This window comes from Ahaetulla prasina, chromosome 15 (assembly GCF_028640845.1).
Source record: "Ahaetulla prasina isolate Xishuangbanna chromosome 15, ASM2864084v1, whole genome shotgun sequence".
Classification (NCBI taxonomy): domain Eukaryota; kingdom Metazoa; phylum Chordata; class Lepidosauria; order Squamata; family Colubridae; genus Ahaetulla; species Ahaetulla prasina.
Window position 1 is genome coordinate 707223 of NC_080553.1, and position 938243 is coordinate 1645465.

Sequence of the window (938243 nt, forward strand, 5' to 3'; positions counted from 1 at the left end):
GAGAAATACTCAGTTCAAGTTTATTTTATTGTAACATCCATTCTGAATTGGGGCTTCAAGTAAAGCCAACTCAGCTTCCAAACAGCACAGTGATATTTGCCACAACCAAGAAATTGCATAACACCCCCTAAAGATGACGCCCCCCCCCCTCTTAACCTGACAGTGGGTCATTGTGGGCTGCTTTGCTCAGACTTCCTTCTTGGCCCCATTGCTACCCCACAAGAGTTTTGGTTTTGCTTTTTCAAAAAAGAAGTTCCTGCTTGCCCCTGAGGGCGGGACCTGGTCTGGCCTGGTTCCCAGTTTTCCGCTCTTTGCCCTGTTTTCCCTTTCGCAGAAGGAGGCATGTGAGAACCAGCCTCCCTTTCTAGTACTCGTCCACTCCGTCCATCCAGCTGGCGGAAGAATGGGGCTGGAGCTCTACCTGGACCTTCTGTCCCAGCCCTGCCGGGCGGTCTACATTTTTGCCAAGAAGAACCACATCCCCTTTGAGCTGAAAAATGTGGAGCTGTTCAAAGGTGAGGAGAGCCGCACATGGGCATGCATGGGGGGAGGGACTTTTCTCAGCTGGGGGGAGGATGGAGAAAGAGCCTCCTTCAGGGGGACCCCTTGGCTCTCTGGGTAACGGTTGGGTGACCCTTGCCTTGTTTGATAGATTTCATGGGGCCCATCAGAAACAGGAGGGGACTCTCCCACATGGTGATAGGAGAGCAGCCTGTGGGGGGGGGCAAACTGGAGGGAAGATCTTGCACTGGAAACCCTTCGTTATGCTGGTGCCTTCCTCTTGCCAGATTCTATCCTGGGGACCAAGGTGCCTGGCGCAGAGGCGGAAGCGGGGGCAACACCCCCATCAGGTAAGAGGAGCTCAGGTTTTATATGAATGGAAAACTGAGGTATGGTCTGCATGTGCAGAGGGGAGGGGTGTCCCATAATTTGGCATTCTCTGATTATTTTTTCCCAAATGGATGGAATGAATTTCAGTTCGGCCCCAGGCAGAACTGTGAGGTAGGACACCTCTTGACACCTCAGCAGAGAAGAGGAGAGTGTGAGGGCTGTTCACTTTCAGAGTAACCGTTGAGCACCTGCTCACAAAGTGTGATATTGTCAGGGATCTTCTCTTGCTGAGTTGCCTTAACTATCAGGAATCCGGCAGAATCTTCCCACCAGCAGTTGTTGGAAATGCCTGCCACTGTTTTCCTCCTTCAGGGCTTCAGGTGTGCATGGCGTGTCCTAACAGAGCCAGGATGACGCCCTGGGGAAAGGAGGGGGATGTAAATACTGTAAGTGCCTGCCCCAAACGATTTCACTCAAATCTCTCCTGCAGTGGTGCCAAGTTCCCTGTTTGCTATGCAAATACAACTTGAAAGGGTCCAAAGGGCCATTTGAGGTTGCAAAAAGAGCATTTTTCTGCACCCAAACTGGACGGGGTTATTCCTCCGATAAGATAAGCGACCTAGTTCTTGTACTTTGCCTCTGTGGCTGCTCAAACCACCTTTGAGTGTCTTATTCAGCACAGTCTTTCTATAACTAATCCCAGTCCAGGGCACTCTGGATCTCCTGTGACCTGGCAGCTTATAAAAGGATCTTTATCATATTTGCACTGCTACTGTTGTTTCTGGAGAGATTAGAGATGCTCAGAAATAAATAAATCCCAACATTCATTATTCACTTTCCAAAGTAAACCTTCAGTGGTTTCCTCATTCCTATCTTGCTTACCTACCCTCTCAAAGTCAGCTTGGGTTCCCAAAAAAAACCTGAGACAGGACAGCTCCTCCATACCTGGACATTGTTCTATGTGGTGGTTTTGACATCCCTGTTGTGACCCAGACCCAAGTAGGTAGCAACAAACTCAGTCCGTGATAAAATAAACTTTATTCGAACAGCTGGGAATTACTTCATTCCCAGCGTCATTCAACTCAAAGTAAAACAAAGGCCTCCCAAACACAAATTCTTCAGTTATCACAAACCTGAGTCCAATTAGGCAAACTGCCAAAGGCCCTTCCTGATAAATGTCCAGAATTCACCAAAACACGAAGCAGAGGATGCAGCTATAACGTTGTTTTCCGGCAAGCTGAAACACCGGTGCTGGTCTGTTATTAAGCCTTATGGGAGGGGCCCAATCATCTCTTGGCCCTACTCCCGTGTTGTCCTCTCTGCATGAGCTGCTCTTGCCTTTTGGCAGCTCTCCTCATGCGTGCATTAGGAACAGGCTTCTCCAGTTCCTCTTCCTCACTATTATCAGTCTGGAGGCTCTGGAGTCTGCACCTCACTTCCCGATGGCCCTGGCCTCACCTCAGCCTCATCGCTGTCCGACTCTGTTGCCAGCACCATAGGTTACTGATGGATCACAACAATCCCTTCCTGTGCCACAATTTCCAACAAATTTGATGGGCCCTAGAGTGAGCCCTCTTCTCATCCCAGTTCCCATTTCTCTTATGGAGTCTTCATGCTGGTATTTTCCCACATGCTGCCATCTCCAGAACAAACCTTCCTCTTTGAGTGAGCCGTGAAAAATGTGAGTCTGTGGGTAGCTACGAAGTCTGGAATAGGATGCTGCACTCACATTTGTAACTTAAAAGTTGCGAGTTGACAGCTATCGTATGCTGTCTGCTCAGCCACCTCCCTGGGTGGAAAAAAAAGTTGCCCCCATCCACCCATTTCTGATTCATATCAGATTTACTAGAAGAATCTAATTCTGAGATTATCTGACAGCATCCACAATTTTCTAGTCAATTTCAACTGCAGAAAGCAGAGTTCAGGCAGTTCTCACTTTATAATCTCAGAGGGACACTTGTGCAACTTATTAGCAATCCATCTAGCTGTAATTCAGAGAAGACTTGGGTAGAAGATGTCTGCTCTACACTCCAGACAGACATAGCCAGGAACTTAGCCTCTCTCAGGCCTCATGGTGGAATATCTGCTTTGACTTCAAGGGTCACAGCGCAAGGAAGGCACAAGAGTGAAGAAAGTCCCCATCTTGAAGGATGAGACCTTCATCTTGGCAGAAGGGTAAGGAGCGTTTCCCCCACCCCCGTTTCTCCTTGTCTAAAGCCATGTTTGGAGACCAGTGGGAAGAGGCCCAGCAGGGAACAAAGTAGCTGGGAGCATCTGCAGGTTTGGGGTCAGAGGACACAATAGTCAGAGGACACAACTAAAGACATTAATTCTGGAAGTTTCTTTTTATTTATCCCAGATAACAAGGTATTCATTCCTGAGTTTGATTGGACAGTGGGAGGGTCAGAAATGGAGCATACCTCTCTGTGGTACCTTATTTTACATGAGACATCTGGAAATGTTCTGGAGAACTTCAGTAGACCAGATGGACAATTGAAAGCCCAGAATACTTTTGCTTGTCTCAGTTGTTTCACCTTGGACAATCCACATTCTGAAGTGCTTTGATTAAGCCAGATGCTCAGTTGTGTTTTGCTCACCTGCTCCTCCTCTGCAGAAACTAACTCCTGCCTTCCTTTTGTGATCCTTTTGTGATCCTGTCCTCCTCGATTTCCATGAATCCGTGGTCAGTACGGCCATCCTTTTGTATTTGAGTCGCAAGTACAACACCCCAGATCACTGGTACCCATCTGACCTACAGAAACGAGCAAAGGTGGATGAATACCTATCGTGGCATCAGTCTAACATCAGATCCAATGCTCCCAAGACAATGTGGATTAAGGTGAGAATTTGAAGAGGATCTGGAGATTTGGGAAGCCTCAGTTTGACCCAGAAGATTTAAGATCTGTTTCCAATAGTTGAAACAGATTAAGATGACAAAATGGCCAATGCTACAGGCAGTTGGATAGGTTCTCTCCCCACATTCCCCCCTCCTCCTATCTCTATCCTACTACAAGCTGCCATGTGGTTCAAGGTCAAATGTCAGCATTCGCAAGCACAGTAGTTTCTTATCCAAAGGAGGGACCTCAGTAGTGAAAAGGGAGCAGGCCTTTTGTTGATCATCCATCTATCCATCCACTTTCAGAGGAACACCACAGTTTGTGACCTCAGCAGCATGAAGTGGCCACTGCTAAGAACCTGACCCCAATCTTCACCTTCCCAGGTGGGCCTGGGCTGCTTTTTGGTAGGGATGATCAGTCTCCTCCCTCTGGTGCAGGTGTTGATCCCTCTGTTCACGGGCCAGCCGCTTCCGCCAGAGAAACTGCAAGAGGTGATGGACGGGCTGGCCACAGCGCTGGATCAGTTTGAGGGGTTGTTTCTCCAGGACAAGCCCTTCTTGGTGGGCAGCGAAGTCTCTCTTGCGGACCTGGTGGCCATTGTGGACCTCATGCAGGTGACCCCGAGGGTGCTGGGCCCTCATCCTCCCCTGTGCCTGATTGCCCTTCAGTGGCAGAGGGCCAAAGCGTCAAGCTTCTCAGGAAAGGAAACTCACGAATGAAGCAATGGAAAGACCCAGAGAGGGATGGGCATGGTGGGGGGGAGAACATCCAATGAACTACAGGCTAATGAAGAGGGGGTTCTGATGATACGCTGGGTCCTTCCTCTCAAAGGTGCAATGGGGCTTTCTCAGGTTCACATTGCCTGCCCTTCCAGATAGACCAGACTAGGAAATCCAAGGCCTGGCTTGCTAAAACCACTGTTATCGTAAGGTGAGAGGGGCAGGATTTGGTGAGTCTGAATGAGCTTCCCACTCCCTCCCTTTGTCTTCATGACAACCAGGAAGGGTCTCATTTCAGACTCTTACTCAGATTATAATCCTAGCCTGGACTAGTCAGATTTCTTCTCTCTGGCCATTTTCTCCTTTTCCTCTGCCCATTGCACTCTTTGGCTTATGAAAGGGCATCACTAGCTGCCTGCAAAAGGGGTCCCCTTCCTTCCCCACTGCAGGAGCAGCCTCCAGGCAGGGAGACCTGCATCAGAGCAAGCCCAGATCTGATGGGATAAGAAGGGAGGGGCACAGGCACCCTGGGGGACCAGAAACAGGTTGCGGGGCCTGAGCAGGTTCGGTGGCACAGGCTAGAGAACCGACAGACCTCTCTGTGTGGAGAGCCCTGATCTTCTGCCAGCTGATCTGATGTCGCCATTTGCCAGCCTCTGCATTTCCTTCCGTTTCTGCAGCCTGTGGGCGTCGGATGTGACATTTTCAAGGACAGGCCCAGACTGGCAGAATGGCGCAAAAGGACAGAAGATGTGATCGGAAAGGAGCTCTTCCTGCAAGCACATGAATTGATCCTGAACATTAGTAAACTGAGCACCATCCAGATCGATCCACAGCTGAAGAAGCAACTAGCCCCTGTTTTGTTAAAGATGATGAGATGAGTAAAGGGATTTCAAAAGAGAGGATAGCATGGCTATCTCTGGGTTTGTTAACTTTTCATTTAGAATTATGTCTACAAGAAGCTATCCTGGCAAAAGCCCCATCAGGCATCCAGCAGCTGTCGCACAAGCTCCACTGTTAGGCTTGAATCTTCCTGATCCTTGGAGACTGGCTCTCTGCCCACCAGGACAAGCTGCGAGGTCCCCCAGACCCTCTGCCCAGACCGGGGGTCTGCAACCTTAAACACTCAAAGAGCCATTTGGCCGCTTCCCTTTTCAAAAGAAAACACCAGGAGCCACAAAACCTGGGTGGGCATGGCCAACTCAACGTCACTCCCACCTAGTCTCATGACACACACACCCCAGCCACACCTACCCAGGTTTTGTGGCTCCCTGTGTTTTCTGTGGGAAATAGGTCTCTCGCTCTCGCTCTCTCCCCCTCCATCCCTCCCTCTCATTTCTGTTTTTCTCTTTTTCCTCCCCCTCCCCCTCTCCTTTCTTTCTTTCTTCCTTTCTTTCTCCCTTCTCTCATTTATTTCCCTCTCTCCCATTCTCTCCCTCCAGCTCTCTCATTTCTCTCCCTCTCCCCCTTTTCTCTCTCTCTCGTTTGTTTCTTTTTCCTCTCATTCTCTCCATCATTTTCCCATTTGTCTCCCTCTTTCTCCCCTTTTCTCTCTCTCATTTCTCTTTCCCTCATGTTTTTTTCTTTTTCCTCTCCCTCCCTCCCTCTTTCTTTCTTTCTCTTTCTTCTCTCTCTCATTTGTTTCTCTCTTTTCCCTCTCTCTCATTTTCTCCCTCCATCATTTTCTCATTTCCCTCTCTTGCCCTAGCACCCCTGGGGTTTTCTCCGCACTACCCACAATTGGCTGCTTTTTGCGATTCCTTGTCCTTTGCGGGCATCTCAGCGCCAGCCGCAGTCCCCTTTGTGTCAGCTCAGGAAGGGAGGAGAAGCTGCCGCCGCTGCCAAATGCAGGGAGGGAATTGCTCTGGCTCTCCTACGCAGCGCGGCCGGCTACTCACCTGTGCATGCAATGGTGGCAGTGGGAGGAGGAGTTGCCATTACCACCGCCACGATCCTGGGCCAGTAGGGTATCCTGCTTGTGTGTGTGTGTGTGCACGCGCAAAAGAGAGATGAGAAAGAGAAAAGGGAAGAAAAGGCTCCAGCAACCCTCCTCCTCCCCCTCCTTCTTGCAACCCCCTGGCCAGCTATGGCAAGGCCAGGAGAACGTGCACAAGCAGGGAGACTCTCCTCAAGCAAGTGGCCGGGCTCGGCCAAAGCGCAACAAAGGTGTGCATGGGACAGGTGGGTACTTGCTTGAGGAGGCTCTCTACACTTGTGTGTACCCTTCCGGCCTTGCCACAGCTGCCCAGTGGGTCACCACACACACATAAACACACACACACACGGCTTTCATTGAAAACATCCTCCAAGCAGCGAAAGTCCCCTGTTCATGTTTTAAAGCTGCAGCTGGGTGCTGCGGGCCTGTCCCCTTTCTGTCATCCCATCCTCCCGGATCCCATTCCAACCCTGTCAGCCCTTGTGTTAGCAATGCCAGTGTCTTGTGGCGGAGAGCAGATTGCGCGTCTCCCCAAGCTACCAAGGCACACCCAGCACCAAGGGCTGGAAGAAGCTCCAGCAAGAGTGAGGCACCGGAGAATCTGCTCCATCCACTTCTCCATCCCTCAGCATCACCGTTACCTTCTCAGGCCAAGTGAGGGCGACTGGGAGGGGAGGGCGAGGGGCGCCAGCCAATGGTGGGATCACCTGACAGAGCCACAGCAGAGGGCCCAAAGAGCCACATGCAGCTCCGGAGCCACAGGTTGCCGACCCCCAGCCCAGACAAAGGAAGCTCATTCATTCAAACCTTTATTGTTAGAGTACAACATGTGTACAATGAGATTGGCTGAGCCTCCCTTCGTGCACCCCCAACAGCCCAATACAACTCACAGTGAAAGACAGGGGGAAAAAATCCCTAACCCAGTGCCAAATTGTTGTTGTTAGTTGCAAAGTCATGTCCGACCCATCGCGACCCCATGGACAATGTTGTCCATGGGGTCACAATGGGTTGCGATGAAGTAACCAAATAGTTCCTATTATTTGTATTTCTACTTGGAGAAGCACCATATTATAGTGGTTAAGGCACTGGACTGGTTTGAAATTTTTTAGTTTAGTGTATCACGTGAACCCAGAAAAACAAGCGAGCATAGCAGCCAGATTAGCTGTGCTACTGACTAAAAACATGATTTAAACTGATGACTGGAGGGGAATTCACCTTAAGGAGAGCAGAGACCCCCAAATGTTTCAGTAAAGCCACAATTTCTATTGCTGATTTCCCATTTCTTGTGGGAAGGGGATGACAGTGACAAGCATGCCTCTCCTGTACCATGCATATAGCTCAATGTCCCTGGCAGCGGAAGGGCCCACATTGGCTACTGCTGCCACATCCACTGGGCTCCATCCCGCCCTGGACAAGGAGGGATGCCAAGCCCCCAAACCTCTCACGCCCCCAGCCACGAGAGCAGCCACAGCTGTGGCCTACCTAAGGGCTGCCCACCAGGTGGCTCTGGCAAAGGCCTGGCCTGATTGGCTACAGGGCTGCTTGTTCCGTCAGCCAATCGGATGCCTGAGGTTTCCGTTGGTTCCGCCCACTCGCGGCTGGCCCTCGCAATGGTGCTGGAGCTGTACCTGGACCTGCTTTCCCAGCCTTGCAGGGCAGTCTACATCTTCGCCAAAAAGAATAACATCCCATTCATGATGAAGCCTGTTGAGATGCTGAAAGGTGGAGTGGGGTGGAGTTCCCCTGCAAGCCCCCTTTTCTCCTGCCCCTCTCCTTCCCCCCGATCTTCCCGAGGCTCCCTACCTGGGGATCCCCTTAAGGCTCCCCACCACCTCCAGGAAGTTTCAGAGGTGATCAGCAGGGCATGAGGGACGTCTGCAGGCATCTTCCCAGTTGGTAGAAACAGGCTTTGTGCCTTGACCATGCTGGTGGGGGGGGGCAACATTCTGTCCTCCCCATGGAGCAGACTCTAGCTACCCCATCCAGAGGCCGGCCCTGTCTGAGGCACCAGAGGGGCAGACAAGCCATCGGGGGTCTTCCCGCCCTGATGCTTTCACGGAGTCCTCTTGAGCACAGACATCACAGTGGAAGCCAAAGAGAAAGGGCTTCCCCTCAGCACCTCTGGAAAGCCTGGAGGCTCTGGGAAGAGAAACAGTGGGAGGCGGCCCATCTGAGATTTGGGCCCTCAACCCAGCCGGAGCCCCTGCTACACCCCACTCCTGGCACCCAAGCTGCAAGCTCTTAGTTTTGGGGACTGAGCCCAGCTAAGGAGCGGAGGGGAGGGTTTGGGTTAAGGTTAAGGTTAGTTAGTTAATTTTCTTTTTGGCTGACGTGGTTTATTAATGTTAGGGCAACACTTCACTGAGGAATTTAACAAGGTGAACATCCTAAGAAAAGTGCCTGTCCTGAAGGATGGAGATTTCATCTTAGAAGAGAGGTGAGGACTCCTGATGAAGAGGTGGAAAAGCAGCTGGATTTGTGCCCTCCAGCTGGAATAAGCCCGGTTGCAACTGGGCTGATGACAGCAGTACCTGCAGCTTGAGAACCAGAAGTGTAAGAGGTCCCCTCCAATTTGGGGCCTCCTGGACCAAAGGGTCGGTTCCCACAAGCTCTCTGGCTGCAATGCTAACTGGGTTCCAGCCAACCAAAAGCCAGGCCGAGGCCAATGGGATGAAATCCTGGTCTGCTTCTGCTAATTCCAAGGAGGGGCTGCTCAGGTGCATAGGAGGGGGCTGCACATGGCAGCAGCCATTGTGTACCTGGCCAGCTGTTGCAGCAGAAAGCCTGGCCTTCCCTCCAGCGAAGCCACAGCTCCGGGATCTGGGCTGAGCATGGGAACTAGGCAGAAATGCTCAGCCAGGTGTGCTTTGCTTTGCCTTAGCAAGGCTGAGAGATATGCATGGAAGGCATGCTTGGACACACAAACACACACACACACATACACACACCAAAGGAAAGAGTGTGACTGCCTCCCACTGGGGCAATTTGGGCTGACGCAACCTCCCAAAGAGAACAACCAAAGACAGCCAAGAGGACTGAAGGGCAGTGCCCAGAAAGGCTCTGGGATGGCTCCCCTTCTCTTGGAGCCCAAATCCAGCTGAGGGCACTGAGGGGATGGGGGCCAAGCTTGCAATCGGCTAGTCCCAAAGAAGGAAGAGAGTTCAAATGCCTGGCTGAATATAATGGATGGGATTTCACAGAGGAATGGCAGGTTCTGCTGTAGCAAGGACAATGACCTGGCATCCAAGCAGCCCCCACCCCATGCTCAGCATGTGCGGCCACAGCTAAAGGCAGCATTCTGGGAATACAGTGCCCATTTAGCTGGCACACAGGAGGATGCTGGGACAGGCAAGGCTGGCAAGGACATTTGGGGCCGAGGGGAGGGAGAGGTCTATTAGTGGGGGGAGCAGTGGGCTCGGTCTATGTTGCCTCAGAGGAGCAGGAAAGGCAAGGCAAGAGCCTGGCTAGCAGAAGCAGCATCCCAATGGCGGCAGCTGTTGGCCGGCAGAATGGGTGACCTTTGGAGCAGAAGGTTCTGTCTGGCCAAAGAGGCAATTGGATCCTGCCCTGAATAGTAGGTTGGGCTGGATGATCTCTTAAGTGCCTCAAAGCAGGCAGTCTTTTTCCTGCCTTGGCTCTTTGTCTTCTGCTCACCAGCACAGCCATCCTTCTCTACCTGACCCGGAAATACAACACTCCCAGCTACTGGTACCCGCCCGATATGAAAAAGCGAGCCCGTGTGGACGAGTACCTGGCCTGGCAGATCAGCACCATTCGGGCGGGCACATCCAAAATCCTCTGGCTCAAGGTAAGACTGGGCCTCCTGCTCACTGGCAGTGCAGCCCAGACCCCCACCCCCGCACTGGTCCTGCACAGCCTCCCAGGAGGGGGAGGAGGCCTGGCTTGGGGAGGGGGCACCTGGAGATGTTTTTCCCACCAAATCCACTGCAGGGGCATTAGAGGCAGAGACGGGGGTGGGGGAGGCATCCCCATATAGACGACAGGGAGCCACAGGGCAGCAGCGGAGAAGCGACCTAAGCTTGGAGAGCTGCATGTGTCCCAGCCACTTCGGTGATGGCTGGCAACTCAGATTAATGAAGCCCGTGCAAAGGACACCCTTGGCAATCAGATCATTGTGGGGGGGGGCGTTGTGTGGCAGCCCAAACACACCTTCGTGCTGACATGTCAGTGTGAGGACCGAGGCAGCAGGGGCCCAACCCCAACCCTGCTTACCCCTCCTGACAGCAACTCCTCAGATCCCCTGGCACTCTCCTCAGAACAAGGGAGACACCAGGAACCTGGCAAGAGCCTCCTCAGGACCAGCCCTCAGGGTACCCCATTCCCAGCCCAGCCCTCCACAGCCTCCCTTGGCGCCTGCCTGGGTGAAGCTGGACCCCACTCTTCTCCTCCTTTTCTGCATGTCTCTGTGGGGCAGGTGGTGATCCCGCTCTTTGTGGGCCATCAAGTGTCCCCAGAGAAGCTCTATGAAGCAATGGAGGAATTGAACCTCGCTGTCCAGAAGCTGGAGGACAAATTCCTGCAGGACAAGCCGTTCCTCATTGGCCCAGAGATCTCCCTGGCCGACCTGGTGGCCATCGTGGAGCTGATGCAAGTAAGCCCCCCTGCCCCAACAGCCAACCTCCAAGAAGAGACTTGGGGTCTTCCAAAGCGGACCCCTGCCAACTGCTGTGCCTCCTCTAGCCCTTGGGAGCCGGCTGCGACATCCTCGAGGGTCGCCCCAAACTCCAGGAGTGGCGCAAAAGGGTGGAGCTGACATTGGGAAAGGAGCTCTTCATGGAAGCCCACAACCGGATCCTGAACCCCCAGGAACTGAAGAGCATCATCATTGACCCGCCCCTGAAAGCGCAGATGAAGCCCCTGCTCTTGAAGATGCTGAAATAAATATGGGAATATATCAATAGGGCTTTCCCCCTCCCCCTGCTCGATCTCTCCTTGCATCCTCCTCCCCAGCCCTGGTTTCAGGTTTGGCTTCCAATGATCCTTGCTCCAAGCCCCTTTCCTTATTGTCTGGCTCACCTCAACCAGGGGAGGCACTGGAATAATTCCGGTTGGCATAAACATATTGCCAACATTGGGATGGGGTGGCGGTTACTGAGCAACTGCCCACCTCCCCAGCTATCCTGTAGAAGCCCAGATTCTGAATGAGGGCGGCAACACAGGTTCAGAAGGAATCAAGTACTTTTGCCAACAATGGATAAATGTTAGAACTGCTGATTATTCATCTTCAATTGTCCACTGTTCACAATTCTTTAGGAAGTGTATATTGTAAAAGCATAATAAAGAATAAAATCCATTGATAAATAAGATAAAATAATTGTAATATTAAATATATACCACGTGGAACAAGTAGCTCCCAGGTTCTAACTCCAAAAGATTTTTCCAACAGCTGGGAATGGAAGCCTCAGCTGGCCTAGGAAGCCTCTCGGCAAGAGCCTCCACCATGAAAAAACCCCTTATCTCATGGGATGGGGGCATCTGGGCAGGTGCAGAGACCCTGAGCCAAGGCAGCTTTCAAGGCTTGGGACTAGGCCAGGGAATGAACCGGTCTGATCTTCCGCGTAATCAGATTGGCCAGATTTCTCCTGAGCCGATTTAGACGAACGAAAGCTTCCTATCATGCAGCAGCGATCCAAAGAGGGATTAACGTGGCAGTGGCCCCTCAGCCCAGCAGGGCCCTTGAGGAAATATGTGAGAGTGGACGTAGTCTGGCCTGTTTCAAAGCATGCCAAATGATGCACCTGAACCTTTAGGCCAGGAATGAGCTGTATCCCTCCCCCACTGCGCAAACTCCCAGTTTGGCGTAACCTTGATTCCTGGCAAATATTAATGTTGTGATTTCTGAAAAACGGTGGCATGGTTGCTAGCCAGTCTACAGCAGGAAACAAATGAAAATTAAAAATGCAACCCCCAACTCTCATCTGTGGCCTTAGGAAACAATCCCTGTCCATCAACCTCACCCCACCGTGCAGCTTCTCCCACTTTCCGTCATCCCCAACCCACCCCATCTTACCCTGAGTGTGCATTCACCCAAGCTATTAACCCTCCTGTTCTGCTGTGGTAGGCCAAGGTAGGCCAAAGGTATACAGGGGAAGGTATAGAAGAAGGATCTTCACAGGCCGTAGGTGGTGTGGTGAAGCTGATGACACAACACAGATGTTTTTTTCCACAACTTTGCCCAGAGCTCAGACTTGCTCCAGGCTGGGATCCCACTTGAATCTCTGCCTCAGTTATTCACTCTGGAAGGTAGAGATCTTATCACGAAGGGAGTCTGAACAGAGGAGACAGACAGAGCATGAACAAGTTCAGTTCTTTGGTTTATTTTTAATTTAGCAGTAAAGACCTGCACGGCGCCCTGCTTGGAGTTCTTATCAATCAGATATGAAGTTGCTGGTCCTCAGGAAAAAAGATAATTGCCTTTAAACTACTTCTACAAAAGAGACACAGGAAGGCACTTCATTGATTAAGCAGGAATCCAAGTATGACTGATGGAAAATTATTATAAAGATCAAACTAAAAAGATCAGTGGCTTCTGCAGTTAAAAGATCTAACTAAGCATTATTTTTAGAACACCCAAGTGTGACCCAAGAGACATTGTTGACTTAATTTCAAAGTCCTTTACCAAAGGTTCTTGAACAAACTTAGGAGTCATGGGGCAAGAGGAAAAATACTTTGGTGAATCAATAACTATAAAAGCTGCAATTAATGACAGAAAATAATCTTGCAATGGACCAAAATGGAGCCACAAAGTGTCATAACAAAGTATGCAAACAATACCCTGAATTTCACATGCTGTTACAATCCTGTTTAGGATTCTTCCACAGAGATCGGATGTTTCCAGTTAAGGAATGTGAGACATTATCTCTGATGGCTGCTGGATAAAGCAAAAGAATTCAAAACAAAGGACAGTACAGGTACTCCTCGACTCAGTAATTGTTCCAAGTTATAATAGCGCCCCCCCCCAGCTACTTAGGATCCCATTTCAAATTTATGGCCGCTGTAGAGCAACTGCAGTCATATGTTCTGATGACATTGCAGGGATGCTGCAGGACCCCCATCCCTGCCTATCTTCGCTCCCCCATTTGCCTGTGGGCCTTGCACTGCTTTCCTCTCAGCCTCTGGCTCAGGTGGCTCTGGGTGCAGTCCCAGTTCATCTCTCCTACTGGAACTGGCAAAGAAGCTGGGCCCTCTTTGCATTCTCTTACAGAGAGAGAACTAACTATATAATAGTAATAATACTAATACTAATATTTATACTTATTATTATTATTAATTATTATTATTATTATCATTTAATTTCTATACCGCCCTTCTCCTGAAGGACTCAGGGCAGTTTACAGCCAGATAAAACCAACCATAAATAAATTCAATACAAATAAAACCAGTATTAAAATATTTATTAAATTTGGCCCATAATTAAAATAAATTAAAACCGTAAAAACCCCATTAAAATTAATAATAATAGTAATAATTATAATAATCATAAAAATTATTATGCCAGTCCTGCATGGAAGAATAGATACGTCTTCAGCTTGCGGCGAAAGGTCCGGAGGTCAGGAAGTTGTCGAAGTCCTGGGGAAAGCTCATTCCAGAGGGTGGGAGCCACCACAGAGAAGGCTCTCCCCTTGGGGGCCGCCAGCCGACATTGTTTGGCTGACGGCACCCTGAGGAGGCCCTCCCTATGGGAGCGCACAGGTCGATGGGAGGCAAACGGTGGCAGCAGGCAGTCCCATAAATAAACCAGTCCTGAGCCATGGAGCGCTTTAAAGGTGGTAACCAACACCTTGAAGTGCACCCGGAAGACCACAGGCAGCCAGTGCAGGTTGCGCAGGAGAGGTGTTACATGGGAGCCACGAGCGGCTCCCTCTATCACCTGCGCAGCTGCATTCTGAACCTTCAAGGGGAGTTAATTATGGCTAACTATAGACTTCAAGATATTGATTAAAGGGATTTTTGATGGCTAAAACCCATAATAAATAAAATGGATTTGTTAAAGAGGATTCACGCAGACACACATCCTCCCCACCCACCCATGAAATAGCAGAGTGCCGCTCTGCTCTTCCGAGGTGTAAACCTGGAGTTGTTGGAAGGGCAGAGAAGAGCCTATGGGGGAGCTCAGGCCTGCTGAAGAGGGCAAGGCTAAGGGGAAAGGACCGTGCCCCTCCTCAGGGTCACCCCTGCAACCGGTCGTCTGACCTGTCCTCCCAGTTAGCAGGCAGCCCTTTGCACACCCGGCCACCGTCCCACCGGGAGGGAACCGACTCGGTCTCTCTGCGGCTGGGGCAAGACTGCGGGACCAAGGGGCGCAAAGGCTGGTCCCCCAACTCCCAGGAACCTCTGCCTGCCTTCTTTTCACACGCAGCCCGGCTGCCACCTGACGAAGCGGGGCCCAGCGCCTAGAAACCGGCGTCCCAGCCTGCCCAGAAGTCTTTGGAAGCCGAAACGCCGGTTACGCCGAGGCGAGTCCAGGGCCAGGCACCTCCGACGGCGCTTCCTTCTCCCAGGGAAGCCGGCTGGGCCCACGACTCCTTCCACCCCCGCATCAGTTCCCTTCATTATATCAAATTAATATTATTGATGCATATTTTTACTTATGTATTTTCTTCAATACATGTTTGTATGACAATTGTTTGTGTATACAGTTGTGACAAAAAAAAAGAAAGAAATAAAAAGAATCCGGGAGACTCGCGGAGAGGCCCGCCCGGCCCTTTCTTTCCCAGGCTGGAAGGCGCCCGGGGAGCCTGGGCAAGCCGGAGGAGGTGCGCGGGGTCGGGGTCGGGGGGCTGCGGGGAAGCGAGGGGCGGCCGCCCCCGTCCGTCCACGGCTGACCCGCCCGTTTCCCCGCGCTCCTGGCCGCCCTTCCCCCCCTCCCTCCCCCCCTCCCTCCCTCCCGGCCCCGAGGCAGAGGCGGAGGCGGTGGGCGCAGCGCTTTATTGCCGGGGGGGGGAGGGGCGCCCGTCACAGGAAGGTCATCACCGTCCCCTTCTTGCCCACCTGCCAGGGCTCCAGCGGCTGGAAGCGGATCAGGATCCTGCGGGAGGAGCGCAGAGTCAGAGCCGGAGACCCGCCGCCGCCCGCCCACCCGCCCCTCTCGGCTCACCTGTCGGCGCCCAGCCCCAGCTCGCGGGCCAGGAACTCGGCGAAGCGCGCGCTGTGCGTCCGGTTCTGCTCGGCCGAGCCCACCGCGCCCACCGCCCAGACCGAGAGCAGCGCGCCCGGCGCCGCCGAGCCGCCCATGGATAGCGCCAGCTCGCCCTTCACCGTCGCCGCCACTCGCTGCGGGGAAGCCTGCGGGTCAGCCGGGGAGGGACGGACGGGGGGCGGCCGCCCCTCGCCTCCCCGCAGCCCCCCCACCCCGACCCCGCGCACCTCCTCCGGCTTGCCCAGGATGGCGGCGGCGGCGGCGCTGAGCCGGGCGGGCAGGTCGCGGGGCAGCTGCGCCGCCGGCACGTTGGTCTCCAGCTCCACGAAGGGCATCTTGTGCGGCGCCCCGGAGGAGGAGGAGGGAATCCGCCGGCCCTGCCTCCCGCGGCGGGAAGGGCGGGGGCGCAGGACGCACCCTCGCCGGGCGGGATCGTTGCCGAGACGCTCCGCCTTTTCCCTTTAGGGTAAACTATCGCGAGCATCCGGAATCTCCGCCCTGTCGCTCCTTTCAATAAAAGAAGAGATTTCGCGCTTTCATGAAGAAGGTTAAAATACCTCAAAACAGACGCCCCGAGCGGCGTTTCCGAGGCCCTCCGATCTCGCCCGAGGAGCCGAACGCTGCGAGAGCGGCCGAGACCGGAAGGGGCGTGCCGCAGGGCGGTTGGGTAGCGGGCAGCCAATAGACGGCCGCCTTGCTGCCCGGTGGCGCGCCGGCTGCTGGGATCCCGGCTTCGGCCAGGATGGTCCGTGTCTCCCGGGGGGGGGCGGCGCGGAGGGGGGGGCGGGCGCGGAGGGGGGGGTGTCCCCCGGGGAGGCTCCGCGGCTGAGCGTTGCTGTCTCCGCAGATCCGGATCGCCGCGCTCAACGCCAGCTCGGCCGTGGAGGACGACCCCGAAGGGACCCTCAAGAGCCACAAGTCGCAGACCAAGGAGGCGCAGGTGACTCGCCCGACGGGCCTTGTGTGGCTCGCGCGGTTCCCCCGCCCTCCGTCCGTCCCCGGAGGCGGCCAGCCGGGCTCGCCGGTTCTGAGAGCTGTGGAAGCCTGTGGGCCTCCGGCGGAGAAGAGCCAGCTGAGAGGCGCTGAAATTCTTCCCTTTCACTTGGGGGGCGGATTCTTCCTCGCAGGCAATAAAGGCCCTTCTCCGGCTCTGAGGGCTCAAGGAAGCCGTGCTGGTTAAATGCCCAAACCCTCTGCTGAGGTCCGTCAGCCTGATAAACAGCAGTTACGTTGCATTGATCGTTTTTTAAATGATTGCTACCTATGAGTAGATACTGTCCCTGTGCCCCCAAGTGAGGTCAGCCGGGAGCTGCTTTTATAGATCTCAGGTATTGCTCTGGTTATTGATTATGTTCTCTGATTATATGTTACTGTAATCAGAAGCTAGATGGGGGGGGGATCTGGAAGAATCTCTTCCAAACCATGGCTCGTGGCTGTCCAAGATCACAGGTTTTAGAATAGATTAGAGCCTAAAAGGTTTTACTGTAGCTAACACATAACTCTAGAAAGTTGTGTAGTCTCCTAAAAATAATATCAAATAAAATGAGCCGCTTTGGTAAACAAATGCATTATTGAGAAAGTGATCCTGGTGGAAGATCAATAATAAAATCAGTAGAGAGCATATCTCAGGGTCTGAGAGGGGAGGGAATGGCTGGTTTAGCCCAAATAGCCTTGGCCTGGTGAACAGATGCGATATATAGGATGAGAGACGTGGTTGTCTGCTTGCTCCTTGCCACCAGAATATCCACTGGACTCTCTAAAGATGGTTTTAAAAGAGCCTGTGATTGATTTAGTTATGTTGAAAGTGTAAAATGAATGGAAAGTATGTATTCATATGGTATTGATTTGTTTTAGTAAAGATTGATAATCCACAACTTAAGATCATAATGGAGTCTGCCCATCATGATTATAAGTCATGACGGCTACAAAACAGGATGGCTATGTGACTGACCAGATTTTCCAGCCATTTTGCAGCAATTTGTTAAGTGAATGTGATAGTTATAAAGTGGCCACTGCAGTTGGTAAGTGAACACTGGTCACAGTTTTGCCAAAAATAGGAAGTTAACAAATCTGAGCTGTAAGTAGCTCCCAGGTGGGTCTGTTGCAAGGACAGTTGTAAAACCAGGGCTGTAGGAGATTATCAGGTTGAGCCTGGGGAGGAGGGGGAGGGAGGTGTCAAACTCATCATCAATTTGGAGTCTACGCCCCTGTAGATCTGGGTCTGGCCAGACTTTTATCTGGCATCAAATTGCCTTGTCCATTAGTAGTTTGGATTCTTGTGTATAGGTAGCATAAAATAAATTTGTAATACTTTCAAACTCTGTCCTGATTCCTGATTTCTTATACCTGTACAGTAGTGCTTGAAAGTTTGTGAACATTTTTGAATTTTTCTGCATAAATATAACTTAAAATGGGATCCTAAAATTACATAAAGAGAACCCATTAAACAAGTAAGCCAAAATATATTTTACTCAGTAAATGAATAAGTAAAATGGTTTTGTCTCATTTATTTAATTGGATTCTCTTGGTTTAAAATGTGTGGAGAACAGACCATGTGTAGGTCATATATAAGAAGAAAAAATGACAATTCAAAAGGATCTCTGCAAACTTTTAAGCATGTCTGTATTCTGGTTTACTGTCTATGATAGGTCCCCAAGCCCCCAGGCCACGGATCAGCACTGGTTTGCAGTGCCCCAGAAACTGGACTGCACAAATGAGCAAAGCCCCATTGGTGCACACATGGGATGCAGGTAGTGCGTGAAACCACACCCCTCCGGTCCACAGAAAAACCTCTCCCAATGGAACCAGTCCCTGGAGCCCAAAATGTTGGGGGCCGCTGCTCTATAAGATTGTTCATATGGTGATACTAAGATATTTTGGTTTAGATATACAAATATACTTTTGAACTGTACCCCAGATTTGGAATTTACTGTATGGATTTATCCAACTTGGAACAAATGAAGCAGACCATTGTTCTGTATTGGGAAAAAGAGCTCAGAATCAGAATAAAGCTGGAAGGGACCTTGAAGGTCTTCTAGTCCAGCTCCCTGCTCGAGCAAGGGATCCTATACCATTTCAGACAAGTGACTGTCCAGTCTCTTCTTAAAAACCACCTGTGATGAAGCACCTACAACTCCTGAAAGCAAGTTGTCCGACTGGTTAATTTTTCTCAATGTTAGAAAGTTTCTCCTTAATTCCAGGTTGTTTCTCTCCTTGATTAGTTTCCATCCATTGTTTTTCCTCCTGCCCTCTGGTGCTTTGGAAAATAAATTGATCCCCTTTCTTTGTAGCAGCCTCTCAAATACCGGAATACTGCTATCATGTCCCCACCCCCACCCCCACAGTCCTTCTTTTCTCTAGACTAGCCAAGCCCAAATCCTGCAACTGTTCTTCATATGTTTAGTCTCCAGGCCTTTAATCATCTTAGTTGCTCTTTTTTGCACTTTTACCGAAGTCTCAATATCTTTTTTGTAATGTGGTAACCAAACTTGGATGCAGTGTTCCAGGTGTGGTCTTATTCAGGGTTTGTAAAGCAGTATTAATACTTCCCGTGATTTTAATTCTATGCCTCTGTTTATACAAACCACTGTATTAACTTTTTTGGCTGCTGCCACACACTTCTGACTTATGTTTAAATGATCATCCACTAAGACTCCAAGGTCCCTCTCATAGTTACTGTTTTTGAGCCAGGTTTTGCCTAATCTGTACTTGTACCTTTGGTTTTTATGCCCATGTGTAAAACCTTGCTTTTCTCCACATTAAATTTCATTTTGTTGGATAGGACCCATCGTTCAAGTCTGTCAAGATCTTTTTGGATCCTGAGCTTGTATTTTGGAGTGTTGGCTGTTCCTGCCAGCTTAGTGTCATCTGCAAATTTGATGAGCTCCCCTTCTATTCCCCCATCTAAGTCATTTATGAACATATTGAAGAGTACTGGGCCTAAGACGGAACCTTCTGGTATCCCACTGCTTGCTTCCCTCCATGTAGATGTAGTTAGTACCATTAAGAACTACTTGCTGAGTACTCTTTTGTCAGCCACTTACAAATCCATCTGATGATGATGTTGTCTATCCCACATTTTTCTAATTTACCAAGAAATAGGTTGTGGCCTATTTTGTTAAATGCCTCGCTGAACCACAGCATACCATTCCTCGATCTGGTATGATTTGGGGGGGGGTTTTGTGTTGCTGTCTTGCTAAATATGGGGGAGGTCTGCAAGAAAATTCAGAAGATGCCCAGCAGTTGAAAGAAGCAACTGAGCCTCCCAGGCACCTTCTCTGAACTAGAGTGAAGCCTTGAAAGAGTTCCACTCAAAACAGCCCTATTGCCAAGACTCGCAGAAGTGTGTGTTTGTTCTGAGCATGTGTGCATCTTGTAAAGCTGCTTAAATTAATGTCTTCTTAAGATTTCAGAGTTGTAGGAGGCTTGTTCTTTTTTCGGAGTTGGGTGTTTAATCAAGCGCACTGTGTCTCTGGCTCTGTAGGAAGCAGAAGCCTTTGCCCTCTATCACCAAGCGTTGGACCTTCAGAAACATGACCTCTTTGAAGAATCGGCCAAGGCCTACCACCAACTGCTGGAGACTCGTCTGTTGCGCGAAGTCAGTGAAGAAGGGACTGCTTGATGTGGTGGGGGAGCTTCTTGGTCTAATTGGGAGGTGGCATCTTTGGCTCTGCTGCCACTGAAGATCTCTTAGTGCAGCGGTCCCAAACCTTTCTGACTTGGCCCAGTGGGGGGAAGAGGGGATGCTTCTGTGTGAGTGGCAGGCGCACACACTACTCCATTTGTGCAAGTGGGGGCGCACCCAGCCACTGCTCGCACAAATGGAGCTGCAAGTGCCCGCTGTTTGTGAAAGTGGAGCTGCGCGCATGTGCTCGCCTGCCGCTCTTGGGCCTGGTTCCCAACAGGCTGTGGCCCGGTAGTGGGCCTTAGCCCGTGAGTTGGGGGGGCCCTGCCTTAGTGGGTTGCAATCTGAAGAATCTCTTTATAACCATTGATAATGTAGGAAAAACAGGAAGCTTTATTAGGGACCCTTTTCAGAAGCTAGTTAGCAGTGATGTTTGCAGAAGGGATAGTTGGGAACTGATCTATACATCAGAACCACTATTAAAGACATTGGCTTTCCAGGTGACGGGGTGGCCGTTGATAGTCCCAGCCAGAAAGAAGCAGGTGGAGGATGAGAGATGAAGTGGCCTGGTGATGTCCTTCCCCAGCATAGCCCATTCCTGCGAGGACCTGGGGGCATCTGGGAATGTCTCTCCCCTGCAGCCTCACTGCCCGAACGGTTCTGGAAGGAGCTCTGCAGAGTTCCTCAGCTGCAAGGGCAGCTCTTTACTCCTGGAGGCCCCCCCCCCATTTCTGAGGCTTCACTTGTATGAACGCTTATGCAGCAGGAGTGGGGGCATGGTCTCGGATGTATCTTCAGGCTAAAACTACTTCAGGGATTCCCTATATGAGAAGATCAGAGACAGTTGCTTTTTAGAGTATTTTTCTCTAGGCCAATCTATTGATTTTCTTTAACACAAGAGAGAGACTGAGTGAGAGAGGGGCACTTATGGTCTTCGCTGGTTCCATGAGCAGAAAGGGGCACTCAGAAGGCACAATCAGCAACACGCTGAGCTGCTGCCTCTCCCTGAGGATCCCTGTTCCATAGGGATCGATTCATAGGGAGCTCCATCAGCAGGAGAGCGGGGCCGGTGAGCAGTCAAACAATCTCCAACCCCACATGCCATTTCTTTCCAATATTCGGCCATACATTCTCTTCCTGGTCTTTTCCCCAACGTCTGAACAAGAAGGGAGGTTTCTTGCCTTTTAGAAGCTGGTGGGTGTGTGGATGAGATGTTTCTATGGCAAGTTCCTCCTAGAACCTCAGATCCGCTTTGGGGCTTTGAAAGGCGAGTTCTCCTGGCTTTAGTCATGGCCGCAATGGATAGCAGGGCTTGTTTTATATCTTGAATTCAGGAAGGAACCATGAAAGGTCATTTGGTGATCTTTTAAATCATCATTACAGACAAAACATTTTCCTCCACTTCCTTCTGATTTTCAGGCAGTTGCATCTGGAGATGAGAGGGAGGGGTTGAAGCATCCGGGCTTGATGTTGAAGTATTCAACTTACAAGAACTTGGCCCAGCTGGCTGCCCAGCGAGACGACATTGAGACAGCTATGGAATTCTATCTGGAGGTGAGCCGTTGAGTGGATCAGTGCACCGAACTGTGCCTGAAACACTTATTTCCACTGTTAATTTTAGCTCCCCTCTCTCTACAAAAGGGCAGCTGAAATAATCCTACCAAAATGAATCCTTTGCCATGAACTGTTGGCTGCCTGCAATCCTGGGCTGCCGTCTGCTCAGTGCCCTAGAGCCTTGGGATGGGAGGGGGTGCAATCAGTGGGCAGCCTCTAGCCTCTGACGGTCCAGTTTACCTGAAGAATCTCTTTTGTGTTTCCCAGGCTGTGCTGCTTGACTCCACAGATGTCAACCTATGGTATAAAATTGGCCACGTGGCCCTCCGGCTTACTCGTCTGCCTCTGGCACGGCATGCTTTTGAAGAAGGGCTTGCATGTAATCCAGATCATTGGCCTTGTTTAGATAACCTCATCACCGTCCTCTACACCCTCAGCGACTACACGAGTAAGTCCTTCCTGCTTTTCTTAATTTAGAATTTCTTGTAGTGTTGGAGACAAGCAATCTTGGAAACTGCAAGTAAGAGGATTGATTAGAAGCAGTTCATAGCAGCTATGCATGCCTCCAAGTTATGAAACATGCTTAATATATGTCTATGGTGTTTTGTTTTTAAGCTTCTTTATAACTTAATTCCACAGTTAGAAAAGGACAGATTGATGGCAAAGTTTCTCTCCCTTTCTAATGATGCTCATGCAGAAGATGATTGTGTTATTTCTTTATTTATTCCTCAATTTCAGGGGAATCTAGACAACCATGATAAACATCTTGTTCAAATTTGCAACTATTAAAAACGTGACTTCAAACTGTCACAGTGTCCCTGCCATGTCCCAGGATCATGTGATTGCTATTTGCTTATTGGGGTTTCCAATAAGCAAAGTCAAGGAGGGAAGCTGGATTTACTTAATAATTACAGGAAAAAAGCTTGTAAAATTAGGCATGGCTCTCTTAATGAAAGTATTGCTTAGTAATGCAAGTTCTGATCTCAATTGTGGTTGTAAATCAAGGATCAGGATGGTTACCATGCATGGATCTCAACAATATGGCTAAATTTATTTTGTAACTTCTGTAAAGAGCTAGCACAAAGGAGTCTGGAATGCATTAACAGATGTCTTCTTTCTTTATTGATATCCTCAGCGTGCTTATATTTTATTTGCAAAGCGCTGGAAAGAGATAACTGTTACAGCAAAGGACTTATTATTAAGGAGAAGATCTTTGAGGAACAGCCGTGCCTCAGAAAGGACTCCTTAAGGATGTTTCTGAAAGGGTAAATGACTTTCTTGTTTTCACATTTGGTGTTACTCTGGAAGTTGTCACAACTGACCATTGTGAGATTGGCAAACAAACAGAGTGGCTCGCCGGGTTGAGGGAGTGTTTATAATAACCTTTCTATAACCTTGCAGATTGATGTGTTCTGCTCTATAAAGGATTAAATTTGTGCTCAAGATTGCAATATTTATCCTGTCTGAATTCAGAAATAGATTGGGTGTGAATTTGCAAATAAATCATGTACCAGGTAAAAAAAGCCTAGTGGTACTTCAGATATTTGATATTAGGGAAAATATTTGGTAGGTAAATAAAGGAACTTTTATTGATTCAGAAACCAATAACTTTATATTTAATTATGCATCCCTAATTCATTCACATGCATCCCATCAAATTCATTCATATGTTTCATGCTGTATTTTATTTCAAGATAATGATTCCATTAATATAATACAATTAAAATCATCCAGACATCATCTATGGCCCAGTAAATTGAACGTCTGCTGGGTTTTGCTTGGGTCTTCTACAAATTTCAGCTGGAAAGGAAAAAATTCTCTTCTCCCTGAAGATCTTGTGCAGTGGAAGGTTGACTTTTTTCTTCCTTTCTGTTAGCCAAAGCAGTGGACGTGGATTGTTAAGAGATGTTTTCAAAAGGCTAATTTATGGGGAAAGGACATCATTGGCTAAGTAGGCAGCAAAACAAATGCAAACTTCCAACCCACAACTTGTGCTGTGACCTCCGTTCTCACACCAAAGACATGTAGTTATGAATGTAAACAGGGTGTATTTAAATCCTTTTTCCTGCTAGACTACAGGGGTGGTGGAGAGGATCAGGATAAATGTTTGTAGAATAACCAAATCACAGAGTCGGAAGGGACCTTGGAGGTTTTCTAGTCCAAACCTTGCTCAACCAGGACACCTTATATACCATTCCAGACAAGTGGCTGTCCAGTCTCTTCTTAAAAACCGCCAGTGTTGGAGCACCCAACACTGAACATTTTGTGAAGTGTAGCAGCAGTGATGGGCTGGCCACACACCAGCACAAGGGCAAAAGATGGGCAGTGATGCAAGTAACTAATTTTTGGCCACTGTTCAGTTCCAGTGTCAGATTGTGACTACCGTGCTGATTTGCACCTGTCAACTGTTGCCTAAACTGATCCTCCTAGACAGGCACCAGTGGGATTGGCTGATGCTCAAACAACAGCAAAACTAAATAATTTACTTGCTGAAATCTGATTCTTTTTCAGTGACCTGCCAGTGTGTGATGTGCCCGTGAGTGCATCAGAAACACACATAATCCTGGAGGAAGCCCTGGAACTGCGCAGGAAAAGGCAGGCTTTGATGGCACGGAAGACTGAGCCAGATCTCAAGCTTGCCCAGCCCATCTATCTGTTCACGTATGTTTCTGTTCAGTGTCAGCTTATTACAAAGTTACACCATTTTGATAAAAAGCCAGGTTGAATACCATTTCCGCCTAAGACTTCCCCAACCAGTTCTTGCATATTAATACTTTGTGGGCGAGCCATGCCCTTTTTCTCTGGAGCCTCCTCTCGTGAAGATCATGTCTCCCACCATGGCACATACACACAGCGCCACCAGAATTTAGGTCTGTAGTCCTGAAATCCACAGCATTCTAGTTCATTCAGGACTGTTTCTGCAATGAGTCCTGATATTGGGGGTCTCATGGGTGTCCCCTTTATTTGTTCATATAGTTCACTTTTGAATGTGAAGAAGGTGCGTTGACAGTATTGAAGTAACTTCATGATTTGTGGTGCTGACCGACCCAGATTGGATCCTGCAGCATTATCCTGGGACACATACAGTATGTTTTTGTTTCCCTGTTTTCCATGCAGGTGGAAATCTCTAGGAGAGAGTCTGATGGCCACTTACTTGCATCTCACAACTTGTGAGCCGCCTCGTCCAAGCTTGGGCAAGCGAATTGACCTCTTGGAATACCAAGATCTGGACCAGCACCTGGAGAGCCAGGCAAATTTAGCCCTCGTCAATGTTCTTCACCCCAGCCCTGTCAGTTCCAACCCACTAGTGCCTTTGACTGAACCACTCCTCACATATACACCACTGACTCCCAACTTCCCCAGTTTAACTATACTGGAATCGGTAAACTCTACAGGTGAGGAAGATCTTTGCAAGAGGCATCACATGAATGGGAAGTCTTTTCTCTTGTTGAACAGTCCTTCAGTCCGTCACTGAATCAGCTGTAGAAGAAAAGAGTTGGTCACTCAGTCGTGACTCCCACTTCCAAGTACAGTGGGGGTTATTTTATTTTTATTTTTACTTTTACTTTACTTTTATTTTACTTTATTATTTTATTTTACTTTATTTAATACAAAACCCCCAACAATTCATAACAAATTTATATTGCTATAGTTTATATAGTTGTAGTAGCAGAAAGAGCTTGCAAATAAACCAGACTGTCACAGACAAGCTGATTAATGGACAGGCTGTAAGATTCTATACTAGATCAAAAAAAATTCTCTAAGCTCTTGAAAATAGCATGTTAATTACAAGAAAGTGGGTTTATTAGCAAGTCATGCCAGCCGCACTTCATCTTATGTTTTCTTCAGGTAATTTTTTTAAAATCTTGGAGGGAATTATTATATACACAAAAATATAGTAAGCGTGTGTGTGCAAAATCCCAGCTGCCAGCTCTTTACCTGGTGTTGTCTTTCATGTGCATCGAGTTTTTCCCAAGAACCCAGGACAGCAATAGTGAACCTTGGAGCCATGTTTGCAGAGCCCAATCAGACGGAGGCTAGAGAGCCGTTTGTCAGGAATGTTTTGTTTGGGTTCCTGCCTTAAGCAAGTAGTTCAGCTTGCCCTTTGTGGCTCCAGGTGCTGCCTTCTCCTCTGCTTGAGATTTTGGAGCTGGAGAGGAAGCAAAAAGGTCTCTGCGTGGCCGCCTCTGATCAGCCTTGAATTTGAGGACAAGAGGCCCACTTGACCACACAGAAACATTGATTTTGTCAATAAAAAAAGTCAGGGAAAATAACTTGATAGAGACCGCTTGTTAATCCAAAACTTTTGGCTCATCTCAGGTGACACTTCTGGGGGTGACAAATCGAAGAAAGGGTTGAAAAGGAAGAAAATCACAGAAGAGAGTGGCGAAACAGCGAAAAGGCGATCAGCTCGAGTCAGGAATACCAAGTGCAAAAAAGAAGAAAAAGTCGATTTCCAGGAGCTGCTAGTAAAATTCCTTCCTTCTCGGTGCGCGTCCCCATTCCTAAACATGTGCTGGTTCTAGGGAAAAAGCCGGGAGGAGGTGGAAGGGTGTTGAGAGGGTCAGATCGCCTGGCTACCTTTGCCCCATGGTCAGGTTCTCCGGTCTGCTGCTTCAGTGCTTTTCTGGTGTGCTTTCAGCCTGAGGAAGCTGGATCCAGAAGAAGAAGGTCCATTCAACCACTATGAGATCCAAAGCACAGCAAAGGAAGAGAACTCCCAGCCCCTGGGCTCCCATAGGATGTCCCTTGACCTGACAGTCTCCATGGAATCTGGTAGGATTTTTTTTCTGGTTTGTCTTTTTCTGTAGCTGGCGTCCCTGTAAAGATTTACCTCCACTTTTATTGTACTGTTTGTTTTTCTTAAACATTCACTTAATCTGTTGATCCATCCATTCATTCCGTGTAAATCAGCTTGTGATGGACTCACAACCACAAGGTGGCAATTTTTTTTTCTCAGAGAAGCAGGATGTTCATAAGTTCCTCTTGGCTAATTTGAACAACGGAGGCATCCTTGAACTGATGATGAGATACCTGAAAGTCATCAGCCAGAAGTTCCTGGTCAAGTGGCCACCAGGCTTGCCCAAGGTTGTCCTGAATATCTACAACAACTGGAGAAAGCACAGCAGCAGCCTACCCAACCCACTATTAAGGGACTGTCACAATCAACACATCAGGGTAAGGATCACCAAGATTTTGGGACAGCGAAATTATATTGCTTCAAGCTTCCCATTGGCTTGAAAACGCTCTTCATACCAAGACTGGAACACTGGGAAAGGTGTTTGCAAGCTGGTGGGAGGCTTCAAGCAATGCAGAAGCCCCAAAGTCTTTGGGGCAACGGTGCCCCAAAGTCTTGTTGGCTTGCAAGCGCTCTTCAGCCAGATCTGGTACAGGCCTCGGTTCTCAGAGAACTGTGGCCTAAACCACTGTAGTACAAGACCAAGAGAGATCTCACACTACTGATCTTGTGTGTACTTTAGGCCTCTGTTCACTATTTTAGGCCTGCACGAGACCCACGGCAAAAGGCTTTGCAAACAGAGAGACTGCAACATTTGTAACTTCGGGACTGGGTTATAAGTACTTGGGGGGCGGGCTAGGTCATAACTTGGAATGGTCACTAAGTGAACTGTCATAACTGAGGGATTACCTGTGTTTCTACCTTGAAAGGGTAACCAAGGGTTTAGAAGGCTCTGCAGTGGGCTCCCTTTTGCCTGTCAGAGCCCCTATAGCAAAGGAGAGGGAACAGGTGCTCAGCGGGCACCATGCAGCAAGTGCAGCACAGCATAAATGAGGCACACAATTTATCTACACAGTGTTGTGTGTACAGAAGAAGTAGGAGAGATCAGAAAAGTCATGTGGTTTTTATGAGGTTCCAGAGCCAAGAAAGCTCTGCCTCTTCAGGCTTTCAGCCACCAGAAAGAACCTGGACTCTTGAGTTCCATTCATTTCCTTTGAGAAGGACAGTTCTGCAGTCAGTTTCACATCCAGCTTTATTGGAGAAGCCTCATAGAATCGGACCCAAGTCCAAAATTGTTTGTTCTAAACACCGTTCCATTGGATGGTGTGCTCTCTGCTAGAGAGAACATGGGAATTGGTCTCACCAGCTCAGAGAATCACATATCTTAATTAACAAATAAGTTTTAGTAGCCTCTGCAGATGGCCAGACTGAACTCCTGAACTGAAAAACTGGCTTAGAAGCTCCACTGGATGCTCTTTTCCTGTTTAGTGAGGAGCAACCTGAGCCCCTTCTACCTTCTAAGTGATGAAGTGCCTTTCTGTTACTGGAAAGGCCAGTGTCAACTTCGAACTGAACCTGGCAGCAGCCATTTTTCTGTTCCTCAGTTGCCACACAGAGGGGGATTGGGGGAAGGAGGTTGGAATGCCTTACTAGACACAACAGAGAGTTTTCTCTTGAGTACCAAGGTCATCTCTGCTGGCAACTGATAAGGTCGGGGAAGGAGTGCCTGAAGAGACCGCAAATTAACCCAATTGGCCAATGTGACACTTGGGGATGGGATGTCTCCTAGTTTAATTATACTAAAACCACGGGAAAGATTTAGAGTTGGTTTTCTTTGAAGCTGTGCCAATATGATGTACTCAATAAAGAAGACCGTTGAGAAGGATCTACTCTCAGGGTTCCGATTTGCTTGGGCTTGTTAGTCAGAGCCTTGACCAGTGATGAAATCTGAACCGGTTTACTACCGGTTTGCTGGCTGTGCATGCGCGTGCACAGTGCGAACCACACACCAAATGCAAGGTGCACACAGGCAGTGCATGCCAAAAGGAGGCATGGGGTGAGTAGAATAGCGTGCGGGGGGAGGGTGTGTGATCAGCTATGGTATACAATCTTTTTTTTTTTTTTACTTTTAAAAGCATTTTTTTCCAGCCTATTCGTCGGAATAGTTGTAGAAAAATGCTTTTAAAAGTTAAAAAAAAGGCTCTGATGATCAGGCAGCTCAGCTGGGATTGTCAAAGCCTCTTTTAAAAGCATTTCAAAACCTTTTAAAGGCATTTTTTTAAAAGAAGCGGGGAAGCGGCTGACCGGGCATTGGGTGGACATGGGCAGTGGGGCCAGGGATTTTTGCTACCGGTTCTCCGAACCACCCACCACCATTGCTACCAGATTGGCAGATCCGGTCCAACATTTCATCCCTGGCCTCGACAGCCAGATCTTGGCAGGCATTGCAGGTAGCAGGAGTGCTGCTGATTAGAAGAGCTGATTTGAACTATTGGATGCATATGGAGAAAAGAGTAGACAAAAATCCACCTGTTGTGGTCCGCCAGCAGCCCGCGGAGCTAGCAGTGGAGTCGGAGAGTGAGGAGGGTGGGGAGGACAATGGGCCTGTCCTGGAGTCAGGGGAAGGCCCAGATGAGGGTTCTGCGTCGGAGGCAGAGATGGGGCCAGGGTCATCTGGCAGCGATGCGTGGACTCCGGAGCCTCCAGAGGCAGATCACAGAGATGCAGAGGAACAGGCTCCTCCTGTTCCTAGTGCACGCATGCGAAGAGCTGCCAGAAGGCAACAGCAGCTAAAGCAAAAATTACTGCAAGTTCAAGTCCCACCAGGCCCAAGGTTGACTCAGCCTTCCATCCTTTATAAGGTAGGTAAAATAAGGACCCAGATTGTTGGCAATAAAAGTTGACTTTTTATAATATACAAATGGATGAAGACTATTGCTTAACACAGTGTAAGCCGCCCTGAGTCTTCGGAGAAGGGTGGGATATAAATTCAAATTTAAAAAAAAATGACGACTTGGGAGCAAGGCCAGGAGATGATTGGCCCCTCCCATAAGGCTTAAAAGAGCAGCAAAGGCTCTTGGGCTCTTTGTAGGAAAGCAACGTTGCTAAATGTATTTCGAGTTGGCATCTCTTGTTTCTGAACTTCATGGGGCTTTGCCAAGAAAGGCCTTTGGCAGGGTGCTAAAGAAGATACAGGTTTGTGATAAGCCCAAAGGACTTTTTCTGAAGGACTTGTTTTGGAATTAATTTGGACTAAGCTGAGAATGAAGTAATTCTCAGCTGTTCTAATAAAATATGTTTGCTTAAGACTGATTGTGTCTGGTAATAACTACTTGGGCTTAGGTCACAACAGCACCCTGCCCACCAGATTGTCCAGCACCCCCTTTTTTCTGTCATGCCTTTGCCTATATTTCAGGAGATGATGCTGATGAGTCTGTCCTGCATGGAATTGCAGCTGGATCAGTGGCTGCTGGCCAAAGGGAAGAGCTCCATGGGTGAGTGAGTGAGGACTGGAAGTTCAGCAGATGCTTTTAGAGGCGGGATCTCTTTGCTTACCAAAGAGGGGCTCGGTCTCTAGGCTGGATTTGGAGGGGAGCTCGGCAACACTTGGCATGTTTCACCCAGGCTCACAAGAATGGAAACAGAGAAAGGGACTGCTGCCACTGGCCACACAGACCAGTGGAAGGAGCTCCCCGGGAGTCTCTGCCTGCAGAAGGAGGCTTCCTTTGCATTCCCTGCTTCAGCTCCTGTTTCAAGGGGCTAAACAGGGAAAATGCTTCTTCCAGTATCTCCCAGGAATGGTCCCGCAGCCAGCTCGGTGAATGGCAAATTTGGGCCAGACTTTCCAGGCACCCACTTCTTGGGGGATCTGCTGCAGCTCTCGTTCGCTTCTTCCCAGCGGGACCTCTTTGAGGAAAGTTGGTTGCAGTTTGCTGTCCGAGTGTATTGGCTGAAAGCTCGGTTTCTGGCTCTGCAGGTTTGTATTTTGCTGCAGCCAAAGACTCTTAATGTTCAATGCTCAGTTTTATATTCCTCGCAAGACAAGTTTCGAAAGGGGGAACTCACGGCGTTTGCGCCTGATCAGAGCAAACGTGTCATGTAAACATCCCTTAAGTGGCCCTTGAGGTACGTGCTTTATGAGCACCCCACTTGGCCTTAGGGGTTGATGATGGTACTGGAGGAAGAGGGAGCTGAAAGCTATGTTCCTCCTGCAGGGTGAAATGGAGCAGGCCCTGGAGAACTATGACGTCTGCACGGAGATGCTTCAGCATTCTGCCGCCCTCGAGGCCGACCCTGACAGCAACACGAGGATGGTGATCAGACTGCCCAACCTCCATGTTGACTCTGTGGTTTCTTTGGAAGAGGTAACGTCACCCAGTTGCCTTTTTAGTCACCTTGTTGGGTCCGAGCCATGCTTATCATCTCCCTTTTTGCAGCTGGTTCCAGGTTATTTTGAGGCATCGAGACTTACCTTGCCATAAGGGTCTCACCTGAAGCCTCTGCACTTGCACTTGCATTTTGCGGCTTGGCGTGTCCTGGCTTTATCTGATATTAAAAACACCATCTCTATGTTGGAGGAGATGCTTGATTCAAATGCTTTATTTATGCTTCTGGATTTAAGAAATGACGACAGTACTTTTAAAAAATTAAAATAAAACGCTGCTCTAAGAATATCTATCCATCTCAGCTGCCTGTCATCTTTCCATTATATATTCTCCGGAGCTCCATTATATATTCTCCGGAGCTCATCAAACGTAAGGAAAAGAGGGAAGAGACGTTCTCTGTATGCTGTGGCTGGCTTTCCAGAGCTAAAAGATAGATTGTGAGCCAGCATCTGTGGGACGCCAGCCACAGTCTTATGGTATAATAACCAGATGGTTGGTTATTGTGGTGAGTGGTGTTGCTTTTTAACCCCAGGTAGACATTAGACTGGAGTGTGACGCATCCAATGTTTCATTCTTGCAGATTGATAAGAATCTGAAGTCCCTGGAGAGATGCCAATCTTTGGAGGAGCTTCAGCGTTTGTATGAGGCTGGGGACTACAGAGCCGTGGTTCAGCTGCTCCGCCCAACGTTGTGCCTCAATGGGGGCAGCAGGACGGAGCATTTGGAGTTGGCCATCTCCATTCCAGAGAGGCCAGCTCAACTTCTCTTGCTACAGGTGAGTTTGATGTTTTTTTCTTTCAGGTAAATTGGTGTAAATTAGCATAAAATGAATGTAACATTATCAGCTATGAGGAAGAATTGCTGAAGAAGGATAAACGTGACCTCACAGCATTAATGCTATTTCACTCCTTTTATAGAGTGTAGTGAAGTTAATGTCTGCCAGGATATCAGATATATAATAATTGGCAGAGAAGATATAGCTGGAGAGTAACATATGACTAATCCAGCTGGCAAATGCCCCAAAATTAAAATTGTATACTAATGGTACAGTTCTTACAATCATTAATCCAAAAGATTCTTTAGAATTGATAAAGAATATATACAATATTCAACAGTTTGTACTCGGGATTAACCAAAATAAGTCTGTCTGGAGAAAAATGCAACGAATAACAGGGTTTAAAAATAGTATTAAGCTTTTTATATAAAAAATGAAGACTTATTCAAAAATAATTATATACCGTACTTCCCCGAAAATAAGACCCTGTCTTATATTTTTTTGAACCCTGAAATAAGCACTTGGACTTATTGCCATGCGCTCAAAAGCCCAATTGGGCTTATTATCAGGGGATGTCTTATTTTGGGGAAAACAGGGTATTTGAAAAAAAATAATAAGATAGAAAAATTAAATCTTTCTTGGTAAGGAAGAATATCTATAGTAAAAATGAATATGTTATCAAGGATTTTTTTTTATTTCGAATGATCCCAAAAGGAATAAAGAAAAGTCATGGAATGAATGATGTTGATGAAATCTTTAAACTCTCCGTGGAATGGTCAGAAACTGGTTGAAGTTTGGTTTCAGCATCTTCAACTCAGTATAGTTTAAAACAAAAATACAAAAATGAGGTGGTGGCACAAAAGATTTGACCAAACTTGAAAGGCTTATGACACAAAATTCAGGGCATCTTTGGGGATTTATATATAAGTTATTATTGAAATAAGATTCAGAAACTGAAGATGTGAAACCTTGCATGATTAAATGGATGCTAAATTTTAGTCATTCAACAAATATTCTTAGAAGAAAAATATCAAATTATAGAGAGATGGCAGCTCCAACCACGCTTTGCTTACAGAAGCACGAAGCTGAAAACACCAGCTTGAAGATGACGAATGAGACTCCATCAAAACGTCGCCAACACACTTCCAATTTTACGCGGGAGAAAACCCGAATAACCAAAGCCGACCTACATTTATTTATTTTCATATATCTATATATCTATATCTATATATATCTCTATATATATCTATATCTATATCTATATCTATATATATGTAGGTCTTTGGTTATTCGGGTTTTCTCCCGCGTAAAATTGGAAGTGTCTTGGCGACGTTTCGACGAAGTCTCATTCATCATCTTCAGGCTTCAGCTTCGTGCTTCTGGGAGCAATGTGTGATTGCAGCTGTTTCTTCCTTTTTAACTGCTGGTGGGGGTTTGAACTGATTGGGTGGGAGCTTGGCTGTGCTCTGATTGGATGGGGTTTTTTTGTGCTCTGATTGGATGGGGGTGTGTCCTGTTTGGGTGGGGGCTTGGTTGTGCTCAGATTAGTCTGAGTTGCAGGGGGATTTGAGCTGGTGAGCTGCATTGCTGTTGTTTGGCTTCGTGTTTGTGGTCGTGCTACATCTTCATAGTGGGTGTCTGTCTGCTGCATGTATGGATTGGAGGGGTTTGAAATGGCTAATGTTGCAGCTGCGGTCTGGCTACTGGTCCTTGGTTGCGCTTCCTGATCAGTGTGGGTTTGGGTCTGCTTTCTGGGTGGATGTGGTGGGGACATCCTGTGTGGACCTCGTGAGTGTGGGTCTGGTGTCATTCCTCGTGTTAGGGACTCATTTGTCAATAAGGGCGGGTTTCCAAATGGCTGGTAGGCGGGAGGTATCATCTCGTTTGTTCATGCTGTGTGGGCGTTTTTCTATCTCCATGGCTTCTCTGATTTTTCTGTTGTTAAAAGGTTCAGTTTTGGGGGTAGTTCTGGTTCTTTTAAAGGCAGTATCATGTTCTGTGGCTTTAAGGTGTTGGACCAGGGAAGAAGTTGGTTCCTCTTTTTTGACTGAGTTCTTGTGTTCTTCAATGCGTGCACTTATTCTTCTGTTGGTTTGTCCGATGTATGTGGTGGGGCAGGCGGTGCATGGGATTTCATATACTCCTTGATTTTCTAACTCAATTTTGTCTTTGGGGTTTCTTAGGATGGTGGATATTTTTTGGTTTGTGTAGAATGCTGTCTTGATGTTATGTTTGTGGAGGATCTTGCTGATTCATATATATATATATATATGTTTTCGTAGGTTTTCACGGGTATAGGAATGTAGGTCTTGGCATTTTCAGGTCTTTTCCCGTGTAAGGTTGAGAGTATCTTGGCGATGTTCCGACGAGGTCTCACTCATCATCTTCAGGCTGGTGTCTTTGGCTTCGTGCTTCTCTTTGTATCTTCTCACATCTTCATGGCACGACCACGAACGCGAAGCCAAACAACAACAATGCAGCTCACCAACTCAAATCCCCCTGCATCTCAGACTAACCTGAGCACAACCAAGCCCCACCCAAACAGAACACACCCCAGCCAATCAGAGCACAACCAATCCCCCATCCAATCAGAGTACAGCCAAGCCCCAACCAATCAGAACACACCTCCACCCAATCAGATCACAGCCAAGCTCCCACCCAATCACTTCAAACCCCCACTAGCAGTTAAAAGGAAGAAACAGCTGCGATCACGTATTGCTCCTAGAAGCACGAAGTTGAAAACACCAGCCTGAAGATGACGAATGAGACTTCGTCGAAACGTCACCAAGACACTTCCAATTTTACACAGGAGAAAACCCGAATAACCAAAGACCAAAGAATTGGTGTACTCTAGGTTTTTGTGGGTGCATGTGAAAATGAGAAGGCATAGGTTGGTGATAGTTGCATTTGTTTAGGTGAAAAGTAATGGCAAATTGGAGGTAAATTTAGGGGAAAATTGTGCAACATTCCAAATGAATTGTCTGGAGGGAATTTCTATTTCACATGACATGAATGGTCGGAGAACAGCTCAAATGGGTGGCTGCTTGAAAGGAGATTCCTGTCTGTCTGTCTGTCCCTGCTGATGGAAAAGAAACTAATATCCATTGTGTACCTGGAGAGAACAATGGTGAAGGTGGGAGAAGGGATGCCTCAGTGTTCAGACTTTGTGTGGGGGGCATTGGTGTTGTCAGTTGCAAGGAACAAGCATTTGTCTAAAAACTGACTGCCCACTTGGTTATCTGGAAGAGAGAGTGGAGATGTCAGGAGCAACCTTGGGAGTGGAATTAAGGTCTGCTGTATTTCGTTTTCTCTTTCCCTGATTTAATATTTCTTGTTTTTCTGTGTGTCTGTATACTTTGCATAACACTGCGGATCCCCAAAAGAAAGGGTGTGATAGGGATAATGTATAACCTGCAGGAAGCAGCTTAGATGCCTGTAGGGTCCAGGGTTTATGCCTTTCTGGCCTTGCTCTCCTGGGGTGAAGGAAGCAGCATTTCTGTCTGATGCAACTCATCCTTCTCTTCCCTGGGTTTTTTTATCTTCTACCACCTTCCTGATATTCTCTAGGACTCCCTCCTTCGACTGAAGGACTATCAACAGTGCTTGGAATGTTCCGAAGTGGCCTTGAACGAAGCTTTCCAGCAGATGATCAATACAACAGCCGCAGCAGCCAAGGAAGAGTGGGTGGCCACTGTGACTCAGCTGCTCCAGGGCATCAATCACTCCCTCTCAGCAGACAGCAGCAGCCTGAGCGAAGTTTCTGCCTTGCCGAATCTCACCCGATTAAGTCACAACCTCATCCAGGTAATGGGGGGGGAGGGCAGCTGCTGCAGCTTACACCCTAAGAGCTCTGTTTGGAGCAGCAGCCAGTTAAAGAGGGAAAAGACAAAAGCACCCTTGCTTATATTCACAGTACCACAAGTCTTACAGAGATATATCTATGTATTGTGATAACATTTTGTAACATTTCATATTGGACCCCCAGATACTTATTGCGGGGAAAACCACCACAAAAAGGGACACGTCTCTGGGAAAAGGGGAAAGTCTTCCACTAGAGCCCTGTAAAATGTTCTTCAGAGCACAATTTGGTTGGCTGGCAGCTCAGCCAACCAACTCATCTTTTTACAGGTAGTCCTCGCTTAATGGCCACTATTGGTCATGAGTTGCAATTTTACTGCCAGCTTCTCCGTCTGCAAAACTCACAGACCATCTGCAAAACTCACAGCTGTTGATTACATGACCATGGCATACTGCAATGCTTGTGAATATGCGCTAGGTGTGACTAACAGAGTTGGAAGGGACCTTGGAGGTCTTCTAGTCCAACTCCCTGCTCAGGCAAGAAACCCTATACAGACAAGCAGCTATCCAGTCTCTTAAAAACCTCCAGGGCTGGAACACCCACAATTTCTGGAGGCAAATCATTCCACTGATTAATTGTTCTAATTTGCTAGGAAATTTCTTTTTAGTTCTAGGTTGGTTCTCTCCTTGATTGGTTTCCTTCCATTGCTGCCTTCCGTTTCCATCCGTCCTACCTTCTGGTACTTTGGAGAATAGGTTGACCACTGCTTCTTTGTGACAGCCCCCTAAAATATCTGAACCCGGATATTCTGTCACCCCTAGTCCTTTTCACTAGACCAGACATAACCAATTCCTGTACTTCATATGTTTTAGCCTCCAATACCCTTGTTATCTTAGTTGCTCTTCTCTGCACTCTTTCCAGAGTCTCAACATCTTTTTTATATCATGGTGACCAAAACTGAATGCAGAATTCCAAGTATGGTCTTACTAAGACCTTATAAAGTGGCATTAACATTTAACGTGATCTTGATTCTATCCCTCTCTTAATGCAGCCTAAGATTGCACTGGCTTTTTGGGCTACTGCCACATACTGCTGGCTCATATTTAAGTGATTGTCAACTAGGACTCCCAAGATCCCTCTCACAGTTATTATTGAGCCTGGTACCACCTATACTATCATGTTTTCCGAAAATAGGACTGGGTCTCATTTTCTTGGGCCCCAAAATAAGCACCCTTGCTTATATTCACAGTACCACAAGTCTTACAGAGATATATCTATGTATTGTGATAACATTTTGTAACATTTCATATTGGACCCCCAGATACTTATTGCGGGAAAAACCACCACAAAAAGGGACACGTCTCTGGGAAAAGGGGAAAGTCTTCCACTAGAGCCCTGTAAAATGTTCTTCGGAGCACAATTTGGTTGGCTGGCAGCTCAGCCAACCAACTCATCTTTTTACAGGTAGTCCTCGCTTAATGGCCACTATTGGTCATGAGTTGCAATTTTACTGCCAGCTTCTCCGTCTGCAAAACTCACAGACCATCTGCAAAACTCACAGACCATCTGCAAAACTCACAGACCATCTGCAAAACTCACAGACCATCTGCAAAACTCACAGACCATCTGCAAAACTCACAGACCATCTGCAAAACTCACAGACCATCTGCAAAACTCACAGCTGTTGATTACATGACCATGGCATACTGCAATGCTAGGTGTGACTAACAGAGTTGGAAGGGACCTTGGAGGTCTTCTAGTCCAACTCCCTGCTCAGGCAAGAAACCCTATACAGACAAGCAGCTATCCAGTCTCTTAAAAACCTCCAGGGTTGGAACACCCACAATTTCTGGAGGCAAATCATTCCACTGATTAATTGTTCTAATTTGCTAGGAAATTTCTTTTTAGTTCTAGGTTGGTTCTCTCCTTGATTGGTTTCCTTCCATTGCTGCCTTCCGTTTCCATCCGTCCTACCTTCTGGTACTTTGGAGAATAGGTTGACCACTGCTTCTTTGTGACAGCCCCCTAAAATATCTGAACCCGGATATTCTGTCACCCCTAGTCCTTTTCACTAGACCAGACATAACCAATTCCTGTACTTCATATGTTTTAGCCTCCAATACCCTTGTTATCTTAGTTGCTCTTCTCTGCACTCTTTCCAGAGTCTCAACATCTTTTTTATATCATGGTGACCAAAACTGAATGCAGAATTCCAAGTATGGTCTTACTAAGACCTTATAAAGTGGCATTAACATTTAACGTGATCTTGATTCTATCCCTCTCTTAATGCAGCCTAAGATTGCACTGGCTTTTTGGGCTACTGCCACATACTGCTGGCTCATATTTAAGTGATTGTCAACTAGGACTCCCAAGATCCCTCTCACAGTTATTATTGAGCCTGGTACCACCTATACTATCATGTTTTCCCGAAAATAGGACTGGGTCTCATTTTCTTCGGGGCCCCAAAATAAGCACTAGGGCTTGTTTTCGGGGGAAGTTTTATTATTACTATTTTTTTTTTCAAAAAGTTTTACAAAATTTCCTCCCCCTTCCCCCCCTCCCCCTCCCTTCACAACCCCCCTCCCTCCCTCCCCCCCGACTTCCCGGAACGAACACAAGGTATAGTTAAAAATAAAACAAACATATGCTAAAAAATTTTCATCCCAACTTAATTATACCCCTACAATCATCAATTCCTAACTTCCCCCGAAAACAATCAAAAATAATACATCATAATCATTCAAAAACAGTCTGATAACTCTTAGTCTGATATCTACGTTGAATATAGTCAATCCATTTTTTCCATTCCTTTAAGTATCTTTCTTGCGTATTGTCTTTCAAAAAGGCTGATATCTTCACCATCTCAGCCAAATTGGCAACCTTCAATATCCATTCTTCTATTGTAGGTACTTCTTTTTTCTTCCAGTATTGTCCTATTAGTAATCTTGCTGCTGTTATTAGATTTAAAATCAATTTAGTCTCAATTACTGTACAATCCGTAATAATTCCCAACAAAAAAAATTGCGGCAGGAACTTTATCTTCTTTTTCAAAACATTTTGTAAAATCCACCAAATTTTTATCCAAAAGGCCTTTATATCCTTACAAGTCCACCAAATGTGAAAATATGTAGCGTCATCACAATTACATCTCCAACATTTTGCTTGCATATCTGGATACATACACGATAATTTTTTAGGATCTAAATGCCATCTATAAAACATTTTATAAAATTTTCCTCAGATTCTGTGCCCGCGTGAATTTAACATTTCTAACCCAAATTTTTTCCCAAGTTTCCAATAATATTGGCTCCTGAAAATTTTGTGCCCACTTTATCATACAGTCCTTTACCAAGTCCCTTTCAGAATCTATTTCAAGTAACACATTATACAATCTCTTTATATGCTCCTGAGACTGATTTCTAATTTGCTTTACCAAATTTCCCTCGTTCTGCTCTATACCAATTTTCTGATCTTCCTTCCATCTAGCACGTAGTTGCTCATATTGAAACCAAGTATAATTTTTCCCTTCCTCTTTTAATACGTGCAGAGATTTTAATTGCAAATTACCTCTTTCAGTATACAAAAGATCTTTATGTGTAATCATTTCCTGATTCTGTTCTATATTTATATTCTCTATTGTATGTCTAGGACTTGCCCATATAGGAACCTTATAATTTACTTTATAAGAGTATTTTTTCCAAACACGCAGAAGAGCAGTTCTTAGCACATGATTTTTAAAGGCCTTATCCACTTTTTTGTCATAAATTAAATATTTAAATTATTACTATTTTTTCTGTGCAGGAGGCCCACTTCTTGTGCTTGCTCGCCGGGGGCCTGGGGAGTCGAGACTGCATGGTGCGCTAGTGCTGCCGCCCCAAGTCAGGGGGTGGAGCTGCCTCATGCACCCTGCACCAGTTTACCTCAGGGCCCCTGCAGCCAGGCCACTCATGCCCCGACACTGCCTCGCCTTGCAGAGGCGGCTCCAGCAGCCCCATCTAGCAAAATCCTGCATGACCACAGGCCCACTTCTGCTTACTTGCGGCCACAATGGCGCAGGAGGCCGAGCAACACACCGCTGCTGTGACACGAGGCATGGGGTAGAGCTGCTCCATGCGCCACATACTAGCTTACCTCAGGGCCCCTGCATCCAGGCCATCCACGCCCCGACACATGCCTCACCTTGCGGCCGCGGCACCAACACCAGCACACCACTCAGCCTCATTAACTGAGGACTGCCTGTACTAGACTCTGCACTAGTCCAGTTTTGCAGCTTTTTCTGACTAGCTGGCCCTGCCTGGAGCTCCTACAGCGTTTAAGTGTCCGTCCCATGAGCACATGAGATTGTACATCTTGGAGGGGGGGGGGATAAGCATTCCGACAAGTAATGAAGTGTTGCCCTGATGCCTTTAGTGACACTTTCTTCTTGTAGCTGAATCTCAAGCACCTGAACTAGAGGACTGACTCTCAATTGCCTTTGTGGCTTTAATTTGCTGTATCTCTTTCTTTGGCGATTAGATTATTGATTCCAGCATGGTAGTCCAGGAGGAACCCAAAGAGCCATTTGTGTCCTCAGTGCTTCCCTGGATTATTCTTCATCGGATCATTCAGCATGAAGAAGAAACCATCCAGCCCCTTTGCTGCCAACCCGAGGAGCAGCTGCAGAATCCACAGGAAGGAGGTAAGTCCTGGTGCTTCTTTTCTTTTCTTTTCTTTTCTTTTCTTCAGGGTCTCTTTTTCCTCCTTCCCATTCTTCTACAGTCCTCTGGCCGAATGCCTGTCCTCTTCAAAGGGTCCCAAAGGGGATGCAAGGTGGCGTCTATTAGTGCAAAATGCAGCAGCTGCATGCCGAGGAGGACAAAGAGATCAAGTTCAAGCAGTTTGGTAGACTATTCTGAGTGATTCCTTTGGGCTGACTGATTTGTTCCTTGCTTTGAAAGACTTTGTTGGAGCAGAAAGATGCCTAAAATGCTCTATTAAAATAAGAAGTTTGTCACCCATCCTTCTAAAGTTGATAAGAATTCTACTTACCGTATATACTCGAATATAAGCCGATCCGAGTATAAGCCGAGGTCCCCAATTTTACCCCAAAAACTGGGGTAAACTGGGGACTCGAGTATGTGAGGTGGAATGAGGCACCCACGGTTGGGGAAACCTCCTCCCTCAGCTGAGAAGGCTGGCGGCCCCCGCCCGCCCTCTCACTGCACCGCAGGGCTTCATCCGCAAAATGTGAAAAAGAAAACCTCAGTATAAGCCGTATATACTCGAGTATAAGCCGAGGCTTAAAAAAAAACTTGAGTATAAGTCAGATAGAGAGTATAAGTCAGGCGTTTTCAGCACAAAAAATGTGCTGAAAAACTCGGCTTATACTCGAGTATATACGGTATTTCTCATCTTATTCTCAGTGTCTCCAATTCAAGACACCCCTATGCTGCCCGCTTCCCTTATGCTGCTGAACACAGCCCATGAATACCTTGGAAGGAGATCCTGGTGCTGTAACTCAGATGGAGCTCTGCTTAAATTTTATGTGAGTAGAAATGTCCATTTCTTTTAGTATTGATCGCTTTTGATTTCCACCCTTGATAAAATGAGGTAATTGTCCCGCATCTTGCATTGTTCAAAAATGTAAGTTGATCTCTTCCCCCTGTTTACAGGTGCTTGACATCCAACCTTTTTTTTTAAAAAAAAATATTTTTTAGACAAACGTACATAAAAACATCTTCAATACAAATACAACAGTGTGCCGGTTGGTTACAAATCTTTTTTGCATTTTCATCATATTCATAACTTATAATTTATCTAATTTCACATTTTACCAATCTAATATATGTCCAATTGTTTGATCCATTAGTCATTTATAGAATAGAATAGAATTTTTGTTTTATTGGCCAAGTGTGATTGGACACACAAGGAATTTGTCTTGGTGCAGATGCTCTCAGTGTACATAAAAGAAAAGATACCTTCATCAAGGTACAATACTTACAACACTTAGTGATGGTCATAGGGTACAAATTTAACACTTAATGATACAACACTTAATGATAATCATAGGGTACAAATAAGCAATCGGGAAACAATATCAGTATAAATCATAAGGATTACCAGCAACAAAGTTACAGTCATATAATCATAAGTGGAAGGAGATGGGTGATGGGAATGATGAGAAGATTAATAGTGCAGATTTAATAAATAGTTTGACAGTGTTGAGGGAATTATTTATTTAGCAGAGTGATGGCCTTCGGGAAAAAACTGTTCTTATGTCTAGTTTTCTGGTGTGCAGTGCTCTATAACGTTGTTTTTAGGGTAGGAGTTGAAATAGTTTAAGTCCAGGATGTGAGGGATCTGTAAATATTTTCACAGCCCTCTTCTTGATTCGTGCAGTATACAGGTCCTCAATGGAAGGCAGGTTGGTAGCAATTATTTTTTCTGCAGTTTTAATTATCCTCTGAAGTCTGTGTCTGTCTTGTTGGGTTGCAGAACCAAACCAGACAGTTATAGAGGTGCAAATGACAGACTCAATAATTCCTCTGTAGAACTGGATCAGCAGCTCCTTGGGCAGTTTGAGCTTTCTGAGTTGGCACAGAAAGAACATTCTTTGTTGTCCTTTTTTAATGATGTTTTTGATGTTAGTTATCCATTTTAAGGCTACGCCTCCTACGCCTCCACCCTCATTGCGTCGGCAGATAACCGCCCGGCCGCCCTGTTTCGGGTGACCCACTCCCTCCTTCATCAGGAGGTGCGGGATGACCCTCTGCAGGGATGTGCCGAGGAGTTTAGTGGTTATCTATACGATAAAATCGCTCAGCTCCGGGATGGTCTGGACCGAAATTGGGATGATTCAAGCGAGGGAGAGGAGGCACGTCTTGTCGAATCTGTTTGGGATGAGTTTGACCCTGTGGCTCCTGAGGACGTGGATAGGTTGTTGGGGAGGCTTCACGCCACTACATGTTTACTGGACCCGTGTCCTTCCTGGCTGGTACTGGCCACTCAGGAGGTGACACGAGGCTGGCTCCAGGGGATTATCAACGCTTCTTTGTTGGAAGGGGTTTTCCCTGCCGCCTTGAAAGAGGCGGTGGTGAGGCCCCTCCTCAAGAAGCCCTCCCTGGACCCAGCTATTTTGGGTAATTATCGTCCAGTCTCCAACCTTCGCTTCATTGTGAAGGTTGTAGAGAGTGCTGTGGCGCGACAGCTACCCCAATACCTGGATGAAGCTGTCTATCTAGACCCGTTCCAGTCCGGCTTCCGACCTGGATACAGCACGGAGACAGCTTTGGTCGCATTGGTGGATGATCTCTGGAGGGCCAGGGACAGGGGTTACTCCTCTGCCCTGGTCCTATTAGACCTCTCAGCGGCTTTTGATACCATCGACCATGGTATCTTGCTGCGCCGGTTGGGGGGATTGGGAGTGGGAGGCACCGTGTATCGGTGGTTCTCCTCCTATCTCTCTGAGCGGTCGCAGACGGTGTTGACGGGGGCAGAGGTCGACCGCGAGGTGCCTCACTTGTGGGGTGCCGCAGGGGTCGATCCTCTCGCCCCTTCTGTTCAACATCTATATGAAGCCGTTGGGTGAGATCATCAGTGGCTTTGGGGTGAGATACCAGCTGTACGCTGATGACACCCAGCTGTACTTTTCCACCCCGGGCCACCCCAGTGAAGTTGTCGAAGTGCTGTCCCGGTGTTTGGAAGCCGTACGGGTCTGGATGGGGAGAAACAGGCTCAAGCTTAATCCCTCCAAGACGGAGTGGCTGTGGATGCCGGCACCCCGATTCAGTCAGCTGCAGCCGCGGCTGACTGTTGGAGGCGAGTTATTGGCCCCAAAGGATAGGGTGCGCAACTTAGGTGTCCTCCTGGATGAACGGCTGTCGTTTGAAGATCATTTGACGGCCGTCTCCAGGAGGGCCTTCCACCAGGTTTGCCTGGTTCGGCAGTTGTGCCCCTTCCTTGATCGGGATGCCTTGTGCACAGTCACTCATGCGCTCGCTTGGATTATTGTAATGCTCTCTACATGGGGCTCCCCTTGAGGTGCACTCGGAGGCTTCAGTTAGTCCAGAATGCAGCTGCGCGGGTGATAGAGGGAGCTACGCGTAGCTCCCATGTAACACCGCTCCTGCGCAGACTGCACTGGCTACCGGTGGCCTTTTGAGTGCACTTTAAGGTCTTGGTTACTACCTTCAAAGCGCTCCATGGCTTAGGGCCTAGGTACTTACGGGACCGCCTGCTGTTACCGCATGCCTCCCACCGACCCGTACGCTCTCACAGAGAGGGACTTCTCAGGGTGCCGTCCGCCAAGCAATATCGGCTGGCAGCCCCCAGGGGAAGGTCCTTCTCTGTGGGGGCTCCCACACTCTGGAACGAGCTTCCCCCGGGTTTACGCCAAATACCTGACCTTCGGACCTTCCGCCGCGAACTGAAGACACATCTTTTCATTCGCGCGGGGCTGGCTTAAATTTTATCGATTTTAAATTTTATCGATTTTAAATTTTTTAATATTAATTTTAATGGGGTTTTAGTTTTATATATTTTAAAGTTTTTTAGGCCAATTATAAAATAAGTTTTTTAATTTGTATTTTAAATTTTATATTGTATTCTCTGTTTTTACCTTTGGCTGTACACCGCCCTGAGTCCTTCGGGAGAAGGGCGGTATAAAAATCTAATAAATAATAATAATAATAATAATTTTAGATCTTGCGATATGGTAGAACCTAGAAATTTGAAGGTTTCTACTGTTGATACTGTGTTGCCTAGTATTGTGAGAGGTGGAAATATGGAAAGGTTTCTCCTAAAGTCTACCACCATTTCTACGGTTTTGAGTGTGTTCAGTTCCAGATTGTTTCAGTCGCACCACGAGGCTAGTCGTTTGATCTCCCGTCTGTATGCAGATTCATCATTGTCTCGAATGAGACCGATCACTGTTGTGTCATCTGCGAACTTCAGTAGTTTAACAGATGGATCATTGGAGATGCAGTCATTTATATACAGAGAGAAGAGAAGGGGGGAGAGCACACAGCCTTGGGGGGGGCCCTGTGCTAATTGTACAGGTATCTGATGTGATCCTGCTTAGCTTCACCTGCTGCTTCCTGTTTGTTAGGAAGCTTGTGATCCACTTACAAGTCTGTTCAGGTACCTGTAGCTGGTTTTGAATGCTGAACTAAATTCTATGAAGAGGACCCTTGCATAGGTCTTTGGAGATTCAAGATGTTGTAGGATGTAGTACAGAGCCATATTAAAAAGCCACATCTGTTGATCTATTTGCTCGGTATGCAAATTGCAAGGGGTCTAACAGTGGATCTGTGATGGTTTTCAAGTGGAACAGCACTAGTCTTTCAAAGGTTTTCATGACTACAGATGTTAAAGCAACTGGTCTGTAGTCATTCAGTTCCTTTTTTTTTTTTATTGAAAGAGTTTTAAAAAAACCAAAGACATTTCCCCCCCTTTTTCCCCCCTCCCTCCCAAAAAACCCCTTCCCCTCCTCCCAAAACCCCTTCCCCCCGGCTTCCCGGTCAATCACAAAGTATTGTTATACATAAGCCAAACATAGAATAAAATTTTCCTTCCAATCCAATTAACCACATCCAAAGCTTTTCATCTCCCAACCCCTCCCATTACATAAAATAACTTTCTAATTATTCAAAGGCAATCTGATATTTCTTAATCTGATATCTGTTTTGTAGATAATCAATCCATTTTTTCCATTCAATTAAATATCTTTCCTGCGTATTGTCTTTTAAAAAAGCTGAGATTTTAGCCATCTCAGCCAAATTAATGACTTTCAGTATCCATTCTTCTATTGTAGGTACCTCTTCTTTCTTCCAGTATTGTCCAATCAACAGTCTTGCTGCTGTTATTAAATTCAGAATCAATTTAGTCTCAATCCCTGTACAATCCGTTATAATTCCCAAAAGGAAAAATTGTGGCAGGAACTTTATCTTCTTCTTCAGTACATTTTGAATAATCCACCAAATTCTTATCCAAAAGACCTTAATTTTCTTGCAAGTCCACCAAATATGAAAATATGTAGCGTCATCACAATCACACCTCCAACATTTCACTTGGATATTAGGATACATACGTGATAATTTTTTGGGATCTAAGTGCCATCTATAAAAATTTTCCCTTAAATTCTGTGCTTGTGTAAACTTAACATTTCTAACCCAGATTTTCTCCCATGTTTCCAACATTATTGGTTCCTGAATATTCTGTGCCCATTTTATCATACAGTCCTTTACCAAATCCTTTTCCGAATCTATTTCAAGCAACACATTATACAATCTCTTTATATACTACAATACCATTAAAGTCTCCCATCATGCAGATATTGTCATAGTCCAAGTCAATTACTTTCATGTGTAGTTTTCTGTAGAAGTCTTCTTGATTGTCATTTGGAGCTATTAAGAGTATTTTCCTATTGTTATCTGTTATTTCCACCATCAAAATTCTTCCATCTTCATCTGTATAAACTTGCTCTGCTGAAATTGTATCTCTTATATATAAACTACTCCTCTTTTCTTATATTGTGGCAATGAAGTAAATGTTTTCCCCAATTTAGGCTGAACCAATAATTGTTCATATTGCTTTTTAATATGTATTTCTTGTAAGCAGATTACATCAAATTTTAAATTCTCTAATTTATGGAATGTTTTTCTTCTTTTAGTGGCTGAGTTAAGTCCATTTATGTTTATTGTAATCAATTTTTTCTCTTCCATGTTCATACTTTATAAGAAGGGTTTATTGCTCTAGTTGATCTCGTTCACGTTGTTTTCTACCTTCCACATTACCTCCCACTGCACCTTCTTCTTTTTCAATCATTGCTAATAATTCTTCTTCTTGTAATTCAATCAGTGTATCTTCTCTTCTTATCTCCACTTCTTTCTCTCTGAAGTATTCTGTACAAAATGCTTTGGCTTTGTCGATTGAATCTATTCTATATTTTTGTTGTTGCCATATAAACAGCAGGCCTTCTGATATCAGCCATCTATAGCTCACACCTTTCTGGAGTAATATTTTGGTCAAAAAATGATATTCTCTTCTCATCTCTCTCACTCTTCTCGGTATTTGTTTCAGAACCACAATTTCCTTATCCTTGTATTTCAGTGTTCTCTCTCTTGCGATCTGCAGTATTTGGGCTTTAATCGATTTTTTGGTAAATCTTATGTGGACTTCTCTTGGTAATTTATTTCTCATTGCATATCTTGTGTATACTCGAAATATCTCATCCATGCCATCCATCATCTTCTCTCTACTAATTTCTAATGCTTCTGCTAAAATTTCTATCATTTTTTTCTGCCAAGTTTTCTCCCTTCTTTTCTATATTTTGAAATCTGAGGTAAAATTCTGCTCTATCCATCTCCCATCCCAATATTCCACTTTTATCATGTTCCACCTCATCTAATCTGCTATCAATATCCCTGATTTTTTTTGTCTCTTTGTTCTTCTTTTTCCTCAATTTTTTGTAGTCTATCCTCATATTTTTTCATCATTTGTTGTATGTTCTCCACCTTTTCGTCTGTATTCTCCACTCTTGTTTGTATTTTTTGAATACCTTGCCCGATCATCTGCAATGTCACTTCCTTTTCCTTTTCTCGTTCTTTTTCTTTTTCCTGTTGTAACATCGTCTGTATTGATCGTTGTCTCCCGGATGGTGAAGAAGAAGGAGTCGATGTGGCAGAAGCAAAAGTTGTTAGCTTTCTGCTCATTGTAACATAGTCTTCAGGTTCTTCTGTACCTTAATCTACTTATATGTAGAATGGAAATTCTACCAAGTAACAGTAAAAAAGAGGAGAACCAAAAAAAAAAGGAGAAAAGGAAAAATCTTCAAACTCTTGTATGTCTTAATCCAATTAATCTCCAATAAAAAAAAGTGGGGGGAGGGGAGGAAAAAGGCCAAAGAGGGAAAGGAGAAAATTCTTCTGTTAAATCTCAAATAGCATTTACAGGTCTCTTTCCAGAGTCACTGCAATCTTCTCCTTTTCAATTTCAGACTTCTGCCACTGATAGTTCCCAGAAGAGCACCTGAATAAACAGTCTTGCAAAACGTCTTTGATGCTCTCCCCACTATCTTATCTAAAATAGGCTCTGAGTCCTTGAAATATACACAATGTTACTTTCTTAAATCAAAGGAAAAGAAAAAAAGAAACAATATTTCCAGTCCACTAGATGGTGATATTGCTTGCTTTTCTTCCACTTTCCCTCCTTTCCAAATCCAATACACAATGCACAAAAAATAAAAAATAAAAAAGAGAAAGAAAGAAAAAAATAGACAAAAAGTAGCACCAGAAAAAAATTGTTTTAAAAAGGCACTAACGATTCAAAAATAAGGAGACGAAAGTTTTCAGTCCAGTCTAGTCCAAACTAAAACGTAAAATCCTCCATAAATATCCACATAGAAGCGTAAATTAAAAAGGCAGGAAGAACTACCTTAGGCTCAGGCTTAATTCCGCTGCTTAGTTTCTTCTGTCATCAATTTTAACTTTGTTTTAGTCTCAGGGTGTTCTCTCTAATAGTCTGTTTTTTTAAAAAAAAATCTTACTAAGCCAACACGCTTTCTTTCACTCTCTGCCGTTTCGGAGCTGTCCCAACTTCAGCAGCTTTGATGGCTGTCTCTACTCCACCGGAAAAAAGGGCTTCTACTGGATCAACCAGGGACTTTGCGATGTCCCTGGGATCAACAGAATGTGCTCTCCTCTATCACTGTCTCTACGGGACAGTGAGGTCCAAAAAGGACCGTCCAGCAGTGAAAATATCTACCGTGATCTTGGAGCTCCAAAATCATCTGTAGGACCATCGCGACGTCAGCTCCGCCCTCCGTCCAACCTTTTTTGAATATCTTTAGAAAAATCCAATATAAATAAAAAAGAATTCTTCTGCTAAATTAATCTCATATTGAGACCATAGGAAATGACATTCCTTAAGTTTCTATTCCATTGGTTTGTAGGCTATTCTAACTCTTTTTCCCAAGTTCTTGCAAATTACCAGTATGTCCTTCAATGATATTGCTTGGTTTTCTATAAAAATAGTTTGCTTAAAAAAATCTGTAGCATTTAAGAAGAAAAACATCAAAGTTTTCTTTTGTATTTCTTATGAACATTACTCTTCCTAAAATCTATGTTTTGACCTAAAATCAGTCATTCTAATATTGCATGATCCCAAAGTTCTCAGGACTTTAATATCCCAGTCTAGAGGTTTCACAGGAGGAAAATACAGTAAGAAAAATGAAGACATTTGCCTCAACTGCAGTTTAGGTTCTTTATTTGTCCGCTTAATTTCTCTTTCTTGCCTTTACTTCCTCACCAATATTTACTAGGTATACAAATGCAATATCACATGTACATTTCTTATATGTGCAGTTTCTTCTCTAAATGTTTTGAATTTCTATTGATTCCTCTTTACTTAATTAAAAAAAATTAATTTCTCTGCTCAGAGGATAACTCTTGGTATCTTGTTTGAATTTCTTTGATATAGCTGTTATGCTATTCTGCCTTAGTCTCTAGTTTGTCATATTTATCACTGAGATCAACCATAAAGGAATCTAATTTAGCGTCTAAGTGTAGTTTCTATTGAATTAGCTCAGTAATAGTATTTTTTTTCAGTTTTCATAATGTTTTTGTTGAAACGTGCTCATATCCTCCATGAATAAGTCCATAATTTATGGAAGATGTTAGATTTTTCCATTCTTGTCAATTCACTGTCTGTATTGTGGCTCTTCATTTTTAATGAAGAAGGAACAGTTTAAAATTCCTTTTCATGAATTTGCATAACTTATAATAAATTCGGAAGAGAATATTACGTTGTTGTTAAGAGTAATTATTATGCTTCATAGTTTTCTTAAGGTTATATGTAAAATAACATTTAAAAAGCATTTGAAGTATTACTTCATAAGCTCAATTAAAATGAGAAATTTTTTTAGAACAATCAAATCAAGTATTATAAAGGTCCTTTTAAAATATAGTTTTAAAGTAAAACTGTATTTAAAAATAATTTGGAAGTCCCGAGTAACAATATTTATACTTGAGTATCCTCTTGTAATAGCAGCGTATTAAATCCAGTAATTAAAGTCAGTAAAAGAAAATATCATGACAGTTAATGAGGTCTGTTTTTGCCAATCTGAATACCTAAATTTGCTTTCTCACACCAAAGCAAAGGTTTGAGAATGCGTACTTTTGATATAAATCAACACTATTTGTTCAGTTTATATATTATTGTTTTAAAAATACCCTCCACTTGGCTGGACCCTGCAAGTCAAAAGAAAACCCAGATAATGTGGCACTGCAGTGCCCAGTCACATCCTTGGATCACCACTCCTGAGCGGAACGGCCATGGTAACTGTGGGAGCTCTGCCTGGAATCGGTCTGGCTTCAGCTCCCTTATTGCCATATTTAACTTGAGTTCATAACTGGGCTTGGTCAGAATCAGTTTCAGAATTTGTCCATGAAGGCTTTGTCTCCTGGAGCAGGGGTCCCCAACCTTTTGGACCTCAGGGACCACCAAGTTCTCTCTCTTTCTCTCTCTCCCACTCTTTCTCTCTCCCCCCCCTTTTTCTCTCTCCCACTCATTCTCTCTCATTCTCTGATTCTCTCTCTCTCTCTCTCTCATTCTCTGTCTCTGTCTCTCTCATTCTCGCTTTCATTCTCTGTCTCTTTCTTTCTCTTTCAATCTCTCTCTCCCCCTCTCTTTCTCTCTTTCTCTCTCCCCCTCTTTTTCTTTTTCTCTCCCACTCTTTCTCACTCTCTCTCTCTCTCTTTCATTCTCTCTCATTCTCTTTCTCTCTGTCATCTCATGGGCCAGCCAGTGTCTTGGGGTTGAGAGGAAGTCAAGTGCCCCACGAGAGACCGAGGTGCAGGAGCAGCACCAACAAGGGCCGGAAGAAACAACCGCAAGATCCAGCTCCCACTCTGGAATATGGAGCGAATCTCCGTTCCCCCCCTTCCCTTGCCAGGCGAGGAGTGACTGGGAAGTGAGGGCGAGGGGCGGGGACAGCCACTGGTGTGTTCAGCCCAGGGGTGAAATCACAAAACCAGCTGGGCAGCAGGATGGCTGCCCTTCCCCAGATGGACATTATGCTAGACTTGCAGAAAGACTTGCACAGATTTAGTTGTGATCATTATCACAAGTAGCTCAGGATGCAGATACTTGTGGAACCACCTTTTTCCAACTGTCTTTGCCCATTCCATAAGATCCAAGGTGATTGGTATGCTTTGGATCCCATCTGTCAAGCAGTGATATTCAGAGGACCCAGAAGATGGGCCTTCTTTGTCACCATGTCTGCCCTCTGCAATAGGACTCCTCCTAAGGCCCATAGAGCCTGATCCTGCTGCCCTTTAAGGGGACCTTCCTGGACACCCAAAGGAGATTTTTGCTTACCCTTAACTGTATGTTCTTTAACCTAAACATCTGTTTCTGTTCTAGGTGCGGGTTCTGCAAAAAGAGCTTTTAGCCTCCACCACAGAAGACACCCACCCTTATAAAGAGGAGCTGGAGACGGCCCTGGAGCAGTGTTTTTATTGCCTGTACGGCTTCCCAAGCAAAAAGAGCAAAGCCCGGTACTTGGAAGAGCATTCTACCCAGCAGGTGAGGCTGTCTGGTGCTCAGGAGCAGAGAGGCATCTTGGCCAGAGATCCCTCCAGCATATACGACACCGCCATGGGCAAAGCTTATGTGCTTTTTTTCTGACAGTGGTCAGCCACAGGTTTCTACGACATCTGCCTGATACCCATCTTTTTTCCTAAATTGTGTCTCAAAATGTAACCAAACAGGTTTAATCACAAATAGTGAAAACAGAGCTTTATTTTATTGACAGTATTTTATATTATCAATAAAATTTAAGCTTAGAGCAGCTCTGTCGGTTCAGGACTCTGAAAGATCATTGCACAATAGTTCCTCAGAATCCTACAAGGTAAGAAATCATATAGGTTATGAAATCCAACCGTCAGCCTGGCACTCAGTGTGCAGGAATCCAAAGTTATCCAGGCTTTGCTGAAATGAATGGAAGGAGGAGGAGCCTCTTGGGCAATTCTCACTTCATGATCAATGCATATTTAAAATCTCTTTCTTTCCAAGGTGGAATTGATCTGGGAAGATTCCCTATTCATGTTTGACTATTTTAAGCCCAAGACCCTTCCTGAGTTTGACAGCTATAAAACCAGCACCGTCTCTGCTGACCTAGCCAACCTTCTGAAGAAGATGGCCACAATTGTCCCTCAAACAGATAAGCCTATGCTGAGATTGGAAGAAGTGTCAAGTTACATTGAAGGGACCTTGAGCAAGGTACGAGTTACTTTGCTTCTGGGAATGCTTCATAGGAATCACAAGTGCTTTATTTTCAGACTTCAGAAGAGAGCTGGCTGGGGCTATTGCATGAGAAAGACGGGAAAGCTTTGGGTGCAGAGAGAAACGGCTCTCCTTTTCGTGCACTTACAGTAAGCAATTCCTACAAAGAAAGAGATTAAACTCTGATCACTGCTGGTGCCGCTGGGTTAATGAAATTTGTGCAAGTTGACAGAAGCTCAGAGAGCACCAATTAAACCCTGAGTTCAGAAATTCTTTTCTGTTGGGTCCAACTCAGTTTAAGCATTCTTGTTAGAAACCTGCATAGTCCTTCCTTTAAGAAAGCCAACATTGCCCCATTATCCATCTGATTCTACAGCTTCTTCTGAGATTCAGTTGAAATCACTTTCCAACATCTGTTATCTGTTATTCCATGTCCTTGATTCTGACTTTTTTCTGTAAGATGCAGTTTAGGGTGTTTGAAGTATGTTAACTTATGTCATCTCAGCTGCCTTTTCTCGAGAAATATACCCAGCTAAATGTACCCAGCTCAATTAATTTCTTTTGATTTTCTATCTTCAGATCATTGTTGTTATTGTTCTTTGTACATATTTCAATTTCATAGAATTATAGCATGTAAGGATTAGAAGGGATCTTGATTCAATCCAGGTTCCTTGCCCAAGAAAGGAATCCGTTATGGCATTATCCCTGGCATTCAACTTCTGTTTAAAGGGCCCTCCATCACCTGAGGAAATCTATTCCATTGTTAAACATGTCTTATGATTCAAAATCTGCCTCCTTATAATTTAGCCCCCTTGTTTAGTCATCTGTTTGTTTATTCTATGCAACCAGTTTCAACAAATTGATTAAAAGTGGTTGAGGTCATGTTAGTGCCTCACCTGATGGCTTTCTGAAAACTAGTTAAAACAGCTTTTCTGGGAATGCCATTCCTATTTCTACAGTGGATTACTAATGCAATGTTGTCTTGGATTTAGTATGATTATTGGTGTAAACCGCCAAGAGCTCATGAAGACTATACAAGCCTATAAAGACAGAAATGCCCACTGATGCACTGAAGGTGTCAGCCAGCCCTTAGACAACAGTTTCCTGTTCACTTTCTCTTCTTTTGGCTGTTTCTGGACCTCCAGATATCTTTGCCTTTGCTAGTCTCCTGAAGGCCAGCCTGGATCCTAGGAGGGTTTTCCCAATCGCTCAGCAGTCCGGACAGCCCTCCACACCAAGCCAGAAGCTTCCCCGATCCCTGAGCCAAGCACAGGGGTGCCTGATGTGGTGTTTCTCTTTGTTGCCAGGTGCCAGCCCTCCCGGAGGGTGCTGACTTCTCTCCTCCAGTGGTGACCGAGCTATACTACCTTCTGGCTGACTACCACTTCAAGAATAAGGAACAGTCCAAGGCCATCAAGTTCTACATGCATGACATTTGCATCTGTCCCAACAGGTCAGGCTGACTGTCTGCTCAGAGGGGAGCCTCTGCCTGCTTGCAGGATGGTGTTTGCATATTTTTCCTTTAGCCCTGCCCACAGTCTACGTTCCATGGGCACCTGGACCTCCAGAAAATGGCTGCTGCTGCTGTTGTTGATCCTGGCAGCAGCTTCTCTCCTGGGCAGAGCCCTTCAGTGGTAAGCAGGTGATGCCAATGCCACAGCAGGGAAGAAGGGCCAACTCCCCACCTTCTTTATTATGGAGAGAGGCATCTCCTCTTTGCCTACATTTTGTCTTTGATCTGTTTTGCCCTTGAAATGAAAGGATCATGAAAATGCCTGATGTGAGCACAGGTCGAAACATGGATGGATGTTTACTGACTTACTTTTACATCTGTTCAGTGTAATTGATGATATTTTGATACAATACATAACTTGTGTTAATTGAATTGCAGCCTTCCAAAATCAACCCCATTCCTATATTTTATCATTGAAACCATGGAAGATTTTCATAGTTCAGAAGATTCTTAGAGCCAACAGGATATTAAATTCATAAAAGAAAAATTAAAGTGAGCCAGGAAGAACATTTGTGTAGGACTCTGTGGTTTGGGACTGATTTGCAGAACTGTAGCCTTGAGAAGTTCTTTCAGCTGCCTGAAAATGCTCCCAGAGCAGCTTTTAACTACAAAACTGATGATACCAAATGCTTTAATTTGGATCCTGGACTGAGCCGAAGGTTGGGCGTAAATTGCCCCTTTCAGCTCTTTGATTCTACACAATATGTTTTTGTTTATAAAATTAGTGCTTCAGTTGGACCTCCTTTCATTTTTAACTTCACAACAACAACCTTCTCAGGTTAATAGGACACTGAAATAAAACAGTTTATATTCCCTTTGCAGATAGAGAGCTTAGAATAGGCATTAGTTTAAATTCTCAAAGGCCTTAGTTCTCATAGGAAAATGGATATTATTAGTGTGGCATTAGAGCCACACAGATTTAAGCATTTTCATGTACAAGTTCAGGAAGTCAAGGCTTGGGAATGGATGGCATGGCAGCTAGAAAGGATTTGGACAGCAAACAACTACTAAAGATGGGCTGCTGGCTTTAATGAAGGACAAGGAAGGGCTGGCAAAGCTGTGTTAAATTGGACTGTGTTTGCACTGCTAAAGAGAATTGTTTGGCTCTATCTGAAGACAGAAGAGGAGTAACAACACTAAAGGACAATTGCAGACCAGCGTGGAGGGCACATAGAGAGTTCCAGATGCTCATGTCTTTTGCTAGAGGAAAGGTAGCAGACCACAGTTGCTAGCCAAACTGAAGAGAGAACTGCCATTAATCTGTATGACACACACACACACACACACACACACACACACACAGTTAACCTCTAAAATTTTAAAGGTTTTAAAAAAATAGACTGGTGCGCACACAGATTAAGTTTGTATCATAATCTGGACCTCCATATACATGCTTAGGATTGCTCTGGGGCCAGAGGGAAAAATAGTTTAAAAGCTAGCAATAGCAGGCTGTCTTGCCAACAGAGAAAGAAGAGATGCTCTACTACGGAAGGTCAGGCAATGAGCCAAATAATTGTAAGTTGCATTTACAAAGCTTAGCTGAAAAAGCAGCTACTTCTGCTAGGTATTCTCAGAAGCTGGAATAAACCCCCGAAGGTTATTTGGCTCCTCGTTTGGTCCCTGAGTCTGTATGCCCACCCTCTGACAGTTCCCTTGAGAGATCATGTTCAAAAGCCAAGTGCCTTGCGGGATCTCAATGGTGGGCCCTCCTGGGACTGTGCCTGTGTCTTCTCTTTCAGGTTTGACTCGTGGGCAGGCATGGCCCTGGCCCGGGCCAGCCGCATTCAGGATAAGCTGAACTCCAACGAACTAAAGAGCGACGGCCTCATCTGGAAGCAATCCACCCCAGTGCTGAGCTGCTTCAAACGAGCCCTTGAGATCGATGGCTCGAACCTCTCGCTCTGGATAGAGTATGGCACCATTTCCTACGCTCTGCATTCATTCGCCTCCCGGCAGCTGAAGCAATGGAAATTGGAGCTGCCCTCAGAGGTGGTGCAGCAGGTGGGGACGGCTGTCATGGCATGAGGGGCTTGCCCCCCTGCTCTTGATTCGCTGCTGAGCCGGCTTCCTCTTTCAGATGGAAGAGCGGCGCAATGGCATGTTGGAAACAGCCAAGCACTGCTTCACGTCGGCTTCCCGCTGCGAGGGTGACGGAGACGAAGAAGAGTGGCTGATCCATTACATGCTGGGGAAGATTGCGGAGAAGCAGAAGCAGCCCCCGGGGGTCTACCTCTTTCACTACAAGCAGGCGGGTCACTTCTTGCATGAAGAGGCAGCACGGTACCCCAAGAAGATCCACTATCATAACCCCCCAGAGCTTGCCATGGAGGCCCTGGAGGTAAGGCAAGGCCCAGACCCACCAGTCGCCTACTGCTGACCCCAGGTGTCCCGTGGTTCAGGTGAAGCCTCCAGCAGCTCTTCCTCTTTGGCCTTCAGTTGATCAGGGCCTTGCAAGTTGCATCAGCCTGATGGAGGAGGCTGGCCAGGTTTGAGCCTCTCTTCCCCTGTGGGCTACAGCAGACAAGGAGCTTGATGTCTATCCTGGACTGTGTCATCTTCAGAAAACTCTAAAACCTGGGATTTTGAGAAAGGCTGCGTTCCTGTGCATCTCCCCAATCTGGTTCCTACTTCCAGCCCCTTCTAGTCCTAACTGGGGGTGAGGAAGGTGCAAGAGAAGCCTGTCTGCCACTCCTCTAATTTAACGCTGAGCCCCTTTGGCTGGATGATTCCACTTTTTTAATATGTAATTCAATCCAGCAGACAAACCCAATACTCCTCCCTTCTCCTACTTTGGTCACGACAACCAGCACCCACTTTGGCTGAGTGAGAGCGATTGATTGGCCAAAAGTCACCCAGCCAGCTTTCATGCTGAAAGAAAGGATGGAATCCTTAGAAGTGCCCCCCAAACAGAGTGAGCTGGGTGGGGCAAAGCCACTTTGGGAAGAAGGTACAGGTGCCATTCTCAAAATCATCTGACTAATGTAATACAAGTAGTCCTCATTTAACAACCACTTGTTCAGTGGTTGTTCAAAGTTATGGCAGTGTTGAACGGTACTTAACAGTTGGGCCTGAACTTATAGCAGCCCCCCACGATCATGTAATCAAAACAGGCCAACCACACTATAACCCCTGGGGCACTTCAATTCCACCCCCTCCGCTCAGCCTTTTCGGCCATCCTCTGCAACAGGGCATGGGTGGCACAGTGGTTAGAATGCAGTACTGCAGGCTGCCTGCAGTTCAGCAGTTCAATTCTCACTGGCTCCAGGTTGACTCAGCCTTCCATCCTTCTGAGGTCAGTAAAATGAGGACCCAGATTGTTGGGGGAAATCTGCAGACCACTTAGAGAAGGCTGTGAACACTGCATAAGTGCTATTGCTATTGCTATTGCTATGGGGCTGAAGTAGAAGCCCACAATTTCAACAGTCTCAGCCAGCCATCCCTGGGCCTGTTTTAGTCCCAGCACCACCATCTCAGGCCCTATGCTGTAAACAGCCAGCCCAGCAAAAAGGTCAGCCACATATACACTCGCCCTGCCCTGCCCTCTGCAGGCCTTGCTGCACCCAGCTGACCTTCACCATCTTCCTCCTGTTGCCGATGAGTGTCATGCACACCATTTTCCAAATGGGATGGGATCGGATACTTTATTTGGCCTAGTGTGATTAGACACACAAGGAATTTGTCTCCAGTGCAGAAGCTGTCAGTGTACAGTACAATGCAAAACAACAGAGTAATAATACTTGTAATAATGATACCAGTAAAGGGATAGTAGAAAAGATGAGAAGGATAATAATGCTACAATCATACAACATGGGTAAGTACATAGATGTAAGACAGCACTGTGGAATTAGGTGTTTAGTAGAGTGATGGCACAAGGAAAAAATTCCCTGTGTCTGTTTTAGCATGCAATGCCCTGTTGTGGCGTCCCAAAGGGAGGAGTGGAAGCAATTTATGTCCAGGATGTGAGGGGTCTGTAGATACTTTCTTGGCCCACCTCCTGACCCTTGCAATATACAGGTCCTCAATGGAAGGCAGACTGGTTGCAGTTGTTCTTTCTGTAGTCCTAACTACCGGTATCAGTTGATATGTATCTGTCCTGTTTGATTGCTGTGCCAAACCAGACAGCTATTGAGGTACAAAATGACAGACTCAATAATTCCTCTGTAGAACTGTATCAGCAGATCCTTGGGAAATCTGAGCTTTCTGAGTTGGTGCAGGAAGAACATTCTTTGTTGTGCCTTTTAATGATGGTGTCAATTTCAAGTCCTGGGAGATTATAGAACCCAGAAACTTGAATTCTATTGTTCATATTGTGCTATCAAATATAGTAAAAGGTGATAGAGTAGGAGGGCACCTCATCTCTACAGTTTGAAGAACAGCAGGCACAGCCTTGTCGCAATGCTCAGGAAGGGCTCAAGCTCTCTGAAGGCCTTCTGAAGCATCATGGGAAGGTGCGCACCGTTTGAAGAGCAGCACAAGGGCCCTTGAGAGAAGGCCTAACATGGGTCAGGGTGACATGTCTCATCTTGCAACGGGACACCTTTTCTATCGGTTGTGGTCTTGAGATATGTTTCTCCCCTCATCACTGCGGTGATGGAGTTTTCTGTATCTCCCTCAATATCATCATCCTTCCCCTCTATGTGCGAGGATTCCCCTCCCCCGACACTGAGAATAGCCCTTCCCAACCGAGAGGAAGAGGAAAGAAGCTGCCTTGAGCTGAATGAAAATCAAAGTCCACCTGAAGTCTGTTGGCCTTCGCAGCCACCTTGCAGGCAGGTATCTCTGCACAGGGTGGCAGGTTGGTTGATTGAGGTCTTTATACATTGGCTTTATTAGACTGCCTCTTCAAGAACAATAAGAACTCAACTGCCATACTGGGCACCACAAAAGATACGAAAGGCCTCTTTGTCCAGCAACTTGAAGGCTTTCAACTGCCCTGAGAGGCCAAGCATGACCCTACCAGATGAGCACTGCCAAGAAGGCTCACTCCAGATCCCTTTAGAGTGGATCTGGCTTGGCTTGCTTTTCATTCTCTCTTGTGTATGGATTTTCTAAGATTGCTGGGTTCAAAGGGGAAATTTTTGCCACTGTGAGTTTTTTTTCTGGTAGGTCTACTTTCGGCTTCACGCATCAATCCTAAAACTGGTGGGAAAACCTGACTCGGGAGCAGATGCTGAGCTGCTGGTTACTTTTATGAAGGAAGCTGCTGAGGGCCCCTTTGCCAGGGGAGAGGAAAAAAACACCCCCAAGCTCTCTGAAAAGTGAGTCCCTTTTGTTGCTGGCTTCAGCCCACTGGGAAGGAAATGGGTGGAGCTTTCTGGGGTGGGGTAAGCAGCAGTGGTGCTAAAAGAAAACATTTGAAGACATATTAAGGCATTTGGACATTCTGACATTTTGAATTGCTCAATTTATACTGGGAGAGGATGGTCACTAAATGAAAAGCTTCTTCCCAGGCTTCAGGCTTCTGAACAGCCGACTTGACCTAAGAAGAACCATCCTCTGTTTCAGTAAAAGCCTCTCAGGACTTTGCTTTGCAGAGCCACCAACGGCATCTCCAAGAGACACACGTTGGGGGTCCCAGAATGAGGATCCAGGCAGCGTACCTGAGGCAGGTTATTATGGGAGGAAAGGGTGGAAGTCCCACCTGGTTCCCTGCTCCAAGTGCTGGGGCCCAGTCTTCAGACTTGGATGTGTGGGGCAGGGCTGGGAGAGCAGGAGCAGGTCTTCTTCAGCTGTAAAAATCATGGCAGAAGGGGGGGCGGCACTAGGGTGTGGCTGATCACTTTTGAAGCCATGCTGGGTCAGATTCCCTTTTTTTTTTATGGGTATGGTTTTTATTTTTTAAAACATACAAACATAAAAGCATCTTCCATTCAGATGTAATGTGTCGGTGGGTGGTTACAGTTCTTTTGTGCAATTTCAACAATTACATATCATTAATTTATTTAATCTTACATTTTATCATTCAGTATATATTCAGATTTTTTAATCAATTGATCCTTAGATTAACTGCAATATTTTATTCTTTGATTTATTATAAGTTATTCTGGATCAATATTTTATCTTATTACTCCATTTATTCCATCATCTTAAAACAGTTATATCATTCAGTAATTCTTGCCTTGTTAAAAGCTCCAATCTTCTTTATCATATTTTCCCTTCTAACCATTGATAAAATAAATCCCATATCTTATAATATTGCTTATCTTCCTGTTCTCTAATTTCAAACGTCAATTTGCTCATTTCTGCACATTCCATTATTTTCTTAATAATTTCATCTTGCAATGGCAATTTCTCATTTTTCCAGTTCTTTGCAAATACAATCCTGGCTGTTGTTACTACATTCACAATCAAATATCTCAATTCTCTATTATAGGTTTCAGGTATAATCCCCAATAGAAAAACTTCTGGTTTAAAGTCTATATGCTTTTTTATCATTTTCTCCAACCATGTGTGGATTTTAGTCCAATATCTTTTAGCTTCTGCGCATGTCCACCACATATGGTAATAAGAACCAAGTATCTGTTGGCATTTCCAACATTTTTCTGATTTGTTCTTGAACATTCTAGTTATTCTTGTCGGAGGTAGGTGCCACCTGTAAAATATCTTATACAAATTCTCTTTATACACAGTAGACATTGTCATCTTATAATTTTGCATCCACAATTTCTGCCATATTTCTAAATCAATCCCATGCTCAAAGTTTTTCCCCCAAGCAATCATAGTCTCTTTAACGTGTTCTTCTTCTAGTTTAACCTCTAATAAGTATCCATATAGTTTTCTAATTAAATTATCATCCATACCTGTTAAAATTTTATCTAAATTAGTCAAGTTATTATAAAAACCTTCTATTTTAAAGTCTTTATCATGTCTGGAGCATATTTGCGAATATGAAAACCAATTCATTTTTACATCTTGTGTTTCTAATTCTTGGATCGTTTTTGGTTCACCCTTTTCATTCAACAATTCATTATATCTAACAATTTGTTCCTTTCTAAATATTATTGAATATAAGAATGCTTCAATCGTTGATACCCAGACTGGAATTTTTAAATAATGGTTTTTCTTAATCCTTTCCCAATTTAATAACAAAGCCTCTCTTATAAAGCGTCTTCTAAAATACCCCTGTGTTTTAGCTTCTCCATACCATAAAAATGTGTGCCATCCCAATAAGTCATGTCCTTCCAAAGTCAATATTCTTTTGTTGTTGTTAGTTGCAAAGTCGTGTCCGACCCATCGCGACCCCATGGACAACGTTCCTCCAGGCCTTCCTGTCCTCTACCATCCTCTGGAGTCCATTTAAACTCATGCCTACTGCTTCAGTGACTCCATCCAGCCACCTCTTTCTCTGTCGTCCCATTCTTCTTTTGCCCTCAATCTTTCCCAGCATTAGGTTCTTCTCCAGTGAGTCCTTCTTTCTCATTAGGTGGCCAAAGTATTTCAGTTTCATCTTCAGGATCCGGCCTTCTAAAGAGCAGTCAGGGTTGATCTCCTCTAGAACTGACTTGTTTGTTCGCCTTGCAGTCCAAGGGACTCGCGGGAGTCTTCTCCAGCACCAGAGTTCAAAGGCCTCAATTCTTTGGCACTCAGCCTTTCTTATGGTCCAACCTTCACAGCCATACATTGCAACTGGGAAAACCATAGCTTTGACTATACGCACTTTTGTTGGCAGGGTGATGTCTCTGCTTTTTAGTACGCTGTCTAGATTTGCCATAGCTTTCCTCCCCAGGAGCAAGCGTCTTTTAATTTCTTGGCTGCAGTCCCCATCTGCGGTGATCTTGGAGCCCAGGAAAATAAAATCTGTCACTACCTCCATTTCTTCACCATCTATCTGCCAGGAATTGAAAGGGACGGATGCCATGATTTTAGTTTTCTTAATGTTGAATTTCAAGCCAACTTTTGCACTCTCCTCCTTCACCCGCATCAAGAGACTCTTTAATTCCTCTTCGCTTTCTGCCATTAGAGTGGCATCATCTGCATATCTGAGGTTGTTGATATTTCTTCCGGCAATCTTAATGCCAATTTTTGATTCATCTAGCCCCGCCTTTCTCATGATGTGTTCTGCATATAAGTTAAATAGGCAGGGTGATAGTATACAGTCTTGCCGGACTCCTTTCCCAATTTTGAACCAATCAGGGGTTCCGTGTCCAGTTCTCACTGTTGCTTCTTGACCCGCATACAGGTTTCTCAAGAGACAAATAAGATGGTCTAGTACTCCCATCTCTTTAAGAACTTGATTTGCTGCGAATCTGAATCCTCTTTTGGAATAAGTGTAATATAAGCCTCAGTCCATGTCTCAGGTAGCTTCTTCTTTAACATCACTTCATTCATGACTTCCAATAATGGGAGTCCCAATGACTCCTGAAACGTCTTATATATTCTGCTGGCAACCCATCTGGCCCCGGTGCCTTCCCATTTTTTGATTTTTTAAGTGCTTCAATTAGTTCCATCATTATGGAACTTAAAGAAAAAAGCCAACTCCTTCTCCATTTTCTGTAAAATTCTTTATCTTTTAGTATTGTAATATTTAAAGTCCATTTAGTTCTTTTCCTTTGTCCTTTCCATTTCATTGTTATGGGATTATGATCTGACCAGGTGCTAGTTTCTAAGTCAATTTTTTGAATGTTAAGAGTCAATTCCATTGTCATCCATATCATATCTATTCTGGACCATGATAAGTGTCTATTTGAATAAAAAGTATATTGTTTATTTGCTGGATTTCTTTCTCTTTTTAAGTTTATTTCCTCTAATCCTTCCAAAAGAAGGATTTTGGAAGGATTTTCCTATTTTGTTTCGTTGTCTTTTGCGTTCTATAATCAACATTTCCATTGACTACACCATTAAAATCTCCCATCATGCAGATATTTTCATAGTCCAACTCTGTAATTTTCTATAGAAGCCTTCTTGGTTATCACTTGGAGCATATACTGCTGGGTCAGAGATTCCTATTGGGACCTGATGAAAATTCCTCACTGACCAGTGGACATACTTGCTCTGAGTACTGGAGACCCTCACTAAGAGGCTAAGGCTAAGCAAACAGGTTTCTGGCTATCCCTGGCTATTTTGTTCCCACAAAGACCAAAAAAATTAAAATGCAACATTCTTTTTTTTTTTTTTACATTTTAAGATGTATTTTGAGCAGAAAGTTGGTTTTGCTATCTCACCCAGTTGTCACCCAATAACACAAGGGGCTGTACAGGAGTCTTACAGAAATTCCTTGTGCTCTGTGCTCTGTGCTCTGCACAGCTCGGTAAACAGGTGCTAAGCAGCAGCTGCCATCCTTATACCCCTTTTCAGTCTGGGTAAGTCAGGGTTTAGGTGATCCAGAAACTGGCAGAGTTTTGCAACTTTAATCAACAACGATCATCTTAGGGATGGTGCCAGTTTTGGTGCCAGATCTCAACCACGTTGGAAGATAGAAAGGTCCCTTTACATTCTTTTCAGACCACTTGCTAAAATGGGTGCTGGTGTTCCTTGAGAGTTTAGAATTGGAAAGTATCAAAATAACTTTTGCATAAAAACAAACGTGGAATAATTTACAGAGGAAAGGCTCCAAAAGTAACTCAGCATAACATAAATTACATATCACCAAAATAAACCAGACTGATTATAATAAGCCAGTCACTGATTTCAACATGATTTATTAGGGCTGCAGTCTTTCAATACAGGTAGTCCTCGACTTAACAGTTGTTCATTTATAGACCATTTGAAGTTACAACAGCACCGAAAAAGGTGACCTATTACCATTTTTCACACTTAGGACTGTTGCAGCATCTCCTCGGTCACATGATCAGAATTTGGATGCTTGGCAACCAGCATGTATTTATGACGGTTGCCATGTGTCAGGTTCAAGTGATCACTTTGGAGACATTCTGACAAGCAAAGTCAGTGGGGAAGCAAGAGTCACTTAACAACCGTGTCAGGGAATTGCGTAGCCGGTGTCCAAATAAAGTCATAGACACTGACATGAACTTACAGTTTTATATAAATTTATTTATTTATTTATTATTTAAATTTAAATTAAAATAATAATAATAAATATATTTACATCAAACAAGATAGTCAGACAAACAAGAGCATCATCAAGTAAATCAACACAGCAGGAACATCATGAGGTAAATTAAGAACACACACACACACACACACACACACACGGGAAAAAAGGTGGGGGAAAAGGGAAACTCCCCCTCCATATCCACAGCAACCAATCACAGCACAGATTGCCTCACGCAGGAGCCAGCAATCTACACCCAGTTAACCGCCACTGCATGTTCTGCCTCGCTGCACAACCTTTCGCTGCTCCATCTGCTAAATTTAAATATCTTAAATTATCTTACTAATTTAACAACTGCAGTGATTCACTTAACAACTGTGGCAAGAAAGGCCGTAAACTGGAGCAAAATTCACTTAACTGTCTTCCTTAGCAACACATATTTTGAGCTCAAGTGTGTTCCTAAGTTGAGGACTACCTGTATTTTGATATCCGAAAAGTGCATTGAGTTACAAGTATGTAGCGCTTTCCCCCAGTAGCCTCCTACACAGATCTCCTGCAATGGGATTGGCAACATCACAAGTGTAGCTGCTGGGCATCTGTCACTATGCAATGTAGGATGTGCAGCTCCACCACCACAACCATTACATTCAATTAATTCTTAAATGACTGGAATCTGGGCCTAAATATGAGAGTTTTGTTTTTTTTAAAAAAAGCCAAAACTATGCGTTAGTTAGAAGGGCACTCAATCCTGAAAAAGCTGCCAGTCCTGGTCTTTGGTTGAGGGAAATGAAGTGGCTAATGGGTAGATTAACTGTGTGTGGGGCAGGAGGAACGAGAGCTATAAACATTTGGGCACATTTCCTTGGCAGAAGCCAGAAAATGCGTGCGGGGCAGTCAGAGGGACCTGTGGGCAGCAGGAGAGAAGGGGAGTAGCCTCCTTATGGAAGCGAGAGAAAGAGCATTAAGAAGGGGCCTGCAAGAATCCAGACATTTGCATCGGGTTCTGTCACCTTGTCCAGCTGTGACGGTGGTCCTGCACCAGGTCCCCTGCCTCTCCAGAGTGCTTGCTCTCCCCCTCCCCCAGGAGCCATTGTAGACCTTTCCGCTCTTCACAGTCTCATCCTCTTCTTCCTCCAGGGAAAAGCTTTGCATGGCAGACGAGGACTCGCATTCTTCTGCAGGAACTCTGCCAGGCCCCGGGACTTCCCTGCTCTCTTCCTCTGGTCCAGGTCTGACTTCCCCACCCTACACAGCTACTCCAGTTGACCACGATTACGTCAAATGTAAAAAAAGCCATCAGCAGGCAACACCGGATGGTACAGTCCCTGTTCTCAATACTGTCGGCACTTGGAGGTGCTGGACTCCTGGCGGGCGGGCGGGCTCAATTGGCAGCTGCCAGGAGGGCGAGGGGTCCAGGGTAACACGGGCAATATTGTCACTCATTAACCCCTTCAGTTTGCCACCACCTCCCCTCTGGCCTAAACAATAGGCGGGTCTAATTAATGCGCTTTTCTGAGGTCCCAGGCTCGGGGCATTTCCCAGAGTCCCTTCAAAAATCCCAACTTATGCCCTCGTCCTGAACTCCCCACATGGGATGACTTCAACTCCCAGGATTCCTGGCTATCATAGCATGGGCACTCCACTCCACTCCACACCGTCCCTTCTCACAGGTCAGCTTAGTACCACAGTGGATGGGTGGCTTGTTCTGCTGCAGCTGGATGGGAAGTGGTTGCCTGTTGGGATGGGTCCTGATCCACCAGGCAGCCTTGAAAGGGTCCGCCTCTGTCACAGAAAGCTCTGCCATCTCTTCCAGGGAGCGTAGGAGGGAGTGCCACAGGTCCTCCAAATGCTCCAAAAGAGTAGATGGGAAGGGGCCTCTGTTTAACAGCTGCCTGCTTGCTTTGTGGGGCTTCAGTTGGATCTTGGGCATCTAGGTGGAGACCACTTCTTTCCTTATCTGAAAACACAAAAACAGCCTCTCTGCTAGGCTGTTTCCTGGCCTCTCTAAGCTAACCAGGGCTTAGGGCTGAGCATGCAGATGTAGCCTTTCCTGTCAATCAAGAAGGCAGACTAAAGTCATAGGTTCCCTTCCTGTTGCATTCGTTGGGTCACTCGTTCATTCTTGGCATTCAGTCATAGCTGGAGGTGATGCCCTCCACCCACTAATGATAGATGCCTATTTAGGAACCTTCTTGCAAATATTCCCCATGAGGATCTGGGTGACTGATCCCATCTCATCCTTTTGGAATAATTTGGATTAGAGAACTGGACATTTGACCTTTGGTGGACCTGGGCCCATTCACTAGGATGCATTACCTGCTCCGCTTTCCTTTGAGAGCAGCTTCAGCATTGTTTTCTTGGCATTTTTGCGACCGTCTACCTATTTTCTCATTTCTTTGTCCATGGTCGCCCCATAAAACTGTTTTTCTGAGAAGCCTTCTCTTCTGGAACATGATACGTCTCTCTTTCACTGTTTGAAAGGATGGGCTATAACTTCTTAAATCCAAGCGGCACATGCTAGAAGCAACGACAAATGAGTGATCACTTTAACTCAGAAGACAAAGTTTTCCAGGGGTGCTCTGAGCAGGGCCAGAGGAGAAGTGAATTTTGGCAAGTCTCAGGGATGAAACTGCCACAGTTGGGAGGCAGTGGAGCATGAGAAATCCTGATAACCGAGCCATAAAGGGAACTGTTTCAGTTGGCCATAAATACTTAGGAGTATTTATGAATCAAAGATAAAATGTGATTGTAGAAGATCATTAGGAACCCTAAACCCTGGGGGGAGTGGTCTCCGAGGCTGCTTTTCTCAGCTGGGCCTTTGTATGAGCAGAGAGGCCTGGGATGGTGAGGGTCTGGTCTCAAGAAAATTAATTGGATTTATCTACTCATTTTGTGCTGGAGATCCCCAAGACATACAGAGCACTCCTCTAATTTTCTCCCACGAAAGTTTTATGATGTAGGTTGCGTTGAAAGAGAGATTAACCCAAAGTGAGCCAGGGCCTCCATAGAAATGAAGGATAGAAATGTACTCTTGGAAATCAGAGAAAGCCCGTTAAGGACTGATCACATTCTATCTGCAATCCACATGGGATTTGGGTTCAGCTCAGAAGACAGAATGAAAGCCAGTTTCTTGTCTTATCCAATCCATGACTGGCTGCAAACATGATTCAGCACCTCCACAGCTTCACCTGGGCTGGGTGAGTCAGAAATGTTGAGCTCCGGCTGGTCACCCTCAGGAAGGGACTTTCTGCCTAAATTAAATGGCCCTTAACTCCCATGGCCACCAGCCAGTTGAAAAAGTTGACTTGCTTGTTTCATGGCATTACTCTCCATTGCCCTGTGAGCCAGTTCACTCAGCAGTGTGTCCTAGCAGGCCTAATGGCTTACTAATAAATATTAGTGCCCTTCTCCAACATGAGAAAAGCCATTTCTATGGCATCAGAATTTCAGTTAGGGTTTTCAACTAAACAGATCAAATGTCATCAGCTTAGAGTTCCAGAAAGTGAGGCTGACCTGCTCTTTCAGAGGGATGGGCAGAATCATCTGGTAATGGCCAAGAATTAAATTCTTGGCATTACCGGATTCTCAGACCAGTCTGTTCCTTATGCTGATGTCCACAAGATTTGGCTTCTCTCCCTCATTTTGATTGTGACTCAGATCAACCACAGGTCTTTAAGAAAATCACTGTCTTCTCAGCCCAGCCCCATGGTTAAGGCCAGGACACAGAAATGGACTCCTGCGGACAGAAGCAGCTTGACTTGGCCACATTTGTATTGGATTTTCAGTGATGCAGCCAGAGAGCATGAAAGAATGCCTGTGTCAGGCATGGAAACCATACTAGGCCTAGTATGGTTTCCAGGCCTGACAGCCTGCCTTTTATTACGGCAGAATGAGAGAAGACAACTAGAGAAAGCACATCTGGTTGAACATGTTTAATGCTAAAGAGAGGCCTATCTTGGGCCTGTTTTTGATCAGCGCAGTCTGTTCTATAGAAAGGAAGGGGAAGTGTCTATAAATTGAAATTGGTTACCCACAGCCAGACCTGACATATTTGCCTGCTTTCCCCCACCCCACCCCACCCCTACCCCGCCCTGCTGTCCAGCTGCCTTCATCAGTCAGCAGGATCCTGCTTCCCCGGGCCTTGAAGGTATGGAAGATATTCCAGGGGAGCCAGTGTCATTCTTGTCACTCTGTGCCTTTGTTCTCTCAATCATGGCTGTTTTTGTTCGTTTCTGTTGTTTTTGTATATTCATGCTTTTGTAACCAATATTGCCTGTGTTGCCCTAACCCTGTTAAAAAAGATTCATAGACTTTCCTTACCTGCTTGTTGCCCATCATGGCTTGCTTGAACATCACAGCTGCAACCAATGATTTGGCTGTGCAAAATGTTGGAAAAGCCCACAATGGCAACAGCCTTCTGGGTTCAGCTGCTGCACCCTGCATTGGCTTGACGATGGCTGGGTAGACTTGGGCCCCCTCTCGCTTTTCTGCTGAATTCATTTCTGTTTATTCTTAACCTGAGCAGTTGTTTTGAATATGCATAAGTTAGTTACATTTTTGGAAAAAAGGGCTGTTTGGGGGGAAACAGACAACTCCATTTGCAGAACTAATTCCATCCCTCTCACTGCAAATATCCCCTAAGGCAGCTTTTCTCAACCTTGGCAGCTTGAAAACGAGCTTTGCCGGCTTGGGAATTCGGGGAGCTGAAGTGCACCCATCTTCAGATTGCCAAGGTTGAGAAACACTGCCCTAAGATGACCAGGCCTGACTTATTCCCCAGCCGGGCCTGCCATTGTATTGAAATGGGTGTGGCAATCTGCTTCAAGAGTCAAAATTAGACATTCCGTCTTGGTGCCCCCACATTGAAGAACTGAGACCGATGGATCCAGATCAGGATGGTCTAAAACGTGACTGTTTTAACTACCCTTTTTTTGTTGGGCGGTCAGATGCTTTTGTCCCATTTTTCACCGAGGAAAAGCCCACCGTGGCTGAATCAGAGGGCCACGCGGGGCCAAACAGCTATCTGTCTTTGCTCTGCCCCCAAACTGACATCGCGTCAAAACTGTATTTTGGCCACTGACAGAAAAGACGAGATCATCAATAAAATTGAACGCATAGCAAAACATTCCATAAATTCTCCTGTGCAAGTGAGCTTCCCTCTGCAGGTAGTCCTTCCATTGTGCCCTCCTCGTGGCCTTTCTATGTTGCTCAGCAGTTTCACCACCGGGAGGGGACTTAGGGATTTCTGCCACAATAGGAGGCTCACATGAAATTCTTCCGTACAGCTGGCAAGATTTTTTTTTCAATGGATGGAATGAAGGCTGTCCTTTTAAATTACTCTCCAATATGACTCTAATAAAACTTTTGGGAATTTTCCCTGTAGGATGAAGAGAGACCCTTAAAGTGAGTCCTTGGGAATCACCCCAGACGCATGGGGGATGTGCAAAGATACCAGCACTTTGCAGGCACCCATCCATAGGGTTGGTGGGTGTCTAATCTAATGCCAGGGTCCACCTTGCTGGCAGTGACAGGCCTGTGAACCCAGTAAGAGTCAAATGGACTAGGCAGAAAAGACAAGCAATCTTTTCTACAGCATCTTCCATCTGACCCATGATTTAGGAGTAGGTGATGTTGATCCATCCCATGATGCTCAGCCACGTCATCCCTTGATTTCCTAAGGACCTGATACTGTCTCAATAACTTCTCCTAAAGTTTGTAGTTGCTATCCTTATGCTAATATAAATTTGTCTGCTTTCATTCTTTGATGCTTTGATTTCCTTGATGAATGAACACTTTTATAATATTTCCTAATGTGTATACAAAGTTTTTGTCTGTATGCAAATTTCAGAGGGATGAAGACTTTCCCCTCGGTTTTCTTTACTGCCACTGCACTCTGAGGAACTAGAGGGAGCAAATGGCTTTAGAGTGTAGAGGATTCCTTCTTATAGGAAGTGCTTTTCACAACAAAGCTCAACCAGAACCAGCTCACCACTTACTAAATTTCCCTGTTCCTTAATGACCCTTCCCTCCTCTGGCTGTTTTGATCAAGCAAGAAATGGCAGAGCCAAAGCAGACAATTAGCTCCATCGCTTCCACTTTCCTGGCTCACAGGAAATAAAAGGTATACATCATAACTGGATAAGCAGTGGTCAAAAATGACAGAATAAGCTGAGATCTGCCTAAATCTGTCATTTAATTCTGAGCAGAAGTGTTATTTTGCCTTACAACAGGCTGCCAAATCCATTTCCTCTAATTTTTAATTCTTGTAGCAGCAATTTATTGTGTGAATGTGATTGTGACAAAAAAGTAAGATTTCGTAATATGGGCTCTATCCTCTGTTGGACTAGATTGAGTTTCTCCTCTGGGGTTGGATTGCTTTTTCACCCCTCCCTCCAAGCTTTCCAGGTAGTGAGGGTGGGGAATAGAGCCATCAGTTCCTTTCCTCAACGTCCAAGGACATTCTTCTCATAGACCATCCATTTTTTTAATAAAATCACCCCTCTGAAATGGCAGGAATGTCCCCCCCCCGCCCCTGCCCGAATGGGGTGTCCAGAGTACATGGGTGCTCTCAGTGGCCTCTCTGTCTAATTCCCCCTCCATTCCTACAGAGGTTGGACAAGTCTAAACCCAGCCAGATATTTATATATCTGTTCCAATATAGCAGGTACTTTCCAAAACACCCTCCTCCAATCTGGCAGAAAAGCAACCCATATTGGCAATAGAAGTCCCGGGCCCTTTGCTGGAGGGCAGCTTCTGCATAAGAACACTTTCCATGCCACCCTTGAGGCCACCTCAAATGGCTTAGGTTGGGTATTGATACCTCATTACGCCACTCCAATTACTAAAAGATTGATAAGAACTGGATCAAGGAGCCAGAATTCAGAATAAACAAAGTTGCTTTTCCTAAATATGAAAAATGACTGCTTAGGATGTTTCCCACCTATCTTCATGGCTAAATTACAGATGTGTGTGTGTGTGAAAGAGAGAGAGAGAGAGAGAGAGCACTTCCTAGAGAACGGCCATCTCCTGCCCTGGGACCCTCCTCCCATTCCCTAATACTTTCTGGGCAAACAGAGCCAATCTTTTGTTTCCTAGTGTCAGAACAGACCGAATGAATTTTCACCAGGAAAAATAATTTATGGGGAAAATAGTCCATATCTATATGTGTGTGTTTAGTCCAGCTACAACTAAAAATGATCATTTTCCTGAAGTACCTTGCCAAAAAAAAAATAAGAAGTAGGCTTGCAATCAGCCGTTGCTGCAAAATGTCCCCTTATGCCAAGCATCAGTGTTGCTTGCTTCCTACTATCCTGCATTTAAGATAAATTTTGGGAGATTTGTGTCAGTCAATATAGGAGGGAGATTAGCCAAACCAGGTGGAAAAGTCAAATGGGGAATTAGTCTGAAGTCCATACATAGGCACAAGAGGGCAAAGTCTGGCCCTCCTTGAATGCGTTGAATCGTATCTGGTCTTACCTTCAGGCGAACTGTCAGTCTTCTCCTATATAGAGGCTTGAGCAAGAAGCCAGTTAATTGAACTCTTCAAGTGTGGATCTGCTTTTTCCAACCTGACTGCCCATAAACTGAGCAGCCTTGCAGATGTTTAGTTTTTCACTATTCTTTGTAGGAGGGGAAGTTAATCTTAGACCTCCTTTAACCCTTTGAAAACTGAGGATTATTCATTGAAATGCTAGGAAGATTTGTTAGACATTTTGGGTTAGAGCTGTATGTATGCTTGTTGAGGGTGGTGCGGACGTCTGCCTGGTGGGCTCAGCATTTCCAGGTTGCCTTTGGCTTCTGAATGTCAGGCACGTAGGATTTCCCTGGTTTCCCTGGACGACCTCCCCTTCGGTAGCTTGTCAGCCATCCTCCAATGAGTTCTCAATTTAGCCTTTCATTATAATCATTTCCTTGTAAGTTTTAAATGTCACTCTCATTGCTTGCTATACTTTGCATGTCTTTATTTAGCTTACTAATTGAGGATAAGATATCTGATAAAAAGGAGCATCTTCCCCAAGCGTTTGTAATGCAATAGCTGCTTCCATATTTAAGGAGCCAAGGCCTTTGGCTTTGCTGCAACAGATTGCCATAGTCAACCGAACACTAAAAGCTTTAAAAAATCCCAGCCGTTACAATTACTTCTAGCTGAAAGTTTTAAATTGATATACAAAAGGAAGAAGTGTTAGTGGGCTGCAAGAAGAGAGACTCCATGGTGAAACAAATGAGTGAATGTGTTGCTCTTTGCGCTTACTAGAAACCAAATGCTGAAATGGAGGGGGAGAGGGTGACAGCAGCTACTGTCTGGAAAGGGGGGGGGGGACGTTGCCGCCAAAGCAGTGTCTCACTTGTGTCCCTGTTTCTCCTGTGCAGACAGGAGTCAGGACAGTACGGCGGCAGGGCTCTCGGACTCCAATTCCACCCAGGACACCTTTATGGAGCTTGCCAGCCTCCCAGACAGCAACAAGAAGACATTTCCCGAGGGAAGGTCCTTGGCTTCCTGCTCGGACGCCACAGCACCTGGGAAAGAAGGCCTGGCACCCACAGAGGACAGGGGTAAGTTGAGCAAGGCTGGAGCCTTTGGGCCTTGTGCCAGGGAGCCTTTGGGCCTTGTGCCTTCTGCTGCCACAGGTGAAAAGGCAAAGATGGGGCCAGGGGTGCCTCTCTGCTCTCCTGCCTATCTACAAGGCGGTTGAGGATTTGTGTGAGCTGGATCAAAGGAAGGTAACATTGCCCATTTTCTAGCCCCTCTAGGGAAGCCGGAAGACCCCCTGGGCAGTCCTGACACCTGCCGTGCTTTGGAGCAGAAGCCCCCTCCCCAGGGACATTCCAAAGCCTCTGCTCCCCCACTCCCCCCAGGGGACTCCAAGAGACCAGCAGAGCCCCTCTGCACCAGCCAGTTCGGCCAGGGCCTCCCCACAGACCTGGAGGAGCAGCGCACTTTCCTGACCGAGCGCTGCATCACTGCCTTCCACCTCTGCCTCAGCCGCTTCCCCCAGCACTACAAGAGTCTCTACCGCCTGGCCTGCCTCTATGCCTGCAGCCCCACCCATAAGGTAGCGGGGGGGGGGGCAGGGGTTTGCAAATGTAAGGGGAGGGGACAAGGCCAGGGCAATTAACCTTTCACAGAAGGAGGAAACAGGCCAGGACCCTTGGACATATACAAGGACCTTGGAGGGCTCTACCTGCAAAAGGAACCTTGGTAACAGTTAGATTCAGCTCCAAAACAAGGTGGAGGGTCCTGAGGAATCCGTGAAGGGCAGCACCACGCAGGGCAATTGTGCCAGTGGAGGGGAGCCAGCAAAGCCCCTCTACCAACTTCCTGCTCCCAGGCCTCTGGGACTCTGCTAGTTCATCATTATTAACTTGCAAGGGCCTTTTAAGGACTAGAAACCTAGTCTCAAGGGGAAATAATTATAAAAGATGCCTGGAAGACTGGCTTTGCTTCTAACATACATACCAGCGGATGTTTGACAAAGCTTCATCAGTTTCTTTCAGTGATGAAATGCTCCCGGTTCAGACCAGATTGGCTGATCTGGTGGTGATGGCAGAAGGTGGTTCAGAGAACTGGTAGCAAAAATCCCTCCCCCCCCCCTCACCCATGCCCACCTAATCGCCCGCTTGTCCACTTGCTGCTTCTTTTAAAAAATGCTTTTAAAAGGTAAAAAAAAAACCGGCTCTGACGATCACAGCTGAGCTGCCTGATCATCAGAGCCTTTTTTTTTTACTTTTAAAAGCATTTTTTTACAACCTGTTCGGCCGAATAGGTTGTAAAAAAATGCTTTTAAAAGTAAAAAAAAAGATTGCGCGCCACAGCTGATCACACACCTGCGCACTGTTCTACTTACCCCATGCTTCCGTTTGGTGTGCGCTGCACGTGAGCACCTCACATTTGGTGTGTGGTGCGCACTGTGCATGCACGCACAGCACACGTGCAGCCAGTGAACCGGTAGTAAAGCAGTTCAGATTTCACCACTGGTTTCTTTGGATTTTTTTTTCTTCCTTTCAGAGGGTAGGGAGAAGTTTTTTCCAATCAGGGTTGCCTTGCTCGTGAACAAAAGATGGTTTTTAATTTTAAAATGTACCAGGGGTCTCGTACTGAGGTATCAATGTATGCGAAGGACACCCTGCGTCCCTCTTTCCAGGGGACAAAAGAAAGTAGTGCCCAGCCTGGCACATGCGCAACAAGAAAGGCCGGGCCCCTAACAGAATATGAAACAGCCTCCCCACCTTACGCCTGCCCCCCATGCCTCCCGTTCCAGGCAGGGACCTTCTGCACCAAATAACAGGGAGGGAAGTAGGGCAAGACGTTTGGTATGGGAGGGATGAAAACCCGCCTTTCTCTTAGCAGCCAGAAGCAGGACTGAGAGTGTGGGGTGTGTGGAGGCTCTGCTGTACCCAGCTCTCCCAATGGGGAAAGAGATCCGTGGTTCTGAAGATTGAATTTTGTCCCTGGGATCCCCCGGTTACCTCTGCCACTCCCACCTTACCTTTCAGCTTTGCCCAGGGATGGGAAATTTGTGCATTAAGTCAAGAAGTGGTACCTTGGAGAATTTTGAAGGAGGGAGGGGTGGAGAGAGGGGCTGCAGCAGCTGCCACCAACCTGGCTTCTCCTTCCTGCCAACCAATTTGTTCTTTTCTTGCACTCTGTCCTATATAGAATCTGCCGTGGGCGCGCGATGTGCTGCTAGGCAGCAGTCTCCCCTGGCAGCAGCTGAGGCACATGCCAGCACAGGGTCTCTTCTGTGAGAGGAACAAGACCAACTTCTTCAACGTAAGTGGACTGGCCGGGCTCCAAACGGTGCTTTCTCTGGCTTTCCCCAGTTGCTTGTTTCCTTTGCCTCAGGCAGGCAGGCAGGCAGGCAGGCAGGCCAGGACCTAGCAGGACCTCCGTGCCCCACGTGCAGCTCTGGAGCTGCTCCTTTCCTTTCCTGTTGGGCAGCTCTGTCCAGTCTGTGACTTGGCTGAGCAGAGCAGCATCACTCAAGGGAAGGGATTGCTTTAGTCAGAGCAGCATCTGCGTCCCCCCACCCCCCAGAACAAGGCATTTCATACCTCCCTACTAAAAATGAACTAATAGCAGGAATTTGGAAGCATTTCAACCCCTTCCATGGAGAACAAAAAAAATATTTAAAGTCATGGCCTTGAGAGCAATTGATATGAATCTGGCTGGCCAGAAGTCCAGTTCCTAAAAATGCCATTGTGGAAAGAGAGTTGTGCTACTTTGTGGAACACAGGGTTTCTGTCGAGTTACACAGATCAGCGGGAGGCAGGAGCTGCGTTGCTATTTTTACCCTTTGGGACTCTTTGGGGTTCAAACCCTCTCGTGGACCTTCGCCCTTTAGATGAGCATAGACAGGGCGTTAGCCCCAGCAGGTCTCCAGGCCCTGGTGCAGAGAGGTTACAGGCAGGGAATCCAGAGTTCATCTTCCGTTCAGCTCACTGTGATATAAAGGGGTCTGCCCAGAGGTGGTCTTCAGCCAGTTTGCACGAACCATTAGCAGAAATTTGGCCAAGGTCACTGAACCAGTAGTGATGGCCAGCTGGCCATGCCCCTGACCCGGTCCCCCAGTCGCCGATCGCTCACCCCGCCCTCCATGTTCATTGCCGTCATGTTCTTTCTGCATGCACATCCCATTGCCTTGCAAGTCCAATGGGATGCGCATGCGCAAAAAACATGACGGTGATAGCAGCAGCTTTTTCCATGAACCTCTAGTACTTTTCAGCAGCTTACAACCAGCCGCCACCTTTTTGAGAGCTGCTTTGTGGCTGTGGCAGCTGGCTGGGGGCCACTGAAAACTCCGGTCACCTTGCCTTCCGGACTCTGGACCAGCCGCTGCGGAAGGTAAGCAGCCCAAACAAAGAAGCGGTGGTGGGGAGGAAGCAGAGCTAGGGCCGGGGTTGTTAAAGGAGGGGAAATGTGGGCGACCGGCGAAGGAAGGGCAGGGGTAGATAGGTGGAAATTCCAAAAATTTTCCTACCTTTTCCTGTGGGCATGGCTAGAGGAGAGTCATGTGACTGAGTGGGCGTGAGCGACATCAAGTTGGCCATGCCCACTCAGTCACATGCTCCCCCCACCTAGTTACGCCCACCTAACCGTTAGCGAAAATTTTTGAAACCCACCACTTGGTCTGCCGTGTGAGAAAAGGAGCCGCCACTCCAAGAGGTTTATGCCTTTTAGTCTCATGGAAGGGAAGCTGCAGATGCCTCCAAAAAATGCCAAAAATAAGGGGAGCTTTCTTGCTTACTGCTCAATTGGTCCTGGTTAGAAAAAGTGAGAATGAAGCATATGGATAATGATATTTTCCAGGAAAAATAATGTATGGAAATGCATAGTTCTATTTCTACAAAAACCATGTGATGGAACACCAGAAAGCCCCACAGGAGCACCCTCTGCACATCTCTTGCCTTTGGACATGATCCATTTATTCTTTCTCTGCCCTCTCTTCTTTGGCATGGAATGGAATCAGGGTTGGAAAGGACCTTGGAGGTCTTCTAGTCCAACCCCCTGCTCAGCCAGGAAACCCTATACTATTTCAGACAAATTGTTGTCCAATCTCTTCCTAAAAACTTCCAGTGTTGGAGCACCCACAACTTCTGAAAGCAAATTGTTCTCACTGTCAGGAAATTTCTCCTTAGTTCTAAGTTGCTTTTCTCCTTGATTAGTCTTCAGGTGCTTTGGAGAATAGCTTAACTCCCTCTTTGTGTTAGATATTTAGATATTTGAACATTGCTATCATATGACCCCTAGTCCTTCTTTTCATTAAGCTAGACATACCCAATTCCAGCAACTGTTCTTCATATGTTTTAGCCTCCAGTCCCCTAATCATCTTTGTTGCTCTTCTCTGAACTTTCTAGTCTCAATTTTTTTATATATTGTGGTGACCAAAACTGGGTGCATTATTCCAAGTATGGCCAAGGCATTATAAAGTGGTATTAACACTTCATGATATTGATTCTATCCCTCTGTTTATGCAGCCTAGAACTGTGTTGGCTGTTTTGGCAGCTGCAGCACACTGCTGGCTCATATTTAAATGGTTGTCCACTAGGTCTCAAAGATCCCTCTCATAGTTAGTACTGTTGAGCCAGGTACCACTTATACTATACCATTTGGTTTTTCTTATCTAAATGTAGAACCTTATTTTTCTCAGCACTGAATTTCATTTTGTTAGATAACGCCCAATGTTCAAGTCTATCAAGATCCTTCTGTATTTTAAGCCTATCTTCTGGAGTGCTGGCTTTTCCTGCCAGTTTGGGGTCGTCTGCAAATTTGATGAGTTCCCCATATCTCCTCCTCCAAGTTATTGATATAGATGTTGAAGAGTACTGGGCCTAAATTTGGGGTACTCCACTGCATACTTCCCTCTATGTAGAGTTTGGTTGATCAGCCAGTTACAAATCCATCTGGTAGTGATACCGCCTAACCCACATTTTCCTATCTTTATCATGTAGTAAGTTGTAGTCTACTTTATCAAATGCCTTGCTGAAGTCCAAGTAAATTATATCCACAGCATTCCTCTAGTCCACTAATTTTGTCCCTGTCAAATAATGCAGTAAGATTTATCTGGCATGATCTGTTTTGTCAAAAGCCATGTGGGCTTTTAGTTTTGTTTTTGTTTGCCTCTATGTGTTCACAGATTCCTTGCCAGACAAATCTTACTGCATTATTTAACAGAATCTTCCCTGGTATTGAGATATATAGGCACTGCCTTCTTCTGCCTCCCGCTCGGAGGTGGCCTCGGGGCACAAGTGTGAACTGCAAAAGAAAGAGCTTTTGATAGCTTTAGTCCAGCAGCTGGACTTCCCCTTTGTAAAGGCTGAGCTGGAACCCCCTGGTCAGTTCAGCCTGGGAGACAGAAGGCAGAACTAGTAGGCTGAAGTATCTCGGGGTTTTTCTGGGCAGCTCAGGGTCCACTCTTGGAGGCCCTCATGCAGTGAGGTGGAGTGCTGCCTAGGAGGAACGGAGGCAAGGGGCAGCAGAGGTGGGAAGGGAAAACCGTGGAGTCCAAGAATCCAGAGTCTCACACCCAGCCAGCCCACCCCCCATCCCCGCAGCTTCAGGGCACTGAGCCTAAACAGTGTCACTCGGATGGCTCAATGTTGAGACGGTGAGTTGGATGAGTTCACCCAGCCACTTCGCCTGCATATGAAACAGGAGTGGAAAGAGGACTGAGCCCTGCAGCCCCCCACAAAGGAGGGGCTGCTGGAGGCTGCATTATTCTCTCCTATCAACAGGAAGGAGGTGCTGTCTACCTACCCTCAACTCCAGAGCCAGTCCCGAAGGATACCATGATTGACAGTATTGAAAGCTGTTAAGAGGTCAAGAGCAAGGAGGGGTGCACCACCCCATCTCACATCCTCCGTAGGTCATCCAAGAGTGCCTCTGGGTCTCAGATCCAGGCCACTTTCTCTACTATCTTTCCTAAAAAGGGAAGGTTGGAAATTGGATGAAAATTGTCCAGAATGATGGGGCCCTGTGATGGCCTTGGAGGTCTCCCTAAAGAGACAGTAAAACTACCCCTCCCTTAAACCAGCCCAGTGGGCATAAATCTACACTGACAGCCCCGAAGATCCAAGCCACTTCCTCAGGCCCCGTTATTATAGCTGCTTCCCACAATCTTGGGAAGTGACTTTATTTTTTTTGTGAGCAGCAACTTGAGCCCTGCAGTTGCCTGGTAATAAGGGGATGAATAGAGATCGCCAGGGCTCCCTGTCCAAACGAGGGCAAAACCAGCGCTCAGATAATAGTTCCGAGTCCAGTTGGACCTCCCACCCTCACAGCAGAGTGGCTTGTCCAAGAGAAGCACTAAGTGCTGTTTCCCTGGGGCCAAAATGCTTATGGACGAAGAGCAGCTCCATCTTACTTGCTTCTCCCCGTCCTGAGTCCTGCAGCCTCCAGGCACCTTTTAGGATTTGCACAGCCCTCCAGTCTGGGCCAGCAGTGTGTGACCAAGTCTCACTAGCATCCGGATGATGCCTTTTCTCCCGCTGACGTGCCACGTTTCCCTTCAGGATCAGGGGATGCATCCCCGCTTTCAGGATGGTGGCATCTCGCTCTCTCCGAGAGGCCTTTGGGGCACCACATAATCAATTCCAGATAATGTTGTCTAATGTCAGGGCCTTAGCTTGTCTGGAGTGAAGTTGCTGCTGTGGAGGATGTCATGTCATTCTCTCTCCCTCTCTCCGTTTAAACTTCGATATATATTATATAAACAGACCAAAATCCTGTGCAACGGTTGGCTTCTCCACCTGGCCAAACTGGGGGTGTTAAATTCAGCTGAACCTTCCTTCCTGAAAGGGAAAAAAAGCAGGGCCCCGCACCCATAAGGCCAGGAATTGGGGGGGGGGGGTGTTTCCTTGGGAGCAAGTAGTTTTCAGACCCTCCCAGTTTTCTGCCCTGAGAACTAAGGCGCTGGCCTGGGGGGGGCGGGGGGGGGGATATGTCCTGCCTTGAATCGGCGAGATGAGGGGCAGCTTCTCCCCTCGATTCCCGCCGTCTTTGGGCCGCTGCTGGGGGTCGCAGGCCTGGAAGCCGGCACCGAGCGGGGCCCGGCTGCAGCTGCTCCCCGGGCGGGCCCCCCGGCGCCGAGATGGGACCGGCTTTAGGAGGCGTCAGTCGAGGGAGGCTCTACATGCTGGGCGGCCGCCTTCCTCCCGGGGAGGCGAGGGAAAGGGCCGCGGACACGGAGCCTCTTGTGCCGCCGCGCTTTCGCAGCCTCGTAGCGGCCGCGCAGAGCAAGTGCCGCGGGGGTGGCGGTGGGGGCGCACCGGGGGCTTCAGGAAAGCGCCGTCTCCCCGGGGCGCTCCAGGCGGCGGCGTTGCAGGTGCGGGCAGGCAGGCAGACGGAGCGCAGCGCCGGCCTCCTTCGGCTCCCGCGGGGGCGGCGCGGCGGCTCTGCTGGGGAGGTAGGCGGCGCGCAGGAGGGGCCTGGGCGGGCTGGTCCCGGGGAGCTTCGCGGGCCGGGGCGGCCACAACCCGGCAAAGGGCGAGTCCGCGGCGGCTCCGTCCTCCCGGGGCCGCGGAGCCACGCACGGGCGCCGCCCGGAAACGGCCGCAGTAGTGGCGGCGGGGGCGGAGGCGGAGGCGGTGCCACAAGACCCCCGGCGCGCGCCTCTCGCCCGGCCGCTGCCGCTCTTCGGGGACTGGCGGGGCGGCGGGCCGCTTTTTGCGCCCGGCCGGCCGAAATGGTGAGCGGGCGGGCGGGGCGGGGCGGGCGGGGGTTTGGCGGCCGCTCCCCGCGAGGGAGGGAGGGAGAGAAGGCGGGCGGCGGCGGCGGCTGAAGGGCCAGTAGGCCGGTCTCGCCCCCGCCGCGCTCGCTTCCTTCCTGGGCGGATCCGCTTTGAATTCCGAGCGGCGGCCCTCCCGGGCGCTGTTGGCGGCCGCTTCTCGGTGCGAAGAGATGCTGGCGCAGCCGCCCAGCCCGACTCGAGCATCCCGAGTCTCCGGCCTTCCTTTTTCCACGTACAAGCCGGGTTTCGGTGCCCGGAGGTTGACTGGCCCGCGGGGGTCGAGGGGAGGGTGGCGGCTCCGGGTGACCGAGACCTCAGGATTGCAGCATCCGGTCGTGTGAATAGTCTGGGGCGGGGAGGGGGTGGCTTGGAGTAGCCCGCGGGTATCCTGGCCCTTAAGAACCCCTCGTGGGCAACAGCGGCCCTTCAAAAGCATCCCGGGAACCTCCACCGACCTTTTAAGGACTCGAGGGGCCTCCTTTGGGTCCTGAGCTGCCCTTTTCCATTTCTGGATGCAGGACGGGTCCCTCCATTACTTCCCCTGAATTAGCTTCTACAAGCACACCTGCCTTGTGCTGGGTAAGATGATTAGCGGTGAGCAAGTTTTCTCTAGTGGTTGCCACAACTGGAGACTAGATGGGGAATCCAACCTATCCAAGAGGCAGGTTCTTCTTCTGCCTGCCAAAGTCAAAGGGGGGAGAGCATGTCCCATTAGTGACCGTCTCCTCCTCTTGCTTCCTGTGCAGGGAATATGGCGCATCCCCGTGGATGAAATCGACCGGCCCGGTAGCTTCGCCTCTCATATGAACCGCTCCATTGTCCTGCTGCTGAACGTGCTGTCCCAGCTCAAAGATTACCCCACCTTGCTGAAAATCTCCTCTATGCTGCAGAGGACCCCCGACCAGGGAAAGTGAGTGCCCTGTTCCCTCCCTGAGTGAAGAAAAGAACTTCCCAGGCTTTGTTGATAGGGGAGGGGGAAGCTTCTCCCTGTGCAAATGGCTTCCCCAGTCCCAGAGCTACCCCCATAGGAAGGGAAGGCAAGGCCTTCTTGTTAGCATTCACAAAACCAAATATGGCTTTCCTTGTGTCACCTGTGCCTTCCTACGATGGGAGTTGATCTTTGGGGCTGGGAACCCCAAAAGCAAAAATACCAAACAAACCTGGAGTTCAGAGTTTAGCACACCCAAGGGCTTCTGTGCTTCATCCCAGTTGCCTTGTTTCTGCCTCTGATTAAGGAGTTGCTCATTGATGCTACTGGCACTTTCTCTAAATTGTCAAAATAATTTTGAATAAATGACACTGGCTGGATTGAAACTTTCTTTGGGGAAAAGGGGCAGTTGGGTCAAGCAGAGGAAAGTGTTTGTTAGCAGCATTTGCAAGTTGGTAGCATAAAGATGTTTTATTGTGATAGAAATAGATCCCTATCAAGGGATCATGTCCTGTAGTCAGGGCAAAGTTTCATCATAAAATTCTGGCAAGGCCAATTCCAGAAAAAGGAACACGAACAATCCTCCATTGGCTGTTCTCTTCTTGGGATGATAGGACACCAGAAATTGTTCCTTCAAGGCTTTTAGACTTCCACACTCTGTTGCCATTTGGAGTTGTGTCGTTTTAACTTCAGCCAGGCAACTAAGTGGGCCTGTGACTATGGATAGAAAATCTCACTGGATTATGGAATTATGGAATGTTTTACTCCACCCACAATTAAATCTGAGTAACCACTGCCCTGTAAAGTGGGCCTGGGAGAACGTGATGGTGCAGCATGGTGTGTGGTGGATGGCTTGGATCACCCTGAAATGATGGGCAGTTTTTGCATCTAACCTGTAAGGCTCCTCCTTTCCCAACTACAGGAAATACTTGCGGGATGCGGATCGCCAGGTTCTTGCCCAGCGTGCCTTTGTTCTCACCGTGATGGTGTTAGAGGACATGTTGCATGAGCTCACCGAGGTAAGTCTTCCCACACCGCCTGCAAAGCAGACTCTCATGGAAATTCAGTCAGCTAACTCTGTTTGCCTTGAAGGTCTCCGAAGATCAAAGCGGCCAGGGCTGTGACATTTTGGAGACAAGAATGACTACTGATGTCTTTCACAAGGCAAGTGCGGAGGATGGCCAGGAACCCCTGCCCCCAAAGGCAGCCCTGTCCGGTGGGGATGGGGCATCTTACGGCACTGAAGATGTGGCCCAAGAAAAGGGCCAGGACCAGCCTGTCACTGCCAAGGAGCCAGACGTGGGCAAGCCGGATAAAACCCAAAAAGAAGCATCTCCGTCGGGCCCTGCTGAGCCCATGGAGTACGACCACTTTGCTGCTGAGCCTGAAAAAATGGAAGCCTCCTCTCTCTATCCCGAGCCAGCCCAAGTGCCCTCTGGCAAGGTCTGCAAGGACAAGGCCCCCGAGAGCCGGACCACGGCAGAGCTGTCTCTGGAGGACTTAAGCATCAGCTCCAAGCACCAGCAGCTGGAGGCAGGAAAGGCCCAGGGCCAGGCCGGCCCCACAGAGGAGACCAGCCAGAAGCCCAACCGGAAGAGGAAGCTGGCGGGGGACACGGAGTCAGGGAAGACCCTCCTTCTGGACGCATATCGCGTGTGGCAGCAAGGGCAGAAGGTCATGACCTACGACCTAGGCAAAATTGAGAAGATCATGTCTGAGACCTACATGCTCATTAAGCAAGTGAGTAAAAGGCTGATGAGCTGCTGGCTTGCAATGGCACCCACAGCTGGACTCGTTTCCCTCTTGGCATCGGGGATGGGTGAGGAAAGGGAAGCCTCACCCGTTGGCCAAGAGAAAGAGCAGCAGCAGAGGCCTTGCCCACTCTGCAAATTCTTACTAATTTCACCCCAGGGTGCTTCACAAAAACATATGTTTAAAAATAAATGACCCAAATTGTCCTTAAATAAAATAAGCAAGCACTGTCCCAACTGAAATGAAAATCATTACAAAAAGGAAGCAATGTAGCCAGCCATGAAAAAGACAAGCCCGTTCTTTCAAGAGAAGCCCCAAGAGCTTTCAAGAGCTTCACCAAGTGGGGAGGGCTGAGACTCGTTCTGGGGGAATCTCGAGCAGGGCCTTCCCTGACGGGGGCTGGCTGAATGTCTTTAGGAATCATCTTCTGACTGCTTTGGCTCCCTAATGTGATTTCTGCCCACAGGTTGATGAAGTGGCAGCTCTAGAACAGGCCGTCAAATTTTGCCAAGTGCACATTGGCGCTTCTGCCCAAAAACAGGTAAGTCCCCAGCTGGCCTCTCCTCAGCCAGTGTGAGACCTGCTTTGTGACTGCTGCTGGGAGCCCAGTGAAGGAGGGGAGAGCCGTGTCTGGTTCTGCCAGCTCTGCTGGGCTTCAGATTGGCCCTTCCCTTTCCTCTACGCCACAGTTGGGTTGCTCTGCTGTGATGTGCCCAGAGGCAGGGCAGCGTATGAGCCTCTTCCCCTCTCGGACGGAGCCCTGAAAGCTCTCCAGGGGGGTCCAGCAAGAGATGCAGAGCATCCAGTCTACATGCACGGAACAGCTGCTTGTTTCCATGGTCTATGACTCCGTGTTCGGGGTGTTTTGGTGGAGAACACAGCAAGTTTGTTGGACTTTTGGACTGGCTGCCTCTGCTTCAGCCTGGGGGTCATAAATGTAGAGATTCCGATTGGGTCTTGGCTCATCCCTGGGCTCAGTTTAAGGCCAGGTTACATTTGTACCCAATGCATTTCCCTGTCCTTTATTTCTTTATGTAGGTTCTTATTTCTAACGTGTCCTCAGAGCAGCTGGCTCTTGAAGAAAGCCGCTTTTCCTCCCACTACCTTTTGTGGCTTTTGTGAAAAAAGCAATGGAATATTTTTATTGGTGCTCCGAAAGTGTCGGGGAGAGAGGTGGCATGTAGTTAGCAGCTCTGGGAAGTGTCCTGGTCACGCTTCATGGAAGGTGGCCCTTTGGGGCTGATTCTATGGCTCAGGATGCCTCAGCCCTGACATGTCTCCTCCCAACAGAAAGCGGTTCTCTTTTTTGTTGTTGTTGCATTTCTTTCTGGAAATAGCCACATCTCCCAAAATACATTGTTTAGGAAAAGGCAAGCCTGGATTTTGGAAGCTTCTTTAGCCTGATCCATAAAGGCCTTTAGGGTCAAGGATGTTGTGGCCCACCAGTGGCCAGCAGAGCTGGCAGCAGATTCGGAGAGTGAGAAGGTTGGGGAGGAACATGGGCCAGTCCTGGAATCTGGGGAAGGCTCGGACAATGGCTCTGAGCTGGAGGCAAAGGGGGGGGGCCAAGGCCATCTGGTAGTTCTTTGCTGCCTCTGGAGTCTCCGGAGTCTGACAGAAGAACAGCGTGAACCTGTTCCCAGTGTGCGCATGCGCAGAGCTGCCAGGAGACAGAAACAATTAAGGAAACAGGGTCGACTTGGGAGTAAGTCTTAGAAATGATTGGCTCCTCCCATAAGACATAAAAGAGAAGCAAACGGGACGTGAGCTTTTGCGAGAAGCAATTAGTTCATCTGGCAGATTCAAGATTTGAAAATTCTGTTTGTGACTCTGTACCAAGTTTGGCCTTGCCCTGCGCCTGAAAATTAGCTCTTTGGCAGCATTCCACACGAGATAGGTGGGTGTTCCTCTGAAAGACTGTTTATCAAGCCTTGAGGACTATAAATGAAAGTAATTTACAGCCTTATGAAATAAAGAGGTTTGCCAGGACTAAGTTAATGCTGTTTAATTTCTGAAGAATCCTAAGTCAGAACAAAGGGTGCAGCTGGGAGTGGAGGGGGGGCAGTTAAGAAATGCTCTCAGTAGAATTTGCCAATGGGGTGGAGTTGGGCCCTACATACAGTTACAAACCACCCACCCACCCACCGTTGCCCTGCCTTTTTTTCTCTTTTCTAGTCAGCTGGAGATGCTCCAGCCACCCCAAAGCACCCCAGAGATAGTAGGGACCACTTCTTTGCTGCTGCCCCTAAGTCTTTGACACCCCCCATGGGGACTGCTGCAGACGCCGCCACCTCGGTTGCAGAAGCTCTGCCCAGACTGGCCGACCAACAGAGCAAGCCCAAGGCAGCCTCGCCCTCCTCTTCCTCCTCCTCCTCCTCTTCTTCCACCACCACCGGTGATCTCCTCCTGCCACCTCAGGAGCCAGCAGGGGTGGAGAACATCAAGGAGATGCCTCCTACATCCAGTCTCAAGCCTGGTGAGTTTTTCTGTTGTAAAGATGTGCTTCTTGATTGCTTGGTCTGTGGCCTCCTCACAGAGTCTTCCTGTGGTTGGTGACAGCTGCTTTAGGCAGCCATGGGACTTCCTTTTCAGAATTGATTTGTTTGAAGTAGTTAAAGCATCCCTTTGCACCAGGTACTAAAACCCAGTTAAATTCCAAGCACAGCAGTAAATCTAGGAGGAAGGCATGAGACCATAAATTGCTCTCTGGGCTTTCTTAAAAGCTGGCCTGGAAGGGCTGATGGGCCCCAGGGGTGGAGAGCCTCTCTCCCTGGCAACTGGGGGCATCTTCAGTGGTGAAAGTAGCCTTTAAGCAACATGATGTCAAACCATCTGATTCAGAAATGCAGTAGTAGCTGGAGGAGAAGGCATCTCTCTCTCTCTCTCTCTCTCTCTCTCTCTCACACACACACACACACACACACACACACACACACACACACACCCTGCATCCAGGCTCTGTTGGAAGGTCCAAACTCCTTTTCCCTGCCTTCTTGTCCCCCCCCCCAATTGAAGTCTCTTTAAAAAGGAGTGCTGCTTCCAAAGCACTGACCCTTCAGTTCCTGCTGCTTTCTGATGCACCTGTGCCCTGTTCTGAGAAGGTCTCCACTCATTCAGAGTCTGGCCTTCCTTGCAATCTCTAAATATCTCATCATGGCCACTCATTGAAATGTCTCTTTTCTTTTGGAGTCAACAGACAAAACAGCCCTTCATCTAGCTCACAACACTAAGAGGGGCATGGAGAATTCAATTTATCCACTAACTGTCCACAGCTTGGGAGTCCTCCATCATGATGTCCAGTGCCAAGATCAGAGATTAACCTATCATCAACACAGTTCTGCCATCTAAGGATTGTATTCTCCTGTCCCAGGTTCATCTTCCTGAGACACGTTTTACACCCCTGAAATGCTGAGTGCTTTTGGTTTAACAGCTCCAGAGAGCACATCGGCCATGTTACAGTAGTTAATCATTGGAGGACTGGTGTGCGTTGAGTGTTTGGTGAAGAGATTTCTGGCATGTAGCGATGGATCCTCCAGGTTGTAGGAACACATGGGCCACATAACCTATGGGAGAAAGACCACAAAGAGCTGTTAAGCAGCAAGTAAGTTTAGGTCCTGAATTATCTCCAGCTCTAAGCACTGTGGGCCTCACCTGACTAGATTCAGTCTGGCGTTTTGTGTGCATGAATCTGTCCACTTGGTGTCCTTTTCAAAACTTCCTGGAAGTCCTTTGAGATCCCTCTGAAAGTAGGAATGATTCCCTAACAGCCTCTGCAAATTTTTCATAAGAGCTGCATTTCAAATAATTTCAGCATGAGAACTGAGCCCAAGTTTTGCTCCAAAGCTTGAACCTGAGTTTCCATGCCTAATTTTAGCTTTATTTGATGCAGTCAAGTTAGTTGCTATTTTAGATTTTTACATTTCAGTTTTTCACAAAAGACCAAGCATTGCTTAATGCTCTGCAATTGAAATCCTCAGTCTTCCAATGTATGTTGCTCTCAGTTAGCAATGTTGCCACACAGGCCCATAACACATTTTAATTGGTTAAAGTGTGGGGTCAAGATGGGATGGGATTGACCCTTCCAGCTTCCCAGTTTGCTGAAGAAAGCTAAAGGAGGTATTTTTCAACATAGGCAGATTCAATGGGCTGGTAAAAAATAAGAAATGCCACAACAAATTTAAGTTCCAAATAACTGTGATTTCTGGATTTTCTTCTGTCCTCAAAATGCAAACCCATATTCTTGTCTGCTGCTACTACCAGGGTAGCTCGGCCCCTGTTCTCCATGCCAGTCCTGAAGAGAGAGCAGGCTCTTGGACACCAGCCTCTGCCCCACAGGCAGCTTTCAACAGGAGAAGCCCGAGGGCTCACTAGGCAGCTCAGGGGCAAAGACGTCACCCTGGGAACTCTGCAGGGATTCCTCTGCTGACCCTGGAGCTGACCAGTGGCGAGCCCCCCCCCCCCCATTGCCTAGTCAGTGTGCCTGTTTTGTGCTTTGGCCTCCTACTGGGACTTCCCTAGGATTTGAGGGTGGGCCGTTGCTGTGGCTAGCATTATTCATTTAGCAGCAGAACCAGAGGAGATGTTGCCCATGACTGCTCCCTTCACCTCTTCTGGGCAGCCCCTGATGGGAAACACAGTGATGCTGTTGAGCTATGCACTTCCTGGAACTTGTGCATAGGGTGAATGTCTTGAACAACATATAGATGGCAAGATGGTGTCTCTTTGTCTTAGCATGTCACTTGTAGGTTGGAATCGGGTAGGTTTCACTAAACTTTGCTACCAGTTCGTGCTTGCACGCTCGTGACCATTTCTGTGCATGCGCAAATCGTATTTGATGGCGGGTGGGCAGAGCTTCCTGCTGCTGCTGCTGCTACCAATTCACCTGACCGGGTCAAACCGGTAGCAACCCACTACTGGTTGGAATTGGCCTTCAGTCCAGGAAGCCCCTCCCAAGATGCTCCACTGGACAAAAAGGTGGAGCCTGAGCTGCAGGAAATGGCCGTCAAAAGCAGTGAAACCTGAACAGGGAACATGACAAATAAAGTAGCTAAGCACCTACAACCTGTTAAAAAATCAGGTGATTTCAAAGGGGTCTTCATTTGATTTGGAAGACCCAGAAAGGTGCGTCTCTGGCAGCTGGCTCCACCTCCCCTTGATTGCTGGCCAAGTTCAGTGGCTGAAGAAGCAGGACCCAGGATTTCTGGCACATGGTCCCTTCACTTCTTGCTTCCAATAAAATTGGAAGAGACTTTGGAGGTCTAGTCCAACCCCTTGCTCAAGCAGGAGAACTTATGCCATTTCAGACAAAGGGTTGTCCAATCTCTTCTTAAAAACCTCCAGTGTGGGGAGGCTTAAAACCTCCTTTAAAACATTTTCAGTGAAGCATAAAAAGATATTGAGTGCAGAGAAGAGCAACTAAAATGATTAAAGGCCTGGAGATTAAAACATATGAAGAACGGTTGCAGGATTTGGATTTGGCTTGTCTAGAGAAAAGAAGGACGAGGGGTGACATGATAGTAGTATTCCATGTTGTGGTCCACAGGCAGCCTGCGGAGCTAGCAGCAGAGTCGGACAGTGAGGAGGTTGGGGAGGAACATGGGCCAGTCCTGGAGTCTGGGGAAGGCTCGGACGAGGGCTCTACGTCGGAGACAGAGAAAGGGCCATCTGGGAGGTACGTGCCGCCTCCAGAGTCGGACCTCAGCGAAGCAGAGGAACAGGGGGAGCCTGTTCCCAGTGCACGCATGCGCAGAGCTGCCAGAAGGCAAGAACAGTTAGAACAAAAGGGACAATTCGGGAGTAGGGCTTGGAGATGATTGGCCCCTCCCATAAAACTTAAAAGAGAAGCAAAGGCAGGAAGCAAAGTTGTTAATTCTGCAGTTTAAAGTCTGAAGCTCTGTTTGATTCTGGACTCCTTGGCAGCGTGTCAAGAGAGAGAAAGGTGGCTGATTATCAGCCTTATCCGGAAGGACTCTTTAGAACGATTTGGGACTCATCTGTGAATGAACAGAATTCACAGCTGTTAAAATAAAAGAGTTTTTGGGACTACTTGTGTGTTTTATTGTCTCAGGAAGCCTTGGTCAGAACATTCCAGTATTTGAGGGGCTGCCACAAAAAAGAGGGGGGTCAACTTTTTTTCCAAAGCACCAGAAGGAAGAAACAATGGATAGAAATTAATCAAGGAGAGAACAAAGCTAGAACTAAGGAGAAACTTCCTAACAGAAAAAAAAATTAACCAGTGGAACTATTTGCCTTCAGAAGTTGTGGATGCTCCATCACTGGAAGTTTTTAAGAAGAGATTAGACATTCACTTGTCTGAAATGGTGTAGGGTCTTCTGCTTGAGCAGGGGGTTGGACTAGAAGACCTCCAAGGTCCCTTCCAGCTGTATTTGGAATTGAAAATTGAATAAAAAGATGAATTGTGCAACCTGGTTCTTGGGCTGAAGGATGAGAAGGTCTTGAACCGGAAGCCAGGAGACCCTAAGCCTGACGCTTGGAGAAGTTTGCCATCTGCCAGATTCCTTTTAGGGAGGGTGTGTTGAGGAATTAGAGGAAATAGAGCCACTGTGAGGCAGCAGCAGATGAACACCACTCTGCTATCAGCCCTGGCAACAAGGGAAAAGTGATTGGCAGTTAGGAGGGGAGTGGGCTGCTGGGGCTGAGTTCTGTTGCCGGCCTGATGTTTCCCCAATAAAGCAGAAACGTATTGGAAGCTTTGCGAATCTGTGATCCTGTTTCTGAGGTTGACGATCGCATGCAAGGCTGATTTCTGGAGTCCTTGTGAAGGGAACTGCTTAGAGCAGGATCTCGGGTTCCTCCACTTCCAGGAAGTTTGCTTGCTAGCAAGCCAGCTCTTTGCTTGAGCCAGGACTGTATACCTTCTGTGGATCCAAGTAGAAAAGGTTGCAGCAGAACTTCCAAGAATGGCTGTGGGACTTCCTTTCCACCCGTTGGCTCACTCATTTAGGCTCTACCACCTTTGCTTCATTCAGATCCTTAACCCTGCCACATATCTGCAACTCCATGGGCATCACGGGTTTCCAATTCTCTTGGGATGTTTTACCTGCGACATGTGAATGCAGACAAGTAGCATCTCCTCATCTCCCAGAAGTAGTTACAGCCATTGGGGCATGAAATGCTGAAATCCCCCCCATATGTGGTGGCCTGAATACAGCCCCACTTTCCTTGACTTGCCACAGAAACTAGTTCTCTCCAGTAAATCCCAGTAGCTTAACTGCTGTGCTAATGGTCAACACATATTCTTGATCTGCAGAAAGGTCAGCTTCAGGAATGTTCCCCAAGAGCTTCTGATGAGGCTGGAGAAATCTCTTCTTGGGGTTTCGGGGGGGGGGGGAATTTACACCTGCAAGAATAATCCGTACCCTGCTGGCTCTCTCTCTTTACACAGACAAAGAAGAGGAGAGCAGATCGGAGCCACTCCTGGCGGGACTGCAGCAAGAATCCTCCCACTGCCAGCAGATGAAAATGGCTGCCATCAACCCCTCTTCCAGTCTACCACCCTGGCAGGTGGAGCAGGAGTCAGCAGGACAGATGGGGGGTCCAGGTGAGAAAAGCCTCGATCCTCGGTTTCATTTGGGATGTGGGAAGGATCTACTGGATACCCCCATTTTTGCACTCTGCCCTCCAGGCCTCACAAGGAGGCCTAAGAGCCCTCCGGAATATGTTGCTGATCCAAGAGTGGCCAGTTGCTCCAAGGTGCCCTCTCCCCCCCCTCCCCCCCCCCCGTGCCTTCAAAGGCCCCTGGGGCTCACTTCTGTTTCTACTGGGGGGTGGGGTATTTTAGCATCCAGTTCCAAGACAGAACTCACAGCAGACGGGCACCCCCTGGGGAGACAGGTCAGCAAAGCCAGCAGCAGCCGAGTGAAGTCCCGCACCTTGCCCAGCGTGCCAAGGCTCTTCATCCCTTCGTCAGTCTCCAAATTCCCGCCTGAGATCACCGTCACTCCACCAACACCCACCCTCCTGTCCCCAAAGGGCAGCATCTCAGAAGAGACCAAGCAGAAGCTCAAGGTGCATTATGTCACTAGAGGAGGGGATTCTATGGTAAAAGGGTGGTGGGGAGGAGAAGCGGCAGAGAACGGTCCCCTCCCTCTCAACTATGGGGTAACAGCTGGTTTCTCTCTCCTCCCTCCCGCCATACAGAAGAGCCCCATTCCTGCTCTGTGGCTGGGGTTCATCCCACCAGGAGGGCTGTGCTTGTCCTCTGCGGGTCGAAGGGCCCGTTTCTGATGGGATGGGGGGGCTTGGACTAGTAACTGACCTCCACCATTTCTTCTTCCGGAACAGTCTGCGATTCTTTCGGCCCAGTCAGCAGCCAACGTGAAGAAGGAGAGCCTCTGCCAGCCTGCCCTGGAGGTGGTGGAGACCTCCAGCCAAGAGTCTTCTCTGGAGAGCGACTCTGAGGAGGACGGCGAGGAGGAGGAGGAGGAAGAGGAAGAGGAGGACAATGACTGCATGGACGTCTGAAGCATCTGGGCTGCTCCTGGGGTGGACAGGGTGTGATGGACAGAGAGAGGCCCCGCCTGCCTGCCTGCCCACTGCCCAGAGAGCTCCCGTTTGCTTGCCTTGCCTCTGCCTTTGCCACTGCTGCTTCAACCCATCCCCAGGCTGGCATTCTCCCTCCCTCCCCTGGGCCAGTAAACGCTGCTCTTGCAACCCTTGGCATGCTGCTCCAGCTCCTGGCACCCCTGCCTGGCTCTGGCTGAGGAAAGGAACCTTCAGCCATGGCTGAGCAGGGCCAAGAAGCAGCTGTGCCCCCAACTGTGCGCCCTTCATCCTTGCCCGCTTCTCTCGCTGTTGCCTGAAAAGACCCCCCAGCCGAGCTCTGTCGCTGCTGGCCATTTGCATGAAGAGGTGTCGGTCAGTCGGGGCATCACTGACCGAGAAATGGAATGGTTTTGGGTACCATTTTGATAATGTCTGTTTTTTTACAGAATGAGGCAGAAAGTGTACATGCTTTGTTTTTTAAGTCGCTGTGGGAAGATTGGTCGCATTTATATGGGAGAAATAAAGAAGACCAGGAATTTTTCTACCGAATGTTGTAATTTGTAGCATAATTAATGCAAATCCTGTACAGGAACCAGGATGTGTATCACTGAAGCCTATGGGGAGTTTATCAGGCTGGATTTCAGTCTGTTGGGGGAGCCATTGTATAAAGGGTGAATACAGAGCTTTATAAATACACATTTTTCTAATAAAGTCAAAGCATGTCTCCCCTGTGCCTCCCAATTCTTTCTAGAAATCTTGGAATCTCTCTCTCTCTCTCTCTCTCTCTCTCTCTCTCACTGCTGTAGATCACTTTTCTCTCGTTCCACATTGATCTGGGGTCTGCTCTACAGGGGCAACTACACTGTGTTCACAATTATTAGGCAAGCTCTATTTTGGGAGATTAATTTCATTATTGAACAACTGTAGTGCTCTCGGTCAATTCAAAATATTAATAAACCTCAAACCTGAATATTTAAGAAAGTAAAACTGAGGTTTTGGCTTTCTTAAGAGAATATCTATGTATGCCCAATTATTGGGCAACTATTAGTGTTTATGCAACTAAATTAAAAATTAAAATTTGCCCATCTCATTTATTCGCATTTGTTAAAGTGAGAATAACAAAATGTACAAATATTTCTGAAATTTTTTTTTAAAGTGACCAATATAGCCACCCTTCTTTTCAATAACAGTCATGAGCTTTAAGTTCATGGAGTCTGTCAGTTTCTTGATCAACTGTTTGTGCAGCAGCAACCGCCGCCTGCCAGACACCATTCAGGGAGGTGAACTGTATTTTCTTCACCGTAAATCTCCCGTTTAAGAAGGGCCCGCAAGTTCTCAATAGGGCCTAGGTCAGGTGAAGCCATGTCATCATTCTTTCATCTTTAAGGCCTGGCTGGTCAATGCACGTGTTGGAGCATTGTCCTGGTTCTCTTGAAAGATGCAGACTTTTTCCTGTACCACTGCTTGAAGAAAGTCTCTTCTAAAAACTGGCAGTAGGTTTGGGAGTTGATTTTGAGTCCATCTTCAACCTGAAAAGATCCAACTACCTCATCGTCAATAATGCCAGCCCATACCACTACTCCACCTCCACCTTGCTGGCGTCTGAGTCAAAGTGGAGATCTGTGCCATTACTGATCCAGCCATGGGCTCATCCATCTGGTCCGTTAAGAGTCACTCCTCATCAATCCATAAAACCTTTGAAAAATCTGTCTTCAGTTATTATTTGGCTCAGTCTTGCTGTTTCAATGTATGTTCAGTGGTGGTCGGATTTCAGCCTTCCTTACTTTGGCCACGTCTCTGAGCACTGAACACCTTGTACTTCTGGGCACTCCAGGTAGGTTGCAGTTCTGGAATATGACAGCACTGGAAGATAATGGTCCCTGGTAGCTTCATGTTTGATTCTTCTCAAATCTTTGGCAGTTAAGGCGCGCCTTTTTTTCTCAACGTGTTTCTTGCGACCCTGTTGACTATCTGAAACAAAAAGATGGTTCTCTGATCATGCCCTCAATATCTTAGCAATTTCAAGAGTGCTGCATCCCTCTGAAAGACTACAATTTTTGGCTTTTCAGAGCCAGTTAAATCTCTCTTGACCAATTTTGCCCAAGGAAAAAAAGCTGCCTAATAATTATGCACACCTTGATATAGGGGGTTGATCTCCTTGGGCCACACTCTCACTCATTACACAAATACCCATTTGTGTATTACACATCATCTGATCTGCTTATTTCTACTAAGCAAGTTTATATGGCTTGGAGGTGGAAAATATGCATAAAAATTATTATATAGTCAAAATACTCACTCGCCTAATAATTGTGCATACAGTGTATAGAAAATCTGGATAAGAAGTTGGTTGCCCAGGCAGAGCAGCTTCTCTGGTCTTATATTTCTTTTCAATTTTGAGTTGAAGTGTTCTTCAATAGGCAAAGTCCAAAAATGAAGAAAAAATATTAAATAGAATTTAAACTGAGGGATGTTTACTTTTGACTTGAAATGACTTACTCTTGAAATGACTTCCCACAGATATGGTTGTATCATTTAATGTACATTCACCTAATTTACTTTGTAAGTTTTAAAAATAAATTTTGTAATGTTTCTTAAAAGTAATTACAATTTTCCAAACCTAAGCTACTGTTGGCGTTAGCCATCTAATTAGCAAAATTAAAGTCTATCATAATATAGATGAATTTGAATTCATCAAACCTGAGGTAGGGCTAAGAGCCATGCTTCAAAACTTGGGAAATTAGTCTATTCTGATTCTTATTACGCAAATTTTCACATGCTCCTTTTAGTGGAAAGACCTAAATATCTCACAATCACTAAAAAGGCAAAATAACAAAGTAAGCAGTAACAAAATAACAGCATAACATCCCCCCAAAACCTGCACTAGAGGAGCCAACTTCATATTCAGCTGAGGACAGCCCATCTGGTATTGGGGCGTATTCCCCAGTTGGGGTGCCATCTCTCAAAACACTCAGCCTTCACAGAGTGGCTATATAGAACATAGAATGACAAGATTGGAAGAGATAGTGGAGGTCTTCTAGGCCAGGGGTGTCAAACTTGATTTCTTTGGCCATCTCTGTGGGAGCCCCTCAAGTTCCTTAAGATAGCTATCATGTCACCCCCTAGTTCTTCTCTTTGTTAGACATACCCAGTTCCTGAAACTATTCAGGAACCAGTTCTCCAACGATCCATCTGTTAAGCTACTGAAGTTCGCAGATGACACAACAGTGATTGGTCTCATTCAAGACAATGACGAATCCGCATATAGACGAGAGGTCGAACGACTAGCCTTGTGGTGCAACCAAAACAATCTGGAACTGAACACACTCAAAACTGTAGAAATGGTGGTAGACTTTAGGAGAAACCCTTCCATACTTCCACCTCTCACAATACTAGACAACACAGTATCAACAGTAGAAACCTTTAAATATCTAGGTTCTATCATATCGCAAGATCTAAAATGGATAGCTAACATCAAAAACATCATCAAAAATGGACAACAAAGAATGTTCTTTCTGCGCCAACTCAGTAAGCTCAAACTGCCCAAGGAGCTGCTGATTCAGTTCTACAGAGGAATTATTGAGTCTGTCATTTGCACCTCTAGAACTGTCTGGTTCGGTTCTGCAACCCAACAAGACAGACACAGACTTCAGAGGATAATTAGAACTGCAGAAAAAATAATTGCTACCAACCTGCCTTCCCTTGAGGACCTGTATACTGCACGAATCAAGAAGAGGGCCGTGAAAATATTTACAGATCCCTCACATCAAGGACATAAACTGTTTCTACTCCTACCCTCAAAACGATGCTATAGAGCACTGCACAACAGAACAACTAGACACAAGAACAGTTTTTGATGGCTTTTCAAGGTTTGGCAAAAAGATTGGAGGAAGTGGAGGAGGAGGTGCAAGAAATTGTTCAGTCAAATCAACAAATAGAAAATAGAATGGGGGGAATGCAAATCAAATTGGATAAAAATGAAGATCAAGTGGTGGTGATGCAGTATAGAATGATGGAAGGAGCTCTGAGAATTAGAGGTTTGAATGAGGAAAAAGGGGAAGATTTAAAAAAAAAATTTATCAGAAGCTCTGGCTGAATTTATTGAACTTGATCCACAAGAGGTTGCTTATCAAATTGACAAAATTTATAGAGTTAATTCTTGGATTGCTAGGCAAAAGAAACTTCCTAGAGACATTGTGGTTTATTTTTTGAAAAGAACAGTGAGGAATCAAATTTTGCAAGTTGCTTTTCAGAAAAACTTGAAAATAGGGGAACAGGAGTTGAAGGTCTTGAAAGAGATTCCTCCCAAGATGTTAAGGGATAGAAAGGACTTTACATTTTTCACTCAAGAACTTAAGAAATACCAGATTCAATTTAGATGGGAGGTTCCAGTTGGCTTGACAGTGTATCATCAAGGAAGGAGACATCGTATTGACACAGTGCTTAAGGCCAAAGATTTTCTTTCTACAGTGTTGAAATTTGAAATAGAAATAATAGAAAAAGAATTCAAGAGACTCAAATGGGTGTGGAAGCTGAGGTGATTCCAGTGATGTTACCATCAGAGGAACAACCACAAGAACAAAGACTGACGAGGGGAGCCCTTAAGCGTAAAGAAAAGGAGCAACAAACTCAAAGTAAAGTTCAGGACTCTGCTACAGAAGCGGTGGAGGAGCACGGCCGAAGATACGGGAGGACGATCTTCAGTTGATTGCCCAAAGGCTTCAGCAGCCCAGTAATGGCAAATAAAATCTTGACTTGGAATGTCAATGGTTTGAACTCAGCTCAGAAGAGAAGAAAAATATTTCATTATTTGAAACAATTTAAAAATGTTATTTGCTTACAAGAAACGCATATTAAATTATCAGATCAAAAGTACCTAATAAACTCAAAGTTAGGTAAACATTTTGTTGCTTCAGCTTTGGAGAAAAAACATGGCATAGTGGTTTATTTGTGAAAAGATATACCAGCCAAGTTAATAGAGGCAGATATTCATGGAAGATATATTGCTATTGAACTTACAATAGAAACAAAAGGACTCTCTTGCTTGGTATATATGCACCCAATCAGCAACAAGAAAAATTTTATAGAATGTTATATGATAAGTTGATTCTATGGGATTATAAATCGTGTATTATATTGGGAGATTGGAATGGAGTAATAGATACACGAAAGGACAAGAGAATTTCTTCCAAGAAGATACCTGCACATGCAAAGCTGCCTAAATCCTTTTTTGATATGATAGAAGATTTTGAGTTAAGAGATGTATGGAGACTGCGGAATTTGGAGGAAAGAGACTATACTTTTTTCTCTGATAGGCATCAATCCTTCTCACGTATTGATTTTATTTTAATTTCTAATGATTTGCTTTTTAGGGTGAAGAAAACTAAGATATTTCCAAGATGTTTGTCTGATCATAGTCCTGTTTGGATGGAATTGCAATATGGAAAAGAGGGTAGAAGAACTTGGAGATTAAATGAAAATTTGTTTAGATATCAGGATAATGTAAATCAATGTAAAAAGCAGATGAAAGAATTTTTTGATTATAATTTGAATAATGAAACATCGATAGAAATGGTTTGGGACTGCAGTAAAGCTTTTATGAGAGGTGTATTAATATATCTTAATAATAGACAGAGAAATAAGCAACAAAGACAGCGTAGGTATTTAGAAGAGGAAATTTATAAGAAACAACAATTATTAATACATAATCCACATGATCAAAAACTTAAAGATGCAATAAAGTTACTACAGAATCAATTTAATATGATAATGGCTGATCAGGTGGCAACAAATATACAATATGCCAAATATAATCCTTTATGTAACGCAAATAGACCTGGTAGGTGGTTAGCATACACTTTAAGGAAAAGACAAAAACAACGTACTATAGAAAAAATAGAATACAAAGGTAAAGAGAGATATCAACAGGATAAAATTAAAAAAGCTTTTTTAGAATATTATACAAATTTATATCTTAAAGATAATATATTGAATAGGGATATTGATAAATATTTGAAGGAATATAAGGTTAAAAATTTAACTTTAGAACAAACGGATGAATTGAATCGCCTATAACCTCGGAAGAAATTATTTTGGTAATTAAACAATTAAAAATGGGGAAAACTCCTGGTACGGATGGGCTTACAGTTAGTTATTATAGGAATTTACAGGATGAGATGTTAGGTCCACTTAAGGAATTATTTAATCAGATACAACTAGGAGGGGGAATTCCCCCCTCATGGAGAACCTCTTTTATTTCATTGATACCAAAAGAGGAACAGGATTGTTCTAAACCTGGGAATTATAGGCCAATCTCACTTTTAAATAATGATTATAAGATTTAAAATAATAGCTAATAGATTAATGTTGATTCTGCAGCGAAGAATTCATAATGATCAATCTGGATTTATAAAAGGGAGACAGATGAGGAATAATGTTAGGCAGATTGTTAATTTACTGGAGTACTTAGAAAAGAAAAATTTTATTCCAGCAGCATTTATTTTCTCGATGCAGAGAAAGCTTTTGATCGATTGCATTGGGATTTTTTATTTAAATTAATAGAAAAGATGCAATTTGGAGATGGTTTTTTAAGAATAATTAGGGCAATTTATGGAGAGCAAACAGCACAGATTATAATCAATGGTAGCTTAACAGAACCTTTTAAGATTGCGAAAGGAACAAGACAGGGATGTCCTTTATCACCATTATTGTTTATTTTAACTCTAGAACCATTATTGGATAAAATACGAGAAATAAAGGAGATAGAGGAATTAGAGTTAGACAGTATGAATATAAGTTAAGAGCTTTTGCAGATGATTTGGTGATTACTTTAACAAACCCTATAAATTCTAGTAAATCTTTGTTGGAAATAATTGATCAATATGGGAATGTCTCAGGGTTTAAGGTAAATCAGAAAAAGACAAAAGTGATAATAAAAATATGGTCAGACAACAGAAAGAAAAACTAGAGGAACTAACAGGATTTGAAATTGTAAAGAAGGTTAAGTACTTAGGGTCTATATTACGTCATCAAATGTGAAATTGTATAAGAATAACTATGAGGTTTTATGGCAAAAGTTCAGAAGGAGTTGATTGTTTGGAAAAATTGCAATTATCTTTGCTGGGGAGAATTGCTGCTATTAAAATGAATGTTTTACCTAGATTTTTATTCCTCTTTCAGATGATACCAATAATTAAGAAAGATAAGAATCTTGAGGAATGGCAAAAGGGAATTAACAAATTTATATGGGAAGGTAAAAAAGCTAGGGTTAAAATGAAAATAATTCAAGATTCTCGGGAAAGGGGAGGTTTAAAAATGCCTAATTTTAAATTATATTATGAAGCAGCTGCTCTCTCTGCAATAAGTGATTGGTTTAATTTAACAGAGGACAGAATTTTGAATATAGAAGGTTATGATTTGTTATATGGATGGCATGCATATTTAATTTATGATAAAAAAGTGGATAAGGCCTTTAAAAATCATGTGCTAAGAAATGCCCTTCTGCGTGTTTGGAAAAAATATTCTTATAAACTAAATTATAAGGTTCCTATATGGGCATGTCCTAGACATACAGTAGAAAATATAAACATAGAACAGAATCAGGAAATGATTACATATAAAGATCTTTTGTTTACTGAAAGAGGTAATTTGCAGTTAAAATCTCTGCAAGTGTTAAGAGAGGAAGGGAAAAATTATACTTGGTTTCAATATGAGCAATTACGTGCTAGATGGAAGGGAGATCAGAAAATTGGTATAGAGCAGAACGAGGGAAATTTGGTAAAGCAAATTAGAAATCAGTCTCAGGAGCACATAAAAAGATTGTATAATGTGTTACTTGAAATAGATTCTGAAAGGGACTTGGTAAAGGACTGTATGATAAAGTGGGCACAAAATTTTCAGGAGCCAATATTATTGGAAACTTGGGAAAAATTTGGGTTAGAAATGTTAAATTCACGAGGCACAGAATTTGAGGAAATTTTTTATAAAATGTTTTATAGATGGCATCTAGATCCTAAAAAATTATCGTGTATGTATCCAGAAATGCAAGCAAAATGTTGGAGATGTAATTGTGATGACGCTACATATTTTCACATTTGGTGGACTTGTAAGGACATAAAGGCCTTTTGGATAAAAATTTGGTGGATTTTACAAAATGTTCTGAAAAGAAGATAAAGTTCCTGCCGCAATTTTTCTTGTTGGGAATTATTACGGATTGTACAGTAATTGAGACTAAATTGATTTTAAATCTAATAACTGCAGCAAGATTACTAATAGGACAATATTGGAAGAAAAAAGAGGTACCAACAATACAAGAATGGATATTGAAAGTTGCCAATTTGGCTGAGATGGCGAAGATATCAGCCTTTTTGAAAGACAATACGCAAGAAAGATACTTAAAGGAATGGAAAAATGGATTGACTATATTCAACGTAGATATCAGACTAAGAGTTATCAGACTGTTTTGAATGATTATGATGTATTATGTTTGATTGCTTTGGGGAAGTTAGGAATTGATGATTGTAGGGGTATAATTAAGTTGGGACGAAAATTTTTAGCATATGCTTGTTTTATTTTAACTATACCTTGTGCTCGTTCCGGAAGTCGGGGGAGGGGTTGCGAAGGGAGGGGGGAGGAGGGGGGGAAAGGGGGGGAAAAATGTTGTAAAACTTTTTGAATAAAAAAAAAAAAGAAAGAACAGTTTTTTCCCGAAGGCCATCACTCTGCTAAACAAATAATTCCCTCAACACTGTCAAACTATTTATTAAATCTGCACTACTATTAATCTTCTCATAGTTCCCATCACCAATCTCTTTCCACTTATGACTGTATGACTGTAACTTTGTTGCTGGCAATCCTTATGATTTATATTGATATATTGATCATCAATTGTGTTGTAAATGTTGTACCTTGATGAACATATCTTTTCTTTTATGTACACTGAGAGCATATGCACCAAGACAAATTCCTTGTGTGTCCAATCACACTTGGCCAATAAAAATTCTATTCTATTCTATTCTATTCTATTCTATTCTATTCTATTCTATTCTATTCTATTCTATTCTATTCTATTCATCATGTGTTTTTTATCCTATAGTCCCCTAAACATCTTTGTTGCTCTTTTCTGCAGTCATTCTAGGGTCTCAGAATATTTTTTGGATTGTGACCAGAACTGGATGCAATATTCCAAGTGTGGTTCTACCAGAGCAAAGCGAGACTATCATTTCACATAATTTTGATACTGTCACTCTGTTGATGCAATCTAAGAATGTGTTGGTTTTTTGGCAGCTGCAGCACACTGCTGGCTCATACTTAAGAGACTGCCCACTAGGACCCCTAAATCCCTCTCACAGTTATCACTATTTGGCCAGGTACCATACCTTCTATACCTATACATTTGGCTTTTCTTGCCTAAGTTTAAAACCTTGCTGTTCTCACCGCTGAAATTTTGTTGCATAGGAGCCAGGGTTCAAGTCTGTTGAGGGCCTTCTGGATCACAAGCCTGTCTTCTAAGAAGTTGGCTATTCCCCACAGCTTTGGTATCATCTGCAGATTTGATGAGTTCCCCATCCCCTCATCTAGGCCAGGGGTGTCAAACTCCCAGCCCGCAGGCCAGCTGTGTACCATGCTGGCCATGCCCATGCCCGGTTCAGCGAAGGGGGAAAAAGTCGCAATACGTTAAGTGATGACAACTTGCCGCCATGAGTTTGACACCCGATCTAGGCCATCCAACAATCTTTGGGCACCTGCAGAGCTCTTCTACAGATCTACCAAGCAGTGGATGCAGACTCACTCTTCCAGAACTTGGGCTTTGTTCCCCATTGAGGGGCCAGTTCTGTCTGGCTTCTCTGACTCTTCCCCTGAATGAAACAGAGAGCACTTCAGGATTTTGAAGACAACGCAAGAGAATCATAGAATCGTAGATTTTGAAAAAGATTTTCACTGCATTCACCACTGTGGGCACCTATATGAGGAAAGTCTGATGCATAATGTTGTAGAAGGTATCTTAGGAGAATAGATGGAATGCTAAGAGTTTTTTCCATCTTTAAAATGGAATGTTCAAGTCAATTTCCGAGTGGAAAAACCCCTGGAAGCAAAACAAACAAGACAGAATTGATTCATGCCTGGCATTTGGGCCATTGGACTGTTGGCTGACAGATATTCTGTGAGGTTTATCCTGGATAAACAAGCAAACCAGCATGGATTGAGGTTACATTTTATAGGTCTTGTCATGGGATCTAGATTCCTAATTCTTTTATTTTGGGAGCTGTTTTTCCTGAAGAAGCAGTAGTAAAATAACCACATATAATTTCAGGTTAAAGGTGGCCTGGTAAGTGCACCAGGAACGTTTCTAATAGGACCCATGTTAGAATATTTGCATGGTTGTTAAGCAAAGGAGTGACACCTTGTTTCACTTTGGCTCCCTGTAAATACCTCGGTGCTCCAAAGGCAATTAGAGAGACCTGAGCATGAAAAGGCTCAATTAGATCTCAGGGAATTATCTCCTGGGCTAAGTACCTCTTAAGAAAACTCATATTAAAGGGAGACAGGCTATCAATATGCACTACATCAATAGGTATTGAACAAATTAAAAGCTATTTTCTTGCACACATTAGTTCACTTTGCTATTTAAAAACAAAACACAAACTGAAAAACTAAGCACTCAGGTGGGGGAGCAGAGATTTTCCCCACAGCTATTCTCATCTTCTTTTTTTTAATTTTTTAATTTTTATTTACATTTATATCCCGCCCTTCTCCGAAGACTCAGGGCGGCTTACAGTGTGTAAGGCAATAGTCTCATTCTATTTGTATATTTACGAAGTCAACTTATTGCCCCCCCCAACAATCTGGGTCCTCATTTACTTCTCCCAGCCCCCGTTTGACCTCCATGCAGCCATTTCTACTTGGTTGTGCACCTCCTCACAATGGAATAGGATCAGCTTGCCCTTCCAGCTCATAGGCTCTGCCCCAATTTCTGCAAGCAAGACAAGCCCCCAGATTCTGGGAAGATTCACAAGATACTCACTTGTTGACTCATTCAAACTTCAATCACAAGGGATAATGGAAAGCCTTCCTAAAAAGATAACTTTTTAGTGACATAGTGTAAGCCGCCCTGAGTCTTCGGAGAAGGGTGGGATATAAATGTAAAAAAAAACCCAAACTATTTGGCCTGGAAGATCTTCCCATTTCTCTGTCCATGTAAACTTCTGAAAAAGTATCTTCGGTATTTGGCCTTGGTAATATGGCACACTCAATTTTAAAAGCTTGCCTAAGCAGGACACACACACATTTAAATACCCCCATTATATTAGTAAAAGTAGGGAGGGGAGAAACCCACAGGATTAATGGACTTGGTAAACTAACCCAAGGGCTTAAATTAAACCCCCCACAAAAACATCCTCACATTCTGTTTTTAGAAGGTAAGTCCCTGTGTAGCCTTGGCCTCATTCAAGTCCACCCTGCAGGCAGCCTAAATTCATCCCTTGGTTACAGAATTGGAACTGGGTTTTCTGGCTTCTCCAACAGAAGATTTAGCACATGAATGATCACTCACGATCTTGGTAATAATGCAGTGAGTCCAGCATTTGCCAAAGTCCTTGTCGGTCTGTGGAGTAGGAATGAAATGATCCCAGTTTGGACCGGATCATACGATCCAGTAGCGATCATAGTTGGTGGTTCGGCAATCTGGTAGCGATGGTGGAGCAAAGCTCCGCTCACCTGCCCAGGTTTTAACCAGGAAGTAATGTGTTTTTTACCTTATGCACATGCGCAGAAGGTCTGCACACACATGTGACACGCATGGCGCGTGCACTTCTGAACCAGTAAGGAAAGTACGTAGACTTCATCCCTGCTGTGGAGGCTGCTGTGGGCAGAACCTTCTCCATTTCTGTCACTGGTCACTATCTGCTCTTTGCCAGCCAAGGGAAGCCAGTCCCCTGATTTCCCTGGAGACATCTGCCTGGATTTCCTTTGACTGGAATTTCATAACATGCCTTTCTGGCATTAAATGGACTGCTAAATTGGTTACTAAAATGTGTCTTTCCCAAAACCAGCCATTCTGTCTGTCTTGCTGATTTATATTAGGAGAAAGAAATGTTCCTGGTCCCCTATGAGAGCATTACAGGCTGCTTCTGATGACAAGGGGGGCTTCCTGGTTCCTTCCCAGTGGGAGGGAGCCATTTTGCCAACTCCAGGTCCCTCTTGCATCTGTCACAGGATATTTCCAGCACTGCCCCCTGGGACCACTTGCTGCAGCATGAATTGATCTGGAATATCTGGAAAAGGGGTGCAATTGACAAAGGCACTAGCAGTTTCCCCTTACATCTCAAGTGACAGAAAGCATCCTCAGTCCACCATTGACCAGTTCACAGTCAGGGTGGGTTGACTGATAGAGATGCAGAACCATTCTTGATGCCCTGCATGAGCCCCCTCCTCCACTTCACCCATTTCTTAGTTGGTTTATGTTTGGACATTGCTGGAAGACCGTGAAGTCTATGTCCAGAATTGGCCAGCTGACAATTTTCTTTCCTCCCCCTTGAGTTCAGCCAGGTCCTCAAGATGCCACAAAAATTAGTGGAACTCTACTAATTGGTATAAGCTGAATCATGAAAGCAGGACAGCGATTTCCCTTCTTTCCTTATACAGGTAGCACTCAACTTGCAACCATTTATTTATTTATTTATTTGTTTATTTATTTATTTATTTATTTTGTCACACAGTATATATAAGCATAAGCATGAAATAATTATACAATATATAAGCATATGAGTATGTAATAACTATATTAATTGGATATAATGAAAGGAAACAATAGGACAGGAACGATAGGCACATTTGTGCTCTTATACACGCCCCTTACAGACCTCTTAGGAATGGGGTGAAGTCAATGGTAGATAGTTTTTGGTTGAAGCTTTTGGGATTTTGGGAAGAGACCATTTGAAGTTATAACAGCATTGAAAAAAGTGACTTATGAGCACTTTTCAGACGACTGTTTCACCCAGGGTCATGTGATCAAAATTTGGATGCTTGGCAACTGACTAATATTTTTAACGGTTGCAGTGTCCCATGGTCAAGTGATCCGTCTTGTGACCTTCTGACAAGCAAAGTGAATGGGGAAGTCAGAATCATATAGCCGATCTTCCTTCAGAAATTGCCCAGTTGAGCTACCACTCAGGCAGTTTGAAAGCTGGCTCAACCTCCATCCACAGTCACCCATGAATTGCTGGCCTTAATTTATCCCCCAGGCCAAGGAGAAGACCATTTTGTTACTGGGGCAGCTTAGAGCTGTCACAGTTCTTTGGCTGGTCTTGGCCTCCATTTGCATCGAGTTCTGCCCAAGAATGTAGTATGTTGTGATGTAATCAGTGTAGTACATGTGCGGATCCAAGCAGTGTGGCCTTTTGCAACTGACTGATGGAAATTTTGTCAATGCACAGATTTTATAAGTGTCATCCAAGGCTTTTTGGTAGGGCACCACAACTGATTTACATCATAAGCTTTCAATTTTGATTTTCAGATCCTGATACTTTATGAGATTCTCCCATTCTAAATCTTCTATTCTATTGAACACACAAAATGCACAGGTACCATATATGTGGTACCTTGCTCAATAGTAGTACCTGTGAGAGGGATCTTGGAGTCCTAGTGGACAACCATTTAGATATGGTTTAGATATGAGCCAGCAGTGTGCAGCAGCTGCTAAAAAAGCTGCTAAAAAAGCCAACACAGTTCTGGGCTGCATAAACAGAGGGATAGAATCAAGATCACGTGAAGTGTTAGTGCCACTTTATAATGCCTTGGTAAGGCCACACTTGGAATACTGCATTCAGTTTTGGTCGCCGTGATGTAAAAAAGAGTGCAAAAAAGAGCAACAAAGATGATTAGGGGACTGGAGGCTAAAACATATGAAGAGCGGTTGCAGGAACTGGGTATGCCTAGTTTAATAAAAAGAAGGACTAGGGGAGACATGATAGCTGTGTTCCAATATCTCAGGGGCTGCCACAAAGAAGGGGGAGTCGGGCTGTTCTCCAAAGCACCTGAGGGTAGAACAAGAAGCAATGGGTGGAAACTGATCAAAGAAAGAAGCAACTTAGAACTAAGGAGAAATTTCCTGACATGAATATATATTTCTTCTAATTTCCATTATTCAAAAAAAAAAGTTTCTGCCACTATTTTAATTTCTTTTCTACTATTCATTTTTCTCCTTCTTTTAACCATTTTCTTTCAGTCTCTCCCAAATGCCATCTCTTAATATTTTTCTCCCTTTCTCCCGTTCTTTTATCTTTTTCTTTCTCCCTTTCTTGCATACCCTTTTCCACCTCCTTTCTCTGACTTTTACTCTTTTAATTTCCCCCCTCAATTTTTCTCTATTTCTTCGTCTTCTCTTTGTTCTGTCATTGCTAATCTCAGTGTAATCATCTATTTTTTTCACTCTTTTAATTTTCCCCCTCAATCTTTTCTTTTCTTTTTTCCCTTTCTTTTTTAAAATATCTTTCCCCCTCTCCATTTTCATTCTTTCACTATCAATCCCAATATAATCATTGTGTTATCCTCACTTGTTTCTTTTTCAACATTATATTTTCGTTCTTCTTGTTTCCTCATAATTTCTTCATAATTTCTTTTTTTATTTTTAAGCCACAGTTCTGCTTGTTTGTTCCCATTAAAGGACTCTCACACCATTTGAAGCATCTCCCATAATTCCTCCCAATTCTCCATGTTTTTGATATGAGGAGAAAAACTTTTTAGATTTATTTATCTTATGTATAGTCCAAATTCAAGTCCAAAATATTGTCTCTCTCCCCCCCCACTTTTTTTTTTCTATTTCCAAATGCAAGCCAGTTCAAATGTTTCCCCCCCCAGGTCGTCCAAATTCCAATCTTGATCTTTCCAGTTCTTTGAACCACAACTGTTCAAACAAGTATTCCTTCAGTGTTCTTTTTCCTCTTAGTAACCTAAACAATGCAATGTTGTTTTTTTCTTCTCCAGCAATGATTCTCTCCAATCCACAACTCCTAGCAACAAAATGTCACTCGTTAATCCACAAAAGCAGTTTCTTTTTCTTCCTATATTAAATCCTTTTGTTAGCAAAAGAAGCTTTCTCTCAGTCTTCTTCTCCTTTTAATATTTATATTTTCTTCCAAAACCAATTTTAAATCCAGATGGAATGTTGTTTCTTTTAGGGCTTTTGTCTTATAGATCCCCTTTACTGTTTCCTCTCATTTTAAGTTTCCGCATGCCAATTAGCTGCTAAATGTCAGCCTCCACTCCAATCTTCACATCTTTTTGTACTCCTTATATTCAGTTGTTAGATAGCATGGGGTTTTATTTCTAATGTAAATAGCTCTTGGATTCAAGTAGAGAGGGCCCTTTAAGAGTGTCGGTCTGACATAATTAAAGGGGGAGGGGAGATTAATGTTTTGAATTCAACAGGAATGTTTGAGCGCGAACTCTAACGGACATTGCATTCCTGATATGATTGACAGCCAGAGACCTGCGGAAGAAGATTACCACGGGGCCCCGAGAAGGAGCTGGCATTGGACCAGACCTGATGACCTCTTGGGGAAGAGGAGGGAGAAATAGGGGGGATATAGATTGTTAGCCATATTTTGTCTCAGATTCACCTTTATACTACTGCAATCAAGATGTACCTAGTAAAAGTACTTTTCTTTATTTGCAAATGAAGTCAAGGTGTATTCTTTTCAAGATATAATCAGAGGCAGCCTGACACTAACTTCAAGCTGGAAAATTTTTAAGCTTTAAAAGTTTTTTTCTTCTTACCTGTGAGTTGGCCAATCGCTCACCCAGTAACCATACTCTGTTCTGATCTCGCCTCCTGCTCTATCTTCTTGTGTGGCCGTCCCGACTTTGGCAGCTCTAATGGCTGCCTTTCCTGTCATGGGTTCGAAGGCTGGGTGCCGGTGCTGCAGGGAATTCGCAACTTCCCTGTTCGCGCCCGGCCAATGCCTTCTTTCTTCGCTGTCCCTCCAGGACAGCAATGGTCCATTGAGAACCCCCAAAATGCAGGAATTTCAGCACTCTTCCAGGAGTTCCCGGGGTTCGTGTTGTCCCATCGTGACGCTGGCCATGCCTCTCTCTTCTACCTCCATTTCTGCAGGGCAGGTATAACCGGTCCATATCACCACAAGGATGCAATGCATAGTGAATAGTCATTAGCTTTATTGTTCTTTGCTCCAAATTCTCCAGTGTAGCTTTTTGCCAGTCAGCAATTCCTGCAATGTTATTTATTTATTATTTATTTTATTAGATTTCTAGACCGCCCTTCTCCCGAAGGACTCAGGGCGGTGTACAACCAAGATAAAAATAAACAATGTACAATTAAAAATAAATTAAAAAACTTATTATACAGTTTGGTCGATAGATTAAAATATATAAAAAATCTAAAAAAACCCAATTTAAAACTTAAATAACATTTAAATTTAAAATCTAGACAATTTAAAAAAGCCCCACGCGAACAAACAAATATGTTTTCAGTTCGCGGCGAAATGTTATTGTATCATTATTATTTTATCTATTATTATATTAGCATAACTGGGTGGGTCACTCTCTCTTAGCCCAACCCACTTCACAAAGCTGTTGTGAGACAAATAGGAGGCAGGAAGGAGTGTTTGCCTCCTTGATTTAGAAGTAGATGTAGATATATATGCAGATATATAGGGGTTTATAGAGGTAGAAATTTGTGGGATTATTATTATCACCATTAGGCAGGTCACAGGGTAGGCCATAAAAGAGGGGACAGACCAAATAAGATTTACTAGAGAAGGAAATGATAACCAGGTTTTAGTTTTCCAAACCCCGTAATGGATGACTGCCTTGTCGTGGTGAAGGGGCTTGCATAGCTCAATAAAGCTATGAGCTATGCCGTACATGGCCACCCGAGATGGACAGGTCATACCAGAGAGTTCTGACAAACCATGATTCACTGGAGAAGGAAATAGTCTTCATCGATTTGTATATTATATACAAAGTCAACTTATTGCCCCCAACAATCTGGGTCCTTATTTTACCTACCTTATAAAGGATGGAAGGCTGAGTCAACCTTGATAGAATTAACACCAAAAAATGATGTCCTTATCATCATGGGGGATTGGAATGCTAAAGTAGGAAGCCAAAAGATAACCGGAATAACAGGCAAGTTTGGACTTGGAGTACAAAATGAAGCAGGGCACAGGCTGATCGAATTCTGTCAAGAGAATACGTTAGTCATAGCAAACACTCTTTTCCAACAACCCTACACATGGACATCACCAGATGTTCAACACAGAAATCAGATTGACTATGTGCTCTGCAGCCAAAGATGGAGAAGCTCTATACAGTCAGTAAAAACTAGACCAGGAGCTGACTGTGGCTTAGATCATGAGCTTCTCATTGCAAAATTTAGGCTTAAATTGAAGAAAGTAGGGAAAAACACCAGGCCACTCAGGTATGAACTAAATCATATCCCTGATGAATATACAGTAGAGGTGAAAAATAGATTTAAGGAATTAGATCTGATAGACAGAGTGCCTGAAGAACTATGGACGGAGGTTCACAACATTGTACAAGAGGTAGCAACTAAAACCATTCCAAAGAAAAAGAAATGCAAGAAAGCAAAATGGCTGTCTGAGGAAGCTTTGCAAATAGCTGAGGAAAGAAGGGAAGCGAAAGGCAAGGGAGAAAGAGAAAGACACACCCAGTTGAATGCAGAATTCCAGAGAATAGCTAGAAGAGATAAGAATGCATTCTTAAATGAACAGTGCAAAGAAATAGAAGAAAACAATAGAATAGAGAGGACCAGAGATCTCTTCAAGAAAATTGGAGCTATGAAGGGAACATTTCATGTAAAGATGGGCATGATAAAGGACCAAAATGGCTGGACAGAGTCACTGAAGCAGTCAGCGTGAGCTTAAATGGACTCCAGAGATGGTAGAGACAGGAAGACCTGGAGGAACGTTGTCCATGGGGTCGCGATGGGTCAGACACGACTTCGCAACTAACAACAACAACAACAACAAAGTTTTCCAAAAACAAAATCCAACCAGGACGATGTCAGCCTGACTCTCGAAATCTTGTCCCTCCAGCTCAGAGAGAGTGCAGTCAGCCACCAGGGAGGTCCAAAGAGCGACTGCAGAGGGCAGCTGCTCCTCCAGATGGCTCTGAATGAAAATGAAATGACTTTCAGCTACTGATGTACCAGGGGTTTAAAAGGGGGGGGAGGGGCTCATGCTGGAAAGTCAGCCATTGGAACAGGTAATGTCAGGTAATGAACCAGGACCAAAATAAATCCGGTTTTGTAATTCTGAGAATCCATTAACTGAAAGGGACTAATGGTATCCTTTCAGAGGAGCATCGGATAGTCTCCTGCAGAAAAGGAAAAATGGAGTGGCCATTATTAACAAAAGGATGTCAAATCAATGCCTTATATAGACATTTCCAATTTTACACGGGAGAAAACCCGAACAACCAAAGACCTACATATATATATATATATATATTTCCAACACATAAAACACAAAATACAATACACGATACAAAAAACACAACAAAAAGAAAAAAAAAGGAAAAATTTAACACTAATTACAGCTTTTCCATATTGGTATCTCTATAATAACAAATATATTTATACAGATTCTAATTCTATATATCTCTATCTTAAATTACATCCTTATTTAAATTATAGTAACATCTATTCACAATTCAGTTTCATATCCTATGTTTCTTCAACAGTTTTACCTTCTACATATTATATTTAACAAATTATTCCTTAGGTTTTATGTTTACTCTCAAGCCAAGAATACCATCTGTTCCAAATTTGATAGTATTCGGTTTCTCCCCTCTCCTTCATTTCCATAGACAGTCTATGCATTTCTGCACAGTCATATTTTTTTTATTATAATTAGGTCTGGAGGAATATCTGCTTGTTTCCAGTTTTGTGCTAGGACAATTTTACTTGTGGTTAATATATGTAATGTTATATATTGTAATTTTTTCTCCATTTTCCCCTCAAAAATGCCCAAAACGAATAGCTCCAGCTTCATCTATATCCTCTGTTCAGTTATCTCTTCCAGCCATTTTCTTATTTTACACCAGTATTTTCTAATCTTAGGGCAGGTCCACCACATGTGGTAGAACGTTCCTTGTTTATGACCGCATCTCCAACATTCTGTTCAAGAATATCTTGGTCAATCTCACTGGTGGCAAATGCCATCAATAAAACATTTTGTAAAGATTCTCCTTATATAATAATAATAATAAAAACAACAACAACAAGAAGAACAACAAGAGTTGGAAGGGACCTTGGAGGCCTTATAGTCCAACCCCCTGCCCAGGCAGGAATATGCAGTTGACATTGTTAGTTTGTAGTTTCTCTCCCATAATTTATCCCATTGATCTAATTGAATACTGTGTCCAAAGTTTCTCGCCCAACTAATCATTGTCTCTTTCACAGTTTCTTCTTCCATTTTAAATATTAACAAAAAATTGTATGTTTTGGTAATCATTCTTTCCCATTCCTAATAGTACCTTACCAAGTTCCAATTGTTCTCTATAGATACCGTATTGTTCCCGGTCTTTTTTATATTTTGTTTTAATTTGCAGGTATGGCCACCATATCTCCTGGTTTTTTAAATCCTGTTCTAATTTTAAATTTCCAAATTCATCTAATAGTTCCAAGTACCTTACTACTTTGTTTATGTCCAATAAGGTAAAGGTAAATTATAGCTTCCATTGTTGATATCCAAACTGGAACTTTCATATAATGATTTTTCCTTATGTTATCCCAAATACTTATCAAAGCATTTAGCACTAGATGTCTCTGGAAATATGTATGGGTTTTGTTTTTTCCTTCCCATAGGAACGCATGCCATCCAGGGATGGGTTCTACTTACCTTACTACTGGTTTGCAATGGGGCTGCGCCAGATCATCAGCAAAAGCTTAGACTTTATATTCCTCCTGTTTAATTTTCAATCTTTTATTGTTTGAAGGTTGTAGAGAGGTTGTAGAGAGTATGGTGGCATGTCAGTTTCCCTGGCACCTGGATGAAACTGTCTATCTAGACCCGTTCCAGTCCGGTTTCCGGCCCGGATACAGCACTGAGACGGCTTTGGTCGCGTTGGTGGGTGATCTCTGGAGGGCCAGGGATGAGGTTGTTCCTCTGCCCTGGTCCTATTAGACCTCTCAGCGGCTTTTGATACCATCGACCATGGTATCCTGCTGCGCGGTTGGAGGATTGGGAGTGGGAGGCACCGTTTATCGGTGGTTCTCCTCCTATCTCTCGATCGGACGCAGACGGTGTTGACAGGGGGGCAGAGGTCGGCCCCGAGGCCCCCCACTTGTGGGGTGCCGCAGGGGTCGATTCTCTCGCCCCTTCTGTTCAACATCTATATGAAGCCGTTGGGTGAGTTCATCAGTGGCTTCGGTGTGAGGTACCAGCTGTACGCTGATGGCACTCAGCTGTACTTTTCACACGGGCCACCCCAACGAAGCTATCGAAGTGCTGTCCCGGTGTCTGGAAGCCGTACGGGTCTGGATGGGGAGAAACAGGCTCAAGCTCAATCCCTCCAAGACAGAGTGGCTGTGGATGCCGGCATCCCGGTACAGTCAGCTGAGTCCGCGGCTGACTGTTGGGGGCGAGTCATTGGCCCTGATGGAGAGGGTGCGCAACTTGGGCGTCCTCCTGGATGGACGGCTGTCTTTTGGAGATCATTTGACGGCCGTCTCCAGGAGAGCTTTTTACCAGGTTCGCCTGCTTCGCCAGTTGCGCCCCTTTCTAGACCGGGATGCCCTATGCACGGTCACTCACGCCCTCGTGACGTCTCGTCTGGATTACTGCAATGCTCTCTACATGGGGCTCCCCTTGAAGGGCACCCGGAGGCTTCAGTTAGTTCAGAATGCGGCTGCGCGGGTGATAGAGGGAGCCCCTCGTGGCTCCCATGTGACACCTCTCCTGCGCAGACTGCACTGGCTACCTGTGGCCTTCCGGATGCGTTTCAAGGTTTTGGTAACTATCTTTAAAGCGCTCCATGGCATAGGGCCGGGCTACTTATGGGACCGCCTGCTGCTACCGAATACTTCTCACCGACCTGTGCGCTCTCACAGAGAGGGACTCCTCAGGGTGCCGTCAGCCAGGCAGTGCCGTCTGGCGACACCCAGGGAAAGGGCCTTCTCTGTGGGGGCTCCCACCCTCTGGAAAGAACTCCCCCCCGGACTTCGTCAACTTCCGGATCTCCGAACCTTCCGCCGCGAGCTTAAAACACATCTATTCATCTGCGCAGGACTGGACTAGATTTTAACTTTATATTGGTTTTAAATGGGTTTTATTATTTATATTGTTTTTTTAATTATTTGGCTATGTGGAATAAGTTTTTTAATTGATATTTTATTCTGTATTATATGTACCTTTTTATTTGCCTGTGAACCGCCCTGAGTCCCTAGGGAGATAGGGCGGTATACAAATGCGATAGATAAATAAATAAATAAATAAATAAATAAATAAATAAATAAATAAATAAATAAATAAATAAATAAATAAATAAATTTTGTCTAATTTGTATTAATAATATTTCCAATGATAGTATGAATAAGAGGGGTGACAAGGGACATCCCTGTCTTACCCCCTTAGTTATACTAATCTTCTCTGTTGTTTCTCCACTTATTATTACTTTAGCCAATTGCTTCGAATAAATTGCTCTGATAATGTCTGTGAATTTCTCCCCAAAATTCATGATTTCCAATTGATTAATAAGAAAGTTCTGGTTTAAATTATCAAACGCTTTTTGAGCTTCTACAAACATTAATGCCAGCTGCTTATCTGGGTGGGCCTCATAGTATTCTAATGAATGCATAATCATCCATGTATTGTCCCTTATATGTCTATTCGGCAAAAATCCATTTTGGTCCGAATCAATAATTTCATTTAATTTTTTTTGGCTGTTTCAGCCATTATCGTTACAAATATTTTGTAGTCCACATTGAGTAGGGAGATTGCCTATAGTTCTTGGTCAAATCAATGCTTGGAGCGGGAGCAGAGAAAGGGAAGCTCAGCAGTTCTAATATGACAACACTTGTCAAAGCAGTTCAAAGAGAAGTTTTCAAAGTAATTGCAGGACATTGGAACACTATTTATTATTTCCATTTCGAGGCTGCCTGACTCCATACAACTGTCAAGTCTGAAGCACACTTTTGCTGTTGCAACCATTATCGCTTCTCAGCTTGCCAACAAACCAGAGGCAAGGGAAGGGTGAGATGGAATGTAGGCTCCAGACATAAAACAACGAAGCATGAGAGCCAAGGACACCTCAGCAGAAACCAAAGACTTTTTCTCATAACAATAGTGACATTAAATTGGACAATGCGACCTGCACTAATAGGGGTAGAATTCCATATTTTAATTATGTGGGTTTGCGTGGGAATTAGCTAGATTTGGTTTTGTCCTCAAAACCAAAATGATATACTCAATAAAGTTTTGCATTCAGAGATTGGATCGTCTCGACTGTGCTTGCTTTGGTTGGGTTTGTTAGCAGGAGGATTACAGATAAAAAAAAAGAAACAATATATATACAGTATATATCGGAGTAGTCAACCTTTTTATACCTACTGCCCACTTTTGTATCTCTGTTAGAAGTAACAGAGCATCCTTGACCGGGATGCCTTATGCACAGTCACTCACGCTCTGGTCATGTCTCGGTTGGATTACTGCAATGGGGCTGCCCTTGAGGTGCACCCGGAGGCTACAGTTAGTCCAGAATGCGGCTGCGCGAGTAGTAACGGGAGCCGCTCGTGGCTCCCATGTAACATCACTGCTCCGCAGTCTGCACTGGCTTCCTGTGGTCTTTCGGGTGCACTTCAAGATTTTGGTTACCACCTTTAAAGCGCTCCATGGCTTAGGACCCGGGTACTTACGAGACCGCCTGCTGTTACCCTATGCCTCCCACCGACCCGTACGCTCTCACAGAGAAGGTCTCCTCAGGGTGCCGTCCGCCAAACAATGTCGGCTGGCGGCCCCCAGGAGTAAGGCCTTCTCTGTTGGAGCATTGACGCTCTGGAATGAACTTCCCCCTGGCCTACGTCAAGTGCCTGATCTTCGGACCTTCCGTCGTGAGCTAAAAATACATTTATTTATTCAAGCGGGACTGGCATAATAGTTTTAATTTTAAATTGGGGTTTTTATTGTTCTGGGTTTTAAATATTAACAAAAAATTGTATGTTTTGGTAATCATTCTTTCCCATTCCTAATAGTATCTTACCAAGTTCCAATTGTTCTCTATAGATACCGTATTGTTCCCGGTCTTTTTTATATTTTGTTTTAATTTGCAGGTATGGCCACCATATCTCCTGGTTTTTTAAATCCTGTTCTAATTTTAAATTTCCAAATTCATCTAATAGTTCCAAGTACCTTACTACTTTGTTTATGTCCAATAAGGTAAAGGTAAATTATAGCTTCCATTGTTGATATCCAAACTGGAACTTTCATATAATGATTTTTCCTTATGTTATCCCAAATACTTATCAAAGCATTTAGCACTAGATGTCTCTGGAAATATGTATGGGTTTTGTTTTTTCCTTCCCATAGGAACGCATGCCATCCAGGGATGGGTTCTACTTACCTTTACTACTGGTTTGCAATGGGGCTGCGCCAGATCATCAGCAAAAGCTTAGACTTTATATTCCTCCTGTTTAATTTTCAATCTTTTTATTGTTTGAAGGTTGTAGAGAGGTTGTAGAGAGTATGGTGGCATGTCAGTTTCCCTGGCACCTGGATGAAACTGTCTATCTAGACCCGTTCCAGTCCGGTTTCCGGCCCGGATACAGCACTGAGACGGCTTTGGTTGCGTTGGTGGATGATCTCTGGAGGGCCAGGGATAGGGGTTGTTCCTCTGCCCTGGTCCTATTAGACCTCTCAGCGGCTTTTGATACCATCGACCATGGTATCCTGCTGCGCCGGTTGGAGGGATTGGGAGTGGGAGGCACCGTTTATCGGTGGTTCTCCTCCTATCTCTCCGATCGGTCGCAGACGGTGTTGACAGGGGGGCAGAGGTCGGCCCCGGGGCGCCTCTCTTGTGGGGTGCCGCAGGGGTCGATTCTCTCGCCCCTTCTGTTCAACATCTATATGAAGCCGTTGGGTGAGATCATCAGTGGCTTCGGTGTGAGGTACCAGCTGTACGCTGATGACACTCAGCTGTACTTTTCCACACCGGGCCACCCCAACGAAGCTATCGAAGTGCTGTCCTGGTGTCTGGAAGCCGTACGGGTCTGGATGGGGAGAAACAGGCTCAAGCTCAATCCCTCCAAGACAGAGTGGCTGTGGATGCTGGCATCCCGGTACAGTCAGCTGAGTCCGCGGCTGACTGTTGGGGGCGAGTCATTGGCCCCGATGGAGAGGGTGCACAACTTGGGCGTTCTCCTGGACGAACGGCTGTCTTTTGAAGATCATTTGACGGCCGTCTCCAGGAGAGCTTTTTACCAGGTTCGCCTGCTTCACCAGTTGCGCCCCTTTCTAGACCGGGATGCCCTATGCACGGTCACTCACGCCCTTGTGACGTCTCGTCTGGATTACTGCAATGCTCTCTACATGGGGCTCCCCTTGAAGGGCACCCAGAGGCTTCAGTTAGTTCAGAATGCGGCTGCGCGGGTGATAGAGGGAGCCCCTCGTGGCTCCCATGTGACACCTCTCCTGCGCAGACTGCACTGGCTACCTGTGGCCTTCCGGGTGCGCTTCAAGGTTTTGGTAACTATCTTTAAAGCGCTCCATGGCATAGGGCCGGGCTACTTACGGGACCGCCTGCTGCTACCGAATACTTCTCACCGACCCGTGTGCTCTCACAGAGAGGGACTCCTCAGGGTGCCGTCAGCCAGGCAGTGCCGTCTGGCGACACCCAGGGGAAGGGCCTTCTCTGTGGGGGCTCCCACCCTCTGGAAAGAACTCCCCCCCCGGACTTCGTCAACTTCCGGATCTCCGAACCTTCCGCCGCGAGCTTAAAACACATCTATTCATCTGCGCAGGACTGGATTAGATTTTAAATTTATATTGGTTTTAAATGGGTTTTATTATTTATATTGTTTTTTTAATTATTTGGCTGTGTGGAATAAGTTTTTTAATTGATATTTTATTCTGTATTATATGTACCTTTTTATTTGCCCGTGAACCGCCCTGAGTCCCTAGGGAGATAGGGCGGTATACAAATGCGATAAATAAATAAATAAATAAATAAATAAATAAATAAATAAATAAATAAATAAATAAATAAATAAATAAATAAATAAATAAATAAATAAATTTTGTCTAATTTGTATTAATAATATTTCCAATGATAGTATGAATAAGAGGGGTGACAAGGGACATCCCTGTCTTACCCCCTTAGTTATACTAATCTTCTCTGTTGTTTCTCCACTTATTATTACTTTAGCCAATTGCTTCGAATAAATTGCTCTGATAATGTCTGTGAATTTCTCCCTAAAATTCATGATTTCCAATTGATTAATAAGAAAGTTCTGGTTTAAATGATCAAACGCTTTTTGAGCTTCTACAAACATTAATGCCAGCTGCTTATCTGGGTGGGCCTCATAGTATTCTAATGAATGCATAATCATCCATGTATTGTCCCTTATATGTCTATTCGGCAAAAATCCATTTTGGTCCGAATCAATAATTTCATTTAATTTTTTTTGGCTCTTTCAGTCATTATCGTTACAAATATTTTGTAGTCCACATTGAGTAGGGAGATTGCCTATAGTTTTTGGTCAAATCAATGCTTGGAGCGGGAGCAGAGAAAGGGAAGCTCAGCAGTTCTAATATGACAACACTTGTCAAAGCAGTTCAAAGAGAAGTTTTCAAAGTAATTGCAGGACATTGGAACACTATTTATTATTTCCATTTCGAGGCTGCCTGACTCCATACAACTGTCAAGTCTGAAGCACACTTTTGCTGTTGCAACCATTATCGCTTCTCAGCTTGCCAACAAACCAGAGGCAAGGGAAGGGTGAGATGGAATGTAGGCTCCAGACATCAAAACAACGAAGCGTGAGAGCCAAGGACACCTCAGCAGGTGATTGCCAAAACCAAAGACTTTTTCTCATAACAATAGTGACATTAAATTGGACAATGCGACCTGCACTAATAGGGGTAGAATTCCATATTTTAATTATGTGGGTTTGCGTGGGAATTAGCTAGATTTGGTTTTGTCCTCAAAACCAAAATGATATACTCAATAAAGTTTTGCATTCAGAGATTGGATCGTCTCGACTGTGCTTGCTTTGGTTGGGTTCATTAGCAGGAGGATTACAGATAAAAAAAAAGAAACAATATATATACAGTATATATCGGAGTAGTCAACCTTTTTATACGTACTGCCCACTTTTGTATCTCTGTTAGAAGTAACAGAGCATCCTTGACCGGGATGCCTTATGCACAGTCACTCATGCTCTGGTCATGTCTCGGTTGGATTACTGCAATGGGGCTGCCCTTGAGGTGCACCCGGAGGCTACAGTTAGTCCAGAATGCGGCTGCGCGAGTAGTAACCGGAGCCGCTCGTGGCTCCCATGTAACATCACTGCTGCGTAGTCTGCACTGGCTTCCTGTGGTCTTTCGGGTGCGCTTCAAGATTTTGGTTACCACCTTTAAGGCGCTCCATTGCTTAGGACCTGGGTATTTACGAGACCGCCTGCTGTTACCCTATGCCTCCCACCGACCCGTACGCTCTCACAGAGAAGGTCTCCTCAGGGTGCCGTCCGCCAAACAGTGTCGGCTGGCGGCCCGCAGGGGAAGGGCCTTCTCTGTTGGAGCATTGACGCTCTGGAATGAACTTCCCCCTGGCCTACGTCAAGTGCCTGATCTTCGGACCTTCCGTCGTGAGCTAAAAACACATTTATTTATTCAAGCGGGACTGGCATAATAGTTTTAATTTTAAATTGGGGTTTTTATTGTTCTGGGTTTTTAAAAAATTTTATAATTTTAAATTTAAACTTTTAATTATCAGCCTTTTGTAATCTGCTAGGTTTTAATTGTTGGTTTAATTGTATATGGATTGTGTTTTATCTTTGGCTGTACACCGCCCTGAGTCCTTTGGGAGAAGGGCGGTATAAAAATTTAATAAATAAATAAATAAATAAATAAATAAAAATTTTCTAACGGTTCCACAGTAATGCGCCATGTATTGTTGTCTGCGCATGTCTCTCGCGCATCATGGATTGGGTTTGGGGAGGCGCCGGCTACCAGCTCTGCTTGTCTGTTACAGTTGGATGGTGTGGGGGGAGATGCGCAAGCTATTCTGGGACGAGGCTCTTTTGTTTGCGGTCGCACTATAGCACCATTTAGTTTCACTTACGTAACATGAACTAAACTTATGCGCGGGTGATACAAATAGTATATTTTCAGAAATTTAAATTGTCATGGGGAATTTTATGAAAACCTAATGAAAATTTTTTTAAATAATGCTATGAAATTTTTTTTAAAAGTCAATTAAATTAAAAAAAAAAGGAAAGTGCTTCAGTATCGGACAAAACCCCTACCGCCCACCATGAAAGCTGGAATGCCCACTAGTGGACAGTAGGGACCAGGTTGACTACCACTGGTACTGACTACCAAAAGAACATTATGTATTGGAGACTAAAATCCCAAAAGAGGGGGGAAAAATTCTATCAGGGCTTAAGCTCCATCTTAGCTCAGGGCCTATCACAACTGGAATTAAAATAGCACCTAGAATAATGCAAAACTTGATGTACGTAAGGAACCAGAAAATAGTTTATTAGAGTTCATATCAAAAAAGTCAATTTTTATTGCAATACCTTATGTATCAATCTAGCAGACGAATCTACCCATATACATTATCAGGTGGAGAACAGCTAAATCAAACTGACTTTCTCCTCTGCAGGCAAAGATGGTCAGTCAGCTCAATTCACTGACCAGAAACAGGGTCTGGTGATGATGGTGCCTTGCATGAGGAACTCTTTCCAAAATTACAACTTAGAGAAAACAAAATAATCAGACTGACAAGGCACAAACTCCATAATATTTTATGTGATGAAGCTACAGAACAGACGTTACGAGTTACACTGAATAAACTGGAGTGCCTGAAGGACATCAGTCTGTAGAATAGAATAGAATAGAATAGAATAAAATAGAATAGAATAGAATTCTTTATTGGCCAAGTGTGATTGGACACACAAGGAATTTGTCTTAGTGCATATGCTCTAATATATGACATCAATAATATATGGCATCAGTAAAGATGAAGCAAACAAAAATATTAAGGAATTTTAAAAACACACAAACAAAGGAAGGTGAAAAGGCTGTTGAATCTAGCTGGAAAAAGGTGGAAAAGAAGGGACCGCCTAGAACAAGGAATTCTGAGCTCCCTGCGGGCTGCTATTCCTGGAGGAATGCAAGAGAAATCAGGAAAATAATCAAATGGGAAAGACTTCTTCTTGTGCCATATCCATCATCGGACATTGGCGATCATGTTGGCAATCCTATTTTTGTCAACAGCCGCTGACGCTGAAGTGACTGGCAGAAAGCCACCCTTGCTGGTTTTCTCTGCTAATCCACCCCTCTCTGCCCCTGGTGTGTTCTGTCCTGGCACTGAAGAGCTTTCCTAAATGACTCAGACCATTGGCAGGCAACCCAAAGTTGCAGCTATGGCCCTTTTCTCAAGCATGCGTTCAGGAAAGAGGCCAGTAGGATGACCCACATAGGCAGGAAAAACTGGGTGCACAAATACAGAACAAGCAGAATGTTGGACAGAAGAATCACCAAGGGGTTGCAGCTGCCAAAATAGCTACTGCAATGCTGGGCTAGAACAATGTTGAAGTATAGCATGGAGAGCATGGAAGGGGACAGTTCCATTCTACGCCCTGGAGCTGGTTCTGGTTGCCACTGAAGACCAGATAAAAGAACCAGATATGTTTAGCCTAAAGAAGAGAAGGCTGTGGAAAGATGTCAGTGTTGTCTTTCTATTTTTGAAGGATATACATTTATTTTCTACAGCTCTTCAGGACAGCTGAAGAACCGATAGGTGGCAGCTTCCTGAGGGAGATCTAGATCTGAGATCAGGAGGAGATGCAGGGGAAGAACTTGGCTCCTGGAGCAAAGGCTGGAGGGCCATTTGTCAGGGATGTGATTCCTGCCCTGGGCAGAGGGCTGGCTGGACCAGTGGATCTCTGAGCCATTTCCAGTCCCAGGAAGCTCAAGTCCACAAGTCTCTTGTGAGGGAACCTTTAGACCCCTAAAGGGCTGTGTTCTTCGGCAATCTGCCATGGCCACTCTGGTCCTGTGGTTGTCTCTCCAGTGGCACAAACCAAAACAGCTGTGAAAGGAAGTTGGCAGCAACGGTGCAGGAGAGAGCCAGTCTGCAACTGGGGAAGGCAGCCCAGAACTGATCTGATCCAGCCCTGCCATGCAAATGCCATACCTGCACAAATCCTATGGGTGGGGGAGGAGAAGGGGCCATGGGGAGGGGCCCTCTCCTGCACACAGCCAAGCTCAGCCCCCTTCCCCCCCCAGAACTCCACACCTTAAGGAGGACGCCAATTAAGGGCTTCCGTGCAGGTGCTCTTAGGTGACAGTAACAATTTCTTTAAATGGGTCTGTGGATTGTTACAACTCCCTTAAGTGGAGCAATAAAGCAAAGCTAAAGTGATCACTGGGTGCAATGAATGAGGAGATCCACTTGCATTTTAATGGGAAGTGGGGAGGGGAGCGGTTTATGTTCTCTCCAGCCTGTAGTTCCCATTCAGGGCAACGGAGACCAAGTTGCGCAAAAGTGCCTAGTAATGAACATGCATCTGGCTGTCTCCAAACAGGGCGCAGGTTCCTGTGCCTAAGAAAGGCTGGGCAGCCTCTGGCCCTTTGTGTCCCCCATCCCCACGTGAGATTCTCCCACCTGAAGAGTTGGGGGAGGGGAGTGTGCAGAAAACAGGCAGTGCTCTCCCCTCCGAGAGGGCCCTTTACTCAGAAGTCCAGTTCTGTAACTTTTCTGAGATGGGGGGGTGGGGGAAACAGTGACCAAACCCACAGAGCATCTTTTAAGCTTCCTTCCTTCTTTTTCTCTCCTTCCCTTCTTCCCTTCCTTCCTCTCATTCATTTTCTTCCTTCTTCTCTCCCTCCTTCCCTTTCTTTCCCTCCTTCCTTCCTTTTTTCTCCTTCCTCAGTCTTTCCTTCCCCTTTCCTTTTTCTCTTCCTCCCTCCAACTCCAGACCTTCAGTCTCCTCTCCTCTCCCTCCTTTCTTACCTTCCCCTTAAATACCTTTTTTCTTTCCTTCCTTCAAGTGATTTCTTCACGCGCGTTTCTGCCGAGACCACCGGATCGAAAAAGCAAGGCGTGGCCGGGGCAGCGGGTAGCAGCGAGCCCACGGCGGCGGCGACGGCCCAAAATAAAGAGGCCAGCCCCTCCGTCCGGGTGGGAAGCAGGCACCGGGCCAAGCCTCCGAGGGGATTTGAAGCGTCTCGCTGAGAGCAGCGAGGGCGCTCATCCCGCCCCCACGTCCCCTTTCCCGGCCCCGGGCAGCCAGAACAACCGGCCCTGGGACGGTTCCCCGAGGGACGCGGCCGAGGCTTTCACGCCTCTGCTGTGGCTTCCCCGACGGGGCCGCTTCCGCGGCTGCTGACAGCCGGCAGGGCGAGATTTCCGGGGGCTCAGGAGGCTTCGGGGGCTCCCGCGACGGATGACCGCCGGCAGCCGGAGCGGAGAGGTGCCGGAGGAAGAGCGCGGGAGAAGCTGGAAGAAGCGCGACGGCAGCCCCGGGAGAACCAGGCGGGAGACCTCGGAAGGCGGCGGAGGATCCCCGCAGAGCCCTCGAGGCTTCCGGCGGGAGACATCCCGCGACGGATGACATCCCGGCGGTATCCGTCACGGGATGTCGGCCTCCGGGCTGCCGGCGGGCTCGGACTGCATGCTGCCCCTCGCCCTCCCAGGCCGGATGTAGCGCAGCAGCCACGCCGGCCGCCGGCCCCGAAGGCAGCAGGATCGCCGGCCGCCCCGCCGAGACCCATCCAGCCGTGCTCAAGGGCGGGCTGGCCGGCCGGCTCCGGCCTGATTCTCACGGCGCTTCTCCAGCGCGCAGCCGGGATCCTCGCCGGCGCCTCTCCCGGGAAAGGACGGGGGTCTTGAAGCGGCCAGCTGGACGGCGCCGGGAGCCGCGGAAAGCTCCTCCGCAGGCAGCCTCTGGTCCCTGCGCTTCCGCCAAGCCGTCCCGAACCCCGCGGGGTAACGGTGCCTTCCTCGCCCGGGCAGCCAGAAGGAACCGGCAGATCGGAGCTTCTTCTCTCCGCGGACCCGGCGGGGAGGGCAAGCGGCTCCTCCTTCTCCGTCGGGGGCTTCGGGCGAGGTGCCACTGGGCCAGAGGGCACCCTAAGCCCGCAGGGCGAGAAGCTCGACGCCGCGCCTGCCGGAGCCTCAGCCCCGAGACGGGCGGCTCCTCCGGGCGCGCGGCTGCTGCCCTCAGACCGGCGCTCTTCCAGGAGGGCGGCTCGCCGGGAGGCGCCTTTGGGCTTAGACGGGCTGCCCCCCCCCCGGACTCTGCGAGGCGGCTGACTCGGCCTTCCCCGCTTGCGCGCCCCCCTCCTTCTTATTTTTTTTAATTTATTTATTTTGTCACAACATCATACAAAAAGATTATATAGTATATACACATATAAACATATATAGGAAGAAGAAAAGAAAAACAATAAGACAGGAACGGTAGGCACGTTTGTGCGCTTATGCACACCCCTTACGGTCCCCTTAGGAATGGGGTGAGGTCAATAGTAGAAAGTTTTTGGTTAAAGCTTTTAGGATTATGGGAAGAGACCACAGAGTCAGGTAAAGTATTCCAAGCACTGATGATTCTGTTACAGAAGTCATATTTTCTGCAATCTAGATTAAAGTGGTTGACATTAAGTTTAAATCTATTGGTTGCTCTTGTATTATTGCAATTAAAGCTGAAGTAGTCTTTGACAGGAAGGACATTACAATAGATGATTCTGTGAGTTAAACTTAGGTCTTGTCGAAGGCGACGGAGTTCCAAGTTTTCTAAGCCTAGGATTTCAAGTCTGGTGGGATAAGGTATTTTGTTGTTTTCAGAGGAATGGAGAACTCTTCTTGTAAAATATTTCTGGACACGTTCAATTGTATTGATGTCAGAGATGTGGTGAGGGTTCCAAACAGGTGAGCTGTATTCTAGAATTGGTCTAGCAAATGTTTTATATGCTCTGGTTAGTAGTGTGGTGTTTTTGGAAAAGAAGCTACGCAAAATTAGGTTTACAACTCTTAGAGCTTTTTTTGCTATGTAGTTGCAGTGGGCTTTGGCACTTAGATCATTTGACATGAAAACTCCAAGGTCTTTAACAGGATGGGGGTTGTCTGTAAGGTAATGTCCATCTAGTATGTACTTAGTTTTAGGGTTCTTTTTTCCTATATGTAAGACTGAGCATTTGCTGGTTGAAATTTGGAGCTGCCAATTTTTAGACCAAGCGATTAGATGGTCAAGGTCGTTTTGAATTATAGAAGTGTTGTCTGTGGTGTTAAATAGTTTGACATCGTCAGCAAAGAGAACACAATTACTTGAGATATGGTCACAAAGATCATTAATGTATAGAATAAAGAGTGTTGGTCCAAAGGAGCAAAAGGGAGGCAGATGAGGAATAATGTTAGACAGATTATTAATATATTGGAATATTTGGAAAAGAAGAATACTTCAGCAGCACTTATTTTTTTGGATGCAGAGAAAGCCTTTGATCGATTGCATTAGGATTTTTTATTTAAATTAATAGAGAAAATGCAATTTGGAGACTGTTTTGTTAGAATAATTAAAGCGATTTATGGAGAGCAAACAGCACAGATTATAGTAAGTGGTAGCTTGACAGAAGTTATTAAGATTGCGAAGGAACAAGACAGGGATGTCCCTTATCACCATTATTGTTTGTTTTGACTCTGGAACCATTATTAGATAAAATACGAGAATTAATGAAAATAGAGGGAATTAAGATTAGACAATATGAGTATAAAGTTAGAGCTTTTGCAGATGATGTAGTGGTTACGTTAATCTAATCCTATAAATTCAAGTAGATTTTGTTGGAAGTAATTGATAAATATGGAAAGGTATCAGGATTTAAAATAAATCAGAATAAAACAAAAGTGATAATTAAAAATATGTCTATACAACAGAAACAAAAACTAGAGGAAATGACAGGATTTGAGGTAGTAAAAAGTTAAATACTTAGGGTTTATTAGCTCATCGAACAAGAAACTTTATAAGAATAATTATGACTTGCTATGGCAAAAGTTCAGAATGATATGAGTGTCTGGAAGAAATTGCAGTTATCCCTATTGGGAAGGATTGCGGCCGAGGCTTTCACGCCTCTGCTGTGGCTTCCCGACGGGCCGCTTCCGCGGCTGCTGACAGCCGGCAGGGCGAGATTTCCGGGGGCTCAGGAGGCTTCGGGGGCTCCCGCGACGGATGACCGCCGGCAGCTGGGGCGGGGAGGTGCCCGAGGAAGAGCGCGGGAGAAGCTGGAAGAAGCGCGACGGCAGCCCCGGGAGAACCAGGCGGGAGACCTCGGAAGGCGGCGGAGGATCCCCGCAGAGCCCCCGAGGCTTCCCGCGGGAGACATCCCGCGACGGATGACATCCCGGCGGTATCCGTCACGGGATGTCGGCCTCCGGGCTGCCGGCGGGCTCGGACTGCATGCTGCCCCTCGCCCTCCCAGGCCGGATGTAGCGCAGCAGCCACGCCGGCCGCCGGCCCCGAAGGCAGCAGGATCGCCGGCCGGCCGCCCCGCCGAGATCCATCCAGCCGTGCTCAAGGGCGGGCTGGCCGGCTCCGGCCTGATTCTCACGGCGCTTCTCCAGCGCGCAGCCGGGATCCTCGCCGGCGCCTCTCCCGGGAAAGGACTGGGGGTCTTGAAGCGGCCAGCTGGACGGCGCCGGGAGCCGCGGAAAGCTCCTCCGCAGGCAGCCTCTGGTCCCTGCGCTTCCGCCAAGCCGTCCCGAACCCCGCGGGGTAACGGTGCCTTCCTCGCCCGGGCAGCCAGAAGGAACCGGCAGATCGGAGCTTCTTCTCTCCGCGGACCCGGCGGGGAGGGCAAGCGGCTCCTCCTTCTCCGTCGGGGGCTTCGGGCGAGGTGCCACTGGGCCAGAGGGCACCCTAAGCCCGCAGGGCGAGAAGCTCGACGCCGCGCCTGCCGGAGCCTCAGCCCCGGGACGGGCGGCTCCTCCGGGCGCGCGGCTGCTGCCCTCAGACCGGCGCTCTTCCAGGAGGGCGGCTCGCCGGGAGGCGCCTTTGGGCTTAGACGGGCTGCCCCCCCCCCACTCTGCGAGGCGGCTGACTCGGCCTTCCCCGCTTGCGCCCCCCCCCCTTCTTATTTTTTTTAATTTATTTATTTTGTCACAACATCATACAAAAAGATTATATAGTATATACACATATAAACATATATAGGAAGAAGAAAAGAAAAACAATAGGACAGGAACGGTAGGCACATTTGTGCACTTATGCATGCCCCTTATGGTCCTCTTAGGAATGGGGTGAGGTCAATAGTAGAAAGTTTTTGGTTAAAGCTTTTAGGATTATGGGAAGAGACCACAGAGTCAGGTAAAGTATTCCAAGCACTGATGATTCTGTTGCAGAAGTCATATTTTCTGCAATCTAGATTAAAGCGGTTTACATTAAGTTTAAATCTATTGGTTGCCCTTGTATTATTGCAATTAAAGCTGAAGTAGTCTTTGACAGGAAGGACATTACAATAGATGATTCTGTGAGTTAAACTTAGGTCTTGTCGAAGGCGACGGAGTTCCAAGTTTTCTAAGCCTAGGATTTCAAGTCTGGTGGGATAAGGTATTTTGTTGTTTTCAGAGGAATGGAGAACTCTTCTTGTAAAATATTTCTGGACACGTTCAATTGTATTGATGTCAGAGATGTGGTGAGGGTTCCAAACAGGTGAGCTGTATTCTAGAATTGGTCTAGCAAATGTTTTATATGCTCTGGTTAGTAGTGTGGTGTTTTGGAAAAGAAGCTACATAAAATTAGGTTTACAACTCTTAGAGCTTTTTGCTATGTAGTTGCAGTGGGCTTTGGCACTTAGATCATTTGACATGAAAACTCCAAGGTCTTTAACGGGATGGGGTTGTCTGTAAGGTAATGTCCATCTAGTATGTACTTAGTTTTGGGTTCTTTTTCCTATATGTAAGACTGAGCATTTGCTGGTTGAAATTTGGAGCTGCCAATTTTAGACCAAGCGGTTAGATGGTCAAGGTCGTTTTGAATGATAGAAGTGTTGTCTGTGGTGTTAAATAGTTTGACATCGTCAGCAAAGAGAACACAATTACTTGAGATATGGTCACAAAGATCATTAATGTATAGAATAAAGAGTGTTGGTCCAAGGACGCTGCCTTGAGGAACGCCACTCTTGACAGGAACAGGATTTGATAAAGCATTGCCAATTTTGACCACTTGTTGTCTGTTAGACAGAAAAGCAGATATCCATTTGTGGAGGGGTCCTGAGATGCCATAGGATGTTAGTTTAAGGAGAAGTTTATCGTGTACTACTGAGTCAAAAGCTTTGCAGAAGTCTATGTAGATTGCATCTATTGATTTGCCTTGATCTAGATTTGAAGTCCATATGTTTTTGCAGTGGAGAAGTTGTAAGTTACATGATAACTTTTTCCTGAAACCAAATTGTTTGTTGGAGAGTAGGTTGTTAGTTTCTAAGTGTGAGGTAATGGATTGGTTGATGATAGATTCCATGACTTTGCAGGTGACGCAGCAAAGGGAGATCGGTCTGTAGTTTTCGACTAAGCTGGGGTCTCCTTTTTTGAAGATGGGGATGACTATGGCTAGTGACCAAAGTTTGGGAAGAGAACTTTGGGGCCAGGCCGGGGGGTCTCGCGGGGTCCGCCCCGGCCCCGCCCCGCCTTCATAAGGCCGAGGATTTCGGCGTCCGGCGGAGCTGAGCGAGGAGAGGGGCGGCGTCCGCGTCTCCGCGGGGGCTTTCGGGGGCCCGGACTGTCCCCGGCCGGATCCTTGGCAAGATGCAGGTGGGATCGGGTAGGGTCGCTTCTTTCTCTGCTTGGACTGCTCTAAGGCGGGGTTGGGGGGGGCTCTGACCCTGCGATGCCCCCTGGCCGCAGGAGGTCCTGGGCGGTTGGCCGGGCGGGGGTGAGGGGCGGGCCTGGGCAGCTGCGGGAGACCTGCGGAGTTTCCTCTGTAAATCAGGCGGTCCAAAGGGATTGTCTGATCTGCTCGGCTTACTGGAAAATGTTGTTTGCTGGGGGGGAGAGTCCTAGTTTGGGGCAGGGAAGGCACCACAGCAATGGTCTACTCACCCGTGGAGGAGAGAGGTCACTGACCCCTGAGCCCTTGGACCGAAGCAGGGGATTTCTTTTTTTTTTTTTAAGTTTTTATTGATTTTTTTAGTTTCCCCCCTACACATATACATAATTTGTGAACAGAGTATTGGCCATATCATATCTTATACAATTCAATATATTCAAATATAATTTACTTAGTTGCATTTTTTGCCAAAATATTCTTTTTTCATAGTTTTTATTCATTTCCTTGCTCATTTTATTAAGTCACATCTTCTTTCACGCTCAAGTTCTAATTTCTCCATTTTTATTCGTATTCATTCCCTTTCATTCTTTTTTTTAACTATTTCAATTTTTATCCTAATATATTCAAATATATTCGGGGTTGTCTTTCTTCCATTTCATCTTTATTTACGGGACCGCCTACTGCTACCGAATACCTCTCACCGACCCGTGCGCTCTCACAGGGAGGGACTCCTCAGGGTGCCGTCGGCTAGGCAATGCCGTCTGGCGACACCCAGGGGGAGGGCCTTCTCTGTGGGGGCTTCCACCCTTTGGAACGAGCTCCCCCCAGGATTTCGTCAACTTCCGGACCTCCGAACTTTCCGCCGCGAGCTTAAAACTCATCTATTCATCTGCGCAGGACTGGATTAGATTTTAGATTTTAAATTTAACTGGTTTTAACGGGTTTTTATTATGTACTTTGATATTTTAACTAATTGGCTATTTAGAATAAGTTTTTTAATTGTATGTTTTATTGTGTATTTATATCTATTTTTATCTGCCTGTAAACCGCCCTGAGTCCCTAGGGAGATAGGGCGGTATAAAAATATGAAAAATAAATAAATAAAATAAATAAATAAATAAATCTTTCCCTTTTCACAGCAGTCCTTTCTTCTCCTTTCGCTTTTTTCCCTCCCTCCTTTCTTTCTACCTACTTTCTTCTCTCCTCTCCTACTCCTCTACTTCCCCTTCCTTTCTCCCCCTCCACCCTACTTCCTCCCTATGTAACCTTCTCTCCTACTCTTATTTCCCTTACGTTTCCTCTTCCCTTTCTTCTTTCTCTCTCCCTCCTTCTCCCCTTCCATCTCTCTCCTTCTTATCTCTCTCCATTGCTGCATTTATTTTCAATATTTCTGGTGTCCAGACAACCCCGATTTTCTTATTTATTATGCATATTTCTCAAAAATTTTATATATTTAAAATTTATTTCCTTGCCATCAACTTTAATTCTCTCTCATTCCATGTATTCTCAGACACAAACAGAAAAAGAAAACATATATCCCATTATATGTTCCACATTTAATGTACTTATCCTCCTTCTCTTTTTTTTAATTTCCTTCATTCATTTCAACCTTTTTTACTACCTTTTTACAATAATCCATATATTTCTTCTAATTTCCATTATTTCAGAAAGAAAAAAGCTTCTACCACTATTTTAGTTTCTTTTCTACTATTCATTTATCTCCTTCTTTTAACCATTTTCTTTCAGTCTCTCCCAGATCTCATCTCTTGATATTTTTCTCCCATTCTTTCATCTTCTTCTTTCTCCCTTTCTTGCATCCTCTTTTCCACCTCCTTTCTCTGACTTTTACTCTTTTAATTTCCCCCCTCAATTTTTCTCTATTTCCTCCTCTCCTCTTTATTCTGTCACTGCTAATCCCAGTGTAACCATCTATTTTTTTCACTCTTTTAATTTTCCCCCTCAATCTTTTCTTTTTTCCATTTCTTTTTTAAAATATCCTCTCTCCATTTTTATTTTTTCACTATCAATCCCAATAAGATCTTCTATATTATCCTCACTCATTTCTTTTTCAACACTATTTGTTGAAATTATATATTTTTGTTCTTGTTTCCTCATAATTATTTCAGCATTTCTTTTTTTATTTTTAAGCCACAATTCTGCTTGTTTGTTCCCATTAAAAGACTCTTGCACCATTTGAAGCATCTCTTTGTTGAAGCATCTCTTTGCTGAAATCCTCTTTGTTGTTTGCTTCCTCTCACTCCAAGTTTCCGCATGCCAATTAGTCAATTAGTCGCTAACTTCAAGAGTTTTTGAGCTTTAAAAGTTTTTTCTTCTTACCTGCGAGTAGGCGTAACAATACTCTGTTCTGATCTTGCCTGGAAGCAGGGGACTTCTTATTGGTGGGGGTTTTCAGGCTTCCAGGGGAAACCTTTGCATTGGGGGGAACCTTTCTCTCCTCTTGGCTACAGTGACCTAGGTGTGAGCCCCTTGATACCCCCCACCTTTTTTCATTAGTTCTAAGGCCAATGGGCCTCCAAAGAATTGTTTGTATCCTCCAACTTCTGCCCACCTAGGTGTCTTTTCTGACCCAAATACCTGCCCATGCTGAGCCTCTTGCGGCCACCCTGCTTTGCCTTCGGTGCCCCTTGAATGCCCACTCAGGCTCCTGTTGAAGGCCCAAACGTCTCCCTCAGTTGCCTCAATATGCATCTCAGATTTTCCTTTTATTGGATACCATTCAGAGAACACACCCTCCTTACATCGCTTCATTTATTAAATCTCTGTGCCACGCATCAAACTTGTATATCTCTACATGGTTTACAAGTAAAACCTCCCCACTTATGCAGGCAGGATGGCTTTGCAGTGGCCAGACATGCTGGAGTTAGAGCAGCCCCCTCCCTTGTGGAGGGCCTGGCAAGCTTCGCGGGGGAGGGGGGCAGAGAGACGGGCCCAGAACTGACACTGAACCTGGTAGCATCTCTGGGTGGGGATAGAAGCATGCGGGGGGAGGGAGGGGGGCGCAGATACCCTGATCTGGTCCAGCAAGTGCTGCTTAGTCAGCCTCCCAGCCCCCTCCCAGGTGCCCATCCACAGCCCAGGATCCACTTTCAGCTGTTCCATGTGGCTTCACAGGCTTCGGGAGTGGATCTTTGACTGGCACAGGTGACGGGATGGGGAGGGGATTCTCTCCAGCATCTCCACCTATTACCCTGCCAAGGAGAGCCAGTGGAGAACTTGGTCCCCTTAGCCAGAGGCAAGAGGGGTAGGCAGTATACACACACACCCCAAACTGGGGCAACCGACTTTTCTCAGAGGAAATGGAGCTGGGAAGAGAAAATCCATCAATTTCAAATCTAATGCTATCTAGATTTAAAAAAAACAAAAAACAAAAACACAATCATGTTTTGGGAAATTCTGGGACATTCCTGCTACATGTTACTGCTACTTCTTTTTTTTAAATTCTTTCTAACTTCTCATGTTCATATATATTTTAATTTCATACATCTTTAATTTTCAGAAATAGTTTGTTTAAAAGTCAACGTTTGAAGTATATGTTAAAACAGAACTGCTGGGGAAACATTATTGCTGCCCCAACCACATTCCCCAGTTGGGGATGCAGGTTATTCCACAGCAGTGTTTCTCAGCCTTGGAAATTTGAAAATGTTATGGACTTCAAATCCCATGCTGGCTGGGGATTCTGGGAGTTGAAGCCCACACACCTTCAAGTTGCCAAAGTTCAGAGATGTTCCACAGACAGAATCTGCAGGGGAGTGAAAGTGGCAGAGGGGCTGGGGGCTGCTGCTGAAGGCTGTTTTGGGAGGGAGGAATGGGCTGGCCCACCATCACTAGGAGTTGCTCTGGTTCTGTTGTTCCTTTGAAGACTTCCAGGCTCAACCTGCCCCATTGGAGACCTCCACCTCTCCTTGCAGCTCCGTGGCCGTCACTCTTGAAGAGCCAGATCTTTGGGCCAAGTTTCACCATGCAGGGACAGAGATGGTTATCACCAAAACTGGGCGGTGAGCAAAGCCTTTTAAAATCTTGTGTTATTTGGAGCAAGAGTAGAGCCTGGCAGCCCAACCTCTCTGCTCAGCTGTTCCCACAAACCCTTAGCATCTGAACGTGGCTGGGGAAGGGCAGCTTTCCTGGAAATTTCTTTCCTTGGCATTTGCCATCACCCAATCCTGATTTCTGAATGACACTTTATTTAGTACCAGTGCACAGCTGCTCACGTAGGTATCTTGGCTGGCCAACCTCCCCAAAACTTGACACTGTGTAAAAATCAGAGGAAATTTCTACCCCATAAAAAAGATTCTAGAAGTGAAATGTATTTAATATCAGTCATACAAGATTAAGGTCCCAAAAACTAAACAAAAAAAAAACCCTGAGAAAGTTTGTCCCTGGTGCCACAAGTGGACAATTCAAAGAAGACTCACCGGCCTGCTTTCTTTTCTTTCCTCTGGAATTACCAATCCTGCCATCTCTTCTGAGGCACCACAAGTGAGCTCTCAAGAATCCAACTTGGTGTCACCCCAGCCAGCATGACCTCAGAACTCATTGGGGCTTCTTTGGGGTCCCCTGAGACCATGGGAAGCGGGCCTTGAGAGGGTCCTCCCTAATCTGCAGTATCACTCTGTATTTTTTGAAGCCCAGAACCTTATTTAGAAATAAATACCAAGGGCCCCTCCACTAAGATGTCCGAGCAAACAGGAAACTCTGCAGGGAACCAAAGCTGCCCGGTGCCGTCGCTGGTCTAGTCGGTCAAGAACCATCGTGGCCTTTTCTGGGATGGGGGAAAATGGCACAGAAAAAATGGAAACCCATAAAAGACAATGAACAATGTTGGTGCTTCATCCAAGCAGGAGAGCAGCAGCTATTTAAATCCTCCCAGAGGGACCATTTTAAGATCTCTTAAGAATCCCTTCCTGATCATACATGTAATAACTGCAGCGAAAATTGTATTTGCACAAAATTGGAAAGCAGAAAAAATTCATACAAAGGGAGAGGTAAGTAAGAAAATATTAGAATGTACAGAAATGAAAAGATTAACATTGGCAATTAAAGGGAAGGAAGGAAGAACCGGAGTATTATGGGGGCAATTTTATCAATGGATAGAGACTGAATATAGATAAAAAGCTGTATAAAAGTAAGAAATTTGGAAAGAACATGTTGTAATAAATTAAATTAAAATGTAAGATATGTATTAAGAAAATGATGGTAAATGTTGAATATGATGACACAAAAATTTTTGTACTCAGATGACACACTGATTGATTAATAATGAATGTTTAAAAATAAAAATAAAAGAACTTTATAAAAAAAAAACCCTTCCTTTTCTACAGACGAATGTTTCCACAATTCAAGATCAAAGTCACTGGCTTGATCCCATATGCCGAGTATCTCATGCTGGTAGATTTCGTGCCAACGGACAACTTCAGGTACAAGGTGAACAAGTCCCAGCAGGTGAGATGCTGAGCATGAAGTAACTCTGGGCTTTGAATCTGCCTCCACACTTGGCCAGCAGCTGGAACTGGAGAATGGCTGAAATGAAGGCCGGGATGGGGGGGGCAGCATGTTTACGGAAATGATACCTCCTCTCTCAAGGCAGGTAGCAAGAATGAGGACAGGAGAGAGAAGATTAGAATAAAATTGAAGCCGTTAAAAGAATGTAGAGTGAAAGGGTTGCGTGTTTGCCATCTTCCTCTTTGCTGTGGGAGGGGAACCAAGCAGTGGTGGACTTCAAAAATGTTCGATGGTTCGATGGGCATAGCTAGATGGGGGAGCACGTGACTGAGTGGGCATGGCCAACTTGATGTCACTCACGCCCACGTCCAATCAGTCACATGACCCCCCCACCTAGCCATGCCCATAGGAAAAGGTAGAAAAATTTTTGGAATTTCCACCTATCTACCCCCGCCCTCCCTTCGCTAGTCACCCCCATTTCCCCTCCTTTAGCGCCCATGGCCCTAACCCCGCTTTCTCCTCCACCACCACTTCATTGTTCGGGCTACCTTCCGCGGTGGCTGGTCCAGAGTCTGAAAGGCAAGCTGACCAGAGTTTTCAGTGGCCCCCAGCCTCTGTGAGAACTGGTTGGCAGCGGTGGATGGCTGCAGGCTCCTGAAAAGTACCAGAGGTCGTGGAAAAAGCTGCTGCCGTTGCCGCCATGTTCTTCACACATGTGCATCCCATTGGATTTACAAGGCAATGGGATCTGCATGCGCAAAGAACATGGGCAGGGCGAGTGAGTGGTGACCGGGGAACCTGCTTGGGGCCATGGCCAGCTGGCCATTGCTACCGGTTCAGCAACCTTGTCCAAATTTCCGCCAACGGTTCGTGCGAACCGGTGCAAACTGGCTGAATACCACCTCTGGAACCAAGCCATAGAAAGCCAGCTCAGCCTCCTCAGGGAGGTTGGCAGATGGGGCACAGGACCTAGTTGTGAAGACCTGCTGTGTTTCTCCCCCCTCCCTCTCAAAAAACTCTCAGCTGTGAATCAAAAAGCATTTCCTCCTCTTGTGGAGCAAAGCCCTTCTGGAACAGGCTCTGCCTCGGTCCCTGAGCCCACTTTTCTCCTCCATCTTGTCCAGCTTTCACTTCATTTTGTCCTTGGTCCTTCAGCCGATTGAAATTAGGAATGGTTTGCTGGACTGATTGCTTCCTGGATGTTAGAAGGGTGGGAGCAGTGTTGAAAATTCAGCTTCCATCAGCCTACAGAGACCTTCCATTCCAAAAGCTTATCCAGCAGATTGGTCAGACACAAGATAGCACCTATGTTGGTGACCAATGCTGGCACTTCAGCTCAGCCTTCTGGACACGTCCAGTAAGGACCAGGACCCCACAAAACAGCCTATCTGGAGTTTAATCCTGCAGAGTGTCAGATTATAGTTTGGAAAATCTAGAGTGTTCCTGCAATCAGCAGAAAAAAAGAAAACAACATGGACTTCATATGCAAGTGTACAACTTTCTTAAAGGGGTGTTTATTTTATTTTTAAAATATATTTATCAATTTTATATAACCATCCATTTCAACAAATGAAATTCACCAAAAACTTCTGAAAATGTCTCCTGACCTCTTTGCTATATCACCAGGGTTGTGGCTTCTTGTGCAGCAGGGATGCTATTTTGCCTTGGTTCCCAAGAGAGCTGGGTCCAAGCCTGGTCTCTCTCGCACTCAGAGCCCCCTTGTAATGCTTTAGTACAGGGGTAGTCTACCTTTTTATACCTACCGCCCACTTTTGTATCTCTGTTAGTAGAAAAATTTTCTAACCGCCCACCGGTTCCACTGTAATGTGCAATGTATCGTCATCTGCGCATGCCTCTCGCGCATGGTGGATTGGGGGGGGGGCACCGGCTACCAGCTCTGCTTGTCTGTTACAGCTGGGTGGTGTGGGGGGAGATGCGGGAGCTATTCTGGGACGAGGCTCTTTTGTTTGCGGTCACACTATATCGCCATTTAGTTTCACTTACGTAACATGAACTAAACTTATGCGCGGGCGATACAAAGAGTATATTTTCAGAAATTTAAATTATCGCAGGGAATTTTTTGAAAACCTAATGAAAATGTTTTTAAATAATGCTATGAATTTTTTTTTTAAAGTCAATTAAATTAAAAAAAAGGACAAAACCACTACTGCCCACCATGAAAACTGGAATGCCTACTAGTGGGCGGTAGGGACCAGGTTGACTACCACTGCTTTAGTAGCTGATGGCTCTTCTCTGCTGACAGGCTGCATCTGTGCCTTGGGACCCTTCCCTCTTATTTACCAAAATGATATCTCATCTCTCAAGGCAGGGCTGGCTGAGCCAGGGGTGATAAGAAGTTCCTGGTTTGGGAGACGACTTCCGGTATCCGGTGGCAACGGACGTCTGGAAGGCTTCTCCTGCCTCCAGTGTCCGAATCCGGCCGCCGCCGAGGCCCTTAGGGGCCAGGTGTTCCGAAAAGGACACCTGCCGCACGGACGGCTCGCCAGGGGTCTCCCAGCCGATATACAGGACTGGGGGGACCGATGCTGGCGCGTCCTAGGCTCGGCGGGTTCGAGGCCACAGGCCGCGCCATTATTTTGGTCGTCGCCTGGGCGCTGTGCTCGGTGACACCGGGCTTTGGATTTATAATTGCAGCAGCCTGGTGGTGAACAGGAACGGAGAAGAATTGAGGAATGAAGAAGGAAGGGATATCGGCAAATGTGAGTGGAGTACTCCGGTGCGGGGGTTTTCTCCCCTGCGACTGGAAGGAGTACGAATCACTGGAGAGAGGAGAACTTAAAATAACAAGATTACCGGTTTTGTGGAGCTCTGGAGAAAGAGGTGATGGAGAAATTTAGGAGGGAGGGTTTGAGGCCCCCTCCTCTGAGGAACAATGGTGGCGTCCAGCTTCCGCCTTCACTATGAGAATCTTGATGACATCACTTCCCTTCGGCTTCCTGGTTGACTAACTGTACTCTGGACTCGTTGCTCCTGTGAGTGCCCCCTGGTGGATCCGGAGGAAATTATAAGGATACTGTGCTTGCCTGAGGGTTTTAAAAATTTTTTTTAAATGGCAAAGGTCAGAGACCAACTGCTGGAGAAATGGAGAATTCTGGAAAAGTTATCTAATATGGACAAGAAACTGGATGAAATAAGAGCAGAAATTGTGACTATCCAAAAGGATTTAAAGGATACTCAACAAGTCTCAGCAGAAAATAAGCAGAAAGTGGAAGGTCTGGAGGGTGAGATGCGGGCAGTGCAGAAAAGAGGGGAGGCGACAAGCAATGCTGTGCTTGGACTACAGATGGATAAAATGTCTTATTTTCTTAGGTTTCAAAATTTGGAAGAAGTGGACCAAGAAGACTTGAGAGATGTTGTGACTAAACTGTTGGGAGAATTTCTTGGGAGAGGTGTTGATTTTATGAATTGGGATGTGGATCGAGTTTATAGAGTTAATTCACAATATGCACGCATGCAGTTCCTAGAGAGGTTCATGTCAAATTTGTGAAAAGAGGCGAGAGATGAAATTCTTAGAAAACATAGGAGTGGGGCACTGACTTATAGGGGCAGGAGATAGCCATTCTGAGGCAGATTCCCAGACAGGTGCGTGAAATGAGAAAGAAATATTATTTTTATCAAGCAAATTGTACCAGAAGGAGTGGGCTTCAGATGGCTGATGCCAGAGGGATTGATGATTTTCCGGGAGGGCATTACGAAAAAATTAGTACAATTGCGGAGGCTGCGGCCTCGTGGAGGAACACAAAGCCCTCCTGGATTTAGATGACCCAGGAATTGAAGAAGGGAGGTTATAGACCATGGGGCGGAGGCGGCTGCCGCTGTTGCGGCCCTGGAGTTGGGTCAGGCTGAACCCAGAGTTCTGAGATCCAAAACTAGGAAGTGACAAAGATATTTGGTATTGTGTTGGTTTTCCTTATTCTCTTTCGTATGATATTCTGATTATTCTTGACCCTTCCTTATTGTGTAAGATTGAAACTTAGCTACTTCGTATCACCTGCTTGCCATATGGCTGTTGTATGTGTTTAAAATTTTGAGTAAAATTCTTATCATGTATAAGAAAAATGAAAATTTACCATACCTGATATGTATTTGCATTAATTTTTTTTGACCAATAAAAACTTTTTATAACAAAAAAAAAAGAAGTTCCTGGTTTGAAGAAGGAGGCTGCTCCAGGGGGGTGATCAGGCCACGAGGAGGCAGGTCATGTGATGATGTTTTGTTCCTTCTCCCTCTCCCCAGTGGAACAAGGACCAGTGGGAGATTGCAGGGAAAGCTGAGCCACAGCTCCCATGCCAGACGTACGTCCACCCGGACTCTCCTGCCCTGGGCAGCCACTGGATGAAGAAGGCTGTTTCCTTCCAGAAGCTCAAGCTGACGAACAACACCTTGGACGAGCAGGGGCACGTATGGGACTTTTGCCATTTTCTTACTTTTTAACTGCAAACTATCTAGGTTCGTGGGCAGTCAGTGGCCTGCGAATTGCACATGTCTATCAATGCATAACGGGGCTGTCCTGGAAGGGCACAAAAATGTGAAGATCTAGACAATGGGTTCGAGAGGACTTTGCCGAAAAGAACAAGGCCAGCATTGGCAACATTGCTGTATCTTCCCCGACAATCCCGAGTCCTCTCTACCCTGACCAATTTTCTGGTTTTGCATGCTTTGCATGTCCCTTCGCTAGGCTACCTTTGCTGCTCAGAGTTCCGTCCCTAATGTCAGACAGCCCCTGCTCTTCCTAATCATTGGAGCCTCTTTGGAAGATGCCCAATTTATAATGCACCATTAAGGCCACTCTTGCAACAGTTGTCATGCAAATGCCAGATTGAAATCTCTTTTGCAGAACTATAGATTAGTTTTAGGATCCTTCTCCTATAACAGCTTTAGCTTTTCTCTCTCTGAAAGATTGTTAGGGCCACACCTCCCTCCAGGGTTCTGGTTCTTCCCTCCAGGGCTTCCATTGTAGGCCAGATTGCTGGTAGTCTCAGTCTAGCAGAGAAAAAACCTCCAGACTTTCCTCAAAATGTTCTTGTGGTTTGCTGTCTCTTGAATCCTTCTGAGTTCAACTTTATTAAAATTGCCACCATATTTCTAGTGGTATTTGCTAATAGTTAAGCATTAGCATTTATAAAATCCAAGCTCTTTATGTCTCAGAATTATATAGATAGGAGGAGCTAATTTAATTAAATTAATGAGACGAATGAAGGCAAATATTCTTGCCTAGGATAATGTCGCAGGATCCAATCTGGGTCAGTCAGTGGCACCAGCCCTTTAGTCTTCTGAGCTTTGGGACTCATGCTGGAACCCATCTTCAGGGAACTTCTCTCTCATCAGAATGTGTACTTTGGGCTCTTCTATGCGTAGTATTTATGTGGTGCCTAGTTTTGTGTGGCTTTTTAGTTCTTGATTGGGGTGTTGATGGCCAGTTATTCGTCGTTGTGGGGTCAGAAAGTTTAAGCATCGTGCCAGCCATTTAGCCAGGTTGTAGCTAGGGGTATCCTGTAGCTTTACAATTGGGGACTCCTATTTTGTGTATCTTGGGAGTCCATAAAATCTTGCTGGGGCGGCGTCTGTTCCTCTCACTTTCCATTGCTGCTTTTCTCTTATACGGTTGTTTTGTTTGAGTTGTCGGAGATAAGCATTCAATTGTGTGACCATCGTTCTCCTCTCTGATGTCTTTGCTGGTCTAAAGCAGATGCTGGGGAATCGTTGAGCAGAACAAAAGCCTTCATTTCATGATCTCTGGTGTTCATCACCACCCTTGAGCGGCCTTTATCTGCCGATAAAATAATGTCCTAATAATTAATGAGTTCCTGTGTTAAAGCGTTTGGGACAGATGGTTCAATTCCACATCCTGTAAAGACAAACCCATCATTTTCTGGGGCAGCTCTGTTGCTGACAGTGCTGCCATTCTTCTTAGGGCTTTTCTCCTGATGCTCTGGTGGCCTCTTCCTCCTATGAGCCTCACCCATTATTCTGTCTCTTGCAGGCGGCATGCAAAAAAGACGCCGGGCCCTTCATAAAGTATAGTGGACATAGTAGAGGGGACCATGCAGGAAAAGTGAACAGAGAACTACTCTACTTCTGTTGATGCACCCAACATTTCATTTGTCTTGTGGTCTTTGAGGATCAGTTCTTGATCTATGGCATCAATGGAGATATTGTGTTAACAGGAACTAACTTCAGAGGGAGGGATTGAGTGTTCTTGAAAGCTTTTGAGGCATCCCTGAGGTGGGGTCCTGGCCAACAGCACTTTCAGAAACCAGTGGTTCCATCGGCACCATTTCCTTCAGTAGCTCATGGGAGTGAATTGCCCGCTACGGCCTCTTCTCTTTAGTCTTCTTGCTGGATGCAGTAGCCGCTCCTCTGTCCTTCGGGAACCCATCCGCCTGCATCCAATGCTTGCTTTCTCTTGAAAGCCCACTTCTTCTAGGGGAGCCCCCAGGCTGTTTCTTCTGCCTTGGGTCTTTGGCTTCTAACGGTCACAGTGGTCTAGTGGGCAATGCTTTTCTTGGGTTGCCATCCTTATAGGGCAGTGAATCTTTTAGCACTGAACCTTTTTGGCACATGCGCATGCTGGGCAGCTGTTCTTCCTGTTTCCGGTGCACACATGTGCACTGGCTACCTGGTCTTCTGGTTTCTGGCGTGCATGCGCACGGGAAGACCAGCTGGCCATCACGGTTATAGGGAGTTCCTTCCTCTGTCAGCTCGTGCCTTTTTTCTTTAACTGGCTATGTCTTCGTCGTCTTCTCTACCATTTCAGACAAATGGCTGTCCAATCTCTTCTTAAAAACCTCCAAGGATGGAATACCCACAACTTCTGGAGTTCCACTGATTATGCTAGATGTATCTGAGATCAGGTTTGCGGAGGTCTGTTCATCTTCACTTTTGTTTTTTAATATTTGAAGGTTTTTACTTCTTGTTTCCATCGTAAACAATCAGCTTAGCCAAAGGAAAATATTTTAGGGATTCCCCTTAACTCCTGTGAAAAACTCCTGCTTCCTCACTCAATTTTCTCACTCCATAGAAGCTGGCTACCTTAAATTACTTGTGCAGCCTCTGCTGACTCATCAGGTGGCACTAACAGGGTCATATGGACATATTCTGGACATATTCGCTGCTATTTTGGATATGAGCTTTTCATCTCTTTGACGTTATGCTTCTTGAGTGCATAGCTTCTCTGGCGATTCCTTTCTTTCTTGTCTCTTTCTCTTTCTGAACCGAACTAGCAAGGACTTCCTGATGCTTGCAGTATCACTGCCACCCCTCCACTTTAAAGGTTCTTTCTCCCCCCCCCAATACTCTTGTGAGGAGTCATTTCCTACTGGCTCATTCCCCCACTGCCCATCTTGGGTGCCAGCCCCACCCTGTTCCCTTATTCCTTTTCCTCTCAACCAGATGGAAGGTCAAGCCAGACCCATCCTTGAAGGGCTTGAACCACCTCCTGTTCCTCTGCTCTGTCCTGAGGGAGGAATGCGGAAAAGAACTTGGTGGATCTCAGATGGTCTTGGTGCCCTTTCCCTGGACTCCCTTTGCTACTTCCTTCGCCTAATGCACATACTCTTTGGCCCCCAGCCTCACCTTGGAATCCTTGGAGCTCAGCACCTCATGCAGCTGGCAGTCTCTCAGCTCCCAGAGAAGGTCCCCATGTCCCACAGAAAGGTCCAGGTCTCAGGCAAAGCTCTTCCTGAATCAACTTCCTTGGGTTGAACCGTCTGTCTGTCTGTCTGTCTTCCCAGGGTGGCACGGGCCTTTTTTAAAAGGTCGGTTTGGGATCCATGTTTGTGATTCTAGCAAATAGCAAACAGGTCTTGGTGGCCACTGGTGAGGAAAGAGTTTGGCATCCCACAAAGTCCACAAGTCAAGTTGTGCAGGCCTATCAGGAGACACTTTCTAAGTTGTCTCTCCTCCTCCCTGTCTCTCCTCTCCTAGGTCATCCTTCATTCCATGCATCGCTATAAGCCGCATTTTCACGTTATGCAGGCAGATGGTCTCTTCAGCACCCGCTGCAGCATCTTCCATTCCTTCAGCTTCCCAGAGACAGTCTTCACCTCTGTGACCGCCTATCAGAATGAAAAGGTGGAGCGATCTGTATGTCTACAGAAGGCTGCATATGAAGACCAGACCAGGCCTTGGGAGGGAGAATCTCTAGGCTGCAGCTGGGCACGGGCCCTTGACTTGGTCCCCACTTGCCTGGGGCTGCTGCTAGTCCACTGGTGGGCCCGCATCTGTGGGCCTGCAAGTGCAGTCTCGGGGGCGTGAAATGTGACCAGCTCCCTCTTCTTCTCTCCTCCTGCTCCTGCTGATGGGCATTTCATAGCTGGCAGTCAGGAAAAGGTCAGGAAGGCAGCAAGGGGCCCAGTAGCAGCTCTCTGGCCCCTTCTTCCACCCCATGGCTGTCTAAGCCAAGCCTTTGAACCTTAAGCCCCACCCAGGAGAGAGAAATGGATCATTTGTGGTGCCTTAAAACAGGCCTTGCTTTGCAGCTGGGATTGTAACCAAGGATTCTAGCTACTAGGAGCAAAGCAGTGGGGATGGCGCCCCAGCCAGCGGGAATGGGGTGCCAGGCAAAGACCAGTAAGCCTTGCAGGCACCTAGCAGACACCTGGTTTTGTAGCATTTGTTGGCAAATCAGCAGACAGGATAATAGATGCAAATACAGTATCTAGTGCAGGTGCTGACTGCCTCTCTTTCTCCAAAGATCACAAAACTGAAAATCTACAACAATCCATTTGCTAAAGGCTTCAGAGAACATGGGAAGAATGCCCGTCACCGGTGAGTCGGCTGGCTTCTCTGAGGACCAACCGGTCAACTGCAGGGGTGCTTTACCGAGAAACACTGGAGGTGGAACAGGACCTGGCTTAATGGGGGCAGCACTAGTGGGCCTCCCTCTTGGGGCGAGCGGTCTTCTGAAGGGGTTGCAGGGAGATGGGGTGGGGTGGGGGTTCCTGGGCTAAATGTGTCTAGACCAGCCCCCCCCCCCCCCGTCTTCAAGGTGCTTCAGAGAGTCTGCCAACTGCTCCTCTTCTTCGTTTCCCCAGGGAAAGGACAGGTCGGGGAAGAAATCCAGCCAAAGTAGCCAAGAGGGCAGCACCCCTGCTTCCTGCAGGGGAAGGTAATTTGGGTGCACATGATAGACTATCCAGGAACTTAAAACATGAATGTTGAACCTCTATCCAGTTTGGAAAACACGCGTTCTAAAAATTTGGCCATTAATTATTTCTCATTAGTTAGAAATAGCTGTTCAAATAAGCTGCTCAAAAAATAAAGGGAACACTTAAACAACGCAATGTACAGTAGATGAATGTTCTGACAACACAATCACACAAAAATTATCCAATGGAAATTAAACTGAGCAACCCATGGAGGTCTGAATTTGGAGTTACACTCAAAATTAAAGTGGAAAACAACACTACAGGCTGATCCAACTTTGATGTAATGTCCTTAAAACAAGTCAAAATAGTCAAGCAAGTCACTCAGTAGGGCGTGTGGCCTCCACGTGCCTGTATGACCTCCCTACAATGCCTGGGCGTGCTCCCGATGAGGTGGCGGATGGTCTCCTGAGGGATCTCCTCCCACACCTGGACTAAAGCATCCCCCACCTCCTGGACAGTCTGTGGTGCAATGTGGCGTTGGTGGATGGAGCGAGACATGATGTCCCAGATGTGCTCAATTGGATTCAGGTCTGGGGAACGGGCAGGCCAGTCCATAGCATCAATGCCTTCGTCTTGCAGGAACTGCTGACCCTCCAGCTACATGAGGTCTAGCATTGTCTTGCATTAGGAGGAACCCAGGGCCAACTGCACCAGCATATGGTCTCACGAGGGGTCTGAGGATCTCATCCCGGTATCTAATGGCAGTCAGGCTACCTCTGAGTGAGCACATGGAGGGCTTTGTGGCCCCCTAAAGAAATGCCACCCCACACCATCACTGACCCACTGCCAAACCGGTCATGCTGGAGGATGTTGCAGGCAGCAGAACGTTCTCCATGGTGTCTCCAGACCCTGTCACATCTGTCACATGTGCTCAGTGTGAACCTACTTTCATCTGTAAAGAGCACAGGGCAGCAGTGGCGAAGTTGCCAATTTTGGTGTTCTCTGGCAAAAGCCAAATGTCCTGCAAGGTGTTGGGCTGTAAGCACAACCCCCACCTGTGGATGTCGGGCCCTCATACCACCCTCATGGAGTCTGTTTCTGACCGTTTGAGCAGCCACATGCACATTTGTGGCCCGCTGGGGGTCATTTTGCAGGGCTCTGACAGTGCTCCTCCTGTCCCTCCTTGCACAAAGGCGGAGGTAGCGGTCCTACTGCTGGGTTGTTGCCCTCCTACGGCCTCCTCCACATCTCCTGATGACTGGCCTGTCTCCTGGTAGCGCCTCCATGCTCTGGACACTACACTGACAGACACAGCAAACCTTCTTGCCACAACTCGCATTGATGTGCCATCCTGGCTGAGCTGCACTACCTGAGCCACTTGTGTGGGTTGTAGACTCCGTCTCATGCTACCATTAGAGTGACAGCACCGCCAGCAGTCAAAAGTGACCAAACCATCAGCCAGAAAGCAGAGGAACTGAGAAGTGGTCTGTGGTCACCACCTGCAGAACCACTCCTTTATTGGGGATGTCTTGCTAACTGCCTTTGCTTTCCACCTGTAGTCTATTCCATGTGCACAATGGCATGTGGAATTGATTGTCAATCAGTGTTGCTACCTAAGTGGACAGTTCGATTTCACAGAAGTGTGATTGACTTGGAGTTACATTGTGTTGTTTAAGTGTTCCCTTTATTTTTTTGAGCAGTGTATTAAGTAGCCTTTCCTTTAAGAAGCTTGTTGCTTAGTCCCTTACAAAATGGCCCAGAATTGGGCTTACTTGTGATAGGAATCTGGTCAAGGCTGGAATTTCCATGCCAGAGAGAAACTGGGCAGCCAGGAGTGGCCTTGGAGTGGAAAGGCCACTCCGATTCAGCTCTGCCTGAAAGCTAGATTGGGGGTGGGCAGGGCAGTTGCAGGAGGGAACTAGAAGGGGACGAGCCCATGCTTCCTTCCCCAAGGAAGTGAAGGGCTTACTCCCCTCTGCCTTTTTGGCTGTGTGGGTCCAGCAGGAGTTTTCATGGAAGGCCCAAGAGGGCGGGAGGCATCTCACAGTCCCCCAGCTCTCCCATATACACCCTTTCTGGGTACCAGGACTCGCTCCTTGCTCTTCTTGTGCTTTGGCAGGTGCTGCCGAGGAAAGCCAAAAAAAGCCTCGCCACCCGCGGGCCCACTTGGCTTTCTGGTCCCAGCGGCCCCCCCAAAGATCCCTGCCCAAGGGGCATCAGAGGAGCAGCAAGAACCTACCTCCTCTTCCTTGCAAGCCCACAGGTAAGAGGTGACTTACCTGAAATAGCCTCCAGCTAAATATGGGGGGCACTGGGCTTGGGGTCGCAGCTCTGTTGGGGGGGCTACTGGCTGAGGGCTCTGGCAGCACCTGAGGAGCGTACCCCTCTCGCAGCCCCCAAGCTTGGAGGAACTGCTGCCGTTTCTCTGTGGCAATGCGACTTGGGGGCTCTGATGTGAAAAGGAAGGTTGACCCTGTGCTCCCCCAGGCAGAGGCTGGCCTCAGCAGAGAGAGAAAGTGCCTCTTCCCTGGGCAAGAGAAGCGAAAACAAAAGAGGAAAAACAACCCAAGGAACAGGAAAAGAAGATTCATTTACAGATAGAAGAAATTAAATAGAAAGGTTACTGTAGATATAGACCTCAGATAGTGACATTATGTCATGTTTTTTTAATTTTCAGTCAATTCAAGTTTTATACCATGAATTGAATCTAGACCACTGGGAATCCTATGTCCCAGGTTGCCTTTCCATAGGTGCAAAGCTAGCATATTTCTGGGCTGAAACATTTCATGAAGCCAACATGTAGGGTCTAGAATGCAAATATTCTTGTACATGATCATTTTTTTGCCCCTGTTGAAGCACTGTGTATCCATGTTGTACAATTAAAAAGTTTGGAATACTATTTTTTAAAAATTAACATCTGTAGTCATTATCTGCCTTCAAAAACCTGCTTTACTTATAGCCAATAAGGAATTTGACACCCCATAACATATGGACTCACATTCCTTCAAAGTGATTTTTACCTCCAGGGTAAAAACGAGACACACACCCTTTTTCAATCATTCTCTAAGGCATCCAATAGATTCTGGAGATAATTTTTTGCCGAACTATTTGGGTTCCAAGTCATAGCAGGCATTTGCTTTAATAAACAAACAGAAATTTAGTAGTCCTTGAAAACTGAAACTACCAATATAGGATACTCAAATTCTCTAGTTGAAATTTCTCATGGATTGTCCACATTTATTTTGTGAGGTTGGGGTTTTTGTTTCGTAATAATACATTGTTGGTTTATTTTCATTGAAGGTTTTTTTCAAAGAAAAGTAACAGCCCTGATGTTTTTTTAAGTTGGAAGGGCATCAGGGCCAGTGTTTTATTATTATTATATTTATTATTTATTTATTTATCGTATTTATATACCGCCCTATCTCCCTAGGGACTCAGGGCGGTTCACAGGCAGATAAAAAAGTACAAATAAATACAGAATAAAATAACAATTAAAAAACTTATTCTACACAGCCAAATAATTAAAAAAGCAATATAAATAATAAAACCCATTAAAACCAATATAAATTTAAAATCTAGTCCAGTCCTGCGCAGATGAATAAATATGTTTTAAGCTCATGCGGAAGGTTGGAGATCTGGAAGTTGGCGAAGTCCTGGGGAGTTCGTTCCAGAGGTGGGAGCCCCACAGAGAAGGCCCTTCCCTGGGTGTCGCCAGCGACACTGTCTAGCAGGCGGCACCCTGAGGAGTCCCTCTCTGTGAGGCGCACGGGTCGGTGAGAGGTATTCGGTAGCAGCAGGCGGTCCCGTAAATAGCCCGGCCCTATGCCATGGGCGCTTTAAAGATAGTTACCAAAACCTTGAAGCGCACCGGAAGGCCACAGGTAGCCAGTGCAGTCTGCGCAGGAGAGGTGTCACATGGGAGCCACGAGGGCTCCTCTATCACCCATGCAGCCGCATTCTGAACTAACTGAAGCCTCCGGATGCCCTTCAAGGAGCCCCATGTAGAAACATTGCAGTAATCCAGGCGAGGCGTCACGAGGCGTGGTGACCGTGCATAGGGCATCCCGGTCTAGAAAGGCGCAACTGGCGGACCAGGCGAACCTGGTAAAAGCTCTCCTGGAGCGGCCGTCAAATGATCTTCAAAGACAGCCGTTCATCCAGGAGGCGCCCAAGTTGCGCACCCTCTCCATCGGGGCCAATGACTGCCCCAACAGTCAGCCGCGGACTCAGCTGACTGTACCGGGATGCCGGCATCCACAGCCACTCTGTCTTGGAGGATTGAGCTTGAGCCTGTTTCTCCCCATCCAGACCCGTCGGCTTCCAGACACCGGGACAGCACTTGATAACCGTTGGGGTGGCCCGGTGTGGAAAAGTACAGCTGAGTGTCATCAGCGTACAGCTGGTACCTCACACGAAGCCACTGATGATCTCACCCAACGGCTTCATATAGATGTTGAACAGAAGGGGCGAGAGAATCGGCCCCTGCGGCACCCCACAAGAGAGGCGCCTCAGGGTCGACCTCTGCCCCCCTCAACACCGTCTGCGACGATCGGAGAGATGGGAGGAGAACCACCGATAAGCGGTGCCTCCACTCCCAATCCCTCCAACCGCGCAGCAGGATACCATGGTCGATGGTATCAAAAGCCGCTGAGAGGTCTAATAGGACCAGGGCAGAGGAGCAACCCCTATCCCTGGCCCTCCAGAGATCATCCACCAACGCGACCAAAGCCGTCTCCGTGCTGTATCCGGGCCAACTTTATTGTCGTTGTACCTATATACATAGTACACCCATACAATGAAATTCACATAACACCCAAAGACCAGGCCCAATACACATAACAATCCCCAAACACCCACCCACCACAAATTCCCCGTCCCTGAACCACCCAAACATCCACACAATTACTTGGTCGGTCAAGTAATGCTGTCCAACAGCTCACTGATGGTGGCCCTTTAGTTCCTTGTTAAGTGCAATTATAGCTCTAGGATAAAAACTATTCAGAAAACGTGCAGTCTGAGTTTTTATTGCTCTATATCTTCTGCCAGAAGGCAACAGTCCAAAAAGATTGTACGCAGGATGGGAAGAGTCTCTGAGAATGTTGTGCAACTTCCTCAAACAGCAAGATGCGAAGATGTCATCCAGGGCTGGTAGCTGGAGCCCGATGATATTCTGGGCAGTTTTAATGATTCTCTGTAGAGCTTTTTTGTCTGCTACAGAGCTGCTCCCATACCATGCAAGAATGCCGTATGTCAGGGCACACACAAGAGGGGCCTCTTGTGGTTCAGACTGTTAAGACAGTCTGTTATTAACACAGCTGCTTGCAATTACTGCAGGTTCTAGTCCCACCAGGCCCAAGGTTGACTCAGCCTTCCATCCTTTATAAGGTAGGTAAAATGAGGACTCAGATTGTTGGGGGCAATAAGTTGACTTTGTATATAAATATACAAATAGGATGAAGACTATTGCTTAACATAGTGTAAGCCGCCCTGAGTCTTCGGAGAAGGGTGGGATATAAATGCAAATTTAAAAAAAAATGATGCCATGATAGTAGGACAGAAGTAGATGCTGAGATATTTATTTTATTTATATTATTTTAACTATATTTGTGGATATTTGACCTTTCTAATTAAATTATGTTCCTTTTGGAAAGTGTCAGAATTGCTAATAGCTGATTGCATGGACATGTTTTCCAGAAAAAAATGATTACCAACCTATTTTAAAACGGGAAAGTGATTAAACTGCTTTTAAATGTTTAAATTACTTTAAAACAATTAAGCCAAAGTGCCAATGTTTCATTTCGAAGTATCAGATTTAAATTTTCTATCCAATAAGGCCAGACGCCCACTATCGTTAGTACCTGCAAGAGGAAATAAATGTCCAAGCCAGGGCCACAATGGTACATATTTAATATTAGTTCTCTTTAATACATATCTGAGATTAACAGATAAGCCCAAATGATCTTATTTAAAACCAGGACACTCAACTGATGTCATCGCGTCCTCTAACAAGGAGCCCCATCTAGCCATGACAGGCTAACCCTAATCCTAACCCTGTGCTCCATTCTCTACCGGTGAGTGCCGGAGGAGCAGGATTAAGGTTGGCGTTGGATAGGAGGGGCCTGGAAGGAGAGGATCAGAAGAGGGACCCACTTGGACTCTTCTGTTCCAAAGACAGACGGTACCTTGTGATGTTGAGAACTTGGTAGGGCACAATCTATAATTACATCAGTCTTGTGAAAAAGCAGACTAAGCTACCAATTCTGAGGCCAAGGATTTCTTCTGCAGATCAGAGATGAATGAAGCTCTTCCTCTTTTCAAACCAAAAAAGACTTCTTCACTGCATTTGACTTTTGTTCCCACTTTTATTCTATTTTTTCATGTTCCTGTTTTCCAATTCATGTTTCTGTATCAGAAAAAATGCTGAACTGCTAGAAGTCATCCCGTGATCCACCCAAGCTTCTCTTCCCTTGAAGGGATCCAGCTTGATTAGTGATTCTCTTACTGCTGTTGAAGGGTCTCTAAAAGGAGGCTGATGGGGCAAATTAGTTCCCCACTGGCCTCCTATAGTGCTTCTGGTCAGGGAAGGGGATGGGAGGCCTGTTGTAGCCATAGCTTCTTTGACTTCTTGAAAGCTTGTGTTAACAGTGATTGTGACTGGCACCTTGTCATTTGTTCACCTTTTTGGCCAAATGCAAAAATGAAAATTTTTTCCTAGAATGCCTGAGCCCCATTTGCTGGATTTGTGCTTTTGAACCAAGGATAAACAGGACTCCTTTAAAACAGCCACTTCTGTTTTCACTTTGGGAAGATTTCTTTGACCTCCCCTTCACTCCTGGTTCTTCTTGACTTTGGGGATGCAGATATTGGTCATTCAACCCCAGGAAAGCGTTCTCCTTCTTTGTTGCAACTGGCTTTCCTGTGTAAGGAATTTTCAGCTTCACTAATCGCAGTGCTTTCTTGGATAGAGGAGATTTTTCAACATCACCTAAATTGCAAGTTTGAGTCATGCTTGACTATTATCTGCATGAGGCAGACAGGAAATGCTTTCAATCTTTTAGTTTCTAATGCAAAAAAGTTACTACAGTTATAGTAACAAGATACTTGGCATTTTCCCCAACAGTACTAGTTGCCACTGGTAGTAAATATCTGAGGTTAATTCACGCTAGTGGGGATTCCTTAAAAAGATCTTTACAGCTTTAGAGCCCCATCATCTGAATATGCCTCTCCTTTTCCACTAGTTCTAAAAGTGATCATCCGGCACAATTAAAATTGTTCATTGCTTATTTGGACAAGTTTAGAAGTGCATAAGAAATGGAAAATATATTTTGTCCAAAAAAGCAACCCAGTCGGAACGGTGAAAAGGACCATTTTGAGTGAAATTTGAAAATTTTCAAGCATTTTGTACTAGAGAACAATGAGAACTTGAAATAAGCTACTTGCCCTTGTATTTTTCCTTTTAGGTCTCCAAAATTAGTTGATGCTGTAATTTTCATTCTACCAGGTATAAATAGGCTGAACAGATGATTTTAAGTTTTTGTAATATTTAAGATGCTGTGGTAAAACAATCAGTTTGGCATGGAGCCTAAATAAAAAGCAGAATGCACAAAATAAAAACAGAAATATCATTACATAAACTTTACTATGGCAAATAGAAAGACAACCCCACCCTCCAAGCTTATCTACCAGGCAGGCAGCTTTTTCTTAAATCCAAAATGATTGTTCTAAATCTTTGAACATACCTCAACTGATTCTTTTACACTCAACCTTCCTTCAATGAAGCCAATGGCAATAAAGATGGAGCTGTGCCTTGTTTTTAATTGGCTAACACATTCTCCAGGTCTCCATGGATGGCTGTTTTTAAAAAAGTGCAAGCTAATTGTACAAATGATATGTGGGAATTACTTTGAGAGGCAGGGTACAAGATGCAGCCAAGGAAGAGAACCGTCAGAAAAAAGGCAGTTGAGCCCACAGCTGGATAGTGGCAGGCTGACAGGCTCAGACGGGACCCTCTCTAATTTCTTAAGCTGTAAAAAAAAAAAAGGGGGGGGGGAGATGTACTGGTACTTTTAGATTTGCAAGACCCTGCTAATGTAGCTTTACAATAAAGTAGCATTAGTTCATCTGATTATATTTCTGATTTATATATCAGAATCTGATATCTGATAGATACATATATTATATTATATTATATTATATTATATTATATTATATTATATTATATTATATTATATTATATTATATTATATTATATTATATTATATTATATTATATTATATATATTATATTATATATCTATCTTGTAAGGCCAACAGTTGTGGAACATTGGACCTAAACACCATGGAATGGCACATACTGCTTGTAAGGACCTCAGCTAGCCCCTCAGGAAAGCATGACTCTTGAAACAAGTAGTTATCGAAAGCAGTGGTGGGTTTCAAATTTTTTTACTATGGGTTCTGTGGATGTGGCTTGGTGGGCATGGCAGGGGAAGGATACTCCAAAAGTTCTGGAATGAACTTCCCCCAGGACTCCGCCAACTTCCTGACCTTCGAACCTTTCGCTGTGAGCTTAAGACACACCTATTTATCTGTGAAGGACTGGACTAGAATTTTAAATTTTGAATTTGGTTTTAATGGGGTTTTTATTATTTGTATTGCTATTTTTAAATATTCGGCCTTATGTAATAAGTTTTTTAATTGATGTTTTAATTTGTATTTATATGTATGTTTTATCCGGCTGTAAACCGCCCTGAGTCCCTAGGGAGATAGGGCGGTATAAAAATGCGAAAAATAAATAAATAAAATCTCCATTTCTTCCCGATCAGCTGGGGCTTGGGGGGTGGGGCCAGTCAGAGGTGGTATCTAACGGTTCTCCAACCTACTCAAAATTTCTGCTACCAGTTCTCCAGAACTGGTCAGAACCTTCTGAAACCCACCTTTGATCAAAAGGAACTTTTCCTGAAAGTGATTGCAGAGAAATCAGGCAGAATCTGGAAGTTCCCGCACGAAGCGTTAAGCTATTCTTCCCCATTCAAAATCCCAGTCCACGCGGGAATCCGTACAGTGACACAAAAGTGTTTTGAGAACTCTGAGGCGTTAACTTGGTAACAGTTCATCCCCAGAACGCAGTGACCTTAGTGGCAGGCTAGAACCGCCTGGGAGGAAGTTCTTTTTGTCGCCGAGATAGCCCCCCTCCCTGAATCCCACATGGTTACAGCAAAAGTGAAAGCATGTAGAGAATGTGACCCCCATAGCCTCCCCCCCCTCCCCCATCGGAATGGCAGCATCCCTGAGTGGGACCTGGCACTGCTTTTGCTTTGCTTTGGGCCAAATAGCTTGGTTTGTTCGAAATGTGGATTTTATCTAGGCTTTGAACCAGGGGTGAAATGTAAAATTTGTTACTATTGGTTCTGTGGGTATGGCTTGGGGGGGTAATGTGACTGGACCCTTTAAAAGAACCCTTTAAAAGCTTTTAAAAGCTTTTTTTCCTCTGGTGATCCCAGTTGAGTTGCCTGATCTGGGATCACCAGAGGGAAAAAAGCTTTTAAAGGGTTCCGACGATCCCAGCTGAGTTGCCTGATCGCCAGAACCTTTTAAAAGCATTTTTTTCTACAACCTCTTTGGCTGAAGAGCTTGTAGAAAAAATGCTTTTAAAGGGTTCTGACGATCCCAGCTGAGCCGTGCGATCATCAGAGGCTTTTTTTTAAAACTTTTAAAAGCATTTTTTTGGCCAAGGAAAAAATGCTTTTAAAAGTAAAAAAAAAACCCTCATGATTGCGCAACTCATCTGGGGCGGGGCGGGGGGAGGGATTTTTGCTACCGGTTCTCTGAACCATCGCCGCCATCGCTACCGGATCGGTGATCCGGTCCGAACAGGGAGCATTTCATCCCTGCTTTGAACACTCAGTAATGACTAGTCTGAGTATGACATTTTGTGTTCAAAATATTTCAGTTTTTTCTGTCAAATGTATTTTTACAAAATGTATTTGGAAAAACATGAAATGTCCCAGGAAGAGAGGTGGTCTTATCAGTTGTGCTGAGAGCAAAGAACCTACGTCATTAATCTACTTTCCCCTTATGACCCAGAACGTAAGAACTTCAGGTTTGTTGTTTGTTGTTGTTAAACTATTATTTCTCCAGGTCTCAATAATTAAGTTTCTTGCCAAGCCATCTTTATGTGGATAGACAGCTAATATTAAAGCACGAAATTAAAAGGACAAATATCTGTTGTGGAACTGATGGAAGCCAAGAAGCTTCAGTGGAGCAACGGAAGGGATGATTTTAATTTTGGTAAAGAAGACTCAGCTGCAACAGCTATCAGTCATTTCTCTCCTCCCCTGACAACCAATTGGCTGCTGCTTTAAACAAATGCAACTCCTGTCTCCCCATCCCTCAGGTATCCTGTAGCTGGTGAGGTGTCCCTGCCAGCCCTTTTCAAGGACTTGAGCACTTTCAATGAATTCTGGGCCAGGCCCCATCAGCTGGACTTCCCCATTGCTCCTGAGCAAGACCCCAAACCTTATGAAAGTTTGGCTGCCACTCCACTCCTTCCACTCTGGCAGGACAACGCCGAGGCGACTGGACATGCCGAAGAGCCAGCTGGCAAACCCAAATCCCAGGGGCTAACCTGTGCGCCTTATGCTCCAGATAAAAGCTTCAGCCAGTGGGTGATCCCCCCACCCAGCGAATACAGGGCTAGAAGCTATGCCACCTTCTCTACAGGAAGCTCAGGATCTACCGCCGGGGGCAGGGCAGACTGGAGCCAATGCCTTCTGTTCCCTTATGCATGTTGGTGAGAAGGCACCTTTCCCAAGGGGTACTAAATATGGACAGGTGGCACCCCAAAGATGCCTTCTGCAAAGGTGACAAGGCCCACGAAGCCTAACAGGTCTCACCAGAGGATTATTGGGTAATCATTGGACAGTTAAACACTGGAGCACAACCCCCCGCCTTACACAAGACTCTATGTTTTGGGGGTGACTTGCCACTCACTTCAGGGCTGGAAGCGAAGGGCAACTGTTCTGTTGGGAATTGGGTGCCGTTGGGTTCATTCTCTTCTCTGCTCTTGGCATCTGAAAAGACTCGAGTCTTTTTCCTGGCCACCTTTTTGGAACACAAGATCCGAGGTCCCCACAAAGTGTTGCTTTCCTTCATGCCCACAACTTACTGCCTTCAGGAAGCAACATTTCAAGGCCTCCCAGAATGCCACTACACACTTGCCACGTTCTGGAAGGGGGTAACTGTTTTGTCAATCTATGAAGTGGCTGTTCCACTGTTCTGGTCTGGCACACCTTTGTGTGTAACAAAATAGTTCCTCTATTTGTTGTGTCCAACTATTCTCTGGTGATGGGAGTTCATAAAATACTGTTTAAAATGCTCCACCTGCATTTCTGTGGTACCTTGGGATGCGTTCAGGATAAAAACTGATTCAATCCAATTACACTGCCTGGATTGTGCCAAGGCTGGGGGGGGGGGGAAAGGTAGTGGATGGGGACCTCTGCCTTAGAGCCTCCTGCCCGTAAGGGAGAAGCAGCCAGTAGGGAGAGGTCTGCTGTTCAAGGCACTAAAACCCCCCTCGCTTTTTACCTTTTACTCAGAGCCAGATGACAAACTTGTCAAGGAAAGAAACGGGACAAGAATTCTGCAAACAGGATGTATGTTTTATTGGAAGTAATACAAACAGGGCACTGAACTCTTTTGCTCGATGTGGGACCAGTAGTGAATTATATTAAGAAAACAAAAAGGCACTAATTTTAACACATTTCACGTGTTCTAAAAATATACTTAATACTGTTAATTTGTAGCATAAAATAAAAATCCTTGACAAACTCTCAAACAGGAGGCAAAGTCCACAAATCTCAGGAGCCGGTCCCTGGTGAGCAAGAGCCTCAGTCCACCTTGTTTGGCCCAAAGAAGTGGACTGGCAGCCTGCAGTGGTGTGTGAGAAAGACCTTGGGGCACAGGGAGGAGAGGCAGCCCAGGGAATAGAGGGCAGAGCAAGAGGCTCGGGAGGGAATCTTCCTGATTTCTTGAGCTGTCAATAGATGGAAGGAAGATTGCAAGCTAGAAGTCATTAGATCAGACAGGAAACATGACCGAATAAGCTTATTCTATCTGTGGTGGAATGTGCACCTGGAGAAGCAGAGCTTTGCCAGGGAGGAGGGAAGTGGTTCAGGGTATCCACACCTAGAATCTCTTAGGATAAACAATTGGAAGGGACCTTGGAGGTCTTCTAGCCCATCCACCCTAATAACATCTATTAAGGCAGAAAGTCATAGCTTTAGTTTGGCAAGATTCTGGCATTAGAAGTAGACTAATAATGGATTGGAATTAATAGGATTTCACTGTGTCATCTTCGGGTTTAGGCCTAATAACTTTATTGTAAAGCTACGTTAATAGAAATTGCTAGTTTGAAAGTACAAATATTCCACTGTCTCCTTTACAGACTGATAAATTGAGGGAGGGGAGCCTTCTGAACCTCTTGCTCTACCCACTGTGCAGCTGTCCCTAGGCTGCATCTCACACAAACTCGCCCTGAGGCCTTTCCCACGTATCATTATACAGCCTATTTCAGCTAGGCATCCCCAGCTCTTCCTGGAGAAACCAGAGAGCCTCCCCCCCACTCCTGCTCAACTGCCCAGAATTCAAATTCACTGATTTAAAAGATGTGTGAACTTCTGGCTACCCTTTAGAATGGCAACCAACTGTCACACTCAGCTGGAGACACCAGAAAAGTTTATAACAGGCGGGGCAGCCAAACCAGTGTTCAAATATTCTCATTCTACAATATTTCATCTCCAATCCCCACCCCCTCCACAAAATAAAATAAAAACACACATGAAATATCAGAAGAAATGCTTTTCACTCCTTAATAAGACAACCTGCAAGACCTTCCTTGATCTGAGTCTGGACTTTCTCAGTGAGGGACAGCTCTTAGGACTTCCCTGCTAACCTGAGGCATCAATTGTTGCAATGAAGAAACGGAAGACCTTCTGCAGCCAAAGGGCACAGTTTGCACACTCCTGCTCAATGAGCGAACAAATTTCTGAGTCACCTGACAAGGATTCCACTTCAAGGCTTTCAATACCTTACATGAAAAAGCACTGACTGAAAAAAAAATCCACAAAATTATGCAGAACGTAGCTGGTTTCCAGAGGAGGCTCTCTGAATGCTTATGAATAGTCCTAAGCAAACAGCAAGGACAGTTCATCCTTTGTGACATTCACAACCAGAAGCATATCCAGCTTCTCTAGGTAGGAAAGAACAAAATAGGGAGAAAAGCAGTAAAGTATCCAACATCTGGATGCCACTGAAATGTACCATCAATTTAGTATGCTGTGTCTGAACTGCCTTTACCAGCTTTGATCAAAGCTGTTCAAAGTCTACTTTTGATGGGTGTGAAGGCCACTGACTGCCGGCTTCTCTGGCTTGAGACTCAATTGCAAGTTGTCTATGAAACCTCAACCTCTGTTTACCAAGAAAGCAACCGAGGGTGGAGCTAACCAAAGAAAAGGTAAAGTGTTGGCTGTTCTAAAGGTAGCCCAGCAGAATCACAACTAGCTCAATTCCAGGTGTCCTTGCTCACCTGGCAGCTCATCGAGGCAAAACATTTATACACGGCTTAGGTACTGCCCTGAAGGATTGTTCATAGAATTAGGCCAGCTATGCAGCAGAATTATTGTATGGCAGACGGACATTTAGTGCAGCTTAAATATTCCTAACACAAAGCTCAGTAGTACGACAGTCATTCAAACGTGCCCAGGCACTTAATAGAACAGCCAATAATGGTCCATTAGGAAGCATCCAGGCAAGTCTAATTCACAGTCCTTTCTCCAGATCATCAGCCACCTGCCCAGCACTGCTGGTGATCCGAAAGGTTTTTCTCTAGACCAAACTGCTCCGAACGTCTGTCCCCTTCAGCACCTGTCATCCTCTGATTAAGGCACTTGAATACTAAGTTAGACGTGTCACTCCTGAGGTCCAACCACTCAAGAGAGCAGCACCAGTGAACTTTCAAAAACATCACTGAGGGAGTCAAGGTCTTCACATGCTATAACCAACATTCAAGGTTCTTCATGATCGTATTTCATTGTGTTTAAACTTAGCGCAGAGAAATGATTTTACCATGACTTTGTACTCCTGCGCCTCCATGCAGAAAACAAAGGCCCAAGAGTATCTTTTGAGTTATTGTTGCATTCTCTGTAACTGATTATCAATGCTGCTGTTTTTGCTTTTTTTTAAAAACCAAGATTTTAAAGGGATAAATATAGTTTCATCAAAGCTCGCATAAGTTTCTTCTAAAAAGTCGTATTTAGTGCCTGAAGTATCATTTCAGATCTAATTAAATCTGAATCAAACAGAGGTTTAAGCAGGTATATGGCAAATGAATCAATTATACACGGTTATAAAGATGACAATGAAGAAATGTAGTTTTCAAGAGTTTGCTACAATTTATTCTAAATCAATGGCAAACTCAAAAAAAACCTTCTTTGTAGCACATAAGCATCAATAATTCCCTAAAGACATAATTGTTTAACATGATTATGTGCTCTCATCTTCCTTGCTTCATAAAAATGCATTTTTATTATTGTTTGGAGTTAGACAAAATTGTTTAGAATTCTCTGAGTAAAATATCCATTTTGGCAAAGAAACTGGATGTCTCAATCCCTCCCACTCTGCCTAGATAGCACCACAATCAGCTCACGGTCCAAAAACCTTCTAGGAAAAACTGCAAATGCCGGACTACCAGGTGCGTTCCCAATAGAGACATGGTCAGGCTGTGAAATCACTGCAAGATGGAAACATGAGTGGCTGGCAATCCTTAGCTGCGCCATCAACAACCATCGCACTTCAAATGATGCTCAAGATAGCCAGAAAAAGGAAGCAGCAATGCAGAGATGGGCCAGCAGATCATTCATTTTCATCGGGATTCTGAGGGTCAATTATTTTGACGTGTGTGAAAGGGAAGAGCCCTTTTCTTCCATGGACTTCTCCTTCCCACTGACCATTGATATTCATCCTTGTGACCTTCACAATGTCACCAACCTGCAAAAAAGAAAAATAAATACAACTGCATACACATGCAGGATGAAATTGAAAGGTTCAAGTTATTTCTTCCCACAAGAATTGCATTTCAAGAACATTCTTACATTCCTTCAAGTGATCTGCATGCACCCCCCTCCCCCCACAAAAGACAATGCACCTCAGATCAGGACCTCAGCCAGTCTTCAGTGGTCATCAGTGCATACCTTTGGGAAACTCATCATCAGAGCTGCCTCTTGTCCTGGGGTCCCAGGCACCCCTACTTTTGCCTTTAAACAAGAGGTCAATGGCCTAAACAGCAAGTAGAATGGGTTTCTCCACAAACTTTTTCTTCTGAAATCGCCCAAACTGGCTGGCAGCCAATTCCACAGTCTGATTAGGTGCAAACTGCTTCTGGGGACTCTAAATATCTCTCTCTGGATTTCAATGGATAATCTCAAATTCTAATATCACATATGAGGGAAGAAAATATTTTCTCTTCCCATGTTGTTTATAAGATTGCAATTTGTACCAACTTTCCACCCTTCTGTAGTCAAATCAGGCGCCTGGCAGCACCTTTTGTGGTAGGCCTTTCTTTTCTCCTCTTGACTTTTGGGTGCCAGAGAGTAAACCGGCTCTATGCTTGTGATGCCTTCCCAGGCCGGTCTCTGAAGGCCTCCATTCATGTACAAGTAACATTTGGATTTCTGAGCTAGTGTAAACAATGAAATCTTTTAATATAAATTATAAAATGTTTTACTATAAATTAATAAGCAGAATAAAAAAAATGAAAAGGCCTGGAAAATTGTTATTTGGGGAACTTAAAAAGATCTGATTGGTTTTCCATGTGCCTTTATTATTAAAAAAGAATTAACAGAAAGTTGACCAATTACTGCTGTATCAATAATTGTTTTAACCTCAGGATTCCGCCTTCCCGTTCTGCGTATTGGTAGCCTTTGACTTACTTCCATTTGCTTCACAAGCATTTAAAGATTCAAAAGATGCCTTATAGCTGCTCCTTGTCCTGTGACTGCTGCAGCATCCCTACAGTCACATAACCAAAATGCAGGTGCTTAGCAACCAGCAGCTGCTTATAACGATTGTAGCATCCCAGGGTCGTGTGATTGGCGTTCGTGACTTTCCCAGCAAACAGGGGAAACCAGATTTGCTTAACGACCGCAGTGATTTTCTGGCCCTTTTGGGGTAAGGAGAACCCCCAGGAGTTAATGCGCTTTCACAGTGAGTGGACTGCAATCAATCTTCATGACATATTCTGAGTTATCAGATATACACAAAGGAGTATTTTTGCTGTACTAGATTGTAGGAAATTAATTTCATATTATTTAAAACAATTCTCCAGTAGTTTAGCAGACCAGGACATTCAACCCTCTTAAAAAGAGGGTTCCTGGCTTAGAAGCCACATTTGGTTACCTCCAACTGCCTGCAAACGTATTACACAGATTAATCATTAGAATTAAAGAGGAAGCTTGTAAAACAAGTAACTCAGTCTTACCTTTTGAGTATGTGAAAAATTTACAAGCCAATTTTTTAGAACTGGGTTAGTTCAAAGTGAATTTTACTGTGAGGCAGCTAGTTTAATGCCATTCCCCCAAAGAATTTCCCATTTAAAAAAAACCTGAACTGTACCACAACCTGAATACCTCCTTCCTGAGCAAAAGAATTAACATTGTCTGTGCAACTCAGGCTTTCCAAATGCATCTTATGGCATTAAGCAGAGGTAACAACAATCTCCTTCCTCACTAAAACGTCAATGGGAATCAAATAATTTCTTTTATTTATAACTGATTTTAAGCTCTTTCCGGGCCCCTCTACTGGCTAATGACTTTGGGTGGTATCCAGTGGATTAAAAAGACTACCAGCAATAAACAGTAATAAAAGGTGTCTGTGCTACCGAGGAAAAAATAAGTATATAGCAGCCAGTTACAGAACAGTCACACAGCAGTTAGCAAGGCCATCCCAGCTCTGCCTGCTGGAAGAGCCAGATCTGGAGGACTCTGTTATGACAAGGAGGATCTCTTAGGTCTCCATCCCACCTTTCACTCCACAGATACAACCTCCCTGGTCCACTCAAGCTGAGATCAAAGAGAAGCTAACCGGAGGGAGAAACTCTCGTAGTGGATGATGATGATGGATTGGTTCGTTCCTTGCTAGCAGCTTTCCTGCCTTCAAGGCAACAAAATGAAGTCTCCTTCTCTTTCTATGAATCAATTTAAATGATATATACGCAAAAAATGACAACCTAAAAATGGGTCCACCTTTGGAAAAGCAAAGTCCTTCAGAAAGAGTTGCTTTTGAGTCATCCTGGTGACTGCCTGGGCATGGCCCTGCGGTTTTCTTAGAAAGATTTTGGAAGTGGTTTGCCATTGACTCTTTCCTAGGGCTGAGAGACACTGACTGGCCCAAGGTCTCTCACCTGGCTTTGTGTAGAAAGTGGGACTAGTGCCTTCACCACTATACTAAAATGTCTTTCCACGAAAAGATTTTCATTTATTTAAGGAATTTATAGAGCCTTTTTTTTTCTTCTTTCACCAAGATTCACTTATCCTTCCATTAAGTTTATGTAAGAAAACTACCACTGCATTAGTGTTTTGCATAGTCAAAAGAAATGCAAGTTGGGCAAAAGAGGTCATCTGAGACTGATAATGCTTATATGTTGAGTAAAATCTGCAAGTATGCAGGAGAGGATGAATCTATTTTATCAGTCTTTGAATTAAATTCTTAAAAACGATGTTTGTTGTAATTAGATAAAATTCTAATGTATCATCAGACTAAAATGCCGTATAGCAAAAGTGTTATAATATGGCAGGAAATGGAAACATTTGGTTTTTTAATGCTAAAAGGTTGAATGTTGAGAGGAGATTTTCATTAATCACAGAAAATGGGAGTATTCCTCTCTAAAATTATACAATCAAGCAGTCCATTTGGACATGCAATTCCATTTATGCCAGCAGACAGAGCAAAACAGAAGACCAGACAGAAGATTTACAAAGGCTGGATAGATACATGGGACAAAGGTTCTTTTTTTTTTTCAAAGGATCATGTGAAAAATTTAAATAAATTTAAATAAATAAAGCAAGCTGTATAAATAATATATTTACGAACCTGCTTCTGGGATGGGGAACAGAAGCCTAGAATTGAAAAGGGGCAGATCCCCACCATCCCCGATGGTGCATCTTGATTTTTAGGATTCAGTTCAATTAATGTGGATTCAACTTAAATCCTTTTGCAGCTGCAGGTAACACCTAAATGGCATTCAACTCCAATATGACCAGTGTGCATGTGTGAGTTGCGGTTATTACATGTAACAGCCACGTCTCATTTAGCCTTGGATAGCAACCGTTCATAAATATGACAGGAACAAGCAGTGACAAACACTTTTTGCTTCCTCCTGGTGCAAGATTTTGACTGAGGTCTGTGGAGGTTTTGGCTGCAGGAGAGCAGCTGCTCTTTCCAATGCAGGAGGAAAGGGGCTGCTCGCTGCCATCTCTTCCTCTTGGGGAAAGAAACTGTCCCACCCTTTCAGTGACACACAAGGCTGGCAGTGAGGCCTCTCTGTGTTGTCTGTGTTGGCTGGAGCACAAAGGCAAACGCAACTTTGGGAGAGAGTTCCCAGGCAGGGCAGGAGGAAGGGGCAGAATGGACGGGGGGGGGCACTTCCAGGCCAGGTAGGGCTGCTTCGTTAACTGATGGCCTGTTTTTTTTAAAAAAAAACAAGGCTGGGCTAAGCAGGTGGGGGGAAGGGGGCTACAGTGTCAGCCTGTCTCTCTCTGCCAAGCCAGCTGTCTCTGGGGAGGAGGAATGTACTGCGAAGACCAAGGGGCAGCCACCTCCCTCGCGTGCCAAAGGGCCAAGTGAGCTGCGCCTGAGATTCTGCCTGGCGTTCCAGGCTGTGCTGCGAGGGGCTTGGGAGGCAGGCAGTCTTGAGAAACCAGGCTGAATGGACAAAGCTCTTTGGTCCTTTGTCTGCACATCAGGTTTTGGAAAAAAAGTCCTAGCTCTCATTAAGGTGTTGCTATCAATAAGGAGAACGTTTTATTCCAGAAGGTAACGCAAAATTTATAGACTTCCTTCTATTTTATCTCAAGAGTCTGCCAAGCCTTATAAATATCAGAAATCCATCCATATAGGCAACCCTTTGAGGCTGAACTGATATGTTACCACCCCTCACAGGTCACTGAATCTCACAGAAGAAATAAGGGAACTGACTTGTCTACTTGTAACCTTTGATAAGCCTGAAGATGCTCCAATTAGCAGCCTCAAAGCTATTAGAAGACTCAGCAACAGTTAGATGCCAACAAACTAGGCCTGGCCTTCATGGACAATCCCTCCGCCCACAAATCCAGCATCACCTAAGCAAAGGAATGCAAAATATCCTTGAAGCCGAGCAAAATGTCACAGACACATCTGGGTGCTGTTCTGGGCAGGAAGCAGGAAGTGGTTTGCCACTGCTGTCATCTGAGATTTTTTGTCAATCTCCTGCTCAGCAGTTTACGGCCTTAAGGTTTCTTTGTGGGGGAGGGGGTTCCTATCTCATTAAATTAGTACCAAGTCAGGCCATGTTTAGTTTCTCATGACAAATCAAACAAATACCCCAAATCTCTACCTGCAAGCCACTGACAGTGACTAAATACCACCTCTTCGGAAACATCCCCAGACGAACCCAAAATAGGCCAAGGAAAATTCATGAGAGGGGAGCTGAAGGGTCCTCTGTTGTCAGGAATTGCTTCACGGGGCAACAGTGTACACCCACAGTCCTGATTTGACTGCCACTCATCCCACGTGCTCCCACCCGTCCGATCTCCCTTTCTCTTTCTCCATTTACTGCATTCAACTTCCTTTAATACACAGTCCATCGTCTATTAAATGCCAGCTCATCAGTCCTATCCAATCTTTCAGGCTTCCAGATGCTACCAAAACACAGGAAGAGCCTGGTGGGATCTAGCCCAGCACTCCCCCTCACACAATTGGCAATTGTGCATCTTTGGGAAGCTGCTCAGCCTGACCTGTGGGATGAAAGAGCCCTTTTCCTGCGGCTTCCTAGCAACTGATATCATGAGCAGCATTAAATGAGCAAAGGGCAGCCTGGGCAGTCCTCAGGATGCTCTGCTCAGGAGCCACTGGAGAGGTTAGGAAATGCTCCTCTGCTCTGCAGTTGGTGCACTGTGAAGATGCTGAGTTCCAACTGTTCGCCATATAACGATGTAGAAGCAGACAGGGATGCCACTTGAAAAGATATAGAGCTAGGCACTAGAAGAGCAATTCAAGTATGAATAGTACCACCTACCTTAAGGGAAAAACACCAATTTTGACCTTTAAAGTTTTTAAAACCGAATTTGAATATCAAAGCACCCATAACCTAGGCACCATCTCCTGCAGGTTCCAAAGTATCATTTCAAAAATAATGTTTTCATTATCCAACTCCTTTCTCCATAAAACACTTCAAAATTCAGTTGCCCACTTCTAAGGCAATTGAATCGGGGACAAAGTTAATTGTTTGGAGGGTTTCAATACGCCATATGGTAGAGGATTAAGTCCTACCGCAAGGGACTTGGTTGACATTTGGGGTGCCCCTTTTCCCAAGCATTAGAGAAGGAATAGGAACAGGAAACCTCTTGGGAGGCAAACTGCTATCATTACTACCTGCCTATCTGAAAAGTAGTCATTGCAAGTTGGGTATATATATATATATATATATATATATATATATATATATATATATATATATATATATATATATATATATGTTTTCTGAGGTTTTCACGGGTGTTTGTATGTAGGTCTTTGGTTGTTCGGGTTTTCTCCCGTGTAAAATTGGAAGTGTCTTGGTGACGTTTCGACGAAGTCTCATTCGTCATCTTCAGGCTTCAGCTTCGTGCATATATATATGCATATATATATTCGTACATATATATATGTAGGTCTTTGGTTGTTCGGGTTTTCTCCCGTGTAAAATTGGAAATGTCTTGGCAACGTTTCGACGAAGTCTCATTCGTCATCTTCAGGCTTCAGCTTCGTGCTTCTGGGAGCAATGTGTGATCGCAGCTGTTTCTTCCTTTTAACTGCTAGTGGGGGTTTGAACTGATTGGGTGGGAGCTTGGCTGTGCTCTGATTGGATGGAGGTTTTTGTGCTCTGATTGGCTGGGGTGTGGCCTGTTTGGGTGGGGGCTTGGTTGTGCTCAATTTAGTCTGTGTTGCAGGGGGATTTGAGCTGGTGAGCTGCATAGCTATTGTTTGGCTTTGTGGTGGTGCTACATCTTCATAGTGGGTGTCAAAAGCTATGCAGCTCACCAGCTCAAATCCCCCTGCAACACAGACTAAATTGAGCACAACCAAGCCCCCACCCAAACAGGACACACCCCCAGCCAATCAGAGCACAAAAAAACCTCCATCCAATCAGAGCACAGCCAAGCTCCCACCCAATCAGTTCAAACCCCACCAGCAGTTAAAAGGAAGAAACAGCTGCGATCACACATTGCTCCCAGAAGCACGGTTGAAGCCTGAAGATGACGAATGAGACTTCATTAAACGCAAGACATTTCCAATTTTACACGGGAGAAAACCCGAACAACCAAAGACCTACATACAAACACCCGTGAAAACCTCAGAAAACAAATATATATATATATATATATTGATTAAATAGATGGTTTTTCCTTCTGAATTTTGGCAATAAAATCTCAGAATACTGGGGTGCTCATACTGCTTGCAATTCTTTACTCCCTCATAAAAAGTAAGGACATTCTGAAGAAATCTTTAAATCTCTTCAAGCATAAGAGAATAAAATGTTGGCTAAGGTGCAGATAGCAAAGGCCAAATTCTATCTATATCAATCAACTGAAAACAATATACCGTATATACTCGAGTATAAGCCGAGTTTTTCGGCACGTTTTTTGTGCTGAAAAACGCCCCCTCGGCTTATACTCGAGTCTACCCTTGCAGAGCCGACCCAGGGAGAGGGTTTTTTGCCCTCGGGAACAGCTGGGCCGGCAGGACGAGCCCAAATGCTGCCGGCATGTTTTGCCAGCTCGGCCGGCTCGTTTTGGGGCGGCGGCTGGCCTCCGGCGTTTTCTTCCGCCGCTTTTGATGGCGGCGGCGGTGGTCGGCGGAGGGGCGGGGCGCTCGACATTTCGCCCCTCTCACTCGTCCTCCTCTTGCCCGCGGTGGGCGGAGGCGTTGTCACCGCCTCCTCTCGAAAGTCGGCTGAGGCGGCGGGGTGGGGAGGCCGCGTGAAGTGCCGCTGGGGAGCCCGGATTGGCTCCTGGACTCCCCAGCCGGCACTTCACGCGGCCTCCCCACCCCGCCGCACTCAATTTCGGCCGGAGAGGAGGGCGAGGTGACAACGCCTGGCGAGTGACAACAAATAGAGTTCTTCGCTTGGCGTTGTCACCGCCTCCTCTCCGAAATTGAGTGCGGCGGCGGGGTGGGGAGGCCGCCGTGAAGTGCCGCTGGGGAGCCCGGATTGGCTCCTGGACTCCCCAGCCGCACTTCACGGCGGCCTCCCCGCCGCCGCACTCAATTTCGCCGGAGAGGAGGCGAGGTGACAACGCCAAGGCGAGAAGAACTCTATTTGTTTGTCACTCTCGCCTTGGCGTTGTCACCGCCTCCTCTCCGAAATTGAGTGAGCGGCGGGGTGGGGAGGCCGCCGTGAAGTGCCGGCTGGGGAGCCAGGATTGGCTCCTGACTCCCCAGCCGGCACTTCACGGCGGCCTCCCCACCCCGCCGCACTCAATTTCGCTGGAGAGGAGGCGAGGTGACAAACGCCAAGGGCGAGAAGAACTCTATTTGTTTGTCACTCTCGCCTTGGCGTTTGTCACCTCGCCTCCTCTCGAAATTGAGTGCGGCGGCGGGGTGGGGAGGCCGCCGTGAAGTGCCGGCTGGGGAGCCCGGATTGGCTCCTGACCCCCAGCCGGCACTTCACGGCGGCCTCCCCACCCCGCCGCTCGCACTCAATTTCGCTGGAGAGGAGGCGAGGTGACAAACGCCAAGCGAGAAGAACTCTATTTGTTTGTCACTCTCGCCTTGGCGTTTGTCACTCGCCTCCTCTCCGAAATTGAGTGCGGCGGCGGGGTGGGGAGGCCGCCGTGAAGTGCCGGCTGGGGAGCCCAGGAGCCAATCCCGGCTCCCCAGCCGGCACTTCACGGCGGCCTCCCCACCCCGCCGCCGCACTCAATTTCGCTGAGAGGAGGGCGAGGTGACAAACGCCAAGCGAGAAGAACTCTATTTGTTTGTCACTCTCGCCTTGGCGTTGTCACCGCCTCCTCTCGAAAGCGAAATTGAGTGCGGCGGCGGGGTGGGGAGGCCGCCGTGAAGTGCCGGCTGGGGAGCCCGGATTGGCTCCTGACTCCCCAGCCGGCACTTCACGGCGGCCTCCCCACCCCGCCGCTCGCACTCAATTTCGCTGAGAGGAGGGCGGTGACAACGCCAAGGGGCGAGTGACAACGCCTGGCGAGTGACAACAAATAGAGTTCTTCTCGCCTTGGCGTTGTCACTCGCCTCCTCTCGAAATTGAGTGCGAGCGGCGGGGTGGGGAGGCCGTGAAGTGCCGGCTGGGGAGCCCGGATTGGCCCTGACTCCCCAGCCGCACTTCACGCGGCCTCCCCGCCGCCTCGCACTCAATTTCGGCTGAGAGGAGGCGAGGTGACAACGCCGCTGGCGAGAGTGACAACAAATAAATAGAGTTCTTCGCCTTGGCGTTGTCACCTCGCCTCCTCTCCGAAATTGAGTGCGGCGGCGGGGTGGGGAGGCCGCCGTGAAGTGCCGGCTGGGGAGTCCAGGAGCCAATCCCGGCTCCCCAGCCGGCACTTCACGGCGGCCTCCCCACCCCGCCGCCGCACTCAATTTCGGCTGAGAGGAGGCGAGGTGACAACGCCTGGCGAGTGACAACAAATAGAGTTCTTCTCGCCTTGGCGTTGTCACCTCGCCTCCTCTCCGAAATTGAGTGCGGCGGCGGGGTGGGGAGGCCGCCGTGAAGTGCCGGCTGGGGAGCCCGGATTGGCTCCTGACTCCCCAGCCGGCACTTCACGGCGGCCTCCCCACCCCGCCGCTCGCACTCAATTTCGCCGGAGAGGAGGGCGAGGTGACAAACGCCAAGGGCGAGAAGAACTCTATTTGTTTGTCACTCTCGCCTTGGCGTTTGTCACTCGCCTCCTCTCCGAAATTGAGTGCGGCGGCGGGGTGGGGAGGCCGCCGTGAAGTGCCGCTGGGGAGCCCGGATTGGCTCCTGACTCCCCAGCCGGCACTTCACGCGGCCTCCCCACCCCGCCGCCGCACTCAATTTCGCTGAGAGGAGGCGAGGTGACAACGCCAAGCGAAGAACTCTATTTGTTTGTCACTCTCGCCTTGGCGTTGTCACTCGCCTCCTCTCGAAAGTCGGCTGAGTGAGCGGCGGGGTGGGGAGGCCGCCGTGAAGTGCCGGCTGGGGAGCCCGGATTGGCTCCTGACTCCCCAGCCGGCACTTCACGGCGGCCTCCCCACCCCGCCGCTCGCACTCAATTTCGGCTGAGAGGAGGGCGAGGTGACAAACGCCAAGGGGCTAGAAGAACTCATTTGTTTGTCACTCGCCAGCAGCGTTGTCACTCGCCTCCTCTCCGAAATTGAGTGCGGCGGCGGGGTGGGGAGGCCGCCGTGAAGTGCCGGCTGGGGAGCCCGGATTGGCTCCTGGACTCCCCAGCCGGCACTTCACGCGGCCTCCCCACCCCGCCGCCGCACTCAATTTCGCTGAGAGGAGGGCGAGGTGACAAACGCCAAGCGAAGAACTCTATTTGTTTGTCACTCTCGCCTTGGCGTTGTCACTCGCCTCCTCTCCGAAATTGAGTGCGGCGGCGGGGTGGGGAGGCGCGTGAAGTGCCGGCTGGGGAGCCCGGATTGGCTCCTGACTCCCCAGCCGGCACTTCACGCGGCCTCCCCACCCCGCCGCCGCCGCACTCAATTTCGCTGGAGAGGAGGCGAGGTGACAAACGCCAAGGCGAGAAGAACTCTATTTGTTTGTCACTCTCGCCTTGGCGTTGTCACCCTCGCCTCCTCTCGAAAGTCGGCTGAGTGAGCGGCGGGGTGGGGAGGCCGCCGTGAAGTGCCGCTGGGGAGCCCGGATTGGCTCCTGACTCCCCAGCCGGCACTTCACGCGGCCTCCCCACCCCGCCGCTCGCACTCAATTTCGGCTGAGAGGAGGGCGAGTGACAAACGCCAAGGGCGAGAAGAACTCTATTTGTTTGTCACTCTCGCCTTGGCGTTTGTCACCCTCGCCTCCTCTCGAAAGTCGGCTGAGTGAGCGGCGGGGTGGGGAGGCCGCCGTGAAGTGCCGGCTGGGGAGCCCGGATTGGCTCCTGACTCCCCAGCCGGCACTTCACGGCGGCCTCCCCACCCCGCCGCTCGCACTCAATTTCGGCTGAGGAGGGCGAGGTGACAAACGCCAAGGGGCTAGAAGAACTCATTTGTTTGTCACTCTCGCCCTTGGCGTTGTCACTCGCCTCCTCTCGAAATTGAGTGCGGCGGCGGGGTGGGGAGGCCGCCGTGAAGTGCCGGCTGGGGAGCCCGGGATTGGCTCCTGGACTCCCCAGCCGGCACTTCACGCGGCCTCCCCACCCCGCCGCCGCACTCAATTTCGCTGAGAGGAGGGCGAGGTGACAAACGCCAAGCGAAGAACTCTATTTGTTTGTCACTCTCGCCTCCTCTCGCCTCGGAGGGGCGGAGGGGCGTTGTCACTCGCCTCCTCTCAGCGAAATTGAGTGCGGCGGCGGGGTGGGGAGGCGCGTGAAGTGCCGGCTGGGGAGCCCGGGATTGGCTCCTGACTCCCCAGCCGGCACTTCACGCGGCCTCCCCACCCCGCCGCTCGCACTCAATTTCGCTGGAGAGGAGGCGAGGTGACAAACGCCAAGGGGCTAGAAGAACTCTATTTGTTTGTCACTCGCCTCCTCTCGCCTCGGAGGGGCGGAGGGGCGTTGTCACCTCGCCTCCTCTCCGAAGCGAATTGAGGGCGGCGGGGTGGGGAGGCCGCCGTGAAGTGCCGGCTGGGGAGCCGGGATTGGCTCCTGACTCCCCAGCCGGCACTTCACGGCGGCCTCCCCACCCCGCCGCACTCAATTTCGGCTGGAGAGGAGGCGAGGTGACAAACGCCAAGCGAGAAGAACTCTATTTGTTTGTCACTCGCCTCCTCTCGCCTCGGAGGGGCGGAGGGGCGTTGTCACCTCGCCTCCTCTCCGAAATTGAGTGCGGCGGGGTGGGGGCCGTGCCGGCTGGGGAGCCCGGGATTGGCTCCTGACCCCCAGCCGGCACTTCACGGCGGCCTCCCCACCCCGCCGCTCGCACTCAATTTCGCTGAGAGGAGGGCGAGGTGACAAACGCCAAGGGGCGAGAAGAACTCTATTTGTTTGTCACTCGCTATTGTCACCTCGCCTTCGAAAGTCGGCTGAGGCGGCGGGGTGGGGAGGCCGTGAAGTGCCGGCTGGGGAGCCGGGATTGGCTCCTGGACTCCCCAGCCGGCACTTCACGGCGGCCTCCCCACCCCGCCGCACTCAATTTCGGCTGGAGAGGAGGCGAGGTGACAAACGCCAAGCGAGAAGAACTCTATTTGTTTGTCACTCGCCTCCTCTCGCCTCGGAGGGGCGGAGGGGCGTTGTCACCGCCTCCTCTCCGAAAGCGAAATTGAGTGCGAAGCGGCGGGGTGGGGGGAGGCGGCCGTGAAGTGCCGGCTGGGGGAGTCCAGGAGCCAATCCCGGGCTCCCCCAGCCGGCACTTCACGGCGGCCTCCCCCCACCCCGCCGCTTCGCACTCAATTTCGGCTTTTCGGAGAGGAGGGCGAGGGTGACAAACGCCCCCTCCGCCCCCACCGCGGGCAAGAGGAGGACGAGTGAGAGGGGGCGAAAATGTCGAACGCCCCCTCCGCCGCCGCCGCCATCAAAAAGCGGCGGAAGAAAACGCCGGAGGCCAGCCGCCGCCCCAAAACGAGCCGGCCGAGCTGGCAAAGCATGCCGGCAGCATTTGGGCTCGTCCTGCCGGCACTTCAATCCCGGGCTCCCCCAGCCGGCACTTCACGGCGGCCTCCCCCCACCCACCCACCCACCCACCCACTCCCACTGCCGCTTCGCACTCAATTTCGGCTTTTCGGAGAGGACGGCGAGTGTGTCAAACGCCAAGGGGCGAGAAGAACTCTCTTTATTTGCTTGTCACTCTCGCCCTCCTCTTACTGGTCCTCCTCTCGCCCTCGGAGGGGGCGGAGGGGGCGTTTGTCACGAATACATCCCAATAAAATGCAAAGGTTTCAAAGCATGTTTTGGAAAAGCAGCGAGGGATGGGGGGAGAATGCTGCCTTGAATGTGAAAGAAACGTGGAAAACTCCAACTACAGTATAAAAAAAAAACATTTGCACTCAGTACTTTTTATTTTATTTTATTTTTTGCCAAGTTTTCCCCAGGGTTTTTTTTTCCCCCTATGGAAATTGGGGAGGTGGGGAGAAAGAGGTGAAAAAGAAAAGCCTCTTGGAAAGCGGAGAAATACGGCAAGAACAAACAATTTCTCCCCCCGCCCCTCCCGGCGCCGTCCTTCTCTCCCGCCAGTCACATGGTTCAGTTTTTTTCCAGGCTAACTATACTTTGCGTTTCACTTCCCCGAGTGAACATTGTAAAGTAAACAGTGAGCAACAGTGAGCAAAATTACGGTAATCTCCTCTGCCAAATCTATTCCCAAACCCTCCCCCCCCAACACCTCCGCTCCACAAAGGCAAGAAATGAACGCCGAATCCGAGAGGGGGGCAGGAGGAGGAGGAGGAGGAGGAGGAGAGATGGGGGCATTGCAAGCTAGGGTGGGAAGAAGGAGGAGGAAGAAGAAGGGAGGCAAAAGAAACCGACCCTCGCGCAGATCAGCAAATTAGCTTTCCTTCTCCAAACCAATTTTTTTTTAAAAAAAAAACCCGTTCTACCCAGAGCAAATGGCAAATAAGCAGCCCGTTTTGAGTCTGATTATTGTTTCACGGTGGTTGCCCTCTCTGATCTCCTTGTACATGACAAGGCACCTCTAACCCAGCTCTTTGTGTTTGTTATTGGTAATTCTCCTCTCCCTTCTTCCATTGGAGTCCTCTCCCCTTTCTTTCCGAACGGGGCGGGCGATTTACCTTCTCTGCCTCTTTTTATTTTCCTGGAGGTGGAGGTGTATTCCTAAGGATGCCTTCAGTGCTGGGGAAGGAGCCGATCCATGGAGGGGAGGGGGGCGACGCTGCCGAGAAGCCGCTGCTTACAGAGGCGAAAGAGCCAGGAGACCTTGGCATGGGTGGGCGGCTGGTGTAAGGCAGGGCAGAACCTTCGACCCGCAAGGATCCCGGGAGGTGGGGGACGAAAGAGAGGCAGAGAAGGAGGGAGGGAGGGAAGGAAAAGAAAAGAAAAGGGGGAGTGAAAATAAGAGCAGTCCGAGCAATAAATAAATATTGCTGGGCTGCTTTCCAAAATCCTCAGCACGGAACTAAAAGTTGCAAGTGTTTTGTGAGTTCAAACAGTCCCTTCAGACTAACACGTTTCATTAAAAGATACAAAGTTTGGTAAACTGAAGCTCGCTCTGTCCAATGCAAAAATCATCATCATCATATAATAATAATAATAATAATAATAATAATAATAATAATAATAATAATAATAATAATAATAATAATAATAATAATAATTGTATACCGTCCTTCTCCCATATATTTGTAATATTAGCAGGAAGGGTTACAGCAAGGAAAATCAATACAACCCGTTCTAAGCCGAAAACACATTTATATAAAGAGACCTGAAAACGTATTTGTATAGAAACAAATGTACGGTATTTGTCTCTTGTGATGATGTGTTGCAGGGTTATATAAATTGCTGTGTGATAGTTACAGCATTTCCAGAAAACACAGACTGGAAAAGAAAAGAAAAGGGAACGGTAGGGAATGAAAATGGATGACTGTGTCATCCATATCATCAACCTTTTGTGAAGTGTATTGGGAAGCAACTTTTTAAAATAAGACCTTTTCTTGATCGTCTCCCTTATTAAAAGGGGCATTTGTCACTCTCGCCTCCTCTCGCCTCTTGGCGTTTGACACACTCGCCTCCTCTCACTCGCCTCTTTTCGCCTTTGGAAAAGATAGCTTGCCGTCCATGGGTCTCTTTGGACAGCTTTCTGGGGGTGATGGTTTCCTGATGGCAGTTGACGTCGTAATAATTTTTTTTTCCTGTTAGGAATGGATCCCAGTACTTCTAATCCTGGACCATCAAAACAAAAACGCAGGTCATACGAAGCTGCTTTCAAACTTAAGGTTGTGTCAAGAGCAGAAGAAAGCAATAACAGTATTGCAAGTAGGGAATTTTGTGTTGATGAAAAACAAGTAAGGGAGTGGCGGAAAATGAAAGCTGACTTGGAAAAGCTTCCAAAGGCAAAAAAAGCTCGACGTGGTTTAACGAGTCCATTTGGGGCTCTAGAGACTGAATTGCATGAATGGGTTATGGAGTGTCGTCAAAATGGTTACTGTGTAACACGTATGGGAATTCGCTTACGTGCCCTTCAAATGGCTAAAGAAGAAAAATTTAAAGTACCAGGCACTGAAAAATTTGTTGCATCAGCAGGATGGTGTACCCGCTTCATGAATAGGTTTGGCCTATGTTTGCGGCAAAGAACAAAGATTGCACAGAAGCTGCCAAAAGACCTTGATGAAAAAGTGATGTCATTCCATTCATTCATCATAAAACAAAGAAGGATCCATAACTATGACCTTCAAGATATTGGAAATATGGATGAAACGCCTATGACCTTTGATCTTCCAAGCAACAGAACTGTGGCAAGTTTGGGAGACAAAACAATTTTACTAAGAACCACAGGAAATGAAAAATCCCATTTCACAGTCGTTCTGTCATGTTTGGCTAATGGAACCAAGCTGAGGCCTGTTATTATTTTTAAAAGAAAGACCTTGCCTAAAAAGGTAAAATTCCCGCCACGAATTACAGTGCGTGCACATGTTAAAGGCTGGATGGATGAAGATGGAACAAAAAAATGGCTGGAAGAAATTTGGAGCAGACGACCAGGAGCAGCCTTAAAGAAAAACCATCACTGTTAGTTTGGGATATGTTCTGTGCCCACATATCTGATGACATAAAAAAATTGGCAAAGTCATCTCAAGTCACTTTGGCCGTTATTCCAGGTGGGCTTACATCTGTATTGCAGCCCCTAGATGTCAGTTTAAATAAACCTTTCAAGGACCGTGTCGAAGGATGTGGCATGAATGGATGACATCTGGTCAAGGACAACTGACAAAAGTTGGAAATCTGAGAAAGCCAGACATACAACTAATAGCACAGTGGGTTCGTGATGCATGGGAAGATATTCCAGAGGACATGGTGCAACGTGCCTTCAAGAAATGTGGCATTAGTAATGCTATGGATGGCAGTGAAGACAGCGCATTGTATGAGGGTGACAGCAGTGATGATGACGACTGTGAACTCAGTGATGATGACAACGTATATGCGGATAACATCACAGACGCTGAAGTAGCTGAAGCTCTGTTTGGACAAACAGATGATGAGGAGGAGAGTTTTGAGGATTTTAGCTCGTTAGCTTGGTTGCTGTTACTTTTAAAGATACTGTATTTTTGATACCATATTCTTTTTGGGGACCCCCTTTTGCACTTTTATTGTTTTTCGTTCAAATAAATATTCATGTTATTTTACTTGGCTCTATCTTTATTTTTTACATTGACCAGTAGCTGCCTCATTTCCCACCCTCGGCTTATACTCGAGTCAATAGTTTTTCCCAGTTTTTGTGGTAAAATTAGGTACCTCGGCTTATATTCGGGTCGGCTTATACTCGAGTATATACGGTAGTTTAATAATACCTTGGATAAGGAAGAAGAAAGGGAAACAAAAGCAAAAGTAACTTGACATTTTTTAAGTGGACCACAAAGAAAAGCACTTTCTATAACTGCCCAATCAGGAGGAAATGTTTAAAGCTCTTTTGGCAAAATTCAAAATATTGGCATTTGTTCGTATAAGAAAAAGGGAGGATAAGCATATGATAAAAACAACTGGGTAACATGACCAAAGAGTTACAGGAAGAAGGTAACTGCCTGGGGCTTTTACTGCATTTTTCAAGAAGAAATAGAAAGGATTAAGAAATACAACTGTGAAAGAAAGCTTAGGCTATAAGCCTATACCTTATAGGTAAGCCCTGCCATGGTGGGAGGTCACTTCAGACCAAAGTTGCTCAAAACCAAATTGTTAAAGATATAATGAGAAAATAAGGCTGAACAAAACAGTACACACAATACAATAACTGGATATTTACACGGAGAACAGTCTGAGCAAATTAACCAATAAAAAGAATGAGTGTATTCTACAGCTGTGGAATGGGGAAAGAAGAGAAGTGTCAAAGGCTCGTTTATTACAAGCCCTAGAAGCATAACTATAAGGCACTTTCAAAATTTCTAAGTGAAATATTATTTTTTTGTTCTGAATACATGACTTTAATGCTTTTATTGAATCTCACTTGTGATTCATCTAATCTGGAGAAATGTCAAATTTGCTCCATCCCGAGTAAGACAGTCAGTATGGGCCTAGGACCTTATAACCCAGGTTCAGCAGAAGGAATGAACATGGAGTACTTATACAAGGCTACTTTGCTTAAGGATTTAGAAAGTGAACAGTCATCCTTTCATAACACTCAAGGAATTTTAATATTCTGCAGTAGAGAAGCAGATTCACTAATGGCTGAAAGGCCTCCACGGATTGCAAAACCTGAATATGTCAGCTGCCTCCCCCATGCCAAGCCTAATCACTAAGTCTGATCACAAAGAGGCATAGAGTTTTACCAGGGGTTCCACATTTAAGAGTGACCGTGGGGGAGATTCAGAACATCCAATTATTTACTAGTCCATGAAAACCAGACAGAACAAGCTAAACCCCTGTTTGAGATAGGCCCTTCCAACCGGATGAGGAAACTGATCTAAGCTGCGTGGAACCTGCTCCAGCTGAATGGCTTACCTCTAATGCCAAGGCAGTCTTGTCATAAGCACAGGGAACCCTCTTTTGAATGGCTTTGGCATAGACCGGTCCATTCTGGGTCGAAGGCAAGGGACTGATGACAGCTCCAGGAGTATGGGTGGCACTGGGAAGAGGGCTCGAGGTCTGAGGCTGAGCATAGGCATGAGCGGGTTCGGGAATCCCATAGCTATTGAAATTCCTGCCCCCATGCTTCCCATGAGGAGATGATCTCACAAGCTTCTCAACATACGGAACAGGGATCATCCCAATGCGCCCGTCTTTGTTTCTGGCACTCCACCACTGGTCTTCGGGTTTTTCTACGATGACGAGTATCTCCCCCTTTTTAAATGGTAGATCCTCCGCATCATTACCAGGAAAGTCATAAAGAGTCCGAACATATTCCACATTCTCCTCTGCAGCTGATGCACCAGAGCCAGTACCAGGACCCATCAGCGGATACCTGAAGATGACATGGAAATTACTCAATCCCTTATGAAACAATGACATCCTCATAACATTATCTTTTGGTGTTTAGTCACCTGATTGCTCAACTATTCTAAAATGCTTACATGGGGCTGCCCTTGGAAGACACTTGAAAGCTTCACATAGTTCAGCATCTAGCGACGCAATAATAGACACACCTTCGTATGCACACGACACTATTACGCCGGCTGTTTTCTTCCGAGTGCAATTCAAGGTGCTGATTGTCGCTAATAAAGCCCTACATGACAGTGCTGGTTTCTACTCGACTAATGTGAGCCAACAAGGTTGATGCCATTAAACAACAGTATCACCTTTTGGGGCTCAGGGTATGCCTTCTGTTTTAATGTCCACCACCCGGAATGAAATTCCACCTCACCCTGATGGCATTCTGGAGGGCTATAAAGGCCTGGCTCCTCTCCCGGCTGTCATGGGTGAGCCTGCAACCAGACAATTGCAGCCAGACAACTGTAACGGGAGGGGGGAGGGAAGGCACTGGAATGTAAGGGAAGTTTGGGAGAGAAATCTGGAATGCAAGGGTGCCAACTAGAACCCTGAGACAAACCCAATGCCAAGGTCGCCAGCTGGGGATGTCAGAGACAGACAGACCAGTCCCAGAACAAAGGGAGTTCAAACAATTGGTGGACAATGGGAGGAAGTTTTCCTATGCTGCCTTGGAGCGAAATCGTCAGAATTGGCTTTTCTACTTCTGCACCCAGAGGGAATCTCTTGTGGTTTTATGCTCTTGGTTACAAAAATGTCCCTGGAGTTTCTTCTGCTGTCTGACCCACTGGGGACAGTGGACACCGGCCTTGGGCTGGGCGGCCGGAGCTCCTGGTGAGTTGTGTTGACCTGGGGATTTTATGTGGTTGGCCAGATCTGTCCTCTTGATCTTTATTTGGTCTTGACATTATTGGTGTTTTTTTGACTTGGTCTTTTTGAACGGAAGGGCCTTTTATTCTCTTTGCGGGCTGCCCGGCGTCCTTCTCGATCGAATGCATTCAGTTCCAGACGGGCCTAAAGGGGGGCTGGGATGCTCCGGGTTTGCCCGACGCCCATTTCCCTGAGGAGCCTTTAGGAAGCAACCCGCTGAAAGGCGAAGCCACGAAGGGCTGCCCGCCCCGCTCCCGTTCGGCGACCCCCCCCAAACCCCCACCCGCAGGCGGGGGGCCGGGCTGACCTGGGCGCGGGCTCCAGCAGGGTGGTGGTGTCCAGGTAGTGGACCTTGTAGAAGTCCAGCAGGGCCGGCAGGGCCTCGAACTCCTGGTCGCCGATCTTGAAGCGCCGCCCGGGCAGCGAGTTGATGATGTAGTGCGAGACGCGCGCGTTCTCCGACACCGACAGCACGTAGTCGCCGGGGCAGGTGGACGAGTCGCGCACCAGGAAGGTCCCGTGCCGCTGGCCCTGCAGCCGGCCCTGCGCCTCCGCCCGCGACAGAGGCCCCGCGTACCACGCCGTCCGGTCCGACGCGTCGAAGCGGCGCCCCGAGGGCCCCGACGAGGACGCGGAGGCGGGCGGAGGCGGCGGCGGCGGCGACGACATCATGGCGGGCGGGGCTCTCGCGCCGCTGATCCGGCCTTGCCGCCGCGCCCGCCGGAGCCTGCGCCAAAATGGCGCCGCAGCGGAGCGGGGGGGAGGAGGAGGCGGCGGCGCGCGACACGCTCTTGCGCAGGCGCGCCCAGCCTCTTCCTCGGGGGCCGCAGGGACTTCCGCCCGGAGAGGCGCCTTGCGACGAGGGGGGCGGGGCTTTCGCGCGAAGCCCCGCCCCGGGCCCGGAGGGGGCGGGGCTCTTCCGGCCCGGTTGCCGCTCATCCGGTCCAGCGAGCGGCTTGCAAGGCCGACGGCTCGGAAGCGGCTCCGGCGCTTTGGCCCCGTTTATTTTCCTTTTGCCCGGGTGGCTTTATTGTCCGGCACCGGAGGAGAACTTAAAAGCAAGGAAAGCAGTTCACAAAAGAGGCGTCGGGGCTGCGCTTGGAATCGTCAACCAGCAACTGCGTTTATTAAGGGGAACCATAGCAACCGAGGTTGAAAGTTTTCCCAGGCAGGCAGGCGGGCGGCCCGAGCAGATTCTGATGGAGAAACGATTGAAAACAAGGAAGAATTCTTTCACCGAGAGGCAAAGGAAAGGACGGAGAAGGGTGGACCGAAGGATGCATTTCTCTTCCAAGGTGCCAGAATCGACTCTTTAGGATCTTTGGTCTTATCCTGGCAGCTTCTTCCTCTGGCTAGTCCAGAGGAAAGGCTGCTTTGGTACACTGGAAACCTGATGCCGCAATTTTTTAAAAAAATAAAATAAAATATGGAAAAAATACAGGCTGGTGTTTTTCTTCCCATCTGTATGAAATGCAGTGATTATCGTGAGTGGTTTAGAGATAATGGAGTCCTGGTTGTGCGCAACAAAGCCAAACTATTATGCCAAACAATCTTTAATGCAGATTCGGTGATGAATTAAGCAGCACGGCAAGCTTTTACCTAGTTAACTTGATGCATCTGTTTTACTGTTAAACTTCTGAGATTTGTTTTAGTCAGCAAATAATTTGAAGACTGGCTGATTGACCAAGACATATACTATATTTTTTCTGCAGGTTTTCCACTGGCCAAGCAATGAGCTATACATCTATTCTATGGAGATATCGTCAATCATCCAGGTCATGGTTGTCTCAAAAGTGCTTTTGCAAAAGGCAACTGGACGATGTTTTTCTTTAAGGAAGATGTTTCCCTTCTCATCAAAGAACCTTCATCAGTTTAATGAACTGTTCCTTAAAATGCGTCTTGCGATGGCTTTCGCTCTGTCATTTTACTCAATTACTACTAAATGGCATCAGGCTTCCTCCAGGCTGGTGGAGCTCTGATGGCAGCCCAAATAAGAAAAGCAGACTCCAAAATAATATCTAATTATCATTCATGCTCTCAAATTCCTCCCAATCTAATATTCTCAGGACCTCAGCAGACACACCCGAGTAATCCTGGACTCTCTTGCGCTGTCCGTCAGACACACCCATTTCACCCTCTGTGAGAATCGCCCTTGGCAAAGTAAGGATGCAGGCCGCCATCCCGGAAATGTCATCTTCCAACTGGGGACCCTCTTCCCAGCAGTCTCTCTCGGCATCGTAGATGTGGACATAGTCCATGCAGATCCCACGGTTATGAGATCTCCCTCCCAAGACGTAAATCTTGTGGCCCAGGACAGCAATGCCAGGCTCACCGTGCCCAGCATGAAGAGGACGGACAGTTGTCCATTGAGAACTGCTTGGGGTATAACAAGCAACCTGGTAGAAAACAACATTAAAAGAGTGGTCATTTTAGGAAGAGCATTTGGGAACAGCTCTCTGAGCTTGAGAATAAACACTCTTGGGGTCAGGGTTACTGGAAACACCCCACAAAGTTGCCAAACCAGTTCTGAAAGCCAGCCACTGTTGCTCTATTGTGGACTACAGAAAAGTGTAAACATGGCTTTCATTGGGCACCTCTCTGGTCTTTGGGCTGGCACTGGAGATTTTGGCACCAGATAACCAATTTCCATACACTGGGCTTGGGAAAGCTACAGAATGCTTGGCCTGTGCAGTGACTAGGCTTGTCCCAAATGTTTGACCCGACATCTGCGGATGATCATGTTTGCTCTGGAGCAGGTGTGTGTGTGTGTGTGTGTGTGTGTGTCTTATGTCTGACTGCCTAACTCCCAATTTGTATGTGTGTGTGGGGTCCCCATCCTTTTCTCCCTCCATAGAATTTCCTCCCTTGCAGAGGGGAGAGACTGTTTCTCAAACTTGACCGCTTGAAGACTGGCTGGGGAATTCCACCTATCTTCAAGGGAACAAAGTTGAGAAACACTGGCTTAAATTATTTTAAGCGGCTCTAAGTGCTTCCCTAAAAAGTGCTCATCACAGGTTAACAAGTTCATCTTGGCAGCCTTCAGTCAACTTGCCCCGCTCTTTGAAATTGGCACAACCCTAATCAGTTTCTCTCAAAGGCTTTCTTTCAGCTCCTAAGCTGAGGCTAAGGCGTTCTTTTCAATGCCTTGTTCTCCACTGTGTGCTTGCTTATTCTCTTGTAATTTCTTCCTTTCCAATGATTGTGAATACAAACATTGATTTCCTCTTGCTAATTATCCCAGAATAGAGGTAAGGATTCCAAAAAGTGAGGAGTGGGGGTAAAGGTAAGCTTTTTCCAAGCTTCCTCCCAAGCCTGGCTTCTGGACATTAACTTTTCTCGTTAGGGCTCAACTGGCTGATTGGGGTCATATCTACTCATGTGATAAGTATTTATGGGCAAATTTTAATAAACCTTTAGAAACATTTATTAAAGTCTTGGCATCTCTTTTGGTGTTCTTGTCCTTCCTGTAAATGCTAAATGTAAGTGTTGAAACACAGATTAATAGAAATAGGGAGATACCAATGTGGCAAGCATTGCTATTTTGTGCTCCAACTGCCATTAACTGCCAAGCAGGATCCTTGTACTCTGGAACCTATTAGGCGGGTCCACCCCAGGCACCTGATGGATCTGGAGGACTCCTGAAGAGCACCTAGGGACAAATGCACTTCCCTTGTGCCTACCTGATCTCTCAGCTGCTTTTGATACCATTAACCATCTATCAGAATAGAGTTGGGAGGGACCTTGGAGGTCTTCTAGTCCAGCCCCCTGCCCAAGCAGGGGAGGCCCTAGACCATTTCAGACAAGTGGCTGTCCAGTCTCTTCTTAAAAACATTCAGTGATGAAGCACCCACAACTTCTAAAGGCCAGCTGTTCCACTGGCTAATTGTTCTCACTCTCACTATTAAGTTTCTCCTTAATTGTTTCTTCATCTCCAATTGCCTACTAGGATTGGGATCTGGGGTCATGGGCCTACAATGTCTCCATTCCTATTTTAATTGCAAATTTGGCAAGGAAGGAAAATCCATGGAGCTCACTCCCCCCCACCCCCACCCCTTTAGTTGTAGGTGCTGTCCTGTCCTGGGATTTTGCTCAAGTCTGGATGGGAAAAAACAGGTTTGAAGCTGAACCTAGCAAGGAGGAGTTCTCTGCTAGCTCCAGTCTTGTGTCTTTTATACCTGAAGCAGAACGTGTGTTCTTCAAGCATGGCATCTTTACTTAAGAAGGTTCCCTGCGGGAACGAGGGTGATCTTCCAGAATTTCTTCAAGGGCATTTAACGAATGACTGGGTGCCATGGGGACTCAATAATTTATTGGCATTATATTTGGTAAATACCCTGTTTTCCCCAAAATAAGTCATCCCCTGATAATAAGCCCAATTGGGCTTTTAAGTGCATGGCAGTAAGGCCAAGCGCTTATTTCAGGGTTCAAAAAATATAATACAGGGTCTTATTTTCGGGGAAACACAGTAGTTCCAAGTAATGTATGCAAGTATTTTGTATTTTGGGGGTGCTTGATGTTTCTATTTGGTCATTAAGCTACACAAGTCTTCTAAATATCGCAGCGTGCAATAAAAATGCCATTAGCTAAGCGAAAGGCTGCCTCACCTCGTGAACATCTCTTCTATAGCCTGAGTCATTGTTACTGCCTCCAATCACATAGAGCCTTCCCAACAGCGCAGCCATCCCGTGCCAGGCTCTCCTGATGGGACTGTCGCTTAAGGTGTCCCAGCGATTGGTGGTCGGATCGTAGCACTGCAGTTCTTTTAGGTACTCTTCTCCTCGCCTCCCACAAGTGATGTAGATTTTGCCTTCCAGTTCTGCTCCTGCATGGGCATAGACCTGTATCAATGGGACAGAAAGCAAGAAGTAGCAGAGAGGGAGACTCCACTCTTGGTTTTCTCCCCCCCCCCCATGCCCCTTGCAAAGTTCCTTAATTTTCATGATTTTCAGCAGAAATGCCCTCAATGGACCTTTAGCTACCCTTGGAAAACACAGGAGGAAGGTAGCCATGTTAGCCTTGGTGGCAAAAAAATCACGAGTCTGGTAGTGCCTTTTCTGATTAACATGTTTTATTAAAAGGCATAAGCTCAGAAGGTCCCAATCAATACACTGGGTTTTTAGCACATCACGATTGTCAATTGATAACATCTGAAACCTGCATCTGCATAGCTTACCCCCTTCTGCACCCCAATTTATATCCTACAGTAGTCTAGCCATTCTATGCACTGAAGTAAGATACAGCTCACCTACTGCCAGGGTTCTCTGCAGGTGAAGTCTGACCACCTTTTCAACAATCTTCAAAGAGGGCAACACCACAGCCTCAGGTCCCACAATCTGGGGCATGTTTACAACCCAGGAGAGACCAAAATCTAACAAGCATGTGACCAAATTGGTAGTTTATTTATTTATTTTATTTATTTATTTTATTAAATTTTTATACCGCCCTTCTCCCGAAGGACTCAGGGCGGTGTACAGCCAAAGTAAAAACAAAGATATATACAGTTTAAAACAACAATTAAAAAGAGCAAATTTTAAAGGCCGATTATTAAAATTTAAATTAAAAAGTTAAAAAATATTAAAACCCCAATTAAAATACATCACTAAATTATGCCAGTCCCGCTTTAATAGTTCATAAACTATTTCTTCAAGAGTCACTGGCTCATCCCAGATTGTGCCACAAAACTGAGCCCCAGGAACCTCAACCAGACTTGCCCAGTTAGAATCCAACTCCAAGATACTTGGAATATTCCTCAAAGCGAAGGGGTCATATGCCCCAAGGCTCCAACCATTTACCCGTTCCAGGCGGTGCCTAAGGCCTCAGCCAAGCCACCCACCAAGCTTCCTCTGGAAATCCATGGGGTCCGTTATTCATGTGGAGTGGGTTGATCAAATAGCCTTAACTCCCTACAGGGGGGAGAGGGATACCAGTGAGTTCAAAAGCAATCAGAGACTGATCTCTCGTGGCATGACTGGTGTTCATATCTCCCATTAACTGATCATGTTGCAACTCCCTCAAATATACACCAGATTTACTGTGTGGCTTTTGACAGGTGGTAGGCTACTGACGACTTGTGATAGATCCATGGTTGCCGTGGAGACCATGAAAATCTGAGCTATCCTGAAATCAACAAGGCTGGGGGACCAAATCACGAATGAGGGCAACTTTATTATAAATGTTTGCTTTGTGAGTACTTTGATTTTGATGTTGTAGGTCAGGGTGTCAAACTGGCAGCCCGTAAGCTGGATGCGTCACAAGCAGACCACACCCACTCCAGCTCCACAAAGGGGAAAAACACGATACGTCATGTGATGGCAACGTCTGGTCTTAAAAATTGTACTAACTGTCTTTACTTTGGCTGTAAACTGCCCTGAGTCCTTTGGGAGAAGGGCGGTATAGAAATTGAAACAATAAATAAATAAATAAATAAACGTGATACCACAAGTTTGACACCCGTGTTGTAGATTGCTGGGAGTCTTTTTGAAGGATAGCAGCGCACACACAAACAAATCCATGAGTGAATGAAGATGATGATGATGATGATGATGATGATTAAATAGATTTTTATACCGCCCTTCTCCCGAAGGACTCAGGGCGGTTCACAGCCACAATAAAACAATGACAATGTACAGATAAAACAATAATTAAAAAACTTATTATATGTATGGCCAAATTAAAACATTTATACCTTAAAAACCCCATAAAATTTGTATCAAATATTAAGTCCTAAAATTAAAACTATTTAAAAATTTAAAATTCCTAGGCCAGTCCTGCGCGAATAAACAGATTCGTCTTCAGCTCGCGGCGAAAGGTCCGAAGGTCAGGCAGTTGACGAAGTCCAGGGGGAAGTTCGTTCCAGAGGGTGGGAGCCCCCACAGAGAAGGCCCTTCCCCTGGGGGCCGCCAGCCGACACTGCTTGGCGGACGGCACCCTGAGAAGTCCCTCTGTGTGAGCGTACGGATCGAGGCATTCGGTAGCAGCAGGCGGTCCCGTAAGTACCCTGGCCCTAAGCCATGGAGCGCTTTAAAGGTAGTAACCAAAACCTTAAAGTGCACCTGAGAGACCACAGGTAGCCAGTGCAGCCTGCGCTGGAGTGTTGTTACATGGGAGCCACGTGCGGCTCCCTCTATCACCCGCACAGCTGCATTCTGAACTAACTGGAGCCTCCGGGTGCTCTTCAAGGGGAGCCCCATGTAGAGAGCATTGCAATAATCCAAGCGAGAGGTAACAAGAGCATGAGTGACCGTGCATAGGGCATCCCGGTCAAGGAAGGGGCGCAACTGGTGGATCAGGCGAACCTGATAAAAAGCTCTCCTGGAGACGGTCGTCAAGTGATCTTCAAACGACAACCGTCCATCCAGGAGGACGCCCAAGTTGCGCACCCTTTCCATCGGGGCCAATGATTCGCCCCCAACAGATGAATGAATGAATGGTGCTAAGTAATCAGTAACTGGGATGGGTTAGAGTTATTTATTTATTTATTTATCATTTATTTATCAAATTTTTATACCGCCCTTCTCCCGAAGGACTCAGGGCGGTGTACAGCCTAAATAAGACACAATATATATACAATTAAAATCAAAATTTAAAATAAAGCATATTACAAAAAGGCCAATGTATAAAAATTTAAATTTAAAATTTAAAAAATTTAAAACCCCACAACAATAAAACCCAATTTAAAATGTTAAAAAACCATTATGCCAGTCCAGCTTGAATAAATAAGTATGTTTTTAGCTCACGGCGAAAGGTCCGAAGATCAGGCACTTGGCGTAGGCCAGGGGGAAGTTCATTCCAGAGCGTCGCTGCTCCAACAGAGAAGGCCCTACTCCTGGGGGCCGCCAGCCGACATTGTTTGGCGGACGGCACCCTGAGGAGACCTTCTCTGTGAGAGCGTACCGGTTGGTGGGAGGCATAAGGTAACAGCAGGCGGTCTCGTAAGTACCCGGGTCCTAAGCCATGGAGCACTTTAAAGGTGGTAACCAAAATCTTGAAGCACACCGAAGACCACAGCAAGCCCCTGCAGACTGCGCAGCAGTGATGTTACATGAGAGCCACGAGCGGCTCCCGTTACTACTCGCACAGCCGCATTCTGGACTAACTGTAGCCTCCGGGTGCACCTCAAGGGCAGCCCCATGTAGAGAGCATTGCAATAATCCAACCGAGACATAACCAGAGCGTGAGTGACTGTGCATAAGGCATCCCGGTCAAGGAAGGGACGCAACTGGCGGACCAAGCAAACTTGGTAAAAGGCCCTCCTGGAGACGGCCGCCAGATGTTCATCAAAGGACAGCCGTCCATCCAAGAGGACGCCCAAGTTGCGAACCACCTCCTTTGGGGCCACTAACTCGCCCCCAACAGTCAGCTGCGGGTGCAGCTGACTGTACCGGGGTGCCGGCATCCACAGCCACTCCGTCTTGGAGGGATTGAGCTTGAGTCTGTTTCTCCCCATCCAGACCCGTACGGCTTCCAGGCACCGGGACAGCACTTCGATAGCTTCATTGGGGTGGTCCGGGGTGGAAAAGTACAGCTGAGTATCATCAGCGTACAGATGATAACTCACCCCGAAACCACTGATGACCTCGCCCAGCGGCTTCATATAGATGTTGAACAGGGTAGGCGAGAGAATCGACCCCTGAGGCACCCCACAAGTGAGGCGCCTCGCGGACGACCTCTGCCCCCCTGTCAACACCGTCTGCGACCGGTCAGAGAGATAGGAGGAGAACCACCGATAAACGGTGCCTCCCACTCCCAATCCCTCCAACCGGCGCAGCAGGATACCATGGTCGATGGTATCAAAAGCCGCTGAGAGATCTAATAGGACCAAGGCAGAGGAGCAACCCCTATCCCTGGCCCTCCAGAGGTCATCCACCAACGCGACCAAAGCCGTCTCCGTGCTATAACCGGGTCGGAAGCCGGACTGGAACGGGTCTAGATAGACAGCTTCATCCAGGTGCCGAGGGAGCTGCCATGCAACCACACTCTCTACAACCTTCGCCACAAAGCGAAGGTTGGAGACTGGCCGGTAATTCCCCAAAATAGCTGGGTCCAGGGAAGGCTTCTTAAGGAGGGGTCTCACCACCGCCTCTTTCAAGGCGGCGGGGAAAACCCCTTCCAACAAAGAAGCAGTTATAATCCCCTGGAGCCAGCCTCGTGTCACTTCCTGAGCAGCTAGCACTAACCAGGAAAGGCACGGATCCAGTAAACATGTAGTTGCATGTAACCTCCCCAGCAAACTGTCCACGTCCTCGGGAGCCACAGAATCAAACTCATCCCAAATAACCTCAACAAGACGAGTCTCTGCCACCTCGGCTGAATCCTCGCAATCATGATCCAAGCCATCACGAAGCTGAACGATTTTATCATATAGATAACCGTTAAACTCCTCAGCACGTCCTTGCAAAGGGTCATCCCGAACCTCCTGATGAAGGAGGGAACGGGTCACCCGAAACAAGGCGGCCGGGTGGTTATCTGCCGATGCAATGAGGGTGGAAACGTAAGAACGTTTCGCCTCCCTCATTGCCACTAAGTAGGTCTTAGTAAAAGACCTCACTAGTGTCCGATCAGCCTCGGAACGGCTAGACCTCCAAGTGCTCTCTAGGCGTCTTCTCCGGCGTTTCATCTCTCTCAGCTCCTCGGAAAACCAGGGAGCCAATTGAGATCTACGCCGGGTCAGAGGCCGCAAAGGCACGACACGGTCCAAAGCCCCAGCCGCGGCCCGTTCCCAGGCCGCAACTAGTTCTTCAGTCGTGCCGTGGGCCAGATCCTCAGGAAACGGCCCAAGCTCCGTCCGGAACCTCTCCGGGTCCATCAGGCGCCTGGGACGGAACCAACGCATTGGCTCCGTCTCCCTGCGGTGGTGGGCGGCGGTCCGAAAGTCTAGGCGAAGGAGAAAATGATCTGACCATGACACCGGTTCCGTCACTATATCTCCTAATTCCAGATCATTAACCCACTGACCTGAGATAAAAATCAAGTCTAGTGCGCCTCCCCCAATGTGTGTAGGGCCATCAGTTACTTGAATCAGGTCCAAGGCCGTCATGGAGGCCTGGAACTCCTGAACCACCATTGATGACAAGCCGGCCGATGGCAAGTTGAAATCCCCCAAGACCAAAAGTCTGGGTGTCTCAACCGCCACCCCAGCCAGCACCTCTAGTAGCTCAGGTAGGGCTGTAGTCACGCAGCAAGGAGCCAGGTACGTGATCAACAGACTCATCTGATTCCGATGGCCCCACGGCTTAGGGTTGGGGATGAGGCTAGTGCCTCCATCCTTGCTCTCATTGACCTCTCAGCAGCTATCAATACTATTAAGCATAGTATCCTTTGGGGTGCTGCAGATATTGGGGCTGGGCAGAGGAGTCTTGCATTGGTTTGTGTCCAAGGCTGGTACCAGTTGGTGTTGCTAGGGAGTGGGAGGTCCAGCGTACCGCTGCTTGGAGGCCTTTGTACTCTCTGCTCCTTTTTAACATCTACATGAAGCCTTGGGGCAAGACTGTCCACCATGGGATGAGGTACCATTGGTATCTTGATAAGACTCAATAGTGATATTACTATCCTGGATGATCCAAATGATTGTTGCCCTCTCACAATGCCTGGAGGCCATGAGGGTCTGGATGAGGGGGACAACAGATTTCGGCTGAACCCTGGTAAGACCAAGTGGCTTTTGGCATGTGGTCCTTCCAGGGCTCCAGGACTTTAACATCTTTAATTCTGGATGGGGTTGCACTACCCCAGACAGACGCAGTGTGCAATCTTTGGGTTCTCCTGGACTTGTGACTCCTGCTCAATGAGCAGGTGGTAATCGTGGCAAGGAGAGCCTTTGCAAAATTTCATGTTGTGCGCTAGTTGTGCCCTTTCCTGGATAAGGAGTCCCTGTGCTCAATCATTCCAGCCTGGCTCTCTCACGCTTGGACTACTGCAACATCCTCTACATGGGGCTGTTCTTGAAGAGTACCTGAAAGCTTCGGATGGAGCAGAACGCAGCTGCGCAGGCTGGCTGGGGCCTTGGTGCCTCTAGAGTGGCCCATGTTATACCTCTTGTCTGCGAGCAAACTGGGTGCCAGTTTGCTTCCAGGTCCAATTCAAAGTATTAGTTATCACCTTTAAAGCCTTTCATGGCAAGGGTCCAGGCTACTGGAAAAACTAGCTCAGCCTGATGGGACTAGCCTGCCTCACCTGTGCCAGCAGAGGGCATGCTGCAGATTCCATCAGCCAAGGAATTTCACTGGTGGAGTATAGAAGAGCTGATTCTGGAACATCATGCCCTCTGAGGTGAGATCCGCATTCAACCTTTTGGCCTTCCAAAAGGCTGTGGAGACATAGCTGTGCCAGCTAGTCTGGAGCCCCAGCGGGCATGTAGCACTTTTGGAGGTGGCTAATGGAGTAGAGAACAATCCAACTCCCTATGCACATGTTGTCCTTCCCTCTCCATCCTGGTTAGTTTTCATTTAATTTTTAAATTTTAGATAGCAACAGCACTGATTGCTATAGTGCTTTACCGCCCTCTCTCAGCAGTTTACAATCAGCCTATTGCGCCCAACAATCTGGGTCCTCATTTTACTGACCTAGGAAGAATGGAAGGCTGAGTCAACCTTCAGCCTGGTGAGATTCGAACTGCCAAACTGCAGGCAGCCGGCAGGCAGCAGAAGTAGCCTGTAGTACTGCACTCTAACCACTGCGCCTCCATGGCTCTGAAGATCCTTATTTATTGTTTTAATGTTTTATAGCAGTGATGGCTAACCTTTTTTTCCTCGGGTGCCAAAAGCATGTGCGCATGTGTGCATGCCCACACCCATAATGCAATGCCCCACCCACATGCCCTGCCCCCTGATCATGCATGCACAACCCCTGCGCATACGCATGCAACCCCCCCTGCGGTCCCCTCCCCAACCCCGCGCATGCGCACACAACCCACCCCGCTTCCCTTCCCCACCCCGTGCATGCACGCAACCCACCCCACTCCCCTTCCCCACCCTGTGCATGCACGCAACCCACCCCGCTCCCCTTCCCCACCCCGCGCATGCACGCAACCCACCCCGCTCCCCTTCCCCACCCTGCGCATGCACGCAACCCACCCTGCTCCCCTTCCCCACCCCGCGCATGCACGCAACCCACCCTGCTCCCCTTCCCCACCCTGCGCATGCACGTACAACCCCCCCTTTTGGCCTCATATCCCAAAACAGTGCTGGGGGGGGTGAAGCCTTGCCTCCCAAAACAGCTGGAAGGGGGGGAAAGCTTCACCTCCCAAAACAGGGCTGGGAGGGGAATCTCCAGAGATCTGGGAAGGCACGGGCAGCATAAAGTGAGGAGAAAGGTAGCCCCCACCGCGCGCATGCGAGCATGTCTCCCGTTTGCGGAGCAGAAACCTGAAAATCAGCTGGCCTGTGGGAAGCACTCGAGCATGCACAGTGGAGCTGAGCTGGGCGACGGCTCACGTGCCATAGGTTCACCATCATGGTTTTATAGTATACATTTTAATTGAATGTCTGTTAAGCTGATTGTAAGCCTCTGCAATATGGGCGACATACAGGTTCAATAAATAGATAAAAATAAAGAAAAAAAAAATTGAAAAAAGGCAAATTCCATAATAGCGATTATTAGGAAAAGAAGTAAATATAACACAATCAACAAATCTGTGGCATGTTCGGAGCACTGTGGTTACATTTGAAACATATCCCAGAGTTTGGAAAGAGAGGGTGGGATGGTAAAAAAGAAAGAGGATGTTTGGAACTTTGACTTGAGAAAAAAGTTTGATGCAGTCAACTTGTGTACTATAAAATCAGGCATGGCAACGACAACTACCTTTTCCTGAAGCACAATGGATTGTGATGGAAGAGTCCCCTTCTGGATGGAAGCATGAGGTTCTAAGCAGAAGATCAGCTGCTGACTCTGGAGCGAAAATCCCATGATGGCACGAAACGGTAAGGATGGGGAAGCCCACAACCAAGTGTGGGCCTTCCATAGAATTTCTGCTTTTTTCTTTCCAAGGGGGGAGGAAAGGCCAAGAGCCCCAGCTGCCCTTGGAGAGAGATCTCTCCTAGTAGGAGAGACCTCACTGAAAGGTGGAAGTAGCAGCAGCCCTGGAAAGACTGAGCATAGAAAGCTGGAGCTGTTAAACTGAAGGAAAACGTAAACTGAACAGAGAGTTTTAGAAAGCAAGTTTTGATAGAGCAGGAAAAGACAGTGAGAAAAGGAGGTCAAGATGAATGGGAGTTTTTATAAAAGGAGACATTAAAAGCACAACTTCCTTCCACGAAATCCTGGTGAAATCCTGTGAAAAACTTAGAAAAAAGTACTCATATAAGTAACATATCAGGCAAATGTTTCTTAAACTATCACTATGGATGAGGTGACACTGACCTGGAAAAATGGAAGAAAAACCTCACTTTAATCCTGGAGCACAGACCTACCATATTTTTCCTACTATAAGATGCACCTTAATTTTTGGGTAGGAAAACAAGAAAAAAAGAATTCTGCCTCTGCCTACCAGCATCAGGATCCGCAGCGTCCTCACTTCCACTCGGATTTTGATAACGAGTAGCACAGATCTTTTTAGCCGTTTAAAACAAACCCTATCATTCTCGGTGCATTTAACTGGAGGGAGTGGGGTGGAGGATGATTTCCATGGGGGCAGAAGAGGGACTTGGCATCGAAGGCTCCACTCTCGAGATACCCCCGTCTTCCTACCTATAGACATAGGTGTTCAAAGCCTGGCTTTCGCGCAGCAAGGCCCAATAGAGATGCAGCATTTTAGTCCTCCTGGACGCTGCCATCTCGTAAACACAGTGCCAGGCTTCCCAGCAAGCCCCCTGCGCCTTTACTGCCTCAGTCGGAGTCTGATTTCCTCGAGGCGGAAAAAGAGCATCGTCTCCATGCATCGCGTTTTCCTCCCCAATTCCCTGATGCAATTCGCAGAGCCACGCACCCTCCTCCTCCTTTTCTGCAGACTCACTTTCTCTTTCCTCCTGGCCAGATCCGTCTCCCGGGCCAGGAGCAGAGCCACCTTGCCTTACGCCTCTCCGCGCAGAAGCGCCCACTTCACCAAACGAGTCCCAACCTCCGTGCTTCCCAGGCCGCTTGCAGAATCAGGCTCCGATTTGGCTTGCTGAGAAGCCCAGCACCGTGTTTACGAGATGGCAGCATCCAGGAGGACTGAAGTGCTGCATCTCTATTGGGCCTTGCTGCAAGAAAGCCAGGCTTTCAACGCCTACGCCTACAGGTAGGAAGATGGGGGCGTCTCGAGAGTGGAGTCTTCGGTGCCAAGTCCCTCTTCTGCCCCCATGAAAATAATCCCCCACCCCACCCTCCAGTTAAATGCGCATAGAGTGATAGGGTTTATTTTAAATGGATAAAAAGATCTGTGCTACTTGTTATCAAAATCTGAGTGGAAGTGAGGATCTCCGCCGCCTGGAACCGCCGGAAAATGCGACGCGCCGAAGCCAACAACCTCTGAAGGGTGGGAGCCAGTGGGTGGGTGAGGCTACATTCAGTGTATAAGACGCACCCAGATTTTCACCCTCTTTTTTGGGGGGGAAAGGTGCGTCTTATACTCTGAAAAATTCGGTATATGAAGGGCTTTGATTTCAGTGTGCATATATGGCTTCTTTTATTGTTTACACAAGAGGCTAATCTAGCCAAATAATCTCTGAGAACAAATAGTCAATTCTTTTTTTTTTGAAAAAGTTTTTTTATTTTTTATAAACATAATAATAATAAAAAAATCATTGTGAACAGATTATCAGTCAGGTAAATCCTTAAACATATTTTAAATTTTACCCCCCATTATGGTCTAATACAATATATTTTCTTCTCCTTTTTAAAATTAATTGTTATTTGCACATATCTAATAAAAAAAATTCTATTCCATCCCAATCTGAAAAATATTTAAATGAAGTCTATTCCCCATATTTAATCCCCCAAAACATCATTAATAAATCTTCTGTTAACTTCTTGAATTTCACAAATCTAAACATATTTCTGTATTACTTAATCAGAGGTCAGACCACCTAACAACTCCTCTTAAAGCTGCCCAGCGATCACATATACAATTTCCATCTTACTTAGGAATAGTCCTGAACTCACAAAGACTATACCCTCTTATCATCTTCCTCTGCCTCTAAATAACATATATTTTAAAAAAATTCCATCTAATCAATTCTCAATAAGAAAAACAAAAAAACTTAAAATTAAAAAGGGTAATTGCTGCTTATTTCCCCCAATAATTCCTTCATTTTATTCAACTGTTCCCTTGGATGTTTTTATCACTAATCATTTTTGTTACTTTACATATTCTTAAAAGCAAAAGAAATAACCTTTTTCCTTTACATAATAACACTCATTTCCCTCTTACCCTAATTTATTCTGCAATCTTTCCCTCCATTCCCCAAAACATCATTAATAATTATTCTATAATTGTCACTTGTATTCTTACATAAATGTTAAAATTCTCTACTTAATTCTTTAATATAAATCTGAGAACAGCCATTTAAGATCCTTTCTTGAAAATGTCATGCGATCACACCAACATAACCATCTTCATCGGAATAGTCCACTATCCCATTCTTACATTCTTCCTCTGCCTCTAGAAATCATTCTTTAATACAATTACAAATCACAAATAACAAGTTAGACATTTTAAATCACAATTAAGTTTCTTCTTGTTTTAAATGTTTTCTTTTGTTCCATATTTATCACTTGTATTCTTGCTTAGATAACAAAATTTTCTCTTAATTCTATAATCCAAAGGCAGCCATCCAGGATCCTTTCTTAAAGCTGTTGTGTAATTACACCAACATCCATCTTTGTGGGAATAGTCATAAAACGAAAGCTATTCAACTCTTACATTCTTCCTCTTCCTCTCTTTGATACAATTGCAAACCGCAAGTAACAAGTAGACATTTTAGGTGACAATTAGTTTTCTTCTTATTCTTAGATGTTTTAGATTGTGAAGGTCAATTTTCCAAAAACTTTTCTTGAATGCATTATAAAATCACATTATAGGTATCTTAAACTTGGAGAAACAATTTATTTCATTTTTCCTCTGCCTTTAAGTGTCTTCTTTTAAATTACAATCTCAATTGACACGGTGTCCATTTTATTTCTGTAGTGATAAACCACGCCTTCCCTTTGTCTCAGCTTGTTTATCTTTATTCAAAATCTTATCCCTTTTTAATAATTTCTTAAAATTTCTTCTAGTCCCAAATTAGAGGATAGAGGGATTTGAGATATTCCATTAAAGTCAGTACAATATTCCCTTTGGCTCTTTTTTCTTATTTCTTTTATATCCTCAATAGTCCATCAAAACTTCCAGGGATCTCAAAACAATTGCTTAATTAAAAAGTATTTACTTTCTTTTCTTATTTAATTAGGACTCTTAACTTCCATTCCAAGCACTCATTTTCCAGAATTTGTGTATTCTTTAAATTGATTCCTTCCACTTTCACTTTCCAGTACGTTTAGCCGCTAATTTAAAGTTTTTTCAAAGCTTGTGCCAATTTTAAAATAAGGTTTCTTTGTGGGTTGGTGACAACTCACCCCACTTCAATAATCTGTTTCTTTTGTGCTTCGTCCTCCTGCCCGATCTTGTGGCCATCTCGACTTTGTTGCAGCTGATGGCGGCTGCATTCCTCCCCACTGGGTTGGGGGAAAGTAAATCCGGAGCTGCAGGGAGTTTGCAGTCTCCCTGTTCGCTCCGGCGGCTCCCCCATTCTTCACTGCCCCTTCGAGGCAGCTATGGCCCGAGACGGACCCCCACAGCAGGGGGGATTTTGGCATACACCCCAGAGATACCGGGGTGTGCGACTGTCTCATTCGCGGTGTTAGCCACGCCTGCCTCAAATAGTCAATTCTTGAATAAATCGGATTTTCTCAAATTGAACAAGAGAAGGGTCGCCCGAATGCCATCCACACTAGTTTTTTCCAAGCAGTCTTGCCAGTTTGATGCAAATGTATGCTGAATGAAAAGCAGTAGAGAGTTCCAGAACTCAGTGGAGAGTAATGGTTGAGAATTGCTTGTGTCTTTATAATCATACCTGAAGGCACAAAGTTGCTATGCAAACTTGGGACCATCACAATGGACAAGGTAGGAGAGCTACCAAGCTGGAAGGAGCAAACAAGATGGGCCATGGCTGTGATCTCACCAAAAGCATCTTAAGTGTTTACCAGTGTTTTGCAAGTTGCAGCAGTTTTAAGAGAGGCTGGGTTAAGCAAAGAAATATATTTTCCCTCTGCCTTTGATGAATGACAATGACTGTCTTCAGAATAAAACCCACATTTCAAGAATTATGTAAAAATAAGCAACTCATTCATTTGATGAAATTTTTTCCCCATTTTATTGGCAGGAAGAAAAGTTGGTTAAATGGTCTCCAATTAAAAAGTTGTGTTTATGAAGTTGCAAAGTACCCCTGTGTTAAGTATTCAGAGAGCTGAGATTTACAACCAAGTTTGGTATGAAGTCTTACAAAAGTGACATCTCATTCTTACTCCTATCGCTATAAAACGACAGCCTCTATCTGGACACCAAGAATTCAACAACGGCTACTGAGCCTCTTGCTACCTCAGTAACTGTTGACTAGGATGCTACTGCCTTGCTTTGTTCTCAGAACCAAGTGACAACTGAAATGGACCTGCTAGCCCAGTCCAATGGCCCTTAGTCCAAGAAAGCTACCGCCTGCCCGTACTGAACTATCGACTTCTTGTTTGACATAAAGTGTGGGAAACTGCCTGACTCCCTCATTTGATGTATGTATCTCCTGGAGATGTGATGATGGGAGTTAACTGACTAGTTCAAAGAGGGGCTATCTTTGAAAGGATGTACAGGACAAGCTCATTTGTCAGAGCACCCCTGAAACTCTGAAAGCATTAATCTAGATCTGCTTGGATAGCCATCGAAACTCAAAAGAACTGCAACACAGTAGGGACCTTCACTCCTTTCTCCTGCCCTTCCATTCCAGCACGGATTTCAGAAGTTGAATTTACACAGCTATCGCCAGAAAAAAAGGTTGTGCTAGTGCACATAAAACCTGTCTACCTTGCAGAGAATCCAATCCCTTTGAGCAAGAGTGTCCTGCTAATACTTCTAAAGCACCAACAATGTTGTTGGAAGGGTGGCATTTTGCAAATAGCTGCCCTAAACCAGCTGCCTTAAATCTAACTAATAGTTCACGTTATGAACTGCCAACTACATTAACCCACAAATACTTCATACATTCACACCACCCACCCTCCACATTGTGCGTTTACTTGCTTCCAGAAACTTACTGGAAATCTTTCCCTCCAATAAAGTCTTAAGGCTTGCTGCAGGAGTGGTGGGGAAGCATGCAGGGATCACAGGTGAGATCCCTCCTTGTGTCTCCTGGCTTCACCCTTCCCCAGTCCAGTTCAGGAGAAGTTCTCAGAGCAGGATAGCTGGGGGGGGGGAATCTGAAGGCTGCTTATATCAGCAAGCAGGACCTCTGCCTGTGACAGAAGAGAGGAGGGACATTTCCCCTGCGCTTCTGCAATTGTCATTGTAAGAGAAGTGGCTGCCACCAGTAGCCTGGCTTATCCAGAAAGAGGCCCACTTCCTTGCCACTTCACAGGAAATTTATCAAGAAGAAACTGAATAAGTCTCTGCCCTAAGACATTTCATAGGTAAATCTCTTTTTTCTAATAGAAATGCAGTTGCTGAAATTCCTATAGCTTTTTCTGTTCAATAAATCTTATCACGTTAGGCTCTCTGAGAAGTTGCCAGAAGATTAAATTCTCAGTTGCTGCTATCATGTGAAACACCTCCCAACCATTCCAGAAGATTAGAAAAATTTACTTTTCCCAGTAAGTTAAGTAATTCACTGCTTCCACTAACCTGCACCAAAGCCTCCTCCGACAGCGATGGTTTTGTCTCGCTTTCTACCACATTTCCTCTTGCCACAGAGCAGTCCAAGAAGCCAGAAGCCACTCTTATTGGACCATTCTCTGTAATGGCACAGATTCTGTGGCCTTTTTTGCTTAGCAACCACTCATTCAACAATCGTCCACACTTAGCCCAGTGCTGAACGAGAGGTGCTAATGACTAGTCCTCACACTTCTGTGCCCCGGGATCCCCATTTGCAACCTTCTTTGCTGGAGCCCAGCTGGCTGGAGGTTGCACATGGCGACCAGGTGGTATCCTGGCTTCCAGCCCAGGCTGGTTTGCTTATCATTTGCTTACTGGAAGAGCCAGACTTTCCTTCACAATGACATCACGCTTTACAATCGTTATCACTTAGCAAGAGAAACTCTGGTCCCAATTGCCGTTGTTAAGTGAGGACTGGCCCCATGCCATATTGTGCTACCTTCCGGTACCAGGCAAAAGTCTGCTTTTTCCTAATTGGCAGGTGATTTAACTCTGTTCTTGGTCCATGTTAACTGCTTCCTATCCCTTCGGTGCGTTTTATTGCACTTTGACTGTATTCTAAGCCCCCTGGGAGCTGGCAAAGGGCAAAGAATCAAAACCCTCCCCAAAGAGCAAAGAAGCAGTTTTGCATTTGGCAAGGCAACTTATCCTGGGCCTGAGTGTCAGCACTTAACCTCCGAGAGGCAAACAACCCCCAGATTGCTTTTGCATACAGAATTGGTCCACCACCGATAGGGTAAGGCCTGAACTGAAGCTCCACGAAGTGGGCGGGGCTGGGGAGTCCAAAGCTTTGCCCTCCCTCCTTCCCCCCCACCCAGATACCCCTAGCGAGGGCCTTGTTCAGATCAGAGACACAGCCGCTTTTAGTGGGGCCATTCCATCCAAGGGTCGGCTTTGGAGAGCTCTTTGGGCAAGACTCCCACCAAACTGCCTTGATGTTCCCAGATGGGTCAGCCTGCCAGCCTAACTAGGTGCGGCATCATCTCCGGGGCCCCTTCAGGCCAAAGACCCACCTGCCCCACCCTCCTTACCTCCTTCTGTAGAGGAGCCACGTATTCCCAGCTGTTGGTTTTGGGGTCATATTTTTCCACCTCCCGAAGGTCCTGTCGGTAGTTGCGTCCAGCCACCGCATAGATCGCCCCGCCCACCACGCAGACACAGAGATCCGCGTGCTCTTGCTGCAAGGGCTGGATCTGGAGCCACTTATTGTGTCTTGGGTCATACCTTGCAAAGAAACAGGACGGACAGCTCTCCATGAGGTTACAGGGCTGGGGTCTCAAGCACATCTCTAATCTCCGCCCACCTACCCACCCATTTCCCACTATGAGATTTATGGGGGCCCAGCATTTCTTGGAGTCTGCCTATGCAAATCACAACTGTCTCCCACTGAGCAACGGAGCAGCGGCACATTGTCTTTGTGTTCTCTTCTGGTGCCACCCCAGTCTGGCTAGCCACCATCAATGGCTCCTTCCCAATCGTTTCTGTTCCACAACAGCCGCCCTATTTTTTGTTCTGTTCAAACAGCACAGTACTAAAACAATTGTGCTTGCAATCTTTCCATTACCAAAATGGACCCGAGAAGTGGTGTTGAAGAAGCCAGCTAAAGTAACTGAGCCAGGCCTTAAGGCAGCTCTGGGATAGTTGGGAGGGCCCTGGGCCTATTTTGCCCAAAGCTGAAGACACCGCAGGCACTGGGAATATTTATACATTTCTGAAAGGGACTCTCTTACCTCCAACATCTGGATTCTGCTCGAAAACCTCGAACATTGTTATCTCCGCCAATCAGATATACAAAATTGTGGAGAACAGCTATTCCCTGGTTGGACATTCTTGGAGACAAGGCCGTTGTGAAATGCCTCCATTCTCCCAAAAGCGGGTTCAAGTACCGGGCTTGGTTGCTGAGGGCAGTAGATGGAGTTGAATGCATCCCCCCAAAGCCTACCACACAGTGGAACTCAGACCTCAAGTGTGTATGCATGTTCTGAAGCACCGGCTGGAGGCACTCGTTCTTATGGTACATTAGGGCATTAGCTACCGTCTCCTTTAACGGACAGGAGCTTAACTTGTTGTGAAGTCTCTGCAGAATTTGGAACTCAATCAGAGGAAAACGGACTGTCTCCAGCAGCTTAGGAGGCTCCATCAGTGAAACCTGATCAGTCTCCAGTTGTTCTGGCGTGTAATGGTAAAGGAGGGCCCCTTCGTAGACCTCATTCTCAGAGTTCACCTCCAAGAGGTTACTGTTGAGGAGAGCGTAGACCTTCTCCAGTGGAAGTTGGCGGTATGTCTCTGTCTTTGAGAGGGTAACAAAGTTTTTCAGAAAGTAGGAATCCAGCTTCTCTGTCAGGTAACACAAATCAAAGAGATCAGCCAGTCTATACATGTCCACAATGTTCTCATCATCCACCCAAAGCATGAGGAAATCACAGCAGAACTTGATGATCTCAGAGATCTACAAAGGAGAAAGGCACAAAAGTGATATAAGAAGGAGCAATTCTGCGCCTTCAAAATAATATACCCAATCGTTATAATTGCACATAAATTCCTAGATTGGATCAAATAAACTTAATCTGTATGTCTCACTACTGCAAAAATCATCTGTTTGATGGCCTGAGATCAGGCTAATGACAAAATTTTATTAGCTATGGAACATTCACGCAAGAAAAGGACAATTAATCCTTTCTCCCAAGAAGTAGCCGTTTCAAGCATCGTAATAAGGATCAGCAAGAACAGAAGAGGAGGGAGAGCATCTTGGATCCAACCCAAGAGCAGGTTTCCAGGGAACCAATCCTCTGATATCTATATTAATCCTAAACACATTGCAAGATTATTACCAAAAGCTTAGATAAGAAACATGCCGAATACCTTGTTTATATGAGAAACAAATGCAAATGTGACCCAGATTCTGAATACTGCTGGGAAGTCAACTAGTCTGAAATATGAAGAAATTACCTTGTTGGATGGCATCTCTTGCTTTTGAAACTAACAATTTAGTGTTATCAATTGCCAGGTAACTGAGTCAGTAACAAGGATTAAGGTTATCCAGTGTAAGGAAAATGTTAATACAATGTAATAAAGAAAAAGAAGCAAGTATACAAGTTGTAATTGTACAGCAGGCTCATCTCACTTCCTGGCTCTGCTCTTGGGAAAAGGACACGCTTCCTCAATGGCCTTTGGCAAGTGGGTTACCGTAGGCTGAGAGGGATATGAGCAGCCCTAAGTCCCCCAGGTGGCTTTGTGCCTGAGGTAGGATTAGAAACCTGGTTTCTAGCCTGACAATTGCTGGCTCTCTGGTTCCTATAAAGTGGTGTTATTTGATTGACAGGATCAGAAGCGTGTCCATTCTGTCAGAACATACAGGATACCATGAAGGGCTGAACACCACACCTTGGCTTGCACTTGGCATCCAGTGTAGCTCATGCACTAGCAGTGCTGCGTGTGCATACCAAAGTGCACCCGTGACCATTTGTACTGTACATTCTCGGCCAGCTGTAGCTTCTGAATGCTCTTTATAGGCAGACTCATGTACAGTGGATTGCAATAGTCCAAATGTGGGTAGCCTTTCATCCCCAAAACAGGCACAACTGGTGCACATACTCCACTCCCAACACCCTGAGTTGGTCCACATATAAAAAAATCTCCAGAAGGGATTCATTATTCCTTTCAAGACATTCATAGGTATGGTGTGGTCAATGCCACACCTGGGCACTGGTTAGGGGAATCCAGATAATTTGGTTCCTCTAGGACCCTGTGCCATTATCTAGCACTGTTGGTCCAGTGATGCCTTTTTGAGGGAGAGATGGACCACTGCTTCTTTAACGTCCCTAACCTAAGAATAAAATCATCACTGCTTGGGTCCTACCATTCATTATCTCCCAGGAGGCCTTCACCAACCATGGGAGAGATGGCTCTCATTAACCGACAGCCACACAATTCTGAGGACCCCGTTCACCTCCTTGAGACTTCACGCAGACTTCACGCTTTTCTCAGATAACTAAACCAGATTGTGTCTCAGTCACCTCAAGAGAACATGCATAATTGGGGCCACGCGTAGACTGGACACAAGTGATTATTTATCAAGGACTTTGACTAATCCTCCCAGCAGTTCTGCAGATGTTCCTCTCACTCTTTTCTTCCTAATTCAGATCAAGTCACCTTAACTAGAGCTGTTGGCTAGCACTCAGCAGATGGAATAAGAGTGGAAAAATAATTACATTTGTTACCTTTTATTACTACAACACAATCCTTAATGTAGACTCTTATACATCTTAGGCCAGATTCCCACATCTCTCTCCGAAGTGCTCCAGGTATCTCATTTCTTAAAGCTCTTTTGAAAGCCAGCAAACTCAATGAGATCCCTAAACAGGGAAAGGCCCAGAGGTATCACCATCTCATTCTAGGTAGCGACTAAGGCCTTGGTTTGAATTCTGCAGTGGAGCCTCAGGGAACTCTCTCTGAAACCCAGTGGGGTCTTTCAGGGCCTGGAGAAGGCCAACTGAATAGGATCACCTCCCTAATGTGCGAAGCCACACCAAAGGGATCCAGAGCAGTCAGAGAATGGTCTGACCAAGACAAGGGGTCAATATTAACTTTATTTATTTCATCTATTTCTATCGCTACTCAGTTCAACAAGGGAAGGACATGAATTGCATCCATGAATGTCAGAGTTGCCAAGGGATGCAAAGCCTCTCAGCACCATGAGACTGGGAAACTTTGCCACCAACCAAGGAAGGGAAGCTACTGTGCTGCCGGGAGGCTGCTTTAGTAGCCACAATCTCATTGGGTCCCTGGAGCCCAAGCTCAGAAACAGGATCTCAGATCCAGTAAGTTGTGGGGCCTCTGACTGCCATAAGACAATAATAATTCACTGCTGCCTGGATTTGCTGCTGATGCCACACCTGAAACCCAGGTAGAAGCAACTTCCAAGAGGGGAGTGTTCATCCCAGTTCATTTAGGCGTGTCAAGTTGACTCTCTCATCTAGGATAAGATCCTGGAGAGAGGCCTTGTTGTAAAATGACCCGGTATTTAGAAGCAGCAACTGCAGCTGAGGATCTGTTGACCTGCACCAGGGCTCCACCCAGGGAGCCAGAAAAGGCCCTACCCCGAGAATGGTCCCACTGTATCACCTTCTGCCAGTCAATCTAAGATCATGCGACTCCCTGCCCCATCCCACCATGAGCCATTGTCCTTCTTGCTCAGGTTTAGGAGCCCCTCCAACTTCAAGGCATTCTCCTACCAATCCTTACGGAGCCTCTGTGCTGCTTCTGTTTTAGCATCCAGGTCCCTCTGATCCACTACAGGCCCTAAGAGGTCTAGAGGAACCCAGCTCTCCAAGCTGGACAATTATAAAGCCTTTGACCTACGGACACAGCTTGGGCTTCTTCACCACTGGGCCTCTCTGGAGAAGAGCCGGGATCTTCAGACATAGCACAGCATTTTTACCAGCCCGGGTTCACGCTCAATTGAAAGCACTCTTACATGCCAAAAGCATGGCGCTCTCTTAATTCTGCCCACAGGCTGAGATCCACCGTGGAGGCCCTGCTTGTTTGCCCTCCTGAAGGGCAGGAAAGGGCGACCTTTGGGAGGCTGGGACACTTTTTTTTACCATGTGGGAAGGCAGCAAGATCCAAAATGGGGCTGGTGATCATGTAAAGAAATTTCAAAGTTCCAAAAATTTTAAAGCAATTTTTTATCACATCAGCAGCTCTTATACTAGACAGATCCCTATCTATGGCTCATAGTGCCGTTCTTAAGAAGTGTGTCGTGTTGCAGGCTGACAAAACTCTCTCATCTCTCTTAATAAATGAGGAAGCTGCCCTTCTTCCCCAATACATCTCACATCTTTTAGAACTGCCAAAGCTCACCTGTAGCTGACAGGATGCAGCTAGAATTTCTTGCACATTGTTTAGGCCAAGTTCCAGGTCCGAAGTATATATGAAGTTCAGGATTTTACACATGGCATTATAAGATATGCCCTGAATATGAATTTCTTCCTGTTCCATTTCTCTGAGTCCCCCAGCAAACATTCCCCTACAAAAGGAAAGATCTTCTTTCAGTTACTTCTCCCAATGAAAAGTATAACAAACATCCCATAATGCAGTTTTTAAATTCATCCTTGCGCTGCCCTATTTCCTACAGAGGTGGCAAGGCGAGATGTGATGACAGGTCCACTCAGGCATGCGTGGGATGATACGTCAGGCTGGGTTCCACAACATTCCCTCCTCTGCACACAACCAGCTTGCCACGTCTGGGACTTCTCTCTGAGCCATCATCTTTGCTAAGTGATAGCAGAGAGCCCGAATGAAATCAGGATGACAGGGAAACAGCACAAAGGCACGGGATCTGTGGCCTTAATACGTGACAAAGAGAACCTGAACCAGGAACTCAATTCAAAGCCAGGTTGCATTAACAGATGCCCAATGCTCCGGTTACAGGAAACAAAAGCTTGGCTCTATTCTGTGCAGGTGAGATTCTCCAGAATCTGGAATCCCATCCCTTGCATTTTAAGGGTGACAGACCGTGGTGCATAAGAGAAGAACTGCCAGGATTGTGATGGGGAGAGAAGACCTGGAGACTAAGTCATGGGAGGAAGGGAACATATTTAGTCTACAGATTAAAAGGTAAAGATAAAGGTTTCCCCTATCCAGTCATATCCAACTCTGGGGTGGTGGTGCTCATCTCCATTTCTTGCCCAAAGGAGCCAGCATTATCTGAAGGTATTTCCATGGTCATGTGACCAGCATGACTACACTGTAAGGCGCATGAGATGCTGTTACCTTCCCATGAAAATGGTATCTACTTGTGTGCTTTTGAATTGCTAGATGGGCAGGAACTGGGGCAGGTAACAGGAGCTCACCCCATATTGCAGCACTCAGGTCTTGAACCCGGGCTGCCAGCTTTTCAACTGACAAGCTCAGCCTCTTTAACCACTAAGCCCCCATGCTCCCCAAGCTAGAGATTACAGGGAGGCAAAATTACAGCCCACACAACTGGATACGGAAGGGAGTAAATGCTCCATTTCCTCCAGGGAATATGCTACAACTAACTTCAGGAAAGTGCATGGCAATTTTAACTGCCCATTGTGAGAGCTGTTTATGTAAGAGAAAACATTGATTTAGTTACTTGAAGTTCTTTCTAGGTAAAGCTTCTAACTATGGGCTGAGCAGCCATGTCAGCATCCTGCACTGAAAAGAGAATGGGCTTCTTCAGGCTCCCTTGGACTGATTCCATGGCAGAATTTTGTAAAGGAAGACACAAACACAACCTTGCCAAAGCAATGAAGCAAGCAACATCCACGTTTTGCAAATACTCCTTAAACAGGCAGAAACAGCATTACAGGCAAGAAGCGGGAAGACAAATGCTAAATTTGGTTTGATTAAATCTAATGATTAAATTAGATGAAGCTTTGCTTAATCATCAAGCATATAAAAGTTTCAAACAGCTGTCTTTTACTTTTCCACTGCTCATTTCCAGCAATTTCAGATTTTAGTATTATTACAGGCACAGACCTGAAGTAATCACAGGATGCAGCTAGGAGGATGCGATGAGCATCAATGGTCTTCCCCTCTACATGCAGAACAACATCAAAGAGGATGCCGCGGTCCCGAAGAGCCCCCAGGCCATTCAGCAGAGTCTGGGAGTGCCCAGCGCTATGATAGGTCTTGCTGGAGCACTTCTTGGTGAAAGGCTCCAGGGGAATCTTGAGGGGCTCCGTCTCCTCCTGCTGACCCGCCATCCTGGGCAGAACCTCCTTGGGAATCAGAGAGCACAGCAACTGGGGTTCCCCGAGGAGCAACTGGTTTCGGTTAGGCCAATTTCCTCATTCAAAACCTTCATTGCCCATTGCCATGAACACAAACTGCAGGTTCTTATCTACAAAGAAAGGGATTAATGGAATCCAACCATTTTGGCACAAAAAGGCAGCCCAATGCAACCCCCCAACTGACCCATCAATAGGCTTTGTGGCTCTGAAAAGGCGTGGAAGGTTGGTGGCTCTTCACACAAAAGTCGGTTTGTCTACCACTTGTATAGTCTTTGCCTCACCCCATCCTGCCTCAGAGGCAGCCTCAACTTATCTTTAGCTGTTCTGGTGTTATTTTCCCCCTTCCACTGTCACAAGTCTTGTTGTACAACCAAGGACACCTCACTGATGATGGAGTCCGGGGATGACATTAGGCTGCTTTCATCTTCAGTCAACGGACCCTGCCCCCTGCCCCCAGCCATTCTGGCCTGGTCAAAGGAGAAGACAAGAGACCCGATCAGTATTCTGTAACAGCTTGTCATGCCCCCTTCGGAGTCTGAATCTGCGGAGGAAGATGAGCTGGAACAAGAACTGACAGCAATTGAGAGGGCAGCTCCCTTGGCCTTGGAGGAAACTGAGGAAGGGCAGAGTCAGTCCAGGCAAGGCTTTTTGGAATAAGTAAGACCTGCAGGCAGGCAGAAACAGAGGCAGGATGAACATGAGAGACAGAGCTCAGAGGAGGAGCAAGGACCACCCCCTCCTGATCCAACAGCTCGCAGAGTGCAGAGAAGGCATGATCAGCGCAGACTGAGCAGGCTACTCGGGAGGAGAGAGCCCCGCCCAACTTCACCAGGCACACCTGGGAAATGAGACTTAAGGAGGGAACAAACACTGTGGGGAGGGAACAAACACTGAGTTCCTGAAGTGCTGTGTGCCAACGTTTGAACTTGCCAAGAGTCCCTGCATTCCTTTTGGCATTCTGGACTAATTACCTGGATCTTTTGCTCCCTGAACTCCTTGATTCGCCAAATACATTCGGATTTATTGCTGTGCAGCCTTAGTGCAGACAGCGCTGGGCTGGACTAATTGCAGCTAGAGGCTGCTTGAGGTTTGTGGGGGGGTTTGTTATCACTCTGCTCTGAGACTTGCCAGGAAAGTGGGAGTGTTTGGGGAGATTTGGAGCAATAAAGGGGCAGTATAAACTTCCAGCTGTTTGTGTTATCTCTGTGCCGTGCCCTGGGTCATCACACAGCCATTTAGGTGTTGCTCTCTTATGGAAGAGCACCAAACTATTTTAAATAGTTTTTAGATGGATTATCTGGACCCTTTTTAGTCAGGTTTCAGGTCTGGATATGGTTCCAAGAGATCATCCATAAGTGTAACCAATGCCCTCTGGCAAGAGCAGGATCGATGTGGTACATCCATCCTTTCTCTTCTTGAATTCTCAGTGGCTTTCAATACCATGAACTATGTTGGTCTTGTGGGCTGACATAGGGAGTTCAGGGTGGGATGCATAGTTCTGCACTGGTTCACCTCTTTCCTCCGAGGTCAATCCCAACCAGTGTTGATAGGGAGCGAGAGGTCCAGCTCTCAGTGTCTGCCTTGTGGGCTGCCACAGGGCTCCCTTTACTCCTTTTTAACATCTACATGAAACCACCGTGTGAAATCATCCACACAGAATGAGCTACCACCTGATACCTAATTATATACCGTATCTCCATCCAAGGTGAAGTGAGTGGACACCCTTTTGTAATGCCTGGAGACTGTGAGGGCCTGGATGGAAAACAATAGACTTTAGTTAAGGAGTTCTGCATCCAGGAGTTTATTAATTTTGGTCTTAGATGGGGTTGCATTATCCCATATAGATCTGGTGCGTAACCTGTGGCTCATCCTGGACTGACAGTTCCCACTCAAAAATCTGGTGGCAGCTGTGGCCAAGAGGGCCTTTGCTCAACTTTGTGTGGTGTGCTAAATATACCCTTTCCTGGATAGGGAGGACCTCTGCTCGATCACTCATGTCCTGGTCATCTCCCCTTGGACTATTGCAATATGCTCTACATGCGACTACCCCACGCTGGTACAAAATATGGCCATGCAGCCAATGTTAGGGATCCAAAGAAGGGTACATAATATAACACCTATGCTCCGTGAGCTGCATTGGCTGCCAGTTTGCTTCCAGGTCCAATTCAAGGTATTCGTTGTGACTCACAAAGCCCTATGTGGCATGGGCCTAGCCCTAGGCTAACTATGAAACTGCTTTTGTCCCATTACATCAGCCCATCCCACCTGGTCAGGCAGGGAAGGTATGTTGCAGACCCTGTCAGTTAAAGAACTCCCACTGGCAGTCTAGGAAGAGAGCCGTTCTCAGCTGTTGCTCCCACCCTGAGGAATATTCTTACCCTGGCAGTGAGACAACCCTCAACTATCTTGGTTTTCCAAAAACAAGTGAAGACGTGGCTCTGCGGCCTTGCAGTGGGAGCCCTGGGGAGTACTCACCCATGGGGCTGGTTAATCCGCCTTTAACCTTTCAAGTAATTTTAATCCCTTGCCTCCCCTTAATTGTTTTAAACTTTTATATACACTGTTTTACGCTTTGTTTTATTGTACACTGTCCAAAGTCCCTGTTTGAGGGAGATGGGCTGTTCAGAAATGTAGTTCAAAAATCTTCTGAGATACAATGACTCCTGTCTTACCAAAAAGCTTTGGTTGCTGTTTCTTTCTGGCTCTGTCCCAAACATTTCCTGCTAGCAATAATATTTTAGAAATTGTAGGGAAATGCTGTTGATGTCAAGAGCTGGATAATGATATAAATGTTTGGGTTTAAAAATGATGAAAAGGAAGGTTAAAAATGAAGCTGTTGAACAATTATAAGGCTGCAAATTTAATATGATGTATATTGAGAAATGTTAAACCATGATGAAGTCAATAGATGTGAATTCAGAAAGTTTTGCAAGAATGTGGAGTTTAAGATGTGTTACTGAATGTAATTAAGAGTGGCATTTAATGGAAATAAAATTTATGTAGATGAGATGCCTGGCAATCTTTAGCACCCAGACTATGTTCTCCTCTGACCTGCTGTTGGCTCACTGACAGTCCCAATATTGCAGAATATACAGCTTCATACTACGCAACTAAGCTCCATTTCATGCTGAATAAACTAAATCATCAGTCACCAACTGGTGGTCTGTAAGAAAATTTTGGTGATTCGCAGAAAAATTATTTGCATTTTTTATATCGCACTAAATACTATTTAACTTTTCTAAAAATTCTTATTAGTGGTCCACAGGTTTTAAAATTATGGATTTAGTGGTTCCCGTGGTCTGAAAGGTTGGTGACCCCTGAATTAAATTATTAATGTATCTTAAATAGAAACCTATTCTAGATAGAAATTTACTCCAGAAGCATTTTATTAAAATAAATTTGATTTAAATAAAAATAATCCGATTTTTTAACTTTAAAAAAAAATCATCGATTTTTATCCACCCTGTATGAAATGTTTGTGGCCACGAAGCGTAGAGGGACAAAAGCTATTATAAGCTTGTTGGTTAAAACCCGGTTCAGGATCTTCTGAGATAGAACTACTCCTGTCTTAGCAAAACAAACTCAAAACTGCATTTCGAGCCAGCTTCGGTCGCCGTTTCTGCCTGGCTCCGTCCCAAACACGACCTGCTGCATCTCCAGAGGAAGCTTTCCGTGGCCGGGCTTTGATTTTGCCCCCCCGCCCCCCGCCCCCAACACCATGGGGGGGGGGGCTACTCTGGGGCGCCTCCTCCCCCCGGGGAGCAGCGGGGAAGCCCTCCCGACCTCAGCCCAGGCAGGGGAGAGGCGGCAGGAGAGCCGAAGCCCCCCCCCCCCCGACGGCTTCTGCGCCCAGCTGCACAGGAGGGCCCGGAGTGATGGGGGCGGGGGGGGGGTCTCGGCGGGGCTTCCGGGGCACTTGGGACGCGCGCTCGGCCGGCAGCAGCTCCCTGGAAGGGGCTCCCCGCGGGGGCTCGGGCGGCTGGCCGGGGAAGACCGCCCCCGCCGCCTCTCTCCAGCCCCACCCTCTTCGCCCAGGCCGGCCTTCCCCCGCGGCCAGCGGCCCACCGTCCCCGCCGCCCCTACCTGGCCGGAGACGGGGCTCTGCGGGCCCGCCCAGCGCCGCCACAGGCTCCGCCCGCCACCCGCGGGGTCGACCGGGGCGGAAGCAGGAAGCGCGGCTGCGGAACTCCACTTCCCGGCGTTCCGCGCGCCCCTCGCCCGCCCACTTCCGGCGGCCCTGCGGAGGCGCTCTGGCTCGGGCGTCCGTGGCGGCGGCGGCGGCGGCGGCGGCGGGATGGAGGAGAGCGAGTGGCGCAGCGCCAACTTCCGGCAGAAGCTGGTCAGCCAGATGTGAGTGGCGGGGCCCCCGGGGGGGGGGCTGGGCCTGGCCTGCGGAGCTGCTCGGGGAGCCCCGCGTGGCCCGAGCTCCGGGCCGAGGGAAGGGCGGGCTCGGGGCGCGGAGGAGGCGGCTGGCCGGCCTGAGGCCGAAGCTGGGCCAGAGCCCCGCGGGAGGCCGCCCGCCCGCCACGCAGCTGCCTGCAGGGCCCCGGTGGGAGGATGGGGGAGTCCGGCAGGGAGGGCCGCCCGCTTCGCCCTGCGCCTCACCTGCAGGGACGGGCCCGGCCAGGTGGGAAGCGGCGGCGGGGGAGGTTTGGCCCGTCTGGCAGGCAGGCCTGTCAGGAGACCTGAAAAGGGCGCCCGCCCGCCCCTCCCTCCCTCCCGCCCCTCCCTCCCATTCAGGTTAAGGCCTGTTGCGAATTCTTGCTCGGAAATCATGTTTTTAGGACAGGCGCAGAATCTCTCTTGATCTCATGGTAACCCAAAGATTTATTCCTACTTCCGTAGAAACCCTGGGGATCTGTAAACTGTAAATCGTTAGTTTACAATTTTGTCAAATTAAACTTCCCTATCCATGTGTTCCTTAGATATACCTAAAGCTTTTGATTCCCTGGAAATACTATTTGTAAAACAAACATTAAATTTAATTTTGGCACCCGTTTTCTTAAGATAATTGAAGATATTTATAGCCAAACTCAGATATGATTAAGCAGCTATGATTCATATCCCTTTACTATTTTAAGCGGCACCAAGCAGATGCCTCTTTTATTGCCTTTATTATTTAACCTAGCCATAGAAGCATTGTAATAGCACTCCGATCCAATAATCAGATTTGTGGGGTGAAAGTGGGAGATAAGACCTATGTATCTTTTAAATTTATTTGCAGATGATATATGATTTTGACTCCCAAATGTTTCTTATTCAGCTGGCTACCCTAAGGAGGAGTTAAGAGTATCAGGACTCCAGTTAATTTTTATAAATCACATCTGGTATTTTTCACATTCCCCTCAAAACACAAAAAGGGCTACTCTGGGTGGCTTACAACAATAAAACAGAAAAAAAATAATTTTTAAAAAAATTTCCTCTTGGAAGCTGGTGCAGCACATAAAAGAAAAGCACATTTGCGCTACGTCTTTGGTAGCGCAGTAGAAGTGGGTATTTTATGTCTAGGCAGGACTAGTTCAGGGGTCTCCAACCTGTGGTCCCTTTAAGACTTGTGGACTTCGAGGAACTCTGGGACTTGAAGTCCACAAGTCTTAAAGGGATCAAGGTTGGAGACCCCTGGAGTAGAAATCACCATCTCTCTCATTCCATTCTCCAGCCTCCCCTTTTGGAGGAAAGGTTGTTGAGATATTAAGCATTCACATTGTTGTATTGTTTGATTCTATTTTCTGTTTACACTTTTTTTGTTTACTCCATTTTATTGTTGTAAGCTGCCAAGAGTAGCCCCTTGGCAAAATAGGTGACAATACATTTAACAAATAAATAAATAGATTGCATTTGTAATGGAGCCAGAATGGGGATGGTGCAACCATTGTGGTTTGACTGACTCTAGATTCACATCAAATTCAGATCTCTTAGCAGCCTTAGCTACCATCAATCATGGTATCCATCTGGACCAAATAGAATGAGGTCAGTGTGTTGTCTCAGTTTCTAGAAGCTGTTCAAGTCTGGATGGGAAGATATAAATTGAAGCTGAACTGGAGCAACACCATCTGGTTCCAGGAATTTATTAACCTCATTTTTTAATGGAGTTGCATTTCCCCATGTTGCAGTCTGCAGTTTTTTCCTGGAATAATAGCTGTTGCTTGAGGAAGCAGATAGCAGCTATGGCCAAGAAAGGCTTTGCACAGATCTATCTGTGTACTAATTATGCCTTTTCTTGGATCATGGTACCCTACTGATGGCCACACACGGCTTAGTCAACTTCCTTTATGAATTAGGACATGTACCGATGGAAGATAACAGGTGTTACAATGGATGAAGGTGCCCTTGGAGACTACCCAGAAACCACAGCTCATTCAGGGTGCAGTGGTGTGAGTGAAAGTGGTTACTGGTGGGCTTCCAGATGGAGTCCAACATGCTGGTTGCCATCTGCATGATATAAAGCCAACCTATTTGCAGGATCGCCTGTCTTCAGTTGAATCTGCCTTTGCAACAAGATATAAGTACCGTGTTTCCCTGAAAATAAGACAGGGTCTTATTTTCTTTTCAACCCTGAAATAAGGACTTGGCCTTATTATTGAGGAGGGGGGGGATGGCTTATTATTTTAGGGGTGAAGATGGCGAGCGTGGGACTAGATGTCCTGTCGCCACCACTGCCTCCCCTCCCTGTTCTTTGCACCACCCAAACGGCTAGCTGCCGCTGCCCTGATGTGTCCCACCACCGCTGCTGCCTCGTGGATCAGGACTCCGTAAGGCTTGTTGTTCCAATGTATGCATGAATGGCAGCATAGCATCATACAGCTGGCATCCTGCCACTCGTGGCTGTGCCGGTATGTCGAACTTCATGGTAGTGCTGCCGTTCATGCGTGCAGCGGCACAATCCTTGCAGAGTCCTGCTCCACGAGGCGGCGGCGGCGGCAGCACGATGAGTCTCATAAAGACTTATTTCTGACAGGTGGGGTGGGGGAGAAGTGAGACGCATGGAGCGAGACATGGCTCCCCTTGCTGTCTCTTCTTCCCCCTCGCCGGCATGGCAGGGCTCCTGCGCCTTGCTTAGCCACCTGCCCCTTTTAGGGATGTAATTTGGGGGTAGCAGGTGGGGCGGGCAAGAAGCGGGACACGCATCTTACATTTCAAGCTCTGTCACGTTCCTTGCTGTTGTGTCCAGGAAAACACAACAGGGATTGGGAGTGGGAGGCACCGTTTATCGGTGGTTCTCCTCCTATCTCTCCGATCGGTCGCAGACGATGTTGACGGGGGGGCAGAGGTCGGCCCCGAGACGCCTCACTTGTGGGGTGCCGCAGGGGTCGATTCTCTCGCCCCTCCTGTTCAACATCTATATGAAGCCGCTGGGTGAGATCATCAGTGGCTTCAGTGTGAGGTACCAGCTGTACGCTGATGACACTCAGCTGTACTTTTCCACACCGGGCCACCCCAACGAAGCTATCGAAGTGCTGTCCCGGTGTCTGGAAGCCGTACGGGTCTGGATGGGGAGAAACGGGCTCAAGCTCAATCCCTCCAAGACAGAGTGGCTGTGGATGCCGGCATCCCGGTACAGTCAGCTGCATTTAACATTTTAGGAGGAATTTCCTTCATCATGTTTATATCTTGTCCCAATATTTGAAATTTATTTTTATAAAAGGCTTGCAAAATTTCATACCTAACCTTTTTAGTTGTAAAATAAATAACCACATCCCTCAGTACTCTATTTTGTCTTGCCCACCAAGAATTAACACGATAAATTCTTTCAATATTAATCTCAAAATCTTCTGGCTTCACACCCTTTATCTGAGCAAAAGCTTGCGTAAAAATCTCTTTTAAATTTTCCTTCCTATTTTGCTTCAAACCCCTCACCCTTATAGCATATTCCATTAATCTATATTGTAATATTACTCTTTCTTCATCTGCCCTATCTACCTTTGCCTGTATATCTTCCATCTTATCTAAGTTCCAATTGTTTTGATTCTTTTGAATTTCCTCTATTTTCCTTTGCAGCTCTAAATTAACTTTATTAAGTTCTTCTAAACTATCCTCCATCTGAATACAAGACCTTAATATTTGCGAAATTGCATCCTTTACCATTTTCATTTCTCTCTTCTGCTGTTCCACCACTTCCTTAAAATCCAACATCTCTTTCTCTATTTCATCAAATTTTTGATCTATTTCTAAAAAATGAGTCTCCAGAAACTCCTGTAAAAAATTCCTTAATTCCTCTTTAATATCTTGTTTTAATTTTCGTATCTGAACTGAAGAAATTTCAAAATTTTTAGTGGCTTTTGGTACTATTTGCTTAAGAGCCATTTTTAAAATATATAACCTACCCAGTAACAAGGGACAAAAAGGGGTTAAAAAGGAAAGATTCAAAAAACTTTTCTTCTAAATCACTATAGTCCCAAAGAAGAAAAAGAATATAAATCATAAAATTCTCATTTCTTCCATATAGTCAGTATCTTCTTGTATATCTCCTGGTTCCACACTGGCTGTTAACAAGCATTTCCTTAACTTTCGTTTCCAATACACAAATCGCCATTTGCTTGCATTCCACAAAATGCCATTTGCTTTCTTTTCTCCTATCTTCGCAACAAATGTATCCTCTATTAGGGGCTTGCAGGCTTCTTGCAAACAAATGCTAGAACTCCAGTTTCTGCTCTGTCCGCATTACAATCCATCACAAATCCATTTTTGCCGCAGAGATTGGACGCTACGTTTTTTTCTGCCAAAAGGCAGATGCCCTCCGAGTCCAGAGCTTCTTTCAGGCTTTAGAAGGAGCACTCCCCTCAAGCCTCCAGAAACTTTTCTGGGGCTTCTCCGGGGGGCTCAACTTCAGCCCGAATGCTTATCTCTCCCTCTTTGCCTGAGGGGGAGATTTTCAAGCCGCCGGACAGCTGATTTACGCTGTCCTGGCGGCTCTACGGACTCACGGGGTAAGCAGTCTAAAAAAGACCACCATCAATGAAGTGGAGCCAGACGGAAGTCCCTTTTCTTTACTTTTTTAAAGCATTTTTTATTACCTATTTGCCCAAACCGGTAGTAAAAAATGCTTTAAAAAAGTTTTTTAAAAGATTCCCAAGATCGCACACCACAGTTGATTCCCCCCTCCCTCGCTTTTCTACTTAACTTCCCAAGCCTCCTTTTGGTGTGTACTGTGCATGCAGGGATAGTGCATGTTTGGTGCAAACTGCGCATGTGCACACGCTTGGCACACAGCACACATGTGCAGCCAGCAAACCGGTTCAGATTTCACCACTGCTGTACTGTCTTCCGGCACAAGGGAGGCATGTATTCTGGAATGTTCTTCCCCCTCAGACTTTCCAGAAAGCCTTGGAAGTCCTCGTGCCAGGATGTCCGTGAACCCGCTGTTGGGTTGAATGGTTTGTGTTTAGTTGTACAGGTCTTTCTGTTCCTGGGTTAATTTGTCTATATTTGTATATATATATTTCCACCCTTGGAAGCTGGTCGTAGTTGTATATGGAAATCACAACCTGAAACGAAAAGAAGATGCTCACAGTAAAGCCAACCATCTAACTGGAGGAGTCCAGTATCCTCAGGTTTGATGGAAGGGGAGGATTTCTTCTGATCCCCCCCTTCCCAATCCAACACATTGAGATGCCCTGGCCCAGAATTCTTCTTGCCAGAGAAGACTTTATCTCAGTGAACAATGGCGGGTGCCGTGGCTTCTTGGCCCAAGTGAGCCTGTGCAGCTGCAGTTCCTGGTGTTGTCCCAGCCTCTTGTTGCTTTTAGGCAAGGAAGCATCCTTCTGCATGGCGACCCGATTGGGTCCAGAGCGTGGGCTATGCTATGAGGGAAGCAAATGGGGCTCGTGCAGGAGAAGCCCCAGCATCCATTCAGGAAAGACCTACTGTTGTGACCCAGGTTCCTGGACCCGGACTCCTGGACTCGGATGATTCAGAAAGTGAGGGAGAAGACCTGGCAAGCCCTGCTTCTCTTGAGCCCTTTCCCTCCCTGGCACCCACTCAAAGGGAGGAGGAGGGGCCGGCAAAGCCTGATTCCCTGGAGCCGCCTTCTGATTTGGCAACGCCCCAAGAACAGTTTTGGAGTGATGCAAGACTGCGCAGGCGTGACCGGCGCGCGCAGCAGAGGAAGCGTTGGGACAAAGCCAAGTCATAATTGTCATGCAGTGACATCTGTAGAGACTATAAATAGGAGGCGGGACTTCCTGGTTTTTTGTCTTGGACAAAGCAATGAATTTGCGCGGGCAAACTGTATCAATGGAGGGAAGAATATATTCGTGAGTAATTCTGGCCTTATCTGTAATTTCCTTGTTATCTCCAGAAACTTGGCAGGCCCGTGGGTAGACGTGGCCAGGACATTTATATATATGTAAATAAATCAGAAAAGGAGGCCTCTGACTGACTCTTTGCTGGGAGTATTGGGGGAAGGGAAACAGAACACCTACCTTGTTTCAGATCCAAAAGCATTAAGGACTCTATGACAAAGAACTTTAGGGAGATAAGCAATTGAATGCAGAGCATAGATGGGAAAATAGAAACTATTCTACAAGGGACGATGAATAAAGACCAAGATGCCCAGGGAGGGAGGAGACAACAGAAAGAATGGAGGAAAAGACAGAACAGATAAATCAACAAGCAAAACAAGAAGAGAAGATAATAAAGTCCATAATGATTAATGAAACAAATCAGGGGAAAAGTATCTGAAGAGATTTAAAAATGGAATGGGAAGATGCCATTGAAAAAGAGATAGGGGCAGGGGTGAAATCTAAAAATTTTCCCTACCAGTTCTGTGGGTGTGGCTTGGTGAGTGGGTGGTGTCCTGTGACTGAGTGGGCATGGCCAACTCGATGTCACTCACAGCCATGCTCAGTCACATGACACCCCCCCCCACCAAACCACACCCACAGAACCCAGTAGGAAAACTTTTTTAATTTCTATTCTGCCTTTTCCCTTTTTGTGAGATGCCTGCAGCTGCAGCCTCTCTTTTTTTCAGTGCGCCTGGAGGTGCTTCTTGTGCTGAAAGATGCAGTGCCTGCAGGCTTCTTGCAAATGAAAGTTACCAGAGCCCCTCCCCTTCTTGAACATGGCCTTGCCTCGGAGCCACCACCCACTCTCCCTTGGCTTTGGGCTGGGGGTCAGGGCCCAGGGATGCGCCATTCCGCAGGACCCTGGAGCTGCTGCCCACTTCGACCGGGTTGGGGAATGCACCATTCCCTGACTTCAGCCTTGCCCCAGAGCCACTGCCCGCTCTCCCTTCGCCATGTGGCGTATCCTTACCTTCCTCCCAATGCTGGCTGCCAGGGAAGGCAAGCGCCGAAAGATGCAGCGGCTCCAGGCTTCTTGCAAACAAAAGTTACCAGAGCCGCTCCCCTTTTTGAATGTAGCACCGCCATCGCTGCCCTGGTCCAGGCACCAGCTGCGCAAGTGCACACCTATCTTGCTGATGATGAATGAATGAAATAAACATTTGCAGCTGCTGCATCTTTCGGCTCTTGCCTTCCCTGGCAGCCAGCCACAGTACGAAGGTAAGGAAACGCCGTGTGGCAAAGGGGGAGTGGGCGGCGGCTTCAGGGCTCTAGGGAATGGCATGACCCTGGGCCCCGGCCCCCAACCCAAAGTGAAGGGAGAGCGGCCGGCGAGAAGGCGGTGGCTCTGGGTCAAGGCCAGAGTCTCTTTCTGGGTGCGTCGCTTCTGCCTGTTGGGCCACTTCCTGAAGCTGGCAGCTCCGCAACCAGCCGCTTTGCTTTTTCCCTATTTTTCCTCATGGGAGATTTGCGTGATGGCATGAGCAGAAGCGCTGCAGGGAAGTGGCCCAACAAGCAGAAGCGCTGCATCCAGAAAGAGAAGGGGAAGAGGGACCAGTGTGCTGCAGAGGCGAAGGCAAGCTCTGGGGTGCCAGCGGCACTCTGGGAGAGAGGGCGGATGTCCCGGGGCTGCACGTGCAGTGCCGCCACCACCACCTCTCTTGGCCCCAGCGCATGCACAGAGGCTGAAAAAAACAGGTTATTTCCTAGTTAAAACTAGGAAGTAATGACTTCTGGGTAGGTAGGCGGAGCCTCGAGCTGCCATCACTATTGGTTCTCCAAACCACTGGCCATCATTGCTACTGGATCGGCTGGTTAGCTCCGAACCGGGAGCATTTCACCTCTGAATAGGGGTTTGGGCAGATACCCTGGAAGCTTAGCAACATAAGAGGATAGAGATGGAAGGAATACTTAGACTAAACAGTAAAAATGCAGAGGTAGATAGAGACAAAGATCCAAGGGAGGAGTATGGAAGGTATGCCAAAAAAACAAATAAGAATTGAAATATTAAAACGGGCAGGAGATGATGAATAGAAAGGAAATGTTATTTCTTGGGGTTTTTTCCCTTCTTTCTTTAATATAATGGGAGCCTGATTAAAAGTTAGAATAGAAATAGAATAGAATAGAATAGAATAGAATAGAATTTTATTGGCCAAGTGTGATTGGACACACAAGGAATTTGTCTTGGTGCATATGCTCTCAGTGTACATAAAAGAAAAGATACGTTCATCAAGGTACAACATTTACAACACAATTGATGATAATATATCAATATAAATCATAAGGATTGCCAGCAACAAGTTATAGTCATACAGTCATAAGTGGAAAGAGATTGGTGATGGGAACTATGAAACGATTAATTAAATTAATTAAATTAAATTAATTACTGCAGATTCAGTAAATAGTCTGACAGTGTTGAGGGAATTATTTGTTTAGCAGAGTGATGGCCTTCGGGAAAAAACTGTTCTTGTGTCTAGTTGTTCTGGTGTGCAGTGCTCTATAGCGTCGTTTTGAGGGTAGGAGTTGAAACAGTTTATGTCCAGGATGCGAGGATCTGCAAATATTTTCACGGCCCTCTTCTTGATTCGTGCAGTATACAGGTCCTCAATGGAAGGCAAGTTGGTAGCAATTATTTTTTCTGCAGTTCTAATTATCCTCTGAAGTCTGTGTTTTTCTTGTTGGGTTGCAGAACCGAACCAGACAGTTATAGAGGTGCAAATGACAGACTCAATAATTCCTCTGTAGAATTGGATCAGCAGCTCCTTGGGCAGTTTGAGCTTACTGAGTTGGCGCAGAAAGAACATTCTTTGTTGTCCTTTTTAATGATGTTTTGATGTTAGCTGTCCATTTGAGATCTTGCGATATGATAGAACCCAGAAATTTGAAGGTTTCTACTGTTGATACTGTGTTGTCAAGTATTGTGAGAGGTGGAAGTATGGAAGGGTTTTTCCTAAAGTCTACCACCATTTCTACGGTTTTGAGTGTGTTCAGTTCCAGATTGTTTTGGTTGCACCACAAGGCTAGTCGTTCGACCTCTCGTCTATATGCGGATTCGTCATTGTCTCGAATGAGACCAATCACTGTTGTGTCATCTGCGAACTTCAGTAGCTTAACAGATGGATCATTGGAGATGCAGTCATTGGTATACAGAGAGAAGAGAAGTGGGGAGAGCACACAGCCTTGGGGGGCCCCTGTGCTAATTGTACAGGTATTTGATGTGATCTTGCTTAGCTTCACCTGCTGCTTCCTGTTTGTTAGGAAGCTTGTGATCCACTTACAAGTCTGTTCCGGTACCTGTAGCTGGTTTAGCTTAGTTAGAAGAATGTCTGGAATGATGGTATTGAATGCTGAACTAAAGTCTTAAAAAGGACCCTTGCATAGGTCTTTGGAGACTCAAGATGTTGTAGGATGTAGTGCAGAGCCATATTAACAGCATCATCTGTTGATCTATTTGCTCGGTATGCAAATTGCAAGGGGTCTAAAAGCGGATTCGTGATGGTTTTCAGGTAGGAAAGCACTAGCCTTTCAAAGGTTTTCATGACTACAGATGTTAGAGCAACTGGTCTGTAGTCATTCAGTTCCTTGATGGTGGGCTTCTTGGCACTGGGATGGTGGTAGAGCGTTTGAAGCAAGAAGGAACATAGCACATCTCTAGTGATTTATTGAAAATATGGGTGAAGATGGGGGCCAATTGGTCAGCACAGACTTTTAAGCAAGAAGGAGTTATCTTGTCTGGGCCTGGAGCTTTTCCTGGCTTTTGTCTGTGAAATAGGTCCTGCACTTCCTTTTCTGTGATCACTAGGGGTTGTGAACCCAATGAAATGGGGTCAGTTGTAGGAGGCTTGGCTGTTGTTGGTGTGTCTGAGATGGGGTTGTGGAGATAGGTGGCTGTAGTTTCCTTTCAAACCTGCAGTAAAACTCATTCAGGTCATCTGCCAGTTGTTGATTACCTTCAGCCTGGGAAGGAGGTTTGCCATAGCCGGTGATATTTTTAAGAGTTTTCCACATGTTTGCTGGTTCATTTGCTGAAAATTGATTCTTTAGCTTTTCAGAGTAGCTTCTTTTTGCTGCTCTTATCTCCCTTGTTAGTGCATTTCTGGCCTGATTGTACAGCATTTTATCACCTTTTCTGTAGGCTTCCTCTTTGGAATGTCGTAGCTGCTTAAGTTTAGGTGTAAACCAAGGTTTGTTATTACTGTGTATTCGCAAGTTCCTTGTAGGTACACATAGGTCTTCACAGAAGCTGACATATGATGTTACAGTATCTGTGAGTTCATCCAGGTCTGCAGAGGTATCTTTAAAATATTCCAATCAGTGCAGTCAAAACATGCCTGTAGCTTTAATTCTGATTCCTCCGTCCAGGTTTTCACTGATTTAATTATTGGTTTTATGGCTTTAAGTCTTTGCCTGTAAGCAGGTACAAGGTGAATCATGCAATGATCAGAGTGTCCTACAGCTGCACGTGGTAAAGACCGATAGGCATCTTTTAGTGTTGTGTAGCAGTGGTCTAGAGTATTCTTGCCTCTGGTGGGACAATTGACATGCTGAAAGTATTTTGGTAGTTCTTTCCTTAAGTTTGCCTTGTTTAGATCTCCCAAAACAATGGCCAGTGAATCAGGGTGTTTGGCTTCAGCCTCCATGATTTGGTCAGCTAGAGTTCGTAATGCCTCATTTACACAGGCTTGTGGTGGGACATAAACAGCAATTAGAAGAAATGAGGAAAATTCACGAGGCGAATAGTAAGGTTTGCAGTTGATAATTAGAGTCTCTAAATTGTTGTCACAGAATTTGTAAATTATGTTAAAATCTTGACACCAGGTTGAATTAATATATAGGCATAAGCCTCCTCCTTTCTTTTTACCAGATGTTTCTGGAACCCTGTCTGATCGTTCAATTTGAAATCCTGGAATGTTCAGGCTGCTATTTTCAATGGATTCATTTAACCAGGTTTCAGAGAAGCATAGGACTGCTGAATTGCGAAAATCAGAATAGTATTTGTTTAAGAGAAGTATTTCATCCATCTTATTTGCAAGTGAGCGTATATTTGTTAGGAAAATTGAAGGCAGAGATACTCATATCAGTAATAAATATACAGAAGATTAGAGGTTGAAAGGTGGATTTAATATGTATGTTTAAATATGGTGAATGTTGTCAGGATGGAGTAAGGGAATTAGATTTTAATACAATATGTGTACTATACTAGCATTAGTAGGGATGGCCTGATTTAATAGAATAAATTAAAGAATGAAATGGAAAGATTAGAGGTTGATAGTATTATTATGCATGCTTAAACAATGTTGAAATTGGCATTAGAATGATACATTGAAATATTGAATAATTAAATAATGAAGGTTTCTATCTTAATACAAATAGGACTATTAATACTAGGGGTATATAAGCTTAATTAATGTTACAAATATTGATATTAGTATTGTTATTTGTGTCAAAATGAATGATACCCAGATGCCACACTGTTCATGTATTGATGTTGATGTATATATTAAAAAAAAAAGGGGGGGAACAGCTGCCTCAGTTCATATCCAAGCCTTGACCAGCAGCGAAAGAGCTTTGGCCACCAATCTTCCCAGGAGTTCATTATAGCTGGGGAAAAAACCTACTGAAAAAAATCCATAGATGTGTTTCTTTATAGCAGCCGTGAAGAGAAGCCAGGTGAAGCGCCAGGCGGATTCACAAGAGCCGTGCCCTAAATATTGGAAAGTTGTCCCAGGCTGCCACTGCAAACCTGAGCAGACTCTTGTTTCTTGCAGTGAAGATGCCATGAGAAAGGCTGGTGTTGCTCACAGTAAGACCAGCAAAGAAATGGAAAACCATGTTTTCATGAAGGCCAAAACACGGGTAAGAAGTTCCTTTCCTTGCTGGAGGGAAGAGGTGGGAGGGAGCCCCCTGCAAGGAGAAGCTGACTGGCCGGTGGCCCTGCAGACGAGGCAGCCTCACATGGGTTCCCTCTGGGGGGCATCAGCTGTGGAGAAGAGTGGCTCTGCTGCTCTCCGACTGGGGCCACGGAGGAGGAGGAGGAGGAGGTCTGCGCAGGATGGGATTTAAGTTTCTGAAAAGGAGCCTCTGCTTGTATGTTGGAAACTCTTCTTAAAGAAGAAGAGTTTCTCACCCCTCACTTCCTCACCCCCAAGCCAAAAAGAAGCATGTCCTGGTGGTGAAGGTGCCGGACTAGGAGCAGGGAGACTGCAAGCGGCTGGGAAGCCGAAGGGTCAGAGCAGGGACAGTGCCCCCCCCTCCCCCCAGCTCAGCCAGCCTCCCCTCCGTCACTGTAATCTGAAGTGAATTGGTGATCCGCTCCTCCCATCTCTGTGGCCAGAGGTGTCCCGAACTACATGGCACGCAAGGCAGTGCAGGAGGGCTTGTGAAGTTTCTGAGCCCCATGGATCGAGGAAATAGGAGAGCAACAGCCAGGTTCCACTGCATTCAAGGAGAGACCCCTGGAGCCCACCAAGGCCTTTGGCTCTGGTGGTGGCTGCTTCTGCCTGGGCCACCCTCCACCTGCGGGGCCTTTCTCCCCTGCTTCACAAAGACCTGCAGGCCCAGCCTGATGGGGCAAGAAGTCCCATGAGCCCTCGCCTGCCTCCCTGCTGCCTTTTCCTTTTCTAATTCTAGGACGAATATCTCTCTCTCGTGGCAAGACTCATCATCCATTTCCGGGATATTCGTAAGTAGCCCTTCGTGTTTCTGTGGATTAGCTTAAGGGCATTTTTCCTGGCTGGGAAGGAGCCAGAGTGGGGAGCTCACATCAAGTCTTAAGCCCCACCCAACCTATCCCCAGGTGGAATTTGGAGCCAGGTTCCCAACAGCAGAGAAAGCACTGTAGCTGGGCCTGGTCTCCGTCCCTGGAAACCCAAAGGAGAATTGTCTAATGCTGAATTCTAGGTGGGGAGAGAGGGGAGGGGAAAGAAGGAAGGAAGGAAGCTGAAAATGAGGGATGAGAAAGCCAGATCCACCGTCCCAAGTCCTCCCTTTGAAGGGCTTCAGTAGCTTTGGGGGGAAGGTGTACGCTCTCCTTTACCTTTGAGCTTCCTTTGTAATAATAATAATGGTAATGTAATCACTCAGCTCGTTTCGGTTGGCCTAATTTTTCTTTCCTAGAAAATGAGACCTTTCTGGGGAATTAGGGATATTGGCATTAACTCTAAGCCCCCAAACATCCTCACAAATGGAACTTTGTTTTGGGCCTAGAAGCCCATTGGAGGAAGAGCCCAAGATTTTAGATTTAAAAGGACTCCTGCCTTAAAGAGAAGACCCATGTTCCCCAGCAGAAGCCCTGTTGGCCCAGGCAGGTTGTTCCCTAAATCTATGTGTTTTGTTTCCTAGACAACAAGAAGTCTCTGGCCTCTGTCAGCGGTAAGGAGCCCCCTTTCCTTTGTCCCCTTCCTTTGTAGTGATGCTTCTGGGGCCTTTTCTGCTTTGTCATGGCCAGAAAGTGAAGGCCAGCCTGGAGGGGTAGGTGCCCTGGGGTGCCTGAGGCTGCTGGATGGAAAGAGGAAATGGGCTCTGAAAAATGCATTTTATCAGAACTATGCTTCATAGAAGATGGGTCGGGGTCTGGGACGGGGCGGGAGGGGAGTGGCTGCATCTTCAGCTGAAATGACAGAGCAGAGCAGAGCAGATGCACCTGTCTTTGTTTCTCCCCAGACCCAATGAATGCGCTGCAGAACCTGACTGGGGGTCCTCCAGCAGGACCAGGGGCCATGGGGATGGCTTCTCGTCCTCAGGGGGCCTCCTTGGCCGGGATGAGTGGGCTCGGGCCCCCTATGGGACAGCCGATGAATCTCCCAGGGCAGCAGCCTCCAGGACCTACCGGGATGGCCCCTCACGGCATCCCCAACATCCCTGCTGCCAGCCAGCCAAGTAAGTGTTTGAGGCAGACCCCTGGCCTTGGGGGGGAGGCTCCCTCTGATGGGGTTGGGATTGGTGGGGGGCCTCCCCCAGAATGATGAACACTTCACTTCTGTCGAGAAATGCAGGAGGGTCTTTTTAAATACAAAGTTAAGACCCTCTCTTCATTATAGGACTCCAAAAGCATTGATATGATGTCATGTTATTACTTACATTTCATCTGAAAAAGAAGAACTGAGTTCAGATAAATTTTCAAAGGAGAAAGTTAATTAGGACAGCTTTATTACAACTTCTATCTCTTTCTAAATCAATAGAGAAGTTTGGTCTGTGCTAAATATGATCTTATCAAATATTAACATTTTGATTATTATTGTATAAATATGTTAGGTATTATGGAGAAAGGGAAAAACTGGGAAATTATTGGCTTAAATAGATTAAGCAAAATAGTATAGTGCCATTTATTTAGGGTGGACATACACATAGGCCTATATACATACATATATTATGTGTGTGTATAACCTCACACACACACTGGTTGTTTTGGTTGCAATGCCCTATAGTGTCGTCTTGAGGGAAGAAGTTGAAACAGTTTATGTCCAAGATGTGAGGGGTCTGTAGATACTTTCACGACCCTCTTTTGGCTTGTGGTCCTCAGTGGAAGGCAGGCTGGTTGCAATTGTTCTTTCTGCAGTCCTAACTGTCTATTGATGCCTGTCTTGTTTGTTGCAATGCCAAACCAGGCAGTTATAGAGGTACAAATGACAGACTCAATGATTCCTCTGTAGAACCCTTATTAGCAGCTCCTTGGGCAGTCTGAACTTTCTGAGCTGGCGTAGGAAGAACATTCTTTGTTGTGCCTTTTTAATTATTGTTCTAATGTTAGGTGTCCATTTTAAGTCTTGAGATATTATAGAACCTAGAAATCTGAAGGTCTCTAATGTTGATACTGTGTTGTCTAGTATTGTAAGAAGTGGTAGAATAGGAGGACTTCTCCGATTTCTACAGTTTGAGTGTGTTCAGTTCAAGATTGTTCCGGCTGTAAAACAAGGCTAGTTGTTCAAATTCCCGTTTGTATGCAGATTTGTCGTCGTCTCGAATGAGACCAATCACTGTTGTATCATCTGTAAACTTCAATACATTAACAGAGGGATCGTTTGAGATGCAATCATTGGTATAGAGAGAGAAGTGGAGAGAGCACACAGCCCTGTTCCCCTCACCCCACCTCCACCCACCCTGTGCTAATTCTATCTGATGTGATTTCACTTGCTGCTTCCTATCTGTTAGAAAGCTTATGATCCACTTACAAGTGTGGTCAGGCACGGCTAGCTGAATCTAGAATAGAATAGAATAGAACAGAATAGAATAGAACAGAGGTAGTCAATCTTTTTATACCTACTGCCCACTTTTGTATCTCTGTTAGTAGTAAAATTTTCTAACCACCCACCGGTTCCACAGTAATGTGCTGTGTACTGTCGTCTGCGCATGCCTCTCGGACATCGTGGATTGGGTTTGGGGTGGGGGGGCACTGGCTACCAGCTCTGCTTGTCTGTTACAGCTGGGTAGTATGGGGGGAGATGCACGAGCTATTCTGGGACGAGGTTCTTTTGTTTGTGGTCGCACTATAGCGCCATTTAGTTTCACTTACATAATGTGAACTAAACGTATGCGCAGGCAATACAAATAGTATATTTTCAGAAATTTAAATTGTCACGGGGAATTTTATGAAAACCTAATGAAAATGTTTTTAAATAATGCTATGAAAATTTTTTAAAAAGTGAATTAAATTAAAAGCAAAGTGCTTCAGTATTGGATAAAATCCCTACCGCCCACCATAAAAGCTGGAATGCTCACTAGTGGGTGGTAGGGACCAGGTTGACTACTACTGGAATAGAATATAGACTAGACTAGACTAGACTAGAATTTTTTATTGGCCAAGAGAGATTGGACACACAAGGAATTGGTCTTGGTGCATATGCTCTCAGTGTACATAAAAGAAAAGATATCTTCATCAAGGTACAGCACTTACAACACTTAATGATAGTCATAGGATACAAATTTAACACTTAATGATACAACACTTAATGATAGTCATAGGGTACAAATAAACAATTAGGAAACAATATCAATATAAATTGTAAGGATACTTACTTAGAAGAATATCTGGAATGATCAAGCAAGAAGGATTTACCTTGTCTGGGCCTGGTGCTTTTCCAGGCTTCTGTCTTTGCAATAGATCTCGCACATCTTTTTGTAATGATCAGAGGTAGGGGGCCCAAAGGGATGGGGTCAGTTGTAGGAGGCTTGGCTGTTGTTTGTGTATCTGAGATTGAAATAGATGACAGTGATTTCCTCTCAAACCTACAGTAAAACACATTCAGGTCACCTGCCAGTTGTTGATTCCCTTCAGCATGGAAAGGAGGTTTGCTGTAACCAGTGATATTCCCCCCTCCCCCACACACACACACATTTGCTGGTTCATTTGTTGAGAGCAGATTCTTCAGCTTTTCAGAGTACCTTTTTTCTTCTGATATCCCTTGTGAAGACATTTCTGGCCTGATTGTACAGCATTCTGTCTCCTTTCCTGTAGGCTTCCTCTTTGGCATAACGTAGCTGCCTTAGTTTAGCTTTGAACCAAGGCTTGTTGTAACTATGTATTTGCAGGTTTCTGGCAAGCACATATAGGTCTTCACAAAAACTGACATATGAAGTTACAGTATCTGTGAGTTCATCCAAGTCTGCAGAGGTATCTTTGAAAATGTTCCAATCTGTGCAGTCAAGGCAAGCCTGTAGCTTTTACTTTGCCTCCTCAGTCCAAGATGTCACTGATTTAATTGTTGGTTTTATGGTTTTAAGCCTTTGTTTATAAACATGTTCAAGGGGAATCATCTTGATCATACAGTGATCAAGAATGTCCACAGCTGCTCATGGTAAAGATCCATAAGCCTCTTTTAATGGTGTGTAGTAGTGGTCTGAAGTATACTTGCCTCCAATATGACAGTTAGCATGCTGAAAGTTTCTTGGCTTAAGTTAAACTGTTGAAATCTCCTAACACAATGAGGAGTGAATCTGGGTATCTATCCTGAGCCCACATAATCTGGTCAACTAGAGTTTTTAATGCATTGTTTATGCAAGCTTGTGGAGGAATGTATGTTGCGAATAGAATAAATGTGGAAAGCTCTCATTGCAATTGATAATTAATCTCTTAAGTCCACATCACACATCACAGAATTTCTTTAGTGTAGTTACATTTTTATACAATCTGTTGTTGATATAAAGGCAGAGACCTTTTCCTTTATTTTTACCAGATGTTTCTGCAATTCTTTCTGCCCTTTGTATCTGAAACCCTGGGATGTGCAGGCTGCTATCATCAGTCGTCTCATTTAGCCACGTTTCCGTGCAACCGAGGGCTGCTGAGTTGTAAAGATCAGAGTTGCATCTGTTTAAAAGAATTATTTCATGCACCCTATTAGCAAGTGAATTTAAATTAGTCAAAAAGAGTGAGGGGAGAGGGGCTTTTATTCCATTTATTCAAAATCCCTGCTCGCTTACCCCTTCTTTGTTGCTGTCCTCTCCTCCTCCTTTGTTTTTCCATTGTCCAGAGAGAGCTGGATGAGAATCTCCTTTGCATTTGTAAAGACAGGGGGGCTATAATCACAGAAAGCTGCCCACTGAGGGGCAAAACCAAGTAGCTGGACTTGTGTACAGGAACACCTGTATGGAGTATGGGCTAGTCTTCACCAAGTCTAGATGGAGAACCCACAGGGCGTTGTGTAAAACAAGAAGGCCAAGATTCTGTGGGACTACCAGATCCAGACAAACAGGCAAGTACTAGCCTGCTGGTAGACCAGAAGACACGTTGCTGTTAGATGTAGCAGTGCCAAGAGGCAGGAAGAAGGACCAAAGCCTGAAGGAGGAACTGGACGGAATGTGGAAAGTCAGGGCATAAGTGGTCCCAGGGGTGGCAGGAGCACTTGGGGCAGGGACTCCTAAGATCCTGCACAGAACCCTGAAACCCCCAGGCCCCTGGGAGAGGACCTGAGATTGAGGAAGACAAGACCACCCATAAGGGTGAGGAGGGTATTTTATACATATGTTCTCTCATTTTACATCGCTGAATACAGCTGCAGTTTTAAAAAAAGAGTTAAAATATATTTTTAGCATAAAAACTGTTCTTAGCAGAAGCTAAGCATATGGAGCTGTGGTGGTGCAGTGATTAGAATGCAGTACTGGAGGGCTAACTCACTGCTCAATGAAGACCCAGATTGTTGAAAGCAATATGCTGATTCTGTAAACCACTTAGGGTTGTAAAGCACTGTGAAGCCGTATATAAGTCTAAATGCTATTGCTAAATGCTGTATGTAGGTTATTTAAAATCCTATGGTTTCTAATTGCAAAATGTTGAGCTATTTCCTAGAGATGTTCTACTCATATAATATTATTGGGATTAGAGAGACTAAATTACCATTACATGAGAGTTTAGCTTCCTTTTCCAGAGATGCTGGGGCCTTTCAGGAGTACCCAAGGGGCTGTTTCAATGTCTTCCTCTCTAAACATGTGACAGGTTCCGTCGATAAAGAATATTTATTTAAGACACTTGTGAGCACCGTTGAAAGCAAAGCTTCTAAGCATGCCAGTGTAACTGTACCTCTTGTGAAGCCCAAGGACCTGATAACAATCCTGGGGGAATAAAGGTGTCCGTGTGGCTGCTCCTTTGCCCATCAACATCGAAGCTTTATTTCTCTCGCCAAGCGAACTCCCTGCCTCTCGGAAGACTCTGAGGTCCAGGGAGGTGACGGCAGCCAAGTTGGAGGGTCCCCCTTGTGCAGAGTCAGAGGTTCCCCCCCCGAAACGTGTCTTGGGGTGCGTTCAACATGTGGCCCCTTGCAATTGTCTCTTCAGCCCAGCTCCAGCTGCAGCAGATGGCTGCACAGCAGCAGCAGCAGCAGTTCCAGCAACAGCAGCAGCAGGCCGCCCTGCAGCAGCAGCAGCAGCAGTTCCAGGCCCAGCAGTCAGCAATGCAGCAACAGCAGTTCCAGGTGGCGCAGCAGCAGCAAGCAGCAGCAGTTGCACAGCAGCAAATGCAGGTGGCGGCGCAGCAGCAGCAGCAACAGCAGCAGCAAATGCTCAAATTGCAGCTGCATCAACAAAGCCAGCAGCAGGTGAGAGCAAAAGCTTCTAAGCATGCCAGTGTAACTGTACCTCTTGTGAAGCCCAAGGACCTGATAACAATCCTGGGAGAATAAAGGTGTCCGTGTGGCTGCTCCTTTGCCCATCAACATCGAAGCTTTATTTCTCTCGCCAAGCGAACTCCCTGCCTCTCGGAAGACTCTGAGGTCCAGGGAGGTGACGGCAGCCAAGTTGGAGGGTCCCCCTTGTGCAGAGTCAGAGGTTCCCCCCCCGAAACGTGTCTTGGGGTGCGTTCAACATGTGGCCCCTTGCAATTGTCTCTTCAGCCCAGCTCCAGCTGCAGCAGATGGCTGCACAGCAGCAGCAGCAGCAGTTCCAGCAACAGCAGCAGCAGGCCGCCCTGCAGCAGCAGCAGCAGCAGTTCCAGGCCCAGCAGTCAGCAATGCAGCAACAGCAGTTCCAGGTGGCGCAGCAGCAGCAAGCAGCAGCAGTTGCACAGCAGCAAATGCAGGTGGCGGCGCAGCAGCAGCAGCAACAGCAGCAGCAAATGCTCAAATTGCAGCTGCATCAACAAAGCCAGCAGCAGGTGAGAGCAAAAGCTTCAGCGTCTCTCTCTCTCTCTCTCTCTTGCCAAGCAGCAGGAGACAGGATGGCTCTGATGGCCGAGGACTGGCCGGGCCACCTCCTGTGGGCATCGTGGGAAGGGGTTGGGCTGGCTCCCCTGAGCCATCAGTCTGACTGGGTCTTCTCTGCTCCACTCAGGGGGCCCAAGGGAAAGAGGGCCCTGTATTTTCATAGTTGGTTCTGAAATCCACTCCTGAATGCAGAAAAGGGAATGCAGTTGGACTTTGGTGCAGCTCCAGTCCCTCCAGTACAAGGGGCAGCAGAGCCTCTCCGGGGCCTTTCTGCTGCTCTTGCCGTCTTCATGATAACACTTCCTTCTCTTGCACTTCTGACTTTAGATGCAACAGCAGCAGCAGCAGCAACTGCAGCGAATTGCTCAGATGCAGCAACAGCTGCAGCAGCAGGCCGCTCAGGCCGCTCAGGCCCAGCAGCAGCAGCCACCGCCGCAACCACCACCTCAGCCACCACCCCCGCAATCAATGCAGCAGCAGGTGGCCCAGGCACCATCCCAGTCACTTCCTCCCCAGCCCATGGTCTCCCAGGCCCAGACTGTTGCGGGACAGATCCCTGGCCAGGTCATGTCCATGGCCATCCTGCCCCAGCAGATAAAAGCCTTGCAGGTAAGGGGTCAGGATGGCTGCCTCTGATTGCCTGCGTCCATTTTCCCAGTTACCTCTAAAGCCAGTAATATAGAATGGTCGAAGAAAACAGGGAAATGATTAAGATTAACAGAGGTAGCAAAAATGCAGAACGGTTTTGATGGAAATAAACATTAATTATAAAACTAAGAAAAAAGGCTAAGCAAGAAGTCTTCAACAGAAAGGATGAAACTGAAACTTATGAAATTATTTGCAATGCAGCTCAAGAGAGATACTGTAGCTGGGAATAATATTTTAGAAGGTGTAGGGAAATGCTGTTGATGTCAAGAGCTGGATAACAATGTAACTGTTGAGGGTTTAGAAATGATGAAAAGGAAGGGTAAAAATGAAGCTGGTGAACAATTGTTAAGGCTGCAAATGTAGATGGTGTATATTGAGAGACGTTAAAGCATGATAGAATAGAATAGATGTGAATTCAGAAAGTTTTGCAAGAATGTGAAACTCCACATTCTTGTGGAGTTTGGCTGAATGTAATTAAGAGTGGCATTTGATGAAAATAAAATTATGTAAATGTAGATGAGATGCCTGGCAATATTTAGCACTGAGACGGCCCCTTGCTTGGAAGAATATGTTGTGAATTAAAAGTATATGAAATGCTTGTGGTGATAGAAGTGTAGAGAGACAAAAATGTATAGCTTGTTGCTTAAAACCTGGTTTTCAGCAAATTTTAATAGATAATACAAGGAATAAAAGATCTGAAAATTAATGTATCAAAGAGTGAGATAAATGTGTTTGTCAGGGAAAGTGGAGTGAACAGTTGCAAGTTTGTGTGTTTATAAAACAAAAAATAGAGGAGAAAATGTTTTCTAAGTGAGTAAATGAAGACATGCAAATATTGTTAAAAAGAGATAGTATGTAGTCTATTTTTAAAGGAATCTATAAAGTAGCTAGGTATAAGACTTACTTCTGTCTATTTTATTAAATGGAAAATGACCGTTGCATATATCAGGAGAAACAGAAAAGAAAGCTGAGAGTGAGTGCTAAGAGAATAAGAGGAATACAAAAGCAAGGGACTGTATAAAGTAAGCATGTTGTGATAGTTTGATCATAAACAGAGAAATAATGAGGAACAAAATGAAGACCAAGAAAAGTGGTTTTGCTGGAGAGGTGAGACATTTGAACAATAAAATTATCAGGTAAACGTATAGTAAAAGCGCTTTGCAAGATAGAGAAGTATTGAGGAATTTAGTAACTAGTGCTGATGTAGCTGAATTTTCTTTTTTTCTATCTCCTGCCTTTTAATTTTTTTCTTTGTGTCTTTATACTCTTTGTATAAAGCTTCTTACCCTGAAAGGTAATGGGTGTGAAATGATATGCCTGCACTTTAATATCAGATTCATGTTTGTGGACAACAGTTTTTAGGTGTGCAATTCACAAACTTGGGCAAGTCTCTGTGTTTTAAAGCCTAGCAGACCAGAGGAGGCCCTGCTAGGCTTCTCCTGGCAGCATTGGCATTTCTGGATGCTCTCCATCCAGGCTCCCTCTCTGGGATTCCCAAATTTGTAGCAGGCCTGAAAGAAATCCTTCAGCTGGGGCATGGAAGCAGCTGCCAGGCTCCCCAGGAATCGGGCAGTGTCTTGGGTTTCGGGCACAGATGGGAAAGAGGCAGACGGGAGTCCCTGTCTTGGTTCTGTTCCTTAAGGTCAGAGCTTTGCAACAGCAACAGCAGCAGCAGCAGCAGCAGCAGCAGCAGCAGCAGCAGCAACAACAGCAACAACAACAGCAGCAACAACAGCAGCAGCAGCAGCAGCAGCAGCAACAACAGGTGGCTTCCCAAGTCCAGGCTGCCCAAATGGGAGCATCCAGCCAGGTAAGCTGCTGCCTCCAGAAGTTGCAGGCTGGGTGGGGCCTCTTTCCTAGTCCTGGGGAGAGGTGGAGGAGGCCATTTCAGGTCCCTTCTGCCCTTCTTTGCAGTGCAGTTTCTGCCTGCTGTAGTAGGGGAACCTGGCACTGCTGCCCTGTGCTTGGCAAGGCCCCCAGGCCGCTTTAGAAGGGTTTCCTGGATTTTTCTGAAAGAGGTTTGGTGGTCCCTTTCTCCCTGTTCCTGAGTGAGTGCGCCATTTCTCCTACCAGAAGCTTTGGTTGGATGCTCCTCCCCCTTCTTCTCTGTTCTGGGTAACCTGAATTTGAGGTGCCGCCTTGTTTCAAAGGGTCAGCTGCACATGGCACTGATTGTGGCCCTGTTGTGCTGGGCGACTCATTTCCAGCACGCTGCCCGATTGCCTGCTGTTCTTCCAGGAAAAGAGAACTAAGAATGTGACTGGATGCAGGAAGAGATTCATGGAACTGATCCCTGCACAGCCTTTCCCTTCCTGGCTCACTTGGAGCTGTTCCTGGAGGAGCTCTTGAAACCCTTGGCCCACGGCAGATGTGGCCCCTTGGCTGGCAAGAGAGCCAATCCCGGAAGTCATTTTGTCAGGCAGAGTTTGACCAGAGTGGCTCATCTTCTGAGGAGGGTTCCCTTGTGAGGCTCTCTTTCCTTCCCAACATCCTGGCCACGCGCCCTTGACAAAAGGGTTCAGTCTTGCTGGCATCAGGCAAAATCCGTACCCTCCGTCTGGCTCTTGGAAGCCTGTTCAAGGGAGAGCCTCTCTGCTTTTGTCAGGAAGTGGGGAAGGCAAGCCAGGAGCAGTTTGAGGATGGGGCAAAGCAGTGGAGGGCATTGGGAGGGCTGGACTCTCTTGTGCAGAGGGAAGAGCAGGGGATGAGGAATGTGTTGGGATTTTCAGAGCTCTGGGACAGGGCAACGATCGTAAATACAGGCCAGTTGCCAAGACCCCAAATTTTGATCACGTGACACAGAGACGCTGCAAAGGTTGTAAGGGTAGAAACTGGTCATAAGTCACTTATAAGTGTCAGCATAACTTCGAACAGTCACTAAATGAGTGGCTGTAAGTTGATGACCACCTGTATCTGCTTCTCCTTGGCTGTGGCTTGGATAGGCCCCTGGGTGCTTAAAGGAAGAGCCTTCTGGGAGTGACTTTATCCCACTCACTCCAAAGGTCCTGGGTGTGCCTTGCTCCAGAGATGCGCAGAATCCCCAGCTCTGCCAGCCGCTCTGCATCGGCCTCAGCCATCAAATGTGAGAGCCTTTGGGGCCTTTGGCTTGGACCTCTTGTCCCACACTCACGTCGTCTCCGACCTCTCCCTCTGTTGCTCTGTGCTTGCCCAGGAACCCACGTTCAGCAGACCTCTCCTCCCCTCCCCTCCCCTCCCCCGCAGGGATCAGTTCAGCTTCACCCAGTCGCACAACAGTCCCAGCTGGGGGTCCCTAATCTCAGTCTTCTTCAAGCTGCCAGAGTCCCAGCACCCAGCGGCCCTTCGAGATTGCAAGTGCAAGGAAGGCCCAGGACCCCAGAAATGGCTGCTGTGCCACTGAGCCGGTTAAGCAGCAGCTCTGAAAGGACTTAAGGCGCCCTCTGGCCCCGCTGGAGGAAAGGTCTCTCAGTCTTTGGCAGGAAAGAAGGGAAAGGCCTATTGGAGGGGATCGGCACTTGCCAGGAATTGGACAGTTTCTCATCTGTTCTTTTCTGGGCTTGTCTTTCTGCCAAGTCATATCAAAATGTGTGTGTGTGTGGGGGGGGATATCTCTCCTACCCCTCAGAAAACCCCATCTGAACGTTCAGCCTGGGCAGCGAGTGAGAGAGACGCCATCCGAGTGGTGAGCTTTCCCAGGGATTTCTCTGGGAAGAAGGATCCAGAGCATCCAGGCCCAGAGGGCTCGGGGAAGGCTGGGCTGTCCTCTGCTGGGGGACGGGAGGCTGATCCGGGGGCGGGGGGGGGGGATGGAGCTCAGAGAATCAGGAACGGCTCAGGGAAAGCAAGGAGCTTGTAGTGGCTGACTGGTTGTGCCGTCTTTTGCGGCGTGAAAAAGGGTCTCCAAAGAAGGGGCTTGGCGGAGGCCCAGGGGCTGCTTGGGTCTCAAACTTTGTAGATGGGATGAAGGATAATGCAAAATCCTAATGGAATAAAATGAGAGGTTTCTGGGAGTTGAGTGGCTGGCTCTGTTCTCACATCCGGCTTATGTTCTCCGGATTTGTCCCCGGCACTTTTTGAAACCCTTTTTGCAAACGATCCTGTTTCCACCACTGACATCTTTGTATGGCTTTTCATGTTCTGTGGTCCTTCCTGGAAACTTGGATTGTGCCATGGACCCCCTGAGCTTATTCTATGCCGTTTCCCTTTCCAAGGAAGCCCATTTGGTTAGAGGCCGCCATGACTGGGACCGGGTCATAAGAGCCTTGCCGGTGGAAGGCTGGGAGTAGAAGAAGCTGGTGTCAACAGCTGCAGCTCCAGAAATAACAGATGACCATAAGGAGGGGCTCTCCAGGCCACCAAGGCGAGGGAGACCGTAAAAGGATGGCTACGGGCTGCCAGCAGATGCTGCGCTCGGTGCCTCCCTGGTGGTCGCCTCACCACCTCCTTTTCTTTCTTTTACCTGCTTTCCTAAAATGAGCAGGAGGCAAGCTGGCACACTGCGGAGCAAGTATAGCCCCTCTACTTGGCATCACCTTTTTTAAGAAAGCCTCTTTGGCATGCTTAGGGAAGGAAAGGGGGCAGCTACAGCCCCCCTCCCGCCCCCCCAAACCCTTAGACACATCTCAGGAGGAGAAAAGGGCAGGAGCTGAAGAAAGCTATACCGAGCAACCCACTCTTGGGAGGGAGCCCCAAATCTGCTGAAAACTCCAGTGTGCCCAGCTGGCTCCAAAATGGCCTCCACCCGATGAGAAGGCCTTCAGGGACAGCTAGTTGGATGCACCTTGGAAAGTGGTAAAAGGAGGGGTGGCTTCTTCACCTTTGCTTCGGATGAAAACATTGGGGGCTTCTCACTTTATTGCCCCTCAGCAACTGCCTGGCCAGACCTGGGGGACCTGAGCATCTGCAGGTCAGCTTCTGGGCTTGGCTGCCCCTTTCTTCTTCCGAAGCAACCGAGGGTGGCTGCTGAGCGTCGGTGTCTTTTCCAGGGGATGATGCGCTCCTGGGCTGAGCATGTCTTCGTCCTGCCTCCCTTTCAATAGTTCCATGTCTCCCCAGAGGTGGTTGTTATATGCAGTGGGATCTTTGGGGGGCAGAGAAGAGTCGCTTGAGGCTATGCCTGTGATGGGCTACTGGCCCTGCAGTTTAGTTGAGCACACCTGGTGTGCTGAAGCCAGGAACGGGCACCTTGGGAGCACCAGCCCTGACAGACCTGCCCGCATCAGAGAAGAGCTGGAGTGGCCCTTCACAAAACGCTCCATGCATCGTCTCTCCCAGCCTTTCACTCAGGTTGGCCAGTCCTAAATCCACTTGGGAGGGGTCAGAATTAGGCCGTTCCTCCTAGGGCCTCCGTCCCTTGGCTTCCCTGCTCAGAGGCAGCATCTTAGCCCCTGGTTCCTCTGGGCCTCTGCAAGAGAGAAGAGCAGGCCTTCCCTTCACCAGGCCCAGCTGGAGGGCCAAGGCCCCCTGGGTCTGCCTGTCCTGGCACTGAGCAGCCTCCCTCCCGGCTCACGCGCCACTGACGCTGGAGGGCAGATTGGACAAATTGCCTCCAAGGAAGCTGTGGGGGTGCTGCCTTGCCAGAGCCTCCAGCCTGAGGGAGGCTGTTGCCCGCAGGGGTCGCTGACGGTGGTGGTGGTGCTGTGGGTCAGGGCTGCCTTCTGGCTCCCGCTGGCTTCCCTTTGGTGGTGTGGCAGGAGGCAAGGCTGAGGCGGTCCGCTTGGTTGAGCCACGGTGTTCTCAGCATTGCTAGGCCTCCCGTGTGGCTCAGAATGTGGAGGAATGCCTGGAGGGAGTCCATCTGCCGCTGCTCCCCCCTTGTCTTGCTTGCCCCATCGTCCCTCCACCTTCGCTTGGAAGCTGGTGTTGCTGCCTGTTGGTTGTGGTCGCCCTTCCCCTGCATGTGGTGGAGGTTGCCCGAGTGCATGTGATCCATGTCTCCTCCCCAGGGCTGCTGCTGAGTGACTGGCTGGGAACGGAGCTTCCTTGCTGCCCATGAACTAACCATGACGCTTTCCTTGGACGTGCCTCTCCCTTTGGTTGTGACCCCTGCATGTGCCTGTTCTGCAGTGGCTGTTGCCGGCACTGACCTCCCGAAATGTGTGCTGTGGCTGCTGCAGTCTTTTGACTTAGTGGGGGTTCCCCAAAGAGGCCGGCCAATTGGTACTGACACCCCAATGTGCTTTTTTGCTTGCTTAGTTGAGTGCTCGTCAGGCACTGATCCAGCCACAGGGAGCGACTGAGCTGCGGGTGACATGTCCATCCAACCCCAGCTTATATCCCACTCCAGGCCTGTGCCCCCTTTTTAGAAGGAGGCAAACTTAGTGCCAGTGGCCCACAGGCTTCCACTAGATGTGACACACACACCTGTCCCACCCGTGCAATGGTGTACTCCTCTCCTGCGACAGGACTGCAGCTGCCCCCCTCCGCATTAGCCATAGCCAGAGGAGGCTGCTTCCATAAACTGGCTGCTGCCAGGACCCTTCCTGGGACGAGTGCGCTTGGCTTCCAGCTCCCCAGAGGCTGCATGTGCTTCTTACCCTGCAAATGTGCTGCATTTCTCGTGTTGCGATTACTTTTGTCTGTCCCTCTGTCCTCCCAAGATGATCACCGCAAGTATGGCCCGAGGTGGGATGCCAATAAGACCACGGTTCCCGCCCACCACCGCTGTCTCTGCCACGCCTCCAAGCACCATGCCTTTGGGTGGACCACAAATGCCTCAGGTACTTCGTGGAGCGGAGTGGGTTGTGGCTGGGGGTTTGTGCGAGGGCTGATTGGCTGCTATTGGCCTGCACTCGGAGTAGCTGCTGCGGGGTGGGGGGGAGCACATCAGACCGATGGCAGGTGCCGCCCGGGAGCCGACACAGGAATGCAGGTGAGGCGAGAAACTGCACCTGCTCCTGTGTGAGATGATGACACTGGCATCCTCAAAGCAGGCATGGCCAATTTGGGGGGGGAGTCCTGGGTGGTATTTCCATTGAGGGGTATGACCGAAGGGAGTCTTTTCCTTCCCAACAATTCAAGTTGTTCCTCAGTTCCAGATTTCCTCCTCTCTAGAATTCAGCCCTTCTGCCAAGATCTGGCATCAGCAGGGGCCCTCTGCCCCATTTTATATTTCTTTCAATAAGTTGGAAAGAAAACAGAAGAGAATTTTACACATCAAACTTATTTCAAGCTCCTAGAGTTAAAAAAAGTAATTTTCTCAGGTTTTTATCATTTTGGCAGACTTTCTGCTGTACAATCCAAATCTAAGAGGTTCCATTTTTCCATTGCCTTGATCTCTGGGGGCATCAGAGTGGGGGAAAGAGAAGCTCCGAGGATGATCATCCAAGAACAGCTTCCGGGTTGGTGGCTTTGCGTCCAACTTTGCTTCCTCTTCTCTACGTTCACTGTTGGTATCCTGTGAATGAGGTCATGAAAAAGCTGGGAAAGGTCTTGTTAATTGGGCTGTCTCTGGGCCTGTTTCTCCACAGAGCCCTTGGTGTGGCTTCTTCAGGTTGCTAGCCAGCGGCTGCCTTAATTGACCCTGCTTTGGGTCAGAAGAGCCGCACCCTCCTTTCCCGGTGTATCCCACCTCCCCCTTCTGCTTTTCCTGCCTTTCTTTCGTGCCAGTGCCGAGACCTTTGCCCCTTCCTCCACCCTCATTCAGGTAGCCCTCAGGTTGCAACCAGTTACCTCATTGGCTATGTCTGCCTGGTCTCCCCCCCCCCCCCCAGCAGCAGCTCTTCTCTCTTCCGCTGGTTTTTCCCATTCTACCAGGCGGAACTGAACCTGGAGATTAAGCGATGAATTCTGTAGCTTAAGAGCCCCAAGATGGTACAAGTCTAGGGAGACAGGAGCTCACGTTCAGGTTTAGTCATCTTTTGCTGGCAAGATGGAGACAGGTCTTGAACACCGTTTTTGGTCTGCAGCAAAGCTTGCATTTGACTTACCTGGCACTGGATCAACCTGAAACAGATGGATTTAGTCCATGTCTCCATGCAGCCCCTGAGTGTCAGCCCAGGGCTCTGTGTGGCAAGAGGAGACTTCTGGTTGATAGCGGCACCTCCGTGGCATTTCTGTTCCTCTGACTCGCTTGGGGCCTCCTATCGGCTCTACCTGCAGAATGTTCTGCCTGGCCGACTGGCCATACCTCATCAATGCTGTAGCATCTCTGCCAAGTGCGAGTTCTGAAAAGTCCATTCTGTCCTTTTGGGCTGAGAAGAAGCTGCAATATATTCCATTGTCTCCTTTGAGAGTTTCCCTTCCCAGAACAGCTCCCAACTAATGGCGTTGTTGTGTGGTGAGGATGGAGGACGGATCTGTTCAGGGTTGGCTCCTTGGCTTTTGGTCATGAAAGTTGCCTCCTGTAAAGGCAGCTGAGAGGCCTAAATTAGGAACCTTCTAATTTGAACATACTTTGCCGCCAAGTAGTGGGTCACGTTCCTGAGAGAAGAGAGTTAAGATTGGCATGTTTTGTAAGTCCAGGCTGGAGGCCTGTAAGGCTCCAAATAATCCACCAATCATAAATGACACCTAGTTAGAGCACATTGTGCTCTGGTAGAAATAGGGGTTGGTGGGCGCTGGCATTTGCCTGCTGGGCTTTCTCTGGCTGACTGATCTCGTCCCCGAGGGTCCTTAGATGCCCCTTTCGTTGTCAGTGAACCTCAGTGGTACTAGAGTAGAATTTCTTCCATTGTGGATTATGAGGGAACCAAGCCTTTAAAAAGTGGATGGGATTTGGGAACCTTCGGCACTCGATGAATTGCAGTTTGTGAATTGGGAAGCCATGTCAGTCAGCTAACTGAAGGCTACCCATTTTCTGATGCCAGTTTATCCTAGTCCCTAGACCCACTCAGACCCGGGAAATGCAGTGGGGTCATAGAAGACATAAATTGGCCAACTTTCTCACTCTGCAAGGATTTTCAGTCTGTTTTATGGACTTGCTTTGTGCAGCTGAGGAAATAGTTCACGGTCCCCTAGTAATGTTGGGGTTCACCTGAGATAGCACCTGCCTGTGGATCTCTGCCACAAAGACCCAAAGGAGAGGGGTTCCTGGGCCCCTTTCCCCGCTGGCCTGAGCGTGGGGCCCAAAGGCTGTCTGTTCTGCCGAGACCTCTCTTGCCAAAGACGGACTTTCTCTTCCAGGTCAACCAGAGCAGTATCACCATGATGTCTTCTCCGTCTCCTGTCCAGCAAGCCCAGACACCCCAGCCAATGCCTCCCCCACCTCAGCCACAACCTTCTCCTCAGTCCGGGCAGCCGAACTCCCAGCCTAACTCCAATGTCAGGTGAGAGCTGGTCTTTCGATGGGCAGCTCCTCTTGAGGAAAGCAACCGCCGCTGGCCTTTCTCTGCTCCAGGCGTGAACCTTCCTTTTCCTCCTCTTCCAGTTCTGGTCCAGCCCCTTCTCCCAGCAGTTTCCTTCCCAGTCCATCTCCGCAGCCTTCGCAGAGCCCAGCAGCTGCCCGCACACCGCAGAACTTCAGCGTCCCATCTCCAGGGCCTCTCAACACACCAGGTAACTTGCATCACTTGGGGCTTCTTCTAAAACAAGCATTTCCACGGTAGATTCGTTCAGAAGGAAGTTTCTTGGCAATGGGGTTTTGTTTTTGTTTTAACCAGGCCAAGTCACAGAAGGAGGCCCGGTGACTTTGGGGGTTGAATAACAGAAGGACAGAGTTGGAGGGTCTTCTAGTTCAACTTCCTGCTCAAGCAGGACACCCTATATCCGTGATGGTGAACCTATGGCATGTGTGCCAGAGGTGGCACGCAGAGTTGTCCCTGGGCATATGCGGCGTCACCAGCTCTTCCGGGTTCCACTGCACGCATGCGCATTGGCCAGTTGCTGTCTTCTGGGTGCCGTCCCGTGCTTGTGTGCGCGCTCCAGTTTCAGCACTCGGTGCCAAAAAGGTTAACCATCACTGCCCTATATCATTCCAGAGAGTAATTCCATTGATCTTGCTGTTAAGAAAATTTTCTCCTTAGTTCTAAGTTGTTTCTCTCTTTAGTGTCAGGCCTGGAAACCATCTTGGGCCTTGGCTCTTCAGGCTTGCCACATTCAGTGCTGTAGAAAACTGGAAGGGGGGATTGGTAGTCAAAATAACATTCCTTTCTTTGAGAATCAAGGGCATTGTGCCCTGCACCTGGAGGGGTGTGACTGGGAGGCAATTCCAGTTGGGACTGTGCATTAATTGGATAATGTGATGGACAAGTGGGTGCTGGGGCAGGGACTTGGATTTGGACTTTCTTTTGGGTGGGGAAAACCTGGAAGCTTTCAGATTCGGGTTTTCCCGGATGTGCCAATATGATATCTCTAGTAAAATGGAACTTTGAGGAAATTCATGCCTTGGAGTTTTCTTTCATTGGGGGTGTTTCTTGGAACCCTGACATTAACCCGAATCCCCTTTAAAAAACTTCAGCTAGCTCACCAATCTTCAGGGTGCTGTCCGGGGGCCTGAGCCCCAAATATCGACCCAAAGCCGGGCTGTGCGAAGACTCAGGGTAGATGGAGGAAGACAAGAAGACCATGAAGGGAACCACGGGGAATGGTTTGGCGATTTATGTCGAGACCATACTCTCCTTCCCAAGCCGTGGTGGAAGCGGAGGAGGCCGCCAATAAGGAGCACCAACTGAGTGCCCAACCCAAGGAGCCGGCAACTGAATGAGCCGTGCAACCGGATTTAACCCTGTGGGGTGAAGCTGAGGGATCCAGCCCGCTCCAGCAGATAGCAACAGGGACAGGGCTGTTGGAACCACAGATGGGAGCAGGCAGAGCGGAACAGATCCCAATCCTCGAATGGAGAGTACTGGAGCAAATGTGTCGCAAGCATTCCAGAGAGTGAGGATTTCCGCCACCTTCACACAGCCAGTCGCTAGCTGGTCTCCCGGAGCAGTTTGGCCAACTCAGTGTAAGCAGTCCCCCTCAGTTACAGGGGACTGAGCAGCTGAGATGGACCCTGGCGCAGTCGGCATTCACCTTCTCATACTGGGAAGCCACAGAACCACTGAGTAGAGCATCCACGTCCTTCCATTCAGCAAGAAGCGGTTCATTTCCCAGCCTCACACATAGAGCCCAACCTGCCAGGATGACGGTCACCCCGGGCCTGGGAGTAACCCAACAGCAGAACTTATTGAACCAGCCTGGTTCGGTGCTGTAGGGGCTGCAGGAAGGACTCTGGGGACCAAGTGCTGTTCACCAGCAACCGATCATCAGGCAGCCTCCAGCAGACCAGATCCCTCCCGAATGGGCATTCTACCCCGGCCAAGGGTGGGTGCAATATCAGTGGACGCTTGCCCCAATCCTGCAGCCGGTGTCCATACACCAAACCAGGCACCTCCAGCTGCAGGTTGTACCTCCGAAACAAGCCCCAACCGCAGGCTGTGGTCCCACAACTTGGTCCTACAAGTTCCAGCCCAGAGTTGTGGCCAGCAGATCTGGCAGCAGATTCAGACTGTGAGGATATTGTGGAGGAACACGGGCCAGTTCCTGGAGTCAGGGGAAGGCCCTGATGAGGGCTCTGCATCAGAGGTACAGATGGGGCCAGGGCCAACTGACAGTTGTCAGCTGCTTTCGGAGTCGGATATCAGTGAGGCAGAAGAACAGCTGGATCCTGTTCCCAGTGTGTACATGTGCAGAGCTGCCAGGAGAAGGGAACAGCTAAGGAACAAGGGTCAACTCAGGAGTAAAGCCACAGGTGGACGGTGAATGGCCCCTCCCATAGGGAATATAGAGGAGCGAAGGGGAGGGGAAGACAATTACTTCAATTCATTAGAGTGAAGATCTGTTCCTGACTTCTTGTCAAGTATTGTCTACTCCAGCGTGGCATTTGGAAGATATCAGCCTGGCAGCTCTCCAAGCCTGATTAAGGTCTGTAGTTGTGAAATCTCTGGAAAGACTGTTGACTGGGACTTTGCTTGAGAGGAATTCCCTTTAAATAAAAGAGGTCTTATCGAGACAAGGAGTCTGCTTCATGCTCTTGGGAGGCCTAGTTCAGGACACCCAGCAACCACCGCCAGCCCAGCCACCGTTGCAGCTTCAACAGCCAGCCATGGTCCCGCATCAAATTCCAGCCCAACAACTGGGGCCAGCCCAGGAACCTACACAGCCAAGCCACCGGATCCGCCAGCAGCGCTCCCCCCACAATTCAGGGCAACATTTTTATTTTATTTTTTATATAAAAATTTTTTTTTTCCATTTTCCAACATCATATTTATATACAATCTGTTATCCATCATTAATCATTAATTTTTATTTATTGCTGATTCGGGCCTGCCCGACTGCCACTTCCTTTCTTCACAACCTCCCTCTACCCTCTACTACGTTTTTTTTTTTTTGCATTTATACCCCGCCCTTCTCCGAAGACTCAGGGCGGCTTACACTATGTCAAGCAATAGTCTTCATCCATTTGTATATTATATACAAAGTCAACTTATTGCCCCCCAACAATCTGGGTCCTCATTTTACCTACCTTATAAAGGATGGAAGGCTGAGTCAACCTTGGGCCTGGTGGGACTTGAACCTGCAATATTGCAAGCAGTTGCTATTAATAATAGGCTGCATTAGCCTGTTGCGCCACCAGAGGCCCTTCCTTCATCTCCTTCACTTTACTACTTCCTCTCCTCCTTCTTCACTCCTCCCTTCTTCCACCCTTTCTAACCTTCTTATTCCCCTCTTCCTTCTTAACTCTTTCCTACCTATTTTCTTCCCTCCTTCTACTGCTCTCTCCCTTTCTTTCTGAAATGGCAGTCGAGTAGCCCCAATATAATTTCAAATTTTAATTTCATATCTTCAATCATTACTGTACATTAATAACCAATCCATGTATAATTTCCCCCCTTCCCCCCTCCTCCCCCTTCCCCCCACCCCCCCGGACTTCCCAGAGCAAATACCGGGTATTATGACCAACAATCACAAGCTAAAATATACAAAATATACATAAACTCCCACCCCTCTCTAAAACTTTAAATTCCCTTACAATAAAGATAAAGAGATAAGAAAGAGCAATAAAAAAGAAAAGAAAAGGAACAATACCAATACAATCTTCCCTTCACATATTACTACTTCTTACAGTCCATTTTTAAAATTAGTCCATCTTCTCAAATTCAAATTTTCTCCACTTGCATATTCATTCAAATTTTCATCACTTATAAATTTCTTCAATTGTCATAACATTTAATGTCCAATCTTCCAATATTACTCCATCAGTCAAATACCATTACGAATAAAGTCTCTCAGATACAATATTTCCAACTTAACTTCATAACTTTTGCTGTCTATAAACTTATATCCAAAGCGTATCAATTAAAATGAATAATCATTTAAGTTACATCCAAAATATAACAATAAACAATTAACACCGTTACATCCACAACATTATCTAAATTCATAAATTTTACTTTCCATCCTTCAAAATTAAATAGTATCATCCATAGGTTTATACCTTACAAATAACAAATAACAAAAATCCTATAATTTATATCCTAAACAAGTCAATTCTACAAATTAACCATAATCATCATATTCACATCTTAAACATTCCTCCCCTCTCCTATTCTACTTTCCATCATCTCCAAACCAGTTAACTTAGTATCTAACAACAAAGGATTCCTACTCTTTAAAACATTAATATAAAAATGTGCCTTAAATTCTGTGTTTGTGTAAACTTAACATTTCTAACCCAAATTTTCTCCCATGTTTCCAACATTATTGGTTCCTGAATATTCTGTGCCCATTTTATCATACAATCCTTTACCAAATCCTTTTCCGAATCTATTTCAAGCAACACATTATACAATCTCTTTATATGCTCCTGGGTCTGATTTCTAATTTGCTTTATTAAATTTTCCTCCTTTGCATTATACCAATTTTTGATCTTCTTTCCATCTAGCACTTATTTGCCCATATTGAAACCAAGTATAATTCCTCCCTTCTTCATTTAATACCTGTAATGATTTTAATTGCAATCTACCTCCTTCAGCATACAAAAGTTCTTTATAAGTAATCATTTCCTGTTTCTGTTCTATATTTATATTCTCTATTGCATGTCTAGGGCTCGCCCATATAGGAATCTTGTATTCTAATTTATAGGAATATTTTTCCAGACCATAAAGAGCACTTCTCAACACATGATTCTTAAAAGCCCTATCCACTTTTTCATAAAATAAATACGCATGCCATCCATATAACAAGTCATAACCTTTTATATTCAAAATTCTTTCCTCTGTTAAGTTAAACCAGTCACTTATTACTGAAAGGGCTACTGCTTCATAATATAGTTTAAAGTTAGGCATTCTTAAACCACCTCTTTCCCGTGAGTCCTGTATTATTTTCATTTTAACCTCGCCTTTTACCCTGCCATATAAATTTGTTAATCCCAATCTGCCAATCTTCCAAATTTTTATCCTTTTTAATTATTGGTATCATCTGGAACAGAAACAAAAATCTAGGTAACACATTCATTTTAATAGCTGCAATCCTTCCCAATAGGGATAACTGCAATTTCTTCCAGCCACTCATATCATTCTGAACTTTTTGCCATAGCAAGTCATAATTATTCTTATAAAGTTTCTTGTTCGATGAGCTAATATAGACCCCTAAATATTTAACCTTTTTACTACCTCAAATCCTGTCATTTCCTCTAGTTTTGTTTCTGTTGTATAGACATATTTTTAATTATCACTTTTGTTTTATTCTGATTTATTTTAAATCCTGATACCTTTCCATATTTATCAATTACTTCCAACAAAAATCTACTTGAATTTATAGGATTTGTTAACGTAACCACTACATCATCTGCAAAAGCTCTAACTTTATACTCATATTGTCTAATCTTAATTCCTCTATTTTCATTAATTCTCGTATTTTATCTAATAATGGTTCCAGAGTCAAAACAAACAATAATGGTGATAAGGGACATCCCTGTCTTGTTCCTTCGCAATCTTAATAACTTCTGTCAAACTACCATTTACTATAATCTGTGCTGTTTGCTCTCCATAAATCGCTTTAATTATTCTAATAAAACAGTCTCCAAATTGCATTTTCTCTATTAATTTAAATAAAAAATCCCAATGCAATCGATCAAAGGCTTTCTCTGCATCCAAAAAAATAAGTGCCGCTGAAGTATTCTTCTTTTCCAAATATTCCAATATATTAATAATCTGTCTAACATTATTCCTCATCTGCCTCCCTTTTATAAAACCAGATTGATCAGTATGAATTCTTTGTTGTAAAACTAACATTAATCTATTTGCTATTATTTTACAAAAATCTTATAATCATTATTTAAAAGTGAAATCGGCCTGTAGTTACCAGGTTTAGAGCAGTCTTGCTCCTCTTTTGGTATCAGTGAAATAAAAGATGTTTTCCATGACGGGGGTATTCCCACTCCTAATTGTATCTGATTAAATAATTCTTTAAGTGGGCCTAATATTTCATCCTGTGTTTTTTTATAATAAGTTGCTGTAAGACCATCTGTACCAGGGGTTTTCCCCATTTTTAATTGTTTAATTGCCTCCACTATTTCTCCAGTAGCTATCGGCCGATTCAGCTCCTCCTCTGTTCTAATGTTAGAATATTAACCTTATAATCTTTCAAATAATCATAAATGTCCCTATCAATATTTTGTCTTTTTGCATATAGTGCAGTATAAAATTCTGAGAATGCCTTTTTAATTTTATCCTGTTGGTATATCTCTTTACCTTTATATTCTATTTTTTGTATGACACGTGCTTTCTGTTTCTTCCTTAAATTATATGCCAACCATCTCCCAGGTTTATTTGCATTACAAAAGGTATTATGTTTAGCATATTGTATATTCGTTGCCACCTGGTCTGCCATTAACATATTAAATTGACTCTGTAATATTTTTATAGCCTCTTTAAGTTTATGATCTTGTGGGTTTTGAATTAATAACTGTTGCTTCCTTTGAATTTCTTCTTCCAAATACCTCGCTGCCTTTGTTTATTATTCCTTTGCCTATTGTCCAATAAATCAATATCCCTCTAATAAACGCTTTGCTCGCCTCCCACACAGTTCCTATAGGTGTCCCTTTGTACATATTAAAATCAAAAAATTCTTTTAACTGTTTCTTACAATAAGTTACATTATCCTCATATCTAAACAGATTTTCATTCAACCTCCATGTTCTACCACCTTTTTTCCCTTGTAATAATTCCATCCATACTGGGCTATGGTCAGTTAAACACCTCGGAAATATCTTCGTTTTCTTCACCCTAGAAAGCAAGTCATTAGAAATTAAAATAAAATCAATACGTGAAAAAGATTGATGCCTATCAGAAAAAAAAGTAAAATCTCTCTCATCTGGATTCCGTAACCTCCATATATCTCTAAACTCAAAGTCTTCCATCATTTCAAAAAAGGATTTTGGTAATTTTGCATGTATAGGTATCTTCTTGGAGGAGGTTCTCTTATCCCTTCTTGTATCAATTACTCCATTCCAGTCTCCTAATAAAATAAACGAACTATAATCCCAGAGGGTCAACCTCTCATGTAACATTTTGTAAAACTTTTCTTGTTGCTGATTAGGTGCATAAATACCTATCAGCAAAGTCTTTTTTGCATCTATCACCAGTTCAATAGCAATAAATCTTCCTTGAATATCTGCCTCAATTAACTTAGCTGGTATATATCCTGATATATACAACAATTCCATGCTTCTTTTCCAAAGCTGATGCAACAAAATGGTTACCCAATTTTGAATTAATTAAATATTTTTGGTCTGATAATTTTATATGTGTCTCTTGCAAACAAATCACATCATTTTTAAATTGTTTCAAGTAGTGAAATATTTTCCTTCTTTTCTGAGCTGAATTCAAGCCATTAACATTCCATGACAAGATTCTATTTGCCATTACTGGCCTCCTGAAGCTTTGAAGCAGACAACGAAAGCTCCTCCTCCGGTATCTTCCGTCTAGCTCCTCCCACAGCTTCCATACTGGGATCCTGACTTTTACTTTGAGACTGTTGCTCTTCTTTACGCTTAAGGGCTCCTCTTGTCACCCTTTGCTCTTGTGGTTCCTCTAATACTGGCAGCAATAAAGGCTCTTGGATCACCACGCCTTCTTGAGTCTCTTGAAGTTTTTCTATCACTTCTATTTCGACTTTCAAAACTGTAGAAAGAAAACTTTGCCTTTAAAACAGTGTCAATTCTATATCTCCTTCCTTGATAGAATACTGTCAGTCCAACTGGCACCTCCCATCTGAATTGAATCTGATGTTTTTTAAGTTCTTGTGTAAAAAAAGCAAATTCCTTCCTGTCTCTTAACATCTTTGAAGGAATCTCTTTCAACACCTTCAACTCCTGTTCTCCAATTTTTAAAGTTGTCTGATATGAAACTTGCAGAATCTGATTTCTCATAGTCCTTTTCACAAAATAAACCACAATGTCCCGAGGAAGCTTTCTCTGTCTTGCAATCCAAGAATTAACTCTATATATTTTATCACTTTGGTAAGCTACCTCTTGGGGTCCACTTCAATAAATTCAGCCAATGCTTCTGATATAATTTTTCTTAAGTCTTCTCACGCTCTTCTTGCATACCACGAATTCTAAGAGCTCCTTCCATAAGTTTATATTGTAATATCACAACCTGATCTTCATTTTGATCCACTTTTTTCTGAACACCTTTCATTTTGTCTTATAAATGCTTATTTGACTGAGAGATCTGTTGCATTTCCACTTCCAATCCTTCAATTTTTTTACTCAGTCCTTGAACTGCCATAAGAATATCTTCTCTTATTTTTGCATTAAAATTCTCCATCATCTCTTTTGCCTATCTTCAGAAAGTTTTAATTGTTCTTTCAATATTTTCCTCAAGACTTGGTTCAGATCCTTCTTCCAGAAGGCTTTAAAGGTTTAGCTGCCATTCTGTCTTCAAAAGAATCAAGAATTCAAACTTAATAACTCTCCTTCCTCCTTTCAGTATAAAAAAACCCGCTTGTAACAATCCACAAATAACGCTACTTCATCGTATTTAAAATTTTACTTTCACTTTCAGACGCCATTTTAAAAGTCAATTAATCAAAGACAAAGAAAGGTTTCAAGTTCTTGTGTAAAAAGCAAATTCCTTCCTGTCTCTTAACATCTTTGAAGGAATCTCTTTCAACACCTTCAACTCCTGTTCTCCAATTTTTAAAGTTGTCTGATATGAAACTTGCAGAATTTGATTTCTCATAGTCCTTTTCACAAAATAACCACAATGTCCCGAGGAAGCTTTCTCTGTCTTGCAATCCAAGAATTAACTCTATATATTTTATCAATTTGGTAAGCTACCTCTTGGGGTCCACTTCAATAAATTCAGCCAATGCTTCTGATATAATTTTTCTTAAGTCTTCTCACGCTCTTCTTGCATACCACGAATTCTAAGAGCTCCTTCCATAAGTTTATATTGTAATATCACAACCTGATCTTCATTTTGATCCACTTTTTTCTGAACACCTTTCATTTTGTCTTATAAATGCTTATTTGACTGAGAGATCTGTTGCATTTCCACTTCCAATCCTTCAATTTTTTTACTCAGTCCTTGAACTGCCATAAGAATATCTTCTCTTATTTTTGCATTAAAATTCTCCATCATCTCTTTTGCCTATCTTCAGAAAGTTTTAATTGTTCTTTCAATATTTCCTCAAGACTTGGTTCAGATCCCTTCTTCCAGAAGGCTTTAAAGGTTTAGCTGCCATTCTGTCTTCAAAAGAATCAGGAATTCAAACTTAATAACTCTCCTTCCCTCCTTTCAGTATAAAAACTCCGTTTGTAACAATCCACAAATAACGCTACTTCATCGTATTTAAAATTTTACTTTCACTTTCAGACGCCATTTTAAAAGTCAATTAATCAAAGACAAAGAAAGGTTTCAAGTTTCAAAAGGAGTCGGTACTTGCCGTGTTGATTCTACATCAAAGATCGAACGCTTGTGAAATTCCGTCTGCTTAGAATATCAATCAATTTAATAAGTCCTTTAGAGCAGAAGCGACATTCCTCTCCTTTTCCTGATAAAAACAGGAGCGTGCTGAAGTTGGAGGGAGTGGAATTCGGTGGGGTCATAAATCCAGGAAAATTCGCTCTTGAGAGCAAACCCCCTGTCAGACCTGCCACTTTCCCACAACTCTGATAACCTCTTTCACCCAGAGGTTATGCTAAGCTCAGTGAACAGTGATTTTTTTTCTGTTTCACTGACTTTTACAATCTTCTAAGACGAAGTGCTCTGTTAGAGCACCCAGCAGGAGGGTGACGTCACTGGAGCCTCTCTGACATCACTGGAGCCTCTTACAAATAACAAATAACAAAAATCCTATAATTTATATCCTAAACAAGTCAATTCTACAAATTAACCATAATCATCATATTCACATCTTAAACATTCCTCCCCTCTCCTATTCTACTTTCCATCATCTCCAAACCAGTTAACTTAGTATCTAACAACAAAGGATTCCTACTCTTTAAAACATTAATATAAAAATGTCGTGCCTTCATAACTGTACTAAGAAAATACTTTCTACCTCTAAAATTCAGTGACAAACCCATTGGGACTTCCCATCTAAAATATATCTGATGTTTCTTAAACTCATCCACTAAAAAAGCAAATTCTCTTCTCTTTCTTAACATTTTAGGAGGAATTTCCTTCATCATTTTTATATCTTGTCCCCATATTTGAAATTTATTTTTATAAAAGGCTTGCAAGATTTCATACCTAACCTTGTTCGTTGTAAAATAAATAACCACATCCCTCGGTAATCTATTTTGTCTTGCCCACCAAGAATTAACACGATAAATTCTTTCAATATTAATCTCAAAGTCTTCTGGCTTCACACCCTTTATCTGAGCAAAAGCTTGCGTAAAAATCTCTTTTAAATTTTCCTTCCTACTTTCCTTCAACCCCCTCAGCCTTATGGCATATTCCATTAATCTGTAATGTAATATTACTCTTTCTTCATCTGCCCTATCTACCTTTGCCTGTATATCTTCCATCTTATTATCTAAGTTCCAATTGTTTTGATTCTTTTGAATTTCCTCTATTTTCCTTTGCAGCTCTAAATTAACTTTATTAAGTTCTTCTAAACTATCCTCCATCTGAATACAAGACCTTAATATTTGTGAAATTGCATCCTTTACCATTTTCATTTCCCTCTTCTGCTCTTCCACCACTTCCTTAAAATCCAACATCTCTTTCTCTATTTCATCAAATTTTTGATCTATTTCTGAAAAATGAGTCTCCAGAAACTCCTGTAAAAAATTTCTTAATTCCTCTTTGATGTCTTCTTTTAATTTTCTTATCTGAACTGAAGAAATTTCAAAGTTCTTAGTGGCTTTTGGTACTATTTGCTTAAAAGCCATTTTTTAAAATATATAACCTACCCAGTAACAAGGGACAAAAAGAGGTTAAAAAAGAAAGATTCAAAAAACTTTTCTTCTAAATCACTATAATCCCAAAGAAGAAAAAATATAAATCATAAAATTCTCATTTCTTCCATATAGTCAGTATCTTTTTGTATATCTCCTGGTTTCACACTGGCTGTTAACAAGCATTTCCTTAACTTTCGTTTCCAATACACAAATCGCCATTTGCTTGCATTCCACAAAACGCCATTTGCTTTCTTCTCTCCTATCTTCGCAACAAATGTGTCCTCTATTAGGGGCTTACAGTCTTCTTGCAAACAAATGCTAGAACTCCAGTTTCTGCTCTATCAGCGTTACAATCCATCACAAATCCATTTCTGCCGCGGAGATTGGACGCTACGTTTTTTTCTGCCAAAAGGCAGATGCCCTCCGAGTCCAGAGCTTCTTTCAGGCTTTAGAAGGAGCACTCCCCTCAAGCCTCCAGAAACTTTTCTGGGGCTTCTCTGGGTGGCTCAAACTTCAGCCCGAATGCTCATCTCTCTCTTTGCCCGAGGGGGAGATTTTCAAGCTGCTGGAGAGCTGATTGATGCTGTCCTGGCAGCTCTACAGATTACGGGGTTAGTAGTCTAAAAAAGACCGCCATAACCGAAGCGGAGCCAACAGGAAGTCCCAATTCAGGGCGACATTTGATGGAATCCCAGGAAAGCTAGTCTACTTCCTCAACTGAGTTTGGGCTTTCATCGACCAGTATGGGACTCAATACCCATTGGATCGTGAATTGATCTCTGCAATCGCAGACGGCATGAACAAGGGTGAAGCATCGGAGTGGATAGTGGAAATTCATGACAAGGAAGCTCCTGAGCTGGATGATGCCAATGAATTTGTCCAACTAATGCAGGCCCGCATCGAAGACATGACCCACAGAGTGGAGTCTGAGGCCCAAATCAAAGCTCTGGAGCAAGCGGGCCAACCTCCCAAGGAATTAATCTGGGAGTTTTGCAGACTGGCCGGGAAACTGAGGGACTGGCCAGAGTGCCTACTCATCCACACCTTCAAGAAAGCCCAGAACTCCGAAAAGCTTGCGGTCCCAGATCACATACAAGCTTGGTACAACAATGCAGTAGCCATAGATCTAGAGATCAACCCCTACAGGGAGCTGGCTACTGAAAAACCAGTGTGAAAACCCTTGGGCCATCCAACAGACTATGCAATACAATTTGTGCCAGGAGCCAAGCTGCCAAAACCCAAGGTGTATTTCATGATCCCTAAGGAAATGCAAGAACTACATCAATGCCAATCTGGAGAATAACATTGATGCCAATATGGGGCGGGGGTTTATCCAACCATAAAATCCAAAGTGGCAGCTTCCATACTTTTTAAAGAAAAGAAAGATGGGGTGGTGGTGGTGAGACTTTGCATTGATTTTCACAGAATTAACACCCTGTCCTTGGAGAACACCTACCCCTTGCCATTCATGAAGGACTTGCTAAATCACTTAGCCAAGGGCAAGGTGTTCACCAAACTAGACTTGAGAGAAGCCTACTATCACATAAGAATCAGAGAAGGCGACAAATGGAATACTGCCTTTAACTGCCCACTTGGCAGTTTCCAATTCAGAGTCATGCCATTTGGCTTGCAAGGAGCCCCGCGGTCTTTATGCAGCTAATAAATGAAGTGCTACGTGAGCACTTATACAAAAGGGGTCATAGTTTACCTAGACGACATTCTTATATTCAGTGAAGCCCTTGAAGAACACGTAAAGCTGGTGCGGCAAGTGCTGAAAAAACTCCTAGCTGTCAAAATGTGAATTCCATGAAACCTCCCTAGATTACCTAGGTTACCGAATATCCAACAAGGGGGTGGAAATGGACCCTGGGAAAGTAAAAGCAGTGCTGGACTGGCAGCCCCCATGCACTCGCAAGCAACTTCAAAGCTTTCTAGGGTTTGCCAACTTTTATAGGCAATTCATCCCTACATTCGCCGAAGTAGCTCTCCCCCTGACAGAACTGCTGAAAATTGGAACCCGACCTAACAAGCCGCAGCCAAATCAACCCCTCGCCTGGTTGATGGATTGCCAAAGAGCTTTTGAGAAATTAAAACTTCTCAAAGTTAAATCGGTTTCTTTGCAGAGGAACCGATCCTCCAACATCCAGACCTAGAAAGGAAGTTCATCATCCAAGCTGACACTAGTGACGTAGACGTAGCTGCTGTACTCCTTCAAAAAGACCCACAAGGACAACTGCTACATTGTGCATATGTGTCTAAAAAACTTACCGACACCGAGAGGAGGTGGGCCATTTGGGAAAAAGAAGCCTACATGGTCTGCTGGGCCCTCCTCTCCTGGAGACAAAGAAGTACCTTTCGAGGTCTGGACTGATCACAAAAGCCTCGAGGCCCTGAAAACCCCTAGAAAACTGTCTCCTAAACAAATCCATTGGGCACAGTACTTCAGGCGAACTGAAGTACATTCCTGCAGGGAAAAACCTACTTTCTGACGCTTTGTCAAAAAACCACAATTTTGACAGCCGCCGAGAAGAAGTTGTCCACACATTCCTCCCACATAACAAGCCACAAAAGTCACCACCAGAGGCCAAGCCAGACCTACCCCTTGCCCTGCACAGGATAAGTTGACTGCAGCCTTCAAAACCACACTTCCAACTGACCCCTGGCTCACTGACAATAAGGACGTCTTGACCATGAGGGATGGGCTAGCATGGAAGGGATACAAGCTGTATATCCCTGCTAGAATGACAATGGAAGTGCTACAGGACAGTCATGACTCGAAGCTGGCCAGTCACTTTCCTAAAAACCTTACATCTGGCTAGGAGACAAGTCTGGTAGCCAAAGGTGAAAGCCGATGTGGAAGACTATGTAAAAAGCTGTGCCACTTGTGCTGTCATGAAGATGAGACCAGGAAAACCCCCTGGATTCCTTCAGCAAGTAGCGATCCCCAGCAGACCTTGGGAGGAAATCACAATGGATTTTATAGTCGAACTCCTAGAGAGTAGGGGAAACATAGTGATTTGGACAGTAATCAACTTATTTTCTTATTTTTACTGCTTGCTCCGGATTACCCTCTGCGAAGAAGCTGGCAAAAATGTTCATCAAGCAGGTCTACCAACTGCACAGAATACCCTGCCGGGTAATATTGAATCGAGGAGTCCAATTCATCGCTAAATATTGAAGAGAATTCCTCAGATTGGTCGGATCTACACAAGGACTTAGCTCAGTTTTCCATCCGAGTACGAATGGCGTGGCGGAACGAGCGAATGCAATGGTGGAACAATATATAAGATGCTATGTGATTACAATGATTTTATTGTTGTACAAATGGCTTGAAATATTTAGAAATGCAAAGCTGAGGCTGTAATTCTTTTTATATTTCACTGCACTGAAAAAAGTTGGAAGTCACTATGTTTTTTCTTTCCTTTTTATCTCTTTCTCTCTTTTTAACTTCAATTTTTGTTTGTATTTGTGTTTTACCTTGGAATAAGCTTTAATATATTTTTTTTAAAAGGATTTTATGAAAAACTTTTGTGAAAAAGGATGCAGCTCATCTTAACTGGCCAAAAGATGTTAAAAAATAACATGATATAAAACTTTATTCATGGTAGCTGCATGTAATGAGATTCTTTGCATTTGACTTTTAAAAAAAACAAAGTTTTTTTTAAAAAAAGACCTTTTTAGAAAGCTCTCCTCTTTGACAGCTTTTGTGAAAAAAGAAAATGCATGTCATATCAATGGTAACAATAAAACACCATACATCTGTTGCTTTAAAAGATCAATTATTTCCTATTCTAGACTTGGAGACAAAGCAACCATTTGAAACTTTAATTGCTGCAAATGGATTCATATTTAATGTTTCCTTAAACCATTTTCTAGTGTTACCTGATATATTATAAGATTAGAACAGTTTTTAAGGTCCAAAGAACTTTTTCCACTTGGTATGTCGTTAGCGCGGATAAACAAATGCAATGCATGAAATCTAAATCAGAAATCATCAAACTGGTCCTACAGACTGGAAATTTTGAAAACTGCAATCCCAGCACCTTTGGAAGGCACCTGACTAAGGAGGACTCTTTTGATTTTGCTCCCAGTGTGCAATATCTCGATGACCATGTTCCTCACACTTATTTCACAAGCATACGGCTTTTGTCATCTACAATCCAGATGTCTGAAAATTAAAAGGAGAGCAGGAAGGCACCTCACTCTTAAAATTTCAAATCCATTAATCACTGGGGGCGGGAGGGGGGGGATATTTCTATATGAGAGTCTTTTTTTTTTTAATAAATAATTTTTATTTCCATTTTCCAACATCATATTTATGTACAAACTATTATCCATCATTAATCATTAAATTTTTATTTATTACTGATTCAGGCCTGCCCGATTGCCACTTCCTTTCTTCACAACCTCCCTCTCTACCCTCTACTACTTTCCCATCCATCCTCATCTCCTTCACTTTACTACTTCCTCTCCTCCTTCTCCACTCCTCCCTTCTTCCACCCTATCTAACCTTCTTATTCCCTCCTCCTTCTACTCATTCCTACCTACTTTCTTCCCTCCTTCTACTCCTCTCTCCTTTTCTTCCTGAAATGGCAGTCGAGCATCCCCAATATCATTTAAAAATTTTAATTTCATATCTTCAAAATTACTGTACATTAATAATCAATCCATGTATCATTTCCCTTCCCCTCCTCCCTCTTCCCCCCCCGACTTCCCAGAGCAAATACCGGGTATTATGACCAACAATCACCAACTAACGTATACAAAATATACATAACCTCCCACCTTTAAAAATTTAAAACTTTAGATCCCCTCACAATAAAAATAAAAAGATAGGAAAGAATAATAAAAAAAAAAGAAAAGAAGAGAAGCAATACCAACTTCACATATTACTTCTTCTTACAGTCCATTTTTAAAATTAATCCATCTTCTCAAATTCAATTTTTTTTCCACTTGTATATTCCTTCAAATTTCTTAAGTCCATTTCTCAAATTACTGTCCATCTTCTCGAACTCAAATTTTTATCACTTATATATTTCTTCAATTGCCATAACATTTAATGTTTGTTCTTCTTACAGTCCATTTTAAAAATTAGTCCATCTTCTAAAGTTCAGTATTTTTTTTCAGCCACTTGTATATTCCTTCAAATTTCGTAAGTCCATTTCTTAATTTACAATCCAGCTTCTCAAATTCAAATTTTCATCACTTATATATTTCTTCAATTGTCATAAGATTTAATATCCAATCTTCCAATACTACTCCATCAATCAAATATCATTTCAAATAAAATCTCTCAAATATAGTATTTCCAAAGTTAACTTCGTAACTTTTACTATCTATAAACGTATCATTTAAAATAAATAATCATTTAAACTACATCCACAATATAACAGTAAGCAGTTAAAATCATTACATCCACATTATCTAAATTCATAAACTTCACTTTCCATCCTTCACAATTGAATAATATCATCCCATAAATTTATACCATACGAATAGCAAATAACAAAAATCCTGTAATTTATATCCTAAACAAATCAATTCCAAAAATTAACCATAATCATCATATTCACATCTTAAACATTCCTCCCCTCTCCCATTCTATTTTCCATCATTTCCAAACCAATTAACTTAGCATCTAACAACAAAGGATTCCCACTCTTTAAAACATTAATATAAAAATGTCTCGCTTTCATAACGGAATTAAGAAAATACTTTCTGCCTCTAAAATTCACTGACAAACCCATTGGGACTTCCCATCTAAAATATATCTGATGTTTCTTAAACTCATCCACTAAAAAAGCAAATTCTCTTCTCTTTCTTAACATTTTAGGAGGAATTTCCTTCATCAATTTTATATCTTGTCCCAATATTTGAAATTTATTTTTATAAAAGGCTTGCAAAATTTCATACCTAACCTTTTTAGTTGTAAAATAAATAACCACATCCCTCGGTACTCTATTTTGTCTTGCCCACCAAGAATTAACACGATAAATTCTTTCAATATTAGTCTCAAAATCTTCAGGCTCCACACCCTTTATCTGAGCAAAGGCTTGCGTAAAAATCTCCTTTAAATTTTCCTTCCTATTTTGTTTCAACCCCCTCACCCTTATAGCATATTCCATTAATCTATATTGTAATATTACTCTTTCTTCATCTGCCCTATCTACCTTTGCCTGTATATCTTCCATCTTATTATCTAAGTTCCAATTGTTTTGATTTTTTTGAGTTTCTTCTGTTTTCCTTTGCAACTCTAAATTAGCTTTATTAATTTCTGCAAGATCATCCTCCATCTGAATACAAGAGCTCAATATTTGTGCAATTGCATCCTTTACCATTTTCATTTCCCTCTTCTGCTCTGCCACCACTTCCTTAAAATCCAACATCTCTTTCTCTATTTCATCAAATTTTTGATCTATTTCTAAAAAATGACTCTCCAAAAACTCCTGTAAAGAATTTCTTAATTCCTTTTTGATTTCTTCTTTTAATTTTTGAATCTGAGCTGAGGAAATTTCAAAGTTTTTAATGACTTTTGGCACTATTTGCTTAAAAACCCATTTTAAAAAATATATATATAGCTTGATAATGGACCAAGAAGAAGAAAAAAAAAATTGAAAAAGAAAAATTAAAAAAACTTTTCTTCTAAATCACTATAATCCCAAAGAAGAAGAAGAAATATAAATCATAAGATTCTCATTTCTTCCATTTAATCATTCCTATATATCTTCTATTTCGACACTAGCTGTTAGCTTTAACTTTCGTTTTCAATACACACATTCCACAAAACCGCCATTTGCTTTCTTCTCTCCTATCTTCGCAGCAAATATATCCTCAGGGGCTTGCAGTCTTCTTACAAACAAGTGTTAAAACTCCAGTTTCTGCTCCGTCCACTTTACAGTCCATCATAAATCAACTCCAGCCGTGGAAATTGGACGCTTCGTTTGTCCGCCATAAAGGCAGAAGCCTCGCCCAGCCAGGAGCTTATCAGGCTATGGAAGGAGAACTCCCCGTAAGCCTTAGAAGCTTATTAGGGTATCTCAACTTCAAACCTGAATGCTCATCTTTCCTTCTTTGCCCGAAGGAGAGAATTCCAAGCTGTCGGACCCAGATTTACGATGTCCTGACAGCTCTACTGACTAGGGAGTTAGCAGCTAAATCATAGCTGCTCTCCACGAAGCGGAGCCATACCCTATAAGATGCTATGTGGATTACCAACAAGAAAACTGGGTGGACCTGTTGCCGTTTGCAGAAATGGCCTACAAGAACATGGTGCATAGCAGTACTGGATTGACCCCTTTCCAGGTCACAAGAGGCATGGATTTTGTCCCCATGCCCAAACTGCCCAGAGAACCACCCTCCTCCATGACTTTAACTGACTGGATGAAATCGTTGAAAAAATGGTGGGAGAATACAAAGAAAGCGCTAGCAGACGCTGCGGAAGCATATAAGAAGCAAGCGGACAAACACCAATCTCTCCAGCCTCTCTGTGGGAGATCGGGTTTTTCTGTCAACCAAGTACATAAGACTGAAGCTGCCCAGTAAAAAGCTAGGTCCTAAGTTTTTAGGTCCCTTCCCCATAGTGAAAGTGATTAACCCAGTGACAGTTCAGCTTAGCTTCCCACATATACTAGGGAAAATACATCCTGTCTTCCATTACAGCTTGCTGAAACCAGCAGTTGGGTCAAGGTTAAGACCACAGACCTGATCATCTCCTAAACCTATAGTGGTACAAGAGGAAACCCATTATGAAGTAAAACGAATCCTAGACTCTAGATTATTTAGAGGGAGATTACAGTAGTTCATTGGAAGGGGTAACCTTTGTCTGAAGCTACTTTGGTTAAAAGCTGGGATTTGAAAGCAGACAGGTTACTGAAGCAATTCCATGATAAGTATTCTGATAAGCCAAAGGGTCCCCCTGAGGGTGGGGGAAGAGGTGTTAGGTGATAGTGGTTAACTCCCTATGTTGCTCTCTTGATCTCATTGCAATTGGATGAGAGGGGGTGGCCTGTCAGGCCTGGAAGCCATTTTGGACATTGGATCTTCAGGCCTGCCCCATTCAGTGCTGTAGGAAACTGGAAGAGGGGATTGTATGGAGCTGGGGAGATAGGTAGTCAAAATAACGTTCCTTTCTTTGAGAGTCAAAGCCACTCTGCCCTGCACCTGGAGGGGTGTGAGTGGGAGGCATCTCCAATTTGGGACGGTGCATTGATTGGACAATGTGATGGACATGTGGGTGCAGGGGAATGGATTTGGACTTTCTTTTGGGTGGGGAAAACCCGGAAGCTTTCAGATTTGGGTTTTCCTGGATGTGCCAATATGACATCTCTAATAAAATGGAACTTTGAGGAAACACATGCATTGGGAGTTTTCTTTCATTGGGGGTATTACTTGGAACCCTGGCACTTGGTTAGTTTCCCGCTTCTGTAAGCTGCCTGAAGTTACAGCTAAACTGTATTTTAACATGATACGAGGAGGAAAGTATCACCTAGTGACAGGAGACTAATCTTATTTAATACCTCACTTTGACTGAAAGTAAATGAAACTCACTTTAACTTTCTACCTGATGTCTCTCCTTGTGCATCTGGCTTTGTGTGATGGGGAGCTCTGGCCTGCATTCGATGGGCTGAATGTGGCAAATGGGGCTGATGAGGATGAGGTCAGTCCCTTCCTCTTGCTCCTGAATCCTCAAGACCTGAAGCTAAGGGAGGGGGGAGCTCTGCTAAGCCACCCCCCCCCCTTGAACATGCTGCTTTTTGTCCCCCAAGGCAACCCCAGCTCTGTCATGAGCCCGGCCAGCTCCAGCCAGTCTGAGGAGCAGCAGTACTTGGAGAAGCTCAAGCAGCTGTCCAAATACATTGAGCCTCTGCGCAGGATGATCAACAAGATTGACAAAAATGAAGGTCTGGCTCTTTTTTGTTGGGGTTTGTGTGTGTGTCCCGTCCTTTCAATAACTGGAGTGGGAGAAGAACTTGCTCTCCCTCCCTCCCTCCCTCTCCACATATACACACTTTATTGAATTTCTATAAAAGAGAAAAACATTGAAAGAAATGGGGGAGAGTGCAAGGAATAAAGAAAAGAAAATGGAGTAACTTCTGACTTTCTTCAGTACAGTTAAAATAAAAAAAACAGTAACCTTTTGCTTTAAAATTCAATAATATACAATATTTCTGTAATCTGTAAACAGTTTTAATAATCAAATCCCAAAATTAAAGTTTCATTTATTTTAGTTTCAAGCGAAAAGTGCAAAAGTGATTTCCACTGTTTTCTAAAAAGTTCACCCTGTCATTCACTTGGCCTAGCATCATCCATTTTATTCACTTTGTCATTTTGCTTTGCCAGAGTCTCAAATTTAGACTTTATAAATTTTGTCAGTTTAAATGGAACTTCGTCAAACCTGAATCTAAAACATGCAATTTCATCCAATCCTTGATGCTGTGATTTTTTTTCACAGCCATGGTCAATAGCGCACCCTTTGCTTATAAATCCATGACAGTCAACACCCCTTAGTCAAAGGCAGCCCTCCAGTGGCCAAAACATAAATTTCATCTGGCAATGAGGGGAAAAGGAGGTAATAGGAAACTTCTCTAGTTACCTTTATATAATTAATCCAGACCAATCAGCGCAGGGGCGATGGGGGGAAAACGTTCCCACAAGGCCACTATCAGGTATTCCAGGCTCCAGTTCCACCTGTGGCAAATCTGTTGTGGAATTGGAGCCCGGAATTACCTGACATAGGTAAGCTCCATCCATTAAAAAAAAAGTTCTCTCATTTCTTAAAAAAAGGCAGTAATCCATTTCTTTTCTTGCTTGCTAAATGTGCAAATCCCAAAATCCATGTCGGCAGTTTTTATATTATAGCCAGAGAAATACTGGAAAAATCCCAACAGAAATGCTTAACCGTATCTGAAGAAAGTTTGTCTTCTGCTAAAAGGTGATAAACTGTCAAAATGGGGAAGTGGGCTCTGAGGTCCCATTGAATCTGGCCACGCCCAGCTCCAAATACATTAGAAAAGCCGCCTCTCAACCACTCGGTAAACCAGAGATTGCAGATCAACTCCCAGGGGTCAGTTTCCTGGATTCTCATTGGATTCCAGAGAATTCTTCAGGCAGCCAGATTCAGCTGTGGCCACTCTCCCTTCCCAAGGGAGCCGCTCAGTCTGACATTTCTCCACCAGGAGGTCCAGGCTGGGAGAAGAACAGCTGAAACCCCTGACCTCCCGCACCAGCGGTTGAAGGAGCTCCTGGGCAGGATGTGTGGCTGCTCTTCAACAGCCGTTGAAAGGTCCCTGGGTCCCTTGAGAGCATCTATTGGTGATTTGAGATCACAGACTCTTTACTCGGGGATCTTGCAGAATAGGCCTGCATTCAGCCGTGTCCTGTTTCATTGTCAGATATTCTTCAGCTTGGGAGGTTAAGAGGAAGAAGCTGGACTATAGTTATTTGGAGAGCTGCAGAGATGAACATGTACAAGGTCCCATGAGGGAGCCATCAGCCTCTTGCAGCCATCTTGGCCTCTGCAGGGTGGGGGGGGAGCGTCTTTTCTGCCAGCTGCTGCTGAAAGAGTCATAAATAAGACAGCTTTCTAGTTTGCTTTTTCTGACCTGGTTTATGTAAGTTGCTGTTGACTGCTCTTCAGCCACCACCGTGTCCCTTTTTCTTTGTTGCAATCTTTCACAATTTTATTATAATGGCACTCTTGCAGTTGTACCCTTGCAAACTCAGATACTAAATTTATAGGGCCCTCTGGTGGCTCAGACTGCTAAGACAGTCTGTTATTAACAGCAGCTGCTTGCAATTACTGCAGGTTCTAGTCCCACCAGGCCCAAGGTTGACTCAGCCTCCCATCCTTTATAAGGTAGGTAAAATGAGGACCCAGATTGTTGGGGGCAATAAGTTGACTTTGTATATAATATACAAATGGATGAAGACTATTGCTTGACATAGTGTAAGCCGCCCTGAGTCTTTGGAAAAGGGCGGGATATAAATGCAAATTTAAAAAAAAAATTGGCTTCTTCACCATCTTGGCCGGCTGCAAGGGAGATCTCAGTCCCAGTGACGATCTGATCTTTTGTGGTGCTGGAGCTGGTGGTTTTTCTCTTCGATGGTGGGATTATGTTTTGGCTGCTGTTGTGTTTGGGGCAATTCTACATTTTCTTTCTGAGTGAAGGAAAAAGACTGGAAGGCTACCCAATAGTCATGGCCCCCCCTTGTTTTCTTCTGACGGTTTGGGCATCCGTGCCTTTTCCCATTCAGACAGGAAGAAGGACCTGAGCAAGATGAAGAGCCTGCTGGACATCCTGACAGATCCTAAGAAGCGGTAAATTCTTGGCGGTTGCCCATTTCTCTCCGTGAGTCTCCGCTGCCGTGGGGATCCTCCCTTGCAAGGAAGCACATGAGGGGGGCTCTGCTGTTGGCTTTCCACCTGCCCCTCATGGCTACGGGCCCCCAATGTGCGGTCGGTCTCAGCATCGCACAGGTGTTCTCAGTGACTAGCAGCCCCATTGCAGCTTTTGTTCTTCTCAGCCCCACAAGAAACGGGGGCCACATTCACTTCCCCAGCCACTCAAACATCCTGATCCGAGGAATGTTTGTGCGGTCCCCTTTTCCCCAAGAGGGAAGTTTGAGAGGCCCTTCTTTCCTTCTTAGCTGTCCTCTGAAAACTTTGCAGAAATGTGAAATTGCTCTGGAGAAGCTCAAGAACGACATGGCCGTGGTAAGTGAAGGGAGGGGGATTTTATCATCTTTCTAATATCCCATAATATGGCAGCCTATCTCAGAGCCTCGGGTTCTGCCCCTCGGTGAGGCCCTGAAGTTGCAGGTGAAAACATGATGGCTGAGGCAGCTGGTGGAAAACCACCTGATTGGAAAGGTTCCCATCTGATCCCAGTTACTCCCTTCTGTGTGGACGTGGGTGGGAAAGACGGGTCTCCAGAGAGTGTCTGAACTTTAATCACTAGAAAGAGGGTGAAGAAACAGACTTGGCTTTTCAGTTGCCATCTTCTTTTTGCCAAGTTTAGGACCTGAGCAGGTAGAGGGAGCAAAAGAGGTGCTTGGTTTATGTGCAGGTAATTGGTGTCTCTGTTGTATGCCAGCCCACCCCTCCTCCCCCTGCAGTACCTGCCACAAAGCAGCAATATTTGTGCCAACCGTTGCTGGATGCCGTCCTTGCCAATATCCGCTCACCGGTCTTCAATCATTCCCTGTATCGAACTTTCATGCCAGCCGTGACCGCCATCCATGGTCCCCCAATCATGTAGGTGTCATTTTTCGACTCCTTAAGCAAATTCCAGCCATGGGAAGGTTTTGGGAAATGCAGCCGGGCTGAAGCGTTTGAGAATCCTTCGGAATTTGCCACATTTTGCATAAATGTGACCTTAAAAACATGTCCTGTTCAGCTCCCAGGACTTGGCAGGCCTTCTCTTAATTAAAAACAAGAAAAATCAAATAAATCTGCTTAATTACCTTTACAGATAGTCCCTGACTTACAACCATAATTGAGCCCAAAATTTTCATTGTTAGGTGAGACGGCTGTTAAGTGAGTTTTGTCCCATTTTACGACCTTTCTAGCCACAGTTGTTGAATGAATCACTGCAGTAGCTAAGTTACTAGCAGAGTCGTTCAGGGAATCTGGCTTTCCTACTGACTTTGCTTGCCGGAAGGTCGCAAAAGGGGATCACGTGACTCTGGGACACTCTGACTCTCGTAAATATGAGCCAGTCACCAAGCGTCCAAATGTTGGTCACATGACCATGGGAATGCTGCAATGGTGGCAAGTATGAAAAATGGTCATAAGTCACTTTTTTCAGTGCTATCATAACTTTGAAAGGTCAGTAATAGCAATAGCGCCTAGACTTATATGCCGCTTCACAGCGATTTACAGCCCTCTCTAAGTGGTTTACCGAGTCAGCATATAGTCCCCAACAATCTGGGTCCTCACGAACTGTTGTAAGTCAAGGACTAGCTGTACATCCAGATGCAGCCATAAATATTTGGTTGTCCGGATGGGCCTCTCTTTGCCCAGGACTCCGGTGCCTTCCCCGCGGAAGCGGAAGTACGAAGACGACGAAAGGCAGACCATCCCAAATGTTCTGCAAGGGGAGGTGGCGAGATTAAACCCCAAGTTCCTTGTGAACCTTGATCCCGCCCACTGCAGCAACAATGGCACGGTCCATCTCATATGCAAGATAGGTGAGTGGCAGAGACAGCTGTGGGGTGAGCCCACTGCAGGGTCTGGCCCTCCGAGAGGGGGCAGCTGAGGTTGTAGGGGACGACTTGGGGACGGGGGGAGTAAGAAAGAAGGGTTGATGTGCAAAAAAGCTTTCAGGTTGTTTTTGCAATATCCCCCCCCCCAAGAAACAAACAAACAACATCACATGGCACCTCTGGTTCCAGATGACAAGAACCTTCCGAGCGTCCCGCCGCTGCAGCTCAGTGTCCCGGCTGACTACCCAGACCAGAGCCCCCTCTGGATTGACAACCCTCAGCAATACGGTAGGGCGTTGGCGGCTGGCACTCGGGCTGCCTGGTTCCCTCTGTGCTTCGAACCCCCGTTATGGCTACACCATAAGCTGGTGGGGGGAAATCCTGGAATCCCATTGCTGAGCCAAAGACTTTCTTTCAGAATCCGTATGATGGGGGGGGGGTGCTGAGTGGGGCAGAGAGCAGGTTGGGCAAAGAAATTGCTCCAACAGATTAATGCTTTATTTTTAAAGAAGGAAGCAATAAGAGGAAGAACAGCCTGTCGGAGTTTCTAGTCCTGATTATTCAGGGCACTGCAATGCACAGTCTGCCATTGTGCCTCTTAAAAGGAATAGAGATTAGAAGAATAGGAATAGGGGATAGGATAGGATAGGATAGGATAAAGCTGGGACCTTGGAGGTCTTCTAGTCCAGCCCCCTGCTCAAGCAGGAGAACTTATACTATTTCTTCTTGTAACATTGTCTCCCTTTGCAGAAGCAAACCCTTTCCTGCAGTCCGTGTATCGCTACATGATGTCCAAATTGTTGCAGCTGCCGGACAAGCACTCAGTCACTGCCCTCCTCAACACCTGGGCCCAGAGCATCCGGCAGGCCTGCTTGTCTGCTGCTTGACTGGCCAATCTCGCCAGCTGGGCACCGGAAGCTTCGTGGGCTCGGATCTGGCTTGCCTGCTTGTGCTGCTTCTGCCTTTGGCGGCTGGCCAGGCTCTTGACGCCCATGGGAATTTACAGTTTTCAGGGGAGGGTTAAAAATGCCTTTGTAGAGAAGAGCTTGGGAAAGCAAACTCAGTCCCGCGTGGAAAGAGGGACAGCTGGTCCAGCGTCAGCCCTGCCCTCGGTCGGCAGGAGGACCCACTGCGTTCTGCTTCTCACAAGGCATCAAGTGGGGGCTGGCGGGGATCTGCCAAGGATCGGGACCGCGGGTTCAGGCAGAAGCTCCTGCTTTCAGCACTCCAGCTGATGTCTCTGACATTTCAGTTTCAGGAACGGGACTGTTTGGACACAGTTCTCTGCCTTTCCGAACGTTGGCATTGTTAAGACAGCATCTCAGGTGCTGCCCCTTCTGTCGATCTCTGAGCACTCTGCCATTTTGAAGATTTTCAAGTAATTACTTTGCAAGATGCTGATTAATTGTAGTACAACAGGCGCAATCTTTCAGATATGAATCATTGCATTTGTTTTATTGTAATAAATCTATTGTTACAGTATTTAACACTCAGCCTTTTTTTGCCAACTCACGTTTACCTTTTTACAAATCCCTTTGATCTAAGCAGGCTCGCCTGTGTTGGGCCTCCAACTGTGCTACTGAAGACAGAGGCGACCGCTGCTTTTGAAGGCAAAGCAGTCTTAGCAATTAAGCACTATAACTGTGGCTGGCTGTAGTGCAGTGAGCATGAAAGTCAGCATACATACAAAGTCTAATAAAACTCAGGTGAGGGGAAAAGGCCTCGGAAGCAGCCCGTGGGGGTCCCACAGGCAGCCGGCAGCTGCGCAGGTCTCCTGGCTACAGGGCGGTCCTGTGCAGCCTGTTCCTCTGAACGGCCTGTGCTCGCTTCTGCCTCTCGGCAAAGGCATTCCCCAGCGTCTGCTTCAGGGCAGGCAGCACAGCTCTTTCGGCAGCGGGCAGCGGGGTCAGGATCCGGCTGGAAAACAAAGCAGGCCTGTTGATGGCCTAGAGGAGACTTCAAGGGGGCTGCCTTCCTTTAAGGGCTTGTAAAGGACTCGTTTCAAAGCAAAAGCAACTATTCTCTTGGCCTCTCTCAGCCAACAAAGGGAAAACGCTCAAAAATACATTTTTATTGGGGTTACATCAAAGATACTGGGTTGATGTCAGCATTAACATGTCTTGGAACATGCCAGTTGGACCAGGAAAGAGAAAGACTTGGTCAAAAGCTGCTTTCCGCTGTGCAGACCGAGCACACACCTGCATACAGGTACACACTTCCAAACAAGCAACCAAGCTCCGTTTCAAATTTTCTCCATTACTTTAAGGTCTGAAGTTTTCTTAAACTGCCAAATTAATATTTCCAAGAGGCTGAAAGTATAGCAGTGTGTCTCGTTTTGCCCAGATGTAGTCAAAACAGATTTGGATGTTTTTCTATGATCTTAATTGCCTACATTTGGTATTTTTCTAAAAGTAAAGACCAGAATTGGAAGTATTTCCATTGCTGAATTGAGATATTTCAGCACACAGTGGAGAATTTTAACTTCATAACCCTAATAAAGGAGAAATATTAAAAGGGGGCTGCTTACCATTTCTTTGGGGCATTCCTCACTCTGGGCAGCTTCGTGCTCTCCTGGCTCCTAAATGAAAGAGTTAATTAGTTCCCAAAGGGAGGCGTCTTGCTTGGCCCCTTGGCAGAGAGATCCATCCAGCTGGCTGAATGAGGTGTTCAAAGAGCTAGCAAAGAATGCCAGAGACCATGAGAGGCTCAGGTGGGCTGGAGGGGGGGCACGTTCTTCCCTCAAGGATCTAACAATCAAGATAAGCTAACAATCACTGTACTTCACAAAGCAGCCCATGCATTGTGTGTGTGCCCTGCCCTGAACTTAGCTTCAAAGTGGGCAGAACCCAATCTCTGCCTTTTCACCCTGATATCACCAAACAACTCCCAGGAAGAGAATTCAGTGGCCGTATTTTTCCAAGGTCCGATGGAAATTACTGTGAGAGAGCCAACATGATCCAGGGGGATCCCTAACCATTGGAGCTCACATGGTGTCTCAAGGCTGTTCAGCTCCAATACAAGAACCAGTCAGGATGGGCAGTGGTAAATAGGCTGGATCCAGTTCCAGCCTCTCCTTGGCTATGGATTTTCCCGGAGGGGGGGTGGGATAGGCCAGCGTCTCCCTCCCAGTCCAAGAACAAGAGTGAACTAGGACCAGGGAGGGTTGAATTGGCCAGAACATCAGCCAAGGCTTTGCTCAATCAGGTCGGTTCTCTCGGACTCTGTGAAGCAAAGCAGAATCCGTTACAGGGCAAGTAGAAGTGGCATCTGACTTCTCTTGTTTGAGAAGAAGAGGTCCTGTTTTCTTCAGGACCCTGGGGAAAAAAACCTGGGGATTCCGAGACCACAAGAGTCTTCTTAGGATCCGAGATTTGTGTGAGAGGAAGGAGTATTTTCTAAAATTTGAGAAGGCAATTGACACTCATTAATCAGCCCCCTCAATGGGGTGGGGGGAAGTAGCTGCACAAGGCTGACTTCAGATTCTCCCTTAGTGCCAGAAAAAGGTCAACCTTCATCTCCAGAGCCAGCTTACCCAAGTTGACCAGCTAACATGTAATCTTCAGGAATTCTTTTGGTTTTGTGTATATCATCCAGGCATGATCTCAAGTACATCAGCTGCAGGAAGAGAGGAGAAAACTGCTCTCATAGGGCCCTTCCTGCCCAGCGCATCTTTGGCACCACTACTGAGCAAAGGCCTCACCTCTTGCATCTGCATGTGGTTAATGTTCCACAGCTGGCGAATCACCACCTCACATTCCTCCAGGCTGGGGGGCTTCCGCATGTAGGAAGGCAGCACATTCACCAAGAAGGGGTTGGAAGACGCAGACGGGATTTTCACATCTCCAGCCCTGCTCTGGCTTGCTGGGGGATGAAGCACAGACATCGGGGACATCCTCCGATCGTAGACAGCAGCGTCTCTGCAATGTCAGGCAGGGCAGGATTAGCGATGGCAAGTGTCAATCACAGCCTCCAGGAGGCTCTCAAAGTCAGGACTCCAAAAACGTAGACTATCTAAGAGGGCCAGTCACCATCACTCCCTTTCCTTTCTCACAAAAAGCTCAAGTCATTACAAATATGGAAACAGAACAATAATATGTGTTAAACCATGGAAACAAAATGTTAACATTTCCACAGTACAAAAAAAGGAGCTTAAAATGAATACAATTATTTCAGTTTTCTTGAATTACCAGAAAAGAGGGCTCAAATTAAAAATTAAATCTAATCAAATTTAGGTAACCAATAAGAATGATCTAGATAGAATGAAACTCTAATTCCCCCAACAGACAAAATCATTTCATACTTTAAAATGTGAATATGTTAAGTAAAGAGATTTCTAGATCAAAGAGTTGTCAGTCTTTAAACCTTGAGGCAAATTCAGTAGAACGAATGTGTTCCCTAGAATACTATGTCTCACATGCAAGTCCTGTATATGTGTGTGTGTGTGTGTACACACATACACAAAATGCTTTCAAATTTAATTTCAAATATTTAATACGTTTCATAAATTCCAGTGAGGAACTTCAATTCCAAATACATTTTTTAGAAAGATGCACCTATTAGATGTTTCCAAATCTTGTCAGATTTTTCCCCAATCTTGCTGTATATCATTTTATATATTTGTTAGCCACATCTGTTAGCTAGGACTAAATTTGGAACAAACTGCCGAGTGGCCATTTTCCTTCTGGGTCACCTCCGAAACATTCATATGTTGGAAGTTAAGGAATGGAAAGTATAATGGGTTTCAAAGGTCCTCTTATCATTACAATGTTTTCATGACTTCCAGAAAAGCACTATCATCTTCTCTCAACATAAGTTGATGCCACAGACTAACTAACCCACATTTCAGAAATCATTTAAAAAATGAATATGTGAATGAATGAATATTCTATCTGGATAGAAGACAGGTTTAAGCTGTGGATTGATTTTGAGAGCAATTGTGCTTTCTTCATTTTCTGCTGCAAAGGACAAATGCTTGCCCCAAATCAGCCATTACAGCATCTCCGGGCACTTTAATTGGAATGTGCATCATTTTCAGCCTTCAAAAAGCATAATCTACCCCAAGTGTCAATTAAATCCTTACCTACAATTACCCTTCAGGAGGGTCTGCGGGAGATATGGCAGTTTTAATGGCCAAATGGAATAAAAAATGAGAAATTCCTATTTTGTCTAAACAGTGGAAAGAAGTGCTAACATCAAATAAAGTACTGATGGTAGCCAAAACTTTAGTAGAGAGTAAATGGACAAAATGTATTATGCTATTTAGCTCCATCGTATTCAGATAGAAAAGCAATTTGTCAAGTTGTCAGAAATCCATGGAATTCAATCCTTTTTATCCTGTAGTTACTCCATTTTTGCCTTCCATGCATATACTCAATATATAAGACTTATCTCCAGGAAGTTCTTCCCTTGGGAGAAAAAAATGGTTGTTCCCATCTTTGGAATGGAAGCCTACAGTGAGTTTAAGCATTGTGCCAGGATTGGATGTCGGAGTGCCTCCAGCTAAAATTCATCACTGAATACAGGGGGAATTGGACAACTTGCCACAGCCAACTTGCTGTGGCCAACTCACCATGGCCGATTCGGCGTGGGCAAATTTTAACAATTCTATTATGTAAAATAAATAATTTTAATTTTTGACATTCACATTTCATTGTCCCTCCTTTTGCATCCTTTAATGATTCTATTCCACCAATTCTTTGATATTAGTGTAACTCATCCCGCAGCAAGTTGTCCTGTGGTGAGATGGGTGTGGCAAGTTGTTATAGACCCGAATGCAGGTTGCTTATGGCGAGGACATGAATCCTCTTCCCCTCTGATGCAAAACAGTAAAGATGAATATATGGGTTTGAAAAAAAATGAAGTAGATAATCTCCGACAGCAATTTACATGAGAAAGGCTAATGAACTGATTCAGAAAATCATTCAACGGGGAATCTGCTCTCAAGGTTGGGATTTCATGGGAATTTACAGGTCACGTTATTAACGTTCTTCAGTATTGGGAGATTTGTGCATTTTAATTGCTCACACGAAGATGACAGAAACGAAAGCTTGAAGTGAGCAACTGTCACTTTTCATTATGAAAATGAAAGTGAGGAATTTTTTCACAGCATCGTAACAGCTGACAAAACAAGGGATCGTTAGAACCCACAAACAAAATGCAAGTCCATGGAATTTCATCACAAGGCTTCATGTAAGGGAGAAAATAAATCAATTCAGGATTATATACTTTCTGAGAAGGCAGATGGTGTTCATCACATAAATTCTCTGAATCTGACACCTCCATCAGCTCAGAGTTCTATACTCTATGGCTCAAAACTTTGAAATAATGGTTAAATGGAGTCTGCAAAGGAAAGTTAATTTTGCTGCCACAGAATGCCAGACCTCACATTTGGTGAGCCATCCAAGACACACATTTGCATCTTGCTGGCTTCCTGAAACCACCACACAGCTCAGATGTGAGTGACACCACGAGATTTCCACCTGTTCTCAAAATGGAAGGAAACCTTCCTGGGTATCTCCTGGACTTGAGTGAACAAACAGAGGCTGATTGAAGAAAAAAAGGGTGGAGTTCCTTTGTGATGGTTTTAAGAAACATGACCATCAGGGGCAGAAACATGGTGAATGGAGGTGATGGTAAGAGAATTAAATGCAAGGAAAAAAGAGCTAATTTTCCTGTTTACATATTGAAATATTCCTGATTAAGCTAATAATGGTCCTAGAGGCAATACTTTTCAATCAACCCTTGTATATTGCTCCAGCTAACTTAACAGTCTGCAGAGTCGATGTTATTCGTGATTTCTGAATGTGTTGGATCAGCGATGGACGACTTCAAGATTTCCATGAAGATATGTGAATAGATGCTTTTCTCTTTGTTTCTTCTTTATAACTTTGTGCATATTTCTCTTTCTTTTTCATAATCGAAAAAGGCATAAAGAAAAACAACCGCCTCAAATTCCCAGCCGGCCACTCCCCCATTCCTCTCTCCCGGGCAGCCCAGAAAGAGCCTTAGGGCGCCGGGGCTCCTTTTTTTAACGGCCGAGAGGAAGCGGGGCACCTCTCGGCAGCACCTCCCGGCCAGCAGCCTAGTCGAGCCTGGCCCCGAAGCCTCTGCTCCCACGGAGAACGCCAGAAGTTGCCCAGCACAGAACAAGAACTCTCTGACGCCCACCCGGCTCAGTGCAAAGCCGCCCTCGACCTCCCCCCCGCTTGGGGGCCTACGGGGGACAGCGGGACCATTTCCCTCCTCCTACGAATGGTCGCGGGGGGCTCCTGGCCGGCGAACCGAGCATCTCCCCTTCCTCTGCTCCTGGGGCAGAAGCGGAGCGGCCGGCCGGGCTCTCCCACCTGGCCGAGGTTGCTGCTGCTGTCGTCGCCGCTGCCGCCGCCTGGGTCTCCGGAGTGAGAGCTTCGGCGTCCCTCTCCCACTCGGGACTCCCCTCCGGGACCTCCTCCTCTTCGGCCAGAGCCTCGTCCTCGCCGCCCTTCTGCTCCGCCTCTGCAAAAGGAGGAGACGCCGGGGCGGCCTCTCGCAAAGCCGGCCGGGGGCGGCCTCCGAGCCTCCCCAAGCCCTCCGCAGTCTCCGGCGGGACCGGGCAAGCCGACGTCAAGCGGACTCCGAGCGGCCCGGCTCCAGGCAGGTCCCGGCAGCCGACGGCTCTGAGCTAGAGGCGGCCCCTGCCGAGGAAGGCCGAGAGGTGGGCAGCTCTGTCCGGCTTCTCCGCCAGCCCGATCAGAGGCCGGAGCCAGGTTGTTCCGCGGCGGCTCCTCTCTGGGCGTCGGGCTGAGCGAGCGGCCAGGGAGCCCCTCGCTGCAGCAGCTGCCGCCGGGCCAGCCGGGTCTGATCCGCAGGCGCCCCCGGCAGAGGCGCCGGCTGGCTTCCCGTGACTGCTCCGAGGCGGCAGCTACTTCTCGGCTCGCCGGCCGGCTGCCCCCGGGGAACAGCAGCACCTACCTTCCGGCCGCCCCTCCGACTCCCTGCGGCCGCCACCGGCCCGCGTCGCCTTGGCCCTGCGAGCAGAGGGGTCTTCGCTGTCCGCCGAGAGGAAGCCTGGCGAGAGCAGGAGAGGCGAGGGGGAGCTCCGCAAAGCCCCGGCCGGCCCCGCGCCCGCCTCGCCCGCCCGCTCACCTGCCTGCTGGAGCAGCGGCTGCATGATGAGCCGGTACTGCAGATCTGCAGGGAGAGAGGGGGCGGGGTCAGGGCGGGGGCGGGGTCAGGGCGGCCCCGCCCCTCACCCCCTCACCCCCCCGCCCGCACCCTGGTTGCGCCGCTTCAGCCGGTCGACCTCCTGGTGCAGCTGCCGGAGCGTCTCGCCGTGTTGCTGCTGCAGGAACTGCAGGCTGCGCTCCAGCTCGGGGGCTGCCCGCCTGGAGGGCGGCGTGGGGACGTCGGCCGGGCCGGGCCCGCCGGGCGCGAAAGGCCGGCCGGGCCGCTCCGCCTGCCCCGCGCGCGGCCAATGCGGCAGGTGGCCGAGCGGCGGGAAGCCCGAGCCCTGCATGCGCTACCACTGCCCGGGGCGCATCGCGGGAAGCCCAGCAGGCGCCGCTCGAGCCTCGCTCGCCCGACCGCCGCCGCGTCCCCGTCGCCAAGGAGACCGGGGGGGCGCGCGCAGAGTCTGCGGGGAGGGGAGGGGCCGCCTGCACAAGCTCTCCCCGCGGGGCCGCCGAGCAGCTGCTGGAATCGCCAAGCGGGGGCAGCCGAGTGTCCCGCAGACCCCGGGCAGCCCGCGCAGGTGAAGAGACCCCCTCAGTCCCCCCCTCCCCTCCGCAAAGAGCAGCCGAGCCTGAGCCTCTTCCCCGTCTGCCAATTGGGTCCAACACACCTGCCCGTTGCCTTGGCTTCCCCTGCTCTGAAAACTTCTGCCAGGACTCCATGATGGGCTGGCAGCCCCGTGGAAGCCACAAAGGGCTGCTCAGAAACCATCCGGTTCCAACCGGGGCTCAGGTTGTCCTCCCAGGGAAGGGCAGCTCCATCATCCGGAGACACTGCCTGACTCTGCTCATTCTGGGCCTCTTGCAGCTGGATGTTCAACTGCAACCAAAGCCACATTTCATGGCTGGACTTTACTCTGAGCAGCTCCTTTAAAAACCCACTTTAATGCAGGTTTGTGGTTAGGGTTAGGGTTGCAATTGGTTGCTTCTGCGGAGCCTTCCTGGCCCCTCCTGCTTAAACTCTTTGGGATGACCTGCTCCAGGTAGAATTACTTGACCTCACTTTAGACCTGTGAAGGCACCTTGTGTAATTTCCGTGGAAGTAAACAGGGCAGGAAACTTTCCTTCCCTCTTAGCCGGAGAGAACAAGACTCTCCCAGCAGGCAATCAAACCTGAATTTCTCTATGGACGGGAGGGGAGGGGGGAATGCCACACCTTGCCTGCTGGCCTTAGACTTTTAAAAAAATAGTCTTGTATTTCTATGCTTGTTCTACAAACAGAAGCCTAGAATTTAGGTAATAAAACGTCCTTCTTCGTGATCACTATTTTGTATCCATGTGGTGCTCAGAATCAAGGTTAGCCAATTTTTCAGTCACTAATTCTTTTCTGTTCATTCAGCCTGAATGAGGGCTGTTGGCAGCCTGCCATTGAAAGGGGATGGAAGGCATCGGGTGTATGAGGGAGGGTTGCCAGGGGATATCATGAGATGAAACCAAGCCTCAGGCTGTCCCATGGGAAACTCTGGCTGCTTCAAGGGAGACAGAGGAATGCCAGCTGCAGAGACAGGGACAGTTTCCCAAAACAATTTGTTAGCCCCTAACTGGATGGTTCTTGATTGGATGGGGTGGGGCGGAGGGGACATGGAAAGGGTAGCTATATGCTGGATAGAAAAACCTCAAATCCAGCTTCGCTTCTTATGGGCCTAAGAATTTTTCTTTTCTAACTGGGACAGCTGAAAGCTGGACCCCACCATCAGCAAAGGACCCCACACACTTCTACTGAAAACCAAGCACCGTTTGTGCAAGTGAATGGGTCCTCAAAGGGCAAAATGAAGCCAGCTTGAGTTGGAAGGCTGCAAGGAGAACGAAGCAACAGCTAGCTGTGGGCACCGGATGAAGGGCTGACTGCAGAAACTGGCACAGCGCAAGCAGCCCTGCCACACTGGGGACACAAAGTGGCTCAGGGCCCCTGCTTTTTTTTGGCTTCCCCATGCCACCAGGAGTTTCCCAAGATCATGGTGTTTTTTTAAAAAAACCTTTTATCAAAATAGAATGTATACACAGCAACAATCTGACAGGCATAGAATTATACCCTCTGTGAACACGCACCCAGGAGAGTCTGTGCCCCCAGCTGAAGGTAGGGCTCACTCGGGCAACTTCTGCTGTCAATGAAACTGCCTTTTCTCAGTCAAGACAGTCATCCCGCAGGCAAAGAGAAGGTATACCAAGAGGAGGAGGAAGGTGCAGGCTGCTGGCCCAAGGCAGAACCAGGAGGCCATGAAGTAAACTATCAGTATGGAGAAGAGAGTCCTGTAGCTGGCCAGAAACCTCAAGCTGACTCTCGGCCGCTGAATACACCCCGAATGCCACTTGGTGCGTGGGCTGCGCTGGGAATTAGCCACCAGAGACGGGTTGGTAAGGTGATAGCGGCAGAAACCGCCAAGGAAATCTTCTCTGGCACAGAGTCTCTCCATCTGACTTCCAAACTGAAAGGGACAAGATGAAATCAAATCAAGATGGGGGAAATGAGATTGAAGCCCCAATCTCAGAAGATTTAGCGCGAAAGCCAAATGGGCAGACAGCCCCCTCGCTCAGGGATGAGCCACAGCAAATAGCTTAGCCAAAAAGTCCCCGTCCCCCTCCCCCCCCGTGGCCTCGTCCAACATGCCAAGGGCTTCTAGTCCTCACAATGAGATGCCAGCCTCACGTAGATCTACTCCGGTATCTAGACCCTGGTGGCTGGGAAGAGGCCAGTCTGGAGGGGGATGGAATGCAAAGGCAAAGGGGAGGAGGGCCGCTCAATGGCCCGGGAGCCCAGAGGTCCACTTACACGTTCGTTAATGGCCAAAGACAGACGGAAAAGCAGACGGACCAGGGTGGTGCTTTCGTAACTTCGGATTGGCTGAAGCTCTGGATCTCCCTGGTAATCTATCTGGAACTTGCGCAGGCCGTTGATGATCTAGTACAAAAAGGAAAACTTGATTTTGAGACCGTCCATCCCAGACAGAATCTGCAGGAGTGCTGCTACAACTCAGCCTCCCAGCTGAGCTTGACAACTGTGTGAATTAATCACATTCTCCTCACACAAGTTTTCCTGTAATTTTTCCAGTGAAATTATTTTTTAAAAAATGACTTTCAGACAAACCTTCCTGTAAGGTAAAGGTAAAGGTTCCCCTTGCACATATGTGCTAGTCGTTCCTGACTCTAGGGGGCGGTGTTCATGTGGCTGGCATGACTCAACGCCAAAGGCGCACGGAACGCTGTTACCTTCCCACCAAAGGTGGTCCCTATTTTTTCTACTTGCATTTTTATGTGCTTTCGAAACTGCTAGGTTGGCAGAAGCTGGGACAAGTAATGGGAGCTCACCCCGTTACACGGCAGCACTAGGGATTTGAACCGCTGAGCTGCTGACCTTTCGATCGACAAGCTCAATCACCTTGTCCCTAACCTTCCTATAAAGCAACCTCAAATCTCCAAAATAGCCCTACGTCAAATGGCATCATAGGTTACTGACCCCCTGCCTCCTGACTGTGGGGAAGATAGTCAGTCAATGTCCTGGATAATGACCCTTCCTTTGGGCCCACCTAGACCTCCAGCAGGGCAGATCTTCGCTTCCAGCAAAGGTCGAACTCTCGGTAATTCACAGTGCTTTTTTTTTAAGTATTCCCTGCCTTCTTCACCCTTCAACAGTGTTTTGTGTGTGTGAAGTGTGAAAATATTCAGTCCCAAGATGATACTGAGCTCTGATTATTGTAAACGACAGAAATGTATAGTTTTCTGAATAATCTGTTTCCCATGTCAAAATGTATGTCATTTTCTTCTTTCTTATGTTTGTTCTTGAGCCCTTTCACTGTAACAAACCATCTACATAGTTACCAATAAATGTATTAATTTTACCAGGCACATAAAACAGTCATTTTGGGGAAAAAGGAAATGTGACTGACTCCCTCAGGGATGGAATCAGAGCAACTGAGCAGCAATGCAACAAGCGGAAAAGTGTTTGGCCTTAGTGACAAACTGAATATCAACACCTCACCAGGCTCTGATGGCAACCACTGAGAGTTATTAAGGAGTTGAAAGCCGAGATTGTGCACTTCCTAACTACCATACACAACCGGCCTCTACAGTGGGCCTCTGCAATTGAAGACCAGAAGGGAACCCGAATGTTTAAGAATTGGCTTATGGGGAGACACAAACATTTTTAGGCCTGCTTCCTTAAAATCTGTTCCAAGAACATAGCGGAAATTGCTATAAACAATACAATTACTAAATACAGAAGAGTAGAGTTGGGAGGGACCTTGCATGTCTTTTAGCTCCAAGCTCTCAAACAGGAGATCCTACACCATTTCAGACAAATGACTGTCCCCATCTCTTCTTAAAAGCCTCCAGCGATGAAGCTCCTACAGCTTCTGAAAGCAACTTCTGTTCCACTGGTTAATTGTTCTCACTGCCAGAAAATTCCTCCTTAGCATGGATTGTTTCTTGTCCTGTTTTAGAAAATAGACTGACACCCTTTTCTTTCTGGCATCCACTCAAATAGTACAGTACAGTCAGTCACCCCTAGTCCTTCTTTTCACTAGACCAGACCTAGCCAATTCCCGCAACCGTTCTTCCTATGTTTTAGCCTTCAGTCTCATGATCATCTTTGTTGCTCTTCTCTGCATTCTTTCCAGAGTCTCAACACCATTTTTATATTGTGGTAACCAAAACTGGATGCAGTATTCCAAGTATGGCCTTACCAAGGCTTTATAAACAGGTACTAACACTTCACCTAATCTTGATTTTATCCCTGTGAATGCAGCCTAGGACCACCCTGGCCCCATTCCATCTGTGGATCTTGCTCAAAAATACCTTCACTGTCTAATTAAACTACTAGGGGCTTCTGAGGGTATCAGTAGACATGTAGATAAGGGAGATGAGCTACCAGGCATCATTGTCTGAAATTTTCAAAAAGTCTTTAAGAAAGATTCTCATGAAAGACTTCCCAGGAAGCTCAACAGCTATGGAAGATAAGCAAAGCAGGTAAGCAAGTGGCTGGTGACTAACAAGCCAAGAGGGACAGATGGACATTCTGAATGGTGCCTTTTAACCTATTCACAAATTATTTGGCCAAGTTTGCTGATAAAGCTAAATTATTTGGAGTGGTAAAGACGATAAGGGACCATGGAGAGCTTCAGTGGGATCTCTACATGTTGGAAAGTGGAAGTCAATATAGGCAAGTGTAAAGTGGTACATGGTGGTACCCAAAATCCCAGCTAGTCATCCAAACGGATGGGATCGCAGCTAGGAGTGAGCAATGGGATCTCAGCGCAACAGCAAACACTTCAATGAAGGTGCTGATTCAGGGTGCATCTGCTGTCAGAAAAGCCCCTCCCCACATGGGAGGGATAAGAAATGGCTGCACACTGAGAGGCCAGCGTCACAATGCCCTTGCATGGATCCCTGGTGCAACACATCTGGAATACTGTGTGCGGCTGTGGTTGCTGCACCTCAGAAGGGGTCAGACAGAGCTAGAGAAGGCCAAGAGAATCAGAACCAAGGAGGCCAAGGGGTGGAGCAGCTTCCCTGTAAGAAAAGGCTGTGACATTTGGGCTTTTGAGTCCCAAAAGGTGAACGAGGAGACATGATGGAGGTGTACATGGTGTGGATAAAGGGGAGAAGCCGTGTTCCCTTCCCACAGGTCGCCCAATGACAGGGAATCCTGCAAGAAGCAGGACAGATCAAAACAGACAAGGAAGTGGGAGAGGAACTGCACTTTCTCACTTGCAACATTCTGTTAATGTAACCTTACAATCAAGTACAATTAACTAACCTGGTGGTCTTTCCTGCCTGGTGTACTTGGTAAGGCTGTCGATCCCTGTGCAAGTGATGGACCACTGGGAGAACAGCCCGCTGGACTGAATGGACCAGGGTCAATCTATCAAGGCCCTGCTTACATTCTTATGTGCACTGCTGCTTTGCACAACTTCCTGAGCAGGTCACTGGCCTACCTGGTACCTCCCAAGAGGCGTGAGTGTTAGCCCATCTTCGTCCTCGATGCAATCTGGCAGCAACTTCTTCCCGTTCTCCTCTGGAGCCCCTCCCCTGGTCAGGATCAGCTGGCTGAGCTGGGCTTCATTCAACTGGCAAGAATCAAAACAGGACACCCCTATCTATTACACGTCAACTGCACTGTTACATGAGCAAATGTGGGAGGCCTTCAAACGCAAGATGTCATGGTTCTCACATCAGTCCTCCTTGAATTGTAAAATTGTAAATATTAAAATATTAAATATTTTATTAAAATAAAATAAAATTGTAAAATTGTAATTGTAAAACCAACAATTGTCTCAGAATTTGGAGATTTTGGACCCTGACTCAGTGAAAAGGTTACCACAAACCATTCTCTCCCTCTAGAAAATATATGTCGGCAACTTTAATAGCATTCTTTCTCAAAATCCCTTGTTAATTAAACTGAAAAAGCTGCAAGAAAAACAGGGAGGCTTCACTCTGCTGGAATGCTTTAGCAGCCACTCACCCGCAGAGAAGGGGCAGCCCTCCCCCTCCCAGGACAGGACAGGAAAGTCCCATGAGCTCCATGCGTCAAAGCAGCGCAGAAGCCTCCGAGAAGCCTCTTCTTCAGCTGACTTCTCCAGAGATGCCCAAAAACTGAGGGCTGGAACAGGCTGACCTTTATTAACCAACGGCCAGGAGCTGAGCTGGAGTTGCAGCACTGACTGGGGCCCTAGAAAGAGCCTAAAGAACTCAGATTCCTACCCGAAATATCTGACATAAATATTCCAGGGCTTTCTCCAAGTATTCATCTGTTTTTCGAATACTCTCTTGCCCCATTTCATCCATGTCGTTCCCCAGGTAGGAGCCGTTCAGGTCGCTCGAGCCAAACCCGAACCAGGAGAGGAAGGACTGGCCGGGGCTGGCCTCCGCTGAACGGTCCGAGAGGGACCTGGCTGATTGCTGGGCCTGGCCGATCAGCTGGGCTAGTCGTAGCACCTGGATTGGAGAACGGCAAAGTCAGGGCAGCTCAGAAGAAGAATGAACAGCCTCAAGAGGCCCCCTCGGATAGATAGGAAACCAGGATGCAGTTCCCAAATGTCTTGTTGTGGCTCCAGCCCCCCACCCGGGCCTGGCCCCCTGCCAGAAAGTGACTCAGAGAGTGAGGGGGAAGGGCCGTCGGGGCTCCCCTCTGCAGGGCCGGCCTCTCTGGCTCAGCTCCAGGAGCCAGAGGCAGGCGGTGATGAGGCCTCTGTCTCCTGTATCTCCCCCAGCCCAGGCAACGCTTCCAGACCCAGCTGTGGACAATCAGTCCTGGTTACATCCCAAGTTTCGTAGACAAGAGAGGCGGGAACAACAAAAGAAGGGGTGGGGCAGGCCTAGAGAGTGCTGAGTCATGGACCCACACCCCACAGGGTATAAAAGCAGGAGGGGCTGCTCTACTACTTTGTGACGGACAAAGCAAACTGATTGGAGAAAACTTGAGCTGGACTATTTGACTGATCATTTGGCCTGGATTGCTGTTTGTTCCTGACTTCCTGGTTGCTCCGGTAACATCAAGGAAGATAAAGGAAACCTTGGCAGACGTTCGCTGGTCTGCTGCCAGAGCTGATAGCTGCCGTGGACTAAATTGCTGGCTAATTGAGTCAGTTCACGTGTCTCCTGGACTGGGGGGGTGGGAACAGAACATGTCTGGCTTCTGTATGTTTGCGGTTTTTTTTTTTTTTATTATTATTATTATTATTATTAAATTTATTTGCGACCTATCTAAACAGAGGGCTACTCTGGGCAGCTGTCAATAATAAAATGTCAGGAAAAATGTAAAAATAACAATAGCAAAGGAATAAAACAATAAAAATTAACACTGGAAGTGCAATAATATTAAAGACGATGTGTCAGTTTTGAAAGGCAATTTTCTTTCTTGCTTCTTAACTGCCACATATTTTAGCTGGGGAAGTTGGGAGGGGATTGTTGTTAGAACGGTAGAAAGTTAGTCATAACAACACTCCATTTTCAAGGACATCCTGCGCCTGATGTAGACTGCCTGAAGATTGTATCCAATTGAGTGTGAAGAGTTGATTGGACAATGTGATGAACTGGTGGGTATGGGGCAGGGCTGTGAACTGTCAACTGGAAAACCTGGAAGCTTTCAGTTTCAGGTTTTCCCAGCTGTGCCAACATGACATCTCTAATAAATTGGAACTTCAAGCCTCAGAGCTTTATTTCGTTGGGGGTGTTCCTTGGATCCCTGACACGATGGGCGGAGAGGGAAGGGGGGCCAACAAGCAGAGTCAGGCCTTCAGGCTTCTGCGGAAGGAAGGACAGCAGGCAGGGTGGGGGCAAACCTCACCCGGGAAGGAGAGGACATCCCAGAAGGTTGGTACTATGGCAGAGAAGGCTCTTCTCTTGGATCCCGTCCGTCGGAGTTCATTGACCGACGGGATCTTGGCAGGCTTCTTCTGCCGGCAGAAGTAGGATGGGTTTGTCTTGGCGGACGAGAGGTTCATCAAGTTAATCTGGCCCTGTGCCATAGTGGGGGAGGAGGGGCTTTGGTGCAACAGGCCCAGATTTTTTATGTTAAAGGGCCACAGTTCTATTGATGGAGGGGCTTCCCCGTTCACTCAGCAGCGCCAACTAACCTACCAGGTTTCTGACTTCTGTCCCAAACATCTGCCTGTACTGGATGTCCTGCCCTTCGAGGCTGTATACGTGACTTTTCACTTTAAAGGAGGCGTCCGTGATGGCGGGAGCCCGGCCTGACAGGAAGCTGCCTCCGAGCGAGGGAGTCAGGAAGAGGCGGTGCTGGCGGTGGGGAAGGCTCAGATCGGCTTCCAGGAAGAGCTGCTCTGCTGCAGAGTGAGATGGGAATGACCAGCCAGCCTCAGGCCTGGGAAAGCCCCTTCTGGCCACCATGGAATGGGGCTGCTTCCAAGCCCCGAGGAGCTGGCAGGGGCTCAGGCTCTTGCGTGGCCGCCCTGCTGCCCAGGTGCGTTCTGGAGTACCGTTTATCAGAAAGGGGTCTAGAAGAACCTCCAAAGTGCCCCCTCCTGATGCTGCACTGGTTGCAGCCCAGAGAAGGTGGGGTGGGGGCATTTCTTACCTCTCTGGATCATCTCAGCCAGGTGGGGCTGAGCAAAAACCTTGGCCATCCTGAACACCATCAGGGCATTCTTGGGGCTGACCAGGTCTGTGCGGAGAGCTCGGTTCAGATAGCTGACAAAGAGCTTTGTGTAGAGCAGCAGGTTCTCCTGGACAAAAGGCTCCCTGGAAGGAAACAGCCCAGCGGAGGGCATGGTCAGTTGCTTTCCTCTCCAGCTGAGAGGCACCCAGGACGATCAGCTCCAGCAAATCCAGGTTACACAGGTGTGGCTTTTCCTGGCACCACAGAGACGACCGGGCACCTGAACAGCTGAGCAGGGCTGCAGAAAGACCGTCGCACTACTGGGACATTTCTATGGGCCCCAAGGCTCCCATGTAAGCAGCAACGGCCAGGGCTGGAGAGAAGGGTGGCCAGAAAAACACCCCAATTCTCCCCATACATCCTACTCAAGGTGACTCAAAGACAGCGCAGCCACACCCGTTGCTGCCTCCAGCCCCCTTGAATGAGCTCACCCAGGCAGCCGCTGGAGGGCCAGCCCCTCCATGCCCCCCCCCTCTTCCCAACCTGGCTTATACTGGGAGCAAAAGCAGAGGGCCACATCTGCAGGGGCTCCAAGGGCCCCAGCCCAGGACGCACCATTTCTCTGATACACTACGAGTTGGGGCCTCTGTGCTTGGTGGCTGTTTCTCCGGTGCATATCTCCAAGGCTGTAAGTAGCTTAACCACATCTCCAGAACCTGCAGGAACAAATGGGATGTTTAAATGTATGTCTGCACTTGAAGTTTTCTTCATCAACCATGTCGCGAAGTTATGGCTAGGGATACCAACATCCATCCCACGAAGTGGATGGGGCTACAAGGTAGACCAGATGTGGACACCAAAAGTTATGAATACTGAAACTACTTTTATTACATGTAGGCTTATGGTAATATGGAATAGGACAACTCACATGGCCAACTCACCATGGGACAATTCACCAATGCAATTTAATTATTTAAAATAATTAAAAATTAAAAATATTTTGTCATTCACATTTCATTTTGTCCCTCCTTTTTTAATGATTCTATTCCACTATTTCTTCAATATTAGTGTAACTCTTATCCTGCAGCGAGTTGACCATCCGAGTTGTCCTGGACCCATAGTAACAGGATCTTGGACTTTGCTCCCTTCCTCCGTTGCCTTTACCCAAAAGAGAATGAAGCGAGATCCAGTGAGATGCCTTCTCAAACTCCTTGCTTCGGCCTGAGATTCCTCTTATCTGCCTGCTGTCTTTCTCCTCTTCCTCAGAGTTATTCTCACAGCTGCCTTGTGTTAGAGGATTATCTCATCATAGTAAACCAGGCTCTTGAAAATCATTTGAATATGTTCAATTGTTCAGCACTGGAATTTATCTAATTCAACAGATAGAATTTATCTATCTGTTAATAAGTTTGGACTTACCATACCCCTTACAGAATTGCTAAAAGGGTTGTCAAATGTCCCTGGAAACACTGGGGTACCCCATGAAAATGAACGGGGTCAACTCCCTGCCTCTACTAATGGGAAGGAAAGACGCTGCCCTTTTGTAGGGCCAAGATTTAATTAATGGGTTCAACCTGGGCTGCAAATGTTATATGCCATGATAGTTATTGCATTTCCTCGGGGCTCTTCATTGTTTTGTTCACTGTTGTTAGCTGTATTTTAAAGAGTCACTTTTCTCATTCCCTCGTCTTAACTTCCAGTACAAAACTTGCTAGTTTTCCCTTTTGGCTCTTTCAATTATATTTATGGTATATAGACCATATATTATTACTTTAACGAATAATCAGCTGACATGTAATTTAATAATTTTTCTTTATGGTATAAATATCAGTAACTATACTGATTATTATTAGTATTATATAGGATAATTTACTGTAGAAGCCGAGTGATATTTTTAATAATCTTGGGGGTTTTTTTTAAGCACCGCTATTATTTTACTGACTGAGGCTGTGCAACCTGATCCTGCTTTACAAGGCATGGCAGAACTTCCAAGACTTCCTAGAAATTAGCAGTACCAATCCCATCCATGCTCTGCAATCCAAATCCTCACCCTGAAAGGACCAACATCCAAACGGTACCTACCGCTCTGAAAGACGCATCCAGAGGCCAGTGACCAAAGCAGTGCTGAAGAAATATGTAGAGCTTCTGCTGAACAAACCGAGGGATCACAATCCTGCAAAGACACCCCACAAAGTTAGCCAATCGGTCCCTATAAGGAAAAAAGCACTTTGCCCCAATGAGAGGCGTTGCAGAGGAGACAGCTACACTTCAACTGACAGGCCAGCTTTAGGCCTCTTGTAATAGCAGAGTACCACACAGGGAACAGCTGGAGGAAGGAAGATTCTGATTCAATGTTAGGTACGATCTCCTTAAGGCAGTTTGACAAGGCACCAACTCCCCAAAAGGTGCAGGGCCCTCTTTTCACGGAGGAATTCCAGCAGCAGCTGGACACTCAACGGCCCGGAGGGCTTTCATTTGGCTTATTCCAGGGACTCGAGGCCTCAGCGCCTCCTTCCAACTCTGACTTCCCGTCAAGCCGTCCGAGCAAGTATCTTAAGAGATTAGTTGAAAGTTTCAGTTCTACAGTTCCTAGAAAAATAACAAACCAAACTTAACCTTTTGGTTTATGCTGAAAAATTCAGAGGGGAAGGGAAATTGGAAAAGAGAGCTTTACGAATTTGGGGGTAACTTTTTTCTTCTCTTTAAAGAGCAGAATTGAGTTTTGATGAATACTGAATCAAGGAGTTGCTACTTTAGACTATCGGCTCAAGATGATGCCAGGAGTAGGGTTCCTCCACGGTTTCAAGAGCCCGGAATCTCCTCAGCCTGGAGATCATTTTAACTAAAAACAACAACATCCGCTCAACCAAGCTGTATGCCAAGGCAGTTTGATTTAAATCAGAGATCTTCTATGTGTCAATATCTTATAAAGTAGCCACACGCAACCCTCTTCCCATCTTAAATGCTTCAGACAAAATACACCCAATAACTTCCAATTTTTGGTTAACTTCCATAATCCCTGAAAATCTTTCCTCCAATCTGTCTACATTTTCTGTGGCATCCAGAAGCGTCCCAGACATTTGACCGCGGGAAAGTCAAATAGAAGAAATACATCCTGCCTCTTATTTATAGCAATATCACTTTATTATTATTATCTCTTTTATTCATTAAACATGAAACTCAGTCAACTGAACATTCAAAAATGTGTCAGAAATACCATTGACTGGTGCTAATGGTTGATACGGGTTGCTGCCAGCGTCCTAGGTATCAACTAAGTACCTTCTTAAGATGTACAATGTTCCAACGATAAAATATTTTATATAAATTTTCTTTGTATGTTGCCAACATTGTCAGCTTGTGATGGTAGGTGCCTGGGTTGGTTCACAGAGGCTAAGCCACTACTGAGCTGAAGGCGGTAATCCCATAACCATAAGGACCACACTGGATAGAAGTCCAGGGCCAGCCACAGGAGCCCAGCTGCCCTTTGGTGTCAGGAAGGCAGGATCAGGTTGTTGTTGTTATTATTATTAATATATTATGAATTAATTAATAATTATTTATTGTTATTGATTTAATCTTCAATTCGATTCAGTCTGAGTCTGGTAAAAGCTTAACAGTTCAAGTTCTAATCGACCTAAAACCTATTATTATTATTGCTGTTGTTATTAATTTGTTATTAATCAGCTTGCAGTAAATGTATACTTTCAAACTGATTTTTTTCCTGAAATTAAGGCAAAAGATTTCCCAATGCACAAAAGTAAATTATGCTTGCTGAAATACAGAGTATACAAAGATGGACATTTTAATTTCCACATTGTTAAGCACATTTGCCATCACACCACTGAAGGAGAGAAACCTACATGAGAACAAGAGGGATCTGGCAGTACAAAAAACTGTTATTTTGTTGAATTTGTACATCTTTTATTCAAAGCTCAGGAAAACCAATACTGTTTCTCAACCTTGGTAGCTTGAAGACTTCAACTGCCAGAATTCCCCCGCCAGCCTAGCAAGGTTGAGAAGCATTTTTCTAGCCAATCTCCCAAGAAACCCAGGTTTTATTTTCTCTGTTAAGTACAGACCTTTTGAACTCCTCTAGTGGACTGGCAGTGTGGGAATGCCCTGAAGGAGAAATCGGTTCTGACTTTACGCTGTTGCTGAAGGCGTGTAGATGCTTCAGAAGCAACCGGATAACCAGGACGTGTTCCTCGGTGGGTTTGAAAGACTCCTAGATTGAAAGCAAAACAGCAGAAGACAAAGACAAAGAAGGTGAAGGAGAAGGAGAGAAATAAAGTTAGGTCCCCACCACAAAGAAAGTCCAGAAGCAGCACAGAAAATGCACCCAAACCAAGAACATGCACACGTGTGCGCGTGCGCACACACACACACACACACACACAAACCTCATCTGGGGCTAACTGATTCCAATGGCTCAGTCAAAAATGAGCTCAGAAAGAAAAATTGGTTGCTACTAAGGAGGGAGCAATTTCTGCCCAAGGGAGAGTGGACTTGGCCAGCTCTCCCTACTTCCTGGACACACGAGCCCCAGTGGATGAACAGACAAGGAGGGTCGCTGGAAAGGACCAAGTACAAGCTCTGTAGAGCAAATACAAGGAAGGGGTCTTCTACGTCTCCTCATGAGCGTTTTCTCCTGGCTCTCACCCATCTTCTATTTGGACATGAACTTGGAAAGCCAATGACCAGGGGAACAGGGCTCGAGGTACCTCATGCAAAAGAGCCCCATCCTCCCTGCCTCTCCTCGGGACCTTGGAATTCTGCCAATTAGCAAAAACCAACCGACTGAATTCATTTGGATACCTTCTCTTGGATCAAAATATTGTACCTACCATCTATTTTTAGGAGGGGAAATTTACCGTGTGAGGAATTCACAGGACTTTGCAAAGGATGGGGTTTTGAATCGTTCATGCAAAAGAACAAGGCATCTCTCGGTCAGGTAAGTTTAGGCTTATAGATTACTGCTATCACATAGCCACACATGGGGAGTTTGAAGTAGACCTTTTCTTTTAGATATACATCCAAGATGTAAAATGTTATCAAACCCCGTAATAGGGCTCTGACTTGAGCTACCTAACCATCTATGTGACTCAAATCAGAGAACGATGTGGAGCAGCCTTCCATCCTTCCGAGTTTGGAAAAATGAGGTCCTGGATTGTTGGGGGTAATATGTTGACTCTGCTTAGAGAGGGCTCTAAAGAACTGTGAAGCGGTATGTAAGTCTACGAGCTATTGCCATCACCGCCAGCTTGCTACTCTCAATTGGGGCATATCGCAAGGAGGGCTGCTGTCCTTACCTCTGAATAAAGAATAAAAGGCCCCTGGAATGGCTGAGCTGACCTACCAGGCTGGGCCAAAATGAGTTTGATTTGGTTTTGGCTTAGTGTGAAACAGCTATGTGGTAGATGAGGGGCCAGAGCCCACTCTAGTACAAGCCCTAAATCAGAGCTTATGACATCAAGTGGTAGGTAAAATGCTCCTTCTCAAGAGAACCACAGATGTCGGCCACAAATGTTACAAATGAAGAACTAAAGGATGCAGAGAATCTGATCCCAGCAGGACCGGCTATGCAGAACTCACTCACAGGGCTTCCTCCTCAGGGTCACACCAATTAGGATGGGATAGGATTTTTAGCTGTGAGCAGCTGGCTTTGGCTAGAAGTGAACTGGTACCCCTCCCGTGGATAGATCTCTGGAGCCCAGAGGCCTGGGGTGCTCACCTTCTCTTCCCAGGAGCATCGAGGGACGTGGGCACATGGAGCCTTCAACAAAGCAAAGACCAGCAGGGCCCATTTCTTGGTCTGAGCTTCTCCTAAGCTGTGGTGGTTCCACAGACTTCTTGCTGTGGCTGGACTGCTGCCTCCATACCGCCCTAATTCTCCTGGCCTTTAATCTTGCTGGATGGTTATCTAACACCACAGTAGCAATTATTACTGCAGTGGGGCCTGAAGACCCTGGCCACTATCTCATGTTCCTGACAGTCTCTGGAGAGCTACCCCCAGTTATTGTTGCTGCCGTGGGGAAAGGGGAGAGTTATTTGCCTCCTGTCTGCCTTGCAGGTTTTAGGTGCCTCCATTTCAACAGATGTTTTGTTTAAAATACAAAGAAAATGAAATGAAATGAAAAGGTGGAAATACTTGATATGTATGGAGGGCCTGGTGGCTGGATTGGACAGGATGGATGCTGGATAAAGAGAGTCGGTAGTGGAGAACCTCCAGCTGAGAGACAACAGAAGAAGGGATGGGAAAGGGAGTAGGGGATGGGGAGAGAGAGAGAGAGAGATGAAAAAGGGAAGAAAGAAACAAACAAACAAAAAACCAGTGAGAATGGAGTCAGGCAGATGGGGATGAAAGACAAGGGATGAGTCCCCTGGAGTCAACCATCACACAGCCAGAGCGCTGCGGCCGCTGTGCCTGCGAAGTAACACCCTCTGGCACTCCCCATGTTTCAATCATAACCATCCCTAACCAAATTCTGGCCACCTGTTCAATTTGCACCGCCCTGGCCTAGAAGTTAATCCTAGCTTGCTTCTTGCCTCTGAATAGTCAAAACAGGTAGGAGGCAGGGCTGTTACAAAGGAAGGAAGGAGATCTCTGGAGATCACACAGGATTGGAAAACTCACTGGATCCCTCCAAGGACTTTTGTAAGAGAAAATGCATCTAGAGTAATGTGAAGCCTCATGTTCTGTTTCCCTTCCCCCAATACTCCCAGCAAAGAGTCCGTCAGAGGCCTTCCTTTTTTTTCCCTTTTATTTACATAGATACATGTCCTGGCCACGTCTACCCACGGGCCTGCCAAGTTTCTGGAGATAACGAGGAAATTATAGATAAGGCCAGAATTACTCACGAATATATTCTTCCCTCCATGAATTAGCTTGCGCCAAATTCATTGCTTTGTCCGAGACAAAAAACCAGGAAGTCCCGCCTCCTATTTATAGTCTCTGCAGATGTCACTGCATGACAATTATGACTTGGCTTTGTCCCAACTCTTCCGCTGCTGCGCACGCCGATCAAGCCTTCGTAATCTTGCGTCCCTCAAAACTGTTCTTGGGCGTTGCCAAATCAGAAGAAGGCCGGGAGAATCAGGCCTTGCCGGCCCTCCCTTTGAGTGGGTGCCAGGGAGGAGAGGGCTCAAGAGAAGCAGGGCTTGCCAGGTCTTCTCCTCATTTTCTGAATCATCCGAGTCCAGGAGTCTGGGTCCAGGAACCTGGGTCACAACACTATCCTCACCGCAGGGCCCTTCCCCGGGCTGACGATCGGGATGCGGTCGGGCTGGGTTCTGCTCATGGAAGGCCTGCACCAGGTCAGGGGCATGAGCGTCGGAGGCATCTGCAGGAGAAATCAGTCCCGTATCCCTTCCACGCGATCAAATATTGGAAGCGACCCTTTAGCCAGCGAGAGTCTCGTGCGCTGTGGACTTGTATTCCTCCGACCCGTCCTCGGCGACAGTGGCCAGGTGCTGTTGGGCACCGAAGGGGACTCGGTGTGGCCTCAGGAACCAGAAGGGACCGGTGAAAACGGGTGGATCCGCATGGATCGTGGCAGGGTCAGTCGGTAGGCTACCGGGTTGATGACTGCCTCGACAGGGAACGGGCCGATGAATCGGTGGTCCAACTTCTTTACCGGCGGTCGGACGGGAGGTGTTTGGTGGAAGCCACACCGGTCTCCAACTGCCAGCGGGCGTTGCCCGTCGGGAGCGGTCAGCGGACGTTGTAGTCCTCCTTTGCCCGATTCAGCTGCTGGCGTACCAACTGTTGGACCGCATGCAATTCCGTCAGGAAGGTCTGCGTTCGGGAACAGGAGAGTCGGTGGTGCCAGAGGAAGAGCCGCGGATGGTACCCACATTGGCAAAGCGGGGTCATCTGAGTAGAGGTGTGCTGAGAGTTGTTAAAAGCAAACTCCGCCAGAGACAGGTAGTCGGCCCAGTTGTCCTGTTGCTGGTTGATGAAGCAACGGAGATACTGTTCCAGTATACCGATGACCTTCTCTGTACCCCGTCGGTCTCCGGATGGTGCGATGGCGACAGACATACCTGCACCTCCAACGCGCCATCAGGCTCTTCCAGAAGCGGGCTGTGAACTGAACTCCAGCGGTCCGAAACCACCCTGTCCGGTAGACCATGGAGGCGGAAGATGTGCTGCAGAAAAGGCGGGCGTTTCCGATTGGTCACGCTGTGATTCGGGACGGCGTGCGTGCCCACCGCTTTCTGGGGCAAGAAGCGGCGGTGGCGGGCTCCCACAGTACAGGCACAATCCCCTTGGCGCCCGGTTCCGCTCCTGGGCTGTTAGGCGAGGTCTGGCCGCTCCCAACTCCATGGGCTCTTCCGCAGCGGTTACAAAGCGTGGGCGACCCTGGGTGCTGGTGGTGCAGGAAGTGGGGTGCAGATGTCGACGGAGGGTCCCGGGTGCGACGGGACGGTCGCCGTTGCAGACGGGCATCGAGGCGGAGACAAAGGGCACCAAGTTGTCAAGGGTCCGCGCGCCCACGCTGGCCAGCTCGTCTTGCAATTCCTCTGAGAGTCCCTCCTGAACGCGCCCACCAGCGCTGCATCATTCCAGTCAGAGTCCTGGCACAAAAGACGAAATTGATGTACTCCTGCAGGCGTTTCCCTTGACGGAGTTCCTTAAGGCGCCTGGTTGCCGTCAGCATTGACGGGGTCCTCATACATGGTGCGTGGGTGCTGCCAAAACGCTGTTGGTCCGCCAGCAGGGGCTGTCCTGGAGCAAGAGGGCGTGGCCCACGGAGCAGCCGAGCCGGAAAGAGGGTTGATCACCAAGGCCACCTTAGCCCGGCCGTCTGGGAAATCCTCTGGCCTCATAGCCATGTAGAGCTGGCACTGTCCCAAGAAAGTCGGGAACATCTCAGGCTGCCCAGAAAACTTATCCGCACGGTTATCGGGCACTGCGGCGAGGAGGAGGAGTGGGAGGATGGGGGCTGCAGGCACATTCCTGGCAGCAAGTTGGCCTGCCAAGTGAGCCACTTGCTGCTGGAGCTGTTGATTAGCCGCTGTAGCTGCTCTAACTGCTGCTGTACCTGCTGCTGATCCATCTTTGGTGGAAGATGTTTTAGTCAGGTCTCGGACAAAATGTTCTGTTTCCTTCCCCAATACTACCAGCAAAGAGTCCGTCAGAGGCCTTCCTTTTTTCCTTTTAATTACATAGATACATGTCCTGGCCACGTCTACCCACGGGCCTGCCAAGTTTCTGGAGATAACGAGGAAATTATAGATAAGGCCAGAATTACTCACGAATATATTCTTCCTCCATGAATTAGCTTGCCAAATTCATTGCTTTGTCCGAGACAAAAACCAGGAAGTCCGCCTCCTATTTATAGTCTCTGCAGATGTCACTGCATGACAATTATGACTTGGCTTTGTCCCAACTCTTCCGCTGCTGCGCACGTCGATCAAGCCTTCGTAATCTTGCGTCCCTCCAAAACTGTTCTTGGGGCGTTGCCAAATCAGAAGAAGGCCCGGGAGAATCAGGCCTTGCCGGCCCCTCCCTTTGAGTGGGTGCCAGGGAGGGAGAGGGCTCAAGAGAAGCAGGGCTTGCCAGGTCTTCTCCCTCATTTTCTGAATCATCTGAGTCCAGGAGTCTGGGTCCAGGAACCTGGGTCACAACACCTCACTTCAGTTAACAGTGTGACTACATCTGAAGTCTTATTTCGCAACAAATCAGAATCCATAAGTTTGACTTGGTTCTGTTCATACGAAGAATTGCTGTTAAAGTTGTTTAAAATGTGACCCCAATAGAACAGAGGAAGTGTTGGTTCACAGTAGAGTAGTGTGCTGCAGCTGTTCTCCTTCTGCAAATTTCTTCCCCTTCCTCTGTAGCTTACCCGCTCGTTAAACCATAAGCATTTCTCAGGGCACATGCTTGCCACATCTGGTCTTAATGATATAAATGATATGAAAAAGTAGTAACACAGAACGCCCCAGAAAGGCTTAATTTGAACCAAAGGGCTTTCAGGTCTTTTCCATCCAGATCTCTTGCACAATTATTTTGTTATTTTCAGATCCAGAACTGGCAAGTCCTACAGACCGCAGAGAAACAGCCTCTGCCATCAAGGAGAGACTGCCCGTCGGTTATGCAGTTCTGGAAGGAACCCAGGGTGGGAGAGAAAAGCAAGGCAGCCATCCACCACTTAATTCACAGGACGACGTGTTGACTCAGCCTTCCGACCTTCCGAGGTGGGTAAAATGAGGACCGAGATTGTTGTGGGCAACATGCTGACTCTGTAAACTGCTTAGAGAGGGCTGTAACGCACTGTAAAGCAGTATAGAACCTAAGGGCTATTGCTGTTGTAGGCTGCACTATGGCAAGGAGTTAATGGCCAGTTTAAGCATTCTGCCCCTATATCATAGCGTATAAAATTGTGGGCCCATCACCTAGAAATACCTTGAAAATGAGAAAACCAAGTACCAACATTACTTCACAGAACAGAATCACTTTCACATACAGCAAAGATGTAATATTTCACTTTTGTAGAAACAAACCTATGTCCATCTGATGCCTTGTACATCACCTCCTCCACCCAAACAAGTCGGTGTGTCTGGAGAAACAGCAGTCTTTCTGCACCTCCAGCTGTTCACTTCCAACTTCTGAGCATCGGCAGCATTTAAGAACTCAGCAAATTATCTCTCGAGTGCCAACAGGATGCAGAAGGGCATCAGCCCTGCTCAGCTGGCCAAGAACCAACCAGAGTGGCAAACAACCATGGTGCCCACAGGAAGGGGGGGGGGAGTTCTCAAGGAACCACCCAAGAAAACAAACCCTGGGGAAACTCTGTTTGACACTATTGAAAATCAGTCAGTCAATCAATCAATCAATCCCCTGCTCTGCTTGCAAATTCCACTATTACTGCAAGTCCGTCTCTGTTGGAGGGGAGAGGCCAAAAACTGGGCTCCTTTGCCAGCTCCCAGCTGGGGGGCATAGAAATGAAGTGGACCTCTCCGGGATTCTAAGCTGGCAGATTGTCTTAATGACACAAGCCTTCCAGAGCAGCAGGGCTGCCAGTCACGGCAGGCAGCGAGGGACGGAAGCTGGGGCAGCATAAAAACCTAATGAAGAACAAGGAAAACAACTGGTTGCAATCAGCTGAAGCCACTAATTAGAAGTAAGCAGCCACTTCAGGCACAGAAGGGAGTGGATCTTTCAAAAGCTCCCCCCACTTATGACTGTATGACTGTAACCTTGTTGCTGGTATCCTTACGATTTATATTGACTTATATTGACTATTTTCTAATATGATTTTATTGCTTATTTGTTCCCTATGACTATGATTAAGTGTTGTACCTTATGATTCTTGATGAATGTATCTTTTCTTTTATGTACACCAGTGGTAATCAACCTGGTCCCTACCGCCCACTAGTGGGTGTTCCAGCTTTCATGGTGGGCGGTAGGGGTTTTGTCCGATACTGAAGCACTTTCCTTTTTTTTAATTTAATTGACTTTTTAAAAAATTTTCATAGCATTATTTAAAAACATTTTCATTAGGTTTTCATAAAATTCCCCATGACAATTTAAATTTCTGATATATTATTTGTATCGCCTGCGCATAAGTTTAGTTCATGTTGCATAAGTGAAACTAATTGGTGCTATAGTGCGACCGCAAACAAAAGAGCCTCATCCCAGAGTAGTTCGCACATCTCCCCCCCTCACCACCCAGCTGTAACAGACAAGCAGAGCTGGTAGCTGGCATCCACACCCCCAAATCCAATCCACGATGCGCGAGAGTCATGCGCAGACGACAATACACGGCGCATTACTGTGGAACCGGTGGGCGGTTAGAAAATTTTTACTACTAACAGAGATACAAAAGTGGGCGGTAGTATAAAAAGGTTGACCACCCTGAGAGCATATGCACCAAGACAAATTCCTCGTGTGTCCAATCACATTTGGCCAATAAAAAATTATCCTCTCCTCTCCTCCCAAAGCCTCCCAGGCAGCTAAGTCACTTCCCTCTTTCAGTAGGCAAGGAGATGGGATGCTTGTAGCGAGGCATAGCTGTTGAGGGGCTTCACTGAGACAAAGCCCTTTTGATCCGTTTCCTCCACTTAATGACCCCAATGACAACATGCAGAACAGGAACTGTACTTCCAAGGCCGCTGCTGGCTGGGAAACCCTGGGAGTGAGGCACAAGGTGAGACTCCAAAGAATTCTGTATTTCTGGGAGTATTTCAATATATTTGAAGGGAACGTTCCGAGATCTAAAACTGCTCTTCGTTGCTGTTCTACGGATCAAGAGAGAGACTCATTCTCTCAGCCTGCATTGCAGGTTAAGAAGATGGATAAGAAGGAGGAGCCGTAGGGGTTATTACAAGAGCTGATCCTGCTGAACCCCAAGGTGCAAGGAAAATTCTGTTTATTAGCAAGAAAGAGGCAAATGTTTTTCTATTTCAGGAAACTTGGAGACAATTCCATTTGCCAGGCTTTCACTGAGCAATTTTATTTTATTTTATTTTAACTCAAATTTAACAGAAAGATTATAGAAATGCCACACTGTCCCATTCCTGCATCATGTCAGTTTGCAATTTCCAAGTCTCTTTGCAGCTTTCCAAATATCAGATTGGCACCAGTGGGTCTATCCCACCTAAGCTTTTCACCGGCCTTTATCTAGCCCAGGGTTCGGGATGCATGAAAAGACTGAGCAGGAACCCCACTGGCCCTGCCTGCACTTCCTGCTGCCAATGGCTGTGCAAAGTCCAAGGAGATGAAAGGAGGCCCACATCTCCACCCGGCGGCCTGCAGCCCTGTCAGACACCCAAGGTTGGCACCCTTCCCCAGGCTCAAGCAGGCCAGAACCGGCCCCTCTGCTTTCCCAGCCATAGGCCTCTTGTCCCTGTGACGGCTGCTGCCAGTCTCCTCCCTCACGGCTCTGTAGGGCCCCTTTAGAAGCCCTTCCAGTGGGCCTGGCGGTGAACTCCAGGGGTTATAGCAGCCAAAGCCCTTCCTTTGAGCAATCTGTCCCACCCAGCCTTACCAAATCATTGCCTAATTCCAGGAAAATGAAGGCGGCCGCTGAAGAGCTCGCTCCATCCCGACTCTGCCCAGGTCCTTCCCTTCCCCCAAAGGAAGCACTGTCCCTCTGCTTACCTTGATGTGGGGAGATTGCATCTTCTGATACATGTCCAGCGAATAGTGGTGGAGCCACATCTCCACAAAGACCTGAGGAAGAAGGGACTCAATCAGGGGGCGAAGGGAACCCCAAAACAAGCCACTTCAGGGAGGGATAAGGAGGGACCGATCTGTCAGATCACTCCTCATCTTTCCAAGACTATGACTATTGGGCAACACTTGCCACTAACATGTTTTTGTTTACCTTTTTTTTTTTTTAACCAATGTAAGTATCATTTGTCCTAATTATCGGCCCTAATAAGCTGAATCGTACCCGCTCAAAATATGTAGACTAAAGGATAGTTGTGTTTCAATTTGTGGGCCCTGTACGATTAAGATCATCTGCTCATGAAGGCGCAAAGGAGCCCTCAGCTCCAAAGGAAATGCCGCAGGGGCCCCATGGCCCCAGGCGCAGCCGCTGCAAGAGAACGGCTCTCCCTGCTCTCCTGGGCCAAGGAAAGAGCACCAGCGGCTGCCCCCAAGGTGGAGTGAGCCGCTCTTGAGGCCACCCACCTGAAGCAATGTTTCCGACCTCCAGATCTCTTGGGAAGCGGGGTCTGCATTCACCGAAGTCTGGTGAGCGACGTGCCTTTTCAGGAGACTGGTGGGATGCATCCCGTAGGAGGTGAAAGGCATTGTGGGAGAGCTTTGAAATGGAGAAGGCCAGGTCAAAAGAGAGCATCCAGACACACCAGCAGGAGGAAATTCAAGGCCAGAGCAAGCAAGCAGTTTCTCAGGGTGCTGCCTCAAACCCGATTGGGATTGGCTCTTCTGACACCTAACGGAACAACCTGACCTCCCTCCAGTTTTACCCACTGAAGTATACACTGGCTTTTACTCCCATTTTTAGAAATGATTTGCTAAATATTCTAGTCAGCACTATTGAAAAAGGCCAGAGGTTCAGTGTGCTGCTAAATTGCCATTGTTCCTAGAATACATTTTAGTCAATTAATCTATTCCTATTTGCAGAAAATGAAAACAGGAACGATTTCAGAAATGGCATTTTGTAGCACTGTTCCTGTTGCTGCCACTTAATTAGATTTTTATCCCACCTTTATTACTTTTTGGTAACTTAAAGTGGCAAACATACACAACACACTTGGTGCACTTGTGGCCATTTGCCAACTGTCAGCATCCCAGCTTGCAAATTCCTACTGGCATCCTGAAAGCCACTGGAGGCCTTTTCTTTGCAGAGTTCTAATTTGCAAGCTCTTTCCACATATTCCCCCAGAACTGCCTTTTCTACAGCTGCAACCAGCAGATGAGGAGAGGAGGACAGCAAACACCCACCGGGGAGCAGGTGAAGGGACCACTCCTCCAGGCTCCGAGGAAGGGATGGGAGGGACGCTCCCTTCTATGGGCAAGAACCACTTCAGGTACCGGTCCACCAGGATAAAGTAAGCGCTGTTTGACATGCTGATGGGGCAGGTGGTGGAGATGCCCTGAAGCACAAACAGACAGAGTCATCTTAGGCTTAAGGGGCTCCACAGTCCAATCTACAGGAGGCCAAAACTCAAAAGGCTTAAAGCTTCCTTGCCACCTAGGAACGGGCAGACAACTTTCCACCTGGAGCAACAAGCCACTATTTCATCTCCATGTAACCTCAAATGGCCCACTGCACACATAAGCTTTTAACTGCATTTGGTATTCACAACCACCAAATGGCAACTTTGGCAAACCACAGGCCAGTGCTAAATCTGATCGACTCCTGCAGATTAACCAGAATGCAAACTTTCCTTTGATGAGCAGAATAATTTGTTCAAACTGGAAACACCACAGAGGGACATCACAGACCTGAGTGGCACAGAAGACGGAGGCAGTATTTCCAGCACTTTAGAACAGGAGTCCCCAAACTTTCCAGCTCTGCAGATCGGCTGGGGGTGGGGAGGGAGGAAAGGGAAGAGTTTTGCGTGCACACGTTGCATGCACAACCCAGTTCCCAACAGGCTACAGACCAGTACCTGGCTGTAGACTGGGCGTTGGGGAGTCCTGCTTTAGAAGAGACCTACTGGCTTTCCCACAAGAAAGTAGAGCTAATTTAATAATGAAGTGGCTTAAATGTGCCCCAGGTACATCAGTGGTGCTCCGGCTTCTTCACCCCTCCTTTACTATATAAACAACAAGAAGAGCAGCCTTACCAAGGAAGGCCGAAGTGTACTCACCCTCTGGGTAAGGAGGCTGATGGCAAAGGAGAACATGTAATATTCATACGGATCTGGCAGGAGAGTCAAGGGAGCAACTTCCTCCAAGCAATAAGGAAAAAGCAGGCCGGCTGCTATTTTATTTGACGGACCCGTTTTACACAGTTGACTTCATTCGTAGCGCAAAAGATTCCCACGCAACTTAAGTAGCAGGAGGAACCTCCAAGAGAGCTGATCTTCCTTGCCACACCTTGACCCACAGGAAAGTTCCTGGCTTGCAAGCTGTACCCACCCAAAGAACTCCCTCCCCATGAAAGCAGGATAGGGGGAAGGCTCTCCACCTATTCAGTGGGGGGAGAGAGCTAGTGGCCTGACAGCAGGCAACACAACTCTAATGGCTTTCCTTAAAGCAGGAACAGCACAGGAGTCTGCCGGTTGTTGCAAGCACAGAACAGTCTTCCTTTATCAGGAAAGCAGGCAGCCATCTCACCAATGCATTAGCAGGCGGTTAGTATCAAGGAAGCACCACATATAACTCACCATCATTATAAGGTTAGAAACAATTAAGTGCTAAAGAGTTGCCAAGATTGCTATAGGATAATCCCTTAAAGAACCTGAGGGAACTTGCTTTGTGGTTAAAAGCAGCTGTCAATTGTCTTCCTAGTCCCAGAATGCAAGTCCCTTGTCTGCAAGTCACATCCTTGTAAGAGCCAAGTGGCCGCCGAGCAGCATGGCGCACAACCTGATGGTGCCAGTAAAGTTTAGGCATCAGGGGAGAAAGGGAATGGCTTCTCCTCCATTACTGGCGGCAGGCGCTGCCCCCTCCAGCCCATCAACTCACTCTCTGCTGTGCAGGGAAACTGCTCCACACTCACAAGGCTAAAGGATACTAAGGATCAGGTTCAAATTCAGACCCCCAGTGGGAGGGAACTGGACTTTGTTGTGATATAATGAACATTCTGGTAAAATCCGTTCTTGAATTGAGGTTTTCACTGGGCCCTGAAAGGGTAAAGATGCAAATCCTAAGATGCAACATAATGAAAACACATGAAATATAGGCTAAGAATTGCCCTTAATTGTACTGGCAGTCCCCAGTTAACGGTGGTAATTGGGACCAGTATTTGTACTAAGCAAAGCAATCACAAAGCACAACGTCATGTCACCCCATCATATCCCACTGGCTGTTAGGTGAGGACCCGTTCTGACCCTACCATTCCTGGTGTGGTTCCTCCGAGTCTTGGGATGGGGCTGCCCCCTTCTGAATCCCCCTACCTGCCTTATCTCTGCCGTTTTGGCTGCGCTGCCCAGTCTCTCTCTTCAGCAGGGGTGGCTGTGCCAGTGCTGGAATAGCGGCCCAGGGGATAGCAGCTGGCTGAGGCTACTTCAGCCCCAGTACTGCTGGCATCACCACCGTTGCCCAGTGGTGGTGATGCAGGGTGTGCAGGGTGGCCAAAAGGGGGGGGGGGAGATAGGTGGGGGTGGGAGTTGAGGAGCAGCTCAGAAAGTTCATCGACCAATAGGATTTCCACGCAAGGAATTAAGAACTGAAGACTGCCAAGCTCAAACCTCTGAACAGCTAGTCCTCGACTTACAACAGTTCATTCAGTGACTATTCAAAGTTATATTACTGAAAAAAGTGGCATATGACCATTTTTCACACTTACGACCATTGCAGCATCCCCATGGTCATGTGATCCAAACTGAGATTGTTGGCAACCGACTCACACTTATGACCGTTGCAGTGTCCCAGGGTCACGTGATCCCCTTTTGCGACCTTCCGACAAGGGGAGTCAACAGGGAACCCAGATTCACTTAACAACCGTGGTATTAACTTAACTACTGCAGTGATTCACTTAACATCTGTGGCAGAAAAAGTCATAAAGTGGGGGGCAAAACGCATTTTAAAAATGTCTCACTTAGCAACAGAAACTTTGGACTCAATTGTGGTTGTAAGTCGAGGACTACCTTTACTGAGCTCAACCTCCCTCTAACATCACCTCCTTTCCAGACACTAACAGGAAGGTGGGAGACGGGGAACTCGTATCTGTATTCCTCAGCTTGGAGCTTGTAAACCAACTTCATCATCGGGCCTCTGCAAAAGAAAGGAAGGAAGGAAAAAGCCAAATGGATCTCCCATAACACGGTTACTGTCCACCATGGACATCTGTGTGTCTTCGATGAGCATTATCAATCAATCCAATCAATCAAACCAGTGGATGATTTCCGTCACAGATGTAATAAATGGGGGCCTCATTCTCCAGAAGGGGCTCCTGGCGGCATGGATTCAGACAGGGCTGAGCCAACTCACCCGGGGGATAGGAAGTCCAGGGCCACGTTGTACTCGGTGTAGTTTGTTCTGCCTTGTAGGCAGCGGAGGTTCCACCCGGAAATGATGCCATCTAAACTGCCAAAAATGTTCTCCACCAGCCAAGGAAAGATGGCATGCAGTTCCTTAGCAGAAGAAAAAAGCCATCAGAAAAGCCACTGCTGGAACCAAAAGAACGATGGCTTCCCCCAGACCCACCTCTCGTCCCCTGAACCATTTCCTGCTCCGGGGAGAGCCAGGCTCTCCTTGCTAGTGGACAGAAGGGCAACAATTGTAGAAGACAGACAAATCCTGACGGTCACTTCAAACTTCGCCTTCATTTTTATTTATAATTATCTCACACACATGCAAAGGTCCTCACTTAATGACAGGCAGGATTCGGTTAACAGCAACAGTGACTGCTGGGATTGCTGTTGCTAAGCGATACGGTCACAAGATGTCACATTTTACAACCATATTGCTTATTGACAGAAATTCTGGTCCCAATTAGCATCGTAACCTGAGGAATCCCTGCATGTGTCCAAGTTTGTCTTCAGAGCTTCACTCAGCTCTTTCTTGGCTTTTTCTGCTGCCCTCACTCTTCTCTCCTCAAATGCTGTTGTGCTCTTAGCATCCCCTTCTTTGAGAATCTCACCCACCCTGGGATCCTTTTCCCCTGGGATCCTACTGCTCTGAGTTGGCTAAAATTCACTCTTTTGGAGTCCAATTCACCTGCTTATATTGTTCCCATTTGTCTTACAAGCAAGATCTCAAGCACCATGGGGATCCTTTTCTTCAAAGTTCCTGCTATTTCCACTTCCGCAAACTTTTCCCTTAGTATCACTTGAAGGATAGTTGATCCTTGTGACTTCCTCAGCCCTCTGAGAATCCCTCTCAATGGCTATTCAAGTGGACCATGATTTACAGAATTATACTTGTAACAGTTTTTTTTTAATCCCTTTCCGGTTCTTTTTCATGGCCTGGAAGGGCAGATGAAAATACCACTTAAACTCACAGGCTCTTGAACTTATTTCTGATTCTTTGCAGCAGCATCCATCTCTGCATGCATTAGTGGGAAGCTCTAGATCTTACTTCCCTGCAGGCAACACCCTTCAGAAGCCAGTGGGCTCAGGCCAGTGGGTGCAATCAACCTAATTTATGGAGAATTGTTTGTAGGATCAGTTTCTGTTCTTGTCCGCCTTGCAAGGTAGCCCAGACAAGAAACCTCCCCCCAAGAAGTACTAGTATTAACTCTACTGCAAGGTTACATTAACAGAAGCAAGTCTGAAGGTTGCACCTCTCCTCTTGCCTTTGTAGTCCAAGAAACTAGGAAGGGCCCCTTCTGAGATGTCTGTCATTCCCCCCACTCTTCTGTAGGCTCAACTGCCTCTTACCTGACCAGTGTGGTCTGCAGTTCTTCCTCTGGTGTACCAGCTCATTTCCACACACAATTATAGTTTTACACCTAATGAACAATTGCCTTTCCTATTGGCTGAAGTACAGCCACTCACTGCTCTTTCCAGAGCTACTGAAAGTTTGTGCTTCTTACAAAAAGTCACTGGGTTGTTTTCAAGTAGGAAAAAAACATGGCACAAACACTGCAGGTCACCATTAGAGATTTCTGTCTGTTCATCATTACTTTTTTATTTAGAGCCCTGGTTTTGTTTCTCCTTCTAGTCCTTTCTCAGTCTAATTAGCCTGGTTAAAAATCTTGATTTCAAGATAAAATATGAAAGGGTCTCCTCTTAAATTCCCTCTCTGGACTCTCCAGGCAGTGTCCTTTCAGTTCTCCCTATTCATCCCTTGCCTTAGCCTGAAAGCAGTAGGGCCTGTTCCTTTGGAAGAAGAAAAAATATATTATCAGAGGCCCTGGCTAGGGGCAAGCTTCCTACCTTGGCAGGAAAATCTTCAATGATTGTCATGAGATCATGGCACCTCTGAGCAAAAGGCTTGTTCAGACAGTCAGCCTTTAAATTAGCCTGTTTCAAACAGAAAAGAATATCAATCAATCAGAATAGAGCTGGAAGGCACCTTGGAGGTCTTCTAATCCAACCCCCTGCTCAAGCAGGAGACCCTATCAACTCACTTTTCTGAGATAAAGCAATGAAACTATTTAAATCTTTAGCAAATATTTCCTTCATTAACACAATTACCATACTTATTGGTTTCAACATTTAAGCAATCTGGAACCACAACAAATATGAATTGGATGAGAACTGTAGCAGCAATTCTGTTTCTTAATTGAAACAGAATTTTATACAGAATTGTTTTAATTCCACTTTTCTATAAGAAACCACTTGAGCTGCTGGTAAATAAACCCTAAATATGCTGTTAGAATACAACGTAAGTTTTAATTGAGGCTTCCAATTGAGGTTTTTTTTTTTTTTACAATAACTCAATTGCTAGTTCCTTATAGCAGAATCAGGGCTGGTTTAAGGCAGTCATACCTACAGCTGTATTGGGCTTGGCAAAGGGGCAGGGGGCACCATAAACCTCAAAATTTCCTGCTGATAATCCTCTGCCGGAGACTCATGTCCATTCTCCTTGTAAACCAGCAAATGCAGACACTCTGCCTCCCCTTTTTATACAGTAGAAAAGAAACATTTAACATCAGAGAAAAGTGTGCTGCTTACTTTGTCTGAAAATAAAGGAAGAGATACAACCTAATATTATGCCAGAGACCCAAGATACGTTTTGCTAGCAGTAGTACTTATTAGCTAGCTTATCTAAATGCCAAATAAAAAGCTGCCTATAATTCAGATGATCAATAGAGCATAGACATGACGACTATCCTGCATTCAATGTCCGGTGCCACTGCAATGTAAGAGAAGCAGCAGAAGGCAATTCCCTGCTGGGAAGAACTGAAGCCACAGCCTGTAGACATGACATGACAGGAAAAATAATGTCTTTCAAGTCTGCATCCAGGATGTAACAGGCTGCCCCAACTCTTCAAATCTTCCCGGTGACTGACACAGATCTTCAGAGACAACAAGGCCCTGGGTAAGGAGGGGGAACTGAGAGGGTAAGGACAGTTTTTGTCAATCCTTTCAGTTGTGAATAATAGCTTATGAAGGACCAGATCTTGAAAGTGAACAACTGGTTGCACAGATGCATTACTTCCCAGTGCAGCCAAGAATAGTTGCGTCCTCACCATGGATGGTGTTACTTAGACGAAGGGATCCTGGAAGCAGACAGGCTGCACTTCATAAAGACCAGAAAGGTGTTCTAGATCAGCAAGTGCTTCCCCAGTTTCATTAGAAAGATAGTAAACCAGAGCAAAAGAGTGATGGTCAGACCCCAGACCCAAATCTGGTGCCAAGGCTAACTTATCTGCCAAACATATTCATGTTCGGAGATTAACAACGAAGGAGACAAAGAGGTGTGGAGACTTAAGAGACTGGCACTGAAACCCACAGGGGCTACCAACAATTTCAAAGGTTTCTTCAGCAATAGACAATATGCAGAACAGAGAGAATTGGAAATCCTGACAGAGGAAACAAATATATTGTAGGTTAACCGAAAGGTTACAATTTGTTTTTTAAAAAACAAGATTCAACAGAAAGAGGGAAGGGAGCAGGGTTGCAATTATTATTATTATTATTATTTATTATATTTGTATACCGCCCTTCTCCCGAAGGACTCAGGGCGGTTCACAGACAAAAAACAACAACAGAAAACATATAATAGATTAAAAACAGCTAAAGAATAGATAGTTGAATTCAATTGATGCTCTGACTTTTGAATACAAATTTAAAACCTCATTTAAACCCCTTTTTTAAAAATCCCAATTTAAAAAACTACATTCAGGCTAGTCCTGCTCTTCGAAACAGCAACGTCTTCAGTTCATGGAAGGACTTGAGATCGGGAGTTGACGAAGCCCCAGAGGAGCCTGCTCCAGAGGGTAGGCCCCACAGAGAAGGCCCTCCCCTAGAGGTCGCCAGCCGACATTGTTTAGCTGACGGTATCCGGAGGAGTCCCTCTCTGTGAGCGCACTGGTCGGTGAGAGGCTAATGGTGGCAGTAGGCGGTCCCGTAAATATCCCGCCCTAGGCCATGGAGCGTTTAAAGGTGATGACAAGTACCTTAAAGTGAACCCGAAGACCACTGGGAGCCAGTGCAGGTTACGAGGAGGGTGTTACATGGGAGCCAAAAGGTGCTCCTCTATCACCCGTGCAGCCGCATTCTGGACCAGTTGGAGTCTCCGGGCACACTTCAAGGGGAGCCCCATGTAGAGAGCATTACAGTAGTCCAGGCGGGATGTAACAAGGGCATGAGCGACCGTGCATAAGGAAGCCCGATCCAGAAAGGGGCGTAACTGGCGTATCAGGCGAACCTGATGAAAGGCTCCCCTGGTGACGGCTATCATATGATCTTCTAAAGACAGCCGTGCATCCAGGAGGACGCCCAGATTACGAGCCCTTTCCGTGGGGGCCAATAGTTCGCCCCCAATGGTCAGTGATGGAATTAGCTGACTGTACCGGGCCACCAGCATCCACAGCCACTCGGTCTTGGTGGGATTGAGTCTGAGTCTGTTCCTCCCCATCCAGACCCGTACGGCCTCCAGGCACTGGGACATCACTTCAACAGCCTCGTTGGGGTGGTTAGGGGTGGAAATATAGAGCTGAGTATCATCAGCGTATAGATGACAACTCACCCCAAGACCACGGATGATCTCACCCAGCGGCTTCATATAGATGTTGAACAGAAGAGGCGAGAGAACCGACCCTTGCGGCACCCCACATAAGAGGCGCCTTGGGGTCGATCTCTGTCCCCCCGTCAACACCGTCTGCGACCGGTCGGAGAGGTAGGAGGAGAACCACCGATGAACAGTGCAATGCATTTGCCCTCACAGAAGCTAACAACCTGGACTATGGAGAGTGTTTGAGTAACATTTCAAAAGGAGCGCAACAAAAGTGATACTATTCCAGGTGTATATTATGCACCATTTGGGCTGGCAGAAGATAAACACCAGGCTTTTCTAAATTGGATGATCAGCCTTTCAAAGAGACGCGTGTGGGGGATTCCAGTATGAGGGGTCCTTGGAACTCTCTGAGTTTGGCTGCTTTCTTCCAGACATTACCCAAATTAGGTAACATCATCAGTGGTAAAAGGGAGTAAAATTTGCTCTCTGGGAGGTTCACTGATGGTGTTACCTAACTTGGGTAATTAAACAAGAAAACAACCAAGCTCAGAGAGCTCCAAGGACCCCTGATTTCAACCCTGAGCTACAAATATTCTCCAAATGTTATTAGATTGCAATATTCCTACCATCTGCTGGGAATCCAATTCTGCTAAATGATATATCATCTCCTGCTTTAGAAAGCTGAAAGGTTCCTTTCAATTCTGATTCCAAACGTCAGAGGTTTGACCAATTTTTCTACTCCTCTGCTAACAACTTCATTTATAAGATCCTAGAACTAAGTGTCAACAAAAGGCAGCCTGAATAACCAAAGAAAAATACAAAGCAGTTACCAGAAGTTGTAAGGATTGTATTAGCCAAGGTTTGTGAGAAGTATTTTTGGTTGTGCATCAGAAACAAAAGAAAAGAAGCTGTAAATCTCTTAAGAGAAGAAATGGATGAGCTGGTAACTTTTATTTTGAATAGCATGTATGTTTCATTAGTATTTTGTGTATGAATTCTATTGTGTACATTTTTAAGGCGGAGAAGGCAAGGCACTTCTACGTCCTTTTTACTCCGACTGAATTTTTAAAGTACACTTTTGTGGGTCTCAGGCTGCCTGTCTACTGGGGTGAATGAGTCAGTCTGTGCTGGGGAAAGAGCAAAAGACGAGCCGTGGGGAGAGCAGCGGAGGGGAACCGGCTCCCTTGGGCCCGAGAAAGAGAAGCCGGAAGGAGCCCTTCTCGCAGAGGAGACGCCAGACTGGACTCCTTTCCTGGCCCCAAGACGGCGGTTGGCGGAGACGCAACTCGGGGCGGCCTCCCGGCTCCCAGCCTGCATTCAATAAGCCCCCTCCTCGGCGCCTGCCCGACTCTCCCGCCCCTCCCAGCTGGGCTCTGCTCAGGGCCTGCCCGAGGGAGGGGGCCGCCCCCAGCCCCACTCCCGCCAAAAGCCAGCCGGGCAGGACCAAGGGAGGCCGGGGCTCCCGCGAGCCTCCCCGGGGCCTCCTGTGGCTCTTGGAGCGCGGCTTACCAGCAGGTAGCTGGGCAGAGGGAAAGGCGGCGCGGCCGGCTCGGGGTTCTTGGCGCGGCTCGTCGCGACCCTCATGGCGGAGGAGCGGCGGCCGGCCCTCTGCGGCGCGCGGGGAAAACGTCACTGGCCGCGACCCGGTGACGTCACCCCGAGAGCGCCGCTTCCGGTGCTCCCCCGCCCCTCGGCCTCTGCAAGCCCTTCCGGCGCGGCCCGAAGGAGGCCTGGGGGGGAGGGGGGGGTTTCGCAGGGTCTCCGCCCACCGGGTCCTTTTTCCATAAAGGAGATGTTCGCATTTCAGCCATGTTTCCTTCGGGGAATGTTGTTCTCGTCTAACTCAGCTGGCTGAGGAACTCTGGGACCAAGGTTGGAGACCCACCAAAGACATTTTTAAAAATCCGAAAAGTATCCCTTCAGGAACAGTTGGAAGCGTATTCTGGAACTCCCTGAATACACATACAACAAAGTTAAGAAAGATGCTGTAAACTGGAATGGGATTTTCCTATTGCTCGGTTCTCTCCTGTGACCGGTGTCTGATTCTTTAATGGCTTGCTTTTTATCGTGTATACCAGATACCTGTAGCATTTGTTTCTGTACCCTGTAAAATGACTTGATCCCCATTAACTCAGTAAGCTCAAACTGCCCAAGGAGCTGCTGATCCAATTCTACAGAGGAATTATTGAGTCTGTCATTTGCACCTCTATAACTGTCTGGTTCGGTTCTGCAACCCAACAAGAAAAACACAGACTTCAGAAGATAATTAGAACTGCAGAAAAAATAATTGCTACCAACCTGCCTTCCATTGAGGACCTGTATACTGCACGAATCAAGAAGAGGGCCGTGAAAATATTTGCAGATCCCTCGCATCCTGGACATAAACTGTTTCAACTCCTACCCTCAAAACGACGCTATAGAGCACTGCACACCAGAACAACTAGACACAAGAACAGTTTTTTCCCCGAAGGCCATCACTCTGCTAAACAAATAATTCCCTCAACACTGTCAGACTATTTACTGAATCTGCACTACTATTAATCGTTTCATAGTTCCCATCACCAATCTCTTTCCACTTATGACTGTATGACTATAACTTGTTGCTGGCAATCCTTATGATTTATATTGCTATATTGATCATCAATTGTGTTGTAAATGTTGTACCTTGATGAACGTATCTTTTCTTTTATGTACACTGAGAGCATATGCACCAAGACAAATTCCTTGTGTGTCCAATCACACTTGGCCAATAAAATTCTATTCTATTCTATTCTTAATAAATGCTTTTCGCTTTGCCTGAATTACTTGATTTTTAATTTTGGATTAATTAAAAAAAAACACCTTTGCAAAGGTAAGTCTTTTTGTCTCCCAAATTCAAGGAATAGATCCTAACTTGGGCTACCTAAGCTTCAGTGCCATGATGCCTTTGAGAGAGGCCAGGGATGGGGTGACTAAAAGGGGGCATCTTGTAGCAAAGAAATAGAAGCATAAAATGTACAGGGAATTTTAGTCAAGCTCCTTGTTAAAAGCTTGTGTCAGACCCATCACCACACAAATTACCAGAAATTTATTGTTCTGGGGTTTCTCTCTTCTCCCTCTTTCACTCTGGAGAATCATTTCCCCAATATCCTGCAGGTCTGTGATACTAGTAGTGGTGGAATTGCAACAATTCTTCTTTTAAAGGAAGGAGAACAAAGATGGCCAGGTGAAGAAAGTGACCTTCATTCTTTAAAGGGTTCTTACTTGAGTTACCAATTAACAGGCTAGCATTTTTCCCACTTCTGCAATTGAGCCTTTACACTTTACATGGCTAAGAGACAATAACAGGAGGGGACCCATTATAGCTGTCATATCTGTGATAGCTCCATGGCAATACCATTCAAAATCTGTGAGAGCAGGACAATGGCAGAAAAGCCATGTACACACACACACACACACACACACACTGAACAGAATCTGAGAACTTTGTGAATGCCAGTGAGGGAAATCCCTTATTCTTCTGTCTTGTTCCTATATTCCTCCTTTGCTATTGAAATAGTGGTAGAAAGTGGCTGTTCTGGTGCTGAAAGGGGAGAAATGCAGCTGGATGCCAAACCCTAAATGGAAAATGTTGTCTTTTGCTCCTGAAGGGAAGGAAGAACTTATTTCTAAAAGTAGTTTCAAAATGGCCAGCTCAAGCAGCAGCCTGTGTCAAACGTTGGGTTTATTGCAAGGAGCCAGCTACCCATGTTGTTTCCCAGCTGCCTGGCAGTTGAGAACAGAAAAAGAGAGAGCCCCACCCATCACCCCAGTTCACCATGAGTGGAAAATGTGGGTCTCTGGCTGGGCTCAGACAAAGGAAAGAAGCTTGGTAGGGGGAATCTAGAAAGTGCAGCAGGACCCCAGTAGAATAGTGCACGATGCCAACACTACCTGAATGCCACTGGTCCAACAGTCCGGAGAGAACATCCCCTAAAAAGTACCAAATGTGCATTGTGAACAGGAACTGGCAGAGTTCCCCAATGATTGCAATCAATCAAGAGTTAAATGAAGAACAGCTGGAATGAGTTGGAGAAATAGCTTTCGCTGGCATCTGTAGTCTCTACATTTTATTCTCTAATGGAAAGTAAAATGTTGAAATTGTTCATAGCTTAACAACCACGAATTCTGAAATGAGCTGAACAATGTGGCCCTCTGTAGGCAAAAACTTTAAGTGCGCAAAGGAAGCCATTGCTGGCTTTATGAGACAAACATAGTCTGGTTTTTTTTAAATTTTATTTTATTTTGTCACAATAGTATACACAAGCATCAACATAAAACAACAACACATCATATAAGCATATATATGAGCAAAAGTATGCAATAACTATTAATTTGATATAATGAAAGGAAACAATAGGACAGGAACAGTAGGCACTTTTGCGCTCTTTTTTTTTTTTTTTTTTTTGCAAAATTTTTTTATTTTTCCATAATAATTCCCACAATTTGACCAGTGTACAATACAATCACTTATCCAACAATCAGTCCTATACTCAAATTATACTCAGTCAGGGCTGCTCGACTGCCACTCCCCCCTTTAATCCTTTCTTCCCTTCTCATCCTTCTTAAACTTCCCCCACCACCTTCTCCTCGCTTTCCTACTTCCCCTCCACTTTCCCACTTCTCACTACCATCCTTTCTAACCTCTATCTTCTCCTTCTTCTCCTCCTCCTATCCTTTCTTCTCCTCCTTCTTTCCTCCCTACCCACCTACCTACCTACTTTCTTCCTTCTTTACTCCTCTTTCCTTACCCTTTCCTTCGGGAGTGTTTGCCGAGCAGTCCCGACATTACACCATTCCAACTTGTTTAATTCTACCATTATTCCTGTACAATGGCAACCAATCAATTTATAGTCTTCCCTTCCCACCTCCTTCCCCGAGACTTCCCAGAACAGAATACAGGGTATTGTAACTAACAAACATAATCTAAAATATAACATAAAACATATTCCATTTCACACCATCACACTATCAATTCCTTCTTTCTTAAACTAATACATAATAATTCCTAACTTCACTCAAAAACTAATTGATATTTTTAATCTGATACTTATTTTGAATATAATCAATCCACTTCCTCCATTCCAATATATATTTTTCTTGTGTACAGTCTTTCAAGTAGGCAGAAATTTTGCCATTTCTGCTAAATTTGATACTTTACTAATCCATTCTCCTATTGTAGGTAAGTCTTCTTTCTTCCAATATTGTGCAATCAATAATCTTGCAGCAGTTATTAAATTCAGAATCAGTTTTGTCTCTATAACAGTGCAATCTGAGATTATTCCTAATAAAAGAACTGTGGAACAAACTTGATCTTCTTTTTCAAAATGTTCTGCATAATCCACCATATTTTTAATCCAAAAGGCTTTAACTTTTTGCAAGTCCACCATATATGATAATAGGTAGCATCCTCACAATCACATCTCCAACATTTTGCTTTCACATTTGGATACATACATGACAGTTTTTAGGATCTAAATGCCATCTATAAAACATTTTATAAAATTTTCTCTTAAATTTTGTGCTTATGTGAATTTAACATTCCTCACCTAAATTTTTTCCCATGTTTCTAACATTATAGGTTGTTGAAAATTTTGTGCCCATTTTACCATACAATCTTTAACCAACTCCATTTCTGAATCAATTTCAACCAATACATTATATAATCTCTTTATATGCTGTTGACCTTGATCTTTTATTTGTTTTACCAGATTATCATCACTTTGCCTTATACCAATTTTCTGATCTATTTTCCATCTAGATTGCAATTGTCCATACTGGAACCATGTATAATTTCTTCCTTCATCCTCAATTTCTCCTAGATTTCAACTGTAATTCCCCTTTTTCCATAGTCAAAAGCTCTTTGTAAGTGATAACTTCCATTTTTTGTAATATATTTATATTCTCTATCATATGTCTGGGGATGGTCCATATTGGTATCTTTCCATCTAACTTATATTGATATTTTTTCCAAATCCTCAACAACGCACTTCTGACCATATTATTCTTAAATGTCTTATCAATTTTCTTGTCATATATTACATATGCGTGCCATCCATATAACAAACCATAACCTTCTATATTCAAAATCCTTTCCTCTGTTAAATTAATCCAATCAGAAATTAAAGTTAAAACAACTGCATCATAGTACAATTTCAAATTAGGCATTTTAAACCCCTCTTTCCCTAACGCCTTGCATTATTTTTAACTTTATCCTCGGTTTTTACCCTTCCATACAAATTTATTAATCCTTTTGCCATTCTTGTAAATTTGCATCTTTCTTCAAAATTGGAATCATTTGAAACAAAAATAAAAATCTAGGCAAAACATTCATTTTATAGCTGCCACTCTTCCCAACAATGATAATTGTAACTTCTTCCATTCTCCATTTCTTTAATTACTTTTCCCCACAATACCTCATAATTGTTTTTATATAATTTTACATTCGATGCTGTAATGTATACTCCTAAGTATTTAACCTTTTAACTACTTCATATCCAGTTATTCTTTCTAATTCTTCCTCTGATGTGTATTCATATTTTTAATTATCATTTTGTCTTCTGTTGATTCACTTTAAACCCAGATACCTTACTATACTGATCAATTGTCTCCATCAAATATACAGCTGAATGTATTGGTTGAGATAAAGAAACAACCAAATCATCTGCAAACGCCTTAATTTATAATCTTGATTTTTAATTCTAATTCCTTTTATTCGATCTAAACCACGATCTTACTCAATAATATTTCCAAAGTTAGAATGAATAATAATGGTGACAAGGGACATCCTTGTCTAGTCCCTTTCTCAATCTTGAAAGATTCTGTTAATCCACCATTTACTATTATTTGAGCTGTTTGCTTTTGATATATAGCCTTAATTGCTTGAATAAAATAATCCCCAAATTGCATTTTTCTATTACTTTAAACAAAAACTGCCAATCCAATCTATCAAAAGCTTTTTCGGCATCCAAAAAGAGGAATGCTGCTGAAACCTGGCTGTTTCCTTCCAAATATTCAAGTAAATTTACAATTTGTCTCATATTATATCTCATCTGTCTCCCCTTAATAAATCCTGATTGGTCATTATGAATTAATTGATTCATCAGTGGCATCAATCTATTCGCTAGTATCTTAGCAAATATCTTATAATCAGTATTTAAAAGCGATATTGGCCTATAATTCTCTGGTTTAACACCATCTCGATCTTCTTTAGGTATTAATGAAATAAAAGCTGTCCTCCATGAAGGAGGAGCTTCTCCTCCCCTTTGTATTCTGTTAAATAACTCCTTAAGTGGTACAATCATCTCATTTTGTAAATTTTTATAATAAGTAGTTGTCAAGTCATCTGTACCTGGTGCTTTATTCGCTTTAAGCTGCTTAATTGCAAACACTATTTCCTCTGAAGAAATTAATTGATTCAATTCTTCCCTTTGATCTACTGTAATTTCTAAAATACCGTGGTCCTGTAAATATCTATCTATATCTTTATCACTAATCACATCTCTAGAATATAACTTAGTATAATATTCTAAAAAAGCTTTTTTAATCAAATTTTGCTGATATACTTCCTTACCTCTATATTCTATTTTATCAATTATACGTCGTTTCTGTTTCTTTCTTAATAAATATGCTAACCACCTTCCAGGTTTATTAGAATTATTAAACAAATTATGTCTTACATATTGTAAATTAGTTGCCACCTGATCTGCCATTAACATATTAAATTGACCTCTTAATATATTTATTGACTCTTTTGTTTTACTATCTCCTGGATTGCCTACCAATAACTGCTCCTTCCTTTTAATTTCCTCTTCTAGTTCTTTTCGCCTTTTGTGCAGTCTATTTCTATATTTATTATTCATCTCTAATAAAATTCCCCTCATATATGCTTTACTGGTGTCCCAAACTATCTCTATAGGTGTCCCTTTATCCATGTTCAAAGAAAAAAATTCCTTCATTAGAGTTTTACATTCATTTACATTTTGTTCATATTTAAACAAGTTCTCATTCATCCTCCACGACCTCCTGGCCTCTTTTTCCCGATCTAACTCAATCCATACCGGCCTATGATCAGACAAGGTTCTAGAACAAATTTTTGTCTTCTTCACTCTGAAAAACAAATCATTAGTAATTAAAATGAAATCAATCCTAGAAAAAGATTGATGTCTGTCAGAAAAAAATGTAAAATCTCTCTCTTTTTCATTGCGTTCTCGCCATACATCTCTCAATTCTAAATCTTCCATCAAATCAAAGAATGCCTTTGGCAGTTTTACACGATTGGAAATATTTCTAAGACTTCTTTTATCTTTCTGGGTATCCATCACTCCATTCCAATCACCCATTAATATATAAGTTTTATAATCCCAAGATGTTATTCTTTTATGTAAAACTTATAAAATTTTTCTTGTTGTTGATTTGGTGCATAAACTCCTATTAAAAGTATTTTCTCCTTCCAATAAAAGTTCAATAGCAATATATCTTCCTTGATTATCCGCTTCAATTAATGTTGCAGATAAATTACTCTTTATATAAACAACTAGTCCATTCTTCTTTTCTGTAGCAGATGCAACAAAATGTATTCCCAATTTCGAATTTATCAAATATTTCTGGTCTAATGTTCTAATATGTGTTTCTTGTAAACATACAATGTCATTTTAAATTGCTTCAAATAATGAAATATCTTTCTTCTCTTTTGTGGTGAGTTTAATCCATTGACATTCCAAGATAAAAGTCTAATTGCCATTATCAGCAATCGAAACTTTTGAAGCACCAGCCGCAAATCATATCTTTCTTTGGGCCTTGCTCCTCCCACTGTTTCCGTCTTGGTAATAGCAGATTGAACCTGTTGAGCCTTTTCTTCTTGTTCCTTGCGTTTGACAGCTGCTCTTGTCATCCTTGGCTCTTTTGGAATCTCTGATCCCATCTTAGACACATCCAACGCTTGTAAACGGTCTTCTTCCATTACTATCACTTCTTTTTCTTTAATTTCACCTTCCTTTCTCCTACCATCCGGAGATGGTGGACTTCCAGCCTTAAGCACATAAGCATAAAACTCTTGTGCTTTACTGACTGTATTAAGACGATGTGCTTTCCCTTCATAGTAAACTATTATACCAATTGGGATGTCCCATCTATACTCAATCTGACGTTTTTTAAGTTCGTTCACCAAAAAAGCAAACTCCTTCCTACCTCTCAACATTTTGGGGGGAATTTCCTTTAGTATTAAAATGTCTTGGCCGCTTGAATCTTGTCTCCTTTAAAAAGCTTGTAAAATCTCATTTCTCACTGTTCTAGTAGTAAAATAAATAACAATGTCTCTGGGAAGATTTCTTTGTCTTGCTATCCAGGAATTCACACGATAAATTTTATCAATATAAAGGGCCACATCTGCTGGCCGAACTGCCAAAATCTCTGCAAAGGCCTCCGAAAAAATTTGCTTCAAATTCTCATTTTTACATTCTTTAAGTCCCCGGATTCGTAAAGCAAGTTCCATAGCTCTATATTGTACCAAAACAATTTCATCATCAACTTTATCCATTTTACATTGAACTGCCTCAATCTTATTTTCCAATTTTAAATTAACTTTCTTTATTTCTTCTACTTCCTGCTCCAATAAAATCACTTTTGATGCCAGACCCTGTACTGCTGACACCAAACCTTCTTTAACTTCTTTATTTCCAGTTTGAATTTCTAACATCTGTTTTTTCATCTCTGACATTTCTTCTGTAATTAATTTAAACTTATCCTCTATCTGGGAAGTTTGCCAATTCATAGCATCTTTAAGAGATTCTTTCATAAATTCTTTCAGGTTATCCTGAAGTGCTTCCAAATTTAATGATTTTGTATCTGCTGTATGTGCTGGAGAGACTCCCGGTGTTAATGTTCCTGGGGTTTTTGTAACAGTTGACTTTAATTGTTTTGCTGCCATCTCTTAAAATTTCTCTTTAACTTAATATTACGTATAAACCTTTTAAGTCTTTTTTTTTTTTTCCAGTCTCAGTATCTCTTCTCCCTTCTCATTACAATGTTTAAAAAAAAAAAAAAAATTTCCAGCTGGCCTCAGCTATAAACAACAGACAGTGAGACTTGTAACACTTTCGTTTTCAACTGTGTAGCTCATTAAAGAACGATCGGCATTTTCACTTTGAAATCAGATCCAAAACTTAAAAAAAAAATAACAGGGAATTGATTGATTACTTGCTTTTATAATTAGAGCTCTCCTGTTTCTGTTCAGTCCGGTATTATCTTCTTTAAGTTAAAATTGGTCCCGGCTAATATTACGTATAAACCTTTTAAGTCTTTTTTTTTTTTTAAATCAGTCTCAATATCTCGATTTCTTCTCCCTTCTCATTACAATGTTTTTAAAAAAATTTCCAGCTGGCCTTCAGCAATAAACAGTAGACAGAGAATTGTAACACTTTCGTTTTCAACTGCGTAGCTCATTAAAGAACGATCGCCATTTTCACTTTGAAGTCAAGTCCAAAACTTAAAAAAATAATAATAACAGGGAATTGATTGATTACTTGCTTTTATAATTAGAGCTCTCCTGTTTCTGTTCAGTCCGGTATTATCTTCTTTAAGTTAAAATTGGTCCCGGAAGTTGGTCGCGGCAATTAGGTCTGCCGGAGCAGGAAAAAAGCCTCAGATCTGGAGCACTTTGAAGTTCTGAGGGGGCTTAACCCTTCGAGCCCCCTGGTATCTTCCAGGAGCTCTAGGGAAGCTCTACCTCTGCTTCCTTTTGCTCACCACCGCTTCTTCTCCCGAAGAGGGGGGTTTCCGAACTGCTGGACAGCTGATTGTCGCTGTCTTAGCAGTCCAACATGATCCAGAGGTTGGTGACCAGAAAGATCACCTCCATTGCCAACGGAGCCAACCAGGAAGTCCTTTTGCGCTCTTATGCACGCCCCTTATAGTCCTCTTAGGAATGGGGTGAGGTCAATAGTAGACAGTTTTTGGTTGAAGTTTTTGGGATTTTGAGAAGAAAGCACAGAGTCAGGTAGTATGTTCCAAGCGTTAACAACTCTGTCACAAAAGTCATATTTTCTGCAATCAAGACTGAAGCGGTTAACATTAAGTTTAAATCTGTTGTTTGCTCTTGTATTATTGCGATTGAAGCTGAAGTAGTCTTTAACAGGAAGGACATTGCAATAGACACAGGTCTTGTTGGAGTCGGCAGAGTTCTAAGTTTTCTAATCCCAGGATTTCAAGTCTGGTGGTGTAAGGTATTTGTTGTTTTCAGAGGAGCGGAGAACTCTTCTTGTAAAATATTTCTGGATGCATTCAATTGTATTAATGTCAGAGGTGTGGTATGGGTTCCAGACAGGTGAGCTGTATTCAAGAATAGGTCTAGCAAATGTTTTGTATGCTTTTGGTTGCTTTTTACAAAAAGCCTCACAAATCTAATGTCTATTTCTGCCAAAACAACAGGCACAGTGGGCACCATCAAGGAGACATGGGGTTGCGGTTCAGTCCAAAGCAGGGGTGGGTTCTAAATTTTTTTACTACCGGTTCTGTGGGTGTGGCCTATTTTGTGGGTGTGGCTTGATGGTCATGTGACAGTGGGTGTGGCTTGATGGTCATGTGACTGGGTAGGCGTGGCCAACTCAATGTCTCTCATGTCAAGGGGTACCTCCCCTCCCAGCCATTCCTTGCCACACCCAGCCTCAATGAATCTATAGTTCTGCAAAATGTTGTTCACCTTTTTTCAACTTTATTATCTACATACTATAGGTCGGGGTCTCCAAACTTGGCCACTTTAAGACTTATGGACTTCAACTCCCAGAATTCCTCAGCCAGCTTTGCTGTCTTAAAGTCTTAAAGTGGCCAAGGTTAGAGACCTCTGCTATAGATGCACTTTCATGGACCACTGAAAGGAGGAAATGGCTCACATGCTTTGCCCAAGAGTGTGATAGGCAACACAAGCCCCCTTTTAAGGGGCTGCTAGAAAGAAGGGGGGGGAGTATTTTCCAAAGCACCAGAAGGCAAAAGAAGAAGCAACGGATGGAAACTCAACAAAGAGAGAAGCAACCTAAAACTGAACCTATATAGGTTTCAGTCATAATTTCACATATAAAATAGCCATTCATGTAATACAACCTGCATATTGTTCAAAACAATCATTAGTATTATGGCTGATGTTTGACAGCAAGCCTAAAATCCCCATTCCCTCCCCATTCCAGGGGAAGGTTACTTCAAAATCCCCATTTCCTCCCCACCCCACTAATCTGTTCTGGGAAGGAATCAAACTCCCCCCTCTTCATTTCCCAAATAAAATATCCCAGATAATTAAGGAATAATCTAGCTGCTAGCAAGGAACCTGCCTGGAATTCCACATTCCTGCCAGCTGCATAAAGGAAACTTTGTAAGCAGAAAACAGCTACCAGTACTTACAGATAATATAAAGTGGAAGCCGGAAATTCGGCTCCATTTACAAGCAGGCAGAAAACTCATTCAAGACAGGATACTTCACAATGGAAATCGCCCAAACCTTTTTAGAAACACAAAGCTCATGTTGCACAAACCCCAAAACTTCAAAAACATTGAACCAAATAAGAATTCCTCCTCTTATCCAATTTGTTGTTCAGCAGACCGAGAAAGGAGCTTCTAGCCACTCTGTTTATTTAAAATGACAGCGTTTCCCCCCCCCCCTTCTTCTTTGCCAAGCGATCTCCTGGCTGAGAAGTGAACCGATCAGTTGGGAGGCTTCTTGGCTTCTCAATTTAAAGGGATGGTGTCTTGTTTTTTTTCTTCTCTTCTTCGACAAGTGAGTCTTGATTTTTTCCTTCTAGCCGATCAGCTGGGAGTCGGGAGGCAGCAATAGATTGGGGGTGGGGCTAGGCAGAATTTTTACTACCGGTTCTCCGAACTACTCAAAATGTTTACTACCGGTTCTTGCAAACTGGGGAGAACCGCTGGCAACCCACAAAGCGTGGTGTTTTGTTCTTCACAGTGACCATCCAGGTGCTTTGGGGTGCTTATAAGCAGGAGCTAAGACCTATGACTCCCCTGTAATTCTTGCCTGCCACAATGATGGGATTTGGAGACCTGACCAGGGAACATCTGGTTCTTGGGTTTGAAATGTTTCAAACCAAGAGAAAAAAAGTCCAGTTGATGGAACTTTCAGACAATTCTACCTGGATGCCTGAGAAACTTCTTTGACCTCCACTTGGATCTAATTTTGAGCCTGTAGCACCAGCTTCAGCCTCTATGCAATCCACTTTGAAGTTGTACGAAAAGCTGTGTGAAAATGACTTCCACAGATGTAGAATGATGTCCTTTGTTTTCTTCAACTTTAAATCTCCCACTTGGCTTTGTTGACAGTGGTCACAGGACAGAACCGAGCAATAGAAAACCCCCATTCCAGTTTATAGCTTTTTTTCTTAATTTTGTTGTAAGTGTATTCAGGGACTTCCTTTCCAATTGTTTCAAGTACAGAAAGGAAAAGAAAGCCCAGTTTTAAAAGAGACCACTGTTAAATATCTCTAAATCCTTTCACTTTTTTCCAGTCTAACAGAATTGCAATCTAAATCCCTGGAAAATTGCAAGACCTGAAACACAGAGAACTGGAGAGAAAAGGATGAGGAAGAACAAAACTGGCAAATTTTTTCTCTCTGCTTTGAAAAAAACAGGATCCTGGTAATTCTTGACCTTTGAGCCAAACTTCAATCCCAGGAAAGATGTTCCAGCAGATAATGAAACAGGACATTTGTAAGGATACTGAAAACAATGTCATGACTGTTAAGTTCTGGAAGTAACGAGGCTGGAGACCAGGGTAGTGACAACAGCTCTCTAATATATGGTGAACCCAGCCACCTGGCTGGGGAAAAACAACCCTTTATATACTGTTTAACCGGCGGCTTCAACCAATCAGCAACGTGCTTGTTTCCCGCCCAAAATATTTAAAGATACATAACACTCCTCCCCTCCCAGAAAACACTTTACCACTATTTACATATTATTTACATGTTATTTTTCGACGTAGTCACGCAAATAACCTGGGCGTCTCCTAATTCTTTCGGACCTGCGCGGTTCAGTCCTGGGTGGTGTTTTGAGCTGGTCGGAGGGGCTGTTTGCTCCTCCCAGCTCTTTCTCTAGGCCATCGGGCCCTGGATTACTTGCAGACTCTTTTTCTTGGCCATCCGGCCGTGGATTACTTTTGTAATTTCCCCTGCTGTTTCCATCGGGAACCTGATGGCGTCGCTGGACCTCCGGGACCTCAGCTAAGTCTTGCGCCTCCCCCGGGTTATGGTCAGCTGTGGGTTCAAATAAGGAGTGGTCATTATCTGTCTCATTTGACTCGGGTTGTTCAGCTATTCGTTTCCTTATCTGATCTATGTGGCGCCTCCATACTCGGTTGTCTTGTAATTCAACCAAATATGACTTTGGACCGGTTGCTTTTATGATTTGCCCTGCTAGCCAACTTGGGCCGTCCCCATAGTTGCGGGCCCACACTCGGTCGCCTATGCCCATTTCTCTCGTTTTTTCTAGTTCCCCCTTGTAACCCTCTGGTGTGTAATGGGGACTCAAACGGTCAAGTGGGCACCGGAGCTTCCGTCCCATCAATAGTTCGGCTGGGCTTCTGCCTGTAGCAGTGCTTGGGGTTCTGTGCTGAACGGCCAAAAAGAAATCTATCTTTGTTTGCCAGTCACCTGGCTTGAGCCTGGACAATGCCTCCTTAGCGCTCCGGATGGAACGCTCTGCAAGGCCATTCGACGCAGGGTGGAAAGGCGCGGAGAGGGCATGTCGGATGCCCTCCTCTGCCAAGTATTCCTCAAACTGGGCTGCCGTGAATTGCGGGCCGTTGTCGGACACCAGAGTGTCAGGCAACCCGTGGGTTGCGAATAGGTGGCGCAGGGCAGCGATTACTGCCTCGGCCGTAGTGGATTTCATGAGTATGATCTCTAACCATTTAGAGAATGCGTCGACCACCACTAGGAAGGTTTGGCCGTGGAAAGGGCCAGCAAAATCAATGTGGATTCTTGACCAGGGCCCTTGGGGTTTTCCCATTCCTGACTGGGGCCGTTGGGGTAGAGGTCTGGACTCTTGGCAAGCCTGGCATTTCCTACCCTCTCAGTAATCTCTGAGTCCATGAGTGGCCACCACACATAGCTTCTTGCTAGCCCTTCATCCTTACGATCCTGGGTGACCCTCGTGGAGGAGGTCCAATACCTTTCCCTTAATTTATCCGGGATTACCACACGATCACCCCATAATAGGCACCCCTTGAGCCGAGAGCTCATCACGTTTTTACAAATTCCTTAAACGCTCGCCCTGACACCCTCTTGTACCCAACCGAGTACAGTCCTTAACATAATGTCCCGGTATGATGCCGAGCCACTTCCTTAGATGTGACTGGGCCAGAGTCCAAAGAGTCAATAAGCAGGATGGGTGTCCCGGGTGGGGTCTTGATCGCCCCTGGTAGTGGGCATCTGCTTAGCCGTCCGCATGCCCCACTTCTTTTCCTGGTCGATGCTGCAGCTTGTAAGAATAAGCGGCTAAGAAAATAGTCCATCGAGTCAAACGTGGCGAAAGTGCCACAGGCGTTGGGCGGTCGCCAGCCAGTATTCCTAACAGTGGTCTGTGGTCAGTCACAATTTCAAAGTCTCGCCCAAAAACATATTCGTGAAATTTTTTCACCCCTGACACAATTGCTAGCGCTTCCTTATCTAACTGGCTATAGTTCCTCTCTGGGGAGGACATCGTTCTGGAGTAGAAGGCTATAGGGGCTTCTGTGCTGTTTGGAAGTCTGTGGCTGAGCACAGCCCCCACTCCGTAAGGGGAGGCATCGCAAACCAGCACTAAGGGTAATGAGCTATGATACTGGATGAGCAGGCTATCGCTCGAGAGCAGGTTTTTTACTGCTTCGAAAGCCCTACTTTCCGACTTTCCCCAAGACCAAACAGTATTTTTCCCTAGAAGCTTATGCAGCGGTTCAGCAACGGTCGCTTTGTTTTTAAAAGACCGCAGAAAATTCACTAGCCCCAGGAATGCCTGTAGCTCTGTTTTGTTTGTGGGCGCTGGAGCCTTTCTGATTGCTTTGACCTTGCTCTCAGTGGGTGAATTCCTTTCTTGTCTATTCGGTGGCCCAAGAATTAACGGATTCTACCCTATCTGGCATTTATTCACTTTAACCTTTAGTCCGCTGACCGGAAAATGCCCAGAACCTTTCTCAGACGCTCCCAATTCCTCTACATTTTCCGCTGATATCAATACATCATCGGGTAGGGAACTACCCCTGGGAGCCCTTGCAGAAGTCGTTCCATTAAGTTTTGGAACAGCCCCGGTGCCACACTCACCCCAAATTGTAATCGGGTACACTTGAATGCCCCCCTGTGAGTTACAATTGTTTGGGCTTCGGCTGTGTTGGCGCCCACGGCAGTTGTTGGTAGGCTTGAGCCAAGTCTAACTTTGCAAAGACTTGCCCTTGCCCCAAAGAGTGCAAGTGTTGCACCACGGAACTGTAAGCGCTTTTCTGTAAGGCTTTGTTTAGCGCCGCCTTGTAGTCAGCGCAGATTCTAATTGACCCATCTGGTTTTACTGGGTGACGATGCCTCCCACTTTGCGTGATCGACTGGCACCAAAATTCCCTGATTTATGAGCTTATCTAGCTCCTTGTCAATTTTGGTTTTAGGGCAAAGGGACTCTCCTTGCCTTTAATCTAATGGGAGCTACCTGGGGTCTAAGTTGAAGGAAATAGGGGTCCCCTTGTACTTGCCCAGGCAGTCCTTGAAGACATCTTGAACTCGTTCATGAGCATGTCTTTCAGGTTACAGTCACTTCTGTAGATGCCAGTCACTCCCATGCCCAGTGCACGAAACCAGTCTAGTCCCAACAAACCAGGCAGGGTCCCTTCGACGATCGTGATGGGCAGGGTCTTGTGTGGTCCGTGACTCGACTCGGACAGAGGTGGTCCTCGAACAGGGATTGATTCCCTTGGTAGTCGTGGACTCGTAGCCGTTGTGTTTGCAAGTGGCGCGCGACTGATGGCAGTGACTTCGCCAAAGTGTCCCAGGACATTATGGTGATCGCTGACCCGGTGTCCACTTCGAGTCGGCACCGCACTCCCTCTATTTTGGGTTTGGTGAAGATCTTCTTCTCCACTCGAGTTGAGGCGCGGCCTATGACCACAGTCGTTTGGTTCGAATCCGTGCCTTTTTTGTTTGAGCCAATCGCGGGTCGTCTTGCCGATCCCGCGCTCTGATTGGCCGATTTGAATTTTCGGCGGGAAGGTTGGGGAGCTCGACAGACTTGAGCTAGGTGCCCTTTCTTCTCGCACCGCCGACATGTTGCATCCTTAAACTTGCAGCGTTGGCGCTGGTGTTGACCTCCGCAACTTCCGCATTCATCCCGGTCCTCTTTGCCGCGTTTCTCGGTTCGGCAGACCCCTTCCTCATCCTCACCGTCGGATTCGGTCTGGATCTCTTCTTGGTGCACCGGGGTTGACTTCTTGCTCGCCTTTGGTGTGAGAGGCTTTTGCAGTGTCTCCGCCGCTTGGGTGGACATTTCATGCGCTCGGGCTTCGTCCAGGGCGTTCGCCAGCGTCAGATTACTTTTCGATAGCAGCCGCCTCCGCAAACGCATGTCTCTGACCCCCCTGATGAGTTGCTCCAGTAGCACCTCGTCCAGGTCTCGGTACCCACAGTCTTTGGAGGCTTTCCGTAGGGCGGCCATGTAGTCGCCGATGGATTCGCCCTCTAGCTGTCGGCGCTCTCCAAATTCAAAACGCCGCACGTATTTGGACGGCGTTGGCGCGAAATGGTTTTTTAGCAGGGTTTGCAGAGTTTGCCACGATACCGATTGTATCGGCGTTGGCTCTGCCAGGGCTTCCGCGATGTCGATGACCTCGGGGCCGCAGTGGCTCAAGAAGTATGCCCTTTTGCGGTTATCTGGAACTCCTTGCAGTTCGTTGGCTTCTAGAAAGCTTTCGAAACGGGTCATATACGTTCCCCATTTCTCTCTGGCCGGGTCAAACGGTGCGGGCGGAGTGTAACTGGCCATCTCCGCTTTTCTGCCCTGTGTTTGCTGGGTTCGGTTCTTTCGTGCTTCAGCTCGGTTCTGGTGCTCCTTAGCCTCGAGATCCCACCTTCGTCGCCAGTGTTAAGTTCTGGAAGTAACGAGGCTGGAGACCAGGGTAGTGACAACAGCTCTCTAATATATGGTGAACCCAGCCACCTGGCTGGGGAAAAACAACCCTTTATATACTGTTTAACCGGCGGCTTCAACCAATCAGCAACGTGCTTGTTTCCCGCCCAAAATATTTAAAGATACATAACAATGACTTCAAATAATCAGTCTCACTTGGCCAAAATCAAATCACCAGAGACAATTGCTCCTTTGATTCTAGTAGATAAGGATGTATTCTCCCTTGATTTCAAGAAAGGTTTTGACAAAGTTCCAAATGACATTTTCCTTAACAAACGAAAATATTTTGGATCACACTACAGTAAGCTGTGTTCACAATGCTTACAGAATCAACACAAATAATTTTACATCAAGTTGGAATACAGTCAACTATTCTATGGGTTCTATGGGAATCTTGCAGCCAGTATTGTTCAACATTTTTTATTAATAATCAGATGGATGGTCTATTTATATGTTGCAGATGATAAAAAAACCTGGGAAGTTTGGCCAACACATGACAGAATGGGATTGCAGCCCAAACCGGGGTTGAGAAGAGCAAGAAAGACTTGGATGTGGTCTTTGAGTACAAGCTGTGTTGTGTCAAAGAAAAGTGAGGTCATTATTCCTCTCTACTTGTACAGCCTACACGAATCATTCCTCTGTCTACAGGGTCCCAGCTTTCCTCCTCCAGCTTGTGCTGACCAGTCGGGGAGGGGCTGATTTGCCTGTTCACTTCCACAGCATAGCAGCTTCATTTTCACTGGCCAGAGCCTTCCTCTGCAATCTCCCAGCTCCTTGTTCCTGCTCCCCTTGAGGTGCTCAAGAGAAGGCTTATGGCCAAGTGCTTCTTTCTCCTTCCTGCAGTAAGGAAAGGGTGAGGAACTTGCAGAGGAGGGAGAACTGGGTGTTACACTCCTATCATATGGATCTGAAGTAAGCCATATCCTCAAGGGACAAAAGCAGCACCACATCACCAGGTCTGCCTCTTTGGGGCATGCAGATGGCACACAAAGCGCATAGAAAAGCTGAGGAATTAGCAGTGTGATGCTACTTGCATTGCTCTGATTGCCCTTCCTCTCTCCCCGCTTCCCCCTCAGAGCCTGCTGCACATTCCTCCCTGCTTATTCCTGCCTCCGTTTTCCCTGACCCTTTCCTTAATCAGAACCATCACTGTTGCTCTTATGCATTGTGAAATGCTGGTAATTATACTAGTACCCAAAACAAGCAGTGAAAAAGACCAATCATATTATACATTAATGATCTCTGTGACCATATTACAAGTAATTGTGTCCTCTTTGCTGACGATGTCAAACTATTTAACACCACCAACAATACAGCTACCCTTCAAAAAGACCTTGACTTTGTATCTGAATGGTCTAAAACTTGGCAAATCCAAATCTCAACCAGCAAATGCTCAGTCTTACATATTGGAAAAAAGAACCTAAACACTAAGTACAAGCTTGATGGACATTACCTTACTGATGACTACTAACCCCCACCCTGTTAAAGACCTTGGAGTTTTCATATCAAATGATCTAAGTGCCAAAGCCCACTGCAACTACATCACAAAAAAAGCTTTAAGAGTTGTAAACCTAATCTTGCATAGTTTCTTTTCCAAAAACACTACACTACTAACCAGAGCACATAAAACATTTGCTAGACCAATTCTTGAATACAGCTCGACTGTCTGGAACCCATACCACATGTCAGACATCAATACAATTGAACATGTCCAGAAATATTTTACAAGAAGAGTTCTCCACTCCTCTGATCACAACAAAATACCTTATCCCACCAGACTTGAAATCCTGGGTTTAGAAAATTTAGAACTATGCCGCCTTCGACATGACCTGAGTTTAACTCATAGAATCATCTATTACAATGTTCTTCCTGTCGAAGACTACTTCAGCTTCAATTGCAACAATACACGAGCACACAATAGATTTAAACTTAATGTGAACCGCTCCAATCTTGATTGTAGAAAATATGACTTCAGTAACAGAGTTGTTAATACTTGGAATACACTACCTGACTCTGTGGTCTCTTCCTCAAATCCCCAAAGCTTCAACCAAAAACTGTCTACTATTGACCTCACCCCATTCCTAAGAGGTCTGTAAGGGGCGTGCATAAGAGCAGAAGCATGCCTACTATTTCTGTCCTATTGTTTCCTTTCGTTATATCCAATTAATATAGTTATTATACACTCATGCTTATATATATATGCTTATGTATTGTTTAGTTATTTCATGCTTATGCTTATATACGTATATCCTTATATCCTTATATCCTTATGCCACCAGACTTGAAATCTTGGATTTAGAAAACTTAGAACTCCGTTGCCTTCGACAGGACCTGTGTTTAATAGAATCATCTATTGCAATGTCCTTCCTGTTAAAGACTACTTCAGCTTCAATCACAACAATACAAGAGCAAACAATAGATTTAAACTTAATGTTAACCGCTTCAATCTTGATTGCAGAAAATATGACTTCTGTAACAGAGTTGTTAATGCTTGGAACACACTACCTGACTCTGTGGTCTCTTCTCAAAATCTCCAAAGCTTTAACCAAAAACTGTCTACTATTGACCTCACCCCATTCCTAAGAGGTCTGTAAGGGTCGTGCATAAGAGCAGAATGGTGCCTACTATTTCTGTCCTATTGTTTCCTTTCGTTATATATGCTCATATATTATATGCGTTATATATGCTCATATATTATATAGTTACTTTCATGCTTATGCTTACATATACTGTGTGACAAAATAAATAAATAAATAAAATAAATAAATTAAACAGGAGGAGGTACTGGCAGTGATTTCGTCTCCCTCTCCCCCCTTATTAGAGCTGTGTAAAGAGAACTAACTTGTTTCTGTTGAATGGGGGGAGGAAACTAGCTAGCAGCTGGGCAACATCATATGTACTGGAAACCAGACAAGCAAGCAATTAAAGCCAGCTACTTCCTTGTCCCAAAGGTGCTTTTTCAAGAGGCAACTGGACTTCCTTGTTTTTCTCTGAAGACATTTTGCTTCTCATCCAGAAACAGCAATAGCTATAGTTCTTAGACTTATATATACCGCTTCACAATGCTTTACAGCTCTCTCTCAGCAGTTTACAGAGTCAGCCTCTTGCCCCCAACCATCATAGACAGTCAGCTATTTCCTTGTTATTCTCTGGGAATTGTGGTGAAGCTGCATCTTGAACTGACTCTAATCAGTTCTTCAGAGAATGGTATCGTAAGGGGATTCACACATACTTCCTTTTTTCTGCAGACAAAATAGCAGAGTGCTGCTCTCCACTTCCTTGTTGGAAAACAGGAGCTAAACTGTTGTTTGAAGGGGGACAGGAGGGAAGGTTATGAGAGGAGCTCAAAAACTGAGGACTACTGGAGAGGCCAAAGGCTTTGGGGAGAAAATAGCCCCTCCCCGATGATCCCCCAACAGAGTTGGGGTCTCTCCTGGGTGCTAAGGCGGGGACTCCACTTGGCAACTCGTAGACTTCAACTCCCAGTGTTGCTGGCTGGGGGAATTCTGGGAATTCCCCCAGCCCACAAGTCTTAAAGTTGCCAAGTTTGGAGGCTCCTGCTCTAAGGTCGTTAGAAAGGTCATGAGAAAGTGGCCCAAATCCAACTTGGCGTGAAGGTCTGCGAAAGAGTCCTTTTGCAGGGTTCCCCCTGATGGCATTGTAAGGTGGGCTCCTCATTCACGGGCTTGCAGTGAGATGAAAGTCACACTGAGATCCAAGGAGAAACATGGATGTTACCTTGGGCTTATGTTTATATGGGGATGGGGCTGCAAGCACAATTCTTATTTTTATACTTTATAATGTTTATTAAAGAAGTTTTCAACGAAATAAATGCAATATGTATTTTGAATTGAAGAGAAGAATAAGGAAAGGTAATGAAAAAGAAATAAAGATAAAGGAATAGAAAAGAAAGAAAAAAGAAATCAAGAAGCAGCTTCTGATCTTTTTAACAGCAATTCCAAGTATGTTTATATTTTACCCTTAGAGAGTACTTACAGAAATTGCAGCATGTATTCCTTCTTTCCATGATCTATTGTTTCTAATCATCAAACCCATTAAATAAAAGTTCATTTTTTTCTTTTTTCAGCAAAAAGTCCATAAGAGTTTTCCAGTCACTAATAAATGTAGTTATTGTCATTCCTCTAATCCAGGGGTAGTCAACCTTTTCATACCTACCGGCCACTTTTGTATCTCTGTTAGTAGTAAAATTTTCTAACCACCCACTGTTTTGTGGGGAGATGCACGAGCTATTCTGAGCCTCGTCCCACTATAGCACCATTTAGTTTCACTTACATAACGTGAACTAAACTTATGTGCGGGCGATACAAATAGTATATTTTCAGAAATTTAAATTGTCACGGGGAATTTTATGAAAACCTAATGAAAATGTTTTTAAATAATGCTATGAATTTTTTTTAAAAGTCAATTAAATTTTAAAAAAGGAATGCTTCAGTATTGGACAAAACCCCTACCACCCACCATGAAAGCTGGAACACCCACTAGTGGGTGGTAGGGACCAGGTTGCTCTAATCAAACAAGGCCATTTTGCCATCTCTGCTAATTCTCTGCCAATCTTCACCAGCCATTCCTCCATTGTGGGCATTTCAGAGTCTTTCCATTTTTGTGCACATAATAATCTTGCAGCAGCTACCATATATAACAGTCTGCCATAACTAAATTATCGGTCCATTAGTCCCAACAAGGAGATTTCTGCTTTCAGCTTAATATTAATATTTAAAATTCTTTATATCACTGTTTGTATTTGAACCCTAAATGTTCTGGCTTTTTACAAGTCTACCAGGCATGATATTAGGTCCCTTCATGTTATCCATACTCCCAACAAAAATTTGAAGTACCTCTATACATTCTAGATAATTTTTATGGAATCTTGTACCTATAGTTCATTTTTTATAAATGTTCTCTTTAAATTGTAACATAATTTATTGCATAAAACAACAGGGACAGTTTTTTCCTCCATGCCGTCACTCTGCTAACACCTAATTACCACAGCGCTGTTTTATGTCTAAATACATTTACCCACCTGCTATGGCTGTAGCATTATTATTATCCTTCTCATCTTTCCTATTACCTTCTCCTATCAGTATTATAATACTGTCATCTTGTTGGTTGTATCTTATGATTTATGGTTGTATTCTAAGATTTATGATTTATCACTTTGTTACTTGTATGTACACTGAGAGCTTCTGCACAGAAGACAGATTTCTTGTGTGTCTAATCTCACTTGGCCAAATCAAGTCTTCTCCTCTCCTCTCCTCTCCTCTTCCAGTATTTTAGTATTTGAGGAGCTGCCACAAAGAAGAGAGGGTCAAATCATTCTCCAAAGCACTAGAGGGCAGGACAAGAAACAATGGTTGGAAACTAATCAAAGAGAGAAGCAACTTGGAATTAAGGAGGAACTTCCTTATAGTGAGGACAGTTAACCAGTGGACCAGCTGGCCTTCAGAAATGATGGGCACTCCATCACTTTTAAGAAGGGACTAGACAGTCACTTATCTGAAATGGTATAGGTTCTCCTGCATGAGCAGAGGGCTGGACTAGAAGACCTCCAAGGTGCCTTCCAGATTCTATTCTATTCTATTCTATTCTATTCTATTCTATTCTATTCTATTCTATTCTATTCTATTCTATTCTATAGAATACATTCCATTCCATTCCATTCTTCTCTTCTCTTAAAAATCTCACTCCATTCAGCCATATATTTTTCCATGGTACCATCAGGATAATATGTCCAAAGTTCTTAGTCTATTTTATCATTCACTGACTTACTGTTCTTCCATTTCAAATGTCAACAAACGTTTATGCATTTTAGCAATTACAGGTAGAACTCAACTTATGACCTCACTTGAGCCCAAACTTCTTTTGCTAAGGAAGACAGTTGATAAGTGAGTTTTGCCCCATTTTATTACCTTTCTACCAAGTGCAGAACCCTACACTTCTTAAGTGAATCACTGCAGTTGTTAAGTTAGTAGCAACTAACTTGTTAGGTGAATCTGGCTTCCCTGAGGACTTTGTGTGTCAGAAGGTTGCAAAAGAGGATCCTGGGAAAGGTCAAAAAATGTGGGAAAAAGTCAGGATTGCTGCTGAGTTGGCTTCAGCTCTGACCTTGGCACTTGGAATTTGGGTTCTCCCACTCCTGGAACTTGGAATTTCTTTTGAAGAGACTTCTATCTTCTGCTCATGTGCCCATCAAGAAGAAGATCCCTCAAGAACTGTGGGCTTCTGCTGCTTTATTTGTAGCTACTCCTCCCCAGTAGCAGGTGCCAGTCATCACCCAAAGTCAGCATGGATTTACAAAAACAGGAAGTTTTCTGCACTATCCATCCATCTTTTTCCAAACTTTTTACAGTCCACATTTAAATTTATTTATTTTTTTATTTATTATTTAAATTTGTATACCGCCCTTCTCCCGAAGGACTCAGGGCGGTTCACAGCCAAGTAAAAATACAATACTATAAATACAAATTAAAATACAGTTAAAAAACTTATTAAAATTGGCCAGAATTAAAATTTAGAACTAAAACCCATTAAAACCCATTAAAACCCTAACCCAGTCCAGCGCAGATGAATAAGTAGGTTTTAAGCTCGCGGCGAAAGGTTCGGAGGTCCGGAAGTTGACGAAGTCCTGGGGGGAGTTCGTTCCAGAGGGCGGGAGCCCCCACAGAGAAGGCCCTTCCCCTGGGTGTCGCCAGACGACACTGTCGCGCCGATGGCACCCTGAGGAGCCCCTCTCTGTGAGAGCGCACGGGTCGGTGAGAGGTATTCGGTAGCAGCAGGCGGTCCCGTAAGTATCCCGGCCAAATTCAGAATACTTCTGAGTCAGTGGTGTCACACAATGGCCAGAAAGCCAAAGCTCCTGGCTCCTGGCTCCTTGCTGCGTGGCAACAGCCCTGCCCGAGTTGCTGGAGTTGATAGCCGGGATGGCAGTTGATACCCCCAGGCTTATGGTCATGGGGGATTTCAACTTGCCATCAGCCGGTGTGTCGTCAACGGCGGCTGGGGAGTTCATGGCCTCCATGACGGCCATGGACCTGACCCAATTAATTGACGGCCCCACCCACGTCGGGGGAAGCACACTGGATCTGATTTTTGTCTCTGGACAGTGGTTGAGTGATCTGGAAGTACGAGAATTAGTCATTGAACCTCTGTCATGGTCAGACCACTCTCTCCTTCGTCTGGACTTTCGGACCGCCGCTCCACACCGCAGGGAGACGGAACCAATACGTTGGTTCCGTCCCAGGCGACTGATGGACCCAGAGAGGTTCCTGATGGAGCTTGGGCCGCTCCCTGGCGATCTGGCCCATGGCCTGGCCGAGGAGCTTGTTGCGGCCTGGGAACAGGCCGCGGTGGGTGCCTTGGACCGTGTCGTGCCTTTGTGGCGTCTGACCCGGCGCAGATCTCAACCAGCTCCTTGGTTTTCCGAGGAGCTGAGGGAGATGAAACGCCGGAGAAGACACCTAGAGAGCGCGTGGAGGTCCAGCCGTTCTGAAGCTGACCGAACACTAGTTAGGTCTTTTACTCAGACCTATCTAGTGGCATTGAGGGAGGCCAAGCGGGCCTAAGTCTCTACCCTCATTGCGTCAGCAGAGAACCGCCCAGTCGCCCTGTTTAGGGTGACTCGCTCCCTCCTTAACCAGGAGGGTTGCGATGACCCCTTACAGGGTTGTGCTGAGGATTTCAGCAGGTATCTGTTTGACAAAATCGCTCAGCTTCGGGACGGTCTGGACCAAACTGGGTAGTTTCGGGAGAGGTGACGGAGGCTAGTCTTGTTGAGACCATCTGGGAGGAGTTTGACCCTGTGGCTCCCGAGGACATGGACAGGTTGCTGGGGCGGCTGAATGCCACCACATGTTTATTGGACCCATGTCCCTCCTGGGTGGTGGTGGCCACCCGGGGGGGTACGAGGCTGGCTCAGGATTGTTAACGCTTCTCTGAGGGAGGGTGTTGTTCCCACCGCCTTGAAAGAGGCGGTGGTGAGACCCCTCCTCAAGAAGCCTTCCCTGGACCCAGCTGTTTTGAGTAACTATCGTCCAGTCTCCAACCTTCGCTTTGTGGCGAAGGTTGTTGAGAGTGTGGTGGCACACCAGTTACCCCAGTACCTGGATGAATCTGTCTATCTAGACCCGTTCCAGTCCGGTTTCCGACCCGGGTACAGCACGGAGACAGCTTTGGTCGCATTGGTGGATGACCTCTGGAGGGCCCGGGATAGAGGTTATTCCTCTGCCCTGGTTCTCCTTGATCTCTCAGCGGCTTTTGATACCATCGACCATGGTATCTTGCTGCGGCGGTTGGAGGGATTGGGTGTGGGAGGCACCGTGTTTCGGTGGTTCTCATCCTATCTCTCCGACCGATCGCAGACGGTGTTGGCAGGGGGGCAGAGGTCGACCTCGAGGCGCCTCCTTTGTGGGGTGCCACAGGGGTCGGTTCTCTCGCCTCTCCTGTTCAACATCTACATGAAGCCGCTGGGCGAGGTCATCAGTGGTTTTGGGGTGAGTTATCAACTGTACGCGGATGACACCCAGCTGTACATTTCCACCCCTGACCACCCCAATGTAGCTGTTGAAGTGTTGTCTCGGTGTGTGGAGGCTGTACGGGTCTGGATGGGGAGAAACAGGCTCAAGCTCAACCCCTCCAAGACTGAGTGGCTGTGGATGCCGGCATCCCGGTACAGTCAGCTGCAACCGCGGCTGACTGTTGGGGGCGAATCATTGGCCCCAATGGAGAGGGTGCACAATTTGGGGGTTCTCCTGGATGGACGGTTGTCTTTTGAAGATCACTTGGCGACCGTCTCCAGGAGAGCTTTTTACCAGGTTCGCCTGGTCCGCCAGTTGCGCCCCTTTCTAGACCGGGATGCCTTATGCACGGTCACTCACGCCCTCGTCACTTCTCGCCTGGACTACTGTAACGCTCTCTACATGGGGCTCCCCTTGAGGTGCACCCGGAGACTTCAGTTAGTTCAGAATGCAGCCACGCGGGTGATAGAGGGAGCCACTCGTGGCTCCCATATAACACCGATCCTGCGCAGGCTGCACTGGCTACCTGTGATTTTCCGAGTGCACTTCAAGGTGTTGGTTACCACCTTTAAAGCACTCCATGGCATAGGACCGGGATATCTTCGGGACCGCCTTCTGTTACCACATGCCTCCCACCGGCCGGTACGCTCTCATAGAGAGGGCCTCCTCAGGGTGCCATCAGCCAAACAGTGCAGGCTGGCGACCCCCAGGGGGAGAGCCTTCTCTGTGGGGGCACCTACCCTCTGGAATGAGCTTCCCCCAGGACTTCGACAACTTCCAGACCTCCGGACCTTTCGCCGCGAGCTTAAAACATATTTATTCTTTCGAGCAGGACTGGCTTAATAGGGTTTTTTAAATACGGATTTTATTGGGGTTTATTTTATATTTTGTATAGTATTTTAAATTTAGGCTATTGGAATAAGTTTTTTAAATATTGTTTTTATTGAAATGTATCGTTTTTATTTTATCTGCCTGTTCACCGCCCTGAGTCCTTCGGGAGAAGGGCGGTATACAAATTAAATAATAATAATAATAATAATAATAATAATAATAATAATAATAATAATAATTATTATTATTATTATTATTATTATTATTATTATTATTATTATTATTATTAAAGCTAGTGTTAAGCTGCAGCAGAAGTGACTTTCCAAATCATGAGCAATAGATCCATTTTAGTCTGCATTTATCAAGCTCTTTGCCCAGGACTGAGCACCACACTCTGCGTTGTGGAAGATGTTCAGGGAAAGGAACTATGATCAGGCCTGGAGGCTAATCTGTGGGTGGGGAGGATGGGTACTGGCAGAGCTGTGCAACACCCCCCACATCCCTATGGTGTGAGGGAAGGACTTGGGAAACTTAATGGAATAACTGATTGGAACCATGTCTATACATTTTCCTTGGAGAGCTGAGACAAGATCGATCCTGGTGCCTCTTGGGATATAATTGGGAATCCTCAGGAGGTTCATGACAAACCCGAGCAAAATATCTGCTGTATAATGTGCAGCACAAAGTCGATAATATTGCTACTAAAGGAACTGCAAAAAGTGGCTTTGTGTCCCCTCTGCAAACCTATAGGCTTTGTTGCTGCCTATTTGATACAGCTTTTAAAAAGGAACTAGGGGTTTCCTGACCACTCAGTGTTTGCAGATCCCTCCTACCTCTCCTCCTTTTGACAGCTGCCTGCCAACCTCTTTGATGTCATGAACTGAGCTTCTTGGCACCATCAGCCTCTCCAGCTGAGGATTCTACACTGTTTAGGGCTGCCACAGTGAGAGCTGCCCAACTCCCGGGTTACCAGAGCAGCGAAGGACAGACGAGGCCACCTGTTCTTCCTGTGGCTTTGCAGTTGTCCAGCTGCTGAAACCAGAACGATGCAAGCTTCCTGCTGTGCCCAAAAGTCTTCGTGAGACCTTGAGCTCCTTTGGAGGCTGCTATCACAGTCGCTTCTTATGTCAACAAGGGGGGAAAATCATTAAAGGCATGAGAACAATGTATTTTTTAAAATTAAATTTCAAACCAATTTTTAGGGTTTTAGAGTCTTGGCTAACTCCACTGCTGATTATGGGAAGTCTCTGACTTTTTGGAAGTTAAGCCCCTTGAGATCAACATTTGAGCACAACATATTGTTTTGCACATCATGGGCCTAAGCTTGTTAAAAAAAAGAAAAATCTAGAACTGTCCCAATGGAAATAGCAAAGCAAACCACAAATCCAGCCTCCAGCATTCCCTTTTCACAAGAAATCCTTTGGTTAAAAATAAAAATGGAGGTGGCTGCAGGCCAAAGATCTGTTGAGGAAGGAGACTGCCTGCCCAGGAAAGAGAAGTGTGTCCCGGGGCGGTCAAGGGCATCCTAGCAACGGGGCAGAAGTGGATGGGCAGCATCAGCATCACTCTTTGGGCCCCTTGGCAGCCCTGTGGAGACCAGCTCTGCTCTTTCTTTCCAGGTGAGAAGGAGCATGTCTTTGGATTCTGCTCTCCACCATCCCCAGAGCTTCTCCTCTGGCTGTTGACTGGCTTCCCCATATCATTGCAAGGGCCTGATGACCCTAACCTTAGATTCCACCCCAGATCCCAACCTCATGCCCCACTGTGATGTCAGTAGCTCCTTCATGGGCAGAGTGAGGGCCAGCTGGCCGGCCGGCTGAGGGAAGCTCTGTTTCTCCCCTTTGAGCTATTTTAAAGGACCATATCTTTATCTTTAGAGCCAGAGTAAAATATCTGCCAGGCTCTCTGTCATTAATGTCCAAATGGGAGGCTGATGATATTCAAGCTTTTGCTTGGCGAAGATCCTGGAAATTCTTGGATGGCTTGACATGATTGTTTTCTTTAAGCAAGAGTTGGGGAATTGGATTAAGGGCCCGGAGGGGGAATAAAAACATTAACTCATCTTGCTGATGCCTTTGGTCTCCTACTAAGAAAGAGATCAGGGTAAAGTGGACTACTCAGCTCCAAGGTGGACTCAAGCAACATCTCAGCTTTCCCTCGTTGCACAATGTTGGTGTAACCATGTAATTGTTAACCCAGGGAAGAACTTGGTTCTCCCTGTAGAAACATCAGTTTGGCTCCTCAGTGGCCTTTTTTGGTTCAGCGTTAGTCTCTCTTCACCAGGGTGTGTGTATGTCACAATACAAGAGTGCAGCTGCACAAGATTAATGGCTTCGATGAGAGCTTTGTCCCCAGGGTACAACTCCTGACAAATCTGGACTGCGGAGTTCCACAAATCCCAGGAGGACCTAAATTGGCTTTGAAGCATGGCAGTTATTCCAGCTCTCGAAGAGGAGGTTGTATTTGCAGATGTTGCCAACAGAATGGGAGGACCCAGTCCAGGATGGGGCAAACATCTGGTTTCAACCAGAGCAGATGATGCCTTACCTCTGAAGGCAGGTAAAAAAGCAAGTGTGACAGCCAGAGCCAAAGGAGTGTTGCACTGGAGCCAAGGAGCACAGGTTGCTTCAAAAGAAAGGCAGGCTGATGAGACAAGGTCACAACCATTAAAGACTGGGGCATGAAAGTTTGTGTGTGAAGGTGTCATTCCCTGCACTCGACCTGATTTCTGTTCGTACTCAGCTTCATCATTTTTTAAAAAAATTTACATTTATATCCTGCCCTTCTCCGAAGACTCAGGGCGGCTTACACTATGTTAGCAATAGTCTTCATTCTATTTGTATATTTATATACAAAGTCAACTTATTGCCCCCAACAATCTGGGTCCTCATTTTACCTACCTTATAAAGGATGGAAGGCTGAGTCAACCTTGGGCCTGGTGGGACTAGAACCTGCAGTAATTGCAGGCAGCTGCTGTTAATAACAGACTGCATTAGCAGCCTGAGCCACTCAAGGACCCACAATCTGACTCCCCCTCCCTGAGTCTCCTGTCACGGAGATGACTGCTTGTAGCAAAATGGGCCACATATAGTTAATTCCAAAGAACTTCCAAGCTCTAATTAGTAACATTCATTAGGAAGAAGATTCAGTGAACAGCACAAGAATTCTGGCAAATACTCTTGTTTTTCAAAGAGAATCTAGTTATAAGCAGACTGGGGTGCCAAGTGCTGGGTTATTCCTCAGTGTAAAGGAGGAGAGATTGTCTCTTTTGTGAAGGAAGGCACCTTGTGATCATCTGGGGAATGGTTGCTGCACTTCATGTCCATGCAACACCTAGAAGCTGCCATGGTGTGCCTGCTGTCTATGTTGGGTGGATCTTTCAGGACTTGCAAGCTCCCTGGGCAGTTCTTGAGCATCCAGGAACTAAACCTAGCTGGTTTGTGGGAATAGATTGGGAAAGGAGTATCTGGCTAGGGATTAGAGGGAATTTCGTCACAGATTTGATGGTGAAAGAATCTGGATATTTTATGCCAGCAGATCCATTATAGGATGAGTGTTAGTTGGAATTAAGTCTGACTAGCGTTGATTTTGTCCAGGAAAAAGTCCACACGGGGTAGATGAATGATGTAATTGTGAGATCTTCATTTTTGTCCCTGAAACAACAGTTCTTGTCCTGGTTGGTCCATCCCCATCAGGATAACCAGAGGGTGAAGGTCCACCCCCTTCTGGAGAGCACTCAGGTTCTTGCTGATCAATAGCTGATGAAACTGACCAAAGGCAATTGTCCTTGCTGCCAACCTGCAGAGTCATGAGCCACTAATGATTGGCATCTTTGCAAGACTGCTATCACATCACTCCAGTCCTTCTTTTCATCAAACTAAACATATCCAATTCCCGCAACCATTCTTCATATGTTTTAGCCTCCAGCCCACTAATCATCTTTATTGCTCTTCTCTGCACTCTTTCCAGATTCTCAATATCTTTTTTGTATCATGGTGAAGTGAGCTCAATGCAGTAGATCAAATACTGCATCCAGTTCTGGTCACCAAAATACAAAACAGATGTTGAAACTCTACAAAGAAGAAAAGAGCAACAAAGATGATTAAGGGGCTGAAGGCTAAAATATGATTGAACAGTTGCAGTAACTGGATATGTCTAATCTAAAGAAGAGAAGGACTAGGGGTGACATGATAGTAGTGTTCCAATATTTGAAGGGTTGCCACAAAGAAGAGGGGGTCAACCTATTCTCCAAAGCACCTAAAGGCAGGACAAGAAGTAATGGATGGAAATTGATCAAGGATCTCGGAGAAATTTCCTGACAGTGAAAAAAATTAATCAGTGGAACAACTTACCTTCAGAAGTTATGGGTACTCCAACGCTGGAAGCTTTTAAGAAAAGGCTAGAGAGCCTTTGTCCAAAATGATATGGGGTCTTCTGCTTGTGCAGGATGTTGAACTAGAAGACATCTGAAGTCTTTTCCAACTCTGTTATTCTGTATTCTGGCAAGAATGGGAAAAAACCTAAGAGAAGGAATTGACTAGTGATCCCCCATCCCTCAAACCATAAACCATCACTCCCTATCTTCCTCATTCTAGGAAGAATAAAATATTGGTTTACACCGTAAAACCAGATTGCAATAATCTGAATGCAGCCTGGTCTCTTTCAACTGCTGTCTGCAAGGGTGGGGGGAGGTGGAGGGGGCCTGCCAAGGATTACTATAGATCTCACTGAGCCCATCCAGACAGCTGTAGAAATGCTTTCTGCATTCTGCAATGTGGCCCCAACCATGCTCAGAATTTGCTCTGTGCCAACAGCAAAGCTCGAATCCACCTCAGTAAGGAGGCCAGCAAGACTGAGAGCTGGGGAGGGTCCTGTTAAGGAAAACAATTACTGGTTTTGCAGACTGGGGTAAGGAATCCCCCATCCTCTCCCTAATATAGGTCGGGGAGGGAAATGTTGCAGATAACTAGAGCTGCTGGTGCAGTCCTGGTGCAGAGGGCAGGAGGGGCTGCCCAGTGAAGTGGGAGCATCCAGCATCGTGGGTCACCTGTGGGGGACGGAGGCTGTCCGAAACACCCAGCTGGCCACCTCTGTTAGCCCCCTCCCCCCACATCTCTCCCTTCCCTGTCAGACCCACATAATTGCAATCAACTCAAAAAACATAACACTACCCGTCCCTTCCCTCTCTCCCTCCCTCCTTCACACGCAGACCAGGAAAATGCCAAAAGACCTGAACTATCACCTATTCATGCAGGTTCACCCTTCACCTGGGCCCATTTAAAGCTCTCCTTAAACAGCAGCCAGGTGGGGCCACCCCAAGGTTAGAGAGAGGGCAAATCTCACAGGACAACCCATTTTGCTGATGGGACCTGGACCATGCCAGGCCCTGCCAGGTGGCCAGAAACAGCCGAGAGAGGCAGTTGCCAGCCCTGACCCACAAAAGGCTCTGAAGGACACCCAGCACCTGGAATCACACTGGGAAGCCAGCTGGCACACAAAATGGGTGCTCAAACGTCCCCACTGCCATCTCCTGAACCAGCCACAGTTTGGTATAATGTATGTGAGTGCAGACCCACAGAGAACACATTGCGTTTGGTCATCCAAACAAGAGACAAATGGTTGTGAGAAGGTCTAAAATAAATTTAAACAAACAAACAAACAAAGTTATTATGTTATGTTATGTTAAATATTCAGCTTCTCCATCAAGATTTCTTTTGTAAATGATCAGACAAATGTGTGAATATATGAAAAAGACATGGATGGGGAGGAGTTTTATATCCCTTTTGGATGTTACAGGTGTGTTTCTGCACACACACCCACACCCACACCCACACCCACCCCGGCAGCTCTCTTGGTTCCTTGTTCTCAGCATTTTGAGGGTGGCAGGTTGGAAGATCAATCATCCATCTTCCCGTCAGTTTTAGAGGGAAAGGTCTATTGTATGGACATGGTGTGTTTAAAAAATATTTACTTCTGATCGATTGTCAGACCTCACACCAGCACAGCAATAACTAAGAACTCACAGAATCATCTATTGTAATGTCCTTCCTGTCAAAGACTACTTCAGCTTTAATTGCAATAATACTAGAGCAACTAATAGATTTAAACTTAATGTCAACCGCTTTAATCTAGATTGCAGAAAATATGACTTCTGTAACAGAATCATCAGTGCTTGGAATACTTTACCTGACTCTGTGGTCTCTTCCCATAATCCCAAAAGCTTTAACCAAAAACTTTCTACTATTGACCTCACCCCATTCCTAAGAGGACCATAAGGGGCGTGCATAAGAGCACAAACATGCCTACCGTTCCTGTCCTATTGTTTTTCTTTTCTTTTTCCTATATATATATGCTTATACCTTTATATACTATATAACCTTTCTGTATGATAGTTACATATATTGTTGTGACAAAATAAATAAATAAATAAATAAATATTGATATGTAAACTGCTGGATCAGACCCCGGCTCATCCAGTCCAGCCATTTGTTCTGCTACAGCCCACCCCTAGGAAGCCCACTCATCTCCCAGCAGTTGGCCTTCAGAGGCAGCCCGTTGGCCTTCAAGGATATGGACCCTCGACCCCCAGGACTTCCAAGAATTGACCTGACCCTTCTTTGAAGGCAGCCAAGTTGATTATCAGCACTGCATGTTGTGGCAGTGAATTCCAAATTGAACGACCTGTTGTGTAAAAAAAATTTCTTGTATGTCCTGCTTCTTGGGCGACCTGTGGGAAGGAAACACGACTTCTCCCCTTTATCCACACCATGTACACCTCCATCATGTCTCTTCTCATTCGACTCAAAAGCCCAGATGTCATAGCCTTTCCTCACAGGGAAGTTGCTCCACCCCTTGGCCTCCAACCACAGCCTCTTGGCCTTCTCTAGCTCTGAGGTGCGGCACCCACAACTGCACACTGTATTCCAGATTTGTTGCACCAGGGATCCATGCAAGGGCATTGTGACGCTGGCCTCTCTATTTGCAGCCCTGTTTCTTATCCCTCCCATGCGGGGGTGGGGGGTGGGGGCTTTTCTGACAGCAGACGCCTCCTGAATCAGCACCTTCATTGAAGTGTTTGCTGTTGCTGCAAAAAGATTTATTTTGTTCTTGGCTGAGAGACCAGCAGGAAACAAATGAGGGTGGATTAACTCAATGGGGAAATCAGAAGGCGTGTGCTAAACTGCTTTGGTATGTATTTCTATCTGTGTTGGAATCACTGCTCATTTCATCCTGTCTGTCCTTCAAGAAAGATAAGGCATAAATTTTACCCACTTCAGGCACAGAGCTGCTGCCCTGATGCCAGATGCTAATCAGATTTCTTTGACAGCCACTGGCAGGCAGCTCTAATAAGTCAGGCGTTTCACAAGAAGACTTCAGGATTTCTGACACCATTTGGAGGAATGCATTTGGGAGGCTTACACAATTGCTCCCAAATGCATTGCTTGTACAATAGGACAGGGGTGTGGGGGCTGTTCCAGGAACACAAAGCTGACATGGCTCTCACTGTTTATCCACACATGCTAACCAGATCATCAGTCCCGGCAGTGTCTCCAGTGTGAAAATAACTTCAGAAGAGAAAGTCGTAAGGCACGCAAGAGACACAGAAGCTTTCTGGACAAGGCGGACAGGAAAAGGAGATGATTCATCTCTCTCCAGAAGCAGCCATGTCAAGAGGGCAGAAATCCAGCCAAGTTCCAGCAGCGGCCATCCAAGGGAACATGGAGGAGGAAGCAACCTGGAAGCTCCTGTTGGCAACGAAGCAGCTACCACTGTGGGACTCAATAAAGTTGAGTATCATTGCCAAGGATCAGGCTGGACAAGAGTAGCCAACCACCAGGAGTGAGGCGAGGAGGAGCCCCTGCCAATCAAGGGCGAAAATTGGGAGAGCTGACCGGTGCAGGATGCAGCCTCTCTGGGCCTTCCACGAGGATAGTTAAGCATCAAATGCAGGAAGCATTCCTGCATTCAGCTTGGTGTCAAAATAGCTATGGATGCACCTCATTCTGGGTAAAAATGTCCTCAGATTGGCCAAACAAGGGCATGTTTCTGAACAAGAGAATGGTTTTGTCTTGACATCAACACACCAAGAATGTCTTTTTTTCAATGACAAGTTTATGAGCAGACCAAAAAAATTGAGCGGGTAGGGTGGACTATGTAAGACCTCATTTTCTAAGTTGTTGAATTGAGGAGGGAGGAAGGAAGGAAGGAAGGAAGGAGGGAAGGAAGGAAGGGCAATCAACAAATTATCTTCTAACCAGGTCATCAGTATGAAGCTCCAGCTCATTGGGAGAAATAGCCAAGCCATGGGGTACTTTCCCAGAGCCCCTGGGGAAAGCCAAGACTCCGCCCCACCCTTGCCACACCTTAAGGTGATCAATTGGTGCTGCTTTTCCACCAGATGTTAATGCAGTGGGAATCTTCCCCACTACTGCCTTGAAAGGGTCCATATCAAAGCTGCCCCTCACTGGTCTCCAGAGGCAAAGAGGTGACCCTGGAGAAGGCATCCTCAGATAGGTGTAGAAGAAGCTTGAGAAGTGGGGTGGGTGGGCAGGAGAGTGTTGGGAAAAGGATGAAACTGGCTCCTCCATGACCACTGAGAGAGGGGGAGGGAGGAAAAACACAAGCATACTTACTTGCAAGATTTTCTTGCAAAAATCAAATCCAGAAGCACACATAGATAACTGATTCAGCTGGATTCATTAACTTTATATACAACAGATAATAATAGATGAAGTATTTTCAATACCAATATAGATTCTTCTTCAACGTAGTAGCAGTTTATTTATTTATTTTATTTTTATTTATTTGATTTTTATACCGCCCTTCTCCCGAAGGACTCAGGGCGGTGTACAGGCAAGATAAAACAATACAATATACAGATTAAAATACCATTTAAAAAACTTATTTAAATTAGCCTAAAATTAAAAAATTTCCATACTAAAAACCCCGTTTAAAAATTGATAAAAGATAAAATTCAATTTAAGACAGCCCCGCGCAAATAAAAAGATGCGTCTTCAGTTCGCGACGGAATGTCCGAAGGTCAGGTATTTGGCATAAACCCGGGGGAAGTTCGTTCCAGAGTGTGGGAGCCCCCACAGAGAAGGACCTTCCCCTGGGGGCCGCCAGCCGACATTGCTTGGCGGACGGCACCCTGAGAAGTCCCTCTCTGTGAGAGCGCACGGGTCGGTGGGAGGCATGTGGTAACAGCAGGCGGTCCCGTAAGTACCCAGGCCCTAAGCCATGGAGCACTTTAAAGGTCGTAACCAGCACCTTAAAGCGCACTCGAAAGGCCACAGGCAGCCAGTGCAGTCTGCGCAGGAGCGGTGTTACATGGGAGCTACGCGGAGCTCCCTCTATCACCCGCGCAGCTGCATTCTGGACTAACTGAAGCCTCCGAGTGCACTTCAAGGGGAGCCCCATGTAGAAAGCATTACAATAATCCAGGCGAGAGGTAACGAGCGCATGAGTGACCGTGCACAAGGCATCCCGATCAAGGAAGGGGCGCAACTGCCAAACCAGGCGAACCTGGTGGAAGGCCCCCCTGGAGACGGCCGTCAAATGATCTTCAAACGACAGCCGTTCATCCAGGAGGACACCTAAGTTGCGCACCCTATCCTTTGGGGCCAATAACTCGCCTCCAACAGTCAGCCGCGACTGCAGCTGACTGAATCGGGGTGCCGGCATCCACAGCCACTCCATCTTGGAGGGATTAAGCTTGAGCCTGTTTCTCCCCATCCAGACCCGTACATCACAAGGCAGGAGAGAACAGTTAGTTTCATTTCAGCAGAGCAGACAAGCAGACAAGTTCACATTCTGGTTTCAGTTTCGTTTCTTTGCACAGACTCAGAAGCCCTGGCGGTGGTGAGACCCCTCCTCAAGAAGCCTTCCCTGGACCCAGCTGTTTTAGGAAATTATCGTCCGGTCTCCAACCTTCGCTTTGTGGCGAAGGTTGTAGAGAATGTGGTGGCACATCAATTACCCCAATACCTGGATGAAACTGTCTATCTAGACCTGTCCCAGTCCGGCTTTCGGCCCGGATACAGTACGGAGAGGGCTTTGGTCGCGTTGGTTGATGATCTCTGGAGGGCCAGGGATAGGGGTTATTCCTCTGTCCTGGTCCTATTAGACCTCTCAGCGGCTTTTGATACCATCGACCATGGTATCCTGCTGCACTGGCTGGGGAGTTTGGGAGTGGGAGGCACCGTTTATCAGTGGTTCTCCTCCTATCTCTCTGACCGGTCGCAGACGGTGTTGGCAGGGGGGCAGAGATCGACCCCGAGGTGCCTCACTTGTGGGGTGCCGCAGGGGTCGATTCTCTCGTCTCTCCTGTTCAACATCTATATGAAGCCACTGGGTGAGATCATCAGTGGTTTTGGGGTGAGATACCAACTGTACGCTGATGACACGCAGCTGTACTTTTCCACCCCAGGCCACCCCAACGAAGCCATCGAAGTACTGTCCCAGTGTTTGGAAGCCGTACGGGTCTGGATGGGGAGAAACAGGCTCAAGCTCAACCCCTCCAAGACAGAGTGGCTGTGGATGCCGGCATCCCGGTACAGTCAGCTGCAGCCGCGGCTGACTGTTGGGGGCGAGTCATTGGCCCCGATGGAAAGGGTGCGCAACTTGGGCGTTCTCCTGGATGGCCGGATGTCTTTTGAAGATCACTTGATGACCGTCTCCAGGAGAGCTTTTTATCAGGTTCGCCTGATTCACCAGTTGCGCTCCTTCCTTGACCGGGATGCCCTATGCACGGTCACTCATGCTCTTGTTACCTCTCGCTTGGACTACTGCAATGCTCTCTACATGGGACTCCCCTTGAAGAGCACCCGGAGGCTCCAGTTGGTTCAGAATGCAGCTGCGCGGGTGATAGAGGGAGCCGCTCGTGGCTCCCATGTGACACCACTCCTGCGCAGGCTGCACTGGCTACTTGTGGTCTTTCGGGTGCACTTCAAGGTGCTGGTCATTACCTTTAAAGCGCTCCATGGCTTAGGGCCGGGTTATCTAAGGGACTGCCTACTGCTGCCTCCCACCGACCCGTGCGCTCTCACAGAGAGGGACTCCTCAGGGTGCCGTCCGCCAAGCAATGTCGGCTGGCGACCCCCAGGGGAAGGGCCTTCTCTGTGGGGGCTCCTACCCTCTGGAATGAACTTCCCACAGGACTCCGCCAACTTCCTGACCTTTGAACCTTTCGCCGCGAGCTGAAGACATATTTGTTTATGCGAGCAGGACTGGCATAGGATTTTAGATTTTATATGGTTTTAATTTTTAATGGGTTTTATTGTTTTAAATATATTTTAATCTGGGCCAAATTGAATAATTTTTTTAAATAGTATTTTATCCTGTATTTATATTACTGTTTTTGTTTTATCTGGCTGAAAACCACCCTGAGTCCTTCGGGAGAAGGGCAGTATAAAAATCTAATTAAATAAATAAATAAATAAAATTCAGTCTACTGAGCTCCCAGTTGGCTGACTTAGTTGCTATGCCTATTCATTGGCTGATGTTACCATGTCTTCCCAGTCATGAATATTCTGACATATTTAACTGGTTGTCTACTAAGACTCCAAGATCCTGCTCACAGTTACTGCTATTAAGCCTAGTTTCCCGCAGTCTATATGTGTACTTTTGGCTTTTCTTGCCTAAATGTAAGATTTTACTTTTCTCTATGTTGAATTTCATTTTGTTAGATAGGGTCCACTGTTCAAGTCTGTGAAGATCCATCTGGATCTTGAGCCTATCTTCTAGGTTGTTAGCTATTCCTGCCAACTTAGTCTTAGGTTGACTCCCTTTATTTATTTATTTATTTTGGAGGTCCAGCCGCTCCGAATCTGACCGAACACTAGTGAGGTCTTATATTCAGACCTACCTAGTGGCGATAAGAACGGCAAAACATAACTATTTTTCCGGTCTTATTGCATCGGCAGATAATCGCCCAGCCACCCTGTTTAGGGTGACCCTCTCCCTGCTTATGCAGGAGGCTCGGGAGGACCCCTTGCAGGGGCGTGCTGAGGATTTTGTACAGTATCTGTCCGATAAAATCGCTCGGATCCGGAATGGACTGGATGCTGATTGGATAGATTCAGGCGGGATGACGGGGACGGGTCTTGTGGATATTACCTGGGCTGAGTTTGACCCTGTGACTCTTGACGACATGGACAGGTTGTTGGGTAGGCTGAATCCCACCACGTTTATTGGACCCGTGTCCCTCCTGGTTGGTACTGGCCACATGGGAGGTTACATGAGGCTGGCTCCTGGGAGTTACCAACGCTTCTTTGATGGGGGGCATTTTCCCCACCGCCTTGAAAGAGGCGGTGGTGAGGCCCCTCCTCAAGAAGGCTTCTCTGGACCCAGCTGTATTGGCAAACTATCGTCCAGTCTCCAACCTTCACTTTTTGGCGAAGGTTGTTGAGAGTGTGGTGGCATATCAGCTTCCCCAATACCTGGAAGAAACTGTCTATCTAGACCCGTTCCAGTCCGGCTTCAGACCTGGATACAGCACAGAGATGGCTTTGGTCACGTTGGTGAATGACCTCTGGAGGGCTCAGGACAGGGGATGTTCCTCTGTCCTGGTCCTTTTAGATCTCTCAGCAGCTTTTCATACCATCGACCATGGTATCCTGCTGTGGCGGTTGGAGGGATTGGGGGTGGGGGGGCACCATTTATCGGTGGTTCTCCTCCTATCTCTCAGACCGTTCGCTCAACCTTGAGGTGCCTCACTTGTGGGGTGCCACAGGGGTCGGTTCTCTCGCCTCTCCTGTTCAACATCTACATGAAGCTGCTGGGTAAGGTTATCCGTGGTTTTGGGGTGGAATACCATCTGTACGCTGATGATACTCAGCTGTACATTTCCACCCCGAACCACCCCAACGAAGCCGTCCAGGTGATGGCCCAGTGTCTTGAAGCCGTGCGGGTCTGGATGGGGAGGAACAGGCTCCAGCTCAACCTCTCCAAGACAGAGTGGCTGTGGGTTCCAGCGTCCCGGTACAGTCAGCTTACGCCATCGCTGACTGTTGGGGGTGAAGTATTGACCCCCAGGGGGAGGGTGCCCAACTTGGCCATTCTCCTGGACGATCGGCTGTCCTTAGAGGAACATTTGACGGCGGTCGCCAGGGGAGCATTTTATCAGGTTCGCCTGATTCGCCAGTTGCGCCCCTTCCTAGACCGGGACTCCTTACGCACGGTCACTCACGCCCTCGTTACCTCCCGCCTGGACTATTGCAATGCTCTCTACATAGGGCTCCCCTTGAAGAGCACCAGGAGGCTCCAGCTAGTCCAAAATGCGGCTGCGCGGGTGATAGATAATACCCATCCTGCGTGGCCTGCACTGGCTGCCGGTAGCCTTCCGGGTGCAATTCAAGGTGCTGGTTATCACCTTTAAAGCACTCCATGGCTTAGGACTGGGCTATTTACAAAATCGCCTTCTGCCACCGATAGCCTCCCAACGACCTATGCAGGGTGGGCCTGCTCCGGGTGCCGTCGACCAAACAATGTCGGTTGGCAGCCCCCAGGGGGAGAGCCTTCTCTGTGGCGGCACCGGCCCTTTGAAATGAGCTGCCTCCGGGGTTGCGCCAACTCCCTGACCTCTGGACCTTCAAACGTGAACTTAAGACTTTATTATTTCATCGTGCGGGACTGGCCTAAGCATAATTTTAAATTGTAATTTTAAATGGGTTTTATGTCGGTCTATGACCGTTTTAGTTTTGATTCGGCCTGTTTAAATATTTGTTTTTAAATTCTCTTTTAAACTTGCTGTTTGTATTTTGTGTTTTAAATATGGCTGTAAACTGCCCTGAGTCCTTCGGGAGAAGGGCGGTATAAAAATTAAATTATAAATAAATAAATAAATAAATTTTATTTATTTATTTGTCAAACACAACAGTATATATAAGTATAAGCGTGAAATAACCATATGAATTGGATACAATCAAAGGGAACATTAGGACAGAAACGGTAGCCATGTTGGTGCTCTTATGCACGCCCCTTACAGACCTCTTAGGAATGGGGTGAGGTCAACAGTAGATGGTCTTTGGTTAAAGCTTTGGGGATTTTGGGAAGAGACCACAGAGTCAGGTAGTGCATTCTTTGCTGTGACAGCCCCTCAAATACTGGAAAATGCTATCATGTCTCAATCCCCTGCCCCAAACTATTGCAGTACAAAGATGGTGGGGGGGGGGCCTTCCACATCAAACATGTGCCCTTCAAAATAGATGCTGAACCTTCATGTTCTCCTTCCATCATTCAGACAACCAGGATCTGGATGACTGAGGAATATCCATAGTCAAACAAAAAGGAAACGTAGATCCCTTAGAAGGATCTATGGGAAACTCAACAGGTCTATCAAAAAACACCTGGATGGATTAAAGAATGTGGAGATGAATTTATTAAAATCAAATAGAATAATATTTAATAATATTAATATAATAACAGCAGAAATGATTAAAAATTGAGTGAAAAGAATTAAAAATTAGAATTTCCAGGAAATTATCAACTGCATGGCTTTTGGCTCAAATATCTGACCAGCTTACATCCAATTATAGCTAAACATCTTAATGAAGTATTCACAAACGAGAGATGAGCAACTGGTTAATAACTGGCAGATCTTATCTGTTTCAAAAAGACCCAGCAAAAGGGAAATGATAGGCTGGTAACATTCTTGTCTAGAAGGCTTAAATTAATCACAGGCATAATAGCAGACAACATCCAAGATTATTTGGGGGGGGAGGGGGGGCAGATTGTAAGCAACTCATTCTTGAAAGGCATAAAAGCTTTAATTTTACCAGACCTTTGGTCTCTCTAATTTCAGGTGTCTGAAATTAAGATGAGAACAAAAACTGACAAAACTCCTCATATCTGCCGATCACAGGCCATTCTCATGTAGCTCCAAAATCAACGGTCTTGCCACATAGAGGTAGATTAGGTTGGAGGTGGGTTTTTCTGCCAGCTGGTGTGATACAAAGCCTTCTTGAAAGCCAGATTGTAATGCTGGCAGAAGGTTTTCAGAGTCATCATTCATACTGGTGTCCAGCATGTGACTTACAGCTGATACTTAAGACTGATAAGTATATGGCTTTGGGAGGTCAGCTTTCTTTCACCTTTGTTGAGGTGAGACAATTGACATGAGAAATAAATTCCCTTCTCCCCAACTTTAGGAACACGTGTGGTGCAGTCAATGAACAACAACAAAAAAAACCCGAAGCCAGAATTGCAGGCTGCCTTTCCTGACTGATGTTGTGTCCCCTGGGAAAGAGCCCACACCCAAATCTAACATGACAATGGCTTATTCATCCCTGACAATGCCGGGTCGTGTTCTTCCTAAACTGCTGCAGGAATTGAACCGAGGTGCTTCTGCCATGAATGAGATGCAATCAAGCACCAGAAAAGTGCTGATCTTTTGGAGGGGGTTGCAGTGACCAGCTGTTTCCATGCCATCCCCCTAGCCTCCCTCTTTCTACTTTGGAATGGTATTTCCACTGGGGGTTTGGATGCAGGAGGCTCTGCAGAAGGAAGCAGAATGGATCTTCTCCTCCTGCTTGGGAGGGATTGATCTTTTGTCACTGGCAGCCACAGAATGTTCCTCAGTGGGATGCCCTGAGGTCATTGGCAAGCTTGAATTGGTGGGGCGACCTTCCCAAACTGATGGCTCCTACAGGAACCTGGAAGGGAGGAAGGAGCAGTGACTCATGTTCTGATCAGGAAGAGATGATCATGAGGATCTGCTGATCCATCAGTCTTTCTTCTGCTTCCTGCCAGAATTCCTTGCCCGGTATAATTAAAACTTCCTGACACGATACTGGTTTCCTGCTTGAGCAGGAGGTTGGACTAGATCGGGTGTCAGCAACCTGCGGCTCCAGAGCAGCATGCGGCTCTTTGGGCCCTCTGCTGCGGCTCCCTGTCCCATCACTGGCTGGCCCTGCCCCTCGCCCTTCCCTCCATGTCACTCCTCGTCTGGCCTTGGAAATCTAAGAGATACAGAGAGGGGGGAAGAGAGGGATAGGAGGAGAGAGAGAGAGATCCAGAGAGAGAGAGTGTGTCAGACGTGCCTCCTTTCAAAACTTAAGAAAGAAAAACCCCAACTCCATTGTTTGTAGAGAAAGGTATCTTTTACTAAGAATGAACTAGATGCAATGAAATAAAGCAAGTTCTGAATAATAGGAGTGTCTTACACATACATGTCCCCACATAAATCCCACCTCCCTCCAAAGATCAGACAGTTGGGTCCAATCCACTTCTCCCTCAAGCGTCACGTGGAGGTCAACTTCAGACGATGTCATCTCTCTGCTATGCACAACCGTTGGCTGTGACGGTTATCAGCCCGCTTCTTAGGTTTTGAATTCAACACTTTTGTTTCTGGATCAGTCTCCTCCCCCTCCCACCTATAGCAGCTGAAGCAGCCGGCCCACAATTAAAGATACAGTACCCCTTTCCAATGTCTAGCACTAAAGACAGCAATAAACCAATTAACTGAGCAATACAACAATAAAACAATAAAAGTAGCATGCGGAGGGTGACATTCGGCCCTCCTGCAGAAAGGATGTTAGTCCGAGAAGGAAAAGAGAGATTAGTCATGGTTTATCAGGGTATTTTTCATAGAACAAAGCCAGTTTCTTTGGGGCTCGAACATCCTCCTTCTTCACCCATTCTGCTTGGGACAAAGGGAAATGTTTCCACGCCACCAAATATTGGACTCTACCCCTATATTTTCTAGAATCTAGAATCTCTTTAATTTAAAAATCTTGTTCTCCTTCAATAAGAATTGGCACGGGGGGTGGGGGGTAGTAGCTATTGATCTAATAGAGGACGTGTGTTCAGGTTTCAATAAACTGACATGGAATACAGAGTGAATTCTTCGCAAACTTTTTGATAATTCCAACTGTACGGTGACAGAGAGAGAGAGGGGAGAGAGAGAGAGAGAGAGAGAGGGAGGGAGAGAGAAAAGGGTTTTGTGGTTTCCAGTGTCTTTTAACAACCAGTTCTCTGCCCTAATGTCCGGCTGGGTAGGCATGGCTAGGGGGTCATGTGACTGGGTGGGAGTGAGTGATGTGGAGTTGGCCATGCCCACCCAGGTTTTGTGGCTCCCGGTGTTTTTATGTGGGCGGGAAACGGGTCCAAATGGCTCTTTGAGTATTTAAGGTTGCAGAGCCCTGGACTAGATCTCCAAGATTCCTTCCAACTCTTTATTCCAGTGGTAGTCAACCTGGTCCCTACCGCCCACTAGTGGGCGTTCCAGCTTTCATGGTGGGCGGTAGGGGTTTTGTCCGATACTGAATGACACTTCACTTATGACTGTATGACTGTAAGTTTTTGTTGCTATCATTAAGGGTTAAATTGCAACCTATGACCATCATTTGTGTTGTAAATGTTGTACCTTTGATGAAGGTATTTTTTTTTCTTTTATGTACACTGAGAGCATATGCACCAAAACAAATTCCTTGTGTGTCCAATCACACTTGGCCAATAAATTCTATTCTATTCTATTCTATTCTATTCTATTCTATTCTATTCTATTCTATTCTATTCTATTCTATTCTATTCTATTCTGAAGCACTTTCCTTTTTTAAAATTTAATTGACTTTTTAAAAAAATTTCATAGCATTATTTAAAAACATTTTCATTAGGTTTTCATAAAATTCCCCGTGACAATTTAAATTTCTGAAAATATACTATTTGTATCGCCTGCGCATAAGCTTAGCGCGACCGCAAACAAAAGAGCCTCGTTCCAGAATAGCTCGCACATCTCCCCCTGAACTGGTGGGCAGTTAGAAAATTTTACTACTAACAGAGATACAAAAGTGGGTGCTAGGTATAAAAAGGTTGACTACCCCTGTTTTATTCTGTTGTTGTTTTCTCTCATCGAAGACAAGGAAGGATCTTCTTTGCTTCATAAATCTGGGGTTCTGGGGTTAAAAAGACACCACCTTTGCTATGGTGAGATCTTCAGGATTATTCTGGTCTTTGAAAGCCATCAAGTTTGCTGGGCATTTCAAAAGGTTTTTGACGCAGCTCTGCAGCCCCACATGTTCACATGCTAAGGTGAAGAAACCTTTCTCTACCCTCTTTGGATGGTGATGAATCAGCAGGATTCTTGATGAGTCAGCGAAGGTGGCCTTCTCAAGGCTGAGCAGCTTATCTTTCCCAGCAGGGCTTCTTAGGGCTTCTTATCTCCCATCCTGTCTCTGAGGAGTTTCCTCAGCTGCCGGTTGAGAAACTCTTTTCAGTGCTGAATTTGCTTCTTTCTCGCAGCAGGAGCAAGCACAGGCATCTTGCCCAGAGAAAGGTTTAACAGGGAAATTCCGAAAGCCCCTTTTGTGGAAATACTGAAAAAGAAGGTGGCATTCACAACTGGTGCACCGGGATGGTAAATAGGTGGAAGGTAATCAGAATAACAGAACAAACGACTTGAAAGAGACCTGGGAGGTCTTCTAGTCCAACTTCCTGCCCAGATAGCAGACCCTACACCATTCCAGACTAATGGCTGTCCAAGCTTTGCTTAAAAACCTCCAATGATGGAACGCCTGCAACTTCTGGAGGCAAGCAGTTCCACTGGTCAATTGTTTCAGGAAATTTCTCTTTAGTTCTAGGTTTAGTTCCCAGCAGAAGAAGAACATCATGGCTTCAAAGCCTAAAGGACTGGTTTGGATAAAACTCAGCAGCACTTTTTCGTGTGGCTGTTGATAAAAATAGGATTGCCAACATGATCGCCAACATCCAATGACGGATATGGCACAAGAAGAAAAAGAAGTTCTTGGTACATTCTCTCCTTGATACATTTCCCTTTATTGCTTCTTGTCCTGCCTTCAGGTGCTTTGGAGAATAGATTGTCTCCCTCTTCTTTGTGGCAGCCCCTCAGATAGTGGAAGACGGATATCATGCCTCCCTTAGTCCTTCTTTTCATTAAACTAGACATACCTGCAATTGTTCTTCCTATGTTTTGGCCTCCAGTCCCCTAATCCAGTCTTTTGGTGGGCGATCTGTTGGGAAGAGTTTCATAATGAGAGAAATTAATATTCTGCAGAGGACAACACAAAACCTGAGATAAGGGTGGGAAGATGTCCAGTGTCACCACCACCATGTGGCCTGTTTGCCAGATTGGCTTAGATGGCAAAGCATTCTTAGTCAAGAAGTTGTCCTGTGCAATGCGGGAGGAGGTCCTACTGAAATCATTTGGGCAGCTGGTTCTCTGCTCTGCCTGGTCGCCTGTGTCGGAGCAAAGTTGGAGGAGCTACCACAACCTTTTTGGTTTCTCTGACTTCTCTTGCTAACATCCTGTAACAATATTTGTCTGTTCCTCAGAAATTGTCATTAATCTGCATAAGACTGTTATGACTGAGCGGTAAACAACAGGAATTGGCAACAGCATCTACTGCTTGTTCAGCAGAACTGAAAAGTCAACTTTTAAGGATTCTATAATCAAATCCAAAGAATGTGAATGGAATGATCCCAAAACTAATTTCCAAATTTGCAGCCAATGGGGGGACAGCCTGATTTCTGGTGGCAACACCATTTGGTTTGGTTTAGCGTAGCCTCTTGGAGCAAATTGGGCTCCTCCAAGGAAGGGGTGAAGAGGAGCGGTCAGCCTCGGGTTGCCTTGAGGGATTTGTGCCTTTCCTCACCTGGATGCTTCTTCCTCTCTTTTGCTTCTTCCTCACCTTAAAGTTCCACGAAGGGCCCAGCCCAGTGGAGGAGACTTTGCTCTCTGGCCATCTTTCTCCTTTCCAACTGTGGGAATCGCATGTTTGTTTACTGACGCAACTGGTGTGCTGCCCATCTTGCCAGAGGCAACTCCAGGTGGTTTACTGACATTCAGTTAAAGTGCACCATAAAATATTAAAACAATAAATAAGGATAATAAGTTTAAAATTCTATTAAAATAAAACTAAGCAGGATGAAGAGAGAGAGAGTACATAGCCCAGCTTGATCAGATTTACTTTTTTCGCCAATTTCTCTTCCAATTTTTTTTCTGTCTGTTCCGTTCTTTCTTCCACTGCTTTTATCCTCTGTTCGTTCTTAACCATTGACTCTTGTATTTCTTCCATTCTCTCATCTAATTTTCTTATGTCGGTTTTCACCTCATCCATGTCGTTTTTTAATTCTTCATGGTTTTTCCCCATTGACTCTTGCATTTTTAGAAGTACCTCCTGAATCGTATTCAGACTTGACTGTAAGTTTGTTGAAGTCTCTGCTTTCTCCCCTCCCAGCATGTCTCCTATCAGTTTTTGTCCTGCTGGCGAGGCAGTCATTCGTGTAACTTTTTTTGCAACTTTGGTCACTGTTATTGCATTTGACATATCTAGTTTTTTAAAGAACTTCCTCCACAAGACCATATAAAGTTCTATTTCCTTTCTGCTCCTGGAGTTTATCTTTACTATCAACCCTTAAATGTTGAATATTCCCTCAGTTACATTACATGCTGTTCCCTCCACCGCCCAGCGCTTTGTGCAGTTTTTCCTCCTTTTAGAGATTCCCTTGTCGCACCTTGTAAATTCCACCAAGGGGGGAAGTAGCCGAGTAGCTCACTCTGTCCCATCTCTAATCACCGATGCTTTGGCTGTTTTTCCACTTCTTGCTTCCTTCTCTACAAATGGGCTATCACGCTTCTGGATCCGACCATTACAGCCAGTCTCTTCCGCACTGAAATTCAAGGGGTTCTTCTTTTCGTAATGAGGGATCGTGCACTTCCCCGTTACCCAGTAGGGAGAATTTTCCCTCTACAGATCCGACCTCTCCAGGGTCAGTTCTTGCTGTTACTGGCTTCCAAGCACAGAAAATCAATCCAAGAAGACAGAGCTCTGTTTCTTAGATCACAACACCATGACCTCACCCCAGAAGCTCTGAAATAATTTTTATTTATTTTAAATAATGAAATAGAATTGTTAAATTGACCTGCAGGGAGTTGGCCGTGGCGAGTTGGCTGTGCCATTCCTTCTGCTGCTTCCCCTCCCAGAGGCCAAGGCACCCCTCAGGGCACTGAAGTCCCTCGACTCAGCTGGCAAGGGGGCTTCACCAGAGCAAGCCCCCAGATAGGAAGATGATGGGCAACCAGACCTCTAACTTGTCCTTTGTTCCAATGGAAGAGAAGCAATCACAGCTGCCACTTCAGAGATAGAGACCCTAACCCCCACCCTCCATTCCCTGGCCTGACCTCCAGGCTGACGCAGAAGACCTGGTAGGGTGTTGGCCCAGGAGCAGGAAGATACACTTTTGGATTGAGCTTCCACCATGGAAGCTCATTGTCTGATTTCAGACCAATCTATTCGGTAGGACATGTTGGGGGGCGGGAGGGGGGTGAAAAATGCTTTTAAAAGCCTCTGATAATCAGGCAACTCAGCTGGGATTGCCAGAGTAGCCTTTTAAAAGCATTTTTTTACAACCTCTTCGGGCGAAGAGGTTGTACAAAAAATGCTTTTAAAGGATTCTGAAAAATGTCTTTAAAGGGTTCTGACGATCCCAGCTGAGTTGCCTGATCGCTAGAACTTTTTAAAAGCATTTTTACAGCCTCTTCAGCCAAAGAGGTTGTAGAAAAAATGCTTTTAAAAGGTTCTGATGATCCCAGCTGAGCCGCGCAATCATCAGAGGTTTTTTAAAAAAAATTTAAAGCATTTTTTCAGCCGAAGAAAAAATGCTTTTAAAAGTAAAAAAAAACACCCTCTGATGATCATGCGGCTCAGCTGGGCATGCAGGGGGGGAGGGATTTTTGCTACCGGTTCTTCAAACCATCCACCGCCATCGCTACCGGATCGAGTAATCAGGTCCAAACCGGGAGCATTTTACCCCTGTTAGATTTCCTCTTTTTCCCAGGTAGGAGATTTGCCAGTCCAAAGGATCAGTCCAAGATGAAAACTCTCCTCTTCCCAATCTGAGCTCCCCCTGAAATGCCCCCAGCAAGTTTTCCACTCAGCATCTCTCAGTTCCAGCCATACTTCCCTTCTATCTCCAGCTGACCAGCTGCATCGTTCTTCCAGGCAGTTCAGGCCAATCTCACCTCCTGCTTAAAATGTTATTGTTTATTTATTTATTTATTTTTATTTATTTTATTTTTCACAACAGTGTATATAAGTATAAGCATGAAATAACTATACAAATTGGATACAATCAAAGGGAACATTAGGACAGGAACGGTAGACACGCTGGTGCTCTTATGCACGTCCCTTACAGACCTCTTAGGAATGGGGAGAGGTCAATAGTAGATAGTCTTTGGTTAAAGCTTTGGGGATTTTGGGAAGAGACCACGGAGTTTAGCCCCTTGCAAGTCCTGTCACACTCTCTGTTCTTTGGTGGATCTGATATTCTCTCGTCTGTATGATTGGGAGGGAAAGGTGGGCTGCCCAGCCTCTCCGGCCTCTGCCCTAGAACTCTTGCTTTCAGTCAAGGGTGTCCCCCTCCCCACTAGAGTCCTACTGCTGGAAGGACTCCTCCCACGGTGCCCCCCCCAGCCCTCAGAGTCTTTTATTCTGGGCACAGCCAGCCAGGATCCTGGAATGGAATGGGACAACTTGCCACAGCCAACTCACTGTGGCCAAGTCACCACGGCCAACTCGCCATAGGACAACTCACGGCGGGACAATTGAATAATTCTATTTAACTATTTAAAATAAATAGACATTTTAATTTTTGCCATAGATGTTTCATTCTGTCCCTCCTTTTGCATCCTTTCTTTAATGATTCTATTGCACTATTTCTTTGATATTAGTGTAACTGTTTTCCCACAATAAGTTGTTCTGCGGCGAGTTGGCTATGATGAGTTGTCCCACACTGAGTTGGCCATGGCAGATTGTCTGTTTTTTTTAAAAAAAAATTTATTCAAAAAGTTTTACAGAATAGGCCTATATCACTTTTAAATACTGATTACAAGATATTTACCAAGATATTGGCTAATAGATTAATGCCAGTGATGAATCAAATAATTCATAATGATCAGTCAGGATTTATTAAGGGTAGGCAGATGAGATATAATGTGAGGCAAATCGTAAATTTACTTGAATATTTGGAACGAAACAACCAAATATCAGCGGCATTCCTTTTTTTGGATGCTGAAAAAGCTTTTGATAGATTGGATTGGCAGTTTTTGTTTAAAGTAATAGAAAAAATGCAATTTGGGGATTATTTTATTCGTGCAATTAAAGCAATATATCAGAAGCAAACAGCACAAATAATAGTAAATGGTGGGTTAACAGAAACTTTTAAAATTGAGAAAGGGACGAGACAGGGATGTCCCTTGTCCCCATTACTTTTATTTTAACTTTAGAAATTCTTCTGAATAACATACGTGGTTCCGATCGAATAAAGGGAATTAGAGTTAAACATCAAGATTATAGATTAAGAGCTTTTGCAGATGACTTGGTTGTTACTGTATCTCAACCAATATACTCAGTAACTGGTTTAAAAGATATAATTGGTCAGTATGGTAAAGTATCTGGATTTAAGGTGAATCAGCAAAAGACAAAGATGATAACTAAAAATATGAATATACAACAAAAGAAGAGTTAGAAAGAACTTCAGGTTTTGAAATCGTTAAAAGGTTAAATATTTAGGAATATATATTACAGCTTCAAATGTTAAATTATACAAAAATAATTATGAGGTATTGTGGCAGAAGGTATGGAAAGAAATGGAGAGTTGGAAGAAGTTACAACTATCTTTGCTGGGAAGAATAGCGGCTATAAAATGAATGTTTTGCCCAGGTTTTTGTTTTGTTTCAAATGATACCGGTGTTTAAGAATGATATTAAATTACAGGAATGGCAAAAGGGATTAGTAAATTTGTATGGATGGGCAAAAACCAAGAATAAAATTAAAAGTAATGCAGGATATAAGGAAAGGGGGTCTTAAAATGCCTAATTTAAAATTGTATTATGAAGCAGTTGTTTTATCATTAATTACTGATTGGATTAATTTAACTGAGGAAAGAGTTCTGAATATAGAAGGTTATGGTTTGTTATATGGGTGGCATGCCTATTTATTATATGATAAGAAAGTTGATAAAATATTTAAAAATAATATAATTAGAAATGCATTATTGAGGGTTTGGAGGAAATATCAATACAAATTAGAGGGAAAGATTCCAATATGGGCAAACCGAGACACATGATAGAAAATATAAATATATATCAAAAGATGGAGGTAGTTACTTATAAAGAACTTCTTTGTATGGAAAAGGGGGAGTTACAATTAAAATCTAGAGAAAAGATGGGGGAAGAAGGGAAAAATTATACATGGTTCCAATATGGACAACTACGAGCTAGATGGAAATTAGATCAAAAATAGGTGTTAAGCAAATTGAGGATAATTTGTTAAAACAAATGAGAGATCAAGGTCAACAGCATATTAAGAGGTTGTATAATGTATTAGTAGAAATAGATTCAGAGACTGATTTGGTTAAGGATTGTATGATTAAGTGGGCACAAAATTTTCAGCAACCAATAATGTTGGAAACTTGGGAAAGAATTTGGGTGAGGAATGTTAAATTTACACAAGCGCAAAATATGAGAGAAAATTTTTATAAGATGTTTTATAGATGGCATTTAGACCCCAAAAAATTGTCATGTATGTATCCTAATGTACAGGCTAAATGCTGGAGATGTGATTGTGAAGATGCTACTTATTATCATATATGGTGGACTTGCAAAAAAGTTAAAGCATTTTGGATTAAAGTATGGTGGATCATGCAGAATATTTTGAAAAAGAAGATTAAGTTTACCCCGCAGTTCTTTTACTAGGAATAATTATGGATTGTACAGCTATAGAGACTAAATTGATTCTGAACTTAATAACAGCCAAGACTTTTGATTGCTCAATATTGGAAGAAAGAAGAATTACCTACAATTGAAGAATGGACTCTTAAAGTATCAAATCTGGCAGAAATGGCAAAAATCTCTGCTTACTTGAAAGACTATACACAAGAAAAATATATTTTAGAATGGAAAATGTGGATTGATTATATTCAAAATAAGTATCAGATAAAAAAATATCAAATAGCATATGAGTAAATTTAGGAAATAATTTGTATTAGATATATTTTTGAAGGAGAGGAATTGAGAGTGTGATTAAGCGTGGAGAGACTAGAGATTATAATTTAGGAATTATTTTAGATTATGATTGTTAGTTTTGATACCCTGCATTTTGTTCTGGGAAGTCGGGGTGGGGGGTAAAGGGGAAGGGAATTGGGGGGTTGAGGTTAGTGATGGAGTGATGGTTAATGTACAGGGATTATTGAAGATGTATAAATATAATTAATGTAGGGTCGGGTCTGACCAGTTGCCATTTTAGAATGGTGGGGAGGGAAAAAAGAGAGAGTAAGAGGTAGGAAAGAGGAGAAGAGGAAGGAAGAGGGGTAGAAGAGGGAGAAGAGTGTAGGGTGGAGGGAGGAGAGGAGGTAGATAAGAGAAGGAGAGGAAGGTTTGGAAAGTAAGACCTAAGACCTAAGTTTAGCTCACAGAATCATCTATTGTAATGTCCTTCCTGTCAAAGACTACTTCAGCTTTAATTGCAATAATACAAGGGCAACCAATAGATTTAAACTTAATGTAAACCGCTTTAATCTAGATTGCAGAAAATACGACTTCTGCAACAGAATCATCAGTGCTTGGAATACTTTACCTGACTCTGTGGTCTCTTCCCATAATCCTAACAGCTTTAACCAAAAACTTTCTACTATTGACCTCACCCCATTCCTAAGAGGACCATAAGGGGCGTGCATAAGCGCACAAACGTGCCTACCGTTCCTGTCCTATTGTTTTTCTTTTCTTCTTCCTATATATGTTTATATGTGTATATACTATATAATCTTTTTGTATGATGTTGTGACAAAATAAATAAATAAAAAATAAATAAAAAGAAGGTAGAAGAGGGAAGAAGGTTAAAAAGGGGGTGGTGACTGGGCAGGCCCGACTAATTGTATATAACTGTACATTGGATGAATTATTTGATAAGATTGTAAAAATAAAACTTTTTTATGTAAAAAAAAAAAAAAAAGTTTTACAGAAAATTTCCCCCCTTTCCCCCCCCTCCCCTCCCCCCTCCCTTCACAACCCCCCTCCCCCCCCCGACTTCCTGGAACGAGCACAAGGTATAGTTAAAAAAACACACCATATGCTAAAAAATTTTCGTCCCAACTTAATTATACCCCTACAATCATCAATTCCTAACTTCCCCCGAAAACAATAAAAAATAATACATCATAATCATTCAAAGGCAGTCTGATAACTCTTAGTCTGATATCTACTTTGAATATAGTCAATTTTTGCCATAGATGTTTCATTCTGTCCCTCCTTTTGCATCCTTTAATGATTCTATTGCACTATTTCTTTGATATTAGTGTAACTGTTTTCCCACAATAAGTTGTTCTGCGGCGAGTTGGCTATGGTGAGTTGTCCCACACTGAGTTGGCCATGGCAGATTGTCATAGACCCTCTAGGAAGGCCTGTTCCTGTCTGTGCTGGTTACTATCTATTTATCCATCAAATTTATCTCACCACAATTGCAAGTGGATTCTTGGCAACTAATGTACAGCAATAGTGAGCACTCAGAATGAACCGTAGAAAGTTTATCAACTGTACAAACTGTGTGCAATGCATCTTAAAAACTGGCATTGACATCCAAACAGCTTCTGGAAAAACTCCATCTTCAGATGCTTCTGGAAGGTGGACAAGTTGGAGCCCATCGATCCTCCCTCCCATGGGACCCCCCCCCCGCACAGGCAAGCAACGGGTTCCCCCCCCACAACCTCCCCAAAATTGGGCCAGCCAGGCTGACTCAGCTGGAAAGATGGGGTCATCCGATATGTTCCTGTGCCTATCCCCCTTTACTTCTACCCACATCTCCCTCTGAAGTTGCCCTCATGGCTCAACAGAGGAGCTCTCAGGCTGCCCTGTTCCCAACACAGGCACCTCACAGTCCCAGCGAGGGGGAAGGAGGGTCTGCAGCTGCCCAAAGCCCTAAGCAGGCCCTTCAGAAGAAGTGCTGCTGTGGGGGGCAGGAGAATATCATAGATGTGGCTGGGAGCAATGTGGCCCCTAAGTTGGTGGGTGGGTGGGGCTGCAGGCAAAGGGGGGGGGGCAAAGGTGGCTTGTGCCATGGTGAACAGCTGGCAAGGCCGGCATGATGGGACTTGAGATCAAGGAGGCAAGGCCACATTTGAGAAGAATGGAGACAGCCAGGGGTGGCATTGTGGGGAAAGCAAGGGCAAACTCGCCTCCCCAAGAGAGGTTTTCTCCAAGAAGTCCAATCCCCAACCTGATCCTGGGGGGTCTTCCAGAGAAGAGGGTCTCCGACAGAGACCGGGTCAGGATTAGGCTGAGCCCGTTTTTCCTTCCCAAGCAGGGAATTCGCTGCTGGCATATTTTTTTTCCTACTTTCGAGAAACTCCAACATCTTTTGCTTTTGGTTCCCGGGAAGGGAGGCAGTTCGCCAAGTGTGCGCAGAGCATCCAAGTCCAGGCTTGAAAGGAATTTAGAGGGCTGCAGCCCCAATCCCAGCGCGGGTCCCGCTGCCCGCTGCTCGCCGGCGGGGGAAGAACTGGGGCGCGCTTCGAGGGGGCGGAGCGGGTGCGCGGGCTTGCCCGTCCCTCCTCCCTGCCCAGCCCCCGAAGGGCAGCCCGGTCCGGGAGCTGCTCCGAAGGGCGCCTGGTCGGGGGACGCAGCAGAGCTCGCGGGCCACAGCGGCGGGATGGGGCTGTGGAGGCGGGTGGCCAGCTGCGCGGGGCTGCTGCTGGCGGCCGTCTTGGCGGTGGGCGCGGGGCTGCTGCTCTTCCGCGACCGCCCCAGGTGCGACCCTCCCCGCTATTGGCATGCGGCTGTAGCCGCGGACACCCGCAGATGCTCGGACGTCGGCAGGTAGGCGAAGGCAGCCAAACAGGGACGGGCAGGACGCGCCGTCAGGGACCACGAACGGGGCGGCTGGGGTTGGGGGTATGAACCGCGGCGCTCCCTGCCCGCTTCCCACGGCCGCGAAGTGGGAGCTGCTGTGGCGGCGCTGCTGCGGACAGTGGTGGGGGGTGGGGGGAGAACACCGACGGGCTTTTTTCAGCGCTCCTCGAGCGCTTCGCGAGCCCAGAGCCGAGCAGGGAAAGAGGCGGGTTGCTCCATCTGCCGCCCGCCCGCCCGTCTAAGCTCCGCTCCCAAGCAGGCAAGAGGCGCCCGGGGAGCTCGACGGAGCTTCAGAGCTTCTCACTTTCGAGCCAGGAAAAGTTCGCGGGGGGCCTCCAGCGCTCTCCTCCCCCGCCCCTTTTGTAAGGCAGCTCTTGGCGACCGGTCACGTTTTACTCGTCAGGTCAGTTTTCATTGTACAAGCGGAGCTTCACTGCTTGAAATTGGGATTACACCCCAGAGTTCTAAAGGAGTTGGCAGATGTCAGCTCAGAACCACTTACCATATATTCCACAAATCCTGGAGCTCCTGGGAACTACCAGAGGACTGGAAAAGACCTGATGTGGTTCCCATCTTCAAAAAAAGGGGGGAGGGGAAACAGACCCAGAAAACTACAGACCAATCAGCGGAACATCAATACCTGGGAAGATACTGGATAAGATAACAAAAAACCAGATCTGCCAAAATCTAGAAACGAGTAAAGTAATAACAGATCATGCCAAACCAATCTTATTTCATTCTTCAACATAGTGACTAAATTAGTAGAAGGCCAGACAAGGAATAATGGATGGAAATTGATCAAGGAGAGATTCAACCTAGAAATAAGGAGAAATTTTCTGACAATGAGAACAATCAACCAATGGAACAGAAGTTGCCTTCAGAAGTTTTGGGAGCTTCAGCACTGGAAGCTTTCAAGAAGAGACTGGGCTGCCATCTGTCAGAAATAGAGTAGGGTCTCCTGCTTGGTTGGGTGTTAAGACTAGATGACCTACAAGGTCCCTTTCAACTCTGTTAATCTGTATGAAATAGCAAGCATATAAAACTTTTAAATGAATATCAAATAATTGCTGAAACTTTTCCTTAAGTATGTCACATACTATACAGTAATGTTATTTGCTGTCATCTCTTCAATAAGTTGTTAACTTTTAAAACTTAGCTGCACTCATTCATCCCACTTACCCCTGGAAACTTCTTTCTTTGGTTTTTGTCTCAGCATAGTGTCTGAATGCAGGCAATTATGATTTACTCAACAAACCAATTGGGAGTAGTTTATTGTAAGATGTGAAGCCAGACCCTGTGTTGGTTGATTCCTAGAAAAGAAATCAAGAGATTTCTAGAAAAGAGTTCAAGAGACGTGGCCTCTTCAAAAACAAAAACCTCTGTAATTAAACTTACTAGAGTTCACTTTGGAGATGGGTTTCAGTTCTGTTGCAACCTTTTTCTTGCAAGAGAAGGAAGATCCTTTGAGACCTCAGTTGTCATAATCTTTCTACTCAGAGGGCTTTGTCAAATAGAACCATAATTAGGATGGCCCAGTGGTTATCATCTCCGGGATGCACTGTACTGTGGTCAATGGGTCATAGCTCAGTTGGGGAGATTGACTTCAGCAATATTGTGTTACCTTTCAGACATACCAACCTTCTCATGAACACAAATGACCAAACAACTAAGTTTCAAACTGGCCGTTGAAGTGAAGGTAGATTTGGGGTCCTTCAAAATGGATTCCATAAAGCTACCATAATCTTCAAAGAGTCTCCAACAACAATCTCTCTGTTTGTATATTGGATCATTCAGAAAAACAGAATAACAGGGTTGGAAGGGGATATTGGAGATTTTCTAGTCTAACCGCCTGCTCAAGCAGGAAAACCTAAACCATTTCAAACAAATGGCTGTCCAATCTCTTCTTAAAAGCCTCCAGTGATGGAGTCTCTACAACAGGGGTGTCAAACTCAAGGCCTGGGGGCCAGATTCAGCCCATGGTGTGCTTAGATCTAGCCCACGGGGCTGCCCTGGAAGCAGCGAAGGACCGGCCTGTGGAACTCTGTTTTTGCTGGCAGAGGGTTGCAGGAGGTCGGTGCAGCTGAAAACAAAGCTCGGGAGCCCATTTTTGCTGGCAGAGCTCTCGGGCCACCACATGTGCTCCCCACCATGAGTAACGTCAAGCTGGCCATGCCCATCCTAGCCCCCCAAGGTCAAACATAACCCTGATGCGGCCCTCAGTGAAATCGAGTTTGACACCTCTGCCCTACAACTTCTGAAGACAAGCTGTTCCACTGGCTAATTATTTTCACTGTCAGAAAATTTCTCCTTAATTCTATGTTTCTTCTCTCTTTGATTAGTTTTCATCCATTGCTTCTTTGTCCTGCCTTTTGGGGCTTTGGAAAATTAACAGCAGTAAATAGAGAGATGGAAGAGACAATAATCCATTTAGAGTTAGAAAGATCTTCTTTCTACTTAAGATTCCAGAATGTAAAAAAAAGTAAAAAAGAAGACCTCTGTAACCTCATGATGGAAGCTACTGCAAATGAATAAACATGAAATTCAAAACAATATTGATGAAGCATATTGTGTACAAACCAACTATGCACGACGACACAGACTTCCCCATGAAGTTCATGTAAGGTTCACAAAAAAATCAGTACGGGATGAAATTTACAGAAGAATGCGAGAAGAACAAGTAATTTATAAGGGAAAGGAAATCATTACACTAAAACAACTACCGAAAAGGGTCTGAGACAAAAGAAAGAATGATCAGTTTCTCTCCTCAAAATTAATAAAACAAAGAATTATGTCTTGTTGGTTAGTCCCTGAAGGAATGTTAATATCCTGGCGGGGAAAAAAAAAAAGAATAGACACGGTCGAACAGCAGGGCGCCAAGAGGAACACCTGACAGAGGAAATTGAAATAGACCAAGAACTGAGAGAGGCAACAAAACAGGGACCCCAAGAAAGAGAAGGAGTACAGATGAGATACCAAAAGGAGATAAGAGAAGCAAGACCAACTAATAAGTAGCAAGATGGAAGAAGAGGTGAATCTGTTTTCAGTTAATATAAGCAGATTAAATTCACCCATAAAAAAAAGACAGGCAATAACTAAGTTACAGAAATTAAATATGGATATCATATGCCTACAGGAAGTGCACATAAAAAAGAAAAAAGGCATATTTTGGAAGCCCCTAAGCTAAGAAAATTATTTACATCATTAGCTGAATCAAAAAAAAACGGAATAGCAGCATATATAAACGAATGGCTAAAGCCTAAACAACTGTTTGCAGACAAAGAGGGAAGGACATTATTGATAGAATTTTACATAAAACAAAAAAGGAGTAGTCATTGCAATTATATATGCACCAAATATAAGACAGAAAGAATATTATAGCAAATTATACAAACAATTACTAACACTAGAACTTGATAATATTTGTATACTGGGAGATTTTAATGGAGTGGTAGACCCAAGAAAAGACTATAAAACAGGAACAAAAAAGAATTATCATAGGAAAACCCTGCCAACGGTATTTTTTGATGTGGTCCAAGAATTAAATTTAAAAGATACATGGAGAGAAAATAATCCACAAAAGATTCAGTATACTTTCTTCTCCAATCCCCAACAATCGTGGTCCAGAATAGACATGGGATGGATGCATCCGGAAACAGCAAAAGAAATATTGGAATTAGAAATTACAGCGAGCATCTGGGCAGACCACAGTCCAATAAAAATTAAATGGAAAGGAGAAATAAAGAAGAAAGGGAGGTGGACCGTGAACCAGAGGGTGATTAAAGAAAAAAGTTATATTACATATGTAAAAAAAGAATTAGAATTATATTTAAAAGAAAATTGGAACAAACAAACTACCACTCAAAACCTATGGGACACACTAAAAGCATATGCGAGGGGTATATCTACTGCATATGCAGCCTGAAGAAATAAAAATAAAAAGAGGAAATACACAGACCTTCAGGAAAAACTGGGAAAATTAGAACTTAAATTACAAGAACAACCCTTAAATCAGGAAATCAAAGAACAGAAAGAAATTACCAAACACAAATTAAATTTAATTACACAAGAAGAAGTGGCGCAAAAGATTAGAGCAGACAAAACTATTTCGAAAACGCCAACAAACCGGGTAGATGGCTTGCTCACAGATTAAAAAAAGAAAAGGAAAAGAAATTAATACGCAATCTAGAAGATTTAAACAAATTTTAACGGGGGTTTTATTGGTTCTTATTGTTTTAGTGATCAGGCCTTGATAATATTTAGTTTTAATCTGGGTTTTAAAAGTCTATTTATTATATTGTTTTATATTGTTTTAATATGCCTGTGAACCGCCCTGAGTCCTATGGGAGATGGTGTGGTATATAAGTTTAATAAATAAAATAAATAAAATAAAAATAAGATGAAGAAGGGACAGTACATTTTCAGAATGACAAAATAAAAACCATAGCGACAAACTACTCTCAAGCCCTGTACGGACAAGGAAAAATAGATGAAAATGATATTAAGAGATATTTAAGAGAGAGGCGTCACCCAATTATATCAGATCTAACTAAAGAAATATTAAATGGGAAAATAACAACAACTGAGTTGAAAAGGGCAATACAAAAACAAAAAAATAACAAGGCCCAGATGGAATCCCGGCAGAATTTTATAAGGAATTTAGACCTTGACTTTGTGTCGGAATGGTCAAAAATTTGGCAACTCCAAATCTCTACCAGCAAATGCTCTGTCTTACACATTGGAAAAAAGAATCAGAACACTAAATACAAGCTTGATGGACATTAGCTTGTAGATGACCCTCACCCCGTCAAAGACCTTGGAGTTTTCATATCAAACGATGTAAATGCCAAAGCCCACTGCAACTACATCGCCAAAAAGGCTTTAAGAGTTGTAAACTTAATCTTGCGTAGCTTCTTCTCCAGAAGTTACACTACTAACCAGAGCATACAAAACATTTGCTAGACCAATTCTTGAATACAGCTCGCCTGTCTGGAACCCACACCTCATTTCGGACATTAATACAATTGAGCGTGTCCAGAAATGTTTTACAAGAAGAGTTCTCCACTCCTCTGATCACAACAAAATACCTTATGCCACCAGACTTGAAATCCTGGGTTTAGAAAATTTAGAATTCCACCGCCTTTGCCATGACCTGAGTATAACTCATAAAATCATCTGCTACAACGTCCATCCTGTCAAAGACTACTTCAGCTTCAATCGCAACAATACACGAGCACACAATAGATTTAAACTTAATGTGAACCGCTCCAATCTTGATTGTAGAAAATATGACTTCAGTAACAGAGTTGTTAATGCCTGGAATGCAGTACCTGACTCTGTGGTCTCTTCCCGAAATCCCCAAAGTTTTAACCAAAGACTATCTACTGTTGACCTCTCCCCATTCCTAAGAGGTCTGTAAGGGGTGTGCATAAGAGCACCAGCGTGCCTACCGTTCCTGTCCTAATATTCCCTTTGATTGTATCCAATTCGTATGGTTATTTCATGCTTATACTTATATATACTGTTGTGTTTGACAAATAAATAAATAAATAAATAAATTCAAGAATTATTAGATAATTTATTATTACAAACATATAGTGAAGTATTAGAGAATGCAAAGATACCAGAATCCTGGACGGAAGCTTTAATAACACTTATCCCCAAAAGCAATACTGAAAAACAGAAGATTCAGAACTATAGGCCAATCTTGCTGTTAAATGTCGTTTATAAGTTACTTATGGCCATAATAGCAGAGAGGATTAAAGGTATATTAAACAAAATTATTAAATCAGATCAAAATGGTTTTTTGCCCAACAGATACATCAAAAATAACATGAGAACCACCATAAATGTACTTGAATATTATGAAGCTCACCCAGAGAAGCAAATAACTCTGATATTCTTAGACACGCAGAAAGCTTTCAATAACCTGAACTGGGACTTTATGATCAACCAATTAATAGAAATGAATTGGGGAAAAACTTTATAGAAATGATTAGAGCAATTTATTCTACCCAGAGCAAAAATAATTATAAATGGTGAATATACGGAAAGCTTTAATATAGAAAAAGGAGTACGACAGGGATGCCTTCTGTCCCCTTTATTATTTATTCTAGCCATAGAAATATTAACGTCACAAATTAGAGAAAATTCAGAAATAAGAGGGTTAAAAATTAAATCACAGGAACACAAAGTCCAAGCATTTGCCGATGATCTGGTATTCATTATTGAGGAGCCCCTAGAATCCGGACAATTACTGTTCGAAGACATAAACCAATTTGGTAAGGTGGCAGGACTCAAAATAAACAAGGACAAAACTAAAATGTTGACCAAAAACCTAACAAATAAACAAACTGAGAAATTAGAGGAGAAAGTGGGGATTTCGAGAGTCAAAAAAATTAAATATTTAGGAATACAGGTATCGGCAAAATGCACCACAATAAAAAAAGGTAACTATGACACACTGCTACAAAAAATTCAAAAGGATTTAGAAACTTGGTCCAAATTGCAAATATCGTTGATTGGTAGAATTTCAATGATAAAGATGAACATACTACCCAGATTGTTATATTTGTTTCAAATTATACCGATTAAATTAGAGAAAAATTTCTTCAAACAATTAAATAAAATCACATCAAAATTCATTTGGTCAGGGAAGAAACCTCGCATTAAATTTAAAATATTGCAAGATAGTAGAAGTAGAGGCGGCTTTAGTCTCCCAAATTGGGAGCTCTATTATCAGGCTGCAAGGCTAACATGGCTTAAAGAATGGATCCAGCTACAAAATAAATGAGTACTAATGATAGAAGGCCATGGCAGTTTTCTCTGGGACGGGAAAAATAAATCTCATACATATTTTCAAAGATACTTGTTAAGAAATGCTCTTTTACAAGTTTGGGAGAAAATTAAGAAGGATCACTATACAAAAGTCCCAATTTGGCTATCAACTATGGAATCAATATTACACCCAAATATCACGGATTTGAGTAAAATAATAAGATATGCAGAGCTACTCAATGAAAAAGGGGAATTAAAATCAATCCAAGATTTGAAACAACGACTAAACATGGAATGGTGGCCGTATCTACAAATAAAAACCAGATTCAAAAAAGACCAAGAGCAATATGGCATACGTAGAGAACAATTGGATATAGACAAAATTTTATTAGGATCAGGGGGCGGGGGGAAATGATCACAAAATTTTACAATTTCCTCTTAAAATACAAAATGGAAGATGAAACAGTAAAAGAAACGATGATCTGTTGGGCAAAAATTTTGGGCACAATATAGAATTAGAAAAGTGGGACAAATTTTAGGATAGAAACTATAAATTAACAATAGCAGTAGCCTATAAAGAAAATTTGTACAGAATGTTCCATAGATGACACTTGGCACCAGCGAGATTGGCCAAAATGTTCCCAAATTTACCACCGAATTGTTGGAGATGTGGGTACAAGTTAGGCACATACTACCATATCTGGTGGATGTGCCCCAAGATAAAAAAAATTTGGCAAAAAATTAAAAATTGGTTAGAGGGATCTACCCAATTAAAAATGGAATTTAAACCGGAACTTTACTTATTAGGAATAATTAATCCAAGAATAGATAAATCTTTGCAATATCTAATACTTCATATATTAACGGCAGCAAGGATTAATGTTGCATATAGATGGAAACAAAACAATGTACCAGGAGATGAAATAATAATTCAAAAAATCTTACAATGTGCAGAAATGGACAAGATGACGCTGGAATTTAAGGAAAGGGAAGAGTCGGAATACTACAAAGTGTGGAACAAATTATATGATTGGTTAAACAAAAGAAATCAAAATAATAAATCGGAATGTTAATCTAATTAAGTTAAAACTAGGAAGTGTAAGTTACTGAATAGTGTTAACCGGATAATGATGGCCTGGTAAATAGATACCAATGTAAATATAGAGGAACGATTGAATAAGAACAGAGAATATATATCTATGTCGATACAGCAAGCTGTAAAATAATACATGATGTAATGTTATGTCTGTTACATGTTTTTAATGTGTTTTTGTTTTTGTTTTTATTTTTATTTATTTTGTTTTTAAAAGTTAAAAGTCTAATAAAAATTGTTTTAAAAAAACAATTTATAATTTCTTCCTTTTATCTCTGAAAATCTTAATTCTGAATAGAATAGAATAGAACAGAATAGAATAGAATTGAATAACAGAGTTGGAAGGGACCTTGGAGATCTTCTAGTCCAACCCCCTGGTTAGGCAGGAAACCCTACACCACTTCAGACAAATGGTTATCCAACATCTTCTTAAAAATTTCCAGTGTTAGAGCATTCACAACTTCTGTAGTCAAGTTGTTCCACTGATTAATTGTCCTAACTGTCAGGAAATTTCTCCTTAGTTCAAAGTTGCTTCTCTCCTTGATTAGTTTCCATCTATTGCTTCTTGTCCTACCCTCAGGTGCTTTGGAGAATAGCTTGACTCCCTCTTTGTAGCAAACCCTGAGGTATTGGAACACTGCTATCACAACTCCCCTAATCCTTCTTTTCATTAAACTAGACATACCCAGTTCCTGCAACCGTTCTTCATATGTTTTAGCCTCCAGTCCCCAAATCATCTTTGTTGCTCTTCTCTGCACTCTTTCTAGAGTCTCAACATCTTTTTTACATCGTGGCGACCAAAACTGGATGCAGTATTCCAAGTGTGACCTTACCAAGGCATTATAAAGTGGCATTAACACTTCACGTGATCTTGATTCTATCCCTCTGTTTATGCAGCCCAGAACTGTGTTGGCTTTTTTGGCAGCTGCTGCACACAGCTGGCTCCTATTTAAATGGTTGTCCACTAGGACTCCAAGATCCATCTCACAGTTACTACCATTGAGCAAGGTACCACATATACTGCATTTGGTTTTTCTTGCCTAAATGTAGAATCTTACTTTTTTCACCATTGAATTCAAATATTGTCAGAAGATTTGATCTCTCTTCAATTCTTGTTTTTTTTGTTTTGTTTTTTTTTGTTTGAATTTATACCCCGCCCTTCTCTGAAGACTCATGGTGGCTTACAATGTGTTAAGCAATAGTCTTCATCCCTTTTTTGTATATTATATACAAAGTCAACTTATTGCCCCCAACAATCTGGGTCCTCATTTTACATACCTTATAAAGGATGGAAGGTTGAGTCAACCTTGGGCCTGGTGGGACTTGAACTTGCAGTAATTCCAAGCAGCTGTGTTAATAACAGACAGACTTAGTCTGCTGAGCCACCAGAGGTCCCCCTTTATCCCATCACATAAATCCCATTCCATTCTTCAAGGCTTCAACAATCCTCTTTTGCAAATCCAATGAAAAGATATTATCCAAGTCATTCTCGTGGTTTGTCATTGTATTTCCCCTTTAAGTTTGAAAACTTCAATCAGTTTGCTGCTTTTGTATATCCAAATCCTGTCTGGGTCATTCTCTTGGCCAGTCACTTTTTCCACTTTAAATGCCTTCTCTGTCTTGTCTTTTACATTGTTTCTAATCCAATGTTTATGATGCTGCTATTTCTGTAGTATTAGTTTCACATCTGTCATTCCTTCATTACCATCTTTTCTTTTATGTACACTGAGAGCATATTTTATTTTTATTTATTTTGTTTTTAAAAGTTAAAAGTCTAATAAAAATTGTTTTAAAAAAACAATTTATAATTTCTTCCTTTTATCTCTGAAAATCTTAATTCTGAATAGAATAGAATAGAATAGAATAGAATAGAATAGAATAGAATAACAGAGTTGGAAGGGACCTTGGAGGTCTTCTAGTCCAACCCCCTGGTTAGGCAGGAAACCCTACACCACTTCAGACAAATGGTTATCCAACATCTTCTTAAAAATTTCCAGTGTTGGAGCATTCACAACTTCTGTAGTCAAGTTGTTCCACTGATTAATTGTTCTAACTGTCAGGAAATTTCTCCTTAGTTCAAAGTTGCTTCTCTCCTTGATTAGTTTCCATCTATTGCTTCTTGTCCTACCCTCAGGTGCTTTGGAGAATAGCTTGACTCCCTCTTCTTTGTAGCAAACCCTGAGGTATTGGAACACTGCTATCACAACTCCCCTAGTCCTTCTTTTCATTAAACTAGACATACCCAGTTCCTGCAACCGTTCTTTATATGTTTTAGCCTCCAGTCCCCAAATCATCTTTGTTGCTCTTCTCTGCACTCTTTCTAGAGTCTCAACATCTTTTTTACATCGTGGCGACCAAAACTGGATGCAGTATTCCAAGTGTGGCCTTACCAAGGCATTATAAAGTGGCACTAACACTTCACGTGATCTTGATTCTATCCCTCTGTTTATGCAGCCCAGAACTGTGTTGGCTTTTTTGACAGCTGCTGCACACGGCTGGCTCCTATTTAAATGGTTGTCCACTAGGACTCCAAGATCCCTCTCACAGTTACTACCATTGAGCAAGGTACCACATATACTGCATTTGGTTTTTCTTGCCTAAATGTAGAATCTTACTTTTTTCACCATTGAATTCAAATATTGTCAGAAGATTTGATCTCTCTTCAATTCTTTTTTGTTTTGTTTTGTTTTTTTTGTTTGAATTTATACCCCGCCCTTCTCTGAAGACTCATGGTGGCTTACAATGTGTTAAGCAATAGTCTTCATCCCTTTTTTGTATATTATATACAAAGTCAACTTATTGCCCCCAACAATCTGGGTCCTCATTTTACCTACCTTATAAAGGATGGAAGGTTGAGTCAACCTTGGGCCTGGTGGGACTTGAACTTGCAGTAATTCCAAGCAGCTGTGTTAATAACAGACAGACTTAGTCTGCTGAGCCACCAGAGGTCCCCCTTTATCCCATCACATAAATCCCATTCCATTCTTCAAGGCTTCAACAATCCTCTTTTGCAAATCCAATGAAAAGATATTATCCAAGTCATTCTCATGGTTTGTCATTGTATTTCCCCTTTAAGTTTGAAAACTTCAATCAGTTTGCTGCTTTTGTATATCCAAATCCTGTCTGGGTCATTCTCTTGGCCAGTCACTTTTTCCACTTTAAATGCCTTCTCTGTCTTGTCTTTTACATTGTTTCTAATCCAATGTTTATGATGCTGCTATTTCTGTAGTATTAGTTTCACATCTGTCATTCCTTCATTACCATCTTTTCTTTTATGTACACTGAGAGCATATTTTATTTATTTATTTATTTATTTGTCAAACACAACAGTTTATGTAAGTATAAGCATGAAATAACCATACGAATTGGATACAATCAAAGGGAACATTAGGACAGGAACGGTAGGCACGCTGGTGCTCTTATGCATGCCCCTTACAGACCTCTTAGGAATGGAGTGAGGTCAATAGTAGATAGTCTTTGGTTAATCACTAGAGATGTGCTATGTTCCTTCTTGCTTCAAACACTCTACCATCATCCCAGTGCCGAAGAAGCCCACCATCAAGGAACTGAATGACTACAGACCAGTTGCTCTAACATCTGTAGTCATGAAAACCTTTGAAAGGCTAGTGCTTTCCTACCTGAAAACCATCACGAATCCGCTCTTAGACCCCTTGCAATTTGCATACCGAGCAAATAGATCAACAGATGATGCTGTTAATATGGCTCTGCACTACATCCTACAACATCTTGAGTCTCCAAAGACCTATGCAAGGGTCCTATTTGTAGACTTTAGTTCAGCATTCAATACCATCATTCCAGACATTCTTCTAACTAAGCTAAACCAGCTACAGGTACCGGAACAGACTTGTAAGTGGATCACAAGCTTCCTAACAAACAGGAAGCAGCAGGTGAAGCTAAGCAAGATCACATCAAATACCTGTACAATTAGCACAGGGCCCCCCCAAGGCTGTGTGCTCTCCCCACTTCTCTTTTCTCTGTATACCAACGACTGCATCTCCAATGATCCATTTGTTAAGCTACTGAAGTTCGCAGATGACACAACAGTGATTGGTCTCATTCGAGACAATGACGAATCCGCATATAGACGAGAGGTCGAACGACTAGCCTTGTGGTGCAACCAAAACAATCTGGAACTGAACACACTCAAAACCGTAGAAATGGTGGTAGACTTTAGGAAAAACCCTTCCATACTTCCACCTCTCACAATACTTGACAACACAGTATCAACAGTAGAAACCTTCAAATTTCTGGGTTCTATCATATCGCAAGATCTCAAATGGACAGCTAACATCAAAAACATAATTAAAAAAGGACAACAAAGAATGTACTTTCTGCGCCAACTCAGTAAGCTCAAACTGCCCAAGGAGCTGCTGATCCAATTCTACAGAGGAATTATTGAGTCTGTCATTTGCACCTCTATAACTGTCTGGTTCGGTTCTGCAACCCAACAAGAAAAACACAGACTTCAGAGGATAATTAGAACTACAGAAAAAATAATTGCTACCAACTTGCCTTCCATTGAGGACCTGTATACTGCACGAATCAAGAAGAGGGCCGTGAAAATATTTGCAGATCCCTCGCATCCTGGACATAAACTGTTTCAACTCCTACCCTCAAAACGACGCTATAGAGCACTGCACACCAGAACAACTAGACACAAGAACAGTTTTTTCCTGAAGGCCATCACTCTGCTAAACAAATAATTCCCTCAACACTGTCAGACTATTTACTGAATCTGCACTACTATTAATCGTTTCATAGTTCCCATCACCAATCTCTTTCCACTTATGACTGTATGACTATAACTTGTTGCTGGCAATCCTTATGATTTATATTGATATATTGATCATCAATTGTGTTGTAAATGTTGTACCTTGATGAACGTATCTTTTCTTTTATGTACACTGAGAGCATATGCACCAAGACAAATTCCTTGTGTGTCCAATCACACTTGGCCAATAAAATTCTATTCTATTCTATTCTAAAGCTTTGGGGATTTCAGGAAGAGACCACAGAGTCAGGTACTGCATTCCAGGCATTAACAACTCTGTTACTGAAATCATATTTTCTACAATCAAGATTGGAGTAGTTCACATTAAGTTTAAATCTATTGTGTGCTCGTGTATTGTTGCGATTGAAGCTGAAGTAGTCTTTGACAGAAAGGACGTTGTAGCAGATGATTTTATGAGTTATACTCAGGTCATGGTGAAGGCAGCGGAGTTCTAAATTTTCTAAACCCAGGATTTCAAGTCTGGTGGCATAAGGTATTTTGTTGTGATCAGAGGAGTGGAGAACTCTTCTTGTAAAACATTTCTGGACACGCTCAATTGTATTAATGTCCGAAATAAGGTGTGGGTTCCAGACAGGCGAGCTGTATTCGAGAATTGGTCTAGCAAATGTTTTGTATGTTCTGGTTAATAGTGTAACCTTTCTGGAGAAGAAGCTACGCAAGATTAAGTTTACAACTCTTAAAGCCTTTTTGGCGATGTAGTTGCAGTGGGCTTTAGCACTTACATCGTTTGATATGAAAACTCCAAGGTCTTTGACATGGTGAGGGTCATCTACAAACTAATTTCCATCAAGCTTGTATTTAGTGTTCTGATTCTTTTTTCCAATGAGTAAGACAGAGCATTTGCTGGTAGAGATTTGGAATTGCCAAATTTTTGACCATTCCGACACAAAGTCAAGGTCTTTTTGAAGGGTAGCCGCATTGTTGGTAGTGTTAAATAGTTTAACATCATCGGTGAAGAGAACACAATTACTTATAATATGGTCACAGAGGTTGTTAATGTATAATATGAAGAGTGTTGGTCCTAGAACGTTGCCTCGGGGGACAGCGCTATTGACATGAGCGGGATTTGATAGGGTATTGCCTATTTTGACTACTAGTTGTCTGTTTGACAGGAACGCTGTTATCCAATTATGGAGGGGTCCGGAGATGCCGTAGGATTTTAGTTTTAGAAGAAGTTTGTCATGTACAACTGAGTCAAAAGCTTTACAGAAGTCTATGTAAATTGCATCTATTGCTTTGCCCTGATCAAGATTTGTAGTCCATATGTTTTTGCAGTGAAGAAGTTGTAAATTACAGGATAATTTTTTTCTAAAACCAAATTGTTTATTAGAAAGTAGGTTGTTTGTTTCAAGGTGGAGGGTGATGGATTGGTTGATGGTTGATTCCATTACTTTGCAGGTGACGCAGCATAAAGAAATTGATCTGTAATTTTCAACTAGGCTGGGGTCTCCTTTTTTGAAGACAGGGATGACCGTAGCTAGTGACAATAGTTTGGGAAGGGAGCTGGTCCTGAAAGATTTTTCAAAGATTATGCTTAGGGGTTTTGCTATAACAGTGGAAAGCTTTTTTAAGAAGTATGCACATAGACCATCAGGTCCAATAGATAGAGATGGTTTCAGTCTGCGAAAGGCCTTTTCAACATTATCTTCTGTGAAATCTATTTGTGTTAGATCGTCGTAATCATTGTTGGTACGACTGGGGAATTTTGGGTATGAGCCATTATTGTTAACAAAGACTGAGCCGAAGAATGTGTTAAAGAGCTTTGCTTTAACTGTTTCATCATTACATTCTTTACCGTTAGATCCTTTTAGGGGTGGGATGGATCTCGAGTCTTTAAATTTGTTGTTTACAAAATTATAGAAAGCACGATTGGATTTTATGCACAGAAGGTCTTCTTCTTGTTTGATGTGGTAATTGGTGCATTCAGTCTTTATTTGGTGGCATATATTTTTTTAGTGGTTTTTAAAGTTGGCTACATAGCCAGTTTTGTTTTTTCGCCAGAGGGATTTTTTTTTATGCACCAAGACAAATTCTTTGTGTGTCCAATCACACTTGACCAATAAAAAATTCTATTCTATTCTATTCTATTCTATTCTCTTTTACACTTCATCCATCCATAGAAGCGGATATTTACCAATATTGTTGATATTATGGCTACCTGGCCTCTGTTCATCTTGATCCAGAAAAAGCCCTGGCTGAGATATAGCAAAACTCAATTGAGACCTCAGTTGTGACAAACTACTTGCAGGACCTGGACAGCATCTTTTGTAACATCTCTAAAGACCTTTTAGAAGACCTTGTCTGCTCCTCATAGAAGGGCCTTTCCATTGGCAGGATTTGATGATGTGCCTTTGAAGATCATGGGGGGGGGAGATTCAGGAGCATCTTGTAGTGGTCTCTCTGGGTGTGCAGATGATATATTCTCCCTCTCCCTCCCCTCTCTCTCTTGTCTGTATGTCTGTCAGACTGGCCCCAGCTACTCCCTAGGAAAGGACAATCCTTGACTCCATAGGTTTTAGAGAAAAGGTACTTTTAGTAGAGATGCTGAGTACAGCGTGGATAAGGCAAACTCTGAAGAAAACCCATGGAAAAATCGTATATTGAAAGCAATCCTCAATGTCCAAAACCCTCCCCCCAGGCAAGCAGTCCAATCAGGTCTCGTTCCATTGTTTTGGGAACTCAGAGCCTCAGGTGCCAGTGTAAATTCCTTTCCCAGGATTGTCGTCCTTGAAGCTTGGCAGATGGCTCTGTTTGGCAGCTCTGGTTCCTGTTAGTGTCCATACTCCCCAATTTCCCATAGCATCATTTCCCACGTCCAGCACGCTTCCCTGCCCAGATGCCATAGGATTTTAGTTTTAAAAGAAGCTTGTCATGTACCACTGAGTCAAAAGGTTTACAGAAGTCTATGTAAATTGCATCTATTGCTTTGTCCTGATCAAGATTTGTAGTCCATATGTTTTTCAGTGAAGAAGTTGTAAATTACAGGATAATTTTTTTCTGAAATTGTTTATTGGAGAGTAGGTTGTTTGTTTCAAGGTGGAGGGTGATGGATTGGTTGATGATTGATTCCATTGCTTTGCAGGTGAGGCAGCATAAAGAAATTGGTCTGTAATTTTCAACTAGACTGGGGTCTCCTTTTTTGAAGACAGGGATGACCGTGGCTAGTGACCTTAGTTTGGGAAGGGAGCTGGTCCTGAAATATTTTTCAAAGATTATGCTTAGGGGTTTTGCTACAACGGTGGAAAGCTTTTTTAAGAAGTATGCACATAGACCATCAGGTCCAATAGATAGAGATGGTTTCAGTCTGCGAAAGGCCTTTTCAACATTATCTTCTGTGAAATCTATTTGTGTTAGATCGTCGTAATCATTGTTGGTACGACTGGGGAATTTTGGGTATGAGCCATTACTGTTAACAAAGACTGAGCCGAAGAATGTGTTAAAGAGGTTTGCTTTAACTGTTTCATCATTACATTCTTTACCGTTAGATCCTTTTAGGGGTGGGATGGATCTCGAGTCTTTAAATTTGTTGTTTACAAAATTATAGAAAGCATGATTGGATTTTATGCACAGAAGGTCTTCTTCTTGTTTGATGGGGTAATTGGTGCATTCAGTCTTTATTTGGTGGCATATATTTTTTTAGTGGTTTTTAAAGTTGGCTACATAGCCAGTTTTGTTTTTTCGCCAGAGGGATTTTTTTTTATGCACCAAGACAAATTCTTTGTGTGTCCAATCACACTTGACCAATAAAAAATTCTATTCTATTCTATTCTATTCTATTCTATTCTCTTTTACACTTCATACATCCATAGAAGCGGATATTTACCAATATTGTTGATATTATGGCTACCTGGCCTCTGTTCATCTTGATCCAGAAAAAGCCCTGGCTGAGATATAGCAAAACTCAATTGAGACCTCAGTTGTGACAAACTACTTGCAGGACCTGGACAGCATCTTTTGTAACATCTCTAAAGACCTTTTAGAAGACCTTGTCTGCTCCTCATAGAAGGGCCTTTCCATTGGCAGGATTTGATGATGTGCCTTTGAAGATCGTGGGGGGGGGGGAGATTCAGGAGCATCTTGTAGTGGTCTCTCTGGGTGTGCAGATGATATATTCTCCCTCTCCCTCCCCTCTCTCTCTTGTCTGTATGTCTGTCAGACTGGCCCCAGCTACTCCCTAGGAAAGGACAATCCTTGACTCCATAGGTTTTAGAGAAAAGGTACTTTTAGTAGAGATGCTGAGTACAGCGTGAATAAGGCAAGCTCTGAAGAAAACCCATGGAAAAATCGTATATTGAAAGCAATCCTCAATGTCCAAAACCCTCCCCCCAGGCAAGCAGTCCAATCAGGTCTCGTTCCATTGTTTTGGGAACTCAGAGCCTCAGGTGCCAGTGTAAATTCCTTTCCCAGGATTGGCGTCCTTGAAGCTTGGCAGATGGCTCTGTTTGGCAGCTCTGGTTCCTGTTAGTGTCCATACTCCCCAATTTCCCATAGCATCATTTCCCACGTCCAGCATGCTTCCCTGCCCAGATGCCCCCTGGTTATGGCAGTTGCTAGTGAGCTTCAAAGAAAGTGAAGATGAGCAGCTGCCTGTCTATCTGTCTGTCTGTCTGTCTGTTTATCTATCTATCTATCCATCCATCCATCCATCCATCATTTCCAGAGGGCAGGACCTGTATGCTTGGTTTCTTTTAACAAGTAACTCATTCAAACATTCTCTTATTTTCAGGCCATTTCATTAACTTAAAAGGATTGAATGTTCCATTGAATGTGATTTCCGTAATGTATTTCCTCTGCCTACAACAGAGGATAGATAGCTACTAGGAAGGATGAAAAGAATAATAGTAATAAAGACACACAGGGAAAATTTATTACAATCATTGAACACATTGTCTTCACAAACTTTGTTCTAACTTTGGGCCAGTCACTCTCTCTCAGCCCAGTGCACTTTACAGGGTTGCTGCTGGGGAGAAAACAGAAGGAGGAAAGTGTATTAGGTATGTTCGCCACCTTTAGTCATTTATAAAAACAATAAAGGTAGAAAGTGGAATACAAATGAATAAACAAATGAACAAAATGTTGTATTAGCTGCCCCTGTACAGTATGTTTGCCCAGTGAATTTCCTCTCCAAAAGCTAGTTGCCTTATATTTCTAGGCTACAACTCTGCTTACTCAAGAACAAACAGGACTTCACTCAGTCACTCACTCACAATCAGCAATTATCAGCCACTCTTAGGACACATTTCTTGTAACAGCAACTGTTTGTGAGCTCTCTCTTTTTCCACAATAGCTGAGCATGCAATTCCTCAGGATCCCTGGCTGTCTAGACATTCTATCCTCTTCCCTTCCTTTCCTGCTGATGAATTGTGTTGCAATTCTCCTTTGAGCTCTTCTGTTTGCTTAATCTGAGGACAAGAACACAAGGGTTGGAACAGAGAACTGCATGTACTTTGTGAAGTCATCTGCCTCCCCAGAGATGATCTGCTGTCTTCAGGTGAAGTCCTGCTCTCCACCACAGTTTAATCAGCAGCCATTGGTCACTAGCCTCTGCCTGTTGAAGGGCATCATTGTGCCTTTTAGGCAGTCAGTATCTTGCTGCTGCTTCCATCCTTCCGAGGTCAGTAAAATGAGGATCCAAATTTTTTTTTTATTATTCCTTTTCGTCACAACAGTATACACAAACAATTGTCATAGATAAAACAACATAATTTGAAGAAAATATACATATATGTATAAAAAAAATATGCATCAACTATATCAATTTGATATGATGAAGGGAACAATAGGACAGGGAACGGTAGGCACTTTTGTGCGCTTATGCACGCCCCTTATGGTCCTCTTAGGAATGGGGTGAGGTCAATAGTAGACAGTTTTTGGTTGAAGATTTTGGGATTTTGAGTAGAGACCACAGAGTCAGGTAATGAGTTCCAAGCATTAACAACTCTGTTACAGAAGTCATATTTTCTGCAATCAAGTTTGAAGCGGTTGACATTTAGCTTGAATCTATTTTTTGCTCTTGTAATATTTCGATTAAAGCTGAAGTAGTCTTTTATAGGAAGGATATTGCAATAGATGATTTTGTGTGTTAAACACATGTCATGTCGAAGTCGACGGAGTTGTAAGTTTTCTAATCCCAGGATTTCAAGCCTGGTGGTATAAGGTATTTTCTTGTTTTTGGAGGAGCGAAGAACTCTTCTAGTAAAATATTTCTGGATGCGTTCTATTGTATTTATGACAGAGATGTGGTATGGGTTCCAGACGGATGAGCTGTATTCAAGAATAGATCTGGCAAATGTTTTTTATGTTCTAGTTAGTAGTGTAGAGTTTTTAGAAAAGAAGCTGCGTAAAATTAGGTTTACAACTCTTAGGGCTTCTTTTCGCTATGTAGTTGCAGTGAGCTTTGGCATTAAGGTCATTTGATATGAGAACTCCAAGATCTTTGACAGGGTGGGGATCGTCAGTTAGGTAATGTCCATCAAGTTTGTACTTGATGTTAGGATTCTTTTTTCCAATATGTAAGACTGAGCATTTGCTGGTTGAGATTTGGAGTTGCCAAGTTTTAGATCAATCGGAAATTAAGTCAAGGTCTTCTTGAAGGGTAGAAGTATTATTAGTGGTATTAAATAGTTTGACATCGTCAGCAAAGAGAACACAATAACTTGAGATGAGGTCGCAGAGAACATTTATGTACAGTATGAAATTGTTGCGGGCAATAGGTTGACTCCATAAACTGCTTAGAGAGGGCTGGTATATAAGTCAATTTCTCAGAAGAAGCTCATCTGCTGTCAGCTTTTGATGTTTCATGCTCCGTTCTCTTTATGCCCCACAGGGACATCTTAAAACGTGGCGGCTCAGCCATAGATGCTGCTATTGCAGCCCTGGTGTGCACGTCAGTCCTGAATCCGCAGAGCATGGGCCTGGGTGGAGGTGTTATTTTCACCATCTACGATGCACCAACAGGTAGGTTCATCCAACCTTGAGAAGAAGTGGCTTCAGGTGGAACCATTGATGTCGCAGCATGTACTGCTCCTCAAAAAATGATGGTTGGTCACTTTTGACTACTTTGAATCATGGTTTTTAAGATCCTAAGAAAATTAAGGAAGCGTAAGCTGTCAAAAAACTATAGCTTTAGATGTGGATTGAATGTGGGGTTTGTGAGTGAAATAAGAGATTTGAGATTTGAATCTAGGTAAATTTTGTTATTCATCACCTCCCTAGAAGCTGTGTGGATTTTTCAATGTGTTCTCCTTTGGACTGCAGGAAAAATTGAGGTGCTCAATGCTCGTGAAAGGGCTCCCCAAAACATCCCTGAAGGTTTGCTGAAAAAGTGTAGAGGCACTTTGCTTCCAGGTAACTGTATAATTCAGTAATACAATGGCTTGTAGCAATGGGGCTGGAAAGGAAATGCAGGCCGGGGTGGGGGGCTTGAGACCTTGTTCTTTGATCTCTTTGGGAGAATCAGAGATGATCTCATTTCCATTGGAGGAAACATGAAGCTACTTTGGGAAAAGAGTCCCCAGAGGTGGTTTCGCCATAGAGGCAGCTTGTGTACGATGGCATCAGCACATTCTGGTGAAGGCACTCACTCCATTATAAGTGCCTTCAGTCCAGTGGGTGAATCCAATTGAGTTTTGCAACCCATGATTAATGGCTTAAGGTTCTGTGTGAATTAGACCACCGTGGCTTATTTAACAATTTGTAATTAAAACAATGCATGGCTTTCAGTGTTGCATTCTGCCACTTAGACGCAGTGGTGGGATTCAAATAATTTAACAACCGGTTCTCTTCCCTAATGACTGGCTGGCTGGGTGTGGCCGTGGTGGGCGTGGCCATGGTGGGTCTGGCCAGGGGACATGGCAGCATTCAGCCTCCTGCAGCACTCGGCCAGCCAAAACAGGGCGGGGGATTAATTAAAAAATCTAGGCTTTGCTTTGTGACATTCAGATCAAGCGAGCAAGGGGTGTGAACTGCACAGAAAATACACTATTGTTTGGTTATGAAGAAATATCCCCAAAGTCAGAGGTACACTAAATGTAGACTGACTTTTAGCTACACACCTCCCCAGCAAGCAGCAAATTTTGAGGCTCCAGGTAGAGGATTCATTTTAGGATGAGTAACCACAGTTTTCATGTTGGAGGTTCCTAAAGGAACGCTGGGAAACTCTGTGTTTTAAAGAACATTTGAGGGAGGGGTGCAAAATAGCCCTTCTCTGTGTGAGGCTGTAGAGACCCGGCACCAATCAAAACACTTTTTGTGAAGCAACTGATCAACACTGACAGGGTGAAGCCACTAGTATATGAAGATAAGAGCAAACTCCACTCCCTTTTAATACTGATGATGCTACCTAGTTTGGTAATGAAACATCGGCAAGAAAACCATCAAGCTCAGAGAGCACCAAGGACCCCACAATTCAACCCTCAGCTGCAAATATTCTCTTCTATTGATAAAACACTTTTTGGTTAGAATCTGCATTATATGAGATGGCTCCCAGTGGATTTCATTCTAAATTTTGATGTCATTTCTGTAAATAAGGATTGTAGAATTATAATGGCTGAGTATTTGATCCTTCATACACCAAAAAAATACAAAGCTAAGGGATAAGGAAATAAAAAACAGATTTGAAAAAAGAAAAGGGTCAGGAAAGAAAAAGAGTGAAAGAAAGAGGAAAAGAAGGAAAACTGAAAAAGAATGACTGCCAACTTTCTTTGGTACAGTTATAAGTAAAAAATATATCAAACTTTTACTCTAAGTTTAACATTTGTATACATTATTTCCATAATCCCTTATTTAATTATCAAAGCCCAGATCAACTTTTAATTTCAGTTTCTCACAAAAAGTCCAGTAATGGTTCATATTGCTTTAATCACTATGTGTTAACGAAACCACAACTGATTTATTTAATTGCACCAAACTCTAAATAAAACAGGAATGGAAAATCCTAAACTCTAGTCAAGACCCATCTTTCTCAACTTCAGCAAGGTGCATGGACTTCAATTCTCAGAATTCCCCAGGCAGCATGAAGTTCACCCGTCTTAAACTTGCCAAGACTGAAAAACGCTGATCTACAGATAGGGATTTTTCCACTCCTCTTTTACTGGTTGCTATTTACTTATGAGCAATCATAATGCAAAATCCCCATTCCCAACTCACCCTAGAGCAGGTTTTTTGGCCCTGGAAGGACTCCTGCACCACCCTGGAAGCCAAAAGAGGGCGTGTGGGGGGAGGACACTCCTGAGAGGGGTGGGGTGGGGTGGGAGGGGCCAGCCAGATGCAGCATTAGCCAGTTCTCCCAACTGGGCAAAAAGTTAACAATTAGTTCACCCAAACTGATGCAAATGAATCCCACCTCTGCTTAGATGCCATAAGACTGATAGAATTTCAGATGTCCATCAATCAGAATAGAGCTGAAAGGGACCTTGGATTTAGTGATGGGTTTAGTGAGCTCTTTAGTTTAGACCTTCTAGTCCAACCCCATGATGAAACAGGAGACCCTGTACCATTTCAGACAAGTGACTATCCAGTCTCTTTTTAAATATCTCAAAGACATCAAATGTGGAGGAACTCAGCCTCTTTAATCCCAAAGAGGATTCCTTAAGCAGAGACAAACATACAGGTGGGCATTCATATCATCAGCCATTCTCTTCTGACTTATGACCCTTAAAAACATCAACCATCCTTGCACCTGAAAGGGTTTTGCTAGGATGAACGATCAGGTAGACTGGTGTTTCTCAACCTTATTGGTTTTAAGATGTGTGCCTGGCTGGCTGGCTTGATGGGGAATTTTGGGTGATGAGAACCCACACATCTTATCAAGGTTGTTCAGGCTGAGGAACACTGAGGCAGACACTCAGATTTTTCTACTAATAATTTTGGTATGTTTTTACAAGTCACAAGGGAGTTCTGGAGCTAACCCAAGCAGTCTAATAGTGAAATTAGGGTGATTATTTTGAGAAGACTGCATTATCCATAATGCCTTTCTTTGGTAGGGTCGCAATGGATTGCTGTTCCTGGGGAACTTCGTGGTTATGAAGAAGCTCATCTACGCTATGGCAGATTGCCATGGAAGGACCTTTTTGAACCCACCATCAAGATGCTTGGTCTTGGGATCCGAGTATCAGAGGTTTTGAGCCTGTTTCTAAAATTCCTAGAGTCGCCTTTGAAGAATTCATCCTCATGGTGAGATCAAACTTTGAAACGTGGGATTGGCCAATGGCAGGCCAGTATTCTGTTTGGATCCTTTACAGCAATTCTGAACATAGCCAAAGTAGGAAAGTTTCATACAATTCTTTGGCCACCCTTGTTCACCACAAAATAAGAGCGCAAAATGCTTGTTGCTTGGGAGAAGGTTCTTAGAAATACGAATATCTTTCAGGTTCTCTAGTACAAACCTTCATATTTGGCTTTTAATGAGCCTCAAGTTCAAGTCCTTTCGATACCTCTCGTTACCAACCCATCTTATGCGTGTGCATTCAATTTCTGTTTTCTAAGTGAAGAGCTGAGTCTTTTATTTTCAGCCAACTTCTTTAGTCCTTGACCATTTTTAAATGCTGTTCCTGTCTTCTAAGCATTCTCTATCTCTCCTAATGCTGTGTGATCTGCAATTTGATACCCACTTTCTTATTCTAAATCTTGTGGTACCCCTTAGTAGTTCCAAAGGTGCTTTTTCAAGAGGCGACGGGACTTTTTCTTTGAAGACATTTCGCTTCTCATCCAAGAAGCTTCTTCTGCTCTATACTACCCCTTAGTACAACCCTCCAATTTGATTAAGATCTAAGGGTGTCTGAGTGTAATAGTCAAGTCAACATTTGACCACGTTTAACCGCATTGCTAATTAAAATGTAAAATGTCACCTGCTTTGCCCAAATAAGATATATTGTGATGACATTCCTGTTATTCCCCTTATTTGATTTATATAGCTGTCCATCGCACACAAGTGACCCTGGGGTGGCTTTCAGCATTAAAACATACAAACCCACACATGTAACCCCACCCCTACCTCCCAAGGAGAAGCCAGGATCCCCCTCAGCATCAGTAAGAGCCAAGCCATCTGACCTAAATAGTTTGGGGCGGGGGAGACAATCAGATCTTCAATGCCTTGCAAAACACTGTCCATAAAATTATTCAATAGAAACAGGAAGGCAGTTGGATAAAGCTTGTCATTCACAAATCTCTGCTGACATTTAGGTAGCATCACTTTGTTTCCAAATTGTGCTCATTCTGATCATCTCTAGTCTCTCCCAGACCTCCATTGTTTGACTGGCATGTCCTCTCCCGCCCCTTTGAAAAGGGACCTCGGCCTCCCCTGGAAGGATAAGGATAAGCCTAGATGGGGAAATAGTTTGCCTTGTCTTTCTTATCTCTCTCCCACCCCCCACTGTCCCCCAGCTATCTTTATTGAGGTCCAGCATCATTGTTTGCCTATCGGTCTGGCCTAGCAGCACCTCTCCTTGCCTAGTTGTAGGGGGTGGGTGGGTGTGAAGAGATTTAGCCCTTCCCTTCCCTTTCCGTGGGGTGTCTGTTTGTGCGCTTCTACATGGCTTCTACGTGGCATGGCGGGGGAGCAGCCACCACAGTCCCACTTTCAGGGAAGGGGCAGTGAGGGAAGCTGCCCTCCCACCCTTCGGCCATGGGGAGTTTCAGCCACTCCTGTCCACAGGACCTTTAACCCCACACAAATGAAGAAGAGCCACACATCAAGGCCATTTTGGAAATGCATGGAATCCACACTTGGCCAGAATGATCCTCAACCAAGTTTCAGGAGAAATGAAGTACAGATAGTCCTTGATTTATGACCACAATTAAGCCCAAAAGTTCTGTCGCTAAGTGAGATAGTTTTGCTCCATTTTATGACCTTTCTTGCCGCACTTTTTAAGTGAATGGCTTCAGTTGTTAATTTAGTGACAAGGATGTTAAGTGAATCTGACTTCCCCATAGACTTTGCTTGCTGGAAGGTCGCAAAAGTGGATAACGTATCCCAGGGACACTGCATCTGTCATAAATATGAGTCAGTTGACAAGCACCTGAATTTTGATTGTGTGACCTCGAGGATGCTGTAAGTGTGACAACTGGTCACAAGTCACTTTTTTCAGTGCTGTTGTAACTTTGAACGGTCACTAAATGAACCGTTGTAAGTTGAGGATTGCCTGTATTTAAAGGAAAGTCATATCTGGCCACAGATCAAAAACTCACCTCCATTCTTGGGAGTTAACCAGAGCTGGTGGTGTGTACGAGCTAAATCAGGGCTTCCGTAGAGAGGCCTGAAGAGCGGGAACCCCTGATTCTTGGCCTCTCTTTCAGCCAACTGCTTTGCAATGACCAAGGAGCCATCTTGAGCAGCGGAGAGAACTTACGCTGGGCAGCCCTAGAGAAGACCCTAAAAGCTGTGGCAGAAAATGGGCCTGAAGAATTCTACTCTGGGAGGACGGCAGAAAAGCTAGTGCAAGATGTCAGAGCTGAAGGTAGGACTAAGTTGCACGGTTCTCCCAAGCCAGTTACTGTTCAGGTTCCTGCCAGTCACGAAGTGAATAATCTGCAGTTGTTTAACCTTGGAGTGGTCTTTTGAGAGATGTAGCCACTCAATTCCCATGAAATGGGGCAATGCCAGACCATCAGCCAAGAAAAGGTGAGCCTGTGGTGAGACGGTGCTCTAGCTTGACCTGTCAGTTATGCCTTTTGTGTCCTCTTCAAAGGGGGAGGGGGGAGAGAGAGGTAGAAAGTCAGCTTCATTTCATGTATGGAGTTTGCGGCATGCTAAACTGGCGTTCAAAACAACCAACAACAGCCAGAAGACATCCGGAGATTCGTTCTTCTTACTCCCACCTCCCGACTCCCAACTCCCTCGACTATCCCCATTGGTTAGCAGCTGCTCAGACTGCTCCAAGACTCGATCTCAGTGAAAAGACCCCAAGACTCCTAATGTCCAAAGCAGAGTGAATCTAAAGGTCTAGGACAGCTCACCACAGCCAACTCACTGTGACTAACGTCCAACTCACTGCGGGACAATTCAGCACTGTCTCAGTCGTTTCATTCAGTTATTCTTATTGGTGAAATATTTGTAACTCTTGTGTTTCTGGATTGGCTTTCTTTATTATTATTGGCCACGGTTCTGTTGAAATTAATTTAAGTTTTGTATTTGTTGAATTGTCCCCGGGTGAGTTGCTCCATTCTGGCCTGGAACAGCCAAGAGGTGCCAGGCTCAGTCCAACCTGCGAGGATCTCTGCACCCCGCACAGGTGGTCAGTGAAGCCGATGAGGTCATAGCCATGCAAAATGGAGGCTGGGGGAAGGGAAAAGGCAGTACTTTCTCACCACCACAGCAAAAGGAGATGTAAAGTTGACTGAGGCTTGGGCTGCAGATAAGAAAAAGATAAAATCACAACACATTCCTGTTTGTATCACAGTTTGGTTCAAGTGGGGAAGGGCCCTAAATGGCTAAGCTAGCCGGTGGTCTTCGCAGCAGTCTCACTTTTCCAAAATGGCTCTCGCATGAAGTTGCATAAAAGTCCACTAATTACAGATACGTAATCCAAGATTCTCTCTCCAGAAAAAGGGGCAGAGAAGAGTTAGCTGCTGATAGTTTTGAAGGCCATCTCTGTTGGTCACTATGGCAGCTCTTAGGCTCAGATCTGCTCCTGGTCTGCAGCCTCTTCTGGGGCTTCAAGTTGAGAGGGAGACCACCATGCACCTCCTTTCTGAAAAGCATCGTTCCTGGAAGGATTGAAAGATTCATTCTTTTTTCCTGTCGTTGTTTAGGTGGCACCTTGACATTGGAGGACCTCAAGAATTATCATGTTGAACCGATGAAACCCGTGAATATGTCACTGGACAAATATACCATATTCTCAGCCCCAAGGCCAGCAGCCGGAGCAGTCCTTTTCTTCATTCTCAACGTCCTAAAAGGTAAATGAGCGAAGGGGAGCTCTTGGTCCCCAGGGGCCTCTTGATTAACCAAGACAGGGCCCCAGATGGCAAAGAATCACAGCTGGCTTCTGGGTGGTGAGATTCTGGTGATACCAGATTAGGAAATGCTCTTCCTGGAGAACGAGCTTGGAAAGCCTTAGTAAGGCCACACCTAGAGTACTGCATCCAATTTTGGTCACCACACTATAAAAAAGATGTTGAGACTCTAGAAAGACTGCAGAGAAGGGCAACCAGGATGATGAGAGGACATATGATGAACGGTTGCAGGAACTGGGCATGGCTAGTCTGGTGAAGAGAAGGACCAGGGGAGACAGGATAGCAGTCTTCCTAAACTTGTTGGGCTGCCACAGAGAGGAGGAAGGGGGTCAAGCTATTCTCCAAGGCACTTGAAGGCTACACAAGGAATAATGGATGGACACTAAACAAGGAGAGATTCAACCTAGAAATGAGGAGGAACTTTCTGACAGTGAGACAATCAACCAATGGAACAGAAGTTGCCTTCGGAAGTTGTAGGAGCTTTATCACTTGAGACTTTCAAGAAGAGTTTGGACTGCCATTTGTCAAAAATGGTGTAGGGTTGCCTGCTTGAGCAGGGGGTTGGACTAGATGACCTATAAGGTCCCTTCCAACTCTGTTGTTCTATGCTATGCTATGCTATGCTATTCTAAATTCACCATCAGTGACCAGTCCTTAGCTGTTCTGGGGGGCTGGCAATAAAATAATAGGGTCCATTGCAGCTTATTCCACAAGTCAAACCCCAGCCTGAACTCTTCTGCAAGAGACTTTGAGCCTTCCCAGAGAGGGCTGCCCTTTCTCCTAGAATAGGTATCTCCACCTTTAAGACATGTGGACCCAACTCCCTGGCTGGAGGATTCTGGGAGTTGAAGTCCACACCTCTTACTGTTGCCAAGATGGAGAAACCCTGTCCTTGGGACTTGGTCAAGGCTTGGCTTCCTCACTTAGGGACCCAGAATTCTACCTGTCCAGAGCTGAGCAGGATGGAAGCTGCATCTGGGTCATTAGTGGCATTAACAGGAACTCAGGGAAATTGCTGTCTGAGCATGGGCACTGCTGCAGCATTTATTTAAGACCAAACAATTGCACAGAAGCTTTTTTCCAAAGTAGAATTGTTAGTCACGGCATAAAGCAGACGATTCTGGAGGAAGCCCAATATGATGCTGCCTTCCAGATTCAAATTAATGTGATCTATTCAAGATTCAAATGAGGGCCGCACAGAGGCTTCAGCAAGAGAAGAGGGAATAGTGGGTTTTGGGGGTTTTGTTTGTTTTTGTTTGTTTGTTTACAGAACCTGAGTTCTTTTCATACAATAATTTTCTGTGGTTAATTTGGCTACGTGCTCTTCATCTCCAGTGACTGTCACTACAATTATTCTGTGATGTTGAAAAACACTCATTGCCCTGATGGTTTTCCAGAATATTAATATAAAAAGTATATTGACCTTTTTCTGTTTTCTGATTTGCTTAGATAGAATAAGCTTTTCTCAAAGCCACCTACATAACTTTAGTTTTAACTGAGCAAGTTATTCTTGAGCTGAGCAGGAGCTCCACTATAATTATTACAGAACTATTTGCTTGGTAAGTATGAAAGCTACAATTTCAGCAACTGCTTTGGTTGGTTGATTAAATTACAGTATATTATTACACAATAATGGATTATTGATTCTGATTATTGATTATTGTTTCTGATACTGTATTTTAGTGGTGTTCTTGTTTCCTTAAATTAGAAAATATATAATTTCTTTGCACGCTTTGATAGAATTAGACTAAAGACTGAAACGTAAGATGTCTATAAACTGGAATAAATCACCTTTAATACCCTTGTATTATAATAATAACTGTAGAAGCGATCAAGATTTTAAGTTGTTTATCTTGGGCTAAGGATTTCCAGGAATTCTTCTCAACCAGGACATGGGAGGGAAGACAAATATATCTAGGAGGAATTTAATTCCAGAGTTAATCGACTATATGCAAGGCCTTCCTGTAAGGAGTGTGACTTTATTTTAAACTAATTTCCAAGAGATCAGATACATTTCCTTGGTAGGAACATCTTACAAGATTTTACTTTTTGAGCAAGGTAGATTTACCGATCTCCTGTCCTTTAGCTGGGCCTTCATCCGAGGTTGGTCAGTTTGAACAGGGAAATTCAGCGTTTAGGTCTTTAGGCTCATTGTGAGAATTATTATCTGGGGTTCTGGTGAGAATCGGAATGTCTGCTGGGAAGGGGATTTGCAAGAGTGCAGGGCTGTAAGAAGGCAGATTTATTTTTTATTTTATTTTATTTTACATTTATATCCCGCCCTTCTCCGAAGACTCAGGGCGGCTTACACTATGTCTAGCAATAGTCTTCATCCATTTGTATATTATATACAAAGTCAATTTATTGTCCCCAACAATCTGGGTCCTCATTTTACCTACCTTATAAAGGATGGAAGGCTGAGTCGACCTTGGGCCTGGTGGGGCTTGAACCTGCAGTAATTGCAAGCAGCTGTTGTTAATAACAGGCTGTTTAGCAGCCTGCGCCACTCAAGGACCAGATGCCTGGGGCCCTTCCCCATGAAAACTTTGTTCATGGGATAATAATTCAATTTAAAAACAGGATCTAAATATTTGTTTTTAGTGAAGTGAGACTTTAATAATGTTATTTTGTAACCATTCGGTTCAAAGGCAGCTGTTTTTATAACTTCGGTAGAGAAAAAAATAAGCTTGATCTATCTCAGTGTTTTATTCAATGGAAACATTTGAGGTTTTTTGGGTCCAGTTGTTGGCCAACAGCACTCTGGAACGAGGAATGTCATTTTCCAGCTGTTTGTTTCTGCACAGACTCTTGGGACAGAGGTCCAAATGAATTGCCCTGAGTAAAAGCTGTCTCAGATATTTATACAGAAATTTTATTATTTATACCCTGTCAATCTATGTGACTTTTTTCCACAAGGCTTATGCTCACATTTCGTTGGTTGCATTTGTCATTTCTGCTCCAAGATTTGTCATATTTAGTACAAGGTTACTCACAATGGGGCCTTGTGAAACTTTCTTAATCCCATCTCTTTATCAGGACTTTCCTGCTGCCTATCTGGGTTGTTTGTCAGTTTCTCAGCCAGCAAAGTGAAGCTTTTTGTGTTATTTATTTATTTATTTATTTAGTCAGTCAAGTATATATTAGCTAATATATATAAGTGTAAGCATGAATTGAATACAAAAAGTGAATACAATTAAAGGGAACATTAGGATAGGGATGGCAGGCACCCTAGTGCTCTTATGCACGCCCCTTACAGACCTCTTAGGAATGGGGTGAGGTCAGCAGTAGATATTTCAGCAGCTGCTATTTCTGTAGTATTAGTTTCACATCTGTCATTCCTTCATTACCATCTTTTCTTTTATGTACACTGAGAGCATATTTAATTTATTTATTTATTTATTTGTCAAACACAACAGTATATGTAAGTATAAGCATGAAATAACCATACGAATTGGATACAATCAAAGGGAACATTAGGACAGGAACAGTAGGCACGCTGGTGCTCTTATGCACGCCCCTTACAGACCTCTTAGGAATGGGGTGAGGTCAACAGTAGATAGTCTTTGGTTAAAGCTTTGGGGATTTAGGGAAGAGACCACAGAGTCTGGTAGTTGCATTCCAGGCATTAACAACTCTGTTACTGAAGTCATATTTTCTGCAATTGAGATTGGAGCGGTTCACTTTAAGTTTGAATCTATTGTGTGCTCATGTATTGTTGTGGTTGAAGCTGAAGTAGTCTTCGACAGGAAGGACGTTGTAGCAGATGATTTTATGAGCTATGCTTAGGTTATACCAAACGCAGCGTAGTTCTAAATTTTCTAAGCCCAGAATTTCAAGTCTGGTGGCATAAGGTATTTTGTTGCGAGCAGAGGAGTGAAGGACTATTCTTGTGAAATATTTCTGGACGTGTTCAATTGTATTAATATCCAATATGCAGTGCGGATTTCAGACTGATGAGCTGTATTTGAGACTTGGTCTAGCAATTTTTTTAATGCTCTAGTTAGTAGTGTAATATTACCAGAGAAGAAGCTATGCAAGATTAGGTTTACAACCCTTAATGACTTTTTGGCGATGTTGTTACAGTGGGCTTTGGCACTTAGATCATTTGATATGAGTACTCCAAGGTCTATGACAGAGTGAGGGTTATCTACAAAGTTATGTCCACTTAGCTTGTATTTAGCTTAGCTTAGATAGTTGATTGCATAATTTAATCGGTTCTAACTGTGTTAACTGTGTTGGCTCATTTCTACACAGCTTGATTAATTCCTGCCTAATGCTGTTTAAAGGCATTAGTTGAACCTTTTCTTCTGAAAGGGATTCCTTTCCTAGGGAAGTTATGCTAATTGAGAAGAAAACCTGCAGACAGCAGGAGTTTGTTTTCCAAATCCTAGTTTATTCAGACATTTCCTGGGTTTTTTAGAGGGTGCTATTGTGTTGCTGTCTCCAGGATTTCAAGGAGAATCTACCTATTTGAAGGATTTCTTTACTTTATATTCACTTTTTATTTTCTTAAGCTATCGGGCTATTACAAATATTATCATTGATTTTGAAGTTCCACAGCTTTGGAGGACTTAATTTGCCTTATAAGTCAATAACCTTTCTTCAAGGAAAGTGGAGCTGATGAAATTTATCTTAGTTTCTCAAATAACCTGGTTTCTCAAATAACAAGCCTGAAACATAAACAATGTGAAATCAATTTGTTGCAAATTGCAGGAAATGTAATAGCAATCAAACAAGGAACATTTAATTGTTTATTAGACGCCTCGCAATTTGCATACTGAGCAAATAGATCAACATGATGCTGTTAATATGGCTCTGCACTACATCCTACAACATCTTGAATCTCCAAAGACTTATGCAAGGGTCCTCTTCATAGACTTCAGTTCAGCATTCAATACCATCATTTCAGACACTCTTCTAACTAAGCTAAACCAGCTACAGGTACCTGAACAGACTTGTAAGTGGATCACAAGCTTCCTAACAAACAGGAAGCAGCAAGTGAAGCTAAGCAGGATCACATCAGATACCTGTACAATTAGCACAGGGGCCACCCAAGGCTGTGTGCTCTCCCCACTTCTCTCTGTATACCAATGACTGCATCTCCGACAATCCATCTGTCAAACTACTAAAGTTTGCAGATGACACAACAGTGATCGGTCTCATTTGAGACAATGATGAATCCGCATACAGACAGGAGGTTGAACGACTAGCCTCATGGTGCGACCACAGCAATCTGGAACTGAACACACTCAAAACCGTAGAAATGGTGGTAGACTTTAGAAGAAACCCTTCCATACTTCCACCTCTCACAATACTAGACAACACAGTATCAACAGTAGAAGCCTTCATATTTCTAAGTTCTACCATATCACAAGATCCAAAATGGACAGCTAACATGAAAAATGTCATCAAAAAAGGACAACAAAGAATGTTCTTTCTGCACCAACTCAGAAAGCTCAAACTGTCCAAGGAACTGCTGATCCAGTTCTACAGAGAATTATTGAGTCTGTCATCTGCATCTCTATAACTGTCTGGTTTGGTTCTGCAACCCAACAAGACAGACACAGACTTCAGAGGATAATTAGAACTGCAGAAAAAACAATTATTACAAACCTGCCTTCCATTGAGGACCTGTATACTGTACGAGTCAAAAAGAGGGCTGTGAAAATATTTACAGATCCTTCACATCATAGACATAAACTGTTTCAACTCCTACCCTGAAAACGATGCTATAGAGCACTGCACATCAGAACAACTAGACACAAGAATAGTTTTCCCCCCGAACGCCATCACTCTGCTAAACAAATAATTCCCTCAACACTGTCAAACTATTTAACGGTCGTCCTCAAACTATTTAACTGGTCGCAGACGGTGTTGACAGGGGGGCAGAGGTTGTCCTCGAGGCGCCTCACTTGTGGGGTGCCCCAGGGGTCGATTCTCTTGCCTACCCTGTTCAACATCTATATGAAGCCGCTGGGCGAGGTCATCAGTGGTTTCGGGGTGAGTTATCATCTGTACGCTGATGATACTCAGCTGTACTTTTCCACCCCAGACCACCCCAACGAAGCGGTCGAAGTGCTGTCCTGGTGCTTGGAGGCTATACGGGTCTGGATGGGGAGAAACAGACTCAAGCTCAATCCCTCCAAGACGGAGTGGCTGTGGATGCCGGCACCCCGGTACAGTCAGTTGCATCCGCGGCTGACTGTCGGGGGCGAGTTAGTGGCCCCAAAGGAGGTGGTTCGCAACTTGGGCATCCTCCTGGATGGACGGCTGTCCTTTGATGAACATCTGGCGGCCGTCTCCAGGAGGGCCTTTTACCAAGTTTGCTTGGTCCGCCAGCTGCGTCCCTTCCTTGACACTCACTCTCTGGTTACGTCTCGGTTGGATTACTGCAATGCTCTCTACATGGGGCTGCCCTTGAGATGCACCCGGAGGCTACAGTTAGTCCAGAATGCGGCTGCGCGAGTAGTAACGGGAGCCGCTCGTGGCTCCCACGTAACATCACTACTCCGTAGTCTGCACTGGCTTCCTGTGGTTTTTCGGGTGCGCTTCAAGATTTTGGTTACCACCTTTAAAGCGCTCCATGGCTTAGGACCCGGGTACTTACGAGACCGCCTGCTGTTACCCTTTGCCTCCCACCGACCCGTACGCTCTCACAGAGAGGGTCTCCTCAGGGTGCCGTCCGCCAAACAGTGTCGGCTGGCGGCCCCCAGGAGTAGGGCCTTCTCTGTGGGGGCAGCGACGCTCTGGAATGAACTTCCCCCTGGCCTACGTCAAGTGCCTGATCTTCAGACCTTCCGTCTTGAGCTCAAAACACACTTATTTATTCAAGCGGGACTGGCATAATAGTGTTGAATTTTAAATTTGGGGTTTTGCTAATATTTTTAAAATATTAAAATCTAAATTTTTAATTATCAGCCTTTTATAATCTGCTATGTTTTAAATGTTGTTTTAATTGTATATATGTTGTGTTTTATCTTTCACTGTACTGTACTGTCCTGAGTCCTTCGGGAGAAGGGCGGTATAAAAATTTTATAAATAAAATAAATAAATAAATAATAAATAAATAAGTCTGCACTACTATTAATCTTCTCATCGTTCCTATCACCCATCTCCTTCCACTTGTGACTGTATCCGTAACTTTGTTGCTTGTATCCTTACGATTTATATTGATTGTTTCTCTATGACTATCATTAAGTGTTGTACCTTATGATTCTTGATGAACCTATCTTTTCTTTTATGTACACCGAGAGCGTGTGCACCGACAAATTCCTTGTGTGTCCAATCACACTTGGCCAATAAAGAATTCTATTCTATTCTATTCTATTCTGCTAACGGTAAGTATTTGTGTAGGGTTGGAGGATGGTTAGAAAGACCAAGACTCTCCACTAATTGACCAGGAATGTGCTTTGCCTGCCTACCTTCCTCCTTCCCTGCCTTCCTCCTTCCCTGCCTCCCTCCTTCTCATTTCCATCTCGCTCTCTCCCTCCTCCTCCTCCTCCTCCTCTTCCTTCCTTCCTTCCTTTCCTGACTAAAAGTTGCTACCAACCTGCCTTCCATTGAGGACCTGTATACTGCAGGAATCAAAAAGAGGGCTGTGAAAATATTTACAGATCCCTCACATCCTGGACATAAACTGTTTCAACTCCCACCCTCAAAACGATGCTATAGAGCACTGCACACCAGAACAACTAGACACAAGGACAGTTTTTCCCCAAACGCCATCACTCTGCTAAACAAATAATTCCCTCAACACTGTCAAACTATTTACTAAGTCTGCATTACTATTAATCTTCTCATTGTTCCCATCATCCATCTCCTTCCAGTTATGTCTGTAACTTTGCTGCTTGGATCCTTACGATTTATACTGATATTGTTTCCTGATTATTTATTTGTACCCTATGACTTTCATTAAGTGTTGTATCATTAAGTGTTAAATTTGTACCCTATGACTATCATTAAGTGTTGTAAGTGTTATACCTTGATGAAGGTATCTTTTCTTTTATGTACACTGAGAGCATATGCACCAAGACAAATGCCTCATGTATCCAATCACATCTGGCCAATAAAAAATTCAATTCTATTCTATTATGTTTCGTTCCGTTCTGTTCTGTTCTAATAGTTGGTTGCATTCACCTTGCTCTTGGAGATTGGAATATTAGCTCTTTTGATTTATTCTTGTCAGATCAGTTATCATCTGAGGCTCTCATCAATGAGGTTATTAATGTGATGGGCTCAATTGTTGTGTCTTAAGAATGCAAATGGTCTTCTTGTTGCTTCCTTGGTGTTTGGAGTAAGATATCAAGAGCTAACATGTCGAAACAATATTGTTCTGTTTACAGGATTTTGTTATTTGGTTGAGCATAACAGATAGTGCTCAATTTAGAACCATTTGTTTAGTGATTGTTCAAAGTTATGACAGTGCTGAAACATGTAATTTATCACTGGTACAGGCACTTATGACCCCATGGTCACATGATCAAAATTTGGCTCCTTGGCAACCGGTATATATTTATAATAGTTGCAGCATCCCAGAGTACTACTTCTTCTTCTTCTTCTTCTTCTTCTTCTTCTTCTTCTTCTTCTTCTTCTTCTTCTTCTTCTTCTTCTTCTTCTTCTTCTTCTTCTTCTTCTTCTTATTCTTATTCTTATTCTTATTATTATTATTATTATTATTATTATTATTATTATTATTCTTATTCTTATTATTATCATTATTATTATTATTATTATTATTATTATTTATTAGATTTCTATACCGTCCTTCTCCCGAAGGACTCAGGACTCACTTATGACCTTTCCAGGAGCTTTTCAACAAGAAAAATCAATGGTGGAAGCCAGATTTACTTAACAAATGTGTGATTTACTTAACGACCATGGCAAAAAGATCACAAAATCAGACACAACTCACTTAATGACCATATCAATTAGTGATAGAAGTTCTAGTCCCAATTCTGGTCGTAGCAATAGCACATAGACTTACATAGCGCTCCACAGTGCTTTACAGCCCTCTCTGAGCAGATTACAGAGTCAGCCTCTTATCCCCAACAATCTGGGTCCTCATTTTACCCACCTCAGAAGGACAGAAGGCTGAGTCAACCTTGGGCCAGTCACAATTGAACTCCTGGCAGTGGAATGCAGAATTAGTCTGCAATGCTGCATTCTAACCACTGTGCCACCCTGGGTCATATATCCTTGTAAGTCGAGGGCTACCTGGAAGCATGTTTTTAAGTCTACTGTTGAGGAGTTCATCCACAATTCTCCTTGTCTTTCAGGGTTCAATTTCACCAAAGTGGATCTGGAAGAACCAAACAGAAGAGCAAAGGTCTATCATTACATCGCAGAGACCTTGAAGTTTGCCAATGGCCAAAGAGCGAAATTAGATGACCCTAATTTTTCTAAAATAAAAGAGGTGGGTCTTTCCTGGGACAGCCTTCAGATTTTTGGAATTACATTCGGGTCAGCAGTGCTTAGATATTTTTTTTTTTTAAATTTGAATTTATATCCCGCCCTTCTCCGAAGACTCAGGGCGGCTTACACAGTGTTAAGCAATAGTCTTCATCCATTTGTATATTATATACAAAGTCAACTTAATTGCCCACAACAATCTGGGCCCTCATTTTACCTACCTTATAAGAATCATCCTGATGCCCACTTGCAGGTCTGGTAAATGTGTGTCAAAACCTGGTACTTTGCTCCTAGGATTTTTACTCTTAGATGGCAAGGACAGCGTTTTTATTGGGGTTTTTTTAACTTCCAGATGAGTGGAAGTTAATATCCATTTTATTCTTTACATATTTACCATTTATAGCCTGTATTTCCAAACCATTCTTTGCAAGGTAGGTCTTAAACATTATAAAAATGAGCTGGATATTTTTTGGCAGCTTAGGTCCCTCAATTATTTTGAAGGGAGCAAATGGCCCCAAGAACTCTCTGATGCTGTTCACAGCACAGAAAAAGATGTGCCGACTGTTAGATTACATCATGAAAATCAGCACTTAAAGGCTGGTTTTCTGTCCTCACCACTGTTTACATGTGATATGAAAAGAGAGTCCTGAATTTCTAATTAATATGCAAAAAACTGACTCAAATGAATCTTTATTTGAGAAGTCAAATAAAGATAAAAAGTTCAAATTTACAAGCAAAGTAAGGAAAATATAAAAGGTTTTCTGACTTCATATTGGATGAAAATGTTGGAAGGATAAGAGGCCAACTATTTAATTTATAGCAGCCCTGACCTGAGGCATTGGCACACTGTTGGCTAATGCAGAAAAGGAAGTCTTCCTTTTCCTGTGTGCCCCCCCTTCTCCTGGGCACAGAGCGCCGTAAAAGGAGACATCTGTCTCTGCGATGGGCTGTATGGCTCCGTTGCTGGGAAAGGAGTCTCTGAGCCCAGCGCCTTCGGCTTCCCTTGCTCCACTGTCCATCCATGTTTGTCCAAAACTCCACATTCTGTTCCCGGCCCTCCTGGCTTGAGGGCATTTTGGAGGTGGTCTCAGGGCCACCCATGGCAGGTCTCCTTCCTGACCTGAATGCCACCCTTTCAGGAGGTTCTCCATGAGATGATGTCGGATGCCTTTGCTGACCACATCAGGCAATTGATCGACGGCCGGGGAGACCACCCACCAAGCCACTATGACCCGGCCCAGCTGAAAATGGCACCTTTTGGCACCTCCCACGTGGCCGTTTTGGCAGAAGACGGGAGTGCTGTGTCAGCCACCAGCACCATCAACCACCCGTAAGTGGGGGCAGCTGTGGACGTGTGAGGCTGAGGGCAGCCTTGACCATTTGGCCCTCCATGTCCAGGAGGTCTCACCTCCTTCCAGTTAGGGTCTCTGCAGAAGCATCTGTGGTCATTCAATTGAAAGCCACTCCCAGCTGCAGCGTTCACCCACCATTCCATGTGGGAAACTGACCCAGTCGGGCTTGTGCTTCTCACATTGGTTGCAGGCCAATCCTGATCCTCCTTTGTTAACTGAAGGTCCCACAGGCAAAACTGGTCCCACTGGTAAACTTTGGGGAGGTTGCTTGCCCTCTTCACTGGACTGAGTCAAGGCATGTCTCTCCAGAGTCCCCTCCCAAGCAGCTTGGCCTCCTTAAGGAGAGGCCTTCTTTCCTAGCAGACGTGCCAAGAATATCATTGCTGAGGCTGGCAGGAAAAGGGTTCTCTGAGGACACGTGATATGGAGTTTCCAAGACAGATGAAATAACACTAGCCACAGCCCTTAGACTTATATACTGCTTCACAGTGCTTCACAGCCCTCTCTAAGCGGATTACAGAGTCAGCCTCTTGCCCCCAACAATCTGGGTCCTTATTTTACCCACCTCGGAAGAATGGAAGGCTGAATCAACCATGAGCCGGTGAGAATCGAACTGCCGAACTGTTGGCAGTCAGCAGAATTAGCCTGCAGTACTGCATTCTAGCCACTGTGTCACCACAGCTCTTAAATAGTTTCATAGAAATAGTTTGGGGCAGGGGAAATCTATCCGAAAGGGTTGTCTTCCCCTTGACCCTGCAGCAGAGAGAGGTCAGGTGCACCCCTCCAAACTAGTCTCCCGGGGCTGCTTTCCTCGTCATGAGGTCTAGGGCCACCAGAGGTGGCTCTTTTATAGGCTAGCACAAACAGCATCCCCATCAGATTTCCAGAGGAGGCCTCTGGGGCCTATGATCCTGGCAGGACCTGCCCATCTCTATTCCAGGAGATGGAGAGGCTACTAGCTGAGCCCCCTGAAGCCTCATTCAGAGTGGCCGCCTGAGGCCACATAGCCGGATTCACAGCAGCCTCTTGATCAGTGCAAGGGTCCCATCCATCTTCTCCCCTCCCCTGTCTGCTTTCTCTATGCTTAGGTTTGGCTCAATGGTCTATTCACAGCAAACTGGAATCATCTTAAACAATGAGCTGGCCGATTTTTGCATGAAGCGGTCTAGCAAAAGCATTTCTCCAGGTAAGGACCACTCCCTCCCCCATAAAGAGTCACACTGAATTCATTGGCTTTTCCTCAGATGCTAGAATCGCTGAGGAAGCGTGCAAGCATGGTGCTACGTAATGCACGGGTGTTGGGGTTTCCTAAGAGATGGATCCTGTAGGGAAGTACTATTTTGGGGTCCTTGGTACTCTCCGAGCTTGGCTGATTAATTACAGACATTTCATTACCTGATGATGATGTTACCTAGTTTGATAACAAAAAGTTTGCAAGAAAACAGCCAAGCTCAGAGAACACCAAGTTTAACCCTGTTGTATAAAGGTTCTCTTCTATCAGCTAACGCTTTCTCCTGTTGTCCCACCAGGAGAGATGCCTCCCTCCGCCATGACTCCGTCCATTCTTCTTTCTAAAGATGGGAAGTCCAAACTAATAATAGGAGGTTCAGGTGGGCCCCTCATTATCCCTGCTGTAGCCCAGGTAAGCCATGAAAGCCCACTGGCCTTGTACAAGAGCTGCCCTTCAGGATGGCCCAGGACTTTCATTAATGAGCCCCCACCCTGCAGAATTTTTTTAAAATTTTTATTTATTTATTTGTCACAACAGTATATATAAGCATAAGCATGGAATAACTATACGAATTGGATACAATCAAAGGGGACATTGGGACAGGAACTGTAGGCACGCTGGTGCTCTTATGCATGCCCCCTACAGACCTCTTAGGAAGGTGGTGAGGTCAATAGTAGATAATTTTTGGTTAAAGCTTTGGGGGTTTTGGGAAGAGACCAGCTCCCCCCCCCCAACCTGGTGTTTTTCTTCCATTTCTGTGATTGTTCTGGCAGACGCTGTTCTTCTCTTTGGCTGAGATGTGGCCAGAGGAAACCTTCACAGCAGCCTGGTGGGATTCTTTTTCCCACAAAGGGTCAAGTTTTAGTCAAATTTCTATGCAGTCAAATCCCTTTCAATTACAGGAAAATGCAAACCGCTGGGCGAGAAGCACGTGACCTTCTGTGGCTAGACAGCCATTGCATTTCAAGCAAGGGGAGAGCTTGGGGCCAAAGACTACATTGATATTTTGTAAATTAATTGCATCCCCTGAATTGTTCCCCACGACTGTTCCTCAGCTTCCATGAGGATGCTCCTGGCCAGATGTCTCTTTGGTGGGTTTATCAAAGGACTCTCTGTTGCAGGCCATCGTCAATAAGCTGTGGTTTGGGTACGATCTGGATCAAGCCATTGGAGCGCCCATCCTCTCTGCCACTGGAGGTGGCTCCATTCAAGTGGAGAAGCAGTTTCCACTGGTGAGATGCTGACCTGGTTCAGGGCTCTTCTCTCCCTCCCGCCTCCTCCTCCCTGCCCTAACTTGGTGGTGGGGATCTTGTGTCCCACACAAACGTTCACAGCAGCAAGGCTGGGTGAAAGCAGTCCTCTTGGAGAAGAGAACCACCCCCATTACTTGCCAGCCTTGGTCAGATTCTTATTCCATGAAGGCCGTCTGGGATTCCTTCCCCTGTCTCATTGTGGAAGGCCTTTTTTGAGGAGGGGAGGGGAGATGCTTATGGAACTTAGCTGTTTTGCCAGCTTCCCAGTAAACCAAAAGAAACAGAGCCATCCAGTGGTGAAATTCAGCCGGTTCTATCCGGCTCGGGAAAACTGGTAGTGTCGGTGGTGGGAGGCTCTGCCCACCTGCCCGAATGTCATCATGTCCTGCTTTTGACCCTCTGTGCATGCGCAGAAGGCTCTGCGCATGTATGGAGGAGGCGCGCTCGCTCACATTTCTGAAGCAGTAGCGAAGGTAAGTAAATTTCACTCCTGGAACCATCCCTTCTGCCTGCCCTCATCCCTCAGCAGGGCATCCCCTTTTCTTCTCTGAGGTTAAAGAGACATGGAAGATCAGTCATTGGCTTTAGGGAGGGTGGGGTGAAAGTGTGGGGACGCAACTGGGACACCAAGGGAAGAGGGAGGCCAGCTGAAGTCTTGGATGAAGCGGTTTTCAGAATAGCTCCCTTATCTATTCCTTGGATGAAAAACACCACGATAACTTCAGAAACTTATTTTGAGGTACTTTGGGCAGCTCAACACAGTCTCTTCCTGGCCTGGAATTCCCTGCCCAGCCGATCTTCCCAGACTCAGACATTAGACTGTCCAAGCCCTGAATCTGGGATTCACCACAGTGGGTTTGACAACCACCCCATCTCTGAAGACCCCCAATATAGCAGAATTCACCACTTCATGGGGCAGCTTGTTCCACTGGCTTACGGCCTGTCCTGTCAGGAAGTTCCTACTATGCCTGGCCCGAGCCTGCTGCTTTTAATCACTCACTCTGGTCCTGCCCTGTGAAACCAGGGATAGACAGAATGAGGCTTGTGTACCGTTCTGCATCTGCCCGGAAATGGCCAGCCCAGCCTTCTCCTGAAGGGTCCTCCGGGCTGCCTCTCCCCACTGCCCAGCCCTCCATCCTAACATGAGGGTCCACAGAGCTGTGCAGGCGGCCTTTGAAGAGGCTATGTGGGGCTTAATGTTGCCTTTTTTTCCTCTGCAGAACCTCACGACAGCTTTGATCGCCATGGGCCATTCAGTGCACACTGCTCAGCATGTCATGAATGTGGTGCAGGGCATCTCCCAAGAGGGCTCCTGCATCTTCCCTTATTCTGATCGGAGGAAGCAAGGAGAAGCCTCCGGCTACTAGAAGCCGGGAGAAGCTGTGCTAAACTCTGCAGCAACCTGGTCTCCTTCTCTGGCAGTTCCACCATCGGCCTCCGCAGAGGCTGCTTCAAGGAACTTTGGACACATTCCGCACACACGCAGACACCACGGCCCAAACTGGGGTGTACATTTCTCCTCCATCAGGCCTATCTTCTGGACCCATCCCTGGCCAGGATAGAATCCCCAGCCTGGGGGGATAAATTCCGCAGGGGGTAGCGTGAAGGCAGGTTGATGAAGGCTGGATATGGGACGACATCCAGGCAATCGCTCTTTTGGTCCCATCTCTGGAGTTGGATCATGCTGGCAACTTTTCCTGGAATCCATCTCCCTGGACCGAGCGCCTAAGCTTTGCATCGTCTCTGCAGCTTCAAGGCCTCGTACCACGCCTTCAGAAGGAGAATACCGGGTCTCGATAAACCTTCCAGTATGTGCTCCCATAGCTCCCTCTGCAATCTCCTCTCTCTCTTCCATCTTCGCTGAGTCTTCACACCACCCAAGCTTTAGGTTGGTGCTGGGGCTCAGCACCCCATTCAGCCCCCTTTCGGGGTGCTTCTTAGTTATTTAGGGGATTCGGGTTAATGTCAGGGTTCCAAGAAACATCCCCAACGAAATAAAGCTCTTGAGGCTTGAGGTTCCTCAAAGTTCCAATTTATTAGAAATGTCATGTTGGCCCAGCTGGGAAAACCCGAACCTGAAAGCTTCCAGGTTTTCCACGCCCAGTTGACAGTTCACAGTCCTGCCCCACAACCACAAGTTCATCACGTTGTCCAATCAACTCTTCACACACCATTGGATACAATCTTCAGGCAGTCTCCATCAAACGCAGGATGTCCTTGAATACGGAATTTTGTTATGACTAATTTTCTACTGCTCCAACAACAACCTCCTCCCAACTTCCCCAGCTAAAATATGTGGCAGTTAAGAAGCAAAAAAAAAAAATTGCCTTCCAAAACTGACACATTCGTCCTGTAGAAAATGAGAAGTTGAGCCACAGCTCTTGTGTCCCGTGAGCCCAGAACCTGAGGAAAAGGTGTGTTGGGCTAAGCCTCTTCTCTGTCCTGAGGTTATGTCTGTGGCTGATGGAAGCTGAGGATGCCCAGTGAGAAAGACTGAGACTGGGATCACTGAGCCTTTGGTATTTGGTAGGAACCCAGGATTCTCCTGGAAATCCCCTTCTGCACTGCAAAGCAAGTTATCCGAAGAGAGCAGACACACTGCAGCCAGTGTGACGGAAGCCCTTCCAAGCTCAAGGCTTTAGAAGACGCTTTTGCCTGGCAAACAAATGAGGCCTGGGGCAAACCTCTCCCCCAAGAGTTGAGTAGGGCCTGCTGCCAAAGCTGTGAAGAAAACCCCGGGAGCCTTTAACCTTTGATGCAGTTACCTTTTGTTTCAGGCTGGGGGAGGGGGGGTGGCTGGATGCCCTGAGCTTTGCCCTACATCCACCTTGGGCACATCAAAGCCAAAGCTGCAGCAGGAGCTTTTCCTGTTCTTATTGCTGAACGTGAAAGTTATGGGCCTTTTGCGTTCTCACCTGCTGGTTGTTACCATGATGGTGGAGGGAGGGAGTGGGAAGGCAAAGAATGGGGGAATTCCACTAGGAATGGGAGAGTCATTCTGGATTATGAGCTTTTTAAAAAAGTTATTTCTTTACACACTTGTTCTATAGAAAGTTTAAAATATATTTTCACAGATTATTTGTGAGTCTGTTTCTTTTCAAATCTCACGGCTTTGCTTTTTCTTTTGAAAGCATCCCAACAGAGAGTTATGTTATTTTAGGTTGAGATTTGCTTCTGGAGGGTTTTCAAGGATTTCATTTTTTTTCACTTTCTTTGGTCACAGCGCCTCTTGACAAGCCCATTCCAACCACCCTCCCTTCCAGAGGAGCCCCGGGGCCAGCAGTGCAACATGGACAGCCTTCCCTTTGGCCCCTTTGGCCAGGCAATCCAGCGCTTGTCCTTCTCAGTGGGATATCAAGGTTGGGGAGCAAGGGGCAGGTCACCCTCTGGGGCTCCAGTGGGCCAGCCTGCTCATTGTCTTGGTTCCATACACATCTCTACCCACTTTTGTGCTGGGAGTCACTTGGATTGTGCTCACTTTCTTTATTGGTTTTCGTGATCACAAAATGGGTACTGAGTTTCCAGAAAGCCCAGTTTCTAGAAGACTGCCCATCCTGATACCGAAGGAATGAATGAAGACCATGAGAAACCCTGTAATCAAAAGAAACTGATTATCCGTCTCCTGCACAGCTGCATAATTTCTGGTCTCTTTCAGTAACTGAAGAAACTTCTCTTGTTTTATTGCCCCAACCAAATTCCATGGATTTGGATTATCTTCAGCAAGTTTTCCTCTAAAGAAAATCTCTGAATTAACCTCACCTCATTTTTAAGGAGGGGGATAATTAAATATGAGCTATATGATATGAAAACCCAATCATAGTGTCAACTCTGCCATCCTTAGTCAAAGAACCAATCAGTTTCACCAAATGGAGTCAAGAGTCTTCTTTTCCTAGGGACCTAGTTGGGGCAAGACTGACACATAGTCTCATTGAAGTTTTCTCATTACACTGGAGAACGGCATTGTTAAGTGATAGGTCACATTTTCCAAACTGGACTCCCAGTTTATCTGATTAATGGTGAAGCTGTGGCAGGAAGTGTTATATGACACACAAAAACCCTTTGAAAGAAACAAAATTTAAAATTATACAGAGAAATAGATAAAATGCAACAGCCACAAAGCCCCTTACTTAGAAAACGATCCATCAGATGCCCAGCATAGGATGGGGAAATACCAAGTTGGCCACAGACTTACCAAAAACATGTTGAAGCTTGACTAGAATCTGTACAAAAAGGACTTGCAGTTTTAGGCAGAATGAATAGTTTTCTCAATGACAGGAAGTAATCATTTGGCTGTGATATCTGGGCATGACACTTGAGAAAGGAATGAAAATATTAGAAACACCCTTGTTATACGTAGCTATTTTGAAGTAATTTTCTTCTTCTCTAGAGCACAGGGGCTCCCACCCCAGCCCACTCTGGCTTGGAGGAGGGTGGATCAACCGGAACAGTAGCTGGGGCAGCCGAAGGGGGCATGGCTGGCAAAGGGGAGAGAGAGGTCTGTCTCTCTCCCAAGGCCCAAGTCTTCTCACATTCTTCTGTTGAACCAGGGTCAGAAAGTGGCCCAATTATCAAGTTTCCTTGCACCTGGACAAAACACATGTGGAGACCATCTGCTTCTCACTCCATCCCACAGTGACATTTGGAGGGAGGGGGAAGTCCATCACTCTTCTTCTGCTGGGTGTAGAGCACCACCTGCTGACCCATCTGGGAAGGCCAGTGGAAGCAACCAGGGTGCCTTTTCTGCTGCCAGAGACACCAAGCTACAAAAGCCACTTCCGGTTGTCTGGCTTTCTCCAGGAGGCCTGGATAGCAATTCCTGCATTCAGCAGGGGATCCACCAAGGAAGCAACGAATGGCAGGATTATGTGGATTCTTAATAAATGTCAAGGCCAAGTTGATGTATTAACAAGGGAGATCAGAGCAGCAAAAAGAAACTACTCTGAAAAGCTAAAGAATCAGTTCTCAACAAATGAACCAGCAAACATGTAGAAAACTCTTAAAAATATCACCGGTTACAGCAAACCTCCTTCCCAGGCTGAAGAAAATCAACAACTGGCAGATGACCTGAATGAGTTTTACTGCAGGTTTGAAAGGAAACAACAGCCACCTATCTCCACAACCCCCATCTCAGACACACCAACAACAGCCAAACCTTCTACAACTGACCCCATCCCATTGGGTTCAGAACCCCTAGTGATCACAGAAAAGGAAATGCAGAACCTATTTCACAGTCAAAAACCAGGAAAAGCTCCAGGCCCAGACTAGATAACTCCTTCTTGCTTAAAAGTCTGTGCTGACCAATTGGCCACCACCTTCACCCATATCTTCAATAAACCACTAGAGATGTCTATGTTTCTTCTTGCTTCAAACGCTCTACCATCATCCCAGTGCTGAAGAAGCCAACCATCAAGGAACTGAACGACTACAGACCAGTTGCTCTAACATCTGTAGTCATGAAAACCTTTGAAAGGCTAGTGCTGTCCCACTTGAAAACCATCACGGGTCCGCTGTTAGACCCTTTGCAATTTGCATACCGAGCAAAAAGTACACACAAGATGGCGACCAGCAAGGATGCCTCGGAGGAACGCTCTCTGTAAAAGAGCGAAAACTCTTTAGGAGGGCAATCCCCGAGGCTTCAAAATAACCTAAAATTAAACTTATTTTTAAAGACAAAAAACCTTGAAGCCATTCGCCACTGGAACTGTCGTCGGGACTTGGACGGCCGCCGCAGGCACAATTCAGGCGGCAGCAACCAAGACTAAGGCAACCGCTGCCGCTGTGATCCAGGCAGCCACCGAGAAGTCTCAAAGAACCCCCGCCGTCATGATTAAAGGGGCCGCCGCCGACACAATTCAGGCGGCCGCGGCCAGAGCCCAGACGTCCGCCGTTGCTGCAATCCAGGCAAGCAGCTACGGCAATGACTTAAAAACACCGTGGCGACTCAAAAACGCCGCGGCGATCAGAGCAGCCGCAGCAAAGACTCAGGAGGCAGCCCCCGCGGCGAAAACTTGGATCCAAGCAGCCGCGGCGAAGAATAAAGAATAAGGTCCAGTCAACCGCGACCTCCACCACCACTGTTTCCACGCCACAGCCGGGAATCTCCTTCACCACCGTTTCCATGCCGCAGCCGAGAATCACCTCCATCACCGTTTCCATGCCACAGCCGGTAATCAAGCACGCAGCAACCAGGATTTACAAGGATTTAAAACCACACAGCAGCAGGATTTCAAAGGATTTAAAGCCACGAAACTACCAGTATTTAAAAGGATTTAAAACCACCTATCACTCAATCAACAGGACCGCTACAGGACCGCTGGTGAGTTCCAAGGAGACTCCAGTCTCCCAGCTTCCATTGACTTTTTTGAAACTCCCGCCATTACGGCAACCTTTAAAGAAGCTTCTTCAACCACCCAATCTCATCCATTTTAAATTTCCTGCCAAATCTCACTGTTACCATAGTGTGTCCAATCACACTTGGCCAATAAAATTCTATTCTCCATTACCATAGCAATTGCCAAACTGATTACCATTGAAAGTTAAAGAGAGAGATACAAAATTAAAGAAAATTGATTAAGTGACAGTTACTTAATCATTACTAAAATTGGAAAGAGTGTAAAATAAAACAAAGGAATAAGAAAGATTATCATTATGCCAGCCAGAAAATCCAACCCTGATAAAATCTTAGAAACAAGATTAATAACTATTGAACAAAGATAAAAGATTACAAGCTATTGAACAAAACCTAGAAAAAAGAATACAAAATATTGAGCAAAACTTAGAAAAAAAATTTTTAACAGTTATTGAACAAAGTTTCACAAATTTGATAAAACAAATTTCAACACTAAAAAATGAAAACTCAAATGACCTAAATCTCTTCCAAACTCATCTATCAACACAAAATACACAACCTAATGCACAACCTACAACTCAACCTAGACAACAAATTAATACAACACAACCTAAGCAACAAATAACTACAAACCAACTAATCAGAGATGCAATGGAGAGAGGACAAAAAATAAATAATGCAATATTATTTGGACTTGAAAACACTAATGTACCAGATATCAATAAGATTCACAACATCATTGGAAATTATAACGCATCAACCATATTCCCAAATGAAATAATTGCTGTCTCCAGAGATGGACCAGAATATAAAAACAGCGATGGGTCAACAGCACCAAGATTTTGTAGGGTCACATGCATTAATGAGGACTGTAAACGTAAATTCATTTATACTATTAACTCAATTGCCAAAACCAACCCTACCTACAGTAAACTTAGATCACGCCCCGATCTATCCTTTCTACAACGGATACGTTCTCGTGAACTTCGCACTGAACTTAAAAGAAGACAAGACAATGGTGAATCCAACCTATACATCGACTACCGTGCCGATTGCATAAAAAATAAAACCTACACTCATAAAGTCACCTCCAAACCCCCCATCACCCATAACAACCAACCAGCCATCCCAGTGTTCAATCAAGCACCCATCACCCTACCACCCATTCAACCAACCATCTTACCAGCCATCCAAACAGCCATTCAACCAACAATCCAACCAGCCATCCAACCAGCCGTCCAACCAGCCATCCAAACAGCCATCCAAGCAGCCATCCAATCAGCCATCCAACCAGCCATCCAAACAGCCATTCAACCAACAATCCAAACAGCCATCCAAACAGCCACCCAACAATCCACCCAAACAACCATCCATCCAAACAACCAAACTACCATCCAACCATCTGTGCAACCATCTGTTGTACACAACCCCCAACCTACTAACATCCAAAACTAGGTATGCACGCCCCTTACCTCTCCAACACCAATCACTTCAGATCTCAAATGCAAATTGATAAATGCAAGAAGCATAGTCAACAAATTACCTGAACTTATCCTCTTATTAAACAGTGGCACATTTGATATCATTTTTGCTTGTGAAACATGGCTGAACTCATCCCTTCCTGACTCCATTATCTCAAACAAAGAATATCAAGTCTATCGATCAGATCGTGAAAACCGAAGAGGTGGTGGAGTGGCTATCTTTTACAAAAAGTCACTGAATCTAAAAAATATCCAAGTAGCACATAAACTTTCTCTTCCTGAAACTATTGTATGCGACCTATCCCTTGACACTACTCTTACTATGCTACAGAGCCCCTGACTATGACATAACCCATGCAAATATGCTAACCTCAATGCTAACATGGGCTACCTCTTGCCCATATCCTCTTATCTTTCTGGGTGACCTAAATCTACCTCTCATTAACTGGATAACTAATGAATGTTCAACTGATCCAATCCATACTACACTATACAACGCTGTTACAAACCTAGGTCTTGAACAACTTGTAACTAACAATACAAGACTCAACAACTGCCTTGATCTCATCTTCTGCAACAATTCAAACTCAATTTACGGATTACAAATTAAAGAACCTTTTTCCAACAGTGACCACTGCATGATTGATTTTCGTCTCAATATACGTCCATACTTAAATCGTCATAACAACAGTATTCCCAACTACAACTTCAAAAAAGCCAATTACGACCTTATAAACAACGATCTTTCATTTCTGGACTGGCAAAATCTGTTTGCAACCTGCATAACCGCTGAAGACCACTATAGAGTCTTCCTACTTGAAATCAATAGAGTCATTAAACTATATGTACCACAAATGACTACCATGAACAGGAAAACCAAACTACCCATATCAATAAAAAAGCTTCAATCAAAAAAAAAATCCCTCTGGAAAAGAAACAAAAAAGGCTATGTTGCAAATTTCAAAAACCGCTACAGAAATATATGCAACCAAATAAAAACTGAATGCACAAATTACCACACCAAGCAAGAAGAGAACCTTCTGCGCACAAATTCCAATCGTGCCTTTTATAATTTTGTTAACAATAAACTTAAAGACTCAAGATCCATCCCACCACTAAAAGATTCTAACAACAAAGAATGCAATGACGAAACAGTTAAAGCAAACCTCTTCAACATTTTCTTTGGCTCAGTTTTTGTTAACTCCGATAACACATATCCGACTTTCCACAAACGTACCAGCAATGATTATGATGATTTAACTCATATAGATTTCACAGAAGACAACGTTGGAAAAGCTCTTCACAACTTAAAACCATCACTATCTATTGGACCCGATGGACTGTGTGCATACTTCTTAAAAAAACTTTCCATTAATATAGCAGAACCCCTAAGTATTATCTTTGAAAAAGCTTTCACTACCAGTTCTCTTCCCAAACTTTGGTCACTAGCCACAGTCATCCCTATCTTCAAAAAAGGAGACCCCAGTTTAGTCGAAAACTACAGACCGATCTCCCTTTGCTGTTTCACCTGCAAAGTCATGGAATCTATCATCAATCAATCCATTACCTCATACTTAGAAACAACCTACTCTCCAACGAACAATTTGGTTTCAGAAAAAAATTATCATGTAACTTACAACTTCTTCACTGCAAAAACATATGGACATCAAATCTTGATCAAGGCAAATCAATAGATGCAATCTACATAGACTTCTGCAAAGCTTTCGACTCAGTAGTACACGATAAACTTCTCCTAAAACTAATATCCTATGGCATCTCAGGACCCCTCCACAAATGGATATCTGCTTTTCTGTCTAACAGACAACAAGTGGTCAAAATTGGCAATGCTCTATCAAATCCTGTTCCTGTCAAGAGTGGCGTTCCTCAAGGCAGCGTTCTTGGACCAACACTCTTTATACTATACATTAATGATCTTTGTGACCATATCTCAAGTAATTGTGTTCTCTTTGCTGATGATGTCAAACTATTTAACACCACAGACAATACTTCTATCATTCAAAACGACCTTGATCATCTAACCGCTTGGTCTAAAATTGGCAGCTCAAATTTCAACCAGCAAATGCTCAGTCTTACATATAGGAAAAAGAACCCAAAACTAAGTACATACTAGATGGACATTACCTTACAGATGACCCCATCCCGTTAAAGACCTTGGAGTTTTCATGTCAAATGATCTAAGTGCCAAAGCCCACTGCAACTACATAGCAAAAAGCTCTAAGAGTTGTAAACCTAATCTTGCGCAGTTTCTTTTCCAAAAACACCACACTATTAACCAGAGCATATAAAACATTTGCTAGACCAATTCTAGAATACAGCTCGTCTGTTTGGAACCCTCACCACATCTCTGACATCAATACAATTGAACGTGTCCAGAAATATTTTAAAAGAAGAGTTCTCCATTCCTCTGAAAACAATAGAATACCCTATCCCACCAGACTTGAAATCCTAGGCTTAGAAAACTTGGAACTCTGTCGCCTTCGACAAGACCTAAGTTTAACTCACAGAATTATCTATTGTAATGTCCTTCCAGTTAAAGACTACTTCAGCTTTAATTGCAATAATACGAGAGCAACTAATAGATTTAAACTTAATGTCAACCGCTTTAATCTAGATTGCAGAAAATATGACTTCTGTAACAGAATCATCAGTGCTTGGAACACTTTACCTGACTCTGTGGTCTCTTCCCATAATCCTAAAAGCTTTATCCAAAAACTTTCTACTATTGACCTCAACCCATTCCTAAGAGGACCATAAGGGGCGTGCATAAGTGCACAAACGTGCCTACTGTTCCTGTCCTATTGTTTTTCTTTTCTTCTTTCTATATATATGCTTACCTCCTTATATTTACCCATATATGTTTATATACTATATAATAATTTGTATGATTCCTACATATATTGTTGTGACAAAATAAACAAATAAATAAATAAATAAAATAAATAAATAGATCAACAGATGATGCTGTTAATATGGCTCTGCAGTACATCCTACAACATCTTGAATCTTCAAAGACCTACGCAAGGGTCATCTTTGTGGACTTTAGTTCAGCATTCAATACCATCATTCCAGACACTCTTCTAACTAAGCTAAACCAGCTACAGGTACCTGAACAGACTTGTAAGTGGATCACAAGCTTCCTAACAAACAGGAAGCAGCAGGTGAAGCTAAGCAGGATCACATCAAATACCTGTACAATTAGCACAGGGGCGCCCCAAGGCTGTGTGCTCTCCCCACTTCTCTCTGTATACCAATGACTGCATCTCCAATGATCCATTTGTTAAACTACTGAAGTTCGCAGATGACACAACAGTGATTGGTCTCATTTGAGACGATGAATCCGCATACAGACGGGAGGTCGAAGACTAGCCTCATGGTGTGACCAGAGCAATCTGGAACTGAACACACTCAAAACCGTAGAAATGGTGGTAGACTTTAAGAGAAACTTTTCCATACTTCCACCTCTCACAATACTAGACAACACAGTATCAACAGTAGAAACCTTCAAATTTCTAGGTTCTACCATATCGCAAGATCTAAAATGGACAACTAACATCAAAAACATCATCAAAAAAGGACAACAAAGAATGTTCTTTCTGCGCCAACTCAGTAAGCTCAAACTGCCCAAGGAGCTGCTGATCCAGTTCTACAGAGGAATTATTGAGTCTGTCATTTGCACCTCTATAACTGTCTGGTTTGGTTCTGCAACCCAACAAGACAGACACAGACTTCAGAGGATAATTAGAACTGCAGAAAAAACAATTGCTACCAACCTGCCTTCCATTGAGGACCTGTATACTGCACGAATCAAGAAGAGGGCTGTGAAAATATTTACAGATCCCTCACATCCTGGACATAAACTGTTTCAACTCCTACCCTGAAAACGATGCTATAGAGCACTGCACACCAGAACAATTAGACACAAGAACAGTTTTTCCCCAAACGCCATCACTCTGCTAAACAAATAATTCCCTCAACACTGTCAAACTATTTACTAAATCTGCACTATCAATCTTCTCATCGTTCCCATCACCCATCTTCTTCCACTTACGACTGTATGACTGTAACTTTGTTGCTGGTATCCTTATGATTTATATTGATATTGATTGTTTCCTGATATCTTATTTGTACCCTATGACTATCATTAAGTGTTGTACCAGGGGTGAAATTCGGAGAACTGGTAGCAAAAATCCCTGCCCCCCCTCTTTCCCCCCCCCCATGCCCAGCTGAGCCGGGTGATCATCAGAGATTTTTTTTTAACTTTTAAAAGCATTTTTTCTTCAGCTGAAAAAATGTTTTTAAAAGTTTAAAAAAAGCCTCTGATGATCCCGCAGCTCAGCTGGGATTGTTAGAGCCTTTTAAAAGCATTTTTTACAACCTCTTTGGCTGGAGAGGTTGTAGAAAAAAATGCTTTTAAAAGTAAAAAAAAAAAAAGTTGGCCACACTCACCCACTCACATTACTCCCACCACCACCAAGCCATGCCCACAGAACCGGTAGTAACAAATTTTACATTTCACCACTGTGTTGTACCTTATGATTCTTTTTTTTTTTCAAAAAGTTTTTTTTTAATTTTTTTTATAAACATAATAGTAAAAAGAATCATTGTGAACAGATTGTCAGTCAGGTACATCCTTACACATATTTCAAATTTCATCCCCCATTGTATTCTATACAATATATTTTCTTCTCCTTCATTCAAATGAATAATAATTGCACATATCTAGTAAAATTGTATTCCATCCTGTTAAAGTTTAAATGAAGTCTAGTCCCCATGTTTAAATTCACCAAAACATCATTAATAATTCTTCTGTTAACTTCTTAAATTCCACAAATTTAAACGTATCTGTATTGCTTTTAATCAGAGGTCAGACCATCTAAAACCCTTTCGTAAAGCTGCCCTGCAATCATATAGACATTTCTATCTTACTTAGGATTAGTCCTGAAATCACAAAGACTATTCCCTCTTATCAACTTCCTCTGCCTCTAAATAACGTATGCTTAAAAAATTTCCATATCATCAATTCTCAATAAGAAAAAAACCAGCTTAAAATTGCGAGGGGTGGTTATTTCTTGTTTCTCCCAATAGTTCCCTTATTATATTCGACTATTCCCTTGGAAGTTTTATCACTAAACATTTTAAATTCCTTACATATTCTTAGGAAAAAAAAGCAGAAAAAAATAGCCTATTCCTCGAAATAAATTCTTTAACACTCATTTCCCTCTTTCCCCATTTTAATCTGTAATCTTTCCCTCATTCCCCAAAACATCCTTAAAAATTATTCTATAATTGTCACTTGTATTCTTGCATAAATATACAATTCTCTATTAAAATCTTTAGTATAGATCTAAGAGCAGCCATTCAGAATCCTTTCTTGAAGCAGTCGTGCAATCACACCAACCTATCCATCTTCATGGGAATAGTCCTGAAATCACAAAGACTATTCGATTCTCGCATTCTTCCTCTGCCTCTAGAAATCACTGTTTAATACAGTTGCAAATCATAAGTAACAATATTCTTTAAAATTTCAAATCATATAAACCAACTTTCTTATCCAAAGTCTTGTTATTCCATAGTTATCACTTGTATTCTTGTTTAGATGACAAAGTTCTCTGTTTAGATCTTCAATTTAAAGGCAGGCATCCAAAATCCTTTCTTAAAGCTGTCATGCAATCATAACAGCATATCAATCTTCATGGGAATGGTCCTAAAACAAAATCTATTCGACTCTTACTTTTCTTCCTCAGCCTCTAGATGTCACTCTTTAGTACAGTTGCAGACCACAAATAACTAAGTAGCCATTTTAGGTAGCAATTAAGTTTCTTGTTGTTTCTTAAGTATGTTAAATCATAAAAGTCAATTTTCTAATCCAGCATCTTTTCTTAAATGCATCTTAAAATCACACTAAAATTCTTTTAAAATCTCAAAAAACAATTTCTTACTTTCATTTTTCTTCTATCTTTAAATATATTTTGAATTACAGTCGCAATTAACACAGTATCCATTTTAATTTCTGAAAAGATAAACCACGCCTTCCCTTTGTCTCCGCTTATTTTCCTTTTTCCAAGTCTTATCCCATTTTAATAGTTTCTTTAACTTTCTTCTAATCACAAATTTCAGAGGATAGAGGGATTTGAGGTATCCCATTAAAGTCTAAAATAGAATTCCCTTTGACTTCTTTTTCTTATTTCTTTTATATCTTGAATAGTCCATCAAAACTTCCAGGGGTCTCAAAACATGCTTAATTAAGTGGTGTTTATTTTCCTTTCTTGTTTAATTAGGGCTCTTAACTTCCGTTCCAAGCCATCTCTTTTCAAAGTTTAAATATTCTTTAAATTGATTCTTTCCGTTAGTTAGGGCTCTAGACTTCCATTCCAAGCCCTCTCCTTCAAAGTTTAGGGTATCCTTAATTTATTTTCTTCCATTTTCAATTTCCATTAAATTTAGCCGCTAGTTCCAAATTTCTTCAAAGCTTGTGTGTTTTTTTAAGCATTTATTCCTCCGTGAGCTGATGACAACTCACCGACTTTGATATTCTGTTCTTTGAAAATGCTTCTTCCTCCTGCCCGATTCTTGTGGCCGTCTCCTACTTTGTAGCAGCTAATGTCAGCTGCCATTCCTCCCCAATGGGTCGGGGGAAAAAGACCGGGGCTGCAGGGAGTTTGCTGCCTTCCTGATCGCTCCGGCGACTCTGCCATTCTTCGCTGCCACTACAAGGCAGCTATAGTCTGCAACGGATCCCCATTTCGGGGGGGGATTTTGGCGCTTACCCCAGAGCTATCGGAGTAAGCGACCATTTCGTCGTGGCGCTGGTCATGCTTTCCTGTACCTTATGATTCTTGATGAACGTATCTTTTCTTTTATGTACACTGAGACCATATCCACCAAGACAAATTCCTTGTGTGTCCAATAAAAAATATTCTATTCTATTCTATTCTATTCTATTCTATTCTATTCTATTCTATTCTATTCTATTCTATTCTATTCTATTCTATTCCAACAGCTGGATTCCCCCCCCCCATATCTCTACATCTATAGTGTTTGTCAATGAAGCAGTGCACAATTGTCATATGGTCATCTCATTATCCTATGTTCATTATAAATCTACCCCACACCCCACATTGGTGAGATACAGAATCGCTTGCTCCAGAGATCTGCAGAAAGTGGTGAGCCAGTCAAGCTTGGACCTTCTGAGCAACGTGTAGCCGGCCAGCTTAGTATCCTGCTGGAAAGCCACCTTTCCGGGAATCGGAGGCTGCAGCCCAACCATTTTCAGTCCAGAGAATGGCCTGCACCACAGCACCTTCATCGGTTCTCTTGACTTCATGTTTCCTTTTCACCAGGTCTTCTTCAATTTCCTAGACCCAGGAAGGAAAAACCAGGTTACGCACCATTATCTTCAAGAGATCCAAGAGCATTTTCTTATATCACACTATTTTGCCTTGGGGGACAGAGATGGCTGTGCTCAGACAAGCTGCTCCCAGCTATGGTCTCAGGGATGTTCTCTCACAAGTTACCTGTCAGCTGGATTGGACAACTCGGGAAGCACTGTGAGCTAAAGGGAGCCACTTCACCCAACCTGAGGCTCTGCATGTGTTTCAGAATTATTGCCCTCTGATTCCCCAGGCTGCCTAACTGCACAACCATGTGACAGAGGTGGGAAAGACGCTCCTGAACGAGAGCCCTTCCACTGTTGACCCCCTTTGGGCTAAACCCCAACCCGGCTCTTTCCATTATTAAAACAGACCTTTTCCACATCCTTCTCCAGAAGTGTAACTGGGGGGAGCAACTGGTTATGAACTCGCGGCTCCTCCACAGCAGCCTTAACATCATAGCCAAGCCACAGGGCATTGATGATGGTCTGCACAAAAGAAGAGGTACGGGATTAGGTCTCCAAGCATCACCTGGCAGGATTGAAGCTGATGTTCTTTCCAGGGATCCATGAATCCAGGATGAGTTGGGAGAGACCAGAGAGGCTTTAGCTGCTTTGTCTTGCCAAAGAGCTTTGAGATGTACTTGATCATTGCTTTAACCAACAACTGTTTCCCCCAAGAGGCCGAGTGCAAGATAGATAAGAATGGAAAGCTCAATGCCACCAAGAATTTCAACATGGGGTGAATTGAAACCTTTTTCAAGGTCTGCGATTCCAATTTTACAATTCAAACTGTCAGTTTTGGGGGGCTTTCAAATCCAAACCTAACTTTAGATGAGAGACACCAGTCAACCTTTTCTCTCCATCTTCCTTTCAACTTCCGCCATTCATGGCTGCAGCTAAACCCAAGCATAGATATTCATTCTATGGCAAAGAGCACAAAATTGATGTAACTATGTGGGTTAAATGTCCTTTTTTCCCCAGAAAGACAAACTTTAACAGAGCTTCAAAGATGCTCAAGAATCTGAATGGAAAACCTGGTGAGAATTCCAGGCATCTCCTTTGGAAGCCACTTCTCTCTCTATTTCTCAAGTACCACATAGATCCCCTTCACCGGATCTATTCAACCCCATTTGCAGACTTCAAGTAACCTCAGCTAACCTTCTCTCCTATTGCCAGGCCCTCCTTAAGGGTCCTCCACAGTTGACCTATGAAAATCTCAGGTCCTGGTAGGCACATTGCTATCCGCATAGAGAAAAAGGAGTCATAGAGAGAGATGCCCACAAATTGCCCTGGTGCCCATGAGTACTGCCTGTCCCCATTTGAAAGAGAATCTACGGGGTCCAGGGTTTCTTGAAAGAGCAAGACGAGGTGGTCTCCAAAAGCATCCCTCAGCCTACCCAGCATGACCCACCAGGGCTGTGGCTGTTGTGATTTTTGTCCCTCCAGAAGCACCGACCACCATCCTGACTTTGTTCTTCTCATCCACCAGGATAGTCGGACACATGGATGAGAAAGGTTGTTTACCTGTTGGGGATGGAGCCAGGTGAGATGCATTGGTAGACACGGTCCTCAAACATGCCACTTAAACCACTAGCCAGTATAGTTGTAGTAGTAAATATCCTGTGAACTATGGGCTGGTTCCCATCAGCCCTTCCTTTGCTCCTGTACAGGTGACAGCACATGGGAGGGGTTGGCCAACCAGCAACTTACATTTCAACAGAGTCCTTGCTGTGCTTTTACAGACCTGCAAGGCTCTCTTCTCTCAGGCCTGCGACAGAGCTCCCTTGGGCAAGTCCCCAAGCAGGGCTTCTGGGTGCTGGTCTGGATGGCAGGGACCATGGCTGAATTAAGCAGTTGGGGTTGACCCTTCTCTGTCTGCTGTCACCCTATATTCTGATGCAGTGGTTGGGTGATTGGGTAAGAGCTGATCATACAGGCTCAAGGGGAAAATATTCTGAGCACTAAATCCTACGAGAAACAGGGGGGAGCCCTTCCTACGATCTTCCCTTTGGCAAGTTGCTTTCTAGGCAACTTCATAGCGCTGTTATCCCTCTTGATGAGCCTCAGATACAAGCTGAATCCCCGTTTTGTAAGCAACAGAGGGAATCAGGGAACCTCTAGAGGGCACTGCAATCAACACAAGGAAGCGGTTCCTCTCCCCAAATCAGGGAAAATCTCCCCTGCCATAAAGGGAGAAATGTGATTCCCACAATAGAGTGACAAAGGAACCATGCAAATGGTCGGTCTGTGTATCCAGGGCTTCTGATGCAGTCCTTGGAGGGTCAGTTGCAGTTGGGAGTCTGTGCTGTAAGTGGGGTTCAGACCAGTAGTGGGTTCCACTTAGCTTCACTACTGGTTCAGAACTGTGAGTGCTTGTGGTGCTTCTGCGCATGCACAGAACTTCCTGCGCATGCACAGAGCGTCCGTGATGACATCTGGGTGGGTGGGCAGAGCCTCCCCCCGCCGCCACTACCGGTTCACCGAACCAGGGAGAACCAGTAGAAACCGACCACTGGTTCAGACCTTCTGAAAGGGCAATCAAAGACTAAGCGAAGACAAAAGCAAAGGCATTTGTGTGACCTGTAAAAAGTAACCATTGCCAGAATACTGGGAAGAGAAAAATATCTGGAAAGCAATTAATTGGGGAGGGGGATAAGGAAAAAAAAATAAAGCTCAGAATGCGGCTCAAATCGGCAGTGAGTGCCTGAAGGAAAATCTTCAGAGCTAACATTAAATAGGGCTAAGAACAATGTCTCCATGCGTTTTTTTTCTACCAGTATTATTCTGATCTGTATAAAAGACCCTTGGAGAAAATAGATTAATCTCTCAGAAAGCAACAGGATTGCAGGCGAACAAAGGGAATTTATGTATGGATCTCTAACAATCAGAGAAATCTCAGAATCAATCTCAGAGTCTCAAACGGCAAACCAGGAAAAGGGCTTGGAACCCGCAGGCTGCATTATTGTCAGGCTCCAGAAACCAAGGAGAGCCCTTGAGGCTCTTCTAAGCAGCTTCCTTTATGGTTTCTCATCTCTAGACAGCCTGTAAATTCTACAAATAAATAAATAACTCTGGCCCAACTCCAGCAGCCACCTTGCACCATTCAAGAATTCCTCCGGGAACTCCCAGGGGAGAGCTGTTCCCTCCCTCCGACTCTCGTCTTTCCCCTCAACCTCTCTCTGCTCTGCCTGGAATGTGGCCCAGCTGGGCAGTCGCATTCCCAAGGTGGCTGCCATCTTGACTCCTTTGACCACCCCCTGCAGACCCCCATGACCACTGGGAGTCAGCTCAGCCTGGCCCACTCCCGGGAAGCAGCGGAGCCTCTCCTTCCATGGCTGCAGAGGCACAGGGAGCTCAAGGGACCGAGGGGGGAGGGGGAATGCAGAGGCTGCCTGGAGGAGACCCCTCCCCAGAGAGGAGGCTGGAGGGGGCTGGATGCTTTGTGGAGAAGTGCACAAGCAAAGCCTTACCTGGGGCAATGAAGTTGGCCACCGAAGGGGGGACCCCGAAGCCATTCACTATGTGGGGGGAGCTGAAGTCATCCATCTCGTTGTTGAAGATGATACCATTCACAGGGGAACGGAGGTCGGAGCCGAAGCTGCGAAGGTGGGCAAGAGAAAGGGGTCCATACAGCAGCTCCTCTTTGCACCCAGCTTTCCTGCCACCCATTCCTGAAAATGCCAAAGCTCCAAGGCCACAGGGGTCCTGCTGTCCCCGCACAGGGCCCAGGCATCACCAGCCCTCTTCTCAGAAGGAGCTGTCGGAGGTTTCTCCACCCAAGCTTAGCAAAACGAGGCTGGTGCAAAAACCTGATTGACTGGCATACAAAGGCCTGGGGGACGTAAGTGTTTCCCTACGTCAGGGCTTGTCTAGAGGGGGAAGGAAAGCAGCAGAGGGGGTGGGGTCATGTCAGGACATATCTGGGGAAGGAGCATGTCATGCACCCCCAGCCAATTCAGGAAGAGGGGCAGGGGAAAGATTGTGGGGAGCAAGGGCAGAGGGCACAATGGAAGTGGGGCTGTGGGAAGGTGGGCAGGGACAGCTGCCTAGCCAATAAGGGAGTGGCAAGCAAAGATGGGCACCCTCCAGCTCCAGTTGAGGGCTCTTTGGAAAAAAACAAACACAACTAGCTCTTCCCAACAAAACAAAACAACAGAACAACACTCCTGCTTGCGCATTCATGCACACACAAGCACACACACATTCATGCACACACAAGCACACACACAGACCCCCAATGCCATCCAGAAAGATGAACGCTCAGATCAAGATTTGGGTGGGCAATCATCCAGATGCTATGGGGCCAGTTCCTTTGGCTTCTCTCCAGCCACTATGGGCCGTTCCCACTTCTTGGCTTCGGGAGCCTGGGGCTTGGGGAGGAAAAGCCACGATTTGGAGAACGGTCCTTCCAGAGCCCCTCAGCCCTGACCCTGCTGGGAAAGGCATCTTCTCAGCCTGGCTGAGCCCATCTCCAGCAGCCACTCCATCTTGGTGTCTCACTAGTGGTTGATGGTGCTGGTGGCCGAGACCGCGCTGCCGTCCTCAGCTACGACCGAGACGTGGGATGTCCCAGCATGCTCTGGAGTGTAGTAATCTGGTTCATAGTAGCTGATGTTATGGGTAGTGTTGGTGATTTTGACCCGCAGGCTGTTGGCAAAGGACTCTGATGTCATGTTTCTGATCACCTAGATGGAAGAACAGAAGAGAAACCCTACAGGGAAAGGCAAGTGATAATTGACTGGCTGATGGCCTTCCTTGGGTTTTTCTGAGGAACTAATGTTATGGCCAGCTTGTCTCTCAGCTCAGGACCCCCAGCAAAATGCAGTGGAGTCACTCGACTCTGTTCACCTGGGAGGAGGGTAGGAAAGGAGCAGAGCAGGGCACGGAGCTACCTCTGTAAGGTTGACAAATGCAGGGTCCCCAAGTAAACTCCTCTTGGCGTAGGCAAAGCGAAAAGCTTCCAAGATGCGATGGTACATCCAGCCTTTCTCTTCCAGAGTCTGGGTGCTGTTCTTAGAGAACCGGAAGCCTGCCGGGAGATTGAACACAAACATCAGGCATGTCAGGGTCCATCGGCCACCAAAGCCAGAGGTTACACCAGCCAAATGCTGCCATTGGTAGCTCAAAATTGAATGAAGACAGTAAGTTGATGCAAGTTTTCCATGAGATGGTAGGAAACGATGGTTGTAGCAAGGATTATCTGAAGCAAACCTGGCTGAGAAAGATGGGTGGGGAGGGGGAGGTTGAAGAGGAGTGTCCCTGTAGTCATTGGGGAAACCTGAGGAAATGCTGGAAAGAGTATGTTAGTGACTTGGGGTTTTCCTGGACTCACAATTCCTGCTGGAACACCAAATCGGAGCCATAGCTGGGAGCTGTCTTCATTCAGCCCTGACTGGAAGTGAAAAGTAGCAACAGTGAATGCAAAGGTGGATTTGTGAGGCTTCTGATCCGAAAAAGCACAGGTAGAAATGAACAACATTTGGGAAGTGCAGTGTGGCTGCTGCCCTACATTCGCTAAGGAAGACATGAATGTCTATTACACCTCCTTTGATTTAGAAAACATATACAATAAGTGTGAATTATGGAATGTTTTAGGTGAATATAGAGGTTGGTTGCTGTGTGGGATAAGTGGAGTGTGACAAGGGGGAAGCCTCTGAAATGAAAGGAAATGCCAGAGGTTCAGCACAGAACAGAAACCGAGTGGCACATGGCTGGTCTTGAGGTTGGGATAAAAGCACAAGGAACAGTAAGGGGGTGAAAGAGCTTTGGGGTGGGGCAATATGTGTGTGTGTGTGTGAAGGCAAATGGATGTGCCATGGAAAAGAAGGGATCAAAAGGTCAAAAGGGGCCTGAATGGGAGCAAGACCAGCGGGAGAGCACATGAGGAATCTCAGGCTCTGCTGTATATATAGTAATATACCATACCTTGCAAAAGGTTTCTGAAGGAATCCACAGGAAGACCTGGGGGGTGGGGGCAAGATTGATGGAATCGAGCAATATTCCCTCCTGGAATTGGAACATTTCTCAAATGGGGGTCTGGGAGGTTTGAAGAGGTTCATGGAGTAGAAACCTCTTGAAGCACCAATTTCATTTGGACCATTTCTCCCTGATTGGAGTCATTTCAGCAGCCAAAATGATCAGGTAAATCTCCCGAACAGAAGTGCAAAAAATGCAAAATAATTTGGTTCATGTGATTTGCTTCTTTAGTCTGTTTCTGCCTTGGTGGGGGTAGCTTTGAAAAACCACCGAGTTATAATAAAAGTTATAATAAAAATGCAATTAAAGCTAACCCAAACCAGAGCTCCATACAACAGAGAAACCAAGGTAAAAACCAATAAAGCGAACAAGAAAAAGTGATCAGGCTGGCAGTGAAAATGCCCTCAAAAGGACGGCAGGTGAGGAAGGACACCTGGCCTTGTACAGAAACACCAGTGAAGAGGGATGAGAAGCTGCCAAATGCATCGACTGGCACACACAGTTCCCACCACAAGCTCTCTGGGGTGGGGTGGGGACATTTCTGGTGGCAGCCAAAAAAAGATGTTAGGCTCAGCCCCCTACCTAACCCTCCTGTTACATATTAAATAGGAGTGGGCGAAGGTTACACCAAACTGGCGGGAAAATACTCAAATCTGATTGGTCGAGCTGTCTGACAGCTCCCAATAAAAGGGCAAGCTGTCCAACGAGCCAGCTGCTGGGTTTCAGTGTTATATTAATAAAGAGCTGTTGTTACTGAGAATTGTCCTCCTCTTCCATCGACCTTTCCAACACTGGCGACGAAGGTGGGATTGGAAGAAATGTGGAACAAAAAGAGCTGATCAGAGTCACCACCGTGGCCAGAGGAATCGAGAATCATCTAGCAGCGCAACTGAGCACATCCCGTTTCAAGCCAAAATGACCACCCTCGCTCCTCCCGCACGGTTCAACTCAGCCACAGACTAGTGGGACTCGTACACGCAGAGATTCGAGCGTTTCACGGAGGCCAACGATCTCCTCGGTCTCTTTGATAACAGGAAGAGGGTCCTCTTCCTCAGTTATTGCAGGTCCAAAGTTTTCAACACCATGAAGGCATTGATTGCGGCCACAGCCATATAGGCAGTAACCTGGCCAACACTACAAAATGTGCTTCAGGCACATTACGTGCCAGTACAGTCAAAGTTCATGAGAAGGTGCGAATTTCACCAGAAAATGCAAGAAGAGGAAGAAACAGTTAACCAATACATAGCGGCATTAAGAAAAGCTGCAGTGCACTGTGAGTTCAGGGAGCTGGACAATGTGCTGTTAGAACAAATTATTAGTGGAGTGAGGGACATAAGCTTGCAAAGGTGGTTGTTAGTAAAGCCTAACCTCACTCTGCAGACCGCACTAGATGAAGCCTGAGCTGCGGAGTCACCTAGCAAGTTAGCAGCAGCGCTTCAAAATAATAGCGGTTCGCCAACTTCGCGCTAAAAAACTTCTGTGCATCAAGAGAGTGACGAACATGCTGGCATTTGCTTGTAAGAAGATTTTAGCAAATGGCGTTTTGTGTATTGGAAGTGAAAGTTAAGAAAATGCTTATTATAACTGCTGGCGTGGAACCTATAAGAAGAACATAACAAGCTACTTTTTAAATGGAATGAATAAGAACTGTTAATGATTTTTTTTCTTTTTACTTTTTTCTTTATCACAATGTTTAAGAAGAAAAGTTTATTGATTTTTTTCCCCTCTTTTTGGTAGATTTTACAGTTTAAAAATGGCTCTTAAGCAAACAGAACTAACTACTACTAAAATCTTGGAAACTTCTTCAGTTCAAATATGGAAAAAAATTTTATAGGAACTTTTGGAGGCTTATCTTTTCTTAATAAGTTTTTAAACAAGAGATTTTTACACCAATATATTAAAGATTGGAAATTCTTTATTGTTAGATGTTAAGCTGATTGGTGAGCAGATGGTGGAAAATGTGTAAGATAGAAGACAAGGGGAAGGAGAATGCTTAAGATGTGATTTTGATGGTATTTTCTTTTTTTAATATATATATATAGGATTTAATTTTTATAACTGATCTATTTTGGGTATAAGTTATAGGTGTTACTATTTGATATATGTGAGGTATAAAGGAATGGGAAGATGAATATCGTTTAATTTTGGAGAACAAATAGAAAAATTTATGAATTTGGATTATGGATGTAATGTTGGTATTTGGTTAAACAGAATTTAATTGTTATAATTGATATATTTTGAATATAAGTTATAGGTATAATTTTAATAATGTTATTTGACATATGTAAGGTAAATTGAAAAAATATTAATATTAGCAATGTTATTTGATTTATGTAAGTGATATTAAAGATATGAGAAGATAGAATATTCTTTATTTTTGGAGATTGGATAAAAATTTAAGAATTTAAGCTGGAAATATGAATTATATTTGGGAGACTGTTTAAGGAAGAAAGGTATATTATAAAAGAATTTCTGATGAATACTGGAAGATGGAATATCGTCTTGGTCTTGATCGATGAAGATTGGATATTAAAAACGATAAGATTCTGAAGACTTCAGGAGTGGAATGGATTGATATATATTTGGTGTTAATCGATGAAGATTGGATATTAAAAACTATGTATTTTATTGATGAACTGGAAATACCAATTTAATTGGAAGATTCTGAAGATTTTAGGAGTGGAATGGACTGATATATAATGGACTGGAAGAAGAATGTACTTCTTTGTTTCTGGAAGGGGCATTAAGGTTTTAGAGAGAGGAGTGACTATTGATTATGACTTATGTTGTATTTTAATTTATGATTGCTAATTTTATACCCTGTACTTTGTTCTAGGAAGTCTCGGGGGGGCGGGAGGGGAGAGAGGGAAGGGGAGGGGAGATGAAGGATCAATGTAAAGGAATGATTGAAGATATGTAATTAAGAAATAGAAATAATTTGAAATGAAATCGGGGCTGCTCAGCTGCCATTTCAGAAGGGAATGGAAAGGGTGAAGGAAGAGTGAAGGAAGAAAGTAGGTAGGAAAGAGAGAGGTAGAAGAGGGGGAAAAGAGAGGAAGAAGAAAGGGGAAAGAAAGAGGGTTAGAAAGGGTGGAAGAGAAGAGTGGGGAAGGAGGAGAGGAAGTAGAAAAGTGAAGGAGAGGAAGGATGAAGAAAGTAGAAGAAAGTAGAGAAGGGAGGAGGAAAGGTTGTGTTAAGAAAGGAAGTGGTAGCTGGGCAGGTCCGAATAAGTAACAAATGAAAGTTAATGACTAATATTGAATAAGAGACTGTATATTGAATAGGTTGTTGGAAAATGGAAATAAAACTTTTTTATTAAAAAATTTTTTTAAAAAAGAGTGACGAACATGAGGACTCAATGGAGGAGGAAGATGACGTATGTCACCTCCGGGCAGAAAATAAAAAAGTCAACCCCGAGTCTGAGGACAAACAGCCTCCCTGTGCAGGGTGTGGGGACAGACACCCCTGGGCAGCCTGTAGATACCGAGATGTGATATGCCAACCGTGTGATCATAAGGGACATTTGGCAAGGGTCTGCTGTGCCAGCCAGTCTGCCATTTTCCAGGCAAGACCCACGTCACAGGAGCCAGAAATTTTTTTTTTTTATTTGCATTTATATCCCGCCCTTCTCCGAAGACTCAGGGCGGCTTACACTATGTCAAGCAATAGTCTTCATCCATTTGTATATTATATACAAAGTCAACTTATTGCCCCCAACAATCTGGGTCCTCATTTTACCTACCTTATAAAGGATGGAAGGCTGAGTCAACCTTGGGCCTAGTGGGACTTGAACCTGCAATAATTGCAAGCAGTTGCTGTTAATAATAGGCTGCATTAGCCTGTTGAGCCACCAGAGGCCCTGGTTGCAGCCCTGGAAGCTCCGGCGAGGAGGGGAGAGACCTACGGAAGCCAAGGAGGCTTACCAGACGAATATTGTTGTTGTTGTTAGTTGCAAAGTCATGTCCGACCCATCGTGACCCCATGGACAACATTCCTCCAGGCCTTCCTGTCCTCTGTCCTACCATCCTCTGGAGTCCATTTAAACTCATGCCTACTGCTTCAGTGACTCCATCCAGCCACCTCATTCTCTGTCGTCCCCTTCTTCTTTTGCCCTCAATCTTTCCCAGCATTTGGCTCTTCTCCAGTGAGTCCTTCTTTCTCATTAGGTGGCCAAAGTATTTGAGTTTCATCTTCAGGATCTGGCCTTCTAAAGAGCAGTCAGAGTTGATCTCCTCTAGAATTGACTTGTTTGTTCGCCTTGCAGTCCAAGGGACTCGCGGGAGTCTTCTCCAGCACCAGAGTTCCAAGGCCTCAATTCTTTAGCGCTCAGCCTTTCTTATGGTCCAACCTTCACAGCCATACATTGCAACTGGGAAAATCATAGCCTTGACTATACGCACTTTTGTTGGCAGGGTGATGTCTCTGCTTTTTAGTACGCTGTCTAGATTTGCCATAGCTTTCCTCCCCAGGAGCAAGCATCTTTTAATTTCTTGGCTGCAGTCCCCATCTGCGGTGATCTTGGAGCCCAGGAAAATAAAATCTGTCACTACCTCCATTTCTTCACCATCTATCTGCCAGGAATTGAGAGGGCCGGATGCCATGATTTTAGTTTTCTTAATGTTGAGTTTCAATCCAACTTTTGCACTCTCCTCCTTCACCCACATCAAGAGGCTCTTTAGTTCCTCTTCACTTTCTGCCATTAGAGTGGTATCATCTGCATATCTGAGGTTGTTGATATTTCTCCCGGCAATCTTAATTCCAATTTTTGATTCATCCAGCCCCGCCTTTCTCATGATGTGCTCTGTATATAAGTTAAATAGGCAGGGCGATAGTATACAGCCTTGCTGGACTCCTTTCCCAATTTTGAACCAATCAGTGGTTCTGTGTCCAGTTCTCACTCTTGCTTCTTGGCCCGCATACAGGTTTCTCAAGAGACAAATAAGATGGTCTGGTACTCCCATCTCTTTAAGAACTTGCCACAATTTGTTGTGATCCACACAATCAAAGGCTTTAGCATAGTCAATGAAGTAGAAGTAGATGTTTTTCTGGAACTCCCTAGCTTTCTCCATGATCCAGCGTAAGTTGGCAATTTGATCTCTAGTTCCTCTGCCTCTACGGAATCCTGCCTGTACTTCTGGTAGTTCTCGATCCACATACTGCTGGAGCCTAGCTTGTAGGATTTTAAGCATAACCTTACTAGCATGTGAAATGAGTGCAATAGTGCGATAGTTTGAACATTCTTTGGCATTGCCTTTCTTTGGAATTGGAATGTAAACTGACCTTTTCCAATCCTGTGGCCATTGTTGAGTTTTCCAAATTTGCTGGCAAATTGGGTGTAGCACTTTTACTGTGTCGTTTTTTAAGATTTTGAATAGCTCAGCTGGAATACTGTCTCCTCCACTAGCTTTGTTGTTGCTCAGATTTCCTAAGGCCCATTTGACTTCACATTCTAGGATGTCTGGCTCAAGGTCAGTGACCACCCCATTATGGTTATCAGGGATGTTAAGCTCATTCTTGTATAGTTCTTCTGTGTAATTTTGCCACCTCTTCTTAATCTCTTCTGCCTCTGTTAGGTCCCTGCCATTCTGGTCCTTTATCATGTCCATCTTTGCATGAAACATTCCCTTCATATCTCCAATTTTCTTGAAGAGATCTCTGGTCCTCCCTATTCTATTGTTTTCTTCTATTTCTTTGCACTGTTCATTTAAGAATGCATTCTTATCTCTTCTAGCTATTCTCTGGAATTCTGCATTTAACTCATGATCTGAGCCACAATCAGCTCCTGGTCTTGTTTTTACTGACTGTATAGAGCTTCTCCATCTTTGGCTGCAGAGCACATAGTCAATCTGATTTCTGTGTTGACCATCTGGTGATGTCCATGTGTAGAGTCATCTCTTAGGTTGCTGGAAAAGAGTGTTTGCTATGACTAACGTATTATCTTGACAGAATTCGATTAGCCTGTGCCCTGCTTCATTTTGTACTCCAAGTCCAAACTTGCCTGTTATTCCGGTTATCTTTTGGCTTCCTACTTTAGCATTCCAATCCCCCATGATGATAAGGACATCATTTTTTGGTGTTAATTCTATCAAGGTTGACTCAGCCTTCCATCCTTTATTAGGTAGGTAAAATAAGGACCCAGATTGTTGTGGGCAATAAGTTGACTTTGTATATAATATACAAATGGATGAAGACTATTGCTAACATAAGCTGCCCTGAGTCTTCGGAGAAGGGCGGGATATAAATGCAAATAAAAAAAAAGTGCTGTAGGGCTTCATAGAACTCGTCAATTTCATCCTCTTCAGCACCAGTAGTTGGGGCATAGACTTGAACTACTGTGATATTGAATGGTTTGCCTTGGATTCGAACTGAGATCATTCTGTCATTTTGGGGATTGTATCCCAGTATTGCTTTTCCTACTCTTTTATTGATTATGAAGGCTACTCCATTTCTTCTGAGGGATTCTTGCCCACAGTAGTATACCTGATGGTCATCTGAATTAAATTCACCATTCCTGTCCATTTTAGTTTGCTGATTCCTAAGATGTCGATGTTCAGTCTTGTCATCTCTTGTTTGACCACATCCAGTTTGCCTTGATTCATGGATCTTACAATCCAGGTTCCTATGGAGAAAAAATCTTTACAGCATCGGATTTTCCTTTCACCACCAGATGTACCCACAGCTGAGCGTCCTTTCGGCTTTGGCCCAGTCATTTCACTCTTTCTGCTGCTACTAGTTCTAGCCCTCTGGTCTTCCCCAGTAGCATATTGGACACCTTCCGACCTGAGGGGCTGATCTTCCGGCATCATATCTTTTTTCCTTTTTGTACTGTCCATGGGGTTTTCATGGCAAAGATACTGGAGTGGGTTGCCATTTCCTTCTCCAGTGGATCACGTTTTGTCAGAACTCTCCGCTATGACCTGTCCGTCTTGGGTGTCCCTGCACAGCATAGCTCATAGCTTCATTGAGCTATGCAAGCCCCTTCGCCACGACAAGGCAGTAATCCATGAAGGGAGACGAGCATTAGACAGGTCAATACAAATAAGACCAAGAAGCTACATGTCATGGTCCAGATCGAGGGCTCATCATGTGAGATGGAAATTGACACCATATTGTCCCGCACCATAGTATCCTGGGAGACAATTAGGAAGGCAGTGCCGGGTATAAGAAAAGAGAAAGCCACAATGAATCCAACTGAGAGACTATCAAGGGAATAAAACGGAATTGCAGGCATTCCTGGGTTTGCTAATTTTCTTTTTTTTTAGTAAAAAAGTTTTATTTTTACAATCATGTCAAACAATTCATTCAATGTACAGTTATATACATTTAGTCGGGCCTGCCCAGTCACCACCCCCCTTTTTAACACTCCCCTCTTCTACCTTCTTTTACTATCCAAACCTTCCTCTCCTTCTCTTATCTACATCCTCTCCTCCCTCCACCCTACACCTTCCTTCTCCCTCTTCTACCCCTCTTCCTTCCTCTTCTCCTCTTTCCTACCTCCTACTCTCTCTTTTCTCCCTCCCCACTGTTCTAAAATGGTAACTGGGCAGACCCGACCCTACGTTAATTATATTTATACATCTTCAATAATCCCTGTACATTCACCATCACTCCATCTCTCGCCTCAACCCCCCAATTCCCCTCCCCCCGTCCCCCACCCCGACTTCCCAGAACAAAATGCAGGGTATCAAAACTAACAATCATAATCTAAAATAATTCCTAAATTATAATCTCTAGTCTCTCCACACTTAATCACACTCTCAATTCCCCTCTCCTTCAGAAATATATCTAATACAAAATATTTCCTAAATTTACTCATATGCTATTCGATATTTTTTTATCTGATACTTATTTTGAATATAATCAATCCACATTTTCCATTCTAAAATATATTTTTCTTGTGTATAGTCTTTCAAATAAGCAGAGATTTTTGCCATTTCTGCCAGATTTGATACTTTAAGTGTCCATTCTTCAATTGTAGGTAATTCTTCTTTCTTCCAATATTGAGCAATCAAAAGTCTTGCGGCTGTTATTAAGTTCAAAATCAATTTAGTCTCTATAGCTGTACAATCCATAATTATTCCTAGTAAAAAGAACTGCGGGGTAAACTTAATCTTCTTTTTCAAAATATTCTGCATGATCCACCATACTTTAATCCAAAATGCTTTAACTTTTTTACAAGTCCACCATATATGGTAATAAGTGGCATCTTCACAATCGCATCTCCAACATTTAGCCTGTACATTAGGATACATACATGACAATTTTTGGGGGTCTAAATGCCATCTATAAAACATCTTATAAATATTTTCTCTCATATTTTGCGCTTGTGTAAATTTAACATTCCTCACCCAAATTCTTTCCCAAGTTTCCAACATTATTGGTTGCTGAAAATTTTGTGCCCACTTAATCATACAATCCTTAACCAATTCAGTCTCTGAGTCTATTTCTACTAATACATTATACAACCTCTTAATATGCTGTTGGCCTTGATCTCTCATTTGTTTTAACAAATTATCCTCAATTTGCTTAACACCTATTTTTTGATCTAATTTCCATCTAGCTTGTAATTGTCCATATTGGAACCATGTATAATTTTTCCCTTCTTCCCCCATCTTTTCTCTAGATTTTAATTGTAATTCCCCCTTTTCCATACAAAGAAGTTCTTTATAGGTAACTACCTCCATCTTTTGATATATATTTATATTTTCTATCATGTGTCTCGGGATTGCCCATATTGGAATCTTTCCATCTAATTTATATTGATATTTCCTCCAAACCCTCAATAATGCATTTCTAATTATATTATTTTTAAATATTTTATCTACTTTCTTATCATATAATAAATAGGCATGCCACCCATATAACAAACCATAACCTTCTATATTCAAAACTCTTTCCTCAGTTAAATTAATCCAATCAGTAATTAATGATAAGACAACTGCTTCATAATACAATTTTAAGTTAGGCATTTTAAGACCCCCCCTTTCCCTTGTATCCTGCATTATTTTTAATTTTATTCTTGGTTTTTTGCCCATCCATACAAATTTATTAATCCCCTTTTGCCATTCCTGTAATTTAATATCATTCTTAAGCACCGGTATCATTTGAAACAAAAATAAAAACCTGGGCAAAACATTCATTTTTATAGCCACTATTCTTCCCAGCAAAGATAGTTGTAACTTCTTCCAACTCTCCATTTCTTTCCATACCTTCTGCCATAATACCTCATAATTATTTTTATATAATTTAACATTTGAAGTTGTAATATATATTCCTAAATATTTAACCTTTTTAACAATTTCAAAACCTGTAGTTCTTTCTAACTCTTCTTTTTGTTGTATATTCATATTTTTAGTTATCATCTTTGTCTTTTGCTGATTCACCTTAAATCCAGATACTTTGCCATACTGACCAATTATATCTTTTAAACCAGTAACTGAGTATATTGGTTGAGATACAGTAACAACCAGGTCATCTGCAAAAGCTCTTAATCTGTAATCTTGATGTTTAACTCTAATTCCCTTTATTCGATCGGAACCACGTATTTTATTCAGAAGAATTTCTAAAGTTAAAATAAAGTAATGGGGACAAGGGACATCCCTGTCTTGTCCCTTTCCCAATTTTAAAAGTTTCTGTTAACCCACCATTTACTATTATTTGTGCTGTTTGCTTCTGATATATTGCTTAATTGCATGGATAAAATAATCCCCAAATTGCATTTTTTCTATTACTTTGAACAAAAACTGCCAATCCAATCTATCAAAAGCTTTTTCAGCATCCAAAAAAAGTAATGCCGCTGAGACTTGGTTGTTTCGTTCCAAATATTCAAGTAAATTTACGATTTGCCTCACATTATATCTCATCTGCCTACCCTTAATAAATCCTGACTGATCATTATGAATTATTTGATTCATCACTGGCATTAATCTATTAGCAAGTATCTTGGTAAATATCTTGTAATCAGTATTTAAAAGTGATATAGGCCTATAATTCTCTGCTTTAATACCATCTCGATCTTCCTTCGGTATTAACGAAATAAAGGCTGTCCTCCATGAAGGGGGAACATCCCCTCCCATTTGAATTTTATTAAATAACTCTTTAAGTGGTTCAACCATCTCATTTTGTAATTTTTTATATAATAAACAGCTGTTAAACCATCTGTACCTGGTGCTTTACCGATTTTAAGTTGCTTAATTGCTAACAAAATTTCCTCTGAAGTAATTAATTGATTCAGTTCTTCTCTTTGATTTTCTGTAAGCTCACAAATATTTTGTTGTTGTAAATATCTTTCTATCTCTGTATCATCAATCATATCCCTAGAATATAACTTACTATAATACTCTAAAAATGCTTTTTTAATCAAGTTCTTTTGATAAACTTCCTTACCCCTATATTCTATTTTATCAATCATTCGTGATTTCTGTTTTTTCCTTATTAAATAGGCAAGCCATCTTCCTGGCTTATTGGCATTATTAAATGTATTATGTTTTACATATTGTAAATTAATTGCTACTTGATCTGCCATCAACATATTAAACTGACCTCTTAATATATTTATTGATTCTTTTATTTTACTATTTCCTGGGCTATTTATCAATAATTGTTCTTTCTTTTTAATTTCCTCTTCCAATTCCTTTTTCTTTTTCTGCAATTTATTTTTGTATTTAATATTCATTTGTATAAGATTTCCTCTCATATAGGCCTTGCTAGCATCCCAAATCATCTCTATAGATGTTTCTGTTTTCATATTCATAATAAAAAATTCTTTCATTTGCTTTTTACATTCATTTACGTTTTGTTCATATTTAAACAAATTCTCATTCAACCTCCATGATCTCCTAGCCTCCTTTTCCCGATCAAATTCAATCCAAACCGGACTATGATCAGATAGAGTTCTTGAACAAATCTTAGTCTTCTTCACTCTAGAATACAAATCATTAGTAATCAAAATAAAATCAATCCTCGAAAATGATTGGTGCCTGTCAGAAAAGAAGGTAAAATCCCACTCTTCTGTATTACGTTCTCTCCAAATATCTCTTAATTCCAAGTCCTCCATCATTTCAAAAAAAGCCTTTGGTAATTTCACCGCTTGATATCTTCCTTAAACTTTTTGTCTTTCTGAGTATCCAACACACCATTCCAATCACCCATTAATATATATGATTTATAATCCCAAAATACTATTCTTTTATGTAAAACTTGAAAAAATTTTCTTGTTGTTGATTCGGAGCATAAACTCCTATTAATAATGTCTTCTTTCCCTCCAACAAAAGTTCGATAGCAATGTATCTTCCTTGCTTATCCACCTCAATTAATTTTGCCGATATATCCTTCTTTATATATATAACTAAACCATTTTTTTTTCCAAAGAGGAGGCAACAAAATGTACTCCCAGTTTTGAATTTATCAAATATTTCTGGTCTAAAGATCTAATATGTGTTTCTTGTAAACAGGTAATGTCATTTTTAAATTGTTTCAAATAGTGAAATACTTTCCTTCTCTTCTGTGAATTCAAACCATTAACATTCCAAGATAATAGTTTAATTGCCATTATCGGCCAAAGGAAACTTTTGGAACACTAGCCGGAGATCACATTTTGCTTTAGGCCTTGCTCCTCCCACTGTTTCCGTTGTAGTAGTTGCCAGTTGTTGTTGTGCCTTCATCTCTTGTTCCTTGCGTTTAGCAGCAGCTCTTGTCAGCCTTTGTTCTTTTGAGTCTGAACCCATCGTAGGTATTTCCAACACTTGTAATAAATCTTCTTCCATCACAATCTGTTCTTGTACCTGCTTCACTTCTCTTTCCTTCACTTCAGTCTCCCTTCTTCTAGCTTCCAATGGAGGAAGACTTCCAACTTTTAATACCTCAACATAAAATTCTCTTGCTTTTCCAACTATATTGAGACGATGTACTTTCCCTGCATAATATACTATTATACCAGTTGGAATATCCCATCTATATTCAATCTGACGTTTTTTAAGTTCATTCACCAGGAAGGCAAAGTCCTTCCTAGCCCTTAACATTTTGGTGGAATTTCCTTTAATATTAAAATATCTTGACCAGCAATCTGAATCTTCTCCCCCTTATATGAGGCTTGCAAAATCTGATTTCTCACTGTTCTATTTGTAAAATAAATAACAACATCCCTTGGCAACTTTGTTTGCCTTGCTATCCAAGAATTCACGATATATTTTATCAATTTGATAAGCCACATCTGCTGGACGAGCTGCTAATATCTCAGCAAATACTTCAGAAAAAATTTCCCTTAAATTCTCTTCTTTATTCTCTTTCAAACCACGGATTCTTAGAGCAAATTCCATATTTCTATATTGTATCAAAACTATTTCATCATCTGTCTTTTCCATTTTACTTTGAAATTCAGCCATTTTATTTTCTAATTTTGAATTATGTTGCTTAATTTCTTCAACTTCCTCTTCTAATAAAATCACATTTGTTGCCAAACTTTGTACTGCAGTTACAAATCCTTCCTTAACTTCTTTATTTCCCACTTGAATTTCTAATATCTGCTCTTTCATTTCAGACATCTCATCAGTTATTACTTTAAATTTTTCTTGCATAAAGTCTTTTAAATTCTCTTGTACCGCCTCTAAGTTCAATGTTCTAGTCTCTGCTGTATGAGCTGGAGAGGCACCAGCTGATGAAATTCCAGAGCCCTTTGTTACAGTAGACTTTAATTGTTTGGCTGCCATCTTCTATAAAATTATTTATTTATTTCCAACTTAATATTCACTTTAAATCTTCTTAACCTCTGAGAAACACAGTCTTTTAAAGCAATATTTAAAAAGAAAATCTCCCCTAGATTCTAGGCAGCAAAGAGTTAAAGATTTGAAGTAGCAAATAACATGCAATTTACCAGGGGCAGAGGGCAAACGCTAAAAGTATCACTTTCGCTTTCCACTCGTTAACTTGTTAACAATTCGCCTCCATTTTCTTGCTGTTTTCAAGCTTTTTACAAAATAACGGGGAATTGGCTTGGCTACTTGCATAAAGTTCTCCCACTTTCGTTCTGTCCGGTATAATCCTTTATTGTCCAAAATAAATCTCGGTGTTTGGTCGTGGTGATTGGTTCCGCCAAAGCAGAAAAATCCTCGGATCTGGAGCACTTCGGGTTACTGGAGGGAACTTAACTCTTCAAACCCCTTTTTTCTCAGGGGCTTTAGGGAAATTCAACCTCTGCCCTCAGCTCACCATCTCTTCTTCTCCCGAAGAGAGGGTTTTTCGAACCGCTGGGCAGCAGATTTAAGCTGTCCTAGCGATTCCACATAATCCAGAGGTTGGTGATTGTAAAGATCACCGCCATCACCTACGGTGCCAAACAGGAAGTCGGTTTGCTAATTTTCTATAGCATTTTCCTACCGCAGAAAGCCACAATAGCTGAGCCACTGCATAGACTCTTGGGGGAAAAGGCTGTTTGGACCTGGGGCCAGGCTGAGTCTACCACTTTTGCTGCTGTGAAAAAACGATTGTCCTCTGACAGCATGCTGGTTCAATACAGTGAAACTCTGCCCTTAGTCCTGTCCTGTGACACCTCTCCTTTCAGGATAGGAGCAGTCCTTAGCCATCGCATGCCCAATGGCATGGAAGCACCCATTGTGTTTTATTCACAGACTTTGTCCTCTGCAGCAACTACAGCCAGCTGGACAGAGAAGCGCTGGATGCAGCCGTTTGGGTCCGGAGATTCCATCACTATCTCTATGGGAGAAACTTTGACCTCATCACCAACCATAAGCCCCTGCTGGGCTTATTGGCTGGCGACCGCCCCACACCGTTGACATTGTCCCCTCATATGACCAGGTGGACTATTTTCCTGGCTGCTTACATTTACTGGTTGGTCCACTGACTGGGCAAGTCCCTGAGTTATGCGGATGCACTCAGCCATTGCCTGCTACCCAAACCCTGCCCCTGCTGCCATGGTTCTCCTCATTGAGGACATTGCAGCGGGCCCTATTACAGCGGCTGAGATTGTGCAGCACTCATATAAAGAGACTCATTTGAAACAAATTTTGAACTATGTATTGAGTGGTTGGCCGACCACTCCCTTGAAGGGAGAACTGCAACTGTATTATATGCGTCAAACTGAATTGTCTGTAATGAAGGGCTGTGTTATGTGGGGAAAGGGTGGTCATATCCTCCCAAGTTACAACGGTGTCAGCCTCCACTCCAATCCTCACATCCTTTTGTACTCTTTATATTCAGTAGTTAGATTGCATGGGGTTTTTATGTGTAATGTAAATAGCTCATGGATTCAGTTTATGTAGAGAGGGTCCTTTAAGAGTGTCGTCTGACATGACATAAAGGGGAGGGGAGATTGATAGTTTGAATTCAACAGGAATGTTAGAGCCCGGTCTTTCAATGGACATTGCATTCCTGAGATGATTTACAGCCAGAGACCTGCGGAAGAAGATTACCACGGGGGGCCGAGAAGGAGCTGGCATTGGACCAGACCTGCTGACCTCTTGGGGGGAGGAGGGACTAACTATGGGATATGGAATGTTAGCCATATTTTGTCTCAGATCCAACTTTATACTGCTGCAGTCATGATGTATTTAGTAAAAGTACTTTTCTTTATTTGCAAATGAAGTCAAGGTGTATTCTTTCCTAAATATAATCAGAGGCAGCCTGACAGATGGGGAGTGCTGGAGGTCTTACATGTGGGATATCCTGGAAAGTCAAGATGAAGGCATTGGCTAGGAGCTGTGTCTGGTGGCCTAATATGGACTGAGATATAACAGAATGGGTCGCCACCTGCACACCCTGCCAGGATTCCAGACCGGCACCCCCTCTGCCCCCGCTAAAGAATGGGAAACGCCCAAGAATCTGTGGTGCATATAGATTTTGTGGGACCAGTAAAAGGGCAAACATTTCTGATTGTGATAGACACTTACTCAAAATGGTTGGAGATATTTCTTATACAATCCACCACAGCGCAAACAGTAATTCGAGTATTGAGGAGACTGTTTGTGATGTGTTGGTGTCAGATAACGGGCCACAATTTATGGCTAATCAATTCAAAATGTTCTTTTCCGAATGTGAAATTAGGCATGTTCTGGTTGCCCCGTTCCACCCAACCAGTAATGGACAGGTGGTGAGATCGGCTAAAGAAACCCTTTCACGAATGGGCCCGGGCAATTGGCAAGCCGAAATAGATAAATTCCTGGTAGTTCAACACATCACCCCAAGCGCTACCACTGAATTGTTCATGGGAAGAAGGATCTGATCTCAATTAAACCATTTACATCCCAATTATGTAGCCAAAACTCTTCCCGACTCAACTGGGAAAATCAGATCATTTGAAGTGGGAGCTAAAGTATATGCTCATAATTATGCCAGGGGTGCCCTCTGAGTTCCTGCACGGGTGGTAGAAATGACCGGCCCTCGATCATATAAAGTGCAGCTGGAGGATGGCAGACTGTGGCAATGGCACTTGGACCAAATCTGAGGCCGTCTTGAATACTCAGCACTGAGGCAACCACAGATAGCCCAACCAAATAAAGAACTAACTCCTAGAGACCCCAGCCAACAAAATAGACAGTTTTCTAATTCTGACTCAAACCCGAATGTAAAGCGTGAGCACTCGCCTTAGGAACCAAGATTCCAGTGGAGACTCCCGGAGGGAATGGGCCTGGAAAACCCAACCACGCCTCACGACGCAATCCAGATGCTTCTGTTGGTGAATGCAGAGCCAGCAGCAGGGCCACCGCCCAGGAACCAGCTGAGCTGCGCAGGTCAACTAGGACTAAACAACGCCCCATCTATCTACGTGACTACGTTTTGTGTAACTGTTGATGATTGGTTATTGTGCTGTCTAAGAGGGGAGGGATGTTACATATTAAATAGGAGTGGGCATAGGTTACACTCCAGTCCGCCAAACAGGTGGGAAAATACTCAAATCTGATTGGCCGAGCCATCCGACAGCTCCCAATAAAAAGGCAAGCTGTCCGACAAGTCGACTGCTGGCTTTCACTGTTATATTGATAAAGAGCTGTTGTTACTGAGAATTGTCCTGCCTCTTCCATTGACTATCTAACAACTCCCCCCCAATTGTTCTGCATTTCAAACCTTGGGGTCCTGTCCTTGTCCTTAGCCCCTTCCCAGGAGGGGCTGGGAAAGTCAAACCACCTTAGCAGAGCTTCGGAGAGACCGAAAGCTTGCTGGACAGATGGAACAGGAAACAGCACAAGCTGACCTAAGGGCATCCACCAGGGAGAGAAGGTAGAAGAGAGGCAATCCATCCAGTTGAGGGACACCCTAAAAACAGCCAAAGAAAATTGCCTGTCTCTAAATCAGAAGACAGTCCCTTTAACCCATTGGGAGTGGAATGGAGGGATCTCTGGGCTGAAACCAACAGGATGCCACTGCTTGGGGTGATCCTGTTGCAGCATTTTTCATAGTTCATAGTCCCATTCCCCCCCACACACACTGTTGAAGCTGAGGTTGACATTCTGGTCCTGGGGGCAATTTTGCAACCCTCCCAAAAAGTGAATGTCCCAATGAAACCTTATAAATATTAAAGAAGTGGAAGAATCCTGACCTTTCATGATGTTGAGGATCAGAGCCAGCACAGGACCACTTAAAGGCGCACTGGGCACATACATGACGAACTTGCCAAGTTGCACTTTTAAAGGATTTTCTTCCAGGGTTGGTTGGTAATCCCTCAGGTCCTCCATGGTAAGGATCCCACCTGCAACAGAAGGAAGGTAATCCTGAGAACTGGGTCATTTAGGGACGATACAAACATCCCCAGCTCTGGTTCGCCCACTGCCAGGAGCCCCGTCTTGCTCACAGGGGAAGGTCACCACATGGCACCCAGATAAAGGGAGAGGCGTTGGGCATCCTCCCCCAATATTTAACAATAAAAGCACATCTTCTAAGCTTTATCTGTTCTTAACTTTCGTTAATTTTAATTCTGGTTTGATTTGTATTGTTGAACTTATATTGTATATTTTTAATGCTCTATATTGCAGATGAGTCTGAAGGTGGGGTGGAGCCCTTTCCAAGGGCTGCAGAGGTACTCAGAGCAGCCCTCACCTCCCACAGGAGGAAAAGAGTTTGCAAAGTTGGTGCCCACCCTGGGAGAGACATATTTTCTACAACTCTCTTGAATGCTTCTGACTCTCAGCCATTTGGTTCTAGTTACTAGGCTACTGAGGCTAAATATTAGCTTTCTAAGTTACTTAGATGTGCTTCGAGGTTTGGAGGGCTCCACAAACAAATCCGGCTTCTCCAAGGAGGATCGGTTATCTGGGGTCTGAGCTAGAGGGGCAGCAAGCACGGCCCCCTTCTTGCCCCATATCAGAAAGCTACTGCTTTCTGATGTCCCATGGCACCTGACTTCTCAGCTGACCTGCTCTCTCCAAAGTGAGTTTATGCTCCAGGCCAGGAGCCTTCCTTGCAAATTTTCAGCCAGTTTCTGAACAGTATTTCTTAATTTCATCTATAGGTATTTGAAGTGGGTCTCTGAACGCCATCTCAGAATCTATTTCCACTGCCAATTCTTGGAAGCTAAAGTGCATAGAGCCCTCCAAAGGGGCTTCCCAGATGCATTGATGGCAATACCAACAACTGGCACCAGAGATGTTGACTCTGCATCCATTAGTGCAAAACCAGACCTTTCCCTCTCTCAACTATGGCATTTAGGATGACTTCCACAGGGAATTATAATCTTAAATGATGTAAATGTGATCACTTATGTGATTCTTATGTCTTCCACAGAATTCCCTCACCTACAATGCCTGGCCCTCTGTAGCTGCCTGCCATGTTCCCCACTATTGGTTCACCCAAGAATTCTGCAACTCAGTGGCATCCTTTGGCCCCACAATGCTGGGCTCTTGTCAGTCCTCCTAGCTAAACCAGACAGGAAACCCAACCAGGTGAGCTAAAGCTCCCTCACTGAAAGGCTGCATGACCAAAATCTTGCAAGTGGGAAGATACAAACTTCCCTCCACCACAAAAGCACTTGATCCATTAATGCAGATCCATTTCTAAGTTTCTTTTTCTGTCTGTTTTACTTTAGCCCCTGGGGACTCCTGTCTCTCTTGCCCGGTTGCTTCCTAGGCAGCTTCTCTTCCCCTCGTCCCCCAAGGTCACCCACACAGTCCATTACAGTTCTATGGCAAGGCCACATTTGCAGAGTGTCTCCCCCAACACACCCAAGACAGGCTACAGGGCAATGTCCTCAGCGGGACACCTTTGGAGCAAATATTCCCATTTATTATAATTTGCATTGAAACAGGTTTTGTTAAGTGAACCCTTCCCCCAGAAGGAGGGACCTTGATATGTGTATGCAGACCTTCCAGTGGGGTAGACCCAAGACTGAGTGGAGGGATGCAATCCCCCCTCAGAACCAGCAGTCCCAGCACAGCAGGGCAGGACCAGCTGTTTTGCTTAAGCAGAATAGGCAGATGGTGAAACCAGCCTCTATTGGCTGCCCGTTTTGCTTGGGCTGTGGAAATACTTCCAAAGGAGTAAACGACAACCGACCCCCCTGCTTTGTAGATAGTTTGCTGCTCACCTGCATTTTGGACCTCAGCCACCATCTGCTGTGCCAGGCTGCCAGTGTAGAAGGCATCTGCGCCCTGGTTGGCGATGATCTCGTAGGTGCTGGCCAGTTTGGGCAGGCGGAGGAGTTGCTTCTCCTGCAGCACCTTCCCGCTTTTGCAGAAGACCTCACTGAGGACAAAGGCGTGACTGGAGAGAGAGCCACGAGTTCTGCCAGTTTCTCAACCTTGGCAACTTTAAGAAGTGTCGACTTCATCTCCCAGAATTCCCCAGCCAGAACTGTGGAAGTTGAAATCCACACTCCTTAAAGGTTGAGAAACTTCCTGCGCCAACTCAGAAAGCTCAGGCTGCCCAAGGATCTGCTGATACAGTTTTACAGAAGAATTGTTGAGTCTGTCATCTGCATCTCTATAACTGTCTGGTTTGGCTCTGCAACCAAACAAGACAGATACAAACTTCAATGGATAATTAGAACTGCAGAAAAAACAATTGCAACCAGTATGGAGCCAGAAAGAGGGCTGTGAAAGTATCTACAGACCCCTCACATCCTGGACATGAACTGTTTCAACTTTTTCCCTCTGGACACCACAATAGGGTATTGTATGCCAAAACAATTAGATACAAAAACAGTCATCCCCCATCCCCCTGGCCCACCACTGTCCTGAACACTTAATTCCCACAGCATTGTCTTAGGTCTAAAGATATTTACCCATGTAGTAGGGCTCTATTGATATTCATCTTGTTATCTTTCCTACTACCTTCTCCTATTGGCATCTATGGCTTATCACTTGTATATTATGTTGTGTATTATGATTAATAACTGTAACTATGATCTATGATCTATGACTTATCACTTGTTGTTTGTATGTACACTGAGAGCTTACGAACCGGAGACAAATTCCTTGTGCCCAATCACATTTGGTAAATAAAGAGTTCTATTCTGTTCTGTTCAGTTCTATTCACTATGCAATACAGGCCCTGCCCTGGTGCATGTCTGCTTAAAATTTGGTTCCTGCTAGGCTGCATAAACCACACGTGGTCTCTCCTCTCCTGGTCCGAGAGCATTGAGGGTTTGCAACCTGATGTGCCCCACTGAGTTAGGTTATCCCAGATAGAGAGATCTTCTAAAGTTTTTTTCTGTACAGAAAAAAGATGCTTGTGGGTTAGCCACAAGTGAGCACAACCTTCCCCCCCCCTTTAAAGTGAGTTCATATTATACTTTTTCCAAAGCATGCCCCTTCTTAGGGTGGGTTTTTGCATGGAAAGACAATTCAGAGAAAACAAAGTCATAACTTAGGTCATGTCAGGAGTCATGCGGCCCCTCGTTCTCACTGTAAAAGTTGGCAGGAATCTGCTTACGAAACACATGATTGTCTTGATCTCAGCTTCTCCCTTTCCTACACCTCTTGTCTGCTGGTTTCTAATTATCTTGCTCCATAAGAGGCAGAATTAATCAGTGAACAAACACGGGTGTCTCTACGGCCTCAAATTCCAGCCGCACATGGAACCGTGACAGCCTCTCACTGCCACATATCCTATTCTCTGTCACCCATGTTCCAAGGACCTCTCGTTAGCCCCTCTCACCCCAATTAGCAGAGCTGAGCCGCTGGCTGGGAAACCTCCGTGGCTTGGCTGCTGTAGAGATAAGGAGGCCAAGGAGGCTGTTGAGGAGGCCCCGAACATGGGTCCATCCAGGAACCTGAAATGCCCAATCAATGCATTGCAGCACTTTTTCATGCTGCTTCCATAGTTAGACACCAAATCCCAAGATGCCACCAGAAAGCAGCAGAAGCAGCCGGAGGTACTGGAAGGGATCGGTCACCTTAACTGGCCCTCGAGACAAAGAGGAAGGTTTGACCTGCTGATAAAAGGCTTGTGGGGCCAACACTGGGGATGGTCCTATGGGGATCTTCCCCAAATTGCACAATGGTCTCGGAAGGGCCTTCCCTTCAGATTTTGGGCTCCAGCCTAAAAAGAGGTACTGTATTATTCAGACTTCTTTTTTGTCTCCCAAAAGGGGGCGAAAATGGCTGTGCCCCACTAGCCATTTTTTGGGGCCTCCACACACTCTGTTTTCAGACCTTTTTTCAGCCTTTTTCAGGCCTTCTTTTGGCCCATTTTCGAGGCTTTTTTTGGCCTGTTTTTGAGCCTTTGTTTTCCCCGTTTGGGGGGCTTTTTCAGCCTGTTTTGTGGGCTTTTTTCAGCCTGTTTTTCAGAAAAGACCAGGATGGTCACACTGTGTCCAATATTTTTAATGTTTATTAAATAAAAAACTTTTTATAAAAAAAATGGACTGAAAAAAGCCTTGAAAATGGGCTGAAAAAAGTCCCAGAAACAGGCCAAAAAAAGACTGGAAAAGGCCCGAAGAAAGGTAGGCCAAAAACTTTTCTTTGTTGTTTTCCTCTTCTAAATTTAGGTGTATCTTATAGTCTGAAAAATACGGTATTCCTTTTACAAGATCTTGACCATCACTGGCCATAATTGAAAAGCCCGCCTTTCTTCCTTCCTTTCTTCCTTCCTTCCTTCCTTCCTTCCTTCCTTCCTTCCTTCCTTCCTTCCTTCCTTCCTTCCTGCCTTCCTTCCTTGCCTCCCTTCTTCTCATTCCCATCTCCCTCCCTCCCTCCCTTCCTTTCCAGTGGGTCCCTGAGTCGACCTAGGTAGCCTCCCCCCCACCTCACCCCGCAACCTCCTTCGGGACCTTCATCTTGAGAAGTGTCACGTTTCCACCCACCCAGCCAGCAGGTGCTGCCCTGCTGCCTACCACAAGGACGGGATGCTTTCAATTTCACTGCTCCTGGACTCCAGGGCTTTGGCCAGGCCTTTACCAACAGGGAAGCCTTCTCTGGCTAACTGGATGCTGGGCTGAAACAGTTCCTTCCAAAGCAGTTTGCCATGTCGTCGGTGGGCCATTTCATAGCCACGGATTTCTCCTGGAACCGCAATGGACAATCCACCTGGAGCAGGCAGAGGAAAAAGAGATCAAGACTCCAGCCAATCCACTCCCCTCTCATCCAGGACCATCAACATAATTTTGTTTTCCACCCATAGTCTATTTTCTCCTTCACTATACACTGAGTGCCCGGAGCTAGTTTGCAAGAGTTATTGACTTAGGCAATGCCTTCTTCCTGTTGACCCCTGTTCTCCACTGAGTTTTGTGAATGTCCAAGGAAGAAACACTTATTCTGAGTAGAGTTTATAGGTAGTCATGTAGTTTGTGGGTAGACATCTTTACAACTTGTACAATCAGTAATTACGCCAAGTCTATGGTTCTAGTTCTTAGTAAGCATTTTCAGGGCCAAGAATCATAGGGCTGGAAGGGATCTTAAGCCTAACCCTCCTGCTTAGTGCAGGAATCCCTAGAGACTCTCTGATGACCACCTAGCTTAGATAACAGGCAGGAAGCTAAAGTGAGTAGACGCACAAGACCACAGAAGACGTGAGATTCTTGAACACAGCATGTGGTTCATGCCAGCCAAGCCATTCCACACATTTCTGAGCCTGGTCACCTTCAGGCTCTCTTGAGGTTCATGGACCCTTGATCCCAAGCTCATGAGGAGATAGCTCATATGTGCAGCCAGCCACTACTGGTGGTGTGTGCCTCTTGCTTTACCTTTCTGGGACACAGCGGTGTTGTTGCCAAACATGTCTCGGGATGCATTATTCGGTGCCACTTCCCTGGCATTAATGATTTCCACTTTCCCTTGGAAGGTAAGGAACAAGATAAGGTTCTGCTGCCTCCCTGTTGGCAAGTCAATGCATAAACCTATCCAGGCTTTCTGACTGACATCTTCAAGGGATAATTCAAAGAAAAGTTAACTTCAAGAACAAAAGTCATTATGGATGCTCCAGCTCTGTGCCGGTTGACTGAGCAGTCATCACCTATTTCTCTGTACATCTTTTAAATTAACCTCACTCCTATTTTTTGAAATACAAGCATTAGTTTTCAATAGCTAAGTAAGTAGTCAACATTTGGCCCAGCAGACATATCTGAAATATGACAGTATTTCATGGGCAATGTCTCCAAACAGGAGTAGGGGTGGTCTGTCACCAAAATCTCATTTACCAGAAAAGAAGGAGGTCAGACTGCTCTACTCCTCCTGACCCAGGCCAACCCATACCCCCCACTTTGTTCCCAGAAGGCTAGTCATGTTCCAGATAACCTTTTGTGTGAGTGTGTCTCTGTGAAAAGTCAGACAACCTTCTAAGCCGAGTAGGGGTTGAAGCACCCAGGTTTTCTTCCCATACCTGTGGAAGCAATGTGTATTCCTGGAGCATCCTTCAAAACAGTTAAACACATGTAGACTCAGGCACTTTGCTGTCAGCATGCCAGTTTTCCCTTATCTTGGTGAACATTAACTCAAATGAAGAAAAGTCATCAAGGTATCTGAGGTTGCTTCTGTGAACTCACATGCTGTCTATAAGCTCACAAATTCCTTCCATTTCTAATTATTAGGGTGCTGCGCATAATCTATTTTAACATGCTGAACAAGCCAACCATTCATAAGATCTCATATAAGATCTTAGCATGGCTCCCTATATGTGTGTATTGGCTTATCACTTCTACTTGTTTTCAAAACACAGTGATTTTACTCTCAATGCCAAAAGCAGGCAAAGGCCACCGATCAGCAGAGCTGGAAAGTCCAGTCATGTCTTCCATGAACATCTTCTGGAATCCCCACACAAGGCTACTACAGCTCCTTACCCTCTGTTGAGAGGATGGTGAAAAAAAGGCCTCCTCCAATGCCCATGCTGTGGGGGTTCATCAGGCCCGCACACAGGAGACTGGCAATGGCAGCATCCACAGCGGATCCCCCTTTCTGAAGGATGTCCCTGTATGGGGTGAAAGATAAACATCAAGTGAACCTTCCCAGGACAGAACTCAAGGCCTGGGCAGCAAGGAGACAGGAGATCACAGCTGGCCAAAGGAGTTCCCCAAAACTAGAAGGTTCTCCCAACGGTCTCTTGAAAGCCAAGACTAGCAATCATGCAGAAGATTGGAGATGCTTGGAGCCATAGTGGACAATCACTTATATATGAGCCAGCTGTGTGCTGCAGCTGCCCAAAAAACTAATGCAATCCTTGGTTGCCGAAGCAGAGGGACAGAGTCAAGATCACATGAAATATTAGTACCACTTTATAAATCCTTAGTAAGAGCACACCTGGAATAGTGTATCCAGTTTTGGTCACTACACTACAAATAAGATGTTGAGACTTTGGAAAACGTGCAGAGAAGAGCAACAAAGATGATTAGGGGGCTGAAGGACGGTTGCAGGAATTGTATGTCTAGTTAAAGGAAAAAAAGGACTGGGGGGACATGATAGCAGTGTTTCAATATCTAAGGGGCTGCCACAAAAAGGGGGGGTCAATATATTTTTCAAAGCACCAGAAGGCCAGATAAGAAATAAATTGTGGAAACTAAGGAGAGAAGCAACCTAGAACTAAGGAGAAATTTCCTGACAGAGCAATCAACCAATGGAATAGCTTGCCTCCATAAGTTTTGGTTGCACCATCACTTGAGATTTTTAAGAAGAGATTGGACAGCCATTTATCCAGAATGCTTGAGCAGGGGGTTTGACTAGAAGACCTCCAAGGTCCCTTCTAACTCTGTTATTCTGTTCTGTTCTGCTGCTCAAGAACTTCTGAGGCTGCATCTAGCCAGTTGCTGGTGCTAAAGCAAGCCAGACCTTTTTTTAGTTTTGTTCAGACTTCAGATCCAGAAGTGACTGGTGGAAGAAGCCAACATCATTTTAGAATTAGAATTTAAGGTTGAGGTTAGAATTAGATGGGCAAGGGAGAATGGGGTGGGTGGGGCAAAGTAGGAAGCAGCCGGCCAGCCAGTTGGTACCTGCTGATAGATATGTAATAGATCAGAGATGACATTTTACACTTAATAATTTATTGAAGGACACAGACGCAGAATCATCTTCATACCTCTAAATTATACTCCTGAAACAAAAGGGTAACAGCGAGGAGCAGTGAGGGCTGTTCTGTTTGACGGTTTTTGTTGACTTGTTTGTTGTGCCTCCAAGTCAGTTGAGCCCTGGAAGTGCAGTTTTCTTGGCAAGGTTTTCCAGAGGTGGTTTGCCCTTCCTTCCTTCCTTCCTTCCTTCCTTCCTTCCTTCCTTCCTTCCTTCCTTCCTTCCTTCCTTCCTCCCTCCCTCCCTCCGTCCCTTCCTTCCTTCCTTCCTTCCTTCCTTCCTTCCTTCCTTCCTTCCTTCCTTCCTTCCTTCCTTCCTTCTTTCCTAGGGTTTAGGGAGAGTGACTGGCTCAAGGTGTCTCAACAGGCCCTGTGCCCAAGGAGGGGCTGGACTCACAGCTTCCCGGTTTCTAGCCTGTGTGATCTTAACCATGCCACCACACTAGCTCTTTTATTTGGCCGTGGCAGCAAATTCCTGTGGTGGAGATTCAGACGTCATTTGGAGGCGGTCTGGATTGTGGCTTTTGAAAAAATTGAAGGCTTGGAGCCTTTTCCTGCCCAGACCAGATTAGGGACTCCTGGGAATATGCAGCTGTTGTCCAGCAACACCTACCTCCCAATGACCGAACAGGGGCCCGCATCGGTAGCTACTGCTGCCTTTGCATAGATGTGCTCCTGTGGCTGTGGGCGCAACCCAAAGAACAGCCCAACACCAACTGCAACAGCCAAGAGCAGCACCGTCAGGATCCCGATCTTCAAGAGCTTCGTGTTCATGTTTCTTAAGAAAAGGAGAGGCGGATTAGCAGAAGCGCCAGAGAGCAGCCCAGGCAGAAACGAGAACAGTTCACCCCACAGGGGGACATGCAACCCTCCCTGGACGGCCAAACTTTGGGAGAGAGGTCTGGTCGAGGGATGGGTGAAGCTTCTTGGGATCAATGGCTTCAGTTGGCGCTTTGGCCTCAAAGGTCTTGAGGTTTCCTATGTTTTTACTGGATTTCTAGAAACATGACATTGCTTGGGAGCCCCAGAAGACAGAAACACAACCTGTTATTTCAAATGTATAAGCAGATAATGGCTGCAGAGCTCATGTTGTCATGAAGGCTGTCTACAAGGTAACAAAGATAGGCCCTGTGAACAAATAGGAATCATGCTCCCCCCAATCAAATCATCAACGGATCCCCCTCCTGTAGCCCTCCTGCCCCCCCCAGACATCCCTCTTCTGTGTCTCACTAGAAAGGAAGACCTCCCAAAGAGCCAGGGTAGCCTCAAGTCATGACAAGAACAGATTGTGCCATCCATTATGTGGTGCCTCCCGAATGAGGCACAAACAGCATCACCCAATGTCAGTACAGACCCCCGCCTGCCACCTGAAGTCCAGAGCCTCAGTGCTCTCTCCCCCAATGTGCTGATGGTGGGGTGAGATGAGGGACAGGAGGTGTGTTCTTGCCACCATTACCTGCTGTTGTGTGGAGCAACGTCCGGAAGCAAGGCTCCTTCTAACCCCAAAGCGATCTATGGGGATTCCTTCCTTTCCTCCCTTGTGGGATCTCTCTGGAAAGACAAATGCTGAAAGAAGAGCTGGTGAAGATCAAAGGCCCTCAGATGTTGGATGATCTTTCTGCAGAAGGGCGGGCAACTCAGGGGGGGCGGCAGCCCCAGGCCTGGAGAAGCTCCCTGGCAAAGATTCCCTTCCATTGGCTCCTGAAGCCCGAGCCCCCACCACCACACAACTGCCCTGGTTGCAGCTCTTCGTGGATAAAGCCCTCGCACTCCAACTTGGGGGTCACTGGGAGAGGTCTCCAGCAGCCATGGGGAAGAGTCCATCTTGGACCACCAGGGATCTGAAGTCCAGATTTCCTGCTCCCAGCTGTTGCTGCTGCTACTGCTGCTGTTCAAGGCGAGAGCAAGAGGTCCCCACCAGACCCATCGTTCCCTGATGTGTGTGCCTGTAGGGCTTGGCAGCCCTGCTTCCTGCTGGGCCCCCCGCTTCCCTTGCAGAGTGAGTCAACACTGGAGGGTCATTGACTTGCTGCCCCATTGGCCAACCCTCCCCTCCCTGCCAGGTTGGGCTCCTGCTCCTCCTGGTTGGCCTGCAGAAGACAAGTGGCTGGGCCAGGCCGAAGACAAGTGGCTGGGCCAGGCCACTGTGTCTGTCTCACGCCTCTCTCCTGAGTGGACTGGGGAAAGGGCAGCACAGCCACCCCATACTTTCGGGGAAAGTGCCATTTTATTTCACTACCAAATGCTCTGTGTGGGACCTGGGCAGCCCTCCTTTTGAAATCCTGGCCTTTGGCCTTAGTAAAAACATCTCAGATTATGCCCTTCATTGATTTCATGTTTGGAAAAATTTTCCCAAACAGGAGATCCGCTTTTGAACAAAACAGCTTTAGGCATTTGGTTTGTTGCAACGTACTTCGGCAAGCATTCAGTTTCAACGACAAAGCAAAAGCTACAAAGTCTTGCCTTGGGACAGAGAAATAAAGCTAAACTTACGTATTTATCAAATTTCTAGACCGCCCATCACCCTTGCCTAACTTTGCTCTCAATTTGATGAAAGGCTAAGACTAAAAATATTTTCTTATGACAGGGTTTGCTATGAATTTTCTTTTTGTTACTTCAATCACTAATTTGAAGAACCTTTCTTCAAATGGAGATTTTATATAATCATGGAAGGGTCCTTGAAGGTCTTCTAGTCCAGCCCTCTACCCAGGGCATGGGTCCCCAAGCCACCACCGATAAATGGCCATCCCGCCTTTGCTGGAAACCCTCCACGACCCCTCCAGCAGCCAAGCTCTCCCCATCCCCACCTCAAGGCTCTTCTGTCCCTCCCTCTGTCCCTCGCCCTCTCCCTCCCCCACCTGTCTGCCTGTCTGCCTGCCTGCCTGCCTGCCTATCTATCTATCTATCTATCTATCTATCTATCTATCTATCTATCTATCTATCATCTATCTATCTATCTATCTATCTATCTATCTATCTATCTATCTATCTATCTATCTATCTATCATCTATCTATCTATGAGCCATGGTGGCACAGTGGTTATAATGCAGTACTGCAGGATACTTCTGCTGACTGGAGGCTGCCAGCAGTTCAGCAATTCAATCCTGACTGGCTCAAGTTTGACTCTGCCTTCCATCCTTCCAATGTTGTTAAAATGAGGACCCAGATAGTTAGGAGCAATACGCTGACTCTGTAAACTGCTTAGAGAGGGCTGAAAAGCACCGGGAAGCAGAATATAAATCTAAGTGCTGTTGCTTTTGCTATTGCTATCATCTATCAAGCTTTTATTATCTAACATTCTATCATCTGTCATCAATTTATCATCTACCATCTATCCATCTATCATTATCTATCAATCTCTATCTATCAATCTCTGTCTCTGTCTATCATCAATCAATCAATCATCTATCAGATATCATCTAGCTATCATCTATCATATCTCCCTCAATCTCTCTCTCTCTCATCTATCCAATTTGCAAAGCCATCTTCCTGTTGCAAAACTGTTTTATTGCCATTTCAATTGCTGAATACACATGCAAGCCAGAAACCCCCCCTCCCCCCAAAACAGCAGTAAAACATCAATGTGATTTGAAGCACCTTCCGCAAATTCTGCAGTATGGGGGCCGCCACCCTCCCTTACTTTAAGGCTCTAGAGAGAAGCCCAGCTGGACAAAGGGTTTTCCAAAACTGCACCTGTGGGAGGGACCTGGCAGGCGCTGCCATCTGATGGGACAGATGGGGTTGCCATTGCTCAGGCTGCTCTCTTGGACCTGACTGGAGCTTGGAAGGGCCTCCAAGTGTCATCTCACCCATCAGTTATTCTTTCCTGCTGTCCTCCCTTGTTTGGGATCTCCATATTCCGACTGCCCCCACACAATCATTCACTTTGGACTGGCCTTGCAGGGGTTCCAATACTGGGCATACATTTACACTGTAGAGTGCACAGGTCATGACAACATGGAGGAGGGCAGAGGGGCTTGTCCGCCTCCTCCCCAAACGCCCTTCACCTGGCCTCTTCTCTCACGGGAATCTGCGCAAAGCCATTTTGGCATCTAAGCCACCTGATGACATCATCATCAAACCAGGATCACGTGGAGTATTTGTACCACTTTATAAAGCCTCAGTTAGACTACACTTCAAATACGGAGCCAGTTTTGATCACCATATTATGAAAAAGATGCAGAGATTCTAGAAAGAGCACAGAGAAGAGCAACAAAGATGATTAGGGAGCTGGAAACGAAAACATATAAAGAATGGTTGCAGGAATTGGGTTTGGCTAGTCTAAAGAAAAGATTAAGGGATGACATGACAGCAGTATTTCAGTATTTGAGGAGCTGCCACAAAGAAGAGGGGATCAAATTATTCTCCAAAGCACCAGAAGGCAGGACAAGAAACAATGGATGGAAACCAATCAAGGAGAGAAACAACCTGGAATTATGGAGAAATTGAAATGGAACAACTTGCCTTCTGAAGTTGTGGGTGCTCCATCACTGGAGTTTTTTAAGAAAAGCCATTTGTCTGAAAGGGTATAAGGTCTCCTGCCTGAGCAAGGGGTTGGACTAGAAGACTTCCAAATCCCTTCCAACTATTTTACTCTGTTCTGTTCTTTCTGATATCTGGTGTCCATCGGCTTGTGAGAGAATCTTCCCACAACAATGGACTCCAGACTCAGCATGCAGGTCTGGGACAGTCTGGATGCTGCTACCTACCAAGTGTTGACTCCAGGAAGTCAATGGCTGAGGAAGGGGCCCCACTCTACATGTGTGGCTCTGAAGCCCCAGTACACTTCCAGCAACTGAAATGACCAGCAACTCTTGATGCTTCCCTTCCATAGGGAAGAGCTGCCCGATTTGTTACGCAAGAGGGATTGGAAAAGATTGAGAGAAAGACACACAGAGAAAGGGAGGGAGGGAGAGAAAAGGAGGGGGGGAGAGAGGGAGGGAGGGAGGAAAAGCCAAAGAGAAAGGCATCACCTCGCTTTGCCTAGCTTATGGCTCAACTTTGTTCTCTGTCCAGAAGGTGGCAAATCTCCCCCCAGCAAACTGGACCCTTTGCACAGCAAGGCAGCCCCCTCCCCTCTGCATTCCTACCTTTCTGCCCCCCCCTCAGGGCTCAAAGTGCCAAGACGCTCCCTTGCAGTTGCCTCTCCTGGTGGCCTTTGGCTTGTCGGGAAGAGCCGTGTGGTGACAGCGGTGGCGGCAGCAGCCACAGGTGAACTTACTGAAGGGGAGGGGCAAGGAGGAAGGGAGCCAATGGCTTGGGCAGGAGACGGGCTCAAAGATCTTGGACTTCATGCCCTGCCTCCGGGCTGCACCTCACAAGGAAAGGCCAGAGGGCACAGTTTGGGGCGGATCGAAAGCGCCAGGACCAGCCCTTTGAGAGATCTGGAGGAGCATCACCACATGACTTAAGGGAAACCGTTTCCTGCTTTTGGCTGAGGAAGGGGTAGCTCCCCTCCTGCCTGGCTGCAGAAGAACAGCAAAGCCACCCTGCAGAGAAGGACGGCTGATTCCATGGGCCCTTCCAACTCTAGGATTTTCCCACCCTATGAAGGGAGACTTGGGCCCCCCGAGAAAAGGGAAGACCCCAAGCCATGCGCTGTGGACTGGCAAGAGGCTCCATGGCCTGACTCTTAGCTGGGAGGGGGGCAGAGCTGTACAGAGGTTCCATTTTTCCTTCTTGCTCTCCAAGAGAGATTCTCTTCAAACGAAGGATGCTTTCCTTGCCCTGTTGGGTTCATTAAGATCAATTGTGATTATAGGTGTTTAGATCATCGTGCAGCTGCTAATGTAAATTCAAATCAAAGGTGGCTCTTGGCCGCCTTCTTCTACCTGTGGAATGAAGGTGCCTCCCTTTGCCAGTGAGTCGGCTCAAGCCCTCTGCAGGAGCTGCCCCAGCACTGGCTGCCTCCTCGCAGCCCCCCAGGGCAGTCTTCCAGTGTTTGAAGGAGAAAACCGCACTGGCATTCTGTCTCTGCCCCCTGGCAAGCCCTGAGCCTGCAGCGGCACCAGGGTGACAAATTGTGCCAGCCTCATTCTCAGGCATCGGCCATGTTGAGCAGAGAGCTGGGGGTGTTCCTAAACTTTATTCTTCCCCTTCCCTCATCATTGTCAGCTGTCAGGGAAACCTCCACCCATCAGTCTCTTTAACCCTGCCTAGGAGTGGCAGGAGGTGCATGTCAAATGGTTTGGTTCCATGTGAGTCAGTCTGGCCCCAGATACAGGAGTCCCAAATGGGCCGGGAAGACAGGGCCTGGTGACCAGAAAGGCTCTGCGTGTGTGTGTGTGTGTGTGTGTGTGTGTGTGTGTGTGTGTGCAAACCAACTTGAGGTGTCCAATGGAACCAGGACTGACCCTGACCCCCAGCACGGTCACTGACCAGAGCAGAGGCCAAACGGTTGGTGGTGTGCAGATTGTCTCTGCAGCCCAAACCAGAACAGCGAAGAGGAAGGGCACACCAGGTGGCTGCGAGATGAGAAAGAGGCTGCTCTGCACAGCCATTATGGGCCAGTGAGAAAAGACACTTGAGGCAGCATCTTTTCCCCTCTTCTAACACGGGCTTGGGCAGCCTCAAAGGGGGAGAGCTTTGTGGAGGGAAGTCAGCAATTGTGGCAACTGGAAAGGGGTCAGCCATGGGGCAGTCTGAGAGGGCTTCTTCCGGTCAGACTGCACCTCCCGAAACTGCTCCAACTGCTCCACTCACCAGACGCCCCTTCAAAGCACCCTCAAAGAAGTGCCAAAGAGCCGGCTGGTGCTGGACTTTATGGACTCAAAGTGGGGAGGGGGCATCCACGAGACATTTGGCAAATGAAACTTCTTCACATATATGTAAAGTCTTCATCTAAGCATGTCTACACTGATTGATGGGTCAAATAGCAACTTTATTCTTGGCTTGGATAAAGTCAGAATTCATCCCACCAGTGGACCGCTTGCTCTCCCAAGGGCTGCACTAGGAGGTTTTCAAGAGTTCTGCCACCCAAAGCAGGGACCAGCCATGTCTGAGCGGTTCTGGGTTCAGGCTGACTGGAACAGAGGTGGAAGGTGGAGAGGAAACCTGCAATTAGGTGTTGACAGAAATGAGAAGATGGCAGCTCACCATCTGTCAGGGAAGTTGTAAGCTCCTAGTTTCCAAAACAACAACAGCTTTGCTATGAGGAAGTTGGCTTGGAATGGGAGGGAGGATGGGTGAGATCCTTGTGCGACATGGAGTGTTGTGCTGCGCCAAGCAACCAGGTGAAGCCTGATCTGTAGACAAAATGCCAGTTGGACTCTGGCCAACAGAAGCAAAACATTGACCGACTTTGTTTTGGCTGTTGTTATTGTAACCCTTTGGGACCTCTTGTACCAGTCTCGGCTGAGGTATCCTATAATAACCAGTAAGATGAGACCCCTGCTGAAATACGTTCTGCCAACGGGGTGGATGAGCTGGGAAGGGCTTGCTGACATCTGGCATTAAGAGTGGCTGGGTGCAGATCTACCTGGCCAGAGCAGCCCCTGCTGGGGCAGAACAGCCCTGGTGGGCACAGGGCTGAAAGTGAAGGGGAGGAAGGGCAAAAAGCATTAGCCATTTCATGGAAAGCTTCTTGTGAGCACCAAGAGTTGATAGGTGACTAATTTCTCTCTCCATTTGCTATGAGGGCAAGGCCTTCCTTTCATGCGGTAAAAGTCCACTCTGGCCAAATGGCTTCTTTCTTTGATCTCTCCAGGGTGCCACCCGGGCACCCAGCCCAGGGCACCCAGGTGAAGCCTATAATGAGACCAGGCCCTGCTCCAGCCCACCACCTTCACTCCAGGGCAATGGTTGGGAAGAGAGCGAGTTCACAATCAGTTGGCTCAGAAGGAAATCTCAACAACTTATCAAGGGCCACTAGAATGCCAGCCAGTTCACGGGGGGAGGGAGCATGCCTGACTAAGTTGGACAACGGCCCTTGACAGATGCCATCTCCCAAACTGAGGCTCTGGCTTTGCGTCCCCATTTGAGCTGACCCAGGATGGGACTGTCTTCCTGCTCTTCTTCCCTGGCTGAAGCAACCCAGCCAGCAGGGAGTCAGCTCTCAGCTTCCAAGCCAGGAAGTGACCCTTGAACCTACCTTCACTGGGACCTCTGGGTACCAGTAGAACCACCTTCAGGCAGGGATGGAAGAAGCCTCTGCAGGTAAGAACTCAGTGCTTGGTAGGGTGAAGGGTAGCCCAGAATCGGCCCAAATCCCTTCTGACATAAAGAAAAGCAATCCAGGCCAAGCCAACATTTCCCACCTGAGGGAGACCAGTGGAATTAAATGGACACTTGCCTGGCACCTCTGAGCTCTGGCTAAATCCTGAGTGGCCGGCACTCTGAGAAGGCAGTTGCAACATGAAATCACCACATTTTGCCAATGGCCACAAAGGATGAAGGCAATCGCAGAGCTGCTCAACTCATTTAACCAGCCTCTTGCAAGAATCCAGCCCGGTTAGCCTCTGCTTCACCCTTCCCTGGCCTTAGTGAAGGATCTGCTCCAAAGCCCCCTGGCTGATTCCACCACTCTCTGGGCAGGGGGCTCAAGACAGTCTCCATATGATGCTGGTCCAGGAACCCACACCTAATGAGGCCCCTGCTGCATCTCAGCCCTCAGCGTTCGCTCTTCGCTGAGATCCAGTTATTGATTGGCAACCATGGGCCGAGGGGTCCTCGGGTGGGTTGTGGAGCACAGATTTCTGCTGCACGGTGAGAATTGAGGCTGCAGCATTGAGTCTGTTTTGGCCAGCTCAAATTCCCAGTGTTTTTCCTAGAATATGGAGGATTTTCCTTCCTACCTTAATTCCCTTCCACTTAATTATCTTAAGGCATTCTAATCTGGAAAGGCAGAATGGAAATTTTGTGACATTTATACACACCATTCAAACCTATGGTATGGCGCCCTTAAGCACACAACTGAAATGCTCCAGATGTTCTGAGTGGCGACTCCCTAATTTACAGTGGGCAAAACAGAGGGGGCATCTTTACCCCAGGAGCTCAGAGACGTGGAACAATCTCCCCCCCTCCGTGGTGCTGAAGAAAAGCAGAAAAGGACATCCCAAAGGGCTGGGCCACTCTGCGAGGACAGGTTATAGCACAGGTAAACGTAGGCCAAGCAAACTGAGCAAAAGAAGTCAATGCAGTGTAAGAGACGGGAGGGACCTTCGAGATCATTAAGTCCAACCCTGCCAGAATCAGGAATTCAGCATCTCCAAAGGGTGCACACACACACACACAGTCTGTTTAAATGGCTCCGGGGCTCTTTAGGACATTTTTCCTGATATCAAACCAAAATCGACTTCTTTTTCACATCGGAGACTCTTCCAACCTCATTGCACCTATCAAGCCCAAGCGGGGTGCTTCTCTTCCTGCACTACAGCCTGGCTCTGCGCCTCCAACCCCAACGGCCCCACCTGAAAGCAAGCTGGCCTAAGCCGTGAGGGGTTCCAAACCAACCCCCCTATTGCTGGCCAGCAGAGCAGGCGGGGCCCTCCAACTCAGGCCCGCTTTGTTCGCCTCTGAGGGGCCCCAGGAGGACCACGGGACGCTCTATTTATTTTATTTTTTATTTATTTATTTTTGTCATAACAGTATATCTAAGCATTAACATGAAATAGCTATATAATATATAAGCATATGTATGAGCATAAGTATGTAATAACTATATTAATTGGATATAATGAAGAGGAACAATAGGACAGGGAACGGTAGGCATGTTTGTGCTCTTATGCACGCCCCTTATAGACCTCTTAGGAATGGGGTGAGGTCAATAGTAGATAGTTTTTGGTTAAAGATTTTGGGATTTTGAGAAGAGATCACAGAGTCAGGTAATGCGTTCCAAGCATTAACAACTCTGTTACAGAAGTCATATTTTCTGCAATCAAGATTGAAGTGGTTAACATTAAGTTTAAATCTATTGTTTGCTCTTGTATTGTTATGATTGAAGCTGAAGAACAGGTTCTTTAACAGGAAGAACATTGCAATAGATGATTCTATGAGTTAAACACAGGTCCTGTCGAAGGCGGCGGAGTTCTAATTTTTCTAAACCCAGGATTTCAAGTCTGGTGGCATACGGTATTTTGTTGTATTCGGAGGACTGAAGAATTCTTCTTGTAAAATATTTCTGGACATGTTCAATTGTGATATCAGAAATGTGGTATGGGTTCCAAACAGGTGAGCTGTATTTAAGAATTGGTCTAGCAAATGTTTTATATGCTCTGGTTAGTAGTGTGGTGTTTTTGGAAAAGAAGCTACATAAGATTAGGTTTACAACTCTTAGAGCCTTTTTTGTGATGTAGTTGCAGTGGGCTTTGGCACTTAGATCATCTGATATGAAAACTCCAAGGTCTTTAACAGAGTGAGGGTCATCTGTAAGGTAATATCCATCAAGCTTGTACTTAGTGTTTGGGTTCTTTTTTCCAATATGTAAGACTGAGCATTTGCTGGTTGAGATGCCAAGTTTTAGACCATTCAGATACAAAGTCAAGGTCTTTTTGAAGGGTAATTGTGTTGTTGTTGGTGTTAAATAGTTTGACATCGTCAGCAAAGTTGACTTTGTAAATATACAAATAGAATGAGACTATTGCCTTACACACTGTAAGCCGCCCTGAGTCTTCGGAGAAGGGCAGGATATAAATGTAAACAAAAAAAAAAAAGGACACAATTATTTGTGATATGGTCGCAGAGATCGTTGATGTATAGAAGAGCGTTGGTCCAAGAAGGCTGCCTTGGGGAACTCTATTCTGCCTCGAGGGGGGTTCGGCGGAGACCGGGCAGCCTATGCGAAGTTTGCGGGGCGCCCCTCCTCGCGCGGGGGAGCGTCCCGCGTCCCCCGGGACCACAGATGCGGCCGAGGATCGGCTCCTCCCCGGCTGCGCGCCGCGGGCACGTGCCCGGAAAAACAGAGCCGCGTCCCGCGAGCGGAGGGCAGCAGGTGGGCTCCGCTCGCTGCACTGCGCCGTCCGAACCCCGCCGGCTTCCCGGCGCGACAAGCGAAGCGCCTCGGGCGGCCGGCGATGGGCTCCCGGCTGAGCCGGCAGAGCGGCGCGGAGGCGACGGGCGTTCTCCGCCGCTCCAAGGGGTCCCTCCGCGGCAGGAGCCGCCCAGAGGAGCCGCCGCGCCGCCTCGGCCCGGACTGCCGGCTGGCTTCGCTGCTGCGGGGCTCGGAGAAGCGGTCAGCGGGGCTGCGCAAGAACCGGGCGGCGGCGCCCTACGTGCGGCGGGTGCGCTGGCTGCGCGAGATCCAGGCCGCCCTCCGCGAGCACCAGCACGAGCGGGCCATGCAGCTTCTGCGGCTGCTGCGGAAGGTGAGCCAGGCCCAGCGGCGCCCCAGGCGGGAGGGAGGCGAGACCGGCCCCGCTCTGGGGATGCGCGCCGCGCCTTTTGTTCCCTCTGGTGCCGAGTCCCGGGAGGGAGGCGCCTCTCCAGCAGAGCCAGCTGGGCGGCCGCGACTCCGGCGAAGCGCCCGAGGTGGCCAGACGCTCCGCTCCGAGCGCGGTTGCCGGTCGGGCCGGCGGGATGGAAACGGCGCCGCGGAAGACCAAAGTCGACCGCCTGGCCGGCCGCGGGGATGGGGGAGAAAGCGCGGCCGTGGCGCTTGGCTTCGTCAGCCGACGGCGGGCCGCTTCAGCCTGTGGGAGAGGCCGTCGGAAGCGTCTCCAACTCGGTGGGTGCGGGCTGCCCCGACAGGAGTGTTAGACAAAGAGGAATGCAATGCAATGCAATGCAATAGAATAGAACTTTATGGTCACTTTAAATATACGCTAATCAGCATACATTAAAATGAAATTTCGTTACCTTCAGCTCTCAAAGGATAACCATTATGCATATACCCACATGCACACACGTATATGACACAGAGAAATATCACAGTCTAGTTCCAATGTATAGATGTGGGGCAGGAGGGGGGAGAATCCTGCAAATTTACAAGAGGGATGGCATAAGGATCAAAGCTGTTACAGAACCTAGTGATTCTGCTAGGAATACTTCAAAACCTCCTCCCAGAGGGGAGCAACAGAAACGGACATGGGTGTGTGGGGTCCAATCACACACACTCTTTGCAAGATTTTGTACTAGCTGACATTTCAGGATCTCCTTCACCTCAACACCAAAAGAGTCCTCTAGTGTAGAGGCAGAAATGTGGCAGATGTGGGGCCAGTTGCAAGAGGCTCTCCCAGGGGCCCCTTGCATGGGCATCGGGATGCCCCGGACAGTCCCCAGCAAAAGAGCCCTGTTGGGATGGCGATCCAGTCTTTCTAGGCCCACTTCCATGGGGCAGACCAGGCTTTGCGTGACTGCTGGAGAGCGATTGTACTGCCCGGTCAGTTGCTTTCACTCTGTCAGTTGTGGATGCAGTGAGTTTGCCTTTATGCTTCTTAATCGAAAGTGTTGCCCTGGTCCAGAGAGATGCTATACCTGGCATGAGAGCAGGCAGGGTGGGCAGTGACACAGGGTAGATGAGTCCCCACCCACTCGCATTCCAGGATTTGAAGAAATGCTGGAGGAAGCAACTTTGCCAAGCAAGCGCTGATGGGAGTGGGTGGCAGCTGCTCTCAGAACTTTTTTCCCATCCAAAAATTCAGTTGGTTCAGCTGCCTCAAGAACTGTGGCCAGGATCTGATGGAGAATCTGAAAGAGTTTCAGGGGTTGCAGCTGGAAGGATGCCATCTTTCCAGCCTCTGGGTCTACTCCACATCAGGGTGACGAGATCTGCATCCTCACCCCAGTGGTGAAATCCAAAAATTTTCTCTACCAGTTCTCTGGGTGTGGCTTGGTGGGTGTGGCTTGGCGGTCATGTGACCGGGTGGGCATGGCCAACTTGATGTCACTCACATGACTCACTGTTAGAGCCAGGAGCTGCACATTCTGAAGCCCATTCTACCCTTCTGAAGCCCCCAACGTTTTGAGTTTCCCTCCGCCATCTGGCTTGACTGCCCAAGCGAACCTTGGAGCCTTCTCTTGCTCCACTCACCATCCCGGAGGGCCACGCATCCCCGCCTTGCCAATCCTCCATACAAATCGCCAGCCTCGTTTCTGCAAAGGCAGAGCCCCCCCACCCCCCACAGGGTGGTCCAAAGAGGAGAGGGGGATGTTACAGAAAAGGCTGCCTTCCACCCAGGCCTGCATGCCTCCCAGGCCGGCTCCCACTGGATTCCCACCTGGCCACCTGCCTGCTCTCTTTGCAGATTGGCCCAGTTGACTGCCGGCGCCACTCCAGGAACTTGGCCTGCGGAGTCCTGGCCGAGTGATCGCTGGGCCTCCCCAGCAACAGGCATGCTGGGGCCGCCTTGCTGGCCGCCTCCTTGAGCTGTGCTTGGAAGAGGCAGCTGCTGCCTCTGCTCTCGCAGCCCTCCCTCCCCGCCTGGCTGCAGATGTCCACCTGCCCTCCTGAAGCACCACAGCAGTGGCGCTGTTCGCTTTCTTCCTGCTCCCACCGCAAAATGAAAGTGAATGGCAGCAGCGGTGCTTCGGGAGGGCAGGCGGCCTTGGCAGGGGCTGCATCAACTTCTCTGCCCGTGCCATGTCGCACTCCAGCCGGCCGCGCGTCTACAACTGTGGTGATCTGATTTTCGGCAAGATGAAGGGCTACCTGCACTGGCTCGCTTGGGTAAGCACCACTGCCCAGGCCGAAGGGAAAGCGCCACGGATTCCATGGTGACCTGGCCTGGCCAGGCCCTCTCCCCACACAGAGAGCTGCAACCCAGCCATCCACCAGCAGCTTTGGCACCTGTCGCTCTGCTTCTTCGCCGCGGGAAGCGGTACCACAGCCGAGCCTCCTTCCCCAGGAGAGCCGGACGCCGCGGGCCGAGTTCCTGGAGTGGTGCTGGCAGTCAGCCAGGCCGATCTGCAAAGAGAGCAGACAGGTGGCCGGGTGGAAAGCCAGTGGGCACCAACCTCGGAAGAGAAAAGCAGGCATGGGGGACCGCCGAGAAGGCCACATGGAAGGCAGGCAAGCATGGCAGGACTACGGGGAAGGGAGTAGGCTACTAGTTCCCTTCCCTGTGATCCTTGGCCCCGACATGCTTGTCTGCCTTCCACGTGCCTGCCTTAGCAAGCTGGCCACAGGAACACCATGTGGAAAGCAGGGAGGCATGGCATGGCTGCGGTCCGCAGGGAAGGGAGTAGGGGAGGCAGGTAGGGATTGTATGGTGGGAGGGCAGAGGCAGCTACCTAGGCCATGACTCACAGGCTTACCTGGCAGGCAGATCAGGGCCGCTCAGTTGGGGCACAGCACTTCGGGCAGGCAAGCTGCAGAACAGAGACTAGGCGGGGTGGGGTGAGCGAGCAGCAACTAGGCGATTGGTTCAGGGGCATGGCCAGCCAGCAGTCGCTACCGTGACCCAGGCCAAATGTCCGCTACCAATTCGCCCAAACCAACCGGTCGGATTTCACCCCTGCCTCACCCTCCAGAGGTCTGCCTTACTTGCTGGCTAGTGGTATGGGGGGGTGTTCCCTGTCCGGTTCCCCCCAGTTCTTAGCCACTTTCGCTCTTTGCTCATAGGACCTTGGCCTGGAGGGGATGTTCCTCAATGACGTTCTCTACAAGAAGGCCACCTTCCTCAACCTGGTGGACCCCATCTCCCACGACCTCCTGATGAGCCTGGCCAGAGACCTGCAGTGCCCCAAAAAGGTGAGCATCACCAGGCCCCTTGCGGGGAGCACATACCCTAAGGCACCATCAACACTCAGATCTCTGGGTGGGGAAACCCTGCTGACACCTTCTCCAGAAAAGCTTGACTGCTTTGGAACGGCCTGGGGGCTGCCTCTCCAGAAAGGACAGGACTAGGTGGTCAAAAGGCCTGATGGCTGCAATAAATGGGCCAGTTCCTATCCAGCCATGTAGAAGACCGCATCTTCCTCCTCACCAGAGTACAGGGCACATGAGGTCTCCCCATCCAGGGGTGAAATCCAGCAGGTTCTGGAGAATTGGTAGCGGAAATTTTGAGCAGTTCGGAGAACTGGCAACTACCATCTCTGGTTGGCTCCAGAGTGGGGAGGGAATGGGGATTTTCAGTATCCTTCCCCTGCCACGCCCACCAAGCCACGCCCACAGAACCGATAGTAAAAAAAAATTGGATTTTACCACTGTCCCCATCCCATTCTGGCCTGGCCAAGGAACTGCAGGCCTCAAGACACCCCAGGTCCTCCTGCCTTGGGAAGAAGGACAGAAGCAGATTGCAGCGTCAGGTCAACTTCGCCCCAGTCGGGCGTGCATGTGAGGAAAGGGACAGTTTCATACTGTGACCCTCCTTGCTCTGCCTTGAGGCTCTGAGTTAAGTTGAGGGAGGGGAGATTTCAGCCAGGAAAGATTGGCGGAGCTTCCCAGCAGCAGGAGCAAAGAAACCCTTGGTCACCCTTGCCCTGACCCCCAGCCTTCTTTTTCCTGAGTCAGAGGGTTGGGTAACCTCGAGGGGGCGGGGCTTAATCTTGTCAGATGGCCCCGCCTCCCAAGGTTATCCAAGTCTCCCCAAGTCCCCCCCTCTGGAGAGACCTCACAGGGTCCCCTCTCCAAAAAAGCATCCTGTGCAGTGAGCCAGTCATCTCAGCCTGGAAGTGCCAGCCGGAATCCCAGCTGGGGCCTCCTGCTTTGCAGCAGGGAAATGCCGGAGAACCCAGGTCTTTGGGCTTTTCTGTCCCTGCACTGGATGAAAGAGGAGCACAGGCAGGACAGGCTGGCAAATGGAAAGGAAGGGTTTTTAGGCTGGCCTCCAGTAGAGATGCTTGCTAGATTTTTTTAGATTTAAAAACATTCAGACTGCTCTGCCCTTCTTTTAAGAGGTACGAAAGTTCTATTATAGTTAGGGACTCCAAAATTCGGCTTGAGATCTCTGGATTTCTGAGCAGAGCTTAGGTGGAAGAACAAAAATGATCCCGTAGAATCAAGCCCTCCCGAAAGCCAGAATTCTTGGATAGCTAGGGAGATCCCACACTGTGGGGTCTTGTATAGGGGTTATTTCTTACGGACAACCAGTTCTTGAAGAAGTCCAGGGCTTGGCGTTGAACAAGAGCAGAGCTGATGTGGCTCTCCTGTCTATATTTTCAGCCACACAATCTTTGTTGCTTTTCAGCAAAGATCCTGATTCTCCCCCCTCCCTTCTCGCCTCCTCCAGGCATTAAGAGAAAAAGGGAAGGGTGAGGTTGCTAGCTCAGAGCCCCCCCTTGCCCTCCCCCCCCAATTCAGCCATTGTCTTCCTTATCCCAAATTTTGGCTTTGGAGTCTGCGCTTCAAAACATCAGGGACACTGTTCTGTCCTCTTCGCCTCTGTCCGAACGATGGCTTAATTAGCCGGCTCTTATCAGCTCTGGCAGCAAAAGAGTCAGCGTCTGTCAAGAGCCCTCGTTAGCTGCCAAGACGCTGGTGAGTCACAACCTTCAGCTCTAGTCAGTCAGTGGATTTGCCTGATACAAAGAGACACACCAGCTCTTGCTGCCTTTTATATCCTGTGGGGTGTGGCTCCATGACTCAGCACTTCCTAGGCCTGCCCCTCCCCTGCTTCTGTCATTCCCTTCTCTCCTGCCTACGAAACCTGGGATTCAGCCAAGCCTGATTGCTGTCAGCTGGGTCTGCAGGCGTGGCCTGGGAGGGGGGGGAAAGAGTCAGGGGAAGGAGGCCTCGTTATCTCTTTCACCTGGCCTGCTTCTGGCTCCTCCAGGGAGGCCGGTGCTTCCGAGGTAAGTCCTGACGGCCCTTCCCCCTCACTGTCCAAGTCACTTTCTGGCAGCAGGCCCAGCTCCGAGTCACTTTCGGGCATGGGGCCAAGTTCGGGGGCGGGAGCCACAACAGACACGTGGAATTGTCCCACGTTGCATTGGGGGCGGGGGACCAATGGAAAGTCTTTGGAGACTCTGCCAGTTTGCTTTTTCCTTCCCAGCTGCTATTTAGGAATAGAAGAGGGAGGCTCCATTGGTGGTGACCTTTGCTCATGGCTCTCCTGAGCCAGCTTGTCCAGTAGGATCTGCTTCTGCCAGCTGTGCTTTCCCTTCTGGCTTCTGGACTAGCAGGAGACCCCCCCCCCAGCTGCTTTCTGTCCCTTTCCCTTCCTTTCTTTGCCACACACACATACAATGTGCTGGTGCCCCCTTCCTGTGGAGAAGGGCCAGCGGGGGTGCAGGGACATGTCCTGATGCTGCCTGGGGGGCTGGGGCTGCCGATTGCAGCTGAGAGGCAGGGAAGCAGCTCCTTATCTTGGGGTCCCCTCAGCTCTTCCAGGTCCCCTCCTGGCAAAGTCTCTGATCTCACAGGGCCCCCTGCAAGGGATGACTGGAATGGCCCCCGATGTTTGCATGGAGTCCTTTGATTCCTGGCTGATATTCACCCAAGCCTTTGGAAAGGCAGAGCAGCTGGCTGGGAGCTGAGCTTGCAGGTTGGGCATCTCCCAGGGCCCAGAGACCCCTCAATGGCAGAGCTCAGGGTGTGAGGACTTGGAAAGGACGCCAATGTGGGGCTGTCAGCTCTGCAAACTGAGAGGGCCCCTGCCAATGGCTGCCACTTCCCTGCTTTCAGGAATACGATCCGTGGAAATCCTCCGACCGAATCTGCCGGCAACTGATCTACCACTTGAGTCCACATTCTAAATGGCATCAATCTGGGCTGCCCCATCGCAAATCCCACAGCAGGTGAGCAGGAACGGTGGGCTACCGAAAACCTTGGTTGGTGGTTGCAGGAGCCAGGAGGACACCAGTTTTAGAGGGTGTGATATGTGCTCAGTTCCCACAACAGAGGAAATCCAAAGTAACAAAACAAGCAGCCTTTCAAACATATCATAATATGACATAATGCAATAGCCTAGTTCACACAATGTTATTGAACAAGGCCTAGAAAAAGCCCGCAACACACTGAACCACAAATTGTGTGAAGCTGGCTTCTCTAGAATCTTTGCTCCTTGCAAGCATTCATACATGCACTGGCTTCGAACACCCCTTCTTCCTATTTCAAGAACCAATCCCAACCCCTGCTCCAATCTTGGGCCGGAGGACCTCCGCACAAAAGTTACTCAAATTACTAAGAGTTATCAGACTTTTTGAATGATTATGATGCATTATTTTTGATTGTTTTTGGGGGAAGTTAGGAATTGATGATTGTAGGGGTATAATTAACTTGGGGCGAAAATTTTTTAGCATATGTTTGTTTTATTTTTAACTATACCTTGTGCTCGTTCCGGGAAGTCGGGTGGGGGGGGGGAGAGTTGTGAAGGGAGGGGGGAGGGGAGGGGGGGAAAGGGGGGGAAAATTTTCTGTAAAACTTTTTGAATAATAAAAAAAAAAGTTACTCAAATTCCTTGACCGATGAGCATCTACCAATGGAGAGGGATGGCTTGGCCAAAACAGCTGGCTCATCCTGTAGCAAAGCATGGTGATGCCAGACTAGACCAGCCTATGACAATGCCGTTATGCAAACACTGCCTTGGTGCACTTGCACCCCAAATCCAATCCAAGCAGGCCAGCTGCAGCATTTGTGTGATGTGGTCCATTGTGTATTGTCCCCCTCTGCACACACCCACTTTTCTAAAGGGAGTAGCCCTTCCTTCTGAAGCCCCTTGCTTCTCTTTTCCTTCTTCTTTAGTCTGAAGAGTAGCCTGCAGAAGAAGCTCAGCCAAGAAGCCATCCATCTCTCCGGGGTCCCTCTCTCCACACGTGACATCCAGCATCTGGCCAGCTACTTGCAGGACAGTGGGGACCACCTTCTCACCGTCGACCTGAGTTTCACTGATCTGAAGGATGAGGAGATGCGCTTCCTGATGCCTTTCCTGCGGTCACTGCCCAGCCTCACCCACCTCTCCCTTAACGGGAACCACTTGACCCGAGCAACTGTGAAGGACCTCACCGACGCCATGAAGGACATGGCCAAGTTCCCCTCTTTAGCCTGGATTGATCTGGGCAACAACGTGGACGTCTCCTCCATGCCGCAGCCTCTGCTCGTTGGCCTACGGAAGCGGCTCAGCCAGCAGACCACGCTGCCCACCATTTACGAATCCTTGGACTGCACTTCTGAGGCATCCAGTGGACCTGAGACCAGCCTGCTGGAGGAGGAGGAGGAGGAGGAGGAGGAAGATTTGCAAGGGCAAGAGGGGATCCCACCAGTGGCCAAGCACTGCTTCCACCAGCAGTCGTGTGAAAGGTGACTAGACGTGGAGGTGTCCTCTGGAAGACTGAAACCATGGCTGAGGAAGCTCTGATGGAAGAGATGCTGCACCAGGCCTCACCTGCCTACTTCCTTGAGCCCTTCCTAACCTTTCCGACTTGCTCCCCTTGCCCCGTCCTCTTCCTCCTAGTCGGGCTTTCTCACATGCACCAAATCAGGCTGGTCACTTACCATGATGCTGCAAAAGTAGACCATCTGGAGATGCAGGTGGGCTCCTGTTGTGGGGAGGCGTTTGGAGCAAGCCAGCCCTGGGACCATCCTTTCCCAGCTGTGCTGGGTCCACAGGCCCAGAGAGCCGTGTGAGAACAGCATGGAAAGACTGAATGGGGGCCGAGACGGCACCGGGATGGCACGGCTCGCCTCCTCCCCCTCCTCCCCTCTGAACAAAGGGTGGCGGAATGCGAGGCATGCCGGTGTCTGCAGCCCAGACATGTGACCGATGGCACTGCAAGAACTCGAGGGCAGCTGGACATGGGTTGCGCAGGTGTTTGTCTGGGGGGCCTGTTTGGAGCACCCCCTTCCCCCCTAGTGTTTCTGCTCTTCGTGGACATCTGCATTCAAACGCCTCTGTGCTTTCTGCTCTCCATCAGGCTGGGATGGTAACTCTGCCTTATGCCCAGGAGGAAACAGTAACCTGGGCAAGAGCCCAGTTCAGCAGAAATACCTGGTGGTGTGTGATTTGCGATAGTAAATGACTTTCCTGGAGAGAGGATGAAAACATTGCTCAGTGCTTTGTGGGGCAATTATATGGCAGAGTTGCAGAAGCCTTGTGCACTCTAGAAACTCCTGTTGAGATGTTCCCAACCTGTTTCTTCATAATGGGGGTTCCCTTCTTTTTCTGCTATTTCTCTCAAAAGGAAGAATGTGCGCATTTTCAACCGTGCCTTGGTGCCAGGGGAGCTGGAGTGCTTTTCTCATCCATCCAGTACAAGGAGGCTTGGATTTAACATCCCTTGCAACGTTCCTTCATGGAGAAAGGAGAAATTGGCTCTCCTCCATTTAATAGTAGAAAAAAATCAATTTGGGGCATACAAAATAGTGATGACATCTAAGCCACAGTGGAACAGCCAGTTGGACACAAGTGGGTTTGCAGAATGCATCACTCAACTAGGGTTTAACATCTGTGGCTCAGACTATGAGAGAAAACGGGACACGCCAAAGAATCTTACAGGGCAACAAGAACTCCCAGAGAACCTGAGCCAGGCGGTGATGATTCGAAGCACCCAGCCTGGTCCTGGGTGGTTTCGTTTCGAAGTGTGGCCATTTATGCACACCTTTGGGGTTCTTTCCACACAAGCCCCCTTTTGGAACCCAGATCCTGTAGATAAAAAACTTTTAAAGATGCAAATAAATTCTGCCCACTCACCACCCCGAAAATGCAATCCTCTAAGCCTTGGGCAGCCACTCTTGAACACCCTAACGGTTTGAATGAAAGGCTTCTTAGAAGTCTCTGATAATAATTTAAGAAGAGATTGGATAACCATTTGTCTGAAATGGTATAGGGCTTCCTGCCTGAATCAGGGAATTGGACTAGACGACCTCCGAGGTCCTTTCCAGCTCTGTTATTCTGTTATAACCAAAGCTAAGAGTTCTGCTTGTAAGACTTGCAGCTTCCCAATTAAGAGGCTCTCTGCAGGTAGCAGAGGAAAGATGGTCAAAATGGATTGAGCAGGCAGGAGCACCGGTCATCTTCAATCAGAGGGAGGCAAATTTTCTTTTCTCAGTATGCAATATGATACTCTCCCTTACAATGAAATTCCCAATTCTAGTCTAAAAAGTTTTTATAACCTCTGAGAACAAACCAAGCACTTCATCCTCTACTTTATCTCTCCAATTCACCATTGCATGCTCAAAGATAATTAAAATTTTAGAAGCATACGAGTGAACACAAAGATACTTGCTAGATAAACCTTTTAAAGTTTTATTCTGCATTTTGCAAAGATTGGAAGAAAAAAATCAAAACTTAAATTAAGGAAACACTAAATAAGAGATCTTATACCTTACCATGATTTAGATTTTATGGACGTGTCTGTTTTTATTTTATGCATCACCCAGAGACCTGGGTTTACTGATTAATCGAAAGTACAATAAATTATTTTAAAAATCAAACGGGACATTTTTAAGCTCATGGTCATTCTTTTAGTACTGCTAACAACTTGTTTATTAGACCTCACATAGGAAAGCTACCTTCAAAGATTGTCTTATTAATATCTCCTAAAAGGCAGATGACTGATTATAGTTTAATTATTTGTTTTTATTTTTTTAAAAAACAGCTGAGTCATGTACCATAGCTACTGCAAGCAGCCAATCTATACCACAGTTAAGTCAATGACACACAGATGGTCTCTTCCTATTTTGTAAAAAACATATTTATTAAAGTACACACAAGTACAATTAGCACACTTTTCTCTTCAGCAAAGCAGGGTTTGATCCAAAGTTACCGCCGCTTCTGGAAAATGTTGCCACGTCCCATTCCTCGTCCCCTTCCTCTTGCAGCCACTGAAGAAAACAGAACACAAAAATCAGCAGCAAAGGACAAACGCAAAGACACCCAGTCATGCTGGACTTGGTAAGGACCTGTCTGAGTGCACCGATGTTTCCGAGATGACTAAAAAGAGAGGAGAAAGCAGCAGGTAGAACTAGTTGCTTGTGATATTTTAAAGCTAATAAACCAGGGGTGTCCAAACTTGGTCCCTTTAAGACTTTTGGACTTCAACTCCCAGAGTTCCTCAGCCAGCTTTGCTGGCTGAGGGACTCTGGGAGTTGAAGTCCAAAAGTCTTAAAGGGACCAAGTTTGGACACCCCTGTAATAAACCAAAAGCCTATTCACTATTCTCAGAGTGAACTGCACAGTATGCAACACAAATCTCTTTCTGTCCTACAGCACTTGACTGTTGCTGGAACCTCTCCACTTCTGGAGTTCCCTTTGCAGCCCTTAATGGTGAGGAAGGATGGGGGACAGGGAGGCACCTTTCCTCCTCTCCCCCCCCCCAGGGTGGGAGTGGACAGAGCCCCCCCTCAAAGCCAGAGGTCCCAGCCCCTCCTCCGCTCCCAGAATAACAAATGGTGATGACAGGGAGGTCATGATTAGGCTGAGTTTGAACAATCTGAGCTTTGATTGAGCAGTTATCAACCGATCCCAGCTTGTGTTTAACCCCAGCCAAAACTCAACGGCCGCCTGGCCAGCGGGCGCAGGGTCGCCACTGAGGTTTTAGATGTTAGGTGTCATTTGTGCCAAGCGGAGAAGGCCCCGTTCAAGGAAAACTCCCCCCACCCCCAAAAGGGGCTCCTTGGAAGAGCTGCAGCGGAGCACCGCCGAGGGCATCTGACGCCCGAACTCGGCCTCTCCTCCTCCTCCTTCTCCGCGCATCGAGCGAGCCCGAATAACGGGGCTCCGTTATAACCGGGCTAGTGGAGACCCCTCCTCGTGATTCGCGGCGGCCAGGCCAGGCCAGGCGGGCCGCGGAGGCTCACCCTGCGCCTTGAGGATGGCGGCCTTGCCGCGCCCGGCGCCCGAGCCCTGGTTCTTGTTCTTCATGCTCTTCAGCATCGGCGCGTTCTTCAGCATGTCGGGCAGGATGAGGAAGCGGATCTTGCTGCCGCGGATGTAGACCTGCTCCAGCTGCGCCACGCGCCCGTCGCGGTAGGTCACCGTGATGTTGGACATCTGAGGGGAGGGAGGGAGGCGGCGGTTAGGCCCGGCCCGGAGACCCCCGCCCGCCCGCCCGCTCGCCCGCGACCCCGGCCCGCCGCCGCCGCCCTGCCTGGCAGTTCATGTTGTCCTCGGCCTCGATGAGCTTCCCGCGGTAGACCTCGCCCGTGTTGGTCTCGCAGGTGACGATGTGCCCCTCGGCCTCGTGCAGCACCTTGATCGGCACCCCGATGGACATGGCGGCCCAGGAGGAGGAGGAGGAAGAGGAAGGCGCAGGAGGAAGGAGAGGCGCTCCCGGCCTGCCCCGCGCGCCCGCCGCTCTGCCCCGCCGCCTCTATGGCGCGCCGCTCTCCGCAGGAAACTGCGCTCCCGGCCTGCCCCGCGCGCGCGCCGCTCTGCCCCGCCGGCTCTATGGCGCGCCGCTCTCCGCAGGAAACTGCGCTCCCGGCCTGCCCCGCGCGCGCGCCGCTCTGCCGCGCCGCCAATATGGCGCGCCGCTCTCCGCGGGAGAGGAGCGGCGCTCCCGGCCTGCCCCGCGCGCGCGACGCCCCGCCCAGGCCGGCCCCGGCCCCGCCAGAGCCATGAAGAGCCCGGCCGAGGAGGCCTCCGCGCCGCCGCCGCCGCCCTCAGGTGGGTGCTCCGGGCCGGGGGCGCCCTCTTGCGCGGCCGAGCTCCGGAGCCCCCTGCCCTTTCCTGCCCTTGCCGACGCGGCGGCCGAGGGCGTCGGGGACGCTGTGCAGCTGAAGGTGCCGGCGCTGCAGCAGCTCTACCACTGGGACTGCGGGCTGGCCTGCTCCAGGATGGCGCTGCGGTGAGTCTTCCGACGGGACTGCAATTCCCAGCATGCCCCTCCCGCCGGGCCCTGCGACACCCCCCCCCGCCAGCTGTCTGGGGCATGCTGGGAATCGCAGTCCTCGCCTGTTACGCGGGGGCGGGGCCGTTGCTGGGCGTCCTTCCTTCCCTTCTCTCCTCCTTGGAGCCCCGAGCGGGAGAGACGAAGCCTGGCCGGTGCGGAGGGTCGCAGAGGCTGCGAAAAGGAGAGCAGAGCGAGGCCTCTGGAAGGCCGAGCTGCTGCTCTCCGCTGCGGCTGGGACTCCCAAGCGAGAGCGAAGCCTTTCAAGGCCAGGGGCTTTATTACGTGTGGACCCCACTCTGCCCGGGCCCAGCCGTTGACCTCTGCCTGCCTGAGCTAAAGATGACGATGGAAAGAATGGCTGGCAAATCCATGGTCTCCAGAAGGAAATGGTTATTTTAACTATAAATTGCATTTTTTGTCCCCTCCTTTTGCCTCCGATACCCACCCTGGTCTCCCCCCGCCCCCCATCTGAACTGACCTCAGGTACCTGAACCTGCTGAACGATGAGGACTTCCAGAGAGCAGTCCGGGACCTCCAGTTGACCAAAAGCATCTGGACAATTGACTTAGCGTACCTGATGCGTCACTTTGGGGTGAACCATCTGTTCTGCACCCAGACGCTGGGCGTGGACAAGGGCTACAAAAACCAGGTAGCTTGTTTGGGTGCTGCTGCTGCAGACACAGAGGCGGCTCTAGGATGGTTGCTTGCACTCTTAAGAGGCATAGTGTGGTACTCATGCATTCGTGGCCATTTGCTGCACAACTGACGTTGGGCGCCATCTACTAGAAATCCCTGGGTTGCCTCAACGACAGGTTTGCCCTTTGCTCACAGGATGCCTCAAAGCCTTCTGTGAAGTCTTCCAAGATGATCTTCGTTGGCAGGCTTGATTCGAGACGGCTGCCCCACATGTGTTCCCTTGGGGGAGGCAGAGGGGGGCTCCCCTTAAGAGATCCTAGCAATCCCTCTGTGGGCTTTCCGCCAGGAGAAGGGTTTGTCATCTGACATGGCTCCTTGTCTTTAGTCTTTTTATAGAAAACATTTTGACACAGAGGAGAACCGTGTAAACCAACTATTTGCCCAAGCAAAAGCCTGCAAAGTGCTGGTGGAAAAACGGTGAGCTCTCAGCGGATGCTTTGGCTTTCTTTCTTCTAGCAGGTGATGCAGCTGTTTATCCGTGGGGTCTGTTATAACCCAGAGTACGTAAACAAGCCTGCATCACCTTCCTGTGGCTTTTAGGATGTAGCCATGAGAACTGACGGTCCTTTGGATGCAGGGATTGAGCTCTTTCGCTGGAAAATAAACCTGCCTGAGATGAATGGGATATGCTGAGCGAGAGGGTGCAGTTTTCCTCCCTTTAAAAGCACTAGAAATAATAAAGGATGGCATTCCGAATCTGCGTCTGCATGGAGCAGGGGTGCCAGTGAGAAAGATGATCAGCTTCGGCTGGACTGCTCTCCCTGCCACTTGCAGTTTCTCCCGCATCCTCATTTCTCACAAGTTGTGGTTCCCCTGCACTGGGCAGGAACGTTCCATGGACGTTCCCGAGGGACATCCCAAGGCATAGGGTGGCTGTTCCCTTGAAGGGAAGAGTTGGAGACGGAGTGACGTTGATGGACCAATTTGTTCCCCAGTCCCTCTCCTTGAGGACAGGAAGGGAAGGATGGAGATCCCACTTAATACATGTAGGAAAAGGTTCCACGCACACAGCTGTTTATACACAGAGCAGGCAGTTTCAGGTAAGTTGAACTCAAACAGAGACGTGAATGTTAGATGTTTTGGTGCATGCCCAGACTGAAAGGGGTGGAGGGGTTAAGAGCAGGAGGAAGGCTGTCAGTGACAGTGACTTGGGGAAGGGTCATGCAGGCCACAGATGAGCTGTTGGGACCTTGTGGCAGCCCAGGGGAGGGAGGAAAGTGCTGGGGGGATTGGAGGACAGAGAGGCAGGTGGATATTCCACCCTGGGAACTTCTTGGGTGGGGGTGGAGTGTTGAACCGCACCTGCCCCTTAAAATCCCTCTGGCTTCTTCTTTTATTTTTACTTAATTTTATCCTACCTTCATTACTTTTACAAATAAGGTGGCAAGCATATTTACAGAATACGGAACAGAGTGGAAAGGGACCTTATAGGTCATCTAGACCAACCCCCTGCTCAAGCAGGAGACCCTATGCCATTTCTGCCACTTCCTCCTCTTAAATTTTCCCCATGACAACCCTGTGAGGTAGGTTGGGCCAAAAAAGAGAAGCCGACCTAAAGTCACCCAGTTGCATTTTATGGCTGACGCAGGACTTGCACTCCTGGCCTCCTGCTTGTTAGCCTGGTGCCTTCACCACTAGACCAAACTGACGTTCTTCTAAATGCAGAAACCAGCAAAACGTTTCAGGTTTTCTTCCCAGGTTTTATATTTGGCATAACAGTTTGGCAGAATTTCTGGAGCATGATACGTAGTAGTTTGAAATAAAACATCCCTGGGCACCTGCCAGGGTATTTTGATGGTAGCAGTAGGTCCATTTTTCTGACTAGAAGCAGGAAGGAGCAGCAAGGGGATCTACTGAAAGAGGCAGGGTTGTCCCCGGTTGCTCTTGGGGTTCCACCCCAGGTATGTGAATGATGGTTGTCTGACTGAGCCCCACTGAAATCAGATGAGTAGGGAGTGGTCTAGAAAAGGCGCAAAGAAAGTGGGTTATTCTGCTTCATTGGTGACTGTCTCTCCATTTTGAGGATGCCACCCGCAGGCATGCCCAGGATGGGGCGCACAAGTTTCATGCAGGGAAGATCCTGATGGTTCTTTAAGTGGTCATCTGCAGATTCCCCTGGAGGGGCTTCTGGCCTCTGTTGACATTGGAAAGCTCCGTCGGGGCCTAACTCGGCCTTTGGGCAGGGAGCCGCTGTGGAACAGCTGCATCTGTCCGAGGAAGTTCCCTTCCTTTATCTCAGGCTTCTGAACTAACCCAGTGGTCTTTTACTCACAGAACTTTCTTGGCAAGGGGATGGCAGATGGCCACTCAAAGAACCAGAGTTACAGGTAAGCAACCTGTTCTTATGCCTTGTGGTCTCCCCATTCATACAGAGGAAAGAGTAGCAGGCTGTGCACCCGGAAGTGGGGCAGAATTCTAGCTAAGTAGATCAGGACTAGAAACTACTTCATTGGCAAATGAAAAACCCACCTTGTGCTTAATGGAACCTTGGAAAGGAGGATGTGCTCTGGCTTCCATTCACAATGTAGTTGCATTAAATTATTACATACTTTTATCCTGCTTTTTTAAAAATGTAAATAGTTGCTAGCAAAAGAGAAAGTGCATGTAAGTGGTACACAGGATGTGCCGTGAGGGATACACACACTTGAAACTCTTCAGAAAATGTTTGGCAAGAGAGATGCAGGGAAATTGAGGAAGAAAATGCTAAATTTACTTCCAGAGCAGAGGAAATCTTGGGCCATAGAAGCAGGAAAGATATGTGTCAGGGTTCCAAGTAACATACCCATAGCAATGGAACTCCGAGGCAGGTATGCTCCTTAAAGAACAGCTTAATTGGATATATCATATTGGCATGTACTGGTGAAAACCGACTCTAAAGGTTCCCGCAGTTTTCACCTAATTAAAAGTAGTTTCCCCCTCTTTCTCAAACTATCAGTCACATGGTCCAATCAAGCCTCTGTGGCTCAGGCTGCTAATGCAGTCTGTTATTAACAGAAGCTGCCTGCAATTACTGCGGGTTCTAGTCCCACCAGGCCCAAGGTTGACTCAGCCTTCCATCCTTTATAAGGTAGGTAAAATGAGGGCCCAGATTGTTGGGGGCAATAAGTTGACTTTGTATATAAATATACAAATAGAATGAAGACTATTGCTTAACATAGTGTAAGCCGCCCTGAGTCTTTGGAGAAGGGTGGGATATAAATGCAAAAAAAAAAAAAAAAGGTACTGTCTGGTTGCTTGGAAACTTCCCTCCTTCTCTCTTTAACCAACTCTGCGAATCATTGGTTCCCAGGGGGAAACTATTTTGTTTTGGCTACAAAATCCCAACTATCTCTGTTTCCCCCTCCCTATCCCTCAGACCATTGTGGCAACACTGAAGCCTTCAAGATGGCCTCAGCCCAGCTTCAGAGTTGACAATAGGAAGAAAAAAGATCCGGAGGCAAATCCAGATCCCGGATCCACTGGGAGGAGGGCATTTTAGCTCAAGAAGAGGATCTTTGGGAGGAAGTCCTGAGAGGCCTCATCCTTCCCTATCTGGGCTGGGAACCCCCAAGCAGAGAGGGGGAAATGTCCTCCTCCTCCTCCTCTCAAAAGGAGAAATGGTGCTCTTGGTCCTTGTGCCTGGAGGACAGCGAATGTCCCTCTAAGGGAAAGGATCTGGACCTCCCCCATCCCTTTTCCAAGAGAGCCGATGGGCAATTCCAGCCAGAGATGGTGTGGCCTACTAGGAGGCCCCCTTTCTGCCCACTGACAAGACCTCTTGTCAGTGGGCAGGTCTACAAGTGAGAAGTGGATGGTTTCTGTAGGTTGTGTTTTGCTCCAGTAATTCTGAACTTGGAAGATAAATAAGAGAAGGCGCTCGTTTTAAGTTCATGTGTGTGTATAAAAATCCATCAGCTGTAAAATTTACGCAAATGAATTGTACCATTTTAATTAGATTTTAGTTTCTCCCTTTCACCTCTTTTTATGCAGCCTCAATCATTTGATGGGGAAGTCACCAGCAGGCAGCTCTAACCTTAGCATGGTCCTTTGGTCAGAGAATGCCATAGGCCGTCCCTTCTCTTGAGGAAAATGCCAAGATGAAAAATGTGCCAAGAGGGGGAAAGTCCCACGCTTTGCTGGAAGTGGGGTCCCTGTTAAGGCTGTTGCTAAAGTAGACCAAAGGAACCGGGGTTAGCAGGACCCCCTCCTTGGGCAGATGTGGGGAGTGGTTCTCATTTGCACGGGTCCTGCTCACCTGCTGAGCCATTGCTCATTGCTCCAGGGCCAAATCCACGAGGGGCTTGGTTTTCAACCGCTGTCTCAGGGCACTCGAGATGGTTGTGCACATTCTCTGTTGGAGGCAGTTTTGGTACTTTTATTTTTATCAACATGAAGATAAATTGATAACCAATGTTTTTGTAGAAGGAGGCTGCATTGTGCATAGTACCTGATCCGTATCGAGCTCTCGGTTGTTTGTGGGATAGAATCACAAACAAACAAACCGCAGGTGAAAACAAAGATTTCACTCATTTTCTTTACCTAAATCTCTGCCCATGAGGGGGTAATTTTGCAGGTAATTTCAGTGCTGGATGGTGGGATGTCTATTTGAGAAGCTGCGCTGCTTTGGGGAGGAGGTGAACAGGGACTGGCAGGACATGTGCTGGACACACAAAGGAAGTTAGGTCAATCTTGACCATAGGAGTTGATCTTCCCTACTCAGACCTGTGAGTTTCTGTCACAGTTTCCAGTCTGGAAGAGAGCTTTAACTCAAGTCAGCTCAAAGTGGAATTCACTGCTCTCCTCTCTGCTGCAGGTGGCATAAATAATGTTACCTGATTTGTCTTGCGGCAGTGATGGGGGTGGGGGAATATGCCATTCATGTTTTATAACCCTGCAGCCCCTCCTGGGATTCCGGATGCGTTTCACGTAGAGCAAAATTTCTCCAGCATATGGAGTCCCTTTAAACTCTCTCGTCCTGGGATGTTGCTGGATTCTACCACACAACCCTCCAAACTAGGTGGGAGCTGACATTGGAGCAGGAGGATTTTCAGAGTTTTCCCTGCAGAAATTGGTGATGCAGCTGCGTCTGCCCCCTTGGCAGCATTTGGTCAAGCGGGCTCCTTTCATGCTCGGGGCCTGGCCTGGCTGCCTTGAAATAAGGGGTGGGTGGGAGAGGGGAAATGACAATGGCCAAGCAGTGTCTCTGTGGGATGGACTGGATCCAGTTCAGAGGCCGCTTCCAGGTCCTTTTCAGGCCCATCAGAGTGAGAAGCGACCAAGAAAGGGCGACACCAGTAAAGCTGTGGAAAAGCTGGTCCTGCGTGGCAGATAAGGAAGGAGCTGCTCGCTGAAGTGGCTTTGACTGCAAAGGTCTCAGCTGGAGGACAAAGAGAATCCAAGGTCTTTTTGTTGACTGCGCTTGTCTCCTTCTGCCTTTTCCCCAAAAGCTCCGGCTGGCCTCCCTCATTACCTCCCACAAGGGTTGTGCATAAATTGCTCCCCAGGAGGAATGGGGGGACTTGGGCCTGGTTCATCTCAAGCAGTTTCTCCCTATGTCTGGAGGCTCTGTGTGCCCATGTGAAGAGGCTTGGGGGCTGGGGAAAGACTTAAGGTCCTTTCCCTGGACCTTAAGTCACAGCTAAGCCACCATCTCTCCTGCAGGCCTCAGTGTGGGGCGTGATTAGCACACACACCCCGGATTCCCACCCCTGTAAGAAACTGATGGAAGACCCCTGAGGAGGAGCCTGTAACATTGAGGGTCAGGAAATGCTCCTCCTTCCTTGCCTTTAACACTCAGAAGAAAAAGTGGCAGAAAACTTGACGTCTGTAGATACATACTGTGCTCTCATTGTAATTCTTTTATTTTATCTTTGTTTTGTCTTACTAAATAAAGCAGAAACATTCATTTCAGGTCAGAAAAGTTATACTAATAGGTGGGCGGATGATAAATAAATAACATAAGTATTCCTGAAGTAGAGGTTTTTGACCCAAAGTAGTCCGGGCTCCCCTTTTGCCCCAAAGGGCCCTTCTCTTCCTCTGGACTCATGGCGTGGGAGACCCTCTTGAACCCAGGTCACCTCCTCCCCTTTAATTCTGCTTTATGTAATTGGATATTGAATTTCCTTACTGATAGGCCTCAGTTTGTGTGAGTTGGAAGAAAAGTTTCCAACTCCATCTCCTTGAGTTGGGGTTCCCCACAGGGCTGAGTCCACTATTGTTCACCTTGATGGTCCATGACTTCTGTGCCAAATCTGCTACAAATCATATTGTGAAATATGTGGATGACACGGCAGTGTCATGACAGTGAAGATGCTTATAGGGAAGAAGTAAGAGCTCTGGTGGACTAGTGCAATAAAAGTAACTTGGTTCTAAATGTTAATAAAATAAAGATCATCATAGATTTTAGAAAGAGCCAACATGGTCATACTCCACTCAGCATCAAGCATGCAACTGTAGAGGTGGTCAACAGCATTAAGTATCTGGGGCTGCAGATAATTAACAATCTGAATTGGTCTCGCCACATGTCATCCTTAGTGAAGCGTGCAAACCAGCGTTTGCATTTCTTGCGTCAGGTGATGAGAGCACAACTTTCTCCTGTCCTGGTCACTTTTTACAGAGGCACAGTCCCCGTTTGGTTTGGTGGCAGCAGAGCCTCAGATAGAAAATCCATACAGAAGAGTGATGAGGACAGCAGAGAAGTTTATAAGAAGCTCGCTTCCCGTTATTTAGGATACTGCTGATAAGCACTATATGCTTAGAGCGTGAAGCATTGTTAAAAGAGACCCCACATTCCCACTCCATGTTCTGTTTCTTTTGCTCCCCTCGGAGGAGGTTTCAAACTATTTCTAGCAGGATTTCCAGATTCTGTAACAGCCTCTGCCATCTGTCTGGTAAACTCGCAAGATTCGTTTTTCTCGCCATGTACATGTATACATCTGGACTAGACTGTATTGTTTCTTTCATACATGTGGGTATGTGCATAATTTTGTATTTATTTATTTTGTCATGTTTATGTAGAATAGAATAGAATAGAATAGAATAGAATAGAATAGAATAGAATAGAATAGAATAGAATAGAATACAATTTATTGGCCAAGAGTGATTGGACACACAAGGAATTTGTTTTGGTGCATACGCTCTCAGTGTACATAAAAGAAAAAGAAAAAAAATACCTTCATCAAGGTACAACATTTACAACACAAATGATGGTCATAGGGTACAATTTAACCCTTAATGATAGCAACCAAAAGTTACAGTCATAAGTGGAAAGAGATTGGTGATGGAAACAATGAGAAGATTAATAGTAGGGTAGATTTAGTAAATAGTTTGGCAGTGTTGAGGGAATTATTTGTTTAGCAGAGTGATGGCCTTCGGGAAAAAACTGTTCTTATGTCTAGTTGTTCTGGTGTGCAGTGCTCTATAGCGTCGTTTTGATGATAGGAGTTGAAACAGTTTATGTCCTGGATGTGAGGGATCTGTAAATATTTTCACGGCCCTCTTCTTGATTCGTGTGCAGTCCTCAATGGAAAGCAGGTTGGTAGCAATTATTTTTTCTGCAGTTCTAATTATCCTCTGAAGTCTGTGTCTTTCTTGTTGGGTTGCAGAACCAAACCAGACAGTTATAGAGGTGCAAATGACAGACTCAATAATTCCTCTGTAGAACTGGATCAGTAGGGTATATTACAGCCCTCAACCTTTGAGAACTGTATGCAGTGAAATTTCATTTTAATGTATGCCGATTAGCGTGCATTCAAAGTAACAGTGAAGTTATGCTAAGTCCCTTCTCCGGCAGCACGGTGACCATCGGGGACATCCAGGAACACCTCTCACAGGGCCACATTGCCATTGTGCTGGTCAATGCCGTCTTGCTGCTGTGCGACCTCTGCTCCAGCCCAGTCAAGTACTGCTGTTTCCTGCCCATCGGCCAGAAGTGCTTCTGCCGCAGCCCCGACTACCAGGGCCACTTCATCGTTTTGTGTGGCTACAACAGAGCTTTGGGGTGCATTTATTACAACAACCCTGCCTACGCGGACCGTGAGTAACTGCACCCTCGCCCAGGTGTCGGCCTCCAGGCCCCCCCTCCCGTCCGCAACTCTATGGGCTCCTCTCAGCGTGGTGGGGTCATTCCCTCTGCAAGGGGTCTGTATAGGCTGAGGGTGGTGGCAGCACGAGGGGAGCTGGGCTGTGGCATCTAATCTTTACAGCTGCCCCTGTCTGACTCTGGGCCTGCTCCACAGGAACGTGCAGCACCAGCATCCATAACTTCGAGGAAGCCAGGACCAGTTATGGCACAGATGAGGATATCCTCTTCATTTACCGAAACAGCTGACCCTCCGGCTGGGGCTCCCAACTCACCGCCATTGCGGCAGCCATCTCAGGACTCCGAGACCTCCGCTCCTGGACTGCGCCAGGTTGGAAGCAAAGGAGACGGAAGGGAGGAGAATGTATTTTATGCCACCTTAAAGCAGAGTGCCCATTGCAGTCACAGTGAATGACAGAACATGTTTTCCAGTTGGGGTCTGTCTTGGGGGAGGAATCCCAACTGTGGCCCCAGATTAAAACTTGGCCAGTCCCCCCTCCCTAAAGAAGACTGAATTCTGAAACAAAATGAGTGTGCTCTCTTCTGCAACCAGATCCGGTGCGGTTGCCCAGCCCTAAGCCTGCACCCATCTTCCCTCCCTCAGAGTCTTTCTCAGTTCACTTCTCTTGATCTGCTGCTGCTGCCACCCTAGGAAAAAGCAAGTCCCTACGGTTTTGCACATTTGAAGTTTTGAGATGCGGAATGTCCTTTCACAGGACTGAAACTCAAAAGCAGTCCAGCTTCCTGAATCCCGTAAGAGCAGCTCCTCCTTCCTAACTATCATTCATCCAGTTTTTTTTTTTTTTTTTTTTTTTATTCAAAAAGTTTTTATTAGTCAAAAAAGGTTTATACAAATACATATCAGGTATGGTAAATTTTCATTTTTCTTATCTAAAATAAGAATTTTACTCAAATTTTTTAACACATACAACAGCCATAAGGCAAGCAGGTGACACGAAGTAGCTAAGTTTGCAAATTTTAAATACGTAATAAAGAAGAGTCAAGAATAAACAGAATATCGTACAAAAGAGAATAAGGAAAACCAACACAATCCCAAATATCTTTATCACTTCCTAGTTTTGGATCTCAGAACTCTGGGTTCAGCCTGACCCAACTCCAGGGCCGCAACAGCGGCAGCCGCTCAGCCCCATGATCTATAACCTCCCTTCTTCAATTCCTGGGTCATCTGATTCCAGGAAGGCTTTGTGTTCCTCCACATAGGCCGTAGCCTCCATAGTGTACTGATTTTTTCGTAATGCCCTCCCGGAAAATCATCAATCCCTCTGGCATCAGCCATCTGAAGCCCACTCCTTCTGGTCCAATTTGCTTAACAAAAAATAATATTTCTTTCTTTTTTCACGTACCTGTCTGGGAATCTGCCTCAGAATGGCTATCTCCCTGCCCCTGTAAATCAGTGCCCCACTCCTATGTTTTCTAAGAATTTCATCTCTCGTCTCTCTTCTCACAAATTTGACATGAACCTCTCTGGGAACTGCATGCGTGCGTGCATATTGCTAATTAACTCTATAAACTCGATCCACATCCCAATTCATGAAATCAACACCTCTCCCAAGAAATTCTCCCAACAATTTAGTCACAACATCTCTCAAGTCTTCTTGGTCCACTTCTTCCAAATTTTGAAACCTAAGGAAATAAGACATTTTATCCATCTGTGGTCAAGCACAGCATTGCCTGTCGTCTCCTCTCTTTCTGCACTGCCGCATCTCACCCTCAAACCTTCCACTTTCTGCTTGTTTTCTGCTGAAACTTGTTGAGTATCCTTTAAATCCTTTTGGATAGTCACAATTTCTGCTCTTATTTCATCAATTTCTTGTCCATATTAGATAACTTTTCCAAAATTCTCTCCATCTCTCCAGCAGTTGGTCTCTGACCTTTTGCCATTAAGGAAAAAAAATACAAAATCCTCAGGCAGGCACAGTATCCTTGTAATTTCCTCCGGATCCACCAGGGGCACTCACAGGAGCAACGAGTCCAGAGTACAGTTAGTCAACCAGGAAGCCGAAGGAAGTGATGTCATCAAAATTCTCATAGTGAAGGCGGAAGCTGGGCGCCACCACTGTTCCCAGAAGGAGGGGCCTCAAACCTTCCCTCCTAAATTTCTCCATCACCTCTTCTCTCCAGAGCTCCACAAAACCGGTAATCTTCTTATTTTAAGTTCTCCTCTCTCCAGAATAACTCGTGCTCCTTCCAACCGCAGGGGAGAAAACCCCCGCACTCCGGGCAGTCCACTCACGTTTACCGATATTCCTTCCTTCTCCTCCTCAATTCTTCTCCGTGCCCTGTTCACCACCAGGCTGCTGCAGTTATAAATCCAATGCCCCGGTGTCACCGGGCACAGCGGCCCAGGCGACGACCAAAATAATGGCCGCGGCCTGTGGCCTCCGAACCCCGCCGAGCCTAGGACGCGCCAGCATCGGTCCCCACAGTCCTGTATGTCGGCTGGGAGGCCCCTGGCGGGCCGTCCGTGCGGCAGGTGTCCTTTTCGGAACACCTGGCCCCTGAGGGCCCCGGCGGCGGCCGGATTCGGGCGCTGGAGGCAGGAGAAGCCTTCCAGACGTCCGTTGCCGCTGGATACCGGAAGTCGTCTCATTCATCCAGTTTTTTAATCAAGCCAATAAATTAAGTAACAGGGAGGAGGCAAAAAGGAAAGGAAGGAATCGGTGTCTTATAAAGCAGAGTTGGAAGGGGGTGGGTTCCCAGAAGCACCCATCTCCCCACCCCGAAACCGCAGTCAGTGGCTCCTTCTGAAGCCTCATCCCCTCTTAATGGACTTTTCAGGTGAGACGGAATTTTGGCAATGTTGGCAAAAGGTGGAATTCCTTTTTGGAAAAGGTTTTCTCAGAGGACTTAAATCCTTTATAAGTTTTGGATTGTGTGAATCAGCACTTTTGTCAATCAAATCATTTTGAATAACGTCCATTTAATTGATATTTGGTGATTAGATTACTTGCGAAAGGCTGCTAGTGCTTAATTTTGTCTTAAAAAAGACAACAGTATTTCAGAGACCACAGCTGCGTCATGTTAATTCAGTGGTCCCAGTTCATCAGCATTTTCCTCCTGGAGCTCACCTGAGGCTCACCTTCACCCAGAGGCCAACCTTGCTAGCTAGATGCAGTCAGCTGTTCCTCCCAACTGCCCTCTGAGCACCATCAATCCTAAGGGGCTGCACTTTTAGCCGTCCTTAACTCCTGCCACCTAAGCGAAGCTGTGGACCTTCTTCCCACCCTTTGCCCCAAATTAGCTGCCCAGGTAATGGCCACTCTGGGCCTCAAGCTTGCTCTGGCAGTTTTATGAAAGTGGCCACATCAAGTCCAAGTGTGATCTGTTTTGGCCCCGAGAAGGGCCGGAAGCATTCAGAAGGGCCGGAAGCCTCCTGCTGTGGGGCAGGGAACTGGCCTTGGGCTGGAAATCTGCCAGGGAGTCCCAGCTCCTTGGCGTCGCCCGCTGGGCGGGGGAGAGCTGCACCCCTCTGGGAGGCCCAGGTTTCTACCTCAACACACCATATTTGCTCTCAGCTGAGGGTGACGGGGCTGGCTTTCCTGATGGCTTGAAATAACTCTGTGCTGTATGTCTGCTCTGTGGTCAAATTCTTGTAAGTGCCTATTAATGGCAGAGAATTCTGGGTAGCATCTTTGAAGTTATCCAAGCGAAGCTTCTAGCCCAAAGAAAGGGAGTCGGGTGAGGAGCCGATGGAAGTAGGCAAGACAAGTGACATGTTTTGGGGCCTCTATTGCCCCCATCCAGATTGAGTCCTTTTGGACTTTCTGCAGTTCTTCCACAGGGAGGAGCCCAGCTTTCAAAACTTTTAGTATTGTTGAGGCTTCAGTGCTATTTCTGTCTTGCCTGCTTGTAGTATTGGTTTTGTTCATAAATAGTAAAGGCTTAACATGCTGCTTAATCTTCTAGTCTCCAGTTTAAGGGTGCTGCTTTTCAGGGCTCCCTCTGAACCAAGCTGAGCTGAAGCACAGCAGCTGCTTTTATAAAAAAAACTCCTTAACAAGGGAGAGGATGCAGCTCCACCGGCCGGAAGGATTGCTTGATTACAAGACACCACCTTCAACAGAGAAAACATTCACACGGCTGAGGTTGGCCGTCTGTCCTGGAATCCTCAAGATAAGGGATAATGTGCCAGCCGCTTTAGAGGCCAGCGGGGGAGGCTCCCCAATCTTGGTGCAGAAACTGTGCAGGGAAAAGGAGAGGCTCCAAGTTCTGCCTTCCTGACCGAGAGGGCAAAGCTGCTCCTGGCTGAGCTGCTAGTGCAAGAGAAGGGGCAGGGGGCTGTCTTGGAAGCGGGGCAGAGGCATTGGGGAAGCCTGGGCCCTGCACGCTTTCTCTTCATTTGGGTGCTCTGAACAAGTAAAAGTTTATGCAAGCTTCATGATCACATGACAGTAAAAGGGAAGAAAATCTGCGAAATAAGTTTTATATACAAAAGTATATTTGTTTGTAAACCATTCAATAAAGCCTGCTTTCTTGAGCATGCTTAGACTTTTTTTAAAAAAGATGGAATGGGTGAAATCACTAAATAAGGAAACATTCACTGATTTTTTTCAGGTCTTTGTGTTGCTCTTTCTGGGCTGATGCTTTGCTGCTTCCCGGAGCATGGAAGGAAAATCTGTCTTTCAAGGAGATGCAGTTTGATTCTTTAGGGAAAACCAGGAGATGATTTCATCCCCCAAAATAGTAGAAACGGCTGGCGGCTGCAAAGCGGCTGCCACTGAGTGAGCGCTTGGCCCTTCCGCAGTGCTGCTCCCTCCATGTGCTTTGGGAACTCGGAGGTGATGATGGAGCACAAACAGCCCCCCCCCCCGAAGCATCTACTTTAGAGGGAGTCCTGATGAGCAGGGAGTGCTCAAAGGTGACAAACTGAAGCTGGGAAAAGGAGACCACAGGGTAAAGCCTGCCCAACAGGTGTCCCTGTGCCCGATTGTCTGCCCACCTGGGGAGTGCAGGGGAGGGTCTTTGCCTCTTGCTTATCCCTCCTTTCAAGGCAGGTGAGGAGGGGCCCACAGACGGCCAGCCTCTGAAAAGAACTGGTTCTTGAGGTGGGAGAGGGAACAGCAGAGCCTAGCAGCTAGGAACCATTACAGAAAGCTGGGCTTGGAAGAGGCCAGCAGGACCATGGGTGTGTGTGTCTCCATCCCTCCTGCCTCTCCATGCAGGAAGCCAAATGAAAGCCCCCCTCCCCCCCCATCCTGTCCTTTCTTAAACACAGCCCACCAACCCTCTTATGGTTGGAAAGTCCTGTCTCTCTCTCTCTCTCTCTCTCTCTCTCTCTCTGCATTCTGGAATGGGAGCCCCATCTTGGCCTGTAGAATTCCCTCGGGGAGTTGAGCACTGCTGCGGGTCACCAGACTAGTTCGATGGACCTGGTTGTCTGCCATATTTTTCTTTCCTCCTTGGCCTTTGGCCTGAAGTTCCCATTGGACTGAGTGGGCTGAGGGGGGGTTGGTTCCTTTGGCTCTGATCTGGTTTCGGCATGTCGCCATCTTCACTCTGCCTTCTTTTTCTTAATGTTTTAAGCAATTTGTAAAAGCCAGTGTTGCTGGGAGTCAGATACATTTCATTAATGTCCCAAAGGTATTTTTTCAAAAAGCAACTGGACTTTTGTTTTTCCTTGGAAGACATTCCACTTCTCATCCAAGAAGCTTCCTCAGTTATGATGGAATAGAATAGAATAGAATAGAATAGAATAGATTTTTTTTTTATTGGCCAAGTGTGATTGGACACACAAGGAGTTTGTCTCGGTGCATAGGCTCTCAGTGTATGTAAAAGAAAAGATACCTTCATCAAGGTACAACACTTAATGATAGTCATAGGCTACAATTAAGCAATCAGGAAACAATCAATTACAGTGTAAATCGTAAGGATATAAGTGGATATAAATGGTGGCGGATGGAAGGGTTTATATTCCTTGCCGTCATCTGGTTGTTGGTGCTCTCTGAGAGTTGCTGAGGCCACCTGGAGGTTCATTCGTGCCCTCACAGTCACCTGAATCGCGCACATATTCAGGCGACTGAATGAATTATTTTATTAATAATCTCCATCCTCTTCTGGCATTTCATGCTTGTTTCCTGAATGAAACATTCTGCCCTCGTCTCTTAAATTTGACTAACTGTAACATTATCGAGATACTTTGCTGAAACTGATTTCTGGGTTCCATCCAGGTCTCCATCCCCCCTTGGCTCTTCCTCCAGGTCTCCAGTCAAGGAGAGGGCTTCTAGGTCTCCCCGCTCTCTTCCTCACGGACATCGTCCACCAGACCTTTATCATACCTGATAATTTGCCTTTCTGAACTAAGAACTTGTCTCGAGTATATCTCCTCTTCATTTATAAGTGTTTTTAGGACAGGGTAGGACCAAATATTTCCATTTAATGGGGGAGACCCTCGATGCTTGTCTCCATGCCCCATTTACAAGACCTTTTGCATGGAGAAGTTATCAGGGCAGCTTTTAATGTAAGAGAGGAGAACAGTCAGGAAAAGAAAGTTTGGAAAGAAGAGGCCATTCCTGTACAGATGGAAATATCTGCAGAAGAGCCTCCTCCTTGGGCAGAGAGGTCACTCTCGGATGAGGTTGGGCACAAAATCAGGCTGGGCGAATGCAGCAAGTGCCTCTGCGTACATCTTGTACCTTCCGGTCATCTGGAAAAGGGAGAAAAAGAAACCGCTATTTTCAGCTGTTGCTGCAAAGCTCTTCCAAATTGGGGCTTCCAGCTTAGGGGCTGCCTTGTCTTCTCAAGCAAACCCTGCTAGCGCCCCGTAACAAATATTCACATTAGTGGCGGAAAAAGGAAGCCCAATTTTCCAGGATTAATTTACCAAATGCTTCATAAAACGAATTCTTCCTAACCATTATATATCTGAACAGGGGAACAACCTGCTCAGATGCAATGAAACCACAGAAATACAGAGCGGTGAATAAGCCATCTCCAGCAAATGAGATGGGAATGCTGTTCAGGGCAAGCTGTGTTACCCACATTCTTCAGAGACCCTCGATGGGCGGCTGCAGGCCAGGGCCAGAAGGCAACCAGGCTGTGGAGAGCAGACATGTTCTGGTAAATCACTGAATAGAATGACAGAGTTGGAAGGGACCTTGTAGGTCATCTAGTCCGACCCCCTGCCCAAGCAGGAGACCTGCACCATTTCTGACAGATGGCAGTCCAGTCTCTTCTTGAAAGCTTCCAGTGATGAAGCTCCCACAACTTCCGAAGGCAACTTCTGTTCCATCCGTTGATTGCTCTCAGTGTCAGGAAATTTCTCCTTATTTCCAGGTTGAATCTCTCCTTAATCAGTTTCCATCCATTATTTCTTGTCTGGCCTTGTCTGGTGCTTTGGAAAATAGCTTGACCTCCTTCCTCCTCTCTGTGCCCTTTAGGGGGCAGCCTCCCATTTTATACCCGGAGAATCACTCAAAGGATAGAGGGGACATACCCAGATAAAAAGAGAGAACCTGCTCTAATGCAGGAAGTCCAGGAAGGGTTTTGCTTTCCAGCCAACAACGTTCTTGGCGACATCGTGGTCCTGTAGGACTCCACTGGCTTCAAGGATCTCAACTGCTACGTGTGTGTGTGTGTGTGAGGGGTGAAATGTAAAATTTGTTACTACCGGTTCTGTGGGCGTGGCTTGGGGGGGGGTAAATGTGATAGTGGGCGTGGTTAACTTTTTTTTTTTTTAACTTTTAAAAGCATTTTTTAACAGCCTCTTCGGCCGAAGAGGCTATAGAAAAAATGCTTTGGAAAGGTTCTGACAATACCAGCTGAGCCACGCGATCATCAGAGGCTTTTTTTTTTTTACTTTTAAAAGCATTTTTTTGGCCGAAGAAAAAATGCTTTGAAAAGTAAATAAAACCTCTGATGAAACCTCAGCTGGGCATTCGGGGGGAGGGGGGGAGGGATTTTTGCTACCAGTTCTCCGAACCACCCGCCGCCATCGCTACCAGATCGCACAATCCAGTCCAAACCGGGAGCATTTCACCCCTGGTGTCCGTGTAATCCACAACAGCCAAATCCTGGGGGGCAAAGGTCATCCTAACAATTGATCTGTTTGCCCTGTAAAATCTTCCATTAATAGACATGAAGATGAAACAGAGATCTGAAAAAGGGCCCGCGGCCAACGGTGAAATGCTACTGGTTCGCTCTGGTTCGAACGAACAGGTAGTGATAAAAACTACCGATTTGGGCAAACCGGTAGTGAAAAAAAGCTACTGGTACAGTTGAACCGGCAGCTTAAAAAGTTACCAGTTCACACGAACCAGTAATTAACTGTTTGGGCAAACCAGTAGTTTAAAAAACTACCAGTTCCTCCGAACCGGTATTTCCGACGATCAGCTGTAGCGGGAAGTTTAGCTTTGCTAAAAAGCAGGATTTCCTGCTTTCTAGCAAAGCTAAATTGCATGCCACAGCTGACCCCCCACCCCCACCCCACCCCGCTGTTCTACTTTTCTTCCAAAGCCTCCTTTTGGTGCATACTGTGCATGCAGCGCGCGTGCATGGCCAGGAAACCGGTTCCGATTTCACCACTGCTCAGGATCAAGTACTACAAAACTGATCCTCCTGATCCTATATTACCTTGCAATATAGGACGCTGATATGGGAAGAGCTGTATCCTGCCAACTGTTCCCCCAACATCAGCAAGACCTGGTTGTAATTCTTTGAGCCATGGTGGCGCAGTGGTTAGAATGCAGTATTGCAGGCTAACTGCATTTCACTGCCAGGAGTTCGAGTCTGACCGTCTTAAGGCTGACTCAGCCTTCCATCCTGCCGAGGTTGGTAAAATGAGGATCCAGATTGCTAAGGACAATATGGTGACTCTGTAAACTGCTTAGAGAGCAGGCTGTAAAGCACTGTGAAGCTTTGGAGCCTCCCAGACGTTTAGTTTAGATCCTCCCAGAGATTTAGATTAGATTAGATACAGAGTTGGAAGGGACCTTGTAGGTCATCTAGTCCAAGCCCCTGCTCAAGCAGGCGACCCGACACCATTTCTGACAAATGGCAGTCAAATCTCTTCTTGAAAGTCTTAAGTGATGAAGCTCCTACAACTTCCGAAGGCAACTTCTGTTAAATCAGTTGATTGTTCTCACTGTCAGTAAATTTCTCCTTATTTCTAGGTTGAATCTCCTTGGTCAGTTTCCATCCATTGATCCTTGTCTGATAGCTTGACCCCCTTCCTCCTTCTCTGGGGTAGCTTCTCAAATATTGGAAGACCTCTAACATGTCTCCCCTGGTCCTTCTCTTCACTAGACTAGCCATGCCCAGTTCCTGCAACCATTCATCGTATGTTTTAGCCTCCAGTCCCCTCATCATCCTGGTTGCCCTCTCTGCACTCTTTCTAGAGTCTCAACATATTTTTTATAGTGTGGTGACTAAAACTGGATGCAGTACTCTAGGTGTGGTCTTACTAAGGCTTTATAGAGTGGTATTAATACTTCACTTGATCTTGATTGGATCCCTCTGTTAATGCAATTTAGGAGTGCATTGGCTTTTTTGGCTGCCGCTGCATTCTGTTGGCTCATATTTAGCTGGTTGTCCACTAAGACTCCAAACATATTTTGCACCAGGTGAAGGTTCTGGATTTCTTCTGAAATAATGCAAGATGGCTGCAGTTAAGCAACTCATGGTTGAAGCTGAGACTGGTGTTTTGGCCAGAGAAACTGCTCAAAGCCGTAATGACCAGTCCAAAAGCAGCCGCGGCTGCGTCTCTGGTGCTTCACAGGGTGCATTTCCTTCCTCGGGTCCCACACAGCAAAAGGCCCTTCTGGGTTGGAGGTCCTGTTCATCTGGGTTCGGAATGGATTCTTGCCCTTTGAGAAGTAGCCACACCACTGCTGATAAGCCTGAACTACCTATGGAAAGCAGGGGGTCTTCTTAAATAAGTGACATGGGCAATTTTTGAAAATATCTTCCATCTTCATAGAATAGAATAGAATAGGATAGGATAGAATAGAATAGGATAGGATAGGATAGGATAGGATAGGATAGGATATTTTTTATTGGCTAAGTGTGATTGGACACACAAGGAATTTGTCTTGGTACATATCCTCTCAGTGTGCATAAAAGAAAAGATTCTTAGGTAATTCCTTAAAAGAATGTCAAATATGACTAACTGGGATCATCATGATGGAATTATTCACGTTTAAATTAGAGCATTTTTTTAAAAGAAAGGTTTTAAAACTTTTCAGAATGAGCATAATGAATGTGTTTCTCCAATCTAAATGGCCAATGTCCTTTAACAGTCTGGTTCCCCTTGGTCACTTAGAATACAATATTGTTTTCCAATTGTCGATGATAATTTTTTGCAGATCCTGCAACGTATTAACTTTCCCAGAACAGATGTGTTTCTCCAGAATACACATATAAAAGATGATATTCAGACGAATAAAAGCCAGCAGAGTTCCAAATTCCCAGATCAGACATACACACTGAAGAGCTTAGAGAGATGGGAAAAATCTTACCTTGAAATTCCATTCATCATTAACTTGTCTGCAAAGATTCAGGTCCATCTCTGCCACTAAGAGTCCATCTTGGGTTCGTGACAGTCCTGGGCTCCGACTTCCGTTTGGAGCGGCTACGTAACTTGAGCCATAAAAATAGCCCAAGTCATGATGGGCTTCATAAATCAATCCAGAACAAAAGGACTTTATTAATAATCAACCAAGAAATCCACCACAGCAGAGAGTGACCATTGCCCGTGACCAGGGCTGTATTGTTCTCCTGCTGGAGATCATTTAAACTCCCTCCGTCCATCCCTTGCCCATCAGGTTTCAAATACAAGCACCACAAGAGAAAAGATGAAGAGAGCTGCCAGCTTTCCAAGCGCTCCTTTTCTTTAAGCTTTTTATTACCCTCCATGGGAATCTGCTTCCCTGTCCCGTGAATCCATTAATCCTCCCCTCTGGCAAGAGAGGGACACCTTGGCTCTTGTTGGGGTGGCCTCTTTCCAGCTGCTATCTTCTCTTCAGGAATCTCTCCTTGGAGCTCTCTCTGCCCATCGACCTAACCACCCATCAGACTTTTCTTCAGCTCGAGGGATATAAGTAGCCCTCCCCCCAATTCTCCTACAATGTCCTTACAAGGTAGATTGGGTTGCACAGAGAGAGAGGGAGAAGGAGAGAGGGGGGAGGGAGAGAGGAAGAAGGAGAGGGAGAGAGAAAGAGGGAAAAGGGGAGGGAGAGAGAGAGAGGGAGGAGAAAAAGAGGGAAAGAAAGGAGAGGGGGGAGGGAGAAGGAGAGAGAAAGGGAGAGGGAAAGAGAGCTTAGCCATCAACTGAGCTTCTACAGTTGAGGATGGGCTTCAATCTGCTCTTCCCACCCTGAGTCCTTCACCCAAACTTTACCCTGATGCTCCCCATCTGTTCTCCTGTTCCCAACACATTTCTTGGTTGTCTGTTCATCATCACTGTGCCCAGTGTTCAACACTGGCCATAGTTAGTTCATGGAGAACAGCAGGAAATGTTGTTCTACTTCTGGGTCATGATCAGGTTGTGACCAATTGGAATTCTAGGCTCTTTTCATGCTCACTTTCCCAAGCAATAATGTTGCTTGGGATAATACAGTAATCTTTATTCCTCAGTGCACGTATTTCCAATGTTTTTTCCCAGCTACCACCAATATCCCTTTCTTAGGTGGGTGGAGGCAATAGCCAAACTGTCATCCTCCTTTGGGGAGACTGGTGGGAAGAGCTCCTGCAGTTGTCAGCCAGCACATCCCACCCCCACCCACCCCACTCCACAGGAAAAAGCCATACGCACCTGGTTTTCCATCTCCAGATGTAAAGGGGTGTGGGAAAAGTTCCTGTGAGAAGCCAAGAGGTACAAACTGAGACCCCTCTTACTCTAAAGCAGGGGTGGGGAACTATGGCCCTTTTATGACTTGTGGACTTCAACTCCCAGAATTCCTGAGTGAGCCATGTTGGCTCAGGAATTCTAGGAGTTGAAGTCCACAAGTTACAAAGGGGCCGAAAGAAACAGGAGGCCCCATTAGCCAGCAATCCTTGTCCATCCAATGGCTCCTGTCTGCTTTGGAAGCATTTATTGCATCTTCTCCAGCCACTATTGGCTTTGAGAACATGTAAAGCAGAGCTGCCTGTACCTGCTCTCCCCACCACTACTATGACCAGAACCCTGGGGACACTGGAGGCACCTGGAGCTTCCAGGTGGAGGAAACACCCTCCCAACCCTAACCCTAATATCCCCCTCCTGGGCAACAATCGGAATTGTGATTGGCATTCAGCATGTCTGAATGGTGGGGGAGGAAGGAAAGGGCAAAACTTAGCAGAAATGGTGGGAAGGAGGCAGCCGTGGAGACCAGGGAGTGTGAATGTGCCACACACAAACACACACCTCCCTTATGGACTTCAGCATACACACAGGCATCTTTACCAATTTCTATACTAAGGGCTTATTAAATATTTGTTATATATGGAATTCTGTTGTCCCTTAAATCAACTATGTTTCATGTTAACTGCTCCATATTTAGCGTGGTTCTGTTTAGCAGAGACTTTTAGCCACAATATACTTAACAAAGAACTAAAGACTGGCTGAAATTTGATTTATGGCATGAGGCCCCCCCCCCTCCACTCCTCAGCATGTCTAATTTCTCTAAAGCCACAGTTTCTAAACCCAAATCTTTGGCCAAGGAGAGCTGAAAGACCTTACCGTCCCCACGCGGTTGATGGCACAGGTGAAGCAGTGGTTGGCAATGGCAGCATTTCTTGCCTCGATGGGCCACATGGATTCACTGTAAAGGCCACCAGGAAAATTACATTCTGCAGACACATTTTCTCTTCCACCCACACAGCTTGTTTGGTCAGGAAATGGGCCCAGGGCACCCTGACAGATATACCATAAAATGCAGCAAGCCTCTCGTAAGACCATGGATAAAAAATGAACCTGCTCCATAGAAACCAGGAGCTACAGAAGAAGGCCAGACTCGGTGAAGGAGCCCCTCTGAGAGGGCCACAATGGGGCACTCAGCGTAGCAGAGTCCTGTGGGAAGAGGGCCCTTGTGGCACGCCTCGCGTGCCTCAGGGCAAACTCAAAGCCAGCAAAATTCTTTGTGATGGAACTCCAGTGCCGTGTTATGCACCAGCTGAACGTTTCTCCAGCACGTTTCAAGGAAAGTCCAATTTACAAAGTGTCACTGTTGGAGTGACAGACCAGCTAAGAGCAAATGCCAGAGCTTCCCCTTGACTTTCCCAAAGCAGTGGTGACCTGAGGACCACATGCCAAATTTCAGCATTATCTACCCCACCAACACCGTGGCCTCCTGAGCTCTTCTGACCAGCCAGGACCTCTGATGGGTGTGTTTGGGCTGAAGCAGGGTCTGCGTATTTTCATCCTATCCTTCGTTGCATCCAAACCATGATTTAGGCTTTTTCTTCCCCTCTTAACAGTTGAAGAATAGAAAGGGGAAAATTACGGGGGAAACACAACTTCCAAACTCCGGGCAGGGGCGTGTGAGGCTCCTCTGGGTCTTCTTGAAAGAAACATGATGGTCTAAGAAATCTGTCATCTAAAACAGCATCTAGTACATAAAGTTAATAAAACCTGAGCAGGAGGAACCTGCCTGCAACTAGTTATTTGCAGAGTTACGGGAGAACTCGTGCACACAGGTCACCTGTTTATGAAGCATTCCTTTACCTTTCCTGCATAATCTTGGACTATTCTGCATTAGATGGGAGACTGATGCTTACCCACCCAGTAATGGGTTAAATAATAAAGGTTACATTTTGGCCTGTATCACTGTTTAACCTTTTGCATTCGTATAACGTAGGTTCTTTACATAAAAAAGATTCCACCTCTAAAACTTGAAATTCAGCTTACTGTCCAAGTTTTGCCTTGGACCCTCAAGAGGCACAAAATGGAGCAGATTCCCGTCTTGTTGCATTGCAATATTTGGAGAACTGGCCAGGTGGCCAGGTGGCTGTAAAAGCCCAAAGGAGGTCAAGAAAACTACCAGCTGCACTGAAAACTTTGAAGCTGAAAGTTTTCTCACAGAAAAGAGACCCTCACCTGACATGACCTCCCCATCACAAGATCTACTGACCACACAAAGCCCTTAAAAACAGAGGAACACCAACACTGACACCCCCTAAACTCCATTGAAGAGGTTACCTAGCCTGGTAACAAAATGTCTGGAAAGCAACGCACTGGCTAAGAGAACAAATCTCCACCCTCATCCTACACTCAAACTGCAGATATCTGCCACCATTGGAGAGAGAGGGGGGAGAGGGAGGGAGGGGGGGAGGGAGAAGGGGGGACAGAGGGAGAGAGAGAAATGATAGAGGGATAGAGAGAGAAGGAGAGGAAGAGGGAGATAACAGAGAAATGAAGCTAGCAAGTCTGCACTATTGACTGTTTTGGAAAAAGTTCCCAGACTTCTCATCAGTGCAAGAAGCAGATCTGAGAGAAGCAGCTCAGATTTCTTCTGGCTTTTCTGATGCAGAGAATGGAGTTGGGGAAGGGCATGGTCTCCTTTTGGCTCTCCTGGCTGAAGGGGGCAGAAGGAGGGGAGACCCACACATGCCGTCCTCTTGGCAAACCAAGGAAAATGCCAGAAGTGCTACAAAATGGATGGAAGGATCTGAGTTTCTGGAGACAAGGTTTTCCTTCAAGACAGATAAGTCACAGACCAAGAGACTATCTAAATGCCTTCTCATTAGGAAGCTGCAAAATTCTGTTATTGATGGGATCTATCCAGCTATTTTATTCCATTTTGCTGCAATGAAAAAACAATGGTAACTATACCTGAGTTTACCAATAGTGGCCGAAGGGTTAAAGATGATCTCTGCTCCATTCAAACTGTACATGAGCCAGTTGAGGGGATGATGGCGACCAAAGCAAATATTCACCGCAATCTTCCCAAACTGGGTCTCAAACACTGGGTGTCCTCGGTCCCCTTCCAGATAATATCTCGACTGTAAAAGAGATGATCCGACACCTCAGGACTAAATCACGGTTAGAACTCCAGAGCCTCTTCTACTCCCACCCTCCGCAGGAATAGCATTAAGCCACCATGCCTGAGCGGCTGATGTCCATCTTCTTCTCACAAATTTCAAGATGGAGAAGCCACAAGCCTCTGCAGGTAGGCCACTCATCTCCAGAGCAGCACTTACTGCCAAAATCTTTGTCCTTGCATTTAAATGAAATCTAGGTGGCTGCAACTGACACCCCTTATTTCTGGCCCTAGATTCTGCAGCCTGGGAAATCGTCCCTCCAGGACTCCTTTTATGTGACTGGATCTCTTCTGCAGACAGTCCTCAAGGCCTGGGTCATCTTTGCTGTCCTCTGAATGTCTTCTGACTGCCAATAAGCCTCTGGAACCGTGGTGCCCAGAATCGTCCACGATGCTTCAGGTAGAGCCTCACTAGGGCTGAGCGAGGGCTGGGTAAAATCTTCTGCTTCTTTAACGCAGTGCTTTTTCCACTGTGGTTCTGCTGTTGGGTGTGAGAGGGCTTCCAACCGCCCTCTCACACCCAAGACATTCTCCAACATGGTGTTTCCATCATGAAGCCATCACTGTGTACCTGTGTGTATCCTATATTTTACCTCCCTAAAATAGAACACCTGGGATTTCGCTCAAATCAAAGTCCTGCTGATCCCAGACGTCTACATTATCCAGATGAGATTGCAATCTCCATCAGTCTTCCTGGGGGTGGGCCAGATCTTCCAGCTTTGTGAATGAGTCTGCCAACAGATGCCTGGGTGGTTGAACTCTCCCATCGCAGCCACTTCATGGTGTTTTGAAGCTTCAGTTATTGTTTTAATAAATATTCCGACTGGTTCGTGATCTGTAGCCAAGTCCCAGCAAGGCATCTTTCCTATGAGATTGTCCTTTTATCGTAACCCAGATGCCTTCCATGCTCGTATGTCCTGCAGGGCTGGGCCTAGCCAGGACTTCAACACCTCCCTCCCCTCCACCTCTGATTCAAGGTGTCCACATCAAGTCCAACGTTTCTCTGGTGGGATCCTTGATAGGTCTTTGTGCCTCATGATATTCAGTTCATGTTGTTACCCATATTTCAAACTTTAGCGCAGAAACAGTGAAGATAATGGGTTTGATTCTCTGACTTCAGCTCCCCTTTGCTTTTATTTCCTTACCATCTTTATTAAACATGTAGCCTCCAAAACATTTTATTTCCCCACTCCATTACATACAAATTCATTATTTGCAAATGATTCTCTAGAATCTCTCTCGATACACTCCGTTCCTTGAAGTTCCCTTCCTTGAAAAAATAGTTAATTAGAAGGAAAAGAAGCCAAGTTTGGACACAGAACAGGTGGAGGGACTCATTTCAGTCCCACCTCATCCATTTAACCCTTTGTTTCTACTACATAGCTCTAAGCTGGTGGTAAAAGCTCTGTGGCTACATCTGAAAATATTCAGAATAGCTAAAGAAAACTTTACTCGTTTCTTCCAAGAGCAATTTTAGTGGTTTTGCTGGACTTTGCACAAATATATTCCTATCTAGTCTATATGATTGATTTTCGTCTCAATATACGTCCATACTTAAATCGTCATAACAACAGTATTCCCAACTACAACTTCAAAAAAGCCAATTACGACCTTATAAACAACAATCTTTCATTTCTGGACTGGCAAAATCTGTTTGCAACCTGCATAACCGCTGAAGACCACTATAGAGTCTTCCGACTTGAAATCAATAGAGTCATTAAACTATATGTACCACAAATGACTACCATGATCAGGAAAAACAAACTATATCAATAAAAAAGCTTCAATCAAAAAAAAAATCCCTCTGGAAAAGAAACAAAAAAGGCTATGTTGCAAATTTCAAAAACCGCTATAGAAATATATGCAACCAAATAAAAACTGAATGCATAACTTACCACACCAAGCAAAAAGAGAACCTTCTGCGCACAAATTCCAATCGTGCCTTTTATAATTTTGTTAACAATAAACTTAAAGACTCAAGATCCATCCCACCACTAAAAGATTCTAACAACAAAGAATGCAATGATGAAACAGTTAAAGCAAACCTCTTCAACATTTTCTTTGGCTCAGTTTTTGTTAACTCCGATAACACATATCCGACATTCCACAAACGTACCAGCAATGATTATGATGACTTAACTCATATAGATTTCACAGAAGATAACGTTGGAAAAGCTCTTCATAACCTAAAACCATCGCTATCTATTGGACCCGATGGACTATGTGCATACTTCTTAAAAAAACTTTCCATTAATATAGCAGAACCCCTAAATATTATCTTTGATAAAGCTTTCACTACCAGTTCTCTTCCCAAACTTTGGTCACTAGCCACAGTCATCCCTATCTTCAAAAAGCCAATTACGACCTTATAAACAACGATCTTTCATTTCTGGACTGGCAAAATCTGTCTGCAACCTGCATAACCGCTGAAGACCACTATAGAGTCTTCCTACTTGAAATCAATAGAGTCATTAAACTATATGTACCACAAATGACTACCATGATCAGGAAAAACAAACAACCCATATCAATAAAAAAGCTTCAATCAAAAAAAAATCCTCTGAAAAGAAACAAAAAGGCTATGTTGCAAATTTCAAAACCGCTATAGAAATATATGCAACCAAATAAAAACTGAATGCACAAATTACCACACCAAGCAAAGAGAACCTTCTGCGCACAAATTCCAATCGTGCCTTATATAATTTTGTTAACAATAAACTTAAAGATTCAAGATCCATCCCACCACTACAAGATTCTAACAACAAAGAATCCAATGACGAAACAGTTAAAGCAAACCTCTTCAACATTTTCTTTGGATCAGTTTTGTTTAACATTGATAACACATATCCGACATTCCACAAACGTACCAGCAATGATTATGATGACTTAACTCATATAGATTTCACAGAAGACAACGTTGGAAAAGCTCTTCATAACTTAAAACCATCGCTATCTATTGGTCCCAATGGACTATGTGCATACTTCTTAAAAAAACTTTCCATTAATATAGCAGAACCCCTAAGTATTATCTTTGATAAAGCTTTCACTACCAGTTCTCTTCCCAAACTTTGGTCACTAGCCACAGTCATCCCTATCTTCAAAAAAGGAGACCCCAGCTTAGTCGAAAATTACAGACCGATCTCTCTTTGCTGTGTCACCTGCAAAGTCATGGAATCAATCATCAACCAATCCATTACCTCACACTTAGAAACTAACAACCTACTCTCCAATAAACAATTTGGTTTCAGGAAAAAATTATCATGTAACTTACAACTTCTCCACTGTAAAAACATATGGACTACAAATCTTGATCAAGGCAAATCAATAGATGCAATCTACATAGACTTCTGCAAAGCTTTTGACTCAGTAGTACACGATAAACTTCTCCTAAAACTAACATCCTATGGCATCTCAGGACCCCTTCACAAATGGATATCTGCTTTTCTGTCTAACAGACAACAAGTGGTCAAAATTGGCAATGCTTTATCAAATCCTGTTCCTGTCAAGAGTGGCGTTCCTCAAGGCAGCGTCCTTGGACCAACACTCTTTATACTATACATTAATGATCTTTGTGACCATATCTCAAGTAATTGTGTTCTCTTTGCTGACGATGTCAAACTATTTAACACCACAGATAATACTTCTATCATTCAAAACGACCTTGACCATCTAACCGCTTGGTCTAAAAATTGGCAGCTCCAAATTTCAACCAGCAAATGCTCAGTCTTACATATAGGAAAAAAGAACCCAAACACTAAGTACATACTAGATGGACATTACCTTACAGACGACCTCCATCCCGTTAAAGACCTTGGAGTTTTCATGTCAAATGATCTAAGTGCCAAAGCCCACTGCAACTACATAGCAAAAAAAGCTCTAAGAGTTGTAAACCTAATCTTGCGTAGCTTCTTTTCCAAAAACACCACACTTCTAACCAGAGCATATAAAACATTTGCTAGACCAATTCTAGAATACAACTCGCTTGTTTGGAACCACATCTCTGACATCAATACAATTGAATGTGTCCAGAAATATTTTACAAGAAGAGTTCTCCATTCCTCTGAAAATAATAAAATACCTTATCCCACCAGACTTGAAATCCTAGGCTTAGAAAACTTGGAACTCAGTCGCCTTCGACAAGACCTAAGTTTAACTCACAGAATCATCTAATGTCCTTCCGGTCAAAGACTACTTCAGCTTTAATTGCAATAATACTAGAGCAACTAATAGATTTAAACTTAATGTCAACCGTTTTAATCTAGATTGCAGAAAATATGACTTCTGTAACAGAATCATCAGTGCTTGGAATACTTTACCTGACTCTGTGGTCTCTTCTCATAATCCTAAAAGCTTTAACCAAAAACTTTCTACTATTGACCTCACCTCATTCCTAAGAGGACCATAAGGGGCATACATAAGCGCACAAACGTGCCTACCGTTCCTGTCCTATTGTTTTTTTTCTTTTCTTTCTTCTTCCTATATATATCCAGCCCCATCTACAGGACACCCCACTGGGACTGAGCTGTTCACAAGACTGACCTCCACACATGTCCTCTTTCGCAGACCCCTCCCCAGCCCCTGTTTCTTGCTTCCACATGAAACCCAGAAAGCTGTGTGTGAAATTATATAAGAATAACTATGAGGTTTTATGGCAAAAAGTTCAGAAGGAGTTGATTGTTTGGAAAAAATTGCAATTATCCTTGCTGGGGAGAATAGCTGCTATTAAAATGAATGTTTTACCTAGATTTTTATTCCTCTTTCAGATGATACCAATAATTAAGAAAGATAAGAATCTTGAGGAATGGCAGAAGGGAATTAATAAATTTATATGGGAAGGTAAAAAAGCGAGGGTTAAAATGAAAATAATTCAAGATTCTCGGGAAAGGGGAGGTTTAAAAATGCCCAATTTTAAATTATACTATGAAGCAGCTGCTCTCTCTGCAATAAGTGATTGGTTTAATTTAACGGAGGAAAGAATTTTGAATATAGAAGGTTATGACTTGCTATATGGATGGCATGCATATTTAATTTATGACAAAAAAGTCGATAAGGCCTTTAAAAATCATGTGTTAAGATCTGCTCTTCTGCGTGTTTGGAAAAAATATTCTTACAAACTAAATTATAAGGTTCCTATATGGGCAAGTCCTAGACATACAATAGAGAATATAAATATAGAACAGAATCAGGAAATGATTACATATAAAGATCTTTTGTATACTGAAAGAGGTAATTTGCAATTAAAATCTCTGCACGTACTAAAAGAAGAAGGGAAAAATTATACTTGGTTTCAATATGAGCAACTACGTGCTAGATGGAAGGAAGATCAGAAAATTGGTATAGAGCAGAACGAGGGAAATTTGGTAAAGCAAATTAGAAATCAGTCTCAGGAGCATATAAAGAGATTGTATAATGTGTTACTTGAAATAGATTCTGAAAGGGACTTGGTAAAGGACTGTATGATAAAGTGGGCACAAAATTTTCAGGAGCCAATATTATTGGAAACTTGGGAAAAAATTTGGGTTAGAAATGTTAAATTCACGCAGGCACAGAATCTGAGGGAAAATTTTTATAAAATGTTTTATAGATGGCATCTAGATCCTAAAAAATTATCGTGTATGTATCCAGATATGCAAGCAAAATGTTGGAGATGTAATTGTGATGATGCTACATATTTTCATATTTGGTGGACTTGTAAGGATATAAAGGCCTTTTGGATAAAAATTTGGTGGATTTTACAAAATGCTTTGAAAAGAAGATAAAGTTCCTGCCGCAATTTTTTTGTTGGGAATTATTACGGACTGTACAGTAATTGAGACTAAATTGATTTTAAATCTAATAACAGCAGCAAGATTACTAATAGGACAATACTGGAAGAAAAAGAAGTACCTACAATAGAAGAATGGATATTGAAAGTTGCCAATTTGGCTGAGATGGCGAAGATATCAGCCTTTTGAAAGACAATACAAGAAAGATACTTAAAGGAATGGAAAAATGGATTGACTATATTCAAAGTAGATATCAGACTAAGAGTTATCAGACTGTTTTGAATGATTATGATGTATTATTTTGATTGTTTTGGGGAAGTTAGGAATTGATGATTGTAGGGTATAATTAAGTTGGGACGAAAATTTTTAGCATATGTTTGTTTTATTTTTAACTATATCTTGTGCTCGTTCCGGGAAGTCGGGGGGGGGGAGGGGGTTGTGAAGGGAGGGGGGAGGGGAGGTGGGGGGAAAGGGGGAAAAAAATTTCTGTAAAACTTTTTTGAATAAAAAAAAAAAAAGAAACCCAGAAAGCTGCTCAGCACCAATCTTAGTTTTCAAAATTCATTGCTTGATCTAAGGCCTGATGCTGGAGAAGATATTTTGAGCACTCCCACATTCCCAGGAAGTCCCTACGGCTAAGGGAGAGTGACCGGTGATGCTTGGCAGTGTGTCTAAAAGTGGGGGGGTGGGGGAAGCTGGATGTTTGGCTAAGCCAAATGTCTGCTTGCACCCAGAGCCCTTGGTGAGTTGGCTCCCCAATAGCTGACAGATTTGCTGCAATGCTCAGGTGATTGGAGGCTTTGTCCTTTGCCCGGGATTATTCCACTATCACAGTCTGAGCACGAATAAAAATAAATCTGCAGTAGAAAGTGAACTTTCTGTACAATAAAAAAACAAAGAAAATATTCCAGGGAGGGAACTATTCTAATTGAGTCCCTGGTTGCTGGGGGTGGGGGGTATACATGTCTCGTCACTAGAACTCTGGTGGCCATTTGTTCCTTCCTTGTTGTTTGTCCACTTGGTTAAGAGAGAGAGACCTAATGGAATCCGTTCCAGAGAACCTTTGTCCCACAGGAAATATGAGCTTTTCATGACTCTGCTGGCACATGGACATCTTCCTGGCTTCGCTGGACCTTGATGAGGTAATTGCAGGTCCCAGCACCTGTTGCAGAACTCTAGGGCTCCTCTGTCCCTCAAGAGCCCCTCCTGATGCGGCCCCACAATGCAGCTCCTCTGACTTGAATCTCAAATCCTCAAAGCAGCCCATTTCACCCTTGAGCCTGCAGTTTCGCCATCAAAATGGAATCCAGTGTGAAAGTTTGTCCTGGAGCCCTTTCAAAACCAAACACTGCACCCTCTCTCCTTCACCAAATGCCCATGTCTGGAGAGGCTCCCTGGCCCTGCCAGGTCAGAGGGAAGAGGCCTCACCCCCAATCAGATGGTTGCAGCCTCTGCTTGCTGGGTGCCAATTTTTTTCTTTGGGCTGCTTAGCTGGATCATCCAACTTCCTGCGAGATCTCTGCCTTTCCATCGGCTACTTTCCCTTTTGGGGATTAAGCCAGGAGTTCTTTCCCCGCACACGACTCCGTCTCAGTGCAGTGGGAAGGATTAGCCACCATTTCCAGTCCTGGGGATGTTTTCCTGCCCCCCCCCAGACCCCAAAGCATCAGCCCTGCAGAGGCAGGGGGGGTCCCCATGCCCCCCCTCCCGGCCATCCCACATCTCACCTCATTGAAGTCGCCCACCCGAGGGATGTGATTCTTCCTGCTCTTCCCCAGCACAGAACCAGAGTTGGAAATGACCACGGCTGAATTCCACAGAGTTCCTCCGTGGGCAGCGTCCCTTTCCAGGATGGGAGAGACCACAACCAGATTGTGTTTCTTAGCCAGCTGCAAACAAAATTATGCCACATTGTATGCTGCACTTTTGGGGGTGGACCAGAACTGCCCTTTCGCAGAGCACATCTGAGATCAGCCAGGAGCACCGGGTTCATTTTCTAGAAATGTAGCAATTATCCTCTCTGTGCAACTGAAGAGTGAATGAATTATATTATTGTCCTTTCTGGAAAGAGCTTTTTGTATTATATTCCATTGATCCAATTACATTCTCTCTTCCTTCCCCTCCGGTCATCTTGTGATCCCTTTTGCCTGAATGTTTACCACAACATCCCCCAGAAGGTCATCAATCCCACATTAACAGTCACCCATTCTTGAACTTAGACTTTAGTGGAAAGAGTGGAGATGTGAACCAGAGCAGTTTAGCCCCTTTGGAATCTCTTCATGGAACAAGATGCTCCCCACTCAAGAAGGGAGGATCAACTTTCAGGGAAATTCACTTGGATGCACAAAGCTCCAAAGCTGCAGCCTCCCTCTTCTTCTCCTCAAGATCATTTTCATCTTATCCACCCATTTTTGACTGAAACAATAAATGGAGCCAAATAGGACCACCCAGGCTATTCGTTTCTCACTGTTAATTCCTTCCCAATACACATTCATAATAAACAAATGTCCGTCCCATTGAGTTAAATGGGCCTGACTTCAAAATGACGATGCATACAATCACAAGCGTGATCAGTCATAACCTCCTTTTGGCAAAGAGCTGCTGGCTCCTGCAGTAAAAGACATTCACAGCCCTCCCAATTTGCAGAAGGATGAGAACGTATAGAGAAAATGCAGGATATGAATGGAAAATAATATGCAGAACCAAACTATGTGCCACAGACAATGTTAAAAGCACAGTATTTGCAGTATTTGGTGGGGGAAGCAAAAAGGACTTCTCTACCATCTGGCAGAATCTTGTGGTGGGTCCGTCTTCTGCTGACTCCGCAAATTCAGTCCATGGCAGTTTCTCTCGTGTGCAGAAAGCAAAGGGCATGGCTGGTGAAAAGAGCATAAAAAGATATCAGCACCAGCTTTGCTCTGGTTAAACAAAGCAGCTTTTAAACTGGTCAGGAAGCCTGTAAATATTGACTCTGCCTCTCTGCCACTAACACAATCGCCTCTGCAAAGGTGGAATTCTAAGCCAGGGGAGAGATGTTGACTTTGCAGGTTTACATTCCTTAAAATCAAGTGAAGTATTTGCAAAATAGTCTTCAATTTTATTGTAAAACTCAAGTTCCTAACTTGAAAAGATTACAACAAATTTCAGAGGAATACTGGTTTGGGTCTTAGATCAGCTCGTTTCCTCCCCCATCCAGGCCTGTTCCATTCACTCTACTGAAGCCAATCAGGATCTGTCTTCCTTCCTTCCTTCCTTCCTTCCTTCCTACCTACCTACCTACCTACCTACCTACCTACCTACCTACCTACCCACTCTCTCTCTCTCTCTCATTATCATCTCTATCAATTGATTCATCCATCCATTCATTCAACTTATATGCCGCCCATCTTGCCTAGATGACTCTACGCAGTGTACAAATAGAGTCAAAACAGCAACGTAAAACAACAAAGTATTTTTCCCATCTTCGGTTGCTTGACAGTCCTTTGAAGAGAAATTGTTGAGGACCACATCTGTGTGTGATGCTGCCACTTGGAAACAGGGCTGAGTAACAAGCACCTTCCCACCTTCGAAGTGCAAACCCTGCCAAAATCCAGTCCCACCAAGCCCCACCCCCTCCACTGCCTCTCCTCTGCCCCCAAGAAGGAAGAAGGGAGAACTTTCGGCCAATTGTATAATAAGTTTTTTAATTTTGTTTTAATTGTATATTGTATTGTTTGGGTTTTCATTCTGGCTGTACACCGCCCTGAGTCCTTCGGGAGAAGGGCGGTATAGAAATCTAATAAATAATAATAATAATAATAATAATAATAATAATAATAATAATAATAATAATAATAACAATAACAACAACAACAACAACAACAACAACAACAACAACAACTTCAAGACGACCCTCCTCCACATCAGGGACTCTCTCACCTGGTCACTCACCTCACCTCTCTGGAAGGAATAGCGCCCCCTTCTCCCACCAGACCGGGGCTGGGGGTGGGTGGGGGGTGGGGTTATTTCCTGCAACCTGGGAGGAGTTTTCTTTTTTTTATTCAAAACGTTTTACAAAGAAAAATTCCTTTCTCCCCAACCCCCCTCCCTTCACTAATCCCTCCCCCCCCCTGGGAGGAGTTTTCAAGAGGGGCATTTCAATCTAGCCAGCCTGAGAATTTCTCCCTCTAGCCTCTTCCTGCCTTTTCTGGTCCTGCCTCCCAATTGGTCTTTTAGCTTTGCCTTCTGGCTGTCTCCTCTCCACTATCTGCTAAATAGCCCTCGTCTTCTTCATCCAAGATGGCTTATGCCATAATAAATATATTCCCCTTCACAGGGTTATTTTGCAGCACAATCAAACCTACCCTACAAGGTTATTTCATGCCCCCCTCCCCTCCCCTCCCCATGGATACTAGCTCAGGGCAGCCCTTCCGCTCCAGATCTCTCAATAAGACCAACGTTTGTCTGGTTACTGAATTACTTTATAAATCCAAGCTTTGAGTGGGCAGAGGTTGAGCAGAGACCACCCGGGACTTACTCCAAGCCTCCTGGAAACAGATCACATTTACTCCACATATTTCAGCCACTTCCACAATCTCTTGTATGCGGCTGTGCAGTGCAGTTACCTAGGCAGAAGCAGCATCCCAGGTTAAAGCAACACAGAGTGTTAATAAATTACTATTACTCTCCTTCCCCTCTCTGGCTCAAAAACACAGGAAAATGCCAAGTGAGAAAAGGGGCAGATGCCCAAGGATTACGAAGGAAGCTTTTTAGTGAGTTCCATACTTAAAAACCTCTTAAAAGATGTAAAGGAGCATCTCTCCCCCCACCCCCCGCCCCCTTTGAGAGAATAAGAGCCAGCAGTTATTTGGAGAATAAGACTAACAATGTTCTAAACCCAGCAAAAGGGGCAGCATCCCCCCCACACACCAAAGGGGCAGCTGCCAGGGACATCCTGGAATCACGAGCAGCTTCTTCTTCATCATCCCAAGAAGGGCTTCCTTCACCACTGGCTGGACAAGGGGTGCCCCGCATTTTGCTCACTTCAAGCCAGTGCTCAGAGCCAGGATAGGGCCTGCACACCCCAAGTCACATGCCAGGCCCAGAGCTAAAGTCTTGAGTAATGAGAAGGTTATCAAAAGAGAACAGAAAAGAGGACAGCCTCCATTGTTATGCATTTCATCAAAATGACTTTTGAATAATTTATTATAATGAAGGCGATTGCATGAGTTACAACAATGATGGGCGGCCAAACTTGCTTGTGGCCTTTTGAAGGAGGAGCCATCTTTTGTGGATGGTATCTGAGGATTTGTATCTGTAGCTTCAGTGACCTAGAGCCCACCCCAAAACCCAGGCTATCCCACCCTTTCCCTGCCCACTCGATAAACATGTGGAGGGCACAGCAAGCAGGAGACCTTTCACCCTTCTCACCACTACTCATCACTGTCCCCACAAGCCCTCTGTGGTTTCCAGCTGTCCAAACGTGCTGGTTCCACATCTTCCTTTCAGGCTCCATGGGCCACTGCAGATGAATGGTTAACGTGGAGGCTGTGTTGATCTCCTTGAGAAGCCCCACAGCGCCTACCTGCTCAGCGACTGGAGCGTCCGTAGCCAGAGGAATCTTGTTCTGGATCAGCCCCACTCGGACCAGGCGTGGCTGCCGCAGCTGCTCAGGTGCAGCTTCAAACTTATGGCCCTGCAACTCAAAGTCCCTCTCTGCAGCAGCCGAGAGAGCCTCCTTGGGCAGTTCCAGTGGCCTGCAATAAGTTGGAAGAAAAGGTGGAAAGCCGCTCTTTTTCCTGCGATTACCTACCAGATAATAAAGGATCTTCTGACTTTTTAGATCCAAATGAAATGTGGAAAATTTATAATTGGACTGAAGAGTGAAATACAATCATAGAATGCCAGTAAGTAAACACAGGATCTAAAATGTCACCTAGGATAGTTTTTCAGTGTATCCTTAATTATGCATAAAGTTGGGACAGATGATATATCACAAACCAAAGGAACTTCTAAAAGTCTCCCTTAAGCTTTGTTTGAGCACTTTTTATTCACTTGAAAAGCACAACTGATTTTTCAGGGGGACACCAGGCACAACCTCCTGGTGGGGGAGCACAGCCAGAAATTGACTTCCTCTGCTTTATTCTTCATGGATTTTACACACAAAGTGAAGGTGGCTATTCATGTCTTCCCAATCCCTGGACAAACACTGGGAGACGGAGGGGGGGGCTGCGCTTCCTCCTCCCAGCGCCTTGAAAACCAGCTGTGGGGGAATGGGATTGGGGGGGGAGCAAAGGAAGGGGGGGAAGCTGGAAACTCCACAGAGACCCCCCTTCCATCATATGGGGGATGAGGGCCGGCTGGGCACAGCACCAGAAGCCCACCCCACGAAGGAAGGGGAGCCTGAGAGGGCCTTTGCCGGGGCTGCTGAAGTGGAGTGGGGACCCCCGTCAAGGGTTCCTGCAGGCGAGACCCGCGTGGCTCGGGTGGGCCAGCCTGGAAGGCCAGTCCAGACTGCGGTCCTCTCTCTCCCCCGTTGGGGGCCCTTCACACCCAGGTTGGGGCCGTCCAAAGCTGGAGTTGCCAGGCCGGGGCGCGCGGGAGGCTCCCCTCTTCTGCTGCCCCGAGAGGCAGCCGCTCCGCTCCTTCGCCCGAGGAAGCGCCCTTCGCCCCGGCCCTTCTCCGAGCGCGCAAAGCCCCTTCGCAGCCAGCCGCGTTCCGGGTCGGGCTCGGGAAGCAGCGGACGGAGCGACCGGGCCAGGCTCCTGCGGGAAGCCGCTCAAAGGCTCCCGCCGCGGCCGCCCAAGCCCGAGGCCCCGGAGAGGAGACGCTGGGCGGAGGGCGCAGTGGTCTTTGGGCGGAGGGAGCCCTCGAAGCCCCCCGGGAGGGGAGGGGCCGGCTTCCCCGGCCCACCTGAGGGGCTCCCCGAAGAGGAGCCGCTTCGCCTCGGCCAGCTCGGCGGCGGGCAGGTACCGCTCCAGGCAGCGCTCCAGCGAGTCCAGCCGCACAGCCATCGCCGCCGCCGCTCTGCTCCTCTGCCTGGGCGGCGCGGCTGCTGAGCTCGGGAGGCGGCCGCCAGTTAACCATTAAGCGAGCCTGATCGCAGCTTCCCCCGCGGGAGGCGTCCGGGAAGGATCCGGGCGGTCCAGCCGGCCTCCCCCCCCCCAATGCCGCGGACGCATCGGGTCATGGAGGCTGCGAAACCCGCGTGGGGAGCCGCCCTCCTGCCTCGCCCCCCAGCCGCTCTTTTGCGGGAGGCTCTCAAGCCAGTGAGACCGAAGTCCACCGGGCGGGGGGGGGGGAGCGCAGGCGATGCTCAGCGTCCAGCCGGGTTCGTCCTCCCTGCCCTGCAAGACTGACACATTGCACAGCCCCCAAGCCAAGCCAAGCCAAGCCGCGGGGGTCCCTGGGCCCGAACTCCCTGGCTCCTGTCCGGGAGCATCGCCCGCTTCTCCCTGCGCCGCCTCGGATTCCCCAGGTGGGTCCCTGCGAGGCCTCCCTCGGCCGGCTCCACTCAGCACATCGAGCCCAGGAAGCGCTTGGTGGGATTCAGCCCTGAGGACAGCGACGCCCCCCCATCCCCCCACCCCGGAGGGCAGAGCCTGCTTCCCACGCTCACCCAGAGGTGCCTTCCGGGCGGGGCTGACCTCTGTGGAGATGCGCCCGTGCGTGTGTGTGTATGTGTGTGTCAAAAGAGGCGGAGGGGCTGAAGCAGAGGCCGCTGATTTTGTCCCCCTCCCCTTTTGAACTAGGCAGCAGGCTGGAATTGGCATCCCTGGTGGGGCCACGGAGAGACTCCAAAGGGAGGAGCAGAGTATGCAGGAGTTTTACTCCCCAGCCATGGCTGAACTGTTGTGAGGCACATCGGGCGACCAAGCAGCTGCCTCCCCCCCTTGCTAAACGTTGTCAAAGTGACTCTGGCAATCCAACCCAGCTCCAGCACTCATGGGGCTTCCCTGCCAGCCCATTTCCCATGACTGGATGGGATCCTAAACCTGCAATTGAATTGCCCTCAATGGGACTGATTGTTGCATGGACTTTGTATTGTGGCAGCCCCTCAAATACTGGAATCCTGCTATCATACCACCCCCCACCCCCAGTCCTTCTTTTCTCTCCACATGCCCAATTCCTGCGATCCTATGGTCCCCCTATGTTTTTGACTCTTTAATCTTGCTTCTCTTTTGAAGGAGCACAGCCAGCTGGGTCCAGAGGACCCCTTTTGCGGCTCGGCCTGTGTGGGTCTGGTCCCAGGATGGCTTCCAGCTCCGGCTGATTTTGCTGTGGGATTCATGCTTCCTCTATATCCCTGCAGGCTTCGGGGCTCCAGGAAGAGGCCTGGCCTTGTTTTGGTGTCCATTCCTCAAGGAGGTGGCCTGGCTGGACCTTTTGCTTTTCTATTCTTAGCCTGAACTTCCAACATTCCAGCCCCGCCCCCAACTCCCCATGGCTTGTTTGTTTGCAAAGCTGTCTTGCCCAAACTCTGTACGTGCACAAGGAGCTGACTCCGGGGTGGCTGGGATGAAGATTGGAAAGTTGATCCCACGAAAGGAAAGATCACTTGGGAAAAGGACTTTTTACAGCAGCTTAGCTCAATGGAGAAGGAAGCCCTTTTGCCTGCAGGGTGTTTCTTGGCATAACGCAAACTTTCTCAAGTACAAAATGCAATCAGAAATGCACACAGCGAAAAAGGCAGGAGGCCTGTTTGCTCACAGGAAGCTGTGGGTGTCCACAGAGGGGTCAAGGTGGCAGCCCCCAAACTGCTCCATGCGCGGGTTGTACGGCTATTCGTTTTCTTATCTGATCTATGTGGCGCCTCCATACTCGGTTGTCTTTTAACTCAACTAAGTATGATTTTGGACCGGTTGCTTTTATGATTTGCCCTGCTAGCCAACTTGGGCCGTCCCCATAGTTGCGGGCCCACACTCGGTCGCCTATGCCCATTTCTCTAGTTTTTTCCAGTTCCCCCTTGTAACCCTCTGGTGTGTAATGGGGATTTAAATGGTCCAGTGGGCACCGGAGCTTCCGTCCCATCAATAATTCGGCTGGGCTTCTGCCTGTAGCAGTGCTGGGGGTTCTGTGCTGAATAGCCAGAAAGAAGTCTATCTTTGTTTGCCAGTCGCCTGGCTTGAGTCTGGACAATGCCTCCTTAGCGCTCCGGACGGAACGCTCTGCAAGGCCATTCGACGCAGGGTGGAAAGGCGCAGAGAGGGCATGCCGGATGCCCTCCTCTGCCAAGTATTCCTCAAACTGGGTTGCCGTGGTGCGGGCGTTGTCGGATACTAGCGTGTCAGGCAACCCGTGGGTTGCGAATAGGTGCCTCAGGGCTGCGATTACTGCCTCGGCTGTCATGGATCTCATGAGAATGATTTCCAACCATTTAGAGAAAGCGTCGACTACCACTAGGAAGGTTTGGCCGTGGAAAGGGCCAGCAAAATCAATGTGGATTCTCGACCAGGGCCCTTGGGGTTTTTCCCATTCCCTGACTGGGGCCGTTGGGGGTAGAGGTCTGGACTCTTGGCAAGCCTGGCATTTTCCTACCCTCTCAGCAATTTCTGAGTCCATGAGTGGCCACCAAACATAACTTCTTGCTAGCCCCTTCATCCTTACGATCCCTGGGTGACCCTCGTGGAGGAGGTCCAATACCCTTTCCCTCAATTTCTCCGGGATCACCACTCGATCGCCCCATAGCAGGCACCCCCCTTGAGCCGAGAGTTCCCCACGTTTTTTTACAAATTCCTTAAAACGCTCGCCCGGCGCAGCGGGCCACCCTCTTTGTACCCAACCGAGTACAGTCCTCAAAGTAATGTCCCGGTATGATGCCCGAGCCACCTCCTTAGATGTGACTGGGCCAGAGTCCAAAGAGTCAATTAGCAGGATGGGCGCCCCCGGAGTGGGGTCTTCGATCGCCCCTGGTAGTGGGCATCTGCTTAAAGCGTCCGCATGCCCCACTTCTTTTCCCGGTCGATGCTGCAGCTTGTAGGAATAAGCGGCTAAAAAGATAGTCCATCGGGTCAATCGTGGCGAAAGTGCCACAGGCATTGGGCGGTCGCCAGCCAGTATTCCTAGCAACGGTCTATGGTCAGTAACAATTTCAAAGTCTCTACCAAAGACGTATTCGTGAAACTTTTTTACCCCTGACACAATTGCTAGCGCTTCCTTATCCAACTGGCTGTAGTTCCTCTCTGTGGAGGACATCGTTCTGGAGTAGAAGGCTATAGGGGCTTCTGTGCCGTTTGGAAGTCTGTGGCTGAGCACAGCCCCCACCCCGTAAGGGGAGGCATCGCAAACCAGTACTAATGGCAATGAGCTATGATACTGAATCAGTAGGCTATCGCTGGAGAGTAGGTTTTTTACTGCTTCGAAAGCCCTAGCTTCCGACTTTCCCCAAGACCAAACAGTATTCTTTCCCAGAAGCTTATGCAGCGGCTCAGCAACAGTCGCTTTGTTTTTAAAAAGACACAGAAAATTCACTAGCCCCAGGAATGCCTGTAGCTCTGTTTTGTTTGTGGCGCTGGGGCCTTTCTGATTGCCTTGACCTTGCTCTCAGTGGGGTGAATTCCTTTCTTGTCTATTCGGTAGCCCAAGAACTCGACGATTCTACCCCTATCTGGCATTTGTTCACTTTAACCTTTAGTCCGCTGACCGAAAATGCCCAGAACTTTTCTCAAACGCTCCCCCAATTCCTCTAAATTTTCGGCTGATATCAATACATCATCGAAGTAGGGGACTACTCCTGGGAGCCCTTGCAGAAGTCGTTCCATTAGATTTTGGAACAGTCCCGGTGCCACACTCACCCCAAATTGTAATCGGGTACACTTGAAAGCACCTGTGAGTCACAATCGTTTGGGCTTCGGCTGTGTTGGCGTCTACGGGCAGTTGTTGATAGGCTTTGAGCCAAGTCTAACTTTGCAAAGACTTGCCCTTGCCCCAACGAGTGCAGCAAGTGTTGCACCACGGGAACCGGGTAAGCGCTTTTCTGTAAGGCTTTGTTTAATGTCGCCTTGTAGTCAGCGCAGATTCTAACTGACCCATCTGGTTTGACTGGGGTGACGATTGGTGTCTCCCACTTTGCGTGATCGACTGGCACCAGAATCCCCTGATTTATGAGCTTATCTAGCTCTTTGTCAATCTTAGGTTTCAGGGCAAAAGGGACTCTCCTTGCCTTTAACCTAATGGGGGCTACCTGGGGGTCTAAGTTGAAGGAAATAGGGGTCCCCTTGTACTTGCCCAGGCAGTCTTTGAAGACATCTTCGAACTCGTTCATGAGTATGTCTTGTAGGTTACAGTCACTTCTGTAGATGCCAGTCACTCCCATGCCCAATGCACGGAACCAGTCTAGTCCCAACAAACTAGGCAGGGTCCCTTCGACGATCGTGATGGGCAGGGTCTTCTTGTGTGGTCCGTACTCGACTCGGACAGAGGTGGTCCCTCGAACAGGGATGCGATTCCCTTGGTAGTCGTGGACTCGTAGCCGTTGTGTTTGCAGGTGGCGCTTTGCGACTGACGGCAACGCTTTCGCCAAAGTGTCCCAGGACATGATGGTGATCGCTGACCCGGTGTCCACTTCTAGTCGGCACGGCACTCCTTCTATTTTTGGCTTGGTGAAGATCTTCTTCTCCACCCGGGTTGTGGCGCGGCCTATTATCACCGTCATTTGATTCGAGTTCGCGCCCTTTTTGTTTGAGCCAATCGCGGGTCGCCTTGCCGATCCCGCGCTCTGATTGGCCGATTTGAATTTTCGGCGGGAAGGTTGGGGAGCTCGACAGACTTGAGCTAGGTGCCCCTTCTTCTCGCACCGCCGACATGTAGCGTCCTTAAACTTGCAGTGTTGGCGTTGGTGTGGACCTCCGCAACTTCCGCATTCGTCCCTGTCTTCTTTGCCGCGTTTCTCGGTTCGGCAAACCCCTTCCTCATCCTCACCGTCGGATTCGGTCTGGATCTCTTCTTGGTGCACCGGGGTTGATTTTGTGCTCGCCTTCGGTGTGAGTGGCTGTTGCAGGGTCTCCGCCGCTTGGGTGGACATTTCATGCGCTCTGGCTTCGTCCAAGGCGTTTGCCAGCGTTAGATTGCTTTTCGATAGCAGTCGCCTCCGCAAACGCATGTCTCTGACCCCACGGATGAGTTGCTCCAGCAGCGCCTCGTCTAGGTCTCGGTACCCACAGTCTTTGGAGGCTTTCCGCAGGGCGGCCATGTAGTCGCCGATGGTTTCGCCCTCTCGCTGTCGGCGCTCTCCAAATTCAAAACGCCGCACGTATTTGGACGGCGTTGGCGCGAAATGGTTTTTTAGCAGGGTTTGCAGAGTTTGCCACGATACCGATTGTACCGGCGTTGGCTCTGCCAGGGCTTCCGCGATGTCGATGACCTCGGGACCGCAGTGGCTCAAGAAGTATGCCCTTTTGCGGTTGTCTGGAACTCCTTGCAGTTCGTTTGCTTCTAGAAAGCTTTCGAAACGGGTCATGTACGTTCCCCATTTCTCTCTGGCTGGGTCAAACGGCGCGGGCGGAGTGTAACTGGCCATCTCCGCGTTTCTGCCCTGTGTTTGCTGGGTTCGGTTCTTCCGTGCTTCAGCTCGGTTCTAGTGCTCCTTAGCCTCGAGATCCCATCCTCGTCGCCAGTGTTATGTTCGGGAAGTAACGAGGCTGGAGACCAGGGTAGTGACAACAGCTCTTTAATATAGGGTGAACCCAGCAACAGGCTGGGGAAAAACCTCTCCTTATATACTGTTTAACCGGCGGCTTCAACCAATCAGCAACGTGCTTGTTTCCCGCCAAAACATTTAAAGGTACATAACAGTGTCGATTGTCCCATTGTAGCCACCATCTTCACAACATTGATCACAACCGGCAGATACCCCTGGAAAGCAATTCACTTGCTGAACTTCATGTCAGCAAGAACAATTAACCAGTGAATGGCTTCCCTCCATCCAGCCAGATGGGGGCTCCATCACTGGAGGTTTTTAAGAAGAAATTGGTCAGCTGTTTGTCCAGAATGATAAAGGATTTCCTACTTGAGCAGGGGGTTGGACTAGAAGACCTCCAAGGTCCTTTCCAAATCTGTTATTCTGTATTCAAACAGCCTGGAAAGCATAGCCGAAGTCAGCCGGTGGATCGCAGCACATTATGGCATGATGCCGAGTTTTGCTTTCAAATGGGATGGAAACGTTCAAGTTAATCCTAAATTTATATTAATTTTTGTTATAATTTGGGGAATGGGCCGTAATAGCTCAGGCTGTTAGAGCCTGTTATTAGAACACAGTAGCCTGCAATTACTGCAGGTTCAAGCCCGGCCCAAGGTTGACTCAGCCTTCCATCCTTTATAAGGTAGGTAAAATGAGGACCCAGATTGTTGGGGGGGCAATAAGTTGACTTTGTAAAAATATACAAATAGAATGAGACTATTGCCTTATACACTGTAAGCCGCCCTGAGTCTTCGGAGAAGGGCGGGGTATAAATGTAAACAAAAAAAAAAAAAGGCAAGTACAGGAGGTGTATATTTTAAGTGCATCGCAATTCCTTTGGTCCTTGTGCAATGCTACTGCCTTCTGATTCCCTTTTAAAAAATAAATCTGATAGCCAAGTTGAATCTCCCTTTCCCAGCCCCACTCCCAGTTCATCCTTCTTGCACTGTTTTCACGAAAGAAAAAGAGAAGAAATAACCAGTTTCCCAGATGGAGCGTGTCTTTGGTTGCCTTAAGAAGCACAGCCTGGAGATAACTACAAGCAAACCCTGCATTTAGGCCAACCCGGGAAAATGAGCATGCAAGTACTTCTGGTAGCCCAGTGTGGTCAATATTTTCCACATCTGCTTTTCTCCACTTCTGCAGCAAGAACTTTTCCCTTTAGCAAGAGATGCAAAGGTTGAATCCAGATGTGCTTCAGAGCAAAACCCGAGGCTCCCAATCCTCAACTCCATCCATTGGGGATCAGGGCCCGGGTGCTGGCACTGGGTGAACTGGGAATTTTCTCTGAAATCAGTCTTTGCCTTGGAAACTGTTTTCAGGGGACAATCCTGGATGGGTGAGAGTTTGGGTGATGATTCAGAAAAAATGAGCCAGACTATTCCAATTATAATATTTGAAGAAAAGTAAGTAAGAACTTTATCAAAGTAAGTTGTGCTTATTGCTTGGTTGCAACATGTGTGACTCGGTTTGAGAGAAAAAATGATTGTAGCAAAAAGAAGTGAGAAAGAATTTTTTCCATATGGAAGCTTAATCCTCTCTCTCCCCCCCCCCCCGCCTTTTATGGCTCTTGCAGCGCAACTCTTCCTGTCGCCTCTGGATCAAAGGCTGAGGGTGAAGCTTCTCTGAAGCCAGGATGTGGGTCACACAGGCTCAGAGTGTTCCTCCCCCAGGAGGGAAGTCTATTCTGAGCTGAAATCCTGCTCTGACTCACCCCACTCTTCCTTGGAACTATGACCTCCCAGAATCCCATATCCACACCTAATTATTGGGCCTGGGAAGGTCATCTCACAGGGCAGAGATTGACCATCTAGGATCCAGACGAGGGAAATCTGCCTCCAGCCACCAGGACAGTCTCACCTGCTTTGGACAAAGGTTTCTGTGGCTCACAAGCGGCTCTTCCCTCCCTGCTCCCAGGTGAGGCTCTTTCCAGCACCTGCTAGAAGAAAAGCTCTGAGTCTGCAAAGCCTCAAAGAAAGACGGCATTCTTGGACACTCCTGGCTGGTTTTTAGGTTCAGATAAATATGGATCTATTTACAGGAGAATTTTAATAGATCTCAGCTTAACCAGATTTTGCTGAACATTGTGAAGAAAAAAATTGCCTTTCAATTGCAGCTCCATGATCATCATCTTCTAGAAGGGACGGTTGTCTCCTGGCCAGACAGCTGCCTTTCGAGACCAGAATCTTTGCTGAAACACACATTTTTTTAGTTGTGATCCACATGGGGACACACCTGACGCAGCCTTACAGCCACTGCAAGGACTGAATCTCCGGGCGGGAGTGTGAAGGGTCTGGGTGCAGAGGGGTGTCCCTCCCTCCCACTATTTCTTATAAATCTTAATGCAGCCTGTTTCTTTCATACATACAAACATACAATATTCCATACAATCATATAATACATTTAGAAATGATTAACATTCTGTTATTTATATAGATTAGAATATTTAGAATAGAAAAAAATTGTTCTATCAGTTAATTACTGTTTAGGATGGCATAAAATGCATCCACTGCAGCTCACATCAAAATAATAGCCTCTATACAAAGTTTGAAGCTGGTTACATATTAAAACCTTCCTTCTTTATTGGTTAGTATGTGCACACGTGTGCAATGCTTTCTTCATGCCTTTCTGCTGAAGAACCTAGTCTGGGGGAGTGACACAGAGAGACCCTGAACATCTGTCTGCAGAAATGGAGCCTCCCCCAACCATTTGGATTCTGCAACTGTGGAAGGCCTTTGTGGGACTCAGAGAAAGTCCCGTTGCAACTCACGAGAACCAGAAGGCGGAGTTTTCTAAATATGAGCCAATGAAATCCTAAATTGCATTAACAGAGGGATACAATTAAGATCAAGTGAGGTACTAATACCACTCTATAAAGCTTTAGTAAGACCACACCTAGAATACTGCATCCAGTTTTGGTCACCACACTATAAAAAAGATGTTGAGACTCTAGAAAGGATGCAAGAAGAGCAATCAGGATGATTAGGGGACTGGAGGCTCAAACATACAATGAACAGTTGCAGGAACTGGGCATGGCTTGTCTAGTGAAGAGAAGGACCAGGGGAGACAGGGTAACACTCTTCCAATATCTGAGGGGCTGCCACAGAGAGGAGGGGGTCAAACTGTTTTTCAAAGCACCCAAAGGTCAGACAAGGCATAATGGATGGAAACTGACCAAGGAGAGATTCAACCTAGAAATGAGGAGGAACTTGCTGACAGTGAGAACAATCAACCAATGGAACAGAAGTTGCCTTCGGAAGTTGTGGGAGCTTTATCACTTGAGATTTTCAAGAAAAGATTGGACTACCATTTGTCAAAAATTGTGTAGGGTTTCCTGCTTTAGCAGGGGGGGGGGTTGGACTAGATGACCTGTAAGGTCCCTTCCAACACGGTTAATCTGTCTGTTTAATGGGGGGGCACCTTCTAAACTGACCTGGTTTAAACTGCAGCTTCTAGCGGAAGTAGGCAAGCTCCTCCCAGAAATAATGATGCCAAGTGAGGGGAATGTGACTGAGAAAGGTATGTTTGCAAGGAATAAAGAGCACAACTTCTTCAAAATATGTGTTTTTATATGTGTAGGAAACACACATGTGCATTGAGGTCCAGAAATGTGAGCAACAGCATACAAGCTGAGCATTGGGAGAATGTGCCTTATCAACCCTCCACCCACTACCAACTTTCCTCCTAGCTGAGTCCTGCCCACTGTGATCAAAGGATGTGGAGGGAGCTGTAATTCTGTAACAAAGGAATCTCCTAACGCACCTGGGCTACACCAACAGCGTAAGTTATGACGTTTAGCCAAACTGTTCTTCATTTGTTTGCCACCCTGAGTTCCTTGGTGGATGGGTGGCCATATCAATAGATTAAGTAAAATCAAGCAAATGAAGAAATACAAATCCAAGGACACTGATCCATGCAGCACCTTCAACTGACCCACAAGCACGTGATTTACCTGCACAACTTAACTTTTACTAAGGAAGGAAGGAAGGAAGGAAGGAAGGAAGGAAGAGGAGGAGGGAGAGAGCGAGATGGAAATGAGAAGGAGGGAGGCAGGGAAGGAGGGAGGGAAACAGGAAGGCAGGCAGGCAAAGCACATTCCTAGTCAATTGGTGGAGAGTCTTGGTCTTTTTAACCATCCTCCAACCCTACACAAATAGTTACCATTAGTAGAATAGAATAGAATAGAATAGAATAGAATAGAATAGAATAGAATAGAATAGAATAGAATAGAATAGAATAGAATTCTTCATTGGCCAAGTGTGATTGGACACACAAGGAATTTGTCAGTGCATACGCTCTCGGTGTACATAAAAGAAAAGTTATGTTCATCAAGAATCATAAGGTACAACACTTAATGATAGTCATAGGGAAACAGTCAATATAAATCGATACAAGCAGCAAAGTTACAGTCATACAGTCACAAGTGGAAGGAGATGGGTGATAGGAACGATGAGAAGATTAATAGTAGTGCAGATTTAGTAAACAGTAAATAGTTTGACAGTGTTGAGGGAATTATTTGTTTAGCAGAGTGATGGCCTTTGGAAAAAAACTGTCCTTGTGTCTAGTTGTTCTGGTGTGCAGTGCTCTATAGCGTCGTTTTGAGGGTAGGAGTTGAAACAGTTTATGTCCAGGATGTGAGGGATCTGTAAATATTTTCACAGCCCTCTTTTTGACTCGTGCCATTTTTTTTTCTGCAGTTCTAATTATCCTCTGAAGTCTGTGTCTGTCTTGTTGGGTTGCAGAACCAAACCAGACAGTTATAGAGGTGCAAATGACAGACTCAATAATTCCTCTGTAGAACTGTACCAGCAGCTCCTTGGGCAGTTTGAGCTTTCTGAGTTGGTGCAGAAAGAACATTCTTTGTTGTCCTTTTTTGATGATGTTTTTGATGTTGGGTGTCCATTTTAGGTCATGAGATATGGTAGAACCTAGAAATTGGAAGGTCTATACTGTTGATACTATGTTGTCTAGTATTGTAAGAGGTGGTAGTATGGTAGGGTTTCTCCTAAAGTCCACCATCATTTCTACGGTTTTGAGTGTTCCAGATTGTTCTGGTCGCACGATGAGGCTAGTTGTTCAACCTCCCATCTGTATGTGGATTCATCATTGTCTCAAATGAGACCAATCATTGTTGTGTCATCTGTGAACTTCAGTAGTTTAACAGATGGATCGTTAGAGATGCAGTCATTGGTATACAGAGAGAAGAGAAGTGGGGAGAGCACACAGCCTTGGGGGGCCCCTGTGCTAATTGTACAGGTATTTGATGTGATCTTGCTTAGCTTCACCTGCTGCTTCCTGTTTGTTAGGAAGCTTGTGATCCACTTACAAGTCTGTTCCGGTACCTGTAGCTGGTTTAGCTTAGTTAGAAGAGTGTCTGGAATGATGGTATTCAATGCTGAACTAAAGTCTACAAAGAGGACCCTTGCGTAGGTCTTTGGAGATTCAAGATGTTGTAGGATATAGTGCAGAGTCATATTAACAGCATTATCTGTTGATCTATTTGCTCGGTATGTAAATTGCAGGGGGTCTAACAGCGGATCTGTGATGGTTTTCAAGTGGACAGCATTAGCCTTTCAAAGGTTTTCATAACTACAGATGTTAGAGCAACTGGTCTGTAGTTGTTCAGTTCCTTGATGGTGGGCTTCTTCGGCACTGGGATGATGGTAGAGCATTTGAAGCAAGAAGGAACATAGCACATTTCTACCAATTTATTGAAGATTCGGGTAAAGATGGGGGCCAATTGCTCAGTACAGACTTTTAAGCAAGAAGGAGTTATCTTCTCTGGGCTTTTCCTGGCTTTTGTCTGTGAAATAGGTCTTGCACTTCCTTTTCTGTGATCACTAGGGGTTGTGAACCCAATGAGGTGGGGTCAATTGTAGGAGGCTTGGCTGTTGTTGGTGTGTCTGAGATGGATGTTGTGGAGATAGGTGGCTATAGTTTCCTTTCAAACCTGCAGTAAAACACGCTTAGATCATCTGCCAGTTGTTGATTTCCTGGGAAGGAGGTTTGCCATAGCTGGTGATATTTTTAAGAGTTTTCCACATGTTTGCTGGTTCATTGTTGAGAACTGATTCTTTAGCTTTTCAGAGTAGCCTCTTTTTGCTGCTCTGATCTCCCTTGTTAATATATTTCTGGTCTGATTGTACAGCATTTTATCATCTTTTCTATAGGCTTCCTCTTTGGAATGATGTAGCTGCTTAAGTTTAGCTGTGAACCAAGGTTTATTGTCACTGTATATTTGCAAGTTCCTGTTGGGTACGCATAGGTCTTCACAGAAGCTGACATATGATGTTACAGTATCTGTGAGTTCATCCAAGTCTGTAGAGGTATCTTCAAAAATATTCCAATCAGTGCAGTCAAGGCAGGCCTATAGCTTTAACTTTGCCTCCTCAATTTAAGTCTTTAATTCTTTAAAGTCTTTAAAGTTTTGTGATTTTAAGTCTTTGCCTCTAAGCAGGTACAAGGTGAATCATGCAATGATCAGAGTGTCCCACAGCTGCTCGTGGTGAGGATCAATAAGCATCTTTTAGTGTTGTGTAGCGATGGTTTAAAATATTCTTGCCTCTAGTGGGACAATTGACATGCTGAAAGTATTTTGGTAGCTCTTTCCTTAAGTTTGCCTTGCTTAGGTCTCACATAATAATGGTCAGTGAATTGGGGTATTTGGCTTCAGCCTCCATAATGTGGTCAGCTAGAGTTCGTAATGCCTTGTTTACACAGACTTGTGGGAGGGACATAAACAGTAATTAGTAGAAATGAGAACTTGTGTGGACAATAAAATGGTTTACAGTTGATAAGTAAAGAGACTACATTTTCATCACAGAATTTATATATTATAGTTATATCCTGAGACCAGCTGTTTTTGATATATAAGCATAAGCCTCCTCCCTTCTTTTTACCCGATGATTCTGCAATTCTGTCTGCTCTATGTATCTGAAACCCTGGAATTTGCATGCTGTTGTCATTAATATCATCATGTAACCAGGTTTCAATAAAGCATAGGGCAGCTGCGCTGTGAAAATCAGAGTTGCATCTGTTTAGAAGGAGTATTTCATCCATCTTGTTAGCAAGTGAACCAATGGTGAAATCTGAACCAGTTCATTGGCTGCACATGCGCGCTGCACGTGCATGCACAGTGCACACCACGCACTAAATGTGAGGTGCGCGCACGCAGCACATGCCAAAAGGAGGCATGGGTTAAGTAGAACAGTGCATGCGGAAGGGGATGGCGTGCGATCTTTTTTTTTTTTACTTATAAAAGCATTTTTTTACAACCTATTCGGCTGAATAGGCTCTGATGATCGTGCGGCTCAGCTGTGATCATCAGAGCCTTTTTTTTACTTTTTAAAAGCATTTTTTTAAAAAAAGCAGCAAGCGGGCAAGCAGGCAACCGGGCGATTGGGTGGGCATGGGCTGGGGGGGTGGATTTTTGCTACCGGTTCACCGAACCAGCTGCCGCCATCCCTACTGGATTGGCCAAATTGGGAGCATTTCACCCCTGAAGTGAACGTAAATTTGTCAGGAAGATCGAAGGCAGAGCAGTTCTATTTCCCCTATTCCTTAGCTTATTTAAAATTCCCACCCTTTTACCTCATCTCCATTTCCTCCGTTTGGTTTTCTTGGTAATCCATAGGTCCGGGGAAATTGCTTCTTCTAATAGAAGATGGAAGAATGAATGTGAAGAATGACATTTTACATTCCCATTTCAGTTAACAAGTACGTGCTCTATCTAAGGCCTTCATTTCATTTGGCTCCCTTCTTGCCCAAGTATTGATTGGTCACGTGGCCCACTGACTTTGCCCCTTATTAAGATACAAATAATTCCCTCCGCCCCCTCCCCCCACTCCCTGCCTGTCTGCAGCCCCCATCAGAAAAGATGGATCTGCTTCTGGGCATTTGCAGTTGTGGGCCAGCTGGATTCTCTCCCTCCAGAAGAGCTCAGTGTTGGGACCATTTTATCCCATTATGCTCTTCCTCCCTTGGAAGCATCAATCGGGCAGTGACCTGTGCTGGACAGATGCAAGAATTGGACCTGCTCCTGGGAGGTCAGAGCTGGCCCCCCCAGTGGGACCTGCTCCCTCTTCCTGGAGATCTGGAGGTAAGTCACCTTCCCAGGTAGGTTTATTCTGCAGAGCAAAACAAACTGCAAAGCAGCAGAAGAGCCTTGAAGCTGCACTTGGCCAAAAGTTGATTCGGTTTCATTCTGCCCCCCAAGGACCAAGCAAAGCCTTTTTTTCATGACAGCTGCTTTTTGAACTACTAGAAGCAATTGCCACTGGTGGCCAGGCCTTGATGTGGAGAGTGGAGAGGCTGGATAAAATGAGGAGAAGCTGCTGTGGCCACCAATACATGCCCACTGCCATTATGGGAAGCTGCCACTGACTCTTCTTAGGCAGAGCAGCCAGGAGGCTACGCACCTCTTCCCCTCGTGAATGTTTCCTCATCCCTTTAAAAATCCAGCCATGATGGTGGCCACCACCACATCTACAAGAGAGGATCTCTCTCCAGTCAATCTCAGCTCCTGGACGCGTCCAAGTTCTTTTCTAAACAGCTCCAGCTTTCTTTCACAATTTCCTTATTTATTTCTCCCTCCCTAAGATGATCAAAGGCCTGGAGACTAAAACATAGGAAGAATAGCTGCAGGATTTGGGTTTGGCTAGTCTAAAAAGAAGAAGAATTCGGGGCGATATGATAGCAGTGTTCTGGTATTTGAGGGGCTGCCACAAAGAAGAGGGAGTCAAATCATTCTCCAAAGCACCTGAGGGCAGGACAAGAAACAATGGATGGAAACTAATCAAGGAGAGAAGCCACCTGGAATTAAGGAGAAACTTCCTAACAGAGAGGACAATTAACCAGTGGAACAGAAGTTGCCTTCAGACGTTGTGGGTGCTTCATCACTGGAAGTTTTTAAGAAGAAGCTGGACAGCCCTTATCTGAAATAATATAGGTTCTCCTGCTTGATCAGGGGGCTGGACTAGAAGACCTCCAAGGTCCCTTCCTTCTATTTCTATTATTTCTATTTTATTCTAGATACCCTTTGCTCCTCTGGTCTTTTAACCTTCAGTTTTCTCTTTTTCTTTCATCTTCCACCCACCTTCAGATCAGGCCTGCTCCTGTTCCTCTAGATTGCAAGATCAGACAAAATCAGTTGGATACACAACTTGCTGCAACCCTTTTGAAAAGTAGCAGCAGAAATATCTGGCAAAACCAATTCCACCTAATTCCCATGGTTTTTGTATAATTAAAGAATAGAATCTTGCCTCCTCCCGTTAGTGCAGGTCACATTGTCCATGCATTGTTATGGGAAAATGTCCAAGTCTTTGCTGGACACCTGTTTAAATGGCCTTGGTTCCCATGGGACAATTTCTTGTTGTCTGGAACTGGCATTCCAAACCCGCCTTCACCTCCCCCCCCCTGGTTTTGTGGTAAGCTGAGAAGCAAAAATGGCCATGACAGCATAAGCTTGCTTCAAACTTGGCAGGTTTCCCTTGCTCAGTCATATCTGACTCTAGAGGGCAGTGCTCACCTCCGTTTCTTGGCCAAGGGAACCAGCATTGTCTGAAGATGCTACAGGGGTCAGGTGGCCAGCATGGCTATATGCCAAAGGCGCACGGGACGCTGTTACTTTCCAACCAAAGTGGTACCTATTTATCTACTCGCATTTCCATGCTTTCGAACTGCTAGGTGGGCAGGAGCTGGGGCAAGGAACGGGAGCTCATCCCATTGTGCGGCGCTTGGGTCTTGAGCTTTCTAACTGACAATCTCAGCATTTTTAACCGCTGAGCCATTGCAACCCTCTCAGTTGCAAAACAAAGAAAAACGGATAGAAAATAAGAAAAGGAGACAAGGGAAGGAAATCGAAAAAAATACAATTACAGGTAGTCCTCAACTTATGACTACAGTTGAGCCCAAAATTTATGTTGCTAAGTGAAATATTTGTTAAGTGAGTTTGCCCCATTTTCCAACTTTTCTTGCCACAGTTGCTAAGTGAATCATTGCAGTTGGTAAGTTAATTACATGGTTGGTAAGTGAATCTGGCTTCGCCATTGACTTTGCTTGTCAGCAGCTTGCAAAAGAGGATCACGTGACCCCAGGACACTATAATGGTCATAAATATGAACCATTTGCCAAGCATCTGAATTTGGATCCGAATTTTGATCGTGGGACCACAGGGATGTTGCTATGGACGTAAGTCTGAAAAACCGTCATAAGTCATTTTTCTCAGTGTTGTTGTAACTTTGAATGGTCACTAAATGAACTGTTGTAAGTCGAGGACTACCTGTATGCCTGCTGCCTTTCTATCCCATAGGTATCATTTTAATCTTTTTCCCAACCTCTTCATTCCCTTTTAACCCCCAAATCATCTTCTTTCAGCAAAACATGACACATCCATATAACGTTCCCAACTTTTCAGAAAAGTCTTGTCATTTTCCCCTCTGATTAAATTGCTCAGCTTCCTACATTTCTGCAAGTTCAGTTAGTTTTGTCACTGACTGTATTTCATTGTATTTCAATGTATTTCATTGCTTTTCCAGTTTTTTTGCATACAATGATCTTACCACAGTTACCGTATACAGTATTAATTTTCCATATTTCTTTTCTAATTCTTCGTCCATGAGATCCAGTAGGGATAATTGTGGTAAATGTTACCAATTGTGGTGGATTGAAGGTTAAAAAAAGGCAACCGTTCCCAGAAACAATCCCTCTCACTTTCTCAGGGACCAGGTGGAAGGGCGCCTATCTCTGACCTCTTCCAGGAGGCTTATGAATTATGCCTTGATGAGGAAATACTTTTCTTAAGCCCAGGGAGGTTGTCAAAGCCATATGTTTTCAGAATGCTGTATAGCAACTAGCCAGAAGTCAACAACAAAGGAGGCTTAAAAAAGCTCAAAATAAATAGAACTTAAATAAACAACATTCCTGGGGGCAGCAGTTGGGGTTTCAGGGAATTAATGATGGTGGAGAACTTCTCCGGCACCAGAGGGCCTCCTTGCCCGAACTTCCTGGGTCGGCAAAAACCCTGGAGACAGCCGCTGCCTGGCCAACAAAGTCCGGTCAGAGAAGACGGAGCCAGTTCTCTGGCCAGACTCAGCAGGCAGTGCAGGATGACCAAGAAAAATCCACCTCCTTTTTGCAGTTTTTGCTGGCCCATTTCTGAAATGTGCTTAGAGCTCAAAGAATTGTTAGAGACCCCACACACCCACTTCACGGTCTGTTTCCATTGCTCCCCTCTGGGAGGAGGTTTTTCAAAGTATTTCTAGCAGGACTTCCAGATTCTGTAATAGCTTTGTTCCCTCGGCCATCCGTCTGGTAAACTCACAAGATTCATTTCTCTTGCCATGCACATGTATGCATCTGAACTAGACCATGTTGTTTCTCTATGTCATATAACACACGTGGGTTTATGCATAATTTTGTATTTATTTATTTTGTCATGTTTATGTAATGTTTATTGGAGGTGGAGACTTTCAGAGCTTTAGGCAACGAAATTTCATTTTAATGTATGCCAATTAATGTACATTCAAAGTGGCAATAAAGTTACTCTAAGTCAGGGGTAGTCAACCTTTTTATATCTACTGCCCACTTTTGTATCTCTGTTAGTAGTAAAATTTTCTAATCGCCCACCAGTTCCACAGTAATGCGCCGGGTATCGTTGTCTGCGCATGCCTCTCACGCATCATGGATTGGGTTTGAGTGGGGTGCCGGCTACCAGCTCTGCTTGTCTGTTACAGCTGGGTGATATGGGGGGAGATGTGCGAGCTATTCTGGGACGAGGCTCTTTTGTTTGCGGTCACACTATAGCGCCAATTAGTTTCACTTACGTAACATGAACTAAACTTATGCGCAGGCGATACAAAGAGTATATGTTCAGAAATTTAAATTGTCAAGGGGAATTTTATGAAAACCTAATGAAAATGTTTTTAAATAATGCTATGATTTTTTTAAAAAAGTCAATTAAATTAAAAAAAAGGAAAGTGCTTCAGTATCGGACAAAACCCCTACCGCCCACCATGAAAGCTGGAACACCCACTAGTGGGCGGCAGGGACCATGTTGACTACCATTGGTCTTAAATCAAAGTCTCTAAATGGAGCAAAAGTCTGAGTGTGAGAAAGGATGAAACCAAAAAGCTCCAAAGATGTTTCAAAGGCCAGAAAGCAATTCCCAAAGCAGCTCACTGAAGAATAAAACCCGGCATATGAAACATTTCAGCCTGGAGATCCCAGGCCGGACCTGGGAGGTGACCTTGGCCCAGGGCAACCTGTCCTCCTGGAGGTTCCACCTGGAGCCTTGATGGCAGGGGTGAAATCTAAAAATTTTCCCTACCGGTTCTGTGGGCGTGGCTTAATTGGTGGGCATGGCTTGGTGGTCATATGGCTGGCTGGGCATGGCCAATAACAATAAATAATAAAAATAATAAACAAAGTATAAAAAACAATAAGAGGTACCAAAAACCAACTTTTCACACTTTACACACATACAACACAACACAACACAACACAACTGACTCACACACAGTGTAAAAGCAGCTGCACTTCACACTTCACACAGCCACAAAAAGCTCAAAAACCAGCTTTCACACTTTACACACACACAACACAACTGACACACACACACACAAAATACCACATACAGCTTTCTGAGATTTTGTGTGTTTGTGTAGTTAGAGTGAAACACTACAGAAACACACCAAATCTCAGAAAGCTGCACAAATATTTTATTTTATTTTATTTTATTTTATTTTATTTTATTTTATTTTATTTTATTTTATTTTATTTTATTTTATTGTGGACTTCAATTCCCAGAGTTCCTCAGCAAGCAAAGCCAGACAGCATTAATCACTCAGTGATGACATAGATTAGCTAAGTTTAGTTTAGTTCTGTCTGGTGCTAAAAGCGAAACTGGGCTTTCTGGCTGCGAGAAAAGCCATGAGGTCGATCAGTAATCAGGTAAGTGGCTTAGACTCTTTTAAAAGAAGTTTTTCTACATGTTTTCTACAGAAAACATGTTTTTTAAGGTTCTGCTGATGAGGAAATCAGGTGAGATCCCCAGAGTAGCCTTTAAATATATATTTTTTTAAGTTTAAAGTCTCTGCGGATCTCAGCTCTGGGGCGGGATCCTCAAAGGCTTTTTTTTACTTTTAAAGGCCTGTTTTGTCTGAAGCAAAACCGGCTTTTAAAAGTAAAAAAAAAAATTCTCTGCAGATGGTGGGGCTCAGCAAAGGCGGGAGGGCGGGGCCAGGGATTTTTGCTACCGGTCCTCCGAACCAGCAGCTGCCATCGCTACCTAATCGGGAGAGCCGGTGCGAACTGGGAGCATTTCACCCCTGCTTGATGGCCTTGAGGACAGGTGCAGAAGGCCACCTTTCCATTCCTTCAGATCAGTGAAAGTTCTCATATTAAGTTTGTGTAGAGCAGAACTGCTTCTTGGCAGGACAAGGGCTCCTGCCCTTCCTTCTTCTTCTGGCCCATCTAGAGAATTGGCAGGACACGCAGCTCTTGAGCATGGAGGATGTCACCCGTGAGGGTGGTGAGCGAAGGCAACTTGTGCATCCTGCCCAGAGTGGTGAGTGTGAGAGAGATGGGTGGCTTCATAAATCAATAAAACGTGTGCATACAAGTTACTTATTGCCTTATTTAAAATCATTTCTTTGGGGTCAGTGATGTAATTTTGTTGCTGGCAATCCTTATGATTTATATTGATATATTGACCATCAATTGTGTTGTAAATGTTGTACCTTGATGAAGGTATCTTTTCTTTTATGTACACTGAGAGCAGATGCACCAAGACAAATTCCTTGTGTGTCCAATCACACTTGGCCAATAAAATTCTATTCTATTCTATTCTATTCTATTCTATTCTATTCTATTCTATTCTATTCTATTCTATTCTATTCTAATGTTCTCAGGTAGAAGAGCCCTTGTGTGTAATGTCACCAGAACAAGCAGCTGTTTCCGAAAGGGAGAAATGAATGGCATTGCAGGTATTAATCACTCATTCACCACCTTTGGGCACCATTCTGCCCTCTTTTCGGTGCTGGGTTCCCACCCACCCCGCCCCACCTCAGCGCTCCTGTCTGCTTGGCAAGAGTGTGCTTGGTTTGGACAAGCTAAATTACAGGACTATTTTAGAAGACAAATAGTCAGAGAAATGTTGTTAAATTGGGAAAAGATTAAGAAAAGTCACTTCTTAAAAATTCCAATGTGGGTTTCACCTATTGAGGCATTCTCTCACTCAATAACATTTAAAAAGGAACCTATTGTTAGATATAATGAATTGTTGAATGAAAAGGATGAGTTAAAATCTAAACTAGAATTAGATGCAGAGGGTATAACAATGAATTGGTTTGCATATTTGCCTTCGACAGGACCTGGTTTTAGCTCATAGAATCATCCATTGTAACGTCCTTCCTGCCAGCGACTACTTCAGTTTCAACTTCAATAATACAAGAGCTACAAATAGATTTAAACCTAATGTCAACCGCTCCAGTTTGGATTGCAGAAAATATGATTTCTGTAACAGAATTATCTGTGCTTGGAATGCATTACCTGACTCTGTGGTCTCTTCTCATAATCCTAAAAGCTTTAACCAAAATCTATCCACTGTTGACCTCACCCCATTCCTAAGAGGACTCTAAGGGGTGTGCATAAGAGCACAAATGTGCCTACCGTTCCTGTCCTTTTGTTTCTTCCCTATATATATATATATATATATATATATATTTGTTTTCTGAGGTTTTCACGGGTGTTTGTATATAGGTCTTTGGTTGTTCGGGTTTTCTCCCGTGTAAAATTGGAAGTGTCTTGGCGACGTTTCGACGAAGTCTCATTCGTCATCTTCAGGCTTCAGCTTCGTGCTTCTGGGAGCAATGTGTGATCGCAGCTGTTTCTTCCTTTTAACTGCTAGTGGGGGTTTGAACTGATTGGGTGGGAGCTTGGCTGTGCTCTGATTGGATGGGGTTTTTTCTGTGCTCTGATTGGCTGGGGGTGTGTCCTGTGTTGGTGGGGGCTTGGTTGTGCTCAGTCTAGTCTGTGCTGCAGGGGGATTTGAGCTGGTGAGCTGCATAGCTGTTGTTTGGCTTTGTGGTCGTGCTACATCTTCATAGTGGGTGTCAGTCTGCTGCATGAATGGATTGGAGGGGTTTGAAATGGCTAATGTTGCAGCTGCGGTCTGGCTTCTGGTCCTTGGTCGTGCTTCATGATCAGTGTGGGTTTGGGTCTGCTTTCTGGGTGGATGTGCGGTGGTGACATCCTGTGTGGACCTTGTGAGTGTGGGTCTGGTGTCACCCCCCACTAAAATCCAAGACAGAGAACAAGAAAACGGCACAGCCCTCCTCCCATATATAAAAGGCACCACAGACAGAATCAGCAAGATCCTCCACAAACACAACATCAAGACAGCATTCTGCACAAACAGAAAAATATCCACCATCCTAAGAAACCCCAAAGACAAAATTGAGTTAGAAAATCAAGGAGTATATGAAATCCCATGCACCGCCTGCCCCACCACGTACATTGGACAAACCAACAGAAGAATAAGTGCACGCATTGAAGAACACAAGAACTCATTCAAAAAAGAGGAACCAACTTCTTCCCTGGTCCAACACTTTAAAGTCACAGGACATGATATTGACTTTAAAAAGACCAGAACTATCGCCAAAACTGAACACTTTAACAACAGAATAATCAGAGAAGCCATTGAGATAAACGCCCACACATCATGAACAAACGAGATGACACCTCCGCCTACCAGCCATTTGAAACCCGCCCTTATTGACAAACGAGTCCCTAACACGAGGAATGACACCAGACCCACACTCACAAGGTCCACACAGGATGTCACCACCGCACATCCACCCAGAAAGCAGACCCAAACCCACACTGATCATGAAGCACGACCAAGGACCAGAAGCCAGACCGCAGCTGCAACATTAGCCATTTCAAACCCCTCCAATCCATTCATGCAGCAGACTGACACCCACTATGAAGATGTACGACCACAAAGCCAAACAACAGCTATGCAGCTCACCAGCTCAAATCCCCTGCAGCACAGACTAGACTGAGCACAACCAAGCCCCCACCAACACAGGACACACCCCAGCCAATCAGAGCACAGAAAACCCCATCCAATCAGAGCACAGCCAAGCTCCCACCCAATCAGTTCAAACCCCACTAGCAGTTAAAAGGAAGAAACAGCTGCGATCACACATTGCTCCCAGAAGCACGAAGCTGAAGCCTGAAGATGACGAATGAGACTTCGTCGAAGCGTCGCCAAGACACTTCCAATTTTACGGAGAAAACCCGAACAACCAAAGACATATATATATATATATATATATATATATATATATATATATATATATATATATATATATATATATATATATATATATACTTATACTTCCTTGTTTCTCCTCATATATTTGTTTATACATTATATAATCTTTTTGTATATATTGTCTTGACAAAATTAAATAAATAAAATAACTATGATAATGATGTTAAAACAGAAGGCTTTTATAACTTAACGAGTTTTGATGAGATCTTAACAGGTTCAGATGACAACCTGATAAAGAAATTGCATGGATACTTATTAGAGGTGAAATTAGAGGAAGAACAAGTTAAAGAGACAATGATTGCTTGGGGGAGGAATTTTGGTTATGGGATAGACTTAGAGGATTGGCAGAAATTGTGGATGTATAATTATAAAATGACGATGTCTACAGCATTCAAAGAGAATTTGTATAAGATGTTTTTCAGGTGGCATTTACCCCCGACAAGAATTGCCAGAATGTCTAAGGATAAATCTGAAAAATGCTGGAAATGTCATCAGATACCTGGATCATATTACCACATGTGGTGGACATGCATTGAAGCTAAAAGATACTGGACTAAAATACACATGTGGTTGGAAAAAATGATCAAAAAGCATATTGACTTTAAGTCAGAAGTCTTTCTGTTGGAAATTATTCCGGAGATATATACTAGAGATATAAAATATTAGATTGTGAATATTATAACAGCAGCTAGGATTGTATTTGCAAAAAATTGGAAAAATGAAAAGTTACCTTCGCAAGATGAAATTATTAGAAAAATGTTGGAATGTGCAGAGATGAGTAAATTAACATTTGAAATTAGAGAACAAGAAGATAAGCAATACTATAAAATATGGGACTTATTCTACAATTGGTTAAACGGAAAGATATGTTAGGAAAATGAGTATAAGATATATGTATGAAAGAGATGTTTATTTTGTGAATGCACAGGAAGATATGTTAACACCCATGCAGTACATTGTAATGGAATTGATTTGATGAGGTTTTTTTTTTATTCTATGTCTAAAAATAAATAAAAAAATTTCCAAAAAAAAGTGTGCTTGGGTTGAGTGAGGGCCAAGCCTTCGATCCACGGCTACTTTGTGGGGAAGAAAAACCCCTTCAGCTGAGTCAGTCTTAGCGTGCACTTTAATAGCTTTTTAAACTCTCTTTGCCACGAGTGCCAAAATAGCACACGGGATGGATCTCTCTCTCTAGCACATACAAAGTGGCTGATTCAAAATCCAGTAAAAATGATTTCATTACTATTTTTCTTTTCCTAAACTGATTAGTTTTCCTCCTGGACTTGAGCGAGGGACAACTAGCCAGCTCTGGAGAACAAAAATAAAAATTTGTTGGCATCTCCGATATGCTAGGTTGGTGATTGCTTTCTTGGTGATGACAGTCACCTTCCACATTTTATACGTGTCCCTGTTAAATCTTAGGTTTGGTCTAGTGGTGAAGGTACCAGACTAGAGAACAGGAGACGGAGTTTCTGCCTTAGCCATGAAAGCTGACTGGATGGCTTTGGGACCGTCCCTCTCCTCAGCCCAGCCCACCTCACAAGGTGGTTGTTGTGGGGAAAATAGGAGGAGGAAAGGGGGTATACCATCTTGAGCCATTTGTAAAAATAATAAAGGTAGAATACCAATGAATAAATTAAATATTCCTCTTGCATCCATAAGCCAGTTTTCTGGCTTCTTCCTTTTTTTCCTCATTGAATGATAATCACTTCCAGAACCATATTTATATTTATGAGACATTTTCATCTTTGGCCTGAAGATGTCTGCATACGGCAGGGGTGTCAAACTCCCGACCTGTGGGCCGGATGCATCACATGCTGGCCACGTCCCTGCCCAGGTTAGTGAAGGGGAAAAAAATCGAGATACGTCACGTGACGCCGTGACAACACGAGTTTGACACCCCTGGCCTACAGGATCCTACTCCTTTAAAGATGTTTGAAATCCAGGGTTGATGTACAAATATGCACCAATATGCACCAATTTCTCTTTAGAGGCACTTAATGATCACAATGGAAACAGCAACTCTGCTGCTAAGCAAAGCAGTCGTTAAGCAAAACATCACATGACCACAACTTGCAATTTTACTGCTGGCTTCTCCATTGACTCCCCTTGTTGGAAGCCAGCTGTGAAGCACACAAATGGTGATCAAGGGACTATGGGGACATTGCAATAGTTGTAAATGTGAGGACTGAAGTTGCACAATGTTGCTTTCTCATCACCATAACTGTGAATGGTTGCTATAACAGGGCAATTGTAAAGGAGGTTGGTGTCTTTATAGCATCTTGAACAAAATGTAGAAACTTCCAAACATTTCTCTACTTTTCCCTCTTCACCAACCAGCTCTCTTTTTCCTCATTGAACTCACTCACTCTGTCAGTTATTCAATCTTCAGGAAAATAAAGCCATCAAGAGGACAAAGGCATTTTTAGCCTTGAAGACTTGACTGAGTTGGTTTTCCAACAGATGCCTGGTTAGGTGAAGTCGCTTTTCCATGAAGGTTCTATAATATTGCTCAAGAGGGCATCATCCAGATCTTTTGCCAACAATATCTTTCTTGTATCTTCTTTCTTGTATTCTGGATAAGGTGGACTCTCATGTTCTCAATATCTAGAGTTCCTTCACATAAAATGCTACTTTTCCTTCCACCCCTTTTGTTTGTTCTGTTCCTTTATATACTTAATTCCTTGCATTTCACTCTGAGTTTTGTACCTTCAGGTTTCAGTAAAGATAAGTGTATTTCTAGGCTCATCTGCCCTTACTTTATGATTGATGGGCCCCGGAATCTCTTTTGCCACTCCAGAAAATAAGCGTTCTTCTCAAAGGGCTTGGTACTTGTTTCTTGATGCTATTTTGCCTCCATGAAGGCTTCCTGTGTCCAATCCTAGAATTCTTCATCAGGAAGATCAACACATTTGCTTCCAGCCCTTTCCCTCCCCCTCCCTCCCAGGTGGGCAACCAGCCTGCACTGGCTGGCAGCGGGAATGCCTCTTCAGAGAGGATTTGGGAGCATGGCACATTCCCTGCAGCTCATCCTTTCATCTCCATGGTCCTCTGATAAACAACTACAAGAGATGAAATTTCCCCATCTTCCCTGCTTCCCACTTTAGTCATTTAAAAAAGAAAAAGAACGTTCTTGGCAGACTTGAACACAGGGACCTATCCAACAAAATGTGTCTCAGTGGTGAGAAAAGTAAGGTTTTGCACTCAGGCAAGAAAAATCAAATGTACAGGAATAGAATACATGACACCTGGCTGAAGAGCAATAGCTGTGAGAAGGAGTCCTAGTGGCCCATCACTTAACTATGAGCCACCGCCAGTCATGTGTTGCAGCAGCCAAAAATGTTGCCAGCAGAGTCCTAGAGTCCTGCATCAACAGAAGGATAGAAGTAAAGTGTTAGCGCCACTTTATAATGCCCTGGTAACACCACACTTGGGGTATTGGATCCAGTTTTGGTCACCACAATATAAAAAACATGTTGAGACTAGAAAGAGTGCAGAGAAGAGCAACAAAGATGATAAGGGGACTGGAGGCTAAAATATATTTAGAAAGGTTGCAGGAATTGGATTTGTCTAGTTTAGTGAAAAGAAGGACTAAGGGTGACATAGTACTGTAGCGATTGTCCAGTACTTGAGGAGCTGTCACAGAGAAGAGGAAGACAATCTAATTTCCGAAGCACCTGAGGGCAGGACAAGAAGCAATGGATGGAAATTAATCAAGAAGAGATCCAACTTAGAATTTAGGAGAAATTTCCTGACAGCGAGAACAATTAATCAGAGGAATAGCTTGTCTCCAGAAGTTGTGGGTGCTCCAACACTGGAGGTCTTTAAAAAGCGATTGGACAGAAAGGGCCTCCTGCTTGGGCAGAGGGTTGGATTTGAAGACCTCCAAGATCCCTTTCAACTCTGGTATTCTCTGGAAAGGCTTTGCTTCACTTTGATTTTCCCCAACCCTTTCCATCACTGTAGACCAATATTTCTCAACTCTGGCCACTTTTAAGACGTGTGAACTTTAATTCCCAGCATTCCCCAGCCAGCCATGCTGGTTGCATGGTTGCATGCATAGCTACAACACTTTTGCATGCTGGCTGGAGAAGTCTGGGAATTAAAGTCCACACATCTTAAAGCTGCCAAGGTAGCTATAGAGTACTGTATTTTATTTCTGGAAAAGTATGTTAATGCATTCTTCGCCGAGGGATTAGATTACAGAGAGCATGCAAAGAATTGAAACCATGGAGTCTGTTCACTCCTTCGAGTGCTTTGGCAGTCTGACCGCAAGGAGTCCCGCCTGGCAGCCTCTTCTGCTGCTGCCCCTTGCGATCCTGCAAGGGGATCACCCACCAAGGTTGAGGCGAAGGACGCCTGGCCTCATCACAGCTGTGCTGGCACAATGGTGGGGTGACTCAAAGATGCTTGGCGCTTCACTAAGTGCTCTCCATTCATCCTGGAGCTGGCAGAAAGTTACATTGGCATGAAATGTGGTGCCTCCATTGCCAGTCCCTGCCTCTCCTCGGGCCTCCTAGTCACTGCTGCCCCGCCCCTGCCCCCGATCTTGTTGCAGGCCAAACTAAGCAAAGGGTTTTGTTGAATCCTCCAGCTTTATTTCCCTTCCCTGCTCTGAAGGGCACCAACTGGCAGGAAACCATCCCCCAGTCCAAACCAGATGCTGGAGTGAGGGGAGTCTGGTGGCTGGGAGCTTCTGCAGCCTTTTTTCCCTGATCAATAAAACCTAGTAAGGAAGCATAAGAGTCCTTGGGCATCAGGTGGCATGTAAATTCATGATTACGATTATGTTGATTATCAAATCACAAAGGGAGCACAGTCTCATATATACAAAGCTTTTGCACAAATACAGGTGTGTGGAAGCTTGAAGGTGCAATTTTAGTGCTGTTTTGCACCTCTGCAACCACATAAACAGATACAGCTTCTTAAGGTTTCCATGGATTACCACAAGTATCTGGGGGGGGGGCATGGAGCAGTCCAACCAAGCCTGTTAGGGCATCATATCTGCCCATCACTACTCCCCCACCCCTGGCTTGGCATTCCCTGCTTTGGGCACCCTTCAAGATGGCAGAACAGGCTGCAGCCAGCAGGGCCAAGAAATTCCCTCCCCTGCCTGATCTCCAGTGAGGTCCTGACAAGCCAAGAGTGAAGAGAGTTTTGCAGCCCATCAAATATTCCTCTTCCATTAAAGAAAACTCTCCCATTGCAGTGGGAGAGTTTAACTGACAATGAACAGGGCCTGTTCTTGGAGGCCAAAGTCCAGCATTTAGGCCTGGCTCAGAAAGACCCTCCAGATAGCTGCACCTCCTTGGAATGCTCCAGCCAGGAGGGACCAGGAGAAAGGCTGAACAGCCTTGGAGGACTTGCAAATGGAAAGCAGCCGCCTGCTGCGGAGTCGTTCCTGGGAGGCACAGGGGGGATTTTCAGCCCAGTGATTGGGGCAGATGCTGGGAGGGAAAAGGATGGAAGGTTGAACAAAGCACCAGTTCCCTCTTCCCCAGAGTTAAAACTTCGAGACCGCTGCATTCTTTGGAGTAAGCCATTAATCTACCAAGACAAAGTCTCTATTTCTATGCAGGAAGTTTCCTAGGCAAATCGGGGTGGGGGTGGGTGGGGGGCCCAGAGCTGCCGTTACTTAAGCAGAGACTCAGATTAGATGCAGGTTGGAGTTGGTGAGTTCCACTCAAGAACTTATTTGCCTCAATGGATCTGAGATGTCCAAAGAGTGACAGTTTCATGATGTTTCCTTGTAAGTTGCTGCTTCTGGAAGTAGAATGTGTTCACTTTTAAATCTGATCGTTTTATGTTCAGAGGGTGTGAAGCAGTTACAGAAACATCAGGAATAGAGATGAGGATCATTTTGTTTGGTATGTCAACTCAAACATGCTCTGTGTTAAACTCTCAGGGGAACGACAGGATAGAAGCAGGACAATCGGCAATAAACAAACCCACAACCGAATTGGAAGCTATTGAGTAATAATGTCGGAGTCAACTTTGAATGGAACTTGGCAGAAGCCATTTTTCTGTTCCTCAGTTGCCACACAGAGGGGGGAGGGGGAAGGAGGATGAAATGTGTTGTTAGAAAAAACACAGAACTTTCTTATGGGAACCATCTCTACAGGTGGTGGATAGAGATAGGGAGGAGGGCCTGGAGAGTCCACCAGTCAACCCAATTGTCCAACCTGACCTGTGACTTTGGGGGAGGGAGTTATTTCCTACTTTAATTATACTGAAACTGCAGGAAACATTTTCCAATTGATTGTGCCAATATGATGTACCCAATAAAGAAGTTCTTAGAGGAAGACCTCAGCCGCAGAGTTCTGATTTGCTTGAGTTCGTTAGTCAGGATCGTGACAGTCAGCTTGCATCTTTCCAGCTTGCTGCCAGCTCCATGAAATGGTGGGTGAGGGAAGCAATGGGTATTTGGAAGGGAAGCGTGAAGGTGAAAGTGGAATCTCTGAGAAGCGATGGGGAGGCCTGGACTCAGAGACGCCAGCTTGGGTTGTTTAACATCTTCAAGGCCAACCGTGCAGGGATTGGCCTGCACCTGGACTGGAGTCGTTCCCAAAATACCTTCCTGGCTGATGATTGATTGCTTGGCTACTAGGGGTGGGCTCTGGGGTTAGTTTGATTTTTTTATTTGAGCACGTTTTGCTTCAGATCTTTCCTGACTTTTGTTGCAATCAGTTATTTCCTAGTAAAAGTACCTTTTCTCCGAATCTATGGGGTCAAGGGTTTTCTTTCCTAGGGATTGATTGGAGGCAGCCCTGACATTAGGCAAAGTCTCCTTTAATGGTCAACCCAGAGACCGCAGTCTTCCCTGGGGACTGAGCATATAAATGTCCAGCCATGAGAGTGAACTGGAGGAAACCAGGGTCCTGGGTGGGTCCTCTCGCAGACCGTGCCGCATCCGAGATGAAGCGGAATGGCTGGAGGAGCTGGACATTGACCTGTACCTGTCAGGCCCAGATGGTTGTTGGATGTGAGGCGAAAGGAAGATCCAGAGGAACGACCCTTGGGGGTAACTTTTCCATGAGGAAGCAGAGGTTCCCACAGGTGGGAATGGTGTGAGGGGGACAGAGGTGAAATCCCTCTCTTGATGAGGATGCCATGCCGAACTGTACCTGTAGTAAGAGGCTATTGAGACTTGGGGAGCCTGGGAAACTCTAGCTTGGATGACCGCTAAGGCTCCTCGAACTGCCCCAGGTCAAGCTGTAAATGGAGCTGCCGCACTGGCAGTCACAACGACAGTCGCACCTGCTCTGCCTGGACCAGCGGCAGCCCCAGCAGTGCCACCAGCAGCAACTCCTGCTGCACAAGCCCCTCCACCTGCAGGAGCTGCCCCTTGGAGACACTGGGCCTTGAAGGTTCCAGCCTTGGGAGTGAAGTACGGGGGAGCCCCCAAGCAACTGGGGTGCCTTCTAGCACAAGTCTGGAACTACATGCAAGAGTGGGTGGCTGAACTGGGGCTGGAGGCAGCCTGTGTAAGGTGTGTGACCATGGCTCTTGAGGGTGCAGCAGCCGAATGGATGGTCTCCCTCTGTAATAATGCCTCCCATCTGCGGAACTACGACCACTTTATGGGAGCCCTTCACCAACATTTCGAGGACCCACTGGCAGAACACAAGGCATGGACCCGGATGAAGACCCTCACCTGGTCAGCTGTTGGTGGCTGCGTACAGCCAGGAATCCTGAGAGTTGGCATGCTGGCTAGCCACATGGCCTGAGGATGTCCTGATTGATTGCCTCAAAGATGGCCTCAAGCACGACATCGACCACACCTGCATCTTGTGCACCCCACAACATTAGTATATCCTGGCAGACGAAATAGAGATCAGCCTAGCCTGAGACAGACACCTGGTGGCCACAGGTGATGCAAATCCTCCCCTCCTGGGCATAAGGAACCCCCAAAGTCAGCGAAGGGTGAATCTGGGCCCAGACTGTGACCCATAGTGTAGTTCAAGTGCGGGAAGGTGGGGCACTGAGCTGTGGAATGCTGATCTACCAAGCCCAACCTCAAAGTGGTGGTGACCCGGGGGAGGAAGGCAGAGAAGCCATCTCCAAGAATCTGTGGGACAGCACTGCAAGGGGTGGAGGTCGCTGAGTTCACCCCTCCTGATTATGAGGGGCTGGGACCAGCCCGGGTGAGAGTGAAGCCAACTTCAATGGGGACCCCCTAGTAAGTCGACACATCATCCCCGTAACCATTCCAGTAGAACCAGTGCCTCCTTCATCCCAGGGGAGGATGTCGGCTCTCCTGGACTGGGTTGCACCAGGTGTGCGGTTAGCCCTGAATGATGGAAAAGGTGGGATTGAGATTCAAACAGCTGAAAGTGCCAACAGTTTTTTGCCAACTGGATGGGACAGGGGTGTGTGTGTGTGTGTGTGTGTTGCGTTCCTGACTCATTTTAAACTGATTCAGTGGAAAGGAAAGTGGGAAAGCCCAAAGAGACTCAGAGTTTTACAGTCATGGAAGAGATGGAGAGACCCCTCCTGCTTGGCTCCAGAAATGGAACCCTTATGTGAACTGGAGGAGGGGACTCTTGGAAATCCAGCATAAGATGGCCAAAGAAAGGAAGAAAGAAGGAAATCTGCTTTAAAACAGAGAGGATGCAAATTCCCAGGGTGAAATGCAGGCATTTTCTCCCTCAAACTGCAGCTCACACCAAAGAGTCCGTCCTTTGCAAGGAAAGAGGCATTGACTGAAGGTGTAGAAATGCTGCCCAGCCTCGTCTTCAGAAAAATCGCCCTTAGCTTCCCAATATGGGTTTCAGGATAAATAAAGCTGCCACAAATGCATTGGGGATTATTGTACTTTCTCTGCAGAAAGTCTACACCAGAGTCCTCGCTTTGGAAAACCAGCTGCCTCTGAAAAGGGAGTGGCCAACATGAGGCCAGCAGCATCTCTCAGTAGCCTGGGCTCCATCTGGGCCCTTCAGCCAACAGTTTCCTTTGTGGCTTCAGCAGATGAAGGCCGAGCTTCCGTCTGGTTAAGAAGCTGTTCCCCACCATTTTGAATGGGGAGTGAAGCTCCCGCAGGTTTATCGCCTCTTTGCACTCGCAGCCGCCTCTCTTATCAGGGCACAGCAGCCTGGCAATCAGAGGGGAAGCACCCTCTGAGCACCACTTATTCCTCCTTCAAGAGCTTTGTGGGCCCAGCCCCTTCCCAACCCAGGGCAGGAGTCACTCTGCAGGGCCCCAGGCTGGAGAGAAGGGGCCCCTTTGGAGTGCTTTGCCAAGCCCTTATTCTTCCTTACTTGGGCACCAAACTCCTTTTCATCAGCTGTTTAATGGTTCAATGCCTCCTTTTAACATGTTTCTTACCGTGTTTCCCTGAAAATAAGACCCTATCTTATATTTTTTTGAACCCTGAAATAAGCGCTTGGCCTTATTGCCATGCGCTCAAAAGCCCAATTAGGCTTATTATCAGGGGAGGTCTTATTTTGGGGGGAAACAGGGTAGTTTTTAACTGCTGCTTTTGTGGATTAGCGCTGTTGCATCCGTTATCCTTTGGAGGTATGAAATGTGTGTCTGGAGAATGCTTTCTTCCTCTGTCACCCAATGTCGCTTCCATTTCCTGCCAGACCAGCCAACTATCACTGAGGTTTCCCTTTGTTTTAGCTTGGAAAAGCGAGCCTGGGGGCCGTGGAAGGGGGATGTCGTCATTTCGTGAGACAGTCAGAAGCTGGGAGGGAGGGAGGGAGGGAGGGAAGTGGGGGTGCACCACTTCTTCCACCAGCATTGTAGTCTGATGCTTCAGCCTGGAGGACTTCCTGAGGTCAGCCCTTCCACTTTTGGTATTTTCCCACACTGGGGCTGCCTGGGATCCCAAGTACATTAGCCCAAAGCCGGCCTTGACCTGCGCACTCTTCTTCTTCTTCACGATGAAGTTGGGAAAGCAGTGAGCCAAGAGAGGAAGCTGGAAGAGAAAATACTGGGAAAGGAAGTGGCACGGAATTGGACTTCTCTTCTCAGCAGCCCTAGTGGCTCTGCTCCTCTTTTTCTCTTTTTCTCTTTCTCCTCTTTTTCTTTTTCACCTCTTTTTCTCCTGCATCCAGGCATGTTATCTTCCAGAGCTGGACAGCCGGAAAGGAGCAGGGGAGGGTGCTTCTGAATGGCTTGACTTTTTCAGATTCCAGATTTGTCTGATGAAGGCCAGGCCCTTCCAGGACTTTTTTTAAGGTGCCAAGGAGAAGCACAAGGCTATATTTAACTGTGGGTTTCTGCTTGCATGGAACTCAATGCCACTGTAGCCTGGGCCTCTCTTTCTGCCAGGGAGAATCTCCAGGGGGGATATTGCCCACTGGACAGATGTTGAGGGACTGTTGCCTTTGGCTTCATGGAATCCCTGCCAAGCTGTGGCTTTGAAGAGGCCCAAACGGGCTCCCTCGCCCTCTCCTTGCCCCAGGCACCGTCCAGAAGAGCTCCACATGAGTCCTCTCCAGAGAGATTGGATTTCAACCACCATCATCCTGAGTTAGCATGGCCGGTGATTGTGGGAACTTTGGTGCAATACATCTGGAGATTGGCTACTTGGGGACAGATGCTCAGGAAAGCAACCTGCATCCCAGGTTTCAACCTCATGCGAAACAGGTGGAAAGTAGGACTTCCCATTTGAGCCACTCCAAGCTACAGTTGTGGGGAGGCCAGCACAACGTACGGCCCACAAAGTATGTGCAGCCTGGTGAAGCACTCAAGCCCAACCTTGGGAACCCAATCAATCCGCCGCTGCCAATGTTGCCACCAGTGCCTTGAAAGGCCTCCAAAGCCTCCAGGAGTCACTGGCCCTTGGCTCCATCACGTCTACCCTGCCACTATCCACAAACGGCTGATAGCCATGCCCGCCACTCCTCGGCAGCTCACAATTATTTCTAATTTGTCAGTCTGGCCTTTTCTTTCTGAGCAGTGAAGTCCCGGTCTATGGGGGCATTTTCAATTAAAATGGCATGGTTGATAGGTCATCTTTTCATAGTTTAAAGCCTATTTTATGCTTCTGCAGAAAAGTAAATTATTTAGTTAGAAAAAAAATTCGAGAGACAGCAGAAAAGACTCAGGAGAAGGATCCTAACAGATGGCAGGTTCAGCAAACCCAGCAGCAAGAAAAAGCCTGGAAAGACAGGTTTGTGTCCTCAGGGGTCCAGCGAGACGACAATCCCCCATCACATCCTGGGTGCAGAAGACCCTTCTGGAGTCTCCCAACAGCCAGGTCCTTAGAGCTGCTCCTGCTGCCTCCCTCCTCTCTTCTTCGCATCAGCCCCCTCCCCGCTCTGCCCCCCTGGACTGACCGGAGCCACCATTTACGTCCAACAAGGGAGCCCCAAGAGGGAGGGAGCTTTGCTCTCCCTCTGCTTGATTAGCCTCTGTGCCCCCCAAACCCCCAGGAGAATAAGAGTAGCCAGGCATCACAGAGTTTGCACTGAAGAACGCTCTACTTGTGTTCTTACACAAACAATGGCATTTACACAATGATCGTTGGGGCTTCTGGCCAGGCAGCCGGATAGACTCAGTGGCCACTGGTCAGCCTTCCCTCCCCTGCCCACAGCAAAACATGCAGTTTCCTTGCCCTTTGATTCAATAAATACATCTGGACTGGCGAAATTTGGCCACTGACTTGTACTATTATGTGGGCTACTGCCCCTCCCCCATCCTCCAAGACCCTTAAGCATCCATGAAATGAGTAGGGACCTCCTTGGCTTGCTAACCCTCTGCCTGCTGCCTTCTCCCACTCCTGGCAGACCTCTTCTCCCCTAACCTTTCAGAAGGATCCCTCCTTCCTTAACGCTGCAGCCTAGGAAGATTCAACCCCAGCACCTTCCCATGAAGCCTCCACGTTGCCATAAAACCCAGGAACCCCAAGAGGCTCTTGGCTAAGGGGCTCCGTTTTTCTGGAGCTCCCCATTTTTGCAGGAAAGTACAAGGTGCCCGTTCACTTCTCCAGCCAGTCCATTCTGGCTTGGGGTCCATTCCATGCAGATGCTTTGCCCCCCAGAACCGCCTCCATGGATGCTCCTGAAGTCTCTGCTGGAGTAGAAGTTGAGCGAATAGTTGCTGATCCGTATGGCCGTGTTTTCGGTCTCACCGTCATGAGTGGAAGTCCTGCGGCTGGCAGTGGCGGATCTGAAGCCCTGTTTCCTACATAGGATGTGCCGCTGGATGATCTTCCTGAAGGTGCAGCGGAACTCTCGGATCTGGTACGCATAGATCAGGGGGTTCACCACAGAGTTGGCATGGGATAAGATAATAGCCAGGTACATGACCCCGGGGGGAGGGTCTTTGCAAGTGGGGCAGAAGAGGGTGAAGCAATTGATCAGGTGTAATGGCAGCCAGCAAATAGCAAACATCCCAACAATGAAGGCCAGAGACTTGGCTGCATGGACCTCTTTTTGCAAAATGTATCGGGATCGTTCCCCGTGCATCATCTTGTTTTCCATCTGCTTGAGCTGCTGCCGGGCTGTCATGAAGATCTTCAAGTAGATCCCAAACATCAGAAGGAGAGGAACCAGCACACATGCAAAGAAGTTGTAGTAAACCATGTAATCCATGGTGACCACAGTTGCAAAGAAGCAATGCACCATATTGCTGCTGCAGTTGGTTCTATTCTCAGTTTGCCCATTCTCTTCCAGAGCCACCTTGTGCCAGCCCAGCATTGGCGTCAGGCCAATAATGAAGGATAAGAACCAACAGATGGTGATGACTCCCTTGGCACGTGAGCTGGTCACTAGGGCATTGTACCTGGAAGAAGAACAGAGAAAGGCAATGCATGAAATCCCATCTACACGGGAAGAGAAGATAGCAAAACTGATCAATTGATAGAATTTGTCCAGATTCCAGCTTCTTCTTGCTGCAGAATCACTCCATCGCAACAGGAAAGAGCTGGGGATCTGGTGCTGTGGAATGTGGCCAGCACTGTGTGGACTGGCCGACATGGGATTCAATCCACCTCCTGAGCAGATCTCATGCCATGCCTGGCATTGCCCTCAGTTCCAATTAGATTGGAGGAAGATGAGAAATTGAACCCTACACCTTGGTAAAAAAAAACCAAGCCTTGTTAAAGTTCATCCTAAAAGGATCCTCTATCAACAGGAAACCAGGGATTTATAATTCTATCTACACTGTAAATAATCTGGGAAATTGTTCACTGTGGAGTTCCTCAAAGAATTCTGGAACTTAACCTCAGAATCGTAAGGGTGTCTATTGAAGACTCCATTCACACAGCTACAGTTCCCAGCCATGCAGGTGAGGCCATTTTAAGGCGGAGGGAATCGTCTTCTGGGTATCACCAGAATGACTCAGCACAGCCAGAACCCCTTCCCAGCTGTAAAGGGTGAAGGGACTGGGGGCAGGATCAATGCCCACCCCCTTGACACTATCAGCGGAGTGGAAGGAAAACCCAACATTGCCCCATAGACTCATCTTTGGCCAGTGCACATTCAAATATAACCAAGTGAATCAATCTGTTGAAATCAAGTTTCATGTGGCATTTGTTATAATAAAGAGGAGGGTCATGTAAATTGATGATTGACATAAAACAGGGTAATATCGATTCCTGGAAGCAATGGCATGAGGAGCTTTATTCTGCCTGTGCTGATAATAGTTTTTTTTCTTTTAAGAAGAGATTTCTGATCAATCCCGGAAACTCTTCCTGCCCCAGCTGGAACTCCCTGGGGCTCCACAGAAGGGCTTTGAGACCAGGAATGATGGGACTGATGGACCCCGAAGGTTGCCTGCTCCAGAGGTTGTGGGGGTGGGGAAACTCTCCTGGGCATCAACAAGGGAAGGGAGCCTTTGTCCCAAAAGACAGCTTGCAAGTATTATAAATTAATTTTAAAAATTAAGAATGGATTAAATATCACTGGGTCCTAGTTTTATTGGGACAAGCCCTGGGACTGGCCGTGCGCAGAGTGACCTCTGCCAGACGGTGGATCCCCTGATGCATTTGTTGGAGGCACTGCCAGCTCCCTTTCGAGTTCCATCCTTATTTGCTGCCCAAGAGCAGAAGCCTAACACGGGCTGAGAAGAAACAAGGAGCCCCTTCTGAGGAATATGCAATTAGTGACTTAATTTATGCTTATTTTTTTTTTTTTACATTTATACCCCGCCCTTCTCCGAAGACTCAGGGCGGCTTACAGTGTATAAGGCAATAGTCTCATTCTATTTGTATATTTTTACAAAGTCAACTTATTGCCCCCCCAACAATCTGGGTCCTCATTTTACCTACCTTATAAAGGATGGAAGGCTGAGTCAACCTTGGGCCGGGCTTGAACCTGCAGTAATTGCAGGCTTTGTGTTCTTAATAACAGGCTTTACCAGCCTGCGCTATTCACCGGCCAGGTAAACCATGGCTGAATCCTCTAATCAAGGCTGGGAAGGAAAGCTATTTTGCTTTCCGTCTTTGTGCCAGTCCTGCCTTTAGGCCTGGCTTCTGGATGGTCAAGCTCAGATTATGGATCACACAACTTCTGACCTATGCAAGAGAGGAGGCGGATCAACCAGTTCTGCTTCCAGAGGTTGGAGGCTGATCTGCCCCATCGTCTCAAATTGAGGGGGGCAAACTGAACACCTCAACATCTGGAGGTGCTGTGAAAGAACTAGAAATTGTTTTCTAAAGAGGTTGCTTTTAAAAAAACACCACACAAAGTGTTCCCAGAAAAGTGCCTTTTAGAGGTCCAGTCTTGATGTTGGATATAAAACTAATAACTAATGTTCACAACCTTTTGTGCCACTGATGAACACGGAGTGTGGTCTGGTGAATCCTGGGTTTGAAGCATTTGGTGCAACGTTCTGTGTTTGAAGATCCTTTGTAAAGAGGACTCAGCTTTCCATTTTCCTGGAGTTAGAGAAGAAGTGGAACCCAGATGGCTTCCCCCCCACACCCTTATGAACCACTCCTGGGCCGAGAATCCTGGGCAAAGCTTTGGCATGAAGGAGCCTCACTGTGAAACTGGGGGATCATCGGAAGGCTCCAGAGAGAGGGAACCAGCAAGTTCACTCTCCCCTGTTGCCTGCAGAGATACAGTCTACAGGCTGTGCTCCCAGTCCATCTTCCTGTGTTGGAAAGTTCCCAAGAGGCTCCCGGAGAATTCTCTTCTGCGCTGATGGTGGGAGACGCCCTGGGAGACTCCCAGCTCAGAGTCCTCCAAGGCCCTGGGGGCTCCCTCCAGCAGCCTAAAAGGGGATTTTATAATTGGAGACGATTCCTTCCGAGCTCATAAAGAGACGTCAAAGGGGATTTCTAAGAGCCACATTCATTAGAGATTGAATGTTACAATGATCTGCTCGAGTAGATTCAGAAAACTGTGATAAGCCAAGGAGGAAATCAATGTAACTGAGAGGGAGAGGGCAGGCAGATAAATCTCCCAAATAAATACATGAAAATAAAATTGGATTTGCAAAAAGGAGCCTGATGAGAACCCACTGCTGGGAGTTAGGAGGCAATTGCAACACAATGGTTTGGTGGTGTGAACCCAAAAAGACTGAATAGAATAGAATAGAATGACAGAGTTGGAAGGTACCTTGTAGGTCATCTAGTCCAACCCCCACCCCCACCCCGCTCAAGCAGGACCCCTTACACCATTTCTGACAAATGGCAGTCCAAAGACAATAAAAGGAGAGTTTGAAAAAGAGAAGAAGATGGTGATCAGGAGAGAGTAAAAGCTGTTTGGACTGCAACAAAGGCTGCAGAACTGTAATTCATGTCAGCTCCTAAAGAAAGAAAGAGCACCCCATGTGGAGTAATATTTATTACAAATAAAACGCAGTGCTGTTGCTATTCGTTTTTTTAAAAGAATGAAGAAATTCTTAATCTCCATTTCCGTTAAGTGAAGAACTTGGCACCTCTCTCTGTAAAATGTAATTCTGCTATTTTTAACCTATTTACTTGTGCTATTAAGGTTTTTTTAAAAAATATTTCTTTTTGGATAGTAGAAATCAAACAAGTGGTACCTGTGCCATCTGCAAATTTATTAAGCATTCCTGTGTTTGTTCACCTGAATCGCTATTATAAAATCCTGAAAAACAAAAGTTCCAGGTCCGATCCTTGCACCTCACTCAAATTTGATTCTCCGGTCAATTTTTAGCCAATTATATATCAACTTCATTTTCATCCCATCCCAATTGGTTGTTTTTAATGTTTTAATTGGCTGAGTTTTATAGTTTTAAAATTTATTTTATGTTTTTTAATTTTTGATTAGGAATAGCCTAGAGTTGGTTGAAAGATGGGTGGCTATGTAAATGTTTTAAATAAATAAATAAATAAACTCACAATTAACTAATCTGTGATCAGAACGTCATGGGCTGGTTTGTTAGACGCTCTATCTCAATCAAAATAGATTAAATCTGCAGCATTTCATCCAGGCTGCTATAGGTCAGCCTCCAGATCTGCTTTTAGGATCTTCCCAAATATTCACGTCAGACTGTTAGTTCCCCTTCCTTTGAAGGAAGGGCCTCTGCTCGCTTTCACTTCATAATTTCGATCGGCTGTCCTTAGAAGAACACTTGACGGCCGTCGCCAGGGGAGCATTTTATCAGGTTCACCTGATTCGCCAGTTGCGCCCCTTCCTTGATCGGGACTCCTTACGCATGGTCACTCATGCCCTCCTCACTTCCCGCCTGGACTATTGCAATGGTCTCTACATGGGGCTCCCCTTGAAGAGCACCAGGAGGCTCCAGCTAGTCCAGAATGCGGCTGTGCGGGTGGTAGACGGGGCACCACGTTGCTCTCATATAACACCCATCCTGCGCGGCCTGCACTGGCTGCCGGTAGCTTTCCGGGTGCAATTCAAGGTGCTGGTTACCACCTTTAAAGCGCTCCATGGCTTAGGACCGGGGTATTTGCGAGACCGCCTTCTCCCACCGATTGCCTCCCAACGACCTGTGCGCTCCCACAGAGCGGGCCTCCTCAGGGTGCCGTCGACCAAACAATGTAGGTTGGCGGCCCCCAGGGGGAGGGCCTTATCTGTGGCGGCACCAGCCCTATGGAACGAGTTACCTCCGGGGTTACGCCAACTCCCCGACCTCCGGGCCTTCAAACGTGAACTAAAGACTTTATTATTTCACCGAGCGGGACTAGCCTAAGAATGTATTTTAGCGAAATTTTAATGGGTTTTAATCGGTCTTCGACCGTTTTAGTGATTCGGCCACTAAATATTTGTTTTTAAATTGTTTTTAAATAGTGTTTATTTATTATATTTATATTATAGTGGTATGTGTATTTTAATATTGGCTGTACACCGCCCTGAGTCCTTCGGGAGATGGTGCGGTATAGAAATGTAATTATAAATAAATAAATAAATAAATAAAAATTTCGCCAGGTTTTCCCAAAGAGAAAGCTCATAAGCTAGTTTATTCTTCGTAGACTGAAACTCAGATATTCCCTACCTCAAGCTTCAATTCCGCCCCTTTGTACAGTTTCCCCCAATTGCCTAATGGAAAGCACTTATCTCCTTGTTGGAGAAAACGAGCAAAAATGGATTTGTGTATTTGTCTTTTGTTGTTGTTAGCTCATAGCATTTCATTGCCCCCATAAAGGAGCAAATGTTTTGATTCTTTTAATTTGTGCATATCTAAAGAAACCTTGTGTTGTTCTGAAAGTCTTTCTCCAACCGTAGCTCATTCCTACCCAGAGAGTCTCGTTGCTGAACAGCTCCAGAAACTCTTGAACAAACAGCTTTCTAGATTCAGTTTCATGCAATTCTAACCCAGGTTTTGAGCTGAAATCGCTCGGGCCGTCTTTTCAGGCCTGTGCAAGAAGGAAGGGTTGACGATTGTCTTGGACTGTGCAGGCACTCAACCTTGGCATCCTATTGGAGCCTTCCTGGCTAGGAAGTTGGGACTGTGCGTTTCAGGGGGGTGCTACTACTTGTGTAACAGATTCCAGAAGGAAGCAAGCCCTGGGGGGTTGCCTCTTGGAACCGGGACCCATGTCCTTTAGCCTCTGGGGCAGCTGATTCAGGGACAAGGGTTGAGATGTCACAAGATGCAGAGAACACCTGCTTTATTTCTCAACGCCCAGCAAAAAAGTGCTCTGCATGTTTGGACGGAGGTTCCCCGGGGCCAGCAGGAGCTTGTTCTCCTGCGCACGACAATCACATGCACTTGGGGCACAGACCCTACTAAGCCACAACCTTGGAATTCTGCAGAGAAGCCCCTCCTGATCGTGCAGTATTCAATAACTCAGGGGCTGCCACAAAGATTTTCTGAAGGACCAAAAGGCAGGACAAGAAACAATGGATGGAAGCTAATCAAGGAGAGGAGCAACCTGGAGTTATGGAGAAACTTCCTAACAGTGATGGCAATTAACCAGTGGAAGGACCTGCTTTCAGAAGCTGTGGGTGCTCCACCATCACTGGAGGTCTTTAAGAAGAGACCGGATAGCCACCTGTCTGAAATGCTTCTTGAGCAGGGGGTTGGACTAGAAGGCCTCCAACTCTTCCAACTCAATTATTCCGTTCTGCATCTTTGGCATATTTACCTGAGAGGGATACGGATAGCAATAATCCGATCGATGGCAATGGCCAGGAGGCTGAAGATGGAGCTCTGGGTCAGCACCAGGACAAAGCAGGCAATGAAGAGGCAGCCGTAAAAGAAGGCGCAGAAGCCGGTGCTGATCGTGATGGCGAAGGGGATGGCCAGGACCCCCACCGCAATGTCGGCTACTGCCAGGGAAGCCACAAAGTAATTGGTGACATTCTGCAGATTGCTGTTGAGATAAACGGCCCAACAGACCAGGACGTTCCCAAAGATGGCCAGAAGGGCAATGACCAGTTCAAAGGCAATGTAGATCACGTCGGTAAGGAAGTTCTTGTCCCCAGGCACTAGCATGGTGAGGGTGGCTCAAAGCAGAGGCCGGGAACCCTCGTGTCCATAGCTGCAGGCCTCTTCAGGCTTCGATGGCAGAGAGGGTAGGCCGGCCTTCAGGAGGCCAAGTTCCAGGCAGTGCAGAAAACGTGGCCTCCCGCATGGAGCCAAGTCATTGACTCCAGGTGGCCACTCAACACCTGTTTCCACCCAAAACTCCCTGGGTGATTCCTTGCCTTCACGACAAGCAGCTCTTCACTTTCCCTCTGAGAGGAATCCCTTTGGAGAGGCTGTGGAGGATATTCCGTGGGACATTCTGCGTGGGGTAGAGGAGGAGGAAAAGAAACAGACGATGAGAGGCAAGCCAAGAGACATCCTTCAATGGAGCAGCCTCCACCCAGGCCACCCCTGAGCTTCCAGACTGGTAACGCTCATTCTTTATTCTTTCGTATATTCCGTCTTTCATTCAGGAGTTCAAGACGCTCCCTCTGCCCCTCTTCCCCACACCACCACCCTGTGAGGAAAGCGGGGATGAGAGATGGGGGCTTGGGCAGGGGTCTCCCATTCCTAGACCAGTACTCATGTGGCTGTACTTTTCCAAGCCTTGGGCCTCAAAGGGGAGGGTCTTCGCTTCCCCATCACCTTACTCTAAACCAGTGATTCTTAAACTGTCTGACTCAACTATCCTCCCCCCTTCTCATTACTCCCCCCAAAAGCCCAAACTGTTAAGTTACATAAGTAACTTAACAGTTACTTGTAGGGCCGGTTTAGCTCTGCCTGGTAAGGCCTGTTATTAAGAACACAAAGCCTGCAATTACTGCAGGTTCGAGCCCGGCCCAAGGTTGACTCAGCCTTCCATCCTTTATAAGGTAGGTAAAATGAGGACCCAGATTGTTGGGGGGGCAATAAGTTGACTTTGTAAATATATACAAAAATAGAATGAGACTATTGCCCTATACATTGTAAGCCGCCCTGAGTCTTCGGAGAAGGGCGGGGTATAAATGTAAACAAAAAAAAACAAACAAACAAAAAAAAGTGTCATGGCAGTAGCAGTCGTTTCAATCAGGATCTTCGGGTCACAGACAAGTGATGGCAAATTGCTCCATTCCCTCAGGAGGTATCCAAACCTCTCTCTCTCTCTCTGTGTGTGTGTGTGTGTGGTGATGAATCGTGAGACCAGCTACAAAGCCATCTGATAGTCCCCAAAGCATTTTTGCTTTGCAGAAAGCCTCTTGAATCCACACAAAATAAAAACCTGCACCTCAAAACTTTGGAAGCATCCCCACTGGTTTAGGAGTCTCCTCCATCGTCTGGGGTAGCTGCAATGTCCTTCAGAAGTGACCAGTGGGCTGAGATATGGCCGAATCTGTAGCCAAATTTGTTAGCATCTATAGTATAGCACACTCCCAAGTTGGCTTGGGGAGACTTCTGGAGCTGCCCTTTCATCAGAAGATCCGTACTTTAAAAAGAAAATTGTGCACACTGAACATGTGCTTTATATACATTATGTATGCATACTTACTCTACCAAGTTTCTAATTTGCCTGATTTATTTTAACAGGAAATGGCTAGAAACCCCAGTCTAAGCCTGAGACTCTTATCCAGGCACAGATAAGACCTAGAAGCCTTTTGAAAACAAACACAGAGTTGCTCAGGAATCTGGATCTTGCACCCAGGACCAATTTCTTCCTGGCTGTGGAAGAATCCCATCAGCTTCAACTCCCTGTTCATGTAAGTCTCCCTCTTCAAGTCCTATTTCTTCCTATAAAAGGAAGACATGAAGGAAGGACCTAAAACTGAAAAGCAATTTTGAAGCTGTCTCCCTCCCCTCCCAGCCCAGCCCGCCTGCAGCCCTTTCTTAAAGCCCATTCCTGACCTAGACCGCATCTGGCCTGAGTCGAAAGATCGCCGCCCTGGGAAGACAGTCTCATATCGGCTCAGCCTTCCTCATCCAGGATGCTGCTAGGGAAAGCCGGAGGAAGGGCATGATGCTCCGGAGAAGTAAACCACCGGTAGTTAACCTGTTGAACAAGTAACTGAAGTATTGTTGTTGAGGCTACTTTATTATCTGCTGATCACCAGAGGCCTCAGAAGTTATTTGTATTATTTTTGGCTGCAGGATCTAATAAAATAATAAAGATGGATATTCTCCATGAGGGGGACACCCCCCACAGCAGCTGCATTCTTCACCAATTGCCTGTCCACAAGGAGTCCAAATGTGGTTTTGTGGTGGCACAGTATGGAGTAGCAACCATGCTCCCATGGCCAAAGATCGTTGGACTTCCCATGCTCCTTGTTCTTAAGTGATTTCAACAGCAGGAGGAGGACTTGGACCAAATGACAACGTGATAGACCAGACCCTTTAGCCAATGTAAAAGTCATTTGTAAGACAAGCTGGAGGTCAACCTCAGAGAGTGATTTCTGCATTGTCAGATGGATACTTCCATGTCACACTCACACTGGAGGAAACTAGACAACTAGGGAGTCACCTTATTTGTCTGTGATGGGTGTTGCATCTCATATGTTGCCTGCCTCCCTGGTAGGAAGCAGAGGGCTTTCTTCTGTGGTGCCCACCAATGGGCTTTGGGCAATGCAGGCAAAGGAGGTGTCAGTAGGCACCAGAAAGAGCAGTTCTTGGACGCCTGCAGCCTGACGATTAGGAGAGTTGGGAAACGGGGTCCTTTGGACAGTCGGACTGGCCTTTTGATTAGTCTTTCTCAACCTTGGCAATATTAAGATAGCTGGACTTCAACTTCCAGAATTCCCCAGTCGCCATGCTGTCTTAACATTGCCGAGGTTCAGAAACACTAATGTAAAGGCCAGTCCGACTGTCCTAAGGATTTTTCTCGGTGCCCATGGGATGCAGTGAAGCCAAAAATTCCAAGAAATCTTGTGAGATCCCACAGAAAGATGCTTATGAGCTTATGCACTGAAGGCAAATTCCTTGTGTGTCCAGTCATATTTGGCCAAATAAAGCTATTCTATTCTATTCTATTCTATTCTATTCTATTCTATTCTATTCTATTCTATTCTATTCTAGTCTATTCTATTCTAGTCTACTCCTATTCCATTCTATTCCATTCTATTACATTCTGCGTTCTATTCTATTCTATTCTATTCTGTTCTGTTCTGTTCTGTTCTGTTCTGTTCTGTTCTGTTCTGTTCTATTCTATTCTATTCTATTCTATTCTATTCCACTCCGCCATTTACGGAATGCAATTCTGTCCTTCAGAGATGCTGTTATTATTTCATTCCTACCTGGAATATAGTAACTTGTCTTGGGCACCCAGTTTCACTTAATACAAGTGAAGGAGTCATGCTATTAGACACAACCAGAGGTTTTCCTGCTAGTACAATATCTGGCTGCTTGATGTACCTAGAATGAGCTCTGTATTCTTATGCTGTCTCTGCCACCACAGCCCAATCTCTCTCAGGCTTCCTTGATGACTACTTTTAAAAGTACAGGTGGTCCTCATTTAACAAACAATTATCCAGCAATTGTCCAAATTTATGATGGGGCCGAATGAGTGGTAGTAATGACCTGTCCTCAGAGTTCGAGTTGTTGCAGAATCCCATAGTCACATTAACCATGATTTCTGATATTCCTTGTCAAGGGCAATGGGGAAGCCATCAGGAAGTCAGAATGGTCACATGAGCTCCTCCAACCAGCAATGCCTGGACTGCCATCATTGAGTAGCCTGGTCAAATGACAAGCACTTTAGAACTGCATGGCAATTCCAGTCCTAATTGCCATCGTTAACTGGAGACTACCTGTATGGCAACATTGATTCAGCTGAGCCCCCAACTGCATCAAACTGCAAAAGAGCATTTCAAAGCTAGGCACCAGCTCTTCTCCATTTCTCTTCTTGGATTAGAAGGTCATTGGTAAGTAGACAGAATGATTTTGGAAAATAGAAGTTTACATCTCTAGCATCTGTACCACTATAAATGATTACAAAAAAACCTTCTCGTAAAATCTGCATTCCTGCTCAGCTGCTCAGCTCTCCAACAGCTTCAGACTTAATCTTCCAGGGCAGCCCAACCTCATTCTGAGAGTCATGTCGGGGTAGTGGCTGAAGGTACCAAACTACAAACTAGGAGTCCAAGTTCTCCTCCAGAATTCGCTGGAGGACTTTGGACCAGTCCCTCTTGGCTCTCAAACAGGAAACCACTTCAAAAACCTTACCAAGAACACAAGAAGGGCTCATCCAAAAGTACCAGGAGTCAATGCTGACTTGCAGGTGCACAGCTGTACACATTCACATCAGTGGTTAAATGTAAAATGTGTTACTACAGGTTCTGTGGACGTGGCTTGGTGGTGGTGGTGTAATGTGACTGGGTGGGCGTGGCCAACTTTTTTTTTTTTACTTTTAAAAGCATTTTTTCTACAACCTCTTCAGCCGAAGAGGTTCTAAAAAATGCTTTTAAAAGGCTCTGGCGATCCCAGCAGAGTTGCCTGATCGCCAGAACCTTTTAAAAGCATTTTTTAAATAACCTCTTCGGCTGAAGAGGTTGTAGAAAAAAATGCTTTTAAAGGGTTCTGATGATCCCAGCTGAGCCACGCAATCATCAGAGGTTGTTGTTTTTTTTAAACATTTTTTCGGCCAAAGAAAAAATGCTTTTAAAAGTAGAAAAAAAACCCTCTGATGATTGCGTGGCTCAGCTGGGCATGGGGGTGGGGAAGGGATTTTTGCTATCGGTTCTCCGAATCACCCACCGCCATCGCTACTAGATCAGATGATCCGGTCTGAACCGGCAGCATTTCACCCTGATTCACACCGCTTTCTCTCACACAGGAATCTAAACAGTCTCCCAAATGCTACCAGGTCCATTTTTGAAGGAGGGAAACTAACATTCACAGTATTCTGGCAGGCAATCAAAAATAGTTCTTCTGTGCTAAAGTGTGGACCGATTGTCAGTCATGGTTTTCAAGAGCAAGAAAGCGAGTCAGGGTAGTAGTGAAAAAGCCATTTTATCATAATATTGGTGTGCTGATAAAATAATAGTAGTCATGGAAACAGAACATAAACATTCTCATTTCCTTTGCCACTAATTGCATTTCTAATCTATCTTGGATATTTGGTCTGTTTCCAGTAATAAGAGGAAATTCAATATTAATATCCAACAATTTCCCTTGTGGTTGCTTGAAGGAGGGACCGCACCCCTCCCCATGTGTCTGCCAGCCTCTCCCTCTGGGGAAGGTCTGTGCTTTACCCAATGCAGAGGGTCTCCCTCTGGCCCTGGCCCCAGTGGGCCCCAGTGGCAGAGGTCTGTTTTTGCTCCCCTCCAGGAAGGCAGACCAAAAAGTCTTTCTCAACTCTGGCAGCTTCAAGACACGTGGACTTCAACTCCCGTGGCTGCTTGCGGAATTCTGCCAGTCAAAGGCCACGTGTCTTACAAAGAGAGACGCACCCTCAGCTCTACAAGTAATCGTCAATTTATGGCCACAATTGGGACCAGAATTTCCATTGCTAAGCAAGATGGTTGTTAAGTGAACCATGCAGCTGTTAAGTAAATCTGGCTTCTCCTGTTGCTCACCAGAAGCCAGCTGAAAAGGTCATAAATGGTGATCACATGATCCTGGGATATGGCAATCATCACAAATACAGGCTGGTTGCCAAGTGTCTGAATTTTGACCCTGTGTCTGTTGGGATGCTGCAAAGAGTTGTAAGTGCAAGGACCGGACATCACTTTTCAATGCTGCTGTGGCTTTGAACAGTTGCTAAACAAATTGTTGCAAATCCCTTGACTTACAACCGTTTCTTCAGCAACTCTTTAACTTGTTGGAGTTATTTTCCTTCTTGAAATCCTGTCAAAGGGCAGCCTCAAGGTGGCTGAAATCCCACCGCAGGCTGGGGATCAGCCCTGGGGAGAGCCTGTGTTGTGCTGCTCTTTTCTCTCAAGGAGGCATTTAGAGCACTTCAACTCAGCCACCAAGAAAGGCAAATTCTGCTTTGCAGGAAAAGGCTCTCATGAGGAAGGGTGTCCCTCTGGACGGCCCCTTCTTTAGGCAGGCAAGGTAATGTTCCTACCCTGCCAACAGAAAGCAGAGGAGATCCACCTGTGTAGGAATCTGAACTGAATTGTGCACAGGTTGCCTTCCAAAAGTATGTCTAAAACTTATTTAACCAAACTTTCATTGCCTAACTCAGAGACTTGGAGGGCCCTTCCCAAAGGCTGGTCTCCATCATTCAGGATTTTTGAGCCCCACCCCCACCCCCCACTCCCAAGCTTATGCAGCAGAGTTTCCTCGGGCTTCCCATTCCTCTGGTGTGGCTGAATGCCTGGAAAGTTCTCCATCAACAGCTTTTCTTCAGGACATGGGACAGCTCCAGAGTGTCTCTCACCTGATGGGTGCCAGATTTCCATCTGAGCTGACTTTAGGTTCATCCTGCATAGGAAGGAGATGGTGCTCCTGTCCACGCCCCACAATTCAAGCTATGGAAGTGGCTCCCTGACTATATGGGAAGAGGGGAGATACAACCTGGAGATCAAAACATGCTCCAAGAACCCAGAGACACAGTGACAGCTACTCAATTTTGGTACAGCATCCCTCAATATCCCTATTGGGGATGCCACCACTAAGACCCTGGCAATGCAAACTTGCACCACCCCCAGGACATCACATCCCCCCTTTCCCGTGAACCACCCAAAGAAGCCAGCTGCTGCCCGGATGCCAGATTCTTGGTTGGCTCCCTCCTCTTAGCACTTTCAATGCTGCTTCCCAGCTAGCTTTACATTACGAGTCAGACATGCATTCCCGCGACACAGAGCAGCCCTGGCACTTCAGGGGAAGGGGCACAGTAAGTGGACTTGTCTTAGCATCAACCCACCTCCTCACCATTGGATTCCTCCTATTTGTGTGAGAAAACCTGTTGAGGAGGAAGCAGGCACCCGGCCCTCCTTTGTGAAGAGGGTGGGTTCTGGATGGGATAAGTATGCAGCATTTGTAGAAGTTGGGACCTCCCAGTGAGTTTGAAGAGGGGGCAGTTCTTCTCTTGGGGCTGCGACTGGTTACAGAACATCACTTTTCTACAGGTTGTCCCCAAGTTATGAGTGATTGCTTCACATTTTGGGCTCTCGGCAACTGACCCAGATTTACGGCTATTTGCAGGGTCACAGGCCTGAGATTTATGCACTATCCTTTTTTTTTTTTTAGAAAACTACCATTTAGTTCCTCCCATTGCAAACAATGGATTTGCTTAACAACCACAGTGTTTGCTTAACAACCATGGCATTTGCTTTCTGACCAACAGGTTCTTTTAAAGATAGAAAATGTTGCAAAACTGACCCATTTAACAACTGGCATGACTTATAACCATAATGCTGGGCTCAGTTACAGCCATAAGTCGAGGACTACCTGTATGAGAAAATTAGTTAGTGTTCCTTAAGAACGTCTTTGTTCAAGAGATGTGGAATATAGAGGATACTCAGACACAGACGATGCCCAGTTGTGTATCTTCATCCAGGCCATCTGAGTGATGCCATGGAGGGCCTGCTTTGGGGCTGGGAGGGGTCTGGATGGGGGACAAGGCTTCAGCTAGCCTCCTCAAACCACATGGCTTTGGGTTTTAAGATTTCTTGGTTCTCTTGTTCTGGGTGGGCTGCGCTGCAATTTGGGAGTCTTCCTGGACTCGCAGCTCTTGCTCAGGAAGCAGATGGCAGCCCTGGCCAGCACAGCCTTTGCACCGCTTTGCCTTTTGCGCAGGTTCCTGGAGCATTCACACCTTAGTTGCTTCCCCAACTGCATTCCATTTAATGCAGTGCACACGACATGGGGCTGCCCGTGAAGACTATTCAGAAAGGGTGCAAAAGATCAGACTTGGCTCTGTCCTGCTGGACTTTTGCAAGGTAAAAAAACCCTTGGCTTTGTCATCAGACCTGCTACCCTGAGATCACGGCTGGGCTCATGTTTGAGCTGTTTGTGTTTTGAATTATTTGTTGAGTCTTTACTCTGCTTTTGTCTTGTTAGCCCATCCAGAGTCAGGTAAACAAATAAATGAATAAATACTGCACAAGACTGAATTCAATAAAACTGAGAAAAAGCAAAATGGAAGAGCGAGGTGGGTCTGCCTCCCCCCTTCCCAGAATGTAACCAATGCTCAGAGGAGCTGAGGATCTTCCAGCTGATCAAAGCAAAAGGGCTTCTTGAGCAGATCAACCAGAATCTGGGGCTCTTTAGCCAGGAGCCCAGGGAGGAAGGGGCTCCTCCAGACTGCAGAGGAAAGGAGAGGGTGGTACTCTTGCCTCACCAGCCAATACCGTGTTTTCCCAAAAATAAGACCCTGTCTTATATTGTTTTGAACCCTGAAATAAGCGCTTGGCCTTATTGCCAAGCGCTCAAAAGCCCGATTGGGCTGATTATCAGGGGAGGTCTTATTTTGGGGAAAACAGGGTAGCAGCACTCCGAGAGTCATGAAAGAGTGTCATAGACCCATGAAGTCATAGACCCATGAGTCATAGACCCATGAAGGAGGGACCCACTGCTGGACCCCAAAAGCCCAGGAGAGAAACCAGGAAGACTGGCCTGTCGCCCACTGCTCGCAAGGTCATCTATGGCTCCTCCTGGAAGTTCCCTCGCTCTCCAGCATGTGCCACACAAGCTGTATTGGACTGAAGCAGGTTACCGTGATTTGCGTCTTAGTTAAGCCTTCTAAGCACTACAGAAGCCACGGCAGCAAAGGCATGGCCTTGGTAAGGATGCTCCCCCCCACACATACACCTCCATAAAAACCATGGCTTCAGGTGGGAACCAACCTTATATAACAGTTGAGGTGGGGACAGTTAGTGCTCCTATGCTGAAAGAGACAAGGAGGCTGGAGGCGGAGAAGGACCTTGTGGGCAGGACACCTCAACCCTCACCTGAGAGGTCCTTAGATGCCACATTGATGCCCCTCTCCGTTTGCCAGGACTATGCCAGGGAGCAGTGAAAGCAAGATTTTGGTGCCCTGGTCTTGAAGGGCAGTTTGATCCAAGAGGTTGTCCCAGATTCCCAGTCCTGAATCTGTTGCTACAGATGGACCCTGCTGGTTGCCAAGCCTGGCTCCCTCGCACACAAATGGCGACTACCCCCCACCCCCGCTGCACGAGAGACTGAACTTCAACCAGACAATTTATCTGTAATGCCGAGATGCAGAAGAGCCCCGGATGCCAGCCTCCAAAGTTGCAAACTTTGAGGATCGGTTTGTGAGCAGCCCCTCCCCAGGATGGGAGCTATCCTGTGGCAGCCAATAAATTTCATAAACTAAATAAAGAAATGGGGAGACATGGAGACCCTTTCCAGGTCCTCAGGGCTGGGCTATCCTTCTGCCAAGCTCAGGTTGGAAGCAATCTCTCATTTTTGAAACTGTCTTCTAGGTGCCCCCTCCCCCAAAAATCACTGGATGGGGGAACGAGGCCTTTTTAAGGGGAGTGGGTGGCACCCTCCCCCCCCACTGCAGAGAAAAGATCTCGGTTGCCGAACTGGAACTCTTTTTGGCAAACATTTTCTGCTTTGGCAAAGATTCCGGCTGTTAAAAGATTAAAGAGCCAAAGATGTTTTCAGCTGCTGCTGCTTGTTATTTATTGGGTTCAGCTCTTGTTCTAATCCTGGACGTATTTTACAGGAAAGCAATAATTGCACAAAAACTGGAGCCTTATTTAACATTTTTGGATGGCAAGTTTCTTGGGAGAGTGTTCTGTAATGGACAAAAAGGCCAAATAGCTGGAACGCTGGCTCAACTGTTTCAGAAGCTGGGCTATTTTAGGGCTTGATTCAGTTTTTGTCGGTTTCTTTTTCGCAGTGGGGCTCCACGGTTTCAAAAAGTGAGTTTGGGGGGCAGAAACTGAGATGCATACGCTGGCTGCCCTTGGGCTCAACTATATCAGCAAGGTAAAGTAGCCACATGTTAAAGCACCCAGATGAGAGCTGGAAAGGCCCCATCTGGGCCAGGGAGTCCCAGCCCCACCCAGGGCACCAACACCAAAGAAAACATCCAGATGGGCTGTCTGCCCTGGGCTTCAGCACCTGCAGGGAAGGGAGCCTCCATCTCTCTGGGCGATTGGGCAAGGCTGGGACCTCTTAAGCCCTCCGTCCATGTCCACATGGCCATCTCTCCCACAGCTGAACAGGCCCTGCCCCCCCTCCAGCCACACTTCACAGGGGTCTCTGTGGAAGCTCTCCTCTCCTCTGGTCTGCAAGCTCCCCCACCCCGTTCCACTCCACCCCCAACTCATTCAATGAGTATTGAGAAGGAGAGGACTGAGCTTTGCCATGCCCCCCCCATTGATGGGGGCCTCTAATTGGAGGAGGAAATTTCAAAAGATAATTAGAAATTAGCCCCCCTTTATTATCCCCAGCATAACCACAAAGTCTGAGAGGGCTGCAGGTACATGGGGGGGGGGCTGCACCTGCTTGAGAGACCAGCCTTGAAAGTACCAATCCCAGAGTCGGAGGGGGGCAAAGACATTTCCTGGGTCCTCAATGTGGGGTAGGTGAGGGAAGGTTTAAGGGAAAACTTCCAGGAACAGAGGCAGCCTCTCCCTGAAGGGCCCAACTGACCACCCACGGGAGCGCCCCCCCCAAAGAGCCATTCCAGGAGGCCCAGGCTCCTGCCTCTCTAGGTCTCCCCTCCTCCCTCCCCTCCCTCCCCCCAAGACGGGACCAAGCTGATCAAGACGTTCAGCCGCTGAGAGGAGGAGGAGGAGGTCACAAGTACTTTTAGCTGGAGGCTCCGTTGAACTGGTCGTTATTGGCCCCTTTGTGGCCGTTCCGGGAGGGGCTCATTGTCTGGGGAATGGAGTCCCAGCAGCCGATGCTGGCATCTCTTCCTGCCTCGCTTCTGGGATTCCTTGCCCCTCAGAGCCGCCGCCTCCTCCTCCGTGGGGGCCAAGCGAGCATCTCCCGCCTCCCAGAAGGCGCCCCGACCGACGGCCCGGACCCGCCGTCTCCCCGGACTCCCTCAGCAGCGCCGCCCCGGGTTCTCGCTGCAGCTGCGGGCGGTGCCGGGCAGAGAGAACCCGGGCCGGGCCAGGCGCCGCCGCCCTACTCCTCCCCCGCAGAGGTCTTTGCCTCCCGCCCGTGACGGAGCAAACGCGGCGCGAACCGGGGGAGTGGGGGGGGGGCGCTCGTGCCGTCCAGCTCCACTCCCGCCCCGGCATCTCAGCGTCGGTCCTGGCCGCTCCCAGCAGAGCCCGGCGGGCAGCGCCCCTCCCCGCGCCCATCGACGCCTCTCGCCCCGACCAGCCCCGCCCGCCCCGAGGGCTCCGCTGCCCGGCCCGCGGAATCGAAGCCCGCCGGGGCAGGCGGCGCGGGGCAGGCGCAGGCGGGGCTCCGTTCTGGGGGCGCCGGCCGGAGGCGCCTTTCTGAGCCGGCGGAAACTTTCCCCGGCGGGCCGAAGGGGCGCCCGGAGCCGCCTCTCCGTTATAGCCTCCGCAGCAGCCCCGCCAGGGTCGCCCCAGACGGGACGCCGCCCGACTGTCCGCCCCGCTCGCGCTCACCTGCTTACCGCCGGCCGGCCGCTCCTCCCGGCTCGCTGCTTGCCCTCGAGTCCCGCTGGCCACCCGCCCGCCGGCCGCCCTGCCCCGCCCCGCCCCGCTCGCCCGCCCCGCCCGCCGGGCAGGCGCGACCTCTGCTGGCCAGGCGCGGCGCCGGTGGCTCGTTCCTCGAGGGGGAACCTGCTCCGACCGCGGCCCTTCCCGGCCCGGCCCTCGGAGGCTTCGGAGCGCCTGACCCACCGGCGGCGACCGCGCCAGACGTGAAGGGAGGCGAAAGAGCGCGGCCGGTGCGGAGCCTGCCCTGCCCTGCCCTGCGGAAGGCGGCTGCTTGGCGAGGGAGCCGTCGAGGCGAAGGCGGCGAAGCGGGGCGGCCCCGAGGGCTGAGATCAGCCGGGCGAGGCTCTCCGGCTCCCCGATCCTCTGCGGGGAAACCCCCACCCCACCCCCCCGCGATTGGAGGGAGGCCGGGAGGTCATTTGAGGGGATTTTATCGAGTGCCCCCCCCCCGTCGGTAATGCTACCACAGGCTGGGCAGAGGGAAGGGGGCAGAGGCCAGCAAGGGCCGTCTCGCTTCCTCGGTGCAGCCCTGGCTGGAGCTCCTGCAAGAGCCCCTAAAAGCCACCAGGAACCCCGAGAAGTGCCCTCTCCCCACCCCGCTCTCTCCGGCCCAGGCGTCGCCACTAGTTGAAGTCTGGGAGGCTCATTTTCAAGGCCCGACCCCTCGCCCTGCGGGCACTTCGCAGCTCCGGAGGGAAGCAGCCGGAGAGGTGACCAGAGTGGAAGGGATTCGTCGGCAGGCTCCTTGTTGAGCCTCTGGTGATCCGGCCACTGCAGATCTTCCCTTCCCAATGCTTCTTGAAGGAGAACAGAGAGAAACTGACCTTGTGGTTAAAGGCTCTGAGCGGATCTCCAGAGTTAATGCAGCCTTGCGAAGGAAGGAGAAGTGCAAGTGAAGGTTTTGTCAGTCTTTCCAGTGGAGCATTACAGCATAAAAAGGGAGACCAGTCCTGGAAGTGAACAATTGGCAGCATCAGCAACCAGACATCGCCCAAGGCTTTCATCTAGCAAAGACATAAAGCAGCTTTTCTTAGTATCACCTTGAGGGCTGTCCTGCCTATGGGACCCATCATCTGACATTATTATAGTCTGAAATTTTATATTTTTTATAGTTTTGAAACAATAGAATAAATGAAACTGACAACATAGGCTTAGAACTTTGGGCATAATATACTGATACAACAAGGGAAAATGTGTGGCTGAAAGGACGAAATTTATATCGTAATTTAAAAGAGAACTTTTATAAAAGGATATACATCATGTCACAATTATTAGGCAAGTGAGTATTTTGACCATATTATTATTATGCATATTTTCCACTCCCAAGCTGTATAAATGTGAATGCTTAGTGGATATAAGCAGATCAAGATGATGTGTATTTGTGTAATGAGGGAGGGTGTGGCCTAAGGAGATCAACACCCTATAGCAAGGTGTGCATAATTATTAGGCAGCTTCTTTTCCTCAGACAAAATGGGCTATAAAAGAAATTTAACTGGCTCTGAAAAGCAAAAATTGTGAAAGGTCTTTCAGAGGGATGCAGCACTCTTGAAATTGCTAAGATATTGAGGGCATGATCAGAGAACCATCTTTTTGTTTCAGATAGTCAACAGGGTCACAAGAAACATGTTGAGAAAAAAACCTTAACTGCCAAAGATTTGAGAAGAATCAAACATGAAGCTACCAGGGACCATTATCTTCCAGTGCTGTCATATTCCAGAACTGCAACCTACCTGGAGTGCCCAGAAGTACAAGGTGTTCAGTGCTCAGAGACGTGGCCAAAGTAAGGAAGGCTGAAATCCGACCACCACTGAACATACATTGAAACAGCAAGACTGAACCAAATAATAACTGAAGACAGATTTTTCAAAGGTTTTATGGATTGATGAGGAGTGACTCTTAACGGACCAGATGGATGAGCCCATGGCTGGATCAGTAATGGCACAGATCTCCACTTTGACTCAGACGCCAGCAAGGTGGAGGTGGAGTAGTGGTGTGGGCTGGCATTATTGACGATGAGGTAGTTGGATCTTTTCAGGTTGAAGATGGACTCAAAATCAACTCCCAAACCTACTGCCAGTTTTTAGAAGAGACTTTCTTCAAGCAGTGGTACAGGAAAAAGTCAGCATCTTTCAAGAGGACCAGGACAATGCTCCAACACGTGCATTGACCAGCCAGGCCTTAAAGATGAAAGAATGATGACATGGCTTCACCTGACCTAGGCCCTATTGAGAACTTGTGGGCCCTTCTTAAACGGGAGATTTACGGTGAAGAAAATACAGTTCACCTCCCTGAATGGTGTCTGGCAGGCGGCGGTTGCTGCTGCACAAACAGTTGATCAAGAAACTGACAGACTCCATGAACTTAAAGCTCATGACTGTTATTGAAAAGAAGGGTGGCTATATTAGTCACTTTAAAAAAAAAAGTCAGAAATATTTGTACATTTTGAGTTATTATTCTCACTATTATTGTTGTTGTTAGTTGCGAAGCCGTGTCTGACCCATCTCACTTTAACAGATGAAAATAAATGAGAATGGTAAAAATTTTGTTTTTCATTTAGTTGTATAACTCTGCACACTAATAGTTGCCCAATAATTGTACACACCTACATATTCTCCTAAGAAAGCCATAAACTCACTTTTACTTTCTTAAATATTCAGGTTTGAGGTTTATTAACATTTTGGATTGACCACTGGAGAGCACTGTAGTTATTCAATAACAAAATTAATCCTCCAATACAGCTTGCCTAATAATTGTGCACACAGTGTAGTTGATGTAGGACTCCAGAATTATCCAGAATGTACAAAGGTACTTAAAATTTATGTTGGAAATGTGGATAACATGAAGGGACATACTATGCCTGGTAGACTTGCTAAAAGCCAGAACATTTTGGGTTCAAATATATAGGGCAATGCAAGCATTTAAAAAAAATTAATATTCAGTTGAAAGCAGAAATCTTCTTGTTGTGATTAACAGACCAATAATTAGAAGAGTTATGGGAGACTTATAGACGGTAACTGCTGCAAGATTATTACTGGCATATGCAAAAAAAATGAACAGACTCTGAAATGCTCACAATGGAGGAATGGCTGGTGAAGATGACAGGATTAGCAGAGATGGCAAAACGGCCCTGTTTGATTTAAAGAAGGACAATAATTACATTTATTACTGGCTGGAAGCCCCTGATGGACTTTTTGCTGAAAGGAAGAAAGAAAAAAATGTGCCTCCCACCTCGCAAGACCTCTGGAAAGCTTTGTCGCCTTCCATTCCTACCTTAAGGGCAGATGCCAGGAGGTAATTTTGGGAGTGCCCACCTTCTCTCCATGGCCTTGGGCTATGGAAGACTACCAGGCCCTCCTCTGCCCCCCCCCCCCCCACTTATGAAGGTGGGATCAACTGGAATTCTGGAGCTGGGTATTATTTTATGGGATAACCCTGAGATGTTTATGCCTCGTGGTCAGAGGTGTTGACTCTATGGGAGACTCCGGCTTTGGATAAGATGAAGAAACTAAAGCTAAATCCAGGGAAGTCCTAAGGGACTCCTGGTTGGTGATGATTTTTTCTATGCGGTCATAGACTTACCTGCTCCTCCTGAAAAAGCAGACTCACGGGGTGGGGCGTTATATCCGAGAGCCTAGTCGTTCCTCAAGTGCTCAGATGAGATTTGTGGCAAGGGATGCCTCCCTCCCTAGATTATTATGCATGGGTAATACAATTTACGTGGGGATCTCAATGTAGGAAGAAGTATCTTGAGAAGGGACTGCCCCTCAGTAACCACACCCAAACAACCATCCTCTAATTCCAGAAGAGGAGAAAAGGTGAATGTGGGCAGGAACCCTGTCACCGAATAGGGGCCTCTGTGTGTGTGAGGCCCCCCATGGCAGGGATAGCCCAAGGCAGCTAGGCCGTAAGTTGCCTAAACTCCTGTTCTTGTTGGAAGACAGTAATAAGGATGAACCATCTGAATTCCCACTGGACAAAGACTTTGAAGGAGAAACGTGGGGCTTCCCCTCTGGTTCACCATGGCCTCTCTCTCTCTCTTCCCCTCCCCTTCCCCTTCAGGCAACTTCCCCAAAGAGTAATGAGGAAAATCAAAATACTGACAAACAGCACCATTTACTGAAACATAGAAACATTGAGCAGAGCAACTTCTTTTATCGCATATTCAAAATATTTAATAAGACAAAAGTAACAAGAATATATTTTTACATAAGTTAGTTGTTTTTTAGAAGATGGCTAAAGAATTCAAGAATATTTAAAGAATCTAACAAAGAACTTCCCTGTTAAGCATTCTTCTATTGTAGAGTAAGAAGCTTCTTTAGATGTCTTTCACCCTTTTGAGTGCTTTCCTTGATAAAATATTTTTTTTGTTGAGATCTTAATATAATTCCATCTTTATCAAAAGTTACAGATCGTCACTGCCAGAAAGCAAGTCAGACGCTCTCTCTGCCTGTCATTCTCCCTTTCACTGAGGCCTGCTTCCCTCCCTCGAAGGCCAGAGCAAGAACTCCTGGAGCGATTCCTGTATAAAACTCACCTCACTGTTGCTGGGCTACAATGAGTTGCCATCTGCTTAGAAGAAAAATATATATCTTCTTATAGGATGCAATACAATTGTGCGGCGGGGTGGGGGGGTGGGGAGGAACAGGACGGACACAGGACACAAGGCCTCATTAATTTAGACTCTGGAAGAAGAGACGAAGGCTGCCTGCCTGCCTGCCTTCCACCCCCATCACCTCCAGAGGGTTCAGGGGTGGCCAGGACAATGTTTGGTGCAAAGGCTCCTTTTAAGACAAACGGAAGAATGCTGGGGGGCCTAGAGCAGGCTCCCCGTGTATTTCCTCCCATGCCAATCTCCACGGAAGGGATCCCAAGGCAAATCTGTTGGTATTTGCAGGCTCCTTCCGGAAAACCAGAAACAGAAATCGGGGGGGGAGCCCACTAGGCAGTTTGTAAAATGTTTTTGTGCTGTGAATGACGTACAAGAGGCACAAGAAAACTTTTTGGCTACATTCTTCAGAGTTCATTCTGACTAGTTGCAGGACCTAGTCTGGTTTCAATGCCTGTCCACAGCGTTTTCGAGGCGAAATTGTGGAACTGGATTATATTCTCAACAGCTCACTTACTGGCAACATTCAGTCCTTTGCCAGGCACATCCAAGAATGCAAAATTACATTGAGTGGGAAAAGCAAAGTACATTTGCAAACAAAAGGTAACAGACTTGTATTCAAAAAGGCAAGGGGTTTTCTTCCGGCGTGAGCAGATTTGACCCTTGGCCCCTCCATGGAAGGGGGAGAAATCCTTTATTTCATTGCCCAGCAGCAAATCCTAGCACTGTCTCTTTGCCAAGGCCTCCTGGGGGAGGGGGGTCACTAGACACTCTGTGGAGCTCCCTGGTCCTGGAGGCTGCGGCGGTTGCTCTCCCCAGGGTCAGGTGAGGCACTCGCCTCCCCCCACACGGTTGAGGCCAGGTTGATTGAAAGCCCCAGGCGGAGATCCAAAGTTGTCCTTCCATCTCCTGATCAGGATCAATTCCACCTATTAAACCAGTTTTAATCCAAAGGGCAGAGCCTGCAGAGCCGCACAGGGAGAGCCCCAGAAGCCCCTTTTCCTTCCACCCATACACAGGAGCAGCAGCTAAGCCACTTGCAGACCCCCCACGGGGCAAGAACGTTACACTGACCAGTTTTTGAAAAGCTTATCCTGTCCTGTGACCCAAACATTCTCTTCATCTGAAACAATCTTATCTGGAGCACCACCAAAAAGAAAAGCCAAGAAAGAAGTCAACTGATCTCCGTATGGTTGTCTCCTGGAATCTGGGGGTGATCTGCCTGCTCTCCCAGATCCCCCCATTTAATTGAGGCAGGGCCTTTATTACAATCGAACCTCGGAAGAGGCAGCCTTAAGACACGGACTCCTCGGCTGCGCACAGCCCTGGTGAGACAGCACCTGCGGTCAGGTGAATGTGGCAAGGAGAAGGCACCTTTGCACTTCTTTTTCTGAAGAGACTGAGATGATCTCAAATGGCTTTGATGAGGTTACAAGAAGCCACTTCTTCTGCTCTGGGGAGCAAAAATAATATTTACCGAACCTTTTGGAACATTTTCTAAAGAAAGTCTTTGTGATACAATCAGATGACCTTCTTTAGTCTTGTGCTTTTTCCAGCTTATATTCAGTTTAGTCTCTGGCAAGAAAAGGACGAAATCTTCGTTAACACTTAATGTTGAGTTTGCCCAATCATTCTGGTAACTAAACCTGGCTCGCTCAACTGACCAGAGGGGTCCACCAAAAGAGGCCAGTTGGTTTTAGGGTACAGTCTTGCGTTTCTGCTTCTCTCCATTATTCCTGTTCTCAGGTTTCAAAGTATTTGTAAATTGCTGTGACGTAGAGCATAACATTCTGCCAGTCTGGACGCTCCATTCGTACCATTTCATTAATATCCTGCCAAGAAAACAAGAAGAAAAAAACAGAAACATAAAAAGATGCCAGTCATGTAGAAGTAACTTCTTCCCCTCTGAATATAAGCTTGTCTACGGTAATAAGTAAAACTCTGCAGTCTTTCGGCTACAGAAAAAGCTGTATCTGAAAGCAAGTCAGGGCCGAGCTGCTTTCCTTACACCAAAGGCCCGGCTGGCACTTAGACAGTCTTTGCTACCGGTCTACGTGAACCACCTTCAGCACTCATCTGCAAAGAGAGTAGTGGCTTGTGATGTCATCAGATCTTCCTATTGGGTTTTGTGGGGGAGAGAGGTAAAGAGAGATGGGGGAAGAAACAGAGGGGTGGGGAGAGAGGGAGAGGCTGCCCTTCACAGGACGGCCTTCTCCAAGCCTCAACTTCACACTGTCTTCAATGCCTCAGACTGCCATTTTGGCCCAAATGGGATCATCTCTGCACAGACTTACCAAAGTGGATTTGATGCCAACACTCTCAGCAGCCTGGAAAGCCAGTGTGAAGTTTCTTCTCTGAAACAGAGTTTATTTATTTATTTATTTATTAAACTTTTATACTGCCCTTCTCCCGAAGGATTCAGGGCGGTTTACAGCCAATAAAAAACATATACAAGACAAAAGTTAAAACATAATTAAAAAACTGATTATAAATGGCCTAATAAAGTTAAAACAATACAAAACCACTCTAAAACCCCCACATTTCCCATCAAGCTAGTCCCGCAAGGTGAAATAAGAAAGTCTTGAGCTCGCGTTTAAAAGACCGGAGGTCGGGAAGTTGGCGCAACCCAGGAGGCAACTCGTTCCAAAGAGCAGGGCCCCCCACAGAGAAGGCCCTCCCCCTGGGGGCTGCCAGTCTACATTGTTTGGCTGACGACACCCTGAGGAGGCCCTCCCTATGGGAGCGCGCAGGCTGATGGGAGGCTATAGGTGGCAGTAGGCGGTCCCGTAAATAACCCGGTCCTATGCCATGGAGCGCTTTAAAGGTGATAACCAACACCTTGAACTGCACCCGGAAGACCACCGGCAACCAGTGCAGACTGCGCAGGAGAGGTGTTATATGGGAGCATCGTGGTGCCCCTTCTATCACCCGCGCAGCCGCATTCTGGACCAGTTGACGTCTCCTGGTGCACTTCAAGGGGAGCCCCATGTAGAGAGCATTGCAGTAGTCCAGGCGGGAAGTGACAAGAGTGCGAAGGGAATCCCAGTCAAGGAAGGGACACAACTGGCGGATCAGGCGTACCTGATAAAAAGCTTCCCTGGCGACGGCTGTCGTATGTTCTTCTAAAGACAGCCAATCGTCCAGGAGAACGCCTAAGTTGCAAACCCTCCCCCTGGGGGCCAGTGATTCGCCCCCAACAGTCAGCGATGGAGTAAGCTGGCTGTACCGGGAAGCCGGCATCCACAGCCATTCTGTCTTGGACGGGTTGAGCTGAAGCTTGTTCTTCCCCATCCAGACCCGCACGGCCTCCAGACACCTGGACATCACGTCGACGGCTTCATTGGGGTGGTTAGGGGTGGAAATGTACAGCTGCGTATCATCAGCGTACAGATGATATTCCTCCCCAAAACCACAGATAATCTCACCCAGCGGCTTCATATAGATGTTGAACAGGAGAGGCGAGAGAACCGATCCCTGGGCACCCCACATATGAGGTGCCGTGAGGTCGATCTCTGCCCCCCCCCACGCCAACACAGTCTGCGAATGGTCGGAGAGATAGGAGAACCACCGAAAAACGGAGTTAAGTCACAGTAAGTAAGCAAGCGCAAATAACTTAAATATGAAAAAAATGGCTTAAAGGTCTTCCCTCTTCATCACTGCTAGATAGTCCTCAACCTGCAACTACAATTGAGCCCAACATTTCTGTTGCTAAGCAAAGCATCTGTTAAGTGAATTTTGCTCCTGCTTTCAACCTTTTTGCCATAGTTGTTAAGCACATGGTCATTATGTGAATCTGGCACTGATTTTGCTTGTCGGAAACCAGCTGGGAAAGTTACAAACGATCACGTGACCCCTTGACAATGCAACGGTTGTAAGTACATGCCAGTTGCCAAGCACTCAAATTTTCATCACGTGACCATGGGCATAAGTGTGGAAACCAGTCATAAGTCACTTTTTTCAGTGCTGTTATAACTTAGAACAGTCATTAAACAAATGGTGGTAACTCGAGCACTACCTGCCCCTGAAGGGCCCCTGGTGCTCTCTGAGCTTGCTTGCTGTCGCCTCACAGGGGCCACTTTGGGGAATGAAACGTCTGCAAGAAAACAAGGAAGCCCTGAGCTTCAAATATTCTCCTTCATTAGTACGACCTGTACACTTTTACAAAAAAATTGCAGTCTCCTTCGCCTTTCACAATTTATGAAAAATTATCTAATGCAAATAAAAGATCCAAAATGGATCTTGGGAATTTGAGACATTTTTCCTAGAACTAAGGAGAAATTTCCAAATGCTTAAAACAATTGATCAGTGGAACAACTTGCCTCCATAAGTTGTAAATGCTCCAACGCTGGAAGTTTGTAAGAAGAGATTGGAGAGCCATTTGTCTGAAATGGCAGAGGGGCTTCCTGCCAGAACAGGGAGTGGGACTAGAAGACCTCCGAGGCCCCTTCCAATTCTGTTATTCTGTCAAATATGCTTGTGGGTGACCTTGTAGTGGCAGAGATTGAGGGACAGAAGGCTGCTGGAGATGAAGGCAGGCCAGCCCTGTGACAAGCGGAGACGCTGAGGTGAGAAAGGGAGCGCCGGCAGGGCCCACGGAGGGAGGGAGGGAAGGCAGGCAGGAGGGCACGAGGCCCACTTCCCACACACACCAGAGGTTCCAAATTCTGTTTTTTTCAAGGTGGAAATGCGTTTTATTAATAGCCCTGTAGGAGCCTTTCTCAGTCAGCAAAATTAAGCCCAGTCCTGGAAGACGACCTCTCGCCTTATGCAGGATTGGCAGCTACAGCCTGGGCACTCCAGGAAAAGGCTCTTTCCTCCAATACAAATGTGAATTCTCTCTCTCTCTCTCTCTCTCACACACACACACACACTCCTTTCTTTCTCCTCTTTTTTTCCCAGGCCTCCATTTTCTCTTCACTGTTTCAGAGAATCCTCCCGGGGTCCAGGCAGCCCCTGATCTTTCTCTGACTGCCATAACTCAGAGGAAAGCCTGACAGTCTACGGGGGCAGAAAATCGGGAGACAACAAATGGCTTTTTAATAAATATTTGTTAGTCAGAAAAGGGGCCAGCAGTTTTGCAACTCTGGGGCTCCTCTGAAAGTGCTTCACTGAGGCCAGGAGCACAAGGCTGTGAGCAGACCCCCCCCCTCCATCTGCCCCCCCACTTTTGCGGCCAAGGCTCTTTCTCAGAAAACTAAGCAAGCCTCTGCCTGTTCATCCTGCTCGGGTATTTTGATAGTTCGCTTGTCCACCATACAGTTTTGCTTTACTTCTGATATTTGCTGTCATAAACAGTTATTTACTTAAGATACTTTTATCGTTCTCTTGTAAATCATTTAAACTTCAAGAAGCAAGAAATAAATTTAAAAAACAGTAACAATTTATACTCAAGTGTTACCAATGGTCGCTGAGGAAAGCATCTTCTCCCCTTACGGTTTAACAGAGTAACAGGATTGGAAGGGACCTTGGAGGTCTCCTACTCAAGCCAGAAAACCTGCATCATTTCAGACAAATGGTTGTTGTCCAAACTCTTCTTAAAAACCTCCAGTGGGGGAGCACCCACAATTTCTGGAAGCAAACTGTTCCACTGATTAATTGTTCTCATTGTCAGGAAATTTCTCCTTAGTTCTAGGCTGCTTCTCTCCTTAATTATTTTCCATCCATTGGGTCTTATCCCGCCTTCTGGTGCTTTGGAGAATAGGTTGAGCCCTTTTCCTCTTTGCCACCCCCGTAGGCTTTGGAAGACGGCTATCGTATCACCCCTCGTCCTTCTTTCAATTAACTAGCCATTCCCAGTTCCTATAACTGTTCTTCATATGTTTTAGCCTCTAGTCCCCTAATCATCTTTTTTGCTCTTCTCTTTAAATGAAAGCCACCAGCGTCCCTTTGGATAGCGACAATGAGATGGGAGGCATATAAATTTAATAAATAAGCATATTTGCAGAGCCTCCCTTGGACACAATCACTCCAGTCTGTTCCAAGCGGGATGCCTGCTAGGATGCAGGTCAAGGGGAAATGACTGGGCTGCAGCCTTGTCCAGTTCCTCTTGAGCTGACACTAAGAGAAAGAATGGCAGGTGCACAAAGGGAGCCGTGAAGGCTGTGCCCAGAAAGAAGGTTCCTGTCAGCCTCCGCTCTAATCTTCGTATACTTTTGAATAGTTTATAGCAGTAGATAGAATGTGAAATGTTTATGCTGTATTATCTAACAATTATAGGAATCAGATGTATCATATCACTGTACATGGTAGGGGAAGGGAGCCTATTATGAGTGTCGGCTGACATAACCTTGTGGGGGGGGGATTAACGGCTGAGGATGAATAACGCGGGTTTTTCCTAACTGAAACTGCATTCCTCGAATGACTGACAACTAGAGACCTGTGGAAGAAGATTACCACGAGGGGCCGAGAAGGAGTTGGCATTGGACCAGACCAGCCTGACCTCCTGAAGGAGGAGGGACAATTGGGGGGGATATGATGTGTTAGCCTTATTCTGTTTCAGATCCAACTTTATACGCTGCCATCATGACTGTAGCTAGTAAAAGTACTTGTCTTTAATTCAAATGAAGTCAAGGTGTTTTCTTTCTTAGCTATAATCAGAGGTAGTCTGACATTAAGTTGGATTTTATGGATTTTATTCCATGTTCAAAAATACCCTCCTCAAAGACCCTAGCAAAATTGTTTGTACAACACATTTATAGACTCCACGGAGTTCCTGACCGCATTATTTCAGATCGAGGAGTTCAATTCACTTCTCACTTTTGGAAAGAATTTTTACGACTTATTGGCTCCACCAGGATTAAGCTCCGCCCATCATCCCCAGACTAATGGAAGTTGTGAACGTTCGAACTCTGTACTAGAACAATATTTACGTTGTTATATTAATTACCAGCAGGACAATTGGGCAGACCTCTTACCCTTCGCTGAGGTTGCCTATAACAACTCAGTTCATAGTAGCACCGGATTTACTCCTTTTAAAATAGCTTCAGGTCAAGATTTTGTACCTATCTCTGAACTTCCAAAAGAAGAAACCACAGTTTCCTCTTTGTCAGAATGGATAGATCAAATACAAAGCACCTGGAAAATGACTCAAGGCAATTGACGATGCTCACCGTGCACATAAACAACAAGCAGATAAGAAAAGATCCCCTGAGAACAAATACAAAGTGGGTGATAAAGTTTACCTTTCCACAAAATATCTTCAAACCACCCAAAAATCTAAAAAACTTGGACCCAAATATGTGGGACCTTTCTCCATAGTGAAAATCATCAACCCCGTGACTGTACAACTGGACTTGCCAAAAACACTTAGGCGAATTCACCCCGTTTTCCATGTGAGCTTGTTAAAACCAGAGCATACTTCCACTCTCGTGCAACCCATACACCCCCTCCTATACCTATTCTCATAGAGGGAGAACAGCATTTTGAAATTAAAGAAATATTAGATTCACGGAAACATAGAAATAAAATTCAATATCTCGTTGCTTGGAAACACTTCCCCTTATCCCAAGCTGAATGGGTAAACAAAGAAGATGTTCGGGCTTCCGAAAAGATAGCACAATTCTATAAAAAATATCCTGACAAACCCTAACTTCTCTTTTTTCCTTTCTAGGACTGACGTCCTTGTTGCAGGAGGGCCGAATGTCAGCCTCCGCTCTAATCTTCGTATACTTTTGAATAGTTTATAGCAGTAGATAGAATGTGAAATGTTTATGCTGTATTATCTAACAATTATAGGAATCAGATGTATCATATCACTGTACAGGGTAGGGGAAGGGAGCCTATTATGAGTGTCGGCTGACATAACCTTGTGGGGGGGGGATTAACGGCTGAGGATGAATAACGCGGGTTTTTCCTAACTGAAACTGCATTCCTCGAATGACTGACAACTAGAGACCTGTGGAAGAAGATTACCACGAGGGGCCGAGAAGGAGTTGGCATTGGACCAGACCAGCCTGACCTCCTGAAGGAGGAGGGACAATTGGGGGGGATATGATGTGTTAGCCTTATTCTGTTTCAGATCCAACTTTATACGCTGCCATCATGACTGTAGCTAGTAAAAGTACTTGTCTTTAATTCAAATGAAGTCAAGGTGTTTTCTTTCTTAGCTATAATCAGAGGTAGTCTGACAGTTCCTGGCACAGACAGGTTTGGGTAGCATACCTTGTCCTGACTGTTCAGCTCCTGGTAGGGAATGTGTGCCGGGAGGTAAGTATGGAGGACGGCACAGAAAGCCAAGCCATCGTTCCAGCTGCTGCTGAAGTTGGTGATATCGATATTCTAAAACGGGGGAAACCAAAGCAGGTAAGAGAAAGGATGTCTTCTAGGAGCTTATATTCTTAGACCCAAAACACAAGTAAAGATAAAATGGAACAGTAAGCAAATAAAAACAAAGGAGGGAGAGGAGCATGGGCTGCTAGCCTCCAAGAATCACAGAGTCACTTAAGCAATCACAGCCAATCTGCATCAGAAACGGGAAACCAAACCGGAGCATCCCTGAGGGATGGATGTTTGTCTGCTTCAAAATCCCCGCTGTGTCTCTGGATGAAGGGATGCCCTGCCTAACTGCTCTTCCCTCCACGCTTTGCCCTCTGCGATGCCCTAGGAGGAATGCCAGCTCCTTCTCTTTCTCTTTGGGGTTCTCAGCTTCCACTCATACAAGCATCCTCCTGCCTTTCTTGACCTTGCATCAGGTTCTCTCTGCATCATTTCACACCCTGCGGCTTCAGGGTTTTAGCAAGCAAATTGTGACTCTTTTTATAAAAGTTTACATGTTGGGTTTATATGGAAGAAGAGCATCTTTCAGCCATTTACACAAACCACGTTTTGCACTTTTCTCTTGTTTTGCTTTGCCTCTACTTGGGTTCTTCTCTCCCAAGGCAACCCTGCCTACAGGATGTCGCCAAATCAGATTAAAGCCCCAGAGGAGCCTCAGAGAAGAGATCCCTTCCATCCCTCTGATCACTATTAGATCTACGACTTGTACGTGAGAAGTCTGAAAGTGATGCAGCTACACAATGGGAATTTTAAAGAAGATTGAATGTGGCTCCACGGCCCCCCGCCCCCCACCCCAAAGGACATTCTTAGAAATACAGGGGCTGCAAAGCACGAGGTGGACGGTGTTCTCACTTGATTTCGTTTGTCTCGTAGATGGTGAGAAAATGCTTAGCGCTCAAACCCATCCATTGGGGATCTCTGCCATAGTCAGTAACCTCTGGCAGCCCTGGAGATTACTTAGGTTCTTGATACATTTGGGAGGATGTAAACTTCCCCTGATCCGGGGGTTTATATGAGATCATTTCAACTATTTAAGGTCACTGGCAAATGCCCAACTATGTTTAACGTTAATTCTAAGCAATCAAAGGTAGATGATGATTTCTGCAAAGGCGCTTGTAATAACGTTACAGGTTTACGGAAGAACTGCTGACTGACGGCAACCTTGCTACCATCCATGGCACTGTTTGCTCAATTTGCTAAGCCACCGACAACTAAATGCTGAGGGCTTATCTCTCTTTGTGCGATTCTCAAACACCAGGGCATGAGGTCTCTAACATTTTGCTGAGAGACCACTTAGAAATCGGCTACACAGGTTGCTAAGTTTTTTTCTCAATTAAATATATTTGTCAGCACAGAAATGTCAGTATGGGTAACTATTGCCAACCAATATTCGGTAAGCAATTGTATTTCTCTGTATGCAGGATTAATTCCACTATCAGGTTGGTTTATGTATTTGTTAACGAGACAATCCTTCTCTGACAATATTATTCTGTTTGTTCCTTTCTATTGTAAATGGAAATGTGTATCAAAATATCAGAAAACTACAGCGACATTTGATAGCTGCAGAAACAAACCGCTGGATTAACTGCCCTTTAATGGAGTCTGCAGACTGACTAAGGGCTGGGAAAATGCAGTCACAATGTAAATGGGAAAAAACTAATTCTCCAGAAATAAATGAACAATTTTCTGAATTTGGACCATCTACAGCTACACGTGTAAAAAGAAATAGAACAAAAAAAATATCAATAAATCTTTTTATAGACATATCTTGATTAAAAAGATCTATCTAAATATAAAATATAAAAGGCAAAGAAACTCAACCCCCTTCCCATAAAATGATTCCAAGTGATGTCAGAATCCTCTTTAAGGTGCCTGTTTGGGATTCACAATACTGTAAACCACTTGACTTTGTTAAAGAAAACAAAAGTATAAAAAACAAACAACTACAACTTGTCATTAATTCCTGAGGTACTTTCCTAACAGAGTTTTCTTTATCTAACTGGTGTCAGATCTGCCAGAAACACTCTTTTAGTCAAGTGGCAGTGAGATTATGAAATGAAGCAGAATACATCCAAAGTAAATATTTATGGTATAGGAATCAGGCACATGTTTACTAACTGGGTGGCAGTTAGGAGGAGTCTGTCTTTATTGTATTTCGAGGAAAATATACAATAATTAAATCCCTCTTTGGGTTAGGATTAGGGTATTAATGCTAATGGAGGGGCTAGTGCCCAACAAGCAGGTTACATTTTTAACAGTTTTGCAAAACTGTACAGTAACTGTATGGTGCCAGATACACACACACACACACACACACACACACACACACACACACACACACACACACACACACACAGAGTCTATTCTTTCGTTCCATAGCAAAAAGGAGGACGTGTTGACCAACAACTCCATGAGGTTGAGATTCCTCTCCAGAAACCCCCTGGCCAGAATGGCAGCCGCTTAAAAAAATATCAAGCAACCAGGCAAATGAATGGCAAAGCAATCGGTGCCCACAGGTTGGCTACAGAATGAGTTTGGAGCATTTAAGGATGTGGCGTCAACTATTTGATGGGCCTGGAGAACTCAGAAGAATCGTTCCACTTGGGCCATTTTAACAGAATCTGAAAAAAGTTACTATTATTCAAATTTCACTGATTTTTAAGCTGATGCAATTAACCTTTTTCAGGGTTGTTTGATAAAAATAAAAGATAAATGTTTTAAAACATTTTCTAACACAAGTGACCTCACAACCAACATGCAGATAATAATAGGGAGGACATATGTTAATTAATGTCATTCCACTAAGTCAGGGTCCCCAACCTCTGGACCGCAGCCCACTAGTGGGCCACGTGGTGTTTGCAACCAGACCACGGAAATGGCGGGCGAGTGCACATGCCTGCATCCCCGTTTCCATGAGCGTGAGCATGTGCACGTTTGCTCCATTTGCATGAGCAGCATGCAGACCACATGCCACTCCCAAAAATGGAGCTGTGAGCAGATGCTAGGTTGCCGGCTGCTGATATGGGACCATCCCCTCTACCCCCACCTGCCCCCGGTCCGCAAAGCTGAAAAGGTTGGGGAATTCTGCAAAGTGATCCAAAGAGGATTTGTACTGCAAAATGTTTTACACTGTATTGTTGAATGCTGATCCTGGTTATTCTTAGAAATATTGTTTTTATTCTAATTCTGTACTGTGGACATTCTTGTTGTCTACTGAATAGGCTTGTGACAGCAGTTGGGAGCACAATTGCCATGGTTAAAAGACGCGATCATCAAGGGCAATGTCATGTGACTGTGCTGCTTATGATGGCAGTTCCAGCAGTTCCCACTGCTGTCACTGAGATGTGCATGGGTTGTTAAGTGAGGACTTGACAGTGACCTATGACCTCCCCACTGATGTTGCTTGTAGGTAGCCAGCAGAGAGTGTCAAAAATTTCAATTGTGTGATTGCTGCCGCATCCGGGTGCCCGCATTTCATTCCATGACTGTGGGAACACTGCCATGGCCACAACCCCAAGGAGCGGCCTTAAGTACCACTTGTTGTGTGGCACTGTAACTTTGAATGGTTGCTGAACAAACGGTGCTGTTGAGGACTACCTTTGTCTTGTGAATTGCCATGAATCTTCCAGACTGGCTGTGCAGAAATTAGTTAAATGAATTAGTTTAATGAATATCCTGAACAAACCCTTGAAGTCTTCCATCTGAATTACAAAATATATAAAACCAATCTGCTTGGCATACAGTACCTGGCATATTTAAAGCATTAATTCCAGAATTTAGAGAATCTGGGTAACATGCAAAAATAATGAGCACAAGGCTTACTGAAATCTAATTTGGGAATTTAAAATTAAATAAACATTCTCTTTCTTAAAAAAAAAATTAAACTTATCAAGGCAGAACAAGCTTAGACTGTTCAGGGCTAACTTTTCAGCCTAACTAAGTATATATGGAGTGTGAGTATAAAAAACAGACACACCAGATTCATCCCAAAAGTGTCGAAACAGAAGAGCAAGGCAGACAAGAGACAGCAGGGAGTGAGTCTGCTTAAAGCAGCCAAGGGAATCTCTGAGGCTCGATGCTCAGAAGCAGCAACCTCTCTTTACAGGTTCAGGTACAGGTGAACCGGGCACTCGGCTTCGGCATCTCCGGGTTTTTGATAGCACTGATTAAAATGAGCATCCTTAGTGGTTCGCAGGCTCTCTTTCTGAATAACCCAAAGGAGAGCAAAGGAGAGAACTGTGGTTCTTTTGAGCAGGGAATAAACTTCCACAGTCTAAGAGACCAGCAGAGATTATTCCAAGTCTCGGCTGCTTTTTAGTTTTTTCCTACCAAGAGGTTCCATTCTGCGCTCTTTCTCTTCAGAGACGTGAGAGGAAAAAACAGCCACTTCAACCTCCTGGAACAGGAGTGTCAGCCACTCTGTCAGAAAAGATATTTACCTTGTGCAAAGTAACCAGAGTAGCTATTAATAACTGTTCAGCTGGGACGCACAGGATCTGTTCCTGCAGGCACAGGACATACCGGCCCCCACGGTGGAGGTGGCACAGCCTCACTGCCCTCCACCTGGCTCTCCCCGCACCTGTGCTCCAGCCACGCTTACCTCATAGCCCTCTGTCTTCTTCTGGCACCACTTCAACAGAGCGTTTCTCTTGGAGCCGCCATACTCCCTCGCCAGGGCAGACAGAGGGTCTTTCCTCTCCTCTCTAGAAAAGAAGGAACAGTTTTTGCTCAATGAAAGTCCCCCAAACATTGAGACACGCCACCTGCGCGCTGTGCCATGCCTGGGCCGACAGCCCCTTCCCCCACCCAGGAGCATCCTTGCTTAAGAGGTTGCAGCCAGGCTGGGTGGGTTGCTCAGCACACCGGGGCAAATCTGAGGAAATGGGGGCAGAACGGGCATTTTTTTTTTATAATCATGGAATCAGTTAGAAGCATTTGATACATATACATGAAATGGAAACATAAAGTATTTCTAAACTTTAATTCAAGTTTGGAGAATCAACTGATAACATCGCCCTGCAACTCCTGGCTGGTTCAGAATGTCACCTTGACCGATTGGGGCGTTAATTACTGGAACACTTTCCACCGAGGCAACGCAAGTGGGTGGAAAAGAATAGCCCACCTCCTGAAATTGCCTGCAATAATCTTAAAACACTGAGAGATCCTCTCACACATGGAGGGGCATCCCTGTTCTCTGGCCAAGAAGCCGAGGCGAGGCAGGAACCAGGCACAGACCGACGGGCTGTAATTCTTTTGGGAGGGGCAGCAGCCCTGGAACATTAATGGCCTCCTAAGAGCCTTACCCGGATGCACTGAGCTTCAAGTCCCAGGAGGCCTTGCATGCGCTGACAAGGTGGGGGAGGGGATAAAGTTTGAGACAGAAATCCCACATTTCATAGGGCTTGTTTTTCTCAAATAACTGAGGCCTTTTCCTTTAAGAAAAAAGAAAGGAATGCATAACAGCTGCTTTCAGGACCAGAAACGTTCAGACATCTGGCAGTGCCGTGGCCAAATCCAGGAGGGCCTGGATTCTCCTGTGCCAATTGCCTGGAAATGAACAGGAGAAGCAGGTCGCTGTTTATTGCCAAAATCCATTCATTTCACACTTGGAAAGGTAAACTCCTCCGATCGAGTCTTCATGATTCGTGCTGTTTTCTTTTAAAGTTAATATAATTTATGTAAGGCATTTATATGCCACACAACTTGAACGTTGTGGCTCTAGGTAGTTTACAATAAACCAAAAGACAAGAAAACAAAATAAACAATGAAATGAAAATCTAATGAAAATTCTAGAGAAAACCCACAATAAGTCAGTGTTTCTTGGCCGCTTGAAGATATGTGGACTTCAGTTCCCAGAATTCCCCCTAGGACTTGAGGTCCACACACCTTCGAACAGCCACGGTTAGGAAACCTGCAACAGGCCAGATGGGACTCCAGACTTGGAAGTCATCTGGGTTAGGGCCAGCCATGTATCAGGAGGGTGGGGGGGCTAACCAAAAGGCACACATCTCAGGTCCCATCAGATGGTTCCAATTTCAAGGAAGAGGCTCAGAGTGTGGCCGTCGGTTGGCGACAGTGTGTGGGATGAGCCAACATCACACCATACAACATGGCAGTTGTTTTGTTGCCTTTTCCAGGGTACTTTCCAATTCTTAATCCAGCCTTCAGCCTTGACATTCCCCGCCACGGACCAACCATATTATGCTTCCTGGGATCGGCCAAGGATACTGCACTTCCTGCAGCTCTAGTTGGAGACAGGTTAGTCTTCAGGGAACTGCTTTCTATCGCCCAATTTCGGAAGTGGCAGAGAACTGCAAGAAGCCTGTTACAGGCTCTTTGCAAAACTGCACTTTTTTTGTATTTCACCAGGGATGAGCAAAATTTTGTGTGGCCCTTTTCAGCAAGCCACAAATCTTGGGCACTGGCATGGACCCAGAACAGAAGCGTTCAGGCTGAAGGACAAGGAGGCAGGTGGCATGCAGCGGCTGTGGGGAGACAGGAAAAGGTGGCACAGAAGAGACTGAGGAGGGACAAGGAAAATGCCAACACCCTTGGATGAGGTCTATGACAACTGGCCACAGCCAACTCACCGTGAGACAATTCGCCACCGCAGGACAAGAGTTACACTAATATCAAAGAAATGGATGCAAAAGGGGGCACAGAATGAAATGTGAATGACAAAGATTAAAATAATTTTTATTTATTTTAAATAATTAAATAGAATTGTTAAATTGTCCCACAGCTAGTTGGCCATGGTGAATAGACCATGGCAAGTTGGCTGCAATGAATTGGCTGCGGCAGGTTGTACCATTCTGCCTTGAATGCCTGCAGCTCACCCATTCTCCCTGGTACGGTGCCTTCCTTCGTCTCCCTGACTTGCCAGCATCACCCGTGCATTCCCACAGAGCCAACTGAATGCGCTGGGCTTGAATCCATACGTGTGACGGTGCATAGTGGGAGGAAGGGAAGGGAAGATCCCAGAAACATGGAAAGACAGGATAGCCCAGAGGCCATGCAGAGGCGAGAACGTGCTTCAGCACTGTCCTGCTTGCTGATAAAATTCCTCTAGGATTTTTTTAGCCCAAACCAGTCAAATATTCCAGGTTTTAGTGTGACTGAACTGCAGCCTACCTGGGCTGAACCTCTGAACCACAGTGCATTTCCTCTGAATGCTATAGAAGTGCAGTTTCCATTTGATGCACACCTTCTATAGAGGTGTGCAAAATCCAGGATCGCCATATTGGTGGGAGGGACGGCGCATACATTTAATAAATAGATAAAACTCCACCTGCAACTGAAAGCAGAAGAATCAAAGACCACGGCTGCCTCTCTGCTGTTTCATATGGACTACCTTTCTCCATGTATAACAGTAACCACAAACTAACTGCTGATCCACAAAGAATGCAGTCCTTCCAATAGGGGTCTCTGAGGATCACATGTAGGAACTGTGAACACCCCTCAAAACCAAGTTTTGCAAATTTTCATATCTCACCTGACAAATCAGAAGTCTAAATAATGATTTCTGTAGATCCTCTTATTTTCAAAATGTGCTGGCTAACCTGACTTCCAGGGCCGACTAGTTTCTTGCCATTTTCAGAAAGGAAATGCATGGAAAATATAGTGCAAGTCTTTAAGTAGGGGTAAAATTGTTTCAATGTAATGTTTCAGCATCAAGAAAAGCATTATATTCTCCCCACCAAAAGGAAAAACGTACAAACACCATTCTCCTCTGTTTTTTTTCACAATTCTGCAATTCTCTCAGGATCAACATCCTTCTCTTGCCATATCGTTTTTTCCCTACTTTGAAGCAGATACTATCTATTTAGCAGTCGTGATTTAAGAAATGGCAGGTGTGCTTTATGGGGCATGGGGTTTCCTCACTCCCACCTCCCCAGCCCAGTTCAAAGGCATTTTTCATTCTCATTCTGCAACCATTTTCAATCGTATTTAATCCTAAAGATCTTCAATGTCTCTGCAAGGGTTCCCTAGAATTACCACTGCTTGGCCAAGCTTCCTCGTCTATGCGTCTGGCTGACAGAGTTTTAACTAGAAACCTATGGATGTAAGAACATAAACTACCTGTTAAAGAGTATTTTAATACTAAAAAAGTCTAAACCAAATCTTTCTTTAAAAAGAAAACAAAAATCTAACCACCCGTAACACTGCAAAAGAACAGTACAGCTTGTTTCTGAATTCCAGAAAGGAACACATTTTATGTCAAGTTCTTTGTTTTGAAAATAATGTTTCAGGAAACAAATAAAATGAACTGTGTGGACACAATGAGAAGTGGTTTACAACAAATATTAATCTTATAAATGAGTCTGTCTGTTAGGTCAGCTGCATTCCAAGCCCAAACCAGTTTAACTGTTTTTTATGCTGGCATTAGAGACTTTGACTAGCGTATTGTTTAGGCATACTTCGTTCATTTCTAAGGATAACCTTATTTTAATACTTACATATCTAATAAATTATTTAACATCCACACTAATATATTAAATAAACATACAGAAATAGCTTAATAACCTATCCTTCATCAGATGGCACTATGAATTTACATTCGGCTAACTCAAAATAAAATATCTATTCTTTACAGTGCAATTGTCAACCTCGAGTGCTTTACTACAAGCTGGACACAGCTGATTTGAATCAAAGTAACATCAGTACAAGTTGAAGGGTATGATATTATGCAGTTATATTTTATATTTTGATACTGTTAGCTACCTACAGCCTTGGGGAATGGGTAACTTACAAAATAAACAAATATTATTATTTTTTTTTGAATTTATATCCCGCCCTTCTCCGAAGACTCAGGGCGGCTTACATTGTGTAAGGCAATAGTCTCATCCTATTTGTATATTTATATACAAAGTCAACTTATTGCCCTCCCCCAACAATCTGGGTCCTCATTTTACCTACCTTATAAAAGATGGAAGGCTGAGTCAACCTTGGGCCTGGTGGGACTCGAGCCTGCAGTAATTGTAACTGTAGGCAGCTGTGTGTTAATAACAGGCTGCATTAGCCTGGTGAGCCACTTCCCAGCCTAAAATTTAAGCATTTTAGCAGCCCATACCACTATTTAGCAGACAAACCACCATTTGGTAGCATCTACCAAAAAACAGATGCCAGTTTTAGCTACATTAAAAGAAGCATTCTTTTATTCAAATCAAGCTACCTCATCCTATGTTAGCATCATATTCTAGAAAGCTCTTTTTTCACTAGCCAAGACATAGTTGGAATAACCCACCCAACATATGTCATTCAACTTGAAAAAGAAAGGGAATTTGGCTGGGAACCTGTGAATGCCGAGAGACACAAATGTGATAAACAAGCAAGCTGGAAGGAGAAACAATAGGAGAAGCACCAGGGGAAAGTGGATATTCCGGAGAGCAGAAGATTCAGGATGGTAAATGGCCTGGGAAACAAGAAGTGCTGACAGAGTTTTGGGTGCCTCAGGAAACCAAACTAGAACCAGAGAGATGTAGGAGAAGGAGTGGCAGAACCTGGGGGCAGAGGTAAAAGAGGCATCAGCCTAAAATCCCTACATAGCCATAAGCAGACTAAGTCCAATCCCGCCTTAGATTCCATGGATCCAAGCAAGTACTGACTCATTAATTGAGAATATTCCTGTGTACCAACATGATTAGCAATAAATCAGTTTAATTGAACCTTCACTAATCTTTCCTGCTTGACATGGCAGAATAATGTAGAGAAGCAACTCAACAGGGACTCAACTCAAGAAATGGCTGGCGGCTGTTAAGTGCAAGTATGGAGAGTTGCTTAACAGTGAACGTCTTCCTCAGGGGCTCCTGCTGCTGCTGCACTTCATTGGAAGACTGCTCTCACGGCACCTAGCAAAGCAAAGGGGGTGGGGGTGGGGGGTTGTTGGACTACGCGAGGTGCAAAATTCCTCCCAAAAAGTGTAACAAGGGAGTTACATATGACTTTTTTCTTGTCTTTATATAGACAAGAGAAAATTGAGATAGATAAAATAAACAACTATCTAAAAGAAGGAAGTATGCCTATACTGGAGGAAGAAAAGAGAACACGATTAAATAGGGGAAGAACGTCTATGGAATTAAAAGAAGCGATTCAAAGACAAAAGGACAATAAGACTCCGGGACCAGACGGTCTGCCAGAGGAATTTTATAAAAATATGGGTGAATTAATAGAACCAATACTTTTAGAATTGTATAATGAGGTTTTGTTGGAAGCAAAAATGCCTGTTTCGTGGAGGGAACCATACATCAAGGTTATTATGAAAGAAGGTACCGATACAAATCAAATCCAAAATTATAGGCCAATCTCTCTTTTGAATGCCGATTATAAAATTTTCATGACTATAATAGCAGGCAGGATGAAAAAAATATTAAATGAGATTATTCACCAAAATGGTTTTCTCCCATTGGGACAGATCAGAAATAATACAAGAACGGTATTGTATATATTAGAATATTATGAAGCCCATCCAGAGAAATGTAGCATTCGTTTTTCTGGATGCTCAGAAAGCATTCAATAATTTAAACTGGCAATACATGACTCAACAAATCAGAGAAATGAAATTAAGAGACAAATTTGAACAAATGATTGAAGCAGTATATTCTTCCCAAAAAGCAAGTATTATAATCAATGGCAATATTACAAGACCATTTGAAATAATGAAAGGAGTCCGTCAGGGATGCCCACTGTCATCTCTGCTCTTCATTTTAACATCAAAGTCATTATTAACAAAAATTAGAGCAAACTCAGAGATTAAAGGAACCAAAATTAGAAAGGAAGAGTACAAAATACAGCCATTTGGGGACGACCTGGTATTTTTTATTGAGGATCCAAGGGAGAAAGGACCTATCTTAATATGAGAAATACAGAGAAGTATCGGGACTCAAAATTAATAAAAGCAAAAACAAAAACGATAGTTAAAAATGGAGCATTAAAACAGAAAAGAGAACTAGAGGAAGAATTGGAACTATGGAGTACGAAAAAAATTAAAATACTTAAGAATTTGGCTGACAGCGAGGTGTTCCTCGATTAAAGAAGATAACTATGTGAAATTAATACAACAAATAAAATTGGATTTGGAAAGATGGGGGGCACTAGAATTATCTATTAGGCACTAGAATTATCTAGGTCAAATTGCAACCATCAAGATGAACATTTTGCCGAAACTACTCTATCTTTTTCAAACTATACCTATAAAACTGAACAAGAATTTTTTAATGGATTTGAATAGAATTACAACAAAGTTTATATAGGCAGATAAGAAAGTAAGAATAAAACTAACAGATCTCCGATAGTAGAACGAGAGGTGGCTTCGGGCTTCCAGATTGGTTTAGTTTAGTTTAGTTTATTTAGATTTTTATACCGCCCTTCTCCCGAAGGACTCAGGGCGGTTCACAGCCAAAATAAAACAGTGCAAATATACATAATAAAAACAATTATAAAAATCTTATTAAATATCAGGCCCGATTAAAACTATTAAAAACATAAAAACCCCAAATAATTAAATCGGAATATTAAAACTGCTAAAAATTTCTAAAAATTTCTATGCCAGACCTGCGCGAATAAATAGTGACTTTACTATAAAGCGGCAACTTTAGTATGGATCAGGGAGTGGATTAATTTGAGAAACAGAAGACTACTTACACTGGAAGGATATGACTTACAAAAAGGATGGCATGCCTTCTTAAGGGACAAGAATAAATCTCATTTGTATTTTTTTAGACATAAAGTAAGGGAAGCTCTGATGCAAATATGGCAAGAGACCAAGAGAAAACATTATATGAAAATCCCCAGTTGGTTATCGACAATGGAAGTGATGATTCATCCTAACACTCTGGATAGAGGTAAAATGGTCAAGTGTAATGAAATTCTAGACAGCTAAATTCTAGGAACCTAAAATATAGGCAGGAATTGGAAGAACAGTAGAGAGTAGAACAGTTGAGGGGAGGGAGTGGAATCAGCTGTGGCGTGCGATTGTCGGAACCTCTTTTTCTACTGTTTTAAAGCATTTTTAACTACCGGTTCCAGAGAACTGGTAGCAAAAAATGCTTAAAAAGTAAAAAAAAAGATCTGAAGATCAGCTGAGCGATGCACGATCATTGGAGGGTTTTTTTGTTTACTTTTTAAGCATTTTTTTTACTACCGGTTACCGGTAGTTAAAAATGCTTTAAAAAGCAAAAAAAAAAAAAGTTCCAACAATTGCACGTTGTTCAGTTGAACTTCGGAACTTTTTTTTTTTTACCTTTTTTACTACCGGTTTGGCGAACCAGTAGCATTTTTTACTACCGGTTCGGGTGAACTGGCCCGAACCGGTAGCATTTCACCCCTGAGCCAAGGAGATGCTTCAAAGGCACGCAAGCAAAGGCCAGTGAATATTCTGACCGTGGCCAGCAGACAAGCTCCCAAGCGGCAAGGCAGGTGCCAGTCAGTCCTTACTGGCATGCTCAGAGTTAGGAAGCCCAACTGGGGGTCCCAGTGACGAACCTCACTAGCTCTGCTGGTCAGGGCCTGAATGGAAAGGAGCAATGAGCTGTACCTTATTCGACTCCGTGTTGTAGGAGTGACCGATGCTGTTGGTGAAGATGAGAGCGACAGCTGTGGCGAAGCGGTCCCAATTGCTACGAGGGAGGCTGGAGATGTTCCGTCGGGAGCGGTCATCTCCCGTTTGATTTCTTCACTGCTTCGGCGAGACACTTGGATGGAAAATTGGAAAGCCTGGTGTTCAGTTTCATACTGGATCCTACATTTGCAATCCGAGCATTTTAGTACTGTTAACAAGCCCTCCCTGGTCACAATAGATGCTGTCACCACTGAGTTCGGTCAAAGGAGCAAGATCTAGGCTTGTTGATGAAGTTCAAAGAACATACTCTAAGTCTAAGGGCTTGTTGTTATTCAGAAAAAAACCATTTTTATTTCATTGCATTTACTCTACTGATCTAGATCTTAAGTTCTAGTTCTATTCCACACACAACATCTCAAAATGTGTTTGGCAAGGAACAAATCTCTTGTGTCTGCTTTAAACTATCTACATTTCTTCCGTCCGGTTGCAAACAGAGAAATATCACATAACCATTTTCCTTACATATCACCCGTTAACTGGGCTCACTGGAATTAGACTAAAGCTAAGGTTGAGATTCACCCATTTCTATGCATTATTTCACAAACCACCGGTATTATAATGAAGTGGCCCTTCATACCAACATATCCAGTCCTATTTGTATACTCTGACAAATGTACATTTTCTAAGGGTGTTCACAGCATAATATATGAAGAATTGCATGCCTCCATAGTACCCATCATTACCCCATTATTACCAGAGAGCGATTTAGCACTTTCCATAGCAGGAACTCTTGGCAGAGAAGCTGGTCTGCTGGTAGAAGAAGTTCTCAGCAAATGATCTGCACAGAAAGGGAATGAGGAAACGTCACCTCAACCTCAGCACAATTCTGGCCTGATTCTGCCTACAGGGAGAGGTAGCAGACTGGATGGCCAATACAATAAAGACCGAGTACTTGTGTGTATATGTGTATGTGCACATATGTGCAAGCTGGCTTACTGCTCCATATGTGGTGGGTCCCAAACATGAGACTTACACAAAATTTTCATCTATCCTTTAAAGTGCAGAGGAGAATCATGATGCCTTCAGCTATGAAGAAGTGGTCACTTGGGCTGCAAGACAGAATTTTTCTGGTGCTGCAACTCAGCTGGGAAATTACTCTGCAAGCAAAAATTGGCTTTTCTTTTCTCCCAAGATACTTTCTTCCATGGGCTGAATATACTTTTCTTCTATTGAGAACCTGATTATGTCTTAAATTGTTAGCATGCATACTGTAGCTTCTTTTCTTTTATCACTCCTTCCACTTATGACTGTATGACTATAACTTTGTTGCTTGTATCCTTATGATTTATATTGATATTGTTTCCTGATTGCTTATTTGTACCTATGACTATAATTAAGTGTTGTACCTTATGATTCTTGATGAACGTATCTTTTCTTTTATGTACACTGAGAGGATATGAACCAAGTCAAATTCCTTGTGTGTCCAATCACATTTGGCCAATACAAAATTCTATTCTATTCTATTCTACTCTATCACCCTGGTTTCATTGCATTGTATTTGTTTTAATTTTGGAATGCTTTTGTTCCAAATCCCACTGAAAATCATTTTTCAATTAAAAGAATGGGATAAAAGTGGTTAGGTTGATGCTGTATAAAACCAGATATATAGTATTTTCTGATCTGGGGCAGAAGGAAATGCTGCCAATGCAAGGATTTGGCAGGCAGGGCCCTTTCCCATTTCTGTATACAATACACTAATTTGGATTACAATTTACTTTCCCATGTATATTAAATAATGCCAATGGCATGCAAAAAAACAACTAAAAAAGACTAGAACAAAGTATTATTTTAAGCTGTGGAAGAATTTCTATTGTTGATGCTTTGCTGTTATTTTTCCAAGTTCAAAAGGAAGCCTATTCCTTGTTCACATGAAAACTATTCTTGTGAAAGTCTATTTTAAAAAGCCCAGCCATAAATCAAAGAGTTACACCCAGATCTGAGAACCATTCATTCTTACCGGAAGGGGCCTTTGAAAGGAAAAGTTGGTAAGTAAACCTACCAAGTACCAGAAAAATATTTGGAAATGGAGAAATAAACATTCTAGTTCACTATTGTCTCATTTTTTTTTTTTATTCAAGAAATACTGTCCCAGTAGAAGCAAAAGTGAATAAGGAAAGTAGGTGTATCCGAGATCTGGGCAGATGTGGTATGGAGAACTCTTTATAAAAAGGAAAATTTGAATTTGGATTTTTCCCTCATTAAACACACGAGTCGGGGCCCTTCTGAATAATCTTTCAAAAGCAGCTTGTTCATATGTGCAGAGAGAAGATGGTTTCTAAAATGCTCCACTGGTGAAACACAAAACATGTTTTTTACAACTTTTGAGATCTCATCCCATCCACTTTCAAAGTAGAATGTCTTCATCAATATGAGATGTCCTAAAAGGAAACGCTCAGCATAGGGCAGAAGGGATATGCCCGGTGTGATTATTTTCCAGAAGTGATAAAATGCACAAAGCCACACAAGTTTTTCTAAACAGGCAACTTTAGCAACACTCCAGGTACTGACACGTTTTTGCAAAATTGGCTGAGGGAACCTTTTGACCACTGGAGCAGTGACGTGTCTGGCCTTTGGGCTCAGCCATCATCGGAAGATGCTTCCACTCTCATGTTCTGGAAGGGTCCAGCAGAGATAGGCAACAAGCCACAATTCAGCCGAGGCAGGTCTTAGAAAGATATTGCAGGCTGCCATTGACTCCACCTTGGGGTAAAAATGTGGAGCTGATCTGCCTTCTGCTCAATCCCAACCAGTGCATGTTTCTGAATTACGGAAGATTCTGGAGGTTTCTAAAAATGTTTTCTGGTGATGTTCATAGCAAAAGACGCTTCATACCTTGAACTGGAATTTCCGCATAGCTGGACCTTTTGTCTGATAAAGTTGCAAGCGGTTTAGGAGCAGATATTGGTCCACTGATGGAGTGTCTCTAAAGGGGGGGGAAATTATTTTTCAGAAAAGGAACCAGCTTGCTAAATCTCAACAGTTGTCATTCACCACTTAAATATTATGCCCCTATCTGAATTTTATACACATCTCCAAGAGATGTACCACTATCCCCAGTAGGTCATTATGATTCAGCTGAGCAAGTAACGGCAGAAGATCAGGCTCAAAACTAGCCAAGCCATCAGCTTATGCTGGACTCTCAGTCGTGGGTCTATCACTAGGGAAGATAAATGACTTGTTCCAAAGATTGTGGTTGTCAGGCTTGGCTGGAGATCTTGTTTCAAGATTCCCTAGAGGGTAATTGAGTATTTTAATTACATTGTAATTAATCATCACATTCACAGTGGTGAAGACTGAATTGATACCTTAAGGACCTTTGGCAGGAATCTGTTAGGCAAACCAGATGTAGGCTACCCTAGGGGTCACAAAGCCTGGTTTAGCCATTATTTATTTAAATTTACTGGCTGCCCAAGCCCAGTAGACTCTGGGTGATGTAAAATATATAAAAGCAGCTAAAAACATTAAATAAAGCCAACAGTCCAGATTAACATAGTCTAATAAACAGCAAAATGTAGAAAACCAAACAGGCCATTAAGCAAATAACAAGCATCAAGGGACCCAAAGGCAGGTTTCCAAAGCTTTCTGGAACCCCAGGAGAAAAAGTCATGATCTTTGGGGGGATCCTGCTCCAGAGAGAGGGGCCCTAATAGAGAAGGCATCCTGCCTAGGTCCCACAAGATGCCAACTTTTAATGGAGGACACCCACTCAGTTAGGTGGGTAGGCGGAAGCAATTGGGGACAAGCCAATCTCTCAAGTATTATGCAGATAGTCCTTGCTTAACGACAGCCCTATTTATGACGGTTCAAAGTTACAATACTGCTGAAAAAGTAACTTTGTCAGCAATCTTCACATTTACAACTGTTGCCATATCTCACACTCACAAGATCTGTACAGTTGGCCGTGTAGAGGCAATGGAGCAGCTGGCAATAAAATCATGCTTATATGATGTCTTGTTTAATGGCTTTGTTGCTAAGCAATCAACTTGCCACCTCAATTTTGGTCGTTAAAGAAGGACTTCCTGTATTACTGGTATTCCTGACTAGGGGTGCTTGCAAAAACAGGAACAAATAACAAGCTAGCGGGTTCACCCCCATTTCTAATTCTCAGACAATCCAATGCTGAAAGGGCTCCCCGATTTGTGATCTCAGGCATTGCAGTTCTGATTGTTCCAGTTAATCATGGTTTGTAAGGAGTTTTAAACTAGCATTTCTTACTTCGGGTCTCACCGTTTCCCTAACTGTGGCTCAATAAAGAAGGCCGTCCCCTTTGCAGCCTAAGAAATAGGTGGACCATTTCCTCTACAAGACCTTGAGACATGTGAAGCCACATAGCCAGTCATGGCTTCTCCAAAGAGGCAGCAGGAGGTAGACAACTTACGTTGTTTGGGAACTATTATGGGAAGCCAATGACAAATAATTCTCTTTCCTGAAAAACATTGTCGGTTTGTTTTTTGGTGTAAGGCTATCACTGTTGCCAATCTGCACCTGGCCTGATCAAACCCATAAATGCACTGACCTGCATTGGGGAGACGGCAGCTGCTGGAGGGGTTTTCAAAGGACTTGGGCTGAGTGGAGTTCGGGGGATTGTAGCTCCAGCAGGACTAGGAACTATGGAAGAAGAAGAAAGCGGCTCCAGATTTATATCTAATGGCATAAATAACCTCTCCACCTTTTCTCATATCAAGTAAACAGAAACAAGCATGGCTGGCAAGGAAGTTCAGCTCTCCCTGGATATTTCTGTGTCCCCCCCATGCAACCTGGGTACTTTCACTGCTTTCTTAGAGTAAGAACTAGACTGAAATGGGGCAAGGAAAATTCCCCCGAATTTGCATTTCAGGGGATGTTCAAGAGGGCCCAATCTACCATCTACAGAGCCACAGGTGCTGCCCCGTAAGCCCCCTGTCCCCCCAGCATGGACTCCTCTTACAGCACTGGAGTTTTTAAATTTTCTTCTCTCTGCCTAAGTCGGATACATTTCAACCAGCTCCTTCACAATCAGAACGTTAAACAGTGAGTAAAATGTAAAACCATTTACTTTAAGGGTGGATTGTTTAATTTTTGGTACTGCTTTTACTCCTAGGATACAAACTGAAATAAAAATAATAAGGACAAACTAAGAATTTAATTGGTGCACAGAATGGAAAAATTAGAAGATACTAAGATGAATAAGAGAGACCCCTGACGGGGTCTGTGATACTTAGATCTAAAGAGACTAAACTGGTATTACACGCGCGGATCCAATCCGTATGGCCTTTTGCAATTGACCTATGGAATTATTGTCAATGCACAGATTTTCTAAATGCCATTCCTAGCTTTTTGACATGGAACGCAATATGGGAGTTTTTGTGTTTATATCAGAAAATTAAAATATTTTTCAAGTGGAAATTATCAACATTTATCGTGAATGGAATATTGTAGAGCTGGAATATCTGATAATAGAACATCAATGGATGTAAATCTTTAATTATTTGTTTCTTTGAATTTGAGGTTGAAAATCAACTCATTTGGAAATTTTTTATTCCATGCTCACCCCAAAGGACGGAGTGTAGATTTTCTTTGTAGACAACAGAAAAGTCTGATGATGCATTGTCCCATATGATTTGGCCCGAAGTGCGACTGGTTCCTTTCTGGTTCCTTTCTGTAGCATATATAACTAGATAGGTGGATAAATGTTCTAATCACATTCCAAAAATTTTTTTGTGGAACTTTGGTCCTATTGGTTGTGGGAAATAGCTAAGTAAATTACACCAAGAGACTGAAAAGGTGTTTTTCCTCCTCGCTTCAAGGACTGGGTTCAGGAAATGTGCAGTTCCTTTAATTTTTGAAAATTATTTTTTGTTTATTCTTTTTTGTTTGTCTTGTTAAAAGAACTTAAATTACTCACTGGATGGCTGTATATAACCTCTCTTAGCAATGTTTCTGTGTTTGTTCTTACTGTTTTTGTTGTGCTGTAAGTCAGGAGTCCCCAACCTGTGGGTCAGGGCCCACTACTGGGCTGCGGCCTATTGGCCACGCGAGTGGCTGGCCAATGCACGCACGTCTGTGTGTGCTCATACCCCAATTTGCGATAGCATTTCCACAAGTGTCGTGCAGGCGCCCTTGCCGTTTGTGTTGTATGGGCGCTCACGACCCCATTCACGTGTGTGCAGCATGCATAAAGGCACCTACTCCTCCTCCCCTCCAGGCAACCAACCCAGACAGATTGGGGACCTCTGTGGTAAATTGTTTTGTCTGTATTTTTTAAAAACTGCAACAGAATACATATCTATTTTAAAACAGATTCCAATTAGTGATGACCTTATTTAGCAAGGCATTTGTCCCACTGGAAAGTACCTCTGAGTTGCTGCTTCCTTTCAGCCACTTTTCTTCTGTAACTTCTACACACAGACCTACTCATCCCTGTAAACCCTTCTGGACTAAGTAGGGCTATGAAGAGTGCAGGCAATCAATAGGGAACAGTAAGACATACAAATTAAAGGCAGAACGTAAGAAAACAAAACAAAATACATCTCGTAAAATAAAGCTACATTTATCATCAATAAGAGTCTGATGTGGTGTTCCTGTATAATATTTCACTAATTTTATGCAGATTTTTAAAGAAAAATTACCTTGTGAGGCGTTATCAAAGGACTTGATGAGTGTTTTGACCGTGGGGGTTGGTTCTGAAGAGGTGGAGGACCTCCGGCTCAGCCCCATGCCTTGCCGCAGGGCTGCTAAATCTCTTTCTACAGCATTCATGTAGTTATAAACTCGGCCACGCTCCTCTTCTTGCCTATGGTCAAAAGAAACCCAACAAGGCGCACTTTCAATGGTCTGACTAGCACATCATACAGTGTATCTAGCTCATGGCCTCATCTTTTCAATGGCTAAAAACCTTTTTTTTATTATTAAAAAGTTTTACAAAAAAATTTACCCATACATCCCTTCCTCCTCCCACCAACCCTCACCTTTCCCCCTCCCACCTTCACCCAATCCCCCCCCGCAGACTTCCCAGAGCAATATACAGGGTATAATATCTAACAATCATAAGCTAGAATACACAAACTATCCATAGATTCCCATCCATCCCCTAGAACTTCAACTCCCCTTCTCCATAGTAAAGAAAAAGAAAAAAAAAAGGAGAAAAAAGAAAATATACAGTACATTCTATTCATTCATAGGTTATTTGATAGTTCTTAATCCAATATTTGTTTTAAAAATAGTCGATCCATCTTCTCCTTTCCAATATGCATCTTTCTTGTGAATAGTTTTTCTGGTACGCTGAAATTTCTGCCATCTCCAGTAAGTTCACTGCTTTTAGCGTCCAGTCTTCAATGATAAGCAAATATTCCATCTTCCAATATTGCGCTGCCGGTAATCTAGCTACTAATATTTAACTTAAAATCAATTTACGCCCTTAAACGTTATCTTCTTCTTCAAAGTATTTTGTATAATCCACCAAATTTATATATCCACCATATATAATAATAAATAGTATCAGCCCAACCAGATCTCCAACATTTAAATTATAAATTCAAATACGTACACGCCAGTGTTTAGAATCTAGATACCATCTCTAAGACATTTTACAAAATTTTCCTCTTAAATTTTTAACTTATATAAATTTAACATTTAACCCAATCCCCTTTTATCATACAATCCTTAACTAATTCCACTTCTTATTCTATTTTTATCAACACCTTATATAACCCCTCAATTTTTATCCAGAATAACTTAATTTTTAACAAATCCACCATATATATAATCAAATATCATTGCATTTAAATTCCAAATACCATCTACAAAACATTTTATAAAACTTAACTAGTTCCATTCCTTATTCTATTTTTATCAACACCTTATGTTCCCAAAATCAATTTTTAACTTATTTTCTAACAGATCCACCACTTATAATCAAATAACATTACCACAAATTCTTCTTCAAGATTTAAACACATACACAGTACTTTTTAAATATATTCAAAAATTTCAGTTATGATTTACCCTTTCCCATAAAATGAAACTCTTTTCGCTTGATATTGCTGCTTCTTTACTCTTTGTTCTTTTCGTTTAATATCTATTCGAGTCAATCTTTGCTCATTTAAATCCCCTACTTTTTCCAGTGTTTCTTCTTCAGCAATTGCCATCCCAACTTTAAGTTGTGTGTGCTTTACTTCCTTCTCCCGCTTTTTTTCCAGTCTCTACTTCGCTTCCCATCTTAGCTTCTAGTAGTAGTAGACTTTCAGCCTTTAATACATTAGTATAAAAATCTTTTGCTTTAAAAACTGTGTTAAGACGATATTTTCTTTATAATTTACTGTTAGTCCAGCTGGAACATCCCATCTAAATTGCATTTAACGATTTCTAAGTTCATCCACCAAGAAAGTAAACTTCTTTCTAGATCTTAAAATTTAGAAGGAATTTATTTGAACACTAATATCTCTTGTCCTGATATTTGAATTTTATTTTTATAAGATACTTGTAAAATTTCATTCCGAATCCTCCTAGTTGTAAAATAGATAACAACATCTCTTGGTAACGGTCTCTGTCTGGCAACCCAGGGATTAACAGGATAAATTTTTTCGATTTGAGTTACAAATTCTGCTGGTTGTTCTCCAAATATATGTGCAAAAGCATCTGCAAAAATATCTTTTAGATTCTCGCGCTTATTTTCTTTGAGACCTCTCACTCTCAGGGCAAACTCCATTGATCTATATTGCATCAAAACCAACTCTTCATCTGCCCTGTTCATCTTGGTCTGGACCTCCTCTATTTGATTTTCCAAATTCACATTAGCTTGATTAATTTCTTCCACTCTTCCATCCAACTGAACCGTGTATTCAAACAATCTTTGAAATACTGCCACCACATCTTTGCTTATATCCTTATTCCTAATTTCAATAATATCTTTTATTTGAGATATTTCCTCTTCAAGCTCCATAAATTTTTGGTCTATAACAGAGGTTTGAAAGTCTAGAGCTTCTTCTAAAAGACCTTTCAAAAATTCCTTCAAATCTTCTTGTAGCTTTTGCATTTGAACTGGCAAAATTCCAACATCCTTAATAACGTCAAGCTTTGTTTGCTTAGAAGCCATTTTTCACTTTAATTTTATACCTTATAGCCGTCTCAATAAATTCAATAAATCTTCAAATCTTTTCATAAACTCTGTATTTGGGTTAGGTAAATCAATTCTATAATCCTTCCACTTTTCACTTTAAAATCTCTTCATGTAAATGTAAAATCCAGCAAATTAGAGGACCGAGAGCGCAACAATGTTAACAAAGGCTTCCTTAAGTTTCACTTTAACTTTATACTTTGCAACAAAGTCAAATCTATTCATAAACTCCTTATTTGGATTGGGTAAATCAATTCTGCAGTCCTTCAACTTTTCTTTTTAACATTTCTTCACATAAGTATAAAATCCAACAAGTTTAGTTAAGGACGCTAACGATGCTAACAAGGACTTCCTTAACTTTCGTTTTCTCGCCCTATTAAGCAGAGGCGCCATTTCCTTTCTTCTCAAGTACCGTTCAAAGATCGACTTGAGGTCTGATGCTTACATCAGCCTGTCCTCCTGCCTTTGCTCCGTTTGCTTAAAGTAAATTAAGATTGATCTTCATCTTGATAGCAGAGATGGTCATGGCGTTTTGTTCTGCATTAATAAATTAATGCAGAGGGTCCCAGATCCGGAGCTTTCGCCAGGCTTAAATAGGGAGCTCTCACCCTTTTTGCTCCTAGAATTTTTTCTGGGGCTCTCGGGGAGTTCTACCTCCGCCTGGCAGCTCACCTTTCCCTCTTCTCCTGAGGGAAAAGTTTCCAAGCCGTCAGATAGCTGATGAGCGCTGTCTGAACGACTTTAACGAGATCACAGAACTGATGGTCCGAAAGGACTGTCTCCAACGCCTGCAGCGCCACCCGGAAGTCCTATGGCTAAATTCTTAAGGGAAATAACAAGCAGGATCCCTTTTACTACATGAAACACATGGAACTAAGACAAAACAGGGGCATTTTGGAATGAAAAAGGATTTTTTTCATACTCTGTAGTACTGTTAAGGCGTCTTCTGTGGTGATCTATAAATGTGCTCAAGAGAGAGAACGCTGCAGCTAAAGCAAAAAGAGTGTATTTTACACTTAAATTCATAAGTAAAGGGGGGGAGGGAATCAGGCACTGCTCAGTCAGATGCTCCCAAGAGGTAAAAAAATAGGGATACAGGGCGTAAGAGGGAAGGGACATCACATTCATATATACTTTTGCCATCACTATCCTAATGAACATTTCTTAAAACTGAAAACAGATGGTTATGCAATACCAATTTTCAAAACAAATTTTGAAAGGGGCACAAAGATGAAGTAAACAAATCAATTCTAAAATACTTCTAATACTGAACTTTACATAATGTTCATGCATAGGTTCTAAACATCCATCTTTTTTTTAAATTAGAAGATTAGAAAAACCTAAACAACAAGCCATTAACATTCTAGAGATGTTTTGTGATAAATATTTAGCAACTGACTGCCAATTTTCCATAGCAAATGGGGAGTTTCTGTTCCGAATCGCCAGAGGCGGTTCTGACTTTGATAGTCTCCATGTATGGGTGGCTCTTTAGCCTCAAGTCCAGAAGGACCCTGGTTCAAGGCCTCTTCCACCAGCACTCGAACAGAGGCAGTGAGCAGAAGTTTTAGAAACCCAGGCTTGGTTAAAAAAGAATTTTCTCTCAGGCAGTTTTTCAAAACAAAACCGACAGGAGGCTCTTACAGAAGAATCAAAAGGAAAATTTCCTAGTGAAATTAAGGAAAGAAGATCTGATTGCAATTGGCTTTTAATGCCTTAGAGGAAGACTGGGACGGGGAGCTTCATCTCTCTGTTGATAACGTTGGCTATTCTCCTCCCTCCCTCCCTCTCTCTCTCTCTCTCTCTCTTTCTCTCGTCCTCGGTGGCAGCTACACTGGTCCTTTCCCGTCTGCTTCAGTTCAGTAATTTGGAGAAAGTCAATGTTTGGGCTGACCTTTCTTTTCAGACAGCATCACATTTGCTTTAGTCCAGGGTTCTGGCATGCCACACACCAGTGGGGCACATACCTTTGCAGCACTGCATACTTTGTGCTTTTTCAATCCTGCCACATCACAAGCACTCCTGCCCCCTACTCTCCATTACAGGGTGTAACAAAGATTTCAAGTCACTCTTTTAACTATATTGCGATTGCTACTTTCATTTTCCATTTCAGTTCTATATGATCCTAAACAGCCACAATTTGAATCTACAGAAACTGAGCAACTGTTTTTTTCTCCCAGAGGAAGAAATTTAATATTAGAAAAATCTATAAATGAAGAAATCACTGAAAATTTGGGTGCCTCTAATTCAGTCATTCCGGTAAACAGCCTGAATATATCCAAAGCCCAAGACCCCCTATGTCCTGTGAGTGTAGGGTGAGGAAGAGAGAAAAGGCAAGCCCCACCCAGTCCCACAGCGAAGGGAATGGGCGTTGGTCTTACCTGACACGCCCTTTCTAATAGTAGAGGGAACAGCAGTCAGGAATGGGTTTAATAATAATAATAATAATAATAATAATAATAATAATAATAATAATAATAATAATAATAATAATAATAATAATAATAATAATTTAATTTATAGACCGCCCTTCTCCCGAAGGACTCAGGGCGGTTTACAGCCACTATAAAAACAAAAAACAACACATACAATGCTAAAAACAACCCTTAAAAAACTTATTCAAATGGCCAATTTAAAATACAGTATCAACCCTATAAAATTAAGAATTTAAAACCCATATTTAAAAATTCAAGCCAGTCCAGCAAGGCAGAATAGATAGGTTTTAAGTTCGCGGCGAAAGGTCCTGAGGTCAGGTAGTTGTCGAAGTCCAGGGGGAAGTTCGTTCCACAGAGTAGGAGCCCCCACAGAGAAGGCCCTCCCCCTGGGGGCCGCCAGTCGACATTGCTTGGCTGACGGCACCCTAAGGAGTCCCTCTCTGTGAGAGTGGACCGGTCGCTGGGAGATAGACGATGGCAGTAGACGGTCCCATAGATATTCTGGTCCTAAGCCATGGAGTGATTTAAAGGTAGTAACCAACACCTTGAAGCGCACCCGGAAGACAACAGGCAGCCAGTGCAGTCTGCGCAGGATAGGTGTTACGTGGGAGCTCCGAACTGCTCCCTCAATAACCCGCGCAGCCGCTTTCTGGACTAACTGGAGTCTCCGGGTGCTCTTCAAGGGGAGCCCTATGTAGAGAGCATTGCAATAGTCCAAGCGAGAGGTAACAAGAGCATGAGTGACCGTGCATAGGGCATCCCGGTCCAGGAAGGGACGCAACTGGCGGATCAGGCAAACCTGATAAAAAGCTCTCCTGGAGCCGGTCGTCAAGTGGTCTTCAAAAGACAACCGCCCATCCAGGAGCACGCCCAAGTTGCGCACCCTCTCCATCGGGGCCAATGACTCGCCCCCAACAGACAGCTGCAGCTGCAGCTGACTGTACCGGGGTGCCGGCATCCACAGCCACTCCGTCTTGGAGGGATTAAGCTTGAGCCTGTTCCTCCCCATCCAGACCTGTACGGCTTCCAAACACCGGGACAGTACTTCGATAGCTTCGTTGGGCTGGCCTGGGGTGGAAAAGTACAGCTGCGTATCATCAGCGTACAGTTGGTATCTCACCCCCAAACCAGTGATGATCTCACCCAGCGGCTTCATATAGATGTTGAACAGGAGAGGCGAGAGAATCGATCCCTGCGGCACCCCACACATGAGGCACCTCGGAGTCGATCTCTGCCACCCTGTCAACACCGTCTGCGTCCGGTCAGAGAGGTAGGAGGAGAACAACCGATAAACGGTACCTCCCACTCCCAAACCCTCCAACCAGCACAGCAGGATACCATGGTCGATGGTATCGAAAGCTGCTGAGAGGTCTAATAGGACCAGGGCCGAGGAATAACCCTTATCCCTGGCCCTCCAGAGATCATCCACCAATGCGACCAAAGCTGTCTCTGTACTGTATCCGGGCTGAAAGCCGGACTGAAACGGGTCTAGATAGACAGTTTCATCCAGGTACTGGGGTAGCTGACGTGCCACCGCACTCTCTACAACCTTCGCCGTAAAGCGAAGATTGGAGACTGGACGATAATTTCCTAAAACAGCTGGGTCCAGGGAAGGCTTCTTGAGGAGAGGTCTCACCACAGCCTCTTTCAAGGCTGCGGGAAAGACCCCCTCCCGCAAAGAAGCATTTGTAATCCCCCGGAGCCAGCCTCGTGTCACCTCCTGCGTGGCCAGCACCAATCAGGAGGGGCACGGGTCCAGTAAACATGTGGTGGCATTCAGCCTTCCCAGCAACCTGTCCATGTCCTTGGGAGTCACAGGGTCAAAACTACCCCAAACGGTCTCAACAAGACGGGTCTCGAAACTCTCGCTTGGATCTACCCAATTTTGATCCAATCCGTCCCAAAGCTGAATGATTTTATCGTATAGATAACCGTTAAACTCCTCGGCACGCCCTTGTAATTGGTCCTCCTGCCCTTCCTGTTGAAGGAGAGAGCGGGTCACCCGAAACAGGGCGGCCGACGGTTATCTGCCGAAGCAATGAGGGAGGAAACGTAAGAACGTTTTGCATCCCTCAATGCCACTAGGTAGGTCCTATTATAGGACCTAACTAGTGTCCGGTCAGACTCAGAACGGCTGGATCTCCAAGCACTCTCTAGGCGTCTTCTCCAGCGTTTCATCTCCCTCAGCTCCTCGGAAAACCAAGGGGCTGGTTGAGACCGACGCCGGGTTAGAGGCCGCAAAGGCACGACACGGTCCAAAGCTCCAGCCTGTTCTCAAGACGCGACTAGCTCTTCAGTCGTGCCGCGGGCCAGATTCTCGGGAAACGGCCCAAGCTCCCTCAGGAACCTTTCTGGGTCCATCAGGCGCCTGGGACGGAACCAACATACTAGTTCCGTCTCCCTGCGGTGGTGGGTAGCGGTCAGAAAGTCCAGACGAAGGAGAAAATGATCTGACCATGACAAAGGTTCGACAACTGAATCATTTAAAATCAGATCATTCAACCACTGGCCAGAGATAAAAATCAAGTCTAGGGTGCCTCCCCCGATGTGAGTCGGGCCATCAACTAATTGAGTCAGGTCCATGGCCGTCACGGAAGCCATGAACTCCCGAGCAGTCGCGGATGCCGCGCCAGTTGATGGCAGGTTGAAATCCCCCATGACCATCAGTCTAGGGGTTTCAACTGCCAAACCAGCCAGCAACTCCAACAGCTCGGGCAGGGCTGTTGTCACGCAGCAAGGAGCCAGGTACGTGATCAACAAGCCCACCTGAGTCCTACGACCCCACTTCACGTAGAGGGATTCACACCCAGCTATCTGAGGCACAGTGGTCTCCCTCGGTTCCAGACTCTCCTTAATAATAACCGCCACCCCGCCACCCCAGCCTTGGGCCCTCAGCTGATGGAATGCTCGGAAACCTGGTGGGCACATCTCTACTAAGGGAACCCCCCCTTCGGTGCCCAACCAGGTCTCAGTAATGCCCGTAACGTCCGTGGTCCCCTCCTGAATTAGATCTGAAATCAGGGGGGCTTTGTTAACCATGGACCTTGCATTACATAACATCAGCCGAAGGCCCAAGTCCTGAGTACTCTGGCCACTTGGGGAACGGGAAAATTCTGGGGGGCCAGAGCACACGATCGCTCTCAAATAGTGAGGGCGTACCCCCGAAACCTGATGTGGCCCCCCCTTCCGCCATATCTGCCTCTCCCACTTACCGTATTGATAACACAACCCTGATAAACTGAGATGAAACCCTCCCCCGCCACCTTTGGACCTGTTAAATTACCGCCGCGAACACTTGCTGGACTTGGCTCTCTACCCGACGGGTTTCCCCATCCACCCATCCTCCCCCCCAACCCAGACCCGTCAGTTCCCATCCTCCCCTTAAAATTCCCATTAAGACTCCTCTTAAAAAACGATTAAAACAGTTTGTTAAAAATCCCCTAAGCCTCCTATTTTTAGCATGCCACCTCTCGGGGTTCCAAAACCCGTCCTCAAGGTGGGCCCTCGATAACGTAGAGGGCCAAACCCGCGAGAGAGGGGAATCTCGCAGGGCAAGAAGGTCAGTTGCTGAAAATGTCCGCATGATGAAAAAACCCGGCGAGCAGACCCATCTTGGACAGTCAGGATATCTCCGGGTGGGAAAGATGATGGAAATCAGTCTCAGTCTCAGGCGGCAGATGGAATAGTCACCGCCTTATCCAGTCACTCGGCACCATAACAGATCACCCCCATCCCCATCGAGCCTCAAAAATTGCAGCCACTCATTTGGCTGCTGATGGCAACAGTCTGAGGCTCAATGATGTTCTATGGGGACGGGTGGTCCATGGGGGGGAAGGGGAAGGGGAGTCCTCCAAACTCATGGACTCCATGGGCTCCACCTGGGCTCCACCTGGGGGCACTCCGTGGCTTGGTTCTTCATCATTGACGTCACCGGAGGGGGGGGAGGGCAGCAACCAGAACCCACCGCTGCTGGATAGTCATCCCAGCACCATCGCTAGTCGCCGTCATCTCACCCACCAGCTCACCGCAGATGTCGATTCCGCGTCCCAGCCAGTTGACAAAGAAGGGGGGGTACCCCCATTGGCACCATCGGCACCCCCATCTAAGCAAAGTAGTCCTGGGGGCCATTGGGGCCACCGCAGCATCCGGGCAACAAACCCATACTGCCACAGCCGCTACCAACATCTGGGCGTCGCCTTCCGACAATGTCCGATGCCAGAGCCACCGACGCCGGCGCCACCCACCAAGCCAGGGCGCCGTTGGAGAAGAAACGCTCCAGTCGGCCCCAAATGAGGCTGTCCTCCTTGCCCCCAGGCTGGGGAGGAGCCCTCTCGCCCAAGGGGGGGGACCCAAGATCTCCACAGGGTCCCCACCCCCGGCTCAAGCCGACCCGGCCTGGGAACCCAAGATCTCCAAAGGGTCCCCCGAGCCGGCCTGAAGAGGCTTGCCGTCGCCGATGGCCACAACGCCGCCGATGCCGGCGCTGCTCCCCCGACTGCCGGACCAGGCCGGACCAGGCCGCTGCCACTGCCACCGGACAGGGTACCCAAGATCACCAAAGGATCCCCCAAACCAGCCTAAAGAGGCTTGCCGCCGGCCACAACGCCAGCGCCGCTCCCACCGACCGCTGGACCAGGCCGGACCAGGCCGCCACCGCCATCGCACAGGGGACCCAAGATCTCCAAAGGGTCCCCCGAGCCGGCCTGGAGAGGCTTGCTGCCGCCGCCGGCTACAACCCCGCCGGTGCCAGCACCGCTCCCCCGAACGCCAGGCCAGGCCGGACCAGGCTGCTGCTGCTGCTGCCACTGCCGGAAACAAAACGCCGACACCATGGGAGATCGCTCCGGGCTCCTCCCAAGCCTCCCGGAGCCGCCCAAAACCCACCTCACCATCCCCGGGCCGAGGAGACGACCATCTACCCGGGCGGGGGGACCCAAGGTCTCAAAAGGGTCCCCCCCAAATCCAAATCGCCCAAGAAGGCTCGCCGCCGCATCTCTCAATCAGTGGCGCGACGCCATCTTGGACATGCACAGACATTTAACTGTTAAGCCACACCTCTTCCTGTTGCTTCTTCAGCTTTTTTGATTAGGGTGTCTATGCCGACTGACGTGTCTGAAAACAGAAAAAGAACAGTGCCCCAACCCACACGAAACACCCAAAACTGGGCTAAAAAACTGGGTGGGGCTGACTGCTGTTCCCTCTACTATTAGAAAGGGGGTGTCAGGTAAGACCAATGCCCATTCTCCATACAGGAGGGAACAGGGACATATCAAAGCTGGAAGTCCTATTGGGTGGGAGAAGTCCGGGCCTGAGGTTCCTGCTCTGAAACAACTCCCTGGAGTACCCGCCTGATGGCAAATGAAAGGTGATGGGGATGATCACGTAGCTGCCTGCAGACTTCCTCCAACGAAGCCTTGGTAGCCTAGGCCGCTGAAGTAGCTGCACTCCTAGTAGAGTGGGCAGTGATATGTCGAGGGACTGGCAAGGCCTGGACCTCACAGGCAGTAGCTATACAGGCTCGAATCCATCTCCCCAAGGTGGATGATGTGACCCTGTAACCTAACGTTGCCGGCTGAAAGGAAAGAAAGAGAGCTTCCATTTTCCTAAGGGAAGCAGTCCGTTTCAGGTAAATACGGAGAGCCCTCCACACATCGAGAGTATGCTACATACGTTCTAAATTGTAGGAAGGGTGAGGGCAAAAATTGGGCAACACCAATTCCTGAGCCCTATAGAAAAACGTGTTGATCTTAAGCAAAAAGGTTGGATCAAGGCGCAAGACAACCCTGGCCGCATGGAAGATGCACAGGTCCTTCCTGATTGACAGGGCTGCCAACTCAAGAGATCCGCCGAGCAGAAGTGATGGCTACTAAGAACGCCACCTTAAATGACAGGAAACATATGTTCATGTCTCAAAGGTCCCCCAAATCCAAATCGCCCAAGAAGGCTCGCCGCCGCATCTCTCAATCAGTGGCGCGACGCCATCTTGGACATGCACAGACATTTAACTGTTAAGCCACACCTCTTCCTGTTGCTTCTTCAGCTTTTTTGATTAGGGTGTCTATGCCGACTGGCGTGTCTGAAAACAGAAAAAGAACAGTGCCCCAACCACACGAAACACCCAAAACTGGGCTAAAAAACTGGGTGGGGCTGACTGCTGTTCCCTCTACTATTAGAAAGGGGGTGTCAGGTAAGACCAATGCCCATTCTCCATACAGGAGGGAACAGGGACATATCAAAGCTGGAAGTCCTATTGGGTGGGAGAAGTCCGGGCCTGAGGTTCCTGCTCTGAAACAACTCCCTGGAGTACCCGCCTGATGGCAAATGAAAGGTGATGGGGATGATCACGTAGCTGCCTGCAGACTTCCTCCAACGAAGCCTTGGTAGCCTAGGCCGCTGAAGTAGCTGCACTCCTAGTAGAGTGGGCAGTGATATGTCGAGGACTGGCAAGGCCTGGACCTCACAGGCAGTAGCTATACAGGCTCGAATCCATCTCCCCAAGGTGGATGATGTGACCCTGTAACCTAACGTTGCCGGCTGAAAGGAAAGAAAGAGAGCTTCCATTTTCCTAAGGGAAGCAGTCCGTTTCAGGTAAATACGGAGAGCCCTCCACACATCGAGAGTATGCTACATACGTTCTAAATTGTAGGAAGGGTGAGGGCAAAAATTGGGCAACACCAATTCCTGAGCCCTATAGAAAAACGTGTTGATCTTAAGCAAAAAGGTTGGATCAAGGCGCAAGACAACCCTGGCCGCATGGAAGATGCACAGGTCCTTCCTGATTGACAGGGCTGCCAACTCAAGAGATCCGCCGAGCAGAAGTGATGGCTACTAAGAACGCCACCTTAAATGACAGGAAACATATGTTCATGTCTCAAAGGGGTTCAAAGGGACCCTGAGTAAGGGCATTCAAAACCTTGTTCAAGTTCCACATGGGGAACCAGTGAACCGCAGGGGGCGGGGCTCAGATTATAAACCCCTCAAAGGAACTGACGGACTACTGGATTGTGAGAGAGAGATTCCCTAGACCCACATGTTAAAACAGACGATGGGGCTGCCATCTGTCTTCGAAGGGTATTAGGGGCCAGACCCTTATCTAGCCCATCCTGAAGGAAATCTAAAACATGCACCACAGACGCCTCAGCGGAATTCTACCTCCCCCCCCGTCTCCTGCACCAAATGCAAAATGCCCTCCAGGGGGCATTAAAAAGGCGGGTGGTGGAAGCCCTGTGAGAAGCTTGTATTGTCGTGATGACCCTGGGGGAAAGATTATCCTCCCTTAGCTGGCCCCGCTCAAGCGCCAAGTGGTCAGTTGGAGCCACTGGGGATCTGGGTGGACCAATGCCCCCTGGCTGAGGGAAATCCGGTCCTGAGGGATCCTCCAGGTTCTGTCCACCGATAGGGTCACAAAGTCTGCAAACCAGGGGCGCCAAGGCCAATGAGGGGTGATGAGTAGCAACTCCACCTCCTCCTCCAGAAGTTTCTGGATGACTCTGGGAATCAACGGGAGTGGAGGAAAGGCATAAGGGAGCCTCAATGGCCATGAGCTCTGAAGAGCATCCACTGCTTCTGCTCCTGGAGACGGAAACTTGAAGAAAAACCTCTGGGTCTGTCTGTTGTCCCGTGTGACAAACAGGTCGACGGTTGGCAAACTGAAATGAAGCGTCATCTCTTGAAACAGAACTGGATCCAGGTGCCACTTCGCCTGGTCGACTGAAACTCAACTGAGCTAATCCACCTGGACGTTCGATACCCCCGAGATATGAGCCGCTTGGATGGACCGCAGATGAGATTTGGCCCACCAGCCCAGTAGTGCTGCCTCCTGCATGAGGACCCGGGATTGGATTCCCCTCAGATGATTTATGTGAGCCTTGGTGGCCACGTTGTCTGTTAGAACCAAGATGTCACATCCCGAAACTGCCTCCTCCAAACTTCTGAGTGTTAGATGTACAGTTTGGAGCTCCAACCAGTTGATATTATGAGTCAGGTCTGCTGGGGACCAACAACCCTGCACCATACAGTGACCTAGATGAGCTCCCCAGCCGAAGAGGCTGGCATCTGTTGTCAAGATTAGCCTGTGAGGTTCCCGGAACTGGCAACCTTTGGAAATGGCTTCCGATGTCCACCACTTGAGGGAAGAAAGAACCTCTGGTGGCTCTCCATGACTCTTGTGGAGAAGAAACCACTGCAGAGCCCTGCTGTGGAGGTGCACCCAAGGAGTGATACCAAAACAGGACACCATCTTTCCTAGAATTTGAGAAAGAAGTAGAAGAAGAGTCGAGCGTTCCAACTGGATACAACCTGCTAATTCCCTGAGGCTTGCTTGTCGTTTCTGAGAAAAAAACACTTTTGACTCCACCGTATCTATGATTACCCCCAGATGAAGCAAACGAGTAGAGGGAACCAAATGGCTCTTTGCCAGATTAATGGAAAAACCGTGAAGTTGAAGGATACTGACGGTGGTAGACAAGTCCTGTTCTGCAAGTTGATGAGAACTGGACTGAATAAGAATATTGTCCAGATAGAATTGAATTCTGATAGGAAGCGTGTGGATATGGCCCACCAGGGCGGCCATCAGCTTGGTAAACACTCTGGGAGTGAAGGACAGTCCAAAAGGCAACGCCTGGTATTGATAATGCCTTCCGCCATAATGAAATCTGAGAAACTATTGATGAGCCAGATGGATGGGGACATGGAGGTAAGCCTCCATCAGGTTCACCGACGTGAGGCCCTTTCTCATGCCCTCCAAGATGGTCTGGAGAGATTGCATCTTGAACTGTCGATAAACTATGTGACGGTTCAAGGTCTTGAGGTCTAACCTCAACCCTAACCTCCAGCCCCCCGAAGATTTCTGAATAATGAACAGCCTGGAATAAAATCCCAGATCTCGTTGTGCCTCTGGAACCAGCTGAATGGCCTGAATGTCCAGAAGATGTTTTATGGCCATTTCCATGAGGCGCCTCCATGTCTGATCTTGCGACATGGGACACCAGATAAACAGTTTCTGGTTTAACAGGGGACTGGAGAGGAACTCTAGGGAGAGTTTCTTATTGATGTCCTGGTGGGATCTGGTGTCGGATATCGGAAGTCGATCCTGCAATTGCCTTAACCAGACCAGGGTAGCTCTGTTGAAAAATGATGCCCCTCTAACTGCCCAAGCTGAAGCCTGATGAGCCTTCACCAGAGATTGCTCAGATCTCTTATCCTCAGGTTGGAGATTTTCCTCCGGCGGCCCCGGCAAATTAGAATTGCATGACAAAGACACCACTGGAGCATCAACAGAAGGCACCTGGAGAACCTTGGAAAGGTCCATCTCCATATTGTACAGTCATCTGTCTAACCCACTGGGGTTAGGGCCTAAACCAGGTGAGGACCACTGTTGTTGGACAATGTCCAAGAAAAGTCGAGGAGCTGGAACCTCTTCTGATTCAGTGTCAGGTCCAGCAAACAAAGGATCCGCAGTATCACAGGAATCCAAAGGTGGATTTGGAATGTTCTGGACAGAGCCCTGTTGCGAAGTCGTTTTAGCCTTATGCAGCAATGATTTAAACAGATGAGGACGAAACAGTCCTACAAAACTGGTTGATTGGGCAAAAGACCTTCATCGTCAAGAGAAATAGATATCTTTCCTTAGTGCCTCCCCCAATAGAGATGCCTGGCTAGATGAAACCCCAGAACCACGTGACTCATCAAACGGTAGGTCTTCCTCCATTAAGAGAGGCCCTTGTTGATAAGGATGGGCTCTGGATACATCAGAGGCTACAGAGACAGTACTCAGTTGAAGCCCAACTACAATGCCCTGTTTGATGGCTTCAGAAATGAAATTAGACATTCTGGGAGAAATTTGCTCTAATGAGCCTGATTCAGGCCTTAGGTCTGCAGCCGTAGGAGTGAAAGATGCCTCACCTTCTATCCCCAGGTTGCTGCCAAGAAGGACCAGGCAGCTCCAGGACTGGCATAGGTCCAAAAAGCAGCTCATGATTGCTGGGCAAAACAGGGCCTTGTTCCCTGATCTCATCAGGAGACCAAGTAGCTGGAGGTAACTCCTCAGGAATTACAGGCAGGACATGCTAACTAGGAGAGATAAACTGTGAACCAGAAGGTTCTTTGCTTTCGAGGGTCACTATTGCTGCGACCCCCTCCTTATTGGTTTGTGCGTTTGAGAATCTGCCCCTCCTGAAGCCTTGGAAGCTTTCTTACGGCTCGATGCAGTCTTAGAATGAGATTTGGATTTAGAAGAGGTGTGGCCAGCACGAGCAGAAGCCATCTTGGAACTCCGAAGGGGCTCTAGGCTGCAGAGGCTTGATTATATTACTGTGGCCGGTTGCACAATGCTGAGCTCAGGAGGCTCACCGCACTGAATTCCAAAGGTAGAGAAAGAGAAGCAGGGGAGGACGTGAGATTGCCGTGAACTAACTCCCCCGTCTTCTAGCGCTCCCCCTGCAGCCAATCCTGAAACTGTTCCACGGAGCTAATATCACTCAAAGATGCCCCCCCCCGGGAGATTCAGGCTGTCGGGAAAGAAAACGAAGGCTAGCCTCCGTCGCTCTAATCTTACCCGATCCAAAATGGCCACCGCCTTCCTTGCCGCTCTCCCAAGGCAAACCGCTCGAGCTAGGCTCGTGGGTAGTGTCTGGCTGCTGCCGCCGAGAGTCCTCTCTCTCTCTCTCCCCGATTGCCCCACCAGCGCTCCAGAGTCAGACTCGTGGCACTGCCTCCTTGGGGACAAAGGGACCAAATCCTCGTGTCCCTTGTGCTCAGTGGTTCAGGGACAGGCCCGTGAGCACTGCTGTGAGGTCTGCCGTCAAGACCTCGCCACCATGCGGCCTTCAGCAGGCTCAGGCTGAATTGCCCTTCATGCTGGAAAACAGAAAGGAGGTCCCTTCATTCAGTTGAAGCCCTCCCTCTGCTATTTATGGAATCCAAATTTATTCTTTTTCTTCTAGTCAAATTACAGCCAGGAATGGTCAGCTCGATGGAAAAATGTCTGTCCAGCTAAACTGAGTCTAAAAAGCTGGAGAAGCAACATGAAGAGGCATGGCTTAACACTTTGCAGACTCAGTCCTAGCAGCTAACAGAGTTAACCCATTCCTGACTGCTGTTCCCTCCTGTATGGAGAATGGACCGCTCAGATGGAAACAAGAGAGGAGGTGATTGGGGCTCCCCCCTTTCTCAGTTAGGCTCGGCTTTCCTTCTTGCAGACATAAAGGAGTGGTGGGGCAGGAATAGCACCAGGGCCAGTCCAAATGGGGAGAGGCCTCCAAAGTCAGCCTTACCACTTAATCTCCTCTTGTCAGAAAAGATGAGTGGGGGGAAAAAGGTCCAGTGATTGGAGAGGACTACAGGTGGTCTTCAATTTACAGACATTCATTTAATGACAATTCCAAAGTTACAACAGTACTACAATGGTGATAAGTGACCATTCCTCACATTTATGACTGTTGCAGAATCCCCATAGTCCAGGGGTCAGCAACCTTAAATACTCAAAGAGCCACTTGGGCCCGTTTCCCACAGAAAACAAAACCCTGGGAGCCACAAAACCTGGATGGGTGTGGCCAAGTCAATGTCACTCACTCCCACCCAGTCACATGATATGTCTACCCCAGCCATGTCTACCCAGGTTTTGTGGCTCCGTGTTTTCTATAGGAGATAGGTAACTCCCTGTCTCTCCCTCCCATTTCTTTCTCCCTCTCTATCTCCCCCCCCCCATCATTCCCTCTCTCTGATCTTTTTCTCTATCTCCCTATCACCTTCTCTATCTCCCTCTCATCCCTCTCTCATTTCTCTCTCTCTTTCTCTTTCCCCTCTCTTTGTGGGTTTCTCTCTCTGTCTGTGTGTGTCTGTGTATGTCACTCTCTCTTGCTCCCTGCCTCTGTCTCTTCTCATACTCGAAAAGCTGAAGCAATGAGCTTGCAATCTGCTGCGGAGGAGGCTTTCCTCCTCCTCCCCTTCCTCCTCTCACACTCCCCTGATGGCTGTGGCGGGGCCAGGAAGATGTGCACGAGAAGAGGGGGAGGAGGAGGGAAGCCTACTCCGCAGACTGCGCTCATTGCTCCGCCAGCCTGGCTTTCCAAAAGGAAGAAAAAAAACAGCTGGCAAAAAGCCCCAAAGAGAGCACGCAGGGCTACAGGGCTTTCGGGGGAGGGGGGGGGCAGGGAGCGAGAGAGAGGGAGATACACAGAGAGAGATAGGGTGGGTGGGTTTCTCCAGGGGAAATAAAAGCAAACAGAAATATAGTTCTTTCTGAAAGAGCTGAGATCGGGAAGGCACAGGAAACAGAAAGCGGTGTGGGCAGGGGAGCACTTCCCCATGCTGCCCCTTTCTTTTTCTTGGCCCTGCCAACAAAGGAGGTTGGAAGGCCAGGCTTGGGGGGCGGCCCCCACCCTGCAGGATCCACCCCCGCCATTCTCTCCCAGCAGCCTTTGATGGTGGCAACAGCAAATATACCAGGCAGAATGCTGTTGTCGTGCAAAGGCAAGTGGAGGGGCGCTTTGCTCCCGCACTAAGGGTCCAAACATGCAATTGCCGTGATAGGGTGACAGGGAGCCACGGCAGAGGGCCCAAAGAGCCACATGTGGCCCCAGAGCCACAGGTTGCTGACCCCTGCCATAGTGGCATGAGAAAAATTCAGGTGCTTGGCAACTAGCATGTATTTATGATGGCTGCAGCGTCCCAGAATCACATGGTCATCATTTGTGACCTTCCCATTCGGCTTCCGACAAGCAAAATCAATGGGAGAAGCCAGATTCTTATAATGACATGTGATTCATTTAACAACTGCAGCCATTCGCTTAACATGGCAAAAAAAAAAGTAATATCAAGCGCAAGTCATTTAACAAGCGCTTTGCTTAGTAACGGAAATTCTATTCCCAACAGAATTCTGTATAGGTAGTCCTCAATGTATGACAATAATTGAGCCTGGAATTAAGTCATGCAAACAGCCATAAATGTAGGCTGGCTACCGAATACCCAAAATATGATTGTGTGACCACTGGGGGTGTGTGGCTGTGGGAACTTCCCACCCTGGGGAGGATTGTTGTAACTGCAAATGATCACTGAGCAACTAGTTGTAAGTTGAGGACTATCAGTAGTTAAAAAAAAGAAAGGATTTTAATTTACCGTTTTTATAAATCTCCTCTAAGAGTTGAACAAAAAAAACAACAAACCCTGTAAGTTATCTGATATACTCTCGTGCTCAACAATTGCGTGCTGTGCTGCTTTCAGAAATGTAAGAAATTACCATAAATAAATTATAGATAATTAAGTTTGATTAACATACTTGCGTGACTTTATTTCCTCAAGCTCTTTGGTGAGCTTTTCATTCTTTTCTTGAGCTTCATGCAGCCTGCGCTTCAAGTCTCCAATTTCCTCCTGGGCTTCAGATTTGATATCATTAGCAATGACCACCGCAGTCTGCAAGTCTGCTTGAAACTGGCGCCACTCTGCAGACTCTTCCTGAAAATAAGCAGGGATCAGGCAGTGGATTCCCAAGCAGGGACCAGACAGGGGTGCAATTCAACCGGAAGAGACAATGGAAAGTGGCATCTTTTGAGACTGTGTGCTCAGCTGGGGGGGGGGGGGGAGAGAGAGATGAAATCCTAAACAGCTGCCAACTGCAAGTCTGACAATTGACAGCCTGCTTGGGAACGCCTGGCAGGATGGCACTCTCTCATGACAATACCCTGCCTGCCCTCTCCAACAACTCTTGCCATCTTCTTAGGGTTTGCAATCCACACTTTGAGAAACTGTGGAGCGAAGGAATACACTACGGTTATTTTGAGTGAATTTAAAATCCTATACTTCAAATCCAGTCATAAGTAGCCGTGGGGAGAACTGTCATATCTTTAAACAGTCAGAAAGCCAGATACCTTGAAGAACTCTAGGATGAGAAATTGATCGGTAAACACTTTGAAAAAAAGATGGTGAATAAAAATAATTAGCAAAAAAAATTGGTCAAAATAAATTATTCCAGATTGATCTTATTTTTTGATCTGAAAATTTCTTAGTAGCATAAATGCAATAGATAAAATGCACTTGATTATAGCAAACTATTTGGCAAAATCTCCCATGGCATGTAAATCAGCAGGTGTGGGCTGAAGGATGAGACAATTAAGTAGCTCTGGAGCTCCCTCAAAAATCAGACGGGTCCTTCTCAATGTTTTTATCCAATTGGAGGGAAGGGGTTTTTTTTTTTTACAAAATTCAGTCCGGGACTCTTCTGTGTTTATATTAGCAATGTGAATGAGGATGTGGAAAGACTGCTTAGAAAGTCTGCAATACAGCAAAATTCAATGAATAGATAGCATAGATCCCAGAACACAGGAACAACAATGAAAAAGACCATGACAGCTTAAGGGAAATGGGCTGAAAATATCACAATGGGGTTTAATGTGAACTTGAAATGAAAGACAGAGATCAAGGGTAAGGAATCTTTCATTTAACGGTAATATTGTGGCAAGATCTTGTGAGTTGATCAGTTATTAAATATGATCCAGCATACGCTGTGGCAGCAAAAAGCCCAAGGCAGGAGCGGTTCCCATTCCAGTGTATATCCTGTGCTGGTCTGATCTCCCTTTCGGTAGCAGCAGTTTGAGAGCAGAAGGGAGGACCCAGAAAAGTGACAGCTTCCCTTCATTGAATGTGCTCAAGTGGGGTCCAGCATCCCTCAGCTCTGGATTCCTACCCAAAGGAGGGATCTAATGACCTACGTGGCTCCTTACGGATAAAGAACTGCAGAAGAGACATCCATCCTTTTCAAACCCTTACGGAAAAGAACGAGAAGGTAACTGGGCTGAATAAGGAGCCTCTTTGGTCTAGTAGTTAAGGCACCAGGCTAGAAAAGGGAAGACCGTAAGTTCAACTTCCACCTTATGCATGAAAGCCGGCTGGGTGACTTTGGGCCAGTCCCTCTCTCTCTCTCAGCCCAACAAACATGACGACTTACCCTCAGCCGCCTGTGCAGGGTCTTGATCTCTCTTTCCATGTCATGCTTCTGATCCTGAAGTTTCTTAACTGTGTCTAGCAAATAAAAAGTAGCACAGGATTTAACAATACACCTGAACACATTTCATGCATTTATTATATTTTTATGTATCTAACAACCAAAGTTCTCTGGACAGACTGCAAAACTGTTATATAAAAGTAAGTATCCCTCATGTATAAAAATAATAAAGATGTCTTGGGAGAGGTAAGTATATTAGACTGGCATCCTAAACACCTTAGAAGGAACATTGGCTTACCTAAAGGTTCCTTCTATGTACGCTGCGTGAGAGTCCAAAGCAATGGGTTGTTAACTTCATCTGATTGGCCTGAGACTGAGTTGAATTTGTTTAAACACACCTCCTCTTCCTGTTTAGCTCCAGTTTATTAACGAAGAAGCGGTATTGGAGAAGACAAACTCAATTTGAAAACTGGAAAAAACGGAACAATAACCTCCAGCTTCCTGTATATAGAAAAAAGCAATAAGTGAAATAAGGGAGGGGTTGGACTCTCACGCAGCGTACATAGAAGGAACCTTCAGGTAAGCCAATGTTCCTTCTCCTGTACGCTGCTAAGAGAGTCCAAAGCAATGGGATATACCCAAGCTAAATATCCCTAGGGCGGGAAAGGAAAGATTAGGAAGACTCAGCAACAGGAAGAACTCGCTGCAGGACCCTCCGTCCAAATGAGGCCTCGGCTGAGGCAAATTGGTCCATCTTGTAGTTTTTAATAAATGGCGAAGGAGAGGCCCACGTGGCTGCTCTGCAAATGTCCAAGATAGAGGCCTGGGTGGCCCAGGCAGCTGTGGTGGCCGCGCTGCGGGTGGAGTGTGCGGTGATGCGGCCTGGAAGATGGTGTTTCTGCTGGTCGTAGGCCATGGAAATACAGGCCTTTATCCACCTGCCTATGGTGGATGGGGAGACTTTGGTGCCCAGAGCCCTTGGTTGAAAGGAAACAAATAGGGATTCTGTCTTCCGGAAAGGAGCTGTTCTGTTGAAGTAAATACGCAGGGCCCTTTTTACGTCCAGCGTGTGCCATCGACGCTCCGATGGATGCTTGGGATGAGGACAAAAATCCGGTAAGATGACTTCTTGAGACCTATGAAAGCTTGTGTTTATTTTAGGAAGAAAGGTAGGGTCTAATCGGAGAATGACTCGGTTAGAGTGAAAAATGCATAAGTCCTTCCTGACCGAAAGGGCAGCGATCTCGGAGATCCTGCGGGCTGAGGTTATGGCTATGAGAAAGGCGACTTTAAAGGTTAAGAGCTTGAGACTGGAGGAGCTCAAGGGTTCAAAAGGGGAAGACATAAGCTTCTGAAGGACAAGGGTTAGGTCCCAGGTAGGGTATCTGTGTACCGGAGGCGGTCGCAGATTGTAAGCTCGCCTCAGAAAACGTTGGATACGGGGGTGTTGAGAAAGTGTGGAGGTCCCGTCACAGAATAAAACAGTGGCAAGAGCTGCAACCTGCCAGCGGATGGTGTTGGTGGCTAAACCCTTGTCCAATCCGTCCTGGAGGAATTGCAGGATATGTCTAATGGAGGCAGAAGTAGGTTCTATTCGATGTCTAAGACACCAGCGATGGAATGATGACCATGTGGCCTCGTAAATACGCGTTGTGGATGGGTGTCTAGAAGCCAGAAGGGTGGAGATGACCCCCATGAAATGATTTTCTTTCCTTAGTATCTCCCGGTCAAGTGCCAGACGGCTAGTTGGTAACATTGAGGTTCTGGGTGGAGAATGGCTCCTTGGCGTAGAGAAATCTGATCCGATGGAATTCGCCAAGGTGGATTGACGGACAGGCTCACCAGATCCGCAAACCAACTCCATCGAGACCAGTAAGGGGCTATGAGGAGAACTTCTGCCTTCTGTTCCAAGATCTTTCGTATGACCCTTGGCAGAAGGGGAGTCGGGAGAAGGCATAAAGGCGGCCCCAGGGCCACTGACATCGCAGGGCATATGTTCCTTCTGCTCCTGGGGTTTGGAACCTGGAGAAGAACCTTGGAAGTTGTTTGTTGGTCGGGCTGGCAAAGAAGTCTACTATGGGATGCCCGAATTTGATCGTGATTGTGAGAAACAAATCCGGATGCAGTTGCCACTCTGATTGATCGATGGTCGTCCTGCTCAGCCAATCCGCTTGTGTGTTGGCGACTCCGGATATGTGGGCTGCCTGTAGTGAGAGAAGATGTTTTTCTGCCCACAGGCCTATGGCTGCAGCCTCTTTCATCAATATGCGGGATCAGGTGCCTCCTTGACGGTTCACATGGGCCTTCGTGGTAGTGTTGTCCGTCAGCAGTAGCACATGATGGTTTGATAGCTGCGCTTGGAAGTACCTGAGAGCTAGGTGAGCAGCTCTCATTTCCAACCAGTTGATGTCGTTCTTGAGGTCGTTGGGGGACCAACGACCCTGAGTCACCTGGTCTAATAGGTGGGCACCCCAGCCGTAGAGGCTTGCATCCGTGGTGAGAACAAGACAGCAATGTTCCTGGAATGAGCAGCCCTTTGTCAGGGCTGGAGACAGCCACCACTGTAGAGACTTTCTGACCCTTGGGGGGAAAGGAATTCTCATTTCGGTATGGCTGTTGCCTGTTCTTTGGTGTGGGAGAAGTAACCATTGTAGGGGTCGTGAGTGAAGACGTGCCCAGGGCACGATCGACAGACAAGAGACCATCTTTCCCAATAACTGTGAGAGCAGCATAAATTGGAACCTTCTTGAGTGCCTTTACCTTTTTTGTCGTGTCTCTTATGTTGAGAAGACGGTCTCGGGAAAGAAACTGTTCTGTTTCCCTCCCCCCAATACTCCCAGCAAAGAGTCAGTCAGAGGCCTTCTTTTCTCCTTTTATTTACATAAATAGATGTCCTGGCCACGTCTACCCACGGGCCTGCCAAGTTTCTGGAGATAACGAGGAAATTATAGATAAGGCCAGAATTACTCACGAATATATTCTTCCCTCCATTGATACAGTTTGTCCACGCAAATTCATTGCTTTGTCCAAGACAAAAAACCAGGAAGTCCCGCCTCCTATTTATAGTCTCTGCAGATGTCACTGCATGACAATTATGACTTGGCTTTATCCCAACGCTGCTTCTGCTGCGCGCGCCGGTCACGCCTGCGCAGTCTTGCATCACTCCAAAACCGTTCTTGGGGCGTTGCCAAATCAGAAGAAGGCTCCAGAGAATCAGGTCTTGCCGGCCCCTCCTCCTCCCTTTGAGTGGGTGCCAGGGAGGGAAAGGGCTCAAGAGAAGCAGGGCTTGCCAGGTCTTCTCCCTCACTTTCTGAATCATCCGAGTCCAGGAGTCCGGGTCCAGGAACCTGGGTCACAACACTATCCCTCACCGCAGGGCCCTTCCCCCGGGGCTGACGATCGGGATGCGGTCGGGCTGGGTTCTGCTCATGGAAGGCCTGCACCAGGTCAGGGGCATGAACGTCGGAGGCATCTACCCAGGAGAAATCAGTCCCGTATCCCTTCCACGCGATCAAATATTGGAAACGACCCTTCAGCCAGCGGGAGTCTCATACGCTGTGGACTTCGTATTCCTCCGACCCGTCCTCGGCGACAGTGACGGGTGCTGTTGGGCACCGAAGGGGACTCGGTGTGGCCTCAGGAACCAGAAGGGACCGGTGAAAGACGGGGTGGATCCGCATGGATCGTGGCAGGGTCAGTTGGTAGGCTACTGGGTTGATGACTGCCTCGACAGGGAACGGGCCGATGAATCTGTGGTCCAACTTCTTTACCGGGCGGTCGGACGGGAGGTGTTTGGTGGAGAGCCACACCCAGTCTCCAACTGCCAGCGGGGGCGTTGCCCGTCGGGAATGGTCGGCGGATCGTTTGTAGTCCTCCTTTGCCCAATCCAGCTGCTGACGTACCAACTGTTGGACTGCATGCAATTCCGTCAGGAAGGTCTGCGTTTCGGGAACAGGAGAATCCGGTGGTGCCAGAGGGAAGAGCCGCGGATGGTACCCCACAATGGCAAAGAACGGGGTCATCTGAGTAGAGGTGTGCTGAGAGTTGTTAAAAGCAAACTCCTCCAGGGACAGGTAATCGGCCCAGTTGTCCTGTTGCTGGTTGATGAAGCAGGAGTCCGGGAGTCCGGGTCCAGGAACCTGGGTCACAACAGAAACACCTGGCAGGATCTGGTGTTGATTCTCGCTCCCAGATGGACAATTTCGGTCGTAGGCACTAGATGGCTCTTCGCTCTGTTGACCGAAAAGCCGTGATCCTGTATTGTTACTTGTAAGTCCCGTAACGCCTGCTGGGCGGAAGACGACAGGATCAATATATCGTCCAGGTAACATTGAATTCGTACTGGAATTGTGTGAAGGTGGGCCGCCACAGCTTCCAGAATCTTGGTGAAGGTACGAGGAGCGGAAGATAGACCGAAGGGCAGGGCCCTGTATTGAAAGTGGGCCCCGGCATAAATGAACCTGAGAAAGCGTCTGTGGGCTGGTCTGATGGGTACATGTAGATAGGCCTCCTTGAGGTCGATGGATGTTAGATAGTCCCCCCTTCTGATGCTTCCAAAGATTGAATTGAGGGAGTGCATCTTGAATCTGCGATATTTGATATGAAGGTTCAGTTGCTTCAGGTCTAAGATGGCTCTGGTGCCGCCTGATTTTTTGTCCACTAAGAAAAGAATTGAATAGAAGCCGGTCCCCTGGTGAGGCGTGGGAACCGGTTCTATGGCACTGATGGACAGCAGGTGTTGAATCTCTTCTTCCATTTCAGCCCTCTTGGTGGGTTCTTTGGGAATCTGGCATTGGATGAATCTCCTCGGAGGATTTGAATTGAATTCGAGGGAGAGACCAAGGGTGATGGTTTGCAGTATCCAGGCATCGGTTGTCGTGTGGGACCAGGTAGGGGCGAACTTGGTGAGACGACCGCTGATGGGATCCTGGTTCCTGCGAAAAGGTCGAAAGCCGGATCCACGGGAGGGACGTCTGGTCTGGGATTGCCTGATCCTGTCACGAAAGGACTGTTTGTCCTGAAACCTGTCAGGGGGAGGCTGGAAGGAACGTTGATAGGCCGGGGATTGGAACCCGGGATCCTGGGTGCGAAAAGACTGTCTGCAGTAAGGAAGAGAAGGACGTCTGTCTGAACGTCTAGAGATGTAGGGAAGGATCTTACATTTGTCCTTTCCCTCAACTAAAATAGGGTCTAAGGCAGGGGTGTCCAAAGTTTTTTGAGTGAGGGCCAAATACAGAAAAATAAGCAAAGGCCCGGGCCACGGGGGGGGGGGATTTTTGTACCAGTTCTGTGGGCGTGGCTTATTTTGGGGTGTGGCTTGGTGGTCATATGACTGGTGGGCGTGGCTAACTCCTCATGTGACTGAGTGGATGTGGCTATGGGCATAGAAACCTAAATACATAGAGACCTAAATACTGACAGCGGCTACCAGTAATCCTCGGCTTGCAACCACTCATTTAGCGACCAATACAACAGCACTGAAAAAAGTGACTTACCACCAGTCTTTGCATTTATGACCTTCGCAGCATCCCCAGTTACATCAAAAGTCAAGCTTTTGGCAACCAGCATGTATTTACTGGGATTTTCCGCCGTCCGTCATGAACTCTCTTCCCACTGAGGGAGACACAGCAGCCAATGGAGGGACTCCGGGAGGCCCAGGCAAGGCCCGCACCGCTTCCTCGCAGCCACTCAGGTGTGCCACGCGGCTCCACCCAGGCCAGAAAGGGACGGGCTAACTAGGGGGCGAGTGGGCGGGCACCGCCTCCTCCAACGCCGAGTGGCGGCGGCGCGGCAGGCGCGGCGGCCAATGGAGCGGGCGAGCTCGGCGTCACGGGCCGGCACACGGGCCCGCTGGCTGAGGTAAAGCGGAGCGTGTGGCGGGCGCGCGGCGCTGCTTCAGCGGCGCATGGAGGCGATGCCTTGCCGCGACCGGTGCGTGGTGGGCCGGGCGGGGCAGAGGCCGGGATGCCGGCGGCGGCGAGCGGGCCTCGGCAGCTGCGCCGCCGACCCGGCCCGGGCAGCGGTGACAGCCTGAGCCGGACAGCAGCAGCAGCAGCGCCGACGGCAGCCGATGCTGCTGCGCTGGCGGGAACGGCTGCTGTGCGGACGGGGGCGCCGAGGAGGCCATGGCCACGTCGGGGACGGCGACGCGTCACGACTGGCCGGGATCGGGGGGGGCCCCGCTCAAACTCCTGCCCATGAGCGACCAGATCCGGGGCTGCAGACCATCATCCGCGACAAGTAAGCGCCCCTGAGCGCGTGCAGAGCGCCGCGCCGGAGAGGATCGCGGGGCTGGGAAGCAGGCGCCTCGCCCGCCTGGCTTCGGGGCTGCAGCCCAGCGTGGGGCGATGGGCGCCGCCGCCCGCCTCTTCCTCTGTCTGGTGGGCGGGCTGGAGCCATGGGCGTCCTGGGCGCCCTACAGCCCAGTGGCGGAATGGCGGCCCGCAGCCCGGGTGGGCGGGATCGCCTCAGCGGAGCCACTCCGCATCTGCAACCGGCGGCTTCCTTGGGGGCCAGGACGGGGGCCGCACCCCACTGTCCACCGAGAATTTGCTGCGGGCCAATAAAAACTGACCCGCGGGCCGCAGTTGGCCCGCGGGCCGTAGTTTGGACACCCCTGGTCTAAGGTTTCACCAGAGAGATCCACCCTTAAATGGGGCAGCCGCTAACCGCCATTTGGTCTTCATGTCGGCTTGCCATTGTCTGAGCCATAACAGCCTCCTGGAGGTGATGCCGGAGGCAAGGGCTCGGGATGCAAATTTTGCAGAATTAAGGGTGGCATCCGCAGTGTATTCAGCAGCCGCTACCAATTTATTTATGTCCTGATGTAATCTGGAGTCATCCTGAGGAATCCTCTCCTGCATTTGTCTGAGCCATATCAAAGAGATTCTAGCAAAGAATGAGGCTGCTGTGGCAGATCTGATAGCCCAGGCAGCCGCTTGATGGGTTTTGCGGGTGGAGAGTTCCGCTCTGCATTCCTCCGTTCGGAGACCTTCTGCTGCATCTGAAGGCATAATGTTGGAGGAAGAAGCCAGAGTGGCAATTGGGGTGTCTATGGTAGGAACCTTAAGGAGGTCCTCAAGCTCTTGATCCGTCGTGTACATCTTTTTGTCTGAGCCACTAGGAGTAGGAATGGCACCAGGGTGACCCCATTGACGTTGGATGGTGTCCAAGAAGAGCTTGGGTGATGGAATTACCCGTTGCTCTGAGACTGGTTCAGTAAAGAGGAATTTGTTGGGGTCTGACGGATCTGAAGCTCCCTCAGATTGGCGTAAGACAACCCCCATGTTGGCCGTAACTTTTGCCTTGTGTAGTAATGTGTAGAAAAGCTCATGGCGAAAAAGGCCGGTGGGAGCAGGTTTGTCTGGGGCAGACTCTTCGTCTTCAGACAGGTTATACTCTGCTATGTCTTCCTCCCCCAAAAAGGAGTCCTCACTATAATGCGAAGGGGTTGGAGAGCGTGTGCGCAGCGCGCGTAGCCTGGGTGGGTGGCTATCAGAAAGGAGTCTTTGGTCAGAGCTGCCTGTAGGAGATGGCGCTGGGAAACCTCTCTGCGTGAAGGCATTGTCAATGCCTTAAGAAATGGTTTGCATGATAAGATGACGTATATCCTGAGGAATGGCAGGATTACTGTCCTCTCTGTGGGAGACTCCCGCTGCTGTGGTAGTGAAGGTGGCAGAAGGTGCCTGATGTGGAGGCTCAGGCATGGCTCTAGAAGAATCTCCAAAAACTGTACAAATTGTTTCCTGGTTTTCTCCTGAACCACTAGGGATAGTGGGAGACCATCCAGGCTGATTTAATAGAGGAGAATCTTCAGTTAGTGGAACAGAAGTTTCCCTGCCTTCCTCTGCTAATTTTTGTTTTGCTTTATCAAATTGCCTATCCAAGGCCTGTTGTCTTCTTGAGGCATCTCTCTCTGCAGCAGCAGAGGTTTGGAGAGAAGTAGAAGACTTAGATTTGGTGGCAGAAGCCCTTGATTTGGATCTGCTCTTGTGAGGGGGAGGAGCCACGCTGGTAAGGTGTCCTTGGGAGGGCGAGGCAGAAGCCCGGGAAAGAGATTTGCTGCAATCCGCCATCTTGGAAATGAGGCCTAGTGGTTATCAGAGGCCTTGGAATATATGCCCAAATAATATATGGCCCTGATCTGAGAATCCTGGAATAAGATCAAACAATAAGGGCCAGTTAGCACCAAGCTGACACCACAGCTGGATTCAAGCATTCAAAGGCTGCCTGGGGGGTTGCTTGGGGGGGGGGTCCCCAAATGGCGCGAAGCAGGCACCACTGCTCCTAAAGCGCCTTTTTATTGCAGCGTTGGCAGGGGGAGCTAGCCTTCGACACCACGGATCTTTTTCTCCACCCCTGCAAGCACGAAGCCGACACCACGGCTTCTCCTGCGCTCCGCTGGCCTCCACGTACAGTTTGGTGAGGTCCAGTGATGTCCGTTCCTCAAACCGGCGATTCTACGAGGCTTGAGAGGCTTGGAATATAAAAAAATGGCCGCCGGCCTTCGGGCGGCTCAGCTGAGCGGTGCTGCGCTGCGCGCGAAGCGCGAGCCTCTTTCCTTGCCGCTCCGGCTCCCAGCAGTCAAGAAAAAACAATTGGGCACTTTAAAACTTTTTTAAAAATTTTTTCCTGATTTATTGAAGTCCTATGAGCTGATAAAAGAGTCAAAAGCAATGGAGCTAAAGGAGGTAGTCTCTCTATGGCCGACTGAGTTAATAAACTGGAGCTAAACAGGAAGAGGAGGTGTGTTTAAACAAATTCAACTCAGTCTCAGGCCAATCAGATGAAGTTAACAACCCATTGCTTTGGACTCTCTTAGCAGCGTCCAGGAGAATGTATGTTCTATGGGAAAAATGGTAGCCTACACCTAAGACCACCTTGGGACTCAACTCACTTCCCTAATTTATGGGCACCGCTGAATTTTACTGTAAGTTCCTTAGTTTGTCTCCAGGACAAAATATGTTTGTTTCAGATTAACTTTTCATGTACTGCAGTTTTGCTCAAAAGCTGCTATTAAGACAGGTTAGCCACTGCCTTTCAGAGTTTGGCTTTCCAGCTTATGATACCAGCTTTCAAAATCTAAGACCGCCATCTAGTGTGAAGTTCAAGGAGAAAGCAAAGGCCCGATTTGGGAAAATCTTTCTATATCTACGTTCTTTTTTAATTAGTGGTTGTAAAATTATTTCCTTTACAGCTTAATCTCTGAGGTATGCAAGACCGTGTAGATACTGTAACCAGCTTAGCCGTAAAATGTTAGATTTTCAACATCCATCTTTTTGTTATTATTACATCTGGTTTAAAACAAATGGTAACAAATTTATTTCTTTGTCTTATTGTCTACAATACTTCTAAATCTGTGAGACAAATTTGGTAGAAAATAGCACCAGATAAGCAGAAACAGTCAAGGAAGAAATGATCCACTCAGGACTGGCTGGGTTGCATCTGAACAAGCCAGGCAGCTTTGTTGCTCCCTGCACAGATAGGGAAGAAGCAAGTTCAATCACCAACCTTTACCTTTTCTATCAAAGCATTAATGGGGCTCATTTTTTCAACCACTTATTCTAGTGAAAGTAAAACACTTCCCCTTTTTATAAAACATTCTCTTCATCCCGTTTAATGCTATCTCTCTTTTTTTTGCCATTTTTTTTATTTTTTTACAAGCATAATTAAAAAAAATCATTGTGAACAAATTATTGGTCAGGTACATCTTTAAACATATCAAGTTTCACCTAAGTTATAATCTAATACAATGTATTTTCCTTCTTCCTCTTTAAATTCAATTATTTATTTGCACACAATCTGATTATAGAAATAAATCAAATTCAACCCATTCAGGAGAATATTTAAATGAAGTCTAGTCCCCGTGCTTAATTCCCTTCAACATCATTAATAAATTCTATTTACGTTTTACAATTTCACCACTCTCAGCTTTATATCTACATTACTAATCAGAGGTCATCCTATCTAAAATCTGTTTCTTAAAACTGCCCAGAGATCACATAGACAATTCCATTCTTCCCTCATCTTCCTCTACCTCTAAATCAATAACATATATTTAAAGTTTTCCATTTAATCCATTTTAATATCAAGTAAAACATTTAACATTTGCAAGGGTAGTCACTAATTCTTTCCCCCAGTTATTCTCCCAAAATATTTCCTTAGAAGTTTTATCAAATCCTTTCATTACCTTACTTATTTGCAAAAAAAAAAAAAAAAAAAAAATCTTCCTCAGTATAATAAAAGTCATTTCCCTCTTATTTCAATTTATTCTAGTATTTTTCCCTCCATTTCCCAAAACCTCAATTATTTTTATCATAGTTGTCACTCATATTTTAATATAAATATTAACATTTTTAAAAATGAATCTCTTAACATAACTCTAAAGGCAGCCATTAGTTCCTTTAAAAAAAAGTCGTGCGTCTACATCAGCAGCGCCTTCTCCGTGGGAATAGTCCACTATTCCATTCTTACTTTCCTTCTTTGCCTCTGAGTTCTTCTTAAATAAGAATCTCCGCTTAAATCAATAATCCAAAGACACCATCTAGAAATCCCTTCTAAAACTGTTGTGTGGTTCCAGCAACCAATCCTGTAACTGTCTTTCTCTGCCTTTAGATGTCTTTTTGAAACAGTTACTGTTCACAGATGATAAGTATAAGTTTATATATATTGTTTTGACAAATAAATAAATAAATTAAATTAAATTAAAATAAAAGTAGCCATTTTGGTGACAAAGATCCTTTGTTCTCAAATGCTTTGGTACGTGGAGGTCAGTTTTCCAGGATTTTCCCTTAATTATATTTATATCTTCCAGATTCTTATGTCCTATTGATATCTTTAATATTCCATAAATTTAAAACAGAGGGATTTGAGATATTCACATAAAAAACAATTCAATAGCTTCTTTTACTTTTTTCTCCTATTTAATTTCCAATATAATCCATTAAAACTTCCAAGAATCTCCAAACCATTATTTAGTTGGAAAAAGTTTATTTTTCTTTTCTTTATTTAAATGGGGCTCTGCTTCCATTCCAAGCCCTATCTTCTCTCTTTCACTTTCCGAATGTGTATTCTCCAAATTGACTTTCACTTTCACTTGCTATTCAATTAGCCGCCAATCTACAAGTTCTCCACAAGGCTTCTGCCTCTTTTGAATTCTTATTGGCGCAAACCCCGGAGACATCGGGGTTTGTGACCGTCTTGCCTGCGACACTGGCCACGCCCTCTAATGCTATCTCTTGTTTAGAAAAGGAAACTGAATCATATATACATATGGAGTTATTTAATCTCTACCTACTTTCAAATTTTATTATTCAATATAATGGCAATATTATATTTCACTTGAAAAGCTATACAATTGTGAATCTACATCCTCCTTCCAAGGTTTAAGATATGCTTTTCTACTTATATGCAGCTTTTTCTTTCTCAATACAATTTTTAGAAAAAACGCTTCTTATGAATTCCAGAGTTTCCGGAGACTGGCAATGTTTGAGAAAAGTGTAATGGCTAATACTCCAAAATACAGTATAATCTTCCCTAACACAGATATTATTAATGACTGGTTTGAGTAAAGCTGATCTTTACTTTTATACATTAAGAAATCCTAATGTACCATGCTAAGTTTGGAAGTTTGGGGGGGGGGAATAAAAGTCTAAGATTTATGTAATAGCAATAGCACTTTGACTTATATCCCGCTTCCCCGAGCTTTCCAGTCCTCTCTAAGCAGTTTACAGAGTCAGCCGATTGTTCCCAACAAGCTGGGTCCTCCTTTTACTGACCAATATCAGACTGATGGAAGGCTGAGTCAACCTTGATCCAGTGAGATCCGAACTGCCAAATTGCAGGCAGCCGGCAGTCAGCAGAAGTAGCCTGCAGTACTGCACTCTAACCACTGCGCCACCGTGGCTCGTAATAATAATATTTTTTTAAAGACCACTTAAAACTAAAAGTAATGGGTAAACTAAAATAATGATAAATTATATGATAAACAAAACATGATGAATTATAAAAGCAAAAATAACCATATCAAATTTTAAGAATAAAAGGAGTAACTAATCAAATAATGTATCTGCCCTGCCCAAGACGGACACCACTAAATCTATAAACTGAAGGCCCAGTGAAATGAAACCATCTTTCAAGGCTTCTAAAAATGGAGGGGGGAGCGGTGGGGGGCAGTTCTAAGCCTGGAGGGATGTGAGAAAGAAGACTACGTCCCCTTCATCTCAGGCTGGGCTCTTCACAAGCCTCCCCAAGATCTTCTCAATGCATGTGCAGATGCAACCCTGGCAAGGGGCTGCCTGATACTGTAGGAGAAGGCATGGTGCTGTTTGGAGCATTCCATCCCTCCCTCCCTCGTTACCTTCCCAGGGACTTGAGAAACAAGCAATCTTCAGCCCAGCCTCAAATGGCCTGGAGGGTGAAGGAACGTTGAGGAAATGAGAAGATAGTAGATCGTGGGCACAGCCCTGGGAACTGTTGAACAGTAGCTCTCTAAAAAGAAGCCACTGTTCTCCATTAGAATAGAATTTTTTTTTTATTGGCCAAGTGTGATTGGACACACAAGGAATTTGTCTTGGTGCATATGCTCTCAGTGTACATAAAAGAAAAGATACGTTCATCAAGGTACAACATTTACAACACAATTGATGGTCAATATATCAATATAAATCATAAGGATTGCCAGCAACAAGTTATAGTCATACAGTCATAAGTGGAAAGAGACTGGTGATGGGAACTATGAGACGATTAATAGTAGTGCAGATTCAGTAAATAGTTTGACAGTGTTGAGGGAATCATTTGTTTAGCAGAGTGATGGCCTTCAGGAAGAAACTGTGCTTGTGTCTAGTTGTTCTGTTGTGCAGTGCTCTATAGCGTCGTTTTGAGGGTAGGAGTTGAAACAGTTTATGTCCTGGATGTGAGGGATCTGTAAATATTTTCACGGCCCTCTTCTTGATTCGTGCAGTATACAGGTCCTCAATGGAAGGCAGGTTGGTAGCAATTATTACTTCCTTGTTCTGCCTTAATTACCTCAGTAAACATCTCGCCTAACTTGCACGACTCTGTAGAGGTAGGTTGCATCCTGCCCTTCTTAGCTTAGCTTTGCTGACTCCAGTTTAGAAAATAAACCAGATGGGTATCAGTGAAATTTTGTGCTGGTCTCCAGGTTTGAATGACAGCCTCCACTCCAATCTTCATATCTTTTTGTATTCCTTATATTCAATTGTTAGATAGCATGGGATTTTATTTCTAATGTAAATAGCTCTTGGATTCAAGTTAAGTAGAGAGGGCCCTTTAAGAGTGTCGGTCTGACATAATTAAGGGGGGAGGGGAGATTAATATTTTGAATTCAACAGGAATGTTTGAGCACGAACTCTAACGGACATTGCATTCCCGATATGATTGACAGCCAGAGACCTGTGGAAGAAGATTACCACGGGACCCCGGGAAGGAGCTGGCATTGGACCAGACCTGATGACCTCTTGGGGGAGAGGAGGGAGAAATAGGGGGGATATAGATTGTTAGCCATATTTTGTCTCAGATTCACCTTTATACTACTGCAATCAAGATGTACCTAGTAAAAGTACTTTTCTTTATTTTCAAATGAAGTCAAGGTGTATTCTTTCCTAGATATAATCAGAGGCAGCCTGACACTGTGGGAGAAATTTCTCCCACAACAGAACCTAGCGCTCTCCTACACAAGGCTGTCTGGATCATTAGGGGATTTGGAATGGGGCCCTGAAGCTTCCTGGTAATTGGGGCAGCGATATCTGGAGAGAGGTCACCCTGCAGCAGAGAGACCTTCCCACAAGGGGTATCCCCTCTGTGTTAGGATCTCTCAGCCTTCTAAAGTAAGCAAGCAGCTGTTTTAGGGAATTACCGGCCAGTCTCCAACCTTCGCTTCACGGCGAAGGTTGTAGAGAGTGTGGTGGCATGTCAGCTACCCCAGTACCTGGATGAAGCTGTCTATCTAGACCCGTTCCAGTCCGGCTTCCGGCCCGGATACAGTACGGAGACAGCTTTGGATGATCTCTGGAGGGCCAGGGATAGGGGTTACTCCTCTGCCCTGGTCCTATTAGACCTCTCAGCGGCTTTTGATACCATCGACCATGGAGGGGTTGGGAGTGGGAGGCACCGTTTATCAGTGGTTCTCCTCCTACCTCTCTGACCGGACGCAGACGGTGTTGACAGGGGGGCAGAGATTGACTCCAAGGTGCCTCATGTGTGGGGTGCCGCAGGGGTCGATTCTCTCACCCCTCCTGTTCAACATCTATATGAAGCCGCTGGGTGAGATCATCAGTGGCTTTGGGGTGAGATACCAACTGTACGCTGATGATACTCAGCTGTACTTTTCCACCCCGGGCCATCCCAGTGAAGCTGTCGAAGTGCTGTCCCGGTGTTTGGAAGCCGTACGGGTCTGGATGGGGAGGAACAGGCTCAAACTTAATCCCTCCAAGATGGAGTGGCTGTGGATGCCGGCACCTCGGTACAGTCAGCTGCAGATGCGGCTGTCTGTCGGGGGTGAGTCATTGGCCCCGATGGAGAAGGTACGCAACTTGGGCGTGCTCCTGGATGGTCGGTTGTCCTTTGAAGATCATTTGGCGACCATCTCCAGGAGAGCTTTTTATCAGGTTCGCCTGATCCGCCAGTTGCGTCCCTTCCTGGACCGGGATGCCTTATGCACAGTCACTCATGCTCTCTTTACCTCTCGCCTGGACTACTGCAATGCTCTCTACATGGGCTCCTTGAAGAGCACCGGAGACTCAGTTAGTCCAGAATGCGGCTGCGGGTTATTGAGGAGCGGTTCGAGCTCCCACATAACACCTATCCTGCGCAGACTGCACTGGCTACCTGTTGTTTTCCGGGTGCGCTTCAAGGTATTGGTTACCACCTTTAAAGCGCTCCATGGCCTAGGACCGGGCTATCTACGGGACCGTCTACTGCCGGCCTCTATCTCCCATCGTCCGGTACGTTCCCACAGAGAGGGACTCCTCAGGGTGCCGTCAGCCAAACAGTGTCGACTGGCGGCCCCCAGGGGGAGGGCCTTCTCTGTGGGGGCTCCGACCCTATGGAACGAACTTCCCCTCGGACTTCGACAACTACCTGACCTTAGGACCTTTCGCCGCGAACTTAAAACTTATTTATTTCTTATGGCTGGACTAGCTTGATTTTTATCTTTAAATTTTAATGTGAATTTGATGGGTTTTTAAAGTTTTGTAATTTTATGGGGGAGTGTGTTATTTTAACATTTGGGCAAATTTAATTTAGTTTTTTAAGGGATGTTTTTAACTATTGTGTGTATCTGTATTTTATCTGCCTGTTCACCGCCCTGAGTCCTTCGGGAGAAGGGCGGTATACAAATTAAAATATTCATTCATTCATATTCATATTCAAGAGACACCCACTGACAGGAACGTCCTTCATTTCTGTAGGGGACGTGATGATCCAGGACAGCTGGCTTAGAATGTGTGAATGGCCCACCCTGCATCTGTCACCATACCTTCCCCAGCCCATCATGGTTTCAATTCAGGCCCCCATCCAGACAACCTGTAATGGTATGTGGAACAGTTTTGGGAGATAAGAGGAAGACCTGCAGCCTGATAAGCGGTAGCTCAATCTGCAGATGGGGAAGTATTTTACAAGGGACCCTCCTTATTTTTCCAGAGACTAAAACCAGAGGAGGGGAACTTGTGGGGTTCTGTTAATGTAATCTTACCATAAAGTAGGATTAGTTGATCTGGGTGTGTTTCTTGTTTGGACTCCCACGCAAGGCTGACACAGCCCAGAGGGAACTGAACCCACCCTCTTATTTTCATGCACTGCACTCATTCTGCCAGTGTTAGCCATCTTGGGTGGTCACTTCCTCAGAATATGCTGCTTAATTACATACACAATAAGCATTCCTTCCAACCACGCATCTTGCCTTGCCTTACCGCCCATCAAACTAAAGATTCTCCCCAATCTTCCTCAGATATCTCAGGCTGGGAAGTGCCCATCAACCCTACCAGATCTCTCTTCCTGGCCCCTTTTTTCTCAGGGGGTGCCCTCATCAACCCTCTCCAGCGCTCTCTGGAGAGCACAACATAGAAAGCGACTTACATATTCGTCCCAGCCAAGCAAAGATTATGTACCTCTCTCCACATCACTTGGCAGCACTCCGTAGCCTTCTTATCCAGACTCTGGGCCATCCATCCCTGCCTCTCCGTTTCATTTCAGGCCGGACCCTGCAAGTTCAAAACTGCACTCTCTCTCCCTTCCACTTTTGTAGCACTTAGGACAATAATGCCCGACTTTCGCTGGCAGATTCTAAGAATGCTTGCTGGCGGTGCTGTCTCCACAGCTCACGTGCCACAGGTCGTCCTTCAACTAATCGCCTGGAGGTCAGTTCTCCTCACGATGCCTCACTGAGCATGGAGTGTCCAGGGTTCCTGAGTTCCTTTACTGTCCAAATGGCTTCTCTTCCACCACACCTTCCTTCACCCTCATGCTCTTCTACTTCCCTAACCCCGGTTATCAACATTTTGACCCATGTCAAATGTCCTGATTTCACCCTTCACTTCCCACATCCCCTCCCACTGAAAAGCTTATAATCCATTTTATCCAAAATTACCTGCATTCCATATCCCGCTTCCCCAAGTAAATTCCAAATCTCTAATCTTAACACTAAAGCTCTCCCAAGACAATATTTTCTACAATGCCATACTAAAATAATTGGGGCTGTGTTGATAAAACCTTAGTCCGCTTAAAATTTGTTTTCAAATCCGTTCCCTTACTCTATTTTAATATTTCAAAAAGAGAAGCATAATATTACCTCTATTCAAAGTGCAGGTTAATAATCCCCATATTTATAAAATCTTGATTTCATATACATCTTTGCCATCTCTATTTTATTTTATTTTATTTTATTTTATTTACATTTATATCCCGCCCTTCTCCAAAGACTCAGGGCGGCTTACAGTGTATAAGGCAATAGTCTCATTCTATTTGTATATTTACAAAGTCAACTTATTGCCCCCCCAACAATCTGGGTCCTCATTTTACCTACCTTATAAAGGATGGAAGGCTGAGTCAACCTTGGGCCGGGCTTGAACCTGCAGTAATTGCAGGCTACTGTGTTCTAATAACAGGCTCCTTACAGCCTGAGCTATTACGGCCCCCATCTATGATGCATTTCTTTCACACATGAAATCAAATATATCTGCAGATTTGATCATGCATTTTCTTTATTTAAAAGATCTAAATGGCCACTATCTCGTAAAACACAACTCTGGCTCAGCTTACAATAATAATAAAAGCAAAAGCAAGGCAAAAGAAGAAATCCAGGCTCCTGACCCACCATCTCCAATCCATCCATTCATACGATCCTCATGCTCCAACCTTCCTTTACTCCAGGGCTGGAGGAAAACCTCCTAGTCCTTCAAGGCTTCAGGGTGTGTGTGTGTGTGTGTGTGTGTGTGTGTTGTGCGCGTGCACGGGTCCAGCCACGTGCCAGATCCCAGGGAAGGTGTGGACATAGTTTAAGAGTCATAGTGGTGGTATAGTAAGAACCTGTCATACCTTCCCAGAACCAGAACTCAAAATTATTACCTATAATGTTTTTTTTTTTAAAAAAAAATTCTGGAGAACTGGTGAGATGCCAGCAGACTCAGTAAATGCAGTTCCAACTTTCCAAAAGGGAAAACTACAAACCAGTTGTTCTGAGCAAAAATATCACACCAAACAGTCAAGCAACATGCTTAGGTAAGAGTACTACCGTCACCAGCAGCCTACATAAGTTCATCGAGAATTAACTGAGCAATCCTTCCTCTTTTTATCAGCAAATGGCAAGTTCCTTAGACCTTCAGAATGTGCCTTGACCTCAGTAAAGCAACTCTCTCTCACTCTCTCTCTTTCTCTCTCAGAGACCCTGATATTTAAAGCAGAGTGGATTAGAGGACACTACATCCAGAAGATCTGCATTTATTTGAAAAGTCTCCTAGATAATTTAATTTAAGTAATTATATGCATCTTGCTTTTATATTCTCACTATATCATAAATAAAAGATTTTAAAAAGAAGAAGGAAAAAAAGGCTGTTTGGAAATAATTCTATATCAAATTGCTGCAGGAGATTGAGAGAGATCCTCTTCCAAGGCCCCCTGCTTGGCCTTGTGCTGCCTGAGGCCCAGAAGATAAGAGGAAGGGGCTCCTATTGAGTCTGCAGAGGGACGAAGGAAAGGGGAGCCTGGCTGGGCTGCATTCAATAGGAGAAGAAGAGACCCTCAGCCATCAGACGCAGCTTCCCTGTCCTCGGTGCTTGTCCGACGAGGGGTGGGGTGAACTGCTCAGGGACACTGCACACGTCATGCATTGATCAAAATAAGTTTTTATTAATTACATGGCTAATTTTTTAGGCATTCTGGACAAACATTTGGTGTGGTTTCTTGACAATAAGAACCTTAAGAAATGTATCAATCTGCCCAGGACAACAAGAGTTCCCCCCTCTGAAGTTTTCACATGACAGCCGCCTAGCTCTCTTTTGAAGGGATCCCTGCCCTGCCAATTGGACTGGATCATCTATAACCTCCAACTTTCCTCTTAAGTTCACAACACTGTGATTTAATTATTTTATGCATTCTTTTCCTCTTGTTAAATTACAATCTTACAGTACCGTGTTCATAATATAATGTTTACGGGACTTCCTGTTTGGCACCGTAGGTGATGGCGGTGATCTTTACGATCACCAACCTCTGGATTATGTGGAATCGCTAGGACAGCTTAAATCTGCTGTCCAGCGGTTCGAAAAACCCGCTCTTCGGGAGAAGAAGAGATGGTGAGCTGAGGGCAGAGGTTGAATTTCCCTAAAGCCCCTGAGAAAAAAGGGGTTTGAAGGGTTAAGTTCCCTCCAGCAACCCGAAGTGCTCCAGATCCGAGGATTTTTCTGCTTTGGGGGAACCAATCACCACGACCAAACACCGAGATTTATTTTGGACAATAAAGGATTATACCGGACAGAACGAAAGTGGGAGAACTTTATGCAAGTAGCCAAGCCAATTCCCCGTTACTTTGTAACAAGCTTGAAAACAGCAAGAAAATGGAGGCGAATTGTTAACAACTTAACGAATGGAAAGCGAAAGTGATACTTTTAGCTTGCTCTCTGCTGCTGGTAAATTGCATGTTATTTGCTACTTTAACTCTTTAACTCTTTGCTGCCTGCTGATAGAATCTAGGGGAGATTTTTAAATATTGCTTTAAAAGACTGTGTTTCTCAGAGGTTAAGAAGATTTAAAGTGAATATTAAGTTGGAAATAAATAAATAATTTTATAGAAGATGGCAGCCAAACAATTAAAGTCAGTAGACAAAGGGCTCTGGAATTTCATCAGCTGGTGCCTCTCCAGCTCATACAGCAGAGACTAGAACATTGAACTTAGAGGCGGTACAAGAGAACTTAAAAGACTTTATGCAAGAAAAATTTAAAGTAATAACTGATGAGATGTCTGAAATGAAAGAGCAGATATTAGAAATTCAAGTGGGAAATAAAGAAGTTAAGGAAGGATTTGTAATTGCAGTACAAAGTTTGGCAACAAATGTGATTTTATTAGAAGAGGAAGTTGAAGAAATTAAGCAACATAATTCAAAATTAGAAAATAAAATGGATGAATTTCAAAGTAAAATGGAAAAAACAGATGATGAAATAGTTTTGATACAATATAGAAATATGGAATTTGCTCTAAGAATCCGTGGTTTGAAAGAGAATAAAGAAGAGAATTTAAGGGAATTTTTCTGAAGTATTTGCTGAGATATTAGCAGCTCGTCCAGCAGATGTGGCTTATCAAATTGATAAAATATATCGTGAATTCTTGGATAGCAAGGCAAAAAAGTTGCCAAGGGATGTTGTTATTTATTTTACAAATAGAACAGTGAGAAATCAGATTTTGCAAGCCTCATATAAGGGGGAGAAGATTCAGATTGCTGGTCAAGATATTTTAATATTAAAGGAAATTCCACCAAAAATGTTAAGGGCTAGGAAGGAATTTGCCTTCCTGGTGAATGAACTTAAAAAACGTCAGATTGAATATAGATGGGATATTCCAACTGGTATAATAGTATATTATGCAGGGAAAGTACATCGTCTCAATACAGTTGGAAAAGCAAGAGAATTTTATGTTGAGGCATTAAAAGTTGGAAGTCTTCCTCCATTGGAAGCTAGAAGAAGGGAGACGGAAGTGAAGGAAAGAGAAGTGAAGCAGGTACAAGAACAGATTGTGATGGAAGAAGATTTATTACAAGTGTTGGAAATACCTACGACGGGTTCAGACTCAAAAGAACAAAGGCTGACAAGAGCTGCTGCTAAACGCAAGGAACAAGAGATGAAGGCACAACAACAACTGGCAACTACTACAACGGAAACAGTGGGAGGAGCAAGGCCTAAAGCAAAATGTGATCTGCGGCTAGTGTTCCAAAAGTTTCCTTTGGCCGATAATGGCAATTAAACTATTATCTTGGAATGTTAATGGTTTGAATTCACCGCAGAAGAGAAGGAAAGTATTTCACTATTTGAAACAATTTAAAAATGACATTACCTGTTTACAAGAAACACATATTAGATCTTTAGACCAGAAATATTTGATAAATTCAAAACTGGGAGTACATTTTGTTGCCTCCTCTTTGGAAAAAAAAATGGTTTAGTTATATATATAAAGAAGGATATATCAGCAAAATTAATTGAGGTGGATAAGCAAGGAAGATACATTGCTATTGAACTTTTGTTGGAGGGAAAGAAGACATTATTAATAGGAGTTTATGCTCTGAATCAACAACAAAAAAAATTTTCAAGTTTTTACATAAAAGAATAGTATTTTGGGATTATAAATCATATGTATTAATAGGTGATTGGAATGGTGTGTTGGATACTCAAAAAGACAAAAAAAGTTTAAGGAAGATATCAAGCCGGGCGAAATTACCAAAGGCTTTTTTTGAAATGATGGAGGACTTGGAATTAAGAGATATTTGGAGAGAACATAATACAGAAGAGAGGGATTTTACCTTCTTTTCTGACAGGCACCAATCATTTTCGAGGATTGATTTTATTTTGATTACTAATGATTTGTATTCTAGAGTGAAGAAGACTAAGATTTGTTCAAGAACTCTATCTGATCATAGTCCGGTTGGATTGAATTTGATCGGGAAAAGGAGGCTAGGAGATCATGGAGGTTGAATGAGAATTTGTTTAAATATGAACAAAATGTAAATGAATGTAAAAAGCAAATGAAAGAATTTTTTATTATGAATATGAAAAAAGAGACATCTATAGAGATGATTTGGGATGCCAGCAAGGCTTATATGAGAGGAAATCTTATACAAATGAATATTAAATACAAAAATAAATTGCAGAAAAAGAAAAAGGAACTGGAAGAGGAAATTAAAAAGAAAGAACAATTATTGATAAATAGCCCAGGAAATAGTAAAATAAAAGAATCAATAAATATATTAAGAGGTCAGTTTAATATGTTGATGGCAGATCAAGTAGCAATTAATTTACAATATGTAAAACATAATACGTTTAATAATGCCAATAAGCCAGGAAGATGGCTTGCCTATTTAATAAGGAAGGGGAATTGAGAGTGTGATTAAGTGTGGAGAGACTAGAGATTATAATTTAGGAATTATTTTAGATTATGATTGTTAGTTTTGATACCCTGCATTTTGTTCTGGGAAGTCGGGGTGGGGGGTGGGGGGTAAGGGGGAGGGGAATTGGGGGGTTGAGGCTAGAGATGGAGTGATGGTTAATGTACAGGGATTATTGAAGATGTATAAATATAATTAATGTAGGGTCGGGTCTGCCCAGTTACCATTTTAGAACGGTGGGGAGGGAGAAAAGAGGAGAGAGTAGGAGGTAGGAAAGAGGAGAAGAGGGGTAGAAGAGGGGTAGAAGAGGGAGAAGGAAGGTGTAGGGTGGAGGGAGGAGAGGATGTAGATAAGAGAAGGAGAGGAAGGTCTGGAAAGTAAAAGAAGGTAGAAGAGGGAAGAGTGTTAAAAAAGGGGGGGGGTGACTGGGCAGGCCTGACTAATTGTATATAACTGTACATTGAATGAGTTGTTTGACATGATTGTAAAAATAAAACTTTTTTATGGAAAAAAATAATAATATAATGTTTACATGACAAACATAATGATTAAAGCACGGATAAAGTCATATGAAATCAACCAAAAGAAGTAATAAAAATTAATTACAATTTGTACAACTACAATCCTACAATCAATCTTATCTGGGCCAAGGAGAGATCCAACAACAGAATAAGGCTGATGGATCTGCCCTCCCCATCCAGATCACCAACCATCTCTCTAGTAACGCCCCCCCCCCCTTTTTTTTTTTTTAAAGAGAAAGCTGTTCATGAAAATGTTGCATTGTCACAATCCAACTAATTCAAATTCAGGCATCATGATCAAACTGGGACATCCATTTCCACACTAGAAAATAACAACACTAACAATTAAAGCACCGCAAGGACATTAAGAAAACAAATAATTTATTTTAATGTTCTTGCAGGGCTTTAATTGTTGCAAGAACTTTACACACACACACACAAACACATACACACACACACACATACAAAAAAGCAACGGCAAAACTCCCAGGAAAAGGCGAAAGGCTACTTACTCTCCAAGTCAGTGATGATGAGGTTGTCGTGGAGTTTCACTGCTCGATGCTGCTCCACTTCGTCCTCCAGTTCAAATATGGTTTCTTTCATGTCACTCCTTTCTGTTTCCTTCTCTTCCAAATCTGTGCGTATTTTCTCTAAGGTTATGTTCAGATCCTCAATTTGCTTTTTGGCTTCTTCTCGGAAAGCTCTGTACTCATCTTCTATCTAGTTTAAGACAAATGGCCAGACTCTAATTGCTTCTTCCAAACAGATTTCAACACTTGCGTCCAGGATTAAATTTGTATTACACACTGGAGAGTGCCAATTATCTCGGCTGAAGTCTTTACACAGCCTTTACGCTGTCATGCTAGATAGTGCAATAACCGAATCAGTAAAGAGTTATTAGCTTCCAATCAATGTGAGAACCAGACACCTCTCCAGCTTAGCCACCTGCCTCCAGTAACTCCTCCGAGGTGTCAGCCTTACAATAGCGATAGCACTAAGACTTATATACCGCTACAGTGCTTTACATCCCTCTCTAAGCAGTTTACAGAGTCAGCCTATTGTCCCCAACAATCAGGATCCTCATTTTACTGACCTTGGAAGGATGAAAGGCTGAATCAATCTTGAGCCTGGTGAGATTTGAACTGCCAAATTGCAGTCAGATGGCAATCAGCAGAAGTAGCTTGCAGTATTGCATCCTAACCACTGCACCACCATAGCTCTTATCCTTTGCCAGTTGCCTGAGAACTCTTTGAACAAGAGCAGTCTTTCTTAACCTTGGCAACTTGAAGACGTGTTGACTTCAACTCCCAGAATTCCCCAGTCAGCCTTGCACTCTGTCTTACTGAGTTGAAGTCCACACACCTTAAGCTGCGAATCATGTATGCTCCCTGATGTGGAAAACTCAGCTATGGTTAGTTCCAATTTTTATTCAGGCCAATGTATTTATCATGCTACTGGAAACCCTCTCATCACCATTGGATGTTTGTATACCTGCTCACAGCTGAAACACAAGGACGGCACTCCTACCTTTATTCTTCTGAGGGAAAGTGAGGCTTAACTTTGAAGGACAGAGTGGCCCTGAAGCAGGATCTGTCCGGGAGCAGAGCAGCTCAGCACTAGCTCTAGGCACTTAAGGGAGAACCAAAGGACAGGTCCGGGAGGTCAGCCATGTGGCTCACAGAAGCTTCCAAGTGATTTGTCTGCCTCCCATTTTCAACACATCTGGGAAAGCCTTCCTATTCAAACACACTTTCGGACCTTTACCTTTGCAATGGCATCTTGGAGACGATTGGCATCGTTACGTGTCCGAGCAAGCTCTTCCTGTAAGTTGCCAGCTAACGTCTCTGCTTTCTCTTTGTCAAGCCTGACGCTCTCTAGCAAGTCCTGGATGTCTGACTTATCACCCGATTTGTGTATAGAATAGAGCTCAGCAACTTTCTGCCTCTCGTGTTCCAGCTGTGCTTTTAACCGGTTCATCTCAATTTGGTCACTGGAGACGGTAGCTTTGTACTCATCCAAGGTAGCCGCCAGAGTGGCCTTGCTTTTCTGCTCTGAGTCAAGAATTCGCTCCATGTGGTGATTCCGTTCCTTCAATGCCCCGATCATCTCTTGGGCTTCTTTATTGTCTTGTTCAGCCATCTTCAAAGTGTTGCTCAGATGCTGCTGGACACCCAGAAGCTGCTCTCTTTCAAAACGTGCATTCTCTGCAAGGTCCATAAAACGTTGCTCTAGCTCCATGTAGCGTCCACTTTTCATGTCTTCATCAATAACATAGGATATATGATGCTCGTCTAAAAGAGAGCGGAAATACTCGATTTGTCGGCTAAAGTGTTCCAACTTATCACTTTGCTGGCACAAAGATTCCATGAGGATAACCTTTTCCTCTCCAAGCCTTTCATTCTCGCTGTTCAACTCCTGGGTAATTTGCTGCAAATCTGCAAGTTCCTGAAGGGTTGCCTGAAGTTCTTCCGCTGTGCTGTGCTGATTCTCTTCCATCTGATGAATCCGTTCTGTCAAACAAGCCACAGACACTTCGCTGGCATTGCCACTGCTCCCTTTTCTTGAGGTCTCTATGCTTGGCAATCCTTCCGACTCTGAAGACGAGGGAGCATCTAAAGCATCGTCACTGGAAGTGAGCGGCTGATACACTTCACTGCACTCACTATCTAGGTTATCCATGGAGTTGCTGTGCTGATTGTCCATCAAAGTATTCTCGTCCTGACTTAAAAGATCTTCCATGGAACCAGGAGCGGAACCTTCTACTGAAGAAGTAAGAGTTCCTCCACCGTCGCTGTGGCTTCCAGTTGTTATTTCTGGGCTCAGAGATTGGTAGCCAAACAGCTTTTCGGAATTATCCAACCTTTGCTCTAGAGAAAAACCCAAGGCATTTAATCTATCTTTTAACATCCGGTTTTCATTCTTCAGCTGATTCAGCTCCTCTCGTATGGCAGAGTTTTGCTCCTGCAAATGCAGCAGTGTGGATTCTACATCAGTCGGCTGGTGGATCACAATTGTTTCTTTATCCTCAGATTTTTCATCATCCTCAAACGGATCTTCCTGAAGGCCCAGCTGAGCACGCATCTCTCTTAGTTCATTCCTTAAGTGGAGGATCTCAACGTCTTTTGTTTTGGCTAACATCAGGAGATCTTTCACTTTCGCCTCTAGAACAGATTTATCACTGATCTGATTGTCTGACTTTGACTTGCTCATGCGAACATCAGTATCCTGACTAGCACGGCTGCGGGAACGTTTTGCAAGAAGGACATCACTGCTTGTCTGACCAGTCAGGGGCAGTTTTTTACTTTGAGTTGGTCGTGAACGGTCACGAATCCTTTCCCGAGAAGAGCTGGATTCCTTATTTCCAGATGAAGTGCTACGCTTAGCTGAAGAATTTGTACCTGTTATTTTTTTTAAAAAAATAGTAAATTGGTAGGTAAGGACACAATTCTGTAAAAGGTAAAGTAATATTTTTTTCAGGAATACGTAACTATAAATTCTAATCCACATGCTTGAAAGTTAATGATTGAAAACAATTGTGTGTAGCAACATACAAAATAAAAATTATTATACCACAATAAGCCATAAAAGTTAATGCTGAGTAGCTATATATACTGCAAATAGGGGAAACAACAACATAGTAGGTCCCTGATAAGTCTCTGAGAAAGTTTCATATCCAGATGACCAAAATGGAGCTCTTCATTTTTCCAGTTGCACTGATGATCTCTATTCAGCTTGCAGTCAGAGACCGTACCAAGGTCTTCCTTTCACAAGCACTATTGTTTACTACTTCTCCTCCAAAACCAGAATTCAAAATAATTTTGTAGTTCTGGTATGGAAAGTACGGTAAGTAGTAATCTCTGTTTGCTAATTTAGGTACCATGTTCAGTTATAGTCAGCAGTGCACTTAATTTTAAAATATAACAAATGCACAAGCAAGTAATCTGTTCATGATCCTGGGTAACTGAATATGAACTAAACATGTCCTGACTAGCATGTCATATAGTAGGCCATGATATATGAACAAGCCCCCTTCAAGCTGAGCTGGACTCACTTCATTGAGACCCAGCCATTTCGATTTCTTAGGAATAATGGAATGATTGGCCATTGACTTTTTCCTTTTTTTTTTTTTTTTACTTGTCAATCTAGTCAAACTGAAATTATATGGCGGTCTCCCATGCCTGCTTAGGTTCTGAGCCCAGAGAAAGTCAACTGGGTACCACTAACTGTTAATGAGAATTAGCACCGTGCAGTGTCTATAGAGATTCTCAGTCATCCAGGTCATGGTTGTCCCAAAGGTGATTTTTCAAGAGGCAACTGGACTTTCTGGTTTTTCTTTGAAGACATTTCCCTTCTCATCCAAGAAGCTTCTTCAGCTCTGACTGGATGGTGGGGAATGGAAGGATTTATACTCCTTGCAGACCGCTGGATATTTGAATTCTTTCAGCGAGTTGTTAAGATCACCTGGAGATTTATCTGTGTCATCAGGGTCAAACATGGAAGAAGTAGAAACCAAAGCCTTAGACTCATTCACAGGAATTCCAAAGGTAGGTGGACGATACTTGGGTCAAGATCAAAACACAGGAACTGGAAGCGTTCACCAAACATATCAACTCTGCGGGCAGATACATCAAATCCACACAGGAAGATGTTAAGGAAAATAGTCTAGCCTTCCTGGACTGTGCAGTACACATTAAGAAAGACAGAAGCCTTAACATTGAAGTTTACAGAAAACCCACCCACACAGATCAATATTTGTATTTTGATTCCCACTGGATTCCCACTGGAGTACAAAATGGGAGTCATCAGAACCCTACACCACCAAGCTGAAGGCCTGCCTACTAGCACAGGTAGGAAAGAAAAAGAATGAAAACATTATTGGTTCCTGAATATTCTGTGCCCACTTTATCATACAGTCCTTTATAATGTTGGAAACATGGGAGAAAATCTGGGTTAGAAATGTTAAGTTTACACAAGCACAGAACTTAAGGGAAAATTTTTATAAGATGTTTTATAGATGGCACTTAGATCCCAAAAAATTATCATGTATGTATCCTAATATCCAAGCGAAATGTTGGAGGTGTGATTGTGATGACACTACATATTTTCATATTTGGTGGACTTGCAAGAAAATTAAGGATTTTTGGATAAGAATTTGGTGGATTATTCAAAATGTACTAAAGAAGAAGATAAAGTTCCTGCCACAATTTTTCCTTTTGGGAATTATAACGGATTGTACAGGGATTGAGACTAAACTGATTCTGAATTTAATAACAGCAGCAAGACTGTTGATTGGACAATACTGGAAGAAAGAAGAGGTACCTATAATAGAAGAATGGATTAATTTGGCTGAGATGGCTAAAATCTCAGCTTTTTTAAAAGACAATATGCAGGAAAGATATTTAATTGAATGGAAAAAATGGATTATCTACAAAACAGATATCAGATTAAGAAATATCAGATTGCCTTTGAATAATTAGGAAGTTATTTTATGTAATGGGGAGGGGGTTGGGAGATGAAAAGCTTTGGATGAGGTTAATTGGATTGGAAGGGAAAATTTTATTCTATGTTTGGTTTATGTATAACAATACCTTGTGATTGACCCGGGAAGCCGGGGGAGGAGGGGAAGGGGTTTCTGGGAGGAGGGGAAAAGGAAATGTTTTTGTTTTTTTAAAACTTTTTCAATAAAAAAAAGAAAAAAAGAAAAAGAATGAAAAGACATCAAGGAAGCCCTCAGAACATGAGACTATCCCAAGTGGGCCTTCACCAGATCTCAAAAAAGACCCTACAGGAGCGCCTCCATAGCACATAACGAAGAAAACAATAAATGAAGCAACATTGTCATTCCATACCTTGCAGGCATTTCAGAAAAGCTCAGGAGGATCTTCAGCCAACATTACATATGTGCACACTTCAAACCCAAGAACAGAGTAAGGCAGAAGCTTGTCCACCCCAAAGATAAAACATCCACATATAAACTGAGCAACGTGGTATATGCATGGCACAACATAGGAGAACAAACACATCAGGACCAGATTCAGCAGTCCATCTGCATTTAAGACACAGGCCACTCATTTGAAAACAGCGAAGTCCCTATTTTGGACAGAGAAGACCGCTGGTTTGAAAGAGGGGTCAAAGGGGGGGGGGGAATACGACATCATCTATCTCCAGTCTACCACACAGTCCTTTCAACAGTTCCAAGAAGGCTCCACCCCCATTTGTACCACTCAGGTGACCCTGATGACACAGATAAATCTCCAGGTGACCTTAACATCGCTAAAAGAATGCAAATGTCCAGCTGTCTGCAAGGAATATAAATTCTTCCATTCCCCACCATCCAGTCAGAGCTGAAGAAGCTTCTTGGATGAGAAGCGAAAAGCCTTCAAAGAAAAACCAGAAAGTCCAGTTGCCTCTTGAAAAAGCACCTTTGGGATAGCATTGTGCAGCCAACGTCCCTTGCTAGATAAGCCCCAGTGGCCTTAAGAGAAAGACCTTTGCATCTGTACCTGCAGTGGACTTTGATTTGCTCTCCGCAGGATTCATGGTGGCATTCCCTGCAGCAGAAGGGCCTGTTGAGGTAGAAACGCTCTTCTTCCCTCCCTTGACACCGTTGCTGACGTTCATCCCTCCAGCCATTCCAGCTAAAAGATCATCGTTGCTTTTTGTCTGCAGGACAAGGGTAAAGCCATACGTTAAGTGTGTCTGGTCAGGAGCGCAACCTTTTTTTTAACTACAGGCACGCATGCAAGAGTCCAATTTCTGAGAGATGAGTGGCATATGATAAATAAAAATAAACGTAAAAGATTTGGAATTAAAATATAATTACTTACAATATTAATATTATTATTAATAATAGTAATAGTAATAGTAATAGTAATAGTAATAGTAGTAATAATAATAATAATAATAATAATAATAATAATAATAATAATAATAATAATAATAATAATAATAGCAGAATTGATGAGAAACAACTTGAAAAAGTCACCAGATACCAAGATCTGAGAATCGAATTGCAGACTCTGGCATAAAATAGTGCAGGTGGTTCCAGTGGTACTAAACCGTGGCTGTAAACCGCCCTGAGTCCTTCGGGAGAAGGGCGGTATACAAATTAAAATATTATTATTATTATTATTATTATTATTATTACTCAGCACACTGGGGGTTGTGCCTAAAGACCTAGGCAAGCACTTAAAAGCAACTGGCACTGACAAGATCACCACTGATCAGCTGCAGAAGGCCACCTTACTGCGATCTGCTCGCATAATTCGCAGATACATCACGCAGTCCTAAATGCTTGGGAAGTGTTTGACTAGTGATCTGTGATACGAAATCCAACATAGTTATCTCGTTTGCTGTCTATGCTGTCATTTTGTGTAAATAATAATAATAAAATCAGCATTCCTGCATATAAAAGATAGTTGTATCCTCTTGCCTGAAAGGAAAGAATGTCACATTTTTCAATGCATCAGAAGTTCAACTGAGCAGAATTTCATCTCTGTGCAGGTAGTCCTCAATTTATGACCCTTTGTTTAGTGACTGTTGCAACAGCACTGAAAAAAGTGATGTATGACCAGTTTTCACACGATGGTTGTAGCATCTCTATGGTCACATGATCAAAATTTGGACGCTTGGCAACTGGTATGCATTTATGACAGCTGCCCTGCCTGGGGTCACGTGACTATTTGTAACCTTCCCAGTCTGCTTCCAAAAGCAAAGTTAATGGGGAAAGCCAGATTTGCTTAATGTCCGCATGATTCACATAACAACTGTAGCAAAAATGGTCGTAAAATGGGGCAAAACTCACTTAAATATCTCTCTTGCTTATTTTTGGGGTTACTGTGGTCATAAATCAAGGACTATTTGTTCAGAAAGCCTTGGCATTCTCTGCTACCAAGGTGCCATCACGTATGGCCCAAAATGCCTTCATAATAGGCCCTCCAACGCCAGGCCATTCTTCTTTCTGTGAGTGTTTGTGCCTTCACATACTAGTGACTCCTTCTGTATCTCCTGCCATGGAAGACTGGCATTGCCTGGTACTACAAACAAAACAAAACAAAACCCCCCAAAAAACCCAAAAGCCTCCAAGTCAGGAGGGAATTTTCCACTAAACTTTAATATAAGGAAAACCTATTAAATACAATAATTACACTGAATTTTAAGTATAATAAAATAAAATCAATGCATTTTTAGACATGGCTCCAACCCATGAACTTTTAGCCGTACAGATTAAAAGGGCTGCCTTTGAGGTGGATCCGTACACTTTGCACTGAACCCCTCTAAGTGTCCAATTTAAGAAACCCTTCCTTATTATTCATCCCAAACAGTTAAAATGTAATATGCAATGTGATCAATATTATTTATTTATATTTTATTTATTTGTGTATCACATTTAGAAACTGCCCATTTTTCCGTTCACAGAATGACAAGTAAGACAAGGGCCGGTTTAGCTCACGCTGGTAAAGCCTGTTATTAAGAACACAGTAGCCTGCAATTACTGCAGGTTCGAGCACGGCCCAAGGTTGACTCAGCCTTCCATCCTTTATAAGGTAGGTAAAATGAGGACCCAGATTGTTGGGGGGGCAATAAGTTGACTTTGTAAAAAATATACAAAATAGAATGAGACTATTGCCTTATACACTGTAAGCCGCCCTGAGTCTTCGGAGAAGGGCGGGGTATAAATGTAAACAAAAAAGTAAAAAATTATGAAAAAGCTTTTGGGAAATATTTTAGCACCTGCATTTGAAATTAAAAGGACAAAAATTGTCACAATGAAAATAAGTTTCACAGAAGATTTAACATTGTTTCCAGCCCACATACTTAAAAAAAAATAAATTCGAAGTGTAACTGCTTGTTTAATGTAGGTAGCAATTTTTTATTTTAGATTTTGTCTTTTTATCTGCATGGAGTGGTTATGAAGATCTTTTGTCTGCTTTCTTGTCAGGATCAGATGAGAACACTTCCATTTATCTATTGCAGAAAGGCACAGTGACGGATGATGACTAAAAAAATAAATAAATCCCAGCAACACAATGGAACAAAGTTCTCATCCTTTTCATGGCGGGTCCCCTCTCACCTTAGCAGACCTACCCAGATTAAGCATTCCTTCTCACCATCTGCATTTCTACCACATCTGGGTGTTTTTTTTTAAAGTTAAGTAGGTTAATTACGGACATGCTGCATAGGTAAGGAACTAAATAGGTCAAGTTGTAAAAAGAGCTTCATGATTCAGCCTGTAAAAATCCATGCCGAAAATGGTGACCAGCATGGCTCAGTCACCCTCTTGGCTTCCAAAGGCAGCCAAGAGAAGAAGCTCCTCCCACCTTGAGAGGGCGAGCGATGTCACTATAGGGCGGTGACAGGACTTCAAGAAACTCACAGCAGAATTGCAAATTCTTTTCTAAAAAGTAACTACAACTCCAGGGATGTCAGAGGCAACTATATGGGAGACATGTAAGGTTTATGAGAGGAATCAGAGCTGGGCTTGCTGAAAATCAGAAAAAAGGCCATAACAGATGTAAACCACAATTAAAAGAGATTCATAAAAGCAGTCTAGATGAACAAGTATTGAAAGAATTAAAGTTAAGCAACAATTAATTTATTGGAAATGACAAAATTTCAAAAGCTATGTCAAATAAAACCATTTTGAAATTGAGAACAAATCAAACTCTGGTATATCGAGAGAAGACGGGAAGAAGGTGGAGGAGGGGAAGGGGAACCTACTATGACATACAATACTGGAAATTTTAAAAAATACGATTTTTAAAAAAGTAATTACATACCAGGCATAATACCGAAGAAACTAATTTGAAAACATATACAGGTAGTCCTTGATTTGCGACAGCAATTGAGACCAGAATTTCAATTGCTAAGTGATGCAGTCGTAAAGCGCAACTGCATCGCTTAGTGACGGCAATCCTTGCAGTTGCCACCATTAACGAAATCCCAGAGTGGTTTCACTAGGCAACTTCCTGCTCGCTTCCCACAACCAACTCAGTAGCTCTCAAGCAGGTGGGCAGGGAGGCTGATGCCAGGTGGGGGAGGGGGCAGACATGGGGCTGTGGCTATGGGAATGGCTGGCATGGCAGGAGGGAAGAGAGGCTGGGGGAAGGGTTACCCCGGGCACTTGTGATCTTCCCTGCCAGCTTCCCCACTGACTTTCTGTGGAAGTCAGCAGTGAAAGTTGCGCATGCCGATCACGTGATCAGAGGCCGGTACAAGCCCAGATTGCAATCATGCGACTGCAGAGATGCTGGGACAGCTGGAACTCCAAAGACGCATTCTACCCACCATTTCTTTAGCGCCTCTGCAATTTTGAATGGTTGCTGAAAATATGGTCATAATTCAAGGATTACCTGCGCTAAAAATAAGAAAGTTTGCACTGATTTTATTGCTGTGCTGCTCTAAACATAGAAGAAAAGAAATATTAAGCTTCTTCCTTAGATGAAGATAATGATTTCCCTCCTCAGTGCCCACAAACTGCCATGCATCAAAAACTGTAGAGTTCCACAACTAGTTGAACAGGTTCCACCAGTGTAAAGTAAAAAGAGTTTCTGTTGAGAAAAAAATTGAATGGGCGAAAACAAAGTTATTTTCTACCCAGTGAACCAGCTTATTCAAATCACCTTTGCTTCCAAGTCAGGGTAGCCTCCTTAAAACTTGTTACTTTGACAGACGTTTAACAAATAACTATGACAGATATGTGAATTATAATGCCATGCTTTTAATTAACTCACATCATTCTACTTTATTATTATAGTTAGCTGCTGAGACTCTTCAATAGATCCAGTGGCATGTAAATAAACCGTAAGCCTTCAAACCCTACTTATTTTTTGCTAACACAGACTTATAATTACTATGCATGAATTTTTAATGATCACTCAGCAGAGAGAGGCCTGAATTCCTGAGTGCAGGCAGCCCTATTCAACCAAGTAAATAAAGTACACCAATTGCTGGGTGGCAGGACATCTATAGCTATAGTATAAATGTGAAGCACAGGCCAGAGTAGCTCCGTCCCTCCTGGGCAAGGAGAGGCCACAGGGATACATACCTGCAGGGCTGTGCTGAGAACTATTTTAGCCACTCAGATTTGTTCAGAGCTAGAATCTGACTGTACCGGTCTTTTGCAATTTCCTGAGGCATAGCCTGACCCAGTTATTGGGAAGAGTTCAACCTACTGGCCCTGATTTTTCTGATGTTGCTCTGAGAACTGAACAGGGTTCTTGGGGCTGTGAGTTCAAACACCAGTATTTCAGTTCCCTATTCCTCCTGGTTGATCAAGGTCTTCTAGGAGGTGAGGGACCCTCTCCTGGAGGGCATGGTCCCATCTGCCTTGAAATCAACAGATCTGACCTGTTTGTACAATCTTCAACCTTCCCTTTTTAGAGAAGATGTTGGTTTATAGTTCCAAAGGTCCCTGAAAGCAATAGATTATATGGCCTGACTAAGGCCATTTTGAGACTTCAGCGCTGACACACTGGAGAAAAGGGACAGGGAGGAAGGAATAGAGATAATTGGGGTGTTGTAGTCAAAAACAAAATATTTTCTCTTGGGAACCAAGGACATTCCTGCAGGTGCTCGGAAGGAGGGGACTGGCATCATCTAGCAACGGGACAAGTATCCTGATTCGACCATGTGACTGATTGTTTTGAGAAAGTGACAAACTTCTACTTTTAATTAGACAAAAACCACAGGTATAGTCGGTCGGTTTTCCTCAGCCTGTGCCAATATGACATATCTAATAAAATCATTATTTGAGGACTCCACCTGCCTCAGAGTTTTGTTTGCTATGGGTATGTTACTTGGAACCCTGACATCCTATTTGATACACGGTTGTACACTTCTTGGCTGACCAAGCACCATTGCCAAGGCCAGGCTGTGAGGGACAGGACATGAAATTAACTTTGGCTGAACTCTGGCAAGCGGGAGCGGTGGGTTTAAAGCCCCTCACTTGGGAGATTTCCAATCTCTGGCTCTGCCTGGGCTACACTTCCCCAGTCAGAATCAGTGTGCAACCTGAAGGTCCTCCTGGTTCCTGCTCAAGGGCGAGTGGCAGCCATGGCTGGGGGTGCCTTTGCACAGTTTGACTTGTGCACCGAATGCATCAGTTTCTGGCTCGTTAGGCTCATGCCACAGTCACCTCCCAATTGGATTACTGCAATGACCTCTACATGGGGCTGTCCTTGAAGATCATTTGGAAGCTGCTACTGGTCCAGAATGCAGCAGCGCAAGTAGTTTTTGGTACCTCTTGTTACCTCCATCTAGCATCTCTACTCTGCAAGCTGCACTGGCTCCCAGTAAGCTTACAGGTGTGATTCAAGGCAGTTGTAATCTATAAAATCCTGCGTGGCCTAGAGTCAGGCTATTTGCAGATATCAGCCCTACCAGGAAACAGACATGCCCAATCCTAGCTACTTTTATTAGAATATTTGTAGTCACAAGTCTGAATATACTTCCCCTCCTGCCTCGTATCGTCATATGAACTGGGAGTGGAAGGCTGCTTACATAAATCTCTACCTTGGTAGGAACTAAAGTTTATGTTTATCTGTTTATTGCCTTGGTAATAGAATTTTGTTCTTTGCCAAGACCACTCTCTCCTTTCTAGAGTAGGACTGCCTTTCTCCCATGGTTTCTACTTGCCCTACCAGATGTGGCATTGAGTGGGGCAAGCAGTGGAGCATGGTTTGGGTCCCCTCCACTTAAAATACATCATCTTGTTGGACACAGAAATCATGTTTTTTCAGTGGCAGCACCTGCCTTATGGAACAGCATCCCCTACAGATACAGGTAGCCCTGACTCAGTTAGCCTTTTGCAAGGCACTGAGAGTCTGGCTTGTTTCCCAGGCATTTGGGTCAGTAGTTTAGAGCTCCCTTGTTGATGTGATTTTATGGTTGCATTGCACTATTTACCTTGGGCATCATAGGCTATTACTTGTAACTGCTATGTTTTTAATCTTTTTATGACCCTCAGATCAGGAGCATAGTGAGGTGCACGGTTGCTGTACAGGGATGCTGCAAATGGGTCCTAGGGAATGTGGGTGTGGGTCACAAGTGGGTGGGGGCTGCAGGCTTTACTTGCTATGGACTGTGGCTCCTCATTAGCACTGCTTGTGAAAAGCAGCAGGAAAAGCTGCAAATCGTGACAACTGCATGTGATCCTGGGATGCTGCAACCACTGCAGGTGCAACCTGGCTGCTAAGTACCCAATTGGCCCTCCCCTGCCACAGCCAGAACCTAAAGCACCGATTGTACAAACCACTCATTGAATGCCATCATAACTTTGAACAGTTGCTGAATGAGTGGTTGTAACTTCAGGACTAGCTGCTGTACCTAAGTGCCGGACTCAATTAAGTGCCTCAAGGAACAGGGTGAAAATGTAGAAATATTAATTGGATGAATCCAACACCAAATTTGCAATAGCATTTGCAATAGAGGGCAGAATTATTTCTATCTGCAAGGCTTCATAAACAGTGCAGGTTCTGCTTTCTCTGTGTCTAGTTAGAAAACTTACTATCTGTAGAGAACATATAACTCCATGCACAGGAGGCAACAGTAAAAAAGCTGTCAATATATACGAGTATTTGCAGCATTTTCTCTCCTGCTCATGCCAGGGTCCTCTGTTGATATCTCCCCCCGCCCCTTGTACTTCAAAAGAGTTGTGGCTTACCTTTAGGAAAGAGGCTGCTGTTCCTGCTTTTGGAAGTTTCGTTGCTGCAGACGTTGTGGAACTGGTTTCTGTTTTAACTTTCTCTACTGTTTGCATTTTAGTTATTCCAGGAACTTTGGGCACCGAACTAATATTCCGGCTTGCTTTCTTCATTCTTGGCTGTCTGCTTGATATACATTTACTAACAATCTGCAGAAAGAAAACAGATTTTCAAAAATTGAGGGCATCGTTATTTATCTAGTAACTATTCACACACCTGAAAATAGCACCCCCCCCACCTAACACTTTTTGTACAGACTACAAATCCTACAGTAATACCTCCGGTCTCCCTGGACCCTGCTCAGCTCAGCCCAAACCCAGCAGTAGCCTTCCACACATTGACACCATTTGACTTCACAAGTATCTTCACTGAATGCAGACTGAATTGCACTAAAAAGTTGTTTGTGTTCTGTGTCTCCTCTTTTACCCATAGCAGTATAAGCCCGTTGTTTCTTCTTTCTGCTTTTCCCAAATTCAGCAGAGCTTTTGACCTGCACTTTGTTACTTTGATGCTAAGCAACTGTTGGCCGATAGATCTGAAATCTTTATCCAATCTGATTCTCATCTCTCCAAAAATATCTATGTGTTTGCAGCAATAGCACTATTAAGGCTCTTAATTGAAATTATAAATGAGAAGATTTAGTAATCAGAAAATTGGTACAAGTTACATGGCCTTTAACACATCCTTTCTGAAATCAGTAGTTTTTTTGAATCTATTTATTTATTTATTTATTTATTTATTTATTTATTTATTTATTTATTTATTATTTACATTTATATCCCGCCCTTCTCCGAAGACTCAGGGCGGCTTACACTATGTTAAGCAATCTATAGAGTGTTTATGGACTTGGCCACGGCACCAAAGTATCTCTTGTTTCCCCGTATCTGCGATTTCATATGAACATTCAAGAAAAAATGAAAATCAACTTCTTTCATGTAGAAATGAAATACTGTATAAATAGAACAAAGTTAATTAAGTTTTCAAAGAAGGATAATACATTGCTTGTTGAGGCAAAAAGTGCATCAGTGTAATTGAAATAATTAAAATGCCCTACATACCTTTCTGTATACTGTATTAATCCCACAAGAGTTATGCTGTAATAAATTATTTAGTCTTGTAATTTATGACACTATGTGGCAGAATGTTAACTTTAAAGCTAGTTTGACCGTTGCTAATTTGGCTGCAGTGATTCAAACTGTAGTCATCCTCCTGCCAGATTATTACAATTCCTTCCACTAATGGCTGGGCAGTGTCAGTTTATATGGAAGGCTACCTTTCTGTTACTGAATGTGCACAAAGTTGGAGCTCTCTCACATCTATTCCGCAGAATCCGCCTTGCCGGTCTTTGCTGCATTTTCAATCTACTTGAAAAGGTTTCCTTGTTGAGTTAGCACCCCAAGGGTTTCTTGGAACATTTCTCTCTTGACTAGCCATATTTCTCAGTAGGGTTACTTGGAGAAACACTAAGGTGCTATGAGCCTGTTCATGTTCATTTGTCCAGGATCTGCTGTGTTTTTTTCTAATAAAATGGCCACAACCAGAACCTTGGCTGATTGTGCTCTTCTCTGCACTCACTATACAAAAATGGCTTGGAGGTAGCTCTCAGGTCAAGAAAAAATGCTTCTGTACACTTACTACGCTTACACTTAAATATTTATTTAAATACACAACCTTATTATGCTCTTTTGAGAGGTAAGACATTGGGATCACATGAAGCTCAATCTGCTTCTTGTTAAGCATCTCTTTCCTGTGGTGGCAAATCTGGCAATAGCAGCTCTATGAGATTAATTGAAGTAATATTAGCCCCTTGTAAACCAATGGTACTCTGGGGACCATCAAGCTGCAACTCAGTTTTGGTCACCTTCACATCAACCTTTCAATCATGTTAATAATGTCCACCCTCATCCTGTACATCATTTGCTATTTGACTGGATGGCACACATACTACATAACATAACATCAGAGTTGGAAGGGACCTTGGAGGCCTTCTAGTCCAACCCCCTGCCCAGGCAGGAAACCCTACACCATCTCAGACAGATGGTTATCCATCTTTTTCTTAAAAACTTGACAATTGGTTTCTGGGAGATGCTGTCACCTACAAAGCTCTTTGTGTTATATAAGACTCTTCAATGCATAGAACGTAGTTATACAAGGGACCACGTATCTACAACTGTTTGCAGATGTGCTCCAGTTCCCCTCTTTTGTAAACTATCCAGAATGTTCTGGAATAGTCGGCCTATAAAACATTTAAATAATTGATAATAAATATGTTCAAATGTCTCCCCCCCTTCCATTCCTTCTCAAATAACTCCAACCAATTGCCATGCCCATGCCTACTGTTCTAATGATAAATGTACCCACAAACTCTGCATGGCTTACTTACTGGAATTTTAATTACAGGATATCAGAATGCTTGGAACAACATGGAAGGAGCACACTAAATTTTGCCCAAAGCTTGGAACAAAGCTCTGGAATGCAAGGTGCTTTATTCCAAGCTCAGAACAGTATTAACATTTCCACTACAAGTTTATTTTAAATCTAAGAATACATTCAAAACAAGTTACACTTACTCCTTAACAGTAAACTCTGCCCAATGTCAATCATTATATACTCCAAAGAGCACCACTCACAAACGGGGGACTTGCAAGAAAAAAAATTATTTATTTTACAAAAAAGGAATGAAGACAGCTCAATGAAGACTACAGAAAGTAGGGTGGGAGAAAGAGGTTGCTAGCTAGCTCTAGTTTGGACAGGATTATGCTGCAAGTGTTGTTGTGGTCCAGCTTGCAATAAGACACATTTAACTAGAGAGATACAAGCATGCCATATTTTGCATACACCCAGTTCTTGCTAAGAATTATGTTAATTTGCTCAATCACATTTGAATCAAAGGTTTGAGCAACAGCTTTAGCAAATCTTTTTTAAGAGGCCAGTACACAAACACCCTAAAGCCTGGCTTCCACCTGAATATTGATTTCATCCTGTATTTTACAGGGATTTCAGATTTCATTCTGATCTTTACTTAAGAGACAGATCTGCCCCGGGCTTCATCTGTTCTAACCCAATTAGTCCTGCTGCTTTAATCTCATTACAGTACCCAAATCTCATACACTGGACTCCAGATGCCCAGCACAATTCAGACTGTTTGAATTATGGATACAAAGATCTCTAGTGACTTAAACTATATCAAGTCCCAATTCTCTTCCTCAAATGATTGATGAGCTTGTCACAAACAGCATCCCCATCACACTCCAGGAATCTGGGACTTTTACTGACAAATCGCCCATGAGAGGATTCGCTCAAAGAGGAGCAGGCCAAGCCAGAGGGACAGTCATGAGAGTAAAGGACAGTCAAGTTACAATAACACAACAGAGAAACTCTGGCTGCTTAGCTTTTGAATTATTTTTTTCCAAAGACATAAAGCACAAATATACAATCTAAAACATTCAGCTCAAAGTCATTGTTCCCTTTTGGAGGAAATGCTACCAAGCATTTCCTCCAAAATCAGAAATAAAGATGTGCATGGCTTCTCTTCTTCCATAATGGGCTTGTACCAACCTGTGTGTCCCCCCTCAAGGCCAAACTTGGACTTAGAATAACTTTATTGTCACTTTGAATGCACACTAATCGGCCTCCATTAAAATGAAGCGTCCTTGCAAACGGCTCCCAGAGGGTCGGCATTGCCTCACAGCTGAGCACAGGCACGAGGGACGCTCCCCGCCCCCGAAAGGCTCCAGGCTCAACTCCTGAACTGGGACTGACGGGCAACCTGGGCCAGAGCTCAGCTGGGCTGCCCAACCTGGGCCGCTTTCCAGACGGGCGGACTGCAACTCCCAGGATGCCAAGCGACGCGGCTGGGGAATCCTGGGAGTTGCGGTACAGGCACCTGAGGTGTATCTACCTGAAGGCTCGCGGGAGCCTTCGGGGCCTCCCCTCCCCTCCCCTCCCCTCCCTCCGGGCGGGCCCCACAGACGCGCCTCCCCCGCCCGGGAAGCAGCCCCTCTGCGCAGTTCGGCCCGCAAGCCCCTCTCCGGGCAAACGCCCAGGGCCGCCTCAGAGCCGCGTCCGCCCGCCCGCCCGCCGCGCGGCCCTCCAAGAGCGGCTCGGCCGCGGACTGGCCGGGCCCACCTGCCCCGCGCGCCGAGATCTCCAGGCCCCAAAGGCCGAGCGTGCCAGAGGGCGGGCGGCGCGGCGGGCAGGCGGCCGGGCCGCGGGTCGTATCTCCGGCGGCTGGGCCTTACCTGAAGCGCCGCTGCCTCCTTCAGCGGAGGGAGACCGGGCGGGCGCGGCGCTCCTCCTCCGGTCCCTCAGCGCGCTAGGCGCCACTGCGCATGCGCTGACGCGGTCGCGCCAGCGCCTCCCACCCCCAAGCCTGGCGAAGGGAGGGCGCACGCGCATAGGGAGGGGCGGGGGTCAGTCAGCTGCTGCTGCTGCTGTTGCTCTTGCTCTTCGCCGGCTGTCTCCCCCTTTTCTTTCTTTCTTTCTTTCTTTCTCCCTCCCTCCCTCCCTTTTCTTTCCTGTCTCTCCTTCCCATTTCCCTCCTTCCTTTTTCTTTCCCTCCTTTTCCCTCATTCCCGCTTCCTTCCTTTCCCTCTCTCCGTCCGCGGCTCCTCTCCCCACTGGCAGCCCTGCAGGGCTGAAGCGGAATGAAGCGGCTCCTTGCGCGGTCCTCGCCGGTGCACGGAAGGCCTCCTCTCCTGACGCCTTCCCGAGCGGGTTCGGGTCGTGGGAAGGGCTGAGCCGGGGCCTCTTTTCTGGCTCATCTCCACATTTGGTCCCTTCTGGCTGTTGGCGCTTCCAGTGATCGCGGGAAATCAGAAAGCGCGCGAGCTTCCTTTTGATCCTCTGGCTGTTGAGAGGGTCCAAAGGAAGCCCAGGCAGCTGCTCCCCTCTGGAAGCCCCCCGGATTTTGAGGGCCAGGAGAGGAAAGCAGGAAATGCCACTTTAAGTGAGTGACAACCCCATTCAATTGCTGGAGGGGAGGGGAGGGGAAACTCTGTTTCCCCCCCCCACCCCACACCCACCCGGCTCAAATATGTCTGGTTTTGCTCTCTTATTACCAGGTTCCGATAGGAAAGCCAGGCATCCATCCTGGTTTTGCAAGCCCTCCCTGGATTTTGTGGGAGAAGCTTCCAGAGGCTGTTATGCTTCCAGGTGCCTTGGGTGGAATATGAACATGCACACCTGCCAGCACTTCGCTTTCTCTTCCTACAAGAGAAAGCCAAGGAAAACACACATCCTAGGCCAGGAGGTGCTTCAGGGCAGGTATCGGCCCTCAGACCCATTTTGCTAGAATCGGATGGCTTTCTTGAAGGACATCCTTTGTGGCCTCCCTGGCAGGAGGGTCTCAGGTAGGGATCCTCCAAAGCATCCTTGGCAGACAAATGCCAGCTTTTTCCTAATGCTGGGGAGGATCAGTGCCCTCACCTCCAAGAGATTCTTATGAATGGCGCATTTGATTCAAGGCATCCTCCTATTAGGGCCATAGTTTTTCCTCTAGTTCCCTCCTCAACCTTGTCATCCAAAAGGTTGAGGAAAAGCTGTACTGGACCTCATTCTTACTAATAGCGAAGAAGTGATAGAGGGAGTTAAAAGTTGCCGGAACGTTGGCCGAGAGTGACCGTGTCATATTGGAATTCAATATAATGCAAGCACAAGCAATAGAATATAATCCAACCAGTGTCTTAAACAGAATTGGAAGCCACCTCTTGGTCTCTTCTCCACAATCCCGCCAGGATTTCAATGCTTCATTGGGCATGCTGTCCTGGTGGAGCAAAGCTCGCAGGCTAGTGAGAGAGACTACTGAAGAGAGAAGGGCCCTCTCCATGACCTCTGAGCCTGTTACTCCCTGGGAGACCTTTGGAGGGCGCCATCAGCTTCTGTCTTAAGCCTCTGGCAAAGCCTCTTGAGAAAAGGACTTTTCAACAGGATTAGGGTCTTCTAGTGACACACACACAGAGTTTTGGAATGTTCACAGTGCCCCACTTCCCTCTGGGCCAGTGTTTCTCAACTGTGTCAACTTTGTGTTGATTTTCAGAGTCTATGCAAGACACTGTCAATTTTTCCAGCTCGCTCAAAAAAGATCAAGCTGTAACGGGTTAAGGTTTTAGACCAGTGAAATGAAAGGCTAAATCAACCAGGCTGGATTAGTAAACTACTAACTTTTCATTCAAGGGCTTTAGGGCTTGTACAGCTTCCTTTGGCCACCTAATGAGAAAGAAGGACTCACTGGAGAAGAGCCTAATGCTGGGAACGATTGAGGGCAAAAGAAGAAGGGGACGACAGAGAACGAGGTGGCTGGATGGAGTCACTGAAGCAGTAGGCATGAGTTTAAATGAACTCCAGAGGGTGGTAGAGGACAGGAAGGCCTGGAGGAATGTTGTCCATGCGGTCGCGATGGGTCGGACATGACTTCGCAACTAACAACAACAACAACTTCCTAGGTACTTTGAGGAAGTTACCTGGGGGTCAAGGAGAAAAGTCCCTTTTCTCTCCTTTGAGGCTGTTTTTCTAAGAGGCAGGGCTGGTCCCTCCTTGGAGGAAGGAATTTCTCTGCGGAAAAGAGCATGTTTGCATTTGCTACCATAGTGGCAACCAAATTTATGATTTAGTGCCTTGAGAAAGGGTTAGGCCTGCATGAATGTAGTTGGAATTTAAGGTCCTGTTAGTGTTGCCTTAGGGACCGAATCCCTCTAGAAGATGCAGCCGGAAGGCTTGTCCAACTTCCTCTAAAAGCTGTGCTTACATTGATAATGTGACTTCCACCATTGAAAGTTTTCCAGGTTTATCTTCGCTAACTACATGGGCTGGATTCAGGGGAGATTGTGCGCCAGCCATAGATGGTTACGGTCAATGTAACTGTGTCAAGGGTTGCCTTCATCTTATAAGTGGGCTAGTGGAATCTCAGTGACTCGGGGAGGCTCCGATGTTTCCAAAGTGACACTGTATCTAATAATTGCTAGTCCATGTAGGATATGCCATACCAATAAGGCTTATGTGATGGATACTGAATGGTGGCTAAGCTTTCATGTGATGACTTGGCTTTGGGGGGGCAATAGGACAGATTTTCTTCTCCCAATTTGTCTGGCTAATTGTAGTCCATTCCTATAGAACGCAGTAGAAGCTCCTGGTGTGGAAAGGAGCTTCTGCCTGACAACTGTGGCGTCCAAAATTACAGGTAGATCCTTGAGCAGTTGAGTAGAATCCAAATACTAAAAGATTTGCACAAACAGAATGTGGGGAGAATTGCCGAGGGACAAAATTTATGGGGAAAGGACAATTAAGGCTGTGTAAAATTGGCTCTTGACTTCCTTATCATTTCATCATTAAAGACATGGAAGGGGGAAGGTTTTGTAATTGGGTGTCTTTGGATAACACATTTACCCGTTAATTTAATCACGGTTTATTCAAACCAGTTTCCTAGGTTTACATAACACACTGAACCACAAACTAATCCCATAGGCTGGATTGGCACAAAATTGCATCACCTGCAACATCTTCCAGGTATTGGGTCTGTATCTCCAGCAAGAAGTCATTCAGCAACAGCCAGAGGTTGTGCATTGTTCATTCATGTAATATTAAAACATTTTCAGCTATTTTGCAATTCAGTGTTTCGTACAAATGCAGCCACTGGCTGTTTTAAAGTCAAGCAGAGTCAAGGAAAACGATTCTTGGAGCCACTTCACAAAACTGAGGACCTAGAAAAATAGAAGGGATTGGAAGAACTTGAGGGATTTGATGTTGCTACTTCTTGGAAAGAAAATGAGCCCCTGGGCTCACTTCCATTTGAGGCATTCGTTTCTGAAGCACAAAATTATCACTTTTCAGAAAAGCATAGGTTTATAATTAAAACTGAAATTAATGTTTAAATTATACAATCTCTTCCATACCTACATGCCTGCATGTAAAATTTGCCTGGATATCAAAGCAATCCTCTTGCAGAGCTCCAACACACATGGTTTCCCTTTTAGCTAGGTTTATCAACTCAATACGGACAGAACAACTAGATATAAATCAAAGATGCCAGAAAGGGCAGTCAAGCAGAAGAGACTGGCCCATTTCTCTTGGTGGGATGGCTTTGCCAATTCCTGCAGCTCTGGATATTATGGAGTAACAATGCAAGGAGGAAACTGCAGCCATTCAGTAATTGTGCTGCTTTAGAGGAATCAATAAAATAAATAAAAGCCCTTAAAACTTTAATTTTCAAAACATGCCTCAAGTTCACAAAACAACACTGTGGCCTTCCTTAAACCTGTTATGACTTTTAGTGACTCAAATGAGCTTTATTAACACTCCCAATCTCTACAGCCCCATTGGGTCAGCTGTTAATAGGATACTACTGGACCTAAAAGGAGGAGCTGGAGAGCCTACAATACTTGTCTGAGGATTCAGAACAGAGGTAAAGGTATAAATTCCTTCCATTGTAGTCCAAATACTTTGATGGCACTCTACGGAATTTGGGGAACACTCCCCCTTATTCTGTGGGTGAATATTTTGATGCCTAACCTTCAGCAAGGCTGAGCAGAAAAGGAGGATACTGCAGGCAAGGCGTGGGAGACTCCTTGACCAACATGTGGCCTTGAATCATTTCTCTGCAAGATGACAACTGGGGGGTGGTTCATTTCGGATGAACAAACCTGGTATCTAAATACTTTCTGTCCTCACAACCCGGGTACCTTTGCCCCCATCTCTTCATAATGGAGTAACCTACAACAGTTACCTTAGAAGAATAAACGTATGATTGGCTGATGGAATGAGAAAGCTTCAGTCTAGACCAGGGGTCTCCAACCTTGGTCCCTTTAAGACTTGTGGACTTCAACTCCCAGAGTCCCTCAGCCAGCAAAGCTGGCTGAGGAAATCTGGGAGTTGAAGTCCACAAGTCTTAAAGGGACCAAGGTTGGAGACCCCTGGTCTAGACTTCCATTATAGGGTTATTGAATATTTGTTGCCTCAAAAAAATCTTACTTAAACGATTCCCCTATTTAGAACCCTTACTTCACTGAGTCGCACTTCAGAAGGAACCTTTGGTGGATGAAACACCTCCTTCAGCTGACACAAAGGCAGGTGCTGCTTTTTGTCCCTGGATTCACAGACAGCTTCATCCTCCCATCAGCTTGTCTGAAAGCCCCTTTCTGTGGTAAAAAGTTGGGAGTTTTGGCAAAAGGAGGACTGAGGAACAAATATATGGGCACGTCAACAAAAGGGTTATGTATCTCATCTTCAAACCTGAGGTACATCACCGTCCAAACTAGGACAGCAGAACAGAGTTCAAACTTCTAGACTTCTTGGGGGTGGGAGGTGGGGAAGCAATATGGGATTCCTATTTAAACATTTCCCAGTATGAGAGACGCTGAGATAGTCAGATACCACAATCCAGCCACTCCTGTGATGGGTTCTTTCCTAATGTTAAAATAGCTGAATTGTGCAACTCGAGGATCAGAGCAGCTACGGCAGAGCCTCAGGCTTCTGTAGTGATTTTTAGCCTCCTTTAACAAGCAGAATTCCATTAGTTGCCCAAAGTATGGGAAACTGGGGGGCGAGCTCCTCACGCCCTATTCATAACCTTTCTGAACAAAACCAGAATTTCAGTTTAGCTTCCTGGTCTCTCACCCATTTGCCAAAGAATTAGCCTTCCAAGTCACATCTCGATAAAAGTGGCTTTGAATTAACAAGACAAATTTATGCTGTATGATTGTATGGGACCGATAAGGACACGATTTCTGTCCCTATGAAACACAAAGAGAGCTCCCTCCCTGTGCAAGGATTCTGGGCTCACTCCCTATTTCTGACTGCCAGGGTTGATTCTTTTCCAGCATTACAATTCATGAATGATGCCTGTTCAATCCTAAAACAAACTGTTGGAATTTCTGAAAAATATAAAATGCTCCCTCAATCACCATTGTACAAGTTATTAAAACATCTTATCAAAACATTTCTCTTTCCCAGCAAAAACAGGGTGGCAGTGAAAAAAATATTTTCCATAAGCAAAGTCTTTCCAAAGTCCCAACCAAGAAAGAGCAGAGAGGCCCAATCCTGCCCTCCCAATTCCCGCCAGCGGATCTAGGGACTGTTTAGCTGCTGGGAGGGGAGAGGCTGGCTTTGGCCCAACTGCAGAAAAACCCACCATCAGCTGAAGTCCTTACGCTGCTGCAAGTCAGGTTAAAACTGGGACCGAGGCCTTTGTTGATGAAAGGGGCGATTTTGAAGATTATCTTCTCTTGTCTTTACAAGGCCTGAAGACCTCAGCAACTTCTCTAAACACCCCCCATCCTCTGTGCCAAAAGGAGGAGGCCTTAAGAGCTGGCTATCACCACCTCCTCCTCCTCTTCCTCCAGCCTCTGGCCTTCATTCTCTTCTAAGTGATTAGGTGATGCATCTTCGGTAAAACTTCCCACCAAAAGAGAGTCAAAAGATAAAAGGCAAGGAAAATATCTCTTTTTCTTTTTTAAATGTCCTGATTGTGCATGAAGCTCCTAATTTATTTACTTATTAAAAAGAAACGTTTAAATCGAGGTCTAAATTTGCAAGTAGTGGCCATGACGGGTGAACATCCTTGTGGCACTCCATTCGAATCCACCACAGTGGAAGGAAAATCCTTCTGGTCTTCAAAGGCGCCCAAGAAGAAAAGACTCCCAGCACTTCCCATGAATTCCACTGCAAAACTTCTCCAGGAATTCCTTCCCTGTTGCTCTGCCCGGTTCTTTTCCTGATCTGGTGAAAAGAATCTTCCCCTGAAGACAATAACCTTCCTCCGGTGGCTTCTTGGTCAACAGAGGGAGGGAGGGAGGGAGGAAGGGCTTTCTCTCCTCCTGAAGGATAAGGAAAGGCTGGAAGGTCAGAGGGATGGAGGGAGAGATGGAGCTTTTGGTTTCTACACCTCAGTGGAGAAGAGGATACTCTGCCTCTTGCTGTCTGGGGTGGGAATCGTCTCCAGTTGCAGGAAATAGAGGAGAACCTGAACCTGGAACACAGACAAGAGAAGGGGAACAGATCAATTGGGGAGGGGGAAGGACAACAGCAATGGGGGCCGTGGCCAGGACAGCCTGGCGATTCTCCAACTCCGCGGGCATTCAAAAAACTGGACAACCACTTGCAAAGATAGTTTGACTCCTGCGCATGTAGTCCTCTACTTACAACCACAATTGGAACCATAATTTCTGTTGCTAAGCAAGGCAGTTAAGTGACTCACCTGATTTTACAACTTTTTTTGCTGCAGTCATTAAGCAATCATCCTGCTTGTTAAAAAATGAATCATGCAGGGGTTCAGCACTGACTTTCTCAAGGAGAGAAACAGCCTCAGACTAAGGGGAAATTAATTGCCTGGGAGGGAAAGCAATCAATCAACGGGACAGCTTGACTCTGGGAGTTGTGGCTATTCCATCGCTGGAGGCTTTCAAGAAGAGACTGGACAGGCATTTGGTCCAGAATGGTATAGCATCTCCTGCTTCAGCAGAGGGTTGGACTAGAAGACCTCCAAAGTCCCTTCCAATTGTTAGTCTGTTATTCTTTGCTTCTCTGAAGCTGGCTGGGCAAGTTGCAAAAGAAGATCACAGGACCCTGGGGAGCTACAATGGTTGCAAATACAGGCTGGATGCCTAACACCTGAATAGCAATAGCACTTAGACTTATATACCACTTTACAGAGCCTTACAGCCCTGCCTAAGTGGTTTACAGAGTCAGCCTATTGCCCTCAACAACCTGGCTCCTCATTTTACTGACCTGGGAAGGATGAAAGGCTGAGTCAACCTTGAACATTTCTTTGCTCCCAGAACTTACTTTCTCTGGTTTCAATGTTCTTCCCACCCACCCCCCCACCACTTTTTTTTGATCATTTACAGCAGAATTCCTGAATGTTTCTGGCTTTGCGGACCAGCCGGGGTGGGTGGGTCCTGGGAAGGTTTGCACAGGCGGCCGGCAAATGTATGCACATGCAGCTCCATTTCCACAAGTGGCGTGCATGCACACCTGCTGACCTGTTCATGCGAATGGAATGTGCGTGCATCCGCTCGCCTGCTGCTCGTGCAAGGGAAAAGGTGCGTGTGCACGCTCACCAGCAGTTTCCAGGGCCCAGTTGCAAACCCCTCACGGCCCACTAGTACTGTTCAGTTATTTCCCTCCCTAGTTGGTATCTCCTGAAAAGAACCTCTTCTGAATTCTTCTGAGAAAGGAATGAAAGAAATGAAACTGATCAAATCTTTTGGACTGCTTTGTTGGAAATTAGGCCAGAAGATTGTTCAAATCTTCTTAGATCAACCACTGATCAGGTGGCTGTGGACAAGCCGTTTTCTTTTCTCCTTTCCCTTATCTAAGCTCCTTGTAAGAAGGGTAGGATATAAAATGGCTGGACATGAAATGGCTCTGCAACTGAAGTCTCCTGACGTGAAAGGTTAATTTTCCCTGCTTCCCCAGTGGGGGATGGGTATCAGGAATCAGAAAGGGGTGATCTAAATCAGACGTGTCAAACACGCACCCTGTGGGCAGGAACTGGCCGGCAATAGGCCCAGAGTTGTCCTGTGGGGCCGTCCCAGAGACGGCGAGGGACCAGCCTGTGCTGCCCTGGCCCCCCCAGGCCATGCCACCCCCCTCCCCAGTCAGCTGCGACGACCAGGCCAGCCCTGCCTCCCCCCCCCCCGGGCAAACAAAATTCTGATGCGGCCTGCAATGGGATCAAGTTTGACACCCCTGATCTAAATCCTTTCCTCCCACTATGGGTTATGGGCTCTTCCCTCATTTTCCCTTTGATCTAAGTGGGTCCTAAGAGAAGTCTGGGCCCCTGCGAAACCCTGAGTTTTGTTGATCAGAGAACCCTGGCAGACATTAAGGATCAAAGCTTCCTCAGGCCACTGTTTGTCAATCATGGCAACTTGAAGATACGTGGACTTCAATTCCACCCGCTGCCTGGGGGAATTGTGGGAGTTGGAGTCCACCCATCTTCAAGCTGCCAAGGTTGAGAAGCATTGACTTAGACTCCCCCTTTGCTTTTACCTGGGACATGACTTCGAGTGACCAGCTGTCAGTCATGGCCATGGGTTGCATTGGATTGGCAGGAATTTTGCTGTCTTTTTCTGACGGTCTAAGTAATGTTGGTCCAAAAACAGTGGCCAGGTTGTGAAGCGACATCTTGTTGATGTTCTCCTTTTCAGCAACTCTGAAACAATAGATAGGATAGGAATAGAAAATTATGATCCAGCGCAGTGGTATTCAAACTGGGAGTACTGACTCCCAAGGAAGCATATCCTGGGGCAATGGAGCAAGTTGTAATGACTTGGTTGTGAATCATGGTTCAGTTTTGGACACCGATATAAAATTAGAAAGGGACCCACCTGCTCAGGTAGGCATGGAACCAAAGAATCATCCTGCCCCCAGTTGCCCACCTTCGCAGCAGCTCAGAAGGTGACTATGGTCACATGTCATTGAACGATCCAAGATGCAGAGGGCTGCACCAGCTCCATCCAAAGCCTGCCACAGGACAGTCCCCAGGGTAGCCTCTGCCGCATGCCCAGGTCTGAACTGCCAGGAGCCCAGAGAATCCATAACCTCCTGCTACCGTCACTCTCCCCAAAAGGGAAGGTTAGAGCTCTCCTTGCCCCCCCAGAAAGATTGGGGGAAGGAAGGCTGTTCTGCCAAGGATGCCCTGCCCGCCTGCAGGGTCTCAGCCAACTCTTATTTTCTTCTGGGCTCTTGGATCCCCCATGGCTGCCAAGGGAAACCCTAAACTTTTCCTTGGAAGGAAAGGCCAGAGACTGAAGTGGGGGAACTCTTTCAGCCTTTGGCAGCCTGAGATGAAGGACCAAAATCACAGAGGTTATCAAATTATTATTTTAAAAAAGGGGAGTTGGGTGAGCAGCCCTGAAGCGCCTCCGGGACTCCTGCCAGGAGGCTTGAGTGAAAGCCTTCAGCGCCTGCAGGGCCAGGCAGGGCTCGGGAGGGAAGAGGCTCCGGCCCAGAGGCCCTGCACACCACGCAAGGATCACTGCACAACCTCTTTTTACAATCGGCCACGTTGACTGAAGTTCTGGAACGTCCCTGACGATGATGGCTGGGAAGGCTGGAGAAAAGCAGCTTCCGCCTCACCTTTTCAAATGATCCAGGAGGAAAAGGAAGGTGACCAGGTTGGGCTCCGGAAGCGAAAGCAGCAAATTCAGCATACAGCTTTCTTTTGCAACCGGGTCAGAGAGCACTAGCAGCAGAGGAAGAGAAAAGATTTACAAGATTTACAAGTGTAGATACAGCTAATAATGCTCACCCTGCCTCACCTGAGGAATGAGCTGAGGTAAAATGCCAGCGTTCAGGAGGCATCACTGTCTCTTTCATTTCAGCGGGTGAAATTCAGAAAAGGGTGCTACTGAAGGGAGCCTCTGCCAGTGTGAGACCAGGCCGAAGCCGGCAAGCCTAAAGGTGGTGGAGGCATGTCAACAAGGGGGACAAAAGGCAGAGAAAGGAACCAAGTTGCTAAGGGAACAAAAGGACAAAGTTGGGCCTGAGCACACGGCAACACCCTCCCCCAACCAGAAAAAGAAAGAAAGAAAAGATGTTCAGGGATAAAAGGGGCCCTTGAAGCCTCCCCATCCTTTTTGAGTCGTTTTTGGATCCCAGACACTAATCCCTCTGGCCAGTGGCTGGCAGCTTAGTTGTGGACATTGGCTAAGTGTCGTGTCCCACTCCTCCGCTGACGGCTGGGTCGGGGAAGTCCGTATCAGGCGTGCCTCTGCAGCTCTGCCCAAAGTCCTAGCAAAGTTCTCAAGGCAGGCAGGAGACCAGGAAGTGACTTCAGCAATCCAAGGTAGACTTTGCCTGACTCAGAGAATGCCAGAAAGCAGATCCTTTATATAGGCCATGGGGTGTGGCTCCATGACTCAGCACTTATCCAGGCCTGCCCCTCCCTTCCTTTTGCTGACGCCGCCTATCAATTCTCCTGAAGCGAGGATCTCTCCAGGTTCCAGCTGTTGGCAATTCACATTCCTCAGGCACACATGCTGTGGGGGAGGGGGAGGGGTCTAGTTGCTCCGTTTGCCTGGGCATGGAGCCAGAGCTGGGGGCTGGAGGCACGTCAGGCCCTTCGTCTTGTTCGGCCTGTCTGGGCATGGTGCCAGGGCTGGGGCCTGGAGGCATGCCAGGACATTCCTCAGCGTTCGGCAGGAGATAAGAGGGACCCGGCTGCGGGGAAAGCGAGCGAGACACAACACTAAGTGTGGAAGAGAGGAAGAGTGCGTGTGTGAGGGCAAATAGATATACTTTATAATCAGCTGTTATTTTAAATTCTCTGGGTTTCCGTGTATTCTAAAGAATACGTGCCTCACCGTTCTATGTTCAGTTGTTAAGTGGTTTCAGTGTGACAATTTTCCAGGGCTGGGAGTGTGTGAACGTAAGCTGAACCTGAGAGCAGTAAGATCAGCCTCTTCCCACTGCTAGCTAACCACGACGTAGCAGCCGCCGCCCAGTTCTTCCTCCTTGGACCCGCATAACGCCACTACGTACCAATGCCTTCGGCAAAGTTGGGGTAGAGTTCATCTGTGAAGAGAGGCTCTGGCAGCTCCCTAAAGTAGAGCTTGAGTGTTCCCGCAATTGCGTTCACGTCCATCTCGCTCATCATGATGGAGACGTCTTTGTTATCTGCAAGAAGGAAAGAAAGTCCCTTGCTTAGGCAGGATTGTTACATGCTCCAGCTCACAAATCTGTTCTCTGACATCAGTCATAACTGCAGAAATTTTCCAAATCTGTGAGAAATGTATTCTGTGGATTTACATCCCCTTTCTCTCTTCTGTGCAACTGTTAAGAACTAATCAACTCCTCCATGATTAAGAAACCGTGATTGTGAGAGATTATGATTGCTTCCAAATCATAATTTGTTTCATCCAGTGGCTTCCACATCTGGTTTAATAGCAATGCTTAATGTAGGGTAACTTGACATGATAAATTGAGCAGCAGCACCATTGGATGGATTGTGCATCCTAGCAGAAGTAACAATGCAAGAGGACTACCAATATGGAAAATATCTCAAGTTATGACATCGCCCAGAAACCAGCCGAGAACAATGTGTGATGGACAGATGGACCTTCTGGTCCCATCTTCTGGTCACATTTTCGTGACTGGCCATAGCAATGGGCTGCACTAGAGAAATCAATGAACGGATTTCCTCTTAGTAGAATAGGAATAGGAAATGTCCCAAGTAAATACTCACTAATATCAAAAGCAGCTTTCAAAGCCTGGATATCTGTGGCAACTCCAGAGACCCGGTAAATGCCCACCTCTTCCATGCCCCGACGTTCAATCTCCTCAACACACTGGCGCACAATATAAGGCACCTTGGATCGCTCCCTCCTAAAGACGGATCAAGTGGTTAGAGAAAGCAGGGGCTGCTTGGGGCAACAGCCTTGTGTTCCACAGGACAGGAGCTAGCAGCTCGACCAAGTGGTCACCCTACAGACCAGGAGCAGAATAACTTCTTAATACTGGGCTATAGAGGATTGGTGGGAAGAATTCTGCGAAAAGATAAATCATTTCCTTCATCCCATTAGCAAGCCCAGCATAATCAATAACAGCAAAATAATTTAGTGCATTCGGTGTAGAAGGTCAGGAATTTTATTTATTCAGCAATTTTAATACTGTGACTGTTTGGACAGGAAAGAAAAATATAGATAAAACATCATCTGGTTTATTCGAAATACTGACTATAAATTTTCTGGAAAGATCTCCATCATTTTAGTAATACTTTCTCAATATTGCTACCACAATGTTTTAGCCTGGAATGGCCATCCTCGGTTAGCTTGAGGGATTCAGCAGGGATACCAAGGATCCCGGTCCAAGAGTGATTGGGGCAGGACTCTCTTCTAGGGAGGTTGGAAGACTTTTGAGGGGGGAAATGAGGCCTGTAAGACGCCCATTTTCCCTTATAAACCTCTCAAAACCTAAACGTCTGCAAGAAGGTAGTTTGGCCCCACTCCCTCCAGAGGCCATGAAATGGAAGCTGGTGGGCCACATGTCCCCTCAGCCCAGCCTCTTTGCCCCTCTGCTTTAAGAGCAGAAGAAGCAGGAAGCCTCCTTCTGCTAAGGACAGCAGGACTTCAAGGCAGAGGATCTTAGTGGGATGAGGGACCAAGGTCGACTGAAAGTGCCAAAGCTGAAGAAAAGGGATCGTTTCTCTGCACAACACTTCCTCACCAAAAGCTGATGTTTTGGGCTCCTCCCAAAAAGGGCGTAAGAGATAAAACTAAGAGGCGACAGGAACTGAGATCTGACCATGCTCCTGTAAGGGGGTCAAAGTCCTTCAGGTATTTGGTGGAAAATGGTGAACCACAATTGTCAGGTCCAAAACAGCACTATTGTGTTCTCTCTGGTCTGTGGGCCTTAATTCTTAGGAACAGGAACAGGAAAGCATAAAAGGAATTTCCCTCTCTCTCAGCCCAACTTGCTGATCATAACTTAAAAATATCCACACAGAAGATGAGGAAGGAAGGAAGGAAGGAAGGAAGGAAGGAAGGAAGGAAGGAAGGAAGGAAGGAAGGAAGGAAGGAAGGAAGGAAGGAAGGAAGGAAGGAACTTACTTGGTGACAACCCCAATCTTTACTCCAAACACTCCCGTTTGTTTTCGAGATGGCATCCTTTTTAGACTGAACTCTCTACTTGTGAACTTCACGGAAAGCTTCACTTCGACCTTGGAAAGAGAGAAACTCTCAGTTGCTTGTTCCAGGTTATGCTGGATTCCCCCAGGGCTGCAGAGGGCAGGCAGCAGAAGGGAACCTTGGGGAGAAGCCCCCATGCTTGGGCCAAGGAGGGCTACTCTACTTCTTCACCCACTAAGTCCAAAAGGAATAGAAACAGCAAAGCTACAAGAGAAGGAAGCATCTAAGAAAGAAAACCTAACCTATCATCAATTGATAAGGCTTCTTTTAATTAAAATATGCAATAGGCCAGCAAATATTTTTCTGGTGTTTGCATAGTACATAGTAATGTTTCATAAAAGGTCAGTTTTCCATATACCCTGCATAAATGATGGCTTTAGCTCTGACTGGTCCATGTTTTGCTCATTTTACTTTAGTATGCTTTTCCAGGTATTGTTTCTTTGGGCATAATTCCTTGTGCAGGAGTTATAATGGGATTGATTGAGCGAAGATGACTCTCTATTACTCATCAGTAATGTATGTATAAGGAATTAGATGGCCGATTGCTTCTTTTCAGCAAAGATACTAGACTTAATTCTGACAAGAAGCGTTGTAACATGTGTGTGCAAACCTGATCGCCTGACCAGGGAGAGCTGGAAATGAGGAATCTGCACCCCAGAAGCTGCGGAGTCTGTAGACCTAATCCCAAAGGTGCTTTTTCCCAAAGGCAGCTGGACTTTCTTGGTTTTTTCCCTTTGAAAACGTTTTTCTTCTCATCCAAGAAGCTTCTTCAGTTCTTCTTCAAAACTGGATGAGAAGTGAAATGTTATCGAAGAAAAAAGTCCCATTGCCTTTTGGAAGAAAGCACCTTTGGGACAACCCTGACTTGGATGATTGAGAATCTCCACAAACCTGTCGCCCAAATGCTCTGCCCCCTTACCCCATTCATGAAGATGACCGTGCGTTGCCAGTCTTTGTCTTGCAAGGTTTGGGGATCCAGCTGAAAAACACATTGAGCCGCTATAAGACACACACACACACACACACACACACACACACACACACACTCTCACTCAAGGCTTAGGACCCGGGTACTTACGAGACCGCCTGCTGTTACCTCATGCCTCCCACCGACCCGTACGCTCTCACAGAGAGGGTCTCCTCAGGGTGCCGTCCGCCAAACAGTGTCGGCTGGCGGCCCCCAGGAGCAGGGCCTTCTCTGTGGGGGCACCGACACTCTGGAACGAACTTCCCCCTGGCTTACGTCAAGTGCCTGATCTTCGGACCTTCCGTCGTGAGCTCAAAACACACCTATTTATTCAAGCGGGACTGGCATAATAGTGTCAAATTTTAATTTGGGGCTTTATTAATATTTTAAAAAATTTTAAAACTAAATTTTAACCGGGTTTTATTATTTATATGTCTATTTTAAATATTTGGCCTATTTAATAAGTTTTTTAGATTAATGTTTTACTTTGTATATTTATGTGGTTTTTATATGGCTGTACTGAGTCCCTAGGGAGATAAGGAGGTATAAAAGTATGAATAAATAAATAAATAAGTAAATAAGGGGCCAAATCAGAGACTTTGCCATTGTTTTACCTACAAATCAAGATCACCTGAAAAAGAATCCTACCCAGTTTTCTTGTAAGACATAAAGTTCACAGCCCTGCACAGCAGAAAATAAATCAGAAAACATTCGTTTTTATGCTTTGGGCTATTGTTCATTTCCACCCCATGAAAAGGCTAAGATGTTTTAGATACAGGTAGATTGACTGTGAACACCAAACCCTGGTCCATCTTCTTTTCTCCTAGTTTTGCCACTGGAGCCACACCGGATTTCTGGCAGTGCTTCCCAGTGGCGTCTCCCTTGCCTGAGACTGGATTGTGACCATGACAGCTCTCGAGAGACCCTGAGCCAGGAGGGTGGGATGGGATCGTATCAGCCTTCCAAGGCAGACCAGACAGGAAACTCAGCCAGATCAGCTAAGTCTACTTCATTGTGAGCCGTAGCAGGCTCTTTCTCTCTGAAGTACAAAGAAATGAGGGAGGGTCCAGGGGTGAAATCTAAAAATTTTCCCTACTGGTTCTGTGGGCGCGGCTTAATTGGTGGGCATGGCTTGGTAGTCAGATGACTGGGTGGGCGTGGCCAATAACAATAAATAATAAAAATAAAGTATATAAAACAATAAGTGGTACCAAAAACCATCTTTCACACTTTACACACACACACACAACACAACACAACACAACTGACACACACACAATATAAAAGCAGCTGCACTTCACCCAAAATGGCCCTTGCAAGAAGCAGGAACCTCACACAGCCACAAAAAGCTCAAAAACCAACTTTCGCACTTTACACACACACAACACAACTGACTCACACACACACACACAAAATGCCAGATACAGCTTTGTGAGGTTTTGTGTGTTTGTGTAGTTAGAGTGAAATACTACAGAAACACACCAAATCTCAGAAAGCTGCACAAATATTTTATTTTATTATTTTATTTTATTTATATTTTTTAGATGAAGGGACTCCAACCTTAGTAACTTGAAGGTTTGTGGACTTCAATTCCCAGAGTTCCACAGCCACCAAAGCAGGCAGATTAGTTGCTCACTGAGGAAATAGATTAGCTAGCAACTGATTCTGTGTCCCTGCTGAAACTGCTCCTTTCGGGCTGGGAAAGCCATGCGTTAGATCAGTAATTAGGTAAGAGCCTTAGAATCTCTTAAAAGGTTTTCTTTTTTTTCTTAAAAAACATGTTTTTTAAGGTTCTGCTGATGAGGAACTCAGGTGAGATCGCCAGAGGAGCCTTTTAAAACTTTTTTTTTTAAGAGTTTAAAGGCTCTGCCGATTTCAGCTGAGCAGCGGGAGCCTCAAAGGCTTTTTTTAAAAATTTCAAAGGCATGTTTTCGGCTTAAGAAAAACTGCTTTTAAAAGTAAAAAAAAAAAACCTCTGCTGATGATGCGGCTCAGCAGAGGCAGGGGGAGCGGGGCCAGGGATTTTTGCCACCGGTTCTCCGAATCAGCCGCCATTTCTACCGGATCGGGTGAGCCGGTCCGAACAGGTAGCATTTCACCCCTGGGAGGGTCCCTTCTGAGCCTCTTGCCCTCCTCCCCACTCCCAGCTGCAGGCGGTGCAGTCTCTCATCTGACCATTCCCCCGGCAGCATCTCTCCCCACCACACAGTCTTTCCCACAGGCCACTACCACTAGTGGGACCTCAGTGGGTTCTCAGCAGCAGGCTTGGATGAACTGGACCTGCTTTTCCAAGAGTCCAGATGCCACAAGAGTTGTGACTGGGCACCTTTCTCTGCTGCAGATGTTTCCTGCTGTGATTTTGCAGACCTCCCACTTGAAACCCCGATGCAAAAAATTGTCAGAGGTCTCCACCCCCCCCCCCGCACCGTTCCTCTTTGCATCCCATTCCAGCCATTTGGCAATGCCCAAAACAATGGGCGGATGCAATCGCCAAGGATTCCTTTGCAGAGAGAAGCAGTTCAGGGTAGAGCAGCAGCGGCTAAATGAGAGGTAGCTAAAGGGGCGGGGGGGGGGCAGTTTTCCAGGCACAATCTGGGGGAAATTTTCAGTGCAGAGAATTAAAAACTGTGTCCCAGTTATTCTCACAATCCATCGAATGCTAAATAAAGCAATGCACAAATGCTGAATTTGCAAACCCTACTATAGTCAACAATCGTTCAAAAGCCACCCTGCCTGAGAGGGAGGCCTGCATTCCTCTCCCAACATATGGAAGGAAGTGGAAAAGTGAGGCTTTTGGGGAAATTCTGGAAGGGAGGCCCGAAGGGAGGCCCATAGGGAGGGCCTCCTCAGGGTGCCGTCAGCCAAACAATGTCGGCTGGCGACCCCCAGGCGGAGGGCCTTCTCTGTGGGGGCCCCTACCCTCTGGAACGAGCTTCCCCCAGAACTTCGTCAACTTCCTGATCTCCGGACCTTCCGCCGTGAGCTGAAGACGTATTTATTCTTCCGCGCAGGACTGGCATAGAATTAGTTTTAATATTTGTAATTTTAAATGGGTTTTATGGTTTATGTATTTTAATTCAGGGGCCAAATTTAATAAGTTTTTTAGTCCTGTTTTTATTTGTATTGTATTTATTGATTGTTGATTTTATCTGGCTGTGCACCGCCCTGAGTCCTTCGGGAGAAGGGTGGTATAAAAATTAAAATATTATTATTATTATAGTAAAGAGTGACCCCAACATCTCCCTGCCCAAGCACATGCTTTCAACCTGAGGCAGGGAATATGAAATAAGCAATGGTGACATAAGCCAAATGAGTACAAAGAGTCCTTGACTTATGACTCTTTGATATTAGGCTGGACCCCAAAAACAGTATTTGCGATCCATATTTGAAGTTATGACAGCCTCCCTCCCATGGACACATTCGGGGTGCTGGATTTATGGCCATTTGCAGTACCCTGTGGTCACCGGACTGCGATTTATGAGGCTTTTCACTCAAAACTGGAATTTGCTTCTGGTTTCTGGCAAAAGACCTCCATCTGCTTAATAACTGTGGCATTCGCATAAGGACTGCAGATTCACTTAACAACCAAGCTGCTTAATGGCAGCTGTCAAGAAGTGTTCTAAAATCCGGTTGGTCATGTGATGACCTACTTAACAACAGCCGCAATGTACGACTGTACTTCTGGGCTCAGTTATGACCATAAGTCAAGGACTACCTGTACATGCAATTTTCATTTCAGGTTAAGTGGAAATTAAATGTGCCCATTCCTCACTGGTGTGCAGCTCCAAGGTCAACCGCTCCCCCCAAGCCACGGCAGCCCTCTCCCACCTGGATTTGGCCTTTGCCCATAATGCGGTCCATGGTCTCGCCGTCTTCTTTGGTGAGCTTGCTCTTGTGGTAGCACTTCTCGTAGCACAGGATCCGCAGCGTCTGGGAGCCCTCCAGTTCTATCTCAAACTCCTACAAGGAAGAAGGGAAGAGCTATGGGGCAATGGGGCTCAGGCTGGTCTTTCCTATCATTGCGCCTGCATTTCAACCCCCACAAGCTCTCACTTCAGAAGAACTTAGAGTGACCCTCAGGACCACAAACTCTATAGCTTTGGACAGGAGAGAACAGCCAAGGAGTCTCCTTCAAAGCATTTGGGAGGTCTTTGCACTCTGCCGGCCTCAAATTGGGATATTCTGCTAACTCTTTGCAGCTTTCTTTCCAAGATTCACTGCTGCATCCAAAGTCCTTCAAACACCCTTGGCACAGCTCAGGAGCTCCAGGGAACCTGAGACCCAGTGTGCTACATCTCCCAACCAGCCAATACAGCTCACAAGCAGCCCTTTTTCTGAGCAAAGGGCAGAAGTCAGGTACTCACTTTTAGGGCTGGTTACGAAATACGGTTTCTTAAATCACGATAAAAATGGTTTGAGAAAAAATTGTAATGCAAACTTAGAAAAGAACCACCCTTTTGACAGGAGCACGATATACCAACATGGATAAAATAAAGATTTTTTAGAAAATATATCACCCAATTATTTTATTCACTTATTTAATTCATACTTACTACCAGCTTATTTATTCTCCTGAAATTGTACGTCCATCCCCCACAAGTCAATACTGGGTTGGATCTAATGCAATACTAGGTCCCTTTATTTTAAAGAGTAATTGCTCTGTAAACTAGCCTTCCCGGTTTTCCTTACAAAACCAAAATTTTGTGCCTTAGCGTACAAATGGCTCTTATTCTGCAGTGCTCCCCACTTGGAGGAAGGCTGCTGCCCCCCCCTTCCCTCCATCCAAGGGAGGATTTCTTAGGTCCATCTGAACCCTAAAAGCCCCCTCCCCCGCTCCAGTCAGGGCACAAGGCAAGGAGGAGGTGCCTGAAAGCTCAGCCCCTTAGGTGCACAGACCCCCACCCGCACGCCCCAGCACTGTTCCCACCTACCTCGTTCCAGTTGGGCTCTGCGGTGTCTCTGTAAACTCTCGTTTTGGCCTTGTTCACAAAGTACCCGAAGGAATCAACTTCCAGGGTACAGTACAAGCCTGTTGGAGAGACAAAAGCCAAGCTCCGGGAAGGGTCTCCTGGGGCTGCAGGGGGTCTCTGCCTACCCAACAAGGCACACTGGGCAGCCCTTGGATCAGGAGGGCACGCTGCTCCTCGGCCACGTTCCGTGGGCTTTCTGGCACTGAGCCCCCCCGCCCCTGCTGGGACTGTAAGCCAGACCTTTCATTCAGGCCCGACTTTTAAGCACCAAGGGGGGCTCTCCGTCCCACTGGCACACCTGCCGGGCATCTAGACTCACTGGAGCTCTGCTTGAAGCCAGTGGCAGAATGGACGATCACGTTCAGGAATCCGTAGAGGCCGGAGGGTTCGTCATCTGGGTCAGAAAGAAACAAGGGGATGATCAGGGCAGCTCCATGGGGCTCCCCAGAGCAAGGCGAAAATTCTACATTAGGCAGGGAGAAGGAGATTTACACATTCGGAGCACCCAGGTTTGTTAACCATTACGTCGTTGCTTGAGAAACCCAGGAAGCATCCATTTAATTCTATAAATTTTACTATTCCAATTGTTCTAAACAAATCTTCTGAAATCCCTTCCCAAATTCACTGATCAGGGTAAAGTTTAGGTTGTCCTAAACTTCCAATCGCAGTTGGGATCAGAACCACCGTCACTAAGCCACTAAGTGTATCAAATTTATTTATTTATTTATTTATTTATTATTCGAATTTGTATACCGCCCTATCTCCCAAAGGACTCAGGGCGGTTCACAGGCATATAAAACATCTATATACAAATTAAAATAATCATTAAAAAACTTATTCTAATGCCCAATTATTAAAAATAGAAATATAAATATTAAAACCAATTTAAAACCCCTATAAATTTAAAATCTAAGCCAGTCCTGCACAGATGAATAAATGTGTCTTGAGCTCGCGACAGAAGGTTCGGAGGTCCGGAAGTTGACGAAGTCCTGGGGGGAGTTCGTTCCAGAGGGTGGGAGCCCCCACAGAGAAAGCCCTTCCCCTGGGCGTCGCCAGACGACACTGCCTAGCTGACGGCAGTGTCAGCTGCCTGAGGAGTCCCTCTCTGTGAGAGCGCACGGGTCGGTAAGAGGTATCTGGTAGCAGTAGACGGTCCCGTAAATAACCCGGCCCTCTGCCATGGAGCGCTTTGAAGGTGGTTACCAAAACCTTGAAGCGCACCCGGAAGGCCACAGGTAGCCAGTGCAGCCTGCGCAGGATTGGTGTCATACGGGAGCCACGAGGGGCTCCCTCTATAATCCGCACAGCCGCATTCTGAACTAACTGCAGCCTCCGGATGCCCTTCAAGGGGAGCTCCATGTAGAGAGCGTTGCAGTAATCCAGGCGAGACGTCACGAGTGCGTGAGTGACCGTGCATAGGGCATCCCGGTCCAGAAAGGGGCGCAACTGGCGCACCAGGCGAACCTGGTAGAACGCTCTCCTGGAGACGGCCGTCAAATGGTCTTCTAGAGACAGCCGTTCATCCAGGAGGACGCCTAAGTTGCGCACCCTCTCCATCGGGGCCAATGACTCGCCACTGATGGTCAGCCGTGGATTTAGCTGACTGTACCGGGATGCCGGCATCCACAGCCACTCTGTCTTGGAGGGATTGAGCTTGAGCCTGTTTCTCCCCATCCAGACCCGTACGGCCTCCAGACACCGGGACAGCACTTCGATAGCTTCGTTGGGGTGGTCCGGTGTGGAAAAGTACAGCTGGGTGTCATCCGCATACAGCTGGTACCTCACACCGAAACCACTGATGATCTCACCCAGCGGCTTCATGTAGATGTTGAACAGAAGGGGCGAGAGGATCGATCCCTGCGGCACCCCACAAGTGAGGCGCCTCGGGGCCGACCTCTGCCCCCCTGTCAACACCGACTGCGACCGGTCGGAGAGATAGGAGGAGAACCACCGATAAACGGTGCCTCCCACTCCCAATCCCTCCAACCGGCGCAGCAGGATACCATTGGATCCATGGAAATCCAATTTCATGACTTTTTTTTTGCTGGCCATTAAGTGAATCACCATGCATGTTGTGAATCACGTGGTCACTAAGTGAATCCAGCTTTCCCCATTGACTTTGCTTGTTGGAAGTCAGTTGGGAAAACCCGCCATCACGCCAACTGTCACAGATGCATGCTGGTTGCCAAGTGTCTGAATTTTGATCATGTGACCGCAGGGATGATGCGGAGCTCTTCAAGGTGAGGCCTAGTCAGAAGTCACTTTCTCAGTGCTGTGCTAAGTTCTCACAGCAGGGGCCGGGCAGATGGAGCCTGGCTCCGTTCCGCAGTGGGCGAAGCAAGCAGGAGACGACTGCAAGGCAGGGCCGGTCCTTCTCACGCACTCACCTTCTTTGTTAATTGTGAGGGGAATGTGATGCACCGTCTGAAGCTTCACGCAAGAATTTGTCAGCATCTGGAGTTCCACCGATGTCAGCGAAAAGCTTTTGAAGCCTGCAGTTGAGAGGAGATTAGCATGCTTGGGGGACGGAGACTCCTTTGCTTGGAAGGGGGAAAGGACCATCCTGGGATTTGGGAATTCCTGCCAGGAAGACCTGGGATATCCCCCCCCACCTTCCATCTGTGTGGACAATGCAACGCCTTTGGCCCAGGGGACAAGGCGCCTTCTTTCGCAGCAAGAGGCCTGGCCTACCCCAGGACCCATTTAGCAAAGAGGCCAGCATGGTGGGGGGATAAGGAGCCAGATGCCCACCCCTGAGGCTCGGTGGAAGGAGAAGCGCTAGAAGAGACTTCTGCAGCCAGCGGGGACCGCATGCAAGTCAAGCCCCACATCCACCTTCGCCGTTCCCCAGCCCATGCAAGGAACTGAGCAGAAGAACCGGCCTTGGCACACCCCAAGTGCCACTTGGCCAACCCACAGGGAGAGGATCCCGTCGGGGCACGTACATTTTTTCTGCTGCTCTCGGACGATCTCTCGCCACTCGGCCCGTTCATAGTCCGAGGAGATGAGGAAGGTGTAGCTCTAAGAGAGAAGCAGCAAGTTGCAGCACACAGAAATCACAATCCCAAAATTGTAGAGTTTTATCCAGCAAGATCTACTCTAGAAGTTTCCTGTCTGATAACTCAGCCTAAGCTGCTTCGAGTTTACTGAAAGAATTAAAATATGATATATGACGCATGGATCCCAAGATACGTAAACTTCTCTATTACATAATCCACCATGCAAAACTACACCACAAACAATAATGAAGAGTCTGAAATAATAGTCACAAAGTACACAAAGTGAAAAAGAAAGTGAGAAGCAAGGGGGCTTTTCGAGGACTCCGTTTCATATAATTTTGGGGCAAATTCTCCACCCAGAGGTTTTGCAATGGATTCATCAGCATATTTCATATCCTTCCAGGGAATGTAGGCAGCCTTTGTCTACCATGAGCCACGGTGGCCCAGTGGTTAGAGGGCAGCACCGCAGGCTCCTTCTGCTGACTGTTGGCTGCCTGCAATTTGGCAGTTCGGATCTCACAAGACTCAAGGTTGACTCAGCCTTCCGTCCTTCCAAGGTGGGTAAAATGAGGATCCAGATTGTTGGGGGCAACAGGCTGACTTTGTAAACCACTTAGAGAGAGTATATAATAATAGCAATAGCACTTATATACTGCTTCACAGTGCTTTTTTCAGCCTTCTCTAAGCGGTTTACAGAGGCAGCCTCTTGCCCCCAACAATCTGGCTCCTCATTTTACCCACCTTGGAAGGATGGAAGGCTGAGTCAACCTTGAGCCTGGGGAGATTTGAACTGCCGAACTGCAGCTAGCAGTCAGCTGAGGTAGCCTGCAGTGCTGCCCTCTAACCACTGTGCCACCTCGGCTCTATAAGTCTAAGGGCTATTGATTGCTATTGCTACAGCCACAGTGGGGCTTGGAGATTCTGCTGCTAATCAGGACCTGCTCCGTGAGTCGTGTGGTTAAGAAAATCCAGCTTCCCCCATTGACTTTGCGGCTGGGAAGGCCACACAGGCCTGTCACATGACCTGGGGTGCCACAACCATCGCAAATCTGTGCCAGTTGCCAAAAGCCTGAATTCTGGTCACGTGACATGGGAATACAACAGCAGTTATAAGGCTGAGGACCGGCCATAAGTCACTGTTTTCAGTGCCATGGTAATTTCCAAATGGTTGTTAAACAAATTCTTGTAAGTCAAGGACTCCGTCTGTATAAACTCAAAAGAACTGCAAAGAGAAAAAGGAAGCACGTAAGGCGGGCGGATCTCTTGACCAGCAACCACAAGGACTTGACTATCGGAGCCCTTCCTCTGAGGACGCCCAGGCTGAGAAGTCTGCTGCCGTGGCACAGAAGCCAGCTCCCTGACCCTGCTCCAGAGTGGCATCTCCTCCTGGCTGTAGGACCTCAAGGCTGGAGACCTTCAGCCACTCTGGCCAGGCAGACTGGACATGGGATGGAGCAGAGGCTGCACAGAAGGCTAAAGCCACGTGGGAACAACATAGACGCCAATCTCTCCTGGGTGCTCACATGATTCCAAAACCCGGGACCAGGCTTGACTGCTGCAAGCCCCTCTCCTTTCACAGCCCTGAGGGGGGCTGGCGGGAAGCTAAGGGTGCCACATCTGCTTCCCCGAACAAAGATGACTGACTGGGGCTCTGATGCATTGCAGCCCAGCCGAAGCAAGCAAAGCGTCTCAGGGAAGTCCATGCCAGGGACTCTTGAAATGTAAAACCCTCCTGAGGTGCCCAATTCTGAGATGACTGATTGGAAAAACAGCTTCTGCATCATGTTGCAGGCAGCCTTTCCCGCGCTCGGGTCTTAAGCAGGCCAAGGCAGAAAGTCACCAACCCCAAAGCTGCAGGACCAGGAGGCGGTGACGGCACTTCAGAAGAGAGCCCAGAGACAAGCCACATCCTTTGCCCCTGAGCTCCACATGCTTCCGCAAATAACCTTGGGAAATGGGCCACCCAGGCCCAACCGGAGGCTTCTGGGAGAAACCCAGGAAGAAAGAGCTTTGCACACCACTAGCTGAGACGCCCAGAAGATCACTCACTTTGCCATTGCGGTTGTGCACTCGGAAGGCCATGTTAGGAGACATCAGGAGAAGCAGGGATTCCTGTTCAGACAGCTTCTTCTTCAACCTCTCCAAGTTCTTGCTTCCCTTGTTAGCTTTCTGAGGAGGAGAGAAGCCCAGGCAGAGGTTGTGTTCTCCTCTGTTCACAACTCGAGGGTTGTGGGGGACCCAGCCTCTCACTTCCTCAAACGACACCGGGGGGGGGGTCTGAGCGGGGTCTGGTTCCACACAACCCATCAGGCCTTCTTAGGCCGAGTTCTCCTTCTCCTTCATCTGGAAACAGTGGCTCCGATATCCTAGTGCCTGGAGTCCAGAAGAGGAGGAGGAGGAGGAGGAAGAGGAGGGCTTTTTCCTGCCTCCATGGTCATACCGATAAGCACAAAGAACACGACAGGGGTCTGTCGCATTCCTGGCCACTAAAAGGTGCAGAGTTTCCACAGCACCCAATGCGTTCAGCATTCCTAGTTGACTATTCTGAGCCTCCTGGCCTTGGTGCACAGGGCTCCCATTAGGCTAACCCTCCTCAGAGTAAAGCAGTTGTGCAGCTGCCTGGTTTGCTTTAAGGGTGGTTAGCTAGCCAGCTCACTCTAGGCATTCACTGCAAAGGAGCCACAGTCCCTAAGCAATTTAGTATTTCTTAATGTAATGTCTGTCCAGTGGCAAAGAGGTGATAGCCAGCCACCCCAAAGCGCTGCACATCCCTCCTTCTACCTTTTCACGTTGGATGTCGCTCTTGAGTTGGGAGATCTTGATCTTCATGGCATCCAGCTCCTCGTCTGGCACAAGAGAGACGTTTGGCATCATCTCCGAGTCATCCACCATCTGGAAGCTGAGATCTGAGAGGGGGATGTACCACTTACAGTCATATTGCTGGCTCTTCCTGCGAAGGGGAGAAGGACGAAGGTGACTGACTCATCCCTGACCTCATCCGTCCCCAGAGCCCCCAGCAAGAGAAGGTGAAGCCAACCGCAGGCTTCTGCTTTGGGGAGCCGCCTGCACACATTTCAAACTGCTCCCCTTTCTCCTTCACTACCCTGAGCCTGGCTTTGGAGGTTAAACTCAAACCCCCCCCCCCAAAAAAAGCTGGAAAACAGATTAAAATGTGCTAGATTTGGTTGCAATTTGCAGGGATTTTTTTTGGATACCTCATAAAAGCATCACTTTCCAATGATACAAACTTTCTTTGCAATTTCTGCCTCAAAAATATCACATAAACTTCAAAGTGGCAGGGCCAGAAGTGCAGAACATCTGGGGGTTGGCAAGAACATGGGCTCTAAAGTGGAGTTCCCCCTCCTCACTTAGAAAGAGAACTACCCGGGGTAGTTCCAAAGTGCTCTTTTTGCCACTGGGCATCCATCCCAAGGAGGTTCTCTCAGGGTCTCCTTCCTTCCGTCCAATCATGGCTCCTCCCCCCCGACATAACTGGTCCCAGGTGGGGCTCACCCTCCAATCTGCTTCTTAAGTTTGGCGCAGAGGAACAGATCTGTGAAGAGAAAGACGTGACGCAGCTTCCGAGATCCCTCCACCAGCTCCACCATGAAGCTGTCCTTCAGGAGTTGCCGGTGCTGTCAAGAAGAGGAGTCAGGCCAGTTAGCTAGAAAAGAAGGGGCAAACAGGCCACGCCCCACCGGGCACCCAACGGTATCCTCTGCCAGCCTAGGGAAGGAAAAAGTGGCCAACAGGAAGCCATAATCCAACTGTGGAGGAACTGAGCAAAGATGACAAGGCAACTCTTTAATTTTGAGCATTTTAATCAGAGCAGAGTTAAACCAGGGAGTCTAAAGATGTAAGCAAAAGGCCGGGAAGGGCAGCCAAGAGATGAGCCAGCAGGCAAAGAGGGGCTGGTGCAGCTCCTGTCTACGGGAGTAAGAAGCCGCTACCTTGGAGATGCCGGATTAAGAGCAACCGCTTGATTACTCAACTTGTCCCCAAAGCAGCCCAGAGGGACTCAGCTCATGACAGAGGAAGGTCACAGCCTGCTTTTCTAACTCTTTATTCCTAAAATGGAAAAACCCTGACACCTTTCTTTGAAGTGAGGGAGAAAAAAGCCCTACTCAGAATGTTGTAACCTAGTTGTGTAACGATAGGACCAAGTTTGAAGGACCTCAAGTACTGATGGCAGCTCAAACCAAACTTGACTACTTTTTGTCCACCGGCCACTCTCTGTGCTCAGAGCCAACCTATTCTTGGCTTTTAGGTTTTGTGGAAGTCAACTGGCTGAAATTCAACACAAAGAAATAGTTCCCAAGTCAGTGAAAAAACAATTATAGAGCTCAAGGGTCTCAGCACCCTTGAAACTGCCCAGTTTATGGCTCAGGTTCTGGACAAAACTCTAGAAATGCAGATATTTTATTTCAAGCTGAGAATACCTGGAACAGTCGCTTCGAACTTGCAATACTTTTTACATCACAGATAAATGGATAGCCAGGAAGATTATGCCCAACACCACAACCTAACCTTTTTGGTCAGCCTTTTGAATTTGAAAAAGGTTCACCTGGTAAGTAGCCATCACTGAGCCCCCAAAGGATCTTTGCTCACTGCCAACTAAGTGTGTCCCCAAACCAGCATGAAGTCTTCTGTCCCATGGCACTTCCCCTCCTGCCTTTCTCTCTCCCTCTGTTCCAGTTACTACAGTCACCGACTTCCTTCCAAGGTGGCAAAGTCTAAGAGATCTTACACACCTGGAGCCACCATCCGATTTTTGTCAGGAGGGAATGAATACAGGGACAGCTGGGGAGAACTTCAGCCTCTCTCACTCACCAGGTGCAGGTAAGATGAAGGCAGCATCACAGAGCTGGAATGGAAAGAAGGGGCTGCCAGGCCAGGTTTCTTCCATGATTAGGCACAAGTGAGGAAAAACGCCACCTTGGCATTCTCTGATTGCCCAACGAGTGAATTAAAATCACCTTGAAGCAGGGTGTGTCCAAATCCTTCCTTGTGGCAGAAAGTCTAAAGGCAGGACTGTCCTTAAGCTGTTTATTGCTCACCCGGGACTTTTATTACTTTGAGATCCCTCAGTAAGAGGACTCGTCTGCTGAAGAAATCCCGGGAGATACAGTTCAGTATTAAAATTGAAAAGTTGAAAGAAAAGACTTTTTACTCAAATTACCGCCTGCATCCCATGGCCATTCAAGCCACGTTCAGCATGGTTCACTTTTTTCAGTTGCTCCAAACAAATTCGGAGAAGGCAGAAAACCAGCACCAGCACCTAACTTCTCCAAGCAGTTGACAAGTCTGGGAACATAACCAGACAATTCATTATTTGGGGGCATTTGCACTCCAATCACTTGATGAAAATCTCAAGGTAAAGTTAAACCTAATAAGAAGCATTAAACCATATAAAGTCAAAAGTCAGGCATGACTGATCCTGGTTGGCATTTGAATGGGGGGCCCTTTAAAATGTCCAGGGCCCTTAGGCCAGTGGCGAAATCCACTTACTTTTGCTATCGGTTCGGGAACAGTACCATGCGGGAGCGCGCGCATAAATCTGCGTATGTGCAGAGGGTAAAAAATGGGACATAATGACGTCCCATGGGTGGGCGGAGCCTCCCGCTGCTGGCGCTACCAGTTCGCGCAAACCGGATAGAACCAGCTGGATTTTACCGCTGCCTTAAGCTAAACTAGGATGTTGAAAACCATCCTGGAAGAAAGCAGTGGCAAACCCCACTTCCACCCCACCCCAAGAAAACTGCAAGGAAGCATCTAGGTATGTTAAGAGGGAGTCAAGCTGATGAAGACTTTACTTCATCTAAAGAAGAAGATAAAAGTTCCTGCCACAATTTTTCCTTTTGGGAATTATAACGGATTGTACAGGGATTGAGACTAAATTGATTCTGAATTTAATAACAGCAGCAAGACTGTTGATTGGACAATACTGGAAGAAAGAAGAGGTACCTACAATAGAAGAATGGATACTGAAAGTCATTAATTTGGCTGAGATGGCTAAAATCTCAGCTTTTTAAAAAGACAATACGCAGGAAAGATATTTAATTGAATGGAAAAAATGGATTGATTATCTACAAAATAGATATCAGATTAAGAAATATCAGATTGCCTTTGAATAATTAGAAAGTTATTTTATGTAATGGGAGGGGTTGGAGATGAAAAGCTTTGGATGAGGTTAATTGGATTGGAAGGAAAATTTTATTCTATGTTTGGTTTATGTATAACAATACCTTGTGATTGACCGGAAGCCGGGGGAGGAGGGGAAGGGTTTTTGGGAGGGGGGGAAAAGGGGGGGGGAAAATGTCTTTGTTTTTTTTTAAACTCTTTTAATAAATTAAAAAAAAAAGACTTTACTTCATCTGTTATTTCCAGAATATGTGAAGTGGAACTAATCCAAGGCCCCGTGTTTCCAGGAGGAGGAGGAGGAATAGGTAACTTCCGATTATCTCTTCACCTCCACACGACTTTTGGGCCGGAACAAACGCTGGTAGCAGCCTTTCTAATCAAGCTGGTTGGAGATGTGTGGATCTGGCCTATCTTATTTGTTTCCTTTAGGGAAGGGTGGTAGAGACGACAACAACAAAACAGCAGATGGAATCTGCTTCCCTATGGCGTAAACCCATTATTCCTGCACTCAGGGCAGTCACGTTCTCTGAGCTGAAGAGAAGCAGGTCAGGGTCTTCTCCTCCAGAATCTCCTTTTGGGATGCTCAGTGGGCACCTCCTGTCATGCTTCCTTGGTCAACTGGCCAAGAGGAAGTAATGGGTTGGACAAGCCATGAAGTGGAGGGAACTGCGCACTCCGTTTCCCTCTAAGCAGCAAAGGCAGGCAGGGGAAGGGCAACCGAGGAACAAACACTGTGAGTGAAGGCACACTGGGTGTCAAGGGATACACACATGGGTCTAGGCTAGTAGCAAGGGAAAGAAAGAGGGACTTTCCTGAAATCAGTTGCCTCAGGTGGATCTGGGGCATTTGGTTGGTGGCTTATACAGCGATTATGAAGTTTCCTCTTTCAGCAAGTCAAAATTATTGCCAGGAAGAAGTTTTTAGGGTTAGAAGCAGGAGACAGAAATGCTCTTGGAGCCCTGTGAAAAAGGAGACCCTCCATGCAAGCTTCGGGGAAGTACGGTAGCTCTGGTTAAACATTTGTTAATCTGCAAATTCCTCTTCAAGAAACACCCTTGAGGTTGCCATCCAGTGGCTCCAACAGATGTCCTGCACGCTCAAGACATTTCTGAGGCCACCAACATAGAGAACTCCCCAAGCGCAGACCGTGCACAACATTCCAAGCATTCATTGGTAACTGAATTCCAAACAAGTGCCTTGCAAGCAGAGCTTCTCCTGTCCCCTCCCTCAAAAGCTCCAGGGCCAGGGTCTGGCTGCAGGAAATGAGAACAGCCTGCAGAGCTGACTTTTTCAGCTAAATGGACTTTAGGATGCAAAACTTCCAATTACGAAGCAAAGCCGAAACTGGTTTCCTCTGGTTGCGGGGGTGGGGCAGAAGTCCACAGAAGTTTCATCCCTACTTCATCTGCTCTTTTCGCCAACCCTCCCCCCACCACAAAGCCCCCTCACCATTCCAACAGTTTGGAGGTCTACGGTGGTACTTGGAAAGACTAGAGAGATGCTCACTAGAATGCCAAGAAGTCACGTTCTTCTAGGGCATGAAAACCATTTCTGGCTCTTGAGGTGAAAATGCTTCACATGCATTAGCAGCAGTTGGTCAGAAGACTTCCGGGGCTACTAAGAAATTACCCTTTAGTGACAACAATTTGGCACCCAGAGCCTGGAGCAAACACAAGGCCACGTTCAAGGCCATCAGTTGCAATCTCATGAGAGATACAGGTAAGCATCGGCACCTGTACACAGGAACCCGCTGAACCACTGTGGTTTCTCCACTGTGGCAGCTTGAACAGGTCTGGATTTCAATTCCCACAATTCTCCAGCCATCTCTAGGAGTTGAACTCCACGTCTCTTCAAGTTGCCAAGGTGGAGAAACCCTGGAGCTGAAGCCTGGATGGAGGCAGAACTGAGTGCTGGCTAGACTCCCAGACTGCTTGTCCCATGTGCTGACACAACAGCTCTTTTCAAACATGTCTGCGTGAAGGAGAGTTTCAGAGATTGGCTTCTGGCTTTAAAAACAGAATTCTTGGGCAGGTTGTGCCCAAAAACACCTTTATGGATCTCAGCTCAAGAACCACATTACAGAAGAAAAACAGCAGATGAACATCCTGGGACATATTGGAAAATTATCAAGGGGAATTTAAAAATCAAATCAAGAGAACAATTAATAGCAGAAGGATATACTGTGATTACCAATGGTTGTCCCACTTATTATTATCTGAAAGATTTAAAATGGATAAAAAGATTGTGGCATGGAACAAAGTAAGTAAAATTTGAAATGCAGTTGTGTATGAACATGTATTTGCAGAGGAAAGCAGGTTAAAGAATGTATGATAAATGTAAAAGAATTTTGGTTGTAATGTACAGATGGACCAATGGGAAATTGTGTGGTTAAAGAAATTGACATTGTGTTATGATCCCAAATAGATTTTTTAAATAAAATGATATATGAGGACAGAGAAATTATTTAGAATGTATAAAGGCACTTCAAATGTATGTGGGAGATATGTAGGATATGAAGGAACATTTTGTCATGCCTGGTAGACTTGAAAAAGTTTTTAAAATGGATCCAAATACAGATTTTGAAACAGAGGATTTTGAAGATCAATATTAAATTGAACCTGGAACTTTTAGGTTTAATGGACAGTTAGTAAAAAGCCTTGGAAGATTATTTCAGTATCGGATCTCAGCAGTGGGATTACTGTGTGCACCGAGGTGGAAGATTCCAGAGCAAGGACTATGGAGAAGGGGCTGGGGAAGAATCACCAAAATTTAATGAATAAAAAATAAATAAAATTACAATTTTGTTGAAAAGGATAAAAACTTATTTGGATCAGAAAAAAAGTCATTGTCTATATTTATTACTGATTGGAAGCCTCTTATGAACTTTGTAAGACAAAAACCTATCAACTGCACTGATTCACTTAACAACCGTGGCAAGAAAGGTGGTAAAATGGAGCAAAATTCACTTAACAAATGTCTCGCTTAGCAACAGAAATTTTGGGTTCAATTGTGGTCCTAAGTCAAGGACTAACTGTCCTGTATGCTTTTTCTTTTTTTCTACTGGTTTGTGTTAACAGCTTTTATCTTCTTGCTCATAATAAAATATAATTTTAATAAAAGTTATACATGCAAAAAACCCACAACAGAATTCTTGGGATTTGTTCTGGTTTAGCTACATTCCACTGACTCTCTTGGCTCCGTTCACCGTTTTCACTCCCTCTGTCAGGACTTCATCTACCTGTGGAAGTTGGCCCTCTCCCACTCTATTGCCCCCTTGGCAGGTAGATGCTTCTCCAGGGTTTCTGGGCTAGAGTGACCAGCCAGAGGGTGGCCATGCAGAGAGCCCAAAGCCTGGCTCGGCTATCAACCTTGCCCCAAGCTCCAGCAGATGAATAGAGAAACAGGCTGGAGTCCCTTGTGCCCAGCAGTCCGTCACTGCCCGCCCTTTAGAGAGACTCCCCTCCGTTCTTCTTGCTCCCCTGCACCGCATAATCAGCTCTGGAAAGGGGAAATGGGTCTCCTCACCACTGAGCCAAGCCTGCACCTCTGCATTTCAGTAAGTCCAGCGTTTGAGTCAGGCTGGCTCACATTCCCCTCCCCCCAGGATGCCCTCCCTCCCACCCCAAGCTCTGCCAGGTTCTGCTGGGCCGAGGGCCTCGCTGTCCTTCAGGGGTTCAACGCGCAGTCCATTGTTGGTAAGAAAGGATAAGGCTGCCAACCGAATGGCCTCAAGAGCCAAAGCCGGGGATAGAAATGGCAGCTTTGTCTGGAAGAGCGATGTGTCTGTCTCCGGTCCCAGCACGGCTCCTGCCCACTCAGAGCTCTTGCAGGCCGCAAACAGTCACCCCTTCTGGGAAGTCCTGCTAACCAGGCAAAAGGCAGCCTGCCTCGTTGGGCAAGCGGGTGCCAGCTGGGCACTCACCTCCCCCTTCTGGACAGTCATAGATTGCCTCCTGGGCGTGATCTCCTCGTTGATGCTGGACAGGAAGTTCTGGGAGATGCGCAGGGCGTCCTGCAGAAGCAGGTAGTCGGGGTGACTTGAGGGGGTGTGCTTCAGCAAATCCTGTTTGTCAAGAGGAAGGGGAGAAGAGCGAGCATCAGAGCACAGCACTGGCAATCCGGCTGCTTCATTTCTGAAGGGTTTTCTGTCTAACTTAAAGCTTAAAACCAACCATTAGATCCAAGGTCCTCCTCCTTCATGCAGGGACCGAGCCTCCCAGACAGATGGCTGCCCAAGGCTCTGCTTGAACCCGCCCACGGCCTCCCTCTCCTGGGTCCCACGGCCTCCATCCATTCGGCTGTGTTTCTTCTCCTACGCGGCTGAAGTCTGCTCTCCCTAACAGTTGCATCTGTACCTCCAGGAGCCCAGAACTAGAGTTATGTTGATGTCTTGCTTCATCTCAGCTCAGAGACGCGAAAAAACCTCCACAAGTGAACAAGGCCTGGGATTCTCCACGGGTGGATTTCTGGCAAAGCTGTTTGTGGTTCTGCGTGGAGCAGTAGCTGCACAGGCGCCCTTATGCTCCAACTTCAAGTCGGCCCCTTTTCCTATTAGCAGCCTTGCTCCTACAAATCCTCCACCCAACTTCTTCTCCTGGGGTGTCTTGCCTGCCTCCCACTCTCCTACCCCAACCAGGAGTCATTTGAATGCGATCCAGTGTGCTGTGGGAACCCAACCTCTATTTGACTCTGCTGTATGAAGCAGCCATCAAGTTCAGCCAAAAAGATGCTGCATGGAGCATGTCAGGTGAAGGGAACACCTGTGCTTTGCTAACTTGTGTTCTGCAGCCGGTGGAAAAGACCCCATGTCTGGTCACGCTTTCCACTCTTTGTGTTATTTCTTGTTTGTGCATTGATTGCTCTGAAACAAAGCAGCCCCTCCCCTCCAATTTCCAGCAGAAAAGCCAACAACATTAGCATTCATGGCAACTTACGTGGAGCACAAGTGTACTGCGTGTGACCCGATCCACCGGCTTGTAGAGGAGAGCTATGGGGAAATGAAGGAAAATTAGAAGCTGTAGGGCAACACAATTCTCTGGGAAGCAAAATAATCCAAATGGAAGAGGAAACAGGTTCTAAGCAAAAGGTCCATGGGAAAACATGTCTTCTTTGACGGCATGCCTGCTACAATCCTTTGCAATTCACCTCTGCTACTCCTCACCCCCACCCCCCACAGCTAGTCAAGCCCTTCCCATCCCCTGCATCATGGATGGCTATAGGATGCTGTTAATCCTAAGGGCTTCACTCCAACAGCTGCAATTTGGCTGATCAAAAAAGAAAAAAACCAAACAAGCCAGTCAGCCCTGCTCATACATGTCCCTGCAGAACAAAAAAACCCAAAGAAACCCCTGGCCCCGTATGGAGCTCCTTCTGGGGGTGGGTGGGGGATTGTTATCGTCCAGAAAACATCCGCTGGGGCACCACACGACTTACTTTCCAGGGAGTTCTTTGTTGTCTGGTCTCTTGCATCCTTGGAGCTTCTAGCTCTGAGGTTCTGCAAAAGATGCATAAGGCTCAGGTTAATTTTCTTCAGCCTGCATCATGGACTTGCCAGCTGTTCCTTGTCTGGCAACAGATGCTGCCTGGTTCACACACCAAATCCAGATGATCTTCCAGCATAGAAAGCAACAGCTCAGAGGTTACACCTCTTGTCATAATGGTTGCCGCCACCTCTACGCAGGTTCTCCCCTGCAGTTGACGGGGGTGAGGGTGGGGGGGTGGGGGGGCCTTGATGAGTAGCTCAGACGAACTAGCTGGAATTTCAGCAAGCCAGGAAGGCCTCTGTGCCTTAGAAGCAGCCCCTGAGGGCCAGGGAAAGAGCAGGCGATGCTGGACCTCAATCTGCTCTCAAGTGTCCTTCGAGCCCAACTGAGATATTTCTGGAGGGGTTTTGGCTCTCTGCTATCTCACCTTGCAGGTAATGTAGGGGGAGGGGGGATTTTGCTTGGAGGGAAAGTATTTCTCCGATAAAAGCCACACTGGAAGGAGTTCTTGAAATCACTTGCAAGAATATTTGCTAAGAAAGGAAATGACTCCACTAGCTGGATGTGACTCTCCTCCCACAGCCAAAGTTGAGTTGGGATGAATCAAAATCCAAGCCGGGTTTCCCAGGCTCCAATTACAGCCCCCAAATTAGTTGGCTTCCCAGGGGGGCAGTATGCCTGGAGAAGCCCCCTGCTTCTGGCCATCCTCACTGCTGAGAGACCCGCACCAGCTCCATTGTGGGTTTAGCCCAGGTGAGGTCGGGGCAGAAGAGTCCCATCAGATCCCTGCAAGGACCCCACCACCACACACACACAGCCAGCAGCCATTGTGCAGGAAGAGGCAAGGGCTCTGCTCACCTCCGAGATTTCTGCAAACTGCGCGTTGGCTTGGCAACACTTCTCGGCCGTCTCCATGGCAACCTCGTAATTATCCACAAAGGCCCGGTACACTCCCAGCTGGCTGGCCTGTGGGGGGGCAAAGGCGGAATGAGACCCAGCCCTTGCGGAAAGGAGGGCGGAGACGGCCGCCAGCAGCCATCACCATTTCAGGAGGTTGTCTGGAGATCTGGGGAAGCAGAGGACACCTCTGGACGAGCCTCTGCCCACCACCAGCAGGCGCCCCCAAGCCGATGGCTGAGTCACAAGGGGGAGACACGCCCAGACTGGCCCCATCGCCTTTGGCCCCCGGGGGGGGAAGATGCCCCTCTTTGAGGGGACAGTCCTGCGGGTCAAAAGCTGGCCACGCAGCCGTTTCCTTTGGGAAAGAGCGACAGTCCTGCAAGGGCAACACACTCGGAGTGACTGAGGAGGGAGGGAGGGTGGCCCACATGACACCACAGGGGCAGCATCTCTGCAACCGGATGGCCTCAGCACTTCCGACAGCGTAAAATGCCCCCCACTGCCCTTCGCAACCACATGACTGAACTTCAGGCACTTTTATTTTATTTATTTATTTATTAAATTTTTATACCGCCCTTCTCCCGAAGGACTCAGGGCGGTGTACAGCCAACGATAAAACAACATATATACAATTAAAACAATATTTAAAACATAGCAGATTAAAGGCTGATAAATTAAAATTTAGATATTAAAATTTTAAAATATTAATAAACCCCAAATTAAAATTCACCACTGTGGTGCCACAGTGTGCCAAGGCACTTGGCAACCAGCCTGCATTTATGACCGGTGGCTGCATCTGTCCCCACAGTTGCCAGGGTGATTGGCACCCCTTTTTGCCAGTTTCAGCAAAAAACAACCAATTAACAACAACAACAACAACAACAACAACGAGTTGGAAGGGACCTTGGAGGCTTTCTAGTCCAACCCCCTTGTCCAGGCAGGAAACCCTACACCATTTCAGACAAATGGCTATCCAACATTTTCTTAAAAATGTCCAGTGTTGGAGCATTCACAACTTCTGCAGGCAAGTCGTTCCACTTATTAATTGTTCTAACTGTCAGGAAATTTCTCCTTAGTTCTAAGTTGCTTCTTTCCTTGATCAGTTTCCACCCATTGCTTCTTGTTCTACCCTCAGGTGCTTTGGAGAACAGCCTGACTCCCCCTTCTTTGTGGCAGCCCCTGAGATATTGGAACATTGCTATCATGTCTCCCCTAGTCCTTCTTTTCATCAAACTAGACCTACCCAGTTCCTGCAACCGTTCTTCATATGTTTTAGCCTCCAGTCCCCTAATCATCTTTGTTGCTCTTCTCTACACTCTTTCTAGAGTCTCAACATCTTTTTTACATCGCGGTGACCAAAACTGAATGCAATATTCCAAGTGTGGCCTTACCAAGGCATTATAAAGTGGTACTAACACTTCACGTGATCTTGATTCTATCCCTCTGTTTATGCAGCCCAGAACTGTGTTGGCTTTTTTGGCAGCTGCTGCACACTGCTGGCTCATATCTAAATGGTTGTCCACTAGGACTCCAAGATCCCTCTCACAGTTATTACTATTGAGAAGGTACCACATATCCGGTACCTGTGCATTTTGGGGTTTTTTTGCCTAAATGTAGAACCTTACTTTTTTCCCTCTTGAATTTCATTTTGTTAGATAACGCCCAATGTTCAAGTCTGTCAAGATCTTTCTGTAACTTGAGCCTATCTTCTGGAGTGTTGGCTATTCCTGCCAGCTTGGTGTCATCTGCAAATTTGATGAGTTCCCCATCTATCCCCTCGTCCAAGTCATTGATGAAGATGTTGAAGAGTACTGGGCCTAAAACAGAGCCTTGGGGTACTCCACTGCATACTTCCCTCCATGTGGATGTAGTTCCGTTGAGGACTACACGTTGAGTGCGGTTGGTCAGCCAGTTACGAATCCATCTGGTGGTGGTGCTGTCTAACCCACATTTTTCTACTTTATCTAGTAGTAGGTTATGGTCTACTTTATCAAATGCTTTACTGAAGTCCAAGTAAATTATATCGACAGCATTCCTCTGGTCTACTAATTTTGTCACTTTATCAATTGGAAGAATGGGTTTGCTTAAATGACTGCCCCATTCTCTTAATAACTCTGCGATTCACTTAATGACTACTGTGAGAAATATCAGAAAAACAAGTCCGGTCATGTGAGCGCCTCCATTTCCAACCATGACCTACAACCAGATTTCGTGTCCCAATTGTGATGTTAAGTTTTTAAGTTTTAAGTGTGGTTTTTAGGACTATCAACTCCTGCCAACTGAGCGGTGCACAAAGCAGGCAGAGGGAGGGAGGTGAAGGCAGCAGGTGCAGCTCTGGTGGGAAGGTAACAGTGCTTGGTGGCCTCATGCCGGCCACAGCGTGTGTGTGTGTGTGTGTGTGAGCAGCGCCCCCTAGAGTTGGCAATGACTAGCGGAGTGAAATCCACAGCAATTCCTTTGCCTATTATTATTATTATTATTATCATCATCATCATCATCATCACAAGCTCTCTCCAGCCAAGAGGGGCAGCCCACAGCCTGCTGCCAGCCTTCCTTCCTGTTCTCCCCCCACTGGTTTCCAGCACTGCCCCCCCCCCTCTCCTCACACTGCACATACCCAGCAACCGGCTGGTCCAGGAGAACCGTAGCCTCAAGCTGGCTCTGAGCTGGCCAAAAGCCCCCCTCCTTGCCCCCCCCAACGCCCCGCTCACCAGTTTCTGGAAAAGGTCGCCCACCCGCTGCTGGTGGCTCCACTGGTGAACGCGGGGGGAAAGCCCATCATAGAAGTCCTTGTGGATCTCGTAGAGCTCAGGCACTTTGAAGAAGATGGTCTCGATCTGCTGGCTCGTCAGGACCGGCTGGGAGGTGGTGGCAGCCGCCTTCAGAGGCTTCATGGGCTGTAAGAGCCAAGACACAGAGCCGGATATGCCCCCTGTGGCCCAGTGGCACCTTCCTGGGCATCGGCCTGCCTCTGAGCCCCCCTCTCCCCCTTCAGGAAAGACCGGAGCTCTTGGGGGACAGCGCAACAGGCCATTCAGCGCTTCCCACTGGGTGGCACAACAGATGCCCCCTCCAGCCCCCAGCCCCATCGCCAGAAATGGCTCCGGCCATAAGGAACTGAACAGAAGCTGGAAAAGCTCCCAAGCAGGAGAATTTCTCAGTATCTGCCCCGTGTTGTTACCCTTGGGGTGGGAGTCACTTGGTTGTTTCTGCCCAGGTCCATCTGCAGCTTAGCTGGAGAATAAAGTCCCCCGCTGCCTCCCCCTCCCCTGGTGCCCTTACCAGCAGGAGAGCCTCCAGGTGACCCAAGTAGGTTTCCTCACTGGCCAGGATGCCCGACAGGACCCACTTCCTCATCTCCAGACCCTTTTCCAGGTCTGGCTCGCTCTGGAGAAAGGAAGAGAGGGGAGACAATGGGAGGCCAGGCCTTGGAGCCCAAGGTGGAGATTTGGGGAGGGGATGGAAAGGGCCGGGGCCAAAGAGAATGAAGCTAGGATGGGGAGGGGCTGCTCTCCCCAAGAGAAAGGGGCAAAGTATTGGGGCATAGGTTCACGGCCAGCCTCCAACAGCAACTGAGCAGAATGACCGGCTCTGGGCTTGCAGGAGCCAACAAAATCCAGACTGGCCTGTGAGAGACGGACCAGTTCCACTCTCCTGGGACCCTTCCTCACAGAGCCCCTCCCTCCTGACTCTGTGGACCCATGCCCACCATAATGGCTGCCATGTCAAGATGAGGCAGGGTTACGGTTAGGAGAGACCAGGGAAGGCCATCCCCTCTTCCCCCCGCCCCCAGCCTTATATTTTGGCCCTCCTTGAAAGCAGCCCCAGTGATCCCCTCACCCCATCCCCAGCAGACAAGGTTTGGATCTCACTGGATCTTTGGAGACCAGGGGACCAAGGAGGGCTCCCTCCACAGGGCCCCCGGGCTCTTGAGTGCCATTCGCTCTGGACCTGCAGGCATGGTGCCAGCAGATGTGCCCGGTCAGCCCCAAAGGGGGGGCACTTTCCTCTCTCAGAAGGCACTGCCAAGGAGCTTTTGGGTGGGGGGTGAAGGAGGAGAGAAGCAGAGCCAGCTTATTTATAACCCGCCAATGGCATCCTTGCCAGCTCAGCTCAGGAAGGGCCTGGCTATTCCAGCAAAGCCATTCAACAGCAGAGAATAAGGAGAATGGGGGGCTGGGGGGGAAGTTAGTCAGTTAGGTAGGAAGGGAGCCAGCTGCGGGGGGGGGGCAGGGGGGGTTCTTGGCACAAAAGGAAAAGGCTGGCAAAAGCTCCCACTGAGGGTCACTCCTTCAGCCTGCAAGATTTCAGCTTCAAAGCCACCACACAGGGCCCTACTAAGCTCTCTCCAGACACCCATTTCGGGGCCTGATCACCCCCCAGCCCCATCTCTGCAAAGCAAAATCTCCCCGCCCCTTCCCTCCTCCTTCCTCTCTCCCCACCCCCTTAGGGCACACAGCCTGGCAGATTAAAAGGAGCCAAGGGAACTCAAAGGGGCAGGACTGAGAGGCTTGCAGTCCCCAGAGTGCCCCCTTCTCTCAGGGCATGTGGCAGGCCACAGCTCGGGGGGCCACCCAGTCTGGGAGGTCTCCTTCCTCAGCTTGTGCTCAAAAGCAAAGCAGAGAATGCGGGGAGGCCCCTGCCAATCTCCGGCCCTGGGCATCTGCCAAAGAAGCCCCTGCCCTCTCTGGGTGCCCTGCTTTCCATCTGCAGAGCTGTGCTGGGGGAAAGCGCTGAGGCCCTGCTCCACTTTGGCAGAGGCCCCACAAGGGACCGGAGCAGAAGCCTTGTGGGCCCCGTAGCCAAGCCCATTCTTCCCCTCTATAGTTGGTATCTTGATCTATTCTGAGTCCCAAATGAGAGGGACTCAGAATAAATCCGCAAAATGGGGGCTTCTGTGGGGCAGAGTCCACGAGCGAAGGGTGTCCCGAATTCTGCCAGGCTCCACCTTCCCTCTGGGGCACCAAGGCTCTTTGGGTGTGAGGGTGGCTGTGGCTGGCCAAGACCTCTGGGAAGGACGGAACAATAGGAAGACGTCTCCCTTCACCCAGACAGAATTCCGCAGGGAGGGGAACGGAGGGAAGGGAAGGAGGAGGTGGGGCCTTCACTTCAGGTGCAGGTCCCCTAAGGGGCCCTCAGAGAGACCCAGAGACTTGGGGGGAGGGTCGCTTCCTGCCTGGAAGGAAGAGCTTTGAACCCAGCACAGCCCTGGGCAAACACACGCACACGCAAGAGAAGGGACTGGGTAAAGCAAACAGAGAAACATACAGAAAAGTTGGGGGGATGCAGGAAATGAATCCAGGATCACTCAGGAAAAGGAATTCTATCTCCTTCCCAATGGAATCCTGAGCTCTTTCTTTTCCTCCTGTTGGGGCCAGTTTTTATTTTATGTGAAGTGACAGCCTGAGGAGCGGTCAAAAACTCCTGACTAAACCAACCCCTCAGTAGATTCCCAAGGACCCCTGTTGCTTCTAGACCTCTGGGTGGAGTTGCCCTTCCTCAGAGCAGATGGCTCTGCACAAGGATGTCCAGACTTACAGGCTGGAGGTGCTGCGCATCGTCATCGGGGCGGCCAGTCTGGGTGAAGTTCTGGATCCTGCCATCAGCCCAGGCATGGCAAGCGCCTCCATTGGCACCAAGGGGCAGATGCTACAGAATGCACAGAGCTGCAACTGCACCCCCAAAGCCGAACTTCCAACGCCCTGATTTTGCCCCGGGGCGACGCAGCAACAACTCACTGATTTTGAAGACTCCAGGGACCCCAAGGAGAAGCCATCTCGGCTGCCTCGGCTCTTGGAGCTGAGATGGGGTGAAGAGGAGGGGGAGTCGTCGATGAAGGGCATCATGTCATGGTGGTGCCTCTGCTCTTCGGCTCTGTCCACATCGTAGGCGTAGCCTGGTGGGAGGCCCCCAAAGGAGAGATCTGCAAAAGGAAGGGAAGGGAGAATGGGAAGGGGGGCCCACAGCATCCTCGGGCTCTTCCGCTTGATCTAGGCCTTCAGGAGCGGCTCTGTGGATTCCTGATCATCCCAATTTTCCTGCGGAGGGGTCTCCGGGAGACCTAGCTAATCTGGCACCCTCAAACAAACACCTCAACCTTTCCAATGAAAGCATAATTGAGAGCAATTCAAATTCAGAGCATGCAGAAAAACAGTCTTGTGACCAGGAGATGACTGGAATGCAAAGCTGTACATGTTGATTTTGTTATGGTCCAAAGTCTACTAGAATAACACATGTTGGACTCCTCCCAGCACAGACCTGCGGGGAAACCGGAAATCTGCATTTTGTGGATTAATCTGTAATTGCAGTTGTGATATGTGACTTGTGTGACTCCTTTCCAAACAGAGAACTGAAAACCCTGAAGGAGCCCAAGTCCTTCTGCTTCAGGGGGACAAGTGGGGTCCCCACAGGAGACGGCTGGCTCTTCTCCTGCCTGGAGTGTCCAGCAAACTGCTATCTAAAACATTTCCATGTGGACACTCATAATGGAAAGACAGATTTGGGGATCAGAACAGAGGGACCGCCACAAAACTGAAAAGGAGGCAAAAGACCCGAGGAGAATGTCCAGAATGACAAGTGAAGTCATCATCACACAACCTGCAAACTCAGGATTTATTTGATGATCCTCCTCCAACCAAGCCTGAATGCAATTGCCTTCCCCCGACCCCCCACCTCTGGTATCCTGATGAATTTGGGGAAAACAAGAATCTGTCTGAGTTTCTTTTTTTCTTTTCTATTATTATTATTATCATTATTATTATTATTATCATTATTATCATTATTATTATTATTATTATTATTATTATTATTATTATTATTATTATTATTATTATTATTATTATTATTATTAATTAGATTTTTATACCGCCTTTCTCCCGAAGGACTTAGGGCGGTTCACAGCCAATATAAAACAATGACAATTTACAACTAACAGAGATTAAAAAACTTATTATATAATTGGCAAAATTTAAAACATTTAGACCTAAAAACCTCTAAAATTTATATTAAATATAAATTAAAATTCAATCCCTATTAAAATATTAAAATTTAAAATTTAAGCCAGTCCCGCGCGAATAAACAAATATGTCTTCAGCTCGCGGTGAAAGGTCCGGAGGTCAGGCAATTGGCGCAAGCTAGGGGGAAGTTCGTTCCAGAGGATAGGAGCCCCCACAGAGAAGGACCTTCCCCTGGGGGCCGCCAGCCGACATTGCTTGGCGGACGGCACCCTGAGAAGTCCCTCTCTGTGTGAGCGTACGGGTCGGTTTTTCCATTTCCCTACACTACTCTGTTACCCAACTCCCTCCAAACCAGCAAATACAAAATAAAAATAATACTAAAACTCTGTTTGTTTATCTGTAACCTTCAAAGGAGCAAAACGGCTGCATCATAGGGCAACTATTTTGAATTGAAGTACCTCAAGTAGGCTAACTTAAAGAATACATCCAAAATCTGGGACCCAGGACTCCCGTGGGGTTGAAATTTCAAGGATCTTCAGACCAAGTCTATTGGCAGACTGGCAGCCACAGCGCCGCCATGGTCTAACAGCCTCACCAGCTTCCCACAAGGAAAGTCAATGGAGAAGCCAGCAGGAAGTTAGAACATATTCCTGCCCCCACTGCTTTTCTCCCTGCCTTGGTCACTGTTTATCAGTTTAGGTAAGGATACATCTTATATATGAGGGGATAGATGGGGAACTCATCAAATTTGCGGATGACACCAAGCTGGCAGGAATAGCCAACACTCCAGAAGATAGGCTCAAATTACAGAAAGATCTTGACAGACTTGAACATTGGGCGCTATCTAACAAAATGAAATTTAACAGTGAAAAAAGTAAGGTTCTACATTTAGGCCAAAAAAACAAAATGCACAGGTACCGTATATGTGGTACCTTGCTCAATAATAGTAACTGTGAGAGGGATCTTGGAGTCCTAGTGGACAACCATATAGATATGAGCCAGCAGTGTGCAGCAGCTGTCAAAAAAGCCAACACAGTTCTGGGCTGCATAAACAGAGGGATAGAATCAAGATCACGTGAAGTGTTAGTGCCACTTTATAATGCCTTGGTAAGGCCACACTTGGAATATTGCATCCAGTTTTGGTCGCCACGATGTAAAAAAGATGTTGAGACTCTAGAAAGAGTGCAGAGAAGAGCAACAAAGATGATTAGGGGACTGGAGGCTAAAACATATGAAGAACGGTTGCAGGAACTGGGTATGTCTAGTTTAATGAAAAGAAGGACTAGGGGAGACATGATAGCTGTGTTCCAATATCTCAGGGGCTGCCACAAAGAAGAGGGAGTCGGGCTGTTCTCCAAAGCACCTGAGGGTAGAACAAGAAGCAATGGGTGGAAACTGATCAAGGAAAGAAGCAACTTAGAACTAAGGAGAAATTTCCTGACAGTTAGAACAATTAATAAGTGGAACGACTTGCCTGCAGAAGTTGTGAATGCTCCAACACTGGAATTTTTTAAGAAAATGTTGGATAGCCATCTGACTGAGATGGTGTAGGGTTTCCTGCCTGGACAAGGGGGTTGGACTAGAAGACCTCCAAGGTCCCTTCCAACTCTGTTATTATGTTATGTTATGTTATATATATAAGTTATATACAGTTTGTGTGGAGTACACAAGCATATCCTAAACAGAAGGAATAACTGCATATACCATAATCCAAGGGCATCAGCATCTCACATTGCATGTGATAAGTCCCAAATGGCCTTTTGGAACCATCTAGACTCTGAGGTGGGGGGGAGGCACTCGCAGCGAATGCTCACTTCTGAACCCTACCTGCCAAACATCCCAGCAAGGGGAACCTTCAGCAGGTATCCTCCACGTGCCCTGGCCATGCAGACGCTACCTGCAGCAGGCATTCGTGGTCTCATCCTATGTAGGACTTAGAAACAAACGTAAAGCCAACACAGCTCCAACCAAAGTCGTGTTATGTTAACAGGTCCATTGAGACATGAGCACCAGCTGAAGTGAATTGACTGACTAAATCAAGAGAGAATACAGAATTATATGAGTTGGAAGGGACCTCGGAGGTCTTCTAGTCCAACCCCCTGCTCAAGCAGAAGACCCTATATCATTTCAGGACCAGAACATGACTCTATCCTCCACATACGCAATTCCTGAATGACCACAACTAGGACATCGATCAAAGCTTTCCTCACCTGTCTTCTAGAATGAGGGGAACCCCTTGAAATACAGTTAAGGCCGGCAACCCTCCTCACAATGCTCATGGCTCCTATGAAGTTTCACGAATGGCCCTCCGTTGACCATGCCCAAATCCTACTGCTCCTCTACAGAGCTGAATCTCTCTCTTCCCTGCAGACCAGGCTCTCTGCCCGCCCCTTTGGGATGCAGGACATTTGCAATCCTTGGTGATTCTGGCTGTGGATGACAGGACTGAAGTCCAAACATCTGGAGCATCCCAGCTACCAACTCTGCTGCTGCTGCTGCTGCTGGAACACGGATAAACGTGAGATCCATGCTCTCCTTTGATTAAGATCAAAACTTTCGTCAAAATGAAGCCATGGTTTGTGAATTGTTTGACCAAATTATCCCCTTTCTGTCTCAAACAAGACCACTGTTCCCACAAAAGAGCTGGCTCAGTTGTTTCACGGAAGCATCTTGCCAGTGGCAGCCCAGCCTGGACCATGGGCTCCAAAAGAGCAATTACAAATTGCTCCAACAGCCCCAGGATGTGTCCAAATTAACCCTTGGGGGATAACAGCTCCCAACTCAACTGAGAGAGAGAGAGGGAGGGAGAAAGGGAGGGCAAAGCAACAAACCCTGTGTAGAAACAGCAGCATTCTCTGCTCCAGACTTCCAGCCCCACATAAAAGGAACAGAGGGGTGGTGGAGGGGTGGTGGCCACTAATAACGAGAAAGATATTCTACTCAACCTCAGATTCTGAGCATTCATAAAGTTTGCCAGCATTTCAAACTGCTGCATTTAGACACCCTATGGCTGACTTTCTATACGTGATTTCAAGAGCCTGGTTATCTGGAGAATGCAATCCTGCACACACGGAGAGCAGATCCCCCCTCCCTCTGCTCAGGTAATTAACACAGCCCACCAGACCATCTTTGTGGCCGGCCGGGCTCCTGGGCATCCTCCCTCCCTCCCCCCAGCCAAAATAGGGGTTTCTGACCAGCTGAAGGGCCCCTTTAAGGAGCTGCTTTGGGCTTCTTGGACCAGAAGCTCCGAGTTGTGCGGCTCTCTGGAAGGAAGCCCAGCCTGTCACCCTTGCCAAAGTCACTTTCACATGAGCAGCTGTTCCACAAGCTTTTTTCTTGCCCCTGCTGCGTTCTCACCAGCAGGTTCAGTTCAGAGACGATATTGTCAGAGCAGCAGGCAGCAGATTCTGGGGCTGTTCAGCAAATCTGCCTCACGGTACAGAGACCAGCAAGAGCGGCTCTGATACAAGCCCTCGTGCAACGAACTGGAGTCTTTCCACACAACCCCCATCAGCTGGAATCTGGGAGATGTGTTTTCAGCAGAGGTGGCAGTATGGGGGGGGGGGGCTCCAATACGGCAATCTCCAATAGATCATAAGCTCAAGAAGATCCCATCTAGGATGGGGGGGGGAGGTAAACGGGGGTGGGGAGAGGGAATGCCCTGATAACTGGCAACTGACTAGGTGGTGGCTGTAGGACTTCCAGCCCCTCGACTCCAGAGGCCATTCCAGAATTCATCCATATGGGTGGATGCAGCACTGGGAAAATGTCCATTCCTGCTGAAAATCTCTTCCTTGTCTGAAAATCTCTTAGAGTTGATTCACTTAGAATCCAGCTTCTTAAGCAGTTGTGTAAATGGAGGAATCTGAAAGAAAGCTACATGTGATTTCCAAAAAAATTGGGGGAGGGGGAGGGAATGCGGGTCCTGATGGCAGCCAGCAGACAGTCTCCTTTGGAAGCCTTGGAAAGAACTACCAGTTTCTTGAGAAATTGCACAACACGACAGGTGTGACCAGATGCTGCTTAGATTTCCTGGAGAAAGTCTGAGTCATCAGGCACGGAAGCGAATGGAAGGCATTAGGCACAAGGATTAGGCTAGAACGCAGCCAACATTCAAAGTCCAGGCCGGCTCTCTTGCTTATAGTTGACATGGCAATGGAGAGATTGTTCCTGCATAGAACCAGCCTTTCAGTTTCACTATCAAACTTAAGAGTTGTAGAAAACGATCTAAAAGAAATGAAAATCTAAAGATCTAAAACAGTAAATTGGACAACTTTATCAGAAAGAGCTAGCTGGGCCTGCTTGGCATTGGAATACAGTCTCTGGAGTGGAGGGAAGGCTGGGATGAAATGAGAAAGGAAGAGTTTGACTACAACCAAGCTAGCACTGAGGCTGTTTACAACTGGCAAGTCAGAAATAAATCCCAGGTAAGGTGTTCCAAGGTCTTTGTGACGAAATTGAAAGCTTACCTGTTGCTATACAACAGGTAAGACAGAGGAAGCAAAAGCCTTTACATCTGTTCGGGCAGCAAAGCCTGGAACCCAAACCATAGTTTTATACCCTTGAGAATATCCTGCTATCTGATTTTCGTGGCAGAGCTACAAAGTTCTGTCTCAGGGAAGAGAGAATACCACCTTCTCCTGTGGAACTGTTCATTGTGTTCCCCCCCCAAAAAAGGAGCAAGGGGGTGTGTGTCACCCTGAAGATCAGCTATCCAAGTCTGCATAGATGAAGGCTATCAGTGCTACGACAGAAGTGGCTTCATGTTAACTTTTTCCAAGCCAGTTTTGTAAGATTGGTCCGGGCCTTAAAAGCCAACCATCAATCAACAGCTTCTACCCTACCCTGAGCTTCCACAGCCTGGATAGACAGGATGATCTGAATGCTGTGGAACAAGACAGGAAGCCCCCTGTGGCACCAGAATTACCAGGGTTTGGAGAGGCTGTCTACGAAGAAAGGAATATACAGAGGACATGCTCAATGCTTGGCATTACAGACCTGAACGCCCCGTAATTCTGGATGCTCCCCCCCTGAGCTGAGGTAGGTAACTCACTACGCAATAAGCAGCAAGGGCTAAGCGCAGGGCTGGATGCACCACGCAATGGGCACGCCCACGCCCAGTTGGGTGAAGGGGAAAAAAGTTGCGATACGTCAAGGGGCCGTGGGAGTTTGACACTTCTGGATTAGTGCATCTGTGGGTAAAATGCCCCTTTTCCATAGGTGGGGAACTTATGCTTCAGTTGGAAGGTGGGGTCAGCAGGGCAACCTAAACTCCCACAATATAAGCACAGACTGTGTGTGTGTGTGTGTGTGTGTGTGTGTGTGTGTGTGTGTGTGTGTGTGTGTGTGTGTGTGTTAAACTGAATCAGACACTTTGCCGAGGCAGCTTTCGGACTGTTTACCATTGTTGGAAGAAATATCCATCTGGGTTCAGTTCCAAGTGGGGACAAAGACACTGGAAACATGGAGGCTGCTTGGAAAGATGGTTTAATGGTGGTCAGGATCACATGGCTTGAGTTCCTGAACAGAAAAGGGGCTGAGATCCTGTGTGCTCCCTGGCTTTATGCTTTTTCTGAGCTTTGAACTTTCTGGGGCACAGGAAGAGTATCCTGATTGGTTGTCAAACTCCCAGGTGGTCTAGGGGTCTTAGCTAACATTGTAGGTTGTCCCTCAAGCTTGCCTGAGCCTTGCCATGTGGTGAGTTTCTGTTGCTAGATGGGTTCTATTATGATGCAGATGATGGCCCATTGACAAAGGTGGGGAGAATGAGTTTCTACCTCTGACCCATTGACAAAGGTGGGGGGAAATGAGTGAGCTTGGTTGAGGCTTTAATGGCCCATTGATAAAGGTGGGGGGTGGCAGGAAGTTGCAGGGAGCTGCTTTGTCTTTAAAACATGTTTCTCCATTTCTCATCCAGGGAAATATATTCTGCCTTTTTAAATATTTTCCAAAATATTTCATTCTTCTAGGAGTGGGGTGGGTGCTAAATTCCTACACCGTTAAAGCAGAAATCCAGCAACTGCCAAGTGTAAAAGGACTTATTTATAGTCAAAGCAAAGGTCGATTCTTGTACCTCTTTCTCCTGCTCAATAAACAATGGACCAAATCCTCAGCTTTTGAGAGAAGGGAGTGGTAAACACTTGTGGCTGGTTATTGTTACAAACGGCTGGCTGGCCTTGGGCCATTTTTCCTGACCTAGTAGGTATCTTGCCCTCCCACCAGCCTTGCTCAGCCCAACCCATCCAGCATTCTCAAAATTATCAGAGGATCAGTGGATCCTCCCTACTCTGGTTAGCCTCTGCCCCAGCTGCTCTCCTGCCCTATGCATCAAGCTGCATGGCTCCCCCACGGCTTCTATGAAATCCCCCCACTTTATTCTATGAAGTCCCCCCACTTTTTTCAAATAAGTTTTCCTTCCTTAAAGCCTCCAAATCCATGGCTGCAGGACCAAAGTTGTACCTCAGTGCTGGGCAGCTTTGCCTCGGCTGTTGGTGGATCCTTTGGGGAAAAGAAACCTTAGTCAAAGGTTTGACCAAACCCACGTCCCCCCTTAGGCAGGACAGTCAGTCTGGCCTTGGAAGAGCAGAGGTTTCCTTGGAAGTCAGGAAAGAGCTTGGGGGAGGAGGAAAAGTCTCCCCCTCCTTCAGGGAAGACTGCTCCATGGGCCGGCTCAGCTGAGCAGGCAGTCTGAACGCCTGATGTTTCAGCCAGACACCTGTAATCTAATGCAATCCCATCTGTCCACCACCCCATTTGCATTTCAAGGGTTCCATGAAGCTGCTCTTCCCACTCCCTCCTCCCTTTGGCACTGAGGGGCAGAGGGGACCAATCCCCAAAGGACCCCTGCTCAGCACCTGGGCTCGGACAGCGTTCACCAGCTACAACCATGGTAGGAAGCTAGGGCAGCCAAGGCTCCGCAGGAAGCAGGAGAGGGGAGGGGAGGGTGGGTGAGCAAACTGGTCAATGGGGAGAATTAAAAGCAGAAGAGAGAATTTCTATCCAGCAGATCAGAGGGCTCCAAACTTGGCAACTTTAAGATTTGTGGACTTCAACTCCCAGAATTCCTCAGCCAGCAAAGATGGGAGTTGGTCCCAAGTCTTTTTGTTGCTATCATTAAGGGTTAAATTGCAACCTATGACCATCATTTGTGTTGTAAATGTTGTACCTTTGATGAAGGTATTTTTTTTCTTTTATGTACACTGAGAGCATATGTACCAAAACAAATTCCTTGTGTGTCCAATCACACTTGGCCAATAAATTCTATTCTATTCTATTCTATTCTATTCTATTAAAGTGACCAAGTCTGGGGACACACACACACACACACACGTAGATGCCACCTGCTTTATCCACTCCTGCTGCTGTTGGGAGGGCTTTTCTGCCCAGCCCAGCCCAGCCCAGCCCAGCCCAGCCCAGCCCGGTCTGGGAGCAGGAGAGCAGCGAGTGCTGGAAAGCCTGTCAAGGGGTGGAGGCAGGCTCGCTCCTCCCAGAGGCAGGCTGGCCCAGGGCGAGTGGGGGGTGGGTGGGTGTGCACAGCAATGAAGTGAAATGAAATGTCAAGCAGGAAATTGCAAAAGCCTTTCAAGTGCTCACACCTACTTTTCCAGGCAGGAAGACTGCACAAAACATCACACTGGAAGGGCAAAAATCTCAGATTCAGTTTGTTTTCAAAGAAATCAAGGTTGAACTGGCCGACTCCAGCAGAAATCCCCCTTCCTTTTCTAAACCCCCTTCCGAAAGAGACAACCCTGAAACCAAGGAGCACATTCACTGCCCAAACACACACACACAACCCCCACCCCCAAAGCCAGATCCTTCAACCCACCGGTGGCTGGGTCAGCCCCTCCTCTCAACCCACAGAACAAAGCAGCAGCGGGAGATTTATCTCAGGGCAGCAGCCTGTAAACTCCCCTTCAAAGGGAAGAAAACACAATTTTATTCTGCTTCTTTCTAATGAAAGCCCTTGTAAGTCAGATACACACAGAACACAAACTGAGGCACAGGATTTGCTTTCCCAATTTTAGCCCACAAGTTCTCTACTCAATTTTTTTAAAGGATTAAAAAATAAAAACAAGCATTTTAGGGAAAAATCCACAAAAATGCCCTAGGATAATTGCCTGCAAACACACACACACACACACACCCCTTAACAAAACAATAATAGGAAAAGCATAGATGAAAAAAATAATAATGAATTTCCATGTAGATTTGTTGCAGTATCATTGAAATGCAAAACCCAAAAGAAATTACTTTGATTGGAAAAATTAAATCTGACACATTCATCCACCCATCCGTTTTCCAACCCTCAGTGATTCAGGCCCAGATTAATATTAACACTTTTAATCAAGCTCAGAAACTAACCGATGCAGCTGATATAAATTGCTTTAATACAGCCGCATATTAACACTCCAGTTGCTCTTGGAAACATCATTAAAACATCACAAAGCAGACTTCACGACAGGAAACCTGCAGCAGCACAGCAGGAACCAAAGCTGTTTTTCCTGGCAAGGGGTGCAAAGGGCAAACCAGCTGCTGTCCCCCCCACCTCCCCCATCAACTGACGCATCTAGGTAGCCTCTCAGCCCAGCGTTCCTAACCAGGACAGGCAGGCCTCAGGGACTTCAGGGGGAGGAACTTGGTGAGCCAGTGCTGGAGCCCAAGGGATGACAGGACACAGGCAAGAGCTTCCTGCTTGGACCAACTTAAGGCAGCAGAGTGACCAAGCCTCACATCTCCACCACGGTGTTCTGGTTATCAGAGGCTCCTGGGATTACAAGGTATTTCTTTAGAGTGAACAACCTGCATTGCAAGTTTTAGACGCAATCACCTGCACCTGTGCAAAAGTAGTGGGACACTTCCATTGAACTCGCCCCCCAAGATCAGGAGCCTTACATCCCCCTTACCACTTCAGAGGGCAGGGAGGACTAGAGCCACTAAGGCCGAGAGCCTCCCCTCCCTCCCTCCCTTCCTCCCAAGCCAGATCACCCAGGAGGAGTCCACAGAGGGGGTTAAAGCAGGGTGGATTTGATTTAAATCGAGTCGATTTAAATCACGATTTAAATCACTAGTAAAAAGGCTTGATTTAAATCGACTCAATTTAAATCATAATTTTTAAAGAGCGACTGTCATCTCTATCCCGCAGTGGCTCCTCCTCTGACCCGCTGTTGACTCACCAACAGTCCCAATATTGCAGAATATACAGCCTCCTCATGCTACATAACTAAGCTCCATCTTAAATAGAAAACTATCTTTAGATAGAATTTTACTCCAAAAGCATTTTATTAAAATGAATTTGATTTTAAAAAATCCGATTTAAAGAAAAAAAAATCAATTTTTTCCCTTTTCTAAAAAACACCATCGATTTTCATCCACCATGCTGAAGGCATCAATCCAATGGACTCTCTACGAGCCCTTTTGCCATTGAGAGAGAGAACATCAAGGATTTTCACCCATATCATCAACTCAAACATGGAGGGAGTGGAGGAAAAATGAGGAGGGGGCCCAAGGTCACTGTTACAAATGTCTGCACTCCAGGCTCCCTTGCAAGTGGTGCCTGAAGACCCCTTGTGCTCCACAGTCTTGCAAGCGCTGGCCTTGATGCAGTCAGCACAGCAGGGCCAGATTCTGGAGAAGGGGACAAGGCTGCAGGTTGGTTTCCTCAGAGGGGGGGAAAGCCCATTGTCCACAACATAGTGCGCTACACCTATTCTGTAGATCATGTGGCTGTTTCTCGTGCTACAACATCAAAAGTGCTGCCGGGGGCGGGTGGGGCCGGAGGCTTTATTAATCTTCATTCTTCTTGCTGTTTCCTGTGATAGACCTGACTCTCCAAGGTTGGAGAATGGTTGTTGCACCACTACAGGAGAAACAGAGCAGACGTGGTTCGGTGGGAACCGTGGTTGATACCACTGATAGCTGGTTCCTGGACTGAGCCCAGGAAGGTGGCGGTAGCCCTCTCTCAAGTTACAAAGACACTCCCAGAGAGCCAGGAGGAACAAGGAAATCAGCCTGTACCAATGTGGAAGAGGTCAAATCGGGTAGGAGGACTTCCCTTCCCCTGGGAGAGGCCAGGACGGAAAGTCCATTGTGGAGATACCGAGTCAGGGGCCGTGGTCCCTTCCACCAAGTAACTTCATTGATAACTTCTTCCCCAATGGAAGGTTGAACATCTCACTTCCAAATTGCCTGCCACTCCTCTTCAGATAAGCTGGCATAATATGCTGACAGCAAACGCAGTGGCCCCATCAACCCCAGCACTTCAGGGCCCCGGCTCTGTTGATGTCAACCGCTTCCCTTGAGCAGTACGACACTGAAATGCTTGAAAAGGGATCATCTTTCTTTCCCATGAGTAATGCTTCCTGCAGATTTACTGAATTAAAGTATTTCATGCTACATTTTAGAGCACCCAGCATCTCAAACGACTGATTCAGAAATAAGTATTAGCAAGAGATCCCTCTCAGCAGCCACACCCAGAATACTAAAACCATCACTGCCAGCTATGGGAAATGTGGTTTACCTCAAGTTGGGCAATGGGCATGCCTGTAAAAAGAAGAATCTGCTTCCAGCCGGCAGGGCCAGGAACACAAAACGCCTTCCTGATCCGGAGAATTACAGGGCCAAATTTTCCATTTTTAGTTAATGGTGGTTAACGATTCCTGCATGAATTATTTAGATGCCTTTCAAGTCACCTCAGAGTCCCTGCTGAAAGATGCTCTGAGAAGCCCCCCCCCCCACTAAGGAATATGGAGTCAACCCCCTGAAGGGGTTCTGCAATCTCTGGCTGCCCCAGAAAATGACAATCCAGTGGTTGCCAGCAGCCACACAGAGCACCCAACCCTGGGACGCATCACTTTCTTCCACCAAGCCTTAAGGGTCCCACAGGCCCTTTGCTTTCACAATACCTGCCCATCACCAGGGCTGTCACCATCCCCACGAGTGACAACTTAGCCGGCTGTGGGACGGGTAGAGGAGAGTCTCTGGCCCCATCCATCCCTGTCCATGGGATCCTTCCACCTTCCCTCCACCAGGATTGGCTGTGTAAGGTTTTGGGACGTCTACCCATTACCACAGGATCATCTGGCGCTGATATTTGCAGGAAACAGATGCACATTTTTATTGCATTTTCCCTGACCTCATTGCTTCCAATTTGCCCACTTATTTGTTTAACCAGCAACGTAAGAGCAGAAGTGGCCTTTGCAAGGAGGGCTCTTCTCCCTGCCTCCAGCAAAGGCCACATGAGCCGCCCGCCTCCCACTGTCCCGCTCTGAGGGCCCTTTGTTGAAGCCGCCCTTCCATGGCCTGGGGAGAAGGCCAGCCAAGGACGAGGGAGCAGCCCAGCGGAAGCCTTTCCAGGAGGCCTTGGAATAGGAAAGGAGCCCCCAGTTCTCCCATCAACTGCAATCCAGGAGCAAGACTGGCCTGCCTGGTAGGAGGACTGCAGCAAGGCACCACTTGAGCCTCAATGGCCTCCCTTTGTATAATACATGGAGACAGGAGGATCCACAGACTTGCTTGCATCCCAAGGTGATGGATTAGCACAATGCAGGAGGTGCGAGGATATATTTGCAGAATGGGAGGCATGGAATAAAACGTCTTCCCAAACTCCAAGGCAGCTGCGGCCTTTTTGAGCATAAAACCCCCCACATACTTCGTTAACACTTTCCGTATTACAAAAGGAAGGAAAATCAAGAGGCAGCTGCATGGGGCTCCAGAAGCTCACAGGGGAGGCACAGAAGCTCGAAAGAGGAGGAAGACCTACATGGAACAAGCTGTGCTTCATCCCCGCCCCCACACGCACACCCACACAATGCTCAGCTCACAGGCTGCTGCTTCCTGAGCCGGCTTCTTTCTTCCCACCATCAGCCGGAAAGCCATCCCGGCGTTTCCTGGGCCCCCAAGGGCAGGCGGGGAGGGGCAGGGCTGCTGCTAGAGAAAGGACCACTCAGGAAGGAAGGAAGGAGCTGAGTTTACGTGGCAGGCACTTGGGTTCTCAACTGGTTTAAAAGGTACTTGGCTACCTCCTCCTTCACCTCGGAACACCCAGCGCAAGTAAGGATGCCGTCAGTGACTGGCTGGGAAAAACACGGAGGAGCACCGTGGGTGCCAAAGGTCTAATTTTAAAGAAGGGTTTAGACATTTCCTAAAAGCCGCCTGGAGGCTTTGCCAGCACAACGTCTCAGAGCTGAGGGTGGTTGTTTTTTTTTTTAAATGTAAGACATGCCTGAATAGATGGCAATCTACCGCACTGCAAAACAAGGCTGAGCATGGATTCCTCTGGAACCTGTTCTGGGTTTTAAGAGCTGTGCCTCTGAAGCCATCCGGGCGGTCATCACCGGGGGTCTCCCACTGGCGCCCCCTTCCCTGCTCACTTGGGCTGAGCAGACAGGATTTTAAGGCCTATTGTGGGTCTTTGAAGGCGCTTTGCCCTGCTGAGATGCCTGACTTGGAGACAGAGAGCAGCCCCCTCCCCTCCTCACTTCCCTCTGACCAGGAGTGGGCAACGACAACAAGTGTACCACCTGTGGACTTCAACTCCCAAAATTCCTGAGCCAGTAAAGGAGAAATTCTTATGCAACATTCTCCAAATATTGTCGGTCTTGAATGAGGAGCCCCTTTTACAAAAGTTGTATGAAGTCTATCGGTGTGCTGCAATAATATCACACCCAGGTGGGGCAGGAGGCTGGGCTGAGGCCGCTGCGGTATCCAGGGGCCCTACTGCATATACACACACACAGTCTGTGCTTTTCACTTGCTGATCTGCTTTTCCTCAAGAGTGACTTGACAGAATTGGCACTTTGCAGCCCAGAGATAAAACAGAGCCAAGCTTCTCCCTTAGCAAAAAGATTTCCTGCCTCCGAACCTGGTAAATTTTGGCTGTGCAACTTTAGCATTCCTCATGTTTAGTTATCCTTCACGAAGAGTCTGGTGGTGTCAGGTAAACCTGTAAAATTGTATTATATTTCATATGAAGTTCATCTTTTGTTTTTTTTAAAAAAAAATTTTTAAAATAATTTTTTATTTCCATTTTTCAACATCATATTTATGTACAAACTATTATCCATCATTAATCATTAATTTTTATTTATTACTGATTCAGGCCTGCCCGACTGCCACTTCCTTACTACACAACCTCCCTCTCTACCCTCTACTACTTTCCCATCCTTCATCTCCTTCACTTTACAACTTCCTCTCCTCCTTCTCCACTCCTCCCTTCTTCCACCCTATCTAACCCTCTTATTCCCCTCCTCCTTCTCTACACTTTCCTACCTACTTTCTTCCCTCCTTCTACTCTACTACTTTTCTTCCTGAAATGGCAGTCGAGCATCCCCAATATCATTTTAATTTTTTTAATTTCATATCTTCAAAAATTACTGTACATTAATAATCAATCCATGTATCACTTGTTGATTCATTTTCTCCCCCTTCCCCCCCCCCAGACTTCCCAGAGCAAATACCGGGTATTATGACCAACAATCACAAGCTAAAGTATACAAAATATACATAACCTCCCACCTTAAAAAATTTAAAACTATAGATCCCCTCACAATAAAAATAAAAAGATAGGAAAGAATAATAAAAAAAAGAAAAGAAAAGAAACAATACCAACTTCACATATTACTTCTTACAGTCCATTTTTAAAATTAATCCATCTTCTCAAATTCAATTTTTTTTCCGCCCACTTGTATATTCCTTCAAATTTCATAAGTCCATTTCTTAAATTACAATCCAGCTTCTCAAATTCAAATTTTCATCACTTATATATTTCTTCAATTGTCATAAGATTTAATATTCAGTCTTCCAATACTACTCCATCAATCAAATATCAAGCAAATAATCATTTAGACTACATCCACAATATAACAGTAAACAGTTAAAAAATAAAAAATAAAATAAAAAAAATATATAAAAAAAATAAAAAAAAATAAAATAAAAATAAAAAATAATAGCAAATGAAGTTCATCTTTTGCACTTCAGCTAGAAGCCCCTCTGAACAGATGGAAAAGGCAGAAAATCCAGAAACTGAGCCTCTTCTCTGCCTCTGGCAAGGATCCGAAGGAAAAGAAGAAAGGGCCGCTATTCCCCATCGAACCCTTGGCCAAAACAGGCCCAACCTGTTTGCTGGGTACAGGGGACAGTTGCCTCTGGGTGCTCCGTGTGTGGCCAGGCCCTGGGCATGCGGTATGCTCCACAAACAAGCCTTCTTCCCACACACTTCCCTCCAAGGCAGCACATTCCTTGTGCAATCCAGAGATTGCTGGAAGAGTTTGAGAAACCAGAATAACCATCATACTCCAGAGCAGAAAATACAGTAATCCTGTCTTGACCTCCTTGACTCTACTCTGGGGCTCCCCTGTGCTTGTTTTAAGGTTATACTGCAGCCCCTTTGATCACAGTCTTTCAAAATGGTGAGCCTTAATACCAAATTAGTACATTGTTTCAAAATGTAATTAACTCTTTTTCAGACCCTTGCTCCTGAACAAGCTACATATTCATTAACACCAAAACTAAATTAGGAGTAACGCACAACTGTAACCAGCCTGTCAACTCCACACCTTAGCACATGCTTGCACAATATCACACCAGTCATGAACATGTTACCAGAAAAGAAAACCTGGCAGCCCCAAGGGGAGAACCAGCCCCAATAGCCACCCTCTCCAATGAGCATCTACAAGAAGGGTGGGCAATCTCCAGGGCCACCAAGCCCCCTGCCTCTCCTTCCCGACGTCCTTGGCAGGGCAGCCAATGCCAGCAGGCTTCCAGGCAACCCCAAGTAGGTGGCTGAGTTTCCCTTTGGCCCACGCAACCCAAGCCCTAATGAGACCCACTGATCTGATTCATTCCTTCATCTGTTTATATGATGACTGCCCTTCTCACACAATGCAACCTAAAACCAAAACCGTCAAGCATGACCCCCCAAAAGCACCACCCGCCCAGCACCCCAAGGCCAGTCTCGTTCACCCCAACGTCCTCTAAAGGCAGCTCATTAGCCATCCAGGCTCAGGGCCCCAGGGACAAGGTGCCCTACGGAGGCCAGCAGGGTTAGGAGGTGTTGCAACCTCTAACGCTGGGGTGTGCCTGTGCAGTTTAGGTCCAGAGGAAAGGTAAGCAGAGTATTAGGAGAAAGTCATGCTTGCATCACAAATGCTGCCATGTTGCGTAGTAGCAGCTGACAATATGCTGGGCTAGCAAACCACAAATACACCACACCAAGTACCTTGCAAGCAATCTCAGTTACGACTTCCTCATGCTACTGACGAAATCGGGGCAGGGTGGCGGGGAGGGGGGGAAGAGCGCTAGCAAGACATGATCTTCTCAACCGTGGCCCCCGCCCTGGCTGGGCAGTGCCCTTTCCAAAGAAACTGACTTGGCATCCACTTGGCATCCCTTTAGGCACCAAGAGAGTTTTTTTTTTATTCCTATGGTTTTTCAAAAGATTTGTGAACGTTCAGGCTTCCTTTTAAAAATCGTTCTTCTTTCCTGGCCTCACTAAGTATAGTTAGTTAGCATAGTTTTATTGTAATGGGTGTGTGTTTTGTTTGTGTGTGTGTGTGTGTGCATGTGGGCATGCCACCGCGACAGAATTAAGATCTTCAAATATAGGCAGTAAGTGCAGTGGGACTTGCAGACTGATTCTTTTGAACATCAGCACAGAAAACCACCCCCAGCAATGTCAGGAACCTGCCAAGCTCTGCTCTGCTCTGCTCTGCTCTTTCTGCAGGATGCTTGCTGGAGAAGGAGGACATTTCTAGCTGGATTATCTCTGGATCCAAAGGTTTATTGATTCCTTCTGGAGGCCCAGCCAGAATAAGATCTGGCATTTTGGGGAAGGCAGTCCAGCCCAAGGTTGCCCCTGAAAGCTGGGGCGGAGGGGGGGGGGCTGGGCCAGCCTCCTTAGAAATCTCATTTATTTCCTCTGCCAGTCCTGGAGCAAGAGATAAGCCTCCCTTTCAGCACTGCAGTGCAGAGAGATAAGAGTCACGGCCGCTCACCATTATTTATTCAAACCACTGCCAGCCAAGCAAGGCTGGGCCTCTGCAGGAGAAAAAGGGCTGCGGCCAGCCCCCCCCCTCCCCACCCCCCACAGCACAGCCCCGGTGGACCCACAAAGCTGTGCTGCCTTTTCTTCCTCTGGCTACTTCCTCAAGGAATTCCACGGAAAAGCTTCAAAACATGGCCGGGGTGGGGGGTGGGGGCAGCAGCAACTGACTCAGCCCCCTTTGTGGCCCCTTCCTCAGCCCAGAAATGGCCAGCACCTCACACACACACACCCCAATTTGGAGGCAGGAGGGAATCACGGTCCTCTTTCAGGCACAACCTTCCCATCTCTCACACCAGACTGGGAAGAAGCCTGCTGGACCTTACACAGGCAGGACCCTTCCCTGCCGCTCATTAAAGCAGCCCCTCCATTCTCAGCCTTTTGTGCAAAGCCTGGGAAGAGGGAAGGTTGCTTTAAGAAACGCATTAAATTTAGGGTGATTTTTCAAGCAGATGCTCAAAGCTCATGCAAAAACCTGAACAACACCAGAGGATTTGTGGTGCTTGTGGAAAGTCTAACTCTTCTGTGAATCTTTTGCAATCTATGCAGATTTACCCATTAATAGTCCGGCCACATCCCTGGCCATGGGCTTTAGCCCAGGAAGCGCAGGGGATGCCGAGAGCGAAAGGTGCCTTTCAAAGCACAGCAAAGCACGGCTCTGATGCTGCCCGAGGAGAGGAACAAATTCTGCCCTCCCTGCCATCTCTGGATAACACCCAGATATTCCTCCTGACAGGAAAAGCCTCCGGCCCCGTTCTTGCTTGTTTCTGCACTTGGATAGAAAAGCCAGCCTACACCTTTAGAGCCCCCCATGATTTAGGAAAGGGAGCTGGGAATTCCTGAACATCCCAGGCGGTCCCCTTTCCCTCCCAGCCCTGCTGCTCTGGAGAGAATTCCTAGGTTTCTCCTTCGTCCCACCAAGTGCCAGAGACTTGGGCAAGATCAAGGGAGCAAAAACAAGGCAAGCTTCAGGAAGGAGTTTTTAATGCTAATCCAGAATCAATACTGCATCCGGACACTGCAAGAGGAACTGCCAGCTCCCAGTTAACAGCAGAGCCTCAGAGAGCTCGGAAAGGCTTCCCCGCATCTGGGCTTAAGCTGCTGCTGCTGCTGCTGGGTCTGGCTGGCTGCCAATGGACTGGATTTCCAACACTTGGAGGTTTCCATCCACAACCCCTTCCCTTCTCAACCCCCCCCCCAATCTCCCACACCTTCCATCCAGAAGGTTGCAAAGCATCTTGGGAAGGATCCAGCCCTGAAACAAGGCAGCTTAATCAGAATACTGCACTTCCCGAGAATTTACTTCCAGGGGATGCCAAATCAGGGAGGAACTTGTTCAGAAGTGAATATCCCATTCCTGGATCAAGGAGCTTTGAATATCCCTAATTTGGATTCACCAGGATACCTGAAGGATGCCCCCCCCCAAAAAAAAAGCTAATTTATATTTCATATGGCCACCTGTATCACCTACGAGACTCTGGATGGTTAATAACAAAGACCAAAAAATGAAGTAAAGTCTCAACAGATCATTCATTCAAAACGTGGATAGCAAAAGTATTTTATTTATTTTATTTTATTTATTGTTTATATTTATATACCGCCCTATCTCCCAAAGGACTCAGGGCGGTTTACAGGCATTTAAAAGCAATAAATACAATTCTAAAAACAATTAAAAAACTTATTCAAAAGCCTAATAATTAAAAATATAAAAATTAAAACCCAAGATAAAACCCACAAACTAAAATCTAACTCAGTCCTGCGCAGTTAAATAGGTATGTTTTAAGCTCGCGGCGGAAGGTCCGAAGGTCCGGAAGCTGACGAAGTCCTGGGGGCAGTTCATTCCAGAGGGTGGGAGCCCCCACAGAGAAGGCCCTTCCCCTGGGCGTCGCCAGACGACATTGCCTCGCTGACGGCACCCTGAGGAGTCCCTCTCTGTGAGAGCGCACGGGTCGGTGAGAGGTATTCGGTAGCAGTAGGCGGTCCCGTAGATAACCCGGCCCTATGCCATGGGGCGCTTTAAAGGTGGTCACCAAAACCTTGGAGCGCACCCGGGAGGCCACAGGGAGCTAGTGCAGTCTGCGCAGGGTGGGTGTTATCACGGGAGCCACGAGGGCTCCCTCTATCACCCGCAGCCGCATTCTGGACTAACTGCAGCCTCCGGATGCCCTTCAAGGAGCCCCCATGTAGAGAGCATTGCAGTAATCCAGGCGAGACGTCACGAGTGCGTGGGTGACTGTGCACAGGGCATCCCGGTCCAGAAAGGCGCAACTGGCGCACCAGGCGAACCTGGTAAACGCTCTCCTGGAGGCGGCCGTCAAATGATCTTCCAAAGACAGCCGTTCATCCAGGAGGGCGCCTAAGTTGCGCACCCTCCATCGGGGCCAATGACTCGCCACCGATGGTCAGCCGCGGATTTAGCTGACTGTGCGGGATGCCGGCATCCACAGCCACTCTGTCTTGGAGGATTGAGCTTGAGCCTGTTTCTCCCCATCCAGACCCGTACAGCCTCCAGACACCGGGACAGCACTTGATAGCTTCGTTGGGGTGGTCCGGCGTGGAAAGGTACAGCTGGGTGTCATCCGCATACAGCTGATACCTCACGCGAAACCACTGATGATCTCACCCAGCGGCTTCATGTAGATGTTAAACAGAAGGCGAGAGGATCGACCCTGCGGCACCCCACAAGTGAGGCGCCTCGGGGTGACCTCTGCCCCTGTCAACACCGACTGCGACCGGTCGGAGAGATAGGAGGAGAACCACCGATAAGCGGTGCCTCCACTCCCAATCCCTCCAGCCGGCGCAGCAGGATACCATGGTCGATGGTATCGAAAGCCGCTGAGAGGTCTAATAGGACCAGGGCAGAGGAACAACCCCTATCCCTGGCCCTCCAGAGATCATCCACCAACGCGACCAAAGCCGTCTCTGTGCTGTAGCCGGCCGGAAACCGGACTGGAGCAGGTCTAGATAGACGGTTTCATCCAGGTGCAGAAACTGATATGCCACCATACTCTCTACAACCTTCGCCGCGAGCGGGTTGGAGACCGACGATAATTACCTAAAACAGCGGGTCCAGGAAGGCTTCTTAAGGAGGGTCTCACCACCGCCTCTTTCAAGGCGGCCGGAAAGACGCCTCCACCAAAAAGCGATCGTAATCGCCTGGAGCCAGCCTCGTGTCACCTCCTGAGTGGCCAGCACCAGCCAGGAGGGGCACGGGTCCAGTAAACACGTGGTGGCATTCAGTCTACCCAACAACCTGTCCATGTCCTCGGGAGCCACAGGGTCAAACTCATCCCAGACAATGTCACCAAGACCACCCTCGGACGCCTCACCTGAGTCACCGCAATCTTGGTCCAACCCGTCCCGAAGCTGAACGATTTTATCGTATAGATAACCGTTAAACTCCTCAGCACGTCCCTGCAGCGGGTCATCCCGCTCCCCCTGGTGAAGAAGGGAACGAGTCACCCGGAACAGGGCGGCTGGGCAGTTATCTGCCGACGCAATGAGGGAGGAGGCGTAGCAACGCCTCGCTTCCCTCAATGCCACTAGGTAAGTCCTTGTATAGGACTTCACTAGTGTCCGATCAGCCTCTGAACGGCTAGACCTCCAGGCACTCTCTAGGCGTAGCAGCTGAGATGCTCACAAAACTCTCCAAGAAGCCTCGAGTCGGGCTGAGTCGCACTACTGGGGCTCCAGATTGGATGGCAAAGCCGTTTTATTGGCTGGGTCCAAAAGGCCAAGCAGGGTCATGGCAAGGCTGATCTTGGGAGAGCCGACGTTGCAGGGGCTGCCACAGAAAAGTCCCTCTTGCTGGGTCCTGCCAGATGGCCCTCTCTGGCGGTGGATCCAGAGCAGGCTGTTCCTATCAGGTCTAATGGGACAGGCAGGCGCCACCGGGGAAAGACCGTCACCAGGCCCCCCGGACATGAAGGGCTTAAAGGATACCACCAGCACCTTGAATTGCACTTGGAGGCGCACCAATGGACAAGGCAGTTCATTCTGCACTGCCTCTCTGCATTTTGTACCAGCTGCAGCTTCCAAATGTTCTTCAAGGGCAGCCCCACCCAGCTGCCTTGCAGTAACCCAATGCTGTGCCATTAGGGCAAGGGTGGGACCTTTTTCCTCCTGTGCTCCGAGCTTGAAATGCTCTTCCCTGGTGAGCAGCCCCACCGCACCCTCTTTAACCAGCCTTCCACCATGCTATGAAAGCCACGGTTCTCAGCAGCCTCCCGTCATCCCAGGGAGGCAGCCGGAAAAGCAAGAACATGATAGCAGATTTCACAAAATGGAAGCTGAAGATCGGCTGCAGCCTCAGAGGAAAAACAAACACAGGGAATCCCACAGAACCCTGTTGCTCCAGAGCTTGTGAGTGAAACCCATGGAGGCATCTGGGATCTCTGGTTTTTAGCCCCCAGGGGTTGAGCCGGGAGGACCGTCTGCTCCTTCTGCTGGAAAAGTTAAGGCCTAACCATCCCTCTGCACCGTGAGCCTTCCAAGAGGGAGGCAGAAGAGGAGTCCTGGTCAAAAGCTTGCTTCCTCAGGGATCTTAGAAGATCATGGCCAGGTATCCCTGAAACCACTGGAAAGGCTGTCAGGAAGTTGTAGGAGGCACAGCTCTCGTAATGCCAAAGTCATCCTTGGTCCAGAAGCAGATGCTTCAAGGTCATCTCACCATGCCTGGTGCTGTTGGGTTTCCAAGCCACAGACCTCCTAGAGCTTCCTATCCCCTGAATGAGCTGGCTGACGCTTGCCTGAATGGGCAAGGATTTGCCTGGATGGCAACTTTCTACTGCCCTAAAAGTTAGAAAGATGGTCAAATCCTCTATAGATCTTGTTAAGAACTCCCAGAATTCCTCAGCCATTCCACCAGTCTTAAAGTTGCCAAGTTTGGAGAGCCCTGGTAGAGACAGTGCTCCATGGGGGGAGGGATCTCCTTCTGGCAAAACACTCCAGGCCAACATCGTGGCAGTGGCTCTGCCTCCAGGGCAAAGGAAGAACCTGGTTTGGCCTTCCTTCAAGAGTTCAGTATGGCATATGGCTTTTGGGACTGGTATGGCTGCCTTTACGTTGGCAGAACTCAGAAAATGGAGGAAGAACACTGCTCAGTTCTGGCCTTGGAGGGCAGCTGGCTGATGAGGTGACCAGCTGCTACCAAGGACTGTGGTGGGAAGACGTTGAGACAGCAGCCTCACTGCTATGGGGATGAGGGGACCCTCACTTCCTCCTGGACATGGGGACATGCTGCCAGACTGCCCCAAAATTAGAGAGAAGGAAAGAGAGAAAAAGGAAGTTGCTAGGAGAGAGGTTGGAAATAGTCACACCAATTGCGGGATTTAGTTGTGGGTTCCTGGTTGGAGAGGGAGAAGAGGCCATGGGTGGCTTCCTTGGAGGAAGGGAGACACTTCTTCACCCAAGATGGCAAGGAGGGAGTTGACCAAGCTCTGGGAACTGGGGCAAAACGGAGAGGCTCTTCCCCCACAGTGAAGAAGGGCATTGGCTGAATCAAGCCCCACCAAGCTCTCTCTCTGTCCCTCCCTCCCTCCCTCTCAGGTGTTTCTCACACTGAACCTTTGCATGGAAGATGGAGCTGCGCTTGTGTCTCTGTGAGGAAGAGACAACCCAAGGTCCACTGCAAATGCTCAGGCACATTCGACCAAATGCTGCTTTTCCCTGAGAAAAAGCTCTGCTTTGTCCTAAATGGTGTGTGCTGCGTTTCAAACAACCTTTGGGTCCCAGAAATTGCCAAAGGAACACAAATTTTAGGCCCTGGAGATGCAGATGGTGCCTCTTCCTCCTTTCGGCCACACCTGGCCTTCTTTCTATGAAACAGCATTCCGTCCCCCAGCCCCATCAAAACGGACTCCTCCAGCAGGCCTCGGGGTCAGGGTGTGGAACTGCGGATCCCTCCAGTACTGGAACGGTTTGTGATTGAAGTAATTGGCTTTTTTAAAAAAATCGTTACTGTATGTGGACGGTTTTAACCTAATTCACAAAAGTCAGGGACATTATGTTGCTTTAAGTCCAGCCAACCGAGCAGTCTATTAGCCAGTAAATATAACCATCCAAACTCACCAGGTGGGTCTTGTCCTTTGTTCACTTAACAAACTGAGCTCTGCAATGTCACCAAGACTCAGTAGGGATTTTTATGATTCTTCCTCCTAAAGAACCCAACCGTCCCATCAATGAAAGCCTTCTTCAGCTGACCAGAGGCTCTGAGCCCTGAGAGAAGAGCAACGAGCCCAACCGACCTGGAGTTTCACTGGCTGTTTGGTGTAAGCCCTGGTGGCCCACCTACAGAATGGGGGCAAATAAGCCCAGGCTCTGATGTGAACATCTTACTGTCATTCAGTGCAGCATCACGGAGGAGGAAAAGGAAGTTGGAAGACATGTAACAAACCAAGTTTGGAGCCTCCTCTCTGACCATGATGGGAAAGAGTCTTCCCTCACCTCAGCACTGTCTCCTGCCTACTTGGGAGGCTGCTGAGTTGGCTGTTCTTGCAGTTGGGGCCAATTGTCAAGGTACTACAAAGAAACATAAGTGAAGTGCGACCGCCAACTGGGTCTTCCAACTGGAACTACCCCAGAACATGACAACAAAGAAATAAACGAAGAATGCTTCCTCACCTTCACATAACTGATAAACTCATAATGCTCAGCTCTGGGTCCATTCCTAGATGCTTCCTCCAGTACAGTGGCTCTCCTTCCGTGAGAAAAGATATGGAAGGACCGAGGACAACAGTTCAAGAAAGTGAACTGGGGCCAAAGTTTGCAAGGACGCTGCCACGGAGACCAACCAAGTGACAAGTTGACAGGGTCCAGGGCCCTTCATTAAAAGTCAGCAACCCTCTGTCCACCTCCAACGGGCCAAGCGTGCAACCTCTCCTTTGGGCCGGGCCTGTTCTGACGTCGGCTTCCAGAGACAGTAAAAAGCACACAATTAGTCCCACAGACCCATCTTTTTATTTCAAGGGCTGTGAATTATGTTCATTCACAGCCTGTAGCAAATAAGTTTGCAAAGAGTCCTACTGAAGTCTGCCATAGTCCTTCGGGATAAGGCTGATAAGCACCCACCTTTATCCCCCTTGACACGCTGCCAAAGACCTAATTGGCAATTAGCTAAAGTTAGTCAAAACGGAGCTTCAGGATTCAAACCAACCAGAACAAACAAAGTTGCTTCCTGCAAAGGCTCACATGCTTCTTTATATCTTATGGGAGGGACCAATCATCTCCAAGCCCTACTCCCAAGTCGTCCCTTTTGTCTTAACTGCCCTTGTCTTCTGGTAGCTCTGCGCATGGGCGCACTGGGAACAGGCTCCCCCTGTTCCTTTGCCTCGCTGATGTCCAATTCTGGAGGCTCCGGAGGCAGCACATAACTCCCAGATGGCCCTGGCCCCCTCTCTGCCTCCAACACAGAGCCCTCATCTGAGCCTTCCCCAGACTCCAGGACTGGCCCATGTTCCTCCCCAACCTCCTCACTGTCCGACTCTGCTGCCAGTTCCGCAGGCTGCCGGTGGACCACAAGAGGGCCCCTGCAGCAAATCAATTGGAAATGCTGCCTGTTAGTCAAGATACAGGGGAGTCAAATGGCTGCCTGTGGGCCAGATGCACAGGCCATGCCCACAGCTCCACAAAGACAAAAACATCACGTGATGTCACATGACGTGATCGAGTTTGACACATGACATGATCGAGCAAGAACAACGCAAACCAGGGCTACCACAACACTATGACAACACCAGCCGCTAATCTGGGTTGGCCAACCAAACACACATCCCCATTCCCCAGACTCCCAGTTCTCTCACCAAGGAATCAACAGAAAGCCTGAGACAAGTTTCAAACGATGAGGAAATGGCCCAGGGAGGCCTGCTGTCCTTAGTGCTGTAGACTGAACGTATTATAGCTTATGCTGTTATGTGGCAATTCAGCCTGTGCACCAAGTGGGAAACAGGAGCCCCTAAAGAGCTCAGCGGGGCAGCCCAAGGAATGTGGGATAAACAGCATCACCACCAAATAGGTTTGTTACTGGCTGACAACTGGTACTCAACAGGTAGTCCTTAATGAAACCACCTCTACATGGCGGGAAGCAAGCGGTGGGTATCCCAAGGTCCATCTTAAGCCCAGGACTCTTCAATATCTTCATAAATGATTTAGATGAGGGAACAGAAGGGGAACTCATCAAATTTTCAGAGGAGAACAAGCTGGCAGGAATAGCCAACATCCCAGAAAATAGGCTCAAAATCCAGATGGATCTCAACAGACTGGAACACTGGGCCCTATCTAACAAACTAAAATTTAATGGTGGGAAAAGTAAGGTTCTACGTTTAGGCAAGAAAAACCAAATGCCCAGATACAGAACAGGGGGTACCTGGTTCAATAACTGCAAGAGGGATCTTGGAGTCCCAGTGGACAGTCACTTAAACATGAGCCACCAGTGTGTTGCAGCTGCCAAAAAAGCCAAACTCAGTCCTGGGCTGCATTAACAGAGGGATAGAATCAAGATCATATGAAGTGTTAATACCACTTTATATGGCCTTGGAAAGAACACACTTGGAATACTGCATCCGGTTTTGATCGCCACAATATAAAAAAAGACATTGAGACTCTGGAAAGAGTGCAAAGAGCAATGAAGGTGAATAGGGGCTGGGGGCTAAAACATAGGAAGAATGATGGCAGGAACTGGGTCTGTCTAGTCTAGTGAAAAGAAAGAAGTGGGGCAACAGGACAGCATTCTTCCAAAATTTGAGCGGCTGCCACAAAGAAGAGGGGGCCAACTTAATTTTGCAGAGCATCAAAAGGCAAGAAACAATGGATGGAAACTAATCAAGGAGAGAAGCAATCTGGAATTAAGGAATTAAGGAGAAACTCTAGAAGTTGTCAATATCCCATCACTGGAGGTTTTAAAGAAGAGATTGGGCAGCTATTTGTCTGAAATGTTATAGGGTTTCCTTCCTGAGTAGGGGTTGGACTAGAAGACCTCCAAGATCCCTTCTGTTATTATAACTCTGTTATTATGAATGTGTGGAGGCCAAAAAAAGCTTTCGTGAATGCTTTCCTGTCTCAGCAGCCATCTACAGGCGGGGGAGGAAGCTTCCTATCAAGAGCATTTTGTTCAGCAACGAAACCCTTTTACAGTTGGAAGTCAAACGTGTATCCATCGATTTAAACAAGAGCAACAGAGCTGAAATGCGGCTGCATCCTAGCAGGCTTCCAATTAAATATCTGGCTTGTGGCACACAGTGTGCTCTGGATACAGAACAGGCCTCATTCTCGGCAAAAACGCCCAGCCCCCGGTGGTTTACAGGCCCACCCATGCGGACACGGAGGTCAAAGGAAAAATAGGTTGGACGCCCACCTCTCTCTTCAGCCAGGCTACACCTTTCCCAGGGGAGGAAGCTGAGGGGCAAAGCCGGCATCTGGGGGTGGATCTGGCTTTGGCAGGCTGGCTTTCGCCACTGCCCCCAGGGCCCTTCTCTCCAGCCTAAAGGTTTGCCATTGCCACCTAAGCCACAGCTCTGGGTGCCACGGCTGAAAACCTGCTTCACTGAAGGACGATGTGCTCAATGTCTCTGGTGTCACCTTAAGGGCAAAGGAAGGCTGAACTCCCAAAGGCAGAGCAGGCAGCTTAGCTATGCTGCAACTGGTTTACAAAGACACCCATGTGCGAGAAAGGAATGCAAAATGAGAGAGGTTGGCTTGGCTGGAAATGGCTGGGGGCGGGTGGGGGGGGGGAGTCTGCATTTCACCAGGAAGTGAAAACTGGTTTGGTCTCTTGAGAAACAGTCAGGAAAGTAGAGGAACCAGAGCCCAACCGCCTTCTCCCTTCAGCTCTGCCTTAGTCTGTCTGGCCAGTACTCAAAAGATTCACAATGGTGCCCAGAACATCAATGGTGCTATTCATGCTTCACCTTCACTTCTGGCTCTCAAAGGCCAGATCTCCCCTTGGGAAGGACTGAAAGCAACACGGAGTGGAGCAGAGAGGGAGGCTTTGCATCAGGCCAAGGAGGCACCACTGAAAGGCATCACAAATATAATTGCAATGCCTCAGATGGGTGATTTGTCTTGTTTTTAGTATTTCAAATGACTACATCCACCCTCCCTCCTGCCTTCAAGTCAGTGTTGACTCCAGCACTGTTTGGCAAGACTTCAGAACTAGTTTGCCTCCCTCCTAGGCCGAGAGGGAGGGATTGGCCCAAACTGGCTTTATGTCCAAGACAGGACTAGAATTCACAATCTCCTGGCGCCTTAACCACTAAGACAACTTCAACTTACAGGAGACCCCAGACTGCCAGTGAGAAAGCAAAAGATTCCTGCTTCTTCTCTGCCCCCAGCCTGCTTTAGCATCACCCACTCCCCACCTTCAGAAGGAGCCGGGGCTCACAGCCCTCGATTGTTCCTCTCCAGCCTAAGCCCCCTGAAGCATGGGCTTTGGTGCTCTGGGGACAAAACATATCCCATCTTCTCATTCGGCTGAATCCAGAGCTGGCAAGGCTGCTGTTCTTTCTTCTTATTCCCCTTCTGTTCCTCTTCTTGTTCCTCATAAAAGCATTCGTCTAGGGGGTTAAGGTACCAGCTGAGTTCAGGAGACGGTGAGTTCCAATCCTGCCTGGGGCATGAAAGCACCTGGGTAGCTGTGGGCCAATCACCAGGAGGCTGTGACTTCTAGCCCTGCCTTAGGCACAAAAGCAGGCTGGGTGTTTTGGGGCCAACTGGTCTCTCTCAGCCAGCCCCACCTCACAGGGATGTTGTTGTGGGGAAAACAGGAGGAGGAGGGAAATACCTTTGCTGCCTTGAGTTATTTATAAAAATAATAAAGGCAGGATATAAATAAACAAAATAACAATAATTCAATCAATGGCAAAAAGGTATCAAGGAAACAAGTCTCAGCACTCCAGACTGACCCAAGATCAGTTACCTCATGAGCGAGGCCGATGAATCCACCGAGACGGATAATGACGATCAGAGCCTGCCAAAGTCTTGGGGTCACCCCCACAATGAGCAATAAGGAGAGATGCCTCAAAAGAGGCTGCTGGTGACACCTCCCAGCCCTTTGATCAGCCAACCCAGCCGAAAAACTTCCACCTGCTGCCAGGTGTTGCGAAAGAGGGAGAGCCTGACTCACTGGAAAAGGATTGCAGGGACTGAATCACTGCAGCCTGTTTTTCAATGTGATCGTTGACATTCCCTCAAAAGATTACAGGTAGCCTTCAACTTACAACCATTTGTTTAGTGACTGTTCGGAGTTACAACGGCACAGGGAAAAAGTGACTGATGACCCTTTTTTCACCCTCACGATCACTGCAGCATCACCCTGGTCACCTGAGCAAAATCTGGAAGCTGAGGAACTGACTCATATTTATGACAGTCGCAGAGTCCTGGGATCACATGATCCCCTTTTGCAACCTTCTGACAAGCAAAGTCAGTGGGGAAGCCAGATCCACTTAACAACCGTGTTACTCACTTAACAACTGAAAGTCATAAAAAGGAGCAAAACTCACTTAACTAATGTCTTGCTTAGGAACAGAAATGTTGGGCTCCATCGTATCCTCTGAATACAACAAAATTATGCCACCAGACTTGAAATCCTGGGTTTAGAAAATTTAGAACTACGCCGCCTTCGACATGACCTGAGTTTAACTTATAGAATCATCTATTACAATGTCCTTCCTGTCAAAGATTACTTCAGCTTCAATTGCAACAATACAGGAGCACACAATAGATTTAAGCTTAATGTGAACCGCTCCAATCTTGATTGCAGAAAATATGACTTCAGTAACAGAGTTGTTAATGCTTGGAATACACTACCTGACTCTGTGGTCTCTTCCCAAAATCCCCAAAGCTTTAACCAAAGACTGTCTACTATTGACCTCACCCCATTTCTAAGAGGTGTGTAAGGGGCATGCATAAGAGCACGTGCCTACTGTTCCTGTCCTATTGTTTCCTTTCGTTATATCCAATTAATATAGTTATTATACACTCATACTTATATATACGCTCATATATTATATAGTTACTTTAATGCTTATGCTTATATATACTGTGTGACAAAATAAATAAATAAAATAAAAATAAATAAATTGTGATCGTAAGTTGAGGATAACCTGCTCACAAAAGATTAATTATAAACAGTCCCTTGGTCACTTGAAGATGCGTGGACTTCAACTCCCAGAATTCCTCAGCCAGGAAAGTTGAAGTCCACACACATCTGGAAGTAGCAAAGGTTGAAAAGCACAGATCTAAAGTGGCATCCAAAATAATTCTTGCCTTGCTGGGCATTGATCAAGGTAACTTGATTTTGGTAACTATCTTTAAAGTGCTCCATGGCATAGGGCTGGGTTATTTACGGGACCGTCTACTGCCACCGATTGCCTCCTACCGACCCGTACGCTCTCACAGAGAGGGACTCCTTAGGGTGCCGTCCGCCAGGCAGTGCCGACTGGCGACACCCAGGGGAAGGGCCTTCTCTGTGGGGGCCCCCACCCTCTGGAATGAACTTCCCCCAGGACTCCGCCAACTTCCGGACCTTCGAACCTTCCGCCGCGAGCTTACGACACATTTATCTGTGCAGGACTGGACTAGAATTTTAATTTTAAATTTAGTTTTTAATGGAGTTTTTATTATTTTAATTATAATTTTAAATCTGGCCTAATTCAATAAGTTTTTTAAATAGTGTTTTTATCTTGTATTTATTCTTGTGTTTTTATCAGGCTGTAAACCGCCCTGAGTCCTTTATTAGGCTATCCGTGGGAGATAGGGCGGTATAAAAATTTGAATAAATAAATAAATTAAATAAATAAATAAGGTAAATCAGCACAAAGGCCTGACCTGTGAGGACAAGTCCCCTTCCCTAGAAACTGCTGACCCCCTGCCAAAATGGGGGTCTCAGCAGGATGGAAAGCGAGGTCAGGGCACATGGAAGCCACATTTTAAAACCACCTCCACAGCCACACCTGCTTCCTCCCTAGCCTAGGAAGTCCTTACAATGTCAACAACAGGACTGCAGGTAAATTTCTTTCATCATATATTCATGCAGGCTGATGTCCTGCTCCTTCTGAGCAAATGGCCCAGTTGCAACTTGTTTTCTTCCTGTTTGCAGAGCAGGCAAAGTTAAGCATCTGTCTACAAGGCAAGACACACACAAAATAACTCATATGTTGCATCTGTCTTTACACGAAAGGAAAAAACAATCCAACCTATCAAAAACAGCACCACAAAAAACAGATTAGAAACACAAATTAAAATAGGGGAAAAAATGGTAAGTGAACACCTGTCTACCCTAGACGAGTTCAAATCACCAGGACCGGATGGATTCTGAAGGAACTGGCAGACGTGACCTCAGAACCACTGAACTATATCTTTCAAAGATCCTGGAGCACAGGGGAACTGCCAGAGGATTGGAAAAGAGTTGATGTAGTTCCCATCTTCAAAAAAGGAAGAAAAAAAAAACAGATCCAAGAAACTACTGACCTATCAGCCTGACCTCAATAACAGGGAAGATTCTGGAAAAGATAATCAAGCAATGAATCACCAAACACCTAGAAGCAAACAAAGTAATAACCAAAAGCCAACATGGGTTTGTCAAAAACAGATCATGCCAGACTAATCTTATTGCATTCTTTGACAAAGTGACAAAATTAGTGGACCAGAGGAATGCTGTCAATATAATTTACTTGGATTTCAGTAAAGCATTTGATAAAGTAGATCATAACCTACTACTAGATAAAGTAGAAAAATGTGGGTTAGACAGCACCACCACCAGATGGATTCGTAACTGGCTGACCAACCGCACTCAACGTGTAGTCCTCAACGGAACTACATCCACAGGGAGGGAAGTATGCAGTGGAGTACCCCAACTGTTTTAGGCCCAGTACTCTTCAACATCTTCATCAATGACTTGGACAAGGGGATAGATGGGGAACTCATCAAATTTGCAGATGACACCAAGCTGGCAGGAATAGCCAACGCTCCAGAAGATAGGCTCAAGATACAGAAAGATCTTGACAGACTTGAACATTGGGCGCTATCTAACAAAATGAAATTCAACAGGGAAAAAAGTAAGGTTCTACATTTAGGCAAAAAAACAACAACAAAATGCACAAGTACAGTATATGTGGTACCTTCTCAATAGTAGTAACTGTGAGAAGGATCTTGGAGTCCTAGTGGACAACCATTTAGATATGAGCCAGCAGTGTGCAGCAGCTGCCAAAAAAGCCAACACAGTTCTGGGCTGCATAAACAGAGAGATAGAATCAAGATCACATGAAGTGTTAGTGCCACTTTATAATGCCTTGGTAAGGCCACACTTGGAATATTGCATCCAGTTTTGGTCGCCACGATGTAAAAAAGATGTTGAGACTCTAGAAAGAGTGCAGAGAAGAGCAACAAAGATGATTAGGGGACTGGAGGCTAAAACATATGAAGAACGGTTGCAGGAACTGGGTATGTCTAGTTTAATAAAAAGAAGGACTAGGGGAGACATGATAGCAATGTTCCAATATCTCAGGGGTTGCCACAAAGAAGAGGGAGTCGGGCTGTTCTCCAAAGCACCTGAGGGTAGAACAAGAAGCAATGGGTGGAAACTGATCAAGGAAAGAAGCAACTTAGAACTAAGGAGAAATTTCCTGACAGTTAGAACAATCAATAAGTGGAACAACTTGCCTGCAGAAGTTGTGAATGCTCCAACACTGGAAATTTTTAAGAAAATGTTGGATAACCATTTGTCTGAAATGGTGTAGGGTTTCCTGCCTCGGCAGGGGGTTGGACTAGAAGACCTCCAAGGTCCCTTCCAACTCTGTTTTTATTATTATTGTTACCTGAGGCCCCAGGACTGGGTGGAACATGGAGGCCTCCACCTTTGTGGAGCGTAAGAGAGGAAACAGAGGCTCCCCCTCCATAGAGATGCTTAGAGAGACATGTTGCTCAGCCCCACTCCTGTGATTTCACTGGGATACACCTCCCGCCCCCCATAATTCTCATCAGGGACCAAGGAAGCTGTTGGCAGGGGAGAGACAGCCCTGTAAGTAGCTGGAAGACCTACAGGTAGGGTTTCAGTGGCACAACCAGCGGTTCAGATTCTACCTCAACCCCTGTTGGTCACCAACGCAGCGATGGTAGCCTAAGCGTCCAGGCAGCAGCCAGGCCACTGCAGGGTAGATGCATAAATAAAATACGGAGCCAAGCAAGCCTGTGCTTGCCCAAAATGGTTTCTGGTCTTATTCATTCAACTGGAGCACTTTTGATCTGCCATCTGTTTTGAACGATGTCCAAATTGGCAGACCTTTCAAGTCTAGATGGAAACCGACTGCAGCTCCACGGAACAGAGACAAAGCCACGGTCCCACTCGCCCCCAAATGGAAGGGGAGGGGAGGGGGCTCCTGTCACTTGAGATCTATCAGACTCCAAGTGACTCCGAGATGGCCCACCTGAACATTCCCTGCAGGGGATGAATCTGCAGGGGCGGCACCTGACCTCTGTTGGCAGAACATCTGGAAAGCACCACCTGCACAAAGGCTGCAGTCCATTTCATGGGCTCCTCCTTGGACAGAAAAGACCTTTTCTCCTGCAATAAGGAATGACCTCCAAGACCTCTGCAGATGACCGAGTGTTTTTCCGTGAGTTACTCCGGGTCAGCTCTTCCTTGCAAGGGCAGCAGGGGCCTGGCATGTCCGGAGCTCCTCTCTCTCTGCCCTCCACACAGGGTCCCCAGCCACCTGAAGGCATCCCTAGGGGGGATGGCCAGCCCGCAGCCTGGACCTGCCCCCCCTTGTGCCCACAGAACTAAGGAACAGCTCGCATCCACAGGTCTCCAAACAAAAAAGAGGCAGATCGCCCCGGTGGATGGGGGGGAGGGACTTCTCAGGGTAGAGGGGAGGGAACTTCTCAGGGTGGAGGGGGGGGGGACTTCTCAGGGTAGCTGACAAAGGAGCTGTTGCCAAGCCAAACAAAGCTAGCAATGCAGACCCACCTAATGGAGCAAAGAGAGGGAGGGAGGGAGAGAAGATAGATAGATAGACAGACAGACAGACAGATTGACTGACAGATAGATAGATATGGATGGACAGAGAGATAGAGAGATACAGATGATAGGGTAGGGAGAGAGAGAGAGACAGAAGATAGATAAATAAGAGGGAGAGAGGGAGGGAGGGAGGGAGGGGGAGAGACTGATTGATTTGCTGGGGTGGAGGGAGAAAATGAGCCACCTCCCAAAGCACCTCTGGTTTCACACAGACAAAAGCACCCATGGGCTACTGGGGACCTCATCCAACACAGAAGGTCCCAACCTCAGTGGGCACTTTGGGGTTTCCAAAGGTGGCTCTTTCTTAACTATCAACTCTGAAAGATGGGCGAGGATCAGGCTGCGGCAGAGACTAAGGGGGGACTTATTTCTCCTTATGGTTTGCCCCCGCCCTCCATGCTTTCCATCCAGAAGCTCCACTTTCAGGAGCCAACCTGGTTCTGAAGAGCTGAGAGATGCAAATATTCCCCTTGCTATGGTCTCCCCCCCACAGCCAAGGCCTGAAAGCCAGGATCTAATGGCTGCTATTAGATGTGCAGAACCTGCTGGGCTGAAGACCCTTGCCAGGCACTCAATACTGGCAGAAAAACAGCGACAAGTTATGCCATTATAATCAATAATTCCCAGGGCGACCACAATAACACTCCTTCTGCTTTATTAATCCCTTCCTGGAGTCCTGCCTCTTGCCACCCCCCCCCCACCCCCACCCCCCAGCCCCACCCCCACTCTCGGGGCAGCAGGGCTGGGGACCACCATCTGCTCGGCCTCCCAGCAGCTGGTAGAGACAGAAGTGATGCTCAGAAGTGGGACCCCATCCAGGACCCTCCCTGCCCCTGGGACCCATTGCAGCTTCCTGTTCCCTCCTCCAGGCCTGCCCTTCAACCACTGACCACCGAATTTCCCCACACGGGCCTGCAGCTGGGCTCTGTCCAGCCTGGCCACTTTGCTTCCACATACAATGGGCTCTGCCTGTTTCTTCCTAGCCATTTTGATGGGTTACTAGCAGACAGGAGACCTACCCCCAGCCTATTTTGTTCCTTAAGGGGAAGAAAGGGCTGCAGGCCACAGGGATGGGTCAGCCGCCTCTGCATGGCCAATGTTCCGAGAGAAGTCCCGCCAGGGCCTCTGCCGCAGGTGGCAGGGAAGCGCTAGGGCCCGCCTTGTCTCAGGGGTGGTGAGACAGACCCCCATATACACACACACACACACTCCCAGATGGGATCCACTCTCCAGTCAAGTGGCCAACTGATGCCGATCTGGCAGCTGAGCTCCAGGCGCTGTTGCTAGAAAGGAGCCCCCTCAAAAGTCTCAACCTAACCACTCGGCACAGTGATTGGGGAGCAGGGAAAAAGGATCAACTGACCCCTCCTCTGAAACACAGGATTTCTTTCAGGGGCAGAGCAAATGCCGGAATCAGCCCAGGTTCTTGGAGATTCTCCGCTGCGTTTGAAGCAAAGGGGGGGGGGGGCTCTGTCCTTTCTGGCTGAACCATGGGAGCCCCCAGGGCAGGCAGGCAACTCCAAGCCTCCTAGGATCCCACCCCTTAGTGGGAGACTCTGGCCTTGACCCCTTTGGCCTCTGCTCCCCAGGAAGCCCACCAGGAACCCTGGCTGCTGTTTGGGGAGGGGCCTTGGAGAGAGACCCTGAACCTGGTGGGATCTGGCAGGCCTGGCACAGCCTCAGGGAAGGAGGGGGAGCTGAAGGAGCTGGGATGGAAGCAGGCTCCCTCCCCCTCCCCAAGACCCTCCCCTCCTCCACACCAGGGCTAGGAGACTGGGGAAGTCTCAGGGGGAGGGGGGAAGAACCCCCAAGACTTTGGGGATGCCACAGAATGCCTGATCTGCGCAGGTGTGTTGCGGGGGGAGTGAGAGTTGTCAGAGTTGCATTGAAACCGACGAGATCCACCCCCGGGGCTCACCTGCGTCGCCATGGAAACAGCCGTCGGCGGCAGGCCCTCCCCTCCCAAGACCCTCCCCTCCTCCACACCAGGGCTAGGAGACTGGGGAAGTCTCAGGGGGAGGGGGGAAGAACCCCAAAGACTTGGGGGATGCCACAGAATGCCTGATCTGCGCAGGTGTGTTGCGGGCGGGGGGGGGGGAGTGAGAGTTGTCAGAGTTGCATTGAAACCGACGAGATCCACCCCCGGGGCTCACCTGCGTCGCCATGGAAACAGCCGTCGGCGGCGGCCCTCCCGGCGGGCGGCTCTCCGTCGCAGGGCCAGGGCGGCGCGCTCTTCCTGGGCGCCGCGCCGGCGGGCTCGGGGCCGGCGGCCTGCGGGTGGTGCCGGTGGCGCTTGGGGGCCTGTGGGGTCGGGGGGCTGCCGCTGCTGTCGAAGGACTGCTGCGAGTGCTGCGAGGGCGAGCGGCTCTTCTCGCGGGAGAGGCGGCAGGCGGTGGGGCTGGGCGACACGTGGCTCGACTGGCCCGACGAGAAGTCCTCCTCGCTGGACGTCAGGTTCTCGTTGGAGCTGCAGTCCGGCGTGTAGCCGCCGCCGCCGCCGCTGCCCGGGTCCTCGAAGCCGCGCGGCGAGTAGGAGCCGCGCGGCCAGGTGAGCGGCTGCTCAGCCACCCCCGCCGGGCCGCCCGCGAAGAGGCTCTGGTAGGGCTGGAAGGCGGCGGGCGAGGCGACCGTCCAGGCGGGCCGCCCGGCGCCGTCCAGCAGCAGGTTGTCCTTCAGGAAGCGCGCGTTGAGCTCCGCGTCCTCGTACTCGGCCCCGTCGTCGTAGGCTGCGTCGGCCGAGCGGCCCCGCGGGGGCCCCGGCAGCTTCTTGCGGGCCTCCAGCTGCATGGCCTGGCTGCCCAGCGCGCTCAGGCGCTCCGAGACGTCGCGGTCGTTGACGCGCACCAGGCCGCGCTCCCGGTGGTACTCCAGGTTCACGTAGAAGGGCTTCTCGGCCGCCTCCCGGCCGTCCGGCGGCCGCGAGGGCGGCGGCGACGAGGGCGCCTTCCGCCCGCGCTCCAGCCCGGAACGCAGCAGCCCCGCGCCGCCGCCGCCCCCCGGCCCGCGCTCCCTGCCGCCCGCCTCCAAGGCGGCCCCGTCTCGCTCGACCGAGGCGGCGGCGGGGAAGCGGCGGCGACTGCCGCTGGGGGGCGGGCGCGCCCTGCCCGGGGAGCCCGCCGCGGCACCCTCCTCCCGGGGCTTCTCGTCCGAGGCGGCGGCGGCGGCGGGCTTAGCGCGCTCCTCCTGGCCGGGCTGCGCGGCGTCCGCCTCGGAGCTGCCGTCGCTGTGCGCGGAGAGCTTGCGTAGGGCGGGCGGGCGCGGGCGGGCGGGCCTGTCGTCGTCGGCCTCGGGGCCGCGCTGGAAGCCCCAACGCTGCCGGTCGTAGCTCTTGCGCTCCTTGGCCAGCAGCGTCTGCAGGTAGATCATGCGGAAGCGCTCCTTGTTCACCTCCAGCTCCAGGCGGCGGATCGACGCCTTGCAGCGCTCCAGCTCCGCCTCGATGTCGCCCACCGAGCGCAGCGCCATCGCGGGCGGCTCCGCGTCGTTGAACTGGGCGCGCCACGCCTCGGCGAAGCCCACCGGGTCTACCATGGCAACGGGCCGGCCGCCGCCGCGGGCCAAGCGGGGATCAGGGCGGCGCGCAGGGCCGGCAGCGCCCGGCGCTCATCTCCGGAGGGCGGCGGCTGCGGGAGGCGGGCTGCTCCGCGGCGGCGGCTCTCCCGACCCGCCTCCAGCTCTCTGGGCCGGCCCGCCGCCCATGGCCGGGCCTCGCGCCCCTCCGAGCCGCGGCGGCGGAAGGCAGGCAGGCAAGAACAAAGAGGCAGCGGGCGAGGCGAGGGGGACGCGGCGGCCGGGCGGGCGGGTGCGAGGCGGGGGGCTGCGGCTCCTCCCCGCGCGTCTGTCTGCCTGCGCGCCGCCCCCGATCCCGCGGGGTCCGGCCGCGCTTAGCCGGGGCGGGGCGGGACGCAGTGAACCGGCCCCAGGTGACGCGGCGGCCCGGCTCGGCTTGCCATCGCGGCTGGCCCGGCCCGCCTCCCTCTGGGGAGCGGCCGGGCGGGCGGGGCGAGGGCGGGGCGGCCCCTTAAAGGGGCTGCAGCGGGTTGCGCGGGACAGCGGCGGCGGCGGCGGGGAGAGGAGTGGTCGCCTCCTCTGCGCACGGGCAGAGCGCCGGGCTCCGGGGTCGTCTTCCCCGAGGCGGCAGCCGGGGGTCTCCCATGCCAGTTCCGCCCCGCCGCTCTCTGTCCCCGAAGCCCGGGGTTTCTGCGGGGCGGTCGCGCTGGGCTGGGTGTGGGCGGGCTGCCCTGCGACCTCTCCTCAAAAGGCCGGAGGAAGAAGCCCTGCCTCGAACTGGGCCCGGCCGACGCCCACGGGAAGGCCCGGCGACAAGCGCGTCCTGCGAGGGGAGGCAGCTGTGCTTGCGGGAGCCCTGCCCTGCCCTGCCCTGCCCTGCTGGACGGCCTCCCAGGGCCAGGCGAGGCTCCCGGCGCGGGCTTCTTCCTCCCGAGACCCGGCGCAAAAAGAAGCGGCCCCCTTGCGGCTTCGGGACCCCCGCTCTGCAGGCTCGCTTCGGGTCCCGGGAGAAGAGGGCAGCCCCCGATGGGCCTGGAGCTAAGCAGCCATGAAAGGCCAGAGAATCGAAGCTTCTGAAAAGCCAAGAGGCCATTCAGCGCCAGCAGAACTAGGATTACCGGCACCGCCCCCCCCCAGGGCATCGCCAACCCCGAAGTCTCCCCTTGCCTCCCTTGGTGGTCAGGGAGGAGATGAGAGGCTCTGTGGCTCCCAGAGGCTGAATCTGGACAAGCTCATGGATCCCCAATCATTGCAGAAATTTGGAGCATCGTTTTCCATTTGAGGAGAGGCTGAACCTGGAGATCCATGGAAAAGAAAACCCAAAGACTGGCAAATGTTGGTACTGTGGGTCTTATGGAGGGCGAAGAAGAAGCACATCAGTGCTTGTCTCTTGAAAACTGGGCATCTCAACCTGAGGAGTGTCAAGAAAACATGAGCAGCAGAAAAGCCCTTGGAACCTTTCTGGTTTTCAGATGCCTTTTTGCCTCCATCCACTCAATTGGTCTATACCTTCCTATTTTATTTTATTTATTATATTTGCTTGCCACCCATCTTCCTGGAAATCTGGACCCAGACCGCTTTCCAGGGCTTGCCATTTTCTGCCACAGAACCTCCCTGTGTGAAAATTGCTGTATCTTTTAATGCTGGTGGTCTGTAACAGAATAACAGAGTCAGAAGGGATCTTGAAGGCCTTCTAGACCAACCCCCTGCTCAAACAGGAGACCCTATCATTTCAGACAAATGGCTATCTAGCCTTAAAACTTACAGTGTTGGAGCATTCACAACTTCTGGACACAACTTGTTCCTCTTATTAATTGTTCTGTCAGGAAATTTTTTAGTTCTAGGTTGCTTCTCTTCTTGATTAGTTTCCACCCATTGTTTCTTGTCCTGTCTTCTGGTGCTTTGGAGAATAGCTTGACTCCCTCTTCTTTGTGGCAGCCCCTCAGATACTGGAACACTTGCTATCAAGTCACCCCAGTCCCCCTTTTCACTAGACTAGACATAGCCAGTTCCAGCAACAGTTCTTCATATGTTCTAGCCTCCAGTCCCCTAATCATCTTGGTTGCTCTTCTCTGCACTCTTTCTAGAGTCTCAACGTCTTTTTTTATAGTGTGGAGACCAAAATATTCCAATATCCCAAGTATGGTCTTATAAGGTGGTACTAACACTTCCCATGATCTTGAGTCTATCCCTAAAATTTCACTTTCTCTCACATCCCTGCCTTAAGAGAATCCCAGGCAGATTTTTCTTTTAATTGCTCCTTCTCTGGATTCATCTATTTTATCTTGTACAGCTGCTCTGTGGGCTTCTCTCCCTCTTCGTGTTCTCTTTGGAGGTGGGCAATATGATGCTGAGAAAAGGAGTCAGCAATTCTATTTTTCCAGACTGAGAAGTCTGCTGGGGGAGAAAGAGCAGCATGGAGAATTAATGCCAGGACAGCAGAAAGTCTTGAGAATGGCACAACCACTACAAAGAAATTGCCTCCAGTTATCCGAGTAGAATAGTTCATGGGCCAAGTGTGATTGGACACACAAGGAATTTAAAGGTGGGGGGGCGAAACGTCCTGACTTTATGAGCCCACTGTTATGAGGTATCCATAATGAGCTCCCTCCTTCCCACCCATGGCGTTTTGCAAAACGAAGAATGAACTTTACTTGGTGTTGTTGTACAATATTTTGCAAATCAGATTTACAACCATGGGGGGGAAAGTGTGTGGTTCCTGGTCAATGAAACTTTTAACAACAAATTTAAACAGCATGGCGGCTCACCACCAAAAAGTGACTGGCTCTGCCCTGTAGAACCAGGGGGAGACAGCGTTGAAGGGAATATGCAAGAATCAATACCGAGCAAAGGGTGTGTGTGGAACTGTTTTTAAGCTCCGAAAAACAAGATGATGTTTGCAAGTGGAACAGGCAGAAGCTGAGGAGGGACAGCACAATCAGTCCTGTACAATTTGGTCACTAGAGCCACTCAATGACGGCTGTGCTGGTCTTTCTGGGGTGTTGATTTCATGGTATGGCTATCAGGTGCAATTGGCAGCCTCCGTGACACGCAGTAGGGAAGCTGCCTGCATTTAGAATATGGTAGGAGTGTCAAAACATGCGTCGTCATGTGATGTATCACAACTTTTTTTCCTTTTGCTAAACCGGGCGTGGGCATGGCCAGCGCTTGACGCATCTGGCTCACGGGCCAGGAGTTTGACAGCCCTGTGGTAGACTCTCCACTGTGTGTACTGCATTGTATGTACTGTATATGCATGTACTGTATATGCATGTCTGAGTATACTGCCATGTATCCGTGGTCCAAAAAAAAAAGATTCTGGAGAAACGTCAAATGGTCACATTCAATGCAGCCTGGAAGTTTAGAGACAGCGCTGCAATTTGGGGAGAAAAATAAAACAATTCTCTCTTCTGTAACTTTGTACCCCAGATCCTTTTGCAAAGCTGTGCCTCTCCCACCGCTGGGCTCTCGGGCTGTTTACAGGCAGGAACGGCCTGGCTCCTCTCTGCTTAGAAAGCAGCACCAGGGCTTTTCCACCCAGCACAAGCCTGCCCTGCAATGCTGGGGGGGATATGGGAAAGAGGCTTTTATGTCAGTGGTGCCTGTTCAGGGGCGCCCCAGAACAGCTCCGTAGGCAGCAGCGTTTTCTCTCTGTCTGCTGAAGGAAGGACAGAAATGCTGCAGAAAAGCATCTCCAGACAAAGCAGATCTGTGGTTGGAAAAGATCCCCCCCCCTGCACTGCTTCTAAGCCAGAAGCTTCCCCAGCGACTGGCTGGACCTGGCAGGAGATTGCCAGCCTCCTGGGTGCTGGGAGTCAGGGGTGGTGTGCCTTACCCATTGGAGGGATTTTCCCCCCCCATTATAACGGCAAAAAGCTTCCAAAATCATTTGGGCTGTTGACATGTTATTAGACAGGATTCAGAGACAGCACTCTGTTACCTGCGTACATTTAGAAAGGCTAAAGAAAGGCCTGCTTGCACCATTTGTTTTTTGGGCATCCTCAATACAGGTCCTCGACTTACAACCCTTCATTTAGTGACAGTTTGAAGTTGCAAATAGCAACTTTCACACTTATGACCGTCCCGGCATCCCCACGGTCATGTAAACAAAATTCCAACACTTGGCCACTCGCTCATATTTATGACGGTCAGTGTCTCAGGGTCACGTGATCTCCTTTTGCAAGCTCCTGACAAGCAAGAGCCAATGGGGAAGCCGGATTCACTTAACGGTGTTACCCACTTAGCAACTGCAGAGGTCACGTAACAACTGGCAAGGGACAAAAGTGACTTAACTGTCTCATTTAGCAACAGAAATTTTAATTTAATTCTATGATGGACATGAAGACAAAGGTCTGTTTTGACAGGGGTTATTATTATTTTTATTTTTTTGCTCTGGCAGTCATTCTAAGCAAAGTTAACAAGTAATTCAAGTGATTAATTCCGCTCAAGATGCTCTGGGGCCCAGAGTCCACTAGAGGGGCCCTAAATCGGAGACAGACGGGGGTTAACCAACTTTTCTCACTCCAGATATCCCCTCTTAAGTACAAACTCCTCCTGCCGGTTTTAACAGCTATTTCATGGTTAAGGTTTAACTAGATGTCCACTTCAAGCAGAATTTGCGGCTGCCAAGAAGAGTCAGCTGGTTTGGGGCTGTTGTCCTGAATTAGCCCAGTCAGCAGACCTGGTCCGTTCGTACCATCTCCAGGTAACAAGGAGGCAAATGCTTGGTGTTTGGACCACAAAGAGTTTCCAGAGAGAAGAAACCTTTCTAGAGAAAGCCGGGTCCTTTCCTCCATGGCTCAGAGGGGCTTTGGGAGCAGTGGAGGTGGGGACTGGTTCTGCCGCACTCCGTGTGGTTCCCCGGGATCCAGAGATTTCCTGCTTGTCCAAGAGGGATGGGGGCAGCCTGCAGTTTGTCCCCCTGGGAGCCATTAGCAGCAGTTCAGGTTGGATGGACGAGATCCGTGTGAAGGCACCACATTTTCCTCTACCCCTGCAAGAGGAGACCAAGGGAGGGAAGGGGCTTCAAAGGATTCCTCTCCTCCCACCCCCAAATGCCAGTTATTGTATTTGTCTTTTCCAGGATGGGCTTGGATGTCCCCTCAGCTACCTCGGAAGAGTTGGATCAGAGTAACAGCCAATGCTGCCGTTACTGGGCTCAACCAGAAGCAGCCCCTCTGAATCCCACAGGAGCTGCTTCTGGAGGGGAGCCGCCTAACCTGCATGATTCTCAACCGTGGCCACTTGAAGATGGCTGGGTGTCAACTCAGCATGTTGGGGAATTCAGAGGGTTGAAGTCCACCCGTCTTCAGGGTGCCAAGGCTGAGAAATGCTGATCTAGAAGAAAAGACCCCTTTGACTCCTTTCCTGGAAACGAGGAAGGGGAGGGAGTTAGGGCCACATACTGATGAAGTCCCCTGTGCCGATTGGCAGCAGCCGGTTGCAGCTCTTCTCCAGCTCCATGAGCACAGACCTCTCAAAGGCCAAGGCAGCGACCCGGAAAAAAAAGTCCTTGACATTTTCCCCTGAAGAAAGAGAAAAAGGAGGGGAAAGACACTCCAAATCCTTAAAACCCGGGAAGCGGATATATTGGCTAGCTGTTCTTGCTCTATTCGGAGAACAGACAAACGTGGCCACTTGCTGGGGGAACAAATGCACATGCACATGGGTGTTGTGGTCCAAGATCTCCCTTGCACGTGAGGAAGCCCCCTTAGGGCACCAAAGCTGGGTGAGCGACAATCGAGGTCCAGCAACTCCTTCCAGACAGTGCTGGGGGGAGGGCAGGAGGGCCGTCCCCTCTCTGATCTGCTGTGCTGCCTTCCTGGGGCTCAACTGACCTGTTTTGGCCGAGACGGACCAATACTCTGCCTGCATCTCGTTAGCCAGACGGACGGCGTCCCGCTCTGTCCGCTCACTCTCGGCATTGGACTGAAATAGAAAGAGCCACAGACGGGGAATGAGGTGCTTGCCCCCCAAACATAAGCGCCTACCTTTCCACTGCCCTCTTCCCAGGCCATAAGGGGGGAAGTCTCCTGCTGCAGGAGTAGGGCGGGATAGTGAGCTCAGAAGGCCTCCAAAGTAGATCCAGAGGGGGCAGAGTTGACTGCAGCCACGTTTCCACAGCCTGGCATTTGAGGGCTCTGTAGGCCAGCCCCCTCCCCTCCTGCCCTTGTCCGGTATCTCCTCACTCAGGGCAACAGACTCTCACCTTGGCCAAAGGCAGCTGGCCCAGGTGGTGGCAGACAGCCTGAATGCCACAAGTGAGGGACGTGGCATCGGCTGCCACACAGCCAGCCCAGCAATCCCTACAAGCTGTGGATCCTTCATGCAGCCAAGAGAAAAGGGAGAGGGCCAGCAACACAAAGGAGTGTGGTGGGGGAAGGGTGACAGACAGGCTGGGGTCCCCTGTGTGCCCCTTGCCCTTCTGGCCTTGCCTGCATGAAAGAGATGCCACAGGGGAAGCAGGGAAGCCCCCAAGCCTCACCTCCAGCACCCCCTGCCTGCCTTTCCAAGAAGATCCCAAGAAAACCAATATGGGGAGATGCAGCTACTTCCCTAGAGAGAGGAAGAAGCATAGGGAGCGGGGGGGGGGGAGTGAAGGAGCTCCCTCCCCTCAGTTGCTTCACAAGAACTCCCAGTGTGTGTTCCTGATCTTTCAAATAAATTGCCCCCACCCCAAAAGAATGGGTCTAGGGCAGGGGTGAAATCCACCAGAGTCTCTAACAGGTGTCTACAAGTTACGGTCAGAAATAGCAAGATGGAGGACAGAACAGTGTGTTGGAAGTTCCACCTGTTTTTTACATGGTCTTGATGCCCTTGGTCTCTTCTGGCAGAGGAGCAGGGCCTGAGGGCTCCCAGCTCTTCACACAGCCAGCATCAGCCCCCCCATCCCCGCTGTCGGGGCCTCCCGTAGACAGACATGCTCCATTCACTGCTGCAGGTGGATTCCCAACCAACTTGGTTCTTGAGATATTTCTTCAGGCTCACCAGCAGATCCTTCTTGGTTCCCACCAGAAATACAAAGCTGGAACTGGGGTGATTCTCCCGCAGGGCATCCTCCAGCCACCGTCTGGACAGGGAGAAGAGAACAAGTGAGCGAGTGAGGGACCATCTGACACGCTGAGAAGGCACACCTGTATCAGTCCTGGCTTGGGCCAGAAAGTCACCCTGCGGAGGCCTTCTTCTGCCACCACAGCCCCAAAGATGCCTCCCCCTGCCCTGCTGCAATGGGCAGGCTCCACCTGGTTATTTGGTCTGGAAGGACAGTGAACAAAGAGCATCTTTGCAAGAGGGACCTTGCTCACCTCCCGTATGGATCACTGCGATGTGCGTCACATGAGGCTACCTTTGAAAACCACTCAGAAACTTCATCTAGTCCAGAACACAGCAGCGCAAACAGTAATGGGGCCCCATGCTTTGCCCATGTAGCATCTCTGTGGCATCACCTGCACTGGCTTCCAGTCTCTTCCCACGTGCAATTCAAGATGCTGGTCATCCCTTCCAAAACCCAGGTTATCTGTCGAGCCGCCTTCCCTTAGGACATCCACCCGTCGTGCCAGATCAAATAGGGTGGGCACGGCCCTGGTCCTCTCAACAAACTACAGCTATTTTATGGGAGCTAGGTAGTCTGCCTTCTCCATGGTAGCCGCTGCTCCTTCCCCTGAAACCTGGCAGGCTCCTGCCCTCCAGGCCTTCCGTAAAGCACTGAGGACTTCGCTTTCCCCCAAACGGTAAGATGGAGCGACTGCCTGTTGGAACCAACGCTATAGAGCCCTGCACACCAGAACAACTAGACACAAGAACAGTTTCTTCCCGAAGGCCATCACTCTGCTAAACAAATAATTCCCTCAACACTCAAACTATTTACTGAATCTGCACTACTATTAATCTTCTCATCGTTCCCATCACCCATCTCTTTCCACTTATGACTGTATGACTGTAACTTTGTTGCTGGTAATCCTTATGATTTATATTGATATATTGACCATCATTTGTGTTGTAAATGTTGTATCTTGATGAACGTATCTTTTCTTTTATGCACACTGAGAGCATCTGCACCAAGACAAATTCCTTGTGTGTCCAATCACACTTGGCCAACAAAAAAATAAAATTCTATTCTATTCTATTTTCAATGTTTATGGCTTTTAATACAATTTTATGTTATTTTAATTCTTGATTGGGAACCACCCAGAGTCTGTTCTAAGGCCGGGGGATGGGGGTGGGGGGAGCTAGAGGAACGTTTTAAATAAATGAATAGATCTCTGCCTTCTGCCTCTCAGCATTCAGCCTGTTTTTCTCTCTGCAAACCTAATCAGGTGGCGGCCAGCCATCTGCCCATGTTTGCACCGTTGCTCCTTTGAACTGGCTAACTGACCTAGTGATGCCCCGAGTGATCAGGGAAAGAGAAGGAGAGACAGGGCAGAGGAATGGAAGGCACACCATCTGTTCTCCCGCTCAGCAAACAAGACCGTCCCTGTGCCAGTCCCCTCCAATGGGGGTCTCCTGCCCACCAAGTCTAGTTAAAGAGTCAACTGATCCTCCCCCTCGGAAAGAGCTGGGATAAAACCACATGAGCCGAAGGACCCCAGAGCCTGCAGGAGCCAAACCGGAGGCAACACTAGCAGGAAGCAGTCCAGCAGAAATGAGAATGGCTGTGCCCTCCTTTCAAGCACAGCCTGCAGACCTGTTTCGGAGTCAACTGGCAGAAGGGCATCAGGACCAGCCAAGCTTTCACCCTCCCATGGCCACCTCCTCCTCCTCCTCCTGGGCCCTTTAGGAAGACCTGCCCAGCTTGATTCCACACAGCAGGAAGAAAACTGTGCCTCCCTGGTTGGCAGGTGGGGTGAAGCCATGTTCCTCACGTAGTTTAATGCCTCTTCTCTGCATGCAAATTAATATTTAACTCGCATGGGGCTTTTCTGAGGCGAAGTCTCTCACCTAAATGTGGAGGAGCCATGATTTCAAATTCCAATTGCTGATGAGCTTGGCTCTTTGCTACAGAAATGCCACAGGCCAGCTTAAAGGCCTTTCCGTTGTGTGTGTTTGTGTGTGTCAGGAGTCAGAGCAGGTATGCAGGATCAAATCCTTTAATCATCCTGGTAGGCTTAATGTTTCATGATGAGACACTAATAGGCCATTTCTCCACCCACCACGGACTCCTAGTATTCCCACCCCATATCACTGACGTCTCCCGCCATGGGATTATTTTCACCAAACAATGGTTGGAAAAATTGTTACAGATGGCAGAATTTGCTGCAGCAGGAATGATCTGAATTGTAATAGGGTTTGCTCGACTTTGGCTTTGTGCAAAAGCAGGCAGATCTTCTTCAGCCAATAAATGTGGTCCCATCATTCATAGTTCAGTGGGATATGCAAAGTCAGTCACAAGGGAAAACTGGAGTGACTTACTTGGTGTGATCCAAAGTCTGGATGTCAGCTAAGTCGAAAACTGTGATAATCACTGCCAAGAAAATAAAATAAGATTGTGCAAGGTTTGAGCAGCACCTGAGCCACCGGTTGGCAACGCCAAAGATAAAGGGGATGGCAAACAGGGAGGGGGGTCTTCGCCCCCGGCTCACCTTCCGCTCCTCTGTAGTAGGCAGACGCGATGCACTTGAACTTCTCCTGGCCGGCCGTGTCCCATCTGGGCAGGAGGGAAGGAGAAAGTCACCGGGGGCTGCGAGGGGACCTAAATTCTCCCACTGACGGAGCCAAAGTATAGAGTAGGCAGAAAGCCCAAAGAACAACTTCCTCTCATTCTTCAAAATAAAAATACACACACACAGAAAAATACAAAGCACACTAGATAGATAGATAGATAGATAGATAGATAGATAGATAGATAGATAGATAGATAGATAGATAGATAGTGATCGTAAGTTGAGGACTACCTGTATTCAAGTGGAGGATACAATATATTTATATATTGTATCCCCCACTTGAATACAGGTAGTCCTCAACTTACGACCACAATTGAACCTAGAATTTATGTTGCTAAATGAGAAATTTGTTAAGTGAGTTTTGCTCCATTTTACAACTTTTCTTGCCAGCTTTGTTAAATGAACACTGCAGTTGTTAAATTAGTTAACAAGGTTGTTAAGTGAATCTGGCTTGCCCATTGACTTTGCTTGTCAGAAGGTCGCAAAAGGGGATCACGTGACCTCGGGACACTGCAACCGTCATGAGTCAGTTGTCTGTATGTAAATCATGTGACCATGGGGAGGCTTCAAAAATCCCCCAAGTTTGCTTGGTATTCAAATGTTGCTCAATAGTTTTCCCAGGAAACTCCCTCACGTGCTACAACTCTCTTGGTTTGGGTGTCCTGGCCAGAGTTTCTGATTCCTCCCATGAAGGCTGAAAAGAAGCTCCCTCTGAGACATCCCAGCCAGCCAGCTTCCATTCTGGGTCACCGGTTATGGTCAGCCAGTAATGTCCTCATTAGCACATTCATCTGAAGGCCCCAAGAGACCATGCTAATTGAACAGGCCCCAAGACGAGGGCAGGCACATATTCTCACTCTTAATTAACTTCTAAAAGCACTTTCCATTGCTCTGCCTCCAGGGCTTAGATGGGGCCCAAGGAGAGAGGCAGTTTTTTAGGCTCAGCTAAGAAAACCTACATGGGCACCAAACTCTTGAGCCTCCCTCCTCATCAAATGCATTGGAATTTCAGAACTAATGTTAGAGGGCTGGTTGAGGGTCTAACAGGCAGAAGGAATAACCTTGAGGGACAGGAGGAAAAGCTGCAATAATCAGATAAAAGAAATCTGAATTGAGGCAGAAACTAATCTGAGAAAGCTTCTCAGACATCATTCGCCCTACTTCTCAGGAGCGAGGAGGCAGGCACATTCAGGCTTGCAAGAATCTGTTACAGGTAGTCCTCAAATTACAACAGACTTCCCCCCCAACCAAGGTATTTATGATCCAATTCCAGAGTTTGAATAGCTCCCTCTTCAGCAGTCATGTGACCACATTTCGGCCACTAAGCAAATGGCCTGCATTTACAGCTGCTTGAAGGGTCACGTGGCCACAATTTATGATGCTATTGCCAATAACTGGCATTTTAGCAAAAACGCCCCGTAGCAAACAATGGGTTTGTTTAACATCGCATCAAAAAAAAAATGTTGTAAAATCGGGTCTGTCATGTGGGTGACCCACCTTACAACCGTCACAACATATGATCCAAATGGGCAGAACCAATTATGGTCATAAGTCAAGGACTAACTACACTGCAACTATGTAATAAAAGTAGTCTGAGCACTCTGGTGTTCTAGCCTGGTCTACCTCGGAGGGCTGACAGAATCTGGGAGCTGAAGCACAAAGCCCGACACTGCTTGACAAAGGTTTTCTGTGCGTCGGGCTAAGTGCATGCGCATAAAATGTGCACGCTCCCTCAAGCGAAGGCACCATCAGAAATGCTGCCTTAAGGTTATTCCAGTGAAACCTTCTATATACCTGGAAATGGGGAAGAGGAAACGGGGACAGGAGCTGCTTTCTAACTTACATCTGAAGGTTGTAGGGCACCCCAGCAATCTCAAAACGCTCAATTTCAAAATCCACGCCAATGGTTGCCTTGTAATCCCGGTCAAAAACCTCTTTACAAAACCTGTGGTTGAAAAATGGTTAGGGAAAAAATAGCATGCCATTTAAATCTTGATAGTCTATGGCGATTCTCAGTCACCCCATGGTTGTCCCAAAGGTGCTTTTTCAAGAGGCAAAGAGCTGAAGAAGCTTCTGGGATGAGGAGCGAAATGTCCTCAAAAGAAAAACCAGAAAGTCCAGTTGCCTTTTGGAAAAAAGCACCTTTGGGTTAAATCGTGGAAGTTCTTTCCAAAAGCTGCAATTGCTCCTTTATGTGCGCATCTGGGAAAGAGTCCCCTTCAGCACACAGGCCAGGCGATCAGCATGGCTTTTCTAAGGGACGGTATTAACTGCTCCTGGTGTCTGATAAAGAGAATGAAAGCTTCTGCTTTTAAATAAAATTTGGTAGTCAGAAAAGATGCTCCACATTCCTTCTGAAGGGAACAGGGATAAATATCGTAACTCCCTTCCTAAGATTTTTATTTAGAAGCCGGGTGCAGATTCCAGGTTCTCTGGCATAACCCACACCTGCCGCTAGACCATTTTTTGAGAGAAGTCCAGTTTCTGAGCTCCAGGTCCATCCACAGCCTTCTTGGAGGGGAAGGAGGGAGGAATCCTCCTCCGCACCCTGCCCATGGCCTGGCTCTGAGGCCTGGCAGTTCCACCAGCCTCCAGTGCTCCCAAACAACCCACCCTAGAAAGGGCCCAAAGCAACCCGTGTGGCATTCAGAGATCCCTGCAGGAAATGGCCAGTCAATTTAGAATAACCTGGCCGGGGTGGGTGGGTGGGGGGAATGACAATGACCCACAGAAGCTGCCATTAATTGCTTTTGGAAAATGGAACATTATAATACCTGTTGATGAGGCTTGTTTTCCCAACACAGAGGTCTCCCACCACAACCACCTTGGAGATCTTTAGGCTGGAACACACATTTTCACATTGAACATGTTGCTACAGTGCTAGGAAAAAAACAGACTGTTTCACGGAGCAAACACACTTTCAAGGAGAAGGATTCAAAATCTGGAGCTGTCCATGGCTTGAGACAACTCCCACTGTCCTCTCCTATCAAGAGCATCCCATCTTCTTTTGAGCTTGAAGCAGTTCAGGCTCCAGCGGGGTTTTGCATCCCTCTGCTTCCTCCCACCCCCAATTCTTTTTCAATCTGAGCGTAAAGCAAACTGGGAGTGTGTGTGCGTGTGCTTCAGAAAGGTAGAAACAGATAGGAGGACCTGATCAGCAGCAAAGACAACATCAGGACATCAAGGTGAACCCAAATGGATTTGTCTGCACAAAACAAACAGATCTTGCATTTATTTAGATGTCTCTCTGGCAAAATATGAACCAGAATTTGCTTGTACATATTAATTACATTTCCTGCCTTTCCTTCCTGCCATCTCCTCCTACTTCTCCCTTAACAAACGTGCCAGGAAGGCTGGGCTGAGTGAGGACAGCCAGTCTCCCCCAGGGGTCTCCCATGAGTAGGGGGGGGGTTGACTGGTCCAACTTTTTAATCCGTATATTGCTGGGACTCTCTAGCTTAGAGTGACTAGAATATATTCTCCACAGAGGGAGACCGTTTTTTAATGATTCATCTCCTAGAAGATAGTCAATGTTTGGATCCCACAATTACCTGCACAATCATTTCTTTCTCCTTGTTTCTCCTCCTCTTTTCCCAGAGGTCAATTTCTCATGTTCCCTGAGAAGCCGCACTCTCCCCCCAGCCCAGCCCACCATTACCCACACAGAGGAGCTTGAAAATACCCCAGCCAGAGGATCCTTCCATGCCTGGCCATGATGAAGCATGGGGTGCTGAAGAACCTCCCAGCCTTGGCACGCAGGGGTACCAAGTGCTCTTCCACAGGCGGCCTTCAACGGTTTGTCTCCTAGCTGAAGGTGGCCAGGATGAAGATGCCTTAAGAAATGGCCTCCAGATTGCAGCCCAGCTTTGGACACAATGGTGGGCCCGTGTTTCACCCAGCAACCTGTGACTGGTGAGCTCCTCTCCCATCCACGACAGGAAAAGCAACACGCATGGCTGTCCTTTCCTGCAGTGCTTCTCAATCCTGGCAACCTGGAGATGGGCAGCCTTCAATTGCTAGGATTCCCCTTGCCCAGGTGCGCCATTTCTTCAATCAGGAGGACCTTCCGAAAGTCACTCAGGCCCTGGTCATCTCACAGTTAATGCCACTCGCTCTACCAGGGGATGCCAGTGAAACCACCCGGAAGCTTCAAATGATGCCAGCAGCAACAGATGTCTCTTGGTGTGTCCACCACTGCTACATGAAGGGCAAGTCAAGATGCTGCTTATGGCCTATAAAGCCCAGTGTGATCAAAGGCCTGGATACCTGAGAGGCTGCTTGTCCCCAATTGCTTCTGCCTGCCCAGTACAGGGTGGGAGCACTCCAGGTGCCCCCCATTAAACAATGGCATCTCGTGAGACCTAGGCCGGGTACCTTCTCTGTTGGGGCCTCACTCTCTGGAACCGGATTCCCCTCCCCCCAAGATCTGGATCTTCTCTCCTGGAGTTCCAGAAAGCTTTGGGTCCCAGGCCTGGGGTCCATGCTTGTTATTTGTTTAAAGGCCTCTGGTTGGTTTTCTAGATTTTGTTATTTATTAGCGTATGCAAGCCCAGGGTGTTGGCTTGATTCAATATTTTTAGCTGTTTTTATGTCTTTTCCAGTTTTGTATGCTGATCAGAGTCTCCTGGATCTGGGCAGACAATTTAAATAAATATTTTTTTTAAAAAAACACAGAGTGAGATGCTTTCCTAAGGTTACTCCTGTCCTTCAAATCCAAAAGCAGTTTCTATTTTGGATTTGCAGGAATTGGAAAACAGAATGAACCACTGGGTGGTTTTCTTGGCTAAGTGTGCAATGAAAGAGGGTGTGGTGGCACTAACGAGCTCTTGGGACTCAGTGCAATGCATAAACTGCTATGCCTGATGTCCAAAGCAGAGCACCTCCTTGGCTGACGATGTTGCATGCAACCCTTTTATTAGCTCACATCCTTTTAAATCATGAAACGGGTTGGACTTGGCCTAGCAGAATGTGCAAACACTTCAGGACCTCTGGCAAGCGATGGTTTAAACATCCTGGTAGCATGTAAGGTGTTGCACCCATCTGGTGTGTCCCATCTAGCGTGTCTTGCAAGAAACAATAAAGAGAAGACCGGATAGATGCTATGAAGGGCAGATCAAAGGAGGAGAATTTCCTGTTATTCCAGACACATCTTCCTCACAGAAATACGAGGGGCCAAAGAGCCCCCCAAGGGGTGCTTCTTCTCGACTTTTTGGCTTTCTGCCCAGAGCAGGGACGCATCGCTGAGAAGGCAAAGCAGACGGAAGGATCCAACTGACCGGCTGCTGCCCATGGAATGCAGACTCACCCAACGGTCCCAGGGTTCCTCCGCTGACAGGCCGCCCTCACCTGGCCGTGGAAATCCTCCCTGAGCTGCAGACAGGCCTCGGGGGTGTAGCACTGCAGCCAGAGGGGAGCAGCATCACTAGTAGGCCCAGGCTGGGAGGGGGCCGCCATTCCTCCCCCCCACCACCACCACCAGGGAGGAGAGGAGGGGCGTTTCTTGCTTACCTTGGGGAAGTCCGAGATCCTCCGGTCTCTGCTGACGGGCAGGAGGGGGGCCCTCATCGCCCACCTTGGGGGGCTGCCAGGCACAAAAGAAAGAGGATGAGGCCAAGGGACAATCCTCCCGTCCCCCTCCCAGGCCGGCGGAAGGCAGCATCTCCGCCTGCCCACCAAGCTGAGAGACGGAGAAGAGGGGCAGCCTCTGCAGCCGGCCCGGCCCGGCCCTCAGGCCAAGCGGGGCTCCCCCCTCACCACACGGGGGACCCTCCCTGGACAAGAGGCGGGAGCCCCCGAGCCCCCTGGTCGAGGCCGCCCTTCCAAGCGGGACCTTCTCCAATCCCGGCTGACGCGCCGTTGCCAGCAGCGCCTCGCCCTGCGAAGGGCCCGCATCTCCCCTTGCCCGGAGACCCTCAGGCCCCCGGGGCCGAACAGCCGCAGCCAGCGCAGCCTTCCGGCCTTCCTCCGCCACACCCGCCCCGGGGCTGGAGCGCCGCTTGGCGAAGGCGCTTCGCGGAGGAGCGGCCGGGCAGGTGCCTCTCGCCTGTTGCCACCCCGAAGGCGCCTCCGTCCCTGCGGGTCTCCCCAGCAGGCAGCAGCGCCCAGGCCGGCGCGCTCCAGCCTCCGGCACCCAGCCAGCCCCGGGAGCGGAACGGTCGCGGCGGGCTCTTTCCCCGCTCGGCCCCCCGGAGCAGCCCGAATGCTCGGTCCTTCCCTCCCTCCCTCCCGCCGAGTCCCCGCACCCGCAAGCGGCGAAGGGCAGCGCACAGCTCGGCCTCCTGGCGGACGGGCTCCCGAGCAGGGCGGCGGCGCTGCTACAGGCGGAGTCCCGAGCGGCTCCCCGGCCCCCAGCGCCGCAGGCGAGAAGGGCTCGGCGGCGGCTCTGGCGCTATGGCAACCGCCCCGAGGGCTGGAGAGGCTCGGCCCCGCCCCGACGCCCCCGCGCTGCCTCGCTGGCCGGGGAGGGGGGAGGGGCAGCTTTTGCAACAGCCCGATCCCCCTCCTTGCGGCTTCTCCGCCGACGAGCGCTCCTTCCCCGTCCCCGTCGGTGCAGGAGAGGCTCCCCGCCCGCCCCGATTCGATGCGTCTCCTGTGCGAAATGCGAGGCCCGTCGCTGGTTTCAATCCCAGACGCTCGACCGGGACAGTCCGAGGATTCGTGCTCCGCGTAGAGCAGGGGTGTCCAAACTTGGACCCTTTAAGACTTTTGGACTTCAACTCCCAGAGTTCCTCAGCCAGCTTTGCTGGCTGAGGGACTCTGGGAGTTGAAGTCCAAAAGTCTTAAAGGGACCAAGTTTGGACACCCCTGGCGTAGAGGGTTGGACAAGAGGACTTCCAAGGGCCCTTATGGAAATGCAGCATAAAGGTGGAGGTGACCTTGGAGGTCGTCTACTCCCTCCACTGGTCGGTTTGGACTAGAAGACCTCCGGGTCCCCTTCCAAAGCTCTGATTCTGCTTGGAGACCTCTGGAGAAGAGAAAGGCTGCAGACCCTCCTGGGCCCTAACCCAAATCTGTTCCCCCTCATCACAGACTGTTGGCTCTTGGACAGCCTTTGGATTTCTGAAGAGCATCTCTCCCAGCCTTCTCTTCTGTGCCCCGGTTGGTTTCCAGAGCCTTCACTGCAACAATAGCTGTCCTCTAAGCACGCTGTGCATCCCTGGTGCCATGTAACAGGGTCAGCTCCCATTTACATGTCCCAGCTTCTGCCAACCTAGCAGTTAGAAAGCACGTAAAAAAATGCAAGTAGAAAAATCTGGACCACCTTTGGTGGGAAGGTAACAGCGTTCCGTGCGCCTTTGGCGTTGAGTCATGCCGGCCACATGACCACGGAGACGTCTTCAAACAGCGCTGGCTCTTCGGCTTTGAAACGGGTATGAACACCGCCCCCTAGAGTCGGGAACGACTAGCACATATGTGCAAGGGGAATCTTTACCTTTTTAAGAACATTGCAGTTTGTCATCATCCTGCTAAGATGGCGGTGCCAAAACTGGACACAGAATTCCGGGGGGGGAGGGGAAATCAGAGGGGAGGGGGACAAAGGCCTTTTCTCATCCATAACATGCCTTAGGATCTTGTCAGTTGGACAGTATACACCCAGCTGACTGGCCTGTACTCTCCTGGCTCTGCTTTCTTCCCTTTTGCAGAGAGGAGTAACATTCACTCTTCTTCAGCTGTCTGGCATCTGCCCAGGCCCCCAGAAATCCTTCAGGTGCCCTGGCATTGTTCTTCTGGCCATGAAGGCCTGCATTCCTTAAATTAGCCAACGTCATTTACCCTTTCAGTCTACTCTGAGCTGCATCTCTCAAGGTAGACTCCCTCCTAGCTGATTTGGAATCCCTGCAGGGGAGAAAGTGACCCAAACATATCCCCCCTCCATAAAATCCCTGTAGCCCTTATCTGGTTATTCCCAAGAGAGTGCTCGGTCGAGCTGAGATTCTTGTAAATAGGCAAATAGCAATAAAGAAACTTCTCTGATTAGCTCACAGGGTTGGTCTGGTTTTTTGCACCTGACAAAAGGCTCCAAGGTTAAGACTCTTATTTCCTTGCTGGTGCCCATGTCTTGCTTACCCCCTGCTCCTCAAAACAGCCCTTTGCCTCTTTCCCCATAGCCCCCAATTGCGGTTGTCTGGGCATCTCTTGCAGCTCCCAAGCTGCAGAATTTCTGCCACAATCCTTCTATTGCTTCTGCGCCCAACCTTCTAGCCCTCCTTTTTCTCTTCAGGATGCCCAGCAGTTCTACATAATGCTCCCAACCAAACAGCCACAATTCCACCTGCCACCAAACAGGGAAACAGCCAGCAGCTGATCAGCAGGGAAGCAGCTGTATTCCTGTGTGTATCTGGCCGTCTCACAAGGGAAAGCTCTCCCTTAGGGAACGGAGGTCTGATCCGGCCCGGCTCAGCACCGCCTTTCTACTGCCGAAAGGCTTTTGGCCGAGTCAGGAGCTCCAGGCGGGTCCTCTCCGACTCACAGCAGCCCAGCAGGGAGCGGGGGCGGGGGCTGATCGGCAACCTCTCCCTCCCCTTCCGCAAATGCACGCGGTTGCGAGCTGCCCGTGTTTGTACAGGACAGGATCTGCTCTTGGAACCAAGTGATCCAGAAAAGACACCCGCTTCCTGGCAACGGATTTGCTGTACTTAGCTGGGAACTAAAGCGCATCCATCCGTGCCTCCGTATTAATTCACCTGCTCGGATCGGCCCTTCTTTGCTACCTTCTCTTTAAACAACTTCTCAGCCGCGGAAGGAGCCGGGATCCAGGGTGAGGCTGGGGGTCAGAGTCGTGCACAGGACCGAGGATTCCCAAGGGGGAGATTGGGAGGAGGATCCCCCCTGCGCGCCGCCCTCGGCAGCCCCGGCCCAGCGGAGAGCCCCCGGGAGCGGCAGGGTCGGAAAAGGCGGGGAGGCGGCCAAAAGAGCGGCGGCGGCCAAAGGCGTAACACGCGGGTCCGAGTCGGAGTGGGGGGGGGAGCGCTCTGAGCGCGGCACAACAACGAGGGAAGCCGAGCGCTTCCGAAGCTGCTCGGGCGAGCGCTCGCAGATCCGCGGGAAGGCCCCGCCCCGCTCCGGAGCCGGCGCGTGCGCTTGCGCACTTTCCCTCCCGGCGTCCCCGTCGCCTAGCAACCCGGCGCGCGCGGCTCGGCGGGATCCCCTCCGCCATGGCGCACCCGCGGATCTCGGCCCAGCTGCCCCCCGACATCGACCCCACCAAGGCGCCCGTGGCCTTCGGCCGCCGAGGCCTCCCCAAGCTCAACGAGGAGCTGCAGCACCCCGAGCTGCTGACGCGGCAGCGGGCCCTGATGGCGCTCTGCGACCTGGTGCACGACCCGGAGAACGCTTACCAAGCCATCGGCCTGGGTGAGGCCCGGAGGGCGGGAGAGGACCGGGTGCTCAGCGGCCGTCCAGCCCCGCGCGTCTCGCCTCAGCCGCTTCAAGAGGCGTGGACTGCAACTCCCAGAGCGCCGCAGCCCCCAGTGCCGCCCCGGGAATTCTGGGAGTTGAAGTCCACCGCTCTTAAAGGGACCCTCGGGGGACTCGCCCGGCTGCGACTGAGCCGGACTCTGGAGAGTTTAAAACAAAGAGTCCCGTAACTGGAATACCATCTAGTCCAGCCTCGAACACACCTCCACCTGCAGGAGGCGGCCGCTGGGTCTGCCTGCGGGTTCAGCTCCAGGCGAAGGGTGCCCGGCCCTTCCCTCCAGCTCTGCCCCCGTTCAGACGGCGCCCACCGGAGCTCCACTTTGTCAGGGTCCTTCCTAAAATGCAGGACCTCGCAGCCTCCCCCCTCCCCTCCCTTTCTCTCCCCCTCCCCTCCCAACCCCACTCCACTATCTCTTTCCTCTCCCCTCTCTCCCCCTCCTCTCTCTAGCTGTCTCCCCCTCTGTCCGCCTCTCCCCCTTTCCCCTCCCCCTCTTAAGTCTCTCCCCATCTCCCCTACCCCTCGTTCCTCTATCTCTTCCTCCCATTTCTCTCTCTCTTCCTCCCTCCCTCCCCTCTATCTCTCTTCCTCCCATTTCTCTCTCTCTTCCTCCTCCTCCCCTCTATCTCTCTCTCTTCCTCTCGCTCCCGTCTCTCCACCTCCTCCCTCTCTCTCTCTCCCCCTCTTCCCACACTTTATCTCTCTCCTCCTCCCCACTCTATCTCTTCCCCTCTCCCTCCATCTATTGCACTCCTCCACACTCTCCCCCTCTTCCCCCCTCCCCCTCCTCAACAGTCACAGCCCTGTACAGACCACCTGACTGCTAGACTAGAGTATTACTCCGGAGCTTTTGGTGGGGCGACTCTTCCTGCAGAGGCAAGAACTAACCATCCGTAGCCTTTGCAGAGCTTGCCGAGTTCTCTTCCTGGTCTCTGTTGAGGAATGCCATCCGGAGGGGCAGGCAGGAGGGGCTCCTTCCCAGAGGGCGAAGAGAGACTTTCAAGTGGGCAGGAAGAGAGCCAAGTTGGACTCTCCCTAGCAATTCATAGAGTTTATCTACGTTATTGTGGATAATGCTTCAGTTTGTGAAGATTCTGTTTGTAGGCAAACAACAATAAAGGAACTATTCCAAAGGAACTCCACGTGTCCTTCTTGATTCTTAGGGCCAGACCGTCTCTGAGGCTTGTGGCAATTGGTCTTCATCCAGAGGCCCAGACACCTGGTTCAGTTACCTCCTGTGATCGATCACTACTGAGCAATTCTCCGTCCCCCCATCCCCTCCACTTGGCTCTCTTCTGTCTTCTGGGAGGCCTTTTGGTACTTTTGTCCTTTGGCAACAGTTCCCTGGTCCAGTTCTGGACCCCAGAAGCTGGACCAGGGCTATGGGGGAGGCATGCAAGTGGCTGGACCAGGGCTATGGGGTGGACAGTATTGCCTCTAGTCCCTTCAGTTTACTCTTCAAGAGTGCAGTCAGCCTGTACCTCTTGATCTTCAGGAAAGAAAACAAAGAGGGAACTGTCCCTAAGGTCACATGAGCATTTCCCTCCAACATACACAAACAATTCAGCCAATTAAAAAACATCCTTCGCGAAACTGGATGAAATAAGAGCAGAAATTGTGACTATCCAAAAGGATTTAAAGGATACTCAACAAGTCTCAGCAGAAAATAAGCAGAAAGTGGAAGGTCTGGAGGGTGAGATGCGGGCGGTGCAGAAAAGAGGGGAGACGACAAGCAATGCTGTGCTCGGACTACAGATGGATAAAATGTCTTATTTCCTTAGGTTTCAAAATTTGGAAGAAGTGGACCAAGAAGACTTGAGAGATGTTGTGACTAAACTGTTGGGAGAATTTCTTGGGAGAGGTGTTGATTTTATGAATTGGGATGTGGATCGAGTTTATAGAGTTAATTCACAATATGCACGCACGCATGCAGTTCCTAGAGAGGTTCATGTCAAATTTGTGAAAAGAGAGACGAGAGATGAAATTCTTAGAAAACATAGGAGTGGGGCACTGACTTATAGGGGCAGGGAGATAGCCATTCTGAGGCAGATTCCCAGACAGGTACGTGAAATGAGAAAGAAATATTACTTTTTATCAAGCAAATTGTACCAGAAGGGAGTGGGCTTCAGATGGCTGATGCCAGAGGGATTGATGATTTTCCGGGAGGGCATTACGAAAAAAATTAGTACAATTGCGGAGGCTGCGGCCTACGTGGAGGAACACAAAGCCCTCCTGGATTTAGATGACCCAGGAATTGAAGAAGGGGAGGTTATAGACCATGGGGCGGAGGCGGCTGCCGCTGTTGCGGCCCTGGAGTTGGGTCAGGCTGAACCCAGAGTTCTGAGATCCAAAACTAGGAAGTGACAAAGATATTTGGTATTGTGTTGGTTTTCCTTATTCTCTTTCGTATGATATTCTGATTATTCTTGACCCTTCCTTATTGTGTATGTAAGATTGAAACTTAGCTACTTGCTTCACCTGCCTGCCATATGGCTGTTGTATGTGTTTAAAATTTTGAGTAAAATTCTTATCATGTATAAGAAAAATGAAAATTTACCATACCTGATATGTATTTGCATAAATCTTTTTTGACCAATAAAAACTTTTTTTATAATAAAAAAACATCCTTCGCTTTGACCTCCCTGCTGAAGGTGCCTCAACTAGGTGAGCAGGAAGCAACACTGGCCTCACTCACTGGGCAACCAACAGTGATCAGTCAGCAGCCTCTGCCCCTCGTAGCCCTTCCACCCTCTTATTTGTGTAAAGTGATTGTAGAAAGGTCTAAGAGAATATCCAGTTGTTTTCCAGAAGAGCCACAGGGTGTCCACATGGGGCAATGGGGGAGGCATGCAAGTGAGGGATGTGTAATGCTGCAAACCCCACAATTTACTTCCATAGGAAAAGGCCTTACCTTTCACAGGGATCACCCAAGGGAATTTTTGTTATATTTTTCATCCTTGCGATTGGTGATGGCCTGTGAGAAGAGCTACCTTCAGTGTTTATATTCTTCTCTTTCTGCAAGCACATACAATGGCTCTGTTGATTTTAAATTACCGGTAGTCTTATGTCTAAGTATACTTGCCCATGTGGTATAGCTGTATTGCTTTTATCCTTATCTCTTCCACTACCGGCTCTTATTGTTTGTTTGTTTGTTTTGTTTTGTTTACATTTATACCCCGCCCTTCTCCGAAGACTCAGGGCGGCTTACAATGTATAAGGCAATAGTCTCATTCTATTTGTATATTTTTTTACAAAGTCAACTTATTGCCCCCACAACAATCTGGGTCCTCATTTTACCTACCTTATAAAGGGTGGAAGGCTGAGTCAACCTTGGGCCGGGCTCGAACCTGCAGTAATTGCAGGCTCTGTGTTCTAATAACAAGCTTCTCTACTGCCTGAGCTATCCCGGTCCCTGGTATCATTACTATGATTATTATTACTTTGTTGTTTTGCATGTACATTGAGAACTTCTGCACCGGAGGCAAATTCTTTGTGTGTCTAATGACATTTGTCCAAATAAAGCCTATTCTGTTCTGTTCTGTTCTGTTCTGTTCTGTTCTGTTCCGTTCCGTTCCGTTCCATTCTATTCCATTCCATTCCATTCCAATCCAATCCAATCTTGCTCTGCTCTGCTCTGCTCTGCTCCACTCTACTCTACAATCTAATCTAATCTAATCTAATCTAATCTAATCTATTTCTCTTCTCTTCTCTTCTATGATTTGTTTTGCCACAGCTGCAGTTAAATGTGTGTGGTCATTGCTTGTTTTTTATGTTTTAATCTGTTTGTAAAATAGTTAGCTGTCTAGAGTTATGAATTTGAGATGGGCAGCCTCATAAACCAATAAATCAAATAAATAAATAAATAAAACTTATTGGTCTAGACAGATGGATTTGTGGTTATATCTTCACACAAAGTCTCTGAGTTGAATTTGGAACAGGTATTCTAGAAATTCCAATTTCAACTCCCCCCGCCTGCCCCCAGCTAATTATACAGGGTGAATCATTGTAGAGATGGGAGAAACTAAAATATATTATTGTTTCTATATTTTTTAAGTTCACATTTTATTCTCTGTAGAAACATATTTTAAAAAATCAGAAAACATGTACTTGTAACAGCAGAAGAGAAAAATATTTAAACTTAAAACTGAATTTAAAAGTTTATTTTTTTTATTTTTATTTATTTTATTTTGTCACACAGTATATATAAGCATAAGCATGTAATAACAATATATAAGCATATATATGAGCATATAATAACTATATTAATTGGATATAACAAAAGGAAACAATAGGACAAGAACGGTAGGCATGCTTGTGCTCTTTCCACTTATGACTGTATGACTATAACTTGTTGCTGGCAATCCTTATGATTTATATCAGGGGTGTCCAAACTTTTTTTGGTGAGGGCCAAATACAGAAAAATAAACAAAGGCCCGGGCCACACCATTGAACGGGGGGGGGAGGTCCTAATTTTTTTTCGTACCAGTTCTGTGGGTGTGGCTTATTTTGGGGTGTGGCTTGGTGGTCATGTGACTGGGTGGGCGTGGCTAACTGCTCATGTGACTGGGTGGGCATGGCTAACTGCTCATGTGACTGAGTGGATGTGGCTATGGGCATAGAACAGGGGTGTCCAAACTTGGTCTCTTTAAGACTTGTGGACTTCAACTCCCAGAGTCCCTCAGCCAGCAAAGCTGGCTGAGGAACTCTGGGAATTGAAGTCCACAAGTCTTAAAGAGACCAAGTTTGGACACCCCTGATCTTGGCTTTTGTTTTGTATTTGGTATGAACTTGAAACTCCCTTCGTTATTCCCTGCCCAAGGGGTGGAGGTGCGAGGAGCCTCGCCAGGCGGCCCGAGGAAGGCGAGGGTAGAACTGCTGGGGTCGGGCACGGCCAGCAGCCTCGTTCCCGCTCGCCGCCTCCTCCGCCCCCTCCCTTCATTATTCCCTGCCCATGGGGAGGAGCCGTGAGCCTCGCAGCGAACCACCGGGCAAGCACCGGGAGGCGGCCGAAAAGGGCCATATTCAGTTATACTTTCAGAATTTGCTGCGGGCCAATAAAAACTGACCCGCGGGCCGCAGTTGGCCCGCGGGCCGTAGTTTGGACACCCCTGATTTATATTGATATATTGATCATCAATTGTGTTGTAAATGTTGTACCTTGATGAACGTATCTTTTCTTTTATGTACACTGAGAGCATATGCACCAAGACAAATTCCTTGTGTGTCCAATCACACTTGGCCAATAAAATTCTATTCATTCATTCATTCATTCATTCATTCATTCATTCATTCATTCATTATGCACGCCCCTTATAGTCCTCTTAGAAATGTGGTGAGGTCAATAGTAGAAAAAAAGTAAAAAAGTTTTAAGTTAAATCGTAAATAATAATTAATTATTATGAGTTCCCACATAAAGTGAAACTGAAAAAAGCTAAGTTTGTAAAACAATTTGATATGAAAAGTCATACAGAATTTGGCTTTGCTCAATTCTATTCCTTATTTGTTATATTGGAAATAAAAGCAAGCCATATAAACCAATTGTCATGTTATAATTTCTGTCAGTGATTTATCTCGCCTTGGAAAAGTTCTTTTGTCTTTCATGTGAAAAGGATGTAAGGAGAACTTGTGGGGGGGAGGGGAATGTGGCAGCGTGGTTGAATTTTTGTCCCTTTTTCATATCAATTCTAGTTTCATATGATTTTTCTTGTTTAGCAATTGGCATTTAGAATGCAGCTGGACTTAATGACACCTGCATTTTACTGTCTGGCCGTTCAGTCTCCCTTGGGACTTGATTCCCTTTTTAACTTCTGATGTCCTTAAAATCCAGGAATGATGTCCTGGCAGTATTCTTGATCGCCACACAGATGGTCCTTGGCCTGTGACCACCATTGGGAACCAAATTTCTACTGCTAAACAAGCTGGTGGTTAAGTCAGACATGTCTGATTTTGTGACCTTTTGTTAAGCAAATCATTGCAGTTGTAAAGTGAATCACACGGTCGTTAAGCAAATCTGACTTTGCTTGTCAGAAGCTGGCTGGGAAAGCTATAAATGGCGATCACATGATCCTAAGACGCTGCAACATAGCAAATGCATGCCAAACACCCGGATTTTGATCACATAACTGTGGGGATGCTGCGACAGTCATATATGTGAAGACTGGTCATAAGCCACTTTTTTACTGCCATTGTTAACTTTGAACATGTCCTAAACAAATTGTAACTCGAGGATTACCTGAATATGCCTGCTCGTAAGGTCTACTTTATCTCTCAGGTGCTCTCTTTTGTAAACCTTTCCTTTAAGAAATCCTCTCGTATTTTCATAATGCTTAGTATTTGTTTTTAATTTTGCCTTTCTATTGCCTCTTTCTATTCTTCATTTTCTTATTTTTACTTTAGTTGAAAGTCATGTATCAATGGAATCAATAAATAATTGCAAGTCTCCCTTTTAGGTTTTCTAGATAATTTGAAAAAGCTGCTTCTTGATGAAGATCAAACTGTGCGACAAAAAACTACTGAAGTCCTGTACATAATGGCAACGCACAGCATTGGCAGGTAGGTATTTTGTAAAAATGTCGTTTGAAGAGAAGATGGGGGTGGGTGGGAAATGAAGTTATTGTTCATTACATTTTCCAGATTCTGGAAAGATGAATCTATGGTGCTCCAAATTTTAGGACGAATTTTCTAGAACATGGAGTCATCCCAGCACTGGCACAGCTTTTGGATGATCCTGTTGATATCTGTCGGTGGAACATGCATTATGCTCTGAAACTTCTATCAGAAACACCTACAGGTCAGGTTAATTATTATACAAAAACGTAACAATCTTTGATCTGTGTGTGATGGCCCCAAATGTTTACACTGATGCCATGTCTGCACCACTGCACAGAAACTGTCAGAAGAATAATTTGGGGTTCCAACTTGAGCCAGGATTGTGCAAGAATAAATAAAATGAAATTGAGACAGCTGGGAGGGAGGGAGAATTATTTATTCCCAAAAGCAAAAAGGTTCGCCAATGGGGGCAGCTGCAGAGAAAATGGGGTGCAGAGGGGCAGCTTTTCCTGGATGTGGAAGGCTGACGCTTGAGGGGCATCTGGGTGTGTATGTGTGTGTAGGTACATGTCAAGTGTGATGCTTATTCTTGTGAATGTGCTGTTCGACCAGGAAACTGTTTTAATTAACTGTGTTTACAGACCTTCTCTGATATATGGATTAGGTCTGGGTAACTTATTTGGGGGTTTAAAGAAGTTTGAGTAAAAGATTTTCTTCCATTTGCTATTTTTACTTGTTTAGCTTAGCTTCAGCTTGATTGTCAATTATCTAGCAGAGACACTGATTCTCAGTCCATGTGGACTCTGTTAATGTTTAAGGGAAGATGGAGAGAGTATAAGGAATAAAATATATTTTGATGTGAAACTTCCCACAGAACCTTGCCGAATCTGCCTCCTCTGAAGCTTGTAGCCTGACTTTCCTGCTTGAGGTGTTTGGAGCTAATTAAATGCCGACCGGCTGTGCTCCAGTGCTTATGAAGCCGGATGGGCAACGATGCAGGCAAGGAAGGGAAGCTGCAGAGTGGAAAGCAAGTCAGAAGGAATAACAACAACTCCGTCCCTGCTGCAAATGCGGTCTTGTCAGGCAGCCTGCGTCAGTCCGTGTTCTGTCTGGGGACACAAATCACAGTAGTATTTAATGTGGTTTCTTCGGTTTTGCTAGTGTGTGGTATGAATCGGCTCATTTGGATGTATCCTGCAGTTATACAAAACTGGTGGTTAGCTTGAGGCATGAAGATAATCGCTAAGTATGGAAACCATTTAGAAGCAAACGGGTGCTTAAGATGTCTGGCTGGGCTAGGAGAAGAAAGGCTTGGATCGAGATTTTTCCTGGCCTTGGACAATAGGTCAGGCAAGCTGTTCAGACAGGAATGCACACTTTTCAACTCCTTCTAACTCTCGTTGAGCATAAGAGCTAAACCATTTTCAGGCTGAACTCTGGAACTGGTGAATGAGTCAGGTCTTCCCTTAGTGGTTCTACAGCAGCCTTTTCCAGCCCAGCATCTCCTGATGTGTTGAAATTGCAACTCGTAGCCAGGTTGACTAAGAATTCTGAGAGTTGCCATTTCGGCGCACCTAGAGAGCAGCCAACTTGTGTCCTGTGACTTTAATGACTGTAGGCACCAAGTAGTACCTTATTCTTCATTTCAGCTTCTTTTCTGGTACACAGCAGCTTTCCCCTGGCTTAACACCCCTATTTGTTGATTTCTACAGCAAGATATATAGTAGTGATCTTAAGTTTTGTTTGTTTTCAATTTAGTGGGACTAGGAAAGAATCCATTGTCTTTGGTTGGATTCAAACAACATGGTTGAATAAGTTAAAATATGATTGGGGATTCAATAGCTCACTCAGTTGTGGAAACTTTGTCTCAGCAAGCTGTTTGAATCAGGCCATCATACTATGCTACCATATGGTTTGTTTGGATAGAACATGTTATAAACCCACGTGTAGCTGCATGATAGAACTTTATCTGAATGAGACAGTAACCATCAATGATCTTTGTAGCATCTCTCTCTCCCTCCCTCCCTCTCTCCCTCCCTCCCCCTTCCTCACTGTTTCATGTTCACTTTAGTGACTATTTTATTTAACCAACTGGTTCTCGGAATAGAGCTTGGTCACAAAACGAAGAGTGGGTGTACAAGGAATTGAGCTGGTGTTTTGGGGAACCCAGCCATTAAATGCAATTTTTAGTCACCTGAGACTAAGGCAAGGAATATGGATTTCTAGGGAAAAACATGTTAAGGATATGTTGCTGATTTGTGTACTTGTTTGCCCATACTTTGAAAATGTGTATTTGTGGTAGACAAAGGCTGTTTCATTGCCATTAGTTGGTTTCCAGTATGAAGATTCAAAGCACAGATGGTTAGAACTGCTAAATGTTTAACCTGGCCTGGTGCTGCTCCCGATGTCACCAAGATAAGGACACCTGTTCTCAGGTGGGCAGGACAGGGCCACCGCTGTGAGCAGAGTGCAGTTGAGGCTGCCTCATCCAGCTCCCCAAAAGCTCAACAAACCGGCCTCAGCGTCCTTTCCTTTCCTGAGGCTCCAGTTCTCAGCACTCTCACTTAAGGGTCTCGAACAATCAATCATGTGTTTTTGTGGAGTAAATTTTGGACTCTGGGATAAAAGCTATTCTTTTACCATTCTGTGAGTGAAAATTCAGCTTTACAATTTTGTCTGTACTAAAGATTTTTTTTGTAATGGGTTTACATATGAAATACTTCATTTGTCTAAGGCTACCTCTTGGGGTTAAAAACTTTCCCCAAAACAAGACTCTGTCATTCATGCTCCATTGTGTTCACTTACCTTTCCCATTTCAGTTAACTGAATCGTTGGTCTTCTTGCTTGTTCTTCCTCTTTCATTTTCCTCTATTTTTTATTTAGATTTATATACTTTTTGCATCTATATACTACTAATACTATATACATATCCACTCTGGCTATTTAAGAAATGCATTTAATCTATTTCTAAGGGTAATTGTCTCTTGACTGTGTCAGAGTATCACAGGCATCGCTAAATGAGCCCCTCCCCAAGAGCTCCTTCCAGGACAGGTGAGCTCCCATGAAAAGTAACCCAACCCTCTTACCTGCTCTGGGAAGCTCTTCCCAGGTCACCCAACCAACAATTATCTACAATGCAGAGAAAAAAGCATTGTAAGTTCCTTTGACTTTTCCTACAGTTTAGCATTAATCTAAGGATTGGATCAGCCCCTGCTTCAATTTTTTGAGAAGCATCAGGGGAAAAAAGAAAGGATTCCAGTCGCCTGCCTCTTGGCTCCTGAATCCCCTCTGAAGGGGAATGTCGTGGACAGATCCGGCATCTTGTTCTGACCTGAAACCTCTTTGGTGGATGCACAACATCCCTCCTGTTCCGAATCCCCCTGTGTAGAAGCTCTTCCATTGGCTGTCCATGCTGATTTCCAACTTAGCTGGTTGCTGGCTGCCTCAATGGCCTGTTTTGGCCGCTGTTGGTTTTTCCATCAATGGGATCTTTATGAAAAATCTTTCCTCACTGTCCTGCAAATCAACTGTCCTCTCCCCAGTTTCTCCCACAAGTCAGCCAGCATCCCATTGCCCCTAAGCACGTTCCAACCTTCAAAGGGGGGGTTTCCCCTTGTTGGGCTTATTTACTCTAGACTTGTGATACCCTCCCTCAAACCTTAGGGCTTCCCCAAGCCTGCTGATGCCTCCCACTGCACTTCGAACTGGTAGAGCTTTGACTACATAATAGTGCCAAAGGTGTTTTTTTCTAAAAAGCAACTGGTCTTTTTCCCCTTGAAAACGTTTTGCTTCTCATCCAGGAAGCTTCTTCAGTTCTGAACCAGATGATTGAGAATCTCCATAGATGACTACATAATAGTCATCTACTACAATCGATTGCATCGATTCTCCCCTTGAAAGTTCAGAGAAGGGGTGGGGCTCTGTGGCCTCCTCTTCTGTCCCTAAGAGATCCTCGGCATCCTTGGTCTTCACCTGTCAACTTCGAAGGTCCCTCCCATCATGTGATCCACTTGTCATGGGACTAGTGGCATGTTGCTCTCTGCTCTTAGGAAGATAGAGCCACAGAGAAGGGAAAGTCTCATCTGCCCCACACACTGGAACAAAGCCAGTTTCAGGAAAGTGCTTGACTCCCATCATTAAAACTCAAGAGTGACTTTGCCAGATCTGGCTAAAAGTTTCATGTACAAGTAGCCCACAACTGGCAATTACAGTTGTTAAGTCATAATGGTCATAAAACAGGTCAGATCTGATTTTATAAAAAAGCAGATAGCAAATGTCATGTTAATAGTCATTAAGCGAATCCATTGTTCCAATAAAGGAAAATATTTGCAGCTCAGGAATGGTGAGATCCTTGGTGCTTTCTGAACTTGGTTGTTTTCTTGGAGACATTTCATTATTGAAATTAGGGAACATGGTCAGGGCTAGTAAGATGTGCCTGAAGGCGATTTGTCCCCATTTCTGTGCTTCTGAAGTGTTTGACGCTCATATGCGGTGCTAATAAAGGAGAATATTCACAGTTTGGGGTTGAGATTAGAGGTCCTTGGTGCTCTCTGAGCTTGGTGGTTTTCTTATTGAGGTTTCGCTACCCAAGCTAGCACTGATGCTACCTAGTTTGAATAATGAAAAGTCTGCAAGAAAACAATCAAGCTCAGAGAATCCATCGTTTGCTGCAGGAGTAAATGTGGGTTTCTGGGAAAAAAGTCATAAATCCCAGTCATGTGGGTTGCTGCAAATAGCCATAAATATTGGCTTGTATAACTTTGAATGGTCATAAAGCAGCCAGTTGTAAGTCAAGGGCTCCCTATACAATCTTCTGCTCTGCCTGGGGGCCTAAAGGGCAGTCTGCTTTATCTCTGACTACCTTAAAGAATCCAATACATTGTAGACGCTCTTCAAAAAACCGCCTGCCATAGGAAAGAGGCCCTGTTCCCAAAATGGCTACTAGGGTGGGTTTGGCTACCCAGACCAAACATCTGTTCAAAGACCAAGTAGTGGAATTTTCCCCATCGCCGCAACTGAGTTTTACCTTTTCTAATAGAGGTGTGCTTGCAAAGAACCCCCAGAATCACTTCAATTGTTTCAATGGTTATGGAGGCTGTGTGGGGCTATTCCTTCAAAGATGTCCTTGTAAAGACGATGTGCGAGGTTGGTGCTTTGTTTCTTTCTTCTAAAACAACACCAGCGTGTGTGTGTGAGTGTGTGTGTGTGTGTTTTATAAAGGATTCAGATGGAGTATGAACAGAAGGGTGTCAGTGTGCATCATATTGCTTGGGCTGCTTTTCAGCCAAGAGATGAATGCATTCTAAAACCCCACCACTAATTTTCACTAGTTCAGACTGATGGATAGCAAAAAGCTCTTGAACATTTTAGCATTTTTTCGTGACACCTTTTATAAGTAGAGAGTAAAATCACAAATCCATCCCAGCTGCCAGAACAGGTGCTATCTCCTGGCTTAGCTTCATTCTGGGCAAACAGCATCGATGCTGTTAGGTTGCATTTTGCATGCTGTTGTTTCAGATGCCAAATCCTATTTTCTTGCTGATTTCATGCACTGAGATTAGAACAGCCTAATCTGTTCAAGAAAACGTAAGGTGCAATTAATTAAGGACTTTTAATCTAGAGAATTAGAGAATTTTTAAATAAAATTTAAACTCTAAACTCTAGATAATTTTTAAAAAGCTGTTACCACTGTCACCTATCTGGGTTCTGAATTGCCATACCATAATGCAGGGGTGAAATCCAGCAGGTTCTGACAGGTTCTGAAGAACCGGTAGTGGAAATTTTGAGTAGTTCAGAGAACCGGCCAATGCCACCTCTGGCTGGCCTCAGAGGAGGCTGGGAATGGAGATTTTGCAATATCCTTCCCCTGCCACACCCACAGAACCAGTAGGGGAAAAATTTAGATTTCACCCCTGTCATAATGCATGCAACAATAGCTGAAGAAAAAAGGGTAATTTATTTGGCAAATATTCTTATATTCATTTAAATACAAAGGATAAACTTGAGGTGTCTGCTACATCTAGAATTCTTATATTTTTTTCAGAGCAAGAGTTCTGGTATTAATTCTGCAATCATGGTACAAAAGCAATAGAGGTAGAAGGGCCAATGGGAATGGATAATAAACTAACTTTTTTGATTAGAGAAATTTACAATATTGGTGACTGGAAATTTCTTATGGATTTTTTATGGAGAAATGAAAAAATGGCTTTGATGAATAGACAGGATAGATTACAGAAAGAAGAGTATAATGATGCAACTTTAAAGAGAGAAATTAAAATATAATTATATTTATAATTGCTGTGAAGAATATCAGAACCCACAATTCTTTTTTCTTTCCCATTTTTTCTTTTTTTCTTGCATTTTTTGTTTTTCCTTTGCTTGCTTGCTTGTTTTCTTTCTATATATTACTGTATTTCCCCGAAAATAAGACCCTGTCTTATACTTGAACCCTGAAATAACCGCTTGGCCTTATTGCCATGCACTCAAAAGCCCAATTGGGCTTATTATCAGGGGGCATCTTATTTTGGGGGAAACAGGGTAGTTTGTATGAATATATATATGTTACACTTTGCTGTAACCTGTAGAACAGGTTTAAACATTCTATATAAAAACAACTCTCTGTCTCAGAAACTTCACTCCCAAATTGACCTTTGTGGCAAATCCCACCCCTTCCAGGCCAGCCCCATTTCCAAGTGAAAGAGCTTCCTGCTCTTAATTTTGTTCTTCTCGCCTCCCAACCAGACGCCACTATCCTATCCAGATTTCAAAGGGAAATCTCTTCCCTCGCTCAATCTCTGCTGGAACCAGCAGTTCAGATACCAGCCCCACTAATGTTATATACCATAGAATCTGACTGGGAAAACATTTTTTCCCAATTTGATCCACACCTTATTTCTCTCTCTCTCTCTCCCTCCCTCCCCCTCCCCCCTCACATCTATTTATTTATTTATTGCATCTATTAGGGCGCCCCAAGAAAGCCATGAGATTCTGGGCCACATACAACAAAAGCAAACAAGAATCAAAGAAATCAACATCACTGAAGATAAATTTGCAAAATGGCAAATTGACAAAATAGACTGAAGCAGCCACTGGGGGATTTTATGGTTATCAGGGACCTGTTCTGAGGTTTCTGAAGTTCTTTTTTCTCAGAGTTCCAGAGATGTGCAGCTCATTCTGGCCAAGCAGGGCTGGCCATGGAGCCCCCCTCTGCAAGGGCCCCATCCTGAGCCAGGCTGCCTCAAAGGGGGTCTGATTCTCGCAACTGCCTCCTCAGAGCGGGACCAGCTGCTCTCCGACTGGCTTCGTCCGAAGTGGAATACCTAAGAAACCCACCTGTGCCAAACCACAAAGCTTCAAAGCAATAGTGAACACACCACAAACCAGTTAGGACCATTCAGAGTATTTATTTTCTTAAAGTGGACAGCCTGTAACATTATTTCTGCTAATTTTTTCTTAAAGCCCTTGGCTGTGAATTCCCACTAATGTTCATACAACTGGGAAACAGAGGGAGGGGAAGGAAGGCGAGTGAGTGAGTGAATGAGTGAGTGTGAGAAAGAGAGAGAGAGAAAGAAACAGTGAGTGCATGGATGTGCTTTACAATTCTTGAATACATATTTACACATTTAGCTTGCACTGGAATTGGAAAGAACACTTATGCGGGGGGGGAGAGGGGGGGAGGATGAGTTGCGCGACCACCGGCCAAATGCCCCAGGTGAGGTTTCTCCAGTGAAGACACAACGGCTTCTCTGGCCCACTTAAGTATGCGTTTGCCAGAGAAAGAGGCCATTCAGCATTATTTTAACACAATGATAGAGAATTGAAAAATGCATCACTTCCATTTCTTTAATTCCACTAAGTTTTAAAAATTTAAATATCAAGACATTTAAATATTGTTCATATCACTCATCTGTTCACCTAATAATTACAACACATTTTAAAAATAAACACCCAAAAAGACTTAAAAGGCTCTATTATACAGTTTCATTGGCTCCTGTGTTTGGAAAGGCCGTTGCAAAGGCTGCCATACTTCTCAGAATGTTTGTGGCGCAAAGGAATCAGTCTCTCCATTGGCCCACACGGAACCCAGACACGAAACAATAACTTAAAAAGAATCCATATACCTCTTATACCTGTGTTCAAAAAGAAAAATCCAACCATTCGTTATTACAGAGATTGTGTGAAAGGACACAATTATTTGGCAAAAAAAGGATTGAAAAGAAAAACTTTCAACGTATAAAATTCCTCACTGGTAGAATAGTGACCACAACTTAGCCTGGTCTTAATTCAGTAATTCTACTCATTTCTCACTTCGTGCTGCACAATCTGAAAATCTGAAGGATTCAGATGGGCAGCCCATAAACCATTCCCACACATCAGGTCCTTCCACAGGCGGAATATTTTGTGATACACCGTTACATAAAGACAATGCGTGTACCTAGGATCTGCTTAGCGTGTTCTGCATGGAACCTGACCGGGGTGTGCGTGGGGGTGAGATCATCAGGTTGGATCCCCGAAGGGAGGCAAGAAAGGCCTCTGTTCTGGAAAGGGTGTCCCAGCACATCCTGCTTCCCACATGCTGGCTCTGCCTTCTTCCCAACAGGAAGCTGGTTTTTAGGACAGGAAAGACAATAATCTGCTCATCACAGATACAACAGGGTGGTTCTGCCACTGCAGGAAAGGAAATGACACAGAATGAGCCCGTGAGGATGGGACGGCGAAAACTTTTCAGTTCGGTTCAAAACCTCACCATTTGCGGGGAGGTGTGCAGGCGGTAAGCCGTTTCTTTTTGTGAAAACGTGTAGGCAGCTGAAGGGATGATCTGTGAACGTGCACCAGGCGTCTCCCCTCCATAACTGGATCTTCCACACGTGCCCTGTTTTTTTCCTCTGTGAAAGGAGGGATCTGCCTATTTTGCATCGCCACACAAAGCCAGGCTCATTTCCTCAGAGGATCCTTAGCAAAGGCCAATATATTTGAGGTTGTTCTGAATGATGACGTCTGTCACCGCATCAAACACAAATTGGATATTACTGGTATCAGTAGCACAAGTGAAATGTGAATAAATCTCCTTGGTCTCCTTGTTGCGATTCAAGTCCTCGAACTGGCGCTGGATATAGACGGCCGCCTCTTCGTACGTATTTTGGCCCTTGTACTCAGGAAAACAGACCGTTAGTGGGATTCGGCGAATTTTCTCTGCCAGAAGATCCTTCTTATTCAGGAAAAGGATGAGGGAGGTGTTGATAAACCAGTTGTTGTTGCAAATGGAGTCAAAAAGGCGAAGGCTCTCTGCCATCCGACTCTGTGGGAAAAAATGCAAGTGTCAGCAAGAAGAACAGGCACCAGGAACATAACCTGCTTTTATCATCAGCGTTCTTGAGCAAAGAGTTAGCGTCAGAAGAAATTAAAAGGAGGAATTAAGAATAAGAGGGGGAAAATGCAATCCAATATCATTATCCCTCTGTGTCTCTCTCTAATCATCTTTCTTTCAGAATTTCCATACACGGCTTATTTTAAGTTCTCTTTTCGTTTCCAAGTCTCTCACAAACTCCATCCAATCCAACCTTCTCAGTTTCTGCTCCTTTCAACCCGGGTACTCTCCATTCATACGCTTGCTTTGTAAGTCAATCCTCATGTCGTTCTCTTTGCACCCATGCCCATTTCAAAATGCTGCTTTCACACTGGTCATTCAGATTAAAATTCAGTCCATCTTCATATTCCCTCCCTTCAACTTTTCTCTTGCTTAAACAACACACGCTTAAGCGTCTCATATCCAATGCATTTTTGTTTCTCCTAACATACCCAACTGTTGCTTTCATTCACCAAGTGGCAGAAGCATGTCTTATAAACAGACATTTTGCTTCTTTTGCACTCACTCATTCCTCACAATAAACTATATATTGTTCACTACTTTTCCACCAGCTTTTACACATCAAACATGTAGTTCAGTTTATATGGATGCTTCGCTAATCCAGAAGGACTCCATGACTGATGGCATCAAAAGCCCCTGAGAGATTAAGGTGGGCCAGAACTGGTGAAGTCTTTGGGACTGTAGTGCCTTCCCGAAAGGAAAACTTTCACTGAACATATTCAGATCACTGGGCATTGCGGAAGATGTTTTTTTCTATCAGAGTAGGGTAGGATAGGGATAGGAACAGAACAGAACAACATTTTATTTGGCCAAGTGTGATTAGACACACAAGGAATTAATCTCTGGTGCAGAAGCTCTGTGTACATGCAAATCAACAAAATAATGATAATCGTAAGAATATAGGCTCTTTGCTTGAGCAGGAGGTTGGACTAGAAGACCTCCAAGATCCCTTCCAACTCTTATTCGGTTAGCTTCTGTTATAATATGATACCAATAAGAGCAGGTAAGAGACAAGAGGAGAAGGATAATAATACCACAGGCAGACAACGTGGGTAAATGCACATAGACCTAAGACAGTATTATGAGAATTAGGTATTCAGCAAAGTGACGGTATGAGGGGGAAAATTATGCCTAATTGTTGTGGCATGTAATGCTCTATAGCAGCATCCCGAGGGGAGGAGATGAACCAGTTTATGTCTGTAACTATTTACTCAGCCCTCCTCCTTCTGACCCTGGCAATATACAGGTTTTCTATGGAAGGCAGGCTGGCTGCAATTGTTTCTTCAGCAGTCCTAACTATCCACTGAAGCCCAGTTGCTGGGCCAAATCAGACAGTTATAGAAGCACAAATGACAGACTCAACATTTCCTCTGTAAAACTGTATTAACAGCTTCTGGGCTTCAGCTCTGAAAATCTTTTCCTTCTTGAATTGCTAACTAAAATTAATAAGATTAATAAAATTATTAGGTACCTCTTTTTTACTCAAAGACACCAGTTTAGATATACATCTTCAATAGGTAGCTAAGAAACCTTTTTGTGTGTTTCAGTGTTACCTATAATGGATCACCACAAACACTACACAACCAACCAAATAAATAGTATAAGAAAACAAAAAAGTTGGTCCTCACAAGTAGAGCCCAAAATTCTGACCCAGGTCTGAAAACAATTGTTTAGCCAGGAACAGAAAATAGGCTGTAACTAAAAGCATGTAATAAGAAACCTGTTTCCCGGTGTAGTGCTTAGATAATCCACATATGGGCTAACTCTCATCTCTCTGCCAGGGACTGAGTGTAGCTTTTGTTTTTTTATCCTTTGACCACGCCTCTTCTGCTCGGCTGAGCTTCGGTTTTCACTCAGTCTAGCTAGAGAGATGTGTGTATCACTGCTCTGGCAGTTAGAGTTGGGTTATATTTGTTTTTTTCCTTTTATTTTTCTTGCCTTGATTTGGTCTAATTTTTGGTCTGCTGAAGATCTTCTTCCTTGTGACTTTGGGAGGGCAGCTTGCGGCTGCGGCTTGCCCTCAGCTGCTGGTGGCTGGCCAGTCATTCCTGGGGCTCCAGGCCAACTGCCGCCACCCAGATCGTCACAAAACAGCACTCGGAGTTCTGTCCCATTCTAGGCACCTCCAAACAGCTTAAATTTCGCTGGATTGCCATTGGTGGGTGAGCTGGTTTCCTGGTCTGCCGGTACAAACACCACCGCCTATAGCTCCCTTACTTTTGGGCAGCTCTGGAGTCACTGCCAAGGTCACCGTGGCAAACTCCGAGGATTTCTGATGCTTCGTGGCACTGGGAAAGCTTTTCGCTTTCACGCCTGCTGATGTACTCTCTCGTCAATCATGAGTGACATGTTGCAGAGGCGCTTGGTGGGCTTGCTTGCTCGTGCGCCATTTTGTTTCCTTCCTTTCTTTTCAACGAGCCGGGGAGGCGGGAAGAGGACATTTGAATTTCTTGCCAAAATTAACTATAGTGAAGTGGTGCTGAGGGAGTTGGGGTTCTGCTCTCGCACTTTCTAATCGCCCGTCTGGGCTGCTGTGTGGGCGCTGGGGGGATGATTTGTTCTTGCGCCTTTGACTATTGGGAGGGCTTTGAATGGCACTGACTAGACAACTGCGTTCTCGCACCTCATTCAACGGCTGGGCCTATTTGTGTCAGAAGGCAATAACACTAGGCTGGGGACTTCTATTGAAGGCTCAGACAGTAGTTTCCGGACTTATCACGTTGGACTGGGCCAGAGCCAAGAGGCCATTGGTGGTCTAGACACTTTTCGGCTCAGGACTCTAATTTGAATTTGGCCTTTTCCAGGGGTAACAACATCATGGCCAATCCTGGCTTATCTCCTGACACTGTCCAATCTAGTGGCTCCACTAGAGGCCATAAGGCATGTAATCCTGGCAAAAAGAGCTCACAGCCAGCCTCCAGCAGTAGGCCTTCAACGCCTCTTCCTCCTGCAAAGTCTTCACACAGTGATAAAGACACAAAGAGACACCAGGAGGCCTTAGAGCGACAATTCTCGAAGGCTCAACAAGAAGCCCATAATAAACAGGTCGTTTCTACTACTGAAACTGTGTTGACGGGCTCGGATGTGTCAGCTCCTGTGTCTCAACAGGAGCAGAAACAATTGCAGAACTGGTCACTGGGAGGGGTTGATAAGCAGCACCAATACCACTTTGTGGGCTCCCGGGGGGATGTGTTCCCTCTACCAAACCTTTCGCAGTCTGGGTTAATGAGTGCCCCTCATGTTCCCTGTGTAGCCCCAGAAGCAGTGTTCACCTTGACTGCAGTGGGGCTCTGCTCCGGGGAGGGACAAGGTATGGGGCTAATCCTGGACCTTCAAGCTCTTTTTCACCATTCTGTGTTTAAGTTGTTGCTTCATAAAGCAAAAGTCATGACTAATACGGGGATTGAGGAGACTCTGTAGACCAACCACAAAGGGCTCCTAATTCATATGAGGACCTTTTCTCTGTGCCAACACCTGATCAGGAATTTATTCCTTGCCCACAGCTGGTATATGGGTGGGGGGAAGCGAGCTGGTGGAGACATCTCGAGAAAAGGGAGGGAACTTCTCACAGGCGGAAGGAGCCAACAGCAGTTAAGGTCAACCGTTCCGGCATGCCAGAGAGACGGGGGCCCGTCTGAAGAAGAGCCCCACATGACACCTTGGGGAGAGAGATGTGGATTGGACACTCAACCTGGTTCCTTGGGGGGAGGGACTTGGGATTGCTTTCAATATCTAATTTTCATGCCTATTGCCTCAGACCTTGCTTTTCTTTCATTGCATTCCGTTCATACTCAGTAAAAGTACCTTTCTCTATAACCATGGAGTTGGGGGTTTTCTTTCTTCAGTTTTGAACCGAGTCCTATGTGGGAAGGAAGGAAGGAAGGAGGAAACTGGAGGTGACTTTGATGCACCACTGCCTGCCATTTTTCTCCTTGGCATTCCAACCTTTTTGGATCTTTTCCCAAAGAGACAGTCAGCACCTTGGTCTCTCTCAGCTTGAGGCCCATTAGAAATTCAGGGGCTGCCAAATACAATACTTCCCTTCCTCCCCCAAAAGGGCAATTCAAGATAGAATAGAATAATAAAACACCTAAAATCACATTCTACTGAAGCTCCGCCCACAACCTTAAAAAAAGAAGAACAGATGGGGAGAAAATGGAGAAACTACCCATTGGAGCTATTAGTTCTTCTTCATTGGAAGAGCCGATTAAGATTCCTTCTTCCACTTCTTCCCTAATAAAATATTTTAGTGTTCCACACAATATCTCTTCCTGTTGACGAGAAAACATTTAATTGTCAGACCCTCCAACTCACACTTAACTAAAAGGCTAATCAGCCATGGGGCCCTTCGCTGAAGACGAAATACGTGATGTCTACAGCATGTCCACAATCCATTACGCCTTTACCTGCTCAAAACCTGAGATGGGATGACAAGATTTGATCTTGATAAATCCATGCTGCATTTGTGTAGTTACCAAAGTCTGCTCTTAAGCTGCCTAATGACAGATCTCTTCATGATCATAACCAACCCTTGTTTGTTTTCTAGTATACACTCTGCAGTTGCTAAAAAATTCTATCAGCATTTTCTCTTTTGTATTATGGTTCAGTATTCTAATTTGGATATAGTTATATACAAGGATAGGGGGATTACCCTAATTTGAATGAATAACCCAAACTCTAAAATGCATGCAACTGCAGCTGTTTCATATTCTTGCGATTTCTGCAAAATCAAGAATGCTTTTCCCAAGATGAGATCTGCTCATTTTTTAATTCAAAGTAATTCTCGGGAAGCTTCCAAGGAGGAAGGAGGCAGCACTGTGTAGGGAGAGGATGTGTGAGATTTTATCACAACCCTCTTGGACTTTGTCTCCCACGTAAGCATCTCTCTCCCCTTCCCCCCCCCCCCGCCCTTAGCAGGCTTGTCATCTTCCCAGAGTACTAACACCTCCAGAAAAGTAACTGTTTCTGATTCAACCTGATGTTACTGTGAATTTTAATTTTCTCTCACATGTTCGAGAAAGAAACAATTGTGAAAACTTGGCTATATTTAGCATTCCTGATTTGAAATTCTTTCTACAGAAGTTCCTGCAACCTGAACTTTCATGGGGTGAGGCGGAGAGATATCTAAATCCCAAATTCACAGGAAATTCTGTCATTGCTTTTCTTCTAATTTTAACATATTTTCTCAGCAAGCTTGTTTGTAGCTGGACCTGGAAAATGGTTGTTTTAATGGCCGTGGCTAATTCTGGGCTCTGTAGTTTAATAGAGGTAGCAAAATATCTTACTGTGCTTTTGCTAGGCTGGTGTTTCTCAACTGTGGCAACTTGGCTCAGCTGGCTGGGGAATTCTGGGAATTGATGTCCAGACATTTTCAAGTTGCCAAGGTTGAGCAACACTGGCCTAGCCAAAATATAAGAACGGGAGATCTATGTAAGTCTGGTACAACAGCAAGCAGACAATCCATTACAGATAGTCCTTGACTTACAACTTTTTGTTTAGTGACCGTTTGAAGTTGCAGCGGCACTGAAAAAAGTGACTTATGGCCGTTTTTCACACTTACGACTGTTGCTGCATCCCCATGGTCACATGATCAAAATCCAGACGCTTGGCAACTGACGATGACAATTGCAGCCTCCCGAGGTCACGTGATCCCCTCTTGCCCCTTCAGCCCGCTTTGCCTTACTAATCCAGATCCTCTTTCTGACTCTCTCTCTACCTTTAATGAAGTAGACTTATTTCTTTATGAAAATGTGATGCCGTCCATCCCCCCTGTAAGGGACTTACCTAATCAGCCTCTCTTGAGAGCCACTGCCCGGGTCTGCTTCACTCTTGATGCAGAATCAGACAGCTGGGGCTCCTCCTGACAGGCACCATCCTTTTCTAGCCACTTTTATGTTTTATTTGCTGAATCTCAAAAGTCACAAAAGGTGCTGTTGGGTATCATTCCACTTTCCTCAGTATTTGGCTTGTTTGCTTACAAGCCTCTCTGGGGTTTATCAGTAGTCGAATGCTGGTTCCAGTTGTGAAAAGAATTCTAGGATGTGTGGAAAGGTTCAAGGGAGGAGCCCCAAAATTTGCTTTTTCTGGAATCTCCAGATCTCCCCCACTTACAGGGCATCTCGGCAGAATTTAATATCTGCCCTTTCAAATTAAAGGACTCTTAGGCATTGTGAAAAAACAGCAGATCAATGGTGCTTCCAGGAAAATTCATATAAAATCATTTAAAATCTTCTAAAATTCTTGGCTGATGTCCCAAACACCATATTTGGGGGGCGGGGGGGGGGAGACAAGTCATTAACCAACCACTGTTCCCCTGGCCCAAACGTCCCCCGGCCACATTCCCTGAAGGGCGAGTCTGTTCAAGCAGGCAGAGGCTTCTGGGATTCAGCAGAAGGGAACAGACAGCTGAAGTAGAGCAAAGAATGGCAAGGAAACCGCTCAGGGGCAGCCCTGCGAGACCCCTCACCTCATACCGATCACAATCACCAGAGGGCCTTCATGGCCACATCTAATTATATTTTCTTGTACTTCAAAAACTTTCAGTTAAAAAAAAAAAGATTTAGAGAGAAAAGTCTTATGAAGGCAGCGAACATAACTGTTGGGTAGTTTTTGTTCTTCATATAAAACAAGTTTTCAAAAACACAGAACCACATCAAGAAAGGTAATATAATTCTTAAAGATAAATCTTTCATTCATGAAATTTATAGATTCACCCAATGGTAAAAAACTCTAACTTCACTTGAAACAAGCTTCCCTCTCGGTGCCGTGTCTGGCAAAGCTGCTTCTGCCGTCTCACCAGCTGAATGGATGGGAGGGCCTGCTGCACACCAGCCCTGCCTGACTGCACAGGGCACCAGGCCTCCCATTCTCACCCTGCCACTGGGCCAGAAGGATACTGCAGCCGATGCTGAGAGATCAAGAAGGAACCCATGGAGGAGAATGTTTGTAATTCAGGGTTGGAATGAAGGGACCTTGAGGCTCTTTGAACTTGGCTGTTTTCTTGCAGATGTTTCATTACCCAAACTAACTAGCACTGATGATGTTACTAGTTTGGGTAATGAAACATCTGCAAGAAAACAGCCAAGCTCAGAGTGCCCCAAGGACCCCTCAGATGAAGAAAGATGGCTGTATTCCTCTTGTCCCAGCTCTGCAAATACTTCACATACACTACCTATGTGCTTTTTAAACAATTCTGAGCAATTGTGCCTGTTTCTTGGAGACTCTGGACAAGCCCCTGCAGTTCTCTCGGATTTTTTTTGGGGGGGGGATGTTTTACCATTGCCTCCTTCCTAGGACTGAGAGAGAGTGATTTGCCCAAGTTCATCCAGCTGGCCTCATGCCTATAGTAGGCCTGGAACTCACAGTCTCCTATTTTCTACCCTGATGCCTTCAACACGAGTCCAAACTGGTTTGCAGCAGCTAACAAAGGAACTGACAAAATTGGCAAAAAGTGCACGGCAAGATTTGGGTGCACCTGTTAGATTCAGAAATGAAAGGGCAATATCTTCCCCAGGACACTTACCAAAATTCAGAGTCGAAATAAACTCCTCCAATTCTGCAAAAGAAACTGATATACTGTGTTTTCCCGAAAATACAACCTACCCCGAAAACAAACCCTAGCCCGATTTTCATGCCTGCCCCTAATATAAGCCCTACCCCAAAAAATAAGCCCTAGTTAAGCCCCACCCACCATCTGGTTGTACAAGGTGGGGTGAGAAGCATGTGTAGAAATCAAGCTAGGACGGGGGGGGGGGAGGGCAGAGCTGCCCCACTTGCTTACCTTAGGGCTGCCACAGCCAGGCCTCCCACACACTGACACCTGTCGCAATGCTGCCTGACTTATTTTGCAGTAGTTTGTGGCAGGACGTAGTGTAGCTCGCGCGCACAATGGCACAGTACACCATGCAGCCTCCTGCTGCGAGCGGCAGCACCGGCGCAATGAGCTATGTGGCCTCTGGCCACAAGCGGCCGCAAGCAGCTGCAGAAGTCAGGCAGCAGAACAATAGGTGTTGGGGTGGGAGGCCTGGCTGCAGTGGTCCTAAGGTAAGCGGGTAAGACATCCCTTGAAAATAAGACCTGGTGCTTATTTTGGGGCGCAAAATAAAATAAAGCTGGGTCTTATTTTCAGGGAAACACTGTTCTACTAAATTATTAAGAGGATTTGGAGATAAGATGGCTGAGAGTATAAAAATTACAATTATTCAATATATTAAAATAATCTATATTCTTGATGTGCCCAAATCTGCCAAAGCAATCCTCATTTATCATATCCCAACACTGGCACTTTTCCTCTAAGTTCCCAGGGCTGCTAATTTTAGAAAGATACTTTCTTGTCTTATTTTTGTAGGCCATCTCTGTCTAAATCCAGAAGAGAGTCAGTTCTTAGCACATCTCATGGGTGAGATTTTCAGCCCATTTTTTTATTCAGCACACACTGTGCTACTTTCTATTCCCTCCCCAACAGAGAGTTGGGCTGTGACTGGCCAGGAGTCCAGGTGGAATCCCTTCAGTGACCAGCCAGCCCAACGATGGGCAACTATGTCAATTTTATGAGCTGTGGACTTCAATTCCAAGAATTCCTGAGCCAGCCTGGCTCTTTCTTTTCCCCCCAGTTCCTTTCAATGAATTGTGGGTAATAAACGCCTCTGTGGTACAGATCACAGGGGCCCAAAGGCATCTCAGCAAAGCCATTTCTGAGGATTCCCTCCCATGACCAGTTCTTGCTTCTGCCTCAGCTGGAAACTGGGGGAAATGACCAATCATTCAATTGGCCTCAATGGATTCCATGAACGAAAAATTTCACAAGGATGGTTTGCAAGAACCTGCTTAATATTGTAGAAACTCATCATTTAGATCAAATTCTGGGAGAGACCAACGACAGTATTAAGGGTCTTCTTAACAATAGTTACTACTAAACTTTAACCAATGGTTGACAAATGACTATCAAATTACCCAAAAGGGCATATAGCTTCACAAAAGGAAATGCACATTCACACGAGTGAACATTGTAGATCTCCTCTGAGCAATTACACCTTTGGAAGATAGGTCAAAAACCTCCACTCCTTCTAGGAAGATGAAGAAGTCATGCTTTTTAGTTCTCATGCAGGCCCCATTCAGACTGCTACACTCAAGGGCTGCGATGCCTCAGGTACTCATCAACCTCCTCTGGGCTCAAAAGGAAGAAGACTTGAAAAGGTCTCTTTGCATGAGAGAAGCTGCAAGGAGTTGCACAGGCTCAGATGACCAGACCTGCCAGGCCTCAGGGAAAAAGGAAGGACAAACCCTTTCTTCAACATGCACTGCACTCCAGAAAATCTGATTTTTCAAATAGCTGAATATAATCAGGAAGCTCACAACGAGTTTCTGTTACTGTTGGGTATTAGCCAGTTGAACCTGGTCCCTAACAGAACTAAGGTCATCAGTTACAGGTTGCCCTAAATCAACATGAATATCCTCTTAGAATGCAATAAGGCAGTCACAAAAATAAGTGCAGACACCCCTTAACCTGTCCTTCAGCATGGCTTCCTGAGGAAAGAACTTTGCTGTGATGTGAATCAATCAATCCATCAATTTTCATTATGATCACAGACCATTACAAATAAAAGCATTAAAAATAACAATAATAGTAAAAAATAAAAATAAGACAGAATAATATATTGCGATTGGTAGTGGATTAACAGTGGGCCTAATTTTATACACAACTGTTGTGTCTGCGCCCCCCGAGCCGGGCCCCCTGCCAGAAAGTGACTCGGAAAGTGAGGGGGAAGGGCCATCAGGACTTACCTCTGGAGCACCGGCTTCCCTGGCTCAGCTCCAGGAGCCAGAGGCAGGCCAGGTGGAGGAGATAACGAGGCCTCCATCCCCTGACTCTTTTCCCCCCAAGCCACACCTCCAGACCCGGCTGATGGCAATCAGACCTGGCTGGACCCTAGGTTTCGTAGGCAGGAGAGGCAGGAACAACAGAAGCAGGGGTGGGACAGGCCTAGGAAGTGCTGAGTCATGGAGCCACACCCCACAGGATATAAAAGCAGCAAGGGCTGCTATACCACTTCGTGGCAAGCAACTCAACTGCTTACAGGGAGAATTAGAGCTGAAGTCCTGTTCCTGGTTTCCTGGCTGACTCATCGGCATCAAGAGAGATAACAGAGACACTTGGCAGACGCTCGCAAGTTTGCTGCCAGAGCTGATAGTTGCCAGCTAATTAAATCATTGCTCGTGTCTCCCGGACTGCGGTGGGGGACAGATCAACAACGTAACAGAATTTGGCCACATTCAAAGAAATTTTCAGCCAACACAATATATGTGCACACTTCAAACCCAAGAATACACTAAGGCAGAAACTTATCCACCCAAAGGATAAAACACTTAGACACAATATGAGCAACGTGGTATATTCAGTACAATGCAGCGAGCCATGTGCAGATCTGTACATTGGGGTAACAAAACAACCACTTCATAAGCACATGGCACAACATAGGAGAAGAAACACATCAGTACCAGATTCAGCAGTCCATCTGCATTTAAGACACAGGCCACTCATTTGAAAACAGCAAAGTCCCTATTTTGGACAGAGAAGACCGCTAGTTTGAAAGAGGGGTCAAACTGAACAGCCCTCTCTCAACAGGGGGGGGGGAATACGACATCATCTATCTCCAGTCTGCAACACAGTCCTTTCAACAGTTCCAAGAAGGCTCCACCCCCATTTCTACCACTCAGGTGACCCTGATGACACAGATAAATCTCCAGGTGAGTCGATAAAAGAATGCAAATGTCCAGCTATCTGCAAGGAATATAAATCCTTCTATTCCCCACCATCCAGTCAAAGCTGAAGAAGCGTCTTGGATGAGAAGCGAAAAGTCTTCAAAGAAAAACCAGAAAGTCCAGTTGCCTCTTGAAAAAGCACTTTTGGGACAACCATGACCTGGATGACTGAGAATCTCCACAGGCATTCAGAGAAACTACTTCATACTGATCTGGTAAAAGTAGTTACACATAAAGGGCCCCTGGTGGCTCAGACTGCTAAGACAGTCTGTTATTAACAGCAGCTGCTTGCAATTACTGCAGGTTCTAGTCCCACCAGGCCCAAGGTTGACTCAGCCTTCCATCCTTTATAAGGTAGGTAAAATGAGGACCCAGATTGTTGGGGGCAATAAGTTGACTTTGTATATAAATATACAAATAGAATGAAGACTATTGCTTAACATAGTGTAAGCCGCCCTGAGTCTTCGGAGAAGGGCGGGATATAAATGCAAATAAAAAAATAAAATAAAAAAATAATAAAAAAGATCAGTACTTCCCAGATATGTTATTCGATATAAGAGTCCGAAAGTCCTAATAGAAAGTGCAATAGAGCAGAGCTCTCATTTCAGTGGCCCCTTGTCCACACTCTCAACTCACGTGTTTTTTTTTATTGGCCCTTCAAACCAGCTGTGGAAAGTGGGTTGTAATGATGTGCAATCTCTCCTGCATCAGATGATTGGGTCAGATTTTAGCTATCAGTTAAAACAAGTCAAGACCCATTAGCTTTGTAATGGAAGCCGCACCTGACCTGTATTAAAGCCACACAAGTTAAGCAGGCGGGTAAAGTAACCCCAGACGAAACCCCCCCTGCAGGTCCTCCACTGGTGCTGATGAGGGCAGGCAAGCCAGAGGCTGCCTCTGCAACCCTGCCCCCCCCCCCCCACGCCCTTTAGAAAGGGGGCTCTGGTAGATTCTCTCTCGGTCTCTAGGGAGCAGCAGATGTTGGCTCAGAGCAGAGCCAGGGATGGGTGGTTCCGCCAGAGGGAGAGGCGGCCACCCTTGCCCTGCATTAGGATTTCCCATATCGCTGCACATGCGGTAGGTAATTCAAGAGTGCTTGTCTTATACTTACCCTTGCTCTCTAGCTACCGACTTCTATAAACAGCCTGTAGGAAAGATGCTCTTAACTTCCACAGGCTCTTTGAGAAGAGCCTCATCGCCAACTGTTGTGTTTCAGAAATGAAACCTGGGTGGTTAAACACCTGTGGGAATTGCATAGGGCCTGGATCATCGTTCTTGATTACCTCAGGGGTTTGTCTCTGGAGCATAAAAAACAATTAGGGTTTGTGTGTGTGTGTGTGTGTGTGTGTGTGTGTGATGTGATGCAAACCAGTCCACCATCTTAGCTACAAGGTGTTTTATCGCAACCTTTTTTGTTAAGCAACATTGGCATATTCTGAAAGCCGCCCTTTCTGTCTGGATGGCCCTTAGCAATTGCACTTGGAGCTTCTAACCTTTGGGCTCTGTCTGTCTGGAAGCATCCAAGCAGCTGGCAAGAAAAGGCTGCAGGCTCTTGTGTATCTTAAACACCTTCACAGATTTAGCACTTGTGTGCGTGGGTCTTTTGATCTTGTTTACACACAGTTCCCTGCTCTGACCTGTTCTAATAAGGAGAGCTTTACCTGGCTGTCTGAAAGCGGTTTAGTCCTAGACAAGGAAACAAGGGAAGGCTCCTGGACTGATGCTGTCGTTCCAAGTTTCCATGGAAATAGCAAATCACAGATTCTCAGGGTTAATGTATTCTGAAGCACAGCAAAAGATTTATGTGGCAGATGCTGTAACACCGAGGGAGGCAGAAAAACAGGAGTGTAATCTTCTTGGCCTAGTCTCAACACACACACACACACACACACACACACACACACACACACACACACTTCCCAGACAGCAGAAAGTGCGTGCAGGGTGAGGAAAGTGACGTCTCCTACTATCAGTTGTGACTTTTCTAATCCTCAAATGGGAAAACCGCCTTAGCCACAAATGCGTTTGGAGCTGGGAGTCATTTTAAAAAAACAACGCTAAATGCAGTTTTTATTTTCCTTCAGATTGAAAGAAGCTTCTGTCTGTCTTCCTTACCCATTCACAGAGGAAAAAGTGATTCCTGCTCTAATGCAAGTCAGGCTGCAGACCCAGACGGGACTGGGGGTGTCACGCTGGTTAAAAGCTGCACCATCAGTTTAGGCTTCTTTCCTTCCATTCCTTGCCAGTCAAGCTCAAGGTTAAGGTCAAAATTAAGACAGCTCCACCACCCTATTTCACTCTCCCCCAAAGGCCTCGAGTGACCCTCTAGGGATAGGATGCTGTTTTGCAAGTGGAAAGAGTGGTGTCTCATCCCTACAGGCAGGCCCGCCCACACACCATCTCCAACTTGAAACAGGCTGTAGTGGGACATCTCAGAGCTTCAAGAGCACCACCCCAAAGACTACGCCAGGAGTCACAATCTCCAAGGGGCTTTAAATTTTGAATGACTACCAATGTATCCTATGCTGCTTCCTATAAAGAGAATCTTCATTCAGTTTATAAAAGTCTAAGGAGATTCTCAGTCATCCAGGTCATGGTTGACCGATTGCGTTTTGAAACGCAATTGGTCACTTTTTCCCCTTCAAGACATTTCACTTCTCATTCAAGAAGCTTCTTCAGTTTTGAACTCATAAACCTTCTTAGATAAGGAGTGAAATGTCTTCAAGGAAAATCAAAATCCAGTTGCCTTTCGAAAAAGCATCTTTGGATCAATTTGTAAAATATAAAATAATAAGAATATATTAAAAGCAGTAACATATCCAGTGTTCATGTAGAGGACATCTGAATGAGGAAAAGCAGCAAAACTCATATGTTAAGTTCCATCTACCTATCTATCTATCTATCTATCTATCTATCTATCTATCTATCTATCTATCTATCTCCATCTATCTATCTATCTTCTATCTATCCATTCATCCATCCATCTATCATCTATCTGTCTGTCTGTCTATCTATCTATCTATCTATCTATCTTCTATCTATCCATTCATCCATCCATCAATCCATCCATCTATCATCTATCTATCTATCTATCTATCTATCTATCTATCTATCTATCTATCTATCTATCTATCTATCTATCTATCTATCTATCTATGTCACTACCTGGCCTTGTTGCTTTTAGTGTAAGCCGCCTAGGGTTGCCTTGAGGCAAGAAGGGCAGCAAACAGATTAAAGAAACTCATATCCTGTCCATTCATTCCCCAATGGCTCTGGGAGGATTACTAGATAAATTCAGACAAATCTACCCACACCAATGCTGCTTCATATAAACAGCAGCAAAAACAAAGTAATAAAAGTATACTTCATTTAAGTTTGGAACCCTTTTCTGGATTCTGGTTTTCAAGACATTTAATGCTGAATATACAGGAACATGGCCAGACTTTGCCAAAGCCAAACCAAAGAGTCGCCCCAGAGGGAAAAGTGAATTGCTACAAAGGAGGGCCTCCAACCCCTGCAGCTTCCAAGGATGGATCTCTGGTCAACGTTAGGAAAAGCCACTAAGAGATCATTAAGTCCAGGGATCAATCTCTCCTGTGCAAATCCCCCATTGGGAGAGGGGAAGAGGGCCATGGTGTGCCTCATCTAGCCTTCCTCCAGAAAAGGAGAAGGGAGCAGCCTTCTGTACACCTGCCCTTTCTCAACTCCCTTGAAAGCAGACTGGTGTGCAGTACAACAACTTCACCCACACCTACGAGGACAGCAGAAGCAGTGTCAGTGTGAGACTGCCCAAGTGACATGCCGCAAGGAAGAGAGCATCCCAGGAGCAGCCCTTCCTATTGCAGAGGCCTGCTGTCCTGTATGTTATTCCTCCCTGTGCCTGTGTTCTCGCATGCGGCACAAGGTGCAGCGTGAATGGTGGCCATTTTCAAGGGCTGCTGGCAGCTCCCTGCTGCTCCTCTCCTTTTCTTGCTGAGCACACAGGATGCAATTACACAGAAGGTAGTCAGAGTTTCAGGCCCAGCTACCCTGTAGCACAACCAGGGCTCCTGAATCAGCGTAGCAGCCCCCCCGCCCCCCGGGGTGAAAGTGTAGCCTGAGGTCTAATAGATCCTTTTTAATTTAATAGAACATAAATGAAACCATTTCCATCATCTTTTGCACTCTTCCTTTAGGGGAAGGAGCTCCCTTTTCTGACAGTTCTACATTGGTGAAAGAGATAAACAAACCCTGGACCATTCTGGTTTTCTTTACACCAGTGGCACTTAGACAAGCTGGTAGTAGAGATGCGTTTCTGGCAAGAGGACAAGCCTTTCTCTGCACATCACAAGATCTGGGTTCAGGTCCAGCCATGGAGTAAATTGACACCTCTCCCCCCCTTTACTTGGCACTGCCAGCAGGGCCTCCTTGCTTGCCAGTCGTAGCTGCCTCCTGCCAGGAGATCAGTGGGGACCATCTAATTGAAAGCAGCAGGGGCTCCCAAGGGGAAGCGGTTCTCTCCTGAAGGCACCCAGCTTATCCCACTTCCCTCCCTTCTTCACCAAGACTGCCCCAAAGGCACAGACACACTTCCATAGGCCAACCCAGGTGAAACAGAAGACATGCCTGCCATTTATAGCTTTGGTGATGAAGAGGGATTTCTTTTTCAAAGTGAGTCAGATGAGCGAGCAAGCACGCCCTTCCTGACCAACAACCAAATGCCAGCAGGTAAAACCCAACGGAGGAAAACGTTTGTATTTTCTACGTTCTGTATTAGGTAACACCATCCGTTAAAACCTCTCCACCCATTGGTTGAGAATTGGTGGCCAGTCTTCTATGAATGCTGCGAGACTCACACCAATGTAAATCAATGGCAATCCTGGTAACACAGGGCTGCAGAATGGGGAATTATGGTAAAACTCCACTGGCCCTCTGCGTCCCTTCTCTTTAGGATTTTACTTTTTAAAACTATACTAAAATTTTCCTCCAGTTTCTCATCCACCATCATCAAAAGTTATATTTTTGTTGATTTGTTGGCCAGTGTGAGTGGGTGGAGTTCCTTTTTTGATATAAAGTATGGATAAAAGAAATATTAGACAGCTGTCTAATGCTGAATGTCTCTTACTAAAACCAGTGTGTTCCTCCACTGTAATATTATTTTGCAACAACTAGTTATCTACCTACAACTTCCTTTAGGACCTTTTCTGAACAACAGAACAGTGGTACACTTGCTCTGGTCTTTTAGAATCTGAGCTCTATAATTTTTTATTTTATTTATTTATTTATTTTATTTGTCACAACAGTATATATAAGCACAAGCATGAAATAACTATACGATATATAAGCATATATATAAGCATAAGCATGGAATAACTATACGAATTGGATACAATCAAAGGGAACATTAGGACAGGAACGGTAGGCATGTTGGTGCTCTTATGCACACCCCCTACAGACCTCTTAGGAATGGGGTATAATGTATAATCTGAATGTTCTACTGATAGCTCAGGATTCATGAACTGTGGGTTTCTTGGTTCTCTGAGCTTGGTTGTTTTTTTCAGACATTTCTTCACCAAACTAGATAACATGAACAGTGTTGATGTTGATGCTGCTGCTACCTAGTTTGGTAATGAAATCTCTGCAAGGAAACAATCAAGCTCAGAGAGCACCAAGGACCCCACGATATACGGGGCTCCATTAATTCAGCAAAGGTCTGAACTGAACTCTAGTACGGAAGTTTTTTGGAGAAGAGAGGGGAAAGTCTGGAGATTGAATTTCACTTAATTGAGCTCTGAAATAGTTGCCCCCCTGACCTCTGGGGGAATGGATTCAGGATACAGGGAATGGGCTTTCTGAAAGGCAGGGGAGGGAGAGGGCAGAATATTGCTGAGTTGTAATAACTGGATCAAGTTTCTATTGACTGACCTCCTGCAGAAAGAGATGAAAAGGTGGTTTATTTTGCTCTAAAACACAAAGTTGTTGAGAACTATTACTTTCATCTGACTTGAGATTCTGATTAGTTTTGTCCTAAGCTTTACATATTCATGATCAAACTGAGCATCTCATTTGCCCTTGGGGTTCTTGAGCAAAGCTTTTGCCAGCACAGCCTGCACACACAATGTTGACTTCTCGAGGTTGCTGTGCATGGTGGTGGCTGAGGACCCATCACAAATGGACTGATGGGCTTGCAAGGCTTGGTCGGAATTTAAAAAGGAGAAAGCTCTCTTACACAACTTTAAATCCATCTTTTTTCCAGAGAGTCTGCTGGGGCAAAAGTCTTCCGGTGATGGATTCAATAACATATTGTACTAGTTTCCTTACCAACAGAGCCATTTAGGATAAGGAGAACAGACTTAATAGTTATTGGAACAATTCCCAGCCTCCCAGAGGTGTCTTCTTTGGAACATCAGCCAAAAATGTTCCACAAAGTTTTCCTGGTGGTCTTGCAGCAGCCAGATATTGATGAGCCCAAGAGTGGGAAGAGGATAATTAAAGGAGTCTGCTCAACCCAACCTCCGAAGGCTCACAGTGGTTTATTAAGGCAGACTTAGTGGCACCCAAAACTCATGTTGCAGTTGCCAAAGAAGTCTATTTAATCTCAATCCACCTGTAAGCAGATGCTGCTGCCATCTTTTCTGCATCCTAGATGGAAGGAAAGTGAACTCTTACTAGGGTATTTTCAAAAGGCTCCTGAAAATTGACAATTTTAAGATCAAAAAACCCCAAGTCATCCAAATATCTGGGAATTCTGTTTCAAGCCTTGCCGTTCTGGTCCAACTAATGAGATCTGCAAACTTGACACAACAGGCAGAAATTTGCCCCCTGCAGCAGGCCATGGCAATGAATACGTTTCTCAGACCTAAAGGTACCAAGTTATGTGGGCACACAGGAACATGCATTTCTTGGAACATGGGCCCTTTAGTAGCAGTTCAGTGAAAATCTCTAAGGACCCATCTGGTGGGCCCACTATTTCCTGATGAAGAGAGAGAAAGAGGCCTGAGTTGGTCAAAGGCCCTCATGCAGCTCTGCCATCTGAGATGTTGTCTCAAAGTAAAGTTCTCTGAAACTTCTCAACTTCGCAGGATACTCCCTCAAATCTAATCAAAATAAAGTTAAGTTTAAGACACTACAGACTTTCTACTCATAATCTGATCTCAAATGTTTATGACAAATTGCATAGGTGGAAATAAAAACAACAGATTTTCAACCTGGATTTACAAAAGGAATTAAGCTTGAGCCAAAGATCAATGACCTGCTAGGAAGGCCATTTTCAGTGGCCAAATTCCACATGGGAGGCTCCCTCCATGCCTGACCATCAGCTGCTCTTCTGGAAGAAAGATTCAAAGGCATCTGATCTGAACCTTGAAGGAAATAGAGGCTGCCTCCTTCTTTCCTGCCCTTTTTTTAAAATGGGTGCAGAGACTGAATCCTGCCTCTTTGAACAACCAGACACAGCCCAAGAGATGTGACCTTATTCTTCTCTTCCTGGACTGCCTGGACGTCAGAGATGATCTCTGAAGAGCCATAGCTATTTATTGCATGAGAGTTTAATATTCTCTGTTTAGAATCTCAGGGCCCTTTAGGGCAGAATTTAAAAACTGTCATTTTGTGATTTTACAATACCAAATTTGTATTCATTTATTTTGATCTTCCTAGGGCTATTTTAGTCATAAAATGGATAAAATTTGTATTTTGTTGGTTTTGTTTTTAGTGATCTGGAAACTAATTGATCTGGAAACAAAACTGCTAAATTGCTATTAGGTCAACTACCTGATCTGAGCAGCACAAAATACCAGAGACCTGCTATACAGCAGCAAAGATCTGGGAATTTGTATTTATTTTTCGCAGCCATCTACGGGTTGTCCAAACTTTAGCAGCTAAGATTTGGCACCCAGATAGATCTATACAAATCCTGACCCCATTAGGTCCAAGAAATCACAGGACTATGCAGGTTCTAAAGCATTTGTTAATGAACAGGGTGAATTGTAACTAGAAAAAATGGGAAGCAGCTTGGACTTTTATAAATACTAAGGTTTTAGCATCTTGGCATCTTTAGCATCTGATTTTTACAATTCAGCAGCCCTATGCTTCACTGAAACCTGGTTAAATGAATCAATTGAAGATAGCAGCCTGCATATCCCAGGGTTTCAGATTCAATGATCAGACAGAATTGCAGAAACATCTGTTAAAAGAAGGGAGGAGGCTTATGCTTATAGATCAACAACAGCTGGTCTCAGGATATAACTATAATATATAAATTCTATGACGAAAACTTAGAGACATTAATTATCAACTGCAAACCATACTATTCACCTTGTGAATTTTCCTCATTTCTTCTAATTGCTGTTTATGTCCCACCACAAGCCTGTGTAAACAAGGCATTAGAACTCTATCTGACCAAATTATGGAGGCTGAAGTCAAATACCCTGATTCACTGGCCATTATTTTGGGAGATCAAAACAAGGCAAACTTAAGGAAAGAGCTACCAAAATACTTTCAGCACATCAATTGTCCCACTAGAGGGAAGAATACTTTAGACCAGTGATGGCTAGTCTTTTTGCTGTCACGTGCCAAAAGCGGGGGGAGTGCGGAGGGTCGTGCACGTGTGTGCCCACAACCATAATTCTATGTGCCCTGCCCCCATGCATGAGTGCACTCCCCCCCCGCTACCCCCACTTTTGGCACGCAATGGCATGTTCGGCATGGTAGGCTTGCTTTTTGCTCTCCCCAGGCTCCAGAGGGTTTCTAGGAGCCTGGGGAGAGCAAAAATGGCCTCCCCCCCCCACTGGAGGCCCTCTGGAGGCCAGAAATGGCCTGTTTGCCAACTTCTGGTGGGCCCAGAAGGCCCAAAAATCAGCTGGCCAGCGCGGGCATGCATGCCGGAGCTGAGCTCACGTGCCCACCGATATGGTTCCGCGTGCCACTTGTGGCACACGTGCCATAGGTTCGCCATCACGGCTTTAGACCATTGCTACACAACACTAAAAGATGTTTATCGGTCTTTACTATGAGCAGCTGTAGGACACTGTGATCATTGCATGATTCACCTTGTACCAGCTTCCAGGCAAAGACTTAAAATCACAAAACCAACAATTAAAGACTTGGATTGAGGAGGCAAAGTTAAAGCTACAGGCTTGCTTTGACTGCACTGATTGGAATATTTTTGAAGATACCTCTGCAGACTTGGATGAACTCACAGATACTGTAACATCATATGTCGGCTTCTGTGAAGACCTATGCGTACCCACCAGGAACTTGCGAATATATAGTAACAACAAACTTTGGTTCACAGCTAAACTTAAGCAACTACGTCGTTCCAAAGAGGAAGCCTACAGAAAAGGTGATAAAATGCTATAAAATCAGACCAGAAATGTATTAACAAGGGAGATCAGAGCAGCAAAGAAGCTACTCTGAAAAGCTAAAGAATCAGTTCTCAACAAATGAACCAGCAAACATGTGGAAAACTCTTAAAAATATCACCAGCTATGGCAAATCTCCTTCCCAGGAAATCAGCAACTGGCAGATGTCCTGAACGTGTTTTACTGCAGGTTTGAAAGGAAACTACAGCCACCTATCTCCACAACCCCCATCTCAGACACACCAACAACAGCCAAGCCTGACCCCATCCCATTGGGTTCACAACGTCAGTTTTGGAAGGCAGTTTTCTTTTTGCTTCTTAACTGCCACATATTTTAGCTTGGGAAGTTGGGAGGGGGTTGTTGTTGGAGCGGTAGAAAGTTAGTCATAACAACATTCCGTATTCAAGGACTTTTGCCTGCGTCTGATGTAGACTGCCTGAAGATTGTATCCAAGTGAATGTGAAGAGTTGATTGGACAATGTGATGAACTTGTGGGTGTGGGGCAGGGCTGTGAACTGTCAACTGGGTGTGGAAAACCTGGAAGCTTTCAGTTTTAGGTTTTCCCAGCTGTGCCAACATGACATCTCTAATAAATTGGAACTTTGAGGAACCTCAAGCCTCAGAGCTTTATTTCGTTGGGAGTGTTCCTTGAAACCCTGACACACCCCAGTGATCACAGAAAAGGAAGTACAAGACCTATTTCACAGACAAAAGCCAGGAAAAGCTCCAGGCCCAGACAAGATAACTCCTTCTTGCTTAAAAGTCTGTTCTGACCAATTGGCCCCCATCTTTACCCGAATCTTCAATAAATTACTAGAGATGTGCTATGTTCCTTCTTGCTTCAAATGCTCTACTATCATCCCAGTGCCAAAGAAGCCCACAATCAAGGAACTAAATGACTACAGACCAATTGCTCTAACATCTGTAGTCATGAAAACCTTTGAAAGGCTAGTGCTGTCCCACTTGAAAACCATCACGGATCCACTGTTATTTCCCTTGCAATTTGCATTCCGAGCAAATAGATCAACAGATGATGCTGTTAACATGGCTCTGCAGTACATCCTACAACATCTTGAATCTCCAAAGACCTACGCAAGGGTCCTGTTTGTAGACTTTAGTTCAGCATTCAATACCATCATTCCAGACACTCTTCTAACTAAGCTAAACCAGCTACAGGTACCTGAACAGACTTGTAAGTGGATCACAAGCTTCCTAACAAACATGAAGCAGCAGGTGAAGCTAAGCAGAATCACATCAGATACCTGTACAATTAGCACAGGGCCCCCCCAAGGCTGTGTGCTCTCCCCACTTCTCTTCTCTCTGTATACCAATGACTGCATCTCTAACGATCCATCTGTTAAACTACTGAAGTTTGCGGATCACACAACAGTGATCGGTCTCATTCGAGACAATGATGAATCCACATACAGACGGGAGGTTGAACAACTAGCTTCATGATGCGACCGGAACAATCTGGAACTGAACACACTCAAAATTGTAGAAATGGTGGTAGACTTTAGGAGAAACCCTTCCATATTTCCATCTCTTACAATACTTGACACCACAGTGTCAACAATAGAGACCTTCAAATTTCTAGGTTCTATCATATCGCAAGATCTAAAATGGACAGCTAACATCAAAAAAGTCATCGAAAAAGCACAACAAAGAATGTTCTTTCTGCACCAACTCAGAAAACTCAAACTGCCCAAGGAGCTGCTGATCCAGTTCTACAGAGGAATTATTGAGTCTGTCATCTGCGCCTCTATAACTGTCTGGTTCGGTTCTGCAACCCAACAAGACAGACACAGACTTTAGAGGATAATTAGAACTGCAGAAAAAACAATGGCTACCAACCTGCCTTCCATTGAGGACCTGTATACTGCACGAGTCAAAAAGAGGGCTGTGAAAATATTTACAGACTCCTCACATCCTGGACATAAACTGTTTCAACTCCTACCCTCAAAACGATGCTATATAGCACTGCACACCAGAACAACTAGATGCAAGAACAGTTTCTTCCCGAACACCATCACTCTGCTAAACAAATAATTCCCTCAACACTGTCAAACTATTTACTAAGTCTGCACTATTATTAATCTTCTCATCGTTCCCATCACCAATCTCCTTCCACTTATGACTGTAACTTTATTGCTGGTAATCCTTACGATTTATATTGATATTGTTTGCTGATTGCTTATTTGTACCCTATGACTATCATTAAGTGTTGTACCTTATGATTGTTGATGAACGTATCTTTTCTTTTATGTACACTGAGAGCATATGCACCAAGACAAATTCCTTGCCGAATTAAGAATTCTCTCCTCTCCTCTCCTCTCCTCTCCTCTCCTCTTCATTAGCGATCCCAAGCAGAGGGATGGACTAGATGCCCCCTGAAGTCCCTTTGAATTTTATTGTTCTGTGGCTTGATAGGGCTCTGCTGATGTTGCAAATAGGCACCTCAGGCATCACAGTAGCTGTGTATTGTGAGCTGTCATTGGATTGTCTAGGAAGGAACGTTGACATATATATCAAAATGAACTGGTAGATTATGATTCATGCCTGCTGCTGGGGTACAAATGGGACCTGATCTCTGAGGGGCCGATACTCCTGGGTGATCTCCATCCGCTGTTTTCCCTGCTCGATTGATTCCTTTCTATCCAATGCCCGCCAGGATCCATCTCCCCCACCCACCCACCCACCCCGCCTTAGCTAAGCAAAGGTTTTCCCTCTCGGCCTTTCGTGGTGGGGGTGATCTTAAAAGCCACGAAGAAAACAAGCAGGCAGGGAGGACTTTTCTCTCTTAAACCGCTGCCAATTCCCGCTCTCTCCTGCTCTGCCTTTTAGGCCCTTGCTTGGCTAGTTCCATTTCGGCTCCCAGGACTTCTGCTGTGCCTGCCTTCCAGTTCATAAGATTACTTCTATTGGGAGACAAGGCTACTGTCAGGCCTGGATAGATTAAGTGATCTGGATTCCATTAAAATGTTGAATTTAGGGTTTAAAGGTTGACTCAGCCTTCCATCCTTTATAAGGTAGGTAAAATGAGGACCCAGATTGTTGGGGGCAATAAGTTGACTTTGTATATAATATACAAATGGATGAAGACTATTGCTTGACATAGTGTAAGCCGCCCTGAGTCTTCGGAGAAGAGTGAATAAAAAAAAATAAAAAAATATTTAAAAAGTCAAGATATAAAAAACAATGATTGGAAGAAAGAAAAAGAACTGTTGCTGCAGTTAGCAATTCAAAGCTAATTCAGTGTATTTTGAGGGAATACAGGTAGTCCTCAATTTACAACAGTTTGTTTAGTGACCATGCGAAATTACAACGCCACTGAAAAAGGTGACCTTTTTCACTTACGACCATTCAGAGGCTTGAGAACTGGTTCATAAATATGCAGAGTCCTGCGGTCATGTGATCAAAGTCAATGGGAAAGCCAGGTCCACTTAACAACGGCGATACTAATTTAACAACTGCCGTGATTCACTTAACAAATGTGGTAAGAAAAGTCATAAATTGAGGCAAAATTCAACAAATATTTTTTTTTTTTTTTTTACATTTATATCCCGCCCTTCTCCGAAGACTCAGGGTAAGGCAATAGTCTCATTCTATTTGTATATTTATATACAAAGTCAACTTATTGCCCCCCCAACAATCTGGGTCCTCATTTTACCTACCTTATAAAGGATGGAAGGCTGAGTCAACCTTGGGCCTGGTGGGACTCGAGCCTGCAGTAATTGCAGGCATCTGTGTTTAATAACAGGCTTCTTATAGCCTGAGCCACACCGCGGCCCATTTCACTTTAGCAACATAAATTTTGTGCTCAGTTGTAGTCGTAAGTCGAGGACTACCTGTATATACTTAGTGAATCTTAATAAAAATATCACAAACTGAAATGGAAATACAAATTTTAAGATTTGTTTCATTCCTTTTTCAAAATTTCTGAATTTTACAACAGTGCCATCAAATTTGAAAGACTGATCCAATCTGCTCATTACATTTTCAGCAATTTTGAGAGAATAAATTATTATGAACAGAACTAGAGTAGTATATTATTTATTTATTTATTTATTTATTTAATCGCATTTTTATACCGCCCTATCTCCCGGGGGACTCAGATACCAACCAGAAAACATTCCTATTTTTTTAATTACCACATTCAGGATAAATTTATGTTATTTTTCCATTGAAATTGTCATTGATACACAATTGTTGCTGCATTTAAATTCTGCGTTCACTTAATCACACAAACTTTGATTCAGTTTCTGAGTCAAAACTTCACCCGTAGTTTATAAATAACACCCAGCAGATGTTCCAAGTTACGTGTTCTAAGATTTCTCAGATCCACTCAGATATTCTTTGCTTTGTTGCTACAGTTGTTTTTAATACAATGCAGCTTATCTGAAAATACTGAAGCCAGATGGTGAACGAGACCCCTGTGAAGTAAGAGTCTCAAAAGATCTTACTTTTTATCTGATGAATAACCAAATCCTACAATCTACACAAACTGTTATTTCTCCACTGAGTGTTTATCCTCTCTTCTTTGTAAAATTAATAATAATAATAATAATAATAATAATAATAATAATAATAATAATAATAATAATAATAATAATAATAGCAAAGTAAGAGGAGATAAATCTAGACTTATTTTTCTCCTCTATTTATTCCAGACCTTACTTAGTATTGAATTATATCTTATGAATTGTTTAGCTCTGTTGATATCAGCCAGGGATATTGATGCAGAGGCTTTGGAAGTCCCATTCATTCCATAGAGAGGAGCCACCGTCCATCTGGTCATCCATGTTAAGCAGTTAAGATGGTGATACTCTTTAAATTTTGGAGCCGCCAGCCGAAATGATAAAATCTTGAATTTAACCCTTGATCTTATACTGGGCCATATGTAGCTCATTACCTATTTATCCAGAAATATCTTGTTTTCAATTTGTTTGAGAATCATTTGGAAAAGAAACTTGCCTTGGTAAAATACCGTATTCATTTTAACAACTGAAGAATTAAAGGGGTTAATTAGAATTAAAGGGATTGTAGGGATTAAAGGGATTGTAGGGGTATAGAGCAGAACGAGGGAAATTTGGTAAAGCAAATTAGAAATCAGTCTAAGGAGCATATAAAGAGATTGTATAATGTGTTACTTGAAATAGATTCTGAAAGGGACTTGGTAAAGGACTGTATGATAAAGTGGGCACAAAATTTTCAGGAGCCAATATTATTGGAAACTTGGGAAAAAATTTGGGTTAGAAATGTTAAATTCACGCAGGCACAGAATCTGAGGGAAAATTTTTATAAAATGTTTTATAGATGGCACTTAGATCCTAAGAAATTATCGTGTATGTACCCAGATATGCAAGCAAAATGTTGGAGATGTAATTGTGATGATGCTACATATTTTCATATTTGGTGGACTTGTAAGGATATAAAGGCCTTTTGGATAAAAATTTGGTGGATTTTACAAAATGTTTTGAAAGAAGATAAAGTTCCTGCCGCAATTTTTTTTGTTGGGAATTATTATGGACTGTACAGTAATTGAGACTAAATTGATTTTAAATCTAATAACAGCAGCAAGATTACTAATAGGACAATACTGGAAGAAAAAAGAAGTACCTACAATAGAAGAATGGATATTGAAAGTTGCCAATTTGGCTGAGATGGCGAAGATATCAGCCTTTTTGAAAGACAATACGCAAGAAAGATACTTAAAGGAATGGAAAAAATGGATTGACTATATTCAAAGTAGATATCAGACTAAGAGTTTTCAGATTGTTTTTGAATGATTATGATGTATTATTTTTATTGTTTTCGGGAAGTTAGGAATTGATGATTGTAGGGTATAATTAAGTTGGGATGAAATTTTTTAGCATATGTTTGTTTTATTTTAACTATACCTTGTGCTCGTTCCGGGAAGTCGGGGGGGGGGGAGGGGGGTTGTTAAGGGAGGGGGGAGGGGAGGGGGGGGAAAGGGGGAAAAATTTTCTGTAAAACTTTTTGAATAAAAAAAAAAAGAATTAAAGCATTTTAATAAAAATATTTAAAATATTTTTAAAGCAAATTTCTAAGGCTATTTTTGCAACAATATTAAACCCTGTTATTAGATTCAGGTATTGCTTTTCTTCCTCTCTTAAATTCTATGTAAACACATGTGAAAAAATAAGTACATCTTATGTATTTTTTATCTTTTTGAGCATATCAATATTTTAAGTATGAAAAATGGATTTGCAACTATTTGTTCAGCAGCAAATTAACAGATATGCTGTTTCCTTGTGGGAAAAAGGAAGTCCTCCGTTCCCCCCCCCCTCCAAGGCCTATCACTGACCCCTTTGGCAGGAACTCCCTCCAGCAGGCATTTCTCATGACTGTCTATCTGTCTTCTGAATGGATTTCTTTCCACTCTTCCACACAGAATTTTTTCAGCTGGTAGTTTTGGAGGGTTTTCTGCACACAGAGCTAAGCTCAAATCCCGCTCAGCATCTCTCTGGGATTCAGATCCAGGCCTTGACTTGGCCACTTCTCTCTTTTTCCAGTTGTTCCGTAGGGTTTAGGATCATGCTCATGTTGCATGGTCCTCAATCTTCTGAGAGATGCTCTCACCTGACCCTCAAGTGCCCAGAATTCATGGCGAATTCCATGATAGGGAGCTGTCCAGCCCCCCCACCCTGATGCAGCACAGCAGCCCCAAACCAGAACATTTCCACCACCATGAATTCTCACCATAATGAGCCGAGGTGGTACAGTGGTTAGAGTGCAGTACTGCAGGCTACTTCAGCTGACTGCTAGCTGCAGTTCGGCAGTTCAAATCTCACCAGCTCAAGGTTGACTCAGCCTTCCATCCTTCCAAGGTGGGTAAAATGAGGACCCAGATTGTTGTGGGCAATATGCTGACTCTGTAAACTGCTTAGAGAGGGCTGTAAAAGCCCTATGAAGCGGTATATAAGTCTCAGTGCTATTGCTATTTACAGTCGGTATCACCAAACACGTCTTCTGCTTCTATGGCTAAATATAAATGTTGAGAGCACATTGTTGCAGAAGTCCTGGTCTTTCCCTAGGTATTCATGGACAAACGTTAGCCTCCCCCTGATGCTCAGAAAGGACAGCAAAGGTATCTTAGCACACTTCCCATGCAGAACTAATTTGTGCAGCTTCTTTTTAATGGTAGAGTCGTGTCCTTTGGCATCAATCTACCTGAAGGTCATGTGACAAAATTCTGGGATTCTTAGGGACCTTTTCCAGCATCTTGCATTCTGCTCTTGAGCTGCTTCTAACGGAACAGCCAGGCCTGAGCGGTTAGTCAGCCATTTTATTTTGGTCACTGAGCAGCAAAGGCCTGGCCTGGGCAGGTTGGCTGTTATTTGAAATCTTCTCCACTTGTAGATGATCTTCCAGTCATTGGAATGTTAGATATCCAATTGCTTGGTGACCTTTCAAAATCTTTTTCCAGACTCATAGGCACCTACAACCTTCTTTCGGAAGGCCTCAGAACGTTCTTTCCATCTAGGACTGGTTATACCACACACACTTCAGCACCCAACAGCAAATCAAACTAGAACTTCGATAAGATTCCTCCAGGATCCTCTCTAAGGATGCATATGAATGGCATTCAAGGAAGAAAAAAGCTTCATGAAGAGGACTAGAAAGAGTTTTGGAGACCCTGCCTTGCAGCACCTGTCCCAACATAGCATCTTACCACAAACCAGAATGAAGCTCTGCAGTGGGAGGAAACGTAGCAAAAATGAGGGAAGACCAAAACAAGATGCCCTGCAAAGGTAGCCATTGAAGAGAAGACACAGGAAGACCCACTCAGCGACTGTTGTATAGTCCAGATGAGAAGCCATCAGAGTTTGAATTAATGGATATGCAATGATAGGGACCACTTAATCCAGTGAGTGCTCAATAAGAAAAAATGACATATTTTTATAGGTGCCACTACAATGGGCCAAAGAGAGCATATCATCCAGCACAGTGTTTCTTAACATTAGCAACTTGAAGATGTGTGGACTTGAAGTTAGCCGGGGAATTCTGGGAATATTCTACATTCTGACCTAAGCTTAGTACACAAGATTATCTACCACAATGCCCTACCTGTTAATGGCTACTTTAATTTCAACCGCAATAACACAAGGGCTATCAATAGATACAAACTAAATGTAATTTGCTCTAATCTTGATTGCAGAAAATACGACTTTAGCAATAGAGTAGTAAATAAAAAATAAAGTAAAAATAAAATAAAATAAAATAAAATAAAATTAAGTAGCAAGGGACGTGCCTACAGTTCCTGTCCTATTGTTCTTTTTTTCTTTTCTCCTTCCTATATGCTTATACCTCCTTATATTTACCCATATATATATATATATGTTTATTTACTATATAATCTTTTTGTATGATACCTACATATATAGTTGTGACAAAATAAATAAAAATAAAATAAAAAAAAATAAAATGTCTGGAACGCTCTACCTGATCCTGTTGTTAGTTTCTCTAACCCCCATACCTTTTCCCTTAAACTGTCTACTGTGGATCTTACACATTTCTTAAGAAGTCCCTAAGGGGGCGTGCATAAGCGCACCAGCGTGCCTATACCTGTTCTAGTGTCCCCCTTTATATGTACTCGTTTTATGTGTTTATGGCTCTGTTTTGTGTATTTATATCCACTTATTTGTGCCATACTTGTTTCCTTGTACTTGTTGACAAAATAATTAAATAATTAAATAAATAATAAATATAAGTCCACACATCTTAAAGTTGCTAAGGTTGAGAAACACTTAATCTAGCAGAACCCCAAAGTAGCTGGCCACTGGCACAGGAGGAAAAGAAGGCTTAAGAGGGGAAAATGTCGAGCTGAAAGACATTCATTACCTGAAAAAGAGCATCCAGAGAGAGGGGTCAGGAACCAATTGCTAGTCTTGCTCAGGGATGATAGCCTAGTCAAGTCTATCAGTTGCCATGGATAGATCAAACAGCACTTGGCAACCACAGCATCATTCCCCACCCATCTTGGTTGAATGACATGTCCAGAATTCTGGCCTGGATTGGTCTCAGCCTCCAGATACACTAGGTGACTAGGTGAGCTAAGTCTACTTTATTGTAAGGCTTCTTAACTGCCAGCTACATTAACAGAATCTTGCAAGTCTGAAAATAGAGATTTTCTGCCACTGAACTACAGCAGGTTCTTCCTAAGTTTCTTCCTCTGACCATTAAGCCACTGGGGGCTCCTGCCTCTCTTCTCTGACTCTTCCCTCGGCTGTATCTCTTTTTTTTTTTTTTTTTTATTCAAAAAGTTTTACAAAAAATTTTTCCCCCCTTTCCCCCCAACCCCTTTCCCTTCACAAACCCCCTCCCCCTCCCCCCCTGGCTTCCCGGAACAAACACAAGGTATAGTTAAAAATAAAACAAACATATGCTAAAAAAAAAATTTTTTCCCCAAAACTATTATACCAATTCTCCTCTCTAGCTCTGACTTCCTCCTTACATAACCAAATCCTTCAAAAATTAACAATAAACAATAATAAAATATATAAATCAGTAGAACAAATTAATCCTAAAATATTTAAAACCAGCTAAAACGTAAAATCCAATCCAGTTCAGAGAATATCTCCCTTATAGCTTCTATAACCATATAACCATATAATTCTTTCGGGACACAAATATTTTGTCTATTAATATTTTAAAAAAACCTTGTTTCAAAAATAATACTATTGTCTCTTGCCATTTTTTTTGGTACATTAATCTCTGTCTTTCCTTCGTTGCTCCTTTTAAAAAGTCAATCACAATATTTCCTAGTAATTCCTTATGACCAGAAATCCAAAAATTACTGCCGTATATTCCATCAGTCCAAAAAGAGAACTCTTGGGAAACATTAAGCTTGTGAGTCTTTTCCATTTGAGGGACAATCTCCTGTAGCACAAATTCAGGCAGCTCATCCAAACTATTTAAAGAAAACTTCTTTAGATCACCTTGTTTCTTCACGATCAAATCTTCATATTTATCCACTTTTATTTGTATATCCTCCATTCCATTTTCTGAATAATTGCACTGGTTAATTTGCTCCAAACTCTCATCCAAAACGTCCCCATTTTTTATCAATTTGTATTTTTGAATAATTAAATACATTCTTTCTGTGTAGTCCTGTATAACGTCCCGAACCCATTCTTCTGAAAGAACCTCCATAACAAAATTCCTGCTGAGAATCCCCTTGTAACGTACTTAAACAGCGTAATATAATCCAACAGTCCACAGTCAAACACAATAAGATAAAATCTCCATTCAGTTTCGATTCAACAGCAAAGCTCCCTTTGATGTATCGCTCTGCTTTCAGTTTCTCTAAAACGAAACTGAAGGGGAGGAAGTCAGAAAATCAAAAATACTTGCAAACCAATAATTGCTCCTCACATTTGTTCCGCCTGCTTTTCGTATCCACAAAAAATCAATTGCTAGCAGAAGTGGACATCTTCCTCTTTTCCTGCTTTTCAGGAGCGCAGAGAATACTGGAGGTGGGGAGGGTAAATAAGGATTCACCGTTCAGGACTTTGTATTACAAAACAAAGCCCTAGGGAATCTACCCAATTCCTCCCCTTGCTCTGTCTCTCTCTTTCAACCAGAGAGAGAAATGAAGCCGGGATCAGTTGTTAAATCCGGCTTTTACGGTATTCAATGCGGAGTGCCATAAATTGGCACCCAGCGAGAAAGATGGCGCCACCCAGAAGCCCCTCGGCTGTATCTCTTGACCTCATTCACACTCCATTATAGTTGGCAAGATGGTGGTTGGCTAAATGAATTGTGGGACAGCAATCTCGGAAGGCTTGTCAACAAAAAAGGATGGAGCAATATAGGGCAGCATTTATTTATTTATTTATGGAATTTATATTGCTGCCTATTCGCCCATGGAGACTCAAAGCAGCTTATAGAATATAAAACCACATTTAAAACAATAAAAGCTAACAAAAAGAATCAAATAAATTAATATAGTACAATATGACAAAATCACCCTCCACCTCCCACCCACCCCCACCCCCCGGTGACAGCAGATCACACGAGCCATTAAATGGGTTCCATCCCACCCTGGGTTCCCCAGGCCCACTGGCAGAACCAGGTCTTCAGCGTCTTCTGGAAGAGTGCTAGAGTGGGGGCCATCTTGATATCTGGGGGGATGATGTTCCAGAGAGAGAGAGCCACCACAGAGAAGGCCCTTCTTCTGGGTCCCACCAGGGGTATTTCCCTCAGAGATGGGACCCACAGCATTCCCTCCCTCCCTGCTCTGATGGGTCAGATAGATGCTACTGGCAAGAGATGGTCCCTCAGTTCACCTGGTCGCAAGCCAGGAAGGGCTTTAAAGGTGACAACCAGCACCCTGAATTACACCCAGAAGCAAATCGGCAGCCAGTGCAGCTCCCGCAGGAGAGGTGATACATGTGCATACCAGGGTCTGCACAAAACCATGCAGGGTGCTGCATTTTGCACCCACTGGAGCTTCTGGATGCTCTTCAAGGGCAGCCCCACGTACAGCGCATTGCAATAGTCAAGACGGGAAGTGACTAGAGCATCAGTGACTGTGAGTAGGGATTGTTGGTCCAGGAAAGGGCATAACTGGCACACAATCCACAGCTGCACAAAGGCCTTCCTGCCACGACTGCCACCTGCTCTTCGAGCAGGAGTCCTGAGTCCAGGAAAACCATACCTTAGCATTAAATTAGCATAACTAAGGATCCAATACAGTTTTCTTCAACGGTGGATGAAGAAAAGTTTGAATAAATGTTCCTTGACAACTGCCAGGTGTTAAAAAACAGTCTATGAAGGCAGGAAAAAAGGAAGAAGGGAAGAATAAAGGGCCCAGGAGGGCAGGTAGGGGAAGGAGAGTCACCATGGCAACTGAGTCCCAGGTGATCTGGGAAAAAGCAAAAGGTGAAGGTGGCTGTTAAGAATGTTCCTGATTTTGGCATGGAAACAGGAAATTCTCCTGGGCTGCAGGTGAGGAAGTTTCCCTAGGAAAGGAGCCTGAGAAGAGAGAGCAGGGACTGATCCTGGTGAACCCAAGTCCATTAGATCAGCTGAAGGTAACCGAAGGACTGAAATACCAAAGCCCATCGCTCAGGCTCCTTTCTTCCTCAGTGCAAAAATGCTTGTTTTCAAGGCATCCCTTTTCAGCAGTCCCTTGCCTACACGGTACAGTTGTAACTGGTTATCAAAGCTAGAAAGAAAGAGGTAATGTATTATTAATTCCCATAAAGATTATCACAGGAAATTGCCGAAAGCAATGTGAAGTGTGTTGCTCTGTGAAGCAACACAGAGCTAATTTCCAGAATTGGACAATATTGTTCATGGGACTGCACAAAATATACAAACATGCTTTCCAATTTTCCACAATTCTTCACAGGGGAAGATACTACAAAATGCAAGAGAGGAGGAAGAAAGCAAGGCAGGTGTTCCGGCCAGAAGGATGGCAATTCAGGATCAGATTTAAGATGCAGATTGGCAGTTGAATGAATAGCTGCAGGTAAACGATTGCCCTGAAAATACCACAAACCACTAATTCCTAATCTTATCCTGCTATGAGGCAAATCCCAGAGGACAAAGAAACACAGAAAAAGACCGAGGGGTCCCTCCGGTCTGCCCTTTGAGGGTTTTTTCCTTTCAAATTAATTTATTTCTTTTTAACTATGCTTTATTAGAGTTCAGAGTTATACAGACTTCAGAGGATAATTAGAACTGCAGAAAAAATAATTGCTACCAACCTGCCTTCCATTGAGGACCTGTATACTGCACGAATCAAGAAGAGGGCCGTGAAAATATTTACAGACCCCTCACATCCTGGACATAAACTGTTTCAACTCCTACCCTCAAAACGACGCTATAGAGCACTGCACACCAGAACAACTAGACACAAGAACAGTTTTTTCCCGAAGGCCATCACTCTGCTAAACAAATAATTCCATCAACACTGTCAAACTATTTACTGAATCTGCACTACTATTAATCTTCTCATAGTTCCCATCACCAATCTCTTTCCATTTATGACTGTATGACTATAACTTGTTGCTGGCAATCCTTATGATTTATATTGATATATTGACCATCAATTGTGTTGTAAATGTTGTACCTTGATGAACGTATCTTTTCTCTTATGTACACTGAGAGCATATGCACCAAGACAAATTCCTTGTGTGTCCAATCACACTTGGCCAATAAAAATTCTATTCTATTCTATTCTATTCTATTCTATTCTATTCTATTCTATTCTTATTATTTTTTAAATTTTTGTCAGATGATGGATATTTTATACAAGTAACAATAATAGCACTGCTGAAAGAGATAAAAAACTCAAAGTGTAATTGGAGGACAATTCAAAAATAAAATCCTAGACTGAGGAGCAACACAATTTCCAAGTGAACTGTCCCTGCTAAGTTCAATTAGGAATCAAATAATAAGGAAAAAGACCACATTTGGTAACAAATACCGATGAAAAGGAAGGGTCCAGTATGTGTTCAACTTACTTTGTTTATGATTATGTCTGCTGTTACGACAAAACAGTTACACTCTTTATTAAATATAATAGCAAAAGGATTAAACTATGTATCATGTAAATATTTAAGGAAGGCTGAGTTGGGCATATTAAATAATGTAAATGGATATAAATTTAATTTAAAAAGCTTAGAGATATATATAAAGATAATAGGAGTATCTATCACATTAATTAGAAATAAAGTAAGGAGACGAAAACATGAACTCTAAGGCAGTAAAGAGAAAGGATCAGAATAAGGTTGACATATAGTGACTTCTTCACAGGTATTTTTGCAAACAACATGTCACAAATGCTTTCCTTTGCTTCCGACTGGGACTTTTTGGTTAACCTATAGCTTTTCTGAAGGATTCACATCAAGTATTAACCAGGTAGAATCCTTCTTAGCCTTCTAGGTGCCATCAAGTTGGGTATAAGACTTTATGAGCTTAGTATGCTACACAAGACATATCACGTATCTCAGATCCTGTTAATTCACTTTAAAACTTTTGATCTTAAAAGAAAGGTTTTACAATTATATCCTCATCAGAGGATATAGAGCTTGTCAGAGTTCCAGTCAACTAAGGTGTGATATTGATCAACTGCTGATTTAAAAGGCAAGATAGACCCAGGTGCCTTTTTATCATTCAGACATTTGAGGGGGGGGAGGGGGTTGGTGGTGGGGGGAGGTTAGTTGTTGCTTATCTTTTTCCAGTTGTTTGGAATTTTTTCTACAAGGCTTCATGAAGCATCTTTCTCACAATTCTATTCTTACTTCTGCCAGGTATATTAATATTCCTGCTCCCTCACTTCGGATACTTAATAAAACATTAAAAACTCATAAAACTTTAAAACTAAAACATCAAATACTATAACTACAATATGAGAATAACAGGAATGGATTAAAAGATAAATTCCTTGATCTGAATCCTAACTATAACAGAGTTGGAAGGGACCTTGGAGGAACTTCTAATCCAACCCCCTGCAGGATACCCTTTATCATTCTGGACAAATGGCTGTCCAATCTCTTCTTGAAAACCTCCAGTAATGGAGCACCCACAACTTCTGAAGGCAGCTTCTGTTCCACTGGTTTCTTGTTTTGTCAGGAACTTTCTCCTTAGTTCTAGGTTGGTTCTCTCCTTGGTTAGTTTCCATTTATTGCTTCTTGTCTTGCCTTCTGGTGCTTTGGAGAATAGCTTGACTCCCTCTTCTCTGTGGCAACCCCTGAGATATTGAAACACTGGTATCATGTCTCCCCTAGTCCTTCTTTTCATTAAACTAGGCATACCCAGTTCCTGCAACCGCTCTTCATATGTTTTAGCCTCCAGCCCCCTAATCGTCTTTGTTGCTGTTCTCTGCACTCTTTCCAGTATTTCAGCATCTTTTTTATATCGTAGCAACCAAAGATTATGATCCTAATAGTCTAGAAAAGCATGCTGAGCTTAGATGAAGACCTGTATCTCCTACGACACCTTCTTTCTTTCTCTGCCTTCAGCCTTTTGTCTTTAAGTTGCCATTCTAAATCCACGGACATGTGATATGTGGAAGCCCAAATCTATGCTCAAATAGATGATTATATTCATAATTATATATTGGATGTTACAAGTCTTTATGCCATGGCTCCCTATACTTTTCAATATCTAATTTGGCAAAGTCCAGCAACCATTACTAGTAATTGCTAGGTGCTTATTATTTTGCAAATTTCTGATTAAATCCTCTAGTTCTAGAGAGTTCTTTAATAGTTAAGATTGTCAGCTCATGACCAGATTTCAGAAGGTATTTTAATCAAGCCTGTATATTTCGGCAAATAATTGTTACATGGCAATTCAAAATATATCATCCAATCATAATAATTGATCTAAAGTTCATGGGGTTTGCTCAGTGTTTGTTGTTAATAAGAAGTGAGCAACATTTTGGTTTCTGGAGGCCTTGTTTAATATTTGGGAAAAAGCAAAAAGAGACAATATGAAGGAGACAATAAGACAGGAACTAGAATTCTTGTTTTCTTGGGATTGGAGAGAAAATTTGTAGGGAGGGAGGGCATTTATCTTAAGCAGACATCTTGTTTTTATGTTGTCTATTTCTTTTGAGTGTCACCACACCGGCTTACCTCAAGGCCTCCACAGCCAGGCCATCCCCGCCCTGACAACTGCCTCACCTCACCGTGGCAGCTCCAACAGCGCCATCCAGCAAGATCCCGCGTGGCCACTGTCCCACTTCTTCTGCTTGCTTGCGGCTGCAACAGAGCAGGAAGCTGAGCAACACGCCAGTGCCGCAGTCACAAGGCAAGGCAGATGTCCGGGCGTGGATGGCCTGGCTGCGGGAGCCCTGAGGTAAGCCGCTGCGGTGGCACTCCTAAGACATCCCGCCAAAATAAGCCCTAGTGCCTATTTTGGAGCCCAAAAGAAAAGGACCAGGTCTTATTTTGGGGAAAACACAGTAGCTTTATGTTCCTCCTAATGAATCTCCCCAGTTTGGCAGTAAACTCCCGGGAACAATACGGTAAGGCTCCACGAATTCTTTTGTGCACACTAAATGCAGAGTGACTCCAGCGTAGCTCTATGCTTGATCCCGCCTCTCTGCTGGGCTGGATATTTCCCACCAGGATCAGAGAAACTATTGGGATGTCTGTGAAAAAGTTGTAAAACTGTTACTGAAGCTGACAAGATGCCAATCTAATGCTTTCTGTAGCCTCATTATATTATTCATCTAGATGCTACATTCTGGAATAGTAAAGAACAAGTCTTCACCTCTGCTCTTTACTCTCCTTCACCTTCCTTCTCCAGACGATACACAACTCCATATTCTTATACAAATAATACTGAAACAGGGCAAACGCTACTGAGAGTAGGATGGACTTCACACCACTGTACTACTTCTGTTGCAAAAAAATAAATGTTTATTTTTCCCTGAGTTATCAACATGTCAGAACTATTCCCCGGTTGATCAGGAAAGATGGCGTATGCTAGGACAATTCTTGAATGGAAGTCAGGAAGCACTTGTGGAGAACAATGGTAGCAAGAAGCTTCCCAGAAGACAAAAAGAAATCAAATTGGTAGGGCAGAGAAATGAAGTAATATGAAGAATATGAATAAAAATGAAGAAATAACACAAAGGCAGAGGATGTCACGGAGAAGTCTCCAACTACAGAGCTTCAGAATAGATTCCATCCCTCCGTAGATGGTGTTTCTGGACCTTGAAGAAAGCCCAGAGGGAGAGGGCTCTAGAAGCTTGGCAAAAGGGAGGGTTTCTTGCCTCCGACCTGAAGAGGAGCAGACAGATGGTGGACATCTGAGACTCCCTACTAGCTGAGTCCTCAGAACCATCTGTTAGACAGGGAGCATATGAAGCGAGACAGGCTCCCTTCCTGGGCACACAACTGGGCTTCTAAAAGCCCACCAACAAATATTCCCTTCTGCTGATCCCCAAGGGAATGGATGACACAGCTCCAGGGACTAGGAAACCCTGCGTGGGATCGTGAAGGAGCTGCAGATGTTTTTGTCCCTTCTTTATCTTGACGCATGTGGCCCACAACAGATGGGAAGGAATGCTGGAAGTGAACAACTGGCCCTGCAGATGGACTCCGTGGGAAGAGTTTGATTTCTTCGGGAACAGCCAGGAGGCATTTCTGAGATAAAGGACTCCTGACAAGAGGTGGATTGCGTCGTCTCCCAAGAACCAGGAAGGATGTGCTTGGAAATGCCTTGCAAACCTGATCCAGGAATGAAGAAGCGGGAAAGCAGTGCAATGCTGAATATTGGGAATGGGATTGGCTACGAACAGGCAGGCTGCAGAGTCTGCATACTAAGTGAACACGTACAAAGACAGGTCAATTTTGGCAAGCCAAGGATTGCAGGGGCTTCATGTAGATAAAGGAAAATAATTCTTTTTGTTGTCTTAATGCAAAGGGATAATTACAATTCAGGAGGTGCTCTGGAACATGCTGAATGGATTGCAAGCATATATAGGTAGTCCTCGATTTACAACAGTTCACTTAGTGACCATTCAAAGTTACAACAGCACTGAAAAAAGTGACCATTTCTCACACTTATGACTGTTGCAGCATTCCCATGATCCTGTGATTCAGATTTGGATCGTTGAAAACTGACTCACATTTATGATGGTTGCCGTGTCCTGGAGTCATGTGACACACACACACACACCCCTTTTGCAACCTTCTGACTGAAAGCCAGTGGGGAAACCAGATTCACTTAACAACCAGGTTACTAATTTAAGAACTGCCATAATTCACTTAACGAATGTGGTGAGAAAAGTCGTAAAATGCAGCAAAACTCACTCAACAAATTTCTCACTTAGCAACATAAATGTTGGGATCAATTGTGGTCGTAGGTTGAGGACTACCTGCAGTTTATTCACACGGAACAGACCAAAGACGCAAGGCGAAGTGCAGTTACCCATGAAACACAGGCATACCCTGAGTCCAGGAGTTTCCACACGGTGTGTGTGTGTCTCCAGTCGAGAGTAGTCTATCTCAGTAGGAACATAAGAGTGAGCCAGAAGCCCAGCTCAGCGGAGAAGAACCTTGGTGGCTCAGGACTGAGTTGGCTAACTGGGTTTTATTGGTGTACTAAGGCTGTATCACTAAATGACCTGCCCAAGAGCTCCATGGGGATTATCTTTCTTGTAACTGACACCCATTAGCTTCTTGTGGAACAACCAACAATCATTCTGCTCCATTTTTACATGGCAGTCCTTCAGTCACTTGTAGATAAGGTTTGTGTTTCTTCCAGACTAACATACCCAACGCCTTCAATGCTTCCTTTCAATTTTTTTAGTCCAAGACCCTCATAATCTTGCTGCTCATCTCTAGAGATGCTCCAGTCTGTCAACATCCTTCCTAAAACACAGGGCCCAGAATTCACACCATATTCTAAGTGTGGTCTAGCTGTGCAAAATAGAAAGGAGCAGCCATTTATCTTGAACCTGATAAATTTATCTTGAGCCTCCCTTAGAGCCAACTTACTTCCTTTTTCTTCTTCTGCAGTTACATCACAATGTGAGCACATGTTCAGCTTGTTACCCACCAACACACACCCAGATCTTTTTCACACACAAAAATAGAAATTAGCATCACCTCGTATGGTCTCACCTACAGGATCTTGCCTCTCATCATGCCTTTCAGTTTTTTCACTGAGATGTAGACCTTTACAAGGATTACATACAGGCACATATACAGGAAGTAGAACATGAGTGTAAACATCACAGGGGCCCACCAAAAAGTTGTATTTGCAGAAAGACAGACAAACTGAAAGGGATAGAATTGGGATTCTGGAGAAACTTGAGAAGCTGGGACAGTGGGCAGAAGCTAGCAAGATTCATTTAACAGGCTGCAGTGACTGAAGTGCAGCTTTAACGTCAAGCCAAACCATGTTCTGCATACCGAATGTTGCATTCAGTAGCATTAATTGCATTGTAGGAAGGACACTGACAAACTGGGGCATGCTCCAGGTATGATTTGAGAAAATCTCTATAAATTACACTAAAGGTGGCAAGATTTGTTGTTGGTTTTTTTGTTTCATTTCTACTCTGTTTTTCCAGGTTCCACTGGCATATCACTGAACTGAATCCCACTCTTCAACCATCTACCCATCAGAGATATTATGCCTAGACTGGACTGGATCACCTTCAGCTCAGCAGGGCATTTTAAAAATTAGCAGTACCTTGGCTCTTTTCTAATTTTCTAAAACAGAAGCTAGCAAGGAAAATAGAAGATAAATTATTTCAGGATTCTAGCATGTTTGGTTTTGATCTCTCAATATTTAATTTGTCAAGATGCCCTATAATATGCAGAGTTGTGTTGCTCTTTTCCATGTCTTTCTTTCTAGCCTGGAATATAAAATATAGAATATCATGAGAGTTGGAAGGGACCCTGGAGGTCTTCTAGTCCAACCCCGTTCAAGCAGGAGAGCTTATACCATTTCAGATGAATGGCTGTCCAGTCTCTGTAAGTCCTTCGTACTATGTAGTTATGAAGTTATTTCGTATTCAGGAGTCTGACAGCCCACGGATAAAAACTGTGCTTCAGCCTGTTTGTGCTGCTGGCTATACTCCTAAATCTCCTTCCCAGTGGTAGGAGGGTAAAGAAGTGCTGACCGGGTGTGAGTCATCCCTGAGCACCCATCTGGATCTTAAGCCTATTCTTGCCAGCTTGGTGTTGTTTGCAAATTTGATGAGTTCCCCTTCTGTCCCCTCATCTAAATCGTTTATGAAGATATTGAAGAATCCTGGGCCTAAGACAGAACCTTGGGGTACCCGACTGCATGCTCTCCTCCATGCACATGTAGTCCTATTAAGGAGTAGACGTTGAATGCTGTTTGGTAACCACTTACAAATCCATCTGGTGGTGATACTGTCAAGGCCACATTTTTGAAGCTCACCAAGAAATAGGTTGTGGTCTACGTTGTCAAGTGGCTTAATATAATAGTGGGGTGAAGCAAACCATCTCTTTCTAGCTAGCCTTGGCGGAAAATTTATTTTTAATTTGTGAGGAGTGGCAAAGGGCATGTGAACGCTTAAGGGATTGCAAAGCCAACAGCATCTCAAGGGAAGAACTGCACACTAATTTGTTTGTACATCAGTGTAAATTATAATGATCATGTACTACACTGTGTTTGCAGCTATAATAAGTGACACAAATATTTCCCACAGGTGCACAGCTATGCTTTCACCTTTTTAGTGGATGTACAACTGGAAGTGCAGCCTTCCAGATGTGGCTTAGCAGCTGGTTAACTTAGAGGACTCTGTTTCCTCACTATTGACCAAAACCACAATGCAGTCTGGCCAATTTCTCTTTCGCTCAGGGAATGAGAAAAGCATTAGTGTGAGCGCTATATTATTCAGAAAATATTTCTGCTAGAATGTCTATAAAAGCTCTTAGATCGTGAATATTCAAGTTGGGCACTTAGTGTAAAGAAGGTGCAATTGTAATTTTCTCTGGCTCTAAAAAAGAGCAGGGATCCTTTACCGAACTAAAGATCAAATGACATGAGCTGATTACTTTAGATGAGAATTGGCATGCATCAGCTGGTGCTCCTCTAGAGTCTAGTCAATACCGGCTGCCTTCAACTGTGACTATGGATTTGGAAAAGGGCAAAAACTTATAGTAAAGTGTGTGTGTGTGTATCCTAAAAGTGCTTTTTTAAGAGACTTTATTTTTCCTTGAAGACTTTCACTTCTCATCCAAGAAGCTTTTTCAGTTCTGACTGAATGGTGGAGAATGGAAGGATTTATATTCCTTGCAGTCAACTGGTCATTAGCGCTCTGAGAGTCATTGAGGCCACTTGGAAGTTTATTTGTGCCCTCAGGGTCACCTAAATTTAAGGGACCGTCTACTGCCATCTTCTATCTCCCAGCGACCGGTGCGTTCTCACAGAGAGGGACTCCTTAGGGTGCCGTCAGCCAAACAATGTCGACTGGCGGCCCCCAGGGGGAGGGCCTTCTCTGTGGGGGCTCCTACCCTGTGGAACGAACTTCCCCCTGGACTTCGTCAACTATCCGACCTTCGGACCTTTTGCCGCAAACTTAAAACCTATTTATTCCGTTTAGCTGGACTGGCTTGATTTTAAAATTTTTAATTTGCTTTTATGGGTTTTAAATTTTTGTAAATTTTTATAGGGTGGTACTGTATTTTAAATTTTTGGCCAATTGAATAAGTTTTTTAAGGGGTGTTCTTAATATTATATGTACTGTTCTTTTTGTATTTTATTTTGGCTGTGCACCGCCCTGAGTCCTTCGGGAGAAGGGCGGTATACAAATTAAAATATTATTATTATTATTATTATTATTATTATTATTATTATTGTTATTATTATTGTTATTATTGTTGTTATTGTTGTTATTATTATTATTATTATTATTATTAAATAGTGTGAATAGTGACTGCAAGGAATGTAAATCCTTCCATATTCCATCATTCAGTCAGAAGGGAAGAAGCTTCTTAGATGAAAAGCAAAACATCTTCAAGGAAAAATAAGGAAGTCCAGTTGCCTTTTGAAAAAGCACCCTTGAGACAACCATGACCTGGATGACTGAGAACCTCCGTAGACATTTGTGTGTGTGTGTGGGGGGGGTATTGGGTGTTGGCTCGTTAAAGGCACACTCTATAGCCATGAAAGTTACCCATTTCCATGACGAGCCACCCCAGAGGACTGACTCCTGGGTCCACCTCATGGCTTCATTACAGAATCCAATGGAGCAAAGTGGCCATGAGCAGAAGCATCCTTCTTGTCAAAACCAAAACCTTTGATCTATTCCAAAAAACCGCATAAAGAAGTCCTTTCTTTTTCTTCATATTTCTTTCAGTGCGAGGCTTGCTAAAATTTCAGTAAGACTGAAGCTCTTTTTCAAAGGTAAAAAACTCTGAAGGACACACTAGTTGTAAGCCATTGTAACTTCAAAAGCTCCCTAATTGAATGGTTCTACTCCGAGGTCTACCTGCATATTGGGCATTTTGACAGCAACCTTCATCTCTGAGGGCAGCTCAGTGAAGCAGAGACTTACCTCAGGTTGCGTTTTGCTCCCAACCTCTTGTTTCTCAAGGCGCCCCCCCCCCGTCTTTCCGCACCATGAAGCACTGGCTTTCCAGTGCTCATCCCAGGCAGATGCTGGGACAGCTGGAATCCGATGAGGGTTTCTGCACTGAGCAGGTGACAGCTTTCGATTTCGTGATTCCACATAATCTCCAAATGTCCCAAAGGTGCTTTTTCAGGAGGCAACTGGACTTTCTTGTTTTTTAACAAGAAAGTCCAGTTGCTTCCTGAAAAAGCACCTTTGAGACAACCACGACCTGGATGACTCGAGAATCTCTACAGCCTATAATCTCCAAATATTTTCAGTTAACTACATTTTCTCTGGGGTCCTGGGGGTTCTCTGAGCTGGGTGGTTTTCTTACAGACATTTCATGACCCAACTAGGTAACATCATTAGTGCTAAAGGGAGTGGGTTTGCACTGATGATATTACCTACCTGGGTCATGAAACGTCTGCGACAAAAACAACTTATCTCAGAGAGCACCATGGACCCAACAGTTCAACCATGAGCTATAAATATTCTCTTCTGCTGATGAATTTTCTTTCTACATTCTTGATCATTTTCAGTTCGTTTCCACAGATCTCTTCTTACCTATGTGATTCTTGAGCATCTTTATTATATGCAAGAACATTGACTATACAATGTTGGCTGCAGCAAGCTCTTTTTAACCTCTCTATAAACTAACTTAAGACTCAGAATGAAACTCTCTTCTCCTATCATTTGCTGTAAGACAAAGTTCTCTCGGAATTAAGCAGCTCTTGTACCTGCCTCACACTGCCTGCAATTCCCACAACTGCATCTCAAGTGTGGAGATTTGCAGCATTACTGAAATACATCCTACCAAAACAGCGCAATGTGAGAAAATGTGTGATCTTTTTCTCAGTTTCTATGGACACAAAGCTGAATGATGGTCAGAAGTGATTCCAAGAAACCCTGAGCAATTTCTTCAATTCCTATTTCAGAGCCGGTAAATATCCATTAGGAGGAACAGAAAAAGAAGATGGCTTGGATGTACTGTATGCATGTGGCCTCTAAGCCTGAATTCTAGGAATCCCTATAAAGACAATGTGGCTGAGCCAAATGAAATTGGGGCTGTACTGAACTGTTCCCAGAAATTATCATTTAAAGAAATGTAAATGATATTTTGAGTCACCTTGTGGCAAAATGGGTGGCAAACAAATTTAATAAATAATAGTAATACACTGATTGTGTAGAGTTGCAACGACCACCAGATGCACCAAGCAATGGCTTTGTCCTTTACTGGGACTCCTCAGACTTATTCTATGGGATTCAAAGCATTTACCAGGAGCTGAACTCATAGACTCACTTTGGCTGACTATTTGCAGTGCCTTAACTTTAGGTACTATCCTTCTCCTGGAGTCCAGTGGTTGCAGAAAGGGTTACCCAGAAGGTCTATTGGAACAGACGGATACTAGAGTACAGGTCAGAGGCATCTTGCTGCCATGAATAAATTCTATAGCAAGGCAAGGTTTTGAAAGACCAAAGAAAATTGACAGTAAAGATCAACTTTAGGAGGGTAAAAGCAACAGTCTCAAAACATTTTTATATAGTTGGAGATTTCCATAATGATGTTTGCTCAAATGCCAAGCTGATTTTACTATATTTACTCAAAGGAAATTTAACACAGAATTTAAGATGCTTCTTGCCCACCCCAGAAAGTTAGATAAAATCCTGCCAATTTTACTGAAGCCAACCCTTGACATTTTCCTCATCTCTCTTTCTATATGTGAGTCCGTATACATGTCTATATCTGTTTGTCTGACTACATGTATGCATTTACATCTATCCCAAGGCCAGATTTCCCAGCCAGGATGAATTTATTGAGTTAACAACTAAAATCAAAATCAGTTTCATGTAAATGAGAGATCCCACTCGTAGAATTATTTTCTCAACTGCACCTCTAAAACCTCTGTCTCTCCTCTCCTTTGACAGGAGACTCACCCATATCTACACCAAAAGAGAGGCTGTGGATATTCAGACTCAGCCAGCACAAATAGTTAATTAATGACATGGCTCTTGATAAGGCTCCATTTGCTCTGATAGGCTCCCTTTCTGGTAAAGTGAGATAAAATATGAGATCCTTTAGGCAGGAGTTGTTTTTCCATTCTGATGGTAAGAAGGAAAAGGTTGAGCGATTACAAGCACCAGGAGATTGCAGGTGCCTCTTCTGTAATAAGGCCCATAGAGTTTTTGGCTTTCCATGCCAGTTGAGACCACACGCCACGACTAGTCTTGTTAGTTGGCATCTGCAGGGCAGAGCCTCTTCATCCCTGGAGACCCTCTGCTAATTCCTCCTGTGCCCCTTTCGTATGGAGAGCTTCCCTGGGCAGAAGAGCTTTCCCCTTGACATCCGGGCAGCCCCCCTTCCCCTGCTTCCCCTTGGCTTGCCTTTAGCAGCATCTTTATTACTAAATTCCCAGGGAACACCCCCCCCCACCATTAATAGGCAGTTACTTTATCTTTCATCTACCCTGTTTCTCCCACAATAAGACCTCCCCTGATAATAAGCCCAATCAGGTTTTTTGAGCGCATGGCAATAAGGCCAAGCGCTTATTTCAGGGTTCAAAAAAATATAAAACAGGGTCTTATTTTCGGGGAAACACGGTAAGTAAGTCATCTTGATCTGACAAAAGTAGAGCGAAGGTGAAGCTCTTCTATAAACGCAGCAGGAGAGAAGCCCAGGAAGCCAAGCTATCGGCTAGCTGGATGGGCTTTGGAAACCATTCAGCACAGACTGTCATTCAGCAGCCCCATAATGAAGCTGTCAAGAAGGACCAGGAAAAGGCTCAGGCACACTTACGGTTTGGTTATCTTCATACAGCTTCAAGTCATATCCACTCAGCTCCACACAGAAAATTATTGCTGTAACCCCCTCAAAACAATGGATCCACTTTTTGCGCTCGGATCTCTGCCCACCCACGTCCACCATTTTGAAAGTCAGCTCTTTGAACGTAAACTTGTTCTCCACAATCCCCGTGGTCATGTCCCGGGAGCGCAAGATGTCCTCCACGGTGGGGATGTAGTCCAAGGCGGCGATCCTGTCCAGGTCATTCAGGTAGTAGGCGGCATTGTCCTCCAGGTGGTACTCATTGGACCGGCGGAAGCACTCCTGCACCCCAGGGTCGGCCCACAGCCTCTTCATGACCCCCAGCAGCTCTGGGGTGATCTCCCCTTTGCTCTCTGCGGGGCCCGTCAAGGCAAAGAGCTGCACGGCGTCATAGGCGCGGTCGGGGTTGTGGAACTCGATCTTCAGGGATGCCAGGGCGCGGATGATGCGGGTGAGAGAGTCAATGGCGTTGTAAATTATCAAGGGCTTGTATTCCTTGCAAGCTTCCAAATTAAAGCCGCCACTGTGAATGATTTTCATTTGTTTGACAATGGTACTTTTGCCAGAGTTGCTGGTGCCCAGGAGAAGGAGCTTGATTTCCCGCCGCTGCCGCTGACTCTCAGAGCGCAGGTGGCGGTCAATTCTTCGGGACCGCCGCGCTGCCTCTTTTTCCTCTGAACTTTGCCGACATCCCATGGTACAGCGGAGGCGAGCAGGAGAGGCCACCTGAGACTCTCGAAAGAGGAGCTCCAGGAATTGGGTCTGGAGGGGATGGACAGCCAGGTGGCGGCTGAGAAGGTTCCTCCAAAACGCCCCTCCACCAGCAGCTCCGTCTCTCGCAGCAGGGGTATAGAATTTGGTTGCGTCACCAGCAATTACAAGCCACCATCGCAGCAGATCACAAGGCCCCCTCGTATGGGGAAAATAAACAGTTGCACATTCCAGTAAGGAAGGGAGTTTCTCTTTCCTACAAAAGACTCAGACCTCCTTCTCTCCTTGGGCTGCCCTTGTCCTCCTGCATCGTTCTGTCATCCTCGTCTGCACACAAGGAATCTTCTGTACGTTGGCCGGCTATGCTTCAGCCTGCTATGGATGGTCCAGTTGCTCCTGCAAGTAGGCCTCAGGTGCAGACGAAGCTCTGGGAAACCATGGTGCTGTATGCATTTGGCTTCTTGGGCAATTCTTTCGTGCCGGCGTCACGTTTGGGGACAGGACTCAGTCGTCCCCACCTGCAAAAGGAAGGCAAAATAAATAAACTCAATTGCTGGCTCTTTTTGTGTTCCTTCTTCCCCTCGTCCTTCAGCCTGAATGGAAAAGCGGGGTAATTGTGGGAAAGCCAATTGAGGAGAAGAGGATTCGTGTTGGGAATAGGTGCTTAGCCCAACAGGCCCTGCCAGCCTGATCTTTTCACTTGATGGCAAAGCAGATGTGTTATTCCTGACCTTCTTCCCTCCAAGAGGAGAGCAGACAAGAGAAGAGGGGGAAGTTGAGCGCTTCTGATTGCCCAAGAGCGCCTCTAGGCATAAGCAGAGTGTTCTTAATATTTTGGTACTTCTGCATTTTTGGCATTTATGAATCACAGATTGGCATTTATAAAACTATGATTTACAGCACTGGGCTCTGCGACAAGCTGGTCGAAGGACAAACCCTCCTGGTCCTGATGCTTCTCCCACCATGTGAAAACTAGGCAAGGACAATGCAGCCAGCATCTCTGCTACAATGGAACAAATGCGAGGAGCAGGAAATTGTGACTTTTAAAGAGGAAGATCTTAAGCTTTGGGAAAGACCTGGCGGTCAGCAGAAATATCCTGCAGACCTACATTCTATCCTACATTCTAACCACTGCGCCACCACAGCTCTAAAGACTGTGGTACCACTCCATAGTAATTTAAAGCCCTCTCCAAGCAGTTTACAGAGTCAGCATATGGCCACCAACAATCTGGGTCCTCATTTTACCAACCTTGGAAGGATGGAAGGCTGAGCCAATCCTGAGCCCTAGAAAGCTGTGGGCAGAGTCAGCCTGTAATACTGCATTCTAACCACTGCGCCACCATCACTCCTTACGGAGACATGGGGGCTGGTGCCTGACTCCCTCTGACTGTATGAGGTGGGGGGGCTTCCTCTGCATGCCAATCAGTTTCACAAAATTAATGAGCCAATTTCAAATTCAACTGTTTCAACTCCTACCCTCAAAACGACGCTATAGAGCACTGCACACCAGAATAACTAGACACAAGAATTTTCCCGACATTTTCCCGAATGCCATCACTTGCTAAACAAATAATTCCCTCAATACTGTCAAACTATTTACTAAATCTGCACTACTATTAATCTTCTCATCATTCCCATCATCCATCTCCTTCCACTTATGACTGTACTTTTGTTGCTTGTATCCTTACAATTTATACTGATATTGTTTCCTGATTGCTTATTTGTAGCCTATGACTATCATTAAGTGTTGTAAATGTTGTACCTTTGATGAAGGTTTTTTTTTTTATGTACACTGAGAGCATATGCACCAAGACAAATTCCTTGTGTGTCCAATCACACTTGGCCAATTAAAAAAACTATTCTATTCTATTCTATTCTATTCTATTCTATTCTATTCTATTCTATTCTATATGAGTGAAAAAATTAAGGTTGAGTCAATGTGGGGGGGGGATATTCGTATATCACACGGACTACACTATATACTTGCTTGGGATTTAGCAAGATCAAACTACAGAATGTAAAGATTTTAACTTGGAAGGCCATCCAATCCATTCCTACAGCATCCCCAACAAAGGGCCACCCAGCGTCCGTTTAAAGCCCTCCTAGCTAAACCAGACAGGAAACCCAACCAGGTGAGCTAAAGCTCCCTCACTGAAAGGCTGCATGAACAAAATCTTGCAAGTGGGAAGATACAAACTTCCCTCCACCACAAAAGTAGTAAAAATGCGAAAAATGCGAATAAATAAATAATTTTAAAAAGTACTTGATCCATTAATGCAGATCCATTTCTAAGTTTCTTTTTCTGTCTGTTTTACTTTAGCCCCTGGGGACTCCTGTCTCTCTTGCCTGGTTGCTTCCTAGGCAGCTTCTCTTCCCCTCGTCCCCCAATGTCACCCACACAGCCCATTACACACACACACACCCGTTCCATAGTGAACAACTCAGGTAGGAATTTTTTTCCTGAAAGTAAATCGGAAACCAAAATCTACTTCTGTGTAGTCCAATCTTCTGCAAGAACTTAGAAGAATGCTGCTCCACCTTCTGCTCAAGGGCACTACTGGTCTTCTCTTCTCCCAATTACACCTATAGTATGCCTCCAGCTGTCGTTTCCTCATCATAAAGCATCCTATAGTATTTTGCTAACTTTAGTATTTTGATAACTCTATCTTTGTGTCAGCAGCAATTTTTACAGTGTTTTCTAAGTGTTGACTCCTGGCAACTATCCAGGCAAATCCCTGCAGTTTTCTTGGCAAGGTTTTTTGGAAGTGCTTTGCCATTTCCTTCTTCCTAAGGGAGAGACTGGCCCAAGGTCACCCAGCTGGCTTTGTGCCTGAGGCAGGACTAGAACTCACGGTTTCACTCACCCACTCACATTCCTGGCCAGGTGCCCCCAGCAGGACACCATCCCTCACTAGACAGAGAGCATCCGAGCACCTAGAAGGGAGCCTTGTTGCATCCCACACCCTGTTTCCTCCAGCCCGACCCAGAGCCCTAAGCATGCTGGGTGCCACTGTCTCCTTGCCCTTCCAAGGGGAGCCCTGTCCAGTCCGCCCTTTGTCCTTTGTTCGACCAGAGTCTCCCGGGAGAATCTGCCGGATGCTTCCTTGGTTCCTTCCCACGGTCAACTACACTGATTCTGCTACTAAAAATGAGGCCTGTTGAACCACTCAATGATCCCTGCCAGAATTCCTTGTGGCATTGGTGCCAGAGCGACATTGATCCGTGGTTACCCAGCTCCTCTTCCCCCCCCCTTTCAGAAGAGAAAAACAACAGCTGCCCAATCACCCAGCATTGCACCATTCGCCATGATGCGTGAACCCCACCCTTCTATGTTCTAAATCCTGGCTTGTAGTTCATGGCAAAGTACGAATAATGCCATTTAATAAATGGGGTCCCTGCAGCCCCTGAGATCTTTGGGGGTGGACCAGCGCCCCTTCTAAAGGGGCCCCCAGAATACACGGGAATAAAACTATGAATAGATTTCGCACCTGCCCACTTACAACAGTTCATTTAGTGACCAGTGATTCACTTAATTGTGACAAGAAAGGTGATAAAATGGGGTAACTGTCTCACTTACCAAGTCAAGACTAGCTACACAGGTAGTCCTTGACTTACAACAGTTTGTTTAGTGACCATTCAAAGTTACAATAGCACTGAAAAATGTGACTTAAGACTGTTTTCTACAGTGAAGCCTTTGCAGTAGCCCCATGATCGTGTGATACAAATTCAGATGCTTGGCAAGTTGTTCATACTTATGACGGTCGCAGTATCCTGGGATCACGTGATCCCCTTTTGCGACCTTCTGACCAGCAGTGGGGAAGCCAGATTCACTTAACAACCAGGTTACTCACTTATCAACTGCAGGATTCACTTAACAACGAAGGCAAGGAAGATCCTAAATTGGGGCAAATTTAACTTAACAAATGCCTCACTTAAGAACAGAAATTTTAAGCTCAATTGAGGTCATAAGTCAAGGATTATTGACTTGTATTTGGAATCACTGCACTGAAAACTCCCGAAGCAGACAGGGGCTTCAGACTGATCTATCACTATTGCCACATACAGCAGGGTCCCCAACCCCCAGGCCACAGCCCACAGCCGGGCCTTGAACGGAACCGGGCCGCGGAAGTGCGCTCCATTTGCGTGAGTGGTGGATGCGTGTGCCTGCCGCTCACGCAAATGGAGATGCGAGCACGCACTTGCTTGCCACTCACACGGGACCATCCCCTCCCTCCGCCAATCCGCAAAGCTGAAAAGGTTGGGAAACATTCACCCCAAAGCCTAATCATCTTGAACTTAAGGCAAATTCCTCATAAAAGGCAAGGTGATCTTTTTCTCTTGCCAGCTTTATAAAACCAGTTCTGGAGCTTCTCCTTCCACAAATATGCACAATTCGAACATGGGCGTATGTAATAGTTCCAGAAGGCCACAACAAAAGATTAAAAAAAAACGAGCCAGGACAAAGAATAACCCAACCTTAGTTGAATCAATAACTTCTGGCTGACTCCATTTATAAAAGGAATGCTTCCTCCCTATCATTCACGCATACACAAATACACCTAAGCACCCCCTGCCCACCAACCTGCAGCGAAGGAGAGGAGGAGGGGAAGGGAAGCCAAACAGCCATGGGAGAAGATGAAGACCCCACAAGCAGCAGGCAGCCCACCCTTCACTGCTCTTCTCTTGATTGTCAGGAACACCAGAGAACCCCAACCTCCCCGCCCCAATTCCCTTTCCCATCATGCCCCTTGGAAGGGGCTGGGGGGCTGTGTGTCTCCTAGAGCCCCTCACTGAACGCTACATCCCCTGGCAGAGCCTGCCCCAGCTCTCCCCCAACTCATGGGGACCGGTGGAGGGTGTGTGTGTCTGTGTGTTAGGAAGCAGCTCAGGACTTGAAGCCCTTTCAAAGGCCCTGAGAGATGCCCCCACCCTTCTTGTGGCAGAAAGAGAGGAAGGAAAAGAGTCCTTGACACTAGAATGGAGAGGAGAACAACAAAGAGGCTAAACCGTAGGATGAACTGTTGAGGGAACTAGGTATGTCTAGCCTATCAAAGGGAAGGATTAGGGGAGACATGACAGCTGTCTTTTAGGACTTGAGGGGCTGCCACAATCTATTTAACAGATTTAACAGATTAACAGAGTTGGAAGAAACCTTATAAGGTCATCTAGTCCAACCCCCCACCCACCCAAGCAGGAGACCCTACACCATTTCTGATAGATGGCAGTCCAGTCTCTTCTTGAAAGCCTCCAGTGCTGAAGCTCCCACAACTTCTGAAGGCAGAATCCATGGGTTGATTGTTCCCACTGTCAGAAAATTTCTCCTTATTTCTAGCTTAAATCTCTCAGGACAAGAAGGACCAGATGATCCAGCCTAGGAGCCTAGGAGAAAAGATCCAGCCTAGGAGAAAAGTCCTAACAGCTAGTACAATTAACCAGTGGAACAGTCTGCCTCTAGAAGTTATAGGTCCTCCATCACTGGAGGTTTTTAAAAGACTGGACAGCCATTTGTCTGCAATAATATAGGGTCTCCTGCTTAAGCAAGGGTTGGACTAAAAGACCTCCAAGGTCACTTCCAAAGATATTATTCTATGTGCTACCTTTCGAACCGCTTCCCAATATTGATAACCAACCGAGAAAGATTTTGCAAAGAGCCCTGGTGGTTAGAATGCAGCATTGCAGGCTGACTCTGCCCACTGCCAGGAGTTTGATCCTAACCAGCTCAAAGCCTTCCATCCTTCCAAGGATGGCAAAATGAGGACCCAGATTGTTGGAAACATGCTGAGTCTGTAAACCACTCAGAAAAGTGATATAAAGCACTATGAGGCAGTACATAAGTCTTAAGTGCTATTGCACATTTAAAAGATGTTTGCTAAACCTAAGATTACAAATAAATGTAACTTTTAAAAATTATTAGCTTCAAAGAAAAACAAAATAATCCATGGGAGATACTGGTACTTATTTTTTAATGTTGTTTGCTTATTTATTTATTGAATTTATATCCTGCAAAGCTTGCAAACGCTTATAAGAAATAAAACGTGGTTAAAACAATAAAAAATGACTAAATCCTAAAAATAAGCACCAACATTATAGCAAAACAAAACAAAATTAAAAAATGGAAAGCAGAGTCAGTGTTGGTGCAGCAGGCAACCATCCCCGGAAGCGTCCGTTTTTAATGACTCCCCCTGAAAATTTTCAGGCAGGGGCAGCCCAGTAAGGCATTCCTCCTCAGAGAATAATTCCACAGCACCAGCCCCGCCATCAAGCAGCAGCACATCAGGCTACTATATTTCAGGTCAGGTGCAATTTCTGAATAGTTTTTAAAGAAAGTCCTGTGTAAGGCTCTGGGAAGAGGGTGGGAATGACTATAGCCAGGTCAAGTTCCTCTCCGTCCGTCCTAGTCCCAAATAGCATGGCTTTCCCATTTCTGCAACGCACCTTCCCTGCACGGTGCAGAATAGGCTTAGCGAAGCGCTTGAGACACTCAGCTCTGTAAGAGTCCAGCAAAGCTTCCAGAATCCCCCCTCGAGGGGCAGTGCCTGCTCTTGCCCTCGTCTGCTGGGTTCTCCAGTTCTCTAGAGAGGCTTCAGGAAGGGTCTCAACAGGGCCTTTGATCCGGAGAAGCTGATCTCTCAGCAGCGATATTAGTTACTCTGTCCTTTTACTTTCAAGAGATTGAAAGTAAGCAGAATTTGCTCAGAACTTGTGCTCCAGTGGCAGGCACTTTATAGGATCAGTAATTTCTTTCTTTCTTTCTTTCTTTCTTTCTTTCTTTCTTTCTTTCTTTCTTTCTTTCTTTCTTTTCTTTCTTTCTGATGAACCAATCTTTTATATCACTTCAATCATAAGTGACTCTTAAGTACTGAATATTCACTCTAAGTATGAACACTAGCACTGATGTCTGCAAGAAAACAACCAAACTCAGAGAGCACCAAGGTCCCTTCATAGCGAATATTTTTATGTGTATCAGTAAGTGTATAAATAGTTAATAATAAAGAGAAAAAGAGTGAAAAACTGAAAGAATCAAGATGTCCTATGGAAATAACATAAAGAGTCTGGATGAATACAATCACAGCAAATATCTGGGTATCCTTCAAGCTGATTTCATCAAGCTCACTGAAGTCAAGAAGAAGGTTAAAAGTGAAAATGAAGATCTTAAGTCCAAACTCGGGAGGAAATGTCATCAAGGCAATTAACAGCTGAGCAATTCCAGTCATTAGATACACAGCTGGAACAGCGGACTGGACTCAAGCAGAACTAAAAGGCTTGGATAGGAAGACCAGAAAAATAATGGCAATGAATCATACCCTTTATCAATGCAGCAATGTTGACAGTCTCTACTTACCAAGGAAAATAGGTGGGTGTGGAATGTTGCAAGTACGTCAGATGGCTGGAAGAATATCTGAAGGACTAAGAAGAGGATGTACTGAAGCTAGTATACCAGGAAAGTTTATTAAGTAGTGGAGAAACCAAACTGCCTACATATGAAAGACTAAATAATGAATAAAAATGAGAAATGGCAAGGCAAACTATCACATGGGCAGTGCATTAAAAATAGCAAACAGCAAAGCAGATAACAGGACCTGACAATAGCTAATAGCAGGAAAGTTGAAAAAAAAGACAGAGGGACTAATTCTGGCTACACAAGACCAAGCCTTAAGAACAAATACACAGAAAGCCTGAATGGAGAAGAAAGCAACAGGTAGAAGCATTGCCTCTGAAAGAAGCTAAAAAAACAGTGGATCACCTGGTTATCTGCTGCAAGATCGCCCAGACTGACTACAAGCAACGGCATAGCTAAGTGGCAACAGTGGTGAAGTGGACGATCTGCAAGGAATACCATTTGCTTGCAAGCAAGAACTGGTGGGACCATACAATAGAAAAGTCATAGAAAATGGAGAAGTTGAAGCACTCTAGGACTTTAGAATTCAAACAAACTGCTACATAACACCTCAGATATAACCGTTGTTGATAAGAAAGACAAAGAGGTCTGGATAGTGGTGGGCATGGCAGTGCCTGGAGATGGCAGAACAAAAGAAAAAGAATGAAAGAAAACATGATATACAAAGACTTGCAAACAGAAGTAGACCGATTGCACCTGCCTTCGGGGGCAATCCCAAAACAACTGGAGCAATAATCTGGAACAACTGGAACAACTTGAACAATAATCGACATCCCCCAATTAAAAAAAGGTAGCCTGACTTGGAGCAGCTTCCCTCAGGGGTGTCCAACTCACTAGTCATGCAGCCCCACAAGATAATAAAAAACATAAAATCAGAAGAGAGTAAATTCTAGTCCCGCCTTAGTCCCAAAAGCCAGCTTTGGGCCAATCACTCTCAGACAACCCACCTTGCAGGGTTGTTGTGGGGAAAATATGAGAAGGAAGATATATTTGATATGTTCAGTGCCTTGAGTTATTTATAAAAGGAATAAAGGTAGAATATTTTTTTTAAATGCCTGCAAAACAAACAGCTGCAGTTATCTTGCTCAAACAATCATCCTAGTCCCTGAAAGTCTTCGAGAATTTTTTTTTAAAAATTAACACATTTGGGGATGATCCTGAGGGAAGGAGTGAATCTGATTGATAGAATAGGAACTCTTACAGAACAGCTTTCCTGCTCTGCAAAGCAGGGACTCTCTCACCCCCACTGGGATTGGCCAGCCCCACTTGTGCCAGCAGAGGAGGCCTCCTGCAGGTCCCGTCTGCCCCATTATTCCAGCCAGCGGGGTCCAGGAGGAGGGCCTTCTCTGCTGTGGCTCCTGCCCTCTGGAACATTCTGCCCCCAATGTGAAGTTGGCCCCAACCCTACTATCTTTTTGTAAGGCCTAAAGATGTGGCTGTGCCAGTCAGCTTGGGGCCCCAGTGGGGGATCAACGCAATAGAAGTGGTTGATCAAGTAACAACAGATCCCACCTCCCCCCACCTCTGCCCCTGCCCTCCCCAGGTGTCCTTAGTTTTCATGTCTTTTTATGTTTTAATTGTACATGTAATTGTAAGCCACCCAGAGTTCCCTATAGTAAGATGAGTGGCCAATAAATTTTATAAATGATAGATAGATGGTAGGTAAGTAGACAGACAGACAGACAGACAGACAGACAGACAGACAGACAGAAAGACAGACAATCTGTTCCTGCCTTGCAAAAATGCTAACTTTTCTAGGAGTGAAGAATTCATATTTTACTTCCCATTTCCAGCAGCAAGCACCTGACATAGAATGATATATAAGGCACCTTCTTCGCTAACTAGAAACACACAGATCTGTACCTAAATATAGCCTGGGTACCAAGCTGGTGTCATGCCACCTCTCTCCCAAAGTAGGGCATTCAGTTGGATCCTCCTGAGGAATCAGACTTATCAGCAGTTAGCTCAGTTCACCCAAATCCTCCCACCCAGACCCAAAATTGTCATTTCACCCGAAGGTGTGAGTTTTGTGAAAGAAAGAGAAGACAGATTCTGTGTGTAAAGGGAGCAGTACTTCTTACAACTCCAGGCTGCATCTGGCACAACCTCGCGAAGATCCCCCAGCAACTGGGACAAAGGCTGTCACTTCGGTTTTCTACTTTGACTTATTTATCCTTACAAGCCACGTGTTATAATTGTCAAAGAGATGACATAAAATACTAATGCAAAGTTTAAAATAGTAAAAGTAAAAAACAATAACAAAGACAGTAACGGTGATTATTAAAGGGTTTTTAAAAAATAGGTATTTGACTTAGATCAGAGGTATCAAACTCACGTCGTTACGTGACGTATTGGGACTTTTTCCCCCTTCACTAACCCAGGCGGGGGTGGGGGCAGCACATGACGCATCCAGGCCGTGAGTTTGACAGCCCTGACTTAGATGTTCCCCAACTCCAAATTGACTCTGGCAACTCACAGCATAACCAAATAACGGATGGTTAGGATGGTCCTCCTAGCAGCTCTGCAGATGAACCCGTTTACCTAAGCAGGGACCAGGCCGCTCTAAGATGGGCCGCCAGGTCACCCTTATCGCTATGGTGTGGTCCCAAATATCAGGTCTTATCAGACTCATCTAGACTTCCTCCATCAGCCCGCCAGACAGTTCATCTCATGGAGCTCCTCTGGAAACCAAAATTGGCACAGGAGAAGCCAGATGCGGGCAATTCAGGACTCAGCCAAGCCACCCACCAGATCCTCAGGAAAATGGAAATCCACAGGGATCACCCATGGCCTAGAATGGGTTCACTGCTTCATTTCCTGGGGGGGATTCCAATGAGCTGGAAGGCAGTCAGAGACTGATCTGGCATGGCAACCAACTGGTGTTAATGCCCCCTACTAGCAGATCAGGTCATAACATCCCAAGGCCAAAATCAGCAATTCAGCCCAAAACTAAGGGGGGAGGGGATAGTCAATAAATCTCAGATGCACCTTTAGAAACTTAGGTTAACCCAATCAGAAGAAGAAAAAAGTTACAGCTAAAATTCAGACTTCAAGTTAAATTTAGATATAAATGTTAAATCCCAAGTTTCAGATATGGCACAATTCCATGTTTAAAGCTGTGACCTAACAAGGCTTTCTGACTGCAAGAGAGATCAACAATCTCTCACAAGAACTTTACTTGCCTCCCACACTGGAGTTAAGTTACAGAAATTAAGTTAGCCTGAAAAAAAAAACTCTCTTCATAAAAATACTTCATTTTCTCCATATACAGGATTTGATCCAGGATCTCCTCATTTTTTTCTATTTAAATTCGGGTTGGTTGTTTTTTTTTGTTTTTTGTTTTGAGGAAAGATAATTTTACTGTTTTACAAATAGGTCCTGCAGCAGTCGTTTTCATCACACTCTCCAGCAATTTATCCTATCCATTTTTAGAACTTTCAAAAATTCATTCATACCAAATAGTTTTCTAGAGCTTCCTTACCAAAGTCTTCTGGTGTGTGCCTAAATTTCAGGTTGTTTTTACACAGCTTGGTTTCCAGAAATTCTAGCTTGGCTTCCATTTTCTTTACTTTTGTCTGGAGAGATCTTTGAGTAAAGATTCCTCTGAATTTTCATCCTTTAAGCTTTCTTCTGAAATTCAACTTGAGTTGTAAAGTCTATTATACCTATCAACTATTTTTTTCCTAGAAAATACTGAAATTTACTTGAATTTCCCGTTGTGTTTATTAAAATAATTTAAAAAGATTACCTTTCAGAACTTGCATCTCTTGCTTAAAGAACTCTCAGAATTGTGGAAAACAAACTAAGGAATCCTGCTGGTATTCCCCTATCTTAGAAAAGTATTTTGCTTTCTTTTAGTTATTTTTGAAAAATAACAAAGCAATTTGAATTGATGAGAGTAGAAGATTGATAAAAGATCACTGAAATATAACACCAAAATAGGAAACAATCCAGTATGAGAAACATACATAAAGAAAGCTCTAATGGAATTTGAGGAATGAATATGCAGTGATTTGGGGTTCAGGGCTGGATCTGCTAAAGAAGTTCTCAGCAAGGATGTAGAAGTTTTATTACTGTCTATGAAACTCCAAACCTGCAACTGTAATTCACTTCTCTGATTTCTTGGGCCTAACAGATAACAGTTTCCAAATAGAATAAATTTAAATATGCAAACATTTCCAAAAGCGCTGCTTAAAGAAGCTAATTTGCAATCACATCTTATCTCCCACCCTGTAAAGAGAAAACTACTTATCTTTGTTCTGTCTGCTTCCCTCCTTCACTCAAAACATCTTTCTTTGTGCCTTGAAAATGTGCAATGTTACACTCCCACCAATTTTCCTACCTCCAATGTTAATTTGATTTTTCTCTGTGATAAACATTATTGCTGTGATGAATCAATTTTAGCCCCACTTTCTAGGTAACCTGAACAGACAGGCAGGCAGCTGACCCCAAGAGTTTTGTCTGAAAGGGAGCTCCAATTCTCCTTCCTTAAAGCCAGAAACTGGTCACACTGAATAAGCAAATGTCCACGTGGGGCCAGGCAGACCAAGGCCATTTCTCAGGCAGCTCTGTCGCTGTACTTTGTTCTGCCCAAACAGCCCACATTCAAACAAATATGCCCAGGTAGCATCTCAAGTCACCCATTCCAAAATTCTGTGCAAATTGCCATCTGGAGTGGGGGGTGGGGGAAATGCAAACCAGAAAACTGAAGCCTGGCAGGTTTCAGTCAGAAGAGTCCCCAAGCTCAAGGCCCCTGTTCTGCAGGTCCTCTGGGGCCCCAAGGCTGCCTTCTGTCCCTGTAGCCCTAAGGACAGAGAACAGACCGGCTTCACAAAGTGGTCCTCCCAAGCTGGAGGAGGGGGGGAGCCCTGCTACCAGACCTTCTTCCTCCCAGGCAGAGAGGGCGGAAAGGTTTCCTGCAGGGCTCCCATGCCGGCCATTCCAGGAGCAAAGCTCCCACCAAGCTCCCCAGGCACACAACCTGACACACGGCTTCTAACAAGCATCCATCCCTGGAGGTTTCTAAGATGAGACTGGAATGGTCAAGGGCCCCCTGTTTGAGGAGGAGGTTGGACTAGAGGATCTCCAAGGTTCCTTCCAACTCTGTTATTCTGTTATCTTTCCTTCAGCCTGGAATTGGAATGATGGGAGCAAAGAGTTTGGCAAACCCATCAGCAAGGAAAGCCACACTTCTAGGGATAGTCTTATTCAGCCAAAATCCCTGCCTAATTTAGAATGACTCGCTGCCAAGTTAATGTGCAAAGTTGGGCTGCAAGGGGCTTTGCACAATAATTTTCCCGTTTTATTTGTACAGTAAACCACTGTGAGCCCATTCAATCTGGCAGTATACAAATATCATAATAATTAAATAACTAACTTAAACCCTGGTTTCAGGAGCAGGTAGACAAAATTATCCATTAATATACCAGTGGAAATTATCCACGGCTGGTTCTGTAGCATTTAGAATAAAAAAGGCAGGTGAAAGAACTTCTGTTAATAAGTTACAGATGTTAGACTACCTTTCTGTTTCCCAGAAAGAAAACCCATTTTGAATGGTAAATATCATTTCACGTCCTGGAGAATCTGGATTAGAACTGCACCATTTAATTACAGAGTGCCTTCTTGGGATTCAGGGTTGCCTTATGGAAGGGGGGGGGGGGCAAGAGTTTTGCACCCAACTCTCTCATTAGGCTATAAACGGAGCCAGAAGAGCTACGACCTCTCTACTGGGAGATGAGACAAACAGCAAGAGGCACCTGAGGTGGCAGATCTGGGTCACCAGCTGCCTTTTGAAACACCGAGCCATTCAGAATGCCTGCCCGAGAGGCCAGAATACCTTTGGGTTGTCCTACACCTACTTTAAACTTTCCAAAACCAGATTATTATTATTATTATTTATTCGATTTTTATACCGCCCTTCTCCCGAAGGACTCAGGGCGGTGTACAGCCAAAAGTAAAAACAAACAATACAATATATAATTTAAAATACAAATTAAAAAACTTATTTTATAATTGGCCTAAAAAACTTTAAAATATATAAAACTAAAACCCCATTAAAATTAATATTAAAAAATTTAAAATCGATAAAATTTAAAATCGATAAAATTTAAGCCAGCCCCGCGCGAATGAAAAGATGTGTCTTCAGTTCGCGGAAGGTCGAAGGTCAGGTATTTGGCGTAAACCGGGGAAGCTCGTTCCAGAGTGTGGAGCCCCACAGAGAAGGACCTTCCTGGGGCCGCCAGCCGACATTGCTTGGCGGACGGCACCCTGAGAAGTCCCTCTCTGTGAGGCGTGCGGGTCGGTGGGAGGCATGCGGTAACAGCAGGCGGTCCCGTAAGTATCCAGGCCCTAAGCCATGGAGCGCTTTGAAGGTAGTAACCAAAACCTTAAAGTGCACTCGAAAGGCCACAGGTAGCCAGTGCAGTCTGCGCAGGAGCAGTGTTACATGGGAGCTACGCGAAGCTCCCTCTATCACCCGCGCAGCTGCATTCTGGACTAACTGAAGCCTCCGGGTGGACCTCAAGGGGAGCCCCATGTAGAGAGCATTACAATAAGCTCATTACCTCTCCAAGCGAGAGGTAATGAGCACATGAGTGACTGTGCACAAGGCATCCCGATCAAGGAAGGGGCGCAACTGGCGAACCTGGTGGAAGGCCCTCCTGGAGACGGCTGTCAAATGATCTTCAAACGACAGCTGTTCATCCAGGAGGACACCTAAGTTGCGCACCCTATCCTTTGGGGTCAATAACTCGCCTCCAACAGTCAGCTGCGGCTACAGCTGACTGAATCGGGGTGCCGGCATCCACAGCCACTCCGTCTTGGAGGGATTAAGCTTGAGCCTGTTTCTCCCCATCCAGACCCGTACGGCTTCCACACACCGGGACAGCACTTCAACAACTTCATTGGGGTGGCCCGGGGTGGAAAAGTACAGCTGGGTGTCATCAGCGTACAGCTGGTATCTCACCCCGAAGCCACTGATGATCTCACCCAACGGCTTCATATAGATGTTGAACAGAAGGGGCGAGACGATCGACCCCTGCGGCATCCCACAAGTGAGGCACCTCGCGGTCGACCTCTGCCCCCCTGAGACCATTTCACCTGGATTCAGAGGTGAATCTCTGAAGGTCCAAAATTAATGATTGGATTCCGAGTGGGCCAAGGGTAGAAAAGGAGACTGAACTCTGGGGCAGTGTTTGGTTAGAAGAGTTTCTGGGTGAAGCAAATAAGCCGCTTTCTTCTTCACAGCTGAATTGGGCTCCTTCTGACGGGCACCTGGCATCACTCAAGAGTGGCACAAAACCGACCTGTCACTCCAGGCCCAGGTGATCAGCCCCAGCAATGAGGGCACCTTTCATCATCTCTGTGGGATCCTTGGTGGTCTCTGAGCTTGCTTGTTTTCTTGCAGACGTTTCATGACCCAACTAGATAACATCATCAGGGCTAGAAGGGAGTGGGGTGTGTACTGATGACGTTACCTAGTTCGGTCATGAAAGGTCTGCAAAAAAACAACCAAACTCAGAGGGCACCAAGGACCCCCCCATTTCAGTCTTTGTTATAAATATTCTCTACTATCGGTATTGTAACTGGGGCCATCCAAGCCTCACTTGCATTCTACATGGCGCTACCTGCATGCATGTAAAATGCTAACTAACACAGAGCACTGCAGCTGAAAGAGGGCAGCTGCTGTACATGGGCAGAGGTTTTGCCCAAAGCTCTGAACTCTGGAAAGCAGGAAAAGGAGAGGCTGCCTCTTCCCAACAGTAAAAAAAAATGCCCTCTGCTGTGACCTGCACTCCCACATCCGACCCTCTTGCAGGTCAGGCTGAAGACAGGGCTGGATCTCTGAGGAAGGCGCCTGCCCGCCCCCCATTCCCGGCCACTGGCCCAAGTCTATGTATTGAGTGGATCTTGCATAGTGGGAACTATCTAGAGAAGCAGACAGGCTATGTATGCTATAAAAACTCAAGACCAGCTCACTATTTCTTCTTGCTATGCCTTTTTATGGAATCTGTTTAGTCAGAAGTACCTAAAATTGTTCCAACGATAATTCTTATTCCATGATAAACTTTTTCAAATCACTGTTGCAGCTTTTCAGTTCTATCAAGACTGCCTCTTCTAAAGGCCCAAAGAACCACATCAGCTGAATTTCCCTTTCTCAGACCTGCAGAATTAAAACGATTTGTGCAAGTAGAATCCTTTGGAGAGAAACTGTCAGTGACGCAAACGCATATTTAAATTAAGGCTCTGTCGCACGGCTTTTACCTGGCTAGATTACAAGAATGAAAGAGGAACAAAGAGCAGTTGAGTTTTCTGCTGAAAATAAAGCGGCTTGATAGCCCGGCTGGCATTTTTTACATTCTCTCGCACAGCTAAGAATGGGCAAAGGATGGGCAGATTCCAAAGGGAAGTCCACACTGTTCTCATCAGCTTCCTGTTCAGTCTGATGCCCCCAAGTCATCCACCTTCTGACCTATGATGCCACTTTGCCTAACTGGCTGAAACCTCTGCAGCTCCGTTTTCCCATCATGTATTGGGATGATTATGGACTGACCTAAGGAGGAATCCATACCTTCCATAACAATCAACCATCTACAAAACCAACCCGTTAGTTGTAATCACGTTGATGCTAACCGACAGACGACAGCATGCAGGCAGAGGCCGAGAATGGGAATAGAGTAGAGTGGAGTGAAGTGGAGTGGAATAGAACAGAACAGAACAGAGCTGGAAGGGACCTTAGAGGTCTTCTAGTCCAACCCCCTGCTTAGGCAGGAAATCTAACAGTCAAGATCCTTCTGAATCTTAAGCCTATCTTCTGCAGTGTTGGCTATTCCTGCTAGCTTGGTGTCACCTGAAAATTTGATGAGTTCCCCATCTATTCCCTTGTCCAAATCATTGATGAAGATGTTGAAGAGTACTGGGCCTAAAACAGAGCCCTGGGGTACCCCACTGCATACCTCCCTCCATGTAGATGCAGTTCCATTGAGGACTACTGTTGAGTGTGGTTGGTCAGCCAATTACAAATCCAGAATAGGGTAATTGCCTACTCTGGCCCTCCAGCCCTTGATGTCTCAGGCATGCAGGCTCTCCTCGAATCCCTACTTTCCATAACAATCAACCATCTACAAATCCAACACAAGAGCCACCTCCACAAATTGGAAGCATGCTGATGCTAAACTGCAGATGATAATAGATCCTGTGCAGGCATAACCTAGCCTACTCTGACCCTCCATCCTTAGTGCCCCATGCCTGCAGGCCCTTCACTTAGAACTGGTTTGCACCAGTTTAAAACTTGCCGCTTCCCTATTTTTTGCTTGGAGACTGAAGAGGAAGACTTTCACGACACCCGTGGTTCCTGGTCTGCCTGCTGTTGGCAGAGTGGCGCATAGACTCTGTTCTCAACTCTGACAGCCTCCCACTTTAGCACTATGGATTGTGTACTATTACTTTAAGTTAGAAGACCAAATCTTAAGGTTTTTCAGAGATTCATTGTCTATTTTGGGAGCTGGGATGCTAATATGGCACATCAAGCACTGTTGGTCTACTTTTAGAAGCCTCTAAATCAGAGGTGTCAAACTTGGTTTCATTGAGGGCCGCATCAGGGTGGGGTTTGACCTTGGGGGAGGCCAGGGTAGGTGTGGCCAGCTTGACGTCACTCGTGTCAGGGGCACCTGTGGTGGCCGGAGTGCTCTGCCAGCCAAAATGGGCTCCCAATCTCCGTTTTTGCTGACAGAGGGTTGCAGGAGGCTGTCCCATTTTGGCTGGCAGAGGCACCACAGGCTGCTCCTTCACTGTTTCCAAGGCAGCCCCCCAGACCAGATCTAAGCACCCCCTGATGTGGGCTGGATCCGTCCCACGGGTCTTAAGTTTGACACCCCTGCTCTAAATGGAAACTGCAACTCACTGGAAACTGAGTACTAACCTCATACGGCAGAAGTATTTATTCTCTGAAAAGGCAACTCATTGCACTGGGAAATCAGATTATAATTTGTTGATATTTGCTTTCTATTTTTGCTTTTTTACACTTTAAGCCATTAAAGATTTGGTGGTTTTTCTCTACCCCATCTTGGTATCTTTCAGGAAAGGTATCTTTTAATTGCCCTTATATGTTATGTCAAAGCATTCAAATTTTTAAATATAACTGGGATTGTAATTGTAATCACATGGGATAAGGTATCCTGAGTGGTCTGAACAAGCCATTGCAATCTTGGACAGATCATTTCTACTTTTTATGTTTCAACAAGTTCACACCTAACCTGAAGGATTTAAGCATATATGCAGGATTCAAAGCTGTCGTCCCTCATCATTTTCAATCTTAAATACATCTGATTTATTCAAAACCATGTACATAGAATATTCAGCTATAACTTCATCTAAATATTGCTGTCTGAGCCACTGCATATTTATCAGAATTCATTTCCAGCGAGGAGGCTTTCTCCCAAGTAAGCTTGCAGGGAGTCACACGTTATACCCGCTTTCTTTACATTTGTGCCTCTGTACAATGAAAACCATTCATCAATGCAAGATGTTATTAACATGGCAACTAACGTAAGGCTAGCGTGGTCCTAGGGCAGCCCTTGCCTACCAGCCCTTTCAAATGAGTCTTAAGCTGCCTGAAACAAGAGACTGTGAGTGACTAACCACCAGGGTCAACTGGAGGTTTCAAAATCAGATGCTATCACCAAGAGATGCTACTTAACGCTTCCTCCTTCTCCAGGGCCTTCCCAACTCATCCCATGCCCCGTTGGGTGTTACTGTCAAGCCGAGGAGAGACCTGGCCTTGCACCGGATCTGCAAGGTCTTTGCACCAATCCTTGCACTGGATTTCTCAAGAAATCCAAGCCAACATGGTTTCCTTGCAAAGCAATGACCTCCAACTGGAGATGCCACCAGACCTTGCTCCATTTGGGTTTTGGCACACAGGAACAACCTCTGGAACACTTCGGATTTTGAAGCGGGTGGCCTGACCACCCACCCACCCCTCTTCCTTAGGCCCTTCCAAGCAGAAAGCCAGGGCCGGCATCTCACAGCTGCCTGGCTTTAAAGCCAGAGCAGTCAAGCCAGAAATGAGGGCAGATGCTCTAAAGCAGAAGCGATCGCCCGTCTCAAAAATCGGGCTGGCATCGACCGCGGGGCCCGGGGGAGCCGCTCCCTCCCCTGAGAAGCCGCCGGGCCGGGTCGGCCTTTCCCCTGCATCATCTCCGCCTTCCTCCGGAGCTGTCCCAGGGCTCCTTCCTTCCTTCGGGGCGCTTGCAAAGGCGGCGGGGCCCGAGACTGGTTCTGCCCTGCGGAGTCGGCATTGGCTCTCACCGAGGCGTTTCCTGCCCCTTCCAGGCTGCCTCCCCCACCCCACCCCCGGTACCATCCCGGCGCCTCTCCGGCCGCGCCTCCCCTGCCCGCAAAGCGGCGATTTGGCGGGCGGCGCCACCGGCCGCGTTCCGGGACTTGGCCCCGCCGGGAAGGGCGCTGCGGCGGGGGCCCCGGGCGGCATCAGCGGCGGGCGCTGCCGCAGCGAGCCGCCACCGGGCGGGCTGCGCAGGGCTGGGCTGGATTGGCGGGCGGGCGGGCGCGCGCTCAACGGCGGGTCTGCCGGGCTCCCCGCCCGCCGCACCTTCCCGCAGGAGGCCGCCGCCGCCCCCCCCGCCGCTTCCCGAGAGGCGCCCGCCGCAGCAGCGGCGGCACATGGCGGGGCGGCGAGGTCTGGGCGCCGCGCGGGGCGGAGGGGCTCCCGGGGAAGGAGCTGCTCCGGCGCCGGAGGGAGAGACGGACGGACGGACGGGCAGGCAGCCGGCCCGCACTCACCTCCTGGCGGCGGGGCGGGCAGGCGGTGCCGCGGCGCTTGGGCGAAGCCGGCGCTCCCATCGGCGGCGCCCCGCGACGGCCCGCAGGCGGGAGAAGCAGGAGCCGTCGGCGGCTGCCCGCGCCCAGCAGGGACGGACGGGCGTCTTCCTCCTCCGGCCTCCCTGCTTGCTTGCCTGCCTGCCTGCCTGCCGCCCGGCCGTCCGCTCGCTGCCTGGCTGGCTGGCCGCTCCCTCGGCTGGCCGCTTCCCCGCAGCCGCACGGCAGAGCCGGCCACGCTCCGGAGCCTCGGGCGGAGGGAGGCGGGCGCGCCGCAGAGGCTCCGCGGTCCGGATTGGTCGGCCGCCGCCGGATCGGCGTCGGGACGCGCCAATGGCGCGGCTCGCCGGGGATGGGGCGGGTCCGCGGGCGCCGGAGCCCCGTTAGTCCGGCACGGGCGCTGGGCCGTTGCCACGTGGGGCCGCTCCGCCGGTTCCGACGCGGGGCCTTCGGTGGGCGCTGTCCGCGGTCTCACGGGCGGGAGAGGGGAGCCTGGCCGCGGGGCGACTCGGGCTCCCGCCTCCCTCGAGGCCAGCGCGGTTTGTCCCCGGCGGTGCAGCCCTCGGTTCAGCCGCAGCGTTGGCTGCCCCCCCCCACCCCGCGCCGAGCCCCTCGCGCTGCCAGCAGCAGCCCAGCCGCGGCCCCCCCCCGGCCTCGGCCCCTCGGCGGCTTAGATTGGGAGGAGGGGCGCCCCAGAGGGCCGGGAGAGCTCCGGGGAGCCGCGCTTGGCTGAGGTCAAGGAGCCTTTGCGGCGGAGCCCGGAAGACGTCGCGGCTCCCCCCTCGCGGCCGCCGTGCAGGGCAAAGGCCGGTTCCTCCTTCGGCCCCGCGGCTCTGCTGCCGGGCTCCCCGAGGATGGCCGGCCCCCCTCCCGCCCCCACCGCTCCCTTCACCTCTTGCCAAGAGGGGCTGCCGCATCCCGGATGGTCCCCCGGGGTTTTCTGCTTTTCCTGACCGAGTTGGGGATGGCTCGGAGAACCGTCTCTCACCTGCTGCCCCAGCAGAAGTAGCCCTTCATCGCTCTTGGAGGTGGTCTTCATCAATGGTCAGCAAACTCAAAAGAGAATCAAAAGGATCGCTATGTAACTGGAAAGAAAGGCGAGACTGTGCCCAGCGAAGGAGTCAGGCTCCCCACCTCGGGGGCCTTAGAAAGAGGAGCCCCCACCACCCCCGAGGCAGAGCAGTGACCAGGCCCAGGCCTGAGAGGGCCACAACCACGTGATTCTATTCGAGCTAATGACCGGATGTCGAGCAATACCTGTTGGGTCATCATAAAGGACCAAGGGAGGCTGCTGCTTGCAGGGAGCCAGGCAGGGGGAGGTGAAGAACGGGGAAATGCCAGGGAAGCCTAAATGGAGGTTTGGGAACCTCACAGGAAGGGCGGGTTTCTCAAGAAGCTGACAAGAGATGCTAAAAACAACTAAATTACAGGTAGTCCTCAATTTACAACTGGTCGCTTAGCAAACCATTCACGGTTAAAACAGAGCCCCCCCCCCCAAAAGCTACTTGCAACCTGATCCTTACTTTATCATTCTCTCCTCCATTATGGTTAATTTTCAAGAAAAGCCAGATTAGTCATAGGACATACTGATTTCCTAAAACTGATGGTGTGAAAGAAGATTGGGGAGCCGTTCTAGAGGGAGGGAGGAGGGGTCTTCTCCAAAACTCCTTCCTGCTTCTATCCAGACAGGCTCTAAGAGAGCAGCAAGTGATTCGTTCTTAAATACGGCACTTTGTTTTTAAATTTGTCTTAGACTTTATGACTCTGCATTTTATCAGTTGGTTATTGTGCAGAATAGAATAGAATAGAATAGAATTTTTTATTGGCCAAGCGTGATTGGACACACAAGGAATTTGTCTTGGTCCATATGCTCTTAACAGCTGTGGACAGCACTTCCAAGTACAAAGACAGAATATAAATTTAGCAAATAAATAGAATAAAGAAAATGAAACTCCTTTCACTGGCCTTGGGGAGCAGGCATGGGAGGAGAGGCCAAGCAAAGTACTTCAGCCTGCGCCTAATGGAAGCAGAGCATCTGTGGCCGGACAAGGGGCTGAGGTCCGCTGGCTTTAGAAGGTAGCTTAGCGGAGACCAGAGAAGGAGGAAGAGGGGGTGGGGGTGGGAAGCCATCAACAGCTGGGGCCCCTATGGAGTTTCTGTGTTCCTGGGCAGTCTGCCACAGCCACCAGTGACGAGTGGGGGCGCCAGGTGGTGGCTGCGCCCTCTTGTGGACAGCCAGAGGCTCCCAGGTGGATAGTCTTGGAAAACAGGACGCAGGAGCAGGATTACTCTGCAGAAAGACAGGGCTTGTGTATCCCATCTGTGCATCAAAGGCAAAGGCTCTGAGATGACGCACCTTCTTTAGACATTGCTGTTGACCCCATAGGACTGACCCCTAACCTGAGTTTTGGAGAATCTACCCTGAGGTTTCCATAAGCTTTAAAAGGACACTTTTCAAGCAGTGCTTGCTGCTCAAGAAAGAATCAACCTTCTTGCTGCTCAAGAAAGGATCAACCTTCTATTCAAACAGGATAAAAGCGGCTTTCAGCACTCACAGTAATATATGAAGTTCTTGGAAAGGTATATTTTGGGACAGCTGCCCGCCCTTGCATTTAATTATCCTTTGGACTTAAGTGGGCTTGAGGGGTTGTTAGGTACCTAGGATGGTTTTAATCCAGCTACTGTGAATACTCCTGTTCCAAGTGCAACAAATGTGAACTCAGCAGATCTGACTAATCTCACTTGATTAGTGGCCTCGTGTGTTCTTTTAGCAAGTCACCATTCATAATTTAATCAGCGTCTCATCTTCTGTTAGTCATTTTTATTCTAAAAACCAAACAGGTTCATAATCTTGTAAATCTTTCCTCACACACCTCCTCCCTCTGCTTTCTAGAGATTCCCCCCCCCAAAAATATTTCTCTTTACAATTTGAAAATGTAGGAGTGAAGGTAAACTTATCTTTGACTAAGTGTGCCAAGGAGAAGCCCGAGAAATGACAGTGTGTTTGTGCCCGATGGTTTTCCATTCCAGCATCTTTCACATCCTCTGTTGTTTGCAATGCCTGTTGGGTCTGGCACCTTTTGCTTCCTTTCCTCCCTCCTTCCCTCCCTCCTGCCATTCCAGTCTGCCTGTTGACCTTCCCATGTCAGCATTAAGGGCTGGTTGTATCTTTGGCTATCAGCACGGAGGCCCAGCTCTGGCAGAACCTGAGAGACCTCCTAAGCATGGAGCCTGAGATGCAGGCGTTGATTTTCACCAGGAATGGTCATCCTATGGGAGATGCCTCCTGGGAAGTTCCCGTAGAGTTTTCGTGGTTGCTTTCTTCTCCTTGGGAGTGGTGGCACATATAGTCCCATATTTTAGGTTGGCATTTGGCATCATTTGCCCACCCTCTCATTTATTTATTTTATATTTGTGAATATGTCGACTTTAGAAACTGCCCATCTCCCTCTTAGAGCAACTCTGGCCGCTGTGCAAGTTGCAGTGGGGTTAAGGCTTTGTCCCTGGTGCCTTCCACAGAGAAAGAATAATGGTATAGAAGCCAAGCAAAATCAGATAGCAAGCCACAAATGAGGGTTTTCCTAGGATTCAGGTGTGTGTGGATTCAGGTGTAATTGCCGGCAGAGAGATGCAGAGGCCATGGGTCTGCATGGGGAGGAAAAGATTCAGGCTCAGTCAGGCAGAACCAAGAGGCTGGGCTTCTTTCGGGAAGTTCCATCATCCACTCTCAATGGGGTCTCACTGCTTTTTCCCCCTTTCCTTTTGTTCTTTGCCCTTTTTCTCTGCTCTTATTTTAAGCAATGGTTTTTTTTATGAAAAAGGAGGAGAAGCAAGGTGAGTGGATGATTTTAGAGAGCCGGATAGATGTCTGCAGACCTAAGAGGAGACAGGAATGGAAGGCAGCGGGGCCAATTGTGTGTGTGGGGGGGGGAAGGGAGCTAATGGGGCAGCCAAGAGAGGAGGAAGAGGATGGGTTGGGCCCGGGTACTTACGGGACTGCCTGCTGTTACCGCATGCCTCCCACTGACCTGTATGCTCTCGCAGAGAGGGACTTCTCAAGGTGCCGTCCGCCAAACAATGTCGGCTGGCGGCCCCCAGGGGAAGATCCTTCTCTGTGGGGGCTCCCACCCTCTGGAACGAACTTCCCCCGGGTTTACGCCAAATACCTGACCTTCGGACCTTCCGCCGCGAACTGAAAACACATCTATTTATTCGCGCGGGGCTGGCTTAAATTTTATTGGTTTAAATTTTTATTATGAATTTTAAGGGTTTTTTAGTTTTATATATTTTAAAGTTTTTAGGCCACTGTATAATAAGTTTTTTAATCTGTATTTTAATTGTATACTGTATTGTTTGTTTTTACCTGGCTGTACACCGCCCTGAGTCCTTCGGGAGAAGGGCGGTATAAAAATCGAATAAATAATAATAATAAAATAATAATAATAAATAATAATGCCTGGAAGGAGAGCAGAAGTTGGGCCCAAAGAAAGAGGACTCCCTTCTTCCTGGCCAAGGGCGACTGAATGCCATCCTTGCCAAGCACTTGGCAGCTCAGAAGCATCTGCGGGGGCGAGGATGACAAAATGGGACGTTGCGTGGAGGACTGAGGGAATGGCCTTGAAGGGCTGGAGGAAGAGCTGCTACCAAGGCAACAGTCAGTTAAGAGGGGCTGGAGCCCCCCCACTGAGAAAATAACGGGAGAAAAGGTCTCCGGCCCCTCCTTAGTTCACAAGAAGATAGAGGCACATTCAGCCTTGCAAATTATTTTGCTATAGTTGTTACAATCTCTTCTCGTTCTGTTTTCTACTCTACTCTATTCTACTCTAGTCTACTGCCCCAATAATCACCCCAATAATATAACTGACATTTCCTACAATAAGAATAATCCTGGTCTATATGGCATTGTTTTCTTAGTCTGGTCTATTTTACTAATTAATTAATTAATTAATTAGATTTTTATCCCACTTTTATTACTTTATAAGTAACTCAAGGCAGCGAACATACTTAATACTCCTACAAGAGCAAACTAGCTGATTGTACAACTGTCGAATGTGGTAAGACTAGTATCAAGGCTCTACTTATTAACTCCGATTTACTCCCTTAATCCCATAGATCCCATATCCAAGGCAGTGGAATTGTTGCCTTTGGAATCCATTTTTCCTTCCCAGGCCAATGTTTAAAAGCATAAGTACATATAAACGTATAAGCCTAAAGTCTGCTCCCTTTCTCCATCAACCCCTAGACAAGGTGATCATTGTCCACCTGGCTGCACGTAATCTAATTCTTGCAGCTGCTGACCTATAATGAATAATGACCATCAATCCTCTGGAATATAATTTACAGGGATTAGTTTTAAATCAGATACCAAAAGTTAAACGACCTTATTCTGCAATTTTTTAAACCAATTATGCTGTCATCTTATATGTGCAAAAAATTAAAAATGTTGCTTTTGTATCCTGAATGCCTATCTGAAAGTGTTCTAAGCATCTTGGCTGACCCACAGTGTCCCATGCACTGTATATTGTCTTACCATTTGCGTCTTTTTGTGGATCAGTTGAATCTCTAATTATGTCAGGCTGTGCATTTTTTTTCTTCTGATCCCTGGGAAAACTCCACCTGGCCCACAAGGAGGGTCATAAAAGTCAGGATGGCAGCCAGAAACAACATATATCCCAAGACCCACCCACCCGCTTTTTTCCATGTCCACGTTTGTAGCCCTCATCTTGTCTCTTTTTGATCCCCACGTAGACACCACCATCCCATCTGCTGCCGACGAGTTACTCCTGAATGTGCCCCATCTTGCCTCTTAGCTCCTGGGGCAACCACATCTTCTCTGCTGCTGTTGCCGTTAGCCACAGCAGAGGTTGAAGGGTAGCCCCATTTCTTTAGTAAGCGCAGGGCCCCCACCTCAGAGCCTCCCCCCCCCCGCGATCTCCATGCAAATCATAGCTAGACATTTTCACCTGATATGCAAATTTAATTGTTTTATGCCGCATCAGAATGTAGAGTTCAGGCAGCATTTTGCTTAGGAAAAAGATAAAACCACTTACCACTGCCAGGACACTGGGATAGACTGGGTGAGAGCCGACAAACTGAACCCAAGCCTCCAAAAATACTGCAGACAGATGTTCCCCAGGACCAGGAAGAGCAGGAGACCCTCCTCCCGGAAGAGCGGGTGTGCAGTCAGGGGTTCTTGCCTGAATCCACTGGCCTTTAGCGATGCAGGTGGCCTCCCTGGCATGAAAAGCCTCTGCCCAATTTCTGCCAGCCCAGACCCTCCTGGGACCAAGAGCGCTGCCTCCCCTGAGTCACGGCCTAAGAATCCCTCAATTGTCTCCCTCGGTGCAGGGTGAGCTTTCAAAACAGCTACCCGATTGTTGAGCGGGGCAGCTCAAAGCAGCCACATGACTTGAATCCTGAAAATGCCCCACTGTTTGTCCAGGAGCTGCCACTGGTCCCATTTCAGCTGCCGTCCTCAGCCTGCAAAGCCTGGAACAGCTTTGGCGCCAAGAATTGTCTTCCCTCATCTCCTGTCAGATCAGCTGGGGGACCAGTCTTCCTGGGGCCGGTCTGTGCCTCCTCAGGGGCAGCCCCCTAACTCCTTCCAGCCACAGGGCTTTCTCTGAGAAAACGGTTGGCTCCAGTGCAAGGTCTCCTTTGCTTTTCAAAATGAAATCTGCTTTAGTTTTGTCTTTGTCTTTGTTATTTAAATTATTTATTTGTTTATATTTATTTATTGAATTTATATTGTTGCCTATTCACATATGGTGACTCAAGGCGGCTTACAGAATATAAAACCTCATTTAAAACAATAAAACTACCGTATTTTTCAGAGGATAAGACACACCTTTCCCCCCCAAAAAAGAGGGTGAAAATCTGGGTGTGGCCTATACTTCAAATCTAGCCAGCCTCTCACACGGAGGTTTTAGAGGCTGAAAAAAGCATCAGAAACGAAGCTTCAGAAAAAAAGTCTCCAAAACAGAGCTTCAGAAAATAGCCTCAGAAACAGAACTTCAGAGTCTTTTTTTCTGAAGCTCTCTTTCGGAGACTTTCAGAGGCAGAGAAAAAAAACAAAAAAAAAGCAACTCACAACTAATGAACCTGTTGCTAAAATTCACCTCTGGAAACAGCTGATTGGGGGTATTTCCTGAGGCCGATCCACCCACCAATCAGCTTTTTTCTTATTTTCCTCCCCAAAAACTAAGGTGCATCCTATACTCTGAAAAATATGTTAATAAAAAAGAATCAAATAAATTAATATAATAAAATAAAATCACCCCCTGCCCCGGTGACAGCAGATCATACAAGCCATTAAATGGGCTCCATCCCGCTCTAGGTTCCCCAGGCCCACTGGCAGAACCAGGTCTTCAGCGTCTTCTGGAAGAGTGCTAGAGTGGGGGCCATCCTGATATCTGGGGGGATGATGTTCCAGAGAGAGGGAGCCACCACGGAGAAGGCCCTTCTTCTGGGTCCCACCAGGTGTATCTCCCTCAGGGATGGGACCCACAGCATTCCCTCCCTCCCTGCTCTGATGGGTCAGATAGATGTGACCAGAAAAAGACGATCCCTCAGATCACCTGGTCCCAAGCCATGAAGGACTTAAAGGTGACAACCAGCACCTTGAATTGCACCCGGAAGCAAATTGGCAGCCAGTGCAGCTCCCGCTGGAGAGGTGATACATGTGCACACCGGGGTCTGCACAAAACCATGCGGGGCGCTGCATTTTGCACCAACCAGAGCTTCCGGATGCTCTTCAAGGACAACCCCATGTAGAGCGCATTGCAATAGTCAAGACGGGAAGTGACTAGGGCATCAGTGACTGTGAGTAGGGATTGTTGGTCCAGGAAAGGGCGTAACTGGCACACAAGCTGCAGTGATGGCCCTCCTGGCCACGACTGCCACCTGCTCTTTGAACAGGAGTCCTGAGTCCAAGAGAAACCTCAGATTAAACACAGGGTCTGTTTGGGGTAGGGCCACCCCATTCCAAGACCAAAGGTGGCAATTCTCCCTGAGCCAACGAACCCCAAACCCAGAGGCACTCGGTCTTGCCAGGGTTTAGTTTCAACCTGTTGCTCCCCATCCAGCCTCTAAACAGCCTCCAGGCAGTGCGAGAGGGAGGACACAGCATCGCTTAACTCACCATGGGCTGAGACATGCAGCCGAGTATCATCAGCATATTGGTGAAATATTTTTTATTTAAGTATTGCATCACCAACATTTTATTTCTGATTTTTTAAAAACTCTAAGCCACTCTGGCAGGAATTACAGCATAATTCTGCTCTGTCTCGTTTTTTTCTTGAGTAGAGAGATCTGTGGCTTGCTTGGGCTTCTCATTGCTCTGAAAAAAAGAACAGTTTGTCAGTTTGTTGACAAATACACAGATTGAATAACTTGCAACAGAAGTTAACCTAAGCACCTTCACATCCATTTCAAAAGAGATTTTTTTTCCCTTCAGTGTTTTTTTGTTGAAGAAGCCAGACCTCAGTCCCTGGAACTAAAACCTGCAGATTAATTTTTGCTTCTTTTCACAAAAGGTCAGAGGCCTGGCCTACATCCAAACGAGAGAGATAGTATGGAATGAACATAATTAATCCTCTCGCATTAAATGGAGAAGTCTTCAAAGCATTGCCAGCCAGCTGGAATATTCTTATATTTTCCTGGCACCGTTTCCATCTTTCTAGGATCTTTGAGATCTACGGAAGAGCAGGACAAGATCCAAAAGCATAAATGTTATTAGCAGGATCCCCTGCATTCCTTGTAGCCTTTGAAAGGGTCACTTTTCTCAACTATTTAATTGTCATTTGATCTACCACCACTATAGTTGTTCATCATCATACAACTTCAAACAATTTAATGTAAGAGCTGGAAAATGTCTTGGGGAAAAATTTATTATACATGGTTGTACGGAAAGTTTTGACATATTTGCATTGATTGAACGGAGAGATTTCCTGAAAATTAAATCACAAGCTGTATATCTATTGTAATTAAGTCCCACAGCCCTAACAAGCAAACATGTTCAAAGCCAAACCTGTACAAACCAGCAAAACTAGTAAGGCATATAAACTGATTTAATCAAAAAAAGCTTAAATTTTTGTCCAGATTCCTAAAGTTTATAACAGAAAGTCAGTTCCAAAACACCTTTTTGAAAGATTCCCCAATTTTTTTCTTGATAATCAACTCTCAGAATAACTGAGTTGTCAGATTTTTCCTCCAGCATCCTGAAGTGGGGTTTGCCCTCTTTGTGACACCTGATGAATCCAGGTTCTCCCTCCACCTATTAGATTTGTCCTCAACCATATCAGTGACTTCCCCGATGCTTTAGCTTCTTGCTTGGTAAATACAGGACCGTCAGAATTGCCTGGAAGGAATCTGATTGGACTATTCAGAGCACTGAGTCCTGAGTTTTAATTTTCCTTCTTGGAAGTTAGTCATGCTACATTAGAACCCCAAAACTTCAAATAGCTGGCAAGAGGTAGGCCTGACCAAACCGTGAGCTCTCAAGGAATCTCCCTAGATGTCCTCAGGACCTCACTATATTTGAGCCACGAACTAAGAGTCAACCTATTCTAAAGCACCTGAGGCAGAACAACAAGCAATGGATGGAAGCTAATCAAGCAGAGAACCAATCTACAAATAAGGAGAAATTTTCTGACAGTGAGAACAATTAATTAGTGGAATGGCTTGTCTTCAGATGTTGTGGATGCTGCATCACTGGAGGTTTTCAAGAAAAGACTGGACATATCATTTGTCCAGGATGGTATAAGATCTCCTCCTTGAGCAGGGGTTGGACACTAGAAGACCTCCAAGGTCCCTTCCAGCTGTGTTATTCCAGGACGGTTTGGACCAAAATTGGGTAGTCTCAGGCGAAGTGACGGAGGCAAGTCTTGTTGAGCCCATTTGGGAGGAGTTTGATCCTGTGGCTTCCGAGGACATGGACAGGTTGCTGGGGCGGCTGAATGCCACCACATGTTTGTTGGACCCGTGTCCCTCCTGGTTGATACTGGCCACTCCGGAGGTTACACAAGGCTGGCTCCAGGGAATTGTTAACGCTTCTTTGAGGGAGGGGGTTGTTCCCACCGCCTTGAAAGAGGCGGTGGTGAGGCCCCTCCTCAAGAAGCCATCCCTGGACCCAGCTGTTTTGGGCAATTACCGTCCAGTCTCCAACCTTCGCATTGTGGCAAAGGTTGTTGAGAGTGTGGTGGCACATCAGTTACCCCAGTACCTGGATGAATCTGTCTATCTAGACCCGTTCCAGTCCGGTTTCCGGCCCAGGTACAGCACGGAGACAGCTTTGGTCGCGTTGGTGGATGACCTCTGGAGGGCTCGGGACAGAGGTTATTCCTTTGCCCTGGTCCTGTTAGATCTCTCAGCGGCTTTTGATACCATCGACCATGGTATCTTGCTGCGCCGTTTGGAGGGTTTGGGAGTGGGAGGCACCGTTTTGCGGTGGTTCTCCTCCTATCTCTCTGACCGGTCGCAGTCGGTGTTGACAGGGGGGCAGAGATCGACTTCAAGGTGCCTCCTGTGTGGGGTGCCACAAGGGTCGGTTCTCTCGCCTCTCCTGTTCAACATCTACATGAAGCCGCTGGGTGAGGTCATCAGTGGTTTTGGGGTGAGTTATCAACTATGACACCCAGCTGTACATTTCCACCCCTGACCACCCCAATGAAGCTGTCGAAATGCTGTCTTGGTGTCTGGAAGCCGTGCGGGTCTTGATGGGGAGAAACAGGCTCAAGCTCAACCCCTCCAAGACTGAGTGGCTGTGGATGCCGGCATCCCAGTACAGTCAGCTGCAACCACTGCTGACTGTTGGGGGCGAGTCATTGGCCCCAGTGGAGAGGGTGCGCAATCTAGGCGTTCTCCTGGATGGACGGTTATCTTTCGAAGAGCATTTGGCGACCGTCTCCAGGAGAGCCTTCTACCAGGTATGCCTGGTTCTCCAGTTGCGCCCCTTTCTAGACCGGGATTCCCTATGCACGGTCACTCATGCCCTCGTCACCTCTCACCTAGACTACTGCAATGCTCTCTACATGGGGCTCCCCTTGAAGAGCACCCAGAGGCTCCAGTTGGTCCAGAATGCAGCTGCGCGGGTGATAGAGGGAGCCCCTTGTGGCTCCCATATAACACCTCTTCTGCGCAAGCTGCACTGGCTACCTGTGGTCTTCCGGGTGCACTTCAAGGTGCTGGTTACCACCTTTAAAGCGCTCCATGGCATAGGACCCGGATATCTACGGGACCGCCTTCTGTTACCGTATGCCTCCCACCGACCGGTGCGCTCCCATAGAGAGGGTCTCTTCAGGGTGCCGTCAGCCAAACAATGCCTGCTGGCGACCCCCAGGGGGAGAGCCTTCTCTGTGGGGGCACCTACCCTCTGGAATGAGCTCCCTCCTGGACTCCGTCAACTTCCTGACCTCCGGGCCTTTCGCCGCGAGCTGAAGATGTATTTATTCTTCCGAGCAGGACTGGCATAATATGGGTTTTAAATTGGATTTTAAACGGGGTTTTAGATCATGTCTTTTATAATTTTAATTTGGCCAAGATTGAATAAGTTTTTTAAATGGGTTTTATTGTATATTGTATTGAATTTTTATCTGGCTGTTAACCGCCCTGAGTCCTTTGGGAGAAGGGCGGTATAAAAATATTATTATTATTATTGTTGTTGTTGTTGTTGTTATTGTTATTGTTATTGTTATCCTGAGTGCATTTTGGGGCATTTTAGTTCACAGAAAGAACTAACCAAAGAAGGAGACACCATTATCACCTTCGGCAGTCTGTTCCATTCTTGAACAGTTGACCATTCTTCCTGAAATCCAACTGAAGTCTTCCTCAAAATTTAATCCCCATGACTTCTGGAACAACACAGAACAATTCTGCCTCTTTGTCTACATTACTGTACAGCCCTTTTGTTAGCTTTGGACCATATTAACCCTGGAAGCTTCCATGCTGCCACCTTCTTGCGCTTGGGAAAGTAGGAGGGGGGATTTAGCAGAATGATTGTAGTTAGGCATAATAGCATTCTTCCCTTCGGCCAAGGTCATGGTGTTCCTGTATCTGGAGGAGGAGCAGTTGAAGTAGAGCCTCGAGTTGGGACGGATGGTGACTGGGCCATGTGATGGACCGAGGGGTGCAGGGGCTGGAGTTGGGATTTTGATTTTCTGAGGGAAAACCTGGAACTCTCAGATTCAGGTTTTCCCCAATGTGCCAGTATAACTACTCTAATAAATGGAAAATTTGAGATGATGCCTGTCTCTAGAGTTTTTGATTGGAGTTGGGTTGACGCCTTTCTTGGGCAATGATCACATTTCCCTACAGTCTTCTCCAAGTTCAACGTGCCCAGCCTTTCCAACCATTCCTGGCCCCATCGGTATTTTTTGGTCCATTTGCTTCCCCTCCAGACACAGAGGGTCCACTTTGTCAATGACCTTCCCAAATGCGATGCCAGGAATCTTCGACTTATGAGTTCAATTACAAGAACATACAGAGAATCCTCAACCTGCGCCCACGGTTGGGACCAGAATTTCCATTATTAATTAAGGAGGTTATGATGGAGTCATGCCTGATTTTACAACCTTTTATGCGATGGTTGTTAAGTGAATCATACTGTTCCTAAGTGAATTGGGCTTGTCGCATTTATTTTGCTTGTGAGAAGCTGTTTTGGGAGTTTGCAGGGTCATGTGACCCTGGGACGATGCAACCATGGTCACGCTGGTGGTCAAAGGCCTGAATTTTCATCAAGTATGAGGACAGGTCTTAAGTCCCTTTTTTCAATGCCATTGTAACATGGAATGATTGTCAAATGGTTGTAAGTTGAGGACTTCCAGTACTAACTTGGCTCCTGATCAAGAGACCTTGACTGGATTGAGTCCCAGTTTGTTTTTCCATGTGATCATATGTGGCAACTTGGCAACTTGTGGACTTCATCTCCCAGAATTCCTCAGCCAGCCATGGTTGGAAACCCCTGGCCTATTGACTAGGACCAAGTTTGAAGGTGGATGGTCTCACTGAGTTGATGCATGTGGCAACTTCCTTGGTATTCCCTTAGCAAAGGACTTCATCCGGGGGGGGGCATTTCTATAAAGATGAGACACAGATCTCCAACTCTGAAGGGCTTTTTGTGGGGGCTTCATGTAAGTATTTTAAAGTAGAAAGGACAAAATACTCTGGAAGAATTTCATGGGACAAAATGAAGAGACTGAGCAAGAGTTTCCCAGGAATAAAAATTTTTATTGGCCAAGTGTGATTGGACACACAAGGAATTTGTCTTGGTGCATGTACTCTCAGTGTGCATAAAAGAAAAGATATATTCATCAAGAATTTTTTTTTTTTATTGGCCAAGTGTGATTGGACACACAAGGAATTTGTCTTGGTGCATATGCTCTCAGTGTACATAAAAGAAAAGATACGTTCATCAAGGTACAACATTTACAACACAATTGATGATCAATATATCAATGTAAATCATAAGGATTGCCAGCAACAAGTTATAGTCATACAGTCATAAGTGGAAAGAGATTGGTGATGGGAACTATGAAACGATTAATAGTAGTGCAGATTCAGTAAATAGTCTGACAGTGTTGAGGGGATTATTTGTTTAGCAGAGTGATGGGTTCATCATAAGTCATAGGGTACAAATAAGCAATCAAGAAACACTATCAATATAAATCGTAAGGATACAAGCAGCAAAGTTACAGTCATGCAGTCACAAGTGGAAGGAGATGGGTGATGGGAACGATGAGAAGATTAATAGTAGTGCAGATTTAGTCAATAGTTTGACATTGTTGAGGGAATTATTTGTTTAGCAGAGTGATGGCATTCGGGGAAAAACTGTTCTTGTATCTAGTTGTCTTGGTGTGCAGTGCTCTGTAGTGTCATTTTGAGGGTAGGAGTTGAAACAGTTTATGTCCAGGATGCGAGGGGTCTGTAAATATTTTCACAGCCCTCTTTTTGACTTGTGCAGTATACAGGTCCTCAGTGGAAGGCAGGTTGGTAGCCATTGTTTTAGGGTGGCCTCAAATGCTGCCCTGCATGATTTCTGCGCAGCTCATCCATCAAGATGACTCACTGAAGTTCAGAAGCTCTGAACAGGATTTGTTTTGATAATACCCACCTCCATCCTCAAAGTCTACCTGCCCGTTCATGACAATGATAACTTACATGACCTGCTTTAAAAATCTTCAGAACTGCAGCTTGGGGCAAGTGTGGAGAATTGTTGATTAGAAGGTCACCTCTCGTTCTCAGAGACATTCCAGAGGGGAGCCTGAGGGCAGAAAGAGGTCACTGTTTTGACCAATAGTGCAAATATTTCCTTAGGATTAAAAAAAAAATATCACATGAAGCACCATTTTTTATGTTCTTCCCTGGGCCCTCGTCATAAGTAGTGGATGCCCTTCACCTTCCCCTCTAGTGTGAGGACAGCAGAGTAGGAAGAGAATCCCTGAGGCCACCCCTGCACTCTGATTCCCTATAGGCCATTGGACAGGAGAGGCAAAGACAAGTTGTTCTTTGTTCTTGCAGTGGCCACTGGGATAGTGGAGAGCGGTTTGGTTTCATCGCTGGTGCAGAAGCTGAAGACCGAGAAGGAGGACATCCAGGAGCTCATCCTGGACACCCTAACAGGCTGCCTGCGAGTTGAAGCCTTCGAGGCCTTGGCTACAGGATCCGTTTCTATCTTGAAGGAGAAGCTCCAGGATCCCTCACGGGCCATAAGGTGCAAGGCTGCCCAGGCCCTCATGGCCATCAGGTGAGGCACACCAGCACATGGTGCAGATGGCGAAGGAGCTCCAGGGTAGCTTCATGTCTGCCAAGAGTGGTTTCTCTCTGGCTGAGTTAACTGGTCAGAAGGGCAAGGCAAGTAGACCAGCCTCAGCTGACCCAAAGGGATGGTTTTCCCACTTCAGCGTCCCATTGGAGGGGAAGAACATGGTCTTCAAAGAAAAAGTCTTTCCAGACCTGGTCACCCTGCTGGAAGATGAGGATGCGGAGGTGCGAGCCAACGCTGCCGGGGCCCTTATGAATTCGGCAGTGACCACCCAAGGTGAGTGTGGCCGCGGGGTTCAGTCCGTTCTCCGTAGGAGAGGAGGTGTGAGGGGGGCTCCCAGGGACACAGCTGGGAAGCCCAGGGCTGCAGGAGGTGCTGCCTGGGCTGCAGTTAAGGTGTTTCCTTCTCACCATTGTAGAGATTTTATTTACAGTAGTGAAAACAAGTATAACTTTAAAAAATGCAAAGGTATATAAAAGCATATAGAGGAGTGATTTCCAATTCATCCAAATTAAAAACAATTAAATGTAGTATAATTACAATTATAATTGAAAAGATAAAAAGTAATATAAACCAAAGAAAAAGAGAAAGGTGGAAGAAAAACAAAAAGAAAAATGGAAAAGAAAGGATTTAGAAAAGGGAAAGAAAAAAGTTTACAAAAGTTACCCCAGCCACCGCCACCTATTGCCACCTCTGTGCGCCTCATTTTCAGCCTGCTCCAGCAGTGGGACGTGGGAGGCTGAAAATGAGGCAGGAGGAGGTGGGCAATAGGTAGTGGCGGCGATGGGCAGTGGCGATCCCTGCAGCCTGGAACAGCTGATAGGGGTTATTCCGGGAGGCCGCAGATCCAACTGTCAGTTAGCTGCCCGGGCTAAATCAGGCTGTGCTGAAGCTGAGCAGGCTGTTTGCTGTTGGCTGCAAGGAGGCAAATTGCTGGGAGGCAGAGGGAGATTTTTTGTTTCTTGTTTTCCTCCCCAAAAGCTAGGTGCGTCTTATAGTCCGGAGTATCTTATAGTCTGAAAAATAAGGTAAATAAAACCTATCCGGCAGTTTTTATGAAAACCCTGGGTTGTGCCAAGGGGACAAGGAAGCCCACTCAGACTTTCTGGCTGCAGCTGCTTCCGTCTCACCTCTTGCTTTACCCCTCACGGCTGCCCTGGCCTGTTCGTTCCCTGCTATGTTTTCTCTCCGTTTTAGGGAAATACGCTGCTATTAATGCAGAAGCCATCGATTATCTCCTGCCTTTGATCCATGATGACAAGAGCAAAGTCCGCCTCTATGCCATCAAGGCCCTGACCATGTTGTCAGAAGCCCCAGAAGGCCGCGTGGCCCTGCTGAAGCACGTGCCGGAGTTCCGGAAGCGGCTGAACGACTCCAGTGAGACCGTGCGGAGAGCAGCCCAGATCGCCATACAGGTCATTGAATGGAAACCTTAGAAAGCCCTCTTGGCAACTGGCAATAAACTAACAATAGCCCTGATGCTGTAAGGATCCATTTTGTTGGGGTGTAACTGGGTAAAAGAGAGCACGCAGCTCTCTGGTGAAGGGTCTCTCCTTTGATCTCGTTCAGGGGAGCAGAATTAGAACAGCAGATTGGCCATGACCTTTAAAGCCCTTAACGGCACAGGGCCAGGCTTCCTGATGACCTCACACTCCAGACCTCCTCCCACTAGGTCAAGCCCTTCCTCCTCTGATTGGTAAAGGGGACCTACCCTCTTTCAGTCAGAGAACTCCGACCAGGGAGTGGGATCCAAAAGAACAGCCTTCCCTTGGGAACATCCCGCCTTCCCGTCCTTCCTCAGGAGCCTGAAGACCTGGCTTTGCTGGTTGGCTTGGGGTCCAAAGGGGAGGGGGCTGCTGGATGGACGGCAGACTCCACCCCCACCCTCGTCGCTCTCTGCCCTCCACCCGTCCATCTTTTTGATGATCATATTGATGTGTTCCCATTGTGTTCTTTTTCTTTATTTTATTGCTCTCTTTACTTCTGATCTGTTTACGCTCTTTTCATTTTTTCTTTTTATTGTTGTAAGCCGCCTAGAGTAGCCCTTCAGCGAGATAGGAGGCAAATAAATCTATTTAACATTTATTAAATAAATAAATACATTGGGGAATGCAGAGATTTCACCAACAGGCCAATCCTGCTGAATGGTCATGATCCTGGCCTTGTGTCTGTCAGGAGAAATGAGTATTGTCCTCTACAACAATTGCAAGAATGATGTATGCCTCAAGCACAGGTTGGTGGCCTCTCTTCTCCTGGAAGAGAAGGTCTAAAGGCAAGAGGCAAATCTGCCCATGCTCCAAATTCACCAAGACCGCGAAAGAATTCTTGGAAAAGGGACAAGAAGAAGTCTTGTTCTCTGGACCTTCACAGCAGATTCCATATCAGAAGGAGCAAGGAGGTGTCCTCCTCTGCCCTGATGGGGTGGAAGAGATCGGAGAGCTCTACCAAGAGGGACTGACTGACGCAGGTGTGTCTGTCTGTTGGCCCAACAGCAGGTGAAGAGGGACGTGCTGACCTAAGGAAAATGTGTGGGATGGCAAGACAACTGCCTATCCTAATGCAGGGATAAATGATAATGATTTAAGGATTATGAAGCACTGGCAGGGGGATGAAAGAGCTGGGACAGAGGTGGGATTTTCTTCACTCTGACCAATATCATGGTTGAAATAATTTGCTTCAACAAATCAGAGATGGCCCAGGAAGAGAGAGAATACTGGGAAGTGGGAGCAGGCTGTGCAGATGTTCCTGGTGGGAACAGGTTGGGTTCTTCATTAAAGTGAAGCATTTCTGAGAAGAGGCCCTAGCAAGAGACGAGCTGCATGGCATTTGTGTCGCTTGTTTCCAAATGAGATTCTACTGCAATCTATCTTGGCACCAGTGTTGTTCAACACTTTTATTAATGACCTGTACAAAAGGATTGATGGGCTGCTGATCAAATCTGCAGGTGACACGGAATTGGGAGATCTACCCAACACCCAGAATGACAGAATGAAATTGCAATTTACTTTGAACAGGCTGGAAGACTCGACTGAGAGGTGCCAGAGGGAGCAGTGCAGGGGGGAAAATGGTAGGACCCAGACAAGGTGGGGGATTTATGGCCTGGAAACACTGCATCTGAGGAGGACGTAGCCAAGCCAGCATTATGATACCCCTACTAGCAAGGTTCAGGTGACTCTGGCTTGGATCAGAAGAAGCAGCTGCTTCAAAGGGGAGGATTTCCCTCTCTTCTGTGCTGGTGAGACGCAGCTGGAATGATTGATTATAAACACAACCACAATTTCACTTAGCAACCACTTTGTTTAATGTCTGAGTTGCCCGTCCCAGTTGTGGTCACAAACTAAGGGCTATCAGTATTTGCCACCAACTCAGCATCAACTTTTAATGATCACATAAATAGACCTTCTTCAAGAAAACCTATCTCCAACCCAGACCTTGAGATCTACAAGGGTGCATGTGTTGCTGCTACAACCCATCTTCCTCGCTGCTGATCATCGTCTTCTTCATCTATTCTCAGGGTTGTAGACTTCAAGAAGGTTTCAACTAATATGCCTTCATTGCTACTCTACCTGAGCTAGTGTTTGGCACCTTGTTTGGCTGCTGATTGCTTTGATGATAATGGTCAATCCTAAAAGACAGAAGCTATCCACTATTTCAACATCTCATTATCCATTGTGAGGCTTGTTTACAGTATTTTTAATTTTAATTCAATTTTTCTTTCTCAATATATATTCAGGATATAACAGATGGAGTACTGTGTACAATTCTGGGCAGCACAGTTCCAGAAAGATACGGGCAGATATCCAGAAAGATATTACAAAGTTGATACAAGGATTTGAGGATGTGCCCCGGGAGGACAGGCTGGAGAATCCAAGGACGTTCAGACTGGAAAAAAGCAAACAGAGGGATAGTTGGATAAAATGGTGCTCCAGGGAAGATGGCCAGGAATTAGTTTTCCCAGAAAGTAAAAGAAATAAGAATGGGCATAGGTTACAGTTACCTAGATTTAATTAAAATGTAAGCTAAATGACTTCCCATAATAACATCCTCTTAAGCACCTTTGGGTACTCAGCACCCCCTCCGCCCACTCAGCACACAAACACACCAACAAACATACAAAAATACCTTCAGTCTATGTCCCAAAGGGGTCTCCCTCAGCTGCTCTGACTCATCCAGCTAACCCACTTCTTGGTGTCTCACCCTAAGCATGCAATCAAAGCCCTTGGCTGGTCTTCATTGTCCAAATCTACAATTCTGTTGGTGGACTTTTTGCGTCTGGACAGTCCTTTCATCATTTCTCAAAAGAAGAATGTAGCCTGGTTCTTTCCTTGAAACAAGGAAGAGGCTGTGAAGTTATTTTCAAAGTTCCCAAAGGTAGGCTGGGAGCTTCATAGAGGAAGAAAATAAGGAGAAATGTCCTGGTGTGGGAGCTATTGAGCAGTAGAACAACCTGAGTTATGGGTGCTCCATTCTGAAGGTTGGATACCCTCTGTCTGGGATGGTACAACAATTCCTACTCTTGGCAGGCCCTGTGATTTTATTATTCTGTGGCTGTATTGCTTCCGTATTCATCTAATGAGCAAAGAAAGATCAGGCTTCCTGCTTGCTGTCCCTTCCCCATAAAATGGGGGAAGACACTGGGCTTGAGTAACCATGAAGTAGCTTTCTGCTTGATATCAGGAAACATTTCCCAACATTAAGAGCTGTTCAGCAATGGAACAGGCAGCCTCAGGCGACACGGAACTCTTCCTTTGTGGAGGTGTTCAAACAAACCTGGGATGGCCATCTGTCAGGGAGGCTGTTCATATTGACTAAAATGGTATTTAATGGATTCTTACCCCAGGCAGGAGTTGGGCTAATGTTCTCCAAGAGCAAATACGCCATCAAGGACTGGAGCCAACAACGCAGGCAGGGGACAAATGGGGAAGCGAAAGAGCGGAGGGACAAAAGGGGGGAGAAGGGTTGGAGACTGGCAGGGAAGTACATCGAAGGCAGGAGGGAGCACCAGGCATCACCTCAGATGTTTCTACTCCAGGGCACGAATGCCGGCAAAGGAGGCTCTGAATTCACTCAGGCATCGCTGACTCATGGGATGACACCGAAATATGGGCCACACGTCCGACCGGGACATCCCCTCCAAGGCTGCCTCTTATTCCAAACTTAATAAAGGGAAAGGAGATGCTTGCTTGGCGAGGCAGAAATAAAGAACTTGAAAGTGAAAATGGATGAAATGTGAAGAGGTGAGGGTGGAAGAAACAGAACGTGTTTTATGTCTGCTCTTTCCTAGAAGATAAATACAGCTGTTGCCAGCTGTCACTCTGCCATTATTGGAAGGGGGGAACTGTGGTTTGAGATAGACAAGGTGGGATGTAAATGACTCTTAGCTCATTTAAATAAATTCAGGCTTCCATGACCACAAAAATTGCATCCCAGGTCCCTGAAAGAACCAGCAAAGGTGCCCAAAGAACCTCTCGCTCTAATCTTGAAGACCTCCTGGGAAAGCCAGACTGGAGGAGAGAAAACGTTGCGGCTACATTTAAAAAAAGGGAAGCAAGAGAATCCAGGGAATTGCACATTTCTCAGCTTGAAGCATCTTCTGAACAAGATCCTTGAGTAGCTTATTAAACGGCTTGCTTGTGAGCATGTAGAAAACAAGAGCACCGGAGAAAACAACCGCTAACAAAAGAGCCAGTGTGAGTTTGCCACAAACAAGTCCTGACAGACGCCTCTCCTTCCTTCACAGAGTGACGAGCTTGGTACACTGAGGAAATGCCATGGACTCAGGGGAACTCAGCCAATGGTTTAGAACAATTTTTTTGTCATATCCTCTTTTAATAAAATGGTAAAATATGGTCTAACTACCAAAGTCGGAATTAGTCAGGCAAGGTGACATCCTATGGCAATAGAAGTTGAACATTAACAAAACAAGATAGCAGCAATATTTTGAACTTTAGGTTTGGAGGAGATTTGGAGAATTTCCAAGAGAACAGATCAAAGAATCCCTGAACTGATCAATGTAGAGTTCTCACTTGAAGGACAAGTGACCTGGCTCAAATTATCATATATCAGACATGTTGTGCAATGAGACAGTTACCTTGAGAAGCCCATAATGCTGAGAGGTGGAAAGAAGGAGACCAGCAGCAAAGAGGATGAAGTCAGTTGTAAGGCATATTGTTGGGAGGCCTGAAGGGCAGCATTAGGGGCAGACCATTCTGGAGAAGGTCCATCTATGTGCCATGAAGAGTCAACACCAAGTTGATGGCAATTGGTAGTCAGTCAAAATAAAGACTAGATGGTCCGTTCTTAGGTGTATTTCATAACTGAGCAAATATTCACACACAGAGATACTAAGCTTCATATCAGCTTGGAAAGAAGCATCAGGTGAACTGTCCCACTCAATCAAACCTGAATGAAGTAATGAATTTCAAATGAAATTCAATGGTGAGAAATATAAGGTTCTACATTTAGGCAAGGAAAACGAAATGCCCAGGTACAGAATAGGTGGAACCAGGCTCAATAATAATAACTGAGTGGGATCTAGGAGTCTAATGAACAATTACTTCAATATGAACCAGCAGAGTGCGGCAGCCACCAAAAAAGCCTGGGCTGCATTAACTGAGGGATAGAATCACGATGACATGAAGTGTTTATACCACTTTACAATGCCTTGTTGAGACCACACTTGGTCTGCTGCGTCCAATTTTGGTTGCCATGATATTAAAAAGTTATTGAGACTCTGGAAAGAGTGCAGAGAAGAGCAACAAAGATGATTAGGGGACTGGAGGCTAGAACATATGAAGAACAGTTGCTGGTACTGGGTATGTCTAGTTTAATAAAAAGAAGGACTAGGGGTGACATGGTAGCAGCCTTCCAATATTTGAGGGGCTGTACAAAGGAAAGAGGGGGTCAATGTTATAATTATAATTGTTATATAACAATTATAACATATATAAAAATATATAATATATATATATATATAAAAAATATAACAATGTTGTACCTTGATGAATGTATCTTTTCTTTTATGTACACTGAGAGCACATGCACCAAGACAAATTCCTTGTGTGTCCAATCACACTTGGACAATAAAAATTCTATTCTATTCTATTCTATTCTATTCTATTCTATGCTATGCTATTCTATGCTATGCTATGCTATTCTATTCTATGCTATTCTATTCTTCAAAGTACCTGAAGGCAGGACAAAAAGCAATAAACCAACTAATCAAGGAGAGAAGCAACCTAGAACATTTCCTGACAGTGAGAACAATTAATCACTGAGTGCTCCATCATAGAGATTTTTAAGAAGAGATTGGACAAGTATTTGTCTGAAATGGTATAAGGTTTTCTGCCTGAGCAGGGGGTTCAACTGTACAGATGACACAACACAAAAGTTTTGAAAAGAAACACAAAACTCTAGAAAAGAAAGAGGAGGTTCAAGAGGATTGAGGAAGGCTTGTATAATAAAGTGAAACAAATAGGATGGAAATTTAACAGAAAGAAATGTAAACAAACTGAAGGGAGTTCAGAGGAGAACTATCAAGGTTTTGTGGGGACAGAAAGCTGAGTCCTTTGAGGATTATCTAAAGAAACTGGGGATGTTTAGTCTGCAAAAGAGAAAACAGGGCAGTCGTGATGCTGCATTTTCAGCTATCTAACATGTTGTTACATAGGGGAGGATGTGGACATGTCTTCCCAGAAGAGAGGAGCAGAATCCAAATGATGAGGTTACAGAGAAATAGAGTCAGGTTAAAGATGAGGAGCTACTTCCTAATGCTGGAATTGCTTCCTCTTGAGGTGCTACATTCCCATCCAAATAGAGACTGGATAGTCATTTGTCCAAAATACTTTAGCAGAACCTGCAGAAGGCAGAGTTTGAACTAGATCAATGATGGCAAATCTATGATGTGCATCAGGGTTACACACCAAACATTTTGGGGGACACAGTATGTTCCCCCAATGCCTGACAACAATCATTGTCATGCAGGCTACACAAACTTGGATAGTTCTTCTGGGAACCACTTTCAGAATTTTACTGCTCCCAGTAGCCAGGCAGTAAAGCAGTTACAGAGCTTCCTGGGATTCCCTAACTACCGGCAGTTCATCCCCACGTTTGCCCCGATAGCCCTGCCCATCACCAACTTGCTCTATATGGGAGGGGGAGTGAACCCAAACCGAGTCAGCCATTAAATTGGCAGCCTTTGAAAAGCTGAAGTGGCTCTTTGCTGCTGAACCAGTCTTGAAGCACCCAAACCCTTTCATGATCCAGGCAGATGCCAGTGATGTGGCAGCAGAGATGGCTTTACTCCAGAGGAACGAAAAGGGAGAGTTGCAACCATAAGCCTACACGTCACACAAGTTGTCCGATACTGAGAGGCGCTGGGTCACCTGGGAGAAGGAGGCTTACATGGTCCAATGGACTCTTCTCGCCTGGAGGCAGTTCTTAGAGGGCAGTAAGACTCCATTCAAGGTGTGGACAGACCACAAGAACCTGGAGGCGTTAAAGGCTCCGAGGAAGCCGTCCCCTAAGCAGGTCTGATGAGCTCAGTATTTTAACCGCTTCAATTTCACCCTTCACTACTTGCTGGGTAGGAAGAATTTCTTAGCCAATGCCCTCTCTCACATGGCCCAGTACAGAAGTACCCGAGAGGAGGCAGTTAACTCCATTATCCCACCCAGGCAGCTTTCAGCATCAATGCTCCCGAGGCAGCAGAGAACAGTCTCTGTGCACCTGGCTGGGTGATGTGCCTGCATAAAGATGACCTTTTGATGAAGGAGGGCTTGCGTGGAAAATGTACATCCCAGCCAGCCAGAGAATCTTGGTCTACAGAGAGGAACCACGATGCAAAATCTACATGGCATTTTGGGTTTGTGAAGACCCTTCACCTGATGGAAGGACAGTTCTGGTGGCTGAAGATGAAAAAGGATATAGAAGTCAGGTCTCCTGTGTGCGCCTCCATGAAGCACCTACCTGGGAAGCCTCCAGGCTTACTACTGTCAGTAGCCAACCCACCTAGCAAGAGATCGACCATGGTATCCTGCTGCGCCGGTTGGAGGGATTGGGAGTGGGAGGCACCGTTTATCGGTGGTTCTCCTCCTATCTCTCCAACCGGTCGCAGACGGTGTTGACAGGGGGGCAGAGGTCGGCCCCGAGGCGCCTCACTTGTGGGGTGCCGCAGGGGTCAATTCTCTCGCCCCTTCTGTTCAACATCTATATGAAGCCGCTGGGTGAGATCATCAGTGGCTTCGGTGTGAGGTACCAGCTGTACGCTGATGACACCCAGTTGTATTTTTCCACACCGGCCACCCCAATGAAGCTATCAAGTGCTGTCCCGGTGTTTGGAAGCCGACGGGTCTGGATGGGGAGAAACAGGCTCAAGCTCAATCCTTCCAAGACAGAGTGGCTGTGGATGGGTATCCCGGCACAGTCAGCTGAGTCCTCGGCTGACTGTTGGGGCGAGTCACTGGCCCCGATGGAGAGGGTGCGCATCTGGGCGTTCTCCTGGATGAACGGCTGTCTTTGAAGATCATTTGACGGCCGCCTCCAGGAGAGCTTTCCACCAGGTTCGCCTGGTGCGCCAGTTGCGCCTTTCTAGACCGGGATGCCTTATGCACGGTCACCACGCCTCGTGACGCCTCGCCTGGATTACTGCAATGCTCTCTACATGGGGCTCCCTTGAGGGGCATCCGGAGGCTCCAGTTAGTTCAGAATGCAGCTGCGGGTGATAGAGGGAGCCCTCGTGGCTCCCGTGTTACACCTATCCTGCGCAGACTGCACTGGCTACCTGTGGCCTTCCAGAATTCTGGGAGTTGAAGTCCAAAAGTCTAGAAGTTGCCAGTGTTGGACATCTCTGCCATATAAGGTAAAGGTTCCCCTCGCACATACGTGCTAGTCGTTGCCGACTCTAGGGGGCAGTGCTCATCTCCGTTTCAAAGTCGAAGAGCCAGCGCTGTCCGAAGACGTCTCCGTGGTCATGTGGCTGGCATGACTAGACACCAAAGGCGCACGGAATGCTGTTACCTTCCCACCAAAGATGGTCCCTATTTTTTCTACTTGCATTTTTACATGCTTTCGAAATTGCTAGGTTGGCAGAAGCTGGGACAAGTAACAGGAGCTCACCCCATTACACAGCAGCACTAGGGATTCGAACCGCTGAGCTGCCGACCTTTCGATCAACAAGCTCAACGTCCTAGCCCCTGAGCCACCATGTCCCTCTCATCTCTGCCATAGATGAAGTGAAAGAGGAGAGTCACATGTGGGCAATGAATTCTACTGCAACAACTATCACGATGACTGGTTTAACATGTCGCAGGGATTTGGGTGGGTGGGGGGCTCTAAAGAACCAGAGGGGCAGGTGGGGCAAAGGAAAGCTGGCCCCTTTCCAACCCACCTCCTCCATCTTGCCTTTCTCCTCCCGCAGCAAATGCTGCTGCTTCTCACCGTCTGTTGCAATCTGTAAATTGTGCTTGACGCTGGACCGTTGTGTGATCCCAGCCACTTGTGTAGTTGATAAAGATGCCATGGGTGGAAAGGGCCCCCGAGTCCCCTTCCACTTTAATGTGTCCACCTGTCCTTCAGGACCCAGGGCCTGTGGGGCTTCGCTTCTGCCTGCTTCCCTCTTTCTGATGGCCTTCCTGGAGCGTCTCCCCATAAACAACTCTGTAACCAGTAAGAGGGTCCCCCTGGATTTCTTGTCTGGGAGGACCCAGAGTGAGCTCATGGGGCAGCCCCAGGTCTTCCCCAGGGAGTTTGTCCCAGAGGGGCTGGGTGTCTCTGCTCCCCACCCTTAGGGTGCCATCAGCCCTTCCCAGAGAAGAGCAGTGGCCACGGTGGGGTTCCCTCCTGATTTCACTTTGGGGTCTGTGGGGGCATCCAAGTCGGAGCCCTCCTTCTGAAGAGGGCTGCCCCAACACTGAGTCCCATCAACCTCTCTGGCCAAGCTGGCATTCTGGTCCAACTTCCACATTTTCCTCCGACAGAAGACTGGAAATAAGAGATCTGAAGCAGCTGTAATGTTTCATCTGGGTTTTCCAGGGCTTTGAGCAGCAAACAACTTAGTCACCCAGAAACCCGGGGAGGTGAGTTGTGTGGGGGGAGAGTTTGTCTTGTCAAGAGGAAAATGCAGCAATTAATCTGTCGGCCCCAACACTGAGTCCCATCAACCTCTCTGGCCAAGCTGGCATTCTGGTCCAACTTCCACATTTTCCTCCGACAGAAGACTGGAAATAAGAGATCTGAAGCAGCTGTAATGTTTCATCTGGGTTTTCCAGGGCTTTGAGCAGCAAACAACTTAGTCACCCAGAAACCCGGGGAGGTGAGTTGTGTGGGGGGAGAGTTTGTCTTGTCAAGAGGAAAATGCAGCAATTAATCTGTCGGCCCCAACACTGAGTCCCATCAACCTCTCTGGCCAAGCTGGCATTCTGGTCCAACTTCCACATTTTCCTCCGACAGAAGACTGGAAATAAGAGATCTGAAGCAGCTGTAATGTTTCATCTGGGTTTCAGGGCTTTGAGCAGCAAACAACTTAGTCACCCAGAAACCCGGGAGGTGAGTTGTGTGGGGAGAGTTTGTCTTGTCAAGAGGAAAATGCAGCAATTAATCTGTCGGCCCCAACACTGAGTCCCATCAACCTCTCTGGCCAAGCTGGCATTCTGGTCCAACTTCCACATTTTCCTCCGACAGAAGACTGGAAATAAGAGATCTGAAGCAGCTGTAATGTTTCATCTGGGTTTCCAGGGCTTTGAGCAGCAAACAACTTAGTCACCCAGAAACCCGGGAGGTGAGTTGTGTGGGGAGAGTTTGTCTTGTCAAGAGGAAAATGCAGCAATTAATCTGTCGGCCCCAACACTGAGTCCCATCAACCTCTCTGGCCAAGCTGGCATTCTGGTCCAACTTCCACATTTTCCTCCGACAGAAGACTGGAAATAAGAGATCTGAAGCAGCTGTAATGTTTCATCTGGGTTTCCAGGGGCTTTATTGTGGAGTTGCCTGAGGGTGCTGGTAACTCAGTAATTTGGACTGTCATCAATCTGTTTTTGAAGCAAGCACACCTTCTGGCGGGTCCCAAGATTCCTTCTGCCTGGCCTTGGCCAAGATGTTTGTGCAATACATCTACAGACTACATAGCAATAGCAATAGCAATAGCCCTTAGACTTATATACCGCTTCATTGTGCTTTTACAGCCCTCTCTAAGCGGTTTACAGAGGCAGCCTCTTGCCCCCAACAATCTGGGTCCTCATTTTACCCACCTTGGAAGGATGGAAGGCTGAGTCAATCTTGAGCCAATGAGATTTGAACTGCCGAAGTGCAGCTAGCAGTCAGCTGAAGTAGCCTGCAGTACTGCACTCTATCCACTGTGCCACCTCGGCTCATGGAGTCCCAAAGCACATTATCTCAGACGGGGTGTAATTCACTGCAAAACTTTGGCAGGAATTTTTAAAATTGAAAGGCTCCTCCCAGGGACCTATTAGCTGAGTACCAATGAGATGGCTGAACATGCCAACAGTAGAGCAATACCTGTGCTATTATATAAATTAGTAGCAGACTAATTGGGCCAAGCTTTCACAGAAGTGGCGTATAACAACTCGGTGCACAGCAGCACTTTCAAAGTGGCCATGGGGCTGAGTTCCTGCCCATGCCAGAGCTCCCACGGGAAGCACCATCCTCAGGGTCTATACTGACTCAGACTTTCACCTATATTCCACTTTGCTCACAGCTTGACAAAGACGGGTGGTGGTGGATTGGAATGCAGGGGGGAGGGGAATGAGACAATGCTCCCCTCCTCAAGGACACCCAGAGCAGATGCCCCAGCGATTGATCGTCTGGTTCCCCAAACAAAAGGAACAGGAGTGATGGGTGGACGTAATGAACTGTGGGTGACCTGGGGGGGGGAAAGGGGAAAGGAACTATGCGCAGGAAGCCCAAAGCAGGTTTTGCTTCTTCTGTGCCAATGTACATTTATTCAATAAAGTTTATACTCTTGGAAAAATAATGGAGTTTCTTTTTCTGGGAATGCCAGCTGGACAGTTGACATTAGGCCTCCTTTACTCCCTTGGTGACCGAAAGTCTTCTCTTGCAGCCCTGAGGTGTTGCAGCCATGAGGGAGGAGGACTCAAGATCTTTTTCTCCTCTCTCGGGACACCATTGGCAACTTTAAGACTTGTGGCCTTCCAGAATTCTGGGAGTTGAAGTCCAAAAGTCTAGAAGTTGCCAGTGTTGGACATCTCTGCCATATAAGGTAAAGGTAAAGGTTCCCCTCGCACATACGTGCTAGTCGTTGCCGACTCTAGGGGGCAGTGCTCATCTCCGTTTCAAAGTCGAAGAGCCAGCGCTGTCCGAAGACGTCTCCGTGGTCATGTGGCTGGCATGACTAGACACCAAAGGCGCACGGAATGCTGTTACCTTCCCACCAAAGATGGTCCCTATTTTTTCTACTTGCATTTTTACATGCTTTCGAAATTGCTAGGTTGGCAGAAGCTGGGACAAGTAACAGGAGCTCACCCCATTACACAGCAGCACTAGGGATTCGAACCGCTGAGCTGCCGACCTTTCGATCAACAAGCTCAACGTCCTAGCCCCTGAGCCACCATGTCCCTCTCATCTCTGCCATAGATGAAGTGAAAGAGGAGAGTCACATGTGGGCAATGAATTCTACTGCAACAACTATCACGATGACTGGTTTAACATGTTGCAGGGATTTGGGTGGGTGGGGAGCTCTAAAGAACCAGAGGGGCAGGTGGGGCAAAGGAAAGCTGGCCCCTTTCCAACCCACCTCCTCCATCTTGCCTTTCTCCTCCCGCAGCAAATGCTGCTGCTTCTCACCGTCTGTTGCAATCTGTAAATTGTGCTTGACGCTGGACCGTTGTGTGATCCCAGCCACTTGTGTAGTTGATAAAGATGCCATGGGTGGAAAGGGCCCCCGAGTCCCCTTCCACTTTAATGTGTCCACCTGTCCTTCAGGACCCAGGGCCTGTGGGGCTTCGCTCCTGCCTGCTTCCCTCTTTCTGATGGCCTTCCTGGAGCGTCTCCCCATAAACAACTCTGTAACCAGTAAGAGGGTCCCCCTGGATTTCTTGTCTGGGAGGACCCAGAGTGAGTTCATGGGGCAGCCCCAGGTCTTCCCCAGGGAGTTTGTCCCAGAGGGGCTGGGTGTCTCTGCTCCCCACCCTTAGGGTGCCATCAGCCCTTCCCAGAGAAGAGCAGTGGCCACGGTGGGGTTCCCTCCTGATTTCACTTTGGGGTCTGTGGGGGCATCCAAGTCGGAGCCCTCCTTCTGAAGAGGGCTGCCCCAACACTGAGTCCCATCAACCTCTCTGGCCAAGCTGGCATTCTGGTCCAACTTCCACATTTTCCTCCGACAGAAGACTGGAAATAAGAGATCTGAAGCAGCTGTAATGTTTCATCTGGGTTTTCCAGGGCTTTGAGCAGCAAACAACTTAGTCACCCAGAAACCCGGGGAGGTGAGTTGTGTGGGGGGAGAGTTTGTCTTGTCAAGAGGAAAATGCAGCAATTAATCTGTCGGCCCCCAACACTTTCGTCCCCTGCAATTAAATCAAAGGTTCCTTCAATGAACTCATCCTGCATCTCTCTGCAGCCGCCCAAGCCCTGCTGGTGCTGCAACGCTGCCTCTTTTGCTCCCCGAAGCAGGCCGCGTCACACTGCAGGTAGTGGAGCCCCATTAAGCAGCACCGAGAGCGAGGTCCCCATCCTTCAGCAAGAAGACTTGGTGTACAAGGCAGAGCCTCCCTTCCAACCCTGTGGCAATCTGTGGAGCCAGCACCGAAGGCAAGAACCCCCAGAGGGGCCACCCTACCAGGCCCTTGGTGCAGGGGCACTCTGGAGCATCACAAGGGGTGGGTCTTGCCCAGAGCTCGGCCTTTGGTCTCCTCGGACCAGGCACTCTCCTGCTGCTGGGATGCCTTGGGGTGGGGGGAGGGCATTTACTGAGCAAGGGTACTCCGAGGGGGCAGCAGGTGGAAAGGTTTTCATGGGCCTCTTCCTTGCATTTTGGGAGCTTGGCTCAGGGACGGGGGTGTCCCTCCTGCAGGCTGAGTTCCCTGGAGCAAGATCAGCACAGCCCACAGGGAAGCCATCCGAGTCTCTCCAGGGAGGCCCACCCTCCTTTTCATTACGGCAAATGGCAGAGCCGTATGCTGGAATCATTTCCAAGGGACTGAAAGTAAACAAGTGCTATTATACAGACACACACGCACGCACATTAAAGGCTCTTTCTGAGGGGAGCCGTGACACACTAGTCTGGGCCAAGGGCACCTTCAGCCTGAAAGCGGCTGCCAGCAACTGCTCTTTATAGGTCTGGTACAATGATCTCTTCCTTAGAGCACCGGTAGTGAACCTGCGAAGCCCATTATCACAAATTAAATAAATAGCTTTGGAAAGTGGAACAAAGATATGGAAAAGCTATCAGTGGCTGCTTGCCATGATGGCTCCATCTCACTTCTCTTCAGTCACTTCTCTTTATGGGCCTCTGAAGGCTTCTGGCCGGCTCTGAGAGAACTGACCAGTGAATGGCACTGTGAAGTCTTTCGAGCTTGGTGGTTTTCTTAAAGATGCTTCATTACCCAATTCAGCACTGATGATGTTACCTAGTTGGGTCATGAAACATCTGCAAGAAAACCACAAAGGTGGGAGAGTACCTAGGACTCCTCATCTCAACCCTGCTGAACTCCAAATATTCTTGCTTCTTGGTGCTTCGGAGAGAGGGAAGCGCTGGGCTCCTTATTAGTGACATGTGCTGGGAGCTCTCCATGGTTCTGCAAAAGCAGCCGCTTAGTCGGAGCCTAACAGCTCCTGCTTGTGAGTCCTAGTCTTCCTCTTGGGAAGAGTCTCAGAAGGTTGAGGTTAGGCTGTGGTCGAGAAGGTTCTTGATCCCAGACACAGCCCTATGCCCGGCTGGCTCCTAAGTCAAAAGTTGCTTTCTCCAAGGCAATCTTAGCGTCAACCAGGGCCTGACACTTATCCCCCTGTTGCATCAGAGTTGGGGATGATCTGGTCTGCAGGCTTTCAGTAGATATCTGAGTCTCAGGAGGCAAGGCAGGAGTTCTGTTTCATTTTGTTTTTTTCAACAAGACACAGTCATTTATGTGTGTGTGTGTGTGTGTGTGTGTGTGTATGTCTGTCTTTGGTTATTCGGGTTTTCTCCCATGTAAAATTGGAAGTGTCTTGGCGACGTTTCAATGAAGTCTCATCCGTCATCTTCAGGCTGGTGTTTACAGCTTCGTGCTTCTAGGAGCAATGTGTGATCACAGCTGTTTCTTCCTTTTAACTGCTAGTGGGGGTTTCAACTGATTGGTTGGGAGTTTGGCTGTATTCTGATTGGGTGGAGGTCTGTTCTGATTGGTTGGGGGTTTGGCTGTGCTCTGATTGGATGGTGGGGTTGGCTGTGCTCTGATTGGATGGGGGTGTGTTCTGTTTGGGAAAATCCAAATAACCAAAGACCTAGATACACACAAACACACACAGAGAGAGAGTTATACAGTAAATCCAAATTACAAAGGATGATAACAACAGCGTGCCTGGTCCCAGGGAAAGAGATTCAAACCACTTCAAGCTGATTCTAACTGAACTAAGTATTAACAATTCAATTCAAATACGTCCAGTTCCAAAGTTAATACAGGTAGAAACAGTTCTGCATGAGTCTTAAATAAAGAGGGGCAAGATTAGAAGACTCTGCCTCCAAAACAATATTAAAGTCAGCCTACTGAGGTAGCTGAACTTACACACTTTTCCTGTGCAAATCATACACTTAAAAAACAAGAAGAGAAAAACAACTGGAAAGCAGAGTTTCTGACACGCACACACACTCACACACTTTGGTAACACAATCCAAAAACAGGGATTAAAAACATTTGAGGATTGTCCCCTTTGAGGAGAGTCTGCAGACCCACACGGCCCCTCCCAATCAACGGCATTCACAGTCGGTCATGTTTTCAGTTAACTGGAGGAGTTAAATGATTCTCCTGACAAATGAGTTTCAAGTCTGATAAGGTGCGATTTACAGATTATGATGTCACAGTGCAATTTAGCAATCAAGGTCTTCATTCCCAAATAAAACAAAATGTTTGACCTATGCAAAAAATCCATGGCAGAAGACAGCCACCGACAGCAAGATGATGGCATTGATGTTGAGCACGCGCCTCCACAAGGGCTCCTCCGTTGTGTCTGTCAACTTATGCTGCAGGGCCTCTTCTTCCTTGCTCAGCTTGGGGCCCGTCTGTTCCAAGCCACAGAACCAGTTGTAGGCTTTCTTGCAACAGTTGGTCTCTTTCTCTTGGGCTGCAAGGATGACATGGCCAGCTGTTAGATGTAGCAGCCAAACTGACCCTTTCATGCCCAGAACATCCTCTTAAGGCTCCACCACCCTATTCTCATACATTTTATTTACATGCCCCAGTATAATATATGAAAGAACCCTTTCATATACAATATATGAAAGGGTTCTTTTATCAAATCTACTGACCGTTATTCATTCTGTTTCACGTTGAAACAAATAATTGCCAAAAAGAGACTGGAAAGAATCTCAAACAACCACGAGGAGTTAGGCAGGAAGACAAAAGAATTTGGACCAGAGGTGGGATTTTCATCCATGCCTCTAATTGGTGGATATGGCCTGAAGATGGAATGGAGGATTTTGGGGGGGGGGATGGGGACTGCTGGCTCAGGGATGGAGTACTTGGGAAAACTTTGTATTCCTGGACCGCAATCTGTGCCATCTATACGTAGGGCTTCTGCAAGCAAGAAATGGGATGCGCCTCACAAAGGCTGGCAAGGACATGTCTGGAAGACACCTTACTGTATTTAGGTCTTGTGGCAAACTTTAAACTAAATCTGGAGTAGGAGGGAAATCAGAAGGCAGTCAAAGTTTCTGTCCGAAGGTAGACACCTGAGTTCAAGAGAGGAAGTGGTGAGAGGGAGGGGCCCCTAGAATACACCTGGAGATGCAGGAGGCAAAGCTAAGAATGCCAGTGCTGAGTATCAGTGCTCAGAGAATGGGGAGCAAACAGGGAGAACGTGAAGTCTTAGCACAGGGAGGAAAGGTGACGTTATTGGTATCTCAAAAAGTTGGTGGAATGGATCGCATGATTGGAATATAAAATTAGAAGGGTATAATTTGTTGACAAGGAAAAAATCCCAACGAGGGGAGGGGGAAAAGGTGTCATATTATATGTGAAGAATTTCAACACAAGTAAAGAAATTCAGAACATCAAGTGTGAAAATCTTGCCAAAAGCGTCTGAGTGAAAATCAAGGGAAAAAAAAGACCCAGGTGTGGGCGGGCTTTACAGGTCACCAACCAAGCAGATTGTGTCCTTGAATGTCCAGGAAACACATCTCAGTGCCAAAGGGGATTTCAGCCACTTGAGCATCAACTGGGAATCAACCAAAGCAGCAAGTGGGAGATTCTATGGCTGGGGTGTCAAACTTGATTTCATTGAGGGCTGCATCAGGGTTGTGTTTGACCTTGGGAGGCCGGAGGTGGGGTGGGTGGGCATGGCCAGGGTATGCGTGGCCATCTTGATGTCACTCATGTCAGGGGTTCCTGTGGCGGTCTGAGGACTCTGCCAGTGAAAATGGGCTCCCAATCTCTGTTTTTGGCTGTGCTCTGATTGGATGGGGGTGTGTTCTGTTTGGGAAAATCCAAATAACCAAAGACCTAGATACACACACACAGAGAGAGATCCAAATTACAATAAATCCAAATTACAAAGGATGATAACAACAGCGTGCCTGGTCCCAGGGAAAGAGATTCAAACCACTTCAAGCTGATTCTAACTGAACTAAGTATTAACAATTCAATTCAAATACGTCCAGTTCCAAAGTTAATACAGGTAGAAACAGTTCTGCATGAGTCTTAAATAAAGAGGGGCAAGATTAGAAGACTCTGCCTCCAAAACAATATTAAAGTCAGCCTACTGAGGTAGCTGAACTTACACACTTTTCCTGTGCAAATCATACACTTAAAAAACAAGAAGAGAAAAACAACTGGAAAGCAGAGTTTCTGACACGCACACACACTCACACACTTTGGTAACACAATCCAAAAACAGGGATTAAAAACATTTGAGGATTGTCCCCTTTGAGGAGAGTCTGCAGACCCACACGGCCCCTCCCAATCAACGGCATTCACAGTCGGTCATGTTTTCAGTTAACTGGAGGAGTTAAATGATTCTCCTGACAAATGAGTTTCAAGTCTGATAAGGTGCGATTTACAGATTATGATGTCACAGTGCAATTTAGCAATCAAGGTCTTCATTCCCAAATAAAACAAAATGTTTGACCTATGCAAAAAATCCATGGCAGAAGACAGCCACCGACAGCAAGATGATGGCATTGATGTTGAGCACGCGCCTCCACAAGGGCTCCTCCGTTGTGTCTGTCAACTTATGCTGCAGGGCCTCCTCTTCTTCCTTGCTCAGCTTGGGGCCCGTCTGTTCCAAGCCACAGAACCAGTTGTAGGCTTTCTTGCAACAGTTGGTCTCTTTCTCTTGGGCTGCAAGGATGACATGGCCAGCTGTTAGATGTAGCAGCCAAACTGACCCTTTCATGCCCAGAACATCCTCTTAAGGCTCCACCACCCTATTCTCATACATTTTATTTACATGCCCCAGTATACCATATGAAAGAACCCTTTCATATACAATATATGAAAGGATTCTTTTATCAAATCTACTGACCGTTATTCATTCTGTTTCACGTTGAAACAAATAATTGCCAAAAAGAGACTGGAAAGAATCTCAAACAACCACGAGGAGTTAGGCAGGAAGGCAAAAGAATTTGGACCAGAGGTGGGATTTTCATCCATGCCTCTAATTGGTGGATATGGCCTGAAGATGGAATGGAGGATTTTGGGGGGGGGGATGGGGACTGCTGGCTCAGGGATGGAGTACTTGGGAAAACTTTGTATTCCTGGACCGCAATCTGTGCCATCTATACGTAGGGCTTCTGCAAGCAAGAAATGGGATGCGCCTCACAAAGGCTGGCAAGGACATGTCTGGAAGACACCTTACTGTATTTAGGTCTTGTGGCAAACTTTAAACTAAATCTAGAGTAGGAGGGAAATCAGAAGGCAGTCAAAGTTTCTGTCCGAAGGTAGACACCTGAGTTCAAGAGAGGAAGTGGTGAGAGGGAGGGGCCCCTAGAATACACCTGGAGATGCAGGAGGCAAAGCTAAGAATGCCAGTGCTGAGTATCAGTGCTCAGAGAATGGGGAGCAAACAGGGAGAACGTGAAGTCTTAGCACAGGGAGGAAAGGTGACGTTATTGGTATCTCAAAAAGTTGGTGGAATGGATCGCATGATTGGAATATAAAATTAGAAGGGTATAATTTGTTGACAAGGAAAAAATCCCAACGAGGGGAGGGGGAAAAGGTGTCATATTATATGTGAAGAATTTCAACACAAGTAAAGAAATTCAGAACATCAAGTGTGAAAATCTTGCCAAAAGCGTCTGAGTGAAAATCAAGGGGAAAAAAAAAAGACCCAGGTGTGGGCGGGCTTTACAGGTCACCAACCAAGCAGATTGTGTCCTTGAATGTCCAGGAAACACATCTCAGTGCCAAAGGGGATTTCAGCCACTTGAGCATCAACTGGGAATCAACCAAAGCAGCAAGTGGGAGATTCTATGGCTGGGGTGTCAAACTTGATTTCATTGAGGGCTGCATCAGGGTTGTGTTTGACCTTGGGAGGCCGGAGGTGGGGTGGGTGGGCATGGCCAGGGTATGCGTGGCCATCTTGATGTCACTCATGTCAGGGGTTCCTGTGGCGGTCTGAGGACTCTGCCAGTGAAAATGGGCTCCCAATCTCTGTTTTTGGCTGGGACGGCCTCCTGCAACCCTCTGCCAGCAAAAATGAAACTCGGGAGGACCGTGTGTGTTTTTGCTCTGTTTTTGCTGGCAGAGGGTTGCAGGAGTCCATCCTAGCTGAATATGGAAATTGGGAGCCGTTTTCACTAGCAGAGGCACTTGCGGGCAGTCCTTTGCTATTTCCAAGGTGGCCCCGTGGGCCAGATCTAACCCCTGTGGGCCTTGAGTTCGACACCCCTGTCCTATGGGTTCTTGTTTTGTAGAGGACTTCATCATCCAAAGACTGGAGTACAGAACTAGCCATGTTGGGCTTCATACTTACCAACAAGGAAAAAATGCTGGAGTGGGAAGGAGAGAATGGCAAGAGTGAATGACCGTTGTCTTCCTAGAATTCACCCCGCAGGCAAGCAGACCCAAAAGTTCTCTGGTTGCCATTCTACATTTCAGGAGATCTGACTTCAGCAACTGACATGGGAAAAAGTAGGAAAGGTTCTAAAGGAATAGAACCCTCAAGAGGGTTGGGAGGTTCTCAGAAAGGAGATTATTGAGGCCCCAATGCAAACAATGCTAAAGAAAAAAGTTAAAAGTGGGAGGGCACAAATGGCTCTCTATCAATGAAACAAAAAGGAGAAATTTGAAAAATGGAAAGATATTACAAAAGTAGAATATCAGAGAATAAGGATGATTTTTTTACCATCGCTAGGAAAAGATGTGGAAATGATGACAAGCAACGGGGAGAAGCTGGAACTACTTAATTCCTATTTTGCATTTCTCTTTGCAAAAGGAAACCATGGCCCATGGAAGTGGGGAGGGAACAGCCAGGTCCCAGAGTACAGAGGAAGGGCCAGAAGACTGGAGAAAAATTAAGGCTTTAAAAAAAAGTGAAGGCAGGAAACAGCAAACCAAGAAACTTGACCTCAATATCTGGGGAAATCCTGGAAAAGATATCAAGCAGCCAGTTTGCAAGTACTTAGGTAGGAACAGGAGGCCTCGGGTTTATTAAAACTAGGTCAGGCCAGACAAATCTTAGAGCTTTTCTTTTTTTACACAGAGGCTAGATTTGTGGACCAGTGTGGATGTGAAGGACCTCGACTTCCGTAAGACATCTGATAATGCTGACATAGCCTCTCTTTGATCAAATGGAACAAGGTGAGATGGATGGTCCCACTATTAGACGGATTCAGTTGATTGGAAAACCCTGTGCAGCGTATGGTGGTCCTTAATGAATCTAATGTACGTCCTTCATCCCACGGCTGAGCTTGCCTACTTACTTACTATTAGGAAATGTCTTTCTGTTGCTCCATGAGAATCTGTTTTCCTATAACTTAAGACCGTTATTACATGTTTTGAACTGCAGGCTCATAGAGAAGAACTTTCTTTTTGGCATTTGGAAAGGGCTGCTCTCGTCTCCTTTTCTCCAGACTAAATCTGCTAATCTTCTTCAGTCTCTTCATATCACTTACTCTCTAATCCCCCTGATCTCTGCCCTTCTTTGATCCCTTCACTAGCCCATCTTCCTGTTTAGTGACCAGAACAGTACACAATACTTGAGGTAAGTCAGAGAACCACCAATTCAGAATACGAGGAACAGTTATAGTTATGATCTGAAAATGATTGACACACCCTAAGTTTGCATTTCCCTTATTTGCAACCATCATTTCACTGTGATATTTCAAAGTCTTTATCTTAATGGTCATTTAATAATCCCAGGATTATCAATAATATGAGCGCATTTGATTTTTTCTATATGAGTGCATATTATTTTTATTTCCTAGCTATACAAAACATGTTTTTTTTTCCAACTGACCTCCTTTCCTCCAAGGAAGCTTCTGGCAACTAGCTGAAGATGCTGAGAGTTCATCTCTTAATAGCTCCAATTACAGAACTTCAATACTCGGTGATGACTCCGTGTCTTGAGGCCGTTCGGGTCTGGATGGGGACGAACAGGCTCCGACTCAACCCATCCAAGTCGGAGTGGTTGTGGATGCCGGCATCCCAGCACAGTCAGCTTACCCCACAGCTTGCTGACTGTGGGGGGCGAATCGTTAGCCCCCAGGGAATCGGTGCGCAATTTAGGCGTTCTCCTGGATGCACGGCTGTCTTTAGAAGACCATTTGACAGCGGTTGCCAGGGGAGCTTTTCATCAGGTTCGCCTGATTCGCCAATTGCGCCCTTTCCTGGACCGGGACTCGTTATGCACGGTCACTCATGCCCTCGTCACTTCCCGTCTGTATTACTGCAAAGCTTTTTACATGGGGCTCCCCTTGAGGAGCACCCGGAGGCTCCAACTGGTACAGAATGCGGCCGCGGCAGGGGATTGAGGGAGCCCCCCATAGCTCCCATGTAACACCTCTCCTGCGCAGGCTGCATTGGTTGCCGGTGGTCTTCCGGGTGCGCTTCAAGGTGTTGGTTATCATCTTTAAAGCGCTCCATGGCATTGGACCGGGATATTTACCGGACCGCCTGCTGCCAACAGTTACCTCCCATTGTCCGGTACGTCCAGTGCGCGCTCACAGGGAGGGCTGCCGGTGGGACTCCGTCTCCTCCCTGATCTCCGGACCTTTAAACGCGAGCTCAAGACTTTCTTTTTTCACCAAGCGGGGCTGGCCTGATTGATTTTAGTATGGGGGGTTTTAGCGGGTTTTTAATAGGGTTTTAGTTTTTGAAAAAATTTTAGCTAATATTTTAAGTATACAGCGGTTGAATCAGATTTTTAAACTTGTTATAGTATTTTAATTTGTTTAGGATTTCTGTTTTATTGGCTGTACACCGCCCTCAGTCTTCGGAGAAGGGCGGTATAAAAATATGAATAAATAAATAAATAAATAAATAAATATTGATATAATGATTACTATTATATTACATTATTGTCTTTTAAAAGTATCTGTGTATGTGATTTGTGCCTTAAAGTCAATTTTGACTCTTGGCAAACACCTGGACAAGTCCACACAGTTTTCTTGGCCAGATTTCAGGTGGTTTGCCATTGCCTCCTTCCTAGGGCTAACAGAAAGTGACTGGCGACTCTTTCCCTGTGAACTCAGGGTCTCCCCTGAGTACACAAAATTGGCTCAAAAATGTATCATTATTACCATACAATACTATAATATTATTTACAAGATTTCTATCCCGTCTTTCCCGCTGAATTCAAAGAAGCCCCCTCCTCATTTTCTGCTGCTACTTTATTCACAACAGGCTGAGGGGCAACAAGGCATTTTAATGCCACCCACTCAAACTCTCCATGATTCCCCTACAAACTAGGATTTTCTCCATTTATAGTTTTTGTTTTAAATGACTATATTCATTTTCAAGTTTGAGAGGGGGATTTTAAGGTGCAAAAATAGCAATTCAGACACACTCTGAACATCTGCTGCAAAATCCTTAACTAATATGGACATAAACGCATATCTTTTTTTTTTTAGCATCCCAACCTAAATTTGATTTTCCGAAAAGTGATTGCTCTCCAATGAACTAGGATGCCTGCGACCATCTTGGCCAAAATTCTTCCCTCTGATATCTAGGTCAGATAGGTTAGGAGAGGTCTAGCCTGGTTTGTCCTAGACTTGTGATAACTCAACATTTCATGGTAAAGGTGAGCTCACCTGGCTCTTCCTCATAGTCCTCCATTCCTTGCACCATCTCCCCTGCATCCAGATCGACACGTTTCTCTTTACTGTTGCGCAGAGTCCAGCAAAGACGATAAAGCTGTTCAAGAAACAGAAATAACAACAATGAAGCAGAGCAGCTGAAATGACCTTGAACGAGGTCAAGATGAGGCCCCAGTTTTGGTTCAAAAGGGACGTCTAGAAGTGCCCTGGTAACTCCACTACTCCTACTCACTCGGTACCCAATACCTCTGGCAGAACAACACAAGGTGTTATATAACTGCTCGGGCAGGTTGAACTTCAAGACAGATCTGGGGAGATGCACCCTCAGGAAGCCTCCTCTCAAAGGGGTTTCCTCCCACCCGGCTGGCTTTCACTTCTGCTGAATTTGAGGAGTGGCTGCCTCAGATCTGAGAGCTCCAGAGGTGGATGTGAAGGGAAAGGAAAATGGCTCTTCCTTTTATTCTCATCCATGTTGGGCATTCATGATAGGCTTGGCTGGACGGAGACTTGGCGAGTCTCTGTAAGTTGTTACCCACAGATTTTCTTTACATGTGGCCAAAATCCCAGCGAGGGCAGGGAGGAGAGAAGTGAGTTGGAGAGGATTGGGAAGAAGAGGGGCAATGCTTACATGGACATCATCGATCGGCTTGGTCAGGAATGAGATGATCAAAATGATGGTGACAGAGACAGCAAAAAGGATGATAGCAAAATAGAGGTAATGCACTTTACAGATGATTGCTGGGCATTCACTGGGCACAGCGCAGCTGCCGGTGCCATAGGCAAATTCTGCAAACATTCGAGAGAGCCCAATTAACAGTCCCACCATCAGGCCCCAGAAGGCGCCCTGCAAAAGACAACAAAATGCACTTAGGAGAGAAACTCTTCCCCCTCACGTCCTATTCCTCACAACTGGATGATTCTTTGGACTCACTATTGTACACATATTGTGATAGATAGATATAGAATGATGGTTGAAAGGGACCTTAGAGGTCATCTAGTTCAATCCCCTGTGCTCGAGTAGGAGAGTGTCAGATCTGCCATCTTCAGCTTGGCGCCTCGCTAGCATCCTGCCATTGTTGGGGTGGGTGGGGGTGAGAGGAAGTAGGCAATTGGTATAGAGAGAGTAAAGATGGCCTGCAGGGGTGCGGGGCGGGGGGTGTTGATAGAAACCAGAGGTGTGAGAACCAGCCTGTTCTAGTCTTCAAGGCTGCAGAGCCTGAGAAAGGAATGCGAATTGTGCCAAGAGGCACCAAACACCTAGTTGGCACACCACTGGTTGAAGATGAAGCAGTCAAGGGGGAGGGCTGGGAGAAGAGGGAAAAATTAGTAACCTTTTGCATGGGAACTTTAGTCCTAGCCTGCTTTTACTGCAACCACAAATTCCTAGTAAAAGAACCTATCACTTCAACAAAGTGGAGTTGAGGGTATTTCTTTCCTAGAGATCCTGCTGGGGCAAGCCTGACAGGAAGTCTATACCATTGGAGTCAAATGGCTGAAATAGATACGGGGCATATTCAACTTATCAGCAACCTTCACGATTTGGAGAAGCTCCAAAACAATATTCTGACTCAACGTCTACGGAGATTCTCAGCCATGCAGGTCATGGTTGTCCCAAAGGTGCTTTTTCAAGAGGCAACTGGACTTTATGGTTTTTATTTTGCTTCTCATCCAAGAAGCTTCTTCAGCTCCGACTGGATGGTGGGGAATGGAAGGATTTATACTCCTTGCAGACAGCTGGTCATTTGCATCCTTTTAGAGAGCCGTTGAGGCCACTTGGAAGTTTGTCTGTGTCCTCTGGGTCACCTGAGTGGTGCAAATGGGGGTGGAGCCTTCTTGGAACTGTAGAAGCTTCTTGGATGAGAAGTGAAACGTCTTCAAAGAAAAACCAGAAAGTCCAGTTGCCTCTTGAAAAAGCACCTTTGGGACAACATTCAGACTCACAAGAACACTTGGGGGACAGGAGGCAACCCATTTCCTCCCCCTTGGAAACTGCCGGCATGCACACATGCTTTTGACACATCCCATTTGTCGATTCCTTGAATAAACCAGATCTCTGAAATCGACCAGAACCTCTGAAGTGCATATCAACACTCCAGGGGTGTGAGAATAGGAAATAAAATCGCTGCCATGTTTGCTCAAAAATGCCCCTCCCCAGAGGCAGGAAGGCAGATTTACCAGGGAGAGACGGTTTCTGACACCCGCGAACCTTCAGCGACTCTGCTTTTAAAGGGAGCAACCAGCACTTTGACTGCACTCAGAAACACCCCATGCCAGCAGTGAGCCAAAAGGACGGCTCCAGGCTGACCAGCAAGCAAATGGGCAGCTGCAGCTGGAGGATCTAGGCCAGTGTTTCTCAACCTTGGCAACTTGAAGGAGTGTGGACTTCAACACCCAGAATTCAATTGTGGTCGTATGTCGAGGACTACCTGTTCTTGTAAGATCACTTAAAGCTTAAGCAGCAGTTTTCATTGGAGGCAGGAAGGTGCTTTAAAACTCAGACCATCCCCTTGGAGGCATGGAGTTTTGTAAGCCATGGGCCTTTTAGATTGGCGGCTCCTGGTTTGTTGGTTAGCATTGATTGATTGATTGATTGATTAAATTTATGCACACCAAATGTAACTCTCGCTACATCATAAAACCTGTCTTTGGTTGCTTTTGTCTGGGTCTTCAGTTTGGGCCCAGGCTGAGTAATGCCTGATCCCTTGAGAGGGAGACCTCAGCTCCTTTGATGCAAGGAGATGATGAATGAACATAAGGAGGATGCTTGACAAGGCTGAGGAAAAAGAGGAGAGAGCAGAAATGGGGGGAGTGGAGGTGATGCGAAGAGGTTGCTCGGATCTTCTGAGACACCAGAACTGGCTGAGGAAATGCTGGGGGTCGGAGGCCGAGATGCTGCCTGTGCACCTGTTCACATGCAGTGCTTGATGAATTTCAGGGGGCTCTTTGCACCAACCCCTGTGGCCCCCAGGAGAGCTTCTGGAGGGGGCAGAAGCTCTGGTGGACGTGCTCCTCAGAGGGTAAAGAGGGAGAGGGGCCAGGTGAGAGGAAGGACGGAAATCGCAGGTGGCATCAGATCAAACCCTCCCTGAGAACTCTGAAAATCCTTTGGAAAGCCAAGAGCTGGACAGCAATTTTGCTGTTTGAAAGCAGCACCAGGAAGATGCCGGTAGCCCAAAGGAGAAGAAACTCCCTCCGGTGCTCCGTCCTGCCAGGGAGCCTGGCTTAGCACCAGGACTAGGAGCCTCCCAGGGACCCATTGCTCAGGCATGCTTGATTAAGAAATGGATCCGGCCAATGGATTGCATTTTTTCAGCCTAATAAATCTGACTGCAACAAAAATAACTACACTGACTCAGCACAGGTGTTAATCAGATAAGGAGTCTCGTGACAGGTAAGCAAAGTTCCTAAATCAAACTTAAGATGAACGCCTGCATCAGCCAACGGAAAGATTGCCTCCTGTGAAATGGACTATTTGTCTCTTTCTCTGGCAGCTGCCATCTGTTCCTCCTCTGGTGCCACGGAAACCACACCCTTTCCGTGTCCTGGGTGCGAAACTCCAGGAATGGTACACAGAGCTTCTATGGGCTAGAAGACCCTGCAGCCCTGAAGCCGACAGGGGACCTCCCGCTTCCTTTTGGCTTCCTCCAGCTGGGGAGGCAGAGAAAGAGGGGGGGGGCTAGCAGGGTTTGGCAAGAGGTTGACCCTCCAGCAGAGGCCCAGCTGCTCACCTGCTCGTTGACTCTCTTGCAGAAGATGGCCAGGAAGAAGACTGCGGCAATGGGTGGGCCCAGGTAACTGGTGATGGATTGGATGTAGTCAAAGAGCTGCCCGCTCTGCGCAGACTGGATCACGGGCACCCAGGCGATACTGACGCCAATCAGGCCCAGGATGAACAGCCTGGGAGGAGGAGAGGCAGACGGAGGCATCAGGTGGCACCAACCCAGTCAATGAACCACAAAACTGCCCAAGAACTACCTTGGCAGGGGGATCCGAGTCCTGCTTATCCGCCTTGGATTCAGGGGCGACTGCTATATTTACATTTATTCATAGGTTTATGACTGCAAAGATCCACTTTGCGTGTTTCTATGTTTTCGTTTCTGCTTTCAGCTTTTTCCTTCTACGAATATCGTGTGTTCCTTTTCTTTGTTTTTTGTCTTAGAAGTTAATTGCAAAAAGAAAAGAGCAGAAAGGCTGTGGCTGTGCAAATGTTGTCTCTGGCTCCTTTTGTATCTGCATTGCCCAGAGAAAATGGGTGGGGTTGTTTTTTTTACTTTTTTTTAGCACCCCTGCAGACCCCCTCCCCTTTTTAAAGGGCCGGCAAATAAGCCTACATTTCAATAAACGGCCAGATCAACTGAGTGACTTGGCGGGTTGTCCCTCCTGCCAATCAGCTCCTTTGTGAAGAGGAGACTTGCTGATTCTGCAAGGTGCGCCTTCAATTAAGCCAGGTGCCCTCCAGGGGGCGCTGCAGAACTGCCCGTGCCAAGAGGCGGACTGGTCCACCAGTTCTTGTAGACTTTAGATAGGGGGCTGTGCAAAACCACGGATGGAGTGACCCTCAACCTGTAATTTTTAGGTGAAGAACAGTATGCAGAGGAAAGAGAACAGCCATTGCTAGGCAAGGATCTCCAACCTGCCCCCAGGGGCTCCAAAGTCAGGTTATTTGCACCCCGCACCCCCAATGACTTACTTTGGCCAATGTTTTCCTTTCCAAAGTCTGGAGGCTGGTTGGAGACCCACTGAAGGGAAGGGGAAGCCGCCTTCCTTGTGCTGCAGCCATTTTGGGAAGGTGACCCCACAGGTTTCCCCGAATGCCAAAAGGCTGCCTAAAGAGTTTGGCCGCCCTGATCTTGGGCTCCAGCTGGCCTTTCTTGCAATTTCCCCTTTGCTGAGCTTTCACCGCCATCGCCAAGCGCTTACCTGCCGACAATCATCAGCTCCTTCTCTTTGGCGGTGGAGCGGATTTTGGTGTAGATGTCCATGGTGAAGAGGGTGCTGGCACTATTAAAGATGGAAGTGAGGGAGCTCATCAGTGAGGCCAGCATCACAGAGAGCATCAGGCCTCGTAGCCCTGAAAAATAAAGCAAGGGAGGTGTGAACAGGCAAAGCTTTGGTGGGAGCAAAACCTGGCTGGCTGTACAGCCGCATGGGTGAGAACTCCACCATCTGGCCTAGCCACTGAAGGCACAGCTGGAAAAAGGCTCAAGGTGTGATCAAGGTGTGCAGTCATCATGCCAGAAGAAGCACTTCCGTCATGCACTAAACTGAAGGGGCCTTTTAATGCTTAATAAAAAAGCCACTACGCATCACAATCGCTTTGGGACCAATGTGGCATCCACATTTTACGGCCAACTGTGGGCAGAAGGACACACAATCTTGGGCACAGATCTTAGCCAGCATTGCAGTCCAAGACACAAATAACCCAACTTCCTGGCCTCATCTCACCATCTGGCATGAGCTCCACCACCATTGTTGGATAGGCAATGTTTGTACAGCCAACCTCTGTCCCACAAAACTTCTTGCACACCGAGGGAACGACACACGCCACTTTATCTGTGAGGAACAAGGAAAGCATGGTCCCCATGAGTCAGCTGAGCAAGTTGACCTCTGTCCTCCACCTCCTGGCTGGACCAGCTCTCACCTCGGTAAAGAATGCGGCTGATCATGCCTGGCATCACCATCAGGAACATGGGCAGCAACTTCAAGTAGCCGCACATGATGCAACCAGCCTTGACGTGGGACATGTTTTTCCCTGAGAGGCATCGCTGGACAATGACCTGCCCAAGAAAGAGGCAAATGAACAAGCAATGAGATAGAACAAAGAACATGGAATCATAGGTTGGAAGGGACCTTGGAAGTCTTCTAATCCAACCCTCTGCCCACGCTACATCATTCCATACAAATGGCTGTTCAGACATTGGGACAAGGCCATCCTTCAGAACAGGCCCCGGAAATGACCTCTGCTCTGAGCCATGATTTTTCCACAAGGGTTGGATCTGGGGGGAAAGATTATTCTTTACCAGGGTCCTCCAGATTCAGACATCACTTGGATGCAGTTGGCCTTTCCTTACTCTTAAGGCAAGGATGCTTTGCTTCCATGAATTTTGGGAAGATCGTTTGGTTCTATAGGCCCACCTCACCGGCACCGTGTCACATCCACTGGTTGGTGCAGCTTTTTGTGTAAGATGTTCAGGCTAGATTCACATGACACACTGAGCCACAAATTAGTCAAGTAGAGTTTCAACTTCTGATTGTACCAATTAGTTTACAGTTCAGTGTATCCTGAAAATCAGCTTCAGTCCATAAGCCACAGTTCAGTAAATTTACTCAACATCATGCAATCAACCATAATTTGGGAGCAGACTCTCCGAATGTCTAGATTATTTGTTTATTTAATGAATTAATTTAAATGCCAGCCAGAGAATAAGAATTGGGACTGGTGATGCCCTCCCAGATGGCATCCAAAGACCAGAACCCTAATCAGCCTGCCTCTGCCCAGCACAAGGCCGCTCTCATCTTTAGAAGCCCACATTGAAAGGTGGAGCTAGGGCCCACGAGTCCAGATCTTAATGTCCTAGTTCCTAAAACCAAAGCTAAAGTTGTCTCTTTAGGTCTCCAAGCACAGGGTCAGGAGGATCCCACAGAGAAGACCTGTGTGCGGGGAACATCAAAAATACCAAAAGCATCATGACCCTACCTGGTCAGTGCACCAATACCACAATGCCAGAATGCTCAAGCCAAAGATGAGTCCAGGCCAAGGGAGATCGCCGTCCACCGGGTCCCGGAAAATGTGGAAGGCATCTGGACGGGGAGTGTAGCACTTTTCGGGGATGATCACGTCACCGTAGGAGATGTTGGATGGGATTGCTTTCATATACTTCTCCACCAGGCCCTCGTATCCTCCGACTTCCGTAAATGCTGCGGGAGGTCATACAATCGGTCAGGACAAGGAAGTCTGCGACAAAGCAGAAGAGTTCTCCTCTCCTGCAAACCCACCTAGTTAGACACACATCAGTTCAGGGGACTATTGTGAAGGCAGAATTGGACCAGTTCCTAGAAGATACATCCTGGAACTTGACCAGTTCTGGCCACAGCTGAGTCTGGGAGTTTGGGAGCTTCAGTTTTGCTTTAAAAAGAACGCCTCCGATCCTTATGCTGCAGGAGAAAACTAGGTTTGTGTAGTCAGCTGAATACGCCTGATTGTGTTCATGCAACATGCTCACCCTGAGATTAAGTGAATCATTTTCTCAGTTAACACGATGTACGGAGCCAAACACGGATGCCATGGGCTGCCTTCATACAGCATGTTAACCACCACAATTTTTAAAATCAGTCTGTATTGTTTACGTCTTAGATTTACAAAAACCAAAGGGAAATAAACAAGAAAATATAGACGTCATTTTTACAACTGCTGCAAAATTAACATTACAAATCAAGAGTTCATTATTTCAACAAAGCAGCGATACCGCTAATGGTCAGGGATGCTGACCTTAAGACTAAATAAGTGCCAGCACATCACAGGTGACTTTAGCTGAAACAATCCAGAACACACAAAGACACCGGCAATCACCATCAAGACTACATTGCTAAGACAAGCTGAAAAAAGCAGAACAAAATTCCAAACTTCTCCAGCTGAATCCCAGAAGCAAAGCGGCACCTGAACCTAACTCGGTTGTCAATGTGCCCCACCACCCACTGACCACATCCACAGAACACCACAAGAACAAACAGAACAAACATGGATGATGCAAGTCAGTCAGAATTCTCTGCAGCCTTGGAAGTGTGGCTTAAAACCACCAGATATAAGCTCAACAGCTGCACCACAGACCAGAAGAACCTAGAAGCAGAAGCAGCTCAAACGAGAGGACAGAGTGGTCTCAAAAATCTAAAGCAGGACCAAACCATCCCCATCCCTTCAACAGATGAGGGCTCAGCCACAGTTATCATGGACAGAGCACGGTAAGCCAAAGAACCAAATACAATCCTGGATTGTTAAACAGAGGCATAGAATCAAGATCACGTGAAGTATTAGTGCCGCTTTATAAAACCCTTGTAAGAGTCTGACTTTATAAAACCCTGTAAAGCCACACCTGGAACACTGCAACCAATTTTGGTCATCACACTACAAAAAAAGATGTTGAGACTTTGAAAAAAACTTCAAAGAGCAACTAAGTTGATCAAAGGCCTGGAGACGAAACCATATGAAGAATGGCTGCAGGATTTGGGTTTGGCTAGTCTATAGAAAAGAAGAATTGGGGGGGGGACATGATAGCAATATTCCAGTATTTGAGGGGCTGCTACAAAGAAGAGGGAGTCAAACTATTCTCCAAAGCACCAGAAGGCAGGACAAGAAACAATGGATGGAAACTAATCAAGGAGAGAAGCAACTGGAACTAAGGAGGAACTTCCTAACAGAGGGGACAATTAATCAGTGGAACAGCTTGCATCTACAAATCGTAGGTGCTCCATCACTGGAGGTTTTTAAGAAGAGACTAGACAGCCACTTATCTGAAATGGTATAGGTTCTCCTGCTTGAGCAGGGGCTGGACTAGAAGACCTCCAAGGTCCCTTCCAGCTCTGTCCTGTTCAATTCTAACCTATGTCCAGTAAACACGAATCCACATGGATGATCTCGCACCCAGTGCTGCCGAATGATTTCTCATGTATAGGTTGTAAATTAAACTAGATCAGAGCCAGCCCACCATATTGAAAGATGCCTAACCTAGACCCTTCCTCAAGGGGTAGGGATGGGCATGTTCTCTGTTCTCTCTATAACCAACTTCAAACTCAGGTCAGATATGAGGAGAAATTTCCTACAGGGAGGAGTTATTAACCACCCTTGAGAAGTGGAGATTGAGGGTCTTCAGACCAAGGGAGTACCACCATCTGTCTCAAATGTAGGATTTAGCAGATCCTACACAGAGAATGGGGTTGGACTAGATGACCACCGAGGTCTTTTCTAACTCTATGATTCCATGATTCAAGCACTTCATGTCTAGGCAGATCTGGGCTCCATCCAGCCTTCTTGAAAGCAACTCCCAGCTACCCAGCAAAAGTCTTTCAGGGTGTTCGGAGCTCTCACCTTAATTCCAGCCATGGTGTACCGGGGTGAGGGGAGGTAAGGGGCACGGCACTTTCAGTGCTGGTTTTGAACTCGGGCTTACCAAAGACAGTCAGGATGATGGATCCCACCAACATGATGCAGGTCTGCAGCGTGTCTGTGTAGATCACGGCGGCAAGTCCTCCTGCCAGGCAGAGCAAGGGAAGCAGAAGGCTGCGGTAAGGAGAGGGAGGCGGCCCAGGGCCAAGCCCACCCCCTCAAAGAAAATCCTTGGGCTTCTCCATTGGGATACCCCTCATGCAGGGAAATGGGCAGGGGGCAGACCGGGAGGCTTCCCAGGTGCCAAGGGGCCTGAAAGGTTGGGGACTGAACCTGACATCAGGGCTGGGAGGCTCACCTGCAAACGGGACTCACCTGTGATGGTGTAAAGGGCCGTGATAGTCAGCAGTATGATGATGGCCACATAAATATTCAGTCCCATAGCGATTTGGATAAATATGGCTCCAGAAAATATATCTGCCTGTGATGCAAAAGAAGTATTGGCCCGTTAAGCCAGAGCCCCAGGGAAGTTTGCGAAAACCCCTTGCAGAGCAGCAGCAGTGCCTCGAGGGGCCCCTCCATCCACCCCACCCGCATGAGGATGTGGCAGAGGCTTTTGGGTGGGCCTGGTTATAGAGGTGCTCCAGAGGAGCAGGAGGGGAGGAGCTGGGCAGGAGGCACTGCAGCAGCTGGCCCTGGATCAGCCGTCTCCACTGCCACCAGTCTCTGCCTCCTGGAAGCGGAGAGGGTAATGGCCAACCTTAGAGACCAACTAGTCCAGCCTCTGCTCAGAGAGGAGCCACCAGTAGAGTCTTTCTGGTTTAAGGAGTCAGAATTAAATGGGGGTGCAGGGAGAGCAGAGCAGATCCTCCAGACTCCGGAGTCCCTGCTCCTACAATGGACTGTGAGTGCCCCCTCCTCCCTTTTCTAGGCAACCAAGTGGGGAGGGCGGCTTGGCACTTGAGCACCCACCGATGGGGCCCACTAGGAGGCTGGTCTCAGTCAGTCCTGGCCCTCCTCCATCCTTCCATCTTACTCATCCAGTGCCAGAGGTAATTACAGGTGTGGAATGAAAGGTGCAGCTTCTTGAAAGCGCTTCTTCCAGGAACAGCGGCGTCCCCACACTCTCCCAGCATTTGCGCTTCCTTCATGGCCTCATGCCACCTGCTGTGGTAGGGCTGACCCAGATCTCCCAGAAGGGGACGGGGTTTCCCCCTCAGAACTGGCTGTGCAAGTTGGCAAAGAGATGGTGGGGTTCTAACAGAGCTTGCACTCTAACAGAGCGTGGCACTCTTCCTGTTGCTTTGGCACTGCCCACCTGGCAAGAGATGGAGGGCCTGCCTCTCCCTGCCCCCTCCAGGAGGTAGCCTGCAGCCAAAAGGCTCCAGCACTGCTCTCCTCAGATTCAGCTGTTCGCCCATCAAGGCAGAAACATCAGCATCTCTCCCACTCCCATCGGGTCCCCTGCTTCTTGCGGGGGGGGGGGTTGTCCTTCCCATCCCATTTCAGTTTAATCAGTAACCCTGATAGAGATTGTTTATTGCCAGCTAGTGAGAGAAGGCAGGGGCCTTGGGTTAATGGGCACAATTAACTCCTGTCTGTTGTTTACCAGGGCAAAGAGTAGCATCACAGGGCAACTGCAAGGAACAGCACCCTGGAGAGATGGAGGGAGACCTCCCTTGGACTCACTAGCTCTGAGTCTCTTCCCCCTCCCCCCAGGGCTTCTTACAGCCCCCACCCCTGAAAAGAAGGGCCCGTAGGAAGCCATCTTCTTTGGAAACTAATTCCAGGAGCCATTTATTTGGGAACTGAGGGACAAGAGTTCTGGACTGTGCCCCTCAGAGGTCCATGGGAAGATGGGGGGGCTCAGCCGCTCAGGTATCTGGGACTGGCTTTTTCTGTGCAGGAGCCCAGATGTTGCAATCCATCCAGCCCAGAAGTTATGATGTGGGAATACCCAGCCCTCGTCATGGGAAGGTTCCCCCAGGAAACTTCCCATCAGATCGCATGACTACCAACCCATTGGAAGGGTCCCAAGACCCCCCCCTTTAACTGCCCCTCCACTCCTGACACTCCCTCAAAAGCCCTAGAGGCAGCCCCCGGCCCTTCCCCACCCCTGAGGGTGGAGAGACATCATGTGCCTGAGCTACAGGGAGCTCCATGAAGGTGCCACCATGAAGTTCTTCTATGAGCCTGGAGAAGATTCAGCTGCTAAACTCACCGAGATCTTCGTGAAGATGTACAGGAGCAGAGACAGGACTGACAGATAGATCTGAATCCGTTTCCCTCCGAAGCGCTTCTTCAGATACTCCGGCATGGTGACCACCTGTGAGGGAGGAAAAGGTGTTGATGTGGATGGACATCTGGTGGGGAGGACCTCAAGAACTGCAGAAGCATCAATTGAAAAAGGGGGGATGCCAATTTTGGCCCACCACGCATAAAGGACCTCTAGGTCAGCATTTTTCAACCTTGGGAACTTGAAGATGTGTGAATCAAAACCTTGCAAACTTGTGGACTTCAACTCTCAGAATTCCCCAGCTTGCAATGCTGGAAGTCCACACATCTTAAATTTTCCAAGGTTTAGAAACCCAACTCTGCCAAAAAGGCTATTTAGTGAGTAACCAGGAAAGGGTGGTTGGTACCGTTCTCTCCTCCCCCCACACCTTTGGCTTTCCTTTCTCCTTCTCAGGGTTTCCCTCTGTGTAGAGTGAAGCATCTCGGCCTTCACTTGGCTTCTTCTCTTGAGAAGGGGGAGGAAGAGCCACAGGAGTGATTCTGCTGGATGTGTTTAAGTTACAAAAAGAAAAGATCGACCCAACCCTGGATCTGGGGCCAACCTGCTGAGAAACCTTGCCAGCATCTTTGCAGGTAGATAATCAGGGCCAGAGATGCTTTTTCTGTAAAGAAGCCTCTGACCTTCTTGTTAAATCTCTTCCTGGGTCCTACCTGGGCCTGGTCCAGGCAGTTGTTGTTGTTGCTGTTAGTTGCAAAGTCATGTTCAATCCATCGCAACCCCATGGACAACGTTCCTCCAGGCCTTCCTGTCCTCTACCATCCTCTGGAGTCCATTTAAACTCATGCCTACTGCTTCAGTGACTCCAGCCACCTCATTCTCTGTCGTCCCATTCTTCTTTTGCCCTCAATCTTTCCCAGCATGAGGCTCTTCTCCAGTGAGTCCTTCTTTCTCATTAGGTGGCCAAAGTATTTCAGTTTCATCTTCAGGATCTGGCCTTCTAAAGAGCAGTCAGGGTTGATCTCCTCTAGGACTGACTTGTTTGTTCGCCTTGCAGTCCAAGGGACTCGCGGGAGTCTTCTCCAGCACCAGAGTTCAAAGGCCTCAATTCTTTAGCGCTCAGCCTTTCTTATGGTCCAACCTTCACAGCCATACATTGCAACTGGGAAAATCATAGCCTTGACTATATGCACTTTTGTTGGCAGGGTGATGTCTCTGCTTTTTAGTACGCTGTCTAGATTTGCCATAGCTTTCCTCCCCAGGAGCAAGCGTCTTTTAATTTCTTGGCTGCAGTCCCCATCTGCGGTGATCTTGGAGCCCAGGAAAATAAAATCTGTCACTACCTCCATTTCTTCACCATCTATCTGCCAGGAATTGAGAGGGCTGGATGCCATGATTTTAGTTTTCTTAATGTTGAATTTCAAGCCAACTTTTGCACTCTCCTCCTTCACCCGCATCAAGAGACTCTTTAGTTCTTCTTCACTTTCTGCCATTAGAGTGGTATCATCTGCATATCTGAGGTTGTTGATATTTCTCCCGGCAATCTTAATTCCAATTTTTGATTCATCCAGCCCCGCCTTTCTCATGATGTGTTCTGCATATAAGTTAAATAGGCAGGGCGATAGTATACAGCCTTGCTGGACTCCTTTCCCAATTTTGAACCAATCAGTGGTTCCGTGTCCAGTTCTCACTGTTGCTTCTTGACCCACATACAGGTTTCTCAAGAGACAAATAAGATGGCCTGGTACTTTAAGAACTTGCCACAATTTGTTGTGATCCACACAATCAAAGGCTTTAGCATAGTCAATGAAGCAGAAGTAGATGTTTTTCTGGAACTCCCTAGCTTTCTCCATGATCCAGCGTATGTTGGCAATTTGATCTCTAGTTCCTCTGCCTCTTCGAAATCCTGCCTGTACTTCTGGTAGTTCTCGATCCACATACTGCTGGAGCCTAGCTTGTAGGATTTTAAGCATAAATTTACTAGCATGTGAAATGAGTGCAATGGTGCGATAGTTTGAACGTTCTTTGGCATTGCCTTTCTTTGGAATTGGAATGTAAACTGACGTTTTCCAATCCTGTGGCCACTGCTGAGTTTTCCAAATTTGCTGGCAAATTGAGTGTAGCACTTTTACTGCATCGTCTTTTAAGATTTTGAATAGCTCAGCTGGAATACTGTCTCCTCCACTAGCTTTGTTGTTGCTCAGATTTCCTAAGGCCCATTTGACTTCACATTCTAGGATGTCTGGCTCAAGGTCAGTGACCACCCCATTGTGGTTATCAGGGATGTTAAGCTCGTTCTTGTATAGTTCTTCTGTGTAATTTTGCCACCTCTTCTTAATCTCTTCTGCCTCTGTTAGGTCCCTGCCATTTTGGTCCTTTATCATGCCCATCTTTGCATGAAATGTTCCCTTCATATCTCCAATTTTCTTGAAGAGATCTCTGGTCCTCCCTATTCTATTGTTTTCTTCTATTTCTTTGCACTGTTCATTTAAGAATGCATTCTTATCTCTTCTAGAATTCTGCATTTAACTGGGTGTATCTTTCTCTTTCTCCCTTGCCTTTTGCTTCCCTTCTTTCCTCAGCTATTTGCAAACCATTTTTGCTTTCTTGCATTTCTTTTTCTTTGGAATGGTTTTAGTTGCTACCTCTTGTACAATGTTGCGAACCTCCATCCATAGTTCTTCAGGCACTCTGTCTATCAGATCTAATTCCTTAAATATATTTTTCACCTCTACTGTATATTCATCAGGGATATGATTTAGTTCATACCTGAGTGGCCTGGGGCTTTTCCCTACTTTCTTCAATTTAAGCCTAAATTTTGCAAGGACAAGCTCATGATCTGAGCCACAAACAGCTCTTGGTCTTGTTTTTACTGACTGTATAGAGCTTCTCCATCTTTGGCTGCAGAGCACCTAGTCAATCTGATTTCTGTGTTGACCGTCTGGTGATGTCCATGTGTAGAGTCGTCTCTTGGGTTGTTGGAAAAGAGTGTTTGCTATGACTAACGTATTATCTTGACAGAATTCGATCAGCCTGTGCCCTGCTTCATTTTGTACTCCAAGGCCATACTTCCCTGTTATTCCGGTTATCTTTTGGCTTCCTACTTTAGCATTCCAATCCCCCATGATGATAAGGACATCATTTTTTGGTGTTAATTCTATAAGGTGCTGTAGGGCTTCATAGAACCGGTCAATTTCATCCTCTTCAGCACCAGTGGTTGGGGCATAGACTTGGACTACTGTGATATTGAATGGTTTGCCTTGGATTCGAACTGAGATCATTCTGTCATTTTGGGGATTGTATCCCAGTATTGCTTTTCCTACTCTTTTATTGATTATGAAGGCTACTCCATTTCTTCTGAGGGATTCTTGCCCACAGTAGTATACCTGATGGTCATCTGAATTAAATTCACCCATTCCTGTCCATTTTAGTTTGCTGATTCCTAAGATGTCGATGTTCAGTCTTGTCATCTCTTGTTTGACCACATCCAGTTTGCCTTGATTCATGGATCTCACAGTCCAGGTTCCTATGGAGAAAAAATCTTTACAGCATCGGACTTTCCTTTCACCATCAGATACATCCACAGCTGAGCATCCTTTCGGCTTTGGCCCAGTCACTTCATTCTTTCTGGTGCTACTAGTACTAGCCCTCCGCTCTTCCCCAGTAGCATATTGGACACCTTCCGACCTGAGGGGCTCATCTTCCAGCATCATCTCTTTTTTTCCTTTTTGTACTGTCCATGGGGTTTTCATGGCAAAGATACTGGAATGGGTTATCATTTCCTTCTCCAGTGAATCATGATTTGTCAGATCCAAACAGGGGAGGAGTCAAACAAGGCGGTACTGTTACTTCATTATTATTCAGTTTTTATAGACATTCCATTGATAATTGTCTGAACGACACCCTGAATGCTGAAGGCCCGAAGCCTGTTTCCCCATGCAAATCAAATAACGCAATCGCTTTATTGTGACTCCGATGGGCCAAAGTCCATCCTTTTTGACCGCCACTTATAACCAAACTGCACCCAAGCAAAGTTTAGGGTGGTCTCGAAGCAGATCTCAAAGTTTGAACTAGATTCAGTGGGGTGGATGGAAGTGTGGCCAGGTGGCTGCCTTTAACTAACCTTTTTTGGCCAACAGGGAATCTGAAACCTCACTTTTCACAAAGTCCAGAACAGTTGGTAGAACTATTTGGGCCCTCTTTTAGATAAGAGGAGCCCAACAATGTTCCAGCTGCTGTTAAAGTCCTTGTGGCCCTTCTCAGAGTTGAACAGTGGCCAGGAGGTCAGACATTATTCCTCGAGTCCATCAGTCCAAGATCTTCCCAGGGTGTGTTGGGTACGGAGTGCAGCATTCTAGCTGGACACAGGCCTGCCCAATGGTGAGACTAGAGTAGGGGTGTTGGGTCTTGGCAACTTGTGGACTTCAGCTTCCAGAATTCACCCTCAGGGGGTGGGGAAGGGCCAGGGAGTGCCTCTTAGGGTGCTTGAGGGAGCATCAGGATTGGAGGGGGCAATTCCCTCCTTCTTTTCCAGGGAGTTGAAGTCCAGAAGTCTTAAAGTTGTCAGGATTGGGCACTGGACGAGTGCTTCGCTGGAGAGACAGAACATCTGGCCAAGGCTGAATTTCCTGCCACCAGGCTTGGCCCCACAAATGCAGGCAGTGCCTGCCATTCCATGCACCTGGAAAGGGAGTCTAGAACAGAGAAGCTGCTCCTGGAACAGAGACCCAGGAGAGTGACTGATTTCGGCAGCCAGAAAGAACAAAGCGAGTTGCGGCAAGCAGTTGCTGATGTCTTGTGTCTATTTACAAGCAGCCCAGTTCTGCAGACTTTCTGCAATGCTCACTTGATTGTCCCCCACCTCCCCCACCATCCAGGTGAGCCCAGGCAGGGCAGCTGAAAGGTTCACCTACATTCTCCTGCATGGATATTGGCAGAACTTTTCTTTCTCCTTTGAAGAAAAAAACCCTCCCTGCCCCAGATGGTATTTATGTAAAATATTTACTTGAACATAAGGATCCAACGTTACCTGGCAAGGAGCTTAAAGCAGGCTGACTATGGCACTCCCTTAAGAAGCATCAAATATAGTTATAGTTAGATAACCGCCCGGCCGCCCTGTTTCGGATGACCCGTTCCCTCCTTCAACAGGAGGGACGGGATGACCCGCTGCGGGGACGAGCTGAGGAGTTTAACGGTTATCTATACGATAAAATCGTTCAGCTTCGTGATGGCTTGGACCATGATTGCGATGATCCAACCGAGATGGCGGAGACACGTCTTGTTGAGGTTATTTGGGATGAGTTTGATTCTGTGGCTCTCGAGGACGTGGACAGGTTGCTGGGGAGGTTGCATGCAACTACATGTTTATTGGACCCGTGTCCTTCCTGGTTAGTGCTGGCTGCTCAGGAAGTGACACGAGGCTGGCTCCAGGGGATTATAAATGCATCTTTGGTTGAAGGGGTTTTCCCCGCCACCTTGAAAGAGGCGGTGGTGAGACCCCTCCTGAAGAAGCCTTCCCTGGACCCAGCTATTTTGGGAAACTACCGTCCAGTCTCCAACCTTCGCTTTCTGGCGAAGGTTGTAGAGAGTGTAGTTGCATGGCAGCTCCCCCGGCACCTGGAGGAAGCTGTCTATCTAGACCCGTTCCAGTCCGGCTTCCGACCCGGCTACAGCACGGAGACGGCTTTGGTCGTGTTGGTGGATGACCTCTGGAGGGCCAGGGACAGGGGTTGTTCCTCTGCCTTGGTCCTATTAGATCTTTCAGCGGCTTTTGATACCATCGACCATGGTATCCTGCTGCGCCGGTTGGAGGGATTGGGAGTGGGAGGCACCGTTTATCGGTGGTTCTCCTCCTATCTCTCCGACCGGTCGCAGACAGTGTTGACAGGGGGGCAGAGGTCGTCCTCGAGGTGCCTCACTTGTGGAGTACCTCAGGGGTCGATTCTCTCGCCCACCCTGTTCAACATCTATATGAAGCCGCTGGGTGAGGTCATCAGTGGTTTCGGGGTGAGTTATCATCTGTACGCTGATGATACTCAGCTGTACTTTTCCACCCCGGACCACCCCAACGAAGCGGTCGAAGTGCTGTCCCGGTGCCTGGAAGCTGTACGGGTCTGGATGGGGAGAAACAGACTCAGGCTCAATCCCTCCAAGACGGAGTGGCTGTGGATGCCGGCACCCCGGTACAGTCAGCTGCATCCGCAGCTGACTGTTGGGGGCGAGTTAGTGGCCCCAAAGGAGGTGGTTCGCAACTTGGGCGTCCTCCTGGATGGACGGCTGTCCTTTGATGAACATCTGGCGGCCGTCTCCAGGAGGGCCTTTTACCAAGTTCGCTTGGTCCGCCAGTTGCGTCCCTTCCTCAACCGGGATGCCTTATGCACAGTCACTCACGGTCTGGTTACGTCTCGGCTGGATTACTGCAATGCTCTCTACATGGGGCTGCCCTTGAGGTGCACCCAGAGGCTGCAGTTAGTCCAGAATGCGGCTGCGCGAGTAGTAATGGGAGCCACTCGTGGCTCCCATGTAACACCACTGCTCCGTAGTCTGCACTGGCTTCCTGTGGTCTTTCGGGTGCGCTTCAAGATTCTGGTTACCACCTTTAAAGCGCTCCATGGCTTAGGGCCCGGGTACTTACGGGACCGCCTGCTGTTACCCTATGCCTCCCACCGACCCGTACGCTCTCACAGAGAGGGCCTTCTCAGGGTGCCGTCCGCCAAACAATGTCGGCTGGCGGCCTCAGGAGTAGGGCCTTCTCTTTGGGAGCATCGACGCTCTGGAATGAACTCCCCCCTGGCCTACGTCAAGTGCCTGATCTTCGGACCTTCCGTCGTGAGCTAAAAACATATTTATTCATTCAAGCGGGACTGGCATAATACTTTGGTTTTATATTGGGGTTTTATTAATATTTTAAATTTTAAATTCATTTTAACTATCAGCCGTTTAGTAATTGTTATATTTTAAATGCATTTTAATTGTATATATCTTGTATTTTATTCTGGCTGTACACCGCCCTGAGTCCTACGGGAGAAGGGCGGTATAAAAATTTAATAAAATTAAATTTAAAAAAAATAAAATAGTGGATAAATATTTTAGGATTTTCAACTATGCTTTTATTCCTGAACTGACGGAAGCCAATTAGGGGCATTGACTCAAGCATCTCATCGATTGAAAAGTTTTTACCTTAAACATTTTAATGTTTTACATTTTCAAAATGTTTAATGTATTAAAACAGTGGTATATTAAATAGCATTTTAGTGCTGAAGTGTGGTATTAATTAATGAGGTTTATGAGACCAGATAGACCAGGTGGGAAAGCTAAAACCACATGAATGTCTTAGTTCCTGTTTTCTTTCATCTGCTGTCATTTTGTAGAACCTCCTTCTCCCTTTTCAATGGGATTTAATCTCAACCTTCTGTGGTGGTCCGATAGATTGTGCTTCCCAGAGTCCCCAGTACAAGCCAGCATCCCTTCAGGGAGACACACACACACACCCCGAAGCAGCCAACAGAATCGCTGAATTGTCTACTCACCCCGGCCTTGATGTAGATTGGCACAAACACCCAGCCAAGGATCACCACAATCACCAGGGCCTAAAAGAAGAGGATGGGGAAGAGGGGTTGGCTCTGTCTCTCCCACAGGGCTAGGCAGGAGGGGGAAGAGCCCACCACCACCAAAGCAACCCAGCTCCATCACAGGCAAGCAAGTTCCTCTTCCAGGTGGGGCTTGAGGGGTCTTTTGCCAATCTGCCCCCACTCCTCCAGGGCATCCACCCCCTTCCAGCTAGTGGGGGCCAGGGTCCCCATGGAGAGCCTGGGGATGGGCTCAGAATGAGATTTCCACTGGAGATTCGCACCCAGGACTGACCGAAGGGGAAAGGACTTACGTTCCACTCAAAGCCTCCAATGGCAATTCCTGCAGCTGCCCCGGTCCCTGCCAGGCCCACAAAGTGGCCGCTGCCGATATTACTTGCAAAGAGAGAGGCCCCGATCTGGAGAGGAGGAAAGGGAGGGGGCTGTGGGTCAGGAGCTCAGAGGGGTCACGGAAGATGAAGGACTTTAGGGGGTCCCACGGTCGAGTTGGTCCAAATGCCTTCTGGCCAACAAAGCTTCAGCCAGAAGTACAGGTAACCCTCGACTTACAACTGTTCGTTTAGTGACCGAAGTTACAACGGCAGCAAAAAAATTGACTTATGACCATTCTTCACTCTTACAACCACGGCAGCATCGCCATGGTCATGTGATCAAAATTCGGACACTTAACAACTGCCTCACATTTCTGACAGTTGCAAGGTCCTGGGGTCATGTGTTAACCTTTTGTGACCTTCTGACAAGGAAAGTCAAGAGTGAAGCCACTTAACAGCCATGCGGTTCGCTTAACAACTGTGGCAGGAAAAGTTGTAAAATGGGGCAAAACTGACAACTGTCTTGTTAAACAACAGAAATGTTGGGCTCAACCCCATTGTGGTCGTAACTCGAGGACTATTTGTAAGCCTCACAGAGTTGCCAGGAAAGGCTGGGCAGGAATATCCCATCATCCAGCTAAGTGGCTCAAAATATGGGCTCCTCCTCCTAAGCGTGAGCCAGCCTCTGTGCTGCAGCTGCCAAAAAAGCCAACACAGTTCTAGGTTACATCAACAGAAGGATAGAATCAAGATCACGTGGAGTGCTAGGACCACTTTACGATGCCTTGGTAAGGCCACACTTGGAATGTGGCATCCAGTTTTGGTCAGCATGACATTAAAAAAAGATGCTGAGACTCTGGAAAGAGTGCAGAAAAGAGCAAGATTCAAGAGGATTATGGGACTGGAGGCTAAAAAAAATAGACAAAGAACAGTTGCTGGAATTGGGTGCGTCTAGTCTAACCAAGAGAAGGGCTGGGGGACATGACAACTGCCTTCCAGGACTGGAGGGGCTGCCCCAGAGAAGAGGGGATTGACGTATCTGTGCAGCACAGCAGCAGGTGTGGCTGAGCTGCCTGCAAGAGGCTCTTCTTGACTTCCTTGGCTCGGAGGCCTCTTCGGTGTGGCCACAGAACAAAATGCCAGCCTGACAGAAGCTTCTGGGCTAAGAAGGAGCTAGAAGCAGCTCAGCTGCCTCTTTGCTGTCGGTCTCCAAGGGCTTTTCTGTTCCAGGCCAGGAGACGCAGGGACACATCCCTCAAGGCTGCACTGGTGATTGCAAACCAAACTTAGCTTGGCAAAAGCGGCCAACATTGGCTAGCCCAAAGGCCTGGCCTGGCTTATGTTGGCCGCCTGTGCAGACTGAAAGGTCTTCTGACAGAGCACCGAAGCCATATTCTAAGGAGGTGCTAAACCAAGCATCGTGGGAGTCAGGGCTCCCGTCTGCCTGCGGCCCAAGCAAAATGCCCATGGAGAGCAGTGCCAACAGAGGAGGGAGGGTTCTCATCACAGACCAAATGGCCATCCTGACCCAGCAATGAGGGGACAGTTGGGAGCATCCGGAGGAAAAGTTGCATCTGAAGGAGAGGAAAAAGTGAACACGTCATCTTGGAACATCTGAGGGCCACTAATGAGGACCACCGTCAGGAGAACATGGTGGAAAACAGGCTCCTGGGCTCCTCTGAAGCTTCCAGGCTGCAGGGCAGAAGCCCCTCTTGCCACAAAGCCAAAGGAAGCTCCTGCCCTGGCGAACATCCGTTCCCCACCCCCAGTGTAGGACAGTGCAAAATAAAGAGAGGGAGACCTTTCCAGAGAGGGAGACCAGTGGGAAGAAAGGACTCCCCTGGTGAAACTCACCGGCCACCACACCATGCTCCGGCCGGCCAAGAAGAATCCTCCGACAGTTCCACGGTTGGTCGAGTACATGGCCTGAAGGCAAAGAAAGCAGAGAAATCGGTCACAGGGGAATTCAACTAAGGGGTAGAGAGGGAAGACAGTTTGTCTCCACCGCAGCACCCTCCCAGTTGGAGCTGATCTCCACCAGCCATGCCGGGTTAGTAGCCTTGGGCAGCTTCTGGGAGGGGGGGCGTGCCAGGGAATCCCACCAGTGTAGGTGAGATCCACAGAATGAAGGAGTGGAGCTGAGCTTCTCTCGCTCCCTCCCTCTATCTCTCTCTTGCACACACACAGACACACACTGATTTTGGGTGAGGAAGAAGACAACACAAAATCAGTCTGTGGAGCAGTTTGTGCTGAGCCAAGAATGGTGAAGCTCATCCCACCTTGGGCACAAAGCCGGCTGGCCAGTCCCTCTCTCAGCCCAGGAAGAAGGAGACAGAGCCAGCCTCACCCCAAGTCTTGCCAAGAAGAGACTCAGCCAGGACCGACTTAAAGGTGCACACGCATACAAACACACACACACACACACACACACACACACACACAGAGACAGGTCTAATAACCTCCGTGGCATTTGACATCTGGAGGAGGAAAAGAATCAGAAAAATAATTTATCATGACGTGTCTTGTAGATAAAACAAAAAGAAGATTCCAGCTGCTTCCAAAAGGAAAGTCGCTTAGAGTAGCATTTGGTGTTCTCCAGCTGTTTTTTGCTTGTGGACATTTCCTTACCCAGCTAGGTAACATCATCAGTGCAAGTGAGAGTAGTTTGTCCTGTCAGAATTGGTGTGTGGGGATGGATTACCCTTTGGGTACTTCCTTGATTAGGATATTGTTTTATGCTTGATTGTTTGGTGTTCATACCTGCGTATGTGGGTGTTGGCTGCATTGATCCTTTTTATCATATGATTCATGTCTGAATGTCTTTTCTTCCTATATGTAAACATTTTTTAAATAAAGGTAACACTATAATACACTTAAAGGGCATTAGAGAGTGTATTTATTGTTATTTCCTGGCAGTGGATATTACAGCCGAGGTGGAGACAGTTTCTCCTGCCTGTTTTGCATTGGGTTGAGGCTGGCAGGTGACGCACACTTTCTTCCTAACGAACATCACTTCCTCCAAGAAATGCATCTTCTCTTGCAGCCGTCCAAACAGGCTTCTCAGCAGACAGTATCTGGCACTGTTTGCAGTATCATTCCCGTTTCTCTTTCTAATGATCTCACGAGAGGTTTTGCATCGATAAGGAAAAGGACAGTAGAGCGTCTGATTTCAAAGCATTTCCATGCTCCATGTCCTTCCTGAATGTCATCCAAAATCTTCAGGTGATAGACGGGGAGGGGAGGCTTTTTAAGGGGCTGCCTTCGGGCCCTTGTGGTTTCCACCGGAAGAGACCTTGGTGTAAGCAGTAAGGCAAAAATTGTGTCTTTCTGTCCCTCGCCTTTTGTGTGATCCCTCAGATGATTGCCATCCATCCATTGTGCTAATTGCACGGAGAGACGGAGGGCAACATGGCTATTACAAATAGGCAATGACAGTTCCACTAGGCAAGGCAGCGTCTAGGGCTCGTTGCAAAAGAGCGGAAGAGCCACAATTTATCATCAGATTGGGGCCGGTTTTATTGTCTTTGCTGCAACTGTCTGAAACGGCTGCCCAGATGGAATTTCCTCAGCAGAGATTTATGCCAACAGGTGGCTGGTCCACCTATCTCAGGTAACTGAAGCCACCTGCTGGCCCGTCCGGAGAGGGGCTCCTGCCCTGAAACTCTCAGGTGCTGCCGCCCTCTTGAAAGCAGCCGGTCTGCAAGCAGGAGGGGCCGTTGTTGCCTTCATTCCCAGGCTCTGTTTTTAAGATCAGGCTCTTTCACAAAGGTTTCCCAACCGTTTTAAAATCTGTAGGCTGCTCTAAAGGGATCCATTAAAAGTTAGTTGCCCCACCTCTGAGCATTATATGCAGAAAGAGCTTTCTTGATTAAACTCTCCTGGGCATATTTAACAACGAGTCATTAGGCAGACAAGCATTTCCTGGCCATTGATTGACACAAAGTGCAGAAAACAGACAGGAGGGAAGGGGAGGGGAGGGGCAGCTGGAGCAGGGATGTCCGTCCCCCTTTCTGAAGGCCTGCACTGATCTTCACCAAGGGCCAAGTTTTGAATTTCCCCTCCATCCCAAAAAAGTCAGATTTTTTATCACCTGAAAAAAGATAGGAGTGACCCCCCCCCTCAAATGGTTTTACTCTGTGGCCCACTTGCCGAGGAGGGTTTCATTCATACGGGGGCCTGTCTTGAGTGCATCTCCAGTGTGGAAGCGCAGCTCAGGCTGGGGTTGCTCAGCCTTGGCTACTTTCTGATGGGCGGACATCAGCAGTCCGAAGTCTCCAGCCACATGTGACGTCTGCCCACTGACAGGTGCCATGGCTGAGAATCCCTGGCTTAGACCAAGATTTAGCTGCTCCAACCAATACAGAGAGTCCCCTGCAAGAACAGCTGGTGGACGGAGAAAGAACAGAGAAAGAGTTACCCCATCTGCACCCACAACTTGGCACCACCTCAAGATGTCCCAGGAGCTCCTCCTTGAGTCCAGCCCTCGGACATCCAGCTCAGCAGGGGCAGGGAAGACGCCTCTGAGACCAGACCAGCACCACGCTTGTCCTGGCACCCTCCTTTGTTCTGGGCCTGCCCTCTATTCCAGGGATGAGTCACCCCGGCTGGCTGACCCCACGAGGAAGGGAGCAGAAGGCCACACTTGGAATCCTGCATTCAGTTTTGGTCACCACAATGTAAAAAAAAAATTGAGACTAGAAAGTGCAAGAAGAGCAACAAAGAGGATTCGGGAGGAACTGGAGGCTAAAACATATGAAGAACAGTTGCTGGAATTGGGTATGTCTAGCTTAATGAAAAGAAGGACTGGGGGTCATATGATAGCAGTGTTCAAATATCTAAATATCTAACACAAAGAGGGAGTTAAGCTCTTCTCCAAAGCACCTGAAGACTAATCAAGGAGAAAAGCAACTTAGAACTAAGGAGAAATTTCCTGACAGTGAGAACAATTTGCTTTCAGAAGTTGTGGGAGCTCCAACACTGGAAGTTTTTAGGAAGAGATTGGACAACCATTTGTCTGAAATAGTATAGGGTTTCCTGGCTGAGCAGGGGGTTGGACTAGAAGACCTCCAAGGTCCCTTCCAACTCTGTTATTCTAAATTCTAAATTTAGAATTTCTGCGCTCCCTGCTCCCCTGGCCAGGCAGCTGTCCTCCATGTGGCCAAACAAGAAAGTCTGGAATGGCCAGCGAGGCAGAGGGCAGCTGTTGGAGATGCTCCCGTTCAAACTGATTAAAGGCCAGTTGGAGCATGAAATGTTTGGGGCCCAAGGAGAGCCCTTTCCCACATCAGGCCTTCAGCCTGCCCAAGAGGCCTTGCTTGCCCCACTCTGGAGAGTGTCTGGGAGGGTGCCAAGGAACAGTTGGCCAGGATGAGCAGTTCCATCCCCTTGGCAAACTCTTGGGCACATGATGCCCAGGCCTTTTCTTGAGACGGGGCTGGAAAGTTCTCCTTGAGTGGTAAGGAAAGGGATCCATTTCATTGCCTTTAATTAGTTTTCACTGATTTTCAAATGCAGGTTTAGCCTCTGCTGACCCAGATAAAAGGCAGGTCTGCAGTTCCTTGGAGGCGGCAGGGTCTGCACCCAGAAAACTCAGTGACACCGAACACTGGACGGGGGGGGGGGAGGCTTAGCTTTCTGGTTCAGAACCAGGGAGTTCCTAGTTTGTTTGAAGGGAGCAAGGCTGCACCCAGCCCTCGTGGTGTCTAAGGGAGGCCCGAAGCTCTTGTAGGGCCTAAGAAGGAGAAAGGAATCGAGTCCTCGCTGGGCTCAGCACCTTCAGAAGTGCAAAGACCCCCAGCAGAAGACCCCTGCTGAGTATGTTTTGGGTTTTTTTGACCAGAACAAGCTGCCTGTCTTGAGAAGCTGGTCTGGTGCTTAGGTAAGGCTTTGATCCCTAAGTGGCCGCTATGGTTGCTTTCCTGCCAGCAGCAGGATCAACAGGCTGGGAGATCTGCTCTTCCTATGGCAAAATAACTCGACCTTCCTCCTTGCCTCCCTCAAGACCTCCTTCGCGGCTCCAGCCATCTGAGCAAGGGCCAAGCTGCCCTTTGGCCTCTCCGCGGCCTTCTCTGTGGTGGGCTGGGCTTCCTCACAAGTGGGCAGCCTGGAGCCCCAGAAGGCCTCCCCAGCGTGAGACTTTGCTGTGCTGCCCAAGGTTGGCTGTAGGTAGCCGTAGCAACCTGCCTGTGGGGGAGGGGATTGAGAGTGCCCCACCACCATCCTGTCTGGTCTCTACTTGAGCCTGGCACTCCTTGGCATTCCCACCTGTCTCCATCCTGGGAAAGGCCTTCCCCCGGCAGCCCCCTCCAAGCCTTGAACTGAACCCCTCACGCTGCCCCCCACCCGTCCTGCCTGGCATGTGTTTCTGTCTCAGGATGTTTGCCCAGGGAGGTTGGGGGTTGTGGCCATGGGGAATTTACTGATGCTTCCTTGTTCTTTCCCTCTGAGCTGGCAGCAGATTCACTTCTGGGGATTTCCAGGCTTCATTCACTGGGGCAATTTCACCGGGTGAGGAGGCCCAGGAGTCATTGCCCACACCAACCAGCATCTCCCCACCTTGGCAACTTTAAGATGTGAGGACTTCAATTTCCAGGATTCCCCAGCCAGCTTCTCCTTGGAATTTGGCAGCTGGACTTTGGCAAAGGGCTACGTGGCTGAGATTTGCCTTGAAATAGGATGGAACAGAATTGAATTCTCAGCCTGCTTTAAACCAAGAACCCCCATTGGGAACCTGAGCAGACAGCGGACAGTTCCTCTAGGCATGTGCAGAATGTCGGTGCCCCTCTGCTGAAGAGTTGAAAGCCCCCTTATCTTCCCTTCCTGCAATTCTTCATTGCTGATAGCATTGCTCAATGCTAAAGGGAGCTGCAGCAACCCAGACTCTGGCCGCCTTGGTCCATTTTCTGGGACAATGTGTGGTTCCTTGGGCCTCCTGTCCACTCTTAAGCAGATGGCCCAGCTGATCCACACTGCTTGTAAAGGGAGCTTCTTGCCAACCCTTCTAGGTAGTCCAGACAGGACATCACAACCAAGAATGCAAACAACACCTTTAAGGTAGACCTACAGTAACAGAAATTTGAAAGTCTGAAAGCACCTTGCCTTTATATGCAGACCTCGTTCAGTGCCTGTCCAAACTTACAATGATGCTGAATGAGTGGTGCTTACACCTGATCTTCTTACAACACTTGCAGCATCTCCACGCTCATGTGATGGCCATTTGTGATTCTCTCTGCTGGCTTCCCACAAGCAAAACCAACGATGAAGCCTGGAAGCCACAGGAGGTTGTCCGTAGCAAAGGAGTGCAAATCTCATGCTTGTCAGTTGTATGGATTCTCAACCAGAAGTGCCGTCACTAAGTGGTGTGGCCATGTGATGTCACACCTTATGACCACATCACTTAGGAATGGATGCCCCTTCTAAGACATGTTCTCCAATTCTGTTTCTTGTCTCTGTGCTCAGATTCTGTTGGTTGCCTGCAGCTCCTCTTCCTGCCTGCCAAGGTTGTTCTCGCAGACCATCACATTCCATCTCAGATGGGAAGGTGCCTGATGGCCTTTGGAACGTCCCGCCCAGGTGGCAATTTTCTTTCCAAAGGAGGAAGCAGCAGTGGGTAAAGACACACACACCTCTCCGGGGCAGGGCATTTTCCATTTCTATGGCAGCCTCCTCTCTTCCGTGACCTCAACACCCACCCTTGCCAGTTCACTTCCGCTCCCCATCAACACCCACCCCTCTCCCTCCGTTACTGCCCTTCCGTTACTGCTGCACTTCCCCATCTCCTGCTCAGCAGCCCTGGGATGCCAGATCCTTGGTCCTTTCCAGATCTCTCTGGGGTTACAGATGACAGATCTGTCACTGTAACAGAGTTGGAAGGGACCTTGGAGGTCATCCTACCCTCTGCCCAAGCAGGAGACCCTACACCATTTCTGACAGATGATAGTCCAATCTCTTCTTGAAAGCTTCCAGTGATGAAGCTCCCACAACTTCGGAAGGCAACTTCTGTTCCATTGGTTGATTGTTCTCACTGTCAGGAAATTTCTCCCTATTTCCAGGTTGATATCTCTCCTTGTTTGGTTTCCCTCCATTATTCCTTATCTGGCCTTCAGGTGCCTTGGAGAATAGCTTCACCCCCTCCTCATTGTGGCAGCTCCTCAAATATTGGAAGACTGCTATCGTGTCTCCCCTGGTCCTTCTCTTCACTAGACTAGCCATGCCCAGTTCCTGCAACCGTTCTACTTGGCCCTCCTGGATTTGGTTCCTGAACCCAGATCTTCCAGAAAAGCTACTTCCACCTTCTTATCTGGGCCCCACCAACAATGGCAAAGAAAGCTGGCACTTACCCACAGGCCAACAGCTAGGACAACGAGGAAGTAGATGACAATGACCGAGATGTCAGCTGCATTTGCAATTGCGATGTGAGTGGAAGTGGACTCCTGTTGGGCCAGGACAGTGGTAGCTGCCGGGGTGGCCATCCTGCCAGTTTCAGGGCCTCCAGATCTGGGCTGATCAGCTTCTTCTTATACCTCCTGGCCGAGTTGCCCAGTTAATGATAAATTTTTCCCCTTCCCTTCTGAGTAATATGTAACTTGGAGATCCCGTTCCTTATCCAGGGATGATGCTTAAGTTCCTACAGGTGCTCTGGCAGAGGCAGCTTCTCTCCAGAGATACCGCAGAGGGAAGCCCAACTGCACATGCCCTGCAGCAGTAGCTGTGGCAGGTTTTTGTAGTCATGCAGCAGGTGACTTGGCAGGAGACACTGGAGGAGGAGTGGCTGGGCTGCTGCTCAGCAAAGGAGCTCTTTGCTCTGGAGCCTGCCTGGCCAGTTCAGTTCCGAACACGCAAGAACTCCAGATCACTCAGCATCCTGACCCATGGGGTTGGGAACTCCCCAAGAAAGTAGGCCTGGCATTCTCACCAGGGTGGCTCGTCTATTTGCCACCCTGGAGACCAGAAGATGCACGGGGCCCTTCAGGAGTCAAGGAGAAGGAAGGAGCAGGACTTCAAACTTTAGCTACTCAAGATTTTGCTCTTTCTGAGCCCATAATAGGAAATGAACCAAGGCTGAAGTCTCAGAAAGGACACAGTTTTGCCCTGGACTGGTTGATAAATGAATGATAGAAAGTGGGAATATAGCGTAAGGGCTACCCAATGCTATGGTCAAAACTGGTTTGAATGGAGAATGAACTTCTCACAACCCAAAGCTTGTGCCCCAGAAGCCTTTGCGACATTTGTAAGGGATTCTGGGACACACATGCCTGAATAGAGGGCAACTCTGGGTTGTCCAAGGGGGAAGATGGGCTGCTAGGAGGACCAATGTGTGCAGATTTTGTTTTTAGGTGGACAGCTCCCTCTAATTCATGAATGTCCAACTTTGGCAATTTTAGGATTTGTGGACTTCAACTCCCAAAATCCCCCAGCTAGCTATGAAGTCCACAAGTCCTAAAGTTGCCAAGGTAGGACAACCCCTTTTCTAAATGATTCCAACAGAATATTAAAAATAACTTCCTCACGAAGACCAGCTGAGAAGACAGCCGTCCCATCAAGTCAGCTGTTTAGAGGATGAAGCTGATGTTTTTGTGGGAGAAACCCAAGCTCACAGGAGTGATTTTCTGATCCAGGGCATTAAAAACTATGCTCTGACACCAAATTCAATTTGTGCAAATGGTGCGCAGTCAAAGCCCCTAAGGTCCCTAAGTGAATCTGCCATCCATCTCACTTAAGACAGTTAGCAAAGAAGCAGAAGAATTGGAAACAGAACGACAGAATCCCTCACTACCAAAGAAGGTCACTGAACAGATCTGAAAGTGTTCACACCGGCAGCTTCTGTGTCTCTCCATTCCTCTTGTTTTGAAGCAACTTTTTCCCTGTCGCGAGGAATGTCTAAACGAGAGTTAGCAGCATTCTTGCCAGTTTGCTTACCTTGGCAAGGGTACACTTAATCTCGTGGTTAAACAAGAAGTACCTGAGCAAACAGCAATGATTAAACTACAACTAGCAAAGGAGAAAAATGCAACCTCTGACCCTGCAATCCTAAACTGAACCCCAGAGAAAACCCACATGGGGCAGGCCTGCCAACTGGGGACTTGTGGGATGATGCCCATCTAAAGATTCTTTCATTTCACCGCATAACGCAGATAGAATAGCAGAGGTGGAAAGGACCTTGGAGATCTTCTCGTCCAACCATGTGGACTCAAGCAAGGGACCCTATACATCATTTCAGACAATGGCTGTCCAACTTCTTCTTAAAAACCTCCAGTGATAGAGCACCCACAACTTCCATTTTGCTAATATCTGGACTGAAAGTACCATAAGGAAATTCAACTTTTTTGGCTCACAATTTTTTTCTTCTCTCGACAAAGCCTCTTTGGGTTTAGAAGCTGCAAAGCATCAAGAAAGTCTCCCCCACCCCTCTCTCTCTCTCTCTCACACACACACACACACAAGGAATGTCTTTGGCTGCTTCATGCAATTGTTAAAGATCAATGAACCTTTGCCAGGAAGCAAGTTATTAACCTTAATTGGGACAAGGGCTGACAACTTTTCAACTGTTTACTGGAGCCTAAATTTGAAAAAGCTGGAACTCGACCTTCTAAAAACAAATCTCTGCAGGTAACTTTTCTGTACAAAACCCCCCACTGACCCACGGCTTTCATTACAGACTCAAGCCAGACCAGGTCTTTCAAGCCAACTGGCCAAACCACAAGCAACCAGCATAACTGTACTCAAACCCCACATGGTGAGGGCTGCTCCAGTGACAATGGGGCCTTGGTGGCATCTACCTGCCCAGCCCACCAGTTTTGGCCTGGCCAAGGAGAAGGCCCATGGTCTAGAATGTGGCCATCCTAGGAGTGGGACCATTGGGAAGCAATTGGCGCTTCCAGAAGGCTAGGCTGAGTTGGAAGCCATTGCTCTGAGGGCAGGAGCAGAAGAGGACCTCAATGGAGCTGAGCCTCAGGCCCTTCGAAGAGAGGGCTCCATCCTCAAGACTCTCTTGTCTCTTCCCAGTGTTTTCTATCTCTGCTTCAGAAAGTCCAATCTGAATTCTCTACCTGCCCCACAAAAGAGCACCAACTTCTCTCTTTCTTCTATCTACTCCAGGGGTCTCCAACCTTGGGAACTTTAAGACTTGTGGACTTTAACTCCCAGAATTCCTCAGTCAGCACAGCTGGTTGAGGAATTCTGGAAGTTGAAGTCCACAAGTCTTAAAGTTCCCAAGGTTGGAGACCCCTGCCGGCTTCTACTCAACAGCCTTCCCTGATTTTCTCCACAATAAGTTACCTTTCACGGATTAAAAACAAACATTCAAGGAGTTTCTTTTGAAAAAAGGGTTTATGTAAAAATTACATGCCATGTAAACAAGACTTGGAAGCCCAGCCCCTCCCACTGAGCAGGTGCACTTAACAGCTTCTCCAAAGGGCCTGATGTCCAGATGTTTTAGGTGCCAGTCCTACAAATTTAGCACATCTGGAAGGCAGAAGCTGGAAGGTCACGGTGCCCCTTCCAAGCACAGGAATGATTCTGGAGAGAGGAGGTAAAGGAAGTGCCTTACACACAGGTGGAGAATATTGCCTTCTTTCATTGTGTAGCTTTTTAAAAAAAATATTGACATTCTTTTTGAAATGTGTTTCTTCTCTGTCCTAAGTAGTGTTTCAGCCCCAGAGTTAATGTTATTTGGCAACAATGTCCAGGTTGTGGGTTAGGGTTGGATTCCTTGGCACGGTATGAAAGCACCGACGGTGCTCTACTGTTATCCTGTACCCTGCTGGACTTTTCACCTCAAGTAGCTGTTGAGGAGCATTAAAGTAGGAGCACAAAGTATTGGAGGACCCACCTCATTTTCTTACCTACAAGGACTACAGGGAAAGCAGGAAGAGAGAAGGGAACAATAACAGTAACAGAGTTGGAAGGGACCCTGGAGGTCATCTAGTCCAACCCCCTGCTCACGCAGCAGACCTGTACTAGGGATTCGAACCGCCGAACTGCCAACCTTTCTGATCAACAAGCTCAGTGTCTTAGTCACTGAGCCACTGTATCTAAGAAAGATACAAAACATTGCAGAGCAAGAGAAATAGAATACAGAATATCAGAACTGAAAAGGACCTTGGAGGTCTTCTAGTCCAACCCCCTGCTCAAGCAGGAGAGCCTGGACCATCTCAGACAGATGATTGTCCAGTCTTTTCTTAAAAACCTCCAAGGATGAAGCACCTACAACCTCTGGAGGCAACTTCTGTTCCACGGGTTGATTGTTCTCACTGTCAGGGAATTTCTCCTTAATTCTATGCTGCTTCTCTTCTTTTTTTTTTATTTTATTATAAAAGTTTTATTTTAACATTCTTATCCAATAACATATCCAATAACATATTTAATGTACCATCATATACAATTAATCGGACCTGCCCGGTCACCACCCCCTTCCTTTAACTCTCTTCCCTTCTCTACCTTCTTCTACTTTCCACAACCATCCTCCCCCTCTCTTTTTTTTTTTTTTTTCATAAAAAGTTTTATTTTTACAATCATATCAAATAATTCATCCAATGTACAGTTATATACAATTAGTCGGGCTTGCCCAGTCACCACCCCCCTTTTTAACACTCTTCCCTCTTCTACCTTCTTTTACTTTCCAAACCTTCCTCTCCTTCTCTTATCTACATCCGCTCCTCCCTCCACCCTCCACCTTCCTTCTCCCTCTACTATCCCTCTTCCTTCCTCTTCTCCTCTTTCCTACCTCCTACTCTCTCTTTTCTCCCTCCTCACCGTTCTAAAATGGTAACTATGCAGACCCGATCCTACATTAATTATATTTCTTCAATAATCCCTGTACATTAACCATCACTCCATCTCTACCAAACCAAGGGGGGTTTGGTAGAGATGGAGTATGCTGCTTCTCTTCTTGATGAGTTTCCATCCATTACTTCTTCTCCTGCCCTCAGGTGTTTTTGGAAAATAGGTTGACTCCCTCGTCTCTCTGGCAGCCCCTCAAATATTGGAAGACTGCTATCATCTCCCTCCTAAGAAGAGGAGAAAATGATGGAATTGGAGCCGCAACAGAAGGGAAGAAGATGGACAGAGAGAGACTTCATTTCTCAGAGAAGAAAATTTCATTTTTAAAATTTATGTGTTAAATTTATTTGCTGTCTTCCTGCCATGGGAATACTCTAGGCAGCTTACAGTAATAAAAGGGAGAAAATGAAAGGAGTGCAAACAGAAGTAACATAATATAACCTATAAAATAACCAATGAAAAAGGAACACAATCAGACTGGATTAATAACAATGGGAATACATCAATATTCTACAATATTCCCCTTTATATATAGATGTTAAAATCAGTGCTTTGTGTTTTGTGATTGTTTTAAGGGAGAGGAAATATTAGAAGTGCCTTATTAATAGATACCTCCTAATCTCTGGGGATGATTAGCTATTCATCTTCCATGCTGTCTAAGCAAAGTTGGTAATGATTGCAGGATCCCAGGGTTAAATGAGGGAATGCAGGGGAGGACAAGACGTGGGAACATCAGCACAAAAATGAGGCCCAGGCAGAAGATCCGCCCTTAAAGGGGCAAAAATCACCCAGAGGTCAAAATAGTGGTACCCATTTGCACCTTTGCAAAATCAGGGTAAATGCAGGCAAATCCCCCTCCCACCGACTGCGCGTGCGCACACACACACACACACACACCCCGCAAGGTAAAAGGCCCCCCTTCGGGCTGAGAAGCCTCCCCCTGGCTGGGTAATATAGGCTTATCTGGAATTTTAGGCTTCAGGCAGAGGTGGACTGCTGCCGGTTCGGACCGGTCCAGGCAAACCGGTAGTTCCGACCACCCGCCGTGGCGCTATCCCATCCTATATATCTCACTCTCTGGCTCTCTCGCTCGCCCCAACCACGCAGCTCAACTGATTGCCGCACCTCACCCGCTCTACTTACCGAGAAGGTGTGTTGGAAGCCACGCGCATGAAATCGATGTGTTTGAAGCCGCCGCTCTCACATTTTCAGTTCTGCACTAGGCGAACCAGTTGTTAAATTATGTGAAGCCCACCCCTGGCTTCATGGTTAGCATCTGAAAAGCTGATATTAGTTCTTTTAACATGGCAGTCTAGACCTCTTTTTTAACTTCATATTTTTTTACTTCTTGGCCAAGGCCATTTCTTTTGGTATGTGAGAACTTGATATTCAGCAACTACACAATAGAGATTTTCTTGGTTTCACTTCTTATCCAAAGAACTGAAGAAGCTTCTTGGTATGAGAAGTGAAACTTTTCAAGCAAAAAACCAAGAAAGTCCAGTTGCCTTTTGGGAAAAGCACCTTTGGGACCTCCTTAGACATTTATGCAATAGACAGCATATTCTGAAGTCCTTGAAGGTTTTAAGAAAGATATGAACCCAATTGTGAAATAGCAACGTAACACATCAATTGGCCATTTATGGAATGTCATTTAAAATTCTACTAAATGTTTCTACTATTCAACTTCCACATATCATCAGTTTATGGGTTTGATCATTTGCTTTCTGATGTATCACATGTACCAAATGCATGTATCACCTGTTTCTGTACTTTATAAAAAGACAACCCCCTCCTGTTAATTCATGCTTTTTGCTTTGCATGAATTACTTGGTGATTCCTATTTTCAGGTGGACAAAGAAGTCCCTTTGCAAAAGTAAAAGCTTTTCATTCTCTCTAATTCAAGGATCCAGTTGTTATCAGCTCCAGCCAAACTCGGGGTGCCTGAATTTGTGAGGGGCAGGAAGCCCCCTGTCCTTGGTCACTGTGCAGGTAACATTGTTGCTTAACAAGCCCTTTTCATAGCCATGTACCAAATTTCCTGGCAGCCATCAACCTTTGTTGAAATAAATCTTCAGGGGAACCTCAGGCCAGGCGTGTGGAAATTCCAGAGGGCTTGTAAGCTTCTCGCCACAGGAGCACTGTTGCAGAGCAGGTGACTCATCTGTTGCAGAGCAAGTGACTCAACCTCCCCATCTATCGCCAAGCCCAGCTAAACAGGGAGTGGGGGAGTGGTTCCAGTGCTTTCCACTGGTTTCTCCTTGCCAGGTGAATGAGGAAGGAGCGTTTCTGGGAATCCGTTCTCAGGAGGAAAGGATCAGGATCAGCTGAAGGATGGGGGGAAGTCTCCTGGAGTTCAGGCTTGCGCAAATGTTCAGCAGGATTACTTGGAAAGACCAGGGACTCTGGGAAGAGAGGCAGCACCAGCTAGCTCTCCAATTATGGAGAACACCTAGTTGAGCATCTCTCATCCCTGGCAGCTTTGTGATGTGTGAATTCCCAAAATTCCCCAGCCAAGACCACATCCTTCCATTGGGGTAAAGTTGTATTTTAAAAACAAGAGAAAATGTCCAAAGAACGGGAAGAGGCTGTTGTGACATCAGCAAGAGTGAGCTGAGGTTCAGGCAGAGCTATGAGCCTTCAGAGAAGAAAATGCTCACCTCAGTTAATAGCCTTTGCCTTTAAAATCAGAGACAAATGGAGCAACACTTCTGGCAGTTCAGAAGTCAGCCTCTCGGCCATCCTCTCTGCTTCTCAGGGCCAGGAGTTCTGCCAGAGCCAGCCTCACTTAGTGGCCTGGTAATCCTCATCTGAAGGGTAGCAGTTCAGGGGCTGATCCATTTTTATCTTCCTTTTACCAACAGAGTTTTGTTTTCCTGATTAGCAATAAGGTTTTTTTTTTTTAAATGGCTTGTTCTTTGATTACAATTATATAGCAAGGTCACATGAACACCCAGATTCTAAGCCTAACAGTGAAAGTCTGGAGTTTGAAAGATTTGAAGTCACCTCCTCTTTCCTCCTACTGACCACCCCTTCTTCTTTCTATACTTCCGAGGATCAAAGAACCATCCAGTAAACCTCCTTCCCAGGAATCTCAGAGGGAAAAGAGGTCTTGCTTGATATTTAACTCAAATCGGTCTTTCTACCATCTAAACCCTCTTTCAAGTGCTGATTGGTGGCTTGGAAGGAAACTATGGACCGAGCACCCCAGTGAATGACCTGCCATGGGCTCTGAGCTGTTTAACACTTTGATTGAGAACTCGGGGGGAGCCTTCCCAAGTCACAAAGCAGAGAAGGTGGCTAAGGCTTCACGTTGAAGAGATGCCAGAATATCTAGGTGAGGTTGGGTGGTCAGGAGTGCCCACAGTTTTTGGTAAAGAGAAAGTCGACATGGTTGAAGCGCTGCTTTTTTTGCAATTTATTCTACATAAAAAGCAAGTAGAGCTTTGCTTCTACTGTTGTGGATGCCATCTTGACATTTTTGTGAATATTTTTGACAGATAACTTAAATTAATTGAAATTAACTGGGGAAACTGTATTGGGTAGGAAAAATGTAAGGTGCAGGTATAGTCTGAGAAAACGTGGCTTGTAGATGTAGAAGGGAGTGAGGTATCCCCGTCAACCACACATTAAACTGGAGCCCACCTGTGGTGCAGCATGTATTTATTTATTTATTTATTTGATTTGATTTTTATACCGCCCTTCTCCCGAAGGACTCAGGGCGGTGTACAGGCATAATAAAACCGACAATACAATATACAAGTTTAAAATACGATTTAAAAAACTTATTTTAAATTAGCCCAATGATTAAAATTTACCATACTAAGAAAACCCCGTTTAAAATTAATAAATTTAAACATTAAAATCCCAATTTAAGCCAGCCCTGCGCGGATAAAAAGATGAGTCTTGAGTTCGCGACGAAATGTCCGAAGGTCGGGTATTTGGCGTAAAGAATATTGAAATGTAGAAGAGGGACCCATCCTCTGCTGCCCCAGGGGGGCAGGACAAGGACCAGGGGATAACACTTCATGACCTATCATCAGTTCTTTTAAACCACTCAGAATTTTTTTTTCAAGTAACCCAAAGATGCTTTTTCAAGAGACAATGGGACTTTCTTGTTTTTCTTTGAAGCTTCTCCTCCAAGAAGCTTCTTCAGCTCTGACTGGATGGTTTCCAGCTGCCTCTTGAAAAAACATCTTTGGGACAACCATGACCTGGATGACTGAGAATCTCCAGAGACACTTTCTCAATAACCTTATCAGAATTATTGGTCTTCCTTTTTCACCTTTTTGAACACAGTGATAACCTTTGCTTTCCTCCGTTTGCCTGGCCCTTCATCCTTTCTCCAGAATTTCACCAAGATTACACACGAAAGCTTGGCCTCATCATCAGGCAAGTTCCTGCAGGACTCTAGGAGGTGCGTAAAATGGAAGAGCGGTTGTTTTGCAGCCAGAAGAAGCCTTAGCATTACCTGGAAAGTCTGCCTCAACTCTTCAAGATCAGAACTGAAATCTAGAACATTTTACTTGTGATGGGTTTGGGCCAAAAGAAAAAGGCAGGCAGGGCCTTTTCTCTCTCCGCTTCCTCAGCAGTTTTCATCTTGGCCAGACTCTCACCCACCCCCATCCTACCAGCACTTTGCCCCCCGCCTTTCCTCTGCCCTCAATGGCCACCAACATCTTGACTCTCTCCAGTCAAGGGCCTAATATAGTATTTCTCAACCTTGGCAAGTTGAAAATGGGTGGATTTCAATACCCAGAATTCCCCAGCTGGCTGGTTGGTAAATTCTTGAAGTTGAGGTCATCCATCTCCAATTTGCCAAGGTTGAGGAACACAGCCATAAGCTCATGTTCGCTTTGGGCACAGGCCTTCTGAAGTCAGGACTTTCACCTGAGAAATGTACTGCAGATTTCTCCTAGGATGAAGTCCAGCTGTCCCTGGAGATATAAAGACTTTTTCTATCTAGTCTTGAACCTTCTTCCTTCTCTTAATGATTGCTTGGTGAAGACTCTTGTTAAGCCATTGAGCCAGAAAGCCTCATGCAAGGCCCTAATCAGGCCCTAATCTTTCTAAGCTCCTTCCTTTGCACAGCATATCTTGAGATAAGTGGGGGAGGGGGGAGGAACAGGTCTTAGCAAAACTTCCTGCCCAGGTTGAATATTTACATTCTGACCTGAATGTAAACCTGCTGGAGCTCCACAGCCAGCACTTCTTCCCCTTCCTTTAGTTCTTCATCTTCAGGGACACTTCAAGACTGGAGAGGGCAAAGAGTGGGGGGGGGGCTGGGAAGCCTACGTCCACCTTGAGAATCTGATAAGGAGCCAACTTCTTGGAGGAGCATCTCCAGCATGCGCTCTCCCTGCAAACGACTCAGAGCTGGTCTCCCCAACGAAAATACAAGCTCCGTCATCTCCAGTCAGGTATCATGGAATGACAGATCTCATCCGGCCCATTTTGGTTTCGCTTGGCAAGGAGTCCCAGCTAAGAATAACTTATTGGGGGGCCGTAATAGCTCAGGCTGTTAGAAGCCTGTTATTAGAACATAGCAGCCTGCAATTACTGCAGGTTCAAGCCCAGCCCGAGGTTGACTCAGCCTTCCATCCTTTATAAGGTAGGTAAAATGAGGACCCAGATTGTTGGGGGGGCAATAAGTTGACTTTGTAAATATACAAATAGAATGAGACTATTGCCTTATACACTGTAAGCCGCCCTGAGTCTTCGGAGAAGGGCGGGATATAAATGTAAATAAATAAATAAAAAAATCTTGTATGACCCGTGGCCCAGATCTTCCCTTCTGGACCAGAGGGGATTCTCCTGCAGCCCTGGGCCTTTTCACACCACACCAGCCAAAGGCTCTTGAGACCCCATCACTGTCCCTGACAAAGTGACCCCATGCAGAGCAGAGTGATGGGGTGGAGCTGTGGCCACCATGAAAAAAAGACATAAAGAAAATTCATACTTGCTTCAAGAAGGGGGAGAAAAAAACTGCCAAAGGAAGGATTTGGCCTTGTTAATGTTTTAATATTCCAGTGAGTCCTGGACACCCAACAGTTCCTCAAGGGCTCAAATTCTCTCTCGACTCCCAGGAATAAGTAAAGGAGAGTCAATGACAAACAGCCTTTGAAGGAGCTGGAGCCTTGGAAATGGACTCGGGGAGTGGGGTGGGGTGGGGAAACAGTGGCTTGTCCTTCAAGGAGCAAATCCCAACCGTGTAGAAAAGTGGGATATCGTAAAATAGAATGTGATTAGTACAGCAAAACAGTCTTTAGTGCAACTTCAGTGATTTCAAAACTTGAGCTAAAGTTTCAGTCTTTATTTTTGAGACCCCCAAGAGGTCCTGTTCTTTTCTCCGGTCCACTGTTGCTCTCAACCTTGGCAACTTTAAGACATATAGACCAACCCCCAGAATTCCCTGGCTGGCCCTGCTGGTTGATGATTGCACTAAAGCAGTGGAACATTTATAACACATCAGGGCTAAAATATTCTGTCCACATCCTCTTCCCATGAAGGCCAAAATGCATTGATGTGCTTCTGGTCCAAGGGATTTGGAGGAAGTCTCCAGGCAATTGGCAGTTCATACCATCACCTCCTCTGGCAGGCACTCCTGACAACCAGTCCTGGTTGGCTCTGGCAGCTGCCCTCTGAGCTCTTCTGGGGGCTTCCTTCGGGAGACCCTGATCAGGAAGGGTCCTTATTTTTATTTTTTAATTTTATTTTGTCACAACAGTATACGCAACATTGACATAAAACAACAACACATCATATAAACATATATATAAGCAAAAGTATGCAACAACTATATTAATTTGATATAATGACACCCAGCTGTACTTTTCCACACCGGGCCACCCCAACGAAGCTATCGAAGTGCTGTCCCGGTGTCTGGAAGCCGTACGGGTCTGGATGGGGAGAAACAGGCTCAAGCTCAATCCCTCCAAGACAGAGTGGCTGTGGATGCCGGCATCCCGGTACAGTCAGCTGAGTCCGCGGCTGACTGTCGGTGGCGAGTCATTGGCCCCGATGGAGAGGGTGCGCAACTTGGGCGTCCTCCTGGATGAACGGCTGTCTTTTGAAGATCATTTGACGGCCGTCTCCAGGAGAGCTTTCTACCAGGTTCGCCTGGTGCGCCAGTTGCGCCCCTTTCTAGACCGGGATGCCTTATGCACGGTCACTCACGCCCTCGTGACGTCTCGTCTGGATTACTGCAATGCTCTCTACATGGGGCTCCCCTTGAGGGGCATCCGGAGGCTTCAGTTAGTTCAGAATGCGGCTGCGCGGGTGATAGAGGGAGCCCCTCGTGGCTCCTGTGTGATACCTATCCTGCGCAGACTGCACTGGCTACCTGTGGCCTTCCGGGTGCGCTTCAAGGTTTTGGTAACCATCTTTAAAGCGCTCCATGGCATAGGGCCGGGTTACTTACGGGACCGCCTACTGCTACCGAATACCTCTCACCGACCCGTGCGCTCTCACAGAGAGGGACTCCTCAGGGTGCCGTCAGCTAGGCAGTGCCGTCTGGCGACACCCAGGGGAAGGGCCTTCTCTGTGGGGGCTCCCACCCTCTGGAACGAACTCCCCCCAGGACTTCGTCAACTTCCGGACCTCCGAACCTTCCGTCGCGAGCTTAAAACACATTTATTTATCGGGGCAGGACTGGATTAGATTTTAAATTTATACTGGTTTTAAATGGGTTTTATTATTTATATTGCTTTTAATAATTCGGCCATGTAGAATAAGTTTTTTAACTGTTATTTTAGTCTGTATTTATATGTGCTTTTTACTTGCCTGTGAACCGCCCTGAGTCCCCTAGGAGATAGGGCGGTATATAAATGTGATAAAATAAATAAATAAATAAATAAATAAATAAATAAATAAATAAATAAATAAATAAATAAATAATGAAAGGAAACAATAGGACAGGAACGGTAGGCACTTTTGTGCTCTTATGCACGTCCCTTATGGTCCTCTTAGGAATGGGGTGAGATCAATAGTAGACAGTTTTTGGTTGAAGTTTTTGGGATTTTGAGACGAGACCACAGAGTCAGGTAGTGTGTTCCAAGCATTAACAACTCTGTTACAGAAGTCATATTTTCTGCAATCAAGATTGAACATTACGTTTGAATCTATTGTTTGCTCTTGTATTATTGCAATTGAAGCTGAAGTAGTCTTTAACAGGACTATTAAATCTATTGCAATAGATGATTCTGTGTGTTAAACACAGGTCCACTGTTGCTCTCAACCTTGGCAACTTTAAGACATATAGACCAACCCCCAGAATTCCCTGGCTGGCCCTGCTGGTTGATGATTGCACTAAAGCAGTGGAACATTTATAACACATCAGGGCTAAAATATTCTGTCCACATCCTCTTCCCATGAAGGCCAAAATGCATTGATGTGCTTCTGGTCCAAGGGATTTGGAGGAAGTCTCCAGGCAATTGGCAGTTCATACCATCACCTCCTCTGGCAGGCACTCCTGACAACCAGTCCTGGTTGGCTCTGGCAGCTGCCCTCTGAGCTCTTCTGGGGGCTTCCTTCGGGAGACCCTGATCAGGAAGGGTCCTTATTTTTATTTTTTAATTTTATTTTGTCACAACAGTATACGCAACATTGACATAAAACAACAACACATCATATAAACATATATATAAGCAAAAGTATGCAACAACTATATTAATTTGATATAATGACACCCAGCTGTACTTTTCCACAACGGGCCACCCCAACGGCTATCAAGTGCTGTCCCGGTGTCTGGAAGCTACGGGTCTGGATGGGGAGAAACAGGCTCAAGCTCAATCCCTCCAAGACAGAGTGGCTGTGGATGCCGGCACCCCGGTACAGTCAGCTGAGTCCGCGGCTGACTGTCGGTGGCGAGTCATTGGCCCCGATGGAGAGGGTGCGCAACTTGGGCGTCCTCCTGGATGAACGGCTGTCTTTTGAAGATCATTTGACGGCCGTCTCCAGGAGAGCTTTCTACCAGGTTCGCCTGGTGCGCCAGTTGCGCCTTTCTAGACCGGGATGCCTTATGCACGGTCACCACGCCTCGTGACGTCTCGTCTGGATTACTGCAATGCTCTCTACATGGGGCTCCTTGAGGGGCATCCGGAGGCTTCAGTTAGTTCAGAATGCGGCTGCGCGGGTGATAGAGGAGCCCTCGTGGCTCCGTGTGACACCTATCCTGCGCAGACTGCACTGGCTACCTGTGGCCTTCCGGGTGCGCTTCAAGGTTTTGGTAACCATCTTTAAAGCGCTCCATGGCATAGGGCCGGGTTACTTACGGGACCGCCTACTGCTACCGAATACCTCTCACCGACCCGTGCGCTCTCACAGAGAGGGACTCCTCAGGGTGCCGTCGGCTAGGCAGTGCCGTCTGGCGACACCCAGGGGAAGGGCCTTCTCTGTGGGGGCTCCCACCCTCTGGAACGAACTCCCCCCAGGACTTCGTCAACTTCCGGACCTCCGAACCTTCCGTCGCGAGCTTAAAACACATTTATTCATCTGCGCAGGACTGGATTAGATTTTAAATTTATACTGGTTTTAAATGGGTTTTATTATTTATATTGCTTTTAATAATTCGGCCATGTAGAATAAGTTTTTTAACTGTTATTTTAGTCTGTATTTATATGTGCTTTTTACTTGCCTGTGAACCGCCCTGAGTCCCCTAGGAGATAGGGCGGTATATAAATGTGATAAAATAAATAAATAAATAAATAAATAAATAAATAAATAAATAAATAAATAAATAAATAAATAATGAAAGGAAACAATAGGACAGGAACGGTAGGCACTTTTGTGCTCTTATGCACGTCCCTTATGGTCCTCTTAGGAATGGGGTGAGATCAATAGTAGACAGTTTTTGGTTGAAATTTTTGGGATTTTGAGACGAGACCACAGAGTCAGGTAGTGTGTTCCAAGCGTTAACAACTCTGTTACAAAAGTCATATTTTCTGCAATCAAAATTGAAGCGGTTAACATTAAGTTTGAATCTATTGTTTGCTCTTGTATTATTGCAATTGAAGCTGAAGTAGTCTTTAACAGGACTATTAAATCTATTGCAATAGATGATTCTGTGTGTTAAACACAGGTCTTGCCAGAGTCAGCAGAGTTCTAAGTTTTCTAAACCCAGGATTTCAAGTCTGGTGGAATAAGGTATTTTGTTGTTTTCAGAGGAGTGGAGAACTCTTCTTGTAAAATATTTCTGGACGTGTTCAATTGTATTAATGTCAGAGATCTGGTATGGGTTTCAGGCAGGTGAGCTGTATTCAAGAATAGATCTGGCAAATGTTTTGTATGCTCTGGTTAGTAGTGTAGAGTTTTTGGAAAAGAAGCTGCATAAGATTAAGTTTACAATTCTTAGAGCCTTTTTTGTGATGTAGTTGCAGTGGGCTTTGGCACTTAGGTCATTTGATATGAAAACTCCAAGGTCTTTAACAGGGTGGGGAGATCCTGCTGGTCTTGGTTGACCTGAACCTTGATATCCTCTTCCGAGCCCCTTCCGTTCTCTTTCCCATCTCCCTGACACTCCCCTAATTGATCCCTGTTTTCTAGTGCAATGGATCCTGAACCTCTGAATTCCTTCTTTATGGTTGTCATGGATACTCTGTGTGCTTTTCTTGCTCCAGACAGAGGTGCCACAGCTGGGATCCCAGATCCCGTTCTCCAGCATGCCTCTCCCCAAATTCCTGAATCGGCTTTCTCATTTCCAGAGCCCCCCAGAGCCCCCCCGCTTTGCCCAAAGTTTCTCAGCTCTCTGTCATCACATGGCCCTCCCACCTTCAACAAAAGGCATCAGCAATTCTTTGGAAAACCCCCCCCTCATTTTATTCTTTTCCCCCCTCCCTTTTCCTCTGAAGCCCCGTCCCAGGGGCTGCTCCTCCCTTCCGAGCACTTATTTATTTTATTTATTTATTTATTTATTTTGTCACACAGTATATATAAGCATAAGCATGAAATAATTATACAATATATAAGCATATATATGAGTATGAGTATGTAATAACTATATTAATTGCATATAATGAAAGGAAACAATAGGACAGGAACGGTAGGCACATTTGTGCTCTTATACACACCCCTTACAGACCTCTTAGGAATGGGGTGAGGTCAATAGTAGATAGTTTTTGGTTAAAGCTTTGGGGATTTTGAGAAGAGACCACAGAGTCAGGTAGTGTGTTCCAAGTATTAATAACTCTGTTACTGAAGTCATATTTTCTGCAATCAAGATTGGAGCGGTTCACATTAAGCTTAAATCTATTGTGTGCTTGTGTATTGTTGCAATTGAAGCTGAAGTAATCTTTGACAGGAAGGACATTGTAGCAGATGATTCTATGAGTTAAACTCAGGTCATGTCAAAGACGGAGTAGTTCTAAATTTTCTAAACCCAGGATTTCAAGTCTGGTGGCATAAGGTATTTTGTTGTATTCGGAGGAGTGGAGAACTCTTCTCGTAAAATATTTCTGGACACGTTCAATTGTATTGATGTCAGAAATGTGGTATGGGTTCCAGACAGTCGAGCTGTGTTCAAGAATAGGTCAACAAATGTTTTATATGCTCTGGTTAGTAGTGTAGTGTTTTTGGAGATTCCCCTACAAGGCCAGGTCATCTGGGCTGTGCCCTCCTGGAGGTGGGATGGAAGGGGCAGCAGCTGAAGAAACGGCTCTTTGGGCCAGAAAATGTCCTTCCCGGGTGCTGAGCAGCATGGTAGCCACTGTGTCCCTCAGAGATTTGGACTCTTCATCCAACAGCAGTGAACCATGTTCAAGATCTTGCCCAACAGAGAGGAAGGTTTCAGGCATTGGGAGAGCTATTTGGACCATGCTGCTGAGCATCAGAAGACTTTGCCTAAATATTTGCTCTAAACATTTCCAAGAATAGAATAGAATAGAATAGAATAGAATAGAATAGAATAGAATAGAATAGAATAGAATAGAATAGAATTTATTGGCCAAGTGTGATTGGACACACAAGGAATTTGTTTTGGTGCATATGCTCTCAGTGTACATAAAAGAAAAAGAAAAAAACCCCTCATCAAAGGTACAACATTTACAACACAAATGATGGTCATAGGTTGCAATTTAACCCTTAATGGTAGCAACAAAAAGTTATAGTCATACAGTCATAAGTGGAAAGAGATTGGTGATGGGAACGATGAGACGATTAATAGTAGTGCAGATTCAGTAAATAGTCTGACAGTGTTGAGGGAATTATTTGTTTAGCAGAGTGATGGCCTTCGGGGAAAAACTGTCCTTGTGTCTAGTTGTTCTGGTGTGCAGTGCTCTATAGCATCGTTTTGAGGGTAGGAGTTGAAACAGTTTATGTCCAGGATGTGAGGGATCTGTAAATATTTTCGTGGCCCTCTTCTTGATTCGTGCAGTATACAGGTCCTCAATGGAACCTGTATACTTTTTGATTGCTTTGTTTTTCAATGGAAAAACAAAGCAATCAAAAAAACTTAATTGCCTAAAGCTTCAGGATGTTTTTACTTCTGTTTACATTTTGACAGAGTCGTGCGGCTTTCTCCAAATATGTCTCACACAGAAAGTTTGTTGGGAAAGAAGTTTCTGGAAATGCCAAAATTTGGAAAGGACTGTCTAAAGAGCTGCTGAACCAGCTGGGTCAGTTTCACAAGAAGAAAGAGAGAGGGAGGGAGTTCGGTTTCAGGAAGAAGATGAATCTCGGGCTGGCCAGGACTGACGTGTTGGAACAGAGTCAAGGGAAATTCCCATCCTCATCAGGCACTCCTGTATTTCTTTGGTATCACTTTCATTGCTGTTTAGTCCATGTTTTGATTGTATCTTCAGCCAGAACTGCATCTGCTCAGTGGGCTTCCTGTTGCAGAAATTCATATTCCCACCCCCTACTCAAAATCCCCAAACAGTCTGAAATCTTGTCAAGCTTCTTCAAGTTCAGGAGTCTCCAAAGCTTTAAGACTTTAAGACTTATGGACTTCAACTCCCAGACTTTTTTCTGGGATGCCCTAAGCATGCACATCACACCTTCACAAAGAGGCACTTCAAATTTTCACAAGAGGCCACAACATTTGGTTACCAGGATTCTGTTAAAAGAAATTAAAATATTGTAAATTCATTTCAATCAAATAACTTATTTGATTGAAATGAATTTACAGCTTATTATGATAGAGCAGCTTATTATGATAGAGCCCAAAGCATGCGCTGGCTGGGGAATTCTGGGAGTGAAGTCCACAAATCTTAAAAGTTGCCAACTTTGGAGACTCTGAACTGGTTCTTGAGCTAGATGGTCCTTAGTCTAACTTTGTAGAGGCAGTTCTTGTTCACACTGCTGTCACATGGAATACAGTTTCTCTGTGCCCCCCCCCCATTAGTATAACACAAGAATAATAAATAATGAAACTTTTAATAAATAATAAATAAACTTTTAATAAATACTAAATATAATTACACCAGAATCTTCATCTAATAGAACATGTAATAGAAGGTTTCATCCAGCAGAATGGAGGCGGCTTCTGCCTGGTCATCCGTGGGATGAAAATAAGAATACAGAAAATGTGTTCTCTTTTCCATAGAGCTCTATTATATAATACGTTGCAACCTATTTGATTGAAATGAATTCCTGATCTTTTAATCGTGGTAGCCAAATGTTCTGGCCTCTTGTGAAAATTTGGGGTGCCTCTTTGCGAAGGTGTGATGTGTATGCTCAGGGGATCCCCCCAAAAAACCATAAAGAGCAAAAGAGGTCCTCTGTGGGGCTGTGGAAGAAAGAGGGGAGGGCTCCTTGACCTCCAAAGCAGATGCCGCCACAAGGGCAACTCTCTGCTCTCCTTGGAGGCCCAGGCTCAGCCCTGCCACCTTTCTTGGTCAGGCTGGTCAATGGTCCATGGGAGTCTCTTTTGCAGGATTCCACTTCCTGGCTCAAGAAGAATCAGACAAACAGGAGCGAGCAGAGCAGAGTTGGGGACTAAACTTTCTGTTGTGGTCTACGGAGCATCCAGGACACCCTTCTCAAGGGCCCCAGGTAGATTGTCCATGGAATTCTCTCTCCTGGCTGACCTTGCAACAAATGGTTGGCTGGAGCCTCAGCTGACTTTATGTTTTCCTGACTGGAATGGCCAATAAACCACACTGGAATGAGGAAGGCCATGTTCCAGTTGCTTATTTCTGCAGAAATAGAGCACCTCACACTTGGAACAGAGGTCCAAACTGCCCTGAGCAAAAGTTGGCTCAGGTATGCACAAAGTTTCTTTGTTATTTACAACATGTCATTCTGTGTGACTTTTTTTAAGGTTAGTATTCACACTTGGTTGATTACATTTGTCATGAAACTGAACTCTCTGTCATGCATTTGTCATATTTAGTACAAGATTACTCACGGTGGGTCCTGCCACGGGGTTCTTGCTACGTCTGTGAATTGTTGGTCAGTTTTGCAAGGAAGCCGGCAAAATGAAGCTTAGATTGCAGTGCATGATTGAATCAGTTCTAACTTTTGGTGGCTCATTTCTACAGAGCTTGATTAATTCCTGCCTAATGCTGTTTAAAGGCATTAGTTGAACTTTTTCTTCTGAAAGGGATTCCTTTCCTAGGGAAGTTACTGCTTTTGTTGTTATTCTCTCTAGGATTTAAAGGGGACTCCCTCTATTTGAAGGATTCCAATATTTTATATTCTTCATCATTTTAATTTTTTTTAAGCTATCCTCAAAAGGTCCATTTTGGTGATTGTAATAAATAGTTCCTAGCAAAAATCAAAACAGTCCCATCTTCTCCTCCCCTTCTTCAGGATGTGGGGGAAGAGAGGTGGGGATGTCATGAAGTTAGGCTGAGAGCCGGTCGGATCCAGACTCCCCTGATGGTGGCCCCTGGTTTAAAGAAGGCTCTAGCAGAAGAAGGTCTGATGTCCCAAGTATTGTGTATAAAAGGTTCTTCAAAAGCAGCACTGCAGTGAATATTGGCTTTTAAGATTGTTTCTGTGAATATGTGACTGCTTGTTCAAGGTCTTAAAATTATTTTTAACCTTTTTTTCGGGGGGGGGATTATGTCCTTATAAATTTTTAAGACTTTGTTATCTTGCAGGTGTGTTCTGGCACATGTAGAATGGCATTGGGGCTTGATCACACAAGTGTGGGCATCAACCTCACTTTTTTGATCACTATTGTTAAATAATCTTGAATTTCCTTTTTTGGGAAATAGATGAAAAAGTCTCATTTCAAAAAGCAGCCAATTAACAAATGATGTGCATATCTCTTGTATGGATTTTAAATGAAGCACCGCAGACAAAGGCAATCAGCTGGATGAGGAAGGAGCAGCTGAGCATGGAGATTGAGGAAAGAAAGGGACCCTCTGCCTGGGCCAGGAGGCTCCTGGGGGTGGGGCGGGAACCGGTTAAGCAATCCAACCTGCAGGGCGTGCCTTTAATCCATCATTGGATCTTGTTTCAAGAGTTCAGACTTTGGGAGGCACTGACAGCTCAGGAGGACACCAGAAATTTTTGGAAGCAACCTTCAAGCTGATCTGAGAATGCTCCTTGTGTCGGCAAGAGGGAGGGCAGAAGCCTGGATGACCTCCAGAACTGAGAAGGAAGGACCACCCAACAAGCAAAGGGGACCCACTAACCAATTCTTCTTCGATCTGCTTGCAGCTCTCCTCCAGACACGGCACCTTGCGGGCTTCCTGGGAGAAGAACTGGAACAGGATAGTGGAGCAAGACATTGGGTGGGGGGTAAAAGGCAAGAAACTGGAGATAAAAAACATTTTGATGATGGAAAGAAATGCACAAAGTATGTGAAAATAGAGGCATCCTGCCAGCAGCTTCATTAAGCCAGAGGGCTAAAGTTTGGAAGAAGAGGGGAGAAGACAACTTGGGTAACCACCGTTCGATGGTAGCTTGGCACCAGTGCCAGCAAAACTCGGGCAGAAATTGCTTCCTCCCTCTGTGGAGCAAAGTGCGCGTAGGGGGGAGGTGGCATGTTCTCTACTCCATTGGCCGCCTCCAGAATCCCCCCCCCCCCACTGGGGGCCCAGGCTAGTTGGCACAGCCATGTCTACAAGGCCTTTCGGAAGGCCAGAAGGATGGGGGCGGATCTCACCTCAGGGGGTAGGATGTTCCAGAGCAGGGGTCTTCAACCTTGGCATCCCTAAATCCCCAGATCTTTAACCAAAGTCTATCTACTATTGACCTCACCCCATCCCTAAGAGGTCTGTAAGGGGTGTGCATAAGAGCACCAGCGTGCCTACCGTTCCTGTCCTAATATTCCCTTTGATTGTATCCAATTCGTATGGTTATTTCATGCTTATACTTATACATACTTATACTTATATACTGTTGTGTTTGACAAATAAATAAATAAATAAAATAAATAAATAAAAATAAAATTTAATCTTTATAAGGGAAAAAAAAACTTTAAGCCTGGCGGACTTCAACTCAGAAAAGTTGGCTGGGGAATTCTGGGAGTTGAAGTCCACCAGGCTTAAAGTTGCCAAGGTTGGAGACCCCTATTCCAGAGGATGGGAGCCGTGGCAGAAATGGAGCCTGCCAGTCGAAATTCCTTGACTGACAGGGTCTACAGCACGCCCCTTCTGCCGGCATGGATGGGAAGAACTTCTAGCCCGGATGATATTCCCCAATTGGGTCATGAGAACCACCAAGCTCAGAGAGCACCAAGGAGCCCAGAGTTGGGCCCTGAGACACAAAGATCCTTTTTGATTGGTAATAGGAGCCTCTGAAGAGGCTGCTCAAGGGACAGAACGTTTCTTGGTTGCTGGGGCTCAAATGGAGGCTGGCCGGCCCTGAAGGCCCCGCAGGCCTTCTGGAAGATCTTAAAAATGGTCTCTTCTCTGGGAATGTAAGGCCAAGATGCGAGCACAGAAAAGAGCATTTTGTTCTTCATGGTTTAACGGTTTTGGTGAGGAGTTGTTTATTTTTCTTAAGTGTCTTTTATTGAAATTTTTGGGCGTTCTTTTTTTTTACCATTCTTATATGTGGGTTTAAGTTTTATGCTGTGTTAGCTGCCCAGAGTTAATTAAGATGTTGAAGGAAGACTGGCAAAAAGCCAGAGCTTGGAAGCTCTTTTCTAATGGACCACTTTGATTAAAAGGCAGAAACTTTCTGGCGCTGGTGGGGCTGCAGGGCGGATTCCCGATCACATCTTACATTCTGTGCTTTCATTCATTTTTCTAAGCCTCTTAAAAATGCCAAAGTTTAAGCTCATGTGCCAGCAGAACTCTTGCCTGCGTACGGTAACTCTCCATTTGACAGTCTGCTTGGTTGTTTTTATAAACAAACCAGCTATTCTGGCTGATGGCAGCACTCAAGGTAAGGCTGTTTCTTTGCTGAAATCTCATCCCAAATGCACAGGGATTAGACATGGCCTGAAAAACTCAAGTTGCTCACCTTCAAGACTTTCCATCCAGGAAGAATGAGCTGGTGAGGTCATCCAGGTGTGCCCTTACAATATCTCCAAAATCCCCAGAGGTGAAATAGGGACACAGAGAAGCTAGAAGTTACCAGGAGAAACTTGTTGCTCCTTGAAGCTCATGCTTCTTCTCCCTGGTTTCCACCGGCAGACCTCCGGGGGAAATCTTTGTCCTCCAGGCCTTTCTCTTTGTCCACATCCAACCAGCTGAGAAAATGGTGTGGGGGTTCCTAGCCGGGGCAGCCCCCTAAGAGCTCATTGGGTCAGTGAAGAGAGAGACGTTTGTCCCCTGCCCAGCCTGACTCTCCGCAGGCAAAGCGCCCCCCCATTCCTGGCGGACAGGACCTTGAGAGGTAAAAGAAGGAGCCCTGAGCCCTGAGCAGATGGGCACGGTGTGGAAGGCAGGAAGGAAGGAGGGAAGCTCTGGGCAAGGGGAGAACCGAGGAACGGGGAAGTGAATTAAGCGTAATTCCCCCCCCAGGCTGGTTCCTGGGCCAGCAGTGTCATGTTGGGGGGTTTGCCAGGCTCAGACCTGCTGAGAAGCAGCTTGATGAGTCAAAGGAAAGGCATCCCATCCTCTGGGCTAGGTGTTCCTGGGGCCCCTGCCCTCCTCAGCCCCTGTGCCAAGGGAGCAGCCTCTCCTGGCCTCGGTTGAAGCACAGCAGCTTCTTCCTGGGAAAAATGCTCCACAGCAAAAATGAGTCAGCTGTTCAGGTGGGGTCTGTGCAAGTGCCCCCCACCCCTGTTTTGCAGAGGATGTCGGAAGCCTTTCAGCACTTTCTTTGTGGCTTCTTTCTTATTGTGGGAGCAACGAACTGACCACCAAGAGACCCTGCAGCCCAAAGCCCCCAACAGGTGGGCACCGAGGACAACTCTCCCACCTCACTCCACTGACGTCCTACCTTCGTTTAGCTACTCCATGCACCTATTGAAAAGAGCAGCAACTCGCTGAAGCTTCTGCCATTTTTTAACGACATTTGTGAGTTGGAAATGGGGCTCCCAGACCAGGGGTCTCCAACCTTGGCAACTTTAAGACTTGTGGACTTTAACTCCCAGAATTCCTCAGTCAGCACAGCTGGCAGAGGAATTCTGGGAATTGAAGTCCACAAGTTTTAAAGTTGCCAAGGTTGGAGACCCCTGTCCCAGACCACTTCTGGTCTTTAGCCACAATGGGCTATCCCTCCTCTCCTCCTACACAGCCCTTTGGCTCTAGAATGCCGTACTGGGCAAGTCGCCCAGGGGGTCAGAAGGGGTCAGGGAGCCCTTTCCCTTTGCTCTGGCAGGGAGAGACCAGGAAGGACTCCGTATCTGCAGCAGCTTTGTAGACTAGTTTGATGGCAAGATCAGCTCACAAGCCAACATGCACCCAGTAAAACTCCTTTTTCAGGGCCAGTCCTTGACCGTCTCTGTTCTGTTCTATCTACATCTGAGCTTCACAAGTTCAGCTGGCCACAGATGGCAGTCCAGAGATACAAAGACCTCCAATGAATAAATAAGAAAGAATATGGAGGAAGAAATAAAAATGATCTCAATAAATCACGAAACTACAAAAATTAGATATGAACATTATAAATTTATAGGAAGTACACATCAAGAAACAGCATAGGAAGTTATTAGAATACCCAAGAATAGGCAAACTTTACATGTCATTAACACACACACACAAAAGAGGAATCGCAGTATATATCAAAAAACAACTAATATCAAAACAAATATACACAGATGAGGAGGGAAGAATATTAATGATCGAAATAGAAACAGAACAAAAAACAATATTATTGATCTCAATATACGCACCAAATGATAATCAAAAAGAATTTTATAGAAAAATACACAACAAAATAAGAGAATTAGAATATGAAAACATATGCTTAATTGGAGACTTTAACGCGATTATGGATGTTAAAAAAGATTATCAAAGCAATAAGAAAAATAAGACAAAGAAAAAGACATTTCACGAAATGACACACAAACTATGTTTACATGATACATGGAGGGAAATAAACAAAGAAAAAACCCCAATATACATTCTATTCAAATCCACACCAATCATGGTCCAGGATAGATATGGAATGGATGATGCCAGAACTTAGAAAGGAAACAGAAGTGGAAATAATGACGAACATATGGGCAGACCATAATCCATAGACCAGAAGAAAAGAAAAAGATGGATGCTGAACAAAGAAATACATATAAATGATTGAAAAATAAATGAACATATTTTTTAGGATAAATACAAAAGAAGAAACATCTCTCCAAAATTTATGGGACACTGCAAAAGCATATATAAGAGGGCTTACAATTGCAGATACAATGAAAAGAAACAACAACAACAAAAAACAAGAACAAGATAATTTGCAAGAACTCAAAAAAATGGAACTAGATTTACAGAAGGAACCCCAAAATAAATAAAAAAATTAAAGAAAGAAGAGATTTAATAAGACATAAGATAAACTTGGCCTCACAAGCTGATATGGCATGGAAAATTAAATTAGCAAAGCAAAACCACTTCGAACATGCAAACAAAACAGGACAATGGCTAGCATACAAATTAAAAAAAAGAAAAAGAGGAAAAAATAATACATCAGTTAGAAGATGAGAAAGAAGAGATACATTATAGAAGAGAAGAAGAAGAAATAGCAAAAACTTCTTTCCAAAACTTATACTCCTAAGAGAATATACCCAAAGAAGATATTAATAATATTTAGACAAGATGAATATAGCCAAATTAGAGAAGACACAAAGGGAGATATTAAATGCCCCAGAATTAGTGGAAATGAAAAAAACAAAACAGAAAAATAACAAAACACCCAGACCCAGATGGACTTCTGGCAGAATTATATAAGGCATTTCAAAAATCACTAGATGAAACTCTATTAGAAATTTTTAATGAAGCACTTATGAAGGCCAGAATACCTAACTCTTGGACAGAAGCCCTTATTACTCTTATCCCAAAAGATGATACAGATCAACAACAAATTAAAAACTATAGACCCATTTCACTATTAAATGCAGATTATAAACTATTCACACTGATAATTTTGGAAAGATTAAAAAAAGTAATAAATGAATATATCCATCCTGACCAGAATGGCTTTTTGCCAAAAAGACAAATAAAAAACAACACGAGAACCATAATAGATATATTAGAATATTATGAGGCAAATCCAGATAAACAAATGGCATTAATATTATTAGATGCCCAAAAAGCCTTCAATAACTTAAATTGGAGATTTATTATTTTGCAATTAGAATGTATGAAATTCAGAGATAAATTTGTAAACATGATAGAAAGAATATACTCAGTTCAAACAGCAAAGATAATTAAAAATGGAGACACTACCAAACAATTCACAATAGCAAAAGGAGTGAGACAAGGATGTCCCCTATCCCCCTTATTATTTATTCTAACATTAGAAATAATTAAAATCCAAACGATTAAAAAAATAAAATACTTAGGAATATGGTTAACAAACAAAGGTTAACTATAATAAATCAATGCTACAGATAAAAAAAGATTTGGAAATTTGGAGAAAATTACAATTATCCCTCAGGTAAAATAGCATCGATCAAAATGAACATTTTACTACAAATATTATACTTGTTTCAAGTAGTACCCATAAAATTAGGAAAAATTCTTTAAAGTTCTAAATAATTTAATATCGAACTATATTTGGCAGGGGAAAAAAATCAAGAATTAAAATACAATCATTACAAGATAATAGGGAAAGAGGAGGTTTTGGACTTCCAGATTGGGAAACTTACTACAAAACAACAACACTCATTTGGATCAAAGACTGGATAGAATTAAAAAAATAAAAGAATCCTAACATTAGAGGGGCATGATTTACAGATAGGGTGGCATGCTCTTTTATGGGAAGAAAAAATAGACAACACAATTACTTTCAGAGACACTTAATTAGAGATGCGTTACTACAAATATAGCAAGGGATAAAAAAGAATCATTACAATAAAATTCCAGAATAGTTATCTATAATGGAGGCGCTAATTTATCCAAATATATTGGATATTGACAAAATTAAAAGATATAAAGATTTACTGAATAGTCAAGGTGAATTGAAAACAAGGCAAGAATTAAAAGAACAGGGTACAGACATTGATTGGTGGCCTTACATGCAAATACAATCTAGATATAAGACAGATTCATTACAGTATGGATTCCAAAAAGAAATACACAAATTAGATAAAATTCTTCAAGGCACAGAAGATAAATTGATAAAAAATATATATAATTATTTATTAAGATATAAAATGGAAGAGGAGGTAGTTAAAGAAAATATGATAATTTGGGCAAAAAAAATTGGATATAACATTGAATTGGATAAATGGGAGAAATTATGGAATAAAAATTATAAACTGACAATGTCTGTATCCAATAGAATAGAATAGAATAGAATAGAATAGAATAGAATAGAATAGAATAGAATAGAATAGAATAGAATAGAATAGAATAGAATAGAATTTTTATTGGCCAAGTGTGATTGGACACACAAGGAATTTGTCTTGGTGCATATGTTCTCAGTGTAGATAAAAGAAAAGATACAACACTTACAACACTTAATGAAAGTCATAGGGTACAAATTTTTTTTTGTTTTGTTTACATTTATACCCCGCCCTTCTCCGAAGACTCAGGGCGGCTTACAGTGTATAAGGCAATAGTCTCATTCTATTTGTATATTTTTACAAAGTCAAATTTAACACTTAATGATAGAACACTTAATGATAGTCATAAGATACAAATAAGCAATCAGGAAACAATCAATCAATATAAATCATAAGGCTCCAAGCAATGAAGTTACAGTCATACAGTCATAAGTGGAAGGAGATGAGTGATGGGAACAATGAGAAGATTAGTGCAGATTTAGTCAATAGTTTGACAGTGTTGAGGGAATTATTTGTTTAGCAGTGTGATGGCATTTGGGAAGAAACTGTTCTTGCATCTAGTTGTTCTGGTGTGCAGTGCTCTATAGCATCATTTTGAGGGTAGGAGTTGAAACAGTTTATGTCCAGGATGTGAGGGCTCTGTAAACATTTCCACAGCCCTCTTTTTGACTGGTGCAGTATACAGGTCCTCAGTGGAAGGCAGATTGGTAGCAATTATTTTTTCTGCAGTTTTAATTATCCTCTGAAGTCTGTGTCTGTCTTGTTGGGTTGCAGAACCAAACCAGACAGTTATAGAGGTGCAAATGACAGACTCAATAATTCCTGTGTAGAACTGTGTAGCTCCTTGGGCAGTTCGAGCTTTGTGAGTTGGCGCAGAAAAAACATTCTTTGTCGTGCTTTTTTGATGACATTTTTGATGTTAGCTGTCCATTTTAGATCTTGCAATATGGTAGGACCTAGAAATTTGAAGGTCTCTACTGTTGATACTGTGCTGTCTAGTATTGTGAGAGGTGGAAGTATGGAAGGGTTTCTATAAAGAAAATATGTACAAAATATTTCTATAGGTGGCATTTGCCACCAGCAAGACTAGCTAAGATGTTTCCCAATACCCCATCAACATGCTGAAAATGCAAACAACAAAGGGGAACATACTACCACATGTGGTGGACATTCCCCAAAGCAAAACAGTATTGGGAGTAAAATTAGATTACAGTTAGAAGAGATAACCAAACAACATATAGAGATGAAGCTGGAAATATTTTTATTAGAAATACTCCCAGGGTCTTATGAAAAAAAAAACAATAATTATTCATATTATCACAGCATCAAGTAATATATTCACAGAATTGGAAAAATAATAATATACCAACCGGAGATAATTTGATTAGAAAAGTTTTGGAATGTGCAGAAATGGACAAACTTACAAAGGAGATACAAGAAAAAGGGGAAACAGAATATTATATAGTGTGGGAGAAATGGTACGAATGGCTAGAGGAGAGAGCTAAAAGGCAAGGAAAGATCAAATAAGGACGATATAGGAGTAGAAATGTAATAACAAATAAGAGGAAACAGAAAAAATGCAGATTGTAAAAATGAAATTGTGTACACATTTATATGTATATATGTAAATAAAGTAATATTAAAATTATATGTATAAAGGATACATTGAAATAAGGGAGAAAAAAAAGGATAAGTAAGAAATGTTTTACTGATGCGAAATTGTTGGAAAGAAAAAATCGTTAAAGATTCTTGTTTTTTAAAAAAAATGTTTAATAAAAATATTTTTTTTAAAAAAGGACAACCAGCCAAATGCATTCTGAAACAATTACAGGTAGGTTTTGATTTATGACCATAATGGAGCCTACCCATCATGGATGTAAGTTATAATGGTCCTGAAACTGGTCGTTAACATATCCAACCTGATATGGTTACCTTTTTCATGGCAATTATTCTGCAGTTGTAAAACCCCAAAGCTGTAGTTGTAAAATTAACCATTGGTTCGTTTATGGGCACATTTGGCCAAACTCCTGATGTTAAGTGCTAGTTTTCAATAAACACAAGATCATGGGGTGGGCAACCATTGGAACTTAGAATTTGGGCCATAAGTAGCCCCAAGGTAAGTCTGGCATAGCTTTGAACCAGTCGCTAAGCAACCAGTTGCAGATCGAGGATTATCTGTAAATTGATCTACCCAAGGATGCTCCAGTGTTTAACATGTGCCTCCCCCAGAAAAACCCCGGAACACAAACACAGCCAGGTAAAACAACTCAAACCAGTCATGGCATTTGTGGAAAAGCAGGGTATGCTGTGGGTTCCATTGATCAGGGCTACACATCTGGCGGGACCATGAAAAAGGGCCTTCTCAGTGGTGACCTCTTCACTCTGGGACATTATTCCCACAGAGTTACAGTATGGTTGGTCCCTACACTGTTGCTTTTCCAAAGGGCCCTGAAGACGTGGTTTTGTCCAGGGGTTCAGGGACCCAACTGGAGAAAGGAGCCCATCTGATTGATCTGATTGTGTTACTGCTGCTGCTGCATATGTGTGTGTGTATAATTTTTATGTTGTGGGTTTTTCATATTGTAAGCTGCCCTGTGTATGAATTTGGTGGCCATATAAATTTGTTTAATAAATAAACATTTCTTTATTTGATGGTTGTGAGCAACCCAGAGTCAGTTAGAGTCTGGCAGCACACAATTAGCTGTGTAGATGAGCCCTGGACAGCTATTCTTTGCACAACTAATGCAATTGAATCCATGCCTTATGGCAAGGCCACTCTGTATTAGTTGGTCTCCCTCTTTGGATCAGGACACATTGCTGAGAGAAATCAAAAGAATTCAAAAGTGAAATCAAAACAATCATTCAAAATCCTTCTGGTCCCACTGAACATTTGATGAGGTTCATATTTGCATGTCAAAGTCCACCATGTTTATATGCTTATAAATTTAATCTGATTAGAAGCTTAAAGTCCACCGATATGAAACTAGCCAGGTCATTATTTGCTACAGAACCAAAGAATGATAGAAGGCGGAGTTGCAACCAACTCTGGAGATCCTCTACTCCAACCCCTGGCCCAGAGCCCAAAAGTATTTATTTGTTTTCATTTATGTATCAAATTTGGAGACCACCCATCTCGTTCACGGGAATCCATTCCACTCCTGCAGGGTCCCCTGATGGATGGCTCTCCTCCTCCCATGAAGGAGAGCCTGCTCCCTCCTTAAATCCACTTCCATGTAAAGAGAGCCTCTTGCGCCTTCTCCGATCTGCCCTGCCTTCTCTTAAAGCCGCCCAGAGTCACATGACAGTGAGATGGGCGGCATATAAATTTAATTAATGAATAAATAAAGATCCCCGTCATGTAGTTTTCCCTTCTCCAGGCTCCATCTTCCCAGACTGCCAATTACTGCACTTCAGCTTTTTCTACCAAGCCCTACATCACTCCGGCTGCTCACCTCTGACCAGGTGTTTCTCCACCTTGGCGGCTTTAAGATGGACGGACTTGTCCATGCTGGTTGGGGAATTCTGGGAATTGAAATCCACCCATTTTGAAGCTCCCAAGGTGGAGAAACTGCTGCTCCCAAACCTTCCCCAGTTGGTCAATGATCCTCCTGAGACGTGCCTATCAGAACTTGATGATTTATTTATTGCTGAGCTTATCAAAATACTTATCGCATAGGCGTGCTTGAATGTTAGGAAAAAGGCTAATGGTTGCTGCCTGTTCCATCTGGTGAACCAAGGGCTCCTTTGGCTCCAAAGGGCAGACCCGACTTGAGGCTTGAGGTTGGGGGCTGGGGGTTCAGCATCAGCAGATGGGAGGGGCTTCCCAGAGGCCCCTGGAGGTGGCTCTTCTCCAACCTTGCGGGGGTACCTCTGTTTCCTCAGCTCCTTGAGGGGAAGGCGCTCAGCCTGCAACGGTTTTTCTCTCCCGTCTGCCATCACTTTGCTTCCCACAGAAAGTGCATTAAGGAAGGGAAGAGCGAACAATTATGCCACATCCTTAATTGGCAGCATTAGGAAGATTCTTGTCTGTCTGTCTGAAAGCAGCTGAAAAAAGCGGTACAGAAACCGTTGGCAGCCTTGCATTTGCTGTGCCAAGGGATTTTGCCAAGAAACTGGCTCTTCCCAGCCTCGGTTTCCCAGGTGGCACCAGAGAGGCCACGTTCCCGACCAGGAGGATCATGTCCCCAGCACTCGACAGCCAATGGCCTCCTTTACACAACCTGTGAATCATGTGTGTGCTTGTACTCCCCAGACACTCTCCCCCCCCCAAATTTATTCTGGTTTCTGCCCAAAGAAATGACGGTTCTTGACTAGATGAAGGTTCAGCAGACCAAAGGATCTTGAATAGGGTTGTGGTGGGGAGCCTGCCTGTTCTCCATGGGGCTGCATTCCAGTAAGGGGCTGATGATTCTGGAGCACTTGTGGGAGCCAGTCTGTTCAGTGGAGGGTCAACTTTCCCAAAGGACAATGTCACCCCTTCCCCACCCCCTGCCGAGTTCATCCCCTGACAACGTCTTGCTGAGATGGCAGTGTAGGTGCTGGGGGCTGAGTCTCTCTTCTGCAGCAGGGGTGGGACTCCTGGCCAAGCATTTGCTGCCTCCCTTTAGCCATCCTTTCAGATGGATCTGCAGGCAGAACCTCCTCTCCATCAGGGTTCTTTCGCAGCCGCTAAGATCTGCAGAACAGCCCCCAGCACAATCTCACCTGGAGTGGCCCTTCCTTTAAAAGCCTCTTGCAAGAGCCTGAAGATCAGGCAGTGTGTGTGTGTGTGTGTGTGTGTGTGTGTGCGCACGCGCGCATATGTGTCAGTGTGAAAGAGATTTGCTTTGGTTTTAAATGTTGGCTTTCAACCAATTAATTACTATGTAATCTGTCTTGTATTTTAAACTGTTTATTCTTTTATACCGTTTTCAGTTGTTATCAGTAAAGGAGGCAGTTGGTTACTTACATGAATCAATAAAACTATTTTGTAACTGGGAAAGTGTAGAGTTTTCTTTGTTAGACCTTTCTGAGCAGAGCATTGAGAACATTGAATTATTTATTGCATGCCTTTCTGTCCTGCCACTCTTCCAGGTAAGTAAGCCCAATAGATCTTCCCCACCTCCCACTCACAGCCACCTGGTGAGGTAGATTCAGCTGATAGTGACTGGCTGAATGAGAATTTGAAACAGGTCTCTCAAGTAGGACTAAATCCAGTATGAGGCACACTTTTGTTGATGGCAAATAATCAGGAGGGGCCCTGAAACCCCTTTTCTGACCAAGAAGTTTTACTGAGGGACTAGACTGGTGCAGGTAGGACGGATGGCAATTGATATGCAATCACAAAATCCTCTGCCTTTTAATAAACTTGATTGCTTGGAAAAAGCGCTTCTCTTCTGGGGCTACCTTGGCTCTTCTCCAACGGTATCCTTCTTCATGAGTGGTGACCATTTTAGTGGCATGCCCTGTTGCAAAAACCACATGTTTGCACCACACGTTACCCATGTGCCTCATGCCAGCAAACGGAGGAAGTGAAATGGTTCAGTGGGAAAATGAAATAATTCACCCTGCCACCATCCTGAAGAAGAGCATCTGTGCCGCCGTTGACACATCCCTTGGGGTGCTCTGCCTCCTGCAGAGACATTGCAGAAATGCAGGTTGTTGCTCCGCTGAGTTTTCTCTGCCACGTTCCTGCCCTCCTGAGAGGAGGGCATGAAGCTGAAATTTCGCAAATGGGCCCTTACCCCTCCAACAGGACAAAGGTTTGGCTCCTCTGGAAAGGGAAAATGTTCCCAAAGAGCCAGAGGCGCCTCTGAGAATTCAAAGCTGGCTGGGGAATTTTGGGAGTTGAAGTCCTCCAGGTTTAAAGTTGCCAAGGTTGGAGACCCCTGGCCTAAAGGGTCTTCTCTGAGGATCTTTGTGGGTTGTTCTGTAACATTCATGACTTGGAATCTGGACCTCATAGGATCACAGACCTGGAAGGAGTCCCTTAGGATCGGCTCTGTCCATCACTTCTCTCCTCCAGTGGTGTATTAACCATTAAACAGGCCCAAAGCGGGCACCACAAAGATGAGAAAGAAAAAAAACCCAATGAAGAGGGGGAGGCACCAAGATTTGGCAGTGCTTAGGGCACCAGTGAGCATTAATCCGCCACTGCTCTCCTCCTTCATTAAGCTGCGGGTTTACGGTTTCCTTTTCCTTTTGAGTTTCTGAAGACACTCTTTGTGTCTTCCTGAGCATCCTTCATTAATCTCAGTTTATTCTTAGCTTTCCTGGCACTCCTTCTGCAAAGGCAGGCGTTTCACTTGCCAAAGGAGTCCTCTTCACAAAGCCTTTTGCACAGCCAAGTTGGCTTCTGCTGTCTTTCTCCCCCTCCCCCCACACGTCCCCCACCTTGTCATTTTAAGTGTTCAAAATTATCCTTTTAGGACTTTGGAGAAGCTCCTCCCCTGTCCCAGAACTCAATTCCTTCCCTACAAGTTCCTATCTTGGAATTAATTTGAGCGGTTGGCACATGAGACCTATCTGACATTCAAAACCCAGGAAATTAAATTTGTATTGTGTCTCCTCTGAATTATGTTCCTGCTCTTCTCCTATGTTGACAAAGAATCTTTGCAGATGTTTTGTCTCCCCTCCCTCCAAGCCAGCTCTGTATCCCTAGCAACTTTCTACATGACACGTCATCCAGTCCCCATGGCAACCATTGCTTGGGCAATGACATCATGGCATCACTAGGGCTATATGCCCTGAAAGTCAAGAGGAAAGTACTCGGAAGCAAGGTCTGATGGAGCACAAGAAAATGGGGAAGCAGATCCAAGCATGAGAATCCATCTCAAACCAAAGCTTAGAAGGTAGCCAGACCAAGACAGTGCTGGCAGAATGGAGAAGCCTCCTGAAGCCCTGCTGAGCAGCCTAACAAGTGTCTCAGATCCATGATGGTTTCTTTTTCGGTAGTGAACTCTTCTGTAATAAACAGACCCCTCCACCAAGCACCAAATTAAGTACTTCTGAATGTTAGCTTTTCATTAAAAACCCTGAAAGGTGAGGCATTAAATTGACTGTATAGAATAGAATAGAATAGAATTTTTTATTGGCCAAGTGTGATTGGACACACAAGGAATTTGTCTTGGTGCATATGCTCTCAGTGTACATAAAAGAAAAGATACGTTCATCAAGGTACGCATGAATTCATCAAGGTACGCATGAAGGTATGCATGAATCCCCACGTGCAAAGACAACAGAAGGATTTATGGTTCCTTCTGGATGTTGGTGATCAAAGCTGTCCTAGAAAGCCCGGCCCAAGGTTGACTCAGCCTTCCACCCTTTATAAGGTAGGTAAAATGAGGACCCAGATTGTTGGGGGGGCAATAAGTTGACTTTGCAAAAATATACAAATAGAATGAGACTATTGCCTTATACATTGTAAGCCGCCCTGAGTCTTTGGAGAAGGGCGGGGTATAAATGTAAACAAAACAAACAAAAACAAAAGCCACTTTCTGGATGTCTTCCGGCAGCCCATCCCAGCAACCATTTCAGTTTTCCTCTCCCACAGCCACATCTAGGTTGTGTAGAGGTTTAAAAATGGGCAGAGGTAAAATAAGCACTTCTTTCAGCATTTGACTTTGATGCCAAAAGGAGCAGGGAGCAGAGAGGGAAAGGACAACTCTTTGGTGGCTGCTGGGACACTCAAAGAATGGCCAATGGGCCATTTCCAGATCTTTTGATCTGGAAGTTTAGCACAAACATAAAATAAGGTTCTCTTTGAAAGTACTTCTTGAATATCAACTCAGGAAACTTTTTTCTTTTTTAGAAAAGAATTGGTGATGAGGCCAGACTGCTGGACTTCTGCTCAAATATTTTTTGATCAAGATGAAAGTCCAAGGAAGAGTTGGAGTCGGAAGGGCATGTCTGTCACAGATTAGCATGTTTACAACTGAAGGAATGATTCAGGATGGACCAAAAAGGTTACAGGGTCGACTCTGTAAAAATGAATTTAAAATTATATTCTGTGGTAATAATGAACATGTTATTGCCAAGGTTTATGGCTACTGAATTTGAACTTGGAAAATGAATACGTGAAAGTTTGTATGCATCAATGGGCAAAGAACTTTGGGTATAATATAATGCTTGACCAATGGGAAAACATGTCGATGAAGAATTTAAAATTTACAATGAATTATAACTTAAAAGACTTTTTAAATAAAATGATATAGATATTTAATACCGAAGAAATTGTCAAAGATGTATAAAGGTATTTCAAACCTATGTTGGAAATGTAAAGAAGAATCTTTACCATCTTTGGTGGACTTGTGACAAAGGCAAGAAATACTGGGGAAAGATTCATATTTGAATACAGACAATCCTCAAAATGGAAATAGAACTTAACAAGTGAGTGGACAAAGAACTTGGAAAAAAAATCAGGAACTTTGTTGTTGTTTATGCTGTTCACAGTGAGAGTGGAAAGATATGCTAACTTCCCCAATGGAAAAATGGCTGGAAAAACTGATTGTCAGGGATCCAAGTAACACCCCCAACGAAAGAAGACTCTGAGGCTAGAAATTCCTCAAAGTTCCATTTTATTAGAGATGTCGTATTAGCGCATCTGGGAAAACCCGAATCTGAAAGCTTCCAGGTTTTCCCCACCCAAGTGAAAGTCCAAGTCCCTTTCCCTGCACCCACATGTCCATCATACAGTCCAATCAACCCATCATCCCAACTGGAGATGCCTCCCAGTTATGCCACTCCAGGTGCAGGGCAGGATGTCCTTGACTCCCAGAGAAAAGATTGTTGTTATGGCTAGATATCTCTACAACTCCATGTAAACCTCCCTCCCAGTTTCCCACAGCACTGAGTGTGGCAGCCCTGAAGATCCAAAGAAAAAGCTGGCCTCCAGGGCCGACACTGATGGATAGTCATATTAGCTGCTTTAATCAAAGAAGAAAAAAACATCTACTTTTGTTTCTACTTGGAAACTCCTTCTAGACTTTGTTCTCGGGCTGGAAAAAAAATGAAAGTTTGACTTTGGGATTTGCTAATTAGGTAAATCTGTTGTTATAGAAACAGCTAGTGGACACTAAGTATGCAAAAATAAAAAGTTGTGGCTGTAACATTATTATCTTTATTCTACTGTGCTGATAAGTTCTGTCAGGAAATTTCAAATAGAATAGAATGAGCTGGAAGGGACCTTGGAGGCCTTCTAGTCCAGCCCCCTGCTCAAGCAGGAGAACCTAATCTGTTTTTCCTCTTTTTAACCCACCTCTTTCCCTCTTTTCTCCTTCCCCATTATTTTTATTTTCACCTGTATTTTATATCTTGATATAATAAAATTATATGAAAACATGCCACAATGCGAAACCATACAGCTCTGTCTCTGCAGCGGCACATTTGGCCAACCAGACAGAAATGCACCAGACACATGATGTGACCACGACAAAGGACTGCAAAATGAGGGCAGTGAGGTGATAATGGATGGAAAGTTCTTCCAAGGGTGCCCTCCCTCTTCCTGCTGGTTGACATCCAAAGTGAGGTGACCTTCCAACGCTAGAATACCTTCACCCAACATTCATTTGGCTAGCAAGCAGCCATTTCACAGCCTCAGATGCATCCACCACACGGCTTTTCTTTGCCTCTGGAGCACTTAAGCCAAATAGCAGCAATAATCATTTTTCATTCTTGTTCTCGCTGAACTTCACCAGAGTTTTTGGTTAAGAACTTACCTTAGGAAGCCAAGACATCATTGTGTTCTCCCTTTTCTCCTTCTGTGCCTTCGTTTTTTCCAGCTTCTTTTCATTCTCATCAGCTTTTAGGGCTTTCTGCTGAATGCTGCTGATGAGTCACCAGAAAAATTCCCTGGCACTTGCATTCTCCCAGGCTAGATAACAGGTTTCTCTCTCCATCTGAAAGAGGCTCATTCTCACTCAGTAACCTGCAAATGCACACAAAATTGTTGACAATTTCAGTTTTAGAGGACAAAACCTCTCTCTAAAAATACATATACAAACCCAAACATGCAAGCTTGTACCTTATGGCTGCAATCTCCATTACAATTTTATAGCTACAAATACAGTGGATCAGCTGTTGAGTAGTGGAAGGAATGTATTTATTACCAACAATTACCCCTGCAACTCTAGGTGGTTTACAAGGTTTAGAGTTCAAAACAGCCATAAAAGGATCAACATTAAGTAGAGTCGGTTGCTGTCCGATTTAAGGGCTGCCCTTTAGGATTAACTCCTTTTGCTGAAGGAGAAAAGGAAAGAGAGAGAGGGGGGGTGTTTCCATTGGATAATACAGATTACAGTCCCTGGCATAACAAAACCACCTAGTATTATTGGCTGGGCCCTTGTTTGGTTGAAATATTTTGTCTTCTTGTTCTTTTTCCACCAATAAATTTCTCCTTGCAGCAGGTATCCCTCAAGGATCAATCCCAGATCCTCCTTTCTTTACTCTTTTCCACTGGGTGCCTTCATTTTGGATCCAGGATCAAGCCCATTGTTATGCTGATAATACCAATCCCATAACAGGTGTCCAACTGTAATGGTGTTCCTGGATGTCTTCCCACTTCGGCTGAGTATGGTGAAGCCAGGAAGATCCTGCTCCAGCCTGATCTTAATTTCCCAGCTCTCCTTTCACCTCTAGAGCTGCTCAAAGCCTTGGGGATTTAATTGACAATCAGATGACTTTGCACCCATTTATTGTTCTAATCACACTGTGTGTAATTTGATTTGGTTTAATGTAGGGCTGTTATCCCATCTATTCTCATTAATGTTTTAGTTCCTAGGTTACTATCTGTTTTAACTTGCTCAATTTTCCTACAAAGCCTTGTTTATATAGATATGCAGCATCTAAACCAGGGGTATCCAAACTTGGTCCCTTTAAGACTTTTGGACTCCAACTCCCAGAGTCCCTCAGCCAGCAAAGCTGGCTGAGGAACTCTGGGAGTTGAAGTCCAAAAGTCTTAAAGGGACCAAGTTTGGACACCCCTGATCTAAACAATGAAAGAATGTGGGAGAAACATTTATGGGCTAGTCTTTTGACCTGTAAAATGCCTTATCTTTTAAATGCCCTGTTAAAATGCAGACTTGCAACCTGAAGTCCAACCAATGTTATTTTATCTTCCTTGTGTTCAAAAGGATCTTCCTGTGAGCCTCTACTGCAGTAAATCCAATTCAAACCAAATTCACTTAAATCCGTTGCTGCACAGGTCAGAGACCATGATCAGTTGGAAGTGACCTACGAGATCATCAGATTTAATTCCCTGCAGAAATCACCATCTCATTCCTGATAGAGGACTATCCAGTCTCTTAGCAGACCTTACTGTCCAGAAGCTATCTCTAATCTGAATCCAAATCCTTTTAAGTTCCATCCCTATTGTCAGCTACACTCAACAGACAGACCAGAACATCAACTCTACAGAAAGGTCAAAAGTATTTGATTGAGATGGCCCACAGGAATAGAATCTGGTGACTCTGACTGTGCTGCACATGTGCTACAGGGTCTCCATGAATCATTTCCAAAGTTATCTCATTGTTCGGGGCTTAAAAATGCTTTGCCCCCTTTTGCCAAGTTAATGTTGCTTTGCGTGTATCTGTCCAAGTCACCATGTTTATTTTCTACCATCTAACTCATATTAGAATGCTGATGCACTTAGCAACGGATAACTTAAGTGGACAAAAGTGATTTATATTGGCTTTTTAAACTGTCACTACTGAAGTTTATGTCAGCAATACATAATATGGGGGGGTTGGTCAACGGAGGCTTTTGGATGACTGTCCTGGGCAGGGTGTGGAACCGGTTACTGGCCTTAATCGCATTCTTGCCACACCAACATTGCCTGCCAAGAGTTCGGTCTTTTTCCCAAAATGCAGCCTAGGCCTTCCCCAAGCAACCTTCCTTCCTTCTTGGCTGGCTGGCAAACTGGAAGGCAAACCGATAGGCCCAGTATACTAGAAATAGATTTTATTTGCGCCTGTTGCTTCTGAAAGCAATGTAAGTAGTGCAAACCCATTAAACAAAACCACAGCCACCCACTATTAGGATCTGGAATCCTGCTAAAAGCAGCAGCTTTCTATAAAGAACATCTAACCAGCTACCTGAAGGGCTTTGCCTCAGCCAGCAATTCCCACTTCCCTCTTCTAAGGAGCCCCACCTTTACTGTGTGACCCGCCTGAACAGTGGGATCCTGTAGGGCAGGAGGGGGCCGGGGAGCTGAGGAAGGTCAGTGGAGGGCTTGAGGAGTGCTGGGGAAGACCCCAGTTCAGGAGGGCTCCCAGCCCCTTGCAGCCCTGGCTTAACAGGGAGTTGCAACTGAGAATTCTGGCCAGCCATTCAAGCCTCGCTTTGTCTGGGAAGTGAGCCAAGCACCCATCTCCTTCTCCTCCCCACATCACCACATCACCACATGGGGAGCTGGCCCACTTTGTGGGAGGGGCACAACCCTCTCAATAGCCTTAACTGCTCATCAAAACAAACTTTCCGACTCAGAGGCTTCCATTAGGACCAACTGCCACAATTGAGCCAAAGCCACCCATCTCTTGCGTCAGCAGCCAGGCACCCTTGCAAGACCCTTTGTTGGGCCCCAACAGAGGGGCCACCTGTAGATCTTGTGAAGTCAGGTGGGGCTGCCAGGAGATCATTCACAGATCAGGGAAGCCGTCCAGGTGCCGATAGTAAATGAATCGCTCATTTGGAATCCCAAAGCATCTGGGGAAAGTCGAGAAAGCAGACACTGGATTATAAAAGGGACTTTTCCCATCTGGTGAAGGGGGGCGGGGGCTTAAGTTGTTGGATGCAACTAACAAATGCACCCAAAAGAGCCATTAAAGCGGAGGGCTATTGCCTGGGCAAATAAGAGATGTACCTGTGGTCACACACATTGTTAAGTTCTGGGAGTAACGAGGCTGGAGACCAGGGTAGTGACAACAGCTCTTTAATATAGGGTGAACCCAGCAACAGGCTGGGGGAAAAACCTCTCCTTTTATACAGTTCTGCTGGAGGCTTCGTCCAATCAGCAACGTGCTGATTTCCCGCTCAAATATTTAAAGGCACAAACATGAATACATAACACTCCTCCCCTCCCAGAAAACACTTTGCCTCTATTTACATTTTATTTACATGTTATTTTTCGACGTAGTCACGCAAATAACCTGGGCGTCTCCTAGTTCTTTCAGACCTGCGCGGTTCAGTTCTGGGTGGTGTTTTGAGCTGTTCGGAGGGTCTGTTTTCTCCCAGCTCTTTCTCTAGGCCGTCGGGCCCTGGATTATTTACAGATTCTTTTTCTTGGCCATCCGGCCCTGGATTACTTTTGTAATTTTCCCTGTCGTTTCCCTCGGGAACCTGATGGCGTCGCTGGACCTCCGGGACCTCAGCTAAGTCTTGCGCCTCCCCCGGGTCATGGTCAGCTGTGGGTTCAAATAAGGAGGGGTCATAATTTATTTCCTGTGGCTTAGGTTGTTCAGTTATTCGTCTCCTTATCTGATCTATGTGGCGCCCATACTCGGTTGTCTTGTAATTCGACCAAGTATGACTTTGGGCGGTTGCTTTTATTATTTGCCCTGCGAGCCAACTTGGGCCGTCCCCATAGTTGCGGCCCACACTGGTCGCCTATGCCCAATTCCCTTGTTTTGTCTATTCCCTTGTAACCCTCTGGTGTGTAATGGGGACTCAAACGGTCAAGTGGGCACCGGAGTTTCCGTCCCATCAATAGTTCGGCTGGGCTTCTGCCTGTAGCAGTGCTTGGGGTTCTGTGCTGAACGGCCAGAAAGAAGTCTATCTTTGTTTGCCAGTCACCTGGCTTGAGCCTGGACAATGCCTCCTTAGCGCCCGGACGGAACGCCTGCAAGGCCATTCGACGCAGGGTGGAAAGGCGCAGAGAGGGCATGTCGGATGCCCTCCTCTGCCAAGTATTCTTCAAACTGGGGCTGCCGTGAATTGCGGCTCATTGTCGGACACCAGAGTGTCAGGCAACCCGTGAGTTGCGAATAGGTGGCGCAGGGCTGCGATTACTGCCTCGGCCGTGGTGGATTTCATGAGTATGATCTCCAACCATTTAGAGAATGCATCACAACCACTAGGAAAGTTTGGCCATGGAAAGGGCCAGCAAAATCAATGTGGATTCTTGACCAGGGCCCTTGGGGTTTTTCCCATTCCCTGACTGGGGCTGTTGGGGTAGAGGTCTGACTCTTGGCAAGCCTGGCATTTCCCCACCCTCTCAGCAATCTCTGAGTCCATGAGTGGCCACCACACATAGCTTCTCGCTAGCCCCTTCATCCTTACGATCCCTGGGTGACCTCGTGGAGGAGGTCCAGTACCTTTCCCTTAATTTATCGGGATTACCACACGATCACCCCATAACAGGCACCCCTTGAGCCGAGAGCTCATCACGCTTTTTAACAAATTCTTAAACGTCGCCAAGCGAGCTGGCCACCCTCTTTGTACCCAACCGAGTACAGTCCTTAACATAATGTCCCGGTATGATGCCCGAGCCACTTCCTTAGATGTGACTGGGCCAGAGTCCAAAGAGTCAATAAGCAGGATGGGCGTCCCGGAGTGGGGTCTTGATCGCCCTGGTAGTGGGCATCTGCTTAACGCGCCTGCATGCCCCACTTCTTTTCCTGGTCGATGCTGCAGCTTGTAGAATAAGCGGCTAAGAAAATAGTCCATCGGGTCAAGCGTGGCGAAAGTGCCACAGGCGCTGGGCGGTCGCCAGCCAGTATCCCTAGTAGCGGTCTGTGGTCAGTCACGATTTCAAAATTCCGCCCAAAGACATATTCGTGAATTTTTTCACCCTGACACAATGGCTAGTGCTTCTTTATCTAATTGGCTGTAGTTCCTCTCTGGGAGGACATCGTTCTAGAGTAAAAGCTATAGGGGCTTCTGTGCCGTTTGGAAGTCTATGGCTGAGTACAGCCCCACCCCGTAAGGGAGGCATCGCAAACCAGCACTAGGGGCAATGAGTTATGATATTGGATGAGCAGGCTATCACTTGAGAGCAGGTTTTTACTGCTTCAAAGCCCTATTTTCCGACTTTCCCCAAGACCAAACAGTATTTTTCCTAAGAGCCTATGCAGCGGTTCAGCAACGGTTGCTTTGTTCTTTAAAAAGACCGCGTAAAATTCACTAGCCCCAGGAATGCCTGCAGCTCTGCTTTGTTTTTGGGCGCTGGAGCCTTCTAATTGCCTTGACCTTGCTCTCAGTAGGGTGAATTCCTTTCTTGTCTATCCGTAGCCCAAGAAATCGACGGATTCGACCCCTATCTGGCATTTGTTTACCTTGACTTTTAATCCGCTGTCCGAAAATGCCCAGAACCTTTCTTAAACGCCCCCAATTCCTCCATGTTTTCCCTGAAATTAGGACATCATCAAGTAGGGAACTACCCTGGGAGCCCTTGCAGTAGTCGTTCCATTAGGTTTTGGAACAGCCCTGGTGCCACACTCACCCCAAATTGCAATCGGGTGCACTTGAATGCCCCCTGTGCGTTACAATCGCTTGGGCTTCGCCAGCGGGCGCTCACGGGCAGTTGTTGGTAGGCTTGGGCCAAGTCTAACTTTGCAAAGACTTGCCCTTGCCCCAAAGAGTGCAGCAAGTGTTGCACCACGGAACCGGTAAGCGCTTTTCTGTAAGGCTTTGTTAAGCCGCCTTGTAGTCAGCGCAAATTCTAATTGACCCGTCCTGGTTTTATTGGGTGACGATTGGCGTCTCCCACTTTGCGTGATCGACTGGCACCAAAATCCCTGATTTATGAGCTTATCTAGCTCCTTATCAATTTTGGTTTTAGGGCAAAGGACTCTCCTCGCCTTAAGCCTAATGGGGCTACCTGGGGTCTAAGTTGAAGGAAATAGGGGTCCCTTGTACTTGCCCAGGCAGTCCTTGAAGACATCTTCGAACTCGTTAAAGAGAATGTCTTTCAGGTTACAGTCACTTCTGTAGATGCCAGTCACTCCCATGCCCAGGGCACGAAACCAGTCTAGTCCCAACAGACTGGGCAGAGTTCCTTCGACGATCGTGATGGGCAGGGTCTTCTTGTGTGGTCCGTATCGACTCGGACGGAGGTGGTCCTCGAACAGGGATGCGATTCCTGGTAGTCGTGGACTCGTAGCCGTTGTGCTTGCAGGTGGCGCCGCGACGACGGCAGTGACTTCGCCAAAGTGTCCCAGGACATGATGGTGATCGCTGATCCCGTGTCTACTTCAAGCCGGCACCGTACTCCCTCTATCTTTGGTTTGGTGAAGATCATCTTCTCCACTGGTCGAGGCGCGCCTATGACCACAGTCGCTTGGTTTGAATCCGCGCTTTTTGTTTGAGCCAATCGCGGTCGCCTTGCCGATTCCGCGCCTGATTGGCCGATTTGAATTTTCGGCGGAAGGTTGGGCCGCTCGACAAACTTGAGCTAGGTGCCCTTTCTTCCCGCACCGCCGACATGTCGCGCCTTAAACTTGCAGCGTTGGCGCTGGTGTTGACCACCGCAGCTTCCGTGATTCGCCTCGGTCCCCTTTGTCGCTTTCTCGGTTCGGCAGACCCTTCCTCATCTTCACCGCCGGATTCGGTCTGAACCTCCTCCTGGTGTACTGGGGTTGGCCTCACGCCGCCTTTGGTGGACAGGCTTTTGCAGTGTCTCCGCCGCTTGGGTGGACATTTCATGTGCTCTGGCTTCGCCCAGAGCGTGGCCAGCGTTAGGTTGCTCTTTGCTAGCAGCCGCCGCAAACGGATGTCTCTGACCTCGGATGAGTTGCTCGAGGAGCACCTCGCCCAGGTCGCGGTATCCGCAGTCCTTGACGCTTCTCAGGCGGCCATGTAGTCACCGGCGGATTCGCCTCCATCTGCCTTCGCCTCCGAATTCAAACCGCCGCACGATTTGGACGGCGCGGCGGCGGTTTTTAGTAAAGTCTGTAGAGTTGGCCACGACACCGATTGTAACGGCGTTGGCTCTGCCAGGGCTTCCGCGATATCAATGACCTCCGGACCGCAGTGGCTTAAGAAATAAGCCCTTTTGGTTATCTGGAACTCCTTGCAGTTCGTTGGCTTCTAGAAAGCTTTCGAAACGGGTCATATACGTTCCCCATTTCTCTTTAGCCGGGTCAAACGGTGCGGGCGGAGTGTAACTGGCCATCTCCGCTTTTCTGCCCTGTGTTTGCTGGGTTCGGGTCTATTGTGCTTCAGCTCGGTTCTGGTTCTCCTTAGCCTCGAGATCCCACCTTCGTCGCCAGTGTTAAGTTCTGGGAGTAACGAGGCTGGAGACCAGGGTAGTGACAACAGCTCTTTAATATAGGGTGAACCCAGCAACAGGCTGGGGGAAAAACCTCTCCTTTTATACAGTTCTGCTGGAGGCTTCGTCCAATCAGCAACGTGCTGATTTCCCGCTCAAATATTTAAAGGCACAAACATGAATACATAACACACATCTTGGGCTATCTGCAGCTTCTGGTGGCCTTCAAGGACAGCCTTACAGAGAGAATTTTGCAACTGGGGCTGGCCAAGGCATGAGTGACTGTGAGCAGAGCCTCCTGATGTAAGATTGGTGGCAAATGGTGAACCAGGCAGAGTTGGTGCAGCTGCTCTCCCTTTGTTTCCAGATAGCAGTGTGTTGTCACGGAAGCAATAAGTTAAGCCAAAATCTTTACGGAGGCTGTGAGTGGAGATGAACCACGTGTCCATCTAAATATGCCACCATGAGGGCAATCTGAATTTGGAAACTGGCCCTCTTTTGGTGATATCTTTTGCCTGTATATCTACATGTAAACCCAAAGATTACGCAATAGTCATCAGTCTCCTGTAACCTCCTTCCAAAGGAAGCCAAACCCAGCCACACCTGGAATTTCACATCTTATTTTATTTATTTATTTATTTTGTCACAACAGTATATATAAGCATAAGCATGAAATAGCTATACAATATATAAGCATATATATAAGCATAAGTATGTAGTAACTATATTAATCGGATATAATGAAAGGAAACAATAGGACAGGAACGGTAGGCATGCTTGTGCTCTTATGCACGCATAAGAGCATCCTTATAATCGCATAATCTCATCCTTTGGAGAAGCAGGCAAAAGATAAACAGGTGGACTCTGCTGGCTCACCTGGACCAGCTCGGCTGCTTGTAATCAGGGGCAAAAGAACATTGTCCTGCAAATGGAAGAGAAAGGCTTCTATTTTTTGGATTGAAATATATATTTTATTAAAAGAGAGTACACATAATCATTACATTATTCATTTATCCAGACAGTTCAAATTGAACCACACGCTGAAGGAATATACTTTTCCATGCATGATGAATGCAGCTTTGTTGTTCCAAGAGATCTTTTGGCCTGAGAACTTCACAACAGCCCCTTGTTCTTTATTTTCCAACTGTTGTGGCATCTCTCCCTGTCCCTGATGTTCAATCCATCCGTTACTGCCCAGGAGCAAAGACCGGCTTCTCCCACCAGCTCCAGTTATGATGATGGAACTACTCCTGGACTTCCCAGTCAGTACCAGTGGGGGGGGGGGCAGGAGGTGCCTCCAAGTATTTAAGACCAAGTCTGGTGTTTCTCCTCTTGGAGGATCAAGAAAACTAGAATATGAAAGCAAGCCAATTTTCTCGAGACAAACCCAGACGATGCAGGAATCAATTTCACACCTGTGTCTCAGTGATCAGATTACCCAGGAAGGCCAATCTTTCAAAGGCTGCCCCTCCAAATTAATAAATGTATTAAGCTTTCATCTTGTCCATAGGGGACCCAGAAAGAGAATGAGTTGACCACATGGCTGCTGCCGTCTCTCTAAGGGAAGGGAGGCACAATCCTAGCTCTAAGTTTAAGGCTCCCCTGGATTCTCTTTGGGGTTCCTCGAAGCCAGAGGCCTTGGGGAATGAATAAAAACTTTATTATGGTCATCAACCAGTGATATACAATAAATTAAAAATATTGCTGACATTAATCGTGTATAATACCATCCCTTTTATTAAAATGCATGATCTTAACCATTAGGGTCACTTCCTAATTTACATGCGTGGAGAGCCGATAAGCATGGGAGTAAATGTATTTTTCCCATAACTGTTATATATATCTCCAAAAAGTTGGCATCAGTTGACCTCTATAATTTGGTAACCAATTTTTTTCTTGAGAACATTGCAGCAGTACAGAATTTTGCCACTGCAGGCATGGTAGCAGGATTTGAGTCTTGCAGGAGAAAGCCTACATAAAAATTGTCTGTCCTCCCTGGCAATCTCTCTAGTAAGGGGAGAACATATATTGACCTACATACTCTGTATATCTCACAGTACAATAAAACATGTGAGATAGCTTCGACTTCCCCTTGACCACATATACATACCCGTTCTGCTATTGGTGTTTCTTGTACCTACCCTGGAGAAGTGCTGAGGGGAGAATATTATATCTGGCTCTGAAGAAAGCTATTCTTTGTTTTGGGGAGATCAGATCATTGAGATATCCTGCTGATTCCCACACACCCTGCTTGGTTCTGTCCCTACTGTGGAGAGGCAACCTATTTAGTTCTTCTTGGAAGTCCATGTCCTTCATTCTATCAATTACCACTTGCTTTGCTTTATCAAAACCTAGGGACATTAACAATTTATTTTTATTTATTTTATTTATTTATTTTGTCATAACAATATATGTAGGTATCATACAAAAAGATTATATAATATATAAACACATATATGGGTAAATATAAGGAGGTATAAGCATATATGTATATAGGAAGAAGAAAAGAAAAACAATAGGACAGGAACGGTAGGCACGTTTGTGCGCTTATGCACGCCCCTTATGGTCCTCTTAGGAATGGGGTGAGGTCAATAGTAGAGAGCTTTTGGTTAAAGCTTTTAGGATTATGAGAAGAGACCACAGTCAGGTAAAGTATTCCAAGCATTGATGATTCTGTTACAGAAGTCATATTTTCTGCAATCTAGATTAAAGCGGTTGACATTAAGTTTAAATCTATTGGTTGCTCTCGTATTATTGCAATTAAAGCTGAAGTAGTCTTTAACAGGAAGGACATTACAATAGATAATTCTGTGAGTTAAACTTAGGTCTTGTCGAAGGCGACGGAGTTCCAAGTTTTCTAAGCCTAGGATTTCAAGTCTGGTGGGATAAGGTATTTTGTTGTTTTCAGAGGAATGGAGAACTCTTCTTGTAAAATATTTCTGGACACGTTCAATTGTATTGTTATGGGCTCTCATAACAATATTGTTATGGGAGCCCATAAGAGCCCAGCTTGTGATCTATCGCCTGTTTCCAGGGGGAGGGGAAGCTGTCAGTCAGCACCAGCGAGGACAGTCCCTCTGGAAAGAATCTTTAGCCAATAAATGATCATCATCTTCCAGGCTCTTACCTGAATTTAAGGCATACCTGTCTCAATTCTTAACTGGGCATTTGGAGTTCCTTTGGGTGCAGCTAAGACGGCTCGCAGGAATTTAGTTTGTATAGTTTCTAGCAAGTTTTTCTTTGCAAGGTTTCCTGATTGTGCCCCATAAAGAATTTGCGCCAATGTTTTGGCCTCAAAAAGTTTTAAGGCAGCAGGTACTAATTGACCTCCGAGAGGCCTGGGGGGCAAGTCCAACAGGCAGGAAAGGCTCCCAGGAGGTAGTTGTGGTGGTTGTCTTTTTCCTCCTCCTTCCATCATCATCATCACCAAAGCAGCTGCTGACAGGCTGCCTTCCTCATCATTGGCACATTCTCCAAGTGGCTCATCTCCCTCAAACCACACGAGGGTCCCCTTTTCTTTTGAGGACTGTGGGTGTTCCCTCTCTAATCCAAACCTGCTTGATTTTCAGTCAATGGAATTCAAAGTATTTTACTTTTTTTCCCAACTCATTGCTTAAAATAGAATCATTTTAGATAGCCATTAAGATTGAGGACCTTATTACCATCACCAATCTCTTTCCACTTATGACTGTAACTTTGTTGCTGGCAATCCTTATGATTTATATTGATATACTGACCATCAATTGTGTTGTAAATGTTGTACCTTGATGAACGTATCTTTTCTTTTATGTACACTGAGAGCATATGCACCAAGACAAATTCCTTGTGTGTCCAATCACACTTGGCCAATAAATTCTATTCTATTCTATTCTATTCTATTCTATTCTATTCTATTCTATTCTATTCTATTCTATTCTATTCTATTCTATTCTATTCTTCTATTCTATTCTATTCTATTCTATTCTATTCTATTCTATTATAAAGGAGTCTTCATAAAAGGAACAATAATCCAGCCAAACCCCATGGAAACTCTGTGTAAGTGGGCCTACCTGTGCACCAGCCATGCCTTGGCTTTGCTCTGGACCAGGTTCTATGCTAACTGGGCCATTTGGAGAAGAACTGGGAAGAGAAAGGGAAAAAAATAAGGCACATCTCGATTGCTACAAAGAAGAGGTCCCTCTAAAGGGCAGAAAGTCTCAGTGATGGGAGACTGTGCCAAGTATGGCCTTCCAGGAAACAACCTGGCTTGTCCTGAGCTTAGCTTTCTCCTTTAGGAGGTGAAAGAAGGCACAAGGGGATCAGCTTCCCTTAAGCAAGAGAAGACTTAGTTAAGAATATGGAGAAGGCATCCATACTCCTTCCACGGAGTATGAGGGGAGAAAGTCCAAGTTGGTCATGAATTTCAGTCCAAAATGAAAATACTGAGAACGTAATTGGACTGGAACTGACTGCATGCAAAGAAGTGAGGTATGAAGGTTCAAGGAAGAATGGAAGGGTCACATTATCTCATGGAGTAAGAATGGGAGTCATGAGATTACTGTGGGTGGGTGTGAAAGTAGAAATTAATGGCTTGGTGATAGCTGCACATCCTGCTCCATTGTAGGCAGAAAAAGAACCTGTGATGACTTTGGGGAACAATTGGCAATGATTTGAGCAATCCAGGGCAAAACGTTCTACTGGCTGACATGAATGAATGGGTGGGGGTGAGGCAAGAGAGTAGAGAAAAAAGAGAATGGGCTATTTGGAAACGCCACAGTGAATGAGAACAAGGGCTACTGTTCAGTTTAAAAGAAGATCTGTAAGTTTAAATCTATTCATGAGGGTCTATAACGAAATCTAAAACCACGGTAGATTTGATTGTTTATGATGAAAGTCTGTGAAGATTAGTGAAGGCTACAAGGATGGCAAAAGTTTCTGAATGTCAGAGAGATCACTACAAGGGCAAGAGTGGATTTTGAGATAAATGAACGTAGAAAGAAAGAGTTGAAAGAAACTTAATGTTATGACTGTGGGAATCCACAATTAAAAATTAACAGAATGACCTCACCCCATTCCTAAGAGGTCTGTAAGAGGCCTGTAAGGGGTGTGCATAAGTGCACCTGCGTGCCTACCGTCCCTGTCCTAATATTCCTTTTTACTTACTCTTTTCATGTATCCAAATTATGTTTATACTTTAACCTGTTATCTTATATATGATATATATAAGGGGCCTCTGTGGCTCAGACTGCTAAGACAGTCTGTTATTAATAGCAGCTGCCTGCAATTACTGCAGACTCTAGTCACACCAGGCCCAAGGTTGACTCAGCCTTCCATCCTTTTATAAGGTAGGTAAAATGAGGACCCAGATTGTTGGGGGCAATAAGTTGACTTTGTATATAAATATACAAATAGAATGAAGACTATTGCTAACATAGTGTAAGCCGCTCTGAGTCTTCGGAGAAGGACGGGATATAAATGCAAATAAAATAAAAAAAAAATAAAAAAAATATGATTGACAAATAAATAAATAAAAATAAATAAATAAAAATAAATAAATAAGGAATGAATGAATGTGAGTAGGTGTCCTCTCTTACTGAAGAGGGCTGGGGGATTCTGGGAGTTGAATTTCACAAGCCAAATTGGAAAGGCTGGACACCCCTACACCAAACCCTCTCCAACCCTATGATTCTGAGCATATTCGAGAAGCTTCCCGAGAGGGGACAGTTTCATGGTAGCACCAATGATCAGGTGATGGGCTCCTCTGGATCCTCTCAAAGCCATCTGTCTGGGATGCCTCAATTTGGATCAGACACAGTGTGGTCATTCTGCAGGAGTTCATGGAAGTTTCTTCTTGTCTTCTGGAAGCACAGGCGGTGAAAAGAGTGGCCCTCCAGGACAAATGTTTCTGGATTCCGCAGCAGAGGGCAGAGAGTAAGTGATTATCATGGTCACTGCTGAAAGAAGAGGTCCTTTAGGTCAGTATTTTTCAAACTTAGCAACCTGAAGATGTGTGGACTTCAACACTTGGAATTCCAGCATGCTGACTGGGGAATTCCGGGAGTTGGTCCAATCATCTTGAAGTAGCCAGGTTTGAAAAATACTGCTTTAGGCTGAGCTTTGCAGCCCAGAATCATGGACCTTCTGCCCAGGTGCTGGTGGCTTGTTTCTTTCTCAGTCATTTCTCAGTCATTGGGAGCAAAGCTCATGGCTCTGATTTTTTGCTTCCGATAGGCGACGCCTAAAAATTTGTCTACCGAAGCATCAGCGAAGCAAAAAAGATGGGCAATGTCATCCCTGGCTCCCCGCTGGCTTTCCAGTCTTCAGGAGTCAAGAAAACCCATCCAGAAAAGCAAGAGCCCAAGTAGCATAGAACAGGGGCCCCAGGATTCCCCCCTCAGCCATTTCAGGGATTTCAAGTCCACAAGTGTTCAAGTTGCCAAGTTTGGGGAGCTCCGGCTAGAGCCATAGGGCGGCTCTTCCCACAGAGGGAAGGAGGGTGGCATGTCCACCACTGCCCTACTCGGTCCTGAGACCCGTCGGACAGGATTTCTGGAGGTGGGGGGGGGATGGAATGTGCGGCTGGAGCAGAGGTGGGGGAGGGAAGCTCAGCAACAGCACTGCAGGAGCAGGAAGGGTCTTTGGGTTTTTTTGGGGGGGGGCTTGGCCTTGTTTATGTTTTAATTGGAAAGTGAGTCATCAGTCCAAGACGTGCGGCTATGAAAGCGAGGCTGGGGTGGAGAGGGGTCACTCCAGACGGTTCCTATCCTTTCCCCAGTAAAGGCAGGGAAGTGGGAGGGGGAGTTGTGCCA

General features: G+C 46.1%; 21 protein-coding genes and 2 long non-coding RNA genes across 61 annotated transcripts; 8 read left to right on the forward strand and 15 right to left on the reverse strand.

Annotated features, from left to right (window-relative positions):
- The first annotated feature begins 307 nt into the window (after positions 1-307).
- LOC131185875 (glutathione S-transferase theta-1-like) lies at positions 308-5287 on the forward strand. Its single transcript, XM_058158833.1, has 6 exons — positions 308-515; positions 789-851; positions 2931-3006; positions 3520-3670; positions 4106-4282; positions 5068-5287. The coding sequence occupies exons 1-6, from the start codon at positions 404-406 to the stop codon at positions 5266-5268; spliced, it is 780 nt and encodes a 259-aa protein (XP_058014816.1). The 5' UTR covers positions 308-403; the 3' UTR covers positions 5269-5287.
- Positions 5275-12262, forward strand: LOC131185874 (glutathione S-transferase theta-1-like). Of its 2 annotated transcripts, XM_058158832.1 has the most exons (5): positions 5275-6977; positions 8673-8760; positions 9981-10131; positions 10759-10935; positions 11025-12262. In XM_058158832.1, the coding sequence occupies exons 1-5, from the start codon at positions 6560-6562 to the stop codon at positions 11223-11225; spliced, it is 1035 nt and encodes a 344-aa protein (XP_058014815.1). In that variant the 5' UTR covers positions 5275-6559; the 3' UTR covers positions 11226-12262. The 2 variants fall into 2 exon arrangements, 1 of the variants encoding a protein (XP_058014815.1); XR_009152238.1 differs by lacking the exons at positions 10759-10935; positions 11025-12262 and having other exon boundaries at positions 5427-8760; positions 9986-10046.
- Positions 12263-12639: 377 nt separating this feature from the next.
- Positions 12640-15959, reverse strand: DDT (D-dopachrome tautomerase). The gene is made up of 3 exons (XM_058158834.1): positions 15711-15959; positions 15442-15617; positions 12640-15372 (listed from the first exon to the last, which is right to left on the reverse strand). The coding sequence occupies exons 1-3, from the start codon at positions 15816-15818 to the stop codon at positions 15300-15302; spliced, it is 357 nt and encodes a 118-aa protein (XP_058014817.1). The 5' UTR covers positions 15819-15959; the 3' UTR covers positions 12640-15299.
- A 133-nt stretch (positions 15960-16092) lies between these two features.
- Positions 16093-91257, forward strand: CABIN1 (calcineurin binding protein 1). Of its 6 annotated transcripts, none has more exons than XM_058158825.1 (37): positions 16093-16228; positions 16331-16423; positions 19967-20080; positions 21527-21661; positions 21929-22109; positions 22797-22926; positions 24173-24322; positions 24779-25056; positions 25982-26150; positions 26304-26437; positions 26622-26839; positions 29815-29893; positions 30185-30375; positions 30614-30763; positions 31365-31559; positions 35127-35363; positions 39874-40036; positions 40761-40882; positions 50758-50919; positions 51409-51615; positions 52926-53071; positions 54871-55132; positions 55209-55469; positions 58238-58389; positions 64260-64438; positions 67225-67269; positions 71493-71675; positions 71865-72175; positions 73780-73893; positions 80095-80258; positions 81199-81295; positions 81369-82016; positions 82495-82569; positions 84204-84504; positions 89434-89589; positions 89830-90056; positions 90333-91257. In XM_058158825.1, exons 1-37 carry the CDS (start codon positions 16226-16228, stop codon positions 90510-90512), a joined length of 6612 nt encoding a protein of 2203 aa, XP_058014808.1. In that variant the 5' UTR covers positions 16093-16225; the 3' UTR covers positions 90513-91257. The 6 variants fall into 6 exon arrangements, with proteins under 6 accessions (XP_058014808.1, XP_058014812.1, XP_058014809.1 ...); XM_058158829.1 differs by having other exon boundaries at positions 64260-64351; XM_058158826.1 differs by having other exon boundaries at positions 54871-55120.
- Positions 91258-91407: 150 nt separating this feature from the next.
- On the reverse strand, positions 91408-108910 carry LOC131185877 (uncharacterized). Its single transcript, XR_009152239.1, has 3 exons — positions 107559-108910; positions 106308-106759; positions 91408-92504 (listed from the first exon to the last, which is right to left on the reverse strand). It is a non-coding gene; the product is annotated as an uncharacterized LOC131185877 (long non-coding RNA).
- Positions 108911-152751: 43841 nt separating this feature from the next.
- Positions 152752-175440, reverse strand: CRKL (CRK like proto-oncogene, adaptor protein). Its single transcript, XM_058158278.1, has 3 exons — positions 174794-175440; positions 173134-173593; positions 152752-156157 (listed from the first exon to the last, which is right to left on the reverse strand). The coding sequence occupies exons 1-3, from the start codon at positions 175423-175425 to the stop codon at positions 156023-156025; spliced, it is 1227 nt and encodes a 408-aa protein (XP_058014261.1). The 5' UTR covers positions 175426-175440; the 3' UTR covers positions 152752-156022.
- A 583-nt stretch (positions 175441-176023) lies between these two features.
- Positions 176024-205272, reverse strand: KLHL22 (kelch like family member 22). 6 transcript variants are annotated; one of them, XM_058158272.1, is made up of 7 exons: positions 205195-205272; positions 200858-201221; positions 199214-199379; positions 195082-195800; positions 194383-194575; positions 179091-179324; positions 176024-176882 (listed from the first exon to the last, which is right to left on the reverse strand). In XM_058158272.1, the coding sequence occupies exons 2-7, from the start codon at positions 201082-201084 to the stop codon at positions 176505-176507; spliced, it is 1917 nt and encodes a 638-aa protein (XP_058014255.1). In that variant the 5' UTR covers positions 201085-201221; positions 205195-205272; the 3' UTR covers positions 176024-176504. The 6 variants fall into 6 exon arrangements, with proteins under 6 accessions (XP_058014255.1, XP_058014253.1, XP_058014257.1 ...); XM_058158270.1 differs by having other exon boundaries at positions 200858-201578; positions 205195-205263; XM_058158274.1 differs by lacking the exon at positions 205195-205272 and adding an exon at positions 201492-203741.
- Positions 205273-205307: 35 nt separating this feature from the next.
- On the forward strand, positions 205308-260666 carry MED15 (mediator complex subunit 15). Its single transcript, XM_058158298.1, has 19 exons — positions 205308-205461; positions 217160-217247; positions 218022-218073; positions 218733-218762; positions 219054-219269; positions 224157-224422; positions 224908-224970; positions 225347-225628; positions 227310-227477; positions 232246-232365; positions 234770-234912; positions 235014-235141; positions 254747-254881; positions 257235-257298; positions 257628-257694; positions 258074-258234; positions 259003-259169; positions 259374-259472; positions 259935-260666. Exons 1-19 carry the CDS (start codon positions 205406-205408, stop codon positions 260069-260071), a joined length of 2442 nt encoding a protein of 813 aa, XP_058014281.1. The 5' UTR covers positions 205308-205405; the 3' UTR covers positions 260072-260666.
- Positions 260667-269362: 8696 nt separating this feature from the next.
- SMPD4 (sphingomyelin phosphodiesterase 4) lies at positions 269363-300320 on the reverse strand. 9 transcript variants are annotated; one of them, XM_058158260.1, is made up of 19 exons: positions 300166-300320; positions 295908-295994; positions 294019-294161; positions 293727-293802; positions 292601-292709; positions 291732-291784; positions 290860-291011; positions 290083-290215; positions 289549-289620; positions 282592-282672; positions 280523-280668; positions 278526-278616; positions 277059-277159; positions 276423-276586; positions 275966-276171; positions 274088-274321; positions 273322-273453; positions 270162-270290; positions 269363-269817 (listed from the first exon to the last, which is right to left on the reverse strand). In XM_058158260.1, exons 1-19 carry the CDS (start codon positions 300238-300240, stop codon positions 269497-269499), a joined length of 2505 nt encoding a protein of 834 aa, XP_058014243.1. In that variant the 5' UTR covers positions 300241-300320; the 3' UTR covers positions 269363-269496. The 9 variants fall into 9 exon arrangements, with proteins under 9 accessions (XP_058014243.1, XP_058014242.1, XP_058014245.1 ...); XM_058158259.1 differs by having other exon boundaries at positions 293676-293802; XM_058158262.1 differs by lacking the exon at positions 282592-282672.
- A 53301-nt stretch (positions 300321-353621) lies between these two features.
- On the forward strand, positions 353622-396992 carry GGT5 (gamma-glutamyltransferase 5). The gene is made up of 12 exons (XM_058158276.1): positions 353622-354003; positions 373543-373673; positions 373974-374063; positions 376700-376889; positions 379011-379171; positions 380466-380612; positions 389945-390081; positions 391217-391407; positions 392518-392615; positions 392959-393071; positions 393782-393892; positions 395134-396992. Exons 1-12 carry the CDS (start codon positions 353837-353839, stop codon positions 395278-395280), a joined length of 1683 nt encoding a protein of 560 aa, XP_058014259.1. The 5' UTR covers positions 353622-353836; the 3' UTR covers positions 395281-396992.
- Positions 396993-408881: 11889 nt separating this feature from the next.
- On the reverse strand, positions 408882-441054 carry GGT1 (gamma-glutamyltransferase 1). The gene is made up of 13 exons (XM_058158277.1): positions 441002-441054; positions 440159-440323; positions 438331-438458; positions 437239-437328; positions 436390-436582; positions 433642-433799; positions 431662-431811; positions 414029-414165; positions 413637-413821; positions 412607-412734; positions 410548-410660; positions 409509-409622; positions 408882-409119 (listed from the first exon to the last, which is right to left on the reverse strand). Exons 2-13 carry the CDS (start codon positions 440317-440319, stop codon positions 408976-408978), a joined length of 1701 nt encoding a protein of 566 aa, XP_058014260.1. The 5' UTR covers positions 440320-440323; positions 441002-441054; the 3' UTR covers positions 408882-408975.
- A 9313-nt stretch (positions 441055-450367) lies between these two features.
- On the forward strand, positions 450368-460813 carry LRRC75B (leucine rich repeat containing 75B). The gene is made up of 4 exons (XM_058158290.1): positions 450368-450846; positions 454041-454169; positions 457044-457156; positions 458103-460813. The coding sequence occupies exons 1-4, from the start codon at positions 450556-450558 to the stop codon at positions 458659-458661; spliced, it is 1092 nt and encodes a 363-aa protein (XP_058014273.1). The 5' UTR covers positions 450368-450555; the 3' UTR covers positions 458662-460813.
- Positions 460814-461028: 215 nt separating this feature from the next.
- On the reverse strand, positions 461029-462579 carry SNRPD3 (small nuclear ribonucleoprotein D3 polypeptide). Its single transcript, XM_058158297.1, has 3 exons — positions 462446-462579; positions 462156-462348; positions 461029-461180 (listed from the first exon to the last, which is right to left on the reverse strand). The coding sequence occupies exons 1-3, from the start codon at positions 462569-462571 to the stop codon at positions 461119-461121; spliced, it is 381 nt and encodes a 126-aa protein (XP_058014280.1). The 5' UTR covers positions 462572-462579; the 3' UTR covers positions 461029-461118.
- Positions 462450-782174, forward strand: GUCD1 (guanylyl cyclase domain containing 1). Of its 9 annotated transcripts, XR_009152193.1 has the most exons (7): positions 462467-463144; positions 463673-463838; positions 464211-464302; positions 471657-471898; positions 472102-472275; positions 486867-487045; positions 487151-489205. XR_009152193.1 is itself a non-coding variant. In XM_058158282.1 (5 exons), exons 1-5 carry the CDS (start codon positions 462522-462524, stop codon positions 487261-487263), a joined length of 1047 nt encoding a protein of 348 aa, XP_058014265.1. In that variant the 5' UTR covers positions 462451-462521; the 3' UTR covers positions 487264-489207. The 9 variants fall into 9 exon arrangements, 4 of the variants coding, with proteins under 4 accessions (XP_058014265.1, XP_058014264.1, XP_058014263.1 ...); XR_009152196.1 differs by lacking the exons at positions 471657-471898; positions 472102-472275; positions 486867-487045 and adding exons at positions 466160-466212; positions 782040-782174 and having other exon boundaries at positions 462450-463144; positions 487151-487316; XR_009152197.1 differs by lacking the exons at positions 471657-471898; positions 472102-472275; positions 486867-487045 and adding an exon at positions 466160-466212 and having other exon boundaries at positions 462450-463144; positions 487151-487316; positions 487523-489207.
- On the reverse strand, positions 478399-500192 carry UPB1 (beta-ureidopropionase 1). 4 transcript variants are annotated; one of them, XM_058158287.1, is made up of 10 exons: positions 499633-500192; positions 498245-498416; positions 497198-497285; positions 495463-495557; positions 494409-494570; positions 486709-486878; positions 484618-484699; positions 483712-483754; positions 482417-482571; positions 478399-478608 (listed from the first exon to the last, which is right to left on the reverse strand). In XM_058158287.1, the coding sequence occupies exons 1-10, from the start codon at positions 499671-499673 to the stop codon at positions 478525-478527; spliced, it is 1092 nt and encodes a 363-aa protein (XP_058014270.1). In that variant the 5' UTR covers positions 499674-500192; the 3' UTR covers positions 478399-478524. The 4 variants fall into 4 exon arrangements, with proteins under 4 accessions (XP_058014270.1, XP_058014268.1, XP_058014272.1 ...); XM_058158285.1 differs by having other exon boundaries at positions 499573-500192; XM_058158289.1 differs by lacking the exon at positions 499633-500192 and adding an exon at positions 497590-497774 and having other exon boundaries at positions 498245-498372.
- Positions 531435-552013, reverse strand: ADORA2A (adenosine A2a receptor). Its single transcript, XM_058158284.1, has 3 exons — positions 551945-552013; positions 540142-540783; positions 531435-534404 (listed from the first exon to the last, which is right to left on the reverse strand). Exons 2-3 carry the CDS (start codon positions 540489-540491, stop codon positions 533540-533542), a joined length of 1215 nt encoding a protein of 404 aa, XP_058014267.1. The 5' UTR covers positions 540492-540783; positions 551945-552013; the 3' UTR covers positions 531435-533539.
- SPECC1L (sperm antigen with calponin homology and coiled-coil domains 1 like) lies at positions 556131-644140 on the reverse strand. 5 transcript variants are annotated; one of them, XM_058158253.1, is made up of 18 exons: positions 644026-644140; positions 639745-639933; positions 632585-632744; positions 627846-629479; positions 626594-626801; positions 603962-604035; positions 602297-602472; positions 584103-584266; positions 583828-583920; positions 583025-583147; positions 582011-582102; positions 580327-580417; positions 578189-578272; positions 577411-577567; positions 569479-569581; positions 564765-564881; positions 558899-558958; positions 556131-558436 (listed from the first exon to the last, which is right to left on the reverse strand). In XM_058158253.1, exons 2-18 carry the CDS (start codon positions 639895-639897, stop codon positions 558347-558349), a joined length of 3579 nt encoding a protein of 1192 aa, XP_058014236.1. In that variant the 5' UTR covers positions 639898-639933; positions 644026-644140; the 3' UTR covers positions 556131-558346. The 5 variants fall into 5 exon arrangements, with proteins under 5 accessions (XP_058014236.1, XP_058014238.1, XP_058014239.1 ...); XM_058158255.1 differs by lacking the exon at positions 583828-583920; XM_058158256.1 differs by lacking the exon at positions 583025-583147.
- Positions 647171-721397, reverse strand: BCR (BCR activator of RhoGEF and GTPase). 2 transcript variants are annotated; one of them, XM_058158251.1, is made up of 23 exons: positions 720020-721397; positions 684604-684788; positions 682148-682252; positions 681577-681762; positions 678824-678931; positions 677916-677976; positions 677417-677469; positions 676405-676545; positions 669855-669976; positions 669123-669291; positions 668391-668510; positions 666288-666363; positions 665730-665834; positions 663662-663736; positions 663304-663401; positions 662201-662332; positions 658325-658384; positions 657328-657437; positions 655965-656104; positions 655262-655396; positions 653858-653963; positions 652769-652931; positions 647171-650744 (listed from the first exon to the last, which is right to left on the reverse strand). In XM_058158251.1, the coding sequence occupies exons 1-23, from the start codon at positions 721395-721397 to the stop codon at positions 650655-650657; spliced, it is 3918 nt and encodes a 1305-aa protein (XP_058014234.1). In that variant the 3' UTR covers positions 647171-650654. The 2 variants fall into 2 exon arrangements, with proteins under 2 accessions (XP_058014234.1, XP_058014235.1); XM_058158252.1 differs by lacking the exon at positions 720020-721397 and adding an exon at positions 719785-719809.
- Positions 725258-740474, reverse strand: RAB36 (RAB36, member RAS oncogene family). Of its 3 annotated transcripts, none has more exons than XM_058158293.1 (11): positions 740374-740474; positions 736544-736616; positions 736341-736432; positions 733810-733875; positions 732879-732980; positions 730955-731019; positions 730785-730836; positions 728364-728445; positions 727214-727304; positions 726782-726901; positions 725258-726369 (listed from the first exon to the last, which is right to left on the reverse strand). In XM_058158293.1, the coding sequence occupies exons 1-11, from the start codon at positions 740379-740381 to the stop codon at positions 726308-726310; spliced, it is 813 nt and encodes a 270-aa protein (XP_058014276.1). In that variant the 5' UTR covers positions 740382-740474; the 3' UTR covers positions 725258-726307. The 3 variants fall into 3 exon arrangements, with proteins under 3 accessions (XP_058014276.1, XP_058014279.1, XP_058014278.1); XM_058158296.1 differs by lacking the exon at positions 740374-740474 and adding an exon at positions 739720-739853; XM_058158295.1 differs by lacking the exon at positions 740374-740474 and adding an exon at positions 737278-737483 and having other exon boundaries at positions 725259-726369.
- On the forward strand, positions 740084-837536 carry RSPH14 (radial spoke head 14 homolog). The gene is made up of 6 exons (XM_058158292.1): positions 740084-740389; positions 746900-747002; positions 747122-747240; positions 835824-836049; positions 836207-836343; positions 837265-837536. Exons 1-6 carry the CDS (start codon positions 740191-740193, stop codon positions 837501-837503), a joined length of 1023 nt encoding a protein of 340 aa, XP_058014275.1. The 5' UTR covers positions 740084-740190; the 3' UTR covers positions 837504-837536.
- On the reverse strand, positions 754189-821547 carry GNAZ (G protein subunit alpha z). Its single transcript, XM_058158291.1, has 3 exons — positions 821274-821547; positions 801338-802593; positions 754189-756297 (listed from the first exon to the last, which is right to left on the reverse strand). The coding sequence occupies exons 2-3, from the start codon at positions 802058-802060 to the stop codon at positions 755953-755955; spliced, it is 1068 nt and encodes a 355-aa protein (XP_058014274.1). The 5' UTR covers positions 802061-802593; positions 821274-821547; the 3' UTR covers positions 754189-755952.
- Positions 837537-852121: 14585 nt separating the features above from the next.
- LOC131185805 (uncharacterized) lies at positions 852122-853345 on the reverse strand. The gene is made up of 2 exons (XR_009152226.1): positions 853148-853345; positions 852122-852519 (listed from the first exon to the last, which is right to left on the reverse strand). It is a non-coding gene; the product is annotated as an uncharacterized LOC131185805 (long non-coding RNA).
- Positions 853346-854674: 1329 nt separating this feature from the next.
- On the reverse strand, positions 854675-888397 carry SLC5A1 (solute carrier family 5 member 1). Of its 2 annotated transcripts, XM_058158681.1 has the most exons (16): positions 888058-888397; positions 881573-881644; positions 879701-879805; positions 879348-879407; positions 871807-871911; positions 869961-870066; positions 869650-869730; positions 867183-867403; positions 866127-866262; positions 865931-866038; positions 865406-865556; positions 864214-864382; positions 861114-861329; positions 860480-860582; positions 855358-855569; positions 854675-854732 (listed from the first exon to the last, which is right to left on the reverse strand). In XM_058158681.1, the coding sequence occupies exons 1-15, from the start codon at positions 888187-888189 to the stop codon at positions 855358-855360; spliced, it is 1977 nt and encodes a 658-aa protein (XP_058014664.1). In that variant the 5' UTR covers positions 888190-888397; the 3' UTR covers positions 854675-854732. The 2 variants fall into 2 exon arrangements, with proteins under 2 accessions (XP_058014664.1, XP_058014663.1); XM_058158680.1 differs by lacking the exon at positions 854675-854732 and having other exon boundaries at positions 854803-855569.
- Positions 888398-938243: the final 49846 nt, after the last annotated feature.

What these genes read in the sequence shown, in the direction of transcription:
- RAB36 (XM_058158293.1), bottom strand. An exon ending in AAAACAAGCCTCATCAACAG is followed by an intron (nt 732,981 to 733,809) that starts GTATTATAATGT and finishes TTTCAACCACAG; the next exon opens with GTTTTGTAAAGAGGTTTTTG. An exon ending in CAGACTTTGGATCACACCAA is followed by an intron (nt 728,446 to 730,784) that starts GTAAGTCACTCC and finishes CTCCCTGTCCAG; the next exon opens with ACGGTGGCTGGAGGATGCCC.
- LOC131185874 (XM_058158832.1), top strand. Translation starts at nt 6,560, where the DNA reads ATGGGACAGGTGGGTACTTGCTTGAGGAGGCTCTCTACACTTGTGTGT. An exon ending in CCGTTACCTTCTCAGGCCAA is followed by an intron (nt 6,978 to 8,672) that starts GTGAGGGCGACT and finishes TATTAATGTTAG; the next exon opens with GGCAACACTTCACTGAGGAA. An exon ending in CCAAAATCCTCTGGCTCAAG is followed by an intron (nt 10,132 to 10,758) that starts GTAAGACTGGGC and finishes TCTGTGGGGCAG; the next exon opens with GTGGTGATCCCGCTCTTTGT.
- CRKL (XM_058158278.1), bottom strand. Translation starts at nt 175,425, where the DNA reads ATGAGCGGCAACCGGGCCGGAAGAGCCCCGCCCCCTCCGGGCCCGGGG. An exon ending in CTGCTGGAGCCCGCGCCCAG is followed by an intron (nt 173,594 to 174,793) that starts GTCAGCCCGGCC and finishes TGTCATCTTCAG; the next exon opens with GTATCCGCTGATGGGTCCTG. An exon ending in AGACTGCCTTGGCATTAGAG is followed by an intron (nt 156,158 to 173,133) that starts GTAAGCCATTCA and finishes TCTTTTTTGCAG; the next exon opens with GTTGGTGACATTGTGAAGGT.
- SNRPD3 (XM_058158297.1), bottom strand. Translation starts at nt 462,571, where the DNA reads ATGTCCATCGGGGTGCCGATCAAGGTGCTGCACGAGGCCGAGGGGCAC. An exon ending in AGGACAACATGAACTGCCAG is followed by an intron (nt 462,349 to 462,445) that starts GCAGGGCGGCGG and finishes CCCTCCCCTCAG; the next exon opens with ATGTCCAACATCACGGTGAC. An exon ending in CGCCATCCTCAAGGCGCAGG is followed by an intron (nt 461,181 to 462,155) that starts GTGAGCCTCCGC and finishes TGTTTTCTTCAG; the next exon opens with TGGCTGCAAGAGGAAGGGGA.
- RSPH14 (XM_058158292.1), top strand. Translation starts at nt 740,191, where the DNA reads ATGGCGCACCCGCGGATCTCGGCCCAGCTGCCCCCCGACATCGACCCC. An exon ending in TCTATCAGAAACACCTACAG is followed by an intron (nt 747,241 to 835,823) that starts GTCAGGTTAATT and finishes TTGTTCTTGCAG; the next exon opens with TGGCCACTGGGATAGTGGAG. An exon ending in TTCGGCAGTGACCACCCAAG is followed by an intron (nt 836,344 to 837,264) that starts GTGAGTGTGGCC and finishes TCTCCGTTTTAG; the next exon opens with GGAAATACGCTGCTATTAAT.
- SPECC1L (XM_058158253.1), bottom strand. Translation starts at nt 639,897, where the DNA reads ATGAAGAAAGCAAGCCGGAATATTAGTTCGGTGCCCAAAGTTCCTGGA. An exon ending in GAGGAAATAAAGTCACGCAA is followed by an intron (nt 584,267 to 602,296) that starts GTATGTTAATCA and finishes TTTTGACCATAG; the next exon opens with GCAAGAAGAGGAGCGTGGCC. An exon ending in TGCGGAAATTCCAGTTCAAG is followed by an intron (nt 578,273 to 580,326) that starts GTATGAAGCGTC and finishes CTTTCTGTGCAG; the next exon opens with ATCATTTGCTGAGAACTTCT.
- LOC131185875 (XM_058158833.1), top strand. Translation starts at nt 404, where the DNA reads ATGGGGCTGGAGCTCTACCTGGACCTTCTGTCCCAGCCCTGCCGGGCG. An exon ending in ACCTTCATCTTGGCAGAAGG is followed by an intron (nt 3,007 to 3,519) that starts GTAAGGAGCGTT and finishes ATCCGTGGTCAG; the next exon opens with TACGGCCATCCTTTTGTATT. An exon ending in CCAAGACAATGTGGATTAAG is followed by an intron (nt 3,671 to 4,105) that starts GTGAGAATTTGA and finishes CCTCTGGTGCAG; the next exon opens with GTGTTGATCCCTCTGTTCAC.
- UPB1 (XM_058158285.1), bottom strand. Translation starts at nt 499,673, where the DNA reads ATGGCTGTGCGGCTGGACTCGCTGGAGCGCTGCCTGGAGCGGTACCTG. An exon ending in CTGTTTCCAGGAGGCTTGGA is followed by an intron (nt 495,558 to 497,197) that starts GTAAGTCCCGGG and finishes TCTTTTCACCAG; the next exon opens with CCATGCCCTTTGCTTTCTGC. An exon ending in ATGATGAATGGAATTTCAAG is followed by an intron (nt 478,609 to 482,416) that starts GTAAGATTTTTC and finishes TCCCTTTTCCAG; the next exon opens with ATGACCGGAAGGTACAAGAT.
- DDT (XM_058158834.1), bottom strand. Translation starts at nt 15,818, where the DNA reads ATGCCCTTCGTGGAGCTGGAGACCAACGTGCCGGCGGCGCAGCTGCCC. An exon ending in TCCTGGGCAAGCCGGAGGAG is followed by an intron (nt 15,618 to 15,710) that starts GTGCGCGGGGTC and finishes GCTTCCCCGCAG; the next exon opens with CGAGTGGCGGCGACGGTGAA. An exon ending in CTGGGGCTGGGCGCCGACAG is followed by an intron (nt 15,373 to 15,441) that starts GTGAGCCGAGAG and finishes CTCCTCCCGCAG; the next exon opens with GATCCTGATCCGCTTCCAGC.
- LRRC75B (XM_058158290.1), top strand. Translation starts at nt 450,556, where the DNA reads ATGGGCTCCCGGCTGAGCCGGCAGAGCGGCGCGGAGGCGACGGGCGTT. An exon ending in TTCTGCGGCTGCTGCGGAAG is followed by an intron (nt 450,847 to 454,040) that starts GTGAGCCAGGCC and finishes CTTTGCTCATAG; the next exon opens with GACCTTGGCCTGGAGGGGAT. An exon ending in ACCTGCAGTGCCCCAAAAAG is followed by an intron (nt 454,170 to 457,043) that starts GTGAGCATCACC and finishes CCCTGCTTTCAG; the next exon opens with GAATACGATCCGTGGAAATC.
- KLHL22 (XM_058158272.1), bottom strand. Translation starts at nt 201,084, where the DNA reads ATGGCGGGTCAGCAGGAGGAGACGGAGCCCCTCAAGATTCCCCTGGAG. An exon ending in GCATCCTGTGATTACTTCAG is followed by an intron (nt 199,380 to 200,857) that starts GTCTGTGCCTGT and finishes TTCCTTTTGTAG; the next exon opens with GGGAATGTTTGCTGGGGGAC. An exon ending in CTGCATCCTGTCAGCTACAG is followed by an intron (nt 195,801 to 199,213) that starts GTGAGCTTTGGC and finishes TCTCCTTTGTAG; the next exon opens with ATCTCTGAGATCATCAAGTT.
- SMPD4 (XM_058158259.1), bottom strand. Translation starts at nt 300,240, where the DNA reads ATGAGGGTCGCGACGAGCCGCGCCAAGAACCCCGAGCCGGCCGCGCCG. An exon ending in AGGCCCTCCATACATATCAA is followed by an intron (nt 280,669 to 282,591) that starts GTATTTCCACCT and finishes CTTTCAATCTAG; the next exon opens with GAGTCTTTCAAACCCACCGA. An exon ending in CGTAGTGTATCAGAGAAATG is followed by an intron (nt 276,587 to 277,058) that starts GTGCGTCCTGGG and finishes GTTTCCTTCCAG; the next exon opens with GGAGCCTTTTGTCCAGGAGA.
- ADORA2A (XM_058158284.1), bottom strand. Translation starts at nt 540,491, where the DNA reads ATGCTAGTGCCTGGGGACAAGAACTTCCTTACCGACGTGATCTACATT. An exon ending in GCTATCCGTATCCCTCTCAG is followed by an intron (nt 534,405 to 540,141) that starts GTAAATATGCCA and finishes TTCTTCTTCCAG; the next exon opens with GTACAATGCCCTAGTGACCA.
- GGT5 (XM_058158276.1), top strand. Translation starts at nt 353,837, where the DNA reads ATGGGGCTGTGGAGGCGGGTGGCCAGCTGCGCGGGGCTGCTGCTGGCG. An exon ending in GCAAGATGTCAGAGCTGAAG is followed by an intron (nt 379,172 to 380,465) that starts GTAGGACTAAGT and finishes GTCGTTGTTTAG; the next exon opens with GTGGCACCTTGACATTGGAG. An exon ending in TAGCAAAAGCATTTCTCCAG is followed by an intron (nt 392,616 to 392,958) that starts GTAAGGACCACT and finishes TTGTCCCACCAG; the next exon opens with GAGAGATGCCTCCCTCCGCC.
- BCR (XM_058158251.1), bottom strand. Translation starts at nt 721,397, where the DNA reads ATGGTAGACCCGGTGGGCTTCGCCGAGGCGTGGCGCGCCCAGTTCAAC. An exon ending in ACCTGGAGGCTCTCCTGCTG is followed by an intron (nt 681,763 to 682,147) that starts GTAAGGGCACCA and finishes TGGCTCTTACAG; the next exon opens with CCCATGAAGCCTCTGAAGGC. An exon ending in CTTAAGAAGCAGATTGGAGG is followed by an intron (nt 669,292 to 669,854) that starts GTGAGCCCCACC and finishes TCCCCTTCGCAG; the next exon opens with GAAGAGCCAGCAATATGACT.
- MED15 (XM_058158298.1), top strand. Translation starts at nt 205,406, where the DNA reads ATGGAGGAGAGCGAGTGGCGCAGCGCCAACTTCCGGCAGAAGCTGGTC. An exon ending in GTGGACCACAAATGCCTCAG is followed by an intron (nt 232,366 to 234,769) that starts GTACTTCGTGGA and finishes TTTCTCTTCCAG; the next exon opens with GTCAACCAGAGCAGTATCAC. An exon ending in CAAGATTGACAAAAATGAAG is followed by an intron (nt 254,882 to 257,234) that starts GTCTGGCTCTTT and finishes TTTCCCATTCAG; the next exon opens with ACAGGAAGAAGGACCTGAGC.
- CABIN1 (XM_058158825.1), top strand. An exon ending in CAGCCCATCTATCTGTTCAC is followed by an intron (nt 24,323 to 24,778) that starts GTATGTTTCTGT and finishes TTTTCCATGCAG; the next exon opens with GTGGAAATCTCTAGGAGAGA. An exon ending in TACATCCAGTCTCAAGCCTG is followed by an intron (nt 84,505 to 89,433) that starts GTGAGTTTTTCT and finishes CTCTTTACACAG; the next exon opens with ACAAAGAAGAGGAGAGCAGA.
- GGT1 (XM_058158277.1), bottom strand. Translation starts at nt 440,319, where the DNA reads ATGAACACGAAGCTCTTGAAGATCGGGATCCTGACGGTGCTGCTCTTG. An exon ending in ACCAGCACCATCAACCACTA is followed by an intron (nt 412,735 to 413,636) that starts GTGAGACACCAA and finishes CCACCTTCGCAG; the next exon opens with CTTCGGCTCCGACCTCCGTT. An exon ending in TCACAACAGCCACAGCCCTG is followed by an intron (nt 409,623 to 410,547) that starts GTGGGTCATGCT and finishes TCTTTTGTGCAG; the next exon opens with ACCATCATCAATGCCCTGTG.
- SLC5A1 (XM_058158681.1), bottom strand. Translation starts at nt 888,189, where the DNA reads ATGGCCACCCCGGCAGCTACCACTGTCCTGGCCCAACAGGAGTCCACT. An exon ending in TCCTAGCTGTTGGCCTGTGG is followed by an intron (nt 881,645 to 888,057) that starts GTAAGTGCCAGC and finishes CTTTGCCTTCAG; the next exon opens with GCCATGTACTCGACCAACCG. An exon ending in GCAAGAGAGTCAACGAGCAG is followed by an intron (nt 861,330 to 864,213) that starts GTGAGCAGCTGG and finishes TGTCTTTTGCAG; the next exon opens with GGCGCCTTCTGGGGCCTGAT.
- GNAZ (XM_058158291.1), bottom strand. Translation starts at nt 802,060, where the DNA reads ATGGGATGTCGGCAAAGTTCAGAGGAAAAAGAGGCAGCGCGGCGGTCC. An exon ending in TGTATGAAGATAACCAAACC is followed by an intron (nt 756,298 to 801,337) that starts GTAAGTGTGCCT and finishes TTTTTCCCACAG; the next exon opens with AGTCGGATGGCAGAGAGCCT.
- GUCD1 (XM_058158279.1), top strand. Translation starts at nt 462,522, where the DNA reads ATGTGCCCCTCGGCCTCGTGCAGCACCTTGATCGGCACCCCGATGGAC. An exon ending in TGCTCCAGGATGGCGCTGCG is followed by an intron (nt 463,145 to 463,672) that starts GTGAGTCTTCCG and finishes AACTGACCTCAG; the next exon opens with GTACCTGAACCTGCTGAACG. An exon ending in ACAAGGGCTACAAAAACCAG is followed by an intron (nt 463,839 to 464,210) that starts GTAGCTTGTTTG and finishes CCTTGTCTTTAG; the next exon opens with TCTTTTTATAGAAAACATTT.